Genomic DNA, 1,153,433 nt, shown 5'->3' on the forward strand with positions numbered 1-1,153,433 from the left:
AACAACCTTTAGCCCAAAAATTTTTCCAAGTAAATTCATGTCCAACTGAGTAATTGGGGGCAGAGAAGTTTCCTTCAGGCATTTGCTAAGAATTTCAGACAAGATTGTCTAATATGTCAAAAATGCTTTGGACAGGAATTGAAAGGATGTTATATATTCGTTTTTTATTAAGGCTATAAAAATTTATCATAAACCTAGTAACTTTAAAAACTCCACAAACTTTATATATTATAGTTCTATTGGTCAGAAGTCTGACACAAGGCTCATGAGCTAAATTCAAGGTGTTAACAGGGCAGCATTTCTTTTTAGAGGCTCCAGAGGAAGATGTGTTCTCTTGCCATTTGTAGTTTTCAGAGGTCACTCACGTTGCTTGGCTTATGGTCCTCTTTGTCTTCAGCGCAATCAGCGTTGCCTCCCTCTGACCATTCTACCATTGTTACATGTCCCACTCTCGCTTCTGCTTTCCTTCCTCATAAATACCATTGAGATTGCATTGGGCCCACCTGGATCATCTGGGATAATCTTCCTATTGAAAAATCAGCTGACTGGAAACCTCAATTTCTTCTGCAACTTTAATTCTCTTTTGCCATGTAAACTAACACATTCAGGAGTTCTGGGGATTTGGGCATGGACATCTTCAGGGGGAAGTTATTCTGCCTGTCACAGGGAAAATATGCCTTGCTATTGGATAAGAAATTTTTTTTCTTCTTATTAGTATCTGCACATTTACTTTTCCAGTAAGCCCAGTATCTTCTGCTAAGTAAACAAACCAGCTCATCGTATATAATTTTTTTAAAAACATATATAAACACATATTGCAACTTGATCAATTATGTTTACATTCTTGAAATAGAAGAGTATGGTGCACACAAAAAATGAAGTCTGACTTTCTAAAATTGACATGCGAAAAGAGATTGGGCTGTAAATAGATAATTACAAAAGTGTGACTTTAGAAATGTAGACTGTGGAAATTGAGAGGTTTTATACAAATGCTCAATTTTTGTTATGTGTTGAGAAAGTAAATAAAAAACCCAAAGACAGCAGATTGGCTTAAGGGGGGGGGGGTAGAACTAGAGGTATTGCTTGTAAAGTAGAAGCAAAGTAAAGAAATATGAATAGGAGCTGGTATTAAGAAAATCTTACAAGAGGTGAACAAAATTCAATGAGATAAACTTGAGAGACAAAATATCTATGTCAATCTTGGGTCAAATTCAGTAAGAACTCATGCATAGAGGCAAAAATGTGGAACTTGACTTTTATAGCTGAGTTTTTGAAGTAAACAGATTCCTTTGCATGGCACTACAACTTTTCATGTTCCTAACAATTGTCTTATACTTCCAGCTTCTGGAAATGTAACACAATAGAAAATCTCTTATATCTTAAAAATTGTCATCACACACACAGAAAATATAACTATATGAGGTGATTGTGTTAACTAAACTTATTATGGTAATCACTTCTTTATATATATGTATATGAAATATTGTATTGTGGACCTTGGACTAATGTTATATGCTAACTTTAACACAATAAAATGAAAAGAAAAAACAACGCTTTTAAATTCTGTAACAAAATTATCTGTCTTCAAATAAAATGATAATTTACTAAACTAATGATTAAGAAAGCCTTCCTCAGCAATCAATACAAAGAAATGGAGGAAAACAACAGAATGGGGAAGACTAGAGATCTCTTCAAGAAAATTAGAGATATCAAGGGAATATTTCATGCAAAGATGGGCTGGATAAAGGACAGAAATGGTATGGATCTAACAGAAGCAGAAGATATTAAGAAGAGGTGGCAAGAATACACAGAGGAACTGTACAAAAAAGATCTTCATGACCCAGATAATCACAATGGTATGATCACTCACCTAGAGCCGGATATCCTTGGAATGTGAAGTCAAGTGGGCCTTAGAAAGCATCACTATGAACAAAGCTAGTGGAGGTGATGGAATTCCAGTTGAGCTCTTTCAAATCCTGAAAGATGATGCTGTGAAAGTGCTGCACTCAATATGCTAGGAAATTTGGAAAACTCAGCAGTGGCCACAGGACTGGAAAAGGTCAGTTTTCATTCCAATCCCAAAGAAAGGCAATGCCAAAGAATGCTCAACTACCGCACAATTGCACTCATCTCACACGCTAGTAAAGTAATGCTCAAAATTCTCCAAGCCAGGCTTCAGCAATACGTGAACCATGAACTTCCACATGTTTAAGCTGGTTTTAGAAAAGACATAGGAACCAGAGATCAAATTGCCAACATCTGCTGGATCATCAAAAAAGCAAGAGACTTCCAGAAAAACATCTATTTCTGCTTTATTGACTATGCCAAAGCCTTTGACTGTGTGGATCACAATAAACTGTGGAAAATTCTGAAAGAGATGGGAATACCAGAATACCTGACCTGCCTCTTGAGAAGCCTATATGCAGGTCAGGAAACAACAGTTAGAACTGGACATGGAACAACAGACTGGTTCCAAATAGGAAAAGGAGTATGCCAAGGCTGTATATTGTTACCCTGCTTATTTAACTTATATGCAGAGTACATCTTGAGAAATGCTGAACTGGAAGAAGCACAAGCTGGAATCCAGATTGCTGGGAGAAATATCAATAACCTCAGATATGCAGATGACTCCACCCTTATGGCAGAAAGTGAAGAGGAACTAAAGAGCCTCTTGATGAAAGTGAAAGAGGAGAGTGAAAAAGTTGGCTTAAAGCTCACCATTCAGAAAACTAAGATCATGGTATCTGATCCCATCACTTCATGGCAAATAGATGGGGAAACAGTGGAAGCAGTGTCAGACTTTATTTTTCTGGGCTCCAAAACCACTGCAGATGGTGATTGCAGCCATGAAATTAAAAGACACTTACTCCTTGGAAGCAAATTTATGACCAACCTAGATAGCATATTCAAAAGCAGAGACATTACTTTGCCAACAAATGTCCGTCTAGTCAAGGCTATGGTTTTTCCTGTGGTCATGGATGGATGTGAGAGTTGGACTGTGAAGAAAGCTGAGAGCCAAAGAATTGATGCTTTTGAACTGTGGTGTTGGAGAAGACTCCTGAGATTCCCTTGGACTGCAAGGAGATCCAACCAATCCATTCTGAAGGAGATCAGCCCTGGGATTTCTTTGGAAGGAATGATGCTAAAGCTGAAACTCCAGTACTTTGGCCACCTCATGCAAAGAGTTGACTCATTGGAAAAGACTCTGATGCTGGGAGGGATTGGGGGCAGGAGGAGAAGGGGACGACAGAGGATGAGATGGCTGGATGGCATCACTGACTCGATGGACATGAGTCTGAGTGAACTCCGGGTGTTGGTGATGGACAGGGAGGCCTGGCGTGCTGCAATTCATGGGGTCACAAAGAGTCGGACACGACTGAGCGCCTGAACTGAACTGAACTGAATGATTATTTGCATTAAGTTTAGGGTAAAGACTTAGGTTCTATGGGAATATTAAAATTTTGCTTTTGAGCATTTAATTTTATATGGGCAGATAGAGCATAAATATGAAAAAATCTTAAATAAACAGGCAAATATTTAATAGTAATACTTTAATTACTCATTGTGTGATTTTGTAAGACCACAAAGTAGGCTTTTGTTAGGAAAAATAACTGAAAAAAAGCAAGTTGCTATTCTTGTTGTTTTTTTGTCTGTCTAGGTAAAAAGCCAGTTTAAGCGTGAGTGGAAATTCAGTAATAGTGACTTATTATGGGTTTTTAAGAGTTAATGAGATGATCAAAGCATGGTTTGGAAAACAGTCCAACTTAGTAACAGATTATGCAAGAAAAAGATCAGAGTCATAAAAACTAGTTAAGATTTTATTTTAATAGTCCAAAATTAAAATAAAGAGAATCACTATGTTAGAAATGGACTCAAGGCTTAGATGGGAGAGAATCTTTGAAAGGAAACCAGACAGTGTGAAGTGAAAAATAAGAGAATTTGATGATAATGGACATACAAATGATAGAAGACAAAATTCGATGATAAACAAACTATCTCAAGGTAGTGAGTGTATGGTCATTGAATAACATAAATAGCAAAATTAAGTTGAAAAACCATATGGGGGTGGTGGTGGGAGAGATGGAGTGGTTATGTAGGGAGAGGTTGAAGTATATAATGAGTTTGTTTCCTCAGAAGATTCAAAAGCAAAAGGAAAATAAAAATTCATGCAATTTCATAACCCAGAGAGGATCACTGTAATTTTTAATACATCTGTTTTCATATTTCTATATACTTTTGGAGAAATGTTTATTTTAAAAAATAAGCTATACTCTGTTTATTGGCAAAGTTAAAAAGTCTTTGATGAATAAAAGCATTCTTAGGCACTGTTTATATAAAATGGTATTTCCCTCCCACACAGCAACTTGGCAATATGCAAAGAAACTTAAAAAAATATTTAAGACTTTGTTTATAACTCTAATTCTAGGAATTACTATTAGAAAATAATCAGAGATGTCAATGATTTATGTACAAATGTGTTCATTGTTATGTTGTTAGGAAAATCGGAAGAAAACTAAGTATAGTTTAGCATAATTTGTATTGCATAGGGATTATCTTAAAATGTTCTTAGAAATTTGAAAGAATTTATTTGGAAAACTTTTTTGGGCTAAAGGTTGTTTCTTTGGGGGAGCAGGGATAATCTATCAACATTCCTGTGAATATATTAAAGTTGTATTCACTTGAATGAAATGACAATTACTTATGTATTTAGTACTGTTCTGCATGATGTTAGAAAAATTCTTCAAAAATTAGAAACATCAACCCAGAGTCCAGAAACGCTCCCATCAATACTGCTGCATTCTCAGTAAATTTCCTAAGTTCAGCAAATGTCTAATCTAATTGGAGGCTGGGTAACAATAAATTTTATTAGAATAAATTTTTTTTAGTATAAAAAGAATTACTTTTTCCTTCATATGCTGCTGGGCTGTAAATATTTGAAAAATGATTCATCTCCTTTGGTTTTTAAGTGAAATGAGCTAGGGAAGAGATTACAAGAGTGTTTCTTTGAGTTGAGTTGTCCTCAACGATTATTTGAGGTAGTAGTTACTCCTGATGAGTTATTCAATTGGCCCTCTGTGGATCTTTAGCAAACTCTGGGAAGTAGTGGAGGACAGAGGAGCATGGCAAGCTATAGTCCCTGGAGTCACAGAGAGTTGGACCTGACTTGGCGACTGAACAGCAACCTGTTGTCTGAATTTATCCTTTTAATTTTCTCATCGGGCTTTCTTCACTAGACTTCCCAGGCACCTCTTCTGGTTTTCTTCCTCTCGATCAGCCACTCCCTCTCAGTCTCTTTTACTAGTCTCCCTTCCAACTCCTAACATTGTCCCAGGGGAGTCCTTGGGCCTTCTATCTTTCAATCTTCAATCACCTCCTTAGGGAATTCCTCTGGACTACTTGCTTTATATCCATTCAATATTCTGATGATTTATGCCTAAGAGGCCAGATATCTTCCTCAGTTACACCTCTGAATTGTTAACAGTGGTTCAGTATCTGACATGGATGTCCCATGGTCATCTCAAACATAAAATATTCAAAACCGAGCTACTGATTTCTGCCTTGTCCCCATCTTAGTAAGGAGGAACTCCATTCTTCCAAGTTCTCAGGCCAGAAACCTTGGATTCCTTCTCCGTTCCTTTTATGAACAATAACCTGTTCTGTCAGCAAATGCTTTCGACACTCTCTTCAGCATATATCCAGAATGCAATCGCTTCATAACATTCACTACTATTAATGCGGCCTAAGCCACAGTCATCTCTCTCCTCAGTCCTTACCGTAGCTTCCCAGTGATTTTCCACACTTCCACCATTGCCCCCAGGGTCCTTTAAAATAGATAACTCCAAAAAACATAACCAAAGAGATGAGGCGCTCTTCCAGACACTGCAGGGACTTCAGATTTCACTCAGAGTAAAAGCTAAAACCCTTAGTAAGTGCTGTCCTTTCCATTCCCCTTGGCTTTCTGATATCATCTCTTATTCATCTTCCTCTCACTGTCTTTATCTCACCCTATTTGCTGTTCTTTAAATGTGTCAGACTTGCTCCCATCTCAGGGAGTATTCCTGCATGAAATACTTCTTTTTCTGTGTGAATGGCTTACCCTCTCTTCCCTCAAACATTTTCTCAAATGTAACTTTGAAGTCTGACCGCCGTTTGCAAAATCATCACCTTTGCTCCCCAAAACTTCCTATCTGCTTCACCTGCTTGCTTTTTTAAAATTACTAACATCTTATATTTTGCTTAATTATCAAGCTTATAGTCTCCCCACCACACACACACTAGAATGTAAGCTCTATGAGTGTTGGGACTTTATCTTTTTCTCTGCTGTATTCACAGTACTGAGAATAGGACCTGGCAAAAAAAAAAAAAAGGTAGGCGCTTCATGGGTGAATGAAGAAAACCAAGGGCAAGGACTGTATAAATGAATTGAGAGGAGGAAACCTTCCTGTTACTCTCTTCAGAGCTCAGGGATTTCTAGTTTTCCTGCCACTTTATTTTTTAGTTAAAGTTTGAATGATTTTGTTGTTTTTAAAAAAAGAAAACTTTAATTTTAAACCCATTAAGGTAACATTTTAGAATACCGAAATGAACTAAAATCAATTTGCATTTTTATATTTAAAAATCTATGTCATGTTCTCAGTTTAATTTGTACTTTACTTAGAAAGTAAAATAATGAAAACTACTAGTTTTCATTTGATTTCAGTTCAACACACATTTGCTGCAGGTCAAACATGTGCCTTTTTCCCACCCAAGAAAACACATAAATTTTTATTATTTTATTAACTTACATAATTTAGTTAAATATTTGTATTACATTTTAAAATATTATACCACCATATATTTACACGCTTTATAAAGCATGCATATGCACACACATGCACATATACTAGAACATTTAAACTGATTACTTTGTCCGTGTCATCAGCAATATTTTGAAAAAATTTTACTAGCCTCATACTCTATTTACAAGAATGTTAAACACATATTTTAAGCTACATATAAATGCCGAGATCCCCACTGAGAACCGTCATGCAAAAGTTTTTAAGTGGTTTATAGGGTTGTAACAACTCTCAACACCAAATTATTTTTGCAACCTTTTCTCAGAACTTCTAAACATGGAATACAAATAAAAACTGTAAAGCATGTAAAAAATATGAAGTGTAGTAGTAGTCGTGCTTTGGAACCTGTATGCTGCCAGAAGACATAAAAAGGACTATAAAATTTTATCATAAAGAAAAAATAAAACCCTGAAAAATATTTTATACATTTAATATGTCTAATAAACAGCTCATCATCTTCATAGTAATTTAAAATGAACATTAAGTTCTATACAATGAGAAATTGCCCAAGAAGAAAAAATATTGTATTAACACAAAAGGAAAAGATCCTATCTCCTATATTTCTACACATATATTTAGGGCACACACACATCCCTGAAAGCATAAAGTTTATGTTGCAACTGTAATCTCTGGTGTATTATGTAATGCCTCCAATCTTCCCATGCTGTTGCTATTTTTTTTTTTTTTTCCTCTTCACTTGAACTACAAAGTATCTTCTGGCCAAAAAAAGCAACTTATTTCTGATTATTGCACAAAAGTATACACACAAAACATGTCAGTTCAAAAGAAAACTTTCACATTAAGATTTCTTATTTAAGAGAATTGCCTAAACAAAACTTGCCAAACTTTCAATTAAGTCAGTACTTAGATGTCATACTTCGAAGAAGACATGGAGAGATTAACATTTCATTTTCATCATAAAATGAAACTCAGGCATATTCCTGAAACAATCTTCCAAGTTCCCCAAATACTGAATTCCATCTACTCTCAGATGTTCACAGAAAGAGGATACTTAGATAAACATAATGAACTCACTTCCCTGAAAAATCTATTATCCTTTCTATTCTAGGCAACATCAAGAGTGATCCTGAACAAATATATTTTTTAAGTGTTTCAAGATATAAGTATTGTGGTAGAATAAGGATACTCTTTTTAAGCCTATACACTGAAAGGATGTTTGAGAAAATGAATAGGAAGTGAAATGTAAAACGATAGTTATTAAAATAGAAAATGTTAAGTAGTCAAGAATGTCATAGTATTAACCTAACCATGAAGTATGTTATAATTCTTTCTCAATTCTCACTGATATCTTCATATTCCATATATATTATAACCGCCCAAAATAATAACTTAAAATAGGAAATTGTGCCATTTATTGTTTGTGACTTTCTATCACAGCAAATTTGCTACCATCTTGTCATTTCAGATACTGAGTTGTTTTCCTTAAATAAACTAGATCCAATAACTTCAGCACTTTTTAGAATTTGATTGTTTGTCTTTCAGAAAAGCAATGCCCTACAGAAAACTTCATAGTGTTATGTATGTACTTTGCTGATGTCAATAGTTTTAATGATGAGCAGTGGAGTCAAAACTGTGAATGAAATACCTTTGGTCAAAACAAAATATATGAACAACACTGCAATTGACTGATTGTCATTGTGATCGTGCTTTGACTTTGATTAAATTTCAGAAGTCAACTTTGTAGCAATGATTTAAAACTTGGCTAAAAAGCCTTTCCCCCCTCTAAGTTTGGATTGTTGAACTCATACATTATGTATTTCCTTTAATGAGCCACGTAGCCAAGAAATGGCACTTTAAATTGATGAGGGTTATATATTCATATGTAGAACAAATTAGTTTAGAGACAAATGAAGAATAGTTGTGCAGTTGAGCTACGATGAACTGTTACAATTATAGTGATTATAAGAACCACAATCTAATACCTTCCAGACATCAGCTATCATTACATATGTCTCTATCATAAAAACACAATCTCATCTCTCCTAAAAATATTTTATTACAGAAATATTGTCTATATAAAAATATATCAAATGCTGCCAGCATTTCCATGTCAATTTCTATTTTCAGGAGTTTAATATTCAGTAGCATAAAACTTTTCTCTAACACATATCTAGGATTACAATCCAGGCATTGAAAAGCTTTTGTGTCCTAGGAACTTTGCTTTGAGAAAGCGTATTGAGTACAATGACAATTTCATTCACAGTCAACAGAAATTCCTGCCTCATTGCCATATTTGTCATATTTCTAGAAACTGACATACATACATACAAACTCATGTATGGCATGAGATAAAAGTAAGTACAAAAACCTCACACATTAAAGCATCTTTAAAACAAGTATGGAATAAAAATTTTATAGATTTTAAGGTCCCAAATCAGAAAATGTTTGTTTTAAAATGTGATGATTATATTTTGCTCTTTATAAATTTTAGAATATCAGATTTTTGTGATATTTATGATTTGTTTGACTTAAAAAATAAAGGCATGAATAAAATGTTAAATAGTGTCCTAATGACATGGAGAAAATATTTTAACTTCAATTTGGAAGTTACAGAAGGATTACAAAGTATTGTTTCACTAGTGAAATTTTCTGCAATGCCAAGATTGTAGGAATTATCAGCATAGTTTTATTTTTCACAAACATAAAATGAAGATCTGGACCCTTTGGATTCAGAACATGTAATTTTTTTTTATCTTTTTAAAAAATAATTTTATATTTACAAAAATTTGGCAAAATATAGTACTCAACTGTTCTTTTACTCCCCCTATCTACTTTTGTCTATTTGCTGTAATTACCTACAATTAACAATAATACAATACTATTAACAAACCTAGAGATCTAATTTAAATCTTGCCAATCCTCCTGCTAATGTTCATTTTCTGACCCAGTATCCAATCTAGGACATTACATTGCAGTTAGGTCTCATGTGTTCGTGCGTGTACATGCTCAGTCACTCAGTCATGTACTGCTCTCTGTGGCCCTGTGACCCGTAGCCTGCCAGGCTGCTCTGTCCATAGAATTTTCTGGGCAAGAATACTGGAGTGGGTTGCCATTTCCTACTCCAGGAGATCTTCCTGACCCAGGATTCAAACCCATGTCTCTTGCGTCTCCTGAATCAGCAGGCAGGCTCTTTACTGCTAGTGGGACTTGAGAAGCCCTCGTTTTCTTAGTCTCCAACAGTTGCACAATCTTTCTCTTTGATTTTTTTTTCAGTATTTATCTTTTATAACCTTGTCATTTTGAGAGTACTAGCCAATTTTTTAAAAATATCCTTCACTTATCCAAGTCTGGGCTCCTCTGAAATTTCCTCATGATTGAACTGAGGTGCTGCATTTAGCAAGAATATCACAAAAGTGATTTTGTGTCCCTCTCATCACGTGATATTACAAGGCATATGATATCCATCTGGAAAAAGAAGGAAGCTGGAAGTAGAAATTCTAGATACAAAAAACACAGATGACTTTATACTCTCATTTTAAAAGTAGATATATGTTTCAGAACAAAAATCTAAGTTCACTAAGTCATGGATGTGTCACAGCTTTCCAGTTTAATGTGAACATCTATATCAGAGAAGGGTCATTTTTTATATGTCCCCCTCTGACCTTGATTTGTGTATTTATTATTACATCTAAAATATCCATGTAGCCTCTAATTGCATGTAAATCTTGAAGCTGCAGGGTTAAATATAAATTATATTTGAAATTGAAAGTCATTTAAAATGTCTAAGGATTTCATGTGTCTCAACTTTAAGGCAAAAAATTAAAGTAGTACTGGGGTTGGTATTGTTCCTCCAAGTCAGAGAAGGTATGACCTGAAGGATTTAAGAGGTATTGAAAATAAGGACAGTTAAGCTAACTTTTTGCTAGAGCCAACACATGACTATTAGCTCCATCACACTGACCTTTTATTTATAAATGCACATGTCTATTAAACATAAATGATACCAGTTATGAAATTTGGATTGTTCTTACAATACTGGTTGACAAAATAGTTTTAAAGAATTCATTTTAATCACAACTGTGTTCTTTTTAGACTATATGGAAATGACATTTTGGTATTGAACTCAATTTTACACTCTTTCTTTAAACTTAGTCCTTTTTCTCTTAATGTAGCACCTTGTTTATATATATCCCTCACTCCATAACAGTGTATTTGATCCTGAGCTGGTTGTCTGAAACATTTATTCCACGACAATCATTGAGGTTGCTAGGGAGTTTGCTAAAGAGTATTAAAATCATTATCAGCATCTAGATGGACTAGACAGCCCTATGTAATGTTCACTGACGCCATAAACTGGTATTCATGTTGATTTATCCCCCTTATGGGCTTCCCCGGTGGCTCAGGGGTAAAGAATCCATGTCCCAGTGCAGGAGATGTGAGTTGGACCTCTGGATTGGGAAGATTCCCTTGGAGAAGGAAATAGCAACCCACTCCAGTATTCTTGCCTGGAAAATCCCATGGACAGAGGAGCCTGGTGGCTCCATGGTGTCTGTACTCCTGTACAGTCCATGGGGTTGCAAAAGAGTTGGACACAACTTAGCAACTATACATCAATAATCCCTCCTTATCTTCAAACCACCCACATTGATGGATCTTCAAAAGTATAAGTGAGGAACTCCTTTCTTACCTCACCAGCTAATCTTTATAATACAAGTTAGTGGCAGTTAAAATGTACAGCTGTCCATGTAAGAACTAAATAATTTTTCCATTACATAATCACATCTACCTGATTCAAATGTCTACCATACTCATGTCAGATCTGTGGCAGATATTACAACCTGTCAATTTAAATGTTATGAGAAAAATTATATAGAACAGTGAAAAGACCAAAACATAAATAAAACATATTCCCTAACCTGCTACCATAAAAATTTACTTGAGTCATATCAAAGTATGTCCTTGTAGTTGTTTACTCATGAGTTTTTAAATCATAGGTACAGTCATAGTCTATCATAATCTTGTATTCTGTTCTTTGATTTATTATACTTCCTGTTTGGAAAAAACAAACTCAAATTACCTCAAGTAAAATGTTAGGGCAGCGCTGTGTGCTGCTGTCAGCATGCAAATACAGAACCCACGGGTGGAAAGCACTGACAGACCTCATAAAACAGGCGCCTGGAAGTTAGTCAGCAGTCAAGGAAGGCATCTAGGCAACCTCTCTTTTCTTGAGGCCACATGCTCTTTCTTATCTCAGCATCTGTCTACTCTTTTATTGATATGCTTCCCGCCTCTCTTGATTTACTCTGCTTGATCTCTTAAAGATAGAGCCCTACAAGGACCACCAATCTACATTTTGCTCTTCTTAGGTGATCTTCTCATCTTTGAATTTTCACAGTTCTGGAAATTGGTAGACGGTCAGTTCATAGAAGTAACACCATATATACCACAGGTGGCTAGCCAGCTAATTCTCCAGTTCTTTTTCTAACAAATGTTGGCCACATGTAGCTCAATCAACAGTCACCTCTCTGCACAAAACAAGCAAACAAAAAGTCCAGTGTTTTACTCTTTCTCTGAGTAGAAGGCAATGTACAGCATAGTTTAAGCCAGAAGTGGAGGTAGGTAAGGCAGAAAACCGAAAGATGATATGTTATTAATTTAGTATAGTGAGTTAACTGTGCATGGTTCTGTTTTAGATATTTTATGATAATAAAAATGAAGAAGGAAAAGAAATGCCCTTGGTGTACTAATTAGGTTTTCAAAATATGTTTATTTTTCCACTAACTTTTCTTGAGGTTATTTAGATATTTCTTGATAAATCTTCATAGTAACATATGTGAAAGCAAACATGTTTTTTCTGTGATTTGCTGCAATGAATTGTCAAAATCTTAGTTTTTAACATTGGTAAAACTTGTAATGGGTAAAAAATTGTAATAAGATAATGAACACCAGTGATGTGCCATATGATTTATTTCTTGTGAAATTCTTTTTATCCTCCAAAAATCTAAAGACTCATGAACACAGAGCAGAGTGCTCAATATCCCCACTTTCTAACCTTTATACAGAACAAGTTGCACCCAAACCAGTTGACTGAATCTGTTACTGGGATTAATTTGAACACTGTGTAAGTTTCTAGACTGGTTTGTATATCAGCATTTAAATTGATCAGGGAGCTGGCATGAGGGATGGAGCAATAAGAAATTATGAAACTGCCAAACACCAGAACTGTAGACTTTCAAAGGCTTTCTATTTAGCAAAATGGAGAATTAAATGGATTTCAATGTAATTGTTATTCTCAAACATTTTCTCAATACAGAGCTGACAATGATTTGGTCAAGTCGGGGCACTTTTTATAGTTCTCAATGAAACAAAAATGCCATTCGTCTGCTTGTTTCACTGAAATTACTGGATGTATTTTACCAACAGTTTTTTTCTTTCATCGTATGCAATTTATTTGGATAAACATTTATTTGTTATTCAAAGAAAGAGTTTCACTTATCCCAAGATTACTACAATGCCCATCAATCTGCAGAGTTCTACTTAGATTTGAAAGGGGGCTTGAACACCTTCAATAACATTCATGCAAAATAGGAATATGTTTATATTCAGCTGATCTCACTAGGGTCTTATTTCCTTTTTCACCCTTCACCCAGGTGACCCCCATCATTCCAATGGCTTTAAATCCATCTGTAGGATGATGATGTCCAAATTTTCAATTTTCATCCTAACTACTTTTCTGAGTTTCCAATTCATATAAACAACTCCCTGCTTGACTTTTGTACTTGAATTTTTCAAAGAGACATTCAATATAACATATTCATCTGATTTTTCTTCAAAATATTTTCATCCTTAACTCTTATTTCTAAGCAAATGATACTTGTCAACAAAAATTCCATTAATGATCAAATTCCCCAGTGGCTCAGCTCTCCTGCAATGCAGGAGATACAGGCAAGATATGTGGGTTCAATGCCTGAGTTGGGAAAGTCACCTGGAGAAAGGAAATGGCAAACCCACTCCAGTATTCTTCCCTGGATATTCCCAATCCATGGGGTCACAAAAGAGTTGGATGTGACTGGGCAACTAAACAACAGCAACAAAGGAAAAATAAAAGTGAATTTTATTTGAGCCAAAATGAGGATTATAACCCCAGAAGTAGATTCTCAGAAAGCTCTGAGAACTGTTCCACCTGTTAGAAGTTGAAGGTACAGCCATATATATATATTTTTTTAAACAAAAGCTCACATAGAATGACATACTGATATTTTGCATAAAGTTCACCTAGAATACATAGTAAGCACGTCCAAAGCCATCAGCAAGTCACCATGACCATTCTTACTAGCATTAGAAGAAAGAAAAATTGATCTTTATGGTTGAGCCGGCACTCTCATCTTTGAGGAGCTCTGGTTACTGTGTAATGCAAAAAGCACACTGTATATTTGAGATGGAGGAGGCCCAAACACACACACACACACACACACACACACACACACAGAATTTTATGTTTAACTTTTTTCTTGTCCTGCCTTAAAATTAAATTCTATTTCATCATATCTTCAACCATGCTTTCTCCGAAGTCTAAAGCTTAGGAGTCATCTTCAAAATGTCTCTTACTCCAATCAGTAAATGCTGTCGATTCGTCCTCCAAACTATGTTTCAACTGAACATATTTTTCTTGATATATTTTACCACCACCCTTCTTCAAGTCACGGCTCTCCTGGTGGCTCAGATGGTAAAGAATTTGCCTGCAGATTTGATCCCAGGGTTGGGAAGATCCGCTGGAGAAGGGAACAGCTACCTGTTCCAGTATTCTTGCCTTGAGAATTCCATGGATAGAGGAGCTAGGCAGGCCCTACCCCATAAGATCACAGAGAGTCAGACATGAGGAAGTGAATACCACTTTCTTCAAGTCAGTATCACATCACAGTTCATTTGGCCTCTTTTCTTCCATCTTGTCCCCTTTTTACTACTTTCTCTTCCAAACAAAAAAAGGGAGAATTTTTCAAATAACTTATTAGGTTAGTCCAACATTTTAAGTAATTTTAAATGTTTTATGTTACTAATTTATATTAAATATTTAGAATGTACACGACCATAATATACATTCTTCAGCCAGACTCACAGGGTCGTCATGATCTAACTTCTTCCTTTCTCTCCAGGACAATAGTATGCCCCTTTCTCCCAAATTCTCAAGGTTTCAGCTCCACTGGCCACCTTTTAAAACCTTAATTAAGCCAAGTTCTTTTAAAGCTAAGTTGTCACACATGATGTTCCTACTATTTGAATGGCTCCTTCTCCTTTACCTAGTTAAGTCTCAAAGTGTTTTGTAATCTGCAGTGACAGAAATAATAATCTCTTAGACTAGTAATCTTCTGTAACTGAGTTGGTCTCCTGGACCATTGCCAGGATCTTAGCCCAGGCCTAGGGTCCTTATCTTGCAAGGGGAAGTTATTTTTCTACTTAGATTGGCACCTCACACTCATTCTCATTAGTGTCCGATTCTGTGACCCCATGGACTGTAGCTCACCAGGCCCCTCTGTCCAAGGGACTTTCCAGGCAAGAATACTGGAGTGAGTTGCCATTTTCTCCTTCAGGGGATCTTCCCAACACAGGGATCAAACCCATATCTCCTGTGTCTACTGCAGTGCCAGGCAGATGGGATGATCCAGATATAATCTATAGGTAATTAGTAAAAATGTATTAAGTGAATGATATTATTATTAAAAATTATCTAAAAGAAAACATGTTTACTCAACTTATTTATAATAAAATTATAGTTCAATTACCTAGAAAGATCCTGGTACCTATTTTATTTCTGAAAATTATACGATCGTTGTAATATGAAAGCAATTCATGCACATGCAAGTTACTCAGATAATTATGTAGAAAATTATAATTATTTAGAAATTGGAAATGTAAGCTTTTTAGAGGTTTTTACTCCAAACATTTCCTTGTTGAGATTCATTGATTTGTTTTTCTTTTCATCTTTCACCCTAGCAGCTCTAAGTTTGACATTTTTATCACCCCAGTGGAATGCCTGGTTTTCATTTGCAAAGCACACCTCACTTTTACAAGTAAAACCCCATTTCACTTTTACAAGTGAAACACCGTGGGTTGTGCAGCATATACAAACCTAATGACCAGCTTGGCTTTATTATTCTGATTCCCTTTTCCCACAGACTGGGAATTCTCATAAGATGAAAATGTTACATAAATGGAATTTGTTTCAGTTTAGAAGCGGAAGGCTTTGGACTGAATTAGCTTCTGTTTCTTTGCATGGGAAGCACCACTGATGTTTAAACAATTTTGGCTCAGTTATCAATATGTTCCTGACCGCTGTTTGTGGAAGTGCAGAGGCTACATGCAATTCCATTGGCTACATACCACCCATCTTCTCAACTCCAGTAGATGTACAAAATAGAAATATATCAATGTAGCTCAGGGTAAACACTGGTCTCTGGGAGTCCAGAAATCCAGATTCAGTGCTGGATCCAGCTCCAATTCCCTCTTTGACATTGAACAGTTCTCTTAATTCTCCATTTCAACCCCCTCATCTATACAATATAAAGTTGACTGGATAACTCTTTCAACTCTCTGTTACTCTAGTTTTCCATCTTCTAACTTAAAAAAACAATAACAATATTTAAATATTGTTATATATATATAATATATATATATACATAGAACTTGGTAATCATACATATTTTTGTGACTTTATTTTATTCTTACCAATCAAAGCTATTTTGTAGGCACATAGACTTTAAAGCAATGCTCCCCCTTCAATGTATGCCTAACTTCATGTGGGTTTTTCAGCTGTGTGTAGAAAGGTGTATGTGTGTGTGTGTTTTCAGACACTCAGTTGTTTCTGACTCTTTGCGATCCTATGGACTAGAGCCCGCCAGCCTCTTCTGTCCATGGAATTCTCCAGGCAAGAATACTACAGTGGGTTGCATTTCCTACTCCAAGGGAATCTTCCCGACCCAAGAATAGAACCCACATCTCTTGAGGGGATGTATTTTATCATGTTGGCAATAAAATGTGCTTTCAAATTTATTTTGGCATTTTTTCAGTAGATTGACTATGAGTTGGTCCTTTCTAGGAAATCTGTATCATGGCCTATCGAGAGAGCTACCTCAGAGGACTGGTATTTGTGTTTGGGAAATTCCCTTCCATGGTCCTCTGACCTACTTTATCTTGAGGTTGCATACCACTCATTGCTATCTATGTTAGTAGCTGTGTCTGCAGACCTGACAAGAACATTTATAAACCTTTCTTGTTTATTAAGGTTGTCATTCGTCTATAATTGTTCTTCTTGAATTTCCAACCTGCTCTTTGTGATCCCATACATCCCAGAGTTTGCAATGTTAAAAAGATCCTTAAGGAAATCAGAAAAAATGCATGCTAAGTCTGTAAACCTTACGGGAAAGTAGCACTTAAAACTACTGGCTCTTTATAGCTGAATCAATTACCAAACTAGAATATCAGGACCATATTTTATAACTAGGTTTTGCACAATACATTTTGATAACTAAAACACATACTCACATTTAAATTATAGTTACTCTAAGAAGCAAAAAGAGAGAAACTACCTTTTATATCAGTACTTGCTTCTACCTGGTTCCTTAAGAAGTTAGAATTTTTTACTAAGATTTAGTTTAGCTTTTTTGTTTGTTTTCTTGCATCCTTACAATATGCATTGTGTTACAGTGTGTTGAATGCTATTAGTTGATATTATGCTGTGGTATTATTTCCTTAAAAGCACACGCAGGACAGTTAGGATAGTTCCTACTTTACAAATGAGGAGTAAACAGAAGCTATGGTAACACAGCTCAGAAATTGAGAGACAATAATTCAAGCTGCACTTAGCCGTCCATTCAAAGATTTTTATTTTTTGTTTAAACAATAATATAGACTAATTGTAGAAGCACTTTGGCAAATTTATAGAAAGACACAATGATTATTTTTAAATGCATAGTTTTAAATTTTACAATGCATGTAACTGGAGTTAACCTAGAAATTAAAGACATTTTTCAATAAAAAGTATGTTTATGTTAAACTCCCAGTAGTCTTACTGTAAATATTTTTACAGTCAGTGAGTCATTTAAAAAAATAATTTTCTAAGTACCTTGTATACACTATAGAGTCCTATTTTACTTTATTTAGCAAGTATATCTTTATAGATAGTGGAAAGACAAATTCATCCCTGCCCTGAGTGAATTTTCACAAATTTTAAAAGTACAAATGAGCAATGTTAATTACACTAGAAACAAAATAAATTGCATTTGTTTAATTAACAAAGAGAAATCCCTGGTACTGTTAATTAAAAGTTCTCTCAAACAACACTGAACTCACTCTCACAGAACAAACGACATACAATTTTTATGGCTATGCAAAAATAAGCAAGTGATATTTTTATAAATTCATAGATATTATAGTTCTAAATTAAATCTTGAAAGATTTTAGCCATTAATTTTTAAAGCATGTTGTGTTTTAGGAAGCTGAAAAGGAAACAATTTCATGTTGTGTTGGTTTTATTCACCCTTTCTTACATCGTTCCCAAAATCCAGTGAATAGGATATTCTCATGACAGCAAAAAATCAGAGATATGATGCAAATGTTTTTAATGAATGGATAAAGTTTATGCATTTCTATAATAGAAATTATTTTCTGAGGGTTGACTACAGCTAACAAATTCCTGAACTTAAAATTATCCAATCATAAAAGCTGATATGAATATTGCAATGCAATGTGAACTGATGGACAGATTAAATATGGCTACATTTTCCTTAACACTTTTTCCATCAGGAGATGAAGGTCAATGTCTCCTCTTAAACCTGTGTAGATGCTGTGATGATTTTTGATAATAGAATATGGTGGCAGTGCTGATGTGCCAGTTTAGGGGCCCAGGCCTAAAGAAATCAGAACTATTTTACATATAATAAGCATTCAGTGAATGTTCATTGTTAATTTTATTATTGAATTTGTTATCATTATGAGTGACTAAGTGTTAGTCACTCAGTTGTGTCTGATTCTTTGCATCCCCATGGGCTGAAGCCCACCAGGATACTCTGTCCATGGGGATTCTCCAGACAAGAATACTGGAGTGGGTTGCCATTCCCTTCTCCAGGGGATCTTCCTGACTCAGGGATCCAATGCCAGTCTCCTGCATTATAGGCATATTATTTACCCTACTGAGACACCAGAGAAAAACTATGCATAAGAAAATTAAAAAAAAAAAAAAACTGAAGAATGAGCTTATTATCTTTTTAATGCTTCAGCTCAGTTCAGTTCAGTTGCTCAGCCATGTCCAACTCTTTGCAACACCATGGACTACAGCATGCCAGGCCTCCCTGTCCATTACCAACTCCTGGAGTTTACTCAAATTCATACCCATTGAGTTAGAGATACCATCCAACCATCTCATCCTCTCCCTTCCCCTTCTCCTCCTGCTTTCAATCTTTCCCAGCATCAGGGTCTTTTCAAATGAGTCAGTTCTTCGCATCAGGTAGCCAAAGTATTGGCTTCAACATCAGTCCTTCCAATGAATATACAGGACTGATTTCTTTAGGATGGACTGGTTGGATCTCCTTACAGTCCAAGGGACACTTGGTCTTCTCCAACACCACAGTTCAAAAGCATCAATTCTTTGGCACTCAGCTTTCTTTATAGTCCAACTCTCACATCCATACTTGACTACTGGAAAAACCATAGCCTTGACTAGATGGACCTTTGTTGGCAAAGTCATGTCTCTGCTTTTCAATATGCTATCCATGTTGGTCATAAGTTTTCTTCCAAGGAGTAAGCATCTTTTAATTCCATGGATGAAGTCACCATCTGCAGTGATTTTGGAGCCCTAAAAAAACAAAGTTTGCTACTGTTTCCACTGTTTCCCCATTTGCCACGAAGTGATGGGACCGAATGCCATGATCTTAGTTTTCTGATTGTTGAGCTTTAAAAAGTTGTTAAACCAACTTTTTCATTATCTTCTTTCACTTTCATCAAAAGGTTCTTTAGTTCTTCACTTTCTGCCATGAGGGTTGTGTCACCTGCCTATCTGAGGTTATTGATATTTCTCCCAGCAATCTTGATTCCAGTTTGTGCTTCATCCAGCCCAGCGTTTCTCATGATGTACTCTGCATACAAGTTAAATAAGCAGGGTGACAATATACAGCCTTGACGTACTCCTCTCCTGGTTTAGAACCAGTCTGTTGTTCCATGTCCAGTTCTAACTGTTGCTTCCTGACCTGCATATAGGTTTCTCAAGAGGCAGGTCAGGTCGTCTGGTATTCCCATCTCTTAAAAGAATTTTCCACAGTTTGTGGTGATCCACACAGTCAAAGGCTTTGGCATAGTCAATAAAGCAGAAGTAAATGTTGCTCTGGATCTCTCTTGCTTTTTCGATGAACCAGTGGATGTTGGCAATGTGATCTCTGGTTCCTCTGCCTTTTCTAAATCAGCTTGAACATCTGGAATGTCATGGCTCGTGTACTATTGAAGCCTGGCTTAGAGAATTTTGAGCATTACTTTACTAGTGTGTGAGATGAGTACAATCGTGTGGTAGTTTGAGCATTCTTTGGCATTGCCTTTCTTTAGGATTGTAATGAATACTGGCCTTTTCCAGTCCTGTGGCCACTGCCAAGTTTTCCAAATTTGCTGGCATATTGAGTGCAGCACTTTCACAGCATCATCTTTTAGCATTTGAAGTACTGAACTGGAATTCCATCACCTCCACTAGCTTTGTTCATAGTGATGCTTGCTAAGGCCCACTTGGCTTCACATTCCAGGATGTCTGGCTCTAGATGAGTGATCACACCATCATGGTTATCTGGGATCACACCATCATGAAGATCTTCTGTGTGTTCATCTGTGTATATAGTTCTGTGTATTCTTGCCACCTCTTCTTAATATCTTCTGCTTCTGTTAGGTGCATACCATTTCTGTCCTTTGTTGTGCCCATCTTTGCCTGAAATCTTCCCTTGGTATCTTTAATTTCCTTGCTATCTTCTCTAATTTTGAAAGTGAAAGTGAAGTCGCTCAGTTGTGTCCAACTCTTTGCGACCCCATAGATTGTAGCCTACCAGGCTCCTCTGTCAATGGGATTTTCCAGGCAATGGTACTGGAGTGAATTGCCACTTCCTTCTCCAGGGGATCTTCCCAACCCAGGGCTCGAACCTGGGTCTCCCTGAGCCACCAAGGAAGTCCTTCTCTAATTTTAGCTTATGAAATATAAATGGGAACCTGGAGTATCCTATTACAAATTTGGGCATTTGTTAGGCTGTGAATATATGCTTGGAGTTCATTAAGCCTCCTTGGATATAAATGGTATAGTTTTCATCCAAGATGAAAAATTGTTGCCCATTTTTCCTTTAACATCTATTTTGCTGCATCTTAAACACAATTCCTCTTCTTTTTTTTTTTTTTAATAAACTACAATTCCATGTATATCAGGCCATTTGAAGTTGCTCCACAGATCAGTGGTGGTCTTTCAGTTGTGTGTTTGGCTTTTTTAGTCTTCTTTCCCCCTCTATATTTTATTTTGAATACTTTTACTGTTATGTCTTCAAAATCATTAATCTTTTCTTCTACAATATCTTATGGGTTATTATTCTTAACTGATACATTGTAGTTTCACTTCTACAAGTTCAAGTTGATATACTTGTTTGTACCTTCCCTAACTACAGTTCAGTTCAGTTCAGTTCAGTCGCTCAGTCATATCCAACTATTTGCAAGCCAATGGACTGCAACACACTAGGCTTTCCTGTCCCACACCAACTCCTGGAGCTTACTCAAACTCATGTCCATTGAGTCGGTGATGCCATCCAACCATCTCATCCTCTGTCATCCCCTTCTTCTCCTGTCTTTAAACTTTTTCAGCATCAGGGTCTTTTCCAATGAGTCAGTTCTTTGCATCAGGTGGCCAAAGTATTGGAGCTTCGCCTTCAGTTTCAGTCCTTTCAGTGAATATTCAGGACTGATTTCCTTTAGGATTGACTGGTTTTATTTCCTTGCAGTCCAAGGGACTCTCAAGAGTCTTCTGAAACACCTCAGTTCAAAAGCATCAATTCTTCCGCCCTCAGCTTTCTTTATAGTATAACACACACATCGATACATGACTACTGGAAAAACCATAGCTTTGACTATATGAACCTTTGTTGGCAAAATAATGTCTCTGCTTTTTAATATGCTGTCTAGGTTGGTCGTAACTTTTATTCCAAGGAGCAAGTGTATTTTAATTTCATGGCTGGAGTCACCATCTACAGTGATTTTGGAGTCCAAAAAAAATAAAGTATCTCACTGTTTCCATTTTTTCCTCATTTATTTGCCAAGATGGGACCAGATGCCATGATCTTAGTTTTTTAAATGTTTAGTTTTAAGCCAGCATTTTCACTCTCTTCTTTCACTTTCATCAGGAGGATCTTCAGTTCCTCTTCACTTTCACCACAAGGGTGATGTTATCTGCATATCTGAGGTTATTGATATTTCTTCTGGCAATCTTGATTCCAGCTTGTGCTTCATCTAGCCCAGCATTTTGCATGATGTCTGCATATAAGTTAAATAAGAAGGGTGACAATATACAGCCTTGACGTACTCCTTTCCCTATTTGGAATCAGTCTGCTGTTCCATGTCCACTTCTAACTGTTACTTCTTGATCTGTGTACAGATTTCTCAGGAGGCAGGTCAGGTGGTCTGGTATTCCCATCTCTTAAAGAATTTTCCACCGTTTGTGATGATCCACACAGTCAAAGGCTTTGGCGTAGTCAATAAATCAGAATTAGATGTTTTTCTGGAACTCCCTTGCTTTTTTGATGATTCAGCGGAAGCTGGCAATTTGATCTCTGGTTCCTCTGCCTTTTCTAAATCCAGCTTGTACATCTGGAATATCACGGCTCGTGTACTGTTGAAGCCTGGCTTGGAGAATTTTGAGCATTACTTTACTAGCGTGTGAGATGGGTGCAACTGTGCGGTAGTTTGAGCATTCTTTGCCATTGCCTTTCTTTGGGATTGAAATGAAAACTGACCTTTTCCAGTCCCATGGCCACTGCTGAGTTTTCCAAATTTGCTGGCATATTGAGTGCAGCACTTTCACAGCATCATCTTTTAGGATTTCAATTAGCTCAACTGGAATTTCATCACTTCATTATTTTTGTTTGTAGTCATGCCTCCTAAGACCCTCTTGACTTCACATTCCAGGATGTCTGGCTCAAGGTGAGTGGTTATACCATCATGGTTATCTGGGTCATAAAGATCTTTGCTGTGTAGTTCTTCTGTGTATCCTTGCCACCTCTTCTTAATATTTTCTGCTTCTTTTAGGCCCATACCATTTCTATACTTAATATGTTCAACTTTTCCCCTGGCTTTGAATATATGGAATATCATTATAATAACTCCTTTAATGTCTTCAGCTACTTAGTCTACCATCTATTATATCATTTCCAGGTTGCTTTTATTGTTCTTATTTTATTTTTATTTCATACATTGTGGACTTTATTTTCCTGTTCTCTGTGCCTGCTAATCTGTTATTGGATGCCAGAGATTGAGATTTGTACGTTTTTGTGTGGTAGGTATGTTTATATTCCTAAATATATTCTTGGGCTATATTCTGAAATGTGGCTAAATTACTTGAAAATAATTCAGTCCTTTCTGGTCTTGTTTGTAGGACTAGAGCAGTGTTCGGTCAAGGGTTAATTATTGCCTTAATGAAGCAAAACTCTGTTTAGTTCCCTAACCAAATGTCCCCTGAAATATGAGATTTTCCACTAAGGCTGGCCAGATTAACAACTGTTCCTAGTCCTTTGTGATACTCAAGGAGTTTTTCCTTGAATTCTTTTAGATGATTCTTTTACCCAGTGATGGGTATTTACTCACACACACACACAGTGATTACAGCTCAGTTGAATACTTGAAAAGAACCCTCTGCGGATCTCCCAAGTTATCTCTATGTACAACTTGTTTCTTGCTGGGACTATTTCCTGTGAAATTTAGCCATTAGGCTTCCCAAATTCCCTGTTCCTTATCCTCAATTTATGGAGACTGCTTAGTTCCACCTGAGTCGCCCTCCCTGTGTGTAGTCTGCAAATCCTCTGTATCTGTATGCTGAAGGCAAACATAAGGATTATTATTTTTTCCTTATCTCTCAGGAATTAATGTCTTTCTTTGCCTGATGACCAATGTATTGAAAATCATTGTTTTATATATTCAGTTCCCTGGTGGCTCAGATGGTAAAGTATCTGCCTGCAATGTGGGAGACCTGGCCTCGATCCCAAGGTTGGGAAGATACCCTGGAGCAGGAAATGGCAACCCACTCCAGTACTCTTGCCTAGAAAATTCCATGGACAGAGGAGCCTGGTGGGCTACAGTCCATGGGGTTGCAAAGAGTCGGACACAACTGAGCGACTTCACTTTGAATTTAAATACTTTGGATTTTGAATGTTTTAATTGTTTCGGGTTCAAGCATACATCCAGTTTCTATTTGTTATTTAGTCACTCAGTCATGTTTGACTTTTTTATTGACCCCAGGGACTGTAGATTGCCAGGCTCCTCTGTCCATGGGATTTCCCAGGCAAGAATACTGGAGCAGATTGCCATTTCCTTCTCCAGGGGATCTTCCTGTCCCAGGGATCCAACCTGTGTCTCTGAGCATTGGCAGGCAGAAACTTTACCACTGAGCCACCTGAAAGCCCCCCCTCCCCCCAGTTCCTCTTGCTGCTGCTGCTGCTAAGTCGCTTCAGTCATGTCTGACTCCGTGCGACCTTATAGACGCCAGCCCACCAGGCTCCCCCGTCCCTGGGATTCTCCAGGCAAGAGTACTGGAGTGGCTTGCCATTGCCTTCTCCACAGTTTCTCTTACTCCATTTTAAATAGAGGCAGAATTTGAAAGCTATTATTCTTATCAGTCAAAAGTCACCATATGATAAAAATTTCTGTATCTTTTGTAGGTTTATTGATATACTTCACTCCTTTTTCACAAATCTAGAAAAAATAGTATTTATATTAGTATGTGTGTACGTGGTAAGTCACTTCAGTCATGTCTGACCCTACGACTGTAGCCTGCCTAGTTCCTCTGTCCATGGAATTCCCCAGGCAAGATGCTGGCGTGAGTGTGGGTTGCCATGCCTTCCTCCAGGGGATCTTCCCAACTCAGGGATTGAACCTGTGTCTCTTATGTCTCCTGCATTGGTAGGCAAGTTCGTTATCACTAGCACCACCTGGGAAGCCCATTACGATCATAGTGCAAGAATAATCTGTTCAGAAGAAATATTACAATTTATTTAGTCTATTTGTATTACACTTGAATTCTTTCTACAAGAACACATTTGGGAATCTTATGCCTCTAGATATTAGAAAATTATTTATTTCTGAGGAAGTTCATTCCTTTATGGAATAGCCTTGACAGAACAAAATATTTTCTTTATATTTCAGTAAAATCTATAGTTCATTTTTCCTTGAACTATTGTCTATTAAGATTCAGAATAAAACATAAATGTTTCAGTACATGATAGTATTTTTAATTATTTAAGAGAAGGCAATGGCACCCCACTTCAGTACTCTTGCCTGGAAAATCCCATGGACGGAGGAGCCTGGTAGGTTGCAGTCCATGGGGTCGCTAAGAGTCAGACACGACTGAGCGACTTCCCTTTCACTTTCCATTTTCACGCATTGGAGAAGGAAATGGCAACCCACTCCAGTGTTCTTGCCTGGAGAATCCCAGGGACGGGAGAGCCTGGTGGGCTGCTGTCTATGGGGTTGCACAAAGTCAGACACGACTGAAGTGACTTAGCAGTAAGATAAGTTTTATTTTCCCAAAGTCATGTATTCTTGTAGCTAACAGTTTCAATAGTTTTAAATTACTCTGATCAATTACATATGATATAGTTTTGTCCTCTGTCACCATTCTCATCTGAAAGCAGTACTTTTTAGTACAAATCCTATCATTTTTTTCTTTCTTTTGCTGGAATTTTTAACCTCAGAGTTTAGAAATTTTATAGTCAATGTTGGTTTTTATTTTCCCATATGTTTTTCAATATCTGTGCTCATTATTATTTACTGCATCTTAGAACTTTCTTATGGGATAATTTTCCTTTATTTTTGAGGAACATTTCTAGGATTTCTTTCCCTGACAGTCTAGTGGTGGTCAGCATTCAGCACTTACTCACGTTGGTTTATGTTTCTTCATGTGCTTTGCAATTCGGGGTTTCGTGTGCTGTGTTTTATCAGAATTCTTCAAGGTCTAGGTTGAAGGGGTGTTTTTCCAGAGAATTCAGTTTCTTTTTTTTTCCCACAGCTCTACAGTACTTCTCCAAACTACTGCTAAAATGAAGACAACTTTCAATTAATTTATTGATTTGAAGTTTTCTGGATGAAGCAGGAAGAGTATATTAGGACTCCAAACTAGATGAAAGGCAGGAATATAATTATGCTTTCTCAGAGAGCCTCACTTTTAAGGTGAGGCTGAGTCTGACAGCTTCCCGCTTGTTTCCATTTGTTAGCAGGTGGACTTTGCTTCTAATGTATTTTTCACTGAAGATATAATCCTTCAAAGGTCCTGACTTTAATGGAATCAACTTGTTTACCTGTGGGGCCCAGTACTTTGCATCTTGTCCCCAAGATGGTTGATAAAATATGACACTTTAGGGCTCTGAGGTTGTTAAACATTCACCAGGCAGCTGTAATTCCCATGAAGAGATTTGTAGTCACCTCTCTTGCTGCTACTTTGTTTCTGGTTTTTGGAGACTTCCTTTTCTGTCTTATAAGCATTTTTAAATCATGATGATATTATTTTAGTGGATATTTCCAAAGTTTTACAATGGGAAAGTTTTTCAGGTTTGTTAGGTCTAAAATGGGCTTCCCAGGTGGGGATAGTTGTAAAGAACCTGCCTGCTAATGCAAGACACATTAAAGACATGAGTTCGATCCCTGGGTTGGGATATTCCCTGGAGGCGGGCATGGCGACCCACTCCAGTAATCTTGCCTGGAGAATCCCATGGACAGAGGAGTCTGGTGGGTTACAGTCCATAGGGTTACAAAGACTCAGACACGACTGAAGTGATTTAGTACGCATGCAGACACGAAGTTCCAAAATATGACCCTATCTTCCAAAAATTCTTCCAAGTCGTTTGAAAACATGCTCACTGCGACAAAGATGAAATACCGTATGGTATTTAACTGAGAACTCTATGTTGTTTAACAATAATTACAAAGCTCAATTGCAGCCATTTTACCAATTTCCAAATCATTTGTCTTTACAATAAGCTCATATTTCTTCATACTGTCCCCAGGTATAAACAAATAGGTTTGATGTTCAGATAGACTGAGTGTAAAGTCAGGATTGTTTTAGTTTTAATAATATAACTCCAAGTCAAAGTATTAATATCTTTAGCCAGAAACTTTTTTTTTTAAGTCTGATAGTTAAAAGAGCAAATTTCAGGTGCCCTAATGATGTCATCAAAATTTTCTTCATCTCTCAGATCTCCTTTTCTCATATTGGTTTCACTTTTTTCCCCTCAAATTTGGTAGAATGATAACCAGCTAACTCTCATAAATTTCCTGCAGTAGATGTAGGTATTTTCTAATAATTCCAGGAAAAGAAAAAAAATCCTATGTAGCACTGTGTTTTGTTTGGGTAAAATGTGAATCCCTGAATCCAGAGACAAGGTTGGCCCTATCAAAATAACATGAATTAAAAGAGAAGGCAGGGAAGACTCCCAAAATAAGAGTTGAACCTGTTACTACAATAAGGAACACTGTGCTAGGAAAATCAACTTTCCACTGCACTGCATGCCCTCTTTTTAAGTTCCAACTGTCTAAAAACATTGCAAGAAAAAAGATTATTCCAAAAAGTACTTTTTTCTTGTGAATCTTTGCTTTCTCAATAAATTCATAAACCATGTCAGTATGATTAACTGAATTTATATTCTTTGGCTTTATAAAACTAGAGTGACATTTTTGATATCCTTCTTTTTGTCATGATCTCTCCAAAATACCTCAAATTGGTTTAGTGGTCATCTTTACAATACCCCTGCAATTCATAGAGTTTGGTGACTTTAAAGAATTTACACTTGTGGAGGCCTTCTTTATCATTTCCTAACTTTGGGGAGATTAAAATTCCTTATTCATTAAAATGTCAATAATCAATTAAAATATAAATAATCAATTGAAATATCAATACGAAATCAATTAAAATCAATATTAAAATATCAATATTTAAAAATCAATTCAATTCAATTAAGTCACTCAGTCATGTCTGATGCTTTGCGACCCCATGGACTGCAGCACACCAGGCCTCCCTGTCTGTTACCAACTCCTGGAGTTTACTCAAACTCATGTCACTTAAACTTGAGTCAGTGATGCCATCCAACCATCTAATCCTCTCTCTTCCCCTTCTCCTCCTGCCTTCAATCTTTTCCAGCATCAGGGTCTTTTCAAATGAGTCAGCTCTTCACATCAGGTGGCCAAAGTATTGGAGTTTCAGCTTCAGCATCAGTCCTTTCAATGAACACCCAGGACTGATTTCCTTTAGGATGGACTGGTTGGATCCCCTTGCAGTCCAAGGGACTCTTAACAGCCTTGTGTCTTGTGGCTCTTGCAGTCCTGTGGCTCGACTCTTGAGAGTCTTCTCCAATACCACAGTTCAAGAGTATCAATTCTTCAGCACTCAACTTTCTTTATAGTCCAACTCTCACATCGGAAGAACCATAACCTTGACTAGATGGACCTTTGTTGACAAAGTAATGCCTCTGCTTTTTAATATGCTGTCTATGTTGGTCATAACTTTTCTTCCAAGGGACAAGCATCTTTTAATTTCATGGCTACAGTCACAATCTGCTGTGATTTTGGAGCCCCCAAAATAAAGTCTCTCACTGTTACACTGTTTCTCCATCTATTTGACATGAATTGATAGGGCCGGATGCCACAATCTAAGTTTTCTGAATGTTGCATTTTAAGCCAACTTTTTCACTCTCCTTTTTCACTTTCATCAAGAGGCTGTTTAGTTCTTCTTCACTTTCTGCCATAAAGGTGGTGTCATCTGCATATCTTATTGGTATTTCTCCCAGAAATCTTGATTCCAGTTTGTGCTTCATCCAGCTTAGCATTTCTCATGATGTACTCTGCATATAAGTTAAATAAGCAGGGTGACAATATACAGCATTGATGAACTCCTTTCCCAATCAGTCTGTTGTTTCATGTTCAGTTCTAACTGTTGCTTCTTAACCTGCATACAGATTTCTCAAGAGGTTTGTCAGGTGGTTTGTTATTTCCGTATCTTTAAGAATTTTCCACAGTTTTTTATGATTCATACGGTCAAAGTCTTTGGCATAGTCAATAAAGCAGAAGTAAATGTTTCTCTGGATCTCTCTTGTTTTTTCAATGATCCAATGGATGTTGGCAATTTGATCTCTGATTCCTTTCCCTTTACTAAATCCAGCTTCACCATCTGGAAGTTCACAGTTCACTTACTGTTGAAGCCTGGCTTGGAGAATTTTGAGCATTACTTTATTAGCATGTGAGATGAGTGCAATTGTGCAGTAGTTTGAGCATTCTTTGGCATTGTCTTTCTTTGGGATTGGAATGAAAACTGACGTTTTCCAGTCCTGTGGCCACTGCTGAGTTTTCCAAATTTGCTGGCATATTGAGTGCAGCACTTTCACAGCATCATCTTTTAGCACTTGAGATAGTTCAACTGGAATTCCATCACCTTCACTAGCTTTGTTCATAGTGATGCTTCCTAAGGCCCACTTAACTTCACACTCCAGGATGTCTGGCTCTAGGTGAGTGATCACACCATTGTGATTATCTTGGTCATGAAGATCTTTTTTGTAACAGCTCTTCTATGTATTCTTGCCTCCTCTCCTTAATATCTTCTGCTTCTGTTAGATCCATACTATTTCTGTCCTTTTTGGTGCCCATCTTTGCATGAAATGTTCCCTTGGTATGTCTAATTTTCTTGAAGAGATCTTCCTCATTCTATTGTTTTCCTCTATTCTTTGCATTGATCGCTGAGGAAGGCTTTCTTATCTCTTCTATTCTTTGGAACTCTGCATTCAAATGGGTATATCTTTCCTTTTCTCTTTTGCCTTTCACTTCTCCTCTTTTCACAGCTATTTGTAAGGCCTCCTCAGACAACCATTTTGCCTTTTTGCATTTCTTTTTCTTGAGAATGGTCTTGATCCCTGCCTCCTGTACAATGTCACAAACCTCTGTATTTGTTCTATGGTGTTAAGTTTGAAGATTGTGACCTTTGACAGAGTTAAAAAAGCAACAATTGAAGAATTCCCCATACATATAGCTCCTACTCAAAGAGAAAGTTTTCCTGCTTTTCTTCTTTCTTTAACAGAATCAAATTAATCTTTCCATTGCTTAGACTTTGTTAAAGTTAATTCTCGCTTGACTTGCATACATGAAGTCTTCATTTTCTAAAACGGTGAATCTCATTCTAAAACTATTTGTGATGGAAGACTTCAAAATTTTTATTATCATCTTTTATTTCCTATCCATCATGAATTTGGTAAGATATATTAAAAGTGAATTATTAGAAAAATGGTTATATACTGGGTTACACACTGGGAAGTCACAGTCGTTTCAGTTGCCCTGAAGATTTCTGAAACATGTATGGCAGTGATTTATGGACCACTTTTTTGAAAACAACAATCAAGGTTGAGCATTAGTGAAACTGCCCAACTGATCATCTCATGTTAAATCAACTCTGAGATATTCTTTGTTTCTTTGTCACTTGCTGAAGTATATGAGTTAAACATAAATCTGCTGAATCACAATATTATTATCATCAAGGTAATGACAGTCAAGAACTTGTCAGCTTTTATAGGTATCTAGAAAGTTAAAACCACCATCAATAGTACACTTGTCCTCAGTTCTGTACTGTGATCTGAACCTGAATTCCATAACCCAATTCTTCTCCTATATTAAGCACTATAGTTTATTCCTACAACTTGTATTCTCTTTCTAATGCATCTCAAGTCTTTTTTGGGAACTAACATTCTGGTTATATCATCTTTCATTCTATCTGATTTTATTTATTTATTTTAAACTTCAATTACCCTATTCTAGCCGTTCAGCACTATCTATGGAATTCTCCAGACAAGAATACTTGAGTGGGTAGCCATTCTCTTCTCCAGAGGATTTTCCCACCCCAAGGTGGTGTCTCCAGCATTGCAGGTAGATTCTTTACTGTCTGAGCCACCAGGGAAGACCATGTGTGTATTTAAGCATGCATTTATATGAAGATGGGGAAAGGAGAAGCAAAAGCACTATTTTTAATTCCTTTCTGGACTTTTTAAAGTGACACATTATTTATATTTCCTTATCACTATGCTTGCTGCAGACACAACATAATGACTGAACAACAACAAAATGCTTGCTACTCCCCATAGGACAGAAAGAACCTACTACATAAGTGTGTTTTCTTTGTTCTTTCTTAGTTAATTAAAAGTTTATTAAAATCAGTAACCTTTTAAAACAACATATTCTCCTACTTCTCCGTGAGATTTGAGCCATTCCTAAGCTAATAGAAAGTATATTGAAAACTGTCCCCATGTTCATTTTTCACAAGGCCAATCACTATACCCACAAATCTTTTTTTCTCATTTCCAAAGGCCCAAATAGTACATATAGTTAGCCATTTTACCATGAAACTCTCTCAAGTTCTCCAATTATCTCATCAAGTTTTCAGTGGCAGCTTTTTACGAACTTTGTTCTGCAAGATACAAAATGCATTCTTTAGTATACATGAGCCATACTTATATAAGCTTAGTAGATATATCTCAGAGAAGGCAATGGCACCCCACTCCAGTACTCTTGCCTGGAAAATCCACTGGACGGAGAAGCCTGGTAGGCTGCAGTTCATGAGGTCGCTAAGAGTCAGACACGACTGAGCAACTTCACTTTCACTTTTCACTTTCATTGGAGAAGGAAAAGGCAACCCACTCCAGTGTTCTTGCCTGGAGAATCCTAGGGACAGAGGAGCCTGGTAGGAGGCCGTCTATGGGGTCACACAGAGTCGGACACAACTGAAGCGACTTAGCAGCAGCAGTAGATATATCTGGAGCTTATTTTGTCAAGTAATGTATCCCTCTGAATCAGCATGAGTCAGTAGTAGGTGAGATTAATGAATTTCAGCAGGCCTCCAATCAGATAGTAGCTATATTGTAAGCCTATGTTATGATTGACCATGTCTACTAGTATTTTTAAATCATCTCATACAATAGTTAATTATCAATGGACATAAATAATTTCTGCATCAAGACATGGCAAAACAACTCTCCAATTATAAGTTACTTTTATATCTCACCTGTGAAATAAACTTTTATAGAGTCACTTATTATTATCACATATGACATTTTTTTATCCATACACTTAGTGTATATTTACATATATATTTATGTATAAACTATTCAGTAATTATGTTTATAATAATAAATAATACAACATATAAGCTACATTTGTTTCTCTCCTAGTATGTTTAATAGGGAGAAGTTAATTAAACTTTCAGATTCTATTTTAAAATGTACAGATGTCAGCTTTTTTATTTATTGACTAAAATTTGCACACATTATGTAAACCTCTGCCAATCAGTAGTTAGTAATTCTAGCATTTTAATGCAATCAAACACCAGGGATTTTTGACAGTATTCATCACAAAACCTGGAGAAAATTTTGCCACTCTGTACCATTCTGACAAAAATCATGACAATGTACTAATGCTGATATTTTTAACAATTTCTAGAGAGAAAAATCAACTAGAAATGGTATTTGGGCTTTTAAAAATTACTTCTGAATTAGCATCTCTTCATCTTTGAAAAAAATGCATTTTACTATAATAGACAAGTTAGTGGAAGATTGATGCTGCTAACTTCAGCTGTCTGCTGCTTAGAAATGACACCCAGCTTGAAAGTCATAGGAAAACTTTTGGTTAAGTATGCATTTTAGTTTGAAACAAGCAGATATGATTATTAGCATCAAGGAAAGTGGATGCAAGAATTTAAATGTAACAGTTTAATCAAGGGGTAAGCATTTAATATGATAAGAAAAGGGCAGAGACGCCATAAGTATCATAGTGTACCTCAGCTATTTTAGGAAGCAAACAGGACTTGCAGACATGTAACTAAAACTTAATTGTATCTTGAATGACAGGGATCAGCCTAAAAAACTGCAAATCTATTCTATATACTCAAGGACACCAATGTCTTGCTGATATTCGTATAATTCAATAAAGTGCTTCCAATTCAACAAGCACTCTCTCCTGATAGAATGTTGAATTTCACTTTGGAGATGCTTTCAGCAAAATGGTCCTTTCAATCTGTATTTCTGATTGAGTAAGTACAAGACATATTAAACATCATTTTGTATTATTATGTTTGGTAGGGAGTATGGTTAGAAGTCGGAGATGGCAATGGCACCCCACTCCAGTACTTTTGCCTAGAAAATCCTATGGACGGAGGAGCCTGGTAGGCTGCAGTTCATAGGGTCGCTAGAGTTGGACACGACTGAGCGGCTTCACTTTCACTTTTCACTTTCATGCATTGGGGAAGGAAATGGCAACCCACTCCAGTGTTCTTGCCTGGAGAATCCCAGGGACGGGGGAGCCTGGTGGGCTGCTGTCTATGGGGTCGCACAGAGTCGGACACGACTGAAGCGACTTAGCAGCAGCAGCAGCAGCATGGTTAGAAGTGAGGAGATAGAGGCCAAGAAGCACACACAATGACACACACAGGCACACCCCTCCATCTCTCATATGGTAATCTCCGTAGATTAACATAAAAGGCCGTATTCTCCTTTCTTAATCCGTGAGTGGCTATGTGTGCTACCGCTTACATTTAAAGGCTGGCAACTTCTATTTCACCAGGGTAAGTCTGTACTCAATGCTCCTGTGCTGGAAGGAATTTTTAAAAGCCATATATCTATAGTCTTAACCTTGACTGTCTTTCATTCTCAAATATCTATTCGGTTATATGCGCTGAGTGACTTACAATGAAGTGAGAGAAAATTCAGTGACTTGACATTTACAAGTCCCAACTGATTCGTTTATTTATTCAACAGAGTAAATATTTAGGCAGTAGAATTAAATTGGAAAATGTTTATCAAGTTTGAAAACACCTTTCTTTCAATATATAAAGCATAAACCGAGGAGCCTAGGCCTAGGGAAATTTGCCTACAAATGTGCCCTACAGAGAAGGGCACATTTAAATGTCCCAATGGGTTTTCACCGGCCACAAGTTTGTTTTGAAAACTTGTCATTTTTTAGGACAGTGCTGTGTGAAACAGACATAATAAACTGTAATTTATAAGCAGCTACATTTTATTAACCATTTGTGTAATTTTACAATGCAAGAAGTCCTCTGCATTTATTTTCTCATTTTATTTCAGTACAAAGATCTAGTGTTGTTAATTGCCACACCTGAAGGGTATGTTCATACAATTTTCTCATCACACGTAACACCATAGCTGTGTCTACCCACTAGGCAGATGAGCTAAAAAAAAAGCTATAATCTAACCAGAAAACAGAATCTTACAAAACATGTCTCAGCACAAAAATCATGATGAAAATAAACAAAAGCTTTAGGTCTCTACCTATAACAATGTTGTATGGATAAGCTAACCAAAGAATATTATCCAAAGTTTCAACTGGTTCTCAAAATGATTTGACTGTCATTAAAGCAATAAAGCAAAAAGCAATAAAGGCAATAACATTATGCAAATGACCTTTAAAATCTAAGAATATAATGATGTTACATTTTCATGATAGAAAAATAATTACAAGCCTAGGCTTTTCCATTGAAATCAGAAAGCATATAACTGCAATTTCCATGGATACACTTGAGAAAAAAAATTATATATATACAACTTAAAACTTAGCATTTTAATCATTTGTACGTGTACAACTCAGTGGCATTTACTACATTCATGATGCTGTGCACCTATCATCACTATCTGTTTCCAGCGGTTTTCTGCACCCCAAACAAAACTCTATACCCTTTAAGCAATTGCTCCTCATTCTTCAACCCTGCTGCTGCTGCTGCGCCGCTTCAATCATGTCTGACTCTGTGAGACCCCATAGACGGCAGCCCACCAGGCTCCCCCGTCCCTGGGATTCTCCAGGCAAGAACACTGGAGTGGGTTGCCATTTCCTTCAATGCATGAAAGTGAAAAGTGAAAGTGAAGACGTTCAGTCGTGTCCGACTCTTAGCCACCCCATGGACTGCAGACCACCAGGCTCCTCCGTCCATGGGATTTTCCAGGCAAGGGTACTGGAGTGGATTGCCATTGCCTTCTCCGATTCTTCAACCCTAGAACCACTGAATTCTTCAGAACCACTGTGCTCCAGGGGAACACAAAAGGATTTGCATTCTTAATACCACCAAAGAGTCTTATGATTGACGAAACTTGGGAAACAGGGAAGGGTTGTGAGGTGCTGATCCAAGCTAGTCGTAACAATTAGGGCTTTATAATTCCCATGTTACAGATTTAAAACCTGAGATTTCAAAAATATTTAACTATCGTGTCCTGAAAATAGAGAATCTAAACCTTGTTTGAAATCCTGTGTTTAAGCATAGATATGGTTAGCACCTGAGTTTAAATGGGATTCCCTGGTGGCTCAGATGGTAAAGCATCTGCCTGCAATGTGGGAGACGTGGGTTCGATCCCCAGGTCGGGAAGATCACCTGGAGAAGGAAATGGCAATCCACTCCAGTACTCTTGCCTGGAAAATTACATGGATGGAGGAGCTTAGTGGGCTTACAGTCCATGGGATCGGAAAGAATCCGACACGACTGAGAGACTTCACTTTGAATTTAAATACTGCATCTCCTTGCAAAATGATATTTTTGTGATGAAACTATTGAAACATTTTAGTCTATTACTGTTTTTGTTTGTTTGTTTCCAATACTAGAAAGAAAAATGTATTTCTACCAGATAAATGATAGAATAGTATTTCAGTATTTTAATTTTTATTTGCTTATTATGTCCATTTTGCTTTCAGTATTCTCTTGTTCATGAAAGAAAACCTGATATAGTTCTGTTACAAAAATTTTTCTTATGACTCATTCCCTGCTTGCCACTTATAAACATTATGTTTCCAACATTAAAGATGACTTCACCTTAGAGTACCTCTTAAAGTCTTTTACTAGAATGTAGACTGTTTCTATTATATTTAGATAACACTGTCAACTTTTCCAGCTAATTCATAAAGTACCAATAGTAGCTAAAGTAGACAGGTATCTACTGCCTTTGATAGGGTCAACTATTTTGATTAGAAAGTAATAAAATTTAATTCTGGATAAGCTCAAATGAGCCTACGGACATTGTGTTCATGAACACAGATTAGAAGAAAAATTGAAGCTTATTTACGTGGAAGTCCTCTGTGAAGCGTCGAAAGGCACACGAAGGAGCCTCTCCCGTTTCCATTTCTCCTCCCTCTCTCCTTTCCTTCTTTCTTCCTGAGAGCTTTCCTTCAAAAGTAGGCTTATGGATGGAATGTTGTCCTTCAGAATACAAAATAAGACCCAAAATAATAAACATTAATTTCTTTATTGCAAGGAATTAAATATTCCAAAATAAGAGCTTCCTTGCTATCCTGCTATCATTGTGTGCTAAGATCTTAAAACAGTCATCTCAACTTGCCTTATCTACTGAGTGAACAGTGGTGGCCTGAGGTCCGAATTACAATCCCATTTCTAAGTATTTGCGTCCCACCTCATATGAAAACAAAAGATCTCTCTTCAGAACCTAGCTGTGATTTTTCTCTGTCTATTCTTCCTCCCTCAGCTCAGGATTGGGCATCCAAGTGCACTGAATATACACAGTTACAATCCCAATTCACTGATGCACCTCTGCTATGGCAATTCAACCTGGAATTGTATCAGCTCCACTTCACCAATTTCTAGACTTGCCTTGCTTGTGGAATCCCAACTGCCTCAGAATTTTAAGAAGGGACTATTTTAACACAACTGTAACACAACACAATTTTAACAACTTTTTTTTAATCACAGCCTTACCATGAACCCTTCAACAATTATCAATACATAGCTTATGCAAATGCAAGGACTGTTAAAGTATGTGTTCAGTTTAGTGCCGGTTCATGTTATAATTGAGTGGTCAGGTTTATCCACATGGGCACGTGACGGAACTAAATACAAGGGCAATGCAAGAGATTACAATAAGCTCCTTTTCTGTGTATTATATATTCACATTTGTTTTCTGGAAGTAGTTAGGGATAAGATGTTTACCTTTTCACTACCTGGCACAATTGATAGTCTCCTTCCCTTTAATAAAATTCCCTCCCCAACTCTTCTCTCAGGTCAGATTTTCACACTTATCTCCGTAGCAACATATCTATGTAATAGAAAGATACATCTTCTGAATGGCTAGCAATACAACATCAACTGTTAGAGCATAACATTTTTCATGTTGAAAACATCTGGAATTCACAACCAGTCAAGAAGTATAAAATGTATTTGGCTCTTTAATAGTCACCCAAGGTTGAGATTGCTTGCTTTATTAGAATTCATTTACAAACAACTCTTATTAACCAGCAATGTAGTATAAAACTAAGCTTAATTTCAACATCAAAAAAATTTTTTAATTCACAAATAAAGTTGCTTATAAAGACTCCAATCACCATTTGTGGAAAAGAGTTTATGGCAGATTTGGGCTGTATTACCAACCTATTACTAGTACGCTAATACCTCCATTTACTGGTTGATTATGTCCTCTGGCAAAATTCGGAACTGTCTACTACTCTGGTGCAAACTAATCAGTTTTCAAAATTAGTTATTGATCTCAGACCCATTTTGGTGGACCAATTTAGTGGCTGGTTCATTGAGTACTGAAGTGACAGCATTTGTGTGAGTAGCAGAGAAGTCACAGCAAATATAGTGTCTAAAGAGTGTGCTTAAAGGTAGTTTTCTGTTTCAGGGAATTGATAATACAAATATTCAAGGATGCTACCTTTCTCTCACTAGAGATTAATGATAGGTACCTTCAGTTACATGACTGTATGGTTTTCATATATACATTTGCCATTAATATCCTAACTTTAAATAAGTAATGGATGATAACTCATTAAAAGCATTCCTACTTAAAATATTTCCTTCTGATCCTTCAAAATTTTTACCTGAATTTATGTAAAGGTGAATAAAGGGAGTGTTTACTAATTAGTATAATGTGACTCTTTATAATAACCTTATGGTGAAAAATGCTAGAAAGAGTAAGCCAGAAATAATGAGTTCAAAATACTTCAGCGCCTAAATTACACTTCATATTACTCATAATTTAATGATTCTTTTTGTTTCATTAACTTTTAATATATTTCTTTAACATAATTTCTTAATGATTTGCTTTCTATACTTTGTCTTAGAGACAAAGTCTTAGAGAACTGAAATATGACAGTTTTCTGAATATCTCAGAGAAGCAGAATTATGAACTAAGTAACTTGGTTGCCCACATAGAAAAATCTCTCAAAAATTGTTCTAAGTTTTCTCATCAGTTTGACATTCCTAAGGAGAAGTTAATCTTTGATGCAAAACTGACATACAAAACCCCAAATGAGATTCACTAATTTTTAGTGATAATTATTATAAAAAACACCTTCTATATAAATACTCACACAATGACCATGGAGTGGTTACTGTAGAAAGTTTTTTTATATTTCTTGTTGATGTGAGTTGGTAAACATTTTTTAAACACTTGACTTTTCTCAGTCCTCTTATAGATGTATCTGTGTCTACTTGTATGTATAGCATGTGAATTTAAAATACAATTTTCAATAATTATTTTAATTTAAATTATATTTAAATTTTCCACATTTAAAGTCATTTTTGAGATCTCTAGTTTCAAGAGTTTAGATTAAGTGAGAAAAAGAAAAAAAAAAGTTTAAATATATACTGGAGGTGAAACCTCACACCTTACTGAAATCAACCTTAAATAAAGTTCTTGTGAATGACGAAGGTGTGAACAGCTCTCTAAGGTGTTAAGGTGATATAAAGTCTGTGGTTTTTATGTTGCCACAGAATTCCATAATTTAAGAAATCCACTTACAGTCTTTTTATTATAATGACCTTTTAATACCTAAAAAAATCTAACACTGTTTACATTGTAAAAATAAGAAAAATAATATAATACTAGAGGCAAGAGAAGGTAACTAAGAAAACAATGTGGTAAGTGGTAAACTTTTCCAGACATTCATGCTATTAAAATCTAAACTCCTTCTACATGATAAAAAGCATCAGATCAGATCAGATCACTCAGTTGTGTCTGACTTTTTGTGACCCCATGAATCGCAGCATGCCAGGCCTCCCTGTCCATCACCAACTCCCAGAGTTCACTGAGACTCATGTCCATTGAATCAGTGATGCCATCCAGCCATCTCATCCTCTGTCGTCCCCTTCTCCTCCTGCTCCCAATCCCTCCCAGCATCAGAGTCTTTTCCAATGAGTCAACTCTTCGCATGAGGTGGCCAAAGTACTGGAGTTTCAGCTTCAGCATCATTCCTTCCAAAGAAATCCCAGGGCCATATCACATGTCAAACAATCAGTAGTTTCTCTAAGATAGTAATTTGAACATCCAATGGCATATTGTATCTGAACATTTTTATGTATGGTTGGCACTGGGCACAGTTAACAGATCTAAGAAAAATTGAGTGAAATTTTAAGTTGGACTAATGTTGGGGTCCATTTTTTTAATTTAGATTAAAAAAAAATTTGTTTACAATGTTGTGTTAGTTGCTGCCATACAACACAAATCAGCCATAATTGAACATACATCCCCTCCCTCCCTAGCCTCCCTCCCCTCCACCGATCCCATTCCTGCAGGATATCACAGAGCACCAGACTGGGCTCCCTATGCTGCACAGCAACTTTTTAGGTACATAATTTCTTTAAGACTCAGGGCCTTCCCAGGTAGCACTAGGGGTAAAGAAACTGCCTGCCAATGCAGGAGACATAAGAGACGCAGGTTCGATCTGTGGGTCAGGAAGATCCCCTGGAAAAGGACATGGCAATCCACGTCAGTTTTCTTGCCTGGAGAATCCCATGAACAGAGAAGCCTGCTGGGCTACAGTCCATGGGGTCACAAAGAGTCAGACAGGACTGAAGCGACAGCACACACCCACGCACTGTTTTAAGCCTGGAGAATCATCAAAACATGCTCTGAAGCTTGTTAAAAGATAAAGGCTGAGTCAGAATTTTCATGGATAGTTCTAAATTTGTATTTTATAAGCTAATGGACTACAGAGAAAAACAACTGGCTTAGATTTTCTTAGTTCCTTGAAGGGAACTGCAAAATACATATATATATATATATATATATATATATATATATATATATATACACATACACACATACATATATATGATGGCTAAGGAACCCGTATCACAATTTTTCATTTTATTTTTTCAGGCATGCTTCACAGAAACTTTTTGGTGCCTAGATCCAGATATCACTGTCTAATCTGCCAAATGTCAATTTACAAGTTAACAAAGCGAGTTGCTGTGTTTTTCCTCACATTAATCTAGAAAGATAAAGGATAGAATAAGACCATTGTTTTAAAATTAACATTTGTATATTGGGGTCAAAACAAAGTGTTCTGGCCCCTTTAACACAGGTTATTTAGAACTAGCCCTGAAACTTTTATTTGCACTAATAGAATCATAAAATGTGTAAAAACATGGTTTTATGAGCATGGTTATTTAGATCAATTGTCTTATTTATGTATTTCATATTCAAAACATTTGGTTTAATCAATTTTACATTTTCAACTAACCATTTTAGAAAGTTTGTATATACAATAAATGCAGAAATAATTTTAAAGGAAAATTTCAAAAGGCTCATAGAAGCACAATTGTGCATGCGATTAAAAGTGTATGTTACCCCCAAAGGAATTTAGAATTGATGAAGCTCTATGACCATATAGAGTAATTCTAAAGAATAAAGTTCTATGGAATACAAACTTCTTCTCTAGACCCTTTTGTATTTAGATATCTCATAGAGAATTTGGAAAATTTGATCATTGAATTTTTAATCTCTATTCCCATATTTTGTTGTTGTTCAGTCATTAAGTTATGTAAGCCTCTTTGCAATTCCATGGACTGCAGCATGCCAGGCTCCTCTGACCTCCACTATCTCCTGGAGTTTGCTCAAATTGATGTCCACTGAGTCAGTGATGCTATCTAACCATCTCATCCTCTGCCATATCCTTCTTCTCTTCCTTCAATCTTTCCCAGCATCAGGGCCTTTTCTAATAATGGGCTGTTTGCATCCTGTGATCAAAGTTTTGGTGCTTCAGCTTCAACATCAGTACTTCCTATGAATATTCAGGGTTTATTTCCTTTAGGACTGACTGGCTTGATCTTGCAGTCCAAGTGGTTCTCAAGAGTCTTCAATGCCACAATTTGAAAGCATCAGTTCTTCTGTGCTCAGTATTCTTTGTACATGACTCTGGAAAACCATGTACATTATACATTCATGCATGACTCTGGAAACACCATAGCTTTCACTACATGGACATTTGTTGGCAAAGTGATGTCTCTGCTTTTTATTACACTGTCTAGGTTTGTCATAACTCTTCCCAAGGAGCAGGCATCTTTTCATTTCTTGGCTGCCACAGTGATTTTAGAGTCCAAGAAAATAAAAACTCACCGTTTCCTCTTTTTCCACTTCTATTTGCCATAACGTATGGGACCAGATGTCATAATCTTAGTTTGTTGAATGTTGAGTTTTAAGCCAGCTTTTTCACTCTCCTCTTTTACACTTATCAAGAGGCTCTTTAGTTTCTCTTCATTATCTGCCATTAGAGTTGTGTCATATCATCTGAGGTTGTTGATATTTCTCCCAGCAATTTTGATTTCTGCTTGTGATTTACCCAACCAGACATTTCATATAGTGCCAGAACTCTTCACTCTGATCCATCTGTCTAAGGTGGCCCTGCATGGCATGGCTCGTAGTTTCATTGAACCACACAAGCCCCTTTGCCACAACAAGATTTTGATCCATGAAGGAGATTCCCATATTAGTAATTCTTAAATGTTTACAAATAATATAGCAGCAGATTGTGCAGTAACAGGCATCAATAAAACTGCCCCAACAATTTTTATTCTGTTCATATTTGTTTTTCTAAGTAGTCCCTAGAGATAAAACCCTGTAAATCAAAAACAAAACAAAACCAAAACCCCCCACTGATTTATCAAAGTGCTACAAAAAGTTATAAATAGATGGGCTTAAAAACTGGAAAATTAAAATTTTAAACAAAGAAATTATTAAAAAAAAAAAAAAAAAACGGCCCAAAGGAAGAACTTGTCAGCATGAGTTTTGATTTTTCTCACATTTCTTTTATTTTCTCCTTGCCTCTAGAACCAAATAAACTCAATACAGAGACAAAGGATGAGTCTCTTCACTCACAGCAAAAAGGATATAGAAAGAAAATATGATTTAGTTTTCAACTTGAAGGGTGGATATCAGATTAGAGAATTTACCCCATAGAAGAAAAAGTTAAATAGTGAAGAATAATATTGCAGAGGTTGTGAATATTTTTTAGAAAAATTTTGAGAATCCAGGAATTTTTTTCATATGTATGGTCATTAAGGAAAAAATGGGTAGTACTGGGATTGGCATCACATTGGTTTTAATCCCCATTAAGGTTTAAATGATTGACCAAGTTATTTGATAACCTTTTTAATTTCACCCACCTCATTCAGATCAGTTCAGTCGCTCAGTCATGGCCAACTCTTTGCAACCCCATAGACTGCAGCACACCAGGCTTTCCTGTTCATCACCAACTCCCTCAGATTGCTCAAATTCATGTCCATAAAGTTGGTGATGCCATCCAACCATCTTATCTTCTGTTGTCCCCTTTGCCTCCTGCCTTCAATCTTTCCCAGAATCAGGGTCTTGTCCAATGAGTCAGTTCTTGGCATCAGGTGGCCAGAGTATCAGCTTCAAAATCATTCAGTCCTTCCAATGAATATTCAGGACTGATTTCCTTTAGGATAGACTGGTTGGATCTCCTTGCAGTCCAAGGGACTCTCAAGAGTCTTCTCCAACATCACAGTTCAAAAGCATCAATTCTTTGGCACTCAGCTTTCTTTATGTCCCAACTCCCACATCCATATGTGACTACTAGAAAAAACATAGCTTTGATAGATGGACCTTTGTTGGTAAAGTAATGTCTCTGCTTTTTACTACACTGTATAGGTTGGTCTTAGCTTTTCTTCCAAGGAGCAGGCTTCTTTTAATTTCATGGCTGCAGTCACCATCTGCAGTGATTTTGGAGCCCAAAGTTTCTGTGTTTCTATTGTTTCCCCATCTATTTGCTATGAAGTGATGGGACTGGATGCCATGATGTTAGTTTTTGAATGTTGAGTTTTAAGCTAACATTTTCACTCCCCTCTTTCACTTTCATCATTCACCTCATAATACCCTGAAAATATATCATTTGCATTTCCCTAGTTATCATCTGAGTAAAATATGACGATTTGATTAGATGTCCCACACAAGCTATTTGTTCTCTCAGAGTCTTTATTCCCCGCTGTATAATAGCATGGACATGCGTGCTCAGTTGCTTTGCTCAGTTCTGTCTGACTCTTTGTGACCCCATGGACTGTAGCCCCCAGGCTATTCTGGCCATTGGGTTCTCCAGGCAAGAATACTGATGTGGCTTGCCATTTCCTCCTCCAGGGGATCCTTCTGATCCAGGGATTGAACCCATGTCACCTGTTTGGCAGGCAGGTTCTTTACCATTGAGCCACCTGGGAAAACCAGTATAATAGCACAGGTTCTAGTATTTCCTTTTTTTTTTTTTTTTTTGGTGCTCTAGGAATTGACACAACAGTGAATATGACCTAAATTCATGGGCAACAAGTTGTTCATACTTATTATCATTAACTTATTGTTTATAATTTCTGAGTTGTAATACCCTAGAAATCAGCTAGTTACTAGTTTTCCTCTTTAATGCTCAGAAATATTTCCATGGGCCACTTTATAAATAATTATTATGATGATATTACATCTAAATGTCTTTGAATTTCTAAATGGATTTTAAGCTCCTTTGTTTTGGTATTTCCAAAATAGCTTCCACTGTTATCATAGCACGAGAGTCACAGGAGCAAGTGGATGCAAGGGGTAAACACAAGCACTGTGTCAGCAAAAGACACAGCTGACAGTGAGTTCGAATGAGCTGGGTGGACCAGGAACGGAAAGGTGAATTGATTGCTTATTAGGCTGCTCACCCATCTTCTGAGTTATAGTGGAGGTGTCCCTCAGACTCTCTGCCAGACCAATCCAGACAATTTGAATATTGCTGCCATAGGTAGAGATGATCCATGCTCTCACAAGCTGACCTCCAGTATACAAATAGGGCAAGGTATGCCTCTAAGCTACACCTTGGAGATCAGTTGCGTCAGTCTTCCTGACCCTTCTCTTAGTGTTTGCATTGGTTCAATAGACATCCGCAAATATTTTAGCTCTTATTTCTCCTTCATTTCATAGCTATACCACAGAGTCAATTCCTACCAAGGGGCAATTCTGTTACTTCTACAGGGAAAACAATTTGGAGCAGCTTCAGAAGCCAAATCATTGATTTACTACTTAATAGCTGTGTTCAGTTCAGTTCATTCGCTCAGTCATGTCTGACTCTTTGCAATCCCATGACCCACAGCATACCAGGCCTCCCTGTCAATCACCAACTCCTGGAGTTCACTCAAACTCATGTCCATTGAGTCAGTGATGCCATCCAGCCATCTTATCCTCTGTTGTCCCCTTCTCCTCCTGCCCCCAATCCCTCTTAGCATCAGAGTCTTTTCCAATGAGTCAACTCTGCTCATGAGGTGGCCAAAGTATTGGAGTTTCAGCTTTAGCATCAGTCCTTCCAAAGAACACCCAGGACTGATCTCCTTTAGAATGGACTGGTTGGATCTCCTTGCAGTCAAGGGATTCTGAAGAGTCTTCTCCAACATCACAGGTCCAAAGCATTAATTATTCGGTGCTCAGCTTTCTTCACAGTCCACCTTACATCCATACTTGACCACTGGATAAACCATAGCCTTGACTAGACAGACCTTTGTTGGCAAAGTAATATCTCTGCTTTTCAATATGCTATCTAGGTTGGTCATAACTTTCCTTCCAAGGAGTAAGCGCCTTTTAATTTCATGGCTGCAGTCACCATCTGCAGTGATTTTGGAGCCCAAAAAAATAAAGTCTGACACTGTTTCCACTGTTTCCCCATCTATTTCCCATGAAGTGATGGGACCAGATACCATGATCTTCGTTTTCTGAGTGTTGAGTTTTAAGCCAACTTTTTCAGTCTCCTCTTTCACTTTCATCAAGAGGCTTTTTAGTTCCTCTTCACTTTCTGCCATAAGGGTGGTGTCTTCTGCATATCTGAGGTTATTGATATTTCTTCCCTGTAATCTTAGGCAAATTCTCAGCATTTGCTCTTTCATTTCTATAAAAGATGAAAACTACTACTTTACTGTTATAAGAATTAGGGATGTCTGCAAAGAAACTTCCATGATGTCATTATGCAAAAGGTAGTTGCTGTACCATTATTATTTTAATATATATTATTCTTTTAGGCTTCCCTCATACCTCAGTCAGTAAAGAATCTGCCTGCAGCGCAGGAGACCCAGGTTCAATTCCTGGGTTGGGAAGATCCCCTGGTTAAGGAAATGGCAATCCACTCCAGTCTTCTTGCCTGGAGAATCCCATGGAAAAAGGAGCCTGGTGGGCTATGCTCCATGGGGCCCCAAAAGAGTTGGACATGACTTAGCGACTAAATTACCACTACCATTATTACTTTGTGGCCATTAATGAAGAACTATCCATATTTATAAATTTTTCCTACTTGCCCATTTTTTACATTTATTTAACTAAGCGTATTTTTTATTTGACTCATTAAGATGACTAAATGCAGACACTCATGGTTTATTCACATAAAGCTATAAATGATACATATATAATATTTATTGAGCACATGTTCCAGACACTGAGCTCAGAGTTTTATCTGTGTTATTTCATTTTTTTTCCATTTACAGTGAGAAACTGAGTCATCAGATCAGATCAGATCAGTCACTCAGTCGTGTCCAACTCTTTGTGACCCCATGAATCGCAGCACGCCATGCCTCCCTGTCCATCACCAACTCCCGGAGTTCACTCAGACTCACGTCCATCGAGTCAGTGATGCCATCCAGCCATCTCATCCTCTGTCGTCCCCTTCTCCTCTTGCCCCCAATTCCTCCCAGCATCAGAGTCTTTTCCAATGAGTCAACTCTTTGCATGAGATGCCCAAAGTACTGGAGTTTCAGCTTCAACATCATCCCTTCCAAAGAAATCCCAGGGCTGATCTCCTTCAGAATGGACTGGTTGATTCTCCTTGCAGTCCAAGGGACTTTCAAGAGTCTTCTCCAACACCACAATTCAAAAGCATCAATTCTTCGGCACTCAGCCTTCTTCACAGTCCAACTCTCACATCCATACATGACCACTGGAAAAACCATAGCCTTGACTAGACGAACCTTTGTTGGCAAAGTAATGTCTCTGCTTTTCAATATGCTATCTAGGTTGGTCATAACTTTCCTTCCAAGGAGTAAGCATCTTTTAATTTCATGGCTGCAGTCACCATCTGTAGTGATTTTGGAGCCCATAAAAATAAAGTCTGACACTGTTTCCCCTGTTTCCCCATCTATTTCCCATGAAGTGATGGGACCGGATGCCATGATCTTCGTTTTCTGAATGTTGAGCTTTAAGCCAACTTTTTCACTCTCCTCTTTCACTTTCATCAAGAGGCTTTTTAGTTCTTCTTCACTTTCTGCCATAAGGGTGATGTCCTCTATAAACTGAGTCATAGGATAGTTAAATACAATTTTCAAGGTCATAAGCCTGTAAGTGGCAGAGCCGAAGTTTGAGACCAAGTATGCTTTAAATCTGTCTACCAAAATGCCGTTTTGTGTCTGTTGTTAGAGTCATAAAAAATAGCAAATGCAAAACTGATGAATGGAAGCAAAAAAAAAAAAAGAAAGAAATTATGGTTTAATAGGTGAGAGCTTAATCAATGCTATTAGACTGGGTTCAAATCCCAAATTTTCACTTTCTGTCTGCATGACTTCAAGCTAGTCCTTTTCTGTTCTGCTTAGTCGCTCAGTTGTGTGCAACTCTTTGTAACCTCATGGAGCGTAACCTGCCAGCTCCTCTGTCCATGGGGTTCTCCTGCTAAGAATACTGGAATGGGTTACCGTTTCCTCCTTCAGGGGGTCTTCCTGACCCAGGAATTGAACCCAGGTCTCCTGCATTGCAGGCGGATTCTTTACCGTCTGAGCCACCAGGGAAGCCCTACATGATTTCAAGCTACTCCTTTGACCTCACCACCCCCTCCCAACAATCTGTGCCCCCACGTTGGGACTCCTATAGGATTCAATGAGATAAAATATCCTGGACACAGTAAGCATTCAAACAATATTTAGTACGTTTACCATGAGTCCAAAAAAGGAGGAGGTTTAATATGTAGAGGAAAATTGTCATCTACGCATCACAATTTTGCCTGTAACATCTTGTTATTAAGGCTTTTCCTTAAGTGCAGTGTTCAGCCAACACATTCATATAGCAAGTAGAGTGAACATGTTACATTAAATCTACCATTTGTAAAGCATCTATCAGAGATGGATAGATTGTAGATCAATTTTTGTAGATATGTCTTATATTTATGAAATCTCTATCATCAAGTGTAACTATGTATTCCAATAACCAGCTACAAGTTTTTAATTTGAACATATATGAATAATGTATATTGTTAACATAGATTAACACATTATGGAGCTCTCATAATAATCTAATCAACATGCCCTTTTAGGGAATTTACACAACTATAACCTTCATAAAACCAATAGCTAAGATATTGTTTCTCATTATTGTGAGTTACACACACACACACATGCACACACACACACATATGAAATTCAAGACACAAAATAGCTGATATTCTAGTTAAATGTCAGTGATTGTGGCATTGATTCAAAGTTTTTAACATGTTTCCTTGAAGTGTCTTATAAGGTGTACTTGTTCTACTAGCATCCAGTGAAGGTTAAATCTTGAATATTTCAATTTTTAAAATTGAGGGCGGTATACTATTATATGCAAGTTTTCATCAGGTTTGCATTGTGTGCCAGAAAACCATCATAAATATTATAATTTCATCAATGATTGATGGATACTGCCAGCTAAATATGTGATATTCTCTGTTGTTATGCAGGTTATTCTTTTTACAATATGGTTTATATTTTAGAATGTTGTTTCAGTGGCTTACATTTTTCAAGAGTTGATATTTCCCATTTAATCCTTTTTAAAAGTTAATTTAGTGACAGCTGCATAACTGTGTACTCAGTCTCAGTTTTATTCTCTTCAGCATGGATAGCTTTTCATTAATTTATGTTTTAATCTAGGTAATGTGTGTCTTGATACTACAGCACTTGGAGACTTAACATTTATTAAATGAAGACTTGAAGCAAGTGAAAGTCATTTCTGTTAACTGTTTATAAGTTGGGACTACCAGCTGGTTCAATGAGCTTTGAAAATAAGTGAAAATAGCAGAATTCAATGAAGCAGCTAAGAAATTTGACCTTACCTATTGCAGATTTTAGAATCAATGCATAAACATGTTAATATAGAAAAATGTTAAAGTATTCCTTATGGAAAACAATGAAGCTTTAATATTTAATGACTAATTGAAACACCAGGCCCCTTTTGTGTAACTGTGGCTTCTCTCATTATCCTAAACCAGAAATTGAACTGGACAGCAAGACACACAGAAGATCTTTGAAAGACTGATCTTCCTTACAAGAGACACTCTAAGCGCCAGTAAATTATTTCAATAACTGAATTTTATTATTTTAGAGAATTTGATGTACTCTGTCTTTAAGTACTAAAGAGCCACAAAACCCAAGACAGTACATTTGCTGAATCATATATCAAACTGAGAGGAGATTTGTTAAAAATAATTCTTTTGAAGAATATATTCAGCCTCAATTGTATATCCTCGGCTGGCCACATGCTGGGTTTCTCTCTTGATTTCTACCCTTTTAGCTTTCCCTTTGTGTCTTCTTCCTAGTTATAAAGAGAGCATTTCAGCCTCTGATAATGACTTGCAAGCTTTATTATAAATTATTGTGGGCTTTGGAGATATGTAACAAAGAGGACTGTTATTTCTTAAGCTGTGATAGAGCAAATCATATCAGAAGGGCTTTGTGTGTCTATGTGTGTCTGTGTGTGTGTTTGGTAGTTTTAGAATATTCTGAAGCAGACAAATTTCTTCTTTGACAATCACTGTATCATTAATTTTTAAGAATATAATTATAGCAAGTGTTACAAGAGTACCTTGCAAGTCTCTCCAAAGGGACAAGATAAAGCCAACATAGTTCAAAAGTTCAGGATTCAATGCTTCAAAGTGTAAGCCTGGAAAAAAAGGAAATTCCTCTGGGACCACTATCATTTTCTTGCATTCCCACCAATGCTTTGCTGGTTTGTTCTAAAGAACCATTCTCCACAGACCCCTCATTATGATTTTTGCTGTGACTGGCCACACTCACTTAAAACTTGCTTTAAAGGACAAGGTATTTATCCACGTTGTCATTTTGCTTCTCTGTGGCCAGGGGATTAATCGCTTTCTCAAGGGCCTAACTCTACCATTTCCTTTACTTTTGGGAAAGGAGATTTTCAGAAAATGCCACTGCATGACCACAACTTATTCTTTAAAAAGAAATGTAATATATCATTTAAAGAAAATTACCAGGAGATAATTTTAGCCAGAATTCAGTTATTTAATTCATATTTGAGAAGTGACCTCACTTCATCGTAAGATCAGAACTAGAAGTACCCTTCTGAACATGATGAAAAACTAAAGTCTTCATATGAGTGAGCCCTGCGGCCTGGCTGGATGACAAGCATTTGGTCGGCTTCCATTTTTCACCAGCTTAAATCAACAAGCTGGAAGAGGGCTGAATGGAAAGTGGCAGAAGAAAGAGGGCTAAATGGAAAGTGGCAGAAGATTCTTTCCAGGAAACAAAGCTGGTTAGATGCATAAGGACTGTGCCTGGTTCAGGCCATGAATCAGTGCAGTAAATTTAGTATTCATGTTTTCAAAGGATCAGTTAGAATGTTTAATAAACCAATAAGATTTTACTAAAATACACAAATGTCTAAGAATATTTAGGACTACGTAATTTCTAAAGAGCTTCCTCGGTGGCTCAGTGGTAAAGAATCCGCTTACAATGCAGGAGATGTATGTGGAGATGTGGATTCTGGGTCAGGAAGATCCCCTGGAGGAGGACATGGCAACCCATTCCAGTAATCTTGACCAGAGGAAAAAACCCATGGACAGAGGAGGCTAGAGGGCTATAGTGCATGGGGTTGCAAAAGAGTTGGACATGACTGAGCAAAACAACAATTCTAAAGAAGGAATTCATATAAAGACTATTAATACCCACATGTGTTGGTATCATTAGATTTAGTATATTATTTTTCTTGAGTCCCTTCCATTAACCCCATAATGTCGCATAAATTAATCATTACTTTTCATAGAAAGTATAATATGTTACTGCTATTTCCATTTTATGAACAAGATAAACTGAGTCAGAAAAGAAATAAGAAACTTTGGCTGACATTACATATTTATTTTGTGACCCAGGATTGAAGTTGTCATCTGTCTTTTTCTCAATCTGCACTTTTCTCATTTCACTATGAAGTTCTGCCTTTGACATATATATAAATTAATATATATTCAGTTATTTGTTCATAGTTACTTATAGTAACATCAATTACTACTCAAGAAAAATTACTATGAGGAAAATATTTTGTATGCATTTAAATCATGATAAAGGGCTTTTTTATTTCAAATTTAATCTTTTATGATTAATTGCCCATTATTTTCTCTTGAATATTTCTTCTCAAATTATGACAGGCTTGAATGTGTTGCTTCCATTAATATGGTGGTGATTGTAACAGGATTAAAGTCCTCCTATTAAAAAGAATCCTTCTATAAAAGAAAAATATACTGAATACTCCAGAATTTTTAAATCCAAATACATTAAATATGTGAAAGATTCAATTACTTAACATCTATGTAAATTGAACTTATATACAAAGGCTTTTGAACAATTTGGGCATAGTACAATTAATATCAGTTAGATTTTATATGTCAGTCAGTCAGTCAGTTTAGTCGCTCAGTAGAGTCCGACTCTTTGCAACCCCATGAATCGCAGCACGCCAGGCCTTCCTGTCTATCACCAACTCCCGGAGTTCACTCAAACTTACGTCCATCGAGTCCGTGATGCCATCCAGCCATCTCATCCTCTGTCGTCCCCTTCTCCTCTTGCCCCCAATCCCTCCCAGCATCAGAGTCTTTTCCAATGAGTCAACTCTTCTCATGAGGTGGCCAAAGTACTGGAGTTTCAGCTTTAGCTTCATTCCTTCCAAAGAACACGCAGGGCAGATCTCCTTCAGAATGGACTGGTTGGATCTCCCTGCAGTCCAAGGGACTCTCAAGAGTCTTCTCCAACACTGCAGTTCAAAAGCATCAGTTCTTCAGCACTCAGCCTTCTTAACAGTTCAACTCTCACATTCATACATGATCACTGGAAAGACCATAGCCTTGACTAGATGGACCTTTGTTGGCAAAGTAATGTCTCTGCTTTTCAATATGGTATCTAGGTTGGTCACAACTTTTCTTCCAAGGAGTAAGCATCTTTTAACTTCATGGCTGCAATCACCATCTGCAGTGATTTTGGAGCCCAAAAAAATAAAGTCTGACACTGTTTCCACTGTTTCCCCATCTATTTCCCATGAACTGATGGGGCCAGATGCCAAGATCTTCGTTTTCTGAATGTTGAGTTTTAAGCCAACTTTTTCACTCTCCTCTCTCACTTTCATCAAGAGGCTTTTTCGTTCCTCTTCATTTTCTGCCATAAAGGTGGTGTCATCTGCATATCTGAGGTTATTGGTATTTCTCCTGGCAATCTTGATTCCAGCTTGTGCTTCATCCAGCCCAGCATTTCTCATGATGTACTCTGCATAGAAGTTAAAAAAGCAGGGTGAAAATATATAGCCTTGATGTACTCCTTTTCCTATTTGGAACCAGTCTGTTGTTCCATGTCCAGTTCTAACTCTTGCTTCTTGACCTGTGTACAGATTTCTCAGGAGGCAGGTCAGGTGTCCTGGTATTCCCATCTCTTTCAGAATTTTCCACAGTTTATTGTGATCCACACAGTCAAAGGCTTTGGCATAGTCAATAAAGCAGAAATAGATGTTTTTCTGGAACTCTCTTGCTTTTTTGATGATCCAGCAGATGTTGGCAATTTGGTCTCTGGTTCCTCTGCCTTTTCTAAAACCAGCTTGAACATCTGGAAGTTCACGGTTTGTGTATTGTTAAAGCCTGGCTTGGAGAATTTTGAGCATTACTTTACTAGCGTGTGAGATGAGTCCAATTGTGCAGTAGTTTGAGCATTCTTTGGCACTGCCTTTCTTTGGGATTGGAATGAAAACTGACCTTTTCCAGTCCTGTGGCCACTGCTGAGTTTTCCAAATTTCCTGGCATATTGAGTGCAGGACTTTCACAGCATCATCTTTGAGGATTTGAAATAGCTCAACTGGAATTCCATCACCTCCACTAGCTTTGTTCGTAGTGATACTTTCTAAGGCCCACTTGACTTCACATTCCAGGATGTCTGGCTCTAGGTGAGTGATCATACCATCGTTATTATCTTGGTCGTGAAGATCTTTTTTGTACAGTTCTTCTGTGTATTCTTGCCACCTCTTCTTAATATCTTCTGCTTCTGTTAGGTCCATACCATTTCTGTCCTTTATCGAGCCCATCTTTGCATGAAATGTTCTCTTGGTATCTCTAATTTTCTTAAAGAGATCTCTAGTCCTTCCCATTCTGTTGTTTTCCTCTATTTCTTTGCATTGATCACTGAGGAAGGCTTCCTTATGTCTTCTTGCTATTCTTTGGAACTCTGTAGAGTAATGCATTAAAATGTGAAGGGTAAACAGATATATTTGGCAGGAATGAATATATCCATTTTTCCTATTAACAATTAAAAAATGAAAAGGCCACATACAGAGTATATCATTTTTTCTTTCATTGTCAAAAGAGTGTTTCTTCATACATGTGTTATTTGCCTTAGATTGATAGACACATGATAGAGAGCATAAATGAAAATCATTATGTTTATGTTTTTGCATGTGGTTTATAGTTCAAACCACATATGCTTTTGGAGACATTATTGAAGGAAATCAAGAGATACAAGATTCTGAGAACTGATTTTCTTCTTTCAACTTAACACATGGTTGTACATGAGACCCTCAGCAATAAAGGGAAGCCATGTGGCAGAAAGTGTAGAGATGAACAGGATCTAACCTGGCAATTCAATCATGAGGCTGATTAACTGGTTCTAATAATATGCTTATTGAACTTTTTATCATATCTAAATGCAAGCTCTGACAATTTCCCTGGTAAGTATCTGATACTTAACCTTTCCAGATAACCTTACCAGAGACTATATTTATATCCTTTCTCTCTTTTGCTCAAGAGCCCCAGAAGAGTCATGGCTAACACATTAACAAACTCTGTAAGGGAAATTGCTGGAGGAACTGTATTTCTTACTCAATGAGCTGTAAAACAAAAACTTGATAAGTTTCCGGAGTCTTCACAGAAATCTCACTTGCTTCATTGGGCCTCATTTCTACAAAGTCTCCTGTGTTTGAAAACGGACCACATTTCACTACCTGCCATTCAAGAAAAATCTTTATCTGGATTGATTTCCTTTGTGGAAATTGGTTGTTGAAAACACATTTTTTAAAGATATCCTCAATAACCAGAAAACTACTTTGGCTTGTCAGTTGTTGCTGATTTTTTTAACATATAGAAAAGTGCTAATTATATTTTATTAGTAATACAGAGCATGAATCTTTGTAACACATTTATGAATGCATGTGTATACATGTGTATATTAAGGGCATAAATATAAGTGATGTCTTATATTAATGATGACTACTGCAAAAAATCAACTTGTAAAGAAACTATTCTATGGTTTTCACTTTTTCTTATCGTAAAAGTTTTATTAAGATCTATTTAGCTATTTAATATAGAAGCTGTGTTTGTATTTCACAAGTTACATAACACATACTCAACTCCCATAACCTTGGCCTATAGACTTGAGGGGCCTCTGTAAACAGAGCTTATTTGTTTCATCTTCAGAAGATAAGCTGAGACCCAAGTTCAGCTGTGTTGAAACCTAAAGTTTGTATTTCTCAAGCTTGGACTTCCTTTCTCCCTTTATTTTTCCAGTTAGTCTTAACCTCTGCCTAGTCCTAGTGGAAAAATCTTCAGCCAAATCCTAGCAACTTAATGGGCAACATGGGTGAAAACTCCGTTAAAAATCATTACTTAATCTATTACCTGCTTTAGGTGATTAGGTGTTTTGCTAGCAGAGCAGATTGCTTTGAGAGAGGAAAAGCATTAAAATTCTTTGAAAAATAAAAAGTCATTAAAATAAGAAGTCAGTATATATAAGATTATATTAATAAGAATACCACAAAAGTAATAATTACATTGAGAATATTATTCAATGTAATGATTAATGGATAGCCCAAAGCCATACCCTCTACTGTAAAGGAAAAAACATCATATTTTATACCTTATCAATAATATTGCCTTCATATTTCATGGACACCATACTCCAACATGTCAAAAATAAGCAACATCTCATCTATTAACTATAGATAAAATTGTAGGCATGGCATGACTTTTTCTGAACTCCAGACTTCAAATTTCAATGTAATAATGAAGACTTACTAAGTTTGAATCATGAATGAGATCTTGTGCTAGGAATAAAAAGAGTAAGATAATAAAAGATGAATTAGACATTGTCTTCACCTCAAATCTATCCCTAAGGGCTCCCAGTCTAGCTCAAAATGCAAGAGACAATATTATCTTGTAAAGAACTTTCACTGCATGTGTTAAGCTGCACCTCTGAGTAGATTACAGGGAGGAGGGTATGATAAACTCAAGAAGTAAGGATATGCCAAAATTGTCCTATGAATTTAGAATACTGTTTTTGTTCAGTCACTAGGTCATGTCTGACTCTTTGCGACCCCAAGGACTGCAGCATTCTAGACTTTCTTATCCTTCAGTATCTCCCAGAGCGTGCTCAAATTCATGTCCATTGAGTTGGTAATGCTATCTAATTATCTCATCTTCTGTCACCTCCTTCTCTTTTTGCCTTCAGTCATTCCCAGCATCAAGGACTTTTCCAATGAGTTGTCTCTCCACATCAGGTGGCTAAAGTATTGGAGTATATAAATTTAGAATAGGTTATGTCAATACAAGAAATGTTAAGGTTCTCTTGATCAGATAAGAGACAAATATTAATAACATCCAGTAACATTTTTCTCTTTTTAATTTTGATGATTCTATTAACAAATTGCACAATTTTTATTTCTAAAAGAGTCTTTCCTGCATCAGTTCAGTTCAGTTCAGTGCTCCGTCACGTCTGACTCTTTGCAACCCCATGAATCGCAGCACGCCAGGCCTCCTTGTCCATCACCAACTTCTAGAGTCCACCCAAACCTATGTCCATTGAGTCGGTGATGCCATCCAACCATCTCATCCTCTGTCATTCCCTTCTCCTCCTGCCCTCAATCTTTCCCAGTGTCAGGGTCTTTTCAAATGAGTCAGCTCTTCACATCAGGTGGCCAAAGCATTGGAGTTTCAGCTTCAACATCAGTCCTTCCAAAGAATACCCAAGACTGATCTCCTTTAGGATGGACTGGTTGGATCTCCTTGCAGTCCAAGGGACTGTCAAGAGTCTTCTCCAACACCACAGTTCAAAAGCATCAATTCTTCAGTGCTCAGCTTTCTTCACAGTCCAACTCTCACATCCATACATGACCACTGGAAAAACCGTAGCCTTGACTAGAGGGACCTTTGTTGGCAAAGCAATGGGTCTGCTTTTCAATATGCTATCTAGGTTGGTCATAACTTTCCTTTCAAGGAGTAAGTGTCTTTTAATTTCATGGCTGCAATCACCATTCGCAGTGATTTTGGAGCCCCCAAAATAAAGTCACCCACCATTTCCACTGTTTCTCCATCTATTTGCCATGAAGTGGTGGGACCGGATGCCATAATCTTAGTTTTCTGAATGTTGAGCTTTAACCCAACTTTTTTCACTCTCCTCTTTCACTTTCATCAAGAGGCTCTTTAGTTCTTCTTCACTTTCTGCCATAAGGGTGGTGTCATCTGCATATCTGAGGTTATTGATATTTCTCCCGGCAATCTTGATTCCGGCTTGTGCTTCAGCCAGCCCAGCGTTTCTCATGATGTACTCTGCATATAAGTTAAATAAGCAGGGTGAAAATATACAGCCTTGACATACTCCTTTTCCTATTTGGAACCGTCTGTTGTTCCATGTTCAGTTCTAACTCTTGCTTCCTGGCTTGCATACAGGTTTCTCAAGAGGCAGATCAGGTGGTCTGGTATTCCCATCTCTTTCAGAATTTTCCACAGTTTATTGTGATCCACACAGTCAAAGGCTTTGGCATAGTCAATAAAGCAGAAATAGATGTTTTTCTGGAACTCTCTTGCTTTTTTGATGATCCAGCAGATGTTGGCAATTTGATCTCTGGTTCTTATGCCTTTTCTAAAACCAGCTTGAACATCTGGAAGTTCACGGTTCATGTATTGCTGAAGCCTGGCTTTGAGAATTTTAAGCATTACTTTACTAGCATGTGAGATTAGTGCAATTGTGCGGTAGTTTGGGCATTCTTTGGCTTTGCCTTTATAGATTAACCTTTTCATAATCATAGAGCAAAAGAAAAATTTTATCTAATTTTAATTATTTGAAAGACAATAATTCACAGCAATATTGAAGAAGAAAATAAACTGTAATAAATTGTCTCTTTTAACATAATTAAAACTGGAGGCAAACATTTTTAAACTACTTTTTAAGCCTTTCAATCCCTTCCTTTTTTTTTTTTTTTTAATCCTTTAGTATTTTATTCCTTGGGAAAGGAAAATGGTTTTGTGGACAGTTGGCCAGAAACTGTCATAATCTTGTAAAGTCCCATGGATTCACTAATTTAATCTGAACGAAATAAGTGTTATTTTAAACTTGGGCTTACAGATGAAGAATGAAACTTGTCCAGGGTCTATTACCTAGTAAGTGGAGGAACCGGAAGAATTGTAATGCCAGTGATCTGGTTACTGAGCTCCTGTTTCTCAAAGGCTTCGTAATTTATTTTTACTTATTATTCTCTGACAGGTCCTCTTGTAGTGTCCCAGGAGACATCTCAATATTGCATTTGCTTTTTATGAGCCTCATTGTAAATTTTAGTTTCTAAATCCCTACAAAATCTATTGATGGAAATGTGCTTATTTTACTTAGTCTTTGGAACCATCTATTCTTAGACATATTTTTGGCCTCTCTTCCTCACCTATTGCTGGCCCTTCAAGTATTTTGTGGGATGGTAACAATCTGTTTCAGTTGGCTAAATAATAACGTTCAAAAAGCAAAAATAGTGCATAGCTTAAAGGCAGCTAAGATGTGTTTTCATTTTCTCATCTTCCATAATGGTCCGTCTTCACTCTGTAGGAAGTATCCTTTTAATTTCTTATAATAACAGTACTTTACAGGAAACAACAAGATGCTTCAAAGGCAGACACGTTTTTAAGTTTATATATTTGTTTGGCCACCCCATGATGTCACTTGCAGGACCTTTATTTCTCTGACCAGGTATTGAACCTGGGCCCTGACAATGGAAGCACCAATTCCTAACCATGGATCACCAAGGAATTCCCCAGACATACCTTAATATGAACTGGTATCTTAATTATGTAACATATAGATGCAAAATAGTAACATATATGTGGAAAATACATGGGTCATTGGTTGAGAGTCAGTGCTGTGCATCTGTGTTTTGGGTCTATGCAACAATTCTCAGAACTCCTCCTCAGACGACATGTCATGAATGACTGATACAGACCACTGCTAATCCATGTCTTTTTATTCTGTTGTCTTTGTTTGATATTCCATGCAACAGTTGTTTCCTCTATTTCCCCCAGGCTTTCTTTCCTAATTTACTCTTGGAGAAAATTATTACTTGGCCTCACAAGAGTCTTCTGATTTATTTGAAAATTTTGTCCTTTAATTTAATCATGTTTTATCACTGTAATTGTCAAAACATCAGTAGTCTTTAAATTCAATCATATTTTAAATTAAATTTGTTCTCTCAGCATTTAAAACATTAGTGTTTCCAAACCATATGCCTCCAAAACTCTCTTTACAGACATGTTTTCAATTACATACTTACACTGATGATGTAAATGAAGGCACTCTTTGACTGTGATATAGATGCAAGTTGAACTCAAATGTGACAGATTAGTGACTATCTTAAATTGGACAAGTAAGAAGTGGGCACAGAGTGTCTCGTCTGCCACTGAATTTAAGCTCTTAGACTTTTATCAGGGTCAAAGTATAGTATTTTCCATGGTGTTTTGATTAGAAATTCACATAGAATATAACTGGCAATGAGTCAGATATTTAACTAAATAATCACTTCATAAAATTTGAAAGAACAGAGCAGAAATTTTAAAAGTCAATTAGTCAGTTTGACAGATAACATGCAAAACAGATATTATGTAGGTAGATGACACATGGAACTACATTGAACTGAGGACTACCTACATGATATTTGAGAGGTTATCTACCAATATCCCACAATGTTGGATCAGTATTATTTTATGAAAATAGAAAAACACTTTATGGATTAAATAACATTTTCACAAAAGCATATAGATGTACATTTCATCCACTAACATAACTTTTGTTTGTTAGTTTGCTTGTTTTAACCATATAATGTAAAGTGTGGAACTTTCTCTGAATCATGAAAATGACATGGCAATGTCTGGTGTTTTCCATTTAATCTTGAAGTTTTCAGTATGTCCACTGAAAATATTACCCAGAATGGCTGGTAAGCAAGTTCACATGTAACATGAATGGTGACATTTTGTAACACTTAGTAATCCTATGTATACAACAGAACAACAGAACATCCCTGAACCCCTGCCCCTGGCCCAGAGCAGGAATCATATAGCATGTCTATATTAACTTTCATTGAGTCACATGTCCTTTCCCACCATGCAGGCTGTTTAATGAATGATTCATCTGAAAATACAGGGCAATGTTTAGAAAAGTTAATACATGAAAGTAAACCAAAATATGTTTAGTTTAATAAATCCTGATGCTAAGAGGAATTTCACACCAAACTATGCAAAATATGTGGACATCATTTTGAACCTGAATGAAAAATGATTAGTGGCTTTACCTTATGATATTGTTGAAAACCAAATTATACCAAATAATTCAATCAGAATATAAATTCAGTGTTCACCCTTGCAACTGAATAACACAGTTGCTTTTCCAAATAGCTTCATTTGCTATTCATTTTGGAAATGACATTCCTAGGTAAATGCTTCTATGCAAACTTGGAAGTGAAGCCAAATACCAGAAGGGGGAGTAAGCAGTGCAGGAATAAATAAGGGTTAAACTATCCTAGTCAATCTCACACAAAGAAGCCCTATGTAAAGCAACAATTTTGGCAAGTAACCACATAGATATTTAGTTTCCTCACCAGTTTTAAATGCACTATCCATTATGGATTGCTTTATAATAAGCATTTTAAATGAAAACTTTATGGGGGGAAAGTAATTCAGAGAGGAGTCAGAGTGAACATTTGATTTCTGAAAATTCTAATTGATCTTGTGGGAGGGTAGATGGTTAATTTTTTTTTTTTTTTAATGTCTAAAAAGGTTACCAATAAATTGTAGAAAATTAGGGTATTTTTCTGTATTTATTGGTATGAATAATAAAAATGATTTTATAGAAAGCTGTATAAACTTGGTCCTGATGCAAAAAAAAAATTTCTAATCGATTGTATTCTTTAATACTATTTAGAATTGAAGATAATACTCAACAAGCAGCAAACATTGTTTCACTTAAAAGGCAAGACAAGTAACCTCATATTTCTTTAAAATTTATTATTAAACTTCTAATAAGAGGAAAACTATAACATGACTAGATTTTCACCAAGCACTTGAAGAATCTTCTACATTGCCAAATACTGCAGTTAAATTAAATCATATACATAGCATGCCTTGTTTGATGTGAAGTGTTTGTCACATAGAACCAGGACCAAACTTAGTATCTTTCTAAAGATAGTACTTCCTAAAGATTGGAAAATAATCTGTAAATTTCAGATAATAATTAAATATCCTCATCAGAGAATAAATATATGTACAATAATGAATATGTTGAACAAAGACCAGATTATATTTCTAAGTTATCCTAGTAAATTCTTCAGTGAATTCTCAAATGTATTTCTTGCATCCACTCAAAGCCCAAGGTTCCAAGTCCCAGCATTCTTCCATTTGAATATGAACTTGCAAGTTTGATTTGTGCATGACCCTGAAAATATTCTTGGTGATTCCTACAGTTAATTTTCAAGCTATGTTTAAAAATTAATGATATTAGGAAAGTGATTAAAAATCCAAACCTAAATAAAGCAGGTGACTTAGCTCCAGTTACGTTATAAGCGTATTTGCGGGGTGGAGATGGGTAATGTGGAGAAGGCAATGGCAACCCAACCCACTCCAGTACTCTTGCCTGGAAAATGCCATGGATGGAGGAGCCTGGTAGGCTGCAGTCCATGGGGTCACTAAGAGTGAGTCGGACACGACTGAGCGACTTCATTTTCACTTTTCACTTTCATGCACTGGAGAAGGAAATAGCAACCCACTCCAGTGTTCTTGCCTGGAGAATCCCAGGGACGGGGGAGCCTGGTGGGCTGCCGTCTATGGGGTCACACAGAGTCGGACACGACTGAAGCAATGCAGCAGCAGATGGGTAATGAGTAATTGAAATGTAATAAAAGTTACTTTAAGTTTCAGATTTATGGTCAGTCTCAGAATAAGGAGACTGGTGGGCTTCTCTGGTGGCTCAGAGGTTAAAGCGTCTGCCCGCAATGCGGGAGACCTGGGTTCAATCCCTGAGTCGGGACGATCCCCTGGAGAAAGAAATGGCAACCAACTCGAGTGTTCTTGCCTGGAGAACCCCATGGACGGAGGAGCCTGGTGGACTATATAATCCATGGGGTCATAAAGAGTCGGACGCGACTGAGCGACTTAACTTTAACTTTCAGAATGAATAATTTATTTTACATGAAACAAAGCACTTTTTTTCCTATATGTCAAAATACATACTGACATCTTTTTTATTTGGAAGAAAGAATATCAAGAGTGCTCTTAACAACCTGAGGTTTATAGGAATGTACTTGAGTGTCCTTTAAAAATAAATAAATGCTATGGAATTCTTCTAAGTATCTCAGTTTAGCTCTCTGTTGCCAGGTGGAAATGATATTGCTCGCAAAATCAAAATGAATAGCCAGAGAAATCAATATTTTTCAGAGTTTAAAAATGAAAATAACATTATAGAGAATATTATCCAGGTTCTGAAAAAAAGGAGTTTTCCATGTCTTTAAAAAAAAAAAAAGATAACCAGATACTTGACTACTTTTGAGAAGAGAAACTGTTGGCTTATAATCAATAGTGATATGTTTTCCCCCTACTGAGGTTCCCCACACAAATACGCCAAATATGCCCTCACGATTTTTAAAGGAAATTACCCAAGTAAAAGCTTTGAATGGCATTTCAGAGTTCTGAGGTCTCTTTTAGGTTTCTGTTTTATTTTTCTTTTTTTTCACTATACTGGGAAAGTGAACAACTTCTTCCAGTTAATTTTTTTTTACATAAACATGCACACATGTTTTAAGATCTTCATCCTCTCATGTATTATGTTTATTTATTTACCTAATATTTTTTATTGAGTGAAAACTCACTGCTTTCTAGTTTGAGGAGACTCCTGAAAACAAGGCTTGGAAACTAAGGTCGAGGAGTAAATAGGAATAGGTCATAGTCATGGACAAATAAAGGATCTCCTATTCCAAACTGTCATAGAGATAGAGTATAAAATTTGCTTCTGCTGTTCTCTAAGGTTACAGAGGAAGTAAAATGCAATATTTAGAGATGATGCTGAAGGACAGACATCTGGCCCCATACTCTTAGAAATAACTTACTTTGTTTCATGAGAAGGTGGTAAAGCTCAAGAAAGATCACATATAAAGCTTTGTATGTGAGAGGATTTTTTTCCCATTGCTAGTTCTTGGCTGCCTTTTGGTTTTCAAAGTTGCTCTGTGTGATGTAGAGCTTGGCCATGGGTGGTTAAACCACATTAGCCTTCGCAATCAAGAGGTAGAAAGAGTACAGCCTATCTCTCCTCAGCCTACTGATCCATGCTGGCTTTCTAAGTCTATTAAAAAAATATAAATAGTTCAAGATTATAATTTATAAACCATCATCTACTTTATAAAGGGAAGTGTATGCTGAATAAAAGGAAATTGGAAAATGAACTTTTTTATCCTCCTCGTTTATGCTAGGAGATTCAAAATAGAATACTACTGGTCATGTTAATGTGATACCATAAATAACAGAAAACATTTTGTTCAATCAAAGTGGAAAATGAAATACTTCTTTTCCCAACAGCCAAACTGAAAAACAGTACAGAGGTTTCTCAAAAAACTAAAAACAGGACTACCATGTGACCCAGCAACTCCACCCCTGGCTATATATCCAAAAATCAAAACATGAATTTGTAAAGATACATGCACCCCATTATTTACAATGGCCAAGACATGGAAGCCACCTAAGTGTCAATCAACAAATGAATGGATAAAGAAGATGTGGAATATATGTATACAATGGAATACTACTCAGTCATAAAAAGAACAAAATGTTGACATTTGCAGCAACATGGATGGACTTGGAGAACATTATGCTACGGTGAAAAAATCAGAAAAAAACAAATACCATAAGATTTCAAGCATATGTGAAATCTAAAGAATACAACAGACTAATGAGGACAACAAAAAAGAAAGAGACTCATAGATACAGAGAAAAAGCTAGTTATCCATGGTTATCCATGATGGGGAGTGGGGAAGATAGGGGTGAGAGACAGAGAGATACAACTGTTGGATATAAGGTAGCCTACAAGGATGTATTGTCCAACATGAGGAATATAGCCAAAATTTTGTAATAATTGTAAGTGGAATGTGACTTTTAACAATTACATAAAAAAAATACATTCGTTTAAAATTTAAAAAATTAACATCAATAAATAACTTGAACCAGGTACTTTTGGAAGTGGATTTAACAATGTCATTAAAGTTCTGCTTTTTTCTTTATAGCAACTTTGAGATATAATTCACATACCATAAACTCCACCAATTTAAAGGGTACAATTCAGTTTCTTTTTAGTGTATTCACAGAGCAGCACAAATGTCACCCCAATCAATTTTAGATTATTTTCATTACAACATCCCCCCCAATCCACTCTCTCCCTAGCCCTGAGTGACCATTAATCTACTGTCTCAACATATATACATTTGCCTAGTCTAAGGCATTTCAAGATTCACATAATATGCCATCCTTTATGACTGAATTCTTTCACTTAGAGTAATTTTTCAGGAGTCATCCATGCTGTAACACAATCAATATTTCTCTCTTTTTTTTTTTTTTTTGCCTAATACAATAATATCCTATTGTACAGATGTACCAAACTTTGCGAATCTAGTCACCAATTTATGGGTATTTGGGTTGTTGCCAGGGCTTCCCAGGTGGCTCAGTGGTAAAGAATCTGCCTGCCAATGCAGAAGACCCAGGAGAGAAGCAGGTTGCATCCCTGGGCTGGGAAGATCCTCTGGAGTAGGCAATGGCAACCCACTCCAGGATTCTTGCCTGGAAAATCCCATAGACAAAGGAACCTGGTGGGCTACAGTCCACAGAGTGGTAAAGAATCAGACACAACTGAGCGACTGAACATATACACTTTCACAGGTTGTTTCCACATTTTAGATATTACAAAAATTACTTCTATGGACATTATGGTAAGTTAGAATTGCTGGGTCAGATGATGACTCTGTATTTAATCTTTTGAGAAAAGATCAAACTGTTTTCCAAAGTGGCTACACCACTTTACATTTCTACCCTCTGTGTATGAGGGTTCCAATTTCTTCAGATCTTTTTTTTTTTTTTTTTTGCTTCTAGATTTTTTTTAAACTTTAATTTTATGTTATTTTTAAACTTTACAATATATCTTCAACCACAGTTTTATTATAGCCCTCCCAGTCAGCATGAAGTGGTGTCTCCTTAGGGTTTTCATTTGTATTCATAACCATCCCTGATGGTTAGGATGTTAAATATCTTTTCATGTGCTTATTGGTCATTTGTTTATATTCCTTGAAGATATATCTATTCCAGTCCTCTGCACATTTCATAACTTGGTGTTCTGATTTTTATTAATAATATAATATCCTCTTACATTTGATATATGTCTCATAGATTTATGATCTACAAAAAATTTTCTCCCATCCTGTGGGTTGTCACTTCATTTTTTGAAGATGTCCTTTAAGGTACAAAGATTTTAATTTTGATAAAGATAAGTTTATATATTTTTTATTATTATTGCTTTTGGTTTGGGATCATATCTAAGAAACTACCAAACTCAAGATCACTAAAATTTCCCCTTATGTTTTCTCTCTCTATTTTATCTTTTAGGTTTAGGTCTTTGATCCATTTCAAGTTAGTTTTTGTATATGAAGTATGAAGTAAATATTCAATTTTGTTTCTCTGCATATTGACTACAAGTTGTTCTGGCATCATTTGTTAAAACTCTTTTCCAATTAAGTAGCGTTACACTATTATTGAAAATCAATATTGCAGATGTAAATGTTCTCTGTACTCTCAGATATTTTCCATTTATCTATCTGTCTATTTTAATGCTAGTAATGCATTCTTTTTGCTATGATTCCATCATTTTTACTGATTTAATTGAGATATAGTTTAATTCTAACATTGTATAAGTTTAAGGTATATAACATGATGATTTGATATATATACATATATACATTGCCATATGATTGCCACAATAAGCTTAATGAGCACATTCATCACCTCACATAATTACATTTTTGTGTGTGTGATATGAACACAGAAAAAATGTGCTACTCTCTCAGCAACTTTCAAGCACATAATGCAATATTTTTAACTGTAATCTCCATGTTGTATTAATATATTAGATTCCCAGAACTGATTCATCTCCTCACTGGAAATTTGTACCCTTTGACCAACATCTCCACATTTCCTCTACTCCTACCCTTGAAAACAACCATTCCACTCTCTTTTTATGAGTTTGACTCTTTTAGATTGCCCATATATACATGATAACATAGTGTAGACAGTATTTGTCCTCTTTGTCGGACTTATTTCTTTTAATACAATGGGCTCAAGGCCTACTCATGTTTTTGCAAATGGCAGAAGTCGCACCAACTTACATTCTGTTGGCTCAGACAGTGAAAAATCTGCCTGCAATGCGGCAGACCTGGCTTTGTTCCCTGGGTTGAAAGATCCCCGGAGGAAGGCATGACAACCCACTCCAGTATTCTTGCCTATAGAATCCCCATGGACAGAGGTGCCTGGCAGACTACAGTCCATGGAGTCTCAAAAGAGCCGGACACAGCTGAGCCACTAAGCACACAGCACGTTCCTTTCAACGGGGCACAAGGGTTCCCTTTCCTCCACATCCTCAACAGCACTTATCGTTCATCTTTTTGATAACAGCCATTTTAGCCTGTATGAAGTAATGTCTCATTGTAGTTTTAAATCCCTGATGATTAGGTGATGGTGACTACCTTTTCATTTACTTGGACATTGTATGTCCTCTTCTGGAAAATGTCTATTACATCTTCTGTGATACAAAAGTACACTGTCTTGATTAGTGTAAATTTGTAGTAAGTTTTGTCATTGGCAAATGTGTCCTGCAACTTTTTCTTTTTCAGGAATGTTTGGCTACCCTGAGTGCCTTGATTCTCCATATGACTTTTAGGATATGTTTGTCAAATTTTACTAAAGTATATTTTTTTCTAAGTAAAGACATACTATGAAATAAAATGAAACAAACTGTGAGGAAGCTTGTTAATTTACATATATTTATTTTGTGATTGTACATAGGTAATATCAAATATAATTTGTAGAGGGCTTCCCAAGTGGCTCAGAGTCAGACAGGACTGAGCGACTTCACTTTCACTTTTCACCTTCATGCATTGGAAGAAGGAAATGGCAACCCACTCCAGTATTCTTGCCTGGAGAATCCCAGGGACAGAGGGGCCTGGTGGGCTGCCGTCTATGGGGTCACACAGAGTCAGACATGACTGAAGCAACTTAGCAGCAGCAGCAGCAGTCCCAGGTGGCGCTAGTGGTAAAGAACCTGCCTGCCAATGCAGAAAATATAATGAGACACAAGTTCAATTCCTGGGTTGGGAAGATCCCCTGGAGGAGGGCATGGCAACCCACTTCAGTATACCTGCCTGGAGAATCCCACGGACAGAGGAGCCTATGCTGCAACTCTATGCTGCAGTCCATAGAGTTACATAGAGTCAGACACGATTGAAGTGACTTAGTGCACACGCATCATTTTTAGATAAGACTTTTCTGTGCAGTGTTAAAATATATCAGAAATTGTATTGATAATGGTATTTTTACTAGGAATACCAACAAGTGAATCTATATGTTCTTCCATTTCATAATGCTGCATTAGAAGGATCTCTAAAAATTAATGCTCATTAGAATTCTTTTTATTCATTAAAAAAAATTATATCCAAGCAACAAAATATCCAGATTTAATATTTAAGTAATTTAAGAAAACTTAGCATTGCTGTTTATATCAATTTATTACTTATGAAATGTAGATATTTAACGTTTACAGAAGAGAATAAGAATCAGTAGGTCAACAACTTATAAATTCTCAAGAATTTGAAAGGTATATGCTATGTTTTTTAGACAACAAATGATTTAGTACATACACTTATCTAAACAAAACATAGATATAAACTTAAAAGTATATTATGCCTATTGAAAATGCATGCATGAGTTTTATTGATACTGTCCATGTTGATTTCTCTGATCCTTTTTTTTCACCAAATATTACAGTCTGACTTTATGTGAGATGAAATCCCTAGAATAGCTACTTGGCCAAAAATACTGATTAAATAGATTTGACCAGATGTAATTTAAAGACTTTTTAACATTTATTGAGCATTTATTATGTAGTACACAGCAAAGAATGTGACTTCCAATTTATGATCACATTCATTTAATTCAATCTATCTAAATAAAAACATGTTCCCCTTTTTTCTTAAATAAGGAAACTGAGTTCCTATAAGTTTAAGTGACTTGGCCAAGATCAGCCAGTGGTAGAGTGGGGATTCATACCCAGCTTGTAAGACTCTGAGTCTGGGTTTCTTTACATTTATCATCTTGTCTCTTCTCTAATTCCTCTCTCTTAACTTAAACTACCAGGCTAAACTTATACCAGATATTCTGACTCCCTACCTATTGGAGTTAAGCCTTCTTCAATGACCCAATATAAGAGGAGATCAAGCCATTTAAAAACAGAGTTTAAGACAGGTTAAAAAAAAAAACGCAAAAGAAGCAAAGTCAGATTCATTACCTGCACTTAGCTTACAGTTCTTCAAGGATCCAACCACAAGAATATCTGTATTCTGTCAAGACTCAAAAGTGTAATTTGGCTCCAGAGAAGATAGACACTTTTACTATAATCCAAAGATGGTTTGGACCCTTTTGCTTTGTTAACCATTCTGCTAGAAAAAAAGTTTGAAAATGCATGGAATGGTTGTGAGAAGGGAAGGACATAAAAGCAAGAATGATACAAAGAAAAGAATATATGAAAAGAAGGTAGAATTCTAACTCACAATGAATAGATTATATTGGGATCGGGATGATACCAGAAGAATAAGAAAATAAAATTGATGAGGTGGATTAACAGAGTAACAGAATGAAGGGACAAAAATAGGAACAATAAGTAATCAACCTTATATTACTATAATTTAAAATGAAATTTATTTAACACAATGACATGCATTCTTTCATTTCTGATTTTCAATTTCACACAAAAATACTTATATATTGCTAAAAACAGTTTACTGTAATATTATATATATACGTGAATATAATTTAACTCCAAACTATGACATTCTGAATTATTAACCAATACAGAATGAATTAAAATTAAACAATAATACAATTAATAATCAATATAGAAATATGTGAATAAGTTTTGTTTCTATTGGAACATAACTTTCTATGGCTTTGATTTCTTTTCAAGTTCACAAAGTTGAATAGAGCCTAGTACACTGAATTTATTGGGCTCAACATTTTCCATTTTAAACTTCTAGTGAACAGTAATAATTAATCAGAATTTTATTAAACATTGAATATCATCCAAAATATATAGTTAAGTCCTCTAGAGAGCTTGACTATGTTAAAAAAAAAAAACATGCTTTTAGTCATTTGTTATATCAAATGACTTTAAAATATTGAGGAAAATGTTGACTAGGAAAATTGTAAAATGAAGGTAATTTATATTTACATAGAGATTAGAGCAGTTCATTTCTCTCTAGGGGGACATAATCAATTTAGTAACTATTGCTAGTAATAGCTAATGTCCTTCAGAACTTTTTCCATTGGATATTCAACTTGAACTCAACAGGTGGTATATAACTCAAGTAGAAATGAAAGAACAAAGTGGAACTCTTGGTTATATATAGTTTCAACAATAACATATACGATGCCAGTATTTCCTGAGGATTAATGATCAACTGGAAGAGCTTGTGGTCCTAGGGCCATTAACTCTGTGTGGTCATTAATTCTGTCTGAAATATCTTACCAACAAGGACATTTGTAACAATTACTTCCCTTCTCTTAATACAATTTTTGGGCAGAACCTTTTAAACCTTTTCATTTTTTGAAGATGCACTTTTGCCACATACTGACCATGAAAAAATATCAGTGTCTTTATGATAAGCATTTGAAGCAGATTCAGATTGAGATATTTCATGTGCCTATATATTTTGGCATTGTTTTTTTTCCTTTAATTCCACAATGGCAAAGATGTATTGTATCTTCATGAATCAAATGGTTCCAAGTAATTTAAAGCCAAAGCACCTATTTAAATGGTTTTCTGTAGAGTATGCATTGGCCAATGGTGAAATTTATAAAAATCCAAGTCACAGAAAGTAGAGAATTTATCTTCAGGGCTGTTTCCTATAGATTAAACTTCTAAGAAATTGCCACTGCTTTAAAAATTCATGTTATTCCTTTCAAGACTCAGGTCAAATTCAAGGTAGGTTCTGGTACCTTGCTTTATTTGGATTTTGTCAGGCATGATTTTGACCAAAAATATTTTTCAGTTATTTAATAACAGAAAACAGTACCTAATTTCCTGTAACATCCTGCTATAAATTAAATTTCTTAATTCTCAGAGATAAAATTATTTTTAGTCATTACTAATATAACAAAAGAATGTTAAAATTCTATACAAGAGATGCTATTTAAATAATATTGTAAATGTAATGCACATGTCTATGAACATACCAGTCATCATTAATAGAAAAATATAATATTAAAAAGTATATAATTATATTTGGCTATGCTATGTGCATTTAAAATGAAACTCAGTATGTTATTAGTAATTTTTATATTACATATACAAATATGTATATATGTTACATATATTACATAGATAACTAACTTCCATCTTTAATTGATGCACATTATTGAAGCCAACAGAGAATATAATACGTAAACCCCTAGAAGATGCAAAAGTAACTGTAGAGATCATGCCAAATTAAGGGAATGAATCCCTCACTGGCTAAAATGAGACGATGTTATAAACAACTGATGCCGCATCTTACTGACAATAAAAGTGCCAACAGCATGCATGTTAGATTAGCGCTAACCTAATTGGAGGATGCGGGACGTTCAAAATGCAGTAATAGAAGCAGGCCCTAATCTCTGTCATGATACGCCATGTCACCACTACTTGAAATTCCATTGGGCAATATTAATTCAAGCAGAGATCTGAGCTACTAATAAATGAGGCAAATTGAGTCAATTACTAATTTCATGCTTTTATGATTTGGAGTTTAGCTAGATAATATCTGCAGTTTAATACACTGCCCTCTAGAGAGCTTGACTATGTACAAAGAACGTGCTTTTAAAGACCTATTGCCTCTAGTCCTTTTGTTTAAGTTCCACCCTGCTGAGACAATGGGGGATGGGCAGAGAAGGGAGGCTGTTAGGCCACAAGATTATTTTCCTTCTCAGCGCTATAGTCTAGATGGGATTTCCCTTTGCTTGAGATGTTCAGGGTTTACAGATGAATTCATTGCCTTCTAGCAGTATTTACTTGGCCCTATTTCTCTTATGGCAAAAGCCACAAAAGATGAGGCAAAATCTACATATTAATGTATCACACTGGGATAGTGCAAGGGATTTTATGCCATAAAGATTTCATGCACTTAAAAAATTAGCTTGATCTTTTACTTTCTTAAAAAGTCAGTTTTTCTTGGTGTTCAAATTGGTAATTCTAAATTCATCTCTTCTATACCCTACTCCTAAAATGATAAACCAGTTCCTACATATTATTTGTGTCACTGTTGATCAGCAAGTTAATCTGTGCATAAATAGGTATCTCCCTGAGAATAGTTGAAGTTTCCCCAAATATGTATTTAGTATAGAGAAAAATTTTCCCATGACAAACATATAATGAATTAAAAGTGTGTTTATTAATATTTGCAAGTTTTAATCCTGTCACATATAAAAAATATAGAATTACTAATCTCTAAAGATCATTTGTCAGAATATATGCATTTATTTTTTAAAATTATACAAATCTTACTTTAAAAATTCATGTATATAGCCTATACTTTATTTGGCTGGAAGGTAATTACAAGAAAAACTAAAATTTTATGAAATGTATTTATTGATATGATCATTATAGCATTGCTCATCTTAATTCCTGTCAGAAAAGCAGACTTTTGAAATAATCATATGAAGCGCTCATTTGTACCAAATCCAAAGGTACAGCTATTAACCCCGTTTTTTTTTTCCAGTTTCACCAAGGACCAAATAAAAATATAGTTTAAATCAACTCTTTCCATCTGTGGTTAACCTGATTAGGAAGAGGTCAGCAGGGGAATGGATGGTTGCCAAAAATCCTCTTTGGCCACGTCCCCACCACCAAAGTGAAGTAGTAAATTGAGAATTGAGTCAATTATGTGAATAAGTCAGACTAAAAAGCACTTTCCAAAGAACTCTATCAATAATTTACCTAAATTGTGTTGTGGGAGTTTGGGTCATGATCAAGGTCAGAAACCTAGAAAATAATAGAATATTCTTGCTCTCTTTCTCCTTCTTCCTTCCCTTCTCCTTCATCCTTCTCCCTACCTCCCTCCTTCCTTCCTTCCCTCCTTTCCCACTCCCTCCCTTTCCTCCTTCCTTCCTTCTTTCCTTCCATTTCCCCTCTTTTTCTTCCTTCTTTCTTTTCCTTTAAGTTATCTTAATAAGCATCTTTATTTTCTACATCATACTGCTGGTGTGGGCCTTCCAATAGCCTGTTACTCCCAATGGAATAATTTTCTTTGTTGCATTAGACCTGAGACATGTAAGCTTCTAATTCTTTGTTCTAACTGACAACAAAGCCTAAAACAACTTTCTCTCTAAACTACAGTTTGTGCTCTGTGATCAAGAAGTGAATAGAGAGTGAAACTGAGCCTCACATACATTTGAACAAATTTAGTCTAGAAAAGAAATGGTTATCTCCAGTCGTATAAGGATGCTATTCATTTAAAGACCCATTCCAATGAGAAGTTTTCCCCACTGCGTTATTCAGAAAATGAATGTATCTAGCTTAAAATATTATGCCATAAGTCAGGATTCCTAGAAGAGGTATTAATGCTATCTTTTCACATTTATTAGCTCCCTAAAGTCCTTATGAATAACATGATAATTAAGCACTCACTGAAAACCAATACTTTTCCATTCTTAATTTCACTGACCACCAAAAGAAAAGATAGTTTAACAACAAAAAAGAAAAGTCATTTAATGTGAAACTGCTAAAATACTAAGAAAATAATTCGCATAGAGTGGATAATAATAAATGGGTTTTTTGGGAAACCTATATAAATGTCGTCTTTTAAGCATTTTACATGAGATATTATGTTCATTTTATGGATTAGGAGACTGAGGCACAGAAACATTATGTAAACTGATCAATAAAACAAAGTAGCTTTTGAATCTGTACAGGTTGAATCCACGCTTAACCACTCTTTTATGATCTAGTAAATATAAGTGTGTGGAGAAGGCAATGGCACCCCACTCCAGTACTCTTGCCTGGAAAATCCCATGGACGGAGGAGCCTGGAAGGCTGCAGTCCATGGGGTCGCTGAGGGTCAGACACAACTGAGCAACTTCACTTTCACTTTTCACTTTCATGCATTGGAGAAGGAAATGGCAACCCACTCCAGTGTTCTTGCCTGGAGAATCCCAGGGATAGGGCATCCTGGTGGGCTGCCATGTATGGGGTCGCACAGAGTCAGACACGACTGAAGTGACTCAGCAGCAGCAGCAAATATAAGTGTGTGTTAGTCACTCAATCGTGTCTGTCTCTTTGCAACCCCATGGACTATAGTCCACCAGTCTCCTCTGTCCATGGGATTCTCTGGGCAAGAACACCGGAGTGGGGTGCCATTCCCTCCTCCAGGAGATCTTCCTGTCCTGGGAATTGAATCCAGGTCTCTACATTACAGGAGGATTTACCTTCTGAGCTACCAGGGAAGCCCAGTAAATACAAACAACTTATAATATGGTAAGACTAAAAAACCAATTTCTTTTGCCCATTATTGTTTTTATAAAATAGTGATTTTGTTTTAAAGTTGACTCATATTTTAAGAAACATTTGGCCTGAAATGTTTGCTATTAAAATAACACTTTTTTAGAATAACATTTGAAAAGAAAAACAGAAAAATTGTGTTATCCTACTAAAAAATTTTTTTTTTAATTTTTAAATTATTCCTTGTTGGGAGAATATTTCCTCTTACACATTCTGATTTTCCACCTTACTACCATCCCAATATTTTAATAAGACTTGTCATTTGGTGCTGAAACAGTGGTAGAAGCAAGCTTGTGGAGAAAAATTCAGCAGGATATTTGGGACAAAGCATTTCAAGGAGTTACAAGGTAGAGAAGATAAAATTGTCTTACATAGAGTGTGTGTGTGTTTGTGGACATATACACATAGGCGTGGGGCCATACATGAACAAGGACAGACTTGTGTTTCTTTTACACCTAACAGATTTGTTATTCATCTTTCTTCCACCTGAATCCTATTATTATCATTAAACCCTTGGATTTAAGTCAATGAATGGTTTGAATGTGTACTTTTTTCTTTTGAGACCTAACAGATCTCGAAATGGTAACACTATTTTTTCCTTTCCCAACCCCAGTAATTTGTTTTACAAGACTTAATGTAAAAAGAATTTAGTTTTAATTTTCCTTCTCTCCCCCTACTTAGTTAAAAAATAAAGTAAAATGTAAAAATGTAATAAGGAAGCTTGTTGCTGTTGTTCAATTGCTAAGTTGTGTCCAACTTAGGATACCTATTACCAACTCTACTGGATTCATCTTGAGTTAGTTTTGTCCTCACCTCTCTTAAAATTACCATTCTGAAAGTCTTAGCCAGAAGGTTTTCTTTCTTCAACATAATCAGGTATGCCCATAGATTTCCAGTTAGGATATATGAGTGCAAGAATACGCTGTATGTGAAAAATCATTAATAATGGAAACACAGAACTTTTGAAATTACAGTTTTATCTGTGTTTAAAATTTGTTATGAATGTAACAATTTAGGAAGTCAGTATATTAAAATGAATAAATACTAACTCCACCCAACATTGACAATTTTTAAAACATGATATTCAGTACTCAACGCCATTAACATTGCCAAAGAAGAGCAATTGAAACTTATGTTCATTTAAGCCTATGGGAGATGATGGCTGCCAGTTAATTTAAACCATTGTGTAATATGCTGTATTGCAACATTCTAAATCATATAAGTAATTAATCTATATGCAATATCATCCCACAGTATGCATTGTTTTCTAGTTTTCACTTTCTGTGTGCAGTTTGAAGTCATCAATAGCAATTACAATGAAATGTGGCTCATATTTTTACAACCACCGTGAGCTAGAATCTCTGTATTTGTTCAAGGAAGCTGTATAAATCAAGGTTCCACAATGTTGTTTTGTTTTGTTTTATCATGGGATTTATTGTTTTGAGGATTTTGAAGAGATAATAAATTGGCCATCCAAGGTAAAGAAAAATAATTTTCTTTACCACAGAAAATATAAAGGCTGAATATTGGATTAACATATAATGCTTCTTGTGTATTAATATGCAGAGCATGAATATCCTGACATTTATTGATTGCAATAAGAAACCAAGTGAATAGATCGTTAGCAGGAGTAGAAAGGCTTTAACTATCAGTGAAAATAGAGTATGGCAGAGTTCAAAAAGCTCTGAATTTGTGCTTTTCATTCCAGTAAGGCTAATGACCCCAGCCTGGAGGACATATATCCTCAAAAGCAGGGTTATTTGAAAGCTTTTAATCAGATACTCACTCTGCTGTACACATGGAAAATTTATCAATTTAAAGGGGTTGCCCCTTATAAATTTCCATGACCAATCAGAACTTCCAGGTCTTCTATACCGATACTTGTTTTTATTATGAGTGTGAAATTTATGCCACTGAGACCATAGACCTTCCTGTCCCAAGAAAAATTACTTAGTATCCAACAGTGTAAGCAAAACACACTGTTAGAAATAGTTTCACCCTCCCATAGAATTATTCATTCTCTGGCAAAAGTAAGTCAGGTAAGGGTCATATAGGCGAGAGAATGCAGGGAACCAGAGAGTATATTTTCACTGTCAAGATCCTTATCTCCAATATTCTTGCATATCCTATCAACCATTCTATATCCACATATAAGCAAATACATATATTTTTTAACTTTAAAAAGTGTGAATGAGTTTAAAGCTTTTGTTGTCTCTGTCATTTAGTCACTAAGTCCTACCTGACTCTTTCGCGACCCCGCAGACTCTAGCCCACCAGATTTCCCAGGCAAGAATACTGGAGTGAGTCGCCATTTCCTTCTCCAAATTCAAAGCTCTGCACTCTTAAATGACAGATTACACATCACCATTGCTAAGACACATCAGTGAAGAAGACATTCACCATCCTGGTAAAAACAGCAGTGGATTATTACATATCACACATTCTGAGAAACATGGTGAGAAAATACAATGCGCTTGGACCAAATTTTCATGAAAGAGAATAGTATAAAATCCTGGCAAAAACATCAGATTTTTCTCCCAAAAATATGGGGGAAAGTTTTTTTCATACATAATGCTCAATATCCCTGTTGCTGAATAAACAAACCTTAAACTTTAGAAATAATATAGGGTACGTACAGGTCTGGTGTCCAGTTTTTAAAGAGAACAATTTTCTGCTGTGATTATTCTAAAAAATAAGAACTCAAATCTTATGTTGGCTAGAAAAAATTTTTTTTTTTTTTTTTAGAAAAATCAGAGTATTTCCTTGATTTCAAAACTTCTGGCTTATGATCTCCTGTTCATCAGTTTTCATTCTACCTTTCCTTCTACCTCCTTCTACTTCCTTCATTCTACCTCCTTCTAAAAAGAGCTACTAATATCTTTTCAATGTTAAGTACTATTATTTTTAAATAATACAATTAGATAAAATTAACAATGTAAACTCTTCAAAACTCTGTCTTAAAAATGAAAGAATAAAGATTGTTAAAAGGAAAGAAAGTTATTTGCGCAGTGGTATCCGACTGTGCCATCCCATGGACTGTAAGCCTGCCAGGCTCCTCTGTCCATGGACTTCTCCAGGCAAGAGTATGGAGTGGGTCGCCATTTTCTTCTCCAAAATATTATGAAATTAAAGGTTATCTTCAAGGAAAAAGTCACATATAAATAAACTTTTTTTTTATTTTTAAGACAACTCTGTCTTAAAAAGGAAGGAATAAAGATTGTGAAATTCAAGGTTATATTCAAGGAAATTAACCTGAAAGTCACATAAAAAGTAAACTTTTATTTATTCTAGTTAACAGCCTGAAAATGTCTTCACTCACATTAGCTCTTTCTTTTTTAACATTATTTTGAAACAGTGCTTGAATTCTTACAACTAAAGTTTAGTTTGGTTAATGACCTCTTAAAAAAAAATGCGAATCTTTCTCTTGATTCTAGTTAAAAGGCTTCACTCATTTACACCTCAATGTGAATTGGTTTAATTAGCAAGTTCCCATACTAATCGCTCTGTTTAAACAGGAAGAGAAAAGAGAGGTAAGTTATATGCCACAGTTTGATGAGCAGAGCTTCTGAGACTTCTCGGGGGCCCCAAAGTAAGAGGAAAACTTTAAATAAAAAAAAGCTGATAAATGCACTTCAAATATAATCTATATATATCTTGAAATGTTAACACTGGGCAACCCTGTAGAAGAAAAGGAAAAAAAAAATTTTTTCTTGCTGCTCTGTACACCCACCATCAGAATTTGCAACTTAGACTTGTTCCATTTGAGTATAATTTATCTATGTTAATGATCTAACAGGATTTTGTGTTCTGGCCTGGGAACCTAATTATTTCTAATGTTGTTCCTATGCAAAAGCACATTTGGAGTTCCCAAACAAAACTTTAAATATGAATGCATTGTGTAATTTGGAAATTGCTTTTATTGGTCATTGTTTTTTTTCATAACTGTGATTGACTCTAAAATGATTGCAAAGAGCAAAGACGATAATAACAATGCAAAAATGAAAAATTGTCATAACTTTCCCTGAAATTCTGATGTGAAACCTAGTTAGAAACCAAATAAAAATAACCAGTAAGAAATTGTTTAGTATATCTTTTAGCAAATCCTTGTCAAAGATGCCTTAGGTAGTGTGCAAGACTGTGTAAGATACAACACTAAGAAATAGGTAATTCGGTGCCTACCCTTAGAGATATACTCTTATGAAATTGTACCCTCAGTTTTCCCAGAGAAATTCATGTTAATAGTTTGCCCTCATGCTCCAACAAGCCACAGAAATGGGTGAGTAATTTCTATATTTCATCAATACCTAAGTAAAATTTTACAGTGAGCAGTATAATAAAAACATACATAAGTCCACCACACAACCTTATGCTAATCAATGACTCTCATTAAAAAAAAAAAATACTTGAAAATGTTACTGGCAAATCTATCCCAGATGTTAATATTGGTAAAGCTTTAATTTAGAATTAGTAATACTCTGAGCATAAGCTCAAAGTTTACTTTTACACTAGATATAAATAAATTGAGCTAAATTAGTAATCAAAATGATTGTTTACAGTCTTTGAAGGAGGTCCCATAAGATACATTTGGCCACATTCTGAATTTCCGTGTGCATTTGAGAACAATTTGCTATCAGTCATTATTAATTCAGATTGACAGTAGATTATTATTGAGTATTTTCGCATTAAACTTGGATGGATCATGAAAGAGGTTTCAACAAAGTAATCTAGACCTTCCTAATTGTATTTTACTAATCTTGCATAACTATTATCTTTTGGTGGTGTATTGGCCTAATGTTACTGTATGATTGAAAAAAGCCCCACCAACAGCTTCTACCATCATTATTATCAGATAATATAATATAATAATATAATATATAATATAATATAATCAGACAGTCTAATATTAGAGTACCAAATGTGCCTGTCCACTATTACAGATCTTCTTACTGCTTTTTTTTGTTCTTCTTAAATTAAGATTGTATTTTTAAAGCAGCTTTGTGTGTGTGCTCAGTCACTCAGTCATGTTAAAGTCTTTGTGACCCTATGAACTGCAGTCAACCAGGGATCCTCCAGGCAAGAATACTGAAGTGGGTTGCCATTTCCTCCTCTAGGAGCTCTTCTCCATCCAGGGATCAAACCTGTGTCTCCTGCATCTCCTTGCATTGGCAGGTGGTTCTTTACCACTGACCCACCTAGGAAGCCACTTAAAGTAGCTTTAGGATCATGGAAAAATTAAGGTGAAGTTAAAGAGATTTCCCATATATTCCCTGCCACACACATGCATCAGATCAGTCGCTCAGTCGTGTCCGACTCTGCGACCACCTGAATCGCAGCACGCCAGGCCTCCCTGTCCATCACCAACTCCAGGAGTTCACTCAGACTCACGTCCATCGAGTCAGTGATGCCATCCAGACATCTCATCCTCTGTCTTCCCCTTCTCCTCTTGCCCCCAATCCCTCCCCGCATCAGAGTCTTTTCCAATGAGTCAACTCTTCGCATGAGGTGGCCAAAGTACTGGAGTTTCAGCTTTAGCATCATTCCTTCCAAAGAAATCCCAGGGCTGATCTCCTTCAGAATGGACTGGTTGATTCTCCTTGCAGTCCAAGGGACTCTCAAGAGTCTTCTCCAACACCACAGTTCAAAAGCATCAGTTCTTCAGCACTCAGCCTTCTTCACAGTCCAACTCTCACATCCATACATGACCACTGGAAAAACCATAGCCTTGACTAGACGAACCTTTGTTGGCAAACTAATGTCTCTGCTTTTGAATATGCTATCTAGGTTGATCATAACTTTCCTTCCAAGGAGTAAGCGTCTTTTAATTTCATGGCTGCAGTCACCATCTGCAGTGATTTTGGAGCTAGAAAAACAGTCTGACACTGTTTCCACTGTTTCCCCATCTATTTCCCATGAAGTGATGGGACCAGATGCAATGATCTTAGTTTTCTGAATGTTGAGCTTTAAGCCAACTTTTTCAGTCTCCACTTTCACCTTCATCAAGAGGCTTTTTAGTTCCTCTTCACTTTCTGCCATAAGGGTGGTGTCATCTGCATATCTGAGGTTATTGATATTTCTCCCGGCAATCTTGATTCCAGCTTATGCTTCAGCCAGCCCAGCGTTTCTCATGATGTACTCTGCATATAAGTTAAATAAACAGGGTGACAGTATACAGCCTTGACGTACTCCTTTTCCTATTTTGAACCAGTCTGTTGTTCCATATCCAGTTCTAACTGTTGCTTCCTGACCTGTATATAGGCTTCTCAAGAGGCAGGTCAGGTGGTCTGGTATTCCCATCTCTTTCAGAATTTTCCACAGTTTCTTGTGATCCACACAGTCAAAGGCTTTGGCATAGTCAATAAAGCAGAAATAGATGTTTTTCTGGAACTCTCTTGCTTTTTCCATGATCCAGCGGATGTTGGCAATTTGATCTCTGGTTCTTCTGCCTTTTCTAAAACCAGCTTGAACATCTGGAAGTTCACGGTTCACATATTGCTGAAGCCTGGCTTGGAGAATTTTGAGCATTACTTTACTAGCATGTGAGATTAGTGCAATTGTGCGGTAGTTTGAGCATTCTTTGGCACTGCCTTTCTTTGGGATTGGAATGAAAACTGACCTTTTCCAGTCCTGTGGCCACTTCTGAGTTTTCCAAATTTGCTGGCATATTGAGTGCAGCACTTTCACAGCATCATCTTTCAGGATTTGGAATAGCTCAACTGGAATTCTATCACCTCCACTAGCTTTGTTCGTAGTGATGCTTTCTAAGGCCCACTTGACTTCACATTCCAGGATGTCTGGCTCTAGGTCAGTGATCACATCATCGTGATTATCTGGGTCATGAAGATCTTTTTTGTACAGTTCCTCTGTGTATTCTTGCCATCTCTTCTTAATATCTTCTGCTTCTGTTAGGTCCTTACCATTTCTGTCCTTTATCAAGCCCATCTTTGCATGAAATGTTCCTTTGGTATCTCTGATTTTCTTGAAGAGATCTCGTCTTTCCCATTCTGTTGTTTTCCTCTATTTCTTTGCATTGATTGCTGAAGAAGGCTTTCTTATCTCTTCTTGCTATTCTTTGGAACTCTACATTCAGATGTTTATATTTTCCTTTTCTCCTTTGCTTTTCACTTCTCTTCTTTTCACAGCTATTTGTAAGGCCTCTCCAGACAGCCATTTTGCTTTTTTGCATTTCTTTTCCATGGGGATGGTCTTGATCCCTGTCTCCTGTACAATGTCAGGAACCTCATTCCATAGTTCATCAGGCACTCTATCTATCAGATCTAGGCCCTTAAATCTATTTCTCACTTCCACTGTATAATCATAAGGGATTCGATTTAGGTCATACCTGAATGGTCTAGTGGTTTTCCCTACTTTCTTCAATTTAAGTCTGAATTTGGCAATAAGGAGTTCATGGTCTGAGCCACAGTCAGCTCCTGGTCTTGTTTTTGCTAACTGTATAGAGCTTCTCCATCTTTGGCTGCAAAGATATAATCAATCTGATTTCTGTGTTGACCGTCTGGTGATGTCCATGTATAGAGTCTTCTCTTGTGTTGTTGGAAGAGGGTGTTTGTTATGACCAGTGCATTTTCTTGGCAAAACTCTATAAGTCTTTGCCCTGCTTCATTTCGTATTCCAAGGCCAAATTTGCCTGTTACTCCAGGTGGCATTCTAGGAATCAGCGAACTGAAATGGACTGGTATGGGTGAATTTAACTCAGATGACCATTATATCTACTACTGCCGGCAGGAATCGCTCAGAAGAAATGGAGTGGCCATCATGGTCAACAAAAGAGTCTGAAATGCAGTACTTGGATGCAATCTCAAAAACGACAGAATGATCTCTGTTAATTTCCAAGGCAAATCATTCAATATCACAGTAATCCAAGTCTATGCCCCAACCAGTAACACTGAAGAAGCTGAAGTTGAATGGTTCTATGAAGACCTACAAGACCTTTTAGAACTAACACCCAAAAAAAGATGTCCTTTTCATTATAGAGGACTGGAATGCAAAAGTAGGAAGTCAAGAAACACACATGCATAGCCTTCCCCATTTTTATTGTCTTTTTGTGAATAAGTCAATAAGATGAGTAAAAATAAATATGAAGATAAAATATGTGTGTACAACTTGTTTAGTTGTACATTAAAACTTGTTTAGTTTTACATCCAGCCACTTCATCCTCTGACACCCTCTTCTCCTTCTGTCTCAATCTTTAAACTAAAACTTATTTAGTTTTATATCCAACCATCTCATCCTCTGACACCCTCTTCTCCTTCTGCCCTCAATCTTTCCCAGCATCAGGGACTTTTCCAATGAGTCAGCTGTTCCCATCAGTTACCAAAATACTGGAGCTTCAGCATCATTCCTTCCAAAGAGTATTCAGGGTTGATTTCCCTTAAGATATCTACATATCTGAGGTTATTGATATTTCTCCCATCAATCTTGATTCCAGCTTGTGCCATTCTGCTTATTTAAACACAAATACTTATGCATTTCTAAATTTCATAATTACATCTACTCATGCTTTTGGAGAAATTTTTTTAGTAGTATAAAATTTTTTTAATTAATACTGTTTTTAAGTATACATGAAAAACACATTTTTCATATCTATCTTTCACTTTAAAAATGTGAATACTTTTAATATATGTGAATGTGTATATTGAGGGACTTCAAATATTTGATGTGACAGTAAAGTCAATACTTTTATACTTCATTATCAATTTTTATTTCTTTTATTATTGTATTTTCCTGGTAAAAGGATATTGCTTCTTGAATATGGTATGCCCCTCTGCAGTTTCTCATTATCCAAGAATTAGTCAGGGCTTATTCACATTTTGGTGCAAGATTCCAAGAGGGAGCATAGAAGAATGTAAGGCCTGGGAATGTTGAATCCTGGGCTTAGAAGGGGTTCAGCATCACTTCCATGACATTCATTGGTCAAAGTAATCATGGAGGTCTAACGATCTTTAATGTGTTTACTAATTGAGAACACGCTCACTCTGTATATTCCTAAATCTAAGGGTTAAGGTTTTCTAATATCTTAGAGCACATGAAGACAGTTCCAATTATCTTCCAAGATTACAGAAATGTTTTCTGATAACAATGTAATTATAATAGAACAAATGAAAATTTATGATTTGGTCTTTTGATGTCTCAGTTCTGTATAATCTATCATTGGTAGGGGTTATTGGTTAATTTTTGCTGCCTAACTGTTGATAACTAAATTTAATAGCTCAAAAAATAATCATTTTATTTTGTTCATGACTCCATAGATCAGCAATTTGAAACAACTCCAACTGGTGGTTTTTCTAATCTAGGCAGGGCTAACTCATGCACTGCAGGCAGCTACATTGTAGGCTGAGAAGCGGCCTAAAATGGATGCAAATGGGAGGGCTTATCTGTTCATTAAGGAGGCTAATTAGGGCTTACGTACACTTCAGGTTTCTAACAGGGAGCACAAAATAATGTAAGGCATCTTGAATCCTAAGATCAGAATGGTTTCAGCATCAATTCTCCAACAGTACACAATGCTGTTGGTCAAAGCAAGTCACAGGACCAGCTCAGATGCAAGGAGTAAAGAGTTTCCATCTTTTTATGGAAGATTCTACAAGGAATTGTGGTCAGTTTTACAGTCTGGCACAGAAACATGTATTATTCTGGCCTATGTATTAGGGAGTTTGAGAGCTGCTTATTTTGAGAGGACAAGTTGATTAATACTTGTATTCGTGTATTGTAAATAGTGAAGATAAGGACATAGGGGAAGAAAGGACAGAAAGAGGGAAAGAAGGAGGGAGGGAGGGAGTGAAAGAAAGGAAGAAAGAAGGAGGAGGAGAAGGAAGAAGGAAGGGAGGGAGGGAGGAAGGTAAAGAAAAGAAGAGAATGAATGACTCAGCTTGATTCCATAAAGCATTAACCCAGAGAGAGAGCAAGAGAAATTGATGATACTTTTCAAGAAATCTCTACTGACAATGTGAAGACAAAGGCCATCGTCTCAGATAATATTAACAACAATGCTTAAATATGTATAGTACTTTATAGAATTTTACAAGAAACTTCCAAATCCTATTCAGTCTTCATACGACAAGTATAAAGTAATATACATGTAATTCTCACAATAATCCGTGGGACAAAGTATTACACACAATTTATAGGTATAGGCTCATACATACTGTGCAGAGTAGTTTTTTTTTTTTTTTTTTAATATAGTGGTATTTACTTTTCAAGAAAAACTTATACAGCTAATCGAGTATAAAAACTCTTCACATCTTGGTACTCTCAAGGGAGTCCACAACTAGCATATGACCAATTTTCCCACCCGGGAGACTTTGGTGATTAATGAAGCCAAAATGTTGCCAGTTTTCTGGAAGGACTGAATTGAATGCACCTTCTCACATGCACTGCAGAACGATTTGCCAAGTATACTGAGGGTGTAAGTCTGATAGTACAGAACATTTTTATTTGTTTAATAAAATAGTTTTTAAAGGAACTTAATAAACATCTATTTATTGAAACGGTCCCGGCAAGACTTCAACTTGTACGTATTTCATTAGCTTTTAGCTCAAATTAATATTTATATTCAAAATCAATAAAACCGTATTAAAGTTAACACTGGCCTTCCTCCAAATAAGTCCCAATCCACCAGGTTTTCTGTGTTTAGGCTTATTGCTTAGAGTCATGATGTTGCATCTAGGGTATTTTTTAAATCGTCTACTGATGGGAGGGGGAAGATGTTTTGCTGTAAAACAGGTAATGATCCCAAATGCCCATTTATTTGTTGTGAAATGTACTATTGTTTTCTCCACTCAGACCTGGGATCAGCACTGTCGCCTTACAGCCTGGACAGCTCTCCATCTGAGCTGTCTGAGTTTTTTAGTCCCTTCAGTCGTGTCTGATTCTTTGCAACCCATGGACTATAACCTGCCAGTTTCCTCTTCCCATGGATTTCTCTAGGCAGGAATAATAGAGTGGGTTGCCATTTCCGTCTCCAGAGGATAGTTCAGACACAGGAATCAAATCCACATCTCCTGCATCAGCGGGGGGATTCTTTATCACTGAGCCACCTGGCCCAAGCTGTGTGAGTAGAAGGTGTACTCCACATTATCACAAATAAAGGCCATAATCCTCTTGTAGATAACTGAGGGTACTCTAAGATTCTTACCCCAGAAAATGGTGCCCTTTAACTTAAAGCAAAAAATGTCCAATGTGTCCACTGTTATTGACGTGTCCTTTTTAGTCTGTGTCTTTGCAACTCAGCAGACCCAATGTTCTTACTGAATGATCCCTTGTTAAAATAGCATTAGGTCATTTAGAAATGTCACTCTCCTTTTACCCCCTGGAGAAACTGTACTCTAGCACATGGTATTCCCTCTAGTAATAATTGTAGGAATTCCAGTTCTTGACTAAAACCAGAAAAGACCCACATTTGAGCAAGAAATGTTGTCAAGATCGATAACATACATGAGAAGCCACTAGGATTTGTATAAAATACATTTTTTAAGAGTTATGTGCTTTCTGCCAGGGTTAAGGCTCCTAATGCAGGACTCACACCACAGTCTTGAGCTGCAGCATTTTAAGTATGTGTTTCCAATTCACTATGGAAACATATTTACCTGGGTGTTCTCTATTTCATCTATTTTCTTTTTGACTTGGTAAACTTGATGATACAGATACACTGCTTTTGTGTCCTCCACTGCAACTAACAAAATACATGATACATAGTAGGTGCTCAACATAAACTTCCTGGTGAAGTTCTGGCAATTTATACTCTATAACCCCCAACATTTCCAGACATATTTGTATTCCTGCTCTATGCTACACTTCTACCTGGGATGAGACGGCCTAATTAATGTCCACTTAGAGACAGAGAGAGAGAAATCAATGCTTGATTGTAACTAAAACTATTACCCCAGACCTTTAAGAATTCTCCCATTGGAAAAAGACTACAGAGGAAGGGTGATTTCTCACGTGAACCATGGTCAGATGGAGATGACTCTCTCAAAGTCGGTGGGAGGCAATGACTCCCCTCCATCTATACTGCATATGCATGATTCAGATGTGTTCCTGGAGGTCACTGAAGGTCTTTTCATCCTAAGAAATTATTAAAACATCAAATATTAAATGTTGAGGACCAACCAAACACACGCCTACCTCCAGAATTTTCCTTTGCCAGCTTCCCAGCTTTTCCCCTATTTCTCTACTGAGTCAAGGTTGTGCCTCTCCAATTTAGTTCCATGTAAGCTAAGCCTTTGCTGGTAATTTCAGGCCACAACACTTCATCTTCTGAATGCTTTCATTATTTCTGTTTGCAAACAATCATTGGAAATATATTTATGTGTAGCTGATATTTTGGGGCTACTTTTGCCCTAGGTGTGGCCTCTTCAAATATCTGAAAACTCTTGAACCAGGTGTTTGGGGAAAGGGAGGGATAAATAGTCTGTGTGCAAAGGAATTTTAGGACAGTTTAAATATTCTATATTCAATAGAATTATAGAGAATACACGTCTCTATGATAATGGATCATAGAGAATACTTATCATGATACATTTGTCAAATACATAAAATGTTCAACACCAAGAGTGAACCCTAATATGAGCTATGGACTTGGGATGAAAAAAAAAATAAACACTTGTTAAAGAAGGGTTTGTGTTTAATATGCATACATCTTGTATGTTTTTATATGCACAGTTCCTAAACCAGAACTTTGAAAATAGCAGGCAATTGATAAACATTTGTTAACGATAATACTGATCTTTTGGGGAAAGGTATCAATGTAAGGAAGCAGAATGGGAGATCAAAACAACATATACAAAATAATATGAAAATAAAGTAAAAAGATAACTTTCATATCTAAAATGCTTTTTAGTTTAAACAAACATTTCCAGACTCTCTCACATTCATTAAAACATTAGTAATATCTGAATAATGAATTGCTTTTAAAATAGAGGTTGTTCTAACTCCACATGACATGCCATGGGTGTTAATATATCCATGATAGCATCATATGTTTAAAACGAAAACCCAAGTTTGATAAGTTTACTCAACAGGCATTGTTTGTCTGCTTGCTAACTTTCTAGAAATACACACACAGTCTAAAACAGAGAATGTTGACTTTACGTAAGAACAAAGAAACAACCAACAACACAGCCCCACTCTTTTTCCTCCAAAAATTATGTTCCATAAGTGAAATCTGATACTGCTTTGAGAAAAAGTAGGGCAAGAACTGAGTTATTACTTTAGAACAGACTCATTTTCAAGAAGAAATCCAAATTGGAATGTCGGCTAATGCCACTTAGTAACAGAGTTTTGGCTACAAAACAATCAGTTTACGGACTTATTAACAGTTCATAAAATGTATGGCATTCTTCTGCTTCTTGTCACTGGCGAACACATGCTCTGAATTTGCAACAGACTGAAGCACCATCCCATAAATATTAAAAATAGTTGTGAGCATCACAATGGAAATATCTCAAACCACAGTAGGAACATGATTCTTATTCAAAGAGATGTGGACCTTTTCAGATATGATGGATTACACTGCCAACAGAGGTGGTGGTGGGGGGGCGGGTGTTGGAAGGGGACTTTTGAATGGGGATTTTCCAGGTTTTCTAAAGAACAAAAATGATAACTTCTCCATCTCATAGGGATATGTTAAATATCATCCTGTTCCACATATGTGATTGTTCTAGACCAGAATTCTAAACTGGCTAGAGTTTCAAGATTCTTCATATGCGGACAAAGTTGTTCTCTTAAAAGCAAACACAGATGTATAGAACAGTCTTTTGGACCCTGTGGGAGAGGAAGAGGGGGGATGATTTGGGAGAATGGCATTGAAACATGTATAATATCATATAAGAAATGAATTGCCAGTCCAGGTTCGATGCAGGATACAGGAAGCTTGGGGCTGGTGCACTGGGATGACCCAGAGGGATGGTATGGGGAGGGAGGTGGGAGGGGGGTTCAGGACTGGGAACACATGTACACCCGTGGCGGATTCATGTTGATGTATGACAAACCCAATACAATATTGTAAAAAAATAATAATAATAATTTTAAAAAAAGCAAACTCAAGTAATAATGTCACCATATCTTTCTAATCCTAAATGAGCCAACGGTTTTAGAACTATAAAGTTGCTTTTGTCATTTTACTCCCAACATATTTATTCTAATATTTTGTGGCACACATGTGGTTGACCATCTTTCTGGTTAGAGCACGAGCTACTCAGTAGGGAATCCTGTCTTCTTTGTGTGTCCTCTACTTACCTTCTTGATCCTCACAAGGCATCTAACACAATGTGCTCAGTCGTGTGAGACTCTTTGCAACCCCATGGACTGTAGCTCTCCAGGTTCCTCTGTCCACGGAATTTTCCAAGCAAGAATACTGGAGTGGGTAGCCATTTCCTTCTCCAGGGGATCTTCCACATCTAGGAATTGAACCCAGGTTTCCTGCATTGCAGGAGGATTGTTTACCACTGAGCCACTAGGAAAGCATCTAACACCATGTCTAGTTCCAAACTGAACATCAGTGTGTACTGCTTAAACAAATGAAAGCATTTTCAAATCTACCATATCATTGGAGAGAGTATGGTAAATACATTTGTACAAATAGACATCCTATTTTACTAATTATTGCGCATGAGTATATCTTTTAACATGAATTTTACCTTACAATCACACTCAAGTATGGTTCTTAAATTTCCTAATGTTGAAGTTAATGTTTTATTTGTCCTTAGATTAGTACTTTCAAGCTTTAGAAAGACCATTATATTTCATATTGGGACTTAAGAAATTAATTCTAAATTGTTAATGTAATTATTATTTACATTAATTCACACATCATATAAAATGTTTCTTCCCCTCATATTTTCTTAAAACTTCATATCCTCAAAATATAAATCCTATTGGCTCTCTTATTAAATACATAAATTATATCAATAATGCATTGTTTGTTGTTATTGTTCAGTTGCTCAGTAATACCTGACTCTTTGAGGCCCCATGAACTACATACAGCACACCAGGCTTCACTGTCTCCTGGACTTTGCTGAAACTCATGTCAATTGAGTCAGTGATCCTCTGTTGTCCCCTTCTCCTCTTACCCTCAATCCTTCCCAGCATCAGGGTTTTTTCCAATGAGTTGGTTCTTTATGTAAAGTGGTCAAAGTACTGGAACTTCAACTTCAACATTGGTCCTTCCAATGAATATCTAAGGTTGATATATTATTCATATTAAAATGATTGTTGTATTCTAGCATCTATTTTATAGTCAAAGATCATAATTTGAAATTCCAAAATTCTGGTCTATACTAAAGTATCTCAGAGTAGTCAAAAGTTCAGTTAATATTAGAAAAATACTAGAATTTTAAGACAGTCATGATTCTTCCTGGAACATAGTAGTAACATTTTTATTTACTGAGAAGACCTAACTGTCAAATATAAGAATTCATTTCAGCTTTGAATTTTCTAGTTTTGTCTAAACACTGGCAAAGGATTTCAATTTGTGTTTTAATTTTCAGTGATATCTTTTTGTCTCAAACTCTAAATCCAGGCTGCAGATAATTATTAATTTAGTTACGGTTTATATTGCCTTTTTATGTTTTTCTTTTTGATCTGGCACACCCTCGAAAGCCAGAGAAAGAGTACAATAATATTTACTTAGTACAGGTCCAGGACACTTATGAAAGGAGGAGGGAAATACCTGCTCAAACATTCATGTATAATGACAAGATCAAAGCATTTTGACAATAGGCCATATGTCCAGTCATACACTGTAATTAAAGTATATGAATAGAACCTTGTATGAATCTTTTATTTGTATAACCACAAGGAAAAATGAAAGGAAAAACAAGCTATCATTTTGAGTATATTGACTATGTTATTCTCTATGTTTTATCTTCTTCAGAGTGTCTAATGATTTTATCAACAAATCTGTGAATATGATAGATGCTTCATAAATGTTCTTTGTTCTACAGCATCTTTTATAGCTCCTTATCTTTCTTGGCAGAGAAGGCAATGGCACCCCACTCCAGTACTCTTGCCTGGAAAATCCCATGGACGGAGGAGCCTGGTAGGCTGCAGTCCATGGGGTCACTAAGAGTTGGACACGACTGAGCGACTTCACTTTCACTTTTCACTTCATGCATTGGAGAAGGAAATGGCAACCCACTTCAATGTTCTTGCCTGGAGAATCCCAGGAACGAGGGAGTCTGGTGGACTACCGTCTATGGGGTCACACAAAGTCAGACACGACTGAAGTGACTTAGCATTAGCATCTTTCTTGGAAGTAAAAACCCCCATAAAATAAGAATTAGCACATTACTTTTAGAGTTCCAGAAGCACATCAATCCTATCATAACTTACTGTATCTACTGCTGGAGAAAAGATAGAACCAAGAGATGTTCATATTCAGGAGTAATTCAGAAGGGTAATATAATGAGAAATTTCTTTCAGGGGAAAACTGTAATAATGTCATATAACTCATAGTGCTATGAGGATAAATAAGACAATACTTGTCAAACAGTTAGGAAAAAAGTACATTGTACATACTAAATGCTCAATGAAAGGAACAATTATAATCACCATCAGCCATTGTTCCTTTTCAAGCTACTTCTCTACCCAGTGAGACTGAATAGAGGACAGGCTTTCTGGAGATGGAGATTCTTTAATTAGATGCAGCGGAGCTTGCCTGGAAAATACATCTTTTCTCAGCCTAGAATTTATCCAGTTGGCTGGTCCACTAGCCACTCATTGTGAACTTGGCCACCTCAGAATACACAGCCAAACCTAAAGATGTGTTCTTAGACAGAAGTTAATGCTCAGTTCTTTGTGTTTCTTTTGATGAATCAGTATTTTAAAAGGCTTTGAAAAATTTAAACTCTTATCCGTGTCAAAGATACTTAACTTTGAGATGTTTATAATAAGTTCCTCTGTAATGAACTCTGGGCACTTAAAAAATGTGCATCAATAACAGTTATTTTGTTGTCATCATAAGTGTTTTAGAAACCTCAGGATTTAGTGGCTATTGAAATTAATAAAATCTTCATGACTCTTTCAGTTGGCTTCTCAAATATAGGAACAAACTTTGTGGTTTGGAATTCTGCCAATGGTATAAAAAAAGAGGAAAAAGATATAAAGAAAATCCATAGGCAGCAATACTTTCAGCTTTTATTTCTTTGTTCCTTGCTGGGAACTGGTGGAGTAATGGTTTAGAATTGAAAGTAGAAGGAGACATTGTTTCTGAAGTTACACCTACTTCCACATTTTACTCCCTTAGAGACTAGCAACCCCTGTTAGGTCAATCACTTGCCAGGAGCAACACGGCATCCATGGTATTTCTAACTTATCTAGAGAGAATCTGAACCAAATGTCTGAATTCAGTTGAAAGCTGTTTATCATCAAAGTTCTCATTCATGCTTTTGGGGCCAGACGGATTATTGAGAGACTTATGGCAGAACCAGAAGAAAACCCCATTTATAGGTTTTTTGCCTTCAGTAAAAATTTTTGGTACTGGTATTTATTTCTTCAGGTATTTTGCAAATGCTTACCTCAAGGGATATGATAGTGATGACATAAACTTTTCTTTTTATAGACTTCATTTCTCTCAGCAGCTATACCAGCCTTCTCCCCATGCAATTCCTATCTTGTACATTTCAGAGGCAACATTCCCCCCAATATCATGTCTTTTCCATAGACCTTTCCCACTGATGACAACTCCTTCCCACTGCTCAGATGTTGTCACACCTCTATGCATTCAAATGACACCATCCCTAGGAAACGTTTCCTAATTTTCATGGCCAGGTGCCCTTCTCTGGTGCCTGATGCTGCATTTTTAAATATCTGATAACGTAGTACCCTTCCAACCTCTTCAGGAGCTTCTTGAAGGTACAGCCCACATCTTTGTTACATCTGTAGTGACAACACCAAGCACAGTTTCTAGAACATGTTAAACACTCCCCATTATCTTAAATGGGCTTCCCAGGTGGCTCAGTGGTAGAGAATCCACCTGCCAATGCAGGAAACATGGGTTCAATCCCTGGGCCAGGAAGATAACCCGGAGAAGGAAATGGCAACCCACTCCAGTATCCTTGCCTGTAAAATCCCATGGATAGAGGAGCCTGGCTGTCTACAGTCTATGGGGTCACAAAAGAGTCAGAAGCAACTTAGCAACTAAACAGCAATGATCATCCTAAATGACAGTAGTGTATTATTTGAGTGGCATATAATTTCTTATATTTATTGTTCAATGTAGTTTATGAGTAAAATAGGCATATGCTGAAAAGACAGGTTCCATTCAGTACGAGACAAACTAATATCATTTCCAGTCCAAAAAGAACTTTATATTTTGATAATGTTGATGAGCAGGTGGAAAGGAAAAGAGTTTTATTGACAATATTGGTACGCATATATATATGCCTTGTGAGAACTAATAAAAGTACATTTTATAGAGTAAGGGAGACTAAATAAGAATGACATAAATAACAGCAGGAGGCGAAAATGAGTCAAGCCTAGTAACGAATATATTTTGAGGATGATGTTGTTGATTCTATCAGTATAGCAGATTATTTATAGTTTAGGAAACTTGACCAAGAAAGTGAATTTGGTTTCTGTAGCTGTCCTATCCTCAGATTTTTAAGAAGATTAGTCCACAAAAAAAAAAAGACACAGCCATTTTTCTTCTAACTGGGACTTTGTTGGCGCCAGAACTTGACACTCTCCACAATGATTCTGTTTCTTCGTCAAAGAATTCATTGGTTTCTTCAATTTTTATTTTTTAATAAATTTACTATTAGACTAAGTGATCTGTTAGAGAACTTGTTTTAGTGATAACCTTTGTTGATTAAAAAAATACATTATATTGGGAATTCCCCAGTGGTTCAATGGTTAGGACTCTTTGCTTTCACTGCTCAGGGTCCAGGTGGGGAACTGAGATTCCACAGGCCACATGGAGTGTCCAGTTAAAAAAAAAAAGGCACACCTGAGAGTTGTGAGTTGTTTTATTTGGGTCAAAATGAGAACTATAGCCCACAAGACAGTACTTAAGATAGCTCTTAGAAACTGCTCCAAAGAGCCAGGGAGGAAAGTCAGTATACATATGATTTCAGTGAAGGGGTACCTGCAGTCAAACACATATTTGGCAGAGGTTTGCTGTTAGTTGGGCTTCCCCAGTGGCTCAGGTGGTAAAGAAGCTGCCTGCAATGCAGGAGACCTGGATTAGATCCCCGGGTTAGGAAGATCCCATGGAGAAGGGAATGGCTACCCACTCCAGCATTCTTGCCTGGAGAATTCCATTGACAGAGGAGCCTGGCGGGCTACAGTCTATGGGGTTGCAAAGAAGTCAGACATGACTGAGCAACTATCACTGCTACTAGTCATGAGAAGCCGATGTCACTGTTAATGATTTCAGTGCTTTTCTAGATATAAGGAGATGCAAGAATTGGGCTCATAAAATCTGAAGATATCTATCCAAACCTCATTCTTCCAGGTTTTCCCAGAACAGAGTGCCTCACACCTGATCTCCATCCTGAATATTTTTCAGGATAAGTTGAAGGTCAGCAGCTGCAGAAGCTAATGACTTAAACCTTGTAGAGGCAGACAGCAAGTGCCAGTTTTTCGTTGGCACCTTCTGCTATACTGTACATAAGAAAAGAGGAATAGTTTCAGTTGGTCTGTAAATATATTTGCTTGCAAACCTTTCTCAAGTTCCATAAACTATCAGTTAATCTTTACCAGACAAATGAAGACAGTCACTCTCCAGTAACCCAGATGTGAACAATTTAAGCAGGTTGTTGGCAACTATTGCTAAAGATCAGCCAAGAACATTGCTAGGCATCAATGTTATAGTAATTAACAAAAAAGACAAAACCAGGCCCATGATCTCTAAGTACATAAACTGTAGGAAAGCCTATTCTGGAAAATAAAGACGACAGAACAACACAAACTTTAGAAAATTCCCCATGGTTTTAGAAAAGTGTTTGTTTCACCTCAAGCAGTATATCTTGTACCAGTTTCAAAAGGTGGGCATTGATGGTTGGGTTCAGCAGTGGTAAGGGAGTGCAACAGTTTAAGAGGAAAAAGATCACCATAAATAAGTACTGCCCACCCTGAAGACTGTAAAGCAGGAAGGTTCATTTAACACAATCATTTTGGCCCTCCCTTAAATAATGTTAGGCAACTCCTTTTAGATGCAAATATAGTGTGAGACTGCTATGAGAATTAAAGTATGGTTATAAAGAATTAGTTCAGATGTTTTCTGTTTTTGAGGAAAACAACTTACCAGAAACTATGATTCATTGGAAAGTGATCTCTAGAAGAGTTCAGGTGTGCCATGGAGAGTCCACTATTAATGGAGACAATTTCCTGTCCTAACTCTTATGCTGCTTAAGATTTACTATACTTTAAGATAAAACAAAGAATGCTCAAACGACCACACAACTGCACTCATCTCACACCCTAGTAAAGTAATGCTCAAAATTCTCCAAGCCAGGCTTCAGCAATATGTGAACCGTGAACTTCCAGTTGTTCAAGCTGGTTTTAGAAAAGGAAGGGGAACCAGAGATCAAATCGCCAACATCCGCTGGATCATTGAATAAGCAAGAGAGTTCCAGAAAAACATCTATTTCTGCTTTATTGACTATGCCAAAGCCTTTGACTGTGTGGATCACAATGAACTGTGGAAAATTCTGAAAGAGTTGGGAATACCAGACCACCTGACCTGCCTCTTGAGAAATTTGTATGCAGGTCAGGAAGCAACAGTTAGAACTGGACATGGAACAACAGACTGGTTCCAAATAGGAAAAGGAGTACATCAAGGCTGTATATTGGCACCCTGCTGATTTAACTTATACACAGAGTACATCATGAGAAATGCTGGGCTGGAAGAAGCACAAGCTGGAATCAAGATTGCCAGGAGAAATATCAATAACCTCAGATATGCAGATGACACCACCCTTATGGCAGAAAGTGAAGAGGAACTAAAAAGCCTCTTGATGAAAGTGAAAGAGGAGACTGAAAAAGTTGGCTTAAAACTCAACATTCAGAAAACTAAGATCATGGCATCTGGCCCCATCAGTTCATGGGAAATAGATGGGGAAACAGTGGAAACAGTGTCAGACTTTATTTTTTGGGGCTCCAAAATCACTGCAGATGGTGATTGCAGCCATGAAATTAAAAGACGCTTACTCCTTGGAAGAAAAGTTATGACCAACCTAGATAGCATATTGAAAAGCAGAGACATTACTTTGCCAGCAAAGGTCCATCTAGTCAAGGCTATGGTTTTTCCAGTGGTCATGTATGGATGTGAGAGTTGGACTGTGAAGAAAGCTGAGCGCCAAAGAATTGATGCTTTTGAACTGTGGTGTTGGAGAAGACTCTTTAGAGTCCCTTGGACTGCAAGGAGATCCAACCAGTCCATTCTAAAGGAGATCAGCCCTGGGATTTCTTTGGAAGGAATGATGCTAAAGCTGAAACTCCAGTACTTTAGCCACCTCATGTGAAGAGTTGACTCATTGGAAAAGACTCTGATGCTGGGAGGGATTGGGGGCAGGAGGAGAAGGGGATGACAGAGGATGAGATGGCTGGATGGCATCACTGACTCGATGGACGTGAGTCTGAGTGAACTCCTGGAGTTGGTGATGGACAGGGAGGCCTGGGGTGCTGCAATTCATGGGGTCGAAAAGAGTCGGACACGACTGAGCGACTGAACTGAATTGAACTGAAGATAAAACCATTATCCCAACAGGACTATGTATGGATATAATAAGGATATAGAACTCTAAGTTAGGCAAATGTAATAAATATATATATATAAATATATACTGGCCAAATGTTGTTGATGGAAATTTAATAATAAAGTGTGGGGACTTCTCTGGTGGTCTAGTAATTAAGACTTTGACTTCCAATGCAGGGGGTAAGGGTTTGATCCCTGGTTGGAGAGCTCTAAGATCCCACATGCCTCATGACCAAAATATCAGAACATAAACAACAGAACCAATATAATACCAAATTCAATAAAGACTTTAAAAATAGTCCACATTAAAAAAAAATCTTTGAAAAAATAATAGTAATAATAAAGTGGGGAGAGAGGTCTGAGAGAGATGTATAATTTAAAAATCTCCCTGAATAGTTCTGATGTGTAACCAAGTTTGAAGAAAACTAAAAGTAAGGAAAATAGGAGAGATGCTATAGCAACCTAAAGCTTTTAAAGTTATATTAGAAAAATACCTGTGAAAGGGACAAGAGGAAACCACGAAGAAGGACATGCACTGTGACAAGGAGAAAAAAACTACAGATGAAGTAATTTAGGTTCAAATAATATGAGTTTTCTACTTATTGACTGTAATTAAGTACAAGTATCTGATTTCTCAGAGTCTCAGTTTCTTTTCTGTAAAATGTACATAAATATAACTTTTTGATAGGACTGGTAAAAATACTCCACAGAGTAATGTTTAAAATCGTAGCTTATAAATAATAAACACTCTTAAAATATGTATCATCATTGCTCTTCACTGACAGAAAAAATGAAATTTAGAGCAATGACTTTGGAAGTCTAAGTCCTAGGCATAACAGAATAAAAACTATAGAGGAGGAATAAAAGTTTCTATGAACATCATAAAAATGAACAAAGGTATAAGTGGTAAAAATATGTGATACAATTATAAATATCAAAAGTATTAATAAATATGTTGTAAATTGTAGCTAATAATTGCTCACATTTATTACTTTAAAAAGCATGAAAAAAGATAATATAACTTGCTTAGGAACAATGAAGAAAATACTTAAAGCTTAAGTAAAAGGTCAAAGGAATTTTATACCTTAATCTATTAAAACTTTAACATAAGTAGCATAAGAATGATAGACATCAGTTTAGTTCAGTTCAGTCGCTCAGTCATGTCTGACTCTCTTCAACCCCATGAATCGCAGCACGCCAGGCCTCCCTGTCCATCACCAACTCCCGGAGTTCACTCAAACTCATGTCCTTTGAGTCAGTGATGCCATCCAGCCATCTCATCCTCTGTCATCCCATTCTCCTCCTGCCCCCAATCCCTCCCAGCATCAGAGTCTTTTCCAATGAGTCAACTCTTTGCATGAGGTGGCCAAAGTACTGGAGTTTCAGCTTTAGCATCAGTCCTTCCAATGAACATCCAGGACTGATCTCCTTAATAGACATTAATTAATTCAAAATCCAAAAATAGAAACTATAATTTCTTGAATCAACATGGAAAGCCTTTATAAGAGAACAAAATATATAGCCATTGGCTTGAAGAGATGTCACCCCATGGACTATACAGTCCATGGAATTCTCCAGGCCAGAATACTGGAATAGGTAGCCATTCTCTTCTCCATGGGATCTTCCCAACCCAGGGATAGACTGAGGTCTCCTGCATTGCAGGCAGATTCTTTACCAGCTGAGCCACCAGGGAAGTCCAGGGAAGTCCCATGTTGTTGAAAGTGGAGATTATTTCCTTCCAAGTATCATTTGGAAATATATATACTCCAACTCAAATCTTTTGCTAAAAAAAAAAATGTTTTTTCAGGGACTTCCCTGGCAGTCTAGTGGTTTAGACACCACTTTCCAAAGCAGATCACTCAGGGAATTAAGATCCCACATGCCACAGAGTATGGCCAAAAAAAAAAAAAGTAATTTTATGACTGTTGATATTTTAGATAATCATGTTATATAAAATACATATGTATTAAATTTAAGTGATAGTAATTTATTAAATTGAGTTCACAAAAATTGAATCTATTTTCATGTTTTTTAAACTTTTATTAAATGCATTTTCTTCTATTTTTCCCACCAAACCTTCAAAATTGAGATTTTACTAAAGATTTTCCTGCAACTTGCCTTTTTAATAGTGTCTTCAAAATATTTTCATGTCAGTTGTGTAAATCGACTACAATTTTTTTTTTAAGTAGGTGCATAGTATTCCATGGGCTTCCCTGGTGGCTAAGTGGTAAAGAATCCAACTGCAATGCCTGGAGAATCCCATGGACTGAAGAGCCTGGCGGGCTATATTCCATGGGGTGGCAAAGAGTTAGACACAACTAAAGCCACTGAGCACACATAGTTTTCCATGCTGGGTATATATCATCATTTACCTTTTCTTTATCTCTGTATTTTAAGTTTGATCCAATTTTCTGTATTGCAAAAAAAAAAAAAAAATCCCTTAACATCTTTGTAGTATCTTCAAGTATATCTCTGTGATACCTTTCTGTAAGATACATTCCTAGAAGGGAAATCACTGGGTCTGAGCATAAACATGTTTTTCTTTACAATTTTAGTCAATTCTAAAATTACTTTCCAAATGGGTTTTGCTAACTTACATTAGAATGTTTATATCTACTAGCTAAAGAATTATCCAAAGCTTTATTATTATTTTTAAATAATTTTGTTTATTTACCTATTCATTTGTTTTTAGCTGTGCTGGGTCTTCATTTCTGTGTGGGCTTTTCTCTAGTTGCAGCGAGCAGAGGCTGCTCTAGAGTACTTCTCATTGCAGTGGCTTCTCCCGTCCTGGTGCACACGCTCTAGGGCACTCTGGCTTCAGTAGTTGTGGGCTGAGTAGTTGTAGCTTCCAGTCTCCACAGCAGAGGCTCAACCATTGTGGTGTACGGATTTAGCTATTCTGTGACACCTGGGATCTTCCCTGATCAGGGATAGAAACTGTGTCTAAACATTCTTTATGAGTGAGTCACCAGGGAAGCCCTGCAAACATTATTAAGTGGATTTAAACATTGCATGATATAATCTAATCTGATATATATTATTATCAGATTATATGGTTTAATACTAAAATTACATACTTTAAAATTTTTTATGTCATATCTTACTTTTTTTCTCATCAGGACCTATCAGAGTGTTACAAAAAAAAAAAACCCAAATGAAAGTATAAGTATAGGAAAGAGAGAACTTTATCTTTTCATTTGAAATGAGTGTTCTATATAAAATTTGATTTTCTAAGTAAAATCATTTGTAGCATCCATGTATGACTACTCTGATGGTTGTATGTATGTATGTAACTGATGTATATTGCAAAGAGATTATAAATAAAGGTAGTGAAATGTACATGATTTGTGACTAGGCAGGGTGAGGGAGAATTATATGTCAATGCTAACTCCAAATTTCTTTCTTTGTTTTTGCTCATTTTATGTGTTTGCTTTTTCTCATTTTATGTGTTCTCTCAGAAGCAAAATTTTTTCTTTTGTAATTGAGAGAACCGTGAGTCTATTGATTGAAACACAAAAAAGGAGAATATATATGACTGAGACTTTAGCTCTTTATATCTGATAAGATGATGCATCATATAAACAGATAACTCAGTGCTTGTTTAGAAACAGTTGTTAATGGTTATTACCAAAGATGAGCCAAGAACATGTCTAAACACTGAAGTTATAGTGATTAATAAAACAGATACAATCTCTGCCCATGATCTCTAAGAATATAGGATGTAGGGAAGCATATCTGGAAAATAATGACAACAGAATAGCTTAAGCAACATAAAACCATAGAAAGTTTCTCATGGTTTTAGAAAGACACTTTGTTGCTTTTCGTTTTTCAGTGTATCAGATCTAGGCTAGAGATATAGAATTGGAAAATAGTCATCAAGATAGAGTTATAAATATGAGTCTTGTTTCAGATTTGTATGAAATTACCCAGAATAAAATAGAGTAAAAACGAAATTTAAAGGTCCTGCATGGGGAAGTTTCAAAAAAGTTTTTTTTTTTTTCCTTGTTTTATTCACTACTTTATCCTTGCTGCTGCTGCTGCCAAGTCACTTCAGTCATGTCCGACTCCGTGCGACCCCACAGACGGCAGCCCACCAGGCTACCCCGTCCCTTATCCCTAGCACCTGGAATTATGTGAATGTAACACAGTGTAGAAATTCAATATATACATTTTAAGTAGATGTGTAGACTAGTGTTCATTTACTTTTATCCTTTTCTTTGGATGTTATAAAAAGTTATGATAAATACATTATAATAAAATCAGCAGTAGGGACAGGGAAGCATGTTGCTATGTGGTCAGTTCTCTTCTTCCAGAGATGATAAATTAACACTTACTTAAATAAAGTAGGATTAAGCCAGATAATCTGTTTAAAGTAACTAGCCTAGAAACTGATTCATAATAAGCACAGTGATATCTGTTGTAGTTATTATTAATGCTAAGCTGTGAACTGAGAATTCAGTTTGTGAAATTTCATCCTTATTCTGCCAATAGTTTTACTCAAATACTGAAAAAATTCATTGAAGGGTTTAAATTGATTTTTCCCTTTGAGTAAATCACTACTAATCAAACTAACTTATTTAAATTTAACATAAAAAAAGTTTAACAATAAATCAAACCTAACTTTCAAAAATTTAAAAATAAAAACTCGAATCCAATGCTTTTTGTATTCTTGATAATTCTCATTACTTTTATGCATAAGAATTGTGTTTGCAATACTAAACTATTTCAGAAATGATGACTTTTAAAAAATTATATTAAAGTATATTTCATTTACAATGTTAACTTCTCCAGTACAGCAAAGTGATTCAGTTATACATAAGTATGCATCTTCTTTTTCATATTATTTTTCATTATGATTCATCACAGGACACTGAATACTGTATAGTCCCCTATGCTATACAGTAGGATCTTGTTTTTTATCCATCCTATATAACAGTTTGTATCTGCTAATTGCAAACTCTCAATCCTTCCTTTCTCTCGGCAACCACAAGTCTGTTCACTAGATCTGTGAGTCTGAAGAAACCATGTTTAAATATAACATCATGGTAATGACATTTGGTCTCAAATGGTCTTCACAATTTGGCTGTTGTTTCACTAACAAACCAAAATGATAAAATCCTTATGAAAATACGTATTTTAAAATTACACACATTACCCGAACAATTACTGATTTTTTTTAAAAAAAGCAGTCTTATAACAAAGTCAGGTCTTGGTTTACAGATATATGCAATCAGCTTTTAAATTTAATTGGTATTAATTCAGAACCCAATTAATTTGATTGCCATAAACGTTTTATGCAAGCATAATCAGAAAGCTTACTGAGGGATGAGTTTTTAGACTTGATTCTATGTTGTTTTTATTAAACTTGGTTGATTTCAGACACAGGAAGTGAGGAAGTTTGATCATTCACAAGTCATATAAATTGTAATGATTTTTAAAAATTGAAATACACATAGAGGAATGAGCTTCAGCAAATGAGCAGAATCTGTTCTTATTATTGCGGGTGCTGTCGAGTCACTCAGTCATGTCCCACTTTTTGTGAACCTATGTACTGCAGCAAGGCGCGCTTGCTTGTCCTTCACTTTTCCTGGAGTTACTCAAACTCCTCCGGTCCTCAATCTTCCCAGCATCAGGGTCTTTTCCAATGAGTTGGCTCTTCGCATCAGGTGGCCAAGGTATTGGAGCTTCAGCTTCAGTATCAGTCCTTGCAATGAATATTCAGTGTTGATTTCCTTTAAAATTGACTGGTTTGATCTCCTTGCAGTGCAAGATACTCTAAAGAGTCTTCTCCAACACCACAGTTTGATTGATAGCATTAATTCTTCAGCAATCAGCCTTCTTTATGATCCAACTTTCACATCTGTACATGACTACTGGAAAAACCATATCTTTAACTAGACGGACCTTTGTTAGTAAAGTTATGTCTCTGCTTTTTAATATGCTGTCTAAGTTTGTTATAGTTATTCCTCCAAGGAGCAAGCGTCTTTTAATTTCATGGCTACAGTCACCATCTACAGTGATATTTGGAGCCCAAGAAAATAAAGTCTGTCACTGTTTCCACCTTCCCCGTCTATTTGCCATGAAGTGATAGGACCTGATGCCATGTTTTTAGTTTTTTGAATGTTGAGTTTGAAGCCAGCTTTTTCGCTCTCCTCTTTCAACCTTCATCAAGAGGCTCTTTAGTTTCTCTTCTCTTTATGCCACAAGGGTGGTGTCATCTGCTTATCTGAGGTTATTAATATTTCTCCCTGCTATCCTGATTCCAGCTTGTGCTTCATCCCAGCCGGGCATTTCTCATGATGTGCTCTGCATATAAGGTAAATAAGCAGGGTGACAATATACAGCCTTGAAGTACTTTTCCCCCCCAATTTTGTATGACAGAATGATCTCCATTCATTTCCAAGGCAAACCACTCAACATCACAGCAGTTCAAGTCTATGCCCCAGCCACTAGTGCCAAGAAACTGAAGTTGAATGGTTCTTATTATTGCTCCTACGAGTAATGCACACCAGTATGTTCTTTAGCCTAGACTGCTACATAATTTTTATAACTTGATTTCTGCTTGTCCTCACAAAGGAAGATTAGCCAGAGCAATCCTTTAAACTATTCAAATTGTATCACAACTCTCCTTCTTAAAACTTCCAAAGATATCTCTACTTCTATAATGAAAGAAACACTCTTCACAGTAAATCATAATTCCTTGTCTGAGCAGACTGCATCTTGCCAATCCCATCTCCGCTCTCCTAACTTACTGGCTCCTTCTTGGTCTTTGTTTTCTTCCTAGAATATACCAAACCTGTTCCTCTCTCAGGACCTTTATACTTGCTGTCTCTTTTTCCTGAGATGTTCTTCTTCAGACTATCCCACGACTGACTCCTCTCCGTTTTTGTGTATTTTACTTTCCTTGAACTCTTAACTAAAACAACAGCACTTACACCCATGCCCCTGTTACTCTTCATCCTTCCAACTGCACTGTTTTCTTTACAAAATCTAGCACCTACATATCTTTCCTTCTCTCTGCACTTGTTTACATACAGAAGTAAATCCCTATGAATGTGAAGAATATTGTCGGTTTTATTCACTCTTGTATCTTCAGTGCCTCCCACAGAATGTTACCCATAGTAGGTACTCAATAAGTATTTGTGAAATGAATGAATGGCTATTATTACATGCAAACCAAAATAGGTATCATATCAGTAGCATCAAAAGGATTTGTTCCCTTACTTGCTCTTCAAAATCCACCACCCTTCACCCTGCTCTGTGCCCTGGGAGACTGGCCATTTGGACAAGTCAGCAGCTTAACTTATACTTGAGTTTCGCCAATATGGGTAGTTGCAAGTGATTTTAAAGCAGAAAGAGGTATACCTGAGAATTTTTTTTTACCAGACTCCCTTCCCACCATATTAACCTGAGTTGGTGCATCCTAGGCTGTCTCTGGGGCCTGGTGGCTCAGAGGTTAAGGCGTCTGCCTGCAATCCGGGAGACCTGGATTCGATCCCTGGACCGGAAGATCCCCTGGAAAAGGAAATGGCAACCCGCTCCAGTATTCTTGCCTGGAGAATCCCATGGAAGGAGGTGCCTGGTAGGCTACAGTCCACGGGGTCGCAAAGTGTCAGACACGACTTAGTGACTTCACTTCACTTCACTTCACTTCTAGCCCTCTACAAAAGGCCACAGTCCTATCAAATGGATAACTTTATACAGCCTCTTTTTTTCAGACTTAGGAGTTGTAATAACTCCTCCTTGTGATTAGACCTAGGGCAATTTTCCTTAAACTTCGCATTAATTTCTATAAATAATACCTTTACTGGACTCAATCAGAGTGTGCTGTTTCTGGCTAAAAACTTTCTTTTGAAGTTTCAATTTAAAAGTTTTGTATCCAAACTTCAAAAATAATAGATTCATCACTTGTTGGCATGGTATAAAAACAAGAAGTATGAGCACCCAATTTAAAGAAACCTTCTGTAGGCTTGAAATTTCCTTTTTAATATATTCTTCTCCATAAGAATGAACATCAGTTCAGTTCCGTTTAGTGGCTCAGTTGTGTCTGACTCTTTGCAACCCCATGAACCTGAGCAAGCCAGGCCTCCCTGTCCATCATCAGCTCCCACAGTTTACTCAAACTCATGTCCATTGAGTCAGTGATGCCATCCAACCAACTCATCCTCTGTCATCCCCTTCTCCTCCTGCATTCAATCTTTTCCAGCATCAGGGTCTTTTCAATGGTCAGCTCTTCACATCAGGTGGCCAAAGTATTGGAGTTTCAGCTTCAACATCAGTCCTTCCAATGAATATTCAGGACTGATTTCCTTAGGATTTACTGGTTGGGTCTCCTAGAGTCCAAGGGACTCTCAAGTGTCTTCTCCAACACCATAGTTCAAAAGCATCAATTCTTTAGTGCTCAACTCTCACATCCATACAGGAGTATTGGAAAAACCATAGCCTTGACTAGACGGACCTTTGTTGGCAAACTAACATCTCTGCTTTTTAATATGTTGCCTAGGTTGGTCATAACTCTTCTCCCAAGGAGTAAGCATCTTTTAATTTCTTCTTTTTTTTAATTTATTTATTTTAATTGGAAGCTAGTTACTTTACAATATTGTGGTGGTTCTTGCCATACAGTCACATGAATCAGCCATGGGTGTACATATGTTCCCCATCCTGAACCTCCCTCCCACCTCCTTCCCTATCCCAACTCTCAGGGTCATCCCATTTGACCAGCCCTGAGCATCCTGTCTCATGCATCGAACCTGGACTGGAGATCTATTTCACATATGGTAATATACATGTTTCAGTGCTATTCTCTCAAATCATCCCACCCTTGCCTTCTCCCATAGAGTCCAAAAGTGTGTTCTTTACATCTGTGTCTCTTTTGCTGTCTTGTATATAGGGTCATCATTACCATCTTTCTAAATTCCATATATATGCGTTAGTATACTGTATTGGTGTTTTTCTCTCTGACTTACTTTGCTCTGTATAATAGGTTCCAGTTTCATCCACCTCATTAGAACTGATTCAAATGCATTCTTTTTAATGGCTGAGTAAAACTCCATTGTGTAGATGTACCACAGCTTTCTTATCCATTCATCTGCTGATGGACATCTAGGTTGCTCCCATGTCCTGGCTATTATAAACAGTGCTGCGATGAACAGTGGGGTACACGTGTCTCTTTCAATTCTGGTTTCCTCTGTGTGTATGCCCAGCAGTGGGATTCCTAAGTTGTATTGCAGTTCTATTTCCAGTTTTTTAAGGAATCTCCACAATGTTCTCCATAGTAGCTGTACTAGTTTGCATTCCCACCAACAGTGTAAGAGGGTTCCTTTTTCTCCACACCCTCTCCAGCATTTATTGCTTGTACACTTTTTGATAGCAGCCACTCTGACTGATGTGAAATGGTACCTCATTGTGGTTTTGATTTGCATTTCTCTGATAATGAGTGATGTTGAGCATCTTTTCATGTGTTTGTTAGTCATCTGTATGTCTTCTTTGGAGAAATGTCTGTTTAGTTCTATGGCCCATTTTTTGATTGGGTCATTTATTTTTCTGGAATTGAGCTCTGCAGGAGTTAGTTGTATATTTTTCAGGTTCATTCTTTGTCAGTTGCTTTGTTTGTTATTATTTTCTCCCATTCTGAAGGCTGTCTTTTCACCTTGCTTATAGTTTCCTTTGTTGTGCAAAAGCTTTTAAGTTTAATTAAATCCCATTTGTTTATTTTTGCTTTTATTTCCATTACTCTGGGAGGTGGGTCATAGAGGATCCTGCTATGATTTATGTCAGAGTGTGTTTTGCCTTTGTTTTCCTCTAGTAGTTTTATAGTTTCTGGTCTTATATTTAGACCTTTAATCCATTTTGGGTTTATTTTTGTGTATGGTGTTAGAAAGTGTTCTAGTTTCAGTCTTTCACAAGTGGTTGACCAGTTTTCCCAGCACCACTTGTTAAAGAGATTGTCTTTAATCCATTGTATATTCTTGCCTCCTTTGTCAAAGATAGGGTATCTATAGGTGCATGGATTTATCTCTGGGCTTTCTATTTTGTTCCACTGATCTATATTTCTGTCTTTGTGCCAGTGCCATACTGTCTTGATGACTGTAGCTTTGTAGTGTAGCCTGAAGTCAGCAGGTTGATTCCTCCAGTTCCATTTTTCGTTCTCAAGGTTGCTTTGGCTGTTTGAGGTTTTTTGCATTTCCATACAAACTGTGATATTATTTGTTCTAGTTCTCTGAAAAATACCATTGGTAGCTTGATAGGGATTGTGTTGAATCTATAGATTGCTTTGTGTAGTATTCACTATATTGATTCTTCTGACCCATGAGCATGGTATATTTCTCCATCTAACTGTGCCATCTTTGATTTTTTTCATCAGTGTTTTATAGTTTTCTATATATATATATGTCTTTAGGTTTTTAGGTAGATCTATTCCTAAGTATTTTATTCTTTTTGTTGCAATGGTGAATGGAATGTTTCCTTAATTTATCTTTCTGTGTCCTCCTTGTTAGTGTATAAGAATGCAAGGGATTTCTGTGTGTTAATTTTATATCCTGCAACTTTACTATATTGGTTGATTAGCTCTAGTAATTTTCTGGTGGATTCTTTAGGGTTTTCAATGTAGAGAATCATGTCATTGGCAAACAGTGAGAGTTTTACTTCCTCTTTTCCAATCTAGTGTCTTTTAATTTCATGTCTACAGTCACCATCTGCAGTAATTTTGGAGCCCAGAAAAATAGTCTGCCACTGTTTCCACTGTTTCTCCATCTCTTTGCCATGAAGTGATTGGACCAGATGCCATGATCTTTGTTTTCTGAATGTTGAGCTTTAAGCCAACTTTTTCACTCTCCTCTTTCACTTCATCAATGGGCTCTTTAGTTCTTCTTCACTTTCTGCCATAAGGGTGCTGTCATCTGCATATTTGAGGTTATTGATATTTCTCCCAGCAATCTTGATTCCAGCTTGTGCTTCTTCCAGCCCAGTGTTTCTCATGATGTACTCTGCATATAAGTTAAATAAACAGAGTGATAATATACAGCTGTGATGTACTTTTTTTCCTATTTGGAACCAGTCTCTTGTTCCATGTCCAGGTCTAACTATTGCTTTCTGACCTGCATACAGATTTCTCAAGAGGCAGGTGAGGTGGTCTGGTATTCCCATCTCTTGAAGAATTTTCCATAGTTTGTGGTAATCCACACAGTCAAAGGCTTTGGTATAGTCAATAAAGCAGAAGTAGATGCTCTTCTGGAACTCTCTCGCTTTTGCAATGATCCAGTGGGTGTTGGCAATTTGATATCTGGTTCCTCTGCCTTTTCTAAATCCAGCTAAAACATCTGGCAGTTCACGGTTCACGTACTGTTGAAGCTTGGCTTGGAGAATTTTGAGCATTAGTTTACTAGTGTATGAGATGAGTGCAATTGTGTGGTAGTTTGAGCATTCTTTGGCACTGCCTTTCTTTGGGTTTGGAATGAAAACTCACCTTTTCCAGTCTTGTGGCCACTGCTGAGTTTTCCAAATTTGCGGAAATTGAGTGCAGCACTTTCACAGCATCATCTTTTAGGATTTGAAATAGCTCAACTGGAATTCCATCATCTCCCCTAGCTTTGCTTGTAGTGATGCTTCCTAAGGCCCACTTGACTTTGCATTCCAGGATGTCTAGCTCTAGGTGAGTGATCACACCATTGTGATTATCTGGGCCATGAAGATATTTTTTTGTACAGTTCTGTGTATTCTTGCCACCTCTTCTTAATATCTTCTGCTTCTGTTAGGTCCATACAATTTCTTCCTTTATTGGGCACATCTTTGCATGAAATGTTCCCTTGGTATCTCTAATTTTCTTAAAGAGATCTCTAGTCTTTCCCATTCTATTGTTTTCCTCTGTTTCTTTGCACTGATCCCTGAGTAAGGCTTTCTTATCTCTCTTTGCTATTCTTTGGAACTCTGTGTTCAAATGGGTATATCTTTCCTTTTCTCCTTTGCTTTTTGCTTCTCTTCTTATCACACCTATTTGTAAGGCACTCTCAGACAGCCCTTTTGCCTTTTTTGCATTTCTTTTTCTTGGGGATGGTCTTGATCCCTGTCTCCTGTACAATGTCATGAACCTCTGTCCATAGTTCATCAGGCACTCTATCTATCAGATCTAGTCTTAAATCTATTTCTCACTTCCACTGTATAATCATAAGGGACTTGATTTAGGTCATACCTGAATGGTCTAGTGGTTTTCTCCATTTTTTTCAATTTAAGTCTGAGTTTGGCAATAAGGAGCTCATGATCTGAGCCACAGTCAGCTCCCAGTCTTGTTTTTGCTGACTGTATAGAGCTTCTCCATCTTTGGCTGCAAAGAATAGAATCAGATCTGAGTTTGGTGTTGACCATCTGGTGATGTCCATGTGTAGAGTCTTCTCTTGTGTTATTGGAAGAGGGTGTTTCCTATGACCAGTGCATTCTCTTGGCAAAACTCTATTAGCCTTTGCCCTGCTTCATTCTGTACTCCAAGGCCAAATTTGCCTATTACACCAGGTGTTTCTTGACTTCCTACTGTAGCATTCCAGTCCCCTATCATGAAATGGACATCTTTTTTGGGTGTTAGTTCTAGAAGGTCTTGTAGATCTTCATAGAACCATTTGACTTCAGCTTCTTCAGCATTACTGGTCAGGGCATAAACTTGGATTACCATGATATTGAATGGTTTGCCTTGGAAATGAACAGAGATCATTCTGTCCTTTTTGAGATTGCATCCAAGTACTGCATTTTGGACTCTTTTTTTGACCATGATGGTTACTCCATTTCTTCTAAGGGATTCTTACCCACAGTAGTAGATATAATGGTCATGTGAGTTAAATTCACCCATTCCAGTCCATTTTAGTTTGCTGATTCCTAAAACGTCAGTCTTCACTCTTGCCATCTCTTGTTTGACCACTTTCAATGTGTGTGTTGGAGAAGGCAATGGCACCCCACTGCAGTACTCTTGCCTAGAAAATCCTGTGGACGGAGGAGCCTGGTGGGCTGCAGTCCATGGGGTCGCAACCTAGTGACTTCATTTTCACTTTTCACTTTCATGCATTGGAGAAGGAAATGGCAACCCACTCCAGTGTTCTTGCCTGGAGAATCCCAGGGACAGCGGAGCCTGGTGGGCTGCCGTCTCTGGGGTCGCAAAGAGTCGGACACGACTGAAGTGACTTAACAGCAGCAGCAATGTGTGTGTAAGAATGAACATATATGTATATAAATATATATATATTAAACATTCTTATATAAGAATATTCTTATCACATGATAATGTGAAGGATACATGAATATGTGAAATGTTTTACTTTATATTTATGTTTGAAAAGTGAAGTCACTCAGTTGTGTCCGACTCTTTGCGACCCCATGGACTGTAGCCTATCAGGCTCCTCTGTCCATGGGATTTTCCAGGCAAGAGTGCTGGAGTGGGTTGCCATTTCCTTCTCCAGGGAATCTTCCCGACCCAGGAATCGAACCCGTGTCTCCCGCATTGCAAGCAGACACTTTACCGTCTGAGCCAGCAGGGAAGCCCAAATTTATGTTTATCACAATATAAATAAATTGGATACTTCAGGAATATGCATAATTTCCATTGTGGTATTCTGTACCCCTGTCTACTACTGCATGTTATAATTACTCATGGTCCATTTGAGATATATGACATCAGAGCAAAAAGATTATTAGAAATGTAAATTTGCAAGTTCATTTTTAGGATTTTTACCTCTTTTGTTGACTTTCTAAGGCCTTATTAAGTTTCCTGCATGAAAATTTTCTCCTCTGATATCAAGTTCACGTTAACAAACAACAAATTTTAAATGATTCTAAGACACTATCAAGCAAACTTGAAAAACATATGAATTTAGTCCTCTGGAAATAATATATCTACTTTGTTGTAACTGTAAGAGTCATCTCATAATAGAAATTTCAGGTATATGAGTGGATTGAAAGATGACAATTAGGTGAGAAAGTTTTACTGTCAAAATTAGTCTTCAGTTCAGTTCAGTTCAGTCGCTCAGTCGTGTCCGACTCTTTGCGACCCCATGAATCACAGCACGCCAGGCCTCCTTGTCCATCACCGTCTCCTGGAGTTCACTCAGACTCACGTCCATCAAGTCGGTGATGCCATCCAGCCATCTCATCCTCTGTCGTCCCCTTTTCCTCCTGCCCCCAATCCCTCCCAGCATCAGAGTCTTTTCCAGTGAGTCAACTCTTCACATTAGGTGGCCAAAGTACTGGAGTTTCAGCTTTAGCATCATTCCTTCCAAAGAACACCGAGGGCTGATTTCCTTTAGGATGGATTGGTTGGATCTCCTTGCAGTCCAAGGAACTCTCAAGAGTCTTCTCCAACACCACAGTTCAAAAGCATCAATTCTTCTTAGGGAAGCTTATAAATCAATGATTACCAAATTTTGCTAATTATCAGAATTACGTGATAAACTTTTAAAAATATAAGTTCTCACTATGAGCCCAGAAAATCTAATACTGATGAACCCAGGGAATTCTAATACCTTGATGCTGGGAAAGATTGAGGACAGGAGGAAAAGAGGGTGACAGAGGATGAGATGGCTGGATGGCATCATTGACTCAATGGACAGGAATTTGAGCAAACTCCAGGAGATAGTGAAGGACAGGGAATTCTGGCATGCTGCAGTCATGGGGTCACAAAGAGTTGGACACAATTTATCGACTGAACAACAGTAGATGCCCAGGAGTTGGCTTGGTAATCTTTATTTTAATCAATCCAGGTTCTTCTGTGGATTACTTTTTGTGGCATCTTCCTAAATCCAGTTCAGCTCTTTGCATGGGCACATTTCTATTAATTCCACTTTTTGCATTTGCAGATTTCTATTACTACCTGTTTCAATTTTTTTAATAGCACCACCACTTTTTAAAGGAAGTGTTTCTACTCTGATTTCCCGTGTTAAAGTAAGAATTAGAAAATACAGTTGACTGAGGTTATATTCATTTAAGAAAAAGAAATATACATTTCTGCAAATATCCTTTTATCTTTAAGCATTAGCCAATATTAGTATCATAATACACTTAGCAATCACTAGGCTTCACATCACTAATCTAATAAGAATTGAAATATTTCTAAAGGAAAGTAGAAAAATAATGATAAAATAAATTAGATTATAGGTACACCTTAATTTATAAGATAGATGTGTTTCTGAAAGATTGGCTGTCGAGGTAATTTCTACTAACTAAATTATATTTTCTCATTGACTTGGGCTTATAATTGCAAAGGCATGATTCTTAGAGTGGGGTACAAAGGGGAATGTGGTCTTGAGGCTAAAAGGGAAAATAACATCATTTTAATGTAAAATTATTTTTGAAAATATATTTAAACATAAATTATAGCTGTTGACAAAATAATACTTAAACTGATCAAGTAAGTAATACTGCACCTCAACCCCATGCAATTAAAGCTCTAGAAGAATATGAAACCTATGAGGAGAAGCTGACTAAATAATGCATTTTGTCGCTTCCTTACTGTAGAGTAAATCTATTATCTATGTATCCCTAGCAAGTATGAACTTTTTAAAGACCCTAAACTTAAATTGTAAATTACACTGATGCCTCAATCATATTCTTGGACTGTGAGATGCAAGACTATGGGTTATAGTTATGATAATATTTACTTATATTCTATGAGATATAGTTAGAGACTATATCTCCTCAATCTGAAAAGCTGAATTTTTTATGTATTTCCAGTAGCCTAGATCATTTTGTAATATAATTTACCCAAGTTTAGTATTTTGAAAAACATAAATGTCTTTATGGTTAACTTCCTTTCAGTGAGGTCTGCCCAAATACTTGATGTGTAATTATAGTTGTGTGAAATCTCATTTTCTTTATTTTTGAGCCTCAGTTTTAGAGGGGATGAACATTTGGTCTAACAGACCCTGAATTTCTAAAGTTTTATCAGTTCAGTTCAGTTGCTCAGTCATGTCTGACTCTTTGCGACCCCAGGAATCGCAGCATGCCAGGCCTGCCTGTTCATCACCAACTTCCAGAGTTTATTCAAACTCATGTGCATCGAATTGGTGATGCCATCCAGCCATCTCATCCTCTGTCGTCCCCTTCTCCTCCTGCCCCCAATCCCTCCCAGCATCAGGGTCTTTTCCAATGAGTCAACTCTTTGCATATAAAGGCTGCTAAATTGACCCTGTCTCTCATTCAACAGTCCCCATACAACCACCTAATGGATTACTTTTTCATTTGACGTTCTTCCTTCCAAAGCAACTTAGGTAATTTGTCCAGGGGAAGACCCTGCTAAAACTCTGATTCAGCTCACAATAGCAGACAATGGAACTCAGCCCCTCACCATCTGTGCTTGAATATAGAGATACTCACAAGGTGAACTGCCCAGGAGGACCGGACCTGAAATGGGGATACAATCCTGTGATAGAGATCCCAGCAGTTTTCACACTCACTTTCTGAGATGTGAGACCCCTGAGAATGTGACATCGGGTAAGAAATTTTCAACATCAGTCTCCTCCAGCCAGTTCAATTGACATGTGAGATAGCCAGTTCAGTAGCCAGTTCAACTGGTATGTGAGGTGCTGCATCAGGCAAGACCTGATTCTGTTAAGGGAGTGAACAATGAGGAGCAGCTGGAGACTGGGGGTGGTCAAAGACCACCTAAGTTTTATTCTATTGTCACAGAGAAGCAAAGGAGTTGTGGGTTCATGGTGGCCATTAGAAAGGGGAGATGGGTGGGGGAAGCCTAAATGAACAAGTGAGCCTTATGCAGCATTTGCATTCCTGTTTTCTTAGACTTTTAATGAATAATTCGTCTTTCACCTTATTCCTTATATTTCTATTATTAAATATTTCATTGTTATGTTATCAAAGATCTTAATCATAAATATCTATTGAATTCTAACAAACTTACCTTTAAAGATAAATATTTGCTTTCTAAACTGTATCATTCCTACATATTAAAAGTTCAACTTTGAAAAAGTCTCTTTAAAAAGTATTCATTTAAGAAAAAAGAAGGAAACATATTTCTAGACAGTATTTCAGGAGGAATCTTGTCATTTCCCTCCAGTACAGCTCATCATAAAAGCTCTAAGGAAACAGTGTTTAAAATCAATTAACCAAGAAGGCCAAAATCAATTTAACAAGAGTTAGCTAATGTTATACTAAAGCGAACTCTCTTTTCTTTAAACATGATTAATATCATTTAGGAGTTGTTATTCGTGGTGTCACTTCTAAAAAGTGTGACCAATTTGTAATGAAAGAGCCTTTGTATACACGTATGGGATTTATGGGAAGCACAGAAATTTAATGTGGTATTAGTGATTACATCTTTTCCTTGCCTTTGATATTTTAAGAGAACACTCCACTTTTACTCTGTCTCCTTGGAATGTCTCCCAAAAGGTCACTGAAGGATCAAGAAATACTTAACCTATAACCAACCAGGATTAAAACAACTCTATGCAAATTATATTCTAGGATGACATTTAACAATGTTGATATTAGGTAGAATCATAAAAAAGCAATGGATTTTAGAGTAAGAAGGAGCTAAACAATATAGGCCAGTAATTTTCAAATGGTTTTTAACAACATATTTCTTATAAGAGCCCTCAAATATACAAATGCTTAGAATTATACCTTGCTGTGGCTGAAGGGATGTATTATCTAAATTGAGCCTACTGGGTTTTTCCAACATCACAGGTCTCAACCCACAGCCCAAAGACCATGGTTTGAAAACCATACAATGATATCTGAACACAACAAGAAACTAAAACTGAATGTATTAAATGCCTTGTCTATGTCACCACTGTGCATTCACACATTTGAAATACAGCCTGATCCATATCTTATATTAATTCTATGCTTTTTAAAATTTATTTATGTTACCTCTCACTGTCCATGTTTTAATACGTTGTCTTTACCTAGAGAGTTTTACACTTTATACTAATTTGCTTTGTCAGATCCTGGTGCTACTGCAAATTGGATCCACACATAAATCTCTGTTTCTTCTTTAAACATCACAAACAATATGTTCCACTGTTATTTGTCAAAAGAACACTTTTGACCATCATATAAGACTCCCAGCTACCAAAAACTACATATATATCTTTGTAAGTTCAGTTCCTGGTAGTAGCAATATTAATACCAACAGTCACCAAGGAACTGAGATAGTATCTTCATATATATTAGGTTGGGCTTCCCAGGTGGCTCAGCGAATAAAGGCTCTGCCTGCAATGCAGGAAATGCTGGAGACTCAGGGGTTCAACCCCTGGGTCAGGAAGATCCCCTGGAGAAGGAAATGGCAACCCACTCCAGTATTTTCCTGGAAAATCCCATAGACAGAGGAGCCTGGCGGGCTACAGTCCATAGGGTCATAGGAAGTCAGACATGACTGAAGCGACTGAGCACAGCAGCACAGCACACAAACATTAAGCTGAATCACATGAAATCACCATTATTCGAATGTTTTAATCTACAAAAACATGTTCCTGTGACTTAACCTGATACCACCTGTAATACTTCCAATAGCCTTGTAATGCAACCTTTATCCCCGTTTTCTAGGTGAGGAAGCTGAAGTTCACAGAGAAGACCTTTACCCAAGGCCACACTGACAGGAGTATTAGAGTGGGGGCTGGGCAAACACAGCTCTCCAAATCTCAAGCCCTCTTGCAGAAAGCTGCTCTATATGCTCAGGCCATACGGAAGTATAAAGAGAGCAAGTTTGTTCAAAGCATAACTTAGTTCAGTGGGTTTCTGAAAGTGGGAAACATTAATCATGTAAAATATATTTATCAAATAAGCTAAGCTTCATATATTATAATAATATTTACTAAAATTGTGATCAACTGTCAGTAGTACGGATTACCTTTTTGGCTACCTCTTAAGCTCCTAGCTACATCAATCAGCTGTCAATCTCATTTAATTTACTCTAGCTCTTATGAGCAATATTTCTTCATCTTATTATCAGACCAGGAGATCTTTATTTTGTCTAGGAAGCAGAACTAAAATAATAACATATGAGATCAAAAAACAACAAAGCGAGGCTATTAAAATGGGAAAATGTTGGCTTAGAATTTGTATATAATTTCAGAAACTGTTAGGTGGAAAAATAATCAGACTTTGTGTCTAAGAACTTTCATCTCTTAAATTCGAAGGATGTGAGTTAAAAACAAAAAACCACAATGGAAAATGCTCTACTGTAAAAGGAAGATAAAGTAAATAGATGGTGGAAGTGATGCTGATTGATGGAAAGATTATATGACATATCAGAAATAGCATCAAATGGCTACTAAGACCGATCCAAGAAATTAAAGTATATACGAAGTATTAGATTGACCATAGCATGGTTTTCTCTCACAATCATTCCAGAATATTAGTTCAATCAAAGTACTCATGCTGCATAAGCTGAAAAAATTGAGAAATTTTTAACATTTATAACATTTTGATCTCTCCAGAAAAAAAAGGCTTTTGGGCTCTGGTAAAATTATTTACTTAAAAAGAAAAGGCAACATTGAACATGAGACACATCAGGAAAAAACATAAATGCTTGAAGTTTCTCATATTATTTGTTGCATTTGTTTCATGCTTTTATATAATTACTTTTGTTGGATATATATTTGAATAGCCCAACGTTATTTTAAATAGATGCTGTGATTCACTCATTTTTTGAAAAATATTTTTTAAAATTTCTTCTCAATTTGCACTCTAACTGATAATCAAAAGTATGAATCTGTAGACATAATGCATTTCTAATTATTTTTATTTTAAATTTTTATTAATAGAACATGGGCAAACTAGATCCAACTTTTATGTTGCCTTCTTATGGAAAAGATTTTGAGCAAGATGTATGTGGTAAGAGAAACCTCTTCTCAGTTTTATTGTTGTTATTCAGTTGCTGCTACTGCTGCTAAGTCGCTTCAGTCGTGTCCGACTCTGTGCGACCCCATAGACGGCAGCCCACCAGGCCCCGCCGTCCCTGGGATTCTCCAGGCAAGAACACTGGAGGTTGCCATTTCCTCCTCCGATGCATGAAAGTGAAAAGTGAAAGTGAAGTCACTCAGTCGTGTCTGACTCTTAGCGACCCCATGGACTGCAGCCTACCAGGCTCCTCTGTCCATGGGATTTTCCAGGCAAGAGTCATGTCAAAGTTTTTGCAACCCCATGGTTGCAGCATGCCAGGTTCCCCTGTCTTTCACTATCTCCTGGAGTTTGCTCGAATTCATATCCATTGAGATGATGATGCCATCCACCCATTTCATCCTCTGTCACCCCCTTCTCCTCCTGCCTTCAATCTTCCCAGCATCAGGGTCTTTTCCAATGAGTCAGCTCTTCCCATCAGGTGGCTAAAGTACGGAGCTTCAGCTTCAGCATCAGTCCTTCCAATGAATATCCAGGGTTGATTTCCTTTAGAATTGACTGGTTTGATCTCCTTGCTGTCCAAGGCACTTTTAAGAGTCTTCTTGATATATGGTAAAACCAATACAATATTGTAAGGTTAAAAAATAATAAAAAAAAATTATAGCCAACCCAAGTTTTACCTAAACAAAAAACAAAACACAGTTTGAAAGCATCAATTCTTCAGTGCTCAGCCTTCTTTATGGTCCAACTCTCACCTGTATATGACTACTGGAAAAATCATAGCTTTGACTATATGCACCTTTGTGAGCAAAGTGATGTCTCTGCTCTTTCATATGCTATCTAAGTTTGTCATAGCTTTTCTTCCAAGGAGCAAGTGTCTTAATTTCATGGCTGCAGTCACCATCTGTGGTGGTTTTGGAGCCCAAGAAAATAAACTGTCATTCTTTCCATTGTTTCACCATCTATTTGCCATGAGGTGATGGGACTGGATGCTATGATCTTCATTTTTTGAATGTTGAGTTTTAAGCCAGCTTTTTCACCCTCTCTTTCAGCATCATCAAGAGGCTCTTTAGTTCCTCTTCACTTTCTGACATTAGGGTGGTGTCATCTGCATATCTGAGGTTATTGATATTTCTCCTGGCAATCTTGATTCCAGCTTGAGCTTCATCGAGTCTGACATTTCACATGATACACTCTGTATATAAGTTAAGTAAGTAGGGTGACAATATACAGCCTTGTCGTTCTCCTTTCCCAATTTTGAGAGTCGTTGTTCCGTGTTCTGTTCTAACTGTTGCTTCTTGACCAGCATACACGTTTCTCAGGAGGTAGGTGAGGTGATTTGGCATTCCTGTCACTTTAAGAATTTCCCACAGTTTGTTATGATCTACACAGTCAAAGGCTTTAGCGTAGTCAATGAAGCAGAAGTAGATGTTTTTCTGCAATTCCCTTGCCTTTGCGATGATCCAAAGAATGGTGGCAATTCGATCCCTGGTTCCTCTGACTTTTCTGAATATCTGGAAATTCTTGGTTCACATATTGCTGAAGCCTATCTTGAAGGATTTTGAGCATTACCTTGCTTGCATGTGAAATGAGTGCAATTTAGAACATCTTAAATATATTCTATTACCAACATGTATAAACTCAGTATAGAGATTTTTTAAAAATTAATGGGATGTAAGGGTAATCTGACTGCATCTCCTGTCGCCAAACAGTTGTCACAGTTGATTACATCACTCTGGATTATCAAGAAAAAGCAGCCCCACCTGTCTCTGATCCAGGGGCATCCTTCCCCATCTGGGTGATGGGCCAATAGGACATCCTTCCAAAACAGAGCATCTTTCTTATATCAGTGATCACATACCAGTGGCCATTTGTTAGCACCTCGAAGAGCTTAGGATAAATTTCAAATGAACCCCACTCCCCAAAAAATAAGTATTAAAAAGCAGAAAGAGTTTTCTCTGGCTGAAGACTGCAGGAAGTTCTTCATGAACAAATGTGCCTTGAAGGGAAAGGAAAGGAGAAGCTAAATAGAAAAGGAAGGAAACTGCAGAAAAGGAAACGTCACATGGGGTAAAATAGAGACAGGAAGGCCCAAACAGACCCTGCACTTTGAGGAGTTTCTCTCTTTCACTGAAAATGATTTTTGAGTGACCCTTTCATCTGTGAGTATTTAAACTTTGCTGAGAAGTCTTTTGTTTCAGCATTCTGTAGAAAACTTCGAAAAACAAGACTAAAGAGACTGGCTGGTTTCTTCAAAATGATGATTTTACATTACCTCTTGAGGTTTAAGACTTTGGGTACTAGATTCAGACACATTTGAATTTGAACCACAACTCTACCACTTCTAGATTGTTAATGTGGTAAGAGTGTGTCTGACTCTGTGACGCCATGAGCCCAACAGGCTCCTCTGTCCATGGGGATTCTCTAGACAAGAATACTGGAGTGAGTGGCATGTCCTTCTCCAGGGGATCTTTCCAACCCAGGGATCAAACTCATGTCTCTTACATCTCCTCCACTGGCAGGCAGATTCTTTACCACTGGCCTATGGTAAAGGGAAAGTGAAAGTGAAAGTTGCATGCTGCTGCTGCTAAGTCGCTTCAGTCGTGTCCGACCCTGTGCGACCCCATAGACCGCAGCCCACCAGGCTCCGCCATCCCTGGGATTCTCCAGGCAAGAACACTGGAGTGGGTTGCCATTTCTTTCTCCAATGCAGAAAAGTGAAAGGGAATTCGCTCAGTCATGTCCGACTCTTAGTGACCTCATGGACTGTAGCCCACCAGGCTCCTCCCTCCATGGGATTTTCTAGGCAAGAGTACTGGAGTGGAGTGCCATTGCCTTCTCCGAAAGTTGCATAGTCCTGTCCAATTCTTTGTTACCCCATGGACACGACTGAGTGACTTCACTTTCACTTTTCACTTTCATGCATTGGAAAAGGAAATGGCAACCCACTCCAGTGATCTTGCCTGGAGAATCCCAGGGATGGCAGAGCCTGGTGGGCTGCGGTCTATGGGGTCGCACAGAGTCAGACATGACTGAAGCGACTTAGCAGCAGCTTAGCAGCAACCATGGACTATAGATTTCATGGAATACTCTAGGCCAGAATACTAGAATGGGTAGCCTTCCCCTTCTCCAGGGGATCTTCCCAACCCAGGGATCAAACCCAGGTCTCCTGCATTGCAGATGGATTCTTTACCAGCTGAGCCACCAGAGAAGCCCTGGTAAAGGGAATATAGGGTAATTTGAGAACCAAGTAGGGACTTGGAGTTGGGAATCCAAAAGATCATCACCAAGTTCATGTACAGAAAATGTTCTGCAGAGCAAACATAAAGCACAATCACTGATTCTGGTTACTATAATTTTCAATATATTGTTAGAACTATTAAAAAGGAACTTGCTGCTTTTACGCAGTAATGACAGGGAAAATTACAAAATGAAAATTGAATAGGCTTTGGTAAAAATAATTTAGACAGTCACCTCACTCCATACTAAAATAGAAAATACATCTTAATTTTTATAGTTAAATGTAAAAATAAAACCACAAAGAAAGCAATAAAAAACTGAGAACTGAATAATTGATCAAATATCTAGATGAGAACTTTCTATATATAAAAGCATTAGTGAAATAGACATGCTTATTCATGGCTGGTGAGAGTGTAAATGTTTTTGCTTTTCTCAGAAACATTTTGGCAATGCATATTAATAACCTTAAAAATGTTCATGTCCAGTGAGTCAGTAATAGTGATAGTGATAGTGAGGTCATTCAGTTGTGTCCGACTCTTTGTGACCCCATAGACTGTAGACTGCCAGGCTCCTCCGACTATAGGATTTTCTAGGCAAGAATGCTGGAATGGGTTGCCATTTCCTTCTCCAGGGGATCTTCCCGACCCAGAGATCAAACCCAGGTCTCCCACATTGCAGGCAGAGGCTTTACCATCTAAGCCACCAGGGAAACCCATATTTAAGCAAACACTTATATTGTAATGAAGAAATGAAAAATGTACACAATGCCTTTTAGAAAAATATGTTCAAGTCAGTGTTGTTCATAAAAGGAAACAATATTATGTAATATGTCCAGAAAAATTCTGGAAATAAACTAAATATCCAATAATAGAGAATATTAAATAAATGTGATACATCCAAACTATATGGAGAAGGCAATGGCACCCGACTCCAGTACTCTTGCCTGGAAAATCCCATGGACGGAGGAGCCTGGTAGGTTGCAGTCCATGGGGTCGCTAAGAGTCGGACACGACTGAGTGACTTCACTTTGACTTTTCACTTTCATGCATTGGAGAAGGAAATGGCAACCCACTCCAGTGTTCTTGCCTGGAGAATCCCAGGGACAGGGGAGCCTGGTGGGCTGCCGTCTATGGGGTTGCACAGAGTTGGACATGACTGAAGGGACTTAGCAGCAGCAGCATCCAAACTATATAACATCACAAAGTGTATAAAATGATGTTTATAAGTTTAATGACACAGGAAACTTTTATTTTTCAACACTAAGTTGAAGAAAAGCAGGATACAGAATCATTAATATCAAGTACAAAGCAATATGTGGGAAAAATGGAAATACATGTACAAAGTGTTTATTTCTTGAATGGTGAGTTCACCAATTCATAAGTTGTTGAATTTTTTTCTGTATACATTTTAGTATTTGAAGTGAAGTGAAGTGAAAGTCACTCAGTTGTGTCCGACTCCTTGCGACGTCATGGACTATACAGTCCATGGAATTCTCCAGGCCTGGAGAATACTGGAGTGAGTAGCCTTTCACCTTCTCCAGGGGATCATCCCAAACCAGGCATTAAACCCAGGCATCCCGTATTGTACCTGGATTCTTTACCAGCTGAGTATTTGAACATTCTCTATATTAACCAGTGTATGAACTACTTTAAAAACATAACATGCAAATTAATATTTTCAGTCATGGTGAACTCTAAAATATACCATAAAATAAAGTCATTTTGGTTTTATCATTTTAAAATGTACTATTTTAACCATTTTAAAATGTACTCTTCAGTGAAGTAAGTACATTTATGTTGTGCAACTATCATCAATCACCACCCATCTCCACAACTTTTTTTCATTTCCAAAACTGAAACATTATACCCATTAAATAATAACCCAATCTCCCTTTTCCTTAGGCCCTGGAAACCACCATACAACTTTCTGTCTTCATGATTCTAACTACTCTAGGAACCTTATACAGTAGAATCTAACAGTGTTTTTCCTTTTCTGTCTAGCCTGATAATTAATATTTTTGAAAACCATTTTTTTCCTCTCCAGGAATATACTGCTAGCTGCTAAGTCACGTCAGTCGTGTTCAACTCTGTGCGATCCCATAGACGGCAGCCCACCAGGCTCCCCTGTCCCTGGGATTCTCCAGGCAAGAACACTGGAGTGGGTTGTCATTTCCTTCTCCAGTGCATGAAAGTGAAAACTGAAAGTGAAGTCGCTCAGTCCTGTCCAACTCTTAGTGACCCCATGTACTGCAGCCTACCAGGCTCCTCCGTCCATGGGAGTTTCCAGGCAAGAGTACTGGAGTGGGTCGCCAGTGCCTTCTCCGGCCAGGAATATATTAGAAAGCAAATCAAATAGTGGATAAAGAAATAAAATCATAAAAAGTTCCAATAGGCTCCAAAAGATTGTAAAATGGTTGAGATATATTACGATTGGATAAAAAAAATGTAGTGATGTACAATAATTTAAATAATCATTTGCATGTCAAAGGTTTTAGTATTTTTAGAGTTCAAAGAATTTAGACACTGTTCAAAGGATATAACTTCTTAGGGGACAGGAATGAAAAGAAAACTAATGACCCACTTATCAACATAGAATTATTTTAAAATATTTCTTTCAAACATAAACTAGACAGAAAAAAAATGAAAAACTGCTTTTACTCATTAAATTCCCATGCACAGTACGGATTTTTTAATGTGTCGATAGCCTATAATATCTACAGGTCAGTTCTGAATAGAGGGAGCACGCTAACTGACATGGATTCCTTGGTTGTGGTAAGTTCTCAACACTGCTCCGCAGTGCGGTTCTGCTGGTTAGCTCCGTGTGTTAAACTTCTCAATTTAGGTGAGGCTAAAAATGGTGTGACTATTGCAGCACAGATGCATTATCACCTCGGAAATCTTTAAGAGGGGATCCGATGGAAACGAATACAGGATAAGTAAATTTGAGTCCCAGGGACATCCTTGTAGGTTTGTTGTTCTGAATCCTAGTTTCAGTGCAGAAAACGGGTGTGGCCATAAGTGAAACCCTGTGGAAAGAGAGATAGTAAAATGGGCAGCTTGAGGAATTGATAGAGAGGAAGAAGGATCAGTAAAACAGAATGATATCAGCTGCAAAAAGAAATTGTCTGTGTAGACTGGTAACATAAACACATAGAATACTCTGATGCAGTGTTTAATATACTTAAAAGCTGTAGTTGAATCTGTAGTGTACAGAGAGAAACTAAGAGATAGAAATGCTGAACTCTGCATTGACAGAAATAACTAAAGGTTGGAGCTGCTGAGACTCTGTGCATACCAGTTGTTATACATTTTATTTTGAATAATAATAAAGCAAAAGAGGGAAAAGAAACTTGAAACTGGCTTTTATAAGATGAATCTTGGAATCACCATTTAATCATGGTGTACTATAAAATATACCATAAAATAAAGTCATTTTGGTTATCACTAGGAGCATTTTATGTTAACTGTGGGTTTGAAATGCATGTATTTCTTTTGAATTTGTGAGTTTATACCATATCAGAAGAGGAAAATAGATGATTTGAGATATCTGAATACCATGAAGTGAGGACATTGAAGCATTAGTGAACTGACCACTAGTTTGACCTTTTCCTATTTTATTTTGTCGCTTTGTTTCTTGGACATTTTTTGAAAAGACAGAAGGTCTGTCCTTTGACAATAAAGTAATTGAGCGTGCCTTCCTTAAAAAGCAGGAGACTGGGTGGCTAACTCCTCCCTTTAGAATGTGTGATGGTGATTTGGAAAGGAAGTGATCACAAATGCCTAACACAAAATATTTAACTACAATAAAAAATATTTTTCAATTTTTAATGTCAGATATTTTAGGTCAATTAATGTCATTTGCATTCCAACTGTTAGTTGTTATTTTGAACTTTACAAATGACTGTTTAAACCTACCATCAGCTCATAAGACTCCTCCAAAATTGTTTTCTTTCTTTTTAGGATTCTGTTATCATGCTGTGCCTTGAAAACAAAAGATAATCAAACATGTCCCAAGTGACTTCAATCATTAAATTTGTGGAAGCTTTCACATTAAATTAATCATTAAATTTGTGTAACAAATTCAAATATAAATTTGTTGCTGAGGGCAAAATCAAAGTACTGTCCTGCAGTGACTTGGAAATTTAGTTAACATGATTACTAACAAAAGTTTCTGAAAGAATACACAAATTACTCCCAACTGAACATAAAAGGGGATGACATAAGGTTAGACAAAAGATTCATGATTTAAGTGAATTTCTTTTGAAATGCAAACAACCTCAAAAGTCTTTAGAGCTCTCTTAGGAAAAAATCTCCTGGGTGGTATCATTTGTGTTGAGGGGGGTCTTAGCTTGGGCTGGTGGGGTGCTAATGGAAAGTATTGCAGTCTTGGTGTTTGGAGACTGACATGTGGAAATCCCTGCAGCACTTACTGAAGATGCCCACATAAATCTCTGCCTTACTCCTTGAGAGGCCTTTGCCTTGTTGCTGCTTTTAGCTCAATGCTTTACACAGTTTTATTGTTTAAGAGGTATCTGATGAGAAAGAGCCTCAGCACTATCTATAGGCAGACACAGTTCTACCATGAGCACCTCAAGGTTTCCATTTATTTATTTTTACGTTGAGGTTTGACAGAAAACAACAACATTCTGTAAAGCAATTATCCTTTAATTAAAAAATAGATAATTTTTTTAAAGCAAAAAAAACCCCCATAAAAAACAATTATGTTCTTCTTTAATAGTAGACAAGAGTGAATGGGGCAGAAGATTTTAAAAAAATAATGATAAAATGGAAAAAAAAAAAATTGCCTTCACTGGGTTGCCTCAACCACCTTCAAATCAGCAGTCAAAACTACTGTTCATCATAGGAATCTATCCAAATGACTTTTGGGCTTCCCTGGCGGCTCAGCAGTAAAGAAGAGACATAAGAGATGAGAGTTCAATTCCCAGGTTGGGAAGATCCCCTGAAGGAGGGCATGACAACCCACTCTACTCTTCTTGCCTGGAGAATCCCATGAACAGAGGAGCCTGGTGGGCCAGGGTCTATAGGGTCGTAAAGAGTTGGACATGACAAGGAACTGAGCAGCAGCAGCCAAATGACTTTAAAAAGTCTAATATGCTGTTTTTTTTTTTTTTTTCTATTTACTTTTATTTCTCTGTAAGGCAAGAGCACCCCACTCCAGCACTCTTGCCTGGAAAATCCCATGGACAGAGGAGCCTGGTGGGCCGCAGTCCATAGGGTCGCTAAGAGTCAGACACGACTGAGCGACTTCACTTTCACTTTCATGCATTGGAGAAGGAAATGGCAACCCACTCCAGTGTTCTTGCCTGGAGAATCCCAGGGACAGGGGAGCCTCGTGGGCTGCCGTCCATGGGGTCCGTACAGAGTGGAACACGACTGAAGCGACTTAGCAGCAGCAGGGGTAGTTTAAAGTTTTTATTTTGTATTGGGGTATGGCCAATTAACAATGTTGTGATAGTTTCAGGAGAAGAGTGAAGGGACTCAGCCATGCATATATGTGTATCCATTCTTCCCCAAACTTCCCTCCCATCCAGGCTGCCATATAACATTGAGCAGAGTTCCCTGTACTATACATTAGGTCCTTGTTGCTTATCCATTTTGGGAGAAGGCAATGGCACCTCACTCCAGTTCTCTTGCCTGGAAAATCCCATGGGCAGAGGAGCCTGGTAGGCTGCAGTCCATGGGGTCTCGAAGAGTCGGACGTGACTGAGTGACTTCACTTTCACTTTTCACTTTCATGCATTGGAGAAGGAAATGGCAACCCACTCCAGTGTTCTTGCTTGGAGAATCCCAGGGACGGGGGAGCCTGGTGGGCTGCCATCTCTGGGGTCGCACAGAGTCGGACACGACTGAAGCAACTTAGCAGCAGCAGTAGCAGCTTATCCATTTTAAATATAGCAATGTGTACATGTCCATCCCAAACTTCCTAACTATGCTTTCCCAGCAGCAACCGTCAGTTCATTCTGTAAGTGTGTGAGTCTTGTGTGCTTGATTATAAATCTCTGCCTTTTGTTTTAATCATGAGAGCCTACTGTAGTTTCCTTCAGTCCAATATATTTTTAATAATAAAACTTCATGAAATCCCTTCAGACCACTACACATTCAGGAGTAAACTTTGATCTTTATGATATCCATATCTATATCATTATAAGCTGTGTTATATATCAGATATTCTTGTCTCCTTTTTTTATTTCAATAGGTGGTAATATTAGCATAAGGCAGGTACTTTATACATATGTAATATAATAGAAATAAGCCAGCTACAAGGAATGGCCATACTTTTCCAGGCTACACTTGACCCTGAAGAACAACTGCTAACACCCTAACACCTTCACATAAATACAAGCATGATGGATTAGACCAGGTGTGCCAAAGATAACGAAATAAACACCACTTCATATCACAGCTTTCAAACTGACTTTGTGTCACAGAATCTGAAACTTGAGGCAATGATTCTTTATCTTTTACAAAGGACTCAGTTCTGATTATTGCTGCAAGAGCTGAAACCCATGCTTTCTACATGAGCAAAGTAAGTACTAGAATGTCTGCTCCTAGCAGAACTAGTCTTCAGAAGTCACTCATCCAACTCTTTCATTTTACAGATGAAGGAACTAAAATTCAGAAAGGCAATGTGTGTTTATGAGACAGACATTCCTGTTTTAGGCTGGCATATAACAGCACTCAAAAAATTTTGTTGAGTGAATAGAATAAATAAATCCTTTTTTCCTCCAATGGTCTTTATTTCAATTAGTGTACCTTGTGACATCTAAGAGAACTATCAAGAAATAGGTGTGGGCATTTTGACTAAGACGATATATTTTGGGGTTTGTCTTGATGCAAAAGTTACTACTCTAAAGCAACAACTTTTTAAGGGAGAAGTTAATGGATTTATAACTAGAAGAATAGAGTCATGCTCTACTCATCAAACATTTAAATAAAAAAGCAAATTATATCAGCAGTGAAAAGTCATGTAGCTCAAACATCAATTCTAATTTAAAAGCACTTCTGGAGATAAGGCAAAATATAACTGTATTTCTCAGTTGAGGCAATACTGTTTTAAGGAAAATTAATATAGAAGTCTGACAAACAATAATGGTAACAAATCCCTTTATGTCTTTTAATGACCATAGTGATGAAAACATAATATTTTAAAAAGAAATCTCAGTCTAAGGGAAACAGGTAGGAAGAATCCCCCCCTAAGTCCTTAATGCAGTTAGGTCTCTTGTCAGGCTCATGGACCAAGCACTCAGAAAGGATATCTCCAGGAGGCTGGCACTGTGTCTGTTAGAAGGGCTGATACTAAATTGCTCAACACCGCTTCCAAAGCTCATGCAAAAGCATACACAGAAATTTCCTGTTTGGACATCCTAGAGAGCATATATACAATGGGATAGTATTCAGCTATAAAAAAGGAATAAAATCACTTTTGCTGCTATATACCCTGAGAGCATATATAGCAGCAAAATCGGTTTCATTCTTTTTTATGGGTTAATAATATTCCATTGTATATATGTACCACATTTTTATCCATTCATCTATAGATGGACAGTTGGGTTGCTTCCATGTCCTGGTTATTGTAAATAATGCTGCAGTGAACACTGGGGTACATGTATCTTATTGAATTATGATTTTCTCAGGGTATGTGCCCAGTAGTGGGATTGCTGGGTCATGCTCAGTTGCTCCTTTTGTGTCCGATTCTGTGCGACCCCATGGACTGTAGCCCACCAGGCTCCTCTGTCTATGGGATTTTTCAGGCAAGAATACTGGGATGGGCTGCGTGTCTTTCTCCAGGGGAATCTGGGTCATACGGTAGTTCTATTTTTTATTTTTTTAAGGAAACTCCATACTCTTCTCTGTAGTGGCTCTATCAACTTACGTTCATATGGTGTGGAGGGGGATGGGATGTATTGGGAGATTGGGATCGACATTTAAACACTACTTTGTGCAAAATAGCTAGTGGGAACCTGATGTATAGCACAGGGAGCTCAGCTTGTTGTTCTCTGATGACCTAGATGGGTGGGTGAGGGGGTGAGGGTGGGAGGGAGGCTCAAGGAGGAGACAATATATGTACACATACAGCTTATGTACACATACAGCTTATTCACTTTGCTGTACAGCAGAAACTAACACAACATTGTAAAACAATGATACCTCAATTTAAAATAAATTGGACAAAAATGTAAAACCAAATTGTGAGCAGGAAATTGCTACATGCACTGCCTAAGTTGCTTTAACTCTTTCAAGGTCATATGAAAGATTGCTAAAAACAGTCTTTGTCATGTTTATGATGGCATGGTACTTTATTAAACTACAGCAGTTAGTATAGCCTTGAGTGCTAGCTTAAGGACCAAGCAGCAGGGTCAAATTCAGAACTCTAGGAAGAGTGTTAGTCAACCACTACTCTCTAACCCACTTAGCCTATTTAATTAAGTGGAGGGAAACATTACAGCTAAGCTGGCACCAAAGTTCTATGGTGTGAACTGAAGCTGCATCCCAGTTTTCTTTGAAGACAAATGTCAAGTGGGTAGAAGGAAATCAGAAAGAATATTTGATAAGAGCTGCAAAGCAGAATTAGAAGCCCAAAGAATATCAAATCACATGGCTTTCTCTAGCTGTTGTTTTTCAGTTTATCAAAAGCTCTTCTGTCCTTTCTTACCCTTCTGCTTTTCTGTGCTCCCATCTTTGTTTTCCTTTGCTTTCATTTCATGTCCTTACTGCTTTTCATAACTGATTGAGGCAAATAAACAAGGAACTACTCTTGAAATCCCCTAGTTCACTAATTGCCAATGCTTCCTCAAGAGAAAAGTGTTTGGCACACCCTCTCTATAGCCAGAAAGCAATGAGTGACATTAAATTAGTTAACACAGTTCAGTACAAATGAAGTAGACTCCGATGTCAATCAGGTTTCAGCACTTTCATTTAATTTTGTACTCTTTTAGCCAAGTTACTTAACGTCTCAAGAGTCTTAATTTTTGTTGTTTATAATGAACAATCTTTTCTTTGTCTCTGACCTAAGTTCTCCAAGAACTTTACAAAACCATCTGACACTTCTTATCTACTTTATGGTGATTCTATACATATGAAGCCTCTCACCTATCTGTAACTCTGGCTCCATGCTACCATCCATGGGATTTGATATTTGTGGAGTGATTTCTTCCCTTTCAAAATCTTCTAATATCTAACTGCTCTGTCTTCTTATTTTGGTGTCTGTACTTGATAATTTCTTTTTTCTTTCTGGGCTTCCCTCTTAGCTCAGGTGGTAAAGAATCCGCCTGCAATGCAGGAGACCCCAGTTCAACTGCTGGGTCAGGAAGATCCCCTGGAGAAGGCAAAGGTACCTACTTCAGTATTCTTGGGCTTCCCTGGTGGCTCAGCTCGTAAAGAATCTGCTTGCTATGTGGGAGACCTAAGTTCCATCCCTGGGTTGGGAAGATCCCCTAGAGATGTGAGTAGTTACCCGCTCCAGCATTCTGGCCTGGAGAATTCCATGAACTGTATAGGCCGTGGGGTCACAACTCAATTGCGGACATTACTGAGTGACTTTCACTTTCGATTTTTCTTTCCAGTACCCCCTTTCACACTGAGGTTTTGGTGCAAAACATAGGAGTGAGCGTAGTGCAAAGTATCACTGATTAATAACAGGTCTGTGAATTTGGTTCAGATACTGGTCTTGATATCATGGATGTTTCTCTTTATGAATATAGCATGTGATCTGTTTCAGTCTTCGTTATGGATATTGTTTTATTGAAAGTTAGTACACTGCTGAGATTGTATTCCTTCAACTTGCTGTAAGAGGCCCAGCATCTGTGTGTGTAAGCATATTTGTGTGTGTGTGTTGCTATGTATTAGTGATTATGGTGATTGTCTGGCTTCTGTTGCGCCTCAGGTACAAATGAAAAAATTGCCAAACATTTTGTTTCATAATCTGGAGGGTTTCTAAGTTTTAGACAGTATTTTGTTTCTTGGATCTAAAAAACAAAAAAATTGAATATAGAAGAAAACTAATGTGGGAAATGGACTAGTGACACAAAAAATGAGATTTGATTCATTCTTTTCTTTAAAACAGAAAAGCTGTAAAAAGATGAGAGTTAAGCCTTCCCTGTAAGAGCACATCAAATAAATCAACAGAGGAAACAACTTAAGTCTTCTATTTACTGCCATGGGCAGTTGTATAAATCTGGTTCTAGGATAACCTTTGCTACATTTTGCAAGAGGCATTCTGTAATAACCATCAATAAAACCAGGACCAAATATTTTTATCTAATGTTTCTACATACAGACTATAGCTATTTAGTATTTCTTCTAACATTTTTATGGTTATTTTAAATTTTGATATGATTTCAACTATTTAAATATTTTTTAATGGGCTAATATGTATATAATTAAAATCATAAATCTCTGGCAGTTGTAATAACAATTAACAAAAGACAATACCTAATTCTAAAAATCTTACTTAAATTAACATAATTAAAAATAATTTATGAGTAAGATAAGGTATCATTAATTTAAAGTGGTTTCCTATCCTTGAGATATATAATGAGATTATGATAGATGATCTTAAAGTTACCATTCAAATCTGAAATTCTGAAATGAATCATTTGAAATAAACTTTTAAGTTAAAATATTTCTCTCTCTTTAATCTCTGTGTTAGATACACATGTGTCTATTTGAGTAAAATATATATATATATATTTTACTCAAATATATATATATATATATTTTTACTCAAATAGATATATATATATTTACTCAAATAGATATATATATATATCGGAGAGGGCAATGGCACCCCACTTCAGTACTCTTGCCTGGAAAATCCCATGGACGGAGGAGCCTGGTGGGCTGCAGTCCATGGGGTTGTGAAGAGTCGGACAGGACTGAGCGACTTCACTTTCACTTTTCACTTTCACGCATTGGAGAAGGAACTGGCAACCCACTCCAGTGTTCTTGCCTGGAGAATCCCAGGGACGGGGGAGCCTGGTGGGCTGCTGTCTACAGGGTTGCACAGAGTCGGACACGACTGAAGCGACTTAGCAGCAGCAGCAGCAGCAGCATATATATATATACATGGCAAACTGTTGATTTACGTAGATTTAGAATGTGTATTATTATTATTATTTCCCAAGATTTCTACTAATCTGTCATTCATCTACTTGGTTTTTAATAAGTAAAAAGTTATTTTCTCATTTTGAATTTATTAACATTGTAATGACTATATTAATTTCTTAGGGCTACAATAACAAGTACCACAAACTTGATGTCTTATACAACAGAAATTTATTTTCTTACAGTTCCTGAGGCTAAGAAATCAGATCCATGCTCTGAAGGACCTAGGGAAGAACCCTTTTCTGACTTCTTTCAAAGTCTGGTGGCTCCAGGCATTCCTTGGTGTAGAGCAGTATAACTCCAGTCTCCACCTTTGTCTTCACAAAGCTGTATCTTCTCCCATGTCTGTAAAGGACACTAGTCATTGGATTAGGGCCCATTCTAATGCTGTATGAAATCATATTAGCTTGATTAAATTTGCAAAGACCCTATTTCCAAACAAGGACATATTCTGAGGATCTAGGTAGACACAACTCAACCCAGTACCCAAACATACAGTAATACTTGCAATAACCTAAATTGTCATAATGAATTTAATTCCTCCCGAAAGCAAGGAAGTCTGCAGGTGGTAGATAAGTGTCATGGTAAACAGAGCTGATCAACGAATATTTCCAGCTTCTTCCGATCCATGAAGAGGGAGTGCGGTGGATGTGGTATCTTGCTTGGCAACTAGATATAAGTAATAGTGTAATTTGTTTTCAGCCGAGGAATTTAACAGACATATTCTGCCTTTCCATTTGTTCAGACAGTGAGTGCTCCAGCAACCTAGATCCTAGAATGAGGATGATGGAGAGCAAAGTCTCCAATAGACTCATAATATATCAGGAAATAACCCGTGTTGCTTAAGACTTGGGATTTATTTGTATTTGTAGAATATGCATCCTCAATGACAGTGAGTGAAACTGGTTTTGGTGGGGGGTGGGCAAACAAAATCTTATTCTTTTAATGCATAAAGTACGAACATACGTAGAGCTGCCCTGCTGGCTCAGAAGGTAAAGAATATGCCTGCAATGCGGGAGACTTCGGTTTGATCCCTGGATCAGGAAGATCCCCTGAAGAAGGGAATAGCTACCCACACCAGTCTTCTTGCCTGAAGAATCTCATTGACAGAGGAGTTTGCTGGGCTGCAGTCCATGAGGTCACAAAGAGTTGGACATGACTGAGCGATTAATACTTCCACTTTCACATACATACACACGCATGTAGTGCATAAACGTAAGCATGGTATATTTTATTAAATTCCATGCGGAGCTGATTAGGACAAAAAATATCTGAAAATGCATCTGAGGAAATTAACAGCAAAAAAGATTGAGAAACTCTACCATAGGGAAACCTAGTCTATCCACAGGCTTTGTTAAACTGGAATATGAGTCTCAGCTTCAAAGAATGATGTTTTCATACTTTTCATCAATTTGAGTTTTCATTAATCTAAACTGAGGGGCTTAAAATAATATCATCCTTATATACTTTGTGATAACCAAATGACAGTCAATATAAAAGACTTCTTGCAGTGCTTCCCACAGTTTCTAAAAGTTAGAAAATAAATACCACATTTCCATTTAAACTTTCAGTTCAGTTCAGTTCAGTCGCTCAGTTGTGTCCGACTCATTGCGACCCCATGAATCGCAGCACACCAGGCCTCCCTGTCCATTAGCAACTCCAGGAGTTCACTCAGACTCACGTCCATCGAGTCAGTGATGCCATCCAGCCATCTCATCCTCTGTCGTCCCCTTCTCCTCCCGCCCCCAATCCCTCCCAGCATTAGAGTCTTTTCCACTGAGTCAACTCTTCGAATGAGGTGGCCAAAGTACTGGAGTTTCAACTTTAGCATCATTCCTTCCAGAGAAATCCCAGGGCTGATCTTTTTCAGAATGGACTGGTTGGATCTCAAAGTAGCTGATTATATTTTTCAGAATAGTTTTAGTGCTAAAACAAAGAATATAAATACTTCAATACTTTAGTAAGTTTAATAATAATTATAAGTTATTTACTGTTCAACTCAGTGTGCAAAGCATTTCAGAGAGCATATGATCATTCATTCTACATACACATTCTGGGATCTATTTATCCCAACAGGTGGGTTGGTGTTTTCCACAGGGTTTGGCCATCCAATGAATGACTGAAAAAAGAGTCTGGGGTGGTACAGGAGGTACATTAGAGGCCAGTTCCAGATGCACTTGCATTTCATTGGCTACATCTCAGTTACATGATATCTGCTTACAAGAGAGCTGGAAAGTTTAACCAAACTCTTTGTGGAAGAAAAGAAGATGATTCTAGGTTAACGTACAGCATCCTCTCTGCCACCATGATGGAGATTCAATAGTACATTCCAGCACCATAAATGTTGGAAACCAGTTAAGATGTACACTGTACCAAGTTCTTTAAAACCATCATTCATATACCCTTCTGAGTAGGCACTATTTTAATCTCTGTTTTATGGCTGAGATGATTGTTAAGATCATACTGTAATGTAACCACAATCAGAATCTAGATCTACTTGTTCCAGAGCTCTAACCCTAAGCCAGCATGCTCTAAAACCTCCCCAATCAGGTGCTCATTCATCATTCCTTCTATCCCCAAGGATAATGGAACAGAAATGCTACTCCACATTCAGACTGGAGAAGACCAAAATTTCCCCAATGATGAGTGAAAGGTTTACTTAAAAACATTGTAAAAATCTCTGGAAATATTAAAATAAAATATTTTTGTATCTTCTTTGATAATTAAACATGATTCAGAACCAAAGCTGGAAAATAGACTACCAATATCCCCATAAATGTTGTTCCAGCTTTGTGACAGAATGTATTTTTAATGTGTTTTTGGTGGGAAGGGGAGAAGCGAGAAACAAAACAATAGCCAAGTAATAACTTGAAATTAAGGCTGATGTAGAAACAAACTAAAAAGTAACCCTCAGTGCTCATCATACTATATAATTTTCATTGACCCTGTCTATACCAATCAGTGCCTCAGACTGTCATGTTTGCCAGATTGCTGAAAGGAAGGACTGTAGATAAGTGGTCTTTGAAAAATTAAAAATTAAAGAACAGAAATTTGGTGTAACATTTCTCTTATTGATAAAAATTATTTTAAGTTAATTTTTAGTTACTCAATATATCTTAGATACAATGTAAACATTAAAATTGTATGTTCCTACTAAGTGTAAAGAACTAGTCAATGAAAATAAGATACACTAAAAATTGAAACAAGCCAATGTGATATGAGGACCATACCATTTGTATGATATTATAAAAAACTACAGTAGCATTTTTCAGTCGTAATTATTTGATTTTTGGATCCCTTTACATTCAGTTCAGTTCAGTTCAGTTGCTCAGTCGTGTCCGACTCTTTGCGACCCCATGAATCACAGCACGCCATGCCTCCCTGTCCATCACCAACTCCCAGAGTTCACTCAGACTCACGTCCATCGAGTCAGTGATGCCATCCAGCCATCTCATCCTCTGTCGTCCCCTTCTCCTCCTGCCCCCAATCCCTCCCAGCATCAGAGTCTTTTCCAATGAGTCAACTCTTTGCATGAGGTGCCCAAAGTACTGGAGTTTCAGCTTTAGCATCATTCCTTCCAAAGAAATCCCAGGGCTGATCTCCTTCAGAATGGACTGGTTAGATCTCCTTGCAGTCCAAGGGACTCTCAAGAGTCTTCTCCAACACCACAGTTCAAAAGCATCAATTCTTCAGCACTCAGCCTTCTTCACAGTCCAACTCTCACATCCATCCATGACCACAGGAAAAACCATAGCCTTGACTAGACGAACATTTGCTGGCAAAGTAATGTCTCTGCTTTTGAATATGCTATCTAGGTTGGTCATAACTTTTCTTCCAAGGAGTAAGCGTCTTTTAATTTCATGGCTGCAGTCACCATCTGCAGTGATTTTGGAGCCCAAATTAGTATTAGTATATAATAGAAAAGCTAAAATTACTCAGAAAACAAAATTCACTTACGTCTATCTTGCTTTTTAGTAAATGATTAAGCAGTAGAAACTGCTTTAGAGAATTTTCATCTAAATTGAAATACTCTGATATGAAGTACTTTATATGTCATATTATTCCTTCATTTATAGGTTTGTTTCTAAATTTGGACCATGACGATTTTTCCAGATATTTCACTTTAGTAAGACAATGTGCCTTACATCTCTCATTTTGTAAGTAAAATTATATTACTTACACTCCCTGATGGTATTGAATAACTAAAAACACAATATTTGTTGTAAAAGGACTTCAAGAACTCTATAGGTGGTCAGAAGTTATTTTATCAGGCAGATATAAGATAATTTGGATATTGGAAGAAAATCAGAATCTACTCCCAAACAGATTAGTTCTTCTGTATGACAGAACCTTAGGCAGTTCAATTGGATTACATGTGCCCTTGGATTAATTCCATGATATTATTGTAAGGGACAATAAGCAACTTCTTTTGAATTTGAACAATTCATTAGTAAATAGTCTAAAAGACAACTCAGTGAGCCAATATAACTAAAAATTTGGGAATGGTAGGTATGACGAATCTTTTCCTAAATCTTTGACAATTCTTAAGAACAACAAAAATTCTGTTTTGGATTAAAAAAAAAAACCACCTTATTAGGATTACAGTTATGTGATGCTAAAATTCAATTATACAAAAAACCCAGATTGGAGCAGATGGACTTGAAATAGTTTGGCAAAAAATCAAAGGGATTTTCTTGGGTTCATGATGTTGTGGTGCAAAAATAGCAAAAAGTGTATTATTTGACATCACTGAAATTAAACTGTATACTAAAATTAGCACTTGAGCGTTTTAAATAGAGATGATAAAATAGGGAGAAGAAAAAGACTATGTAGGGATAAGAAGCCTAGCCTGTCATGGTCAGAGGCCACAAAGATAGAGGGTCACCTGTAAATAATTTACAACTTTGGGAGATTGACAACTTTGCTTATTTTAAAAACACTTTCCTAATCTAGATGAGAGGTTATCTCCCCCACCAGAGAGCTACTTTTAAATAAATGGCCAAGGTTGTAATTTCATGGATTACTTATACAGAGGGATGGGGAAATGAACAACTTCAGAATGAGGTCTACGGACACTAAGCAGATAAAACTTCATCAGGGGACTCTGAGATACCTTTGTGCTCAGGGGCTCAGTTGTGTCCGACTCTTTGTAAACCCATGCAGTGTAGCCCACCAGTATACTCTGGCCTTCGGATTTCCCAGGCAAGAATAATGGAGTGAGTTGCCATTTCCTTCTCCAGGGCATCTTCCTGACCCAGGGACGGAACCTGTGTCTCCTGTGTCTCATGCACTGCCAGGTGGATTCTCTACCACTGTGTCATTGTGTGTTTTCAAAACTCTAAATTTTAAGGTAAACATACTTGAAGAAATTATGCTTCGATATTATTTATTACTTTCTATAGTATTTTATTTAATCAAGAGCTAGGTAGTGTTTGAAAGCATCACTAAAGTTTTCAATCAAGATAGAAAATGATTTTCCAAATTGATTTTAATTCTAAAACAAGATAAATTCTTCCTGATGACAAATGATGTTATTTGGTAGAAAATATTTTGCTTTTGTGAAATATTGCTACATTTCAGTCATTTAAATCTCATATCTCTAAAAATGGAATATTTTAAAGAACTCCATGTCATGTAGTAAAAGTACTAATCATGAATAGATACACAGAGAGGCAGACTGATTACATACAGTGAAGTATGAGTGAATATTGAAAATGAATTGATTGAAACAGGATACTTAGAACATATTTCAGAAGAACAATATGCAATTTATCTTGGCTCCTTCAAATCATTTTGAAACAAGCTGGAGTGTAATAAAAAAAATAAAAAATATAAGAGCAAATGAATCATTCTTCTCTGATCTGGATTTTTAATGCTTTGCTTATTTTAATTGTCCTCTGTCCTTTTGTAGATAGTAACCTATACATTTCATGTAAATGTGGTGTTTCTGCATAGTATGCTAAGACAATCTTATTATACAAAGAAAAATTTCAAACTGAACTGATAAGGAATGATCTTTTGGCTGTAAAAGGATTCTTCAATTTTGGAAACAAAATTGATTATGTATTTCTGTTTGTTTAGTGTACTCAATCTTAAATTAATCAAAGCAATTTATTAAAGTGTTACAATGTTTTGCAGTGTGGAAGATGTTTTAAAAATACTTAGGAGGATAGATATTATAGAGATCAGGATTCAAATGAAGAGTGCCCTTTTCATTAATTCGGGTTAGATATCTAAATTTCAATGTACAGTTTGCTCATTTGTACAATGGGAGTAATGACCACATAAGGTTCTCATAGGCCTTAAATGATTTAATGAATGTTTAAAAACTAGAACAATTCCTGGCAAGTTATCACAAGTGCTTACCACATTGCAGTAGATATTGAAATTATTGGTATGGATCAATTTGCCTATGTATACAAATTTTCAACTATAATAAGGGCATGTTGGAAAGAGTAAAAAAAATAGTTTGGGGTTTTTCAAATTATACCACATCCTTTGGGACTCTGGAAAACAAATATTTATGGAACAAATAAACAAATAAATATGGAAAACAAATATTTAATATTTAATATTTTATATTATGCAGATTTCCTTCAGATGAGTATTTTATGGTTCTCCAGGAATGCCAACTCAAAAATGCAATCACAATCAAGTCCATTTGATCACTTTACTCCATTTAGGGTTCATTGCAGCCTCCTACTGTCTGAGCTACCAGGAAATGACCCATAGATTTCTTTAGATGTATTAAAATATATCATTACCTGGCAGGCACATTTTGAACACCTAATAATATGATTCCAAGTTTTACATAAAAGGAGCCTAGATTTCACATACATTTCTCTATTCAGCTGCTTGTTTAGAGAACAATAAGAGAAAAAACAATTAATATTTGGAAATATATTGAAGCCAAGTACCCATTTAAAATTCTGTATCTTAAAACTTCCAATTTGGTGGTGGGGTGCTTCACTGTTCTAAGCTATATCTGGCTTTGTCTTAATGAAAACCTAATTTTTTTTTTTATCTAAAACACTGCTAAAATTGAATTTCCAGCATCTACTATAAAGTTTAGGTTTTAAAATTTTTCCTTTCAGAAAAACAGTGAGAAATCCATTTCTTCCATAGACAATGCTCATTAAAAATGTGTTAAATTTAATAGAAATGTAAAAGTGAAAGTCGCCCAGTCGTGTCTGACTCTTTGTGACCCCATGGACTATACAGTTCATGGAATTCTCCAGGCCAAAATACTGGAGTGGGTAGCCTTTCCCTTCTCCAGGGGATCTTCCCAACCCAGGGATTGAACCCAGGTCTCCTGCACTGCAGGCGGATTCTTTACCAACTGAGCCGTAAGGCAAGCCCAAGAACACTGGAGTGGGTAGCCTATCCCTTCCCCAGGTGGGTTCTTTACCAACTGAGCTATCAGGGAAGCCCTAACAGGAATGTAAACTTTTGTCTAATACAGATCTTATCAAACTTTCCAGAAGGTGATGACTCTGTTCCTTTTGGACTTATTTTTGTGCATATGACATTTTTGTCTGTAGAGTGTGTGAGTTTTGGTCATAATCTTGAACCATCACTTGGTATGAGATTCTTGTATCTCATATAAAAATGACCAATTCATCAGTTTTCCTTGGTTACATTTTGTATCAAATGAGATACTGACAAAGTATTCTTTTAAGCATCATTAATGAACTTACCTTCAAGAAAAATCACAATACATAGACCCCTCTCCCCCAAACTCCTTTGCTACAGATATTATAAGATTTAGGGAAAGAGGAGAAGGGGCAACAGAGGATGAGATGGTTGGATGGCATCACTGACTCAATGGACATGAGTTTGCGCAAGCTCCAGGAGATGGTGAAGGACAGGGAAGTCTGGCATGCTGCAGTCCATGGGGTCGCAAAGAGTTGGACACCATTTAGCAACTGAACAACTACAGACAATATTACATAATGAAGGTTGTGTATTGCAAAAAGACAAAAAGATGCCACTTGATTGAAACCAGTGGTGTGCCTTGTCACTTTATTAGGAAAAGTATGAATGCAAAACGATGGTATTAGGCGAACTTCCCTGGCAGTACAGTGGTTAAGACCTGAACTTAGAGAACTGGGGTTCCATTTCTGGTCAGTGAACTAAGATCCTGCATGCCATAAGGCACACCCCCCGCAAATCATTAAATTACTTTTAAAATGATGATGCTTAGTCCGGAATACCAAATAAATATAACCAAAGGAATGTCTCTTAAGTAAACCTTTTCTTTGTACGAGGTCATTTCATACTCTACACAAGGACAACTTTCTGTGAGATATGAGGTAACACTTTTCTGTCCCAGAGAACATTCTCTTTCAACCTACTCTTCTGCAGCTTCCCCCGTATACCTTTCTGCCTCAGAATGATTTTATAGATCACCTAAGGAAAGGCATTTGCAGATGACGAGTTTAACCAATATGAAGTTAAATCTATCTTTTGCCCTCCAAATGAATAGCCAGGAGAAAATGGTTCTAGAGGAAATGCCCAATATCTTCCTTTCTGAGATCTATGTTAAAATTAAAGAGCTTTTAAGTCTATATGATTTGTTAATTTCTGCCTTATTATTAAGGAGACTTTACTTTCAGAATATTTTTTATTGTATCCATGTAAGAAAATTTGACTTGGGCTTCCCTGGTGGCTCAGTGGTAATACATGCAATGCAAGAGAGGCGTGCAGGAGATAAGGATTTGACCCCTAGGTTGGGAAGATCCCCTGGAGAAGGAAATGGCAATTCACTCCAGTATTCTTGCCTGGAGAATCCCATGGACAGGGGAGCCTGGTAGGCTACTGTACATGGAGTTGCAAGAGTTGGACTTAGCAACTAAACAATAACAGAAAGGAAATTTGACTCCTGATAGAGATTGGGGATGGGTGGTGGTGGTGGTGGTACATTATTTGGAGGAATGAAGTAGACTTTTTAATTCCTGACTTTAAATCTAGTCAGAATGTTTAAAATGAAAAATTTTAAGTTATCAATTATTTGGAAATATTAACAACAGATAAGAGAAATATTAATCCAATGAATTTTGAGGATTCCCATGACCATATCATTTAAGTTAGACTTGGCCCTTTGGGGAAAGCATGCTAACTTGTCTAGACGTTTTCCTCTCCCATCCCCACCCTTTTTTTTTCATAGAGAGCTAAAAGAATAATACATTCAGAATCGTTACTGTGAAAATTCAAGTGATTTAACTTTAGCACACTAATGCACTTTAAAAAAAAAAAAAAGCAACTAAATAATGTATATCAAAAGTGTGCTGAAATTACTTTTAATGCTTCACAAGAAAAGTGGCTTGTTTTATTCTTTTGCAAGACTATTTCATTACCATAATTTTCAAGCATGCAGAGATGCCATAAAAACTCTCCAAATTACTTGAGTGTCAGTGGTCATTTTTTTTTTTTTTTTTGAAATACATACTTTCACATCCATAATAGGCAAGGGAAAGCTAACTTGAGTGGCAAACCCCAAATGTACCACCAAACAAAGGCTCTTCAAACTGCTTCACAAGGCCACAGACAGACAGAATCTTTTCTAATGTTTTCCAGTAGAGGGAACTAAAGATTCACCATCCAGCTTTTAACTCGACTCGGGAACCTGCGTGAGTTCGTATCACCCGCCTTGTAATCATCCGAACAAGCATCAAACAGCTTACCAGCGAGCCTCTGATCACACGTGGGCTGGCCCACACGGCCACACCGGCGGCTCCGCAGACACTAGGGCCTCTTTGATCTAACGTGGCCTGCCTTAATCATTCCGGTCCTGAATGGCATTCACTTGGTGGGTTCTACGTTAATTTTCAGGATTTTCTCATCTCTGAGCTGGAATTCGGCTGTTTTTGAGCTTCGTTAGCTCAGTTGGGTTTTCAGCTTTCCCTGATACTGTATTTTCCGAATTTCCTTTCAGAGGTAATAGTCCCTGGAGGGTGAGGACTTCGGGTACCGCCCCCGTCCCCCTGATCCCCTCTCTTCTTTCCATCCCAGGCGTTTTCTGCTGAACTCCCTAGCATCCCACCATCCCACGTCAAACTCATCTTTGAGGGGTCATAAAGCAACTGAGTAACAAACAGAAGAGGGAATATTACCCTTCCCCCTCCCCCGGGGATTCCTCAGAGGGTCGTAGATCTTGGCTAAAACAGGTCAGGAGAGACTACAGATTTCTGTACGACCCCCACCCGCCCCACACCCGGTTTCTTTTTTGCGCCTTTTTAACGACGGAGAGAGCACCCCCACACAACCTTTCCGCTCCAAAAGGTGGTTATATTGTTACCTTTCCTTTCCTCCCTCCCGCTCAGCTTCTCATTCTGCTAAAAGGTGAACAGTGAATGTTTGTGTGATTTTAACCGGTAATGAGGCTGCGCCCTAGGTCCGGGAGGATGATCTTTTTCCAGAAAGCGCGTGCATCTCCGGCATACTGGAGGGATGAATAACTAGGAAGCGCTTCCATGAAATCACTCACCGAGAAAATTACCTGCCCATTAAACCGGACGCGGCGAGGAGCAGGCGGCTAGAGCCCACCTATCCCCTCCCGAGGCGGGAAGGAGGGGGAGACGGGGCGGCGCAGGGAAGGGGAAGGAGTGGACCGGTGGCCTCGGCTCCGAATTTGTTAATTTCCGTCCCGCTAGGACTCTGGGCTTTCCAGCTTTCCCTGGCCCTTTGCCCAGCGGGCGGCCGTCCCCCTGTGCAGGCGGGTGGCGGAGTGTGAAGGTGCAGGCTCGGAGCACCCCCTCATCACCCGCGCCCCCTCCCCTCCCCCGGGCAGACTCCAAGCAGCTTTCATTCCTCCCCTCCCCTCCCGCCTCCTCGCCTTCCCTCCTCTAAGTCCTTCCACCCGCGGCAGCTGCAGGAGGAGGCGGACGCTCTGCTGCGGGGCCCTGGGAGGAGCGGAGGCCGGACCAGGGGGACTGGCGGCTGGATCCCGGCGGGCGGCTGGACCGCGCGCTTGCTCCTTCGCTCTCCCGCGCCTGGGCTCCCGGGGCTCACCCGCCCCGCTCGGCTCCCGCCCGCCGCCGCCAGGGCTCGCGGGCGCTCGGAGGCGGCACCGCGGGGGGTGGCTGCAGCCCCAGCCCTGCCCCTCCCCTCCCTCGCTGCTTCCTCTCCTCTCTCCCCGCCGCCCCACCACGTAGGAGTTCGGATTCTCCACCCGACTCGTCCAGATTTCCCTTTGCCTCTCTTTTGGAAACGCGAGAGGTGGGGGAGGCAACGAGGTGGCGGAGGAGAGGCTGGCCAAGTCGGCCCGCCTGCAAAGTGGTGCTCTGACACATCCTTATTATGGAAGTTAAGTGAAAAAACTCGGGACGTGGAGCGGCTACTGAGACGGACGCCGGGGGAAAGGAAACCAGTGGGCAGGCCAATGTTTTTTTTCGGCAGTGCGCTGGCAAGTTTGTGGAACACTTTCTAGGAATTAGGTCTTTTTCCTTCCCCGACCCCCCTTCATCTTCTTGACTTCTGAAGAAAGAACTTGGCTTTGGATTGCCATGGAGCCTGAGGAGAGAGGGTTAGACACACTTGAATAACCCCTCCGGCTGGGCTGAATTCGTGGGAATTTAGGAAGCCAGAGTGTGGAAATACAGCAGCCTTTGACGCGCCCTCGGTTAATTTGGATGGATCCAAATGTGCGCCCCTCAACACCTCGCCACTCTCCCCTTCTGATCTTGCCATTTGCTCTTCTCGACTTTAATTAGCATCTACGAAGAGTCTAAACTTTGGACCTACCTCTTTTTTTGATACTTATTTTTGTACTTTTTGCTCTCTGGGATTGGTTTCTTAAGCAATCTGGATCCTTTTTAATATGTCAAAATGAGTCGGCTGATGTTTACACAACTACTGCTCTGTGGATTTTTATATGTTCGGGTTGATGGTAAGTTAAAATGCTTTTATCTTGTTCCTCACCCCCCAGAAACATTTCTTTCTGAGTCGGATGTGGACTGTAAATAAAAATGACATTATATCTGTCGGTCCCTTTTGGCCAGGCATGGGAGCTTTGCGGGAGCAGAGGTTTTAAGTCTTTTGTTTATAAACTGCTGCAAGTGGAACGTGTTAGGACTCACCTATTGTTGTAATTAATTAATTAACGAGTTGGGTAATAAATGATGGGCTCTCAGTTTTGTTAGAAAAAAGAAATATGAAAGTAAGTCTCTTTAACCAGTCTAATAGTCTGGGGCTTGCTCTCCCTTTGGGGTTGGTTTGTTCTTCTATCTGAACTTTGGTTTAGAGATTCTTAGTAAGTCATAGACACCCCATGAAGGTTCAGTGGGTTAGGAATTTGAGATACAAGTAACTCGAATCAATGTGTATCACCTGTGTGTTGGTAAGTGTTCTCTTAGGGGGATAGCAGAATGAAGATTTAGATCATAGGGAGAAAACTGTCAAAAGTAAGACTGGGCGAGGCTCCAGGAAGGGGGAAGCAGAAGCTGTGGGCTGGCCCTGGGGCTCAGAACACTCAAATCAGTCCCCAGTGGCAAACACAATGGGGATCTGAAACAGGTGCTCTTGGTGTCTCCCTCTAGGTTGAGTCAGTCTGTCAAGCAGACAGCATTCTCTCTCCGCTTCTCCTGTCTTTTGTTCAGATTTGGTTTCCTGGGATAGTTTCACAGGATGTCAGTTTCCTGTGGGAGGATTGCAAAATCCTTTTTTGTAGCTCTTTTGAATGAGGAGTGGAAGTAATCATTAAGGCGCTCTTTCTGTTTGTTCCAAAGAAGAATGTCAAAAGAACATTTGGTATTCACCTTCTAGCGACTTTAATTTTCACATCGCTGGACAGAACTGGTCTAAAAGAGATTAGAGCATGATATTTTTTGCCTGCCTGTGTGGATTGTCATACTTTAGATTTTTAGTGACTGTACGTATAAAAAATCTGACGTGTATTGGCCCAGATACTTGAGCCATCATAGTATCTTGTTGCTACATCAACTTTCTTCCAGAATTTGCATGGTGGACGAAGTCATTATTTGGGACACTGACTATTTTTGCTCGCCTGTAGAAGCTAACTTTGTTTCTGGCAGCTGCTGCTGCTGTCCAGAGCGCTATGTATCAGACTCAAAAAGGAAGCCTGTCTATAAACATAAGGCAATACAGATGAGTTTGCTTACTGTCAAGTGGCTGTTTTCTAACCTGGACTACAGGAGTACCTATGCCCCCCAGCGATAGTAGGCAAGGCATTCATGTGGACACACTGCCTTTTTTTTTTTTTTCCCTTCTAAGTTGTAGATGCATAGGAATTAATCACTTTGGATTATACCATGATAATATCTGTAATCATATCTAATCATTCACCAGACATTTTCTTCAATACATTTACCTTGGTAGTAGACTTACATGACCAGAACTAAAAGGTTTACAGATTTGACCCAGGTGTCTTGATTATCATCATAAGAAGACTTTGATATAACTTTTTGGATAATATATCCTCAAAAGCCTGAATTTGTATATTTCAATACCAGAAATACATGTATAACCTATATATTAGACTATAGAATTATCACCAAGGCTTTTTTTTTTTTTTGGAGTCATTGTGTAGCTAGGAGGAATACAATTAAATTGCTCAGTGGAAGTGACAGAGGGAATCCGAAGAGCTTGGTGTTACAGAATGTAATTAATGTACCAGGGTGTTTGGAGATATATGAAACAAATGCAATTAGCCAGTTTGCTGGAACAGCAGTAGCAAGACATCATTTCTCCCCTCCCCGCCCTCCCTACTGTCCTAGCCCCCACCCTATTTCTCTCCCTTATTTCCTTCCTTGTTCCCCCCACCTTGTCCTTCCAGCCCCATACATACACCTAGGACCTTTGTTCTGACTTAATAATATAGATTACAGGGGGTAGTTGGTGTTTGTCTCATAATTGTGCAGCAAAATTCATGGTAATGTTGTGAAAAATGCCCAGGGTGGAGGAGTTGAAAAGGTAATAGTAAATTGTTGTGTGTGTGAAACTAGTTTTTCCATTTAGCATCTACTATGTCCAAGGCAGTGGAAACTGTGTACACTTATTGAATTAGTACATAAGTCATACATTTGACATTGGATTGCCTTTGATTTACTCTTGAATGATGACAGCCCCTCCATGGGGATTGTTGAAAATTTGGGATGTAGACAACACTGCCCTCTAGGCTGTTTCAGCACACTGGGATTGCATGTTCACATGTATAATGAGGGGGTTGGTTTGTAGGATCTCTAAGCTTTCTGACTTTTCCAGGGCTCTATGATTTCTGTTTACTTATTATCCGTCTTACAAGCATGTGCTTATTCTCCCCATGAATTTCAAATTTAGAGAAGCTTGCACCATTTCAAAGATATACTGACTTTCCTTGTGGTAGACACAGAAATTAATTTTATTCAGTGACAAATGATACATAGATTTGCATTGAAATTTGCTTGGTGGGTTATTTATATGTGCATTTTTATGGTATATGAAAAATGTTAGACTTTTGCATCCTCATGGAAGTTATGTGCAAATATTATGATTTTTCCGTATCTTATGTCTGTAGGAACCCACAGAGAATAAAAATTAAGTTAGTTGAGGACTACAGACAAACTTTTATATCGGGACATAAATAAAGACTGTCATTCAAGGCAGATTAATTAACCAGATGCAGATTTTTCTTTTGTGGTTATGTATGTGAATATGTATTGAGTTTAGCCTTTGTTCTCCAGATTTTCTGTATTTTTAAATACAGAAATATGGTTTTGTAATCGTTTACAGGGAACTAATAGGAACCATCACAAGACTGTTTGATTACATCCATATTCCATACATTGTGTCAATTTGATAATTTTTGAGTACTGGTGAAAATTATGTTTTTAAAATAAAAATAGTTTCTTGTCCTTAACTATTCTAAAATGAAAATGGCTCATGTGATATTTGGGGAGATAAAGATGATCTGTGTGTGTCGTGCAGATGTATAATCTCATATAGGTTTATGCATTTTGCTAAAGTGCTTCTTTCGGTAATGGGCTCATTATCCTAGCCATATGTAGTCCATTTCAGTACTTAAATTGCCTATAAGTAACCTGAAATTTCTTTGTGCAGCTATGCACTAATATCACATTTGAATTGGCTTTGTTTGAATAACCTTTGATTCTAGACAACATGTGGACCATAAACCAAAAGGGTTTCTTAAAACATAAAAAAAAGAATATCTCAAAGGAAAAAAGGTTATGATTATACAAAAAGAACAATTCTGGCCATGACATCCTTGAGCAACCTATATAAAACAGCATCCTTGCTAATAAAAATATGGGTGTCCAAGGACAGTGTTTCCATTTGGGTACATATATAGTAATGAAAGGAGCTTCTGTGTGTAGCTTCTTCATGTCTGACTCTTTGTGTCCACTTAACATCTGCTCCAACAGTTCCTGCAGTCTATAAGAGACATTTATTTACTTCCTTTGTGCAATTTGGTTCATGAAGAGTTAGAAGAAAACATTCTCTTTTACTTACTTCTCCTAGCTCTCTCTCTCTTGCTCCTCCTGTTTCCCTCCATCATTTCTTCCTCCTTCATTTCTTCCTTCCCCTCCTCCTTTTTCTTTTTTGGATCCAGTGGCAGGAATCATAGAAACATTTGACGAGTTAGGAAAATAGGTGATAGTGTTTCTTGAATAACAGTTTAGAAAATCTGCATTTAAAGGAGATTATGTTAATAATATTTTAAGTTTGGACATACCCAGTTGGGACCTTGACATAAGTTTTCTTTTACCGTCCTGTATAGCTTTATGCAAACTTATGTGGTTCCTTTTCCAGTTTTGGCAGACAGAAGTCTACAGATAGTAGTTCAACCAGAAAGTTATGAAGTGCTATTTTATATATTTGTTTTCAAAGAGGAGTGTTGTTATGTTTCTTAAAGTGTTTCCAGGTATAGACCTGTCAACCTAAATCAAATACATTGATATTGATAATGATTTTCTTCTTTTAAATTATTGAATAAAGCATGAATGGATGATGAAAAATATTTTAAGGGGAAATTTCCATAAACTCTTACAATGTTTCAGCATAGTAGAAATCTTAATATAGTATCTAGAGTGTATTGTGTGTATGCTTATGTGTGCATGCTCAGTCATGTCTGACTCTTTGTGACCCCATGGACTGGAGCCCAGCAGGATCCTCTCTCCATGGGATTTTCCATGCAAGAATACTGGAGTGGGTTCTCATTTCCCACTCCAGGGGATCTTCCTTATGCAGGAATTGAACCTGCATCTCCTTCATTTATAGGTGGATTCTTAATGACTGTACCACCTTGGAAGCTAGAAGTGTAGCATATTCAACCCCCAAAACCTGTCTTAAACTCAAAACAATATTGACATTATCTAGAATTCAATCCTTAGTGTTTTCTTCTTTTGCTCTGTTTGCACCTAGTACTTAATATCTTTCATTTGGTCACATAGATTTTAAATCCTTTATGCTGATACCTCTCAAATTACCCTTATCATGTGTGGGAAGAATATTGGTTCCATGAGACTAGAACTTGGCTCTTCTATATACCTTTGTATCTCCAGTGTCAATATATTACTTGACATATCCAGCTGACCACATGACATCTTTGCTTAGTATCTAATACGAATATATCAAACTCGAATGGTAACCAATTTGTTGGGCTGATCACTTCCCAGTGTATATAAATAGCAAATCATTGTATTGTACATCTGAAACTAATATAATGGGATATAGCGATTATACCTCAATAAAATAATTTAAAAAATGAATATATCAAACTCAAGCCCAGGATAGAATTTACTCCTCTTTCCAGTCATCTCCAGCTCAGCAAATGGCATCACCATTCACAGAGGTTTTCATGATCCAATACTAGAAATCATTTTTTATTTGTTCTCATAGCCCATAGAAGAAGGCAATGGCAACCCATTCCAGTACTCTTGCCTGGAAAATCCCATGGATGGAGGAGCCTGGTAGGCTTCAGTCCATGGGGTCACTAGGAGTCAGACACGACTGAGCAACTTCACTTTGATTTTTCACTTTCATGAATTGGAGAAGGAAATGGCAACCTACTCCAGTGTTCTTATCTGGAGAATCCCAGAGATGGGGGAGCCTGGTGGGCTGCCGTCTTTGGGGTTGCACAGAGTCGGACAGGACTGAAGTGACCTAGCAGCAGCAGCAGAAGGAGCATAGCTCAATATCCGATTTACTAGTAAACCCCTTGGAATATATACCCTGATACCTACAATTATGTGTGTATTTGTGATTTTTCTCCAACATTTTGATATAAGCATTTTCAAATATATAACAAAGCTGAAAGATGGTACAGTGAACACTTACATTCCCACCTAGAGTCTACCACTATTTTGCTGTACTTGGTTACCATTTATTTCTCCCTTCCTGTATGCATCCATTAATTCACCTTACTGTTTTGATTGCATTTTCAAATGATTAGATTCCAAATGTTTCTTACTAATTCAGCTACCACCATCTCGGTCAAAACCTGGACTATTGGGGTAGCCTGATAAATGGTCATCCTGCCTCCATGCCTGTTCTTCTTATCCCCACATCTTTCCCCTATGCAGTTAATTCTTCACCTGGTAGCCACAGAGACCTTTTAAAAGCATGTAAATAAGATGATGGCAGCTCATTGCTCAGAAGCTTTTAATGGCTTCCACTGAGAACTCTACAATAGTGTACAGGATTGTTCAAACTCAGGTCCCTCCTTGCCTCTCTGACCTCCTCTTTTCACACTCCCTGCTGGAACCTAGGTTTAAGACTTGTGTTTTTGGTGTTTTATTCCTGACTCAGGGCTTTTGCATGTGTTCTTTCTTCTGCCTGAGATATGCTTCCTTAGATCTTTGCATGATTGAGTCTTTCAGTTGATTTAATGAATCCCTATCCTATATCAGGTTTCCCTGGTTGTTCAGATGGTAAAGAATCTGCCTGCAGTGCAGGAGACCTGGGTTCCATCCCTGGGTCAGGAATATCCCCTGTAGCAGGTATGGTACCCACCCCAGTATTTTTGCCTGAAGAAATTCATGAATAGAGGAGCCTGATGGGCTACAATCCATGGGGTTGCAAAGAGTCTGACACGACTGAGCGACTAACAGTTTCACTTTATACTTTATCTAATATCACCTCTTCATGTATGTACATGGACTACCTTATCTAAAACTGCTTCCCTTAAAACACTATTGGGCTACCCTCTTACCTATCTTAATTTCATTCTTATCCCTTATCACATCCTTAAAGTGTGTGTGTGTCTATATGTCTGTGTGCACGCTCGCACATTCATTTGTATAAACAACCTTGAAGGGACCTACATTTTACCATACTTGCAAGCTAAGAAGTTAGACTGCTACAACTTTATGAATGCAGGCAAAGCACATGAGTATCCTGAGACTCAGATGGTGGCCTTTGTTAGTCACACCACATCAAGGGGCATGACTTCATGTCTGTATAGGTTTACCTTTCCCTTGAAAACCCTCAGGGACAAGGCCATGGGGCCCAGGTAGATGATGCACACAAGACGGATTGGCCCCACAGCTCAGGAGCCCTGAGCATGGAAACCAGAGTATTTTAGAATGGGCCATAAGGAAATCTGCCTAACTTTTGGCCTGGAGGGAAGCCTTGTCATGACTACATTAGATAGTAAACCAAGCTGCTTTCTGTTCTCAAGGGAGATCACCTACATTTTAGAAGCTTTTTGCTGTATGCATATGTTAGTGTGTTTAGTGTCTGCTGTTGCCACTGAGCTTCCAGGGCATGGACTTAGCTTTGTCTCTTATCTTTGCCTGTGTTCCTCCTTTACCTGGAGCACAAGATGACAGATCGTAGACTCAATTATTTGTTGAATCAATGAAAAGGTGCTTATGGAGTGCTTTTGAAATGTTTATTTGCATGCCCTAGCCGACACAGGAAATAGTTACCATTTGAATTAGGTTTATTTATTTATTTGGGGGTGTGTATTTCTATGTATCTCTCTCATTCTGTCTCTCTAGAGACAGAGTTCTCAAACATGCATATTTTGACATTAATGGCATCATGATTTCAGATGAAATTTAATATTCCACTTTTTACCTGGCAGGATATATAGAATTTACAGTTTTCTTTGCTTTTCTACCATGGTGGCTTACATGGCCACTCCGAATCCCCACACTAACACTGCTGTGTGTTAGCACACTGTTGAGTCATGTGTATATTTTGATAAGGCACTCCTTCAAATGATTCTAATGTTCCTATTAGGACCACACACGCTGTGATCTGACCAAGGAATGTTGACTGATTTTGATGATATCTGGCCCAGAAGTTGAGACTTTTCTTCATATTTAGGTCAACTTTTTATTTAAGCATTAGCAACAACAACAAAAGTTTAGTTCAGGGATAGAATTCAAAAGAATACTCCAATTATATACCTCTCATATTGAAAAAGAAGAGGAAGATTAAAATATCTGCAGCAATTAGTATTATCCTACCCTGCCTACTGTTGTAATCTTCCTGCTAGAGCCTTGTTTTCCATCACTAATACTAAACTGAGATAAACTGGGTTGCCATTTTCTTCTTCAGGGGATCTTCCTGACCCAAAGGTCTACAATCTAATTTTGGAACTTTTTTGTTATCCAAGAAAAGAAGCTCTGTAGCCTGCTTCTTATCTGCCACCCCTCCCCTAGCCCTAGGAAGAAATTAGTCTTCTTTCTGTTTCTATAGCTTTGTCTATTTGGGGAATTACATGTAAATAGAATTATATGATATAGGATCTTTTGTGACTGGTTACTGTCCCTTCATCTCATGTTTTCAAGGGTCATCTATGTTGTATATCAGGACCTCATTCTTTTTTATTGCTGAATAGTATTCCATATCCTTTATCTTTTGAATTATTAGTTCATGGACATTGGTCATTTCCACTTTGGGAATAAAAATTTGTTATAAAGATTGTTGCTGTGAACAGTTGTGTATTAATCTTTGTGTGCACACATGCTTTAATTTCACTTGGGTGTATACCTGGAGTAGAATGGCTGGGTCATATGAAAATTCTGTTTACCCTCTTGAGGAACTGCAGGACTGTTTTCCACTGCAGCTATATGATTTTATGTTGCCACTGGCCATGTATGAGGTACATATATTCTTTTAATTCACTCACAGAAAGAAAATGTTGAATGGCCTTTTACAACTTAGATGTGAGGTTTGTAGTGAAACAAGTTTTATATGATAATATGCTTTAAATTCCCAACAGTCCTAATTTCTAATCCCTTCAGTGATTGCCTTCTTCTGTTGCCCTGTAAAGTTTTACAAGTGAAATTAACCCAAACTGAACTTGTCACTTTTAGCAGTGACTTCAGCAATACTAAATGTAAATCACAGGATGATGACATCTCAACTCTTTCACTGGATGGAGAACTAAAGCTCAGAGTTTTTATGTACCTTGTCACAAGGCTATTGATGCTTAGTGGTAAAACTGAAGCTAGAGTCCAGAGACATCTTTTTATCATTATACCATACTTTTCTTGAAAGATTCTTTCTGGCTTCTCAACCCTGGAATTCCTTAACGAGAGTTCCAGGGTCTTCTAAGTGAAAATGATCAGCTGTTTTCTAAACATGTCAACAAGGAAGTTAGCTTAAAATATCTTGAGGTTTTTCATTTGATTCAGCACGTGCTTTCTTAGCACCTATTAATAAACAAAGTGCCTTACTGAGGACATTGTGAGGAGCATAATGAAGTTAAGTAGTTCCCACCTTCAAGGAGATAACTCTTTAGTAGAGAGGGTAACAAACATTCAAGTTGTTAAAACAAAAGTAGTATCTGGTAATTGGGGGCGGGGGACAGTTGAAGAAACACACAGCATAGTCTGGAAACCCAGGGAAAGAATAGATGATTTCCAGCTGTGGGAAGGGTCCACACCAAATGGGTCCCTTAACATGGGTTTTAGAGAAATAGTGGAGTTTTAATAGATGGAAAGATTGAAAATTGCATTCCAACAAAAGGAGTAACAGAAGGAATGGCATGGAGATGACAAAGGTGGTCTAGGGCAAAGGCATGGAGTCTAGTTTAAGTGTAACATAGTTTGTAGAGGATGAGAGGTTGGAGAGAATCACTGATTCAATGGATATGAATTTGAGCAAACTCTGAGTTAGTGAGGGACAGAGGAGCCTGCCATGCTGCAGTCCATGGGGTTGCAAAGAGTCGGGCACGACTTAGCAACTGAACAAAGTTTGTCCAGAAGGGAAGAAGTGTAACATGATTACTGAAAGACAGTCGACAAACAGTACTGATTTACAGCAAATGATTTAACCATTCTCAGTGTCCTTATCTTTAACATTGACATGATAAAATTGTCTTCTCAAATAGTTGATATGAGGAATAGATGAATATATATATATATATATATATACACACACACACATGTATATTGGAGAAGGCAATGGCACCCCACTCCAGTACTCTTGCCTGGAAAATCCCATGGATGGAGGAGCCTAGTAGGCTGCAGTCCATGGGGTCACTAAGAGTCGGACACGACTGAGCGACTTCACTTTCACTTTTCACTTTCATGCATTGGAGAAGGAAATGGCAACCCACTCCAGTGTTCTTGCCTGGAGAACCCCAGGGAAGGGGGAGCCTGGTGGGCTGCCGTCTATGGGGTCGCACAGAGTCGGACACGACTGAAGTGACTTAGCAGCACACATGTATATGGAACATACATAGGTATATACATGTTATATATGACATTAAATGTGTATATATGTATGTATCTGTATGTTACATATATATTATATATAGAAATTATATTAAAAGTTTTTTGAACAATGCTTGTTAATAAACCCCAATTAAGTGTTACTTGTTATTTTTATTATTAGTAGTAGTTTTATTCTGTTCTTATTTTCTTCCTAGTATGGAGCAGAAGTAAATTTAGAAGGACCGTTTCTATCAGGCTAATTATGAACTATATTTGAGATGTGTTTCACAATGATTTTCATGTAACTTTTCAAGCATTAGTCTTTATGTGACTGAATAAAAACTCTAGTTGCCTCTCAAGGGTACTCGTCTGAGGCCACACCTATGCATCTGAGGCCACACCTATGCATCTGTGATAAACGTGCTATGACATGTATGTTTCCATTGCATCATGTGCTGATCATGGAGCAGATAGGATTCCCGAGTGAGTGGTGTTATGAATGAAAGGAATAAACAAGAGAGGCATGCTACAAATAGCACTTTGTAATGAGCAGAACCAGCTTATAAAACCCTGCCTTTTGGTTCATGTTGACTGATGTATGTTTTATTCAGAATAATTTTCCCTTGGTGCTTTTAATATAAAGTACCATGAGGATAAATATTGTAGGAGACAAAGCTTACTGGGTTTGAAGTAAACATTCCTAGTACAGATTTTTTTTTTTAACTTAACCTTAAGTCTCCACTCAACATTTGATTTCCTAAGTAGCCCAGTTATCCTTTTTCATCCAGTATAGCCATCATTGATCTTGATATTTTTTATAATTACTCATTAATCAGATTTGCATATTGAGCGGTTCTGTAAATTAAGGATAACCTGAACAAAGCAATATCACTGCTGTCATGGAAGGGATACACCAGGGGTGTCTGAAAGCTGTGTATTCCAGTGTGAACGTTACTACTAATTAATTGTATGACTTTAGACTCCTATGAAAATAGTATTTGGGTACTCTCCAGTGTGTTGCTTAGTCTTAAATTCTGTTATTGCAAATCATTTAATTAAATGCTCTATCACTTGCATTGTGTTTGAGTATCATTAAAGGGGAAAATTTAGCCTGGAGAAAAGTTATACTAAGTCATAAATGTCCATCTTTGAAAATAATCACGACTTACTGTTCAATCTGCATGGGGCTGTATTTTGATGTGGGCTTATAGATGATAGTCCGTGATGGTCCAAATACGCTAACTTAGAATTCACGTTTACTTTCGTTCATTAATGACCAGTGGTACTTACTGTTTCTTTATGAATAAGTGGGATTAAAAATTTTAATACTAAAAAATAAAATAGTCTTAAACCAGTGACCTTATTACTTTATAGGCACTGTAACTAGAACCATCTGTGGCAGGGCAGTTTTAGCTCAGGTGGAGAGGGTTTATTTAGCATAGCAATTTTTAATTTCTGTTGTAGGAATGATGTGGGATCTCTTCCCCGAGTTTCTGGTCCCAAACCTTTTCAGAAATGAGCTAGAGAACATGGAATAGAACTCAACACTTTCATTACACTGCTTTTCAAGTTTAAACTTGAAGAACCAGGAAGCCATTTGGAATTTAAAGAATTTGTCGGAAACTTGTACAACAGTTATAACCAATTACAGTGTTCCTAAGTATGATCAAAAAAGCAAGAACTTTTGACTTTCAATAAATTAAGTCGAGGTTCTCTTTATAAAGAAAAGGTTATACGTTTTCTAAATCAATGTTATAGCCATATTTTAACAGTATATAGTTCCAAATACTAGTGAACACTGGAATACGGTACACTAATTTGTTAAGGTACATCTGATAACTATAAAACCTAGTTTCCAAGGTTACAGCAAATTAAGGGAAGTCAATTAGGTTACAGCAAATTAAGTATGAACCCAGCAATAAGCATTCTAAATGGTGTTTTGTGCCTCTATCATCTCCTGCATTGGCAGGCAGGTTCTTTACCACTAGCGCCACCTGGGAAGCCCCTTTTATTTTAAAGTGAGCTTTAAGGTGTCAAATAATAGTTACAGTTATTGAAAACTGAGTTAACTTCTGTTAAAACTAGAGCCAGCATTTCAGCTTCCCCAACCTTAAATATGCAATAACTTGTCCATTCTAAAACAGTTTTGCACGTCAGCAACTAAAGCAATCCAGCCATCACCCAAATGCCAATTACGGGAATCCTTCCCTAAAGGGATCATTGATGAGAGGAGATACCGAATAAGAAGAATGTAACCTTTCAAAAAAAAAGTGCCCCATAACTTAACATTCCATCTCATTTTTTACATTCAAGATGGACTGTGAAGAACTGGAACATTGAATTTGATGGTTTAAGAATAATTCTTCTTAGATGCAATGATAATCTCAATAGTTAAAAACTAACAGTGAAAAAGTATGTCCATGGTACCTGAGCCCTGTACTCACAAATCTTCAAGCTGTCATTCAGTTGAGGTTTGCAGCCTTTTTTTCTTCTCACAGATGCTATTTGATAATCTTACCAGAGAAAAAGTGCTAAATACAACTGAAGAGTTCCTCACTGGTTATCCTGAAAACACATAGATGATTTTGTAGCTAAGTATGTTTTTAAGTGTTTCAATCTGCTTTTGTGATTTGAAAGCCTGGATAATATCAACTTGTAACATGAAATGAAAGAAAAAAGAATGGGAAAAATATGTACAACATGTGGGTACAGATTTCGGGCAAAGACAACTCTTATTCCCCCACCCCATACACACATGGCTGTAAGATATGAATAAACGTTATGGTTGTTCGTTTGTTGCCTGCCCTCTACTCACAGTCCAACAGACAACTTTTTATTTTATGAAGTACGTTTCCTGGGCTATGAATTATTATTGTATTTTTCTGTTAAGCTGTAACACCTGTAGTGTTCATCAGTTGGATCTTGTGAAACTTATCCAGATTTTTGAGCAGCTCCATAAAAGCATCTCATCACATTAAATTCAAATTCCAAGTTTGTTTAACTTTCAGAAAGTGGTTTTTATCTTTTTACACAGCAGCTAACCATGGCTTATGAATTAGACTAGGCAATTGCTTTTATAGTCTTTCTCAAGATGAAATTCTAAGGTTTCTGAACTTAGCATGCTATAGGAGTGACTTTTGCATTTGAAATAGTCCAGGAGGTGCAGATATACCTGGGAGAGGCGGTCTCTATGAACAATAAGGGATGAGCTGGTGTTGGAAAAGTGAAAAACAGAACATTTGAATGAAATAAATTGGACCAGCGTTGGAAACTCTACTATATAGCAAGTGGACAAGCTGATATTTAGTTCTGTGGGTTGTTAACATTCACGTAAAACAGAATCATTTAACATTTACTGAATCCTTTTTGATAATCAATTTGGGATCAAATGCAAAAGAACATGTGTCTGGCTTTGTATGACCCCAGATTCTTCCGTTTTCCCTTTGAGCAGATGACATGCCTTCTTTGCTGACTGATATTGGGTTGCTAGGAGAAGTGCACTGGTCTGGTCCCCTCTTATCCAGCAGTAAAACTAAAGAGTGTATTGAGTAAGAGAAAGAGAGGCGGAACACGGTGCAGGCCATGAATCATGACTTGTCTCCAATATGTCCACTTTGCTCCCATTTTTTTCCCCTTTAAAAACTTTTGTTTTTACCAGTGATGCTTTCTTTCAGCTGCTATCTATAATCCTTTTGGAGCCTGAGGGAAAGAGGGCTACTAAAGGGAGGCTGTCTGCTAAGAGTCCACTCAGAGGCATAATAAAAGCCTTGAGAGTTATTCATGGGGCCACATTAGTGAGAATGCCCTACCCAGTGAATAGCATCAGTCAGCTGCTTTTGAAATCGAGTGATTAATACCTTCTGTTTTTAATGGGGGGGGAAAAGGCAGACAAGAAAGGTCTTCATACTACTTTGGCTCTTTTGCAAATTAGATCTTATACATTGTCAATGCTTTTGAAAAAGAAGTTGCTAAATTTTCAATACCTGCAGTAGTCTTTAAAAGAAATAGTGTTTCATGAACTGTTAATTGTGGCTACTGTTAGATACAACTGAAATGGTAAAATGTCCCAAATGAACAATTATATATATTAAAAAAAAAAAAAAAGCAGGTAGCCGTTCTTACATTTTGGCAATGTTTTGTGATGACCATCAAACTAAAAACATGATGTTAAGTGATTATATTCAAAATGTTGTCTATGCTGATCCTATTTCACAGCATCCAGATCCCATTTTTGTTTGTTTGATAAGGAAACTAATTACAATGCTCTTGAGATTTCAGAGAAACATCTAATGAGAAGGTGTGAAGGGTGGCAGGTGTTTGTTTCCCGTGAGCACTTGGATATAAGGGATAGTTTGTGATTTACAAAGAAGTTGTTTATATATATATATATATATATGTACACATATATATGTTTATATCTGTAGGCTAGAATAGCATAAGGGATTTGGGATGTTGCCACTATAATCCATTCCTGTTACCTCTCTTTAAATCTTTTGATTGCATTGGGTACATGGAATGGCTCAAATAAAATTGCTTAGCATTCGGGAAGCTTGCCAATCATCTGAGGTGTGTAGATAGAAAAGCTTCTGGTTTTGGTGGCCTGTGGAGGCAACTAGAAAATGTAAAGTGATACTTATTCATACTATTTTTCAGCATGATTCTAATGTCATCCAGGCTGATATTATTTAGGTGGTAGTTTAAGCCAAGCCTCAGTGTTCCTTTAAAATGATTCTTATTCTTCTACTCATTTTACATTTTACGTGTATTTTTGATGTAGCAACCTAATCTGGCTCTTCATTATCTACTCATGTTCAATTAAAAAAAAAGAAAAGAAAAGAAAACAAAAAAACTTTGGTTTGAATATGAGAACAAACATCTGAAGAACTCTGCATGATGCTTCCTGTAAAATGTCTTTCACCCTGTGGAAGTGAAATATCTTGTTAAGAGGTGGTAATACCCAAGGGCAATCAGAGATGGAATTGTAACGATTTGGTGGGTGATGTCTAGAGATCAGCTTCTAGTGAGGTCTCATTTAACATCTTTATTAGTGATATAAAAAGGAGAACAAAACGATAAAGAAATTTACATATTTCAACATTAGAACGCAATCAGGAACTTTTTCCCCAACTAACTATCCATAGCCCCTAATGAACATAGAAGTGACTTTGAAAACTTTAGATGGCAAGTTAGCAGATTATGAACTGCTATATTATGAACTGCCTTGTTCGGTATATACATGTAAAGTAATTCTTCAGGGAAATAATCAGAAATCTAGGTATCTAGCTAGAGAGAGAAGCCAGCAAAGTAATAAAAGCGAAAGGGCCCAGGGGATAAAGATGGAGTAGCGGCAAGGAGAAAATGCGATTCACGTTAGGAGTGTAATGTCCCAGTTTTAAAGGTCAGGAGATTATAGTGCCCATTTAGGGAGCATTGCATCACTGACAGTGAAGATTCTTTTTCAATGACAGTAGCTTAAGTTCAGTTGAAATACTTCTTTCATTTTGTACTTCATTGCCAGAATGTGAGAATGGGAGAGAGATTTTGGCAGAATAGAAGTAGGAGTGAGTACAGACAGATTCTTTTGGAAGGTGTCTATCCACTGAAAAGCAGAGAAGGATGTACTTGTTGTCTCGGTATATCCTGACCTATACAGAGGAGCAGCTACATTGTGATGGATCCTATTAGGCATTTTCAAATATTGAGGGAAAGGATTGGCAGTGTGTAACAAAGTTTGAAATATTTCACCAGTCACTTTTCAGAGCTAAATCAGAAAAACTTGAAAGCTATGAGTTATGCTCAGGGGGGAAATACTCATATTTTAAAATTGTGTTGATTTTAAATGATAGGAGATGGTTAAAGCTAAGTTGCAGTTTTCTAAAGAAAAGGTAATAATCAATGAGTCCACTATGTAAATAGACAAGAATTGTAATCAGACTCATTGACTGAACAGCATCCAGAACATAATTCTCTTTAACTACTTTCAAAATTAGTGATGTCTTATTAGACATGCACCCTGTGGGGTTTTACCGTTTAAGAGAAATGTGAACATTTGATAGTCTCTCTTATGTGTGTGTATGCATGCTAAGTCTCTTCAGTCATGTCCGACTCTGCACAACCCCATGGGCTGTAGCCCACCAGGCTCCTCTGTCAGTGGGATTCTCCAGGCAAGAATACTGGAGTGGGTTGCTATGCCCTTCTCCAGGGGATCTTCCCAACCCAGGAGTCGATGTCTCCTGTGTCTCCCGCATTGGCAGGCAGGTTCTTTACCACTAGTGCCACCTGGGAAGCCCTTCTCTTCTATAAAGAGCTGCAAAATGATAACAGGATTGAAAAATATTATGTAAGATTGGCCGCATGAGTTGTCATTCTTTTTTTTGTGTTTTTTTTTTTTTCTGGTCCCATTGTTTTGAATAAATTATTAGGGGGCAGAACAACATTCTGTTATTGGATTTGAAAATAATTTTTCTTAAAAAAATCATCTTTCTTAGTTTCAGATATTTTTAGTTGTTTGATAGCTATCACATACAAGCTAATACCTCAGCTTTGGTTATTATTCTATATCATTAATGATAAGCCCAAGAGAACAGAAAGAATGCAGAGCTGAATGCTAATGCTGATCAACACCATCTTGTTCTTATAGTCTCCTGGTACCTATGTTAGGAAAAGGAGCATAATAGTGTGAATGGGGTACTTGAGAACTTCAAGAGCTAGGTGATAACTATTTCTTGGTTTGCTGGCCATAAATCTCCCTCTGCCTTTGTAGGGAGAAAGGATGTAAATGAATGGCAGAGTTTTGTTCCAATAAAATTTTATTGATTGGACACATATTACATCTTTTAATATTTTTTCCATTTCACTAAATACCATATTCTTTTGACTTTTTCCTATGACTTAGAAATGAGAAATCTCCCACATTATCATAGCAAAACAAGGGGTTGGCCAGTGTTTCCCTGAGTGTGTGACTTGGTGCAGAATATGAACTATTCCTTTTTTCATTAGAGGAGGAGAAGAAAAGGGTGATGTTTTGGGGCAAGAGGCAGATGGAGCTAGAAGATGAACTCCCTGCCCATGTTATTTCTCCAACTTCATCACTCTTCATCCATTCTTTCCGCCAGTGTTTGAAGTGTGCCTACTATGGGCCGTGAATTGAGCTCTTTAGATCCCACACCGTCTTAAATCCTGTCACTGCCCTCAACTCCTGCTGCAGCTGAGGTTTTGTCCAGTGTGCTGAGAACCTGCCAGGCTGCCTGGAGCCTTCAGGGAAAGCTTCCTTACTGATTCTCCCAAGTCCTTCCCCAACAAGAGTGCTGCTGTCTGCTGTTGCTCATGCCAGTAGTTCAGCTCAGAAGCAATGGGAAACTTCATTCTTTTTTTTTAATTTATTTTTAATTGGAGGATAATTGCTTCACAATGTTGTGTTGGTTTCTGCTATACAGCAGGATGAATCAGCCATAAGTATACACGAGAGGGGCTTCTCAGATGGTGCTAGTGGTGAAGAACCCATCTACCAATGCAGGAGATGCAAGAAATGTGGACTCAATCCCTGGGTTGGGAAGATCCCCTGGAGTAGCAAATGGGAACCCACACCAGTATTCTTGCTTGTGAAACCCCATGGACTTGTAGACTGGTGGTCTACAAGTCCATAGGGTTGCAGAGTTGGACATGGCTGAGTGCGCACACACACACATTTACATTTTAGTCCATTTTACATTTGCTGAATTGTGTGAAGTAGGGCTCAATATTAGACGAATTAAATTTGTCCTTTATGGACAGTTTTTTATGCAAAAACCGATAGAGTTTATGTCACCCGACCGCAAATATTTTCAAGAATTAAACTTCCTCTTGATATCAAGGATGTAGCTTTCATCTAGTAAAAAGAAAGTGTAGCATGGAGTGGAGCAAGCCTGAACAGAGGCTCTTCACACTAAATATAGTCCCTGTACCAGTTTGATAGTAAACTACTCGGCTGGGTGATAAAGGCTAGGAGATTTTATAAGGGAGATTCTCTGCTTGGCATACAATTATATGCTGGCTCCTTTCCCTCTGTCCATAGAATTCTCTGTACTTGTTCCTGATGTAAGAGAATGATAGAAATAGAATGGATCCTGTGTCTTAGTAATTTGAAAGTGAAAAATAAGATGGACAGTGAGGTGATGAAGGGCAATTCCTAGAGTTTAATAATTAACTTTATTTTGTCAATTTTATATTACTGGCATGCTGTGGGACCATATCATAGCTAACATTTGAAAGCAAACGGGCCTTGTGCCATAACATCTGCAGCCAGTGATTGAGAAGAGGCTAACTTTATACAACTTCATCAGTATATATGTGCTTTATATCTATATCTATATCTATATCTATATATATCTTTATATCTATATATCTATTATTGCTTAAAGTGTAATATGCCAATAATGAAATATGAGTTCCACTAATTGAATGTCTACATGTTAAACTTGGAGTCATAACTCCATAGTACAGAATAGAATGGCATTCATTTGTATTTAGGAATAACAGATATAAAAAAGTATTTTCTTGGATCTCACCCTTGGATGATTGTATGCTACTTTTATAGTATGATTTCTTATTTTAAAGATTTTTTTCTCTTTAGTCCAATTCCACAGCCTGTTTCCATTAACATCAAACACTTCTGCATGTTGTATTCATCATGCTTTAACACAGAGCATATAATATAGAAAAGGATGCTCCTGGTATTAGAGGTCTCTGCATAAAATTCATTCTCCTGGCTTTGTTATTAGGCCAGTAAATTGCATATTGTATTGATGAAGGGACTTTCATTCTTATAATAGCCTGTGAACTCAGGAGGGACTAGTTTGCTGACAAGGCATATATAAATGACTGGAACTATAGAAAGTCTCCTAATGAATCTAGAATAGAAATATAGATGCTGTAAAGAAAATTCAGTAGACTCATTTGGGGCATATATAAATGACTAGAACTATAGAAGTTCTCATAATGAATCTGGAATAGAAGTACAGATGCTGCAAAAGAAAATATGCTCTGCTCATTCTCCTTTATCTCCTCTTTGTTGTCATCTCCTGACATCCCATCATGATATTTCTCAGTACCTTCAGTTTCTATCCATGTAAGGGTTATAGAGAATTTGAGAAATATACATGTATATTTGGAGAACTCATTTAAGTACAGCATTTTTACATAAAACTAATATAAATTGGATTGGACTGTAACGTGTGTAATATAAATTTAACCAAACTACATTTTTATACCCCGAGGAACTAATCAAAACCAGTGGGATAACTTTATTACACCCAATCCCAATCAATTTATTTCTCTAAATTTATATAACTGCCAGATCATGTTTTGCCTTTCCCCCTCTAATTTCAAGTTTTAAAAGCAGGGTCAAGTTAACCAAAAGAATGTTTATGAGGTGAATTTGGTTTGGCAAAATGGTGATTGTTATAACACAACCATTTTAAGTAGCATGAATGCATTAAATTAAAAAGGCAAATAGAGTCGTTGAACTGTTCTTTACTTATAAATGAGTGCACAGTGCTAATAATATCTTTTGCGAGAGGATTTAGGACATATTTGGTAGGTATTTACCTCACAATAAGAGGAAAGTTTCCTTCCATGAGAAAACATTAGATCACAGGAAGGCCAGAAATATTTGAGTCACAACTTTGTGAAGCTACACTAGGTTTAAACAAGTTCTAGCAAGATAAAAGTCCTCAGAATAATAAAGATAATGACCACAAAGATCTATTACTGTTTCCCAGATCATTCCTGTAATGTAGCTAAGACTCTCTTTGATGAAGTCATTCTTTCTCTATTCATTTGTGTAAAACCCATTCTCCCCCTTCCTTTTTTCAAAGGAGGTGGTGTTTAATAATTTGATAGGGCTTATAAAGACCTAATTTTGTTTGATTTGAGAATCACTTGGCTTAGGCAATAAAAATAAAGATGTAAATTTGTAAGTGAAAAATTTTCTACTTTATTATTAGTATCTTAATTCAAGATGTGCTTTTATTTATCAGAAGACTTGAGAACTGTGTAACATTTTATTTTTGAATGTGAGAAACTAGCAACCTCTCATTTCTTGAAATTATATAGGCAATTTGAAACATTAAAGACTGGGAAATACTGGGAACTGAGCATTTAGGAAAAAACTATGTAGTACTTAGTGTAATTTTCACAGCTGTAAATATATGGGTAACTCAAGGCTTAGGTAAAAGACATACAATTTTTTGGCAATTGCATTAACGACTGTAGATTCAATAACATAAAAATATTTTTTTTCAAATTTATTGCTTAATATTTCTAACATGAAATATAAAATGGTTGAATTGAAGCCATAGCCATAATCATAATCCATAACCCATTCAATGTGTTTTGTAGATCAAAGAATATACATGTACATGTATGTATGTCATATATGTATGTGTAAATGTGCATATATGTGCACACATATACACAAAAATGTGTGCACATGTTCATATACATACATACTTAGAGTGTAGTTAAAAGTTTATACAACCAGGTTGAAAGGCTGTAGCACTTTTATCCTTTTTTATTAATAGTCATGTGAGTTAGTTACTAGCATGCATACCATACTTTCTTATTATAGTTTTTCTGTTTAATATGAACTCGGATTGGGATTACAGTTGAATTTTTTCATTGTGTATATATGTGTGTGTGTGTGTCTGTGTTGTTTTTAACTATCAGAAAAAGGAATACTTATATGTCTTGCTAATTTGCTACAGTATTAAGAAAATTCCATTACAATATTGGGAGTAAAAAATGTCTTTAATGTCTTTTATTAAGCTTTCAAATACCACGTGAATACAATAAGTGAATAAAAACCTTTGGGCATAGATGCTTTTAGCTTAATAGCAAACTAGCTTTCTTCAGTTGCCTCAAGGCAAAATTCATGAAAATTAAAACTTCAATACTTTAATATTGAGTTACTTGAAAGTTCCAACCAAATGTAAGTAATATCCACTATAACCTTGTTATTGTAATTTAAAAGACAAAGATGATTGTATGCTACCTGGTTCTCTGTTTCATAGCATCCCTAAGAATGGCTTTGTGACTCCTCTTAGAGAAAACAGATCTGTGGAATATGGCACCAAGGTTTGTGTGTGTGTGTGTTAGTTGCTTACTTGTGTCCGAGTCTTTGCAACTCCATGGACTGCAGCCTGCCAGGCTCTTCTGTCCATGGATTCTCCAGACAAGAATACTGGAGTGGATTGCCATTTCCTTCTGCAGGGGATCTTCCTGACCCAGGCATCAAACCCTGGTCTCCTGCTTTGCAGGCAGATTCTTTACTATCTGAACTATAGGAACGTCCTTTGGTACCAAAGGATGAGTTGTTAGTTAAAAAAAATTTCATCTTAGCTATTTCCAAGTTTACAACTATTATTAATTACTATGACTATTATTATTAGATGGTAGCACAGATGCACATTAGTTCTTTCAAAAAATATTTACTATGCATCTGCATTATGCTGGGTACTTTTAATAGTGTTCTGAGCTTTCAGTTTGGTGGGAAAGATAGATAATAATCACATTGCATATGTTTGTCCTTATAATTGACTTTAAGTATCATAAAGAAAAAAGTGTAGAATGTCTTGCATAGACTAAAAAATCTACAGGTAATATTTATTCTGAGGCCTTTGCATTGGAGACAGTCATGTGAGAAGTAGTATTTGGGAAGAGCGTTTAAGACTGAGAGAAGGTCCTGAAGAGAGTTGGGGTGGAAGCGGGGAAACTTGTCATCATTGAAAATCTAGAAGAATGGTAGAGGGGGAATTTGTGAGCCAAGGAAAGGTAGAAGAAGGCTAGGCTGGATGGTGCAGATTATATAGATGAGGATTCTAAACTTTATCCCAGGACAACGAGAAGACATTGGAGGTTTGTTTTTCTCCTAGGGAAATTTCCAGGCTATTAGAAGAGATCCAGTGGTAAATCTGAATACTATAGAATGTAGTTAGTTGTTAGCTGTGGTTTGCTGTTAGCTGAGATGGCCTCAGGAGGCTATGAAAACATACTGGACTGAAACCATTCTTGGTGGAGAGAGAGGTGACGAGGAAAGAATTCTGAAGGGAATACCTTGGGCTGAGTCCAGAGTGTGTACTAAGTAGCTTCAGTTGTGTCTGACTCTTTGTGACGCTATGGACTATGGTCTGTATCCTGCCAGGCTCCTCTGTCCTTCGGATTCTCCAGGCAAAAATATTGGAGTGGGTTGCCATCCCCTCCTCCAGGACATCCTCCTGACCCAGGGATGAAATCTATGTCTCGTATGTCTCCCGCATTAGCACATGGGTTCTTTACTACTAGTGCCACCTGAAAGTGAAGTGAAGTCGCTCAGTTGTGTCCGACTCTTTGCAGCCCCTCGGACTGTAGCCTACCAGGCTCCTGCATCCATGGGATTCTCCAGGCAAGAGTACTGGAGTGGGTTGCCATTTCCTTCTCTAACCTGGAAAGCCTTTAATAAGAGTTAGCTAGAAGCATTGCCCAGTCCTCAACCCAGACCAGTTACATTAAAAAGGCTAGGACAGAAGCCTGGGTGTCTGTCTTCTAAAAGCTCTCTTATGATTCTGGACCATTCAGGGTAGACAGTGAGAACTAGGTAAGGAATAATACAGGGAGATGTTGCCAAGGAACTGGAAGTCAGTTCGTAAGACTGGAGGAAAGTAGATGAAGGGCTAAGTTAGAGATGTATCTAGGATTTTGGCCAAAATAACTAAATAAATATATAAATGAGTTTCAAACATATTCTGCAATAAGGTAAGCAAATAATGATTGACAGGATTCACTGTCCCATCAACTCCCATAATTCTTCATCTCCATGGATTACATCTTATTTTACCTGAATTGCAATAATTTATGTGTAAGTTTTATGAATCACACTTTTGTTAGGCAACTTCATGTCAGGAGCTGTTTCTTTGTGACTTGCTATGCTTCTTGTGAGTAGGAGAGAACCGTACATTTAAAAAGTGTTCAATAAATATTTGCTGAGTTAAAATGGCCCACTTCATTCAAGTCTTCTTTGTCCTTACTTGTAGAAATAGCAAAAGCTACTCTTTTCCTTGGGTTTTTCAGAATTCATCAATTGTGTGTGTAAATTAAAAATGATCTATTCATCACTTACTGAATATACTCTTATTTATGTATTCTGAATTTGATTGAGCTATCCTCTATCTATATTTGTGTGATTAAATCTAATTTCTCATTTAAGGATATTCATAATATACACTTTATATTGTAATTGTTAGTTTACTGACCTGGATGGAAGGGAAAACCTGTTTTCTTTACATTAATTTGAAAGCCTGCTAAAAAAATTAATGTGTTTATATTACTATTATTAATTTTTCTATGTCATGCAATTTTAATGTATTATGTTTCATTTTTTCATTAATTTTCATGGTTTTTGCTGTAAGAAGTTGATTTTACTCTGAAGTTACCTTAATGGAATTCCCTGGCAGTCCAGTGGTTAGGACTCTGTGCTTTGACTATTGAGGGTCCGGGGTTCAATCTGTTAAGGAAACTGAACTCCCATATGCCCTGTAGCATGGCCAAAAGAAAAAAAAATTACCTTTAAAGGAGAATATGTTAAATTGTGTCAGCTTATCCCTTTCAAAGAAAGAAGATTATAAAGACTAGTTTATGAGAGTTTGTAAGACAACATTTAAGAATATGAAAAATTTTTAGTAAAAACCTTTCATATAAATTGTAATTTTATGTTATACATACTTTAATAAAGTTAGTTGAATACTAATGATATTTCAAAATATAATAAAAGCATATTTTATTCCTGAGTAAAATGTGCAGAAGTGTGTACAGTTTAAAATTTTGTGTTATTTTAAATATGTGAATCAGTAATACCACAATTTATATAGTAATGATTTGTGCTTTTTCACTCAAACATTTTGGTTTTGTTTCCTGAGGAAAAAGTAAGGGTAAATTATCTTGTATGATAAAATACTTTTAGTAATGATTGTTTGATGTTCTCATTTCCCATTTTTCCCTAAGTTTGATGACCACCAGGAGGATATGGAAGTCTTGATAGCATTAATGTTTCAGGAAAGAAATACTTTTCTGTAAAGTGAGCAGAATTATGTATGTCCCAGATTTGGGAGTCAGGGGTACTCACAAAGTATTTTTATTCAGTGATTTAAATGCTGAAGGTGAGTCCAGCTTAGTCAAGTACACTACATTAAATTAGGGAAAAAAAGAACATTTGCAAGAACTGCATATAAAATAATAACAGCAATGTTTCAGAATATTATCCTAGTCTTTCCCTAAGGAGCTTCAAGCACTTGGATATTATCTCATTAATTCTACAGGAACTCTCTGGGAAAGAGTATGGCAATAAATCTCATGTTGAAGAGAAGATGATTTAAATTGGATACATAGAAATAGTTGGATTTAGTTGGATTCTTAGTACATAAAGATTGATCAACAAAAGTTGCAGCTTCTTTTTATGGAATGACACTTCCTTTTTATAACTAGAAGACATGAATGACCAACAAAACTTTCTTTAAGATTAATTGTGAAAAACTGCTCATTGTTTCCCTTTGTATTTTCATTTAAACCCAATTACCTGTTGTTCCTATGACCTATTTTTGAAATTCCATTAAAGTCAGCGAGTAACAAGATTCTCAGCAATCTTTAGTCAGGTGTCATTTGACTATTGGTGATCAAGATTGAGAGCACATTAAATGGGGAGTTTAAATCAATGGCCATCATCCATACTATTGATTAAACACTTTATTACCTTAGTAATGACCCAAATTTTAAACATTTCTTAGAATTGATTAATTTTAAGAAACAATTATAATAATAAAATAATGTCATTGCATAATTAATTGAAAAATTAATGGAACGTGAAGGTAAATATATATGTTTCTCTTTAGAAATAGTGCCTTGCGCACTATTGGATATACAGATGACCTTTCCACTCTGAGGTCAGAGTTCAAATTAAGCCTTGGGTCCTAAGTAAATTGAGATGAATGGCTTGGCCTGTGTCCCTTGTGTAAAATAGTCCATATCACAAAATCACCATACATCTGTTTTTGCAAAATTGGCGTAATTGGCATTCTCCTAGGATTTTGTTGGCAATGAAGCTGAAGCTATTTCTTACTACAAAGGAAGATTCTTGTATAGATCATGGATTTATTTATAGTGTTTGTAAAAGTGGCCTAGAATAGGTCTGTTCTTTTTGTGAGAAAGGATAATTATGTCCCATCATCATCAATTTGATAATTCATAATATCACAATAGCAGTTTAAAACATTTACTAAGATGGGAACTCCTAAGGGAAATGGAATGATAAAAAGTTGAAATAATTGAGGAGGTCACCTTCTTGATTTTACTAGTATTTTTATAACTATCTTCACTCATATTGAGAAAAATAAAGATTGTTTTTTATATTTTAATGATATAGAAATAGCTAGAAATTTATTTCTATTTAATATAAACCTTAAAATTTAAATGCATAGCTATGATATTAGATGTCAAAAGGACTGCTTGGCAATAGTATTTCTGACAGTATTAACTACAGACCAAAAAAATGGTTTCAAAATCAGCTCTTTGTTCCATAGGTTCCTCCATTAATAATCTATATAATTTCTCAAAAATTTAAGTCAATTTAAAAAATAACCTTAGCCAGAAAAACTATGTCAGAAAGCTGTTTGTATATACTTTCACCCTGTAAATTATATAGTAATGTGCATACAATTAAATAAAGGGCTAAGAATGGGGAAAATAAGTTTATCTATAGAGATGAATGTTCTTCCCAGGTGACTCTAGTAGTAAAGCACCCACCTGCCAATGAAGGAGATATAAAGAGACACTGGTTTGATCTCTGGCTGGGGAAGATCCCTTAAGGAGGGAATGGCTACCCACTACATTATTCTTGTCTGGAGAGTCCTAGGGACAGCGGAGCCTGATGGGCTATAGTGCATAGAGTCTCAAAGAGTTAGACACAACTGAAGCAACTTAGCTTGCATGCACATGGAGATGAATACATTAATGTTAAAGATATCCATATTCAACTATATAGTTGATCTAGGTTTTTGAGGGAGGATGATTTTTTTTAATAGTTTTTGATAGTAAAATCAAGAAATCTAAACAATTTTTAAGGAATGGTTACTTAGTGCTGAGAATTGGAAGATTATATTACAACACAGAACAGTTACCCCCCCCCCAAACAATAAATATTTTGATTATTTACTCAAAATAAATCTTTGGTAGCCTTGAAGTAAATTTTAAAATTAACTCGTGTTTGGGTCAGCAGATTTTAATCTCTTCATTTGCTTTAGGATTCAGTATCGTTTTGAGAACAAGAAACTTTTCCTTCCTCCCCGACTCTCACAACACATACACACCCATACACACATACTCCCAAACAAAACCACAAAACAGTTTGTAGTTGTTGGTAGGCCTTAGCACTTTTTCGAACGATTTCAAGATTTGTCTGTACTTTGTTATTAGTGACCACCAAAGTTATCATTCCCTTTGCAAATCCTACTGACTGAAGCCAGAATGCCTTCAAACACACACAACTCGGGGTCTTTCCCAGTGTGGTGTGCCCTAGTGCTCCTGTGGGTTGAATGTTATACTGAAGAAGTCTCAGTTCTACTCTCTCAAACTTTTTTTGGCTAATTGTTCTCAGTATTTTCATTATTATCTTTATTTGACAAAAGTTAATCCAGAGGACAGCTGTGAGTACAAAAAAGGAGGAATTTTTATCCATATATACCAAATTAAAAAGAATTGGAAAAAGAAAGAAGGAACAAAAATAAAAAAGAATTGGCTTATGTGTATCTAAACTAAACAGCTTTTGAGTTGAATAAGAACAGCAGACTCAAAAGGTTGGGGAAGATGTCATGGAATTTGTATGAGAATATTAACTAAGATAACACGTGAAAAACAACTAGTACGGTGCTTGGCATAGATCCAGTGCTGAATTGAGTATCTGTTCCTTGTTTTCATAAATTACTTGATGAAGGGCATCTGTTCCTTGCTGCTGCATCGCTTCAGTCGTGTTTGACTCCGTGCGACCCCGTAGACAGCAGCCCACCAGGGTCCATCGTCCCTGGGATTCTCCAGGCAAGAACACTGGAGTGGGTTGCCGTTTCCTTCTCCAATGCATGAAAGTGAAAAGTGAAAGTGAAGTCCTTCGTTACTGACATATTATCATTAGCCTTAGAGGATACAGACCTTTAGTAGAAAGTAGGTGAGAAAATCAAGACTGCTGTTAGTATGAAATTCCTGGGAATTAATCCTACATGTCATGTTTCCATTCACAGTTACCAGAGTAGCTCAGTTTTTAAAGAGGATGTAGAGGATGCTTCAAAACTTTTATTCTTTTTCATTTTACCAATGACGATTTCATATGTTGATTTTGAAAATTGTCAATATTCTTACACGGTAGACTACTTTAAGATCTTTTCTTCAACTCTAAACACTCATATATAAATCTTTGTTCTGTTTTTCTTTGTGTTTTTTTTTTTTTTCTTTTTCTTTTTTTTGTTCTTGGCACTATTTTCAGTCAGTTCAGTCGCTTAGTTGGGTCCGACTCTTTGTGACCCCGTGAACCGCGGCACGCCAGGCCTCCCTGTCCATCACCAACTCTTGGAGTCCATCCAAACCCATGCCCATTGAGTCGGTGATGCCATCCAACCATCTCATCCTCTGTCGTCCCCTTCTCCTCCTGCCCTCAATCTTTCCCAGCATCAGGGTCTATTCCAGTGAGTCAGCTCTTTGCATCAGGTGGCCAAAGTATTGGAGTTTCAGCTTAAACCTCACTCCTTCCAATGAACACCCAGGAATGATCTCTTTTAGGATGGACTGGTTGGATCTCCTTGCAGTCCAAGGGACTCTCAAGAGTCTTCTCCAACACCACAGTGCAAAAGCATCAATTCTTTGGCCCTCAGCTTTCTTTATAGTCCAGTTCTCACATCCATACATGACTACTGGAAAAGCCATAGCCTTGACTAGATGGACCTTTGTTAGCAAAGGAATGTCTGCCTTTAATAAAGTGTCTAGGTTGGTCATAACTTTCCTTCCAAGGAGTAAGCATCTTTTCCATTTCATGGCTACAATCACCATCTGCAGTGATTTTGGAGCTCAGAAATATAAAGTCAGCCACTCTTTCCACTGTTTCCCCATGTATTTGCCATGAAGTGATGGGAATGGATGCCATGATCTTTTTAGATGTTCTCAAAATAATTACAAGTGTATATTTGCAGAAATGTCCAAAAAGACACCACTAGCCTTTGTTGTTGTTTTAAAGTCGTAATTGAAGGGAAAGGGCTGTCTTATTTTTGTAGCTCCATTTCCTTCTCACCACTGGGAATGTGCAGGCTTCTTGGTTGATATTTGTGCTAAGGGTGTGAACCTTAATTTGATGGGAGAAAACATGTTTTTGTGATGAGAGAAAGCTGTCAGTCTTACGTGTTGGAAACAAAGAATAAAATTAAGACTGCATTTGCAAAGATGTTTCCTTCAGCTGTGGCATCATTTCCCAAGGGGAGCAATAGAGGCCATTTTGTTTTGACCTTTTAAATGAGAATAAACAAATCACCCTATTGAGAATAATCATTGTTTAGATGAACACTGTATAGAATAAAGTATAAATCATTTTTTGCCATTGCTGATATCCCATACCTCCTACCAACCAGTCATTTAACAGTCCCATTTAATTTTCATTCTAAAGAAAAAAAAAGTATCTTAAAAATAGAATTCAAAAACATTATTCATTTGTAGGAGAGGATTGATGGCATCATAACGGCACAAGAGAAAGTGGAATTGAAAGGCGAGACCATGTGAATAAAGACTGCAGTGATTTTGTGAACATTGAATTCAATGCATTTCCACAGTATGGCAGCATACTTCCACATGCTGTTGTTTTCCTAGGCTTCCTTACAGAACAGATGATCTGAAATAGAGGTGGACACCATGCAGTCAGGGGGCTGATTCAGTCTGCCACCTGTTTTTGTCTAACCCTCAAACTGTTGTAATTATTTTTATTTTTTTTACATTTTGAAATGTGCTGTGCTTAGTCGTTCAGTCGTGTCTGACTCTGTGACATTTGAAATAGTTGAGTAAAACATCAAGAGTAGAATAGTGTTTCATGATAGGTGAACATTTTACTCAATCTGATTTTCTTGTCCACAAATAAAGTTGCACTGGAACCTGCCCGTGCTCATTTATTCACACAGCTGTGTTCCTGCTACAGAGGCAGAAAGAGTTAAGTCCCTGTGACAGACAGGGTGTGACACACAAACCCTAAAATATGAAGTGTATTTCTCTTTTAAAAAAGTTGGCCGATATATGACTTAAAAGGGATGATCCTTGTGCTCTGGAGTGTGTTCTTAGACCGTATACAAAAGTGCTAAATTTTAAGGCAGAAATAAACAAACTGGAATCCATGTAAGGAGATCACTTAGAACACAGGAGGAGGGCTACGATGGATTTTGAAACATGACATGAGAAACAGTTGAAAGAATGATGATGCTTTGCCAGAAAAAGCGGTTGATTGGGATCACAGTCATCTTTAAATATTTGCTATCACATGGGGAAATGATTAGTCTCATTACATTTAAACCAAGGGGGTAAAGCTGATGTTAGAGGCTTTACTGGTGGGAGGCTTTACTGGTGGGAGTGGTAGGTGAGAGTTTCGCTGGCAGGTATGTTGATTCAATGTTGGGAAAAAAAGAACATACTAATAGAATTATATAGTTTTAATGGGATTTTTTTTTTTTTCGTATGCATCAGTGACTTTTAGTACTTCTGATTATTCAACTATAGGTCAATCCCTTGATCATTGGTAATTCCTTGGTCAAAATATCTGGAAGAGGTTAGATTGAATGACTTTCTTATTTTCTCATTAATTAATATAGCAAATATGCATTGAAACCTCCTTTATTTCACTCATTCAGGCCCTGAGATTAGAGTTTAAGCGGCACAGACAAGGCCTGCTCTTTTAGACCTGTCAGACTGGAGTCCTTGAGGCACAAAGAGACGATATGCAAGGAATCAAATCAGTTGCTAGACAGTTTTTAAGGACAAATTGGTGTTTTGAGGATACAGTATAGTATTATGGCTCTACCAGGCAGGCTAGGCATTCTTAGGTAGAGTCATCAGGAGAAGTCTTATTAGGAGGATATGTTTGAGCCAAGGCTGTATTAAGGCCAACCTTGCAAAGGTCTTCAGGAAAAGCATTCCAGGAGAGGTCAGGGCCTGTGCAAAACCCCTAAAGTAGAAAAGAACTTGTGTTAAAGAGCCAGAGAGGAAACTGATGTGTTAGCTTTCTGACTGACAAATAACACAAACCCTGGCTCTGCAAAGTATAGAAATTTTGACCTTTGATAGTAGCATGAATATAATGTCTGGGAAACAATCAAATAAATGAAATTTATTGTCTCATAGTTCTGGAGGCCAGAAGTCCAGAATCAAGATTTAGGAAGGCTTCTGATATGGATTGAATTGTGACCTCTAAAAAAGATTGATCAAAATTCCTAGTCTCAGTACCTCAGAATGTGATCTTTTTTTGAAAATAGTGTCTTTACAGAGATAGTTAAATTAAAATGAGGTCACTAAGGTGGCTTTGGTCCAAGGACAATATAATTAATGTCTTTATAAAAGGCAGGGGGAGGGGGTGGTTTGGACAGAGAGATACAGGGAGAGTCCACATAAGGATGAAGGCTGAGATTGGAATCATTTACAAGCCAAGGAAAGCCAAAGATTATCAGCAAACCACCAGAAGCTAGGAGAGAGGGCAGGAACAGATTCTTCTTTTTATAGTCTGCAGAAGGAATCAATCCTTCCGACATCTTGGATTTTGGACTTTTAGCCTCCAAAATTATGAGATAATATATTTCTGTTATTTAAGCCACCCTATTATTGATACTTTGTTATGACTGCCCAGGGAAATTAGTACACATTTCTTGCCTCTTCCAGCTTCTGGTGACCCCACATATTTCTTGGTTTATAGTGGCACAACTCCAGTCTCTGCCTCCATCTTTGCATAGACTTCTCCTTTGCATCTCTCTGTGTCTTTTTCTATCTCTTCTAAGGACATTCTCATTGGGTTTAAAGATCATATCTCCACCCTTACCTTAATTACCTTAATTCCGCAGAGACCCTATTTCCAAATAAAGTCACATCTTGAGTTTCTACGTGCCCTGAATTTGGGAAAACACTAGTCAACTCACAGCTGACATGCCTAGAGAGTTGTCAGCAAAGAGGAAGGGTCAATCCAGAAAAAAGGTAGAGAAGACAAGGGATGTGATGTGCAGGATATTGTACATCTGGCGAGGAGTCTAGATTTTATTTTAAACATAAAGAAAATCTCTTGGATGGTTTTAAGCACAGAGGTAGAATGATATATTTGTGTTTGTAGAGAGGTATCTTTGATTGCTGTGTAGAGGATGGGCTGTAATGGGACAGGAGTGAACGCAAGGAGAATCGTGTTTGGCCCTTGTGGAGAGGGCTCCCAGGTGCAGAGCAACAAATGGAAGGAAGTGGGGCTGAGTTTGAAAGACTTGCTGGTGGAATGGATATAAACCAAGATGTTCGTGAGTGATGTGATACGGAGTGGGGAGAAATCATGGATGGTTTTCTTATTGTTTGCTTGCTTATTTAACTTTATTTATTTATTGGAGTGTAATTGCTTTACAATGTGGTGTTAGTTTCTGCTGTGCAACAGAGTGAATCAGCACTATGTATACGAATATCCCCTCCCTGTAGAGCCTCCCTTCCCACCACACCATTCCCACCCCTCTAGGTAACTACAGAGCTTCGAGCCGAGCTCCTTGTGCTATGCAGTAGCTTCCCATGGCTTATTTATTTTTTTAATAATACTGAAAGTGAAAGTTGCTCCATCATGTATGACTCTTTGCGACCCCATGGACTATACAGTCCATGGAATTCTCTAGGCCAGAATACTGGAGAAGGTAGCCTTTCCCTTCTCCAGGGGATCTTCCCAACCCAGGGATTGAACCCAGATCTCCAGCATTGTGGACAGATTCTTTACCAGCTGAACCACAAGGGAAGCCAAGCATAATGGAGTGGGTAGCCTATCCCTTCGTCAGTGGATCTTCCTTACTCAGGAGTCGAACCCGGTCTCCTGCATTGCAGGTGGATGCTTTACCAGCTGAGCTATCAGGGAAAGAATCCACCTGCAGTGCAGGAGACCAGGGTTTGATCCCTGGCTTGGGAAGATCCCTTGGAAAAGGGAACAGCTGCCCACTCCAGTATTCTGGCCTGGAGAATTCCATGGATCATTCCATTGGGTCACAAAGAGTCGGACATGACTGGGCGACTTTCCCTTTATAGCTGCTTTACAATGTTGTATTGGTTTCTGCTGTATAGCAAAGTGAATCAGCTATTTGTATACGTATATTAATAATACTAGCAGCCTATAAATCTTTTGAAAGCCCCAGAAGGTTATACTGTGAAAACAAAGTCTTCCACCTAGTTTCTCCCAGTCTCTACTCACAGGGCAAATGCAAATTAAAAAAAATATATTTAATTGAAAATAATTTCTTTATGATATTGTGATGGTTTTGCTATACAGCAACATGAATCAGCCACGGGTATACATGTGTCCCCCCATCCTGAATCCCCCGCCTACCTCCCTCCACACCCTATTCCCCTCTACATTCTTATGAGGAGATATTCTATGTAGAATCTTCTCTTTCTAAGATGAAATATATCTCCTTCTCAATTAGAGTTATTCTTTTTCTGTAAAACCCAGTTAATGAGCAAGTTTCCAGATCAGAAAACTTACATTTTAAAACAGCTGTTCTTTCAGTTAAAAAAAAAAAAGTATGTCAGTAAATTCTAAAATAAGATGAAATTAAAATGAAAGCAGTAGTTTTAGTATAAATGTCCCTTTTGATTTTCGTATAATGAATGCTTATGAAGTTACCTAAGATTTCATAGCCTAAGCTTTTGCCCAGAAATAAGAAAAGCACCACCTTCCCCACTTAGAAAAATCATAAATGAGGAATGAAGTGGATTCTCTCTTCCATTCTTTCTCCTCTCACTCCTTTGAAATGAATGACTTAAGTTTTAGAAAGCATGGTCATTATGCAACTTGCCCAAGGGACGGGGGAGTCCCTGGCAAAGTCCATCTGAAGTGAGGCCTGAAGTTGGTGGTATGTTTAGGTGTTCCCTTCTGTGTAGACTGCTGTCTTCCTGCTTGTTCCAGGGTGTTTCTAGCCCTTTTAAAAAGTGATTAGGGAATCGTCATGTTCCTGAAACAAAAGCATCAAACGTGAGCGTTTCCTTGCTGCCTGAAGCTGAGCCATGTCCTGCTGATTTTGTCTCCTATATAAATGATGAATCTGCTCACTTCTCTCCATCCTCACATGTCACTCTCAGTTCTTATCTAGGTTATTCCAAGAGCTTCCTGGACTCTTCTTAGAGAAGGCAGGATGGTTTTTGAAAATGTGAATCAGATGATAGCTTATGAGATGTTTCAAGTATCTCTATGGTTTCTGTTGCACTTAGGATTGTAATCTTTGATATGACCTGATAATTTCCTACATAGTCTTAGTCTCACTACCTACTTTTTAAACTTTATTCCACTACTCTCTTCTTTCCCATATATTCTAGCTACATTGATGTTATTGCAGTTTCTAGAACATTCCAGGGTCATTCCCATTTAAGAGATTGCCTATGTTGGATATTCTGCTAGGTATGTTCTTTTGCAGTTCTTTCTTTGGGTAACTCAATTTATCTTTCAAGACTGTGCTTGAGTCACTTAGAGAAGACTTTCTTACTCAGTAATCCAAACTAGTTCTTTTTGCTGTATCCTTCTTTACAGCATTATCCACAATTTAAAAATTATGTTTATATCCTACATAGTTATATTCAGATATCAATCGCTGCGTGTGTCTGCTTTGTTCATTAGTATATACGCAGGGCCGGCTGGTATAAGTACTCACATATGTATTTGTGAATGAACATATTTTATATTTAACATATAGTAGAGTTTTAAACATTCATCATCCCTGAAGTTTGTGTTCTTTGAATCTGTGTCCCATATTTGTTTTTGTTTAAATCCAGGATTGCATTTATATTATTTACTATAAATAGAACCATGAAGTTTAATTTTTTTTCACAGAAGGACTTTAAGGCCATCGTGATTTAATTCGGAGCAATGATTACTAGAATTCAAAAGGGAAATCACTTAAAACACACAAATAGGAAATGAATCAGCTAAGCCTTTATTATTTTGCAATATTGCAGCTTTTGAGCTATTTTTGTAGGTAGGTTTTGAGGAAAATGCTTAATATATTTGAAAACAATTGCCCTTTAAAAATTACAGCAAACGAGTATTTAATCCAAAGGGGTTAATAAATTGCTCAAGGGAAAAGAGTTGTAATTATATTTAATCACTGTCATTAAAAATAGTGTTTAACAGGTTGAATGCTTTTAACTCAGCCTCCTGAATACCAGGTAAACATTGAGCATTATTTTTCTAATGTTTACTTTGCCATAAGATCTGAGCAGAGGGAGAGGAACATGTTTATATTTGCTAAGAGAAAAAAAGGCATGCTGTTTCTGAAATCACCTGTATGTAGAGTGAAGTAATATGAGAGGGACTATGCCTTATAATTGTTCGAAATTCACTGAAAAGATTGCTTTTCTGTACAAAAGAGGAGAAAAGGTTGTAAGAAGCACATTACAGAAAACAAAGATCAATGGGACAATATGATTAATTTGGAGTTAAAGTAAGGAAGGTCTCTCATTTGTCACCCAGTGCCAATTTGCAGTAAACCTTAGCATTTCATCAAAGGGTTGCTTGTGAACTACTTTAAAGCAATCAACTTTCCTGGAAGTGGAACCTAGGGCCTTCTTGAGTCTTCTTTGAGAGCGCAAAGTCCCCATGATTAATCTTCTCTTCTGTCAACATGAATATTAAGTGATTTCCTCCCTGGTGCATTATTAAGTTGTCTTATTTAATGCTACTTTCTGAGGACTACACAGCTTGACCTTCACACTGAGGGTGAACAGATAGAATTGTTCTATAGGCCTGGTGTTCTCCTTAAATGTGAAATTATGCAGATTCCTGTGGTTTTATGCCTCGTCGGAGATTATGCCCTGCAAATATGCACAAAGAAAAGGAGTAAATGAAGTTTGTTAACTAGATCTTGCATTTCACCTTAAAAAGTGGCTTTCTTGATAGCCACTTTTGATATATATATTGCTAAATATAAAAGTGTGTGACATTTATATTACAAATTAAAATCCTGTGTAGTACAAATGAATACATTCCCATGAAACAGGTAATGTTAATATTACTTTTTATCACTATCACTGTGAACATTGAGGAATTGTAAATGCAGATTCAAATTTAGATGTGGAATAAAAATTCACTTTTGCTCTCTCCTTTTTTTTAAAATAAATATTAATATATGCTGTGATTGCATTTTCTGTTCTCCACTGAAGACTACCTCTAATGTGTCACAGTATCATTTTAACTTACATTCTTTCATCTTTCTTTTCTCTAAGATTCAGTTTTAAAATATACCCCCTTCCACCTGTACGGTAACTTTAGGACATAAAATAAGTAGTCAGGAACAGTTAAATTTTTATGTGTCTTGTTTCCTTACAAATATTTACTAAGGCAATTAGTTCCATGCCTGAGACGGTCTTTGTATTTATTATATTTTGAACAAATCAAGTCATACTCTTTTTTAACACATTAGGGTGTTTATTAGTTCAGCTGTTATGCTGACAGATGGTTCCTTTAGGATAGAAAAAGAACTAATACAGCTAGTTCAATTAAAAAAAAAAAAGTCACGCCCAAGGTGAGTTCATGACTTTGTGTTTCTCTCCAGTTTTTAGAGTAGATCTTCCTAGAGAAAACATCTCCTTTATTGTTTTTTGTTCCTGCTGTGAAGTGTATTAGTCACTGGAACTTTATCTATAAATACATAAATGATGAATGGGTGAATGAATTCAATCCTTTGAAGAAATAATGTTATTTCAGCACAGCATAAATGTCCCTCAGGGCAGGGTGAGATGATAGTGTAGTAGTCTTTTCCACCAAGGGAAGTATTCTTTCATGAGTATTTAAAGTGCTGTATTTTTCTTTTCTTTTTTTTTTTTGCTGTATTTTTCTTTAACCATTCTTGAGAGGAAAGATCCAACTTTGTATTTTCACTGTTTTCAAATAAAGGTTTCTGTTATGTTCACGTCACATCATTTAAACTTTTATAGTGGAAAATTGAGTACATTGAAACCTGATTTATGAAAAATGGATCATATGTAGAAAGGGAGAAGTTACTTTGCTTGTGGTCAGTATAAATTTACACAAATAAGTACACATAAAGGCATCTCTTTATATGTGAGCATTATACTTATATGTTAGCATTCTTTATTAGCATTTTAGAATGACCAACCAGTTTTATTAGCAGTCATATAATTACTTTACTCCAGACCTGGGTTCTATCCCTGGTTTGGGAAGATCCCCTGGAAAAGGGAATGGCAACCCACTCCAGTATTTTTGCCTGGAGAACTCCATGGATAGAGGAGCCTGGTGAGCTACAGTCCATGGAGTCACAAAGAGTCAGATATGACTGAGTGACCTTTCACACGATATCTTCTCTTCCTAATTTCAGCTGATAATTTGGGCGTCTTAGCTGTATCTGACGGTACAGTACGTGGGATGCCATGCAGTTGCCCTTCAGTATCCATGGGAGATTGGTCCAGGACCCCTGTGGATACCAAAATCTGAGGATGTTCAGATTTATACAATGGCATAGTGCAGGCGACCATCTATATCCATAGGTTCTGGATCCATGGATTCAGTCAGCCATGGATTGCCCCACAGATGGGAAGTGGGTGCCTATATAGATACAGCAATACCTCAGATGAACATACTGATAAATTTTACTAACAAAAGAAATTGGGAAAACCAGTAAGCTTTTAAAGTAAGGCTTTCCCTCTCTTACCAAGCTGGGTAGGATTTTGAGATGATTTGGGATACCTGTCCTTACATTTGTTAAAAGCTTAGAGGTCAGTAGGGAAGGAATACCCTAAGATAGTTGTCTGGGATGGGCCTAACTCTCCTTTAATCAGTAAATTCCTCATGGAAATAACTAACAGAAAAAAGTAACTTTTTTGCATTTTTATGTTAACATTTATACCAAACTATGGTGGATATGTTTCCTGTAGGAGGGATGCTTTAATTATGTACTGTTATTTCTTCTGGCACACTAATGGGACTTAAAAATTACTGTTCTTTGCTGAGGTCAGGAAATAGTAATAGCTTGAAAACAGTTTGAAAAGCTCAAGGATATTTTGCTATCTTGCAGTTTTATTTAGAAGGAATTATTTTTTCCCATAGTTTTCCTTTTTTGACTGCATAATAAGATGTAATGGATAAATTCTGTATTTTTTTCTCCTACACTGTGGTACTGATTTTATTGTGCTTTCTTTGGCTTTCTGCTTTGTCTTATTAACAACACATTTTAACTTTTTAGGGATTAAAGTAAACTGGTTCTTAAAAACAGCACTTAATTTAAATGTTTAAAAGTTACTTGGCAGAAGGGATATGTTTTAACATATATGGCACAAAAACGTCTGACAACAATTTCTGTTTCTGAATCTTTTGCTTAAAGTTTGCTTTTGTAAGTGATAAAGATTTTAAAAGGTAAAGAAAACAAGTAAAACCTGGGAGAAGACAGATGGTCTGTCTTCTCTTATTAAACTATATTTCACCAACCACCTATAAATAATTTCAAGGTGAAACTGTATGAAATCTTTAAGAATGATTACCTTAAAATTAAGTAAAGATTTTCAAATAAATATTAATTATATTTTCTAATATAAATAATATAGCAAATCACATCATATATAGCTTGCTATCATGTACAGATAAATCAAATGAGGCATTAACAGTTTGCCTCAATTAAAACTATAGGATTGGCATTTATGGAAAATTTTGAATGTTGAATGTGCTTATTCTCCAAAAAAGAACTCAAAATTCTGAGCTTTCAGTTTTGCCTTAAAGATTTCAGCCAACTAATACTGATCAGTGTAAATGAACTGTGTAGGGGAGGACAAATATCTTTTCCTCCTACCCTTCAAGGTTTTTTTTTTTTTTAGTCTAAAGTTCCTGTAATAAAACAAGAGAAAAGGATATACATTTATTTAACATGAGTTTTACATGACACAGGGGATTTCATAAGGAAATGAAAACCTAAAAAGTGGTTAGACCTAAGTGTTTTTATACTTGGTTTGATGAAGAATGGAGAGTCTTGGGGAAATGTGATAGGACAAAGGGTATGAGGGAAGTGTGGTGAACTGCAGGACACCTAGGAATGTGAAGGACTGTTCCTTCATGTTCCTTTCTGTGTCCCTTAGTCTTTGGGGCTAAAAATGCTCCTTTCGTCCAGATATGGGGGGGCAGCTGTCAGATGAAGGTCTTACGATCTTCAGGGAAATCTCACAAAGCCCTTCTTGTACCTACCATTCCTTAGAATCCTTTAGATTGAAAAATTCAGTATGCCATGGTGCCCTCTTTGGCATGTTTAAACGCTATTACAAATCTAAAACTGATGATGCTGGAGTTTTTAAGGAAAGGATTTGATGATTAGGTGCTTCAAACATGGTGCTGAAATAGCTCACTTAAACAAACCTTGCCTCTTTCCTGAGAAATGTACTGTTTGCTAAAATCTTGGGCAAAAAAAATGCACAGTGATGCAGCACATTTAAGATACATAGTCTTGTCTTTTGAAAAATAGGACAAAAAATTTTCTATTATGTATTCCTAATCTTGAGTTCTGTGGATATGAATCTATAGAAAGTATTTAAATTCTTGGATTTCTTAGCTGTTAAACAGGTATAATTATACTAAGCTTGTACTGAGAATGAAATAAAGTAGTCTTTGTAAAGCATCTCCTGCAAAAATTTGGCAAAGTTCAGCTATATTGATAATTTTTTGTTATTGTATATTAGAATTATTGAAAAAGAGTTAATGATTGTTACAAATGTATATGTACCAGGGTACTGGGCTAGGCTCCAAACATACTAAGTTAAAACCTGCAGCAGAAATAAGATTTAGATAGATAACTAAAATGATAAAATAACAATTGGTAAAATACTTCTTGTACTCTTGTATGTAAGCTGTTGGCAAGTCTGGTCAATTATGGATTCTATTTTGGTGAATGATTGCTGGGGAGGGACTTGGCACTGGGAGGTCATTGGTAAAATGTTAGAGAAGAAATGACTGAAATCACCTTGGACTGTGGTGATATGGAGGAAGATGAGACTGTTGGACTTTCCATTTTCCTTTACATTTTCAAGGTTTTTTGCTTCAGAGTAGCATCTGCAATCCCTCTTGGTTATTCTTCTATAATACATATATATGTATGTGTATGTATGCATGCTGTGTGCTGAATCACTTCAGTCGTTTCCAACTCTTTGCAACCCCATGGACTGTAGCTCTCCAGGCTTCTCTGTCCATGGGACTTCCCAGGCAAGAATACTGAAATGGGTTGCCATACCCTCCCCCAGGGGATCTTCCTGAGCCAGGAAACAAACCCACAGTATCTCCTGCATCACAGGCAGATTCTTTACTGCTGAGTCCCAGGGGAAGCCTGTGTGTATCTATGTGTATGTGTTTGTATACATGCATATATATATATAGGGAGAGAGAGAGTGTATGCATATGTGTCAAGTATATATATATATATGTATTTGTTATTGTTGTTTAGTCACTAAATTGTATCCATCTGTTTTGTGACCTCATGGACTGTACATAACTTGCCAGGCTCCTCTGTCCATGGGATTATATATATATGTATTATATATATATTAGTAATAATACCTCCCTTATAATCCCATGATGGTAGTCATGATGCCACCACCCCCACCCCACGTCCCTCCAGCAGTGCAGCCTCCAGGGGCCCCTCCAGTCCAAGACCTGGGCTCTGTGCCCTCAGAGCTGACTGCCAGCCACCAAAGCTTCCACATGGCCATGGCCAACCCCAATGGTAAAGTATCTTCCTGCAACATGGAAGACCTGGGTTTGATCCCTGGGTCGGGAAGATCCCCTGGAGAAGGAAATGACAACCCACTCCAGTACTCTTGCCTGGAAAATCCTATGGACAGAGGAGCCTGGTAGGCTACAGTCCATGAGGTTGCAAAGAGTCAGACACGACTGAGCAACTAACTTCAGTTCACTTCATTGTTATTATTATTATCCATCAAAGGCAATTCTTTGCCTTACCAGAGGTAGTCTTTGAATATACAGGTGGCTCAACCATGTATCGAATCATTCCCTGTATGTTCTAGAGTCCCTACACATTTTTATCGTTACTTTCTTTTTGCGGTCAGGATAATGAAAGTTGGTTTTTGATTATTACTTTTACAATGCTGAGTCAGTTATATGAGCATCAGCATTCAAGTGAGCATGTGACATGTCTGCTCCCGATATTTTACTGCCCAGAGGGGAAAAAGGGTTTAACTAAATTGCCAGGGCCCAAGACTCTGAACTCCCTGAGGATGGTACTCCCTGCCTCTAGCACAATTCCTGGCACATATTATACAGTAAGTATTTGTTTCAGTAATTAATAAAATTACTGATACCACTGAGGTTACTGTTTTCATATGGAAGTCAATTACAAGTTTAATAATAACCATGTTTTCTTTCTACCCTGTTGTTGTTATTCAGTCCCTCAGTTGTGTCTGACTCTTGGTGACCCCATAGACTGCAGCAGGCCAGGTTTCCCTGTCCTTCACCATCTCCTGGAATTTGCTCAAACTCGTGTCCATTGAGCCGGTGATGCCATCCACTGACACCTCCTGCCTTTAGTCTTTCCGCTGTATAGATAGACCTCACTGCAGCACTTGAAATAGTTACATTCTTACAACTGACTTTGCCTCTATTATTGAAAAGAAGAATGCAATGGAGAAAATAGACACTATTTTTTAGGTACTGAACTATTAATGCACCTCTAGATTCATTTGAGAAATTGTGATACAAAGACAAATTTGTTAGCTTTTATCCTTTAGCTGATATTTATGTTTTCATGAGGTACTTTTTCTAGCGGATCTTCTAGACATGTTACGTATATTAATTCATTTTTTTTCTCATAACATGAGGTAGGAGAGATTATCATCACTGCTTTACATCGAAGGACCTAAAGCCTAAGTCTGAATCTCAAATTTGAGTCCAGAGTCCATGTTTTTAAATGGCCTTGCTCTGGGATCTGACTTTTATTTATATGGTGCCTTAGAATTCAAAAATTGTCCGTTACGTGAGTCGACCTCATTTCATCCTCACCACAGTGTGTAAAAGCCGACATAAACTTCAGTCCATTTTGCAGATGAAGCACCTGAGGCTTAGGGCAGCGAATCTGACAGTGAATGGGGTCCAGACGTGCTTGGTTTTATTCACTGTGTGTGTCACCTAGTGTCTTCATGCTGAGATCGTAGGATGGATCCGTGTCTCTCACTGTGCCCCATTTCAACAGTCCTGCCAGTTTCCCAGAAGATCCAGTGCTGTACCCTCTGACTTCTCCAACTGGGTTTCTCTGGTTATTTTGTACACTCAGTGACCCAGCCACCTGGAAGCCTTCCTTGCCTGTTATATCTTGCTCTGGTCAGAATTGTAGAAATAGATTTTACATTCATTGTATAATACAACTATTTATGAAGGTATTTTCATGTTTTTCTGTTTCATAATTAATGTGAACGAGACTGCTTTATTAAGAATTCTTAAAAAATAGAATTTTTCACTCAAACATTATGTTTTAGATTTAATGATTTTCTAGGCTTATTTTTCAAGTTTTTCCAGCAGCAAATCTTCCTGAGGCTAAATCTTTATGTGGGTGTATTGAACACTTTAGTATTTCTATTAATAATATCTTGAAATTTGAAATACTTGAAATACTTGAAAACATATTTTAAAATATTATTAAGACATGCTGGTTGTGTGTGTATAAATTAATGAAACCAAGTTGCCTATGATAATCAGTTCTACTTCAGTATAGTGTTTGTCCTTATGTCTTGGATCCTTTTATTTATTTGCATTTTTGTTAATTACTGTATCTCCAGAATGATATTTATTCCACAGGTAGTACTGTCCAACTTGCTCATAGGGGAATGTTTAATTTGCAGCATTAATTATGGATCACAGTGGAACTTCCTTGGGAGTTAAAGTCAATGGTAGCCAGGGGCTGTGTTGTTTATATCACATATGCTCCAGTGAATAAATTAGTGCATAGTTCCAAAATTCAGCAGCTTATTTTAAGAACATGTTTGTCAACCAGAGTTAGGTCTCAGTGTGACTTTGTGAAGACGAGACAAAACTCCTCATCCCATACCCTGCAGAGGGTAGGTAGCTTTTTAGACCATGTGGTGTTAAATCATATCCTCTCCTATGTTTGTGAACCTAAATAGAAGACATATTGAGTTGTAAAGCACATTTGAGAAATAAGCATATTTTGCTCACTTCCTGGAGTTTGCTTCTCTTGGCTTTTGTGTCCAGTGCTTCTTCCCAAGCAGTGTTATGCAAATGAACCAATTAATGACATATCAAATGGTCTTCCTACCTCACAGAGTTCATAACTGGAAGGGCGACAGCGTAAGTCACGTACCTATTCAGTAGATTCTATAGGCCACTGCGAGGGTCTGATTAGCTCGACTGTGGAAGACAATCACAGAGGCATCTGCTCGGTTAATTTTGAGAGAAAATTTACCAGATGGAGGCTGAAGATTTAAGTGATTAGAAGGTAGTAGATTGGAATACAAATTGGATTAAAAGAAATTAGATTGATATAAATCGAATTGAGTCACAACAGTTTGTGTTGTTCGTACCAAGGGGCAGTGGATTATGGGAGAAGCAGATGCTCCAATGAGATAGGAATTAATGTGGCTTTGACAGTCCATCTGCGAAGGTCTGAATATCGAGTACATCCCTAATCTCTCTCTCCATTTATCAATGCCATAATGTTAATTAGTACTTCATTCATTAAGTTACTTACAGAAGAAAAAATCTCACGCCTGTCCCCTCTCTGCTCGAGAATTTGTTATTTTGCCAAGAATTGGAAAGCTCTCTTCAGCTGAGCTAGCTACAGTTGACTCTGAGGGTAGAGTGTCCTTTTCCTCATGCATACAACTAACTGCCTTTGGCAGGAGTGCAGTAAGCTTGAAAATCTTTGCTCATATATCTCTGTTCATAAATACATAGTTATTTGAAGTTCTGCATTAATGGCTAGGCATGGTTCCACTAAAAATGAGTGACTATATTAATTTGATAAAAACATTATATGTATTTTATATTCGGTTTTTATAAGATATTCATTGAAGTTATTTGTTTTTTTTATTTTAATGACTCAAATATTTGACATTAATGTTGAGTGGCAGGTTCCTTTTTGAAGGGAAGAATGAAAAAAATCTTGTTCCCATAATTCTGTAATTGTGTTCATTACCCATATATGTGTGTTTGTGTGTGTGTGTGTGTGATGACTATGTGCTCGTTTATTGGAAATTTCAAGTTATTGACATTGTTGTACATTTTGGTGTTTCGTATTTGGGCCTGATCAAAAGAAAAAAGCTGAATGAAATGAAATTAAATGAAACACATCATTTTTAATGCCTTTGCTTATATTGGAAATAGGACCCTTTCAAATCCTAGGTGTACTGACATGGGAACCTCATTATTACACCATTGGCCATAGCAATGAAATTCAGCATAAGGCAGTTCAAACTTGGATCCTGTCCAAGGGAACAGAGCCAGTGGAGATCTGAAGGTGATCTCACCTTTCAGGCAGCCCATGGGTGTGCACTGTAAGGACAACCATGCAGAAATGCCCCTGTGTATTCATAATAATCAGGCAAATACAACTTCTAGAGACTAAAGTAATGAGAAGGGCAAAAATGGAACATCAAATCCTGTGATGCAAGCAGCCTATCATTAAAGGTTGTGCCAAGTCATTCAGAAATAATCTTAGTACGGGCAGATGCGGGCTGTCTGCCAGTGCACAAACATGAAGAATTTCTATTTTTACATGGGGGAAGGCAGTGGCTTATGCAAAAGTGTGTTAAGTATTTGAAATTTTTGACATTTTGAAGAAAGTACTGTGTGCAATGATCTTCAGAAAGTGTTCTTAGTATAGGAATAAGATATATGCATGGATATGTGTGTGTATGTATAGAAATATCATATATATATGGTATATGTGGGCTTCCCTGGCGGCTCAGTGATTAGGAATCTACCTGCAATGCAGAATACCCAGGTTCAATCCTTGAGTCAGGAAGATCCCCTGGAGGAGGGCATGGCAACCCACTCCAGTGTTGTGTTGGAGAATCCTCTGGACAGAGGAGCCTGGCAGGCTTACAGTCTATAGGGTCACAGAGAGTTGAACACGACTGAAGCGAATGAGCATGCATGCATGCACGCATGATATATATCTCCTGCTGCTAAGTCGCTTCAGTCGTGTCCGACTCTGTGCGACCCCATAGACGGCAGCCCACCAGGCTCCCCAGTCCCTGGGATTCTCCAGGCAAGAACACTAGAGTGAGTTGCCATTTCCTTCTCCAATGCATGAAAGTGAAAAGTGAAAGTGAAGTCACTCAGTCGTGTCTGACTCTTAGCGACCCCATGGACTGCAGCCTACCAGGCTCCTCCGTCCATGGGATTTTCCAGGCAAGAGTACTGGAGTGGGGTGCCATTGCCTTCTCCAGTATATCTCCTATGTATTTCCTATTCATATCATATATTAATATAATATATCAGCCTGGCCACTCCTTACCCAGGCTGACCTGGGACCTTGCCTCAGTCCTTACTGGACCCCAATACTAAGATAGCTTTCTTAGTTACTATAAATATTGGCTAAGTAAGGTGATGCTCCTGTCTTCTACTAAGAAATAATCTGCTTTCTAGGAGCTAAAACTGAACTGGAGGTCTGTCTCAATCCAGAGTCTTTGCACTATCTGCTTAGGTCCTATATGTAAATACTGTTTGTGGCCCATCTTCTAATTGTATAATATATTCATCAATACACTTTAATCATATGAAAGAGTGTATCAAGCTAGATTCCAGAAAACTTTTGAGGCATGAAAAAAAGCTAACATATAAGCCAGCAAGATGTACAGAGTGAAGCAGAGTTTCTCATTGTAGTAAAAAGCAACCCCCCCAAATCTATCTTTTGTTATAAGAGTGATTAAATGCCACCTAAAAAGAATTTAGTATCCAGGGGTCAGTCCCTTGTTCTGGTTTTGACACTTCAGTTTTCAGCCTAATTATAAATTGTCTAATTGGTGGCAGTTGTCTTCATTAAACACCATCAGTACATCAAGGTGATGCTCATTGAGCCCAACAAAGTCAGGCATTGTGTTCTTATTCATGCCTTTGTTTCTGTAACTGATCATTGGGTGTTTAATACCTTGTTGAGCCCAGTGAGGATAATTACAGAAATCGCTTGGTTGTAAACTAATGACAACAGATATACAAACTCCTGATTTCCTGATTGTTGACAGACTTTACACAGTGGGTGTATTTTCAGTGTGAATTCTGTTTCATTGTTTCTATGCATTTGAGTTCAAATTCCACATAGTAGACATATAAATACTGAGGTTGATGAAGGCCTATTAACTACGTTGAAGCTACTATACTCTTTTTTTATTTTTCTTAGTTTTTGCTAATTATCTCACAAGGATTGCTTAGAAATTAAATTAAGGCCCTTAGTCACTAGGTGGTATTTCATTATTTTATATTTAAAGGTAATCAAAAAAATCGGACTTCCCTGGTGGCTCAGACGGTGAAGCATCTGTCTACAACACAGGAGACCTGGGTTTGATCCCTGGGTTGGAAAGACCCCCTGGAGAAGGAAATGGCAATCCACTCCAGTACTATTGCCTGGAAAATCCCATGGACAGAGGAGCCTGGTAGGCTACAGTCCATGGGGTCACAAAGAGTCGGACACGACTGAGCGACTTCACTTTCACTTTCATGAGTAAAATAGAAAAAAAAAATTGGCCTATCAGTGCCTACATCATCATTTCAGGATTCATGTGAGGAAGATGTCCCATAGGGCTGATTTCAGTGTGGGTATTTTAGATGCTTTTATCAGGTATAAGGTACCTCGATAAGTAAGGGTTTTGCACCTCATTTTTTCCCCTGCAGTCAGTATATATTTTTTTTCAAATTTGCGGTGAACTCAGAAAATGGAGAGACACAGCCAAGTTTTAATTCAGTAAGTGATGTTCTGGCACCTCTGACTATAAATCAGTGTTGCAAAGGCATTGCAGCAGCATAAGTAAATGGTGTCCAAATAAATGCCCAGCCTTGGCGTGATGGTTCACAATTTTGTGCTTCATCATAAGACTCACAAGGCAATTTGCTTAATCCTGTCTGCATAAGTTGGACTTAGAAAAGTGCAATTTGTAATTCAGCTGGCTGAATAAATGGATTTCTACTGGCCAAAAGAGTGAGAAGAATTTAGAGCACTCTGTGCAAGTTTGAGAAAATTTACTTGGCTAACCTACTTCTTTGTTTGTGTAAAGGGAAGTTATATCTAGCTCTTTAAAATCCAAATATATTTTCCTAGGTATAGAGTGATGAGGGAGAAGCATAGGAAAATGCCTGGAACTGAGAAATTATAAGCCTTTTTGTTTGGAATGCTAGTGGTGTGAAATTGAGTCTAGAGAGGGACAGAGGTGAGCAGCAGACATAAAATGAGAGAAAAGAAGAAGAATTCACAAGAATCTGTGCCTCAGTGGCTATGAAAGAAATTGAGGGGTTAAACCCTGAAACTAAGAGTTTTAGTATTGGGGAAAAAATGGGATTATATGGTGAAGGAGAGAGGGATGAGGTATGTGATAGGAGACAGGCGAAGGGTCCAGTTTGAGAGCTGCAGAGTTTGAGGTTATGAATGAGCATTAAAGCAGGTCCCTGAACCAAGCATAGAACTTTCCTTACCTGGAGATACTAAACTAGAGATTTGGTTCTTGTTGTCATAGAAACCTCAGCCTATGAGAGGGAATGAGTTTCCCATAGAAGGCTCTGGAGACAAGAGCCAGGTCTGCAGCATCTTTATTGTTGTTCAGCCGCTAAATCGTATCTCACTCTGCTACCCCATGGGCTGCAGCAGGCCAGGCTCCCCTGTCTTTCACTATCTTCCGCAGTTTGCTCAGACTCATGTCCATTGAGTTGGTGATGCCATCCAAACATCTCTTCCTCTGTGATCCCCTTCTCCTCCCGCCTTCAATCTTTCCCAGCATCAGGGTCTTTTCCAATGAGTTGGCTCTTTGCATCAGGTGGCCAAAGTATTGGAGCCTCAATTTCAGCACCAGTCCTTCCGATGAATAGTCAGGGTTGTTTTCCTTTAGGGTTGACTGGTACTCCTTGCTGTCCAAGGGATTCTCTGGAGTCTTCTCCAGCACCACAATTTAAAAGCATCAAATCTGCATCAAAGCATCTCACATGTAAGAATGTTAGAGTTGGACTATAAAGAAGACTGAGCACTAATAGCACCTTAGGAGGCCTTAATGATTGAGACAGAAGTGATTTGATTTAATTCAGATTTCTAGTGTGATTGTTTACATATAAATCAAAGATCGTTTTTCTCTGTTTATAGAAATTTATAACAAAAGTAACCAGTAACGGCGTTCTTTTTTTTAAAATGTCAGCAGAATTTTGTCTATCTCTTACAAAAAAGGACCCCAATATGCTTATTATTGCCTCTTTTGAAAGTAGCATACCTACATTGAATATTAAGCAAACGTCATCATACTCTTTTTAAAATTCAGACACCTTCATTTTCTTCCAGATTTTCAGTTGCTTCTTTTTATAAATCCAACTTGTCAGAGTGTGATGTATTGAGTACTTGACTGTAAAACCAACTTCCTACATTAAAAAACAATAACCACCTTATCCAAACTATTGTTACTCTTGTCTTTCACAATTACTGTAACTCTATACTTTCTTATTCCTCTGCCTGTCAGCATTTTCATTCCCTTCCACATAATCCAGAATAATTCTACTCTTTTGTGTTCCACTTTGTGTTCCATTCCTTTCACCTCATGACAGGAAAGCATTGCATTTTGAGAGTGGCTGGATGGAGTTAATTCCATGTCCTCATGGTAATAACCTGGGAAAACCTGGGGATGATCGGTTTCATTTGATCCCTCATCTGATAAGGCTTCAAAGTAAATGAACTGAGTGGAAAATAACATTTTTCATAAGTTTTCTAGGAACTGCAGACTTTTTCTGATAGACCTCAGGACTGAGTCTCTGATGTATTTTTGCGGAACATAAGGCAAGTAGAAAATGATCATTTTAAAACATTTACAGCACTCCCATTTGCTGCTTTTCTCCATTCAGCAAAAAACAAGCTCATTTTTCTCTGTGCATACAAACTCTTTTAAATGTAAACCACACTCTGTATTTCTGTTGCAGCAATGATGTTATCTGGTGGTCATTTGGCTCTGAAACAGAAGATACCCCTTGAAAGGAAATTTAGAGTTTTATTAAATAACTCACTTTTAAAAAGACATCAACAGATAGCATAAATAGACAAAAATTAAGAGAAAGTAGATTCCTAAATGAAAAGTATCCTCATAATTAAGGTAACTCATATTGTTTATCAGCTAGGCTAAAACTCCTCTCGTTTTCAATCTAAATTTAACCATTTGTATGCCTTACAAAGAGAAGTCATATCAAATCATTATGATTTCCTAAATCAAAATTTTTTCTTAAAGAAGGACTACTTTAGGTTTACATTTTTTTTTTGTTACTTTAATGCTGTGCATAAAGTGAGGGACAAAATATCAACTTTGAAATTTTTTGAGAGTATGCTAATGATTTGAAAACAGATTTAATTCCAAGCCTAAGAGTTATTTGCAACTGATTAAGCATGGCCTCTTTTTCAACCTATTCTGGATCAAAATCTTGTCCAAGGTATTTTTAGTGGAGTAAACACTTCAGAAATGAATTAAGATGCCTCTCTTGCAAAACTCCAAAGAAATGTGATGCTGTCACTTCCATTCAGTTTTGGTGAACTATGAAAGCTCATTCCCTCTGAGCTTGATCATCAGAGACAAAGCAATGAGTATAAGTTATATTCAGATACCTTCCAGTTCAGTTCAGTTCAGACATTCAGTCGTATCCGACTCCTTGCGACCCTATGAACCACAGCATGCCAGGTCTCCCTGTCCATCACCAACTCCCAGAGTCCACCCAAACCCATGTCCATTGAGTCGGTGATGCCATCCAACCATCTCATCCTCTGTCATCCCCCTCTCCTCCTGCCGTCAATCTTTCCCAGCCTCAGGGTCTTTTCCAATGAGTCAGCTCTTCGCATCACATGGCCAAAGTATTGGAGTTTCAGCTTCAACATCAGGCCTTCCAATGAACACCCAGGACTGATCTCCTTTAGGACGGATTGGCTGGATCTCCTTGCAGTTCAAGGGACTCTCAGGAGTCTTCTCCAATACCACAGTTCAAAAGCATCAATTCTTCGGCACTCAGCCTTCTTTATATTCCAACTCTCACATCCATACATGACCACTGGAAAAACTGTAGCCTTGACTAGACTGACCTTTGCTGGCAAAGCAATGTCTCTCCTATTTTAATGTGCTGTCTAGGTTTGTCATAGCATTTCTTACAAGGAGCAACTGTCTTTTAATTTCATGGCTGCAGTCACCATCTGCAGTGATTTTGGTGCCCAGAAACATAAAGTCTGACACTGTTTTCACTGTTTTCCCCATCTATTTCCCATAAAGTGATGGGACCAGATGCCATGATCTTAGTTTTCTGAATGTTGAGCTTTAAGCCAACATTTTTACTCTCCTCTTTCACTTTCATCAAGAGGCTCTTTAGTTCCTCTTCATTTTCTGCCATAAGGGTGGTTTCATCTGCATATCTGAGGTTATTGATATTTCTCCTGGCAATCTTGATTCCAGCTTGTGCTTCCTCCAGCCCAGCATTTCTCATGATGTACTCTGCATAGAAGTTAAATAAACAGGGTGTCAAATATACAGCCTTGACATACTCCTTTTCCGATTTGGAACCAGTCTGTTGTTCCATATCCAGTTCTAACTGTTGCTTTCTAACCCGCATACAGGTTTCTCAAGAGGCAGGTCAGGTGGTCTGGTATTCCCATCTCTTTCAGAATTTTCCACAGTTTATTGTGATCCACACAGACAAAGGCTTTGGCATGGTCAATAAAGCAGAAATAGATGTTTTTCTGGAACTCTCTTGCTTTTTCGATGATCCAGCGGATGTTGGCAATTTGATCTCTGGTTCCTCTGCCTTCTCTAAAACCAGCTTGAACATCTGGAAGTTCACGGTTCACATATTGCTGAAGCCTGGCCTGGAGAATTTTGAGCATTACTTTACTAGCATGTGAGATGAGTGCAATTGTGTGGTAGTTTGAGCATTCTTTGGCATTGCCTTTCTTAGGGATTGGAATGAAAACTGACCTTTTCCAGTCCTGTGGCCACTGCTGAGTTTTCCAAATTTGCTGGCATATTGAGTGCAGCACTTTCACTGCATCATTTTTTAGCATTTGAGATAGCTCAAGTGGGATTCCATCACCTCCACCAGCTTTGTTCGTAGTGATGCTTCCTAAGGCCCACTTGACTTCACATTCCAGGATGTCTGGCTCTAGATGAGTGATCACACCATTGTGATTATCTGGGTCATGAAGATCTTTTTTGTACAGTTCTTCTATGTATTCTTGCCACATCTTCTTAATATCATCTGCACAGTTGTGAATGGGACTGGTGATGGAAGCAGGGTTCGATGCTGTAAAGAGCAATATTGCTTAGAAACCTGGAATGTTAGGTCCATTGATCAAGGCAAATTGGAAGTGGTCAAACAGGAGATGACAAGAGTGAACATCGACATTCTAGGAATCAGTGAACTAAGATGAACTGGAAGGGGGGAATTTAACTCAGGTGACCATTTTATCTACTACTTTAGGCAGGAATCACTTAGAAGAAATGGAGTATCATCATAGTCAACAAAAGAGTCCAAAATGCAGTGCTTGGAATGCATCTCAGAAATGACAGAATCATCTCTGTTCGTTTCCAAGGCAAACCATTCAATATCACGGTGATCCAAGCCTTATGCCCCTACCAGCAACACTGAAGAAGTTGAAGTTGAATGATTTTATGAAGACCTACAAGACCTTCTAGAACTAACACCCAAAAAAGATGTCCTTTTCATTATATGGGACTGGAGTGCAAAAGTAGGAAGTCAAGAAACACCTGGAGTAGCAGGCAAATTTGGCCTTGGGGTACAGAATGAAGCAGGGCAAAGGCTAATAGAGTTCTGCCAAGAGTACGCACTGGTCATAGCAAACACTCTCTTCCAACAACACAAGAGAAGTCTCTACACATAGATATCACCAGATGGTCAACACCGAAATCAGATTGATTATATTCTTTGCAGCCAAAGATGGAGAAGCTCTCAGCAAAAACAAGACCAGGACCTGACTGTGGCTCGGATCATCAACTCCTTATTGCCAAATTCAGACTGAAATTGAAGAAAGTAGAGAAAAGCATTAGACCATTCAGGTATGACCTAAATCAAATCCCTTATGACTATACACTGGAAGTGAGAAATAGATTTAAGGGACTAAATCTGATAGAGTGCCTGATGAACTATGGATGGAGGTTTTTGACATTGTACAGGAGAGAGGAATCAAGACCATCCCCGAGAAAAAGAAATGTAAGAAAGCAAAATGGCCATCTGAGAAGGCCTTACAAATAGCTGTGAAAAGAAGGGAAGCGAAAAACAAAGGAGAAAAGGAAAGATAAACCCATTTGAATGCAGAGTTCTAAAGAATAGCAAGGAGAGATAAGAAAGCCTTCCTCAGTGATCAGTGCAAAGAAATATAGGAAAACAACAGAATGGGAAAGACTAGAGATCTCTTCAAGAAAATTAGAGATACCAAAGGAACATTTCATGCAAAGATGGGCACAATAAAGGACAGATACCTTTACAGACGTCTTTTACTCTTCAAGGTATTGGCTTCAGAAAGAAAAATTCCAACACACCATTGTGTGGCAGTAAGAAAAACTTAATACAATATGGTTGTTCCCACTATGCAAGAAACAATCTTTAATCTTTGACTTTTTTTCCTTTTTAATTGCAAGAGGCCTTGCCCTTATTTTAATGGTACACAATGTCATGAAAACTGTAATCTAGAGATCAAGGAAGACATATGTTGCTTTAAAAGGGGGAAAGTGGTTTTGTTATCACCACTGTTTGAAACTAAGTGTGTGTGTGAAAGTCACTCAGTTGTGTCCCACTCTGCAACTCTTTGCAACCCCATGGACTTTACAGTCCATGGAATTTTCGGGGCCAGAATACTGGAGTGGGTAGCCGTTCCTTTCTCCAGGGGATCTTCCCAACCTAGGGATTGAACCCAGGTCTCCCACATTGCAGACAGATTCTTTACTGTTTGAGCCACCAGGGAAGCCCTTAAACTGGGCAAAGGTTAATTTCAAGATAGTATTCTGATAATACTTCTGTTTGTCATTTAATTTAGATCATGTGTTGGTTCCTCAAAACATGCTTTTGATAATCCTTATTTCTTATTAAATTTATAATGGAAAAGTAGCCAAAAGATAGATTCTTCCCATGTAATAATCACGTAATGGTTTGAAGATTAACATAAAGAAGAGTTATCAGTATTGGTGTAACCTATTTCAATAAAATAGAGAGACATAAAGAATTGTTAAATATTGATATTTAAGTTCCAATGAATATAATTTACAGGTAATTTCTTCAGCATGCCTAGACAGTGATGCCTGTACTAAAGTACTCCCCCATCCAATTTGTCATGAAACACAGCAGAAGCAGTCTTTAGTTGTTATGGAGTTTTTCTATCAAAATCTAGCTACCTATGGCTCCACTGACAGAATGGCTAAAGTGATATAGTCATGCATTCATATAAAATATTGATTGAGCACCTAATATTTTCATCTTTGGAGCTTTATAAAGTATGTGACAAATAACATGCAGAGTTGTTGAAAACATATAGGCTTCAGGGAAATGTAGGTAAGGTATATTATTCAGCATGATCTTTGATTTGATTGACCTTTGACCTTGCATGGTTTACAAGTTACTCTGCATTTCATTTCCCTGATGGCTCAATTGGTAAAGAATCTGCCTGCAATGCAGGACACCCCAGTTTGGTTACTGGGTTGGGAAGATTCGCTGGAGAAGGGATAGGCTACCCACTCCAGTATTCTTGGGCATCTCACTCCAGTATTCTTGGGCTTCCCTATGGCTCAGCTGTTAAAGAATCTGCCTGTAATGTGGGAGATTGAGTTCAGTCCCTAGATTGGGAAGATCCCCTGGAGAAGGAAAAGGCTACCCCCTTCAGTATTCTGGCCTGGAGAATTCCATGGATTGTATAGTCCATGGGGTTGCAAACAGTCAGATATGACTGAGCGACTTTCACTTCAGTTTGATTTGTGGGTAATAGCAGGCAGTAGTAGAAAAATCATAATAGAGAGATAAGCAAAAGCTGAAGTTGTTTTTTGAATGACTTACTATTGCATAAAAAATGACTTACTCTTGTATTTGTCTTGTAGATGGTAGTCTTTGGCTTTGTGGAGTCACAGATTCCTGTGAATATAGTGATAGACATTATCTAATAAAACTAGTATACATTATAGTAATATTAATATTAGTGAACATTCACTGAGTGCTTACTATGTGCTCAGCACATTGAAAAATCTCATGTAGTGTTCATAACAAAATTAGGTCGGTGCTGCAGTGTTTCATAGATAAGGAAACCAAGGTGTGCAGAGGGTAAGAAGCTTGCCTGGTTTATACTCGTGTCTTGCCTTTGGACAAGAACAATGCAAGGTAGACTCCTTTTACAGACAGAGAATCTGTATTAATTGTTGAAGTTATGCTTTATTATTTTTTAAACACATATATACATGCAAACAAAATTTTGCTCCCAATATCTGAGGTGCCATCCTCTGTTCCATCATTTTACTTCTATTCCACATAAGGTAATCCATGTTTTAAGAACCATATTTTAAAAAGATAATGGTGTAGTACAATGAGATTCATATGTTAGGACAACTTCTTCGGTAGTCAGATGGCAATTAGAAGTGAACAAGTCTAAAATTAATCATTGTGAATATGATTTTGAGATGATACAGCTAATATATATGATATTATATATTACGGCAGTTGTAATTTTGGGGGTAAAGATTTACACATAAGCATTATTCTTTAAAGAAAATTTCTGGATTGTATTAACATTCTCTAATCTGTTTAAAAATCCTTAGTAAACTATCAAGTAAATGAACTTTACAATTTTAACTATGGTTTTTGAATCTCAATTTAACTTTAAAATAAAATAGTTCAGAGTCCAAAAGACTGTTCTATACATCTGTGTCTCTTTTGCTGTCCCACATACAGGGTTATCGTTACCATCTTTCTAAATTCCATATATATGCGTTAGTCTGCTGTATTGGTGTTTTTCTTTCTGGCTTACTTCAGTCTTTTGGACTCTGTGGAAGAGGGAGGGGTGGGGATGATTTGGGAGAATGGCACTGAAACTTGTATAATATCATATAAGAAACGAATCGCCAGTCCAGGTTCGATGCAGGATACAGGAAGCTTGGGGCTGGTGCACTGGGATGACCCAGAGGGATGGTATGGGGAGGGAGGTGGGAGGGGGGTTCAGGATTGGGAACGCGTGTACACCCATGGCGGACTCATGTTGATGTATGGCAAAACCAATACACTATTGTAAAGTAATTAGCCTCTAATTAAAATAAATAAATTAAAAATAAAATAGTTCAGATATGAGGAAACTATGTCAAGTTTTAGGCAAATTTATCAGAAACTAAATATTTAGCAAAGCTTTGCACAGGTGTAGAAATATCAGAGCTGGTAGAAATGGCGTTTGTGACAGTGACACTGGGACCTTTGGCTCTGCATTTGCTGAGATGAATGTGACTGCTACCGAATTTTCAGAATATAAGTGCTTAGGAAATAGAAGGCCAGAATGTTACCAGTATATTAGGAGTTTGTGTAAGTAGAATGTCTTTTTCTGAAACCCATTCATGGTCTGCACCAGATAAATACCAATGGTCTTTAGAAAATTAAACATTTTTAAACAGTTCATTGAGGTTGGAGACTGTTGCATTGCATCATCTTTTGTAAAGCCAAATGCAATTTTAAACCACATGAAAATATTATAAATATGACAGTAAGAAGCTAAATTTCAAAGATATCTTTCTGAAATATTGTTTTTATCACTATAAGGCAAATATGCATAACCCGTGGAAACCTCTGATTTGATGGCAAATCACTCTTTAAAGAATGCCTTCAACCATGGGAAGATGTAACAGATTGATTTGAAACAGTTTTGGATGAATGTCCAGGTTAATATATTATCTCCTCACTGAATTGTTGGAAAATGAATTTATAAAGTAGGAAATTATTATTTTTTATTTCTCAGGAGGAAATCATTACTCTAAGCTTACTGGAAACTTAGAGACTTGTGGTTTCAAAATTTCTCTTCAGTTTTATATAGGTATTCTCATGTATTTAACCCCTGCTTTTGATTGCTTTCTGGTTTTGTTTCTAATTTACCCAAACCAGTCCTGCCTTCCCTCTGGTGTTCCGTCATTTGGGCCCACCTGCTCACAAGAGGTCAGTGGCTCAGTGCACTGGATGTAGGCAGCCAGAAAATGAAATATTACAATGAGAAATTAAAACCTTTGTAATTAAGGCACTGAATAACATGAGGCAGTAAAGACAGAATATGTGTTCCACTTTTAATATTTTCAGTAATCTCTTCTAAGAATACAGAAAAACCTGAAATACAATTGTGAAATTCAGAGAAAACGTTTTATGAAGTCAGCCTTAGTTACCTTATCCTGAAGTAGCAAATATTCACACTGAATAAGGAAGGAGATTTTAAATATCTTTGACTAAGTTTCTATTTTAAATAATTGATGGGCAGTTTACTTATAAGATAAGTATCTATGCTTTGCCAGTTGGTCTTTGGTTTAAATGATTTATAGCTCTGTGTATTTATTGGCTATGTAAATAAATTTAACAGAAATTTAAGAGGAAATGGCAGCTGTTACATGAACTGCTTTTTAAACATAAGCTTTTAAATTATTGATAACCTTTGGAGGGTGCTCTAAGAACGCATTTTGACACCCACTGCTTTTTGATAGTGGACATAACACCTATGACAGGCAAACCTTTCCAATCTCTACTTATATTAAAAGTGTGAACATTAACCTATAGTGTGTATCTTTAAAAATGTGCTCTGTGGTAGTAAATTTAAATTGCTACCTATTATCTTTTCTTATGGGTATGTCCATTATGATGTGACAGCCATAAAGAGTGTAATCATGCTATAAAACAATGAACTTGTCGCAATTTCCTTTTCTAGTTGCCTCAGTTTTGGGGTTAGAAATGGTACCATAATAAGGTCACATCCCTAATGACACAAGGGCAAGGAAAAAAAAAGTGAAGCAAAGTAAAACAAATGAAAAAAAAACCCAATAACAGAAATCTAGTACTTAAGACTTTAGTTTATTTAAAAAAAATTTATTTATTTGGCCATGCCAGGTTTTAGTTGTGGCATATGGAATCTTTAGTTGTGGAATGTGGGATCTAGTTCCCTAACCAGGGATAGAACCCAGGCCCCCCTGCATTGGGAGCATGGAGTCTTAGCCACTAGACCATCAGGGAAATGCTGAGACTTTTTATTTTAGACTTTTATATCTTTTGCTATTTTTTAAAATTTCTTTTTAATTGGAGGATAATTCTTTACAATGTTGTGTTGGTTCCTGCCATACAACACCATGAATCAGCCTTGAGTGTACGTATAGCCCCTCCCTCTTGAGCCTCCCTCCCACCCTCCCCCTACCCCACCTCTCTAGGTTGTCACCCAGCAGTGCATTGAGCTCCCTGTGTTCTACAGCAACTTCCACTAGCTGTTTGTTTTACATACGGTAATGTATATTTTCAATGCTACTCTCTCCATTCCTCCCATCCTCTCCTTCCCCTGCTGTGTCAAGTCTGTTCTCTTTGTCGATGTCTCTATTCCTGCCCTGCAAATTGGATCACTGGTACTATTTTTCTAGATTCCGTATATATGTGTTAATATGCAGTATTTTTTTTTCTCTTTCTGACTTACTTTACTCTGTGTAACAGGTTCTAGTCTCAACCACCTCAGTTCCACTGACTCAAATTCATTATTTTTTATGGCCGAGTAATATTCCATTGTTTGTATGTATCATATCTTCTTTATCCATTTATCTGTCTATGGGAATTTTGATTGCTTCCATGTCCTGGCTGTTGTAAATAGTGCTGCAGTGAACACTGGGGTATGTGTGTCTTTTTGAGTTATGGTTTTCACAGGGTTTATGCCCAGTAGGGGGATTGATGGGTCATACTCTTGAGAAACCTATATGCAGGTCAGGAAGCAACAGTTAGAACTGGACATGGAACAACAGACTGGTTCCAAATAGGAAAAGGAGTATGTCAAGGCTGTATACTATCACCCTGCTTATTTAACTTATATGCAGAGTAAGTACATCATGAGAAACGCTGGGCTGGAAGAAGCATAAGCTGGAATTAAGATTGCCGGGAGAAATATCATTAACCTCAGATATGCAGATGACACCACCCTTATGGCAGAAAGTGAAGAGGAACTCAAAAGCCTCTTGATGAAAGTAAAAGAAGAGAGTGAAAAAGTTGGCTTAAAGCTCAACATTCAGAAAATGAAGATCATGGCATCTGGTCCCATCACTTCATGGGAAAAAGATGGGGAAACAGTGGAAACAGTGGCTGACTTTATTTTTCTGGGCTCCAAAATCACTGCAGATGGTGACTGCAGCCATGAAATTAAAAGACGCTTACTCCTTGGAAGGAGAATTATGACCAACCTAGATAGCATATTGAAAAGCAGAGACATTACTTTGCCAACAAAGGTCTGTCAAGTCAAGGCTATGGTTTTTCCAGTGGTCATGTATGAATGTGAGAGTTGGACTGTGAAGACAGCTGAGTGCCGAAGACTTGATGCTTTTGAACTGTGGTGTTGGAGAAGACTCTTGAGAGTCCCTTGGACTGCAAGGAGATCCAATCAGTCATTCTGAAGGAGATCAGCCCTGGGATTTCTTTGGAAGGAATGATGCTAAAGCTGAAACTCCAGTACTTTGGCCATCTTATGCGAAGAGTTGACTCATTGGAAAAGACTCTGATGCCTGGAGGGATTGGGAGCAGGAGGAGAAGGGGACGACAGAGGATGAGATGTCTGGATGGCATCACCGACTCGATGGACATGAGTTTGAGTGAACTCTGGGAGTTGATGACGGACAGGGAGGCCTGGCGTGCTGCCATTCATGGGGTCGCAAAGAGTTGGACACAACTGAGTGACTGAACTGAACTGAACTGAACTGAAGATAGTTTTATTCCTAGTTTTTAAGGAATCTCCGTCCAGTTTGCCATAGTGGCTGTATCAATTTATATCTCCACCAACAGTGCAAGAGGGTTCCCTTTTTTCCACATCCTCTCCAGCATTTCTTGTTTGTAGATTTTTTGATCATGGCCATTCTCACTGGTATGAGGTGCTATTTCATTATAGACTTTCTATTTTAGATTTATGCAAAATATGGGAAGGAGGAGGAGTGATAGAGAAGAAATACAAACTGTGGACTCACAGCTAAGGCAAAGTATTCTAGTCTCAGGTTTGGGGAAAGAAACTTTGATTATTGTTTCTGTATTTTTTCCCTCCTTCTCATCTATAAAATGGGGTTTTGGACAAGAGGGTCTCTGGTAGCTCACGGTTTCACCGAGTTGAACCTGGAAGACGGGGTACGTGGGGATGATGCTAGATACCGTACTGTACAACTGAAACTTTCAGGGCTGAGGCTGCCAAGTTTGAGATTAAATTGTCTTCAATCTTTGTCAATTCCCTTTCATACCCTTGGCCCTTTAGTTTTATGACATTAAAAGCCATTTAGAATTTTTATAATAAGTAGTATTTATCGGTCTCAATTTAATTTTGATATCTTTTCTAGTTTAAACTTTTTTTTTTTTTTAAAACACTGCTGTGCTTCCAGAAGAAACAAGAATTTTATGTCTTTAGTTCATTGCCAAATTAGATCATCTCCTGAGAGAGTCTTAATAAGGTTCGAATGCATAAAACAGTCTTTGTGTTTTCCAAACATAAGCTTTCTCACCACATCTTATCACATCATAGGAAAAAGAGTTTTTTTATATCCCTTTTATATTTCCCCTCTCTCACAAGGGAAGTAAGTACACTGGAACTTTATCATCAGGAAAAATTCAGGGACAGTAAAGTTCTAAGTACAGACTTGATTAGCTCACTGATCAATGTGGATAGCATTAGTAATGGTACTGAGATATGTTTCTTTCTGTGGAGGAAATTTTGAGTAGGGTTTATTTTGGTAAAATGGAAACCAGTAACAGCTTTAATCCTTTTGAAATCTAGTGTAAAGTGATCAGCCTGGTCTAGCTAAAATTTACCATGCAGAAAAAATTACCATAAGAGCGACCTCAGAAAAGAGATACTTGTCAATGTGATTCATTTTAAGGGTCATGTTTTGAAAGAACATCTGTACTAGTTTATGGAAGAGAAATAGAAGATATACTGGATGCTTACTACATCTGTATGTGTGATTTCTTTTAATCATCTAAACCAACCAAATCATGAGTCTTTGGTCATCTCATTTGTATCTGGTAAAAGTGAGGCATAAATATTTGCCTGTAAATAATCCATTCCTTTTGGAGAAGGCAGTGGCACCCCACTCCAGTACCCTTGCCTGGAAATCCCATGGATGGAGGAGCCTGGTAGGCTGCAGTCCATGGGGTCGCTAGGAGTCGGACACGACTGAGCGACTTCACTTTCACTTTTCACTTTCATGCATTGGAGAAGGAAATGGCAACCCACTCCAGTGTTTTTGCCTGGAGAATCCCAGAGACGGGGGAGCCTGGTGGGCTGCCATCTATGGGGTCACACAGAGTCAGACACTACTGAAGCGACTTAGCAGCAGCAGCAGCAGCAATCCATTCCTTTAATCTTACCAAACCACCTCTTTTTTTGTAATGGGTCATCCAAGCTTCACTTTTCCATGTTGTACTGTGTACCTTTCAAACTGGTGGGGGGATACCTTCAGGAAGTATCTCTGGTCACATGCAGAACTGGAGTAATCATAGAAAAATCTTGTCACCTTATTTTACTATTTTTTAAAAACAGTTTGTTAAAACATACTTTTATGCAAGTAAAAATGTTAGTCACTCAGTCATGTCTGACTTTTTGAGACCCCATGGACTCTAGTCGACCAAGCTCTTCTGTCCGTGGGATTCTCCAGGCAACGATACTGGAGTGGGTAGCCATTTCCTTCTCCAGGGGATCTTCTCAACTAATGGATCAAACCCAACTCTCCTGCATTGCAGGAGAATTATTTACCATCTGAGGCACAGTTGCCACGCATTATAATATATGTAAGAAAAATAGCCACTGCACAGAAATTTTATTGGAGGGAAAATTCAGAGAAGTTTGAAAAGTGTTGCTTAACTAGATATAGCTACTGAGTGTATGAATGAAAAGTAAAGCTTAGAGCCAAGAAATAATATATTCCAATTGAATAAGGAGGCAGAAGCAGTTTACTTTCAAATACAAGAAATGGAATCAAAAATATTTTAAGTGCTTTGTCCTCCTTTATTTTATTATATAATTGAAATCACTTCTGAAGACATAGTTCTATAGCACTCACTGCAAATGAGTGGTTTTTTACTAAATAAAATTAATTTGAAATATATTCATGAATGAATGATTTTTTACTTCACCTCTAATTCTTCAAAGTTTAAAGTGCTAATAAACTATTAAATTTGTTTTTTACTAAATATTTTACTAAAATCATTGCAAAATCATTGTTTGAGAGTCTCTGAGAAGCAGACATAATCCATTATGTAAATTTGGGTGCTTAGAAGATTATTCAAAGATGTATGTTCGTTCAGTTTACTAATTTGATGTTTCTGTGGAGTGCTTGCATCTAGCCAGGTCTAAGTGCATGCACTTCTCCTAGTAGGCATGCTATAACTGCAGCTTCTCAGACCCTTCCACTTGTAGAGACCAAGAATCTCCATTTTAAAGAAATATCCCAGGTGATTTTGATGCTCGCTTTGAAAAAACAAGATCGTCTCTGGCTGTATGCTTAGTTGCGTTGGACCCTTTGCAACCCCATGGACTGCAGGCTATCAGGCTCCTCTTTCTGTGGAATTTCCCAGGCAAGAACACTGGAGTGGGTTGCCATTTCCTTCTCCAGGGGATCTTCCCAACCCAGGGATTGAACCCACATTTTCTGCATTGGTAGGTGGGTTTTTTACCACTGTACCACCTGGGAAGTCCTTATATTGCCACTAGAGTCATTTATTTGACTCATTTTGTTAAAATGAGTTTTAGAAGGGGTTTCGCAATTAGTCACATTGTCATGTGCATGCTTCCCTTAAACTTCAGCATTTTCAAAAGCCTAATACATTTTAGATGAAAAGCCTGGAGTTCTAATTCTGCCTCTACCAGCTATTCAGTTATGGACAAGTCTCTTCACTATTGTATAGCTTGCTTGCTTATACGGTAAAAATAAACATTTGAACATTCACCTGTAGTGCCCTGTGACTCATTTTCTATGTCTTTATAATAGTTAAGAACTGTTGAATACAAATTAAAACTTGGCTATGTTATTGCACAATTCATAACTGATATCTAAAATGATGTTCAGACTTGCTGTTAACTGCATGCAACGTTAGAATTGCAGATAGTGATTCTGATGCAGTGCTTAGCTGTCTGACCAATAGAGATCCTGAATATTTCCCATGATATGAGCAAAGTGTTTTTTTCCTCTGTTGAAGTGTATTTTTTTTTTCCTGTGAAATCTGGAGAAAAAAGTTCTATGGTCCGGTATAAAAAATAAACTAAAGTTATTATTGGAAATTAGTAAACAGGTGCTCTAGAGCGGGATTGGTAAGCTTTTTCTGCAGAGAATCAGATCGCAGTATTTCAAGCTTTGTAGACACTACATGGTCTCTTTCTTCCTTCACCTTCTGCTTTTTTCTTTGTTCCTCCTCCACTTTTTTTTTTTTTTTTTTAAGCAACAGGTAAAGCATGTTAAGCTTTAGCTCAAGATCACATGAAAACTGTTTAGAGCAGTGCTTCTCAAACTTTAATGCACATATGCATTGCCAGGGAATCTTTAAAATGTAGATTCTGATGCTCTGGGTCTGGGGTTAGGCTGCGGATCCTGTGTTTCTGATGTCCTCTTGGATATCAAAGCTTTAGAGGCTAATAGCATTTCATGTAATGAACAGCCCCCTCTACTGTTCAGTTTTTAATCCCCAGTGACTAGCATCACTGACTCGATGGACGTGAGTTTGAGTGAACTCCAGGAGCTGGTGATGGACAGGGAGGCCTGGCGTGCTGGGATTCATGGGGTCGGAGAGTTTGACACCACTGAGTGACTGAACTGAACTGAACTGAACTGACTAGCTGACAACTCAGCTATTTTTGTATTTTAAACAAATAATGGGGTTGTTTTGGTCATAGTACTTTAGTGATTCTTCGTAATTTTAAAGCCTCAGACCTCTGAAAATTTATTGAATGCTGTTGTCCCACTAGCCACCTCTCCCTCCTGCCCACAAAAAAAATACCCGTTTTTATGCACAATTTCAAAAGAATTAACAGATCTATCAAAGGCTTATTCATCTTACAGGTCACTTCTGAGGTTGTGTAATGTCTGAATTTAAGAGAGTTCAAAATTAATTCCCTCACTTTTAATAACATCTTAAAATTTACATTGAAACTGTGTTTTCACATGGGCTTCCCTGGATGCTCAGTGGTAAACAGTCTGACAATGCAGGAAATGCCGGTTTAGATCCTTGGGTTGGGAAGATATCCTGGAGAAGGAAATGCAACCCACAGTATTCTTTCCTGGGAAATCCCATGGACACAGGAGCCTGGTGGGCTGCAGTCCATGGGGTCGCAAAAGAATCAGGTCTCAACTGAGTGACTAAACCACAACAATGTGTTTGCATGTTTCCAGTTCTGTCTGCTTATCTATCTACCTACTTACATGTCTATCAACCACCTATCTGACTTGTAAGACCTTTTATTTTATGCCCTAGTGGTTATTGCTGGCCTGGTGATTACATTTAAAATGTAAAACTGTAAATGAGGAAAATAACCCAATTGTTGGTCAGAGTGAACCTGAATTGTTACAATGCCTTGTACTAAATTTTCTCACAGTGCCTTTATGTATCTTTCAAGAACTACTTTATTGAGATACTATCCATACATACTTTACTCATTTAAAGCATATAATAGTTTTCATTATTTTCATGGAGCTTTCCAACCATCACCGTTATCAATTTTAGAATATTTTCATCACTCCCCAAAGATTCTCCAATTCCCCCTTCACCTCTTGTCCCTATTTCCTACCCTAGACAACCACAAACCTTTTTATTTCTACGAATTTAACTATTCTGAGCATTTTTGTAAGTGGAATCATTTTGTGACCAGCTTCTTTCACTTAGCATAATATTTTCAGGGTTCACTTATGGTTAAAGTGTTTATCAGTATTTATCAGTTTGATCATTTTTACTGTTGAATAACATTCCATTATGTGGATATGTAACATTTATTTATCCATTCATCTTTTAAGGGACATTGGGTTCTTTCCATTTTTAAAAAAATTATTATGAATAATGCTGCTTTGAATGTTACAGTGCAGTCATACACAGGTTTTTGTGTGGACATAAGGTTTCATTTCTTTTGGGTTATGGGCCAGGCAGTGGCGTTGCTGGGTCATAGGTTAATTCCAAAACTTTTTGAGGAACTCCGGATCGTTTTTCAAAGTTGCTGAACCATTTTGCATTCCCACCAGCCATATATCAGACACTGATTTTTTCAACATTCCAGAGTGTACTTTTCATTTTACATTTTTTGGATTATTGCCATCCTAGTGGATGTGAAGTGTGTCTCATGGTTTTGATTTGCATTTGACACATGTGATGTTGAGCATCTTTTCATGTACTTATTGGCCTTTTGTCTACATTTTGGGATGAATGTCTTTTCAAATCTTTGTCCACTTAAAAATTTGGTTATTTACACTTTTATTGAGTTGTAAGAGCTCTTTATATATTCTAGATATAAGTTTTCTATCAGGTATATGATTTGCAAACTTCTGATTCTGGGGGTTGTTTTTCCTTTTTCATATCGTTTTTTCAAGGACAGATATTTTTGTTTCATATGATTTTGGTGTCATATTCAAGAAGGTTTTGACAAACTCAGGTCATAAAAAATTTTCTCCTATAATTTCTTTCCATTGTTTGATAATTTCAACCCTTACATTTAAATTTTGAATTTTTTATAGCAGTGAAGTTACTAGAATCATACCTAAATGTGACAGCCTTAGAATAATTTACATATGTTATAGTAATAAGTGAGTAAAATTCTCTGAGAGCTTTCTGGGCATGCTGGATTCTAAATTCTGTTGCTAAGTTCTTTAGATGTTTTGCCTCTCATTCTCTTGTTAGTCTATTCTCTTGTATTTTATTTAATGTGTTAGTATATTTCAAGTCCCGTTCAGACCTTATCCATGACAACTACCTAATAAGGCAGTGAACTATGAGATGTAGTAAATTAGCAGTCTAAAACATGGAGATGCAGGTTCTCTTGCAATTGGCAGGCTGGTTCTTTACCACCAGCACCACCTGGCAAGCCCTTAGGGCCTTAGTGCTTATAGTATATAACCTTCTTTATTATTGTGATTCAGGATGTGATTCCCTGTCCGTTTTTAAATGCTTTGAGTCTCTGTTGTTTTTTTTTAAATTTTGTCCTGTGTACTGTAAATTACTCTTGCTTTAAATTCCTAGTAGTTGTACTGTGTAAGTTCCTTCTAGAATCTGATGAGATAACAAATGGTAATCAGCAACCTTTGAAAGTTGATCCTTTTCAGAAAAGGAAAGGTTCATTCACTACCAAATTAAATTCCCTTTATTAAATTAAAATACGAATTTCAAATTAATATTGAAAGGTACTGGAATAACATTGATGAGTAAATATTACTTTTGTTTATTGAGAAGAAATATGCTAATATTAGATGATTGGTTTGAAAATTGTAAGAACTAACTTTTAAAAGCTCATTATCTAGATGATCATTACATCTCCAGACAGATTTGTCTTAGCATTTCCTTTAGAATTATTTGCAGCAGCTGATGCTGCAGCAGCTGGTGGAAACTTTCCACAAATAATGACTTTTGACACTTTACAAATTAAAATATTCAAAACAATACATTATGCAAAATTTTCATCTTAAAATGCTAAATGGGTCCTTCTCTTTGTATTTCTTCTAACTTTTAATGGCCGTGCTTTCACTGTAGGCAAAGGAAGGATGTTGGTACCTGCCACTCTTCCCATATGGAATGCCAAATTCTGTGAAGTGTTTATTTTATGACGTACCTTATATTTTCCTCCTTTTTTCAACATTAAGTGTTGTTTCTAAATGTCAGGTTCTTTTTGATTGTTCTCTGGGATATTGATGTAACTCTCACCTGTCTTTTTGCCTCCCTAATTAGAGAATCTTTCTACACAGTTGGTCATGTCACTGCCTCCTCGAAATCATTGAGCCATATAGAATAAAAGGCACATTCCGTATCATGTTATTTTAAGCCCTGTTGTCTTTGGCCAAGTGACCGCCTTTCACCCTCACCTTCCACGTTAACTTCCTCTCTGATTATGAAATATGTTATGCATGTACTGTCATTTCTCTGTCTTTTTGCTCATGCTGTTTCTTCATTGTGAATGTTTTTCTCCTTCTGTTGACATACCATTTTCATTCTTCACAACCCAATTTACTTTTTTAGTATTTTTATTGGAGTATAGTTGCTTTACACTGGTATGTCAGTTTCTGCTATACAGCAAAGTGAGTCATGTATACATATACATATATCTCCTCTTTTTTGGATTTCCTTTCTATTTAGGTCACCACAGAATACCAATTAGAGTTCCCTATGCTATACAGTAGGTTCTTGTTAGTAATCTGTTTTATTCATAGTAGTTTATTTATGTCAATTCCAATCTCCCAGTTGAACCCTGCCCTTTCCCTGTTGGTATTCATGTGTTTGTTTTGTACATCTTTGTCTCTCTTTCTGCTTTTCAAATAAGATCATCTGTACCATTTTTCTAAATTCCACATATATGTGTTAATATATGATATTTGTCTTTCTCTTTCTGACTTCACTCTGTATGATAGTCTGTAGGTCCATCCACTTCTCTGCCAGTGACACAGTCTCATTCTTTTTTATGACTGAGTAATATTCCTTTGTATATATGTGCCATATCTTCTTTATCCATTCCTCTGCTGACGGACACTTAGGTTGCTTCCGTGTCCTGGCTATTGTACATAGTGTTGGAATAAACATTGAGGTGCATGTATATTTTTAAATTAATGTTTAAATTAATTTAAACATTAAATTTTAATGTTTAAATTAATTTAAACATTAAATTTTAATGTTTAAATTAAATTAGGCACGGGATTGCTGGGTCATATAGTAGTTCTGCTTTTAGTTTTGGAGGAGCTTTCATACTTCTCCCTAGTGGCTGTAACAGTTTACATTCCCACCATCTGTGTAGGACGTTTCCCTTTTCTCTACACCCACTTCAGCATTTATCATTTGTAGGTATTTTGATGATAGCCATTCTGATTGATGTGAGGTGATATCTTATTGTAATCTTGATTTGCATTTCTCTAATAGTGATGTTGAGTAGCTTTTCATGTATTTATTGGCCGTCTGTATATCTTCTTTGGAAAAATGTCTGTGTAGGGTCTGCCCATTTTTCTGGAGAAGGAAATGGCAACCTTCTCCAGTCTTCTTGCTTGGAAAATCCCATGGATGGAGGAGCCTGGCAGGCTACAGTCCATAGAGTCACAATTGTGTTTTGATGCTGAGCTACTTGAACTATTTGTATATTGTGGAGATTAATCCCTTGTCAGTTGCTTCATTTGTACATATTTTCTCCCATCCTGTGGGTTGTCTTTACAACCCAATTTAAATGCTACCTTTTTTTGGGGGAAACCTCTTACTATGCTCTAGTTAAAGTTGAGATTACTTTTCCAGATCTTTTCCTATAATGCATTTCTTGGACTGCCATGCAACACTTCTTTCAGCATAGTGATTTAACTTGAGTTCCTCAGTCAGAGATACCTAGGGTCAAATCCTGGCTCTGCCGCTTACTTCTTCCACAGTTGTGGGAAATTTATGTCATTAAACTTCTTCCTCATCTCTTGAATGCAGTTAGTTACTGTTTGTATATAATGTTCCAGTCTTTTATTGTGTTAGTTCTGATAGCACAGTGCCAGCGTGATAAATGGTTTGTATGGGTGTATTCTAGGTACTTGCCCACTTGACTTTCTCCTTCAGTAAATAGTAAGCCCTTTGAGAACAGGAAATTAACCTAACTCATCTTGGAATCCTTTCCATTTTACTGGTTCCAGAAGAAAATTTCATGCTGTCTTTACTTTCGTTTGAAATGACCCATGGAACATGTTAAACCTAACTCATTAGAATTGAAATATTAGTTTATTGCTATATTGTCTTGTTCCACAAGGAACTTGGGGGGACTTACGAGATGCATAAAGAACAAAAGACTGAAACATAAATAAAATGGTAGTAAGTGCATTTTGAATGATTGAATAGTTTAATTTCATCCATGTGAACCCAAGTGAAACAAAAGCTATAGATAAGGAAATATTAACGCTTGTCTTCATTTTGTCACGTTTTGTAGGATCTCGTCTTCGCCAGGAAGACTTTCCCCCAAGGATCGTGGAGCACCCTTCCGATGTCATTGTCTCTAAGGGAGAGCCCACTACTTTGAACTGTAAGGCCGAGGGCCGGCCAACGCCCACCATCGAGTGGTACAAGGATGGTGAGCGGGTGGAGACTGACAAGGATGATCCCCGGTCCCATAGGATGCTTCTGCCCAGCGGATCCTTATTCTTCTTGCGCATTGTGCATGGGCGCAGAAGTAAACCAGATGAAGGAAGCTATGTGTGTGTTGCAAGGAACTATCTTGGTGAAGCAGTGAGTCGAAATGCATCTCTGGAAGTGGCATGTAAGTACACTTAATGAATCTCATAAATGGCATGCACTTTGACTTATTTTTAGTAAGCTTTGATTTATTCCCATGGGTGGTTAATACCTAAAGAATAGAAGTCAACACTTTGACTAATTTTTATTGTACCTTCTCCAGAGAAAGCTCATCAAAATAATATATAGCCAAGGTGTTGCAATAGAATTATTTATTGAGCTGGCCAAAAAGTTTGTTTGGATTTTTCCATTATAGCATACAGAATCCTGAACAAATTTTTGGCCATCCTAATATATTGAAAGAGTGTGGGTATTATATTATTACATTAAAGCAAGGTGGCAATGATGCTGATCATATTTTAAATTTGAATTTTTAATGAGAGATATAATCAAGTATTATGATTGGCAATGTTAGAGTTTATGTGTAAAATGGCATCAAATATAATGCATAAGTTCATTATTGTAACTATTTCTGTTCTGTTTATATGTATCTATTTTAATATATTTATACATATTATTTTTTATATCTAATTTTTATTGGGCAGCTTTAAAATGAATATACTCTTTAGGTTATATTAACTCTTTTGCTTCCAGGGTAAATTCAGAGATCATTACCCAAGGCACGTAGGGGAAAATATACTAACAAAAGCAATTATATTTTTTTATTAAAAATGCACTAGAGAAGAGAAGTGATTTCTGTTTATAGTCAAAATGTTCATATATAGGAAGATCTTGCTCAGATTTTATAATCAGTAATAGCTAATGATTTGTCCTGACTTTGACACTTAAGATGATATTTATTTATTAATCATGTAGCCCAAATAGCACTAGTAAATCAATATATCAAGACTTTACATCTATTTGACAATTGACTCCATACCTTTATTTTTTGAATGGTTTTCAAGAACAGATTTCAAAATACATTAGATTTGTTTTCTGGTTTATACGTGAGGATTTGGTGTCACAATTTAAACAGCATCATATAATTTTGGTATTCTCTATTTTGAAGAAATATTTTATCAAGAATTATTTGTGAATAAGATGGCAGTAATTGAGTTTTAAAAAATTTTGTGCTTTTCAACTTCTTGCATGTACCAGTAGGTGTTCATAGATAAGATAACTGAAGTATTTCAGAATGCATGAGTCTTTTTTTTTTTTTTCACATAGCTGGAATGGGAGTCCTGGATATAATATTTCATGGGCTCATGTCTACAATTAACTGATACTATACTCACAGGCTGTATGGTATCACATGATTATAAAACTTGTATACATATGTATTGAAATACTCAACAATATATCATTATCTTTATATATGAAAGCATCTTTTAGTAAAAAAATTGTAAAATTTCTTAGTTGTCTCAATGAAAGTTTTTGCTCTTAAGCATCCAGTATTTAGATTTATGGTTTGTACTAGGAAATCTGGAACCCGCTCCATGCTTGAAATGTGTTACGTCCAATAGGAAAACACTACACGAATTCTAAAACCCTAATTTATTCTGTGAAGCACTTGTACTTTGAGATATAAGCATTAGAACTTTTGCTAGCAATGCCATTTTGTACCAGATCAGGTTAGATCCCTGGATCGGGGAGATCCTCAGGAGAAGATAATGGCAACTCACTCCAGTATTCTTGCCTGTGAAATCCCCTGGCGGGTTATAGACCATTGCAAAAGAGTCAGAAATGACTTAGCTAGTAAAACAACAACAATAAGCTAAGTAATTTCATTTTTATAACTTTCTTTTAAAAGCAGTTAGTTTAAAATGCAGTTTAGTGAGATATATACCCAAAACCTCAAGAAAGCAAATGTTCCAAACTGCCTATTTTTGTTTTGAATTATCTTATTTCTGGAACATTTCAAACATATCAAAATACTTCAATGTCAATTCTATTGACATTTCCCGCCACAGGCTCCCTTTATAGTAAATGTAACAGGCATTATTTTTTTCCTTTTATAAATAGAATGAAACCCCTTATGGCTGGGTGACCCAAGACTCAGACCATAAGTTAATGGGGAATTCAGGATCAGGGCATGTTTGTTCTAATTTTCAGTTTTAGAGAATTATGCCATATTTGGAAAAACAATCAAATGAAATCTGGCTCATTTTATATAAAAAAAGAAAGAAGTTTTAATTAAAAGTTTTATTTTATCTACTCAATAGCAAATAATGCTTTTTACTTTTTTAATTGAAGTATAGTTGATGTGCAATATTATAGGCATTTCAGGTGTACAATATAGTGATTTACAATTTTTAAAGGTTAAATTTCACTTATAGTTGTTATAAAATATGGGCTGTAATCCCTATGTTGTAATATATATCCTGTTAGCTTATTTATTTTAAGCAAATAACTCTATTTTTAATCCTTAACTTACTTCTTAATATTAAATTTTATATAAATCAACCAGTCACTTTTTTGTTGGACAGCTATAAACTTATTTTGTTTTCTGAGCCTTATCTCTCTTAAAATTGCTTCTAACACACATGCACCTTGCACTTTTATTTAACTGAAAGGATTTCTCTCTTTCCTAGTTGTGTCATTAATAATGAATCAAACTGAGAAGGAAATTTTGAAACCATGAATTTTTTTTTTCATGTAATGTGTAAGTAGCATTTTTCTTTATTTTTTAAATCAGTAAGCTTTGAGGAATGCTAAAAAATGCTTCTGACTTAGAGAGGAGAACAAGACGGATTCTAAATTGGATTCAGCTAGTGAATAAAATTCTTTCTTCTAATGCCCTGTCAACAGTTCATGCCATTTGAGCCAACACGAGATCAAATAATATCCATTTATATGCTGCTCATCCTTTTCACATTAGCTCATCAGTATTCTTCCTTTCCTTGTGTGTTTCATAAAATGTGTTAATATGGAAATCTAGGTCAAAGCATTGTGATTTGTCAGTACTATTGATAACCAAGGTATATTTTTATAAACTGATAGGAGCCACCATGGGTCATATAAATGTCTGGCCTTCATATTTTAGGATACGGCATAATTGCTCAATTATGGCACATCTATGTATGAGTTGTTAAAGGAAAGAATGGAAGCTTGAAGACACTATGTATTTGGAGAACTGAAGGTAGCTTGATATGAGGTTGATGGGCAGCATGAGTCATGTGGTAAATCCTAAAATCTAGACTTTTTGCTACGTAAAAGGCGAATGTTAGAAAGAAAATTGAAGATTAGGTTCAAGTGATGAAGACTGAAATCAGAGTAGAGTTAGAAGCTATAAAATCATTCAGAGAAAAGTATATGGTAGATTTTAAATTGTATGAAACAGTGAGGATTGTAAGAAGGCAATAGTTTGAATCATACTTAGAAACTGTATCAGTTTGTGGTTGGTTTGGGAGATAAAGGTAATTCCCAGATGTTTTTGGTGGAGTGACTAGGTGTATTATGATACCTACCAGAGAAAGGGATGGCAGATACGGGAGAAATAGCTCTAGTGGGAATAGGAGAGTGGAGTCAGTGTAGTTGCATTGTTTGACATACCAATGAAATAATAGCAAGGTAAAAATATGCCATGTTCCATTACGAAAAGAGCTCCTGGAATTGACAGGTCTTTCCCAGATGGAAGTTGAAGCCATGGGGGTAGATAGACGTGGATGTGAATACCCAGGCAAGCTCTTTGTAGGGAGTGGTTGATAAGACCTGAGATCATTTTCATTGTTTGGAACCCTAACATTTAATGGCAGGCAAAGGAAAGGATTCTAGTGCAGGAGGCTCAGAGAAGGTATTGAGGTGATAGAATATGAGAAATGGAGTGACAAGAAAAATAAGCAGATGATTTTAAGAAAGAGAAGTATTTGGCAATGCAAATGCCACAGGGTGGTCTAATTAAAAGTACCTGTGGGCTCCAGGGATGGAAAGAAAGTACAGCAGCTGAAGAATGAGTGAGTAGGTGGTGAAGTTGGAGTGGCACATGACAAGCGCCTGTTCTTTCAAGAATTCAGATCTGAGTTGGGTATGAGGAACCACAGCAGGGTATTCCAACTTCTGCACTATTACCCTTTGTGATGGGGTAATTCCCTGTTGTAGGAGCTCTGCTGTGCATCATAGAATATATAGCAGCATCTCTGGTCTTTACTGAGGAGTTGCCAGTAGGACCCCTGCAATCCAAGTTGTGGGCTTCCCTGGTGCTCAGTGGTAAGGAATCCACCTGTCACTGCAGGAGACATGAATTCAATCCCTGGGAAGTTCCCCTGGAAAAGGAACTGGTGACCCTCTCGAGTGTTCTTTCCTGGGAAATCCCATGGACAGAGGAGCCTGGCAGGCTACAGTGCTACAGTCATTGCAAAAGAGTTAAGACACAACCTGGCGACTAAACAACAACAGCCCAAGTCATGACAACAAAATCTTTCTCCAGGTTCTGTCAAAGGTCCTCTTGATGGGGCGGGGGCTGGGGAGAGGGTCAAAATCAGTTGAGAATGGATTTAAGTGTATATATGGTGCTTAAGAATATATGGATAAGTAGCAAAAAAACTTACAAATTTTATCGTGAAATAATTATTGATAAAAAATCTGGAATTTTTGACTCTGCTTCATCTTGATTTTTATTTCAAATTTCAACAGTCTTGCTTCCTGTTGTCATATGAAGTGTGCAGTTTTATTGATAACCATCTGTCTTAACTGATTGTATGGAAGTTAGCCTATTTTTTTTATCGTACTATATTTATTCTCTCTTGTTTTTTCTTAAATACACAGTTCAGTTTATGAAAGGGAACAATATAATGCCAGAAAAAGCTATTTAGAACTTATCATTGCAGTGGAGATTTGAATCACTTTGCTCATATTTGTTTTTTTATCTTCTTGCTTTGGGGAAAAAAACAAACAAAAAACAACAAACAAACCAGAAAGTACTTTTTAAAACACTTGAACTCAAAGAAGGTTTTTAGCCAAGAAAAAAAAAAAAGTGACTTTTACATATGTAGAAAACAGAATTGCAGGGCCTACAAGCAAGGCACTTGGCACTGAAGAACTGAACACACAGTTTTCCGATGGGACCACCAAGAGAGCTGAGGCCTAACTGGTTCAGATAGAGTTTCAGTTTGAACTCCGATGCTCCCTGTGTTTGGAGCAGGAGGAGCTCGCGGGTCCTCACACAAATTGAGGCTGACTCTGATGCAGCCTGGGTCAGTGGCAGCCCCTAGAGATGGCAGCTGTAGCCCCAGGTGGTAAATATATGACAGCAGCTTGATCTATCGACCAGGGTAAGACGGGGTTCTGGCCTAAATGAAAATTCATGAAAAATTGATGAAGTTCCCAGATTATTTTTTCCGTTTCCTTTTCTTTGCACTGAGCCAGTGCAGAGAGAGGAGATTAAATGAGGTGCTGAATGCTTTAGTGGCAAAAAGGTTGTGGTTCAAAGGTCAGGGGTCACTTAGAAACCGATCTTTTTTTTTCTTCCCCTTATAAAGCAAAACTAAAACACAACTTTTCAGATTAGCTATGATTTACTTTTACTTTGATAAAATTTAAAAAAATAGCTAAATGTTTGACAGTTGGCTTTTGATGCAACTACAAAATAGAACAGATGTGGTTCATAATTCAATTGGGGAGCTAGAAATAGATGGAATTCCATGACTGTGGGGTGATTTATTTCTCTTCTTTCATTTTTTTTTCTTTTTTTCTTTCCACTTTTTTGTTTCCATGTATGAAGACTCATGCCTCAAGAAAGTCATTTAGAGAAGGAAAAGGTATTGCATTATTTATAAGTCACAGATTGCTAGAAGAGCAGAGCTATGGAACACTCTACAAACATAATGATCCTGTTTGCTTTAAATCTAAAACTAAATTGATGTTTTATCTGTACAAGGAAGAAAGGTTATAGAAGTAGACTGACTTTAGTAACAGAGGTCACAGGTGGCATTAAAAACGAACACAAGGTGAATTGTTTCACTGATATTTCCTAATCAATATGTAATTTTTTTTCTTTTTCTTTTCTTTACTTTTAGCTGTAAATGAATGTTATCCAGGCAAAATACTTCTATGCTCCAAAAACACATGAGATAAATTGAGAAAAGGCTGAGCCATGGAGAACTTTTTTTTAAAAAAATAATACTTTATTGAGATATGTTGTTGTTCAGTCACGAACTCATTTTGACTCTTTGCGACCCCATGGACTGCAGCATGCTAGGCTTCCTTGTCCTTCACTGTCTCCCCAAGTTTGCTCAAATTCATGTCCATTGAGTCAGTGATTCTATCTAACCATCTCATGCTCTACTGCCAGTTCACATATTATTTACCCATTTAAAATATACAATTTAATTTTTTTTGTTTTTTAAGTGTATTCACTGGGTTGGGCAACCAATACCACAATCTAATTTGAACATTTTTGTCACTTCTAAAGGAAATTCTGTACCCAGTAGCAGCCAATTCTCATTCTCCTGGATCCCTTCTGCAGTATCCCTAAGCAAACACTGATCCATTATCTGCCTCTATATGTTTGCCTGCCCTGTGCATGTCATATAAATGAAATCACACAGTATATGGTCTTTTTTGATTAGCTTCTTTTCCTCAGTATGTTTTCAATGATCAACTTTGTTGTAGGATATATCAGTACTTTATTTCTTTACAATGTTGAATAATATTCTATTGTGTGAATATACCACATATTTCCATTCACTCATACATTGATGGGAATTTGGGTTTCCGCTTTTTGTCAATTATGAATAATGCTGCTATGAATATTCTTGCAAGTTTTTGTGTGACCCATGGTTTCATTTGGGGATTCTCTTGGGTGTATAGCTAAGAGTGGAATTGGTTAGTCATATGGTAACTTAACTTTTTGAAGACTTATATGTAACTTTTAAGTGTAGATAAAACAGTATTTAGTAGTGTTATTGAATTCAATGTACCTAGCACCCCTCTTTGTATAAAGCATAGCTATAAAACATTGTCAGTATTTGATGAAATATTATTGACTGGCTGGCATATTATACTTCCTTGTGGTACATGTCCATATTTTAATATATGATTTAATTAATTAAAATATGAACTAATTAATTATGTGAAGTCACTGGGTGGTCGATCATGAACTAGGTCTTTGACCTAGTTATTTAATTCACGTAGGTATGATTTGATGAAATATATTCTGAAATTACTTCCCTTTGTGAAACTTCTTACCAGACCATGTTGATTTTGGCCCCAGTTAAGTTGAATAATCTTGCTGTTTGAATCTTACTTCACTTTCTCCCACTTTTTTATTTGTCATGAAAGAGGAGACTATTCTGGCTTCTCAGTAGATGACATTATCTTTCCTAAGAATAACTGACATAACCTTTCCTGTTCCCATGTTATTTTTCCTTCGAAAAATCTTAAAAGTCTATGTTTTTTAATTTACTAGGAAGTTTTAGAATAAGAAATTAATGGTAATTGCAATAAAAGTTGATTAAGTAATTCCAGGAGTAGGAAACCAATGTACTGCTCTCATGACACAACTTTACTAAAACAAGCAAACCTTTCTATTTAAATGTATAGGAAGCAACTAGTCAAGAGAAACTGATTTTCATAGATGTTGACCAAGAAAAATAGAGGAGCCACTGGCTTTTTCATGATCACTTTATTTATATGAGTTCGTTGCTCAGTAGTGTCTGACTTTTTGCAACCCCATGGACTGTAGCCCACGAGGCTCCTCTGTCCATAAATTCTCTGGGCAAGAGTATTGGAGTTCATTGCCATTTCCTCGTCCACCGGAATCTTTCTGATCTAGGGATCTAACCTGGGTCTCCTGCATTGCTGGTAGATTCTTCACAGTCAGAGTCACCAGGGAAGCCCCTGTTACTATAGATTTCAACAGAGAATGAAGAGATTTTGTGGGGAGGGTATACAGACAACCACCGAAAACTACTCATACCTTAACATACTTGGTCCATGTTATGAACTAAATAGTGGCCCCCTAATTTACATATTGGAGCTCTAATTTGTGCTAATTTCTAGTACTTCAGATTATGACTGTGTTGGGAGATTGGGTCTTTAAAGAGCTAAATTAAAACGTAGCAGTTAGGGTGGGTCCTAATCTGTTCTAACTGGTGGTCTTATAAGAAGAGGATGTTTAGACATCCAAAGATGCCTGTGCACAGAGGGAAGACCGTATAAGAACACAATCAGAAGGTGGTCACCGTCCTCAAGGAAGAAGAAACTCAAACCGCCAACACCTTTATCTTAGGTTTTAGCTTCCAGAACTCTGAGAAAATAAATTTCTGCTTTTAAGTCACAGGCACTATGGTATTTGTGATGGCAACCCTAGCAAATTAATAGAGGCCTTTTATCTTATAGCAAGCATAATTACTAGTAAGAGACCATATTAAGGAAAAATAATGATCAGAATCAAAATATTGTTTGTGCTCTACAGATCTCATACTGCCTTGCATTCACGGTGTTGGTCCAAGAATCTGTTTTAAAAGAAATTTGTAAACTCAGTTGACAGTATTATAAAGCAAGGATGTATAGACATAGAGAAATCAATCTAAAATGTCTAACTAGAAGCAAAAGACAATTTCAAATATTACGGCATTTTTTAGGTATTAGAGAATAATGTTAGAAGACACATGTGTGTGCCATGCACACATCTATGTTATTTGGGCTGTTTTGTCTTGTGGCTTTTAATTTTGTAATTCTCCATCAAGTCATTTGATACAAAGGTCTCTTATTTAATTTTTACAAATGAAGGTGTGAAATTTCTATGCCTGGAGTATGTGTTTGAACTTATGAACTACTCAGAGAGTTGTAATGCTCTATTTTGATATCGGGTTTCTGTTGATTGAATTAATTGTATTCAACCCTTCTCCCTTTACAAGTCTCAAGTTTCCATCCACTCAAATTACCTTGAATTAATTCTGATTCCAAGAAAGCACACAAAGAAAAGAGAAATTGCGATGTCCTCTTCAAAAGATTATTTCCAAAACCAATTTAATCCTGAGCTCTGTAAACATGTAAATCCTATCCATGGAATGACAGTCAAAAATATTTATAGTGGTACTAAGGTATATTAAGACAAAGATCTGTTGCTCCAGCTCTTGTTTTCAATTTCAGAATTTTTTTTTAGGTAAATGTAAGAAATGTCTAACCTACTCCAGTATTCTTGCCTGGAGAATCCCAAGTTCATAGGGTCTCAAGAGTGGGATGTGACTGAAGTGACTTATTAGCATGTACGCATGCACAAGAGTTGCCTATTTAAGGTTTGGAGGGTTTCCCACCTATAAACCTTCAATTTATTCGATTTCAAGTGGTTTGTAAATAAAAGTCGATTCTACTGAAAAGGTATATAGGTTGACATGGTAGTTAGGAAACATAATTATTTTACAGCAACTTGTATGATTTTCTGCTTAAGATAAGTGTTTCATCAGAATGATAGGTTTCCAATTTTTATTCTTTAGATTGAATTTGTTTCTGATAATTATAATACACACATCATTCAATTCTGAAGCAGCTCCCACAAGGTTTCTATAATTACATAAAGAAAGTTGTGCTTTTTCCATGCATAACTCAGTATATATGTTAAGCTCTTAAGAGAAGTACAGAAATAAAAGCAGCAGGTGAAAATTTTTCAACTCTGGAAATTTCTTTTTTTGGAGACGTTGGTCACAGCCTGTGACTTAACTGCTGAAGGATGAGAGCTTCAGTTGTAATATCAACATATTTTTTTCCACTCTAAATCATTAGAACTGGTTTCCCTCTTAGGAGATTTTCAAATACAAAAATAATATTTTCAACCACTTCTTTCTTAATTATGGGGCACTCATACATTTTTGTCAATAGGGTATGTGTTTTATAAGAATTAATCTAGGAAAATAATATTGGGCCCCTGTTTAGGATTTCTATGAACTCTCTGAAGTTCCCTAGCACTAACTTTCTGGGACTGCTTAGACATCAATAGTGTCTTTGACTCTTGCAGAAAAGTCAAGCAAGCATTATAAGAGAGGTGGGTGCTTTGATTATATGACAGACAGATGTTGAGAATCTAGACTTATTTATGCTTATTTTGCTTTTTTGCATTTGCAGAAATTCTACCACCCAGAATAACCCATGGTTACTTACTGGATAGACTAAGCCTGTTAAAAAGTTGATCCTCCCAAAGGCTGCTAGCAACTGTACCATCCCAGGTTATAGGCAGGAAGAAAAGTCTGTTTGGCCCAAGTCACTGGCCCGTTGAGTAGCATCACAAGTAGGGCCTAGAATTCTTGTTGTTGTTCAGTTGCTAAGTCATGTCCGACTCTTTGCAACCCCATGGACTGCAGCATATCAGGCTGTTCTGTCCTTCACTGTCTCCCAGTTTGCTTAAATTCATGTCCATTCCATTATTGATACTATCTGACCATCTCATTCTCTGATGCTCCCTTCTCCTCTTGCCTTCAACCTTTCCAAGCATCAGGGTCTTTTCTAATGAGTCAGCTCTTCACATGATGTGGCCAGAGTATTGGAACTTCAACTTTAGCATCAGTTCTTCCAATAAATATTCAGGGTTGATTTCCTTTAGGGTTGACTGGTTTGATCTCCTTACTGTCCAAGGGACTGTCAAGAGTTTTTTCCAGCATTGCAATTCTAAAGCATCAATTCTTCAGCTCTCAGGTGTCTTTATAGTCCAACTCTCACATCCATACATGACTACAGTAAAAACCACAGCTTTGACTAGACAGACCTTTGTTGGTAAAGCAATGTCTCTGCTTTTTAATATGTTGTTTAGGTTTGTCATATTTTTCCTTTCAAGGAGCAAGCGTCTTTTAATTTCATGGCTGCAGTCACCATCTGAAGTGATTTTGGAGCCCAAGAAAGTAAAATCTGGCACTTCTTCCACTTTTCCCTTTCTATTTGCCATGAAGTGATGGGACAGGGGGATTCCCAGGTGGTGCAGTGGTAAAGAATACACCTGTCAATCCAGGAGACACAAGAGATGCAAGTTCAATCCCTGGGTTGGGATGATCCCCTGGAGTATGTCATGGCAACTCACTCTAGTATTCTTGCCTGGAAAATTCCACAGTAGAGGAACCTGGCGGGCTATAGTCCATTGGGCTGCAGAGAGTCAGACAGGAGTGAGCAACTGAGTAAAACCAAACTAAGTAACTTACATGTCCCTTACTAGAAGACCTGAGAGACTTCACCTTTTTTTTTTTTTTAATGGGAATGTTATTTGTAAGATATGCAAGGTATATTACAGGCAGTAAAGGTGAATTAGAACATGGAAAACTGTGAAGGTGGGATATCTACTTCAAATTAAGGTATGGGAAGAGAAAGGCTGAATTTATTTGATGAGTTAATACCAGAAAGATAGGAAATGGCATTTCAAAGGAAAATTTGTCAGAAGTTTAAGAAAAGAGTTTGTGATCTAGTGATGATGCAAATCTAATTTACTACATTTTTATATGGTACTTTCAAGCTTCTACATACTCAACTAGTTGCTGAGGATTCTGATATTTAAAACCAGAGTTGTTTAATAGGTACAGAGTTTCAGGTGTATATGATGAAAAAGTCCTAGAGATCTGTTGCACAACAGTGTTAATATACCTAACACTACTGACCGAGTGACGTGAAGTTGCTCAGTCGTGTCCAGCTCTGCAACCCCATGGACTGCAGCCCACCAGGCTCCTCCACCCATTGGATTTTCCAGGCAAGAGTACTGGAGTGGTTGCCATTTCCTTCTCCAGAGGATCTTCCTGACCCAGGGATCGAACCTGGGTCTCCCGCATTGTAGGCAGACGCTTTACCGTCTGAGCCACGAGGGGAAGTCCTGTACACTTAAAAATGATTGAGATGTTTTAATGCCATTCTCCCAAATCATCCCCCCCTCCTCCCTCCAGGTTCGATGCAGGATACAGGAAGCTTGGGGATGGTGCCCTGGGATGACACAGAAGGATGGTATGGGGAGGGAGGTGGAAGGGGAGTTCAGGATGGGGAACACGTGTATTCCCGTGGTGGATGCATGTCGATGTATGGCAAAACCAATACAATATTGTAAAGTAAAAAAGATAATAATAATTAAAAAAAATGATTGAGATGGTATATTTTGTGATAGCTGTGGGTTTTTTTTTAAGCACAAAATCCAGAACAGGGCATGATTCACGCCATCCCAGAGTGCTCAACAATGGTATAAAATGTAAGTCTTAGAGTGAGGAATGCCTAAAGATGTGAAAATTGAGAGGAAAGAAAGGTTGATTTGCTGAGAATCATGGACCAGGTGAAATGAATTTTCTAGGTAGAAAGTTAGTAAAAAAAAATCACTGATGTTTACTAAATGCCAAGAATTTTAAGTGTTTTATATTCATGGTTTATTTTTAGTATAATTCTCTAAACAACTTATTATTTTATCTCTATTATATCTGAACCCAACACCTTAACTTAACAATTTTTAAATAGTAAGAAGAGCAGGATTTGAACCCAGACAGCCTCTGCCTAGAGTTTGCTTTCTTAACTACCATGCTGCTGCTGCTGCTAAATCGCTTCAGTCATGTCCGACTCTGTGCGACCCCATAGACGGCAGCCCACCAGGCTCCCCTGTCCCTGGGATTCTCCAGGCAAGAACACTGGAGTGGGTTGCCATTTCCTTCTCCAATGCAGGAAAGTGAAAAGTGAAAGTGAAGTTGCTCAGTCGTGTCCAACCCTCAGCGACTCCATGGACTTCAGCCTTCTAGGCTCCTTTGTCCATGGGATTTTCCAGGCAAGAGTACTGGAGTGGGGTGCCATTGCCTTCTCTGAACTACCATGCTAAATGGTCTCATTGATTCATTTAAACAAACAAAATTATTTGACACGCAGAAGAAATCATTAGCATTTGTTTTAGGTATTCTACCCAGAAACTGGGTATCCAGTTGTATATATACAATGAGAATGCTGGATGAAGTCTAAAGCTTCATTTTGGTGCTATAATTCTGTGATTCATGGGATACTAAAGGAAACAAACACCAGAAAGAGTAAAATTTGCTTTTTTTTTTTATTTAGTTATGTATTGACATTTGAGAGCTCATTAGTTTATTCAAGTAATTTGATTTTCTCTGTACAGTTCCTAGTTGTCAAATATCAGTATCAGGAAAATCCATCACTTTCAGCTCTTATTGACATGTTTGCAGGCCAAAGCATCTTAGAGCTTAAGAATCCAATTTATAAGAAGAATCATCTGTCATTTAATATCTAAAGATAACTTGACTAAGTTTTATAGAGAAAGGAGTATGATAATAGCAATGATACCCTTATAATACTTTCTGCAGTTCTTTGGAAGTTATTAACATATTAACATGCATTATCTCATGGTTATGTATATTGTAAAATGAAGTTCAGAACATAATGTTAACATTGGTCAATTTGGCTTTCAGATAACTATTTATTTATATTTAACTTAAAAATTGACCAAGGGAAGAAGAGTTGTTTTCTCAATAAGTGATAACTTGGAGCAATTTTATATTCAAAGGCAAAAAAAGAAGGTCAACTTACAGTTCAAACATGATACAAAAATGAATTAAAAACGAACCAAGTATTTTAAAGTAAATTTTAAATTTATAAAACTTTTAGAAAATAGGACAAAAATCTTTGATACGTTGGGTTGGTAAAGATTTCTTAGACATGATACCAAAGCACAAACCAGAAAGATAAATAAATTTGGCACTATTGAAATCAGAAACTTTTATTCTCTGACAGATCTCGTTAAGAGGATACAAAGACAAGTTAAATATTAGGAGGACGTATTTGCAAAAAACATATGTCTGTCTAAAGACTCATACCTAAAATGTATAAAGATTTTTCAAAGCTCAACATTAAATGAGACAAATAATCCAGTTAGAAAAAATGATAAGATATAAAGAGATATTTCACCAAAAAGGATGTATGGCTGGCAAATAAGCACTTGAAGAGATTTTAAAAATCACTTAGCCTTAGGGGAATGCACATTAAAATAGATTATGATGAGCTATCACTACCTATCATTTAAATCATTGTACAGTCACTCTGAAAATTGATAATTTCTGAAAACACTTACCATACATTTGCACTCCTGGGTACTTTTCTAAGAAAAAATAATAACTTCCATCTGCTCAAAAACAAGTATATAACTTTAAGAGCAGTTTTATTTATGAGAGCAATAAACATAAACAACAATTAAAATGTCCCTCAATAGGTGAATGGTTAAACAAACCACCTTATACCACGGAATACTACTCAATAATAAAAAGGAGTGAATTATTGATATGCACAATGGCTTAGAGAGCTCTCAAGGGCATTATGCTGTGTGAAAAAAGCCATTTCAAAAGGTCACATATTATATGGTTCCATCTATACAACCTCCTCATAATGACAAATTTATAGTGATGGAAAGAGATTACTGACTGCCTAGTTTTAGAGATGGTGGGGAGAGAGGCATGGGTGTGTTTATGAAGGGAGGGCAAGAGGGTAGTCTTTGTAGGGATGAAATAGTTGTGTATCTTGGTTGTGATGATGGTTACACAAATGTACACATGTGATAAAATGACACAGAAACACATTCATTGTACCAGTGCTAAATTCCTGGTTTTGGTATAGTACTATCATTATCTATGATGTAGCCACTGAGCAGAAACTGACTCTAGGGTACAGGGGACATCTCTGTACTATCCTTAAAACTTCCTGTCACTCTATAATTAGTTCAAAATAAAAGGTTAAAACCAATAAGTTAAATCCTTAAGTAGATATAAGTATATAAAATGTCTTATTAAAAAGCAATAATTTACGTTATGACTTTGAAATATGAAGTGTTTTGCTTAAACATTGATGAATTCATATTTTTTGTTAAATGTTCAAATTTCCTTAAAATTCACTTATTCAGATTCACAGATTCACTGTTTAGAATGAATAAATTCAACTTGTGGTATGTTCTATGTGCAGTCCTGAGAATTTCTTTTTCTATTTTTGATTTTTGCTCCATCATGGATTTTGCATTTAATTATAGGGTTTTTTAATGAAGGGGAGAGAAGGGGGGAATTCCATTAAAGTAAGAGAGAAGTGACTGTTCCTAAGAATAAAGAGTCCCTAATACTTGACCTAGTGAACACGGTCTATGATAAAACTGCCAAAAAATCTCTTACTCTAAATGTCATCGGAGAAGGCAATGGCACCCACTCCAGTACTCTTGCCTGGAAAATCCCATGGACACAGGAGCCTGGTGGGCTGCAGTCCATGGGGTCGCTAAGAGTCGGACACGACTGAGCGACTTCACTTTCACTTTTCACTTTCATGCACTGGAGAAGGAAATGGCAACCCACTCCAGTGTTCTTGCCTGGAGAATCCCAGGGACAGGGGAGCCTGGAGGGCTGCCGTCTATGGGGTCGCACGGAGTCGGACACGACTGAAGCGACTTAGCAGCAGCAGCAGCAGCAGCTAAATGTCATTAATAGTTCAGATTGAGAAATGTGATCTGGCTTGATATTTTTGCTGTTAAAAATATGGGGGGAATATCATTAATAGTTCTGAATTTAAACCCAGTTTAAATTCACTGTTAACTGGAATACTATTAGAAGAGAAATATTGAGGATTTAATACTGTTGCAGGTAGAATAAGTGGAAGGAATTGGGATCATTTTTGAGGAGCAATGGGTAGTGCTGGTAGTTCTCGCTAAGCACATCAAGAACTGTCATAGTAAAGAGAGAATATATTTGTTCCGTGTAACACTGAGGAAAGAAAAGGACCCGGTAAAGAATCTGCCTGTAATGCAAGAGACCTGGGTTCAATCTCTGGACTGGGAAGATTCCCTGGAGGACAGCATGGCAATCCACTCAAATATTCTTGCCTGGAGAATCTCCATGGACAGAGGAACCCAGTAGGCTACAGTCCATGGGGTTGCAAAGAGTTGGATACAACTAAGCAAGGAAGCACAGCATATAGCACATGGATGTTGCAGATTTTGCTTCAGCATGCCAGACAGTAATTATGTGTTCTTTCTTGGAATTTTAAGGAAGTATAGGTAAATCAAGACCAATATGATGATGTGGTCAGAAGAGAACCTAAAAATTACATACAGTTATATATGTTGTAGCTTTGCTTTATATTTCCCTGAAAGGAAATCAGTCTTCATAATAATGAAACAAAATAACAAAACTTAAGCACTAGTGACTTATTTAGTCTCATCACTTTTTTATTCACAAAGAATTCCGTAAAGTAGGAATGATTCCTTAAATTTAGTATAATCACATTTCATGAAAAGTCCTTGGAAAAATCTCACTTATGCATATGTCTTACACATCTTATCTTGAAGTCCTTTGAGATTAGAAGCTATTAAATTAATTGCATTTTGTATCCAACCACTCGTTTATAACATATAATTCCCTAGGACCCTCATGTCCAGATTCAAGAGTGACTTGATAGAAAGGCTAATTTATTTTTGTTTTCTTCCTGGATCTGCTTTGAATGTTCTTAAAAGGAGGAGGGATATGCTGTGTTTAATATTTATATAGGATTTTCTTTTAAAAGCAGCTTCTCTCAAAATCCTATTTTTAAATTGGACTACCTTGAAAGAGGTCAACTTACAAAATCCTTCCTAACTACTTGTTTGGTTCTTTAGGATTGACGGATAAGCTGATAGAATCTAATCTTCATATGTGTGTGTCATTAATAGAGATGTAAGAATCTCAATTTACTTTGTCTTTCTCTTTTCTGTCACATCATAAGGAAAAGCTTTACTAATGAAGTACCCAGTGGTAATAACCCATTATATGCTAGGATCTCTCTTTATATCAGATGACATGCAAATGAACTGTTCTATTTCTGTGGAGAAAGACAAGGAGTGGTCTAGTTAATCATACTTGAGGGCTGCCATAGTTGTCTTCTGGGAAATATTATCATTATTCATTCTTATTTAAGGGTCCTTATCCTGTGCATAAGAAAATCTCCCATTCATTCCATTTGGGTTTGATGTTAATTACAGGGGAATTAATGGAAGCTTTCTCATAAGAAATGGATGTAGGATTAAATCAGGGGAAAAAAAAAAGAGCGACCTTCGGGTGAGTCAGGTCATCATAATAAGTGTGTGTAGAAGCTGGAGGTTGGAGGAAAGTTAGAGATTCGTCACCCGCCTTGTGGTTCAGATGTAGAACTGAGGCTTTGTGAGGTGAACTGACTTAATCAAAGCCCCAACCTGATGAGAGCCAGGCTCGAAATGACAAATGCCGGAGCGAGTTTCAGCAGATAGCAGTGTAGGGAAAAGAAAATTTGGGAAATTTCTTTTCCCAGAAAGGACCAAGCTCTAACTGCTTTTTCTATTAAGTATTTCTATGATTTTGGCAAACCTTTTAACTTCTCTGAGTCTCTTTTCTTGAATTTAAAGTAAAGAGATTACACTAAATCATTTGTCCTCCAGAAAAGTGAAAGTCTATCTGAACTTCTGTGGAGGGTTTGCGTGCACTTACTGGATTAAGTTCATTTAAAAAAGATATTTCCAACATATCATTTATGTTTGACCTCCAGAAACTGAGAAGAGCCAGCCTTGAATATCAGGTGAATTCAGCAGCAGTGTTTTTAACTGGCCCTTACCCTAGTCTGTGAAAAAAACCTTTCTTCTTATCCCAGATAATATAATTTTTTATATTTTTTTCACCCTTAATTTATATACATTCTGGCTGGCAATAAATAATTGATAATATTGCTGGTAAAATGAAGATTTTCCTTAATCATCTATATCTTTTGAGGATTTAGCTGATCATGGATCCACATTTATGCAGTCACCAAGTAATTAAGTCATTTTTCTTTTTTCAAATAGGCATCCAGGTCTAAGATAAAATTATTTTGAAAATTTATGTACATTCTAGATCAGTGTTTCTGGTATTTTGATATTTAACGTAAACAAACATAAGTTTCTAGTGTATAAATTGGGTCTTGTTTTGTTTCTCTAAAAGAAATATATGAAGCAAATAAACTAATTTTTGAGATATATTTGACTTACACTTAGTGTAAAAAATATTCAGTAAAATACATGTTTTGCCATTTACTGAAATTTTCGTAATTATATGAAATTAATTTCATAATTACATTTAAGTGGGCATATATTTCATAATTACATTTAAGCAGGCATATATACATTGCTCTTCTTTTTGGAGCCATCCTATATAAATTACTATAGAAACCTTTATACTATGTGTCTTTTTCTTTATTTTTCATTATTTTGTCTTTAATTTTTCTATCTTTTTTCTGGCTATAAATACATTCTTATTTTAGAAATGTTGGACACTACAGTAGAGTAAAAGAAAAAAATACCACCAGAAATAAACATCATAATTCCCATTATGTTTTTTTTCATTTAACACTGTCACTTTAATAGACAATCCATGAAAGTGATTCAGTTTTAATACTTCAATAAAAGATAAAAATACTATACATGTGTTAAAAATATGTATAATTTATAATTATATAATCTCTAACAAAATTTGTCTTTATTTAAAAGAACATTTAGAAATTTTATAACAGTCTTCCTGCACATGCGTTAAGGAAATAGGAATAATCTAAATTGCAAACCTGTTTAGCAAGTGCTTACAAATTTTAACATTGTGTTCTTTTGGAAAAGTTTTCATATCATAGTCTGCCTGCCAGATATTTTGTATCATCTGTAAAATAAGGTACATCATTATTTTTTCTGCCACAGGAAATTTTTCTAACTGTGGTGATAACTTTGTGAATATTAGTCCCTTTTTCATTTTTAAAACTAACTACCATTTATAATAGGCCAAATTGTACTTGGTGAAAATCAACAAAATAATTGTTAATTCATGGACTAACTGGCCTTCTATAGATGCTTTAAAAATATGTGTGTAGTTTTGCTTGAGAGTTTAGAGGTAGTTTGTTCTTCATTTCTTAAAATCTGCTTCTTTAAATATATAGATTTGGGACTAGAAAACAAATTTAGAGTGATTTTCTTTTCATATGTGATGTCAGTTCTAAGAAAAATTTGTTTATTTCATTCAACTAGTTTACCTATACCCTAGTCCTCGAATGAAGTGACCTTTGGAGTGACTGGTGTCTTGAGTGATGCAGTTAATGAGATCTAGCGACATCATGACCCTGACCCCTCCATGGCCCTGGCTTCTCTCATCCATCTTCTTAACCCCACAGGCTGAATCAGTGCATAGAATCAGGATTAAACAAGTGTGAATAAACAAGTTCAAGAGTTTTCTGTCATGGCTGCCAGCACACAGAAGTGGCAACGTAAGACACAGAGAACTTAATGCTGAGAATGCTCTCTGTGCAGCTCCGCAAATCCTGACGGAGACACCACTGGTGTTTGTGGTCAGCGCAGTGCATCTAATCTCAGTTTGCTCCATTTCTGGACAGTGGTGGCGGTTGGCCTTTAAAATCATGTAGCTGTTGGCACGTTCCATGAAAGGATGGCTGATCCATCACTTACCCAGTGTCACACGTTACTAAGGCTTTTATCTCATTAACTATGATTAATGTTTGTATGGAATGGGCTTGTCATGTAACTGTTCATATTCAGCAATTTTCAATCCGTAGGCTTCCTTGAACAGACAAGAGTTTTATCTTAGGCACTGGGTGCCTTTATTTGCGATTACTGTTGCAACATGGCATGGTAACTCTGTGACGTAGCTCTTCCTTGGCTCTTTCCCATTATTGGCATTCAGTATGTTCCCTGTCATTGAACTTGAGATGTCCTTCTGTAAGTGCAATCAAATGAAACCTATAAACAGTTTAGTTTATGTAGAAAAGAAGAAATGCAGTAGAATTTTAAGGAAATATTTTTCTATTATTTCTTAGCCTAAAAGTTGTTTTCCTAATATGATTTCCTTGTAAGTCCATTTTCTCAAAGTGAGATGGAAAAGGGTAGAGATTAAGGATGCAGTTTTTTCCTTGCCTTTGGCTGTGGTTCTTGCTTTATCTGTTCTACATCTGACAAGTCTTTCTCCTCAGCCCAGGGCACCATTTGATAAGTTGACCAGTCAGTGATTAAACATATTTATTTAGTTCAATGGGTCAGAGTTATTGCGACAGATAGAAAATTACTGATGAATTATCAATTTCAGCACCTCTGACATCTGGCCTCAATGCAGTCCATCATCTGAGGACTCATAACACATTTGCTTGGACAATAACATGCTCAGCTACCTGTGTGATCACAGAGCTGGATAATGGAGATATTTTGTGCAGAATTAATAACACAGAATTCACAGAAATCAGGAGAGCTCTGCACCTACATTTGAAAACTACAAATAGCCAATAATTTACATACACAGCTTAGGGCTGGAATAGAAAGTATCTTGTACTTTAGATATGCTTTGCTGATTTAGGTAATGTTTTTTATAATTTACTTAACAAGCACATTTTGGAATTGAAGAAATAGCTAGTTGGAAATACTTTGGAAACAATATTACATATGAAAATTAGTCATCAAAATATTTTATTTATAAACTGTAATGAAATAAAAAATGGGCTTAAGTTTTGGTCTATTGAAGTTAATAGAATTTCCAAAATAAAATCTCAAGTCAGACACTTAACATTGTAATTCTTTTTAATTATAAACAAGATTTAAGTAGGAGTTGAAAAAACCTTTCTTCTTTTTCTTATTACTAGTTGAGTGATTCTTTTACTCCAAGTAAATTCTAATGGTCTTGTAGCAAATGCCAATCTAATGTGAAAATGATTCTACTCTTCTGTCCATGTGACTAAAATTTATTCCAGTACAATCTTCTTCATGTCCTTATTTCACATTTTCTAATCTTGTGATTAGTTTTTCAAACAAAGTTGATTCAGGTTAGTGGTTGGTTTGTATTTTAAAGTATATTCATATCTTTTAAAAACTGGTCACACTTGTTAAGAAATTAATAGATTATGACAGATAATAAGCTCTAACTTTTATTTTGGCTTTACTTTCAATTGTAAATATTTCATGTGATTATCCTTATATTCTTATATCCCATGTGTCTAATGCCCTACTTTACAGTGATTCTACATTTAATATTTATGCATGCTGTCATAACAATATTTGTGAAGCCAGAAATGATTCTTAATCTTCAGAGTGCTCATTTTCACTCATTGTTTTGAATCTACAAACTGGTAAGAACTTAGCTTTGTTACCATTGTTCACAAAATAAAGGTTGAGCTCTTTGACATTATAATTTGTATTTATTCACTAAATCTATGCCAGAGCTTTGACATAAAATTGATAGGCCCTTTGGAGTGTCCAGCACAACATGTGATAACTTGGCAGTATTACAGGTCATACTAGGTCATTATTTATCGCTAAAGACTTCCTGATTTGTCTTGAAATTAAAGTGAGGTTTCTTCTCTCATTTCATGGAAACCTTTAGTAGTTGACTATAGCATTCAATCAACTCATCTCTCCTTAGATACTTCTGAGTTAGTTTGGGAAATCCTTGGATGAATCCTCATTATAGAGTCCTCTCTGGAATCTCAGTGTATTGGGTCAGTTACACTGTCATGGATGTTCAGATCAGATGCAACTATAAAATGAGGGTGGTAAGATTAGGATATTTGAATTTGATTTGAAGCATTCTTTAGAGCAGTCACAGGAAAGCCGTTGTAGCATTTTCCTTAAAGACCAGCCCCTCTAAATATCAGAACATTTCACATCTGGGATTTGCTTTAAGACCATAAATAAAATTTGTGCTTTTAAAATTGGGGGTGTTCACTATGTTCTCCATATTTTGACTCACTGTTACCTGCTTAAATTTGCCTTTCACCTTTCTTCTACACCACTACACCACTACATCATTAGCAATTTCTGCCATATAAACTGTGTAGAAGTTACTAGGAGCAGGTCAACAGATGTAAAACAATCGAACAACAATGGAAAAATGATACACATTATTTTGGAACAAATATCCATGACATGAAAGCATGTGATTTAATTAAAATGAAATAACTTAATTCATTAATATGAATTATGTATCCAAGTTTCCTTGGAGAAAGGGCACACATATATTAGATTGCCAGGGGCTCTCATATATAGAAAGGGATGCTATTATCTGTTACCAGACAGTAAGACTGAGAAATTAAGGAAAAAAAATGCATTTGAATGTTCCTTGTAAACTGTAAAGAGCTCTAATAATGTGAAGTTTGTTATTTTCATGTTGTGTGTGTTTGTTGGAACAGAGATGGTAGGGAGAAAATATGTAACTATCCATTCTCAGTGGCTTCTGTGTAAAATTGCAGTTTTACAGATTTCATTCTGTTGTTCAGTAGCCCAGTCATGTCCAACTCTTTGCAACCCCAGATTACAGCACTGCAGAACTCCCTGGTCCTTCACCATCTCCTGGAGTTTGCCTAAGTTCATGTTCATTGCGTTGGTGATGTGATCCAGCCAGATCATCCTCCGATTCCCTCTTTCTCTGCCCTCAATCTTTCCCAGCATCAGGGACTTTTCGAGTGAGTCAGCTGTTTGCATCAGGTGACTAAACTACTGGAGCTTCAGCTTTGGCATCAGTCCTTCCACTGAGTATTCAGGGTTGATTTCCTTTAAGATTGACTGGTTTGATCTCCTTGCTGTCCAAGGGACTCTCTGGAGTCCCCTCCAGCCCCACAGTTTGAAGGCATCAATTCTTTGGCTCTCTGCCTTCTTTATAGTCCAGCTCTCACAATTGTACGTGACCACTGGGAAGACCATAGCCTTAACTATATGGACCTTTGTTGGCAGAGTGAGGTCTCTGCTTTCCAACACACTGTCTAGGTTTGTCATCGCTTTCCTGCCAAGAAGCAATTGTCTTCTGATTTCAGGGCTGCAGTCATCATCTGCAGTGATTTTAGAGCCCAAGAAGAGGAAATCTGTCACTACTTCCACCTTTTCCCCTTCTATTTGCTGTGAAGTGATGGGACTAGATGTCATGATCTTAGTTTTTTTTAAATATTTAGTTTTAAGCCAGCTTTTTCACTCTCCTCCTTCACCCTCATCACGAGGTTATTTAATTCTTTTTTGCTTTCTGTTATTAGATTGGTATCATCCTCACATCTGAGGTTGTTGATGTTTCTCCTGCTTATCTTGATTTCAGCATGTAACTCATCCAGCCTTGCATTTCTCATGATGGGCTCAGTGTTTAAGTTAAACAAACAGGGTAACAACACACAGCCCTGTTGTACTCCTTTCTCAATCCTGAACCAATCAGTTGTTCCATACAGGATTCTAACTGTTGCTTCTGGACCTGCATACAGGTTTCTCAGGAGACAGGTAAGATGGTGTGGTATTCCCCTTTCTTTAAGAGCTTTCCACAGTTTGTTATGATCTATACAGTCAAATGCTTTAGTGTAGTGATTAAGCAGAGCTAGATGTTTTTTCTGGAATTCCTTTGCTTTCTCTCTGATCCAGTGAGTGTTGGCAATTTGATCTCTGGTTCCTCTGCCTTTTCTACTAAGGGGAAAGTAAAAAGTTTTCATATTGATATATAATTATTTTTCATTCAAGGACATCAACTTTGGCCAATTTCATGTGCTGAAATATAATTCATGAGAATGCCCCAAATCACCATTTCAAAACATTGCCCTTTAGGTTGCCCTTGTAAGCATTTGAATTGGTAATTTGGAGTGACTTTCATCCTCAACTTTTCATAAACCCTATTAAGTAAGCATCAAATATTTTTTCACTCTTTTATAGTACTGAATTAGTTAGTGCTTTGCATCAACAGAACTTCCCTGGTGGCTCAGACGGTAAAGCGTCTCCCTGCAATGCGGGAGACCTGGGTTCAATCCCTGGGTTGGGAAGATTCCCTGGAGAAGGAAATGGCAACCCACTCCAGTACTCTTGCCTAGAAAATCCCATGGACGGAGGAGCCTGGTGTCCATGTGGTCGCAAAGAGTCAGACATGACTGAGCGACTTCACTTGCATCAACAACCTTGATTTCAGCATTGAAATTCTGTTTCTTAATGCAATGAATAATTATGGTAAGAAGTAAATGAAAGCACGATTATTTTAACTTGTAACATGCACTAACATCTATTCCAGTGTGTCTAGAATAAAAGTTTTTTCACAAATGTACAGGACATTTGGGGAAGATATGGGAAAGAAATAAGTCAATGAAGTTGATGTAGCAATCTAATACCTTTGCTTTGATAACCTAAAAGGATGCAGACACGGGGGGAATTTGGAAAATTATAAAACTTATAAAGTTTATGCTGAAAGAATTCAAGTTAAATCACTTTCTACCCCTGAGCTGGATTGATTCATACTATAATTACTTCTCAAAACACTGATGGTGTGTTAATATTCAATTGATAGTTGTAAGTTGGTAATAAAATTTTAAATGCGGAATCGCTACACAAAATATGGAAGGAAATTTTGCCTTTAGTCTTGGAATTTGTGATTATCCTGGAATAATTATGATTTCTAACAGGAACAAAGAATTCAATGGCATAGCTGGAATTACAGTGATTGCATTGGCTTTGAAAAATTTCTAACTTTTCCAGCTAATTATATTACCCTCCTCTGTATTCAGAATATTATATATTTCAGCTAAGTCTGAATAGAGTCTTAAAAAATGATTAAGAGAAAGAGACTGAACAGTTTTTTTTTTTTTTATACTGAGATGAAAAGGCGATTTAAAAATTGTACCTGGCCAGTCTTGTTTGACAGAATTCTTACACATAGGAATCCCCATTCTTATAAACCTGCGTTTGGGCAAATTAATGGGAAACACACTGGCCACCTGATGTGAAGAGCTGACTCATTTGAAAAGACCTTGATGCTGGGAAAGATTGAGGGCAGGAGAAGAAGGGGACAACAGAGGATGAGATGGTTGGATGGTGTCACCAACTCAATGGACATGGGTTTGGGTGGACTCTGGGAGTTGGTGATGGACAGGGAGGCCTGGCATGCTGCGGTTCATGGGGTCGCAAAGAGTTGGACATGACTGAGTGACTGAATTGAACTGAACACTGTTTAGCAGTATTATGCCAACATGAATATGTACTCTGGTTTTGATAGTCTTTGTTAATAATTTAAACATTTTTTGATATTCTGTTAGCAGAGTAATTTGGCTAATAATTTGATTAGTTTCACCGTCTACCCATGTTAAGTCCTTCATTGCTTGAACCTAGTGAGAAATGGGACATTCTGGTTTAAATATTTTCCATTTAACTCAGTTAAACCAGATTCCTTTGGTTTATTTTGTGTAAGCAGTGGTACTTTGTTGGAAATTTGTTATTAAAATGTTTATTTTATATTATGTTTTAGTTGGAATTTCTTGGGTGATTAAGGTCTCATCTATTTCATTATTGTAAACATTAGTTCTCTTTATATTATGAAATCTTATATATCCTATGGTATTGCATAGTGAAAAATTCAGCGTTTCTTTTACGTAAAACTTACTAATGTTATTCTGGAAACTTCGTACACCGTTCCACCTTCACTTCAAGCCACTGATGTTTAGGACCTTATTTTCTTTTTTTGTTGTTATGAGGAAATTAAATGGCGAATTAGACAAAATCTTTGCCCAAAGCCATACAGCTCGTCAGAGGGGATTTTTGAATCCTCGTGTGTCACTTCTCTGATCTGGATTTCTTTCCATTTAAAACAGTATCTAGAGTATTTGGTCTAAGAGAGATTTCTTAGGGTTGATCTGTTTGTATGAAGTGCAACAAGCAGTTCTGATTTTGTGAGTTCAGGATCTTGGTTTATTGAGATATGACTCTCATTCTCTGTAGATGAAATGGATAACCGTTCATAACACTGGTGTGTGTGTGTGAGTGTGTTTACAGGTGAGAAGAAAGAGAAAAAGTTACTCAATACTAATCTACTCTCCGCAACAATAGCAATGAGGACTATTTGCTTTGTGGCCACAAACATGGGCACTTTTTGTTTGATTTTACAGTTCAGATTAGTGCCCCTTGCCAGCTAAAGCTTCAGTGGTAGACTAGGTGGTGATCTGTACAGATGTGTGAGCATCCCTGGGGTAAAGAATCCTTCTGCCAAAGAAGGAGACGCAAGAGAGGTAAGTTTGATCCCTGAATCAGGAAGGTCCCCTGGAGGAGAATGTGGCAGCCCACTCCAGTATTCTTGCTTGGGAAATCCCATTGACAGAGGAGCCTGACGGGCTACAGTCCATGGGGTCGCAAAAGAGTCAGACACAACTAAACGACTAAGTACACACACACACTTAGGCAAAAAGTTGAACTTATAATTTAGCTCTCACTGTCCCTCTCCTTTTGTGTGGACTAAAATAGTTAATATGTAAATTCTTCATTAGCATTCATAGTCAAATAATATGTAGAAATCCAAAAAGTTAGCTACTTTAGATTATTGCTATACCAATGCTAAACTCATGCAGAATAGCCATTCAAAAGGCTGAAGTCCAATCAAATATCTATTTTACTGTGATGACAATGTAAAAAATGAAGCTATGCCGCTTCCTCAGTGCTTCCTTCTTGGATCTATTCCACATGTGGTGGTGTGATAATACTGCGAGCAGTGAAGTATTAAAACAGTTTTGTCTTGTGTTCCTTCATCCTGACAGGCCAATGACATAATGTCGACAAGCCATGTCTGATAGATTCAAAATTAAAAGTGAATGCCCTCCTTCTTTTCCCTAAGCTTGTGCCTAATGACCTTTGAGCCAATGCGCAATTTCACTGCTTCCGACATAGTAAGTCTGGGAACAGCTGGTGCGGGTCTTTTCTCAGGCCTGCAGAGGATGGTTTTATCAAAACCATATTACTTTTGTTATTAAAGGAGAAGAATGGAGAGGAATCATCAATAAAAGCAATGCTAAGTCGCTTCAGTCCTGTCCTCCTCTGTGCGACCCCATAGATGGCAGCCCACCAGGCTCCCCTGTCCCTGGGATTCTCCAGGCAAGAACACTGGAGCGGGTTGCTATTTCCTTTTCCAGTGCATGAAAGTGAAAAGTGAAAGTGAAGTCACTCAGTCGTGTCCGACCCTCAGCGACCCCATGGACTGCAGCCCACCAGGCTCCTCTGTCCATGGGATTTTCCAGGCAAGAGTACTGGAGTGGGGTGCCATTGCAAAGACTAGTTCAAAGTCTGAACTCTGAAAAGCAGTTTGCTGGTAAGGATATTACCATATATAATATATGCCATATATGCATAATTTAATACTTTCACAAGAAAGTCAGCCAGTTGATTTTGATAAACATGTATGGAGCAACAGCACTGAGAAAAATAAAGGTAGAAATTTACTCTGTGAATTTTTAGTTCTACACTATATTATATAATTGTAGTAAGGAAGATAATCAACAATGTGTGGAACCAAGACTTTAGATTCCAGGCATATTTTCTCTGCTATAGCTTTTCCACTGAGTGGAAAGTTTTGCTCTCTAGTTATATAGTTAGAGGTAATTTATACAATTCTTGCTTTTACAAAGACATATGAAAACTTAGAGCATTTAGAAAATAATTGAGGTTGGTTATTAGAAAAGTTTATGAGTAGTTTGTTAATTTATTCAATCCATGAAGTAGAACTTACTATGAACTTACCCTGTTTCAGTGTGTTTGAATGTGTGGCCTTAGCTTTTTGACTGTTCATTTACTAACTGGAAGAAATTAGACATGTACCTTTGAAAATGTTTGTCAATTCTGGGTAGAAGGGAAGAAAGTAATAAATATACCTAATACTATAGGACAACAGCTTTAATACATATACATACATGTGCACACATGTGTATGCATGTGTCTATGTGTGTAAAACATTTGAAAGAAATAATTTCCTGAAATCTCATCCGAAATCAAAGTGTCTACAGTCCACATTGGATAAAAGCAAAGGTTGTTAATTCTTTCCTTTTTTGAATCTTTAGAGTTCAAATGGTTAAGAACCATTTTATTAGGATACCAGGGAATCCTGAGTTGAATGTAGGTATATTGGGAAATGGGATAGAGAAGTTGCAGCCTTCCTTTTTGGGGAGATGCTTTTTTAAATTCATAATTTTTGAAAAATTGGAAGAGAGGAAAATGGGGCATGTTGGAAGGGAAGGCAGAAACTTGAAGCTAGAAAGGAACAGTGTTATCTGAAGGGCTGGCCAACCAGGCAGAAGTGGAGTTTATAATATTGATCTAAAGAGGAGCCTAGGTCAGGTGAAGCCAAGTTAACAGGAACTGAAATTTCTTGGAGTATCCAGGAGGCAAAATGAATACATTCAGATTTTTAGAATGAACAGGACACAATGAAATCAGTGTTTATGTACTGTAATGTGTGGTGGAGTTGTGTATATGAATTATTGTGCAAAATAAAGTCAAAAGTGGGAGCAGAGAATGGAGATGATTCTTGTGTTCAGTTTTGGTGAAATAAATACTAATTTTGTGAATAATGGTGCATTTACCTTTATTTTTGTTCCATCTATTAGTCATAAAAAAGTGTACACCCTTGTATACATCTTGTTTAAGCAACTGTTTTAAGTTTCAATTAAAGTAGCAAATTGATTTATCCGTTATAATTGCTTCCAGCTTTTAAGATCTTAAATCTTTCCCCCTTGCCTCCCTACTTTCATCATTTATTTTTTATCTTTACTCTCTCCTGTTTCTTCATCCTTCATTTCTTCTTACTATATTTATTTCTGTCATATAGAATACTGGTGTTCTAATTATTATACATATTTAACTCGAATGTAGTATTGTATCCTCATATTACAGGATTATCAGGGTTGAAAGAGGAGAATCCAGGCACTTTTCATATATTTAGTTTGAATAATGAGAGGTCTGTTTTTACTCATTTTCCAGGTAGTGTTTAGATGCCACTTTTATTTGCTATAATAAACTGTAGGCCAGATATCCACACATAGTGGAAAAACCATATTACTATAACAGCTGTGGGCTGTCTGCACAATATCACAATCACAATCACATGAGTGTTTCTGGATTTCTACCTCTCAGAGTGCTGTTTAGGTAAATCCAGGTGGTTTTGTTGAGGGAAGAGTTTTGCCTTTAAAGCATAAATCACTATAGTGCTCAACCTTTCCAGGGCTTCAGATAGTTGATTGGTGTTTGTTTCGTTAATTAATTTGCGTTTCATTCAGAGGCGGTGCTATGGTCTTAAAAGATTAATATTAATGCTGCTCAATTAAGGCTGTAAGTCTCTATTACTTATTTTACTACTTTTTCTTCTCCTCAACAAAGAAAATACTGTGAAGTGAAATAAAACAGATACTGTCCGGGCTGCTTATGTGTACTTGTGTCATTATGCTTGATTAAAGGCATGATGTGAATAATCTAAGCTTTTCATTGCAAGTAAATATGAAAAAAAATGTGTTGGATATAGACTTTCCTTCACCATAATTATAACCTTTAAAAATTTACCAGTATTTTAGTATATAATATTTTTATGAAATTTTCCTGGTAAAAATTTTTCCTTGATAAACAGCTGATTTTACAGAGTGTAGTTGTTAGAAATTGACATCATAGAAAAACACACAGAACTGTCATAAAAATCTGCCTATATTTAGTTTGTTTCTACTTCTGAAGTACTCCTAGTTGTTGTAGCTTACGTAATTAAAGGAAAGCATATTAACAAAGGCTACAGCAGGTTATTATTATTTATTCTGCTCCCAGCGATTGCACACATTTGACCCTAAATGACAAAGTAAATGAAAGCCCTTTTTCAAAGTAATACAATCAGTTCAAAAAATATTGTGCTAATAAAGTTATACATTCTAATTGAAAGATTGATGGCAATCCATTTAGTTGTTACTAGGTTATTTGTGACAGACAGATGCAGAGTAACCTCATTACAGTCAGAATTGTGATGACTTGTAGCTGAAGAGAGGAATAAAGCTTTAAACCATTGTCACAGTCCATTTCCAAAATGTATGCGGAAGATGATTTAAACGAAAATATACGACCATTAAATATAAGTTTGAATTGGTTACCTAGCAGTGTTATTATAGAAGCAATGAAGTAATCATCTGTTTGATCCATAATTGGCCTACTTAAAATTCACAAATCAGATTTACAGATTCCAATTTATGAAAGAGAAATGCAGGAGCAAACACTGGATTGAAAACATTATCCCTTGTGGTTTGGTATTTCCAGCTCATATTTTTAGTTGTTTTCTTCATGATCATTAAGTCTATATCAGTTTATTTTAGACATTTCTGCCCACAATCACCAATTCGTGATAAATTATTCAGCACTTTTCATTTGTTTGTTCCCTAGTAGTTTAATGTCAGGCTTTCAGCACAAGTACTCAAGGGAATTTGATCAACATTTTGAAGTTATGTGGTTGAGAGAAAAAAAATGAATGCACAATAATTGTCTTTTTCCTTTTGAAAGATTTTAAAATCTTTGTGGGATATATTTTCTGTAAATTTGATCTTGGAACTTATTTTTCTTGATTAGTTAATACTGTAGAAATTTTAGCCTAAGAAAAGCTCTGTCTTCCTATAGTCATCTTACTATAAGAATGTTTCTCTAGAATTTCTCACATTCAGAAGTATCCTCAATGTCTCACACATAAAACCCGTTGTATTTTATCACTTAATCATTTCTGGTTCAATCTTATGCATAGTTGTCTTGCTTCTCTCATTTGCACTTTCTTTTATTCTTATTTTGGGCTCCTTACAGTCACCACCATGTCTTTCATGATATAGCTTATCTTTCATCATGAATTCTAAAATTCTTTTATATTGACTGAGATACTCATTTTATAAGAAGACTCTTGTAAACTTGATTTCACATTGGCCCTAATTTTTTGAAAAAGTGCATTTAAAAAAAGATCTTCATTGGATAAGTCAGTTATGTATTGGGTATCTATAAATTTAACATAGTGTTCTTTTTAAGATAGTGAATCTACATAGGGTTGACATTTTATCTGTCCTAAGGAATGAATGAAGAGGAAGTTTAGGGTCGTGCTTCTTACCTTCTGTCATCAGTTAAAGCTAAAGTTTTGAATTATCAAAACAAAAATAGAAAAAAAAAAAAAAAAAAACCGAAAATAGAATTCAGGAAATTGAATTAAAAATACATTTTAGTAAGATCCTGACACCATTTGACAGAGAATGAGATGGTTAGATGGCATCACTGAAAAAATGGACACGAGTTTGAGCAAACTCTGGGAAACCTGGGGTGCTGTAGTCCATGGGGTCGCAAAGAGGTGGACACGACTGAGCCACTGTACAACGCTGAGGTGAGGGCTAAAGTGGAACAAAGGGCCTTTCTTTCAATTCTAGCTATAGATCACTTCCTTCCCGTAAATTACCTGTTAGCTTTCTGACCTCAGGCAAATTATTTGACTTTTAATTTTTAAGTCTTAGGTTTTTTCAGCTGTAAAACGGAATGAAGATTCTAGCCTTACAAGGTTGTTTTGATACTTACAAATACAATTTTGTAGTTTAATTATAGTATATAATTTGTAAGTATAAATTTATAATTTATAGTATATAATATATAAGTATATATATTTAATTATAATATAGTCAATCTTGATTGATTTGGGAGAAATAAATATTGGAAATATTTCAACAATTAAACATTTTTCATTTATTTAAGCAAATGATTATAATGTACCTACTGTGTGCCAGGTTTAGTTAAATAAACTAGAAAAAATCACGGCTTCATGGAGCTTAAATTCTCAGTGCTTACATATTCAGTGCAGAAACTTGAAAGATATATGAATGTTAATATACCAAAATAAAATCACTTAGAAATCTCGTGTTAATAATTTATGGATGTCTATATTTTTGAATGCTTTTATGAGTATCTGAGTTTTGCAGTTTTCAGATTATCATTGTAGCTTGTGTCATCTTTCTTGTTTGTATTTCATAAATAATTTCTCATATCATGTTCTTCCTCACCATAGTATATAATGGTGTACTTTTCATCCTGTGTTGTATGCTAATTTTCTTATTCCTTATCATTGAGTGTTTAAGTTACTTCCAGTTTTTCAGAAATGTATATTAATATATAAATTATGAAGAACATCCTGTGATGAAAATTCTTGTGTACATTCTTATTTCTGTCCAATAAATTCAATTATATAGAATATTTGGATCAATGATTATAGATATTTTTAAGACTTTTGTAGGTTCTTCTATAAGGCTGTTTCAATGTAAAATCCCATCAATAATGCTTGAGGGTCCAGGTTCACTAAAACCTTGCCTTTCAGACATTTTTCTTTGCAAATATGATAGATAAAATTGTTCTCTCCTAATAATCTTGAATTTTATTTCTAGTGAGGCTAAAGCTTTTGTTATGTGAGTATTGGCTTATTTTTCTTCCTTTTTTGAATTGCTTGCTCCTGTTGTTTAAGTGTTTTTTCTTTTGGAATGCTCTTTTTGTTGATAATTGAGAGCCTATTATATATGAAGATAATTGTCCTCTTTTCATGTCACTGCGTGTGTACATACCGAAAGATTTCCCATTTTTACATAGCAAAACTGTAGAAGAAACCTCCCTGGTTTCTTAGTGATTCCTTTAGGATAGAAACAAATGAATTCTCATCATTCTTTACTAATCTTTCAATACTAATTGCCTGTGTGTAAAATTCTTATACTAACTAGTTGCAGAAGTAGATTTTATTCCTTTTAGAGTATTAGAGTTTCTTATTGTTTTCCTCTTTTATATATATTACTGGAGAAGTTTTAAACACTGCTATCAAAAAAGAGAATATGGCATTAAAGGGTCTGAGATGTACAGATACAGTATATTCTTTCCATGGTTGTCATTTCTACTTCCCCAGTTCTATTGGCTTCGTGGAACCCTAGGTCTACATTGAGTCTTTGGATGAAATATATCTCCCTATAACCCCACACTCTTATCTCTTCCTCCGTTGATAGGCTGGAGGTATCTGAATATTCTGCTTACTTTTCTTATTTTAATGCAAGCAGCCAAAAGGCTAAATATAGGCAGGCTCAGCCTTCCTGGTGTTTTGCTATTGTGTTCCAACTGTATTTATGCTTTTAGATGAGTGTTGTTCTCTCCAGATCTCCAGATGTCCTACAAACCAGATTTACCCACACCTTGAATGATTTACTCATTTAGATTATTTTGTTAGACCCAGTTGGAATGTAAGTTTAAGACAGATGCATTAGTGGCTAAAGACTGATGATAAAAAATGTCAGTTGTCCAGAGATTTATAAGTCTGATGCTTTAGGAACGATTAAGCCTTCAGTCACATAAGGGGAAATACACAGTCGTAGGGATCCACAAATATGAAAAATAAATGATAAGCTCTAAATGCAATGGAGCAGAATTCTATATTTAATTAATTTAAAAAATCTATGACATGTATAATTTGTTGAAATAATATAGTTCCCACACTGTTTGTTATAATTTACCTGTGAAACTAGGGAATTTGGTACCAAATCTTTAGTTCCTATCAGATTTGACCATTTAGCAAAGTAAATGTAAAATTAACTAGCAAAAAGTTCCTATCACTTTCTGATAAAGTATTTATTTTCTTTTTATATGTGGGTATGTTTTCAAAAAGAACAGTATTCTAAAACTTGATCATTAAAGTTTGGGAAAGCACATTATTCAATTATTGGGTGCCCCTCTGAAATCAGTCATTTAAAATATATTTAAATTGATTAATTTGTGTATTTTCCTTTAGAATAGGACCTAATATATTCCTTTGACTCATAAAATTATGAGACTAAAGATAAGTATATTTTAATCTTTACCTCCAAAATTCATATGATTTATTACAGGGTTGTGATTTTTATCCAATGTCCTAGTATTGAATGATGGTGTTTAATATTTCTGTAATACCATATGTCAGAAGATTTATTGTAGTTTTAATTTTCCTGAGCTAGGAGACAGGGTACTTGAATGCATTTGGTGATTATTGACCGATAAGCAATAAAATGATCCTACATAGAGCTCAGTGGCAAATGTTTCTCTAACTCCCTCTGATTAATATGGTCTTTTTGGTGTAATATGTCAATTTTATCAGATTTAAATTTATCATCAAACTAGCTACAGTAATTTCAGCTCTTGGAAAGGGCTACTTTGACTGAGTTATCATTATATTCACAAACAAGATTGTTTATACCACTGGAGAAATCCTTATGAAGAGTTACTCTTTGTTACTACAAGATCAGCCAAAAACACCTTTATAAATATTAGATGAAAAAAACTGAACTACGTATCCCCGTATTTTGAAAATTTTAATCATTCCTATAAGCTAGTGGAAGTTTTTATTCAGTTACTAAATCTCTTTGACCACTGACTTTTAAAGTATAAGTGTCTTTATTCTCTTGATTATGAAAATCTCTCCAGTAATTGGAAGTGCTGGAAAAATGAGGACCACTAACAGAAATGAACATTCCAAAGAAGGAAAGTAGTCCATGTAAACCAATGTTTGATATGTGTCTAGTATAGTTGACTTTAATTCAGCAGATATCTTTCAAACATTAACTACATGTTAGACAGTGTGCTAGGTTTCAGGGTTACAAAAATGAATATGTGCTAAGAGAAAGATAAATAGATATGAAATGTCTATTTATCCTTTCTAGAATATGATAAATGAGATAACTAAGAATGGAGGTATATAAGTAACTTTTAAGTTTCTACTTCCTTTTATCTTGCAGTGTACCTCTGTACTTATTTAGTTATGCGATAAAATGCATAATTGGGACCTTGCACGTGCAATTTCAAGTATTTTGAATTATTGAGGCCAAAAAGCCATTTAACTGGGAGTTGAAAGGTGAAGGAAGATTATACAATAAAAAGTTTTCCATTATGTGTCAGGTAATTTTTTGAAGGGACAGTGATGACGCCACTGGAGAGTTCAGAATACATGTGTGATTTTCAAGGTAACACAAGATTATGGAACCCAGACTCTTATTTCTAAGGATTGCATCATTCTTTTGTTAAAATCATTGTACTCACTATGAAATGTGAGTACAGGGAAATCAGATAGCAGCTCTATTAAGAACCTTGAAACCATCAGAAAAATCTTGGCATTATATTTATCAAATATTTGAAATCTAATATGTGTAAAGTACAATATAAAATTATATTTATTATTGGATTATTAAAGGAATAATGTACATCTACTGGATTGTATGTTTTGCAAAAGGCAAAGAAAAAGCAATTTTGTGCTCTGCTCAACTAAAAAGCATTCTGTCTTGGGATTCTTTATTTTATATGATTGCTCCTGAGAAAAATTTACCCAGTTATTTTGTTTGGTACTTTAAATACTCTTATTAAGAAAATTGTATATATTTGTTTATATATATATATATATGGACAGTTTCTAAAATAGAACTATTTACACAGGATAGTAATTTTTAGTAACCTGCCATATTTGGCTGTTATATATGTTGGAAGAGACATCTCATAATTTTTTTTTTTATTTTATTCTGAGGGAAGTAAATCTGATGGTGCCCATATGTTTGCAAAATTCCACTGAAAAACTGTTCGAAAAAACAATGATCTATTTTCTTTCCCCCAAATTGCATCAGAGACATAGCATGGTGAAGAAAAGTGGTTCTTATGAGAAAATAAAGTTTTTCTCACTGAATCTTTCCTTTTTTTATGATTTGGGATCTTTACAAAACCTACAGAGTTAAATTATCATACATTTAATTTTTTTTATTTTTCTCCTACTGATTTTGGCCAAAGCATCTTTAAAGATTAAAAACGCGTATATGACTTTTAAGCCGCTGATCTATTCCTGTCAGCATAACAAGGTACCTTGCTTTCCAAGTGTCTGAGACTATGGTATCAAAAAGAAGAAAGTGAAACTGGAGGACAAAGGTTAATTTATGAGGGTTCTTTCAAGAAGGTTCCAGTGTTGGCACAAGTTGAGGCTATATACACACCCTTTCAATTGGGCTTCCCAGGTGGCTCAGTGATAAAGAATCCACTTGCCAATTCACTCTTGTCCTGCCACTGGAGTCGTGGGTCCATCCCTGGGTTGGAAAGATCCCCTGGAGTAGGAAATGGCAACCTGCTCCAGTATTCTTGCCGGGAATATCACATGGACAGGGCCTGGTGGGCTACAGTCCATGGGGTTGCAAAGAATCTGACACGACTGAGTATGTACACCCATTTGATTATAAACCAGTAGCCCTGCAGTGAGGGTATTTTGAATGTTCACATCTCTACCTGTCAACACCTCTGAAACCTTTTCAGCACCCTATTTCTCAGTCTCCTCTTGATCAAAGCATGACCCGCTCACTAAGGCTTTCATAAGATAATAATTTAATAACAGACTCTGAGCCAGAAGACAAAGGGAAAGACTGTGTAGGAGGCCACTGCTAATTTCCCTCCCAACATAATCAAATCAGCGCAGCTATCCAGCCAGGACTCATAACCCTTAATAAGTCACTCTACTCGATTAAGAGAAATTGATTTTCCTCTACCGTGGATCATAGTGATTATGATAAATATGGTATCTGCTGTTCACTGCGCTCCTCCGCTTACTGCCAGTGTCCCATTTGTTTGCAGGGAGGCAGGTAAACGAGCTAGAGGATGACGCTGTGTCATTAACTGCAGTTGATATCAGCGCTTTGACAGCTGTGGAATTGAATGGTTCCATAGATCAGCTTCGAAGCCAGTCGTAAAAGCTTTGCGCAGCAGTTACACATTCCTGACAACACTACTGGCAGCTTTCACCATGCAGACTCCTGGCTCATGATTTGTAATTGAAAATATAGGAACACAACAGAATGGGTGGTCATGAGGGAGTTTATACTCTAGATTTATAATTTGAAAAGTTGTGTGAGAGCAAAACTGCAAAGTAATACTTTGCCAAGGTTCTATTGTGATCCCCACATTATCTGAAGTCTATTGTAGGTGTATGTTATTAATAGTTACATGACTGCAAACAAATCTAGTTTTCCAGATAAAGCAGGATCTGAAAATAATACTGTTGGTTGTGGAAATTTGGGGCTTATCTACTTTTCTGCCCTTTCATGTCACTCTCGTCTTGAGTCATTGGTTTTTGTTAGAATGATTCTCTCTTTGGAGATCTTCCCTGTAGCTCAGATGGTAAAGAGTCTGTCTGCAATGTAGGAGCCCTGGGTTCAATCCCTTGGTCAGGAAGATCCTCTGGAGGAAGGGAATGGCAATCCACTCCAGTATTCTTGCCTGGAGAATCCATGGATAGAGGAGCCTGGCAGGCTACAGTTCGTGGGGTAGCAAAGACTGAGAGAGTAACACTGCTATTGCTATCTCTTTACTTTATGTGATAACTCTTTGTTCTTTAACATCAGAGGGGAAAGAGAGCAAAGGAACCAATTCTATCAGAGCAGTCTTAACAATTGTTGAGAATTTTCATATAAACTTTTTGAATAGCGTGTCAATCGAATGCTTGTTTTTGTAGTTAAAAATGCATTAAGTTCCTGTGATGATGGAAAGGTATTTCATATGGCATGGCACACAGAGACAGTGGCAGTGATAAACATTTTTTTTCACTGATTTTACTTGGAGAATAATCTGGGTTTGGTAATTTGTGTACACTGTTAGCGCTCAACAGATAACTCTTATTTCTGTGCTCTACACAGAATGTGGTATTACGGAGTAAGAAATTATAGGCAGACATGAAATGTTATTTTTAAAATATGGAGGCAGTAACATAATTATGAGACATTGAAAATAGACCTCAGAGTTATCTTTATGAAAATAATAGATGCTTTTTTTAATTAAAAAAAAATTTGTATTTCGACTGAATGAGTCCTAGGATTTTTAAAATTCTATCCATCATCAAATACCATTGTGATGTTTTCTGATAGGCTACACTTAATTATTCTTCTCAATTGTTGTTCCATTGGAAAATAATATATTCTGGTTATATTAAGAAAAATTGATCTATTTAATTTATATCTTGATACCTTTCACCTTTTCATATTACTAAGAAACTATGAGAAAATATGCCTTTTTCTAGTTTTAAAAATGTACTGGTGAGATTCACTTTATTCTTGATACCATTACTGAAGAGTCTGCTGTCTTTAACTTTACTATTATTTTATTTCTTTGCATTTCCCGAGAATAGAAAGCCATCACAGTGATATTTAATGATAAGGTATATATAATATCTGAATAAATTTAATTTGACTTCTGTTTGCACTTCTCCTTTGTGATGTGAGAAATAAACTAGATGATGATAAAAGTTATTAAAACTCTGGCTCTACTCCCACCAGTTTTGAGGGAAATTCGCCTCTTGTTATTCAGGGGATTCTAATTGTTCAGTCCAGTGAGTGCAAACAAGTCTGTGCTTGAGAGAAAACCTCCAAAGGGCTGCCCAACTGCAAGAGTCGATTATCCAGTGAGGAAAGGTGGAGAAGTGCTTTGCTGACTCCTGTCTGCCCAGGTTGGACATTTAATGAATATAGCTCAACATATTCAAAATGATTTCTCTTAGAGCTGGACAGTCCCTGCAGTGACTTTACGGGGAAGCGCTCTGTGCAGCACTTCCAAGCAAAAGGAATTAAATTTAATGTTGTTAAATATAACAGAAATTGTTCAGCATTCAGAATGTTTCAGACACCATGGAAAACTTGGAACACAAAGATGGCTCCAACAACTTAAATCTATCATGACCTTTTGTTGTCCTCCAAACTTTCCCTTGTGATTTCTTAACTGTTAAAATTGTTGCTCAGTCACTAAGTTATGTCTGACTCTTTGCGACCCCATGAGCTGTAGCATACCAGGCCCCTCTGTTCTCCATAATCTGTTGGAGTTTGCTCAAATTCATGTCCACTGAGTTGGTGATACTCTAACCATCTCATCCTCTGCCACCCATGTTCTCCTTTTGCCTTGAGTCTTCCCCGAAATCAGGGTCTTTCCAGTGAGTTGGCTCTTCTCAGCAGATGGTGGCCAAAGTATTGTAATGATAGATTATTTGAAGATAGTGTCCACTTCTCCAGATCAATATTATAAGAATAGATTACAGTTTTACCTATTAGTTTTATTTTGCTTTTTTGCACTGAAACACATGTAATCTATTGAAGTACAATAATCCTTTTTTCATTCAGATTCTATTTTAAGGAAATTTCATTAATTGCTCATGCTATCAATTATAGTACAGTGTATCCTGGTGTCTAATACATACTCTTAATTCACCAAACTGCTTAAATCTGGTTTAAGGAATTTCCTCTCCAGAACAGTTTAGGTAAGATGATACATACTTTCAAGATGATGAGTGAAATGCAAGTGGAGCAGTTCTTTTTGAATAATAAATGCAACTGTCACAGAATCTTGTGTATCTAGCTCAGATTAACCAAAAGTATATTTTCATATTAAAGATATAGCATGGGCTATGATTAACAAAGTGAGAAAGATTAATCATTATATGAAAAAATAGATAGCTAAAAGATCTAATATAACATTTAAGAGCTTTAAAACTTTAAATATAATGTTTAAGAGTGAATTTTAACAAGTTTTTCGTATGTGTGTCTGCCCCTTGGTTAAAGTTCTATTTTAGTTCCAAGTCAACATTATAACTAATAGCAGAAGATAAAAGATTTGGAATGATTATTTTTGTGTTCTGTTTTATGCTAGAAAGTAGCCACAAGAAAGCAAGTAGGTTGTGGCATAACAGGAACCATCTCAGAGCTTATGGAGGTTTTGGCCAATTGTAGCTTCCCCAATTAATGAGAAGACACATGGATGAATACAAGACTGAAAGTGTCTGGGTGTGAATAAAAAAAAAAAACACATGTCCGGTTCTGAGTTAAGCACAATAATTTCTCTTCTAGATCATGAGTTCACACCCTGGTGGCTCAGGTGGTAAAGAATCTGCCTGCAATGCCGTAGACTGGGGTTTGATCCCCTGTTGAAGAGAATGTGGAGAAGGCAATGGCACCCCATTCCAGTACTCTTGCCTGGAATATCCCATGGATAGAGGAGCCTGGTAGGCTGCAGTCCATGGGGTTGCTAAGAGTCGAACACGACTGAGCGACTTCACTTTCACTTTTCACTTTCATGCATTGGAGGAGGAAATGGCAACCCACTCCAGTGTTCTTGCCTGGAGAATCCCAGGGACGGAGGAGCCTGGTGGGCTGCCGTCTATGGGGTCACACAGAGTCGGATATGACTGAAGTGACTTAGCAGCAGCAGCAGAAGAGAATGACTTCCCACTCCAGTATTTTTGCCTGGAGAGTTCCATGGACAGAGGAGACTGATGGGCTAAAGTCCATGGGGTTGCAAAGATTCAGACATGACTGAGCCACTAAAACTTTCACTTTCAGAGGGAAATGGTCTGATGAGATCTGAGCAGTTCTAATCTCTAAATCTATAGTAGAAAATAGACAAAAGGGCAATAGAGAAAAATGTTAAAAGTCTGTATTTCACATGTTACTGGGGGTTAATTGAATCATTCTCAAGAGTATGGGGTGGACACAAGCCTCTTTCCACTGCCTCAATACATACAGAAAACTTTATAGATAATTTCCTGACACCTGAAGACCCGGTGTTAAGCAAGAATATTCTGAATGTTTTAATACAAGAAGAAATCTCCCTCCATGTATTTCATTCCATTAAAATACTCTATTGACATTTAAAAATTAATGAATTGCAAATCCAGTAATGGGTTGTACTTGGGATGGTACTTCAAAACTTATGTGAAAGTCGCTCAGTCATGTCCAACTCTTTGCAACCTCATGGACTCTATGGTCCATGAAATTCTCTGTACCAGGGTACTGGAGTAGGTAGCCTTTCCCTTCTCCAGGGAATCTTCCCAACCCAGGGATCAAACCCAGGTGTCCCGCATTGCAGGCAAATTCTTTACCAGCTGATCCACAGGGGAAGCCCAGGAATACTGGAGTGGGTCGCCTATTCTTTCTCCAGGGGATCTTCCCAACCCAGGAGTTGAACTGGGGTCCCCTGCATTGCAGATGGATTCTTTACCGACTGAGCTATCAGGGAAGCCTTTCAAAACTTACCTTGGGTATATTAATACTATGAAACCTTGCAGCCACATTTTCCAGCATCTTAAGAGCTTCACAGTGAAGACATGACTTAATGCCTAAAGTTTATTTTTGAATCCTCCATCACATTGTATGGCATTACTTAACAGACGTGAGTTTGAGCAAACTCCAGGAGATGGCAAAGGATAGGGAGGCCTAGTGTGCTGCAGTCTATAGGGTCGCAAAGATCCGGACACGACTGAACAATAACCACAACAGCAATCACTTGAGTGATTTGTAAGTGTCGTATGTAATGCAGATATGAAACCAGTTCAATAAGGTAACAGTTCCTAACTATACAGATCAGCATATCCTCACAACAGAATACTTCTTCAGAGGGTATGTATTACTTCAGATTCCCAGTTTATAGTAAAGCTTTGTGTTCATGTGGGCTGTGTCTTCTGCACTCAGATTTAAAGAGACCTCTCTTTCCTGCTTTCTCTGAAGTTGGAAAGCAGATGAAGTGGCAGCTGCCTCACAAGTCACTTTCCTTCCCCTTGTTTTGATAATTACGAGCAAAGGTCAATCACTTCCCCATTAAGACAAATCCTGACAACCCCTCTTGTCAGAGCCTCAGTTATAGATGACATGCTTGTCAACATAAAAAAAAAAAAAAAAACACAACAGGAGTATATCTTTACTTCCTCATGACCAGCTGAAAGTCAAAACCCCACAGAAAACTGGAGGCAGGAGGGGAGGAAGGATGGGTGGGTGTGTGCCATACATTTGTCAACTGCAGAGGTATAGTTCTAGGGAGATTTTTGTAATTTTAAGCTTCACAAATGGATGATTACATTCTGCTTGTTAAACATGGACTTGTGAGCATCCTGACAGAATGCAAATACTTCTGTTAACAGCATGACCTTGTTATGCCTCCAACAGAGAGGTTTTACTTTTATTGTGACTTTTTTTCTGAAGCCATCTTAGTTTTTATATGAAGATGAAATGGCTAAAATCTGAGAGGTGACCAAATAATGTTCTTTGTATAACCAGGTTCTGAGTGAACTAAAAACTCAGCTAGGACCATTATAAGGGTAAAGACATATTGCACACTGAAGAAGTGAGGAGGGAGATATACTCTTTACATTATGAAATTTGATATTAAGCTTGCACTGCTCAGATTATGTCAGAGATTCATTTACATTTAATTACACAGTACCTCCCAGTCTCCCTGAAATCAGCATTCATAGGACTATATTGAGTCTGCTGGTAACTGACCTTGGAAACATAAACAGAGCAAATTATACTCCTGTCAACATGTTAACTTCATACACTTTCAATGATCCCAGCACTTTGATATAAGAGAATATGGTGTGAGATTAAAATTGAGTCCAGGGGCCCAATTTAGGACCCACTCATGGTGTGGCTTCCTAATACAATGAAACATTTTCCTAAACTTTTGTGGGTGATTTTATTTTAAATACTTAAGGGCTTTCTGTTTAAAGGGAACCTTTAGAAATTCCTCTTTAACTTCTTCTTGGAAATTGATAAATCCTTTTGTATGGAAAATCATTACCAAATCATTATGCTGCACACATGGAACTTACAGTGCTATATACAATTATATCTCAGCAAAACTGAAAAAAATTATTACCTCCTAACTTCTCACTTGTTTAAATCAAAATTTTTATTTGCTGCTCTATGAATGTTATGGAGTGAGTTACCTATGGTGTGTTGTGATAAATTGTTAATGAGACTCACTCTCAGGATGAAAGAAACCATTATTTTCCAAGCAAGTTATGACCCAATATAATAATTTCAGACTTAAAAGGAAGTGTTCTGAGTATTTTTCTGAAATGAACAAATCTAACATAATCTTACAGCAAGTAATATTTGTCCAAGATTATTAGGAATGTAAGCCTGTGTATAAATGCGAGTTGTGGATGTATAATTCCATCTAGTCAAGAAGCAGTTGCTTGTTCCTTTCTATTCTAAGGTGTAATACATGCATGTGTGCATGCTCAGTCATGTCCGGCTCTTTGTGACCCATGGACTGTCGCCTGCCAGGCCCCTCTGTCCATCGGATCTCACACATACTTAATGGAATGGGTTGCCATTTCCTTCTCCAGGGGATCTTCCTGACCCAGGGATCAAACCCACATCTCCTGCATTGACAGGCAGATTCTGAACCACAGTGGCACCTGGGTAGCCCCAAGGAACAGTGCATAAGCTCTCATGATCGGTGTACTTGTTTTATCATTGGTCGTTCCCCTCACTCTGCAGGCAGAATACGACGCCCTTGGTGACACTCTTGAAGCCCACTGCTTTGATTTTCTTCCTTTCTTCTCCATCACCCTGTTGTCTTCCTTCCAGTGGTTCACTTCTCATGACACCCCTCAAGAGTGGAGTCAAAGATGAGCAAATATACAGGTGTTTTGTCACTTCCTTTTCATCCCCTCCTCAGTTTTTCATTATGGTAATGGCACTTTGTGATGTGCAGTTTCTGGATTTATGACCCATTCTCGATAAGCGTGAATCTGGCCTGCATGTGCATCTTTGATAAGGTTCTAATTGGATAGCAGTGACCTTTCTGAATGTAATTCAGGGAGGAAGATTAAAAAGCAGTCCAGGAAGTGACAGGTTTGGGACAATAACATATGAATTCAGCTCTGCTGGCAGGCAAGAGATGTAAGCTGTGATAAATTAGAGGGAGGCCAAACAGGCTTACACTGAATGAATGATTTTTCATTTCTTTTACATCCTTGTGTAAAACTCTATTGTAGAAATTGTGCTAACACCACTCTGTCTTCCTACTCCTAGGTTATACTACTTTTTTTACTGATAGTAGAAGTTAGAGAATTATTCAGTTAATGTAGTTTTAAAATGACTGAAGAACACATAATTAAAAGTACATACTCCAGTTTGCACTAATGCATTTTAAGTTGAACAGTTATTGGGTATTTGGAAGCTAGCTACCAAAATTCAGAAAAATCTTTCCTTGTCTTACTCTCTCCTGCTTTCCTCTATTTCTCACATCTATCTGTAAAGCCTACCTGAAATATCCAAGTGTGTATACACACTCAGATCTGAAAATACCTTTATCCAATTTTAAAGATGTAAACTCAAATTTTAAAGATTGATTATGTAAGAGAATCAATATAACCAGAAAATACCTAATTAATATTTTATATATTTGATTAAGTCATAAACTCTTAGTATATCTTCAATTTTGAATGTTGTCTTGCTAATCCTGCCAACTGTGCGAATGTCTTGCTGATCCTGCTGACTATGCCAGTTGTCTCGCTGTATCTCACTGTGCACACTGTTCTCTGAACCCAGGGTAGGCAAGGCACGAGCGGGGAAGCTGGAAGAAAACTCAGGGAGCTATAGGAACCACAGACATGTTTATTCTCTCCAGGCTGGCCCAGCAGCCATAGCAGCAACCATAACATAACCTCTCATAACATAACCTCTCTCAAAGGGCTTTCCAGGTGGAACTTATATATGCTTACAGAACAAAGGTAGCCTGTGGCCAAGTGAGTACCTTGTGATGCGCATGCACGGTGCTATAAGTGAGCTCAAGTGTTACGTAATCATTATTTGTAAAACATGGGGTGAGAGCCCTTGGAGCCAGACAGCCTGACCATGCCATCTTGGCTAATTTGCTCTTTCCCTACAAATGTGCATGCTAAGTTGCTTCAGTCGTGTCTGACTCTGTGTGACACTGTGGACTATAGCCCACCAGGCTCCTCTGTCCATGGGATTCTCCAGGCAAGAATACTGGAGTGGGTTGTCATGCCCTCCTCCAGGGGATCTTCCTGACCCAGGTATCAAATCCCCGTCTCATATCTCCTGTATTGGTAGGCAGGTTCTTAACCACTAGCGCCACCTGGGAAGTCCCAGCTTTGAATATGTAGTCGAAATACACTTGTATGGACTAGTATATTTAATTACATGTTTGAACACATACACTCACTTGCAAAGACATGTATGCCTTCAAATGTAGGCTGAGATTTTTCCTCCAAAGTGATGCTTCTTAGTGCCAGTATATGATATCCAAATCTTAAGTATATTGTTAATACTATAATAAAATGTTACTTAAATTGAAATAACCGTAGAAAAGGAGAACTTGTAAAAGCTCAAATGTAACTTTGTTAGATGATTTTGTAAAATCTGCTGTTTCTGCTCTTGAGCCTGTTGCTTATACACCTGGAATGCAAAGTAAATTATACAAGTAGCAGGCAAGTTGTTGGGCCTCCCTACCAGGATTCACGGAGGAAAAAGTTTCCTTTAATTTGCTTCTCATACTCCTCACACATGAGCTCCTTCAAGGAGCACAGGGCCTGTCAGTACAGAATTTCCTTTCGAGCCCTCTGGACCTTGCTATAGAAGGAAGGAAAGGCAAACACCTTTTCTGAGGACCTGAGTTGGGTCAGACACCGTGGTATCTATGTATATGTAGAACTGTATTCTCGCCTCATTTTAACTCAAGGAGATGTTATTAGCCTTGTTTTTTTGCTGAGAAATGTTTTCCCCAAATTAAGCTCAGGGCTTGGCCCCCAGCAGTCATTATGCAAGTGGAACACAAAATATGTAAGGCCGGGTGTACTCACCCAATTGAAGCCCAGCAGAACCAGATTTGAGTCTGGGCTCCATGAGTCTTGGGCTTCCCAGGTGGTGCCAATGGTAAAGAACCTGCCTGCCAACACAGAAGACACAAGAGACGTGAGTTCAATCCCTGAATTGGGAAGATCCCCTGGAGAAGGGCATGGCAACCCACTCCAGTATTCTTGCCTGGAGAATCCCATGGACAGAAGAGTCTGGGAGGCTACAGTCCGTGAGGTCACAAAGAGCCAGACATGACTAAACATGCACGTACTCTAGCAACTCCATGTATCTCAACATAAGCAGGTAAGCAAAGAAAAGCACGCTTCTAGCTCTGTTGTTTAGTCTCTGTCTTGTCTGACCCTTTTGCGACTCCATGGACTGTAGCCCACCGGGCACCACCAGGTGCCTCTGTCCCTGGGGTTTTCTAGGCAGGAGTACTGGAGTGGATTGCCATTTCTTTCTCCAGGGGATTTTCCTGACCCAGGGCTTGAACCCATGTCTCCAACATTGCCAGGCGGATTCTTTGCCACTGAACCACCAGGGAAGCCCCTCTAGCTGTACTGCTTTACGATAGTTTTCCAAATCATCTCCCAGATAGGATTTTTTAAACAATGGCTTTTAAAGGTATTCTTCACATACCATACAATTTATCAGTCTGTAGTATTAAACATCATTTTATATTTTATACCTACTATAAAATCAGTGTAATATACTGTGCCTTCTTCAGCTATGTTTAATACTTGTGGACTGAAGACCCTTTTTTTTTTTTTTTACTTAGATAAATAAAATAAAAAGCATTTTCCCCACTTGAATCCGTATTTGTATATTTCTCCTGAATTCTTGGTTACCCAAATATTAATATTCTTTCAGAATTTCTCTGATATTTTTCCATTTTTTCTTATTCACTCTTCTTGTGTCCCCCTAGGAAGGGTGCTTGGGCTATTCTTAGAAACACTTATTATTATGCTTTCTAGACTTCTTGCTTCTCTATTCCACTCTGTAAACTTACTGACAATTTAATTGTTAAACCATTTATTTTCTTCATGGCACTTTGTTCTTCTTAGAGCTCATTGTCAGATTAAAAACAAAGACCACCCTTTGCTGATTTACTCTCAATTTCATATATGCTCTGATTGCACCTTATTTATGCAACCCTTACATTTCATAATTCCTATCAGGAAATACCTTCTCTGTGTAGACCAAAACTTCAGTCTCTCACTTATGATAATGTTTATTTCTTACTCTGCAACTTTTCTTACTTGTTTAACCAATTTACTCTCCATTTTCTTTCCCTTTTAAATGTACTGCAAGATGAAAATTATTCAAACCTCACTCCCATACAGTCAGGATTATATTGGCCCTTTCCTCCTTTGAAATCCCATTGAAGTTAGAGGTTTTTTTTTTTTTTTTCCTGCATAATTTGACTCTTGGTAATCACTGGTCCCATTTTTTCCACATGAATATTTCATACAAGGAAATTTTAACTCTTTAAACATTTTAAGCTACTTAACATATTCCATGTGTGATTTTTCCCATGGTAGTATTCTTCCCAGCATATGCTGCTTAAAATAATGTATTCTATTTTTTAAAAATTTATATTTCAAATAAAATACTATATTTATACTATATATAAATATGTATATACTGTATATAAATATTATATCTACACCATACATAAACACACATGTACATATATACATCACCTTGCTTGAATATAAATATATATAAACAATTTATTTACCCTTTGTAAACTTTAAAATATTGAATCAAGGACAGTAATTCATATTCAAGTGAAAATACAAGATACATAGCTCTGGAGTTTTAATATGAAGTTGTATCCTCACTTTTAGGAAGTATAAAAAGCTAACTAGGAGAAGGGGGTAGAAGCAAGTAGAAGTTTAATTAATTCCAATATGAAAGCTTTGTGACAAACTTAGGTATAATTCGGCTCTCAATCAGACTCAGGCCTCAAATATCAGTGCTAGTGAGCCTTGAAATAATTATTTATTAATGCCTTGCTCAGTGGAGCATGCTGATGAAAATGGACAGTAGATACATCTCTGAGCATTTGTTTTATCTCATTTTAATCTCTCTAAGTGCAAAAATATGGATCATGATAGGAACTTGTCAGTGGCCCTGGTACATTCATCTTTTATCATGTGCTTTTAAATATTAATATCATATATAATGAAGGTACTCTGATTCAAACTGAAAATGAATATGAGAAGTTAATTGGCTTTAATAGTTTAGAGTCCTGAGTGTCTACAGTAGTTATCGAAGGAGTATGAACATGAGCTTTGTGGAAAATGTAGAGAATTCATTTTTCCAGGAGCTAAGAAGTCAGAAGAGAAGTTCTAAGTAAAGGAAGTTCATGACCTTTCAACATGTTAAAAAGTATTATGACAAAATAATATGGATACTGATTCATTGGAGACATGTTTAAAAATTAAACCTTTGGGTTATGACAATTAGTGTTACAAAAAATTGTGTGTTTAAATTTCCAAGTATATTACTGTGATCATTGAAGCTAATATTCTAAAGGAGAAGTAATGTGTTTTAGGATATATACTTTTATAAGACAGCAAAGTTGAAAGCTCTGCATTGCCTTAAAAAGTTGAGAAACACTAATTTAAAATGTTAATAACACATTGCTTAAACTTGTACGTGTTTCAGAATATCCCCAAGTGCTCTAAAAGTAGATGTATATTTAAAACAAAATATGACAGGGGGGCAGTTTTCCTAATTTAAAGATATCATTTTTCTGCCTCCACCACCCGTCAACGGAATGTGATTAGTGTTAGATGACCTCTGATAAATAAAGTATAGCATAAATTTGTGCTGGTTTAAGTGTTGACAGAAAAATGATTTCTACACGTACTATAAACAACCTGACACCACTCTTCTTTTCTAATTAATACTCTTTCAAATACTTAAAAACTCTGGTAGCATGCTTATCCATCTGTGGATACTTTGTGACATTATTGCTGTTTGTCTATTGACAATTCTGAGAAAGAGGCGGCAGTGGTTTGAGACTTTTGGTTTTGATGTCTTGAGTTTCTGGGGAGCAGCCTCATGCACTTAACTGCTGGAGGTAGTGATTAGAAAATGCAGAAAGCTGCTGTTCAGGTCAACTAAAAATTTCATTCCTGCCACTTAAATGTTATAGGGTAGGGGACATTAGCTCTTCTACAAGCTGCAGACTCCTGGGGCTGCTGCCATGTCAGGAAGCCAAAGAAATCAAAGAGCCACCTACTGACCCTCCCCATTGTCTGGGCTTGTCCTCTTCTATCAGTAGTGTGCCACAGTCAGCAAGCTACACATGTACCTCCTGCCTGCTCCGGGTTTGGCAGCCCCCTGATCCCTGCACCTGTTTGCTTATACATGAGCTGTGCATGTTTGAATTTAAATACATGCAGGGGGTTGGAACAAGGGGGAAGGGCGATGGCTCTGTCAGAAGCAGTTCATTACTGCATGCTGAAGAGCCAAAACCAGCTTGCAGGGAGAGAGTGAAGCCGCATTGATCGGACAGTTTCGGTTGATAAAAGATGAATTCTTTCTGTGGAAATAATCATTTTTTTTCCTCCAAGAATTGAATAGGGGAGGATTTTAGTTAAAACAGGGTTAATACTCATTTTGATGATCTTATCTATCAGTAAGTGGTATCTTCAAATACATAGAGAATTGTAAATACAGTGATGAATTGTGTTACCTGGAATCTTTCCCAAAGTTATCTTTCCTTAAAAACTTCAGATGATGTCATTGCAAAAAATTTAATTGAATGAGTCTAATGTGTCAAAGAAAAAATCTGAAATTCAGGCATGGATATAGGTGAAATGTTTAGTAAATTTATGTACCTATGCTATATGCAATACACACCTGTTTATGTTAGAAAGTTATGTACCTAACAAGAAGCAGTAGTATTGGCTCTCTTTTTTAATAGTTCCAGTCTTATTTACTGCCTCTAGCATCCTGTGTCCTGTCTTCTGATCTCTGAATCAGAAGACCTGAGACTGGTTGCTGCCTTTGGTTCTTCTTAGTTCTGTGGTCGTTCTGTGGCCTTTTTATTCTGCCTGAAGCTCCAGTATTTTCAACTGTAAAAAAGAGAGAACTGGTGCCCACTTGAGAGGACTTCAAAGGGTGAAAATGTAATAAAATATTAATAGTTTTATTCAGGCTGGAATGTATTAAATAAATTGCTATATTTAATAGTTTTAATATTAATATTATAGAAAATTAGCCATCATCTCCATAAGATCAAATACTTGGTCTACGAATAAACTTTCTTTATAAGGACAAAGTATTTTCAAAAACAGTTTTAAGATCATAGTGATAAAGGTTCCATGGAAATATTTCCTGTTTAAAGCACAGTTTTGTATATTAAAATGTTTTTGTGATGTACTTTTATATAATTTGCAAAATACTTCTAGAATCAAAATGTAATATAATATTACATCATTAAATATATTATTTAATGTAATATCATTGCTGATATCACACTTCACTCCCATTTTGGCAAGAATTAGTGCAAAAGTTATACAGACTGATAAATTCTCTTTTCTTTGGGTTTCTAACATTTAGTAAAACAAGGAAAGATGAAATGCCTTGGGAAGGGAATCTGACATTTATAAATCCACATTTCTTCCACCCTACCTCACACTTACCTCCCTAAAAGTTATACAAGATCAGTTGAATTTGGGGGGTACCTTGAAAGGCTTAAAAGTTGCCAGCGTTTAACTACCCCATGTGGTTTGAGCAAATGAGCAACCTTGAACTTTACACTGAGTTCCAGAGGCTGGGCAGAAGGCAGTGCATATGCAGGTCCTTGCATGACTAATTTCCTGTCAGCAAGTGATTTTATTATCATTTAAATAAGAATTTATAATAATAGCAGTAAACTTGCCAGATGGCTGAATTAGTAAATTTTAAAGGATATAGGTTTAAAACACTTCTGTGCTTCTTCCTTTAATGCTTTATCCCCCACCCTCCCCACCCATTGCAGTCAGCTGTTTTGGTTACCTCTTTTGATTTAGCCACTTTTGTCATTCCTATTGATTAAAAGGATTTTAATAACACAGTAATATTGCATTGCCTGTTTTAGTACAGGATACACTGTGATTCACTGCTAGTTGGGGAAACCCAAGTATGAGTAGGCATTTCCCTGTGCCTTATAATATCAGCATGAAAATTTTGTTTCTGTCTTTACTCACCCATATTGAAAGGAAAAGAAATACTACTTGAACTTATCTCTTATTCCTTGTACAAAGGTAAAATAATACATAAAAGAATTACATTGTATTAATTTCTCATATTTTGTATCCTTTGTAAAAACACATTTAATGCAGTATTAAGGGAAGATAATCTTAAAGAGATTGTTGATGTTGCAGCTTTCACAATTTTTCCTAGAGAGTGCAACACAAAAATAATTTGTGTCGGGTGAGATTTTATACATATTAAATCCCATTAGGTCAAACAAATGCTATTAAATATGAAACAAAATATTGACTCATAAAATAGTTTATGGCTAAAGATAAATTAACATAACTTTTTAAATTACCAATTTAGCTTAATTAAAAGTACAATTTCCTTAATCTTGATTAAATCAAAGCAAAAACATGTACCGTATCCTCTCCCTCCGATTTTTTTAACAGAATGCCTGAGGAGGTTGGGTGTTGGAGTTTTAGTTACCTAATAGTGATTCTGATGACTCTTTTCAGTTTAAGGCATTAAAATCACCACTGAGCTACTGACCACGGTACATTAATTAAAACCTTGGAGATACTTCAAATTCTATTGATATTTTGCGAACAGATGTATGTAGGTAGTATTTAATGTAGACTAGATATCCTGGCTAGGGATTTTTAGCACTGCTGCACGCCCTTAATAAATCTCCCTTGTACTGTAGCTATCTCCAGGCTCAGAAAACTCAACTTGAAATCTTCAAGACTGTATATCTGTCCCGAGTTCGGTAGTTGTCATGGGGGTTTGTATCCCCACAGGTCAGGAGTGGCTTATAAGAGATTGAGATACTTTGGTTGGCATTCAAATATGCCTCATATCCAACTCACAGCTTGAACTTCCTCACCTACCCATATCTGTGTTGACTGCCTGAAAAGCAAACTGTTGGAGGACATCTTTAAGGAGAAGAGATTATTGATTTGGTTGCAAACAGCCTTCTAGCAGATATGATCTGACTTAAATACTTTTATGTTTAAGGCCTTATTCCTATTTTGCTTTTCTCCCCTCACTTTTGTGATTCTCCTGTCAGTCAGGGCTGTGGTTGTCATTTTCTTTTCTCTCAGTTCTGCATATTTACTTCTTAGTTATGTACTGTTTAGGCAGGATTATGGCTAATTTGTGAAGTAACAGGAAAATTGGTGAAGAAAACAAAGCCCGAGAAAATGCTTTCTCAGGAAATTGTCATACTTGGATGATTATAATTTTTTGTTCCTGATTTTTTTCCTTTTTAGTGGCTATATAATTATAACATTCTTTCAGTAATGTGAAACAAAAATTAAATGTAGAGGAAAACTCTAAATAGGGAGCCATAATATTCTTTTGAAATGAAGAATTTAACTAAACCACTCTAAACTCCCCTGCTGGGCTCAGGCGAGCTGAAATTAATTCAAGACGGCAGATAAAATTTTTAACCAGGCCGAGTGGAGATGACGGATGTGACAGCTCTCAGTTAAAATGTCTTTTAGTGGCAAATGCATACGTATTAGTCAAGAGATGTGACATAACTGTCCCGGGTGAGAGAAATGAACCAATGACCATTTGCATTGAGAACAAAAGAGAAATTCTTTATAGTAAAATGTGGAGGACAGATGAGTAACTCGTTCGTTTTTTTGTAGTCCTTTTACCTTAAAAAAAAAAAAAGCCTCTGAAAGTTAAGAGGAACAGTTATATCTCAAACTGTGTTTTTTTTCCCCCTCCTGTTTTTATATCAAAAACAAGAGGATTGTCAAATACAATGTTAATGGCCAGGAAAGATGGGTTATCTTTCCATTCCCCTTTCTGCAGAGAACAGAAAAGTGTATGAAGATAACCATACTTCACAGACTGGATAAGCCTTATAACTTATGAACATAGATTTGGCTACATCAGTGAAGTCCTGAGATGAGAATTTTTTTCTTTTTTTTATCCAAAAGGACACTGGCTCCTTATCCTTCCACTTTTTCAAGGATAGTTCATTACAACGCAGTGCCAGCAAAACAAAAATGCATTTGATTCTATGGCAGAGTGTTAAAGAAAATGAAAATTATTTGGAAACTATGATTGGCAAGATTTGACCATGTGAATGTCGTTTAATTAATTTTAGGAACAGATGCTTTCAAGACATAGTAGTTACCAGTTAAGAGTTGCAAGTATAATTGAGTTTTTAACAGTATACAGTTTATTTTTCCAATTAAAATCAAATTTCATTATCATAATTTTGTTATTAGAAAATGTGACACCAGTCTTTAAAAGACACTCAAGTATGAACCAAGAACTCACCATCTTTCTATAAAAATAATTAAACTAGATGTATTTTAAGTCTAAAGACAAAAAAAAAAATACATAACTTCCAGTTTAGAAGTTATTTGCTATTTCCTTCAATAATGTGTTATCCTCAAGAGTATATATAAGAATGTAAAAAATTTATTACAACAATATATGAGCAAAAGTAGAATATGTATGCAAATGTTCAGTGAAGCTGAGTGGGTTAAGAACATGCCACAGAAATAAAGTAGTAACTTATCTGGGCCCTCAGGGATAAATAGGAATTCCCCATCAAAAGAAGATTGCTTTTATTCCAAGTGAGGTAAATAAGGAAATGTATTTTTTAACATCTCTGGTCTTTGTTTCTTGTTCTCCTTTACAGAAATGTTTTTATATACTTTTGTTATTAAAATTTTGAATTCCTTAATTCTCATTTCTGAGTCCTTCTTACAACCTATACGTGCTTCCTAAGCTATTGCTTCTATACACACGTAGTATTAATTATAACCTGTGTGTCAATTACTACCAGCCTGGTGGGCTGCCGTCTATGGGGTCGCACAGAGTCGGACACGACTGAAGCGACTTAGTAGCAGCAGCAGCAGCAGCAGCAATAGCTTCTGATTGTCTAAAAGGACTTAAATTGATGGATTTCCACTTATTTTCTCCTAATTATACTTTCTCTCTATGGTTCAGCCTCATATTTAAGTTCTGTAAATTCATCAAGCTTCCTACTGCCCCAGAGCCTTTGCACATGGCTGTGTCTTTGGCTCATAATGTTTTTTATTCCATAACACGTATGTAACTTCTATTCATCTTTCATATGTAAACTCAGAGTCACACCAGGGATTCCTGCACTGACCATCCTTCCCTTTCCCCAAGTCCCATAGTATGCCCGCTCAATGCAGTACACATCTTTCTCTCTTTTTAGCAGCTCTCAGAGTGGGAAATTTTTATACATTACTGGCATTACTTGCTTAATGTCTGCCTTGTCGATTCCCTTTTCCAACTGTATCAGGACAAATTCCATAAATACTTGCAATATGAGGGGTCATTTATTTTTTTAGTGAAATTGATTAGTGAGTATACCTTGCTGCTGCTAAGTCGCTTCAGTCGTGTCTGACTCTGTGCGACCCCAGAGATGGCAGCCCACCAGGCTCCCCCATCCCTGGGATTCTCCAGGCAAGAACACTAGAGTGGGTTGCCATTTCCTTCTCCAATGAATGAAAGTGAAAAGTGAAAGTGAAGTCGCTCAGTCGTGTCCAACTCTTAGAGACCCCAAGGACTGCAGCCTACCAGGCTCCTCCGTCCATGGGATTTTCCAGGCAAGAGTACTTAAGTGGAGTGCCATTGCCTTCTCCAGAGTATACCTTATACATGTGTAATCAATAAATTGAGGTACACATAAATTTAAGATTATTATTTTAACTTTTACATTGAAATTTAACTTTGGTGCTAACTTTATCTGTTTAAGTATAATATCACATAGTTCATTGAATGCCTTTCAAAATGGGGAAATCTTAAAGGAAATGAAAAAAAAAGGAAGATTATTTAAAGTTCTTATTATCTTTGTCTGGCTTTCTATTTCTATCTGGACCATTATGACCTTAAGAAGAGTTTAGTCAGTTACAAAGTCAACATTTCATTCATCTAATTTGCCAAAATGAATGCTTTGTGAATCTTCTTTCAGAACTCTAGCACAATTTTAGGTGGACATCTGTCAGCTATCTGTCAGCTTGCACTATTTTGAGAGACTACACTTTGATTTGCTATTCAGGTTGTCTTTGACTAAGTTTGTGATAATGCTCAAGTATTTCTATCTTATGCTTATTTACTGATAAATACTGAATGCATCTTAAATCAGTGAAAAAAACTTTTTATTTTCTATGACCAGCTCAGCAAAAAATAATGACATTCTTTTATGTCTTACTTTAAAGTTTGCATTTGCAGTTGACATGTTTAGGTGAGGTTGAAGAAATTAAACAATAAATCGGGTCTCTCCATGATACATATATGTAAAATTTATCATTTGCCATGAATATAGTCTTGGTTTTCACAGAATCTTTCCCACTTAAGTTCCATTCTTTAGATATTTTTTGTTCATTGACTTTGCTGTGCTCTAGTATATGTTCTTTCTAGTACTGTAACATCAGCACAGTCCTCTGTTATATCACATTATTTGAAGATGTGCATTTCAAATAATTTTCTTCTACTTTTCTACTCATGGTAGCACTTCTTAGGATCATTGTACACCAGTATTTTGGGGTATATTACTTTTATTTATCCATTGTATTAATTCAGCAGAGTTTATTTGTGCTAAAACTGTGGCCTGTTTACAGGTAATGACAACTGGGAACCTTCTTGATACTGATAACTCTTGGCCTTTAAAGTTCAGCAATAGAGTTTGTTGATGATACTGAGAAAATAGGATAGTTCTGTCTGAGAAATTTAATGTAAATCACATAATTTAAAGTTTTCTAGGAGCTGTATTAAAAATGCAATAAAATAAACAGGGGAAATTAATTTAGTAATATTAAACATGATATCCAAAATTTCATATTAGTATATAATCAGTGTAAGTTTTCTTTAAATTCTTTTCTTTCTTTTTCCATGCTGTCTTTGTAATCCAGTGATTATGTTACACTTGCAAGACATATTAATTCAAACTAGCCCCCTTTAAATGGTTTAAAACCGCACATGGGTGGTGGCTACCATACTGGACAGTGGTATTCTAGGAGCTTGCTACTCAGAATGTTCCTCTAGATTAAGCAGCATCTGCATCACCTGTGAAATGTTAGAGGTGCATAATATTAGATCCCACCCAGACCTACTAGATCAGTAGCTTTATTTTTTAAAAAATCATCAAGTGATTCGAGGCACACTTATGACTGAAAGGCCTTGCTCTAGAATTGATACGACACTTCTGATTTCTTAAATTATTAGGATTGCTCTTTATGCTGTAGATTATTTTTATAACAACTTTACTGATACATAATTCACATACATAACATTCACCCTGTTAAAGTGTATAATTCAGTGATTTTTAATAAATTCAGTTGCACAGACTTTAGTGCTGTCTAATTTTGCAATGTTTTTCTCACTTCAGAAAGAAAACCTGTACTGATTAGCTATCACAGCTCATTCCCTTTAGGCCCCCATTGCAGGCAACCACTAATCTATTTCCTGTAGGCATGAATTTCCCTATCCTAGACATTTCATATAAGTGGAAGTATAAGATATCAAATATATTGGCTTTTTTTCATCTGATTTCTTTCACAGAGCATGACCCTTTTGGTCTAGCTTCTTTCACTTGGCAAATCATTCTTGAGGTTCACTCCATGTTGTAGCATGTATTAGTATTTGTATTTTCCTTCCAACCTGCATACTTTTATTTATTTTTCTTACCTAATTGATCAGGCTACAACCTCCAGTGTAGTGTTCAATGGAAGTGATAAGGCTAGACATCCTTGTGTTTTTCTTGATCATAGGGGAAGATGTACTCACTTTTTTTTTTTTTTTACTATTAAGTATAATGGTAGCTATGGAATTTTACTAATTGGTCTTTATCAGGTCAAGAAGTTTCTTTCTCTTCCTTGTTTGTTGAAAGTTTTTTATATTGAGATATTAGATTTTTTCAATTTTTTTCTGCATCTTTTGGAATGATCATGTGAAGTGATCATTTATTCTATTAGTTGAGATATGACATTGATTATATTTCATATGTTAAAAAGCAATCTTGAATTTCTGGAATAAATTCCACTGGGTCATGTGATATAATACTTTTTATGTGTTGCTAGATTCACTTTTCTGGTATTTTGTTGAGGATTTTTGCATGTACATAAGAGGTATTGGTCTGCAGTATCCTTTTCTTGTGATAACTTGCCTAGTTTGGTATTACAGTACTACTGGTACCTTAAATAAGCTGGGAAATATCCCTTCGTCTTCTAGTTTTTGGAAGAGTTTATGTAAATAGTTGTGAAATCTCCTTTAAATATTTAGTAGAATTACCCAGTGAAGGCATCTAGGCCTGAGTTTTTCTTTGTGGGCAATGTTTGTGATTTCACATTCATTCTCATTGCCTGTTTCATGTCTATCCAGATATTTTGTTTCTTCTGGAGTCAGATTCAGTGAGTTATGTCTTTCTGAAAAACGTTCCTAGTCATTTCATGAATGAGATGTGGTTATTAAGGTGAATCATGGAAGTCAAACTCTTTTTCTTCATCACTCATAATATGCAACAGAGATAACTCCCTTTAGTTAGCATTGTAGCAATAAAGTCAAAATGAGCCTTGAGAAGTGTATATTTGTGACATTTCATACTTCTGTATGAATTTTCAAGTAGTATACAATGAAACAAGATCTTTTTTTAAAATTACAGTTGACTTCCTGCTCCTCCATAATTATAGAATATTTAAATAGCAAGGGAAAACTAAACAGAAAAAGGACAGTACCAGTGATAGAATGATGAGTATAAGTAAATCCCCAAATTGATGATATATAACAACATGTGAAAGATCAGATCTGCGTTTTCATGGTATAGATCATATCTAAGTTAAATCCATGTAATACATTTTGGAAGAAACTTGATCGTGATTTAATCCACCCTTCTACCCAGTATGACTCCTTTACATTTCTATTTCTTGATGAGATGGTAACCCTTTACACTTTGCATAAGTCCTTAAACTCACAAGAAAATTACCTCTACTAAAATAATCTGTTTTATTATTAGAAATGTCTCATATTTAGGAGGATATTCTTCATTTTCAACAGAAAACTGCCTCTTAAGCTAGGCACTTTTAGTTCTAGTTCTGATTCTCTCAACATGAAAAATATGAAACAATTTACTTCCAGCTAGCACCTGGAGAAGGAAATGGCAACCCACTTCAGTATTCTTGCCTGGAGAATCCCATGGACAGGGGAACCCGGCAGACACAGTTGAGTTGGACACAACTGAGCAACTAACACGTGTGCGCGCACGCACGCACGCACACACACACACACACACACACACACAACTAACAGCCTTTCATGACATAAGGCAGCAAAGCATTTCCTTCTCAGTAGATTTGTAACAGAAATATTATGGATCACACTTAAACTCTGAGAACAGAATCTACATTTTAAATTTCTAATGAATTTTCTCTTGAAATAACACACATAAAGTATCTCCTACCATTTTCTAATTATGTGCTTTTCTTTCTTGACCTTTATTCATTGTAACATAAAAGAAATAATCGAGAAATAGTAAATATGTATGGAGAAAAAGTAGCTACTGAGAAGTTGAAATATAAAAGAGATTTGCCTAGAAAAATGTCTCGTTTATTTTAAAATGGCTTGTTTTGGGGGAAAATGAAGGAGATTACTGAACATATGGTCAGGGATAAATAAATATTAAGTGATTTTAATATGGAAGGCAGAATAACGGCCATCAAATGTGAGCATATCCTCATCCCCTGAAGTTGTGAACATGTTCGGTTACATGGCAAATGGGGAATTAAGTTTGCACATAGAATTAAGGTTTCTCTGACAAAGAATTAATCTCAAAAATATACAGGCAACTCCTGCAGCTCAATTCCAGGAAAATAAACGACCCTATCAAAAAATTGTGCCAAAGAAATAGACATTTCTCCAAAGAAGACATACAAATGGCTAACAAACACATGAAAAGATGCTCAACATCACTCATTATCAGAGAAATGCAAATCAAAACCACAATGAGGTACCATTTCACACCAGAGTGGCTGCTATCCAAAAGTCTACAAGCAATAAATACTGGAGAGGGTGTGGAGAAAAGGGAACCCTCTTACACTGTTGATGGGAATGCAAACTAGTACAGCCACTATGGAGAACAGTGTGGAGATTCCTTAAAAAACTGGAAATAGAACTGCCTTATGATCCAGCAATCCCACTGCTGGGCATACACACCGAGGAAACAGAATTGAAAGACACACGTGTACCCCACTGTTCATCGCAGCACTGTTTATAATAGCCAGGACATGGAAGCAACTTAGATGCCCATCAGCAGATGAATGGATAAGAAAGCTGTGGTACGTATACACAATGGAGTATTACTCAGCCATCAAAAAGAATACGTTTGAATCAATTCTAATGAGGTGGATAAAACTGGAGTCTATTATACAGAGTGAAGTAAGACAGAAAGAAAAACACCAATACAGTATACTAACGCATATATATGGAACTTAGAGGTGGTAACAATAACCCTGTATATGAGACAGCAAAAGAGACACAGGTGTATAAATAGTCTTTTGGACTCTGTGGGAGAGGGAGAGGGTGGGATGATTTGGGAGAATGGCATTGAAACATGTATATTATCATATGTCAAACAAATTGCCAGTCCAAGTTCGATGCACGATACAGGATGCTCGGGGCTGGTGCACTGGGATGACCCAGAAAGTTGGTATGGGGAGGGAGATGGGACGAGGGTTTAGGATGGGGAACACGTGTATACCCGTGCCGGGTTCATGTCGCTGTATGGCAAAACCAACACAATAATGTAAAGTAATTAGCTTCCAATTAAAATAAATTTATATTAAAAAAAGAATTCAGGTTGCTGATTAAGCTGCTCTGAAGATAGGGAGAGTACCTTGAGTTATCCAAGTGGACTCAATGTGCCTTTTGGATTGATTCAGAAAGTAAGGGTAGGCTCTCATTGGGAAGGAGCTAGAAGATGGTTGATGTAGACTAGAAGATGCCCTGGAGATGCAGTCAGATCTGATGTTATTTGAGATCATGTTAAATAAGGTAAGATTATATCTTTATACAGATAAATAATTCTGCATATTTCCCATGTTTATATTGATGGCAGTTCAATTGATGGCAATTAAACTGATAGCAGTTGCCAATTTAGTTGCACCCCAAATGACAACTGCCTTTGTATTCACTGCCTGGTTGAATTTTAAGTGTACTCATGTACCTATGGCATAGGGAAATTATTATTAGTTGGATCAATTGTCACACATATCATTTATTAGAAATTGAATGGAAAAAATGTCCTATGTATTGCAGGTTGTTGTGAGAAATTATAAGATTTTTTTTCAGAGATTTAAGTAGTGTTTTTGCAATACATTCTTAAACTTATTGATGGTTTAGTCGCTAAGTCGTGTCCGACTCTTGCGACCCCATGGACTGTAGCCCGCCAGGCTCCTCTGTCCATGGGATTTTTCAGGCAAGAATACTGGAGTGGATTGCCATTTCCTTTTCCAGGGAATCTTCCTGACCCAGGAATTGAACCCAGGTCTCCTGCCTGGCAGGCAGATTCTTTACCTACTGAGCTATGAGGGAAGCCCTCATAGCTTATTAAGCCCTCATACCTTAAACTTACTAAGCTCCTATAATATTGCAGGTTTTTTATTTTATAATACTTCATTTAATCCTCACAAGTTTGTGCTGGTATTTAGTGTTCCTTTTTATTGATTCATTAGTAGTAAACTACTGAGTTAAAAAGCCTGGGATTTGCATAGAGTACATATGTTTCTAATGTCTGTACTCTTTCTTCATTACAGTAATTCTCGAAGTATGGTTACCATGTGTTGTGCTATTCTCAATCACATCTGACTCTTTTTGACCCCCTAGACTGTAGCCTACCAGGCTGCTCTGTTCATGGGGCTCTCCAGGCAAGAATACTGGAGTGGGTTGCCATGACCTCCTCTAGGGGATCTTTGCGACCCAGGGATTGAACCCGTGTCTCATGTCTCAGGCAGTTTCTTTACCACTAGCGCCGCCTGAGAATCCTTAACAATTAGCATTCCCAATTAAATTCAGGGTAACATATACCTGAAAGTTTCAAATGTCTAAGATTGGTTCTTGTTGTAATCTGTCTTTAACTTTGATGTCCTGTGCTAAAAGTTTTATTTAATTTCATTATAGGAGCTCAATGATTCTCCAATTCCCAGACTGGATTGCCAAAGAAAGAAACATAACAAGTTTATAGTTAGAAGGGAATTCTCTTGCTTTTTGTGTGGTTGAAAACTAGTTCTTTTTATATTTTTGCTCTACTATCATGAAAGGAATAAGGTAAACTTGAAGGCTGTTGGAATCCAAGAAGTGGGGATTGTTAGCAATTGGTAACAAGTGAAGAAGCTGTGCACTCCTTGGTTTTTGGCATGCTGGTCTTGAGTTGATTTGAACATTCTCACTTCACTATACTGTAGATTGAAGGAAACTATTGCTTATGGAAGATCCCCTGAAGGAGAGATGGCAACCCACTCCAGTATTCTTGCTTGGAAAATCCCATGGAGAGAGGAGTGTGGTGGGCTACAGTACATAGAATTGCAAAGGGCCAGACACGAGTGAAGTTGCTTAGCATCTTTGCATGCACGCTTTGCTTATGAAGAATTGCATTCTGTGTTCTAAAACCAGCTCTGGATGAGCTTTTGGGATGCAATTTGTTTCTATGTTAGAGATTAACTGTATTTGGTTCCAGGAAATAAACATCGCTACTACTTAGATATTAAATTTCAGTGAGTACCTATTTACTTAAATTCTTACCAGAGTTGTGGGAGAGAGGCAATCACAATACACACGGAAATCCTGAAATGTAGCCGTGATTGGCCTTGCCTTTAGCTGAGGCTTTGTGATTCAGTTGTTTGATATATAAGATAAAGGAGACATACGAAATACAACTCAAAATTCTCATATACAGTTAATCTCATTTAAGTTGCCTAGGCTGTAAATACAGTCACTGAAATTATAGTTATTTGTTTTTTTCATGCAGACTGACCCTGGGGTGAAAAAGGTTAATGGTGTGAACTAAAGAAGATTTAAATTGGTAACATTCAGTGTGTGAGTTGAACACATACCAGGACCCAGCAAACCCTGTTTCAGAAATTTAGTAGATCTTGGTGCTAACCAAAGGTGATGACTGGAACCTTTCTCTGTGGTCTATCCAGCCTATGTGGGTGGGAATGGCCCCTGCTATCGATGTTTGAAAACTATTACTTGCTCTTAAATAGCTATGATTTAGAGAGAGAGCACTCAGACACTAGCGTAGTTCAGCATGTGAAGAACAGACAGCTCACTACGTGAGATAAGTTAATGTATGTAATTGGGGAGACTGTGAGTTGAATTCTTTGGAGAAAACATGGTTTTCAAATTGAACACATTAATAATGAATATCATTACTGGTTTACTCGTGACATAAAGAACAGGGCCAAGGGATAAAATGCATCTTTTGCCTTTGCAACATGAAAGATACTTTCATATTTCGATAATAAATACTCAAGGCAGGTAGTAGCTTGTAACTAAAAGTATGCGCTCAGAGACTCCCCTAAAAGAGTTTGTCTTCCGACATGCTGAAGTGCCCCCGGGGTTGGTGGCAGCTTAATAAAATATGTGAGTGTTCAGTATGGAGCTGTTAAGTTATTTATTCCTCTTCTGATACTGCATGCATGAACTGCCACTGTTTGATGAATCATGGAAGAGAATGGGAACTGACAAACAACTCTTCCTTTAGCGGCCAGTCACACTGACAGCATCAATAGGAAAACACATCATGGGTTCTAAAATGCCACATTTTCACCATTTACCCTGAATAAGACATGAAGCTCTTTAAGGAAAGCAGTAGTACGTTATCATTAAGGACCAGCTGACAGAGAGGCGAGTGTGCTTTGAACTCTCTCAAGTCATCATTCTTAATTTCTTCTCGCCTCAGATGGAAGGCCCACCCACCTGGGCTCTGAGCAAGGCAAGGACTATTCCACCTTTTAAAATCTCATTGATAGATTGGTTTCATCAACACCCATCCTGGCGCCTGCCCATGGGGAGAGTCTCCTGGTCTCATTAGGGTCCTGTAATGTCTGTGGCAAACATTGTTCTCATGCAAATAGAATGACACAGAAGATAAGTGCCATGGAAATTCAATTTCCCCCGACCGTCATTACCCTTTTTCTTTTAGTTATTCCCACTTCAATCGGCAGGCGGTAATGTGTGCAATCTGCTGGTACTCTTGCAAGATGATCACTACGTTTTAGTAATGAATTTCCCAGCTATTGCACTAGGGGGTGTTTTAGCAAGTTCCCTCCTTTTCCTCAAGCAGACTTGGCAGCGATCCTTGCGTAGTTCTTCCCTAGTGGATTTTCCCTATGGCGAATGTCTGGTTAATACAACTTACATTCAGTACTTTCTCTTCTTTAGTCATCAGTGACACCTGTAAAGTAGAGTTGGTGGTTTGTTTAATATTGTCTGGAAAATAAAAATAAAACATGTCTACCTGTTTCAAGCCAAAAGATAAAAAAAAAAATTGGAATATTTCTCCATCATCTGTGACCAAACTTGGAGAGTTTAATAATAATGTAAAATTCAGAGTAACTTATATAAATATATGAAATCATAAAAGTGTGTAAGTTAAATAAATCTTGGGCTCAGCTGAAAACTGAGAGAACTGATAGGGTACAGATCAAATTTCTGGTATTTAATCCTACCCTGTATATTTTAAGTTTCTTCAGTCATGGAATTAAGTAGGTAAACATTTGATGCCAGTGATATGTTATAGCAAGTCTTGGTTTCTTCTGAAATTATCTCTCCACCTCTTTATTATTCTGAGAGTTAGCTGTAGGAAAAAAAAAGAAGGGACACAGAGACAGAGAAAAAAAATGTAGACTTACCAGAGCTAACAAATTTCTGCTTGTGTCTGTTCATTTCAGACAAAACATGAATTACACTTTCTCTGATGCTTTTTATATTAATAGTAATAGTGGAGGGCAAGCATAAAGGCATTCTTTTCAATGTCATATTATATAAAGCATATTTATTTCCTAAATAAATAGACATGCGCTTCCCCAGTGATTAGGAAAAGCCTTTTACATATAGAAGCATTGTTCATTGGAAGTCCTGGTGCTGAAGCTGAAGCTCCAATACTTTGGAAACCTGATGCAAATGGCCAACTCATTGGGAAAGACTGTGATGCTAGAAAAGATGCAAGAGGAGAAGGGGGTGACAGAGGATGAGATGGTTGGATGGCATCACTGACTCAATGGACATGAGTTTGAGCAAACTCAGGGAGATAGTGAAGTACAGGGAAGCCTGGCATGCTACACTTCTTGGGGAAGCAAAGAGTCCGACATGACTTAGCAACTGAACAACAGATGTATGAAGGAGACAAAAAGTTACCAAAATTTTAACACATTTGAAAAAATAAGAGTTATTGTTACAAATGGAGAAGGCAATGGCACCCCACTCCAGTACTCTTGCCTGGAAAATCCCAGGGACGGAGGAGCCTGGTGTGCTATAGTCCATGGCATCGCTAGGAGTCAGACACGACTGAGCAACTTCACTTTCACTTTTCACTTTCATGCATTGGAGAAGGAAATGGCAACCCACTCCAGTGTTCTTGCCTGAAGAATCCCAGGGACAGGGGAGCCTGGTGGGCTGCCATCTATGGGGTCGCACAGAGTCAGACACCACTGATGTGACTTAGCAGCAGCAGCAGCAGCATTGTTACAAAGTTTGTCTTGGAAAATACTTTTTCCTACAAACTATGAAGCTGTTTCTGTAAATGGATTAATACTATTCTATTTACATCATCTTGAAAGATTTTCATTGGGATAATGCACTGGATGCATTAGCCATTTAAATATACTTATTTAGTAATGTAGATCCAAAAGATATTGAAAAAAAGAGTTATTTACTTACCTGAATTATTTCATATACTTACTGATGTATGCAATATATGTCAGTAATTAGGATGAAACTGTTCAGAATATCTGAGGGACATACCATACACTTTATATGAACGGTTACCAATAAGAGGCACAGAACATTACATTTGAACTACAGTTTTATTACTGCTACTTCAGATTAGACACCAAGCATATAATTACTGCGTTCTTGGCATGTAATTAATCAGGAGTTACAGACTGACCTAGAGAAATACTGATACTGTAATTTTAAACTAATAAGTAGAACTTGAATATGAAACTGTATGTTGATTTTGAATGGATTGTGTTGTGAGTTTGGGCTGCTGAAGAATAATTTATTGCTATGATAACTTCTCCAATTTTCTATGGAATTAGAATATGTAAAGTATTATTAAAACATCCTTTATGACTGAATGGTTAACTGGTTTCACAGATAGGTAAAAGGAGTACTCCGGTGGGTTGGAAGAAGCTGCTAATTACAACCCTCCCTCCCTGTAAGCTTCATGGCCTGCACTTCTCAGAAACAGGAAGCCAATGAAGCATGACTGCCTAGGGCATCTCAATCCCAGGGGTTTTAGTTGTTTGTTTAGGTGTTGAGAAAAACACATTATGAACGTAATAATAATTATGTGTTTGGAATTGGATTTTTGCATCTATAATACAAAGTTCTGTCTTCCATAAAATGCAGCCTCTGCATCATTTTTATAAACCTTCATTTGCATATGGTGCCAAGACTATTCAAATATAACCTTCCTTTGACTCCGGTGCTTCTTTTGACTACTATTAATTTATTGTAGTATTATGCATTCTTGGAGACCACTCCTCGAGCAAAATTTCAGCTCTTTATTAAGGACAAATATGTGTATATGATCTTTAATTGGTACTAAACATAAGGTAGGGGATTTTAAATTATTTTCCATTTCAGAGCCATACATCATCTTCTTACAATTGTATGTTAATATGACAGAAGTAGAGTAGTTGAATTTTGCTTATTTAGAGAATGATTCCATAGCAACTTATTTTTATTTTCTGAAAAATAGCCCAAAGATATTCTATTTTTGGTTCCCCTTAAGGAAATCAGATTTAGAAATGAAAAATTCGGTTTGAAAATTTCTTAGCTTTCATTCAGTTCCATGTATTTTCTTCTGTTTGTCTCTTTTATCATTTAATTTCCCTTACTGCATTCTACCTCCTTTCTCTTCTCTCTTGCCCCATTCTCTATGGTCATGTTTTCTTACTGAAATGCATAGCTTCCTTTCTAAGCAAGAATATTCCATAATCCATATCATATTCAAATTAATACCTTCATCCAAATAACGTTACAGAGTCATGGTCTAAATATGACGTAGGATTGCATGCGTGTATGCTAAGTTGCTTTAGTCATGTCCAACTCTGTGGGACCTTACGGATTACAGCCTGCCAGGCTCTTGTGTCCATGAGATTCTCCAGGCAAGAATACTTGAGTAGGTTGCTGTGCCCTCCTCCAATTAGTACTTCTCTATTACAAATTCAGTAATACCAAAAATACATTTAAAAATGATCTCTTTCTAAGGAAGATATAGATATAGTCCATCTCTTTTCAAATTCATTATATAAGACCATCAGAGTTTTAATTTGGAACATTAGCAAACGTTCTTAAGTCATAACTCTCCAGTGTTAAAAAAAAAAAAAAAAAAAGCAGGGTATAGCAGAAAACATACTCTGAGAACTATAATAGATAAAAAAGAAAAATATAACATTTTAAGAATAAACACTATGTCCATACCATGTAATACCAACTCAAAATATATTTGTACTCTATATTTTTTTCACAGTTAAAGTTTTAAAAATCTTGGAGGCTTTAAATACGCAATTTTGATTAGAATATGGATATTAAAATAATACATGGCTTAACAAATATTGGCCTTACGAGTTTAGATAGCCTGCATACAATGAATGAAAATAAAAGTATTGTGTTGGGTAAAAAGCCATTGTCTTCTGCATTTAATTAAAATAACTTTCAAAAAGATAAGCAACAGTATTTCCATTGGCAGAACCCAGGAAGTAGCATCTTATTCCCAAGTTTAGTGTCTTAATGAATTCTTGATAAGTTGCTAATGCAAACACTATACACCTGCCTGTGTATGACTCTCTCCCTGATTAAACGGTGTGGAACATCAAAACAGCTTCACTTTTATATGAATTAAATAGCTCATCCTTTATAAAAGGTATGCATTTCCCTTTTTCTCTAATAAGCCTACAAAGGATTAAAGCATTTTTGGCTAGGACAGGTGGCAATGTAGGAGTAGGAGGAATGGTGAGGTTTGGCAGTAGAGGTGAGAGATACTTACAACTCTCTGGTGTAGGACTTTGGAAATTTCTGTAAAATTGGCGTTACAAATTTCGCTTCTTTGGAATATGAAGTTTTTACACTTTCCGATATCAATGATGTTCACTAGCTCCAAAAAATGTATATATAACCAAGACATTCCTCTTGCTGTCTAGACATGCTGTAGGAATAAAGAACCCATATGTAGAGAATACAAATGTTATTTTACATTATACAAATTGTCCCCAAATATCTTTGAGTGAGAATTAATCTTTGTTGTAAGGCAGGGCCTAACTGATTCTGACAGTAGTCTTGTTAATAATTAAACTGTTAACCTATAGAGATTCCAATAATCTGACGATAAACACTGTGTGTTCTAGGCCATTCATTTCACAATGCTTTATATTTCAAAATTCCTTAATCATAGAAGTCATCTATACTTGCTGGCATCTTTTTAGGGTCCTTCTGCTATTTTCTTTTATAGCACCCTGTCATTTCATGTTATAGTATTTATCACAATTTGAAATCATATCTGCATGTTCATTTGTTTAATGTCTGTTTTCTCAAGTTGACTGACAACTCTGTTTTTCTGACAACTTACAGCTTATACTTAGACGTGATCTGGGGCACAATATAAGAGCTTGAGAAAATTATTATGTTGAATTTGCAAGGCTTAACATAGTTTAAATATTTTGCTGTTACTTAAAAAAAAATCTATGTTTTAAATTTATTTCTGGAATAGTCAAAAATGGTTTCTCTGGAAGGATGAATGGATAACTAGACAGACATACTATAGACCAATAAAGATATATTCATATACTCACAGATTATCTTCTTAGGATGAATATATTTCAATCCATTAGATTAACTCCCTACTGTGTAGAAAGAGTTTGATAAAGGAAATCCACCCTAATATAGAACCATATATAGATAAAATGGTATATGGATGTCAATATCCTGGCTGTGATATTATACTATAGTTTTGTATTTTAAATATTTTTAACATACATATTAGCCCTGGAATCTTCTCATGTAATAATTTTCTCATATTTTTATGGGAGTTCTTATGCTGCTTCCATCAGAATTATTGGAATATGGAACCCGATTTTTAATTATCTGTCAAGAGAGGAGGAGACAGGATGTTTCTCTGCTGCATTGACTTTATTGTTCCTTGTAAAACATTAACATGGCCAAACTCTGATCCTGTAAATGAAATCTTGTCTTTTTCTTGAACAGAGAAGTGAAATTTGTAATTCAAATGAGAAAAGGAAATGAACTGAATGCTTAGCCTGAAAAACGTGTTGTAATGTGCCAATTTGTTTCTCATAAGGTTGATTCCAAACATCCCCATTAAGGTATTGATTCTGTCCGTTTAGTAAGAATGAGGGTGCAGTAAGTCCCCAATGACTTGGCATTTCATCATTATACCTGCACCGCCATGATAATAAACACTGCGAACATTTTGCTTAACATATGTCCTGCTCCTACAAGATTAAATCACTGGCAGAATGGCTGTGTAACCAGTAATGTTCTTAGACTCTATGTTAGTCTTGGTCTCATGAAATTTGATTATGAAGGAAAATATCATGACTTGTATAGTTGAAAGGAATTTCACAATGTAAATCTTTTAATGGAGTTAATCTGGCCTTCATGGGGAGTATTTGTCTACTCAGTTACATGTGTGAAGTCATAGCTTTAAAAACTAGCAGGAATAATAGGAAATATCCAGTCTGATGTAACTTTTGATATTTCTTTCCATTTCCTTCACACTTGAGACCCAGACAATGGTAGATTGGACATGGTTACATTCCTCATGCCAGCTCTCATAGGGACATGTTTATTCACATTATAATTAATTTTGCTTGCTTGTCCTTTCATTAGAACATCGTCTCTTTAAATAAGATACCATTCAGTTGTAATTTTTGCCCTGTCACCTAGTAAATACATAACCGATGTGTGTGCTCAGTTGCTCAGTCATGTCTGACTCTGTGATCCAATGGACTGTAGCCTACAAGGCTCCTCTGTCCATGGTATTTTCCAGGCAAGAATACTGGAGTAGGTTGCCATTTCCTCATGTAATTCATAGTAAGGAATTTAAAGCGAAGGAAAAGTCTGTTCAGTCAGGGAATGTTTTAATGATTGATTGAACAAATTTAGTCCATTTCACTCTCACAGACGGTTCCCTCTACTTCTTTCTATGTGAAGTCCTGCTCATGTCACCTTGAAGAACTACAGTATCTATCTCTACTGCTAAGTTGCTTCAGTCGTGTCCGACTCTGTGCAACCCCATAGATGGTAGCCCACCAGGCTCCCCTGTCCCTGGGATTCTCCAGGCAAGAACACTGGAGTGGGTTGCCATTTCCTTCTCCAATGCATGAAAGTGAGAAGTGAAAGTGAAGTTGCTCAGTCGTGTCCGACTCTTAGCGACCCCATGGACTGCAGCCCACCTAGGCTCCTCCGTCCATGGGATTTTCCAGGCAAGAGTACTGGAGTGGGGTGCCATTGCCTTCTCCCATCTTTCTCAGGGAAAGCCAAAAATTTGGTGCTGGAGTGTGTAAACTGACCTTCTCTCATCTATGCAATTATTTTCTCCCAGGTTGAGAGAAATGTTTTTTTGTCCATGATTGTCTTATCTAGCTTCCCCAATCACTCAACCAGTGTAAAAAAAAAAAAAAAAAAATTCTTTCTGCAATGCAGGAGATATGGGAGAAGCAGGTTCGATTCCTGGGTTGGGAAAATCCCCTGGAGGCGGAAATGGCATCCCACTCCAGTATTCTTGTCTGGGAAATCCCATGGACAGAGGAGCCTAGCCGGCTGTAGTCCAAAAGGTTGCAAAGATTTGAACACAACTGTTCCTATTGGGATGTTGTATATATCTATGACTAAAAAAGCCCTCTGTTTTGTTTTTAGTCTTCAAATGTATCGAACTTTAGTAATTCCTTATTTTTATTACCAGACAGAAGCTCTAAATGAAAACAAAATAAAAAGAGATCATAAGACATCCTGACTTGCTAAGTTGTTTGTAAAACATCATTAACGTGAATCAACATTGGATTGAAACTCCTCAAAAGAATGTTTTCATTAATATTAATAAAAAATTTCATGTCACATAGAATTCAAACATATATATAGTTGGAATTTTATAAAAATTGCTTCTGAAAATTATGGTGCTACCTGTATATCAAACCTACTTACCCATACTGTTTCAGTGAAGACTTCTGAGTGCTTAAACTACAAACTTGCTTTAGTAATAACTGCCTTGATGTTTGCCTTTTTTTCCCTTCTTTTTTTTTTTTTATTCTCAAGATAAAGGTCACTCTAAGAAGGTAGTTCAGGAGCTAAAAGTGTTCCACAAGGTTAGAGATTACAATGGAAACAGACGCAGTTCCCCACAAAGGGGATGGTAGTTGAGCAGAGGCCTCCCGACTGTGGTCCTCCTGGAGGCTCTGGGGGGGTGAGATGGGATCTGAAGGTGATGGGCTTCCCTTGACTGGTTCCTTCCTTTGTACCTAACTCTGGTCCAGAAATAGAGAGCATCGCATCATGCTCCCAGACTGACACCAGGGAAGCTTCATAAATCAGCCAGTGAGTGTTCCGGCATGATTCTTTAGCCACTGTCTTCCCTCCAGAGCTGACACCTGTCACCTTTTAAAGACTGTGCATTCTCTGTCACTGTAGCTGAAGCCTCTCTCTCTTTTTTTTTTATCTACTCTCATATTCTGCCTAGGTGGTATTTTCTGGGTGGCTGCCCATGTATTATAAAATCACTGTCATATGGACAAGGCAGTTTTTAAATTTATGACCTAAAAACTTTGAATTCCATGTAGTCATTGAGCATACAACTAAGCACAACCCAACAGGCATGCTTTTTTGTTTAAAAAAAATGTAAATGTGTGAATATGTATATGTAATCACTGTTCCCATATTGCATTTAATGGTTTTATAACTAATATTTCAGAGCATTTTAAATAATAAGAACCTTTACGAATCTTTCAGTTGGGGAAAAGGACTTTAACATCATCAGACTGGAACCATCACTATTAAGTCAATAACCATTAGTTATTTATTTCTATTAAAAATAGATATCTTCTCTGTGATACACATATCACTTTACTAGAAAGCCACATCTGAATCAACTGTACTATTAATCTGGATTTATTTTGTCCTAATTTGTTTAAATGTAGATGACATAATAGAGTTCCTTAGCCTTTACAGAGAGGTAATGGAAAATGTTTGCACAAATTTGGCAAATCACAAATCTAAAGGAGCAGAAGTTTTTCTTTTCAATGTTTGCATCTTAATCATATTAAAAATAAAATGTCCATTATAGGTGGGGATTACTCTATCCCCTCCCAAGTGTATATTTTAAATCTTATTGTAAATTCTAGTGATGCAAACAAGGACCGCAAGGCGTTTGTAATTGGAGGATATTAAGTGCAAAATACAAGTAGAGGGTTCTTAAAAAGGACAGAAAAAGTCAGTTTCCTATTGATTGGACTGTGCTGGGATAAATGTGTGGCTTCTGTCCTTAATGGAAGCTGATTGTTCGGGGATGTGCCAGCGGGACTGGTCGATTCTCGAGCTGTTGTTTACTGGGAAGGACAATATCAATTTTCCAGGGGGGTGATTGGTGGGATGTCAAGGCTGTCACCCTTTTCTCCTCGTCACTGACAGACAGCCTAGTGACAATTACTGGTGATGGGACATTGCCTGCATTGGCATATACACTGGAGGATATAACTGGCAAACAAAAAAGGAGGAAAACACTCTGTAAAAAAGATATAATCAGCAGTTGTCAGGACTGGTTACATATATGATGTCTGAATAACAAAGCCCAGCACATCGCCTTTACTTGCTGAAGAAACATGGAGCCAACTTCATCCTACTTAGAAAAGTAAACGTGGGATAGTTTTTAGGGGGATAGTGTTCGTTGTTAGCATTATTTCTCTTTCAGAGTTAATATCAGAAAAAAGTTTTAAAGTTTTTTTTTTCTTATTTTTCTAATTAAAATAGACTTTGGAGAATTCAGGTTGGCTTGAAAATATTTACAGAAATGATTACATTGTCTTATGTTTCCTCATGAGTTAAGATAACTTTTGGAACTTTCCCTCCAGCGCTCATGTTAATGAGGACAGCCAATGAACAACTAATGAATTTTACTCAATAAATATCAGGATGAGACACTCAACTCCATCATTTTAGGAGAAAGGCGTCATTTAAAATGTGGAATATATTCTATAGGATGGGTAGTACACGTGTGTATCTACCAGACTTTAAAAAGTTTTGTCTGTTGGTTTCACATTTTCCGTTTCTTTCTGTTTTATTGTTTAATAATTTCAATTAAATTTTGAAGAAAAGGAACACTTTCCAATGTCTATCTTCTGCTTCAGAGAAAGCAACACCTAAATTAGTCAGAGCCCTTGAAACATCAGAATTGGCAGTTAGGTGTATTTCTTTCTCAGCAGGAGAAATTTCTTTGTGTTAGTTCATAAATGCCATTTATTAAATTATACCCCAATGAATCAAATCATTTCATTAATTCAATCTATGGATTTATTATATTCTGCTGGAATGTTAATGTTTGCAAAGAGACATGGTTTAGTTTTATATGGTCAAACTTAAGAGTATTTATCTTGTAGGAATTAGATATCTTCCCCCACTCCAGATTTTCTTAGCATCAGAGTGAAAATATCTGTACATACATAGAAAAACAGATTTTTGTCTGCTACCCAACAAGAAGGATACACTGGGAATACTTCCAAGGCATGTACTCAGTTGTCTCATGACATTGCTTTCCACAGAATTTCTCACTATAGAGATAAAAAAATAATTGTATATATGATGTTGATTTTCTATAATCTGTGTGGCATTCGTGACTTACATCAGATCTATTTTTTCCTTGTGAGAAATGTTTTCTTGACTACCATATATATAATTTTAAAGTTTTTTATTTTTAGTACACAGTTTGACAATAGTAACCAATGCAAGTAATAAAAATCACCTATCATTTAGTGGAAACCATTGTTAACGTTTTCATATTTGCCCATTTTCGCTTTTGTTTTAAGATATTAAATGTTTATATATGTGGCTGTGGTTTTTAAGTGTTTTTGGTGATGCTATTTTTGAGTTTGGTAAACATGTAGTTAAATCTATGATTTAGGGGTATCCTTTTATTTTAAATAAGTAGGTTACAATATTTCCAAGTGATTACATATGCAGATTATTTGTGATTGGGCTTGTAAGATGCCATATGAAGGTTATCATTAATTTCCTCCCATAAGCCACTAGCTAACTGACTTTCCATTGCACTCATTAAAAATAGATACTTAGCTTTCCAGAAGATTGTCTCAGAAAACCAAGGCAGGGCCCAGGTCCTCCGGGATGCCATCAACTGACCATTCCATCAGGCCTAGAGTAGTGGCCCTCCTCCTTGTCAGAACTGAAATAGTTACCCCATTTCCCAGCAGATAAACATTTGCAAGGCAAATAATAAATTAGCCATTAATCTAGAGAATGTTTGTATTCAATGAACTCTGAATGGAGTGGAGATGTCAGGTAGATAGACAAGGTAAAGTAACAGGCAGAGTCAATACCTCAGAAAGAACCATGTTTGTGTAGAAAGGATTGGCTAATAACTTTAAAGACTTTGGAAAGTTAGAGACAGTTAGTAAAGAAAGAAGAGCTATTTAGAAGAAGATGTAGGAAAGTTTTAAGTACTAATAACATATTAACAACATATTAGCAACTATAATTATATATATTTATATATTATATTATATAATTATATATCATTTAGAAGTTTGGTTTGAAAAATGACAATCAAATATTTATTTATAAAACTTTATGTATTTTATATTTTTAACCCGAGAGAGTACTCATATATCACAAAAAGTTTATTATTTTTCCAGATTGACAATTTAGCAAGTATATTTTTATAAAAACAAGAATTGATCTTAACATTTAGGGTTTCTTTTATCCTAATTAGGTTTTCCCCTTCACATGCATGATGACAAGACTCAGAGTTGGGATCTGAGAGGCTTTGCACAGCCACACAATACTTATATATTCTTCTGCAAGTTACTTAACTTTTATGACCCTTGGTTTCCTCATTTGTAAAATAGGAATGATAAATGCCCATTCCAAGGAGTTTTCATAAACAGTGAAATCATGAAGCATATACATATTTAGCATCTAACACAGGCTTGCCACTGTTATTTTTTAAAATAGAAGATAGGTATCTATTACATAAATTTATCCTAAAGCATTATTTACATTTAGTATTTCAAAAAATTTTTAATTAGTTAGGAATGCATATTGTGTTTTGGAACGTATTATACATAAGGGTTTTAAAAGATCCGGTGGTTATAAAGAGGTAATAGTAGCTCCCCTATTCTCTTGAGATTTGAAACTACAACCTTTGTTTTTTTTAGAATTGACCATAAGGGAAATTGCTCTTGATTTCAAACACCTACCATCTGGCATACCATATCTTCTCACTGTGATATACAATGCCATAGGCATCCTAGAAGTAAGTGTGTAATGCATCCTGGATTTTTCACATGGTTGTTACTTATTACCCAAAAAAATAAAAAAGGGTGAAAATAAATGGAATAACCATAATCCTAAAAACTGATTTTCTAACTCTTCATTTCTTGTCACTCACTTTTTTTCTAATGAGAAAAATTCTATCCTCCAGTTAGATTTCCTATACTGCTGCTGCTGCTGCTGCTAAGTTGCTTCAGTCGTGTCCGACTCTGTGCGACCCCATAGACGGCAGCCTACCAGGCTCCTCTGTCCATGGGATTCTCCAGGCAAGAACACTGGAGTGGGTTGCCATTTCCTCCTCCAAATCATGAAAGTGAAAAGTCAAAGTGAAGTCGCTCAGTCGTGTCCGACTCTTAGCGACCCCATGGACTGCAGCCTACCAGGCTTCTCCATCAATGGGATTTTCCAGGCAAGAGTACTGAAGTGGGGTGCCATTGCCTTCTCCATTTCCTATACTAGATAATTTATAAAAAATGACACCTTTCAACTAAGATATTAACTGGGTCATGGATGTCCCATCTCCATGCCTTTGCTTGACTAGTTCAGTTCAGTTGCTCAGTTGTGTCCAACTCTTTGTGACCCCCATGGAATGCTCCATGCCGAACTTCCTTGTCCATCACCAACTGCTGGAACTTGCTCAAACTCATGTCCATCAAGTTGGTGATACCATCCAACCATCTCATCCTCTGTCGTCCTCGTCTCCTTCTGCCTTCAATCTTTCCCAGCATCAGGGTCTTTTCCAGTGAGTTAGTTCTTGGCATCAGGTGCCAAAGTATTGGAGTTTCAGCTTCAGTATGAGTTCTTTCAATGAATATTCAGGATTGATTTCCTTTAGGATGGACTGGTTTGATTTCTTTGCAGTCCAAGGGATTTTCAAGAGTCTTCTCCAACACCACAGTTCAAAAGCATCAATTCTTCAGTGCTCAGCCTGCTTCATAGTCCAAACTCTCACATCCGTACATGACCACTGAAAAAACCATAGCTTTGACTAGACGGGCCTTTGTCAGCAACATAATGTCTCTGCTTTTTAATATGCCATCTAGTTTGGTCATAGCTTTTCTTCCAAGGAGCAAGTGTCTTTTAACTTCATGCTGCAGTCACCATCTGCAGTGATTTTGGAGCCCCCCAAAATAAAGTCAGTCACTGTTTCCATTGTTTCCCCTTCTATTTGCCATGAAGTGATGGAACCAGATGCCATGATCTTAGGTTTCTGAATGTTGAGTTTTAAGCCAACTTTTTCACTCCCCTCTTTTACTTTCATCAAGAGTCTTTTTAGTTCTTCTTTGCTTTCTACCATAAGGGTGATGTCATCTGCATATCTGAGGTTATTGATATTTCTCCCAGCAATCTTGATCCCAGCTTGTGCTTCATCCAGCCCAGCATTTCTCATGATGTACTCTGCATAGAAGTTAAATAAGAAGAGTGACAATATACAGCCTTGACGTGCTCCTTTCCTGATTTGGAAGCAGTCTATTGTTGCTTGCCTATTAAAACCCTAATCACAAATTTTAAATAAAGATTTGCAGTGTTTTTAGCATTTCCTCAAGCTTTGCTGTCGTTGTTGTTCAGTCTCTAAGTTGTGTTTTAACTCTTCAAGACCTCATAGATTGCAGAATTGCAGGTTTCCCTGTCTTTCACTATCAGCCTGAGTTTGCTCAAACTCATATCCATTGAGTCAATGATGCCATCCAACCATCTTGTCCTCTGTTGTCCCCCTCTCAATCTGCCTTCAATCTTTCTCAGCATCAGCGTCTTTTCCAATGAGTCAGCTCTTGGCATCAGGTGGCCAAAGTATTGGAGCTTCATTTTCAGCATCAGTCTGTCCAATGAATATTCTTCAGGGTTGATTTCCTTTAGGATTTTCTGGTTGGATCTCCTTGCTGTCCAAAGGACTCTCAAGAGTCTTCTCCAACACCACAGTTCACAAGCATCAGTTCTTCAGCACTCAGCCTTCTTTATGCTCCAGTTCTCAAATCTGTACATGACTACTGGAAAGACCATAGCTTTGACTATATGGACCTTGTTTGGCAAAGTGATGTCTCTGCTTTTTAATACGCTGTCTAGGTTTGTCATAGCTTTTCTTTGAAGGAGCAAACGTCTTAATTTCATGGCTGCAGTCACCATCCACAGTAATTCTGGAGCCCCCCAAAATAAAACCTGTCAAAACTTTTTTAACAGGTTTAAGAGATGGCAATACCAGACCACCTGATCTACCTCTTCAGAAATTTGTATGCAGGTCAGGAAGCAACAATTAGAACTGGACATAGAACAACAGATTGGTTCCAAATAGGAAAAGGAGTTCCTCAAGGCTGTATATTGTCACCCTGTTTATTTAACTTATATGCAGAGTACATCATGAGAAATGCTGGACTGGAAGAAACACAAACTGGAATCAAGATTGCCGGGAGAAATATCAATGACCTCAGATATGCGGATGACACGACCCTTATGGCAGAAAGTGAAGAGGAACTCAAAAGCCTCTTGATGAAAGTGAAAGTGGAGAGTGAAAAAGTTGGCTTAAAGCTCAACATTCAGAAAACAAAGATCATGGCATCTGGTCCCACCACTTCATGGGAAATAGATGGGGAAACAGTGGAAACAGTGTCAGACTTTATTTTTCTGGGCTCCAAAATCACTACAGATGGTGACTGTAGCCATGAAATTAAAATACGCTTACTCCTTGAAAGAAAAGTTATGACCAACCTAGATAGCATATTCAAAAGCAGAGACATTACTTTGCCAACAAAGGTTCGTCTAGTCAAGGCTATGGTTTTTCCTGTGGTCATGTATGGATGTGAGAGTTGGACTGTGAAGAAGGCTGAGCGCTGAAGAATTCATGCTTTTGAACTGTGGTGTTGGAGAAGACTCTTGAGAGTCCCTTGGACTGCAAGGAGATCCAGCCAGTCCATTCTGAAGGAGATCAGCCCTGGGATTTCTTTGGAAGGAATGATGCTAAAGCTGAAACTCCAGTACTTTGGCCACCTCATGCGAAGAGTTGACTCATTGGAAAAGACTCTGATGCTGGGAAGGATTGGGGGCAAGAGGAGAAGGGGACGACAGAGGATGAGATGGCTTGATGGCATCGCTGACTCAATGGACATGAGTCTCAGTGAACTCCAGGAGTTGGTGATGGACAGGGAGGCCTGGCATGCTGCGATTCATGGGGTCGCAAAGAGTCGGACACGACTGAGTGACTGATCTGATCTGATTTTATAAAACTTTTATTTTGTTTTATAAAAACTTTCCCCCCTTCTATTTGCCATGAAGTGATAGGACTAGTTGTCATGATCTTAGAATTTTGAATATTGAGTTTCAAGCCAGCTTTTTCGCTCTCCTTTTCCACCCTCATCAAGAGGCTCTGTAGTTCCTCTTCACTTTCTGCCATTAGAGTAGTATCATCTGCACATCTGAGGTTGTTAATATTTCTCCTAGAAATCTTGATTCCAGCTTGTGATCCATCCAGCCTGGCATTTAGCATTGTATGCTGCATGTAAGTGAAATAAGGAGGGTGACAATGTACAGCCTTGAAGTACTTCTTTCCTAATTTTGAACCAGTCTAATGCTCCATGTCCAGTTCTAATTGTTGGTTCTGGACCTGCATACATGTTTCTCAGGAGGCAGGTGAGGTGGTCTCATATTTTTGTCTCTAAGAATTTTCTACATTTTGTTGTGATGCACACAGTCAAAGACTTTAGTGTAGTCAATGAAGCAGATGTTTTTCTAGAATTTTCTTGCTTTCTCTATGATCCAGCAGATGTTGGCAATTTGATATCTTGTTCCTCTGCCTTTTCTAAATCCAGCTTGAACATCTGGAAGTTCTCGGTTCACATACTGCTGAAGCCCTAGGTTGAAGGATTTTGAACATTTCCTGTTAGCACATGAAATAAGCATTACTATATGGTAGTTGGAACATTCACTGGCATTACTCTTTTTTGAGATTGAGCTTAGAGAACAACTGAAATATTTGGGATTTTTGAGTATATAAATTACTGTTGCAAAGGAAAAATATTTATATAGACAATCCAGAAACTGTTACATTAACCCCAATTAATAGATTTAAATTGAACAACACCTGAACTTATACATTTCAACTTTGCTTTCAATGCTGCTTGCTATTTTTATACATTTTTATTCATTCATTCCTTCTATACCATTTTCATGGCTCTCTCCTCCCATACTACCTTTGGCTTTCATTGTTAAATAGTTTAACTTTAATCTGAATTTCATGAAGAAGCATTGAGTTATTTATATGTGGTTTATTTCTGTTTCCTCTTCTTTATCTTAAACTTTCTCCAAAACTTCATTAATCATATTTTACATGGTTCAGCTCTGTTAAGACATACAGGAGTATGTCTGAGACTAACCTATTTAGTTATGTTTATGGTTTTTATTTCTCCCATTCTGGTCCTGACAGATAACCATCTGTTTTACTCTTCACTGACTCTCTCTTAAAACAGAAACATACTGAATAGTCCTCCATGTCAGACATAGAAGAGTATGGATAAAGAGAAAAAATTACATAGAATTTCATTTAAAAAGACTATATTTAGTTTTAGAAAATAAAGGGGCTTCTTAAGGTGATGGTATTTAAATATATTCTTAAATACTAAATCTGTCATAACATAAATACTACTAATTGTCATTCTGAATTAAAAAAATGGAAATCACTTTTAATAGCTAAGGTATACAATGAGTCATAATATCTTCTCCATAGTTTGTATTTACAATCCATACATTTTCAATCACTACAACCCTGTAAGATAAGTTCTACTACTGTTCCCATTCTAAGGTATGGAAAGTGAGCCAAGAGATTAAATAACTTGCCTGAAATCACACATCTAAGCAGTGGTCACTGTTAAAGCCAAGGTGTGCACTTAGTTGTCCCTAGACTCTTTCCCTGACAACTGTTCTTAGTGCCTCTCCACACAGTACTTGTGTGTATTATTAACTAAAGCTGTTAGCTTTATAAACTTTCCAAATCTGTTTTCAAAATTTGTTGTTTCTTTCTGGAGCATCTAAAGAGAAGTAGCAGGTTCGATGCACGATACTGGATGCTTGGGGTTAGTGCACTGGGACGACCCAGAGGGATGGTATGGGGAGGGAGGAGGGAGGAGGGTTCAGGATGGGGAACACATGTATACCTGTGGCGGATTCATTTTGATATTTGGCAAAACTAATACAATTATGTAAAGTTTAAAAATAAAATTAAATTAAAAAATAAAAAAATAAAAATGGAAAAAAAAAGAAAGAGAAGTAGCATGAATTAGGAACAGAAATGTCAATTGGAACTATATTGAGAGGTTCTTGAATTCTAGACTGAAGAATTATGACTTAATTTAATAAATGTACAGTGATTAATCATCAAAAGTTTTGAACCTGAAGTGGAAATTTAGAGGTATATGTTAATAAGTGTAGGATAAACTGACAAAGGAATCACTGATAAAATGTGTAATTTTTTGAAAGCTATTGTAGCAGTATGGATGAGAAATCATGACGCCTGACCCAGGAAGGTGATAGTGCAATGAGAAGGACAAACATTTGTCAGACTGGTTTGGGTAGAATTTACAGGATTTGTAAGCTGTAATAGTCATTGACCTTAGGATCCAAGGCAAGGGTGGAGAGAGATGACTTGATGACTGAGAAGAAGGAAACATCATTAATGAAAACTGGAAAATAAAGGGGAAATTTGGATTTTGGTAGAATCAGAGAAGGCAATGGCACCCCACTCCAGTACTCTTGCCTGGAAAGTCCCATGGATGGGGGAGCCTGATGGGCTGCAGTCCATGGGGTCCCTACCAGTCTGACATGACTGAGTGACTTCACTTTCACTTTTTACTTTCATGCATTGGAGAAGGAAATGGCAACCCACTGCAGTGTTCTTGCCTGGAGAATCTCAGGGACGGGGGAGCCTGGTGGGCTGCCGTCTGTGGGGTCGCACAGAGTCGGACACGACTGAAGCGACTTAGCAGCAGCAACAGCAGCTTGATATATTAACGGAAAACCCAGAGAAAGATTTGAAAAATCAGAGGCAGAAATATAACCTGTTTAATCATCTACTTTACAGAAGTTGAAACCGTATGAATAGATAGAATCATTAAGAATTGCTATTCAGTTCCTCAGTCATGCCGGACTCTTTGCAACCCTATAGATTGCAGCACACCAGGCTTTCCTGTCTCCTACCATCTTAAAGAGTTTTCTCAAACTCATGTCCACTGAATTGATGATGACATCCAACCATTTCATCCTCTGTTGTCCCCTTCTCCTCCTGCATTCAGTCTTTCCCAGTATTAGGGTATTTTCTAATGACTCAGCTCTTTGCATTAGGTGGCCAAAGTATTGGAGCTTCAGCTTCATCAGTCCTTCCATTGAATATTCAGGGTTGATTCTCAAGAGTCTTCTCCAGTACCATATTAATTCTTCTCCAGTACCACATCAATTCTTTGGCCCTCAGCCTCTTTTATTGTCCAGATCTCACATCTGTACATGACTTCTGGAAAAACCATAACTTTGACTGTATGGACTTTTGTCAGCAAAGTAATGTCTCTGCTTTTTAACACGCTGTCTAGGTTTGGCATAGCTTTTCTTCCAAGGAGCAAGTGTCTTTGAATTTCATGGCTGTAGTCATTGTCCACAGTGATTTTGGAGCCCAAGAAAATAAATTCTGTCACTGTTTTCATTGTTTCCCCATCTATTTGCCAGGAAGTGATGGGACCAGATGCCATGATGTTTGTTTTTTGAATGTTGAATTTTAAGCCAGCTTTTTCACTCTCTTTCACCTTCCTCAAATGGCTCCTTAATTCAGCTTTGCTTTCTGCCACTAGAGTGGTGTCATCTGCATTAAGAAGGAAAGACAGAAAAAATAAGAGCAAGAGAGAGAAAGGCTGAGGAATTAGTCTGTGGTGACACTAATATTTAGGTAGGAAGTACCAGGAGCAGAAGAGCTAACTAGGAAAGGAAAATTCCAAAAGTGCAAATAAATTTGAGAAATAATAAACATGAAAGGGAAGAGACTTCCAAGAAGCTGGAAGTGGTCAAATTTCATATACCTCAGTGGTAACTGAGAATAGGGTCTTTCCTTCAACCAAAATCTATAAAGAAAGCCTTATGTTGGTGATCACTACTGAGGACCTTCAATAATGGTAGACACTGACCACTTAAATATGAATGAGATAGTAACAATGTCCAATAAAGCAAATATATTTGTGGTGCTTATGTGGACAGATTATTTGGGTACTACCAGAGATTGGGAGCAAGAAATAATGCCTTTAGACTATTTGTTCATACATATAAAATCTCTAAAGTAAAATTTAGGGTTTATAATAAAATTTTATTGTGTTCAAACATCTTTAAAATTATAATAGAAGTCAATAGGTAAATATGATCTGGTGTATAGTATTTACCTTACATATAATATTCAAAAAGCATATAGCATCATAGAATAAGAACAAAATGTACTTTTTTCATTTTATGAATTTGTTCTTTATCTCTGATAACAAAATCTTATGGGTCTTGTAAGATCCGCAGATGCTTAAATAAAAAAAAAAAAGATTTCAAATCAATGCAGATAAGTTTTTTAAAATTTCTTTTTAGGAATAAACTACATTATTTTAAGGGACTTCCCTGGTAGTTCATCTGCCATCACTTCTACCTCCACCTGCGATGCAGGATACCCCAGTTAGATCCCTGGGTTTGGAAGATCCACTGGAGAAGGGAATGGCTACCCACTCCAGTATTCTGGCCTGAGAATTCCAAGGGCTGTATGTATAGTACAGGAGATTACAAAGAGTTGGACATGACTGAGCTTTTTAAAAGCTCATCACTTTTAAAATCTTTTAGTATTTTAAAGTATTTCAGTTTTTAAAGTATTTTAAAGCTATTTCACTCTGGTCTGCTCCACAGATCAGAATGAATTTTGGTTCAGAAATATATGACATCTTATTTTGGTCAACTGTTATTTAGTTTTATTATGTAAAGTTTTCTAGTTCAAGACTGAGAATCTGACCAAAATCAGGAAACAAAAATACAAATTTACTAATCTCCACATGTAGAACAGAAACAAGTGTTAGACTTCCTGAATATATAAGCAATTATTTGTTGCCATATTTTATATATATATATATATATATATATATATATATATATATATGATGGCGTTCTTGGCTTACACTTTCCTAATGAAATTCTTACTGCCTTAAAAAGTGCATTAACAAAATGCAGAGAGCAACATTTAATATTGTTTGGACTTTTGGTTTGTAACGCTTCAATGCAGTCACTGTGGATATTGATGTTCATTGGACCTACTGTTTAGATGAATTAAAACTATGTTAATTTTAGACCTTATCTTAAAATTTGTTTTATTGTTTGACTGATTTCGGGGGTGGAGTGGATTTTTTAAATTAAACTTATGAATTTATTAGTTACAGATACACTTCTCCAAAAACAGGAGTGTCATAGTCCAAGGAAAGGTAGGAGAATCCATTTGAAATTGTTGAGTATAAAAATACACTTTATATTATTAGACATTTATTTATCCCAAGGAAAAATTTTAAACATATACACAATTATTGAACATAGTATAGTGATCTGACATATAACCATGCTGATATTTTGCTACTGCATATGTACATGTATATATGTATGTATATAGAACTGTTTTGCCTCATGATTATATTTTCTTATCAACACATTTAAATACATTGCTATTTTGTTTTCTTTAGTACTTTGCAGGAATATCTGGAAAATAGGAAGGCTACTCATAGTAAGAGCAAACTTTATTTTTTTGGAATGTACAGTTTGAAGTTGAGCTGGAACAGAAATACTTACCCTACTTACTCTATTGCTACTGTTGTTCAGATACCATGTTGATATTAGGTGTGCTTGAATACTGATATAAATTTGGATATTTTGGGTATCTGCCACTAGTTCCAGATAATTAATTCTTATGTATTTATGGTATTTTAGCTCTGTATTAACATATCATAGTATGTGGTTACTTACTATATGTATTCCTTTTGTTTCAAAATTATTTTCATTATTACTAGGTATAGAATATCCCTTAGAAATACTGAAAATGAAAGGCCTTTTCTTAAACTGCCTTTTGCATAATGAAAATTCAAAGAGCTTTAATATTTATTAACTGCCTTTAGGTATAGATTTTAAGTGTCCTTTTTCATCCTTAGCAATAGGCTTCAAAACTCCCAGTTACTTGCTAATAATTCTTCACTTCTCAGGAGATTGGATTGCTATAGGCAAGTTTACTTAATAAACGTGCAAAAAAAGAAAGCTAAATTAAGCAAAAGCCTCTGTACATATCTCATTTTTAATTATTATTTCCTATTATTAATTCAAATGTATTTTATTTTTTCACGTAATGTATGGATGTATACAAATAAATATATATGTATTTAACAAGATTTATGTTTGAAGAAATCATAGATTTAAAAAATTATATTTTATGTGAAAATATTGGCATCAAGAAAATCTAATCAAAAATAGGCAGAAAAAAGTCACATTTTAAATTAGTGCAGCATCAAGATAATGAAAATTAATACCATTAAAAAGAATGCATTAACACTCCTCTGTTGTTATCAGTATCTAGTGTTCTTTTATTCTATACATAGGTATATAATCTAATTGCTTTCCATAAAAACACAAATAGTCAAATATAAACAAAACTGGAAAATGCAATTATTAAGGAAATATATGTGAATTTAAGAAGATCTTAAACAACTGCTGAAAAGTTGGGTAAATTGTCTCTTAACAAGTTGCAGTCTTGAGTGTACTCTATTAAGAAGATACTTCCATGAACAGGAGCCCATTTGTAATTAGATAAGGAAAACTGACAGCAACAGTGAGTTAGTGGCTCCCATGGAATGACAGGTATTGACTGAATACTGGCTGTGTTTGAGATGGTGAGGGAGTCGATAAAAGCATCAGGGCTTTCTTGAAATACCACTGCCAGCAATGCTTTAATTTGCTGCCTGGAAAAGAGCCACAGATATTCATCCCCTATGTTTAGTGTTGATGAGGTCTAACACGTACATTTAATCTTCTGTTTACCATTAAAAACACTTGTAAGTGGTATAAGGCACCACAGAGAGGAAATAGAACAGGGAGCATATTTTGTATGAACTCCATGATGCAGCCAAGGTCTAGAAAAATAAACCTCACCTGAATCAACAAGCCAGGTGTGGAAAGAATAGTTTAGCAACAACAAACACAAAAGATCAGTTGAGAATAAGAGTGTTGGATGATTTGGGGAAGCGATAAATAGGAATGTTTCTAAACTATCTGTTGTTGTTGTTTTTTTAATCACTAAGTGTTGTCTGACTCTGTGCAACCCCATGAACTGTAGCCTGCCAGGCTTCTCTGTCCATGGGATTACCCAAGCAAGGATACTGGAGTGGGTTACCATTTCCTTCTCTAGGGGATCTGTCCCACCCAGAGATCAAACCTGTGTCTCCTGCATTGGCAGGCAAATTCTTTACTGCTGAACCACATGGGAAGTGCAAACCACCTATAGGAATCCTTTATATATTTCTTTCTATACTGTAGCAGTTGAATAAAAGAAAATGCTATGAAGGTTATAAGCACATTAGGGGTATGTTATCTCTGTAGAATTGAAGACCTTATGTCATACTTCTGCTTAAAAGCAAATTTTCTTAAATACTTCCCAGGTGTTTTTGAAACTTGTTACATAAAAAGGTGAGAGAGAGAGAGTGTGTGTGTGTACAGTACATGGAGAAATAAATTCTTTGATAAAATTTTAATGCATAGTTTTATGTGTGCCATTTGTTTTGGCCTGTGATAGCCACACAAAGGAGAAGGCAATGGCACCCCACTCCAGTACTCTTGCCTGAAAAATCCCATGGATGGAGGAGCCTGGTGGGCTACAGTCCATGGGGTCGCTAAGAATCAGATACAACTGAGCGACTTCACGTTCACTTTTCACTTTCATGCATTGGAGAAGGAAATGGCAACCCACTCCAGTGTTCTTGCCTGGAGAATCCCAGGGACCGGGGAGCCTGGTGGGCTGCCGTCTATGGGGTCGCAAAGAGTCGGACACGACTGAAGCGACTTAGCAGCAGTAGCAGCAGCAGCCACACAGAGATCCACAGAAGCACTTTGATTTTAAATTCACCTTTAGAACTCTCAAGTAAAGTGATTTATTGGGAAGTGTTACTTTTGGTCCAGATTCCATTGTGTTGCGCTTACCTTGCTGTCAGAACTCAATATAGACCATTATAAAATTTCAACATGCTTTTTTACTACAAATTCAAATAATCCACTACTTGTGACCTTCAAGGTCTAATTAAATAAGGGTACCATTTAGAAATACAGTACTAGATTTTTTAAATCTCATTTGGTTGCCAGTGTTTAATGTTGCCCACCTGTTGTAATAGATGAACTGCCGAAGATAAATGGATAAGCCTTTTGGTTGTGCCAGGAACAGTGTAGGATTTTCTTTGTGAATCCACACGATGCTCCAGTTAGGCTCAATTAAAAGACCTATCAAGATTATCTGACATGCTGAGGAGCTAATGACCATTTTAGGGGATGAGATATGATCCGTGGTTCCAAGAGAAGCTCATAAAGGGCTTTTATTTTCCATATTTCCATATACCTTCGAGAGGGATGTGTGTGTATCTTTTTCGGGGAGGGATTCACCTGTGATTGAGAACATAGGTCTGAATTTATTCAGGTAAGATTGTTCTGCCACAGTAAGCATTTTCTCTCAGTATATAATTTTAAGCATGAGGAATGAAAAAAAAGTCAAGACGTAAGTGTAATATTTAGCTAATATTGTCTCACATATGCCTAGGTCCTGTAAGGGAGGTATATAAAGTATATCTCTCTTTATATATAAAGTTTTTACAGATATTAAACAGGAAACAGAATAAAACTTAACCAAGACATTGAGAATATAAACTGTTCCGATTTAAAATGAATTATTGAGTACTGTAACTAATAAGAATCATGCACAATTATGATGGTTTCAGGATGTTTTAATATTCTTATTATGGTATACATAAATTATCAAACATTAATTAGAATGAAAGTATTTTAAAATGCATGGTCTCATGTAAGGTGGTTAACAGTTTTGTGGTAAGCACAATAAATTTGATTAAGTTAATCATTCCTTACGTAAGGAGAACTGTTAGCACTTCTTTTTTTGGTACAGTGATTGATTTTCATTAAGATAGCCTTAAGTCCTTTATGAGCCACAAACATTAGTATAGTTTTAGCAGTATGTACCCTACTGTTATGAAAATTGTCAGTTACCTTCTGATTCTTAATAAATGTTTATTTCATCCATAGGGTTTTATTTTATTCCTTTGAAAAGACTTAATTTATATTTGGCATCTTTTATAACTATCCTTAATAAGGATAATTGAGATTAAAGTACTGTCAAGAAATTTCCAAAAGCTGAGACCAAATATGTGGGCAATTCATATTGGTATCATACTCAGTAATAACCGTTTATAGTTATGTGGTGGGAAGAGCCAGATCACTCATTCATTCATCCATCCATTCAGCAAACTGGTGGAGGGCGGATAGAGTACCAGCCCTGTACTTGGTGTTGGGACAACCAAGATCTACACAGTCCTCATCATAAAGGAGTCCCTAGGCCAGGGAAGAGAAAGACATACAAATAAATTGTTGTAATATGGTGAAGTACAGTGTGATCAGCACAGTAATAGGGGTATGTACAAGCTGGAAAAATAATTCTGAAGGAGGGAGTGATGAATTTTGTCTGAGGTGGGGAAGGGGAGGGATTGAATTCGAGGCCATTCTTTTGAATAATTCATGAGAGACCAACAGTCTATCCTCCTAAATTAAGTAGTTTAGCCAAGGAGAGCTGCCAACATATCGAACAGCTGATGAGAAGTCAGACCTTAGAGTGAGCAGGCCTCAGTGAATAGCGAGCTGACAGAAGCAGGGCTGGGTGCCATTTGTAGCTTTATCCCTGAAACTACAGAGTTGATGTCTGCTCACTGTCTCCCAAGAGAGGTGGTTCCACAGAGGAAGGAAATTTTAAAAAAGATATTAGTAAAGAATGTCTGAAGATGCATGTGACCATGCTGTGGGCTTCCCAGGTGCCATTAGTGGTAAAGAACCTGCCTGCCAGTGCAGAAGACATAAGAGAAGCGGGTTCGAAACCTGGGTCAGAGATCCCTAGAGGAGGACATGGCAACACACTCAAATAGTCTTGCCTAAAGAATCCCGTGGACAGAGAAGCCTGGCTAGCTACAGTCCATAAGGTCACACAGAGTCGGAAAAGACTGAAGCGACTTAACATGCACACACGTACACCATGCAGTCAATTACATTATCCGCAACCTCCTGAATATAAGCACTTTTCATCAAATATGAGTCACCAAATCAATCTTTGATCGAAAATGTTACTGTATTATTTCTGAATGTTCTGCAAGTTGTTCTTCCTGTCTTAGAGGATAGAAGGAATAAACCAATGTGAAACTTAAAATATGAAAGAAAAGAAGTTTCCTTGATCTTGTTTCATTCGCTAAGTTGTTATCATCTGCCTAAGCAAATTCCAAATTGTCCCTGCAAATCTGTATTTCACCAATGCCGACTCATTATTTATTGTTACTAACCCATTACGTGTTTTCAAAAACCAAACCAAAAACCACCAAACAAAAAAAAAAACCTCATTTGTTCTAACTGCCAAAGCTGAATGTTCTTCTTTTTAACTTTCTCCTCTAAATCTTTAAGAATTCCAGGAGACTGAGAGTTCACTCTTGTCCCGTGTTGCCACAAGGATTACTTCCCTGACTAGACACAGTAATAGTTATCATGGGAGGAAAGTTCCCCCCAAATTTATATGCTAAAGTCTCACCTCTAAAGACCTCTGAATGTAAAACTGTATTTGGAGATAGAATCTTTACAGAGGTGGTTAAACTAAAATGAGGTCATTGCTGCTGCTGCTGCTGCTGCTGCTGCTGCTAAGTCCCTTCAGTTGTGTCCGACTCTGTGCGACCCCATAGATGGCAGCCCTCCAGGCTCCTCCATCCCTGGGATTCTCCAGGCAAGAACACTGGAGTGGGGTGCCATTTCCTTCTCCAGTGCATGAAAGTGAAAAGTCAAAGTGAAGACGCTCAGTCGTGTCAGACTCTTAGGGACCCCATGGACTGCAGCCTACCAGGCTCCTCCATCCATGAGGTTTTCCAGGTTAGAGTGGGCCTAATCCAACATGAAGGATGTCCTTCTAGAGAGGAGATTAGGACACAGACATGTACACAGGGAACATCATAGGAGAAACAGGGACAAGATAGTCATCTTCAAGCTAAGGAGAGAGGCCTGAGAAGGAACCAACATTGCTGACCTCTTGATCGTAGACTTCTAGCCTCCAGAATTGTGAGATAACAATCGATATCTGTTAAACTCTGCCAAAACGTGGCATTTTATTATTGGCAGCCGTGCAAACAAGTGTAATAGTGATGAAAGGTATTGTTTGTGTATTGTATATGTTCAGTTGCCTTGATACTTCTTGTGGACTAGAACCTCTTGATCATATCTAGAACATAATGCAGATCACCGGTCACATAATAAACACTAAATAAATTACTGTTGAACTGATTAGCTTCCTTATGTTCAAGTGATATGCTAAGATTCATGAAAATCTTTGCTATCGCTGTGGATTTACCCTGTGCTGTTTATCGCGTTAGCACAGTGTCAGTTTTTCTGCTGTCTTTAATCATCATCTTATCTTTCACATTAAGTTGCATCTGAGGTTCATTGTCTATTCCCTTATGGCCCTGGACATCATTACATCCCATTAAACACCAAGCAAACCTTCAGGATAAAAATATTTATAGACATGTTTACTGAATGATTAGGGGCATGTTTATAAGATTGGTATAATGAATGAAAGCTCAGGAGACATCCTTATTGCTGGACAACGTAACCTGAATCTCCAGAGCTGATCTTGACTAATTACAAAACGTATGTGTTTTATCCTTATACATCTTGCATCAGCTTCAACTTTGAATTCATAAAGTATGTTATCTTTTGAATAGAAATCCAAAGCTAGAGATACAGCCATTTGATGGATAAAAAATTTTGAAGCATCCTCTATAGACACAGTGAGAGATAGGGAGATGAATTAGATGTAGATTTTTCTATTAATGACCTTATATTCTAATAAAGAAGATACTATATGAAGATAAGGAACTATAATAGATTAGAAAATAGACAATCAAGAAGTGAGACAGATAAAGTATTAATAGTTCAAGGATCACTTCTGTCTGTGGGAACCAAACAGTGATTGATGGAAAGTTGGCAATTGTAACACATATAAAAAAGATGGTGGGATTTGGGTTTGTATATCAAAGAGTTGGAAGGGAGAAGACATTTCAAGCTGGTGGGATAATGCAAAAAAAATACAGACAAGAAAGCACATATATTTTCTTAAATACATGTAAATTATATTTGTTGAGGATGAAGAAGCTGTTGAAATAAGTTTGCTTCACTTTAGTTAATCCTTCAATGTCAGTTAAAGAAGTAGAAATAAATCTTCTATAGAAAGTAGAAATATATCCTCTATTTATGATGTGAGTCTCACATGAAAATATTCTGCCTATTTTAGATATACAATGAATTGGGGGGAAAGTTTTAGAAGATATTTTAGGCTCTGCAATTGAGCAGATAGTGTTGAGATAATACGGTGCTCATTTTTTACATTCAGGTTGTAGGGTAATGCCTGACACTTAGTAGCTTACAGAACTTGTTATTGAATTAATTATAATCACATCCAGAAATAGCTAAGTAGCCATAGAAATAGAGCATAATAGATGAAGGAAATATTTGAAAACAAAACTTGCAAAACTTGACAAGTGTTCGTTTGCATTCAAGGCTGCCATAAAGATTGGTCCCACCAAAAAGAGTGGGGTCAAGGGTATGTTGATGTGCAATAGAATATGTTCAATTGAAGACCTAACATTGAAAATACTGTCTAATAGATATTTTAGATTTAGCTGTAGATATGACATTGCCAACTCAGTGGACGTGAGTTTGGGCAAGCTCTGGGAGACAGAAGGACAGGGAAGCCTGGTGTGCTGCAGTACATGAGTTTTCAAAGAGTCAGACACCAGTGAGTGACTGAACAATAAATAACAAAATGGAAAGATATCTGTTTAGAGTGGTAAAGTCAGATTACCAACCTGAAAATTATAGGGAAACAACATAATGCTGAAAAACTTGTCTGTTTTATATAACTTATCTGTTTGGATTAGCTTGACACATTGGCCATTTAGGGAAGTGCAAACTAATTCATTTATTTTATTGTTTTTATTCTGGTTTTATTGAGATATAATTGACAGTATCATATAAGATATATGTATACTGATTTGGTTCATTTACACGATGAAGTGATCATCGCAATAAATTTAGTGAACATTCCTGGAACCTGAAAGTTCTGATTGGTGCCCAGAGGGCTCATTTGTTCAGCACCCAAATTGCACCAAAAGTAACTGCATGCCAGTTTACAATAAATATGCTTGAAATTAATCAGATGAATTTTACGATATTTGATAAAACATCTTTTTATTTATGACGAAGATATTCGGCTTTCCATCTGTTTTGGTCTTGTTTTGAAAGGCTGATGCATGTAATGGCTTGTTAGTACTTTAGGAAAGTACTTTAGTCCCACTGAAGAATCTGAAGATCTTCTCATTCACTGTTTCCTAAACAACTCAACATATCAGTACCTTTTTTCTTTTTAAAAATCCTAGACAGTTTCTCCAATAGTATTTATTTCTGCATTTAGAGTTTTTCTTCATAATGAATTATATGAAAAAGCAATTCTGAAAGTCTTTTAAGTTCTAAATCTCAACTGTTTCAAGAATAGAAAAAATATAATGTGTTATGTTTAAAATTAATTTATACATTTGTAATTGGTATGTGTGTATTCTTTTATTATGAATCATTGAAATAGGTACCAGAGAATGACTTGACTTCTTCATTTTAGAACTATGGGATAGATTCAATAAATTATAAAAAGTGTTAACTGTAATTGCTCAGATCCAACTATAGGATTACTGACTGTATCACATATATGGTGTGAACAAAATGACTTCCAACTTCAAATATGATAAAATATTGGAGTGATATTGTTACTCCCTGGAAAAGTAATTGCCAGCCCATTCCAGTATTCTTGCCTGGGAAATCCCATGGACAAAGATGCCTGGTGGGCTACAGTCCATGGCGTCACAACAGAGTTTGATAATACTTAGCGACTAAAACAACAAATAATATTTTCATGTGGTGTAAATGAGTAACAGCGTAAATTTTACAACCATGAGAAGCCTAGTGTGCATTTCAAGCCTATTGTGTGTTGCCTACACGTTAATTATCTTTGAGAAACAATTGTGGATTGTTCCTTTGAATTATCAGTGCTACCAAGAAATAAAAAGAGACAGAGAAAGATGAAATAAAATAGGCTTATAGGTTTATTTGCTTATATATGATGTACTCTGTAGCATAAAAGTCAACTGAATGGACTTTAAAACATCTGGGAAAATTGTGCATATGTAATTTTTTTCCAATAAAGGATTAAATCATTTAAAGGGCAGCACTAATATTTATCAAAATAGAGCTACTTTTATCTTAGAGAGTTATTAAAGTCTAGATATTTTTATATGGGCTTCCCTCATGGCTCAGATGGTAAAGAATCTGTCTGCAATGCAGGAGACCTGGGTTTGATCCCTAGGTTGGGAAGATCCCCTCAAGAAGGGAATGGCTACCCACTCCAGTACTCTTACCTGGAGAATTCCATGGAGAGGAGCTTGGGTGGCTATCTTTCATGTGGTCACAAAGAGTCAGACATGACTGAACGACTAACATTTTCACTGCTTTCAAGTTTTACATGCAAAATTACCTGGCAAGACTATGGAAAAAAGTTCTGACACTGGCCTCCTCATCAACACCCTAGAAACAAAAGTGAAGAAATAGGTTTCTGGGCATGTATTGCATTGCTACCAATTTGTCTGAGAATGCTGATGCTTTTGCATAGCATTTTCACAGATATCTATGTGTCCTTGATTAGTTGAAGGCAGAAAAACTACCACTGAAAGTATAACGTGTAGTGCTAGAACAAAATGTACTCATGTTAGGATAAAATTGGCAATAGCATTTTATTATGCCATGAGCTTCCAGATGTTCAAGCTGGATTTAGAAAAGGCAGAGGAACCAGAAGATCAAATTGCCAACATCCACTGGATCTTCAAAAAAGCTAGAGTTCTAGAGAAAACATCTACTTCTGCTTTATTGACTATGCCAAAGCCTTTGACTGTGTGGATCACAACAAACGGGAAAATTCTGCGAGAGATGGGAGTACCAGACCACCTGACCTGCCTCCTGCAAAATCTGTATGCAGGTCAAGAAGAAACAGTTAGAACTGGACATGGAACAACAGACTGGTTCCAAATTGGGAAAGGAGTACGTCAAGGCTGTATATTGTCACCCTGCTTTTTTTAACTTATATGCAGAGTACATCATGAGAAACGTTGGGCTGGAAGAGGCACAACCTGGAATCAAGACTACCGGAAGAAATATCAATAACCTCAGATAAGCAGATGACACCACCCTTATGGCAGAAAGCGAAGAACTAAAGAGCCTCTTAATGAAAGTGAAAGAGAGATTGAAAAAGTTGGATTAAAACTCAGCATTCAGAAAATTATGATCATGGCATCTGGTCCCATCAGTTCATGGCAAATAGATGGGGAAACAATGGAAATAGTGACAGACTTTTTTTTTGGGGGGGGGGGCTCCAAAATCACTGCAGATAGTGGCTGTAGCCGTGAAATTAAAAGACACTTGTTCCTTGGAAGAAAAGTTATGACCAACCTAGACAGCATATTAAACAGCAGAGACATTCCTTTGCCAACAAAGATCCGTCTAGTCAAAGCTTTGGTTTGTTCTAGTAGTCATGTATGGATGTGTGAGTTGGACTATAAAGAAAGCTGAATGCCAAAGAATTGATGTCTTTGAACTGTGGTGTTGGAGAAGACTCTTGAGACTCCCTTGGACAACAAGGAGACCCAGCCTGTTCATCCTAAAGGAAATCAGCCTGGAATATTCATTGGAAGGACTGATGCTGAAACTGAAACTACAATAGTTTGGCCACCTGATGCGAAGAACTGACTCATTGGAAAAGACCCTGATGCTGGGAATGATTGAAGGCAGGAGGAGAAGGGGACGACAGAGGATGAAATGGTTAGATGGTATCACTGACTCAATGAACATGAGTTTGAGTAAGTTTCGGGAGTTGGTGATGGACAGGGAAGCCTGGCGTACTGCAGTCCATGGGATCGCAGAGTCTGACACGACTGAGAGATTGAACTGAAATGATGCCTAAGAGAACATTTCTATTTTGTATCTTTATCTTCTTGCATCCCTCTAGATACATTTTATAGTCATCAAAAATTTTTAAAAAAATAGTTCTTAAATTACAGAAGTCTACCAAAGGGATATGTTGGTAATATAGTTTAGATCTACATTCCTTTTTTTTTTGGCCGCACCACGCAGCTTGCAGGATCTTAGTTCCTCAACCAGGGATTGACTCCAGGCCCCCAGCAGTGGAAGGGCAGAGCCCTAACAACTGGACAGCCAGGCAACTTTGTATCTCTGGTCTTTACAGTGCCAAAATGCAGTCTAGAAGAAAAGAATTCTCTTGATATATTTTTATGTAATGCATGGTGAAAAAGATAGCATTTCTAGTTTAAGAACAAATATTTAAAATTTGAAGCCAGATTACTAGTGTAGTCTTTGTATGTGTACGTATATGTGGGGAGGACTTAACTTTCTGATTCAAAGTATGTAAGTTTTCCCTATATAAAAATATATATATTTTTAAAAGTAAAAGTATTGTATCTGATAATTTCTACAATTTGTCTTGTATTTTTCTAATTGATTTAGAATCTTCTCATGATATCTCACTTTTTTTTGATATCCCAATGAAATTACTTGGATATGTGAAATTTAATTTAAGAAATTGAAATTTCTTAAATTTCTGGTGTGACAAATTTTATAAATGCTTATTGCGATAATGTGCTTTGGTTTGATGTTGTGAACTCTTGTAGTAGATACAATAGGGTTAAAATGTGGAACATCTTGAAGATTATATGGAAACTGAAGAAGTTACTGGTTTGCTGAGAGAAAAACACTGATGATAAGCTTTGTAACAAACCCTTTTAGAAGTGACCATGGAAAGATGATAAATGATATTTACCTCATATGTCATGATAACTGGTTTTTAAAGAAGATATCTGTGCCCTCTTTTATCGTGGGTAAGGGGAAATGTATCACTTACAAGCACTCAATCACTATGACATAAAGAAATAGCAAACCTTGAACATGTCAAAACAGTGCCTGTTCACTCTTCTTTTCTTGAAAGCTGAGTTTATTCTCAATAATATATTCCCCAAATAAGTAGTCTTTAAAATATGATGTTTATTTTATGGTAAAATTTTGTAAGATGTATAAGAAGGTATCTGAACATATATAATATTACTAACTTAATATAAAAATAAATTCCAGAGTAAAAAATTATCGGAATAGGACAGCAATATCTATGGCTTTGTCGTAAGTAGAATTTGAGGGCATTTGTTTAAAACAAATTGGTTGAGTTTCGTGATGCTAAAATCAACTTACGTTCCACTCGATTGTATTCCTTATATCTTCAGGAAAAAAAAAAGGGGATGATTTAGGCTGATTTAACATTGACTTTGAAACCATATATCTGTTCTCTTTGTCATGAAATATAATTCTGTGGGAAATTTGACCCTTTCCTTAAAGAATGCATGAAATTTTTGCAAAGATCGTATCTCCATTAAATACCAAATTTATTCCAAGTGTTCATGAAAGACTAGAATAAAAACTGGGCGATTAGCTTAAAATTATTGCAAAATTCTAACTGTGCTAGAAAGTTCTCTTTTTCTTTAGTCATTTGCAACTTGTTGAGGGTGGCGTTATCTCTGTGTAAAATAGCAAACATGAATTCTGACCTCTACTGCTGACTGTTCTGCCAGATGTTTCTCAAAATAAAAGATATCGTCTCCGAGAGCTCTGTAAACAAATCCTGACCTGAATGCCTCCTTTTGCATTCCTCCCAATTTATCAGATAAAATGAATTCTATTTTCTTTTCAAACAAGAACTGTATAACTTCTTTTTAGAGAAAACAGAGAAATGGAGCATTATAATCGGTGAAACACACTGGATCTTGGCAGGCAACTCCTAGCAAGGAAGCATTATATTTTGGCTGAGCATATTTTGTACTTTTATCTTGGCTAAAGCCTTTTTAAAAAGAACATGGTTTCAAAGAATTTGTTTCTGCTGTTCTAGTCTTGTTTTTCAGAAGAGTTTTATTAGTCTTATTCAGTGGTTAGGCTCTTAGACTATAAGGAATGTGAAGTCTCCACATAAAATTATTATACTGATGTAACTTAAAGGAACTTTTGAAATGGTAAGGTCTCTATTCTTTATAAAATTTATATACAAAATTTATGTACAAAATGCTTTGTATAATTTATGTACAAAAATGCTAAGGTGAATGGCCCTGCTGGCAAGAAACATCCATGTGAAACTCAACAAGTGTTTGTATTTTGGAATTATGTTTTGTAGAGATACTCCTGGAGATACATCAAACGTGTATGCATGCTCAGTCACTTCAGTGATGTCCGGCCCTCTGACCCCATGGACATTAGCCTGCCAGGCTCTTCTGTCCATAGGATTCTCTAGGCAAGAATACTGGAGTGGGTTGTCATGCCCTTTCAGGGGATCTTCCTGACCCAGAGATTGAACCCCCTTCTCTTTTGTCTCCTGTATTGGTAGACTGGTTCTTTACCACTGAGCTACCAGGAAGGCCCTGATAATATCAAACATTATAAGCAAAAAAAAAAAAAAAAAAGAAAGACACTTCCTAACTTTTGTTTAGGAAGATAAAAATAAATGATCAACTTTACTTTCATATACAGGATTTTCTTTTAGGCTAAATAAATACATTATACATTTGGGATATTTTTGGGATATTTGTCTAAGTTCTTATGGTCAGTTATAGTAATAGAAAGTAAAAAAAAAAGTAAATAGAAAGTACTGTAATATGAGGGACCATATATTAATATGACTTACAGAGTTACAAATATTGTACTTTGAGTATATTATTTCACTTAGTCCTGAGATAACCCTAATAGGCAATGTAAGTATACTGAGAAAAGAATTAGTGTCAGCACCTTAATTTTTGACCTGTTGTGCTACCAGCTTGTCCAATAGAGAGCCATAAATTGAGCAGAGAGTCTTAATTGTTCAGAGACTCAGTGATAGGGCTAAATACTCATGAGGGATTTCTCTAGATCATTCAACTCTTTTAAAATGTGACCTAAGACAGATAGGAACCATGATCTCTGGGGATAAGAGGCTAATGCATTAAACTTGTACACTATCTTGCTTTTCCTATTTACCATTTTGCCCTAGCTTTTTCTTTTTACCTAATAAAATTCAAGGCAGTAAGATTTTTTTTTTAAACACACATAATGCTGAAAGCTTAATTCAATTGGACAAAGCCTACAATTTATGATTTGGTTGTTAATTAGACGTAAAGAACAAAGCTAATGCTGTTCCATTTAGTGAGAAAAGCCTCTGAGGACGAAAGAACTGACCAATATTGGTTCTCCTGCTGGGAAAACACTATGCATAAACAAGTCCCCAGGGCTTCATTACTGAGCCTTTTAGACAAACACAAAATGCATCTTAGTTTATTTGAAAATCCTTACAATGGAACTTTATTGTATATCTATAAATTTTTCACATTGACATGTCAAAGACTTGTAAAATATACTGGCAAGCAAGCTAAACATTATAAATAGCGCTTTTCCTTTAAATGTTAGATGATTGTAGATACTACACAGCATGGTCATAAAGTGAATGTGATTCTGTTTGGGGAAGAAATTGTGTGAATAAGTGTAATATCTAAATAGAGGGGTAAACTATGAATTGGAAAAAATAAGTAGTATTATTTTGAAAAGTTGGATATGTAGTTTTTGATGCATATAAAACATGTATCATTTGGGCTCATCATTTTATTTCTTATTTTTTGAACAAGATAGTTCAGAAGTAAAATTTAAATGCCAATACACCCTCAGTGAGGTTATTTTATCTTAATGAGTATTTTTTGCTATAACAAGTAAGGTGCTCTAAACTGTTTCTCATTAAATTTGAGAGTTCTTTCTCTTTTTGACAACAGAGCACACTTCTGTTTTGACACTTACTCTGCTTTACAAATATTAGAATATAATTCCACAATATAGAGTTGTTTGGTCTGTAAGTGACATGCCAACATTAAAAGGCCCACGTTGTTTGGGTATAGTTTGATTTTCTTTTTTTAAAAACATATTTATTTTTATTTATTGTGACTGTGCTAGGTCTTCATTTGCTGCTTTGAGGCGTGTGGGGGCTACTCTCTAGTTGGGGTGCACGGACTCTTCATTGTCTTGGCTTCGCTTGTTGGAGAGCATGGGCTCTAGGGTGCTGGACTTTCAGTATTTACGGCATGTGGGCTCAGTATTTGCAGCTCTGAGCTTAGAGTACAGGCTCAATAGTTGTAGCTCACGGGCTTAGTTGCTCCCCAGCCTGTGGGATCTTCCTGGATCAGGAATTGAACCCACGTCTCCTGCATTATCAGATGGATTATTTACCACTGGACCACCAGGGAAGCCCCTAGTTTGATGTTCAATCTGGTAGAATAATCAATGCAAGAACGAGTGAAAATGGCTCTCAGAATAAAATTTGTGATGTTATGATTACCGTGAATTCAGAGATGTCAGTTTCCAGGGAAAAGTCCTATGTTTATTCTATTAGAAATTTTCACGGAGAGGATTCTTCTTGGCATGAGGGTTTACTGAGATGACAGGGAGAGAATTTTTGATAAATGTGTGGACCTCTGGAATCTTCATATATTTAAGTCAACGAAATAGTTTTATGGAGAAATTTCCTTATTTGCATATAGAGCCATGACTTTCGAGTAATAGAAGGTGAGGACAGGTCATGACCTAATCAGCAAGCGTGAACAAAATTATATCATTACCCTGGTAGGGACTGCTTCTTTGAAAAAGTTCTTGTTTTAAATGACACAAAACCTGATATATCTTCTAAAATTTGTGAAAATACCTAGAAGTGGAAATTTTAAAGAATCAAAGTGAAGCATTCTCTTTATTTGATGTTCTGGTTATTGAGTTATAGCTGCTGCTGCTGCTGCTAAGTCGCTTCAGTCGTGTCCGACTCTGTGCGACCCTATAGACGGCAGCCCACCAGGCTCCGCCGTCCCTGGGATTCTCCCAGCAAGAACACTGGAGTGGGTTGCCATTTCCTTCTCCAATGCATGAAAGTGAAAAGTGAAAGTGAAGTTGCTCAGTCATGTCTGACTCTTAGCGACCCCATGGACTGCAGCCTACCAGTCTCCTCCGTCCATGGGATTTTCCAGGCAAGAGTACTGGAGTGGGGTGCCATTGCCTTCTCCATGAGTTATAGCTAGAAGTTATTTATTTGACCCATGTATATATGTCTGTTTTCTAATGTAGAAATTGGGAACCTACATTTTCAGATGCAAATGAGTTCTTTGTTTTGTTTTTTTTTTGTTCCCAAACAGCTGTCAAAGGCAAAAACAAATAAAGCAAAGACTAACTTGGCTAATACCAAACAGCAATGGGCATGAAATACTGATTTAAATATTTTTATTATTTCATATCTAGCTCCCCAAAATTTCCGAATGTTAAAGCTAGTTCTAGTTGATAGTCAGGTCAGTGGCAGCTTAATTCATCACTTTACAACCTCCCTCCAGATTCTCTGGGGAACTTTCCATTTAAGTTCTCTTCATGTCAGAGGCCTTATTCACTGCTAACATCTTTTTGTCCTATGTCCTTGGTCTACCTATTCTTCATGTAAGTTCCCTTGTGGCGAACTTAATGTGGTTATTACCTGTAGTGACTCGTTTTTCAGGATGTTGCTTAAGTTCTGACCTATCTTCTGGTCATTCCAAACTTGAGACCCTTCATATATTAACATGTTTTGATTGAATGCAATAGGTTTATGTTTAAATTTCTTTTACTAACTGCTGAAAATTGGGCTAATTCATTCAACTCAGTATGCATTTCCTGAGAATTTGTTAATTGCCAAGACTGAATGTTCATAGGGTAAATTATGTTTACAAATCTCTTTTACTAATCTGAAAAAACTATTCCCCAGTTTTCTGAAATCAACATTAGGTTACCTGCTATTATTAACTTTTAGTACATTGAATTGCTTTGTTACTTAGAACTTTCCATTAAATGACAAATTTTTGTCCTTCAGACCAAACTTGAAAAAGTCAATGCATTATTGGGTTATTACAAACATGGCAATGGATGACGAACTAATTACAGTGTAAAGCTTGATTTGTAATGCTTGATTTATATCAGGAAGTCATATTTCATAACAATCATCATAATTTATCCAAATTGAACATTGGATGCCTTTTGTAAGAAAGAATTTCAGAATGAAGGGGCAATGCTATTAGGATTTTCCATGTTAACAATGACATTAAAATCCGTCATCGTCTTCCCCTCCCTAAATCTTGATTGATGATATAAATGTATTTCCTTTCAGTAATGAATATTTTTCAATTTTATTAAATTCAAATAAACATGAGACAATACAGATTATACTTGGCATCTTTGCTAATTTTGGCACCTTGCTAATTTTGCCAAATATATTTGGCAAATATTTGACTTGTTTACAAAACCTAGATTAATTTCTTGTATCAATTTCCACATGTCCATTACCTTAGTGAGCTAGAGAAGGACAGGAACTTAATCAATGAAATGTTGAGTAAGCATTTGTGGATACAGAGTGAATGTAAACTTTTTTATGAGGGAAACTTAAGTGGCTTCCTTACAGGTTTTTTCTGTCTTTTAAGTGAAAGTAAATACAGTGAGGATCAAGGTAAAAAAAAAAAAGTTCTAGGCTGAGAGTAAAAAAATAAATGAACTCAAGGAAAAAGGAATAGATAAGATAAAGCTGTTTAAAGGTCATATTCACTTCATTTTGAAAATTAATCAAGCATTTAAGTTTCCTAGAAATATTATAGTTAACACCAAACATTTATAATCTGTCATTTCTATATTAATAACATTTTCTAGGTTTGTTTTATAAGAAAAAATTTAGAATGAAACATCAACAATTATAGATTTCCAGATACAGCTGTTAATAACTGCAAATACTTGCCTTGCAAATTTCAAAAGGAAGCACACTTGTTATAGAAGTACTGAATCGTATAGAACCTAAATCTGTCAAGTTAACTGTCAAGTTAACTGTCTTCCATGTCCCTTTCTCCACCTTCCAGGGCTCATTAAATTAATCTGAAAAGAACACTATCTCTTTAAGGCTGGGAAAGTATTGGGCTGATGAGCCAGCGGCAGCCCACCAATTGGCAGACCCATTGGGTGATAAATGTCCAAGGACCTCTAAGCTGACGACACATTTTTCATCATTAATCTAGCCCATTGTAACCAGGGCCACTCACATTGATTCGAACTAGGGGGCATCATCTGCTGTTAAGAGGGTGATGACTCGCTAAAAATGAAGGCCTGAAACTAATCAAATATATTTAGATCCTTCCCTGGCACCTTGCTGCAGAGTAGTAGTAGCGAGCTAATAGGGAGCAGCAGACAGGTGGTGCAGGGCTCTGCTTGCTTTGTAGGGGAATGTGAGAATTCCATTTGAAAGCATCTTGTGTAATCTTAGCTGTTGTACCTTGTAGTACAAATGTATGTGAATTAATCTAATACTATCTTACTTGATTATTTCATTAAATATGTAACTTTGAAAAATCATATTTTATCTGCAAAATTTGGCACTTCTTTATAAAGAATCAGACGCCGCAAACCCAAATCCTTTGGGAATTGCTAATTAGTCTTGTGTTCTTATAAGTTTACAATAGATCATTTGAGAAGGATGTTAATGTTTATTTTACTAAATTAGCAAAATTTGAGAGCATGTCGTTTTCTCCTTGCAGAATTCAAAAATTTGGCCCTTTTATATTTTTATTTTTTACCTAATAAATTGGCTTTGTATTTTATCAGAATATATTTAAATACATTGTGGTTGTTCAAGAATATATACACATACATATTTTACATTTTATTTTAATATATGTGTATGTATTCATCTGACCTTAATTTTTTAAATTTTAATTTCTCTTGATACAAATTGTTTGTTAAGTCATAATGAGAAATCCAAGCAATAATGGTTAAGCAAACTTGTGTGCCTCAGGGAAACAGAAAAATATGTTCTTTATTTCCTGCATGTACTTGATTAAGCAAATTCAGGAGCAAGTAGGAAATAAATTTAAATGACTGGATTTATTCACTGGAAAATATAACATCTACTAAGTCAACTATATAAATTGAATAAGAAAAGAAAGGGCAAATTTTGGAAAATATTGGCTTAATTAAAAAGAAAAAAGACCTAATGTAATCCCTTGTTATAAAGAATAAAACAGAAGTGGGGAAAGAGAGGAAAAAGGAAAAGTAAAATGAATAAAGCAAAACCTCCAGCTGTTCAAACAATTACAGTGTTCTCATACATGAAGCCATTGGCTATTTCCTAAAATATTCTATGGTATCATGAAGTGATACCTGTACTGGACAGGACTGCTTCCATGTGATTTCTCTGGAGGAAGGTCATCAATCCCATTTTGAAATCTTATTCCCTCTAAGCACCCAAGCTGAAATTTCACACCCTTCATGTTTGCAAGTTTTAATGAGAGCAATATATGCAGTGATCAACTGCTTTCAGTGTTGGCTGAACTTACGTGAAAAGCTTCATTACTGAGGAGTAGATGACTTCACTTTATCTACCTTGTGTTGAATATTCAGTCTTACGTTCATCTTAACTGGTCTGTATGACACAGTGCTAAAAATCATCTGGGTATTAAGCATCACATATGAACAAAAAAGAGACTGGTTGAATTACTATGTTCTTTAAAATACAGATTTCATTATGGTGTCTGTTGTTTCCAGTGAAGACAAGTGGAGGGTGGTCGGAAAATGGTTGGAAAAAGGGAAATTGATACGAACCCTGTTGACCTCTATATTTCTGCTTTTAGAAATGGAGTGAGAGTAAATCAAACAGCCAGACTTCCAAATGCAGAGGAGGATGAAGAACAATTTATTTAGTTTCCTTTAGCTTGATAGGCAAAATAATGGATTGCCAAAGATAACTATATCTTAATCCCCAAAACTTGTAACTATGTTACCGTACAGGACAGAAGAGATTTTAATGTTATTAAATTAGGACTTTGAGAAAGGGAGATTATCTTGCATAATCTAGATGGAACTAATCTAACCACCTGGATCCTTTAGCTGAGAACCTTTCCCTACTGTACTTAGAGGGAGATGTGACTATGGAAGGTGAGTCAGAGAGAGGCAACATTGTAAGCTAGCTCTGAAGACAGAGAAAGTGGCCACTGCCAAGTCTATTTGCTTATCTTCCAGCTCCCCACTGGAATGCAAGCTTCATTGGGACCAAAAATTAGTCCTATTCACAACTATATCCCTGTTACTTAGCACAGTGCCTGACACATGGCAGAAGTGAAAGTGTTAGTCACTCAGTTGTGTCCAACTCTTTGCAATCCCCTGGACTGCAGCTCCACTGTTAATGGGATTCTCCAGGCAAGAATACTGTACTGGGTAGCTGCTCCCTTCTCCAAGGGTTCTTCCCAACCCAGAGGTCAAACCCAGGTTCTCTGCATTGCAGGTAGATTCTCTACCATCTGAGCAGGTGCTCAACAAATATGTTGATTGAATGAATAAACTAGTGAATAAATGAAATCAATGCCATGGAACACTTTTTCAAATTTTGATAACCCATAACTATTAATCTTGTGATATCCTAGTTATGTTAAATATTTAGAAATGATGTATTGTTGTTGTTCAGTTGCCGAGTTGTTTCTGACTCTTTAAGACCCCAGGGACTGCAACATGGCAGGCTTCCTTATCCCTCACCATCTCCTGGATTTTGCTCAAACTCATGTCCATTGAGTCAATAATGCCATCCAACCATCTCATCCTCTGTTGACCCCTTCTCCTCCTGCCTTCAATCTTTCCCAGCATCAGGGTCTTTTCAAATGAGTTGACTGTTCACATCAGGTGGCCAAAGTATTGAAGTTTCAGCTTCAATGATGTATGAAAGTGAAAGTGAAATTTGCTCAGTCGTGTCTGACTCTTTGCGACCCCATAGACTATACAGTCTATGGAATTCTCCAGGCCAGAATACTGGAGTGGGTAGCCTTTCGTTTCTCCAGGGGTATTCCCAACCCAGGTATTGAACCCAGCTCTCCCACGTTGCAGGTGGATTCTTTACCAGCTCAGCCACCAGAGAAGCCCAAGAATACTGGGGTGGATAGCCTATCCCTTCTCCAGCATATCTTCTTGACCTAGGAATTGAACTGGGGTTTTCTGCATTGTAGGAGGATTCTTTACCAGGTGAGCTACCAGGGAAGCCCTGTGAATGATACATATTCATGGTATATTAGCAATAAGATAAAAGCTCTTTATTTTCAGCCTATCTAAGCCTTTGCCAAGCCAGTCAAGAAGAATTCCCTCTGGGTTGCCATCTGTAAACATTTGCACGTCTTGTATTCAGGAGTCCAGCTGAGAGAGAAAAACAAATGCAGTAAAAAGAATATATGGGCTTCTCTGGTTGCTCAGTGGTAGAGAATCTGTCTGCTGGTGCAGAAGACACGGGTTCAGTCCCTGGGTTGGGAAGATCCCCTGGAGAAGGAAATGGCTAACCACTCCAGTATTCTTGCCTGGAGAATTCCATGGACAGAGGAGACTGGTGGGCTATAGTCCCTGGGGCCCCAAAAGAGTCAGACATGACTTCGCGACTAAAGAAAAACAACAACCCTGAACTTCCAGATGTTTGCTGGATTTAGAAAAGGCAGAGGAACCAGAGATCAAATTGCCAGCATCTGTTGGATCATCAAAAAAGCAAGAAAGTTCCAGAAAATCATCCACTTTCTTTATTGTCTATGCCAAAACCTTTGACTATATAGATCACAACAAAATGTGGAAAATTCTTCAAGAGATGGGAATACCAGCCCTCCTGACCTGCCTCTTGAGAAATATGTATTCACGTCAAGAAGCAACAGTTAGAACCAGACATGAAACAACATACTGGTTGCAAATTTGGAAAGGAGTAAGTCAAGGCTGTATATTGTCACTCTGTTTATTTAACTTATATGCAGAATACATCATGCAAAATGTCTGGCTGGATGAAGCACAGGCTGGAATCAAGATTGCTGGGAGAAATATCAATAACCTCTGATACACAGATGACACCACCTTATGGCAGAAAGTGAAGAAGAACTAAAGAGCCTCTTGATGAAAGTGAAAGAGGAGAGTGAAAAAGTTGGCTTAATACTCAAAATTGAAAAAAAAAATGATCATGGCATCCAGTCCCATCACTTCATGGCAAATAGATGGGGAAACAATGGAAACAGTGACAGACTATTTTTGGGGTCTCCAAAATCACTGCAGATGGTGACTGCAGCCATGAAATTAAAAGATGCTTGCTCCTTGAAAGAAAAATTATGAACAATCTAGACAGTGTATTAAAAAGCAGAGACATTACTTTTCCAACAAAGGTCTGTCTCATCAAAGCTATGGTTTTTCCAGTAGTCACGTATGAATGTGAGAGTTGGACCATAAACAATGCTGAACGTTGAAGAATTGATGCTTATGAACTTTGGTGTTGGAGAAGACTCCTGAGAGTCCCTTGGACTGCAAGGAGATCCACCCAGTCCATCCTAAAGGAGATCATTGTAAGGACTGATGCTGAAGCTGAAACTCCAATACTTTGACCACCTGATGCGAGGAACTGACCCATTGAAAAAAAACCTTGATACTGGGAAAGATTGTAGGCAGGAGGAGAAGGGGATGACAAAGGATGAGATGGTTGGATGACATCACTGACTCGATGGACATGAGTTTGAGCAAGCTCCAGGAGTAGGTGATTTACAGGGAAGCCTGGCGTGCTGCAATCCATGAGGTTTCAAAGAGTTAGACATGACTGAGCAACTGAACTGAACAACAACAATAAGAGAAGATTATACTGTGCATCTGGAGAGTTGCTGTTTTACCCTTAAGCTGAGTTAAGTCCTTAAAATCGGATGTGTCTCATATGATCCTGATCCTAATGTCTGTTCCCTCATGGAGAATACATTCTTCTGAAGAAGACACTGAATAAGAAGCAAATGTTTTCAAAATGAAGGTTAGGGTAAGACTTGGGAAGAAATTAACAGCATGCTAAAGTAATGAACAGCAGGGAAGCCTTGTCAGGGTAGACGGTGCTGAGAAGGAAGAATTTGAACTGAAACTTGAGGGATTGATCTCATAAAGGATAGGGAGCCACTTGCCTAAAGTTCCTGAGTTGAAAATGCAGTTTGCTTATTTAAGAACTGAAAAACACCCAGTGGCTGGAGAGGAGTGGACAAGAGCTAGAATTATCAGATGGGAGGGCGGAAAGGCCACTGTGGCCTGACTGTGTGCACTTTTGAGGACCAAGATCAAGAGTTTGGATTGGACATGCCTTCTTTGGTCAGGCCCCAAAATGTTTCTTAAGACGGCAATTCATTTCAACAAGTACTTCATAAAAATATACTTTATGTTCAAGTGCTTGGTCCTCATTGATAAGCTTTAAGTGGTCCCTACTTTCAAAGAACCCAGACTCTAGGGAGACAAATTTATAAACAGATAGTTAACATACAGCGTGATACATATAAATGGCACAGTAATCAATAGTAATGATTCCCAGAAGGGTAATATTCAGTGGTTGATGAAGTGAAGTGTGGTCTCTTTGGGGAGAACATTTCATAATCTCTTGCAGGATTCCATCCTGGGCTTTCATGTCCTTGTGGTAGCATTCCTTAACACTTCCTTTCATGCAATTGTTTTCCTTCTTATTTTGCTATGCATTAGAGTTTTAATCTAAGGTAGCTTGGATCATAAGGGCTTTGTCTTTCTCTCTTGGAAAGGTAGAGAACCTGCTGATCACTAGTTGGGGAGCCAGAGACATCAAAAGAGGTTAAGTGACTCATTAAGTGTCCAAATGAGTCATTGGACACTAAGTGGTAGGGTCCAGGTTAAAGTCCACAGAGCAGAGACAAGGTTTTCAGAGAAAAAAAAGAATAAATAAAGGCTAATTTAGCTGTTTTCATGATGGGTTAAAAGTCAGTAATTCCTTAGTCAAAACGGTTGACCTCTTGTCCCTCAGCTAAATTCATCTCTGCACAGCAGGCCGTTAGTGATATAGGCTGTTGTTATTCTCATAGTATCAGTCACTCTTTGCATCACATATCAATAGTGTACTTGAAGAGATTTATAAACTGACATGGAAATATCCCATTACATAGTTTTGAATGTATGTAAAGAGTAAGTAGAAAGAGAGCATGAGTTCATTTATATAAAATATACTTAATTTCTATACTTTTGCATGTGTATGTATGTATAAGAAATGGCAGGAAAAATAACCTACACACATATTCACTCTTTAGAGGATTGCATTTTAGAAGATAATTGTGGATCATTTTCACTTTAATAATATTATTTAAGCTATTTACACATATAATTATAATGAAATACACAATAATAATTAATTTGTATGTGTGTGTGTAACTTATGTAATTTTTTATATATAATTAATTACTGTAGGCTAAGGGCAAAAACAATTGGAGAAGGCAATGGCATCCCACTCCAGTACTCTTGCCTGGAAAATCCCATGGATGGAGGAGCCTGGTGGGCTGTAGTTCATGGGGTCGCTAAGAGTCGGACATGACTAAGCAACTTCACTTTCACTTTTCACTTTCCTGCATTGGAGAAGGAAATGGCAACCCACTCCAGTGTTCTTGCCTGGAGAATCCCAAGGACGGGGGAGCCTGGTGGGCTGCCATCTATGGGACTGCACAGAGACGGACACGACTGAATTGACTTAGCAGCAGCTTAGCAGCAGCAAGGGCAAAAAATATGGAAAATATTTCAAAGATTCCAGATACCATTATTTTTGATAGCTGTCCATGGTATTATATCAATTTCAGATCCACAAAGACCCACACAGTAAATAGAACTTAGAAAAGAAAAATTAAATTGGTTATTACTTCCTCATTGGTCCTAAAATTTTTTTCACATTGGGGTTAATATTGTGCTGTGGGTTGTTTGGGTTACAATTGGTCTGTTTGTCTCTAGTGAAAAGGATGGGCCAGTTACATGCAGACTAGAGGTTAAGATAAGATTTTATCAGAACTATAGTTCAGCTTCTTTATTAATCACTACCAGACTGAGGATTAAGCAAAAATAACTGTTCTTAAAAAATCCCTGAAAGCCACTTAATTTTCTTAAAGGGAATAAGATGTGTTTGATATGTAGGGGAAGAAAAATCTTTTCTGTAGCCATCTTGTCTGGGGCTTTGTGACAAAAAGCAGATAAGAGAAAAACATACAGATTGATTTAATATAACTTTTACATGACATGGGGGCCCTCATATAGAAATAAAGCGCCAAAGAATTGGCAACCCTAAATGCTTATATAATATATTAAGTTAAACAAAAAGAGACAAACATACAGGGCAACTAAAGCAAGGTAAAAGTTACTGTAACAAGGTCTTTTCTTATAGAACTTTCTCTGCCTCCATTTCCTTTCTCTGGTGGTAAAATTGTTTCATTCTTCTTGGTATAAGGAAGGCCTCCTTCACATCAATTTTATTTCCTGCTTTCAGGAAGAAAAGAGGAGGTCAGAAAGCCCATGTTGTACCTACTATTTTTCAAGTACCGTTAGGTCAAAATTATCCTTATTCGAAAGTGGTATATTTTGGAGTTCCATATTCTGCCACCCTTCAGATCCCAGTGACTAGAGAGCACATATGATTTAAGCTCATTGTCTTTAAACAGCAGGGTCACTGGTGAATGGGCACCATCCCGGACACTTCAGGCCAAGCACTGCATTTCCCCACCAAGGTCACCAATAGATTTAAGGCAATCTATTAATTGCATATTTGCAACTTTTTCTTTTCTGTAAAGAATATGGATAATTTAAATAAAATTATTATACCTGCTGCCTTTGTCATTGCTCCTATTCCAGTTATAATTTCTCAAGCACCTGCTAGGTTTTGGTCATTGTAAGAGTTGTGTTGTTGTTGAGTCACTAAGTTGTATTGACTCTCTGTGATCCAGTGAACTATAGCCCACCAGGCTCCTATGTCTATTGGATTTCCCAGGCAAGAATACTGGAGGGGGTTGTCATGTCTTTCTCCAGGGGATCCTCCTGATCCAGGGATCAAACCCATCTCCTAAAATTGGCAGGCAGACTTTTACCATTGCGCCACCTAGGAAGCCCCCATAAAAGCTGTATTACTTTCTTAATTTTTATGACAACTTTGAAGGTTAAGATAGCATTATCTTTATTATGCAAAATGTGAAAATACCAAGCTATAGAGATTTTAAGTAACTTGTTCAAGTTTATACCTCTCATAAGACAGAACAGCTTAGAGCTCAAGCCAGGTCTTTCTGGACTCTATACCCTTTCTGTAACATCACATTCTCTTCTCTTCTTTTGTGAGGTAGCGCCTCATCAATTCATTGTTTAAGGAGATTTATAGAATAATGGGGTGCTTCCCTGGTGTCTCAGATAGTAAAGAATCTGCCTGCAATGTGGGAGAACTGGGTTCGATCCCTAGGTCGGAAAGATCCCCTGAAGAAGGGAATGGCTGTTCACTCCAGTATTCTGGCCTGGAGAATCCCATGGAAAGAGAAGCCTGGCAGACTACAATCCATGGGGTCACAAAGAGTCAGACATGACTGAGCGACTAACACTTTGAATTTTTCGTAGAACTATGGAAGGGCAGAATCCTTCCCCATTCCAGCCAAATGTGCTTAACATGAAATTTGAGCATAAAATGATAATTACATTATGTGTTTTCTTGTTTTTAAGTTATTTGTATTGTTCTTTGTAACAAGAGTTCTGAACTTTGACTAGATCAAGGAAGCTCATACTTTTTATAGCTAAACATATACCAATTTTTCCATTATTAAATTCTACATGACAGTAGATTGGTTTGCCTTATTTTACCTGCATGTGTTTTCAGAAGAGTATTTGCTTCTCCATGTCTTGGCACACTCATCTTGAACTGAGTTCATGTATATCTATTGCATTTGTTACCTAAAAATTTCTTTTTGTATTCTTTGTATACCTGTACCCATAACTGGACTGATGAGTTTAGGGCAGAAATAGTCAAACTTTAGAGTATAAGAATCACCAAAACACTTGTTATAAAAATTCAGATTCATGGAACCACTTCCAGAGATTCTGATGTAGTGAGTATGGGACAGAAACTAGGAAGCTCTGTGTTTTAAAAGCATCATGGGTAATTGGGTAACATGACTTTAAGGGGAAAATGATTGGGTTAAAAGCTGAATTTTCTGGTTCTGAATGTACTAAAACTACAATACAGGTACACATCTTGGAGTGATACTTGCAGGCTGTGAAATGGAAAAAAAAAAAAAAAAGACAAAGTAAAGAAAACTAAACCATGTAAGAACAAGTAGACAGACAAAGTAATTATGAAATCATGAATGGGGATAAGGTACAAGGAAAATAAATATTTTCTCTAGGATTTTCATTGAAGGTTTCTGCTGTATTTCTATTTTTATAGAAAATAATGAAATATAGTAACACTTTGCTATTCTCTAGATTTTGGTTTTGAAGTCACTGGCATTATTTCCATGATATATTTTCATTATTTCCATGAAAAAAATTCATATTCTGAAATCTACATGAAAATATAATGTTGTATAACTGCAAACAGTCAATTTCCTTAAATATTGTTTGCCTTAAGATTGTATCTTGATCTTCAGTGACAAATTATGGATGACCTAATGAGTTATACCAATTTAAAACTTGTACATCTTGATTACTCACAAATGCCTAGGACTTAAATTGTACATACAAGCTGTTTGGAGCTAATAGGCGTGTTATTATGATTCCAACTTAGTCTACATTTTGATTAAAGTAGTAACTTTAATTTCTGTTTGCCCAGATGGATGTATGTACATATCCAAAGTCAAAGAGTCAAAAGAAGTATCAGATCAGAGAGAAGCTGGCCAACTGTGAAATTACTAGTTGCTGGGCTTTTTCTCTGAGTTTGACCGTGTTTTAAACCAGTGTAGACAACATTTTCTGCAGTATAGAGCAGTACTACCTTGTGGAACTTTATTCTAATCTGCTCCATCTGATTACCATGTCCATCTTCTAGAGTAACAGGAAAATGCTGAATGATTGGAGTGAAAACAGATTGGTGATGTTTTAGGACAGATGACACAGTACCAGTGACTGGTGTTTTTAATGTGTGACTGTCCTGTCGTCCTTCTTTATAAAACTTGCAGAAACACCCTGGGTCGGGCTTTTTCTGAAATACGGTGTTCCCTTCCTGTCCTAATTTCGTTACTGTTTTAAAAATTATTCTTCATAGGCAATTTGATTTTCCTTGGCAGCATGAGTAATGGAATCATTATGTAAGAAAGCCCTCAAATTATTACTTTTCTTTCTTCCTTCCTCTTTTTCATTCTTTCTTCCCTTCTTTCCTTCCTTCCCTCCTCCATTTTCCCTTCCGTTCATCTACCCTCCTCCCCTCCCTCTCTAATTTCCTTCTCTCTCTGTCTCTGCCCCCTCCATCCCACTCCCTTGTTCCCTCCACTCCCTTACCCTCTCTTTTGGTTTATCCTTCTCTTTTTTTCTTGCATTCATCAAATATTTATTTTAGTGCTTACCAAGTGACTCCTTGGGTGATTGTAGCAGCCCAATAAAATTGTACTACTCATCTTCTCAGAATCCCCTGACCAAACAACCAGAAGTCCTCAGGGTAGGAGATTCTAGGGCAAGGATGATTTCTGGCAGACTCCCTTTCACTGAGAGCTTCCCCAGCAGAGTTGCTTTCACCCGCAGGGTTTGTTAGCATGCAGGAAAATAGACTCTTAGCCACTGATAGGAATGTGACAGAATGGGTTGGCAGCACTTCTGAATGCCCAGTCATGCCATAAAGTCATGTGAAAGTTGGAGGAAGACCTGTTTCCTTTTCTTGGCATTGCAGTGAAGCCTTGTGCCCTACTATAACTAAAGAATCAAAGCAAATAATGTATGCTTTCAATTCCATTTGTGCTAAAAGACAAAGCATTTTCATGTAAAGGTACCAAGCTGTGTGAAGGGTTATGCAATTTGTAGAATATTTTCTGCCAGAAACTTACCTCGCCTACTTTTCTTACTGTGTTGATTAAAAGGATTAAGCAATCCTTAGTGCAAATAGGTCTCAGGAATGATTGATCACAGTCTGTTCTTGGCTGTGGAGTACAAACTGTTTATGACATTTTGAGAGTTTGCGAAAAACCTTGGGTTAAGAATCTATTTTTCCCCAAAAACACTTATAAAAATAAATCAGGTTCCCCATCTTCTTGGGAGGGAAAACTAGTATAAATAAGATTGATATATAGCTAAGAAGTCGATGATGGTGCTGCATTAAAATGTCAGTTTCAAAGCGTTTGAATATACTTCCTGTGTAAAAGTTACTGAATCAAACTTGTCTGTCTTTTTCAAGAAAACAAATGCCACTTTATTATTTACATATATTTATTTTTTCCTCTTTTACTGTTAAAATTTTTATTGAGAGAGGCTTCACAGCTTCTGTACAGTATAGTTTGGTGGTGATTTGTTGATAGTGGTGGCTAAAACTGACACTGTTGGAATTGATTTACCTGTATTTTCTCATTCAACCCTTAACAGCAATGCTATGAAATAGGAACTAAAATTGTCCTTATTCTGTAGCTGAGCAAGTTCATTTTAGTCGCTCATTCATGCCTTCCTCTTTGTGACCCCATTGACTGCAGCATGCCAGGCTTCCCTGTCCATTACCAACTCACAGAGCTTGCTCAAACTCAAGCCCATCGAGTCAGTGATGCCATCCAACCATCTCATCCTCTGTCATCCCCTTCTCCTCCTGCCTTCAATCTTTCCCAGCATCAGGGTCTTTTCCAGTGAGTCAGTTCTTCATATTAGGTGGCCAGACTCTTGGAGTTTCAGCTTCAGCATCAGTCATTTCAATAAATATTCAGAACTGATTTCCTTTAGGATTGACTAGCTGGATATCCTTGCAGTCCAAGGGGCTCTCAAGAGTCTTCTCCAACACCACAATCCAAAAGCGTCAGTTCTTCAATTCTCAGCTTTCTTTATAGTCCAACTCTCACATCCATACATTAATACTGGAAAAAGCATAGCTTTGACTAGATGGACCTTTGTTGGCAAAGTAATGTCTCTGCTTTTTAATATACTGTCTAGGTTGTTTATAACTTTTCTTCCAAGGAGCAAGAGTCTTTTAATTTCATGGCAATGGTCACCATCTGCAGTGATTTTGGAGCCCCCCAAAATAAAGCCTGTCACTGTTTCCACTGTTTTCCCATCTATTTGCCATGAAGTGGTGGGACCAGATGCCATGATCTTAGTTTTCTGAATGTTGGGTTTTAAGGCAACTTTTTCACTCTCCTCTGTCACTTTCATCAAGAGGTGCTTTAGTTCCTCTTCGCTTTCTCCCATAAGGTTGGTGTCATCTGCGCATCTGAGGTTACTGATGCAGATTTCTCAGTAGCTGAGCCAACTAAAGCACAAACAAATTAATAATATTGTCAAGGCCATACAGCTAGTAGGTGAAGGGGCAAGTTTCTAAGACCTATGCTCTTAACCACAGCGCAAACCTGCTTCTGCATGAAAAAGCAACTTAAATAAGTATAAGTTCTCTCTCTTGTGGATACTTTCTCTCTTAGGACAAAATATGATGCATAATTTGGCGTGGCCTTAATCACATCTAAAAAATATAAATACATTATGAGCCTGCTTCACCGTAGAAGGTAAATAAGAATGATGCATTGCCTATATTATTTAAAATACACTGGAACATCCATTTTGAGTCAGAGCTTTCAGTTAACTTGGCTTAATTTTATAGGATTTCAGTGGAACAGGGAGAGATGAAGGACTAGCAGCAAAGCTCAGTGGCTATTCAATGATTTCCCATCAGTTATTCTGTACTCTACCTTTTGTCTTGCTTTAGAAAGTGAAAGTGAAAGGAACTCCTCTACGGGACTCTTTGCGACCCCATGGACTATACAGTCTGTGGAATTCTCTAGGCCAGAATCCTGGAGTGACTAGCCTTTCCCTTCTCCAGGGGATCTTCCCAACCCAGGGATCGAACCCAGGTCTCCTGCATTGCAGGCGGATTCTTTACCAGCTGAGCCACAAGGGAAACCCCAGAACCAGTAAATAAAACCGGATGGCATGTTTCTGAAGCTATATTAATCTTAAGGTTGAATTTGGTGGATGCAATTTAAAAATATCATTTTTTTGTTAGCAAAACACTTCTTTACATTTTTCAAAGTTTCAAGATTCTTTTACTTCCAATAAACGATCTTTGGTTGTGAACTACAAGATAACTTAGAATTAAGAACAATTATTTTTCTCCAACAAATACATGAAACAAGTTTTAGAAAGCATTTATGACAATAGCTTTATATTTTATATGCCATGATATTTGTTATGGAATTCATAATTTAAAAAGATATGTTTATATCTGTCTTTTGAAACATTTTAGACTACTAGACTTCCCTTCAGTTCTAATAAAAGTAGAAAAAAGTTCATATTTTCTTAGAATATGCAGTATTCTTTTTTTTGAAGTCTAATTGACTATCCAGTGGTTTACATGATAGCACTTTTTATAATTTAATATTTTCTCTCTGTAAATGTGTACACAGGCAAACAACAACAGCAAACTCCTAGTCATATTATCCGTATTTTCCTTCCTCAAGAAAATTTCTGATGCTGGCCATCTAATTAGTCAGATCTTAGGTAGAGAGGTAGGAATGTGCAGAGTCATACCAAGAATTCAATTACCTGTAGTTTTAAACTAGCTTAATGTGTTGTGCCTTTGGAGGATTTATACATTTTTATTGTATAAGCACAAAAAAATGACTACTGGTTTTATTAAAAATATGGGCTTTAAAGAATAATCTGTTTGATGAGAAGGAGATATTGAAATAAATTATATAGAATAGTTTTTCTCTCATCAGGGCTATGAGGAGCAAGAGTCAATTCCTAGGGCTACCTTAACACGTTACTAGAATACAAATGGGGTGGTTTACAACAACAGGAATTTATTGTCTTTACCTCACAGCTTTGGAAAGAAGTTTGAAATGATGGTCCATGCTCTCCAACTCTTCCAAGAAGGGTTCCTTGCTTGTTTTTTCTAGGCCTAATTCCAGTCTCTGCCTGTGTCTTCACGTGGTTGTCTTCTCTCTGTGTGTTTCCACGTGGTGTTCTCCTTCTTGTATATCTCTCACTCCTCTTCTTAGAAAGACAGCAGTCATAGTGGATTAAAGGCCCACCCTACTACAGCATCCCTGTGCTTCCCTGGTGGCTCAGACAGTAGACTGTCTGCCTGCAGTGTGGGAGACCTGGGTCAGGAAGGTCCCCTGGAGAAGGAAATGGCCCCCCACTCCAGTACTCTTGCCTGGAAAATGCCATGGACAGAGGAGCCTGGCAGGCTATAGTCCATGGGATTGCGAAGAGTCGGACATGACTGAGCGACTTCTCTTTCTTTCTCACTACTGCAGCATCACCAGATCTTAACCTGATTACATCAGGAAGGACCTGACTGCGTATTAGATCACATATGTAGGTACTGGTGTTCTGAATTGCAACTTATCCTTTTGGGAAGACACAATTTAGCCCATAATACTGAAGATACAGACTTAAAAATTTTTTTTATATTATTTCCCTTTTGGAATAAGATTAATCCTAGTGCTGCACATTCTTTGCATGAAAACAATTACCCTAGTGATGCTTTCCTGGAAGAAAATATTTCTATGGTCCATTTAATATTTTTTATTTTTTCATGGACATTGAAAATATATTGCAATATTTTGGAATTGTTACATGATTGTGCACTCCTCAGTGACAGGTCTCACATATAACATAGCACTTGGTTGGACTGTTGTTTATTTTTTCTCCTTTCATCAAAGGACTGGTGATTTGAGGTACTTCAACCTTTATATTAGACAGTCTATGCCTATAAACTACAAGTGTTAAATATAGTTTAAATAATTTTATTTAAATATGGCATTATGTCAATTTAATTACCCATTTGGTAACACAAACTATGGTTTTAAATAATATAGGGAATATCCACAGGCTTCCCAGATAGCACAATGGTAAAGAGTCCGCCTGCCAATGCAGGAGACACAAGAGACATGGGTTCCATACCTGGGTTGGGAAGATTCACTGGCCTAGGAAATGGCATCCTACTTCAGTATTCTTGCCTGGAGAATTCCATGGACAGAGGAGCCTGGTGGGCCACAGTCCATGGGATCACAGAGAGCCAGAAGCAACTGAAAGCAAATAAGGAGTAACATTATACATGTATGAGTTTTCTCTTGTATTGAATCCTGCTTATCCCATCAGAAGTCTAATATATAGAAGCACTTTGGAGAATGTGAGGACTTCATGGGACAGCTATTGCTTTATGTCTATTTTAGCTAGTAAGGGTCATTTTAAAATATAAACTTTATATAATATTAAAAAAACCATTCTGGCAGTCACACTATTCATATTAAGAATCATATTTCATCCCAATTTTATAATGAATCAGAATTATTTTTGATCTGCATTTTGCATGTAGATACTTAAATAGAATACCCACTTATGAATTTATGGTTTGACGACTCTTTCTACCTTTTATTCACTTAAGCCATCATTTTATTTTTAAGAATATGCTTATAAATACTCATTAGTAGAATGTGACCTCATCATTTGTAGATAAAGGGAGGTTAAAAAATGAGAGTGTAATTCATATTGACACTCTTTGTATGTTGTGTCAATATGAAATACAGAATTATTTTCTCTGTCCAGTGGGGATTGGAGGAAAGTTCCAGTGATCACATAAGGATAGTTGTAGGCTTCTAGTGTGTAGAGCAATTTTAAGAGAGTATCCTCGGTTCATGTGAGGCAATGTCAGATTCACTGGCCCTATGTTGGATGCTTGGAATACTTTCAGTGGAGTCTATTAATGATATGCCTTACATGCAGCTGACATTTTAAGATCCTTGCTGCTTTTCAAGATGTGTGGGCACTAAAGATGTCTTCTTACTCCTGAGAATTGATTTCATACTCACCAGGAGCTTGTGATGGATTCTCTCCCATGGTGGGAATTGTCCCTGAATATCTGAGGGCAGCAATTGGCTCAGATAAAGAATCTGTCATGAGCTGTCTCCTTAAGAGTAAGATTTGTGCATTAGAACTAAGCAATACTAAGTTTAATTCCTAGTCTTTTTCTCTGATTCTAAACCATTTGACAAAGTTCTGCCTAGTGTGAACAGACTGATTAGACAACGTATTCATCTCATGACCTTGGCCGTTCCTTTGTATTTCTTAAAAAAGTATCTCACCAGGAACTCAAAGCACCCTAAGAATTTTGAAGTAACAACTATATTACTGTCTCAGTCAGTGGAGCTACATTTTACTTTGGATGAAATGTAGTATTGGGGGAGAATTTTGATTGATCAAGCTGTACATTGTGTCAGCTGATTTTATCATAATTTTTTTCTTTCATTTTAAAGAATGTGGAGATTGATTTGAAACTAACTAATATAGTTTCAGAAGCTGGCATGAGAGACAGCGTGTTGATGGCTGATAACGAACCGTGTTAGAATTATCAATGTGTTTTCATTGACTTTTGACCTATTAAAACTTAGCTCCTGAGAACCTATTAAGCTACAGAAAGTTAATGCTGATGGGCAGGCACTATTATTTTAGCCATGAATGAGAAATCAGTCCCTTATTGTTTGAAGATGGACAAAAGCTTATGGCCACATGGCTAATGACAATACCTCAATGAGTTTACCTGTATAATCTAAATTGGGGTTTTATTTAAGAGGGCCATATTTTCATTTCTCATGTGATACAGAGATACCTTGAATTTTTCACAAAAACAAATTAACAATAATTTCTCTCAAATAATGAAATGGTATTTTAAAATGAAATGTTGACTACAGTAATTTATTTGATCTCTATTCTTCTACAAACTCATTTCACTCATTCTTCCCAACACATATTTATGGAAGACTATCATGGCTCAGCTGGTAAAAATCTGCCTGCAATGTGGGAGACCTGGGTTCAATCCCTGGGTCGGGAAGATCCTCTGGAGGAGGGAATGGCTACCTACTCCAGTATTCTTGCCTGGAGAATTCCACCAACAGAGGAGCCTGGCAGGGCTACAGTCCATGGAGTTGCAAAGAGTCAGACACTTCTGAAGCCACTAACACTTTCACACACATCAGTGAACTAGAGAGACATTCCTCTGCTCGCATGATGATTTTATTTTGGGGTCAAAGTAAAGTGAAAGTGAAAGTCACTGAGTCATGTCCGACTCTTTGCAACCCCATGGAGTATACAGTCTATGGAATTCTCCGGGCCAGAATACTGGAGTGGGTAGACTTTCCCTTCTCCAGGGAATCTTCCCAACCCAGGGATTTCCTGTACTGCAGGCAGATTCTTTACCAGCTGAGCCACAGGGGAAGCCCCAAAATACTGTAGTGGGTAGTATATCCCTTCTCCAGCAGATTTTCCTGACCCAGGAATCGAACTGGGGTCACTTGCATTGATAGATAAGCAAATATATATACAAACAACCTAATAAGAAAAAGCATTAGATCATCACAACTGTTGTAGAGAATTAAAATCTGCTGTAAGAGATGTTTATCATAACCATTTTAGACATGGCTGTCAGAGAAGTTCTCTCTGAATAGGAAGCATTTCAGAGAATCATGCAGCTCTCTGGAGTTAGAACATGGTACTCCTGAAGATACTACTAGTTTCAGGATCCAAAGAGTAGAAGAACCTGATAGAGTAAATAAGACAAAAAAGGCTAATGTGATTGGTTGTAGTAGGAGAGGAGAAACATCAGTTCAATTTAGTCGCTCAGTCATGTCTGACTCTTTGTGACCCCATGGACTGCAGCACACCAGGCCTCCCTGTCTATCATCAGCTCCCAGGGTTTACTCAAACTCATGTCCATTGAGTCAGTGATGCCATCCAACCATCTCATCCTCTGTGGTCCCATTCTCCTCCCACCTTCAATCTTTCCCAGCATCAGGGTCTTTTCCAGTGAGTCAGTTCTTCGCATCAGGTGGCTGAAGTATTTCAGCTTCAGCATCAGTCCTTCCAATGAATATTCAGGACTGATTTCCTTTAGGATGGACTGGTTGGATCTCCTTGCTGTCCAAGGGACTCTTAAGAGGAGAAAAATAGCAGAAGATAAATTCAAAGAGAAATGCATGTTAGGGTGACATTGAGCTGTGTAAGCTACAGTTAGGCATTTGGATTTTTAAAATTCAAAAAGAAGCCATTCAGTTCAGTTCAGTTCAGTCACTCAGTCGTGTCCGACTCTTTGCGACCCCATGAATCGCAGCACGCCAGGCCCCCCTTTCTGTCACCAACTCCTGGAGTTTACTCAAACTCAAGTCCATCGAGTTGGTGATGCCATCCAGCCATCTCATCATTTGTCGTCCCCTTCTCCTCCTGCCCCCAATGCCTCCCAGCATCAGAGTCTTTTCCAATGAGTCAACTCTTTGCATGAGGTGGCCAAAATATTGGAGTTTCAGCTTTAGCATCATTCCTTCAAAAGAACACCCAGGACCGATCTCCATCAGAGTGGACTGGTTGGATCTCCTTGCAGTCCAAGGGACTCTCAAGAGTCTTCTGAGTTAAATAATGGAATGATACATATTTTTGAGAGATCATTATGGTTGATGTATTATAAAAAATTTTGTTTCATTTTTGATCAAGCTTTGTAATATTCTAAGATACAGAAATCTCATCTGATTCTTAAAGAAATAGTCATGGCCTTGTGAAGTGAATATGAGTTTTCAAAAGATTAATCTATTATTTATTATCAACTTAACTCCAGAAATAATTTGATAATGTTAGTTCTGTGCAGCAAATATGAATAATAATCAAGAGAATAAAAATCAATATTTTTGTTTATGGTCTCTAAATCTAAGACCAGAACTTTATAGAAAAAATAATTATTTGCCTTGAACAAAAACATTCTTTTTTTGTTGACAGTTATTTTAGTGGATTTATGCACATAGTCAAGGCTATGGTTTTTCCAGTGGTCATGTATGGATGTGAGAGTTGGACTGTGAAGAAAGCTGAGTGCCGAAGAATTGATGCTTTTGAACTGTGGTGTTGGAGAAGACTCTTGAGAGTCCCTTGGACTGCAAGGAGATCCAACCAGTCCATTCTGAAGGAGATCAGCCCTGGGATTTCTTTGGAAGGAATGATGCTAAAGCTGAAACTCCAGTACTTTGGCCACCTCATGCAAAGAGTTGACTCATTGGAAAAGACTCTGATGCTGGGAGGGATTGGGGGCAAGAGGAGAAGGGGACGACAGAAGATGAGATGGCTGGATGGCATCACTGACTCGATGGACGTGAGTCTGAGTGATCTCCAGGAGATGGTGATGGACAGGGAGGCCTGGTGTGCTGTGATTCGTGGGGTCGCAAAGAGTCAGACACAACTGAGCGACTGAACTGAACTGAAAGCCATGTTAACTGAAGTCGATATTGTCTGAGTGTTTTAATTGGATAGTTCCGTCTAATTTTCATTAGGTTCAAGGTTAAAAAAGTAAGATCAAAATGGCAATAAAAAGTATTTATAATCTGTGTATTCCACTTTGTGGGATAATGCAGTGAATGCCATTAAATAATCTGTTTCTTTCCTGATTGGTCTTCTAACAGTAGATCTAGTGGGTTTTTTTTTTTTTATCATGTGGGTATGCCATATTTCCAGCAATTAAAGCTAATTAATACAGTGGAAAGAACACTGGTTTGAGATTTAGAGTTCTCTATCTGCCTGTTTAACTAGAGAGTTTGGCAAATTGCAAAATGTGTGTGGATTCAGTTTTCTAATCTACAAAATGAGAGGATTAGAGGAGGCAGTTAGATCCAAAATTCTGGGCCAAGGACAAATATCAGGCTGGCCATATCAGAATTATTTAGAAATGTTTTAAATACCACTAATCTCCAGGTGCTATACTGAGAACTAATTATTTATTTACTCCAGTCTTATACTCACAGAAGGCATTCACACAAGGAAACCCAGGTGATTCTGATGTTTCAGGACAGTTGGAACACCTGACTCCTAAAAGTTCCTCCTTAGTAAAAGAAAAAAAACAATTAAATTTTGTATATCTTTAAGCTGTTTCCAAGAATCTTTACCCCATAAATTAGGCCACATTCATGGTGATCAGGTTCTTAGGTCTTCTGCTTTGGAAGTAAGTTTGTACTCTTAGAGTTTAGCATTATCCTGTGCAGATATCACAAAACAACATATTTCCTGCTTCCATTTGGTAATGGCTTTAAAAGATCTATTGATGTGCTTTAGCCTAGCAGTTTTTGTCTAGGAATTGGTCTTAAATTGTATTCAAACATTTATGGATAAGGATATTCTTTGCAGCATATTTTGTCATAATGAATTTAAAGTATCACAAATACCAAAAACAAGAAGTTGGTTAAAAGAATTTTAGTATAACAATACAGTATTGTATTTTGCAGAGATTAAAAAGTGTGTCCTGGAACTATACTTACTTCACTGACATGGAGCATGTGTGTGTGCTCAGTTGCTCAGTTGTGTCCGACTCTTTGTGTTCCCATGGACTGTAGCCCACCAGATCCTCTGTCCGTATAATTTTCCAGGCAAGAATACTGGAGTGGGTTGCTGTTTCCTCTTCCAGCACATCTTCCCAGCCCAGGGGTCAAACCCGTGTCTCTTGCCTCTCTTACATTGGCAGGTGGATTCTTTACCACTGTGTAACATGGGAGGCCCATTGACATGAAAGATATTCACTAATATATTTTGTAAAAGAAGCAAATTACCAAACGGTATTATTCTATGTTTGTATACAAACAGACCAAAATAAAATCTCCTGTGCAAGGGGAAAAACAAAGCCTCTAATGCAAAATACCCCAATATTGAAATGTTCTGTTTCTAAAGAGATGAAATTATGAAAGATTATTTTGTGTTTTGCTTGGTTTAGACTGACATGTTTTTCTTCCAAACGTATGTTGCTAGTATTATTTTAAAAATCTCCCATAACAATGTATAAGATGGTGTAGGGAGACTAATGGCATGAAGGTATTTTTCTTAATTTTTAACCTAAAAATCTAAAGAACTATTTTGAGACACTATGTAACTGATGTCAGAGCTTCAAAATATAGGGGATCATTTGGTGAGGGAGAACTGTAAGTGGTAAAGCTCATAGGCAGAAATTCATGTATGTGTACACCTCATTTTTCTACTGTTGACTTGAAAATAAACATACTTAATAGTTTGGATATGATTAAGCCATGCATCACTACATAGCAAAGATTTTTCATTTCTGGACATCTTTTGTCAATAATTATTTATTCAGCACCAGTTTCATGGTGTGACTTTAATGGAATTATACTTGAACAGCTCAAAATTAAATGCTTAATTATGGTCAGCTTCAGTTACAGTTATTAATTGATCCAAGCTTATTAACATGATACCTGAAGGGAACCAGTTACATAAAAATTGTAGGAGTTGGTACTTTGGGTATTATACTTGTGTGAGCTAACAATCTAGATGAATTTTCTTTTATTAGTTTGATTAAGCTTTACAGCTTTTGGATTCATATTGGAAACCCAAGGTCTAGACTTAACCTTTCATTATTTTGAAATTAGATTTATTTGGTCCATTTGGGGTACATTGTCAGCTTCTGATTATCCATGCCAAAGACAGCTTTGAATTTTATGAAAGTCATTTTGAAGTTAACATATACATTCTTCCCAGATTCCAAGAAATTTATAATGGATTTCTAAGAGTATGGAAATTTCGGTTTTAAATTGATGATTTGTAGAGTCCAATCATCATGTATGAATGTATTAAATCCCCTCGTTCACTACGCTTTTCTAGGGGTGTGTGTTAGTCTCTCAGTCCTGTCTGACTCTGCGACCTCATGGACTGTAGCCTGCTCCTCTGTTCCTGGAATTCTCCAGGCAAGAATACTGGAGTAGGTTGTGATTCCCTTCTCCAGGGTATCTTCCCAACCTTGGTATCAAACCCAGGTCTCCTTTATTGCGGGTAGATTTTTTTTTTTTTTTTTTTACTGTCTGAGCCACCTGGGAAACCCTAATGGAAAGTTTAAAGTTTAGTCACTCAGTCGTGTCTGACTCTTTGCGATCCCATGGACTGTAGCCTACCAGGCTCCTCCATCCATGGGATTTTCCAGGGAAGATTACTGGAGTGGGGTGCCATTGCCTTCTCCAGAGTATCTTCTCGACCCAGGGATTGAACCCGGGTTTTCCACATTGTAGGCAGACACTTTGCCATCTGAGCCACCAGGGAAGTCCAACCCTAACGGAGTGGACATTTAAAAGCAAGTTCTTTAAATAAGACCATCATGATCTAGTCCTTACCTTGGCCATCTTCCCCTCACCCTGCTCTTTTAATATGCTAAGCTCCTTCTCACACTTAAGTATTGCACAATTTCTCTTCTGCCTGGATTTCTCCATATCACCAGTCTTTGATTTTCTAATTCTTACTTATCTTTCAGAATTAACTGAAATTCTTCCTTACAGAAGTTCTCTCAGTTATCATATCCCCTATTGTTTCTGTTATATTTTCCTGCAACTGTAATAATATATTTTTTTTGTGTTTGAATAATATTGGAACTCCCAAGTATTATAATTTTTATGTAATACTATACACTTAGAATCTAACACGACACATGGCACATTAAAAGTGTCTTTTTTGATGGACATCTAGGTTGCTTCCATGTCCTGGCTATTATAAACAGTGCTGTGATGAACATTGGGGTACACGTGTCTCTTTCAATTCTGGTTTCCTCAGTGTGTATGCCCAGCAGTGGGATTGCTGGATCATAAGGCAGTTCTGTTTCCAGTTTTTTAAGGAATCTCCACACTGTTCTCCACAGTGGCTGTACTAGTTTGCATTCCCACCAACAGTGTAAGAGGGTTCCCTTTTCTCCACACCCTCTCCAGCATTTATTACTTGTAGACTTTTGGATCGCAGCCATTCTGACTGGTGTGAAATGGTACCTCATTGTGGTTTTGATTTGCATTTCTCTGATAATGAGTGATGTTGAGCATCTTTTCATGTGTTTGTTAGCCATCTGTATGTCTTCTTTGGAGAAATGTCTATTTAGTTCTTTGGCCCATCTTTTGATTGGGTCATTTATTTTTCTGGAGTTGAGCTGTAGGAGTTGCTTGTATATTTTTGAGATTAGTTGTTTGTCAGTTGCTTCATTTGCTATTATTTTCTCCCATTCTGAAGGCTGTCTTTTCACCTTGCTAATAGTTTCCTTTGATGTGCAGAAGCTTTTAAGGTTAATTAGGTCCCATTTGTTTATTTTTGCTTTTATTTCCAATATTCTGGAAGGTGGGTCATAGAGGATCCTGCTGTGATATATGTCAGAGAGTGTTTTGCCTATGTTCTCCTCTAGGAGTTTTATAGTTTCTGGTCTTACATTTGGATCTTTAATCCATTTTGAGATGAATGGATAAGAAAGCTATGGTACATATACACAATGGAGTATTACTCAGCCATTAAAAAGAATACATTTGAAGCAGTTCTAATGAGGTGGATGAAACTGGAGCCTATTATACAGAGTGAAGTAAGCCAGAAAGAAAAACACCAATACAGTATACTAATGCATATATATGGAATTTAGAAAGATGGTAACAATAACCCTGTGTACGAGAGAGCAAAAGAGACACTGATGTATAGAACAGTCTTATGGACTCTGTGGGAGAGGGAGAGGGTGGGAAGATTTGGGAGAATGGCATTGAAACATGTAAAATATCATGTATGAAACGAGTTGCCAGTCCAGGTTCAATGCAGGATACTGGATGCTTGGGGCTAGTGCACTGGGACGACCCAGAGGGATGGTGTGGGGAGGGAGGAGGGAGGGTTCAGGATGGGGAACACATGTATACCTGTGGCGGATTCATTTTGATATTTGGCAAAACTAATACAATTTTGTAAAGTTTAAAAATAAAAAAAAAAATTTAAAAAAAAAGTGTCTTTTTTGCCTCCTTTGTACATCAATGGCGGATTCATGTCAATGTATGGCAAACCAATACAATATTGTAGAGTGAAAAATAAATAAATAAATAAATAAAACTGATAAAAAGAAAAAAAAATAAAGTTAATGTAGAAAAATGGGGAAAAAATAAAATGGGTAGTGGGCAAAGACCTAAAAAAAGTGTTTTTTTTATGTTTATTTTTTTTTTACTTTTGAAATGTTGAGTGTTTAAATGTACATAAGTGAATCACCTTCTCATCTTTCGAATATCTTTAGCAATTTGTTTCATCAATTTGTTTTTGCACACAGTGGCCATTATTACTCATTTTCATATACTTAAAACTTCTCTCTCCTCTCACCCCGCATTTTGTTAAGTGATTATAACCAAACTTTCTACTCTATTATATAAGTAAAAATTTTGAGGGGACCGTATGTATGTGTGTGTGTATATATATATCATGTTGGGTGCCTTCCTTCATGGGTAATATATTTGGGTGAGAAACTGAAGATTTTGAATTGTGATACTTAAGGATGTCATTTAGCTTCTGTGAGCATTGGTTAGCAGATTTATAAAATGATTAAACTTGCCCTCACTAAATCACAGTTGTAAATTAGATGTAGCAATCAAAATGTTTTATGTGTTAAAGACTTTCACAAATTTTAACATCATATTAAAAGTCCCAACTATGTAGGAAATTTTTAAATGTCTTATACTAACTTGAAAAATATTTTTGATATAAAAAAGAGTTGTAAATTTCAATTACTTTATGTAAAAATCATTTAGTAATATAGGAACAATAGCATATCCAATCAGAATTATAGATGACAATAGAGAATGTTCAGAACATGGCTTCAAAAAACTTGCTTGCATTTCTTCACAAACTGGAAACTTCTTCCCATATGAAAAAGTTACTACATTCATGCCTCAGCTTAAAATATGGATATGCTTTCTCCTAGAAATTTTGCTGTAAAAGTGTGCCACTATTTAAATGAAATTACACCTTTTAACGCAATGCTATTTACATATTACAACATGCTCATTTATAGTTATCATTTCCCCATAAATCTAAAATATTAAGATATTATAGTCTCTACTATTTCAATTCAGTTTAATTCTTTATAGAAATTATAAGTGATTCTTAAAAATAATGAAGGCATGGATCTGTCAAAATGATTAAATGGACAGTTTTTCTAATGTTCTAGTTGAACCATGAAATCTACCAATGTATACTTAAAATCATGTAAGTTCTGAATACTCTTTCACAGAAGGTGTAACCAATGTCACCTGACTAATGAAGAGAGATTAGTATCTCTTTTATCATGTAGACATTAATGAACTTTCAGTCTTATACAGCAGAGTTACCCATTCATCTTTTGGAAAAAGATTAATTATTGTTTAACTTGCCTCCTAAGTATTATGATGTTGTATAATAGGAGAAATCACATATTTTCTATTACAAAAAAATAAGGGAAGGAAATTCATAAAAAGTATAATCCAAATGAAGGAGTCAAAAGCAGCATTTTTAGCTACTTTTTTAGTGACTTTTACGTATGTGATGATAAACTTTCCGATGTACCTCAGATTTTACATGTTCTAAACATTTTTAGCAAGAAAAAATGTCAGTTGGGTGAACACTGCAGATGTAAACATCCCTGGGGCACAGCTTTGTCTGCCCATGGCTTTAGTGGTTCATACATCTGGGAGCATTGGGTCTTGAGTCATCTCCTCTGCCAGTGTGGAGATGCTCTCAGGTGCGCTGCAGTGCAGCACCGCAGGGCTCTAAAAGTGAATATCCCATCACTCAGGTTAGTTTCATGGCTGTCCCTGGTGGTTCACACTGTAAGGAATCTGCCTGCAGTGCAGGAGACACAGGTTCGATTCCTGGGTCAGGAAGATCCCTTGGAGGAGGAAATGGCAACCCACTTCAGTATTCTTGCCTGGAGAATCCCATGGCCAGAGGAGCTTGTCGGGCTACAATCTATGAGGTCATAAAGAGTCAAACGCACCTGAAGTGAATCAGCCCACAGAAAGTGTTTACCCTTTTAAAGTGAGTTTAAGGGTTATATTTGATTGTCTTTAATTAAATATAACAGAAATACATCTTCAACCAATTTGAGCTGAAAAGGATTTTTGTTACAAAGCTTATAGAGTATGTCACTGATCCAAGTAGGATGAGCCAACAAGGGAATTCAGACCCCGAATCTTTTTTGTCTTTCATACCTCCTCCCATGCCTGTCTGTCTCTTCTCCTAGACTAGCCTTCTCATGCAACTTTTTATAATTCATACTATAGAATGCCTCCTAAATTAAAAGGAGTCACATTCCAGTTTAGATCAAGTGTCCATTTATGCACCAATATATTTGGACATGTTAAAATGTGGCCACTTGGACAAGAATTATAGAATAGGAGTTCCCCAAATAAAAGGAGTCTTGTGATGAAAGACAATAGTTGTCCAACAAATGAACAATAGATGTTTTAAAGATGGATATTCCACTGGACTATTAATATGCTATCTTATTTTACCCTAACCCAAGTGAAGTGAGGTGAAAGTCACTCAGTCATGTCCGACTCCTTGCTACCCCATGGATCATACAGTGCATGGAATTCTCCAGGCCAGAATACTGGAGTGGAGGGAATCTTCCCAACCCAGGGATCGAACCCAGGTCTCCCACCAGGGAAGAGCCACCAGGGAAGCCCAAGAATACTGGAGTATGTAGCCTATCTCTTCTCCAGCGGATCTTCCTGACCCAGGAATGGAACCAGGGTTCCGCTGTGGGTGGATTCTTTACCAGCTGAGCTACCAGGGAAGCCCTCCTATCCCCAAACCCTATGTAGAAAAGATAAATTATATTGATTGAATATATAGATCCTAGCCAAAAACTGTTACAGAAATTTTTGTCAATGTGAAGAACTAAATATAAAGAACAGTACTGTGCAGAAGACCCAAGTTCAAACCCTGGGTCAGGAATATACCCTGGAGAAGGAAATGACAACACCCACTCCAGTATTCTTGCCTGGAAAATCCCATGGATAGAGGAGCCTGGCAGACTACAGTCCCTGGGGTCGCAAGAGTTGGACAACTTTAAGAACTAAATCACTTCTATATATATACTTTTGGTACATCATAGATTTTCTAAGTGGCAAGTACTGGTAATAAGGAGATGAGAGACTTTTTTAGAAGGTTTTCAAAAAATTGTAACATTTTTCAATATAAAGGAATATAAGAATGAATTACTTCACAAAGTAGAGTCTGTTTTTTCCTTCAGATTATCTTTATCAGTCCATTGTCCTTAATATTTCTTTAGATCATTGGAAACAACTGTTGTTCAAAACTTTATATATATATGCATTTATAAATGCAACTTTTTTAAAGCATTTTCTGCCCACTTGAATTTTTTTTCTGTATTTTAAGCTGATGCTGAGACAGCATGGTGATATGTCCGTGTGTTCCATGTGACGTGCACATTTGTTCAATGGGAAAATGTGGTCTACTCGTAATTTCATTTTCATTTCCTAAATAAGACCCATTAAAAAGCAGACATCTGGTGTAGAAAGCACTTAAAGCTGCAGCTTCCAAGGAGTACTTGCCTTCCTCTTTAAATATGTATGAACTGTTGTTGGGGTAATCCACTTCACCCTGTCAAAATAGAATCAAATAGAATGTATGTGTGACCTCTTCGCCTTCTACCCTGGGAAAATGATTTTCGAGATCATTGAGGTGTACAATATACAGAAGCCTTCACTTTCTGTTTTCTTCACAGTCATGACTCTTGCCTTTACTCAGCTGAATGTTTAGGTGAAACTTCTTTATTAGTGGCTGTGGTGGCTTACTATAGGATAGCTTACTAAGGATAGCTCAATGGGCTTTCAATAGTTCAGCTATAAAAAAATGAATTTTTAAGCTTTAAAAATAGGCCTTGAAAAGAATATCTCTATCTTCATTGGACATGAATTTGAAAAGGGCTTCCCATTTTTGCTTTCCTAAGAGAAGGAGCAGCTAAATAAGGCATTTGAGCTTGCTATTTTTTTTTTTTGGAAAGGGTGAAAATTCAATGTTGATTTGTTTTCATGAGGTTTTGATGCACATTCCACAAAATTTTCCCTGCAGAATGCTAATTGTTTGTAGTTAGCTATTCTGTTTTCTGTTCCACAACAAAGGTTATACCGTCAGATGCCCCCTGCTCTGCCTTCTCCTATAGATTCATAATAGAGAGTTGTTCATTAATGTGCTTTCAACCAATATGATGCCTGTGAGAAGAGAGACACCTCACTAAAGGAGAGTAAAAGGAGTTTTGAATCCTGACACAAATTTCTAATTTTACTTACTGTAAGTCTAAAGCCACAGACGGTGGACATGATTTTTCACAAACCACCTAGGTTTGAATAATGGAGCAGAAAGATTGCCTAATTAAATAAACTATAGTATTTATAGAATGGGCTTTCCAGGTGGTACAGTGGTGAAGACTCAACCTGCCAATGCAGGAGATGCCAGAGATTCTTGGGAGATTAGATTCTTGGGTCAGGAAGATCCCCTGGAATAGGAAATATCAACCTACTCCAGAATTCTTACCTGAAAAATTCCATGAACAGAAAAGCCTGGCAGGCTGTAGTCAGTGGTAGCAGACAGTTGTACAGGACTGAACACACACCCACACACATTTATACATTTATAGGATGTTTAGCAATGGCACCCCACTGCAGTACTCTTGCCTGGAAAATCCCATGGACAGAGGAGGCTAATGGGCTGCAGTCCATGGGATCGCTAAGAGTCGGACACGACTGAGCGACTTCACTTTCACTTTTCACTTTCATGCATTGGAGAAGGAAATGGCAACCCACTCCAGTGTTCCTGCCTGGAGAATCCCAGGGACGGGGGAGCCTGGTGGGCTGCCGTCTATGGGGTCGCACAGAGTCGGACACAACTGAAGCGACTTAGCAGCAGCAGAATGTTTAGGGAAAAGATATATGGCTAATTTAATATTACATAAAGTGGCATTCTTGGTTTACAGCTTGACAAAGAAATTCTTACTACCTTAAAAATGCATTAACAACATACAGAGTACAACACTTAATATTCTTTGAACTTATGTTTTTATAATGTTTCAACACTTTCACTATGGATATTAATGTTCATTGTAACTACTATGTTAATTTTAGACCTTATCCTAAAACTTGTTTTCTTGCTGGATTTTTTTTTTTTTTGAGACGAATGGATTTTTTCAATTAAACTTCTCCTGAATTTATTAGTTACGGATACTTTTCTCCTAAAATAATAAAAAGTGTCATAGTCTAAGAAAAGGTAGAAGAATTCATCTGAAATTGTTGAGTATATGGATTCTAGATAAAATACACTTTCTGTTATTACACATTTATTTCTGTCTATGGCACCCCACGGGGGAGCCTGGTGGGCTGCCGTCTATGGGGTCGCACAGAGTCAGACACAACTGAAGCGACTTAGCAGCAGCATGGCACCCCACTCCAGTACTCTTGCCTGGAAAATCCCATGGATGGAGGAGCCTGGTAGGCTGCAGTCCATGGGGTCGCTAAGAGTCGGACACGACTGAGCGACTTCACTTTCACTTTTCACTTTCCTGCATTGGAGAAGGAAATGGCAACCCACTCCAGTGTTCTTGCCTGGAGAATCCCAAGGACGGGGGAGCCTGGTGGGCTGCCATCTATGGGGTCTCACAGAGTCAGACATGATTGAAGTGACTTAGCAGTAGCAGGAAAAATTTCAAACATATACAAAATTGTAGAACATAATGTAATGAACTATCATATAATTATGCTGATATTTTGCTACATAATATCACCATTCCTTGTTTTCTTCACTCTGAAATATATTAAGGCATTTGATTTTACTACTAAATATTTCAGTAGGCATCTCACAGGACATAAAGACTTTGCCTTACAAAATTAGTGAAATTTACTCTAGGTATTTTATTTTTTAAAAGAAGATATAGAATAATTAGGGTGATTTCAGGAGATGGTATGGGACAGAGAGGCCTGGCATGCTACAGTCCATGGCGTCGCAGAGTCGGACATGACGGGGCGACTGAACAATAAAATGCTCATATTATTTCATTCTGTTGAAAACAATGAATTTTTTTCAAGGATTTTTCCCCTATTTTTCTTTCATTAATGGATTCTAGTTCTGCAAATTTTGAATAATATATAATGATGAAAAAGCACCTTTTTATTCGTATGAAAGCTTTTAGATTCTGTTGCTCAGAGGAAAATCATCTTCAACAATATGCTTGGGCTGTGTGAAGTCTTTTTTTTTTTCCTTTTGTCCTTCGAAGTGCAATTTCTTTAATATACTTGGAACCTTGCATTCATTACCAGGGAAACTTTTTTATAAATAAGTTCTATAATAAAATAAAGCTCTGTGTGGGTCATTTATGATTAACCTTATTTTTAAAAATGATTAATTAAAGAGATAGTGAGGGAAAAATAGCCCTATGCAGCTAAATCAATTTATGAACATATATACCATTAAGAGATTGTAATAGTGGATTAAAATGCACTGAATAATTTGGAAAAAATGCTTCTTTCATTGAAAATGAATTAATACTTGTACACTTATAATGGTATTTAAAAGGCTGTAAATATTTAAGCAGAATATTTCACTTTCTTCTAGAAATATAATTTCTAAATGTGGTTTCATGGTATGCAAATTTAAGGACAGTAAAATATTCATGGTGTTTACTTTAGGTAGTATTTCCTGTAGGGTTCAAATTTTTGGGAGAAACATTTTAATGAGAATGGAGTCATGTATCATGAGACACAGTTAAACATGCTGCTGCTGCTGCTAAGTCACTTCAGTCATGTCCGACTCTGTGAGACCCCATAGACGGCAGCCCACCAGGCTCCCCCATCCCTGGGATTCTCCAGGCAAGAACACTGGAGTGGGTTGCCATTTCCTTCTCCAATGCATGAAAGTGAAAAGTGAAAGTGAAGTCGATTAGTCGTGCCCGCAACCCCATGGACTGCAGCCCACCAGGCTCCTCCATCCATGGGATTTTCCAGGCAAGAGTACTGGAGTGGGGTGCCATTGCCTTCTGCGACAGTTAAGCATAGGCTATCACAAATCACTGTCCTTTTCATGGGATCACTATCCACATTACTTGTTCTTATCATCTGGAAGATTTCTGTAATGGAAAACATTTCTTCTCCATATGCAAAAATGCAAGAAATAGCAGAACATAAATCTTATTTTAGGAATGTTATACTTCTAAAAGTTGAGATATGTATAAACTGAGCAAATAGGAAATTCAATTAAGGCTATTTTGACTAGAAAATATAATTTATATTTTGTTAAAAAGAAACAATGAAATTTAAAGAAATTAATATACTAGTAAAACAAGATGATCCTTTTAGGACTGTTCTAAATGAGCATTTTCTTTCATCTTCCTCCTCTTCTTCCCCATCTCCAACTGCTCTCCCTAGTCTCCCCTTCCTTCTCCTCCTTCACAAGTTTTGGGTATTTTCTCTCTTGTTTTTCCTTTCTGGCTTCACTGGGTCTTTGTTGCTTTGTGTGGGCTGTCTCTAGTTGCAGTGAGCTGGCTACTCTCTAGTGGCAGTGCTTGGGGTCCTCATTTCAGCCACTTCTCTTTGTTGGGGAGCACATTCTCTTGGCACACTGGCTCCGTAGTTGTGGCTCAGGGGCTTAGATGCCCCTCAGCATGTGGGATCTTCCTGGACCAGGGATTGAACCTGTGTCCCCTGCACTGGCCGGTAGATTCTTAACTGTTAGATCACCAGGAAAGCCTGTGTATTCTCTTTAATTTGTGATAAAAGTGAAAGAGAAGAGTGAAAAAGTTGGCTTAAAGCTCAACATTCAGAAAACTAAGATCATGGCATCTGGCCCCATCACTTCATGGCAAATAGATGGGGAAACAGTGGAAACAATGGTTGACTTTATTTTTCTGGACTCCAAAATCACTGCAGATAGTGATTGCAGCCATGAAATTAAAAGACGCTTACTCCTTGGAAGGAAAGTTATGACCAACCTAAACAGCATATTAAAAAGCAGAGACATTACTTTGCCAATAAAGGTCCATCTAGTCAAAGCTGTGGTTTTTCCAGTGGTCATGTATGGATGTGAGAGTTGGACTATAAAGAAAGCTGAGCGCCGAAGGATTGATGCTTTTAAACTGTGTTGGAGAAGACTCTTGAGAGTCCCTTGAACTGCAAGGAGATCCAACCAGTCCATCCTAAAGGAGATCAGTCCTGGGTGTTCATTGGAAGGACTGATGTTGAAGCTGAAACTCCAACACTTTGGCCACCTGATGCAAAGAGCTGACTCATTGGAAAAGACCCTGATGCTGGGAAAGATTGAGGGCAGGAGGGGAAGGAGACGACAGAGGATAAGATGGTTGGATGGCATCATGGACTCGATGGATGTGGGTTTGGGTGGACTCCGGGAGTTGGTGATAGACATGGAAGCCTGGTGTGCTGCAGTTCATGGGGTCATAAAGAGTCAGATACGACTGAGTGACTGAACTGAACTGAACTGTATTGCAATCAATGGCAGTTTTTTCTCACTCCCCACTTCCTCACAACATCCTCTTACTTCTTTTTTCTTCTTTCTGCTTTTTACCTGCTCTTTATCATAGTTACATGGCACAGAGCTGCTTGTAGACTGGTGCCTACACTGAAATGTCCATGAGAGGAACAGTGTAAGTATCAGCTGAGGTAAGCGTGCCTTCACACGTGCTATTTAGACTCCTTATATTGTTCTGACTGATCAAGCCAAGATTACTCAGTTAACCAGTGTTCCTGACCAAGACGACTTTTCTTAAAATCTTGAATTGTGAGGCCAATGTAAAATGCAATTTTTTCAACAAATTTTTGATGTTTTTATACAATGAAACAGTTTCACTTTAAAAGCATTTTGTTTTTTTTGTTAAAGAGCTTTTAGGCTCATAATTTTCTGGTGATTGTATTGGAACACACAGATTCTAGATTTATTTTTTGCAATGCACAAAGATCATCTTTCTAAATAAAGTATTATTTGTGTATTTAGTTACTCAGTCCTGTCTAACTCTTTGGGACTCCATGGACTATAGCGTACCAGGCTTCCTTGTCCTTCACAATCTCCTGGAGTTTGCTCTAATTCATGTCCAGTGAGTCAGTGATGCTATCTAACCATCTCAGCCTCTGCTGCCCTCGTCTTCCTTTGCTTCAACTTTTCCCAGCATCAGTGTCTTTTTTAGTGAGTTGGCTCTTTGCATCAAATGGCCAAAGTATTGGAGCTTCAGCTTTAGCATCAGTCTTTCTAATGAGTATTCAAGATTGATTTCATTTAGGATTGACTGGTTTGATCTCCTTGCAGTCCATGGGACTCTCAGGAGTCTTCTCTAGCACCACAGTTCAGAAGTATTATATCTGGCCCAAAATGTGAGTAAAAAATAAAATTCAGAAACTTTGACTAAAAAAAAAAATGACGAGGTTATAATCCTCAGTTTAAAAAAGAACAATGAATGCAGATTTTAAAAGAGTCATATAAGAGTCAGATATACAACTTTGTCACTTTGCCTTATATCTCTGTTTCCATTTAGGACAGTTGAGAAAAATATTTTCACGTGGATTATTTTTCTCCCAAATGGATTTGAACAAGATTTTTCAAACTGATTATTGAAGAAAAGTATACTGTGATATATTTTGACTACTACAATAGGATTTGGTAAAATAATAAGCAATTTGATTCCTTTCCAAAGTACTATTGGAGAGACACTCCAGGATGTCTAAGGAAAAGACACATTTCTAAGGAAAGAGTAAGTTAAGGATAATATATAATAGATAGTTGAGTGTATGTGATAGTTCACTTTTAGAATGGCAATCAGTAATGCTGCCCATGTTAATGTCAAACCAGTTTGTATGTGATGGGTTTGACAGATAGGTTGGATCAGGTTAAGGTGGAACATTGGGTGGGTAAGGAGCTAAGGTGGAACGCTGGGTGGGTAAGGAGACAGAGACAGGTTATACTATCCTTTTGAGTTAATGAGATATCTGATTGTTCTTTCAGCTGCTTTCTGCTGTTATTGACTCTCAGGTCTGTCAAAATAGTGAAACTAGTTGTTGCATGTATGCAGAGTTTTTATTTTATGAGCGCCATAATAGATAGTTCAGTCCACATGTTAAAAACTGCAAATGTTAATGGGTGTGCATGTGTGTTAGGAGAGAAACCAGGCTGAAGTTAAATTCAACAATGTGTTTTCCTAATGTTTGACTTAGTATTTGGCAGACTCAAATGATTGGTTAAACCTACAATTAAAATGCTTCTTTATAAAAACATTTAGCGATATTTTCTCTGTATTGTTAGATTCAAATTAGTAATTATTCTGGGATTTTAATGAGACTTTTCATTAAATAGCTAGGAGAGCAGATGCTGTAACACACACAAACACAGATACACATATATTTTTAATTTTAAAATATTACTTGCAAGATTAAAAATAAAGTCTTAATAAAATCCAGAGAGAAACACCAAACTGAGCCGGTAAAATATCTAATTGTTTCTGATCAGATGTCCCTCTGTTGCAATACTTGCGTGGTGTGTGCCAAGTTGCTTTAGTCATGTCCAACTCTTTATGACCTCATGAACTGTAGCCCAGCAGGCTCCTGTATCCATGGGATTCTTCAGGCAAGAATACTGGAGTGGTTTGCCATGCCCTTCTCCAGGAGATCTTCCCGACCCAGGGATGGAACCCATGTCTCCCTCTTATGCTTCCTGCATTGGCAGGTGGGTTCTTTACCATGAGCGCCCCCTGTTGAGATGCTAAGTCCAGATTAAGTTTATCAAGTCAATAAAGAAGCTGAGCTAGCTTTATGACAGTTGAACTTGTTTTTAGTTCTCATGGACTTTATGTGGCTCAACATAAATTCAGTCTGCTGAGTTCATTTGACATGCTTTGTAGGTAAGCTATCTGCTAAACCAATGAAGTTAATCTCTTAGAAATGGTTTTCACATTTAAGAACTCATTTTAATTTCTTAGCCTTCACTTCCAGAGAAGGCCATGGCAACCCACTCCAGTACTCTTGCCTGGAAAATCCCATGGGCGGAGGAGCCTGGTAGGCTGCAGTCCATGGGGTCGCTTAGAGTCGGACATGACTGAGTGACTTCACTTTCACTTTTCACTTTCATGCATTGGAGAAGGAAATGGCAACCCACTCCAGTGTTCTTGCCTGGAGAATCCCAGGGATGGAGGAGCCTGGTGGGCTGCCATCTATGGGGTCACACAGAGTCGGACACGATTGAAGTGACTCAGCAGCAGCAGCAGCAGCCTTCACCCCAGTTTCTGTAACATATTTCTCTTTTGGTTAGTGTGTGAGTGTGTGTGTGTAATTCAATACTAATCTAAATTAAGTGGCTGTGTATAGGTTCAGATTGTTTTATGTACATTATCTAATTTGCTTTTCAGAAACATCCTCAGAGATAATCATCATGAGTAATGTTAAAGCTATTGAACAGACACATACACTAGGGCTTGGTAAAGTTAAAAGAATGGGTCAAGTTGGAGGAGCTCATAAGTAACCTAATAGGCAGTGGAGTGCAGTATTTGCTACCTTGCTTCTGTGGTGCTCTATGTCTTTGATCCTTTTAGATGATTTCAACCCATTGAAATCAGAGGGTTATTGGTGTTCCTAATGATTTGTATTTAGAATTCCATCTGTGACACAAGTTAGATCAATTTTTCACTTCAGAGTTATTTGTACAATAATACAGATTGTTTAAGCAGGCTGTCTTAGGTTAAATGAAGAAAGTATGTATGAAAAATATGTGAAAGTAAAACTATTGCTTTATGTAGTGAATTAAAAGCTTGAGCTTTATTAAATGATTTCCCCCTAGTGCTGGGAAATACATCTTTTGTCTATGTCAGAGAACTCTGCTTGAATCATTCATGTTAGACTACTTTTTAAAAATACATGGCAATTGCAGTAATAATGATATAAAAATAAGCTATTCTACAAGTGTAGTGGTAACAGATTTTTGAGAGCAAAGGTGAATGCAGTAGGCTCTGGGATAGGCAATAGGAAAAGAAAATTAAATGTTAACACTAGAATTGGATATATGTGGCTTCATCAAGTGGAGACCTATTAGACTACATTAATTTTGTATTAATTTGCTTTTCTATTAGAATCCTTCAAGCAAATCTCTAAATACTTATACCTGAAAGCTGGTTTCTTTTTCAAATTCTCTTAATGAAAAAACTGGAAGGTTGGCTGCATATAAGATGCAGAAAAACTAAAATTTCTCTAAAGCACAGATCATTTTTAAGTCAAGAAAAAAAAACATTGAATAGTTGATTGATACAGAACAATTCAAACAATAATTCTGGTTTTTCTTAAAATTAATTTTTAATACAAAATTATTCTTTTCTTTTTCATGAAAATCATTGATTTAAACAAGTCTTTAGATTCTCTTGATTTTGAAGTAGTGTTTTATTTTAAGCATGTTTCTAAAATATTTACTCAATATGCAGTTTAGTTTTTAGTTAATAAAATAATTTGTGTAATTAAACATGTGCCTGGCAGGTTTGATAAAAAGTATTGCTTTTACCCAGAGTTGCTTCCTTTCTGGTTAGGAATAATCCTATTTTGTTTTTCAGTCACTAAGCCATGTCTGATTCTTTTCGATCTCATGGACTGTAGCATGCAGGGCTTCCCTATCCTTCACTATTGCCCAGAGTTTGCTCAAACTCATGTCTGTTGAGTCAGTGATGCCCTCCAACCATTGCGTCCTTTGTCACCTACTACTCCTCCCACCCTCAGTCTTTCTCAGCATCAGGGTCTTTTCCAATGATTTGGCTCTGCATCAGGTGGCCAAAGTATTGGCTCTTCAGCTTCAACTTCGGTCCTTCCAGTGAATATTCAGTGTTGATTTCCCTTACGATTAATTGGTTTGATCTTCTTGCTGTCCAAGCAACTCTCAAGAGTCGCCTCCAGCATCACAGTTCAAAAGCATGAATTCCTTAGCACTCAGCCTTCTTTGTGGTCCAACATCCATACATGATAACTGGAAAAACCATAGCTTTGCTATATGGACCTTGGTTGGCAACGTGGTCTCTGCTTTTTAATATGCTCTCTAGGTTTGTCATAGTTTTCTTTCAAGGAGCAAGTATCTTTTAATTTTGTGGCTGCAGTCACTGTCCACCATTGTTTTGGAGCCCAAGAAATTAAAGTCTGTCTCTGTTTCCACTTTTCCCCATCTATTTGCCATGATGTGATAGGACTGGATGTCATGATCTTAGGTTTTTGAATGTTGAGTTTTAAGCCATCTTTTTTACTCTCCTTTTTCACCTTCATTAAGAGGCTCTTTAGTGCCTCTTCACTTACTGCTGTTAGAGTGGTAGCCTCTTCTTATCTGAAGTTGTTCATATTTCTCCTGGCAATCTTGATTCCAGCTTGTGATTCATCCAGCCCAGCATTTTGCATGATGTACTCTCCATAGAAGTTAGAGTCGCAATATACAGCAGTGACTTCTTTCCAAGTTATGATCTAGTCCATTGCTCCGTGTCTGGTTCTAACTGTTGCTTCTTGACCTGCATGCAGGTCAGGAGGCAGGTAAGGTGGTCTGATATTTGCATTAAGAATTTTCCAGTTTCTTGTGACCCACACAATCAAAGGCTTTAGCATAATCAGTGAAGCAGAAGTAGATATTTTTCTAGCATTCTTTAGCTTTTTCTATGATCTAACAGATGCTTGCAATTTGATCTCCAGTTTCTCTGCCTTTTCTAAATTCTGTTTAGTGGGATCACAATTTTTTGTTGATAAGTGCCTTAGAATAAACTGAAAAGCTTTATAGTAAAAAAGGGGAAGAAAAGAAATGCTGGGACTCCTGATCAAGTTCTTTTTCTTTATTGGATGTTCTAATGCTTGTGTCCTACTCTTTTGCTTGAGTTCTTAAAATCTCACCTCCTACTTGGAAAGAAAATAGAGTTTGTCATGCTAGACTCTATCCGTTTTTAACTATAAATTCTTAATACATTATCTTAAGTTTGGTTTTTTTTTCTTCTTCTTCTTCTTTCCTTGCAGTTTCTAGGACAGATTTGCTTTCACTCTTTCCCAGTCTAAAACACCGAACTGCTGTTTCATCCGTAATCCTGCCATCCTTCCTTTGGGTGTTATTGTGTTCCTTGTGGCTTTCTTTTATAGCTCTGTTTGTTTTCTCTCCGTGGATTCTTTGTCCTCACTTACTGTCTCTTCTGTGCACTTTGTGGAAATAGACTATAGACTATCCCAGTCTTCTGTTTAACTTCGTAGGGTCTCGTCTCCATCTTGTGGCTCTACTGAAAGTATTCTCCCCAAGCTCTTTCAGTGCTTTGCCTAGTTCTTGTTATCTGTAGCTTTCACATTATTGGCAATTTGCTCCTCCTTGAATATTTATCTTTCTTTGAATTCAGTAATATTTGTAGTTTCTTGGTTCTCCTCCTTTCTTCAATGTTGCTGTGTTGTGCCTTCTTTCCCAAATCCACTGAAGTTTCTTTCAGCTTATTGCACGTCACCATGAGTTGGGTAATAGTAGAGCAAAACTGACTAAGAAGGAAAATGTCCTGGCTATCATGCAGCTGCATGGTCTGGACAGAGAAAATGAATTAGGAAACATGAAAATTATGTGTTCTTTTTATTTTTTTTTCTTTTCAAAATTTATTTTATTGCAATATAATTGATTTACAATGTGTTAATTTCTACTGTTCAGCAAAGTGATTCAGTTTTGTATGTACACATTCATATTCTTTTCCATTATGATTTATCACAGGATATGGGTAAACTCCAGGAGTTGGTGATGGACAGGGAAGCCTGGTGTGCTGCAGTTCATGGGGTCGCAAAGAATTAGACACGACTGAGCGACTGAATTGAACTGATTGAATATAGTTCCCTGTCCTGTACAGTAGGACCTTGATGTTTATTTTTTTTTAATTTAAACTTTTTATTTCCTATCAGGCATAGCCAATTAACAATATTTTGATTGTTTCTGGTGAACAGTCTAGGGAGTCAGTCCCACATATACATGTATCTGTTCTCCCCCCAAACTCCCCTCCCATCCAGGCTGCTACATGACTCTGAGCAGAGTTCCCTGTGCTATACAGTAGGTCCTTGTTGATCATCCATTTCAAATATAGCCGTGTGTACATGTCCATCCCCAACTTTGTAATTTTAAATGCTAGTTAAATCTTATGGGAAAAAATAATAAAGCAGTGACGTTGAAGTATCTGAATCAAGGAGGGTTATTTACCTGGTGTGGTCAGGAACGTTCTGTCCTAAAGAGAGGCTGTTCTGCCAAGACCAGAGTAAGAGGAATCCTGAAAGAGGAAAGAAGTGAAAAGCCAGACACAAGAATGGCGACTCTGGTAAGAAAGGTTTCCAGATGATATTGGCAAGTTTCTTTGGCCAGGGATCCCCTTTCCTGTCATCTAGTTCAGTGCTCAAAAGTATCTGCTAATTTGAATTTCAGTGTGCTTCTGTGCTTGTGCTACAGTATTTAATTTTCAAGTTGTGTATTATTTCCTTTAATTGAAGGAATAACTTTTCATTTACCAGCACAGTTTGCATCTGACTCTTATTTTACACTTTCTAAAACCAAGCCATTGTGTTGGAGGCTGGTGCTTATAATAAACAAACGCATATAAAGAAGTATATGACTTATGTGGAAAAACTAAATGAAAAAAAAAAAAGTCCACAACAGGTCATATAATAGCTTTTACCTATCTTTGTGGTCACCTTTTATCTTTGCATAGCTAATCGGATTGATTGTCACCTTATCGGTTAGTATGTATGTCTGAAAATTCCAGTAGTACTATGAACAGTTCAGTAATATCAGGGAGGTGAAGCCTTGTTGTGTTACATGTGGAAAGTGATGTCAATAAAGTGGGGAGGAATAAAAGCAATCCTTGATTTATTTGTCTTTAGCAGTTCTCTGGGTTATAGGTAATGAATCTGAAGCGGTGATGCATGGTAGAGGCAGTCTGATTTACAAGAGTACACTGTTAAGCGCTGGTGTCAAAGAACAAAGATGACATCTGCTTCCTCGGCTTTCTGTGGTACAGAAGGAAAGAAACCCTGCCCTTCATTATAGGCAAAAGAACATTATCCCGTGCGTGGAAGGCCTGTATGAGGGTTTAGAAGTTAATGGGGATTTAAATGTACTTCAGGTTTTAGTATAGTAATGTTATGATTCTTTTGGAATACTATCTCACGTTATGTATATATACATGTCTTTAATAAATAATGCTTAAGAATTGTAATCAAATCTTAAACAAGTATTTATATATATTTTATATGTTGTCAATTAATATTACATGTGACCAGATGTTTATAGTAATTTTAGAAAAGGTATGAACAATTAATTCTTATTGTTTAACTTAAATTTTTTTTCTCAAAGAGAACAAGAATTAATTGAAACTAAATTCATTTGCTTTTAAGGTCTATATACAAGATGAGTATATGTTAGTGAATCCTCTTAGTGTATAAATACATATATATTAATACTTGCAGAACTTAAAAATATGCGTACTTTGTGTTTCTGTTTAAAAAATAATGAAAATACTATGGGGATTTGTAAATATTTCTGAGGACAGTCCTTGTATCTTAGAGCTGAATTAGGTCTGAGTTTGGTATTTGCTCCTTTCAGCCTAACTAGCGAGAGGACTATTAACTTTCTTGGAGCTTTGGGACCTTGGGGTTTTGCCTTTGGAAATTAAATATTTAATATTGCTTTGTCTGGGCTGGCTTTGAACAGAATCCTTCCTTCCTTCCAAGGCAATGTCAAAATTCATAGAAGAGAAACAACTCACATTGTCTATTGAAATCAAACCTGACTGCTCGCCCCTCCCTTCTCGCACTTCTGCCCTTGGGATCCTGACATCATTACCATCTCAGAACCCTTAGGATTGTTGCTCATGTTAAGGGTTCTAGGAGACAACAGTCAAATATTTGACTACTGATCATGCCTGGATGTCTGTTATTTTCAGGCAGTGAAATTCTTTTGGTTCAAGAATTGTACTGCAGTCATTGAATGTGGACAGAGAATACAATTAGGTGAATCCCAGAGACAATCTGCTGTTTAGAGCTTTCTTTGAAATGAAAGATGCATCTATTTAAAGGTTATCTGGCATACGAAAGGGACACATCCCCCAAGGAGAAAAGGGAACTACTTAAAAGAAATAAGACTTTTATTAATGTTTTTCAATCAGATGTTGCAATCTCCTTATCCTTTTTCCTCTTGTAATCTTCATGTTGGCTTATGTAAGTGCTTTGTCCATGGGACATTCACTCTTTCTAGGAAAGTCAATAGATGGGATGAGTTCATTGAAAAAGAAACAGGATTAAAAATTCAATGACACAGGTTCCAAAAGTATCAGTTTAGAGCTTATATTCTCAATTTCAGGGCTTTCTGGTTATTGTTTGGGGACTTTTGGGATTGGCTCCTTGATGCTCAGGTGGATGATGTCAGCGTCAAGAACAAGGGGCTTTAATTCTGAAAGTTTCTGGTGGTTGCTGGTATTTAAGCATAGTGGATATTATTATTCATTTTTTTGCTGTAATATTCAAAAAGTGATGTCTTTCTCTGAATGAAGTATTTAAATTAGAAAAGGCAGAATAACTCAATCAGACAAAATGAAGAGGTTGTTATATCTCTCTCGCCAAAAGATGACCAATGGAAAAAAAATGATTTTGTATCATATTTGGTTAGATTTTATCATCTATTTCAGTAAATAATATTTAAATAAGCTTCAGTGCAATATACAATATGTTTGGAAGAAAAAAAATCACACATAAAGCGATGACTAAATATTAAATCAGAAAAGCATAAATACTAATTTTTCAACTCTAAAATTTTTAAAATATTTATTTATTTGTTCATTTGGTTGTGCAGGTATTAGTTGTGGCATGTGGGATCTAGTTCCCTGACCAGGGATAGAACCCTCAGCTCCCTGAATTGGGAGCTAGAGTCTTAGCCACTGGACCACCAGGGAAACCTATAATCTCTAAAACTAAAGAAATGTTATATGAACTGAAAGTTCTTTTCTAGCTTTACAACTTTATGCATTCAATAACGTGAAAGAAAAAAGATGTTAATTATGTGAGTAGAATTTACCTAAATATAAAATATGAACTTGAACCAATGATACATATATGCTTATTTAATGCAATATCGAACATTGTGATATGTTTAATTCAGCTGTATATTAGACAAAATCTCAGAGATAAAATTTATTATATTTCTTTCATGTTCTCTGACATAAGTACACTGGATTACAAGGCATTTGTTTGGATAATTTAACTTTATGGGATATAGTTCATGGGATCGCAGAGTCAGACACGATTTAGCAACTAACTCACACACACAATCTGGTATCAGTTTTTGATGCCTTTTTGATCCCATTGTCCCTAAAAAAAAAAGTCCATATCACAATTACAACTTCCTGTTTTGCTAATTTTATTAAGAATTTAGTTGTTAATTCGTGTCCAACTCTTTGCAACCCCATGGACTGTAGCCTGCCAGGCTCCTTGGTAAGAATACTGGAGTGGGTTGCCATTTCTTTCTCCACGGGGTCTTCCTGACCCAGAGATCAAACTCTGGTGTCTTGCATTGCAGGTGGATTCTTTACTGACTGAGCCACCAGGGAAGCCTAAGAATACACGTGCATGAAAAAAAATTTTGTTGAAGAATATATACTGAGTTTCTAAATATTTTCCTTTAATTTTAACTTCAGACATATTTCTTTTATGGAAATATTTCATTTAGTAGACTAAAACTACTTTGCTATTGCTCATTGTGATTATATTTTTCACTTCTTTCTAAAGCAAATTTGTGTATCTCTGAGCCTTCTTAGGCAAATAAACTATAGCTTATTTATCACAAGTATTTTCTGCCCCTGTGTGTTCAACACCACTATGTACAGTACAGAAGTAATTTAATGATACGGACCTTTACAGAGGAAGATCCCCGTTTTCTTTCTACCTGCAGATAGAGGAGGTAATTGATAGCCTGAAAAGTTCCCTAGTTTTCCTAGTGTTCTCCCCAAATATATAGTTTTTTATTAAGTTTTTACATATCTCTAATAACGTTATGAAATGTTGATATTTCTAAGGAAGATGGGAGAATGAGAGCTAAATGGCTGTGTCAAGGGAACCTATATAACCTAATTTACATAGCAGCTCAAGCCTCTCATGAAATTGTGAACACACACAATCAAAAATGAACACCAAATTGCAGTAATTTTAAATTTCAGCTACCACTGTATTCAGAAATTTTCTTTGATTTTTATTCTTGTCTGATGAGTAACTAAGAAGTCAGGGATGATTGGCAGGCGTAACAATTCAAAAGAAAATATTCCACAAACTCCATGCAAGCATCTCTTGATAAACTGTTTTGATGAGTGAGTAAATAAAATGCTTCTATTTTTACACAGACATCTCTGTACTTTGTACATATTTGATCATTGGTGCTTCAATTGGCATTCAATAGACATCTATTCACCAAATTTTACTGGTTGGTTGTCAGAGACAGTAATAGCAAAATATCAAAGGCTGGATGAGAAGAAATATTTTAAAAATTCTATGTACTCATAAGTAAAATTTTATCTATGTAACATACTCTTAGTCTGGTGAAATAGAAGTCCTTGTGAAAATTATATTTTTTTTGGAATGGTACTCACAGAATAATAATCTCATATTTCTACTTCTAGTTTTGAGTCAAACCATAAAGTACACAAATCCAAAGTTGAAATAATTATCGTAAGAACATAGACAAATGTTATTTTCTTATTTTCTTGTATCCTCCACATTCAGTTTGTGCTACTTAATGACAACACTATTTTCAATACAACTTTACACTTATGCCTTTCTGTAGTTCATTTATCTGGCACTAATAGTATTAATAAATAAAAACGATAGTCACCATCCATTTGATGTTGATAAGAGTAGTAAATAATAGTAAATTATAATAGTAATTAATAGTAAATAATAGTATAGTAGTAAATAATAGTAAACATAATAGTAATTATGGATAGTATTATGGATAGTATTATGGATCCCAAATGACAGAGCAGAAAATTAGGGTACGGACAAGTTAAGTCAAGTGGCAGGCTTACACAGAACATAGATAGTGGCTAAGCTAGTATAAGAACATCAATCTTCTGGCCTTTAATTCGGGGCTTTCCATAACTGCAGTATTATTCGTCAATACCAGGAAGCAAACTAAGTATCACGAATAGATCATCCATTTGTATCGGTCTTTCCTTTATGTGATTGGAATCTAAAATACCAAGCGCATAAGGAATTGAAGGTCAGACTCTTTGCCCATTTTAGTGACTTTAGAACACTCTTTTTTTTTTTTTTTGATCAGGAGATTTGGTAATAAACACAGACATTTACCGAGCTCAATTCCGTGAACTACTTTGTAGATATTTTGTTAACATGGGAGAAATAAGCTTTTTTAACAACTTCTCTTGATTTACTTTTATGCTAAGAGAAGACTCAGACAAATTCTGAAATATGTATTGCCTTATGGATTGCAGTTGGCAGCAGTTGTTAGTGTTAAAGATTCACACATTTCAAGTAAGATTGGATACATTTATATTTGTGTCAGGAGAAGAAATAATAGATTCTAAAAAGTTAAAGTGTTACCAAAAGGCAAAACATGACATATAACTGAAGAGATAGCAATATTCTTCCCTATTGAGGTTCTTTCCTCTAAGGCTTTGTTTTCTAACCAAAGTTTTGGCAAGCAAAATTTCTTTTTTTGTGTGTGTGGGATAGAGTCTTCTTTCACATCTCTGACTTTGAAAAGGAAACATGATTATATAGATAAAGCATCTTAAATCTAAGGTGTAGGAAGGTATTTAGTAGAAAAGCAGACACTTAGTCTATGCTATTGTTACTTAGAATATACTCTCTATTGAAGTTTACTGAAAATACTTTCTCCAGTGTGTTGAAATTTCTTTTGCATCCAGCTCTATTATAGATACAACATCATGACAACAGTGACATGACTTGTTTACAAGAGGGTGGTATAAACAGCAAATGTTCTCCCTTAAGACAGCTTTCTTGTTGAACTTCAACAGAAAAGGGAGAAGAAATGTAGAAGAGAGAACAGAAGGAAGTAGTCTTGAACATGTAGAGTCACATTGAAGGAAGAGGAAAAAGTGGCTGCTAGTGTCTTTATGGTTTGCCTTCATTTTTTATGTAAGGAAGGACCTTCAAATTGTATATGATCTTCAATGTGGAAGGTTATGTGTGGCCTATTAGAGTGTGCCTTAATATTTGAAGATATTACCTGGTTTGAAATTAATTAAAGTAAGGAAATCAAACAAGGGAAGACAAAGGAAAATACTATAGAGATAGAAAGAGAGAGAGATAATAGAGAGAAAGATAAAAAGGAAGAGAGTTAGATCCCTAATACCTGCTCTAACCTGTCTTAGTCAACTTTCTGACCTAGGATGTTGCAACAGAAGCTTTCTGAAGGAATTTTAGTTATAGGAATGCCCCTCCCATTGTTGTTGATAAATCACTGAGTCATGTCTGACTCCTTTCAACCCCATGAACTTCAGCATGCCAGGCTCCTCTGTCCTTTACTATCTCCTGGAGTTTGCTCAAACTCCTATCCATTGAGTCAATGATGCCATCCAACCATCTCCTTATCTGTCATTCCCTTCTCCTTCTTTTGATGATCTTGTGTTAACCTTATATATTTTCCTAGAAATCATGATGGTCTGCATAACATTTCAGATTATACCTGATCATATTGCAAAATGTTAATTTGCTTCTTGCATGAGAAATAGAATGAAGTAAAAATAAGCTAAACTTTAGCACTTTGAACCATTATTGGGTCATGATTGCTAACTGTACCCTGATACTAAGTAAAGTGATGATTATTCTGAGCACCAGGGAAGCCTTAGAAGTACCCATGGGAGCACACTCGTCTAGATGGAGGCGGTCCTGTCAGAGCTCCCTGGAGCTGGGCATGGAAACTGGGTCCCTTCTTTCAGGTCAGGTCAGTTCAGTTCAGTCGCTCAGTTGTGTCCGACTCTTTGTGACCTAAATCACCTGGGTAAAATGGGTTGAATATTCTGGGTACGGTATCATGGATTTGCTAGTACAGTCTCCTCAGATTCCTTGGGACATGGATTTACGCTTGTGAAACTGTGGAATCATTGAAGGGTGTGAAGTGCATAGATTTTGTCATTAACATACACAAACATGAACCTCAGTATTGTCATTTCTTGGCAGGCAGGTGACCTCCCACAAGTAATTTCAACTCTCTGAATTTCTGATTTCTGTTATATCACACTGGGGTAGTATTGCCTCCTTGATGGGAATGTTTTAATATTAAATGATGCATTAAAATACTTTAGATATGATTAATCCCAAGGCAATGATGGTAAGGAGTGAGTCACAGAGATGTCCCAAGAGGTCTCAAAGCCTGGTCCATGAGTGCATGCTTGCTAGGTTGCTTCAGTCATGTCTGACTCTTTGTGACTTTACGAACTGTAACCCACCAGGCTCCTCTGTCCATGGGATTTTCCAGGCAAGAATACTGGGGTGGGTTGCCATGTCCTCTTCCAGAGGATCTTTCCGATCCAGGGATCAAAATTGCATCTCCTGCATTGCAGGCACATTCTTTACAGCTGAGCCACTGGGGAAGCCCCTGGTCCCTGCAGTCAGCCTTAAAGCTTTTTGAGGATAAGGACCAGATTCAGAAATTCTGTTGTGTTTTATAGTACACAATATATACATATTGGGACTTTAAGATTGGGTTGCTTCTTGGGATCAATTGTTCAGATTTCTTGGAGTCATGGTAGTAAGACAATGAAGAAATAACAGTGATTGTATCATTATGATGTTTGCAATTGGTCCTGTTTATTTCTTTTTAACATTTATTGAATCCCTGATATGTGTCATGCCTCAAGCTAGATGCCATAGGTTATGTAAGGATACATAGGCGCTCCTAGGAGAAGAAATACCTTTCTAGTGGAGGACATTTATTAACCCATGAAGCAGAATAAATAAATAAATGAATTAAGTGCTAAGTATGAACAAGACGCATATTGTAATAAATCAGGAGGAGTGTTTATTTATAATCGTTTGAGGAAAGAGGGTAGATGTCAGGAAAAGATGATGAAAATCAAACTGTTGGACCCAAGTAGGATTGTAATAGTTTGAGAGACAAAAATACAGATAGGAAAATGTACAGCATGCACAAAGGCAGGGATCCATAAATATCCTTGAGTCTGTCCAAGGAAATGTTAGGAGATGTGTGGGGGATGCTAAAATATAGAGTGAGAAATCTTCGGTAAATCTCTTTGCTTCTTAGCCTATTTCTAGATATTGATGGCAATATTTTGGGGAAATTCCAACTTAACTACATGTGAACAAATGAATAATTTTTATAAAAAAATAACAGATCTCTGTACTAATTTTACTTAGATTATGGTAACAAATATTATATTTCCATTTTGATTTAAAATGATGAAGATGATGGCTAAAAATAAAATGAACCAAGTTTCATGCATGTTGCATTTTAACAAGTTGGATGTCTCATTGGAATGCACTGCCTCCTTGCTCCACATTTATTTTTGGAATTTAATAAGGCGCCTGTCATATCTGCCTCAAGGCTAAAAAACATCATGGGGGAGAAATCCAAAGTACTGTCATGTCTGAGTGACATGGAGCCAATTTTATTTTATTTTATTTTCAGGGGATGGTGTGGGGGGGAGGGTGGCTGAAATTAGGCAGCCTGACTTATGAAAAGGCACCGCTCCACCATCTGTTCTAAAGGCCTTGTGCTGGTTAACTGGTAATGACATTGCCCAGTGACATTTGTCAGGTGGATTCAACTCAGAAAACCTGTAGAGGATTTTCATTAAAAAATTAGATCTGTGCATTTTACTGCAAAGCTCATTCTCATGATAGATTCTGGTAGAATGCCACACATCTCCAGAAGTGGGTCTCATTACCTAAGAAACTTGGGAAGGTAATAACTTCTTTATTTCTTCTTTGTGCTCCCAGAGCACATAATTAACATACTGACTCATTTAGCTCAACTCTCCATAGGATGAGGCTGTGTGAATACAAGGGAGACTTCAGAGAAACTGTGGCAAACAAGTAGGGTTCCTCATTCTCATCTAGGGTGAGGAGAAAACTCTGCCATTTGCTGCTTCATTCTTTGAAGTTGATGTTTACTACAATGAGACTTAAAAAAAAAATAGAACCATAATATGTTAGGATTTAAATGGAACCATAATATTTTAAAGAATTTTAAGTAAAACCAGATATCTCAGAAAGATATTACTTTTGCTGAATTTTTTATAAAATTGGAAGTCATAGTCAGCTGAAGGATCTGTCTGGGGCATAAAAATAAATTGTATACCTTATATAAGTATTCTGTTGTAATAACTGGAGTAAGCACTGCTAATGTTTTGCTAATTAAATCTTAGTTAAGGTCTGTTATTTTTAGTAGTTACCATAATGAAACTGAAGGCAAAAGGAGAAGGCAGCAGAGGATGAGATGGTTAGATAGTCTCACTGATTCAGTGGACATGAATTTGAGCAAACTGTGGGAGATGGTTAAAGGACAGGGAAGCCTGGCATGCTGTAGTCCAAAGGGTCGCAACAAGTCAGACAGGAATGAGCGACTGAACAATAACATAGGGAACTAAGTTAAATAATGAGAACTTAAAACAGATAAACATAGTACTGTTATGTCAGATCATATGTATTGTGAACAGAGTCAATTTGTAGTTGGTCAGTTCTTCTATCCTTATTATTTGGAATTTCCTGCCTCTTGAATAAAAGGAAAAGAAATAGTCTAAACTAATTTTTAATGAGTTTGTGGCTTCTTGAGCACAAAGAGGGATCCATTAGGTCTGCCTTGAATTCCAGAAGACCCCTGAGCTAGGATCAAGAACTGAACTTTACACTAGTGTAAAGTACCTAGTGTGTATATTGGAGAAGGAAATGGCAACCCACTCCAGTGTTCTTGCCTGGAGAACCCCAGGGACGGGGGAGCCTGGTGGGCTGCCATCTCTGGAGTCGCACAGAGTCGGACGCAACTGAAGCAACTTAGCAGCAGTAGCAGCAGTGTATATATAGGTATGTGATGCATAGGTAAGTAAGGGAGGAAGAGACCATTGCAGACAAATTTAGCCTTGTAATTGTGTGGTTACACTCATTCTAATTCCAACTATATAGCTTGGATCAATCGTCAGTTTCATGGAAGATAATTTAGTAGTAAGGCCAGATCTAAACCATTAGATATTGAACCACCATGTAAGAAATAAAGTTGAAATTATGAGATAGCAAAATGAACTCAGCACCATGTGGAAGGTGCTGCACATTTTAGCATTCTCAAAAAAATAGGAATCATGAGACATCAACTATCTTTTGACATGCTGGCATTCAACATTTTTTTTTCCTGATGGAACTCCAAGGCAATACTGAATAGATTCCCTAAAATATTCTGAAAGCCTTCAAGAAAGCATTTTAGCACTTTTCTGAGTAAACAATGAATTTAATTTAAATAAATTCATTCCTTGGAGACAATCTGCCTCTTGATTATAGCTGGACTTCATCTTATTTTACACAGCCTGTCTCTTTGGGGCACAATTTTTCAGTCAAAGAAACAGACAGATTTATTGGCTGTTTAATCTGAATGTTTAGCTGGTTCCCAAACATTGCTTAACTAGTCATTGATAACTGGTGGTGCTGAAAGTTGAATGCAGGTGGGCTGAATGATATATATTCAACTTTATGAACGATTTAAGGTAAATATTAAGGAAGAAAAAAACAAGGGGACAAATTTTAAAATCTTTCATTCTTAGTAAACAATTGCATTTATTATTTTAGTGCTGATCTACCAAGAGAGGAATCATTCTGAACAGGCTGAAGCCTTTTGTCTGTGTCTCTGCTTACAGATTCCAAGCTTAGCACAACTTTATTTATCATAAATGTATCACTAATGATACTTGCTGTGGAATTGTGTAATATTTCTCCCATGAGCAGCTCAGAATAGCTCCCAAGCTTTGAGTCTAGTCTTTCTTCCTGGAGCTGGCAAGAGTAGGTTGTCATGGAGTGAGGGGAGAAATCAGCAGACTCTATTTATGTTTTAGATGAGACGAGACTATCTTTCTTCTGTATGATTTTAGAATTAGGCTGTACTGCAGGGGCATTAGTCTGAATGCCTAACAGAGAGGACTCTGCATATGGGGGCTCAATTAGGTTCATGATAGTGATGAGAGTAATTCCATATTCACATCTCAAATATGAGGCCAGTAGTCAAACTTGAATTATCCTCTCTCAAACACATGGACTTCTCTCCAGTAAGAATATTTTCCCTACAACCAGGAATTATGAATGATAGAATCGTCTTCCTTAACAGGCTTCCCTGGTGGCTCAGTTGGTAAAGAATCCGCTGGCAATGCAGGAGACCTGGGCTCTATCCCTGGGCCGTGATATCCCCTGGAGAAGGAAATGGCAACCCACTCCAGTATTCTTGCCTGGAGAATTCCATGAACGAGCCTAATGGGCAACAGTCCGTGGGGTCACAAAGAGTCAGACATGACTTAGTGACTTTCACTTCTCCTTAACAGAAAGGCACATGTTGCTGACTTTGGAAATGTTATTCTGATATTCTCTGGCTTCCCTTGTGGCTCAGCTGGTAAAGAATCCACCCCCAATACAGGAGATCCCGGTTTGATCCCTGGGTCAGGAAATCCCCTGGAGAAGGGATAGGCAACCCATCCCACTATTCTTGGGCTTCCCTGGTGGCTCAGATGGTCAAGAATCAGCTGGAGAAGAGAACAGTTACCCACTCCAGTATTCTGGCCTGGAGAATTCCGTGGCTGTATATAGTCTGTGGGGTCACAAAGAGTTGGACACGACTGAGTGACTTTCACTTTCACTTCCTTTTTTATTTAGATTTATATGTATAGTTACTATTTCTTTTAGCTTGATTTGTCTCCCAGATCTGCAAGTTGCCACCTGTTTGATGTTAAAATTATGTTGTTAAAGTGGTAATAGTGAAAGTGAAGTGAAAGTCTCTCAGTCGTGTCTGACTCTTTGTGACCCCCATGGACTGTATGAATTCTCTAGGCTTTCCCATTTCCAGGGGATCTTCCCAACCCAGGGATCAAACCCAGGTCTCCTGCACTGCAGGCAGATTCTTTACCAGCTGAGCCACAAGGGAAGCCAGAGAATATCAGAGTGGGTAGCTAATCCCTTCGCCAGGGGATCTTCCTGACCCAGGAATCGAGCCGGGGTCTCCTGCATTGCAGGTGGATTCTTTACCAACTGAACTATCGGGGAAGGCCAAAGTAGTAATAATACTTCCTTAAATTTATGTCAGAGAAAAATTATTCAGTAAAATGAGTTTAAGAGATCATTTGATATAAGTTTTCTGGAACTTGAGCCTTCCAGTTTTATCCTCATAAATGAAGATTCATTGTCAAAAAAAGGTTTTAATTTGGATTTTTATTTAATGGATAACTGGAAAAAAAAAACTAAGGCACTTTTTCTGGGTTGTGTGAAAAGCACCTGTGACAAGGCATTCAGTTGTGACTTCTGTGCCTATTTTTTTTTTTTTTTTTTACAATTGGTTTGTTCCAGATGATAGTTCTTAAATGTGTTTGACCTAGAGGAAAATAAAGTTTTGCTAATATGTGAGGCATTAGTGATAAACAAAGAATGTACAGCATAGTAGGCTGTAAGAACAAAGTGTTTGCCGGAGTTTGAATAGAAAAGGATGAGTGGTTTCCGAATCATTCACATGGTTCCTGAAAGGCTCAAATTAATACTGCAAGTGACATTTAGTTTCGGCTGCATAATATCATCTATCAAATTTAAATTAGGCTGTTAATCTAAATTTTAGAACTTACATAGTTTTATACCTAAATTTTTTTTATTGCCCAAGACCATAAACTTATGAAACTTAAATCTAAGATTATATCTGTGAATTCATATATGTATTCAAGTAATATAAACAAATAATTATTAATATTAGGAGTCAAAGAGGATGTTTCTTTTAAAAATACTTCTTATACTAATCAAATTTGAGGATAGCTACCATATATGAGGGCCTTCCACGTAGTCAGGGGTAAACAATTGCCTGCCAATGTAGGATACGTGGGTTTGATCCCTGGGCTGGGAAGACCCCTTGGAGAAGGAAACAGCAACACCCTCCAGCATCCTTGCCTGGGAAATCCCATGGACAGAGGAGCCTGGTGGGTTACAGTCCATTAATTGCAAAGAGTTGGACATGATTTAACAACTAAACAACAACAATATCCAACTATGATGATAATGATGATGACCCCTAGGACTTAGATCTATAACCACAGAAAACTAAGAGCTGGCTGTAATGTTCCAAAGTTTTGACTTACTGGTTTCTCCTGATTTTCCACGTGTCATTTTTAGTTGAGGAACCACCCGTCTAATGAAGCATTACTAATAAATTTTTTCTATATAAATACAGGAAAATATTTGTTATGTCAGTCCAGTTCAGTCACACAGTTGTTTCTGACTCTTTGCAACCCCCTGGACTGCAGCTCGCCAGGCCTCCCTGTCCATCACCAACTCCTAGAGCTTGCTCAGACTCATGTCCATTGAGTCGGTGATGCCATCCAACCATCTCATCCTCTGTCATCCCCTTTTCCTCCTGCCTTCAGTCTTTCCCAGCATCAGGGTCTTTTCCAGTGAGTCAGTTCTTCCAATCAGGTGGCCAAAGTATTGGAGCTTCAGGATCAGCATTAGTCCTTACAATGAATATTCAGGATTGATTTCCTTTAGGATAGACTGGTTGGATCTCCTTGCAGTCCAAGGGACTCTCAAGAGTCTTCTCCAACACCACAGTTCAAAAGCATCAGTTCCTCAGTGCTCAGCTTTCTTTATGGTCCAGTTCTCAGATCCATACATGACTACTGAAAAGCCGTAGCTTTGATGAGAAAAGACCTTTGTCGGCAAAGAAATGTCTCTCCTTTTTAATATGCTGTCTAGGTTGGTCATAGCTTTTCTTCTAAGGAGCAAGCATCTTTTAATTTCATGGCTGCAGTCACCATCTGCAGTGATTTTGGAGCCCCCCAAAATAAAGTCTCTCATTGTTTACCCATCTTTTTGCCATGAAGTGATGGGACTGGATGCCATGATCTTTGTGTTTTGAATGTTGACTTTTAAGCCAGCCTTTTCACTCTCTTCTTTCACTTTCATCAAGAGGCTCTTCAGTTCCTCTTCACTTTCTGCCATAAGAGTGATGTTATCTGCATATCTGATTATTGATATTTCTCCTAGCAATCTTGATTCCAGCTTGTGCTTCATACAGTCCAACATTTCTCTTGATGTACTCTGCATATAAGTTAAACATTCAGGGTGACAATATACAGCCTTGACATACTCCTTTCCAAATTTGGAACCAGTCCATTGTTCCATGTCTAGTTCTAATTGTTGCTTCTTGACCTGCATACAGATTTCTTAGGAGGCAGGTAAAGTGGTCTGGTATTCCCATCTTTTGAACGATTTTCCAGTTTGTTGTGATCCACACAGTCAAAGGCTTTAGCTGTTGTAGCATACTGATCTTCTACTTACTTCAAAATCACTATAATTCATAGTAGCATATTAATTTTAGAGCTTGAAAGACCTGGAACTGAATTCTGTCACAGCTTTGGATTGATTTACTTTGTAATGTTGATCAAGTTATTCAACTAGGGTCATTTTAGTCTCCTCATCTGTAAAATGCAGGCCTTCAATGTACTTGGAAGATTACTTCGAGTCTTTCTTGTTCAGTCATTAAGTGGTGTCCGACTCTTTGTGACTCCATGGACTGCAGCATGCCAGGCTTCCCTGTCCTTCTCTATCTCCTGGAGTTTGCTCAAACTCATGTACATCAGGTCGGTGATGCTGTCCAACCATCTCATCCTCTGTTATCCTCTTCTCCTTTTGCCTCCAATCTTTCCCATCATCAGGGTCTTTTCCAATGAGTCAGGTCTTTGCATCAGGTGGCTAAAGTATTGGAGCTTCAGCTTTAGCATCAGTCCTTCCAATGAATATTCAGAACTGATTTCCTTTAGGATGGACTGGTTTGTCCTTCTTTCTGTCCAAGGGACTGTCAAAAAAGAGACTTCTACAGCACCATAATTCAAAAGCATCAGTTCTTCAGCACTCATCCTTCTTTGTGGTCCAGCTCTCACATCTGTACATGACTACTGGAAAAACTATAGCTTTGACTATAGAGACATTTGTTGGCAAAGTGATGTCCCTACTTTTTAATATGCTTTCTAGGTTTGTCATAACTTTTCTTCCAAAAAGCAAACATCTTTTAATTTCGTGGCTGCAGTCACCATCTGCAGTGATTTTGGAGCCCAAGAGAATAAATTCTTTGAATCTGATAGTGGTTGAAAATTCCTGGACTTGGCTGGCTCCTATTGGGCTTTCAACAAATGTTCAGCGTTACCCCATTCTATCATCATACAGGAAATATCGTCTCCCTTTCCCCTTCAATATCTCTTCTCCCAGGCTCTTCTTGCTCAACGCAAGGTGAAGCTGGGGCCACATGCCTAAATGTGGTGTATATCAGACAGAAATCTACCCTAACCTTAGCAGTTGACTGGTTTTACTTTTTTGATTTAAACATCATTTCCATTTTTTTTTTTAAAGGTAAATTAGTACAGCTAGTCAAAGTACTTGCAGTTTGTTGGCCATGACTGAGTTGTGAACATAAAATAGTAGCTGAGGCAGACACGGGTCTTTACCTTCAGAATCAAACATGGACGTGTTAGCTGACTAGAAGAGGCAGTCTCTTTGACATTGTCCACATTTCATTCCTTTTTTTTTTTGATACACCTGGGTTGTGTGTTTGCTTTTTGGTGGCCTTTATTCATAAATGAGGAGAGACCACTCTTCTTTTAAAAATAAAACCAAACCTCATATTAATATGTCGACTTGGAGTGACAAATGTATGCTGGGCTTATTCATAAGTCACTTCACTCATATTCAGTGGAACTTGATTTTTTTCCAAAGAGTAAACAGTTTGCATCTTCTTTTTAATTTAGCGATAAAACGTTTTTATAAATGATTTCTAACTGGGCACCTGTTTAGAAAAGGTGACTTATTCTGTTTAACAAAATTAAATTAAATTAATTTAATTTAAAAACATTAAGTTAATTTATATAGCTGGTTGTATTAACCTTCAATTTATGTTGCTTTGAAAAATATGTGGGAGCACTGACATTGGCATTAGACATGTGTGTGGAGCTTTTTAAGATCCCAGGTAAAGAGAACTAGGAAATATTGCAAGTAAGTTTTTGAGAAGTAAGCACACTATAGGAGTCCTCAGTTGGCATGTCTCTGCATTTTTCCAGATGGCCAACAGATGTTTATATTTGTGTAAAGAGGGGACTGCCTCTGAAGTACACAATTTCAACACTAAACTTTTGGCTTTAATGAGAACATTAGAACGGTTATTGTTGCTCCTCAGAGATGGTTTCAAAAGTTGAATTCGGAAATCAACAGTATAAGTTCATAAAGGCCAAAGAAGTATATCTATAAACTGGGTCAAATATTTAAATATATTTGCAGGGAAGAGGTATTTAAAATTAAATCAAGTGGAGAAAAATAATTTCTCTAGAAGTAATTTACATAAAAAGCTGTGTGCTGTAAACTGAAGTAGTATAGTATGCATTGCATGGCTCCATTTCAGAAGAAGCCATCTTCAATTTTGTCTTTTTAAAGGTCAAATCTAGTATTACCAAAGAGTTATGAAATGTATGTCTTGACATGAAACAAAGTTTTCTCCCAGGTTTAAAAAAAAAAAAAAATCTAGTTGGGTCATAAAAATCATACAGTATGGTCAATAGGTGTGAATTAATTTAAAATGATGCAAAATCAGAATTTTTTTCTTCTTTGCTGTTGAAAAATGACAACATATGTTGGCACCATGACAATGGCATATTCTTCCATCTAAATATTTGGGTTTTTTCCATAAGAAGATTGTGGCTTTAATAGACACAGATGTGGATTCTAAGCTCTAGAGGCAGTAAGCAAGAATTAATGGTTAAGAAATACCCTAGAAACATGAATAGAAAAATTGACATTAAACAAAACTAGTAATCTATTATAATTGAAATGTAGTATTATAAATAGTAAAAAGGACACCTTATTGTTGTTGTTTGGTTGCTAAGTTATGTCCAACTCTTTTGTGACCTTATGGAGGGCAGCCCGCTAAGCCCCTCTGTCCATTGGATTTTCCAGGTAAGAATACTGGAGTGGGTTGCCATTTCTTTCTCCAGGGCATCTTCCCAAACCAGGCAACTAACTCAAGTCTCCTGCATTGGCTTGCAGATTCTTTACCACTGAACCATCGGGGAAGCCTGAAAAGGAACATATTGAATATAATTTTTCTTTCCATTTTCTGTTGTTATACTTTGCTTAATTACTGTATTTAAAGAGAATTTAGCTAAGTAGTCACTTATGATTTTGTTTGACAAGGTATTAAATCTATTGTTTTGTTTTTTCTTTAAAGGCATCATCTTCAGTTATTCAGAATAGTGGGTGTTCACATTTTATTTGGATCAATGTAAAACTTAGTTTTTCTAATGTGGTTGCTGTTTTTCAGAAAGTAAGTAAAACTTAGAAGTAACTTTGCAATGTAGTTAGTAATTAAGACGTTTCTTTTTGGGACTTTTTGAGAGAATGATTATCTCCTTTATCTAAGCTGAGAACATAAAATCTTAAAATAAAATTACCAAAAATTCTTACCAGATAGAATGCCTTTCAGAACTGCTAGAAAAGAGGGAAGAATTATTCTACATTTTAAAGTTTGATTTTATTACAAGTTGTTTATATTATTAATCTCTTTTTTGGTTGTGAAATTAGAATGAAAAGTTGAAGCACTTTTAAGTTAAATGATTTGTTTACATTTGGCCTACTCTGTTTTAGGTACTCATTTCAGTTACATTTACTTAACCCTTATTTCCTTATTGAACCAGCATTTTATTTGACAGAAGAGGAAACTGAGGATCAAAGGGGTTAAGTGTCTTGTTCAGAGTCACTGGGCAGAAAAGTGGTGGAATAGAAAAAAAGTCCCAGTTCTTCTGACCCAAGCTTTAATGACTTCATTAAACTTCAGTTGCCAGTTTTGTGCATCATAGAGGCAGGCTACTGTATCTCTTCTCAGAGATAAAAAATATATTGACTTGCAAAGTTTAAACTGTGCTTTTGATGAAAAAACTAGAGAGGGTAAGATTATTAAGATTCAAATATCAAGGGATGTAGGATTGAGTTTAACACTGAGGATTGGGTTGTTTATATATATATATATATAATAAACATACAGATGTGATATTACTCAGTGAAAGTAGAGGAGACAAGAACTTTTTGGAGGTTTTGAAATCAAATTCAGTAAAATGAGTCTGAAAGTAGAGAAAGCCTTTCTTAAATGTTCAGAAAAGTGTGGGCAAAATGAAAATTTGTAAGAATTAATGAAACAAGCTGAGTGTAAAGTGGCTCGTGTTTTTAAAACAATTCAACTACTGAGTAGACGTAGTATAGATAATAAATATATTTAAGCTCCAGTCTTTAGGATTAGACCATGTGACCACAAATCTCCAGTGCCACCTAGTGGTGGCAAGCCTGTTTCTTAGGTTCCCTGAGCAAGAAAAATTAACCTCTGAAGTGCTGAATAATAGTAGAAGATGTGGTTGGTTCTGAATTCAGGAAACGAACAGTCTGGGGGACACAGTTACTGTGCACACTCTTACTAGAGCAGTTCAGAAGCCCCATAGATTTGGAGAACAAAGCTATTTTATAGACATCAGAGGATAAAGACATGAGCAAGAATAGGAACTAAATTTCGTTTTAGATTCGTGTTCATGGTAGAAGAAAACATTCTGTTTTTATGCAGCTCTTTAACATCAATACTATTTTCATCTAGAAAAGTATATTTTAATTTACTTTGTAGAAAGCAATGAGAAAAGAGTCTTGCCAAAAGGAATACATGGGTATATGTGAAAAACTTGCAGTTTTTTCTCACATTTAGCTGTACTCATAACACTGACCAGTGTTTCTGTCTGGAGGTTGAACATTTCCTGTAGGTTGTATGCCAGCTTTGTTGTCAGCCTTGAGCATGTGTTTCAATTATCACATCAAAAAAAAAAAATCTTTGATTCCAAAATGATCAATTACTGAAGCTCTCTGTATGTGATAGCTAATGTGTCTATAAACTCATTAACCCAATGAAGCCACCTAATTGTCAACAGTTGATCAAAATTTGGTTTGTCTTTAGATAATTTCTCTTTCACTGCCAGTGATCCTCTAGTTTTAATTTCACAAGCAGAAATGGTACTAACAGAACAAAAAGTATAGATGACAACAAAAGACAAATTTGAGACACTATTTTATTATCCTAGAAAAATTTTTAAAAGTCAATACTTACGTATCATTACTGTTATTATGTTTTATAATGTTTAAGAATGTTTATGATGTATCTTTGCACAGAAAAACAGGTCTGTACCAACTACAAGGTATGTGATTTGGGAAAATCGTTTAATCTCTTTCCTTCTATGCATGATGAGGATGCCATCAAGGTCATAAAGTATAAACAGAGGTCACAGAAGTTAAGTCCTTAGTGTGCTTTTCAATAAGTTTGTGTGTGTGAAAATGATACTGAAAACATTCTTTTTTATTAGCATAAACATCTTCTCATATCTTATTTAGCTTAAAGACAGTAGGAGATTTAAGCATTAGTACAAAGATTTAGTACAAAACACTTCCATGATGGATCAATTGGTATTCTAAAGGACTTTATTTGTGGAAAGCACTGATGGAGAAAGGAGAAAAGAAGTTACTCTCAAGACAGCCTTTTGCTAAGAGCAGAGGATGAAGCCAAGGCTGACAGGGAGCACTGAAACAAACAAATCCTGTCGCTCTCTGAGTACGCCAGCCTGGTTACCCCAGTAATTTACATTGTGCACCAGTGATTTCCTAGGGAATTCTTAGATCCTTTTTGAAAATGGTCTCTGCATTACACACTCATCCAGCCCTGCTAATGAAAGCCCTCCTAGAATACAACCTCATTAGCTCTCGCTTTTTGCTAATCCACAAATTCTATCCTTCTTGGTGGACACCTGGGGGTCCCCCACCCCTCCCCATATCTCAGCAGAGATATAATTGCCAAGGAGTGGCGCGAGGTTTCGTATTACCTAGTTGTGTGGCTGATGCAGGCTCTTCCATGAGTCTGTCTGTTGTCAATAATTAAGAGCTATGAAAACACTTGGCTAATTTACACTTGATAATCTGCATTGAGGGTCCCTGTGATCACCAGCTTCTCTTTTATTATTTAACTACAAGTGGTGCACAAAGCAGACTGAGCTCTCAGCAAACCGTATCAGGGAAAAGGTTGGCTTTTCAGCACACAGGATATAGCCCAAAGGTTATGACTAGGCAGAACAAACAACCCTTTCGATGATCTTTATTGCTGAGAAGCTTCACAGAGCATGTGGGACATTAGAAGCTCTTTTGAACACTGAGATGATAAGACCTGGGAAAACTTAATTGGCAAGCTGTTGTGGTCAAATGCAGAGACCATGAAAATGGGCAGGCACTTTGAATGTGCATAGAACACTAGAAAAGTATTTCAAAAAGACCGATTGTTAGACCAATAGGAAACCACTATATATTGACTAAAAGAAATAAAAGTGTTATTTTTTAGCAAAGTACAAACTCTCAGTAAAAATAAAGAAGGGCAAAATAGTCTGTGTGTAAACAGTGAAACTGGGCATGGGTGCTCAGTTGTATCTTACTCTTTGCAACCCCATGTACTGGACTGTAACCTGCTAGGCGCCTCTGTCCATGGGATTTCCCAGGCAAGAATACTGGAGTGGGTTGCCATTTCCTACTCCAAGGGATCTTTCTGACCCAGGGTTGAAGCCTATGTCTCCTGCATTGGCAGGCAGATTCTTTACCACTGAGCCACTTGGGAAGCCAAAAACAGTAAAAAACAGCTGGTAAAAAAAAGGTCACGTTTGTGTTTTCAGCAACATTCTCTTAGCAAAGTATTGCCTACCGAACTAATCTGATTATTTCAATGGCATTCAGGGCCTTTATAATTTTCTGCTTCCAGCTTAAGAAGTAAGAGATTGGTGGTGTAACTAAAGATGTTGTTGCCAGTATTTTCAGATTACATTACAGGTTAAGACACAATTGAGAAAAAATGAGTAATAAGAAAAAATGCCATAAAGATTTTTGATAATGATGTGTCACGATATGTTATTTGATTCTATCTCATAAATAAAATGCTTTGTTATAATGTCATTTAAGCATTTCTTCGACTAATGTCTTGAGTGGAATCTGGAGCCAAATAATATGTATTAAATTTTGCTAGGATATGACAAAAGATAATGGTTTTATATCCTGTTGATAAGCTGCATTCTGTGAATTTGAAGTAATGAGCCAGCATGTCAGAGGGAGGCCAAAGGATCATGGGAAGTATGTATAGGAGATTACAAAGGTAGATTCAAATCCACTTGTATGAATTTCAAGTGAAAGTGTAGCTGGAAATTTTAGATCACCCCTAAGGGTAAAAGTGGGATTAGCTGGTTTAAGTGATAACCAAAATAATTGAACTAGGTAACTTTGTGAGTGGGAGGGACATGGTAATATAGCAGTTCAAGTCTGTGTTTTTATCTCATTCTATATGCTTCTTCAGTTTTCTTAACTTTAGAAGTTGGGAAATTATATTCATCTTCCTCAGATGGGCAGACCATTAAAAAAATTCAACTAAGAGTTTCAAGTATTTCAATATTCATCTCTGCCATGACCTTCTTCTATAGAATCCTACTTCTGCCTCAGAGTTCAGCATAAATGCCTCCTCAATGACTTCTGCTGTCCAAAAAAAAAAAAAAAGGAAAAGAAAAAAGGTGTGATCTCTTCGTTCCACTTCCAAAATATCTTTCTTTGAGAATATATACCTTTTATCTATGTATAGGCATTTATGTACTCATGGTGATTTACTTGCTAAGTCATGTGCGATTCTTATGACCTCACGGACTGTAGCCCATCAGGCTCCTCTGGCCATGAAATTTTCCAGGCAAGAATACTGAAGTGGGTTGTCATTTCCTTCTCCAGGGGATCTTCCCCAACCCATGGATCGAACTTGGGTCTCCTGCATTGCAGGCCGATTCTTTACTGGCTGAGCTACCAGGGAAGCCCTTATGTACCTGTTACTCTCCCCAGTTAGGTCAGGGAGAAAAAAATTTTTTCTCGGTGGCTAAGTTGAAGATCTCTCTTGGTAAATGTCACATTGCACTTAAAAATATGTGTGTTATTATCAAACATCCTTTCATATTGATTTCTAACATAATTCCACAGTGGTAAGAGAACAGATTGTATTATTTCAGTACCTTTATACTATGAAATTTTTATACCTTGTTTTATGTCTCTATATGTTCCAAATTCTTCTAGTTTGAGATCTGTGGGAACTTGAATTTTATCCTACTGTTGTGTGAAAATTGTATAAATCTTAATTATGCTGAATTGGTTCACAGTTCTTTTCAGGTTTACTATATCCTTCTACTTCTCTGTATGTGCATTCTATTAATTTTTAAGAGACTGATATTGAAACTCCAACTAAAAAATCTTAATTTATCTACTTCAAAATAACTGTAACATATAGGTGAACTATATGTAACGTTGTTCTATATTTTCCAAGTCTCCTGTAAATGTGTTATCATACTTTCATAATTAAAAAATAAATACAAATTAAAATATGGTCCCAAAAAGAGATATTAAGAAAAGATGAAAATGAGCAGAGCTTAGTATTAGAAACTGGCAAAATAAAGAGCAGTGACAAAAAGAGGATGATTATATGCTAGCTGATGTTCTTTTACAAACCCTTATTTGCTGAAAGTTTACCTTAGCATTTCATTTCAGCAACTGAAAATGATAAAAGGAGTAAGAGATACGAAAAATAACATGCCATTTCACAATCACTTCTGTGCTTTGTCTGGTTGTCCCATTGTGATGGTTCAGATGGTTCCATTTGACCCTCACCTCTAGCTGTTCCAGCCTCAGAACCAGTATTTATTGCCACATATGGGCTGTGCATGGCAGCTGCAAAATCCAGATGCCAAGCTTTGGAATGTATTTTTACAGCAGCACCATCTGGGGCTCTGGCCAGCCTTCTTCTTTATTGTCTGTTGGATGTTTACACTAATTGCTTTGCTGGGCTGTGGTACTACCTGTGGGACATGCTGAGGGTCAGGCCGTTTATGAGATCCTCTTGTCATTTTGGTTAGAAATTCCCTTTAAACTACTCTCCCATGCTATCAGCTTATTCCTCTTAATGTATTTGCGATGTCCTACAGAAGTCATAAAACAGGTGGTCCTTGAGTTGAGGAAAGAAGAGGGCTGTTTTCATAGCACTGGGTGAGGATGTCTTCCATGGAGGCACAGCAGCTTCTCTGTGGATAGAGGGGGAAATATGAACAGCCTTCTAATTCATCAAATATACTCTTGGACGCATTTATCATTTAAGACATACTTTATTATAACTCTTCGTTCCACTTATTGGAACAGTGTAGTCATCTCTAATCGAGGTGGTAATACTCCACAGCACAACTAAACTATTTCTCAGCAGTCAATGGATTGAATCTCAATTCCATTGAATTACTTTGAGGATTCCCTGGATGGCTAAGGTGTCTATTTGTGATCCTTAGAACTGTGCTGTAAGAAGTTTCTCGAAGGTGAACCAAACTGATGCACCGTTTTGAACTCCAGTAAACCCATCATTTGAAATGAAGCAATAAGGCATAAAGAAGATTCAGCTCAAACAGTAATTTAATGTGTTGTATTTGGCAAGAGGAATTGGCTCTGAGAGTTTAAATGACTTACCCAAGGTCACACAAGCCATAGATCCAGAGAGGAGGTAGAGGTGCAGTTAGTGCAATTATTTGATGACAGTGGGACTGACAGGAGAGTCAATCATGATAATCGAATCCCTGAAATGATTAAATGACCTAATAATTGTGCACTATCCCCTTCACTTTCCCTTCTCTGATACTTGTGCTGCCCTAGTGGATAATCTCACCTTTGGCAGTGACTTTGCAGATAGAGGATACGGAGCAAGGCTGAAGCCAGGCAGAAACATGAAGGAAACCATATTGGTTTGATTCCTGGAATCTGGACTTCATGGGAATTTAAAAGACAGGCTGCCAACCTAGAATTAGTGATGAAATGAGGCACTCCCAAGGCTCCTGGTTTCTAATCGACCTGTCACATATCCAAGGAGGTATCTCTGGGCAAAGAGAGAGTGTGGGAAGACAGTTTAGTGGAGACCCGCCTCTATATTCTTTGTCTGCTATAGAAACAAAGAGCTTCATTTTAAATAAAGCCATGGAGGGAGACAGAAACAAGACTCTCATCCTCACCTCTACCCAAATGGCAAATGCATGCCTGGGAAATGCCCAGGGGTTCACAGAAACAGCCTCACAAGTTCTGCAGCCACTTAAGAAAACAGTGACAATTAGATCCAAGGGAAAGGTGATATTCTCCTCAAAGACACTTTAAATAGGAATGAGCTGTTCAAGCTTTTCTGTAGACTGAGAATAGATCTTTTAAAATGATATTTAGTCTTGAAAAGAACAAGACATATTACTATACTATGTTGTCAGTTCTCTAAGGAAATGGCATAAAAGGAACTTTTATTGTGGCTTAATCCTTTGTTCTGGAGAATATGCTTTTATATACAAGGATATGTTTTAATCAGAAAGCATGACAATATTACTATTCATATATCCGCAGTGGAATGCTGAGATCTAAGATACACAGTCATGTATGCTCCTGTATGCATATTTGTGTACATATTTTTTAAAGGCTTGGTTTATTACCTCAGTTGGAAGAAAGTCTACTTTCTACAACGTAACAACTGCAGAAACCTATGGTTGTTCTGTTGTAGAAAGAATTCATTTCAATTTCATCTTTTGTGTGAATGAGATGGGAGAAAAGTTTACAGTACTCCAAAATACCCTTACACTGATTGACATATTCTCAGGCCTTCTGAAAAACAGTAGTTTACAGCTACCCACCTAGTAATTTTCTCTGCCACAATTTTGTACATTATTTTGCTTGCTGGAAAATAAATATTTCACAGAATTGTTATGGTTGGGAACAAATGCATCACCCACTCCATCATTTCATACAGTAGACAGAGGATATCTTTGAGATGAAGCACAAACAAACTGATGTCCTCAGTGAACCAATAAATTATATGTGGTATATATATTAATGTCCAGTGATTGAGAAACATATCAGAGGGTTCTATTGTTTTGCCTTTGTTTAGATATGTATGTTTTGCAAATTGAAAAATGGCAACATTGTGGTTAAGATGTGCAAGAGGTGGAAAAAATAGTGAGCTCATGATCAATTTGACCTATGTTAAAATTCCACAGAGGACTCACAAAAGGGCACTTGTGCTGATAGGTGTATGGGGAGTTGTACCCTCACAGTGAGTGAGCGTTCTCTTCATAAACGTCTTCTGATGGACCTTGGTTATACATCTCTGTACGTAATGGATTGCAAGTGAGGAAACCCTTGGGGGTTCTTCTGAAAGGGCCAGCTTCAAGTTGAACCTGGAAGTGGGGAGCAAGCTTTGATGGTGGCTTTGATCTGATCTGATCTGGTCTTGGGAGCAGAGGATATGTACAAGGTTGCAGCAACAGGAACATGCAGACACACCAAGAATCCAACATGTATAACGAAAAATTCCCCAGATAAAGTGTATAAAAAATGGTTAAAAACTACTTGGGAAGTCATGCATATTTTAACCATTGTCATTTAGCATCATAAATCAAAGCTGAGATATTATAAAATAGGCAAGTGTCACATTCAGTCTTTGAGAGAGCAGATAAGCTTGACGATGAGAAGGAGGGGGAGGATGGACATGATGACTGTGGTGATGAAGATGTGCTGTGCGTGGTAAGTCATTTCAGTCATGTCTGACTCCTTTGCGACCCCGTGGACTGTAGCCCACCAGGCTCCTCTGTCCATGGAATTCTTCAGGCAAGAGTACTGGAGTGGGTGGCCATGCCCTCCTCCAGGGGATCTTCCCAGCCCAGGGATTGATCCCTCATCTCTTATGTCTCCTTGCATTGGCGAGTGGGATCTTTATCAGTAGCACCACCTGTTGATAGCTAACCTTGCTATGAACGGAGTGCTATTACAAAGACTGTGGTAATGAACACGTTTAACCCTCACAGTGATTCTATACGATCCCCATTTTACATCTTAAAAAAAGAAACTGAGACCCTGTGCTTAAGAATCCATTTTCTGCGTTGTAGTGTGTGATCTGAAACAAATTGCGAAATGATTCGTAGGGTCATCTGATCAGGTATGGAAGTTTAAAACCCTGAATTATGATGGAGGTAGAAAAAAGCTCCCATTCCAAACATAGGTGTGGCTTGAAGAAAGTAAAGCTAAGTTTTAAGCCATTTACCTATTGTAAAAATTAGAATTTCTAATGTTTTAAATTCACTGCTTATAACCAATAGGGAGTACAGCCATGATATGAGTAGTTGCAAAAGCAGAAAATATGTTTGTTTATAAGTCTGGTCTAAATCTAAACTATAAAATATCCAGGGGGAAAGTGTCAGGTTTCTGCTTTATGAGTGAATCTCTAAGTGGACTTACTGATTGTTCATTATTGGTCATATCCTCAGCTTCTTTTCACACCAAACTGATTTTGTAGCAACTGCCATTTCACACGAACTTCTAGAATTATTTTTTTTCCCTTTTTGCTTGCGTACATTTGGAAAAAGGTTGTAATTTCCATGCATATTTATTCGGCTTTACTCAGATTTATTCTCTGCCATCAGAGGAATATTAAATTTACATTTTTATGTTTTTTTTTTCTCCCATTCTGAAAAGGGCCTGTGTCTGCTGGGAGGCGTATCCTGCAGTTTCTCAATTTGATCCTTCTAGAGAATCAATGCTATTTTGTTTTGCCCTGATCGTCCATTACCGTTCACAGGTGTCTAGAATCATAGCTCTACATTTTGGTTGTTTCTAGTATATAGATGAACGTATAATAAGAAAAATATTTTTCTCGCTTTGCCCCTGTAACCTTCTCTGTTTCTTTGACAGTTTTATTAGTCATAATATAAATTCTCACAAGTCTGAAGAGAGAGCTGCCTTCCCATTTAACTGTTAAGTAAATGGACAGCGTAATTCAAATAATAAAACATTTTAAAAATTAAAATGGCATATAAGACAGATTATTACTTCAGGTGTGGAACTGCATAAAATATCTTGTTGAAATACCTTGAACAGTTAGAAAATTGTCTAGATGGATAGTTTCCCATTTTACTGCATAAATACTGAATTTGTTCACTTATTCTGATGTAATTGGATTAAGAAATCAGTAATTATTGTAATTCAACAACCAATTTCTTCTAATATGCTGCAAAAGCTTCACTTATATCACTTGATTCATCCTTATAACCTAAGACATGAAAGAAAGGCAGGCATTATGTTATCCCTGTTTTCCAGCTGGAGAATCTGAGAGAGGGAAATAGAGGCACTTGCCCATCGTTTCACAAGTATCTTAGACTCAGAAGTAGCAGAAGCATGCTGTTTGCTTACTGTCTATCTTATTGTGCAAGGTGTAGGCCATTAGGGAATTGATCTGGTAGGGGCAGAAACATCTGTTTTAAAATCAGATGTCTTTTACAAATTTGTATGCTTTGATATAATTTTAATAAGTGTATCATTGCTTGCTTTTTTATGAGAGATGATTTAAATGTGAAAAAAATACACTTACAGAGATGAAATGAAAATAATAAATAAAGCCCTCTTCCATTTCCATTATTCTAAGTCATGCTCCTTGAGACTTCAATCTCAATATGATGTTAATAGAACCATTAGATATGATTCATACCATACATAAGACACTTCTATTGACAATTCCATCTTGACCAGGGGTCAATGGATCCATTACAATGCAAATCTTACTGTATACTTTTCATCTAAATCAAAAGAATTTGGTCTTGTGTCCACTCTAATATGTTTCATGAACTAGAGTCCAGTCTCAGATACGAAGTGCACATCTGTGTTTCTCATACTAAGTCATGCCTGTGTCTATTTGCTCTCAGTTTAAAAGGTAATTAATTAAGTTTTGCATTGATAGACTACTTTAGAGTATTCAAAGAACTACATAGGGTTTATGGAAATCCACAATTGCCCTTTTAATACATACCAAACCAAAAGAAAGAATCTTTCATGGATATATGGCTCAATACTTTTGTACATTAAAAGGTATTCTATATATTCTGTAAGATGCAGAAATAAAAATTTTCCAAAAGGGTATTTAGACCCAGCCTTATAAAGTATAAGAAGCAAACTGAGGTTTCAATCAGTTTTTTCAGATAAACTGAAAAATCTCTAATTAAACATAGACATCTCTCTAAGCTCTCTCTTTTTCCTTGTGCTATTTATTTCTAAGCTGTTCTGTTTTTGTCTCTTTCCCCATTGATCTTGGGCATCCCTCAGAATCCTGCTCTTCAGAAAACATCTAAGTTGAAACCTGTCCTTGAAATGAACAATTACTGAGCGTATTCCTGGCAACATTTAAGCTTCAGAACTGTGCTGATCTACAGTTATCTATCTCCTTTCTTAAAACAAAAAAATAATTTTTAATTAAGTTATAAATGAACATTGACGATTACATTAGTTTTATTACATAGTGAATATATATATATATATATATATATATAGTAAAATCATCACCACAAGAAGTCTAGTTAACTTTTGTCACCATAGAAAGAATTTTTTTTTCCCCTTTTGGGGTGAGAGCTTGTAAGATCTGCTCTCTTAGCAACTTTCGAATATGCAGGTTACTATTATTAATTGTAGTCACCATGATACATTACATCTTCATGATTTACTTATTTTATAACTGGGAGTTTGTATATTTTGACCCCCTTCACCATTTCACCCACCCCTTACCCCTGCCTCTGGCAACCACCAATTTGTTCTCTGTATCTATGAGTTTGTTTTCAGCTCCACATATAAATAAGATCATATGGTGTTTGTTTTTCTCTGACTTACTTCACTTAGCATACTGGCCTCAGGGGTTCCCTGATAGCTCAGTTCCCTGATAAAGAATCCACCTGCAGTGTGGGAGACCTGAGTTCAATCCCTATATTGGGAAGATCCCCTGGAGAAGGGAAAGGCTACACACCAGTATTCTGGCCTGGAGAATTCCATGGACTGTATAGTTCATGGGGTCTCAAAGAGTTGGACATGACTAAGCGCAGGTTCTGTCGATGTTGTCATGTTGTAGCAAATGGCAAGATTTTCTTCCTTTTATGGCTGAATAATATTCCATTGTATAAATATAAACCACATTATCTTTATCCATCCACCCTTTGATGGGCATTTAGGTTGCTTCCATGTCTTAGTTACTGTAAATAATGCAGCAATGAACGTAGGGATGCAAATACCTTTTTGAGTTAGTGTTTTTGTTTTCTTCAAATAAATACCCAGTATGGAATTGCAGGATCATATGGTAGTTCTAGTTCTAATTTTTTTGAGGCACCTCAATACTGTTTTCAACAGTGGCTGCACCAATTTACATGCCCACCAACAATGCTTATCTTTTTACCTGTATTATTTTTCTTGAACTGAACTGCTGCTTCTCCCCCTTTATGTTTCCTGTGAGTGCTTGCTGTTTAAAGCAGCAGCAAAGTGGTTAAGCAGGAACATACATGAGGAACTTCCTTCCCCCAGAATCCCATGACTTCACAGCCCCACTATGGATCTCATAGGACCCTCCTGATTTCTTTCTCCTTTTTTGGAATTTGGAAGGCAGTGAACATTGGACCAGGCAGAGCTGTCTATAAATCTCTATTTTACCTCTTCTCATGGTGTGATCTTGGGCGAGTCACTTAAACTTGTCTAGTCCTCATTTTTTTAAACTATAAAATATTGATAATAATTATTGACATCAAAGGATTGTTGCAAGTATTAAATGAACATTTAATTCTTATTGCTAATGCTACCAATTAAATGTTGCTTATTCCTCTTTACTTTCTTTTATTTTCAATCCCTCCCACCCCCCACCCCCCCACCGCCAAATACCTGTTTTTGTGAAAACGACTGACTTTTTAAATGTACCACTAGTCAATTGCATGACTACAAAGTGATTAACTTTTCCATTATTTATTCTTGTCAAAAGTATTTGCTTCTTGTTGGGTGCCAAGTATTATATTTTTTTTTTCTGTCAGATAATATGAAATATACTTTGATAAAGGTTTAATTTCTTGTGAAAAGTGCCAAAACACAAAAGTTCAGAGATTATGCAGTTAAAAATAATAACTGAATTTACACGCAAAAAAATTCTTAGTTGAGCTCTATTTTGTATTCTTGTTCAAATGTGCCCTAGAACTATCAGTTTCAAAGGTTCTCTCTATATGTACATGGTCATGAAATAACTGGTTGCTTTAGTGCTGACATTCTTAGTTTGTAAAAAGGACAATGTCAAAAATATAAACTATAGTGTTCCTGGAAGTTTTCTGTAGCTAGCCAGTCATTGGACATCAAAGGGAAACTCAGCAGAAACAAATAAGATAAATTAATAAGTTGAAGTTTCATCATCCCAGGTTATAAATGACTTGCTTCTATAACTTAGTTACTGTATAAGCATATTCCATTGCTCTAGAAAAGACAGATATGCATTTTAAAAATTAGTATGTTTATTAGTGGATTGGTCCGACTATGGGGACAAAGTCTTGTGTGGAAATGATGGGTTGCTGTGTTGGGCCAAAATGAGCAAGAATAAATAAAACAGTTTATTTGTAAGTGGGGCTGATCCCTCTTGCTCATGCATTAGTGTCTGGCTACAGGAGGGTAGTAATTTATTGATGCAGATGGCTATGTAAAGTGCATGCAATTTGTGAGGGGGCTTGACCCTTGACTGATGGGCCATATGTTGTAAAGCCCTAGGGATGTCATTTGCCTCAGCTCTCTTCTTCCTCTCTCTGTCTCTGCACCTACGGTCCTTGTTCAGTCACCACATATTGAACTATGGACTTACTAACTCCCCCAATAAATCTCCACCTAATGGCTCACAAAGGCCATAACTTAACCCTTTCTACACAGTGGAGCACATTATTTTGCATCATGATCACACTTGGTGAAATCAAAGATAAATATTATATGACCTGCATAGATTATGAGAGCAAGTTGTTGTGAAATGCCATTCCCTGCTGGGTATTCACTGTATCTGGATGTAGTAGCATTGCTTTGAGCTTGCTGAATTATATCATTATTCTGCCATGTTATAATTGCAGCTTACTGTTATAACATAATTCTTAAATACTGTTAATATACCACACTAGAGAAGCAGTTAGTGTTTTTTAATTAGCTTCTTTTGTTCTGGGTCTTCTTTTTTTCTAATAAAATATGGAAGCTATGCTCCATGAAAAATGCATATATTTTAATTACCACAAAGAAGTGAGTTTTTCAAAAATATGAGGGCATTTGTATGAAATAATGGGAAAAAATACAGAGTATGTTTTAAATACTTAGTGTACTCCAGTTTTTCAACAGAGTCAATGCCAACAGAAAGAAATCACACCATGAAACTATTAATTCCCAGCCTCAGCACTGGGGTCTTCTAGTAGGTTCTGATTTCTGAGGCCTATATGCTACCTGGGGATGGGGAAGAGGGGAACACAGTGACACTAAGGCTATACAAAGTTCCTGCATGTATCTATTGTGTTAGTATAGTTTTTACCCATAAGAGATTAAAACTGAAGAAATACTGTTCAGTGGCACGCGTGTTAACACAGTTTGCCTAATTCTCGGAAAGCTAGCCCATGCCCATCACTTGGAGAAGGGAAAGAAAATGATCTCCCTTAGAATTCTGAGAAAACATGACACAGGCAACATGCATACATTCTTTGCTAATCCAGAGTCTAATGTGGCATTCTCATATTCACTTTATTTGTCCTCTTTTGGGCACAGCTCTTGACAGATTTGACAACACCGAAAAGAGGGCAGAGACGTGCAGGAAGAATCAAAGGACCTATGTATCTTTGGCTGGATCCCTAGGTTTCCCCAGGGGATTGCCCATCTTTTTGTTTTTAATTTAATTTTTGGCTGTGCCATGTGGGCACGTGGGAGCTGAGTACTCCAACCACAGGTCGAACCCACGCCTTCTGAATTGGACTGCCACGGAAGTCCACATTGCACTTCTTTAGAAACAGTAGTACAAAATAGGTGTATATGGCTATATTTTGTGCTTATAATGATAGGTTTCTCCTGAAACATTTCATCTTCTTGGTAGCTTGCTACTACACTGTTCATGGTGTGTGCATAATGTGTTTAAATAATAGCTGTATCACATTATAGATAGGTATATAATGTTTTCATGTTACCATTTGATTTCATTTCCCTCATTAGTATGAAAAGAAAGTTTTCATATTTCCTCTTCTAACTAATGAATGGTGTGCTTACACAACAGTGAAAAATCCAAATCTCAAAGCCAACTAAAAGACAGATGAGAGGGAAGTTGACTTACACCTACACCACGTGAAAATTTTTCATTTTTGTGTCACGGGTCTTTATCAACATGGACAAGTGATATAGAAAAAATATTAAAATATACAGAAAAGAAGTCATTGTTATCTGTCCTAAACCCAGTAGACTTAGTGCTTACAGTGCAGCCAGAAAGCAAATCAGCATAAATAAACCATGCATCTATGATTGAATTTCAATAACTTAAACATAAATCCTTTATACTTTCATACATCATTTTTCCACATGGGTTTTTCTTTTGGATTTGGGCATTCCTAGCATTCATTTAAAATTCATTTGCAAATCCCAAGTATATGGAGTGCCTAGAAACCTCTAATAAACAATCCCCTTTGAGGTTATTGTTCCATAATTTAAGGAATTCTAATGAAAACATGGTTGGCAAGGTTTTTCTAAGATAGAGGGCCAATATGCCTCTAAAAGGGACCAGCATTTTGAAGCATAAATCACCAACTTTCCTACATGTAGCAATGCACAAGGGATGAACATCTAAAAATATATATTCCTGAGATTAATAGCAAGCAAGAGTGAATCAGTGATACTCTTTTTCTTATGAGCCAGAAAAAGTCTTGAGAGTTTTCAGAAAATGTGTTGGCAGAAGTGCTTTTCTCTGTCCTGGTGTGATTTCTCCTCGATTATAATATGGCAGCCAGAATTCATTGTGTGTTTTAAAAATAAATGAAAACTATATTGCAAATTATTTCAATTTTAGTTTTTAAGAGTCCTCTAATTAAAATTTAAACATAGCAACACATGGGACATGAAACATCTCAAAATACAAAATTATGGTTTAAGTTGAATGTCAAGCTTTTTAAAAAAGTTGAACGTGCCAATTAGAGTTGGTGCAAATGAAGATTAAGAACATAGTTACTTCTTACTTGCATGTCTCCTATCATGTCTTTTCCTAGTTTTTTACTTAGGTAAATAATGTAGCTGTAAGAAGTTTGTGCTCCTTGGAAACAACCAACAGACTAATCTTCTCTTTAAAAACATTCTAGAATGCTCAAATCAATACCATTTTTTAAAATTAAACTTTCTTGGCTCAGATCAAAAAGACCTGTGGCTCTTTATTAACTTCCTGTTTATGTTGGCTCCACAGTGCCAAGTAATCTTGCTGTCGTCAGAGAGACATACTGCCGTATTTTGATAGCATCATGCTGCTAAGTCGTTTCAGTCATGTCCGACTCTGTGCTACCCCACAGATGGCAGCCCGCCAGGCTCAGCCATCCGTGGGATTCTCCAGGCAAGAACACCAGAGTGGGGTGCCATTTCCTTCTCCAATGCATGAAAGTGAAAAGTGAAAGTGAAGTCGCTCAGTCATGTCTGACGCTTAGTGACCCCAAGGACTGCAGCCTACCAGGCTCCTCCGTCCATGGGATTTTCCAAGCAAGAGTACTGGAGTGAGGTGCCATTGCCTTCTCCGTGATAGCATCATATTTGATATGAAAACTGAGTCAATTCTTCCCTATGTATATACATTTAGAAAAATAGTTTGTTCTTAGAATTGTGTGGATACCTGATATTACATTAAGTTATAACATTGAACATATTTGTGAAATCCCCAGTATTGAATTTAGTGGTTCAAAATATTATGATCATGCAAATAAGAATCCCTAATCATTGATGTTTGAAATTTGCTGCTGTATATTTACTAGTAGGATAAGAATTACACAAAAGATATGAGGATAACTACTTATGACTGAAAAGGATATTTAATGAAAATTTAGTTTGCTTTCTTTTTTTAAAATAGAGCTTCTATAAGTCAGAGAAGGAGAACTATCATATGACATCCCTTATATGTGGAAGCTAAAAAGATACAAATGAACTTACAAAACAGAAAGGGACTCACAGACTTAAAAAACCAACTTATGGTTGCTGGAGGGGAGGAGTAGTAAGGGAGTTTGGAAGGGTCAAGTACACACTGCTATATTCAAAGTGGATAACCAACAAGGGCCTGTTTGTAGAGCACATGGAACTTTACGCAATGTTATATGCCAGCCTGAATAGGAAGGGATTTCAGGCAGAATGGATACATGTATTGTATGAATGAGTCCCTTTGCAGTTCACTCGAAACTACCATAACATTGTTAATTGGCTATATTCCAATACAAAAGAAAAAGTTTCAAGTTTGAAAACAAAAACAAGACCATGAGATCTAAACTAGAGCTTACATATCATAGTTGAAGGTGATAAAGATATTTATTTTGTGCTTATAAAATAAATAAGCAAATTTCTTACATAAAGTAAGAAATGTCATTTTTATTAAGTTTTAAAAAAAGGCTTTTTTCAATTTATTTTTTGGCTGTGCTGGGTCTTTGTTGTGACTTGCAGGCTCTCTAGTTGTGGTGAACAGGCTTACTTGCCCCACGGCATATGGGATCTTAGTTCCCTGATCAAACCCACGTCCCTTGCATTGGAAAGTGGATTCTTAACCACTGGGCCACCCGGGAAGTCCAGAAGTAGTAGTTTATCAGTGTACATGTAGGACTACATTTTCAGTCTTCAGAAATTTCTCATTCTTTGTAGGCTGCTGCTGCTGCTAAGTCGCTTCAGTCATGTCCAACTGTTTAGTGACCCCATGAACTATAGCCTGCCAGGCTCATCTGTGTATGGGATTCTTCAGCCAAGAATACTGCAGTGAGTTGCCACGCTCTTCTCCAGGGGATTTTCCCAACCCAGAGACCAACCTGCATCTCCTGCGGCTCATGTACTGCAGGTGGATTCTTTATCGCTGAGTCACCAGGGAAGCCCATTCTCTGTATGCCTTATGGCAGTTATTTTATATCTTATATTTAATAAATACAATAAAACAACTAATATTTATTAAGGACCTACTCAGTGTTAGGTGTTGAAAACGTAACATTGAACAAGATTACCTCCTCTGCCTATAAAACCTTTCAATATAAACCTATAATGATAACTCCATGAATATTTCAGTGTTTCTCTACTAATTCCTAAAAATCATTCTGTAGCTGGAGACATTTTAGAAGCAGGGGGAAAGTTGCTGATAAATTATAATGGAAAGCTGTAATCCATTTTGGAGGATGTCATGTTTACTTTATGGTATTTATTTTATGTTAAAACAGCATGATCCACTCACAGAAGTGGATGTGTCTAACATTAAGCTGAAGAGTATTTAGAAATAATAGCTGCAAGGTGAGGAAACATGAGGATTGAGGGAGGAAATAAACATACTCTGTGATTAGATCCTCTGCAGTGTACTATTATTATCTGCAAGTCTTTTGCTACAAAATCACATCAGTAATATTTTAGTGACATTTATTTATTGTCCCTGTACAAAAGATAATAAGGTAGAAGAAAACAGAATCACAGGTGGAAAAAAACAAAACAAAACCAAGTGCTCCTCAGACGTGCCCTGCACATCATTGACTGTTGGTTTCTGTATGTGTGCTCAGTTCTCTTATGTCTGATTCTTTATGACCCTATGGACTGTAGCCCACCAGGATCCTCTGTCCTTGGAATTTTCCAGGCAAGAATACTGGAGTCGGTTGCCATTTCCTTCTCTATGGGATCGTCCTGATCCAGTGGTCGAACCCATGTCTCTTGCATCTCCTCCACTGGCAGGCAGATTCTTTATGACTGTGCCACTTGGAAGCCTTTGGAGTGCCCTAAATTGCATATTAACAGAAAGCTACTGTGTAGCAACATTAAATGCCCTCGTGAGCCCTGACTTTACCTTTTCCATGTGGTTCATCATTGCAGGAATTTTTCCTTATGGTGAACCAACAGCCTTTTCCTCTTCTGAACAAGTTCTTACAGCAGTAAGGGTTGAGTGCTATTTTTAGCATGCCTCTGTATGTGGTGGAGAATGGCTCCTTTCCTGCTCTAAGACACTTCTCTGCAGAGTGTAGAAGGAAGTACTTAATTTTCAGCTTTTTATTTGGTTTAGTAACATTGCAAACACAGTGCAGGTGGCTGTAATTTTACACCATGTGAGTGAAAATGTTCTTTTTCTTTCTCTCTCAATCTGTTTGTTTTGCCATTTTAAACCCAAATATGTGAGAATTAGAGCAACTGATTTTTCAAATTGATGAACTAGTTTGAAAGACTCTTTGAAGAGGAATCTAAGCTTTCTATAATCAAAATGTAAAATTGTTGCAAATGGGGAAAGATGTATAAATTTAGGGCTCAAGTTAATATAAACGTAGCAGCAGCATCCACTGGTTACTCTGTTGCAACTTCATCTTTATCATTAGTTATAGCGGTTTCATTACTGTAACTGCACCTTATCTTTGTGAAAACCTTTCACAGTGATTGATGAAATAATGTCTTGTTTCTTGGTAACTTTTAAATCAGAGACCTTTCTTCTAGAGTAGAAGGTGTCTGTAAATGGCTTTGTCAGACAGACTCAAGCATGAATAATCTTGTTGAAGTATGAGACATAACAACCCAAGTGAAGTCGCTCAGCCGTGTCCGACTCTTTGTGACCCCATGGACTGTAGCCCACCAGGCTCCTCCATCCATGGAATTCTCCAGGCAAGAATACTGGAGTGGGTTGCCATTTCCTTCTCCAGGGGATCGTCCCGACCTAGGGATCGAACCCAGCTCTCCCACGTTGCAGGCAGACACTTTACCCTTTGAGCCACCAGGTCATGACTAAATAATTTTAGTCTTTTTGACTAAAAAACTATTAATAATTATGTAAAGTTGTAAATAATCTTCTTCATAATCTGAATAAGATTCACAAATCTGAGTCCTAGATACAGAAAAATGAAAGAAATCTAGCAACTTTACCAGGCTGTTACCAAAATGCCTTATGTGTATTTATAGCAAGTAGTAAAATTTCCTCTTAACTAGTTGACTGGTATCTTCTTTTTTACAATTCCTATTCTCATCAAGACTTTTCTCTTTGTTTCTAATGTGCCCTAATGATGTTTTTATCTAGTTCTATTTAAGTCTTGTTTGAAATGTTCAAATATTTTCATGCCTTAATTTCTGTTGTGATTTGGTGTGACAGTTCTTTTTTAATCTTCAGTTTGGCCATAAAAGGTACTTTTTATAGGTCACGATACTTGTTTTTCTTCCTAAATGTATATAAGCACGCATTGGAAAATTTTTAAATCGTATTTGATAAGAAGCAAAATAAATGACATTTTTGTTAAAAAATAACCATAGGTCATGAGGTATTGAGGAAGAATATCAATTCTTTATAAAAATAACTGTTAGGAAGCAAAAACAGTAAATAAAATGATTTAATTATTGAATGTACACAATGTATCAATATCTTGGTGCTATATAAAATGAAATTTCACCAACTATTATGCAGTAGTGGTTAGGATTTATCCTTCCACTCTAAACAACTAGAAAACCAGACAGAAATAAACAAACAGTGGTTTTTCAAGTATTGACTAGCAAGCGGTTCAAGGCAGTGATGTCTGAGAAAGGGGAAACAAGAAGCATGGGCCTTTTCGTTATTCTAGCTTTCTTCTAAAGGCACTTTCCATGCTACCATGTAAGGGGCTTCCCAGGTGGCACTAGTGGTAAAGAACTTGCTTGCCAATGCAGGACACATAAGAGACTTGGATTAGATCCCTGGGTTGGGAAGATCCCCTGGAGGAGGGCATGGCAACCCACTCCAGTATTCTTGCCTGGAGGATCCCATGAATAGAGAAGCCTGGCAGGCTATAGTCCATAGGGTCACAAAGAGTCAGACACAGCTGAAATGACTTAGCATGCATGAGTGTAAAGGGGGATTCCACACAGAGCCTGGTCATCCTTTCACTGAGATGTAAAACAGAGAGATCACACACAGTTTATAGAGTAGCTATATCTAGAATGTGAAGGGTAAAGTAATAAAGAAGCTCTTTGAGAGAAAGAAAGAGAGACTGCAGAGAAGTCCCCTAAAACCTTTGGCTGAGTTTTGATCAATTTATAAAGAAACTACCCAATGACGGAGATCTTGCCATCCATGCAGACTTGAAAAGTGTTTATGTTCCTATCAATGAATGGATGGAATCCTCAGACACGTGTACCCTTAGTAGTGGGTATGAGTTAGACTTACACTCACACTGTCCTGAAGTTGTCCTAACAGAGGTTAGAAGCAAAATTCAAAAAGAGTCAACTGATTCCCTCCAACTTAAATGTACTCTGCAACAAAATCTAACATTATTTAGAAGAATACAGTGAACATTTAGCAAGAAATTATATAAAGTTCACAATTGGCATCATTCAATCAAAAATTACATAGCATAAAAGGGCAGGCACATCTTATCCATATCCAGAATAAGTGTCAACAGTTACAATAAATCCTAGACATTGCAGAGGTAATATAACTAGCAGACAGTGAAGCAGAAACAGTTATAAATAGATTCCATATGCTCTGGAAAGTAAAGAAAGCATGATGAGGAGAGACATGGAAAATATAAAAGGATACATGTTTTAGATGAAAAATATGATGTCTAAAATTAAAATTATTGTTTCCATAGTTTTGCCTTTTCCCGAATGTCATATAGTTGGAGTCGTGTAGTGTATAGCCTTTTCAGATGGGCTTCTTTCACTTTGTGATGTGCATTTAAGGTTCATCAATGTCTTTTTATTCTTTGATATATCACTTCATTTTTAGTGCTGAATAAATGTTTGGCTGTTTATCTTTTCACCTATCGAAGTATATCTTTGTTACTTCAAGTTTGGGCAATTATGAATAAAGTTGCTGTAAAGATTCATGTGTAGGTTTTTTGTATGAACCTGTTTTCAGTTCGAGTGTATACCAAGGATTGTGATTGCTGAATTATATGGTAAGAGTGAGTTAATTTTATCAACATCACCAACCTGTCCTCCAGAGTAGCTGTACCATTTTGTATTCCCACCAGCAGTGAATGAGAGTTCCTGCTGCTCTAACCCCTTTGTTAGCATTTGATGTTGTCTGTGTTCCAGAGTTTAATCATTCTAATACACGTGTCGTGTTACAACTTATTTTAATGAATAGTTGCCCCAACACGATTTGAGATGCCACTGATGTGAAATGACACCTTTTAAATGATTTATTTATTTGACGTTGTTGATTTACAATATTATAATTAGTTTCAGGTGTGTAGCATAATGATTCGGTATTTTTACAGATTATATTTCATTTAAATAATGACTCTGTTTCCCTGTGCTAGACAATGTAGCCTTGTTGCTTATCTATTTTTGCTTGATAATTTGAATCTCTTAATCCCTTCCCCCTAATTTGCCTCTCTCCCCTTTTCTCTTCCCATATGACATCCTGGAAAAGGTAAAACTGTAGAGAGAGTAGAAAAAACAGTGATTGCTGGATGCTAGGGGAGGGTAAGGGATGAATAAATGGATCATGGGGGATTTTTATGGCAGTGAAAATGCTTTGTATGATACAGTTACAATGAATGGGCTTCCCAAGTGGCATAGTGGTAAAGATGCAGGCCAGTGCAGGAGACATAGGACGTGGGTTGGTCCCTAGGTTGAGAAGATCTCTTGGAGTAGGAAATGGTAACTCACTCCAGTATTCTGGTCTGGAGAATTTCATGGACAGAAGAGCCTGGCAGGCTATAGTGCATGATGTTGCACAGAGTTGGACATGACTGAGCACACATACATATCGCAATTATAAGGGCTACATCTCATTATATATTAATTAATATCCATAGAACTTACAGTGAGAGTGAACCACAGTGAAAACTGTGGACTTAAATGATGCTAATTGGCCAATGTAAAGTTCATCAGTTTTAACAAATGCCTCACACTGGAGGAGGATATTGAATGTGAGAGGCTGTGCATGTGTGGGAATAGGGGGTGTATCAGAAATCTGTACGTTACTCTCAGTTTTGCAGTTAATCTAAAATTGCTCTGAAAAATAAAGTCTTAAATAAATAATAAATAAGTTGAAAATAAAAAATAAGTTGAAAACTCGAACAATAAAAAATAAAATGAAAAATATACTGAATGGGATTGAGAGCAAAAAGGAGTCAGCCATTAAAAAGAATACATTAGAATCAGTTCTAATGAGGTGGATGAAACTGGAGCCTATTATACAGAGTGAAGTAAGCCAGAAAGAAAAACACCAATACAGTATACTAATGCATATATATGGAATTTAGAAAGATGGTAACAATAACCCTGTGTATGAGACAGCAAAAGAGACACTGATATATAGAACAATCTTTTGGACTCTGTGGGAGAGGGAGAGGGTGGGATGATTTGGGAAAATGGCATTGAAATATATATAATATCATATATGAAATGAGTCGCCAGTCCAGGTTCGATGCACGATGCTGGATGCTTGGGGCTGGTGCACTGGGATGACCCAGAGGGATGGTATGGGGAGGGAGGAGGGAGGAGGGTTCAGGATGGGGAACACATGTATACCTGTGGCAGATTCATTTTGATATATGGCAAAACCAATACAATATCTTAAAGTTAAATAAAATTAAAAAAAAAAGGAGACAATCCGGAACACCTATAAAATGAAGCTATTTAGAACTAATAAGCACAGAAAGAAAAAAATAATGGCAAAAATGAACAATGCATCACTTATTAGTGGAGTGATACCAAGAAATTTTGCATATATTTACTTAGAGTACCAGAAGTACAGAAGAGAAAAAAAAAAGATGGGATAAATCTTTGAGAAAAGAGTAGCTGGAAATTTTTCTAATGTAATGGAAACTGATGTGAGAGATTGAAGGGATCTCAGCAAACCTAAAGGAGAATAGGATTAAGGAAAAGCATGTTATGGCAAATCATAATCAAATTGTTGAAAACTACCCTGATGGCAGAAAGTGAAGAAGAACTAAAGAGCCTCTTGAAGAAAGTCAAAGAGGAGAGTGAAAAAGTTGTCTTAAAGCTCAACATTCAGAAAACAAAGATCATGGCATCTGGTCCTATCACTTCATGGCAAATAGATGGGGAAACAGTGGAAAGAGTGGCTGACTTTATTTTTGGGGGGCTCCAAAATCACTCCAGATGGTGACCACAGCCATGAAATTAAAAGATGCTTACTCCTTGGAAGGAAAGTTATGACCAACCTAGACAGCATATTAAAAAGCAGAGACATTGCTTTGCCAACAATGGTCGGTCTAGTCAAAGCTATGGTTTTCCCAGTGATCATGTATCGATTTGAGAGTTGGACTACAAAGAAAGCTGAGCACTGAAGAATTGATGCTTTTGAAGTGTGGTGTTGGAGAAGACCCTTGAGAGTCCTATGGACTGCAAGGAGATCCAACCAGTCCATCCTAAAGGAGATCAGTCCTGGGTGTTCATTGGAAGGACTGATGTTGAAGCTGAAACTCCAATACTTTGGCCACCTGATGCAAAGAGCTGGCTCATTTGAAAAGACCCTGATGCTGGGAAAATTTGAGGGCAGGAGGAGAAGGGGATGACAGAGGATGAGATGGTTGGATGCCATCACCGACTCAATGGACATGAGTTTAGGTAAACTCCGGGAGTTGGTGATGGACATGGAGGCCTGGGGTGCTGTGGTTCATGGGGTCACAAAGAGTTGGACATGACTGAGTGACTGAACTGAACTGAATGTTAAAAAAAATCATAAATGAGGTTAGAAATAAATACTCAATATTTTAAAAGGAACAAAGATTATAATGAGAGGAAATTCTTTGCAGAAAGTATGTAACTGTAGAATGACTTCTTTAAATTACTGAAAGAAACAAAACAAGCACCTAAGAATTCTTTACCCAGTCAATGTTAGAAAAAGGCAAAGATGGAGAAATAACATATCTCAGTTCCAGTCAATAGTAACAACAAAAAAAAAGCTACAGTAACAAAGACTGCTGATAGACATAAGGACAAATGGAATAGAATAGAGTCCAGACATAAATCCACATATATATGAGCAGTTGATTTTTTCGTGGTATGGGAAGGTAATTCTACGTAGTATAGTCTTGCAACAAATAATGCTGCAGTATGCAAATAAAAATTAGCTAAAAATATCAAAAGAAACTTTACCATTACCAGGTCTCTTATATAAGTATTAAGTCAATATCGATCCTACAGTAACTGAAAGTGCTTAATACTATAACACTTCTAAAATAAACAGGAAAAAAATCAAGTAACCTTGGAGTAAATAAAGATTTCTCATAAACCATTATTAAAAAGAAGAAAGATAGGTTAGAATTCATCAAAATTAAAAACTTCTGCTTTTCAAAAGACCATTTTAAAAGCATATTTCTAATAAGGACTTATAGAATATGTAAAAAGCACATCTCAGTAAGAATAGGTGCAACTTAAATTTTTTAAAATTATTTTGAATAGGCACCTCACCAGTGAACTTACATTCATGGCAAATAAGCACATGGAAAAGTGCTCATTTTTATTACAGGATGTGCAAACTAAACCACAATGAGATATGCTCCAGACACACTAAATTAGCTAAAATTAAAGAGACTGACAATATCAAATGTTGTTGAGAATTTGGAGCAACTGGAACTCTCATAGATTTTTGCAAAGGCAAATGGCAAAGTTTGGAAATTTGTCAGTTTCTCATAAAGCTAAGTGCACACTTTCCATATGATTCAACATTTCAATTCCTAGATATTTACTCATGACAAATGATGATATATGTCTGCACAAACACTTGTTCATGAATGTTGTAATAATACCTTAATAGTCATAGTGAACAGCTGGAAATAACCCAAATATCCATAAATTGGTGAATAAATTTGCAAATTTTGTTCTATGCATACAGCGGGTTATAACATCAATAAAAAGAATGGTTTACTAGCACAAATGAAGAATTCTTAAAAACATACTAGTTTAGAGAAGCCTGATTCAAACAATTATCTGCTTCATGGTTTGATTTATATAAATTTTTGAAAAGGTAAGACTGCATGATGGAAGCTGATAATCATTTCAGCAGTGGGTTTAGGGGAAGAGAATAACTGCAAAGATCAGAGGGAATTTTGGGCTGTTATAGAAATATTCTGTATCACATCATGAGTTTGGTAGTAATTATATGACTATCATATATTTCAAGAACCATCCAATTCTTTATTAAAACTGGTTAATCTTCTTACATAAAATTATATCCAAAAAAGTTTTAAAATTATGAGTTCACTTTGGTGTAAATCTCATCTAAATAATTTGACATTTTTTCTGATGTTTTCCATAAATTAAAGTTATACTGAGTTTATTAATAAAGTTATTATTAAGATCACTTATAGCCCTAATAAAATCCTAGCTTTGTTTGGTTTGACTTTACTTCTGGTTTCTTTTTAAACATTTGGGTAGGATAAATTGAAGTATAAATGTTTAGCCAAAAGTTAACACCTTTTTCTAAGAAACATTTATCACACAAGTGCATGTAAAATACATTTCATATCCAAATTTGCATATAAAGTGTTGTGGGAAATTTAGGAAGCATATGGTCTGTCTTTTTCTTCTTTTTTTCTTTTTTATTGTCTAAGAAGCACTAAAGCCAAATAACTTGGCAGGATTTTCTGTAGATTTAGTCTTTTAAATGGCTTTTTATTTTCTGGCAGATGGGCTGTGTTAACCAACTATTAAAATTACACTTGTATATATTGGTAGAATGTTTTATATTGACTCATGAAAATAAAATTTTTAGAATTGTCATTTAAAACTAGCAAAACCTTTCTGTCACAAGGTTGAGAAACAATTGTACCTGTCACTTTCTTTGTTACTTTGAAATATGTTACAGCATGGATGGCTACCTAATGAATATTCTATGATTTAGGTTTGTTTTAATGTTTTAAAATATTCTCCATCTTTAAAAACAAAAGAAATAACAGGCTAGGAGTTGAAATAGATGAGGAGAATAAATTTCATGATGTGGCATCTTCTCTAAATTGTTTTGGGAAAATAAATGTGTTTAAGCATTATCATATACTTTTTAATGAGTACTTTTCCCCCTCCATTAACAGTTTTAAAATCATTACTTATAGTGTGGTATGCTGCTGCTGCTAAGTTGCTTCAGTCGTGTCCAACTCCGTGCGACCCCATAGACGGCAGCCCACCAGGCTCCCCCATCCCTGGGATTCTCCAGGCAAGAACACTGGAGTGGGTTGCCATTTCCTTCTCCAGTGCATGAAAGTGGAAAGTGAAAGTGAAGTCGCTCAGTCGTGTCTGACTCTTAGCGACCCCATGGACCGCAGCCAACCAGGCTCCTCCGCCCATGGAATTTTCCAGGCAAGAGTACTGGAGTGGGATGCCATTGCCTTCCCCCATAGTGTGGTATACAATATGACAAAAATATATATTTTAAAATTTTTCTTAATTTGGCTCTAGAAACATGAGAAGTGATGTGGTATTTGGAAAGCCTGTTTTAAAATCCCCTTTGTTTTTTGGGAATTTTAAACGATCATTTTCTAAATGATCACATCTAATTGTTTTTCCCTTGTTTGCGGTGCTATCGAAATACTCTGTGAGTTGACAAACATGCTTATGTGCTAGTTATCCGTTATATAATTTAGGTTGATTTTACAGTCTCTGGGGAGATTGCAAAAATTTCTAAACATACGAGCAAAATTTCTAAACATGGTGTTCCCTGGTGGCTCAGATGGTAAAGAATCCGCCTGCAACACAGGAGACCTGGGTTCAGTCCCTGGGTTGGGAAGGTCCCCTGGAGGAGGGCATGGCCACCCACTCCAGTATTCTTGCCTGGAGAATCCCCATGGACAGAGGAGCCTGATGGGCTACAGTCCATGGGGTCGCAAAGAACTGGATGTATCTGAGCGACTAAGACAACACATCCCCATGAAATTTTAATACTACAGGTAAAAACTATATTTGTTTATGTACTATCTGTCTGCGCTTCTATATATAAAAAGTACATTTGCACTCCACTCTGGAATGAGAAAATATTTGCCCCTTTGGGGTTGATACCTCTTTCCCCACTCCATTCAGAATGCATGCTTTGTCAGTATAAGGAGATACCTATAGTCAAGACATATTCTCATGCATAGGGATCTTTTTTTAATATTCTAAAATGTCACTAGTTATACCACTCAGAAGAATGCACGATTGGAAGATAAGAGAATAAAATTTTCCCTTTATTTAACAAAGAGTTTAGATGTTGGTTCTTATCACTGACATATTTAGGGTTTATATTTGTTCCCTAAATGAAGGGCCATGTAAACCTGTGGAAAAAGCCATGATAACAGATTGAGGTTGTCTGTCATGATCAACTCCAGTATCTCCTGTAGACTTTAACTATATTAATGGTGATACGAGTATCCTATGTCCAACTCTAGGCTTCTGAGTACTGCTATATATAACTAATGTCACTTCAAAATCCTTTAAATAGATGTGTATTCAGGGATTATATCCTGAGCCGAAGGATAGTTTTACTCGGAAATAAATATAATAAAAACATAAATACTAATTTTATAAATTAGAATAATTTATATAAATGGATACATGGCTGACTTGAATTTATGAATTATTATTACATATAAAAGTACTTACTAGAAGCCAGATACAGTGCTATAAACTTTATATACATTTTCTAATTTTATCCTCAAAATAAACCTATAGAGTCTATATTTGTATTATCCCTATTTTCTTGATAAGTAAAGTAATATCCAAACTGTATTTTTAAAACTGGTTTTAATAGCTAATGTTACTGATGATTATAATGAGAGATTGTATAAATAAGAATTGATCAATTTGTTTTACTCTTTTTTTCTTTTCTTTCTATCTTCCCATTTGTGGAGATATTAGCAATAAGTATAAAAGCTAAAAAGCCACTGGGGTAAAAAAGACAGAAAGAAATGTGGCTTAATCTCAGAACTTCTGAATTGGCAGTTTTTAAGCTATAATTGTCATAATCGTAATAACAGCTGGTATTAGTTAATTATTAACTAAATCATCATCACACATACAGCAGCACTTTTACTGAAGAGGAGGCAAAAGTTCAGAGACCCTAATCATATTCCTTAGACTGCAGACCCCAATATTTTAAATGATTCTCCTGATTATTTGTTGGTGTGAGAGGTGTGAAGGATAATTAAATAGTGTTCTATGAAAACTGAAAATGTCTTACACACATAAGTTACCACAATATAAAGTGAGTGGAGTGTTTCATTTATATTTTAAATGCTTAAATTTTCAGAACTTTATATATTTCTGAATATAATTGCCCTAAAAAAATTTAATTCTTTTGGGTTTAATAAAATGTACATTTCATTTGAAATTTTTCAGTAACTTAATGACAGCATTGCTTATGTCGGAAACATTATGCAAATGATTGCAGTGAAGCCTATGAGTTTAGTTAGGCTCAAGAAAAAGTTTGTAATTAACAAATTAGCATTTGAAAAAGACATTTTGAATATGCATAGTAGAAAATTCTACTTAACTTGTGGGGTGTGTTCATAATGATTACTTCAGAATTCATGCATATGCATTTTTAACATGCAAATAGTCAAAACCTTAGTGGACCTGTCCAGATCTGAGTAATTTTTTCTTTTTTTCAGTTAAATGACTAACGTAAGTAAGGCAAAACGAATAACACATATTAACATTTGGAATCTTCTTTTTGGTGTAGTATTTTCTTAAACATTAAGAACACAGAGTTAAATACTTTCTACTTATTATGACTTCAATGTGGATGAAAATAACACCATTAAGAAAAAAATTCTGTATCTGCCTTTTCCTATGAAGTATACACTGTGCTATGCATTACAGTATTGTGGTTAGGCCTTAATTTGTTTTGTATGTTTAATCGTACTTTGGGGGGTTGTTTGAAGTTTGGTGTCACACTCACACAGACATTCAATTATTAATGAAGAGTGACATACCACTGAGATTAAAGAAAACTATCCTGTGTATTTGCTTCAAATAGTGTACATATATTTGCCTCCATATAGTGTAAGCAGAATAAAGCAAAGTATTACTCTATGTAGTTTTTTTCTTCCTCTATTAACAGACTGTGTTAATTCTTGTTTAACCATTATATATGATCTCAAATCTTTAAGCATTGAATATTGTTCTTCAGTACAAAGTGTCTGTCTTGCTCACTTTTCCTGAGATATTTCATTCTTGTCTTGTTTCTATACTATTTCTTATGTTTCCCATAAATGCGTGATTATTATACTTTTCTCTGCCATCACCCACATATTTTGGCAAACAAATCTTCTGCTGTAAAACCTTACGCAGCTTGCTTGGGCCACAGTGATATTTTCTATTGCTGAATTCATACAATATTTATGGTTCATTTATTACATTCCCAACAAATTGGTGGTGGCTGTTGTTGAGTCGCGAAATTGTATGCGACTCTTTTGCTACCCAATGGACCATAGTCCACCAGGCTCCTCTGTCCATAAAATTTTCAAGGCACAAATATTGGCATGGGTTGCCATTTCTATCTGCATTTATAGCTAATTTAAATCCATATTTGATAAATATGTGAATGCTTTATCTTTCCAACTAGAGAAATCAGGTCTTTTATTAGTTTGGTTAACCCTGTAAAATCCAGTAAGCAGCTAAGGACTGATTTGACTTGGCATATTGAAACGTAATGTACTTTCTTCTAATAAACTCTTTAACTTTTAAGTTCATTATCATCTTATAATTAAAAGGAACGATCAAACTTACAGAACTATAAAGTGACTGAAATGCTTTTTCCCATACTAGTTTTGGTTATAACCCAATACTAGAAAATAAGATAATTTTAAGCTGTCACATGAAATTCCTGCCAACAATGTGATGCTATGCATTTTAGATTCCTTCATTTTCTTTGTTTGTCATGACTCTTCCTTTTTCAGTGCATTGCTCCTGTGTCTAGTGCCAGCCTTTTGTGCACTGATCACATTAAACCAATCAAAGTAACTAAGAAACCAAATGAAGGCATGCCTAACATTAGCCCCAGGAACTAAGCAAGTGACAACTAAGTAGAACAGAAACATAAGAGGTATTCTAGTTTTAGGAAACAGAATATGCAGTGTCATGAAACAATAAACATCTCTGGAGAAATCAAGTGGAATGTAAAGCTATATGTATTATCAGGTGTCAGGTTAGGTAGAATGTTTTGAGTGAGTGAGTGATAGTCGCTCAGTCGTGTCCAACTCTTTGCGACCCTATGGACTAGCCTGCCAGACTCCTCTGTCCATGGAATTCTCCAGGAAATAATACTGGAGTGGATTGCCATTTCCTTCTCCAGGAGATCTTCCTGACCCAGGGATCAAACACATGTCTCCTGCATTGCAGGCAGATTCTTTACCATATGAGCCACCAGGGATGCTTACTATTAAAAGACATTTCTATGTATTAGACATTTCCAAGTACAAAGGATGTTATGGGTTGTGCTTATACTTTCCCATGTAACCTATTCAAAAGAGCAGCCATTCAATGGTTCAGTATTCATTCCTAGCAGAAGATGCTTGCAATTGTTCATTTTCCTTATGAGCAGGACCTCAGTTGACTGTGGATTAGTCCCAAACCAGCACTTGGTGGCTTGAACTATCCAGACTGTATTTGCTGTTTAGGTTGATTCCCTGAGAAAATGTCAATCTTTCTTTCTTCTGTTAAATCCCACACTTAACTTTTTAAAAAATTGTATTTTCACAAAAACAAAAGAGCAAAAGTTTTTCTTATAAACAGTTTAGTGCAGATTTTTTCCAACTGCGGTTTAGCAGGTCTGCAGCTAGACAATAACTCGTCTAAGTCTCTATGTTAAGATTCTATGTGAATGCTCAGTCCTTCCGTCGTATCTGACTTTTTGTAACCCCATGGATTGTGGCCTGCCAGATTCCTCTGTGTAAGAGATTTTCCAGGTAAGAATGCTGAAGTGGGTTGCTATTTCCTTCTCAGAGGATCTTCCTGACCCAGGAATCAAACCCTTGTCTCCTACTTGGCAGGCACATTCTTTACCACTGACCCTGGGAAGCCTATCATATTAACTTTCCATTAAATACAGTTAAGAATAAAGAAAAAAGTATTAGAAATATCTTTAGAAGTATACATATTTTGCAAGCTATTATAGTCAACTATTAGAGTTCTTTATATTTCTGCTGATTTTTCCTCCTTTTATGACTGATTTTTTAAACAACTGAACTAAAACATGAAAACAGTTTTTATATGATTTTTGGGAGTGTATAGACTGTAATATGGGCTTCCCTGGTGGCTCAGTCAGTAAAGAATCTGCCTGCAATGCAGGAGACTGGTGTTTCCATGTTTAAGATATCCTGGATAAGGATATGGCTACCGACTCCAGTATTCTTGCCTGGAAAATCCCATGGATAGAGGTGCCTGGTGGGCTATAGTCTACGGGGTTGCAAGAGTCAGACACAACTTCGTGACAAAATCACCATGACTACATAGACTATAATATGGTTGGTGAATGATAACTAACTGGTATGGATGAAATTTAACTAAGTGGTCAGAATGACAAGACTTATTCCATGGGCCACATCCTTAAGAGATTCTACTCTTTGGTCTTAAATATTTACCATGCTTCCACAATTATTACTATAAAAATAGAATAGATCTTAATGATTCTCCCGGTAAACTAGAAACACTAACTTTGTATTAAAGGTAAATAGAAACAGATGTGATACATACAAAGTTACCTACAACCATTTGTACCTTATAAAATGTAAGTTTATTGTCAGATAAATGAATTCTCGATGCACTTAGCAAAACACTGTAAGTATATCTACACAGATAAGGTCATAAACTCTCATAAATACATTTTATTATAACTATAATTTATTCTGAATCATTAAGCTCAGAGTTAATATGATAATCGGAAAATTGGGAGTCTAATAAAATAATTTATAAATCAGCCATTAAAGTATTATTTAACTAGAGTGAAGGGTTTACTAGTGTATGAATAAAAGTATATATTAAATGAAACAGTAAATATAAAATTTTGGAATTTTTCATTAAACAAATGATATTCACGAAAAAAGCTTTCTGCTTTTTTAAGTTGCTTTTGTAAACTTGTGAATCTAAGTGACAATCTAACAGATTAAAATATTTTCTTTAAACTTTTTAAAAGCATTATTAATAAACCTCTACTAGATGTTAAATTTTTCATCCATCCTGAAAACCATTGGCAAGTTTATTTGGTCTATATCTGGAACAACCAGACAAAAACACGTATAATATATGTATCTAAAAGGGAAATGAAAATGCATGGAAATATCTAATTGTGTATACTGTGAAGCTGGAAAATTAAAGATGATAACCCCTTTTTACCATTCAGCCGAGCGTGAAAGAGCAAAAGAGATTCAAAACTTCATTAATTGCTCTCACACAACATCACAGGCCACCTGCACTGGAGAGAATTTCCATTGGAGCAGATGGATTGCTGAATGCAGTATCAAAGATTTGCAGAATATTTGTTTTAAAAATAAACTGGATTCTAAGACAAGGACAAGCAAATCATACAATTTACAAAGATGACAGAGATTTCATTACTGGGACTCTTTAAAAATATGAGGAAGGGCACATTTTTATCTCTAAATTGAAAACACGCAAACCAACCACTCTTTAAAAATGGTAAAAGTCACATCTTTAAATTAAAGATGACAATATGCTCATGCATTTTAATTTTGCTGTATTCATTTGGGGCTATTGAACCTACCTGACTGGTTTCCTTTACTAACTCCTAGATCATTGAAACCCAGGCTTTGCCTACACCGCATAATGTCATGTTTTTACAACTCTGATTATTCAAGTCCCTGAATAAAGATTGTTCCGTATGTAAAGTAAAAGAGGAAATGTGAAGGTTAACTTTTTGTTGAGGAAACTCATTTTCACTTGCCATTTGATTCTGTCTTGACTCTGCACTTAACACTGCTAAGTCTGAGCTCCCCACTGTGGAATCACTATTAATACGAATCTAGCTAACTTATGCTTCTGAGTTCAGCTATATTATGCTTTTGACACATATTTTAATTTTTATATCTTGTAAATGTTTCTACAACTTCACTCATGAATTAAGTTTTACTTAGAATTTGCATTTATGGTATTTTCAAGCATTCTGTGAACATTGATATCCTGAGTCAGCAAGCTACAGCCAGTGGGCTGAATTTGACCCAATACCTGTTTTTGGAAATAAGGTCTGATTGTGGCACAGCCACGCCCATTAATTTTCTTACTGTCTATGGCTGTTTTTGTGCTGTGATTGTAAAGGAGAGTAGTCATAACAGAGACCATATTGTCCACAACATCTAAAGTATTTATTATCTAGCTCTTTATGGGAGAAGTTTATGAACCCAGATACACTGGCACACTGTTTTGGCTTCAGGCAAGTTTTCTTACCTCACTGGGCTTTAGTTTCCTTATCTGTAAAATAAAGATAAAGATGGTACCTACTTAAGTGGCTTTTATGATGATTAAATGGAATAATATAAGCTTTTAGGAAAAGGCCTGACCCATAGTGTCAGCAATAGCATCATATTTTCTAAGGAATAATGCTAGTTCATGGAAGCTGAGAAATAGACTTTAAACTATATTATTGTAGTTTTTCCACTTTCTCTATTTAAATAGGGGAATTTGGGGGACCTGAAACTATCATAAAATTGTTAATTGACTATTCCGCAATACAAAACAAAAAGTTCAAAATAAATAATGGAGGCTGACTTTGAGAGTGGAAGCTCTGAGTGCGAATGGCTACTCCTCTGGGAAGTCCAATTAACTCCTTACTTGCTCTTTAAATAAGACTTTCAGTAATGTAAACTCTCTAATCTGTACTTCCTTATCTGTAAAATAATAGTAATAATATAATAATCATGTCTTCTAATAGATTATTGGTTTATTGTAAAGGGCAAATGAAATAAGAAAAATGTAGCAGTGTAAATTGTAAGGAACGGTACAAATCAAAGGTCTTAAAGCCTAATTAACCTTACCATGCTTCCTTGCCTTGCACCTTGGGAAGTGATTATTTGTAATTATTTAGCCAAAGAGTTCAAGATTAACCTTTTTTGTGTCAAAGGTTGCCACATGCATCAACACGGATGCATCTTACAGACGTAACAAGGGAAAGAAGCCGGGTCCAGAAAAGCAGGCCTGATATAATCATCTTTGGGCTTCCCGGTGGTGCCTGCAGTGAAGAACCCGCCTGCCAGTGCAGGAGTCCTAAGAGGCTCAGGTTCGAGACCTAAGAGGCTTGGGTCCGATCCTTGAGTCAGGAAGATCCCCTGGAGGAGGCATGACAACCCACCGTTACTATTGCCTGGAGAATCCCATGGACAGAGAAGCTTGGCGGGCTACAGTCCATAGGGTCACACAGAGTCGGACATGACTGAAGTGACTTCTCACTCATGCATGCATAATCCTGTTTAGTTAAAGTTCCACAACTAGCAAAGTTAATCTTTGGTGATGGAAAAGAACATTGGTTACGTTTCTGGTGTGTGCATGTGGGGAAAAGGTCTTCTGGGAGGCTAAGCATGTTGTAGGTACTTTCCTATAGGTACAGTTTACATGTATATGTTCCCTTTGTATTATATCTTTATTCACATGAGTGATTAAAATTTGTGAACTTAACTGTAGGTATATTTATAATTGAGTTTAAAAATAACTGTTGGAAAAATAAAAGAAAAAGAAAGGAGAGAAAAAGAGAGAAACCAAGTAAGTACAACCACTTGTCCTGCTTTCAGAATTAAAAAAACCTAAATCTTCTGCCATCCAATGTATCCATGTTATTCCTACACTTACACACTCAAGTGCATCTTTCTCTCCACAGCCACACAGAGTCCACTAACCGACGTGCAATCACACACACACACACACACACACACACACACTCCCCTCTGTAATCAAATGGGACTCAGCTTTGGGCAACATTGTCTCCATATGGTTCTTCAAATATGTGAGTTTTGACAGAATTTCCCTTTTATTTTTCTTTCTCTATAAATCCTACAATGTTGAGTTTTACCTGAAGTCTTTTCTTAACTACTTAAGGCATCATGACCTTTATGAGGCTCATAGATCACTTTTGTTCCATATTAAACACTCATTGTGCTATTTTCCAAACTTTTTTAATTTCATTTTTATGTACGTATTATTCATTTTTCCCAAAATATAATATGTGTTCCATGAAGATAAGACAAAAGATCTTAAACTGAATCCTGTGTTTATAGTGGAAGTCAAATATATTTTAAAATTAGACTTTATTTTTTAAAAGAAAATGCTTTATTAGTACAAAACCAAAAAATATAAAAGCTGTTGAAGGAAATGGAGTCTCTTGATCATGCTAAGCCAGAAGCATCCCATTCCTTTCTCAGAAGTAACAAATGTGGCAGCTTTTCTTGTACGAATTTCCATTAATACATGTGAATGTTCTGTGCATATTCATATGCTTTTGTGGCTTATGGTAGTTTGCTGTACATATTATACTGTGTTTCATTAAGTGGATCATATATCTTAAGGTCTTCCATTTTTATAAATAAAGTGAATTAAAATACTGAAAGAAGTTATGAAAGTGTAGAAATATGAAATTATGGGGCAGTGCCATTTTTTAACTATATAACTTTGCAAATACTATAAAATTGCCTTTTTGACATCATGGATATAGACTAATCTAATAATTATTTCTGTAGCTTTGGTAGGAATTTTTTAAATGATATTTACATATTGAACTATGCTCCAAATTGTTTTTCCACTTTGTCTAGGTAGTTTTTCCTTATCCTTCACTTAAGTGTATTGAGTAAATATTTAGTCTATTGTTCTTGAAGTATACTCTGAAAAATATGTGAAGCATTCCCAATTTTTAAAATTTATTTGTTGCTTTCTAGCCAGGAGTTTGTTTACATTGTAGTTCAGAACTTTGGATCTTACCAGATGTTGGGTAATGTGCCACTAAGATAAGTGCAAATGGTTTCACTCCTGATTCCTTTGTGCTAGTGAAAGACAACTTGGAATTCTAAACAGATTAAATAGAGAGGTTGCTGTTCATTTGGACTCTCTTAGAAAGGAAGGCTGTTTTGACAAATCCCTCTGCTTATTAGACAAAGTGCAAAAGCATTACATCTGGAGATCATATGCCATTGTTTTATGAAATCGATTCATCGTACAATCCCTTCTACTCTTGAAATAAACCCAGGAGAATTTAAGTAAGCTGTCCACACTAGCACACATTCCTATTTCCACATAAACACTCACCAACTCCTCTATGCATATATGCTCTCTTGAGAGATTTGTGCCCTCACAAACCATAAAGTGGAATTGCAACATGCTTTTCAAATTGGCAATATTGCTTTTGTAAATTAGTTTCTTTTGTTTTTTTTTTGCTTATTTTTTTGGCTGCATTGGGTCTTTGTCGCTGCGTGCGGGCTTTCTCTAGTTGTGGTGAGCGGGGGTTCCTCTCTCGTGGTCGCATGTGGGCTTCTCATCGTGGTGGCTTCCCTTGTTGCAGAGCATAGACTCTGGAACACGGGGTTAGTAGTAGTCGTTAATGGGCTTAGTTGCCCCGTGGCATGTGAGATCTTCTTGGAGTAAGGATCAAACCAGTGTCCCCTCTGTTAGAAGGTGGACTCTTAACCACTGGACCACCAGGGAAGCCCCAGACATTGTTTTAACATTATCTTTTAATAGATTTCTGAATCTAGCTTGCAATAATTATTCTTATTGCTTGAAACCAACAATCCATTTTTCTTTAACTTTGTGATACATTTCCTTTTCGTTTAAAAAACAAAGTTGAAATTATTTTTGAAATCCATCATCCCCATATACTTCAAATTTATTTTCCTTTCTCAAACCTTGAAGCAATGTATGTGTTTCACATGTTTAAGATTATCAGAATACAAACTGTTCATTTCATTAGAATAAAGAAACATTCAGCAAAGGACTATATATATGTACCAGAGGGTTTTAAGAGGATTTTAGATATTTGAGAGGAGCCAGTCCTAAAGTTTGCTTTCAAAATTCCTAAAGATGACATTTTAAAAGATAACTGCAACTCAGATCAGTGAAGTGCTTTGATGTCTTATTTTTTCTTTTGCAGATTGTAATCCTCATGTTCAGAAGACCTCTCCCTAGAGTGTAATTTAACTTAATTGACCGTCATTGTTCCTTGAAAACTTTGAATTAAATTAACATAAGCATGAATGAAACTGGTCAGATAACCATGTACTGTTGTCTTTATTATTATTTTTCCTTTAGGATTAGTGACAGTATTATGTATAAAATTGGAATTTGGCTATTAGGTCCTCATTCAATCATTCCAGATTTGATTAAAACTGGTATCTTGGTGTACAGTAATTTAGGTTCATGAGAAACTGTTAGGTTTCCCATTTAGTTCTTGGGTTTATTGAAGAACAGGGCATTTTATGTGTGTAGTGATGAATTTTGTTCTTTTTCTTTTTTGCACTAACATCATATACAGACTGCAAAACTGACTGAGCATGAAATTGTTTTTAGAAATTGTGAGAGCTAGTTTAGATGGCAAGAATCAGATGAACAGTTGTTAGTAAAAATGTGTGTGTGGAAAGGATGATGGTAATGGATAGGGAGGTTTAAAAGTAGAGAGGTATTAGCATAAAACAAAAACATTCATGTGGCAGGCATTTCAGTCCAGTATTTACATGCCAGCATTCTTAGAAGCATGTAAGTTTTAGGAAAAAAAATTTTTTTTTTAAATTTTGGTGTCTTTTTTTTTTTTTTTTCACAGAAGGAAAAGTGGTATAGGCTTTGAGTCTCCCGGTAACTGCCACTGCAGAGCAGTAGGCTTCATTATGGCTGTGCTTATGCAATACTAATTAACATGCCTGATGTGCTGTTTTCCTTATTTGACCATGTGACAGCCCACAGGTCTGACACCCTCTGTGAACCAACAGCTGAGGAAATTTTCAACGTGGCAGATTTTTTACGAAATACACCCAAACAAAAATGTAATCACACTTTTCCTGAACAACTGCATTAACAGAATGTGTTAGAGCGGATCTACAATTAGTGGATTGCATACATTTATACTTGAGAAAAAATAAAAAAGAGACTAGAGACGAGTTAAGCCTATGCATACAAATGATTATACCTTGGGTCCAGAATTAAAAAGTGTAATAGCACTGTATTATATTATCACAAAGAATATCATTTTACCAGTAAAATCAGATCTAGCAAAAGTATCACTAAGGATTAGAAACAAAATTATGAATATATATATGAATATATATATATATATTATGAATATATATGAATTATGAATATATATATATATATATATATTGCACCCTAATGGACCTCTGTGATGTCCAGCTGATTTATTGAATCTATACATGAAATGAATTAGAGAGTCTGGACATAGGCAAATTTTGTTTTAGTTTGTTTAGTTCTGTTGTTGTGGGACTGGAGATACTCTTGTTAACAAAATCAGCATAGTCACTGGCTATATAGATTGTAAAGTCTCATTCAGGGTTTGGGATAGAGACTATAGCCCCAACCAATAAATATAAAATTAGCACTATAATGGGAAGGTATTGGAATGGTTTGTGAATTGTAGAAGTTTTCCTTAGGAAGTGAAAATTAGCAGAGACCTGGAAGTCAGATTAGAGGTTAAGCAGATGAGCTGAGGAAATTAGAACACTAGGTCGCACTCTGTCACACATCATAAGCTCTTGAAGAAATGTTTTTAATTACTGATGCCTGGGTCCCATCTCTAGAAAATCTGACTTGATTGTTCCGAGTAGGACCTTGGGCACTGAGAGTTTTAGAATACTCCCAGGTGTTTTTAATGTGCAACAAAGTTTGAGAACCATTGTGGAGACATTCTAGGCAGATGGAGAAGACCAGTGGCAAGGTGACGCTTGGCAGGACCTTAATAAAGCTCAGAGGTCGGGTACTGCTGAGTGGCTGCTGAGAGAGGGACGCAAGGCAGAGGTATGTGCAGCAGGAGACTGAAGGGCTGGGGAAGAAGCAGCAGGTCATGCAGGGCTCTGTCCACCACGGTAGAGATTTAGGTCTTTGTTGCACAGTAATGGGCAGCCATTCAAGTCTTTCCCTAGACACGTCCCCGCCCCACACACACTGTTTCCTCCCCAAAAAACATGGTTGACTGCTCTTTTTTTTTTTTGGCATATTTTGACCTTTCTGTACCTTCAAATGAATAAGAGTACTTTTTTGAGATCAAGAGTCATTAAGGAAACTGAAAGCTTTTCTTTTTTTTTTTTCTAGTCTTAAGTTACCACAAAGCTGAAAAATGTATAAAAATATCAGAATGTCTCTTAAACAACCGTTGGACAAACCTCCCACCCTGTTGGCCTCCCACCCACCAAAGGCAGATCTGAGCTGGACTATATAGTGTAGCAAGTTTTTTAATTTAGTTGCACATTACAATCATCAGGAATATATATATGTGTGTGTGTGTGTGTGTATATATATATATGAATTTTATTTTTAGAGCAGTTGTAGTTTCAAAGTAAAATTAAGAGGAAAGAACAGAGATTTTTCATACACCCCCTGCTCACACAGGGCTTCCTGGGTGGCCCTAGTGGTAAAGAACCCACCTACCAATGCAGGTAGGCATAAGAGACACAGATTCGATCCCTGGGTTGGGAATATGCCCTGGAGAAGGGCATGGAAACCCACTCCAGTATTCTTGCCTGGAGAATCCTGTGGACAGAGAAGCCTGGCAGGCTGTAGTCCATAGGGTCGCACCCGGTCAGAAATGACTGAAGCGACTTAGCACACACGCACCTGCCCACACAAATAAATAGCTTCCCCATAATCAACCTCCATCCTGCACATAGTGGTACATTTGTTATTACAATTGACGGACCTATACTGACAACCATTATCATTCAGAATCCCCAGTTTACCGTATGATTTACTCTTGTTCTGCGTTCTATGCGTTTGGACAATATAATGACATGTATCCATCATTATAGTATTATTCAGAGTGTTCGATTGCCCTAAATATCCTCTGTGCTCCACTTGTTTATCTCCACTATCAACCCCTGACAACCACTGATCTTTTTATTGTCTTCATAGTTTTGCCTTTTCCAGAATGTCATATAGGTAGAATCAAACAGCATATAATCTTTCAGATTGGTTTCTGAAAAGTATGCAGTTAAGCTGATTCTATAACTTCTCTGGGCTTGATAGTTCATTTCTTTAAAAAAATAAAATAAACTTTTCTCTTTATTTTTTAATTAATTTATTTTTGGCTGCACTGCGTCTGACTGATGCATGCTGGTTTTTCCCTAGTTGCAGCAAGTGGGAACGACTCTCTAGTTGCAGTACGGGGGCTTCTCTCCGTGGTGGTTTCTCTTGTTACAAAGCACAGGCTCTAGATTGCATGGGCTCAGTAGTTGTGACACGGTGGCTTAGTTGTCCAGTGGCATGTGGAATCTTCCCAGACTAGGGATTGAATCCATACTCTACATTGGCAGATGGTTTCTTAACCACAGGACCAACAATGAAGTCCCATTTATTTTTTTAATGCTGAGTAATATTCCATTATCTAGATGTATCATACTTTATTTATCCATTTGCCTACTGAAGAAGATCTTGGTTGCTTCCATGTTTTGGCAGTTATTAATAAAGCTGCTGTAAACATTTGTGTGTAGGTTTTTGTTTGGATATAAGTTTTCAGCAGCTTTGGGTAGAAACCAAGATGCTTAATTACTGGAGGAAAATATTTATTAATACAGATGTCCAGGCTCAAATCAGTCAACTTAGGGGTGATGTGTGAGCATAATTTTTGAGGTTCCATAGTTGATTCTAATGTTTAACCAGAGTTAATCATCACTGATCTACAAGAAGCATCTCTTCAAATTTAATGGAAATTTGGGCATATTGATCTACAGGCTGAACTGGAATCATGGTGCTTTGGAAATGAAAGGAAGTTAAAATGAACTTGGTGTTTGTCTAAGTGCACTCTCTTCACAAAATAGAGATAAGTTCTTTCAGGGCAGATTCAATGAAAGGAAACAGCTTCCAGCATGTATGGTGATGAGATGACAGAATCCCTGCCTCTCCTGGAAGTTTGCCATAGCCTGTAGCACATTTGCCATGTTGCATTTTCAATAGTCTGTCATCTAGGATCTAATGTTAAATGTTTGTACTTCCATCACTTGGTTCTGATTATTTTCACACATTTATGTCAGGTCCACCCAATTTTATCAAAGCCTCTGATTTTCTTAACTTCAGTTAACAGTCAGAATCTATACATTTAAGGGAAGACAAAAAAAAAAAAATAGGTAAAAAAGAAATAGGAGAAATTTGTGCAGAACAGAAAGGGAAGGAAACAGACCTTGAATATGGGTAGAAAGGAGAAAAGCAGACCATGGAATAGAAAGCACATTGACATGAAGACACATAATTATGAAGGTCAGAAGGAGCAAAGAGAGTCACTGGACAGGTGCCAAGAAGGCTGAAAAACCAGGCCACCTATGCAGGACTTGTCAATGGAAGACTACCCTAGGAGACAGGGCATTAAGTTTGCTTGGGCTATTCAGCAAAGTCCTGCCTCCTCAACCAAATAACAAATGGCATTAGAACCATCAATGAAATCAGTGATAGGGAAATGAAGCCTCTTGGGTGAAGAATTCTAGGGAAATTCTGAAGATTGTGACACAGATATAGGGACATTCTTAGCATGAATTGAGCAATACGCAAAGTTGGAAAATTACAGCTCAGTATGAGTGTTAGAACCATACCAGCTAACACCAGGGAGACCAGAGGATCATTTAATAATAATTCATAGGAACTCAGGCATTTAAAATGATTTTCAAAAGGTCAAAGTTGGTTAGATAATGCCTTTTACCTCCACTAAATTTCAGAGCAAGAAATGAACTCCTGAACCATCTAGCCCAAATCCTTCATCTAACAAATAAGAAAAATAAGACTAAGTGATTTGCCAAACTAAGAAAGTTTTGAGAGGTAGGCCTAGGATTCAGGCTGTTTCACTTACAGGCCTTTTGCTTTCTATCTGCTGCCCTTAGACCAGGGCAACATATAAGGAGACTGAATTGCAGTGAGAAAGATTTACATTGATCATGGAAAATTATAATGAATATTATTTGACACTGTGAAGGTATAATATTCGTAGCAGTCACAGCTGACTAAATAGCAAGTTACTGTCAGCAGAGGAGTGACCAGAATACTTTGACGGGGCTTCAGAAGACTTGGGTTCAGTTTAGTTTTCCTGTTATAGATAAAGTCATCATTCTTCATGAATGCACTCCCATATGCATAGCAGCATGCTTGGTACTGTGGAGTAGATAGTGTAAGCAACTATGCCCTTATGGTGCTACAGTTAGCACAGAAGATATATGTATGTGTGTGTTTGTATGGAGAAGGCAAAGATACACACACACACACACATATATATATAATTGAAGAAAAACACTGATTATGAAAATTGTGCTCTAATGTCTACTTCAGTGTTACTATGTTAGTGACCAGGAATCTGAGAAAGTAGGGGTGTTGAAATATGGAATTAAGGAAATTTCATGGAAAAAAGTAGAATTTGAACTATGTACTGAATGCTAAGTAGGATGTGTATGGCAGGGAATAGAAAGCATTTTAGAATGAGCAGAAAAGAGAGGCATGCATGAATAAAATTAGTGCTCTTTCACGGATTTGTGAAACATTATGTAAAACAAGATTGAGAAAAAAGCTGGAGTTAGATCTAGGCTAACCTGAAATTCCCAACATTCACTGGAAGGACTGATGTTGATGCTGAAACTACAATGCTTTGGCCACCTGATGCAAAGAGCTGACTCATTGGAAAAGACCCTGATCCTGGGAAAGATTGAAGGCAGAAGGAGAAGCAGGCGACAGAGGATGAGATGGTTGGATGGCATCACCGACTCAATGGACATGAGTTTGAGCAAACTTCAGAAAATGGTGAAGGACAGGGAAGCCTAGCATGCTGCAGTCCACGGGGTCACAAAGAGTCAGACGTGACTGAGCAACTCAACAACAACAGCAACAGCAAAACCTAGAAATTGAGCTGTGTGTGTTGTGTGTATAATCGCTCAGTCATATCTGACTCTTTGCGACCCCATGGTCTGTAGCCTGCCAGGCTTCTCTGTCCATGGAATTCTCCAGGCAAGAATACTGGAGTGTGTTGCCATTTCCTTTTCCAGGGGATCTTCCCAACCCAGGGTTCGAACCTGGGTCTCCCACATGGCAGGCAGATTCTTTACCGATTGAGCCACCAGAGAAGTCCCAAATTGGGCCAAGTATGCTCAAATTGCTATTGAAGTTGCAGGGGTTGGGGGTGGGACTGAAAGAGATGCAGATGGCAGGATTAGTATTGGGAGGTGTTTTATTTAGGAGAGGCAACTCAGGAGGGAGTCAAGGTCGATTTGTAGAGAATAAAGAATGAAAGTCTAGAGAGAGGGAGGGTGTGATTGCAAGATTAGTTCAGGCTAATAGAGAGTTATGATTATAGAGTGGAAGTGAGAAATAGATTTAAGGGACTAGATCTGATAGACAGAGTGCCTGATGAACTATGGACGGAGGTTCGTGACATTGTACAGGAGACAGGGATCAAGAATATCCCCATGGAAAAGAAATGAAAAACAGCAAAATGGCTGTTTGGGGAGGCCATACAAATAGCTGTGAAAAGGAGAGAAGTGAAAAGCAAAAGAGAAAAGGAAAGATATAAGCATCTGAATGCAGAGTTCCAAAGAATAGCAAGGAGAGATAAGAAAGCCTTCCTCAGCAATCAATGCCAAGAAATAGAGGAAAACAACAGAAAGGGAAAGACTAGAGATCTCTTCAAGAAAATTAGAGATACCAAGGGAACATTTCATGCAAAGATGGGCTCGATAAAGGACAGAAATTGTACGGACCTAACAGAAGCAGAAGATATTAAGATGAGGTAGCAAGAATACACAGAAGAACTGTTCAAAAAACATCTTCAACACCAAGATAATGACGATGGTGTGATCATTCACCTAGAGCCAGACTTCCTAGAATGTGAAGTCAAGTGGGCCTTAGAAAGCATCACTACGAACAAAGCTAGTGGAGGTGATAGAATTCCAGTTGAGCTCTTTCAAATCCTGAAAGATGATGCTGTGAAAGTGCTGCACTCAGTATGCCAGCAAATTTGGAAAACTCAGCAGTGCCCACAGGACTGGAAAAGGTCAGTTTTCATTCCAGTCCCTAAGAAAAGCAATGTCGAAGAATGCTCAAACTACTGCACAATTGCACTCATCTCACACACTAGTAAAGTAATGTTTAAAATTCCGCAATTTTAAATAATTTTAAACAGGCTTCAGCAATATGTGAACCATGAACTTCCAGATGTTCAAACTGGTTTTAGAAAAGGCAGAGGAACCAGAGATCAAATTGCCAACATCCGCTGGATCATCAAAAATCAAGAGAATTCCAGAAAAACATCTATTTCTGCTTTCTTGACTATGCCAAAGCCTTTGACTGTGTGGATCACAATAAACTGTGGAAAATTCTGAAAGAGATGGGAATACCAGACCACCTGACCTGCCTCTTGAGAAACCTGTATGCAGGTCAGGAAGCAACAGTTAGAACTGGACATGGAACAACAGACTGGTTCCAATCAGAAAAGGAGTATGTCAAGGCTGTATATTGTCACCCTGCTTATTTAACTTATATGCAGAGTATATCATGAGAAATGCTGGGCTGGAAGGAGCACAAGCTGGAATGAAGATTTCTGGGAGAAATATCAATCACCTCAGATATGCAGATGTCACCACCCTTATGGCAGAAAGTGAACAGGAACTAAAAAGCCTCTTGATGAAGGTGAAAGTGGAGAGTGAAGAAGTTGGCTTAAAGCTGAAGGTTCAGAAAACTAAGATCATGGCATCTGGTCCCATCACTTCATGGGAAATAGATGGGGAAACAGTGGAAACAGTGTCAGACTTTATTTTTGGGGGCTCCAAAATCACTACAGATGGTGACTGCAGCCATGAAATTAAAAGACGCTTACTCCTTGGAAGGAAAGTTATGACCAACTTAGATAGCATATTCAAAAGCAGAGACATTACTTTGCCAATAAAGGTCCATCTAGTCAAGACTGTGGTTTTTCCTGTGGTCACGTATGGATGTGAGAGTTGGAGTGTGAAGAAGCCTGAGCATCTAAGAATTGATGCTTTTGAACTGTGGTGTTGGAGAAGACTGTTGTGAGTCCCTTGGACTGCAAGGAGATCCAACCAGTCCATTGTAAAGGAGATCAGTCCTGGGTGTACATTGGAAGGACTGATGCTGAAGCTGAAACTCCAGTACTTTGGCCACCTGATGCAAAGAGCTGACTCATTTGAAAAGACCCTGATGCTGGGAGGGATTGGAGGCAGGAGGAGAAGGGGATGACACAGGATGAGATGGCTGGATGGCATCACTGACTTGATGGACATGAGTTTGAGTAAACTCCAGGAGCTGTTGATGGATAGGGAGGCCTGGCGTGCTGTGATTCATGGGATTGCAGAGTCGGACACGACTGAGCAACTCAACTGAATAGAGAGTTAATATTGAAGGGCAGCCTGGTATGCTACAGTCCATGGTGTCACAGAGTCGGACGTGACTGAAGTGACAGGGCAGAAGCAGCAGAAGGAGTAAAGATTACGATGAAGAAGACCCTTCAGAGGAATAGCAGGCAAGGTCTGTCTACTAGATGGAAGTAAAAGAAGGGAGATAAGAACGAGATCCTGAGCCTGGGTGACACCAAAAAAGGCAGTCATGAAATAAATATGGGATGCAAATATTTCTATAACACTCATCATATTTGCATACTTAAAAAGAGAATTCCTCATTCTTCTGTAAACATACAAATCTGTCATACACATCATATAGTATATATACACAACATGGACACCAGTGCATATGCTGTAACCTTAATCACTTTTGCAGATTAGCACAGATTCACAGCCAAAGAGAAATTGATACAGAATTAAATATATTATACAGTAGTAGCAGAGTCACATTTTTGTTATTGCTCTTATTTAAGCTACTGATTCTGCCTAGAGTTTTATCATTTGCAAAGCTGCCTTATGTATTCCAAAGTATTTTCTAAGAAAAAATTATTTAGAGAATTAATATAGTCTATAGAGGAGCCACTCAGGATTGAAGTAATCAGTAGTAGCTTACAATTCAGATTCTTAACTAAATATTTAGGCAGGGACCTAAAGAAATGTTTATTCATTCTAATTCAATTTAGTACAATGTAAGGAGCATGAATGTAGAAGCCCACTGTTTTGTTCTTCCCTCCTCCCTAATTTTAAAGAGGTTAGTTTTATATCAGTCTTTTGAGTTTTTAGTTCTGTCTTTGCTATGCTACAGAAAATACAGATGCCAGCAGGCTGAAAGAAAACAAATTGTTTTTAAGAAGAAGAAGAAATTGTGGTACATTAAGCCCAGTTATTTTCCTGTTTAGGTGGCAGTCCTTACTTTTAAAATAAATCATGTGAACTTCTTTTACTTTCTTTCTGCTTCAATTTTTCTTCTTTTATTAAAACCTCAACACTTTAAATAATGGGTATTTCCAGAATTTCTTTACAGGAGAAATTTAGGAGCTACAGTCTGATTTGAATAGAGAGACTGGCGGACTTGACTTAAAGCTATGTTGGAATAATAGATGCATTTAAAAACTTAGTTATCTTACTGATTTAAAATGATAAAATTTTCTAAAGATGCATTTATTCAGACTTTGCATAATATTTAAAGAGTCCAATTTCCCAGTGAATTTTATTATTACTATTATTATTGTCATGATAGTTATAACAGTGGGAGAGGTACAAAGCAGATTCCCATCATTGCTGATAATGTAATCAATTACATTAGCAAAATACAGTTTATAAATGATACTTAGCAGTGGCTCCTGATTATTTCTCTGTAGCCTGCATTCCTTCTGTGTTTGCATGTGTGTGCATTGCTCCAAAATGACAGAATTATATACATATATACAGAGATCTGTGTATTTATTCATTTATCAGTCTGTCCATTCCACAAATATTTAATGAGTTCCTATCACGCATATAGTTATGGATATCTAAATTCACATGTGAACAGAAACAAAAATAAGTTTTTGTGTACCATTCATTTGCAAAATAGGCATCAACAGTCAAGGGAAAAATTCCCTTTTCTAGCCCTCTGTATACTCTTAATAATAGTTAAAATGAAACCCTTCTTTTATTTTACAAGCCAGTCTTTAAATACTGTAACTTTCGTTATTACTAGAGACACTGTGTGATGATCAAAGACATGAGTCAAACTAAACTGCCCGATTTTGTCACAGGGTAGCTGTGTGTCCTCAAGCAAGGTACTTGACCTCTCTGAGCCTCCGTCTTCTCACTTAGAAAATGAGGAAAATAACAGTACCGACACCACAGGATGATGTTACAGACTGAACTAATGGCAACCCACTCCAGTGTTCTTGCCTGGAGAATCCCAGGGATGGGGGAGCCTGGTGGGCTGCTGTCTATGGGGTTGCACAGAGTCGGACACGACTAAAGTGACTTAGCAGCAGCAGCAGCAATCTCTATATAAAGTATTTAGAACAGTGCCACCAACAGTGCCCTGATGGTTTAACCATGACTGATCTGACTAAAGCTGTATTCCTTTTCACTGTGCTGCATAAGTATTAGGCTTAACATCTCCATCTTTCATAATCACTCCTAAGTATTAGTGAGTTTTATTAGCTAAGGGAATAAAACCAATAAACATATAATTACACCTGTTTTTCTTTTATATTTGACATGTATTCTTGGGCTAGAAATTCTTAAAATTTATGATGGATTCCAAATCTAGGTGATGGTGCCAGATTTCCAGGTCTATTCTCTACCGTGTTCCACGTCACTGTATTATTTTGGAAGATTTAAAATACATTGTAATTTCAAGCATCTAATGGGAAATACACTCAATATTCTCTAAATGACAAAAAGATAAAATAATACATTAATATAGCTGAAATATATACTTGGAAGGCAGAAATAGCAGCTGACTATGACCTTCTTATTGAAAAAATGACCCAGAAAATGGACAAGGAGATTTCATCACTTATTTCCTGCTTCGAAACCAAAATCTTAGATGCCTTTAAATCCCTATTGGATAAAGTTGGCTTTTTGGTTGTTTATGAAATACCAAGTGAGTAAGGGAATGTTGAGCCTTTTATTTTCTGATTTTTTTCATCAGCGTCTTAATAGAAAGCAGCACTTATATTTCTTTCCTTAAAATGAACAATAGCCTTTATTTTTAATCCCTCCATAGCTAGGATTTTTGGAACTTACTATGCTACCGACTTCAAAAACTAGATTTTGGTAATTCCCTCAGAATACACGTTTGATTCTGGACATTAACATACAATAGTACCTCCATGCCATGTTCTGTGTTGCTGCAAAGTTTAAGTTAAATTGTATGTACTGAGTAGCATGATGAATTAAAAACTAGATTCCTACAGTATTTTTCATGTTGGAATATGGACTTCTCAGAGTGGACACTCAGAGCATGTGTTGTTCAATGAGTAACAAAAGACAAGATAAATGAAGCTGATACACTGTAGAAGGCAAAAATAACCAACTCGTATGTTTGTTTTGTCATCATTGTTATTCCTATGGAAAATGTAAATATTTCATGTTTACAACAGAGTGAAAATGTGTACATGTATTCCTACAACAATTAGAAAGTATCTACTGTGTAAACTTACAAACTAATCTCCTTGTCTTTCCATCACTCAGAATTGAGTGGGGAAGAAAGATAAAACAGGAAGACAATTAAAATATAGATGCAAATCTAAGGATAAGGTGAGGTTACTCTGGGAACGTGAAGATAGCACTTTAATATTTTGAGAAGAATTAAATCTCCATTTCACCTTCGTAAGGAGGTGTGGTGCTGGGATCTCTTTACAAATGAAATGCAGAGTGATTAAAAAATGGACTGCCGTAGCTTGCTATAATAGAATAGCTTTCCTTCTTATCACCAAGTAACACCTCTTATGTATGTATTTTTGGTTAGTCCTATCTAGGGCCTTCCTGGGTGGTGATAGTGGTAAACAACCCCACCAATGCAGGAAACATAAGAAACATGGGTTCGATCTCTGGGTTGGGAAGGTACCCTGGAGGAGGGGATGGCAACCCACTCCAGTATCTTTGCCTAGAGAATCCCATAGACAGAGGAGCCTGGCAGGCTACAGTGCATAGGATTGCAAAGTGTTGGACATGATTGTAGCAACTTGGCATGCACACAGTCCTGTCCAACTCTTTTGTGACCCCATGGACTGTAGCCCACCAGGCTCCTCTGTTCTTGGGATTTCCCAGGCGACAGCACCGGAATGGGTTACCATTTCCTTCTCCAGGGGATCCTCCCGATCCAGAGATTGAACCCATGTCTCCTGTATTGTAGGCAGATTGTTTACCACTGATCCATCAGAGGAACTCAACACATTTTATAGATGTCCTTAAAGTTTAAACCTATAAATATTCTACTTCATTAAGCATAAGGACCAGCTATGGACATATGCCACCGGTGTCTACTTCCCTTCAGAGATTTAGGGGATGGGAAGATGAAGGGTGTGTTCACCAGATGGAGCTTGTCAGATTAGCAACTGGAGCAGAGTAAATATCACTGTCATATTGTTTGTCTTTTTTTTGAAGCATAAAGAACCCCCTCTTTAAAGTGCGTGTGCATATTTAATGGTTGAAAACAAAACAGCAGAAGGTTGGCTGGTGGTGTACCTCTAGCCAAGTGGCCATTGCCTGAAGGCGAGTTTCTGCTTTCCTCATAATAGGGAACATTAGCAACCAGTGGCTCGAGAAAGGCAGTCAAATAAGTCTCTCGGGGCCCAGTCAGCCACATGAAGTGAAAGCCGTTAGACACAGCAATGAGATTGCTGCTCCAGAAAGGGCTTACCACATATATTACCACATAGGCTTTGCCGGGCTGCCAGCTCACTGGACTTACAAATGTCAAACGTGATTTAAAAGGTTATTATACTATCACGAAGGAAGGAAGATGATTTTCCATCACTGAAATTTCTATTTCATTCTGTGGCACATACTACATCTCACAGAGTCCAATATTGCTAAATAACCTGCTTTTATCTTTAATAAGTGTTTTATGGAGCTTAAATTGGAAGAACCACTTTCACTTTATTTGTATTAGAAAATTTGATCTTTTTTGGTCGAATAGCAGTGTGATAAATTTGGTATGTTCATCTATGTATTGTACTTAGGAGACTGTTCTTACAAGGAGAGTGAATTTGTAATGTGTCAGTTTTGAAGAGGATACCTAGGTAAGCTGTAGTTTTGGGCAAATGCATTTGTAAGCCTATAGTATTTCACACTAAAATTAAGAAATATATTCCATTATTTATTTCTCTTTGGGTTTGTTACAACTGGTCTTTAAACAGTCTACTTTCCCAATTCTTTGACCCCTTAGGGAATGTTTATTTGCTCATAAGAACTCTTATCTTTCATCCTCCAACACGAGTTTAAACACAGTTATGTTTGAAAAGTTGCTCAATAAAAGTGGATGACTGTTTGTTTTGATTTTAAGGGGATTTTGACCCATAGTTTGCAACATCTGAAAAACAAATACTCTTTAAGGATAGCTGATAAAATATACAATAAACATCAAATTGTCCAAATGGAATTTTTAAACACTGCATTCATAAAAGAGGTTACGCGTGGGTTTTCCACTGCCCTTCTGAAAGCCTTCTTCACTAGATTTCCTAGCACATCACTGTGATTGCTTTTTCAGAGTGTTAGACTATAAAACTGAAGGCTGCCTACATATCCAAGTCCCAGAATGGGCCATGCATGCAATATGTTAGCACTATAGGCTGACACCTTTGGGGCTGGTGTTCTCAGGTGGGATATAAAAAGAACAGAAGAGTACAGTCTATAGTGGTGAGATGTTATCAGTTTCCCCCTCATCTCCAAGTCTAAAATGTTAAGTTAAAATCAGTGAATTCACTCATGTTCACCTGGCATTATCAAAATTAAATTAACGACCATGGTAGAAAGCATTCTAAGCCTGAAGGATAACATCTTTCCCCAAGTTCAGTATCTATTTTAAAATGATCATTTGTCATAAGTGTGAAAACAAAAGGTCACAAAAGAGGAAAAATAAAACAGAAAATAAAACAGAGAATAATAAAACAGAAAACTATTTTGAATTTTTAAAAACTACCAGACTTCCATGTGAAAATATTACTAAAAATTAATGTTTTCAGAGTTTTCCAGAGTATGAAAGTAGCTTTATATTATTTAAATGAGAGTGAACCAGAATATCTACCAAAGAATTGTGTGTGTGTGTGTGTGTGTGTGTGCATTCTTTATTCTTCTTCAGAAAAAAAAAAGAACCTAAATATATTTACTTTCTGTAACTTCTTTATTATTGTAAAAATATATTAATAAGGCACGGGAAAATTTTAAGTTTAGTAGATAATGCAAATATCCTATTCCCCTTTCCTTCCACATAGTAACAATAGAAAAGAAAGAATCATTTTAAATAGGAAATAAAAATGTTTTGTTTCAGTTTTGAAGTTTGCTCAAACAGTAAGTTTACTATAATAATGTATTTATATATCCAGCAACCAATGATGTAGTTATGTTAGTATTTAATTTTAAAAGAATCCTCCTAAAATATTTCAAAATATTATGCATATTCTAATTGGATAGAAACTTCCTTTCACAAATCTCTCACATTTTTTGAGAGCTGTATTAGTATATGGAATTCCCTGGTAGCTCAGTCAGTAGAGAATCTGCCTGCAGTGCAGGAAACCCGGGTTCAATCCCTGGGTCAGAAGATCCACTCAAGAAGGAAATGCCAACCTGTCCAGTATTCTTGCCTGGAAACTCCCATGGACAGGGCATCCTGGTAGGCTACAATCCAGGGGGACACAAGAGTTGGACACGACTTAGCAACTAAACCACCACCACATTAGTATGTGTCAAATTAGCAATACAATTTGGTTAATAAAATATAAATAAATGTTTATAACTTTTTGAAGCATTCAGTTATTTGGGCAAAGCAAAGTTTATATATAAACTCAGTTATAAAGTATGATCATTAATATGAACTGTATCTCATAAAATTATAAAAATACAATAAAAGTGTTCCTTCACTTAGCTTTTATTAAAATAATATATGTATTTAAAAATGCAATGTGGCAGTAATTTAAGAGGTAAATTCACTAGTAGACCAGTGAACTATTTACTGAAAGTTAAATTGAGTTTTGAAAATAAATATTTTTTAAAAGATGGAGATATAAACCATTTAACATGAAACCTGTTTATGTCAGTCTGTATGTGGGATAAATTTATCTTCCTAGAGGATGAGATGGCTGGATGGTATCACTGACTCGATGGATGTGAGTCTGGGTGAACTCCGGGAGTTGGTGATGGACAGGGAGGGCTGGCGTGCTGCGATTCATGGGGTTGCAAAGAGTCAGACACAACTGAGCGACTGATCTGATCTGATCTGATGGTTCTATAATAGCAAAATTATTAACTGACATCTCTTAATTTAGTTCAAAAATTAGAGGAATGTGTTATCCTAGAAACTTTGTTTTCAAAAGGCATTAGAACATTTATTTAGAAAACTTAACCTGAAAATAATATGTCATGCTGATATTGCTTTGCTCCTGTCAGGAACAAAGGTATTCTGTATGAAGGACATTATCTCCACATTTGACAATATAGAGTGTTGCTTTTCATTCTAGTTATCCTTGAAAAATGTTCAATAAATGCATTCTTTCCACCTCATCCCCAGCCTCAAAAATGGATACCTTATCACTTTAAATACCGTATTTTACAAAACAGTCGCAACTTTAAGCATGCATAATATAGTTGTGTGGAAAATATGGTACATTGTGTGTTTGTTTGGTGGCTCAGCCCTAAAGAATCCGCCTGCAATTCAGGAGACACGGGAGACGTAGGTTTGATCCCTGTATTGGAAGATCCCCTGGAGTAGGAAATAGCATCCCACTCTAGTATTCTTGCCTGGAAAATCCCATGGACACAGGAGCCTGGCAGGCTACAGTCCATAGAGTTGCAAAGAGTCAGACATGACTGAGTGACTGAACACGCAACACACACAATATTTTTCTGCTGTACTGTGTCATATGTGTGTTTCCTGTGATATGATATAGAATATAATAGTGTTTCTGGCAACTGAACTTCGTGGATGAGAAATCAAGTTACTCCTGCAGCTTTGTCTCAGCTTACAGATTTAGTTCACATATGTTTGGGTGGTATGAAAATAATGATGGGGAGACACCAAGTTGGTATTTTTCTTTGTTAAGATAGAATTGTTCTATTGGAACCAAGTAACCTGACACTAGTATTATCTCTTAATTTCAGAAAATTATAGATTAGAATATATTCTGTAGGATTTAAGTCAACTGTTTCAAAATAGAATTTCTCATTTTGGCCAAGGGTTTCACAGTAAAGAGCATCCATGGGTCAAGTGAGTAATGTTTGTGAGGATGGACTGCAGTGACCTGGACAGTCCATACCCTGAAGAAAGATGGGCAAATTGTCTTTAAACACTTTGTGTAAACCTTACTCAGGGCTCCCACTGATGACATCTTCATGAGGTTCTAATCATTCTTTATATAACTAATGAGGATTTTCAGTAAAGAGGGGAGTAGAGAGATTTTTGTCAAATCTGCGTAACATATAAAATTTCTTTTGGAAACAACCTGAGTTAAATTTAAAATATTAACTATAAGTGAGCTGGGTAGATGAGATTTTAATTTGACTAAAGGAGAGCATTTCAATATTTCTACTAAACTGCATTCATACAAAGAATACATATTTGACATACACACAAGGAAAGTTAAATATAAATATTAATTTGAAAGTTTCAGAAAATATGGTTATTCATTCATTTCATGCTAGAGGTAATAAGTTCAAGCCAAGAATTAAATCCTGTTCTTTGAAGGCAGGAATATCTTATTTAAATTCCCTGGATTTGGGGAGACTTCAGTTCACGCTACCATTATCAGTTTTCTAGTGATATGTGAATAAAATTGTATTAAAACATAAATACCAGCACCTAGTTAGATGTTCACGGGAGACCATCTGTGTAAAAGAACCTCTAAGTGACCTAAGACTTAAAAATTGTGCTGATGACTTTGAACACATTCTAATAGACTAGAGTGATGTGGACCTGAAAAGAGAAACAGAGACTGCTAGATGCAAGATGCTAGGTTTAGGTACTAGAGTATCTGCCAAAGAATTTAAATAGTGCTGTTTCTGAGCATTCATGTGTTACCATAATATTATGGCACTAAGACAGGTTAGTAAAGATGATCAGTGACTTCAGTGACATGGAAGTGACCAGGGAGTTCTATAAAATGCCTGTATTTGTGTACAAAGCCATTATGTCATCCACCCTGTTCAAAATTTGTAGATATTTTGGGAATACTGTGCTTTTTGCAGATTAAGAAACTCAGTATCTAGAGAAGTTAAAATAGCTGATCAACCACATGGCCATGCATACAGTAAATAGCTGATTTGGGGTTGAATCCAAGGTCTTTAGCCTAATATTATTTCCACCATAAATCAGGAAGATAAATGAATACTGGGTTCTAATTCTGATTCTACTAAAATGGCCCAAATATACTTCTAAAGTATACTTTATATATATATACTTCTAAAGTAGGCCAGTATTAACTGTCTGCAATAGTAGCTCTTAACCTTGACAGCACATTAGAATTACCTAGGGACCTTAATTAAAACTACCAATGGCTCCTCCCTATCTAAGATCTTCCCACCCAAGGTCAGTTCAGTCAGTATCTCTGTGGCTGGGATCAGGTCATCAATTTTGGGGAAGGAGGATGTTAAATCTCAATTAATGTTTATTATAACCAGGATTGAGAAACATTAGTTTAATGTTTTGTTGTTTAGTTGCATCCAATTCTTTGTGACCCCATGAGCTGCAGTACACCAGGCTTCCCTGACTTCGCCGTCTCCCGGAGCTTGCTCAAACTCATGTCCATTGAGTCGATAATGCCATCCAACCATCTCATCCTCTGTCGCCCCCTTCTCCTCCTACCTTCAATCTTTCGCAGCATCAGGATCTTTTCTAATAAGCTGGCTCTTCGCATAAGATTGCTATAGTATTGGAGCTTCAGCATCAGTCCTTCCAGTGAATATTCAGGGTTGATTTCCTTTAGGGTTGACTGGTTTGATCTTCTTGATGTCTAAGGGGCTCTCAAGAATCTTCTCTAGCACCACAGTTCAAAGACATCAATTCTTCAGTGCTCGGCCTTTTTTATTATCTGGTTCTCACATCCATACATGACTACTGGAAAAAGCATAGCTTTGACTAGACGGAACTTTGTTGGCAAAGTAACGTCTCTGCTTTTTAATACACTGTCTATGCTTGTCATTGCTTTTCTTCCAAGGAGCAAGTGTCTTTTAATTACATGGCTGCAGTCACTGTTAACAGTGATTTTGGAGCCCAAGACCCTTGGGCTATTGAGTTTAACATCTAAAAAACCAAAATTTATTTTCCTTCTTTTTTATTTTCATATCTATTCTAATGTATGTTGGTTGTTATTAAGCCATATATTATGCATTCACAACATACAAATATATGTATATATATATATACATCCTTTGCAGAAATACAGTTTCTGAGATTATTCTTCCCAAATACAAATTTAGGGAATGAAGGAAAAATGCAAAATGTGAAGCCAACTAAAAGGAAAAATGGGAAAGATGCTATGTTTTTTAAGGGGGAAGGGAGTTTGTTTTAAAATGTTATTAAAATATAGTTGACTTAAAATATTTTGTTTAATTTCTGCTGTACAACAAAGTGACTCAATTATGCATATATGTATTATTTTTTCATATTCTTTTCCACTATGATTTATCACAGGTTATTGAATAGAGTTCCCTGTGCTATACAGTAGGATTTTGTTGTTCATGCATCCTACATATAATCGTTTGCATCTGCTAATATCAAACTTTCAATCCTTCCCTCCCCATCCACTTTCCTCTTGGTAAGGACACGCCTGTTTTCTACATCTGTGAGTCTATTTTTGTTTCATAAATATGTTCATTGGTGTTGTGGTTTAGATTCTGCATATAAGTGATATCATATGGTATTTGTCTTTCTGACTTACTTCACTTAGTATGATAATGTCTAGGTCTGTCTGTGTTGCTGAAAAAATATATATACCATGCATATACATATATATGTATGTATATATACCACATCTTCTTTATGTAGTCATTGGTTGCTAGACATTTAGTTTGTTTTCATGTCTTGCTCAAATAATACTGCTTGGGAGGAGGGTTCAGGATGGGGAACACATGTGTACCTGTGGTGGATTCATTTTGATATTTGGCAAAACTAATACAATTATGTAAAGTTTAAAAATAAAATAAAATTAAAAAAATAATACTGCTTTGAACATAGAGGCTCATATATCTTTTACAATTATAGTTTTGTCTGGGTATATTCCCAAGAGTAGGATTGCTGAATTAAATTAAGCTCTATTTTTAGTTTTTTGAGGACCCTTCATACTGTTTTTCATAGTGGCTGCAACAATTTACATTCCCACCAACAGTAGGAGGATTTCTTTCTCTCCATACCGTCTCCAACATTTATTAGTTATAGAATTTTTAATGATGGCCATATTGACTGGAGTGAGAGTACCTCATCGTAGTTTTTATTTACATTTCTCTAATAATTAGCTATGAGGAGAATTTTTTCGTTTGCCTATTGGCCATCTATATGTCTTCTTTGGAAAAATGTCTATTTAGGTTTTCTGCCTATTTTTTGATTGAATTGTTTGTTATTGACTTTTAGGAGCTGTTTGTATATTTTGGACATTAAGCCTGGTCATTTATGTCATTTGAAAATATTTTCAGTTTGTAAGTTATCTTTTTGTTTTGTTTATAGTTTCTTTGTTGTGCCAAAGCTTATATGTTTGTTGTTGTTTAGTTGTGTCTGACTCTTATGTGGCCCCATGTAGCTTGCCGCGCTCCTCTGTCCATGGTATTTCTCAGGCAAGAATACTGGAGTGGGAGGTCAATTCCTTCTCCAGGGAATCTTCCCACCCCAAGGACTGAACTCACGTCTCCCACCCATTTGTTTATTTTTGCTTTTATTTCAATTTTGCCTTGGGATACTGACCTAAGAAAACATTGGTGTGATCTATGTTGGAGAGATGTTTTACTTACGTTCTCTTCTAGGGGTGTTTATGGTGTCTTGGCTTACATTTAAGTTTCTAAGATATTTCAAGCTTATTTTTGTGTGTGGTGTGAGGGTGTGTTCTAACTTTATTGATTTACATGCAGTTGTCCAGTGGGAAAGATGCTTCTTTTGTGTGTGTGTTTGCGTTATTTATTTGTTTTCCTAGTTTCTGATGTTTGAACCTAGAGGCAGTGAAAAAGCTTCTGTTGATTGCCGACAATGTGCTGAGTGCTTACAGAGAGATTCCTTTTTCCACCCTGCACCGAAGAAGCCACTGGATAATGAAGTAAGGTTCATAATTTGGATCACCAGATTTTAAAAAGATGTTTGTACTCAGTTTGTTTATCTGGCAACCCTATTCCTAAGCACTTGCTTCTCCAACTAATCTCTGTACCAGTGACTTTAGCTTCCTTCTCAGATGTGTAGAGGCAACTGCCCTGACTGCAAAAGAAAAAGTGTCATCCTTCCCACCTCTAGAGACAGCCTAGCCGAAACTTCCCTCTGGACAATCCCAGGAAGAATCAAGCATTCATATCTGCAAGAGCCACCTTGGTGCCTGCAGTTCTGTGGAAGGGCCTGTAGGGAGATGCTTATAATATTTAAAGCATTGTCACTTGCAAAACAGCATGAGTGAGGATTAAATGTTAGTGTGAAAGTGACTTCCTTCATTCCTGAAAATAAATTCTTCCTCTAGACAATTCATGGTAAATCAAAATGGAGAAAGTGATATCAGACCTTAGCTCTTTCTTCTATTAAAAGTGTTTAAATACTTCAGATTAATTTTCTGTGTACTATCTAGTAAGGACTTCTAGAGATTCTTTATTCAGAGTCAGATGGCTTCTCCTATCATTCCAGTAACTGAGAGAAGAAACTTTCCCCTTATTCAAAATTTCAGTGGATCACATACCAAATTTTAAGGATACATAAACTCAAGCCTAGAGCACATTTATGGAAAAATTAACTGTCTTTTTAGGAAGCTAAATATAAACATGTAATAAAATTGAGTCCATATTTATAACCTGAGAAAAGTTTTAGAATAAGTTATTTTCTCTACGTCTCTTAAACAGAGAATTGCAGGTGGCTGAAAATCTATGAGAAATTAAAATTAGAAAGATATTTTTGGAGATCCTTTCCAGGAAAATTAATTTATTTTCTAAGACCACTAAAGCAGATGTGAAAGCAAGACAGTGGCTCCAATTCTGTTTGGAGTATAAAATCTCTGCAATTGAGTATATGTGGCTAGAAAAGATTTTTATCTGTGTCTCCTTATCTTGTTTTTCAGTTCAAATCTGGTTCTTAAAAAAAAAAAGGAAAAAAATATTAATTTCCAGAGAGAGCAACTGTGTCTTTCAGAAAAAACCTGAATTTCTTTCCATTTGAGATGTCTTAAAATAAATGGAATTACAAAATCTTACCTTGTTTCACTTAAGACTCAAGGTCTCTTATCAAAACAATTAATTCTTCAATATCCTGATAGATAAAAAAAAATAATTTAGGACAAACTTACTTTCTATGACCATGATTTACCAATTCAGTATTTTACCATTTAAATATAAAATTCAGTTTGCATAGTAGTGATGAGCTTTAAATGGAAAAAAAAAAAAAAAAAAACCCATAATGGATTAGGTCTGATATAGCTTTTTTGTCGAGAGTAAAGAGGCTAATGTAATATAAGCACTCATGAGTAATCAGATGTCTTCTGATGAATGAATTGAAATGTCATAGCAGAAGTAATCCACCATATATTTTGTTATGAATTTCTGTGGGTAGATTTAAATTCATTTTCTGACTCATTTAATTTATTTAATCAAAACAGAATCTAAGATGCATGAAAAAAATCGATTTTGGTAATAAGAGATTTACCTCAATGTACATATCCATTTCTAATCTTTTTCTTTTCCTCATCAGTTAACTGGACTGTTATTTGTGCAACTGTTCTCTACAGCTTTGTTTCTGGTTTTTGCCAAAGGCCACACAGTTACATAAAAGCATTTCCAATGATATTGTAGGAGTGTGTGTACACTAGAAATACCCTAGTGTTTTCAATAGCTCTGATCAAATGTATCTTTGACATGATTTCTCAGATTTCATAGATGAGCCATATTTTTGCACAATTGGATTGCTGAAAACACAGTCCGTTAGGGATATATGTAGCTATTTAATTTGACTTCTATTGTTTTCCTCTTATCATCATCTTTGGTAAGAATATAATTACTGAAAATATTTTGAAGCCACTGAGTTTAGATTTTCATTTCCCTGATAATTAATGACGTTGAGCATCTTTTCATGTGCTTGTTGGCCATCTGATTTCCCCTTTGGAAAAATGTCTGTTCAGTTCTGCTGCTCATTCTTTAGTCAGGGTTTTATTTTATGTTGCATTGTATGAGCTGTTTGTATATGTTGTATATTAAGTCCTTATCAGTCATATCACTTGCAAATATTTTCTCCCATTCAGTAGTTTATCTTTTCATTTTGTCAATGGCTTCCTTTGCAGTGCAAAATCTTTTTAAGTTTTATTAGGTACTATTTGCTTGTTTTTGCTTTATTTCCTTTGTTTTAGGAGATATATCCCCAAAAATGCTGCTACGATTTATGTTGAGTATTTTGCCTATGTTTTCTTATAGGAGCTTTATGGTATCTGGTTTTACATTTAGGTTTTTAATCCCTTTTGTATTTATTTTTGTGTATGGTGTTAGAGAATATTCTAGTTTAATCCTTTTACATATAGCTGTCCAGTTTTCCCAGAACCATTTACTGAAGAGACTTTCCTTTCTCCATTGTATATTCTCATCTCCATTGTCATAGATTGACCATAAGTGTGTGGGGTTTTAGCTACCCTGGTGGTGCAGTGGTAAAGCATCTGCCTGCCAACACAGGAGCCTCGGGAGATGCAGGTTCGATCCTTGGGTCAGGAAGATTCCCTAGAGGAGGAAATGGCAATCCACTCCAGTATTCTTTCCTGGGCTATTCCATGGACAGAGGAGCCTGGTGGGCTACAGTCCATGGGGTCGCAAAGAGTCAGAGATGACTGAGCAGCAGTGCACACAGACACGTGTGGGTTTAACCACTTCTTAGCTTCTAAAGATTCTTACTCTTTATTAGATAGTATAATATGGTCAGTGGCACCCTTCTCCAGTACTCTTGCCTGGAAAATCCCATGGATGGAGGAGCCTGGTAGGCTGCAGTCCTTGGTGTTGCTAAGAGTCGGGGACGACTGAGCGACTTCATTTTCACTTTTCACTTTCATGCACTGGAGAAGGAAATGGCAACCCACTCCAGTATTCTTGCCTGGAGAATCCCAGGGACAGAGGAGCCTAGTGGGCTGCCATCTATGGGGTCACACAGAGTCGGACACGACTGAAGTGATTTAGCAGCAGCAGCAGTATATATACCTGAATCTTTCCACAACTAATTGTCCTCTGTTTCAAACAACTATCTCACTTTCTCATCCTCATCTCTCAAAATAAATGATTCGGAAACCTTTTATACCTTTTAGAATTCTTGCCTGCCTTTAGCAGTTACTCATGCATATCACGGAGAAGGCAATGGCACCCCACTCCAGTACTCTTGCCTGGAAAACTCCATGGACGGAGGAGCCTGGTAGGCTGCAGTCCATGGGGTCGCTAAGAGTCAGACACGACTGAGCGACTTCACTTTCACTTTTCACTTTCATGCATTGAAGGAAATGGCAACCCACTCCACTGTTCTTGCCTGAAGAATCCCAGGGACGGGGGAGCCTGGTGGGCTGCCGTCTGTGGGGTCGAACAGAGTCGGACACAACTGCAGCGACTTAGCAGCAGCAGCAGCAGCATGTATATCAAAGCCTGTTGAATTCCAGCTGCTTTTGTAGATGGATGATGTAGATGGACAGAAATCAGATGATTTTGTTTTTACAGCCATAGGCTATTTTTAATTTAATATTTTTGAATGCTTTATTAAGGAATAATTTAAATATAATATTATTTTCAGGGGTACAGACTAATGATTTGGTATTTGTACACATTGGGAAATGATCACCATAATGAGAATGGTTACCATCAGTCATATCTAGTTTTTAGCAGTGTTCAAATATGCAATACTGTTATTATTAACTAGTCTGTATTATTAATTAATCTGCATTATTAACTCCTGTATTATCTAGAAGCCATCTATGAAAGCTGATTTATGAATGCCCTTTAGAGAAGCAGAAAAACTCACATTCCTGTATCTAAGCTAGATCAGTAGAGAAAATGAATGAGTTCTTTTTGACTTACCTTTCGATTCACACATAAACCATGCTGGAAATAGTAAGAGAGTAAAATATAACATGTCTTTTTTTAAGATTTTTGAGTGAGTGTCTGGACAAGTTTGATAATTAATCATTTTTGTTCCCCGGCCATAAAGTATAAGATAGATTCCTCTCACAAGCTAACGAGTTTAATGACTGTGTGTTTTCTTATGTTAAACCTTAAATGTTTTATGTGAAAAGCACACAAAGTTTGTATTATTACTGTGTGAAAATGTCTACCTTGACCCAAAAGAGGAAACAGTCTTTACTCATCTTGAGAATGAAGTAGGAAACTGCACTTCAGAATTCACTGTCAGTTACTCACGGAAATGACTGCACACATTTTTAAAATTCAGAAATCTTAATTATCACCAAATCTATAAATCTATGACCTTTATTCTTCTTGCCTGATGGCTTTTGGAGTCATGCTTAATTTCACAGCTGACAGTACAAAGCTTATCTTCATTTCTTAAAATGTCTAATTGGAACTTAGCAGCTGTTTTCAATAAAAAGAAATGCCTCTACATGAATATGGTGTAGGCTGCTCCTCCCTTCATCAAGGAAAAGATCTAAAGAATGAGATAATGAATATCTACCTTCATTACTTTGGGCACCACATTTTATCATGGTACAATGGTTTAGAAATTCCATGGTAACAAACAGTTCAAATTTTTTCAATGGTTAAAAAAAAAATCAATCCCTCCTCTGGGCTATATTCCTATTGTAGGTTGGCTGGGGCCTTGGTCTGGTATAGGCATTAACTTTCCTTCATCAGCAAGGGTGAAGGAATATTGAACTCTGGTGATAGGCGCAGAGGAAAAGGAAAGTTCCAAAGGCTGTTGCAACAACATAAATACTTGAGCCTATAGTAACGTATGGGCTTCCGTCGTTTGCAGATCGTAAAGAATCTGTCTGCAATACAGGACATGCAGGTTCGATCGGGTCGGGAAGATCCCCTGGAGAAGGGACTGACTATCCATTCCAGCATTCTTTCCTGGAGAATTGTATGGACAAAGGAGCCTGGTGGCCTACAGTCCATAGAGTTGCAAAAAGTCAGACACGACTAAGCAACTTTTATTTTTTCATAGTAACACATGCCATATTCTATCACAGTTCATAGGCTGCATGAAGTTACATGGCCACAGAAACCCACAAAGAAGTCAGAAGGCAATCTAGTCATGTGTCAAGAAGGAGGTACAACCAGACACATAACTAGATTGCCTTCCCAGGTGGCACTAGTGGTAAAGAATCCGCCTGTCAATGCAGCAGACACAAGAGATGAGGTGGTTCAGTCCCTGGGTCAGGAAGATCCCCTGGAGGAAGGCATGGGAACCCACTCCAGTATTCATGCCTGGAGAATCCAATGGACAAAGAAGACTGGCATGCTATAGTCCATAGGGTTGCAAAGAGTTGGACACAACTGAAGTGACTTAGCACACACACATGCACCATAATGATTATACAGATATTAACTACAAATCTCCAATCTCAGCATAGACCCATTGCTACCAACCTCATTTAGTCCAGATGCTTGTTTGACTCCATATTTGATGTCTTGACCTTTCAAAACCGACATCTTGCAACAGCCTCTTTTTCTTTCAACAGAGATCTTTTCCATGTATTACTTAAATGATTTTTTATCTTAAGTCAAAACAAACATTAATGAATATGTCATTAGTAACTCAACTCAGTGATTATGACATTGATTCAGCAAGATTAAGTTTTACACATGATTCTGCTATCAGTGAGTTAAAGGATATTTCTCATCATTCCCTGGGACTTAGAGTTTCTGTGTTTTGTGTGCCATTTTTTAAGTATTAGAATAGAATGTGTATCTTTCAGTCCTAACATCATAGGACTGATGGGGAATTGTTAAAATGTATCATTTATTGCTTATATTTGAACAAGATTATACAGAAAGCATCATATATCAGATGACTCATGGTGGGAAGGAAGACAAATTACATTGAGGTTGTTTTATTCAGTTCATTGGAGAGCAAGGCTATTATATATCTCCTGTAGGAAGTGTACCTGCAGGTTGTTTTATTAAAAATAAGCTAATCTTTTGGTTTTGGGGGCTAAACTTCAGTGGCACATTTACTCTTTTACAACAATTTCAAATAAAATTTCAAATTTTGTAAGTATCTGCTAAATCATCATTATTTTGTAAGCTCATGGATATTTTGAATTAATAATAATAAGGAGAATGTGGCACAGGGAGAAGAGTGCTGAACAAATTCCTGTACTTATGAAGTTTACTTAATGTCTCCAAAACCTCAATTTCCTCTTCTATAAAGTGGAGAAAAAAAAATTAACCTTTCAAAAACTAATAATACAAACTTGGAACTACACCAGGGTTATTTACAGAACACTCTTAGCATAACTACACAAATAAAAATTTCATAAGTGTGATGGTACATAAACAAGTATACAATTTTAAATGGAAATTAAATTTTATATTTAGGCCACATTGATTTTATCTGATCTAGCTGCTCTCACATATTAGAGTTACAAAGTCTGAGAGTGAATGGCATTCTGTGATGAATTCTAACAAGTCTAGGCTTCAAATTTGACAGTGTTGGATCAACTGAATGATTGTGAAGTTGATTTGCTCTTTGCTTCTCATCTCTGAAATCTAACAAAATTATAAAAGTTAAGAGCTGGAAGTTACTTTCAGTTTGCATCCTTCAATCCCTTTACTTACATTTAAGAAAACTGGGCTGTTATCAGTTAGGGATTTTATTCAACTCGTAGTAAAAGACTTCTACAAGTTAATGTCATTATAAATTATCAATTTATGCACCCAAAGTGTTTGTAGATTGTTTGACCTCCCTCTCATAATTGCATCTATGTTTTGCAAGAAGGTCTGCACACCCTCTTATTTACGGAATAATGAGAAGGAAAAAAGGCTAGAGGGCAAGTGGCTAGTGAGTCTGTCTGCTTTTAAGAAAAGCAGAGCCAGTGTGTTTTGCTTACAACTCTCTGCCCTGCATTTCTAGTGTTCTTGCCCGGAGAATCCCAGGGATGGAGGAGCCTGGTGGGCTGCCGTCCATGGGGTCACACAGAGTTGGACACGACTGAGGCGACTTAGCAGCAGCAGCAGCAGCAATATTGAAACAAGGCCGGGCAGTGCAGTCTTATCACTGATCACATTATGTCTCCCCCAAAAACTAGGGTTCTATTAACATACACACACCAAAAAAGAGAATAAAGATATTACATCAGAAACTGGTGGTCTCTGCCACAAAGGCCTGTTTTCCTGTTATAGATAATAATGTTACAGCATTTATCTTACTTATATTTGCTAGTATGATTGGGCCAGAATCTTAGCAAACTGGAGTGATAATTAACAAGAGACAGTGTAAATTAAAATTACAGATTCTGAAAGTGAAACTGACTTAGAGGCAACCCAGGGCCCCACCATTTGCACAAATTACTTAATGTCTTTATTTTATTTATTTATTTATTTTTACTTAATGTCTTTAAACCTCAGTTTCCTGAAGATACTTTGGCACCTCCTTCATAAGATCAAGTTCAAAGTTAGATAAGACCTGTAAAGTACAATACCTAAAGTGAAAGTGAAAGTGAAATCCCTCAGTTGTGTCCGACTCTTAGGGACCCCATGGACTGCAGCCCATCAGGCTCTTCCATCTATGGGATTCTCCAGGCAAGAACACTGGAGTGGGGTGCCATTTCCTTCTCCAATGCATGAAAGTGAAAAGTGAAAGTGAAGTCGTTCAGTCGTGTCCGACTCTTTGCAACCCCACGGACTGCAGCCTACCAGGCTCCTCTGTCCATGGGATTTTCCAGGCAAGAGTACTGGAGTGGGGTGCCATTGCCTTCTTCGACAATTCCTTAAAGACAGTGCCTAAAATACAATATTCACTCTGTATGTACTTGGTGCTGCACCAACCACCCAGTGTTCTTTTATACATTTTATGATTGAGAAGTTAAAGATGTTCTACATTTTATTGAAATAAATGTCAAAGTAATAGTGTTTATCAAATTACTGTGCTTTAGATCATCAAATAATTTGCTTTAGTGCCCTTGAGGTTCTTCTGTAAGATGACAGTGGTTATTATTCATCTTCTATCAATCTCTGTATTTTTTTCATTTATACTGTGGATTCGCCTTCTAGAGATATGCCCAAGTCATGATTTTGATTAGCCTGTGCTCTTTATCTAATATTATATTACCTGGAAAGTAATTATATTTCTATTTTTCATTTTAATCTGGTCTTATCACATGGGCAGAATGGGCTTTGGTTGAGTCAATCATGAGCTAATTGCTCATGTGCCAGGTGTTCTGAAGTCTTCCCTTCCAATCTTAAAAAAAGTAACCAATGAAGCCGCAGAAGTCTGATACATTTTATTCATACATCAGTCTAATAATAGAGAAATAACTATCCCCTCTATTGCGTATTTTAAACTTCTCCTATCCCTGGAAATATAGATTTTTTTTCTTTTAATTGCCATGGCTTTAGTCATTGATCAGGTCTGATGCAGAAGTTTCCTAATTTAAGTAAGAAGAAGGAATTGTCTTTGGACCTGCCTAGAATTGCTGCAAACTAATAACCTAATTGCTCATGCTGACTGACAGAACAAGCATTGACTGTCAGTAGTCCAGGCCTTTGTCTGTTCACTGGAATTTATCTATTTGAGGTTTCTCCATTGACTGGGAAGTTTATACTACAGCTGACTGTGTTATGAGTAAGACAGCTTTAATTGAAACCTCTAAAGAGTAAAGGAAAACAGGGAAAAAAAATATACTCTTATTTTTTTCCACTATCAATAATGCCTGGGCCTGCCAGTGGTACTGAATGCCAATATTGAACATGCCTTTTCTTTCATGTAAAATTTTAGTATAAAATTATTCAAATTATACTCTATGTCATAATGCCTGTGTTCTCTAGTTATATACAAAATGGATTTAAATGAAAGTTAAGTGGATTTCATTCACCCATTCATATTTTAAAAAGCACTTAGGGAGTCTGTTGGCTTATCCTCCCTGTCCTGTTGCTGTTCAGTCTGCCCCCAAGTGGTGGAGAGACTAAGAACCTCAAAAGGTAACTGTGGTTAGTCCTTGACTTACTGCTGCAATTGTGTACCTGATTGATTTTTGTTGGTATGTAACAGCTGAACAATTTGAAATTTATTATATGTAATACGAATGCACCTGTTCAAATCATAGCAGTATAATACTTGAAAGTGTGACTGTATGTTTTAATTCAATGCACTAAGTAAATAAATTTCAAAACACACAGCCACCTTTCATGGAACACATAAAGGGTTTATTTTATACTCATTCTCTTCTTCCCTACCTGTTAAAAAAAAAAAAAAAAAAAACACTCCCTGCTTTGGGCTTATATTAGAAGACATTTTCCCTCTTGATTTCTAGCAGTTGCTAGCTGCTATTGTTGAGTTTTAATATTCAATGTGACTCAGAACTGGAATAGGAAGTGGCAACCCACTCTAATATTCTTGCCTGGAAAATTCCATGGAAAGAGGAGCCTGGCGGGCTACAGTCCATGGGGTTGCAAAGAGTCAGACACGACTGAGTGACTGAACAAGCACATGATTCAGAACGCTTCCTTTTTTTCAAGATCTTGGGAGCTCACTCCTGTTTCATTTGTTAAAATGGCCTTTGGGGAATGACAGTGATTGTGACAGATGGTAAAGGAATAAGAGTGCACTTTGGTGCTACCTCTGTCGTTCCCTCTTGATCTCTTTCCACTTTCTCAAGGCAAATTATAGATTTCCTTTTGCCTCTAGAGGGACACGTAGCAGTTAGCAGTTGTGGTTCTTTGTTTCTGCCGCTAAGTCGCTTCAGTCGTGTCCGACTCTGTGCAATCCCAGAGACAGCAGCCCACCAGGCTCCCCCATCCCTGGGATTCTCCAGGCAAGAACATTGGAGTGGGTTGCCATTTCCTTCTCCAATGTATGAAAGTGAAAAGTGAAAGTGAAGTCTCTCAGTTGTGTCCGACTCTTCGCGACCCCATGGACTGCAGCCTACCAGGCTCCTCTGTCCATGGGATTTTCTAGGCAAGAGTACTGGAGTGGGGTGCCATTGCCTTCTCCGTCTTTGTTTCTAGATCTTAGAAAAAAGAGCTTCTGTTTGATTAAACATTGTCATTAAACATACTATTAATGAAGGATTCTGATTAGTACCTTGACCACATACCTGACTAAAGGAGGGAAATCGTCATGGTGAAGTCGCTCAGTCGTGTCTGACTCTTTGTGACCTCATGGACTGTAGCCCACCAGGCTCCTCCATCCATGGAATTTTCTAGGCAAGAGTACTGGCTCGGTTGCCATTTCCTTCTCCAGGGGATCTTCCCAACCCAGGAATCGAACCTGGGTCTCCCGCCTTGCGGGCAGACGATTTACTGTCTGAGCCACCAGGGAATCGCTAAAGGAGGGAAGGGACTTGTTAAATGAGGGAAAAAAACAAGAAACAAGTCAAGTTCTTTGGTGAGTTTGAAGATAGCTCCCCTCTAGTGGCCAAAAATGGTACTTCACTCACAGGCTACCATCCAAACATTTTTTTGACAATTGTTTTTCATTGTTTCTTTTAAAAACATTATATATATATATATAGAGAGAGAGAGAGAGAGAGAAAGATGGTTGGTTATTATAGGTATCAGTGAATGTGTCTTGCAACTAAAATTCAACTCTTTAAAAAAATCAGAAATCTTTTCAATTATTAGATTCACAATTGTAAATGTGAGAGAGTTGACAAAGATCCTTTCTACCCATGCAAGCACAGGACAGTTCCAAATGAAAAGATTATAATCGACTAAAAAAGATAGTAAAATGGGTCTGCATGTTTTAAAACTTATGTGTCTGGAGGAATTTAAAAAGTGTAAATATAAAGTTGGGTGGTGACTATATTCACTGTTTCTCTATGAATTTGAATACATACAGAGAAATATTTTAGAGAGAGATGGTAGCATCATAGTTAAAATTTATGTGTTAGGATATAAATGGCAATAGAGGTCAGTTGAGCATTGTGATTATAATTTGAGGTTATTTGTGTTTATTTATCTCTGGAAAATATTTAAGCACTACCAAGAATGTGCTACATTCCAGACAATGTGAGAGAAATGCAAAGATAAATAAGACATGTGAAAGGCTAGGGAACAGATGACTAAGCAGTGAAACAGTTCTGGTAGAAATATGCATTGAGAACCAGGGGAGCACATCCAAGTGCAGAGGGCTGGGGAACACAGTTAAGCCTAGAAGAGTGAGTGAAATGATCAAGAGACTGGGCACAGCGCTGAAGGGTACCTGTGCAGAAAGCGCTGTAGAGAGTGTGGTTCTGAGCAACCAGCAGAGAAGGGGCTTCAAGGAAGAAAAGTTTACCTAGGCAGACCTCAGGGGCTGCATCATTTTATAATTTTCCTCAAGCACCTTAAGGACTTCTCAGGTGGTGCTAGTGGTAAAGAACCTGCCAGCCAATGCAGGAGACATAAGAGATGCCAGTTTGATTCCTGGGTCAGGAAGATCCCCTGGATGAGGGTATGGCAACCCAGTCCAGTATTCTTGCCTGGAGAATCCTATGGACAGAGGAGCCTGGTGGACTGCAGTCCATGGGGTCACAGTAAGGACTGAAGCAACTTAGCAGGCACTCACAGAGTGCTTAAGCAGACACTATGTTTTATACCATGACAAATTATCTCATGAGAGAAGGTGAGGTTTTGACTTCACTTTATACACATGAATATTATGAGTTAATCTTACAAAAAATATAGATTCATATGACACTAGGTAGTCCAGAATTTTGTGATGAAATGATGTTTTTGTGTTTCAGTCTGATTTTTTTTTTTTAAACACAAAAGAAAGTGTTTCCTGAAAGGAATTGTTGAATGATTTGAAACAAAGTCATTCAGTCGTGTCTGACTCTTTGTGACCCCGTGGGCTATATAGTCCATGGAATTCTCCACGCCAGAATACTGGAGTGGGTAGCCTTTCCCTTCTCCAGGGGATCTTCCCAATCTAGGGATTGAACCCAGGTCTCCCGCATTACAGGCAGATTCTTTACCAGCTGAGCCACAAGGGAAGCCCATTGAGTGATTTGAGAGACACATAATGAGGAAATGCTCAAATTTGGAAGTGTTACTGAGAAAACTTGACTCAACAGACATCAAGCAATGGGAGAGTTAAGCATTCTCCAAAGTTTTAGTTTTATTCTGAAGTAAATTGGAAGTTATCAGCTCTCATTAGAGGTATTGTTTGCCTAACATAATACTTAAGGAAGTTTTTGGTGACAAAGTTTCACAATGATTTGAAGGAACATAAAACTCTGGAGATGAGATCAGAAGCAAATTTATCAAATAGATGACCAAGAGTGAGGCAGCCATAAGTAAAGAAATGGGGAAGTCATGAGACAGGTAAACACTTATCTAGATAATATACTTAATTGTTTAGGTTGCATATATTTTATACATTTTCTGTAGCTATTTTCAAGCTTGAGTATTATAGAGTTTCTGAGTTATTTAAAATACTGGTATTATGGCAGGAATTAAAGTATAAAGTATATGTTATGTATAATGTTTTCTGTTGTTGTATAGTCACTCGCTCATGTTAGAGTCTTTGTGACCCCCATGGAATTTTCCAGGCAAGACTACTGTGGGTTGCCATTTCTTCCTCCCAGGGATCTTCTTGACCCAGGGATCAAACCTGAATCTCAGTGTCTTCTGCATTGCAGGCAGGTTCTTTACTGCTGAACCACCAGGGAAGCCCATATAATTTAATATATACTCATATAATGTATGTAACATATATGAAGCATGTATCTTCCATATAAATATTATATATGTAATTATAAATACATGTACAATTCCATGCAACAAATAAAATTTCATTGCTGTGTACATACACACATTCTCTTTGCTCAAAACCAGCCATGTTACCCCAACGTTTACATCCCAAAAGATCTCCAGCTGCCCCAGACTGTGGCATTCATGCCCCAAGCACATCAAGCCTTCCTTGGCAGTGCCCTCATGCTCTTGACTTTTCTTATCTGCTCTCCTGAGTTGAGAATTAATTGTTTCTTACAACTGTTATCTCATGCCCCAGACATCAAGTTTATGAGATCAAGTGTGTGATGTGTGTGCTACTCCACGCTAATCAGTTCAGTTCAGTTCAGTCGCTCAGTCATGTCTGACTCTTTGCGACCCATGAACCGCAGCACACCAGGCCTCCCTGTCCATCACCAACTCCCGGAGTTTACCCAAACTCATGTCCATTGAGTCGGTGATGCCATCCAACCATCTCATCCTCTGTCGTCCCCTTCTCCTCCTGCCTTCAATCTTTCCCAACATCAGGGTCTTTTCAAATGAGTCAGCTCTTCCCATTAGGTGGCCAAAGTACTGGAGTTTCAGCTTCAACATTAGTCTTTCCAATGAACACCCAGGACTGATTTCCCTTAGGATGGACTGGGTGGATCTTCTTGCAGTCCAAGGGACTCTCAAGAGTCTTCTCCAACACCACAATTCAAAAGCATCAATTCTTCTGCTCTCAGCTTTCTTTATAGTCCAACTCTCACATCCATACGTGACTACTGGAAAAACCATAGCCTTGACTAGATGGACCTTTGTTGACAAAGTAATGTCCCTGCTTTTTAATATTCTGTCTAGGTTGGTTATAACTTCTTTTCAAGGAGTAAGCGTCTTTTAATTTCATGGCTATAATCACCATCTGCAGTGACTTTGGAGCCAAAAAAAAAAATGAAGTCTGCCATTGTTTCCACTGTTTCCCCATCTATTTGCCATGAAGTGAAAGGACCGGATGCCATGATCTTAGTTTTCTGAACCTTGAGCTTTAAGCCAACTTTTTCACTCTCCTCTTTCACTTTCATCAAGAGGCTCCTTAGTTCGTCTTCACTTTCTGCCATAAGGGTGGTGTAATCTGCATATCTGAGGTTATTGATATTTCTCCCGGCAATCTTGATTCCAGCTTGTGCTTCTTCCAGCCCAGCGTTTCTCATGATATACTCTGCATATAATAGAGTAACACGTTTGCATTTTAACCTATGTTTGTTAGTTGTTCAGTCGTGTCCGACTCTTTGAGATCCTTTGGATGGTAGCCTGCCAGGCCCCTCTGTCCATGGAATTCTCTAGGCAAGAATACTGGAGTGGGTTGCCATTTCTTCTCTAGGGATTGAACCCAGGTCTCTTGCATTGCAGGCAGATTCTTTATCTTCTGAACCACCAGGTAAGACTCACGTTTCTCCCCAAATTAGCTGCAACAAATAGCTTTTCTACAGAAAACAGGCCATTTGTTTGAGGAAAATAAGTTGTCAAATAACTTTGGCATTACCTACGCACATCAAGTACAGACCTTAGGATTCTACTTATATGTAGAACTGAACCTTTGCCTGATAAGTATTTGCAGTACTGATAACAAATTTCATAAACAGTTGTTCTGTGGTGTTCTTTAGTCTGTTTTTATAGGATGACATTCCTGAAGATGGTTACAAAGCCCATTGTTTCATTGCACACACACACACTCACACACACACACACACACACACATTTTCATGCTTTGAAAGGCTCATGTATTAGACAAAGGATGTTGTGACTAGTCTTGGAAATCACTTGGCATTTTTAAGATTTGCCAAACAGCTTGAGATATTTTAAAATATTTTTGTTCGATCAAATCCCAAACATGTTTTTCCAAGTACTATTTTTTTAGATCAATTTTTATAACCACGTGTAATTTCAAGGAAATTTAACCCATATGTTTGTTTCTGTTACCATATATTCAAATTGATTTATAGCACAGATGTAAGTATTTCCTTTGACACTAGTGTATGAAGAGGGTGAGAGAGACTTGCAGTTTGAGGCACAGGAAAGTCCTCAGTGAGATGTTAGATTAATGACCACAGACTATAACCCAGTTCTAACCCCAACACACTCTTCATGATGAAAGTCACAGGGGACTGGCTGTAAGTGTCAGCAAAGGATGAGATCCAGGTACTGCTGTATGTTGATGAATGTACATTCCTAACGTGGACTCCAGAGATGGAACTCTGATTGGTGCTTGTATAGCACTATGGGATTGAAACCCTTAAATGTTACTAAAGGCCTTTACCAACTGTAATGAAAAATTGAATCAATGAGCACTGATATTTACTGGCAAAACAGGACTGAGAACAGCTAGCACATTCTATTATTTTTTTGTGGCATAAGGCCTAGAAATGGGCTTGTTGATGGGAAAGCTGAAACACAATGAAAATGCCACCATACTTTACAGGAATAGCAAGAAAATGAAATTTTAAACCAGCATATGTATTACCTGGAAGCTATTCTTAACATTATATGGAAATAGAAAATCTCTAACAAGACCCTTAGATTCAACCAATGTGCCATCTTAGAAGTAGGTGATGCCTGCCATGGCAAAGATGCTGTGGGTGAGAATGGATAATAGCAGGCTCTCAGAATCAGTGCCAGTCAAAGGAAATTAAAATCCAGTTATGAAGTAGGGGGCAGACATAAGTCGTTCTAAATCCAATGCATTTACAAAGTTAATTAAAAAAAAATGGTTCATAAGCATTGCTTGCAAATGCAAACCAAAAGTCAGTCATTGTGTGTATAATGATGCCTGGCTTGATACAAATTCTTGTGATATTCACAGGTAGAAAATGTGACCTTTCATCCTAAATGTGGTGCCTACAAACACAGAGAAAATAAACATGTCTACTGCAGGGAGGAATTCCAGTGATCGAAGAAGTCAAACAACTTCTTGAATTCTGAGAGCCACCTTGGCTGTTATGCTTCAGGGTTTTTGGCAATATAACAGCATCTTTATGAATGTTACCATACAGAATGCTAGTTATACCAGGGCAGATGTAACTGGGGACTTTGACAACTCCGCCGCACTTTGACTGGACTGACATTTCCTTAGCAGTAACAAGCTGCCACGGTCTGGTGCCATGGAGGCCCCTGGGCTTGATTTAAGAGTGCTGACATTGACGGCTTATTATTTCCTATCTTAGAGCTGTCAGGAGGCAACTGATGTCAGCACAAAATTATTTGATAGCTCTACATCTTGGGCAACATGTGAACCTATTGATGCCTATAAAATAGCCATCAGTGTCTTTGAACTGGGGGTGTGGATAATTGAGAATAAAAACTCACCTGATACGTAATACTTTGTTTTAAATTTGGTCCACATAAATACGAAGTATAACAATCTATTGGGTGCATACTGGTTACACACATTGAGTTACCTGCCTGTGTAATCCTCACAACAGTCTTACAAGATAAATAGTATTATTTTGACCTCATTTGACAGGACAGATTATACTCCTAGAAGGCCGAGAATTTCAGGGATTCAAATTACAGACAATCTAGTTTCAGGGTCCATGCTTTCACCTTGAATTTTACTGCTTCTACTATGGAATTGAATATTCTGGATTGATGAAATTCTTTCACTGAGCCACAGTTGTTTTTTATGCTTTAGTTTTAATGCAAGAAAATAATTGTTTCATTCATCTAAAAATTATCAATTAATAGTTACAGAAAGCAAGCATTTTTATCATCTCTGTAGTTTTTCTTCAGCAAACATGTGTCTAATGGAATAATTCCAATCATAAATGGAGTTAGTCAATGACCAGTTTTCTCATCATATTGTGTAGATTACTATTAGTCTACATAGTATAGCTGAAGCTGAAACTCCAGTACTTTGGCTGCCTGATGTGAAGAGCCGACTCATTAGAAAAGGCCCTGATGCTGGGAAAGATTGAAGGCAGGAGGAGAAGGGGATGACAGAGGATGAGATGGTTGGATGGCGTCACTGACTCAGTGGACATTAATGTGAGCAAGCTCAGGGAGATGGTGATGGACAGGGAAGTCTGGCATGCTGCAGTCCAAGGGGTTGCAAAGAGGCAGACATGACTGAGCGACTGAACAGCAACAACAAATATAGACTAGTGCATTATTTGAAAACATTCAAAACTTGTAGTGTAGTATGTAAATATATGGGATTTTTTTGGTAACATAAAATGAGAAAAATAAACAATTAATAATAATTATCTAACTTACAAATTGTAGCTCAACTCTACCATTCTGTTTTTCATTTCATTTAGTTTTTAGCCAGAGTAATCTTCTTCAGGGGTAGCTGTTTTTCTAAAGAATGTATTTTCCTGCTGCTGAAAATCACCTCTAATCTCTAAAGCAGTTTCATGTATAATATTTCATGTATGGGTTGATCTAGTTTTGTGCTGTTTAAAAATATAACCCTTTTATTTTTCCTAACCTGAAGAATGGCTGTTGACAAAATAATTTCTAGAGTGTATGTGTATGTGAGTGTGTGTGCGTATTTCTTTTTTTCAACCAAATCACAGAGATCTAAGGGAATTCTGATTCTCTAATTCTAGCTCAGTATCCAGCAACTGAAAGCATTTAGTTGTGATTAAAACAGATTGAAGGAGATAATCCCTTTGAGAAAGCAGCTTCAAATAGCTTAGCAGTGCTTCTTCAGGGATAAGAACTAACACAACACCAGCTAATTCCTGCAAAGTCTCCCTCGTGGTGCTGGAGACATACCCCTCATTTGCTGTTTTTCCTCCCGATCGAGTTCTATTCAAATTCTTCCTCAACATGAATTCTGCTTTAAGGGCGGTTTTATTCACTCTGTTTTTCAAGAACCAAGAATTAGCCCGTGTTGCTTCAACTGAACCAATGGAATACCCTTTGTATCAGAAAGGAGCAGAGTGCAGGCTAGTCTCAATTCAACATGAGTTGAATCATGTTCTGAAAGACCAAGGGTAAGTCAGAGACAGTCTGGAACTTGGGATGCCATCTGCAGTGGAAACATTGTTCCATAAGATTGCTTCCTGATCAACCCTCCAAAGCCTATTTAACCCATATTGTAGTTTACCATACTTATAACTGGCCAGTACTGTAACCATCTAGCCTCTGTGTATAATCATAATTCTAGGAGAATAGCTCTAATTCATGTTGTAGCAGAGAGAGAAGCACCTTCTGTGCTTGAGAATGCCTTCAGATACATTTTATTCACCGTGTGCACTCCGTGTGCCGTTCCTTGGATCAGAGAGGTGAGCAAACTTGTACCTCCTGAGACAGGAGAAAGAGAGAGAACTGGGTTGGGGATAATTTATAAGTCAAGGTTTTCTTTATTTTCTTACCCTTTCCATCACTGCATCTCTATTTTGCAGGTTAAGACTATACCTTTGAGAACAGGAACCATGCCTGGGGAAGGGAATAATAAAGCCCATGAGGGGATTCCAAGTTTCAAAGGCTAGGAATATACTCCTGGGTCTCAGAGCAATATTTCTGAAACTGTGCCGAATGGCCACCCTTACATGCTGCATTCAAAAGTGAAACACTGGAAATGTTCCTGCTGTACCTACCTCATTCTGCTCCTCCTTACTCCCTGCCTACACACCCACCATTCTTATACCTCCTTTCCCCCGAAAAAATTGCCAGGCGCCTTTTACTCTCTGGTGCACCCAGAATGCTGTGATGGTGGGGCACATACTATAAGGACACATTGAGTGAGCAATAAACCACATCCACATGCCACCACTGAGTTTAATAATACAGTTTAGGCCATACAATAATAAAGTTTAGGCCATACTTTGAAGGGCATTCGTGTTTTAAGGGCTTCCTTTCTGGCTACCTGCAATGCAGGAGACCCTGCATCAGTCCCTGGGTTGGGAAGATCCCCTGGAGAAGGGAATGGCAACCCACTCCAGTATCCTTCCTGGGAAATCCCATGGATTTCCTGGCAGGCTATAGTCCATGAGGTTGCAAAGAGTCAGACAGGACTGAGCGACTAACACAACACACACACACACACACACACACACACACACACAGTGTTTGAAGACATGGACTATGTATATGTTTACAAACTGCAAAACAATGTACCCACCCGTATTCTGTGGCACACTATACTATCAAGCTGGAATTCATTGATGGACAGCATGCAGACAAATCTAAAGTTGCAAGCTAACTCTTCTTATATGAATCACCTGCCAGCATTTCATAATTTCCCTGTATACCCTTTGCCATGCTATTATGCAGCAATTGATCTGCTGTTTAATTTATGGTAAAGATGATGAGCCGGCATTGATAATAATGGCATATGTTAAAAATGGAACAGGGCACCTTAATGGAATAAAAGAGATAGATAGATATATAGTTGAAAACCTTTTGACATTGCCTTGCCCCTGCTAATGTTTCACAACACTTTACATTTTGAAAAAAAAGTGATATTAAAATAGCATGTAAAGTGTCATTCCCACATGCTGTTCTTGGTCTTTGGCATGCCTGTTTTCTCCACATTCTCCCAAAATGACAAGAATACATCCCATCTGATACATTCTGTGAAAAATTTTAAAGCATATTTGAAAACACAAAATACTGTTTTCATAAACTGCTGAAATCTGTGATAGTTTGGCAGTAATTGCAGGAACAATGCTTGAACTCAGCTGTTTAGTTTTTCTTTCTCATGCATTCTTTTGTCAGATGCACGGAATGTCCTTGTCCTGTATTGCTTTCTGATGTGTTGATCTGAGTCTCCCTACAAAACAAGTTAGTGCCTCAACAGAGTTTGACACTTGGATTTTCCCCACTCATTAGTGATCCAATGTTGGTATCGATGTAGTCTTTTAGAACAAAAATAAGTGATCTGAAACTGATTTCAGTTCAGTTCAGTTCAGTTCAGTTGCTCACTCGTGTCTGACTCTTTGCGACCCCATGAATTGGAGCACGCCAGGCCTCCCTGTCCATCACCAGCTCCCGGAGTTCACTCAGACTCATGTCCATCGAGTCAGTGATGCCATCCAGCCATCTCATCCTCTGTTGTCCCCTTCTCCTCCTGCCCCCAATCCCTCCTAACATCAGAGTTTTTTCTAATGAGTCAACTCTTCGCATGAGGTGGCCAAAGTACTGGAGTTTCAGCTTTAGCATCAGTCCTTCCAAAGAAATCCCAGGGCTGATCTCCTTCAGAATGGACTGGTTGGATCTCCTTGCAGTCCAAGGGACTCTCAAGAGTCTTCTCCAACACCACAGTTCAAAAGCATCAATTCTTCGGCGCTCAGCCTTCTTCACAGTCCAACTCTCACATCCATCCATGACCACTGGAAAAACCATAGCCTTGACTAGACAAACCTTTGTTGGCAAAGTAATGTCTCTGCTTTTCAATATGCTATCTAGGTTAGTCATAACTTTCCTTCCAAGGAGTAAGCATCTTTTAGCACTGGGTAAATAGAAACAAGGTTTTTGAGAAAAGAAGGAATGATGGAATAGGGAATGTTAGGTATAAGACTTCTAGAAGGAGACATATGAATAAAATTCTCTTGAGTTTGAACAGGTAGAACATGGGAAACTTCTGTTTCTATTTTTGTTCTCTTTCTAGTCCTTGGAGGTTTAATATTCTCTCCTCTCTTGCATGGCAAAACATAACAAATTCAACTCTGGTTCTCATGTTCAGACTAATGAAAGAACACTGTAACTCTTGTTTATAGAGGATCCCTTTTTATTAAGAGAGATTTCATATCATTTATGAAACATCAATATCCTACCTGTTTGCTCTGCTCTTTTGTCAATAAATAGACTCAGTTCCTAATGAAAGAATTCTGTATGGTGATAGTGAAATCATTGAGTTCCTTGGCCATTTTATTCAGGATATTCAACTTAATTCTCATTTTCTACTTTCATATCTCTTTCATTGGGCTTACACTTACACAATGCTTAAGAAATGTGCATTCATCTAATTTTTGCAACCCATCTGAGTCAAACACTTGATACACACTGATTGTGTTAACCAGATTATAACTTGTTTTTACTTTTAGTATCATATATATTGTGTTAACCCAAAAGTTCATGTAAGTTTCTGTAAGATGTTAGGGAAAAACCCAAATGACCTTTTCGGATAACCCAATTATTTAAACCATTGGTCCCCTACTTCACCCAAAGTCCAAGTGTAAGGCATATTACTAGGTACTACATTTTTGGTGATTTGATGTCTGTATTGTGTCAGAGAATGACAATGGGCATGATTTGTGTCTAATAAACATTATGTCATCAAGGGTAATATTTAGATTTGAGTAGAAGTCAGTTATGACTGAGCTCAGGGTCTGTGGTGAGGAAGACTATCCAGATAAATAAATAGGGATGGACTTTTATGGAGTGTGTTTAAGGGGTTCTTAGAAGATCAGTTTCAAGTGTAAGGCTCAGGCCTAAAAGTAGAAAATGAAAAATTTGGTGGGAGCTCTTTACAAAGCTTTGAAAGGCAACCAAAGAATTGTGGGCCTTGAGCTGATGACATGTTGTTAACTTTGTTTATTTTCTGTGGAGTCATATTTACTGAACGCCACCTTGTCCCTCTTCAGTAATATTCTTTATTTGGTAAGAAGTTGTTGTGTGTTTGTTTTAAAAAAGAAGCAAAGTGTTAGAAATTCTCAATTCCAACATGAAATAAATGGCCAAGTGAAATTGTTTCTCAATATTCAGTTGACTTGCTTCATCCATTTCTTTGAAGCAAAGGTAAATCATATAGTATTCTATATGAAATAAACTTTGTCATTCAGTGTGAAAAAGGTAGCTGTGTCTTCTGTCACTTGAGGGTGTGCTGTGGAATCTGACAAGAACAAAACCCCCAGGGCACCAGGAAGACATATTTTCCAATCTAGATTTCAAATTGTGCAGTAGATGTTTGGGGTATGTCAGAGAAATATTAAGCCCATTCATATGGTAATTATCTGGAATGGCTCTTTGCTTCTATGTACCCTGCACTGATTGCTCCATAAACAGGCTTCAATATATAAACTTTTGCATTTAGTGGAAGTGCTGGTATCCGTGTCTGAATTCATAAATGCCATCTTAGGAAGCAGGCAATTTCTCCCTCAGCCCAGTGCCTGAGGGAGACTGTTTAATGAGGAGATGTGAAGCCTTTTGCAGTTTATTGTTGATGACATTTTGAGGACACTTGCAGTTGGGTAGACTGGAAAACAGTAAAGCTGGGTATTTTCTCAGATGTGGTTTATGTGCCCCAGAGTGTTGTATTGACTTTGATCAGTAATCACATTTCTACTAGTTTAAAAAAAAAAAAAAAGATATCTTTTAGCAACTAAATTTTTAATATTTAAGGCAAAGAAAAAAAGAATATATTGCAAATCTGATACCTGGATTTTGTGAGATTCAAAGAATCTCAGTTTTATTCCTTATGCAGTTGAACTAAAGGTTATTCCCACTGTTTTTACTAGCTTGAAATGGCTGCTTTTCTGGTTAGGTATAGTATTTGTATAACGGTTGATATTCTTTGTTCTCTGTATTTATAATGAAAAACTTTGAAATAGATTGAGACATTCCTGCGATAGAAATTAGCTTGACATTGCTGTTTAGATAACTATGCCAGTGTTGAGGGAATCTCTTTATTTTGTACTCGTGATGTATATTCCCATCTATTGCCTGGAACTTTTAAGATGAAAAAGCAATCAGGTGATATTTTGTACTCGTAATGTATACTCCCATCTATTGCCTGGAACTTTTAAGATGAAAAAGCAATCAGGTGATATCTTTGTTCTTGCTTTTGTTTCTGTTTGAAATGTTTGTGACCAACTTGAATTTGTTAAAACTCTAGGACTATGACACAGATTTGGTGGCTTGTAAGCCAGTGACTCTGTCCAGGTGGAACCATGGTGCTGTCGCTTCTTGATCTAGTCTGGTCTTCAGCTTCCTGTGATGCTTTTCCAGAGATGGTGTTCTAGAGTATATCATTAAAGTCTGGAATTGAACTCTTCAGGCTTGAATCTTGATCCCATCAATTCCTTACTGTGTTATCCTTGACCTGGTTATGTATTTCATTAGGCCTAACTCCAAAATGAGTAATACCTATTGGTACTTGAGTTGTCATATGATAAAAAAAAAAAAAAAAACAAGACCATGGTTTACTCAGGCAAATCTATGTATGGCACAGAATGAATAATCAGTAGTAGGCGTTATTAGTGTGAGTACAATTATGTATGGGGAAGATGGTTGTTGAATACTAGATCCAAGCAGTCAAAACAGAGGGTAAAAGCGAGTCTTCAGACAGCTTCCACCTGAACTGTGATAAACTTCCTTTCTTCAATCAGGGAATGTTTCTGATGGTTTGCTCTTCCCCCATTTTTGTTGGGGTTCACTGAAATCTACTGAATTCTTACTCAAGACTCCACTTTACTGCATATTCTGTCCAGATTCCTCTCCTTCCCCCCAAAGAATTATTTCACAGGATACAGTGCATGTGATTTCAGTTCTGTTAGCTTAAGCCAGTTTATTATAATGGATTCCATTGAGGCTTGGTTAGATTTCAGCCTCAGCCATTTTATTAACCACAAAGAGGCTATAGCTTTAGATTTGTTGATTCAACCATGCATTCTTAAGGTGATGTCCCAGACACTTTCATTAAAGCTGGCTGTTCCTAACTTGCATCAGCTACTTCTTACACTGTATTTTTAATTTTACTGTTACAAGTGAAGCTTTATGCTTTTATGCAATTGGCAAGGTAAAGAATCCTAGATTTTAATTTTATTAGATTGATTATTATGAACAGAATTAAATATGGAAGCTTATTAAGTGAAAAAACCTACATGAACAAAAATCTATACTTATATTTTTGTTATAAACTGGTGATTTGAATGTCAGTGCAACTGTTGACAAAGAGAAGTATATTTGTTGTTTTGATAAATTGTGACAAACCATTGCCCACATGAGTCATGAAAAGAAACCTGGCAGAGAATTTTATCTCATGTGTTCAGAATCCACCATCACATATGCCTAAATTTTTATAAATCTGAGTCGCCTAGGTTGTTAAAACCATCTGCAATCAAATATGTTATTCAAAACAATGGCCAATTTGCATAACTGTTGGCTTGCTTCAATAATGAAAATTGTCACACTGTGTTTTTTGGAGCAAATTATCCGTAGTTTGGGATGAGGTCAATCCTAAAGGAAATCAACCTTGAATATTCATTGGAAGCACTGATGCTGAGGCTGAAGCTCCAATACTGATGCGAAGAACTGACTCATTGGAAAAGACCCTGATGCTGGCAAAAACTGAAGGTAAAAGGAGAAGAGGTCGGCAGAAGATGAGATGGTTAGATGACATTACCAATTCAATGGACATGAATTTGAGCAAACTCAGGGAGATAGTGAAGAATAGGGAAGCCTGGTGTGCTGCAGTCCATGGGGTCACAAGGAGTCAGACATGACTTAGCAACTGAGTAACACAACAAGACACTTTTTAGAAGTGTACTTTAGAGAGTTTTTTTTTTCCCCTAAAATATGTACAGAAAGAGTATTAATCCAACCTAGGAAAGAGGAACCAGCAAGCCTCTGATTGGAATGTCTGTCCCAGACACTCTACTGAAAGATTCATTCAGATGTAGTAAGCTTTTTATTTTTAGAAGATGGAATCTAATATCCACTGTCCAGTCCACACGTATACTTTAGGGTGAATGAGCTTGATGAAGATTATAGGTACTTTTCTCTAATGCATTGATGAAGTCAACTATCTCAGAAGCATGGAAGTTTGACTGGTAGGTTAGAGATTTCAGAGATTTTAAATTATACTCAAGATTCTACAGGCAGTTAAAGAGAAAAATAAGAGCACTGGGAGTGAGGGCTGAAAGAAGTATGATTAAAAATCTTGAGAGGACAGAGGCAGAGCAGAAAGTGAGACCAGGCCAAAGAAACACTTTGCTGTGTAATTCTGCCTTGGGCACTCTTGACCCATATGAAGCTGAACATCATCTCCAATGACATCTTTGGTGGATCTGTCCCAGATTGCCTGTGCTTAGCTTCGGGCACTAATTTTGTTTACTCATACAATCCAATCCATTAAACGTCTGCTGTAGTTTTTCGGGCCTGTGAGAGATTTTTTTTTCCTTTTTTCTTTTTTGACCCTAGCTCAGGATAAGATGAAGCGTTCACTGCTTCATTCATTCATACATCACAGATCTGCTTCTCTCACACCTTCTCTTCCTCATTCCCTTAGATACATAGGTCCTTCTAAAGCTCTGGGATATTTCTTTTGATATAATAGGCTTTGTGGCAGACGAGGCAATAGCTCTTTGGTAGTGCTCAGAGGACTGACAGATACTTTTAAGCCTGGAGGGAAAAAAATTGACACAAGCTATTTTTCAGGAATTTTTTTTGATGCTGTATGCCCTAGTGAGACACAAACTGGCAGCAAAGGTGGCAATTATTAAGCCCTATAACTCAAGTTTACTTGCGGTCCTGAAAACTCTACACAGCCCATAAGAGAATTCCCTGTAGTACAGTAAGAGCAAGGCATGTATCTATTTTGTAAGGTTATCTCTTTCACTGCATTTGACATTTTCAAGTCTATGGCAGTAGGTAAGAAATATGGACCTTCACAAAGATACTATCACACAAACAAAAAGGAGTTAACATTTGAAGAGACAATGCAGTCTTTTCTTCAAATTTATTTAAGTACACATGTGATTGATATTAGCATACTTTATACTTTTGAATGTAGCAGTGAGCTGAGCATACTTTACACCTGGAAAAATCTTAAATTTTGAAGGCAAAAAAATTATCCTTTCATTTCTATTTCTATCTTAGTCATCTCTACGTCTATATCTGTGCTTTTTAACTTAATTACAGAGCAAAAATGATGCTATTTAGCATTAAGCTAGGTTATAAAGATTTTCTACCTCTATTTGTTCACCTTCATTCACCTTCCTTGCTACACACCCCAAGCCCACTGATAATTCATCTGCCTCCTAAGTGGGTCTACATAAGAACATTAGCGATCATACTTGAAGGAAGAAGCAAAGAAAATAGTTCACAGTCATTTCTTAAATGTTAAGGCAACCTTAGCTTCAAAGTGTTGATATTCCAGTGGTCGAGAGACATCAGAGACACACAGAACAACATTGTAATGACTAATACGCAGTTATCGAGCGCCATGCTTTGATGAGAAAAACAACCTCGTACATGAAAACTGTGAAACTTGTCATCGTTGAGCTCTGTGCAAGGAGCCGTGGAGTCATAAAAGAGAACCTCCATTAATAGCCTGTCAAAATAAAGATGGAATATAAAGTGTGGGGGTTCCAGTGACTTTTTGGGAAAGACAAGAACGACCTCATAGTCATGACATTTGAGATGGGTTAATGAATGAGTAGGAATATGCCTGGTGAAGAAAAAGAAAAGGGAAAACTTTTGCACAAATGGAGAGTTTGAAGAGTCCCAGTAGATTCTGTAGGTGAACAGAGAGAGACAGTCTGTCAGAGCATAGTGTGAAGAGTGTGGCTTTAAGGGACCTGGGACTGAATCGTTCAGTGGAGCTGCTGCTGCTGCTGCTGCTAAGTTGCTTCAGTCCTGTTCGACTCTGTGCGTCCCCTGGACAGCAGCCCACTAGGCTCCTCTGTCCCTGAGATTTTCCAGGCAAGAACACTGGAGTGGGTTGCCATTTCCTTCTCCAATGCATGAAAGTGAAAAGTGAAAGTGAAGTCGCTCAGTCCTGCCCAACTCTTAGCGACCCCATGGACTGCAGCCTCCCAGGCTCCTCTGTCCATGGGATTTTCCAGGCAGGAGTACTGACATGGGTTGCCATTGCCTCCTCCGGGTTCAGTGGAGTACAGGGAGCAAAGGACTTCTATGGTTAAGCTTTGTGGGTTTTTTTTTTTGTTTTTGTTTTTTTTTAATTTTGGGAGCAACAGGAAGTCAAGAGGAATGTTTTCTCTGTATCTTTCACATTCTCTTCCAAATTTTCTTATGTCCTTCCTTCTTTTTTCTTCCTTTCTTCCCCTTCTCCTCTTCTTTCTTTTCCTCCTTTTTCTCCCTTTCATTCTTATTTTAAGGATATTACCACATTAGCAGTGTGGTAGATGGACTACGAGTTGGGGAGACTATTGGTATGTGAAACAATTAGAAGATTTAGCACTGGCCCACTAGGAAATGAATGAAGTTCTTCCAGGAAAAAAGTAGCTGATATAAAAAGTGGGGCCTTTTCTCCAAGTACAAACTTGGAGAGCAAAGGTATAGAAAGACCTCATTTTCCCTCTCTAAGTCTCATGTAGCACACCATTGCCTAGTACCGCATAGGCAGTCTGCAAAGACTTATTGCTGGCAAAAAGTACTAGTGAATAAAAGCATACTTTCTATTTTGAGTTACAAATTGAGCTGGTGATGCCTTTTACCAAGGTCAAAAACAAGGGTGTGGAAAATATTTGTGAGGGGATAAGACAGAAGTTCCACCTTTGCTTTGGGACATGGTAAATACTTGAAAATAATAATGAATTTATTATTGAATAAATACTTGAATATATACATTGTTCAATAAATACTTGAAAATATGAATTCTATTAAAAGAGAAAGGAGGAGAGATGATCGCCAAGAGATGATATTTTCATCATAAGTTTGTATGGGACAAATAAAGTGTTGATTTTATGTCTGGAAGAAATTGTTTACTTTCTGAATGAATATCCACGATTTCTAGCCATTAGCATGGCAGCAGGTATTTCTGAAGAGGCACTGTCACAGAAATCAATTGAGGAGTTTTAAAAAGGCTTTTTTTTTTTTCCTTTCAAAAGTGAACAATTTACCTTTTCCATCCACAGAGCAGGCACAATTATCAGAATGTATATTGCTTTTTTCTTAGAACACAGAACTTTCCTCTAAAAATTATGACATATCTTCTTCAATTTTAGCCCCCTAAGATGTTAAGCTGGGAATGAGGCGGCCAATTATGTTTATGCTTATGATCAAAAAGAAAATTAGAGAATTTTTTTCTACTAGCCTAACATTTTTAATAGCCTAACTATTAGACTATAATAAAAAGATCTTAATGACCCAGATAACCACAATGGTGTGATCCCTGACCTAGAGGCAGATATTCTGGAATGCAAAGACAAGTGGACCTTAGAAGCATCATTACGAACAAAGCTAGAAGAGGTGATGGAATTCCAGTTGAGTTATTTCAAATCGTAAAAGATGATGATATGAAAGTGCCACACTCAATATGCCAGCAAATTTGGAAAACTCAGCAGTGGCCACAGGACTGGAAAAGATCAGTTTTCTTTCCAATCCCAAAGAAAGGCAATGCCAAAGAATGTTCAAACTACTGCACAACTGCACTCATCTTACACACTAGCAAAGTAATGCTCAAAATTATCCAAGGAAGGCTTCAGCAGTACATGAACTGAGAACTTCCAGGTGCTCAATCTGGATTTAGAAAAGGCAGAGGAACCAGAGATCAAATTGCCAACAGCCATTGGATCGTTGAAAAAGCAAGAGAGTTCCAGAAAAATATCTACTTCTGCTTTATTGACTACGCCAAAGCCTTTAACTGTGTAAATCACAACAAACTGTGGAAAATTCTGAAAGTGATGGGAATACCAGATCACCTTACCTGCCTCCTGAAAAATCTGTATATAGGTCAAGAAGCAATATTAGAACATGCAACAACAGAGTGGTTCCAAATTTGGAAAGGAGTACATCAAGGCTGTACATTGTCACCCTACTTATTTAATTTATATGCAGAGTACATCATGAGAAATGCCGAAATGGATGAAGCACAAACTGGAATCAAGATTGCCAGGAGAAGTATCAATAACCTCAGATATGCAGGTGATAACACCCTTATGGCAGAAAGCAAAGAAGAACTGAATACCCTCTTGAATGAAAGTGAAAGAGGAGAGCGAAAAGGCTGGCTTAAAACTAAACAATCAAAAAACAAAGATCATGGCATTCAGTCCCATCGATTCATGGCAAATAGATGGGGAAACAGTGACAGACTTTATTTTCTTGGGCTCCAAAATCACTGCAGATGGTGACTGCAGCATGAAATTAAAAGATGCTTGCTCCTTGGAAGAAAAGCTATGACAAACCTAGACAGCATATTAAAAAGTAGACAAAGGTCCTTCTAGTCAAAGCTGTGGTTTTTCCACTTGTCAGGTATGGATGTGATAGTTGGACCATAATGAATGCTGAGCACTGAAGAATTGATGCTTTTGAACTGTGGTGTTGGAAAAGACTCTTGAGAATCCGTTGGACTGCAAGGAGATCAAACCAATCATTCATAAAGGAGATCCGTCCTAAATATTCACTGGAAGAACTGATGCTGAAGCTGAAGCTTTAATACTTTGGCCACCTGATGTGAAGAACTGACTCATTTGAAAAGACCCTGATGCTGGGAAAATATGAAGGCAGGAGTAGAAGGGGACGACAGAGAAGAAGATGGTCGGATAGCATCACCAACTCGATGGACATGAGTTTGAGCAAGCTTTGGGAGTTTGTGATGGACAGGGAAGCCTGGTGTGGTGCAGAGTGGGGCACAACTGAGGGACTGAACTGAACTGGTTAGACTATTCATGTTTAAACATCAATGAGTTTGAACTAGAAATTATATTCATGTTGTAGTATGTTTACTGTACTTTAAAAAAGTACTTAAAAATACTATAACAACAAAATACTTTATATGAGATGGGGTTATGTTTCCTGTATTTGTTACTTTATTTGAACCTAACAACTTACAAGTTGCATATCCTGTTGAAATAAGATATTCCTTGAGTGAGTGAAGTCACTCAGTCGTGTCCAACTCTTTGCGACCTCATGGACTGTAGCCTACAAGGCTCCTCTGTCCATGGGATTTTCCAGGCAATAGTACTGGAGTGGATTGCCATTTCCTTCTCCAGCGGATCTTCCTGACCCAGGGATCGAACCCTGGTCTCCCACATTATAGACAGACGCTTTACCGTCTGAGTCACCAGGGAAGTCAAGATATTCCTTAGGTCCACACAAAACATTAAATAAGAACATCGTAAAGAAAATTGATTCTGGGATCACATAAGCATTTACTAATCTTGGTACTAAATTTATTTCTTTTAGGGAACCTGTTTCAAAAATTAGGGGGAAAAAGGTTTGTATTTCTTTGTAGTATAAAATGGTAGAGTCTTCTAAATGTATATATAACAGTAAAAGGTGTTTATCCCAAATGATTTTGTTATTCATTTCTTGTTTGTTTTTTTTTTTCTTCAGAAAACCCTCAAATTGGACTCCACAAACCAATGTTATCAAGATTGTTTCACTAACTAATAAATCTTTTAGTATTGGTTGAAGTTTAATCCCAGTGTCCTTGAAACATTCCACTGAACATTCAGGTTTCCAATAAACAAGTATGATCAGTAATAATATACTTGAGTACAGCAAAGAAAATGTAGTTATTCCCCATTCTAAAGCTAATTTTTTAGAAAACAGGCATCAGAGAAAGGGGACCACAGACCTATTTTTAATGTTCAAATAAGCTAGAGCTCATATTTTATTTTGATCAGGGGATTAGGAAAAATCTTTGTTTAGAGGAAGCATTTAACTTCAGAGTTTCCACATTGCATTTCTTATAATTCTCATTATTTGGGCTATTTTTTTTTTAAATGGAAATGCACTTTGTTTTAGATACAATCAGCTCCTCCCTTGTTTTGGTCAGACCCCACGTATAGTTGTTCTGGACTTGTTTGTGAGATCTCAGACATGATCATCATGACCTCAGTAGAGAGGGGTTGAAAAAGGAGCAGATGAATATCAAGAAATCTAAGCTCATGCATTTCAGATAAATGACTGCAAAGATAAAATGCAGAAAGCAAAACATATGAAAATGGCTGATACAGAGCAATGAGGCAATGTCGTGGTGATTATTTTAAAATAATTTATTATACCTTGTAAAAGGAAAAGAGGAGGAAATAAAGCAGACAAAGATCTTTAAGGACCCACAGAATACAACTAATGAACTAAGATATCTATTTGAATATGCTTCAGTCATTAAGTATCTACAATGATAAGTATTCAGTGTTTTAACAAAATCAGTTCAGTTCAGTTGCTCAGTCATGTCTCTTTGTGACCCCATGGACTACAGCATACTAAGCCATCACCAGCTCTCAAAGCATGCTCAAACTCATATCCATCGAGTCAGTGATGCCATCCAACCATCTTATCATCTATCCTCCCCTTCTCCTCCTGCCTTCAATCTTTGCCAGTATCAGGTTCTTTTCCAGTGAGTCAGTGCCTCGCGTCAGGTGGCCAAAGTATTGGAGTTTCGGCTTCAGCATCAGTCCTTCCAGTGAATATTCAAGAATTATTTTCTTTAGGATGGACTGGTTTAATCTCCTTCCAGTCCAAGAGACCCTTAAGAGTCTTCTCCAAGACATTTCAAAAGCATCAGTTCTTCGGTGCTCAGCTTTCTTTATAGTCCAACTCTCACATCCATACATAACTACTGGAAAAAAATAGTTTTGACTAGACGAATCTTTGTTGATAAAGTAATATCTCTACTTTTTAATATGCTGTCTAGGTTGGCCATAGATTTTCTTCCAAGGAGCAAACTTCTTTTAATTTCATGGCTGCAACCACCATCTGCAGTGATTTTGGAGCCCAAGAAAATTAAGTGTCTCATTGTTTCCGTTGTTTCCCCATCTATTTGCCATGAAGTGATGGGACTGGATGCTATGATCTTAGTTTTTTGAATGTTGAGTTTTAAGCCAACTTCATTCTCCTCTTTCACTTTCATCAGGAGACTCTTTAGTTCTTCACTTTCTGCCATAAGGGTGGTGTCATCTACGTATCTGAGGTTATTGATATTTCTCCCAGCAATCTTGATTCCAGCTGTGCTTCTTCCAGACTGGCATTTCCCATGACATACTCTACATATAGGTGAAATAAGCAGAGTGACAATATACAGCCCTGATGTATTTCTTTCCCTACTTGGAACCAGTCTGTTGTTCTGTGTCCAGTTCTAACTGTTGCTTCTTGACCTGCATGCAGATTTCTCAGGAGGCAGGTCTGGTAGTCTGGTATTCCCATCTCTTAAAGAATTTTCCACAGTTTGTTGTAATACACATAGTCAAAGGCTTTGGTGTAGTTAACAAAGCAGAAGTAACAAAATTAACAGAATACTAACATTATTTTAGTATTAGCAAAATACCTGGCAAATCCCATGGACGGAGGAGCCTGGTGGGCTGCAGTCCATGGGGTCACTAGGAGTTGGACATGACTGAGCGACTTCACTTTCCCTCTTCACTTTCATGCACTGGAGAGGGAAATGGCAACCCACTCCAGTGTTCTTGCCTGGAGAATCCCAGGGACAGGGGAGCCTGGTGGGCTGCTGTCTATGGGGTCGTACAGAGTTGGACACGACTGAAGAGACTTAGCAGCAGCAGCAGCAGCAAAATACTAATTAGATATAGATCAAGAAAATGAGTAAGGTTAGGTGCTTGATGCTAAAAGAGCAAAGTCATTTTTTTCTCTAAGCTATTGCTTTTCTATTTAGTAAATTATTTAAATAATTGTGTATTTCATTGATAAGTAAGTCTAGAATAATAAAGCTAATGTGTTGAAAAATTGATTTTTTTGAAATTGCATATCTAATGATAGAAACAGCTCTAGAGGTGGGTTCCTAGTACCATTTCAACATTCTTATTTAATTTTCCATGTTAGAGGAGTATCCTGTTAGAAAGAATATGAGGTTACTTAATCATTTTATAATGTACGTACTTAATCATTTGTCAGATAATTATTAATAATATAGTTACATTTTCTTGGTGAGAGGATAGGGACACAAGAGACAGCTTTTCTTTCCTTTATCTTTTGGCAAATAATAAAAAATACCTTTTAAAAATCATCCTTTTTCAAAACATGGGTGTGGTCCATATTGTTAAAGTATGTGCTTCCAGAACTATGTTTTGTTGTTCAGTTACTCAGTTGTGTCCAACCCTTTGTGACCCCCATGGATTGCAGCACGCCAGGCTTCCCTGTCCTTCACTATCTCCTGGAGCTTGCTCAAACTCATGTCCATTGAGTCAATGATGCTATCCAACAATCTCATCCTCTTTTGTCCCCTTCTCCTCCTGCCTTCAATCTTTCCCAGCATCAGGGTCTTTTCCAATGAGTCGCTCTTCTCATCAGATGGCCAAAGTATTGGAGCTTCAGTTTCAGCGTGAGTCCTTCCAATGAGTCTTCAGGGTTGTTTACCTTTAGGATTGACTGATTTGATCTCCTTGCTGTCCCAGGGACTAGGTTACAGTTTGGCAGTAATGTGTAGTTCTACTAAATGCTGACTTGATTAAATGAGCAAAGAGAATTTGAGCATAAGTCCATTGTGGAGATACTTTGGCTATACTGCTAATTTTAACCAAGAAGATGTTGATATGTTCAGAAAATGAAGTAATGTGTGGTAAGGTTGAAAGTTTCAGATAAGTTTCACTGTCTTCTTCATGTGGAAATAGTACTTTAAGTACCTGAATCTCAGCCTTTACTGAAATAACAACAAACTTTGGAGCAGTGTTGGTATTCTGAAAGGGAAATCTAAGTAAAGCCTACATCTGTGGATAACATCTTGAGCACATCACAATGCAAGAGATGAATTTGGTTAGTATGGCATTAAAGTAATCCATTGAAATGAAAGAAAAGACACTTTTCAGTTTCTTTTTTTTTTATCTTTGGATAGTCTTTTAAAATCTATGTCATTTTTTAATGTCTCCAAGACATCATTACCACAGCCTTTACATAGAACGATAATATATATTTTAGGGAATAATGACCTACTCATGAATTGCTGGCTTTCAGCATCATCATGTATATTAAAGACAGAGTTGGAGAGATAAGCATACATACAAACATTTTATAGGCTTACTTTTTTCTTTCCTGTTCAATGCGTTTATTTGAAAACTGCTTATTTGCCTGAATTTGCCCTGCTGGCAAAAATTTTATACCAGACAGCTACTTTTTATTGTTGCTGCACATCATGAATAACAGCTTTATTTGATGGCAAATGAGATGCCCCAAGTTGCAAGCTTTCCATAAACATATCTGAATTGTTCAATTTCCTTCTCATTGTATAATTTCCACCCTCGCCCTTTCCCTGCTGATATTCAGATAAAGATTTCATTCAAGTGATTTTCAGAACTGTCCTGTGTTACTTGCTGTCATAAGTGGTAAGATTGCTCAATTCACAGTAGCTGTACAAGTGCTGTGCAGGTTTTTATCAGATCTTTCTAAAGTCGTTTCTTTGTAATGAGTGGTAAGGTGAACAATAAAAGAATGCCTCCAATTGGTTTTCTGCACAGTGGTGATTTATTAGCAATAGAATTAGTAATATGACTATTTTCTGAGAAAAACGTCTTAATGAATTATTCTTTCTTTCTTTTCATATCTTCTAACTTGGATTTGAAAACTGTGACTGCTGATTGATTCCAAATGACTTCATTCTTTGTCTACCAATTAGGTAAGTGGTTTTGATTCTTTTGGTATTTGTAGGAGTTCATGGTTGTATTTTAACATCTCCCTTCATTACCAGTTTTTACTGTAGAGTTCACTGGTTAAATGAGGTAAAAATTGGATATAAAAAGACAAGTCACCCTTTTTCAGAAATGTATTTAAGGTCTATTTCATTAGCTGTTGTAGGACACAAACTATTAAGAAGACCCAATTCAGGTTGTCCTTTTTACAGATACTATATATTTAAATTAATTTAAGTCCATTTAGGTAGCTAGCTTTTGTTTATAAACGAGCTGTCAGCTCTTGCCTAGGAAGTTCCAGGTCATACCAGACTGGTTACTGAATGTGATACTAGTGACTCAGTTGTAAGAATGCATTCTATACGATAGCTCATGAGAGTTTGACAATCTGTAACAAACCATTTTGATGATCCCAAAGATAAGCTATTAAAAAAAAAACAAAACAAACAAACAAAAACCAGCTCTAGATTCTGTGTTACTGTCACTTATTCAGTGCTAGAGCTGGGTTAGTGGACCACAGTCTGTGGGCCAGAGTGGCCAACCATGTGTTAAGGATGCACTTTGTATTTTTTAATGGTGGATGTAAAATCAAAAGAAGAATCATACTCTGTAACATAGGAAAATTACATGAAGTTTACATGTGGGTACCCCAAAATGAATGTACTTTGCACATTGTTTATGGCTGCTTTATGCTACAATGTACGGCTCCCAAATCCTAAAATATTTACTTGCTGATTCTCAACAGAAAAAGTTTGCTGACCCTATTGCTTGAGCACCGGAATACAAGGGGTTAATTCCCAAAGACTCCTACTTTGAGGACACTGATAAGAACAAAACTCATTCTGTGTCTGGCCTTTTCTTCAATCACAAGGGAATCTACCATACCTAAAATGAACAAATTAAGACCAAATGGAAGAGCAGATCTCGATTGTAGATTTGAATTTTCCCAAACAGCTTTTTACATAGTTCTATTTCTTGTACTTTCAAGCCCTAAAACATGCAATGCATTAAATCTGATTTATTTTCACTGCCTTTGGGTCTTTGGGTTTGCCCCCAGACAGTCAAAGCCCAGTCGTTGTTAGGGCTGGGGTAGTGGCATTTTGTGTTGGGTGAAGCAGCAGTACATCGTATAATGAGAAATAATTTTCTCAAACTTTAAATATTTCTCAGGGATTTGTTTTACCTGAGAGGATAGTAACACTCTACAGATACTGGCATTTCTGAACTACAAGTGCTAGTGTTGGAAAAGTGTAATATTGATCATTGCCATCCAGCGTCATACTTAAAGCTGTACTAGTAAGTGTGGTTTCGTATTATGAAATACACTTTATGGAACTTTTCAGAACCAGGGTGGAATATGAGTGGTGATAACCTTCTTCTTTTTAAAGCAGTCTTAAAATAATTATAAATATATTTCTAGTTCACTCTGCATTTATCAGAAGTAGATGCATTTGTTGTTTGAGACAGAAGAAATAAAAGAACAAAGAAAGCATATTCTTGGAATATTGGGAGAGAGCAATGTAGAAAACACTGGATATTAAAAATATGCATTATCTTCTAGGTTTAGGCCGCTGGGAAATAAAGCTTCTGTGTGTGTATTTGATATATAAAGACAGGCGCAAAGAAAAAGGCAAACGTGCTATGGATATTCTGGCAGGGTACAATTATGCAGTATGTTTCCTAACCCTTTTCATGAAAATTTGACATTACTGTACCTCAGCTAGAAGCAGCAGGAATCACCAGGGAAAGAACAGCTGGATACTTTATTAGGTTTTATGTTGTACATAAGGAGACCATGTTTTCCATTGTCAGTGTGTAAAAGAAAATGAAAGCTCTGGGCATCATTAAAGTCTCGGAAGCGTTGGATATGTCAGCTCTGTTCTCGCAACACCTGGATTGAAAGCGCAGTGTGAGGTCACTGTAAAACAAAAACAGACTGCGCTAGTTGGAATTTCCAGAGTTGATTTACAAAAAATAGCCCATCATTGTTGTAGAGGGAAGTATTCCTTTGTAACTAGACACTTACATACACATATGAATATAAATGTACGGATCTGTTTGAACATGTTTTCTATGTTATTGCACCTGACTGTCTCATGGCTGTACTCTTAGGGAAACCAGGAGGCTCTTTGGAGTCCAGGAAGTCCACTCCCTATTTTCTGGTCTTTATGATGTGATGTCCTTGATGAACCATTCTCCCTGACTCTCCATTTGGCCTCTTTTGTTCGATCAGTTTTAGTGAACATGTCTCCCAGCCCCCAACCCAACACACATGTGAGTCTTATTGACGTGATCACTCTGCCCCGCCTTGTAATTGCCTTTATGTTGAGGACCCTATATCTGTCCCACAAAGCTCACCACTCTGTTCCTCATACAGTGGTTTCCTTTTAAAGCACTGTATTAGTCAGCTTTGGTTGCCATGGCAGAACATAGATCGGGTGGCTTAAACAACAGGAATTGTTTTTTTCCTCACAGTTTTGGATGTTGCCAAGTCTGAGATCAGGGTGCCAGTGTGGTCAGGTTCTGCTAAGAGCTCTCATCCTACCTAACAGAGGGAGCCTTCTCACTATGTCCTCACACAGTGCTGTTAGAAGAGTACCTAACCCATATGAGCGTATTTAACTGTAATTAATTCCTAAAAATGTATCCTTAGATACAGTCACATTGAGAGGGTAGAGGTTCAAGGTATAAATTGTTCCAGGGGTGGATACAATTCAGCCTTTTAAAGACCTTTTGACACAATTTGAGTTGTATACATAAGACAGAGAACTTTTTATTTTTTTCTTCATGTGAAGCTATAAGAGGTATTTGTAGAGTTAGACCACTTATATCTTCATCCATGAGTTGAAGTAGTCTCTTGATCTTCATCATACACTCATAATAAATCTAGTAAACTACAAATGCAATTTGAATATTAAAATATACAGATATTTTGTATTTATAATATAAAAAGTATTGTGTGTTCTAGCTATGATCTCTTCTTTAATCATCTTAAAAGAATACAGAAGATTGAGCACTGATTTCATTCATCATTCATGAATCCACATGTTTATATATTTCCCACTGATGAAATGCCCAACTGTATGCATGAGGGGTACAGACCAGGAAGGATAGGGTGTAAAGAATAAGCTGACAACATTCTGCCCCTTAGCAGCTCATCGTCGGCAATAGAGTTTCAGAGCAGTACGTGAAGTGCTTAGAAATAAAAATATAAAGCAGTGCCCACCATCCTTTGTATATGAGTAACTTTTCAGTGGTGATGCCATCTGATCATGAAAGTAAGATCACAGTTGAAGAAAGAAAACTCAAGGCAGTAAACTCAAGGCAAAGGGAACGGCAGATGCAAAGCAAACATGGGTTCAGAAGAGTATCACTGCAGAGCTGCAAGCCAGTGTGCTGAGTGGGATGAAGACAATGAAATGTTCTTAATTTATTTTTTAATTCTGCTTCTACTGTGTGTCAGGTACCAGATTATGTGGGTTGGTGTTGAGTAGTACACAGGGATGAAATTGCTGTTCTCAAGCTGATGTTTTTAGGGGGAGGAGACAATAAATAATTCCATGATCAAAGAGAGTTCCCCCATTGGCTCAGCAGTAAGGAATCCCCCTGCCATACCAGGTCGGGATGATCCCCTGGAGGAGGAAATGACAACCCACTCCAGTATTCTTGCCTGAAGAATTCCATGGACAGATGAGCTTGGCAGGCTACAGCCCAAAGGGTCGCAAAGGATCCAGCACAACTGAAGCACCTGAGCATGCACGCCGCATCCTCTAACGTTCTGTTTGGTTGTATTATTCCTTACCCATTAATTTGTATCATTACTGTTCTTGAGAGCATTATGATCATCTGACTTTGATTGCAAGTAAATTTGTTGCCTCTCCAGCCATGAAAGATAACCCCAAAGCTTAGAGGTTTCAAACAGCAATAAGTACTCATTCTTCTTCACGGTTTGTATGGGTCAAAATTTGGGATTCTGATTTGAGAACACTCTCCCCATTAAAGCATAAAAACTATTATAAAGTATGAGTCAAAATGTCAGGAAGGGCTGGCTGCATCTAAACTAGCTGTACTGAGTGGAGGATCTACATCCGACTTGGTTTACTTATATGACTGACTGCTGAGTTGGTGTTGGTCATTTGCAGACCTCACTTGCTCCCTTGGGGGCAGCATCATAGGACTGTCTTTGTGTCCTCACAGCATGGCACCTGGCTTCTGGAGCAATCCAAGATCAGGTGGAAGCAGCAATGTCATTTAGGACTTAAAGCTCAGAAGTCACATACCTTCACATCTGCATTATGAGACTGTTCAGCCCTATTCAGTGTGGGAGGGGACTATCCAAGAACTTAAATACCAGGATATGAAGATAAGTGGTGGCCATCTTGGAAGTTGGCACCACAAGGAGAAATACTATTTTTAGTATTTAAAGAAATAATAGTGATATTTGGAATTGAAGTCAAAAAGAAAAAAATCCTAATTTCAACCAGTAACTGACATTATTATCTTTGAACTTAAATATCATATTTGATTTCTAAAGTACACACTTATTAAATGATTTCCTTCTTCTCATCAGGTACTTAATTTAGCTTTATTTAATAGAATAATGATATTAAATAACTTTGTAAATCAAAAGGTGAAAATATATGCAGAGAATAAATTATGAAGACTTTGTCCAGCATAATTGATGGTGATTATTTTCCAGTATAGTCTTCAATTCATTGCTGTAATAATCTTTTCAACCAATTAGCAGTTAATTTAGTCGGTTATGTTAAAATGTTAGCCACATTATTTGCCAGTTAATGCAGGTTAAATGTTAATTATGCTGTTCTATAGTGACTAACATGGTACATCCTGAAATTGCACTTATTATTGGTTGGTTCTTTGAGTGTTGTACACTCATGTGCCTCATTATTATTGTGCTAATTTTAGTATAAGCACATCATATCCTGTGTCATTTAAAATAAAATCACCAGTCTTACATGCTTTCAATCAAACATTAGACCCTTTTGTGTTTAGTAGTTTACATGATTAAATAGTTAATGATCTTTGAGTCTTAGCTTGCATTTGATATATTTAGGCTGCATTGCTTAATATATTTTAAATATTTGTAGGTCAAAGTGTGGTCTCTTTTACAACCAATGCAAATCATAATTTTAAGTTAAATGTATATTTAACCTTCATGAGAGCTACAATTATAAATATGATGATGACTATTCCTTCAGCTATATTACTAATGGAATGGAATAACAACTTATTTCCTGGGTCTGGTTTTATTACCCCTCATTCCACTCATACATCATCAGCTATTTTTTTTTTTTTTTAGTACCGAGGAGCAGCATTTGGAAAATAGGATCTTATTAATATTCTTTTGCTAGATAACAAATTTCCACAGATGTATGGATTAAAACATCTACTTATTATTTCATAGTTCCATAGGTCAGAAGTCCAGGCTCAACTGGTTCTCTCCTCTGGCTTTTACATGGTCTTTTACAGTTAAGGTGTTGGCAAGTCTGCATTTTTTCTGGAAGATCTAGGGATGAATCTACATTTTAGATCATGCAGTTTCATGGCAGAATTCAGTTTTTCTTGCTATTGCATGTGTGAGCTTCCTAGTGCTTTGATGGCAGTTGACAGTGGGAGTGGAGGGGTGTGTGTGAGAGAGAAAGAGAGAGAGTGTGCGTGTGTGTGTGGGTGTGTGTGTGTGTGTGGGTGTGGTGGGGAGGGGTGCTTCTAAACATATAGAAGCTGCCAGGGTTCCTTGTCTTATGGCCCATCTACTCCATGGAGTTGAGTCCTTTCAAACTTACAATCTCTCTGAATCTCCTACCTATCTAGGCTTCTTTTTTTTTTGGTCCCTTTAGACAATAGCTATTATTTTTTTAAATTTATTTATTTTAATTGGAGGCTACTTACTTTATGATATTGTATTGGTTTAGCCATACATTGACATGAATCTGCCACGGGTGTACATGTGTTCCCCATCCTGAACCCCCCTCCCACCTCCCTCCCCATCCCATCCCTCTGGGTCATCTCTGAGCACCAACCTGAGCATCCTGTCTCATGCAACGAACCTGGACTGGCAGTCTGTTTCACATATGATAATATACATGTTTCAATGCTATTCTCTCAAATCATCCCACCCTCGCCTTTTCCCACAGAGTCCAAAAGACTGTTCTGTACATCTGTGTCTCTTTTGCTATCTCGCATATAGGGTTATCTTTACCATACATCTCTCTAAATTCCATATATATGCGTTAGTATACTGTATTGGTGTTTTTCTTTCTGGCTTACTTCACTCTGTATAATAGGCTCCAGTTTCATCCACCTTATTAGAACTGATTCAAATGTATTCTTTTTAATGGCTTTGTAATATTCCATTGTGTATATGTACCACAGCTTTCTTATCCATTCGTCTACTGATGGACATCTAGGTTGCTTCCATGTCCTGGCTATTGTAAACAGTGCTGCGATGAACACTGGGGTACACGTGTCTCTTTCAATTCTGGTTTCCTCGGTGTGTATGCCCAGCAGTGAGATTGCTGGGTCATATGGCAGTTCTGTTTCTCTGTCTTAAAGCCAGTTGGCTTCTCTGTCTTTAAGCCCATGTTATTAGATTGGGCTCAACTAACTAATTCAGGGTAATTTCCCTATTTTAAAGTCAGTTCATAATCTTAATTCCACCTGCAAAGTCCTTCCACAGCAGTACCTCATTAACCAATGGAAGGAAATCTTTCAGGAATCTCTTTAGAATTCTCCCTACTATAGGGTTCTTGGGCTCTCCTGGTGGCTCAGTGGTAAAGAACCTGCCTGCCAATGCAGGAGACCCAGGTTTGATCCCTGGGTTGGGAGGTCCTCTGGAGAAAGGAATGGCAACCCACTCCAGTACTCTTGCCTGGAAATCCCATGGACAGAGGAGCCTGGAGGGCCACAGTCTTTGGGGTCTCAAAAGAGTCCGACATGACTTAATGACTAAACAACAACAGATAGGGTTATTAGTTGGTCAGAGGCTTGGAATGATGTAACCTCAGCGAGTCCTCCCAGGAAAAGTTATGTTTTAGTTGAATCCTTGGGGAAAGAAAGAGTCCAGGAAGATATGGAGAGAAAACTCAGGAAAAGACTGGTCTAATGCCAAGGGCACCACACGACCTTGAGTTTCGTATTTGACCCGTCTTATGGCCTGTCAGTGAAGGAGACACACTGGGGTTCTCTCCCTGGCTTGGCATGATCCACTGTGATAGGAAATGGCACTTCATTCCAGTATTCTTGCCTAGAAAGTTCCTTGGGCAGAGGAGCATGGCAGGCTAGAGTCCACATGGCTGCAAAGAGTTGGACAGGACTGAGCACATGGTATTCTCTGGCCTGTCAAGAAAAACAGATCCCATCCCAGACCAAAACCACTGCAATATAAATATCTTACATTCCATACCTTATTTCTGAGTATGTAGTAATAAATAAACCAAACATCGTAATTTGTCCTTGCTTGTTCTCAAAACATTGCTGCAGCAGTGTTCCTCTCCTTTTTTTGCTCTTATCTAGATTGTTCCCATTAGTTCATGATTATGTTTACTTTTCTCAATACACACACACACACACACACACACACAACTTCTTACTTCATCATTTCTCCCCTTAATTGTCCTTATTTGTATTTTTTTGTCTGGAATTTCTTTCTGATTTTTTTTTTTTCCTGAGGCCACTCTTAAATCCAACATTTTTACCCCACCCTTTACTCAAACTGTACGTGTCATAAAAGGTGATGACTTCCATACTAACTCTTGTGGTCATGTCTGAGTATTCACCTTAATAGATCCATAATCAGTATTTGATCCAGATGATACACTTTGATATCCTTTCTTCTCTGATATGCTTTCTTCTTTGATGGCTTCCAAGACATTATTCGTGCATTGTATTTTTTCCTGTCTCCCCAGTTACTCCTTCTTAGATAGTGTTCTGGATTCACCTTTTTGCCTAAACCCTGTTATTTTGAAGTGTCCCTACTCATGGTACTTCGGAGAAGGCAATGGCACCCCACTCCAGTACTCTTGCCTGGAAAATCCCATGGATGGAGGAGCCTGGTGGGCTGCAGTCCATGGGGTCGTGAAGAGTCGGACACGACTGAGCGACTTCACTTTCACTTTTCACTTTCATACATTGGAGAAGGAAATGGCACCCCACTCCAGTGATCCTGCCTGGAGAATCCCAGGGACGGGGGAGCCTGGTGGGCTGCCGTCCATGGGGTCACACAGAGTCGGACACGACTGAAGCGACTTAGTAGCAGCAGCAGTCATGGTACTTGAATTTCCTCATTTTCCTTCCAAATATGCATCGCAGGTGATCACAGTGCCTCTCATGGATGGCTTTAGCTACTCTCTCTACGTTCTGGTAGTCACCAAATTTATATCTGAACCCTGGACATCTTCCCTTAACTTCTAAAAGTATTGATCCAATATTCCATTTGAATGTCCAGCAAGAATCTCAAAATTAATATGCTCCAACCGGAATGACTAATATTTCTACTTTCCTTCCTAAAAACCTCTCCAGCCACAGTGTTTCATTTACTTACGCCCAAGAACTTTGACCTCGTACGTATTTCTTGTTCTAATTTTCTATCCAGTTTTTGGGGAAAAGGTAACTCTTCTATTTTCAGAATATATCTAGATTTTATTCATCTCCTTGCCAATGTCCAAGGTCAAAAGCTCACGCAGTTAATACTTCTCACCTGGATTATGACAAAATCATCACGACAGGTCTCTGATGCTGTCCTTGGCCCCGTTCAGTTCATCCTCACATCAGCATCAGTACCTCACACATCTCTTGACTCCTCTCCTAATATACCCGCCAAGTCCTCATTTACTTTCTTGTTTTTTTCCTACAAGTGATCCTGGCTTTTACCCCAGAGTCTATACATTAGCTGTTGGTTCTGCCTCATTAACTTTTCCATTGCATATCCATCTGGCTAACTCTTCCATTCTTTTCTCAAAAAGCCTCTTCTAAGGGAGATCTTCTGATGTCACTTCTTTTCAGTTGCAATGCTCTCATACCGGCTTGACATTTCTGTTCCCTTTTCCTGTCTTTTTTTCCTTCTTACAATTTACCTTTCACCTAGACTATAAACTCCATGTGGGCTGATATATTTGTCTGTATTTCTCCCTCTATCTCAGTGCTTAGAGCAAAGCATGGGATATGTATGTAATAAGTAAGTGGTCAGTACATGTTTAATGGTGGGGGAAACAGATATTTAAAGTACAGTGATGCAGAGTATACTTGGCTACAACCCCATAAGGTAAATAGAGCAGGTATTATTTTATTTTCCAAACGAAGGCAATTATATATCTTGCCCAAGGTCACAAAACTAGTTAAGTGTCAGAGATTAAACCAAAATTCAACTCTCTTGACTCCTAACCTGGTTTTCTTCCCACTACAATAGGTGCTAAAAATACAGTGTTGGCTGTTCTTGTGAGTTATAGTGCAGTGTCCCCCAAGAATCTTGACATAAAGAAATAAGATTGTCTTCTGAGAGTTACTCTATGAAATCAACATATAATGAATCAGTTACTTTAAAGAATTGGAATTGCTTTTAAACCAAGGGGACCTTTACCTATTATATGACCTAACATTCCTAAGGAAAGAATGTTTTAATAAGAAAAGGCAGACTTTGTAGAGGCAATTTAAAAGGATACCCAAAAGCAAAAGTTAGTAAAATGTATCCAAGAGGAGGGAGCCTCATTCAGCCAGTGGGCTATGAGAACTCCAGAGCCTCTTTGTCCATGGGTGAGTCAGATTCTCTTAGTCTGTGCCAATGGACACTTGATTCATCTTGCTAACTCATTATTTTCCTGATTCTATAATCACCAAACAGTATTAAGACTAATAACTGATTTTCCATGCAGCTCTGTCTCCCTGTAGGAGAAAAATTTCTGGCAAAATGTGCTCCTTGCAATCTTGTCCTGATTTATCTATTTCTTATTGAAAGTTAATGAATTGACCTTATGATTATGATTTGTCTTCTGTAAAAAGACATGTTACTGACATACATGTTCTGATTTATGTAACAGTTATTGTCTGAGGATTTTAAAAAAATCAGTTTATGATTTTATATGTCACTTTCCTAAACTTTATTAATTGAATGTGAGTCTCTTTTGCACCTTTTCCCATTTCTGCTGAATATGAGGATGCTCTTAGCATTTCAGCCATGGAAAAAAAAATCAGCTAGAGCCTCCTAGTGTCAGCTGCCGCTTGAAATGCTGGTCTAGAGAAGACTCTAAAGGAGAGTCTTGGCTTAGGGAAGGGGACCTTTGTTTTTTAGTAGAACATTAGCAAGATACATTTAGCTGAAGTTCAACTACTTCAGGGAATTATTAGTTGGTTGAAGATGGTTCTGGTCCTCAAAAGAGGGAGAAATTATTTTTGTAGATTAGCAGCAATTATTTTGGCAATTTCGATTTTTATCAAGAGCAAGGAAGGACAGTTGGGGCTAAGATAACCTGTGAGAGAGAAGAAAGAAATAGGTCATGGAACAGGACCCTAGAGACACCCAGTGGAAAATTCTCAGTCTTACAGGATGTATCACACATGAAAACCAGGTTTCTAAAGTCCTTCAGGCTTAGAACCAGACACATTCACTGACATCCTGATTTACCAAGCACTTTTGGTCTCAAATTATTTTCAATTCTTGCATTTCTTCATTTACATATGTTTGAATCAGTTCTGCTTTTTTGGTTGGTCAATCTTAAAAGTGTTGAATAATAGCCATAAAAGCATCTAGAGAAACTATTCTGTTTCTTACAAGAAAATTCCTGTCCTCTTATTTGTTTATTTTACTCCTTACTTTCATTTTTTAATTTATTTTATCATAGAAGATAAATCTTAGGAAAGTTTATTGTGGCAAATTAAGTTTGTATTGTACCATAGTCAGGTCTTGAATAAATAATTAATTTTATGGAACAATGGGCAACATAGACATATCAAAACATACTGGCATTGTGTTTAAATAACATCCAAATTTTAGCCATAGAGCTTAGGTTTTTTTTTTTTTAAATCAAGGTATCATTTAGTTACCAAAGAAGGAGAAAATGACTAGTGGAAGGTGAGTTAGAAAAAGGTGTTATGATTTTTATGGAGGGGGCCATGAAATGAATTAGAATGGCAGGTGAGGGATTAATGAGGAATAGAAAGGTTATCCCCAGGCCAGGAAAGGACTGGCAGGAATGGGGGTGGGGTGAACTGGGATAAAGAGTTCTGTGGTTAAGGTACCTCACTAGTCAGCATGAATATTTTCCCTTAACAAGGAGGAAGAATCATCCATGTTGAAATACAAGGAGGGAGGAATGTTTGGGCATCAGAAGGCTGGATTTATCTGCAAGTGAAAGGGAGGATAACTCTAATAATTAACCATGTTTCCTCACTAGCCCAAAGTTGCTAAGAGTGAATCAGGAAGGACATGTTATGTCAACATTGTAAGTAGAAAGAGCACAGTATACTCTGGGGCTCCAGGAGCAAGAATTGCAGGTATCAGCATTCCACACTAGCTTTTTAGAAGAGCTTGTTTTAAACTCAGGCCAAAGCACTACAGAGCTGTGTAATGAAAAATCTAGACGTTTTAAGGTATCAAAAGAGGCCTCTGATTTGAGTGCATGGACAGGTATGACTAGAGATGTGTTGCCAAACTTCTTGATTTGGGGGTGATGACAAAGGCTTCATTGTAATTTGGGCATCATTACGTATTGTATATGATATTCTCAATAGGCTGCCTGGCATGTGCGTATGCCCAGCATCATCGCCAAATGGAGACACATCAATTGCAAGAAACAGTGCTATTCTCCCCGCTAGTGTTTAAAAGTCAATGAAGCCTGATAGTAAAAGCTGCATGGTCATAACGTGCTTTCTTTATTCATTTGATAATCAGTTTCGTTCAGTTCAGTCGTTCAGTCTTGTCCGACTCTTTGTGACCCCATGGACTGCAGCAATATTTGATAATACATGAAGAAATTAGGACATGGTGCTTTTTAAACTGAAGATAAGTATGATGCAGATTGAATAATATAAAAAAAAACTTCAACACTCTTACTTTAAAAAGAAAGGGACAATCCACTGAATTTTACACTCATCTTACTTTTTATGGGTTCAACAATAGTAGCATTGATATGGCAACCAGGAAGTTATCAGTGTGAATTAGTCTTTCTGTTGAGTTGATCTTATGTTAAGTTGCTCCAGACACTGGATATTGAAAGCTATTTCTCTCAGTGACCAGATGAACAGATTGGGAGGTCAAGAAAATGAAGATGCAGTGTATTTCTTGATTTAAATAGCTCATTTCATATGGTCCATGACAAAGTCATTGTAAATGAAATAATTTGCATTTGTCTCAACAGATCTATTAATCTTCTGGGTCATAGATTGTGTTCAGTTGAATCTCTTTGTTTACAGGTTATCAATAGACTTCAGAACTGCTTCTTTAAATTCTGTGATGAAGGAAAAATTCTTACTTTTCAGGCCTCAGGATTTTTCAGGTCATTATTAATGTTAATTTTTATTTTAAAAAGATCAGCTTTTAAACCCCTTTATGAACTCTGGGCTCCAGTTCATATTATAATGTTTCAGTCTAATCTTTAAGAAATTCCTTTAGCCAAATGATATAGTTCTGCATTGGGTACACACAAATTTGGGAGGTGCTTTTAATAACCAAGAAAGCCCACTGCTTTTGAGAAAGTGGCTTTATCACAAGTCCACATTTCAGGTAAAGGGTAATAGGAGGCAAGCATATTTCTAGACACAGTTAAGAACCAGGAAGAGTATGGTATATTTCTATTTTAATCCATTCATTTCACTTGAATTGACCTTGTGCAATGGTAAACAAAAATGTTCAAAAAAGGAAAGTGTCTGGCATCAGGATATGCTTCAGAATAGTTCTTTCATGCATAGCGTAATTTACCACAGAGACTTTTTTTTTTTATTAAACTCAATAGCTATTAACACTGCTCAAAACATACACTGAAAAACATTGTTCTTGTTATTGTTCAGTCACTTAAGTCGTGTCCAACTCTTTATGACACCCACGGACTATAGCATCCTTCACTATTGCCCTGAGTTTGCTCAAGCTCATGTTCATTGAGTCAGTGATGCCATCCAATCATCTTATCCTCTATCGCCCCCCTTCTCCTCCTGCCCTCAGTCTTTCCCAGCATCAGGGTCTTTTCCAATGAGCTAAAGATAATCTGAAATCTCTTCTTGGATTAAACCATAAGTATGAAAAAAAGGTATAGATGAATTAGACTAACCACTGACTGGTACCACCACTCAGATCTTCTGTAGCTCCATGCCTGAATTGTTTTTATAGAACTGTATTTTGGAATTATGCCCTTGGGCCACACTGAGGATCATTAGAAGAAGCAGTTCTGTGAAACTCATTACTGTATTTACTGCAAGAATTTCGTTGAGGATGTTATTCTCTGGATTACCCTGTGGATACCTTGTGAGAACACCCTGGAGAAATATATCTCCAGACTCAGTACCAAGAATAGTCTTCTGTTCCCTGAGCTAGTGGGTGTTGGTCTCATGGACACTGAGAGTTATAGAAATGATTGTTTTCCAGTTTACTAGGGACTAGAAAACACAAAGCAATATAGGGCTCATCTCTGTGATTAGAACAGAATATCACAGCTCTTTTGTGATGGTCTCTCCTCATGTTTTTTTTTTTTTTTTTCTATTGTATATTCCTTCACTTTAATACATTCATCTCTGTGATCTCTGTGTGTGTGCTCAGTCACTCAATCATGTATGACTGTTTGCAACTCCCTGGATTGTAGCCTGCCAGGCTCCTCTGTCCATGGAATTTTCCAGGCAATAATACTGGAGAGGGTTGACATTTCTTCCTCCAGGGAATCTCCCAGACCCAGGGATCAAACCCGTGTCTCTTGTATCTCCTTCATAGCATGCAGATTCTTTATTGCTGAGCCACCAGGGAAGCCCAATACATTCATCTACTCAGTTTTATTTGATTTTGTAGTATGTATTTTCTAAGCCATTTAAAACCTTTGATAAAAGGCAGAGTATAAATAAGCAAACTAGTTTTATGAGTAAGGCCAAGATACCTTCTTAGATGAGGAACTTGATTGTCATTTGAAATAGCCATATCTTCATGGAGTCTACTAACATGGAAGTATGTTGTGTGAAACAGAATTTCTGAACCCAATATCTGAGCATAGATATTTTTAGAAGCTAGTAATTCTAACATGGTATAATCACAAAGAAAGGCATTTCTGGCCTAGAAAAAGAGCAAGTGCAGTGCCTTGAGAGGGGAACAAGCTTGGCATTGCCCCACAAGAGTAAAAAGTCCTGGCCATGTTGGTCAGAAGGTGTTGAAAGGAAAGGTGTGGGAGATAAAGTTGAAAAGCAGACAGGCTCGATTTCAAGCAGAGCCTTATAAACTATAATAATAAGTCAAATTTCATTTAAAAAACAATAGAGGGCTGCCAAAGGGTTCTTTGTTAAGTTTATTAAGGTATAATTGACACATAACAAAATTCACTCTTTTTAGTCTATAGAACTGTGAATAATGATAAACACACAGAATTAGGTAACTATCTTTGACCATCTAAACAAAGAAAAATTTGTTATCACTCCCAAAAGTTCCATAATGTCTCTCTGAAAGTCATCCCTTCCTCCACCTCCAGCCTGGGCAACCACAATTCTGCTCTCTGTCGCTATAGTTCTGCTTTTTTGAGACTGTCTTATAACTTAGATCATACCATGTGTAACCTTTTGAGTCTGGTTTCTTTCACTAAACAAAATGCACTTGCCATTCATTCATGCTGTTGCAAGTCCACAAGCCCTCTGTGTAGAGGGCTTCAAGCAGGGAGCTGAAACAAACTGCTCTATATTTCATGAAAATAGCTCTGTTACTGTGATGAGAATTGAAGTATCATGGTTATTAAGAGGTGATTGTAACAGGTTAGGCAAAGGGAGATGATGGTGGCTTCCACGGTGGCGGCAGTGGAGGTTCAAGAAATCGTTACCTGTGGCGGATTCATTTTGATATTTGGCAAAACTAATACAATTATGTAAATTTAAAAATAAAAAATACTATTAAAAAAAAAAGAAATCGTTGAAGTCTGACTGACAGGGGGGATTCTAGTGATTAGATTACAAGTAGGAATGAGAATTAACAACTTAGAAAAAATAATATTAGAAAATTCTTAAAAATTTAATGTAAAATAATGGAAGCACTAAACTTTCTTAGGAGACTTATCTAGTATAAACTTAGAATGATGAATTTTCTCAAGCAAAAAACAAATAAATAACAGAACTTAGGAAAAGTTAGTAATATAATAAAATTTGTTAGAAGGTGAAAAATACCACAGTTAAACCTGTAAAACTAGTACCTGCTGCTGCTGCTGCTGCTGCTAAGTCACTTCAGTCGTGTCTGACTCTGTGCGACCCCAGAGACGGCAGCCCACCAGGCTCCCCCGTCCCTGGGATTCTCCAGGCAAGAATGCTGGAGTGGGTTGCCATTTCCTTCTCCAATGCATGAAAGTGAAAAGTGAAAGTGAAGTCACTCAGTCGTGTCCGACTCTTCATGACCTCATGGACTGCAGCCTACGAGGCTCCTCCATCCATGGAATTTTCCAGGCAAGAGTACTGGAGTGGGGTGCCATTGCCTTCTCCCTAGGGAGAAACATTAACAGCATATAGAGCCACGTACTGAGATATATATATATATATATATATGTATACACTATAATGATATATATTCTATATAATTGATATATATATATATATATTATATATACTATACTATTTATTGTTTGCTTTTGGAGAAAACAATTCAAAAGAATAATGGTCAAAGCAGAAAAAAGAACTACTGAAAAAACAGTTTCTAATGTATATATAAAATGAAGTTTAATCTCATTACTATTTGATTCAGCAATTTCAAATCTGGAACTTATTAGTAATACTTAATAGTATTACTTAATAGTAATACTTCTGTATGTGGGCATAGATTGTTTTACACCAGTAGGGAAATAAATATGTAAATTTTGATTCTTGGGTACAATAAAATATAATGCAGCCATTAAAAAGATTAAGCTCGATCTGTATGATATGGAAACTTTCATGTTAAATGAAAAAGTTGTAAAACAGTTTATTCATCATGATTCCTTTGATAGCTAATTAAAAGAAACTTTTGTGATTGTGTGTGAAAGAGAGAGTAAATAGAAAAGCAACTGAATTCACACTAAATGAATAAAAGATTAACATCAGCATTTCTGCAGAGAACATGGGATTGGGTATGATTATAAATAAACTATTTCACATTTTCCTTCATTTTTTTAAAACTTGACTGTATTTAAAATTTAAAATAATGCCCTTGAAAATACTTTTGCAGTTATTTTTCTTATTCATTTAATCTTACAAATATGCGTTAATCATTTCTCTCAGATATGTATAGTTAAGTTCTAGATATATGCTTTTTTCATTTATTAGATATTGCCAGTGGAGAAATGCATAAACAGTTGGAATGATCATGCAGTGGGATACCTTATATCATTACCATAATCTGGAGACACATGTATCAATGTAGAAAAAAGTTATTTGAATTAATTGAAGTCTCATAGTATACCATTTATGAACATTTTAAAAAATACTGATTGTATATATTGTTCTGGAGAAATACATATTAGTAAATGATTAAAATATGCAAGGAGCAATACCACAATCTGAAGAGAATGGTTAATGCTGGTGGAGATGTTAATAGTTGGGCTTTGTCTTTATATATTTGACTGCTCAAAACATGTAAAGCATATATGATATATAACTTGCTTGCTAATAAACATGTTTGCTATATCTGGTTGAAAAAATATGAGAACCTCTTACATTATTTTCTATTATATTTTACAACTAGAAACAAAGAGAATATTTTGCTTAGATGAAGACTGAAAAAAAAACTGGAAACTATTTTGAGGAAATGTAATAAATATTGCTTAAAACTGGGGATGGGGAGAGAAATTTTCAGTCTAGAATGAGGTGATATAAATTGTGATTTCTCTTGAATTATCATAATACAATTAATCAGTCATATTTATTAAAAAGTTATTAAGGGCTTCCCAGGTGGCGTTAGTGGTAAAGAACCCACCTGCCAATGCAGGAGACTTAAGAGAAGTGAATTGGGAAGATCCCTTTGAGAAGAGCATGGCAACCCACTCCAGTATTCTTGCCTGGAGAATCCTTATGAACAGAGGGGCCTGGCGGGCTACAGTCCCTGGGGTCACAAAGGATTGGACATGACTGAAGTGACAGAGCAGGCATGCACATATGCTAAACACTTTGCAAATGTCTTTTGTGCATGTTACCGTTGAATTCTTAGGACAGTTTTATGGATCATACATGTGGAAGATGAACTTAGATGGGTTTAGAACCGTATCCACAGTCACTCAGTAAGGAATAGAACCCTTACACGCACTTTCAAGGGACAGAACCAAGGTTTGAACCTTAGCTTTTCTTTTCATAGTACCAAATCTTAACTTCCACGTTCTGTCACCAAATACTATGTCTCTATTGTGAGAAGAAACATGGAGGGTTCTGCTGGTAGTCCTAAATCAGATGGGAGATGAGGCAGGAAATTAAGGCAAGATTTGAGGAAAAGTAGGAAAGAGGTCCAGACGAAAATGTACCCCTTACCTCTGAAAAGAAAATCACCAGAGAATTCAATCTTCTTTCATAGTCCTTTAGTGTAGACACCTGAAGTTAAGGTGTTGGTAGGACTCTGTTCCCTCCGAGACTGAGTGGAGTGCATCCTTTCCTTTTCCTAGCTTCGGTCAGTAGCTCTCAGTTCTTGGTGCTTTTGACTTGTCGCTACATAACTACATTTTCTGCCTCCATCTTCAAATGGCAATCTTATATGTTCATATCTTTTTATAAGTGTACTGATAATATTGGATTAAGAATTCACCCTACTGCAATATTTCCTCATCTTGCCTAATTACCTCTGCTACAAACCTACTTCCAGTATGGTCATATTCTGAATTACCAGTGATTAAAACATACATTTTTGTGGGACCCAGATCACCCCATATCAACCAGGAAAACAAAATTATAAGTTTCAGATTTTATTCTTGACCTTGGTAAATATTTAGCATTAACAAAAAATTAAAATTACATTAAAATATAAATAAATAGATGTGTCTATCCAGTGTATCTCTATATATGCCATGCTTTATTCTGTGTAATACACATAATTTAAATCATTAGTATCTATTATTATGTACTGAAATTTTTATATCTAGATAATCTCTTTAGAAAAACAGACTTTTAAAATATTGCTACAATACAGAAACCACTGGCATAAAGCTGTATTACCTTTTCAAAGATTTCTTATTCAGGATAGCTAATAATAATTCAAATCATACAGTTATTGCTTAAGTAACCTTTTGGTGAGGTAAACTGTTCAGTAGGCCTGCAAGATAGGCAAATTCATTGTAGAAAAAGCTGCTGATGAGTATGTTTTGTGTTCTTTTTTATCTAGTTGTTTCATTTTGTTTGTTTTTTTCCCTTCCCTGGCAGAAAGCCTTAATGGAAACAAAGTTATTTTTCTCATGTGTACTGATCAGTGCTCTTTCTCACCCTGACTTCCTGCTGCATCTTGAATAATAAGCAGTGCTTGAGTATCTAAATAGGAATCAAATGTTCTTGGAAAAAGATGCAAAATAAATAAGAAAACAACTGGATTTTATTCACTTCTCAGGGAGAGATGCATTGAACTGCAAAAGCTGAAGCACCTGGGAAAATCTGTCTAGGCAGGCAGGGATGTGAACAGTAATGGAAAATGCATTTCTGTGTCAGCGTAGAGGGCTGGGAACCATTATACACTGTGGTTGGAGTGTGATCAAGTGAAATTCAAAAGAGAGATTATTTCAGAACCTTATAGCATAACAATACAATGTAGAAAGCAGATGAATGTGTGTGTCTATCCTTTCAGGCAGAAAGCATCTGTTTTGGAAAAATAAAATTTACTTATGCTGATTTAGAGACCTCAAACATGCCTTTACAAAATATTTAGCAATTACTCCTGTCCAGTGAACCTTCAGAAACCAGAGATCACTGTAAGATTGTTAATGTGTGTTGGGTTGGGTTGTGGAGAAGACAGCTATAGACAGCTCAAAGAAGACGTTTTAAAAACAGCTTTCTTCATTTAATTCTTCAATCAAAGAAAAAGGAGCATACACAGGTGCTGAATTGCTCCTCATTCTGTTTGTGATACACTGTTAGTTGAACCCAGGGTAGGCACGGTGCAAACTAAGAGGCTGGAAGAACATGTGAGGAGCTATAGGAACTTCAGACATGTTTATTCTCTTTTGGCTGGCACAGGAGCCATAGTAGCAGACGTAACACAAGATAACTGCACAAACTCTCTCCTGGCTGACACAGCAGCCGTAGCAGTATTCTCTCCTCACGTGACTAAGCCGTAACGCCACAGTATGCTGCTGCTTTCTTAGGTGGGGCTCATATATACCTACAGCACAAAGTAGCTTGTGACCAAGCGAGTACCTCGTGATACGCATGCGCAATGCTATATATTAGCTCAGCTGTTAAGTAGTCGTTATTTATAAAACATGTGGCCAGAGAGAGCCTGAACATGCCGTCATGGCTAATTTGCTCTTTCCCTACAGGTGCTAAATGCAGAAATTGAAGTACAAAATTTCTGCTGTATTCCCAGTATTCTAGGGGTGGAATCCCTGAGACTGCTTGAGTACTCAACATAATACTCACTAGCATATTCACTCAAAATAATGTTCACTAGTATCCAATGGCCTGACAAGCCCATCATGAATCATCAAGTGTAGGGAAATGGGTGTTTGGGTGGACGAGGAAGGGAGTTGCTTAGATATTCCAGTTGCAATTGCACTAATTTGTAAGAATCAGAACATAATTAAACCCCATCAAGAATTTGGATCCCTGGAAGGATTTATTTTACCCATAATTAGACACGAATTTGACACATGTAGAAAATTAGATTGTATAAAACAAAAATCCATTGATTACACTTTTTTTTTTTTGAGATGCAGATGGAGAGGAGGGTGGTGAATAGGTAAAAATAAATTTGCCTAGGTAATTAAATGAACTTTGTCAGCATGTGTTATTATTGTTAATAGCTCTGTTTATGTTACCTTAAGCTTGTACGTGTGTGTGTGTGTGTGTGTGTGTGCGAGCTTAGTCTCTCAGTCATGTCCAACTCTTTTTGAACCCATGGACTGTGGCCTGCCAGGCTCCTCTGTCCATGGGATTTTCCAGTCAAGAATACTGGAGTGGGTTGTCATTTTCTTCTCCAGGGGATCTTCCAGACCCAGGGATTGAACTCACGTCTTCCTTGTCTCCTGCATTTCAGGCAGATTCTTTACTGCTGAGCCACTGGGGAAGCCCTGAGCTTGTATAGATAATGACAGTTACCTGTATTTTATGAATAAATTCCTTTGTGATAATTTAGTTCAAATCTTATATGAGAACTGAGAGTGCTATGAGTTTTACTTCATACTGGCTTTCTTTTTTAAGTTGCAGACAAAACTGCAACATATGGCCTGCTATTAGCTTTAATTTCAAACTAAACGTGCATTCTAAGAAGCAAAGTGACATGTGTTCACAAAGCTTTAAGATCCCTTCCACTTTCTTCTCTTCTAAGCATATTGTTGATCTACCCCATCTCTACCTTCTCTCGACTTAATTCTGATAATTTTATCTCAATACATTTTATATTTTCAGGAGAATCTAAAGGTTTTCGTAGAGGCTCAGAGCTAGTTGCTAAATCTTTTTTATCTGCATATTGCTTGGTGCCAACTAAAATTTGTCCCCTGCCATCTGCCTGTGCAAGGATTAGGTCAGTAGTCAAATGCAGTTGTTAATCTGCAATACATCCTGAAAGGAGCTCAGGGCAAAGATCAGGTGTGAGGCAATCTGTGCTCTGGAAAACAAAACAAAACAAAAAAACTAACAGAACAGACCTTTGGATACTTAGAAATTTTCAGTAGAATATTTTATGTGCACAACTTCTTGTATCGTCTCTTCTAGAAAATCATTAAAATCATTAAAGGAGACATCTGTGAGCAGCAACCTTCCTGGGACTAGCAGCGACCTTCTGTCAAAGTGTGTGCTTGATTGCATGTATTTTCTTTCACTAAAATCACATACATACCGAAGGCCCCCCTCACTTTTATGGAGCAGTTTCTCAGAGCTGTTTGAGAGGTGATCTCCATGGCTAGAGTCCTCCTTTTGCCCCAGATGTAACTGAACTCACCACTTTCAAATTGTGCATTTATTTTTTTCAGTTGACATTAGCCTTGTTTCTTGATTTTTCTGATTAATTTGTTGGTGGTTTTTTCATTCTGCTAATTTTCTTATTTCTTAGATTATGATCTTTTCAGTTTTATAGGCAGGCATTATTACATTAAAATGCCATATTCCTTCATTTCTATCAGTCACCTTCATAATTTTATCAGCTGTTTATGCTAATACGTTGTTAGAACTGAAATAACCAAGGCAAATTTACTTTTCACCAGAGACCTCTTTAAAGTAGAGTTGCCAGATTGAATTCAGGATGTCCAGCTACATTTGAATTTCAGTTACAAAACATATAGTTTTTTTCTCATGATTGGGGAAAATTTTTCGTGTGGAACTTGCCTATGTCTTAAATCCAAATATCAGAGGTCATTCTGTTTTAACTATTTGTATGTGCTTGCTAAGTCACTTCAGTTGTGTCCCACCCTGAGATACCATGGACTGTGGCCCACCAGGCTCCTCTGTCCATGGAATTCTCCAAGTAAGAATACCAGCGTGAGTGGCTATGTCCTCCTCCAGGGAAGGAGTACTACTTTAAATGAGAGAACCGTTGAAAAACATTATTAGCTTAAAAATGGTGTTCATCAAATCAGCTTTAATTGATCTGATGAATCAGTTAAAATCTATGTGTTAGTCGCTTAGTTGCTTTCAACTCTTTTTGATCCCATGGACTATAGCCTGTCAGGCCTCTCTGTCCATGGAATTCTCCAGGCATGAATAGTGGAGTGGGTAGCCATTCCCTTCTCCAGGGGATCTTCCCAACCCAGGGATTGAATCTGGGTGCCCTGCATTGCAGGCAGATTCTTTACTGTCTGAGTCACCAGAGAAACCCAACTATGTGAATAACTGACCCAGTTACATTTTAATGATTTAGTGGGCAGAGGCAAACATAAATTTAGGATCTTGTTAATATTCATTCATTTATTCATTTCACAAATGTTCAGTTCAGTTCAGTAGCTCAGTCCTGTCTGACTCCACTACTCCATAGACTGAAGCACACCAGGCTTCCCTGTCCATCACCAACTCCCAGAGCTTGTTCAAACTCATGTTGATTGATTCAGTGATGCCATCCAACTATCTCAACCTCTGGCATCCCCTTCTCCTCTTGCCCTCAGTCTTTTCCCAGCATGAGGGTCTTTTCAAATGAGTCACTTCTTTGCGTCAGGTGTCCCAAGTATTGGAGTTTCAGCTTCAGTATCAGTCTTTCCAATGAATATTCAAGAATTATTTCCTTTAGGATGCATTGGTTTGGTCTCCTTGCAGTCAAAGGGACTCTTAAGAGTCTTCTCCAACACCACAGTTCAAAAGCATCAGTTCTTCAGCGCTCAGCTTTCTTTATAGTCCAACTCTCACATCCATACATGACTACTGGAAAAGCCGTAGCTTTGACTAGATGGACCTTTGTTGGCAAAGTAATGTCTCTGCTTTTGAATATGCTGTCTAGGTTGGTCAAAGGAGCAAGCGTCCTTTAATTTCATGCCTGCAATCACCATCTGCAATGATTTTGGAGCCCTCAAAAAATCTCTCACTGTTTCCATTGTTTCCCCATCTATTTGCCATGAAGTGATGGGACTGGATGCGATGATCTTAGTTTTCTGAATGTTGACTTTTAAGCCAAATTTTTCACTCTCCTCTTTCACTTTCATCAAGAGGCTCTTTAGTTCTTCTTCACTTTCTGCCATAAGGTTGGTGTCATCTGCATATCTGAGGTTATTGATATTTCTCCCAGCAATCTTGATTCCAGCATGTGCTTCCTCCAGCCCAGGATTTCACATGATGTACTCTGCATATAAGTTAAATAAGCAGGGTGACAATATACAGCCTTGACATACTCCTTTCCCTATTTGCAATCAGTCTGTTCCATGTCCGGTTCTAAATGTTGCTTCTTGACCTGCATACAGATTTCTCAGGAGGCAGGTCAGGTGGTCTGGTATTCCCATCTCTTTAAGAATTGTTCACAGGTTGTTATGATACACACAGTCAAAGGCTTTGGCATAATAAATAAAGAAGAAATAGATGTTTTTTTGGAACTCTCTTGCTTTTTCTATGATCCAGTGGATGTTTGCAATTTGATCTCTGGTTCCTCTGCCTTTTCAAAATCCAGATTGAACATCTGGATGGTCACGGTTCTTGTACTGTTGAAGCCTGGCTTGGAGAATTTTGAGCATTACTTTACTAGCATGTGAGATGAGTGCAATTGTGCAGTAGTTTGAGCATTCTTTGGCATTGCCTTTCTTTGGGATTGGAATAAAAACTGACCTTTTTAAGTCCTGTGGCAACTGTGGAGTTTTCCAAATTTTTTGATATACTGAGTGCAACAGTTTCACAGCATGATCTTTCAGGATTTGAAACAGCTCAACTGGAATTCCATCACTTCCACTAGCTTTGTTTGTAGTGATGCTTCCTAAGGCCCACTTGACTTCACATTCTAAGATATCTGGCTCAAAGTGAGCAATCACACCATCTTGGTTATCTGGGTCATGAAGATCTTTTTTGTATAGTTTTTCTATGTAGTCTTGCCGCTTCTTCTTAGTATCTTCACAAATGTTCCCTGAGTACCTAAAATACCAGATGTAATGATGAGCAAAATAAACATCAGCCTCACCTTTGAAGAATTTAAAACAATGGAGAAGAATATTAAATAATCTTTCAGTTTTATAGCAAATTGTAACAAGTCCAGTAAAGGAGAATATATTCTTATAGGACAGGGAGCCCAACTAACCTGCTGGACAGAAAGGGTGTTGTAATACTTCCCAGAAGTGTTAAGTTGAGCTGAAACTAAAGCCTAAATGGGACTGATTTGGACAAAGAGCAGGTAAGGAAAAAAAGTGAATTTCCATGTAAATGGGAACATTCTCAGCAAAGGAATTGAAAGCAAGGATCTGTGTTTGAATTCCAGTGGTTTGTAAGTGAGACTAAAGAGATAGTCAAGGAAGTCTGTAACCAGGTAAAGTGGTATCCAGCAAGCCATCTTAATCTTCATTGTTAAAAAGAAAAAAAAAAAGGAAGATTTTGGAAAGCTTTAAGAGAGTGATAAGATTTGCATTTGAAAAGATAAATCTAGCAGCTTGAAGGAAGTTAACTGAAAGATTTGTAAACCACTTCCTGGATGGACAAGTTATCCCTTCTGCCAAAAGACCAAAGGAAGTCTAACAGATAGATAAAATTTTCTGTAAAGGGCCATACACTAAATGTTTTAGGAGTTATTGCCCTTACAGTCTCTGTTGCAACCACTCAAGGTTTCTTTTATAGTGCTAGAGCAATCATAGATGATATGTAAATGAGTAAGCATGGCTGCATTCCAGTAAAACTTTTTTATTTATACTAAAGTTTGAATTTCATATCATTTTTATGTGCCATAATATAATAGTCTCTTGATTTTTTTTTAACCATTTCAAAATGTAAAATTCATTCTTATATTGTGGGCTATACAAAAACAGCATGATTCTGTATTCTAGTTTTTGGAAGTGTATTTAAGGGAGAGTTAGATGGTTTTGGGCTTTTCCATGTGAAAGAATCTGCCTGCCAGTGCAGGAGATGTGTGTTGTTCCTTGGGTCTGGAAGATCCCTGACTAGAAATACAACCCACTCCAGTGGGTTTCTTGCCTGGGAGATCCCATAGACAGAGGAGAGCCTGGTGGGCTATAGTCCATGGGGTCACAAAGAGTTGAACATGGCCTGGACATGGCTTAGCAACTAAACAACAACAAGATAGATTTGAAGGCTGTTCTGAAGTTAAAATGAAAAGAAATGGTAACAGCTTAAGTATCGGGGTTGAGGAAGATAAGTGTCCAAAGGTTTTTGAAGTTTCTGATCAGTGCGCTTGGCCAGATGGATGGTGGTACCCTACCTTTAAACAGGCAAAGAAGTCTGAAAGGGAGAAATCATGAATTAGGAGATGCTGAGTTTTGTCATGTCACTGAAACATCCATATGGAGATATTGAATAGCATCAGAAAATATTTCAGCTAGAAATAAAAAGTGGATAATCACAAATACCAGGCAATTGAAGCCTGCAGAGACTGACTTCTGTAATACTTTTGGAGTCTTTCTAACACCTCCCCATTCTGAGGAGGTCCAGTATTTTCTTTATATCCCTTTTTGGATATTTTCTGATATTATTTGTGCATCTTCTTGTGGTATTCAGCACAGCTCACCATTACCAATAATAGGACTAGCTACTGTATCATGCTTTTATTTTATTAAGAGTCTCTGTATTCAACTCGTCTTGAAATACCAGGAAGTTTCTTTTGATAAAGTGATTTAGTTTTGACTGTGCTGGCTGCAGGCTTTCTCTAGTTGCTATGAGTTGGGGACTGTTCTCTAGCTGCAGTGTGTGGGCTTCTCCTTGTGGTGGCTCCTCTTGTTACAGAGCAGGGGCTCTAGAGCCTGGGCTCTGTAGTTGTGGCACATGGGCTTAGTTGCCCCGTGACATGTAGGATCTTCCCAGACCAGGGATCAAACCTGTATCCCCTGCATTGGCAGGTGAATTCTTAACTTCTGGACTACCAGGGAAGTCCTATGTAATGCTTGATATCCTCTGGTCTGGTGCCTCCCAGCCATTGTGCATGACATCACAAATGGGTTGCATGTTAGCCATGGGACATTGAAGAAGAGATAGGATAGGGCTGTATGTAGGCTGGTCACAGTTATCACATATAAGTACAAGTGGCCTCTTTCATTTCCCTTGGTGTGGCCATTACCAGTATATTATCATTTTCTATATGTGCATGGACTTGGAAAACTTTGGGGAGCCTGATGAACTATAAAGGAAAGAGTCAATGCAAATCATATCAGAGGTTCTTTGCAAAAGGAAATAAACACTGGAAAGGGGATCATTTTGGGGTGAGAATATTGGTTCTACCATAATACCAATTGATAGATTCTTAGTCACATAGTTTCTCTAAGCTTCAGGGTTCTGATTTGTAAATAGGGAATAATGGTATTAAAAGAATAATTTATTCAACTTATTGACATTATTTAATGAGATAATTGGGCTTTCCTGGTGGCTCAGATAGTAAAGAATCTGCCTGCAATGTGGAAGACCTGAGTTCAATCCTTGGGTCAGAAAGATCCAATATTTTTGCCTGGAGAATCCCAGGGACAGAGGAGCCTGGCAGGCTACAGTCCATGGGGTTGCAAAGAGTCAGACACAACTGAGCCCTTTCTCCCTTTCTTTCTCCCAATGAGATAGTGCTTTTATATTTTAGCATGCTGTTAGGAGGAAAACTTCCTCTAGAAACTCCAAGTGGTCAGGGACCTGCAAATGAAATGACAGCAGATTAATGGGAGATAAATTTTAATCAACATGTATGAAGGAATACTTAGTAGTGAGAAAGTTGCTGAGTAGCAAAGGGCGAGGGCTTATATTCCAGCTTCTCAAAAATGAGGAGTTTGGGACTTCAGTGGAGAAAGTATGGAGAGTTCCATTAGACATATTCATCCTGAAGCCAATAAACATTCTCCCTCCTGGATGGAAGCTCCTCCAGAGGGGGTTTATAGTAGCTGAATTTATACCTCCCGGTGCTAAGGGTCAGCATTCTTTCAAGCAGGAAACTCCCACAGAGGGTTTAATGACAGCTGCATCTTAATGAGACTGCTTAAGTTTGGATAAAGTTTGTTTCTACAGCTGTGGTTCAGTTTAATCTTTGCACCATTTTGACTGGTTGTTGGTACCTTCAGTGACTATCGTAGTGAAAGTGTTAGTTGGTCAGTCGTGTCCGACTCTTTGCCACCCCATGGCCTGTATCCTATCAGGTTCCTCTGTCCATGGAATTCTCCAGGCCACAATACTGGAGTGAATTGCCACTCCAGGGGATTCTTCAGGGGATCTTCCCAATCAGGAATTGAACCCAGGTCTCCCACATTTCAGGCATATTCTGTACCATTTCAGCCACCAGAGAAGCCTCAACCTTTGTCTAAATAGTTGCCCCATGCTTGTAATTAAACTGCAAAGGGTCCTCCTATCTTCTTAGAATGATTCATCACTCTGTGTGGTATTTGCTTTGTATAACATGTAGAGATTTAGCAGACAAATTAGATGTGGAAAGGAATTCCAGATTTCTTGGCTCCATGTAAACCGTTTATATAGACAATGACAAAATCATAGTGAATTCTGACTTACTTTCACAGTTTTGTGCCAATATAAGGATGCTCTCATTGTATACCTCAGTCTCAATTAAAATACCTGCAGTGGTCTATTCTGTCAACCCAGGGACATGAAGATGTGAATAGTGTAGAAGCTTTAAACCATTTATTAGATGGTGCATTTCAATTAGGGAGGAGAGAAAGGTGTTGATTAGCAAAATTTAAAATATGTGCAATCCCAGGAAGTTGTAAGGACTAGAAAAATACTTTGGTGTGAGGAAATTTTTTCTTTTTCTTTTTTTTCTTCATCTCTTTTTAAAGAACTGTTTAACATAAAACAGATAACAGTCTAAATAATTGTATTTTGCTTTTGTCAAAGTGAGAGTACAACCAAAGTGATTATTTTCTCTCGAGTTTGTGAAAAGAAGTATTTATTATAATAACTTACTTACCTACTTATGGACCTTTATAAAGAAATAGTTTGAGCATTTTGCAAGTCTTCTAGGAAATGTAGCTCATGTGGTATGGGAATTTTAGCTCAGGGGCCTTCCTCACCTTGAAACCCTAGTATTTTCCTGATTATAATCTCACTAAGCTATGACCAACCTAGATAGTATATTAAAAAGCAGAGACATTACTTTGCCAACAAAGGTCCATCTAGTTAAGGCTATGCTTTTTCCAGTAGTCATGTATGGATGTGAGAGTTGGACTTTGAAGAAAGCTGAGCACCAAAGAATTGATGCTTTTGAACTGTGGTGTTGGAGAAGGCTCTTGAGACTCCCTTGGACTGCAAGGAGATCCAACCGGTCCATCCTAAAGATCAGTCCTGGGTGTTCATTGGAAGGACTGATGCTGAAGCTGAAACTCCAATACTTTGGCCACCTCATGCGAAGAGTTGACTCATTGGAAAAGACCCTGATGCTGGGAGGGATTGAGGGCAGGAGGAGAAGGGGATGACAGAGGATGAGATGGCTGGATGGCATCACCGACTCTATGGACATGAGTCTGGGAGTTGGTGATGGACAGGGAGGCGTGGCATGCTGCGGTTCATGGAGTTGCAAAGAGTCAGACACAACTGAGCAACTGAACTAAGGCTGTGACAAACCTAGGCAGTGTATTAAAAAGCAGAGATATCACTTGACAACAAAGGTATGTATAGTCAAAGCTATGATTTTTCCAGTAGTCATGTGTGTGTGTGAGAGCTGGACCATAAAAACTAAGTGCCAGAGAATTGATGCCTTCAAATTGTGGTGCTGGAATAGACTCTTGAGAGTCCCTTGGAAAGCAAGGAGATCAAACCAGTCAATCCTAAAGAAGATCAATCCTGAATATTTGTTGAAAGGACTCATGCTAAAGATTAAGCTCCAATGCTTTGGCTACCCGATGTGAAGAGCTGACTCACTGGAAAATACCTGATGCTGGAAAAGATCAAAGGCAGGAGAAGAGGACAGCTTTGGATGAGATGGTTAGATAGCATCACCAACTTGACAGACATAAATCTGAGCAAACTCTGAGAGTTAGTGAAGGACAGGGAAACCCGGTGTGCTGCAGTCCATGGGGTCACAGAGTCCGACACCACTTAGCAACTGAACAACAACAATCCACTGTTGATTCAGTGGACACACGGCACTTTGGAGTTCAAATAGTTCCAGGGTACTGCATGATTGTGTTCTTGTGTGGATATATGCATTTAAAACTACAAGCAAGAAATCTGTGCACAATTCTTATTGAACTGGTAAATAACCAAAGTGAAAAAATGATTAGGTACGGATGTCCTTTTTCGAAGGAGTGGACTAGTGTATTCCTTTATATCCATATCCTTGTAAGTATCCTTTAAATGGAACTTCCCCTTCCCCTCACCCCTTCTCCCAGCTCCCACTCAGTAGGTGATGGTTAGTGTCTAATACACACTCTAAGTGTCATCCCCACTTAGGGAATAATCGTAACTCAGTAAGGTTAATAGTGATAGCTGAGCTCTTGGAAGTTTTCTTCGATGAGTAATAAAAAAAAGGCATTCAACATGAAAAATTGAAGGTGTTGTGAAGATGCCAGGAAACATTTTCTTCATTTTACTATGAAATTATTAGAAGGAGATAGACTCTCAACCTTTGAGATCAGCAATAGTAATTTTCTGTGGTTCCATGGGACATGCTATGCTTAGCAATGAAATTGTGTGTAATAAACTCTGTGGTTGAAATATTACCTCTAGCTTCCAGAATTTTATTCTGTTTATCCTCTCGAAGGGTTTCACTTTCATGTTAACTCTTACATTGCTAAGATTTACCAAGGTCTGACACTTCAGTACCTCACTTCTGGTTCTTTATGTGAATATTTGACTAGAGAGCCTCAGAATTGAATAACAGTCTTCAGTGGAGATAGCAAATAAGATTTGGGTTGATAATATAGTTTATGGGATCTTAATTTTTCTTCCATCTAATAATAACATATGAGATTACTGGAGAAATTTTATTAATAGGGTGATGTTTTCAGTGTCCTATGCTTATCTGATATTTCCCTTCACATTTTGTTAGAGTATTCATGAAATATCTAATGTGTTTGTCTATTAAACCGATTCTGGTTATAGGTCTTTAAAAGGCATAGCTTATAATACACAGACACCCTTGGATTCTACATTTATGTTTTGTCCATATTACTTTTCTATTGTTTTCTCTGTTTTTCATATGCTGTCCTTTGTAGGGTTAAATACATTTTGTTCTTTGTCATTTTTAAAAAGAAAACCAAAATTAATCATCTAAGAGCATATTTAACTGTTGTTATTTATCATCCACTTATATGTGTTTATGCATACATGTATATGTATAATATACACACTTAATATGTGCCTATATATTTGAAACATTGTTCATATAATTTCTGTTTTGGGGAGTATGAAGTGAGTTTACTCCAATATGAGATTGAAGTGTAGAAACTATAAGTAGTGGGTCTGTTTGTTTATAACCTGCAGCTTTATGGGATTCCAAAAATTGTTTATTAGCTAATAAGTCTCTGAACATGCTATACTTAATAGTATATTTTTCTGAATATATTAATACTAATGTTCAAAAAAGGATTACATCAAATTTCTAGTTAATATGCCCACTTGATGTATCAACACTTACAGATGATTAATATTTTTTGCCAGTTCCCATTCCAGGATTTGACTTGGGTGAATAATTGAATCAGTCCACCTCTTTCGAACCACAGAATCTTAATCAACAGTCCTGGATCTGCATTGTCCTTTTGTATACACCCACAGCAAGAGAGGGCTTCCCTCATGGCTCAGACAGTAAAGAATCCACCCGCAATGCAGGAAACCTAGTTTTGATCCCTGGGTTGGGAGGATCTCTTGGAAGAGGGCATGGCAACCCACTCCAGTATTCTTGCCTGAAGAATTCCCCATGGACAGAGGAGCCTCACGGGTACAGTCCATGGGGTTGCAAAGAGTTGGACATGACTAGCGATTAAGCACAACAAGAGAAAAAAATGTGGCAGTACAAACTGTATTGAAGGAGACAGGAAGAAAGAAGGATGGAAGGAGAAAAAGTAAAGGAAGGAGGCAGTAAACAGGGGGGAAGGAGGCAAGGATGACCAAAGGAAAAGCAAAAAGTATTGTTGAAAAGTGGTAGATGTATGCACAGTTGATTCCTAGGTGAGGAAGATGATTCTAAACAGAAGAGGAAGGCACAGTCAGTTTTCAGAGTTACCAAAAGAAGCCTCAAGTTTCTTTCCATCTCTGAGTTTGATGATAAGATTTCTCTTCACATGGTACATTTTCACTACATTTCTATGCCATTTATAAGTTTGTAGGCAGGAAGGAAATAAGTAATGGGGCCCCATTTTATAACTGAAAAATACTATTTTCTTGGACAAAAGATAATCTTTTCATTGTGTGTAAAACTACTTTGAAAAGGAACAGTAAGTTACTCATATAAAATGCAAATTAAAGTTGAATTTTTATCTGCTTTGAATAGAAACATGCAGTTCTCTCTCTTACTAGAGGCAATCAGTAGAAGCTTAGAGGAGGACCTTGGTGGTTGCCTGTAGTTTGGTTGAAGATTGTTACCACTTGATTTGCAGTAAATGCACTTCCTTCTCCTTAAGATAGGATGATGGGCAGGGATTAAGTCTTTATTACTAAAGAAGTTCTGAGCCAAGCTTCTCATTTTTTACGAATATATTCCCTTATTTATTAATGTACTTTTGAAAACTGTTCAAGAAGCGTATATGCTACTGTGTTAACTATTAAAGTTCTCTGTTTAGATGAAGTGGAGGAGGCATATATTTTTCCTACCGACCCAACCAGTTAATGTTAAGATCATGGATGAAAAGAGAATTTATTGTAATAAAGTCATAACAAAAGCAAGAGATGCTTATAATTTTAGATTTTTTTCAAAAATCTGGGACAGACCAATAAAGATTAGAGGAAAAATTTGCAGAAGCTATCAAAACATATTTAATGATACCTTTTTGAGTACTATTCATACTTAGTAATTGATTTATGTGTTTAAGGTGAATAAACTAGATACAAATGATTTTGCCTCTGGAATTTATTTTAGCTTCTATTGAACTTAAATAGTTCTATGTAAAACTGTGTCTGTATATCTCTGTATATTTATATCTCAATGTTTGTTTCATCTACCTTATTGACTTAGTTTTTTGTAATATGAAAAAAGCTTTGGCCTTTATTCTCTGCTTATTAATATTATATATCCATTATAGGGAGTTCCTAGCATGTAAAGAAATTGTGCTCCTTAAAACAGAAGTATTAATATGAAAACTGAAAGCAGGATATAGAATACCAAGTGAATTACTTCTTTCCAGAACAGCTAACTCCTGGTGAAAAGGGAAGCTGAAAAAAAATGTATGTTTTGATTGTGTCTATCAGAGAAATTATAGCTGCATGCAGCCCTCGCTCCAGGGAGAAAATTCACAGTGTGGGTTTATCTAAAGGAAGGAGGAAGGGTCATCTCCCCTGCCTTGCTCTTGTCTGGCCCTGAACTTGGCATTCTCATTCTGTCTCTCAGAAATGATTATATCAGCCTTAACCCTAAAGAAGGTAAAAAAGTTGGACAGAAAAAAACCCGAACAAACAGGATCTGATTACTTTCTCCATCATTATGAGGCCACATGTGGATTCTGTTAGTTCTCTAGGTGTTTTCAGCAAAAATAGTATAAGCCTAGAAATTTACGTTTGACTCAAGAAGAAAATATTAAGTAGGAGTGACTAGAATAAATTCCAAGAAGGAAAGGAATTGAGAGACTTTTCTTAAGTTATAGATTATGGTTTAAAAGTAAATAGTTATTAAAAGCATATATGATGGCAATGCCAATGGTTTATTTATTTTTAAGATCTGTTGACATTTTTGTAGCCTTAAAGAGTTAAATATGTTCCATGAAAAATATTGTCATCTAAACCTCTATATGGAGATTGCTGTTATATTCTGTATAATTGACTATGCTTCCTTAAAGTTTCTCTGAATTTATTTTCTGAAAGTTTTATGTGTGGCCTGATTCTCAATTTAGTGTGACTATCATTTTCTGTTGCTCTTACAAATTTTACTTTATTGATTTAAATATATTTTGCTGCCAGTGTACTAATATAGTTGCTGATGTGTTTTGACTGAATTAGTGTGACTTAGTAAGTTTGAACATTAAATGTTGCTTACACCCTAACTATAGAATCCTTTACTAATCCAAAAATAATTCAGTAATAATATGTGATTCAGTAGTTTCTCATCTTCCTGTTGAAGCCTAGGTTTTCACTATAAAATAATACTTTAATATTTCTTTGTAAAAGCCTTTCCTTTTAGTATGGTAAGATACAGGAATGCAACTAAGATGTTTTCTTGGGGTCTGTTGTCATTGAGTAGAAATCTACTTAACCTCCACTCAGTCTCCAATGATAATAGGATGTCTTTCTTCTTTTTTCATTTTTTGTTTTCCCTTCTGTCATATCAAGCAGCTGTCATAAAAAATTAACAGTTAAGTAAGGAGCATTAAGAGAATGCACTTTTTTTTTTTTTTTTACATTTTAAAGGATAGCAATTTTAACATAGAATAGAACTTCACCTTCAGTGCTTTCCAAATAACGGTGCTGCTTTCTTTGAAGTTTCTCTCTTTACTCATGATAAATGCTCTTTTGATAACTAGTAACTTTTGGTTTAACCATTTGCTATGAAGCTGTCCTAAGTAGTAACATGCTTGGGTTCATATTAAGCTAATTATGACCAGTAATTAAAAGAAAACAAACTATTTATTTATTCTGGACTGTGTTGGGTCTGTGTTGCTTCTTGGGCTATTCTCTAGTTGCAGCAAGCAGGGTCTGCTCTCATCGCAGTGGCTTTTCTTGTTGCCATGCAGTCTTTGGGTTGTGCAGGCTTCAGTAGTTGCAGTACGTGGTCTCTGGTTCCAGCTTCTGGGCTCTAGAGCACAGGTTCACTAGTTGTGGTGCAAGGGTGTACCCACTCCATGGCATATGGGATCTTCCCAGATCAGGAATGGAGCTCATGTTTCCTGCATTGACAGCTGGATTCTTTAGCACTGTGCCACCAGGGAAGCCCGTGTCTTAGGCATTAATAGTATGCAAAACAGAATCTTGGCACAGACTGTACTGTAGCCAGATCTTTTTCCTACAATTGTTTAAGGCCTCAGCACACATAGGAATAATGACACTGACATGTTCCCTAGTAGCTAAAAGCCCTTAGTAAGTACTCAGTGAAATAAGTTATTACTACACTACGCTTTCTATACAGAAAGGACTGAAAAAGACCTGGGAAGGCAATTCAGACTAAGAGATTCCTGTCTCGAGTAGGACCATGTTTGTCTCTAAAGATTTTAAGTCTCTTTGGCATTCATTTTCAGGGATTTTGTTTTAGTTCAGGAGATATTCCTTGGAGATATTTCATTATAGTTGATTGCAGCAGGTCATGTTATAGATATAATAATAATAGTATAATGCTACTGTAGAATGCAAATCAGCATCCCAATTGGGATTATTTCACTTTTGTAAATAACTGCAGTTCTTCCTGATTTTTGAATTAAGGTTAAATTAATACAATCAAGGGAGGGTTCATGAAGAAGTCTAGATGTGTGGTTCCTAAAGACCATTTATTCACTTTCCCTGAAAGCCTTTCCTTGTCTTCCTAAGATGGTTGAATATCCTTTACCATGTATATTTAGGATGCCCAATGATAACTTTGCCTTAATCTTGCTGAATTTAATTACCCATATATTTAATGTAATTCTTGACGCCCTCCCTGCATTAAACAGTACTTTCCTTGACAAACCTAGAAAATATATTTAAAAGCAGAGACATCATTTTACTGACAAAGGTCCGTCTATTCAAAGCTATGGTTTTTCCAGTAGTCATGTACGGAGGTGAGAGTTGGACCATAAAGAAGGCTGAGCACCAAAGAATTGATCATTTCAAATTGTGGTGCTTAAAAAGACTCTTCAGAGACCTTGGACTACAAGGAGATCAAACCAGTCCATCCTATAGGAAATCAACCCTGAATATTTTTTGGAAGGACTGATGTTTTAGCTGAAGCTCCAATACTTTGGCTACCTGATGCTGAGTCATTGGAAAAGACCCTGATGCTGGGAAAGATTGAAGGTTAAAGGAGAAGGGGGCAGCAGGGCATGAGATGGTTAGATAGCATCACTGACTCAGTGGGCATGAATTTGAGCAAGCATCACTGAGTCAATGGACATGAATTTCAGCAAACTCTGGGAGACAGTGGAGGACAGAGGAGCCTGGTATGCTACAATCCATGAGGTTGCTAAGAGTTTGCTACAAATTAGTGACTGAACAAGGACAGCAACAGCAACGCTTAAGGGCATAAACTCAGTTCTAGCATAGTGCACTGCATATGCTAGAAATATACTGACTTTGGCTCTCATGGTGTTCAATGACCATTCACTTGTCATTTCTACCATTTCTACTATTTAATTAGTGTGATCCTATTTGGCAAGATCAGATGTGATTGTTTCTTGAAATAAGTTTTGCTATATTAAAAGAAAATGTAACCCCAATTAGTCCTTTATTCTCATTATGTATAAAGAAATAGCAACCCACTCCAGTATTCATGCCTGGAGAATCCCATGGACCGAGGAGCCTGTGGGCTGCAGTCCACGGAGTCACAAAAGAGTGGGGCTTAGCAGGTAAACAACAGCAGCTATATATATGATACATTAGTTTCTCTTCTTTTTATACAGTAGTCAATTTACTATACAAGATGTTTTGAACCTTGAAAATTTCCCTCAATATATTATGGTGATCCTTCTATATTCATACCAGAAAACATCCTCATTTTTATGGATCAATTGGTATTGAATTATATGTCATGTACTACAAGCTGTGTTTTGTTTGTTGCATTTCACTTTTGGAATAAAAATTCCATAGGCATTTACACAGAAGTCAATTATGTCATGAAGACTGTAGGAAAGATACGAGATCATGATCCAGGGCAAGAGTGTCTAGCTGTTGTATCATGTTGTTAAAGTGACTGAAGGTTATTGACTTACTGTAATTGGAGTCAGATATCTGATTTAGTTGGGTATATCCATTTCAAAAGGAAAACGCAGGACTTTTGATGTTTAATCCCTTGTGTACCTTACTTTAACCCTTTGCCATTAGGTTGGACATAAACAATACTTAATATCAGTAACTAATGGCAGTGATTCGTCAGCCTGGTGGCAAAACAAAGCAATTCAGAACTAATCAGAAAGATACAATCAGGTATTGCCAGAGGTGAGAGATACTTTTTTATTTTCTTTGCTCTGACCTTCTGGAGTTTTCTCTTTGCAGTAATTTTGGTCTTGTCTACATTTACTGGAAGAAAGCTTTATCTGTTGCATTCTTTAAATGGTGGCGCCAACTAAATCTAGTTCTTAGCAATAGGAGTTAGGAAAGTTGAATAAATCTTAGCTAATTTTTTTTAATAAAGCATATATAAGAGTTGTTTTTCCTTATTTGAGAAGGGAAGTAACATTTTTGAAAATTATCATAATCTTATTGCAAATCAATTGATGTGTTATTCTCTCCAGTTTGAAGATGCAGCTAATATTTTTTGAGAATCACAATATAGATTGATATGGATAAATACAGGTAAAGATGTAAACATATATAGAGGTAAAGATATTTGAAATACGTTGTGTGTAATTGAGGTGAGTGAATTTTCTTTTTGCCCTCACTGGACCAATCATAGAGTCTTTCAACTGTTTTATAATTCCTCGTCATGGTCAACTAGACAGTCTCTTAGAACTGCTCTTCTGCATAGATGCCTTTAAAACCTCTACTGAAGATCAGTTCAGTCTCATGCAGCCTCAGACCAAGCATGCAGAGCAAGTCAAGGATATCCATCTCTTCTTGGTGTTGTTTCTGTGTTCTTTTACATAGCTTAATTAAGGTTTTTACCAATCTTTATAGTATCCATTTTTTATCTTTTGTTAATCAGTGATACCATTAAACTAAGTATGCCAATTTGGTTTTTGTATCCAAAGTATATGGTGTGTTGTTGGCTTTTGGTGCTGTGCTGTGCTCACTTAATTGTGTCTGACTCATTTCGATCTCCTGGACTGTAACCCACCAGGCTCCTCTTCTCAGCCACCAAGGAAACCCAAGAATACTGGAGTGGGTAGCCTATCCCTTCTCCAGGCGATCTTCCTGATCCACGAATTGAACCAGGGTCTCCTGCATTACAGGCAGATTATTTACCAGTTGAGCTATGAGGGAAGCCTTGGGTTCTGGTAGGCACTCAATAAAAACACTGAAAAAAATCTCCTAAATTGGTATACATAGATTGGTCTAACTTAATATTTGCTTAACTGCAATGAATTCAAGCTATATAATTTAAAGAAATGCGATATTGTTAGATAAAGTAATATATAGAATAGTATCTTTGTATACTCTTGGTTTGGATAAAATTTTTTAAAATAATAGCGTAAATGATTTTTGTCTTTTATCACCACATGTTAATCAATCCTTTTCTGCCTCTAAACTCTGATACAGACATACCTTGGAGATATTTCAGCTGGTTCCAGACCACCAGAATAAAGCAAATATTGTAGTAAAGCAAATCACACAAGTTTCCCAGCGCATATAAATGTTATGTTTATACTATAGTGTATAATGTAGTGTATTAAGTGTGAAAAAACTTTATTCATAAAAAATATATATATCTTAATTTCAAAAATAGTTAATTGCTTAAAAGGAAATGCTGTCATCTGAGTCTTTAAGGAGTTGTCATCTTTTTGCACTAATAACATCAAAGATCACTGTCCATAGATTACCATAACAAATAGAATCATTGTGAAAGCACTGGAAATATAGGGAGAATTACCAAATTAGACACAAAGACTCCAACTGAGCAAATACTGTTGGAAAAATGACCGCAATAAACTGGCTTGACACAGGGTTGCCACAAACCTTCCATTTAAAAAAAAAATTGCAAAATCTATGAAGCACAGTAAAATGAAGTATGGTCTGCTCTAAAATTCCTGGGTTTGTATATCTCTTTTCAACGCAGTCCACTCCTGTGGAGCCTGGTCTTTGTTTCTGCAGCATCTCTTGTTGTATCCCTCAGTCCCTTCCTGGCCTTGCTCTTCCCTGGCTCTTCCCTTAGAGGACAGTGAGCTGCATGTGGGGTCCCTATTCATCCTTCCGAGTCCCTGGAGAGGGTCCAGATCCTGTGTCAACTCAGGTGTTAGCTTTCACTCTCCACCTCTAAGCAAGGCACATCATCTGTCTTCTTATCCCCAGGAGAAGCAAAGTTATTTGGATCGTCCTAAAACACTCACAAGGGCATAATGTGTAGTCACTTCTAAAGCACACTTTCTGTCCCCACATGCTCACTTTGAGCTTCCATACAACTAGAGAAGTGGAGGCTATTAATATTATGTATGAAACAAGGAGCATTATCAAAATAAGGTCATCACTGAACAGCCTGACACTGCATTTGTTCCCTTGTCAGTGGCAAAAGCCAAAAATCCTACTTTTGCATAAGAAATCTAAATAATGCAATTTTTCCTTCAGAAGCTGGGGCACAGTAGCGCAGTGGGTTGTTTAAACTTCTCCTTTTTAGCTGTGTTTCCTATTGGAAGTCAAATGGTGTGGAACTTCATTGTTGTTCAGTCTCTCAGGAGTGTCCAACTCTTTGTGACCACATGGACTGCAGCACACCAGTTCCCTGTCAATCACTGTTTCCTGGAGCTTACTCACTCATCTCCATTGAGTTGGTGATGCCATCCAACCATCTCATCCTCTGTCATCCCCTTCTCCTCCTGCCTTCATTCTTTCCCAGCATCAGGGTCTTCTCCAATGAGTCAACTCTTTGCATCATGTGGCCAAAGTATTGGAGCTTCAGCTTCAGCATCAGTCCTTCCAATAAATAGTCAGGGTTCATTTTCTTTAGGATTGACTGGTTTGATCTCCTTGTTGTCCAAGGGACTCTCAAAAGTCTTCTCCAGCACCACAGTTTAAAAGCATCACTTCTTCAGCACTCAGCCTTCTTGATGGCCCTACTCTCACATCCATACGTGACTACTGGAAAAACCATCAGTTCATTTGCTCAGTTGTGTCTGACTCTTTGCGACCCCATGGACTGCAGCACACCAGACCTCCATTTTCATCACCAACTCCCGGAGTTTACTCAAAGTCTTGTTCATTGAGTTGGTGATGCCAACCAACCATCTTATCCTTTGTAGTCCCCTTCTCTTCCTGCCTTCAATCTTTCCCAGCATCAGGGTCTTTTCAAATGAGTCAGTTCTGTGCATCCAGTGGCCAAAGTATTGGAGTTTCAGCTTCAGCATCAGTCCTTCCAATGAATTAAAAAAAACATAGATCTGACAATACAAATCTTTGTTGGTAAAGTAATGTCTCTGCTTTTTAATACACTGTCTAGGTTTGTCATAGTTTTTCTTCCAAGGAGCAAGCATCTTTTAATTTCATGGCTGCAATCACTGTCTGGAGTGATTTTGGAGCCCAGGAAAATAAAGTCTGTAATTGTTTCCATTATTTCCCATCTATTTGCCATGAAGTGATGGGACCAGATGCCATATTCTTAGTTTTCTGAATGTTGAGTTTTAAGCCAACTTTTTCACTCCCATCTTTCACCTTTATCCTAAGTCTCTTAAACTCTTACTTGCTTTCTGCCATTAGAGTGATGTCATCTGGATATCTGAGGTTATTGATATTCCTTCTGGCAATCTTGATTCCAGCTTGTGCTTCATCTAACTCAGCATTTCTCATGATGTACTCTGCATATAAGTTATATAAGCAGGGTAACCATATACAGACTTTATGTACTCCTTTCCCAATTTTGAAACAGTTGTTCCATACAGGGTTCTAACTATTGCTTCTTGACCTGCATTCAGATTTCTCAGGAGGCAGGTCAGGTGGTCTGGTATCCCCATCTCTTGAAGAATTTTCCACAGTTGTTGTGATCCACGCAGTCAAAGACTTTAATGTAGTCAATGAAGCAGAAGTAGACATTTCTTTGGAATTCCCTTGATTTTTTGATGATCCAGTGGATGTTGGCAATTTGATCTCTGGTTCCTTCATGGAATGCTGCTTTATCTTTTTTTTTTCTCTATGACTGTCATAGGTGTGGCGGAGAATGCAGAGGTTGTGGAAAACATCATGATTATTTTTTTTAAGATTTTCAAGCTTTTTTATTTGCATATTTTTAAAATTGTGCGTTCCAGTAACTAAAATCATTTTATAACAAAAGACTGGCCCTCTGATTAAACTGCATTTTACAGTCTGCAGGACACCTTGGACCAGCTTGCTTTTTATTCTGTATTTCACTGTCATCCCACCCGGCTTCCTCCTTTACCAGCGTGCAAGTTCCTTTCCTTCCCAGCCAGACAGGCAGATGGGAAAGGCGGCCTACATTGTCAGTAGTTCTCCATTCTTTGATGTGTAACATCGTATTAAAAATTTTAAACTATGTGAAGACGAATTAATACAAAAGGAGAAAATGAAAATAAGAGGGTAATAATAATAATGTACCAGTGGTAATTGTTTTGGAATTCAACCACTAAACCACTAAACAGAATGCTTTATTTTCTTATATACTTTCTGAAGTTCTTAGCCTAGAGAGTTCCTTCTTTCTCTTTTCCTTTCTTTTTTTTTCTTTTGTCAGAGCAGTGGGTGTTACAGAGATTGTCTCAGTGGTGAATCTGTGGGAAGATGAATGTTTCTTTCATTGTCACCATTGATGAGTACCATCCCAAATGGAAAGTGTGATAAACCCTGATCTCTTGATGCCATTCCTGCATCCCTACCCCAGTCCCAAACTCAAAGCCAGTAAGATCAGAGTGTGTGTTTTTTCCCCCCTCTTTTTTCCCTTGAAAAAGAACTGTCTTTTCTCCCCATTGCTTCTTAAAGCAGACATTTAGAATAATCAAGAGAGCATTCTTACATTTCCTGTTTCCATGGAATCTATAGAAAGTTGAAAGTATCCAGGATGCCCTGTTAGCCCATAAAACCATTATCAGATTTCTAGTCTCTTCAGCTTAACTTAGATCTTCAGAAATATAAAGCAGGGCTGTTTTCAACAGAGGAACTCTGCATGAAGAGCCTTTCAAATGATAGCTTCTAAACTTTCAGTATCCCTTTGATGATTTCACACTCTGACTGTTTTTGCATCTTCCTGACATTTGCAGTTCCCTTGGGGAACTTATTACAGTACACATACTACCCATGGTTAGATAATCACAAGTTCAGATATTTGTGAATGTTTAGGTTCTGAAGAAGAAAAATGACTTCAGGCAAGGATACTTGTCAGCACAATCATAGAAAAACTCAGAAAATTCCATGTGCATGTATTCACATATGTGACTCATTAGTTTCCCTCTCATATGATTCTTCTTTTTTATTTTTGCTATTGTTATTTTATTTTTCTTGGATTATATCTTTCTGTTCTTTTATTTTTAAACCAGAGTCAATTCATCATGGAAAATTTCTGCTTTGTTGAGGAAGGGGTATGTGAAACATGATGCCATCTTGACATGGAATCTGTTTTTTTCTGGAGAGGAATTTGAGATGTCTAGGAGATTTTACTTTTTAATTTTTTCCCCTTCAATAACATGCATTAAATGCCCAAACTAAATTTGTTTTTAATGCTTTGCAGAGAACTCAGAATTCCTGGTGGAACCAGATATTTCAGGCACATACCAAAAAACAAACACATATTAAAATTCTTTACTTCTTGACTTTATTTCTTAAGTGGAGGAGTAAACAGCAAGCCTACTTATTGAATAAAAAGTTCTGTATGATAAGACTGAACCTGGAAACATATGAAAAATATTACATGACATGAACATTAGCTAAAGACATGAAACTATTATTAAAATTCTAGATAAATTTGTGAATAAGAATTCAGAAAATTTGACAGGCCCTTTAAAAACACTACTAAAATTAAGACGTTCTAAATCACAGCATTAAAATACTAGCAAACATGCTCTTCTTTAGAAAGATAGATGAAGTATTTATACATCTTCATTTTTATTTATTGCTAATACATCAACAAAATGACTTTTGTGCCTGTGGATTTAAATTTTTTTTGGATTTTTGCTTTTCTTTTATTCCTTTTTACAAATGTATTTAATCTGCAAGTTTCTAGCTGTTCAAAAGGGGAAAAAAAGGAAACTCTTCTATATACATTTAAAGCTATAACTGTTAAAAGTATATTTATTAATTTTCACACAATCTCCAGCTGCTTAAATAAAAAATGTTTTCCTTACCACACTACGTATAGTTGATAAAAAAGATATTCTGGAACCTCGTATTAACCATGTCTCTTTGGGCATGTTGTTTAACTTCAGTTTTCTCATTTGTAAAATGGAGATATTAATAATACCTCACTCAAAGAGCTAAACTGAAGATTAAATGAGCCCCTGGTAAAAGTGATTGGAACTCAGTGATGAAATAGCTATTGCTATTACTTAGCTATTGGGAAAGCTACACAGGGAGTTAAGCAGCTTATTCAGTTCTGAAACTAATTTTCCATATTTTCCTTTTATTAATTTTAACACCATTTTTCTTTCTTTATTTGTATATTTTATTATTTGATGCTCATTACATGAACAGAGTGCGGACTCAGGTTTGCAATAGAGTCAGCTTCCAGCAATATATTGCTTTGCACTGTGCTAGCCTGTTTTTATTAAGTAAAATAATAACTCAGTGTGTGCCGCATCCGCTTGCCTCAGAGTCACATACCAGTCCTCTCTCTCCCATCACATTAACCAGCCACTAAATCACATTGATTCTTCACCACTTCCCTCAAGTTCTTCTGCTTTTCTTCACCATTCAACCACTACTTTAGTTCAGGCTTTCCTTACCTCTTTCTGGTCTTACCAACTTCAGTCCCAGCTTCCTGACCAGTCTTTCTGTGGCTCCAAGACATTTTTAATTTTATATTTCTAAGAAATAAATGGACAGTGTTCTTAAGATCCTACAGTGGTGGCCAAAACTCTTCAGGCTGTGCTCTTCAGGTTAGGAGCATGATCTACTTGTTGGCCTTATCCCATACCAGTTCTTTTTGAAACTTAACCCTTCAGTTGTACAAAACCTTTTACTTTTGCCATCTTGAGCCTCTGCTTCATCTCTCTGCTAGTATTCAGGCAGACTTCTCTGCCGGGAATGCTCCTTTATTTTTTCTCTCTCTTACTCTTTGCCTGCCTAACTCTTCCAGTTCATGTCTTTGGAGTCTTATGACTTTATAACTTCTCCCATGAAACATTTTCTTAGGCAACCAGAAGCTCTGTGGTTCACACCCAAGCTTGATGGCATCAGAAACCTGAGCTTATCCAACTCACGACTCTTCGTTCAGTGCAGTTGTTCTCAAAGTGTAGTCCTTAGACTAACAGGATCAGCACCGTCTGAGAACTCATTAGACATACAAAGGTTTCTTTACCTAGAGACCAAATCAGGAGCTTATAATACAATCCTGAAAATAAGTTCTTGTAATAAGACATATATATCAACATTTCTGACCTACTTCTTTACATCCGTGTCCTACTCTCTGCAACCCCATTGACTGCAGCCTGCCAGGCTCCTCTGTCCATGGAGTTTTCCAGGCAAGGGTATGGAGTGGGTTGCTGTTTCCTTCTCCCGGAGATCTTCCTAACTCTGGGATTTGACCCGAGTCTCTTGTATCACTTGCATTGGCAGGCAGATACTTTTACCACTGAGCCATCTGTTGTAAATCTGTTTGTTTGTTTTTGTTTTAATCATCAGTTTTAAAGTCTTTTTTACTTAATCCTACATTCAACTATACTGAATTTTAAGGCCTCTGTTCCAAATCCTGAAAGATGATGCTGTGGAAGTGCTGCACTCAATATGCCAGCAAATTTGGAAAACTCGGCAGTGGCCACAGGACTGGAAAAGGTCAGTTTTCATTCCAATCCCAAAGAGAGGCAATGCCAAAGAATGCTCAAACTACCGCACAATTGCATTCATCTCACACGCTAGTAAAGTAATGCTCAAAATTCTCCAAGCCAGGCTTCAGCAATATGTGAACCGTGAACTTCCTGATGTTCAAGCTGGTTTTAGAAAAGGCAGAGGAACCAGAGATCAAATTGCCAACATCTACTGGATCATGGAAAAAGCAAGAGAGTTCCAGAAAAACATCTGTTTCTGCTTTATTGACTATGCCAAAGCCTTTGACTGTGTGGATCACAATAAACTGTGGAAAATTCTGAAAGAGATGGGAATACCAGACCACCTGACCTGCCTCTTGAGAAATGTGTATGCAGGTCAGGAAGCAACAGTTAGAACTGGACATGGAACAACAGACTGGTTCCAAATAGGAAAAGGAGTACGTCAAGGCTGTATATTGTCACCCTGTTTATTTAACTTATATGCAGAGTACATCATGAGAAACGCTGGACTGGAAGAAACACAAGCTGGAATCAAGATTGCCAGGAGAAATATCAATAACCTCAGATATGCAGATGACACCACCCTTATGGCAGAAAGTGAAGAGGAACTAAAAAGCCTCCTGATGAAGGTGAAAGTGGAGAGTGAAAAAGTTGGCTTAAAGCTCAAGGTTCAGAAAACTAAGATCATGGCATCCGGTCCCACCACTTCATGGGAAGTAGATGGGGAAACAGTGGAAATAGTGTCAGACTTTATTTTTCGCGGCTCCAAAATCACTACAGATGGTGACTGCAGCCATGAAATTAAAAGACGCTTACTCCTTGGAAGGAAAGTTATGACCAACCTAGATAGCATATTCAAAAGCAGAGACATTACTTTGCCAACAAAGGTTCGTCTAGTCAAGGCTATGGTTTTTCCAGTGGTCATGTATGGATGTGAGAGTTGGACTGTGAAGAAGGCTGAGTGCCAACGAATTGATGCTTTTGAACTGTGGTGTTGGAGAAGACTCTTGAGAGTCCCTTGGACTGCAAGGAGATCCAACCAGTCCATTCTGAAGGAGATCAGCCCTGGGATTTCTTTGGAAGGAATGATGCTAAAGCTGAAACTCCAGTACTTTGGCCACCTCATGTGAAGAGTTGACTCATTGGAAAAGACTCTGATGCTGGGAGGGATTGGGGGCAGGAGGAGAAGGGGACGACAGAGGATGAGATGGCTGGATGGCATCACTGACTCGATGGCATGAGTCTGAGTGAACTCCGGGAGTTGGTGATGGACAGGGAGGCCTGGCGTGCTGTGATTCATGGGGTCGCAAAGAGTCGGACATGACTGAGCGACTGATCTGATATGATCTGATCTGATTAGGATAGCTCAAAGTTGGGATGAATGTTAGCTGTGTTTTTGTTTGGGCTCTTAAAGGTAAATATATTGATTTTGATCTAAAAGCTAATAATTCAGGAACTCTCATCCACATTTGCCATGGGAAAGAAAGAGATTGGGAGGGTGCCACCAATGGGAAGTTTAAGATTTGGGTTATTTTCTTTCCCTTTGCTTCATCCATGCTTCTTTTCAACAAGAGAGTTGTGTTTAATATAGAAGCTTGAGGCTCAGGTGGTAAAGAATCCGCCTGCAATATGGGTGACCTGGGTTCGATCCCTGGATTGGGAAGATCTCCTGGAGAAGGGAAAGGCTACCCACTCCAGTATTCTGGCCTAGAGAATTCCATGGACTGTATAGTCCATGGGGTCACAAAGAGTCAGACGTGACTGAGCAACTTTCAATTTCACTTTCATTTTATAGATGTTTACTATTTCAGTTCTAGTAAAGATGAACTCACATAAAATCACTAAAAATCCAGGGCTTTATATACGTGATTGGGGAGGAAAGAGGTTGTATTTGAAACACTTACCTTAAAAAGTTCTATAAGGGAGTTCTCTGGTGGCCTAGTGGTTAGGATTTCAATCTTTCACTGCCAGCACCATGTACAGTCCTTGGTAGGGAAACAGATCTGACAAGTCATGCAAAGTGACCAAAAAAAAAAAAAGAAATCTATAAAAATTTGAGGGGTATCCCAGTAATAATTGGCCAATTGACAAAAACAAAATAGATTTTACTGTTTTCAATTTAAAATGTTGCGAAGAATAGTGTTAACACTCATTTGTGTCCAACTCTTTGCAACCCTATAAACTGTAACCCACCAGTCTCCTCTGTCCATGGAATTCTCTGGGCAAGAATACTGTAGTGAGTAGACATTCCCATCTCCAGGGGATCTTCCTGACCCAGGGATCGAACCTGGGTCTCCTACATTGCAGGCAGATTCTTTACTGTCTGAGCCACAAAATATTTGCAAAACCAGGAATCAGGATCAGTTCTACTCATTCACATACACTCTTTACACATAAATCTATGTGATATATGGCTAGACATTAATGATAATTATCTATCGAAGTACTAAAATCTAAATATATATCAACTGAAACCCTTTAGATAGAATTTTTTATGCTAAACTGAAATTGTTAGTTAATCTTTCCCAGATACTCTGATAATACTTGATCCTCAGTGACTGTGTAATGACCTGCACTAAAGTTATTAACCCAAGTTCTTTCCAGCAAATCCATTTCTTTCCTGCTGTTGCAATCTGTGATGCTTACACTACATCTTTCATGCACAGTTGTCTTCTAAAAAAGATTCCAAGTACTACTGAGGTTCATTTTCCAGACGGATAAACTGGTCTTCTATGTAAATAGGAAGATGAATTCCTCTCTGCAAACTTACAGAAGTAACTGGGTGATAGCCTTGTGGTTACTGGTTACTCAGAAAATTGCATGCTGTTTGGGAACTAGTATCATGGCTTACTGGTCTGTATGGTGTTCAATCTAGTAGTTTATATGAAGCAAGTGATACTCAATAGATCTCATTTTAATTCATAAAATAATAAATGAATAAATATAAACCAAAAAAAAAAAACTCCACAACATATTTTGCATGCTCCTTAAAGAGTCCTGAACTGTAAATAAAACACAACTAAAGTTTGAATTATGATAATTTGAAATATTGAGATGTAGTATATGACTATAGATTTCATTTATGGATAAAACTTTAAATAGTGTGAATCTTCCTCTCTCTATTCCTGCCTCTTCAACATTTCCCACAGTTTTAAAGCTGTTGGGCTTATTGAATTGTTAACTGTAAGAGACAGTTTCCATTCTCTGCTAATTAGAGACACCTGCTATGTTTTGTTAGAATTCGGGCTCTGTGGTTTTGAATATGAAGTTTGTTTGTTTGTTTTTCTAAATTTATTTGACCATCTGTGAGTGATTTTAGCAGCATTGTGCTATTATTTTAGGGGCTTCCCTAGTGGCTGTAACATTCTTAATTATTATTATTTTAAATCTTTTCAATATCCATTGCAATGTCATTCACGTGACCTTTTAGTGATAGTGCATGCATCTAGAAAATATATTTGGAGATAAATAACTTTGGAACAGAGTTAAGCAATGGTAAAAAGCCAGGAAGAAACCTAAAATCCACCTTGGTATATTTGAGAAAGCTCCGCCCTCAGACACCTTTTATACCTATTCGATGGGAAAATTGAGTTATGTAAGTTTTTTTTTTTTCTGTGAAGTCTTTGAAATGAACCCTCAAATGAGATAGGATGTCTTAATTCACAGTCACATCTTATATGAAGTTCTGACTACTTAAGAGGATTTTGCTATGTTCTATCGAACAGTTCAGACAGCTTGCTGCAGAGTTAAGTTGTTTATCCAAGACCCTCACAACCGTAGGTGACACAGCCTATGACAGAGAAATCTTAGCACTCAGTCCAGGGGTTTTCTGTCACATTATTTCTAATTTTTAACTTTTAAAAAAACTTTATTGAAGTATAGTTGCCGTACAATGTGTGCTAATTTCTGTTGTATGGCAAAGTTTCTCAGTATTTTTTTTCATGTTTTTCCCCTTATGGTTGATCACAGGATATTGAATATAGTTAGTTCCCTGTGCTATCCAGTAGAACCTTTTTCTTTTTTAATCCATTCTATATATACTAGTTTGAATCTCCAGGGCTTCCCTGATAGCTCAGTTGGTAAAGAATCTGCCTGCAGTGCAGGAGACCTTGGTTTGATTCCTGGGTCGGGAAGATTTACTGGAAAAGGGATAGGCTACCCACACCAGTATTCTTGGGCTTCCCTGTGACTCAGCTGGCAAAGAATCCACCTGCAATGTGGGAGACCTGGGTTTGATCCCAGGGTTAGGAAGATCCCCTGGAGAAGGGAAAGGCTACCCACTCCAGTATTCTGGCCTGGAAAATTCCCTGGACTGTATAGTCCATGGGGTCTCAAAGAGTCAGACAAGACTGAGTGACTTTCACTTTCACTTGAATCTACTAATCCCAAATTTCCAATCCTTCTCTCCCTTCCCCCACTCCCCCTTGGCAACTGTGAATCTGTTCTCTATGTCTGTGATTCTGTTTCTGTTTCATAGATATGTTCATTTGTGTCGTATTTTAGATTCCACATGTAAGTGATATCATATGGGATTTGTCTTTCTGACCTACTTTGCTTAGTGTGATAATCTCTGGGTCCATCCTGTTGTTGCAAATGGCATCATTTTATTCTTTTTTATGGCTGAGTAATGTTACATTGTATGTATATGTATATACCACATCGTTATGCATGCATCTGTCAGTGGACATCTAGGTTGCTTCCATATCTTGGCTACTGTAGGTAGTGTTCTTATGAACATAGGGGTGCATGTATCTTTTTAAGCTATCATTTTATCTGAGTGTATGTCCAGGAGTTCAATTGCTGTATCACATGGCAACTCTACTTTTATTAATAATTTTTGAGGAACCTCCATACTGTTTTCCATAAGGTCTGTACCAATTTAAATGCCCACCAGCAGTGTAAGAGGGTTCCATTTTCTCCACATGCTCGCCCATATTTATTATCTGTAGCCTTTTTAGTGTTGGCCATTCTGACCGATGTATCCCATCATTTCTAATCCTAAAAGTAAAAGATTTTACTTTTAGACATAAGATTTGTTGTTGCAGCAACAGAAACAACAATACACCAAAGAAACCAAAATAGGAAATACTGTACTCTAAATTCGTAATGACACTTATATTTTATTAGTGACATTTGTTCAGTGCTTTTAATGGAAAACACTGTGTACCACGCTAAACATTGTAGTTTCATTGTATTATTTTAACTTTATAGGAACTGTTCAAAAGCAGGTATTAATTTCATCCTCATTTTGTAAGTGATAAAAATAGAACTTTGAAGAATTAAACCACTTTCCCCATGTTGCATAGCCAGTAGGAACTGATTGACATTTTTGACCTCAAAATTGTTCTCATAACTGAAACACTAGCAAAAGTTTGCCAAAGAGCTCTCTCCGTCTTTTAAATGAAACCTTAATCTTATAAAATACACAGAGATTTTTTGAATACATTAAACACACACACACAACAACAAATTATAATTTGGACTACAAAAATTTGAGAAGAGTATCACTGTAGCAGCATTTCCTCTGTGTCATATCAGGTACGTTGGTAACAGCACTTGAGAGGCACAGGATATTTTATTAAAACGTGTTTTTGCATGTACAGGCTCAGTTATGTCTGACTCTTTGTGACTCCATGGACCGTCAGGCTCCTCTGTTCATATAATTTTCTGGCCAAGAAGACTGGAGTGGGTTGCCATTCCCTTCTCCAGGGGATCTTAACAACCCAGGGATGGAACCCGTGTCTCTTGGATCTCCTGCATTGACAAGCAGATTCTTTACCACTGTGCCACCTACGAAGCCCATTAAAACATGGTGTCCTAAAAATTAACACTCACGGTTTATTTTTTTTTCAACTATATTATTATCTTCTATAAGTTAGCCTTGCTTGTGCAAATGGGAAAAATTTGAAGGTCAGATTTTGAAGTACTTTTGCTTTATTTGTGCAAATGAATACAGCCTGTCCCACTGCTTACTGCTGCCAAGTGGTCAGATATTTATAGCAAATTTAGTTATATTTTTTGAATATCCATAAGCAGCCCAAACTCTCTTCTCATTCATTCATACACCACCCCCCCCCACACACACAGCACATACCCACACACGTTTTTCCTGTAAAGTCAAGGTTTTGTTACATTATAAAGGATGTGGGTTCTCTCTTCAATCATATTAAACAAATAAAAATGTTTGGAGTTCACTTCCCACCCCACCTCTCCTTTTCCCTCACCTTTTCTCCCTTCTCTTCTTTTACAATTAGCACAGAGTTCTAGTTTGTGCTGTGAAAGAGTTGTGTCTTAAATACTTTATCATACTCTTCAATTTGTGGCCTTTTGCCTTTGTAGCAAGTGATTGTAAATCAAGAAGGAACTTTAATACACCAATAAAATTTATAAAAAGTTGTCTTAAAGAGCAATGTTCTCTAAAAGCAATTTTTAAATGGAAACAGGATTTAGCATTGCTAATTATAGAATGTACAGCAAATGCAGCATTTGCTGCAGAGTTCTTTCTTTCTTAATTTCTTATTTAAATTGTTTTCCTCCTCCATAAATCTATGCTACGATTCAGTAGTCACTTGATTCATGTGCCTTTAAACTTAATTTATTATGTTACATAAAATAATTTAATCTCCTCATTTGTGCTAGCTGCATCCTAACTGCTTAAGAACCACCTGTAGTCATTGGCGACTCTGTAAGGCAGCCCAGGTATAGAGCATGTCCATCATCACAATGATTGTCTGTTGACATCACTGCCCAAGAGAGTTGATATTGAACCAATCAAGAAACTCAGAAAGTATATGTGCGTATATATACACATATATATGTGTGTATATATACACACACACATATATATATATGTATTCTACTTTATTTCCTTCCTTTCTTTTTTTTTCTTTTTTAATTTCTCTCTTTGAATAATTTACATTTTGACCTAAGGCATTAAGATTTTTTCTTTTTTGATATTTCAGCATGAAAGAAATATGTTGGCTATCACTATATATCCTCGTAGTTATATGTTTGTAGTATCACTTGCAGCTACTATGGACCTAAATACAGAGATGTAGTCATCGAGGCCATGGCATTGTACTGTTGCCTTACACTTTGCAATGTTGAACACATTCGCTAGAAAAGAATAAAAGAAGATTGTAACATTGTCATTTTACCTGAGAATGTGTACTAAATGCAGTAATCTATATCCAGAAGAGAGAAAATAGGCTTTCCCAAATATCAGTCTAGGGGCTGGGCCACCTATAGCAGGGTCAGGATCAGTTGGATGATGGTAGGAAGAGGTAGGGCCAGGCCAGTCTCTGAGGTCCTTCTTATGGCTCTGCTGGGTCTTCGTTGCTGCAAGGACTTTCTCCAGTTGTGGCGAGTGCGGGCCACTCTCTGGTTGCAGTGTGTGGGCTTCTCATTTCAGTGGCTTTTCTTGTTGCAGAGCTTGGACTCCAGGGCACTCGCACTTTGGTAGTTGTGGCGCATAGGCTCAGTAGCTGCAGATCCCAGGCTCTAGAGCACAAGCTCGATAATCGTGGCCCACGAGCTTGGTTGCTATGCAGCATGTGGGATCCTCCTGGGCCAGGGATCAAATCCGTGTCTCCTGCATCAGCAAGCACATTTTTTTTTACCACTAAGCCACCAGAGAAGCTGTGGACCATTTATATTTTAAAGACATATGGCAGTCCAGACCATCCATTATTCTTGCAAGCATCACATTCAGTGTACACAGTGTCCAAAGAAGTTCTCCTTGGGGCAATTGTCCTGCTGAGATCTCAACATCCAGCAATGCTGGGCATCTCTCCAGTCTCCACCTCTCATCAGAACCATGTCCAGCTTGCAGATACGTGAACACATGTTTCCCTTCCTCCCCAGTACTTTCTGGATGTGTTCCAGTCCCTCTGGATTCCAAGTCTGCCTTCACTTTAGACACTCTTCTGAGTTCTGAGTCTCATAGTTTTGAGTCTGCTGTGTCCACCCTAAAGGATTTAGTTCCACCTTTTAGAACCTTCGCCTCTCTTGGAGCCCGGGGTTTTATGCATTTATAGATTAGTTTCTCCATATTCTATGGATCAATTGATTCATAGTGTCAGGATTTTGCACTAGCAGTTGAGGAAAAAGGAGGCTTAAGACAAAACCCTTTCCTAGCAAATAACCTATAGTATTGGTTCACAGCTCAGTTTCCATTAGAATCCCCTGAATTTGTATTATAATACATGTAAATATGAAAACAGAAAATATTCTGTTCTTAAGGTGAAAATTACATATACTGTGGGGCTTCTTAGGTGGCACTAGTGGTAAAGAGCCTGCCTTCCAGTGCAGGAGACATGAGACATGAGTTCAGTCCCTGAGTCAGGGAGGTCCCCTGGAGGAGGGCACAGCAATCCACTGCAGTCTTCTTGCCTGGAGAATTCCATGGGCAAAGGAGCCTGGCTGGCTGTAGTCTGTAGGGTAGCAAGGAGTTGGACACAGCTGAATCAACTTAGCATGCATGCATATATATTTTTTAGTGTGTTGGACCATTTTTTTTTTGGCGTCCTAAGATCTATTGTCCATATCTTTTTTTTTTTCCCTTGAGACTTACTACTTCAAAAACTTAATTTTAGGTAGACCATGCATAACAGAGTTTATCTATGGAAGAAATGGCAGCGTGAAATAAAAACTGTCAAAGCAGTGATATGTAAGAAAGGTTGATGGCAACCTGAAGGTTAGCATTTTGTTTAGAAATGTATTCATCTATTCTTTGACTTCATAAATCATATTTAAATTATTAGTAACTATAGTAATGAAGATACCATGGATTCTAGAAATGAGGGATTGCTAGGGTGGTCTAACATGTATGTTTAATAAACTCTGGTTTTGAATTGCTGAATTCAACCTATTTGACTGTCAGAAGAGCTTTAATGTCCTTCACTGTGCAAACTTTGTTTCTGTCACCCTTGCTAAATCCTCATAGGGATTAATTTAGTTATGGATGACAGAATAAGCTGCAACAGTAACCCAGCTTTCTGTCATGGATCCAAACTAGTTCTGAGCGTTGCTTCTCCCGCTGCAGGCAAAAACTTTGCTCTCTCTACGACGGATTCGGAAATCCTTGTCTCTTCTTTCTTTCACTTGTTCTTATTTAACATAACCTTTCTTTTTTTCTTGTATGGCCCCATTTAAAATTATATATTATGGAGGTATTTGAAATTGTGGTAATAAATACATGTTCTTCATGTTTTTAATCACTTGCCAGTCTGCATTAGCCTTTTAATTATTAATAAAGTGAAATCCATTGATTTCCTCCAGTTGTTCGAACATGAGTCTGACCTAATCCTGCCTCAGGCTTGAGGGGTTCTGAGATGAACAGCAAATCCTTGAGCTAAACATTAATTTTGTGGGATTTAAGCCTAGTACTATTTTTTATTCCTAAAGGAGACTACTCCTTTGTATTTTACCTTCTGAATTTGCAGAAGTATTATGAACTTTCGTCTGTTCCTGTTATACATACAAAGTAAATCTTGGACAAAACAAGTTTGTGATACCACGAATATTTGACCTTTCTCATTATTTTGTGCTGATATTAGAAAATTTACCATGAATGTTCATAAAATGATAGGTTGAGAAGACTTTAATACTGTTTTAAATTTAAATTCAAGCACATTTATTAGTAGAACATTTTTGGTTGTTTTTCTGTTGGGAATAGCTTTTTGCTAGCTGTATTTTAAACCATATTAAAATAACACATGGCGACTTATTGCAGATTTTCTTAGCAAAATCTCATTTTCTAGTTCCCTTTTTTCATTGACGTAGTATCAGTTAACATATTTTTTATTTCTTTACCTATAGAAATTGAACAATATATCAGTTTGTCTTCTCAATCTGCTGATAATTGCAAACGTGTGTTAAGCAGGGTGGCAAGATAGCTTTTGGATGGAAATTTATATGTGGTTTTGTTTGCCTATTTTTTTGAAAAACACAGTGAAAATCTTTAGAAGCTGATGAATAGCATGAGCTAAAACTTCTAGAAGACAGAGATTAGCATAAATAACTTACCTCATTCTTTATGTTCAAATATTTTTTCTCAAGTACAGAAGAAAAATCGCCTGTGACTGCCTACCATGTAGTAAGTTACTTACAAATATATGAATGAGTTTGTGAATGAATTAACAATCATATTCTGTGACAAACTTCTCAAACAGTGATGTTTGGTGATGATAACTCTTCAGCCAGGATAGTTTCAGGTAGTCTGGAATATTCATGTTTACATCCCTTACTGGTCCAAATGCCATATTATTATTCAGTTCTCATTGTTTTACTATTCATATATGAGCTAGTAAGTATTTGACTTGATCAATTTGGTTGTTCTTTGCAACCAAATTTGGAGTTCTTTATTTACTATATATGCTTATAGAATATAATTATACCTTTATTCTACTAATTTATTAAAATCTGTAATAGACTTTATCAAACTCAGAGTTCATGTAAATATTTATAACAGGAAGCTGAGAAATGGAAGGTTACAAGTGTTTATTTGACCAAACAGTGACCCCCCAAAATGCTGTTTTTATGTGTGCAGTCTTTCCCTGTATGGCAAGCCCTCCTAACTGCTTCTGATCCCAAATCTCAGGGAATTTGTTTCCAACACCATAATAATCTTCCAAAAGCAACCATGATTATAGTAACTTCAAAGCAGCAAGCATCTGTACTTTAAGATGGGCCAATGGAAGCTAGCATCCGTCTTTCATAAAGAAGCAAGCGTGCCTTTCCCTGCTGCCACGTAGAAGGGCTTCCTTGGGGACCTTGTTAGATGCTTTCATGTAAAGACCATTTGAGCCACTTCTGATTAGTGTGCAGGTTTTCATGGCAGTGGTTTCTGGGAGGGAGATGCCGTTGGCCCGTCGCCTCCCTATTCTTGAAGTAAAAGAAAACTCTCAGTGGAATATATTAAGGATAATAAAGGGAAGAAGAAATACCAGTTAAAAGAAGGTTGAAATATTGAACTACTATTAAAAAATTCAATGAACACATATTTCTGTACCGGTTGTTAAGAGGATAACACAGTCAGTAACACATTTTCCTATTTTGTGTTCAGGAGAGTTTAACTTCTTCATTTCTTTTTCTTGCTACATTTCAGAAATATGTGTTTTTGAGAATGCAAAGAGTAAGTGACTTTGTAGCTCATTTTACTTTGAGTCAGTCAGCTTCCTTTTAGCTGAATACTCATTTCTGTTAGAATGACACCAAAAAATGTTAAAATGTCTTAAAAAGTAACAAAAAGAGTTGCAGGAATGCCTAGATTTTCATGTTTCTAATCATTTTCATTATGGCTTTTATAGCCTTAGGTAAAGTCTTTCCTCAACAAATTGTTGACAGGAATGTCAGGAACAATGTTTATATAAAGGTATCAACAAGCTTTTAACGTTATCAGTTAGTTAGTTTTAGTTGCTGAGTAATGTCTGACTCTTTGCGAACCCACGGTCTGTCCAAAGGATTCTCCAGGCAAGAATACTGGAGTGGGTTGCCATTTCCTTTTCCTTTAACCTTATTACACAACCTTTAATATCCAGTGCCAATTCTTCTGTAATAACTGTGATTCAATTTGGAATTTATTTAAAGTCCAACTTGCATGAATAGGCCCAATAATTCCCTTTTTCTTGTACTAACAGGATGCTTACACTCACAAAATCAAACTACATAGAAAATAATTTAGTTTCTCTTATTATTTTAATATATTTACATATATGGCAGTAGATGACCACATAATCCAGCATTTGCTTTCCTTTTACTCCCTCTTCCCATTTATGAGTCCCACAGTCTAATTTTCCATTAGGATACATTAGCTTTAATGTAATTTATTACACATCACAATAGATTCCTCACACAGTGTTCGAGTCCTCTCATTTTTAATTTCTCTTGCTTTAGCCCTTCAAAAACCACAGCTGTTACTAAGATAACAAAAATGATGTTGAATAACTGCTTACTCTTCCACTTTCCTGGAGGGGTAGGGGAACAGCAGGTAGCATAGCCTCATCCCCAAACCAGATGTTACTTTATTAAAAATTGAACATTTTGGAGAGTAGAAGGAGATTTATGCCTTAGGAGAGAAGCAAAATTAGAAGGAAAAAGAATATAAGATGGTTCAATTCAGTTTTAAATTCAAGCTTTGCTTATAGTTAATTATCAGCATTTTACTGAAATTGTATTTTAAATTTGTGTGGATAATAAAAGCCCAAATTCTAACCTGATACTTAGTGATCGTTATCATTGTCTGTCAATCCAACAAGTTTTTCTGGAATTTTATCATACATTGACACCAGGATTACTTCTGAAAAGGACCTAATTATTATATAGTATAATAAAATATGATTCCTCCCTTTTAAGAGTTTATTAATAACAATTCACTAGATTATTTTATTAGAAGTAGAGTTTTAAAGGAATTTAATATGTGTTATGTGATATATTAATCTAACATTTAAATTTATTTTTGTTGGATTATATTTTGCATCAGTTATTTTACACTTCTTTAAGGTATGAACAAGTCACAACTTTGAAAATGCTATAATTTTGCCAGTGTTCAGGCTCATTTTTTTTTTTTTTCTTCTCCAATTCATTATAGAAGCACATTGGAAATTTCAACTACTAGAAAATCATTCTGTGATAACAATAATTTGGGACCTCCAAATAATCAAGAAAATTGTGTATTTTCAAATCTAGCCATAAGGTTTAAAAATTACATCTGATAAGCTTTTAACAATGTTTTCCCATTCTCAACTGCATCTATCCATACATCAAGTTAAAATTCTTATTTTTATCTCATCTACTTTCTGGTTTATTATTTGCATTTCTACATCTTGAATTATAAGATAGGTAGTGACTTTTTCGCATACCATTCAAACAGAGAGGATTCATAATTGGTAAGAAAATTATAGAAGAGTCAAAATTTTAAGGCTGAATAGTCTGTTATTTCTTTGTTGCTGTTTGAGTTGTTTCATCTTTGAAATAATCACATTATTAGCACATCCTCATCACTTTCCAATGTCAATGTATTGACAAAACAGTAACTACATAAGGCATTTTGATCTTTAAAATCATATGTTATTGTATTAGTGTTATAGTTACTATGGCCACTGTGGACTAATTTAGCAGAATTTTGCAGAATCATTGATGTTTAATCTATTGCACTTAAACACTTATATCTATTTACAGGTGCTGATATCTACTAAACTTCCCCCCTCCCCAGGAGTGCTAACTATCTTTGGATACAACCATCCTATTAAACTCTCTGTTGTGGTTAGATTGCTACTGTTGAGTGTCTCCGTTATTTGTCTGTCAACTGCCAGTTAAGGATGGATGGTTTAAGTCTTGCAATTAGTCAGTCAGTAAAAGTACATCTTGTCATTTCTTTTAATCTTATCAGTTTCAGTTTATTAATATTTCATCAGGCAAACAAGAGAAGGACCACACTTATCATTATTTGATAATACTGTGAACCCATGAGTATAACAGCTTTTAACTTTCATTTGTGGAGAGAATGAAGATTTCATCTCTGAGATCTATAGTAAAAGTGGATGAACTGAGAAAACAGTGACAAGTTTAATATATGCATGCACAAGTACTCAGTCGATCGGTCGTGCTCCACTCCTTGGACTGTAGTTTGCCAAGCTCCTCCGTCCATGGAATTTTCCAGGCAAGAATACTGGAGTGGGTTGCCATTTCCTACTCCAGGGGTTATTCCCAGCCCAGGGATGGAACCTGCATCTCTTGTGTCTCCTGCATTGGTAGAGGGATCCTCTACCACTGTGCCAACTGGAAAGCCTAGATAACATATATGTTAAAAATTTTCTGGTGACAAATACTGAAGGAATATTTTAAGGTATGACATATTTGAATTTTAGAAAGAATGTAGCTGTGTGAGTAGTGTATATATCATTGTAGTATCTGGTTTTTCAAAGAAAGTATTCACAGTGTTACTGTAGAAATAATTATATTTCTGAAAAAAAATTATTTATGCCTTCATCCAAAAAGGAGTATATGTATATATGCATAAGGAGTAATTTGCAAGTGATCAATAAACTTAGTCAGTGAGATTGGTCATGGCATTGATCAAGGCCTCTTTTGCACCCTGCCAATCAAGAAATTCTGTGAATTCAAGCTACATAAAAATCTACATGATGAAATTCCTCTTCATGAAGATGCATTTAAACCAGTCATATCTGAGAGCAATAATCAAAGATACTAGTTTCTAAAGAGGAGTAGAAATGTGTCTTCTAGAATAATCCAACTTTAAATGGTCCATCTCTCACCTAAGAAGGCTCTACCCACCTTCTGGCTCACAACTCAAGTTGGTGAGGAAGCTTTATAGTTGAGAATACAGTCAGTAACTTTGACTAAAAAATCCTGAATAAGAAATCTCTTCATGTATTCCTTGTTTTTAGTAGCCACAGTGTTTTGGCAAAAATGTGTGTCTTTCTTTAGGCTGTGTGTGTGTGTGTGTCTGTAATGTATGTATATATATATATATAGCTATTACCTATAATTGTCTGTATTTATATCATTCATAAAATATCCATTGGCAATAAGTCGGGATTTATAAATGGCATTTATATTTTTAAGATTTTTTTAACCTAATGGAATTTATAAAATGTTAGAGCTAAGCTGTCTTAAAGTAGGAGAAACTGTTAAGTGTTTTTCTAGCTTTATTCTGGATTTCCCTGCAAAGCCTTTTAATTATTGGATTGGCCAAAGTGTTCATTCAGGTATTTCTGTAAGACAATAAATTCTTTATTCTAATGATACATTATATTGGTAATATATGCTATTTTTAGAAAAATTAATCTGTAAGAATAAATAAGAAGCAAGAGATAGGTGGGCAGAGAGAGAAAAAAATTTTAAACACTTTTAAATCCTTGTACCAAAAGAATGTTTTTAACACTTAAGTATATAGTCCTCTTTATATTTTCTAAACAGAAGGAAATATAACTACATTACAAATATTCTGTTATGTATGTAACATATTTTATATAAGTTATATACACTAGTATTCACTTCAATACGGGGCAATAAGATTCATTTTTAAGCCAATTATATGACCTTTCTTCTTGCACTTAACTAGGACTTGACCTTTCTTTTTGCGCTTAACATATAAACCATTTGCAGTATCTTCTGACTCAGGGAAATGAAAATAGAGGATTTTCAGGGAAGGTACAGGAATTTGTTTGGAATGTTAAGTGGGGCGAAGTGAGTGTTCAGACTAAAAAGTAAGTGTGGGAGGTCTTGATGCCAAGTAGGAGTTTATTCTTCCTTTATTAACTTTTTCAGTGATGTTCTCTTTTTTTGAATTTGAAGAGAGAGAAACAGAGAAGAGAGATTAAACCAAGTAGTTTATATTTAGTCTCTATTTGGTGCAATGTAATATTATCTACGTCGGAGAAGGCGATGGCATCTCACGCCAGTACTCTTGCCTGGAAAATCCCATGGATGGAGGAGCCTGGTAGGCTGCAGTCCATGGGGTTGCGAAGAGTCTATATTATCTATATGAAAAAAAAAAAAATTGTTTCCTTTGGTTAAGAAACTTTCCTGGGTCAAGTTTATAGAAACATAGATTTTTACTAGACCTCTTTTTAATGACTTTATTAAAGGCAAGTCTTGTAAAATAGCCCAGAGTTAGCAGAGGATTTTTCCCCCTTTCTTTTTTTTTTTAATTTTATTTTATTTAACTTTACAATATTGTATCGGTTTTGCCATATATCAAAATGAATCATTTGGCAAAAATGTGTGTCTTTCTTTAGGCAGTGTGTGTGTGTGTCTGTAATATATATATATATATATATATATATATTACCTATAATTGTCTGTATTTATATCATTCATAAAATATCCATTGGCAATAAGTCAGGATTTAGAAATTGCATTTATTTTTTTAAGATTTTTTTAACCTAATGGAATTTCATTTCTTATATGATATTATACATGTTTCAATGCCATTCTCCCAAATCATCCCCCCCTTCCCTCTCCCACAGAGTCCAAAAGACTGTTCTATACAGGTGTCTCTTTTGCTGTCTCGCATACAAGGTTATCGTTACCATCTTTCTAAATTCCATATATATGCGTTAGTATACTGTATTGGTGTTTTTCTTTCTGGCTTACTTCACTCTGTATAATTGGTTCCAGTTTCATCCATCTCATTAGAACTGATTCAAATGTATTCTTTTTAATGGCTGAGTAATACTCCATTGTGTATATGTACCACAGCTTTCTTATCCATTCATCTGCTGATGGACATCTAGGTTGCTTCCATATCCTGGCTATTATAAACAGTGCAATGAATTTTGGGGTACACATGTCTCTTTCAATTCTGGGTTCCTCAGTATGTATGCCCAGCAGTGAGATTGCTGGGTCATAAGGCAGTTCTATTTCCAGTTTGTTAAGGAATCTCCACACTGTTCTCCATAGTGGCTGTACTCGTTTGCATTCCCACCAACAGTGTAAGAGGGTTCCCTTTTCTCTGCATCCTCTCCAGCATTTATTGCTTGTAGACTTTTGGATCACAGCCATTCTGACTGGCGTGAAATGGTACCTCATAGTGGTTTTGATTTGCATTTCTCTGATAATGAGTGATGTTGAGCATCTTTTCATGTGTTTGTTAGCCATCTGTATGTCTTTTTTGAAGAAATGTCTGTTTAGTTCTTTTAGAAGTTTTAATGTGTATATCTGATTTAAGTGAGAAAGGGTATGGTCAGCTTTTCTTCTGAGGTTCCCTAATAAACTGTGCTTGTTTTGTGATTTGGTTCAAGAATGCTTTTATCCTGGCTAGTATATAGGTTGTTTTGCATTTAAGAGAGAGTTAAATGCAGATGTATTTAGTTCTCATAGTAACCCTCTATTTCCATTTGAAAGATGAGGTAAATGAGATAGAGTCCAGTTGGGTGAATTTGCAATATTCTATACCTAGTAAGTGGTAAATATCTAATTAGAATTCAACTTTTTTCTCATTATAAAATTTCTATTGTTAATTTCTGTGTCTTACTCTGTTTGAAGTGAGTTTTAATTTACATGGACAGTTTTTATGATCTTTCCTACCTTCTCTGGGAAGATCCCTTATAATAATAAAAATACAGAACTGTTTGAGTTTTTCCGACTGTTCTTTGGGTTCTTGGTTATTTCCTGACATAAGTCCCAGATGCAGGGGATACATAACATTGTACAAGGAATTAAATATGACCAGAAATTGTGTGCCTTTGGTTAGACTGCTCCTTCACTAGTCCTGACTGTTTGCTGAAAGTCCAGCTCTTGGCAGCTGGATTATAAGTTTATACTTCACATCATTTATCCCGGTCATGTGCTACTGCAGAACCCTGGGAAGGGAATTCCTATCCTTAAATACAAAATGACTGTATATGTTTCTAGAATTCAGCACCTATTATCCATTCAGTGTTATGGACTTTTTCACAAACCCAAGTCTCCTCTTCACATAGGGATAGCATATTTTATATTGTTTTCATATATGCTGGATAGAACTAAGGATTTTTTTCCCAATGCTTCTTGAATTAAATTTTGTGCTGTAATTTATTTCTAAGACTATCCTGTCTCTTTAAACAGGGAGAAACAGAGTTCACCTTATCAGACCTATAAGAGGGGTTTGCACTAGGAAACTTGGTGGATTGGCATCCTTCTGAGAGCATTGAGATATTGGAAAAAAAGCTCTAAAAGAGACATAGTCTGTGGAATTAGTAAGCAAGGACAGACGAAACATTTCAATGGAGTAACAAACCCACGTGAGAATAGTGGAGTTTGAATCTGACTAAAACCAAGTTTTACAACTGGCACTTGGTCCTTAGGCCTGGATTGCCTGGACTAGATCAGTGTTCCAGTTTGGCTTTATGCTTACAAATGGTTGGCTTTTCACTTGGCATTCTCTGTAATAAAACCACACTAGCAAAGGGGTGCATGTGGTTAAAGGTATCCAAGGACCACAGGCCTTGGACAACTCTGAAGGAATTGGGGAATAATAACTCCTCAGTATATTGAGACTACAAGGATTTTATGTGACAATTTCGTATAAAATATCATTACTCATGGGGCTTTGGTTTTAAAATAAACATCAGGCATGGGGAAATCATTAAAAGAGAGTAAAGCCTTATGAAATATAATATCTCATGTGTAAGTTTATGTACATAGTCCCTCTGTATAAACATTAAGTGTGTGTGTGTGTATAAGATGTAAGGAAGCAAAACTGACTTTTAGTTGTGTTTATATAAAACAGATAACTTCATGATTATATTTCTTATTCTGTGTGTCACTTACAGTATTTCTTCTCAATTGTTGGACAACAAGCTTTGACATTTTAAGAGCCTACAAATGTCATAATTAAACTTACTAATCAGTCCAGAAATAAACACATAAATAACAAGGGATCATAAAGGTCAGCAATATGGCACAGCATAAACATGGAATTCCAGTGCTTGCTTCTAATATGAAAAAATGTATTCTGCAGTTCAAGCATGTCATTCTTTGCATATGTTCAAATGAAATATGAAGGAAGAGAAACTACAAATGATTAATGCAACATTTTATAAGGACATATGGGTGTTCTTAGAATTTAACTCAGGAAGGGGAACTTACCTGGAATCAATTATGGGAAATTTGGCAAAATGAAAGTGGAATACTCCTTCTCTCTTCTTGCTGTAATTACTTGACGTGTGTTATGAGAATTTTTAAAAATACGAAAGAATAAGATGAGAGTTATTTCATTCAATGGGAGTTAATTTTATTCAAATAATAGCATGACAAAAGTGACATCAAGTTTTGGAACTGATTTTCAAGGACAGATTTCCATGTGTGAAGAGTAAAGCTTTAGTCCTGGTATTGTTTCTACCCTAAAATTTTCTCAGACCTTCCCCAAGTGCTGCTGTTTCTCCCAGGTCTTGTGCTTGTTCAATTCTTATCTAAATACTTGCACATACTTCTCTGAGAGCAAGATTCACAAAACTGTTTTTGTTTACTCATCTGTCTTACCAGACTAGAAGTTTCTTGAAAGGAGGAACCTCTTTTAAGATACATCTTTGCATTCCCAATTATTTTTGATTCATCAGATACTTCTTATATCATACACTGCTAGGTCAGGGCTGAGAGTTCCCAGTAAATGATAAATAAAAATTTATATTTCAAAGAAAAAATAAATGAATAAGTGTATATGATAGTACATAAATGTTACAGTGATATTTACTGATTTTGATTTAAAACTTTCCATTTTAACCACTAGAGAAGGTAGAAAGGGTACTTTTTCACAGAAATAAAGTAATATCTTAAAGCTTTTTGTAAAAGATTTTTAAGTTTATTTCAATATCACAGTTGGATTTAACTAACCAAAAAAAAAAATCAGATTACCTTAATATCTTCATGGCTTCATATTATCCTTATAATTAAGTCTTAAATAAGTGTTACGCTTTCAAAGTGAGTGTGTGGCAGTGTTCTGTTCTAAATATAAGTTAACATTGTAGGAAAAAAATAGGCAATGATGGGAAATCTGTGGAAGTCAGACTTACAGCTTAGGATAAATATTAGTTATAAAAAGTATAAGCTTCTGCCAAATACCAATTTTTCCAAATCTAGTAAAGGATTGGACAGTTTTAGAAGTTTAAGGGGAAAGGAGGAAAAGAACACAAATGTCCTTGCAATGCAAGAAATACAATTTAATGGTGCAGAGGTCAGCAACAAGTCCCCTTGGGTGAAATCCAGCCCCACCCAACCCTGGAAATATTTACTGTCTGGCTTTTCGTGAAAATGTTTGCTGGATGGTAAAAATTAGAGGCCTCCATACTTGTTGAGATTTCCCAGGTGGCTCCGTGGTAAAGAACCCGCCTACCAATGCAGGAGACATGGGTTAGAGCCCTGTGTTGGGAAGATCCCCTGGAGAAAGAAATGGCAACCCACTCTGGTATTGTGCCCTGGAGAATTCCATGGACCGAAGAGTCTGGCAGGCTGCTGTCCATGGGGTCGCAAAGAGTTGGATGTGACTTAGAGACTAAACAACAACTACCGTACTTGCTATTGTATGTAGCAATTTTTATCTTTCAAACAAAAATTAAGGTTAAAATGATTGAGTCAGAAATTAATAAAGCAATTATTTTTCTTGGTTCCTACAGGATAGGTTTGAGGCAATTGCTTTAAATTTTTTATCACCATGACCTTATATCATTTTTACATGTTTGATATTGCTCACTGGATTACAGTTATGAATAGTAGTAATAATCTGATGCTAGGTCTTATCTTATTTTCTAGGATTTTAGAATTATATTTATATATAAGTTAAAAAACTATGACTGTGAGTGGTTCATTTGTTTTTACACATGTTTTTAAGTTCTAGTCTTCAAATGTCACTTCTTGTCCCCCCTCCATACTTTTTCATTTCTAAAATCAAGTCACTATTTGTAAATATTTTTGTTCTTTGGATTATGTCTGCTGCTTTTCAGCCTCCTAGGATCCCTGATGAAAATGCACAGTGCTTGGATTTCTCTAAGTTTACATTTTAAACTTAACAAATACTTGAACTTTATTTAAAGTTTAGTTGCAAAGTGATAAGTACTCAGTAATGAGGATTTTTATGAGGAAGGATAGAAGAAAAGCCTTTATTGATTTGAATTGTATTTGTAGATATTCGTGTGTGTGTGTGTGTGTGTGTGTGTGTGTATGTGTCTGCACAAGCTCACTCATATTCAACTCTTCACAATCCCATGGACTGTAGCCTGCCAGGCTCTTCCATCCATGTGATCTCCCAGGCAAGAACACTGGAGTGAGTTGTGATTTCCTTCTCTAGGCATCTTCCCAGTACAGGGATCGAACCTGCATCTCTGCCTCTCCTTCATTGGCAGGTGGATTCTTATGGCTGCATCACCCAGGAAGCCCCTAGAAGTTCTTATTTGTACTATTTACTACTCATAAGTGATGAGAGAACAGGCAGGGTCCACGTTGCCTCCTGCTCTCAAGGAAGATATGGTAGAGGGATATTTGGAAAATTGGACTTTGGGTGTATTAAAGAAAAAGTGATTAATGGGTTGGTCAAATGTTTTCTAAAATAATTACTACATCAAGCACAGAATAGTTTGTCCTTGGGCCTTCTACAAGAGCTTCTTTAGCTGTTTATTATGGCCTGATAAACAAATACAACAAAAGTACTATGATAATTCACTGATGTATCTATCACTGTTGAAAATGTGGTTTCCATGCCAAGAACAAATATAAAAAATAGCATTCGATCTCTGTAGCACAGCTAATCACAGTGTAACCTGTGTCCATCAATTGATCTTTTGGAGGAATTAAGGCAAATTCAAAAGAAAGATTATCATGTGCAAACAATGAGAGTTTAGATATCTTGCTTACTGGCCTAGGGTCCCTTTATCCTTCCTGCAGCGTTTACTTTTTGTATCAGGAGTTAATTAAGGTGAAACATGAGGTAATTAGAGCTAATCCTACTGGCCTCCTGCTGGCCTATTGCCTCCTAGGCCATTGCCTGAACCAAACCATGTTCACCATTTAAGAAAAGCAGATTTTTGTAAAAGGAATGCTCATGCTTCTTTTTGACATGATTCCTAATCTTTAAGACTGTTCTTATTATTTTTAAAAATAGAGTCTTTGCACAGAAAAATTGCAAAAATGATCATGTTCTTCTACAGGTTTGATTTTTTTTTTAAAAAAAGACTATTTTATTAATATGTACCTAGTCACTGACAAGATTATAGAGTTACATTTGGCCACATTACATGTTGCTAGCAAAATAACTGAAATTTGTAGTGGTATAACTCTTTAGTTTTGATTATGCTGGAAAGTTATGCCCTTTTCCCTAAATTATTTTCCTTTAACAGATATGTCAATGAATTATGAATTTAGGAATGTGTCATTGGAATTGAATTGTGGAGAGAAGGGGATGAGAAAAAACCCCAGACCTGCCCTGAACTGCATTCAGGTGTTTTATCCTTGAGAACCATTCCAGCCCTTATTATGCAATAAATAGATCTGTTAGACAGTAACTGACTTCTCCTTAGGACAAGTATACCTCTATGTGTTGAGCATGTTTATTCCATAAGAAGTTGTGTGTGTGTGTTGGCTATGTTCGTTCCATAATAAGCTGTGTATGTGGTGAATCTATTTTTGCTTTTTCAGTGAAGGAAATAATTAAAAGATTTAATATCCTTGTTAAGTTTCTCTAAGTTGAAAGGAAAGCACATGCCCTTTTATAGAAACCCTAGTCTTCTCATTTACCAACCATAATAGAATCTGTATTCTTGCCAAAAAGCATTTTATTAGGTTGTTAAGATTTTAGAATTGACAGACCTGGTATATTAATTAAACAGCAAATTGCTGGTAAGCAGTCATGGCATTTATAGAGGAGGGTACTTATACAAGGACTCAAATCTCTTCTGTTATAGTTTAGAATACCCTATCAGGTTCTGGGCTAAAAAATTTCTATTATCATAAATTTATTTTTGTTTGTTTTCCCAATTGTCGTCAGAGTTTTAACTTCTATTTAGACTACATTGATTTATCCTTTTCTATCTTTTAGACGTGCTTTATAAGAATTGTTTGTGCTTGCATCTTGAGTATATATAAAAGTTTAAGTCTTTTACTGAGATTAAAATCACTTCTGTGGAATAAACCATTAAAGAGTATAGAGCAGCTATACTGCAACAAGTTGCTAATTCATATCTTCTGTCTGACCCTCTGAAGCACTTAATATTTATGTGGCCAAATCATAAACTCTTCTTTAGTAGTCTGTTATGTAACTTCCAAGGTCTTACTGTTTTTCATGAAAGAAAAAACATTATTTTCATTAGCTTTCTAGCTTTAAGGCTAATAGAAACACAGGAGAAGAGTGTGTGTGTGTGTGTGTGTGTGTGTTTAGTGAATTTGATGTCATTCCCTTAAAGTGGAAGTGGGATCTTTTCTCTGCAAAATTGCAGAGAGCATTTGCACTGTGGCATTTAAGGATATATCAGATGAGATTTTCTATCGATCCCCGTGGCAGGGATGAATGCCCTGAGAGAATAAACGAGCCGCCTTTATGAGGCTCCCTGTCATCAAGGATTTAGCTGTTTCATTTGCAGATTCCTGTAAATGTTCACCAGATTCATGACCAGTAATTTTCACTGGAGAAAGACTGTACCATGGTTAAGCAAATGACTCTTTGTCATTAATAGTTTCAAATAGCTTAGAAAAATGTTCTGGTAACTCAGTTGATTCTGACGAAGTTATAGAGTAGAACCCAACTACAGTTTGTCTCTAGCCAGTATTTCCAATTATCAGGCCAAGGAAAGGACCATAGTAAATAATATGTACCCCCTCCCAGCCTACCCATATACACGCGTACACTAATTCAGATCATACAGGTTTTCAATATGAATTTTAAGTTGAAATCTAGAGATGTTCATATTTACAATAGCAGAATAAAAATACATATTAACCAGAAACTACTCCCTATAGTTAAGCTTATATGTACTAACCTTCACTTCCTTAACTAACCTTCTAAGTGATCAGTAAATCGCTTGTAATAACTAATTTGCATGTTTTGGTAAAAAGGTAGTACTTGATGATGTAAGGTATGAGTACCTACTGGTGTAGCAAAATAGGTTTTGAATTAACACTGAATGCAGCCGTCTTCAAAGTTCTTCAAACATGACAGACAAATGAATTAATACATGTCTGTGAGATCTGTTTCTATATATTCAAGTTTTTAGTAAAACTAATATTTAAATTGTTGTTGTTCAGTCACTGTCATGTCCGATTCTTTGCAACCCCATGAACTGACAGCACGCCAGGCTTCTCTGTCCTTTGCTATGTCCAGGTGTTTGCTCAAACTCATGTTCATTGAGTCAGTGATACCATCCAACCATCTCATCCTCTGTCACCCTCTTCTCCTTTTGCCTTCAATCTCAAAATATCCAGCATCAGAATCTTTTCCAGTGAGTTACCTTTTTTCATCAGGTGCCCAAAGTATTGCAGCTTCAACTTCAGCATCAGTAGTTCCAATGAATATTCATTATTGATTTCCTTTAGGATTGACTGCTTTGATCTCATTACTGTGCCCACCTTTAATATAAGGCTTCCATTTCTAAAATATTTATTCTAACTATTAGTCTTAATATTTCATTAAAACTGTATTAGGAAAACCTGTAGCTCATTTTCTTGGTCTGCATTGGTTCTGGTAGGGGTTGACTCAGAGATGACTGTATTACATACAGTATACTAAAGTGTTCAGTAATGTGTAGTTTGTCATAACTCAGAGCAGAAATAAAAATAGTTAAGCACCACTTTTAGGGTTCTCCTAACTCCTGCTGCCCATTCAGTCCTGTCTCCACAGGAAATCAGTGACCATAGACTGCTTGCATGCTTATCTGAAATTATCCCAGAGGACCTCTCATGCCCTGCTAGTACAGTGGTGTGGGTACAAATTAATAAAAGCCTTTACTGAGGACAGTTTAGCAATATGAATTAAAGTAATTTTAGATCTGGCATTTATTCGTATAAATGTATATTTCATATAAATGTCTCTCTGTATGTAAAATAGCAGTCAGTGTATGCGTAAATTTATGGCACAGGTAGGCATCAACCTTGGAACTCCTCATTGGAAAACTAAGAGTGGGCAAGTTCAAATACAGAAGGAACAGAACTGCTGAGCTTTAAAACAGCATAGTTTATATTGTGGTTCTGACACATACTACAAAGACACATTTGATTTATGCAAGGATGTTTGCTAAAAGCGAAGACTCCAGAGACCCCACTTTTCCCAAGATCTCCTGAACCAGACTGTAGAAAAGAACCCTAGTTTGAGCACGGCAATTTCATGACTTAATATCCCAGTTTTTCTCCTCCCAGTATCTGATGAGAATGGAATTTCAAACCAAAAGTGTTTCTTCCTGAAACACCCAAGCCCTTAGCAATCTTTGAGCAGCCAAATCAGGGGTTCTCTGAGTAAAAGATCTGAAAGTCTTTGAAAAGAGCTTTAAAGTCTCATCCTGTCTGGGATTTCATCCCAGAAATGTTTTCCTAACCCATTTCCTAGGGATTCAATCCTGGCCCGGCCCTACACTTCTTGCTTTATACTTCACATTATCCTCTGCCCTGGGACGCTGGGGAAGTATGTTCCTATCCCACCATAACTAATGCCTCTTGGTTTGGGGGGATGAGTCAGTGCCATGGATTCTTGGAACTTTATTCATTCACTTAAAAAAAAATTATGGAGCACAGCTTTTGAGCCCAACAATTTTCTAGGTACTGGGAACTCAGAAAGGAACAAAAGAAACTAAAAGGGAGCTTGCTTTCTGTCTTTCACAGACTAACACACGGCAAATAAAACATGTTATTCAGATAATCAGGTTGCAGAACAAGAGAACAAGCATAAACTGTACAAAAAAGTGTGGATGGGCATTGGGTGGCGGGACAGCTAAGAGGCTGAAATTTTAGATAAAGTGATCGGGGAAGGTCTACCTGAGAAGCTGAATCTTGAGTGATGCCCTAAGAGAAATTAAAAACAAAAATAAACAAACAAATGAAGACTAACTTGTGGAAATGAGTGGTGGGGTAGAAAATGTTCTAGAAAGAGGGTCCAAGTTAGGAAATGCCAGGAGGTTAATATAAATGGAGCGTGAGCAAGGGTAAGGGCAGGTGAGCAGGATGTGATGAGGCAAGAGAAGTGAGCAGAGGCCAGGTCATGCAGTGCCTTTAGGACTTTGGTTTTTATGTTAAATGGGTCCATTGAAAATTTTTGACGAAAGAAGAGACATAATCTGGGGGTTTTTTTGTTTGTTTTTAAAAAGATCACTCCTGACATTTAGTTGAGAATTTTGCAAATCAGCAACATTTGGCAAAGCAAAGTGATGGCTTTGAAAACACCTAAAGCAAATCTGGACTGAAACAGGGAGATCTATGATCCAGGTGAGAGCTAATCAGGTGGAGCCAGTGGAGGTGCTATAAGGTGACTAGAGTCTGGTATGTTTTGAAATTAAAACCATCAGGATTAGATCACTTGATGTGAGATTAGGAGGAAAGGGCAAGAGCCAAGGAAGGATAAACTATCACCAGCTTAACTGGAAGAAGGGAATTGGCATTTAATGGGAGGGAAAGACTGTGAGAAGTGAAAACTTTATGAGCAACTTAAATTCGATGTGTCTGTTTGACATCTAAAAATGGAGGTGTCAAGTAGGCAGTTGGAGGAATGAGTCCAAAGCAGAGGTCTGGCTTGGATCATATGAATTTGGATACTACTATACGTGTAATAATTAAAGTCATGAGATTTGTTAGGACTATACATGGAGCCTATGGAGGTGGAAGAAATCCAAAGATTAGGCTTTGGGTTACTTTATTTTTAAATATTGAGATGATGAAGAAGACCTAGCAAAGAAGACTGAGGAAAAAACTGTTAGATAGTAGGCAGAAAGCTGAATGAGTGTCTTATACCATAGTTCAAGTGAAATAAATATTTAAAGTTGGAGAGACTGTTTAGCTGGGTTACTGAAAGGTGAAACAAGCCGCAAGAACTGACTATTAGATCCGGCAACATTATAAGAGTAATCTGAGTAATAGTGGGGCTGAAGCCTTTATTGCAAGAGAGTGAAGAAAGAATGGGAGAAGAGAAATTAGAGTAAGTAAGGAGGTTATACCACAGTTCTTCAGTACAGAGAGGAGAGAAATGGAGAATATCAGGAAAGGAAAATGGGGACAGTAGAGAGGGGGTGTTTTGTTTGGCTTTAAGGTGGGATAAAGAAGACAGTATCTGTGTTACAGAAATCATCTAGTAATAGGGAAAATTGATGATGCAGGAAAGAGAGAGGAAAATTACTGAAGCAACGTCCTTGAGTAGGCCAAAGGAGGTGGGTGCCAGACACAAGGGGAGAAGTTGTTCTAATTTAGACTCACAGGTCATCCATCATCATGAGAGAATGGAGATAATGGGCCCAGATGACTTATCAGTAAAGGAGGTAGATAATCATGTCTGTATGATGTTCATAGGGTGCAGTTCATGATACAAGATCATTTTTACACATTCACGTTTGAAGATAAAATGGGAATAACTCACTTACATTGTTTTGTAGAGGAACAATGAATTGTGTTGAAAGAAAACAGATTTCCAGACAGTGTCGAGATCACAAGTAATCTGTTACATATGGCTCCGTTTATGGAAAACTTGTATAAATAGAGAATTCCTTTTCCAATTTGTTTTAATTAAGCAATGAAGCCTCGAGTGTTCGTGATTACTGAGACCCCACCCCTGCCTTCAGGGAGCTGCCAATCTGGTGTGACAAGCCCCAAAGTTTGGTGACCATATTTTCTAAATAAAAATCAGGACTGATGACCACACCCATGGGCTGAAAATAGAGGAGAATATTTAATATGAGGGCCATCCAGGGGTATTCAGGGCATATGTTTGCCATTACTGTAATTAGTATCAGATGTTTTTAAGCGCCGAACTAGAGAAATAAAGAGCTGTATAGAACAGAAGAGCAAATGCTCAAATTTGTCTGAGAGGGGTGGCAAAGCAAAGTGATGGCTTTGAAAATTCCTATAACAAAGGGAGAGGCGTTAAGACTGGAGTTAAGACTGGGCAAGTAGATTAGAGTCATACTGAATGAATTGTATTCTAAGGAGTGTGTGTGTGAATATTATTCTCTAACCATCAGTGGTGACATAATCATGTCTGTATCGTAGAAAGACAAATCTGGTAGCTAAGTGGAGCAGAGACTGGCCAACACTGGAGACTGTGTCCTCTGAAAGAGCACAGGCAGAATATAACAAGGAAATGACAAAGAGAGATGGCAAGAGTGATTGAGACAAGGAGGTAGATCCTGATGTTTTTTTTTTTTTTAAGAGGAAGACAAGCAGGACTTTGAGACATACTTGGAAAGTAAGAGAACATATAACAATGATTGCAAGGTTCTTTTTGGGGTAAAAGTTACACTTTGATGTCATCTGTCAAGATATAGAGTACTGAGGATGGGCAGTTTTGGTCAAGAGGTGAGCAAACAATGACTTCATTATGTGCATGTTGAGTGTTAGATAATTCCAAACATCTGGAAAGTCTGGGATTTGTTTCTCCGACATCTCTCCTTTCTTTAAGTGGACATTGGATTTATCATTTGAACTCTGCAGAAGAAGAAAAAATAGCAATAATTAGGTGCAATTAAAATGATGTGAAGGACATTCAGTGCTAAAGGACAAATTCATTACATACTGGGCAAAATCAAAGTTTCTCAATATTTCTAATGCAGGGTAACTGCATTTTCTTGATTGGAATATTTTTTGAAAGTTAAAAGATTTGCCAGAATTATTTTACTTTTTTTTCATTACTGTATATTCAAATTGAATCAATCCATGATTAAAAAAGAAAAAAAAAAGAAAAACACTAGCAAGATGGTTAGAAAAGAAATGATAAAATAATACACCATAAAGAGGGAATACTCTGCTTACAGATGCCCTTTACTTTCTAGGTTATGTGCCCAGTGGAAAATGCTTTGGGGTATAGTTTTAAGATTTCTAAGAACTTCAATAAAACATACATAATAAATGCATCAAGCTCCCTATTGCATTGTCCAAGTCATTAATTATACACCAGGACCATTTAATGACAGAACAGAATGCTTATTTGACCAATCCTCAAAGACCTCATTGATTTGAGCCTTTCTAGTTTATGGATTTGATATGCTGTAAAACATCAAAAATTAGTAAATTTGTTATTTAACAAACTAAAAATGCCATAAATGCCATGATATTTTCTTCTATTTTTGAATGAGACTATCATAGCATTCTCATACTCAGAAAATAGTACCAAAAACAGATAGATTATCACATGAATTTACTAGCATTATTTTTTATTGTGAGATAATAGGTATTCAATGCAATGTTTTCTTTCCTGAACCTTGGTAAATTTCAATGAATAATCATGGAAATACATTAATTGCCTTTATTATTAATATATTTATAATTTTCTCATTTAACATGTTTGAAACATTTTTTTAGTTCTAATATTTTTTATTAAGTAGATGACTTTCTTTTCTGCCTAATGTGTTTTGGGGGCAATAGAAAAGATGAAAGAATGAATAAATATACAAATTGAACTAACAAACACTGTTGCTAGCTGAATTTCTTTTTTTTAATCTTACCTTGAAAAATGTTAGTAACCGACTAAAACTATCATTATTATATGATTTTCTTACTTGTGGAGAGATATGTGAAAAACTCACAGCAGCCTTCTTGGCCCTTCTAGTGTCTCTGCAGAAATGCCAGCTTGATCTAGCATGGAATGGATATAGTATTTGAACCGGGAGCTTCCCAGGTGGCACAACGGTAAAGAATCCACCTGCCAATGCAAGAGACACAAGAGATACAGGTTTGATAGCTGGGTTGGGAAAATCCTGTGGAGTAGGAAATGGCAACCAACTGCAGTATTCTTGCCTGGAAAAGTCCATGGACAGAGGACCCTAGTGGGCTTCAGTCTAGGGAGTCAACAAGAGTCAGACACTACTGAGCAACTGAGTGCACACACACACACACACACACACATATACACACACACTTGAATAGGAGTTTTGTTGGTGCTTTTTAATTCTCTCCTTACTTTTTGGATTATATTCTTATGTAATACTATAATGTTCAGTTTATTAGCTACATCCATATCCCAAAACAAGTGCACATTTTTATTGCAGATAATAATAGTAACTTTTAAAATCATAAGGTGTGTATATGCTAAGTCGCTTCAGTCAGGTCCAACTCTGCGACCCTATGGAATGTACCCTGCCAGGCTCCTCTTGCCATGGGACTCAGCAGGCAAGAATATAGGAGTGGGTTGCCATTTCTTTCTCTAGAGGATCTTCCCAACTCAGGGATTAAACCTGCATCTCTTACATCTCCTGCATTGGCAGGCAGGTTCTTTACCAGTAGTGCTACATGGTATTTTTTGTTAATCAGCTTACCAAAGATACTTGGAATTGACTTACTCATTCTAAATTTTGCAACTTACAATTTATTCTATTATTTTCATGTATATTTCTCATTTTCTTGTTTTTCTGTGAGAGTCACAATTTGGAATACTATTTGACCACAAATCTCTTTAAATGACATGAAGAAAAGTATTGTGATTCATACATTCTGATAGATACTTTTATGGAAATTATTGTTTTACTAGGAGTTATGAGACTTAAAAAGACCCAACTCACCTTTTCCTAGAGTTAGTAATATGATAGAGACTTTTAAATAACAGAACAGGATACATTATAGTACTTTCTGTTGTAGAATTTGAAAAAAAGTGTAAGCTTTGAGAGCACCAAGAAAAAATAGATAAGGAATCAAGAAAGCTTCACTACAGGTGGCAAATCACCATGAAGGGAGAAAGAAGAACTGATTATAGGTAGAAAACATAGGGTTGGAGATCATGGGAATAATGTTATGGTTCTAAAACTGCCATAATAAATTAGCTTACACTGGGTGGTTTAAAACAGAAATTTAATCCCTTTCTTTTATAGAGGTCAGAAGTCCAAAATCAAGCCTTGGTTTCTTCTGGAGTCTGTAATGGAGAAGCTGTCCCGTGCTTACCCCTGAAAAATCACAAATTTCTCATATTTGTTGCTTTTGTTAATTTCTGAAAGGGAAATAAAGGCAGACATTGTAAAGGTCCTGAGTGAACACACGCATGAATGTGTCGTTTCAGTAACACCCTATCATGGAAAATCTTAAATCATACTTTGTCAGCTTACAGAGCTACACTGACCTTCTAACATACTAATTGTAAATGTTATTAGCAATAGCTATCATGTATTAAACACAGACAAGTAAATAAATGTTTTACATTTATTATCTCATTTAATCTTAACCCTAATGGTAAGACTAGCATGTTCTTGGTAGAAATAAGAAAATGGAAGCATAAAGAAGTTAATTAATGACGGTATCTGTAAATACTTACATGTCATAAGCAGAGTAATAATAAAATAAATTGAATAAGAAACATATATTACAATGAAAAATTTTTTAAAAGAAACATGTGACAGAGGAAATGGAACTTCCTTTAAGTAACTATAAGTAACTTTAAGTAACTTCATTTCTAGCACTTTCTGCTTCTGCCTTCTACAACAAAACCCATATCACAATATAACAAATATTAGGTGGTCATTTACTATGACAATAAAAATAAGAGCTACAATACAAATAGCTTGGAACCTGCTGTTTGGTTGAAAACTTTGTCTGTTTAATAGATTTAATATGAAATGTCATTATAAATAAATTTATATTTATTAAAAAGAAAATAAAACCAAGACTTCCTTTAAAGTGACTGTATTATTTTTTTAATTTTTTATTGTATTTGCTGATAATACTGTACTAGTTTCTGCCATACATCAACATGAATCAGCCCAAAATGTATTTCTATGCTAGGACTAGAGCTTTTGAGTTTCCTTTTCAGGCTGACATTTCTCACGCATGATCTCTATATGGTCTCCCTGAAAATGGAAGTTGGAGAAATGATTACAAATTAACGTTACTGTGCCCGACTACACACCTTTATAATATGTCTCAGGGAACAGAATGAGGCAAACTGCATTTTAAGCAACTATCCAGGATAATTTTTAAAATACTAAACACCTAAGAACCTTTGATCTGTTAACTATTCAAAATATCCACCCCCCCAATTTCTTTTAAAAAACCTGTTTCCTTAATTTTCATTTTTATTTATTTAGTTTTTCTTACTTAATTTTTAATGTAATCTTATGTAAAAGTCTGGTGTTAGTGAGATGGAAGAGAAGGCCACAGAATGAAAGCATGATCCCAGCTTGCAGCGATTCCATACATTTCCCATTCAAAGGAGTTGTGTTAGGTAAATATTTAAGGTGACTATTTTACAGGTTACTTTTTGGTAATGAAATCAAAATGTTTGAAAAGTCATTTTAAGAAAATACATTTAAATGAGCCTGAATATGTGTTACGTAGTGGTATGCATGGTGTGTCTCTCAAGATGAAATAAAAAGAATATTTCAGTCTGTCTCTGGCTATTCAGAAAGAAGCCTTCACATTTCATGAGACTTGCTCTACCAGGGGCCAGATTTCCTGGGCACACATCCTTCTGGGAGTGGCTGCTCTCTTTACTTCCCATTTAGCAGCTGTACAACTGGGAAACGTCCAACAGAATAAAAGCCACCTGCTCCTGTAATGATTTCAGCCAAACAGGCGGGTTTGAAGCTTTACCAAATGTGTTGTCTGTCACTCTGATTCAGTTTTCCAAAGGAAATTAAATAGGTCAGATATTCATATAGAAAATATGTCCTGTTTGTTAATTCCTGTTGTGCTTGAGATTCCTTTCAGCCCACCATAATTCATTAATCTGGAGATGCCTTTCTAAAATGAAGAGCAGAGATTGTTTGGAGAGAGAAGTTTAGAAAATGAGACATTCTAGAATGTGTCCCTTATTGCATGCTATGTTATTGTACTCTGAGGCTACATTATTACCTTAGTCTCCTCCTGTTAGCTCAGAGGATAAAGAATCTGCCTGCAATGCAGGAGATACGGGTTTAATCCCTGGGTCAGGTAGATACCCTGGAGAATGCAATGGCTACACACTCCAGTATTTTTGCCTGGAGAATTCATGGACAGAGGAGCCTGGCAGGTTACAGTTTACGGGTTCGCAAAGACTCAGACAACAGTTGAGAGACTAATGTGTGATTACATAAGCCCCCAGTCCTACAAGCTAAATGTCAAATTCTTGTTAGAGGTTTCAACTCAATCTTCTTCCTATCTCAGTCTCTATATGTCTTTTAAAACAGTCTAAAGATGAAATAATATAACATAGAAAGTAAAAAAAAAAAAATTCATAGGCTTTTCAATCATATGGATGCAGTATGAGAGGTGGCCTCCATCATAATTTGCTCCATTGGCATTCTCTTTTGCCCCTCTGAGCCTTGGTTTTGTAATCTGTTAAACAGGGTTATTTTCAGGATGTCAGTTCCGTTCAGTTGCTCAGTCGTGTCTGACTCTTTGCGACCCCATGAATCGCAGCATGCCAGGCCTCCCTGTCCATCACCAACTCCTGCAGTCTACCCAAAACCATGTCCATCTAGTCGGTGATGGCATCTAGCCATCTCATCCTCTGTCGTCCCCTTCTCCTCCTGCCCCCAATGCCTCCCAGCATTAGGGTCTTTTCCAATGAGTCAACTCTTCGCATGAGGTGGACAAAGTATTGAAGTTTCAGCTTCAGAATCAGTCCTTCCAAAGACACCCAGGACTGATCTTTAGGATGGACTGGTTGGACCTCCATGCAGTACAAGGGACTTTCAAGAGTCTTCTCCAACACCACAGTTCAAAAGCATCAATTCTTCGGCGCTCAGCCTTATTCACAGTCCAACTCTCACATCCATACATGACTACTGGAAAAACCATAGCCTTGACTAGACGGACCTTTGCTGGCAAAGTAATGTCTCTGCTTTTGAATATGCTATCCAGGTTGGTCATAACTTTCTTTCCAAGGAGTAGGCGTCTTTTAATTTCATGGCTGCAGTCACCATCTGCAGTGATTTTGGAGCCCAAAAAATAAAGTCTGACACTGTTTCCACTGTTTCCCCATCTATTTCCCATGAAGTGATGGGACCAGATGCCATGATCTTCATTTTCTGAACGTTGAGCTTTAAGCCAACTTTTTCACTCTCCTCTTTCACTTCCATCAAGAGGCTTTTTAGTTCCTCTTCACTTTCTGCCATAAGGGTAGTATCATCTGCATATCTGAAGTTATTGATATTTCTCCTAGCAATCTTGATTCCAACTTGTGCTTCTTCCAGCCCAGCGTTTCTCATGATGTACTCTGCATATAAGTTAAATAAGCAGGGTGATAATATACAGCCTTGACGTACTCCTTTACCTATTTGGAACCAGTCTATTGTTCCATGTCCAGTTCTAACTGTTGCTTCCTAACCTGCATACAGGTTTCTCAAGACACAGGTCAGATGGTCTGGTATTCCCATCTCAAGAATTTTCCACAATTTATTGTGATCCACACAGTCAAAGGCTTTGGCATAGTCAATAAAGCAGAAATACATGTTTTTTTTGGAACTCTCTTGCTTTTTCAATGATCCAGAAGATGTTGGCAATTTAATCTCTGGTTCTTCTGCCTTTTCTAAAACTGGCTTGAACATCTGGAAGTTCATGGTTCACGTATTGCTGTAGCCTGGCTTGAAGAATTTTGAGCATTACTTTACTAGCGTGTGATATGAGTGCAATTGTGTGGTAGTTCTAGCATTCTTTGGCATTGCCTTTCTTAGGGATTGGAATGAAAACTGACCTTTTCCAGTCCTGTGGCCACTGCTGAGTCTTCCAAATTTGCTGGCATATTGAGTGCAGCACTTTCACAGCATCATCTTTCACGATTTGAAATAGCTCAACTGGAGTTCCATCACCTCCGCTAGCTTTGTTCATAGTGATGCTTTCTAAGCCCCTCTTGACTTCACATTCCAGAATGTCTGGCTCTAGGTGAGTGATCACACCATTGTGATTATCTGGGTCGTGAAGATCTTTTTTGTACAGTTCCTCTGTGTATTCTTGCCACCTCTCCTTAATATCTTTTGCTTCTGTTAGGTCCATACCATATCTGTCCTTTGTCCAGCCCATTTCTCGATTAGGCACCTCATTCTAAAGGAGATCAGTCCTGGGTGTTCTTTGGAAAGACTGATGCTAAAGATGAAACTCCAATAATTTGGCCACCTCATGCGAAGAGTTGACTCAGTGGAAAAGACTCTGATGCTGGGAGAGATTGGGGGCAGGAGGATAAGGGGACGACAGAGGATGAGGTGGCTGGGTGGCATCACCGACTCGATGGACATGAGTTTGAGTGAACTCTGGGAATTGGTGATGGACAGGGAGGCCTGGCGTGCTGTAATTTTTGGGGTCACAAAGAGTTGGACACGACTGAGCGACTGAACTGAACTGAGAAATATCACAGCATATTTATTTTATGTAAATATTTAGTATTATCTGTTTTTAAAATGTTTGTTATTTTGATAGGTTTGTGTTTTATATAATTATCTATCCCATTGTTATCTATCAATACATCATGGCAAACATCTAGAAAAGTTTCAAGTTTTATCTCATGATCTGATCATGTATCCTAGTACTAGTGTTAGTTGCTCAGTTGTGTCTGACTCTTTGCGACCCCGTGGACTGTAACCCACCAGGCTCCTCTGTCCATGAAAATCTCCAGGCAAGAATGCTGGAAATGGGTAGCCGTTCTCTTTTCTAGAGGATCTTCCCAACCCAGGGATCAAACCCTGTATATCATCTTTTATTTCTGTTCCCATATTCAGCATTAGGTAGAAGATGATGCAAATTCAGTATGAATGTGTAAGAATATTCCATCATGATAAAGGATTAATACTGTGTCAAGATTAACTCATATAATAAGTAGGAAAAACACAAGATTTTGTTTAATAATTTTAGGAAAATGTTCTATGCATGTAGGTTTTAGTGGGCCTTGGGTTTTCATAATCAAAAGCATCAAACTAGTGAGCATCAAAACACTCTTAAAAACTCTTTAAAGTAAAGTTAATTGAAGTAAATATAAAAGATGAAAAAGTCAAGAAAAAATAGAAAAATAAAAATGGATCAATAAGGTTTAAAAATAATGCACTGTTTCTATTTTCAGTAAAGTAAAAATTTTACTATGATAAATAAATTATAGAAACCTTAAATAATTTTATGTTTTGACAAAAGAATATCTGTTGTTAAAAGATGTTATCTCCCTTTATACATTAATGTCATTGCTTTAGACTCCTTTAATTTGGAGTTCATCAAAATTCATTTGAATGAATTAGAAATAATATCATGAAAAATTAGATTCATGTGCTGATTTGTATTCTTGCATTCATTGGGCACTTTGCTTTATACTCTTCTAGTAATTGTAAATGCTGAAGCAGCACAGTAGAATATGCCAACATCGGCAGACTAGTCACTAAACTTAAGAAGCTGTTTACCTAATTGCAGTGCTAAACTGTCCAATAGCCTATATGCGCTTGTATGGTACTGGTTTGTGAAAGCAAAATCAGGCTAGTGTAGAATAAGTTAGGGGATTGTCAGATTCGTATATTTGATATTTTATAACTCTTACTTCCCTACTATACCTATTATATCTTTTCATGTCAAGATAGTCGTCCCCAGAAACAGACATGAGACTAAGAAGGCATTTATAGCTAATATGTATCTTTCTGCCCTACCAGGTGATTATGTCTTAGTTATCTTTGGGTCTTAAGCTGTCCCAGACACAAATTTTCATGTGGTGGGCATTAAGCACACATTGTTTAAAATGTCTTTGTGTGTCTTCGTAAGATAGAAGGATGACTCTGGAATCAACCTGCTCGTAAGCTGCTGTGTCACAAAATTATAGTTAATTCAATGATATTGAACCACGGGGTTATTTAAATAGAACTGAATTTTAAGCCTGGGTTTAAAAGTGATTATCTTACTCTTTTCCTGCAAAACATAGCTAATGTGTGCCTTTGAATTTTCCTAACCTCCCCTCACTGAATTGCTCCATATTTACTGCTGAAGAGTGTAGCTCTGCTTGGACACTCACAGTGATTTGCACCTATTTTTCATGAAAGTGTCAGCCTATCATTATATAATTATACAACATTTTATAAAAGTGTAGAAGGCTTAGAAAATAATGTGCCCTCATTTTGTGAATACTCAAGTACCCTTTGAATAAAACACTTTGCTCGCTTTTAGAGATACGATATGCCACTGGAAGCCTATCATTGGGTCTTTTATGTAAATGACTATTTTTCATTATTTATCAATTCCCAGGTGCCCCATACATAGTATAAGTATATTCTCTTTGGCAGTCAGAATTGTACAGTTTAGAAGCTGAAGGATTAAAAAAGCAGATTTCCTGGGATAGATGGCAGTGTAATGCTGTGCTGACACCAATAACTGCTTTTTCTATTACTTATTTACTAGGCAAAAATCATCGAAATATATGGTAGTTAAGTAAATGAGGATGCTGTATTTTTAAACAAGATTTATTTTCCTTACTGTTTAGTCTCTATGATGTCATTCAGATAAGTCATTTTTTAAAGTCTAAATGAATTATCATGTTGTATTAATTACATATGTATTGAGAAGCTGTTCTGTCCAATTAAGTGACATTCTTATATGAGATTTGGACCTCTCATGCCATGGGCTTTCAAAGTAATTATAGAGTTAAGACATGTACACAATCAGTTCAGTTCAGTTCAGTCGCTCAGTCGTGTCCAACTCTTTGCGACCCCATGAATCGCAGCATGCCAGGCCTCCCTGTCCATCACCAACTCCCGGAGTTCACTCAGACTCATGTCCATCGAGTCAGTGATGCCATCCAGCCATCGATGACAAATACCATAAGTAAAAGTTGAAAATAAATTGTTAAGGTTATTTTAGGTTGCAATATATAATATTGTCCATTTTCAACTGTGATTGACCTAATAAACTCCAAACTTCTCATAATTTTGCCTCATGTCCCACTCTACCTCAGCTCTGTACCTCTATCCTTATTCGTCCATCTCCCTGGAAGGTTCTTCTCCACTTTGTCTGAAGGGAACACCTGCTTTTCATCTGTACAGTCTTAGCTCAAGTACTGTATGCTCTGACTATCTTTGCTGAAATTCACAGTCAAAGTTAGATACCACATTATCATCACACACCTCTAACTTTTAAAATGCTTCAAGTTTATGTGGATGTATCCAGTAGTACATGATTTCATACACCCCTATTTCAGCCAAGTCCTTCCTGTAAAACAATGCCTCCAGGGTGGTGTCAAAACATATTGTATCTATAGAGCTTATTAACCTGATAGACATGTAACAAGAGCTAAGTAAGTACTGAGTGGAAGAATAGGTGAATGTATTAATAATTCAGTAACATTATTTTTAACTGGGCAAGATCTTGCAGATTTTTACTTCTGCCCTTTATTTTACAAATGAGAATGCTGATGCTCAGAAAATAAAACCTTTTCATGGTTTTTTAAGAGCTGAGTTAGAGCCAGGATAATACAAGTGAAATATTAAAACCATCTATAATTTATTTATTTACTTGAATATATGTGCCCACTAATATTCTATTTTATTTTAAAACACCAGCTTGTTGTTGCCAAAGGGTACCAGTATCTCTAATACTTGGAAGATAATTGGCACAGATATTCAAACAAAGAAACAGTAACCCTGGAATAATTGTAGGCAATGACGATCAGTGGAGATGAAGTAGAAGAATCGGGATTTAAGTTGAATCTTGAAAGATGGACAGAATTTTAGTGGGGGATGTGGGAGAATGTGAGTGGAATGGTATGAGCAAAACATGGAGGTAGAAAAACCTAAAATGTACAAAGAAGATCTAGTGAAGAGAATATTAAAATAGTCAGTGGTTATTCTTACGTCCTTAGAAAATGTATGGTTTTAGCCATGGGATAAGTTCTTGCTGGCTTTCTGATTTTGATATAAGATAATGCATGTGATATTTTAGAGACTGTCCCCTCTAAAAATACCAATTTTTAAAAGTATTTTACATTAGAAGTTAGAACAGGGTTGAAAATTAAATATAATCTCATACTTTAAAACTTGGTTTACACAGAAGTGTATGTTTATATTACTAAAACAGCTCACCTTCCACACTGGTAATATAAAGGATTTATTTATTTTTTTCTTTTTGTCTATACCCATTACATTATTTCTAATAAAGAAAATACTGGAAGTTTCTTAGATACATAGCTTACTTTTGTGTATTTCCTAGAGATAAAAGTGAACACTGTGCGTTCATGTGTGTGAAATCATAAGGATGGGGATTTGAGGAGAGTCTGTGGAAAAAGTACGTCTTTGTTACTGTAGTTCAGAGTTTCTCAGCTATGTGCATGTACCCACCTTTCCACAGTGTGGCATCACAGCTAAGAACGGTTTCTTCGTGTTTGGAAGAGCATTCTCCTTGGCTCCAACATTGTCTTAAGAAACATCAGCACAGATAGCCTCTCTCAATTATTGTGCATCCTAACAAAAGATACATTTATCAACTAGTTTCAAAGTATTCCTTTTTTAAATTTATTTTTATTTGGACGATAATTGCTTTACAGTATTGATTTGGTTTCTGAAGATAGAAATGCAGGAAATGCGGATTAGATGCCTGGATTAGGACGATCCCGTGGTGGAGGGCACAGCAACTCACTCCAGTATTCTTGTCTGGAGAATCCCATGAACAGAGGAGCCTGGTGGAATAGAGTCTATAGGGTCGCAAAGAGTTGGACACGACTGAAGTGACTTAGCACACATGCACACAAACTTGTACTCATAGGTAATAGTTGAGTGAACTAGAGTGAAGGACAAATTGGCAAATGTTTCCTCTTGAGAATCATTTTAATTCTCTTAATCATTCACTGAGTGCTCAGTATGTGTTCAACAGTGTGCTAGCTGTTAGGGATGTGATGGCAAAAAAGACAGCCACAGTCATTGCTCTTATGGAGCTTGGAATTAGTGCAGAGACAGATTATAGACAACTAAATAATAAATTAATACATACATTGCAAACTGCTGAAAGTATTTTTAGGGAAGTAAACAGATGATTTGATAAAACATAGTTTGGGAGGGTGTTTTACTCTGGAGAAGGTAGCCAGAGATGTTTTCTCTGAGAGGGGATGGAGACTCGAGGTGATAGATGGAGCCACTCATACAAATGACAGTGAGAAAGTGCTAGGCTGTGAAGTGGAACTGTATAGGCAGTGGTCCTAAGGTGAGGACTTTGTGGGCTAAAAAACCTGTGATAGATCAGTGAGCAGAAGTAGAGTGAGGAATGAGGAAAGAGACTGAGTGTGAGGAAAATGGGATAGTCAGAAGAAGCCAGACCTTGCAGGGATAAGCCTACCATGCTAACTTAAGGAAGCATATGGCATCCTTGGTGTGATGAGAAACTGTGCAGGAGTTTTAAGGAGGGGGATACATATTTTTCAAAGATCCCTGCAGTTATTGTATCAAGGATGGATTGGAGCGGAGGACAATAAAGACAAGAATGTCAGGAGACTATTCAACTATTCAGATAAGAAATAAAGATGGATTGGGATAGTGATGACAGTGGAAATGGAATGAAATAAGCAGATTCTAGAACTGCTTGAAGGATGGAGCTGTGAAAACCTTGATGTCCTGTTGGCTTTGGGAAGAAAAGAGACTAATCCAGGAGAACTCAGAAGTTTCTAACTTCTGCAGCAGAATGAATGGCAGAACAGTCAACAGAGATGGGGACTGTTGTGTTGAGCAGGTTTGGGGGGTTGAGAAGGAGAGTCTGGGTTTGTATGCTTTGACACTTTGTATCACTTTGACACTTCATAGTGTTTAGAAATCAGGACTGAGATTTAGATGGCAGATACAGATCTGAAGAATATGAACTTATAGATGATTGAAGTTATAGAATTTCTCTTTTTCTTGATCAGCAGGGGGAAAAGTCAAACCCTATTTGAATTTTTATATAATGTCAATATATCTGTATATTTAAAATGTAAAAAAGCATGCATGCATGCCAATAGGGAGTGAAAAGAAAAGCAGATACTATTTGAATCAGGAAAAAGGAAGAGAGGGAGGGAGAAAGGAAGCCAGGGAGAGAAATTTTACTTTGCTGAAGAAAGCTGTGTTCCAATCAACTTTAAAAATTCAAATAACTTACCAATTCAGTTTATTGTCCCCCAATAAAACTGCATATGAATATAAAACTAACTAAAATATGAACAAGGTGAACGTAGCTTCCAAAGTTCGTGTATGGTAAGGATTTGCACTGAAAATCTGGCAACCATTTGAGCATTCTCTCATAAGAGTCTATTCTTTTCATTGTGTTCTAACAATGAACTATATATTTTAACTTAACCTTGAGCTAAAACCTCTAGAAATGGCATTGTCCCAAGGAAAGTAACCCAGATTACTGGACAGGTCATGTGGATTGTGTGGAATAGGTGCAACCAGTTTTAGGTGTGTGTAGGTATTGGAACAGGGACGAGGTTAACCATAGAAGTCTCTGGATTTGGGTTTAGCCACATTTGGGTAGGTGGCTACCCTCTGCCACTATTAGTGAAGTACCTAGTACAAGCATTGTCAGACTAGACACTAGATCAGTCTTATGGACTCTGTGGGAGAGGGAGAGGGTGGGGAGATTTGGGAGAATGGCACTGAAACATGTATAATATCATGTATGAAACGAGTCGCCAGTCCAGGTTCGATGCACGATACTGGATGCTTGGGGCTGGTGCACTGGGACGACCCAGAGGGAGGGTTTGGGGAGGGAGGAGGGAGGAGGGTTCAGGATGGGGAACACAGGTATACCTGTGGCGGATTCATTTCGATATTTGGCAAAACTAATACAATATTGTAAAGTTTAAAAATAAAATAAAATTAAAAAAAATAAAATACAGGGCCAAATTAATGATACGTGCTTAGCCGTGTCCCACTCTTTGCGCCCCTTTGGCCTATGGCCTGCCAGGCTCCTTTGTCCATGGGATTTTTCAGGCAAGCGTACTGGAGTTAGTTGCCATTTCCTTTTTCTGGCGATCTTCTGGACCCAGGGATTACGTCCACATCTCTGTGTTTCCTGCATTGCAGGTGGATTCTTTACCTGCTGAGCCATCCGGGAAGCCCGTATTAATTACAAAAATAGCTAATATATACTGTATTTATAATGTACTGGGCAGTGCTGGAACACTGGATCATTTATTATCTCATTTGATTTTCACAAGGTCCTTGAGATGGGTTCATACAAATGGGTACGTTTATAAAAAATCTCTGTTATAAATGAAGAAAATGAAATGCGCTTGCACAATTTGCTTAAATTCACGTAGCTCATACATGGTTGAGCTAAGATTTGAATTCCTGTGTGTGTGAATAAATGTTTTTTTTTGTCTGAGATGAGAGCTTGGAGGTGTGTGGGGATTGGGGGGAAGGTTTCCATTTCAGAAGAAAGAAAAACTAGCTGTTGCCTCGAGTGGATGGCCTGCTGACTCCCACGGGCAAAATGGGAAAGTAGAAGAAGTAACAGCAAGTTGTTAATTCATAAACCATAATTTTCCCAACTGCAAGGTCTGCAGTTTCTGCACCTGGTCCATTGCTGACTCATCTCACCTGAATCATTTAGTCAGCTTCATTGTGTTTGCAAGGACTGCTAATTATCTCACTGGAATAATTTAAACTATCAATAAAGAATGCAATAAATCATTAAAGATAGTGGTTAATGAGGAGAAATAATTTTGACTATTCAGCTTGCGTTGATTGCTGATATAAAAAGATTAATTTTATATGCTATTTTTAACTTTACAGGCAACTATTAGCCATTTCTTTTGGCAGAGTTGAGCTGAGCTGGTTTTTCATTAAAAACTTGGCATTTATCTTATCGTTGAAATCTTTACTGTGTTAGCTCATTCCAGGAATAAGGAAATATTGTGAGTTACCAAGAAAGCACCACAAGACAAATGTTACTTTTTTAATAAAATATTGCAGCACAGCTTTGAAACACATGCAGCCTGAGTGCCGTAACTGAAATTTTCATTCTTCACAATCTATAATACACAAGTACACACACTTCTAATTCCTATTAATTTAGAAGATTGATCTTCTTTTCCTGTTAGGACTATAGCAAATATGTGATTTTATTTGTTATTGAATTTAATGGAGATCCAGAATAAAAATAATCTGACCCGTAAGAGCTAACAATTAAAATATTTTATATTTCAGGCATTCACATCAAAGCTTAAGTAATAAGTTAGAGTCAATTTCCACTGAATATTTTCAGAGTACTGCTTTTTTTTCCCATAGATAATTTATTTTTCTCTTTTTTCTTGGCTGGACAAAGTTGAATAACAAAAAATACTTATGCTTTGTAGTCTTGTTGGTCCATTGCCCACAAGGGTAATATTGCGTAATGCATGTATGCATGGCATCAAATATTTTAATGCAGAGATTTTCATTTTAATAGTATAATAAAAACAAGACATATTGTGTCAAAACACATATCTGTGGAAAAGAAAGTCAGAAGCATACTATTGAATTCTGACTTATTTTTAGATTGGAATCCATGAAATAATTAATGCTAATCTAAAATTATGGGCCTCCCAGGTGACTCAGTGTAAAGCATTTCCCTACCAGTGTAGGAGATGCTGGAGACGCAAGTTGGATTCCTAAGTCGGGAAGATCCTCTGGAGTAGGAAATAGCAAACCCCTCCAGGAGTCTTGCCTGGGAAATCCCATGGACAGAAGAGCCTGGTGGGCTTCAGTCCAAGGGGTTGCAAAGAGTTGGACACAGTTGAGCAACTGAGCAAGCACAAACCTCAAATTATATCAAGACATTTTTAATCTATGAATTTGGACTCATTTATTTTGCCCAGTATGAAAAGATTAGAAACATATATGACAACAGGGAAAATGGTTTAATTATATCCTGTCATGAAACAAATTGACCTTTTAACCCCAAAGTATGAATTTGAAAGTATCCTCAACTACTCTTGCATGTGGGAAATAAAAGGTCACAAGTAAAATCTCTCTTCTGTGTTTTATTGCTCTATTCACTGATTCTAGGAACAGGCCAGAGCTACATTTTATTATCATCCTATAAGTGCACCTGACTTGTTTTCCCCAGCTTTTCCACCTATTTTTAAGCCATCATGGTGGCCCCAGCTGGTACCCAAGTTGTCAGAAAGTATATAATGGAGCCGAATAGTAGTGAATGAGTATTCTGCCAGTCCCAAACTTGATGGGAAATTCTTCCTTCATGAAATCAACCAATTAAAATTCTACTCTGCCAGTTTCTGAAGGGAATCCAATGAAGTATAGAGAACCAAGGACATTACTGTTTAGTTCTGTTCATGCTTCTTTTCGTTGCTAGTAATAAAAAACAGTAATATGCTCATGTGAAAAGCTGATTTATTGGCAAGATGCTCTCATTATTTCTTGAAATTCAAGGACAAAAAGTGAAGTTGAAAAACAAGGTTGCAGTATTCTATAAGAAATACAGCTTTCTCCCTATGCCCTGTTTCTCTCTGAGTGTTGGTGCCTCTCTCTCTCTGTTTATACAATTTACCTGTGGTTTGAAATGACCCCATCCAAGTTGCAAAATTATGCAACTTAGCTCCAGTTGCCATTACCAACAGTTTGGAGAGAGAGACAAAACTGGTGGGGTGGGAGGCATGGCAGGAAGAACATGGATTAGCATGGCAGAGCTTATGAGTGAGAGCCTTACCTGGTTCACTCTGCTGTGCTCATGACCATGGAGTTAGAACCAGTGAGTTTATTAGTAGAACAGAGAATGATAAGTGTGTCTTGTATAACCCAACCCTTATGCCTGGAAGCATGGCATAGACAATGATGGCTGGAAATTCAAGCCAGCATTGATTACCAGTTCTAAATAAATTCTTTGGAGAAGGGAAGATTCGAATAGATTCTCTGGAGATGAGTAGAAATTGGTAGGGAGGAAGGCAAATTGATTCAGTCTGGGAAAGGGGTGGGAGAAAAAGATGGGAACCTGTAAGAGAGCTTTGCTGAATGGTGGCTAGAACAATGAGGACAGGAACTGAAGTTCCACGTGAAGAAATAGTGAGAGCTTGGAAAGGAAGACTAGGTAGAAAGTCTTGGATGATAAACTATGAAGTTTTTACCATCTGGGAGGGCATCTTTGACATTTTGTTGTTATTATTGCTTTTGTATAAAGCAATAGACAAAATAAAAATAAAATAACTTTCAAAATAAAAATGTGTGTATGTATTAATTTACTGTAAATTTTACTGACGTGATAGATGTGCAACACCAATTTACAAATAATAAAATGTATAATATTTTTGATTGTGAATCTCGTATCTGAGAATGCTTTCATTGATTTTTGCCAAATTCATGTATCTGTACTCAATTTATGGTTGTAGTTAAGTCTTGATTTGCTAAATGGAGTTGAATCCCAATCTGTTAATTCATTTATCCATAATTTAATGTCATTAGCATTAATGTGTACTACTACTAAGTCGTTTCAGTCGTGTCCGACTCTGTGCGACCCCAGAGACGACAGCCCACCAGGCTCCCCCGTCCCTGGGATTCTCCAGGCAAGAATACAGGAGTGTGTTGCCGTTCCCTTCTCCAATGCATGAAAGTGAAAAGTGAAAGTGAAGTCGTTTAGTCCTGTCCGACTCTTAGTGACCCCACGGACTACAGCCCGCCAGGCTCCTCCGTCCATGGGATTTTCCAGGCAAGAGTACTGGAGTGGGGTGCCATCGCCTTCTCCGATTAATGTGTAATCTACTGTTAAACTTTTTCTCATATAAGTTATATTATTCAAACTGAAAACTTTTTCCACTCAGTACCAATTATAAATATATATAGTTTGTTGACAGATTCATGAAATACCTGAAAATTGTATGTAGGAAAATACGCAAGATAATCAGTGGGATTTTAGTGGACATGGGAGCTTGCCCATGGGACACTGGACAAGTAAAATTAAGAAGATTTCAAGAATTTATGCTCTAGTGAAGGGGTTAGAATGATCGGGTAACAGGAAAGGGATTTAAAAATGCATGCATTCTACCAGTACCTATGGAAGAGAAAATACTAATGAAGAAAAGCAAAGCATTCTACCTATTGTACAAAATAATTTTCAAATTAATTGTAGAAGTCACTTACAGTTCAAAAATAGATGTAAAGAAGTATTGCTTTCTACAAAATTAAGCTTCTCTTTTCAGCTTTTATTGATGACCTTATTTGCACTCTCTTCCTGAAATGGTACCTTCAGTGAACTTTGACTTCCCAAAACAGAATATGTCTTACTTTCATCCTGTGTTCCTAGTGTCTAGTTCAGATTTAGCTCATAATACTCATTGGAAAAGACTCTGATGCTGGGAGGGATTGGGGCAGAAGGAGAAGGGGACGACAGAGGATGAGATGGCTGGATGGCATCACTGACTCAATGGACGTGAGTCTGAGTGAACTCCGGAAGTTGGTGATGGACAGGAGGCCTGGCGTGCTGCGATTCATGGGGTCGCAAAGAGTCGGACACAACTGAGCGACTGATCTGATCTGATTCAATAAGTGTGGATTGAGTTGAGAAACAAAGTATCTATAATTGGCTGTGTAAAAGAGGAAGTGTAGTCAATGATGAAAAGGGGCAGACCAGTTGACTTCCATCATTGGCCACACCCAGTGAAGATTTTGAAGGTAAATCAAGAGAGGCTCTGTATTGTTCTTGTCAAATCCAAGGACATCCTACCAGTCTATAAGGAAATCTGTAGGAAAGATTCAGTAATAGAAGTATGTGGTTTAATGCTGATATTTCACTGTCTCCAGAGTGAAATCACTCCAGCAGTCACTGGATATAGAGACAGTCATGAACTCCAAACCCTGGAACTAAGGATTAGGATTAAGAGATCTATGTTGGATATTCTCATAGCTATAAATATCTAGCAAAACTAAGCAAAACAATTCCCTCTGCAACTTATAATCTATGTGCAATATGCTTCCTATTTCTTAAGCAATTTTGAATAAAATCTTTGGGATTTGTTTAGACTCTTCTGTTTTTATTGATCTGTAGTTGGAATAAGAACAAATAAAGGATTATAAAACAAAAGACTATTTATGTATTCAAGCTATAGCAGTGCATCTTTGGAATTTTGTAGGAAGGTATAAGCAATGGTGTTTTTTATGGAGGGTTTTTTTTCTTTTAATCCTGTATAATTAAAGGAATTTATGTATGTGGAAAGCAAATTGCTCTCTGTGAACTCATGCATCCCCAAAATTCATTTGTAAATAGTCACTTGCAATGTAGTAGATAGTCTTGATGGAAACAATACTAGTTTTAGTTACCGCACACCAGTCTACAAAATCTGAGTGAAGCTCAGTGCCTGAAATCTATGAAGATATTAATGATATCACAAGCCAGGGCTGGCAAACTATGGTCTGTGGGTCAAATGCAGTCCACTGCCTAATGTAAATCTTATTAGAATACAAACAACCATGTTCATTCATGAACTGCTATGTTTATGGCTGCTTGCAGACCAAAGTTGCAAAACTAAGTAGTTACAACAGTGAACTTTTGGCCTGAAAAGTCAAATAATTCAGAGAAAACGTTTGCCTACCCTTGGCATGTCCTTAATTAATATATTTTTTCTTCTACTTTATTGAGATATAACTAACATACACTACTATATAAGATTAGGCTTCCCAGGTGGCTCAGTGGTGAAGAATCCACCTACCAATGCAGGAGACATGGGTTCAATCCCTGGATCCAGAAGATCCCCTGGAGAAAGAAATGGCTAACCAATATTCTTGCCTGGAAAATTGCAAGAACAGAGAAGCCTGGCAGCCTGCAATTCTTGGAGCTGCAAAGAGTCTGACACAACTTAGTGACTGAACAACAACAGCAACTGTATAAGTTTAAGGTGTACAGCCTGATGATTTTACTTACATACATCATGACATGATTACCACAATTAAGTTTAGTAAACCTTTGTCATGTTCAGTTCTTAATTAATCTTTAACACTGCAAGAAGAGTGAATTGTGGGAAATTTCATTCATTCTGAGTTCTGACTCTGAAGACCAGGAATGGATGGATTATCCTCTTCCAGAGCAGTAAGCAGACATATTGCGCCTGGTAACTTTCTTCTTGTACTCTCCTGTCCCACCAGTCAGTGGATTAGTAGGACTTGATTCACAAGATCTGAAGAGGAGACTCCAGCAGGACATAGGCTAGAGACATGAGAGAGTGGGCCTGGGCTATTTCTTCTGGTGTTTTGAGTCCTTTGGAGAAGTGAGGACCTGTGGCTTGATTGGAGAACACTGCCTTCTCTTGGGAGCTAGTGATGTAGGAGTCTTTTGCAGGGTTGAAACTTATCTGCTTTCTTTATTCCCTCTCAGTACCACTGCTCCCACCTGGTCTCTCTGCCTCTCAGATCTTCTCAGGATAGGTCTTGGGGTGAGGTACCATGTAGACATGAGTTGAAAGTTAAAAGATTTTATCTTGGGCAGGAGCCAATAGAGCAAGAATGGGAGAGATAGAGTAGTAAAAGCAACTGTGAGGAGTAAAAGGGGGTTCCCAGGGTCCTTGGGTATTTCAGTGTATTAGCCAGCAAAGGTGAACATAAACTAGCTGTTGCCTATCCTGTGTTATACTCACCTATGCTGTTCCGAATTGTGGTCAATTATTCTTTGTCATACTGGCAGTGTCACTGCTAGATAGCATTTAATGTCACGTTGCCACGGGCCAGGCAGGGTGTTTGGCATGTTCTACACTCAAAGAATTTTCCTTCTTTTGGCAACTGCTCCTCCTCCTTCTGATATGTAATCCTCATCATCTAATCTTTAAATAATTGAATTCTTTGAGATACAGTTGTGTGTGCTCTTAAACCTCTCATTCTGTTGTTTTGTTTAGTCACTAAGATGTGTCCAACTCTTTGCGACCTCATTCTGTATATCTCCCTAGACAGCCATCTTTACTTTGTGGCTTTAGCTGCCTCCTATAAATGGATAACTCACATACTTAACTGTTGCCTGGACCTAGCTTCTAGATATCCAACTACCTTCTTGGAAACATTTTCTTTGGGTTTGCTCTTGGTTTTGTTTTTTGTTTGTTTGTTTCTTATCCTATTTTTTTTTTTATCATAGTCTATCTTAGTGAATGTCTCCACCTTCATGAAATTTCACAGTGCAAGAATTTCTGTGTCTATCTTGCCCCTCTCCTTTTTCTTATTCCTTGTATTTAGTCACCAGGTCCAGTGGATTTCCTCTCGTAAATATCACTGCAAATCCATCTGCTTCTTTCTATTCATACTACCAGCATTCTAGTCAAAGCAGCAACATTTCTTCACAGGAAGATGAAACAGTTTGTTATATGGTCTGCCTGAGGCCACTCTCAGCCCTTAACATGTTGCTCTTCTACTTGAAACTGTTCAACAATCTCCTTTTGCTTTTCAGAAAAAGTCTAGTATCATTCATGTTATCTACAAGGCTGTGAATGATACTTATACAACACTTTTCATTCCTTCTCACATGCCATCTGTCTTTGATTGTGTTATTTCCTCCACTACAAAGACCACCACTTCTTTATCTTTCACCCATCAATCTTTGGATATATTTTCAGCTTAAATTAAGTCAGAAACTTAATATGAATTGTTTAAGAATGATTGGACTAGGTGAAGTACTCCATATCTCACATATGCAGCTATAATCACAATTGTAAATTAGTACATAGTTTATGTATAATCTATCAGCTTCACTAAAATGTAATCTCTTGGAGGATTAGGGTTATATAACACTGCTTAGGCATTTGTCTCCATCTCCGAATACAGTAACATTATAAATAGTGAAAGAAATTAACCCACAGACTAATGTGTTGAATGAATGAGTCTTTTAACACATACAGTCTTGTCTCAGTCTCAGTACAGTTGCTCAGTCATGTCTGACTCTTTGTGACCCTGTGAACCACAGCACACCAGGCCTCCCTGTCCATCACCAACTCCTGGAGTTTACCCAAACTCAAGTCCATAGAGTCGGTGATACCATCAAATCATCTCATCCTTGGTCATCCCCTTCTCCTCCTGCCCTCAATCTTTCCCAGCATCAGAATCTTATCAAATGAGTCAGCTCTTTGCATCAGGTGGCCAAAGTATTGGAGTTTCAGCTTCAACATCAGTCCTTCCAATGAACACCCAGGACTGATCTCCTTTAGGATGGACTGGCTGGATCTCCTTGCAGTCCAAGGGACTCTCAAGAGTCCTCCAACACCACAGTTCAAAAATATCAATTCTTTAGTGCTCAGCTTTCTTTATAGCCCAACTCTCACATCCATACATGAGCACTGCAAAAACCATAGCCTTGACTAGATGGACCTTTGTTGGCAAAGTAATCTCTCTGGTTTTTAATATGCTGTCTAAGTTGGTCGTAACTTTCCTTCTAAGGAGTAAGCATCTTTTAATTTCATGGCTGCAATCACCATCTGCAGTGATTTTGGAGCCCCCAAAAATAAAGTCAGTCACTATTTCCCCATCTATTTGCCATGAAGCCATGATCTTTGTTTTCTGAATGTTGAGCTTTAAACTAACTTTTTCACTCTCCTCTTTCACTTTCATCAAGAGGCTCTTTAGTTCTTCTTCGCTTTAGGACAAAGGGTGGTGTCATCTGCATATCTGAGGTTATTGATATTTCTCCCAGCAATCTTGGTTCCAGGTTGTGCTTCTTCTAGCCTAGTGTTTCTCATGATGTAGCCTGCATATAAGTTAAATCAGCAGGGTGACAATATTCAGCCTTGACATACTCCTTTTCCTGTTTGGAACCAGTCTGTTGTTCCATATCCAGTTCTAACTGTTGCTTCCTGACCTGCATACAGGTTTCTCAAGAGGCAGGTCAGGTGGTATGGTATTCCCATCTCTTGCAGAATTTCCCACAGTTTATTGTGTGATCCACACAGTCAAAGGCTTTGGCATAGTCAATAAAGAAGAAATAGATGTTTTTCTGGAACTCTTGCTTCTTCGATGATCCAGCAGATGTTGGCAATTTGATCTCTGATTCCTCTGCCTTTTCTAAAACCGGCTTAAACATCTGGAAGTTCACAGTTCACATATTGCTGAAACCTGGCTTGGAGAATTTTGAGCATTACTTTACTAGTGTGTGAGATGAGTGCAATTGTGCAGTAGTTTGAGCATTCTTTGGGATTGGAATGAAAATTTCAGTCCTGTGGCCACTGCTGAGTTTTCCAAATTTGCTGGCATATTGAGTGCAGCACTTTCACAGCATCATCTTTCAGGATTTGAAATAGCTCAACTGGAATTCCATCACCTCCTCTAGCTTTGTTCATAGTGATACTTCCTAAGGCCCACTTGACTTCACATTCCTGGATGTCTGGTTCTATGTGAGTGAACACACCCTTGTGATTATCTGGGTCATGAAGATCTTTTTTGTACAGTTCTTCTGTGTAGTCTTGCCACCTCTTCTTAATATTGTCGGCTTCTGTTAGCGAAGATATTAGTTATCATGACTATTTGTGTAAGTAAGTAAAGTAGTTTCAGTTCTAGGCTGAGACCCTCAAACCATGCACTGGAATATGCTGTGAAGGAGGCTTAGGGTTTATTTGCTCTCCTCCATGGTCCACATTGCCATGTATAATGAAAAGTTGATGAGATCCAGCTACTTATGCAATCCCAGGTAAAGGAAGAGCAAATCAATATGTAACAGTGTTTTTGGTGTTAAGGGTCAAATTGAATAAATTGTGTACCTTATTGCTCTTACATAGATAATGGCTTCACTGGATATCACTCTTATTTTAAGGCCACCTAGTCTGACTGTTATTATTTTTGATGTACTCACATATAAAATGAAGAAATGGCCTAATAATGAATACTTGATCCTCAAATCATGAAATCAATTTTAATATGCTTGGAAGATTTAATATTTTCTTAGTGCAGTGAGATTGATGAAGTCCTGTTAATGAATATATTGATGAGATTGAAGGGAAATGGCCTCAACTGTCTTTTGTCACCAGTGAGATGAACTTTCAATACAAATTAAAAAGGAGATAAGAAGAGGCATTTAAAGCAACTGTGTAAGTGTAAAAAAGTTAATTCTTAACATTCTTTTTTAAAAATGTCATAACTTTTCATTTTTATCTAGATAATAAAATATATCTAACTCAGAAAATTCACTTAAGATTAATACATTTATATTTAAGTTTCCTAAATGAGTACTCTATTAATATGATTATTTTCTTTCTATACCAGGACTATATAGACTCAAATAGAACATCTTTCCCTGATCCATCAGTGGGACTTATTTTATTTCAAATCATATTTTATTAAAAAAATCTAATAAGAAAATTTTTTTAAATCAAGTAAATATTAAGAAGTGTGAAAAGCGTCAATAGTTTTTTAAAGAAACTAAAAATTTATTTCCAAAACTATATTTTAGAGGCAATTTTGAATACAATTTATAAGTTTCAAAAGATTTTTTTTTCCATCTCAATCATCTAAACTCTATCAGTCAAACTGTATTCCCATTTAACTAGCTGGAAGACAGATACTAATTGTACCCCCAATTTGTAATGCATCGGTTTAGCACTATTGATCTGCTAAAAAAATGAAAGTAAACTATGCAAGAGCCAGTCTCAGTACCAAAGGAATGATCTATTGATTCCATATGACAATGCTTTGACTACAGATCAATGTGGATGTCCAGCAGAGACCAGTTAAGAATGAAACAGGGTGGACAAAGGTCAAAAGAAATCGGGTATCCAAGATTACTGGAGACCATGCAATGAACATATCATAAAGTTCATCTGATAGACGTTTATACAGGAATTCTGTGGGTTTACTGCATAAAAAATCCACAACATAAATAGTTAATGACTAAAAATACCATACTAGGATCATGGGAGTCACTTTAAAGGAATAGACTCAATTCTTAATTAAGAATGATTTTGTAATCTTGCTCGTCTTCCACCCTTTTCACTGTATGTGATTTTTGTTTTTTCTTTTAAAACCTGTTTCCCATTCCACTTGTAATATTCAAATGCCCTCAAATCATGAATTCCCTAACACCTCCCGCTAGGCCGTATTTCAGATCTGAATGGTTAACCTATAGGATCTCCTGGGAACCAAATGCTACTTTACCTTTTGGTCTTCTTCAGGTTTTTATTAAAATAGGCATACATTCTTTTAACCTGACAACAAAATTTAATGGCATATTATTCAATACTTCTCTTGTGTTTCATGACATTTTTGTCCCATCAGGTCAACCCCTTCACAGGTGGAAGCATTTATTTAGTTCACAGTCTGATTAACTATTAATCTTTAACTTTTGAATTTTGATTATTTCCTTATAATGCCTTTTATTTATTACTTTGAGCATAGGCATGTATAGTGACTTTGGATCTAATTCTTTGATTAATGTTGATCCTTTAGCTCGGCTTGGTCTTAGCTGATTGTATTATTTGTATTGCAGTTGTTTCTTAGGTTCTAAAATCCATGTTTTCTGTTATCTTCAGATAATTCCTATGTTTCTGATATTAAAAAAAATCAGATATGTCATTCTGGGCTGATAAAAGGTTAAGAGACAGAAGAAGTATTTTCTAGCATAATCATAAAGTAGTTATTTATCAGATGACCAGCTTTCCCCCTGTGGAATAAAATTGAATATGTTACATTGAAATATATGCATATGAAAAAATTCTCTTTGCATAATGTGAATCTCTTAATTATGGTGCCAGAGAAAGCTAATTGAAATTTTATAGCTATGAAAAAAATAGCCTACCACTCACTCTCTAATCCACCTCCCTTCCCTACTGCCACAGTTTATATTCAGGGACTTGTGACATTTTAAGAGCAAAACTAGGTGTCAGCCTGTATCAACATTGTTATTTTAAGAATAAAAATAGTCTGTCTTATGAATTATTCAAGTTGACATGTCTTCGGGGATTTCTGAGGATTCTAATATGGTCAGCTGTGACCATCTGAGATGATATAAGAATAATATAGAAGCTAATCTATATGTAGAAATATTAATATCAGAAGAAAATAATATATAAAATAATCAGAACATTATCTGCACTGCCAAGATTTCTTATGTAGATGTTATCTTTGTTTTAAATGCCAATTTAAATGCCTGTTTTGACTTAAAATCTAAAGAATAAAGAAAAATGTATGATAAATGATGTCCAAAGGAAATATCTGTCAACTCTAAAAATTCAGTACTATGCAATGACACATTCACCCTCTTTGTTTGTGCAACTCATGTTAGTATTAAGTGTGAGTCTTCTCTACTGGCAATCCTTGGATGATGTTTTATATGTATGACTTTCTACTTTTATGTATCTTCTGACGCATGTCGAATGAAATATTAATATATTATAATTCATACAGGAAATATGTTCCTGAATAATTTATACAATCCAAATCTTCTGTCACTCACCTTTCAGAAGCAATGACAGGTGTTTTTTTGTTTGTTTGTTTTAAAGTTGTGGTCATGCCATGTGGTGGAAGCATAAATAGTTAACCATTAATTTGGCCTGTCGGCATTAAATTCCTTTGAGTAATTGATACATTTTAATTTGTGATTTCTAAAATTTTTTATGATATGAACTTTTTAATATGATACCGAGTCCAAGCTCTTACTTCTTGCTGCTCAACTGGACAAGAAATTGAGAGATGAGGTATTTATTTGAGCAAGGAATAGCAACCTTATTCAGAAAGTCAGCAGACCAAGAATTGGTAGACTAGTGTCAAAATGAACCGTCTTACTGAAATTGGAATTCAGCTTCTACTGTAATGAAAGGGGAGGGGTGTGGTTGGCTGGTGCAGACTTCAAACTTCTTGATACTGGAATCCTTTGCGCTTGTGGCTGTTCATGTAGCTCTGGTCACAACGTTCTTGTAAACCTCCAAGAAAACAAATGTTATTCTCTGTTCTGCAGGTTTTTCTGAATGAAAAGTGTTACACATTTAAAGGTCAAACCTGGGAACAAAGCCTTGAGAATGGGCTATCTTGCGATCATGCGTATTTCAGGCTATGGGTAACATTCTTTTAAAAGGATTCAGAGCCAGCATTACAAGCACAGGAATAGGGCACAAAGGTTAGAGCTAAAGGAGAAGATTCAGTATGGAGTTAGGGTTGTTTTTCTCTGTTACAGTACTATTTCAGTTCAGCTCAGAATGTTACTACGTTATATTTCTTTTTATATTATAAAACTTGTACTCAGGAACTGAAATTGTAATGTGACTGAGGTCATATAAATGTGGTTTTAAATACTAATCAAAGGGATAAGCCATGGGTTTAAATAAAATAGTGATTATTATTCGGAGAAGGCGATGGCACCCCACTCCAGTACTCTTGCCTGGAAAATCCCATGGACAGAGGAGCCTGGTGGGCTGCCGTCTATGGGGTCGCACAGAGTCGGATTCAACTGAAGTGACTTACAACTGAAGCAGCAGCAGTGATTATTATTACTTCATTACAAAACTACGTAATAGTGTACTTGTTATGTTTGCCAAAGAAATAGTTTTAAGTACTTCCTATTGATTACTTGGGAGTTTTTTGATATAAATAAAAGTTAAATTGAAATGTCTATTGACTATATTTTATAAACTGTAATAATTTTGCATTTACAGGAATAAAGGTTTCTTTTTATAATAAAGTGTGCATATGGCTTTGATAGTTATAATATGTACTGATTAAATGTCTTGGCCAATATATATGGGTCATGACATGATAAATGTAAATGTCTTTTTTTTTAAATTCTATAAGAAGCAAAATGAACCAAAAGGGGATAAATTTATTGTGTTTATAGTAAACATTTATAGTTAGTTTCTGTGGTTTCACTTTGGATAAAATGTGTTAAAATTCCCTCAAATCTTTATACCTATGTGAAAGGCCAGTTTTATTTTTCTGAATTAATTCTTACATGGAAAGAAAGAAAGACTCAGCCAAGTTTGCAGTCTTTGATACTGATTACTTTTTCCATGTCCCTTTTTGTATTTATAGCATTATGAACTGAAATAGTTTTGGAAAGTGCCTCTCCAGAAATATTTAAGTGTGAGTAGAAGGAGTATGAGGAGAGGCTCTTCACTGGGAACCCAGATCCAGGAAGAGCCTTCAGTCTACCTTCTTTTCTCACTTGCCTTTCTATTTGTCCCTTTATTACCTTAGGTCTTTTTAGATTTCTGAAAATAAGTAAAATTCTTCCTGGCAAAGATTTCATACTGGGTCTGCAAAGTGATTAGCCAATGGAGAAGGTAGAAGTGGGAAGTGCAGAGTATCGCGTGGAGGATTGTTGTACATCTCTGCCTCCGCTTGTAAATGTTTTCTCTTTCATTTTGGGACTTGACCCCATGTAATATTAACCATCCAACTGGTTTTACAATGGAGCAGCTCTTTTCCATTTCCCTTGCATTTGAACATTATACTTTTTTGGGGGGTACAGGGAGAGGCTTCCTGTTGGTTCAGTGGTAAAGAATACACCTGCAGTGCAGGAGACACAGGCAATGTGGGTTTGATCCCTGGGTCAGGAAGATCCCCTAGAGGAGGGCATGGCAACCCACTCCAGCATTCTTGCCAGAAAAATCACGTGGACAGAGGAGCCTGGTGGGCTATGATCCATGGGTGTGCAAAGAGTCAGACACAACTGAAATGACTGAGCATAGCACACAGCACATTCTTTAATCTAATGCAAGAAGTATGTTTTGAAATATGCTGTGCAAAACGTACAATGTTTTGAAAAGTGTGACAGGAATGTGTATGTATATTAATATGTATATTGCATATATATGTATACATGCATAGTATATAAGGTAGTATAGAGTAAAAATAGGATAACGATTGTTAAGTTAAAAATACCAAAGCTATATTTAATGTTGTTGAAAAACAGTACTTAAAAAGCATTTTTGGAAAGATTAAAAATAATAGATACTATGAAAATATGTATCTTCATGTCTGAATTTAAATAAGGAAAGAATTCCTTTGTAAAATGAGTTGCACTGCATAACATATCAGTATTCCAGCATGCATCAGTGTACATGAGTCCTTTGGAATCAAACTGAAGAAAAATGATCACCCAGAGTAAATGTTACAAGATAAATGTCTTTGGTCAACACTTTGGATGGTGATTTTTTTGCCTGTTGTAGAAAACAGCTTGCAAGTTTCCAAACCTTAAAATTCAATTTTGGGAACTAAACTTGAAGATACTAGAAGAGTGATAATTTAAACTATTCTTCTGTTCAGACATTCAAAGACAACACACATTTAGAGTGGTCTATTTTGTTGATTGCCAGCAAAGGTCCATCTAGTCAAAGCTATGGTTTTTCCAGTAATCATGTATGGATGTGAGAGCTGGACTATAAAGAAAGCTGAGCGCTGAAGGATTGATGCTTTTGAACTGTGGTATTGGAAGAGACTCTTGAGAGTCCCTTGGACTGCAAGGAGATCCAACCATTCCATCCTAAAGGAGATCAGTCCTGAATATTCATTGGAAGGACCCATACTCTGGCCACCTGATGTGAAGAACTGACTCATTTGAAGACCCTGATGCTAGGAAAGATGGAAGGTGGGAGGAGAAAGGGATGACAGAGGATGAGATGTTTGGATGGCATCACCAACTCAATGGACATGAGTTTGAGTAAACTCCAGGAGTTGGTGATAGACAGCGAGGCCTGGTTTGCTGTAGTCCATGGGGTCGCAAAGAGTTGGACACGACTGAGCAACTGAACTGAACTGATTTTGTTGATGCTAATCAATATTTTGTTTATGGGGTAAGGAATGCTTTAAAGCATTTTAATTTGAGTTTTTGTTTGTTTTGTTTTAGATTTAGATTTAAGCATAACACATTTTAGAATTTCTAAGTTAAAATAAAAGAATAATGTAAAATAATGTAAAATTTACAATCGTGATTCCTTCTATGCTATTTGCAGTTCAAAGATATTATGCCAATTATGTAAGAATGGTGATATTTTCAAACCTTTTTTAATCAATGGAAAGAGTTTAAAAGCAGAACTCTAACATACAAAATATAATTAAACAGCATTTCATATTTAAAGATATCATAATTGTGAATCTCTGATAAACATCCAAAAGTGATGAGTATCAAAATAATCTAGGATACCATTACATACACGGTATCCTAGATACAGACCATACATACGTGTTGGTTATGATACTTCACGTCACTTGGTATAGGTCAAATGACTCTACTGCTATGATATGTCCTTTTCCAGCACTGCAAATTTCTCTCAGTGTCAGTGGGCACTACCAGAGTTCATATGCATTGCATTTTCACTTGTACCATTACACAAGTGAGCAAAGTTCACTGTTTTTTTCTTTCAAATTAACAAGCTTTGAATTAAAAAAAATTAAAAATCATGACGTCTAGTGCTAAATCCCAGACTTCTGATTCAAGAGTTATGGAAATGTAATATGTGTAGATATCCTAGGTTTTAAAATTTAACAATGCTATATAAACATAAGTAATAATAACCACTCTCATTTTTATTCATTACTCAGAAAGAGTTTGATTCTATCTAAGCTCTGAATCAACTCAGTTGTATTGGCAGTACATATGTTGGATGTCAAACGCTGGGTTCGCAATACACTGTGTTTTCAGTTCAGTTCAGTTCAGTTGCTTAGTTATGTCCAACTCTTTGTGACCCCAGGAACTGCAGCACGCTAGGCTTCCCTGTCCATCACCAACTCCCAGAGCTTGCTCAAACGCATGTCCATCAGGTCAGTGATGCCATCTGACCATCTCATCCTCTGCCGTCCCCTTCTCCTCCTGCCTTCAGTCTTTCCCAGCATCAGGATCTTTTTCCAATGAGTCAGTTCTTTACCTCAGGTGGTCAGAGTACTGGAGCTTCACCTTCAGCGTCAGTCCTTCCAATGAATATTCAGGATTGATTTCCTTTAGGATGGACTGGTTGGATCTCCTTGCAGTCCAAGGGACTCTCCAAGAGTCTTCTCCAACACCACAGTTCAAAAGCATCCATTCTTTGGTGCTCAGCTTTCTTTATAGTCTAACTCTCACATCCATACGACTACTGGAAAAACCAAAGCTTTCACTAGATAGACCATTGTCAGCGAAGTAACACCTCTGCTTTTGAATATACTGTCTAGGTTGGGCATAGCTTTTCTTCCAAGGAGCAAGCATCTTTTAATTTCATGGCTGCAGTCACCATCTGCAGTGATTTTGGAGCCCCCCAAAATAAAGTCTCTCACTGTTTCCACTGTTTCTCCATCTATTTGCCAAAACTAAGGGACCAGATGCCATGTTCTTAGTTTTTTGAATGTTGAATTTTAAGCCAGCTTTTTCACTCTCCTTTTTCACTTTCATCAAGAGGCTCTTTAATTTCTCTTTGCAGATATCATCTGCATATCTGAGGTTAATGATGTTTCTCCCAGCATTCTTGATTCCTGCTTATGCTTCATGCAGCACAGCGTTTCTCATGATGTACTCTGTATATAAGTTAAATAAGCAGGGTGACAATATACAGCCTTGATGTACTCCTTTCCCAATTTAGAACCAGTCCGTTGTTCTGTGTCCCACTCTATGCAGCTTCTTGACCTGCATATGGGTTTCTCAGGAGGTCGGAAAGGTGATCTGGTAGATCACCATCTCCTGAAGAATTTTCCATAGTCTGTTGTGATCCACACAGTCAAAGGCTTTGGCATAGTCAATAAATCATAAGTAGATATTTTTCTGGACCTCTCTTGCTTTGTCCATGATCCAACAGATTTTGGCAATTTGATCTCTGGTTCCTCCGACTTTTCTAAATCCAGCTGTATTTTAGTGCATATTATTTTTATTTTACCAAAGATAGTTTTAAAAAGTTTAAAATTAAATTCAAATCTAACGTTGTTGGAATCCTTAAACATTTCTGTGTAATACTAGAGTTTGATTGAATGAAATCTGATGAAAAATGTATGTAATTTTGCTTATGATAACATTTGTATAGTTCAGAAGAGTTTATAGAATAATTTCTCACTTATGATTTTAAATAATCCTTAAAACAATCTTAACATATATAGGATACAGTGACTAAAATTATCATCACTTCTTTGCTAAAAATGTTGAGTTTTAAGCCAGCTCTTTCACTCTCCTCTTTTACCCTCATCAAGAGGTTCTTTAGTTCCTCTTCACTTTCTGCCATTAATGTTGTATCATCTGTATATTTGAAATTGTTGGTATTTCTCCCAGTAATCTTGATTCCAGCTTGTGATGCATCCAGCCCGGCATTTCACGTGATGTACTCTGTACATAAGTTAAATAAGCAGGTTGATACTATACAGCCTTGATGTAATCCTTTCCCAATTTGGAACCAGTCCATGGGTGGTTCTAACTGTTGCTTCTTGATTTGCATACAGGTTTCTCAGGAGACAGTTAAGGTGGTCTGATATTTCCATCTCTTTCAGAATTTCCACAGTTTGTTGTACAATTCTACTCCATTTTATAACTTTTAAGCTAGTGTCAATACCATGAAACACCTTCTCAGAATGATCAGTTCAGTTCAGGCGCTCAGTCACGTCTGACTCTTCGCAACCCTGTGGACTGCAGCATGCTAGGATGATACTAGAGGATAAATTTATGTGCCTTTGGACCTCCTGTTTTAGAGTCAGGACTCTTCTAGTAAAACTGATTTTTACAAAATAACAAAACCATTTCAAAAAAAATAACATAATTCTCTTCATTTTACCTTCAAAGCATTTTTAATATGTCCTTATAAGATACTATTGTAAGTAGTTTATAGTTTAGCCTCTTGGGCTTCCCTGGTGTCTCACATGGTAAAGAATGTGCCTGCGATTCAGGAGACCTGGGTTTGATCCCTGAGTCAGGAAGATCCCCTGGAGAACGGCATTGCAACCCACTCCAGTCTTCTTGCCTGGAAGAATTCTATGAACAGAGGAGCCTGGCCGGCTACAGTCTCTGAGTTTGCAAAGAGTCTGTCACAGCTGAGTAACTAACACTTTCACTTTTACATAGGTTGGCCTCTTAATCACTTTTCACGTTAATGATAAAAATAGTTTAGGTCCACTGACTTACTTTGGAGTATTCTTCTCTCTTTTCCCCATGCAACTTGTAGCTAAGTACCCTGCAGGCATCCATAACATTGAGCCAGCTGTCTTGGACTAAAGGGACAGAGGTAGTGCTGAAGTTATCTAATAGAGAGCCTCTCCCTCATGTGAAATCTTTAATTTTTTTTCTCAATTCTTAGTCAATATTACCTACCTCATGGCCTTCTAAAATGATCTATATATAACATCTCAGCCTGTATACTTTACAAATTAGGTAAATAATGTCCCTAATTATCCTCACCTCTTTTCCTCTGATTACTTCTGTGTTTGTTTCTCATTTATTACTGTTCATGCCTTCATCTTCAGATATTCTGTTTATTCAACAGTTCCCTAAAGTTCACATAAATAAATTCAAGAATACTGCTGAGCAGAATTTTAATATTCATATCTCCCCTTCCTACACATTTATTTGCATAAATTAGTTTAGGTTCATGTCTTTATATATTTTATTAGAAGGACAAACCTAATTAATACAGAGTATGAGGCTTTAAGAAAATATAAACTTTTTCTGGGATTAGAGCATATAATTGGCACTTACTCTGATTAGGTAGGTGCATGCATGCCAAGGTTGTCAACTCTTTGCAACCCCATGGACTGTAACCCACCAGGCTCCTCTGTCCATGGGATTCTCCAGGCAAGAATGCTGGAGTGGGTTGCCATGCCCTCCTCCGTGGAATCTCCCCAACCTAGGGATCGAACTTGCGTCTGTTAAGTCTCCCGCATTGGTAGGCGAGTTCTTTACCACTAGCACCACTTTGGAAGCCTGATTTGGGAAGGGGAGTATGTATAAAACTGTTATATTTTAATGGACATTCTGTATACATTAACTTAGGTCTCTGTCTCAACATCTTCAATAACTGTTAATTGTCATTTTATACCAGTTTCTGCCTGGAGATTTATTAGTCTGCCCTTTGACAGAGAAGTTATACTCTGCTACATTCAGTCAATTGAAACTAGCATCTTGCTACCCTGAGAAATTTTAAAGAGGAAAGAAAGGTTCCAAAAAGTTCATGAGAATTCTGCTTTTACCAGCAGTGACTTTCCCACAAATAATCATTTCTATTGAACAGTGAAGTCTCTGAGTGAATCAGATATAAGATCCTATATGGGAAAAGGGTGGCAATTACTGAAAAGAACATGTATGTTTATCTTGAGTTTTGGGAATTAGGAAAGACTTCTATTTCAGTTACATAATATATAGAAGAAAGGCCTGGATTTTGCAGTGGATTAATTAGTATCTCCCCTTAAGTGTTGTCAGCAGAATTGTCACCTGTGTTTGCAGCGTCAAGAGTCATCCTTCCTAATTGCTGTGACTGAGTCAGGATGGGCCACATATCTGCAATGCAGTGGTTCTCAGTTGCAAATCCTGAGCTGGCTCAGTATTCTCATTCTTTAAATGGCATATTGTTATTTTCTGACAAATAAAAATCAGTAAATGATTGCTGTACCACACCAGTTTGGTGACATCTCCTGCTGTATCACTGACATACGTTGCTTCTTCCTTAGATACAGCTTTCTCAAGGACTCAAATAATTCAGTATCTTAGGAGAATGACTGGCATGAAAGCAGAAAAGTGGGCCTCAGGCCACCAGCATCATTAGCCACTGTGCTAATAGTGAAAAGGTACATTGTAAGAAATTATCATCATTTTTAAGAAAAAATATTTTGAAGTTAAGACTGTTTTGGGATAGCTAACAACCAGTTGAACAAAGATAAGATTCATATGTCATATGTTTCTCAGCCAATCTGATATAAGTTTAAATAAACCAAAAGCTGACTTGGTGTAATATGAGCTTCTTAAGTGCCCACAGAAGATTTCTCTGCTCTCAGTAACTATATATACTCTTTAGTACCCTCACCCTTAAATGTCTAACAAAAATTATCATATATGCTGCCTAAAAGTGACATTTGACTAAAACTTATAAAAGGAAAAGAAAAGATAACTCCTTACAGTAATAAATAATTTTGTAAAACAAGGTTAGAGATTTTATAAGTTTGTCCACAAAGTCTTTCAATAACATAAGTGCACAGTTTAAATACAGACTTAAACTTGGTAACAGTGGAAGCTGGAATTTCTATGATAGTTTCTTAGAAAAAAGATACATGCAGCTGTGTTTTTGTTTAATTGTACTAGAATAAAAAGTGTAATAATTTAAAAATGTGGCTTAGAAAATTTTAAAATAGCAAGACAAGCTTTTCTTTGAAATATAAACCACAGGAATACTTGAAACTATGTCTAATATACTGCATAAGTGAAATAATTACTGAGGATGACATGTAGTAATTGGGTCTGTAACTCCAATTACCCTGAGGCATTGACTCATTTAGACTTATGCCTTTATTCATCAGGTTTGTGAGATAAGCTTTTCCGTAGAAATAAATCCAGAGTATCTTCCCTTGAATTCAAGGATTCCACAACCCTCTCTCTAGAGAACCAGCAAGAAATCATTGAATTATTTGCTAATTGTGAGCAAAATTTGTATTGATTTTTTTCCTGTCTTTCTAGCTGATGTTAATAGCATCATACTTCAGGTCACTGAATACTTTGAGCACCATCTAATTGTCAAAGAATCACTTACTAAGACAAAATTGTAGACATCAAAGGCATGTACACACATACATAACAGCACAAAGAAAATGACGACATAGGCAGTTAATATTTACTTTCTTCTCCACCTCATCTGGTAGTATTTTTCAATGGATATGACATAGTTTAAAAACAATACTAATTTTAAGTGATATCAAAACTACTACATCATTCAGCTCTAGCCACACCTGTTTTAACTGCTGCTGCTGCTAAGTCACTTCAGTCGTGTCCCACTCTGTGCGACCCCATAGACGGCAGTCCACCAGGCTTCCCCATCCCTGGGATTCTCCAGGCAAGAACACTGGAGTGGGTTGCCATTTCCTTCTCCAATGCATGAAAGTGGAAAGTGAAAGTGAAGTCGCTCAGTCGTGTCTGACTCTTCACGACCACATGGATTGCAGCCCACCAGGCTCCTCTGTCCATGGGATTTTCCAGGCAAGAGTACTAGAGTGGGGTGCCATCGCCTCCTCCAGTTTTAACTGCTGGGCAAGTATTAATTTCTCACTGCATCCCAATGCCACTACCACAAAAAGCATACAACAAAACATAAACATATGTCCACTTTTGTTCATTAGGTTGTCATATCCTTTGAAATATGATATAAGGAGCATAACTTTTGCTTTTCTTTAAAAATCACTTTGTGGATATAAAAATAGACATTGTATTTTTTTTCTCACACTTTTCACTGCTGTACTGTGATTTCCAGTAAAATGAAACTGTTTCCAAGTATTATAACTTCTATAGTGCATTAGCAGAGTGTTTTAAATTAAAGATGCCTGTCCATTCTCTGCACTGACACACAAATCTATTGCTCAATAAATTTGACCAAATTTAGTGAAATATAGCTGTGGAAAAAAATAGAAAACACTCCATTGAATGCTCCTGATAGTCTTTTACATGGGAAGAGCTATTCCTCTCTTGGCCCCTAACTAGTTGTTAAAACCAATGTACCTCATCTTTGACATCTGTTTGAGCAGAATGAATCCATTTTATATCCCCAAATCACTTTCACTGGGACAGAATGCAGTAAATGAAGCAAAATGGTGGGGAAATGAGAAAGTGTAAACAAGCCAATCAGATGCCATTTAATTTCCTGGAGAGCCAGAAGTTTTCTCAAAGAAAAGCAAGATCAGACTTTGAAAGGAAAACCTGCTCATAGCCCATTGCTATTTGAGGGAACTTTTTTCGAGTATATTGAAATTTAAATTGATACTATGCCCAGAAATGTTTCATAACAACAGCCAACACTAATAAGTTGCTCAGTAATATTGCTTGATGGTTTATGAATACCTAACTATTCCTATGTATACAGGACAGGCACCATTAACATTTCTGATGAAGCATGGCTGTACCAAGAAACATGGTATTCTGATTGCCATGTGTTAGAACATTCAATACCTGTGATTTTTTTCCCCCATTAATAATGATGAGGTTCTTTTTCAGTATTGTTGTTGGATTGTTAGCGTCTGTTAAATTCTGAAAACATCAAGTAAAAACACAGTGTTAAAAATTAAAGTTTTTATACACAAAGCAAAGTTTAACATAATAAGCTTCAGTTAGTCCTACTCTGCTGTATAAACTCATGTCGTCTGCTTGTGTGGAGAAGTCAATGGCAACCCACTCCAGTACTCTTGCCTGGAAAATCCCATGGACGGAGGAGCCTGGTAGGCTACAGTCCTTGGGGTCGCTATGAGTCGGACACTGAGCGACTTCACTTTCACTTTTCACTTTCGTGCAACCCACTCCAGTGTTCTTGCCTGGAGAATCCCAGGGACGGAGGAGCCTGGTGGGCTGCCGTCTATGGGGTTGCACAGAGTTGGACACGACTGAAACAACTTAGCAGCAGCAGCAGCAGCAGCAGTCTGCTCCTGGGATATCTCTGGAGAGACAACTAGCGTTGCATAGTGGATCATGTAAATTATAGAAAAAACTTGGCATCATATTTTGTCTGGGAAGGACTTCATGTTTTATATCCATACAGTTCCAGCAGGAACATCATGAATAGTATCCTTTTAAACTAACAGGCATTTTTCTTTAAGAGTACAGTTGAGGTTGCATCTGCTGATTCCAAAATTCAAGTTCACTAATTGAGAAGGTCTAGTGAACAACACAGGGCTTCCCTGATGAGTCAGATGGTAAAGAATTTGCCTGCAGTGCAGGAGGCCCAGGTTTGATCCTTGGGTTGGGAAGATGCCCTGGAATGGGAAATGGCTCTCCACTCCAGTATCCTTGCTTGGAGAATCCCAAGGATAGAGGAGTCTGGAGGGCTACAGTCCATAGCATTGCAAAGACTTGGACACGACTGAACAACTAATAGTGCACAATGCAATAAAGAAAGAGAGAACTGATGTTTGTTACACATGTATGTTTTGGTTATTTTGCCTTTAGTGATTTTTGGGTGTTTCCTTGAGTGATAAGAGATGGAAAAAATGCCTGCAGTGTTGAGCTATTTCAGTTTGTGTGTGTAAGAGATTCTGTTGACTATAAATTCTTGCTCATTGTACACAAAGCTTATAAAGTGTCACATTCATATTTTTAACCTGTGGTAGAGTGCTGAGATGAGCACACGAATTCCTTGCATCACTGCATCTGTACTCTTTACAATGTCGCTTCTATCAAGAGGAGGAGTCCATTTCCCTATTGCTTGTGTAGGGCTGACCTTGTCACTTGCTTTGATCGGTAGAATTGATATGCTGACCCTATGTCTTTTGTGGGCTTGCTGATTTCACATTGCCTTCTTGGAACATTGACGCCGCTGTGTGAAGTACTGTGACCTAGACCCTTTGAGACTGAGAGACCAAATATGGAAAATGGCCAAACTCTGCAGCCATACAGCTCTCCCAGTAATTGCAGCCAGCTCCGACCATCTGGAGATGATGATGAGGTCGTTTTTGACCTTGCAGCCCCAGTAAAGCCCACAGACAACTATAGATGGCTGAGTGGCCCCAAACAAGATCACAAGACCCACTCAACAGAGACCAACCTTAATTGCTGACCCACCTAAAATGTGAGCAAATGGAATAATTGTTGTAAGCCACTAAATTGACTCTTTAAACAACTGACTTTTGAGGTTGTGCTGAGGCAGCAATAATTAGCTAATGCATATACCTCTTAAGGGAAAGGGCAGGTATTAGTGATTTTAGGTACTTTATACTGCTTGGAACATGGTAGATAGTAAGGAAAGATTATTCAATCATAGGAAGTAAAATAAGAAAACTTTGCTTTAAGAGACTAACAACTTCACTAGGGTACTGGGCAACAAAAAGTTTATCATTTATTGAACTTATGCCTGTGAGAAGCACCTCCATCCTCTTAAGAATTCTGGGCTTGAAACCCACATTTATCACATCACTTGTAGGAGCCAGGGTAAAATGTTTATATGCAAATCTATGTGAAAAGAAAATAGCTAATGAAAAATCATCAAAAGTCTATTTCATTTTAGATATTTATAAATAGCTATAAATTGTTTATAAATAACTCTCTAAGGTAATTTTTTAAAGTTTACTGGTACAGGTGTGAAAGGTATTTCTAAGAATACTAGACATTTAGTCAAATGTGTCAGTTGATTTAATGTGAAGCTGTAATAATAATCATAGTGCAATTACTTTGATTATTCTTTGGAATTAATGTTTATTATTCTATTCTGTAATTCAATATTGATTAAGTTTTATAAGAGAAAACTTGAACTTCAAGTTCATAGCCCAAAACAATCATTTTTTAGTGATAAAAGCAAATGGCTATTAAGATTATAAAAACAAAATAAGGATAAGAACAAAGAAAGGGTATATACTTTTAATTTTTATCTTTGAATTTTAAAAAAGCCATATGGAGATAAATGAATTTTTAGGTTCTTAGATACAGAGTTAAATTGGCAATTACATTTTTAGAGAAATGAAAGAATAATATATGCACAATAAAGTCTATACATTTAAAAAATACATTTAAAAGTGTATTTTCTCTATTTACCAAAAAAAAAAATTTGTTATTTTTAATCACAGAGAGGAGAGTTTGGTTGAATTGCATTGAAACTAAGGAAGAAAGAAATATGCATCTTTCATTAAAATCTCCATCAGCCATGTTTCCATTAGAGTTCACTGAAAAATGACTCATAAAACCAACAATTTTCTGCATCAGGTGACAGGTTTTGACAGAAACAGCACTGCAGTTTTTGCGATATGCTACATTTTGAATGCTTAAACTGTGTGATTAGGTGTGCTTTAGATGACTTCCACGTGCTTAGCTAGCAAAATCTGAGTTTATTTATACAAAATTATTCAAGTGAAAAAAATGGTGTCTCTCAAGTGAGTAAAGTCAGACCTTGAAAGACACCAGAGGGGATTGGCTCACATTTTATTATCAAGTGAGCTGTTCTAGCTCTGCTAAAAGTAAGGCACAAATCTTCTTGGTAAGCACAATGAGCTTTTTTAAAATTTTATTTTATTTTTAATGATGCAAAAATAAAAAGAGGGAGTCCCACCATTTAATAAAGCAACTTTCTGTTTCAGCTTCTATTAGTTTGGCTTTAGTTAAAAAAAAACTACAAGTGTCTTGTAAACAGAAAAACAATCAAATGTTCTAAATTTATAATAGGTGTGCCATAAGCATTTGTTTTCCCATATGAGTAATATCTAGTTGCTAATCTTTAGATGCTCTCTAAGCACTTGTCTCGGCATATTTTAGAATAATTGTATTGTAGAGTCATCTGGTTTTTATTTAGAATTGAGAATCTAGTTGTTAAAGTGTTTGGATCTACTTTTCCCACTTTGTTGTTGAATGAGACACTTCACTTCTTATTGTTAACATGGAATATTAATCATGCAACTTAAATTAACATAAGCCTGTTCCTTGTAAAGGAAGTGAAAGGAATTCCATACCTTAGAGACAAAGAGCCGTGGGTTTCTAACTCTAAGCTATATGGCCTTTGGAAAGTCTATTTTCAAAACTCTCAGAAATAACATCTTTGAACTGTAGATACTCTATTGAAAAGTGTTATAGGTTTGAGAGGTTATATATCCCATATGGTGCCTGCAGGGTAAGAGAAAGCTGATGATAATGATGATTAGAACTGGTATGTTTCATACATTTTTATTTCATCCCCCTTATCCCAACAGTTGACATGAAAAACATTTAAATATTATTCATGGATACTTGTACATGTGGTTTTTGTTTTTTCATTCCAAAGATGAACAATACTAAAGCCTTTATCTTTCAGAGAGACTACAGATTTCCTTGTGATAATCATAAGGATTGGCAAGGTAAAAATGAGTGTAATGGGAGAAAAATGTTATACATTTAATATTTTAGAATCATTTTTTGAGATAATAGATGGCATTCAAGCCAAGTAAGTAGAGAATTAATTTTGACTCTTTAATTATACTGCAGAATACAGTGAAACATATTAATGGTGAATGCATATTTGAAATTCTATAAAGTTAAAAGCTTGTTCCAAAAGCATTTCATTACATTTGTCAGTTTCAATAGTTTTATCCTTTAATGTCAGATAGATATAATTTTACAGAATACAAATGCATTTGAGAACAGTTCTGACTTTCAAAGGAAATCAGACAGATGCTATGTAAGTGGATTTCTATATGTTCTTAATTCCTAGTTATATCAAAATTTTATTTAGGGGCTTGAGCTTTAACGTGAAAAGGTTCCACTAAGAAGCATTTATAATTTCCAATTCTGTCAACTTAATTTTGAATTTTGAAGTTTAAAAATTTGTCCATGTCTATAAAATCCAAAGTTTTCAATTCATGTATTAAAAGTATGGCATTGAAACATGTAAAATATCATGTATGAAACGAGATGCCAGTCCAGGTTCAATGCACGATACTGGATGCTTGGGGCTAGTACACTGGGACGACCCAGAGGGATGGTATGGGGAGGGAGGAGGGTTCAGGATGGGGAGCACATGTATACCTGTGGTGGATTCATTTCGATATTTGGCAAAACTAATACAATTATATAAAGTTTAAAAATAAAATAAAATTTTAAAAAATAAAAAAATAAATAAATAAATAAAAGTATTCTTCAAACTTCGAGCAATCAAAACTATTTCCTCCTATTCCTACATCTTTCCTAAATTGTGATATCATTTAGTGTTTTTCTTTGAACTCCTGTCTTTGGCACTATCTAGATAATACATTCTTGGCTTAATGTCTTCTTGAAAAGAGGGTATAACTATTTCAATGCAAGCCTCTAGGTTCAGGTATGTTTTGGCTCAGCATTGCATTCCCTGATGCTAGTGAAATGCTTGCCCAAGTTGGGATTTATTTAATATTTATTAAATGAGTAAATGAGAAGAATGTTGGAAAAACTCACTCTTTGAAATTTGAATATTCTACCATTATCACTGAAGATGCTCTATTTGATTTCTTTCTTATTCCTTCTTTGCTTCTTTCCTTTCTCCATTTTTCTCTTTTTTCCCCTTCTTTCTACTCCCTACCTTCCATCTTTTCCCCCAGAAAAACAATAAACACCTCACTAAAAGTTAGTTCATAGCAAAATAATGAAAAGTGATCTTTAAAAATCCATTGAATCATCAATAAAATACCATACTCATTCACTGCAGTAATAATAGTGAGATATTCTCATTACATGAGGAAACGGAGACTGTGAGAAAACAGATTTCTGAATCCTATTTTATAGGAATAGTTTTTGGAACTTACTGAATTGTGGAAATACTCACAATACATACTCCTATACATACTTTTTCCAAATATGTATAGTTAAGTTAACTCAGATAAATTAACTGTGCTTACATTTCAATCATATATAGTGCATACAAAGAGCATGATTTTGGGTAAAACAGACACTGATTCCAGTCTCCAGCAGGAAATATATGTTGCATATGTTTGTATGGCTAGAGGTTCTCATTTGTAACATTGCAACTTAACAGTATCTATTTTTGGTATTCCTATTAAAACACATAATGCTTGTCAAGGGTTTAGAAAATAACTAGTATATAGTAGGCGCTCAGGGTGTGTTAGTCGCTCATTTGAGTCTAACTATTTGCCACCCCATGGATAGTAACCTGCCAGGCTCCTCTGCCCTTGGGATTCTCCAGGTAAGAAGACCGGAGTGGGTAGCTCTCTCCTTCTCCAGGGATCTTCCAGACCTTGGTATTGAACTCTGGTCTCCAGCATTGCAGGCAGGTTCTTTAGTGTCTGAGCCATCAGGGAAGCCCAAGTGCTAAATAAATGTTAGCTATTATTATTGATAGATCAATTTATAAGTGACAGGGTTAGTTTTTAACTTATTACAATGATGTGTGTGATTTCTGTGTCCTAAAACAAAAATATGTTTTTCTCTAAAAATATAAATTATAGAATTATTGGAAAAGTTCATTTAATTTTCAAAAATAGGTTTGAATACCACACATATAAAGCAATGTCAATCAAATTGCAGTCTTCTCTACAGTTTCCATTTTTTCAACTTGCTCTGTAAACTTGGTATTTCTTGGAGTTCTCTACCAGGACTCCTAACATAATCCTTGGGTAATGCCTTTTAATTTTATGTCTTCAGTTATCACATGAGTACTGACATTTCTTTGGTGAATAGCTGCAGCCTAGCTATCAAATATCATGCTCAAATCAACTCAACATAACAACGTGGAAGTCTCACAGGTATTTTATTCTCCCATTTGTCCAAACTAAAAGTACCAACTCACCTATTAAACTGCTTCTAATTGGGTCAAAATACTTATAAAAAATAAAAATGATGGCAATATACATCCTTGACATACTCCTTTCCCAATTTGGAACCAGTCAGTTCTTCCTTGTCTGATTCTAACTGTTGCTTCTTGACTTGCGTACAAGTTTCTCAGAAGGCAAAAAAGGTGGTCTGATATTCCCATCTCTTTAAGAATTTTCCACAGTTTGTTGTGACCCACACAATCAAAGGCAATAGTGAAAGCATAGTCAATGAAGCAAAAGCAGATATTTTTCTGGAATTCTCTAGCTTTTTCTATGATCCAACAGATGTTGGCAATTTGATCTCTGGTTCCTCTGCCTTTTCTAAATCCAGCTTGTGTTCCTGGAAGTTCTTGGTTCACATATTGTTGAAGCCTAGCCTGAAGGATTTTGAGCATTACTTTGCTAGCATGTGAAGTGAATACAATTCTGTAATAGAAAATTATTTGGCATTGTCGTACTTTGGGATTAGAATGAAAACTGACCTTTTCCAGGCCTATGGCCACTGCTGAATTTTCCAAATTTGCTGGCAAATTGAGTGTAGCACTTTCACAGCATCATCTTTTAAGATTTGAAATAGCTCAGCTGGAATTCCATCACCTCCACTAGCTTTGTTCGTAGTGATGCCTCCTAAGTCCCACTTGACTTTGCATTCCAGGATGTCTGGCTCTAGGTGAGTGATCACACTATCTTGATTATCTGGGTTATGAAGATCTTTTTTGTATAGTTCTTCTGTGTATTCTTTCCACCTCTTCTTAATATTTTCTGCTTCTGTTAGGTCCATACCGTTTCTGTCCTTTATTGAGCCCATCTTTGCATGAAATGTTCCCTTGGTATCTCTAATTTTCTTGAAGAGATCTCTAGTCTTTCCCATTCTATGGTTTTCCTCTGTTTCTTTGCATCGATCACTGAGGAAGGCTTTCTCATCTCTCCTTGCTATTCTTGAATAACTCTGCATTCAAATGGGTATATTTTTCCTTTTCTCTTTTACCTTTAGCTTCTCTTCTTTTCTCAGCTGTTTGTAAGGCCTCTTCAGACAATCATTTTTCCTTTTTGTATTTCTTTTCTTGGGGATGGATTTGATCACCACCTCCTATACAATGTTATGAACTTTCGTCTATTGTTCTTCAGGCACTCTGTCTTTCGGATCTAATCCCTTGAATCTATTTGTCACTTCCACTGTATAGTTGTAAGGGATTTGATTTAGGTCATATCTGAATGGGCTAGTGGTTTTCCCTACTTTTTTCAATTTAAGTCTGGATTTTGCAATAAGAAGTCCATGATCTGAGCCAGAGTTAGCTTCCGGTCTTGTTTTCGCTGACTGCGTATAGCTTCTTCGTCTTTGGCTGAAAAGAATATAATCAATCTGATTTCAGTATTGACCGTTGGGTGATGTGAATCTGAGGAGTTCCCGTTAGTCCTGAATCATTGATGACAGAAATGGCATCTTATTAACTGTTATTTTACAGGTCCTATTTCAGTGCATAGCATGTAATTAAATGATTATTTGATAAATTTACATCAATTAACTATCCAAATCAAAAGCAAGTTAAAAAAAAGGCAAGTAACAGTTTGACCTTCTTATGATATAAGTTTCTAGAAAGAAAAGTAAGGATGGATCACTAGGAGACTGGAAGATTTCTCATGTGTTTTAAGTGTTTTTAAATACATGCCCTTCCTGTTGCCCCCTGAGAATGTTTCTTCTCAAATTTTCATTTCTCATCAATTGTCACAAGTAGATTGAGAAGAATTTTTTAAAAAGTGAACATGTGTGTAGCCTTATCTGAGACTGGCATCCCCTCAAAGTCTTCTTACCATGGGTCTTTATTTATACCCTTCCCCTTGAACTATTTGTCCACTTATGGCACACACATCTGCTAGTATATTGGTTTCTTCAAACTTGTGAAGGACGTTGATGCTTATTTTGATAGCTACTCTGTGGTTTATCCTATAAATGTAACTTTCTTTCAAAACAAAAGAGAAGCATTCAATTTTATTTTACCGTTTTCACTTTTCCTGCTGTCTTGCCTTGTTAAATACAATAGTCTCTAGTTATCAATTTCTGTACATTTCTACCACCATCACAATGGTCATGCCCTTTGCCAAACCCCAGACTCCTTTGCAGTCAAAAGTCTCCTGATTGCCTACCAGTTCCTGTCTGTGCTGTGCTCTTCTTAGTTACTCAGGCATGTCTGACTCTTTACGACCATATGGACTGTAGCTACCAGGCTCTTCTGTCCACAGTGATTCACCAGGCAAGAATACTGGAGTGGGTTGCCATGCCTTCCTCCAGGGGATCTTCCCAATCCAGCGATCAAACCCAGGTCTTCCACATTGCAGATAGATTTCTTTACTGTCTGAGCCACCAGGAAAGCTGGAGAATACTGGAGTAGGTAGCCTGTCCCCTCTCCAGGGGATCTTCGCAACCCAGGAATGGAACCAGGATCTCCTGCATTGCAGGCAGATTCTTTACCTGCCAAGCTACCAGGAAGCCCCACATTTCCTGCCTACCAAGAACCTTTTCATTTAGTCGTTATTTATACTAATACACTTGAGGTAGAAAGATGGAAATATGATACTTATCTTCTCCACAGCAACAGTGTCTGCTGTGATATCGCTCTAACTTTATACTGACATCCTCTCTCAAGAACAGTATCATTAATCTGTAGTGTGGCTAATCTGTAACATTTCATAGGTTCGTATGTTGAAAGGTTGTTCTTTGAATATCTTTTTGACATTCTTCTAAATTCATAAGAAGCCATCATGTACCCTTGAAATTTTCTAGGATTGTTACTGTTTTTCATTATAGTTAATTTTATTTAATTGTCTGTTCTATTCTTTCTCCCTTTCTAATGACTTATTTATATATCCATTCATCTGTGATAGAAGTTGACTTGCTGTTAACTCAGTTTGCTGGGAGATTCTGGTTTGGAAAAGTTAGCTTAGCAGTCATTACTACACCCAGGCTGTTCTGTGATTTAGCCTGCCATTTCCCAGGTGTGTGAAAGTGGCTTAACACTAGAAAATGGCAAGAAAAATTGCTTCAGTAAGTTTACAGTTGATATAGAGTGCATTTTTTTTTATTCTATGCCTACAAGATGATGCTGTGAAAGTGCTGCACTCAATATGTCAGCAAATTTGGAAAACCCAGTAGTGGCCACAGGACTGGAAAAGAGCAGTTTTCATTCCAATCCCAAAGAAAGAAAATTCCAAAGAATGCTCAAACTACAGTACAGTTGTACTCATCTCATACGCTAGTAAAGTAATGCTCAAAATTCTCTAAGCTGTGCTTCAGCAATACGTGAACTGTGAACTTCCAGATGTTCAGTTCAGTTCAGTTCAGTCGCTCAGTCCTGTCCGACTCTGTACAACCCCATGAATCTCAGCACGGCAGGCCCTCCTGTCCATCACCAACTCCCGGAGTTCACACAAACCCACATCCATAGAGTCGGTGATGCCATCCAGCCATCTCATCCTCTGTCGCCTCCTTTTCCTCCTGCCCCCAATCCCTCCCAGCATCAGAGTCTTTTCTAATGAGTCAACTCTTTGCATGAGGTAGCCAAAGTACTGGAGTTTCAGCTTTAGCATCATTCCTTCCAATGAAGACCTAGGACTGATCTCCTTTAGAATGGACTGGTTGGATCTCCTTGCAGTCCATGGGACTCTCAAGAGTCTTCTCCAACACCACAGTTCAAAAGCATCAATTCTTTGGCACTCAGCTTTCTTCAAAGTCCAACTCTCACATCCATACATGACTAATGGAAAAACCATAGCCTTGACTAGATGGACCTTTGTTGGCAAAGTAATGTCTCTGCTTTTTAATATGCTATCTAGGTTGATCATAACTTTCCTTCTGAGGAGTAAGCATCTGTTAATTTCATGGCTGCAATCACCATCTGCAGTGATTTTGGAGCCCCCAAAAATAAAGTCTGACACTGTTTCCACTGTTTCCCCATCTATTTGCCATTAAGTGATGGGAACAGTTGCCATGATCTTAGTTTTTTGAATGTTGAGCTTTAAGCCAACTTTTTCACTCTCCTCTTTCACTTTCATCAAGAGGCTTTTTAGTTCCTCTTCACTTTCTCCCAGATGTTCAAGCTGGTTTTAGAAAAGGCAGAGGAACCAGAGATCAAATTTTCAACATCTGCTGGATCATTGAATAAGCAAGAGAGTTCCAGAAAACCATCTATTTCTGCTTTATTGACTATGCCAAAGCCTTTGACAGTGTGGATCACAATAAACTGTGGAAAATTCTGAAAGAGATGGGAATACCAGACCACCTGACCTGCCTCTTGAGAGACCTGTATGCAGGTCAGGAAGCAACAGTTAGAAGTGGACATGGAACAACAGACTGGTTCCAAATAGAAAAGGAGTATATCAAGGCTGTATATTGTCACACTGCTTATTTAACTTATATGCAGAGTACATCATGAGAAACGCTGGGCTGGAAGAAGCACAAGCTGGAATCAAGATTGCCAGGAGAAATATCAAGAACCTCAGATATGCAGATGATACTGCCCTTATGGCAGAAAGTGAAGAAGAACTAAAGAGCCCTTGATGAAAGGGAAAGAGGAGAGTGAAAAAGTTGGCTTAAAGCTCAACATTCGGAAAACAAAGATCATGGCATCCTGTCCCTTTACTTCATGGCAAATAGATGGGGAAACAGTGGAAACAGAGGCTGACTTTGTCTTTTGGGGCCCAAAATCACTGCAGATGGTGACTGCAGCCATGAAATTAAAAGACACTTACTCCTAGAAAGGAAAGTTATGATCAACCTAGGCAGCATATTAAAAAGCAGAGACATTACTTTGCCAACAGAGGTCCATCTAGTCAAGGCTATGGTTTTTCCGGTAATCATGTATGGATGTGAGAGCTGGACTATAAAGAAAGCTGAGTGCCAAAGAATTGATGCTTCTGAACTGTGCTGTTGGAGAAGACTCTTGAGAGTCCTTTCGACTGCAAGGAGATCCAACCAGTCCATCCTAAAGGAGATTAGTCCTGGGTGTTCATTGGAAGGACTGATGTTGAAGCTGAAACTCCAATACTTTGGCCACATGATGCAAAGAGCTGACTCATTAGAAAAGACTCTGATGCTGGGAAAGATTAAGAGCAGTAAGAGAAGGGGACAACAGAGGATGAGATGGTTGAATGGCATTACCGACTCAATGGACATGGTTTTGGGAGGACTCCGGCCAGGAGTTGGTGATGGACAGGGAGGCCAGATGTGCTGCAGTTGATGGAGTCACAAAGAGTTGGATATGACTGTGCAACTGAACTGAACTGAACTGATGCTTGATACAAAGTAAGTATTTTGTTCCATGGCATGTAATTTGGAAAGGTAAAATTATCATGATATAACAAATAGAAGAACGAAACTTTAATGCTGACCTCAAAACAACAGATCTAGCTACATTTAAAATTAATAGAATTATGATTATAGTAGTCGAACTTGCATATTATTTGATTAATGGCAGAATCTTTTTCATATATTTGAGAAGACAGTAAATAAAACTTGAAAAAAATGTTTGAGCAGTTACAAAACTTACTTTTGTAGATTATAGTAACTAGGCGAAAGAATGTATCAGTTCAGTTCAGTCGCTCAGTCTTGTCCGACTCTTTGTAACCCCATGAATAACAGCGCTCCAGGCCTCCCTGTCCATCACCAGCTCCCGCAGTTTACTCAGACTCATGTCCATTGAGTTGGTGATGCCATCCAACCATCTCATCCCCTGCCACACCCTTCTTCTCCTGCCTTCAATCTTTCCCAGCCTCAGGGTCTTTTCCAGTGAGTTGGCTTTTCACATCAGGTGGACAAAGTATTGGAACTTTAGCTTCAGCATCATTCATTCCAATGAATATTCAGGACTGATCTCCTTTAGGATGGACTGGGTGGATCTCCTTGCAGTCCAAGGGACTCTCAAGAGTCTTCTCCAACAGCACAGTTCAAAAGTATCAATTCTTCGGTGCTCAGCCTTCTTCACAGTCCAACTCTCACATCCATACATGACCACTGGAAAAACCGTAGCCTTGACTAGACAGACATTTGTTGGCAAAGTAATGTCTCTGCTTTTGAATATGCTCTCTAGGTTGATCATAACTTTCCTTCCAAGGAGTAAGCATCTGTTAATTTCATGGCTGCAATCACCATCTGCAGTGATTTTGGAGCCCCAAAAAATAAAGTCTGATACTGTTTCCCCTGTTTCCCCATCTATTTCCCATGAAGTGATGGGACCAGATGCCATGATCTTAGTTTTCTGAATGTTGAGCTTTAAGCCAACCTTTTCACTGTCCTCTTTCACTTTCATCAAGGGGCGCTTTAGTTCTTCTTCACTTTCTGCCATAAGGGTGGTGGTATCTGCATATCTGAGGTTATTGATACTTCTCCCGGCAATCTTGATTCCAGCTTGTGCTTCTTCCAGCCCAGCGTTTCTCATGATGTACTCTGCATATAAGTTAAGGAAGCAGGGTGACAATATACAGCCTTGACGTACTCCTTTTCCTATTTGGAACCAGTCTGTTGTTCCATGTCCAGTTCTAGCTGTTGCTTCCTGACCTGCATACAGGTTTCTTAAGAGGCAGGTCAGGTGGTCTGGTATTCCCATCTCTTTCAGAATTTTCCACAGTTTATTGTGATCCACACAGTCAAAGGCTTTGGCATAGTCAATAAAGCAGAAATAGATGCTTTTCTGGAATTCTCTTCCTTTTTCGATGATCCAGCAGAAACATTCAAAACATAGGACATGTAAAAAAAAATTCTTATATTATTCTTACAGTTAATTAGGACAAAGCTGGTGAAACTGAATGTAAACAAGAGTAAAATTCTTTCTTTTCTTCCTCTACATCAATTTTGTTGATAATAACAAGTGTTCTTTTCTATTCATTTATTAATCAATGTCAGATATCATATACAGGATCTCATTTGCAAAGAGATTTTCAGATAATGTTTCAGTTTATAGTAAAGTCCTTTGTGGTAAATAATAAATAAGGAACTGTATCAATAAGGTGTCCTTAAGTGTAGAAGGAATTTGCAAAGTAAATGCTAATTTTATTTCCTTTTCTCTTATAAAAGAAATATTATCAAGCTGTTGATGTCTTCTGTAGTAAAATGATAGAGTACTTGTACAGTAAATATTATGAGTGTTCTTATATTACCTTGGTGACCTTCCCAGGTGGTACTAGTGGTAAAGAACCCGCCTGCTAATGCAGGAGACATAAGAGATGCGGATGCAGTCCCCGGGTCGGGAAGATCTCCTGTTGGAGGGCATGGCAACCCACCCCAGTATTCTTGCCTGGAGAATCCCATGGACAGAGGAGCCTGGCGGGCTACAGTATATTGGGTCACAAAGAGCCAGACACAATGAAGCAACTCAGCACACATGCACGTGACCTTGAATTCTGAGCACTGTTCCAAACGATGGTATAAAATATACCATACTGTTATAGCACATTCTATATAGAACTGCAAATAAGTAGAATGCAGCAGAGTATCAACTAGGAAGTGAAAACAGTATTGAAAGCTATTTAGTATTTTTACTTGGATGGTAAAAATTTCCATAGTTTGATGCAGAAATCAAATGAAATTAGTCATTAAAGATATAAAATTGAGAGTGAACAGGAGTAGCTCTCTATAGATATGAAACATAATCACTTATGTTTTGTTGGCAATTGAAGAAAACCTCAAGGCTTGGCCATGCTTCAAAGTAAATAATTTTAACTTGGTAGGAAGGAAGTAGGGGTAGTTTTGGAACTGATAGGCTGACATTCATGTGAAAATATGATGTTTTAATGAAAGCTAAAAGGTACACATCATGCTGCTTTTTGTGTACCGCACTTTCATTCTGTTTCAATTAAATGTCGAATTCTAATGTACAGAAGTGAGAAATTCAGTGGCAAAACCGAAATGAAAAGGAGACAAACAAACTTCTTTTCATCCTAGTGTGCCTAGGCAGCAGTCCAAGAGGTAGATCTTAGGCACCATATGTGCTGTCCTCCCAATAGGGATGACATTTTACATGTAACTGAAAATGACGGGCTTGTCTGAATTCTGCCAGATCCTTTTTGCTTTTTCTCAACGTAAGATGGCTCTCTTGGTACAATATGCTCTCAAAAGACTGAGCATTAATTGCCAAAAGGAAGGCTCAGCATGGCCCATGTCTTTCTCTGACCTTAGTTCCCTATCTTCTAACACAACTCAGGGTCACAATCTAAATATGGTGACATGAAGCATCTTCAGGATGTCAGATGTATGGACCAGTGTCCCCAGCTCCCAGTTACACATCTTGCTTCTGTCTCAGAAGTGCTGAAGGTTTATTCGTTGCTTTTCAGATAACCCTTGGTTCTTGTTCCCACATGGTGTAGAGATTATGCTCTCCCTCCAGCCCTTTTAAAGTCCAACACACCCAGCTTTGCCATGTGTGAGCAATCTGCAAGCACTATTAGCCCCGCTTGAGTAGCTCTTGATAACACTCTCTAGGAAGTCAATTAAAGATGTCAGGGGGTGGGCTGGACTGCTTTTCTTTTACTAACAGGCATTTGGAGAGTGGAAGATGGAACTGTCAGTAACAGGTGATTCTTGGTTCCCGAGGACCTAAACCTCTTTTGTGTTCTCTTCTATTTCGACATTTCTTTTGTATTCTCAAAATGATTTATTTTAATCTTTAGGCATCACCAGCTATATAACACTGAGTATCAGATATCCAGTCTAGTAAATGATGAAAATATTTGTTCAGCAATTAAAGCAATAAAAAGAGAAGATGTCTTACAAATTTGAGCATAGTGAAAATTTGTATTAAGAAGGAGTTAATTTTTTGGATAAAATGTCTACCTTTAAGTGGAAATTAAATGATTGCTAAGAATTAGGCATAAAAATCACCTGGCTTTATAGTAGTCATTCTTTGCACTTGCTTGCTACCATTATGACACTTTATTTTGCTGAAAATTTTCACCCATTTATGTGTTTTTACTAAGAAAAACAACCCTAAAAGTAAATGATTGATTTTTATAAAGCAAAAATAAAGTGCCACAACTATAATCTAATGTAATTAATGTAAATGTCTAAACCAGTGCAGTTCAGTTTAGTTCAGTCCCTCAGTCATGTCCGACTGTTTGTGACCCTGTGAACCGCAGCTCTCCAGGCCTCTCCAGTCCATCACCAACTCCTGGAGTTTACTCAAATTCATGTCCATTGAGTTGGTGATGCCATCCAACCATCTCATCCTCTATCATCCCCTTCTCTTCCCACCTTCCATCATTCCCAGCATCAGGGTCTTTTCAAATGAGTCAGTTCTTCACATTAATTGGCCAAAGTGTTGGAGTTTCAGCTTCAGCATCAGTCTTTCCAATGAATATTCAAGACTGATTTCCTTTAGGATGGACTGGTTGGATCTCCTTGCAGTCCAAGGGACACTCATGAGTCTTCTCCAACAACACATGTCAAAATCATCAATTTGTTAGAGCTCAGCTTTCTTTAGGTCCAACTCTCATATCCATACATGACTACTGGCAAAACCAAAGCTTTCACTAGATGGACCTTTGTTGGCAAAGTAATGTCTCTGCTTTTTAATATCCTGTCTAGGTTGGTCATAACTTTTCTTCCAAGAGGCAAGCGTCTTTTACGTTCATGGCTGCAGTCACTATCTGCAGTGATTTTGGAGCCCCCAAAATAAAATCTGTCACTGTTTCCATTGTTTCCCCATCTATTTCCCATGAAGTGATGGAACCAGATGCCATGATCTTAGTTTTCTGAATGTTGACTTTTATGCCCTCTTTTTCACTCTCCTCTTTCACTTTCATCAAGAGGCTCTTTAGTTCTTCTTCATTTTCTGCCATAAGGGTGGTGTCATCTGCATATCTGAGGTTCTTGATATTTCTCCCGGCAATCTTGATTCCAGCTTGTGCTTCTTCCAGCCCAGTGTTTCTCATGATGTACTCTGCATATAAGTTAAGGAAGGAGGGTGACAATATACAGCCTTGACGTACTCCTTTTCCTATTTGGAACCATTCTGTTGTTCCATGTCCAGTTCTAATTGCTGCTTCCTGACCTGCATACAGATTTCTCAGGAGGTCAGGTGGTCTGGTATTCCCGTCTCTTTCAGAATTTTCCACAGTTTGTTGTGACCCACACAGTCAAAGGCTTTTACATAGTCAAAGCAGAAGTTGATGTTGTTCTGGAACTCTGGCATTTTTGAATATCCAGCAGATGTTGGCAATTTGATCTCTGGTTCCTCTGCCTTTTCTAAACCAGCTTGAGTCTCTGGAAGTTCACTGTACTGTTGAAGCCTGGCTTGGAGAATTTTGAGCATTACTTCTCTAGCATATGGGATGAATACAGTTGTGCAGTTGTTTGAACATTCTTTGACATTTCCTTTCTTTGCGATTGGAATGAAAACGGACTTTTTAAAATCCTGTGGCCACTGTGGCGTTTTCCAAATTTGCTGGCATATTGAGTATGGCAGTTTAACTGATAAAGAAGCAAAAACTTAAAGAGGGTAAATAACCTGCCCCAACTCCTAATAAGCAACAGTGCTGGGACTCAGACCAAAGACTCTCATTCACCAAAACCATAGGTTTAACCTATAGAGGGTACAGAATGCCTGACGCTGCAGTGTTCTGTCTGTACTTATAATTGCAGAAAACTCTCATAATGATAATGTAACTCTCAGAACTGAATGGTCTCCAAGATGGCTGCATGTTTTTTGAACAAAAAAAGAAAATAAAAAGGAGTCTGACTAAAGGTTTACTTTTGTTGAAAGAAGAAATTGACTTACATATTAAAAAAAAAAAAAGACTGAAATCCTAAGAACTTGAGCTACCGTTAGAAAAGCTGCAATAGTTCATTGTAGAGGAAGATACCAGTATAATACTGATCACTCACTTTTGTTCTCTAGTTTTTATGAAAAAGTGTTTGTACAGAATCAGGTGCATATTGGGATTCATTCAAAGGAGCAAGTTTCATCATGAATTTTAAATTAGAAATATACTTAACCTAATTTTTGAAATCACCATCTCACAGCATGATACAATAACTGATTATAATGAAGACCTTAGTTTCCATGTAAATTATTTTTAATGTACTTTAATTATTATGTTAATGAATTATAAAATATGTCTGTTATACTTAAGTTTCTATCAAAATAATCTTAAAGTGTAAGCTCTAGAATGACAAAAATTATCTTTCAAATTCTCATCCCTTTTTTTACTAACTGGATGAATTTGGCATCTTGGAACTTGTGACTTTTCATCCATAAAACTACCTATGCCACAGGATCACTGTGGGGTTTCCATTGACCTTATAGGCAAGAAACCTTGACCATTATTTGACATCGATTTATCCCACCTAACTAGATAATTGAGATATTTTTAAATAACATGCAGAACATGATCTTGAAAAGATTATGATTGTGGTAAGCAGTGATATAAATTTCTGACATTTTTTTCTGACCATTTGAATAATGTGAAATTTGTGAATTAGTTTTTAACTTTGAAAATGAGAAACTACTGATGTTCCACTACTGGGAGATCATTCTACAATAATGCCCCTCAAAGCATACTCTCTCTCTCTCTCTCTATATATATATATAGATAGATAGATAGATAGATATAGATAAATAGATAGATTATTTTTTACTAAAACAAAGACACACAACTTCCTGTACATTTATTGAGTAAATCAGTCAGTTTAGAAACTTTCTACTAAAGATGCATATGTAATAATCAGCTGTATCCAGTTTAGTCTTATCTTAATAATGAATTGAAATTCCTCATTCATCTAGTCATTCAGTAAATATTTACTTTGAACTTACTGTGTGCCAAGAATACCATTCTAGACACTTGGAGATATAACAATAAACAATGAAAGAGGTCCTCCTCCTTGCTTCCATGGAGATGGCTTATGTTCTACTGAAGGCAAAGAGATAATGAATAAGTAAGCAGATAAGAATGACTTCACATAGTGATATGTGATATGCAGGGGAAAAATACCAGAAGGGTTTGATATGTGTGATCTTTTTGCTTCTTTAGATGGGATAGTCATAAAAGAGGAACTCAATGATTTGGTACATAAACTGAGATTTGTTGGACAAGAAGAGGAGAGGCAAAAGGAAGGCTTTGGAGAAGAATATTTCACAGTGGATAATATTAAAGGACCTGAAGAAGTCTTTGTCTATCTAGAAGAAGAGAAGTGCCATTGTGGCTGAGGGAGAGAGAGCAAGAGGAATAAGTGCCATGAGAGTCCATATCTCAAGATGCCTTGTAGGCCACAGTAAGGATTTGGTTGTTTTCTAGATGTGGTTCGTCTTTTGGAGACGAACCTTAAGCAGAAGGATGGCAAGATTTGCTTTATAATTTTAATGAGGTTACTCTGTCAACTATGTGAAAAATTGACTGTAAGATGAGTAAAAATAAGATTGTGATATCTTACGGTGAACAGTGTCAGATTCATGATCTCCGAAGGAAATCAAATATGCGGATTCAGTAACGCAGAGCTACATGTGGCAAAAGTTTTATTAAAGTGAAAAGGGCTAGAGAAAGCTTCTGAAATAGACACTGGAAGGGAGCGGAGCATGCCTTACTTGCTAGTCTTATCAAGGCTTTATATAGTTTTTTGATTGTTTAATAACAGTAGAAAGGTCTTACCAGACCCACTCCCACGACATATATCTTAAGGTAACAAGAGTAGTCAGAAGATTATTGTCAAGAAGGAGAAACATGTCCTCAAGCAAGATACATTATTGTTATATAATCAATACAGAGCAAATAGATGGGAAACAATGGAAACAGTGAGAAATTTTATTTTTAGGGGGCTCCAAAATCACTGCAGATGGTGACTGCAGCGATGAAATTAAAAGACGCTTACTCTTTGGAAGAAAAGTTATGACCAACCTAGACAGCGTATTAAAAAGCAGACATTACTTTACCAACAAAGGTGTGTCTAGTCAAAGCTATGGTTTTTCCAGTAGTCATGTACAGATGTGAGAGTTGGACTATAAAGAAAGCTGAGTGCTGACAAATTGATGCTTTTGAACTGTGGTGTTGGAGAAGACTCTTGAAAGCCCCTTGGACTGCAAGGAAATCTAACCAGTCCATCCTAAAGGAGATCAGTCCTGGGTGTTCATTGGAAGGACTGATGCTGAAGCTGAAACTCCAGTACTTTGACACCTGATGCGAAGAACTGACTCATTGGAAAAGACCCTGATGCTGGGAAAGAGAAGGAGGGAGGAGAAGGGGACAACAGAGGGTGAAATGTTTGGATGGCATCACCGATGTGATGGAGATGAGTTTGAGTAAGCTCTGGGAGTTGGTGATTGGTGATGGACAGGGAAGATTGGCATGCTGCAGTCAAAGGGATCACAAAGAGTTGGACAGGACTGAGTGACTGAACTGAACTGAACAGAGCTTAAGGATGATCATACCCTTGAGCAAGATGAGTTGTTTTGTTGTGTTATCATTCAGTCAGTTCAGTTCAGTCACTCAGTCATGTCTGACTCTTTCCGACCCCATGAATGGCAGCATGCCAGGCCTCCTTGTCAATGACCAACTCCCAGAGTTCACTCAAACTCATGTCCATCATGTCGGTGATGCAATCCAGCCATCTCATCCTCTGTCATCCCTTCTCCTCCTGCCCGCAATCCCTCCCAGCATCAGAGTATTTTCCAATGAGTCAACTGTTCACATGAGGTGGCCAAAGTATTGGAGTTTCAGCTTTAGAATCAGTCCTTCCAAAGAAATCCCAGGACTGATTTCCTTCAGAATGGGCTGGTTGGATCTCCTTGCAGTCCAAGGGACTCTCAAGAGTCTTCTCCAACACCATAGTTCAACAGCATCAATTCTTCGGTGCTCAGCTTTCTTCACAGTCCAACTCTCACATCCATACATGACCACTGGAAAAACCATAGCCTTCACTAGACGGACCTCTGGTGGCAAAGTAATGTCTCTGCTTTTGAATATGCTATCTAGGTTGGTCATAACTTTCCTTCCAAGGAGTAAGCGTCTCTTAATTTCATGGCTGCAATCACCATCTGCAGTGATTTTGGAGCCCCCAAAAATAAAATCTGACACTGTTTCCACTGTTTCCCCATCTATTTCCCATGAAGTGATGGGACCAGATGCCATGATCTTTGTTTTCTGAACGTTGAGCTTTAAGCCAACTTTTTCACTCTCCTCTTTCAATTTCATTAAGAGGCTTTTTAGTTCCTCTTCACTATCTGCCATAAGGGTGGTATCATCTGCATATCTGAGGTTCTTGATATTTGTCCCCTCAATCTTGATTCCAGTGTGTGCTTCTTCCAGCCCAGCGTTTCTCATGATGTACTCTGCATATAAGTTAAATAAGCAGGATGACAATATACAGCCTTGATGTACTCCTTTTCCTATTTGGAACCAGTCTGTTGTTCCATGTCCAGTTCTAGCTGTTGCTTCCTGACCTGCATATAGGTTTCTCAAGAGGCAGGTCAAGTGGTCTGATATTCCCATCTCTTTCAGAATTTTCCACAGTTTATAGTGATCCACATAGTCAAAGGCTTTGGCATAGTCAATAAAACAGAAATAGATGTTTTTTCTGGAAATTTCTTGCTTTTTCCATGATCCTGCGAATGTTGGCAATTTGATCTCTTGTTCCTTTGCCTTTTCTAAAACCAGCTTGATCTTCTGGAAGTTCACAGTTCACGTATTGCTGAAGCCTGACTTGGAGAATTTTGAGCATTACTTTACTAGCATGTGAGATGTGTGCAATTGTGTGGTAGTTTCAGCATTCTTTGGCATTGCCTTTCTTTGGGATTGGAATGAAAACTGACCTTTTCCAGTCCTGTGGCCACTGCTGAGTCTTCCAAATTTGCTGGCATACTGAGTGCAGCACTTTCACAGCATCATCTTTCAGGATTTGAAATAGCTCAACTGGAATTCCATCACCTCCGCTAGCTTTGTTCATAGTGATGCTTTCTAAGGCCCACTTGACCTCACATTCCAAGATGTCTGGCTCTAGGTCAGTTATCACACCACTGTCATTATCTTGGTCGTGAAGATCTTTTTTTGTACAGTTCTTCTGTGTATTCTTGCCACCTCTTCTTAATATCGTCTGTTTCTGTAGGTTGATACCATTTCTGTCCTTTATCGAGCCCATCTCTGTATGAAATGTTCCCTTGTTATCTCTAATTTTCTTGAAGAGATCTCTAGTCTTTCCCATTCTGTTGTTTTCCTCTATTTCTTTACACTGATGGCTGAGGAAGGCTTTCTTGTCTCTCCTTGCTATTCCTTGGAATTCTGCATTCAGATGCTTATATCTTTCCTTTTCTCCTTTCCTAATGTGTTATCATTAGCTCTGGACTTAAAGAAAACTAGTCTTAGGCAGAATAGATTGTTGTCATAACAACTAATGAATTATGTGACTAAGACAAAGCAGTCACAGAAAAAAAGCCAAAAACCTTTGTTCCTTTCTCCTCCCCTGAGGGCCCTTGTCTCCTTATCAACCAATCTAAGAATAAGGTCTCTTATTGTTAAGCTTATTGTTAATAAGCTCTCTTATTGTTAACAACCATTGTTGTTAAGAGTCAGCTCCAGTATTCCATGAGGGACGACAGTGACTGAGACCAGGTGACAGGATTAGAGGTAAAGAAAAAAATAGATTCTGGATAAATCTCTTGGTCATTGGGCCTTTCTGATGAACAAAATGATGTGTGTGTATGCGGGGGAATGTTCATGGGTGACAGGTAACAGAAATGGAGGAAAAACAATAATTTCTTGAGTGACTTATACACTTTTGTACCACAGGCAAAGATGCAGAACATTGGGGAATGAAGATTTGTGTGACAAAGAACAAGAATTCAATTTTGGGCATGTTAAATTCCAGATGCTATTAGATGTGCAAGGGGTGATGTCAAACAGGCAAGTGAATATAAGTCTGAAGTTCTAGGGAGCTCATTCATTTGGAGGCATTCATTTTAGAGTCATTAGCATGAAACCAGGACTGAAAGAGATTAACCGTGAAGAATTTGTGTCTAGGGGAATTCCATTTTTGAGTGATATTGACCATATTTTAGAAAAGAAGTTTCTGGCCACTTATAGGCAAGAGCAATGGCTAGTGTGAAGTAAATTAGGAAAGTATCTCAGAACACAAATGCACACTTAGGTATGTTATTGCAGTGCTTTAATGGTATTGATTTCATTATGTAGGATTTGGAGGAGAACACAACAAAATCACTATAGGAATTTTCCACATCTTAACCCTCAGCAATAAGCTACTGCTAGAGAGAATCATTAAATAATTATATCTATATTGGATATATGGTTAATTTTCTATCTAGTTTCCATCTGACTCTTTTTGGTCATTCAAGGCACTGAAATAATATCTAGTGAAGGCAGTTAAATGTAATATTTGATTAAGATATCTATTGTTGTAGGGAAATCCTATTCTGTGCATGCATGCTACGTCACTTCAGTCATGTCCTACTATTTGCAACCCTATGGACCGTAACCCACCAGGCTTCTCTGTCCGTGGGATTCTCCAAGCAAGGATACAGGACTGGATTGCCCTTTCCTCCTCCAGGGGGTCTTCCCAACCCAGGGATGGAACCCACGTCTCATGTCTCCTTCATTGGTAGTGGGTTCTTTACCACTGGCACCACCTGGGGAGCCCAGAAATCCTTTTCTACCTAAACATTAAAAATATTCTGAAAGAAATAAAGACTGTGTTAGTGTATTTTAGTATTACCTCAAATGATTTTCTGTCTCTAATAACCACCATCTCTAATATGACCACTTTTCCTAATGGGGGGAAAAAAAAACAATAACCAGAACTCTGCAGGAAGAAAGTTAATTTTAGAAAATACATTTTTAAATTATTGCTTAATTTTTGAAGACTATTGAAAATATACAGTGAACCTTTTATTATGCAAATATATTCAGTTTTGAAAACAGTTGAATGATAATAAAGCATTTTCTTTTCTTTATATCATATTACAGTAATGAAGCTGTTACCTCTCAGTACGCATTTAATGAGTTTTAACTAACATTTTAATGAGCTTAAATTATCATAAACCTAAGAATTAGACAAAACTGAATGTATTGGTATAGAGAAAGTTTCCTTAAGAGTTAATTATATTGTTTATGATGGACTATACCACCATTTTATAAGTAAAACTATATTAGCAAATCATTATACTTAACCTCTATAAACATGTATCCTTTTGTCCAATTTTAAAATAAAAAACTCATGATGTTTTTATATGTTCAAATCATGAATATAAAAGGCATAAACATATCAAAGATAGAAACCAAAATTTTTATTAAAAAGTTTTCACATTTCCTCTAAATTAAACTCCATAAAGAACCTTCAAATGGAGATGTTTTTATTTTTGAAGGAGGAATCATTTATAGTTTTCTTGATTCATGTATTTACAGTGGGATTATGGAATCACAACTTATAATTCGGAAGAAATTTAGGAACTTTTTCAAAATAAGTGATATTTTGGTTTTATTGGAATATGATTGACAGTAAATATCTGTGATGGCTTTCAGCCTGTCTCATCTAGAGCACAGTCAGCACTGCTTGCTCCTTCCCCTATAACTTCCTTATTTTTTATCCAGTCCTCTGATGAGGCACTTAACATGCCTTAGTCTAGATCAAAAGTTTCTCATCTTACCTTTATGTCCCTTGTACCTGCCTCAGAGTTGGCCTTCAATTCATCTTAACTGAAGAGACCTTCTCAATGTTAATTTTTTTTCTGAAATTTTATTCTGTCTTAAAAAAGGAGCTAATTAACCAAGTTATGTATTTTGATCTCTAAGGTGAGTCTTATTACCATTCTACAGATACTGTGTTGACATTTGTATTTCAAAGCACCATCCTCCTGTAAACTTGCACTTTGGGTCACCGAGTGACTCTAGTCAGAAACCAGGTTTCCATACCCTCATACAACTCTCTGTGTTGAATCCAATTGGAGCAGATGGTATTCTTTGAAAACACTTGGAGTCAAAATTATTTTTTCTTTATACACTGTAAAATATATATGTATATTTGTAACTAATTGATACATTTGTGTGTATAGTGAAGTCTTCCTGTCTCATCACTCCCTTCCCACTTTTGGTTTTCTTTGAAAAGGCTTTGTTATTACTCATTTCTTGCATGTCCTTCCAGAGATTGTGTTTTGTACATGCAAGCACATTCCAGCATGTTTCTTTCTTTTTTGTAATTAATTAAAGCATACAGTGCATATTCCAAACTCACCCTGAAGCTGGCCCTGTGAAAATGCCTTCCTTTTGAAAACACTTTCCCTCCTTTATATTTTAATGCATTTTCAATGTTGTTCTTTGATGCTGAATGGCTGAATGCTTTTTTTTTTTTCTTTCCAGTTGTGGTTTTTGAGTTATATTTGATAACTTTCCTTAAATCTCTTTAGCACTTTGAGGGCAAGATCTCTGCTAGAAATATCTTGTACTTCTAAGTGTAAGAGACACATAGCATCTGTCACCATCAAAATAGTTGGTTCCCACTTAGTAAATTAAAAAGAAACAAATGAGTTAAAAAGCTCTTCTATTATCTCAAAATAGTGATTACAACTAAGAACTGATAGAAAAATGAAAATACCTAGTTTATTTGTTATCAATTAAACAAAGCCAAGTTAAACATCATTTAAAATCACCTTTTAGAAGTAAATTGGATAAACCTTATTGAGTAAATTAAACTTTTTGATTTGGAGGGACCAGTGACATTTTATTCCCCAGTTAATATTTTACAACATAAATAATAATACCTAAGGGCTTTCCAAGTGGCACAGTGGTAAAGAATCTTCCTGCCATTCAGGAGACACAAGAGACAGAGACGTGGGTTCCATCCCTGAGTCAGGAAGATCTCCTGGAGGAGGAAACAGCAACCCATTCCAGTAATCTTGCCTGGGAAATCCCTTGGACAGAGGAGCCTGGTGGGCCACAGTCCATGGGGTCGCAACGTCAGGCATGACTGAGCAACTGAGCACATTTACAGTAATACCTAAACACTTTAGACTTTAGGATTATACTGTTATATATGAATGCCAACTCTGACAGTACTCACAGTAATTACCACCATCCAGTAGCAACTGCATAGTAGTTAACCCTCTGACCCTCAAGACCTTAAAAGAGGAATTTTTTATACACAAGCTAGAGTTCTTGAAGATTATTAACCATTTGATACTCAGAAGAATTAAAAATTGACATCATTAAGCTCATTTAGAATCAGATACAAAAATAAGATCGCAAGATCCTTCTTTTTTACTAGTATTCCTAACAATAATAATTCTCATTTCTGAAATGTTTTATTTAATAGTGTACTTTACAGAGATCCATCTGTTTATTCTTCATAACTATCCAAAGACATAAATATTTAATATCCCCATTTTATGGAGGGAGAAGTTGAGGCTTAATATGGCTGAGAGACCTGAATAAGACCATCCAGTTAATAAAATAGCAGAGCTAGGCCTCAAACCCAGGCCTCTGACTAAGCCCATTATTTAAACTATAATGCCATATTGCTTCTCTGTCAAAAAGGAATCGTTCCAAAACACTTATTAATTCGAAGTTCCCTGTCCCATGAAAGAAACTAGCAAATGGTGGAGAGGAACTGGAGTGCATTTAGAAATATAAAACAGTGTGAAGGCCCTAGAATGGAAAAGCGCTTGCTATGTTCCAGGACCTGAGGAACGGCCAGTGTGGCTGAGAATTGTGATTGAGGGGAAAAAGATGAGGCAGCAGAGACTTTTAGAGGATAAACCACACAGGAAGAAAAGAGGGTAAGTTAACATTCTGCCTGGATTTCAGGAACTGCCCTGGCATAATTACAAGGAATGCTTCCATTTGTTTCCCAAATGCTTAGTATGGAGGATAAAATAATGTGGTTATCCAAGTCAGAGGTTATGTTTCAGAAGAAATGAATAAATTTTTCCTCAACTACTTGTGTGATATTAGTAGGGAATGACATATCTTATAGGGCAAATTCCACACTCAGCTCTTTTGCCCACTGACAAAAATCCCCAGTGGGGGATGAACAGAAACCATGTCTCCTAGAAATTTACGGAAGCAAAGGGCTTACTTTTAAGCAAATGTGGAAAAAAAACTTTTCAAGGGCAGTATTAGCCATGCTCTTTTGACATCACTGGATAAATATAGGTAACATCTGATCATTTAGGATCCACTCATTCATTTTGAAAATTAATCCATTTGTTAACCACAGATTTTCTTTTTTTGGCCCATATTTTAGACTTGTATTTTGCCTTACATTCAGAGAAGTTATAATGTGATTGTTCATGGAGAGTACTGAGAAAATAATTTCTAATTTTACCATTTGTAGAAAGTTAGAGGACAGAGTGGGGGGTGAAGTGACTAATATGTGATGCATGAAAATGGCCAAAATTAGGAATTATAATAATTTGTGAATTATAATAATTTGTGAATTTTAATAGTCTGGCATCATAAATAGCTTTGATTCGAACTAAATAATGAGGTTTGGCAGACTTTCTGGTAAATTTTACTTGTCAAGTTTTGGTCCCTTCCCAGGCAGAGAAGCCAAAGCAATCACATGCAGCTAGGTGGTTATCTCCATACAGAGAGCTGACACATTACCAAGCAGGAAGAAAGTGACTCTGTCTGTTTATTTTTTATCCCTGACTATTTTGAGAGTAAAAGTATACTGAGTCCTAGTCCTAGGAATAACCATGGATCCCAGAGAATAAAAATATAGCAGAAGACTCTTTATTTCCTTATTACTGAGCATATACTCTGTGGCTGACCAAGACTGACTCTAGGGTATCACAGGAAGACAGATTTTCTTTTCTTGGGCTCCAAAAGCACTGTGGACAGTGACTGCAGCCATGAAATTAAAAGACACTTGCTCCTTGGAAGGAAAGCTATGACAAACCTAGACAGCATATTACAAAGCAGAGACATCACTTTGCCAACAAAGGTCCATATCATCAAAGTGATGTTTTTCTAGGAGTCATGTTCGATGTTAAGAGTTCAAGCCTAAAGAAGGCTGGGTGCCAAAGAATTGATGCTTTCAAATTGCTATGCTGGAGAAGACTCGTAAGAGTCCCTTGGACAGCAAGGAGATCAAATCAGTCCATCCTAAAGGAAATCAGCCCTGAATATTCATTGGAAGGACTGATGCTGAAGCTGAAGCTCTAATAATTTGGCCACCTGATGGGAAGAACCAACTCGTTGAAAAAGACCCTGATGCTGGGAAAGACTGAGACCCTTTATGAAGAGAAGAGGGCAACAGAAGATGAGATGATTAGATACCATCACCAACTCAACTGACATGAATTTAAGCAAACTCTGGGAGATAGTGGAAGGCAGAGGAGCCTGGCATGTACGGTCCATGGAATCACAAAGAGTCAGACAGAACTTAGCGACTGAGTAACAACACATCAGAGGAAGAGGGGCATTCTTCTAAACCTCCATGACTAATGTGACATCTTTCTAGTTTCATGTAAGATATGAAGGTTTGATTGGAGTATACATGAATTTAAAAATACTTAAAAAACACTTCAGGGAAAACATAAATTTTGTTCATGAGCACTCAGTATCACTTACACCTTAAAAATATATCCACTGTTCTTTGTCATCAGTTTGTTTTCATAGAGTACATGGCAAGATTCAATGAGTGAGGTGGGGGCCTGTGGACTTAGTGTCAGAAACAAAAGAGATTGTGCTACTCATAGGTTCAAGCACATTGTTTTCTGGTTGTTGTCCATAATATGACTTTTCTGGGACGACCCAGAGGGATGGTATGGGGAGGGAGGAGGGAGGAGGGTTCAGGATGGGGAACACATGTATACCTGTGGCGGATTCATTTTGATATTTGGCAAAACTAATACAATTATGTAAAGTTTAAAAATAAAATAAAATTGGAAGATTTAAAAAATAAAAAAATAAATAAATAAATAAATAAATAAATAAAATTAAAAAAATATGACTTTTCTGAAATAATTTAAATGTTGTCTTTAGCACATTTGCATTCATAAAAAGTGCTTGAATATGCTTCTTGCTTCCTCTTCTCCTGCTTAGCTGTCAAAACATGGTGATGCTTTTGAAGATTTATGGTAGATTGGGTAATGAGATTGCTGAATGTTAACCGCAGCATTCAGAATTCATTTGGTGGCAAAAGAAAAGGTTACTGGATCTTTGGAATAGAGTAGAGAGATGATAGAGCTTTTTTTAATCAGCCAATTTAAAAATAAATATGCTATATTCTGGATTAGGAAACATTTCAAGCTCTTGTCATGTAGTAATCAAATAGAACATTTCCTGAAGAATATAGGATGTCAAATTATATTCATGTCAGCAAAATTCCTGACAGCTTACAGTAATGCCATATTTTGCAGTGTAGATGTATGCAAATCTTAATATTGGATGAGAAAGACTGAACAGTCCACAGGCATGTGGAACATTTTTTTTATTATTATGAAAATCTCAGGTATACAGAATTATATTTCAACAGCTGTGCACACTAGAGTCCTCATCCCACAAGTTTAGGCAAAAAAAAAAAAAAAACAACTTTCATTGTTGCATTATAATTTAGTAAGTTTCATGCTGTTAAGCTTTGGTCTATGTTCAAGTGTGAAACTGGGTAATAAACAGCATACTCTTCCAGTGGTCATTTTTAAGTTCATGAATTATGGTGAGCCTCATGGTTGCACTCTAAATCAGACCTCTAATGATTGTGTTATGAAATGTATTGTTAAAATAGGTGAAGTGATGGAAATCGTGAAAGCAGCAGAATTATGCTGAAAGCCCATAGATGCATTATAATATATACTGCACTTATTCAAAAATTTGTTGTTTCAGGCAGAGGGCGATAAAGGTAGAGCAACAGTAGTTTCAAAGTAACTGGCATTTGTGACAAGGAAGGTTGACCTTGACCTTCCTCTTCTTCCAACCCTCATTTCATCAGCAGGGGTGAGATTACTTGGAGACCCTGCCAATAGGTAATAAATAACACATAAATTCCAGGACACCCTTGCACTGTGGGGTGTCCTAATGTGTAATAATCCTTAGACTATTGAGTTTATAACTCATGACATCTGGCAGTTACTTGGCATTGTAATTCATGTTGATCAGGCACATCAGAATACACCATGGAAGAGAAATATCAGAGCACTAACCCGTGATACTAGGAGAGGGTGAAATGACAGGAAAAAGCTGCTGAACTACACAGTGTTAGAATGTTGTAAAAGCTAATACCTTCAGATAAAGACTAACAAGGTGGGAGGAGAATGGTAATCTATTGGGATCCAGAATAAAGCAGCACATTAATATTTACTGAATGGTGCTCTTTATTCCTTTATTCAAATTGGCAGATGTAGCATTAAGGCAGTAGTGAATATGGAAGTTTGAATTCAAGTATATACTTATACATATTTTAAGTTTAAAATTATACATAAACAGAAATATATTGAATTAAAAATTTTTACACGGATATATATCTGTGTATAAATGAGATTTGTCCATTTTAATTTTTCGTGTTCTTTGATCTAACAGTAAGAGCTAAATGAGGTGAAAGAGAAAGGGGTAGGAAGAGAAATGGGAAATAGTGGGGAAAAAAACACTCTACAAGACCTTTAACAAACCTAACTAATACCTAACAGCCTAACCGCTTTAACTGAAGACTTAAGGCTAATGGGACATGAACCAGATTGAAGAGCTAGAGGCAGACAGATGGTTATTTGTAATCATCCTGTAAATGTAAATCCTATGAAGATGTTGTGATTATTTATTTATTTATGCCCCAACCCAGATTGAAGAAAGTCAGGGACAGTATTTTAGCTTGAAATAATCTGATGTTTCCCTTTGTTACCACCTTGAGAAAGATCATTTGATTTTTTTTTTTTTTTGACTAGTCTTTGTCAGATCTGAATATTAAATTCAACGTATTATTTCCTCCATTATCCAGAGTTATAGCCATCTTTGTGACCAAGACTGAAATTCGCAAAAGGGCAGGTCCTGGAAGCAAATTGGGTAGCAGAATAGAACATTTTGGGGATGTGGAGAGTTTTTGTCTTACAGTGAAGGAAGGCTGCCTTGAACACGTTTAGGCCAGCGCCCTCCATCCTGCATGAGGTCTTCCTCCTGACACACTATATTTGGGCACAGCCTCTAAGCTGCCCTTCTGTCTTTAAGTTTTCTGTTATTCTAGAGAGATCAACATAACCAATTTTGTGGACAACGGCACTTTAAGGGAAGAAAAAAGAGAAACTGATTAAACATTAATTAGCCTCAATCCGCAACTTCCTCTCAAGTTAATGGATAGGGTATGCAGATCCCTGTCAAATATCAGATGCTAGGCTTTGCAAAAAATAGGACTTCCAAGTGTTGAAGGCGAGCCAACTGCTGGCTCCTTAACTCAAACCAAAGGAAATGATTACCAGAGACAGGCCTCGAGTCTGCCATGGTCAGATGTCACCAGTTTGCAGTGCCACGTGTGATCCAAGAGTTTATGAATGATCTCAACACTTGGTCCCCAAGGAGAACATATGCATTACAGAGGTTACAGATAGAAATTACAGACAGCACAATGTTTCCATGCAATTTCTAAGAATCCTTCAGCAAGTTTTAAACATTAATGGAAACCATTAAGGAAGACTTGGCACTGTTAGGGGGACTTCAGATTATATTGCGGATAAGAACAGAACAGGGCTAAAAAAAGGATTCAAGAATAGAGACTTGGCTAAGACATTTGGAGCTGGCCATTCCTCCTGGGTGAGTTGTATGTTTGTATGTTTTATTCCCTGCAGATTTCTAGGCTTCACAAAATGTTATGGCTTGAAATGGGTGAGTCACAGGGTATCCTTGTTCATTCATCATGCTCCAATTCATAGTGCTGGTTTAACTGGACCATTTGCTGAGTGGATTTGCTTGCACAGGGAATCATAGTGAGATGAGGAGGGGCGAGAGCTTCTCATTTTGGAATTGTCAGCGTGTTGCAGAAGTGCCAGAGTGTCAGCTTGCACAGCGGTAGCAGGATGTCGCCCCACTGAGTTCTTTCTTTCCCATTCCCCTTCTGTGCAGAAGAAACCACTTGTGACTTGTTCCCTAAATATCAGATTGTGTTGTCTATGTAGTGGGTGACTGGCCTGTCCACTCTGACCATACCTTGCTTGATTGTACCAAATATAATAATGTGGTTTGTTGTGAATGATGTTTCCTCTGTAGATATAGTAGGTTTTTGGTCATTGCAACTTCAGAAAAATGCAGCATTATTATAGCTTGTCAGTGGGGAACTTTCAGTTGAAAGGGACAACTTTATTTAAACTGGCCTATGAATGAAAGAGCTTCCCTGGTGGCTTAGATGGTAAAGAATCCACCAGCAATGCAGGAGACTTGGGTTCGATCCCTGGGTTGGGAAGATCCCCTGGAGGAAATAGCAACCCACTCCAGGATTCTTGCCTGGAGAATCCCCATAGACAGAGGAGCCTGGGAGGCTACAGTCCATGGGGTCGCAAAGAGTAAGACATGACTGAGTGACTTCTACTTCATGAATGAATGGAAGAATTTCTTTGGTTCACGGAAGTAGCAAGTCCTGATTTGACACAGTCTTTAGGATTGATTTGTTCAGTTATGGCATCAAGAACCCAGATTTTTTTTCTAGTGTGCAGAGTCTTAGTTTTATCCTGACACTGGTGCTCCCCCTGGGGTCACAGCATGGCTGCTGATAGCAGCCATTTAGTGCAGCTGAGAGAGACAGTGCACTTCCTGGGAGGTAGAGACAAGGACCTGAGCTTCAGGCTGGCTGGGATTACATCGCCCATCGTGAGAGGTGATGCTGGGGCTGCTGCTGCTGAGGATGCGAAAATAATGTGTACCACTTTTAGGAATGGCTTCATTCTTGCCATTTCTTCCCAGGAATTCTTGCCTGGGAAATCCCATGGACAGAGGAGCCTGGCGAGCTATAGTCCATGGGGTCACAAAGAGTCAAACACAGCTTAGTGGCTAAACCACCACCACCACCTAGTCCAATGTATATATAAAAAGAAATCTCACATGAGTGAATCTGAAACTGACACCAAAGGGACAGTATGTGTTTAAAGAAATAGGGAAAAGTATGGGGACTAAGAGTTACCTAGGGAAGATTTTCAAGTAGAAAAATTATATATGCTAATATACATTGATAGTGAGATGGTCCTCTGTGTGTCTAGTATAGGAGGGTTGCTGGAATGTATGTGATGAGCCTGAAAATATAATTGATGACCTCATTCTATACAACTCTGGTGTCACATTAAGAAGAGAATTTTTTCTTAAGAGCCTTTTAAAAATTATGAAAAATAATGGCTGTAATCGTATGTACACTTCAGCAAACTCATAATAGTCACAGTAGAGAGATTAAAAGACAAATCAGAAGAAAAGTTTAAATAGAATACTCTTGAAGTAATTAAGGAAGAGATAAGACACCCTAACTAGGGCAGTGGTGACAGGAAGAATAGATGCAGGTGATGTTACAAATCATTCTAGCATAATGACTTTATGTAGGGTCTGCTGCTGCTGCTGCTAAGTTGCTTCAGTCGTGTCTGACTCTGTGAGACCCCATAGACAGCAGCCCACGAGGTTCCTCCGTCCCTGGGATTCTCCAGGCAAGAACACTGGAGTGGGTTGCCATCTCCTTCTAGAGTCAGACAGGATTCACACTCTAAACTTACCTTCCACAATAAATAGGTCATTCCAAAGCCTTCCACAGGCACCATCATGTCATCTTTGTTTAATACAGTATTCCTTAACCATTTTATAAGACTGTGTGAAGTATATTGTAGTATTCAGTATATTCCTGTAGAACTGAAATAATTTGTTATAGATATTTATGTCATGAATAGGAACTCTATCATATCAAACACACTAGTAATTCTCAATCTATTGATGTTCCAGAATAACTTTCTAAGTCACTGTGCATGTTAATGTCAAAAGAATTCAGGTCTAATCTAGGCTATAACTAGCTCAGTGAACTCTCATTTGTGCTTCTCAGCTCGTATACAGAAATGAATATTTGGGTTCTAGCCAACTAACATTTCTGTTTTTCCCCATGGAGATTTGAGCCCTTGTATTCTAAACTTAGATCTGCAAAGCACGTACTGTATCAAAAGTCTACCTGTTATTTTTTTTCCTCTAAGTACTGCTTACCACTACCCCACTGCCAGCTTTTGTCATTTTAACCAGATTCTTTTCAGTTCATGTTGATTTCTTTTCACCCTATTTAAAGACTTTGTTTGGAGCTCTAGGTAATACACATATTGCTGCCTGTTCTTGTTTTGGCTTACTTCTCAAGCCGCAGTGAAAATGTGGCTCTCAGTTTTTTGTGTTTTTTTTTTCCTAGAATAGGGGCTTAATGAGAAAAAATGTATATAGACTCAATTTGGACTCGCTTTACTTTTTTACATTTATGGAACTGTTTCAGTTCCCTTTACTCACATATATAAATACTTTGCTATAAAGAACACCTCCTGTTTTTTTATCACTTGTAATAAAGCACAGGGCAAAATCCAAGACAGAAACTAAGAATTAGCGAAAAATAGACAAACACTATTTAATTTTACTTTTTTTATACTTGATAAGGGGTATACAACCTCAGACATATATAAGCAAGTGTCAGAACATTTATATAGTTTGAGAAGAGTAAAAATTACCTTTTCCAGGTGGATGGAGAAAAACCTAGAGGGGTAGTATCGGGTGGGAGTTTGAAGAGAGTTTCAAAAGGGAGGGGACAGATGTCTGCCTATGGCTAGTCCATGTTGATATATGGAAGAAATCAACTACAACAATATTGTAATAATCCCTCAATTAAAAGAACAACTTTCCAAGACCAAAAAAAAAAAAAATAGACTTATTCCTAAGATTCTTTGTTGCTGTGCTAGACTCTGCTGAAAGGGTTATTTTTCTCCAAAGTGTCTTACTTGAGAGAAAAGAAAATATTTTACTACCCCCAAAGACACAGGGTGAAAGAAATGGTATCACTGAGCAAAAATGAATTATTCTACAAACCCCCAAAGAGCCTTTTACAAGTTGAAGAGGGTACAGTACCAATTATACTATTATCTCACCCTACTCTCTGGGTGAATAGTCTGAAAGCCTAAAATTACAGTTGATGTTCAATTCCTTGGCTTCATTTGCAAATTGGAGTCATTTTCTTTTTTTGTGTGAATGCCATAAACACATGTTATATTGTTTAAGAGTAGCAGCCCTTAGTTTGTTATGATATTTTTCTCCTTTTTTGTCTCCCATGTCAAAGGACCTTTTTTTTTTTTTTTTTGGTCTTAATTTGGTTTGTTGCAAATTGATGTAATACTGTGTTTCTGAATGATTTGCAGTGGTCTTAAGTGCCATTTGAGCCGAGGCTTTTTGGCTTATGATTTGTGAATAGACCATTCTGGAGAAGGTCCTCCAACTGGCCAGATGTGTCATTTTGGAACAGATTGAGGGCCTGCCAAAACACCATTTGCTGCCAGGACCGGATATTGTAGGGGTGCTCACCACCCTGTTACCATATTTTTGAAGGTCTTAACATTGCATAAATAGGCAGCTGTTCTCTATTTAGAATATAAATGAGTCACCAGCTTGCTCTCCCTTGAGGATTTACCTGCAATGGGGAAACCACAGTGTTAACCCCTTCTTCCCCTCCTGTTGGAACATCACATTTATGCATACTTCTCTCAGCCCATTCAGAAGCAAACCCCTATGCATATAAATCACATCTTTCTTGCCAGTTAGACAAGAAAACTCAAAAAATATGCAGTTCACTCTGCTCAAATGGAACACATTTCCACAGCAGCTAAAGCAGTAAATTAATCAGCTTATAAACTGAGAGTGAGCAATTTGTGCTCACTTTTTTCTTATGGCTCCTTCAATAGGAGACAAGGTTCTCTAATCTCATAAAAGGCCATGACTTCATTAAGATGGAAAACCATGTTGTTGCAAGAGACAGGAAAAGAAAAGCCCTAAAAGTCACTCAGTTTTCTCTCTGGACCTATTTACAGGACAGGGGATTTTTATTTATTTGGAGAATGACAATTAACCTGGAGACTTAGCCCAACAAAGAAGCAGAGTGCTGAAGTGAGTCTCATTATGGGACATCAAAGGCAGTTGGCTTGACCTAATCCATGTTTGCAGCAGATGATTTACATAACAAGCTAGCACAAGCTGCCCAATTTTGATTTCAAATAACTTGACCAGTTTCAAATAGCTTGACCAATTTACATAAAATGTATGTGTGTGTACATGCATATACATACACATGCATATACACACGTGTATTTGTGTGAGTGTGTGATTGCTTGTTCTAGCCCAAAGTATATTGGGGAAAAAACTTGTCAGTGTTAGAATATCAAAGAATAGAAAAAGTCAAAGCAGTTATGAAAAGCAGAGGCTGTTGTTGTGTTATATGGTATATTAGCTGCTTTCAACTACATTTCATTGAAGTATTGTTGACTTACAATATTACGTTAGTTTCAGGCATACAATGTAGTGATTCAATGTTTTTATAGATTACACAAGATACGAAGTTGTTATAAAACACGGACTATATTCCCTCTGCTGTCTGTTACTTTCTTGTAACTGACATTTTATAACTGGTAGGTTGTACCCTTTAATCTCCTTCACCTGTTTTCTCAACTACTTTTTTGAATGTTTACCCTAAAATAGATATAGTCCTTATTTGCTAAATAAATCAGCATTCTGCAATCTGATAGGAGGGAGTCATTTCTCCAGGCTTTTCATCTTGCCAGGGGAGGAAAAGTCCAGAGATAGATAGGTGACATTTGGAGAGCCAGGCATGCCAGATTTTCGGAGGTTACAACCGAGGTCCAACCTGCTGTTCTCCTAATGAAAGGAGGGGAAATTCAGACTGGCAAAGCTGCTATAAGGGATATCTCTGCTCCGAATGTCACGCTGCCCAGATGTCACTCGGCAGGTGGAGATGCAGACAGAATGAAAATGTAGCCCTGTGTATGTGGGTGCTAGTGCGTTACAAGGGGAACAATGAATCTATCTTCAGAAGTGTAATGAAAACAGTGTGGATCTTGTCCATATTCATGTCACCAGAAAGCGTTTCTCAGAGAGTTCTCACTCCACTTCCCCTCCCTGACTGACGGGCATACATGCTCCCAGACCATGTGCATATGACATGTTTCAGGGCTTTAAGTTTAACAAGCATAACAATTAATTTTAATGTATTTATATACATGTATGTGTACATATATGCTTTTTAAATAGAAAAATGGGATCATATTACCTAAACAGTTCTGTACCTTGAGTTTGTATTAAATCTCAAAACTGCATCATGAATGTTTCTCATCTTATTTTCCTCCAGCTTATCTCATTTTCAACTCAGATTTCATAGCAGAGGTTCATAATCATATAACTAGTCACTTCTCTGTTGATGAGCACTCAGGTTCGCGCTGACATGTTTTAAGACGGGCATGTTTAAGACTTGAAGTTACCTTTTGCAAGAGAAACCTAAAGTTACTGTCACTGAGTTTTCTTTTACTGCAATTATTTTTCTTCAGTGTTACGAGATGACTTCCGGCAAAATCCCACAGATGTTGTAGTGGCAGCCGGAGAGCCTGCAATCCTGGAGTGCCAGCCTCCCCGGGGACACCCAGAACCTACTATCTACTGGAAAAAAGACAAAATTCGAATTGATGACAAGGAAGAAAGAATAAGTGTGAGTAAAATTAGAATGGATGCCCAGAGGGGTTGGATACCAAGCTTTAAAATGGATGTATTTTATTTATATTATCTATAATATTTTATTTATATTATTTTATTTATATTATTTGTTATTTATTATTGATAAAGTTATAGAACTCTATTTGAGTGCTAATTACTACTTACACTATATTGAAAAGGCTGAAAAAGGATACCCAAATGACAATTTTGGAATGAGGCTTCAAAGAGACAAAAATTATATAAATAAAATTCATATGTTATATTAATAACTGGACTAATCTGAATATGTAAATATATCTTTGTAGTAGAATATTGATGTCAATGCTCTTTTAGGAACTCCAGATGCATTTATTGATCATAGAGTACACTAAGTGTCAAAGTGTAAGTGATGACCATAAACTGTATTAACTAAAACATTTCTTTTCACACTACTTTCAAAATTATAAGAGGAAATTGTGGTGATGAATATTTCAAGCTGTTTTCCAGTTTTTCCAATGTAATATTTATAACTAAAATATTATGAGAATTCATTTCAAAGTTTAAGAGATGTAAAGTAAAATCAATGTTAAAATAACTGCCAAGTTCTGCAGTTTAAACTTACAAAAAATTAGTCCATTTTCACGGAAATTGATCATCATTAATTAGTTGATTAATATCAAGATGAAACACCCAGAAAATGGTAAAAAGTTAGAGAAATGGTATATAGATTATTTTTTCAGAGGATCTACTCACCATTAGTATGTGGAGTTTGTGAGAGTTAGTCACTGAAATAGTAGATAATGCCTCAACCTTCTGACATTGTTCTTAGTACAATTTTTGTACTCAGTACAATAACTAAGAATAAACATATTTAATTTAAAATAATGTATCATTTAACAGAACAAATGTGCTATTTCTATTAAAATGTCCATATAGTATGGGTGTCTATTATCTTTAAAAATATCTTATAAGTGAGATTTTATTCTTATGTGTATGTTGTGATTACATCATAACACAGAACCAGAGAGGCCATGCAAAAGATCACAGCATATTCACATGAATATTCTGGTTTGAACTGTGGACACTGTGGAGATCTACAGTGAAAGATCGTTTGGTTCCCAGTGGTCTGTGCTTGGCTACCAAACTTAGGAAAATGTGCTCCTGTTCAAGATTTTCTTTTTCGTGTTTGTAATCATTAAATTTTTGCTTTGTAACAAATCACCCCACAATACAACCATTGCATTTATTCTGTGATTCTGTGCGTGAGTTGACAGTTCTTTGCTCATTGCCAGGTTGGTTGATCTTTGCTAGGCGTTCTCCAGCTTCTGTGGCTTGTTTGAAAGTGTGCTGGCAGCTGAATGATCTAGGATAACTTTCCTGTACTCACATGTCTGGCCATTGACTACTTCTCAAGCCAGCCATCTTGGTTCTTCTCCTCATAGCCTCCCATATTCCAGCAGACTAGCTTGGGCTGGGGCTCCCCAGGTGGCACCGGTAGTGAAGAACCTGCCCGCCAATGCAGGAGACGTAAGAGATGCGGGTTTGATTCCTGGGTTGGCAAGATCCCCTGGAGGAGGGCATGACAACCTATTCCAGTATTCTTGCCTGGAGAATTCCATGGACAGAGGAGCCTGGTGAGCTATAGTCCATAGGGTCACAAAGAGGCACACAGGACGGAAGTGACTTAGCATGCACTCAGCTTGAGCTAATTCCCATAGTTGTCTCAGGGTTCCAGCTGCAGCAAGCAGTCAAGTCCCTATGTTGCAAGTGCCTTTCTTCCGGTGAAATGTTGCTTTAGTTCCACTGAACAAATCAAGTCATACTGTCAGTTTCATCTTCAAGGGGAGGAGAAATGGCCTCCCTGGTTTATAACCTATCATTTATTCTACTGCATTTAGTTGAGAAAAGGTTGATGATCTTTTCTTCCGAAGTATAAAAAAATGTTGAAAATACTCTGTTGAAAATACATGGCTAGTTTTAGAGCCTGAAATATGTCTGATGAAAACATATCTACTTGAGTTCTATCTGCCTGTGAAATTAAAAAGTGAAGGAGGAAACCAGCATATTCTTATCTCATATCTCTTTAAGAGAGATTGTTTGAAAAAAAAAACAAAACTCAAAATTGGAAAAGAACCTGTAAGTTGATGATACACTTACTGAAAAGCTTATTCTGCTGTAGTATCCTCTTAACAAACAATATTTTAACATCATTATATTTGTTTATTCAAACAGAAATGCTTCTTATTTAAGAAACATTTAGGGGCCACCTATACAAAGCCAACAGTTTGTACCAAGTCATACTCATCATTCCAAAAAATTATTTGTTTTTATTCAACCTCACATCCCTCTTCAAAAGTTGTCTTATAAATACAGTTAAGATGAGACAAAGATAATTTTAATGCTAACAAATACCCCATGAAGACAGAGATTTTTACTTTTTGATTTACTGCTGAATCTCAAGGACCTAGAACACTGCCCAGCCAATAGAAGTACTCAACAAATACTCATTGAATTCTTCTGAGTCAATTGGATCTCATTATATTATCATAATAAAATATCTAGTGCTTCTTTCTGATGACAGATGTCAATAGAAATTCATTCAACAGAATTTCAGAGTGAAGACCAACCATGAGGTTTAATGGCAGCAGTCACAAGTCTCGAAATAGGATCAGGCAAGAGATAGGAAGACTGCCTTAAAAGAAGCATTCTCTAGAAAGAGAATATGGAGGCTTACATGGAAGCAGAATTTAAAAGATGCCAAAAGAGTGGGAGAGTTTTGTGTCTTAGACACTCAGCCATTTCTTTTAGAGAAAAATGATGTGCTTAATTTTTCAAGATTTTTTATTAACGACCTTTTTTCTCTGTTTCTTTTCTTCTCCATTTTCCTTTATTTTCTTTCTTCTGTCCAATTTTAACAGATCCGTGGTGGAAAACTAATGATCTCCAATACCAGAAAGAGTGATGCCGGGATGTATACGTGTGTGGGCACCAACATGGTGGGGGAGAGAGACAGTGATCCAGCAGAGCTGACTGTCTTTGGTAAAACTCTGTTTTAATTTATAAGTTGCTATTTATTATCTACTCTGTCTTCGCTTTTAAATATTTTTGCTAATACCAAACACCAGGCCATATACGGATGGTTACTTATGACTTGTAGTGAGCTGAATAAACTAGAATTGTCTTGTTTTCTGGTTCTTTCAGATGAAATCTTTGATTTGAAGAAAATTAAACTTTTGAAACAATTTACCTGCTTCATTCCTATATGTCTATAAGATTTTGCCTTTCATAAAAATGTTAAAAATTACTCTTTCTCAAAATCTGTTGGAGATTATATCCGTCTAAAGTTTATCACTCATTCCATTGCGATGCGTTTATCGAATATTTATTATGTGCATGACATGAGATAAGGCTTTTAAAAATTAGAGAGTATACTATAAAGTCATTTCACTTATCTTCTACTTAAAAAATCTCAGATTGAGCTACTTGCAGTTTTAGCTCATGATAAAAAGACCAGCTTGCTAGTTATACACACAGAATCAAAAAATAGAAAAAAGTTATTAAACTATTTTGCTATGATATTCATGTTTCTTCAACTTTAAGAACCAAGGGCCTCTTGAGCTGGAGTAATTTAGTTAATTTTAGTTAAAACATTACTAGATCTGTATCACAGAAGTAGTAAAGAAAACATTAGAAAGGAAGAAATTGGAGATGATAAATATGATGGAATAAACAAAAGTAGGGAAAATACTGAGCAGCTGTGAAAAATTAAAAGAGAAATATTAATACAGTGACAGAAAATTGGGAAAAAATGGAGATCCTCAAGATACTGGAAAATGAAACATCTTTTAGAAAATATTGAAATCTCATTCAAGTATCTGTATGGAGTTATATATTATATGAATACACCCAAACATACTCACATACACATATTTATATATAGATGCTATGCTATGCTAAGTCACTTCAGTCATGTCTGACTCTGTGCGACCCCATAGACGGCAGCCCACCAGGCTCCCCCGTCCCTGGGATTCTCCAGGCAAGAACACTGGAGTGGGTTGCCATTTCCTTCTCCAATGCAGGAAAGTGAAAAGTGAAAGTGAAGTCCCTCAGTCGTGTCCAACTCTTAGCGACCCCCATGGACTGCAGCCTAACAGGCTCCTCCGTCCATGGGATTTTCCAAGCAAGAGTACTGGAGTGGGGTGCCATTGCCTTCTCCATTATATATAGATGTGTATATGTATATATATATATATATAATAAATATATGTATATATGAATAAAACAGTCACTGTTACAGATACTATGTGTTTTTCTTAAATATGAGATAATTGTGAATTTTAGATTACTCTTTTTGTGCCAGTAAAATAATCTTCTGGATCTGTGCATAACATAAGACACCACATCATTCCTCCAGAACACGCCAAGGGCGGCATCAGAATCTGGCATGCGTCGCTAAAGAAACTTCTTTGGTAGCTTGGGATGTGCCACCCATGGGGTAATGGGAATGCCATGATGCAAAAAAGAGCCACAGTGTGATTTCCATTACATTTAGAGTGTAGATGTGCTTTATGAATATGTACCAGAGTGCAGACCTCTCTTTTTAATTGCTCTGAGTACCAGGTTATCTCTTGTCATACTCTTTGTGGCTACTAAATAGCTTGAAGTCCAAAATGACAAAACCAAGAGAAATCCCATACTTCATGAAAGGAATTGAACAGTAAAAACAAAACTGTTTCAAGTGTGCATGTTAATTTCTCTCCTGTGGAGTCCAGACAAGTATCCATGTTAGCCCTTAAATATCATGCAGTCACCTTTAAGAGTCTCAGAATGTGCTTCACTTGTAATGAATAAAATGCAGTTTTGCCTGCTAAGATATGAAATTAGTGGTCACCAAACACTAGCATTGAAAACCCGCAAGTACAGCTGTGCTATTTAAAGAAACACTCTTCCCTATAATACTGCAGCTACCACCAGCTTCAAAGCAGAAAATTATTGTATTACAGCAGTATATATTGCCTTCAGAAGAAAACTGAAAGTGTTTATTGTTAATACCCAAGTAATTAGATTTACCAAATGTGACTGTGTTATGACATATTTACCCTACTTTCTTTAAAAACATGATTAGAACTACAGAATTTCACTCATTATGTCAGGAGTTACAGGAGGGACTTCTAAATTATTTTGAAAACAGCTGTAAACCAAAGAGATCAAATTTGTCTACAGGCAGCTCTTCTAGAACAATTGATTTAAGGAACAGAGAAACATTTATATTGTGGTATAGTCAGAACTGACCTAAGGGGTTATAGGTACAGTCTTAAGTTGTGGGAAAAAGTAAAATTCCATAATTGAAATTGAAAAAAAATCCAAACCAAGGAATAAAACATTAAAAGAGTCATGATGGCTTAAGTGTTTCAAGATTGTGACTACTATTGTTTGAGAAAGACCCCTCCTGTACATTGACTCCCCAATTCTTAGAGAAAATAAAATAACTAGTGTACTTTGTATAACGAGGCCTTCTTTATTTTATCTTGGTGCTTTATATCCAGAAAAATGTTTTCTAGTAAACCTATTTGTATTTCATCTTTCCTTCAGTTAAGTCACTCAGTTGTGTCCAACTCTTGGCGAACCCATGGACTGCAGCATGCCAGGCCTCCCCGTCTATCACCAATTCCCCGGGTTCACCAAAACTCATGTCCATTGAGTTGGTAATGTCATCCAACCACTCATCCTCTGTCATCCACTTTTCCTTCTGCCTTCAATCTTTCCCAGCATCATGGTCTTTTGAAATGAGTCAGCATTTCTCATCATGTGGCCAAAACATTGGACTTTCAGTTTCAACATCAGTCCTACCAATGAAACTCAGGACTGATCTCCTTGAGGACAGACTGCTTAAACCTCCTTGCAGTCCAAGGGACTGTCAAGAATCTTCTGCAACAACACAGTTCAAAAGCATCAATTCTGTGACACCTAGCTTTCTTTATAGTCCAATTCTCACATCCATACATGACTACTGGAAAAACCATAGCCTTGACTAAATGGACCTTTTTTGGCAAAGTAATGTCGCTGCTTCTTAATATGCTGTCTTGGTTAGTCATAGCTTTTCTTCCAAGGAGTAAGCGTCTTTTAATTTCATGGCTGCAATCACCATCTGCAGTGATTTCGGAGCCCCCAAAAATAAAGTCTGACACTGTTTCCACTGTTTCCCCAACTACTTGCCATGAAGTGATGGGACTGCATGCCATGCAGTTTTCTGAATGTTGAACTTTAAGCCAACTTTTTCACTGTCCTCTTTCACTTTCATCAAGAGGTTCTTTAGTTCTTCTTTACTTTTTTCCATAAGGGTGGTGTCATCTGTGTATCTGAGGTTATTAATATTTCTCCCAGCAATCTTGATTCCAGCTTGTGCTTCCTCCAGCCCAGCGTTTCTCATGATTTACTCTGCATATAAGTTAAATAAGCAGTGTGACAATATTCAGCCTTGATGTACTCCTTTTCTATTTGGAACCAGTCTGTTGTTCCATGTCCCGTTCTAACTGTTGCTTCCTGACCTGCATGCAGGTTTCTCAAGAGCAGGTCAGGTGGTCTGGTATTCCCATCTCTTTCAGAATTTTCCAGTTTATTGTGATCCACACATTCGAAGGCTTTGGCATAGTCAGTAAAACAGAAATAGATGTTTTTCAGGAACTCTCTTGCTTTTTTGATGATCCAGTGGATGTTGACAATTTGATCTCTGGTTCCATTGCTTTTTCTAAAACCAGCTTAAACATCTGGAATTCACTTCAGGTACTCTTGAAGCCTGGCTTAGAGAATTTTGAACATTACTTTACTAGCGTGTGAGCTGAGTGCAACTGTGCAGTAGTTTGAGCATTCTTTGGTATTACCTTCCTTAGGGATGGAATGACTACTGACCTTTTCCAGTCCTGTGGCCACTGCTGAGTTTTCCAAATTTGCTGGCATATTGAGTGCAGCACTTTCACAGCATTATATTTTAGGATTTGAAATAGCTCAACTGGAATTCCGTCACCTCCACTAGCTTTGTTCGTAGTGATGCTTTCTAAGGCCCACTTCACATTCTAGGATGTCTGGCTCTAGGTGAGAGATCATACCATTGTGATTATCTGGGTCGTGCAGATCTTTTTTGTACAGTTCTTCTACGTTTTCTTGCCCCCTCTTCTTAATATTTTCTGCTTTTCTTAGGTCCAATTTCTCTCCTTTACTGAGCCCATCTTTCCATGAAACGTTCCCTTGGTATCTCTAATTTTTGAAGAGATCTCTAGTCTTTCCCTTTGTATTGTTTTCCTCTATTTGTTTGCACTGATCACTGAGGAAGGCTTTCTTATCTCTCCTTGCTATTTTTTGGAACTCTGCATTCAAATGAGTATATCTTTCCTTTTCTCCTTTGCTTTTTGCTTCTCTTCTTTCACAGCTATTAGTAAGGCCTCCTGAGACAGCCATTTTCCTTTTTTCATTTATTTTTCTTGGGGATGGTCTTGATCCCTGTCTCCTGTACAATGTCATGAACCTCTGTCCATAGTTCATTAGGCACTCTGTCTATCAGATCTAGTCCCTTAAATCTATTTGTCACTTCTACTGTATAATCATAAGGGATTTGATTTAGGTCATACCTAAAGAATATAATCAGAATTTGCCATTGACCAGGTGATGTCCATGTGTAGTCTTCTCTTGTGTTTCTGGAAGAGGGTGTTTGCTCTGACCAGTGTGTTCTCTTGGCAAAACTCTATTAGCCTTTGCCCTGCTTCATTCTGTACTCCAAGGCCAAATTTTCCTGTGACTCCAGGTGTTTCTTGACTTCCTACTTTTGCATTCCAGTCCCCTATAATGAAAAGGACAACCTTTTGGGATGTTAGTTCTAAAAGGTCTTGTAGGCCTTCATAGAACCGATCAACTTCAGCTTCTTCAGCATTACTGGTTGGGACATAGACTTGGATTACTGTAATGATGAATGGTTTGCCTTGGAAACGAACAGAGATCATTCTGTCATTTTTGAGATTGCATCCAAGTACTGCATTTCGGACTCCTTTTGTTGACCATGATGGCTATTCCATTTCTTCTAAGGGATTCCTGCCCACCGTAGTACATATAATGGTCATCTGAGTTAAATTCACCCATTCCAGTCCATTTTAGTTCGCTGATTCCTAGAATGTTGATGTTCACTCTTGCTATCTCCTGTTTGACCACTTTCAATTTGCCTTGATTCATGGACCTGACATTCCAGGTTCCTATGCAATATTGCTCTTTACAGCATCGGACCTTGCTTCTATCACAGTCACATCCACAGATGGGTATTCTTTTTGCTTTGGCTCCATCCCTTCATTCTTTCTGGAGTTATTTCTCCACTGATCTCCAGTAGCATATTGGGCACCTACTGACCTGGGGAGTTCCTCTTTCAGTATCCTATCATTTTGCCTTTTCATACTGTTCATGGGGTTCTCAAGGCAAGAATACTGAAGTGGTTTGCCATTCCCTTCTCCAGTGGACCACATTCGGTCAGACCTCTCCACCATGACCCACCCATCTTGGGTGGCCCCACGGGCATGGCTTAGTTTCATCGAGTTAGAGAAGGCTGTGGTCCTAGTGTGATTAGATTGACTAGTTTTCTGTGATTATGGTTTCAGTGTGTCTGCCCTCTGATGCCCTCTTGCAACACCTACCATCTTACTTGGGTTTCTCTTACCTTGGATGTTGGATATCTCTTCACGGCTGCTCCAGCAAAGCACAGCCGCTGCTTTTTACCTTGGATGAGGGGTATCTCCTCACCTCCGCCCCTCCTGACCTTGAACATGGAATAGCTCCTCTAGGCCCTCCTGCGCCCAGGCAGCCACCCCTTCTTGGACGTGGGGTAGCTCCTCTTATGGGATCACTGCTCCTTTCTACTGGATCCTGGTGTACAGTGATCTGTTTGTGCCCTCCAAGAGTGTATTTCCCAGTCTGTGTCAGTTCTGGCGGCTCTATGGTCGGGTTAATGGCGACCTTCTTCAAGAGGGCTTATGCCATACCTAAGTCTGCTGCACCCAGAGCCCCTGTCCCTGTGGCAGTCCACTGCTGAGTCTTACCTCCACAGGCAACACTCAAACACGGTTCTGTCTCAGTCTCTGTAGGGTCCCTGGGTCTCACAAGGTTTGTTTGAGCCCTCTTAAAGTCTCCGGCGGGAATGGGGTTTGATTCTAGATGTGAATTTACCCCTCCTACCATCTTGCTAGGGCTTCTCCTTTGCCCTTGAACGTGGGATATCTCCTCACAGCCGCTCCAGCACCTACCGTCTTACTGGGGTTTCTCTGACCTTGGACGTGGGGTATCTCCTCTCAGCCACTCTTTTATGGTGTTTGTTCTTCTTTAATATTTGCTGACTAGAAAATAACATCCTAGTTAAGTGGCAGCACCAGATGTAAAAATTGGAAGTGGGCATCCTAGTGTAGAAGGACACTAAACTCTTTAACACAATCTGCTGCTGCTGTTTTGTTGCTAATTCATGTCCAACACTTTTGTGACCCCATGGACTGTAGCCCTCCAGGCTCCTTTTTCCATGGGGTTTCCCAGGTAAGAATACTGGAGTAGATTGCCAAGTCCTTCTCCAGGGGACCTTCTCAGCCCAGGAATTGAACCTGCATCTCCTAGGCAGGCAGATTTACCACTGAACCACCTGGGAAGCCATGATGTCTTCATAAAAAATACTTTCTAGCAATTTACATATGTTAATTAACTTCTAGAGCTCCTGAAGACAAAAAAAACTAGAGTTGAAGTATATAAGTATATAATTTGAAGTATATAATTATAAGTTGAAGTATATAATTAAATTTCCAATTATGGGTAGCTTGAGATATCCATTATGCAGAATTTAACTGTCATTAAAAAACAACCAAAAAATAAGAAAAATTTTTCAATGATTTTTAAATGTTTAAAGAAATAATACATAAAAATGATTTTATATGCTACATTTCTTATAGATATTAGTAGTATTTCAAATCTTAAATGAAATGCAGAGATGTCTTGCCCCCTCCTCCCAACACAGATATCCTCATGTAGACACACACCCAATTCTCATCTTTGAACATTTCTATAAGCCTGTTTTGCTTTTTCTTCTGGGATGCTCTCATTTTTCTTTGTGTTTATTCTGCAATTTTACACATTTATTGACTTCTGATTTTGGAAGATGATGATTTGGCCTACTGATACCTTGTTCCCCAATATCTCACCAGCACTCACCCTCTTTTTGTCCTTTAGTATATTGACTTTGGAAACATTGATTATATTAATATCAATGACTTAAGTTATAATATTATAAATATGGACTGTGAGCTAAGTGTTATGGTGTTATAATAGCATTACTTTTCTGGCCTTATATTCCATCTTCTTTCAATTAACACATTATTGACCATAGACATATTAAGGCCAGAGGTGGTAGATTATGCAAAAATCTCCCCTATCAATAATGTGTTTATAATAAGTCCGTTTTTCCTTTTACTTGTGTTTACCTATACCTGTCATGAATTCTTGAAACTGAAACAAGAGATTCACATTTCTCTAAATTCTATTTAGCTATTAAGTCCACTCTTGCTGCACCCTTCCTGGAGGCCTTAGACTTTCTACTCTGTCCAACCAGGGTGGATGCTATTTAGATCTACCCCAGAAACTTCATTCTGACATTCATCTCCCCTTTCCTCTGCTGCTGGATTCCCTGTTTCCTGCATCCCATATTTGTATTTTTTTCTTACTTAACTCTTGTATTCAGAACAGTATTTTTCTCCAGATTTCTCCTTGACTGGAGCCTACAGCATGTTCCAGACTGAACTGTCTCTATTCTATCCAAAACAATGGATACTTTGGCTGGTTTTAGAATTCCAGTTTTAAAAAATATTTTTGCTTAGAATATTAAAGTTGTCACTTAACTATCATTTTGTTTCCACTGTTACTCTTGAGAAGTCTACTGTACTTTTGATTCCTATGTGATCATTTTTCTTTTCTTTTTCTTTCAGCTTTACTCAGTACTTTGTCTTTATCCCATGGTTCTGAAATGTTTCAATACCGTGCCTCGGTTTGGCACTTTTTTCTCTTACTAGTTAGACACTTGCTGCTGCTGCTGCTAAGTCGCTGCAGTCGTGTCCGACTCTGTACGACCCCACAAACGGCAGCCCACCAGGCTCCCCCGTCCCTGGGATTCTCCAAGCAAGAACACTGGAGTGGGTTGCCATTTCCTTCTCCAATACATGATTGTGAAAAGTGAAAGTGCAGTCGCTCAGTCGTGTCTGACTCTTAGCGACCCCATGGACTGCAGCCTACCAGGCTCCTCTGTCCATGGGATTTGCCAGGCAAGAGTACTGGAGTGGGGTGCCATTGCCTTCTCCGAGTTAGACACTTAGTGAGCATCTTATCTAAAAATGCTGTATTCAAACAACTCAGTGAAATACACGGTTCATTTTTTTTCTGTTCTATTTTTCTGTCAAGCATAAATTCATTAATTAGATGTTAAATCTCCTAGCTCTTTTTCTGAATTATTTCTTATTTAGAGCATCTTGTTCTTATTTCATGGATTTTTAACTTCTCTTGCATTTCAGGATTTTACTAATATTCTTTTCTGAATAAAATCTTCTCATAATGTACCTTAGGATATATCTATGCTTTATTGATAATGTGTGCCCTTCATTTAAGAATTCAAAACATAAGGTGTTATCGAAATCAATATAATTGCTAAAGATAAAATCTAGTTCTTTTAAATAATATTAACTTACAAACCTTAAAACAACAAAATATTTATTTGTCCACTTATTTAACAAATATCTCTTGAACACCTACTATGTGCCAAGCTCTAAATGTTTAAATAGAGTAGAAAAATGAATAGACAGGTCCCCTGCTCCCACCATGACTCTCGTATCAGCAATAACATGAAACTTTCCCTCTAAAATATGGTGAGAAAGGCATTTATTTTTTCCCTCTGAGAACATTTACCTATGTTTGTTTTTGCTTCACAGGATGGTTTCTCTCAGACAAAGAAAATTCTTGGCAAGAAAAGAAATTAGTGCAGCCAGGATTTATTTAATCACAGTCAGGCAGACTGATCATTATCATCCAGTCTGTTTTGGAAGGGCACAGTAATTCACATTCAATGGCTCTCCTAACCCCTGCCCCTCATACATACCTATTCAAATAACACTAGGACTAGCTTTCTGACTTCCTCCTTTAATGGGCACAACTGGGTGGTGGATCCTCTTGGGTCAGCTGAAGTTGAGATAAGATTTACAAGCAGTGGTTAGGTCTCATGTGCTTTTACTGCATAGCTTTAGTCTTAGAGAACTTGAAGAACTCTACCTGTCTAATTATTGTCATAATGCTGCTTTTATAATGTCAAACAAAGCTCGTTTTTAAATTGTTAAGGTTGTCCTAGTAATAGCTGTCACAGCACAGCCTTTGCCAATTTTATAGTCCTATTCACTGACTGAATACAGTTGAAAAGAGAAATTCTCTGGGCACTTAATTTCCTTCAATGTAGCATGTAAGTAAGAAACTTTAGATATATTATGCAACCACATTTCAGATTTATGATTTGGGGGTTAAATTGAATCTTTGCTTTTTGAATATTATTGACGTAAGTACAAGGAGACTTGGTGTTTGATTTTATTACAGTTGCATACAAAGTTGGATTTTTCCACAATGCCAGTTTGTTACTAAATTGACCTGACTACTTGAGAGCTGTATTTTACATAGTACCACAGTGCCAAACAAGACTACTGTCTCAAGAGAGATTAACCTTGTAAGCAAGTTATGCAGGTGAATCAAATCCAGTTAATCTCACATAAAAAAAAAGTTAATTGCATTGGCAAAGACATTGTCTCTGATAACTCTATGGCTGTATAATTAGGAATCAAGCCATTCAGAGGAACTCTAATCTAATTGATAAGCAGTCAGCAAATAGCCCTTGAGATTTCTCCCCCTATGTTTTAATATGTGATCAGACATAAGGTGATAATATGGAAAAATCATTGACCTTATTTTGACATGTGCTAAAATTAGGTTTGCTTGTTAGACAGTAGTTCAAGATTTTTCATGTATATTTATTTTAGTTCAGATCTTCATAGAATACAAATTTCATGGGGGTATTAATGAGTATTGAATGAGGTCAGTTATCAACCTGATGTTTCTCTTATCATTTTACTTTCTAATCCTTCTAAATACATTTATTTGCAAATGATCTTGACACAAAACTCCAAGATAATTCCTTGTAGTTTTTGTAACATGTGTCTGAAAGAGGTATGACTTTGTGTTGGGCATATGATACCAGTAGAACCTGCAAAGGCAAAGCATTTAAAATACGTTTCTACCTGTACAACTTCTTTAGTCTTTAATATTCGTGTTTGAGTCTTAAATTTTCTAGAAATAAAGCCTAGTTAAGGAAACTGAAAACAGTTCTTACCATTTAAATAAATGGTAAGCAAAACTACAGTTTTTAACATGCTGTTCTTTGTAGGCAGTTAAAATTACAAAATAAAAGTGAACTTAGTATAAAGAGCAGAAAACAATTGATACAACAAATAACACAATTTAGAGATAATTGTCACAAAATGTATTATGGAAATTCTCAGAACAGTCTTTTTTTAAAGTTGTGACCAAATTCCAACGAATTAGTAAATTTTGATATTACTTTGTTGTAAGGCACACCCTCAATATACTCAGGTATAAACCTTTTCTAATGTGCCATGTATATGCAGATGACATTCTTCTGGGTTATTCTTTGTGTTAATGGGCACAATAAAGGACAGAAACAGTACGGACCTAACAGAAGCAGAGGATATTAAGAAAAGGTGGCAGGAATACATAGAAGAACTATACAAAACAATATCTTAATGATCTAGATAACCACAATGGTGTGATCACTCACCTAGAGCCAGACATCCTGGAATCTGAAGTTAGATGGGCCTTAGGAAGCATCACTACAAACAAAACTAGTGGAGGTGATGGAATTCCAGCTGAGCTATTTCAAGTCCTAAAAGGTGGTGCTGTTTAAGTGTTCGCTCAATATACCAGCAAATTTGGAAAAGTCAGCAGTGGCCATGGGACTGGAAAAGGTCAGTTTTCATTCCAATCCCAAAGAAAGACAATGCCAAAGAATGTTCAAGCTACTGCATAATTGCATTTATCTCACATGCTAGCAAAGTAATGCTCAAAATTCTCCAAGCCAGGTCTCCACAGTATGTGAACCAAGAACTTCCCGATGTTCAAGCTGGATTTAGAAAAGACAGAGGAACCAGAGAGCAAATTGCCAACATCTGTTGGATCCTGGAAAAATCAAGAGAGTTCCAGAAAACATCTACCTCTGCTTTATTGACTAAGCCAAAGCCTTTGACTGTGTGGATCACAACAAACTCTGGAAAATTCTTAAAGACATGGTAATACTGGGTCACCTTACCTGCCTCCTGAGAAATCTGTATGCAGGTCAAGAAGCAATAGTTAGAACTGGACATGGAACAACAGACTGGTTCCAAACGGAGAGGAGTACGTCAAGGCTGTGTATTGTCATCCTGCTTATTTAACTTTTGTGACAATATGTCATGCAAAATGCCGGGCTGGATGAAGTACAAGCTGGAATCAAGATTGCCAGGAGAAATATCAATAACCTCAGATATGCAGATGACACCACCCTTATGGCAGAAAGTAAAGAGGAACTAAAGAGCCTCCTGATGAAATAACAGAGTGAAAAAGTTGGCTTAAAACTCAACATTCAGAAAACTAAGATCATGGCATCTGGTCACATGACTCCATGGAAAATAAATGGGAAAACAATGGAAACAGCAACAGACTTTATTTTTTGGGGCTCCAAAATCACTGCAGATGGTAACTGCCGCCATGAAATTAAAAGACACTTGCTTCTTGGAAGAAAAGCTCTGACAAACCTAGTGTTAAAAAGCAGCGACATTTCTTTGCTGACAGAGTTCCATATAGTCAAAGCTATTGTTTTTCCATTAGTCATGTATGAATGTGAGAGTTGGGCTATAAAGAAAGCTGAGTGCTGAAGAATTGATGCTTTTGAACTGTTGTGTTGGAGAAGACTCTTGAGAGTTCCTTGGACAGCAAGGAGATCCAACCAGTCCATCCTAAAGGAAATCAGTCCTGAATATTTATTGGAAGGACTAATGCTGAAGCTGAAGCTCCAATACATTGGCCACCTGATGTGAAGAACTGATTCATTAGAAAAGACCCTGATGCTGAGAAAGATTGTAGGCTGGAGGAGAAGGGGATGACAGAGGATGAGAAGGTTGGATGGCATCACCGATTCAATGGACACGAGTTTGAACAAGCTCCAGGAGTTGGTGAGGGACCAGGAAGCCTGACGTGCTGCAGTCCATGGGGTTGCAAAGAGTCGGCCATGAGTGAGTGACTGAACTGAACTGAACTGATTGCTGATTCTTTGCATTGCCCCCCCCCCTTTTTTTTAATAAATTGAATTGCATTTTCCACTACAAACAATGTTAGACTTCCAAAAATTCTATGCCAAATGCTGTTCTTTGGTTATCTAGTTGCTAGGCAGCTAAACTCTACTTGAGGGCAGAAAAGAATTACGTTCATTGCAAAGTTCGCCACCCCTTCTGAGTTCATCAGAACATCAGCAGGAAATCCCCTGTCTTTCTTCCTTCTTGAAATTATAAATCATGTGCTTCCATGTATCTCCATACAAAACAGTGGGACTTACAACAAGTATGGTAACCAAAAAAGTCCTCAAGGACCTTAATGGTATACCCTGAACAAAGAGACAAGTTTATTTTTGTGACAAGTCTAATGTAAAGTTTGTTGTTTGAATTAATTATACTCACATGTTGCAATTCTATGACTGCTGCTACTGCTGCTGCTAAGTCGCTTCAGTCGTGTCCAACTCTGTGCGACCCCTTAGAGAGCAGCCCACGAGGCTCCCCCGTCCCTGGGATTCTCCAGGCAAGAACACTGGAGTGGGTTGCCATTTCCTTCTCCAATGCATGAAAGTGAAAAGTGAAAGTGAAGTTGCTCAGTCATGTCCGACTCTGTGCAACCCCATAGACAGCAGCCCACCAGGTTCCTCCATCCATGGGATTTTCCAGGCAAGAGTACTGGAGTGGGGTGCCATTGCCTTCTCCAAATTTCACGACTGGTAGCATGTTAATGGAAGCATACAAAAACTTTGCTGAAAATATCCATATGTATTTTAATGGAACTAATCTATATACTGTTATGAAATTTATTTTGTAATCAGCATCATGCCATGAAAATTTTCCATGTTAGAGAGGTAGATAAATAGATAGTATTAATATCTCAACATATGAATTTGCCACAGTTTATACTAAAATCCCCAAATTTGCAATACTGGACGCATTGCTGCCATGATTTTCTGTGGTTCTTATCTTTTGTTACAGTTATCTATGATCAAAGTTACTGTTCTGTATTATTTGTATTGTGGAATGTCTGCAAGTAATGAGTATTTTGGTTCTTCTCCAAAACTTAACACTTTCCTTCTTTTTGATCACTAAAGTCAGCGTGTCCTTTTTGTTACCGATTGTAATAGGTGTGACTTTAGTATATTACTTTAAAAAAGTAATTTTTGCATTTATTTTCTGATAAAATGTCTTCATCATTCATGAGAAGTTTCTTATGATTCCTTCTTTATTTAGAAGTTTTAATCCAACAGGTTCTCTATGTCTATAGATGTGAGCATATTTCTTTTCTCTATAAATAGTAATATGTTTACCATATTAATTAAGAATGCATTTGACTTCAAGCAACAGAAGGCTAACAATGGCTTAAGTGTTGAGGGGTCCATTTTTCCCTCATCTTTCACATCTTTCTTCACATCTCACCATTTCTGAGATAAAAAGATCTAAACATTCACGGATCCATACCTTACCTGTCATTTTGTTCCACTGTGCTAAATGGATATTTGAGAATCTTCCTAAACTTTTCCTTCCACATCTGATTGATCAACCATTTCTGGTATCTCTTCATTCTATGCCTTTTCCACATCCCTTGAACCACTGTGTCAGTTCTAAACTGAAATAATTTATTACAATAAATATTTTAACTTCACTGTTTTGTATTCTCTTCTAATTCATCTCCCACAGATCTGTCAACATGATCCTTTTCGGTTATTAGAAATGATGCTTCCTTACTTTAAATGTTGCAACATCTCTCTATTGCCTAAAGTGTGGAACTCACATTCTTTGACATGGCATACAAGGCCTGTCACAGGCTTACCATTTACCAACTAAGTAACTTCATCTCTCTCCACTTTTCTGTTGAAACCAAGCTGCTGTCTCTTCACCAGCTACCACACTCAAAGTCTGGCATAGGGGAAGTTGCATTAACACACACTGAATGAAGGGGTGAATGAAGGAAAGACTTCTCTTAGTTTGCTCATCATATGCCAAGTTTTAGGACAACTCCCCCTTTAAAATCAGAGGGAGCCAGAAGGAAATTGATGATTTCTCAATCATTAGTGATATCTGCAGTACCCTGGCTCTCCTTTAATATTGGGTTATTACAGCATTTAAATGAACTGACTGAATATCCCTAAGTGATAGTGGGAAAAAAAAAATCAATCCTACTTTCTATGCCAACTCTTTTTTTTTCTATTAATATTCCACTTTCAAAAGAAGATACTGATTCTATTGCCTATTATATACTGCCAAAAAATAGCTATTGTTTTTGACAATATTGTTTTAACAATATTGTTTTTAATATTGTTAATAACAATATTAACTACGCCAGAACTAAAATACTTGACTGGTGCACATAGTGGTCAGTCGTCTAAGGACAACACTAATTAATTCTATCCAACTTGCAGATTTCTTCTGTTGTCAGCAGGGCACACTTACAGCTAATTGATTCTGACCACCTAAAATCTTTTGAAGCAAACTTTCCCCCAGGTGTTTTGGATTATTTCTAAATCCTGCATTTAAAAGCTCTTCATGATGAACTCCCATGAGCCTTGTTTTATGTCTTGGGAATTTGGGACCCCAGTGTACAAATACTTGAGTATGTGCAGGTCTGTGTTTAAAGAAATTGATCACAACTGTCTACTTCACTGTGGCGAGATGAAGTTATCTTCCTTTTGAATACCAATGATGGTTGACTTTATTGCAATAAAATATCCTTTTGTAGTTTACACATTTGTTTTATAAATATAGGTCTAAATATAGTCAATAAAATCATATACATCCAGTCTATACTCAACATATGCTGAATACGTTTCAATTTTTGTGCCACTGTATTCACATTTTTAAATTGATTTGAAACTAAAGTTCTAAGAGACTAAATATGGCCATATGGTCAGATAAATTGTGTCCACTCCCTATGGATTTCATTTTTCTTTTACTTGACCTCTTTTTCTACTTCAATAAGTAGCAGTACTGTACTTGCCTATGATTGAGAGACCTGGGCCAATAAAAAATTAAATGGTAATTTTCTGTGTATCAGGTTATTATAAAAAACAAAGGAAACTAGACAAAGCATTGAAGTATTTTTAGATGCATAAATCTACATTTTGTTTTATACTTCTCTTCAGTAGTGATATTCTTAAAGATAGGGATTTCTTTTGTCCATGCTTTATTCAGATGAGTGCTGGAATCCAAATTAACAGTGCTAGGTACAGATTAACAGCAAAAGACTAAAGAACAGAAACACTAAATCAGAATATTAGAGAAATAAGCAAGCATATATTACATTTTTAAAAATGGACAAATATCTGGAGCATGTAGGAGAAAAATTAGAAGTAGCCTTAGAAAATTATATATGACAGTAAATAGTTTACAATAATTACTAATGATATTGGTTTTTTATTTAAGAAAAATTAGTTTGACAGATTTTTTTTCAGACATACAAAAAAACCAAGTAGACAGTTTTCCACATATGAAGTGAAAACATTCATGGAAGTGTTAAGTGTTGTAAGTGTGAAGTTGCTTAGTCGTGTCCAACTCTGAGACCCCATGGACTCTAGCCTACCAGGCTCCTCCAACCATGGGATTCTTCAGGCGAGAGTACTAGAGTGGGTTGCCATTTCCTTATCCAGGAGATCTTCCCGACCCAGAGATCGAACCCGGGTCTCCTGCATTGCAGGCGGACGCTTTACCCTCTGAGCCACCAGGGAAGCCCATGGAAGTATTAGGTCCTTATCAAATGGATAACTTTGGTAAAAAAATTTAGGAAATATATGCTTATGTTGAGAACACAACTGTTTTGTTTTCTCTAGCCTCGTTGATGGAATATTAATATTTGTTTCCTTTTTAATATTTTCACTGGTTTCAACTTTCAGTTTTCTCCAATCTGAGTCATTGTAATAGATGAAAATAATCTCTTTCATCTCTTTTCTTTTTTTCTGTGGGATTCAATGTTCAGATTTTTATGACAAGACCCACATGATTTAGGTCAGAAATTCACAGAAGAATCAGTTTTATTTTCCAGCCGATAGTATGGATTTATATACAAACTTTAGCTATTTATGTGTTCCAGAATATTTCATTTTATACAGTTACGTTAATAGGTTCCACGAAGCCTTATCAAGACAGTTGAGCTATAAAATTAGGTACTTATGTGCCAAAAATAAACCACATGTTTTTTATGCTTTTTTCAAAATGCACTTAAAATATGGACAACATTCATTTCATTTTTCTTTTTTTTTTTTCTTCCCTAAGAACGACCCACATTTCTCAGGAGGCCAATTAACCAAGTGGTACTGGAGGAAGAAGCTGTAGAGTTCCGTTGTCAGGTCCAGGGAGATCCTCAGCCAACTGTGCGGTGGAAAAAGGATGATGCAGACTTGCCGAGAGGAAGGTAAGAATGTCATAGGTATGGAAAATTGTTAGATGACCATTGAATAATTAGATAAGAAAAAGACAGCATTAGTTGTACCACCAAACACTCATATTTTGGTGTATTATTTTCACACATGACTTTTACATTTGCAAGCCAAGTATCTGCTGTTTATATACTGAAGTCATCTAGGCTTTTGATGTTACTCTTTCATTGAATTTTCACAAAAATGCCTGACCCTTCACTCCATCTGCAATCCCCGACTATCAAGGATTCCTGAAGAACTCTCTTTCTCTCATGCCCTATCCGGGTCTTCCATTATATTCCTGCTGAATTCCTAACGACCCACCCACCCCAACTATATCCTTCAACTACTGCTCTGTTGCCAAAGCTACAGAAAGCTGCTGGGTATAGTGGATTATAGGGTCTGTGACAAAACAGAGATTGAATTCAATACAAAAATGAAAAGGCATATCACTAGCCATAGAAGGAATTTTCATTTAAGGACTCCCTGTCACTTTCTCATTTGTCATCTCTTCATGGAGAACTCTTCCAACTCTTTTCTGTTCTTTTTATCACAAAACCCAGTCTCTCATCTCTCGATGATAAGCCCAGAAATGTTTGTAATCTTTTCTGAAAATAAATATAAAACATTTTTGTAGTCTAAATTCTCCCAGGACCTTGACTTTTATGATCAAATAGATCAACCACGTTTTTTTATTCTTATGTAACAAGTGAGTTTAGCTATAAATTTGTTTGGCCTTCCTCCTAGTCCTGCCTTCTGAAACTACAGGCATCACACCTACTATAATCATGATCTGCAAAACATTTCATATCCTGCTTTTTTGCTAATTTTCTTTCCTAAAAAAGAAATTAGGTTTCATTCAACTGACTATAAACATACTTTCACAGAAAAGAAATTGCCTTTTTTTGTGCTTTCACTGACACTGCTATTGTTTCCTTCCTGAATGTATACATTCATTTCAAAATCTCAATTTTATATATCCCTAGGTCTATGACATTATACTTTCTAAAATCACATCATCAACAGCACTGACTTGAAATGGACCAAACATTTTAAATAGTGAGAGGTTCCTTTGCAATCTACTATAGGAATGAGTGGAGAAGGCAATGGCATCCCACTCCAGTACTCTTGCCTGGAAAATCCCATGGATGGAGGAGCCTGGTAGGCTGCAGTCCATGGGGTCGCTAAGAAGCAGACACAACTGAGCGACTTCACTTTCACTCTTCGCTTTCATGCACTGAAGAAGGAAATGGCAACCCACTCCAATGTTCTTGTCTGGAGAATCCCAGGGACAGGGAAGCCTGGTTGGGCTGCTGTCTATGGGGTCGCACAGAGTCGGACACGACTGAAGCGACTTAGCAGCAGCAGCAGCATAGGAATGAGACAAGTGAACATTTTAATTTGCTTAGCTTTCAGCATAAATAGTAGAGAAATAGATTCTATGTTTCGTTTTTCATTTTGCTGTCAGATATCTTCCTGACACCAGGCCTTCCCTGGTGGCTCAGGTGGTAAAGAATCTGCCTGCAATGTGGGAGACCTGGGTTTGATCCCTGGGTTGGGAAGATCTTCTGGAGAGGGCTTGGCAACCCACTCCAGTATTCTTGCCTGGAGAATCCCATGGACAGAGGAGCCTGGTGAGCTACAGTCCATGAGATTGGACACGACTGAGCAACTAAGCAAAGCACAGTCAGATATCTAGTTTTAAAGGAATGCTGCTAGGAGAGGTTTGTTGCACGTGAAGCTCCTCACACTTTCCCAGTGGAGAAGCCTGTTGAAAAGCAAGTAGAGGTGATTGATGAATTTGAGTTGCTGAAGTCCATTTTCTACAGATACACTAACTTTCCACAAATTTGACGGTACTTTGTGTATAATTTTAAAATGTTGATGTAAGACTAAGAGATTAATAATATTGTAAAATGAGCATAAACAAAGACTAATTTTCAATTACTAGAAAAAAACAGCTTGTCCATACAAAATCTCTCATTTAGGGATACTTTTGGATTCACAGAGAAAATTCAAAGAGATAGTTCAGAAAGTCCCCATATTGTTATCTTATACAACTGTGACAGATCTATAACTCATAATAGACAAATGCAGATACATGAAAATGAAAGTTTATATGCATTATTTTGAATTCACCAGCCTTCCTTTTCCTCCAGGATCCTATCTGGGGTACTTTGGTTGGATGTTATAGGATATTGTCTTAAGTTGTCACATTTTCCCAGTCTCCTCTGTTCTATGACAGGTTCTCAGTCTCTTCTTGTTTTATGACCTTAAGCTGTTCTGGCCAGGTGTCCTAAGAATGTTTCCAAACCTGGATGTGTCAAGTGTTTTCTCATAATTAGACTGGCTTTCTGGGACTTTAGGAAGAAAAGCTACAAGGAGTGCTATTTTTGTCACATGATTACCCAGGTTTACATAATATTCACATTACGTCCTTGATATTTTTAATCATTAAATAGGATCCCATGGACAAAAGTCGAAAAAATAGAAAGTTGTAAGGGTGTATTACATTTTAATGCGTCTATATGTTTGAATTCAGTGAAAATATAGCTTAAGCCTAGTTTGATTTGTTCCCAGATTGCTCTAGGTGTTAGGTCATAAACCTGACAACTGTATTTGCCACAATGTTCTCCAAATGTTGCCCTATTCATTTGTTTCAGAGCTCAAAATGATACATGTAAATCAAATAACAGCATTAAAGCTGCATTTTATGAATGTCTGATATAAAAACCTCTAAAGGCAAAGTTGAAATTTTTGAAATCATACCTCTACTAACTTCCCTTGAAACAGTTTGTAGGTTTGTACTCTATATTCTTCTATTACTGGCATGAGATGACTACAGTGCTTTGTGTGACCAGCTAAATATTTTTAAAGTATTAGGCAAATGGAAATGCTGTGTAAGCTTTAAAATTGTATGTTAGAAAGGCTTAAAGCAAGGATCAGTGCAATGTAGAAATTGAGGTCAGTATTTTTATCATGATAGAAGCCATGTATTTTTCTTGAAATCTCAATCTTTAAATGGTATTTCAAAGAAGCTTATTCATTCTTAGCTTTGTATGCATTAGCATAAGCTTCACTTTTGCATAATGAGGGGGAGGGAGACCTCTTTACTTGGTGACGAATAACAGTAATGACTTTTAACAACCCATAGCCTAAATCAACAACATTGATTCTATTACATTATTTAGGTCTCAGACTAGGGAGATGGCCATTGTTCTTGTGTAAGCAATTGTGTGGAGTGGTGTGGAGGATGACATTTCTTTGGCTTAACATTTAATGTAATTTGAATGAGGTTTATGTAGTAGTTCATGCTTAAAACATTTATAGTAAAGCTTTATAGGGCAGCTGCATAGCCTGTAATTACTATGTAAGTAATATGTGACTATTTTTCTTTTGGAGACAAGAAAAGCTTTTCAGTTCAAGTTTAAATTTATGAAATGCTATAATAGCTATTTAAACTTTCAACACAGACAAAGAAATCTGTACCAACCTTTCAGTAACCAGAGATGAATTAACAGAGTAGTTTTTTTCTTTGCTGTGAAAATAAAGTAGTACCCCTGTACCTCTTTCTTTGATTTAGCCCTAAATTTCTGACCTTTCTCAGTAACTATCATTAATGAAATTACAGTTTACCATTGATGAGTTATACGAAAGACAATTTTTGCTTTAATATTTCAGTGAGGTTAGTTAATAGTAATCCCCATGTATAACAATAACCTTGATACCCAACCAGGGAAAAGTTATTTATCTGGACATTTTCCATATGACAGAGACAATTGGAAGGACCCTTCATTTTATGTAAGTAGTGAAAAATGTCAAAGCATTTGTTGCTCAGTCATGTTTGATTCTTTGGGACCCATGGACTATAGCCCACCAGCCTCAGCTGTCAATGGAATTCTCCAGGTTAGAATACTGGAGTGGGTAGCCATCCCCTTCTCCAGGGATTCTTCCCAACCGAAGGATCAAACCCAGCTCTCCTGCATTGCAGGAGGATTCTTTACTGTCTGAGGATTCTTTACTGTCTAAGCGATTAAAATGTTAATTGCTTGTGTTATCTCTGTGCTCAATGTACAGTGAGGCCAAGCAAACCAAAACATGAGAGATAGGATAGGACCAGAGAAAGTTTTTCTTCAGGGCCTTGCAAGGCTCATGCCTTAAAAAGCCTGGACCTCTTGCAGGGGTTTCTGCAAAGCACTTTAAAAATCCAGGTGAAGAAGGGTAGTTATCATCTTCCATTTGGTGGCAGTTTTAGCATCTGTGAAACAACTCATGAAATGTGCATTACTTGGTACTTACCTTGGTACTTCAGAGAGGAACTAAAGCAAAGGATATGGAAGAAGATATCCCTGGAAAGCACTACAGGGTCCTGTTCAGCCACACTTGCAGAAACATCCTAAGACTACTCTTTTCACAGTTGAAAGTTTCAGGAAGAAAAAGGAGGTCATTGCCTTTTTTGTGATTGTGCTGAGTATCAATATCTTTTTCTCCAGAGACTCTCAATATATATGTGCTCAACTAAGCTGACACCACCTCAATTTATTAGGCACAAGAATTCTACACGCCACTGTGAAAATAAAGTGGGTAGGGAGAACAGAATGAGGAAATAAATGGAAAGATGTTCTGTAGTTCATAATGAGTATGTGTTTTAAAAGCACAGTTTTTTTCCAAAGTGTAATTTAGATTGTAGAAGAAATACTTTTAAGTTTTGCCTATGTTGTTAAGTTCCTATTGTATTTATAATGCCCACTGATAGTCTGTAAAAAGCAAGTCACTTTAAAGCAAAGTAAGTATACTGTTTTGATTTTTTTTTATTTTATGTTAATCAAACTGAGTGATGTAGCAAAGTATTCACATACTGAAACATTAATGAAAGTTAAAACCGTGGTAGTTCTAGTGTCTTTCTTGGGTGCTGCATCTTTTTCTTCCAGGCAAACCTGGAGCTTTTTTTGCTAATTAGTACTTTTGGTGATCAGATTCCTTCAATACATCTTTTCACAAAGTGTTTCTTGTGATAGAAATTGCCCATATTGGGGAATGTTTCATTTTCTGTCATGGTCCATCATAGCATAGGAATAGTGTATGTCTTGTAATGTAAAAAATATACATATGCTGAAGCTTTATGAGAAATAGCATGTATTAATATAAAAGAAACATAATGCTATATATTCACAACCAAAGACATAACAATAAAATTGATATATACCAAGAGTTTAATATTTGTGAAGAGAATAAAAATGCCTCTTCACTGAATTTGAGTAAGAAGTAGTTTGATTAATTAACTAAGTTTTCTTAGCTAGGCTTGTCATTAGAGCTTGTATTTCAGATAATTATTAAGCAAGCTTTTAAAGAATGGTAAACAGGATATTTAACATCTTACATCAGTCATACATCAGTATATCACTACTAGTTAGTTCCAAGATATTTTAATTCATTTTTATTTACTTTCAACAATAAGTTTAGAGTGACACTAACTTCCTCAATAAGGATCTAGAGTAGAGAAAGGAATGTTCATAGTATCAATTATTTTTGTCACATTAAAAAAAAATGTCATTTGCTTTCTTATGTATGCCTGAGAATTCTAAATGCAGTTGATGGCTTGCCTATAGTGGTTATAATTCATGAATATTTCATAAAAATAGAAAAGGGACTAGAGAAAAAGAGTTTAAAGATATATAATGCAAAATTCTATGTTTTCCTGAACCCAGTGACAAATTCCTTTCTCTAAAGTGTGTGTCTATTTTCAGAGAGACTTTGAGTTCTTAGTTCCATGAAATGTGAGATTCACATAAATACATAATTCCTTAAGAAAAGGAACTGTATAGAACCACTTATAATTCCCCTTTTGTGGCATTTTTACAGTCAGTGGCTCCTTTCGCTTAGCCCTGGAGAATGTTCTTATATTAATTGTTTGGAAGCTCCATTGTTTAGAGCATGTGCTTCTGGGATGCAGAGATGCTGAACAGGTGCTAAGCTACCCTGCTGAGGAGATCAGCCTTCTTCACATACAGTGTGTGTTTCAAGGACATGTGGTAATTTGGGCTAATGATAAATAACCATGCTGATTAGGCTGGCTGGTCAAGATTGGTCAATTAAAGTAGTTCTCAAAAAGAAAAAGGACAAAAAATACTGAAAGCAAGAGAAAAGCAATGTTAATAAATATTGTTCGTAGCTTTTGTTAAAAAAAAAAAAAAAGACTAATCCCTAAGATTCAGAAATACAAGGAAAAGTGTAAATTAGAATTCTATGATTTTTCAGCTATACAGATGTCTTTGCCATTTCTGCTTGGAAAAAAAAGAAGAATTAGAACTGTCTGGACCATTATTGTGGGATCTTTTAATACAGCTACCAGTAACATAAAGAATATTTAGGTCATTGTCAGGGATGTTGGATTTTAGCCTTGTTCTGACACTGTTTGATCATTTATCCCTTCAGTTATACTCACATGTTCTGGAACTGATGTTCAACAGATTTCTCTACCACTAACTAGGAGTGTGACCTTGAAGAAGCTATTTAAACTCTTTGTGTTTTATATCCTAGAGATATAGATGAGCAATGTAATGGGACTAATGATTGACCTATGCTTTGATCATTTGTACAGGGTGAATAATTATGCTATCCATTCTACCTCAAAGGGTTATTAAAATGATATAACTAATTCAGAGTACTGGAAACATTGTACAGGAGGTTCATGTAACAGGTATCTCTGTTTTAGAAATCCAACTGATTGATGATGTTTATTAGTTATGTAGATAACTACAAAGAAAATACAGTTAATTAAAAAAAAATAATACATAAAATGATTTCATTGAATAATTATACAGTCTCCACTCTCTCACTGATTGATTTCCACAGAAACACATAAAATACTATTGATTTAAGATATATCACATTTGCTTTTAAATTGTATAGATTTATTTATAACTTTTACCATCCAATTTGCCAAGCTTACAAGTTGCCATCCTTTCTCTACCTTTGGGAGACTATACATGGTTCAGATATTATATTCTAGGCCCAGTGCAATTAGACATCTGATGCAAATTTCTCACATTACCTGGTACCATTTGTCTGCTAATAATAAGGAAACCACCATTGTTTACAGTCTTTGTAGGAAGATTATGTAATGATAAAAGCAAGACTTACTATTTGCCATACATTCTTCTAAATGATTTTTGTATATATTAATTTCATTATTTTAAACCATATTGTCCCAGCATAATAACACTCCCATTTGAGGGATATGTCATAAGAAGTTAAAGTTGTTTCCTAAGACACACATTGATATGTGTGTCTTGACGCGACAGCACTTGACTTAGAATCTCTCCAACATGAAACCTGTATTTTAAACTAATGAACTCTAATTATGTGATTATGAATTGTTTATGGAATTCAGCTGCTTACAAATTTTACATTCTAGGTAAAATCTTAGGTAATTGGTTAGAATCACTGTATTATGAATGACTTTATAGGAATGCTATATACATTACTGTTGAGGGTAGCTTTTAGACCAGGTAGCTTTTAGACCAGTTTCATAACCCACATGTAAAATGTCCTGGTGCTTTGAAAATCTAAACTTGGACCAAGTCAAGGTTTCCTCCTTGGAAGCTGAAAATACAGATTTTACTTATAAATAGAATTAATTAGCAATTTTCAAAGGGAGGCGAACATGATACCTCTTTCTGTGTTTTCATCAAATAGGTGCTAATATTTGCTGTTAACACAAAACTAATTGCCACCTAGGGTGGGGAGTGCAAGTTGTCTCATCCTGTGACCACAGTGGCCCATCTGTTGTAAATTTCTGCTCAAGGACAATGCAGGAACTGGCTTGCAATTTGGGTTCTGGCCAGTGGTCAGCTAACAAGCTGGGGCATCCTTAGAAGAAGAAATGCCTTGAAGTCAGAGAAGCTCTGCTGTCCATTAACTGGCAGCTCCTGTGATGTGTGAGGGCAGAGCCAAGACCAGGCGCCAGTTTGCAGGGCAAAAGGATCTGCCTGACTGCCACCTGTCATTGGCATGTGAGTGCTGTCCCACCAGGAGCCACAGCAGGTGCGCTGCTTCCATCAAAGTGTGGCATGTTAGAGCATTCAGCTAGGCTGAGGTCGGACCTTAGCCCAAACAGGAGGACACGGCCAGAGGCGTACCAGGAGGTAGTCATCACATCACGCCGTATCCCAAGGGTGGATATACTGGACACACTATTAGAGACACTCTTTCTCATCATACCTGGGCTGTTACTTTAATAAAATGTAAAAAGAAAAGAGTCTATAATTGACTTTATCAATACAGATCCTTGCCTTTAGAAGACAATTTGTGGTTAGAATTACTTAGATGAGTTAATCACTCCATGGGCTTTTCAAATTAAGATATATTTCTGGTTGTTTTTTGCTGCCATTGTTCTTATTCTTAGGAAACTGAATTGTAATGTGGAGCTGTAAGGTAAACTAGAATTTAGGAGATGAACATTCTTACCTTAGCTCTGTCATAATTCATCAAGTTATTTTAAGCAATGTATATTACGTGTATGAGTACCACAGTCCACATTTGCAAAATGTGTAGGTTGCCCTGCATGACCTCTGCAGAACTCTTATATTCTGAAATGGTCTGACTCCATGAATAGCAACAATGCAAAACAATTTGGAAAGTATGCTAATACTTTTATGTAGGAAAAATTCCCTAAGATTTGAAATGAATGAGCCTAAAAAAATGTTAAAATCAATTTTATACCCATTATCAATGATGCCTACTTTTTATGTTTTGCATGTATCTTCTCAGATTTCTATGTATAAATGCACTTTTTTTAATCCAAATTTGTTTTTGACCCTGCCTGAATTCTTATCTACATAGTCTATTTAAAAACTTTATTTAAAGAGTTTATTAGACTTTATTTAAAAAGCCTAGTACTGATTTAAGAGTTGTTTTTAATTACATTTTCCTTTCTCATAAATATAATAATAATAAATTATATTTACTTACTGTTTATTCTATATCAGGCCTACTTTAGGCATTTTATGTTAATACACTTACCTTCGGGACATGATATAAATATTGTTATTCTCCCAATATTGCAAATGAGAAAAATGAGGCCTAATGAGGATCAAGGATTTCTGGATCTAAAATCTATACTCTTGACCACTACTTTGGGGTACTGGATGGGAACAACTTTTGTCCATTTTCCATTGGGACTGAAGATTAGAAAAATAGAGCTTGGTAAATGCTTGAAGCATTTGGAAGTGTCACTTTCATTAGAGTCACAAAATATATCTGTACATAACAAAGATTTTATACTCTTCATTATAACTGGTACTCATAAGCAATAATTTCATTATATCAAATAAATAAATTTATCTTCAAAAAATTTACTGTTTTCTACCACCAATTGAAAGTTATAGCTATCTTTATTCTCACAAGAATATTTTAAATTAATATATCCATGTTCTTCTGAACAATGTATCTAGGGAAAAATTTAGTAACAAGAAGCACATCAGAAGCTAAAGAAACGCTTGCCAGGTGAATTAAATAGCATGAGTAAAGAATAAATACTAGAACTATGAATTTTTCTTGGGCATGAAAATATAATTCATCTTTGCATTCTTGCTGCTAAGTCACTTCAGTCGTGTCCGATTCTGTGCGACCCCATAGATGACAGCCCACCAGGCTCCCCCATTCCTGGGATTCTCCAGGCAGTAACACTGGAGTGGGTTGCCATTTCCTTCTCCAATGCATGAAAGTGAAAAGTGAAAGTGAAGTCGCTCAGTCGTGTCCGACCCTCAGCGACCCCATGGATTGCAGCCTTCCATGCTCCTCCGTCCATGGGATTTTCCAGGCAAGAGTACTGGAGTGGGGTGCCATTGCCTTCTCCATTGCATTCTTAGGCCACTTTTGAATTTACTAAGAGTATTTTTGAATATTTTCTTGATAATATTTGATTATCAACAGTTTCATGGGCAGTTATGAATTGAAAGGCTGAACTGTGTTCCAGATATTATATTTCCTACAAACATACATGTTTGTAGGAAAGCATATATAAACACATGTTTATATATATATATATATATATATATATATATATATATGCATGTGTGCTCAGGTACTTCATTGTGTCCAACTCTTTGCAACCCTATGACTGCAGCCCACCAGGCTCCTCTGTCCATGGGATTCTAAAGACGAGAATACTGGAGTGGGTTGCCACCAGGAGATCTTCCCAACCCAGGGGTCAAACCTGCATCTCTACATTGCAGGCAGATTCTTTACCTTTGAGCCACCAGGGAATCCCATATATATATATTTTGCTTCTTATAATTGTCCCTTTGGGAAGGTTGCTGCTTGACCTAGATATTCAAGTTAACTGGTATGAATTGAAAGAGAAAAGGGAAAAAAATAATAAATTGAAACCCAGTATTACAGTGACAAGATAAATGAGGATTATGTCTTTGTTAGTGTGTGAAAAAGATACAGCTGCCAAGGATAAGCGATAAAAGAATGCTTCCAAAGCATATAAGAATCTACTCTACCACAAAAGAAGCAATTCCTAGTGAAATCTATTTTAGTAGGTATTTAGTATTAACTCATTGGAGCTTCATCCTAAAAAACCATATTTAGGTAGGGCGAGCTGTGATTGGGGCACAGTGAACCTTCCCCAATAAATTAATGTACTTGAAGTTTCTTCTTAGAAGGTGATTGACCAATCATGTAGATCTATGGAATAGCCTTGTGACAAAATCTCAGTGCAGAAATTTTGCTATTCTTATGAGCATAACTGTACAGAGGTTATTATATCTTTAAACTCATTTCATCAAATATATAGGCATTTGTCATCTTTATAAGGAATATCTGAGTATTCTGTGTTGCTACAATTCATACAACATATAATATTTGTTATAAAAAGTTCAATAGAAACTATAAATAATCCATTTATTAACTCATATTTTCTGATAATTATGTCCAAATATTTATAGCACATTTAACAGAAACAAAAATGTCAATCAGGACTTTTACCTTTATTTGAAAGATTTCATAAAGAGTGTGAAAGAAAATACTTTGAACATAGTTTATACTAAGATATCAATTACCTCAAAGGAATAATGCAAATCTTCAAGGTAGACTAATAAAATATTATATTTCCATGAATTATTTCAAAAGTAACCATAGAGATTAATCAAACATTTCTAGTGTTGAGACCTAACATAAGAAAACGAGTTTGCTCTCAAGAATTTGAGAAGGAAGGTAAGAACTTTAGAGGAATGTATGAGATATTAAAAAAAAACATTAATTATTAAATAAGGAAAATTATATACAGACTATGACGTACAAGACTCTTTAGGGTTTCAGAAAATAAAAGCTTCTCTGTTCCCATGTGACACTAGAGATGGCTCTGAAAGGAAGAATAGAATTTCTATAAGTGGAAAGAAGACTATTCCAAGAGATGGACACAAGATGAAAAAGCTTTGGTGGTGGAAGTATAGGCCAACAATTAGTGATTCGGTTTCCCTGGAGCGTAGTGGAGTGGCACTTAAGGCTAGTAAGGTTAGTTGAGGCTTTATTATGAAAGCTTCTAATTCCAACTGAAGTGTTTGTACTAAACACATTGTGAAATGGGGATTCACTCAGCACAGTGAATAGAGATATCTCCTTGTATCTATGCTTAGAAAATTGATATTTACATTTATATATAGTGTAACTTGGAGTAGAGAAAGTTTGGGCATAGGCCTCTTGGGTAGGAAGTAGTTAAAAAGGTAGTTTAGTGGGTACATTGGGGTATTTCTTGTGGATACACAAACATGGATATTAGTGCAAGTGGCCGTACAAAAAAAAGTATTGCTTTTTTAAATTAGGAATTGATACTATATCAGGGTTCATAGGATAAAAAGAAGTTAAAAGTAATAGTAAAATTTACACCATTGGGTGCCTGGATGAATAATAAGTCAAAAGATTTAATCTAAATACTTTTAATCATATATAATAGCATATGTAACTGAATTCAAGTTACATACTTGTGAGATCCAAGAGTATTTTTTCTCTGAGTTAAGGAGAAAAAGAAATTGCCAAATCAATTATGACATGTCATCTCTAGTGCATCACTTTTACAGCACAATCTTTTAGGATTTTAAATAACTCAGCTAAATTCCATCACCTCCACTAGCTCTGTTCATAGTAATGCTGGTAGATGGTTTCTAATTTCAGAGATTTAAAATATGAAAGATGTATGTCTTAAAATTGATTATGGGAGTAAAAGTTAATGTTTACAGATGCTTTACATGCAACTAACTGAACAATCACAATTGCCTCATGAAAGAGGTATTTTTATACTGAGTTTATTTTACAGTTGAGGAATCTGTGGAGCAAATTTCAGTGGCCACAGAGATATTTAAATTCAATCACTTTAGCCCTAAAGTCCACTCCCTGTAACTACTATACTAAAATGATTTATTTTTAAAGAAAATTATATTAAGATAACAAGAAGTATAATTTTTGAGGTATCACCCCATGTTAGGTTGTTATACATTGTTACACATAATTCATCTTTCCAACAATCTTGAAGTATGGATCTCCTTTTTTCACAAAGGAGGACGCTAAAGCTTGTAGCCGATGAACTACACGCTTAGGTCACAGGACCCACAGTTGGCAGAGCTGGAGTCCACCCTCAGTCTCTCTGACGTCATTATTGTAATTGTTTTTATTTCTCCTGGACTTCCCAGCTCCCTTCGCATGTTTATCTCTACCTCATCTCCAGTATCCAGCCCTACATCTAACATGTGGGGCTCACCAAATACCCGTTCATCGTAGTACAGTACTTCTCAGTTGGGACAATTTATCCTTCTTTCTTTCTCAGAGGGACATTTGACAGTGTCTGAAGGCACTTTTGGTTGGACATGTGAGGGATTAGGTGCTACCGTCAGCTAGTTGGGAGAGGCTTCCATGGTGGCTCAGCTGGTAAAGAGTCTGCTTGTAACACAGGAGACCCTGGTTCGATCCCTGGGCCAGGAAGATCCCCTGGAGAAGAAAATGGCAACCCACTGTGGTATTCTTGCCTGAGAAATCCCATGAACAGAGGACCCTGGCAGGCTACAGTCCATGGGGTCACAAAGAGTAAAACACGATTTAGCGACTAAGCCACCACCACCACCACCACTAAGAATGCTGCTAAACATCCTGTTATTATGCACAGCAAAGAAAAATCTGCCCAAAATGTTGGTAGTGCTGAGGCTGAGAAACTTGATTTAGTGGAGAAGATGAATCTGGGCATAGCTCATCTCAATGCTATTTTATACGATTTTGTCAGGACAAAAATAATAGAATATAGTTCAAAGAAATAGATTCCAAAGATAATAGTCTTTTCTTACTGCCTTAACTATGAAGCTTACACCAGTGAGATGGACAGCAGATACCATGATTGGATTTGACATAAGCATGTCATTTCTAAGCACAGGAAGACACTTCAGTTCACTAATGACTTGAATGCGTGTATAATTTTGCATATTTTCTAGAATGTACGAGTCAGGGAATTTTTCTTTATATTTTTCCTCATTAAATACTTGCTGAATTGGTAAAACTAGTTTAGTAGCTTAATTAGAAAAATGTCTGAACCTTCATTTTCTTTAGACCTACCAAACGGCAAGTTTTGTGACACATTTGATGATAAGTGCTCCTATGTCATTAAGTTGAATTTCTAAATCATTCCATATTCACATTTCACAAGGAGGTTTCTGTTGGCAGAAGGCAAGAAGAGAAAGCCTTTCTAACCTTCCATAACACTGCCCAAAATGAACATCTCTCTGATGATGTAGAAATCTTTCCTGTGCCTGCTGCTGCTGCTTGCTGCTAAGTCGTTCAGTCGTGTCCGACTCTGTGCAACCCCATCGACGGCAGCCCACCAGGCTCTGCCGTCCCTGGGATTCTCCAGGCAAGAACACTGGAGTGGGTTGCCATTTCCTTCTCCAATGCATGAAAAGGAAAAGTGAAAGTGAAGTCGCTCAGTCGTGTCCAACCCTTAGCGACCCCATGGACTGAAGCCTATCAGGCTCCTCTGTCCATGGGAGTTTCCAGGCAAGAGTACTGGAGGGGGGTGCCATTGCCTTCTCCCGTGCCTAGTGAATACCAATGAAGGAACATGTTCATACTGCAAGGACACTAAGTAGATGGCAAATTTGAAAGTCTGTTTTATCCCAAATTGCAGTCCTTACTGCAGAGAGTTCATTCCCAACTCAGAAGGGTGCAAGAAGAGCAGGAACTGCTCATCAAAAAGTCTGGTCTGAGCTGTGACTTCTGTGGACTCTGTTTGGATTTAATCTCTAAAATCCTTTTCTAAACGTACATGAAGTTAAGATTAGTTTCTAACCAAACACACAACTGTGAGGTATACCAATTTTCCAAATGTGATGTTGCAGTTTCCAGTCCTATTGTAAAACCAAATTGTCTTAAGTGCATTTATGCCAATAAAATAATTATTTTCAAATTGAAGGATAATTTAACCAGCTTCACGAATCCATTTGTTCCAACGTGGTGTCATTAATTGTGATATATTTGTACTTTTTACTCTGAAGATTTCTGTTCTAATTAGTTAAAATAATACCTGCAAATATTAAAAAAGTGTTTAAAAGCAATGCACTTAAGGTGTTGCAGATATTATTTTAATAGTCTGCTAATGGTTAGTGAAAATTACCACAATAATACTTGAGTATTAAGGATAATCTTGAAAATAATTCAACATTCCTTTCTGATATTATGAACCAAATAATAGTCCAAATGTCTCTAGAATGCTTTGAACTTAATTTTATGAGTGTGGAAAGACGAATACATGATTTGATAGCATATAGGTACATATCTTTACATATGTAAACTATTATGCATGAATATGCTAAGTCACTTCAGGAGTGTCCGACTCTTTGCAGCTCTGTAGACCATAGCCCACCAGACTCCTCTGTCCATGGAATTCTCCAGGCATGTATACTAAAATGGGTTGCCATGCCCTCCTCCAGGGGATCTTCCCAACCCAGCAATCAAACCCATGTCTCTTAGGTCTCCTGCATTGGCAGGAGGGTTCTTTACTACTAGCGCAACCTGGGAAGCCCAATATCAATACATAATAGAGGTTATCCTAGGCAAATACAACCAAAAGGCAGTGGGACAATGAAAGTGTTGATATGAAGGAGTACTAGATATGGAGGAAGAGTTTCAGTTTGTAAACTAATTAATAGAGTAGGAATCATATAAAATTTTAACAGAATCAGATATCTGAACTTCAGATTTCAAAGGCAGAGCCATTCCAATTGAGGACAGATCCCAAAATCTTGCTGTGAGACAATGGCAAAGGGAGATGGAGACAATATCTCTGAAGGGCAGACATGAGAGAAGTGATGGGCAGTTGTGGAAACTTTTACATGACATATTGGGCATTTTCCATATGCCAGGTTCAGGTCTCAACACTCTGAATGTATTAACTCATTTAATCCTTACAACAGCCCTTAGGAAGTAGGTCCTGATTAAATGCCATGTTTGTCAACTAGAAATTCTAAAGATTCCATTTGAAAACTGGATAACAGGATTGCTGTCCAATAGGAGAGGGCTTTTTGTTTTGCTTAAAAAAATTTTTTTTGCTTGTTTTGAGGATATGTAACTCCTTTCCAAAAAAAGAAAAATTATGTTTTTAGTAACTCAGGCTCTGGGTAATCATTTGGAATGGCTGGAAGATATTCTCACTTTCTCTCTTTCTCCATCCATACACAGACCCACAGGAGAAAGCTGGATTTCCATTAATGCATGGAGGTGAAGGTGAAAATCTGAGAAAGATAGAATATAAGAAAGTTTTACCAGTCAGCAAACAGGTAGTTCAGAAAGCACACAAAAATTTTGCGAAGAGGACCACAGAAAAAAACTTGTGAGGGGTTGTATCAAGAGACAAAACTCACTGCAGAGGAGGTAAAAATGAGAGAATAAGATAACAGGAAAATATGGAAACTTGGATGGAGACCAAGGATATCAGGCTGTGAATTTCACAAGTGTCCACAGGTTTGCCAAGAGAATTAATTGTTAGAGTCTTCAAGGTCTGCCACGGGTGAAGATGGAAGAAACAGGAACACTCAACAGATAGCCATAGCTTCAGTGATTCAAACTTGGAGGACTTTTAGTTTGGGGTGAGCAGGGTGCTTTGGCCTTTGTGGAAGGACTCAGCTGTAGTTTGGTTTAATTGCCCCGTCTCCAGACTGGGGCTCTGGTTCCAAGATGGTCAATGTCTGGGATCCCTGGCAGTCATTCAAGGCCTTGTTGTTTGGGCCAAGTTATCCTATGGTCTGAAATGTGCTTTGTGTTAAGTCAACTGTTGTTATATTCTTATGGGTATTTTAGATATCTTTTTTTGTCTGCTTCTTTCCTCTTAGCTTTTTAGTTAGAAAACACTGGGATGACCCAGAGGGATGGTATGGGGAGGGAGATGGGGGTTGGGGGGGCACTTCAGGATGGGGAACACGTGTACACCCGTGGCAGATGCATGTTGATGTATGGCAAAATCAATACAATATTGTAAATTAAAAAAAAATAAATAAATAAAAGAAAAAAAAAAGAAAACACTGAAACTTCTTGTCTCTAAAGAGAGACTAGAAGAGGTGTTTTCCACTGGTGGGTCAAGCTCACAAGGGTGGAGCCAGCTTTCGTTAAGATGAAGATGACAAGGATAGCATTTATGGAAAGCAAAAAATAAAAGGATAAAATATTGTTTGGTTAATGAAGACAGAGTCAGAGTGGCATCATGTTTCAAGTTCCGTTTTAGCTTTCAGTATAAGCTTCCAGAAGAGAACAGCAAGTTCTGCTGGGGGACTACTTTTCTCTACAATTTCCCAACAAGTCTAATCTGAAAATCTTGTTTTCTTTCCTTCCTCAATGAATGTTATGTTAATTGTAATTTTTAAAAGATATCTGTTCTTCATACTGCTCTTAAGTGCTTTGCTCAGTCTTCCTTACAAAACCTGAAAGAATCAAGTTTCATTCACCCAAACTGTAAACATTAGCCTGCATTGTAATTGTAGATAAAAAGGAGAGTGACCCTCTGTCACGTACAGACAACTTCACTTGATATCCCTTTGCCAGCAAAATAATGGCTTATTGTGTTCATTTCAGGGTTCCGGCTCTCAATTGTGATTTAAAAGCTTGACTTTAGGACACACTTTAAATATTATAGATTAAGAAACTATCACCTGGGATCTAGGCTACCAAGAAGTGCTTATGTTAGTTTTAATAACAGTTTCAAGTATAGTCTATGGAAGGATTTTCTTTGAAAAATTGTGAGCAGAGAGATCATTTTAGGAAAATTGAAACACTTTTCCTTTTTTTCAACTGCCAAGTGTGAAAGAAGCAAAAGATTTAAATTTCTCCGAGAAGGTTTATGTTGTATAAAAGAATGCTTTGAGAAGTTGTGAGATTCTGCTATGTACTCTTTTTGAGCAATTGAAACATATCAGTGGGTTCTAATTGGCTGCATCTCCATTTTCACTGTAATCTATATAGTGGTATTGACCAGTTGATCGGTATGACTCTAATTATTAGTAAATGATTCCATTAGATTAGTGAGTGATTTTTTATCATAAAAATTCTTTTGTTGAAAACAAGGCAATAGACTTTATCTTAACAAGGCAATAACAGCATCATATTAAAGCTGCATAGTTAAATGTTCATTGAATTTGGAATAACAGAATGCCTATTGTTGCAGACGTTTCTTTATTTTCTGAAAGAATCTAAAAGGTGTGAGGTGACCTTCAGCTCTTTTGATTGAGTGCAAGTACTTTGAAAATTGAAAACAAACTTTTCAAGTCTCCCTAAAAGGAAAGAAACATTTACTTCTGTAGACATTAAATATTTCCTTGTTCAATTCATAATTTTTACAATTGGCCAACTTAATGATTAATAAAGCAGATATGTAATAAAATTTTAAGTGCTGATTCAAAACACTCATTCTAGAACTGAAGCCAGACATCTTATAACAAGGAGCAGTAGGTGATTTCAAAAACTAAAAATGCTGAGGAAATAGATTTCCTTCATGAAAAACAAAGGTGCTTTTGAGATGAGAACAGTCATTCAGGAAGTTTTATTAGTGCAGAGCCCTCACGTAATTCACACAAGGCAATGAGATCCAAGGACTTGAACATAGTAGAATTCCAGTATGTAATAGAAAATGTAGTGTATTTCCTTTTGTCTTTTCTCTTCCCAAATTCTGTAGCCCATTGTGGAAGATTTGGAGGAGGTGGTCCTTATATTATCTTAATTATATTCATAAAACTCAGAAAATCATTAGAAGTTCCTACTCTAGAAGCCTAAGGTACATTGGGGATTGCAAAGTATGAGAAATGCATAACATGTAGTTATGTTGTCAAATATTGCCAGTTTTCAAAGTCCTTTTTTGGTATTTTCACAGTAAATTTAAATTTATAGGAAATCTTCCCACTGGTTGTGAGAGAAGGTTTCTTTAGCAAGAAGAAATAAGATAGACACTTTCATTTAAATTTGGAAGTGACTTTAGAATACTTTAAGAAGGTACTTCGTTTATTAAAAATCAATAATATTTTCTCTTTTGACGCACTTTTAAGAATATTCATTCAATGTAAGATCCCACACAAACATAACATTGCATACAGACTGTTGTTTTAAGTATTAAAATAAATTGATTTTGCTTTGTTTATTATTTAGCAGAACAGATGGTAGTGGTTTGACACAATTCAGTTCTCTTTTTCTCTTGTTGTTTTCTTTTGGGGAAAAGAAAAAAACAGCACAAAAACCAGAGCTGCTTTTCCTACTTTGTCACAGCTGGTTACCAATCAATCTCAATTCATGGTGCAGTGATGATAGCACATGATGTCCAGGGGCCAGATATGATTGGGTTACATTTTTCAGCAATGTTCATATCAGGAAAAGAGAAAAAAAGATATCTTTATAGCGGGGACTGTCAACACATGATTGGACCACTGTCATTAATCAAACCTGGCAACAATGACTGCATTTATACAGGTCTGAGACTGGCATATTTCACAATCAGAATCACCGAATTTCTGTTAGGATTTCCTCAACCAGTAAAGTTGTTTCATGGTTGTTTTTTCCTTATTTTTAATTAAAGTCAGAAAATACCTCCTGCATGTTGATCATATCTGAAAACTAGCTCTTTTATACCAAAGTATGCTCTGGTTACTACAGATTTATTCTCCACTATGTAAAGAAGGGGCTTCCCAGGTGGCTCTGTGGTAAAAAAAAAGAAAAAAAATTTCCAATGCAGGAGATGGAGGAGACACGGGTTTGATCCTTGGGTTGGGAAGATGCTCTGGAGAAGGAAATGGCAACCTGCTCCTGCAGTCTTGCCTGGGAAACCCATGGACAGAGGAGCCTAGCGGGCTACAGTCGATGGGGTTGCAAAAGAGTCAGATATGACTTAGCGATACAACAACAGCAATAAGAGCTAATCAGAAAATTGTAGCTACATTCGATTGTTTAATAAACAATAATTTTAAACTGTATATATTTTGGGAAACACACTTGTGAACCTTCTATGATTACAGTTGGTTTTAGAGTAATACTGAGAAAAAAATATTGGTAAAAGTTACTTTCTGTATTGGTTTTGCCATGTATCAAAATGAATCCACCACATGTATACCTGTGGTGGATTCATTTTGATACATGGCAAAACCAATACAATATTGTAAAGTTAAAAAATAAAATTAAAATTAAAAAAAAGGGAAAAAAATAAAAATAAAAAACAGTACATAAAAAAAAAAGTTACTTTCTGAAGTTTTTGAGATACAGAGTTTGATGTAGAAATACACACCTGCCCAAAGCATATGCACTGCTACTGCTGCTGCTGCTGCTAAGTCACTTCAGTCGTGTCCGACTCTGTGAGACCCCATAGACGGCAGCCCACCAGGCTCCCCCGTCCCTGGGATTCTGGCAAGAACACTGGAGTGGGTTGCCATTGCCTTCTCCAATGCATGAAAGTGAAAAGTGAAAGTTAAGTCGCTCAATCGTGTCCGACTCTACCACATGCACACAGAGCAGTAAACACACATATCAAATGAGAAAGAGTGTTGCTTTGTGTTAGAAAAATGAATGGACACTGACGCACAGGACATCGATTTCAATCTATTTATAACTCAAGACCACAATCTCAGTATCTTCTTTTATAAAATGGTGTGTGGAAATAGGCATTTTCTTTAAGTCATTTATTGTTGTGAAATCTTATATGAATCTCCGCTGTAAACTGTTAAGATCTCATTAAATACAAGGATCTGTTATTTATAATCATTTATATTAGTAATATTTGCTCTCTAGGGAAAATTAATATTTCCCAGTTATCCAATCAAATAGTGTAAAGCATCAATGAGATTAGTATTACCAGAAAGAAATAAAAGAAATAAGGTCACAGTTATTGGACCTGTGGAAATATTTGACATCTAATTGCTTGTGAAACATGTACTTTTAGGAGGCAAATTATGTCTCGGAGACATCGTGACCTGTTAGAGAAAGCAGAGATTGGTAGTAGATAGTCATGACAATTTTCCCCCTGACTATAATTGTCTCGACGTGTGTGGCCTTAGGAAAGGAACTTTATCATATTTTGCCTCAGATTGCCTAAATGTAAAAGTAGCAATGAGCTAAATGTTTACCTCTTTCTGGGTTTTGAAGCTACTTACACATAATTTCTTTAAAACCAACCCTCATATATCTTAAATTTTTGGAGGTAAGAGCTGATTTGATCACAACTATACGTTGGTCATTTCTCTGACCTGAGACGCATCTTACTGTGATTTCTCTGACCTGAGACGCATCTTACTGTGGAAATTGACCAAGGTATCGTGGCATGCTTCAGTCTCCTGGATGGTGGGTATTGTCAGGGCTCAGGCTGCAGACTGGCACATTGTTTCAGTCATGTTGGAAGGAGCAGCACTGTCTCCAGTTGTACAGTTGAATTAGATCCCCATAGGCACTTTTATGAAGATGAAAAAGTGTGTACTTTGGAGGAAGACAGACCTTAAAATCCAAATTTCTATGTAAAAGTGTCAAAATTTTAAATACCAGTTATTTCAATAATTTTAAAACAGTAGCAGACCGAAACACACATACACACACAACTTGCTTTCATACAGATTTCAGTCCACAAATGAGCACATTGCAATTAGGATTTTACAGTATCTAGTATAAATTTCTGTATTCATACCATGAGGCTTGAAATTCTAGTAACAACTCAATTTTGTGGGAGCAGCTGCCATTTGGGTAGTATATCCTTTTAATTTCCCTCTATAGAATCATTTATCATGACTTTTTAAAACATGAATCTTTATACTTTCTCTTTGTTGAAAGTTGTAACCACTGTAATATAGTTGATGAAGAATGTGCCAGGAGAGCTAGTATTTAATACGGTCTAAACTTTTGCTACCAATGAATTCCTAGACTCTGAATAGTAAAGTGTTATTTTTATAATCTTAAAATGAGGACATTATACTAGACACAATAACTTTTCAAATTTTCCCTGTGTCTCAGAATTTATAATCTGCTGGTTTCTAGGAATAACCAGGATCCATGTATTCTCTTATTTTTCATAATTAAACATCCTTTCCCCCTCTTATCCTAAAAGTATTTTATTTAAGCTTTAAGAATCTTTAATATTAATATTTGGGGATTTTTGTAAGTATTTCCATGTTCACAGATTCATATTCTTCATGGTTTTCTAGACTTAAATAGTATTTTTTGAAGTTATTATTTTTACACATGAAGAGTTTACACATGAAAAATTGTCACCTTTTCAATTTTTATGTCTGTAATTCCTTTCTTGATATGTAGGGAGTAAAACTGAACATTATATTCCAGGTTCCATTATACCATATTTTATAAAAGTGTAAAAATAAGCTATGTAATTTCTCGTTGAAGTTTATATGCCTAAATTGTCTAATTTTCTAAATAGGATATAGTACCTTTATTCCTTACCTACCAAAATTATAAGAATATATTAAAAAGTATATTTAAGAACACCATGCAAATATATTTTATTGTCATTATTTTAATAATGTAATTAAAACCACTCTAGTTGCTGAAATAATTTTAATATACTCAAAAGAATTGAACAAAGCACAAAACTTGACTTGGTTCTCCTGTAGTCCTCACATTTGTTTAAAATAGTCTCCTAGAATTATTTATTTTGGTGCAGAGAGTTTTGTTTTTCATGTTACTAATTTACATACAGAAATTTATAATGATAATATGTAACTCAAATGTCTAGATTCCTGGTCAGGATTTGCTGACTCCTTTATTTTAACTCTATCTCCATGGTAGCATTTATGTATTAAGTTTTCTGAGGGTTAACATTTATAATATTTTGTTTGAGTTAACCTACACTTCAGAACTAATTGCTGATATATAAAATTAATAGCATTACTTTGTTCCTTGATATAATACAGTTCTGTATTTCGTGTTAATTTACCTTTTAGTTTACTAATAACCATGAAAGAACTACTGAAGAATTGTAAGCATTTGTTGGATGGTTCATGATACACCCAATAAGCATTCATTGAGCATATCCAAGATGTCAGGTGCTATTTGCTGGGCTTCGGGGTATATGGTTTGGAACAAGAGAGAACCAGTTATTGTTCTCATGGAGCATACGTGCTCTTGAAAACTAGGAAGACAATAAACAAGCAAGCAAATGCTTGATAGAGGTATATTCTGTGAAGATAAAAAGTATTCAATGTAACGAAAATATGAAAACAAAGAATAAAAACAACTAAAAATAATTTGAGAAAGTAACTGATGAGCAGAGAACTACTTTACATTGTTTGGACAGGAAGACATCTTTGAGTGGATATCTGGGCTATCTTGAAAGTCAAGAATGATCAGCAATGAACACTGCAGGGGAAGGGCATTCCCTGAAATTATAAGAGAAGTACACAGAGACAGTGATAATTAGGTAGTTATGTTCAGCAAAGGGAAGAAGGCCACATGGTTAGAAGAAAGTGAGCAAGAAGTTGGATACATCATCATCAGAAAGTCTCGAAAACCAGAGTCTGCTCTTAAACACTTGGTTATGCTCTTGGATGCTAAAAGTTCTATGTTGGGACTGTGGCTATAGCAGTGAGTGAAGCAGACAGGATCTCACCTTTATCAAAATTGGGTTTATCAAAATAGACAATACAAAATGTGAGCAAGTGCAAAATGATTGGTGTAGCAATCTTTTTTTTGTTTGTTTGTTTGCTCTCTGGGGGTTGGTGGTAGGTTTTTGTTTGTTTTGTTTTGAGGAGGAAATAATCATAGTTTTCTAGTGAGGTAATGGATAGCTTCAAACAAGAGTGATGGATAATAAGGCTTCCCTCATGACTTGCTGCTAAGTCTCTTCAGTCATGTCCGACTCTGTGCGACCCCAGAGATGACAGCCCACCAGGCTCCCCCGTCCCTGGGATTCTCCAGGCAAGAACACTGGAGTGGGTTGCCATTTCCTTCTCCAATGCATGAAAGTGAAAAGTGAAAGTGAAGTTGCTCAGTCGTGTCTGACCCTTAGCTACCCCATGGACTGCAGCCTACCAGGCTCCTCTGCCCATGGGATTTTCCAGGCAAGAGTACTGGAGTGGGGTGCCATTGCCTTCTCCACCCTCATGACTTATGACATTGTAAATCAGTGAAAGTTTAACCCAAAACATGCAGACAATAGACAGAACTTTTATTAGGCCCATGCCTCAACTTGAAAATCATGATAAACTGTTTTATTCTTTTAGCTGAAGCTGGAAGTAGAGAAAATCTAATTATAATACTCTTCATTGAAAGCCTAAAATGTTTCTTGGTCCTTAAAGCAATAGAAAGTCAGTTAGTTGTGATCATCTAGAACCAATTAAAGTAATATTTTAGAAGTATAGCTTTAACAGTGTGGTGTGTATGGGAAAGACAGTCAGTGTGATCACCTAGAAGCTATTGCAAAATTGTGTGTGTGAAATAACAAAGACCATCAGTGAAAATCAAGAATAAAAATCAGATATGAAAAGAATGTAAAGATACCTTCTTTATTTGAATAATTTCTTTGAATCTAATAAGAGTATATTCATATGCAACCTCTTAAAAATTCTTAAAATTTTTTAGAATTTTTTCTGAACTAGTATGTCAGTGTACTTGTTAAAGAATAGAAGTGTGACAATGCTGCTGCTGCTGCTGCTGCTAAGTCGCTTCAGTCGTGTCCGACTCTGTGCGACCCCATAGACGGCAGCCCACCAGGCTCCCCCGTCCCTGGGATTCTCCAGGCAAGAACACTGGAGTGGGTTGCCATTGCCTTCTCCAAGTGTGACAATAAATGTTTGTTAAAGAGCTGAGGGTGTGCATTTCCAGAAATCACTCGAAGTCATGTTGATGTTTTAAATGTTAATGCCGCTAATTTAAAAAATTATTCTTAATTGTTTTAGCCAAAGTCCCTTTGTCAGTTTGCCAACAAATAAGAGAATTTTCTTCTTTAATATATTTCAGCTCTATTATATTCACAGTGCCTAAAAATAAATCATATATTTGAAGGTAGTGTAACTTACAAAATATAACTCACCAAGAAACTGAAACACACACTAATATTATACTAAGATCTATCAGAAAAACCCAAAGTATTAATAATGCTGTTGATGGTTTTGATGCAGAGTTGTATAGACACCTAAATTATACGTAATTGATAATCAAACAGCTAGAGATCAGATATGAAATTATTGATCCTATTAGCAATACCTTTAATCAAAGTAGTTATACTTGATGACTGAATGTTGTGTGTGTGTGTGTGTTTTATTTTAGGTAAAATACAGTATAAAAGAGAAAAATGAAGGTGAATACTAAGTGTTGTCTAAATGCAACCAATGTTATTGAATAAAGCCAATCCATATTCTACACAGGTATGACATCAAAGATGATTACACACTGAGAATTAAAAAGGCAATGAGTACAGATGAAGGCACCTATATGTGTATTGCGGAGAATCGGGTTGGAAAAGTAGAAGCTTCTGCTACCCTCACAGTCCGAGGTAAGAGACTTAAGATGTGAAATATAACTGAACTAACAGACTAATATTTGGTTAAATTGGTAAGTGAACTCATAATCAAAATAATAGCTTGCACTGTTTTATTAGTACATAAAATGCCTGGATTTTGTGTCCTCTCCATTTTTAATTGAAATAAAATTACTTTCAAATTTGGATTTGAAAGGATGTGCATTTGAAGTGATTAATTTTTATTTAATAAATAACAGCTAACAGTTTAAAATTAAATCTGAAAAATAAAAAAGATGTACACTAATCTTTTGTGTTTCCATTGTTTTGATCTAATTACAGCTTTTAAATGTCACTAGTTTCAAAGAAACTCAGTTTTCTGTTTACTAGATTGTCACTTTATAATAGGAGACAATTTTCTTGAAATTCTTTTTCATTTCAGCATTCAAAAAGCAATCTGAAAAAAAAAAAAAAAACTTAACACTGCTTCCAAAGGTGGAAAATGGATACAAAGGAACTCCCACGTTGAGGAAATCTGATTTAGAGAGTGATTTGTGAAGTCCGTTGGCCTTAAATAATTGAAATAGTCAGTGCTGCTCCTGTATTAGCTTTCACTTTCTGGGTGTCATGCACTTTCTCAGTCATGGAATAATTTCCATTTATAGACTCCCTGCCATTGCTTATAAGGGAAAGAAAGCATTACTTAACCCTACAGTGAGCTAGAATGAATTAAGCGTCTTCCTGGCGGTACATGTTGATCCACAGGAGTAAATTATATAGCCCAAGGTACCAAATAGTACATGTGCACAGCTACACTTACCTTTGCCAAATAGATATTACCCATGGCATTGTGTACACTCACAGGACTTAACAGAGACCGGCAAGTACATCCATTGCTCAGTCTTTCAGCCTTTCATCCCTCAGCTGATGCCTCCTCCTCCCATCACTCTCAATAAAGAAGTTTGACTGCAAGTTTACATCCATGTCTCAGTTGTATTTCACTTTGTCTAGTCAGACCTCAGCCTTGTGCAGTTTTACTTGCAGTTTACACAAGATTAGGTGAAAGGCTTGGAAGAATTTGGATTGGCAAGAAGTATGTGAGGGACTCTCAGACTGGTCTTCTATCTGGTAAGAAAAATGATTTTTGCATGATGTATAATTTGGGCTTCCCTTGCGGCTCAGATGGTAAAGAATCTGCCAGCAATGCAGGAGACCCAGGTTTGATACTTGGGTCGGGAAGATCCCCTGGAGGAGGAAATGGTAACCCACTCCAGTATTCTTGCCTGGAAAATTCCATGGACAGAGGAGCCAGGGGTCGCAGAGAGTCAGGCATGACTGAGCAACTAACACACATTATTTGGGCATCATATCATTAAAAAAAAACAAAAACTTATCTTCCTCCAGGTAATTATTAGGAGACATTCTGAATATTTAGATGATTCTGGATACCTAGAAAAATATTGGTGATTTCCAAACTTCTTAATCACTCTGTTCCTCTTCCACTTAATTCATTTTCCTCCTTCCAGACATTCTAGGTTGGACTTAGATGCAGAATAAATTTAAACAAAATTGGCAAGCCAGTTGTTTAAAAATATTTTCATTTCTTTAAAAAGCTATGAACATACACCAATCAAATATATATATACATATACATATATATATATATATACTGATAATATATGAGCAAAATCTGAAAGCCTTTGTAAGCCTCTTCACTATGGTTAATCTACATTTTCTGGTAGATAATATGTATATGTATATATATTTATTTGCTTTTATCTAGTCAGCCCTTTGCAAAAGCAATTCACCTGACCATATTTCCCCTGAAGTTTGTTTGTTTACTTTTTCTGAAGTAAGTGGAAAAAATAAACAACTCACCAAGAAATGTTCTAGTCAAAAAATATTTGGTGACCAAACAAATGGTGAGAAATGTGAGGAGTTGTTTGTTTATAGAAGCAAGAGGGTTCCTTTTATACTTGAATGCTTGGATGAATGAGATTTGAAGTGGTCTGTTCGCTTTAAGATACTTCCCCAGCTAATTATTTTCATAATTTGTTGAAAATTTCAGGTTTACTATTTCATTTAGCAAAGCCTGCTCCTCCTCAGTGGATGTTTGAAGCTAATGTACAAAACAGATAGGAAGAGTTGTTTATTCTCAATAGGACTTTTTTTAAAAGCAGCAAACCTTAATGATCTCTCCCCTGATGTGTGTCCTAAAGATGCATTAGAGAGTTTAATCTATTTGGTATTTATTTTCATCTGACTAATGTGTCAAAAACAGGGTTAAAGAATAAAAATCCCCATAATATAATAGACTGTGGAGTAAAAATTGTTTAAAAACATTAGGAAAAGCGGTTGGGATTTCTCATGCTAAGAGGTTAACAGGGAAAAAAAAACCATTATCTGCAGCTTAGTATTTTACACTCATTTTTCCATGCACGTAAATGAAATGTTCAACCCTTCTCTGGATTGTTTTATCAGAACAGGGTCAACTGACCAAAGAGGGCCACATCCATTTTCATCCATTTAACGCAAGGACACAGTTTAGTATAATTTGCTGATTTTGAAAACATCCACTGCTGTTTTTTTTTTCCCCCTCAGGATGAAATGTTGCTTTGTGACAAAGACAATAAGTTTTATTGTGATGTTTCTGCTGAAATTTTATCATGATATTTACTTTATCCAATTTTGGAAAAGAAAAAGAAAGAAAGTTTTATAATCAAAATTTTAAACAGACTTACTCAGTTGTTTTCCACTTCAGAAATATGGTGAAAATAGACTATAAAATTAAACATAGTAGCAAGTAGTTCTCTTTGCTGACCAGACAAACATAAAATTAGAAAGATATTTCTAGACAACAGTAAGCCTCCTGATATTTATATTCTTATCAAGTAATTCACGGTCTGATAGAACATTTGAACGTGGCTCCAAAATAAGTGAACACAAACTGCATATTTGTAAACACGTTTTTCCCATTTTTTTAATTGCTTAAGTTGGCTTCGCCTAAACAAGGCTTATTAGGAAAACTTGAACAATTTCAAAAACTATTTCTAGAGCACTAAAGTTCTAATTTTCTTGGAATTACCTGAGACTAAATGAAACAGAAATGTATTTTCTTTCTTTAAACATGATTTCTTACCATTTCTTTTTCCTTTTGTCTCTTTAGACTCAAAATGGCTTTTTGTTTCTAAAGGAAACATTATGTTTCAGATTCAAAAGTGGCACCTGAAAAATAAAATTCAAAAATTAGAAACTAAGTTCTTTTTCTACTACACATTTGCAAAACTGAGAACTCTTATTCGTTAGAATAAGGCACAAATTTATTTATTTTTTTTTCTTTTTTAACTTACAATATTGTATTGGTTTTGCCATATATCAACATGAATCCTGTATACAAGACAGCAAAAGAGTCACTGATGTATAGAACAGTCTTTTGGCACAAATTTATTGTTAGTCTGTTGTGTTTTTAGTTGTTATTGTTGTGTGCCCCTCCGAAAAAAGAAAGAAATTATTGTGTATAGTTCAGCTTACTTTCTTCCTCTTGCTGTAGTAAATCCTCTATAGACTCTAGGACACGCTAAGAGTTTCACCAAGCTGAACTTTCACCAAGCTGAATTTTCATTCAGTTGCTATAATTGCTTTATTCTTCTTTGAATGGTCTTCCCCCCTTTAATTGTGAATAATATCCTAAGACCATGAATCTTATAGAGAAGAAGTTCCAGAACAGTTTCAAAGATTCCACAGAGCTAGAATTGTGATGTATTTGTCGAGTGAGTGAATGAATGTCTGTAGATATGGTTTCAATGGCTGTATCTGTCTCACCATGCCCAAGAAGAAATCAAGACAAAACTACTCACAAGTTGAGGGTTACATTGTGTTTGCACTAGAGCTTTATCCACTGGGATATGAGTGAAGCACTTGTTTGTTGAATAAATTTATATTTTGAAATGTAAGTTTTCATAAAAGTTCAAATGCTACTAAATTGATTTCTTCTTCCTTTGAATAATGGGGCCATATGTTTTATATTTGCCTATTGCTTTTATACAAAGTGGTTTACTATCTAAATTGACTTGGCAATATTCTTTTTACAGAAAGTATTATTAAGCCCATGTGTGTCTCTTTCAATTTCTGTGCATTTATAAAAGGGGTAGCCTATTTCAATTGATTTTAGTGATTGAAAGTTATGGAATAATAAAAAATAATAATTTGTTGAAGCAGCAGTTTGAAAGCCATTCTCTGTGTGAACAAGAATCAATTTGTCAGTCATTGTTTCCTGCCCTCTGCCAAAAAAAGAAAAGAGCTTAACAGTGGTTAGAGAGCTCCTCAGTTGAAATCTCTAAGGATGTTCCAACCTATTTGTTATATTTTCATCCACCCTGTCCACGGATGAAAAGTGATGTGATCTTAACTTATTACTGGCTGAAAAGCAGCGTCAGGGGCTTTTTCTGTAGTCCCTGTAATGGTTCTGACTAACCATGCTTAAAATCCAATTGCTATTTAAATCAGACAGTGAGGCCTTCTTTTATTGACATGACATTTGCTAGTCTGTGACTTGAATAGTTATATTCATCAGGTTCTTAACTTTGGGATAACACAAGGCTGTTAAAAAGATCTTTGAAATAATAACTGTAGTAAGTGATGATGATGATAAGACCTCATGTATAATATCTGTCAAATTGCTTAGAGTTAATCTCAGCATGCAAAGTAATTGTTTTCTTAGACTTGTATTTATAATGTTCAGTTTTTATCAAGCTAGGACATCATGTTCATACTTGAATAATGACACTAGAAATCACCCTACTGTCCATACTTAAATGTAACATTACACATCATGCATTCTGATAATTTTCTTTTCTTTCTTTTTTTTTAATTTCTTTTTTATGTTTTCACCACACCATTGTAATGTCTACAGCTCGCCCTGTGGGTAAGTAGCCATCCTTCTATCCATTTCGCATGGCTTTGTATAATGCTTCATAGCTCATACATATTAGGATATGACAGATTGAAATACATGTGTTCACCCTTGTTAAAATATTACTTGAAGGACTGTCTGCTGTAAAAGTTGCTTCTGACTTTTTCATCACTGTACTAAGCCATGTAGTTACTTTTTATTACTCTGCAATTAATAGGTAAAATTTTCATGTGAAAGAATATGTGAATGGTGAATATTATATACTGCTAACTTTTCTTGAGAAAATTACACTTCAGTTTTCTTGCGTGAGTCAAATCATTATGTTTGATATTTGTTAAGATGAAAGATTATGAACTAGATTAAGAAGTTTTATTATTTTATGCACATATATTTTAAGCTGCTTGGAGTCTCCGCTTTGTAAGGGTTATTTTTTACTGCTGCACACTTTTATCTGCATGCCACTTAAACAAACTTTAGTAGAATGCTTCAAGTTATTGTAAGTCGATGCTTACACCTAGAAGAAAATGGAGTGATGATCTGTGTTCTTTGGCATGAAAAATTAATTGACTATATCATTCTTCATTTGGCTTTGCAAAACTGAAATTAACAGCTTGTGCTTGCATTAATTTAAGTGGTAATTATTTTTAAACAGAGATAAAATATTTTTTAATAAACTTTCTGCATTTCTTTTAAAGTTTAGCTTAACCTATCAAGAAATGTGTTTGAATAAAAAAAATCTTGGTAATTGTGTTAAAAGTAAATAGATATATGCTTAAATGGATTGCTTCTTTAATATACAAAGAGGTACTTTAATAAGTTTTTCAATTTGACAGAGCTATATATCTTTGTCACCCAACTTCAAAAGCTTCGTTAATATACTGGCTTGACATTATTAACATTTGGTATACAGTCATCCAGATTCATAACCTTTTTCCCCCATTGGTTGAAACATTCACAGACATTATTGTTATGTAATATCTTCTTATATAGATAGCAAATACAGTAAAGAGAACTTTGGCTTCCTAATCTGAATTTCTGTTCTGCTATTTCCAAGCAGAACTTCATTTGTCAGTTATTCAACATTCCTAATCCCCAGTCACTTCCTGTATAAAATTGAGAGAAAAGTCCTTACTTATCAGAACTAATGTAGGAATAAATTGAATTCAAGATTGACCATATATGTGAAAAGTTTTGTATGTCAACATTGGTTAACACATTTCTATTTTCTGAGACATATTATTTCACATTTCAGTATTTCTGGAATATACTTATGGCTTATCATTAATTTCAACATAAACCATAGACATTTTTTCCTTAAAACACCATTTAATTGATCATACTTTTTACAACTGATACTTTTAGAAGGTTAAGGAATATATTATAGTTTTTGCATTTGCAAGAATTCATATAGATAGAAAAAAAAAGAATTCATATTGATAAGTTTACATACTTATGGTATGACATCAAAAATTAAGAAGTGGGAAAGAATAAAATAATAACCTTACAAATTAACAGGAAAAATCACATTAAATTATAGATCTTTGTATATAAAAATTTTATGCCAATAAACCATGACCACTTGATCTATATTATTTTGCAAGTTCCCAAAACATAGAACAATATGTTAATAATTTTCAGTATATAAAAACTCTTGAATAAAAATACATTGATTAGAAAATATGATGTATGCAGGGTATTAGATGTATTTGTAACCTACAAAGCAATTCAAAATTTATTTCTGTTTTTATTCTTTTTCAAAATGATTTCTTAAATTCCCATTGGACAGGAACTAAAGAATAGCTTCTTGACACATTGTACTTTATTCTGGGAAAGTCTGTCATTTCATAAATCTTTCTTGAATGACATGACAGTGTTCAGAGATATGAAGAACTATACTTTAAACTTGACAACTACTATTAATTTGGGAAACTGAATGTTTGATATGCTTTTATTGGATCACCAAAGAAGACTGATAATGAGGAAATTATTTGCTTTTTCTTTGCATCAATTTTTTACATCAATTTTAATTCAAGAATTATAGATATGGCAACTTTTATTGTAAGGTTAGAAGATACAAATTAAGTAAAATCTTGAATTAAACATTCAGATGCTAGAAAACTACATTATTAATATTTGTTAATAGACTAAATGTCTTTTAACTTTGAAAGTCTTAGCAGTAGCATAAACAGTGTTCTACAAAGTAGAAACCACAGAAAGCAGAGGAAAATCCATCTTCGATGCTAGTATAAACTATGTGAAGAAATATGTACCAAATGTATAAGATTTAGAGAAAATTCAGTGGGTAGTTCCTATCTAAAGCTTTTAAAAGAAAATTAGAAATATATGCAGATTCTGGAATACTTATAGATTCAGAAATCAATCATTACATTCCATACCAGATGAAGCTTGGTAGTCTGTGGGGAAAACCCTTTTAGAAATCATTGTAAACTTCCAAACTGGGTAACTCTTATAAGCTGCATATGAGTCAAAGAATTGGAAACTCTATGCAATTTACAGTGGGAATAAACACCTTCTTTGCTGTACTTTTGAGAGGATGAGAAACACTCTTGAGTTTGAGGATCTTCAATGTGAAAAATCTTACTGAAAGCAAACAATCACATAAGTACCAACCGAAGAAAGTGTTCTCAGATTTCACTTCTCATGTGCATTGTCATCAACACCTCCAAGAGTCCTGGAATCTAACTTCCTTAGTTATCTTTACCACAGAATCTCGACAAATGCCACTTTAGTCATTAAAAATCCACCAGCCCATTCTGTGATGTTGACTTTTCTCTGTCCCAACGGCATTTTTTATATGAGAAGCAAAAGTACATCCTAGGGCATAGTTAAGTCTGAATGTTGAAATATTCATTTGTTTGTTTGGAAAACTCTTATGATGAGGGAACTAACAGAAGACAAGGTTCTAAATAGGGATAAATATCTTGCTTCCTATGCCCATCTGTCTTATTTTCTATTGGAAGTCTTTCCCAAGCTTAAAAATAAAAAAGAACATCTATTTTGGAGATGGGCAACACATTTTTTTCCTAGCAGCAACTCAAAACATGATGAGTAATTTGGAAAAGAACTGTCAAATCTACCAGCTGCCTTGCATGTGATGGTGAGGCCTGCTTCGTTTTGTGTCTTATATACCATCTGCCACATACTGATTGCCTCCAGTATGGAAACGAAAAGCTGGGTATATCAGGTGAAACTCATTTCACATCAAAAACAAATTGACAATACACAACATTATAGAAACTTACAATTATTTCCTAATTTAGTAACTCAAAAGTATGTTTCTTTCTATAGAATATAATTGGCCACACAGGAGTGTGTAAGTATGCTGCTGCTGCTGCTGAGTCGCTTCAGTCGTGTGCGACCCCATAGACGACAGCCCACCAGGCTCCACCGTCCCTGGGATAGGCATGTAAACGTTTCGGGCAAAATTCCCATCTTTTATTATTATTATTTTGAAGATGCAGCCACTGTTTAAACAGAAATCTTTCGGGACATATTTTTTCAATCTTTGTTTAAACACAAAAATTAACATAACCTCATTTTAGAAAGTTCTGTTTCAAGTTGAAGTGGAGTTTTTTCTTTCCTATAACATGCTCTGAAGCATTTTATTGAGGCCACTAAAAAGTCCAATAAAAAGTGAGTGCCTGGAAAAATTCATTCAGAAAATATTATGCTATAAAGCAGATACTACTTTAAAAATAATACAACTGGTTTTTCAACACCTCCACCCTCCACCCCACCTTGAAATTTGGAAAACTATGTGCAGGATATAATTTAACTTAATAATGGAAATATTACAGTTTTGTGTTTTTTTTTTTAAATCAGTAACTAGATAGATACTATATATGAATCCTCTCATGTCAAGGTCAGCTTTTCTGCAAAAGACCTCCCAAGCATCTCTTAGGAGGAAACCTCTGGTGGCTCAGAGGTTAAAGCGTCTGCCTGGAATGCGGGAGACCTGGGTTTGATCCCTGGGTCGGGAAAATCCCCTGGAGAAAGAAATGTCAACCCACTCCAGTACTCTTGCCTGGAGAATCCCATGGAGGGAGGAGCCTGGTAGGCTACAGTCCATGGGGTCACAAACAGTCGGACACGACTAAACGACTTCACTTTCTTTCTTTCTATACTTGTATTCTCTGCAGCCTTTCTTCTTTGGACAAGCTGTTACCCCAAGACCTGAAGTGATCATCTCTCTCCTAGGAGCCCTTAATGTGTCCTGCACCTGGCACTAATTAGCTACTTTATGCAGACTCCCATTTAATTTTTATTAAGTATCACATTTTTCATGGCTCCATATGTTTTGATTAAATAGTAGGTTAAAAATGCATTCAATTGTGTATATTCTAACAGTGTTCCCATGATGTGAAACATTTAAAATATCTTTAGCTAATGCTAATTTTTAAAGTGAAAAATCAAGTCCTGGTTACTTCTCATGCTTGGTTGGTCACTTGATTCTTTTGGAAGCATCTTTTGTGTTTGACAATGTCTGTTCAATGCCTCTAATTTGAAGGGTAGGTATAAATTTATTGAGTCATTTTTTTTTTCTCAGACTTTCAATTGTCTTCATATTGAATAATTCTGTAGTGAAATTCAAGGCTCACAAAATATTTTTATCCTCAGTGGGATACCCTTTTATGAATACTAATATGAATATCAATATATTCCCTTCTTTCAGTAACTTTGCTGGGTTATACCTTGAGCCTGATCACCTGTGTCTAATGTTCCTGGAACAGCACAACCCCTTAAATCTACAGATTCATGTTTTAATTTACTTTATTTAAATATGATTTCTTCTGTTTTATCTCTGGGTATTTTTCCTTTCTCAGTTCTTTTCCTCAAATACATCAGTTATATTGGCTTTCCTTTGTCTCAATTCCATATTTGTTAACCTATCTATAATAATTTTGACATTATCATTTTTCATATTGTTTGATTTCTTAATGCCTATTTATCACCTTCCTTTTTCAGTTGCAGTTATCATTTTCCTATTTCTCAATTATATGTCTTTAAATTTTGTTAATTTCCTTGATAAGCTTGAACAAAGCATTCTTCTCCACTTGTCTTTTAGCCCCTTAACCTCTTGAGATTTTTGTTTGTGTCTTTTTTTTAAGAGTGACCCTGTTGTATATAATTCTATTTAGACTATAAACAGCTATTTATTCTAAAGTATTTCTCTGTTCCCTTATGTTATATTTGGAAGATATAGATATTTATCTCCCTTTGACTAATGATTATGTTATTTTCTGTCATTCATTAGAGAAGTAATTAGTTAATATAAGTTTATTGTTTTATTTAGTTTTGCATTAATCTCTTTTAGTCCCTATTTGATTAACCATCTAGTTAATGGCTAAAAACTAGAGTTTGCATGTTTGGAGAAGAGAAAGTGAAAAGTATCAGGGTCATTCAGTAACCTCTACTTAGACTCTTATCTTGAATATTTTCTCAAAAACATGTTACTTTCCTCTTGGTATGCTAATGATTTTAGTAATACAGAACAGACCACTTTAGGTTGCTGCTGCTAAGTCGCTTCAGTCGTGTCCAACTCTGTGCGGCCCCATAGATGGCAGCCCACCAGGCTCCCCTGTCCCTGGGATTCTCCAGGCAAGAACACTGGAGTGGGGTGCCATTGCCTTCTCCGCCACTTTAGGTTACCAGCTCCCTATATTCTATGTAAAACCCTCTTCATCTTCCTTCATACTTCCTGCTTTGTAATGAATTGCTTTTTAGGCATACTAGTTTTTCCACAGCTATGTAACAAGTGCCCACAGATTGAGGGACTTAAACAGCACCCTTTTTAAAAAATTTATTGATTTTAATTTGAGGCTAGTTACCTTACAATATTGTGGTGGTTTTTGCCATACATTGACATGAATCGGCCATGGGTGTACATGTGTCCCCTCGTCCTGAACCCCCTTCCACTTCCCTCTCATCCCATCCCTCTAGGTTGCCCCAGTGCACCAGCTTTGAGGGCCCTGCTTCATGCATCATATTTGTGTTTTCCTCTAGCAGTTTTATAGTTTCTGGTCTTATGTTTAGACCTTTAATCCATTTTGATTTTATTTTTGTGTATGGTGTTATAAAGTGTTCTAGTTTCATTCTTTTACAAGTTGTTGACCAGTTTTCCCAGCACAACTTGTTAAAGAGATTGTCTTTTCTCCATTGTATATTCTTGCCTCCTTTGTCAAAGAGAAGGTGTCCATAGGTGCATAGATTTATCTCTGGGCTTTCTATTTTGTTCCATTAATCTATATTTCTGTCTTTAAACAGCACCCATTTTTTAGGCCACAGTTTTGTAGCTCAATCAGACTCAACTCAGTCCTCTTCTTAGCACCTCATAGGCCAGGTCAAGATGTTGATCAGGCTGAGCACTTCTCTGAAGACTCTCCAGAAGAATCCACTTCAGAATTCATGGAGGTTATTGGCAGTATTAAGTTCTTTGTAGCTGTAGCATCGATATCACCATCTTCTTGTGTGCTGCCAGCCAGAAGCTGCTCGCAGTTTGCTTGCTGACCTTTGCACGTGGTTACCACAGCCTTCAAAGTCAGCAGTGACCCCTTGAATCCTTTCAGCTGTAGAAAATCCCCTGATTGAAAGGTCTTTTGTGATTGGGTTACACCCCTAAATTAACCTTAAGGTCCCTAAGACCTATCTTAAGGTCGACTGATTAGTGACCTTAATTACATCTACAAAATCCCTTTTGTCACATAACAATCATGGGAGTAACTTCAGGAAGTGAAGGTAATGGGGGCCACCTTAAACTTTCCCTATCCATAATCGACTGGGCCTTTTTTTCCTACAGTGCCTTCTCTCCTGACTTGTGAATTTTAGTTGGTTAACTTTGAAGTCGTCTCTCATATTTCCCAAGTCTCCTTCTTAACTCCCAATCTCCTTTTCCCTATCAAGGGATGATGGAATGGGCTCTTGCAGTGTTGACAGATACTTCTTGTGAAATTGGTATTGATAAAGGATTGTGGATTGAGTCTAGTTATTGTTCATTTTCTGTGCTCATTTTCCTCCAGATTCAACCATGATTGGCAAGAGGACTTCATAATTTGTGGTTTGGTGTTATGGTAGTTTTTCCATATTATTCATTTCTTTTGTTGCATTTAATAGAGGAAGGTGGAGCAAAAAGCCTTTATTTCATTCAGTTCAGTTCAGTTCAGTTGCTCAGTCCTGTCTGACTCTCTGCAACCCCATGAATTGCAGCACGCCAGGCCTCCCTGTCCATCACCAACTCCCAGAGTTCACTCAAACTCACATCCATCGAGTCGGTGATGCCATCCAGCCATCTCATCCTCTGTTGTCCCCTTCTCCTCCTGCCCCCAATCCCTCCCAGCATCAGAGTCTTTTCCAATGAGTCAACTCTTCGCATTAGGTAGCCAAAGTATTGAAGTTTCAGCTTTAACATCATTCCTTCCAAAGAACACCAAGGACTGATCTCCTTTAGAATGGACTGGTTGGATCTCCTTGCAGTCCAAGGGACTCTCAAGAGTCTTCTCCAACAGCACAGTTCAAAAGCATCAATTTTTCAGCACTCAGCTATCTTCACAGTCCAACTCTCACATCCATACATGACCACTGGAAAAACCATAGCCTTGACTAGACAGACATTTGTTGGCAAAGTAATGTCTCTGCTTTTGAATATGCTATCTAGGTTGGTTATAACTTTCCTTCCAAGGAGTAAGTGCCTTTTAATTTTATGGCTGCAGTCACTATCTGCAGTGATTTTGGAGCCCAAAAAAATAAAGTCTGACACTGTTTTCACTGTGTCCCCATCTATTTCCCATGAAGTGATGGGACCAGATGCCATGATCTTAGTTTTCTGAATGATATTAACCTAAATATTAAAAATCTTTAATTTTAAACTAATTAATAAAAAACTCATTAATTTTGGAGTCTTTTCAAATAAAAATAAACAGCATGTTTACTTAGTAATTAAAAATAAAGTACTATAAATGTCAAATATCACAGTAATGTAAAAGTCATGTTTGACTGTGACCTCATGGACTGTAGCCCGCCAGGCTCCTCTGTTTATGAAATTCTCCAGGCAAGACTACTGGAGTGGGTTGCCATTCCTTTCAAGGAATCTTCCCAACCCAGGGATCAAACCCAGGTCTCCTGCATTGCAGGCAGACTCTTTACCATCTATACCACCAGGGAGGAGTAGAAACAGTATTATGAGATTAGTATTAGAAAACTTCACTGGCTATTGTCAGAAAAATAGCATTAATGTGTTAATCACACCTTCTAAGAAAAATTTTCACTTCTATGATGCTGCTAAGTCACTTCAGTCGTATGACTGTGTGTGACCCCATAGATAGCAGCCTACCAGGCCCCTCCGTCCATGGGATTTTCCAGGCAAGAGTACTGGAGTGGGTTGCCATTGCTTTCACTTCTATAAATTACAATATTTCACTGACAGAAAGATACCACCTTATATATTTTATATATATATATGTCGTAAAATATATATCATGATGTACATTACACCTAAATATTATATGCATGACATTTGAATTACTACACTACTTTTTTAAATGTATGAAATGTCACTCTAGGGAATATTACATAATTAGATTCATTAAAAATATATAAACTACCAAATTAAATTAAATTAAATTTTGAATTAAAATATGTCTGAATGCCTTTTTAAATATCTCTTATGGCAAACATTACTTCCTAGATTTATTGAGGATATTATTTTCATCTCCCCTACAAAACTATTAGCTCTTTGTCAGTAAGTACATTGTTGTGTTTATCTTTCTGCTGCCTCTAGGTCTAGCACAACATTTACACATGGTAGGGGTATGCCAAGTGTTGGTGCAGTTAATTGATACACACATATGCACACATAGGTAATACTTGCCTAGAAAATGTTTATGCAAGCAGCTTTAAATAGTGCTATAAAAAGATTAAGCAACATTAATGGTAACAGGCCAATCATATAGTCCCCATTCTGCTAGTAGGAGATAAAATACAACAAAAAAGAAGGCACTAATGAGTTAGGATGGTGCCTTACTAAGCGTGTAATTAATGTTATTAAGAAACATTGCAGTTGCATATTAAAATTCCGTTAACTAAGCAGCACTTCAGCATCAGTACATTTGTTCCTTAGCTGCACGTCCCCCCACCCCGCCCTTTTTTTTTTTTTTTTTCTGATTGGCATCTTCATGCAATCTTTTTCTAAAAAATGAGATAATGGGATGTGATCAGCCCTCGTGGTTTAGCTGGAGTGCTGACATGACAGTTCTGGCAAGTTGACAGGTTAAGTGAGTGAAAATGGATGTCTTGTCTCACCATTTACACGAAGAGCCTTTTTTAAGCTATAGTTTTCCCTCCTCACCTCCACACTTACAACCTCTTCTACTTGCAATATTGAGGACTCTAGCTTTCCTAGTTAGTATCTAGAGAGGATTTTTTTTTTTTTTTTATCACTCCTTTGACTATTTTTCTTCCCCTGGTGAAAATGAGATCTTTTTAAAGAATAATGTAAATATTGTTGTATTTAATAATTCATTTGTTTTAATAGTAATGGTATTTTCCTTGGAAATTAACGGTCTCTTAAAGAAAACAAAATTTTACTGTTTTATTGTATTTTCAGTATTTTAGTCAGGAAAGCACAGTAGAGAAGCAAAGCTACTATTGGTGAAGGACAGAATAATATGGGAAAATGTGATTTTCAAAAATCAGAATTTGTTTAAATTTTTCTCCATTTATAACTTAATTCAAGAGTTCATTAAAATCATATGTTAGATTTTAGGATGATTTCCTATAGGTAATGATTTCCTGTACTTGCCTATAATTGAAGTACAAATCTATTTTAGTAATTTCACATACACTAAAGTGTAAAATGATCTGTAAACATGTCCAGCAAAACACTTTATGTTAACTATTAAATTTACTGCAATATAGAAATATTTAATACCATTAGAGGATTACATTGGACTTGATAAAGTCAGTAAAGCCCATTTACATAGAAAAATACATGGTTACACCAGCATAAATCCTTCAGTTTAACAAACATTTACCTGATTTTCTAAAGGGGTCAGTGAAGCCAGGTGATGGTAATAGTACATTGGTGCAATCCAGAAAACTTCTGTCTCTAACATAAGGCATGTGTTTTAACCTCTGTGAGGAACAACTTCACCCTCTTCCTTTCTTACCTGCTTTATCTCAAAAGAACAAATCTATCTCTTACTGTCTCTTTTTCTGTTTCAATGCTTTCCCCAACTGTCGGAGACAACGGTCAAGTTCCTTTTGTAATGGTGGGATGTCCTGTATTACAACTCTTATCATGTTCCTCACGTTGTATCATGCTTGATTATTTTCATGTAAGTTTCCTCTGGTAGGCAGTAAGTTCCAGAGAACAGAGATCTTAGTACCCTCAGACCCTGACACTAAATAATACCAGTAAATGCTTAAACTAATTAAATGCTATTATGAGTTAAAGTGCCAACAAACATCTGAATTTATTTCTAGTACAAATTTATTACTTTGGGGCTTCCCATAAAAAAATAAATAAATAAATAAGGTTAAGTACAAAATGTCTGTGGAGTTGTTGTTCAGTCACTCAGTCCTGTCTGACTCTTTGCAACCCCATGGACTGCAGCATGCCAGACAGGCTTCCCTGTCCTTCACCATCTTCCAGAGCTTGCTCAAACTCATGTCCATTGAGTGGGTGATGCCGTCCAACCATCTTGTCCTCTGTCATCCCCTTCTCCTCCTGCCTTCTAGCTTTCCCAGCATCAGGGTCCAGTGAAGCTGTGGAGGAGCTGTTTATTTTAACTGTTTTTACATGCTTGCCGATGAGATTTAAATGTGCAAGGTATTTTGAAACAAATGAACTTATCCTTTGCAAGGGCATTCTATTTTTTCTAGATAGTTGTAGAATTATTTCATTTTCTATATTTACATTGCTCATTTTCAAGAAGAAGCATATTATCTGTGACTATAAATTAAAGAGCATGGTTTTAATCACAATCACAAAACATACACATGCTTTTCATTTGCATGTCCCACTTACCACCAAAACTCAGTACCTTTGATGCTCTTTGGACTTGCTTTCCCAGTTACTAAAACAGTCAATTTAGAAGGCCACTTACATTATTTTGTAGTTACATTAGAGAACATGTTTGACTAGCTTCACAGCCTGCTTTAGTCAACAGATTTTGAATGACCATGAGTTACTTTATTTTTCAATATTATATGAACCTACAAAAATTAGTCTTCCCATAATCAATAAATTCCACAACCGTGGTTAAAAAATATAAAGAGTATAGCTGCATAATTGGCACAGGGTTTTACTCACATACAAGGACTGAATGCAGTTGGTACATGCGAGACCTCTCATAGATGGAAAGTAGCATATGAAATCTAAATAGACAAAGTATCTAAAGATTGGGATTTGTGTCATTCAATTTTTTGACCATTTTACTTTCCATATTTATGGAAACAGTAAATAAACCTTTTAGTAGTTTTGCTTTTTCAGTTTGACATTAAAAAAGCATATATATAATGTACATCACATATAGAGAGGTAGATTATTAAATTATTGTTGAAAAAGGCATAGATATTGGTTTTTATTATGGAACAAGAATTTTTAATATTAGTTAGAAGGAAGGCACTAATGAGAAAGAAACCACATCACTCATCTAGAGGGTTTATTGCCATGGACTCAGTAAAAAACTGATTAATTGGAAAGGTACGTAATTTAGCACTTTAATAGTTTATATTTCTTAAAAACAGTGACAAATGAATAAAATGTGATTAAATTGGGTTTATAAAAATGATCATTTTAAATCCTATATCCCTACATTATATTTTTCATTATAAATGCATTGCTTCCCCTGAAATGGATTATGTGTTAATAAGTTTCAAATCAAATATTTTCATGACATTATGCATTTCCAATATTATTAACAGAAGTTCTTTGTAAATCAAGTGAAGTGTTAAATAGTAGAAATTAAATAAAATTAAATAAGTTGAAGGAACAGTCATTTATCAATTAGAAGCCGACCTATTCTGATTACTGAGTAAATATTCAACTCCTGTTTTACATTTCATGTTAATGAAGTGAATTCTTGCTGTTTCTTGGTGGGGCTAAGCCTATTAACTAATTGTTTTGTGTGAGAACTTTAGAATTGGTTATTACACAGTACCTGTGTTTTTTTGTATGCTGCTTTTGTCACTCCAGGGTGGCAGCTACTCATTTTACAGTAAGTTTTTGGTGCAGTGGGAATGATGTACAGAAGGGCATATTAAAATCAATTAGGAAATAGTTTCAAACATATTTTGTTTGACATCTCCCCACCCAGATTACTATAAGAATAAAGTAGCTCTTCCCCTTAATTTTCTATTCCAAATTATTCATTTACAGTTCACTATTTGGAGATTTTCCACACCAAATAGAGATACTATATCATTGCACAATAGTAGACAGCACACCTCACCAGTAACAGCTTACAATGGAACAGAACAATGAAGGCACTCAGGCAGTGGGCGCGGGGATAGGGGATAGAGAAATAATACAAGCAAGGGAAAGTACCTTAAAGTGGGAAGAACAGAAGAAAAGTACAAGATTAGAGTGTGTTCAGGTTAATCGTTGTTGACAAGATAGATCAAAGACTAATAGATATCAAGAGGGATTAATCACTAAAACAAGCAAATATGTATGCAAGTGATTGAAAGTAGATTCGTCTGCTGAAATGCTGGAGCTGCTTTGAGCACAGGTGAGCATGCGGATGATAGAACCCTGGGACAGCTGATGGAAGACAAAATGATACACAGAGGAGAGTGATTTACAAGCATGGCAATGGCAAGCAATAGAAAAGGCACTGTAGGTTTTGAATGAAGAATGGCTTAAAATAAGTGTACGTCAGAAAGGTTGTACTTATAAGTAGTACAGAAAGAGCAAGATTATAGATTTTATGTCCTTTAACAATAACAGCAACTATTTAGGAAAAACATGTTATGATTTTAACAATATTATACCATATTGGAAACCATAGCATATAATTTTTACCCTTGTGTTTAGTAATAGATATAAATTGTCAGTCATATGATTTGAAGTGAACCACATGTTTAAGAGGTCCAACTATCAAATGGATCAGAAATCATCTGTCTTCCTATCTATTGGTTTGATCTTTAAAAGCCTTTAATAAGATTCAGTTTACTGGTCTTTACATCATAATGGTAGAAGTTAAGGCATAGAGCTCTGTGAATATTAAATGACATGATGCCCATGGATGGTTTGACACACCTTCTGGCCCTTAATAAGCACTCAATTGATTTTAATTATTGTTATTGTATTAAACAGTTTTCAACTCAGCAAGTCTTTCAAATAAGCAAATGATGAAAGAATGTACATTTCAAATATGCTTTAGAAAATACTGGAATTTCATCAGTAAAAATATTAAATAACAAAAAAAAAATTATACCTGAGTGTAAGATACAAAGGTCATAATCTTTATTGTTATGAAATAAGAAGCTTATTCACTCAGGCACAAAATTATACCTAAAGAAAGAGCTGGAGTGTGCCTGTAACTGCCTTGTCACACATTAATGCATGCAACTGCTTCATGACTGTCTCCATGTTCATGTCTGCCATAGAAAGTCATATTTTCCTGTAAAAACAGCTTTGAACATGATATGATTAACCTTTAGGGTCCCCCATCTTGTGTCTCCAAGCCCACTGCATGCTCAGCGCAGGCTTCCTGCTCACGTTTGCCATCTGATTTCCATATCACCCACTCACTCACACCAGCAGGCATTAGCATAACAGAGCTGTAGCGTGACTTTGATTGAAGCCAGCTTGGGCTGAATGTAGTATCAAAGCATAATTTAGCAGAAATCAAATCTAATTTGCTGTGTATTGTATTTAAATTCTCTAAAACACAGTTTTGGGTGAACAGTACCAGACCTCTCATCTTAATTGACCTTTTTATATTTGGATCTACTCTTCTGGAAATCCCCCTATGCACTTTTTGCATGGAGATATTCTTTTAAACCTGTGCATGTGTACTTGAACATTGAATTGTCCCACTGTTTGCTTCATTCCCTTTCTTGTTGCTGCTGAAGCAGTAAGGTATAATCGCTTATAACAGATTAAACAAGTAGGTAGTTACATCATAGTTACATGAGATTTGTCTAATGTTTTGGGTTGTAGAAAAGATCTAAATATGTATTTTATAGTCTTCTGTCTTAGAAATATATAAAAGAATTGCCATTTTTATAACCAGCATATTCTTCTGGAATTTATAACTCTAACTCTTTAATTCATATTTGGGTTTAAATGTGTGTTTTGAATTGTCAGCTTGAGGACCTAATTTTTTTTTTTTTTTAATATCTAATGAGAGCCGTCATAGAAAATCCATTCTGTGGAGAGTGCACATTGTGCTATTGTGCTTGATAAAATGCCACCTCTCTGCCTCTTCCCTCCCGTTGGTGCCATCAGCCAAGTATTGTCTTTTCAAATCATTTTCAGTGCTACCTGGCAGAAATACTGAAACGGTGATGTGTTATCAGTAGAATTATTGATGCAGTTTTTCATTTTTAAAACCTCAAAAAGGGACTTTCTGGCAGTCCAGTGGATAAGGATTCACCTTCCAATGTAGCGGGTACGGGTTCGATCTTTGGTTGGAGAGCTGAAATCCCACTTGGCTTGTAGCCCAAAAAACCAAGCATTAAAAAAAAAGAAAACAGTAACAATATTGAAACAGATTCAGTAAAGATTTTTTAAATGGTCCACATCAAAAAAAAAAAAAATCTAAAAAAAACAAACCCTCAAAAATAAATTCCTTCATCTGATATCCCTTCACAAAATATTACAATATAGATCTTGGGCAGAGGAAGAGTCTACAGAAGTAAAAGTGATTGATGTAATTTGTTCCAGTGGCTCAACTTCTGATGACAATAAGAAAGGCTATACATTTTCAGAGGCTTGAATACTTTTAAAATCTTTTGCTTTGTTAAATGCTTTTAGATCTTCAATTTTAAATTTTAAAAATGAAAATGTGAATCTAGTTTCAAAGAGATTAGTGTGGTTTTAGTTTGAGTGACAAGAAGCAATTTGATTCATTAGAAATACAATGTATTTATAATTTGGAATAAAAAGACAAAATAAACAATTATCACATGAAAGGATATTTCATAGCATGAATAACACAAATGCTGATAGCAATTTTCATTAGTAGTCTTTTAAAATGCAGCACTGGGTAAAAACTCGAGAAACTTTTGATTTCCTGGTCTTTTAGATTATGTCAACAGTGGGAAATATTGTAGAATTTCCTTATCCTTTAAGAGTTCTTACAAAATATTATATTTAATTGCTACTATAAATATAGCAATTATCAAGTGGATTTTCTGTTCCAACTGCCTGAGAGTTTTCAGTTTCATGTCTCCCTTTTCTCTTTTAGGAAGAACATTCTTTCTAATACTGTTGCTAAATCTTTCTTACATAAACATCTTTGAACAGATCTCCATACTTCCTAGGGCAAAATTTAAGCTCCTTTAGAATAAATTATCACACCCTACCTTTATCACTTCTGCCTCTCTTTGTCCCAAGTGACTGGAATCCTTTCCATTTCCTGAACTCTTACTTGTGCTTCAAAACACAATTCAGATGTAGCCATCTCCCAACATCTTTTCTCTTCTTTCCTTAGCATTACTTTGTCTACTGTGTTCTCTTCCAATCTTTTCTCCCCAATGTCCTCTGCATTCTTCTGTTATTCAAATCATGCTCTGTGGTATTTGCTTTTATTTGTTTATTTAATTGGAAGTCTCTGCCATAGGCTATGAACAGTTTTTTATTTTGTTTTCTGTCTCCTACATCAAGCAGACTATCTCATAGTTTGTAGATAATACATTTTGAAGGAGTAAATAGATGAATCATATATTTTCCAAAACGTGGATAGATAGATGTGGTTATTTGCCAATCCTTATTTTAGGGGTAATATTTTAGCAGCTGTGTTAAAACTGTAGGATCTAGATTCCAAAAGTATTTTGAAAAATCATTCATCCACGCAAAGGTTTTTGAAAGCTTGAAAAATCAAATGCTAGAAGTCTGTAGTTAAATAATTAAAGTACAGATAGTAATTTTACTGAGATAGATGGATGATAGATAAACAGAGTATCAATTCAGTTCAGTTCAGTTCAGTCGCTCAGTCGTGTCCAACTATTTATGACCCCATGAATCGCAGAACACCAGGCCTCCCTGTCCATCACCAACTCCCGGAGTTCACTCAAACTCACATCCATCGAGTCGGTGATGCCATCTAGCCATCTCATCCTCTGTCGTCCCCTTCTCCTCCTGCCCCCAATCCCTCCCAGCATCAGAGTCTTTTCCAATGAGTCAACTCTTCACATGAGGTTCCCAAAGTACTAGAGTTTCAGCTTTAGCATCATTCCTTCCAAAGAACACTCAGGACTGATCTCCTTGAGGATGGACTGGGTTGGATCTCTTTGCAGTCCAAGGGACTCTCAAGAGTCTTCTCCAGCACCACAGTTCAAAAGCATCAGTTCTTTAGCACTCAGCTTTCTTAATAGTCCAACTCTCACATCCATACATGACTACTGGAAAAAATATAGCTTTAACTAGACGGACCTTTGTTGGCAAAGTAATATGCTGTCTAGGATGGTCGTAGCTTGTCTTCCAAGGAGCAAGCATCTTTTAATTTCATGGCTGCAGTCACTATATGCAGTGATTTTGGAGCCCCCCAAAAAATAAAGTCTGTCCCTGTTTCCGTTGTTTCCCCAGATTCTATTTGCCATGAAGTGATGGGACTCGATGCCATGATCTTAGTTTTTTGAGTTTAAGCCAACTTTTTCACTTTCCTCTTTCACTTTGATCAAGTGGCTCTTTAGTTCTTCTTTGCTTTCTTTCATAAGGGTGGTATCATCTGCATATCTGAGGTTCTTGATATTTCTACCGGCATTCTTGATTCCAGCTTCTGCTTCATCCAGCCCGGCATTTCACATGATGTACTCTGCATATAAGTTAAATAAGCAGGGTGACAATATACAGCCTTGACATACTCCTTTCCCTGTTTGGAACCAGTCTGTTGTTTCGTGTCCAGTTCTGACTGTTTATTCTTGATCTTCATACAGATTTCACAGGAGGCAAGTCAGGTGGTCTGGTATTTCCATTTCTTGAAGAATTTTGCATAGTCTGTTGTGATCCACACAGTCAAAGGCTTTGGCATAGTCAATAAAGCAGAAGCAAATGATTTTCTGGAACTCTCTTGCTTTTTCGATGATCCAGCAGATGTCGGCATTTGATCTCTGGTTCCTCTGCCTTTCTAAATCCAGCTTGAACATCTGGAAGTTCTAAATTCTTACTGTTATTTTACTAGCTAGTTATGAGAGTCAGTTTAGATTATTTCTTGTCCAAAGCAATGCAAATGAACTAATAAGCTGAATATGTGACTTTTATCAAAGACTAAATTTTACTATACTTACTTTTATATTTATGATGAGATACAAGCTAAGTTACTCAGTACTTCTTACTTACTTAATGTCCATTTTGGAAGTAAACTTTTTTCGTGAATTACTAAAAGAAGTAAGGAAATATACATTGATCTTTTAATTTTTCTTAATGTATATAATTTTTCTTTAGATATTACAGATTATAGAGACCAATCTTAATATTTTTGGTGTATCTGGTGGTTTCACATCTTTATTGAGACATGGACACTACAGTGTTTTAAGAGTCATTCCTAAAGTAATTTTGTAACATTGATTTAAACTATCACTCTTATTAGAAAACATAGAGAACAAAAATCAATGATACTGCTGATTCAGTGGAATTGTGTAGAAATAACAAGATTGTAAGAAGCAAGTAATCTCCTGAAAATACAGGGCATCATAAACCACGTTCTGTTCAAATAGATCTATAAATCTGGGTTCTCCATCCTATAAGCTGAGCCTTCTGTTATCTGTATTTGTAGAAGAAAATTTCACTTAGTAGATTTATTCCTTCAGTCCCTAATGTATGTGTTGAGTGTGTTGAATTAGGAGGCAGTGCAATAGAAAACCGAAAAATAAGCCACTACAAGTCTTGGTAAATTTTTTGGCGGGGGGCGGGGTGGGGGAGCGGGGAGGGGCGAAAGAAATTGCTGCTGCTGTTTCTATGCTAGTCTTCTTGTAAGGATGAGTAATTGGGTGGATGTTGGAGGCTACCCTACACTGACTCCACTCTTGGACTGCAGTTATGTAATCTTAAAGAACGGGAGGAATTCTGGGTAAAGGACTTTACTGAATGGTGCTATTGTTGAAATTCTTCAGAGTTCAAATATTAGGATTGTAGCCATGTACACCGGGTTCTAAAAATTAGAGTTCATTGTAGTTTTTTTCTTGGTCTTCAGTTTTCTAGTATTAAGCAAGTAGTTATACTGGAAACAAATGATTAGAAAAGTCATGGAATAAACCTGATGTTTTCTCCTCATCAGGAGCGAGTTTTGCTATGAAGATGATGTCCTTGTGAAAACTCTCTGTTACATACTGTCCTGTTTTTCACTTTCTTCTTTCTCTCTACAATTACCCCAAATTTAAACCTGAACTTTCTTAGCTTTTTTACCCCGTCCCTATATTTTCTAATGGAGTTACTGGTACCTTGGTCTCAGTGGTTTTGCCTGTACCATTTTACTGGTCTTCCAATTAAACAACCTGCTTTATTGACTAATCTGTCTCCTTCACAAACTATAGACTACATTCATTAAAGGGGTAAAGATTCCAAAATTTTTTCTCTGCATTTATCACTGCTTAGCTTAAAAACAGCCAGAATAAAATCCTCAGTTTGGTTTCTCAGGCCTTTCTAAGACTGAGAAGACGGGCCTGATACAAATCAATTTTTTGTACCAAATGATGTTTATACAGTAGGGACTCTCCATTCCTCCTGCATTACTATGTATATTAGATATGTTTTTGCTTCTTATGCTTTGCTCAGTTAGCTCCTTTCTTTAGAATGTGTTCATCTCTCCACTTCTCTAAATACCACCCTTTCCTCCAAGTCTCCATAATATCCACCCCCTGCATAAAGCCTTTCACAGCTACCATAACATAAAGGGATCCCTTCTTCCTGAAGTCCTGTGACCCTTATGATTTATACTAAAATTTAAGTGCTTCTCTGCTCTGAGAGTACCTCTGTCATTGTTCTTACTACAGTCTTACAGAACTGTTGTTTTAATTTTGTTGTTGTTTTCATCATGATCATGTTTTGTATTTTCTATTAGAGTGTAAGTACCTTCATGGCTGCAATGTAGATGCTTTTTATCTATGTATCTTTAGTGCCCACTTGTTGTTCAGTCACTCAGTCATGTCCATCTCTGTGACCCCTTGGACTGCAGTATGCCAGGTTTCCCTGTCCTTCACTGTCTCTCAGGGATTGCTCGTACTCATGTCCATTGAGTCAGTGATGCCATCCAACCATCTCGTCCTCTGTCATACCCTTCTCCACCTGGCTTCAATCTTTGCCAGCATCAAGGTCTTTTCCAATGAAACCATCTTCACATCAGGTGGCCAAAGTATTGGAGCTTCAGTTTTAGCATCAGTCCTTCTAGTGAATATCAGGACTGATTTCCTTTAGGATTGATTTCTTTGATCTCCTTGCAGTCCAAGGGACACTCAAGAGTCTTCTCCAACACCACAGTTCAAAAGCATCAATTCTTCAGCGCTCAGCCTTCTTTATGGTCCAACTCTCACATCCGTACATGACTACTGGAAAAACCATAGCTTTGACTAGACATAACTTTGTTGGCAAAGTAATGTCTCTGCTTTTTAATATGCGGTCTAGGTTGGTCATAGCTTTTTATCCAAGAAGCAAGTGTCTTTTAATTTGGTGGCTGCAGTCACCATCTGCAGTGATTCTGGAGCCCAAGAAAATAGTCTGTCATTGTTTCCATTGTTTCCCCTTCTATTTGCCATGAAGTGATGGGACCAGATGCCATGATCTTAGTTTTTTGAATGTTCAGTTTTAAGCCCGTTTTTCACTCTCCTCTTTCACCTTCATTTAAAGGCTCTCTAATTCCTTTTTGCTTTCTGCCATGAGGATGGTGTCATCTGCATACCTGAGGTTATTGATATGTCAATATTTTGAATACTTTTCAGTTTCTAGTGCCCAGTAGAGGAACATAATAATTGCCAAATGCTTATTAATCTAAGTGAAATGAATTAGTCAACCACTCTCATGTGTTTTTGTATATTGTTAGTTATCTCTGTATGTAATTCCCATACCTTCAATTTGATGTTTTCAGCACTTCAGCTCCTCAAATCTAGAATATAAGCACTCTAAGCATTTGAGAATATCATATTCTATGCCTTCTGGTATCCCTGTGCACAATGTCTTGCAAATATTGTAAGAGCAATTCATGTTTGTCAATAGATTGATGCCACAGGAAGTAGATATTTGAGTAATGCAATGACTTTTTTTCAGTCTTCATTCAAAACACAAAACCATGTGAGGATACCATGTTTATTTATTAAAAACTTTAGATTACCATTAAAAATCTACTTTTTCTTTGCAAGTGTATGGACTGCAAGATTTGCAATGTACATTTAAAGTGTGTCTACTAATACATTTACTTCTTTCCTCACATTTGATAGAGTGCTCTTTTTTTTCCCATTGTATTTTGAGAAATACTTAAAAATAAATCAACATCTGTAGCCTCGGTCTCGCACTGAGCAGTCCGCCTCGTACCAGATTTTCCCTTTGATGTATTTTTCTTTGTCAACAGTTTATATTTACACACTTTCTTTCCTTTTAAATTATAGCTCCTCCACAGTTTGTGGTTAGGCCAAGAGATCAGATTGTTGCTCAAGGTCGAACAGTGACATTTCCCTGTGAAACTAAAGGAAACCCACAGCCAGCAGTTTTTTGGCAAAAAGAAGGCAGCCAGGTGAGTGCAAGCTTTGACTGCTTTTCTGAAATCTCTGAACTCCCCCGTCTCTGGTGGTCCTCAAAGTCTGTCTTGCCTTTCTTGTTTTCAATGTTGAATGTATTTTATTTCTAAAAAAGAGACCAGTTGATTCTAAAAATAAGAAAGAATCAGATGTTTTATTTTTTTAGTGTTAATTTTTGAGTGTTTTTGAGTGTTAATTTTTAAAATTTTTTTTGAGTGTTAATTTAAAAAAATTTTTATTATACGTAGTAGAAATACAATACAGTGTAACTAAATTACCTGAAAAAGTCTAACCTGCAGCTGTTTAAAATCTCTTAACAGAAGAATAAGTTTGCTTTCTTGCATTGAACAAGAAATTTGCTTTCTTAATTTAGTTAGTGTATCTATAAAGCACTTAGAACATCCTGGGTACATGTAAACATTCAAAAATATTTCTGTTATTAATTAGTCTAGAAACCAGTTTCAGCCCCCTTTCATAAACAGATAGTATAAATACCTTTCCTTTATCATTAATTTAAACATGCTTCCATTTAAGAGTAGTAGAAATATTTTCTTCCATCACCCCTCTGGATTCCCTCATAGTGGAATTAGACAGGAAATAATACATTAAATAGCAGAAAAAAGCAATACCTGTCTGATCTTTGCTGTGTCCTGATTTGTCCTCTCGGGCCCTCTCTGGGCAGCATGATCTCTCAGACTCTGCTAGAAGCAAATTGAATTGAATGTACCACTTTTCTCATTTAGAACTTGGTCCAGGCTTAGGCAAGCTCAAGCCTCTAGGTTCTGAAGCAATGAGTGGAACTTCCCCTTAAACCAGAATAGAAATTGAGTTCTTTGTCTAAGAATTTAATCTGTTCGTTCCCAAGGGAATTCTAGGGAACTCCTTAGAGATATTTTTGTTCTAGACTCTCCAGAGCCGCGTAGGTCTTAGGAAGGGACCCACTGGTGTTGCTCCTTAGCACCCTCTGTTGTTACTCCAAGTTTTAGATGAATTTCCTGGACAAATAGAAAACGATGACTAAAAGACTCAAGCAGTCTAAAAACTTTGCCAGAGATAGAAAACGCTTTAGACAAAATTAAGAGAACCTGTTGATCAAAACTCACATAAGACCGTCTTGGAGGAGGTTCCTCTCAGGAGGTCCCCATCAGCCATTGTCATTTTTCGTTCTTCCAGATTCCCATACAGCTCACTCCACGCCAGCAGTTTTAGCCTCTCAGTATGGATGGGCAACTTATATTTCTCCCTTTCTGCAGTGCTTTGTGTTGGACTCACTTCCCCCATAATTTGTGGGATGTAAAGACAGTGGTAGGAAGGATAAGGTAAAGTTCTGGCCACTGCCTCATCCCACATCAGGATGGTTCCAAGAATTAATTGCCATTATTTTTTATCAGTTAGTAATGATACAATTGGGCTCCCCTGACAGCTCAGTCCGTAAAGAATCTGCCTGCAATGCAGGAGACCCCGGTTCAATTCCTGGTTGGGAAGATCCGCTGGAGAAGGAATAGGCTACCCATTCCAGTATTCTTGGACTTCCCTTGTGGCTCAACTGGTAAAGAATCCGCCTGTAATGAGGGAAACCTGGGTTCAATCTCTGGGTTGGGAAGATCCCCTGGAAAAGGGAAAGGCTACCCACTCCAGTATTCTGGCCTGGAGAATTCCGTGGACTGTACAGTTCATGGGGTTGCAAAGAGTTGGACACTACTGAGCGACTTTCAACTTTCACTTTCACTTTCAGTGATACAATTGGGCTTCCCTGGTGGCTCAGATGGTAAAGAATCTTCCTGCAATGTGGGAGACCCGAATTCAATCCCTGAGTTGGGAAGATCTCCTGGAAAAGGGAATGGCTACCCACTCCACCAGTATTCTTGGCTGGAGAATTCCATGAACTGAGGAGCCTGGCAGGCTACAGTCCATGGGGTCACAAAGAGTTGGCCATAACTGAGCAACTAACACACTCACAACTTTACAATAGATTTCTCCTCTTAGAGTTCCTTCATTCTTAAAAATCACTTTCGGATGAAAACATCCCAAACTCTAAAGTGAGTGTAAAGCAACATGATACACTTATAACACACTTGAATATGTACACACACACATACACACAGACATATACCCTGAAAAAAGGAAAGAATTCTAAAGGCATTTCCCTCCTTATGATTTTATAATCTTTGTAGCACAGCTTAACTTTACTGAGGCTTAGTTTTTAATCCAAAATATGAAGATAAGGTATCTTAATTCACATAAGTTTTGAAGATTATGTGATTGTTTATATGTCAAAGTGCTTTACACATTTTGAAGATTAGAAATTGGAAAAATGCAGAATGCACCTGCCTTGCCTTGTTCTTGGCTGAAGTGGCGAGTTTATTATGTTCTGCTCAGGCCGGGCTGCTTGGGCTCCCTCTGCCTAGGTACAGAGGCTCAGTACCACTCTGGTCGCCACTGTCCCTACACCCACCCCGTGCCTGAGAAGACTGGGAGCCTTGAACCTGGAGAGACCTGAGTTTCTACTTCATGCCTGTATCCCCTTCCCCTCACCCACTCTGGGGGCTGTGGGGTCCACAGAAGTTACTCCCTCAAGCCACTGATAGTGAATATATATTCATGAGCATATTATTTATAAATGATGCAAATATAATGATCTCAAGCCATTTGATTGTTGCACATTCACACTTTAAATCATGTAGTGAGTCAAATCTCATTGTATCTATTATCATGTAGATTCAGCTTTTTTGTGTGTAAATTACAGGCCCTCAAATGCTCCAGTTTTATGCACACTATTGCATAAAATGTGTATTGGTCTTGTGGCCCAACAAACATGATATTTAAATATGCTACACTGTGTTTTAATTTTTTATACAAGTAATGATCAAATAGCATTAAAATATTTCTTTTGCTATTATTTGACAAAGTGGCATGTATTAATTCCAGAGATATTAATCTCTGGGAAAAAGAGATTTGATTTGATTATAATCTTAGATCTGGTTTTCTTCACCTATCTCCCTCACATCAGAGAGAGGGTTTGGGAAGGGAGGAAGGGGATAGAGAGGGGGAGAGAAAGGAGATTGTGAATGAGAACAGAAGAGAAATGCTTGAGCAAATTGTAAATTTTCAAATCATGAATTAGAACATTAGGAAAAATAAATTGGTCTTACTGTCCGCAGTATCCAATTTTTACAGTGATCTATGACTATACATCAGTAGAGAGAGTTAAGAGCCTGGACTTAATGGTCCATATTCCTCAATATGTGCTGATAATGCCAATTAGCACTAATAGGATACCCAGGCACCTCAAGCAAGAGGAGCTCTGTAGAATTCCTGGTTTTTGCTTGTAATCCATTTCCTTTTGCCTATGTCTTACAAGCAGGGAATAAAGATGATGGGTTAACCTCAATCATATGCCATTTTCCATGTCAACGAATCATTTAGAAGGTGGACTGATAATACATTGTAAAGGAAGAGATCCCGGAGAGAATTAAGCCCATCTGATGTATTAGTGCTATGTAAATTAGTATTCTAATGGCTAATTGTAGGAAAGTGCAGACTTTGAGTTATTGTATCATTTTCAAGTGGCTTTAAAATTTAGACCCTTCTCCTTCAGATGGTTTATTTCACTAATATATTTGAACTCCACAGGAGAATTAGCTTCTTCTCAAATTATGCTTTATGTGTTTGAAAAAGTCTAGCCTTATATATTAATAGTAAATAATACAAATTTTATGGGAGGGCAATAGCCTTTTGAAATTATATTCCTGACATGCTAGCAAATACCACTTCTTTTTGAAAGGGTTTAATAACATGGTAATGTTTATGTAAAGTGGGCTTATAGTGTCACACTCGAATCTAATAAAGTGGACATCCATCAAGTTGCAATAAAGAGAAGAGCTTCTAATTAAAGTAGGACATCGTTCGCAGGATTAAAGTCATTTAGTGTAATTGAAAAGTGTTAATACCCTATTTTATCCTCTTCCATTGGTATTCCTTCAAGGGTAAAAACATTTTAAGGTGAAAATGTGTCTTATGCCTTTAATTGAATGTTATTACCTCCTGATTGTAACGTATTGGAACTGTTTAATTACAAACCTGGAAAATTAATTACTATATGGAGAAACAGATCCCAGAGGGTTATAATGTTCTTTTTTTGGTAAGTAAATACAACATAAAAATTGATACATCCTTATTTATAATCCAACTTGGAAGCATGTCTCAATATGATTTATTATACCCAAATGTTTTTCTTAATTGAACCACAATAAAGCAGCATAGGTCATCCAAGTTAACATTACTGCTTTCTTATAAGAACTTTTACAAATGTGTGATTTAGCTGTTTGTCATAATACAAGATATATAGTAAACTAGAGAACTTTTTATTTTTAAAAAGAGTAATGTTAAAAAATTCTTTAGCATCACATGCCTGCTTCAGAAACATCCCGCATCTTCCTTACATTTTCAGTGGTTTGGTTAATCTTGCTTAGATGGTAGCATTTATTAGCATTTATACCTAGCTCCTTTCAAAGCTGTTACAACCTGCAGAATTCTTACAGCAGAAGTAGATTCAGCTGTCTGTCTGTCAGTCTCAGTCACATTTTTGAACACCTTTAGAAGAAATTCAGTGAATTACATCAAATAGCTAAAAAGATCAACAGAATATGCAGTTTATAAATCACATACATAGTCAGTATTACATTCCAGATTCTCACAGTGTATTAAGTGTTGAGTCAGGTAAGTGTTATTATGCCCATTTTACAGACGGGGAAACCGTGTTTCAAAAATATTCGGTAACTCACAGCAAGTCAGGGAGGAAATAAACGGTCCGAATAAAGACCTAGATTTTTTAGATGATTGTTCCTTCAGCGAGGGCATGAAATTTCCCGATGAAACTCACTCTGTGACATCTAAACATTTCAGCACTGTATTTTTAAATCTATGTATTTTCTTTTTTTCAACCACATTTCTCTAATTGCAATAGCTGTTGATTATAACTTTCCTAATGAGTGAGAAGAGAATATTGATAAAATTGTGTTTGTTTCCACAGAACCTGCTCTTCCCAAACCAACCCCAACAGCCCAACAGTAGGTGTTCTGTGTCACCAACTGGGGACCTTACCATTACCAACATTCAGCGTTCGGACGCGGGTTACTACATCTGTCAGGCCCTCACCGTGGCAGGAAGTATTTTAGCAAAAGCTCAGCTGGAAGTGACTGATGGTGCGATATTATTAGATTTGTTTTCTGAAAATAATTATCTTTATTTCAAAGGATGAAATTTTCTGATTTCTTAAATCATTAAAATGAATGCTTATCTTGTAAGTTTGAATCTAGATAAAATGACATTTTTCGTGGTTTCTAATTCTCCCTGATCTATTTATACTATTTATTTTCCCCAGGAAGAACATCCAAAACAATCTATTTTATTCTAAAAACTATAGCAATGCATTATTTTAGTGAAATAGAAATAGGCACGCCATCTGTATACCTAATCTTATGCCGACATGATTACTTTAAAGAATAGTGATAATTTTATTTTACTAGAGGAGAAAAGATACCGTCTTTATTATCAGGAAACAGAGATGACTTTTTAAGTTAGCTAATCACATCATCCTACCCCACCCCAAATTGTGATGGCTCTGAACATTTTTTTACAACTTGTTGGAATTTTAATTTCTACATTGATTTTTACTTAAGTAAGCAATCACAAAGTCAAGATTGTTTTGCAAGAAGGTTGTGTCAAGGTTACAGAGTTATTGATTTTAACAGTAAAGAAATCTAACTTCAAGACCTAAACATACACACACACATACACACACGTAACTTATTATAAATAACTCTGACTCTAAATATTAACTTGCTGATGATATATTGGCTGATGACTTCACAACCCTGAATATTTATTGGAAGGACTGATGCTGAAGCTGAAACTCCAATACTTTGGCCATCTGATGCAAAGAACTGACTCATTGGAAAAGACCCTGATTCTAGGAAAGATTGAAGAGAAAAGAGAAGAGGGCAGCAGAGGATAAGAAGGTTCGGTAGCATCACCAACTTAATGGACAAGAATTTGAGCAAACTCTGGGAGATAGTGAAGGATAGTAAAGCCTGGCGTGTTGCCGTCCATGAGGTCATAAAGACTTGGATCTGATGTAGCAGCTAAATGGCAACACCAATCCTATGATTTTTTTAAATTATACTTTCACTAAGTTAAACTAATCAAATACCTTGCAAGCTATGAATTGGAGAAGGAAGTGGCAACCCGTTCTAGTGCTCTTGCCTGGAGAATTCCAAGGACAAGAGGAGCCTGGCGAGTTACAGTCCATGGGATCAGAGTCAGACACGACTGTATGACTAACTTTAAGCTATGAATGGATGCCAGAACTATTTTTTATTTGCATGTGTGTATTACACATCTTAACTGAAGCACCTAATTCATAGTGAAAGTTAAAAAATATATCTTCATGATCTGATTGTTTTTTTGCAAGGTCTTTTTTGTGACAGTTGACATGTAGGGAGTTTTAGATATTTTGTGAACCTCTGAGCATGAATTTAATCCATATTCATGTATATTTTAGATTAACAATTCTCTCTTGCTGTATTATATTTGTGAGGTGTCTAATTCCCCCTTCCTTCTTTCTTCGCCCTGGATGCTGGCATCTGAGATCCAAGAGCTTGGGCTGTGACCTCTCTGATTCTCTTCTTTCTCTGCTGAGCTTTCATACAATTCAAATTTACATGTAGATTAAAAGGTCACTTAAAATTAATAGAAAGGCAATATTTTTTAATGTCTGTCCATGCAATTGCCTGATTCAGCACCATGTCAGGAATGGGAATAAATAGAACAGACAAACATTAGCTGCGGGGATATTGAGTCATTAACAGTCACACCTGCTGATATGGCAGAGATTTACTGCTATGGAACTGAAAGATGTCAGGTTCATGGGTAACAGTGCCAAGAAATTCTTCCTTTAGATGGGTAAGTTTGACCCTTCAAATATCCATATTTCTTAAAAAAATAAAATATATTTATTAATATTTTTAAGTTCCTATGTTTCCTACTAGAATAAATATATTAATGATTATATTAATAAAATATTATTTTAATATATAATCAATATTTATAAATATTTTATATAGCTATAAATAATATATAAATATATAATTAATATTTATAGTTTATTTGTTTTTCTTCTACTAGGAAAAATGTCTAGAAACATATACTTGGAAAATAAGATATTTTGGCAAGACTTTTTTTCTATGCTACTATATAACACTCCAAATATAATGCTTAAGAGCTCTACTGTAATCTAGCTGCTCATGCTATTTTAAAAGAGGCAGGCTTGTAAATGTTTTTAAATGAAGAAGTTGTTATGCAGAAGGCAAACCGTATTTGTAGAAAACAAAATTGATATAGAAGAGCCAGTTGATGTGACTGCTGTGGATCATGAAACAAGTAGATATTCAAAATTATGCCTGATATAATGAAAAGGAAGGGCTTTCCAGGTGACTCAGTAATAAAGGATCTGCCTGTCAATGCAACAGATATGGGTTTGATCCCTGGGTTGGGAAGATCCCCTGGAGGAGGAAATGACAGCCCACTTCAGTATCCTTGTCTGGGAAATCCAATGGACAAAGGAGCCTGGCAGGCTGCAGTCCATGGAGTCACAGAGTCAGACATGACTTAGCGACTAAAGAACAATGAAACGGAAAGTTTGTTTTGAGAAATTATGTTTGTTGGTGACACAATATTTCAAATTGGTAGTAATTATAGCTTTGTTTCTGTGGTCAGACTTCAAATGAGTGATAAGGAAATTGGATGACTTTTTGTTGGTCTGGAGCATAGCTGCTTTACACTGTGTCAGTTTCTGCTGTAGAGCAGCATCAGCAATATGTATATGTATGTCCCCTCTTTTTTGGATTTCCTTCCCATTGAGGTCACCACAGAGCATGGAGTAGAGTTCTCTGTGCTATACAGTAGGTTCTCATTAGATACCTATTTTATACATAGTATCGTAGTGTATATATGTCAGTCCCAATCTCCCAGTTCATCCCATCCCACCCTGAATTGAAATGGCTCTAAACATTTTGTTACAGCTTGTTTGAATTTTAATTTCTGCTTTGATTTCTACTTGAATAAGCAATCACAAAGGCAAATCATTTTGCAAGAACGTTGCATGTAGGTTACACAGTTGTTGATTTTGACATTAAAGAAATCTAACTTTGAGATCTAAACACACACACACAGCCCTTATTATATATAACTCTGTCTCTAAATATTAACTTGCTGATGACATATTAGCTGATGACTTCTGCCTTTATTCATAGTTTTGAATTATTCAGATTAGTTAACAGTTTAATAATATGTATGCCATCATCTTCATTTTGAACATGTTGTTTGGTATGATCTAGGGTGATTTAGAGCCAAATGAAGTTCCAGTGTAGAATGAAAACATATGTCTGTTCAGAAAAACAAGCAAAGCATCTATAGCAATGTTTTCTGTTATTACATTTTTGTACTTACTTTCTTGGAAATATTTTTAACTCAAGTGTTCACATGAGAGGAGATGATTAATGGTGATGAAAGGTGCTGTTGAGTGATAATTTTACTGATGTATAGATAGAGCTAAGATGTTTTAATACACTTGAATTTCAAAATATCCCTTTAAAATACCTTCTCATTAATTTGTTAACTCTATTCTTCATTTCTTTTCTTCTCCCCTTTTTTCTCTCAGAAAAGTAGAAAATTGCAATGAGAGTTGGGAGTAGAGCCAATAAAATCTATAAGGACTAGAGAGAAGAAATGTATTTATATATTATATTGACAACAGATGTCGCAATGATCTTGTATGAATGGTTTACTGAGGATTTATAATGCATAGTTAGAAAAAACCATGCAACTGTTCACAGGTCACTGGAAGCCCTAAATGTTCATTTAACCTCCGACCTTAGTGTCATGGAAACTTGTGGTCATCTTTCACCCATAACATCCTTGAAACTGAAAGTTCTTCCTGGCCAGGAGATTTTCAATTACTTTATTGATCAAATCCATTTACAAGACAATGAGCTACTCATTTGGGCAGTAAAAAAAAGAGAAAAAGAAACTAATCAGATGTCCTTTGCCTATATCTAATGATTTCACGGATATGACAGTAAAAGCAAGTTACAAGTTGCCTGAATTCTATATATTTATTTCATTTGATGCAAAGAAGTAACATTATATAAAATTTAATAAATAGCTTAATTTCTGTTAATACTGACCCATTTATCTCACTGAATTTTAAAAATCATAATGTTTAGAGAATTAGCCTTCCATTTTTGACTTATAAATAAAATAAATTCCATGAAGCTTTCTACTTGAATAACTATTTGCACAGTTATTGCCAGATATGTCAGAATTGGTATAATATTACACTTTCATGCTCGCTCTCATTTAATTTACTTCTGAAATGAAAAATTTGAACAAGAAAATCAGTGAACTAAACATTTCTAATTTTTATTTGTGACGACTACACAGAGAATACTGTTTTCCTTAGGTTTTTACAAGATTTTCTATATATACACACATTTTAATACATATTTGGATGTAGTAGGTGTAGGTTGACTTTAAGTCCACTCTGTTTTAACATGCCAGGACACATATATCATAACCTCTTTTTTAAATCAAAATTGGTTGGCTTTCTCATGGTAGGCTCTGAAAGGGCTATTTTAATATTTTTCCCTAAAACTGTAAAGTCTAGCAATAAAAATGCATCTAGACTGAAAAATAAACAAACATATAAACTTGTATTTGTAGAAGCTGGTAGACAAAGGAAATTAGAGCATTAATAAGCAAAATTACTTTTTTTGGTTATGTACATTATAATACAAGATGACTTTTTTGAGAAAAGACACTCTTCACAGTTGCTTAACAGTAATTCAAATTCACTGTTTTTTCTTTCTGTGGAAGTTATGTATGTATTTAAATATTATATACATATAGTAAAAATATAATAAAGAGCAAATATATATAATTAAGCAAAACCTATGCAAAGTTTATAAAACTTTCTCTTCAGAAATCTTTCCTTGGACCTGGATATAAATTTCAATATGCCATGGTTTTCTAATGAGTTGTAGATAAAAACTTGCCTCTAATTGATTCCATATTTTCATCACACATTTAAATATTACTGTATATTTTGATATGCTTCCTAAATCATTATATAATACTTCTAAAGGTCCTGATGATACTGCTAACAAATCAGCATTTGATTTAAAAAGCACAGTGACCTAAGTTCATGAAATTATGGAAAATTTACTTGAATACAGGAATTGATATATATGTAAATGCAAATTTTTCATGAAAGTCCTATTTTTGTCTTGTCATATATATATTCTTAACTAGATTATTTTTTTGCTGAATTGTGCAAACTAATTAAATTATATCACCCAAATTATATTACCATAATTTAGAGCAACGAAGCAATTTTGGAAATAAAGTATTTATAGTCTAATGTATTATCATGAAAAATATTATATCTATATAAATAAAACGTAAGTGGTACTATGAAGGTAAATTGGCCATTTTATGAATGATTGTCATAAGCTCTCCACATTTTCATTTTCATTTTAATATGATTAACTCTTTCAATAATACTAAACATTTCTAAGATGTCAGAGCTCATCTTATCATCATCTTAGTTACAGGTAAGTCAGAGTAAATAGTAAATAATAATATGACTTCGGTAAAATATGTACAGATATATGTGTAGTATGTTTAGATGATAAATTTATACTGGGTATAGAATATACAGAAAAAAGTATAAGTAATATGTATGACTTTGGGGCTTTAATCTTACTTTTGCTATGACTACTGATGATATAAAAATTTCTAAATTTCATAAAAGTTAAAACATTCTGAAAATGTCTTTGTGTTTTAGTTTTGACAGATAGACCTCCACCTATAATTCTACAAGGCCCAGCCAACCAGACGTTAGCAGTAGATGGCACAGCATTACTGAAATGTAAAGCTACTGGTGACCCTCTTCCTGTAATTAGCTGGTTAAAGGAGGGATTTACTTTTCTGGGTAGAGATCCGAGAGCAACTATACAAGAACAAGGAACCTTACAGATTAAGAACTTAAGGGTAAGTAATGTTGAGTTTGTATTTGGATCTTCCTCTCAACATAAGTATGTATATCCCTAGGGAATCACTCCATTGGGAAATTAAATCTTACATGCCTGTATCATCGCTGTACATTTGATTATAGACCATGTTATTTCTTATTTTACAAATGACAAACTGAAATCAGAGGGAAGTTCTAAATGAAATTAGAAGGAAGTGCATTGTCCTTACATTAATCATAAGTTCATAACAGACCTAAAAACTTTCTATTCTTCATTCAACCCCATATGTATGTGATCAATGAAACTAAAAAGGTTAAGCACATAAAGTTAATGATAGTAATGGTATATTTAAAATAGTTTGAAAAAAATAAAATAATTTGAAAGTGACAGATGTGTCTGTTCTACTCTCATGAACAAGGGAATTTCTAAGGAAATGAGGATAAAGCAGTTCAGGCAAATACTTTATGCGGAGAATAAGAAAGAGATGAGACTGGTGAGGACACAGGAAGCAGGTTTGGCTAGTTCATAAAAAATCTTATAGTTTAGGCAAAGTTGCCATGCAGTTTAGATTTAAATCTGTGGGTAGCAGCAAGCCATTGCTGATCTTTTGGTGGAAAATGATAGACAATGATCGTTCCTGCCAACTTACCAAATTAGACTTGTTTTCGGAGCTACTCAAAATAAAGTTTATTTCTGAATATTGTATTAGCTATCTACTATGTGTAACAGTATTAGCAAATGCCTAGAGGCTTGAAGCAACGCATGTTTATGAGTTATAGCTTCTCTTAGTTAGGAACCTGGGCATGATTTATCAAGGCCTTCTACCCTAGGGTCTCGGAAAGCTTTTGTCAGGTTTGTAGTCTCGTCTGAAAATTGACTGCGGGTTGGTTTGCTTTCAGACAAAATGGTTCTTAGCATTCAGTTCCTAATGGCTTTCGAACTGGTGACCTCAGCTTCTTGCTTCTTGTTAACTGAAGGTTGCTTGTGGTTCCTTACCATGTGGATATCCCCAATAGTTGCTTCCTCAAAATCAACAAGGAAGACAGTCTTTTAGCAAACAGGATTACTACTCTATATAACAGTCACAAATGTGACATCTTGTCACCCATGCTGTATTCTGTTGGCCAGGAGTAAGTCAATAGGTCCCTTATACATTTGAGGTGAGTCAATACCAGAAGGATGTTGTCATGGGGACCACCTGCCCTATGCAAGTATATTCAATTCATTCAACCAAATATAGAAAGCCTCCCTTCCATATAGCAAGTACTGTGCTAAAGCTCAAGGCTATGTCAGAATCGTCATAAGACTGGGAATGAGGGCCTGACTTAGGGTGGTTGATGTGATAGTACATGAAGAAAAATTGATCGAAAATGATTCAGTGAAAAAACAGTTGGTAGAATCTGGTATCTAGGTATAAATTGGGAACCAAGGTGATTAAAAAAGAAACAAACAAAATGATGTTGAATTTTCCCATTCAGAAGCCAGAGGAATAAGGTAAAATAGTTACTACACGTATTATCAAATGATCACCACAGGCGATATTTTTTACAATGTGAAGTATTTGAAATCACATGTTTATCAGATGTGTCAAATACAGATACCTAACAAAAAGGAAGAATAACTGTTTTTTAATGTGCAGATGCACAGACACAAATCTTTAACTTGTTATTAAAGTGAATGTGTATAATTTTTATTTTAATTTTGAGACAGGCATTGCTCTAAGTAGACAAAATCCTGTCAAGTTTTATTTGAAAAAAAATTATATAGGTTTTTCACCTTTGTTTATTATAAATTAATTGTAAACCTTCCTTCGATAAAATGGGAGTCATTTAAAAATTAATCCCAACTTTCCTCGAGTAAACAATTTAACCACTTTCTTTGAGCCAAGGGCAGAATTTTTTGGGCCACAGATGATAATGCATTTCCACTCTATTAAAGGGTGTATTTGAACAGTCAAGACCCTCAGTCGTGCTTAAAAGTAGTAATTAAAGGTGGGTGCTTGATGATGTCAAAGAAACTTTGAGCCTTCTGTCAGGCTCCTAAGTAGTCTTTCATAGATGCCTACGTCTGGGGGCTTGTCTTCAGCCAACTACACAAGGAGAAAAGTAGGTGAGAGTACCAGCACATTGTCTCTTTTTTAAAACACTTGGTTAAAAATAAAAGGAGAAGGATAGGAAAGATGCAAACCACTCATGACCAGAAAATATATTACTTAAAGTTAAGGAATAAAAATGAATGTGTTATTGATGATGGTGAAATAAGACTGAGCTTTACTAATGATATTTAGGATTTTCATATCACTTCTGATAAAATTTCATAATGAAAATGTTATTTTTCTGTAAGATGACTGTCTTTTAACGGGAAGTAAAATGTTTTACAGTACTTCACTAAAACAGTCAAAAGAAGGTTTCTGTAGGTCATATTTCTTTGTGTCTCACTTTCTTTTTCAGCACTTAATGCAAAGGGGGAAAAATTGTGTGATGAACACTGTATACTTATGGTCCAGCTAATTGGTAACTGAATCTGTTTCTTTTGAGAACTAGAATATTCTAATACTCATTAAAACCTACCTACCACAGCTAATGTCAAACTCGTATCTCCACATAATGACAAGGAGATGCAGTTAAGAAGCATTACCTACCTATTCTTCTTTTAGCATTTGCACATAATAACAAGTGCTACATTTTAGTTCAACTGCTATAATAAAATGCAAATTCTTTACTCTTTCACAGACCGTATTCAAATGAACATCCCATTAAAATCCAACCTCAACTCATTATATTTAGTTTGTGAGTGATACTTCTTAAATGCAAAGATTTCTAATGACTATAATGCGTGCATAGCCACATTTGAAAAAATGGCTTTTTCTATAATGGCTATCCCCCATCATTCATCGGCATAATAGAAGACAATTGTACAGAGATATTATAGCAAAGAATGACATGCCAGAGCAATTTGAAACTTAAGTTAAAATACACAATGACATTTAAAATCAATTAAAATGGTGGAACCACAGTAACATCTAGGCACTAATGATTTACCCAAGAATCAATTGTGGAAGGTTGAGTCATCACTTACATTTTGAACCCAGCAGATACTATATTCCATGAACTCGTATTTTATCAACAAGTAGACTCATGTTCATCATGAAATTTTACTTCTATATCTTCTGCTTTGCCTTACTTTGATGATCCGTTTCTCTTCCCAGTCTCAGTTTTCCTTCACGCCTAAACTATTGTGAATGAATTGTGTTGGTAATGTCAGCCCATGGGGCTCCACCACAGGGAGGGCTTTTAATTTACATCTTATGATGTTGCAGTTTTTGTCAAGATATAATCACAGAATCTTCAGCCTTTAACATTTATAAAAGAGAATTCTTGATTATATTATCAACTATTCCTCAAATCTTTTACCACTAGTCAATGAATAACAAAAATGTTTTAAGTGTCAGGGGAGTGTATAATTTTCTCAGTTCTGTCTTGTCACAACAAAAATTTGAAGCGACGGACTTTATAGCCCTTGGCATGTCACAGCTCTCGGATAGACTGTGCCTCAGCTCTTGGACAGATCAGTGTTACGGCTCTTCGACAGATCAGTGTTGCAGCTCCGTGTTACAGCTCAGTTTTATTTAGAAAATAAAGGAAAATACATCCTCAAGGTGTGACGGCATGCCAACCCAAAAGATGCAAAGAGAAGAGAGCGAGAGCACCCCGGCCCTTCGGCTGCACTTTTTATCTGTTTTTTTTTTTTTTTTTTTTTCTACTCCCCACCAGGCCTGCCTTATGAAAATTGGGCTAGACAGGGGTGCTGTTTGTTTTACCTGAGATCCTCACTCTGGTCCTCGGACCTTCCTTTGTTCTATTTTTGGGCTTTTCCCTTCCTTGTCTTTTAGCCACCACCATTCTGGTCTCCTTTTCCCTATTCTAACTACCTAAAATAAGCAAATAGATGGGGAAACAGTGGCTGACTTTATTTTTGTGGGCTCCAAAATCACTGGAGATGGTGACTGCAGCCATGAAATTAAAAGATGTTTACTCCTTGCAAGGAAAGTTATGACGAACCCAGACAGCATATTAAAAAACAGAGATATTATTTTGCCAACAAAAGTCCATCTAGTCAAGGCTATGGTTTTTCCAGTAGTCATGTATGGATGTGAGAATTGGACTATAAAGAAAGCTGAGTGCCGAAGAATTGATGCTTTTGAACTGTGGTGTTGGAGAAGGCTCTTGAGAGTCCCTTTGACTGCAAGGAGATCCAACCAGTCCATCCTAAAGGAGATCAGTCCTGGGTGTTCATGGAAGGACTGATGTTGAAGCTGAAACTCCAATACTTTGGCCACTTGATGTGAAGAGCTGACTCATTTAAAAAGATCCTGATGCTGGGAAAGATTGAAGGCAGGAAGAAAAGGGGATGACAGAAGATGAGATGGTTGGGTGGCATCACCAACTCATTGGAGATGAGTTTGAGTAGACTCTGGGAGTTGGTGATGGACAAGGAAGCCTGGCTTGCTGTGATCCATGGGGGTCATGAAGAGCGGGACACAACTGAGTGACTGAACTGAACATAAGTAATCAGTAAATGAAGGTTTTAAGTATACTTTTAAAAGTGTTATGTATTAGATAAGTTCTGTGAGCCTTTCAGCTCTGTATTGCAATCGTTCTATAGGTATCATTTATTTGATTTTAATGATGCAACTTTATTTCATTCACTGTTACAACTTTAATGTGAGTACTGCACTCTTTAAAAGGAAAGATTCAGTTTTCCATTGAAAAAAAAAAAGTTTTTTTGCCCTTTTTCACTTTTCTCCATATCTTTAAAAAAAAAAAAGAAGAAGTGTTGCCCCCCACCTCCATGTTATCTGAGTGCTTATTTACTTCTGGGTATATTTTATCATGTGAAATAGAGTTTATTGATGACAACGAGGACAGCTTTACACTACTGACATTGCAGCCAGATTCTTTACTGTGTGAGCTACCAGGAAAGCCTGAATGTTTATAGGATTCTGAAAAATTCTCTCCTGAGTTATCCATATCTAACTCTGATACAGTGAAGCCCCAACATAAAATGGAGTTAACAGATAAGAAGATTGCCATGGAGGAAAATAGAAAACTATTAAAGTTTACAGACAACATTTAGTTGTAGAAATATAATAAGAATCTTTGAACCACTGTTATGAGCTTATTTTAATATTTCATGTGTATGTATGATTGACTCTAGTGTATAATTCCAACAACCAAATGATATATTTTAGAAGTCAAATAGTGCCTTGTTGAGACTGAGTAATCATTCTACAAATCAATTAAAACAGTTTTATTCTCTCCCTTCTATGCACACTAGATTTCTGATACTGGCACTTACACTTGTGTGGCTACAAGTTCAAGTGGGGAGACTTCCTGGAGTGCTGTGCTGGATGTGACAGGTGAATTCTTTGTGAATTATTTTAATAGAAGAAATCTTGAGCCAGTTTTAGTGATTAGCTCATTATCAGATAACAAGTTAAAGAGAGAGCAAGATTTTAAATTTATTGACTGTAAAAACTAAGCTTTATGTCACTTTTTCATTTCTACCCTGCTTGGCACATAGCATTGCATATATGAAATTTGATACATTTGTCCTTGATAATCTTACTATTTTCTCTGACAAAAGAACAAGCAGTTCAGGTGATCATGTGTGAAAGTAAATATTTTCTGATATTTAGGGGAAAAAACAAATATTTACTTTTATACTTTTGATTCATGACGATGAATTGCTCACTGTCTATTCAAATTCTTTAATAGGTTATTTTCTGTCTTTTAAACATCATTGTCAACTTATGCAACCAGAAATGAATTTTTTTCTGTTTCTCCTCTATAGAATCTGGAGCAACAATCAGTAAAAGTTATGATTTAAATGACCTACCTGGACCACCTTCCAAACCACAGGTCACTGATGTTACTAAGAACAGTGTCACCTTGTCCTGGCAACCAGGTACCCCTGGAATCCTTCCAGCAAGTGCATATATCATTGAGGCTTTCAGGTATGAGACAGTTTCTTTTTTCTCCATTGGGTTTTTGCTTTAGCTTCTATATCCTAAAATCTCAAGTGAGCTATCCTGCTGTTTTATTCTAAGGACATGTTTAACCAGTGCATTTTAAGAATTTATCTTTGGTATTTGACTTTATTCAAGAATAGACTTTGGGTTTATTTTTCATTCATACCTTAATTATAACATTAAATATGCATCATCGTTGCCTATGCATATAGGCATCTAGTTATGACATTATCATTAGCTCTTTTCTTTCGCCTGACCATTGTAGGGATTTAAGATGAGAATTTTGGCTTTAGAACTAAGCAGGACATAATTTAATTAGGCACAAGCACTTTTTAAGTTACCCAACTTGAGGCATGGAAACTTGGAACTTTACTTCCTAATAATTAGAGAAGAATTTGAAATAATTCCAGTGTTTTATGCTATATATTTGACTACATGTTATGGCTATGCCTAAGAGAAAATTAAAAAGTATAATTAAGAGATTGATTACAAGCACTTCTGATGGCTGAAAGGAAACATTAGGTCCAATCATTATTAGGAATAATTTCCCTCACCTTAGGGATATAGACTATAAATTAGCCAATACTGGTATAAAACTGTCTTATGAAAATTTGAAAAAAATAGTTATACTAATGAGAAAATGTAGCTTCATATTCAGTTTCAAACCGCTTCTATTTGCCATTATAAATATAGAGATAGCGCCTCTCCTTTTTAAGCATAAGGGCAAATCATCACTTTCATTTTAGATTTCCCTGATTTATTAAAGTTAATGATCAGTATCTAGTTTTCAAATTTCACAACAGTGTTTCTCTGTAATTTTCATGCTTTGATGTATAAGGACTTCTGAAAATCAGACAGCCCTGAAAAATCACATTTTCTCCTCATTCTAAGCAAAAGTAGCATGTGAGCTTAGACAAAGGGCTTTGAAAGGGCATCCTATCTGTTAAGGGGTCCACACACAGAGTCAGAGATATTTCACTATTCTGAGATGTGAAATCACAATTCTGTGTAATGTACAATTTTATTAAAAATGTGACCAAGGGAAAATATTCATTACATGCTTCCTTTCTTCTTTTACAGATATGTAGTTTTAGAAGGCTCTATTATAATATTGCATGTGGAATTGATGCAAAAGAAAACACAACTTGTAACAGGAAAATGTATTGGCATAATTTACTCTGTAGTCCATTTATTCTTTCTGCAGGTTAATTCTTTTCAAGGTATATATATACATTACGAGGACCATATTTATTGTATAAACTTGATGTTGTGATCTTGGCCTCTGTTCCTTTTACAGGTATTCATTTAGTGGGCTGCTGTGCTTTAGCAAAGGGCTATCACATCTCCTGGGCTGAGTTTAATTTTGTTGTGCATGGCACTTCCGTTAGGTGGGCTCGGCTTTGTTGTGGAATAAACTGAAATCATCCAAATGTTTCATTTATTGGGCTGAACACTTCAAGCGTTGTGTGTGTGTGTGTTTAATTTTCAGCCATTAACCTTTGTCATTGATATCCAACTCCATTTCCAAGACCCTCACGACTGTTCTTTAAATGAAATTTCTGTTCCCGTTTCAGCCAATCGGTGAGCAATAGCTGGCAGACAGTGGCAAACCACATAAAGACCACCCTCTATACAGTGAGAGGACTACGGCCCAATACAATCTATTTATTCATGGTCAGAGCAATCAACCCCCAAGGTCTCAGTGACCCGAGTGCTATGTCAGATCCTGTGCGCACCCAAGGTAATTTCAGTAACTGTAAACGTGACTGGTTCTAAAAGAGGCATTAAACATGTCATTAAGGACAAAGGGATTGCAGGACCACTGATAAATGCATCTGCATTGCATATTAAAATGTTTCACTAGGCCTGATCCAGTGAAAGAAGAGAAAGCTTCTCTGTTGTTCACCTTTAGTGAGTATAGCTTCTTTCTGCAGCTGTCAGGGTTTATTTAGTAAAAGTGAAACACAATAATTTGGTACAATTACATGGTAATTTAAGGCAGGGCTTAACTGTAGGAGTTAAGCCAGGGGTTTCCCAGGTAGCTCAATGGTAAAGAATACACCTGCCAGTGCAGGAGATGTGAGTTCGATCCCTGGGTCAGCAGAATCCCCTGGAGGAGGAATGGTAACCAACTCCAATATTCTTGCCTTGGAAATCCCATGGACAGAGGATCCTGGCAGGCTACAGTCTATGGGGTGGCAAAAGAGTCAGACATGACTTAGTGACTAAACAACAACAAAACTTATTGGTCATCATTTTAATTGTATAATAGAAATTTAAAGATATATAATTTATGGGCTTCCCTGGTGAGTCAGTGGTAATGAATCCACGTGTCAGTGAAGATAATCTGGGTTTAATCCATGGGTTGAGAAGATCCCTTGGAGAAGGTCATGGCAGCACACTCCAGTGTTCTTGCCTGGGAAATCCCCTGGACTAAGGAGCCTGGTGGGCTTCAGTCCATGGGGTCATGAAGAGTCCAACACTCTGAGCACACGTGCACATAAGATTTTTCCATATTTCAAAGGAAGGGAAAATGTTTCTCCTTCTTTGAAATTAATTCTGCCATAATGAAAAGTGAATGTTAATGGATAAGATGCCCTGTTAAGGATATCAAAATTGCTTCCTGTGGTTCAAGAATTGTGTTTTGATTGCAAAGTGGGTCTCAAGGTGTGCTTCCTAAAAGCAGCATCTCATCACCTGGGGCTACCTTAGAAAAAATTCTCAGGCCCTGACTCTGAAGCTCTGGGGGTGGCGCCCAGCAGTCTGTTAAAGTGCCCTCCAGGAATGTTCGTGCTCAAGTCTGACAAGCATCTTTACAGTAAATGGTATTAAACCAGATGTTTAAAGCAATAATTTGTTTCAGGAAGCTGTAAATCAGGCTTTCTTCCTGAGGTATGTGATGCTTTTGATGAATAAAAACATATATATTTTATAAGATCAAAATGGAAGATTCCCCATCTCATCTTTAGTAGCCTATCTCTTCACACTGGGAAATTACTGGAGTCTAGGGGTTAATATGGGATGTTGAATCTCCCTTGTTACTAGCAGATGAAGGGAATTAATAAAATAGAAATGGTGGCTTTATTATTTGTTACGACTTACTTCCCACAGGGTTCTTGAGAAAGGGTTAATTATTTCTTATTTGTAAAAGGTTTTGAACAAGATATAATTCAAAGTAGTATTTTTATGCTATAAAAAGCACCATACAGCCATAAAATATTATTATAATTACAGTGTAGCTTGGTGATGTAACTAGCATGCTATTATAACAGAGAGGGGCGCCTTAAAGGAATCAAGTCAAATAAAGTCACCAAGTGATTTTGCAACGTTGCTGACATGATGACAGTCATGGGAGGAGGGGGTGCCACTTTGCCATTGTTCTCTAAGAAGTAACGTGATTAATTTTCCGTGATGATAAAGGGCCTGTAGGTAAAGAACCTGTCTCGAGAGAAAGAAAAAGTACAACAAGGAATTTGAAGCCCTGAAACTGGTTCTGTTTTACCTTGCCTGAATCCACTGGCTTTTAATGTGTATGAATTTCATGAGTAAATTTAATTATTGAACTTTAAAAAAAAAAGAGGTGTATGGTTTTTAAGTCAAGAAATTGCAGTACTCAGATAATTTTTTTACTTGTGTAGATAGAAATAGGTTTTGTGCATAACTGCAATGGAAAGTGGGGAGATCACAGAATGGGGAAGACTTTTGGTGTGATTAAATCTGGCGGCCGTTCTTGATCATTCAATAACAGTGCCAGTCGCTAAATCTTGACTCATAAAATAACTTCTCTGCGAAAAGGTCAACAAAGATTAATGAAAAGTTGTTTGTGATCTGGCTTGTTCCAGTCGAGAGACCATATAGAGCAAAAGACTTATGCTCCCATAACAGATATTTAATAGAAAAACTCCTGTTTTGTGTCTGAATGTCAGGATCATTTTTGACACCACACTTTCAAGCAACTTTGCATTCTGCCAAGCACTTCTTTGCAAAGAACATTTTGTGGTGTGAGCTCTTATTTTTTGAAGATACTAATGCTGTAGAATTTCCAAATTTCTTATTTCAGTAAGGCAGCAAATGCTTGTACCATCAATATCACAGTAAACCATAGGTATATTAGCAAAGATGAGTAGCATTCACATGATATTAATAATATATAGGTATATTGATATATTGGTACATATATTGTGTATGTTGTCTAAAACTCCCTCTGCTGTTTATATTAAAGTTATGTTAAAGATGAACAAGAAGTGGAGCTGGAGAAAAATTACCAAGATGTAGTGCCCAATGGTTGTTCTTATTTAGTCACTCAGTCACGTCCAGCTCTTTTGCGACCCCATGGACTGTAGACTTCCAGGCTCCTCTGTCCATGGGATTTCTCAGGCAAGATTACTGGAATGGGTTGTCATTTCCCTCTCCAGAAGATCTTGCTGACCCAAAGATCAAATTCCTAATTTCTGCACTAGCAGGGATATTCTTTTCCACTGAGCCACCAGGGAAGCCCTCCAATTTAAGTTAGTGCTGCTGCTGCTAAGTCACTTCAGTCGTGTCTGACTCTGTGCGACCCCATAGACGGTAGCCCACCAGGTTCCCCCGTCCCTGGGATTCTCCAGGCAAGAACACTGGAGTGGGTTGCCATTTCCTTCTCCAATGCATGAAAGTGAAAAGTGAAAGTGAAGTCATGCAGTCGTATCTGACTCTTAGCGACCCCATGGACTGCAGCCTACCAGGCTCCTCCATCCATGGGATTTTCCAGGCAAGAGTACTGGAGTAGGGTGCCATTGCTTTCTCCAAAGTTAGTGCACCCAGTTTAAATTATTTTTGAGATAGGCACTTAAAAATATATTTGCAAGAGTAATGCTTCGTGGCCTGAGAAATTAGGAGAAGGCAAGATTAAGAAATTAAATCATTTTAAATTGTACTTCCTTCCTTAAGTAAGGTGATTACAGAAAAAAATCAACTTACCATTGCAGTGTACCACTTGAATCTCTATGAAATTCAGTGTTTGATGTCAGTTTGATGGACTTGGATATCTATAATTTATCTTATTTTTTTCTTTAATGGACACAAAGGGTATAAACTGTTGGATGGGAAATAGAACAGTGTTTAGGTAAATGGTGAATACATGATCAGAACAGATTATGGCTGAGAGTATATCATTCTAAACATTGCAATTCTTCTCACCCAAACACTCACTACAAAAAATCAGCAGCCTTATTTTTGTCAAGTATTGGAGTACTATTCAGAATTTTACACAGAACATTGTATCAGTGTGTTAAATTGGTCATCAGAATTTTTTTGTGTGAATTTGGAAGGATTCATCCCCTTCTTTCCCTCATTTTATTTACCTTTAGTGGCAGGCTGCAGTCCATGGGGTCGCAAAGAGTCAGATACAACTGAGTGCCCACACACACACACACAGTCACATAATTCACTCCTAGGCCCCCTGCTTCCTTTCTCTTCCACTTTCCCAGACTGAAATAGGTTCAGAAATAGCAACACACAACCTGCTAATTGGGAAAAGGGATTGAACAAATTCCTAAACAGCAGTTTTCAGATCTGGCCCCGGTAACTACTTGTGGAAGTCCTTCAATGTCTCAACATCTGTATTAAACTGATGTTTCTAAAGAAGTCTTACAGCCCACACTTTATCCTTTAGTAAGAAAATAATAGATCTTTCACAGCAGTGTACTGAATGGGGATAAGGGGTCACTAACACTTTTATTAATATTATTTTAGCGAAGATAAATCTCACTTTATATCCTAAAGTGGTAGTATGTATATAAATATTCTTTAATGTTGTCACAAAGGATTTTTAATTTTCCCCCCATAATTATTTCTAATGGCATAATATTGGCTTATATAATATGTACTGGAATTGCACTGTGAATTTTTAAGGATTGGAACTGTTTATCCCTATAGATATCAGCCCACCAGCACAAGGAGTGGACCACAGGCAAGTCCAGAAAGAACTCGGAGACGTCCTTGTCCGTCTTCATACTCCAGTCGTACTGACTCCCACCACTGTTCAGGTCACATGGACGGTAAGTTTTTAAAGGCTATCCTAATGGTAGTCTCTTTTCCTCCTTTGAGAAAACAAACCAGAAAAGAAAAAAGCAAACAAACCAAAAATCAAAACCCTCACCATTTAAAGTCAAGGTAAATCAAAGGCAAAAAAGAAAAAAAAAATTCAATAGGCAAAAGTATAAACAGAATGAAAATAGATCACAATATAAATAATATGTTTTGTCTCCTGAATGTTTACATGGCCTTATTGAGATGTATTAGCACACCAGAGTTAAAGTATACAACTCAATATTTCTTGGTATCTTTGCGGAGTTATGCAATCACCACCAGAATCTGGTTTTAGAATATTTCCTCATCCCAAAGTAAAACCCTGGGCTGTTGAGCAGCCACTCCTTCATTCCCCTGACTTTAGCCCTTTGCAACCACTAATCTGCTCTGTATGAATGCGCCTCTTGCCTTCATGTGAATGAAATCATGCAGTATGTGACCTTTTGTGTCTGGCTCTTTTCACTCGGCGTGGTGCTTTTGAGGTTCATCCAAGTGGTAGTATGCATCAGTACTTTGTTTCTTTTTATTCAGAGTAGAATTCCATGGTATAGATGCATCACATACATCTGTTTAGCCGTTTATCAGCTAATTCGTCTTTGAGTTCTTTCCACTTTTGGCCATTATGAATAATGGTGTCATGAACACTTGTGTCTACATCGACATATATTTTAATTTCTCTTGATGTATACTTCTGAATTGTTGAATTAAACTCTTAACGTTTGGGTGAATTGCCAAAATGTTTTTCAGAGAGGTTACACAATTTTATGCTCCTACAGCAATGTTAGAAGATTCTAGTTTCTCTCACATCTTCAACAACCCTTGTTATCCTGGCTTTTTGATTATAGCCATTCTAGTGAGTATGCGTGGTATATTACTGTGATTTTAATTTACATTTCTTTAATGACTGTTTTGAATCTTTCATGTGCGTATTGAGCATTTGTATATCTTCTTTAGAAAAATGTCTGTTCAAATTCTTTGCCCATTTTGAAACTGAGTTGTCTTCTTAGTATATAGTCTTACAAGAGTTCTGTACATGTTGTGTGCAGATGCTTTATCAGATGTATGATTTGTAAATATTTTCTCCCAATCTGTGTGATGTTTTTTGCTTTCTTAATGATGTTACTTGAAGCACAAAAAAATTTAATTTTGAACTTTTCTTCTAAATTTAAATCAATTATCTTTAAATTCTTATAGCTGAATATTATCCAGCAGTACCAAAAAGGTATATAATTTCACATAGTAATTAATTTATTTATAATTAATTAATAATTATAGTAAAAATTGATGGGTCTTAATAAATAGATTGTTATTTTAATATATGCTTTATTATAATTTTTATATAATAAAATAATTCCATGCCTTATTGAGTATCAACCTACCCACTATTATTTCAGAATGAAAAATGTTTTCATCACATGGTAGTCACTGCAATGAAAACAATAGCTAGCATAAAAATATCCATATTATTGATATTAGAGATTATTAACCTTTGTATGTGTATTTGTGTCTGTGTGTCTGTGTTTTGTGAAGAAACAGATAATGTGCTTTCTTCTGCCTGATACACTTAGTGTCAACTTTTCATTCATGCTCAAGATCTCTTTATTATAGCCTCTAAAATTTCATAAGGAGGATAAACGAGCTTTTCATAGTCCCCTGTTTGTTAACAGATCTTGTATGTTGTGTAAGTAATGGTCATTTGACCTAGGGATATCTAGAAAATTTTTGTTTTAATTATAATATTAGAATTGTATCAATTATAGTTGATTAGAAAGAATTATATTAATTAGAAAATATTTATGATTATGTCTCTGTTATTGTTTTTGTTGTTGGTGGTATTGTTTTAGTGGTAGTAGAAGAGTAACTTTAAAAAAAAGGATGTTACCTGCTTCGAATGCAGATTTCTTTAGGTTAATAACTTATTTCACCTATTTCCATCAATTTCCTCAATAAAAGAAGCTGAGAGTGGAAAACTGGTTATTTTTCATCAGTTCTTAATCAATAATGTTTGAATTATAAAACACAATGAAGAGAGTTATCCCAGGGTCTTCTTAATAATAAATCTATTGAGTAAACACAGTTCAGTAAGCATTTTTTGAGGACCAAGTTTAGAGTAAATGTTGGAAAACACTATATAACACTATATTTGTGTTGGAAAACACAAATCTACTTGAGAAAAACATAGAACTTCTTAATGATGGTACATAGGGATAAGAGCCATAACTGATATATATATATATATAAATTTTATAAACAGAGGCTTCCATCAAAGAAGAAGTAATTAACTCTGTCCTCAGGCATCAGAAACAGCATTATCACTTTTCTACATCTATATGGGGAAATATGGAGGCATTATTGTATTAGAACAGAAGAAACTGAATTAACATTTAAGGCTCTTTAGTCCAATTCTCAGAGAAGGCAATGGCACCCCACTCCAGTCCTCTTGCCTGGAAAATCCCATGGATGGAGGAGCCTGGTGGGCTGCAGTCCATGGGGTCTCTAAGAGTCGGAAACGACTGAGCGATCTCACTTTCACTTTTCACTTTCATGCATTGGAGAAGGAAATGGCAACCCACTCCAGTGTTGTTGCCTGGATAATCCCAGGGATGGGGGAGCCTGGTGGGCTGCCATCCATGGGGTTGCACAGAGTCGGACACGACTGAGCAACTTAGCAGCAGCAGCAGCAGCAGCAGCAGTCCAATTCTATTTTTAAGGGGTAACCCCAGTGACTCAGTGGTAAAGAATCCACCTGCCAATGCAGGATATGCAGCTTTGATCCCTGGGTCAGGCAGATCCCCTGGAGAAGGAAATGGCAATCCACTCCAGTATTCTTGCCTGGGAAATCCAATGGACAGAGGAGCCTGGCGAACTACAGTCCATGGAGTTGCAAAGAGTCGGACACGACTTAGCAACTAAAAAGAATAACAACAGTAGATTGTAAAAGGAAACCAATGGAGGCAGGTTGAACAGTGTTTCCAGGATCCTACATCTTTGTATAGGTAAAAATGGGATTAGAGCTTCCTTAATGTAAACCTGCTCTTTGTTTTTCGCTTGAAACTGTAGACAAATATTTAGTTGGAAGAAATACCTTTTAATAGTGGAATTTCAACATATGACCTTGGATGGGGCATGTTGTTGCCCCTTAAATTAGACCAGTCTAATGTTTGGTCTGAGAGTACAAAACTGGGTAGTGCTTTAACAAAAAATAAAACTAAATGTATGTTTTAAGAGTAGCTATGATTATCGGAGAAGGCAATGGCACCCCACTCCAGTACTCTTGCCTGGAAAATCCCATGGACAGAGGAGCCTGGTAGGCTGCAGTCCATGGGGTCGTGAAGAGTCAGACACGACTGTGCAACTTCAGTTTCACTTTTCACTTTCATGCATTGGAGAAGGAAATGGCAACCCACTCCAGTGTTCTTGCCTGGAGAATCCCAGGGATGGGGCAGCCTGGTGGGCTGTCGTCTATGGGGTCGCATAGAGTCGGACACGACTAAAGCAACTTAGCAGCAGCATGATTATTTAAGGTTGCATTGTTTCTAATTTTATTTTTCATATAATTTCACATTGACTTATTTTGGTTTTGGCATACAATGGTTTCTATTTTTCTGCTCCCATGAAGGGACATAATGACCTCATCATTTTTCCAGTGGCACAGAAAGGGTATTATCTGCCAAGATCTCTTCCATCTTTCTGTAGCTTTGGCTCAATACAAAACTATTCAATAATAAAGCCAAGGAAATGCTTGTATTTTTAACACCAGATTTTTCCTCATTCTCCCCTGACAAAAGTCTTCTCTGCTTTATTCTGAGTTTTAAAGGGTTGCTTTTTTAAGCTGCTTCTAAATGTGGGGATTATTTGGGTAAAGAATCAAAGTCATTATGTTTACGAAGTTAATCACTTTAAAAGTCACAGAGTTTAAAAGAATCAATCAAAGTAGCTCAGAATTGTAGGTCAGCAGTCTGGGTTCTTCCAGGAGAGGGACCTTGACATATTCATCTTTATATCCCAAGAAACGTGTTATTACTAGTCTACATATCTCTCCCTCATGAGCTTGAGTTTTGAGTCCAAAGTTCAAGTTTTCACTTCTGTTTTTCTCAGAGGAGAGCATTTATTATGAAATTCTTTTTCAATAACTGTCCATTGAATGATCAAATCAGTTGTCTTCATACATTTTATTTTTTTTTATTTTAAGAAAGAAAGTTTTTGACTATATCACAAATTCTCCATGAATTTGTATTTACACATAAGGTAAGTTATGTATTTGAGAAGTAAATTTAGTGAAATAAAGTTAGACTGGAGAGGGCATCTGTGACCAAAGAAATTATAATCAAATATTTCATGTCATATTTTCAACTTGCTAAATGTGTATGTTCTGTGAATTATCACATTGTTAGTACTTAAGTTTCAGGCATGTTGATGTTTGAGGAAAGAAATATATTCCCCAGCCCATGTATTTCAATTAGGGGTCAGCTGATGTAGTTTGTCAATAGTTGGCAGGATTCTGTTACCAAACACACAGGACGTTTGGACTGGAAAAACTATCTGCCTGTCCCACATGTCTAATCTCAAACCAACAAAATTTAGCAAACACTACTTTCTAAAATGACTGTTCTTATAAAGAGGGTGGGTAAAAATGATGAAAATGACTGGTTCACTAAGAAAGGAGCAATAAATCTCTTACTTTAAAGTCATTATTCTAGTTTGTGTGTATGAGTGTTTTGTTTTTATTCAAGGACAAGAATTACAGGTCGCTTGCCCCTTAAACTCACCGCTATTGGAGTTGAAAGAGTATTTTGGCAAACTAGAATCTCAGAACTCAGTGAAACCCAGATCTGTTACTCAGCAGGCTAAAGCCACCAAAGGAAATTCACTCTGAATTTTCAGTATAAATGGAATTTTAAAAATGAAGTGATAGATATTAAATATCTTTGTTTAATCTTTTAATGAATGTACAGATTTGAGGGCCACAAATGGACTCCCTTTTTTAGTATATCCCTTACATAACAGTGCTCTATCATTGTGCAGCTCTAAAACTTGAAAAGTGCTTTATTATTTGTGTAAATTAAGTAAACTGAGACTCAGAACGTTTAAAAAGCTAAACCATCACTCAATTGAGATCTTATGACCTGAATATCGAGACTCCTTCACGTGTTCCTAAGACAATACTCTTTTATTCAGATTTCAGAAAATACCGATTTTTTTTTTTTTTAATTTAGTAAACCCATGGTTTTGTGGCCAAACTCTGATTATGGAGATGGTTTGTGTGTGTGTGAGCACTCAGTCATGTCTCATTCTTTGCAACCCCACGTTCTGTGGCCCACCAGGCTCCTCTGTCCGTGGGATTTTCCCAGAGACAGAGTGAGAATACTGGAGTGAGTTGCCATTTCCTCCTCCAGGGGATCTTCCTGACCCAGGGATCAAACCCTCATTCTCCTGCATCTCCTGAATTGCAGGCAGATTCTTTACCACCGAGGCACCTAGCAATCCCATCACAATTTATAATAGACTCTAAAAGAAAATCTTCCTTCTTTTAATTAGAATGTTAATAAAACTAGTGACAAGCATGTGGTTTAACTTGAAAGTGACCGCTTGTCAAAAGGTTCACCAAAATCAGTGGTGTAGAACACGTAGGCATTAAAATCTCACCTGTTTTTAAACAGGTGATGTGCAGCATTTTCACTTTTGCTTTCACCTGTAACAACAAACTTTCCTTCTGAAAAGAGTATAGAGCATGTATGTATAGCAGCCACACAAAATCAAGTCAAAGTATTTAGCTATTAAGTAGGCCATTAGACCAGTGAAGGCAGTATACACTGAAGTGAGCAAAGCAATGTTGTGCAGTAAACATTAGCTTCATAAAGTCCTAAAACACTTAATTAATGAAAACCAAACATGGATAAAACCAATTTACCCTGATTTACAGACTCCCTTCATCTGGAAACAGCTGCTTAATGTTCTTCTTAAAAACACAGCTTGCTTCTTTCAGTATTAACAAGCTATTATTGTGAGTTATGTCTTTCTTTCAGTATATAAATCCCCTTAAAGTGAATGCAGAAAAGTTTATAAAATGCAAGCTTAATGTTGTTTTAACATATGCCTCAGGGATTTTTTTTGAACATTGACAGTTATGATGAAAGGCATCTCTGTGTCTCTCATAAATTTAGCTTTTTGCATTTTAGTTTCCTTGTTTTATAATGTCTAGAGAACTTCTGCTGTTCGATAAATATGTACTTTGGTACGAACACAAACTGGTAGCATGGATGAGGATTCAAAGATCATGAGCTTTGGTATCAGAACTGAGCTTACTTTTCTTTGACATAGCCTCATACAACTGTAGTACTAATTCCACAAATCTTTAAGAGTTAGAAAGCTGTCATGTGGGTGAAGGAATTCTTACTTGTTGAGACTCATCTGTGAAACCAGAATTAGCTATACTTAGAAACACACATGCTCACGCAAATCCAACTTTATGGATTTTTCTAGCATGGACATTCTACATACCAAAGACATAGCCCTTTGTCTTGCTGTATTTTGATTGAGGTTCTGTATTTGTACCTTTTCTGTCTTCACTTAAAAAATATTTTAAAATGCTGCAACTAATAAAGAAGTGCCAGAAGGTATTACATGAAAGAGTATCATTTGTGTTATTATGTGTTAACAGTTGGATACAGACATTTTTTAAAAAACTGAAATAGCCATTTCCATCATCACCTTCTTTATTTTCTCTCTTTTCTCAGCCTTCCTAAATTAGGGTTACTCCATCTCATCTCCATTGAATTTTACATTTTACTTGACAATGAAATATGTCAAGCTAAAGACTTCTTAGAATATGGCTATTAAACTATAGTATCTGGAATATTAATTGAAGAAGATACTGTGATAGTTATATTTAAGTCAAGCATTTCTAAAAATTAGCAGGACATTCAAATGTTGAAAAAGCTAAAGTCCTTTTCTCCCTGAAATGAAACAGTGATAAAACTCCAATAAAAAGTGTTCAATAGATATAAAACAAGAACTTGTTTTTTGGATTTTTGATATTAGTTTTCCAGTTCACATTTTCAGATTTTTATTAAAAACAGCTCTTTATCCTCTGTACCTCGAATGAATGAAAGAAAAAAGAAAGCTGTTAAAGTGTGCTAACAGTGGGACTGTTGGAGGGCCTTGAAGTTGTTAACTTAATAAATGTCTTTTATTTAATATTTGTTAATCACTATAAACTTTTCATATGCTTTTAAAACAGGAGCTCTAGCTCCACAACTAAGTCTCTTTTATATGCTTCCTCCAGCCACAGGAATTTTACATACGCTGTTCCTACTTTTCTTCCTCCGTATAAATCTTACTTTCCATGCAGATCTCAGCACTTGTTCTTCTTCTGGGAAACTGTCTCCCTGATCAATCAACTTCTCTCCACTCTAGGCTTTCTTGTCTGCTAGCGCATCTCATTCATAACATCATAACAAACAAATATGATGTAACTTGCCCGTTGTTTGAGTGATCATGAGATAATTTCCACCTTCTACCTGAACTCTATGCACCAGGAGGCCAGGGACTGACTCTCCTTTCATTCTCCATTTTTATCCTCAGAGTTTAACAGAATAACTGACACCTCTAATGGGAACTCAGAAAATGGTTGAGTGAGTAAAGGTGTTAGTGAATGAACAAGGGGTGATAATGGAGATTCCTGACAAATAGCACACTACATATAAAACCACAAAAACTAGAACTGTTGAATACAGTAGAAGGACAAACAGATGACAAAGCTAGAAATATTGACAGGACTTTGTGCTAATCCAAAGAATTTGAATTAATTGTATCTTAACTACTATGAAGTATTTTAAACAGGGGATAATGTAGTTCCACTCTTCATTTTGGAAGTAACAACTTGGAATCATGTGAACTCAGAACTGAAAGAGGATGTTGGAAGCAGGGTGATGAATTAGAAAGGCATGACATCGCTCGGACACTTCTATTTGGTTTCAAAAGCTTTTTGCTTTGTCTTGCAGGTTGATCGCCAACCCCAGTTTATTCAAGGCTACCGAGTGATGTACCGTCAGACTTCAGGCCTGCAGGCTACAACAGCGTGGCAGAATTTAGATGCCAAAGTCCCAACTGAGAGAAGTGCTGTCTTAGTCAATCTGAAAAAGGGGGTGACTTACGAAATTAAAGTTCGACCATATTTTAATGAGTTCCAAGGAATGGATAGTGAATCTAAAACAGTTCGTACTACTGAAGAAGGTCAGTATTCTGATTTCTAACATGAACCAACCTTAAACCATAATGAAATCAACTTCTGTTGAAGTTTTAGTTTTATCATCTTCCTTAGAAGAGTACCAATAGAGAATTCTAAGAGTGAACCTGAGAAGTGTCTTTTTTCTTCTTTTATTCTGAGAAGTTCATAGAATCTAACAGCTCAAAAATTGTTAGTACAGGTTTGTGTGCCTGATGCACAGTGAGACCAAACATACCAAAATATCGGAGTTCAGAGCAGAGAAAGGTTTATTGCAGGGCCGTGCAAGGAGATAGGTGGCTTATGCCTTAAAAAGCCCTGGCCTCCTCAAAAGTTTTCAGCAAGTCTGTGATCAGCCCATACACAGTTTTCTTATTGGCTGATGGTGATGAAATAGGGTGAAATCACAGGGGTTAATAATATCAGTCCTTGGACTCCAGTAGTCCTGGGGCTGTGTGCTCATGGTCCTCAAGCAGTTAACATCTTTCATTTTGTGGGGGCTTTTCCGCATCTCTAAAACAACCCAGGAAATGTGCATCAAATACTGCTATCTAGGTACTTCAGAGAGGGGGACTAAAGCAGAGGATAAGGAGGAAGACATGTCCCAGGAAGGCACCACAGGGTCCTGTTTGGTTACAAACTGACATTCAAGTAGTTTGAATTTTTCTTAAGGAAACATTAGCTTCAACTCTTGTTGGTCTGTACACTGGAATTTGATTATAATACTTTCCCTTTTTGTTTTCACACATGGCTTTAGCTCATTTAGCTTCATTAAAGGACAAGCTAATGGAAACTCAAGTACACAGGCTGTTCTTTGTCCCTCCTCTGTTTTTGGTGTAGTAAAGCATGACATTCCCTTTTATAAGCCTCCTTCCCTTTGAGCTCTGCCAGTCGGATTCATAATTTCTAATCCGGAAGGCCATTTGAATGTTTGCAATAGCATTCTTCTTAATGATGTCCCCTCTCCATTTCCCCTTGGTAACTTTTCTTGTTGCAGATAGTTTAAAATCAATCTGCAATGGACATAAAACTAATATAGTCTCAACTAGTCCATTTTCTAGTTTCCCCTTCCCTAAACTAGAAATTGGCAATGAATGGTATCATCAAAGTACAAAAAGTCATATGCAAAGTATAATAAATCCCCACCTTTTCTGCTTCTCTGCTAATTTTTATGTAAAAAGCCTTTTTTCTAAACATATTTTATATAAATCAGTATAAAAGCAGCCTTAAGAAAATATGTGTAGATTGTTCATGCTAACATACAGATATACATCTCCAAAGATATGTGGATTTCCATGGCTCTCCAAAGAGCCTTTAAATTATATATATCTTATAATTAGCAATACAGAGAAAGGTTATCTTCACATTGGTTTACAGTGTGATGTACTGACACGGGCAGAAGTGCATATTTTTAAAGGCATCATTAATTGACCTTTAGGATTTATAAAGAAAAAATTACTAAAATTTAATAATAGGATCTTTGTCTCCCATTAAATTTTGCTTTATGTGGAAAACATATAAACTAATGAGTGGGGTGGGTAAATTTCATACAGAATGCTATGTTTGAAGCACACTTCCAAAAATCAATTTCACTGCAGTTAGACTTTTTCTCCGGAATAGACATCTGTCACCGTTAGATTTACGTTCATCTCCTTTTTCTGTGGCTCCTGAAGGGAACAAATGGGACTCAGCTGGGCTGTGTCTGGGAACGATGAGTGGGCTCTTTGACATCTGGGTAATAATTGACCTGTCAGGAAATAGGCACCGTGTTCTCGCCACGCCAGCAGTAAGGGAAATGAGAAACCAGTTCTCCAAAGTGTTACTTTTCAATAAAGTCTACCTAATGACTACAAAACCAGTAGGCAAACAGTTGGATTTATGTCATTGTGCCACATTTCAGACCAGCATTATCACATAGAGGAGTAATAAAGGGCAGTATTGTGGTAACGTGTCTGTGTGTGTTTTCTGCACGGACCATACTTCAGTGAAATGTGTTGTGATCATTTATCAAACACGGGAAACTTTATTGGTAAGCTTTTAAGTATCTTTTATGATTGAAGTGTACACATTTTCAAAGAACTAAATTATGTAGTTATGAAAACATTAATCTTATATGTAAAAATTCTTTCATACCTCAAAATTATATGACTTTTGCTTCAAGGGTTAGTACTTTGATTTGCTTTTTCAACTGTTGGCTTAAGCTCAGAGTTATACTGAGAATTGATGTTTTCCAGGAAAATTAGTATGACTTAGCTCTCAAATACATTGGATAGGAGATACTACTACTGTCCAAAATCAAGAATTATTTCTTATTCATCTTTTCTTTGTATAATTGTAATTAGTTATGGGAAAAACCATAAAGGAAGAGAATTGTAGGAAATTAAAATCTGTCCATTTCATGATCCAACATGAACTGTTTTCATTAATATCTTCAGAGTTCCTTGCCCATCAATGTAAAATAAGTTTCAAATCTTAAATTATGAATCAGTTTACAACAGTGAATTATGTTTCTCATTATGAGAACAAAACTGTCTTTTCTCTGTGTTGGTGAAATTTATAGCTATGTTTCTGTTTTTATGTATTAAACATAAACCAAAACAAAACAAAAAGATAGTAATGCTACTACTCAGAAATAATGGCTGGTCAAATTTTGGAATGCATCCTCTCAGAATACTTTTGATAGCAATGTTTTTGTTGTTGTTGTTTTGCTTATTTGTTTTACAAAAGAGGAGCCTGTTAGAGGCAGAAGAGTCAAGGTTCTAAAATCAGACATACCTGGTTCAAGTTCTCCCTCAGTTTGACTTAGATAAGTCTATTATAGTAGCTTTCCTTTTCCTTATCTGTAAAACTAAGATGCGTTGTTTTTTATTTCCTGTGAATTTTTTTTGTGAGATGTTATTTTTACTGTGAAAATTAAACCTAACTCTTACCTCAGTTCTAGGCATATAGGAGACACAAACTCGAATGTTAACTGTTAAATTTATTGTTGAGGACATATCACTGTAGCTGTTTTATTTGCTTTAAATCTATCCATTATATTTAAAGGATTTTTTTTAACCATTCACTGTTCATTCAGAACTACTAGAAACAAGACCCTCTTGCATCTTGTCTTTATATTCATATTCTATAAGCAGCATTAATGCACATTAAGACTTACAATTAGGGTTTATTCTAATGACTTCTTCTGCAGCCCCAAGTGCCCCTCCACAATCTGTCACTGTGCTGACTGTCGGAAGCCACAATAGCACAAGTATTAGTGTTTCCTGGGATCCTCCTCCTCCAGATCATCAGAATGGAATTATCCAGGAATACAAGGTAAGGCCTGGATGAAGAAGGGAGGTTCACAGATAAAGCTTCCCAGAGAAGTCTCAGGGTCATGTGGATGGGAAGTATTTCTGGTGGCCTTCTTACTGAGTTTGAGTGTAAAGAAATATATGTTTGTACGACTTGTAAAGAAGCAAATGCACAGAATTCATAGAACCTAAATCCAAGCTCACAAATAACACAGACTCAGTTGGACAAGTAAACCATAATAGTGCAGTGGTTATTTTTTATATATTTATATATACACATATATATATATATATATATGTATAATACACACACATATATATGTATAAATAAATAAATATATATATATATATAAAAATGTGGTTGCAGAACTTCAGGAATTTACAAAGATGGAGTAGAGGGTAGATAGTGAAGCCCTGTCCTAGAAACTGTCTTTATCTTTGTTAGACTTCTCTGTAATGGGATTATGTTGTTTAGTTTCTAAGTCGTGTTCCTCCGACTCTTTGCAATCCCATAGACTGTAGCCAGCCAGGCTCCTCTGTTCATGAGATTCTGCAGGCAAGAATACCAGAGTGGGTTACCAGTTCCTTTTCCAGAGGATCTTCCCAACCCAGGGATCGAACTCATCTCCTCCATTGACAAGCATTGTCAGGCTTTTGCAGGTGGATTCTTGCCACTGAGCTACCAGGGAAGACCACAGGCCTTAGGCAGCTATTTTTTAAATGTTTTCTCATAAAAAGATGCTTTGCGGGTTTATAGTGTTGCCTGGAGAATCCCAGGGATGGGGGAGCCTGGTGGGCTGCCATCTATGGGGTCGCACAGAGTCAGACATGACTGAAGGGACTTAGGCAGCAGCAGCAGCAGTGTTGGGATAGAGATAGGAAGTACCATCTCCCACTCTAAATTCTTTTACCAAGTTCTTGAGGTTCTGGAAAATATTTCACTTAAGAGCTGCATGCTCAGTCTCTCAGTTGTGTCTGACTCTTTGCGACCCCCTGGACCCCTCCAGGCTCCTCTGTCCATGGGGATTCTCCAGGCAAGAATACTGGAGTGGGTTGCCACGCCCTCCTCTAGGTGATCTTCCCAACCCAAGGATTGAACCCAGGTCGCCCACATTGCAGGGGGATTCTTTACCATCTCAGGCACCAGAGCTTCCCAATCCAGGGATTGAACCTGCATCTTCTGCATTGGCAAGCAGATTCTTTACGACTAAGCCACCACGGAAGCCCTGAGAAAAGGGAGCCATTGAAAACACAAATTTTAGAAAGCTTTCATTTTTCAACTGATGAATTTGTTGCTATTTAGAAACAATATATCCATTGTTTCTTCACCATCATTTGAGAGACATCATTTGAGAAACGCAAGTTGTCTGACTTTGAGAAATGATTCTGATTAATTGTGATATGATTAGACCATATGGGTGAGTAAAACATATCATTAAACCTTGTAAAAATTCAAAACTCTAATTTTTTTTGCCATTAATAAATATTTGTAGAATTGTGACAATAATACACTAAGTAGATCTATTAGAAAAGAAAACTAGACACCCCACCTCACCCCAGAAATTCAAAGTTGGTGTGTGAAATTAAGCTGAATAATTTTATTCAAAACATTATTACTTCTAGGGAAAAAAAATGTTAAAGTACAGTTTTCCTAAGTTAATGGTTAAGTTACTGAAGCAAATGGATTAAATTTGCATAAAATTTATTTTAAAATTATTGCCATCACTTTATAAAGAAATGTGTCTAAGAATATAAGAGTAAGTGCTTTTATAATAGCATAATTACATAAATTATGAAATTTTATAAGCATTAAGATACATTCATACTGGATGAAGCACAAGCTGGAATCAAGATTGCCGGGAGAAATATCAATAACCTCAGATATGCAGATGATACCACCCTTATGGCAGAAAGTAAAGAACTAAAGAGCCTCTTGATGAAAGTGAAAGAGAAGAGTGAAAAAGTTGGCTTAAAACTCAACATTCAGAAAACTAAGATCATGGCATCCAGTCCCATCACTTCATGGCAAATAGATGGGGAAACAGTGGCTGACTTTGTTTTTTGGGGCTCCAAAATCACTGCAGATGGTGATTGCAGCCATGAAATTAAAAGACTCTTATTCCTTGGAAGGAAAGTTTTGACCAACCTAGACAGCATCTTAAAAAGCAGGGACATTACTTTGTCAACAAAGGTCCATCTAGTCAAGGCTGTGGTTTTTCCAGTAGTCATGTATGGATGTGAGAATTGGACTGTAAAGAAAGCTGAGCACAGAAGAATTGATGCTTTTGAACTGTGGTGTTGGAGAAGACTCTTGAGAGTCCTTGGACTTCAAGGAGATCCAACCAGTCTATCCTAAAGGAAATCAGTCCTGGGTGTTCATTGGAAGGACTGATGTTGAAGCTGAAACTCCAATACTTTGACCACCTGATGCAAAGAGCTGACTCATTTGAAAAGACCCTGATGTTGGGAAAGATTGAAGATGGGAAGAGAAGGGGACAACAGAGGATGAGATGATTGGACGGCATCAGGGACTCAATGGACATGAGTTTGGGTAAACTCTGTGAGTTGGTGATGGACAGGGAGGCCTGGCGTGCTGCAGTTCATGGGATCGCAAAGAGTTGGACACAACTGAGCGACTGAACTGAACTAAGACACATTGTTTTAAAAGCAAAGAATTATCTATCTTGGTGTGTGTGTCTGTGCTTTAATTAGTTTAGGATTTTACTTTTGTATCATAGAGGACTAAATATCTTCAATCCATTCATTTAAATATTTTTTTCACAACATGATAATTTTTCATAAGTTGTAAATTCTCTCACTCATGAGTTTGTCCTGTTTTGGTACAAATGTGTATATTTTGGTAAGGGTTAAATATTCCTCCATTAGTAACTTAGGTTTCATAGACTAAAAGAAGTCTGAAATTCAAAGTCATTATGTTAATTTAAAGAAAAAGTATCATTAATATATCTATTTCAGAAACAAATTGTGGATTTTCCTCCTTTTGTCTCCCCATGCAGATTATTAATTCTGTATAATAGAAATATAAGTGTACACAGAATTTTTTACAACACATTTTACAAGCAGATTTTCACATCCCAAAAGAAAATATGACTTTAAATTTAATTCTTACTGGAAGTGCAAGCCTAGCATCCCTCACAGCAGTGTTTAAGGACTTCCCACCACTCTGTTCATTCTCATACATGTGTATGTGTGTGTAGATATGTTTTGATCAATATTAAGATTTATTACTGTCAATGTAAATATTGACTTTAATTTTATCTCAGTCAATACCTATAACTTTAGTCAGTTAATCTTGTTAACTACCTCTGTGTAAGTTAATATTTTCTTAAATGAAATATAAATTACTTAGATATGCACCTATATACTTCAGATACTACAACTCATAATCACCATATTTTAATAGATTATATGCATAGTAAATCTTAATAAATGAATTAACCAGAGGAATTTATGTGTTTTAATCCATACCTAAATACTGTTTGCAACCAAGGACCCCTTTCTAGACTTTGCAGAGATGTTGAGGAAATTGAATCATTGTTCTGTGAGCATTCAGTGTGTGGCGTTTTTTGGAGTTTTTTTGGCCACTCCAGATAATATGTGGGATTTTCGTTCCCTGACCAGTATCAAACCCATGACCCTGGCTCCCCAGTGGTAACAGGGACTCAACCACTGGACACCAAAGAAGTCCCAATATTCAGTGTTCCTTGTAAAATACAAAGGAATGCTGCAGTGTTTTAGTTTCTTTTATTTTTCCTTTAACACACACACATGTGCACAGACATGCACACATACAAATATACATAAACATATATATATATATAAACAGACTAAGTTAGGCATTCAAAAATGTCATTTACAAATAGCCTAGAAAATAGACTGGTCACTACTAAAAAATGTAATCAATTATAATGAACTAATTACCAGAAAAGATAATTTTATATTCTTTTGGTATTCACTTTACATTTCTATAGATCTGGTGTCTGGGGAATGAAACACGATTCCACATCAACAAAACTGTGGATGCAGCCATTCGATCTGTAATCATTGGTGGATTATTCCCAGGTATTCAGTACCGGGTAGAGGTTGCGGCTAGTACCAGTGCAGGAGTTGGAGTAAAAAGTGAGCCACAGCCAATAATAATTGGTGAGTACCAATCTACATAATCTGTGCTTTAAAATCAGTCAACTGGGAACAAGGTGGATTATTTTTTTGAATCTACATCCCAACAGTGGGTATTTGGTAAATAATGAGTAATCTGATACACACATCATATAGACAAATAGTTATGACTAGAGTTTCTAACAAAAAAGTTTAGCAATTATTCATGCTCTTAGGATATCCACAAATTTCTTAAAATAATAATGATTAAGATTTTAAATGCTGAAAGTTGGTTTGAAAATTATTTTTAATCAATAGTTTCATTAGTAATTTTGATGCCTTTGAAATATAGTAGGAAATGAGGCAGTTATTGAAGAAGGGTGTTATGTTTCACATTTATATGCTTTTTCTTAGCTAGAGAAATGTCAAAAAATAAACAGAAACAGGCCAAAAGAAACTTTGTAATCCAAATAAACTATCCCAAAGAAGAAATCCCTATTCAGTCTACTAGCATCGTTATAGAAAATTTCTCCCTATCACCATGCATTATGTTTGACTTTTCTTGAAATATATATAAATGGAATTGTACAGAATATAGTATTTTGTGTCTGACTTTCTTCACTAAATGTAGTATTTTTGAGATTCTCACATATATGTATTATGCAATTCATACGTTTTGTTTCTGAGCAGTATTCAATTGTGTGAATGTATCATATTTTGTTTCTGTTTTTCTCTTGAGAAAATGTATAAATTTTTAGGAGGATATATGTTTTTATTTCTTGTGGAGAATGACCTAGACGTAGAATTTCTGGGTAAAAGCACTGATGTATTTGAGTTTATAAGAAACTTAAGTATTTCTTCATACTGTATTTTGTACTCTCACTCAAAAAGAATATGACTCCCAATTTTTCTACTGCCACACTGACATTTGATATTGCCGTGTGTCATTATAGTCACTGCAGTGAGTTTAAGATTCCCCCGCTGTCATTTAACTTTAGTTTTCTGTGATGACTAATGATGTTGGGCAACTTCATGTGTTCTTATTGACCATTCACATGTTTTCTTTTGTAAAATCTCCAAGTCTTTGCTTTTTAGAAATGGTGCCCTTTGTCTTTCGTTACTGATAGAGAGAAGTTATTTGTTCATTTTTGATATGTTTGCTGTCATAGATTTTTTTTGTAAATATTGTCTCACAATCTATGGCTTTTTTATTCCTTTTCTTAATATCATCTTTTGGATGAGCAAAAGTTTTAAATGTACATGATGTATAATTTATCAAAATTGTATTTCATGTTTAGTGCTTTCTAAGAAACTATGTCCTACATCTAGAGAGCAAATATTTTTTTCCAGAAGCTTTACAGTTTTAGATTGCATGCTTAGGTCTATAATTTGTCTTAAAGAAATTGCATGTGGTTAGAGGGTTGAGTTTTATTTGTATCCATATGTAAAATTAAAATACCTAGGCATAGTTCACTGAAAAAGCTTTCCTTTCCCCAGTTAGCTGTATGTGTGCATCCATTCCGGATTCTCTATGTTGTTCCATTTATTTATATGTCTTCATAAGCGAAACCACTCTGTCTTGATTACTAATAGCTTATAGAAACTCTTGGAGTCAAATAATGTGAATACTGCATCATTTTCTTCTCCAAAATTGTTTTCACGGTTCCAGACCTTTTGCTTTTCCATATACTTCTCAAATCAGCATGTCAGTTTCTACAAAATTATATTGGAATTGTGATTGAAAATGCAGTGAATCTATATACCAAATTGAAAAGGATAACTATTTTAATAGTCTTTGTTTCTCTCTGAGAACATGATACACCTCTCTATTATATATCTTTATTTTCCTCAACAATATCTTGTAGTTTTCAGTGTATGACCTTAACATATGTTTTGTTAAAATTTTTCTGGAGTATCTAATGTTTTTTTACACTATTATTAGTGGATTTATAAAATTTCATTTTTCAACTATTTTATGTTATATAAAAATTTAATTTCATGTGTTATCCTTTTATCTTATGACGTTACTAACTTCTTCATTTATCTGTTTTAATAGTTTAATATTTTTTCTGAGTGTATTCATAAAATCACGTTTTCTTTCTTCTTATTTATGTTAATACGGTAAATTCTAGTGAAGATTCAAAGGTAAATAAACTTTATATTCCTGGGATAAATCCCACTTAGTCAGGACTTATATTATGCTTTTCACAGATGCTCCTGGATCTGATTTACTAGCATTTTTAAAGAATTTTGCGTCTACACTCATGAGGAATATTGATCAGTAGTTTTCCTCTAATGTCTTTGTCAGGTTTTGGAATCAGGAATGCTAGCTTTATGAGTTTGGAATATTCCTTCCTCCTCTACATTCTGTAAGAGTTTTGACAGACCTGGTACTATTTCTTCCTTAAATGCTTATAGAATTCAGTGATGATATCTGTGCCTAGGGTTTTCTCTGTCAATTATTTTTATTGTTATGAATTTATATTTATTCGATTTTTTTCTTCCCTGTTGGATGTGGTAAATGGATTTATAGTGTTTGCCCGTCAATGAAATTGTCTAATCTGTCTAAACTGTTGAATTTATTATTAAATGTTTATTTGCAATATCACCTTATTTTTGTAATACCTTTAACTGTAATGTTTGAAAGATGAGCAGTAATGACTTCTCTTTTGTTCTTAAATACTGTGGATTGATGCTGTCTCTATTCTCCTTTTTCATTGCCCACCTACCCTCTCTCTCTTTTCACCCTCTCTCAAATTTGAATCTTGATAAGGATCTATCGATTTTATTAATACATTCAACATACAAAGTTTTGGCTTGGTTAGTTTTATTTTCTAATTAAGCAATTTCTGATATTCTTTCTTCTGTTTACAAAATTAAAAAAAGATTTTAAAAAATTAAAAAAAATTAAGACAGAAATGATTGAGAATAAATCAATGATTTGGGGCTTTATTGTGAATATTTAAAGTTTTAAACTTTCCCCTGAACACTTATTCAGATAAATTTTACAAATTTGGTGTGTTGTGTTTCCATTTATCATTACATTGAAAACATTTTTCAGTTTCTGTAAAAAATTTTGATTTTTGTAGAAGTTATTTGGAAATGTGTTATTAAATTTCCAAATGTTTTACTATTTTCCATATAGCTTTTTATTCATTTCTAATTTAATTTCACTGAGATCAGAAAGTATATTTTGCATAAACTTAGCTTTTTAAATATTTTATTTTATAGCCCAGAATTTCACCTTAGTTAATGTTCCTTGTACATTTAAAAATTAGGTTCATTTGTATTTTTCTAATTTGGAATGGAATGTTCTAAAAATATCAGTCAAATCAGTTGGTAGTATTATTCAGGTCCTTACTTATTTTCTGTTTATTTATTTTTTTAATAATTAAGAAAACCTGAAAATTCAGTATAATTATAGATTTGTATATTTCTCCTTTTTGTTTGTAAGTTTTTATTTCATGTATTTTGCCACTCTGTTTTAACTAAGTACATATTAGTATTGTTGTCTTAGTTGTCTTATGCTTTTTCATTATGAAATGCACCACTTTATTTCCTGCTGCTGCTACGGAGAAGGCAATGGCAACCCACTCCAGTACTCTTGCCTGGAAATTCCCATGGACGGAGGAGCCTGGTAGGCTGCAGTCCATGAGATTTTTTTGTCTTGGAACTTCATCTTTCTGATGTTACTACAGCCTTATAAATCTTTGTGTTTTTTTAATTTTTTATGTCCTTTAAACTCCTATATCTCTATTTAATGTACATTTCTATTATTTAAATTACATATTGTTCAGCTTTATTTTTTATCCAATATGAAAATCTCTTGCTTTTAATTGGAGTATTTATTATCTTTGATGTGATCATCAATGTTTTGTAGCTTAGAACTGCCCTTTTCCTCTTTTTCTTTTTTTAATTGAATTTGTTCTTATTTTTCCAAATTTGCTAATTTCTTTAGGATGAATAAGATAATTTTCTGTAGAATATTTTATACTCACTATTGTGATCTGATCTGATCTGATCTGATTGAACTATTAAGTATCCTTATTTTTGCAATGATTGCTCTAGGACTGGCCTAGAACACTGGAGTGGGTTGCCATTTCCTTTTCCAATGCATGAAAGTGGAAAGTGAAAGTGAAGTCGCTCGGTTGTGTCCAACTCTTTGTGATCCCATGGACTGCAGCCCACCAGGCTTCTCCGTCCATGGGATTTTCCAGGCAAGAATACTAGAGTGGGGTGCCATCGCCTTCTCCCATACTGTATCTTAGAAAATATAATTTCATTTCCTCCCTTTCAAGCTTGTTTGCTATTGGTTTAGCTTTTACTTCTATACATGTAATAAAAACCAATAGAAATTTCTGACTTTCTTCACTCTGTATGACAGATCTAGGTCCATCCAAATCTCTACAAATGACCCAATTTCATTCATTTTAATGAATGAGTAATATTCTATCTCTATTTGTATCATATCTTCTTTATCCATCCATCTGTTGATAGGCATTTAGGTTGCTTCCGTATCCTGACTGTTGTTAATAGTCAGTGCTACAATGAACATTGGAGTGCTTGTGTCTTTTTTACCATGGATTTCTCAGGGTATATGTCCTGTAGTGGGATTGCTGGATCATGTGGTAGTTCTAGTTTTAGTGTTTTGGGAACCTTTATATTATTCTCCATAGTGGATATATCAGTCTGCTGTATAGCTCAGGGAACCTAGCATGATGCTTTGTAGTAAACCAGATGGGTGAGATGGGAGGGTAGGGTGGGAAGGAGGTCAAAGAGGGAGGAGATATATGTCTACATATGACAGATTCACTTCATTGTACAGCAGAAACTAACACAACACTTAAAACAACAATTCAGTTCAGTTCAGTTGCTGTCATGTCCAACTCTTTGCAGCCCCATGGACTGCAACACTCAAGGCCTCTCTGTCCATCACCAACTCCCGGAGTTTACCAAAACTAATGTCCATTGAGTCAGTGATGCCATCCAACCATCTCATCCTCTGTCATCTCCTTCTCCTCCCACCTTCAGTCTTTCCCAGCATCAGGGTCTTTTCAAATGAGTCAGCTCTTTGCATCAGGTGGCCAAAGTACTGGAGTTTCAGCTTCAGCATCAGTCCTTCCAATGCATATTCAGGACTGATTTCTTTTAGGGTGGACTGGTTGGATTTCTTTGCTGTCCAAGGGAGTCTCAAGAGTCTTCTCCAACACCACATTTCAAAAGCGTTAATTCTTTGGCGTTCAGCTTTATAGTCTGACTCTCACATCCAACACAACTACTGGAAAAACCATAGCTTTGACTAGATGGACCGTTTTTGCAAAGTAATATCTCTGCTGTTTAATATGCTGTCTAGGTTGGTCATAACTTTTCTTCCAAGAAGCAGCCATCTTTTAATTTCATGACTGCAGTCACCATCTGCAGTGATTTTGGAGCCCAAGAAAATAAAGTCTGTCACTGTTTCTGTTGTTTCCAATCTATTTGCCATGAAGTGATGGAACCAGATGCCATGATGCTGGTTTTCTGAATATTGAGCTTTAAGCCAACTCTTTCACTCTCCTCTCTCACTTTCATCAAGAGGCTCTTTATTCTTCTTCGCTTTCTGCCATGAGGGTGGTATCATCTGCGTAAATGAGATTATTGATATTACTCCAAGCAATATTGATTCCAGTGTGTGCTTCATCCATTCCAGCGTATCTCATGATGTACTTACTCTGCATATAAGTTAAACAAGCAGGGTGACAGTATACAGCCTTGACATACTCCTTTCCCAATTTGGAACCAGTCTGTTGTTTCATGTCCAGTTCTAACTGTTGCTTCCTGACCCGCATACAGATTTCTCAGGAGGCAGGTCAGGTGGTCTGGTATTCCCATCTTATCTCTTGAAGAATTTTCCACAGTTTGCTGTGATCCACAAAGTCAAAGGATTTGGCTTAGTCAATAAAGGAGAAGTAGATGTTTTCCCGGAACTCTCTTGCTTTTTCTATGATCCAGCAGATGTTGCCAATTTGATCTCTGGTTCCTCTGCCTTTTCTAAATCCAGCTTGAACATCTGGAAGTTCACAGTTCACGTACTGTTGAAGTCTGGCTTGGAGAATTTTGAGCATTATTTTGCTAGTGCGTGAAATGAGAACAATTGTGTGGTAGTTTGAACATTCTTTGGCATTACCTTTCTTTGCAAGTGGAATGAAAACTGACCTTTTCCAGTCCTGTGGCCACTACTGAGTTTTCCAAATTTGCTGGCATTATTGAGTGCATCACTTTCACAGCATCATCTTTCAGGATTTGAAATAGCTCAACTGGAATTCCATCACCTCCACTAGCTTTGTTCATAGTGATGCTTCCTAATGCCCACTTGACTTCACATTCCAGGATGTCTGGCTCTAGGTGAGTTATCACACCACTGTCATTATCTGGGTCATGAAGATCTTTTTTGTACAGTTCTTCTGTGTATTCTTGCCACCTCTTCTTAATATCTTCTGCTTCTATTAGGTCCATACAATTTCTGTCCTTTATTGAGCCCATCTTTGCATGGAATGTTCCCTTGGTATCTCTAATTTTCTTGAAGAGATCTCTTGTCTTTCCCTTTCTATTGTTTTCCTCTATTTCTTTGCACTGATCACTGAGGAAGGCTTTCTTATCTCTCCTTGCTATTATTTGGAACTCTCCATTCAAAGGGGTATATCTTTCCTTTTCTCCTCTGCCTTTCTCTTCTCTTGTTTTCTCAGCTATTTGTAAGGCCTCCTCAGACAACCATTTTGTCTTTTTGCGTTTCTTTTTCTTGGGGATGGTCTTGATCCCTGCCTCCTGTACAATGTCAGGAACCTTTGTCCATAGTTCTTCAGGCACTCTATCAGATCTAATCCCTTGAATCTATTTTGTCACTTCCACTGTGTATTGGTAAGGGATTTGATTTAGGTCATACCTGAATGTTCTAGTGGTTTTTCCTACTTTCTTTAATTTAAATCTGAATAATTTAAAAAGATACATGAAGTATTATTGTTGATTTGACTTTAAGCAATCTTTCAAATAAAACTAAGAAATAATATTTTGTATTACTCATGTTCCTGGGTTTCATTATCTCTTTAACTCAGGAATGCTATTCAGCTATTTTGGGCTCCCCTTCACAGCATCACATTTTAGATATTATAATCAGACAGAAAGTTATGAATATATTAACATATTCCTGCTTTATGTCCCTGTTCTGATAATTCTGTGCTTTTATTTCACATACTTTGCTAGGTGAAGTATTTCACATACTAGTTCATGGTGGAATTGCATATCCCACTCCTTTATTCCTACATAGGCAGGAATGAAAGTATCCAGTGAATTATTCACTTTAAATAATACACTTTTCATTTGTTCTCTTTTGAATGTTTTCATTTCCCTCTGAAATTTTCCATATGTTCATTCATAAATTCTATTGTTTTAAGTTATTGAACATATTGTAATGACTGCTTGAAAGTCTTTTCCTCTAATTTAAATATCCATGGCATCTTGTGGTCTATTTCTACTGATTACTATTCCTCTTGATCTTAGGTCATTGTTCCTTCATTTCTTTTGTTGTTGTTGTGACTGTTATTATTGTTTTGTTTGTTTTTGCATACCTGGCAATTTTTTACTGTGTGTTGGACTGTGTATTGTAACAGACTATGCAATTTTGTGATCTTCTGAAGAATGTTGGTTTTTTACCTAGAGACAATTAGGTTACTAGCTGATCATCTTGATCTTGTGGAGGTTTTTTTTGCATTTTGCTAGTATGGACTATTTATCTTTTGACAATATACTCAGGCCAAACCTCAGTTTACTTATTTATTTTACTTCTAAGGCATGGAGCCCCTGAGTTTTCAGTGAAAAGCCTAATATGTTTATCTGATCTGCCTAACTCAGTGGAATTTAAACTTTACAGTGTCTGCAGTGAGAGAGTCTGATCAGCCTCTTCCGCTTTTTACCTTTTGAGTTTCACCAGATCCTTGAAAGTGTCCTTCTACCTGCACAATTCGTAGTTCAGTCTAGGACTGAGGGAGAATTTATGCACATATTTTAGAACATTACCCTCCTCTCTCTCCCTCTTTCACGTGATCTCTCCCTTAATTTTTAGTCACACTGGCTGCTGTGAATGCTGCTCTCTGACATCTCCTACAAATAAAATTGTGAGGTTCTAGCTCCCTAGCACTGCATGGATTGAGCTCTCTAGGGGGCTAGAAAGCTTCATAAATGCAGATTTTTTTTTCCTGAGTGGTTTTATTCTTTCAAAAAGCAAATCCCTTCAGATCACCCTGATTTTATTTGTCATTGTCTTTAGCTTGTTAAATATTCTTCCTAGAGTTTATATATTTTAAAAATACTTGTCCAGAGTTTAATACAAGCAAATGTGCCATTCCCATGCTTTTCTGTTTATTTTCAGAAATGATGCATCTAGAGCATACTATCAAAATCTGGGAAATTGTTTCTTATTACAAAGCCATTTATTGTAAATGAAGAGATTTAACATTCAGTCATATGCTTTTCAGGTGGCTCAGTGATAAAGAATCCACCTGCCAATGCAGGAGACGCAGGAAATGTGGTTTCTATCCCATGGTAGGAAAGATTCCCTAGAGGAGGAAATGGCATCACACTGCAGCATCTTGCATGTAAAATCCCATGGACAGTGGAGCCTGCAGGCTACAGTCCATGGGGTTACACAGAGTTGGACACAACTGAGCACACGTGCATGAAATATTCAGTCATGATGTTAAACATTCTTAGATTCTCCAAGTGTTCTTTCTTTTATATATTAAAAGCATTAAAAAAGTTATAGTGTTAACTTTTCTTTAAATTGTATTCCCTTTCTTAATTAGTCATACAGACTGAATTAATTTCTTAACCTAAGGGAAGCCTATAGTCTTGGCCCTTCTGAGATTTTCTGAAGTAAATTGGAATAAGAAAGAAAGACAGATACACCCAAAAGGATTTAACAGATTTAGATATAGATACACGTTCTTATTTCTACATGTTTTCTAAATAATATTTAGAATATGTTATTAAGAAATAAAACAGTAAGTTTTCACTTAAAAATTATGAAACATATTTGAAAGGCTCCCCTAGTGGCTCAGACAGTCAAGAATCTGCCTGTAATGCAAAAGACCCAGGTTCAACCCCTGGGTTGGGAAGATCCCCTGAAGAAAATAATGGCAACCCACTCCAGTATTCTTGCCTAGAGAATCCCAGGGACAGAGGAGCCTCATGGGCTACAATCCATGAGGTCACAAAGAATCAGACACAACTGAGCAACTAACACACTTCAAAAGGTGTAGTTTTATAGGACAGCTCCTTGATAAGTAAGCAAAGCATTTTTTTCACTGCCCCTCTAGCATATATGTATAGAAAATTTGACTGAATATAATTTTTCTAAATCAAAGGCCAGTAGGATTATCAAACATCTATATTTCCCTTTCATGGTTTCTTTTTTACTTTTATCTTTGCTAATAAATAAATACTCTTGTATTATTTTTAAAAGATTGAGTGATCAAGTGGATAATGTGTAATTTGTTTACATATCATACAACTTTTCAGATTTTATATGAAATAAAAAATAAAATAATAAATAATATTTCTATCTCCTCTTTATATGGATAGAATATTACCTTATCCAAGATCTAATTATAGAAAATAGAATTGCACCACTTGAAATAAATTAGAAACACAAACAACACACACACACATGCACAATTCAATTTGAAAAAGGCTATTTGTCCTCAAAAGATTTATTTCTTTTTAATATCCACTGTTGTACTGTTTAATTGTTTCTTTAATTACTCCCACATATCTACCTTAACATCTTGTCTGATAACCTTATCTACACAACTGTTATTCCTTAGTTGAAAAGTGATTTAGTGATGGCTAATCTCCTCTTCTCTTTCAATTTATGCTTTCCCTATTGTCTACTCAGTACTGGAAACAGCACTTGAAGTGACTCAAGCTCTTCCTCATTTCCCCTTTGCTTTAATTAAATCATGTATTGGCATTTGATGTAATTTATGGCTGATAATTTTAGATTTGTCTTATGCCAGACAATGTACTGTTTCATCTATTCCTTGTCAGCTTAGCTTTTATTCCAGAAAGCTACATTAAAAGGACCTTTAATTAAAATATTATGTAAATATAATAAGCAGCCTCACCCAGGCTTAACAGTAATATTGTTCTTTTGTCTGCCACTTCCGCTGTTAAACTGACTTTTACATCAAAATATCCATAATTCTATTTGCAACTGCACACACAAAAAAGCAACCAAATATATTTACATATATAAGCATCAAACAACCATGTCATATAATAAACTTTTATTGACTTAAAAGTCTCCATAATCTTGCTTAATAATATAGCTTGTTTCTGTAATCATTTGGCCATTTCACGCTTACCTTACATAGTTGGTAATAATATGTGGAACAGCTGCAAACTTTCACAGTAATAGGTACAATCGAATCTGATGTGTCTAATTAATTTTTAGTCCAACAAATTAGTTTGGTTCTTCATTACTCTCCAATGGGAGGGAGACATTATATTTCATTATATTTTTTTTTGTCTGAAATAGCAACACACTGTCACAGGTCACACACATCCCATGTCTGTGCTCTAATTAGTTCAACTGACAACATTGTTTCAAAAGTACTAGGTGTACTAGAAACACTAATACACCTTGGGCAACATAAATATTCCACTATAGTCAATATGATGTTTTATGACTCTTTTACACAAATGAAGGACAACTTTTCTTTTCTGATTGTGCTATAAGGTGTTTTCTTTTTAGTTATATCTAGTGTTTAGCACAGTATATATATATGAATATGAGCTCATTTTAAATACATGTTAGACTATGTTTATATGTATATTGATTAAAAGCAAATAGAGGAGGAAAATGAATCAGGTTTACTACACAGGTGAAGATGATTTTTAAATCTGGAAATTAACACAAAAGAAACTTCAGAAGTGAAATACTGGACTATATAAAAATTGGACATATCAATGGAACATTACGTGCAAATGTGGGCATGATGAAGGACACAAACAGTAAAGACCTAACAGAAGTAGAACAGATTAAGAAAAGTTCTCAAGAATACAGAGAAAAACTATACAAAAAAGTCTTAATACTCTGAATAACAATGATGATGTGGTCGCTCACCTAGAGCCAGACATCCTGGAGTCTGAAGTCAACTGGGTCTTAGGAAGCAGTACTATGAACAGCCTAGTGGAGGTGATGGAATTCCAGTTGAACTACTTAAAATGCTAAAAGATTATGCTGTTAACATGTTGCACTCAATATGTCAGCAAATTTGGAAAACTCAGCACTGGCTTGGAATAGGAAAGGCCAGTTTTCATTCCAACCCCAAAGATGGGCAATGCCAAAGAATGTTCAAAGTACTGTACATTTGCATTCATTTCTCATGCTAGAAAGTTTATCCTTTAAATCCTTCAAGCTAGACTTCAACAGTATGTGAAGAGAGAACTCCAGATGTATAAGCTGGGTTTAGAAAAGACAGAGGAACCAGAAATCAAATTGCCAACATCGGTTGGATCATAGAAAAAAGCAAGGGAATTCCAAAGAAACATCTACTTCTGCTTCATTGACTACACTAAAGCCTTTGATGTGTGGATCACAACAAACTTTGGAAAATTCTCTAAGATATGAGAATACCAGACCACCTTACCTGTTTCCTGAGAAAGCTGTATACAAGTCAAGAAGCAACAGTTAGAACATGACATGGAACAACTGACTGGTTCAAAATTGGGAAAGGAGTATGACAAGGCTGTATATTGTCACCCTGCTTATTTAAATTATATGCAGAGTACATCATGCAAAATGCCAAGCTGGATGAATCACAAACTGGAATCAAGATTGTCAGGAAAAATGTCAACAACCTCAGATATCCAGATAATACCACACTAACTGTATGGATGTGAGAGTTGGACTGTGAAGAAAGCTGAGCGCCGAAGAATTGATGCTTTTGAACTGTGGTGTTGGAGAAGACTCTTGAGAGTCCCTTGGACTGCAAGGAGATCCAACCAGTCCATTCTGAAGGAGATCAGCCCTGGGATTTCTTTGGAAGGAATGATGCTGAAGCTGAAACTCCAGTACTTTGGCCACCTCATGAGAAGAGTTGACTCATTGGAAAAGACTCTGATGCTGGGAGGGACTGGGGGCAGGAGAAGGGGACGACAGAGGATGAGATGGCTGGATGGCATCACTGACTCGATGGACATGAGTCTGAGTGAACTCCGGGAGTTGGTGATGGACAGGGAGGCCTGGCGTGCTGTGATTCATGGGGTTGCAAAGAGTCAGACATGACTGAGCGACTGAACTGAACTGAACTGAATGACAGAAATTGAAGAGGAAGTAAAGAGACTCTTTATGAGCGTGATAGGAGAGAGTAAAAAAGCTGGTTTGAAACTGAACATTCAAAAAATAAAGATCAAGTGATCCGGACCCATCGCTTCATGGGAAATAGAAGGGAGAAAAGTGAAAGCAGTGACAAGTTTTATTTTTTTGGGCTCCAAAATCACTGCATATGGTGACTGCAGCCATGAAATTCAAGGATGCTTCCTCCTTGGAAGGAAAACTAAGACAAACTTAGACAGCAATTTAAAAAACTGAGACATCACTGTGCCAGTAAAATTTCATATAGTCAAAGCTTTGGTTTTTCCAGTAGTCATGTACGGATGTGTGAGCTGGACCATGAAGAAAACTGACTGTCAAAGAATTGATACTTTTGAATTGTGGTGCAAGGAAAAATGCTTGAGAGTCCCTTGGACAGCAAGGAGATCAAACAAAGCCAATCCTAAAGGAAATCAACCCTGAATATGCATTGGAAGACTGTTGGTGAACATGAGTTTCCAATACATTGGACACCTGATAGGAAGAGCTGACTCTTTGGAAAAGACCCTGATGCTGGGAAAGATGGAATGCAAAAGAAGTGAGCAGCAGAGGATGGGATGGTTAGACAGCATCACTGACCCAATGAACATGAACTTAAGCAAACTTTGGGAGAGAGTGAAGGACAGAGGAGCCTCATGTGCTGCAGTCCACAGGGTCACAAAGAGTCAGACACGACCTAGCAACTGAACAACAAATAACAAACAAATGGGCATTCTGGTTGGCTTATAAAGTAAAAATTTCTTTCTTATTCATAGTCAGTCTAATATGGGTTCGCAGAATGAAGGATGGGGTTTCTACTCCATAGAGTTTTTCATGAAATGTGGATCCTTCCAGTCAATGGTGTACCGTATCTCATAGGGTCAGCATCCCACGACTGATCCCTTGTTCTATCCAACACCTTAGGAAAGAGAGTATGAAGTGCTGTCACAGTGGTACATGGATTGGTCCAGAGATACCATGCATCTGCCTGTCCAATATTCAGTCACTTTGTTGCACTCGACTACAAGCGAGGCTGGGAGATACAGGCTAATTTTCTTCTCTGGAAGAAAGGTGAAACCTTGGTAAACAAGTCACCTATGGTTTGAAGGACTCTCACATCTAGATAATTTACAGCTTATATTCCTACCTGGGGCTTCCTTGATTACTCAGATGGTAAAGAATCTCCAGCAATGCAAACATGGCTGGGCACATACACAAGCACATGTAAAGAGGTTAATAGGAACACTATAATTTGTGACTCGAGTTATGGCCATGTGAAGCTAAGAGTTACTTAAGACCCACTCAGGTAAAGTAAAAGTAAAGTCTTAGTCGTTCAGTCGTGTCCAACTCTTTGTAACCTCATGGACTGTAGCCTGCCTGGCTCCTCTGTCCATGGGATTCTCCAGGCAACTTACTGGAGTGAGTTGCCATGCCCTCCTCCAGGGGATCTTCCTCGTCTCCTGCGTCTCCTGCATTGCAGGCAGATTCTTTACTGCTGAGCCACCAGGGAAGTCCACTCCTTACATTCATCATCTGGATTAATCCTCCCAAATATATGAAATAGCACTACTGTCACCAGCTAACAGAAACAGGGATTCTAGAAGATTAAGTGCCCTACATAAACCCATTGCTTTCCTAGCTTGGAAGTGACAGAGATGATACTCAGATGTGGAACTTCAAAGACCTTGCTGTTTCCAGTATGTTACAATGCCAGGATAACTAAAACAAGAGAATTACACGTTCCTTTGATATGGTATGCTGAAATTTACCATTTATTTTTTGCTTACAATTTATTTTTTGATTATTTGTTTACTCACTAATGAGATATTGGTGATGGACAGGGAGGCCTGGCGTGCTGTGATTCATGGGGTCGCAAAGAGTCGGACACGACTGAGTGACTGAACTGAACTGAACTGAATGAGATATGATATTAATATGAGAATTCACTTAGTTTCCAGTTTCTGAATTCATCCATCTATTAAATAAGCACCTAAATCTTTGCTCATTAGTAATGTTAGAATTCCATGAGTCTTAAACCTGTTTAAAATTGTGGGTTGAGATTGTCTTTATTATGTCTGAGAGGGCTAAACTGTCAGAAATGTGACAACTTCTGGAATAATTTTAGTTTAGATTTAAATGTATGATTTGTTACATAGACCTTAGAATTAATTTTCAAGTTGTTTTGTAGCCAACTTTCAAGTGGATTTTCAAATTCGTTTCAGATACTTTAAGGGCATTTAGGAGTTTTATCTTTCTGTGAGATTTTAACTATAGATACTAATCTCTATGGAAAGATGTTTATGTTATTATCATTATTTAATATAGCAGTTTCAGTACCTTCCAGAAAATTAAAATATGTTTGATCAAGGTAAATTATTTGGTAAAATATTAAGAGAAATATTTTGATCATCTGTATTAGGCAGTGCTGTAGGGGAAAGGTAATTTGCAAATACTCAGTTTAAATGTTGTAGTTGCTTTCCTTTTTTTAAATGAGAATTGTCTTACAAAATGCTTTACCTAACTGAAGAAAAGTTATTATTATTTCGGCTCACACACTTGTTTTAGTATTTATATATGAAGCAATAAATCAAGAAGTGGTTCTGAATCTGTCCACAGTAAAACAAAACACGAAGGAGCAATGTTCTGATTCACATTTCAAACTTATGATTTGATTCTCCTTTTGAAACTTATAAAATCTGCTCACCAGTAAATTATGACAGGGTCAGGACACAACACATATTACCTGCTTCAAAGAAGGTTACACTCTTCTGTGCCTTGGGTGTAGCACGTATGTATTTTTGTGGGGTTTTGGGTCTTAATATTTACTAGCACTAACACCATTGTTTCTTCCACAGGGGGACGAAATGAAGTTGTCATTACCGAAAACAATAACAGCATAACTGAGCAAATCACTGATGTTGTGAAGCAACCAGCTTTTATAGCTGGTATTGGTGGTGCCTGCTGGGTAATCCTGATGGGTTTTAGCATCTGGTTGTACTGGCGAAGAAAGAAGAGAAAGGGACTCAGTAATTATGCTGGTAAGAGGCTATTTCCAGCTAAGAAAATGTCTTAGCTTTAGAAATATGATAAAATGCAAGGGAAGGAATGAAACGGGTTATGAAATGAGTGAATGAATGGGTGTTTTTTGCTTGATTTAAACCATGATAAACAACAAGCTTTAATACACTGCTCTTCATCATATCACATTATGACCATAAGGCCATCTTTTTGCCTGTATCTCCAAGGAAGCATAAGAAGAGCACACAACAATAAAGTGATTAGCCATTTTTCTTAATAGTTCAACACACACACACACACACACACACACACACACATAGACTTTGCAAGCTTTGACACCATGTTTGAGAAGTATATTTAAGCAAGAGCATTCCTAAAATGCTCAGGAAAAAAAGAAAAAAGATTTGAAATGTCGTTTTTCATATTTACAGTACAGATTACAAAGGGAAATGTATCCCAGATGGAACATACAAACAAAACAAAAAATGTCACCAGGATTGATGAAACTTATGAGGCATGATTTATTTTACTGGTCTCTTAAATAGAATGTCTACTTTAAAGTGACCAATGAGCATTTTAGAAAGAAGAAAAAACAGAAGCAAAAGAAAGAGAAGAAAAGTAAGATCCTAGATGTTCTACTTGTTTGCGAAAATGTTTTCTTTGAATCCAGAGCAGGAATTTTAAGGATGTCCCAAGTTGCGGCCCTCAAAATACATCCAAGGCAGAAAAAGAGAGAAAATTATCAAGTCAGTGAGTGAAAAATGACCTCGATAATGAAGCTATGTTCAGTTAAAGTTTGAATTACATTCATTTTAAGTACTTTCTCTAACAATGATTAAAAAAAAATGCCTCACAAATACTTTACATTTTCTAAAACAAGGGAACAATTTTAATTTATCATTGTCCTACAAATATTTTTAAAAATTTGAGATATTTTATTCATCTTCTATTTCTGATTTTTACTTTAATAAGAAGCATAAATGTCTTCATAAGTGATTTTACAGCAGCTTCATTACTTATTAAGCTTATCAGCTGCTATAACTTGTAGCATACAAGCTTCTGAGAATAGTTCAAAATGAAAGAAACACCATCCATTTGATCGTTTTCCTTGTTATTGAGTAGTATTTAAATATGATCAGTTGATGATCACATTGTGGCTCATGACTACAGCTTGTAGAAATAATGTTTGTTAGTTACTGGTTAGAATATATTCCCAGGACTAGAGAAGATAGATAGTATAGTGTATTCATTGCAGAAGGGTTTCCATACTTTGTGACTTGCTATTGCTGTGCTGTTCTCATTTCTTACTGGTTGCTAATGCCTGCTTCCTTATGCTGTGTCATCTGAGTGCTTTATCAGCCTGCCAATGAAGGATTCTTCCTGGAAAGGGATGCTGGGCAATGACTGCTGAGTGTCAGAGTCATGAACATTAATGTAACTTCTTGTTTTGCAGTCCAGTCCCCTGCTTTCATTCCTTGAAGATATTGTCCGTTTACCTGTCTGTTTAGTCTGTCACTGTGTTCTGTTTCATCTCTGTGACATGCTCATATTAATCAAAGACTACTTTTGTGTTTATCTCTTTGCTTGACTTTAGTGAAAATAATAAAAGACTGACAATGTCAGTCACCTCAGGGCCCTATTTGGAGTGTTGCATTTTTACCCTCTGTAGGATTTTCATTCACTTCTTCCAAATAGCATTAGTCTTCTAATTAGTAGTTATGTTTTTTTTATAAAATCATGTCAGAGAGCCTTTCTTCTTTTCTTTCTTCTTCTCTTTAAAAACAGCAGTTCTTTATATTTGATTGGAAAATATCTGTTGGTCTTTGAGCTGGACAAGAATAGCACATTTCCTGTTGTCATTTCTCATTGTGATTGATATCCATCTGCTTGTAGAAGAACTGCTAACTCAGAAGGTGCTATGCCCTTCAAATATTTTGGAATCAGGCCAAGCCACAGAGCAGGCTTTCTGAACCTTTATCCTTAATTGATAGATGGCTGACTCTCAGAATGGATTCACCTTCAGCTGGAAATTTGCCTTCCAGCAACTGCTGTTCTCTTCTAGGTGAGAAGCAAATGAAAATCCACACTACAGGTACTCAGCATTGCATATCTGACTTGGTAATATTCTCTACACATTTCCCCCCATAAATATCCTTAACCTCCACTTTCTGGAATTTTAAAGCTTAAAGAATATGGGGATTGTAAATAGGCATGCTTAGTGTAGTATTTGTTTATCATATGTTTGAATTTATGACATTTGATTCATGAGCTAATGATCTGTTGTAAGAGCACAGAGATTTCATACAGGGCTAATTTTCTCTGAAATATTTTATAAAAGTTATCGAGAAAGTAGTCTATGTGTAATGATTCTGTTTAAATTTTGGTTTTCACAGAAATTTCTGTGGGAATCTTATAAGTATGAAATGCAAAACTGGTAAGCTTAAAGCAATACAGTTTTACTCAGAAAATGAGAAGTCTAACATTTCTACTTTTTACTACACATAGTTTCAAATTTTTCATACTGATTTATGACACCAGTGATCATTTTTTTCAAAGAAACATAAGTCTATATTGGGATCAGTATTTAAATTAATTTATAACAAAAGATGACTTCATTTGCTTTAGGCCCCAAATATGATCTTAGATTATACTTCAACATCTGCTGAAATTCATATAAATTCAGAAACATGCATTTTAATAATGCTGATCCTAAGTAGAATTGAAGTGGTGATTTAGTTGCTAAGTTGTGTCTGACTCTTGCGACCCCATGGGCTGTGGCCCGCCAGGCTTCTCTGTCCACGGGATTTTCAAGGCAAGAATACTGGAGTCGGTTGCCGTTTCCTTCTCCAAACCAGCAACTGAACCCAGGTCTCCTGCACTGCAGATAGATTCTTTACCAACTGAGCTACCCGGGAATTCCCAAGTAGAATTGAAAAGTAGGTTGAATTTGATTTCAGTACTTGCCTTTTCTATTTCATTCCAAGTCTTCTTAATATCACAGGTAGATTTTAACCATCATAGGGAAGATTTTAACTATTGGGGAGAAGAAATCCTTTGCAGAGTGGAAAACCCAAGTCTTCATAGGATGCCTTCCACTCACTCTGCAGGCAAAAGTTCACCCACTGATTTTTATCATGTTAATCTTTGACTCTCCATCTCCATATGGAAAATTATATTTGAATGCTTAGAAAAAAGGTAAAAAAAAATGACATGCTATTCAGCGTTGATATTTTTTCTTATGATTCAAAAGAGTTAACATATTGATCATAGAACACTAGTGGATCAGCACCTTAGATTGTAAAAGCAACTGTCAGGAATCAAATATAAACTTTTGAAAGGATCTGAGAGGAGAATTTGGCCTGAATGTAAAGTTTTGCTTCTTTACAAAGCAGAACATGGCAATTTCCCCAGGGCAAAGTTACTAGCTTCCTATTTCAGTTTTTTCCTATTTCAGTTTTTTTCCTATTTATTCTTTGTTTAAATTCTTCAGACATAAACATGCACTAAAGGTTTGCTCATGGCTCAAAGATGGGCAGCTAGAAAGAGAAACATATTCCCCTGTCTCATATTCTGCATGAAATCATTTTATTTTTTTCTAGAATAACATGCAGTGTTATTTATCTTGCTCTTCATTGAGTACTAACAGTGCTTGCCATTGCATGTGAGCTTCCTGTCTGCCAAAAATATTCACTACCTGAGTTGTTATAGGATGAAATAGAATCATGAAGATATTTGGGCAGAAAATATTAGGTGATTTTTGAATCTAGAGAAAATGTTTGATTATATGTGTTAATGGTGTTTGTGAATAGAAAAGTGAACAATATATAGTTTGAATAAAGCCATGCAGCTTTCACAAGGATTCTGTATGTCATATTACAATCTTTATGAAGCCTGCATGATGCTTTTCAAATTAATGCTGGTCATATTTCTATCAATAATTTTTAAGTTATCAACTTTTTAATGGAAGTAAACTAACTTTCACACTTTTAAAGGGTTGAGTTCTTTTATGAATATTACCTCTGATAGATTTGATTAAACTCAGTAAATGTAAATAATTTAATGAGTGAGCAAATTATGAAATACCAAACACTTCATGCATAGGTTTTAAACCATTGGTGAAATTATTTGACAAAACCATCCTAAGACAGCTAAAAGATTTGATGGAATTTTTATACTCTGATTATCTGGGCTTGAGTTAAGGCTTATTAAAAGAGGATTAATCTACATTCATAGTTGAGAAATAGCTTATCAGGCAAGGGAATGAGGCTTGGCTGGCAACATTAAAGTTTCCATTTGGAGTAGGAAAATGTGGCCTACTAGAGATAGGCACTCTGAAAGCTTCCTTACCTCAAAATGTCAATTTTCCATGTAGTTATATTTCCCTTCCCCCTCAGTGCTAGCAGGCGTGAGATTAGGATTAATCCTGACAGATAATAGTAGAGGTACTTTGTATATGATCTGAACTTGCAAAATCTCTTTACCTTCTATCTTTCATAAATGCTGCAATAAATTCAGAATATTTAATACATTTCTAAAACAGTTAAGAGTGAGGTGTCTGTAGAGCTTTTTGGAAGCCTTAGCACTAGTCAGATAGTTTTAGCAATAAAAACTCCTATGCACTCTGTGTTGCTGCCTTCAAATTTCTTAATTTTAGATGTTATCAGAAACTCCTGGTAAAAATCATTCACTTATTTCAAAGTTAATTCTGACAAGCACAAAGTTACTACCCTATGATTGTCAAAACTGTGACTAGAGCAAGACTGTTCAACCACTTACCCTCTCTACCGTCTTCCATTCAGCTTCAAGGTGGTTCATCACCTGTGAAATGAGAGCTACTTCAAAACAGCTTTCAAATTTGCTGTCGCATTTATTTTTATGTTTCTCTGTCTCTACACACACACAGAATGTTGATCAAAACACCAAATATGACTTCCATTTTAGGAGATCTAGTTGTTTATCCTTTCTCATCTGTTTTTAATCTCACGGTCTAATAGAACTCAGTTACTTTTGGTCTGCTTTTCAAAATGGAACAAATCTAAAATTTTTGGAGCATGGGAAGAAAAGGAAACCAGAAAAAGTATCCTCTTTTTCGTTTCCTTCAAAAAAGACAACTATTCAACTTTATTACATAAGGGTATTGGGTTTGTTGTTGTTATTGTCTTCTTCTGATAGAAGCACACAAAATTGAAGTTTCTCATATATATCAAGTTGTGTCCATAGGCCATTTTAAGTCAATTATGTATTTATATAATGACTGTGTATTTTTGCCTCTTTATAGTTGGTATGAAGATGCACAAGCATAAATGTCCTTAAGAACTATTTTTGACAATCTCTTTGCAGATTTGAAATTATTTAATGATTTATATAAAAGTAGAAAATGGATATGTCTTGAATGTTCTCAAATTTAAAATTCTTTCATTCACAACATTTAACTCTCAGTTGGTAAATATGGACCATACTATAGAGTCCATACTCTAACACATCTGTAAATAAACCTCGATGAATGTTTGAATGTTTTTTCCCCAACTTTTTATTGTGGTACAATACACATTACATGAAATTTGCTATCTTGACCATTTTAAGTGTATCGTTCAGAGGCATTAAATACATTCATGATGCTGTGCACCATCACCACCATCCATCTCCATAAATTTTTTCAACTTTTGAAACTGAAAACCTTTGCCCAGTAAACAACTCCCCATTTCCCTCTCCTTCCAGCCATCACAACCAACATTTTACTTTCTGTCTCTGTGATTTTGATTACCCTGTGTACCTCATATAAATGGACTTCTACAGGTTTTGTCTTTTTGTGACTGGCCTATTTCATTTAACATATTGTCCTCAAGGTACATCCAAGTTTTAGCATATGTCAGAATTTCCTTCCTTTTCAAAGCTGATTAATATTCCCTTGCATCTGTATATACACTTATCCATTCATCCGTCAATGGATGCTTGGTTTACTTCCACATTTCAGCTGCAATGAATAATGCTATGATGACCATGGATGTACAAATATCTCTTTGATATCTTGATTTCAGATCTTTTGGGTATATATCAAGAAGTGGAATTTCTGGGTCTTATTGTAATTCTATTTTTCATTTTTTGAGGAACAAACATGGTATTTTCAACCAAGGGTAAAATGGTTTTTACCTTCCACAATGGTTTCAATTTATTCACATTCTCAATAATGCTTATTTTATGTTTCCTGTGTAGAAACCCACCTAACAGGTATGAGGTAACATCTTATTGTAGTTTTAATTTCCATCTCCCTAATGATTAATGATGCTGATCATCTTTCCATGTGCTGACTAGCATCTGAATGATATCTTTGGATAAGATTTTGAGTGTTGCATCTTAGTACTTTAATATTTACAGTTTATGAAAACTTTAACATTGGTAAGTACATAAAGTTAAATACAACTTAATTTTTGTTCAGTTGTCCCTGGCTTCAGTTGTCTTCTTTTTTTCTAATATTATTTTTTGATCTGACAGTAACAGAAAATTTGGGTAAGGAAAAAAGAGCATCCAAATTAGAAATGCTCAGCTTCTCCCCTTATATCTCCTAAACAACACATTTGGAGGTGTAGCCCATCCATGTCTGCTGATATTCACAACATTATCTTAGCCCTCTTTTATCAGAATAAAACAATCATTTGATAGTCCATTAAAAAACCACATACTAGAAAGTCACTTCAGATGGAAAGTTAATTAGCTGCACTGTTTTCACATTTTGTGTTTTTCCAAACCAATCAGACATTTGTTTAATGTCACCAGTGATTTTTTTTACAATAATTGTTTCAGATCAGCTTGTTATTTTGTTGTTGTTGTTAAAAACAGTTATTAAAGGGACCCAAAGTGATATGGACACACAGCTGACTGTTGATTCCCAACACTTAAGGGAGTCCATCCCAAAGTAGACTAGTGATCAGTATTCATCTTCTTCATAGCCAGTCCCGGGCAGGTGCAAAGGTGCTGTCAGATTGTTTTGTAATACACTTGAGAAGATACCTAAAAACTTCATAAAGCAGTGTACTTTAGGTGCCAACGAGATGTTTCTGAAAGCACTGCCTCATAAATTCCTGATAAACCCTTGGATGATGATGATATTGCCCAATTATGATGCCATAAGAGAAATAAGGCAGTGGCCATAGGACTGGAAAAGGTCAGTTTTCATTTCAATCCCAAAGAAAGGCAATGCCAAAGACTGCACAGACTACCACACAATTGCACTCATCTCACATGCTAGTAAAGTAATGCTCAAAATTCTCCAAGCCAGACTTCAACAGTATGTGAACTGTAAACTTCCAAAGTGTTCAAGCTGGATTTAGAAAAGGCAAAGGAGCCAGAGATCAAATTGCTAACATCCACTGGATCATCAAAAAAGCAAGAGAGTTCCAGAAAAATATCTGCTTTATTGTCTGTACCAAAGCCTTTGACTGTGTGGATCACAACAAACTGTGGAAAATTCTTCAAGAAATGAGATGGGAATACCAGACCACCTGACCTGCCTCTTGAGAAATCTGTATGCAGGAAAAGAAGCAACAGTTAGAACTGGACATGGGACAACAGACTGGTTCCAAATCGGGAAAGGAGTATATCAAGGCTGTATATTGTCACCCTGCTTATTTAACTTATATGCAGAGTACATCATGAGAAATGCTGGGCTGGATGAAGCACAAGCTGTAATCAGTGTTTTGGGGAGAAATATCAAGAACCTCAGATATGCAAATGACACCACCTTTATGGCAGAAAGTGAAGAAAAACTAAAGAGCCTCTTGATGAAAGTGAAAGAGGAGAGTGAAAAGTTGCCTTAAAACTCAACATTCAGAAAACTTAGATCATGGCATCTTGTCCCATCACTTCATGGCAAATAGATGGGGAAACAGTGGAAACCGGGGCAGACTTTATTTTTTGGGGCTCCAAAATCATTGCAGATGGTGACTGCAGCCATGAAATTAAAAAACGCTTGCTCCTTGGAAGAAAAACTATGACCAACCTAGATAGCATATTAAAAAGAAGACATTACTTTGCCAACAAAGTCCATCTAGTCAATGCTATGATTTTTCCAGTAGTCATGTATGGATGTGAGAGTTGGACTGTGAAGAAAGCTGAGCACTGAAGAATTAATGCTTTTGAAATGTGATGTTGGAGAAGACTCTTGAGAGTCCCTTGGACTACATGGAGATCAAACCAATCAATCCTAAAAGAAATCAGTCCTGAATATTCATTGCAAGGACTGATGCTGAAGCTGAGACTCCAATACTTTGGCCACCTGATGGGAATCACTGACTGGTTAGAAAAGACTGTAATGCTGGGAAAGATTGCAGGCGGGAGGAAAAGGGGACGACAGAGGATGAGATGGTTGGATGATATCACTGAATCTATGGACATGAGTTTGAGTAAGGTCCAGGAGTTGGTGATGGACAGGGAAGCCTGGTGTGCTTCAGTCCATGGGGTTGCAAAGAGTCAGACACGACTGAGCAACTGACCTGAACTGAATAGATATATTCTTAGACAACCTTAGGGAGGGGACTGGGAAACTACATTTAGAAATTTATAAAATCTAAAAAGTGATCATACTTATTAGCTCAAACTTAAGAAACAGGTGAATTATGAGATTATCAAATGAGAAAGTATTTATTAAGTGTATACTTTAAGTAGCAAGTTCATTAAAAATATGAATCAATTCATAAAATTTTATTTTCACTTTTGCTCACCAAGTAATCATAGTAAATATAATCAGTGTCTTCCAAAGATAGGATGTGTTGAATTCACAGCTGTGAAATGGTATTTTTTCCTTCATCCCCAGGGACTAGTTTAGCTGATGCATATTAATTTTGGTCAGAATTGGAATTGTGCTGTCCATAAACTTCTAAACACCAATTTTTTCCCAATGATTTCCTAGTTAAGTAATTTAGTGGCAAAATTTGACCCCAAATAATATGAAGTCATGTATAGACCTTGTTCCACTAATCATGAATATTCACATCTCATTGCAACACTAATCATTTTGAATATAGTTGCTGCCTCAGACCCTCTCTGCAGTGTGCATCATATTACCTATCTCAGATCTGAAGCATTTTAATTCCAAACAAACTTAGCTGCAAAGATTGTAGGTAAGAGATGATGGCCCCAAACTGATATTTATCTTCTTTGCCAATCCTTGACACCCACTTTCATGTTGTTAGGTTTGTACAATGAAATCTAGTAACCAGAAGGAGTGGGTTCTCCAGCTCTGGCTTTACTGGATGCTTGTTGGTGTTGCTAATATGCTCCATAGTTTTAAAAAGGACTTAAGTTGTATAATCATTACATACAATGGGAATATATTCAATAAGTTGAAAGTCTCATTTTTGTAAAGATTGGAAAATGAAGCAAAGCGTTCAATACATTGTATATTCTCTATTCACTACAGTTCATGTCTATTATACAGTAATTACAGTATTTCAACTCATAGTGCTTCTCAGTGTCCCTAAAAGGACCTGTGATGGAGAAGAATAGGTTATCAATCTGTACCTGTCACTGGTTTTATTAGGATATTACCTGTTTGAACTATCCTGTTTCACTTTCTGTTACATGCAGTTTTCATTATGCCCTCTAATTAGGACACCTGTATATTAGCATTAAAATTCACAATGTGATAATTCTTTGTTAATGCATGTCAATCTTTCAATACCATATATGTACCAACTGACATACAAATAAAAATTGCCCCTTTGACTTAACCGTGTGTTTGACTGGAAGAATTTTTAGATGTCTTATTAAAGTTGGAACAAATGATGGCTTTGCTTTAGGCCAAACCACTGCTTCTTACTATCTGTGCAATTATGTTAATTATATTTTGCTATAATTCCCAGGGGCTTCAGCTCTAAACGAAGGGCCAATATGTAGTTGTTGTTAATTGTAATTAATATTGACTACTTGTGTGTGTTTCTTTCTTTTTTTTTTTTACAGTTACATTTCAAAGAGGAGATGGAGGACTAATGAGCAATGGAAGGTATACCAAGGAGATTTTTTATTTTTATTTTTAATCAGGACTGAGGAAACTACATAGTAAAAGGCAATTATTGTAATAAACGATCACTTATAAGTCTGAGAATTCTAGAAGGAATTAAACAGCTTACAACAAGGTTTAATGATCTATCTGTTGTGCACTTTAGAGGAATCAAGCCCAGATGTTTCATATCTCCCAGATGCCCCTGAAGAAATTAGTAGTAAATATCACAAGGAATGTGTTCATTTGTTAGCAGGATGTTTATTGCATTAATTAGACATTAGCAAATGAAGTTGCTGTTGTTTAAGGCTCCTTATTGGTTCTCACCAAATTGCTGTGAGTGAACAATTACATATAATCGATCACAAAGTAAATGATTCATAGATGATGAATAGGCTGTAGATTGATAGGACTGGATTCCACAACTTTGGATACTCAATTGAAATTGATAAAAACTGATCACAAACACATATATCCTCATCTATTTTCCCTTTGCTGATATGGAGATTGTAATTAGGCTCTGGTAATAACTTCCAATCTCCCATTTAATCAATATTTTAGCAAAAAGAGATTAGGTCTAATGAGAGCTGGTGGATGTAGCTAGAAAGCAGTTGGATCTTCTGCAGTTTCCATAGAAACACATGTTTCTCTTAAGGATTGTATCACCAAGGGTCTATCGGGGAAAAAAAAAAGTACGATGATTATAGATGTTGCTATATCTTTTTAAGTATGGTAATCTGGAAAGGGATCAGAATCCCACTTTTACATTAAAGATAGGGATTCTTTGTTGAATATGATGCAAAAGAACTCTCCTTCATAGACGATATGCACATACTGGATCAGACCACAGTGGATCTTTTATCACCCTAAAATGCTTTCATATTCTCCTAACACTTTAAATTTAGAGAACCTGAAAATGTACTATTGATGAAACAGTATAAATACTCCATTTATTTCCCTTAAGTTCCTTGCCTCTAAATCAACCATGAGGGCTCATAACAGGGGTTACAGCCTATAGGGGACAGATAAATATGGGAGCTGCAGGAATTGAAGGAGCAATAGCCCAAAGTCCTGGAAATGGCTGATAATAAGCAATCATTCTGACCAATTGTTCCCTTGAGGTGCCAATTTATCATTAGATCTTGTTTCAGGATGCTGCTATGTTACCAGTTGCCTACCAGTTTCAGGGAAGATGACTGAATTCATTTGGATGTCAGCAGAATCCCAGGCAGGATTCTTCTGCTTCCATTGACAGGGATGATCTATACAGAGCCTTAGTGAATTGCCAAAGTTCCTTAATTCTTGAGAGCCTCCAGATTTTCATTTGAAAGTGAATTAAAATCTTAAATTCTCTAATCCACTGTAGTTTATGAGGCAGATATACAAATCTCTCATGGAGTTCCATGGACTGATATCTATTTAATTCCTGTTTTAGCCGCCCAGGTCTTCTAAATGCTGGTGATCCCAGTTATCCATGGCTTGCTGACTCATGGCCAGCCACGAGCTTGCCAGTAAACAATAGCAGTAGTGGCCCAAATGAGATTGCAAACTTTGGGCGTGGAGGTAAGTTGTCTTTTTCAAAATTCTGTCATTTGTGATTTGTTTTCTTGCCTCTCCTGGATGTGTTGAAAAAGGCATACCAAAAAGTATTTTCTTCCATAAGTGAATTTAGTGAAGTGCATTTATTCATAGTACTGTACATTTGCTAAATAGTTTATTATAAAGCTGTGGTATCTATTACCTTGAGTAAAACTGAGCTTTTAAGGATGTTATTCAGAGAAGGCAATGGCACCCCACTGCAGTATTCTTGCCTGGAAAATCCCATGGACGGAGGAGCCTGGTAGGCTGCAGTCCATGGGGTCGCGAAGAGTCGGACACGACTGAGCGACTTTACTTTCACTTTTCACTTTTCAAGTGTTGGAGAAGGAAATGGCAACCCACTCCAGTGTTCTTGCCTGGAGAATCCCAGGGACGGGGGAGCCTAGTGGGCTGCCATCTATGGGGTCGCATAGAGTCGGACACGACTGAAGTGACTTAGCAGCAGCAGCAGCAGCAAGGATGTTATTACTAACCAAGAAGATAACTATTCATAATGCATTTTGTTCTTCATACTATTAGTACATGATTAAGGGTTTCCCAGGTAGCACAGTGGTAAAGAATCTGCCTGCCAGTGCAGGAGATGCAAGAGACTTGGGTTCAGTCCTTGGGTTGGGAAGATCCCCTGTAGAAGGAAATGGCAACCCACTCCATTGTTCTTGCCTTGAAAACTTCATGGACAAAGGAGCAAAGAGTTGAACATGACTGAGTGAGCACAGTACATGATTACTAAATCAGGAACTATACAGCCAAACAGGGCTTATGATTTAGAACCAGTCATTTTACTTCTCTGATTATCATTCAGTATATATTTATCGAGTGTATCCTGTGGACCTGGCACTGTGGCAGACAGTAAAAAATATCATATAAGAAGTAGACACTTAAAATAAATATAACAACATGTTGGCAGCTTTTCTGTAATTCTACAGTTGATAATTTGTACCCCAAATAAAAAACAAAAATATTCTAAGTAGCTGACATGCTAAAGTCTTCAAAATTCGGTACTAGAATCCTCTCCATAGGTCTTTATAAAGAAAACAGAATTGGACTTATTATGAAATCACCACCTTCCCCTCTTCACCTTTTCATCCAGTCATTAGGAGAACAATGGATTTAGAGAAAGATGGGACTGGAAAAGACTGGGAAAGTCTCAGGCCCCAGTGTTTAGTTCAGCTGATACATGGGTTTTCCATTGGCATAAGATTGTGCAGACAGCAAATGGACTGGGACCTTGCCAGTACCCCACATGAAAGAGCTGTCTCCTGGGAGGAGGAAGGTGCTATGGATGGAGTATTATTTAGGCTGATACAAGAAGGGACGGTAGGAAATCGAAAGTGTGTAGAAAGTGTGTAGAGAAGAAATTTACTGTGTCTTATGATTCAGAAAGCAAGGGAAACATTGACCTCTTTAAGAAATGAATGAATTTCCTAATGACTTGAATATCAATTGCAAGGCAAAAAAGTGCTAAGAAATTTAGAAGGACAGGTAACAGAGGGTTTTCTAAGCCACACAAAGCCTTTAAACTTTGTTAGAGGATGATCAGAAGCCATTAATGGACTTTAAGAGGAGAATTCTAGAATGCGAGTGCTGTTTTAAATCATCCATCTAGCTCCTGGGTGGAGGACGGAGATAGGTTGAAAATTTTGGATGATTAATTAGGAGAATAGTGCTGTAATCTAAGAAAGTTTGTGTGAATCCACTGAAGGATTTCTATACTTCTAGGAAGAACTAATGTAGGAGACCCAGGACCAAGCTAAGTACTCTGGGTTTACTGTAAACCTCAGTGGTGGATTTCACATGTATGAGTGTGTAAACATATTGACTTAGAATACAGTCATGGATATTGGCCTTTTCTCTTTATGAATGTAAGACCAATGCATGTTTAGATATATTTAAAATGGTATTTTAAATAATAAAGTTACTAATATTGCACAACTCTGCATCGTGTCAGTACCAACCGAAAAAGGGGGACCTCCCTCCTGTAAGTTGTATGACTACTCAGCATCTTACTTACCCTCTGTAATTCAGTCCACCCTATTTAGATTCTCAGTTGCCCAGACTCTCTGAAAGTGGCTGCCTCCCCTAGGTGTCAGAATTCTGAGCCCTGCAATTACAGGTGTCACTTTACTTTGGATAGTTCTGTGCCCAAGCATAGTCTTATCATGAAATCAAAACATTCCTCCCTGCCCTACCCACTGATTTCGAAATTCTGTTCATAAAGCTTTTATCAATCAAGGAATAGCTGCCTTTTTTCTTGTATTGGAATAACACACCATTCTATCTTTATATCAAGAGATAAATGCACAAACATGGAGAAAGTGTGTTTTTTTTTTTTTCAGTTTCTAGCAGATTATATTAACATTATAAAATGTCTCAATCTAATTTAGCCAAAGGATACTTATGAAGATTTTCAAGGTTTGTTTTTTTGTTTCCATTTCCACTTCATTTTCATGACATGAAAATATTTCACAGGTCGCTCAAGGCCATGAAAAAGTTTTTGCAGAGTTAACTGTATCTCTTTTCAGTGTGATAAGAATTTTAAGCATTTACTAAAAAGAATGTTTCGCAAATTCCATTTCCTTTGCACAATAAATGTAATAAGTGTAAGACATAGATAATCATATTTCTAGCTTAGAGGTCAAGAAACTAAGGTTTATCATGGTGAATAATTTGAGATCTATGTGTAGAATCCAGATCTAACAGATTTTAAAGCCTATATTCTTTTATTTACACCACTCTGCAATTCTTAAGGTAGGATTCACATGTATGATTGTATTACCGAGTACACTTAGAGGAATAACCATGGATACTGACGTTTTTGACTTTTTTTCCTTTAAGAATGTTTACTAATGCATTTTTAAATGTAATGACAATACTATTTTGAATAATCAAGTTACTAATAATCACATGTATTCATTTTGACAATACAAACTATAAAAATGCCCTTTAATTATTCAGTAAGTACTTACTCTTTACAAAACACTAGATGAGGAATTATGGAAATACAGACATAAATCCCAGGTACTCTGTCCTCAAGTAACTTAAGATATAGTGAAGGAGACAGTCATTCATGGAAGTAATTACTCCAGGCAAAAAGAAATAAATGCATGTGTAACTAGGGTGCTGAAAAACTGAAGAATGAAATCATGAGTAATTCTGACTAGAGAGAAGGGTTTCTATAATTCATAAGTTTCAGACACAAACATTAACAAATGCCAGTGAGATAACCTAAAGTATCAAGAAGGGGTAGATGTGGACTGTGTAGAATGTAAAATAAAAAGCCCTGTCTAAAGATGGCAGCATCTATTCGAGTCCAGGCTCCTGGGAGGAAGACCGGCCCAGAGTTCCAAATCATCTGATGTTATAGGATAATTCCCCACATGCAAGTAGTCATGTATAAGCCTCTAGTATTTTATTGTTGGGACATAATTCAATTTATTTTTTGAAAATGTAAGAGTGAGCAAATAACATTTGAAGGAAATATGCAGCCCCCAAATCAATATAGAAGCACTTAGAATTGAAGACTAATTTCATCCAGCTGAGAGAGATTCTATTTCTAGAACCATAGCTTTAGTTGGCATAGAATATGAAGGATTAGATTTTCATACTATATTTTTTTCCATTTTAAAACATGTGAACACACAACCATTTCAAAAACTGGCAGTAGCTCACAATCTAAATCCAAAGCTTTGGAGAACCTCATATTCAAGATGTTGGGAAGTTGGGGTCAGTGTTGAAGAAGGGTATCTGTCCAGTTCATCAGTGAAAGACATGGTAGAGGAGGCAGAAACAAAACTCAAAAAACCTCCCTAGAGTGAACGACCTACTTTCACAATTTTGATATATTATTAAATATCAAGCATCTCAGAGAATAAAAATCATACTGACCTGATGCTTTAGAATGAAGCATATATCTTTGTCATCAAATTTTCTAATCAGTTTACAGCTAAAAACAAGGGCAAGAAAACAGTTATAAAATTCTGAATCCGAAAACAATATGCATACTTACACAACTTGATGAAATATTATAAATATGAACATGTTTAACTATTTAAAATAGTTATTTTAAAACTACATATATACTTAATTATAAAACAGGTTGGAATTTCAGACTTCTGAACCTTCAGAAAGAACCTACAGTGTGTGATTATAGTGTATAAAATGCACTTTAAATGTCTTGTTACTGTTGCTAAAGAAGATCACTTTTAGCTTTTGTAAAATGCAAAAGCAAAATTAATATTTTTACAAGAATCCTTATTTCAAGTACTGTTAGATATCATAGAATCTAAAAGCTTTAGGATATTTTGACTCCTTCAGTCTTCTCCTTGTGATGATAAGCTGGTTTTGTTACTGAGATCATTTGGTTTATTATTACATTACTATAACTAGTTGAAAATTTTCCATAATGAAATGAAGAGGGTTGTTGAACTCATGTCCTGTGAAATGTGACTTTCAGAACATAGATTATTAAGTAGCATAATACATATTCACTTTTAACTCTACATGAATAAAAATAGTATTAGTAGGGGTTTTTTTTGTTTGTTTGTTTTTGTATTTTTTTAGATTCTAGTATCTTCATTCTGAGAAGGAAAATAAATGCTTAGAAGAGAGGTGGCAGTTCTGAATTTAAAAACTTCATGTAAAGATAATTTAGCACACCAAAGTGATAAATGGACTGATTGATATTCAGTGTTTTTCCTGAAGTTTAATTTTACTCTTGCTGTATTACAACTTGAAACTATAATTCTCTACTTCTAAGATTTGGTAGCATAAATTAAACTCTGTGATCACCCAGATTGCTTCTTCTGTAGTTAAATCCTGCTGTATTGTGAAAATGACTTATTCATGAAAATCTTCCTTTGTTATCCAAGAGAAAAAAATTGCTGCCATCAGTTACACTCCATTTCTGGAGCTGTGAAATCAACTCAGATAAACAGCAAGTAGAAACTTGAGTAAAAAGTGCCTCATAGTTTGGAGAGTATAATTTTGGAAACTTTTGCATCTATTTTAGCAGTTATTTTCCATGTCTCTGGGGATAAAGTGGAAAAAGATGCTTTTCATCCGTGATTTGTAGACTCTCTTTTGCCATTGCTTCTGTAAAGAGCTAACAATTTCATGGATTCTAAGCCAGAATGAACAACTGAAAGCATTTTTTCAGGAGTGAAATACACTAAATTTCTCATTCATGGTTGAAGAAAATGGGGGATAGGGTGTGTGAAGCAGGGAGACGTGAAGGACGGCCGGTAGGCCTGCCTGTCACCAAGGCTGATAGCTTGGCGACGGTTGTACATCATCTACCCTTCATTGGCTCATGAAGCCCATCTCAGCTGAAATGCAAACGTGCGGCATGACACATTTATTTTTCATCTTCAGTCCTGATAGTTTTGGGCTTCCTGTGCATCATTAAATTGTTTCATTTCCCTATGTTCACCACAGATGTGCTGCCACCGGTTCCAGGCCAAGGGGATAAAACGGCAACGATGCTCTCAGATGGAGCCATTTATAGCAGCATTGACTTCACGACCAAAACCACTTACAATAGTTCCAGCCAAATAACACAGGCTACCCCATATGCCACGACACAGATATTGCATTCCAGTAGCATACATGAATTGGCTGTCGATCTGCCTGATCCACAGTGGAAAAGCTCAATTCAGCAAAAAACAGACCTGATGGGATTTGGTTATTCTCTACCTGATCAGAACAAAGGTAACAATGGTAAGTCCAGTTCTTACTTCCAGAAGAGTTATTTTCATATCATTTTTGCATGAGATAGACAGTAGTATTTGTTGTTCGGTTTAGTAATTCATCACCAGGTTCACTACCTAAACTAAAAAACTATACTGGCATGTATTCAGTACCTTGCACAGTCCCCGCCACCATCACCACCACCACTGTTGCTATCACCACACAGCAACACCAATTGGTTTCATCCTTTTAGCTCTTTATTCAATAGTGATCAGTAATCCATCTCGACCTCCATTAGGCAGGACAGACAAAACATTCCTCCACCGTCCTACGACATCTGCTTCTGAATTGCTAACTGCATGTTCTGCATGGGCTTGTGCTGTGAACTAATCACATGATGCCACTATGACCTCTGCCCTTTAACCCTTAGCCTTACTTTACATCCCTGACTACCGATTGGCTGAGGGATTGTCTAATAGAATGCCACACAACCAGTCACAGGATTTCAGCACCACCAGCTCTCACAACAGCTCAGAGAGGAGTGGCAGTCTCTCAGGTTGGTCTCATCACAGTAAGGAGAAATATTTGTTTGTCACCAGCATATGACCTGTGTTCCTAACACTCATGAAGAAGTACTGGCTCACAACTCACTGTCAGACATTTATCTCTCAAATGACAGTAGGAGTTTATCCTAATGGAATCAAGTTTTGGGGGTGGAGGAGGGTAAAATTCACCACCAGCCTTTATGTATGAATTGTACAAAATTGTATTTACTGAAAGATAGTGCCATTTTACTAAATACTAATTGTTAAGGGGCAGATGAGTTTGATCTGCCTTAGACCCTACTTAAGAGTCAAGAGAACTTTGCAATAAAATGGTCACGTAGGAAAATCAGCTCCATGGCATGGACACCATATTCAAATAAATGCAAATGATTTGGGAAATTGTTCATAATATTAAGAGTCTGGTGATGTGACTTCCTATTTTTGGACAAGTTTTCCAAAATATTGTGTTATCTATTGATGATATTATTTAGAGTAAGATCCTGATACCATGCTAAACAGGAATGTTAATATGGGACACTATTCTTTACATTTAATTAAAAAAAAAAAAACCCAGTCTTTTATGTTGGTAATTTCTTATGCTGTAAATTTTAATATATATTCAAGATGCATTAGCTGAACTAACAATCCATAATGCAGGCATTAAATAGCACATGTAGGGAAAAACACCTTTTACTGGAAAGAAATATGTACCTATCATAATGAATATCAGATCTCTAGGCCCAAGGATCCTCATCTCTAAAATGAGGAGATCCTTGTAGACATTCTAATTTTTACATTGTGTATGACTGATGACTTTCTCTGCTCATTTCTAATTGATACCATGACTTTATTTTCTTTTTTTTATACTATTGATAGTCTATTTGTTTTTATGAAGTTTTTTAACCTCAGTTACTTAGTGAAAGATTATAGTGTATTGAGTGAGATATGTCATAGGTTATGAGATATCAAGGCCATAAATAGTTAACTCTTTTATATCATTAGGGTAACATTTACTAAATGATCTTTCCTTAGAGATAGAACCCTTTCAGTCTGAACATGTTAATATTCCCTCTTCTCTCCAAAATGAGCCATTTGCTCTCCTTACCTATTGGTAGAACTGGATATATTATAGAATCCAGAAAATTTTAAACATCTGTTACAAATTTAAATGGCCTGGTAATATAAAGGAATTTTTTTGAATAACCTTAAATGTCATTTGTACTGTCATTTATTTATGATGAGTCCTATAATTGTACTGAATAATTTAAAAATTAATTTATTCTAGGCTTATATCATTCAAAATATGCCAAGTCTCAATCAATATATATATTTTAAAGTCTATATACTATAAGTCATGGATTGTAAAAGACCTTTTGTGAAACCATCATTAAATATTCTTATATGTTGATTACCATTGAGTCTTAAAAGTTACCTTTTGAGTAATTCTAAGCAGAATATGATTCACAATAGTGCTTACTACATTTTTGAATCCATTAATCTCTTGAGTGACATTTATATATACTAAGATTTATATTATCTACTTCATCTACATTTGAATACAAAATTACTTAAATTGGTGATAGAAAGCTTTCTTTAAGAGACAAGACTGACATGATTGTTCTCTTCTTAGTTTAGTCAAATTGAATTTAACATTAGAGTTCTTTTTATTCTTATAATCATTGATATGTATTCTAAAGCTTACATTTAAGATCAAACTGCCCTATAGATATTGAATCATAAGATTTTCTTAATTTGTGCACAGTGTTGATGAAACCAGTTTAAAATAATCATGGTAATAAACAAAATTGTACATTCCTAAATTGAGTGAATTTTTCACCCTTTGAAGCACTCATATAATAATTTATTCAGTATATAATTTCTTAGCACTCCTCTTAAAAAGACCAACCATTAAAAATATAAAACTTAATTTTTTTCAAAATAATCTCTGTAATCATAATTTTATATATATGCACGAATATATAGCACAATATCAATAGTAATAGGGCTTCCCCAGTGGCTCAGCAGTAAAGAATATGCCTGCAGTGCAGGAGCTTCAGGAAACACAGGTTCAATCCCTGGGTCTGGAAGATTCCGCTGGAGGAGGAAAATGGCCACCCACTCCAATATTCTTGCCTGGAGAATCCCATGGACTGAGGAGCCTGACAGGCTACAGTCCATGGGGTCGCAAACAGTCGGACACGGCTGAAGCGACTTAGCAGCAGCAGTAGTGCGTGTGTGCTTAGTCACTCAGTCGTGTCCGACTCTTGCGACCCCATAGACTGTAACCTGCCAGGCTCCTCAGTCCCTGGGATTCTCCAGGCAAGATTACTGGAGTGGGTTGCCATTTCCTTCTCCAAGCATCAGTAGTAATAACTAAATAATTTTATATACTTGTATTTTTAAAAGACTAAATTTAATTTGAAAATAAGCTGTTTTCAAATTTTCTTTACATAGAAACCATTCGTTCAGCATAAATAAATGTAAATTCAGATATTTACATTGTCACTTGAAGAGAAACAGGTCAAATATGTCTGCAAGTCATCAAAATATGTGATGACTAAATGCATAATGCAGACAGTTCTCACCTTAAAATGCTTGAGGATCTTAGGTTGCAAGTAACAGCAACAAACTGGGTTCACTTAGCTCAAGATGTGGATCTCAGAGAATTTAATTTCCCTAGCTTGTATCATATGGCACTATTATGCTCAGTGCCCACCTCTTACCTCTTTCTAGAGAAGACAAAGCATGCTGATCGATAGTCTTACCAAAAGTACCCACAATGAGAAAGCAGAAATTTCCCCCAAAGAGGGGAAAGTGGACATTGGATGGAGAGCCTCACAAATTCCCTCTGTGAATCAGCTCTGCTTCCCCAGCACATTTTTAAGTCAGTTGTCAGTAAGAGGTGGCAATGGCTTTCTTGACCTTGGAGAAGAATTTCAACAGAGCTGGGTTCAGAGCTGTAGAAATTGTAATTTCCACTAAAGCTGCTGCATTCTAAATTGTTTGTTCTCTTACTATGCGAATATGCACAAATGTAAAAAGAACCTCTATTTTCCCATCTATAAAATGGAGATGTAAAAACTTTCCTATTTGTGTCACTCAGGTCTGGTGGAGATCATATGACAGTTCTAAAAGTGCTAAAAAAGTGAAAAAAAAAAAAAAAAAGGTCCACATGTACATATATAAGGAATAAGAGGTACACAGGCAAAAACTACCAAGAACACATGCCCACCCTGTTCTTCTAAGTAGTGAGACATAGTTCTGAAAATACCAAGAAAGGTACAATCTTTGCTTATGACTTTGGTGGGTTATCCACCAAATAACAAGGAGGCAAAGGATTAAGGCTCACCTACCTTAAACACAAAAATTACAAACTTTAATCAATCAGGTTGATTATTTTTATCCTAAGCATCAGACTATTTCTGCTATCCTCAATGGGGCTGGAGGTGTGGAATGGCTTTGTAAACAGTCAGACTTGAGTTTGTACTGAGCTGGAGGAGATGGAAGAGAGTGGTAGTGACTGCCATTTATTGAACATTCTGTACATTGTGAACCCTTTATATGTGTTATCTCTTATAATACTCAAAATAACCCAAACAAGTAGTCACTTTATATCTTTTGTACATGTGTGGAAATAGAGGTGATAACTATTGAGTAACTTATCAAGTAAATGAGAAACTGGTTTCAAGCCCAGAGATTCAACTCTTCTTCTCAAACTAGAAGTTACCTGCTCTCCTTTCTCTTAATACTTTTTCTGCCAAAGATAAAAAGTGAAAGGAAGGGTGGAAGCACTTAGTTTTCAGAGATGCTCTTTTCTGTGTGTGTATATGTGCACATGACCTAGAAAACAGATACAATTTCATATTTAGCAATAGGGTATATATCTAGTTTACAGTTTCATCGCTTTCTGGCATTCAAAGTTATTTTAAATTCCATAATTTTCTGAATTGGCTGATGCTGGTTACTTGATAGAAGAATGGAGTTGAGGCAAATTTCTAGTGATATCTCTATTGTTAGGTAGTCCTGCTATGAATATTTGATACTCATAACTTTTAGTTCCAGAAAGATATAGTTCAAGGGGTCAATACCATTTTTTTTTTAATATAGCCATTGACTGCCATAGGAATGACAGAAGTTACCTACATTCCGCTAAAGTATCTTTTGCTCAAGCAGTACACATTTCTGCATCCAGCTGTGGTCCATTTAGGAAGAAACTTGATGTACTTAATTTGGAGCAGTAAAAAGTACTTCATTGAACAAATGAAAAACTTTGTTTTCATTTGGTAATCTGGTAAACTCTGGTAATCCCAGATATGGCTCATATGCTGCCAAGTTACTTTCTGCTCATATTTTGTGCATGAATTCATTTGTATTACAATAATACTGAAGTTGATTACTGTATTTCCATTAATTTTCCCCATATTTGGTATTTTAAAATATGTTAGACATCTGGGAACCACTCACTATATGCAAAAAATAATTGTGCCCTTCATTAGTTAAAATTTATATAAAACATATCATTGTGAAAGATTTACAAGTATCCTCCAGATTGTTGTTGATTGATTTTTATAAGTTACTTTTGAGAGAAAACTGTTACTCTCCTGGATTAATTAAATTGAGTAAATTCTAATGGAAAAGTTTAGCCTGTATCCTTAGACACTGCATTTTTCCACTGAGACAGATTATGCAAAAGAGCATTATAAACGCACTAAAATCTGACATTTTAAAGAATTTGTTACGGCCCATTATTTCGTCTAACAATGAAAACGTGGAGGCAGCAAATGTGAATAAATCAATCCATGTGCTTTTACCACTGCATCCATGTTTTTTTGTGTATTCAGCTCTGCAACTAATGCATTGTGAAAGAAACAATATCATTTTGAGTGATTTATAAAAATGTTTTCCTGATCATATCATTTCATTGTTTATAGCTTTTAACAACTGTAACATACTGATTCTGGTGTTTTGAAAACAGAAATACATCTTCCCATCTGATGTACTCCATTTCTTCTGATATTCGGTATGTCTGAATAAATATATTATTACTTTCAGGTGGGAAAGGTGGAAAAAAGAAGAAAAATAAAAACTCTTCTAAACCACAGAAAAACAATGGATCGACCTGGGCCAATGTTCCACTACCTCCTCCCCCAGTCCAGCCTCTTCCGGGTACAGAGCTGGAACACTATGCAGTGGAACAGCAAGAAAATGGGTAAAAATGTTTCATCTACCAACAAAATGGCCAGGGCTATACTGCTGTCTCTTTTATGCATTTTTGTCTTGATGCTGTGTTCTCTTACTGTTTCCCTGCCCCCTGCCAGCCTTTCCTTGTCCCCTCCCCTTTTATTGTTTGCTGCGTCTATATATTTTTAGCTGATAGATACAACACGGCACACATTGAGGACCTCGAATCCTTGGCCGTCAAGTGCCTTAGATTGTCTGCAATCATGATAATGCAGCCTCCATTTATAATATTGCTTGTTAGTTTGAAAGCAAGTAACCCAGAGCTCTGTGAACTAAAGAGGCACTCCTGAGAAGGGCTGAAAAGGAAATTAAAATAACCTTCTTCATCATCCCTCGCATTTCTCTAATGACTTGATGTCTGGCCATAGCAGGGTGCCCACTGTTGAGCTCCATCACAATGGGATAATTGTAGGGATCTGGCCAGTGTGTAGAACTTTAATCATCAGCTTTGATGGGAATTTAGGAGTCTGAACAATAAGAGAGGTTCAAGTCAATGCACACTCTGTAACAAACCTTTTTTGAGATAGAAAATTTCCTTTAAGGGTCTTTAAATGTGACCAGTGTCCTTATTCTTTCCCAGACATCTCACAAGTGTTAGTTTGTTTTCCTCTGTTGAAGTGTTAATTGATTTTAAGGTAGAAAAATGTTGATTCTCTTTACTACTTCTAAGTGCTCTGTCTTCCTCACAGTTCCTAGGTCACCCATTGCTTTTGACTGAAACTGCAAAGTGTAGAATAGAGGCAGTTTTTTCCAAGTGTTCCTTTATTTAGAAGTACTTAGGCATTAAAATATCTGTTTATTTAAACAATGATTTTATTTCCTCTCTTGTTTTGCTTAAAGATCTTGTGCACATGCTTGTAATTTTTTTCTCCATCTCCTTTTCTTTTTATACTCTACTGTTGTCTTTGAGGTTTCCAGATTAATTTTCCTAACTAGAAATTTTTCTGTCACATTTGCTTCCTAAAGAAGATTCCATTTGCCTTTTTTTCAGTTACATAATATATATATATGCATTATATACACAAATAGATGGACATGCATATTTATATATATACATAAGCTTTGTTGTTGTTTTTTAGCGTCTAAGTCTTATCCAACTGTTATTTGCGACCCCCATGAACTGTAGCCCACGAGGCTTCTCTGTCCATGGGATTTCCCAGACAAGAGTCCTGGAGTACGTTGACATTTCCTTCTTCAAGGCATCTTCCTGACCCAGGGATGGAACCCGCATTCCTACATGGACAGGTGGATTCTTTACCATTGAGCCACCAGGGAAGCCCATACATAATCATACCTCCATATTTTTTCTCTGTATCTTTCTTTCCTCCAAAAGGCTTCATTTGCTTCCATGAGATTACAATTCCCATATAAGAGCATATCGTTTTTATTTTATTTGTTTTTAAAAGTTCACATCTGAAATAGGAAGTTAAAAGCATACCCTTTTCTCTGACTATTTTAAGAATAAAACATTGTACATAATCTTATGTAACATATATCAATAACAAATTATGTTAGTGTCACACAATTCCTGGACAGGAGAGCAGGAAACAGAGATGTGCATTTTACAAGAAAATATTATTACAGGACTTATAAATATGCATTTTAAAGGCTGTAGTTAGAAAATAATAAAATTGAACTTATAAACTGAGGAGAGAAAAGTAATGCTGTTAAACATTTATAAAGTCTTGAACTCAGATAAAATAAAACTTGTAAGTAATTTGGTATCTTAATTAGTATATTTGAGATGACTTTGTCCATTTCTTGTTATATTATTTACAGTTTTGTATTTTCTGATGTGAAACTCTTATAATACTGAAAAAATATTTTTGAATAGTTTCTATATTTATACTCTGTTATTCATGATATTAACATTAAATAATTTACAGAAGAGCTTTTATGGACTTTTTTATATGTCTGGATTTGACTTATGCAGATTTAAAGTTTTCTTGAAATACAAACAACAAAAACTTTAGAAGTCACCTTTCTGTTTTTAATCACTTTTATTTCTGACAATAAAAAGGATTCAGCAGTTGCACTTCTTATGTTGCTATGTAGATTTTGTTTTATTGTTTTAATATCTCATAATAGAGAACTTACGCAACACATTTTTTTTTCAAATATATAAGAACTATTAAGCCCAGTGCCAGGAAGGAAAGCAGAAGAGATGAAAGAAACAAAAACACTTGCAGTGAGGTGGGTGAACCTAAAGCCTCTTGTACAAAGTGAAGTAAGTCAGAAAGAGAAGAACAGATATAATACATTAAAGCATATATATGGAATCTAGAAAAATGGTACTGATGAGCCTGGTAGAGAATGCACTTGTGGACACAGTAGGGGAAGATGAGGGTGGGACGAATTGAGAAAGTAGCTCTGACATGTATACACTATCACGTGTGAAATAGTTAATGGGAAGTTGCTAAATAACACCGGGAGCCCAGCCTGGCACTCTGTGATGACCTAGCGGGGTCATAGATAATTATGACTGCTTCACATTGTTGTATAGCAAAAACCAACAGAAAATTGTAAAGCAATTTTCTAGCCATTTAAAAATAAATAAAAGGAATATGAAAGAAAAGAAACAAAAAACACAATTAATAAGGAGGATCTGATCCCTGATTCAGGAAACTCAAAGTAGTGGGAGGTAGAAACCAAAAATTACACACAGACAATTTTGTATGGGAAGCCCTAGCTAAGCACATGTACGAAATAATAACTTGCATACAGAAAGGAATAATCATGTATGCCAAATAAGGCTGGGGCAAGCCTGTGGAAGCTGAGTTTCAAGATGAACCTTGAATCATTTATTCACAAATAATAGTACCCAGAGTTGGGTGGCTGTTGGATGCCAGGCTGTTAGCCAGAGGCAGAAAGGATAAAGACAGTGAGTAGTAGTCCCTAACACGGGTGCTTCCCTGGTGGCTCAGTGGTATAGAATCTGCCTGCCAAGAAGGAGACACGGGTTCAATCCCGGGTTTGGGAAGACCCCCTGGAGAAGGAAATGGCAACCCATTCCAATATTCTTGTGGAGAATCCCATAGACAGAAGAATTTGACAGAGTACAGTCCACGGGATTGAAAAGAGGCACGACTTAGCGCCTAAACAACAACAACAAAGTCCCTAACATAAAGTAGTCTCCACACCAGAATTGATTGCTAACCAATGGCTACAACAAAATGTTACTAATTAGCTGTGCAGGTGGAGCCAAAGGCAAAAAGTAGAAATAAAAGATGAGGGGAAGAAAAGGAATAGTCCCATTAGTTTTCCTTTAGTATTTCTCCAACTCCTCCTTTGCAATCCAACCCTATTCTAGTTAAGGTTACCTCCCTTTCCTTTATTTTGCATTATTAAATAAGCTTCTCTATTGTAATCCTCATCACATTGCATTCTAATTGCTCGTCTATATCTTTCTGCAGTTGGTAGCTATTGTATGAGGTTTGTTGAGTGTGAAACAAATGCACAGAGTAGAAGATAATCTGAGAAGCTGACATGAGGCCAGGTGTGAAGTCTTGCATGTCTTACAGGAATTCTGATCTTTGGATATAGAAGATGGATTGGAGGACATGAGGCCAAGGCAGGTAGAGAATGTAGGGGATATTGCAGCAGAATAGAAAATACCATGAAAATGATAAGGAAATAAAATAAGTCATTGGCAGCAGGATGGAGAGAGAGGGATACATTTTGGAAATATATCTAGCCCAGGATAATCACAATCTTGAGAAGATTGTCTCTTGCTTTATTACAGTGTTTAATTTTGTTTCTAAGAGCTTAGATATCATCAGTTTTCCTTCTTTCTTTCTTCCTCTTTTTCTCTCTTTTTTGCTGTGCAGGTCTTGGTTGCTCTGCGCAGACTCTCTAGTTGGGGCAAGTGAGGGCTACTTTTTGTTCCAGTGCACACGCTCCTCAGAGAGGTGGCTTCTCTTGTTGGGGAACGTAGTCTGCAAGTGCGTGGGCTTCAGTAGTTGCCCCTCCTGAACTCCAGAGCTCAGGCTCGGTAGTTGTGGCGCATGGGCTTAGTTGCTCTGTGGCACGTGGGTGGGATCTTCCTGGACCAGGGGTCTAACCTCTGGCCCCTGCACTGGCAGCTGGTTTCTTATCCACTGCGCCACCAGGGAAATCTAGATAGCATCAATTTTCTTTCTAAGCCTTTCTTGAGCCATTTTCCCTCCACAATATTAAATATCAGAAGTTATCAAATCACTGCCCAAATAGAAAATAATTGGTTAATTCAATACTATATCAACAGTGGTAAATGTTCTCTCTCATCAATATGCCTCTCTCAGCTAGGCAAAATGTATCAAAACATAATTATTCTTAGCTATAAATATAATGTATTTTAATGCAATCATGGGATAGTAGGAAGAATTCTATAGTAATTCAGTAGAAAACTGATGCTTTGTTTTGCTACAGCAATCAGAAATTGGCAGGCTTTTCTAGGTGGTGAACTTTATTGTATTTTTATTAGTAATTTGGTGTTTGTATCTGGCCTTTTCACAAGTTAGTTCACATGCAACATTGATTTGTTGTCATCCTGCTCATTATTCACCAGGCAAGACAGATAATATGATGCCTCATATTTCACTGACAGTAAGTCAAAGAACAAAAGCTTATCTAGGAAAGGTTGGCCAAAAGACCTTTGGATTGGCATTAGAATCATTTGCACAGTCTTTTTATCTTATTGCAAGAAAAAGTTGAATTTCCATCACTCAAGTAAGATACTCATCTATGAATGTGAACGAAACCCTAAAAACAGAGCTAAAAATGTTTGGATTTCATAAACATTCATAGAGTCATCTGTTACTTTCTTGTTCTTCTTCAGAAACCACAGGAAACCTAAGTATCAGTTGTTCTGGAAGGAGTTAAGACATGAATACCTCAGAGGTGATACCTAGTTCTCCCCGTTGTATGATTTGCACCGTGTCCCAAATTTCTTTCATCTGTTCTCTCGTGTTTTTCACCTAGACTTTCTTGTATTCCCCATCCCTCTCTATTTTCCACTTCTTGCACAAAGAATCAGGATGAATCCCTGCTTTTTTCTTAGTTTTGCTTATGTTTCACAGGGGGACAGAATTTGCTCACTCCTGGTCTATTAATAGAATATCTTTGTAGAAAAGACTTGGAACAACTGATGGTAAATGCTCATTCTAGTTAAATAGAATAGTAATTAGAATATTTTTTAGTCCTTTATGCATTATGTAATATAATTATCAGATCAGATCAGTTGCTCAGTCGTGTCCGACTCTTTGCAACCCCATGAATTGCAGCACGCCAGGCCTCCCTGTCCATCACCAACTCCCAGAGTTCACTCAGACTCACGTCCATCGAGTCAGTGATGCCATCCAGCCATCTCATCCTCTGTCGTCCCCTTCTCCTCTTGCCCCCAATCCCTCCCAGCATCAGAGTCTTTTCCAATGAGTCGACTCTTCGCATGAGGTGGCCAAAGTACTGGAGTTTCAGCTTTAGCATCATTCCTTCCAAAGAAATCCCAGGGCTGATCTCCTGCAGAATGGACTGGTTGGATCTCCTTGCAGTCTAAGGTACTCGCAAGAGTCTTCTCCAACACCACAGTTCAAAAGCATCAATTCTTCAGCACTCAGCCTTCTTCACAGTCCAACTCTCACATCCATACATGACCACAGGAAAAACTATAGCCTTGACTAGACGAACCTTTGTTGGCAAAGTAATGTCTCTGATTTTGAATACGCTATCTAGATTGGTCATAACTTTCCTTCCAAGGAGTAAGCGTCTTTTAATTTCATGGCTGCAGTCACCATCTGCAGTGATTTTGGAGCCCAGAAAAATAAAGTCTGACACTGTTTCCACTGTTTCCCCATCTGTTTCCCATGAAGTGGTGGGACCTGATGCCATGATCTTCGTTTTCTGAATGTTGAGCTTTAAGCCAACTGTTTCACTCTCCACTTTCACTTTCATCAAGAGGCTTTTGAGTTCCTCTTCACTTTCTGCCATAAGGGTGGTGTCATCGGCATATCTGAGGTTATTGATATTTCTCCTGGCAATCTTGATTCCAGCTTGTGTTTCTTCCAGCCCAGCGTTTCTCATGATGTACTCTGCATATAAGTTAAATAAGCAGGGTGACAATATACAGCCTTGACGAACTCCTTTTCCTATTTGGAACCAGTCTGTTGTTCCATGTCCAGTTCTAACTGTTGCTTCCTGACCTGCATACAAATTTCTCAAGAGGCAGATCAGGTGGTCTGGTATTCCTATCTCTTTCAGAGTTTTCCACAGTTTATTGTGATCGACACAGTCAAAGGCTTTGGCATAGTCAATAAAGCAGAAATAGATGTCTTTCTGGAACTCTCTTGCTTTTTCTATGATCCAGCGGATGTTGGCAATTTGATCCCTGGTTCCTCTGCCTTTTCTAAAACCAGCTTGAACATCAGGAAGTTCACGGTTCACATACTGCTGAAGCCTGGCTTAGAGAATTTTGAGCATTACTTTATTAGCGTGTGAGATGAGTGCAATTGTGCAGTAGTTTGAGCATTCTTTGGCATTGCCTTTCTTTGGGATTGGAATGAAAACTGACCTTTTCCAGTCCTGTGGCCACTGCTGAGTTTTCCAAAATTGCTGGCATATTGAGTGCAGCACTTTCACAGCATCATCTTTCAGGATTTGGAATAGCTCAACTGGAATTCCATCACCTCCACTAGCTTTGTTCGTATAATGATAAAAATCACATTTCTATGGTTAGGCTCTCCTTTGCTTAATGGTATTTGAATAATAATAACTGAGTGGAGAAGAACTAAGTGCAATTTTTTCTGTGCTATCTGAATACATTATATATAATTATACACACACACATATTCCTTCTCATATATTATATATGTATATTCACTGCATATATGTGTTCCCTTTAAATTATTGGAAGGATGGCTTACTACTTATGAAGAAGGGAAATTTTAAGAGATACTTGACTACTTCCATTTGAAAGATTGAATATAGCAACGAAAGTCCATGTACTAGTTTATAGAATGAAATTGTACTATTTTGTAACACGATTTATGGAATAAATTTATTTATAACTACTAATGAAATATAACAGGATGCACATTCCCTACTGAAAGTGGGCAGTTTTTAAAAATTAGGTTTCTTATACGTTTTTGTTTGAATTAATAATATAATATTTCATTCAGTTCAGTTCAGTCACTCAGTCATGTCCGACTCTTTGCGACCCCATGGACTGCAGCACGCCAGGCTTCCCTGTCCATCACAACTCCCAGGCCTACTCAAACTTATGTCCATCGCAGTGGTGATGCCATCCAACCATCTCATCCTCTGTGGTCCCCTTCTCCTCCTGCCTGCAATCTTTCCCAGCATCAGGGTATTTTCCAATGAGTTGGTTCTTCACATCAGGTGGCCAAAGTATTGGAGTTTCAGCTTTAGCATCAGTCCTTCCAATGAATATTCAGGACTGATTTCCTTTAGGATGGACTGGTTGGATCTCCTTGCAGTCCAAGGGACTCTCAAGAGTCTTCTCTAACACCACAGTTGGAAAGCATCAATTCTTCAGCCCTCAGCTTTCTTTATAGTCCAATTCTCACATCCATACATGACTACTGGAAAAACCATAGCTTTGACTAGATGGACCTTTTTAATGTAATGTAATTACCTAAGTAATGTCTCTGCTTTTTAATATGCTGTCTAGGTTGGTCATAGCTTTTCTTCCAGGGAGCAGGTGTCTTTTAATTTCATGGCTGCAGTCACCATCTGCCATGATTTTGGAGCCCTGCAAAATAAAGTCTCTCACTGTTTCCATTGTTTCCCCATCTATTTGCTATGAAGTAATGGCAACCCACTCCAGTACTCTTGCCTGGAAAATCCCATGGATGGAGGAGGCCTGGTAGGCTGCAGTCCATGGGGTCGCAAAGAGTCGGATACAACTGAGCGTCTTCACTCTCACTCTTCACTTTCATGCATTGGAGAAGGAAATGGCAACCCACTCCAATGTTCTTGCCTGGAGAATCCCAGGGATGGGGGAGCCTCGTGGGCTGCTGTCTGTGGGGTCGCACAGAGTCGGACAGGACTGAAGCAACTTAGCAGTAGCAGCAATGGGACTGGATGCCTTGATCTTAGTTTTCAGAATGTTGAGTTTTAAGCCAACTTTTTCACTCTCCTCTTTCACTTTCATCAAGAGGCTCTTTAGTTCTTCTTCACTTTCTGCCATAAGTGTGTTGTCATCTGCATATCTGAGGTTATTGATATTTCTCCTGGCAATCTTGTTTCCAGCTTGTGCTTCATCCAGCCTGGCATTTCACATCATGTACTGTGCATATATGGAGAAGGCAATGGCACCCCACTCCAGTACTCTTGCCTGGAGAATCCCATGGGCCGAGGAGCCTGGTAGGCTGCAGTCCATGGCGTCGCTAGGAGTCGGACACGACTGAGCGACTTCACTTTCACTTTTCACTTTCATGCATTGGAGAAGGAAATGGTAACCCACTCCAGTGTTCTTACCTGGAGGATCCCAGGGACGGGGGAGCCTGGTCGGCTGGCGTCTATGGGGTCGCACAGAGTCAGACATGACTGAAGTGACTTAGCAGGCACTGTGCATATGAGTTAAATAAGCAGAGTACTGGGATAGAAAGTTGTGAAACTTTTACACTACAGATTCTCTTCTTTGAATGAAATCTGTGATCTCCAGTATATAAAACATTTTTTTTAATGCCATCATTTTAGAGTAATTAATTTTTTCAGGTCATATTGCACTTATATAATCAAAGAAATGAGAATATGAATGTAACCAATGATATTTTCTAATATACAAAAATTTTATTTGTAACACGTATTAAAGTGTGCCTGATACTAAAATGTAAAAGACATTTCAGAAGAGATATTCCTATCACACTGTATAGGGCTTCTGAAACAATGTCTTCAGTCTGCAACTCATTGAGGTAGAAGATTATTTAGATACCCTCAACAAGAGATGAAAACTGAAAATCAGAATGTCATCACACTCTGTATAAAACCTCTCAGTGACTGTCCATCACCCATAGGCAAAATTCCAAGCTCTTTCTCAGGGCTGATGAAGCACTTCGTGATCTAGCACAACCCACCTCATCTATAACCAACCTTCTTTACTTGCCAATCCTTACCAGTTAGAAAACTGAGTTTTTTGAATACTTTATATTTTCCCTTCCTCTGGGCCCACTCAGCTGTTGCTTAGAGTATCTCCATTTCTGATGGTCAGCATAGCCCTGCCCAGCCCCCATACTGGTTCACCCTCCCTGCTCTCTTCCTTTAACACTTGGTATCTTTGGTTATTTGCTTCTTATCAGCCTGCCCCACTGGATTGTATGCTCTATACAAAGATCCAGTTGCCTGACAGATGGTTGTCAAACAAAAGGATGATAAATTCAGGAGTTTTCTAGACTTTATTGTTTAGATCTGTTTTAGTTTAGCAGCAAAACTGAGCAAAAAAATACATAATTTTCCAGTTCCCTCTGTCCCCGTACATTCACAGCCTTTGCCAGTATCAACATCTCCTACCAAAGTGGTACGTTTGGTAAACTGATAAAACTCTATTGCCACGTAATTATCACCCAACAGTCATGGTTTATGTTACAGTTCACTCTTGGTGTTGTACACTCCGTGTGCAGATGTACAAAGAACAGTTGGATGAAGGTGTAACAGCATGTATACCATCATTGCAGTATGGTGCAGCATAGACTCACTGTTATGAAAAACCCTCTGTGCCCAGTCTGTTTACCCCTCCTCCCCTTGACCTCTGGCAACCACTGATCTTTTTACTGTTTTCATAGTTTTGCTTTTTCTAAAATATCATATAGTTGGAATCATAAAGTATATAGTCGTTTCAGATTTACTTCTTTCACTTGATAATATGCATTTAATTTTCTTCCATGTCTTACTGTGCATGGCTTAATAGTACATTTCTTTTTAGCACTGAATAATATTCCACTATCTGGATATGCCATGAGTTATATATTCATTCACCTCTTGTAAGATATCTTTGTTGCTTCCAGGTTTTCAGCAATTATAAATAAAGCATCCATGCATAGTTTCTTGATAAATACATTTTCAAACAGGATAAGTAGGAAGACACTCAAGTAAAGCTATTCAAAAATCATCTGGACATTTACTAATTACTGGTTTGTAAGGGACATCAAGACTAGATATATACATTTGTAATATTCATTCTATTTTGGATTTCTTTAACCTAGATAATCTTCTATATGCTGGATACAGTAGTAGGTGCTGGAAATGCAAAGTTGAGAATTACGAAGTTCTTGAGTTAGGATCTCACAAAATAAGTGGGGGAAAAGAGACATGAAACAAATAATTTCAGTATAATATGGAGATTGCACAGTCTAAGTATTATCAAGTTGTAATCAGTTCCTTATGATGGGGACAGAGAAGGCTCACAGAACTAAAGACATTTGAATTGAACCTTGAAGGAGAAGCAGGAACTCACAGTCAGATGATTTGAGATTAGTTATATACAGACCCAGAGATTTGAAAAAATTATTGAGTAGGCTGGTGTTGGAAAATAATGGGAAATTAAACTAAAATAATAGGCTCATGAGATGGGGAAGTGTCTTTTAATCCCCACTAATGAGTTTGAACTTTTCTTACATGAGCAATATCACTGAATAATTTAAGCATAGGTGTGATGTGAATGAAGATTTTAGAAATGTAATCCAATTGCCTATATGGAAGGTAGAATGGAAGGGATGAAGATGACACCCCAGGAGCCAGGAAATCTAATGGACTGGTTCACATCAGAAGGAGACTGATTTATGATCATGGGCGTAGAGGTGAAGTGTAGAATATAGACTTGGGAGATATTGTAGAGGTTGACTTTATAGAACAGTTACATCTAATATTATTTTTATTAGATATAAGTATAAAATAAAATTTCTTGTTTTACCCTTAAGTGTTCTTTTTCAAGTACATTGAGATCTGTCTGATATATGAAAATAATAGCACTATGGGTAAGGTGTAAACAGAAATGCTGCTGATTTTGTGTCACAAGTAAAACATTTTGGGTTGATTTTCCATATTCCCCAGCCAGAATCCCTAAAACATGGTATATTTAGAAATTGTTATTTTTCTTTTTAATATATATTTTATAGGATTAGGTTTTCAACTTCTGTTTTATAGATTTCAGATGTTGAGATACATGACATCAGTTTCTAATGAAAAAATTAAGAAAATTAGATAGTTGAAAAGTTACTGAATGTATTTTGTAGCACAAAGTCTTAATGATTGACATGTCACATGGAATGGAAGGTTGGCATGGACCTAGACTGAGTAAATAAAATTATCAAACTTCTTAGATAAATATTGGCATATTCTTTTGGTGTACAAGGATGCACAAGAGAAGAAAGTAGTTAAATCTCCAAGCACCAAGTTCATTAATTGCCCATAATTAGCAATTTTTTTTTTTCAAGTGAATACCTTTGTTGGGAAATGATTGCCTTTTGTAACTGTGGGGTAACAATTAGCTAATAAGACCTTTTAAGAATAAATTGAGATTTTGAGATAACAGATGTACATATGGTTAGAAATTAAGATAATATCTAATAATTTACTATAGGTGATTTACTATAATAGGGCCAACAATGAGAAATCAGGCAGAAGTAAACTGAGAGAACATCTTAGATGTTCCTGTGGTTGCCATTCATGGCCAGTGTGCCTGTGTGTGAATGCCTATGTGTGATGCATTCTCTTTTTTTTCATTTAATTTCAGCTACGACAGTGATAGCTGGTGCCCACCATTACCAGTTCAAACTTACTTACACCAGGGTATGGAGGATGAACTGGAAGAAGATGACGATCGTGTTCCAACACCTCCTGTCCGAGGCGTGGCTTCTTCCCCTGCTATTTCCTTTGGCCAGCAGTCCACGGCAACTCTGACTCCCTCCCCACGGGAAGAGATGCAGCCCATGCTGCAAGCTCACCTGGACGAGTTGACAAGGGCCTATCAGTTTGATATAGCAAAGCAAACATGGTAATTGTCCTTATCAGTTCAGGGGACCCATGCTTTCAACACACATAGAGGGGAAGCATTCTTGAACATTAAATTCACTAGAGAGTCTCACTGAACTCTGCAGCTGGAGTTAGAAATGCTTTGGTACAACTCTGTAATCATCTCCATAAGGAAATTGACTGAATAAATGTTAAATAATTTGACCAGAGTCACACAACTGATTAGAGTGAACTGGAGCAAGAATTCAGGATCTGCAGAATTTCAGGCTCAAGTGCTTTTGGCTACGCCAGAATCTTTTCTAATGTACAGTTAGCTTCAATTAGCTTCTTCTTGAACTCACTTCCAGCATCACAATGAAGGACTCTTTTTAGAGTCTTCAAAGTGCCTGTGATTAGTTCTGTATGTGGTTGTGAATATGTAAATGTAAGCTTCTGCAAATCACATATGGTCAGTGTCAGTTATTAAAAGACCTTTTCTGGGTTGAATTAAATCAGACAGAAAAAAGCAACAAAATTAGTACAGTACATGCATCCCTAGAAAGCCCTTAGAATACACTGTGTGAGTGTATCTGTTCAGTTACTCATGTCCGACTCTTTGTGGCCCCATGGACTGTAGCCCTCGGGGCTGTTCTGTCCATGGAATTTTCCAGACAAGAATACTGGAGTGGGTTGCCTACTCCAGAAGATCTTCCCAACCTAGAGATGGAACCCGTGTCTCTTCTGTCTCCTGCCTTGGCAGGCAGATTCTTTATCACTTGCTCCACCTAGGAAGCCCTTAGAGTAATGCCTTACAAATACAAATTCCTTGTTTTCCTAATAGATTTGTAAACTTTCATAAGATATAGATGACTGTCTACTTATGTATCCTATGAAAATGCAAGAATAGTGGGATCAACTCTCACAATTTTGTACAATTATTTTTTATTTATTCTCCCTTTTCCCAAATAGTAACATATGAGTTTGACTCTTGAAAATGAAATCTCAGTGACATCTGATTATCTCAGTGACATACCTCTGATTATGTATACACTCATTGATTTGTGTCCTGTGTTTGAAGTTAAATTTTCACAAAATACCATTAGCTTATTTTTCAATAGTTTTAGTTACTGAGATAAGCTCATAATGAGATAAATCTTATTCTAAGTGTTAACTATTTTTTTCTAAATATATAACTTAATATACAAAGAGATACTAAAACCCAGAATGTCACTTAAAGCTTATTACAAACATAGGTTCTTAGAACCAGAAGTTCTTGAACGTTTTCTCAATCATCAGATGTTTTTTCAAAGGTCAAAGACAATTTACTCTTAAAAAGTATTATTTTTCATCAGCCTGCTTTATAAAACACTATTAAAGCTTAAGCCAGCTGCTTTAAGAGACAAAGAATTTCCTTCAGGTTAATTAAATGAAACCCTGAAGCTTAATCATTTAAAGCACAGATTCAAAAAAATAAATAAATAAATAAAATAAAATAAAAAATAAAGCACAGATTCTAGCTCAGGGGTTGTCAACTCTGCCTGCATTTTGGAATCATCTGGAAAACCTGGATGTATAGCCCTCACCCCACATTCTGATTGCTTGGTCTGGCATTTGACTAGTGTCAGCCAAGGTTGGATCATGGCCGCTCCTTACTAGCTTCGTGACAACAGGCAACTTGCTTAACACTTCTGTGCTTCAGTCCTCCATTTGTAAATGGCAATGATAATTCATAGTAACTGACTCATCCACAAACTGAGAGAGCGGTCCCTCCAAGACCACCCTCACTTCTAACGTTATGTACAAGGTTGGAGAGTCCCCAAGATTATCCCCAGGTTTAAGAATTCACTAGCAGGAGCCACAGAACTCACTGAAAACTATAATTTTCAAAGTTATAGTTTATTATAATGAAAAGATATAAATTAAAATCAGCCAAGAGAAGAAATGCATGGGAAACAACTAGGAAATTCCAAAGTCAGGTCTCCTGTTGGTCCTTTCCCAGGTTAGTCGTGGAAAGGATAATGTCCCAGCGTGACAATATGGGTGGAGTATTGTCAACCAGGGAAGTTCACATGAGCCTTGAGTTTCAGAGTCTTTACTGGGGGTCTGTCTCCCAAATGAACTCCAGGAGTTGGTGATGGACGGGGAGGCCTGGCGTGCTGTAATTCATGGGGTCACAGAGTCGGACACAACTGAGTGGCTGAACTGAACTGAACTGAACTCCCAAATGTGGTTGACTATCAGCATGGCTGATCCAATTTCTGACCCTTCCTGAAGGTGGAGCTGATATTGTATGACTCCAAGTCCCCATCATAGGTCATATTGTTAGACTTTCTAGAAGAGCCTCCAGCCTCCAGGTAAACAAAGACATTTTATCAGATGGGACATTCTAGAGCTTAGAGATTACCTCTTAGGAGTTCAGGGCAGATGTTTCAGTTCTCTTTGGGCAAGGTCAAATTCTTTATTTCACATCTTAGTTTTTGGAGGAAGTAGTGAGTTTATTAGAGAAGGCAATGGCACCCCACTCCAGTACTGTTCCCTGGAAAATCCCATGGATAGAGGAGCCTGGTGGGCTGCAGTCCATGGGGTCACTAAGAGTCAGGCATGACTGAGTGACTTCCCTTTCACTTTTCACTTTCATGCATTGGAGAAGGAAATGGCAACCCACTCCAGTGTTCTTGGCTAGAGAATCCCAGGGAGGGGAGAGCCTGGCGGGCTGCCGTCTATGGGGTCACACAGAGTCGGACTCAACAGAAGCGACTTAGGAAGCGACTTAGCAGTAGCAGCAGCAGTAAGTTTATACTTGTATAGTACTTAGTATCCAGCCACTCCATAGCTTTTACTATTCAGAGGGCATGGGTTTTCACCTGGAGTTGTTCACTGCTCAGTTGTCTGAGTTGTCTTTCCACTCTTGGTGAGTGCTCCATAGTCACTTGCTGAAGGAGTGAACAGTTCATCTCCACCTGTCCCAGGTATCCACAGAGCTGACTGCTTCTCTCTCTGAGTGTGCTTCCATTCAGTCTAACCATGCCACCGAATGTCACACTGACTCCCCATATAGGAGGTCCAAGGATCTCATGGACAGAAGGTTCCATGTGCTCGCACAGCAGCTTACCCTACTGAAATGGCAGTGCCTCCATCTGGGCTGCACAGGACGTCACAGGAGGAATATTTTCAAATAATAATTCTGGGCTTTCCCTCCAAGGACTCTGTTCAAATTGACCCATGAAGTGCACAACACACTTATAAATATTACATACCCTTAATTGCAGTGGTCTTGAATGCTTTTTTCTTTTTTTTTGGCTATTCCCCATAGCTTGCGGGATCTTAGCTCCCTGACCAGGGATTGAACTCAGGCCCTCAGCAGTGAAAATGCTGAGTCCAAACTGCTGGAACAGCAAGGACTTGCCACTGGTGGTCTTTTAAGCAACTTGTATCAAGGCCAAAAAAAAAAAAGTTGTCTAAACATATGCCATATTCCCTCTTTAATGACAGTAACGAATAACAGGCTTGCTTTCCTTCAGCATTTTATGGTTTAGAAAAAAACTAGTAATCACAAAACAAGCCAAGTGGACTCTAGGGTCCAGCTCTGCATTTTGCTAGCCATGTTAGTTGAAACTTAAGTCGCTTAAATTTGAACTAATTTTTTAAATTCTGAAGGAGAGATGGTAATACAAATTCTGTCTACTTCACAAGGTTAGGATTAGAGTTACCCACTTGTTGCAGCTGGTTTGTTTGGCACACCTGATGTTCTAAATGCACAGCACTAACGTGCCTTTGAGGTACCTTCTGCCTTTGAGGTATTTGAGACTTTGATGGGGCTTCCCAGGTGACAGTAGTGGTAAAGAACCTGCCTGCCAATGCAGGAGACATAAAAGATGTGGGTTCCATCCCTGGGTTGGGAAGATCCCCTGGGGGAGGGCATGACAACCCACTCTAGTATTCTTGCCTGGAGAATCCCATGGACAGAGGAGCCTGGCCAGCTACAGTCCATAGGGATGCACAGAGTTGGTCCCAACTGAAGCGACTTAACTGCAGCAGCAGGGTAAAACAGATGCAAAAATAAGTAGCCAGGATACAAAGTAGCCATTCCTCCCCTACACTAGATTAAAGTGGAAACAACTGCCAGCCTGATTCTTGGAAGATCATGCAGGAAGAAAGCCTGGTAGAGCAGGGAATGGGCTGGTTGGAGGGAGAGGGTGTTTGCATTCGGTTTTCATGTGATGTCTTTTCTTCATAAGGGTCAGCAGGTGACATGGGTTACACAGGCTTAGCAGAACTTCTACAGGAAACCGGGAACATAATTATGTTCTTTTTGGACAAAAACAAAAAAAATCAGATTTAAATAAATATTTGTGATGAATATTCCTTTTCTCTTGTGTGATTTATTTGAACAAAAAAAAAGAAATGCTGGGACTGTGCTTTTTCTCTGTGTATCATCCCATAAATACCCATAGAAGAATGTGCTGATATATATTGTTGTTATGGTTTTGGCAAGTCATATAGGCATAGCTCATTGTCTCTGCTGAAATGTAAAAACAGCACAGTAAGCTCCAAAATTAGTTAAAGGAAAGTGAGAAGACAAAATGAGTTACCATCGCATGCTGTTTAATTCTAATTACAATTTTGTGGAATGCTAATCCATTCTTCTTTTTTTTCTTCCCATTTGAATCCCAGGCATGTTCAAAGCAATAATCAACCTCCGCAGCCCCCAGTTCCACCGTTAGGTTACATGTCTGGAGCCTTGATTTCCGATTTAGAAACAGATGTTCCAGACGACGATGCTGATGATGAAGAGGAAGCTTTAGAAATCCCCAGACCCCTGCGAGCGCTAGAGCAGACACCTGGATCCAGTACGGACAATCTAGAGAGCTCTGTGACAGGTAACGGAACTGATTTTATAGGAATAACTGACCCATTTGTCACATGAAAAATGCCTCGAAAATCAAATACTTTCTTATGTAAGATTTATTCCACTCCATCTATTTCGGTGACATTTTTAATATGTTAATATTAAACACAAAATTCAAAAAGGATTTGGAAATACTTTTGCTTTGCTGCAAAATGATAAGAAAATTCATGAATTTTAAAAAGCTTTAAAGACATGAAAGAAAACTCAATTATATACACGGCTTTCATGAAAAGTTCATTCTACTGGGGAACCAAGTCTATTACATAAAAACCTTGACTTTTAGAAATGATATATTTTGTATATCAGGAGCAATGTATGAAGAGAATACAATCTTAAAACGCTTCTTAGTATTTCACTCTGTAAAATCATTCACTGATGAAAATAACCAAGTCTTCAGAATAAGCCTCTTAAAGGTTGCACAGGTATTATTTTTAGAGTGGGGAAGATGGAAAGCAAGATAAACTATAAATTTATGCATTTCATATTGTTGATCCAATAATTGCTGCTCTTCCAAGAAATACAGTTATTTTTGAAGTTTACCCCTTTGCCTTTCTCTGGCCTCCTTCACCAAGTGTAAGGCTACAACTGGTATTCCCCTAGGATGATCCCAGGATTGCATCCTATATCCAAGGATGTAAATTTATCAAATGGTATTGAAAAAAAAACTTAAATCCTAGTGTTTTCACGGTGACTATAGAGAAAAGTAAAAGTTTGGTCCTTTTAGTCAAGTAAATGTCCATTCTTTGATACACACACACGGGGGCCTTTTACCTGGCTATAAAGACATACTACTACAAATGCTTGCCTCTGTATATCATTGGGTTCTTCAGTAAGCCTACCCATTTCTGTATTTACCTTCATGACACCCTTCATTCTAGGAGGCCTTTTACCACAGTTCCATTTAATTCATTTTTATTCCAACAGCTTCTTAATTCGCACCGATTTTACACTGCATGTTACAGTTCAGAAAAACTGGTGGGGACTACCTTATGACAGTGATGAAGAAGCATGGGTACCTACATGTTTTCCCTGCGTGACTTCCTGAATTACACAATGTAATGCACAAGCCTCCACTTTTCAGCTTTTCTTTTTTACCTGAGGGCTGTCTGCTTGCCGAGCTAATTAAGATTTAAGAACTCCTGTGATTTGAAATCCAGATCCAGCTGAAGGTGGCAGAGCAAAAGTTTAAATCGTTGAATGCAGAGAGCTAACTTAATAGTGCAATATTATGTTAAGCCCCTTTGCCTGAATTTCTAGCATAATCTCCTTCAGGGTAAAATTCTGCATATTTTTGCATATCTCAGTAATGATACTGAACTCTTCTCAGTTAGGAATGCAGTAAAAACATTGCAATGATAAAAGTCAGCCATAGCCTATGTAGTTCTTTTATTAAATATAATGTTGAAGTGGATAAATATATCTATAAATCAGGAGAATGTCATTTTGAACTTCTACATGCTCACCTACTAATATGTTTTGCTATCCAATGTGACTGTGGTTAAAAACAGTCTGAATTTCCCCTTGAAGCTAATATAACGTTCATTTCAAATGGAAGCTTTTATTGCTAAGAAAAACTTTTATTTTCCTACTTGAAGTCACTGTTTAATTACTACCACATGTAAAACCCTCAGTGTGTTTAGATATGTATTCATGATAAATTTATCCTATGAATAATGTTTCTCCTTAGTAAAAGAAGTTGCACTCTTCACCAAAGAAGCAAAGTAGGAACTCTTTTCTTTCCTTTTTTTTTGGCTTTACAGTAACTTTGTGGGGAAGGTATGATCAAAGATTTCATCTGCTCTCTAACATGAAATTGTAATTTAAGTAAATATGTTAAAAATAAAAGTACATTTAAAAAAAATGATGCGTGTGTACAGAAGTGTGTGTGTGTCTGAAAATCTAGGTAGGGTTTGTGAATATGTGTAAAGTGTGTGTGTGTGTCTATGTAGGAGTGTGTATATGAGCATAAGTAGGATTGTGAGTGTAGCAGAGCATGTGTATACACATACGTGTGTACATGGGGATGGCCCTGAGATGAATGTATGTACAGACCAAATGCTGTAGAAATCATCGTGCTAATGACTATTGCTCTAACGTGTTTATGTTTTCTTCAGACACTCAAGGCTAGCTTAATGGTGCTAAATGAGGTGGGCAATAAAACAGAAACTATTTCCATTGGGTTTTTATGTTTTTAAGATGGTAAGTGCCCACAGAGAGGATTCTGATTTTACCGTCAGTCACTTTGAGTTCTAAATTTCTGTGTGGTGTGAGTAAATCATTTCTTTCATCTAAATTCTCTATTTTCATTTTCATAAGCATAATGACCATTTTTTTGTGAACTAGAACTAACAATTATGTTCCAGTCTTTAAATGTTAAAGCCAACGGAAAGGAAAGTCCAATGATAACACAGAGATGGGCTAGTAATTAGCCTATATGTAAAATTATTTATAATTTTACTTCTGAAATATGTTATATTCCAACAGCTGCCACATTAAGGAACATCAGTGGTTAGCCAGGCACAGAGCCTATATTTGTAAAGAAATAAGTATATTATTTTCAGATATTTTCTTAACAACGAATTTATGAGGGACTCTAAAAAGTTTGAAATAATGGTTCATGGATGGAAAAAGCCAAGAAGAGAGGAAAATATCAGTAATTCTGTAGCTCATAATTTTGGTGTCTTAGTCTGGTTGGTTTGTTATAACAAAATATCATAGACTAGATGGCTTAAACAGCAAATATTGGAAAGCTGGGAAGTCCAAGATCAAGATACAGGCAGGCTGGGTTTCTGGCGCGAGCCCTTTTCCTGCAGGAAGCCATCTTCTCGCTATGTCCTCACATGGCAGGAGAGCTTGCTAAGGTCCCTAGTCATACCATGATGACCTCACCCTCATGACCTGATCTAAACTTAAATATCTCCAGAAGGCTCCACCTCAAAATGCCATAACATTATGGGTTAAAGCTTCAACATGAATTTTAGGGGGATGTTATCATTCAGTTCATAATACTCAGAAATGGAAAATATATTTGAAAATCTGTTATTTATTTACTTCCACAGCAAATATTTATTGAAAATCTATTCCTTCCAACTGCTTGGCTAGAAATTTAGGTTTGATAATAATAGTAATAATAGCAACTTGCACATACACGATCCTTAGTATGTGCAGGGCACTCTTCTGAACAGTTGGCGGTTTTTGGTATGAGTGGCTTTGTGAGCTAAGAAACTTTCTTACATTTTAAAAGGGTTTTAAGTAAACAAGAAAAAAACATATGAGGAAGACAGCAAAGCCTAAAATATTTAGTATCTAGGACATGACTGAGAGATTAATCCTTGACTTGAGCACCTTATAGAAACACTTCCCAGGTGTCACTAGTGGTAATGAACCTGCCTGCCAGTGCAGGAGATGTAAAAGATGTGGGTTCGATCCCGGGGTCAGGAAGATGCCCTGGAGGAGGGCATGGCAATCCACTCAGTATTCTTGCCTGGGGAATCCCATGGACAGAGGAGCCTGGCGGGCTACAGATCATAAGGTTGTACAGAGTCAGACATGACTGAAGCGACTTAGCATACACACACACCTTATAGAAAAAGTCCACTGATCCCTGTTCTAAGGTTTTACCATATATTAACTCACTTAATTGTCATAATCCTTTATTTATTCTCACTTTATAGATAAGGAAATTGAGGCACAGAGGGGTTTAAAGACTTTTTTAAGCTCACCCACCTGATAAATGGCAGAAAAATATTCAAAATCAATCAGCTTTACTCTAAAGACAAATTATCTTTTTTTTTTTTTTTGCTTTTTTATTTTTTAGGAGGCTATTTACTTTACAATATTGTGTTGGTTCTGCCACACATCAACATGAATCCATCACAGGCATACACGTGTTCCCCATCCTGAACCCCACTCCCACCTCCCTCCCCGTACCATCCCTCCAGGTCATCCCCCCAAAAAAAGAAAATGCCTTTTCCCAGGGCGGGGGAAGAAAAAGACAAAAGTGATAAGAATTCAAATAAATTACAAAATTAGTGCCCCTCAAAAAAATAAATAAATAAAGACAAATTATCATGATCTCAAGAGGAAAGTGATTTCCTGGTCTCCTCTCTCGCTTTCTGTGCATGTATACATATATGAATAAATATATATTTATACAAATACAGTGTATTATTTTATCTCTGGAAACAATTTTTACCCCCTATAAACTTAAGATCAAAAATTATAGTTTTTAGATGTAACTTTTATTATTTGTTTTTCTCACATTTAGTTCTATATTCAGTTATACTGACTCAAGCTAACAAAATTCAACTCATCACCACTTTTTGTAGGGAATCACATTTTTATTATTTTCTTTTAACTTTCAGTTTAAACCTATTTGGTTTTAGTAAAGTAGAAAAATGTTTTGATTACAGCACATCACACTCTTTTTTTGCCTAGAAATAAACATACAGGATTGTTTCAGTCTTCAGGAATATGCTTGTACTGCTAAGTCGCATCAGTCATGTCCAACTCTGTGCGACCCCAGAGACAGCAGCCCACCAGGCTCCCCTGTCCCTGGGATTCTCCAGGCAAGAACACTGGAGTGGGTTGCCATTTCCTTCTCCAATGCATAAAAGTGAAAAGTGAAAGTGAAGTCGCTCAGTCGTGTCCATCTCGTGGTGACCCCATAGACTGCAGCCCACCAGGCTCCTCTGTCCCTGGGATTCTCCAGGCAAGAACACTGGAGTGGGATGCCATTGCCTTCTCCAATGCTTGTACTAGTTCTGTCTAAATGCCAAACCCACCACTTGGGGACAGCAGGATAGGAGAAGCCTTTAATACACATTTTTGGTTTTTTTACTTCCATGGTGGGAGTCAAGGGTGAGTGTTCCCTGTATTTAATGACTCTACCACAGGAATAAAGAAACAAAAGACAGTAAGAGAAAGGGCAGGAGAAAAATGTCCTGAATGTGAAGCCAAGATTCTAACCGCTTCAGTGATCACAAAAATAAGAGTGAGAGTGAGTACTATGATGTGACTTGAATAAAACTTTCCTTAACGGCTAGACCCTACGTAAATAAGTTGGTCGAAAGGAAATCAGGGTTCTATACTTACTGTAGTTTATGTCGTTGGAGATTTTTGCTGCAAGTCTCAAAGCAGATTATTTTGAAAACAAAACCTCGCAGCCCCACCGCCTTACTCAACCACACAGCTTTTAAAGAACTGACCACTTAAAAGCATGACCTGATGCTTTGCTTTTGTTGCAAAAACTTCAGGGACATATTTTCACAATGGGAAATTTCAGAGGGAATGCTAAAAATCATTAAATAACTGTCTTAGACAGTCTCCACAGCTCTGATGTAGTTAAAAAGAAATTAAACACAGACTTCAAAAGTTAATAGATTAAAGAGGAATATCATATATTCCACTTTTATCTGAGTAGATCAAATGAGCAGATGTCATAGGTCCCAAGGAAGAGATATTTTTAATTTCTTATTTTGCTTTCTGTCTATATTATACATTCCTTTCTCTGAGGAATGTAGGTGAACTATTGCATTATTCAATACGTTTGAGTGAAAGAGCTTCTAAATATTAGACATGTTTTTCTACAATTAGGCAGAGGTCAGTATTTGGATTGATGTGTTCAAAGACACTCAGAGCTGAAGATTGTGTTTAACAGATAGATATATTGTACTAAATAGGAAGAATTCATGGATTAAATATTTCCTAAAAAAAATGGGGGACAGCCAGTTTTTGTATCTCATAAAAATGGTAATGCAACAATTAGCAGGGTCATATTATAAAGCATACACTTTAGCTTAATGGGTCTAAGGATAAGCATTTATCAGCAAGGAAGGATTTAGCACAAAATGACATGTAAATGAATTGATGACTGATCATAAATTAATTTTAGTGCTGAAGATGTAATGGAGACCCAGCAAGATGCCACTCTATCATGGTATTTTACTGCTCAGTAACATTTGAGCAACAACTTAATGTCCTATCGGCAGTTCTTCTTTAACAGCTTGAATAAATTTGAGAGTTTTTTTTGGCTTTCAGCAATTTTGAAACCTGAGAAATTTGGAAAGATGGAAGATGCAAACACAAATAAATCTGGCTATGTGACACAGATTCATTTTTCATTAGATGTTTAAATATGTATTGATTATGTTTGGGGCTATAACATGTCAGATTGGTATGGATCGCTTGTAATTTATGAAGAATCTCTACCTTAGCTGTTTTACCTAGTGTTGGTTTCAATTTTCATGGTTATATTTACATTTATGAAAGAAAACCAATTGTAAAAAAAAGGGCTTACTTTTCTCTCTCTCTTTTTTTGTCTGCAGAGGGTCTTTGTTGCAATGCGTGGACTTTCACTAGTAAAAATGGCTTACTTTCTAATTGATGAATCACTGTTTTTCTTTTCTTATAATCATTGTCCTTTTTCTTTTTGGTAATAGTTTACATAAATCCTCAGATAATCTTTGCTATTTAAATCTAAAGAAAGAATGTTGGCGACAGAGAGGTGACATTAGTAATCGTTAAATTTTAACAATTTTACAATATGGAGGGAATTCAATATATATAATATACTTTTTTATTCATAATATATTGCCAATTTTCCTTAAACATATTTGCAACAATGTACCCACTCCATATATCATGGGTATATACATATATATGCATGTATCATATATACTCCATATCTCAAAAAAACAGGAACAAAGAGGGACAGAAAGATTTTTCTTCTGCATATATATGGAATTTAGAAAGATGGTAACAATAACCTTCTGTTTATTTGTTTGCTTCTTGCCCTCCGTTTTGAAGGCAAACTCAGCTATACTAAGCTGAGGGTGCTGGGGCCTTTTTAGTTTGGGGTGATGAGGTTTCCTACTTTCCATCATGGGTAAATCAGATTTGTATGTGGAAATCATCATATGAAGGACTCATTACATCACTTTTTCCTCATTGTCCAAGTCATCAACAAGAGTTGACTGACCTTATCCTCCTTATTTAATAAATTTTCTAGGAGTTACTGTATGTTCTGGCTGTAACTAACATAAGGCCAAGGCTAGGAAATTACACATGGAATAAAATCACATATGAATTTATACCGAATAATAAAACTATTGAAGACATTTAATGCAGTATGCAAATGTTTATTGAATTTTTACTGTGCAATGTCTCTGTACATGAGGTATTAAAATGCATAACAAGTAGTTCCTGATCTCCAGAGTTCCATTGTCTGGAAGAGAAAACATATGCAACAAATTCTAGTTTATAGTGTGTATTCAGTTGCTCAGTCATGGCCGACTCTTTGCCACCCCATTTCCTCTGTCCAAGGAATTTTCCAGGCAAGAATACTGGAGTGGGTTGCCATTTCCTACTCCAGGGAAATCTTCCTGACCCAGGGATCGAACCTGATTCTCTTGCATCTCCTACTTTGGCAGGCAAATTATTTGCCACTGTACCACCTGGGAAGCCCAATTTGTAGAGATGTAATCAAAAGTGGGGTCCAGCTTGCCACTCAGCAAGCCAGTAAAAAGACAGGTTGGTGGAAAGGAAGGTTTGCTTTGTTTTACATACTGGCATGGCAGGGTTGGGGGAGAGGAAGGTGGGCACCTGTCCAAAGGCCAACTCCCCACCACTGATAATCAGTGGGCAAGACCTTTTATAGGCTGTCAGAGGGTGCAGCATGCAGAAACAGCATGTGTTTCAGTCAGCTCTGACAATCATCTTGAAATTGGTCATTAGTGGTCTGACCAGCATCATCTTGATTGTTTTAAGAAGTTACTTTTCAGTTCCAGGGTCAGTTGGTTCCCATTTCTTGAGGCCAGTTCTTAGAACTGTGGCAGCTTATGTCCTCGCTACAGCCTGGTCATCGTGTAGTGAACTTCTTCACCTTGTGGGGGTTATAGATTCTGGGGGTTCAGAATCTATAAGACAGCTCACAGGATATGACTCAGGATGTTATCTATAGCCCTTGAAAGGAACTAAATGTCCTTGAATATGCTTAATGACTAAACTATTACTATTTGATTTCCTTTGTCTGTTTTCCTTTGTTTTTGCATTTTCTCATTTCTCTGATTAAACTTATCCTATGGCTAAAGTTTTTCCACAGACAAAAGGCAGGCAGAGGACATGGGGGACAAGGACCAAACGGTCTGCTCCATTTCAGAGATAACGATATGCTATTGTATGCGCACTGTTTAAAGAACGCAGGACGTAAAGAGATTGAGTCTCTTAGGACAGGGTTGAAGATGAAGTAGAATCAGGGGGGTAAAAGAGATGATTTGGACTTCAAAGTTTGGCGGTGGGCACTAGAGTTAGTAGCAATCTAGAGATGTGTCAAAGGAATGAGAGAAAGCAGGAGAGGTAACGAGGCACAGGCTTTTAGAGGGATAGGACTGGAAAGGTAGGCTGTGCTGGGTATTGACAGATCTCAAACACCTCAGTTGGTGTTTATATGTATTGACAAACTAAGTAAGGCTTTGAATGGACAAACAGAATTATGTGATCAATGTTTCAGAAAAGAATGATTCATACAACAATGAGGAAGGTAGAAGGGACCAGAAGGAAATCAGGAATGAAACTGGAGATATAGAAAAGGAGATGGTTGTTTGGAGAGTGAGTTTCAGTTAGTTGGCACAGATTTATTTGCAGATATTCAGCAGACATTTAGAAATACTGAAAATAGAACATAGGAAGGACCAGGACTGAGTTTTCCTATGTTTTGAAAATATCCTCAGTTCTAGGGTTTCATGTTCTTTTGTGATCACTGGTTGAATCACTTTGGTTTTTTCTTACCTACTCTAGCATTATATTGCAAAGTTGATTGCATCATTTCTCCTTTCAATTTAGGCTATTGGTCCTTGACTTGTGATGATTAACTCAGAAACAGTTCTCTCAGAGGAGGCTCTATTGCTGGTGTTATCTTGGCTTCCTTGCAGTGGCCTGTGTCTAGGGAATTTGTTTGGAAAGGAAAAAGTGCATCTAAGTGCTTTTGGCAAATAGAATCAAAACTCTATCTTTCCCTGCTACACTTAACACCCTTTTAACTTCTCTGATCCTTCTAACCCCTCTGCTTTCTGCTTTCTGTGTCTTGAAAGTGCATGAACCCATGTTATTGCATCCTGGCACCTCAGCTAAAGGTACAAAGACTTTATCACGGCAACATTATACTGTTGTCTCTTAACTGTTAGAGAAAAAGGGGGAAAAATCTATGGCACTTAAATGCCATAGTCTTAGTCTCTTTTATGTGAATATGTATTTGGTTTATTTAGAAATATTAACTAAGTTAATATTAGTTAATATTAACTAATTTAGTAAATAGCTAATTTAGTTAATTAGTTAATACTATTAACTAATATTAACTTAGTTAATATTTCTAAATAAATTAAATACATATTCACATAAAAGAGACTAAGACTATGGCCCTTAAGTCTCTTTTTAAAAATTTGGGATAAGCAACACTTGGTATCTTTATTGTATCATATATTAATTGTACATCAACTGAAATATTGTAATATTAATTTTATTAAGCAATTGAGTACGGTCTCAGTGTGCTTTGGTCTATAAAAAAGGATACAAATGTAAATGACTTGCTAAAATTAAGTATCATTTCTTAGTAGCCTGTGTTTTGCAACTCTTTACACATAAAGCTATGATTCTTTCCCTCTGTTGCCATTTTGCACTTTGTAGAAAAATCCATATTAATGTCAGTGGTTTTCTTTATAATGTTTAATTTTCTAAAATGGAGATTAGTATTAAAGAGAAAACTAGAGCTCTTTAAGTAATTGCAAAACAAAGAAATCATACTGAGCTTTGAAAATAATAACAACTTTATGAAAAGAAATATTTTGTTATATTCTATTTGTTCTGATATTATTTATGCACATTTATTATTAGTTTTTATTATTCCCTGAGTAATCAAATTTTTATTTGAAAATCTGAAAATAATTCTAGCCCTTCTGCAGTAAGCAAGTGTACATTTCACTAAAATTATCACTAGTCTACATTAAATTCAAAATATATTCACACTATTTGTTCAAATGAGTTCTTGATAAGTTGACTTTAAATATGCTATACTTTATTTCAATAAAAGTGTTATTCTTTGAATTCTAGGCCTTAGAATATACATAGCAATTCTCTTTTAGAAAATAATTGTGTAGCAATTTGAAAAACATCAGAATGGAGTCATAGGAAACGTCTTATTCAAGGGTTGCAAACAGATGCAGGTTTTAAGTGAGCTTAATTCTTCTGTACTGGAAATGTTTAAAAAGTGGATGATGTTTGCGCATGGCTGAAGAAATCTGGATGAAACCAGGTTTACCTCCAGGAAGAGCGAGGAGTGGAGGAATCCTACTTGTTCATTAGTATAGTGTGTACAAGCCGATGAGCTGTTCAATACCTACGACTCACTAGACAACTACATTTGTTTTTAGGTTCAATGGTAAATGGATGGGGCTCTGCATCTGATGAGGATCGTAAGTTTTCTAGTCATAGATCTAGCGTAGGTAGCTCCTCAGATGGTTCCATCTTTGCCAGCGGCAGTTTTGCACAAGCACTGGTGGCAGCAGCAGATAAAGCTGGTTTTAGGCTGGATGGAACCAGCCTTACAAGAACAGGTTGGTAGACTCTGAGTCAACACTCTTTGCATGAGAGAATCTTTTCCTTGAACAATGAGCTATTGACCTCCTGTTCTTTCTTCTCAGTGCGTCTGACTGCAGGGCTTTCTTTAATCTGCATGGACACAGTCTGAATACTCAGTTATTACCAGAACTCTCTTCTGATACTCCCCTTGCAGAGCTAAGAATAAGCTCCTACTCACCACCTTCCAGGGCTTCCTGGATAGCTCAGTTGGTAAAGAATCTGCCTGCAATGCAGGAGACCCTCGTGCGATTCCTGGGTTGGGAAGATTCCCCTGGAGAAGGGATAGGCTACCCACTCCAGTATTCTTGGGCTTCCCTTGTGGCTCAGCTGGTAAAGAATCTTCCTGCAATGTGGGAAACCTGGATTTGATCCCTGGGTTGGGAAGATCCCCTGGAGAGGGGAAAGGCTACCCACTCCAGTATTCCGGCCTGGAGAATCCATGGACTGTATAGTCCATGGGGTCACAAAGAGTAGGACACAACTTTCACTTTCACTTTTAACTTTCACAGCCTTCCATCCTTTATTCCCCTTTCCCTTCTAAGCTCTACTGATTAACTGGAATCTGCTTCCTTCTTCTATTATAGCCAAGCTGCAACTAAGATTGCCATTAAATTTTCAATAACTCACACTTTGCAAAATTCTCACACAATCAATAATGTACCCAGTGATTAACATTATTCAGCTTTTATCTCCATTACTTTCCTTTGCCCCGTTTCTTTCTGCAAATGCATTTTCTGGGAAGGCTTTCTCAGCATGGGGGGAATGGGTCTGAGGGAATGGGTCTGAACAGTCTAACAGTTCAAATGGCTGATGGTCTTAGTAGTTGTTTGGCTGTTACGATTTTAATCCAATAATTTATTATTTGTTTTAAAGGATGCTGATGAAAAATAGACCCACTGCATTTGCCAGTTGAATAAAATGATGATTACTTGTGTATTTTTCTGTAGCACAATTTAATTTGGGTTTCTGAAAATAATAAATAATAATAATATAAAAGACCAATTATGTAATTTTACAGGATTTTTATTATTAACTCGAAAATAAATATGTGATTCACTATATTAATAGATCAGAAATTTTGTAATCATTTGTTTTACTGAACAAAATAGCTTTGGCATGATCCTGTTATTAATACATGACTATGTGTACGTCTTAAATGCACATAGCAGAAAACTCTGGTATAAGAATTAAACTGAGCTGCCTTACAAAACAAACTAATGACATGCTACATGCATTTTTGAAATCTTAATAGTATTCAAATAGTAAGGTAAAGATAAATGACTTTGACCCTTCACTAAACTCTCAGGTTATAAAAATGAGTCTTGGGAACTTTCTTTGAATTATACCACCATATAACATTATACTATCTCTTTTGAGTATGCACTAAGTATCTACAAAGTAAGGAAGATTCCCCAGGCATTGCAGACGTTTATTTTTCATATAGCATCTGAACTAAAATATGTTGTACTGTAACAGTTATTTGAGTTTTCTTGCTTTATAAGGCCTAAGTTAGAAACTTTATGTTGCCTGAGTGCTTTCTGTGGCATAGCTCTAAACAGAGCAGTAGAAAGTGAGAGGAAACTAATAAATTAGAAGGCATAAGTACATTTCTTGCATGTATGCTAATAGCTAATAAAACATTAGGCAGTATCATGTCACATTGACTTAAAACGTAACTACATACAATAATTTTGAATGAAATGAAAACATGCACAAGAAAATAAATATATGTACATAAACCTTCTCAGGCCATAATAAACATATTATTAAACCCCTAAGATGTTGAAAATTTATTAGTTAACCTTTTGCCACAATATATTTCCCGACATATTACACTAAGCTACAAGAAAAGGACATAGCACATTTCATTCTTCAATAAGAATTTGGAGTCTGCTCAGATAGAGTACTATTCATCAGAAAACACCTATTGCACTTTGGTGATTTTACAAGGTGATTTTAAACTGCTATTTATCCTATACTGTACACTAATGTTATTGAGTTTCTGCTAAAAGAAGTAGAATTCATTGTGTATGTGTATGGGTGGTAAGGTCAATTTAATATATGTGTCTGAGCAGACCTTTCATGTAAAATTTAAAATGTAATTACTAAAGGAAATGTTTCTGTGCTCAAAGAAAGTTCGTAAGATTCCAAGGGTGAAATTTGATTAAACAAGACAGTACATAATTCACTTCAGAAAAAGCTTTCTTAATTTTAAGGAGTAAAAGCTGCACAAATTTGCATATATCTATGAAAATGTCACTAAGATTGCCAAGGTTAAATAAAAATACAATCAAGGAATATTGATTGGTGGTGGACTTGTTTCATATTCATTTGTTTGCATTTTTCAGTGGGTAGTATATTGGTTATAAAAACTGGACCCAAAAAATGCAAGAGGGCATATTGTTTTCTATGGAGATGGACCAGTATTTTGTATCTTCAAATGACATCTCCAGGCAGCTTTAGAAGTTAGTCTTAGAGCAGAAATACAAGACAGAATCAGTCTCTTATAATAACATTCTCTATATCTCGTTCCCTTTGTTTACTTTCTAGGTAAAGCCTTTACCTCCTCTCAAAGACCTCGACCAACCAGCCCATTTTCTACGGACAGTAACACCAGTGCAGCCCTGAGTCAAAGTCAGAGGCCTCGGCCCACTAAAAAACACAAGGGCGGGCGAGTGGACCCGCAACCAGCATTGCCTCACCGAAGGGAAGGAATGACAGATGGTAGGTTTGTTTTCTTCTCTCTGGTCTCCTAACTGAAGAGACATGTTCTGTGAAGTCATTAACTTAGCTTCAAGACACGATGGTAGATCAGGTATCACCTTGTTATGTGACCAGGCTGAACACCTGGCAGTGTGGTCTTGTTTCAATAAAACACCCCCTTTTCTTGAACAATCTGGATTTGTTCCTAATTATCCAACCCCAAGAAATATATGCCATCCTGCTTGACAATGTTGATTTTTCTGCTGGTCTGGCATTTTTCCGTTAGTGCTTTCTAACGACCATTCCTTTTTAAGATTAAGGAAGAAAACATAAGTAGCATGTGCAGTCGCCTTGTTGTCAAATCGTTTTTGAAGCTGAATTAAGATATCTTAGATGGAATCACTTTTGAAAAAGACTGTGATTTCCAGTTTATGAATTTTTAAATTTCATGAATTTCGGGGCTAATAGACCATCTGGTTGATGGGTCAGTAAACTTTTTCTGAGAAGTCCAGATAGTAAATAGATTTGGCTTTAGCCAAGCCAAACAATCTCTATCAAGACTACTTAACACTACCATTGTAGTGTCTATGCAGCTATAGAAAAACGTAAATGAATGGATATAACTGATTTCCAATAAAACTTCGTTGACAAAACAGACAATGGCTTACTTTGGCCCATAGCTTGCTGATTTATTTCAATTTTTTCACTTATATACAGCCTCCAGTCTTTGCGTACTGCTAGTTTCAGGAACCAAAATATTATTGGAAGACATCCTTTTTCAATAATGAATAGTTCATCAACTCTGTTTTCAACTTAATTATCATATGTTTAAATAAAGGGGAAAAAAGTATTTACACTGAAGTTTTATCCTAAGGAATATGTAAGATAATATATGTAAAGAGCCCAGTATAATGTCAGACCAAAAGGTAAATTTCTTCCCCCTTCTCTACACTGTCTCCGCTAAGCACACAAACTTTTTCCTGAGATAGCACTACCAAACATCGAAAGAATGAACCTAGCCAGGCTGCACGTTAGAACCATCTGGGGAACTCTTAAAATACACCCTGGAGATTCTGATTTAATTGTTCTGGGGTGAAAACCAGCCATAAGTATTTTTAAAGCTCCACTGGAGAACCTAATATGCAGTTAGCTTTGAGAAGCTGTAACTGAGTTCTTGGCACTCATCTCAGTCTCTTAGACTTAGCGTTATAGGACAGGATGAGGCTTCCTTGGAAAGGAAGTATTTGCTCTTTATTGGTTTGAGGGTAGGTCTTTAGCTGGCAGTCTCCATTGTGCTTTCTCTTGTCATTTTATAATGCTAAGAAGACTTTAAAAGCCCAAAATAACTTGTCTAAAAGTCTTCAGGTTTACTTATCTTTCCTGCTTCCTTTGTTTTCATTGGAAAGTGTTTCTGTGGAATACACGGGTAAGGGTACAATCAAGATTTTGATTCTAGATAAGTGGATATCCTGTGGTGAGCAAAAATGTGTGCCACCTCCTTTCTGCCCCCAGTGATCTGAAGATTAGTTGAGCACTTGAAGCAGTCTATAGTGTTGATCTTATTCCTTCTAAGTACAAAGGACTACTCACTGATATTCTATTACAAATCTCAGCATTAATAATTTTGTATGATTTTCCTGCTATGACTGTCATGAAGAGAGAGAGGGAAATATCCAGGCACTATATGGATTTTTTGTGGCTTTTCCAAAATGTTTGAAGATCATATCCAGAATATGTGGAAGATGTAAAATATAAATCAATAAAATAGCTCTTTTCTTTCTCCCTAAAACATTTTCCTTGCAAGCTTTCTTCAGAATGTCTAGTTAAAGTAAGCTACCTCCTAGTTTAAAGCATGATCGATATATTGCTTATATTTCCAAAAAACAAATAGATTCCTAAACTTTCAAATTTACCAGCATTCCAAAAAAGATTTTGGATTATGTGTCATTAGTAGATACATTCTGAAAGTACTGATATTGCAAAGCATATTTTGGCTCACAAGTGTTTGATCCAAAGACATTTTAGGTATGATAAAGAAGATTTATTTTGGATCGCACTCTACAGGTCATCTTTAAGAATACTATTATTTTACCACAGATGTTTATGCAGTAATTTTTATATGGTATGAGTCCATGCATCAGTAATAAGTTCATATGATTTGTATGTAACATCAAACTGTTCTTTTGGGGAAGTTTAGTAGCACTTAATGTACAGATCTTTTACAGTAAAATTTTTGCATTATAGATTTTACAACAGTGTTTATGAATATATTAATCAGGGTAACTATTGATGGCTGCTGTACCAAACAGCTTCTATCCCCTCAGTGGCTTAGCATGGTAAGAGTTTATTTCTCACAGACACAGTGATTTATAAAGGTCAGGTGGCTCTCCTCGAAGTTGTAAAGATGTTTGCTTAAATATTGATACCCCGTTATTTCCAAGATGGGACCTTCCTGGTTTCTGAGTGAGGGAAGACAGAGCATAAGTGATTATCTGGAATGTTCTATGGCTAGTCAGTGACTCAGATGGTGAAGAATCTGCCTGCAATGTGGGAGACCCAGGTTCAAATGCTAGGTTGGGAAGATCCCCTGGAGAAGGAACTAGCAACCCACTCCAGTATTCTTGCTTGGAGAATCCCATGGACAGAGGAACCTGGTGGACCGTGGAGTCTCAAAGAGCTGGGCACAAGTGAGCAACTAGATGAGATGATGGCTTGTCCCACAGGCGGTACATTCACTCCTTCTTGGACAGGAACTCTGTCACATGGCATCAAACTAACCACTGGAGCAGGAATATTATTATTGAGGCAGTATCAGTCTCTGCTTCCAAGACTCTGCAAAAACCCACACACATATTAAGAAATGTTCTTCCCCCTTCGATAAAGGCTCACCTAAGTAGGCATTGTTCAGTGCAAATCATCTATTCCATTTGCATAAACCAAAGAATATCCTTTAAAGTGAATACACTGACCAATGCTGAACAAAGGAGGCAAGGTCTCTGTCAGCCTTTTTTCCCTAAATTGTCACCTTCCAGCCTGTCCTCCCCTCATCCTAATGTCTCTTCAGAGAAAGGGCTCTTTCCCAGCTCTGCCATGGAATAACTTTGACCATTGAGCAAATGAGTCATTATTCTATTCATTAATCTATTCATTCCTAAATCTGTTCATTCAAATATTTATTAAGCTCCTACCAAATGACAGGCACAGTGGGAACTATACAGACAAAATCCCTGGCCTCCTGTAGCTTACATTCTAGTGAGGGAAGATAGGTAAAGACCAACATATATATAAAAGTGAAAAATAAGGATATACAAGATGGTGGTGTCATGGAGAAAACAAAACATAGGAAGGAAGTTGAGAACTATAGACATGGGGGAGATATTTTTAATGTAGAGAGCTCAGGGGAGGCCTTACCAAGAAGATGACATTTGAGAAAAGATTGGAAGATTACAAGAGAAAGAGCAATGCTTATATCTGAGGAAAAGTCATTCCAGGAAATGAGAACAGTGAGTGGAATCCTGAAGTATTTAATTAAAAGGAAGAGGAACAGTGTGACTGAAGCAGTGTGTGTGCTCAGTCACTCGGTCATGTCTGTGACCCCATGGACTGTAGCTGAAGCAGAGAGAGCAACAAAATGAGTGTGAAGTCAGACAAGTAAGTGAGGACCATCTTTCTGAAGACCCTATAAGCCTCTGTAAGGACATTGGCTCTTTACTTTGAGAAAACAGTAATGGTGTGTGCACGCGCGTGTGTGTGTGTGTGTGTGTGTGTGAGAGAGAGAGAGAGAGAGAGAGAGAGAGAGTGTGTGCATAAGGCAGGGGAGTTACAGATTTTCCTTATGTTTTTATTTAAAAACAAACCATTCTGGATACTATATTGAGATAGCCCGAATGTGAATCTGTGTGGAATCACACAGAAACTATATAGGTAATGTAGGGAATAGGTGGTTGACATCCATGCCAAGCTAGAATCGGTGGAAGCAATGAGAAAGGTTGAATTCTAAACTCGGAGGCAGAGCCCACAGGTTAATGAAATTAGTAAAGGTATAAAGCAGGGAATCCAAAGATTACTCCAGTCTTATGACCAGCTTGTAGTAATTGAGATGAGGAACATTAGGGAGGAAACATTTTGCACAGGAAATTCTAGAGCTCATTTTCCAGGTGTGACATTTGAGATGCTTACTAAACATCAAAGCCAAACTCTCCAATATGGATTTACTTTAAGATGAATCTGGAGTTCATGGAAAGAGAGACCCAGGCTGGAGATATTTGATTTCTTTATGCCGATTTTTCTTACCTAAAAAAGAGTATAATAATGACACACATATCACTGGATTGTTGTGCCTGACAATTGCAAATTCTCAGTAGGCCAGTAAGAGTCTCTTTGGTGAATTGATTTAGTTGAAATGAATCAACAGAGAAATGAATAATAAATTTAATTTAAGTAAACATATTTGATTACATTCTTTCATTTTTTCCACAGCCATTCTTAATCTCATCTTTTTTCCAATTTGTTTATTTCAATGTGCTTTCAGTGTTCTTTCATCTTAGACTATACAAACTCCAAGGATATTACTTAATTATGTAGCCATATAATTTCAGGTTAAATTAAATAGTAATCAGAATTTTAGCTAGCATAAGCAGATGCCATTTTGGCCATTTTAAAAATTAAGCTGCTCTGATGGAGAATAAAAATCAATGACAAAGATATGTTATTTTAGAAGCAAATGTAATAATTTCCCCCCAACTGGCAGTCTTAAGTCCAATAACTCACGTAAAATAATTAATTTGCATTTATAATAATACAAACTGAAGGAAATCAGTATTGAGTATAGAGGAAGCACCAAACTCATTGGTGAATTATTCAACAAACAGATCTCTCAATATTGGATTAGCTTTTCATTTTGGAAGAAATGTTCCAATTGCAACTCTGTTCTCCCAGATAGAAACCAAGTTCCCTTCAATAATTAATAATTCATAATCTAACAAGATGATGTACATAAGAACTGGGAATGCTGCGCCAATGTAGGAACTCCCCAAATAAATCCTGAGGAGATTTTCATTGTCAGTTCAATGAGGGTCAATATTAGTTTGCTCATAAAGGAGAATATGAAGCTTCCTAAGAAAGTCTTTTAAAGGAGCAACTTAGCCTTCCTTAAAGAAACTATCTTGTGTACACAAGAAATTTATACTTTTTCCTTTGGAATTTCATGAACAATATCATTAGAAACAAGTGCACCATTGCTAAGATGGCATGGGAAATAATTATCTATGTTATATACATTATCCTCTATTAATGATACAAGTATATATATTGTCCATAATAATTGATCTTGAACAAATTGATAATTGAACAAATAATATAGCTGTTGATACTCTAAGGATGAACAAAGAAGTTTACAACAACATTCCAGAAAAATGAGGAAGAAATAATCCAAAGGAATGTTAGAATGTTTAGGAGATCTCAAAATCTTCAGCAAAGTAATATTAGTGTAGGACTAGTATAACAGTATACATTATATAATAGAACTATAATACTTAAAGAAATATGAAAAAAAGCAACTATGATTTCACAATTGAAGACATTTAAACTATAAAAGTGTCATGGTCTAACAAGCTAATAAGAGAAAAATGAAAAATTAGCTAGGTATTTGAACTTTTTTCATATATGTAATGTAAAGTGCTTTTATGAAAAATGATTTATTCCACTACATCTCAGTTTTTCATGATGCATTGCCTTCTCTAGTACCATGAAGCATATTCTATCTAAAATCTGAACATTGGTTATTACTTATTAAAATTAATACATTGGAAGATTATAATATATTAGTTGTAACTCATTAGCTAACTCATGAAATGAACAGCTAGAATTGGTTGTCAGGCAGAATGTTAATTGCATTTAATAAATGTTAGCTTAACACTTTGACTGTTGCTGAATGTGCCACATACATGAATAAGAGGAGTCATATGCTTGTATGATACAGCATACAGTTCTTAATTTCCCGAGGGCAACATTTCCTAGGGAGATTGACAGGGCAGCTTTTATTCTTCCAGGGTCTTTTATTAACACAGCTGCTAGAATTTCTAGTTGTTTTGTGTCCTAGTATTCTACTTTAGGGAGGTGGCAGTGGGGAATGGATTAAAGATGGAGAAATCATAAATTGTCCTTTACACCTTGAACATCAGCCTTCATGTGCAATGGAAAACACTCACCATGTACAATAGTTGGAGAAAATCGGTTGATTTTATTTCAAAGGCACTGTGATCAAAAGATAGCAAAGAGATCAATAATATCCATTTCAGAAATAAATAACTGAACTTTCCTCTCCAAAATTTATTTTGTATGGGTGATACCTTTAGGAGGGCTACGTTTTTCTTTTTTCTTCATCTTGAATTAAAACCTGTATTTTTTTTTATTACATTTTAGTTTATTCTAAACATTATTCAAAATTTTTAGATCTTCCACCACCACCAGATCCCCCTCCAGGTCAGGGTTTAAGGCAGCAGATAGGCTCGAGCCAGCATGCTGGTAACGTGGAAAATTCAACAGAGAGAAAAGGAAGCTCTCTGGAGAGACAGCAAGCAGCCAACTTAGAAGACACAAAGAGCTCTTTGGATTGTCCAGCTAAAACATCCCTAGAGTGGCAGCGACAAACCCAGGAATGGATAAACTCCACTGAACGCCCAGAAGACATACGGAAAGCCCTCCACAAACAAGGTGTCGGACCAGGTGTGTTCTGCACAGTCCCAAGAAAGTGTGGACTTTGACCTTTTTTTTCTACCAGGTATTTTGGAAATGCCAGTTGTTTAAGGGCATCTGAAATGAATTTGCCTTGAATCACTAATTGAAGTTGGAATTCACAGCAAAGCTCACCTGCGCATCCCTTAAGGCTGAGTCCAGTAGGGGTCCTTCCTCAAGTTAACCTCTGCATAGGGTCTTTGAGCCCAAGACACATCCCGGCTTCATCGGTAATGCTCAGGAAACCATTTGATTTTTTTTTTTTTGCCATTTTTGTTAGTATTGAGTACTTTTAAGACCACTAAACTTCATCTTTAGTATCAGTTGAATCTCTGCTTCAACCAATTTGTCCATTTTGACTGAAGTAACTAGTCATTTTTAGAGAACTCACTTCAGTCAAATTAGTAAATTAATGGAAATAACAAAGTTGCAAGTAAACAGACAATCACAGAATTCTCATATTAGAAAAGGTTAAACTGGCACCTGCACTTTTCCAACTGATTAAATTGAGTTGATTATTAGCACTTCAATGGGAAATGTTTTTGCTTATAAATCAAGCTTGCTGGAAATGTCACAAAATAAGTTTCATCATTTGCAGTTGGATTTTTTTTTTTTTTTGGTGGAGGTACATTTAACCAGTTATAGAAATCATTTCTGCAACATCTCTTCTTATTTCAGAATTCATTGAGTATTAAACCTTACATACACGCACACACATGAAAGTTTCCTTACACATTCTTTTATTTATTTGGACTCAGTCTTTTCTGGATATGTCCTCTACTCATGCATTTTCAATAATTATATTTTGTCACAACTTGGTGCTTAAAGTTTTAGCTTGAAATATAGTTAGGAAAAAGCCAAAAGATGATAATATTAATATCTAGATTTAATGGAACATTTAGGAAGCTTGCATCATTAAGGCTGCAAAAGAAAAATCGTGTGATCCTTGTCATTAAAGCTATCTAAGAAGAGAAATGCTAAATCCAGTTAGCATGTTTTTGATAACTCATACCTGGAAAGAGAGAAGAAACACAGGGGTGGAGAGGAAGAGAGATGGGGGATAAATGAAAGAAGAAAGAGGAAAAAGAGAGAGAGAAACAGTAGCATTTCAAAGTATTAAGTATTTAGGAAAGGCAATGGCACCCCACTCCAGTACTCTTGCCTCGAAAATCCCATGGACAGAGGAGCCTGGTAGGCTGCAGTCCACAGGGTCGCTAAGAGTCAGACACGACTGAGCGACTTCCCTTTCACTTTCCACTTTCATGCATTGGAGAAGGAAATGGCAACCCACTCCAGTGTTCTTGCCTGGAGAATCCCAGGGACGGGGGAGCCTGGTGGGCTGCCGTCTATGGTGTCACAGAGTCAGACACGACTGAAGTGACTTAGCAACAATAGCAAATGCACATCATGAATTATTTTTAGAGAGATGGTACATAAAAAGGATAGAAACGTTAATTATTAAAATGAATGAGTTTCTCTTTTTCTTTTAAGGAAATAAAACAGCTTTTCAAATAGTGTATTTCTGTTCAGTGAAGCAATAGAAATTTAAGAAGCTTAGTTTATTAACTAACGTATAGATCTTTATCTAAATTGAGAAAATGTTGCCATAATTTAAGACAAAAACCATGTTCCTTCCATCTTAATGAAAAAATTAAATTTCAGCCCCATTGAACCCAGAAATTATTTTCAGAAAAGATTTTGTCAAACATTACAGTCATTATATGCAAATCTCTTTTATAATGAATTTAAATTTTGCAAATAATACATGACGATATATACGTATCCCAAGATCTCTTTTAATTTAATCCTGCCTCAGTTCCTATTGTAGGAAATATTGCCTGCACATAGAAATTCCTTTAATATCTGGGTCTTGTTAAATTCTTCTTGATTTTACTAAAGAGTGAAATGATAAAAAAGCCTAGCTTGAGCTTAAAGCTAAATTTGTTTTGCCTCTGTGTAACTGTTCACCTAAGCCCATTGCGTTCCCTTTTTTTCAGAGGAGACATTGGTGCCCTACAGCAAGCCCAATTTCCCATCTCCAGGGGGTCACAGCTCGTCAGGAACGGCTTCTTCTAAGGGATCCACTGGACCTAGGAAAGCCGATGCTTTGAGGGGAAGCCACCAACGCAATGCCAGCGACCTTCTTGACATAGGATATATGGGCTCAAGTAGTCAAGGACAGTTTACAGGTGAATTATGTAAGTGCCTTAGGGCATTTAAAAGGCTGTGGTGATTCAGAAAGAAAACTGGGCCAATAGCGTAAGAGAGAAAAATGTTTTCCTTGACCCTCTTAGAATATCTGACTGGGTCTGAAAACCAAACTGATGAGAGGGATTAACAGGGGAAAAAAAAAAGCATACAAATTTTATTGAATTTTTACATGAACATGGGAGCCTTCACAAGAGAATGAAGACTCAAAGAAGGGACCAGAGCAGTCAACTTTTTGCTCCGTTAGACAAAGAAACAGTAAATGTGTGAGAATTTAAAAAGAGGTTTGGGCTGGGGGTAGTAAAGGGTGAAGAAGTTACTAAGGGTTAGTTTAACAAGGTTTTGACAAGAGTATCTTCCCTCCTCTTGGTACAGGGCAGGTATCTGTCACATAGATTTTATCATCATCCTTCAGGGAAGGGTGAGGTGGGAGAGGTCAGAGTGCTCTTTATGCTTCTGCTAATTTTTTCAAACTCCCTCACTCTAAGATATTTAGTATGCTAAGTTACCATATTTTGAAGTATGTCCTGAATCTTATCAATAACACTGCCACAGTAAACAAATTTCAAAATTGTAGAAAGCTCGCTTTACAATGAGAAAAAATTGAATTATGATTTTGAGCAGGTTTGGTTATAATAAAGACCATTGCTGTTTCTATCAGTCAAATAAACATTTCTTCTGTCTCAACCTTGGATTTTTCTGTACAGAAATTATAGAAGTTAGGCAATTAATGTTAATACTTACATGTTAATTAAATATAGTTTTTTTTTGTAGTTTTCTTTGCCTGTTTAACTGAGCACAATAGGGAAATATTGGCTTGTTGGTAGTTTTAAAGAACCTTCTTGGGAATTCCTCATCCCCTAGTCGCTCTTCATGTTTTTATTTCGTACATTTAGGAAGTCAGCCTTGAAAAGTTCATCATTGATTTTAGTTCATTTGTAGTACTTTGATTTCAGTAACATATAAATTTCTCTTTTAAAGAACTGGCATCGGTAGTTAATATAATTAAACTACTTTTTAAGTATAAAATACTAGAGAAAGAGAGGATGTCACAGTTTGTCACACACAGTAAAAAGCATTGAATTCTTTGTGTTCATTGCATCATGAAAGTTACCAATTTCACTAACCAGTGTCAGTATTATATTTTCAACTGCTTCCTTGAATTCAGTTTATCTGAAGGAATAGCCCTGAATTCCAATCTTCTCAACCTTCTCTGGTTCTGTGCAAAAAGAAAGGAAACTGCCTTCCTGACTCTATGCCCTTATCAAAAGCATTGCATTACTCTTATGCTCACATTACTCTGATGCTCAGACTGGGGAATGCCATAAGATAATGAAAGCTGAAAGTAGTTTCAAAACTAAATTTCTTTCATTTTAATTAATGGGAATTATTATTGTTACCTATTACTAATCTGATTATAATTAAGATGTGTTTATCATTTTAATTTGATTCAGGACTACTTGGATTTTACTGTAACTATTATATGGGAGTAATTATAGCCTCATACGAAATATAAAAATGATTTACTTGGATTTTAAGTCTCAAAATTTTACAATGTTCTTTGTCTTTCCCTTTCCATAAGCAAAAATTTGTAAATTCACAACCTAACAAAATCCAAGATGTCATCTTCATCTGTTATCTGTTTGTCTTGCTTTTTGTTATGCTGATCAAGATGCAGAATACTTAATTTAAATGCAAACTTATTTCTGTTTTGTTTTTTTGTTTTTTTTAATCTCTTCACAGAGTAACTGAGAGGAGACATGCAAAGCTGCTCTGAAAGACCATCAGGTCTGAACTCATGGAAGTGATAACACTAAACAGTGCAATGAACAATTTCTTTATTTATGTACTATTAAAAGAACTGTAAATGCAATGTAAAGACACAGCCACACATATCCCACAGATATTCTACTTGTGTTCTTCTCTTAAGTACACCACCCACCTTAACTCTTTCTTGTCAGGAGTATATAAAAAAGAAAGAAAACAAAGCTCGCCCTCCAGGAAGAAAAGGATTTTCCTCTGTATATAATTTCTTTTGTGCATTGCTATGCAAGCTCACTCGTTTTAGCTCTGTTCATATTATTGTCTGTTCTTATTGGTCTGTTGTACTATATGTGAATTAATAGGCTGTGGTGCCATATATTAACTTTTAATTGTGTAACTTTTATGTTTAAATTTTGCACTGCAATTTTATTTGGTGATAAGCACAAATCTCTACTCCTCGTGACATGAAGAAAAAGACTGAATGTGAAGGGAGTTTCTGTACTGTAAGCTAGGTTGGATAATGCTGGTTGTAACCAATGACGTTAGGGGGGTTTCAGTTGGGGTGTAGAAATAGGAAGATGCAAAGTAACAGTGATGTTGGCTAAGTCTTCTTTGAACATCAGGGACTGAGTCAATAATAAAAAAAAAAAGAAAAGCAGTTACGTGGCTTTTACTATTGATAAGAACAGGGGTCAAAAGAAGGAAGCTGAAGTCCTAAAACTGAATAGGCATTAAAATATACAGGTAGCAATGATGTACTTAACTTGCTTTTTAAAAAAAGGAAATTAAAGTTATGTTTAGAAACAACTTTACCTGTCATTGTAATTGACCTGTCTCAGAATTACAACAAGCAAAATGAAATTAGTGTGTTTCACAAGAGCTGTATTTGTATTACAGTTTTTTAAAAAAGCATTGTCTGAATTACCATAACTAATCTCTCCAACTCATTAAGTCAGAATATAATATGAAGTTCCCCAAGGAAACAAAATGAACTCTAGAATATCTAGCAAATAGTTAAAGAGGCAGTTTATTATTAGGACATATTTGGGCTGCTTCCAAATACAAAAACTCTTATTGCAATATCTTGTTTCATCTTTCTAATACATGTACAGTACATGCTAGAGGATAGAGCTGCATCACTTAAATTCATGACTTTTTAAAAATAATGCAGTCTATTTGCAACTTTGTGTTTCATTTGATTAAGAAGTGAAGTTTATGCCACCAAATGTATAGCCAAATTGTAAGTGCTTAAAAAGCAGTGTTCAGAGTATGTTCAGTTCACAGTAAGTAGATTTATTGGAATAAATCTTTTATGGTTCATTCTCAGAAATTGGCTACCAACTAAAAAATCTTTGACCCATTTTGAATGAGTAAGTCGAAAAGAATAATTTTAAAGAAGAACAATGCATGTTTATACACTTTTTAAATAAAACCAAACCTCATAAGTGGACATTAATAACAGTGTCCTGCCTCATTTGTTTTTACGACTTTGAGAACCAGAAGTTCCTGAACATCAATTATGTATCATCCAAATGAAGATGACTTTGAAATGTATATTAGCTACTGTACATGTATAGTCAATCAGTCAAGTAGAAGAGAAATTTCCTGAAATTCCCACTTGTGACATTTTTCCATGTGCTACCTACACAATTGTAAATTATATTTCTAGTTATGCTTTCTCATGTTTGTCCTATGATATGTTCAGTAGTTGGTACTTTGAAAAATATTCACTAGGATGGTTAAGATCAATTCTAAAATATGGGACCAGTTTGAACGACAGTTCATACTCCGTGCATTACTAGCTCAGTCACCAACTGTGTATCATACTGTTATAGCAAAGGGAGGAACCAGTTAAATGTTTCCATCTTTTTGTTCCCTAAGGCTGCACCAATGCAGGCAAGAGTAGAGGAACATACTGTTCTTTATGGGCCCCCTACATCTTCTTGGTCCCATGTAGTTCATTTCTACACTGAAGAGAAAAAGAATTCTGAGACACACTTATTATTCCCTTTGTTATCTTTCTACCATCAGTGCCTGAATTTTAATGCAGTTTGATTTCTCTGAGACAGAGAGACTGGGGATGATGAGATGTTTCTGTGAAGAATGAATACATACCTATATGCAACTGTAGGATGTGAAGAATTTAGTTTTTTATTTATGCAATCCCCTACTTCATCTCTTTCTATTTAAATGCAAATTTTTGTTCATTTTTCGGTTCCTTCTTTATGCTTCATGCTCCTCTATAACCCAAGTTAGCCTGAAACTTTAATTCATTACAGATACTACACATAGACTTTTACCCCTGGTAACTGGCAGGTGTATGTGGCTAATAAAGATTTCAAAACAGAGTATGTTTATGTGGCTTCTGGAGTAATCCAGGGCATAGTATCATACCTTCAGTTCATAAAAATTAACTGTTTTGGTTAGAGTATGTCGCCTTATGATTCCTTGGAATGTTCTTTTACAATAGATCACATTCTCTGTTCAGTCTAGTTTTAGATTAATTGGCTAATATTGCACCCAAAATATTCTCCTCCTGTAGATATAAAGCAAGAAAAAATACTGTGGCTACCCATTTGAATTCAGGAAGACTACAAAAAATCAAAGCCTTTGTCACCTTGCTATACATAAAAAACTTCCAGTAAGTGTAAGTCAGAATGTCATGAGAGCTACCACGTTTTTTTTTTTTTTCATTTGGAAGCCAGTTAAATGACTGGAAGTGCACAGAACTCACTCTTGTGCAGGTCTAAACAAAGGCCTGCCTAAGCTGTCAGAAGGAAGTCTAGGTAGGAGAATGTAATCTCATCTTGCCCTCACAGGCAACCCTGCTGTGTCATCATGCCCTACACGAGAATAGCTCCATTCTTAACACACATGGTCTGCATTGGGGGCAGCGGCCGAATTAGTATCCAATTCATGTATTCCTCAGTGTAGGCAAGCAGAGTGGTGCTTCCCATTCTCCAATTCTCCCCCAGGCTGAATTTAAAGTACGGGGATATGAAAACAACTGATTTCTTCATAGGATTTGAATCCAGTTCAATGGCAAATATAGGAAAATGAAGATCAGCATTTACAATAACCTGTAATCAAAGGGAAGTAAAAACATCGCAAGTTGATTTTCTCGGGGTAACAAAATATTAAATGGTGTTCTATGTCATAGCCTACTGCTCTATTTAAATATACTTTCAATGGGTTTTGAGTTGAAAGTTTGTATGAGTTTAATAGAACACCTCCAGATTTCTATTCAACAAAGTTATGTAATTGCCCGTTGACAACTTATAATACGAAGAAGCTCTAAACTATGGTTTATCTTCTCCACTGGAAAGTGATGGTGTGTCAGTATTAAAGATATGCAGAGCCATAACATTCACTAATTTGTTCACCTGCTTCTGTATTCTGTATTTATAGAATTACTTGACAAGAATTGGTGTAAAGCAACATGCCTTTCCACATTATCTTAGAGGTGAAGTTAACTTTTCTTTTGCTTCTCTTTGAATATGTACTTCAAAGGAAACACCATACTTTTTTAACGAAGTTCAATTTACTAATTTTTCTGATCTCATACTTTTCAAAACCATTTATTGTGACTTTAAAGTGTTGCAAGATAAGGGATTTTGTGGCCGTGGGTAGACTTTTTATACTTTGTTTTATAGATGGATTTTTTTTTAATTGTAGTTTGTTTAAGTCACAAAACAGCGTCCAAAATCTTAATGTGTTTCCTTTGATGTTGTTAGATCAGAAAAGAAATTGGCATAAAATTGGTTAATAGTATTGTCAAAGAATTGTGTATTGTGTACTCACTGGGAAAAAAAATAAAATATATTCACATTTCAAATTTGTAAAAAAGCCATTTATGTAAAACAGACTTGCTTGCTTTGATTTGTAGACAAATCAAAAACAGACCATTTTGTCACTTTTAGAATTCTTCATTAATATTTTATGACCAAATGCATAATCTCGTTTTCTCATTTGGTTATGGATTGGGTGGTGATTAATAGAAATTGGTGTTGATGTATAGCAAGTGACTAAAAGTCACTGATGAAGAATGTTAAAACCGTTTGAAATTATAGATCCCACTCTACAAGCACTACTTAGTGATCTGATCTTCCCCACCCATGAGGTCCTTAAGATAGATACAATATAAAGTTTTTGGCTGCAAAAGTACTTAACAAATTATTTTTAATATTTAGTTATTTTACTAAATAATTACTTTTTAAATTAAGTGTGAGAATTGGAAGAAAATGGGCATTTCTTAATTGCTTTAGAATAATTCATGAAAAATTTCTTAAGATGATGGATGTCAAAAAGTTATCTCAGGGATTGGGTAGAAAAGAAAAATTCTCTTCTATTGTACTTCATAAATACTTCATTCTTTTTCACTAAGTACAATTACAGGATCAGATGCTCTCTAAAAATAAAAAGAACTTGAATTCTTTAATAATCTTAGTAATAGGAAAATTAAAAATAGAAAACTTTAATTCATTTAAAAATATTAAAAATATCCATGGTAAGTGGACAATAGATTTCAGAGATCCATTTAATTTAGGTTAGCAGTAAGATAAATAGTATTAAAATAATTAATATTACATCAATAGCAATGTATATGTGGACTTCCCTGGTGGTTCAGACAGTAAAGCGCCTGTCTACAATGCAGGAGACCTGGGTTCGATCCCTGGGTCGGGAAGATCCCCTGGAGAAGAAAATGGCAACCCACTCCAGTACTATTGCCTAGAAAATCCGATGGACAGAGGACCCTGGTAGGCTACAGTCCACGGGATCACAAAGAGTCGGACACGACTAAGAGACTTCACTTTCTTTCACTTTTCACTTTCAATGTATATGTGGATAAAGACAAAATATATCAGGTACCAATATGAAAATGGTAGTGCTTTGCTCAGTTGCATCTGACTCTTTGTGACCTGTGGACTATATAGCCTGCCAGGCTCCTTCTGTCCATGGGATTCTCCAGACAAGAATATTGGAGTGGGTTGCCATGCCCTGTTCCAGGGGATCTTCCCTACCCAGGAATCAAACCCATGTCTCCAGGGTCTCCTGTATTTCAGGCAGGTTCTTTACCCACTGAGGCACCTACAAAACAATCATTGCTCTGTTGAATCTGAGTATGCCATGGAAGCTCCTACAAATGGCAGAAGTGAAAAGTTAGCAGAAAGATTTATTAAAGTATTACACTATTCTCTCAATTATTGTACATGAGCTAGAGAAAAGGTGTATCAATGGTACACGATTAAACAAATAATATTTAATGCCCTCAACTTGTGAAAATGTATTTTATCTTTTGAAGAAGAAATCAGCAGAGTTCATGCTAAATTTCACTTCATAGCAGAGATGTGAAATAAAACTTCAGTAATAGAAAACTGTCACAAGAATTCAAAAGAAAAGGCAAGTACAAATACTTGCTAAGGGTGGGATCTGGCAGGGTTAAGGGCAAGGTGGGGGATGTGGGTGTGTGCTCTGTCCTGTCCAGCTCTCAGCTCTTTGCAACTCTAATTTCTGCAGCCTGCCGGGCTCCTCTGTCCATGGAATTTTCCAGGCAAGAATAGGGGAGTGGGTTGCCATTTCCTACTCTGGGTGATTTTCCCGACTCAGGGATCGAACCTGCATCTCTTGCATCTCCTGCATTGGCAAGTGGATTCTTTACTGCTGCAACACCTGGGGAGCCCAGAGTGGAAACTGGCGGGATTTTGAGGACTCTTCAACCTGAATGAATTTAGCCTTCACCCTCAGAAGGAGTTTTTTCCAGGCCCAGGGAAAGGAACCTGATACACAAAAGTGTTGCAAAGCTGTCAGGAATCCCAGTGACAGGTGAAGAACATTTGTATGACTGTGCATTTAATTTATAAAGAACTACAAAAGTGAATTCCTTTGCAGCTTCTAGTTAACACATTTTCTCCTTCCAGCTGTCAAGCTACAAGAAATATATATATATATTATGTTCTTAATTAATAAAGGAAAAATACTTTTGTTTTATAATTCAAATAAATCACCTTTGGCTCAGGTCAGTGTCCAATTTGTAGGCTCTTGTAACAGCCCTTAGATCAGAGTACCCTTTGTCGCTAAAAAAAATGCCTTGGTGGATTCAGCTTCTAGATAGTAGACAACATTTTTTGGTCAGTTTTTTCTTATATGATATTTTTATAGACCACCGCTATGAATGATTTGTTTCTGATAAACCAGTTTGTTTTCTTTTTTTTTTTTTTTTGGTGGGGGGAGTTATTTTTTGTTTGTGTGTTTTTGCCCTTGTTTTCTTACTCCTTCCTTTTGCAAGCAAGCATTGATATATTATGCTAAGAATTAAATATTCAGAGTAATTAAAACAGAAATAGCTTTTGCCTGCATAGATTAGTATCTCCTGTGAAGTCTGCCCCTAATCTCTAGAAAAGTATCTTTTTGATGAATGTTTTTGAACTAAAGGGAAAGAGGCACTAAGAATGGCTTTCTAAAAAATTCCTAAGCAATACAATTTGTGTTAGCTTCATTAACCTCCTCTTTGCCCCATCACTTTATCCAGTATTCTAGTTTTCCCTCAAAATAGTGTATGAAATTTTAATAGATATTTATAAAATAAAGAAGAAGAGAGATGAATGAAAACTCTATAGTTGAATATGTACAGATTTCTTTACTACTAGACTCTTTTTCAAATCTGTTCAAGGCATCTTGTGAGTTCATACTATGTGAACTCACTTTGAGAAGTACTTTCCTGGAAACTCATACTTCATTCTATCCCTAGGCTCTACATTAGTGGCCCCCAAGGCATTCATACCATGCCTTGCTGTGGTTTTTAAAAGTCAATATCAAGTCATGAGAAAGACGGATGTGAATCCCAGGTATTCTGTGAAGATGCTGCGGTTGCTGCTTAGTCACTAAGTCGTATCTGACTCTTTTGCAATACCATCAACTGTAACCCACCAGGCTTTTCTGTCTATGGGATTTCCCAGGTAAGAATACTTGAGTGGGTTGCCGTTTCCTTCTCCAGGGAATCTTACTACCCAGGGATTGAACTCATGTCTCCTGCCTTGGCAGGCGAATTGTTTACTACTGAGCCATTAGCTCAGCTACCACTGGGAAGCTCATGCTGTGGAGATAAGAAAAAATACATAGTGAGAAATTGCATGTATCCTCCCCATTTTTAATAGAGTTTCAAGTACTTAACTGATATCAATACTGAGCACTTAGGCAACAAGTAAGCTTGCAATAAGTTCCTTAGATTTTCTATATTTCTTTTGTATATCAAAGCATTAGGTTAAAATGAAAGCATGAAAATACACTCACTGTCTTCCCTTCCTTTAACTTCCAACTTTTACAAAAGGATAGTTTATTCACTTTTCACTAGGTTCTACTTCAATTGGAACTTTGGTAAAAATAATAGTGGATTACACAAGACTTACAGAGATAGCTTATAATTTGTCAATAAGACAACACAGATCTGAGTTGCACTGAAGTGTGGAAAACAGCTAGTTAGTAATGATGAAATTCAATGTAGTCGGAAAATGGATAAATATAAAAATTCAAAAGAGAAATTGAGGATTACCATTACATGAAATTTCACTGGCATTAAGTGTGAAAGAAGATAGGTTGTAAGGAAAATTAAAGTGAAATAGTGGGAGTAGGGATTTAAATGTACTTGATTAATTTTGAGTAATAGTAGATGAATGCAATCAATAGATTAGAATACCCCCACATAGCTGATTTGAGACTAGTTGCTTATGGGTAATTGGAAATGGAATTTCCAAATTCCCATTTGGAATGGAAATTGAAGCATCTTGGAAAAGGCACAAGAGGAAAGCTACAGCTTAAGAAAAGAGATTAAAACATTTTCAATAAATGTGCAGGCATTTTTATGTAAGTAATTATACTCCAAAGTTAAATTCGTCTCAATCAATATTGATGATGCTAATTTTTCCTAGCATTTTCATGGCATTTAAAGTATACTACAACTGTACCTAAAATGTGTAAAATACACACTCACAATATATGAAAAAGAAGCATGTGTTAAATGGCTAATATTATTTCATTCCTATTAAAATTATTTGACTATTTATTATTACAAAAATTAAAACTTTTAATGATAGCTGTAGATATTTTGGATCTGTTTAATAATATTCCAAATAAAAAGGATTATAATGCTTAAAAATGTATTTTGTAGCCAATAAATGTATTAGGAGATACACACATATTCATTATATATATATACATATATACGATTTTCAATTCAGTAGAATCTAAGATATGATGAATATGCTCATGGAGTATAGAAAAGAGGAAACTTACAAAGAATATAGACATCAGTACAAGGATCCCAGCCTGAACAATGCTTTACATAATTTCTCCTTCCCCTGGACGAATTATATAATCATTTATAGGTACGTATTACCTACACTCTTGTGCATTTATGTTTATATATATGCATTTTATTTGTCTATATGTAGACATGGGCTTCCTTTTATCATCTGGGTGGCTCAGATGGTAAAGAAACTGCTTGCAGTGCAGGAGACCTGAGTTCTATCCCTGGGTCAGGAAGGTCCCCTGGAGAAGAGAATGGACACCTACTCCAGTATTTTGCCTGGAGAAACCCACTGACAGAGGAGCCTGGGGGGCTAGAGTCAATGGGGTTGCAAAGAGTTGGACATGACTGAATGACTAACACTTTCACACTTTTCATGTAGATATACACTCATTTTTACATATACATTTATAATTATACATGTGTGTACATATACTTATGTACACACATATCAATAATTACATATCGTATGCATCCTATATATCGTATATAATAGTATTTGTACATATATATCAAAAAATGGATATTTTCTGGTTTGAAGGACAAATGTTTTAAAATGAATAAATGTATACACAGTACTGTGCTTGGCACAATGTCATGGGGGCTGACAATGATAAATAATACTATCTCATTATAAACTAGTTGAAAGTATTAGAAGGGATGAACAATATGATAGAAGTAGAAAATTAAGCAAATGATGTAAGGCCACAAATGTTGCAGAAATCCATTTCAGGAGTTATCAGATAGGAGAGAGCACTGAGGGTTGCTATGGTTAATGAGGCTACAGTAAAGTTGCAGGATATAAAATCAACACACAGAAATCCCTTGCATTCCTATACACTAATAATGAGAAAACAGAAAGAGAAATTAAGGAAACAATTCCATTCACCATTGCAATGGAAAGAATAAAATACTTAGGAATATATCTACCTAAAGAAACTAAAGACCTATATATAGAAAACTATAAAACACTGGTGAAAGAAATCAAAGAGGACACTAACAGATGGAGAAATATACCATGTTCATGGATTGGAAGAATCAATATAGTGAAAATGAGTATACTACCCAAAGTAATTTATAGATTCAATGCAATCCCTATCAAGCTACCAACAGTATTCTTCACAGAGCTAGAACAAATAATTTCACAATTTGTATGGAAATACAAAAAACCTCGAATAGCCAAAGCAATCTTGAGAAAGAAAAATGGAACTGGGGAATCAACCTACCTGACTTCAGGCTCTACTACAAAGCCACAGTTATCAAGACAGTATGGTACTGGCACAAAGACAGAAATATAGATCAATGGAACAAAATAGAAAGCCCAGAGATAAATCCACGCACATATGGACACCTTATCTTTGACAAAGGAGGCAAGAATATACAATGGATTAAAGACAATCTCTTTAACAAGTGGTGCTGGGAAATCTGGTCAACCACTTGTAAAAGAATGAAACTAGAACACTTTCTAACACCATACACAAAAATAAACTCAAAATGGATTAAAGATCTCAACGTAAGACCAGAAACTATAAAACTCCTAGAGGAGAACATAGGCAAAACACTCTCTGACATACATCACAGCAGGATCCTCTATGACCCACCTTCCAGAATATTGGAAATAAAAGCTAAAATAAACAAATGGGACCTAATTAACCTTAAAAGCTTCTGCACATCAAAGGAAACTATTAGTAAGGTGAAAAGACAGCCTTCAGAATGGGAGAAAATAATAGCAAATGAAGCAACTGACAAACAACTAATCTCAAAAATATACAAGCAACTCCTACAGCTCAACTCCAGAAAAATAAATGACCCAATCAAAAAATGGGCCAAAGAACTAAATAGACATTTCTCCAAAGAAGACATACAGATGGCTAACAAACACATGAAAGGATGCTCAACATCACTCATTATCAAAGAAATGCAAATCAAGACCACTATGAGGTACCATTTCACACCAGTCAGAATGGCTGCGATCCAAAAGTCTACAAATAATAAATGCTGGAGAGGGTGTGGAGAAAAGGGAACCCTCTTACACTGTTGGTGGGAATGCAAACTAGTACAGCCACTATGGAGAACAGTGTGGAGATTCCTTAAAAAATTGGAAATAGAATTGCCTTATGATCCAGCAATCCCACTGCTGGGCATACACACTGAGGAAACCAGAAGGGAAAGAGACACGTGTACCCCAATGTTCATCGCAGCACTGTTTATAATAGCCAGGACATGGAAGCAACCTAGATGTCCATCAGCAGATGAATGGATAAGAAAGCAGTGGTACATATACACAATGGAGTACTACTCAGCCATTAAAAAGAATACATTTGAATCAGTTCTAATGAGGTGGATGAAACTGGAGCCTATTATACAGAGTGAAGTAAGCCAGAAGGAAAAACACCAATACAGTATACTAACACATATATATGGAATTTAGAAAGATGGTAACAATAACCCGGTGTACGAGACAGCAAAAGAGACACTGATGTATAGAACAGTCTTATGGACTCTGTGGGAGAGGGAGAGGGTGGGAAGATTTGGGAGAAGGACATTGAAACACGTAAAATATCATGTAAGAAACGAGATGCCAGTCCAGGTTCAATGCACGATACTGGATGCTTGGGGCTAGTGCACTGGGACGACCCAGAGGGATGGTGTGGGGAGGGAGGAGGGAGGAGGGTCTAGGATGGGGAACACATGTATACCTGTGGCGGATTCATTTTTATATTTGGCAAAACTAATACAATTATATAAAGTTTAAAAATAAAATTAAAAAAAAGAAGAAAAGAGAAAATGAACATGAAAAAAAAAAAAAACGGATAGAGTTTGGCCTTAAATGGGAAGAATTGACAGAGGATCACCTGGAGGAGAGGAAGCAGATACAATGCAGTCTCTGGCCTACAGGAAACTGCAGTCTCATGAGAGAAGCAGTGAATTGAAGCAATATTTCCAAACGATGGAATCCAAGATCTGATCAGTACATGCAGTGTTATAGTAAGGTTATGAAAGGGCGCCTAACTCAGATTCTAAGGGTCATGCCAGACCTTCCAGGCTAAGTATGCCCCAGAGAGTCTCTATTCCTCCTAAACAAAAGTGTTAAATCAGGGCTTCATTTTCCCTCTGCAAAAGCACATCCTTCTTTTTCCATTTGGGAGAGGTAAGGACATCTCACCCCCAAAGGAGACTTGTGCTTTTGTAAATGGGAAAATTCAATTTTATCTTTAAATTCTACATATCTAAATGTGCCATGCATGTAATAAGTTTCCAAATAAAGAATGTTATATAAGCCTAAATCTATAAACTAAAACAATACCATAATTATAACAGAGTGTGAAATATTCCCACTTAGAAAGTTGTGCAGTTTCATGTAAACAACAACAGGAAATACCAGGCAGAAACAGAATGAGACCAATTATGAGGAACACAGTCCCAAATGGAGCAGAGCAACTTTCCACACATGTGCAATTGAAGGCAGCGGAGCCAAACCAGACCCCAGGGCTCAAATAGAAACTTCATTAGGGAAAATTCAGAACAATACGCGATGCTGAAATATCTGCTACAATAATCTGCCTGAGGACCAACCACAAAAGGAACACAAACAAATCAAACTATATCCTGGCAAGAATAGATGAATGAAAACAAAGATAATTATGTGCAATAAAACTTTAGTAGGGAAAAATGGACTTGAAAGCAAATCGTGGTCCTCCTGCTTTACCATCCTCCCATTCAGCCTTCCCCCAGGATCCTAATGAGTTGTTGATTATCTCTTATTAAAGACCAACAACAGAAAAACTCGGAAACATGAAAAATAATTAGAGCATAAGACTAAGTATGGATAATTATGAAATGGCAAAATATAATTAATCACCGATTCCCTGCAAATGTCTCTTCTAAAGTGACTCCATAATATTAAAATGCACAAGAACTTTAATTTTGTACAACCCACACACTTTCATGAACACACACACACAAATGGCAAATAGAGCTATCTGCTGACCAAATTCAGTTGCTACGAGATTTTGAGGAAACAGTCAACATACTCTTGAATGTGAGTTTGCTAGATTAACTCCCCAGACATAAACTATACCCGCTCAACCCTTTATTTGCTCTCTTTCTCTAGTTATAGCTTGGCCTCAGGGGTTTCAAGTTTTGTATGTTTAAATTTAGTACTATTAGAAATTATCTTTCCCTTGAAAACATAGAGATTTATTTTCCAGTCCATCTGAGATTTGAGAGGGTGTTTCTAAATAAATATTGTGAGTTATTTAAAAATGTACGACGCTGAAACATCATATCTTATGCCCCTTTTGTAACTTGTAGTTTCTGTCACATCATGTCAGTTTCTGTTACATCATGTTATTTAGTCGCATGTCTGACTCTTTGTGACCCCATGATCCGCCAGGCTCCTCTGTCCATGGGATTCTCCAGGTAAGAATACTGGAGTGCGTTGTCAGTTCCTTCTCCAGCGGATCTTCCTGACCCGGACATCAAACCCGGGTCTCCCGCATTGCAGGCAGATTCTTTACCATCTGAGCCACCAGGGGTCTGACACAACACTAAATTAGAAGGCTGCCTAAAGTGATTTGACTATACTAGAACCCACTGAATTATTTTACCACATTAAGTAAAATAGTATTACGACTTTTCATGTAAAAGCATTCATTTTATTTGACTAAATAACCTACTTATTACCTCCCCCAAGCTGTTGGTAAATCTCATTTTTTTTCCTCCCAAAAAAAAATAAATAAATAAATAACCTACTTATGAAATTAAAGTCTAAACATATTGCAAAATAAGCTGATTAGTAGTGGAAACAGAATATAAGGCAGCAAAGATGTATTTAGAAACCACTAGGCACATGACTGTTGAGTAGTCAAGTTTGGGGCTTAAACTCACTTCAGAGGAGCAAAACTTAACACTTTATTTTACCTCTTTATGTCAAAGTAAATAACATGATATTCCTCTGAAGAGACAAACATATTTATTCTGCTAAAATCTCAAGCAAGCAAAAATGTACTAGGAGATTTTTAAAATATATATATAAATGGTGGGTAAGAAAGTAGAACTATCTTCAATTGCAGCTTTGCAAAAGTCAGAGAACTATTTCTCAAATAGATCATTTTTTAATATAAACCCTTTATAAAAGCAGAGGATTGAAGTCACAGTAAATATTACCTTATCCAAAGCAATTTTTTTGGTGGTGTTAAAGTGTAGGCAGTAGACCAATATTTTGTACCTGGAGAGGTCAATCCACTTAAGCAACATATACTTAGGGAGCAAGAAGAGTCAATACTTTGCTGTGAGAAGATTCTTGCATTGTCTTCAGCATTTAGCAAATGCCTGAATGCTGCATTATGTGGGAGAAATTGCCATTGAACATAAAATGATTCCTGCATGTGCTAGCATGAAAGGTAATAAAGAAATTCAGCTATGCTGTGGAATACATACTGGAATTCATTGAGCCCACCAGAAGTCACCCAGTAAACTTATGGACCATCATAAGTAACTCATCAGTTAAACCACTGAATCTTAGGTTCTCCATACAGATGTTGATGATTGTGATATACAAATTGGTTTTAATACTGTCTACTGACCAAACAATGCACAACCTAAAAGTTGAGAGTTATGTTTTATTCAGCAGACGTCCTTAGGACTTCAAGCCCGGGAGGCAGCATCTCAGGTAATCCTAAGAAAACCGCTTCAAGGAGCAAGTAGGGGAAACAGATACAGATTTTTAAAAATGCACAACATGAGAGTTGCAAGTGAAGTTCTCTTTGGGGCAAAATGAGGACTGCTTCCTGGGAGACAGCATCTCAGCTATGAGGAGCTGCTCGAAAGAGGCAGTATGGAAAGATCAGTATATGTGATTTTTGGTGAAGGGGGAATACATGCAATCAAGCACATATTTTCCCAGAAGGCTTCTACTAGTCTCTTTTCTAGTCACAAGGAACAGTGTCACCATGAAGGATTTAGTATTTGTCTAGATATGGGGTGATACAAGTATTGGGCTCATAAAATTGACTCCTGAAAATGCCCAAATATCTGAAGACCTTGTCCTGCCAGTTATTACCAGAGCTTAGAATGCCTCATTTCTGCTCTCCACCCTGACTCCTTTCGGGGATGTTGAACATTAACAGCTGCAGCAGCACATGATTTAACCCTTGTAGAGGTAGATATGGAGAAGGAAATGGCAACCCACTCCAGTATTCTTGCCTAGAGAATCCCGTGGACAGAGGAGCCTGGTGGGCTGCTGTCCATGGGGTCGCACAGAATCAGACACGACTGAAGCGACTTAGCAGCAGCAGCAGCAGCAGAGGTACAAAGGTAGATGGCAAGTGCCAATTTGTAGTTGAAATAGAATCTATAGCAGTTTTTGCAACAACACCAGGTAGTGGGAACAAAAGATTGCTGTTAATAAAAGAAAGCCAGATATCTCAAGTTGAGGAGTTTAGCCCTTTTCTACATATGGGAAGATGCGAGGATCTGGGCTCACTGAAATCACACCTTGGAGAGGTACCTCAGCTCCTGGGGGCCAGTATCTTACTGTGCTTTTGAGACAGGCTGGAACCTGGGAAACTTTGCTACAGTGCTTGCACTTGGACAAATGTCTTCTTGAGCAAAAACTATACAAAGAAACTGTGAGAGACTAAAAATAACTGTGTACATGAGCAGTTGGGACAAATTAGGGACAATACAAAAAGATCAAAAACCTATTATACAGAGTGAAGTAAGCCAGAAGGAAAAACACCAATATAGCATACTAACACATATATATGGAATTTAGAAAGATGGTAGCGATAACCCTGTATGCGAGAGACACAGATATATAGAACAGTCTTTTGGACTCTGTGGGAGAGGGAGAGGGTGGGATGATTTGGGAGAGTGGCATTGAAACGTATAATATCATATATGAAACGAATCGCCTGCCGGTCCAGGTTCGATGGATGATACAGGATGCTCAGGGCTGGTGCACTGGGATGACCCAGAGGGATGGTAGGAGGAGGGAGGTGGGAGGGGGGTTCAGGATGGGGAACATGTGTACACCCGTGGCAGATTCACGTTGATGTATGGCAAAACCAATACAATATTGTAATTAACCTCCAATTAAAATAAATACATTTATATTAAAAAAAACAAAAACAAAAAGACCAAAAACCCAACTGCCACTTCTGAAGAGGATAGCAGAAAAAATAGTGTGTTGGGAGCAAAAGCAGGGTCCTGTGCATGTACCCACACTCAACATTACCAAAGGGGTGAGCAAACCACCTAAGCCACCCCTCTGGCCTGACTCCTGAACACATCCATACCCTCACTGGATATAAGTAATCAGCTTGACCCCCTCCTCTAGAATAAAGGGAAACTCAACTGTTTTTTCTCTTTTCTGCTGCAGTAGGAGCCCCAACAAAGCCTTGCCTGAGTTTCCTGTCTGACCTTTTATCAATTTCTATTGATTAAGGAAGGCTGAGAACCCTGGTTGGTAACACTTTCTCATCCTGAGTCTTCCCGGGGTGCGCCTCTGGGGGTGCAGCGGGTGAAGGATTGGGGTGGCTGTGACAGTTGACTGCTAGTTGCTGGGCATTCTTTGTTTCCTTCCCGAGTTCCCTCAAAGCTCTTCATCGTGGCAGCTTCCATATGATGGCTGATGACATTTTTTGTTTACTGATATGGCAGGGAATATTTTATTTCTCAGTACAGTGACTGCTCAGTGGAAGCTAGGACAAATTGGGCAACAGGTTTTAAGCATATTAATATTTCAATTCTCATTTTCTTATTTACATTGATAATATGATATGTTAATTTTTTCCTAATTGTTGATCCAAAATGTTAAGGTTCATGTTAAAGACAGGAGTAAATTAAAAGGAAAAATAGTTTTATTTTTAAATTTTTCAGTAGACTACCCCCTGTGTATTAGTTAATGCTTTTGGATGCAAGAAACAGAATATTCCCCAAAGGAAATGGTTTAAAAATATAGACTTAATATAACTTAACAAGCTGCCAGTGGGTAAATAGTTACAGAGTAGTTGCAGTGAATGAGTTGGCAACAAAATAAATGTAATTAGTTTTGGAATAATCTTCCCAAATCCTACCCACTGTTTCTAATTAAATTTGTTCAAGAGAAAAATGGCATGGAGTTAAAAGCTTTGCTCAGAATGACTTTTTTCACTTAAGGATATGGTTAAACAAAGGAGAATTACCTGTGATGTTAATTATTTTGTAAGAAATCATGATTCTGAAAAAGACCAATGGAAAGGGGTATCTTTTAAGTTTTAGGTGAATAATCCAACATTTTAGAAAAAATGGTGTTACTAGGCTCCCAGATGGGATGGGAAAAGAATAATAATAATAAAACATGCTTCCCTGGTGGTTTAGACAGTAAAGAATCTGTCTGCAATGCAGAAGATGCAGGTTCGATCCCTGGGTCAGGAAGATCCCCTGGAGAAGAAAATGGCAAACCACTCCAGTATTCTTGCCTGGAAAATCCAATGGACAGAGGATCCTGGTGGGTTACAGTCTATGGGGTCGCAAAGAGCTGGACATGTCTAAGTGACTAACACTTTTTTTTTTTTTGTATTATGGATAATCAACTGGTTCTCAAAGTATCTTTCTAGTTAGTACCCTGGGGGCTCTCAAGACGCTCTCAGAAAGATTATGAAGTCAACACTATTTTTATAGTAATAGTAAGATTTTATTTTTCACGGGGTTGATGTTGCAAAGGTAAAGATGGATGAAACTGCTATTCCTTCAGCAGAAATCAAGTTAGTAGCACCAAATTGTACTATTGGTCATTGTGTTTTTTACTATACCCATTGTATTAGTTTGCAAGGGCTACCTTAACAAGGTATTACAGACTAAGTGGCTTACAAAACAGAAATTTATCTCCTCACAGTTCTGGAGATGAGACAACCAAGATCAAAGTGTCGGTAGGCTTGCTTTCTTCTGAGGCCGCCTTCCTTGGCTTATAGACAAGTGACTTCTTCTTGTGTCTTTACATGGTCTTTCCTCTGTGTTTTATATCCTCTTCTTATATGGACATCAGTCATATTGAATTAGGGTCCTTCCTAAAGCGCTCATATTAAATTAATAACTTTTTCAAAAACCCTATCTCCAATACAGTCACATTCTGACATACTGGAGTTTAGAAATTCAACATATGAATAGGAAGGGGACAGAATTCAGCCCATAATATTCACCATCATACCCAATTAAAAACTAAGAATATTTTGCTGAAGAGGTAAAAAGTATTAATTTTATTAAATCTCAATCCCTGAGTATATGTCTTTTTAATATTCTGTGCTATTAGTAGATGGGAAGTACCTATAAAAGACTTATGCTCCACACCAATGTATAATTCTGAATCCCAGATAAAACACATGTGGGACTGAACTAGCCACTTTTATAAGCAGAACATGTTTACTTAAAATAAGTACTAACAGTACAATGGAATACTGCTCAGTCATAAAAAGTTACAAAATAATGCCATTTGCAGCAACATGGATGCAATAGAGATTATGATGCTAAGTGAGGTAAGTCAGAAAGACGAATAACATGATATCAATTATATGTGGAATCTAAAATATGGCACAAATGAATATATCTAAAAAATAGAAACAGACTCACAGAGCTAGAGATCAGACTTGTGGTTCCCAAGAGGAGTGGGGGAGAGAGGGGAATGGCCTGGAAACTGGAGGTCGGTAGTTTAGAGTGGCTAAACTACAAAGTCCTAATGTATAGCATAGGGAGCTATATCTAATCTCCTGGGATAAGAGATGTTAATTTTTTTCCAAGAAGAATGCATGAATGTGTAAAACTGAGTCACTTTGCTGTATAGCAAAGATTCACACAATGTTGCAAATCAACTATAGTTCAATTTAAAAAGAGAGGGAATGTAAAGTAAGTACTAAGAGACAAATAATAGCTATTCAGATGTAAGTACTTGACAGACTAAGGGAAAAAAAAAAAGAAAATGAAGTGAGCCTGACACTTCAAGCAAAATATGAGTGTATTATTAATGATAAAATCTGAGCTCTCAAACAAAAATCAGAATTTTTCCAAATGTGTATGTGCCATAGTGATTTTGACAGCTTTCTAATACATAAAGGCTTTTCTGGTAAGACTGGTAATGATATTGATATGTATTATTTTTTTAATATTACATGATGAAGCGAGTAAACAATTAAATGATCTACATAACTTGATGGGTCAATATCTTTCAGTTGGCCAATGCATGATATTTAAAATCTTGTATAGATAAAAGATTTATACAAAGTGTATGATAGGCTAATGGATTTTAATATAACAAAGTTTTAAAAGTTCACTAATACATTTTCAAATTTCTCATTGTGACTTAATCTTAGAAAATTCCACTTGTCAAGTTTTACATAGAATCAAAAGAGGAATAATCATCATTATCTGAAAAGACTATTAAAATACTCTTTCCTTTTCCGACTACATATGTGTATAAGGCAGGCAACAAAAACAACATATCTCAACAAAATCATGGATGTGTATGTGAAAATCTAACAGTTTTCTATCAATAAACAAAAATGTTATGTAAAGTGCTTACTATTGTTATTTAAAATATATTAACATATTTTATCAATTAATTAAATTTCAAATACAGTAAGTATCCATAGTTATAGCCCACAAAAACAAAATTTTTTGAATTGTCTAAACTTTTGGTGTAGAACAGCTTTCTAGTAAGACTACCTGCAATGATGAAGATGTCCGATATTTGTTGTGTCCAATGTGTCGTATCCAATACAGTTATATGTAGCTCTTGAGCTCTTGAATTGTGTTAGCACAATTGAGAAACTAAATTTTTATTTTATTTAATTTCAATGTACGTAGTGGATGTGGCTTGTGGCCATCTACTGGTTAGTATAGGGATAAAGCACCCTGAAACTAATGACATGGAGAACCACTGGAATAAACCATTGTGGGAGTTTCTAATTCATTCTTTAATTCAATTATGCTTGTTGTGTTGCTCTGACAATTTTATATGTCAACTTGAGTGGGCTGGCCTGTCTGACTCTATGTGATCCCATAGACTCTAACCTTCCTCTGTCTGTGAAATTCTCCAGGCAAGAATCCTGGAGTGGGTAGCCATACCCTTCTTCAGGGGATCTTCCCCACCCAGGAATTGAACCCTGGTTTCTGGCGTTGCAGACAGATACTTTACTATCTGAGCCACCAGGGAAGCCCTGCCTGGGCTAAGCGATGCCCAGATAGCTAGTAAAAGACCATTTTGAATGAAGTGTGTCTCTGAGGGTATTTCTGGATGAAGTTATCACTTGAATCAGTAGACAGAGTAAACAAGATTGCCTTCACCACTATGAGTGGGTATCATCTAATCCACTGAGGGCCTGAATAGAACAGAAAGCTAGACAGAAGGTGAATTCACTTTCTCTGCTTGAGGTGAGGCACCGTTTCTCCTGTTCTTGTTTATTGGTACTTCTGGTTTTCAGACTTCCGGCTTAGACTTGAACTACACCCATGACGTCCAGGTTCTCAAGACTTCTGATTCATATTGAATTTTACCACCAGCATTACTGTTTCTCGAGCTGCAGATGACAAATTATGGTACTTCTTAGCTTCCAAAACAACATGAGCCAATTCCTTGAATAAATCTCTCATATCTGCATTTATGTATCTATATCATCTGTGTATTGTATTGTTTCTGTTTCTCTGGCAATCCTTGACTAATATAGCATTGGGCTTCCCTGGTAGCTCAGTGGCAAAGAACCTGCCTGCCAAGCAGGAGACTCAGGTTCGATCCCTGGGTTGGGAAGATACTCCAGAGAAGGAAATGGCAACCCACTCCAATATTCTTGCTGGGGGAAATCCCATGAACAGAGAAGCCTGGTGGCCTTAAGAGTCCTTGGGGAACAAAAAAGTTGGGCATGAGTTAGTGACTAAACTACAACACGATAGAGTATGTTCCTGTGATGGGCCTCTGCCATTAGAGAGCAGGACCGGTTACACAATTTGTAGGGCCTAATGCAAATGTGAATTACTGAATGCCACTGAACTCGTCACTATGCTGTCATGTCTGACTCTTCAGTGCCCCCATGGACTGTGGCCTGCTTGGCTCCTCTATCTGTGGAATTTTCAAGGCAAGAATACTAGAACAGGTTGCCACTGAACTATACACATAAATGTGCAAAATTCAGGGAATTCCCTGGTGGTCCTGTGGTTGGGACTTACTGCTTTCACTGCCGGGTGAAAGTTCAATCCCTGATAGGGGAACTAGGATCCTGCAAAGCTGTACAACAAAGCCAAAAAATATAAAAAGACAAGATTCAAGTTATGTATAATTTACAACAATTAAAAAACTTATCAATAATATTAAAATGATTACAGCAGAGTCTTAGACAAAATATTGGTCCTCTTGAGTGTGGGGCCTTTTGTGCCTGCATATATTGCATGCCCATGAAGTTGACCTTGTTAAACAGGAGATAAACCCTTGTAATATTAAGGCATTAGGATTTTGGTGTTATTATCACATCGTAATTGAACATATCCTGACTAATAAAGAAATGAAGAAGGTTTAACAGAAGAAGTGACTTCCTAAGCTAATATCTAAAGATATTAGGAATTAGCCAAGTGAACAGAAGAGAAGAATACTCAAGGAGAAGAAATTACATATGCTAATACCATTTCTCAGGAGAGATCATGACAGACACAGTACCTGCTCTTGTTCAGTTGCCTGTCGTGTCCAGCTCTGCAAACCCATGGACTGCAGCATGCCAGGCCTCTCTGTCCCTCATCATCTCCCAAAGTTTGCCCAAGCTCATGCCTATAGCATTGGTGATGCCATCCAGCCATCTCATCCTCTGATGCCCTCGATTCCTTCTGCCCTCAACCTTTCCCAACATCAGGGACTTTTCCATTGAGTCAGCTGTTCACATCGGATGACCAAAATACCGGAGTTTCAACTTCAGCATCAGTCCTTCCAAGGAGTATTTTGGGTTGATTTCCTTTAAGATTGACTGGTTTGATCTCCCTACTGTCCAAGGGACTCTCAAGAGTCTTCTCCAGGACCAAAGTTTGAAGGCACCAATTCTTCAGCATTCTGCCTTCTTTATGGTCCAGCTCTCACAACCATATGTGACCACTGGGAAGATCACAGCCTTGACTACACTGACCTTTGTTGGCAGAGTAGTGTCTCTGCTTTTCAACACACTGTCTAGAAGCAATTGACTTCTGATTTCATGGCTGCAGTCACCATCTGCAGTGATTTTAGAGCCCAAGAAGAGGAAATTTGTCATTACTTCCACCTTTTCCCCTTCTATGTGCCATAAAGTAATGGGGCCAGTTGCCATTTTCTTATTTATTTATTTGTTTTTAAAATTTAGTTTTAAGCTGGCTCTTTCACTCTTCTCCTTCATCCCCATAAAGAGGCTCTTTAGTTCTTCTTCACTCTCTGCCATGAGTGGTATCATCCGCGTATCTGAGGTTGTTAATATTTCTCCCGCCTATCTTGATTCAAACATGCAACTCATCCAGTCCAGCATTTCTCATGATGTGCTTGGCATATAGGTTAAACAAACAGGATGACCGCAGACAGCCCTGTCATACTCCTTTCTCAATCTTGAACCAATCAGTTATTCTGTACAGGGTTCTAACTGGTGCTTCCTGACCCACATACAGGTTTCTCAGGAGACAGGTAAGATGGACTGGTATTCTCATCTCTTTAAGAGCTTTCCCCTGTTTGTTATGATCCACACACTCAAAGGCTATACCATAGTTGATGATACAGAGGTAGATGTTTTCCTGGAATTCCCTTGCTTTCTCTATGATCCAGGGAAAGTTGACAATGTGATTTCTGGTTCTTCTGCTTTTTCTAAACCCAGCTTGGACATCTGGAAGCTCTTGGTTAGCATAATGCTGAAGCCTAGCATGTAGGATTTTAAGCATGGCCTTACTAGCATGGGCTGCTGCTGCTGCTGCTGCTGCTAAGTCGCTTCAGTCATGTCTGATTCTGTGCGATCCCATAGACGGCAGCCCACTAGGCTTCCCCGTCCCTGGGATTCTCCAGGCAAGAACACTGGAGTGGGTTGCCATTTCCTTCTCCAGTGCATGAAAGTGAAAAGTGAAAGTGAAGTTGCTCAGTTGTTTCCAACACTAGCGACCACATGGATTGCAGCCTACCAGGCTCCTCTGTCCATGGGATTTTCCAGGCAAAAGTACTGGAGTGGGGTGCCATTGCCTTCTCCGACTAGCACGGGAGATGAGTGCAATTATCCAATGGTTAGCACATTCTTTGGTACTACCCTTCTTGGGAATTGGGATGAGGATTGACCTTTTTCAGAGATACCCTATTTGTTGGATATTTCTATTTGTTCCTCCAAAATACTCTTCACCATCCAGCTTTCTGCCTCAGGAGTTAATCTGAATGCCATGCTGAGTCACTTCAGTCGTGTCTGACTCTTTGCGACACCATGGACTGCAACCTGCCAGGCTCCTCTGTCCATGGGATTCTCCAGGCAAGAATACTGGAGTGGATTGCCATGCCCTCCTCCAGAGGATCTTCCTGACCCAGAGATCAAACCCGCATCTCTTAAGTCTCCTACTTGGCAAGCAATTTCTTTACCACTATGCCACATGGGAAAGTGATCTGATAAGCTGCAACAGTGGATTCCCTTATCTCTGGCTTATACTTTTTTAGTTTTTGGCCAGTGGGGCTCCCTATCCAAAAACAAACTAACTAAGTAAAGGGAGGATAAAGAAGTCAAGATATTCATTTTTCTGACTCCCTCTCTGTGGGGTTACCTCAGGCGATGTCTTTTCACAAAAGATCTTGTTTTCTCTCAAGTCTTTTCTCTTTCTTTTTTTTTTTTATATTGAGAAAATAATTTATTTAATTGTAAATCAGGAATTTTATTTTAGTCTTTTAACATTGAACTATTGATTTTTGAGTTTGTCCATTTGGATTTTAAATTTAAGTGAATTAAAAAAAAATCAAGATCCTTTCAAAGGGAAACTTCATTCCTTTTCTCTGATCTTTGAAGAAATGTCATTTCTTTGCTTTCAGACTTAAACCATGAACTTTCCCTAGTCCAGACTGGATCCCCCAAAACTTGAATTATACAGAAGCAATGAAATCTCTTTCCAGTTTTCGTAAATATTCTTGTCTCACAATATCTTGGGTCCTAAGGACAGTAGCACTTTGGGAGTGTGGTTTTAATCATACATTTATAAATAGTTCACTTATTGAGACCTTTTGAATTCTCTTGTTTTAAAAGTTGTCATATTGTTTGCACTTGGGTCCAGTAATGATGATGCCATTATCAGAGAACACAAGGATGTGTACAGTTTGAGATGTGGTTAGAGGCAGTGTACAGTCCAGCCAATCCAGATTCATGTGGATTATTTTTTTTTAACTTTACAATATTGTATTGGTTTTGCCATATATCAACATGAATCCACCACAGGTATACACGTGTTCCCCATCCTGAACCCTCCTCCCTCCTCCCTCCCCATACCGTCCCTCTGGGTCGTCCCAGTGCACCAGCCCCAAGCATCCAGTATTGTGCATCAAACCTGGACTGGCGACTCCTTTCATATGTGATATTATACATGTTTCAAAGCCATTCTCCCAAATCATCCCACCCTCTCCCTCTTCCACAGAGTCCAAAAGACTGTTCTATACATCAGATATTTTAAGCAGTGTTGTTTATCATTTCTAAGAAGGAATTTGTTTATTTATGGCTGTGTTGGCTCTTCATTGTTACACATGGGTTTTCTCTAGTTGTGGTGAATCGGGTCTTCTCTCTAGTTTTGTGTTTGGGCTTCTCCTTGCAGTGGCTCCTCTTGTTGAGGAGCACAGGTTCTAGGGCTTGCTGGCTTCCGCAGTTGTGGCACACAGGCTTAGCTGCTTGCAGTACATGGAATCTTCCTGGACCAGGGATCAAACCAGTGTTCCCTGCAATGGCAGGCAGATTCTTAACCACTGGACCACCAAGGAAGTCCTGTTCATAATTTTTTAATTTAAGCCACTGGCATACATGTTGGGGGCAAGCTATAAACGTAGGGACACTTGATAGAAGATAACTACTAGTACATAGTCTGTTTGAAGCAAACAAGAACATAGACTCAGGCTCAGTGGGTATACTACCCTTGGGCCCTACATGGTTAAACCCATTTTTTTTCTATAAAGTCAAGCACAAGACTAGTGTCATTACTCTGTAGAGATTAATTACAGTAGATATGAGTAAGCAAATAATGTAACCAATTCAGAGCCTTATCTACAGGAGAACAAAAGTGTATAATCAGTCTAAAAAGACAACCCTGGAGGTAAGAAAGCACATGTTTTTAAGTTTTAATCATCTCCAAACTATAAGTAATTACCCGTAATTTCAGGGTGAGTCTTAATTGCATTACCCGGTTTATAATTTTCTCACTCTACAAAGAAATGCACATTATACTTATTTTATAGTTAGAAAAAGAATTATTAAAGCTACCAGTGGAGCTGTAGGTTTATACCTCATTGTGGTTAATAATGCTGTCTAGTTAGAATACGCTAAATAGCAATTTAGTCATACTATCTATTTCTGTCCAATCATGCCTATTTACTAAGCCCAAGAAATATGTCTCTTTTTGGTCAGGTTTGTGTTTTAGGCTTCCCCAGTGGCTCAGACATTAAAGAATCTGTCTAGCAATGCAAGAGACTTGGGTTCGATCCCTGGGTCAGGAAGATCTCCTGGAGGAGGGCATGGCAACCCATTCCAGTATTCTTGGCTGGAGAATCCCATAGACAGAGGAGCCTGGTGGGCTACAGTCCATAGGGTTGCAAAGAGTTGGACACGAAAGAAGCAACTTAGTACGCGTGCACACGTTTTAGAAAAAGATGCTTATTGTATACTGTCTTGATAGGAACTGAATCGTGCTGCCTCTTCAATGCCTTCCCGCAGATCACATATTGAAGCTCTAGCTCCCACTGTGACTGTAACCAAAGGTAAGACCTTTAGGAGATTACTGTTGTCCAGTTGCTAAGTCATGTCTGACTCTTTGTGACCCCATGGGCTACAGCACACCAGACAACTAAGGTTAAATAAGATCATTTGGGTCGGTCTCTAATCTGATATGATTTCTGGTCTTATAATAAGAGGAAGAGCTCTCTCTTTCTCTCTCCACACGCTGCAGAGGAAAGTCCACGTGAGGATGCAGGAAGAAGGGGATTGTCTGCAAGCCAGGAAGAGAGTTATCACAATGGACCACATCTACCAGCACCTTGATCTGGGACTTCTAGTCTTGAGAACTAAGAAAATAAATTCCTTTGATTTAATCCATACTGCTGTTGCTAAATCGCTTCAGTAGTGTCTGACTCTGTGCGACCCCATAGATGGCGGCCCACCAGGCTCCCCTGTTCCTGAGATTCTCCAGGCAAGAACACTGGAGTGGGTTGCCATTTCCTTCTCCAATGCATGAAAGTGAAAAGTGAAAGTGAAATCACTCAGTCGTGTCCACCTCTTAGTGACCCCATGGACTGCAGCCCACTAGGCTCCTCCATTCATGGGATTTTCCAGGCAAGAGTTCTGGAGTGAGTTGCCATTGCCTTCTCCATAATCCATACTAGCTTGTGGTATTTGTTATAACAGCCTGAGCTGGCTGATACAAACTTCATTGTAAAACTATAGATAATAGAAAAAGAAAAACAATTCCTGTTTCCCCTACCTTAATACACCCTATGTAACTTTTGTCTTAAAAGCAAACTGGATCCATATTAGTTTGGGTCAGAAGCCTGGACTGGGGAGATAGAAGCATGAATAAAATAATGTCGTGCCCTGGCACTGCTCTGCTCTCCTGTTTTTAAAGCCAGATGGCTAATGGTGCTACCGCAGGACTCTCTTGAAGACTATTGCTATCATATGAATCACTTGGCAGTAGCTTTCTTCCCCTTCACCAGTTGCCAGGGCAACTCAAGTATTTATTGCTGTCTTTTTGCTTCTATGAGTTCCCTTTGCTCCATTTTCTGAGTTTGCTGAGATATGTTTATAGGGAGCACTATGTGTGTGGCGGGGGTGGGGGAGGGGTATTGCTTATATATATATGAGACATTCTTTTTCATGTGCACTAATCTGACACGTTTGTTTTATCCCCCAATATAACTAGTGGACCACTGACCATCTTTGGACATGTAAATTCTTTAGCAGAAGTAGATCTGAACTTCACTGTACTTCCTAGGATTATGCATGGACTTTCAGGGCACGTGGCCTGCTAGGACTCTGAGATAGGGTATAAATAATCACTGGGAAATGATAATTCCCACTTTGTCTGTCAAAGTATATGTCCTTTATTTAATTGCAAGTAAGAGATATGCTTCATTTCCTAAACAAAAACACTCACTGCTAACAGTGTATTAGTTTATTTTCCTTATGCTCCAAGCTCTCATTTAAGCCCATCCAAAGCAATGACTAAGTATAGGATGAGAAATCAAAGAAACTTCTTCTAGCTCTGGCTCTGCCACTGTCTAGGTGAACAGATTTGGACATTGTCATTCAGCATTTTTTTTTTTTTTGCCTCATTTATTCATTAAACATTATTCAAGGACACACTGTTCCTCAGATGCTGTGCAGTGATAGAGAAAGAAAAATAAACAGAAACAAGTGAACAGAAAAAAGAATCTAAAACCGCCCAGTCCTAGGAGAATTTAAAGCCTTGTGTGTGCTTAGTTGCTCAGTCATGTCCAACTCTGTGTGACCCCCATGGACTGTAGCCCACCAGGCTACTCTGTCCATGGGGCTTCTTCAGGCAAGAATACTGGAGTGGGTTGCCATGGGTTACCCAGGGATCGAACCCAGGTCTTCTGCATTACAGGCGGATTCTTTACCATCTGAGCTGCCAGGGAAAAACTTGTAGGAAAGACAAAGCACCACAATTAAGTCCAGCTGACATCAGCCTGGGACTCACGGCCTTCTTGGGTGTAAAATGTGTGGTCCATGACCGCTGCACCAGGTAGTCATTCTTTAGAAGCAGCAAAGAGGACGAAAGGTTAGTGTTTGAGTTACAGGGAAAGGGGGCCTTTTGGGTGGCTCGGTGGTAAAGAACCCACCTCTCAATGCAGGAGATATAAGAGACGTGGGTTTAACCCTTGGGTTAGGAAGATTCCATGGAGAAGGGAATGGCAACCTGCTCCAGTATTCTTGCCTGGAGAATCCCATGGACAGAGGAGCCTAGCGGGCTACAGTCCATAGAGTTACAAAGAGTTGGACGTGACTGAAGCAACTTAGCACACAGGCACAGGGAAAAAGAGAAGAGAGAGGAGGGTCATGGAGGAGAAGCTGGACTGTATAGACATCTGGTCTTCTGCAAGACCCTGGGGATGAATCTGAGCTGCAGCCTGGAGAAACTTGAGACACTAAAGGGGATACCGCTGCTTTAGTTGAAAGCATCACATGATTCTGTCATGTTATTGGTTTGGCAGCTTTGGGCTGCCCTGGATTTTGTACCCAAGCAGGACCTCATTCTCCCAAGAGGAGGGAGTCTTTGTGGCAGGTAGAAAGGGAGACGAGAAACTTATCAGATCCAACAAATGCCCAGAAGATAGAAAAGGTCAGCAGTAGAGACTTGAGGTTGGGAGAGCAGTACCTGGAGGCAGGGATTCATCCTTTCATTCACCATGTCTACAGTATTTGAGAAATGGGTGAATTGTCTTTGCAGGATCATGAATATAAATGGAACTGAGGTAGCAAATGAATATGAATACTAATACAATCTCAGTGTCTGTGGAACCTGAAAGGGGATATGCAGGTTATATACAGAATTACTGCTAACACATAGAAAGTATCTGGGGCTTCTCAGATGGTGCTAGTGGAAAAGAACCTGTCTGTCAATGCAGAGACTGGGGTTCAATCCCTGGGTTGGGAAGATCCCCCGAAGAAGGAAATGGCAACTCACTCCAGTATTCTTGCCTGGAGAATCCCATGGACAAAGGAGCCTGGCAGGCTATAGTCCATAGTGTCGCAGAGTCAGACATGACTTGGCATGCACTTGCAAAAAGTATCTAATGACTGTGGGTACAAATAGCTATGAGGTCACTTAAGGTTGTGGAAATAATAACTCTTGGAAGGTTTGAGGGAGGAATCAAGAGGAAAGACTACAGTTGATCATTTTCTTAAAGATAGAAAAACAGATTTTACACAGGGAAAGAGGAGATATTTCATTTCAAAATGGCCAGTATACAAAGAAACATGGACAAATAATGATGGCATCTGGAAAGAGTGCATTAGTTCAGAATGCTCTCCACTGCAAGTACTAGAAAATCCAAGGACCATATTTTAAACAAAGAAGTAGCTTTTTATGGCATAACAAGTAAGCTCACAATAGGGAGTTGGTGCATATGATTCAGGGAATGAATTATGCATCTTTATGATTGCAAGGTGGCTGCTGCAGCTCCAGCTTTCACACATATTCTTTAGTTAAGATGAAGAGGAGAGACAAAATGGTTATACCAGCCATCCTCCTTTACCTGGAAAGATAAAGCACTGCTAGAACCCTTTCTCCCTTCTCCTATGACTTAAGCTAGATCTCAGCCTGGATATACCATATTTGTTCTCTTCCAATCCTTCTCCACTCCCCACATCTGTAAGCAACAAGGCATTCTGGGAAAGCAAATACTTAGCTGAGAACATTGCTGTGTTATAAAACAAGAACAACAACAAAGTATTCATCAGGAAGGATAAAAGGATGAACAAACAGGGAAGCGGGAGAAATGACATGACGTAGTCTTTGGGATGGAAGATGGGTGATTCTGTGAAATACGCAATAGTCTAATCTTTTAACTTTAAGATTCTATAAGACCCCCTTGTCAATAATCCTTAATATTTAAGATCCTTATTCGAACATGAGCAATTTTCTCCTGCTTGCTCTGCTTTCCTTAAAGCTCAACAAATGTAGGACACTGAGCTCTTCTTCCTCCTCCTCTCCTATCACAGCCAGTCCCCAGGTCTTTGGCCACATAAAAATGACCTTAACTAAAAGCAGCCTGTGTTTAAGAGAACAGTATCTGTGATGGATCCAGCATCCTGGAGGAACAGTGGGCCAAGTAAAGTACCCAGGGGCAGGAAATTCTGGTCAAATCCCATCACAGATGAGCTGGGCTGCTTTGTGTAACTCTTGGTGTCTGTGCTGGTGTCACACAGAGAATTCTAAAATAATAGAATGAGAACGGTGAAATCCTAGAGTCCCTTCTAGTTCTATGGTTATTTCTTGACTCATTTCATTAAATTCCTCCAAGTATTCACATCCATTATGACTGTTTTCTTTTTTTTTTTTTTAAGGACTGATCTAATTACATATAATGGGGGAAAAAAATCAAGGCAAAACATTTCCTTTATTAGGAGATGTATGGATTTCTAACTTAGCTAGATTTACAGTGCCTCTGCTGCTAATGATTTTGCTGTAAAGAAGCTTATTAAACAATACCCCCCTTAGTTTGAGGGTCATGCATTTATATGAAAGCCGTCCCTCTTATTGCTCTGTCAGAAGTTTTGAAGTCTTGGGCTTCTGAGTAATTCTCTTGTTTCCTTCAGAGCACATTTCTGCCCAGGAAGCTTAGAGCTGCCGCCTTCGTGTTCCTAGACAGTCACAAATATCTTTAAGTGTCTGTCAGGCATGACTGTGCTTATAAGAATGAGGAGGTTGGCAATTGAGTTCAGGGAAATAATGACCTCTCTGTCATTTATCATCAATATACCCTTGACAATAGCACATACAGGCGCTCTGCTAGACACAGATGCCAAGCTAGGCTCCTCGACTAGCATCCTAGCAGCTCTGTTGTTTATTGCTCTTCTTGGATCACTTCCTTTATTTAATTTTGGCAAGTTACCAAAGTTAAAGAAGATACTTGCTGCTGTTGTGGCCGAGATCAGCCCACTTGTCAAACAAACGGATTGTGAGATTTTCGGGGCATTTGCTCAGTGCCAGGGACCACAGACAACAATGTTCAATGATGGAGGCAATCTTTATTGCTGTGAGTGTGGAGCATGCTGTTTTTATAGGAGAGCTGTGACATTTTTCTAACTGGATTGCAGCTGCACTTTTAAAAGACAGACAACAGGAGTATCACCGAAGATAATAGAATCTGAGGCTGGAAAGCCTTCATATTTTATTAGGGCAGGGCTGCATTGATTTCATTTCTTTAAGTCACTGGAGTGTTATTTCACATTCTAGTGTCTGCGTAACTGTATTGCCTTTGTTTCTCAGTTCCATTTAAAATTCCCTGGCATATCAAGGCTAGTGAATGTCAGCAAAGATAACTATCAACATGTAATAACTTCCAACTACAGGAACGTGTAGCTTGAAAACACTTAAATGAGCAGGTCTTTCTGTAACAAGTAGGAGCCAAGGGAGGAGAAATTAACTCCAACTACCCTGGGTGTATGTCAGATTTCATTTGGGTTTTGACTGTGCATAGACATAGGCATTTATCATAGACAATCAAGGAATTGGAGTAGGTTCCAGTGAAAAGTAAGGCTTCATAAACCAATTGGGAGACCCATAGGATACATCACAGAAAACCTTTATATCAACTAGCCTCAAAAACTTGTAGGATCTAGGGAAAGGATAGTAAGGAAATCCTCAATGAAAATTTAATTTAGTATCTTGCTTAGAATTCCATTCTTGTTTGTGTAACTAACTGTAAGAAACCTATTGAAGCAACAATTCTGCTTCATGACATGCCTGTCACCCTTTTTATATACTAATATTTTATCTGGTTTTTAAATATAATTTTATTTATTTACTCATTTGTTTTTGCCTGTGCTGGGTCTTTGTTGCTGCTTGGGCTTTTCTGTGGTTGCAAGTTCTCACTGCCTTGGCTTCTCTTGTGGCAGAGCACAGGCTCTAGGACACAGGCTTAATAGTTGTGGTGTATAGGCTTAGTTGCTCTGTGGCATGTGGAATCTTCCTGGATCAGGGTTGAACCCGTCTCCTGCATTGACAGGTGGATTCTTTATCACTGAGCCATGAGTGCAGACCTTACTATCAACTATATTGTTTCTCTAAGTTTCCCATGAGGCTTCAGTCAGATGTTGGCAGGGTCTGGATTCTTTTGAAGGCTCAATGGGAAATACAAGAACTCTTCTTCAGTCCCATGCATATCATCTTTCTGAAATGGGCTGACTTAGGGCCACCTAGCTATCTTTCCTTCCATGACACCTCCTCACTTGGCTAACTTGGGTAGCCACAGAACATGGCATCCTCAGGAAGCTGGCCCTTCCTGGAGCACGTGTTCTGAGAGACCAAGATAGAAACTGAGAGTTTTCATGACCTAGCATCAGAAATCAGACAGTATTCTTTCTGTCACATGCTATGTATTACAAGGGAATCACAAGAGTCAGCCCAGATTCAAGTGAAGGAAACTATCCAGGGGCATGAGTTTTAGGAGGTTTGGTTCTTTGAGGTCCATCTTTAGAGACCAGCTGTTTTTGTTTAGTCACTAAGCTGTGTCCGACTCTTTGTGACTCTATAGACTGCAGCACGCCAGGCTTCCCTGTCCTTCACCATCTCCCAGAGTTTGTTCAAACTCATATCTATTGAGTCAGTGACGCCATCCAACTATCTCATCCTCTGTCTCCCCCTTCTTCACCTGTCCTCAATCCTTTCCAGGATCATGTCTTTTCCAATGAGTTGGCTCTTCACATCAGGCAGCCAAAGTATTGGAGTCTCAGCTTTAGCATGAATCCTTCCAGTGATTATTCAAGATTGATTTCCTTTAGGGTTGACTGGTTGATCTCCTTTCAGTCCAAGGGATTCTCAAGTCTTCTTCAGCACCACAGTTTGAAAGCATCAATTTTTTGGTGCTCAGCCTTCCTCATGGTCCAGCTCTTACATCTGTACATGACTACTGGATAAACCATAGCTTTGACTATACAGATGCAAGAGACAAGCTACCAGAACCTTTAGTTCATTAACTAAATTAATTGTTACATCTTAAAGAATCTGCCTGCAATTGCATGAGATACAGGTTCGATCCCTGGGTCAGGAAGACTCCCTGGAGGAGGAAAATGGCCACTTATTCTAGTATTCTTGCCTCAAAAACCCCATGGACAGAGGACTTGGTGGGCTACAGTCCATGAGTTCGCAAAGAGTTGGACATGTCTGAGCATGAACACACCATGTGCCAAGCACTTTACTAAGTACTATAAAATAAGGTTTTCTTTTAACCTTTCAAAAATCCAATGAGTTTGATAGTATTATTTTCTTAATTTTACAGACAAAGTAATTGATTTACTAAAGGAAATTCTGTAGCAAACCATAGTAGAATTCTGAGGTGGTGTCATGATCTCTGCTCTATAGTGTTACTCTTGTGACTTGTCCTGTTACTTGGCAAGGGGACTTTTCAGATTTCATTAAATTTCCTAATCAGTTGACCTTATTATAAGGAGATATAAACTCCAACTACTGTTTGGGCATGTCAGATTTAATCTGAGTTATGACAGTTCATAGACATAGGCATTCATCTCTGATGGTCAAGAACTTGAAATGTGTTCGAGTGAATAATCAGTCTCCATAAACCAAATGAAAGACAAATACCCTATGTTACAGAGAACCTTTTATCAACTAGCCTCAACAGTCACTTAGGAACTAAGTTTTGTATAACAGGGGACCCTTACATAACCACACTGGAAGCAGAAGGGAAAGTCAGAGATGAGAAACCTATGAAAGATTCCAAGGGTCATTGTTGACCTTGAAGATAGAGGAGGCAGTGTGAAAAGACTGTTGAGCAGACTTTAAGAGCTGGGAGACTGTTGGTCAACAGTCAAGAAAGGAAACAGGGATTTCAGTTCTACATTTTCAGGGAACTACATTCTGCTAAGTACCTGCATGAATTAAAAAAAATTTATTTGGCTGCATCAAGTCTTCGTTATAACATGCAGGATCTGAGTTGTGTCATGCAGGATCTTTCACTGAGGCACGTGAATTTTCTAGAGGTAGTGCATGGGCTCAGTAGTTACGGCATTTAGTTGCTCTGCAGCATGTGGGATCTTAGTTCCCCAACCAAGTATCAAACCCTTGTCCCCTGCACTGCAAGGTGGATTTTTAATGACTGAACCACCAGAGAAGCCCCAGTATATGTATGCACTTTGAAGCTGGTTCTTCCCAAGAGTCTTTACATGAGAGTTCAGCCTGACAGACATGTAGATTTTAGTCTTGTGATCCATTATGCAGAGAACTCAGCTAAACCTGCCTGGTTTTGAACCTACAGACCTTGGGCATTGTTTCAAGTCACAGAGTTCTGGTAGTTTTTTAGGTAGCAATTTTGTAACAATTAGGTAACTAATTTGGTACCTGTGAGAATTTTCTTGATATCACACTCTTGCTCAATGTCCATTCTTTCCAAGTCTTATTCTACTACTTTGCATCAAGTTTTTTTTTTCAGTGAATTGTTTCTAGTAACTCCATTTCACACAAACCTTGTCTCAGAACATGATTCTGGCAAGTTCGATATGATGTAGTTGTTAACAAAGGTGGTTTAGAAAATAGATGGCCAGAACAGAATTCTGGAGTGAGGTCACTTACCAGCCAGATAGAAATTATGGGTGAAAATTAGATGGATGGTAACTCCTGGCACAACATTGCCTTCAGTTCAGTTCAGTTCAGTTGCTCAGCAGTGTCCAACTCTTGGAGACCCCGTGGACTGCAGCACGCCAGGCTTCCCTGTTCATCACCAACTCCCGGAGCTTGCTCAAACTCATGTCCATCAAGCTGGTGATGCCATCCAACTATCTCATCCTCTGTTGTCCCCTTCTCCCCCTGCCATCAATCTTTCCCAGCATCAGGGTCTTTTCCAAGGAGTCAGCTCTTCGCATCAGGTGGCCAAACTATTGGAGTTTCAGCTTCAGCATCAGTCCTTCCAATGAATATTCAGGACTGATTTCCTTTAGGATGGACTTGTTGGATCTCCTTGCAGTCTAAGGGACTCTCAAGAGTCTTCTCCAACAGCACAGTTCAAAAGCATCAATTCTTCTGTGCTCAGCTTTCTTCACAGTCCGATTCTCACATCCATACATGACTACTGGAAAAAGTCATGTAGCTTTGACTACTCATGTAGTCAAAGTCATAGCTTTGACTAGACAGACCTTTGTCAGCAAAGTAATGTTTCTGGTTTTGAATATGCTGTTTAGGTTGGTCATAGCTTTTCTTCCAAGGAGCAAGCATCTTTTAACCTCATGGCTGCACTCACCATCTGCAGTGATTTTGGAGCCTCCAAAAATAAATCCTCTCCCTGTTTCCATTGTTTCCCCTTGTATTGTTTCCCAACACTGCCTTACAATTACCAAATTTTTCCATCTGGCAAACTGGGATGGGAAGAAGGAGGAAGAGGGTGTATTGGCTTAGGCAATATCTCTATCATTTAAGTAATATAGGGGAAACTGTTATTTTTAGAAATGTGGGATTGGTTGCTTTGTTGCTGGGTGTCAGTTATGAAAAGGAAAGCAAATGACAAGCTCAGGTCAGTCAATGACAACCAAGGACATGATATGAAAGTGAAAAGGCTTCCATGGCATCACTAATAGTGACTCTCATCACCTGTAGCCAGAGTAGACCATGCTGAAGATTAGGCCCAGAACTCGAGAGTAAATATAATAGAGCTACAAAGAGTAATGAAGTTGCAGCCTTGGCAAGTCTCTAAAGTTAGAGAGAGAGTGGGATCCTATGAAATGTTATGGAAATATTTGAGTGAATGTACTTGAATATGTTGAACCCAAGATAACCTTGAATCTTCTGTGTCTTCAGAAGTGGCTTACTTACTATTGCTTGAGGATAGCAACATTTCCTTTCCTAAAGACAGTGCAGAGCATCTCTTTGCCTGTGATCATGCTTCATGAGTGCTGTTGCTTCAGTCATGTCCCACTCTTTGCAACCCCATAGACCATAGCCCACCAGGCTCCTCTGTCCATGGGATTTTCCCAGCAAGGATACTGGAGTTGGTTGCCATGCCCTCCTCCAGGGGATCTTCCCAACCCAGGGATCAGCCTCTCATGTCTCCTGCATCTCCTGCATTGCAGGTGGTTTCTTTACCACTGAGCCATGCTGAAATCTCCCCTAGAAGTACGCCTCCTCACTGGAACACCAATAACTAAGGTCAAGTCCTAGGATGGTCCAACTGGGAAGTACTGACTCTACTACAGGAGGATAGGAGTTATTCACCAACAGAACAATAAGACCTAAAAAGTATGTAGCAACTAGAATCAAGAAAACTTGACTAGGACTTGAAGTTAATAGACAAAATGAGTCATATATAAAGCTGGCATGGGAGAACTGGATGATAATGGGGTTTCTTTCTTGTGATTCTTTTCTTTTTTAATTTTTTTTTAAATTTTATTTTATTTTTAAACTTTACAATGTTGTATTAGTTTTGCCAAATATCGAAATGAATCCACCACAGGTATACCTGTGTTCCCCATCCTGAACCCTCCTCCATCCTCCCTCCCCATATCCTCCCTCTGGGTCGTCCCAGTGCACCAGCCCCAAGCATCCAGTATCGTGCATTGAACCTGGACTGGCGACTCGTTTCATACAGGATATTATACATGTTTCAATGCCATTCTCCCAAATCTCCCCACCCTCTCCCTCTCCCACAGAGTCCATAAGACTGATCTATACATCAGTGTCTCTTTCGCTGTCTCGTACACAGGGTTATTGTTACCATCTTTCTAAATTCCATATATATGCGTTAGTATACTGTATTGGTGTTTTTCTTTCTGGCTTACTTCACTCTGTATAATAGGTTCCAGTTTCATCCATCTCATTAGAACTGATTCAAATGTATTCTTTTTAATGGCTGAGTAATACTTCATTGTGTATATGTACCACAGCTTTCTTATCCATTCATCTGCTGATGGGCATCTAGGTTGCTTCCATGTCCTGGCTATTATAAACAGTGCTGCGATGAACATTGGGGTACACGTGTCTCTTTCCCTTCTGGTTTCCTCAGTGTGTATGCCCAGCGTGAAAATGAGTATACTACCCAAAGCAATTTATAGATTCAATGCAATCCCTATCAAGCTACCAATGGTATTCTTCACAGAGCTAGAACAAATAATTTCACAATTTGTATGGAAATACAAAAAACCTCAAATAGCCAAAGCTATCTTGAGAAAGAAGAATGGAACTGGAGGAATCAACCTACTTGACTTCAGGCTCTATTACAAAGCCACAGTTATCAAGACAGTATGGTACTGGCACAAAGACAGAAGTATAGATCAATGGAACAAAATAGAAAGCCCAGAGATAAATCCATGCACATATGGACACCTTATCTTTGACAAAGGAGGCAAGAATATACAATAGATTAAAGACAATCTCTTTAACAAGTGGTGCTGGGAAAACTGGTCAACCACTTGTAAAAGAATGGAACTAGAACACTTTCTTGTGATTCAGATTCAACATCTTAGCAAGGGTTTGGTCTTGATACGTTGTTGAGTTGGCTCTTGGAAAGCTGGAAATAATAATGATCCACATTAAAGTACCCAGAGATCGTAGAACTGACATTTGACAGATGTTGAGGAAGGATCAAAAGTACTCACAGAGGTAGATATGCAAGAATATATCTATTGTATAAGCTAAAACAACTGACTAAGTGGCTACATTTCTTGAAAGGGCCCAGGAGACACTTCTTTTACTAAGAAAAGCAATTAGAGAGGGACCAGATATATGGAAACTCAGTGGTAGAATGATAGCTATCCACTAAAAGATGCCATTAATGATAGGAAATGTTGTGAACCTGAACTCTTGTTATAGGAATGATAGGTTTACAGAACAGCAGAAGCCAGGTGGAAGTATTTAACCATCAGACACAGGGTGAGTATATCTAACATTACAGGTAGTGAGGTTGAAATGAAAACCAGTTGACTCTGACCCACCAGGATCTATCGTGATGGCTAATACACCACATCCTTCCTAAGAACCAGATATATGGAGAACCAAGTAAGTGTAACTTAACATATATAATCAAGAAAGATTGAAGGCAGATAAACTGATATTAACCACCCCAGTGGAAAATCATTATTCTCCACTCAGTTTCCAGACTTTAACTTGACTGAAAAAGATACAGGTCCATTTGAGGAAGAATCCTGAAATGCAACAGGAATTCACCCAACCTTACCCAAAGGGATCTGTGTCCATTAGGACAGGGTGAATATGCAGAATTTTTCAAAGTTGTTGGTTACCAAGAACCCCAAATCCCCTTGTGCCCACCCATGGTAGTAGAATGTCAGGTGGTAAATGAGATCCTTGTCCAATTCTAGAGAAAACACAGTCTTATCTTGTGGTCACTCCTCCTCTCCAGCCCTGAGACTGGTTTATTTTGGGAGGGATTGCAGTTTATTTTCAGACACACTCAGGGTGTGGGAGGTGGCCAATTGTCTCCATCTGCATCCCCTCCCTGAATTTAATCAAGAACTCCTCTCCCCTGACCTCTGAATCCCGCAGCTGTGCAAGATAGATGAGGCACTTGTACCCCACCATCAGGAGGGGCTCAGGCAGGTGTGGGGTGCAGAGGGTAGAGGTTGGGGGCAGAGTTCAAGTATTCACAGTTCCCCTATGCATAACCCCAGATTACACTGTGCCCAGGCCACAGGGGATATTCCCAAACCTGGGGTACTAGCGGTGTCAGCCCTTCTCTCACTCAGAAACTTCAAGATGCGCTCCCCACCCCGCTTTCCCTGACAGCAACAAACCACAGTCCCAAACCCTGTAGTCCAGATGACGTGAGGGCCTCAGCACTCCACTCATCCAAGACTCCTGCCTTCCTTATCGGGAGTGATGGGAGTGTGGTGAGCGTCACTTGCACTTCACTGGGGTGGGATACAGTGATAGCAGGTGAGAGGAAGGGAGGGCATGAGGACCGTAGGAGGCAGGCTTGGCAGGTGATGAGCTCCGGTCTGTACCCCCCTCCACCCTCACTGCACCCGCCCCACCCCCACTGAATCTCTGAGTCCAACTGCAAAGGCAATACGGGCCATGGTGGTGGGGTAAGCAGGGGGCAGGGAGTGGGAACAGGGGCTCGGGGGGAGAGCTGAGCAGTACCTCATCCCCACCCCCACCAGTCCTGTTCCTGGGGCACATGATGCTTAGGAAGGGCCAGGAACTGGGCTCTAGGCCCAGCTTTCAAGTTCTGCCTTCCAGAACTGCTGAATTTGGGAGAAGAATAGAGCTACTAACCCCCACACCCCAGATCTTCAGGCTTTAGGCAGAGTGGAGGGAATGGCGGGTGCCTTCCCAAGGATAATTATAAAAAGCTATGACCCTTAACAACTCCTTGGAGAGAAGTGGTTCCCAGTATCTTGCTTTCCCAAGTTATCAATGTCCCCCACAGCCAGCAGGCAGGGCTGAGGGGGTCCCAGAGAGCTAAGGGAGGAGGCCACAGTCCCTCTCTGAGAGGGGGCCCATTAGCACCAAGCAATGGTGGCACACCCTGGCAGTCTGGTGGACCTCTGGGGAGGGGCCCTCCAAAACTGGAGTGCCCAGTTACTGAAGCTTCCAGCACTTTTAAGGCCAGGTGGGTGGGTATGGGGTGGCCTGCAGGAGAGGAGGTGAGGGGAGAAGTCTGGGCCAAAGTCCACACAGGGGTCTCAGGATTCCAAAGGGCTCCTCCAGGAGTCATGACTTGAAGAATCTTCCTACCACAAACTGGCCCAAACAAAATACAGCGAGAACTATCGCTATGTTCTTGATGGGGTCGTTTCCCAGCCACCCCGGCAATGCAGTGATGCAACAGGAAGTTGGCCACAAAGCGGGTCACCTGGCCGAGGAAGCCGGTCAGGCACGTTGGTAGACATGCAGGGCCAGGCAGTAGCCAAAACCTGGCAGAGCCACCACTCTGCCCCAGTTGATGCCGGTCTCAGACTCGAGGTGATCTTGGTGAAATACTCATAGGTGTTCTTTGCTATTGACTGCAGGCGCTGCAACACGGCCTGGAACTCCATGTCGTAAGGCCAGTCAATGTCACGCCTGATGATGGTGAGCGGGGGACCCACCTACACCTTGCACCCAGGGATAAGTGGGTCCCCAGCCCGGCTGCTCTCTGCAGCCCTGCCTGGGAGGACCTGGGCCTTGTCCATATGCCCTTTCTCAGGTCCTCCCCGAGGCTGGGGATGGCCCAGCAGGGTGGAGGCCAGAGATCCTAAGGGGCCAGGAGCTGCTCTCAGGGTCTAGTACTCAGAGCTGGCTTCCAGGAAGGGGTGTCAGTGAATTCCTGGTATCTGAATGCAGCCTCTGCTGGTCTGAGCCCAGCCCTAGGGAACTGAGAGGCTGCTGCAATCATGCAGGTGCTTAGCCTTGAGTTTTTAATTGGGATAAATATGCTTGTATTGAGGGAATGTATGTATGCCCTCAGTCGTGAGGGCATATGCTCAGTTGTGTCCAGACTCTTTGTGATCCCATGGACTGTAGCTAACCAGGCTCCTCTGTCCATGGAATTCTCCAGGTAAAAATAGTGCAGTGGATAGCCATTCCCTTCTCCAGGGGATCTTCCCAACCTAGGAATCAAACCCATGTCTGCTGCATTGGCAGGCAGATTCTTTACCACTGAGCCATCTGGGAAGCCCTATAATGATGGCATACAATAACTAATATCAAATCCAGTCTTGATCACTATAATTTGAACTCTCCTTCTATGTCATGATATAGTCCAAGGAGATCCTGATGGTCTGGGCATTCCTGCCATATCACAGCCCTGTGCATAATGGGTACTGAAAGACAGTGGCAAGAAAAAATCCTCCCCAAAGACAGAACTTCTGTATTCCATCTTGTCTTCTATCTCACAAGGAGAAAGAAGTGGCCTGTGATAAGAGACATACTCAGATCCCTGACTGGTGGTAAAAGGCTTGGCTGGCTGATCAGCGGCTTGGAAAGAGCAAGACTTGAAACAGAAATTCTAGATCAAAGGCATATGGTTGGATCCACGGGAGTCATCAGACTGTGTGCAGATTTTTGTAGAGTACATTAATGCAAACCAGATAGAATGCATTACATTGGGGGTACTAAACCAGCAGATGGACAGAATGACTTATTTGGGTATGACAGATACCCTCTGTACTCATTTTTGACATTGTTCACGTAACAGACCCAAAAATGGACTAGCCAGGAAAGAGTTGATAGATGAATCCAATAACATGGACTTATTCTGACAAATTTGATACAGCTACTGGAGGTGTTGGTGGTGGTTTGTCGCTAAGTTGTGTCTGACTCTTGTGACCCCATGGACTGTAGGCCACCAGACTCTTCAGTCCATGAGGATTCTCCAGGCAAGAATACTGGAGTGGGTTGCCATTTCCTTCTCCAAGGGATCTTCCTGATATGGGAACTGAACCCAGGTCTCCTGCACTGTAGGGAGATTCATTACCAACTGAGCTACCAGGGAATTCCAGATATAGCTACTATCACTGCTAAATATCCAACTTGTCAACAAACTGTGATGCTGGGCTCTTGATATGTTATCGGTACTCAAGATCCATCAGCCACTTGGTAGCAGGTTGATTATACCTGCATTGCAGGCCCGATCCACTCTAGAATGGATAGTAATTGATATGCTGATGTGTGTTTTCATCTCCTGCCATTAATGTCTTGGTTAGTTTTAAAGATGTACAGTGTGTCTGACTTACTGGCATTTTATCTTATATAATATCAGGCTTCCCTGGTGGCTCAGCTGGTAAACAATCTGCCTGCAATACGGGAGACCTGGATTTAATCCTTGGTTTGGGAAGATCCCCTGGAGAAGGGAACGGCTACCCACTCCAGTATTCTGGCCTGGAGAATTCCATGGACTGTACAGTCCATGGGGTCACAAAGAGTTGGACATGTCTGAGTGACTTTCACTTTATCTTATATAATATTTCTTCACACCAGAGGATACAGTTTGCATAAAAGCTATTTTATATATATTTTGGCCACACTGTGCTGCATGTGGGGTCTTAGTTCTCCAACCAGGAATAGAACCCACACCCCATGCATTGGAAGCACAGACTCTTAACCACTGGACTGCCAGGGAAGTCCTAAAATGATTGTAATATTGAGCATGTCTCAAAGGATCGCTAGCTCTACCATTTTCTGTAGTACTCAGAGCCTGCTAGTCTGATACAATGCTGCAACGATCACTCAAAGGCATAAAAAAAGTTCCAATTTATAAATACTATCTGGCTTTGTTGCAGGATCCCTTTCAGATATGGTATATACCTTTATCCAATTTTGTCCTGAGTCTCTGATAATAAGAATACCTAAACCAGAAACGATAGGATGAAAGTAGAAGGGACCCCACCCCTGCTCTTGTCATCACTCCTAGTGACTCATTTAGAGAATGTGTGCCTTCTGTCCTTTCAGTTTTAAACTTGTCAGGTCTACAGTTATAAAATTATGATATCTGTATAGCCCATGGAATTCTCCAGGCCAGAATACTGGAGTGCGTAGCCTTTCCCCTCTCCAGGGGATCTTCCCAACCCAGGGATCAAACCCAGGTCTCCCACATTGCAGGTGAATTCTTTATCAGCTGAGCCACAAGGGAAGCCTAAGAATACTAGAGTGGGCAGCCTATCCCTTCTCCAGTGGATCTTCCTGATCCAGGAATGGAACCGGGGTCTCCTGCATTGCAGGCAGATTCTTTACCAACTGAGCTATGAGGGAAGCCCTTTTAAACTTGGCAGGTCTACAGTTCAAAAATTATGATATCTACCTGGCCATGTTGGGCTTCTCATTCCAGTAGACCAGCAGACAAGAAAGTTACCATATTGGCAGTGGTAATTGACTCTGGTCATTATGAGGAAGTAGAACTATTTTTATACAAAGAGGCAGAAAGCAGTTCAGCTGAACCTCTGGAGATATATTACAGTGTCCTTAGAGATCTCAAGTCTGTTTTAACCATGAAAAGATCAGAGTCAAACAGGGGCACAGTACCAAAGGCTCAGTCATTTGAGGTATAAAGATCTGCATCTCCCCACCACTTAATTAATCCAGGGCTTTGGAAGTGTTGGCCAAGGGTGAGTGAAAGGAGATAAATGTTGCATATCACCTAAGCCTCAGGGCTAACTTTAGCAGTGTTGGCTGGTTGTAGCTTAACTTCGAATCTTTCAAGTATTTTTTTTTTTTTTTTAATGTTGCTGTTGCTGCCTGCTGCCAAGTCGCCTCAGTCGTGTCTGACTCTGTGTGACTCCATAGATGGCAGCCCACCAGGCTTCCCCGTCCCTGGGATTCTCCAGGCAAGAACACTGGAGTGGGTTGCCATTTCCTTCTCCAGTGCATGAAAGTGAAAGTGAAAGGGAAGTCGCTCAGTCATGTCAGACTCTTCGTGATCCCATGGACTGCAGCGTACCAGACTCCTCCATCCATGGGACTTTCCAGGCAAGAGTACTGGAGTTGGGTGCCTTTACCAGGCACCATCTGAAGAATCAGTACATTGAATTTAGTGTGAGGATTGAATGGATCTTATCTTGAAATGGGGGACTATAGTAGACACTGTACTTCATATATATTTTCTGGGATCACTTTACAAATTCCATGTTTATTCTGATTCCAACACCCAGAACCTACATCTCTACGTGAATGTCTTCGTGATGTTGAGTTTATTCAACTTACACAAATAGGGTGGGGATTAGCTTGGAACTTCTGTCCCTCTAGGCAGAGCCCTTAAATAATAATTAATGGTATGTAATAGTAGATATGAATATTCAGCGCTCTTACACCTTGATCTAGACAACTCTATGGTGTGATGTACTCTATAGATCAGCCTTTGAGGTTTTGGTGGAGTTTTGCCTACCATGCATACCTACTTGGCTCTGTCCATTCCCAGGATACCTTCCCAGAGTCCTGGACTTCTTCTGACTCCAGCCCCAGTTCTGTAGAAGTAATTCTCTCTTCTCATGATGTTCAGTGTCAAATAGCTCAGCCAGTGTGGTTCTGCTGAAACACAAGTATGATCAGTACTTAGGACTTTATTCTGAGTGAGACAGAATGCCATTGCTGAGTTTTAAGCAGAGAAATGACGATTTTACTTCATTGGATGTTTTGTGAAGTTTCCACAGGACAAGAATGGAATCAAAGAAACCAACAACAACAACACAAATCTACTGTAGGCAGAAATAAAAATAGTCTGGGGGAGGATGATAGCATTGAAGGTTGATTAATAGTGGTCAGACTCTGGATGTTTTTTTAAAGTAGAGCTCATATTTATTGATTAATTGAATCACACCGATCAATTGAGTCACATTTCTAAAGGAAAGAAAGGTGTTAAAAATAACTTAAGATACTGGCCTGGATATTTGGAAGAAAGAAGTTTGCAGTTAGTGAGGAGTTGTTTTTTTTTTTTTTAATTCATAAAAATGTAACTGGAGATAAGCTAAAAGCAGGTCAATCTTAGCAGTGTGAAAGGATCAAAATCTTTCTTGGCTCCTTTCTCTCTCTCATTTAGGGCAAAATCGGAGCTAGAACATCCAGCTTCTATGCTTCCCCATATCTTTGCAGCCCATTCCTTCTCCTGTTCAGAGAAAAACTGAACAGCAGTTTTGTGAAGCCTTTTGATAAAAGGTACCATCTCCATCCATACATAGCCCTTTGTGGGCTGAGTCATGTTCAGAGTTGCAGGTTCTGGAATTAGATTGAATTCAAAATTTGATATGACCACTAACTTCCTTGGAAAAGTCACAAAAACTTTAAAACAATGTATCTGTGAAAAAGAGATAGTAATAGTACCTACATCATGGGGTTAAGTATGATATAAAAAAATAAGATTTTGATTTTAGATTTTGATTAAGGATTTGATTTGAACATTAAATCAGGTTTAAATGATTTAAGTTGTGTTTTTCTGGTAAGTGTTTAAAAAGAAGCAAACAAACAGATCTCTAGGTTAGAAAAAAAGGGAAAAGGACCTGATTTGTAGCATTATGATGTCACTGAAAGCTGAGATGAATGAATATGTGCCAGATTAGATTTTGTGCACAGGTTAGAATATGCTTTCCCAATGGCTCAGCAGGTAAAGAATCTGCCTGCAGTGCAAGGAGCTGCAGGAGGCGTGAGTTCAAGTCATGGCTCAGGAATGGCAACTCACTCCAGTATTTTTGCCAGAAAATCCCAGGGACAGAGGAGTGTGGCTGGCTATAGTCCCTGGGGTCCCAAAGAGTCAAACACAACTGATCACACATGACAAGAGTCGGTTCTAGCACACTGATGTGTCGATGTGTTTTACGTATAGTGTCTGGTCATAAACATTCACCTACATAACGCTTAGGACCCTATCTTTCATTGTGTATTTATGTGCCAGTCTTTTCTTTTATATACATACTTCTTAAGAGCAGGGGTTATGATTATAGTTTGGAAAAACTAGCAAGATACTCTGACCTCTTTCCTCCAGTCTTTCTCATCCCATTTCAGGAATAAAGACTTATGTCCTTATTACTACATTTGTATATGACCACTCTGTTACCTCCATCTCTCTTGAGGCTGAACTAGCTGAGTCATCTCTGCTATCTCCTTGCCTCACTTCTTATCTTGAACGTAAGCCTTCTTTGTCCTGCTTCTTTTTGAAAAATATTAGCTTGGATAAACGAATTGTTGAACTAATGAACTCAGATGGGGGAATATTGAAAGAACAATAATTCTGAAAACTGGCCTTTAATTTGGGTGAGACAGAGGTACCCATCACTTAGCCTTTGAAGATAATGCCTGCAAATAGTTAATATTAATGTGGCAAAGAAATAATACTAAGTATGGATATCACTAACAAATATAAAAACTGTAGATATATTAATATTATGAGAATCATTTGCCTAAGTATTTTCTCTCCATTTTAAAAATTAATCATCACAGTGACCCCATGGAATATATAGCGCTATTTCTATTTTACAGAAATTAGCAGCAAGCAATGCCTGGGAGAGAGTAATGCCTGGACCCTTAATAATACGTCTAGGACCATAACAATTCTTCATAGCCCCATTGGATTCAGTGGGAGTTAAGGAGAGGGTGTTATGGCTCTATTGAAATATAGTCTAGTTCAACTGGGATTAATTCAGGAAAGTTGGGATGCTGAATCTTCATATGGGAAATCAGTGGATCTGTAGAAAGCTGAGGAAGATAGAGAAGAGGAAGCAAAAGACAAGAATAAATATAAAGGATTCCAAATCAGCACAAATATGAAGAATGGAACTGGGATGGAGAAAGGCATTACCTACATCTAGTGTACTGTGATGACCTTCTCATTCCAAAAAGATACATTCTTGGATATGAATTCTTTTATATTAACAACATAACCCTGATAAGTGGGTATTCTTCTCTCATCTCTCTCTCTCTCTGTGGTGTTTGGAATTTCACTGTTACTTTCTTCCACTTGCTTGTGAGTTCCATCTTCAGTGTTTGTTGCATGTTAGCTGCAAATGATTCTAAATAACAACAACAACAAAAAGCAGGGGGAAACAGCACAGGACTTGCTCTGCAAAAGAGATAAGCAGCTCGAGGGACTTCCCTGCTTGTCCTGTGGTTAGGACTCTGCACTTCTACTGCAGGGGCTGTGGTTCGATCCCTAGTTGGAGAATTGGCCAAACATTTTTTAAAAAAATTTAAAAAGGGAAACAAGCAACTCAAATCCCTCCATTTTTAATTTTGCATTTATATTTTTACTCAGTGGTCATCCAACTAAGTTTGTACTAATTTGCATATAGAAAATTTACAAAGTTTTCGGTCAGCTGGAATAAAGAGTAATGGTTTAATATCCTCTATTTGATGTAATCACATTATAAAATGAATAAAATTGTCTCCACTGATATGTGTCACACTTAACCATTAAAAGCTCTGCAGCATTATTTAACCCCTGAAATATAGTTTACATAAATAATTTTATGAAGAAAAAGTTGGGGTCAGTTCTAGACACAAATCTTGCACAAGAACTTTTTTTTATATACACCATAGTTATTATGTAACACTCCTTCTCTTCACAATCTGAAAACTATTGATCTTCCTTGGAAATTATGTCAGTACTTCTGGTTGTAATTACAAAATCCCAAATCGAATTAGTTAGGTAAAACAAGAAATGTTTTAGCTCAAGGAATAGAAGGTAGAGATGAATGTCTGATGTATAAGAAGTTATGAGTGCAGATGAGGCTTAAGAACCCCTAGAAACGGGACTTAAAGGATCAACTTAGAGGCCATTTGTCTACTCAAATCATTTTTCTCAATACAGAAGAGCTATAAGGCCTTCCTTTGTAGAGCAGAAGAACAGGGTTTTTAATAGAGTCTGTATTTTCCATCTTAAGTTTTCAAATCTCAGAGAGATAGACTTATCCTGATTCGTCTGATAGGATGGAATTCCCAATCCTGGACCAGTGACTTCAACATCAGGGAATTCTATTTTTACCAGCTTTGGTCAGGTTCTCACCCTTGAACCAACGATGGTGCTTAGGAGATGGAATCATGAAAACATAGCTACTACTGCAAGAACCATTAACAGATAGCAAGACTTTTAGAAGAAGGAGAATATCAGACAGAGCAGTCAGTAATCAGTGCAGTGGTATAAAGAGAGAGTTCTCAGTTCTTACATTAACTGCTATATGGGGGACTCTTTATTATGGTTTAAAACAGACTTTGGGTACCAACCATTGGATTTCAGTAGGTCTGATCTACCAGGCACCACTCCCTGCCTGTTGTTTGTTATTCCTTCACAAAAGGAATACTGTTAGGGATTCCTTCATAGCTCAGTCAGTAAAGAATCTGCCTGCAATGTAGAAGACCCAGGTTTGATTCCTGGCTTGGGAAGATCCACTGGAGAAGGAAATGTTAACTCACTCCAGTATCTTTGCTTGGAGAATCCCATGGACAGAGGAGCTTGGTGGGCTACAATCCATGGGGTCACAACAGTAGGACACAACTTAGCCACTAAACCACCACAGTATGCACAACACTTAATAAAATGAAATCTCCTATTTACTTAACACCAAAGGCAGTGTTGGATATTAGATAACCCTTGTTGCTATAGAAAAGTAACAACAGTCCTTTACTCTTTTATTACTAAGATTGTAATTTGTTGGGAGTCTATTCCTGTCTTTTTCTTTAATAAGCACTGACCTTTAACAACTATCTACAAAGAGCATTAATATTTTCCTTCTCGATCCTCGCCCTCTCCACCCGTTATCTCCATTCTGCCTTTCCAATCACAGTGGGTCACACAGAGGACACAAACTCGATGTTTGGATTCCAGAATTACAAGCGTCACAGCCAATTTATATTTGCATAAAAGCAGACTCCTTTTTCAGACATTAGACACACTTTGCAGCATTCAGCCTGCCAACTTTATTACTGTTCATTTCACCATCCTATAGTAGCTCTTGCTGAATGGAGTACCATAAATCTCAGCAGTATAAAGGTAGTATACTATAATCACTCATCAACGAAATAAGATATTGTCTTATTCTATGATACACATCAATGATATGGTATTTGTCAAACAATTTATGATTTGGAAACAAAGGTGATAAAATCTAATCGAATATTTGCACCAGACATCTTGAAGGATAAAAGTAGAACTCAAGGAAAAATTATATCTGTTTTTTATTTTGGCTGGGAGTGCTATGCCAGCAGTGCTATCCAAATACCTGGATATAAATGTGGCAGCATAATAAAAATGCTTGCATAAGAGACTGTCCCATATATTTTAAAACACAGAGACACACACACTCCAGATTCCATGTTTCACATTATAAAGTCCATTCTGTGACTTGCTGAACCAGCTAATGGATTGCTCCATATTTGAAGAATTTACACTAAGCCTTTTCTTTCCAATTTTCCTTGTACCGCAGGAGTTACTGATGCTTATTGAACTCAGTGGCTCAATAAACAACTTTGCTATCTCAAAAAATACACCCTCTTTGCCAGCAAGATGTTTGGAGGCATTCCAATAGAAAGAAAAAAAATTCTGATCAACAGAGAGAAGGGACCACATTGAAACGTATGCACTCCTATTTTTACCCTGGTCATAAATCATTATCCACTCTGGCATTGATTAATTGGTCTTCCTCAAATCCTCTAGAATCCTTATGAAAATCCCAGGATAAAGAACGATTACAATATTAGCAACAGATAGAAAAGGATACATTTTCAAAATGTTGTCTGGAGATAACAGTGCACGGACAAAAATGTGTCACATGGGAAGCAGCTTTTGGTTATTTACATTTTTTAAGTGATTTAGTGCTTTTTGTCGAAGTTTTCATTCACTCCCTTTCTTATCTCATATCCACAACCAAGTCTGAGAAAGGTGAGGGTGGCACGCTCTAAGTATGCCACCTGTCAGGGTGACACCAAGGCATCTGGGACCTATTGACAATTTCTGTGTTATGATGTCTAATGCTTCAGGGTGTATTGCTAATGATCAAGTTTTGCATTGGTAATGTAAGGTACTACCTTTAATGGGTGATAAATGGGCTGAAACAGCTGTCTGAATGTCACATACGGTCAGCCTCGTGAAGATTAGACATGTACTTCAAACAATAGTTTCAGTTTGAGAATTAATAAGCTTTTCATTTGAGTACTAATGTCATCCACATTCTTCCTGACTTACTCATTCCTCAGTGACTGGATTTCTTCCACTTGTGTTTCTTTGTTTTAAAACAGGTTTTTCATTATACTCTACAGTTTGTAATTACCATCCAAAGTGATGCATATTTCTCAGCAAAGAATGACTATTGTTATTTATTTATAAAAGTTAACAGTATGGTAAGGCACAGGAAAAGAAAAAGAAATATACAATGGATTATATTCAAGAGTCCTAATATAGAACAGTTAATGTATGAGCACTTGGTGTATGATAAAGATGCTGACCATCTTGTACATGGATGGCTTAATCTCTGGCATTGGGAAAATTGGCTAATTATATGGATAGTAATAAATCTTGATGCCTATTTTATATGACACAAAGGTTTAAATATAGCTGGATTTAAAAGGAGTGAAAGGTAATATTGTAAATCTTTTGGAATTGTATGAACCATCCCCACTCCACCCCTAGAATGAGGCAAGCTTTCACAAGATCTCCAAAGCAAAGAACCTAAGGTAAAAATTAAATTTAATGAGAGCAAAATGAAGTGACAGGTTAGAGTAAATTTAACTAGTTCTATGGTGATGGTAAACCATCTGAGTTCCAAAATTTTAGAGGATTTAAAAATAGAAAGAAAAATAAATGGGCAGATTATTGTTATGCCTCAGTTAAGTCTAAAACCATTTATTCATCAATTTTCAAAGAAATGTCAGGTATATAAATCTACAAAACTGAGCTATGTAATTAATCATCACAAGAAAGAGGAGCACAAAATATTATTGATTAACAAAGCTTATTAGGCACAAAGCATTGTTCTAAGTATTGTTATGAATTTTAATTCTTTCACTATTATAACCATCAAATGAATTTGGTACTATTATGATCATCCCCACTTTACAAATGAAGAAATTAATGTTTTGTGATTCAGCTTAGGTAAGATAGTGAAGAAACACACAGATTGAGATAGGAACTTACGCATTTTGGCTACAAATCTGACCTGTCAACCACTACTCTCTATTGCTTTCCTCAAATTTTTTTTATAGAAATGGCAATTAACATTAGACTGTTCTTCCTTTTGAAAAATATTTGCCTTTTGCTTTGATTTTTTAAAAAAAATCTTATATATTTTAGCTATAATCATGGGGAAAGAAGGCAAATATTCCATGTAGTGACAATTAACATATTCCCAGCTCACCTGTAGCCCTGTAATAAAAATTCTTCTGCTTCATATGATTATATTTTTGTTTTTAATGTTTCCTACTAATGTATAATTGAACAAAATAGCAAAATATTCTTATCTTTCTCTGACATGTAAATATTAGCACAAGAAAAATAGAAAAAGGATAAAAGTTGAATCAGATGACACTATACTTGAAAGAATTTGGGTTGGATGAAATGAAATTAAATAGCCTTAGTTCCTTAAATGTATAAAACGTGAATCTGTGAAGACATAAATGCATGCTGCAGCCCTCAGTCTCTTTGAGGGGTAATTAACTAAAATACCATAGTATTTCAGATTTTAAATATATATATGAATTATTAGTTTGAGAGACAGAGAGCCCCAGAAATGCGTTGAGATATGCTAAAGAAAAGACTTATTTCTCATAGGCCAAACTCATGCCCTTTTAAAATTTTTTTTCTTGTATTTTCTTGTATTTATCTTATTATATTTGTCTGTGTTGCTGCACGTGGACTTTGTCTAGATTCAGTAAGCGGGGCTACTGTCTAGTTGTGCTGCGTGGGCTTCTCCATGTGCTGGTTTCTCTTCTGTCAGTGCATGGGCTTCAGTATTTGTGGCAGGTGGGCTCTAGAGCACAGTTTCCATTAGATGTGGTGCATGGGTTTAATCGCCATGCGGCCTATGGAATCCTCGAGACCAGGAACTGAACGCACGTCCCCTGCATTGGTAGGCAGATTCTTAGCCACTGAACCACCAGGGAAATGCCACCTGCCCTTTTTAAATCATAGAATTTTAATATCTTGGTGTTTGAAAGGTGCTTCTATATCATCTGCTCAAAAGATCCATCCCACTTTCATATCACTCTCCTGACAAGTAGAAAGACAAGCTCTTTGAAGATCTCTGGAAGTAGGGAAATCAAGGCTTTCCTAGAGGAGCAGTGGAAAACAAAACTGATTAAGATTCAGGCTTCCTTGGTTCTAGTTCTGACTGAGCCATTAAGGAGAAGAAAAGCAAATCATTTTATCTTGCTATATCTAGTGTTAGTCACTCAGTCGTGTCCAACTCTTCACTACCATATGGACTATAGCCCACCAGGCTCCTCTGTCCGTGAAATTCTCCAGGCAAGAATACTGGAGTGGGTTGCCATTTCTTTCTCCAGGGGATCTTCCTGATTCAGGAATTGAACCCAGGTCTCCTACATTATAGGTGGATGCTTTACTGTCTGAGCTACAAGGGAAGCCCCTATATTTACTCATATGGAAAATTAAAAAAAAAAAAAAAGAAGAAGAACAGTAAATGTGCTCATTCTGTGATTGTATTTTTTGGATAGATTTTCACTATCAAAGTCTATCAAAGATTTCCACCATCAAAGAATAGCAAGAAGAGATAAGAAAGCCTTCCTCAGTGATCAATGCAAAGAAATAGAAGAAAACAATAGAATGGGAAAGACTAGAGATCTCTTCAAGAAAATTAGAGATACCAAGGGAACATTTCATAAAAAGATGGACACAATAAAGGACAGAAATAGTATGGACCTAACAGAAGCAGAAGATATTAAGAAGAGGTGGCAAGGATACATAGTGGTTTGGTGGTTTAGTTGCTAAGTCGTGTCCAACTCTTTGTGACCCCATCGACTGTAGCCCACCAGGCTCCTCTGTCCATGGGATTTTCCAGGAAAGAATACTGGAGTGGATTGCCATTTCCTTCTCCAGGGGATCTTCCCAACCCAGGAATCGAACCCAGGTCTCCTGCACTGCAGGCAGAATCTTTACCGACTGAGCTGTGAGGGAAGTCCATGCAAGAATACATGGAACTGTATAAAAAAGATTTTCACAACTGAGATAATCACGATGGTGTGATCACTCACCTAGAGCCAGATATCCTGGAATGCGAAGTCAAGTGGGCCTTAGGAAGCATCACTACAAACAAAGCTGGTGGAGGTGATGGAATTCCAGTTTAGCTATTTCAAATCCTAAAAGATGATGCTGTGAAAGTACTGCACTCAATATGCCAGCAAAGGAAAACTCAGCAGCAGCCACAGGACTGGAAAAGGTCAGTCTCAATTCCAGTCCCAAAGAAAGACAATGGTAAAGAATGCTCAAACTATCACACAATTGCACTCATCTCACACACTAGCAGAGTAATGGTCAAAATTCTCCAAGCCAGGCTTCAACAGTAGGTGAACCATGAACTCCCAGATGTTCAAGCTGGATTTAGAAAAGGCAAAGAAGCCAGAGATCAAATTGCCAACATCCACTGGATCATCAAAAAAGCAAGAGAGTTCTAGAAAAACATCTACTTCTGCTTTATCAACTATGCCAAAGCCTTTGACTGTGTGGATCACAACAAACTGTGGAAAATTCTGAAAGAGATGGGAATACCAGACCACCTGACCTGCCTCCTGAAAAATCTGTATGCAGGTCAGGAAGCAACAGTTAGAACTGGATATGGAACAACAGACTGTTTCCAGATGGGGAAAGGAGTACATCAAGGCTGTATATTGTCACCCTGCTTATTTAACTTATATGCAGAGTACATCATGAGAAATGCTGGACTGGATGAAGCACAAGCTGGAATCCAGATCGCCAGGATTAACATCAATAACCTCAGATACGCAAATAACACCACCCTTATGGCAGAAAGCAAAGAAGAACTGAGTCTCTTGATGAAAGTGAAAGAGGAGAGTGAAAAAGCTGGTTTAAAACTCAACATTCAGAAATCTACAATCATGGCATCTGGTCCCATCACTTCATGGCAAATAGATGGGGAAACAGTGGAAACAGTTGATAGACTTTATTTTTGGTGGCTCACTGCAGATGGTGACTGCAGCCACGAAATTAAAAGATGCTTGCTCCTTGGAAGAAAAGTTATGACCCACCTATACAGCATATTAAAAAGCAGAGACGTTACTTTGCCAAAAAAGATCTGTCTAGTCAAAGCTATGGTTTTTCCAGTACTCATGTATGGATATGAGAGTTGGACTATAAAGAAAGCTGAGTGCTGAAAAATCTTTGCTTTTGAACTGTGGTGTTGGAGAAGACTCTTGAGAGTCCCTTGGACTGCAAGGAGATCCAACCCCTCCATCCTAAAGGAAATGAGTCCTAAATATTCATTGGAAGGACCTATGCTGAAGCTGAAACTCCAGTACTTTGGCCACCTGAGAAGAGCTGACTCATTTGAAAAGCCCCTGATGCTGGGAAAGATTGAAGGCAAGAGAAGGGGACGACACAGGATAAGATGGTTGGATGGCATCACTGACTCAATGGACGTGAGTTTGAGTAAACTCCGTAAGTTGGTGATTGACAGGGAGGCCTGGCATGCTGCAGTCCAGGGGTCGCAAAGAGTTGGATATGATTGAGTGACTGAACTGATCAAAGTCTTTATATAGTCAACCGAATTTGGTCTCCATGGAACTGGTGCAAAAATTTAGAGATAACCCTTCAAGAAATAATTGCTCTTTGTTCTGGATATTTCTTGCTTCATAACAACCACCACAAATCTTAGTGGCTACAACAACATATATTTTGATCATGCATTTGCAAGTTGGTCAAAATTTGGCAATCATCCACTTGTCTCTGCTCTACTCAGCTTTAGTTTGGGTTTCCAAAGGCTGATGGCTGAAGTATTGTTCACTGAGATGTCTGGTAGTTGATGCTGGCTCTTGACTTGGACCTTAACTTGTGCCAGTGACCAAGATTACTTGTGGCCTCTCCATGTGACCTGAGCTTTCTTCCTAGCAAAATGCTGGCTAGGTCCTGAGAATGATTGTCCAGAGAGACAATCAGGTAAGTTCTATGGTGTCCTAGATGTGGAAGGTCATTCACATCTTTGTCAATCTATTCATGAGAAGCAAGTCATTAAATTTCCACTTCAAGGGAAAGGGAATGAAAACCCACCTTTGCTTGAGAGATGTCTGTCTTCTATGCTAAGCCCTTAAAATATTTGAATATTAATATCCTTTTCTCTTATAATTTCTCATTTCTTTGCTAAATGTATTATTCAGTTTCTTTACATTTTTCTATCAGATTATGTTATGTTCCCAAGACCATCTTTGTTACTTGATTAAAAAAAAATCCTTTTCATTGACTGTGTAGAATGAGACTACTCTTCTTAAACGTGTGAAGCTGCTGCTGCTGCTGCTAAGTCACTTCAGTCTTGTCCGACTCTGTGCGACTCCATAGACAGCAGCCCACCAGGCTCCCCTGTCCTTGGGATTCTCCAGGCAAGAACACTGGAGTGGGTTGCCATTTCCTTCTCCAATGCATGAAATAGTAATTCTCAAAATATGATTCTGAAATTTCCTGGGAGTTTCTCAGATTACTGGGTCTCTGCAAAGTTTAAAACTACTTTCTTAACAATACCAAGTCATTATTTTTTCTTTATCACTCATTTTTCTCAAGAATATGCAATGGAGTTTTCTAATCTTACACAAGTGTTGTTGAAAGATACTTTTTAAAAGAACAGGTAAAACTATTACCCTTCTTTGGCTTCCCTGGTGGCTCATCTGCCTGCAATGGGAGAAACCCAGCTTTGATCCCTGGGTTGGGAAGATCCCCTGGAGAAAGGAATGGCTACCCACTCCAGTATTCTACTTGGAGGATTCCAAAGACAGAGGAGTTTGGCTGGCTACAGTCCATAGGGTCACATCTGAATCAGACATGACTGAGCGACTAACACTTTCACTTTGTATATAAAATAATCATGCATTTAAGCTTTATTTTACTCATTAACTGAGAGAACAAGGTATATAAGGGAAGTGGCTTAAAGAAAAAAAATTTTGAAATCCCAAATTTATGTAGAAGTAAAGAAATGTTGCAATAAATTGCTGATGTAGGCAAACCTTTTTTCCCACAGAGTTCAAGGGAAGACGTTTGAACCTCTACCAGAAAACAGAGCATTTGTATATTTTTCAGTTACCTACAGAATGGACTTCCATCATATCTCAGTCAGTAAAGAATCTGCCTGCAATACAGGAGACATGGGTTTGATTCCTAGTCTGGGAAGATCCCCTGGAGAAGAAAATGGCAACCCACTCCAGGATTCTTGCCTGGGAAATCCCATGGGCAGAGGAGCTTGGAAGGCTACAGTCCATGGGGTCACAAGAGTCGGACACAACTTAATGACTAAACCACCACCGCAGAATGGTAACTAGCGCTCACAGAATTAGAATTTGAGAAGGTGGACAAGTTTATTATAAACAATGTATTTTTTTCCCTATGTCATAACAGTTTAAATGCAAAAGTAAATGTTAGAATCTGGTTACTGTCCATGAAGCCAAACATCAAAGAATTTTTTAAAAATGTAAAAGAAAGCACCTCTTCTCACCACCTTTCCCCCCCCCAAAATATAGTTATTTTCATAAAATATATTATGTAAGTAATAATAGATTTATTGTTATTTTTAGTGAATTACTTAACATCTATCTTTCTGTTTTAATTTCTAATACTATAAATATACTGTAAATATTGACAAATATAATCCACATAAAAAAAGTTTATTAATCCTCAATAAATATTAACAATATAAAGGATCCTGGGACCAAAAAGCAGAGAATCAGTGCTTTAAATGGGTGTTAAAAGTAGATAGTCGATTGTGGAGGGCATCAGGATATGCCATCCCAAAATATGTCACTGTAGTATAAGGATTATTTTGAGCTGCAAGATTTTTGGGATCAACAGATTCAGGAAGAGTTCCTGGCCCTCCTATATTTGCCTAAAAGCAGAGCAGGGCATACACTTTCCTCTGTGAATGTTTCCCTACCCCAACCCCTCACTTTTTAACCACAAAGCCAGAAGAGGATAATCAACACCAAGAGAAGTTTACATAATAGACCTTATTGAAAAAACCCTTATCTACTTTTTCCTAGTCATTTTCCCAGAATTTATTTTTCCTTGAAGCACAAATCCCCTTTACTTTGTTAGACTAGTATATTGATTTCCCAAATCTAGCCACTTCTTTGAATTTTACTTCTTTTATGTAAAATCCTGGTAGATGCCCCCACACCCCAATCCCCACCCAGGGTTCAGTTCAGCTCAGTCACTCAGTCGTGTCCTGCTCTTTGCCACCCCATGAACTGCAGCACACCAGGCCTCCTTGTCCATCACAAACTCCCAGAGTTTACTCAAACTCATGTCTATTGAGTCGATTATGCCATCCAACCATCCCATCTTAGGTCATCCTCTTTTCTTCATGCTTTCAATCTTTCCCAGGATCAGGGTCTTTTCAGATGAGTCAGTTCTTCACATCAGACGGCCAAAATATTGGCGTTTCAGCTTCAGATTCAGTCCTTCCAATGAATATTCAGGGTTGCTTTCCTTTAGGATTGATTCATTTGATCTCCTTGTAGTCTAAATAGTCTTTTCCAACACCACAGTTCAAAAGCATCAATTTTTTGGAGCTCAGCTTTCTTTATAGTCCATCTCTCACATCCATACATGACTACTGGAAAAACCATAGCTTTGAGTAGACTGAACTTTGTTGGCAAAATAATGTCTCTGCTTTTTAATATGCTGTCTGGGTTTGTCATAGCTTTTATTCAAAGGAGTAAGCATCTTTTAATTTCGTGGCTGCAGTCACCATCTGCAATGAGCCCCCCAAAATAAAGTCTGTCACTGTTTCCACTGTTCCCCCATCTATTTGCCATGCAGTGATGGGACCAGACGCCATGATCTTAGATTTCTGAATGTTGAGTTTTAAGCCAGCTTTTCATTCTCCTCTTTCACTCAACAAGAGACTCCTTAGTTTTTCTTTGCTTTCTGCCATAAGGGTGGTGTCATCTGCATATCTGAGATGCATTAATATCTGCATATTGATATTAATCCTGGCAATCTGGATTCCAGCTTGTGCTTCATCCAGTCCAGCATTTCTCATGATGCACTCTGCATATAAGTTAAATCAGCAGGGTGACAATATACAGCCTTGACGTACTCCTTTCCCCATCTGGAAACAGTCTGTTGTTCCATATCCAGTTCTAACTGTTGCTTCCTGACCTGCATACAGATTTTTCAGGAGGCAGGTCAGGTGGTCTGGTATTCCCATCTCTTTCAGAATTTTCCACAGTTTGTTGTGATCCACACAGTCAAAGGCTTTGGCATAGTCAATAAAGCAGAAATAGATGTTTTTCTAGAACTCTCTTGCTTTTTTGATGATCCAGCAGATGTTGGCAATTTGATCTCTGGCTTCTTTGCCTTTTCTAAATCCAGCTAAAATATCTGGAAGTTCATGATTCACTTACTGTTGAAGCCTGGCTTGGAGAATTTTGACCATTACTTTGCTAGTGTGTGAGATGAGTGCAATTGTGCGGTAGTTTGAGCATTCTTTGGCATTGCCTTTCTTTGGGATTGGAATCGAAACTGATGTATTTCCGGTTCTGTGGCCACTGCTGAGTTTTCCACATTTGCTGGCATATTGAGTGCAGCATTTTCACAGCATCATCTTTTAGGATTTGAAATAGCTAAACTGGAATTCCATCACCTCCACCAGCTTTGTTTGTAGTGATGCTTCCTAAGGTCCACTTGACTTAGCATCCCAGAATGTCTGGCTCTAGGTGAGTGATCACACCATCATGATTATCTGGGTCATGAAGATTTTTTGTATAGTTCTTCTGTGTAGTCTTGCCACCTCTTAATATCTTCTGTTCTGTTAGGTCCATACCATTTCTGTCCTTTATTGAGCCCATCTTTGCATGAAATGTTCTCTTGGTATCTCTAGTTTTCTTGAAGAGATCTCTAGTCTTTCCCCTTCTATTGTTTTCCTCTATTTCTTTGCATTGATCACTGAGGAAGGCTTTTTTATCTCTCCTTCTTATTCTTTGGAACTCTGCATTCAAACGGGTATTTTTTCTTTTCTCCTTTGCATTTCACTTTTCTTCTTTTCATAGCTGTTTGTAAGTCCTCCTCAGACAACCGTTTTGCCTTTTTGTTTTTCTTTTTCTTGGGGATGGTCTTGATCCCTGCCTCTTGTACAATGTCACAAACCTCCATCCGTAGTTCAGGCACTCTATCAGATCTAATCCTTTGAATCTATTTGTCATTTCCACTGTATAGTCATAAGGGATTTTATTTAGGTCATTCCTGAATGGTCTAGTGGTTTTCCCTATTTCCTTCAATTTAAGCCTGAATTTGGCAATAAGGAGTTCATTATCTGAGCCACAATCAGCTGCCAGTCTTCTTTTTGCTGACTATGTAGAACTTCCCCATCTTTGGCTGCAAAGAATATAATCAGTCTGATTTTGGTATTGACCATCTGGTGATGTCCATTTGTAGAGTCGTCTCTTGTGTTGTTGGAAGATGGTGTTTGCTATGATCAGTGTGTTCTCTTGCAATACTCTGTTAGCCTTTGCCTTGCTTCATTCTGTATTCCAAGTCCAAATTTGCCTGTTACTCCAGGTACATCTTGACTCCCTACTTTTGCATTCCAGTCCTCTGTAATGAAAAGGACATCTTTTTTGGTGGTTAGTTCTAGAAGGTCTTGTAGGTCTTTGTAAGACCATTCAACTTCAACTTCTTCAGTATAATTGGTTGGGGCATAGACTTGGATTACTGTGATATTAAATGGTTTGCCTTGGAAACAAACAGAGATCATTCTGTCATTTTTGAGATTGCATCCAATTACTTTGCCCAGGGTAAAGCCATTCTTTTCTGCAAAGTGGAAGAACCTTGTTACTAACCATTGGTGTAGTGGCTATGATCTGGTGCTCTGACCACCGTGACCTGGACTCAATCTCGGCCTCAAGATCATTTCTGGTCCTGAAACCCCAGGAATCTGGAAAGTCAAAGTAAACCTCTGGCCTTGCCTCCACTGAGGCTTGAGGGCCCTGATTTTAGCTCTTACCTTCTTTCTCTCGCTTTCCTCTTGGCTTTCAAGACCCACAGGGCCTAACCTCTGTTTGCTCACAGCATTATGCCCAGGGGTGGCAGGGGAATTCCCTAGGCCATGCAGATTTAAATATTGCTTGGGTTACAGATGACATCATCCTTTGGGACATGGTGAAAATGCGATTTCTGGTCATTTTGACCACACAGAAGCCCAAAAGCATTCTCTGACTCTGATTGTCTCTGTGTCTTTCACTCTCCATGTCTCACTGTTACTCATACAACAAGGTCTCTTTCTCACTTCTTATCTCTATGCCCTTGTAGGGAAAGATTTCCTAGACATTATTCCTAAACCATGTCCCTGCTCTGTCAAACTCAGTGCTGTCTATGTCAGACAAAATTGTCAGATGAATTCCAATTTTCTCTTAGCTGCCAGGAAGCTAAAGCAAAGCATTTTGGGTTCTTCTGCTGTCTAGTCACATCATTCTATGCCTAGAAATCTACCATGAGAATTCCTCTGCCTGCCCACCCTCAAACCTTAAACTCCATGCTGTTTCTCCCACAGCGCCCAACTCCAATTTCTCTGAGATTTCTGCTTTGCATCACTTGGGCCCCCTTCACTCCAGATCTTGGCAGCCTCCACACTGCTATGGACAGTGTATCAGGCTGGCCGCTACCCAGAAGTCTGAATTATAAACTTTGTAAATGCTCAGTTGTGAGGAATACACCCCAGTGTAGGACATAAGCTTTGTAGACGAGGGATCCCTCCTAAGGAAAGTCCTGGCAACCAGCCTACTTTAGTTTGAAAGAACTTCTCCAGCTATGCTGGGGTGGGCGTCATGCGCAGAGTATCACAGGGCCCAAAGATGTCTGATTAATAATTGATAGGAGAGTAGAGAATGCTTAAAATCCCATCAGGTTCAAAGGGAATTTGGGGGTTGTCCTGAATCCCTTTAGATTAAAACCTCCTGGTAAATGCTTCTGGGATGCTGGATTCCATTCTAGGAGCACGCTCTTCTTCTAGGCTGCAGGTTACTCAACCAAACCAGAGTAAACACTTTTGCAGTGTATCCTTAAAAATGGGAAATTCTTCAAATTAAAGGGTTTAAAAAAAGAGGAGAAACTTAAGTTTCTACTCTAGCATGCCTGACCTTTGTATAAGTTAGAGCATGGAGAAAAATGGCCTGAAAACGGGTTTCTAAATTGTAATGGTTCTCGTGCATTGCAGGCAGATTCTTTGCCATCTGAGCCACCAGCGAAGGCCCTAAATTATAATACCGTTCTGCAATTAGATCTTTATTGCCTCAGGATGGGAAAGTTCAGTGAGAGTCCCTGTTTTCAGGCTTTCCTGGTTCTTTACCAAAATCCTGCCCTATACAGCTGTTGTAACTTAAAATCTGGGAACCAGAAGTCTCTCCTGACATTGGCTCCTAGATATGGTCCTTGGGGGTATTTAATAATTGAGACCAAGCTCAGGAGGAAGAGAGAATCCAACATGAGAAAAGACGGTCCAGGGCTCATGCACAATGAGCATGGCTGATGCTGTCAGCCATGCCTTGTGGCCCCAGGACAACCCAAGTTGGCCTCGGAAGTCCATCTATCCATCTGGGGATAAGATCAACACGGGGGAAAGCTTCAAAAGCAAGTCAACTGGCTACTGGGTCTGAGATTGCCAAAAAGAGCCCCAGATCATGCCCAGCCTATAAATAAACAAGTCATTGAAAGAGGGACTGTTGTCACTTCTTAAGGGGAAGAGGGCTCCCATGCCCCAGATGGCCATGCTGGATGATGGAGACAGCCTGGGGATTCTGGCGGCTTATCCTCAATGAGACATCTATCTCCACTGAGGATCCCCAGCGGCTAGCCCTTGACGTGGTAGGTAAAAAATGGATTTTTAGATTGATAAAGGAAACACTTCAGTTCAGTTCAGTCGCTCAGTCATGTCTGACTCTTTGTGACCCCATGAACTGCAGCACGCCAGACCTCCCTGTCCATCACCAACTCTGGGAGCTTACCCAGACTCATGTCCATCGAATCAGTGATGCCATCCAACCGTCTCATCCTCTGTTGTCCCCTTCTCCTCCTGCCCTCAATCTTTCCCAGCATCAGGGTCTTTTCCAAGGAGTCAGCTCTTCGCATCAGGTGACCAAAGTATTGGAGTTTCAGCTTCAACATTAGTCCTTCCAATGAACACCCAGGACTGATCTCCTTTAGGATGGACTGGTTGGACCTCCTTGTGGTCCAAGGGACTCTCAAGAGTCTTCTCCAACACCACAGTTCAAAAGCATCAATTCTTTGGTGCTCAGCTTTCTTTATAGTTCAACTCTCACATCTATACATGACTACTGGAAAACACTTACTCTGTTTTAATTTCTCACTCTGGACCTCTCTCCTCTAAAAGCTGTGCTGTGACTGATGTTGATGGAATGTGTCACATCTATAATTTCACAGGCCTTCTCTCACTTGCCAACTCAAGCAGTGGTTGATTTCACATGTCTTTCTACTTGTGCCTCAGAGTCCTACCTCTCTCCTTGGGAGGGAACTTCTGAGCTCCGCTCGGGGCCATACTCTGATTAGGAGGCCTTGAGCAGCCCTTTATCTTGACTCTGACTAACACAGACCAGCCAGAAAAGCAATATTCTCTTCCTGGCCTTATTCTACAAGCAGTGGACTCTTCAGCATAGGACAAAGGAATCCCTGGAAAGACTATACATGGCCAACCTGTAAGAATTAGCCCCAGGCCAGAAACTGCTGTTCTACCAAGAGACAAGATCATATAAAGTTGGAAGCAAAGAAAGGTTTACAACCCCTGGTGGATAAATTACTAAAGCATGGCCTCTTGGTGCTCTGCCAGTCCCCATGCACCACTCCTATCCTGCCATTTGTTAAGTCACATGGGGAATATAGGATGGTCAAGACCTTAGAGCAATATACAATGCAGTGGTCCCTATACATCCCCTTGTGGCCAATCCGTTTATTAACCCGAATCCCTGAGGATGCAAAATAGTTTTCTATACTCCATCTCAAGGATGCCTCCCTCTGCATCCCAGTTCATTCCTTGTCAAAATATCCATTTGTCTTTGAGTGGGATAATCTTGACTCAAGCCAAATGCAGCCATATACCTGGACAGTATTGCCCTTAGGGGTTTTGGGATAGCCCACACCTGTTAGCCCAGGCCCTAGGAAAGGAGCTAAGGGAAATACACCTAAAAGAAGGTGCTATTCTAAAGAATGTAGAAGATAATATTAATATGCAGTCCCCCCAGGGAGGCCTCAGATCAAAATACCATTGAAGTCCTTCATTTCCTTGGGACCTGGGGTTACATTGCCTCTCAGAAAAAGCCACAAATCTCAAAGTAGCAGGTTAAGTATCTAGGATATATTGCAAACCCTGGAAGTAGATAGTTATCTCCATATAGGAAACAAACTATATTAGGCCTAAGCACCCCAAAAGACTAAAAAAAAGCTTCACACTTTTTTGGGCATGGCAGGATTTTGTAGAAATTGGATTCCAGGATTCAGGCTAATGGCTAAGCCCCTGTGTGAAGTGAAGTGAAAGTTGTTCAGTTGTGTCCAACTCTTTGCAACTCATGGACTATATAGTCCATGGAATTCTCCAGGCCAGAATACTGGAGAGGGTAACCTTTCTCTTCTCCAGGGGATCTTCCCAACCCAGGGATCGAACCCAGGTCTCCTGCATTGCAGGGGGATTCTTTACCAGCTGAGGCACAAGGGAAGCCATGAAGCCCCTAGATGAAGCCACAGAACTGCTACTTTGGAATGGGGAACAGGAAAAGGCTTTAATGATACAAAGCAAACTCTCACCAGAGCCCATGCTGTGGGTCCCCCTAGTTTGAAAAAGCCATTCATCTTCTATGTGGCTGAAAAGCAATGAGTCCTTATACAGAAGCTAGGGAAAGTTACTCATCCTACCAGATACTTTCCCAAGCAACTAGACTCCATGGCCTGAAGTTGGCCTGGCTGTCTCCAGGCAGTAACTATTTTATTGGTGGAAGAAGCTAACAAGCTTACCTTGGGACAGCCTTTGGAAGTCCAGATCCCTCATCAAGTACAAGGGATTCTAGAGATAAAAGGCCACCATTGGCTAACCAGAGGCCACCTTATCCAGTACCAGCCTTTGCTCCTTGACTCCTCAGAGCCAACCCTCAAAACCTGCCACACTCTTAACTTTCATGCCACCTTCATGCCTGCTGAAAGCCCAGAGCTAGCACATTCTTCCCTCGAAACCCTTGACCAGGTCTATGCCTGCAGGTCTGTCCAAACAGACCAGGCAGTAGAAAATCATGAGGAAGAATGGTTGACTGGTGGCAATAGTTTTGTTAAAGATGGAGTCAGGAGGGCAGGGTATGCTATCGTCAGCACTCACAGTATCAGGCAAGCAAAATCTTTGCTTCCTAACACCTTGGCCCAAAAGGCTGAACTGATAACTCGAGTGTGTCAGTCACTCAGTCATATCCGACTCTATGACCCCGTGGGCTATAGCCTCTATCCACAGAATTCTCCAGGCAAGAATACTGGAGTGGGTTGCCTTTTCCCTCTCCAGGGGATCTTCCTGACTCAGGGATCAAACCTGGGTCTCCTACATTACAGGCGATTCTTTACTGTCTGAGTCACCAGGGAGAAGGAAAGATTGTAAATATAAACACAAACTCAAAATATGCCTTCCTTGTTTTACATGCCCACACAGCTAGCTGGAAAGACAGAAGACTTCTAAATGCAAGAAACTCCCCTACAAAGTATGGGGCTGAGATTTTACATCTCATGGAAGCAGTTCATAAACCAAAACAGGTAGCAGTCACCCCTGCCACAGGCTCCAAAAGGGAACTTCTCAAATTTCCCGAGGAAGTAACAGGGAGGATCAGGAAGCAAAGAAAGCAGCTCTGATGCCCATAAATGAAATGGACATGACTGAGCGACTAACACACACACACACACACACACACACTGATATGTGACAGGAACCTGAAGACCCACATTTCAGTCATCTCCGTGAATCCATCCCTTTCTCCAAATCTCCACAGGATCCAGAGGATCCAGGACAGCCTGAAAATCCCAGGTAGAAGAGTGAGCCAGTATAAGACCTGAAGCTACTATTCAAAAGGATAAAAAAATTTCTTTGACTCTAGGCTAAGTACCCATAGCTACTATCTTCTTTCTGCCTCCCAGTACTCCAATCCACTTACAGAGTAATTGATATGCTCTGATATGTGTTAGAGCCAAAGTAAAAAGAATACCCAGCTGTGGATGTGACTGGTGATAGAAGCAAGGTCCGATGCTGTAAAGAGCAATATTGCATAGGAACCTGGAATGTCAGGTCCATGAATCAAGGCAAATTGGAAGTGGTCAAACAAGAGATGGCAAGAGTGGATGTCGATATTCTAGGAATCAGCGAACTGAAACGGACTGGAATGGGTGAATTGAACTCAGATGACCATTATATCTATTACTGCGGGCAGGAACCCCTCAGAAGAAATGGAGTGGACATCATAGTCAACAAAAGAGTCCGAAATGCAGTACTTGGATGCAATCTCAAAAACGACAGAATGATCTCTGTTTCCAAGGCAAACCATTCAATATCACAGTAATCCAAGTCTATGCCCCAACCAGTAACGCTGAAGAAGTTGAACTTGAACGGTTCTATGAAGACCTACAAGACCTTTTAGAACTAACACCCAAAAAAGATGTCCTTTCCATTATAGGGGACTGGAATGCAAAAGTAGGAAGTCAAGAAACACCTGGAGTAACAGGCAAATTTGGCCTTGGAGTACGGAATGAAGCACGGCAAAGACTAATAGAGTTTTGCCAAGAAAATGCACTGGTCATAACAAACACCCTCTTCCAACAACACAAGAGAAGACTCTATACATGGACATCACCAGATGGTCAACACCGAAATCAGATTGATTATATTCTTTACAGCCAAAGATGGAGAAGCTCTATACACTCAGCAAAAACAAGACCAGGAGCTGACTGTGGCTCAGACCATGAACTCCTTATTGCCAAATTCAGACTGAAATTGAAGAAAGTAGGGAAAACCACTAGACCATTCAGGTATGACCTAAATCAAATCCCTTATGATTATACAGTGGAAGTAAGAAATAGATTTAAGGGCTTAGATCTGATAGATAGAGTACCTGATGAACAATGGAATGAGGTTCATGACATTGTACAAGAGACAGGGATCAAGACCATTCCCATGGAAAAGAAATGCGAAAAAGCAAAATGGCTGTCTGGGGAGGCCTTACAAATAGCTGTGAAAAGAAGAGAAGCGAAAAGCAAAGGAGAAAAGGAAAGATATAAACATCTGAATACAGAGTTCCAAAGAATAGCAAGAAGAGATAAGAAAGCCTTCTTCAGCCATCAATGCAAAGAAATAGAGGAAAACAACAGAATGGGAAAGACTAGAGATCTCTTCAAGAAAATCAGAGATACCAAAGGAACATTTCGTGCAAAGATGGGCTCGATAAAGGACAGAAATGATATGGACCTAACAGAAGCAGAAGATATTAAGAAGAGATGGCAAGAATACACACAAGAACTGTACAAAAAAGATCTTGATAACCCAGATAATCATGATGGTGTGATCACTGACCTAGAGCCAGACATCTTGGAATGTGAAGTCAAGTGGGCCTTAGAAAGCATCACTATGAACAAAGCTAGTGGAGGTGATGGAATTCCAGTTGAGCTATTCCAAATCCTGAAAGATTATGCTGTGAAAGTGCTGCACTCAATATGCCAGCAAATTTGGAAAACTCAGCAGTGGCCACAGGACTGGAAAAGGTCAGTTTTCATTCCAATCCCAAAGAAAGGCAATGCCAAAGATTGCTCAAACTACCACACAATTGCACTCATCTCACACGCTAGTAAAGTAATGCTCAAAATTCTCCAAGCCAGGCTTCAGCAATATGTGAACCGTGAACTTCCTGATGTTCAAGCTGGTTTTAGAAAAGGCAGAGGAACCAGAGATCAAATTGCCAACATCTGCTGGATCATGGAAAAAGCAAGAGAGTTCCAGAAAAGCATCTATTTCTGCTTTATTGACTATGTCAAAGCCTTTGACTGTGTGGATCACAATAAACTGTGGAAAATTCTGAAAGAGATGAGAATACCAGACCACCTGATCTGTCTCTTGAGAAATTTGTATGCAGGTCAGGAAGCAACAGTTAGAACTGGACACGAAACAACAGACTGGTTCCAAATAGGAAAAGGAGTTCATCAAGGCTGTATATTGTCACCCTGTTTATTTAACTTATATGCAGAGTACATCATGAGAAACGCTGGACTGGAAGAAACACAAGCTGGAATCAAGATTGCTGGGAGAAATATCAATAACCTCAGATATGCAGATGACACCACCCTGATGGCAGAAAGTGAAGAGGAACTCAAAAGCCTCTTGATGAAAGTGAAAGTGGAGAGTGAAAAAGTTGGCTTAAAGCTCAACCTTCAGAAAACGAAGATCATGGCATCCGGTCCCATCACTTCATGGGAAATAGAAGGGGAAACAGTGTCAGACTTTATTTTTCTGGGCTCCAAAATCACTGCAGATGGTGACTGCAGCCATGGAATTAAAAGACGCTTACTCCTTGGAAGGAAAGTTATGACCAACCTAGATAGCGTATTCAAAAGCAGAGACATTACTTTACCAACAAAGGTTCGTCTAGTCAAGGCTATGGTTTTTCCTGTGGTCATGTATGGATGTGAGAGTTGGACTGTGAAGAAGGCTGAGCACTGAAGAATTGATGCTTTTGAACTGTGGTGTTGGAGAAGATTCTTGAGAGTCCCTTGGACTGCAAGGAGATGCAACCAGTCCATTCTGAAGGAGATCAGCCCTGGGATTTCTTTGGAAGGAATGATGCTAAAGCTGAAACTCCAGTACTTTGGCCACCTCATGCGAAGAGTTGACTCATTGGAAAAGACTCTGATGCTGGGAGGGATTGGGGGCAGGAGGAGAAGGGGACGACAGAAGATGAGATGGCTGGATGGCATCACTGACTCGATAGACGTGAGTCTGAGTGAACTCCGGGAGTTGGTGATGGACAGGGAGGCCTGGCGTGCTGTGATTCATGGGGTCGCAAAGAGTCAGACACAACTGACTGACTGATCTGATCTGATCTGATATGTGTGTTAGCAGCTGGGCCTTGTCTGACTCTGTGGCCACATGGACTGTAGCTCACCAGGCTCCTCTGTCCATGGAATTCTCCAGGCAAGAATACTGGAGTGGGTAGCCATTCCCTTTTCCAGGGGATCTTCTGGACCAAGGGATTGAACCCTGGTCTCCTGCATCGCAGGCAGATTCCTTAACATATGAGCCACCAGGGAAGCCTTATGTTTTGGAAAATTCAGATAACTATTGTCTTTTTTGCTCTCACCCTTGCTCTCAGATTCCCTGAACTTTTTTGCCCATGCTGGGTGATTTAAATATGATCATGACTGAAGCTACCATGAAGCTAATAATTGCCTTAGCTTCTCTATGCCTATATCTACAGGATGATCAACAACTCTCTGGTTAGGATTATGCAAACTCTTGCTTCTTCCACTTGGTTGAGGAAATGCTGAGTTTATTTACTCCAAGCTAAATCCACCATGGGCAATAGTGATGGGAGGTTTCCGTTTTCTTATAATCTTCCTCTTCTTAGCCATAGTGATTTATGTTATATTTCACCTAGAGCTTTGGTGTTTTCCATACTGTTGCAAATCTACAACTAAGACCTTTCAGTCCAAGGAGGTCTTTGACCAACAGGTCTTCCATTTTAGAAATAAACAAAGATACTAATTTTTAAACCTGAGGTTAACAAAGATATGCTAATCTTGTATAACCAGATACCTACCCTTACTTGAGCCAATAATTACAATGGTCTTTTTTTGATATTTAGTCCTTACTTCTCTAACCTAATTATTTAGTTTGTTTTCTCTAGGTTATCATGGGACAGTGATAATGTGGGGATTCCAGCCACTCCTTACAGCAGATCATGTTGAAACAACAAAAGAAGCCACCCTGGGGCCCTTCAATGAGATAAGGCAAGTGTTCCGTGACCACAGCAAGGCAGAGTCTATGAGCCCCTTGCTGGCCCCTGAAGAAGAACTGTATTTTTTCATCTCCAGTCTTTTGGCACTTTCATTTTCTGCTTCTTTTATCAATTGAAGTCGATCAGTCGTGTCCGACTTTTTGCGACGCCATGGACTATAGCCTATCAGGCTCCTCCATCCATGGGATTTTCCAGGCAAGAGTGCTGGAGTGGATTGCCATTTCCTTCTCCAGGGGATCTTCCCGACCCAGGAATCGAACCCGGGTCTCCCGCATTGCGGGCAGACACTTTACCGTCTGAGACATCAGGGAAGCTCTCTTTATCAATTTACCACTAGTGGTTGAATTATCTTCCCTGATTTCCGTTAATTTCTACCTTTGCTTTTAAATGTAGTTTTCTCTATTGTCAAAGACGATCCTCAACTACTTAAAGATTTAGTGTTTAATTCGGTTTACTTTAGGCATTGCATTTCAATGTTGTCTGTAATTTCTATGGCTTACTTAAGTTTCCATCCCCATGTTTTAGATGCTTTTAGATCTGGACTGTTACATTCTCTATCATCTCCTGCCTCTTACTTTATAAGGTCTGTGGAGTTTTCTTTGAACCCCTAGAATAGTGTTTTCTGATGTATGCTCCAACTATCACCCACATCAGAAATCTTTTGCTTGCTAAAAAAGATACACATTTCTAGACAACAACACATTTTTACTCTATCAGAATTCCTGGTTTGAGTTGGATTTCTGTTATTTGCAACCAAAAGATTTTTCACTGGCATTTTTAGAATATTAAATCTTTTAGGAGTTTTAGCTACTCATTTAGTCTTCATAAAACCTTATTAGTTCTATTTTATGGTTGAGGACACTGAAGAACTAGCTCAAAGTCACATAGCTAGTAATTGTCAGAGCTGGGAATCAAATCAGAGCCTTGTTTATTTGTTTTTCTCCTTCCTAATGTCTCAGGCTGAGTAAATACCTGAGGGGTACTGGAAAGGGCTTGGTGACAAAAACATAATTCTCATTGGCCCTGCCTCAGAGTCTGAAATCCGCAGCATTCTCCAATTCTTTCAGTTCAAGGCAGCTGTTTAAATGCAAATTATATCTGTAAGGGTGTCACATTAATAGCTACTACCAGCTATTAACTCCTAAACACAAATCAATGTTCTTGTTCTCTAGAGTAGACAGGACTCTTAAAGAATGTAAGGTTTGTAGGAAAATTTGAAACTGAGAGGGAAGGGAATAGGTAAGGTTGGGAGCAGAAGGATGCTGTCACGGTGGGGACCTTGGACAAGTGACAGGCTTCAAGTGCTGGGGGGTGGGCAGCCCACGATGAGTGAGGGGAGGACTAGGACCGAGACCCGGGCTCAAAGGGCTATAGAAGGCATGATAAAAGGCTAGACTGCCGGCTTTCCGTTTTTGCATAGAACCATTCAAATTCTGGCATCCATTTTGATCCTGTTTCAATCTTTATGATGAAACACAGGAAATTACCGCCCAAATGCGTAGTGTGTGTTAAATATGAAGAATTAATCCAAGACTGCCAAATCTAATTCACAGAAGGTCCCAGCATGAGCTCACATTCAATAATCATTAACATCTTTAACCTATTCTTCAATTTCTTTAATGAACAAATGCATCTTATTTCCTTAGAATGTAGGACAATCGGATGGGTCTTCTTCAGTGTTGTATACCCACACAATGTAAAATATGACATTAGAGGGATTAAATCAAGTAAAAAACATGTTGCTTTGTTGTCAGAATCATCACTAAAGGAATGATGTTGGAAAGGTACTGCAGAAACAGCTGTAGATTTATAATTTTGCCCATAAATTCCTCATAGAAGGAGATTTCATGAAGCAATAAAGTAATTCCAAGGCTGCATAAATGACTAAATTACTTGTTAAGTTAAAAAATAAGTGACAGAGATTTTGTGTCATTGTGACTAAAGTCAGCGCCCAATATATTTGTTAGAAAATGTTCCAGGATTTTTTTTAAAGATGGTCATCACTTAGGCTTGGATTAACAATAAAAAGCAAGAGGCTTTCCTGAGGCTCTAGGTGAACAATGGCACTTGAAAATGAAACACTGGCAAATTGCCCATCTCCTGTGGGAAACGGAGGAAGGAGGCGGTAGCATCTTTGTAAGAAATCGCGCTAGAGAAGGCAGGCTTCTTCCTGGGGCATTAACAACATCTCAACAGGACTCAGAGATTTTTGTCAAGAGCCACAATTTACACAATAATTACACTCATTGGAGCAAACACTGATCCCAAATTGCCTCCAACTTCTCCCCCTCTCCCCAAATGGAATGTTTTGTCCATGTACAGAGTTGTTTTAGAGGATTAGCTTATTCATGTATTCATCTCGCAAATACTAGCTTTTGTGTGTGTGTTTTATTTTTCCAAGCAATCAATTCATAGTGCAGATACTCTTTCCCTTTCTATTAATGTACTAAAAGGGAAAGGAAAAAAAAAGGAATACATCTAGGAAGCTCCTGACATACCTAAGCCATGACTCTCTTACAAGCCTGAGGAAAACAGGCATGTTTAAAACTGTGTCTAGGCATGCTAATCATAATTTATTAAGAAACGGAACCAAAGGTAATGAAAGACAACTTGGATTTATGTGGAAATGGCAAAGATGATATCGTGCATTTTACAAGACAAAGGTAGTTTTTCCAGACTATTAGTTGCTGATTTTTCAAGGACAAATGCAAAGCCATCATTTTTCCAGATGAATAGCATGAGAAAGAGAGGTGCATTTGTGGTAGTGTATGCTCCTGTGCTTACTGTTATTCACGAAATATTCACCTGTGTCTGTTTGTCTTGACAACATGGGAATTCACTGATGATCAGATTCTACCCTCACGGCACCATGAAAGAGAAGGATCATTTTAATCCACTGCAGCTTAAACTATTGATGTCCAAGCTCATTATGCATTATTAACTTCGTTATGGTGTTGGGACACCAAAGAGAGACCCTGTTAAGAAGCAGAGAGTGAAAAACAGGATCAGTGGGATATTGTAATCAGGTGGAAGGGCAACCAAAGTGCCTGGGAAAAGACCTCCAGATGGTGATGAAAAAAAGATGACCACCAGTGGTGAGGCTACACAAACTCCTGGAGGGGAGCCTCTGACCACACGCTGGGAAGGAAGCTTGAAGAAGAAGAAAGAGCAGCCAATTTTTCCTTCTAGGTAGAGATCACGGCAAAAACCTCCTTGGGGATAAAGCACAAACCTTTTGAGCAAAAGAAGCTTGTTGATTATCTGTGGATTTCCATCACTCCTACACACCCCCGATTCCTGACCAGCAAGAATTAGGTGTTGCATATATTCAGGAAAATATCCTTGACTATCCAGTCTAGGAGTGTTGGTGCTTCTATATAATACAGCCCAGCTTTGTTGTTTCTTCAAAGCTCTAAAGAAGCAGACCTAATTCACACTCCAGGAATTCTCAATAATAGGCAAAATGACATCTCTGATACGAGAATCTTTTCACTTCTGCTGGTGGGAAAAACAACAATGAATGATTCATCTATTAACATTTTTTTATCCACTCTTACATTTCTCTTCTCCGAGAGTTGTGAGAATCAAATAAATTAATATTTGTTTTAATATTTAAAATCCTGTGAAAATGTGAATTTTTGTTGTTATCCTCCTGTTAACATTGAAATTCAGGCATGAAGCAGTTGGTTAAAAACCTACTATGAAATGATAAGGCAACTGCTTAATATTGGATCCTACCACTATCTTCCAGAATTTTATTCTTGTTGACATAACTATGAAATGAGATGATCATTTTTAGAGTGACATTTGTTGTTGTTCAGTCACTGTCATATCTGACTCTTTGCAACCTCATTGACTGTAGCACGCCAGGCTCCTCTGTCCTCCACTGTCTCCTGGAGTTTGCTCAGATTCATGTCCATTGAGCTGGTCATGCTCTCTCACCATCACTATCTGGTGCCACTCCTTTCTCCTTTTGCCTTTGATCTTTCCCAGCATCAGGGTCTTTTCCAATGAGTCAGCTCTTTGCATCAGATGGCCAATGTATGGGGAGCTTCAGCCTCAGCAACAGTCCTAATGAATATTCAGGGTTGATTTCCTTTAGGGTTGACTGGTTTGATCTCCTTGCTGTCCAAGGGACTCTCAAGAGTTTTCTCCAACACCATAATTCAAAAGCATCAATTTTTTGGCACGCAGCCTTTTATCCAATTCTCACATCTGTACATGACTACTGGAAAAAAAACCATAGCCTCGATTATAGTATTTTATAGAGTGACATTAAGAAGAGTTAATATGTGATAGTCAAAATTATTTGCATTGCCCCAACTTAAAAGAAATAGTAAATAGTGACTTAGGTGATCCAGGGACATGATTCCAATATTCTATTTGAAGTTATGTATTAATTTTTTTTTTACTAGCTGAAGTTCTAATGTAACTCATCCTATTCAATCACAAATATAAAATCATATGCAAATGTATAAATAAGAATAAACTCAGAAATACATTTCAACAGGAGACAAGTTTCAAATGACAAAATCAGAACAATTTTGTAATGTGTTTGAGGTCCTGTATTCAAGGTAAAGCTCTCCATGCATTGGGGGAGTCAACTGCTTTATAAGCAGTGGAGCTCTGTTCCCAAGGTATTTAGGGCAGGAGTTTCACAGTGCATTAGAAGCACCAATACTCAGTTAGGGCATGATTGGCCAGGGGGTCAGGGATTTCTGTGTAAGACGAGCAGGTCCTATTTTCTAGGCTAAGGTAAGCTAGCTAAGGCTGAGTTGGAGGATTGTAATTGATAAATGTCAATGTTCCTTGCCAGTGAGGTATTTTGCCTAAGTGTAGCTGACTTATGTTTTGGTTGGACCACTGAGGTGGCCTCCATTTTGTGGGCCCCATATGATGGAAGAAATACTGAGGCATCAAATTTAGAAATCAGGAGTTTAGATAGTAAGAACGTGACTTGGTAACACGCACAATGACACACAGAGATGGTCCCTTGATCTGGTAAATCTAACCAGCCATATAATTTGAATTGGGCTGAATGATCACATTACTTACTCAAAAAACAAAACAAAACAAAACCAAGAATAATGTGATTTAACTTTCTGCAGAAAGGACTAGCCTATGTGGTCCTCACCAAGTGCACATCATGAGCCCTCAGAGAAGAGAGTTAGTGAGAGAGAGGTATGTTTGTGTTTTTAGAAGTGGGAAAATGGTGGAGGGGAATGCTTGATAGGAGTCATTTTGTCCATTGCATTGTCTAATATTTTCTGTAAAAATAAAACATGCAAAGAATGAGAGTTGCGAAATGCCCTGGTATGTTTGGGAGAGTAGAAGCATTCTGATTGGGCCAGACCCTTAGCTGTGAGGTATTCTAACAATGCAAGCAAGGAGAAAGGAATAATCCTTTTTCTGGCTGGAGAGGCTGCTACTGCTACTGCTGCTAAGTCGCTTCAGTCGTGTCCGACTCTGTGTGACCCCACAGACAGCAGCCCACTAGGCTCCTCTGTCCCTGGGCTGGAGAGGCAAGTCGGGGCATCTCATCACCCTGCAAGCAATCTTGCCTTTCCATCCTCACAGTATCTCCTTTAGTATTTACCTTATGTTATTGATGCACAATTACAACTGTCTAGTTGTTCATTTAATGAGGGCAGACATTTTCTAACTCATCTCCAAACCTCTATCCTTAGCTGGGTACCTAAAAAAATCTGCCACTCAGGAAATATGGAAAGTGAGAGGGGTGAGAATATGGAAAGTGAGAAGGGGAAGAATCACAGACTATGAGATTAGTATTTGACCAGCCAAGGAAGTCTGACTCCCTCTACCAGGATCCAGGAGATTCTTCTCTATCTTCACCATTAAGGCAGGTGGTTCTGTGGTCAAAGCGGGAGGCATCTGAAGATACATCACAGGAGCAGATATAGGATTAGTTGATGTTGTGTGTGGCTGTTTAATGTTGATTCACAGAAACACAACATCTGGAAGCTAAGCTGAGGGCATGTCTGCCTAACTGAATGGTCCTATGTCTCTAACCTCCTGCCATCATTAACATTCCACGACTACATCCAATTGCATATTGGTCAGAGGCAGATAGCATTATTGATGCTTAATGATTCCATTAACAACAGAACTCTCATGAGAGCAAGGTGCTAAAAATGAAATGCACTATTCCTTAATAACCAGTAAAAGAATCTGAAATGGGCTTAATTTAATTTCGCTCTAAGGAACAGTAGGGCTCTATAGCGAGTTGTGAATAATCTGCCTCAGATCACTGCAGAAAGTGCTATGTATTCAAGGAGGGGAGAGAGGACATTTCAGTCTTTTCAGTGGCTTTAGATTAGTGTGGTCATTAGCACAAATTTATAAATCCACCTGCTTGGAATTAGAGAAGGTCGTAGGCTGAAATTTCTCAGAGCACAGCCCATCAGAGACATTTCAAAAACAGTTTTATAATTTTCTCCTTGAGCTCTTGCGCCTTCTGTGTTAGACTATTTACATTTTGACACACATCGTGTCAGTCAAGTAAGAGAAGATAGACATCAAGTGCTCCAGGGCCCTACTATACCATTTAGGAGGGAGCCACCAGCTGTGGCAAGGGAAATGTGAGGGAAGAATACAATCTTTTTAAAGAACCCTTTGCAACATAAAAGAAAAATTACAGTGTGCTCTGCTGCTTGATTGTCTCCTGTACAAAGGCAACTGACACTGACTAGAATCCGTGGCCTTGCAGCCCACGTGCCTTCCAGATGATCTAAATTACTCAGGCTTGAAATGAGAAAACTTGAGGCCTCGTCTTCTATGTAGACACATGCACTTGGTTGGTTTCAGTCAAATTTCGATATGAAGTACCCCTCCATCTCTTCTCCCCCTACTCTCTTGAAACAAAAACAAAATCAAAACCTGACATGAAAAATGTCATCTTGATGTCTATTGAATGTTGTCAGTTGAAAACTGCATCATAACCTTCATAATGCTGTAGGGAAGAGCCAATTCTGACTCCATGATGGATCTGTTTCTTTGACTTTAACCTTTGTTTTTCATTTGCTTTTGTTATTATAATCATATATAATGACCTGCCTTGGGGAGCCCTACCCCTCTGCCTGAAGAGATTAACACATCCCCTCCCTAATGGTGGCCTGCCTCAGGGAACCCTCCTCCTCTGCTTGATGAGATTAATACATCTCCTCCAGGTGGTGCAGTGGTAGAGAATCTCTCTGCCAGTGCCAGAGATGACTGAGTGCCTGCATACACACACACACACACACACACATCCCTGATATTGGCTATTCCAGGAGATATTTGCAAGATTATGATCTTTACTTCTTCAAGTCCTCCCCTCCTCTATTCTATAACAGAACATGGCATTCAGACCCCTGACAAGATGGTTATTTTGAGACATTACTCATCCATCTTCTAGGTCAGCCGACTTTCTGAATAAAGTCATATTCCGAGCCATTGCACCCCAGGTTAATTGGCCCATCCTACAGTGAACAGACAGAGCTTAGATTTGGTAACAATAAATAAACAGGCACTAGTCTGTTCCTGGATGATCATAATCATATCATATTGAACCTTGATAGTGTCATTTCTAAGCTAGTCAATGGAACTTACCATCCTTTTCCAGAATGTCATCAATTCTGAATTTGGGATTCTATATAATTAAGAGCTGCTAGCTGAACATTCCTTGAAGATCTGACCATTCCCATCTGATTTTGACTAGAAGGAAATAAATATCATATTTCTTGAAAGCCAATAACTTCAAAGCACTGTTCAAGTTACAGGGGACACAATGTGTGTGATTAGTCACTCAGTCATGTCTGAATCCTTGTGACCCCATGGACTGTAGCCCACCAAGCTCCTCTGTCCAAGGGAATTCTTCAAGAATACTGAAGTGACTTGCCATGTCCTTATCCAGGGGATCTTCCCAACCCAGGTCTCCCGCATTGCAGGTGGATTATTTAATGTCTGAGCCACTAGGGAAGCCCATATAATTAAGTGCTACTAGCTGAAGAGTCTTTGAAGATCTGACCATCCCCATCTAATTTTGACTAGAAGGAAATAAATATACTCCATCCTGTATAATGTTAGATACCAGCATCCCTGAAGAAATAAGATGCAGCAGTTGATTTTGACTTAGTGCACAATGTTTATAGGATGAGAGCTAATTTGTGTTATCAGATCCAGTATTCCATCTATTGCTTCATTGACTAAATAGATTAATGCAAGGAAGTTTTATATGTTATTTATTTATTTATTTTTCTGGCAAAGTCTCAGTGTTAATATATGAACTAGAGATACTGTGGATGCTTTCACGGATATGTACGGGAAGCAGGCAACTAGCACTGATGGAGTACCTGCACAGTGATCCAAGGCACCATGCTGTTGGCAGTGTTCTCAGACTTCAGCGTACATTAGGTCCCCTGGGTGGTTGTCTGTTAAAAATGCAGATGCTAATTCCATATCTGGGTTTCCCAGGTGGCGCAGTGGTAAAGAATCTGCCTGCCAATGTAGGAGATGAGTGTTTGATCCCTGGGTCTGGAAGATCCCCTGGAGGAGGAAATGGCAGCCCACTCAAATATTCGTGCCTGGGAAATCCCATGGACCGAGGAGCCTGGCGGGTTACAGTCCGTGGGGTTACACAGAGTCAGGCACAACTGAGTGACTGAGCACACATGCAATTCCATACCTACAGAATCAATCTCAGGATGTGCGTCTGAAGCTATACTGTAAGAAAGCATCATAGATAACGTAAGTGAATCTGGGATCTGTATTTTGAAAACACTGGTTTATAATCTAGATAGAATCTCTTAAAACAGTAAAAAAAGATACTGGACTTAGAAGCAAATTACCTTAATTTCATTCTTAGTTTCTAGGTTTATTAACTGTTTTTGTCCTATTAAATTAGTATCTCTAAGCCTTAATTTTTTAATCAATAAAAACAAGGAGGGGCTAAGATAGAAAGTGTCTATTCTTCCATCAGCACAGTCCAACTCATTGCTAATGTTGTGTTTTAAAGGGATTTTAGCTTATTTATTCACTAGCTTTAGAAAAAAAGAAATCTAGACTAGGATAATATTGAGAAAATTTTCATTGAAATAATAATATTCAGCATAAAATACTTTTTGAAACTGTGCCATTCTAAAGTAGCTCCATTTTTTTTTACAGGGATTTGAAGTTGATTAACATTAGCCATTAGCCATTAACATTAGCCACAAAAGAAAACAAACCAACTCAGACCTCAGAAAGTATGATGTGGCTAAAGGAAGAAAACAAAACTGAAGACTTAGTAACTGCACACTACACATTTGGGGTGTAGGTCCTGTTCCAGGATGCAGATCTTGGTAATTTATACCATCTACCCCAATCTCTAAGTTAAATGTCAAAAGGGAAAGAAATTTACAAAAATGTGCCCTTCCCTTCCTAAATTACAGTCTTTAAACTATCCTAAAATAATATTAGCTCTGCAGTTAATAGCTTATTTTATTTCCTTACTGTGAAGAAATTATTATTATGTATTTAGCTACTAGGGTTGTTTCTAGGGTGATTGTCATGCACACTGCATTTCAAGGAAGAACTAAGCTTCTTGAAAGCTCCCCATTTGCAGACATTCCTCACTCCCCCATTAGTTACACAAAAAGAACATTCTGGTGAAAAACACTTGTGCACTATTTCTACCTCTATCTATAGCAGGAGATTTAATCTTCTGGATGTAATTTTATGAACTAATCTTGCAAAGGTGGCTTTATACATGCAACTTGGCAAGAGTGGAACTAGGAAGGAGGGGAAGACAGAATAATTTATGATTTTCCAAGAGCTTATAGATGAAAAAAGTTTTTGGTTCTATAAAACTGCTCTAGTCTTTATTTCTAATTAGATCTTATCAAAAGTTAATACAAACCAGACTGATGACATTGTCTTCAGAATTGGAGGAGTACAAAATGAGGCATTTGGCAATTCATCTGTGAATCCTTTTTGCACCTGCATAATCCTTTTCTGAGTTATGTACTTCGAGGCCTAATGCCATGCCTCAAGGGTAGATCAAGGTGTGCCCTGGAATCAACCATCTAAGTAAATTTCCTAGCACCTGCAAATATTAATTGTTAGTCAAATTTAGACAGCTGAGATAGGCAAATGCTTTTTTTCTTTTTTTTTATGTGGTTCCAATCACAATTACAGGTAACTAGATGATGTTTGACATTAATAAATGCAAATTTACTTCTAGGTCAGGTTAGTTTTTACAATATTGAAGAGGGGAAATGATATTCTGTTTAACTAGTGATTAAAATTAAAATTTATTGTAATTATCAAAGAGAAAAAATTACTGGGTTAAACATAATAATGAAACAGTGTATAAAAAGAATTAAATACTAAAATGCACATATAAATCTCTAACATTGCTAAGACTGTCAAATTGGGAATGAGACTGAGGTGAGGAAACAAAAAGCAAATTCTGCAGGAAAGAGAAGACTGGAAACATGGCATTTGTTTCCACGGTAAGGGTGAGCCCTGAGTAAAAATGCAGTTTTACAGGAGGTCGGATGAAAATAAACCACTATAATGGACAGAGTACAGTTTTCCAAGGCTACACACAAAGCCATGCTTCCTTGGTGGCTCAGTAGTAAAGAATCCCCCTGCCAATGCAGGAGACTTGGGTTTAATCCCTGGGTTGGGAAGATCCCCTGGAGTAGGAAATGGTAACTTACTCCAGTATTCTTGCCTGGAGAATCCCATGGACAGAGGAACCTGGCCGGCTACAGTCTATGGGGTTGCAAAAAAGTCAGACATGACTGAGTGACTGAGCACGCAAGCACACACAAAGCCTTCAGACTATACCACTAGAACACTCTGTCTTGCCACTTTAATTTCAGACATCTTAAAAAAACAAACTTTGAAGATAAGGTGTTACCAAATAGAGCAGGGTCAGTTTGCAGAAACGTGTTCCCATTTTGTTCATGCATGATGCCTATTTTTCATGTGCCCCTCCAGACCCACTTCTCTTCTCCTCTTCTCCCCCAACTCCTGCCTCCCTTTGGTGCCCTGTGAGGCTGGTCTCTGTTTATAAACACTCTGACCCTTTGTGCCAAGATGAGTTTATATGTCCCCAGATTGACACCACTGCACTGCTGGCTCTCTGACTGATGCAGCTTCAGCGAGAGCTAATATTATTTGGAAGATCATGGAGCTAGGTCTTTCCTGCCACTTCCAGCCGAGAGTACCTCTTCTTGGCAGTTTCTTCAGATGGCTCACAGGTGTGATCTTGCAGAAGGCTGACTCAGGCTTCACAGTTTTTACCTTGCACCTTGAAGCTTCTTCATTGCTCCTGAGTGGGAAATACCACAAGACCACTCAGTGCCCATGCATGCCACAATCCAGATCAGAGGAGCTGACACTTTTTAGGGTCCATATTGGGCTTCCCAGGTGATGCTAGAGGTAAAGAACCCTCTGCCAATGCAAGAGATATAAGCGATTCCAGAGATGCTGGTTTGATCTCTGGGTCAGGAAGATTCCCTGGAGGAGGGCATGGCAACCCACTCCAGTATTCTTGCCTGAAGAATCCCATGGACAGAGGAGCCTTGTGGTCTTCAGTCCATAGGGTCTCAAACAGGACGCAACTTAGCATGCACACATGCAAGCAGGGGCAGTAATAGCAAGCGAAATCCTCAAATTTTTGATGTACATCATAGCTTCATACCATGTTTTCTGGAGATGTTTTCTGAAACCAGCACATTTGCTTGTTGTGAAGATGGAGCCAGTTTGGTAAAGTGCTTTTTATATTTGCTTTCTTTTTGTTCCTTCACTCCCCTTTCCCTCAATTTTCCTTCCCCAGAATTGTACTCCCAAGGAATATGTTACCTTCAGTTCAGTTCAGTTCAGTCGCTCAGTCGTGTCTGACTCTTTGCGACCCCATGAATCGCAGCACGCCAGGCCTCCCTGTCCATCACCAACTCCCGGAGTTCACTCAAACTCACGTCCATCGAGTCAGTGATGCCATCCAGCCATCTCATCCTCTGTCGTCCCCTTCTCCTCCTGCCCCCAATCCCTCCCAGCATCAGTCTTTTCCAATGAGTCAACTCTTCCAATGAGGTGGCCAAAGTACTGGAGTTTCAGCTTTAGCCTCATTCCTTCCAAAGAAATCCCAGGGCTGATCTCCTTCAGAATGGACTGGTTGGATCTCCCTGCAGTCCAAGGGACTCTCAAGAGTCTTCTCCAACACCACAGTTCAAAAGCATCAGTTCTTTGGCGCTCAGCCTTCTTCACAGTCCAACTCTCACATCCATATATGACCAGTGGAAAAACCATAGCCTTGACTAGATGGATCTTTGTTGGCAAAGTAATGTCTCTGCTTTTGAATATGCTGTCTAGGTTGGTCATAATTTTCCTTTCAAGGAGTAAGTGTCTTTTAATGTTACCTTAGGATCTGTTTGAAATACACTTGGGTTGGTACACCATCTGGATTCAGGTTTGGGACAATGGGAATCATGGCATGAGGTAGGTTGTTCAGAAGAAAGTGAGTTTAGCATTTTTGTTTTCCTGTCTTCATTCTTGTCAGTTCCAGTTCAGCCCTCTCCTCCAGGGATTGTGAGTTCCAGCATCTGCTCCCTCTATTGGCTGCTTCAGGCCCGCGAGAGACAGTGACTTCAAGGTTTCACCATCTCTTACTGCTTTCTCCTAACCCTGCCCACACCTTTTTAATTAGCCCATTTAGAACATATCTTCAATTATCCTTCTGATTTGGTCAACATCTTTTTTTTGAAAAGTCTGCAACAGATGCAGAGAATAAACCCCATGAGTAAAGTTGGAAACTGACTATGTTGATAATCTTAGAAGATGAACAATGGGGTCTCCACTGTTCAGACCATACCACTTTGAACATGCCTGATTTTGTCTGATCTCAGAAGCTAAGCAAAGTCAGGCCTGATTAGTACTTGGATGTGAATAATGGAGAAGGTCTGTGAAGTTTATAGATGTTATAGGTGAAAAAAGAACTTGGCAAACATGGTATGGAGTTTGAACTACATTATCACTAACATCTTTCAGATCTAACATTCTGTGATCCTTGCTCAGGGAGCAACACAGTTCTTTTTTTTTTTTTTTTTCTATAAAGATTTCTTTTTGATGTAGACCATTTTTAAAGTCTTTTTTGAATTTGTTACAATATTGTTTCTGTTTTATGTTTTGGTTTTATGGTTGCTGCGAGGAATGTGGGATCCCTGACCAGGGAATGAACTCGTACCGCCTGGATTGGAAGGTGAAGTCTTAACCACTGGACCACCAAGAAAGTCCCATAACACAATTCTTAATTAATGTTAGTAATATTAATACTTGAGACTAATCTTTGTTAATTAATATCTTTCATAATGATATTTAATAATTAATGTTAATCTTATATAATGAATGAAATAATAAAGGGGAAAATTTTAACAGCTTTTTTTCTATTTTCAGTTATGTCAGTAAATGATACAAAGCAAACAGGAAACGTTCTGATCTACTGAAATTCAGCCCATTCAGCTTAGAACCAAGATCGGTGAGATAGAGCCATTAATGAGATACTTACTTATTAACCACGTGATGCTGAACAAGTCACTCCCTACAGTGAGTCTTAGTGCCCTAATTTGTAAAATAGGGATTCAAATGCCATGCTAAATGGGTCACATGGTCGTTATAAAGATTAAAAAAGATGAGGCATATGAAAGTGCATTATTTTTCTGCAGCATTACTGACATTATAAATATGGATATAAATGTCTGTTCTCTATAAAAATAGCCTAATATGCATAAAGCGTTGCAACCTAAAATTCTGAAACTGAAAACATTGGAAAACATCAGACATGCTTAATTCTTTGAGAAGAAAATAAGCTCTGGACTTGTCCATGGTAAAATTCACATTTTGATAGCAATTTATAAATCTTTGCCTGGATAATGCATGTGTGCATGCTAAGTTGCTTCAGTCACGTCTGACTCTTTGGGGCCCTATAGACTGGAGCCTGCCAGACTCCTCTGTCCATGGAATTCTCCAGGCAAGAATACAGGAGTGGGTTGCCATTCCCTCCTCTAGGGGATCTTCCTGACCCAGGGATTGAACCCATGCCTCTTCTGTCTCCTGCAGGTTCTTTACCACTAGTACCACCTGGGAAACCCCTAGTTAAGGCCTACTTAGATGCAACACATCATGTAACTTTTTAAAAGTCCATTTTATATTATTTCCAAAAATATTTCATTTTTCTGGCCATGCTCTTACAAAAAGATGTTTCTCCAGTCAATATGCCTGAATATTGTTTTCTGTCATTCTTTACTATTTTTGCAACATAGTGAAAAAAACATGTCGCCTTTCCAGAACAAACAAAATGTGGCCTCCCAGGAATACAGCATAAGCATAGCCCCCAAGCAAAGCCTGGTCTGAAGATAGAGCTTAGAGCCAATTCCTCCAGCCTTACAGGACTTGCCTCATTCTGTGGAGAAAGCTCAGCTGCTCTGAACCTAGGCTTCTTTGCACAGACTCTGCCTGAAACCACAGCATATGTTACCACAAGCAATCGATTTGCTCCTATTTCTGAGACCGATTCAGGAAGAACATTTATCAACTGTTCCCACTTTCTTTGGTTCACATGTTGAAGTTTTGCTGACATGCACTGTAGAATTGAAATCAGACTCAATATTCCATCAAATTTCAGCATAGCAAAGCAAGCACATTTCAGCCATGTCACTGTATCAGCAGTAAACATATTTAATAATATCAATTACTGACTTCAACACTTTCATGATTTGGAAAAACATACAGCTTCTTGGAGATAGAGTCTTTTGCAACTAAGTGAAAAATACATTTATTATAGAGTATGGTGCAAACAATTTTCAGTGGGTACTAACGTTGTAGCTACAGGAATAATGTAATCTTTTGTCATTCTTTATTTTGGGGAATAGAAATCTAGGCTAAGATGCTAAATGCATGCGTGTATGCTCAGTTGTGTCATTCCTGTCCAACTCTTTGTGACCCCATGGACTGTAGCCCGCCATGCTTCTCTGTCCATGGGATTCTCCAGGCAAGAATACTGGAGTGGGTTGCCGTTTCCTCCTCCAGTGGTTAGTCCTTCCTGACCCAGGGATTGAAGCCTCGTCTCCTGTGTCTCCTGCATTGCAGGCAGATTTTTTTTTTACTGACTGGGCCACCTGAGAAGCCCTAAGATGCTAAAGAAATCATCTAATTCCTTCAGATATTGTTCTTTAAGAAATCATTGGATTCCTTTAGAGGAGTTATTAATTCCAAAGAGGCAAATTAAGTTGATTTTTTTTTAGCTTGAAGGAAATTCCACACTGACTCTTGGAAGTTACATACAGCTGAATTCAACGTAGAGATGAATAAGTGGGGTTCTGTTGTTTATTATGATGATAATAACCATATTCTTGTTGTTTTACATGTTTTCTCATTTTACTATATCAAAAAAATCATGTGGAGTAAAGATTAGCATATGCATTTTATAGAAGAGAAAATAAAGGCTCAGAGATGCTACATGATTCAGACCAGAAGCTAGTAAATGGGAATGACAGATTTTAATCCATTTTCTACTAATTTAAGATTAAGTACTTTCTACTGCCCTTTGTTTTATTCAAGAAGTCATTAGAAATTGATTTACTTAAAATTTTGATTTCTAAAGACTGACCAATGACTTCTTGAATAAAACAAAGGGCAGTAGAAAGTACTTAATTTTAGTACTCCAGAAAAGAAGCAGTATTCTCTTCTTGAAGTAGAAAAATTTCCACTGCTCTCCTTATAGTCTTGTACATAGTATGCTACTCTATAGACATAACTTTCTCTGTGATACTTTCTTATGCTTGTAATTTGAAAAAAAGTGCCCACCCACACAGTTTTTTGTAGGATGTGCTTGCTGCTGCTGCTGCTGCTGCTAAATCGCTTCAGTCGTGTCCTACTCTGTGTGACCCCATAGACTCTGGCAGCCCACCAGGCTCCCCCGTCCCTGGGATTCTCCAGGCAAGAACACTGGAGTGGGGTTGCCATTTCCTTCTCCAATGCATGAAAGTGAAAAGTGAAAGTGAAGTTGCTCGGTCGCATCCGACTCTAGCGACCCCATGGACTGCAGCTTACCAGGCTCATCCGTCCATGGGATGTTCTAGGCAAAAGTACTGGAGTGGGTGCCATTGCCTTCTCCGAGGATGTGCTTAGCTGAAGTCTGTATTGTGAACATCCCACCATACAGAGACAATTCGTGTGTGTGTGCTCAGTCGCTACAGTTGTGACCCTATGGACTATAGCCCGTCAGGCTCCTCTGTTCATGGGAGTCTCCAGGCAAGAATACTGGAGTGGGTTGTCAGTTCCTCCTCCAGGGGATCTTCTGGACCCAGGGATCGGACCAGCATCTCTTACATCTCCTGCATTAGCAGGCAAGATTTTTACCACTAGTGCCCAGTTGGGAAGCCCAATGGAGGCAATATTCAAGTGAAAACTCCAAAACTTAAGAAAGATTAAAAAAATAAGAGCTTTTAGAAGAATGAGGATGGGATCCTAATTTAAGAAACATTTACCCACCAAAGAAGGAAAGACAGACAACCCAGTTTCCTCTTTCCAAACACCTGCCTTTTATTAGCAATTCTCTGGTGGCTCTGATGGTAAAGAATCCACCTGCATTGCAAGAGACCCAGGTATGATCCCTGGATCAGAAAGATCCTCTGGAGAAGGGAATGGCTACCCACTCCATTTTTCTTTCTTGGAGATGGAAATGTGCTCCCATTAACTGAATAAACACATTGGCACTATGCTAGCAATGGTGGTGTCCTTTAGATTCTTGCAGCCAAGAGTTTGAGGGCCAGTTAAATATCCCTGGATGAGGAAACCACCACACACATGGACTACTCCTTGAGGTCCACAGAACTGGTATAGAAGCTGCTTGGTTTAACTCCAGGTGGCTAAATAGTCAAGGAAAATCTCAATCTATGAGTATCAGATAGATTTGAAAACAATAAGCCATTCTAACACAATGCAGAGATGATCCATCAGAGGCTGGACACTCCTGGAACCCATCAAGCTTCAACATAGGAAAACAACCACAAACATGCCAAGGAAAACAGGTCTGGAGGGAGAGAGTGAGCCAGTTCTCCTTGACATGATCAGAGAAGGTTGCATCAAACTCCAGGGCAAAATTGCACGTGGATAGCCGCAGGTATGGCAGTCCTGGAGTGGGGGTGGGGGGGGGCATCTTTTGGAAGACCATAAGAGCAGGAGCTTCTCCCAGACAAAAGGGGATGTGGGAGCAGTGGCATCTGGACACAGGATGAGCACAAAGCCCACTGTGCTTGACTCCCCTGGCTTTGTAGACTTGCTGATTTGCCTTTCTTTGGGAGGATGAGGTTGGCAATTCCCCCTCACACTCTCTGCTTTTCATTTTGTCCTTACTCTTAACATGAATTATCAATTAATTTAATCCTCAACCAATGTTATGAGGAAAGGAAAAATGTTAAATAATATCAGAGCAGTGTTTCAAACCCAGGCAGTCTGGTTCCAGAATCCATGAACTTGATCATTTTTTTTTTCATGTTACCAGACTTTGCCATTAATGCTGGAATAATTTTATATAAGGGAACTTCATGGTATAGTATGGGGAAATCTTGGGCTTCCTTTTGGCTCAGCTGATAAAGAATCCGCCTGCAGTGCAGGAGTCCTGGATTCGATCCCTGGGTTGAGATGATCCCTTGGAGAAGGGAAAGGATACCCACTCCAGTATTCTGGCCTGGAGAATTCCATAGATTGTATAGTCCATGGGGTCGCAAAGAGTCAGATATGACTGAGCGACTTTCACTTTCACCTCACTTTCAAATATATACACACATATATATTTATGTATCTGAATCACTTTTCTGTAAACCCTGAAACTAACACAACATTGTAAATCAATTATACCACAAAAGAAAAAAGAAAGAGAGCAAAGGAGAGATTTTATACTTGTGCTTAGCTGTTTGACTTGTGTCTCTAAGCTATGGAACTCTTGTTAATAAACAATTCTACGTAGCAGCTCTCTGGCTATGGAGTGATTTCACACCTTACAAGAAGTTATCCATGACCATGTTCTTTACCAAGAATTCTCTCACTGGACAGACAGAGAAGGAGAAAAATGATGTGACATTCCATATACACAAAATCTAAAAAGAAATAATACAAATGAATATATTTACAAAACAGAAACAGACTCACCGACTTAGAGAATGAACCTATTGTTACCAGGGCGTAAGGATGTGGGGTAGGGATAGTTAAGGAGTTTGGGATCAACATGTACACATAGCTATATTTAAAATGGATAACCAACAAGAACCTACTGTATAGCACATGGAACTCTGCTCAATGTTCTGTAGCAGCCTGGATGGAAGGAGAGTTTGGGAGAGAATGGATGCATATACATATATGGCTGAGCCCCTTTGCTGTGAGCCTGAAACTATCACAACATTGTTAATTGGCTATACTCCATTATGTAATGAAAGGCTTTTTAAAAATGAAGACCCCCCAAACTACAAGCACACACACACAAATATGAAAAAAAAAGAGATTAGAATATTTATCTGTGGACTGCAACCTCTTAGGACACAATCCAGTCATTATCAGGCTTGGTAGGAGATTTATATCTTCCAAAGAAACAAAATTGACCCCAATTTCACTTTAAAATGAAAGTGAACATTGAGGGATGTCAGCAGAGACAAGGAAAGTCACAATGGTCAGATAAGAGCTTCCATGGCTTCTGCATTTAATGTGTGTGCTCAGGGCTACTAAAGAGTTGACGTGTTTAAAAGTCAAGTAATAAGTATGGATGTTTCTTTAACTTTTAAAAACAAACCTTAGATGGCTAACAAACACATGAAAGGATGCTCAACATCACTCATTATCAGAGAAATGCAAATCAAGACCACTATGAGGTACCATTTCACACCAGTCAGAATGGCTGCAATCCAAAAGTCTACAAATAATAAATGTTGGAGAGGGTGTGGAGAAAAGTGAACCCTCTTACACTGTTGGTGGGAATGCAAACTAGTACAGCCACTATGGAGAACAGTGTGGAGATTCCTTAAAAAACTGGAACTAGAACTGCCTTATGATCCAGCAATCCCACTGCTGGGCATACACACTGAGGAAACCAGAAGGGAAAGAGACACGTGTACCCCAATGTTCATCGCAGCACTGTTTATAATAGCCAGGACATGGAAGCAACCTAGATGTCCATCAGCAGATGAATGGATAAGAAAGCAGTGGTACATATACACAATGGAGTATTACTCAGCCATTAAAAAGAATACATCTGAATCAGTTCTAATGAGGTGGATGAAACTGGAGCCTATTATACAGAGTGAAGTAAGCCAGAAGGAAAAACACCAATACAGTATACTAACGCATATATATGGAATTTAGAAAGATGATAACAATAACCCTATGTACGAGACAGCAAAAGTGACGCTGATGTATGGAACAGTCTTATGGACTCTGTGGGAGAGGGAGAGGGTGGGAAGATTTGGGAGAATGGCATTGAAACATGTAAAATATCATGTATGAAACGAGATGCCAGTCCAGGTTCAATGCACGATACTGGATGCTTGGGGCTAGTGCACTGGGACAACCCAGAGGGATGGTATGGGGAAGGAGGAGGGAGGAGGGTTCAGGATGGGGAGCACATGTATACCTGTGATGGATTCATTTTGATATTTGGCAAAACTAATACAATTATGTAAAGTTTAAAAATAAAATAAAATTCAAAAAAAAAAAAACCTTATCACTTAAATTTTAAACACACTGTGATTCCCCAAAATATAAACTGCTCCAGTTTTTCATATTTTTTTTAGAATGATGTGCAAAAATTGAGCTGAGAAAATGCATTCTATGTGTTTATTTAAAATTCAGACCTGTTAATGGTTTGTGTGTGTATCAAGTACTATAAAGGTAAAAAGAAAAAGTTAGCCACTTTAAACGTTGTCAAAGAACCAACTAGAAATATTTTTAAAAATTAAAATTCTAAAATGTCAGAAGCAGAATAATTTATTATTTGTTCCATAAAGGGGAAAGAGAATGATGGGCCATTTAATATAGTTATTGGGATAATATCTTGGTACATATTTTTCACTTGATCCAAGAGTCAACCTAGCAAAACAGTATTTTAATTTTATTTTGTATATGTGCACATGTATTTGGTGGTGGGGGGTGAGAATTTGAGAAAACTTGGGTGAAATAGACTCTCTTTTTTCATTTTCTTGGTTTCCAAAATCACTGCGGATAGAGACTGCAACCATGAAATTAAAAGACGCTTGCTCCTTGGAAGAAAAGCTATGACAAACCTAGACAGTCAATTAAAAAGCAGAGACATCACTTTGCTGACAAAAGTCCATAAAGTTAAAGCTATGGTTTTGCCAGTAGCCACGTACGAATGCGAGAGTTCGACAGTGAAGAAAACAGTACCGAAGAATTGACACTTTCGAACTATGGTGCTGAAGAAGACTCTTGAGAGTCCCTTGGACAGCAAGGAGATCAAGTCAGTCAATCCTAAAGAAAATCAACCCTGAATATTCATTGGAAGCACTGATGCTGAAGCTGAAGCTCAGCCACCTGATTCCGAGAGGTGACTCATTAGGAAAGACCCTGGTTCTGGGAAAGATTGAAGGCAGTAGGAGAAGCGGGTGACAAAGGATGCAATTGGCATGAGTTTGAGCAAACTCTGGGAAAGACAGAGGAGCCGGGTGTGCTGCAGTCCACAAAGAGTTGCAATTTAGGGACTGAACAACAACAACAATGCGGGGGAATATCTATCTCCTACCTCAAATCCCCCCCAAGTTTGGCTCAGTAATACTAATAGCCAGGGAAAAGTCACAAAAGGTTCGTAGTTGGACCAGAACCAGAAGTTAAATGTTGAAAGACTATTTTGAAATGTTGAAAACCTATTCATTAATAGGTTTATGAGTCTAAAGAGACATAACCCCCCAAAAAAAATTTTATTGTTTTGGGGGACAGAGTAGGGACAGAGTAGATGAGTGAAAGTGGAAAAAGGGATAAAATGTACGAATAAATAATATAAAAGAAAACAACTTATATGGATCTATTTTGATGGTGTGCCATGAAATGTTAAATAAGATTACTCAACTCTTAGCAGCAAAATAAAAATACATATTTGCATGTATCCCTGACCCAGGAAGATCCCACATGCTGCAGAGCAGCTAAGCCCATGCACCACAACTATTGGGCCTGTGGTCTAGAGCTGGGCAGCTGCAACTACTGAGCTCATGTACTGTTACTACTGAAGCCTGTGTACCCTAGAATTCATGCTTCACAACAAGAGAAGCCGCAGCAAGAGAAGCCACCTCAATGAGAAGCCCATGAACCACAGCTAGAGAGTAGCCCTGGTCACTGAAACTAGAGAAAAGCCCGTGTAGCAGTGAAGATCCAGCATGGCCAAAAATAAAGTAAGTAAATTCATTCAATTATTAAAAAATAAATAAAATGCAACTTAGGGAATTCCCTGGATCGCCAGGGGTTAGGACTCTGTGCTGTCACTGTCGGGGATGCAGGTTTGATCCCTGGTCAAGGAAGTAAAATCCCGTAGGCTGTGCAGTGTGACCAAAAATAAGTAAACAAAACTTATAAAATGCAACTTAGAGAAAGAAAGGAAATGTCTCTCTCTGTATAAAAACACAGTAGTTATGCTAAGACGAGATTGCTCAGAAGGATGTAAATGTCCTGTTGGTGCTTGAGCCTGAGACTGAAACAGTTGTTCTTTCCTTTAATATTTTCTCTATTCTCAGAGATCCAAAATTTCTCCATTCATTTAAGTCAAAACTAGACCAAAGAGAAAGCTTGTCAATCATAGATAAAATCTGAAGAAAAGAAGCAAGACAATCAGGCAGGAATGAGGGAAAAAAATTCTTTAAGGGACTCTGGGATGAATGGGAGAAGGGTGAATAAAAAAGGAATTTACTGTAGGGGAGAGACTCCCAAGTGTACTTGGGAATTAAGAGTAAGAAAGAATGAAGTTCTGTCACATTCAGGAAGTTACTGGTATGTTCACTGAGTAGCTGTTATAAGCCTCTTCTCATCCCCTACTCACTATGATATCCTGTGTGGAGAAAACTTGAACCATAAGTAAAGAACTTCTTGATATATTGCTCTGATTCTGGGTGCTTAATTCATAGGCCAACAGAGCCAGGGGACTTGACTCTGTAAAGAACTGTGCTCATGTCTCCTTCTGGTGTTAATGACATTATATAAGAAATAAGATACTGCTTACTCCCTCAAGGACCTATAGCCTACTGCAGAGGGACAATTCAAGCAAACAGTTGTAACTAAATAAGACAATTTCTTAAAGATGCGTGGGCCAAGTGCACTAGAGGGAGAAGAAGCACCTAAATCAGCCTGGGGTGTCAAGTTCAATGTCACAGAGAATACAGCATTTGAGCTGAGAACTTTAAGATGTAAAAAGTTGATTAGACTCCCAAGAGAAAGGATACCAGGCAGAGGGAAGAGTGTGTACAAAGGTACAGAGGAGAAAGGATTGTTCTGGAATCTATAGGCAATTCAATATTGTGGTATTTAAAAGTAGGTAATAATATAGCTAAGAAGGACCCTATATGCTCTTTTTGACACAGACTCCCCATGTCCCATCTTTGCCTTTTGTTTGTAGAAAAACTTTAGTCTCCTAGCCCTTCCCTGAATTCCAAATAGTAACTTTCATTAGAGAAGTTAGAAAATGCAGAAACAAAGGAATACAGTCAAGCAAGATAAAATACTAATAATAGTTTAGCCATTCAAAGAAGTCAAAGACTTTTACTTCCCCCTCAAGGGCATTGGAGAAGGCGATGGCAACCCACTCCAGTGTTCTTGCCTGGAGACTCCCAGGGACGGGGGAGCCTGGTGGGCTGCCGTCTATGGGGTTGCACAGAGTAGGACATGACTGAAGCGACTTAGCAGCAGCAGCAGCAGCAAGGGCTATAAGTAATATTCTGGGCCATGTCCTTTGAACTGTTTTGTAGATACTGAAGCCCCTACCAAGTGGAAGAAGTATGCTGCCCACAGCACATAGGTCCCAGACCAGTTGGAACCAGAAGGTTGATGATGTTGACTCCCAGTTACTTCACCATCAGCCAGTCAGAAGAATGCCCATGTGATCACATACCGCACAACCCCAGACTGCTTGTTTGGTACCCTGCCATAAATGCTGCACTTTTCTTCACCAAAACCCAGTGTCAGTAGACTGGCTTACTACATGTGGGCAAGCAGACCCAAGTTTGGCTCAGTAATACTGATAGCCAGGAAAAAGTCATGAAGGGCTAAGTAGTCGGACCAGAGCCAGAAGTTAAATGTTGAAAAACTATTTTACTGCCAAGGAGTTTAGACTTTTATTTTGTAGGCCTACGGGAAAACAGTGAAAAATTTTGAGAAGGGAAGGACCATGGTGAGATTTGAGTATTGGCAATGTCAGGAGAGTGTGTAATTTCCTCAGTTCTGTCTTGCCGCAACAAAGATTTGAAATGATGGACCAGTGCTATAGCTCTCTGTTACAGCTCAGAGTTTTATTCAGTGAACAAAGGATAGTACACCATCAGGATGTGAGGGTGGGCCAGCCTCAAAGGAGAGGGCTCAACGCCTCTTGGGTCCCTCTTTTCATATGTTTAGTTCCTTCCTCCTTGAGCCTGCCCTATGCAAATTAGGGCTAGCCAGGAAGGGGGCATGTTTGTTTCACCTGAGGTTCTCACTCTGGTCCATGGATTTTTTCTTTGTTTCCTTTTAGCAGGCTTTCCCCTTTCTTTGTCTGTCTTTTAGTCACTGCCATTTTGGACTCCTTTTTCTATTATAACTACCTAACAGCAAGGTTACTTGGTCTTTCTTGTGTCAGGCAGACCAGAGAAACCTGAAACATTTCTCAGTCTTGCATGGAATAGGACTTATATGTGATATTCCTCAGAGTAAGTATACTGCAGTTAAATACATTAAAAAAAAAAAAAAACTGCCTACATTATATCGTTGGAGGTTTATAATGCACATTTAAATACACTAAAGTTGTCTTTAGTTAAAAAAAAAAAAAAAGCGTAATAAAATTAGCCCTGAGTTGTGTGTGCATACTCGGTCGTTAACTTGTGTCTGACTCTTTGCAACCCCATGGACTGTAGCCCATCAAGCTCCTCTGTCCATGGAGTTTTCCTGGCAAGAATATTGGAGGGGGTTGCCATTTCCTTCTCCAGGGCATCTACTCAACCCAGGGACTGAACCCATGTTTCCTTGTGTCTCCTGCATTGATAAGTAGGTTCTTTACTGCTGAGCCACCTGGGAAGTAGCCCTGACTCTGCCAAATTTATCTGATGTGTTGGTCACTGTTCCTTTTTTTTTTTTAACCTTAAACTTTTTATTTTGTATTGGGATAGAGCCAGTCAGTGTTCTTAATCATCAGAGAGAAGCCACTTCAGGCGTACTGGGGGAAGTTTAGTGTGCTCTGTTTGAATAAGAGAATCTGGAAGGCACATTCCTTTCCTCCTCTCTTTTCCCCACAAGTAGTCCTTGGATATTAGCGCATGAAAAATACAACCCACCAGACTCCAGGGACCTGTGGGAAGAGCCCAAAGTCTCTCAGTGAAGTGACGGGCTTTAAGACCTCCTGGGGCTTCAGCACTTGATGCTGACAGAAGTCAAAAAGAGAGAAGCTGAGGATCTTCCAAAAGCTGGGCAAGTGGACAAGATCTTTGTCAAAACCAACGTTAACAGCAGAAATCATGACATCAGATCATATTTAGAACTCCAGTATCTATCTTCCATTCATGAATGGACTTCACCAGCACCAGGGACCAGATTGGAAAAGGATACAGGTAACAGGAATCAGCTGTGAAAAACCTCCTGCCCTCACCAGTATGCATGTACCCTATATCCACCATGCATATCTTCCTCCCAAGACAACAGACCTCACTTAGAAAGGAAAAGGAATCTTGAATGTGACGAAACTTTCGTCCAAAGGAAATTCAGTTTCCTTTCACTGTAACATTAAGATTTTGCATGAATCACTGAAAGCTGAGGTTAGTTGCGGAGGTATGTAGTGCTTAGTCGCTCTTTGTGTCTGTCAGTCGTGTCTGACTCTTTGTGACCCCCACGGACTGTAGCCCACCAGGCTCCTCTGTCCATGGGGATCATCCAGGCAAGAATACTAGAGTGGGTTGCCATACCCTTCTCCAGGGGATCTTCCCAACCAAGGGATAAAACCCATGTCTCCCACATTACAGGCATATTCTTTACCATCTGAACCACCAGAGAGCCCATGAATACTGGAGTGGGTAGCCTATCCTTTCTCCAGGAGAGCTCCCTGACCCAGGAATCGAACTGGGGTCTCCTGCATTGCAGACAGATTCTTTGCCAGCTGAGCTACCAGGGAAGCCCATGGAAGTGTGTTACTGACTTAAATTTCAAATATCACATTAACAGGGAGGACTGAAGCCATACAAAACTTTGTTCTAGATATGTTTCATGACATCAAAAATGGTTGTTATAAATTGTTAAGTTAAAAAACCTTGCAAGTTGTAAAATGGATATATAATTGGGTATCATTTTTTTTCTATAATTAAAACTATAATAAAAGATGCACAAAAAGGCTGGAAAGGCAAACTACAGAAAGTTAGCTTGGTTATCTCTGGGTGATGCACATGTAGTTGAATTTTATTTTCCATTTTCAGGTTATCTGAATTCTCTAGATTTTCTACACGAAAGTGAAAGTAAAGGTAGCTCAGTTGTGTCCAACTCTTATACAATCCCATGGAGTTCTCAGTCCATGAAATTCTCCAGGCCAGAATACTAGAGTGGGTAGCCTTTCCTTTCTCTGGGGGATCTTCCCAACCCAGGGATCAAACCCAGGTCTCCCATATTACAGATGGATTCTTTACAAGCTGAGCCACAATTCTCTACATTTTCTACACGAACAACTTCTATATTGGTAATTATAGGAAACAAAATAAATGGAAAATCATTGCCCTCTTGAATATGTCTGGATGTAACTAGTACACTGACAGTGAACTCTAATATTTAGTCCCTTTTGAATTTGCAAAGTATAAACATTGTTTTTGAATTTAATCACTGCCTGTGAATTGATAAAATCAATTCTCTAGATGTGATCAAATATTTTCTAAAACATCTGCTGGTGATGAATAAACTGAACCACCTACAACTCATAGAGGGAAATGCCAGCCACAAGAAGCATTTTGCAAATTCTATTTCTAAGGCCTGTTGCACATATCTTAGCAACCACATCCATACTCACCAGGTGCCATAAGGCTTCGCCCGGGATGAAGTTGAGTCTGAAGACTGCTGAACTGTAATTTTTTCAAAGGCTCTTTGCTGTGCTTAAAATTGCTTCCCATTTTTAAGCAGTTCCATTTTTAAGATATTTAAATCTTTGATTTAGTATATTCTCTTGCAAGTTTTATTTTCATAGCTGTTTCCTATATTAATGGCTATTGCATTTTTCCCTCCATTTTTTCTTAAGCTCCTGTTAAAGATGGAGCTGTATGATCTATTGTTCCTAGGAATGACTTCAAATTTTCTCATTACTGCAAGACATTAAGTTGCCAAGATATGATTTACTTTAGTAAGTGCCTTTTATGTCATCTATGTTAGAGAGTTTTTGTGACTGTTATTTAAATTTCATTTTCCTGGTAATCTGTCTTGGAGTTAAAAAACACAGGACAGACTAGATTGTGGACTTCAGTAAAATACATAAAACATCAGGTAACTACCACTGCCTCATTAGGTAGATACCACCACCACAGACCGCACACCCCATGAAACCAGAGCAGCCCCCTGGAAAAAAGAGGAGAAGGGTACTCTTCAGCACTGCCTTTCAAAATGTGTTCCTATCAACTGCACACATTTCTGAATATGTTGAAGCAAAGAGAAGACCACAGAAGTGGAAAATTGGAAGGCAGGAATAAAAATCCCCTCAGGCAAAGATTTAAAGTTAATTTTCAAGAATGTTTAGGTGGAGGATGCTGGCTGGAGTAAGGAGTACAATGGAAGGCTTCTGTTTGGATGCTGAGGGACTGTGTTGAATGGCTGATAAGAAAATGAAATTATGTAAACAAATTTAAGGTGACAATGAATCAGTTCAATCATGCTGAGTACTTGCTAAGCAGAGCTCAGAAAACTGTCACCATATTCATCTGAGAAAGTGCTACTTCCCATGTCTGTACCCAGTGTAAAAGTTGGAGGTAAAAAATATAAGGTTGATAGAGATGATCTAAATCACTACTCCATAGGATGACACAATATTATAATATTTTTACTGACTGCATTAAGCAAAAGAAATAATTTGAAATATTGAGTTAAAGCAAATGTTTAGTGGGAAAGCAAAATAATAACACATTATATTTGAATATTACCCTAAAAGTCACTGAGATAATTTAGTAGTCGTATTTTATTTGCTGATATCTAAAGCCATTATTATTATTCCTTTGATTTATAATGTGCACTTAGTTTTAAGACCTCCAAGTACATGTAAATTGCAAAATCCTACATGATTTAAACAATGGCATAAGTAACAATGGCACTTAAGAATTGTATTAGGACTGCAACACCCCTGTTATGCACAGCAGCAGACCTTTTTAGGTATATTATCTCAGAAATGACGTTATTGAATTATTCCCCCTCTTGTCACCATATATATTTCTGTTCAATAGCATTAACCAAAAAAAAAAAAATTCAGTGTTAAAAATGAAACTTTTAAGTCATGTTTTCTAGATTGATTCCTAATAGTAATTTTGTAGCTATTCTCAATTATCTTTCTCCCAATGCCCCATCTTCAGATATTGCCCCTATTAAAAAATAATAATAATTTCAAGATACTATGCGCTACATATGCACTTTACACATTGACATCTTATGGTGTAAGACTATTACTGTATCTGTTTTTACAAAGAAAGGCACAAAAAAGTTAAATACTTTTTTCCAGTATCCCATTACTACTAGTGTAGCAAGGCTCAAACCCAAACACTCTTGGCTCAGTTTTGAAACAAAGGAGAAACAATTCCCCTTTTATCACTGATTATTTCAGGTTAATTTAATATGTTTTGCTCTGATTTTTTTTAAAGCAAATAATAATAAGTATAAAATATTCATTGGTGCTACCCAGGGTATGTGAATTATCAATTGCCAAAAACGTAAATATTTGGAAACATTTGTATTTTGGATCAATTTTTTAACTTTTTGTTTCTGTGGTTATTTTTTTCTGCTAGACTCCATTTGGTGGTTGGGCAAGAGAGCCTGAACAGAACAAAAATGATGAGGCAGAAAATCTGGAGAAGTTCCTGAAGCAGGCAGTGGAAGAAATTTAGGCAACGGAGAGATATCCTGCCATTAAAACAGGCTGATGACCTGTCTGGTGACACAGTTTGGCAGCAGAGTCCCGTAAAGCCATTAGCATGAGGAAGATACATTCAGAACTAGTGTGATCCCAGCCAAATGGTGCTCAGCAGCATGTGCCTGGTATTGAGAAATGAAACAGAAGATCAATGCAAATGAGTGGAAAATAAAAACAAGTAGGATAGTGGAACGAGTGCATAAAATAAGAAGCTGAAGTTTGAAGCACGGACCCTTTTGTAACAGAAACAGGATTTGCAATTAAAAACCATACCTGACTCTGCTGTTCCTCAAAGAACAGAGACCGTTTTCCAATGAATTAGGGACAGTGCTGGCAAAGAACAGGAATCATACCCAGGGCCACACCACAGTTCAGAGAGATTCCTACTTTCTTACCAATGACATCCCCAGCCATTTTCATTTCTCCCACTTCTTGAACAAAGATTACTGAAATAACTAATAGCTTTAAAGTAACTAAGTATTACTGAACTGTTTTACTTCTTGAATGCATCCAGCTCCGAAGTGGCCCCTACTTCAAGTCCCTACTTACCAACCAGTGCAAGACAGAGACCCTCTTCTTCCCCACCCCTCTTTCCATGTTCCCCGATTCCCCCACAACAGCTCTGTTAAGTGTTTTCTTTTGCTTCGGGAAACTAATAGCTCTCACTTTGTTTCACACATTTGTGTTCTTGGTCATCTTTAGTCAGTCAGATCAGATCAGATCAGTCGCTCAGTCGTGTCCGACTCTTTGCGACCCCATGAATCGCAGCACACCAGGCCTCCCTGTCCATCACCAACTCCCGGAGTTCATTCAGACTCACGTCCATCGAGTCAGTGATGCCAGCCATCTCATCCTCTGTTGTCCCCTTCTCCTCTTGCCCCCAATCCCTCCCAGCAGCAAATAAAGTAGACCAGTTTTTAGGAATGAACATAATTGGACAAATAAGGTTTGTTGTTTCAATGAAATGAGCATATGTTAAACACCCGACTAGATTCAGACTTCACTCCAGAACCTTGGGAGCATGCTAAATTGTTTCAGTCATGTCTGACTCTTCGCAACCCCACGGACTATAGCCCACTGGGTTCCTCTGTCCACGGGATTCTCTAGGCAAAGAATACTGGAGTGGGTTGCCATTTCCTTCTGCAGGGGATCTTCTCAACCCAGGGATCAGACCCGTGTCCCTTACATCTCCTGCATTGGCAGATGGGTTCTTCACCACTAGAGCCATGGGAGTGCCAGAACCTTAAGGGGAGCTAATTCATGAAGTTAAGTGGCCCTACCTACAGTGTTCAGGAAGACTGAGGGCTAGGGAGTCAAGAACATAACGACAGCTGGAGATGAATTATAGCATAGTTCCCTAATTTATTTTTAACCCTAGAATTATAGAGATTTGAGATTAAAGTGGTCTTTTAGGTAGTGTAGTAAGGGAGTCAGACACTTGCTCATTTATTTGAATATTCAGTCTTAATGTCAATTTTGTGATAACTATATTTTAAAAGATCTAAGACTATATTATTATGTTTTGGAATTTGTCTGTTTTCTTCTATTTAAAAAAAATCAGAGCTTGTAATCATTATCTGAAAGATCCTACCCTTGACACATGGGCATTTGTGTTTAATATAAATTTACTTAGCAAGGCTCTCTTGAAGGAAGAGATGCATTGCTTTATCTCCAGAAAAATTCATTATGAAACATAAATATTCTACACCATTTTAAACACAGAGTGTAATCTACTGTATAGTCTTAAGAATGTTTCCAGGCCTCCCTGTGTATTTACCAGAAAAAGGGAAAAGAAAAGAAAAACAGAACCTAAACCTCATTATAAATTCCTGACTGTGCACTAAAGGTACAGCTGCTAGCTATTCATCACCTAAACTTTGCTTTGTTTCTATTGACAGATCATTTTAATAACCCCAATTCTCCAGTTGATGTAAAGTATTCTGCATTTCAGTGCTCGAGCAATTTATTATCTAACTGCCTAAAATAGGAAATTTTATTTCTGCACTTCTCCTCAGTAATTCTTCTTCTTCCCTGCATATTTGTTTCTCTTAAAAGTGCAACTGAATAACAATGTTCACCTTTTCAAAAAAAATTTTTTTGGGTCTGACAGTTTAGCCAGACTTGAGAGATATTGTGAAGCTATTTAAATAGAAGGAACTCAGTGTCATGTGACTGAACAGACTTGAGAAATGTCTTCTATGCCAGTCCACTCCACAATTGAACTATTAGACCTGCATTTAGAGAATGTTTAAGTGTTTAAAAGAAAAGAGTAAAAAACTAACATATATAAATCAGGGATGATGCTTAGTGTTGCACAGAATAGAAAGACAGACATATGTCCATGCTTTATTTCCTCCAGTTCCTTAACCACATTCCCAAGCCTTCCATCCCTTCTGCTTAATGAAAGGTGGGAAACAGTGTTACTTCTTTCCATCATGATTGCTCTAACAATCAATACTGTAATAACATTATTTTGAACAGTAAACTAACTTTCCCATGTTGTATTCTGAGTTAATGATGTGACAAGATACTGGAGAATATGTACTCCAATTTGGTTTATGACAACAAATGAGCCTTGGGTTGTTCACTTGCTCAGTTTATGTATTCAACTATGAAGCTGAAAAATGCTTATCCATGAAATAAGAAACCACAACGTTTTGTACAGATAAACTTCAGCACATCTTTTTCATGCCACTAACTATCTGAGCGCAAGCTGATTTGAGAACAACTGATAAAAGTTTGTATTTTTAGTCTGAAGGAAAAGTAAATGATAGCTCAAAAGGCTATTTTCATTGCCCTTGATGATTTTGTTCTTCATGGCATTTCCTTATTTCTTGCTGAAGCTGTTTTGCTAAAGGCTACAATAGACTGAGAATTAGAGCTAGTAGAGTGGAAGTAAGTTGGCTTTGAAGCTAAGTAGCCGGACTGCCTCCCTCTGGCAAAATATCTCCTTGTGATAAAGCAGAATTCCTTTATAATAGCCCTGGTGAACTTCTAAGAGATTATCTAAGTGTCAGACCCAGTTTAGAATGTACTTTAGGATGCCATTTTGAGGAAGAAAATACCACGTTTGTTCGAGTAAGCCTGAAAAATAACACTCAAGCTTCACTTTTCTTTCCCTCCTGCAGGCAGGACAAGATGAAGTTCAGGATAAGGAAAACCTATAATCAGCACCAGGGAAAGGGTTCATGACCATACATTGTTGCAATTTAAGAAAGAGGTTGGAGAAAGGAGCCCAAATAACCAATATGTCTGGCTTCACCAACTTCAGGTTCATTGCAAGGTTGTATGACTTTTCATAGTCACATCACTATGGCTTTGAGACTGCACACCATAAATTGATGAAATCTTATCTGTTCCTCAGCTTCTCTTCTTAAGGTAGTCTCCAAAGCCCACTAGAGTTAGTTTTGAGCAAGGATAAAACAGTCTGTTAGGGTCATTGGAAAGTATTGCTAGTCTGAAGTAGAGACCATTGCCACATTATCCTGCTGTCGAGATGTGATGAACTAAGTAGTTTGGATCAATGTTTACTGATCTGTCTCTGTATCCCATCATAATTCCTCAGATTTCAAGGTCACATGGAATTTAAAATCTGCTACATATTTTGCTGCTTTTTTCAATTTTTAGTGTGGGTTCCAGCCTTTAACAGAGAAATTCATCCAATGAACTGGATAAACCAATAGTGCACATCAAATTTCCCCCCAAACCTCTGCTATTTCTTTCCAATAATCTATTATACAGGCCATCAACATTCCAATTATTCATTTCCTTCAAGAAAAAATTTTCATCATTTGTAAGATTGCTGTCTGGTTATAGATGAATTCAATTTATATAACCCTATAGAATCCATTAATATCTCCATTCCAATTAAGAAGACTTAAACTTTATGATAGGGTGGTATTTGTCGTATATATCTGCAACTGAAAGTCCCTTTCTGGAGTCTTTTGCAAAGTAGAGGAAGTTTGGCTTCAAAGATAATTATACCTTCTAGAAATCCATGATGTCAGGCAAGGAAGAGAGAACCTCTACATTAAAAATCAAAACAATAATGTACATTCAAACAAACATTTCTAAATAATTTTAATGGTCATTTTTGTTGTTTTCAGTCACTAAATTGTGTCTGCCTCTTTGTGACCCCATGGACTATAGCCCAAGAGGTTCATGGGATAGTCCATGGGATTTTCCAGGCAATAATACTACAGCAGGTTTCCATTTCCTTCTCCAGGGGATCTTCTTGACCCAGGGATCGAACCCACATCTCCTCCTTGGCAGGTGGTTTCTTTACCACTGAGCCACCTGTGGAGCTCAATTTTAATGGTACCTACCTATATAATTCAGCTTCAACATCAGTCCTTCCAATGAACACTCAGGACTGATCTCCTTTAGGATGGACTGGTTGGATTTCCTTGAAGTCCAAGGGACTCTCAAGAGTCTTCTCCTTCACCACAGTTCAAAAACATCAATTCTTCTGTGCTCAGCTTTCTTTATAGTCCAACTCTCTCATCCATACACGACTATTGGAAAAACCATAGCCTTGACTAGATGGACCTTTGTTGGCAAAGTAATGTCTCTGCTTTTTAATATGCTGTCTAGGTTGGTCATAACTTTCCTTCCAAGGAGTAAGCGTATTTTAATTTCATGGCTGCAATCACCATCTGCAGTGATTTTGGGGCCCCCCAAAATAAATTCAGCCACTGTTTCCACTGTTTCCCCATCTATTTGCCATGAAGTGATGGAACCAGATGCCTGAGTGTTCATTTGAAGGACTGATGTTGAAGCTGAAACTCCAATACTTTGGCCACCTGATGCGAAGAGCTGACTCATTTGAAAATTCCCTGATGCTGGGAAAGATTGAAGGCAGGAGAAGGGGATGACAGAGGATGAGATGGTTGGATGGCATCACCAACTCAATGGACATGAGTTTGGGTAAAGACTGGGAGTTGGTGATGGACAGGGAGGCCTGGTGTGCTGCAGTCCATGGGGTCACAAAGAGTTGGACACGACTGAGTGACTGAACTGACTGACTGACCCATATAATTAACTTGGATAACCATGATGGTGTGGTCACTCTTCTAGGATCAGACATCCTGGAGTGTGAATTCAAATGGGTCTTAGGAATCATTACTATGAGAAGAACTAGTGGAGGTGACAGAATTCCAGCTGAGTTTTTAAAACTGTAAAAGATGGTGCTGTTAAAGTTGTAAATTGTAAAAACAGATGCATTCAATATTTCAGCAAATTTGGAAAACTCAGCAGTGGCCATAGAACTGTAAAAGGTCAAGTTTCATTCCAATCCCAAAGAAGGGCAATACCAAACAATGTTCAAACTACTGTACAATTGCACTCATTTTACATGCTAACAAGGTTATGCTCAAAATCTTTCAAATTAGGTATTATTGGTGTGCACTGAGAACTTCTAGATGCACAAGCTGGTTTTCAAAGAGGCAGAGGAACCATAGATCAAATTGCCAACATTCATTGCATCTTGGAGAAACCAAGGGAGTTCCACGAAAATATCTACTTCTGCTTCACTGATGATGCTAAAGCCTTTGTGTGTATCACAACAAACTATGGAAAATTCTTAAAGAGATGGGAGTACCAGACCACTTTACCTGTCTCCTAAGAATCCTGTATGCAGGTCAAGAAGCAATAGTTAGAACTGGGCATGGAACAACTGACTGGTTCCAAATTGGGAAAGGAGTATGTGAAGGCTGTATATTGTCACCCCACTTATTTAATTTTGTATGCAGAGTATATCAAGTGAAATGCTGGGCTGGATGAATCATAAGCTGGAATCAAGATCACTGGGGGACGTCTCAACAACCTGAGATATGCAGACAATACCACTCTAATGGGAGAAATCAAGGAAGAACTAAAGAACCTCTTGATGAGGGTGAAGGAAGAAAGTGAAAAAGCTGGATTAAAACTGAACATTAGAAAAACTAAGATCATGGCATCCAGTCCTATCACTTCATGGTAAATAGAAGAGGAAAAAAATTAAAAGCTGTGACAGATCTTATTTTCTTGGTCTCCAAAATCACTGCAGATGGCAACTTCACCCATAAAATTAAAAGGCACTTGTTCCTTGGAAGGAAAATTATGACAAATCTTGTGTGTATGTGTGTGTGTGTGCACACATGTGTATACACTCAGTCACTCATTTATGTCAGACTCTTTGTGACCCCATATACTATAGCCTGCCAGGTTCCTTTGTCCATGGGATTTTCCCCACAAGATTGCTGGAGTGGGTTGCCATTTCCTCCTCCAGGAGGTCTTCCTGATCCAGGGGTCAGACCCGTGTCTCTGGCATTTCCTGCATTGGCAAGAGGATTCTTTACCCCTGAGCCACTGGGAAGCATGACAAACTTAGACAGTCTATTAAAAAGTAGAGGCATCACTTTGCTAGCAATCGTCCATATAGTTAAAGTTGCAGTTTTTCCAGTAGTCGTGTACAGATGTGAGAGTTGGATCATGAAGAAGGCTGAGCCCTGAAGAATTGATGCTTTCGAACTGTGGTGCTGAAGAGCTATGGTGCTGGAGAAGACTTTGAAACTATGGTGCTGAAGAGTCCCTTGAACAGCAAGGAGGTCAAATCAGTCAATCAGAAAGGAAATCAACCCTGAATATTCATTGCTGCTGCTACTGCTGCTAAGTCACTTCAGTCGTGTCAGACTCTGTGCGACCCCATAGATGGCAGCCCACCAGGCTCCCCCGTCCCTGGGATTCTCCAGGCAAGAACACTGGAGTGGGTTGCCATTTCCTTCTCCAATGCATGAAAGTGAAAAGTGAAAGTGAAGTCATTCAGTTGTGTCCAACTCCTAGCGACCCCATGGACTGCAGCCTACCAGGCTCCTCCATCCATGGGATTTTCCAGGCAGGAGTACTGGAGTGGGGTGCCTATTGGAAGGTATGAAACTGAAGCTGCAGCTCCAATATTTTGGCCAACTGATATGAAGAGCCAACTCATTGGAAAAGATCCTGATGCTGGGAAATATTGAGGGCAGGAGGAGAAGGGTGTGGCAGAGGGTAAGATGGCTGGGTAAGATTATGGACTCAATAGACTTGACTTTGGGCAAACTCTGGGAGATGGGGAAGAACAGGAAGCCTGGCATGCTGCAATCCATGGGGTCCCAGAGAGTTGGACATGACTTAGTGATGAACAACATCAACAATAGTGTAAACTTAATGGAAACTCTGCTTAGGATTGTGTTACTTAGCCAACTGTCTCCACACATATTCACAAATTTTTGCTAAAATTACTTAAGTGCTTTAATGCTAAGTGAAAGCCAATATTCTTTTTCTTCACTATATATTCAGCATCATGCTATAGGTTAGTAATATTTGTGGACTATTGATTAATATTACACAAGGAGTAAGCACAAAATAAATAGCAACCATACAAAGATGTGTTTTACTGGTACTTGAAACACAGCATTTCCAGAAGGGATCTAATTATTCTTCCTCAAATTTTCACTTTTGATATTGAAACACTACCATGTGTCTTATCCTCTGGCTCACAATATTGTTCTCTGGGAGTAGAATCAATTTCTGCTCAGGTTACTCTCTCAAGAGTCACAAATCACCTCCTCTGCTTTTTCACTGTACTCTGCACCCTCACAATCATCAAGTCATATCAATTTACTAATTATATCTCCACATTCACATTGCATTATCTTCCTTTTCCTTTTGAGTTCTAATTCTAGCTCGTTGTGTATTTTCTTGTGATCAACCATCACACATTTCTTACAATCTCTAGTCCCCACCTTTTTCATCCACACTGCAAACTTGTTCAGAGTGAACATCTCAGTGGAGACATACGATGGCATCACTTTCCTTACATAAAAATGTTAGCAAGGGACCCATTGTATCAGTCAGGGTTTGTGACTACAGGCTCAGAAAACAATCTTATTTTTCTAGCAATGAACATGGAATATAATGACAGACTTAATAGGAGGTTGGAACACCAAATTTGAAAAATGTGTGTGGGGAAAGGCCAGTTGGGAGGGCTTTCCTGGAAATATAATAACTGGAGTTTAGCAGGAAATACTTGGGCAGGATGCTGCTGTTTCTGCTACAGGCACTGTCACTAGGAGACAAGAGAGGAATCCTTGGCTTCCACAGTGTAAGAAGAGGTATCCTGTTGCATCGACACCGCATGTGGTGGGGGTGCCTCAAACGAGGAGGGAAGTAGGGCGCTGGGCAGGCACTCCAAACAAGATCTCCATGCCAAACAAAAATGAATGACAAATGTCAAGTAATTACTTGAATAAGACCTAAACTTTTTATCATTACACTAAAACTTCTCAAGCTGAGTTTAAACCACATTTAAAAATAATTTGCTGAGATACCACTTCCATTATGAACTGATTATTTGTGTACCCCCTCCCTAACTTATATGTTGAACCCTAGTTGCCATTGTCATGGTATTAAGAGAAGGGGACTTTGGGAGATAATTAGATTTAGATGAGGTCTTGAGGGTGGAGCACCCCTAAGGAGATTAGTGTCCTCATAAGAAGAGCAAGAGAGACTAAAGCTCTCTCTCTCCATGCACACAAAGCCAAGGTCATGGAACACACAACAAGATGGCAGCTAGCTGATTTCTGACCAGCAAGTTGGTTCTCGCCAGGAACAGAGTCTGGCAGCACCTTGAACTTGGAGTTCCCAGCTTCTAGAACTGTGAGAAATAAAAGTCTGTTGTTTAAGCCACCCACTCTATGGCATTTTGCTATAGCAGCCTATGCTGACCAAGATATCTGCCAAAATGTCAGTTATGCATTAGTCATCCTGGACAACTGATTATTCTTTCAGATTGCTGCACACCTTTCACAGTTGTTTGTGTACATGCCATTCCCTTAAGACTGGCTTTCCCAACTGTGACACTCTTGATATTATGGGCTGGATAATTCTCTTAGAGGGGTGTCCTTTGCCTTGTAAGAAGTTTATTAGCATCCCTGGCCTCTACCCACCAGACGCCCTAGTACCTCTCCAGTTGTAAAACCTAAAAATATCTCCAGACACTGCCCAATCTTCTCTAGGGAGTAAATTTACCCCAGGTAAAGAAAAAAAATGAGAAGAAATGATTAAATATGTTTGGATCCTAGAAAAAGAAATTTGTGAAATTCAAATAAGGTCTTTAATTAATAGTGTAGCATCAATTTAATTTCTTGGTTCTGATCATTATATTATGTTCATGTAAAATTTTGCTTTAGGAAATAAGTGGGAATTTCTGGTTTCCAGTTCTCTATGTAAGAAGCCTGAAAGTTGCCACTTTGTCCTAACAACAAGTAAAAAAATGGACGGACTGAAAAATTAAGCTCTTGATTCATACAGAGGGAAGTATGCAAAGCGTCTTTCCATTATGAACTGAATATTTGTGTATCCCCTCCCTAATTTATATGTTGAACCCCTAATTGCAGTGGTTTCACTGCCCCCCAGATTAGAGACAGATAGGCAACCACAAGAAGTCACAGTTCACTACAGCAGAGACTTGATATCAGAAACTCAATTGCAACAACTGCTGGCTAGGAAAACTGAACTCCAATTGACTAATTCCTGTAGCTTCTCTGTGGAGGAGGCTAGAATTAAAAACTCCAGACCCACCCCCTCCAGCCCAATATTGTTAAGTGTACCTCTAGGAGTTGGGCCACATTCCTGCAGTAAATATTGGAGAAAAATTCCCTCACCCTTCCAGCAGGAAGAGGGGGAAAGGGACCATTTTGAAAGGGACCAGAGCATTCTGTTCTTATCAAGGATTGCCCTCAAGAGAAACTAGTTAACTGGGGTCTAATTGCTGGATATTTGCAAAGTCAAACTGACCTGGGGAAAGGGAAATACCCAACTTCGGTTAGCTCTAGCTTTTCATGTGGGAGCTTTTCATGGCCCACTCTAGCCATCCTGTCCCACTCAAGGAAAGAACAGAAGGACATGGAAGGTCACAGCCCAGAGGCAGGCATATGCTTCCTAAAAGACTGAAATCTAATCAAAGGGCCACAGGACACTCTCTTTGCCCACCACATCTCACCTCTACATTAGTAAAGGCCTATTTTCAGGATTTGCTTTCATTCATTATAGTATGTCCAGCTGTCAAGAAAAAAATTACAAGTCATACTAAGAGGCCAAAAATGCAATTTAAGTAGACAGAGCAAGCATCAGAACTCGACATGGTAAGGTATTTGAATGATCAGACTGGGTGTTTAAACCATTACGATTAATAAGCTAAAACCTCTAATGGATAAGTACACAGCATGCAAGAACAGATAGGCAATGTAAGCAGAGAGAGAGGCAATCCTAAGAATGAATCAAGAAGAACTGAAAAAGACTGTAGTGTCAAAGGCACTGTAATGCCTTTGATGAGCTTGCTAGTAGACTGGACATGGCTGGGGAAAGAATCTCTGAGCTTGAGGACATATGAATAGACACTTCAGAAACTGGAAAATAAAAAGCACAGATGGAGAAAACCAATATCCAGTGACGGTGGGACAACTACAAAAAGTGTAGGGCGTGCATGCTAAGTCACTTCAGTCACGTCCAGCTCTCTGGGACACTTTGACACTTTGTAGCCCGCCAGGCTCCTCTGTCCATGGAGTTCTTCAGGCAAGAGTGCTAGAGTGGGTTGCCAAGCCCTCCTCCAGGGGATCTTCCCAACGCAGGGATCAAACCCGTGTCTCTTATGTCTCCTGCATTGACAGGCACGTTTTTTACCACTAGAGCCACCTGGGGAAAGGGATAACACACGCATAAGAGGGAAAACCAGAAGGAGAAGAAAGAAAGAAGCAGAAGAATGATTTGAAATAATAACAACTGAAAATTTTCCCAAATTAATGTCAGACAACCCAAGACACTTGAAGAACAATTAACAGGATAAATGCCTGTTAATTATATTGAGGCATATTATTTTCAAACTACTGACAATCAAAAACAAGGAGAAAAAGAGTCAGAGGAAACATTGGGTGAGGTATATGCAAACACTCTCTGTACTGTCTCTACAGCAGTTTTAAAGTCTGAAGTTATTTCAAAATAGAAATTAAAAGAAAAAAATTCTCCTAGCTGGTCTCACTAATTCCTCTAGACCAATGATTCTCAGAGTTTTTTTTTTTTTTTCCTTTGTCACTGTACTTCCCTCAATCAGCCAAGAACCTTTGGAAAAAATATATTTTCCTAATTGTCCTCCCTTTGAATTTTGAGCACCAGATAGACTGTACATGTTTATGTACTACATGAATATCTCTGTTTTATATAAAAAAGAGTATGTTTTCTTGCTTTCTACCCACAAGAACCATTTTTTTTGTTCCCTTTAAGAATGCCTGCTCCAGTCAGAAATATTGACACTCTCCTCTGACCTTCCATAACTCCTTACATCTAACACACAATTGCCAAGTATTGCTTTGCTGCTGCTGCTGCTAAGTCGCTTCAGTCGTGTCTGACTCTGTGCATTTTAATTTAAAAACAATGTGTGCGTGTGCGTGTGTGTCTTTTCTACCAGGTCCATTAACTTCTTAAGCTCACAGGTACTATAACGTTTACCTTACAGTCCTCCCACAATGGCTGACACACAAGGCACTCAAAAAATTGAATTATATTAAAGCAGAGATTAAATTCAGCTGAGATGACTTGTATATCTAATAAATGCGGTAGAATTAAAATAGGCAGAAAATACAGGATGTCAAATTTAAGTAAAGATAGAGTTTTTAAAAAAATAAAGCAAGTTTGGAAAGGATTATCTTTATTATTTGACTAGAAGTTTATTTGGGAGAATTAGGATGAATTAGGCATAAATGTATGTATATGGATTTGCAGTAAATTTACTTACAATGTGATTTATTGAAAAGAACACAAGACTTGTGAAATAAAAATTTAAAAAACATAGTTCCTGGTGGTGTGACTATGGACAGAATTCTAACATGACCTGGTTTCGAGCTACCGTGTGTGTAACCCAGGGTGTAAAATGAGCTGGTCTCAGTAGAATAACAGAAAACAATTGCAGCCCCATTCCTTTGTTTAGTGTTTCCTTCTCCTGCATAAAAGGCATTCAAGGCCAAAGTTTTTCTAGAGCATTTCAGGTAAATAGACCGTCCTTTTTTCCTAGTATTCAAAATCAACTCCAGTACCATCTTAAAACTCTGCTGCTAAGTCACCTTAGTCATGTCCGACTCTGTGCGACCCCATAGACAGCAGCCCACCAGGCTCCCCTGTCCCTGGGATTCTCCAGGCAAGAATACTGGAGTGGGTTGCCATTTCCTTCTCCAATCTTAAAACTCTAAACATCAGCAATTAATATTTCTTCTCTTAACTTGCTGGGCCTGCCTTGGGCTGAGCAACTTGCTATGGGAAGAGTCAGAAACTGCCCTTCTTTAAATTTGTCTTGGGTGAATCAGGGGCCAAACCCTTTGCTACCAAAATCTGGACAACACACACCATACTCTCTAGCTGTTCCCAGGAAGCCATTCTCATGCAGCCTGAGAAAAGGGCTCCCCTCCTGATGCTGCAGCAAGGTGGTGACGGTGCGGAGCATGGAGACCACTACTGCAAGTGAGTCCTAGCCACCCGTGCCCTCCCTTCCTTGATACCCTTGCCTCCCATATGTAGAGGCTGGAGGTAGGTGAGGGGTTATTGCTGGCTGAAACAAGCCCTGTGCAGGTCCTGTACAGTGATACAGGAATTAATGTAAAACAGGACCTGTGATCATTTTTCTGGCCTCAGAGATATTGGTTAAAAACTCTTAGATCTAATTTGGTTATATTTTGAAGCATGAGTTTGTATCTGGCACATAATATTAATAGGTACCCAGTTAATTTCCTTTATTTCCCATTTCTCTTTCTCTCTAAAACCCTTCCGTGATCTAAATTCCCTCCCAGTCCACAGTTTTATTTCTATAACTGTTCATTTGTGTAAATACATAACATTACAGAATTCTATATATTTTTATCAATCCATCTGCTTCCCATATCATGGCAAAGAAAAGAGAATCGGATTAACAAGTAAACATCACTGATGAATGCTAAAATATTGAATATATGAAAATTTAAAAATTATACCATGCATGCATAGCAACTGGATATGTTATTTTGTTCTCATAGTAAATTGAGAGTAAAATAACAACTGTACTAAATATTCTCAGAGGTATCTCTTTGTCCCTCAGTTTCCTTAACAATCATGAGACTTTCCTTAACCACCTTGACCACTTAACATAGACGATGTTGTTAATTTATAATTTAGAATGAAAAGATATCATACAGGGTGGAAATATATTCCATCTCCCCAGTGATTTGTTTCCACTCAGGAGTATTTTATGAAAGGTCTTGCAACATTTTAACAAGGAATATTTAAGCCTTCTTTCCTCCTTTGAATATCTATATGGATTTTAATAATTCTATGGATTTATGGCTTCCCAGGGACTTAAGGATACATAAAACTTTCTTAAACCTACTTGTGGTTCTAGAGTCCACCATTTACAGGGTTTGTGTACTATTATATGGGCTTCTCTTTTGGCTCAGATGGTAAAGAATCTGCCTGCAATGCTGGAGACCCGGGTTTGATCCTTGGGTCAGGAAGATCCCCTGTAGAAGGGAGAGGCAACCAATTCTAGTATTCTTGCCTGGAGAATTCCATGGAGAGAGGACCCTGGAGGGCTACAGCCCATGGTATCACAAAGAGTAGGACAGGACTGAGCAACTAACATTTACTATTGTAAAGAGAAATACCATTGTTTGAATGATGTCCAAGGTGTTTCCTCTATCTAAGAACCCTAAATCACCAGGCAGCAAGAGCTAAGGCAGCCTGAAGAAATGTCAGGAGTGATAAACTGGGGTGCCTGAATGGCTGTTAGTCAGACATCAGATAAGCAGGAGGTGTCAAGAGAATGGGCTTCCCAGGTGGCTCAGTGGTAAGAATCCGCCTGCAATTCAGGAGCTGCAGAAGACTTGGGTTTGTTCTCTGGGTTGGGAAGATCCTCTGGAGAGGATCCTCTGGAGGAGAGCATGGCAACTCACTCCAGTATTCTTGGCTGGAGAATCCTATGGACAGAAGAGCCTGATGGGTTAGCTACAATCCATAGGGTCGCTTCAGACATGACTGAAGCGACTTATTGCATATACACATCATAAGAACATCCACACCAGTGAGCAAAGAAGAAAAGAGAGTGGAGTGAGTCATTTGGTAAATCACCTGAAACTATCGTCAGGCAGCAAAAGTAACTGCAGAGAGCCTCCTCTGGAAGGAAAGGCCATTGGGAACAGGGAATGGAGCAAAGAAGCTGACACAGAGCCAGCGCATGGTCTTGGCCTCCACTGTCTGTATATTCCTCACACTTGGTTGAGACTCAGTCCTGACTGAACCTGGCTTGGAAGTAAAGTGCTGATAACTACAAGCAGCTGCCTCGCTGTTTGAGCAGCAGACACTTCATCTACATCTGCTGGGGTGGAGGACAGACATATTTCTCTAGCTTTAGCAGTTCCTTGACACCAGTATCAGTGAACTCGCTCTCTGGACCTTTCTGATTTTACAAACTTTGATCACACTTGCTTCATCTTTCACCTTTGCAGTCTGATCGAGCCTTTAGCCTTTCCATATGTGGTAGGTAGCCCCTCTTTCCCCTCAAATTTATCATTCTCCAGACTTTCTTCAATTCCATTATTTCTTGAGGGAGATCAAGGAGATTTTTTCAGATGTGGATTCTCCATTGGTTTGAATAAGGTCAGGGCAATAATTTCAGTTTTATTCCTAAGCATTTTTTCCCCATATGCCAACACGTCTTGGGCTCCAAATGCTCTTTGAACAGTTGTATTCATGGGATAATCCTGTATATTTTCCTGGAGGAGGAAATGGCAACCCACTCCAGTATTCTTGCCTGAAAAATCCTGTGGACAGAGGAGCCTGGTGAGCTATATAGTCCTTGGGGTTGCAAAGAGTTGGACACAACTGAGTGACTAAGTACACACTGTACTTTTGAAAATTATTTTATTTTATATTGAAGTATAGTTGATTTACAATGTTGAGTTGGTTTCTGTACTTCTTAATATTCATGTGCATAGGCATCACCTGGATTCTTCTTAAAATGCAGATGCTGAAGAAGTAGGTCTAAGTTGGGGTCTGCAATTTGGCATTTCTAGGAAGTTCCCTTCCAGATGCTGCTGCTGATAGTGTGTGGACCGCACTCTGAGTAGTGAGGGAAGCTTTCTTTGTGGCAGAAGAAAGAGTTTTGAGTTGAATGTGGATTATTCTCTCCATTCTGCCTCCCACCTCTCCCTACAAATCATGGCTTTCTGTTTCTTTCCAAATTGGCATACAATGATTAAATTTCCTATGAAAACAAAGACATAGGCTCTCACTGTAATTTATTTATGTAAGTTTAACATGATAAAATTTGGAAGAGTTTAACGTTTGCCAAGTATATTTCAATTTAATTATATGCTTCTCCTGACACCATGGAAATTGTCATCAAGGCACGGACATATACAAAGTGGAGCAGATGGCAAAGAAGAACTGGGATGATCCCCAATACGGAGTGACACAAGCTAAAAACAAGATTATCTGATACTACAGTTCATCCAAAATGTCATGAATTGTGACTAAGAAGTTTGACTGTCTCTAGTGATAAGAAAGTCATAGCTTCAGTAAATATTGGTATCAGGAGCCCAAATTCTGTGCTATCCTATTATAAATCAATAAAAAGATGAAGAATTTGATTTACAGTTAACAAACCCAGTCCCAAGGAGTGAAAAGACTGGGGTATAAGACCTGTTACTATATTAGAAATTCAAAACTAGGGACTAAGGTAAATAAACCCCCTCTCCCAGGGGCGGCAGGAGGAAGGAGCACAACTCACCTAAAGCTAGCTCTAGTTGGGAGATAATACTAAGCCTTATCTAAGTTGTTTTCATAGCTGCACATTCTTTCCTTCCATCAGTTTAAGATAGTATAAGACAAATCAGGTACAACTCACCTTTAGAGATTGTTCTTAAAAATAGGCTGATGGTGACTGCAGGAATGCCACTATGTGTCATTGGAATGAAATAATCATTTACTTAGGTAGTAGGACTTCTGTATTTTCATTAAGTTTTTGTGGAAAATACTGACATTTTATAAAGTTTTTTTTAAGGACTCTTTTTTTTTTTTTTTTAATGTTGGCTGTGTGGGATCTTCGTTGCTGCTCTTGGGCTTTCCCTAGTTGTGGTGAGTCAGGGCTACTCCTTGTTGGGGTACATGGACTTCTCTTTACCGTGGTTCTCTTGTTGCATCTCACAGGCTCTAGAGTGCAGACTCAGTCGATGTTGTACCTGGGCTCAGTTGCCGTTGGGGCATGTGAGATCTTCTGTGACTGGGAATCAAACCTGTGTCCCTTGTATGGTCAGGTGGATTTCTATCCACTGGACCACCAGGGACGTCTCGATAACTTATGAATGCTTGAAAATCTTTTTGAAAATTTAAATAGCATTCATTCATATTTCTTGTTTCTATGATTATTTAACATCTACTTTAACATCTAATTTAGAGAGAAGATACACTTCTTCTCCACCCCTGTAGGAGGTGCTCCGCTCTTTCACACCCCTGCTCCTCTTTACCTCCTCACTCACCTGAATGTCACTATTGGAAGAAGTTGGGCCGGGGAAACCTGACCTTGTCTTCTTTCCTTGTGGATTCTGCTTGCCTATGGAAATCAGATACCTTTGGTTATGAGGTTACTTTACAAGCAAAGGCTTTTCTTTACTTGGAAAGGCTTGTGGTGGTACAGGGCTGTGTATGGTGTGTTAGTTGCTCAGTAGTGTCTGACTCTTTGTGACCCCGTTGACTGTAGCCCGCCAGGCTCCTTTATCCACAGAAATCTCCAGGCAAGTATACTGGAGTGGGTAGCCATTCCCTTCTCCAGGGGATCTTCCTGACCCACAGATGAACCTGGGTCTCCCGCATTGCAAGCTGATTCTTTACCCTCTGAGCCACCAGGAAAGCACAATGGGGAACTGGAATATTCTATCTTTCTAGTTTTCTGGGATCATTAGTTGGAAGTCTATTATTGACATTTGTCCAAGCTACATTCTCCAATTCCAGCGTTAGTAGTGAAAATGATAATATTTTGGTCCATAGCGGTATACTCTTTTGTTTCACTTCTCAGTTATTTCAGATTTTGGCAGAGAGGAGAGGTAATATTTACTTGGTATACTTTTGGACCCAAACATTCTTTATCATCATTCCTTCACAAAACTCCAGAAAGCATGTTATAACAGGAAATGTGTTATTTCTTTTTTATGATAAGTGTTTGTGGATTCTAATACTTATGAATCAGTTCATAAGTTGTGACTTGCTCAGTTCAGAATCGGCTCAGTTGTGTCCAACTCTTTGCGACCCCATGGATGGCAGCATGCCAGGCCTTCCTGTCCATCACCAACTCCCAGAGTTTATCCAAACTCATGTCCATTGAGTCGGTGATGCCATCCAACTATCTCATCCTCTGTTGTCCCCTTCTCCTGACTTCAATTTTTCCCAGCATCAGGGTCTTTTCAAATGAGTCAGCTCTTTGCATCAGGTGGCCAAAGTATTGGAGTTTCAGCTTCAGCATCAGTCCTTCCAATGAACACTCAGGACTGACTTCTTTTAGGATGGACTGGTTGGATCTCCTTGCAGTCCAAGGGACTCTCAAGAGTCTTCTCCAAAGAATAACCATCTCATAATCAAGACTTTGGGAGTTTAACATGAGAAAATTTGAATTCAAGCTCCAACTTCCACTTTACTACAATTGAATAAGCTTTGGAATGTAATCTCTTCAAATCTCAGCTACCTATTTGATAAAATGGGGATCAGAAAGTCTGCTGTCCATTTTAGAGTGTGTCTGCGAGATTAGAACTGATACATGTGAAAATGTATTGACAAGAATAAAGCTCATAACAAGTGTGTGTTATTGTAAGAAGTTTCTATATGTATATATAGGCAAGCATACATTGAAAATATATAGTACATTGCTTTTTATTGTATTTAAATTGCTTCTGTTTATAGAAAGTTGGAAATTAAAGCATTTATTTTTCTCTGTATACTATTAACCTTTATTCCTTGAGTCTGAATCTTACTGCATATCATAATCTCTGCTTCCTTACAGAGTTAATTTTTTCTATGTACGTTAAGAATGTTTCATTTTAAAATCTAAGCACTGTGATTGGCTGAAAGTATTTCCTCATCTCATAAAGGTGTTTAAAAGTAAATTGTGTTTGTAGCACTTCTACAGTTTTGTTAAATGATGTAAATATCACCTCATCTTGTTGAACAGTTTTAGATTTATGACCTTTAGTTACATGAGGTGTCAAATAACATTTGTTAGCCTTATTTCAGTACAGACACCTTTCAAATGTCAACCAAACAGATGTTCTCCTATAAACATGAATAAAAATGAGGGCATAGTGAGACTAAATACAGGATATTATACAATGTTAATATTAATATTACTCAAGATTGAGTAGTGATGAAATTTATGTAATTAATGAAGATGACAAGAAAAACTCCCAAGCTTATAATTCTTTAAAACAATGCTGTGCTTTTAGTAATTTTACAAGGTTAAGAAGTGACTTAATAATTTTTTAAAAGCAGGATTATGGGAATAAAGTTAGGTATTATTTCTAGTATTATTTTGAATTACTTTTCTGATTTTGATACTGATTTTATTTCTGATTCTGATTTTAATAGTGCTAAACTGGAATATGATTTAGGTATGACCTAAATCAAATCCCTTATGATTATACAGTAGAAGTGAGAAATAGATTTAAGGGCCTAGATCTGATAGATAGAGTGCCTGATGAACTATGGACTAAGGTTCATGACATTGTACAGGAGACACGGATGAAGACCATCCCCATGGAAAAGAAATGCAAAAAAGCAAAATGGCTGTCTGGGGAGGACTCACAAATAGCTGTGAAAAGAAGAGAAGTGAAAAGCAAAGGAGAAAGGAAAGATATAAGCATCTGAATGCAGAGTTCCAAAGAATAGCAAGAAGAGATAAGAAAGCCTTCATCTCCTCTTGATGAAACTGAAAGAGGAGAGTGAAAAAGTTGGTTTAAAGCTCAACATTCAGAAAACGAAGATCATGGCATCTGGTCCCATCATTTCATGGCATATAGATGGGGAAACACTGGAGTGGCTGACTTCATTTTTGGGGGGCTCCAAAATCACTGCAGATGGTGACTGCAGCCATGAAATTAAAAGACACTTACTCCCTGGAAACAAAGTTATGACCAACTTAGACAGCATATTAAAAAGCAGAGACATTACTTTGCCAACAAAGGTCCATCTAGTCAAGGCTATTGTTTTTCCAGTACTCATGTATGGATATTAGAGTTGGACAATAAATAAAGCTGAGCACTGAAGAGTTGATGCTTTTGAACTGTGGTGTTGGAGAAGACTCTTGAGAGTCCCTTGGACTGCAAGGAGATCCAAACAGTCCATCCTAAAGGAGATCAGTCCTGGGTGTTCATTGGAAGGACTGATGTTGAAGCTGAAACTCCAGTACTTTGGCCACCTGATGCAAAGAGCTGGCTCATTTGAAAAGACCCTGATGCTGGAAAAGATAGAGGGCAGGAAGAGAAGGGGATGACAGAGGATGAGATGGTTGGATGGCATCACCAACTTAATGGATGTGAGTTTGGGTAAACTCCGTGAGCTGGTGACGGACAGGGATGCCTGGCGTGCTTCAGTTCATGGGTTCACAAAGAATCGAACACAACAGAGCGATTGAATTGACTGACTGACTGAAAGTGTTATATGCACATTTTCATATAAATGACTGAGTCTATGTAAATGTACTTTGTAACAGTTTTTAAATGTTTAAAGAACACAGTAATTTTTTATAACATTTTTAATTGAATCGAATATATTAGGTATATTTTTTGAAATAATTACAATTTTTTACATTCAAATATTTAGGTGCTATGATGCATACAATATTGAAAAAAATGGCATTTATGTTTTCTTTTCTTTGATATCATGGGTCATTCTCCTTCATGTCTTTTTTATGAAGTAATTGTTATGCGTATATTATTATTGTAGAACATCCACCTGAATACTGAACTAGAGACAATATTCCAGTTTCAGTTCAGTTCAGTTCAGTCGCTCAGTCGTGTCCGACTCTTTGCGACCCCATGAATCGCAGCACACCAGGTCTCCCTGTCCATCACCAACTCCAGGAGTTCACCCAGACTCACGTCCATTGAGTCAGTGATGCCATCCAGCCATCTCATCCTCTGTCGTCCCCTTCTCCTCCTGCCCCCAATCCCTCCCAGCATCAGAGTCTTTTCCAATGAGTCAACTCTTCACATGAGGTGGCCAAAGTACTGGAGTTTCAGCTTTAGCCTCATTCCCTCCAAAGAAATCCCAGGGCTGATCTCCTTCAGAATGGACCGGTTGGATCTCCTTGCAGTCCAAGGGACTCTCAAGAGTCTTTTCCAACACCACAGTTCAAAAGCATCAATTCTTTGGTGCTCAGCCTTCTTCACAGTCCAACTCTCACATCCATACATGACCACAGGAAAAACCATAGCCTTGACTAGACGGACCTTTGTTGGCAAAGTAATGTCTCTGCTTTTGAATATGCTATCTAGGTTGGTCATAACTTTCCTTCCAAGGAGCAAGCGTCTTTTAATTTCATGGCTGCAATCACCATCTGCAGTGATTTTGGAGCCCAAAAAAATAAAATGTGACACTATTTGCACTGTTTCCCCATCTATTTCCCATGAAGTGGTGGGACCAGATGCCATGATCTTCGTTTTCTGAATGTTGAGCTTTAAGCCAACTTTTCACTCTCCTCTTTCACTTTCATCAAGAGGCTTTTTAGTTCCTCTTCACTTTCTGCCATAAGGGTGGTGTCATCTGCATCTCTGAGGTTATTGATATTTTTCCCAGTAATCATGATTCCAAGTCGTGCTTTATCCAGCCCAGCGTTTCTCATGATGTACTCTGCATACAAGTTAAATAAGCAGGGTGACAATATACAGCCTTGATGTACTCCTTTTCCTATTTGGAACCAGTCTATTGTTCCATGTCCAGTTTTAACTGTTGCTTCCTGACCTGCATACATATTTCTCAAGAGGCAGGTCAAGTGGTCTGGTATTCCCATCTCTTTCAGAATTTTCTACAGTTTATTATCATCCACACAGTCAAAGGCTTTGGCATAGTCAATAAAGCAGCAATAGATGTTTTTCTGGAACTCTCTTGCTTTTTCCATGATCCAGCAGATGTTGGCAATTTGATCTCTGATTTCTCTGCCTTTTCTAAAACCAGCTTGAACATCTGGAAGTTCACGGTTCACGTATTGCTGAAGCCTGGCTTGGAGAATTTTGAGCATTACTTTACTAGCGTGTGGGATGAGTGCAATTGTGCAGTAGTTTGAGCATTCTCTGGCATTGCCTTTCTTTGGAATTAGAATGAAAACTGACCTTTTCCAGTCCTGTGGCTACTGCTGAGTTTTCCAAATTTGCTAGCATATTGAGTGCAGCACTTTCACAGCATCATCTTTCAGGATTTGAAATAGCTCAACTGGAATTCCGTCACCTCCACTAGCTTTTTTCGTAGTGATGCTTCTTAAGGTCCTCTTGACTTCACATATATGACACTTTGGTCCTTTCTAAATTGATAACATTAATAATGATATAATAATATAGTACAGTTATAATATTTTATATTACTACAGCTATTTCAACTTTTTGAACACCTCTTGTATCAAGGACTTTTTAGGTATTTTCCATTTGTCATTCTATTTAGTATACTTGTTTTAATTGAAATCATACTGATATTAAATCGTTTCATCTTATAGTGCATTTTTCCTAATTCAAGGTATGCTATGCTATACTATGCTGAGTCACTTCAGTTGTGTCCGACTCTGTGTGACCCCATAGACGGCAGCCCACCATGCTCCCCCGTCCCTGGGTAGGAAATGCTTGAAAAGCGTTCTTAAAAAATCGTGTATGTAAGACAAGTGACTTCTCCAGGTGGCACTAGTAGTAAAGAACCAGCCTGCCAATGCAGGATCATGAGACAGGAGTTAGATTCCTGGGTGTGGAGGATTCCCTGGAGGAGGGCGTGTTCCTTATAATTTTTCCAGTCTTTTCCCATTACCCAATTTTAAAGCCATTTCTACACTTTGGAGTATTTGTTATAGCCACATCCAACTTTCAGAATAAAAATCCATATAGTTTCTTATTGCTGCTCTAATAAATTACCACAGACTGAGTTGCTTAAACTGGAGAAGGGCGTGGCAACCCACTCCAGTATTCTTGCCTGGAGAATCCCATGGACAGAGGGGCCTGGCAGGCTAGAGTCCATAGGGTCGCAAAGAGTCAGACACACACACGAGTTGTTTTGTTGTTGTTCAGTTGCTCAGTCATGTCTGACTCTGTGACCCCATGAACTTCAGCACACTAGGCTTCCCTGTCCTTCACCATCTCCCAGAGTTTGCTCAAACTCATGTCCATTGAGTCAGTAATGCCATCCAACCATCTCATCCTCTATGATCCCCTTCTCCTCCTGCTTTCAATCTTTCCCAGCATCAGGGTCTTTTTCAGTGAGTCAGTTCTTCGCATCATGTGGCCAAAGTGTTGGAACTTCAGCTCCATCAGTCCTTCCAATGAACATTCAGGGTTGACTGGTTTGATCTTCTTACAGTCCAAAGGACTCTCAAGAGTCTTCCCCAACACCACAATTCAAAAGCATCAAGTTGCTTAAAACAACACAAATTTATTTTACTATGGTCCTGAAGGTCAGAAGTCCAAAATGAGATTTTCCTGGCTAAAATCAGGGAGTCAGCAGGGATGGTTCCTTCCTGAGGCTCCTGAAGAGGTCTGTTCCTTGACTCTTCCAACTTCTAGAGGCTGCTGGGACACCTGGCCCCATCTCTGCCTCTGTTGTCACACCACCTCCTCTACTTCATCCAATCTGTCTCTGCCTCTCACTTATAAGGACACCTGTAATTGCTTTGGGCAGATTCTGATATCCCAGGATAATCTCCTCATCTGTCTTTTATCATAAAATAATACATTTGCAAATTCCATGGATTCAAATGTTGACATCTTTAGGAACAATATTCAGTCTGCCACAGCTTGATGTTTTCCTTATTGATTTCTGTTTTCTGGTTTTAGACAACTCTGAAATGTAATCATGTTTTAGTTTTTCAAAAGTTTAAATTAAATGTTTATTACTGGTAATTTATCCTAACTTTCTGTTATTCTTTAGTAATATAATTGCATGTATAATACATATGCATTTAATATGGTATTGTACAACACAGATGATTTGGAGTTTAAAAGTGATGATTTTAAAATTATGCAGAAATGTTTCTGTGATAGTCAAGATATGAAATCATCATATTAAAGATGATTTGTTGTGTTGCTTTTCCAAGTGTGACCTGGCAAATACATCATATTTTGTTAGATAAGAGAGAAGAAAGAAGATGTGGCCAAGGATCGTTTTCTTGGAGATAAGTTGCTTGCTCTTGTTTATCGTTAATTTTAACTGAGAAAGATAAGACCATTGTGTATAGAAGCTTTATTTTTTATAAATATATGGATTATATATTATTTATTCTGCATATATGTCTATGTTGAAAAAAATAAATACTATCCATCTACAAAGGAGACATTTGAAGATGTATAGACGAGCTAAAGTGAGTTTCAATAAAGAGATAAACTGTTGGCACTACCCTCACAACAAGCCAGTTTTCTCACATTTGCAGCACAACCGCAAAGTTACGAGTCTGGTTACACAGACTATAAAAGAATAGCAGTTTCTTCAACCTAGACACTTAGTATTGGAGCTAATTTAAAGCTAATTCTTTAGTTCCATTGATGACTGAATGGTAACACAATACAGTCAGCTTTCTACCCAGCATCCTCAAATTCTGATCACCTATCATACTCAATTGACCACCAATATCTGTTTTATCCATATCCACTGCCACTAAGCTAATTCCATTCGATAAAACTGCTCCCTGGATTTATTCAATAGCATCCCAATTAGTCTCACGATCTTGCTCTGCTCCAATCCATGTTCTATTTAGTGACCTGAACAAGTTTTTCCTTAAATGTTAAGTTGATCATGTCACTTTCCATCCTCAGAATCTTGTGCAATAACTTCAGATTTAAGTCCAAACTTCTTAATTCAGTATTTGGGATTTCAGGGTCTGGCTCTTTCCTATCTTTATGAGTCAGCTCTTGTAGATCCTCCTCTTCTGAACATCCTCTGGGAGAATTAAATGCTTTTCTCCTGGCTTTGTGTTTTGATACTTACCATAGCTGACCAATGATTTAGGAAAAATTATAATTACTCTTTATTATGAAGAGAACAACTCAAAGAAATGAAGTAAATATTAATTCATATTTTTGTAGTTTAGTTGCTAAATCGTTTTCCAACTCTTTGCAACCCAGTGAACTGTAGCCTACCAGGATCCTCTGTTCATGGGATTTTCCAGGCAAGAATATTGGAATGGGTTGCCATCTCCTTCTCCAGAGGATCTTTCTGACCCAGGGATTGAACTGGAGTCTCTTGTATCTTTTGAATTGGCAGGCAGATTCTTTATCACTAGTGCCACCAGTTGAGCCATATATTGTCTAGCTAGTTTTACTTTTGTTGAATGCCTAAGAGGATTTAAGAAGACCATTGTGCTGTAGGCAAGAGTTTGTTATGTGCAAAAGGGCTCTTTTGATCTTGCATGCTTGAAAGTATTCCCAGGTACCTAAGAGGCCCATTGTTTTCCCTAATAACTTGGCTAGAATTATGAGTAAATGATTAATCATGTAGCTACCTATCATATATCTTGTGTCCTATTCTCCTGGTAAGCACCTCTGTCCAGAAGGAATTTGGCAGTAGAAAATGGGTAGGGGCTCATTCTCTTTATACTTCTGTAAGTGGGCTTGTGGTAAGAATTACTGTAAAGTCCATTGTTTTTTATTACCCAGAAAATTAGGAACCACATAGAGAGGGTAAAAGGTCTAAACCAGGGAGCCAACAAAGGCTTATTTCAAATTAAGATCAGTTTGTCATTGTTTAAAATAATCCTGGTTTACTTTCTGTGCCTAATTTAGATCCATGTCTTGGAGCCAGCAACCATACAGATGGTGGTAGTTCTTTGGGACTTGACATTATTTTAAAAGGTCTCCATAGGCAAATTATAACTGGCACTTCATTCTTATCAGAAACCAAACATCTGTGAATTTGCTTCAGTTTTAAATCAGCGTTTGAGCACTTTCCCATGGTAGCTCCTTGTTGAGTTTCTTTCTGGGTGAAATATGTGAACTATTATTTTTCCTATTAAAACCTGTCACACATATTATATACACAGGCACATTATGTTCCTAGAATTTTGTCATAAAAATTTGAGTCAAAAGATAATAGGTTTCTCATTTCAGTTCAGTTCAGTCTCTCAGTCGTGTCCAACTCTTTGCGACCCCATGAACCGCAGCATGCCAGGCCTCCCTGTCTATCACCAACTCCCAGAGTTCACCCAGACTCACGTCCATCGAGTCAGTGATGCCATCCAGCCATCTCATCCTCTGTCGTCCCCTTCTCCTCCTGCCCCCAATCCCTCCGAGCATCAGAGTCTTTTCGCATGAGGTGGCCAAAGTACTGGAGTTTCAGCCTTAGCATCATTCCTTCCAAAGAAATCCCAGGGCTGATCTCCTTCAGAATGGACTGGTTGGATCTCCTTACAGTCCAAGGGACTCTCAAGAGTCTTCTCCAACACCACAGTTCAAAAGCATCAGTTCTTCAGCGCTCAGCCTTCTTCACAGTCCAATTCTCACATCCATACATGACCACAGGAAAAACCATAGCCTTGACTAGACAAACCTTTGTTGGCAAAGTAATGTCTCTGCTTTTGAATATGCTATCTAGGTTGGTCATAACTTTCCTTCCAAGGAGTAAGTATCTTTTAATTTCATTGCGGCAATCACCATCTGCAGTGATTTTGGAGCCCCCAAAAATAAAGTCTGACACTGTTTCCACTTAGGCATGCCAAAGATTTACTTATAGTAACATCGATGTTTCAGAAGTGACCCCTAAGATGTATTTTCTTCCTTGACATGTCACTATATCCCAGAAAACTTACAACCTTTACTCTGGTGCTTCAAAAGTACTGTATACATAAATTGTGTATATATGTAATATATATGTTACATATACATATTAAAGGGGTTTCCCAGTGTCTCAGTGGTAAAGAATCTGCCAGCCAGTGCTGGAGATGCAGGAGGGGCAGGTTTGATTCCTGGATCAGGAAGATCCCCTGGAGGAGGAAATGGAAACCCACTCCAGTATTCTTGCTGGGAAATTCCATGGACAGAGTTGCTTGGTGGGCTATAGTCCATAGGATCACAAAAAAATCAGACAAGGCTGAGCAACTGAGCATGTATGCACACATGCGTACATATTTTAAAGCTTAAATATGTGTTTTTAAAGTTCCTTTCAAAATTAGATAGTAAAAATGTATTAAAATTTGAGTCAGTTGTACATTCTTTCATATTATCCTCATGTGTTCCCATCCACAGACATGCAGAGCTTTGGACTTTCTGTTATATATTGACATATATACATGTGCATATTACGGGAAGAGGCAGACTGGCAAATGGAAAAGTGCCTTTGTTTCACAATCTTGATGTATTTGCTACTACTTTGCCAAGCCAGTAGAATTGACAACTCTTTATTTTTTGGCCATGTCATGAAGCTTGCAGAATCTTAGTTCCCTGACCAGGGATTGAACCTGGGACATATCTGTGAAAGTGCTGAATCCTAATCACTAGATTGTCAGGGAAATCCCCAAAACTGATTCTTATACTGATGATTCAGAGATCATTCATTAGGAATGAAAACTTAAATTATGCTCACTGTAGTTTTATAATTCAGTGAATTTAATTCTTTTTTACCTCCTTATATACCAACTTGGGGCTTCCCAGGTGGCCCTCGTGGTAAAGAACCTGCCTGCGTTACAGGAGACATAAGAGTCATGGGTTCAAACCCTGGGTCAGAAAGATCCCCTGGAGGAGGGCATGGTAAACCACTCCAGTATTTTTGCCTGGGGAATCCCCATAGACAGAGGAGCCTGGCAGGCAACAGTCCATAAGATTGCATAGAGTTGAACATGGCTGAAGTAACTTAGCACACATGCATTCACCTACTTGAGAAATTATAAAAAAGTTCTGTTCAGTAGTAAGTTCTTGTTCTGAATCTTAACTCTATATCTAAAGTTTAGTTTCTTTGTTTGATTTGTGCTAATAAACTCATCCGGGCTTCTCTGGTGGCTCAGGTTGTAAAGAATCTGCCTGCAACACGGGAGACCCTGGCTTGGGAAGATCCCCTGGAGAAGGAAATATCAACCCAGTCCAGTATTCTTGCCTGGGAAATCTCACAGTCAGAGGAACCTGGAGGGCTACAGTCCATGGGGTGGCTACATGACCTAGGGACTAAACAACAACAACAATAACATCAGAAGTTTTACATATACATATTCATGTTACCTCTTGGTAGAATTCAATGACCATCTACTTCCCCATTCATAACTCCAGTCTCAAAGACCTTTATAGGCCATAGTGGTAAGTTACAGAGTTTTCAGACTAAGAAATTAGGATGCCTTCCACATCAACTGGCCATTTTCTGGTTTGGAACACTTTGCTTGTCCTTCTCTCTTGTAACTCTTGGAAATGTAGTTGGGATTTTCTCTCATTTTAAAAGGGATCTTCAAACCACAGTTAACACAGGTTACTGGAAGAAAGATTTGGCAGAATTATAGTAGGTCAAGATGGAAGAAAGCAAGAAGCAGATAAATTAGGTCTTTGAATTTTGAGGGAAAAATGCTATTTTCTTCCCTTTATTTGTGATTGACTATACTCAGTAATGGAGAAGGCAATGGCACCCCACTCCAGTACTCTTGCCTGGAAAATCCCATGGACAGAGGAGCCTGGTAGGCTGCAGTCCGTGGGGTCGCGAACAGTCGGATATGACTGAGCGACTTCACTTTCACTTTTCACTTTCATGCATTGGAGAAGGAAATGGCAACCCACTCTAGTGTTCTTGCCTGGAGAATCCGAGGGATGGGGGAGCCTGGTGGGCTGCCGTCCATTGGGTCACACAGAGTCGGACACAACTGAAGTGACTTAGCAGCATACTCATTAAAACAGCAAAATTTTGAGGATCAAAATTATGTTGAGGGATGAGAATGTTAGTCGCTTTCTGGCTCAAATCTAGGCTCACAAATAGTTAAGCAGAATTTATTGGAGTAGGAGAGCACAAAGAGAGTTGAGGCCAAACCCTGGTCAATAATCAAATGTTCCCTAAAGTGCTTTCCACACGGTGATACCCATTGGGAACTACCTCCATCTTTACAGTTTAATGATGATTTCCAGAATATGGAATTTAATCTTCTTTGTCTCTATTAATTAGACATTCAGCTGATATTTAACATTCTGTCTTATTCTTACCCTATGATTTAATAAATAATTTTTGAATGAATGAAAAGATAATTTTATTTAATTTCTTTATTATTTCTTTATAATTATCTTTTTTTTTAATGTGTAATGTTTCTGAATGCTTTAAAAAAGTGACTTCATTCACTGAAAAAGTTAGACATCATAATTTCTTCCCTGATTGGGCTCATCCTATTTGTAATTTGCAGACAGGTAAGTTTCTGAATAAGGCTATGATTGCTATGCATATACTTGTGGCTTCCCTAGTAGCTCAGTTGCTAAAGAATCTGCCTGCAATGCAGGAGATCCTGGTTCAGTTCCTGGGTGGGAAAGATCCCCTGGAGAAGGGATAGGCTACTAACTCATGTTCTTGTGTTTCCCTGGTGGCTCAGACAGTAAAGAATCTGCTTGCAGTGTGGGAGACATAGCTTTGATCCCTGGGTTGGAAAGATCCCCTGGAGAAGGGAACAACTACCCACTCCAGTGTTCTGGCCTGAAAAATTCCATGGACAGATGAGCCTGGAGAGCTGTAATCCATGGAGTTGCAAGGAGTCGGACATAGCTGAGTGACTTTCACTTCACTTCTTCATGCATATACTAAATCTCTTTTAATGTTTGGACTTCCCCAAATAGATTTTCAAATCTGATGGAAGAAAACATGCCATATAGCTAGATAGCTATGTATACAGTCTAACCTCCTTAACCTAGTCATAGTACTATCAAAAAGATATCTGAGAATATTCAGACAGAGTGCAGACACTTGATTAAAAACAGACATATTTTGTATTTATGCATTTGCAATTTTATTGTTCATAGGGAAAAAAATGGCTCACCATTATGTTTAATTGGTAAACAGATAAGGAAAAATATTAAGTACTTCTTTTCTTTGTTTGTTTTCTTTTTAAAGAAGGAAAAGCTCATTTTCTTATCCAACTTATAGCAGTTGATACCACTATAACAGGTGTGACTGATTTCATCTTTTGGAATGATGCTTTTCGGAATGCAAAGGGATAAAGAAAAAACATTAGACTTACGTTATTCTCCTTCTGTATAGATCTTGGCCAGAATTAAAAATAAAATCTATTAAAAAAAAAAACAGGAATATAGACCATTGGAAGAAGATAGAAAGCCCAGAAATAAACCCATGCACGTATGGACACCTTATTTTTGACAAAGGAGACAAGAATATACAATGGGGCAAAGACAGTTTCTTCAATCTGGGAAAACTGGACAGCTACATGTAAAAGAATGAAATTAGAATACTTCCTAACACCATACACAAAGCTAAACTAAAAATGGATTAAAGACCTAAGTGTAAGACCAGAAACATTAAAGCTCTTAGAAGAAAACATAAGCAGAACCCTCGATGACATAAATCAAAACGAGATCCTCTATGATCCACCTCCTAGAGTAATGGAAATAAAAACAAAAGTAGACAAGTGGGACCTGATTAAACTTAAAAGCTTTTGCACAGCAAAGGAAACTATTAGCAAGGTAAAAAGACAACCCTCAAAAACAGAGAAAATAATAGTAAATGAAACGTCTGACAAAGGATTAATTTCCAAAATATACAAGCAGCTCATACAACTCAATGCCAGAAAAACAAACAACCCAATCAAAAAGTGGGATAAAGACCTAAACAGACATTTCTCCAAAGAAGACATACAGATGGCTAACAAGCACATGAAAAGATGCTCAACATTGCTCATTATTAGAGAAATGCAAATCAAAACTACAATGAGATATCACCACACACCAGTCAGAGTGGCCATCATCAAAAAGTCTACAAACAATAAATGCTGGAGAGGGTATGGAGAAAGGGAACACTCTTGCACTGTTGGTGGTAATGTGAATTGATACAGCCACTAAAGAAGATGGTATGGAGATACCTTACAAAACTAGAAATAAAACCACCATATGACCCAGCAATCCTACTCCTAGACATATACCCTGAGGAAACCAAAATTGAAAGAGATGCATGTATCCCCATTTTTCGGTGAAGCACTATTTACAATAGCTAGAACATGGAAGCAACCTAGATGTCCATTGACAGATGACTGGATAAAGAAGTTGTGGTACATATACACAATGGAATATTACTCAGCCACAAAAAAGGAACACATTTGAGTCAGTTCTGATGAAGTGGATGAACCTAGAACTATTATACAGAGTGAAGTGAGTCAGAAAGAGAAAGATAAATATCATATTCTAATGCATATATGCTAGAAAAATGGTACTGAAGAATTTATTTACATAGCAGCAATGGAGAAACAGACATAGAGAATAGACTTATGGACATGGGGAGAGGGGAGAAGAGGGTGAGATGTATGGAGAGAGTAACATGGAAACTTACATTACCATATGTAAAATAGATAGCCAATGGGAATTTGCTATATGGCTCAGGAAACTCAAACAGGGGTGGGATGGGGTGGGAGACAGGAGGGAGGTTCAAAAGGGAGTGGATATATGTATACCTATGGTTGATTCATGTTGAGGTTTGACAGAAAACAACAAAATTCTGTAAAGAAATTATCCTTCAATAAAAAAATAAATTAAAAAGACAATAAATAAAAAAGAAAATATATTTTAAAAACTTCCAAAGCAAGAATTTGAATATTTAGGACCTTGATCTCTCAGTTTGTAAAAAATGAGTAAATCAGAGTTTCACAATGTGTGTTTTCTGGAAATATCATTTTTAAATGTATCAATAGGTATTATTTAAGACCAAAGATCTGTGATCAAATATATTTGGGAAAAACTGGTTTAAACAAGTCAGACACATGTCTTTATGATAGTATTTCTCATAACCTTTAAACTGTCAATTTGTACTATGAATATATGTATATGAATATTTATATATTTATATGCCCATACTCTATATACTATATATATGGACCAGTTTTCAAATGCATCTATTTCTTTTTCCCTTAGAGTATCTTGGAGTAAATTTCAGTGGACTACACCAATGAAAACTCAACTAAATGTTCCTCAATTCATCCACTAACTCATCATGTAATTGTTATTCACTACTGGTATTTACCTGGCTGGTCTGAAAATATTAAACAATCTCAGATAAATGAATGATGTGCTGGTTTCTATCTAAATTCTAGTTTACCTCTCCCTTTTGTCTAACCTATGAAAGAAGGTCATGATTAAAATGTGCTTTAATTTTAGCCTAAAATGTTTATCTGTCAGCAGGAAGAGAGAAAAAGAGCTCCATTTTTACTGGAGATTATACTAGGCTGTACTCTAGTTAATAAACTACTTAAGAAACTTGATGAAAGAAATCATGGTAATAACAAGATTCATCATCACTATTATTTCTTCAGAGGAGAATTGGCTTCTGGGTATTCTTAGACTAATCCCATCTGCCACTACAAAATTTGGACTTTGAAGCTAGTGTGTTAGGTATTTCCTGGATCATATCCCCAGATAATGAAGAACTTCATTAAATATAGAAAGCTCCCTATAGCCTCTGCCTCCCACTGGTTTAATATATAAAACCTTGCACTAGATTCAGGAATTATATTTACATGATCCAATCCACAAAGTTGTGTAGCATTTCACGTGAGAGAGAGTTGAGGCCAGTCTCTATCTAGCAGCTGGCAAGGGCTAGAGTTTGCATTTGACTCAGTCCTTTGCCTGATTTCAATTAAAAAGCAACAACGGCAACAATCACAATGACACAAAATGTTTCAAATCCAGTTTTCGAGTAATAATAGGCTTGCATTTCTGCAAGAAAACAAAGGTATTCCAACTGAAATCCATGCTGATATCAGCTCTGGTGATTTTTCTCATTCATGCAAGGGAGGCAAAATACACCTAAGGAGGCATATGCCGAAAAATAAAGTAGAAACCGGGGTAAATCCACTGTGGAACATTACTGGATTACATAATAGTAGTAATACATAAATATTGGAATTGAAATAGAAAATCAGGCCAGGCAAAATGCTATTCTGGCTGTTTCTGCAAGTCTAGTCTTAGTTCCCAGGCTCTGGGACTTAAGGCCAAGGAAAGGTAGATTCCTTAAAGACATCTTACTTGACAATGGTAAGTATTTTGTTGTATATGTTTTAATGATAACTTTAAAATTGCCTTTTATAAAATTTCTAATAACCAATGAAACAGTTTAAATCTAGTGTGAGAATTCAAATTATCTGAATGAGAATTTCTAATAACCTATGTAAAACTATGGGCTTTCCTGATGGCTCAGTGGTATAGAATCTGCCTGCAATGCAGGTGACCCAGGTTTGACCCCCGAGTCAGGAAGATCCCCTGGAGAAGGCAATGGCTAACCACTCCAGTATTCTTGTCTGGAGAACTCCATGGACAGAGGAGCCTGGCGGGCTACAGTCCATGGGGTCATAGAGTCAGACATGACTGAGCAACTAACATTTTCACTTTCAAAACTATATACCTTGAGAGGACTTCCCTGGTGGCTCAGACAGTAAAGTGTCTGCCTACAATGTGGGAGACCTGGGTTCAATCCCTGGGTTGGGAAGATCCTCTGGAGAAGGCAATGGAAACTCACTCCAGTACTCTTGCCTGGAAAATCCCATGGATGGAGGAACCTGGTAAGCTACAGTCCGTGGGGTCTCAAAGAGTCAGATACGACTGAGCGACTTCACCTTGAGAAGATTCCATCAAGGAATCTGAATAACTGGGTACATGAATTCCTGACTCTCTGAAAATGTATGTGATGATAAATATTTGGGTGTTAAGCTGCTGAGTTTTGGGGCAAGTTGTTATACAACAATAGATAACTAATATAGATTTTTCTACCAGGTGTGTGTTGCTATGTAAGGATCACCTAAAACTGTGGGAGTGGCTTGGAAACTGAGAAATAGAAGCTAAGAGGACCTTGGAGACTGTTAGCAGAGATTTAAATGTCTCGAGGCCTTTGAAGAGGCTGCCAGTGTGAAGGGATGAGTTTCTTATGAGAAACCAGTGAAAAGGGAACTTTTATTATCTAGGGACAGAAAGTTTAAGCAACACTGTTGCTTCCCAATAGAGTAGAAAGTAGAAATGTATCTGAGGAACTGGGTAATTTAGATCAGGAGAACTGCACACAGAGTAAAGATGCTGCCTGCTGTATGTTCTTGAGCTTATAAAAATGCAAGAAGAAAAGTATAAGCTAAAGAAAAGAGTTCTAAACATGAAGGGAATGAGAGTTATCGGGTATGAATGCTCACAGCCTTTCCAGATGATGCTAAAATTAAGAAATGACTTCCTGGCAAGGAGCAAATTCAGTCACTGTCAGAAAAAAATTAAGATGAAGTTGAGGATATGCTTGTTAAGTCCATTGCTAAGATCATGGAAAGACATCAGTTCAAATTCCAGAGTACAGTCATATCTTCATCATGTGAGGGGGACAGGTTTCAGGATGCCTTCAGATACCAGAATCTGGGGATGCTTAAGTTCCTTATGTAAGATGGTGCAATACTTGTATATAACCCATTCACATCATCCCACATACTTCAAACCATTGTCAGATTGCTTATAATATCTAATAAAACGTAAACGCTAAGTAAATGTCATTGTGTGCAAAATTCAAATTTTGCTTTTTGGAACTTTCTGGTTTGTTTTTTTTTTTCTGTGGTTGATTGAATCCATGGAGGGCCAGCTGTGCTGTTGTGTCAGATGAAAGATTCTCGGAGGGTGTTAAAAATAAGACTCACAAATCCCTTCTGTCAAAAATAGGCCCTTTAAGAAGTTAAGGGAGTTGTCCCCTCAGCTATTTTAGCAGGATCCAAAGACAGACAGAATTATCTCAAAGCAGTGTGTGACTCTGGCTTTTGTTTAATGGAATAAACCTTAATATGATTTAAGGAAACCAAAATATTTTTAAAGAAAATTATATTTGAAGAATTGCAGAAAGCTTGACTCAAGGGACAGAGAGTAGAAAATCAAAGTCTTTGGATTTCCAAACTTCTGCAAGCAGGAAGCAGCTGCACACACACATTTTCTTTTGTGAAAAAAAAAAAAAAAGATAACAGTGCAGAACCAAGATACCGGAGTGTGGAGGCCAGAACCATGGTAAGTCATTTGCACATAGGAACTGAACTGAGCCTTGATGGAGGAATTTTCACCAGGTGCCTGGATGGACTTCAGAACTGCTGAGGGTGTGTGTCTCCTGTCTTTCTTTTTGGAATAGGAATTCCTGTAGCAGGTCTCCTTGCCTGTCCCCACAATGTATGTTGGCTGTGTGTGGGGGTGGGGGTGAGGGGATGGGGGACAGACCACTTGACTCTAGTTCACAGACACCAGGTTGAAAGGATCTGGACTCAAGGAGCTTCCCTTTAGGAATTACAAACAAATAGACTCACCTGCATGTGGACCTGATTGAACAATAAGATTCAGGTATCACACTGAAGATGGAATGAGGTCAGACTTGTGGTCCTCGGGAAGGGTCAAGAATATTTATGCATGTAGGACAGACAAGAATTATTGGTAGAGAGGGCAGACAGCCTCCAAAACAGTCCCCATGTCCTGGAATGCAGACTCTATTGTAGTCCCTTCCCACATTGTAACAGAGTTAGGCTCTGTGACTAATTTATTAGATAATGATATTTCAAGGCTTCGCTGGTGGCTCACTGGTAAAGAATCTTGCTAATGCAGGAGATGTGGATTTGATCCCTGGTGTGGGAAGATTCCCTGGAGAAGGAAAAGGCAACCCACTTCAGTATTCGTGCCTGGAGAATCCCATGGACAGAGGAGCCTGATGGTCTATAGCCCATGGGCTTACAAAGAGTTGGACACAACTTAGTGACTGAGCTCAAACATGAGTGATACTTCCTGTCTAACAGAGATTACAAATGATACTATGACTTTCATGTTGGTGCTCCCCTCCCCATCTTCAATCCTTACCTTGGATCACTTTTCTGGGGAAATCAACTGTCACATTATGAGCAGCATAACAGAAAGACCCAGGTGTTAAGGAACAAAGGCTAGTAAAAATTGAGGGCTACCATCAACAGCCACATGAATTCACTTGGAAATGGATTCCCCAGTCTCAGGCAAGTTTTCTGCAGATGTCAGCCTAGGCCCCAACTATAAACTCCCAGGAGAACCTGAATCAGAACCATCCAGTTAAACCACTCCCTGATTTCTGACCCTCAGGAACTGCATGATAAAATAAAGAATACTTGTTTTAAGCTGCCAGGTTTGAGGATAATTGGTTATCCCTTTCGTTTGGCTTCCCTTGTGGCTCAGTTGGTAAAGAGTCTGCCTGCAGTGTGGGAGACGTGGGTCTGATCCCGGGGTCAGGAAGATCCCCTAGAGAAGGAAATGGCAACCCCCTCCAGTATTCTTGCCTGGAGAATTCCATGGGCAGAGGAGCCTAGTAGGCTATAGTCCATGGGGTCACAAAGAATTAGATAGGACTGAGAAACTAACTTTCAATTTGTTATACAGCAACAAATCACTCATACAACCATTCATGTATCTATTGATGTCTTACAAGGTCTCCTACTTTGTATGAGCTGTCAGAAATACTAATGAAACATAATATCCAATCTCTGCACCAGTCAGGACTCAATGTTGAACATAGAAATCACTGTAAGAATTATTAACTGGAAAAGTTTTAAAAAAGGGAAATAGATGCTTAGAAATATTGAAAAATTTCAAGGGCATGGTCAAGGCAGGACCTTTAGGAATGTTGATCTAAAACAAATAAATTGCCAGTTATTTCTCCAGCAAAAATGGGTTTATTAAGGATCAGTAAAGAATCATAATTTAGTATTTGCATGTGGTAAGCTACGTGCACAATTCCATACAGGAGGACAGGAGAAATCTTTTAAAGGGGAGAAAAGGAAGCTGGGAGAGATAAAACAAACAGAATTCACTGGAAGAACTGAAAATTCAAAGTATAAAGGCTTTCTATTGGCTGAAATGTGATAGTCTCCTTAGCTGAGCTCTTACCAGGCAAGAAGAGGGATCTTTCTACTCCTGTAGAGCTCTACTATCAGATTAGGGCACGAGAGCTCCTTCTCTATTGCCTCCCAGCTATATTTTAATTGAAGTTTCTGTTCATTAATTTTTACTGGAGCCACTGGTCATCACTATCGTCAGGAGTTCAAAAACACATCCCTGTAGCTGAACAAGGCAGAAGGGGTGAAAAAGCCACTTGGGTAATAGCTGCACCTACTATGCATGTGTCTGATAATGTGGAGTAAGGACCCAAGAACACTACTGCAGAAAAACAGCCCATGGCTATAATGCTGCTCATCAGCATAAACAAAGAGGTGCAAGAGAATGCTTCTGCCTCACTTCCTATCCTCCAGTTCATCTCAAAGGAAATCTAATTGGTGGAACCTGATTCTCTTCTGGAATCTTATTTTGGCTAGGAAGTCTAGGAATGTTTTTAGGCTTCTAATTTCTTCAACTTGAAAGGAGGTGGAACAGACCTTGAGAGAACCAATTCTTATTCTTCCCCATAGTCTGTGCTCACAAGGGGTTTACAATGACAAGATTAACATAATGTGACAAGATTAGAGATGGGGAATGTGCTAAATGGAGTGTTACAGCTTAAGTGCAATAGAAGATCTGAGAGCAAGGGGATTAGAGTGCAGTGGAGAATTCTGAGAATGAAACTTCATGGAAGAACTTGGCTTTAAGGACGGTAGGAATTGAACAAACATAGAAAAAGAAAAAGTATTTAATGCAGATGAATGGCAAGAGTAAAGGCCTGGATTAAGGTAGATAACAGCAGATAGTTTGATTCTTGCAAAAAATAAATAATAAAAGGTGGTGATTACAGGACTTTGAAATATAAAGGGCTTTAAAAATTAAAGCTTAAATATATTGCATGTGGATATACATGCATTGAATGTTCATAACACATTTATATAATTATGTAAAATATTGGATGTCATTGAGCAAATCTGTCTTTGCCAGATGATGATGGATCTACAGTAAACTATAGAAACATAATATACGTGCCTACAGAGATAGCAACATTTCCTTCCCTCTAAATTTGGTCATATTTGTGCAGTCACTGTGATAGTCTTCAGTCTTGTGTTAATTCCCTTATTATGAAAAGAAGCTTTTCCTGAGTCTCCTACCTCTTGATGCTTCCTTCCCTACTGAGGGGCTATACTTGTCTTCATATCTTACTAGCTACTGCCAGTGGTCTTCTCAATAGACAGTTTGGTCTAATTTTGAATAGTCCATATACCAGAAATTGCCTGCTATTCTCCCTCCTCATTTAGATCACATCTTCATCCATTTTGATATATTAATAATATTGAACAGGTGTTATATATATTTGGGGAAGGAACTAGATGCTTTCCAAACAACATTTTAAGTCAAAATATGTTGTTTTTGTTTTTTCCTATTTTGTAGTTGAGGAACCAATGAAATTTATTTATTTAACTGCAGAGCCTACAGGCCTGGAGAATCCCTATGGAGAGAGAAGCCTGGCGGACTACAGTCTGTGGGGTCACAAACAGTCAGACACGACTGAGCGACTCAGCAGCAGCCGCAGCAGCAGCAGAGCCTACAGTCTTTCCACTGTATCACACACACACACACACACAAAAATTCCTTTATATTAAAGCATCTCAGATTTCAGCTTGCAAAACGTTGTTGATGTTCATTATCTCAGTTGATCCTCAGAATAAGCCTGCAAATGAGAATAGTGGAGTATTACCCTTCTTTTTTTTATAGATTGGAGAAGTACTAACTTCTAAGTCATACACTTTAACAAATTGAATGTTTGATAACCATTATTATAATTTGATAAAGTATAGGATAAACAAAAATTTTATTCCATATACATTAGATAGATGGATGGGCTTACTTGGTAGCTCAGCTGGTAAAGAATCCACCTGCAATTCAGGAGACCTAGGTTTGATTCCTGGTTTGGAAAAATCCTCTGGAGAAGAGATAGGCTACCCACTCCAGTATTCTTGGGCTTCCTTGATGTCTCAGATAGTAAAGAATCTGGCTGCAATGCAGGAGACCTAGGTTCGATCCCTGGGTTTGGAAGATCCCCCGGAGAAGGGAATGACTACCCACTTCAGTATTCTTGCCTGGAGAATTCCATGGACAGAGGAGCCTGGCGGGCTACAGTCCTTGGGGTCACAAAGAGTCAGACAAGACTGAGCGACTAAGTACACAGATAGATGGATACATAGCTAAATTGATAGGTAAATGGATTGGTGCATTTAATGATTTGAAGTTTAGAGAATTGAAAATTTGGAAACTTTATAGTATCACAGGGAACATTTTTTCCTATTACAGTAGAAGCATAAATTATAGTTATGATAAAACTTTTTCATATATAGTTGATTGACCTTGATGGCAATTATTCATGACCCCCACCTGCGCAGAAATGTCATACTGCACAGTGTAGACAAGGGAAGCAAACCAGACATTAGTCACCTTTCTGGGTCTCTAGCCAATCTTTAATGTCCTTTGTTAAGGAATGCATTATTTTCAACAGTGGAAGAGTCAAAAGAAACTTGGTGTCTATTTTGCCCAGTTGACTTTCTATTGCTAAATAACCCAGTAAGGTGTTCTTCAGCCACCTTATACATATATGTTTATATTATGGTGGAAGATGAGTTTTCTATTGAGGTTCACTATGCATGTAGATAGCTGTTTTTGAAAGTGCTAATACAAGAGGTAACCTCAGAAAATAAAGTTTAACCTCAAATTTTTACAAAATGAAATTTTAGTTATTTGTAAGGATGTGGGAAAGAATTATAACTTCAGCATGACCTTCAGTTCTCAAATTTCATCTTTCAGCAATTAGACTCTACAACCAGCCTGCCCTTTCCTAATCAAGAAACAAAAATTTATGCCTATGTAGCATCAAAAATTCCTTGGTTATAATCAAGAGGAACATAAAGGTGAACATTTTCATTAGTGCATGTCATGAACATTGTAGAAAAAAGAATTATTACCTACCCCAGTCCAATTCATCTTCCCTGAGGAGCCATTTAAAGCAAAAAAAAAAAAAAAAGAAAGAAAGAAAAATCTTTAATCCTTAGTTTTTCAGTTACTCCAACTTCTTGAAATAAGTTTTTAAGTTACACAAGAAAGTTTTCAAGGAATAACATAGTCTGCTTGATCTCAGCTGGAGCCATGTTTAAAAAAACCCCTCTCAGTTAGAGACTAATGACTTTACATTAGGAATAATGCATTCAATTCTAAAATGAGCACTATTGATTGAAATCCAAGAGATAGATATGAGTCTTAAGGTGGTGGGAAGAGAGTTAATACATTTTTCCATATATTTAATTAATCATGGTCATTACAGGATGAAGAATTAAATATAATGCATCATTGTGTGCTCAGACGCTCAGTCGTGTCTGACTCTGCAACCTCATGGACTGTAGCCTGCCAGGCTCCTCTGTCCATGGAATTCTCCAGAATACTGGAGTGGGTTGCCATGCCCTTCTCCGGGGGTCTTCCCAACCCAGGGATCAAATCTGCGTCCCTTACGTCTCCTGCACTGGCAGGTGGATAGCCGCTAGCACCATTATTCTGGGCTTTATGAACACTTTATAATTACATGAAATTTATATGAGAATTCAAATGTTTAAATTTGAAATCCCAGGGAAAGATCTTCTATGCCTCTATCATTGCCATGAGAAGAAAATTTTCAGCTAGTTCCTGGTTCCAGAAAGAAGATGATAGGCATGAAGAGCACAACCTCCCTAGTTAAGCTGCCCTAAGAATGCAGTAAAGAACAGAGAACGCTCCCAGAAAAGAAAACTGCAGATTGGCAAATCCAATCGAACCAGCCAAGTTCAGCCTAGACCAAGGCTGAGGGCTTTACAGATGTGTGAGCTGAAAGGACAATATTTGTTTCTAGTGAAGGGGTGGTGTATTATGCTGCAATTGATAACTTTTACAAAGCTGTATGCAGACAACAAAATAAAACGCAATACATGACAGAAATTTACAGAAGTGTTGACGTAGTTTTGCTATCCTTGTGTAAGAAAAGTTTAGCACTAATGTTAAGAAGCAGGAGAGAGACCAAGCTAGCGACATTTGTTGTTGTTGTTGTTGTTGTTGTTCAATCGCTAAGTTGGGTCACGTCTGACTCTCTGCAGCCCCATGGACTGCAGCATACCAGTCTTCCACACCAGCATACCTCAGTCTTCCACTATCTCCTGGAGTTTGCTCAAATTCATGTCTATTGAGTCACTGATGCTATCTAACCATCTCATCCTCTGCCACCCCCTCTCCTTTTGCCTTCAGTCTTTCCTGGCATTAGGGTCTTTTCCAATGAGTCGACTCTTTGCACCAGGTGGCCAAAGTGTTAGAGCTTCAGCTTCAACCACAGTCTTTCTGATAAATAATTCAGGGTTGACATCCTTTAGGACTGACTGGCTTGATTTCCTTGCAATCTAAGGGACTCTCAAGAGTTTTCTCCAACATCCCAGTTCAAAATCATCAAGATTGTGACATAGGAATCTCCTAAACTTATCTTTTCCATGGATACACTGAATGTACAGTTAGACACGGAACAATCACTCAGTACGAAATCCCCAGACTAGCTGAGTGGCTCCTACATATCAGGGAAATGAGAAAATAGCCACATTGAAATGAATACAAAAGGCTGAGACATATCCTCAGACCCAGTTGATTTAGGCTGAACATAACTTGTGTGACTGGAGTTACTCATCTTAGAAGAGGAGAAGAGGAGGAAGGAAGTGCATTGGCCCAAATATAATGTAATGACTTTCCCATATACTCCTGAGTGGACACCTATCAAGAGAAGGTATTCCTGACTGGCTCTTTCACTTTCTCTGTAAGCAATGCTGGGAGAGGTGCGATTATTGGCCTGACTCCCATTGTACTTAAACTATGGAGAATTTGGATGCTCCACTAGAGATTGGCAAATTATAGCCCATGATCCAAACTAGCTCACTGCTTGTTTTTATGAATAAAGTTTTATTATTAATAAAACATCGACTTTATTAATTACAAATTGTTTGTTGTTATTTTTGCTCTACAAAGTCAGAGTTGAGTAGCTGAGACAGATATGCGTGTGTGTTAGTTGCTCCATTGTGTTCGACTCTTTGCGACTCCATGGACTGTAGTCTGCCAAGCTCCTCTGTCTATGGAATTCTTCAGGCAAGAATACTGGAGTGGGTTGCCATTTCCTTCTCCAGGGGATCTTTCCGACCCAGGAATCGAACCTGGGTGTGTCTCCTGCACTGCAAGAGATTCTTTACCACTAAGCTGTCAGGGAAGCTATTTTGAGACAGATATTAGAGCCTGCAAAACTGAAAATACTGTCTCTTTCCTTTTACAAAAAAGTTGTTATTTAGTAACTAAGCTGTGTCTGTCCACCAGCTCCTCTGTCCATGGGATTTCCCAGGCAAGAATACTGAAGCGAGCTGCCATTTCCTCCTCCAGGGATCTTACACGACTCAGAGATCGAACCCGTGTTTCTTGTGTCTCTTGCATTGAATGACCGCTTCTTTACCACTGAGCCCCCAGGGAACCCTTGCTCTAAAGTGCTATAGAAGGTCATGGCTGGAAGATCAAGATATGAGGAGGAAAGTAAAGCTAAGAGTGTCAAGAAAGGACAGTTTTAGGTGTGGTTGTCATTGTGGTTGAGGCTGTAGTCATTGTAGTTAACAACATGGGAAAGGAGATATGATTTCAGGGAATTCTCACTGGCATCCACTGTGAGACTGGAGGCCAATTCTGTGTCATTTGCTTGTTGCAGAAAATTATTTACTGGCTTATCTTCTTTAAAAAAATCTTACTTTGATGCAGCATATTTTCAATATTGGTGTTTTTAGAAAGACTTTATTTGTTTTCTAGGTGGAAATTTGGCCCAAGAGCAAGAGGACACTCTTAAAAGGGAGCCAGCTCCAAATATATTTTCTTTAAAATATCTTGTGCCTGTGTGTGAGTGCAAATGTTTTAAAGGTATTTCTCAGATACTGCCCCAATAATCTATGCATCTCCATTTTGATGTAGGTTAAAGTATATACACTATTGCAAGGTACATGCAGTCTGACCATATTTGGGGGCACACTGAATTATTCATATATTATGTGCATTCTTTAGCCCTGACAAATCCTGGAGGAGCAGATTCTACTCTTTTGTCCACTTCAAAGTTCTTCTGAGTTCTTGCAAATTACAGTGGTGGCTAAATTCCCTCTTTCCATTTGCCTGTCTTTTGTCTGTTTTCACAGTCCTCCTGACTGTGTAATCACTCATTCTCTCATTTATCACAGCCTTTCCTGGTCCTGACTACACTATCTCCCCATTTTTGTCATGGTGCACTGGTACATTACAAATACAATTAAACCTCTTACAATACTGCGGCTTTTGGCCAACACATCCCAGCTTCAAGGTTGAAAGATTTCTGATATTACCTTCAATATCACTTCTTTCCCATTTATCGGCAGTGTCCTGACTAATGCAGCAGTGTTGCATTAATTAAAGGAAGCATCTAGTACTACTGCTGTTTTTGCCAGTCCGACACCGAATCGGGAGCCTGATGCCTGCTCATGTTTTAAGAACCATTTATCACCCATGTCATCCAAAGCAGCCAGCTGTCTGAGCCAAGCCTCATTTGCATTTCATCAACCACAGGCTCTCTTTCCCCATCTCACTCTCAAGTCTTTGTATAGCAGCTCTAATTTTTTTAAAGCACATTTTTCAAAGAAGGAGCTTAGCTAAAATTAGTATGCTACGTAGAAAGATTATTTGAATACCAGACACAAGTCTCGATACTGGTTGTGGCCAAAATAAGTAACAGAGGTTGTGCATGGAGTTTGCTCTTTCTTTTGTCGATGGGGAGAGTTGTGACCATTATTCTACTGCCCAATATTACTATAGGAACTTCATCAATATTGGTACTCAAACATAAAAGTTCAATGTCATTTCAGGTGATGAAAACAGTTCTTAACAGTAATACATGAAATGCTTTGGATTCAATTTCATCTTTCATTTTGTACTTGGATTACTGTTTACCCACTTTCTCCAATTCCATATTATATAACCATCTCTACCCACCAAAGCTTTGAAAGACAGAACTTGATTCAAAATTTCTTGAACTGGAGGAAAATTAGCTTATGAAATTGTGCAATTTGAAACTATTTTGTAATAAGTTTTGCACTTGTCTTCATAATTTTAAACCTGTGCAGTTAATGCACACTTTTTTCTTTTTTCATTTGCAAGTCTGATATATCATCCTTTTCTATTGACCCAAATCTTTATACCATTTGAGAAAACTTAATCTCTTCCTTTCCAAATCAAAGTGATAATTCCCCATTTCCTTGAAGCATCTTCTCAATAAATACTTTTCAGTGAAGTTCATGCAGAGCATGTGTTGGGGGAGCAGTGGAGAAAGAGAGCATGAAAGAGAGAGAGAGGTATTAAGTCATTGTGCATGGAGTTGTCCACCCTCAATGTTTTGCCTAAACCAAATCCCTGGAGATCATTTTTAGGGGCAATCATACCCTTTTATGTTCTTGCTTTTTAACCCAGATGGTCAAAAACAGTGGACACCTGTCTCTCACTGAGACCATATGACAAAGGTCATTTAACAGCCTTTCCTGATAATGCCTTTTAGTCCCTGTGGGTTTGGTTTCAGATTCCAAGCAGTGACCTAGAAATTTGAAAGCTCTGTATCCATAGCTAATCCCTTGGGATTTCTAGTCCTCAATAGGTAATTACTTCAACAAGTTTCTCTCTGAAAAGAAAGTGGTCTTTTGGAATTTCTATTAAATAGGAAAATAAGAACTTTGTATGTATTAGACTTAGTTTATATCCAAAGCACACTTTAAGATTAATATAATTTACATTTCCATCAACCACAAGCCATTTAGTGCAAAAGAACAAATGCTTTTGAATGAACTCTGCAAAGATAGGTTTTAATTTGATTTTAGGATAAGTGTTTGTGATTTATTAGTATGTATTTTATAATCTTTCTAATCCATTCTCAAAACACCTTGCACTTTTAAAACAGCAAAATATGTTTCAGTAGGGAAAGTTATGTTCCAGAATCGTTTTTAATTCAACCAGGACACTATAAATTATGAGTTTATTTTTTATTGACTTGAAATTTCATGTTGATACTTCTGAACTCACATTCATCCTTCAAACAGTAAACTGGTTTTCTATAGCTTGTGTGTCACTGTATACTCACAAAGATTCATGAAAGATACATTTACTGTTTTATATTTTTTCATATCTTCTTCTAATGCCTTTATTTTTTTCCTATTTCCCTTCAGATTTATGAACTAAGACCTTAATGCTGGAAGTTGAAATTTTTTTCCCTTAGCTTTTATACATATAAATCTCTTTTTTACATTATGACTCTTCCTGCCATATCCAAGGTTATTAAAATATGTTCACATCTGTGTAGATGGATTGTTTCATTAATAACATTTTGTAAACACCTTTCCTTTGACGACTTTAATTTGCTTTCATATTTTTTCATGATCCAAGCAATATCATGGTTTTGAAAGAGGAAATAAGGGCTTCTGACATTAAGAATAATGGATTTAATGAGACCAGCTTTTTTTGTTTGCTTGTTGCTGCGGAGATTATTACGTCCCTGTTCAGCAAAAACATAATAATATTGTAATGGAAGATGGCTGTTCGTTGTAGGATGGATGGTTTTAAACACTGATTAGGTATGCATATGGAGTTGTTATAGCTAATACGTTTTTATTTTAGAACTGTTTCGAGTATGGCACAGTAATTCTCATATACCCCACACTCAATTTCCTCTGCTGTTAGCTTCTGACATTCATAGCATACCTTAGTCACAACTAAGAAATCGGTATTGATAGATTGACTACAGTTCATACTTTAATCAAACAAATTTTCTTAGTTTTTACCGAATGTCATGAAACCATTCTGATACGAAAAAAAAAAATATTGTGGTATGTATCTCCAGGTTGTGTGTGCTTAGTCACTCAGTCATGTATGATTCTTTGTGACCCCATGGACTGTAGCCCGCCAGGCTCCTCTGTTCATGGAATTATCCAGGCAAGCATACTGGAGTGGGTTGCCATTCCCTTCTCCAGGGGACCTTCCCAACCCAGGGATCTCCTGTGTCTCCTACATTGGCAGGCATGTTCTTTACCCGCTGAACCATCTCCAGGATGACCACTTATAAATTAAAAAAATGGGTGGGATAGTATGAGGTGAGTAAGGAGAGTACAGGGGAGAAAGAACCCTTCTGTCTCAGCTGTAACTTTGAAGTTCACAGTTTTAAAACATTGTGTTTCCTAAATTCATTAGCTATGTGAACTTAATTCAAGTTACTTTGCCTCTCTAAGTCTTAATCCCTTTATGTAAATATGAATGTAACAGTGATACCTCTTGGACAATGGTGGTGAGCATTCAATTAAAGGCTGCAGATAAAGTTTTTAATGCAGCATCTGAAACATATAGCATGCCAGTTTCCTCTGTGCATTGTATTCTCTAGGCAAGAATACTTGAGTGGGTTGATAAACCCTCCTCCAGGGGATCTTCCTACAAAATTTGAAGCCTAGGGAGAAAGTAGCCTGGGCATGCTCAGAATGACAGAATGTTACTATTGCTTCAGGCTGATCTGGATGTTCATGCAACCAATATTCACCACACCTTCAGGTATAGCTCTCCAAAGAATACACTTGATCTGCCAAAAAGCACATCAGGTATCCAGCATTAAAAACTAAGTCAGAAAGGGAAAATTCTATTCTATTTGGTTTGACTATAATTGTGGCTGAATTCTTCATTTTTAGTAAGATAATAGTGATTTTCTGATTTTTGAAGTTTTGTTTTACTATTTCCAAAACATCTGGGGATTATTGCAGAATAAAAACTTAAAATACTGATAAAATATAGAAATAATTTTTTTTTGCCATTAAATACTTTGATTATGCATGGAGGAATATGTGTTCCAGGCCTTCCCCCCAAATTTAATGTAAACTGAACAAGGCTTTAAACTTCCTACTGTCCTTGTATTTGTACCGTATAGGTTCAAAAGATTCATTCTTGAAAAAACTACACTTCTTTGAGGAAATATAAGAAGAAAATGGAAATAAAAACAAACCAAAAGAAAACTTTTGGAGGGTAGAGTTTTCACAATAGGATGGTAACAGACTGAAGGCTGCAAATGTGGATTAGTGTCAGTCAAAAATTAAAGAACAGCTAGAGTTGCAACAATCAACCACAGAATTGGTGAGCACACTGGGGAGAAGGAATCTGACAGTGATTTGATATCCATTTAGACATTTTTTCCAACAGGAAGACTTTACACATTTTGCATTGGAAACAAAGATTTATAAATTAAGAAACCAAAATGCAGTCCGCTGTAGGTAAATGCAGCTCTGTGCACATAGATGGCTGTTTGAATGTGTCTTGTGCTTTGTCAGTGAAAACAATAGGTAATAGCAAAAATGAGAGTTTGTGTGAGGCACTGTGCTAATGATAATATGTTCCTGGGGTAAAAGCAAAAGAAGGCCATTGCTTTTAAGTAAAATCTGATGTAATGTTAGTCAAACATAGAATGGGCTTATTCATGTTTATATTTTATACACTTTCACTTTTCACTTTCATGCATTGGAAAAAGATATGGCAACCCACTCCAGTGTTTTTGCCTGGAGAATCCCAGGGACAAGGGAGCCTTGGTGGGCTGCCGTCTATGGGGTCACACAGAGTTGGACACGACTGACGTGACTTAGCAGCAGCAGCATGGCTGTAAAAGAAATTATTAACATTTTTGCAGTTAAAAAACACTTGTTAATGCATGTCTGAATTTCTCTAGATTGTAAATTGACTTCATACAAGTTAATTTTTTTGACAACACAAAGCAGATTTTTTTTTTTTGTAAACAGAAATAAGGGTGCTCAGATTAAACTATAGTGTGAAACCCATCGTTTTTTTGTATGTATATACTTTTTATGTTCTTCCTCGGAATAATAGTGTCTTTCATGAATTGATATAAATCTCTTCTACCAACTTCTCAGAATACTGTATATTCAGTCAATGTCCACAAACCTCAGATAGAGAATGTTGAAATGACTATCATTGAAAACCCGTATGAGTTATTCAGTGTTAGAAAGAAATTCAGGAGCACCACATGGGCCAAATGATTATTTGTAAAGGTAGTACAAATTGTCAGATATTTGTCTAATTTATGAATTCATGAATATTTTGTTAATAGATATGAACAACTTATCACCCTGATCCATCCTAAAGGAAATCAGTCCTGAATATTCATTGGAAGGACTGATGCTGAAGCTGAAACACCAATACTTTGGCCACCTGATGCAAAGAACTGACTTATTTGAAAAGACCCTGATGCTGGGAAAGATTGAAGGCAGGAGGAGAAGGGGACAACAGAGGATGAGATGGTTGGATGGCATCACCCGCTCAATGGACATGAGTTTTGGTAAGCTCCGGGAGTTGGTGATGGACAAGGAAGCCTGGGATGCTTCAGTCCATGGGGTCGCAAAGAATTGGACACGACTGAGCTACTGAACTGAACTGGGAAAACAAAATATTAAAATGATACAATAGTAATATGCTCATGAGCACTTTTCATTCATTTTTATAATTGCAGAGCACTTATCCACTTATTATTTCAGGTGAGTATATGGTTAATTAGGTGGCCAGGACCTCAGATGTCACATAGAAAGGATGTGCTTTCTATGCTCCATTCCACCCTTAGTTTATGTGTACATAACTTCTCATTTTCCTTCCCTCTCCCCTCACTACTTAAAAATCTCAGTCCTGGGTTTTAAATCACACACAGTTTTATTCATGTGTACTTGTGCCAAGAAAAGAGAATTATACCACGTAAATTCAGCTATTAAAGGTGTGGACAGATAGACACAGAACCCTTCATGTTGATTACCTAGGTGAAGTTGGGATTGGAGAAGGAAAAGGATGAGGAAAAATGATTACTTTTATCTTTATATTATTTTGCATTGTTTGTGGTTCCAAGACTCATGTATTATTTGTAATGAAACACCAAAAAGTACTGAAAAGCTCATGCATCTTATGTATGGTAAAGGAAGTATGAAATCACAAATGCAAAAATTGACTTTATCTCTCAGATCATTGATCCTGAAAGTCAGACCATTCTGAACTTGAGTGGAGATACTGAAACAAAAAACTATAGATAAAGGGAAAAAAATTAAATGTGTTTTTCTTTATTACTTAATCATCATTGATAGATTCAAAGCATCTAATTCACAGGTCCTGAATTAAATCTGATTTTTTCTTGGAGAGTAGCGAGGAGTACTGAGGGTGGATAGGGAACAAAGTATGTTTTGAAAGCTCTAAAATTTAGAGAAACTTCATTTAAAAGTTTCTTGTGTGTCAGATAGCTATTAAACATAATTTTCATGATTTTAATATAAGTGAATCTGAACTAGCATATGGACTAAGTTTCTTTTAAGTTGCACATGGATTTAAAACGTAGGGGAAAAGATCACTTGGTAAATATGCTTTTGGTTTTGAAAAGCTTCCAAATGTTTAAAAAGTAGTTTTCAAATCAACCATATCCATATGAATCCAGGTTTTCTCATCCTCACTATTGAAGGATGAAAAGAACTAGAATTGGGGCAAAATGGTTGAAGATGTGATACATATGCTGGTAAAACTAAAAATCAGTTGATACTCCAAGGAATTGGTTAAAAAATAAATTTGGTCCTTATGGCAACTTTACCAAAAGAATCTAACACTTTTCTTCTTAGCGATTTAGGATCATGGATGATATTACTCTGTCATAAAATGATCCCATGACCATTTCCAGAAATGGAAAAGTGCAGAAATAGAAAATGTGTATAATATCACTATTTTATTTTGTTCCAAGTCCTGTTGCTATCTGTGGGAAGCAATGTTCCAAGAGAAGGAATATTTAAATGAATTATGGCATGAACTATCATTTTCAATGCTTTATGCAAAGATCAGTTGATAATAACTCAACATTTTTGGCATATGGCTTCCAGATATGGTAAAGTTTCCCTTGTAACATCTAAAAACTAAATATATGCGTATGCACACTTTTTAAAAAATATATAAAGATATTGTTTTTTCAGTTAGTTTGAAATGATTTAAAAATAAAGTTTCACTCTCAACTAAAAATTTTAAAATAAGAAGCTGCATTTAGGCAAATAGTGATGGACCAATAGTTTCTCCAAATGACAAGTAAAATACATTTTGTTTACATTTTTGTTCTAGATGAATTTGAATATATTGATGCAAAGCAAATCAAGCAGTGCTGCCAACAGAATATGAGCTGTGTCGATCATTCCTAACATTGACTGATATGCAGTGAACTTCTACACATGCTTTTGGTGGGCCACTGTAAGACTAAAACTGAACACACAAGTTTTAGTCTTTGTTAGTTTCTTTTGCTTTCCCTACCGACACTAAGTAACTAGATTGTTCTTGTTGTTTGGTCACTAGGTTGTGTCCAACGTCTTGTGACTCTGTGGACTGCAGTACACCAGGCTTCTTTGTCCTTAACTATCTCCTGAAGTTTGCTCAAACTCGTGTCCATTGAGTCAGTGATGCCATCCAACCATCTCATCCTCCGTCTCTGTCTTCTCCTCCTGCCTTCAGTCTTTCCCAGCATCAGAATCTTTTGCAATGGGTCAGCTCTTCACATCAGGTGGCCAAAGTGTTGGAGCTTTAGCTTCAGCATCAGTCCTTCCAATGAATATTCAGGGTTGACTTCCTTTAGGATTGACTGGTTTGACCTTCTTGCAGTCCAAGGGACTCTCAAGAGTCTTCTCTAGCACCACAATTCGAAAACATCAATTCTTCAGGGCTCAGCCTTCTTTAGGGTCCAATTCTCACATCCATACATGACTACAAAACCATACCGGCTATACAAACCTTTGTTAGCAAAGTGATATCTCTGCTTTTTAATATGCTGTCTAGGTTTGTCATAGCTTTCCTTCCAAGGAGCAAGCATCTTTTAATTTCACGGCTACAGTCACTATCTGCAGTGATTTTGGAGCCCAAGAAAATAAAGTCTGCCTCTGTTTCTGTTGTTTTCCCATCTATTTGCCATGAAGTGATGGGATGAGATGCCAGGTTCTTAGTTTTTTGATGTTGAGTTTTAAGCCAGTTTTTTCACCCTCCTCTTTCACCCTTATCAAGATGCTTTTAGTTTTTTTTTTTTTTTGCTTTCTGCCATTAGAGAATTATCTAAAATTAACTAGATAAGTATGATTAAATACATTTTTTAAGTTCCCAATTCTTTTCAGCAAATTTCCCCTTTTGTCCTTTTAATTATGTAGAATTTTTAGAGGTCAGTGAATATAGATCCTATTGCAATACTCATTTGCATATTTGGGAAACATAGGATTATTGCCTTTAACTCATCAAATAACAAATATACTGTCAGGTAAACTTTATGAACAAGGGCAGATTTTAGTCTACGAATGAGAATTCTCTAAGAAGTACAAAATACAGAAAGCTAAAAGGTGAGAAATTAATGTAATGCAGTTTATACTATACAAATAGACCAAAGTAGTATTTTAGATATATTCACTTTGGATAGAAAGATGGTCAAATGATGTATTTCCTTTATCCTCGTTTAAGCAATGCATGGATCTGTGTCTTTGAAAGAAAGGGTTGGAGTGAAGTAGATTGACTACCTTTGATTTCTGTTGGACTGTGGAGAAGGTGAATTGAATCAAATGGATGTATAACTTTCCTAAAAGATACCTTGGCTTCTGTCACATCTATTTATTCTTTAAAAATCTATTTATTCTATAAACAGTTATTGACCACCTGTTATGTACTAGATAGTATTCTAAGAAATTGGGTGTATGAATTAACAAACAGATCAAATCTGCTTCATGTAGATGTGACAGTATCACTCAAATCTAAAATTTTTCATTCTCCTGGCTCTGCCTTATGATCTTTTTTCTGGGTTTCTTGGGTCTCCTAAATTGCAATTTTATTTTTAGGGTTGCTTCTCCAGTTGAACCCAAATACAAACATCACCTTTACAATCTGAAAGCGTGACTCTCCACTTAAGAAAATGTCAATAGTTTACCTTCACATCTAAACATGCTTATAAATACTTATATTACTTACTTATAAATACTTACATACTTACATTTTAGGCCCCCCTGCATTCTCAATATAATCACTGATAAACTTACTTTTCTCAGCTCATATTCTCCAGCATCCTGCTTTCTTCCACACCCAAACCCCAGTTCCTGCTGCACTGCACACATCTGTAAACTTCCTGAACACAAGACTAACCTTGTCAGTTTCTTCCCTAGGTATGATGGGCTTGGTACAGTCCTGGTATGTTGGTAGTTGTTCTGTTACCTATTGATCTTATAACATATTAATATTACCCCAAATTTTAGTGGCTTAAAACAAAACCAGTACACTATTTTACTAATAAATCTGCATTATGAGCATATTAAGAATTGATGGAGTTGGCCATCTCTGATCAAGATGGTTCTATTTGCCTGGAGCTGGAGTGGCTTTCTCATATGTCTTGCATGTGAGTACTGGCCATCAGCTTGGAACTCAACTGAAGAAGTTGTTGTGCCTTGATTCCTCTCCTCATGGCTTGCTTCACATTACTGCTTGGGCTTCCTTACAGCATGGGAGCTAGGTCTCAAATATTCCAAAGAGATAGATGTAGAAACTACCAGTCTTTTAAGGCCTAGATCCTGAAACTAGCACAATATAAATTATTTTACATTTATACTATATAAAGTATAACATGAAAACAGAGCCCTCCTAGATTCAAGGGAAGGCATATCAAAGATTTTTGTGCCTATCTTTATTCTGTGATGGAAGTGATTGAAAAGCATTGCTTGAATGATTATTTAGTGTCTCTGAATATTGATACTTCTAACATTTCCCACACTGTTGTGCTTCTGCTCCTCTAGCTGTTCAACAGTTCAGTTCAGTCACTCAGTCGTGTCCAACTCTTTGCATGAATTTCCATGAATTGCAGCATGCCAGGCCTCCCTATCCATCACTCTTAATTTTTCAAGAAATGCCTTTATCCCAACTTTATATGCCAATGCTTTATGTAATATCCCTGTGGAATGTGCAATATTCCCTTTCCTTTATTTTCTTATTGTTTCTTCATGTTTAATTACTTTATAAACAATAGTCACAATCTGCTTTGCTGAATTATTGAGTATGTGCCTGCCTCTCCCATTAAACTGTAGACTTCATGAGGTTAATAACTATGCTTAAATCAATGGAAAGATTGGACTTCTCCAGACTGAGTATAGAGGAATAGATTGAGTCTGTACATAACATGTTTGGACTTCTCCTATCCATTTAAAAGAGGTAAACTGGCCAGGCAAATTCTGAAGGTTCTTCTATCCTTTATGACTAAAAAGTGAATTGCTGATAAATATGAAATGTGAGATAGGAATAAGCGTTTTAAAAGATATTAAATGGTCTTGAATACTTTCAACCAAAATCTTAATGTTTTATAATTCTCATGAAACAGAGCTAAGTAAGGGAGACTGAAGTATATTTCATGTTTTCTTTTTCTCCATTGCTGTAATGTTTAAAAAATTAACTCTGGAAATAGACTGTCCCAATCCATGTACTCACATGCTTTCCTAGGAAAGCTGATCTAACCCCATCTTTCTCAGGTGAAGGAAGATCTGTCACATGGTAAATAGCCAAGGTGACTCTTTCACCTGTGAGGCAGCAATTTTCAAGAGCTATCTGGCGTAATCAACCATTTATAGGCAGTATTCCCTCACTTTTATTATATCAGTTACTGGAAGAAAAGACTCTAAATCTTGTAACTGAAAGGGATTGGGGTACCAGGTGGGGATTAGGTTAGATCTTGGTGAACACAGGGATGGGAACCAAAGGAACACACAGAAATAATTATTCTCTTCCTATCTTAAATTTGAAATAAGGTGTTTTACTAACTAATAGAGCTGAGATTGGATTCTCACTGAAAATGAAATATCTTAGTTGCAGATGAAATGCATCAAAAAAAATTATTGAAAATTAGCAGCCATCAATTTCAATCACACTTATGTATCATCTACCTATCTCTGTACCTATTTATCAAACATTTATCTATCCACGTGCATTTTTACCTTAAACATAAAAAAGAAAAGAGCACTGCAATTTATTTCTTAAAATTTGCCGATTTAATAGAGATACTGCAACAAATGATCTTTGCACTGTGAGCTTTACAGACTCTGATGTTGATAGTCTGTCCTACAGTTCTGTACTTTATTATGTGAGGATTATTTGTTTCATAATAGCAAGGAAAATCTGTATTATTTCCAATTTTTAAGTCCCTATTTAGAAAAAGTGTGTGCTGCTTCAAGTGCATTAATCTAGGATTTAAAAAATTGTCCCTGACTCTGCTCTGGATGTTTTGGATACAGTACAAACAATGTTTTAAAACACATGGACTCAAGCGTAGCAAATGAAACCATGAGGTAATTGGTTAATTGCAGGTGAAATTGGCCACTCACCTCTTTTATTGAAAGCTCAAATGACTAATTGCATTTGTGAATGCTCTAGGAGAACAAATTGTTAACTAATTATGGAGTAATGTGGGGTTTGGGGAGCATGCAGAGGCTCATGTAGGAAAGAAGCCATTGAGAGAGATATATATATTTATATATTATATATATATATTTGTAATTAATTATATATAAATATTAATTTATATACTAATTATATATAAATTTATTTATAATTAATTATATAAAATATTTTTAATATATATATATTTATGTGTATGTGTGTGTGTGTGTATATTCCCTAGGTCTGTACACTGAGAGGAATTAGAAACAGTAATAATCCAAAAGAAATGACAGAAATGTGGAAATGATACCAGGGCAGGGAAAGTACAAAATGAACCTGAAATGGCTGCTATGCCAGAAAGCAATGACACACTCAAAAAATGATGTAAACATCCAAGTAACACAAAAACCAACTCAAGAGCTCCCACTGGACGAATCAAGAACACACTGAGTATCAAATAAACAATGGCAGTAACAGATTATGCCAAATGAATATATTCAGAAACCATAATCCATATTAATAGATTAAATAAATGAATGAGTTGGAACTTTGATGAGAAACCTGATTAAGATGTTCATATAGTTTCACGGCACATACCCTACTCCAAACTCAAATTACCAGTAAGAAAAAGAAAATGTCTGACTTGACGATGGAGAAGCTGGCAGATATCCTCTTAACCAAGTGCTCAAATCTGTCATTAACAAGAATGGGATTAATCATGTCATGTTATACTTGATGGAATGCAATGAAAGAAAATAGCTTTTTCATTTCTATGTTATTCCTGCTGAAGATTCACAACGTGTTTTAATCACAAAGAAACATTTGACAAACTCAAAAGGGAGACATTCTGTGAAATACTTGGCCTGTACTCCTTGAATGTATCAAGGTCAAAAAAAGCCAGTGAAAAATGGAGGAGTTGTTCCAAATTAAAGAAACTAGGCATGGCAAGCAAATTAAATTCCTGATTCTAAAAGGGATCTTCATTTTCTAAAGACATTTTAGGGTCATAGATTAAGAAAAACAGTGTTCAGTCTACCATACTTTTAAACCTTCTAAAAATTTGAGTTTATATGAGTTTCTCACCTCACTCAATATTTGTCATTTCTTTCATTACTTCTTGGCATCTAAAATGGGTCAATGGATTTGAAGGTATTACATTGTTACCTAAAAAGCTTTAAATATTTTAAGATATAGTGAAACAACTAAATGGTTTTTCTCTGTCCTATTTTATTCGGGAAAATGAAATTATAATTTCAAAAGATGTATCATTCTTTTGGGAAAAATCCTCAGAATTTAGGTTTTTAGCTTTGGGGATGACTTTACTTGAAAATTTAAAAATTATTCATTTCAATTTTGGTCAAATAGTTTAATTAAGACTTTGTTTTTTGTGTCTCAGTGCCCAAGATTAATTCTTTCATTCATTCAAGAAATATTGATTGACTATTTTGCTTCAAAAAACTAAGATCATGGAATCCGGTCCTATCACTTCATGGCAAATAGATGGGGCAACAATGGAAACAGTGGCAGACTTTATTTTCTTGGGCTCCAAAATCACTGCAGCCATGAAATTAAAAGACACTTGCTCTTTGGAAGAAAAACTATGACAAACCTATACAGCATAATAAAAAGCAGAAGCATTACTTTGCCAACAGACATTTATAGCCAAATGATTATAGCCAAATGGTATAGCCAAAGCTATGGTTTTTCCAAAGTTATGTATGGTGTGAGAGCTGGACCATGCAGAAGACTGAGTGCCAAGGAATTGATGCTTTTGAACTATGGTATTGGAGAAGACTCTTGAGAAGCTTTCTTCCCTGGTGGCTCAGAGGTTAAAGCGTCTGCCTGCAATGCGGGAGACCTGGGTTCGATCCCTGGGTCGGGAAGATCCCCTGGAGAAGGAAATGGCAACTCACTCCAGTATTCTTGCCTGGAGAATCCCATGGACGGAGGAGCCTGGTGGGCTACAGTCCATGGGGTCGCAAGGAGAGTATTGGAGAAGACTCTTGAGAGTCCCTTAGACTGCAAGGAGATCAAGCCAGTCTATCCTCAAGGAAATCAGTCCTGAATATTCATTGGAAGGACTGATGCTGAAGCTGAAGCTCCAATATTTCGGCCACCCAATGTGAAGAGCTGACTCATTAGAAAAGACCCTGATGCTGGGAAAGATTGAAGGCAGGAGGAGAAGGAGATGCCAGAGGATGAGGTGGTTGGATGGCATCACCGACTCAATGGACATGAGTTTGAGCAAGTCCTGGGAGTTGGTGAAGGACAGGAAGCCTGGTGTGCTGCAGTCCCTAGGGTCACAAAGATTTAGACACAACTGAGCAACTGAACAACAGCGATTTTGTTTCAGGCTCAGGATATAGCAGTAAACAAAACTGATATGAATCTCTGACTTTCTGAAGCTCATGTTCTAGTGGGGCAGATAACAAACAAATAAATTATGTTATATGTTTAAGATATTTGTGCAGTGAAGGAATTAGGGAGGGAGAGAAGGAATTGTGGGGTTCTGTGTGCCACTGTGAATGAAGTGGTCTGGGAGGACCTTGCTGAAGAGAAAGCACTGAAGCAAAGAGCTGAAGAAGGGGAAGCAGTATGCCACAAGTGCTCGGGCACAAGTGCAAGTGTAAAGAATGTTCTATTTCAGTTAACAGAATGTTCTGTTTTAGCTAATGTGGTGTGGTTTAACATGTTTCAGGTTTAGGCCAATGTTGAAATGTTGACAAGAGACAGCTGTTTGAATTTCTCCATATGTATAATAAGCAAACAAACCTCTGCTTATGGGAATGAGTGCCATTTTAGAAAAGAAACAAAACAAATACTTGGCCAGAGTCTTGACTTGAGTATAATGTATGTAAAGAACCATGCACTGGACATAAACATATGTAAAAGTCAAAGGGAAAGCTGACGGAGTAGGTACAATAAAAAAGAAAATGTGTGAGAGGAAGAAAAGGAAGAAATGAAGAAAGAGAGAGAGAGAGGGTGGTGGTGGGGGAAGAAGAGGTAGAAAGGGCAAGGAAGGGAAGGACAATAGATAATAAATCAAAGGGAAGAAAACCTAGGCTAGGGTAGAAAGGCTTTCCTCTAAGGAGCCAGATGGTAAATATTTCAGACTTTATGGGCCAAAAGGGAGCTCTTTCACAACCACTCAATTCTGCCTTTACAGTGTGAAAGCAGCCTCAGAAAATGCTTAAAAGAAAGAGTGTGGCTATGTTCTTATAAAACTTTATTTATAAACATTAATATTTAAATTTCGTATGTTTCAAGACATGTCACAAAACATTTTTCTTTTTCTTTTTTTTTTCAACCTTTTAAAAATGAAAAGAAACTTTCTCATTATGAACTCTACAAAAACAGAGGGCAGGGCTTGTTCCCCTGGCCATGGTTGCTGATCCCTGACTTACAGCCATGAGATTAGTTTTGTGAATCAAGATGGTGCATTGGGCAGTGAAGAAAAATTGGATCAAATTCCTGAGTTCTTATCCAGGCTTGACATTTTGCTAACTCTTTGATTCTAACAAGGTTCTGCCTCTCAATACATTACTGTTTTAACGAATGGAGTGATAGTGTTTAAATATATGAAAATCAAATTATCTTCTTGCAATGAATTTTGTTTTATTACTGATCAGAACTAAAAATGCTGCTGTTGTCACTTTAGTCGTGTCCGACTCTGTGTGACCCCACAGACGGCAGCCCACCAGGCTCTCCTGTCCCTGGGATTCTCCAGGCAAGAACACTGGAGTGGGTTGCCATTTCCTTCTCCAATGCAGGAAAGTGAAAAGTGAAGGTGAAGTCGCTCAGTCATGTCCAACTCTTAGCGACCCCATGGACTGCAGCCTACCAGGCTCCTCCGTCCATGGGATTTTCCAGGCAAGAGTACTGGAGTGGGGTGCCATTGCCTTCTCCGAGAACTAAGAATAGATATCCATAAAAGAAAGAGCATTTGATTTCAATTAAACTTCATTTTTTCAGTTCTATTCTTTTCAAAGAATTCTTCTTAAGACAAAAATGTTTTCACTCCTTGGGTGTAGAAGTTAGTCTTTAAGGTCCTCTAGAAAATTGGTGTTGCCATGATTTCAATGATATCTGGCTAGAATATCCTTAATATGTGTGCATGCTAAGTTGTTTCACTTTTGTCTTACCCTGTGCAACCCTAGGGACCATAGCCCACCAGGCTCCTCTGTCCAAGGGATTCTCCAAGCAAGAATATTGTAGTGGGTCGCCATGCTCTCCTCCAGGGGATCTTCCCAACCTAGGGATCAAACCCAAGTCTCCTGCACTCACAGGCATGTTCTTTACCACTAGTGCCACTTGGAGAAGCCCATCCTTAATGTAACCATTCTCAAATGCTGTGAACAAGGCCACATGTGGCCCTGAAAGATGTTAGTAGTTTGTTTCTAAATAAAAGCTATTCTTAAGTGGGGTAAAAATTCTCACCCATAACAATTTATCTCATTCTTTGCAGTTTAGATTTCTTTGAGTGGCCAGGTGCATTGAGGTTTGGTTTCATAATGGTGAACATGTGCTTCTTGTTGAAACAGCTCTCGCCACACTGCTTCAGGGCAATGAGGGTGCAGATTTTGAATTCCTATTTAACTATTTTTCATAGTGATTTCAAATTTATATGTGTGCCAAGCAATTATTTCAAGATCTACCTCACCTCTCTTTTGGAGACAATGTCTGTGAGGTCTGACATACTTTTAAATCTAATTCTCTAAAACATATGACCTTTTTGGATATCAAATGAAAAGATATTCACCTGATTTAGACTGTGTTTCTAACGAGGGGCATGGAAGTAGCTCCCATTCTACTCCCACATCAAGCTTTAGAATCTATTTTCCCTTCCCTTTGAGTCTGGATGATTAGTAAACTGGTTGGATCAACAGAATTTGGTGGAAATGACATTGTAACCTTTGAACTCACACATGATCTGCAGCTTCCTTTTCCTCTTGTGGAATCCTTGACTGCCAGACAAAAATGTCCAGCTACTCTATAGATGGCATGAAGAGAGAAAGAGATATATACCCAGGCAGCCTCCAACTCTTCTAGCTTTTCAAAATGAGACACCATTACAGGTGAATGAATCCACGTTGGGCATTCCAGCTCCCACCAGCTACCACTGACCCAATTTCTAGCTAATAACCCAGCTGAATGAAAGCATATGAGTAATCCCAGAAAATGGCATAAAAGGAGAGGAAAAATAAAAAATGTCTAGTCTACAATACCCACTTCCTAAATTCCTGACCTGCAGAATCTTGAGCAAATAAAAACAGTACTGATGTTAAACCACTAAACATCAGGGTAGTTTGTTGAGCAACAGAAGATAACAAAACTTACTTAACTCTAATTGAATTTCATAATGATCAATTATACTGCCACCTACACTTTAGGGGACTAGACATGGTTTATCATCAACTAGCTGCTCTATCGGACAAGGCCCTGGCACCCCACGCCAGTACTCTTGCCTGGAAACTACCATGGACGGAGGAGCCTGGTGGGCTGCAGTCCATGGGGTCACTAGGAGTTGGACACGACTGAGCGACTTAACTTTCACTTTTCACTTTCATGCATTGGAGAAGGAAATGGCAACCCACTCCAGTGTTTTTGCCTGGAGAATCCCAGGGACAGCGGAGCCTAGTGGGCTGCCGTCTATGGGGTTGCACAGAGTCGGACACGACTGAAGTGACTTAGCAGCAACAGCAGCAGCAGCAGCAGCAGCTGCTCTATAGTAAAACATGCTGAAATCTGTAATAGTCATGCTATATGTCTTCCTTACTGCAAACAGTCATTGTTCTTCCGGCAACATTTCTTACTGGTTAGTATTTATTTATTTGAATTAATTTTATTTTATTTTTAAACTTTACAATATTGTGTTAGTTTTGCCAAATATTGAAATGAATCTGCCACAGGTATACATGTGTTCCCCATCCTGAACCCTCCTCCCTCCTCCCTCCCCATACCATCCCTCTGGGTCGTCCCAGTGCACCAGCCCCAAGCATCCAGTATCGTGCATCGAACCTGGACTGGCGACTCGTTTCATACAGGATATTATACATGCTTCAGTGCCATTCTCCCAAATCTTCCCACCCTCTCCCACAGAGTCCATAAGTTAAAAATGAAATATATCTAATAATGCAGTAGCATATATAAAATTTAAAATTACCTGCAATACATTTAACATGAATTAATTCTGATTTATCCTTATTAGAATTAGTTATTTAGTCATAATGCCAGTAAAAATGCAATTACATTGTTCTGTGGAATGTCATGTTCATTCCCTAAATAAATATATTTTAAAAATAACTGTTAAATCAGGGAAAGATGGAGATTTATTCAATTCATATGCTATTGAAATTAAAATAGTTTTTCTTAATGTGGGGGTAAAGTCACATTATATAAAACTCTTCATTAAAATAGCATGGTACATCTGATTTTCATTTTAATCATAGCTTATTTGAGGTTGGTCTAATGTTTTCTTGATGCTCCCTCTTCATGATAAAAAAAAAGAGAGAGAGACTACTTAAACAGTGACACAAATTGATGTTAATAAATTAGTACATTCATACAAGGACTCCTAATTTTACTGCTAAAAGCACACCATTATATGCAGCATTCTGTAGTTTAAAAGGCACACTGATAAGTGCCTGTATTCAAATCCGTTTTTGTGCCCTTTGTGTTCTTATCTTCCCCGGGCCAGCAGACAATCCGGCTTTTCACTAACCTCTGGCACTCTACCATCGGCGATACACTGTGCTCCTTCTGAGTCCCTGGGCTGCTTAATTAGCATCACCTGTGGTACGTTCCATTCCGAACAGCCCCGTGAACGCACACACCTGCTCCGGTGCCTGCAGGTAGACTAAGCCTCAGTGTCTCAGGACTCTGGGCAGTCCATCTGTGTGCCCTAAAGCAGTAACTAAATACCTATCATCTTTAGCAAGCTTGCTGCAGCCTCTAACCTTGGTAATTGTGCCTCAATGAGGTAGAAGTAAAATGATAAACAAGATCCTGAACAGACCCACGCATCCACACTCTAGTGCTCCAACAAATGAAGTAAAACATTTGTCCTCGTTTTCAAAATGAAGCATACATGCTTTTACCCCAAAACTGAGTAAGATCGTTTATGCCCTTTTCAAGAAAAAAAATGTGATTGTTTTTACATTTAGATTTGTTCTAAGTTTTCCTTCATAAGCCCTAGAAGTTGCAAATATTTACATTTTTATTTTATCAAAATATGTTTTCAAGCACAAATTTTGAAGTACAGCTTCAAAAACATTCAAGGTCATATTTTCCCTTAAAATATTTTAATGATATAAAGCATTTTACATATATGTTAGAAGGGTAAAATTGACACACTTAAGACATTTAAAACAAAAAATTTATAACAATGAATCATAAAAAATGTAATGAATGTCTTTTACCAAACAATGATTGAAACATAGGTTGTTAAACCAAAGGCATTCTAAAAGGCTTAATTTGTGTTCTTCTCACGAAACTACAGTTTTCTCTTTTCATACCTTTTTTCCTCTGCCAAGAAGAATTGTCTGTGACACTTAATGCGTATATTTCGTTGAAGCTAAGTTCTTTTAATGTCAAGCTATTATATCTTCTACATACAGAAGAGAAATGGTGCCAAGATTTCTAACAAGTAGGTACACATTCTTCTTGAAACAGAAAGGCACTAAAAAAGCTTTGTGTTGGTAGATTGATGAGTTGAAAGATATTCAATTAAATTCTGAATCTATTAGACTAAAGACTGCTTTTTGAGAAAAAGGCCTATAGATTAATACTCATGCTAAAAACAAAAGTCTCTGATCTTACCCAATTTATAATAAAAACATACTTATATCTATAAAAATTTGACTACAAAAGTAGGGCAGGAAAGTCATCCTAATTGTACAAGGTTTTACTAAACAGAACATCAGAGTCTATTTCTGTTTACATATTTTAAGTAAAAGTTAAAAAAAGAAGTACAGTTTTAGTTTTCAATGACTTACAGTTGCAATGCTTAATATGTGTTAGAAGAAGTCATTATAATTTAATACTTACTAAGTTTTGATTTCCCATTCCATCTTCAGAATGAAAGATTCAAATATGTGAATTATACACTCTTCGTCTTACATATGAAAAACTGAGATCCTGGAAATGACTTGCCCAGGGTTGTACTGTTATTAGTGATTAAACTTTGGTTCTTTGAGTCTCAGTTTAGTGCTATTTCCACTAGATTATGCCACTTTTCTTCACTGACTTTGAATCTCTGAATGTCAAATGAAAGGAGGGGTAAATTTTAATAGCTATCAGTTTAAATTAAAGCTCAAAACTGCATATACTTTACAATTTGTTTTGGGCTGAAATTTTCTTAGAAAGCAGGCAGGAAATGACCCAGAGTTTTAGATTATTATACAAAGCATGATCCTCTCAGCTGTAGTTATAAGGAGTTAGTTCCTTTAGTGGAGAAGGCAATGGTACCCCACTCCAGTACTCTTGCTTGGAAAATCCCATGGACCGAGGAGCCTGGTGGGCTGCAGTCCATGGGGTCGCTAAGAGTTGGACACGACTTCACTTTCACTTTCACTTTCATGCATTGGAGAAGGAAATGGTAACCCACTCCAGTGTTCTTGCCTGGAGAATCCCAGGGACGGGGGAGCCTGGTGGCCTGTCGTCTATGGGGTCGCACAGAGTCGGACACAACTGAAGCGACTTAGCAGCAGCAGCAGCAGTTCCTTTAAGGTTATGTCACTTTAGTTACTAATGGTCATCAACCTATGTAGAAGTTTTTCAGAATCAGAAATAGACTGTATCCACAAGGTTCTGACTCTATAAAATTGCAGAAGGAAAAGAAAATATAACACATAAATGAGAAGTTTGCACAGGTCATAGCATTGCATTGTATTAGAATACACAATCATGATTGAAATATAAGATCAAAGATTACTGGTTGTACTTATGAATGCAACATTAAAGTAGCATTTTTCAAAATATGCTGGGCATAATGTAAGTTTATCAAGCTATTAATAAGTTTTAAATGAGAATAAAGCTTGCAAAATACTTGAGAAAAATTGCATACAATATCCCTTTTTGGATAGTTTCAATGCATATGAGCATATGAAAGGCTCTACGAAGGTATACAGTAAAGACACCTATTTAACTTGGTTTTATCAAGTAGTTCCCAAATGTATTTGATGACAGAATCCCCTTTTACAAATAATATCATTTTATAGCACATGACAGGAAAGAGTGAGTCATTTCTGCTCTGAGAAACTGAAGCAAAGAGTTTTATTCATTCTCAAGCAGAAGTAGTGTTTCAAATCTTTCTTGAGAATAAAAGATATATACAATATCATTTAATGATTAATATCTCTCCTTTAGTTTCATTTTTTTCTGAGCAAAAAAAGTTAAAAATCCACAAAAGTTAAAAAAAAGAACATGAAATGTGGTGATCTCAATAGGGAAAAGTTGAAGTCCACATCCTGGTTTCATTCGCTTATAAAGGTCACTGCATCACAAGGGCCAATCATTTTATGTAAGATTAAGGATTATTTCCCATCTGTAACACACATACATACGCACTCACCGCCCCGGCCCCGAAACACCCTCCACTGTTTTCTGTCCAAGGGATTTCCCAGATAAGAATGCTGGAGTGGGTTGCCATTACCTCCTCCAGGGTATCTACCCCACCTAGGGACCAAACCCACATCTCCTGTATTGGCAGGTGGATTCTTTACCCACTGAGCTACCTGGGAAGCCCAGGAGAGCAGGTTACTGTGCATAAAGCTTGAAAACAGACAGAACAACCTCCAACAGAGTGTCCTAGGGAATGAAAGTTTTCAAATGAAATCAGACAAAGAACTTGGCAAAATAGATCCATAAATTGACTATAAGAACTGGCCAATAAATTTTTCTTGCTAATTGCTACTAACTTGGAGGAATTGCTAACAATCACTCTTATTCCTTGCTGATAAGAACTCTTCCTAAAGGCCTATCAGGATATAAACATTTAACCTTATTCTGTTCAGAGCAGATTTCTATTAGATTATGTGTACAGTATGGTTAGTTAGAATTTGTCTTTCCTATGCAAACTGCACTGATAAGGATGGAAGTGAACACATCAGCCTGTTATGGTCTGGAAATTCAAGGCTCCTTTTGTTAATTTGCTAGGTATTGTTTCACACCCTAATTTTTTCAGTTAAAATTTAGTATTGGCTCATACAGAGAAATATGAGCTTCCCAGGTGGCACTGCTGATGCGGCTGCTGCTGCTGCTGCCAAGTCCGTCAGTCGTGTCCGACTCTGTGTGACCCATAGACGGCAGCCCACCAGGCTCCCCCGTCCCTGGGATTCTCCAGGCAAGAACACTGGAGTGGGTCAGGTGGCACTGGTGGTAAGAAATGTAGATTCTTTGAGTTGGGAAATGTAGATTCCCTGAGTTGGGAAGATCCCCTGGAGGGGGGCATGGCAATCTACTTCTGTATTCTTGCCTGGAGAATTCCATGGACAGAGCAGCCTGGCAGGCTACAGTCCTTAGGGTCGCAAAGAGTAGGACACAACTGAAGTGACTTAGCACACATACAGAGAAATACAAATATCATATGAGATCACTCATGTGTGGAATCATAAAAAGTGATACAAATGAACTTATTTACAAAACAGACTCATGGACAGAGAAAACAAACATGTTCACCAAGGGTGAATGGGGGCGTGTTGGGGGGCTGTGTGGATAAATTATGAGTTTGGAATTAGCAGATAAAAACTACTGTATATGAAATAAACAACAAAATCCTATGGTTTAGTACAGGGAACTATATTCAATGTCTTGAAATAAACTATAATGAAAAATAAACTGAAAAATATATATGCAATAAAGCAGTCATTTTGCAGTATACTAGAAACACAGCATTTTAAATCAACAATACTTCAATAAAAAATTAGTATTTACTTATGAAGAGATTGAGGAGTGGTACCAAAAATGTGAATTAAGAATTACCAAGCAGTTAGCATTACTTAAGCATTGAATTACATACAACCTTCATAGTAAACCAAGTTTCAATGATAAAAACCTAGGTTCCCCCTGTCCACACACACACACACACACACACACACATATATATATATATATATATATATATATATATTTATATTTTTAACAACTCTGAGCATAGAGCTGGAGCTTTGTTTAATGCAAAATCTGGCCATGTGAAAAACTCGGGCACTGAAGTGGAAAACATTTTTGCATTCTTTGATGCCAGTGTTGCCCTTTCCTATCAAGTTACACACTCACGTGTCCACAAAGGGAGCAATATTTACAAGCTGTATTTTACATAATTCCCGGGAATGCCTGTCTACTCTTCCAGTGGAGAAAATTCCCTTGGCACCCACGCTTGCCATTCCATCCTGCGGGTTCGTTTGTTCTATTGTACGGCCTGCGGAGTGATACATTGCAGCGCCTTGCCGGTGGTAGCTGAAGTGAAGTCATCCATCAGCCCAATCACTGGAACCGAGGACCTTATGGACTGGGAGTAAATTATGAAGCTATGAGGAAGGAGATCATTTTTTGCAGCAACAGCTATTTTATGTTCCTGCTCTCTATACCATCCTTCCTTTCTTGCTTGGGATAATGAAAGAGAAAAAGCCACAGGACCAGTTTTTGTCCTTTGGATTCACGCTGAAGGAAGTAAATACAATCAATAAAAATGCACTTAACAAGCCTAAGATTGACTGGTCTTTTTCTTGTTTATTTTGAGTTTCAGATGTGATTTTCAGTTGAACTGCTGTTAATGTCATGCCGCCGCGGTTTCCCCAGATGTAAGTGTGTTATAAATGGATAAACTTCACCATGTGGGATGATTTAAACGAAATGATTTGAGACCCAGTTTGGGCACTACAAAAAGAAAGTTGTCAATTATCTTAGTGAATTTCAGCCATGTAAAGTCAAACTGGATAAGCTATTGCTTTTCCAGCCTCTCATCCCTTCTCTCCTGCAAGTGGAAGCGTCAATTAATGGCTGAACACTTGCCATTTTGCTTCATGTAATTTACATGTTTCTATTTTAGTGAATCTAGTGAATTTAGACTTTGTTTAACATTCAAAATCTGGGAAGAATACTGTTGGGTAATTTCAAAAAAAGGTGGACTTGCTTTCCAAATATTATTAAGGAAAATTGAAATAGAAGATTATTAAACTTTAAATTTGAAATATAAAGTTCTAATACATGACCAATTTGACTTTTGTTCTTCCTTCTGTAGTTATACAGTTTGACCTTATAAAATCTACCAGTACTGATCTGCTTTAGTTTATCTTTATTGGTTTATCTTTACTATACACATATTGACAACTTTCTAAGAGAAGAGTCTATATTGCTATCATGGACACATTAATTCTGTAAGAAAACTTTTAAATCTAAAAAGTGATTATTTTCTTTATTATGTGTATGTGTGTGTGTGTATGTGTGTGTGTATGTGTGTGTGTGTGTGTGTGTGTGTGTGTGTGCATGCATTGTGTGCTCAGTAGCTCAGTTGTATCGGGCTCTTTGTAACCCCATAGACTGTAGCCTGCCAGATTCCTCTGTCAATGGGGTTTTCTGGGCAAGAATAATAGAGTGGGTTGCCATTTCTTTCTCCAGGAGATCTTCCCAACTTAAAGAGAGCTAAATAACCTCTTGGAAGACATTTTCTTTCATGTAAACATTGTGACGATACTTCAGTGTAATTGTTTTGAAAGGGCTTGATAATAAAACTCTTTGCATATAAATCTACCACATGATAAATGTAATATAACATGGTATTTTAAATTTGGAAGCTGCAGTGTCTTTTATGGACAAAAGTACATCAAAGGAAGCATTCTAATTACAAATTAAATGCAGGCTAAAAATTAATCCTAGGTTACATCTGGTTGCTGTGTGTGAGAGATAAATATTTAACACAAATTAAACTACTATTTTTGAAACAAATATTTACTTTTTATTTAGGATGACCACACACGTACTTTTCTGTACTATAGCTACTGAATGTTTATGCAAAATACCAACAGACATAGACATAATAAAGTCCAATGGAAATTAAAGTCAAAAAAGACATTGAACTTCCTTTGTTCAGGAAAAAAGTGTTTTTTATAGGAAACATAGCAAAGCAAGCTAATCTTACCATGTTTAAATGCAAATTTTATTGAGACAAATCAAAGGCAATGAAAGGCAGGCATAGTAGTTTGTTTCTATTTTAAACTACTTTATTGGCTTCAGCTGCTATCTTTGAATGATGCCAGTCTCTCATACTCAATTGACAATATCCCTATGCTCAATCTTCCACTTCAGAAGAGAAGTTTCACTAACATGAAGAACTTTTCCATCACCTTTTCTTGCTAAGTTAGTAAAATAATGAAAAAGACATGTTAAAAAATGTATATATATGTTTTTATATATATATATTTATATATATATATATATATTTAGCTTAAGAACGGGAAACTTTGAGTGCTTTATAGGAATCCTATGAACACTAAGTAAACACAGATTGTTTGGAAGCACTTTTAAATGTTGCACTCATAATTTTCAGTTGGTGGAGGAGGCTGTTCATCTAAGGGTACTTTAGATGGGGTGCTTTTACAGGTTCTACAATGAGCCAACTTAAGGCCTTAGATGAACACGGTTCTAGAATTTCACTCCTCTCTGTAATAAAATATTCAAACTCTTATTTCAAGGATAAATTTATAGGCTTGTATGTAACCTAGCTTGCTCAAATTTCACATGAATATCCAAAACCAGATTACATTCATATGGTTTTCTGTATGAGATGAAAAACAGCTTTGGTTGCACTACCTTCCTGTGTCTGAATTCACCAAAAGCTAAATCACATAATCCATAGTTAGTGGCCTCTGATGCTTAGGAAGTGTCTTTACTGCTCTTTCTAAGCCCATTTCCAGTCTATCAGATCAGATCAGTCGCTCAGTCGTGTCTGACTCATTGCGACCCCATGAATCGCAGCGTGCCAGGCCTTCCCTGTCCATCACCAACTCCCAGAGTTCCAGTCTATAGTATAACTGAAAAACAATTTATGTCATTGACAAAGCAAGACATTCTCATGTCATACCTTAGAAAATCATTCGGCTGGTAAGTACTCTAATATGACTAAACTCTTTCTAGTGGTGCATTAATTCACTGCATAAATATTAATAAAAGTCACTGTTGAACTAGTTAGAGGAAAGGAAGTAAATTTAATCCTTCAGTTCAGTTCAGTTCAGTCGCTCAGTAGTGTCCGACTCTTTGCGACCCCATGAATCGCAGCACGCCAGGCCTCCCTGTCCATCACCAACTCCCGGAGTTCACCCAGACTCATGTCCATCGAGTCAGTGATGCCAACCAGCCATCTCATCCTCTGTCGTCCCCTTCTCCTCCTGCCCCCAATCCCTCCCAGCATCAGAGTCTTTTCCAATGAGTCAACTCTTCGCATGAGGTGGCCAAAGTACTGGAGTTTCAGCTTTAGCATCATTCCTTCCAAAGAAATCCCAGGGCTGATCTCCTTCAGAATGGACTGGTTGGATTTCCTTGCAGTCCAAGGGACTCTCAAGAGTCTTCTCCAACACCACAGTTCAAAAGCATCAGTTCTTCAGTGCTCAGCCTTCTTCACAGTCCAACTCTCACATCCATACATGACCACAGGAAAAACCATAGGCTTGACTAGACGGACCTTTGTTGGCAAAGTAATGTCTCTGCTTTTCAATATGCTATCTATGTTGGTCATAATTTAATAAATTTAATCCTTGGCATACATAAATTTCAAATATATGGGATTACAAATTATTGCATGTAGATCAGATAATATAATATTAAATATTACTAGTTTTGAGGCCTGTCATTCACTTAGAAAGTAATTCCCACATGTAAACTAAAATAGCTAATTTGAAATATGTTTATAGATATATGACAGAAAATATATATTTACATTCATATAAGAATCAAACAAATAAAAACCTGCTATTCCTCAGAATTATTTGACATTATTTTACGTTCTATTTACCATCAAAATTCAGGAGTTTCACTTAGTAGGTTTCTGTGCTCAATATCTCTATAATGCAACACAATTACTTTGATATAAATCACAGAAGCACACACACATACACATGTCTTCCATCATCAACCCATTTGAAAATATCTTCGCAAGAGTAACCTTTAAATGTTGCAAAACTTGGTTTTATATTCCCAACAGTAACCTCATTTTCTATCAGAGGTACATCAGCGTTATTATTTCATAGGAAGGCATTCATGATGGCATCTTTAATATTGGGGACTGATTTTCTCTGTTTCCATGTTTCTACACATTGTTAGTCCTTCCCTTGTGTACTGAAAAGGCACATGGCATTAGTCAGTGGTGACTTAAAGATCTTCTGTTTGCTTCAAAGATAACTTTAAGGCCCTATATTTATGATGTACAAAATGCTTGATTATTCATTCTTAAAAGCCATTGCAAAATTTTTCTGGGATTTTTTCAAAATTAAAACATTATATAAAATGTAAACTAGGAAATAAAATCAACTCATATAGCTGCACGGTAATAAAAGAATTCCACCTTCCATTAAGTTGAAATGACGCTCATTTGTGCATTTTATGAGACACACCCTCTATCCAGCCTATTTTTGCATTTGATAGAACCATCAACAACTGGAACTAAGCATGGCATGTGTATGGGGATCCCAGACAAAAGTATTGCAGGGAAATAATGTCAGAAGCTCAGAAACAGCTTTCATACATCTATGGATGATGAAACCATTTCCAAATACCCTATGTCCAACAGCATACATAAGAGTACCTGGTAACTCACATGCTTAGAAATTCAAGCTAAAACTTTCTCTGGATGTGTCTCGGTCTTTTCATGTGGTCTTCTACCTCTAGTACTTTTTAGCTGCACCAACTCTGGTGAGACACAGAGTAAATTTGCCTCATGTATAAGGAAATGGCTATTCAGCACTGCTTTAGTTTTCAATTTTGTGCAGTAATTTTTGCAACTCATGGAGCTGCAACCAATATCAAGATTTTGGTCAGCTGTTCTCATTTGCTTGCAGCAGAGAAGGTTAGAAGGTACAGTGATGGAAGCCAAAGAATACACAAAGAATTCTGGTAAGAAAATAGTTGATGAATCAATGTGTACCACCCAAGAGCAAACAAAAAACAGAGCAGGTAGTAATAAAGAGGAAGAAGTAAAAGAAGGCAGGAGCTACTGATAGAAAGCAAGCTAATCAGTGGAATATAAATTAAGCAGGGATACAAACAGGTGTAGGAAAATTCCAAATTATGAGAGTAAAGAAGGCAATAAAGAAATTGCCATTTTTCAAATTATACAGATTCCCAGTGGCTCAACAATAAAGAATCTACCTGCAATGTAGGAGATATAGAAGATGCAGTTTCAATCCCTGAGTCAGGAAGATCCCCTGGAGGAGGGCATGGCAACCCACGCCAGTGTTCTTGCTGGGAAAGTCCCATAGACAGAGGAAACTGAGAAGCCTGGTGTGCTACGGTTCATGGGGTCACAAAGAGCTGGTCACAACAGAAGCGACTGAGCAGCATGCATACACTTTTAAAGTTTAAACAGCAAATACATCAAAAATATTACTCTATTTTTAGGAATGTTTACTTATTTATTTACTTAATTCACAATCACTAGATCGAGTATTAAAATATAAATACTAAGCTTTGGTAATTTGTAAAATTGTTTAATGTTAAAAATACATTGAATTATTTGACTAGGAAATTAGAATAAATGAGGCATGACAAAAAAGATGTAAACAACTTCCTATCCTGGTCTGCCCATGTCCTGCCATGTGCTTCCAACATGCCACTCTAACTCAACATGGCCTGGGTCAGCTAAGCTTCAGGGTTGGTGTCTGCCCAAACAGTAATCCGATTTATTAATTTTCCTGGCTGGTCTAAATGTTTGGCTTCAAATCAAGTTCTCTTCCTAATTTGTGCATCCACTGTGGTGCTTGATTTGCCAGATCCCATTTCTTATTTATTATCCCAGGGAATCCAAAGGGAGGCAGTAGAGCGAAGTGTTGAAGAGCACAAACCCTGGACTCCACTGTGAAATCAAGATCTTGGACAAGATGAAAACCCTCTTGTGATTTATTTTCCTGTATGTGACATGATGATACTAGGGTAATGTGAGGGGCAAGCAGAGATAATATATGTGAAACACTTAGAAGAATACCTGGAACATAGTAAATACCAAAAAAAAAAAAAAAAAGGCCAATTGAAGAGGCTGCCCACCCATTCCTTTGCCTTGGAATGTACATTTTACCCACTATTCCCACAATAGGAGGCATTTCAAGGACACACACTGGAGAGAGTAACGTGTGTTTAGATTACCTGGACTGAATATGTGACTGAACCCCATTAAGGCTTTTATATAAACTTTTAAGATTCTGGTAGAAGGTTGGGCATGGTGGGGAAATCTAATCATCTTGTGTCCACCCACGACAAGACTCCTATGTCAGTTTCCTGGCTTATTAAATCTGCTGCCTACCAGTATGGTGTGGTCTGCCTCTTTTTTTGATCTCTCCTTGCTCTGTTTACAGGGGCCGATTTCCAATGTCACTCCGGGAACTTCTGAAGTTATGAAACGAGAGGGACCCAAGTTCCTTCCGTGAACCAAGATGGAGGACCCAAGCCTCTTCATCTTTTAAAGCCTCTTGTTTTCTGTGATCAGTTGTAGAAGGGGAACGAGAACTTGGAAAGAGAAAAGTACTCTTCTTGAAAGCTGTATCCCAGATGCTAAATACTTTGTCTCACATTTCACTGACTGGAACATATGTATGTCAAGGAAAGCTGAGAAATGCTGTCTAGCTGTGTGCCCAGTTTAGAGAGAAAACATAAACTTAATGAACAGTTTGTACATAGACCCTAGAGAATATAGAAATAACATTTGTGAAGATAAATGAGAAAGACACACTCCTCCCAAAACCTGAAAAAAATTCAAAATCATGTTGACAAAAAATAAACTGGGATATATTCATATAACTAGACCCAATGAAGCAGTAAAAGGAAATGATCTACAGTAAACATGAGAACAGGACTACATCTCTGGGACTATACCAGAGCAAAATAGCAAGTCCTGGAAGTGATGTACAACTAAGAGAAATTAAAGAAATCCAGCACTGAATCTACACCATAAAAGTAGAATATCTAGAAAGTGGTGAACACAAAAATGTAGAATAGTGGTTATTGCAAAGGAAGGTGTGATAGAAAAATGGCAAAATAGTAGATGGCAGTTACAAGAAATGCCATAGGAAATTTCCCTTGGAGGGTTGGGTGGTGAAATTCTTATTCTTTATAACTTACATGTCATTCATGTGTTAAATAATGCATTACAATGTAAAAGGTTAAAGATCAAAAAGATCAAAATAGAAAAATCACATTAACAATTGTTTATTATCGAGAATTATCTATTTGTTTAGCACTGAAAAGTGAAGTGAAAGTGTTAAATCGCTCAGTCCTGTCGCACCCTTTGCAAGCCCATGGACCGTAGCCCGGCAGGCTCCTCTGTCCATGAAATTCTCCCGGGAAGAATACTGGCGTGGGTTGCCATTTCCTTCTCCAGGAGACCTTCTTGACCCAGGGATCAAACCCTGGTATCCTGAATTGCAGGCAGATTATTCACTCTCTGAGCCACCAGGGAAGCCCTGCTAATTTAATCAGATTGTTAAAGCTTTAGGACTTGCATTGTGACTTACTTTAGAAGCCTCAAGGTAGGACAAAGCAGCTAATTATACTGCTGTGAATTTCTGGTGTTATATTTCATTTTTGCTTTAATTACTGCTATTTTGTGATTTATTTTGATTGCAACACATTAGTTTTAATATTGAGATTTGTTAGTACTCTATTTTGAATAACTTGGAGGAAATTGTTTTCCACTCTATTATGCATTTGAAAGTGTAGTTTTACTATTTCAAGGAAGAGTTTTTTTTTCAGTGTTTTAAATTTTTCATGGGTTCCAAGAGCAAGTGAGAAGAAAATACAGAAATATGTTTTATATTAAACTCCATTAGTATAATATACTTCATTAGATAAGGAATATTAAAGGAAAATAAAAAACCTCTTCAGAAGGTTAAAACAGGCTGTTGTTAAAAACAGCTTACCTATGCACTGGAGAGTCAATTCATATTGGAATGAAAATGCTAGAAATAATCTTTGGAAATGCAAATATGGAGAAATAGCAACAATTTACCAAAATTAATGTTGCCTGGTCTGGGTACCCACTTAATTGACAGATCATTGTTATATTCAACTACTCTCCTGTGTCCTCAACTCAGAGACAGAAAATTAAAAGATAGGCTTGGGAGATGTCTAAATTTAGGACTCCCTGTTACTGCTTCAGATCCTTACTCTATGTACTTTTTAACCTTCATTCGGGAACTATCTAGATGTTGCCCATAGACAGTAATATAAAATAGGGTCCTGGCAAGAAGAAAGAAAAGATACAAGCAATTCACTCAATCTTGCTTTTCTCTTTTAATATCATGGGGATGCTTCTAGGAATCCATTTAAAATTCAGAATCAGAGAAATATCTCATAATCTAATTAGCAATGGATGATTGATGGAACCATATTAAGGGATTGATGTCTGTGAAAAGTATTTTTTTTTAAATATTTGACATAAAGCCCCAAATGCTAACTTATACCCTTTTACATGTAGTTGTCATTTGGATTTGAGTATTCATGGGTATTATTTAAATATCTTATTTTGGCAGAAGTATGTAGAAAATCTCAAGCAAATATATTTGCCTAGAGATGGTCGTGATATTTTGACAAGTTTAGGATGGATAAATATAAAACTGACGCAGAAACTGTGATGCCTGACAGACGTTGGTGTTTGCTTCATTATTGTCATGGAAATTTTGTATAAAAATAAATTTGACAAGCTTTGTTAGTTTGGTGCAATTGAAAAAGTTGTTTGTATAATTTCTTTGATGATTAACTGACTGGAGTTTTAATGATGCCATTGAAGAGAAAAACAATGAAGCATCATTCCTAGCAACTAGTACCCGGCAGCATAGAAAATGATTCACATTTGGCAAATTTACCTTGAATCCAGCTGTTGGATGAACATAAAATTTGAATACTTGGAAGGAAAATGAGATATGGAGCCTGGCATTTATAATGAATTATCAAATGTGAGTAATTGCACTCAGTTGAACCAAAACACTGAACTTCTGGAAGCTGACTCATCACTTTAATAATTTCCTTTTAAAAGTTATTTTATGCCTTATGTCTTGGGTGGCCCTACATGGCATGTCTCATAGTTTCATTGAGTTAGACAAGGCTGTGGTCCTTGTGATTAGATTGGTTAGTTTTCTCTGATGGTGGTTTTCAGTGTCTCTGCCCCCTGAAGGAGAAGGACAAGAGGCTTAGGAAAGCTTCCTGATGGGAGAGACTGACTGAGGGGGAAACTGGGTCTTGTTCTGATGGACAGGGCCATGCTCAGTAAATCTTTAATCCAATTTTCTGTTGACAGGTGGAGCTGTGTTCCCTCCCTGCCTTTTACCTGGGGCCAAACTATGGAGGAGGTAATGAAGATAATGGTAACATCCCTCAAAAGATCCCAGGCTTGTGCTGCCACAGTCCATGCCCCCAACCCTGCAGCAGGCCACCACTGACCCATGCCTTCGCCAGAGACTCCCGGACACCCACAGGCAAGTCTCCTGTGGGGTCACCGTTCCTTTCTCCTGGGTCCTGGTGCACAAGGTTCTGTTGTGCCCTCCAAGAGTCTATTTCCCAGTCCTATGTAAGTTCTGGCAGGTCTATAGTGGGGTAAATGTTGACCTCCTCCAAGAGGACTTATGCCTTACCCACATCCAGAGCCCCTGTCCCTGCGGCAGACCACTGCCGACCCGTACCTCCACAGGAGACGCTCAAACACAGTTCTGTCTCAGTCTCTGTGGGGTCTCTGGGTCCTGGTGTGCACAAGGTTTGTTTGAGCCTTCTGAGCATCCCTGGCAGGAACAAGGTTTGATTCTAAATGTGAATTCGCCCCTCCTAGCATCTTGCTGAGGCTTCTCCTTTGCCCTTGGATGTGAGGTATCTTCTCACAGTTGCTCCAGTGCCTACTGTCTTACTGGAGTTTTTCTAACCTTGGACGTGGGGTATCTCTTCCCGGCTGCTCCAGTGAAGCGCAGGTTCCAAATAGGAAAAGGAGTACGTCAAGGCTGTATATTGTCACCCTGCTTATTTAACTTATATGCAGAGTACGTCATGAGAAACGCTGGGTTGGAGAAAGCACAAACTGGAATCAAGATTGCCGGGAGAAATATCAATAACCTCAGATATGCAGATGACACCACCCTTATGGCAGAAAGTGAGGAGGAACTAAAGAGTCTCTTGATGAAAGTGAAAGAGGAGAGTTAAAAAGTAGGCTTAAAACTCAACATTGGGAAAACTAAGATCATGGCATCTGGTCCCATCACTTCATGACAAATAGATGGGGAAACAAAGGAAAGAGCGACAGACTTTATTTTCTTGGGCTCCAAAATCACTGCAGATGCTGACTGCAGCCTTGAAATTAAAAGATGCTTGCTCCTGGAAGAAAAGCCAAGACCAAAATAGACAGCATATTAAAAAGCAGAGACATTACTTTGCTGAAAAAGGTCCATCTAGTCAAAACTATGGTTTTCCCAGTAGTCATGTATGGATGTCGGAGTTGGACTATAAAGAAAGCTGAGCACTGAAGAATTGATGCTTTTAAACTGTGGTGTTGGAGAAGAGAAGACTCCTGAGAGTGTCTAGGACTGTAAGGAGATCAAACAAGTCAATCCTAAAGGAAGGCAACCCTGAATATTCATTGGAAGGACAGATGCTGAAGCTGAAACGGCAAATCTTTGGTCACCTGATGGGAAGAACTGACTCATTTGTAAAGATCCTGAATATGGAAAGATTGAAGGCAGGAAGAGAAGGGGACTACAGAGGATGAGATCGTTGGATTCAGCAAGCCCTGGGAGTTGGTGATAGACAGGGAGGCCTGGTGTGCTGCAGTCCATGCTTTCTGAAAGAGTTGGACACAATGGAGCAACCAAAGTGAACTGAACTGACCTCAGTTACTTAGATCATGCTTTTTCATTTCATTCTTTTTGACTAAATTTTTTAGGTCTTAACATATTTACCTGCTGATGCATAGTTAATAAAATGTTTTTTTAATTTTCTCAGTAACTTCAATTCACATTTTCATTGTTTAGGAATACAGATATAAATGTTGACAACGTAAGAGATCATACAAGTTTTGCATCAAATCCAGGATACATGTTTATGTATCTGAAGATGAGCATGTGTTGCTAGACGAAACTTTGGTAGGGTTTGATTCCAGAATCAGGAAGATCTCCTGGAGGAAGAAATGGCCACTGACTTCAGTACTCTTGCCTGAAAAACCCATGGACAGAGGAACCTGGTGGGCTACAGTCCAAAGGATTGCAAAGAGTCTGACACAACCGAGCACGGACTCACAATGCCATTTTAGTGCCTAATTTGTATCCTTGGGGGGAACAATTTATCTTTCTACTGTTTACTAGGCTTTTCTAGTTTCAAAACAGATACAGGGGCTGGTTTAACAATGTGTGGTATTTGTTTTAATGATTCAAAACTATCTCGTAGAACTGGAAGACTAGGTATAAATCTAGTTCTCAGGAAACATTTGGGAATAGGAAGGGAAGGTATTACGCCTTTCTTTGTGTCTTCTTCAATTTTCTCTCTCCCAGAGATTAGCTTACTTTTATTTTCTTGACCACATAATATAGAAAAACAAACAAAACACTGACGAACAGCACATGCAATTTAAAAACAAACCAACAAAAAACAAAGCATCCATGGCTTCTGATGAATACTGAGCTGACTTGTTGCACCCCACAGAGGACTTTTCTTTCTAGGCCCCAGTTTTAAATTCCAACACTTCAGCTGAGAAGAGCTTGGGCTAAGAGATCATCTTGGGAGAATGGAATCAGATGGTCCCGCCTGGTTTCATGAGAAAAACAAGGTACATTTTCCAAAACAGCTGCCCAGACTAACTCCTGCCATCCTGTGGTAAAAAAGGGAAAGAAAGTGAAAGTGAAATGTTAGTTGCTCAGTCGTGTCTGACTCTTTGCGACCCCGTGGACTGTAGCCCACTAAGCTCCTCTGTCCGTGGGATTTTTCAGGCACAAATACTGGAGTGGGTTGCTATTTCCTCCTTCAGGGGATCTTCCCGATCCAGGGATCAAGCCCAGATTTCCCACATTGCAGGCAGATTCTTTACCATCTGAGCCATCAGGGACTCAAAAGCAGCCTCCAAATGAGGGTGATGGAGAGACAGGGCCAAGTGACTTTCCCTGAAGTATAAATTGTGTATTTGAAGCTCTAAAGTGATTTACTTAGAGAGACCAATGAGTTAAAAAAGGAGTCTTGCTGTGCCCCTTACATACATTCAGTACTGGAATGCTGCACAATGCATCAACCATTTACACTGATTCCTTTGAGAAGCCTCAGAATAACAGCCACCTCTGTATTGATCTCATTATGTTCTGTTCCCTTTCTGCTGACTCCACGGTTGATTAACAAAGGATCACTGCCAAGCAGCCTATGTGGTGACCAAGGGGAGAGCCCCAAGGATGAGGGACATACCATGGTGGATTGTGGTGGCCAAGACATCAAGGCATTTCTTTCTCAGTGAATTTGAATGAAATCACTGGTCCTGACATCAGAGTCAGTTCAGGTGTAGCCGGCTCTGTGGAAGCCTCTGTGTACTGAAAAGGCAGAAGCATTTTCTGTCAAAGCCCGGACAATACCTGTTTCTGCAGAAATGATCAGTACCAGCTGGTACAGCTGGACCAGCAGAACCACAGGTTATGAGGAACAGTTAGAAGTGATATTTTAGGTCTGAAATGGCTTCTAAGACCACTTTCTATTTTCCCAAGCTTTCCTATATATTTTAAAAATAAACCCTGATCATCTGAGCATAACCAAATGTGATTCTGTGCCTTGGAACTTAAAAGAGCCTAAGTGACACACTTCTCAAGACATAGAAATACCCACAGTGAGTGAAACAGGAACAACGTGGAGATTAACAGGAAATAACTTTGAAGGGGGTTTTATTAGTAGCAATAATGAAAAAAAGTGGTAGTAATAACAAAGGCAATAATACTAGCTACTTTTTATTGAGTGCTATGTTCCCATGGAAAGCACTTCACAGTTATTATCTTAAACTAAACAGCACAATGGTCCTATGAGGTAGGTTTAACTGCTCTTCTCATTTACAAATGATGAATCTGAGACAGAGAGAGGTTAAGTTTTCCAAGATCCCATAGCCAGAAAATGATAAAGCCAAAAATGTGACTATGGAATCTGGGTTCTTAACCACTTGGCTGAACTACTTCTCCTGTGGGATTTAAGAAATATATATATATAGTATTGAGAACAGATTGTAATTTCTTTTTGAGAAACCAAGTAAAGTATAACATAAAGACATTCACATAGAGGACTCCCAGTAGCAAATATGTGGTTACCTTTCCGCATAGTTTTTGAAATATTTGTCCTTAGATACTAATCCCAAAGTATTTCGACATCTGGCTCAAATTATGCATTTTGCTTTATCTATAAAACTGCAAAACGTTATGTCATTAGCACCCAGCAAACATGTGTTCTTCATTATGTTTTATTCTATTCATATTGAAATAGTTATTGAAATAACATGACACAGTTTCTCTGTTCTCTTTATTTGTACTATTTTAGGAGCAAATAAAATGTTTAATTGTTAGCATAAAGAGGCATATTGAAAACTTGGGGAATCTTATCCTCTTATTTTGTTTTTGCAAATTATCAGCTATGATAAAATATTAAAATGTTGTTGCCCAGATTTTATTAAAAATAACAACTCCCACTCTAATAAAACTGTACTTTCAAGTGTAACAGTTATTAAGAGAAGTTGAAGAGTTTTTTAAAGAATAGCTTGTCTTTGGTCACCATTTTAGGAATCTTAACCCTGTGGATTGCTTCCTTTTTTCTAAATGAAAATTTCTCTTTTTGACATATTTGATGTTTTATTCTGACATGCCCACCTCTGACTGCTCCTCTAACTCACTCTACCTTAACGTAACTGTCTTTCAAAACACAGTGTGCTTCACTATAGTTTTTGATATTTTATATTCATCCAGGAAAACAATGTGTTGCTTACCATGGTTTCAAATATTGCATGTGGTTCCAAGGAGTCTGTGTCCTAGACTCATGGTTCCTAGATTCACATCTCTCTCCAGTTACTAGATGGTAACCTCAGGTGGGAAATCTAATATCTTCTCAGTTTTTTATCTGTAAGATTTGGAAAGTCATAACCCCCTCCCAGTGCGGTACTGAGAAGATTAAAATGAGATAATATGAGATAATAAATACATGGCACGTTGTAAGTATTTACTCAATTAACATGGCTGTTTATTTCAGCCCTGTCCTCTCAACCATACTCCAATTCTGTATTCCTCCCACTTTCCAGATACAATAACTTGTGGTTAATAATATAGACAATGACTAGAAGTTGATACAATTTAAGAAGAGTAGTGGAATGATATTTTGAGTCTTGGGGCAAGACTGACTGATAGATGGCTGCCATGGTTATTCAGGAATAGGATGAAGGAGGGTCTTCACTAAGAAATGGTGGTAGGCATAAATAGAATGGTCTTTTGGAAATGGTTCTGATATGACTTTAAGACTGATTGCATGTGTAGGACAAGGAGAAAATAAATAAAAGGGATTATTTCCAGTGATTGAAATACTGAATAAATTGTTTGACAACCCCTTAATACTGAGAATAGACATTATGAGAGTGACATAAGGGTGACAGTGAAAGGGGGTATTGAATTCAGTTCTGGACATTGTAAGGGTGACCTTTCTGTTAGACATTCAGTTAGAACTGTTCAATGTGTGTGTGTGTGTATGACTAGTGTACATATACACACCTATATGTGTGTATATATATATATGTATGTATATACATATACATACACACAGACACACCAGTCTAAAGCTCTTTCCATTATGATAAATACATATAATCTTATTGTTTATCAGTTCCCGGATATGCATATTATCACTTAAGGAGAACTTGAGACTATGAAGAAAATTGGACCAAGAAAGAAATACAATGCAATACCAACTAAAAATAATATATGAAGGAAGAGCCCAGAAAGCTAATTGAGAAAGACTGTTCAGAATCTGTTTAGAAGAAAACTCTTGAGATACTGTTTCATGAGACAGTAGTTCAGGGTAGTTCAAATGCCTTCTTAAATGAAGGCATTTAAGAGCTGGAATGTAAAGCAGTCTAACAGCCCCATATGTCGTTTAAAGAAGATCCCAACTTGAATGTGTGCCTGAGATTTGGCAACTTGGGGACTCTTGAAATTTTCTGAGAATATTTTCCACTTGACTAGTTGAATTGGAAGCTGTATACACCACGGTGAGTCAAAAGACAAAAAAAAAAAAAAATGAGAATGGAAATATGAAATAGAAAGAGGAAAATCCAGTGTTTAAAACCTTGGCTATGAAGGGAAAAGATGTAGCTAGAGCAGATTACAGGTATACAAAGATCAGGTAAAAACACCTTGTGTGTTTGTTTATTGGAGATGATGAAAGGTGGAAATGTTTACTTTTTGAGAGGAAAGCAGTAGTAGAGTCATAAATTTGGAGCCACAGATGAATTAGAGAATGCCCTATGAATCAACTATGAAGCTATCAGGGCTTCCCTGATAGCTCAGTTGGTACAGAATCTGCCTGCAATGCAGGAGACCCCTGTTTGATCCCTGGGTTGGGAAGACCCCCTGGAGAAGGGAAAGGCTACCCACTCCAGTATTCTGGCCGAGAATTCCATGGAGTGTATAGTCCATGGGGTTGCAAAGAGTTGGACAGGACTGAGCAACTTTCACTTTCACTTATGAATCAACAGCCATGATAATAGAGGAGATGGGAAAGGATCTCCTCACCCAAAAAGCCAAGTACTAGATTTGAGAATGATGTGCTAAGTCACTTCAGCTGTGTCCAACTCTGTGCAACCCCATAGACGGCAGCCCACCAGGCTCCCCCGTCCCTGGGATTCTCCAGGCAAGAACACTGGAGTGGGTTGCCATTTCCTTCCCCAATGCATGAAAGTGAGAAGTGAAAGTGAAGTTGCTCAGTCATGTCCGACTCTTGGCAACCCCATGGACTGCAGCCTACCAGGCTCCTCCATCCATGGGATTTTCCAGGCAAGAGTACTGGAGTGGGGTGCCATTGCCTTCTCCGGAGAATGATGTGACATCCCTGCAAATGAAAGAGGGTAGAATGTAATGCTTGATGCAAACACAGACAAGTGCATAGGCTGAGACAGAAGGAGAGTGGAGCAAAGACCTTTCTTCTGATAAACCACTTCCACCACCGCCACCGCCACCGGGACCACCACTCCGACTACTATCACCAGCACCACTAGTACTGATACCAACACTCCTCCTCCTCTCTTTCTCCCCTTTCTCCTCCATTATCTTGTTCCTATTCTTCTTGGTCTCCCCTTCCCCTTCTTCCTATTCTTTTCCCTCTTCTACTCTTTTTCCTCTTCCTTTTTCTTCTTTGGCTATTCTTTTTGAATAAAAGGAGAATCCATGGACTGAAACAACCACAGATACACAGATGATACCATTCTAATGCTTCCATTTCATTGCTGTCTTCCTCCTTCTGAGTTCATGTGGTCATACCTGCTTAGAAGAACCAGAGCTGCACAGAAATTCACTTGAAAAGGGATCTGAAAATGTTATTTTTCTATATAAATTACTCATTTATTTTTGGTTCAACAGCTTTTGCATTAAATTCAACTGGGGCATAAGCCTTTCTGTGGCCAAATTGAGCTAATAAGTTTTGTTAATTTTGTTGTTGTTGTTCAGTTGCTAAGTAGTGTCCAAAGACAGCAGTGAAATGGCAACAAGTGTATTCAGGGATGCTGGGCTTTTTTGAAAGCATATGGGCAGTGGCTTAAGGGGTTGATGCTTCGTGTTTAGCCCTAGTGGAAATCCTAGTGCACGGTTCCTAGTGCCTGAGGGCCTAGTGCTATACTGAGTAGTGTTGGAGCTTTCATTAGATTAGTTTTTCTTAGCTTCCATTGTTGCTAGACTTTTTGGAGATTCTTCCAATTCACTAATAAGTCTCTTTCTACCTAAAGTAAGCTGGAGGAAGAGAAGTAAAACACAGATGCTAATAATGAAAATGGAACATATTTAAGCTAAAAACTACATTTGGGTAAAAGGAGAATCCCATATTGGTCCCTAGGGCCATGGGGATGGAGCAGAGGAATGCCAAAGTCTTGAAGAAAGAGGATGTGAAAGAAGAGAAAGAAAAGGCCGAAAGCAGTGATGGAGCATGTATGTGTTGTAACAGAAATATCAATGAAAACTTTCCAGATACTTAGTATTAACTTACGCTGATGATAAAAGCAGGCTGTCCTTAAATTTGAGGCCACAAACTATTTGAGTTTAGATGCAGCATCCAGATACCAACCGGATCACTTCTATTCTGCATTACCTCCTGTGGTGTCAAAAGTCCAAGTACCTCACCTAGCTCACTACTATGCTGTCTCAGTGACCCAGGACTCTGCAAGGGTGCTTAGTCTTGTTTGAACAACAGCAGTTCAAGTGTAGTCAAATCTTCATCCTAAATACTGTATCCCTTAAGTTTTACCCATTTGATAATTATTCTCAAACAGATATCTTTGAGATTAATCTATAGATTCATATCTCATCATGTTAGAGGAATAGTCTGCCTTCATTATGCATGCCATCCTATACCAGTATCATTCTGTCTCTTTAGCAGGACTTTCTCCTTCCCCTCCAGCAATTTTGAATGTCTTTCCTTCACAGAACTACCTCTTCATATTCTCCAGGAAGTATTTCAGGATTACTCCAGCAGGAAATTTCTATAATTATTGACCTGCAGTGTAGCACCTACTATCTGATTCACTTTTTTCTTAATTTATAAACATAGGTTGCTTTTTCTTTTTTTCTTTTTTACTGTTTCATTTTTTGATACATCACCTCATCAGTTAGATCTTAAGCTCTTGAGGAGCAGGCATAAACAATATTTTGACTTTCTTTGATGCAACATCTTCATAAATAATAAATGAAATGCAATATCAATGACAAAGCAGCCCATGTACATGGAACTCATCATGACTGCTATAGGCCAGAAGCATGCCTATGGCTTTCATAGGCCAGAAGCATGCTACATTTTTGACAACTGTATTGCCAAAGAAATCCCAAACCTTTTTCTCAATGAGGTATAAGAGTTGGTTCACAAAGCAATCTCTAGGCATTTAAAATTGCAAGGGTAGGAGGTGGGATGAGAGGGCATGCTGTATAGGTGAGTGTGCTATACAACCCCCAAGAAGGTTCAATGCCCACCTCAGATATGGCCAGGAGATATCAGACAAAGAAGATTCTTCCAGGAATCAAAGCCAGGGCCTCAGAGGAAAATGAATAGAGGGTTGCTGCTGCTGCTAAGTCGCTTCAGTCATGTCTGACTCTGTGCGACCCCAGAGACGGCAGCCCACCAGGTTTCCCTGTCCCTGGGAATCTCCAGGAAAGAACACTGGAGTGGGTTGCCATTTCCTCCTCCAATGCATCAAAGTGAAAAGTGAAAGTGAAGTCGCTCAGTCCTGTCTGACTCTTAGCGATCCCATGGACTGCAGCCTACCAGGCTCCTCCATCCATGGGATTTTCCAGGCAAGAGTGCTGGAGTGGGTCGCCAGTGCCTTCTCCAGAATAGAGGGTAGCACGTGCAATAAGTGCATCAGGGCCTATCCCATTGGCTAATCATAGAATTTATTTCACTTCCAGGGCTAGACCTCAAAGCTATTCCTATTAGATAGCATAAAATTGTCATGCATTTCTCATTCTCCTCTTATTGTATTTTAGTCTACAGGTCACAGGAGCCACACTGAAAAATGATATATGCAGATCTTGATTTAACTCAAAGATCCTGGACTTGAGCTCTATGTAGAAACTCTCCGAGACACTGGGATTGTTTCCTATGAGGGAGGTTCTGCTTCTTCCATATATGGGGGGAAAAGGTGCACAGTGATGTTTGGGTGGGCAACAACTCAGCTGGTTGCCTGCCCAATATTCATTCTCTTTTTCTTGCCAACAGAATCCTGGGCATTGTGCCCAGATGAAGATAGAGATAAAGGAACAAGTTGAGATTTAAACAGATGTTGTGTGAAGATTCAAGGTAGCTTTTCTTTCCTCCCTCTGTGCATCTTCCTTTCTGATGTCTCAAATGAGAATATGATAGTGTGTCAGGACTTCCTAAACCACTTTCAGATTTGTTGATTTGCTAAAAGGATTTACAGAATCCAGAAATTCTTGTTTTTGTGGTTTATTAAAGCAAAATTATACAACATAAAATCACAAAGGGAAAAGATGCATGGGGCAAAATCTGGAGGAAAACCAGTCTCAAGCTTCCAAAATTCTGCTCCCAGTGGAGCTGAAAATGATGTACAAAGTACTCTAGCAACTGTGTGTGAAAACACAAGCAGCATGTTTTCTATCAGGGAAGCTTAAATGTGCCTCAACCTAAGTGTCCATGTTTTCATGGGGATCAGTCACAAAAAACATGCAATGCCTGCAGGATTTACCACAGTCCCTCCAGAGCCCCAAAGGAAGGCAGGTATTCACCATATTCTCTTTTGTACAACTTATCTAACAAAAACTGATATAGTGTGGTGAAAGACCCCAAGCCTACAAAACACTCTTATCAGAGTATTCAAAGACTTCAATTCCTAGGACTGGTCAAGGGCTAATCTGGTCACAAAGACAGACCCACTACTGGGAATACACGAAGCTTGAGCAACTCAGGCCTGCTGAGTTAACTCTTTCCTGTGCAGATGGCTGGTACACTAACAGCCATCTTGTGATTTGGGGAGTAGAACCTAGGGCTAACTTAGATGTCTTTGTGGATCCACGAATCCAACCCTAGCCTGCTTAGCTCTTCACTTCTTTGTGTGTGCATGTGTGTGTTATCTGAGAGAGGAAAGAGAGAGAGAAATCTACCATATACATGAAAGCTATTGTTAATACTCATCGACTGAATCCAATTAACTGACACTAAAATGAATGCTCATGGTACTTTATTTCCTTCACTTAAAAATTATTAGTGCAAAATATTCTTTAAATGAGGTTTTATTTATTGATAGTTATCACTGAGTTACAAATTAATGACACATTTGAATTTTCTAGAAAGCATTCTATCAGTACAATCTTTTAGGAATCATGACTACTTGCTTTGAGTTGTAAGAGGATAGAACAAAGATCAGGAGTTACTCTATGAGAAATTGTGAAAAGCTCACATTTTCAAATTTGCTTTAAGAACTAAGGCTGGCTAGTGATGACTTCATGTAAAAGAGGATAAAAATCATGATGTTTATATGATCCTGAATGCTCAGTCATTATAATCCATTCTCTTTCTCTCTCTCCTTCCTCATTACATACCGCAAATTCTTAGGTTCTGCTTTACTTAGGGGAGTTTGATGACTACAGTGATGATTTGTCTGTGTCATTTTTTCATTAATATCATTGAATTTTAAGGCAACTATAAAATTCAGTCTCCAATGAATTGTCCATATCCAGCTCCTTTTCCCTTAGACTCTACTCTGTAAGAGGATCATTTTGAATATGAGCTCAAATGACATTGGAAATAGCTCAGAAAAAAATGGATTTATGGATTTAAATTTCCTTGGTGAGCAATGTTGATAGGGTCCATTCAGAGGTTGCAAGCTATTTTAAATAATTTTTCAAAAAGAAGTTTATAAGTAAACACAATAAATAGATAATAAATAAAATGGGTTGTCATATCCAATAACATCAGTTCATAACATGCATCAATATAAATATGTTAACTTCTACTCTTAAATATGTATTTTAAATATTTGTAGAGTTTTTCTTTCTGAATTGCTCTTCTGATTTTGATCATCGTGTCTAATTTTCTTTAGTCCAAATGTGTTTTGTTGAGCATAAAGTCTGATTTTAGAGAAGGGACAACAAAATTTCCAGAAAATGATGGAAGTGAAAACAGCAATCTTATTTTACCTATTAGTTGAATGTTATCCATAAATTAGTTAGAAGACAATTAATTATCTTCTATTTTGAAGCTCTACTGCCATGCCATAGAAAGATTATTATCTCTAAATCTAAGAAATATTTCATTACTGCACCTAAAATCTTTAACAATAAAAATTTTCTGCATCTAAAAATGGAAAGATCCCAAATATATAAACTAACAATAATGTTTTTTAAAAAAAACTAAAAGGAGAGATTAGAAAATAAAAGCTTCTCAGTGAAAATTTTTAGATAAATGGAATAGCAGGTGGTTGAGACATTATACCTCTCAGACTGGCTATAACTCGCCTATGTTATTGGGAAGTTCTTCCAAGATAGTTATTAATTCTGGGCGAATGTGGGTAACCAGAATATAGCTTATTAAACTTCAGAAAAGCACACTCACTTTTTAACATTGCTCCACAGACTGTGGACATTGACTCTCTGAAAAAAAAATTAAGTAAAACCATGTCATTGCTTCTCTGAACTGGTAACAAATAACCATGTTATCTTTCAAGTGTCCTTCTAAATGTTCATTCCACTCATGATACAGTTTTCATCTTTTTACTTATTCTTTCTTTTAAATAAGGGTGCTTAGTTTAACCATGCTCTAAAAATGAGTTATCCATGCTTCAAAAATGTAAAACCTGTATTTGAATTACCTGTGTTCAACTATAACATTCAAAGAAAGTTTTGTGCAGAATGCATACTTCACTTTGTGGAGAACTCAATAGAAGTTAAAAATGAATGGAATAAAATGAACTGAAAAATATGACTTTTAGTCCTGAAATGGCCTGGTTCCTCAGAAGATGTAAAGGTCAAATTATAAAGTCATGCCAATATATTTTGTATAGTATACGAGGGTACTGCATTTGGAGAAGCTAATTTGTGTGAAAAAACTTGTGACAAGAACAGAGATTGGCACAAAAATCAATACATTCATGAGACAGGCACTGCAATTAATAATACAGATGAAGAACTAGGTGAATTTAGTACAATTTTATTATGAAGTCAAACTAATATCCTGTCTTACTAAGAACAGCATGCCCAGGAAAATGCAGAAAATTATGAGCTATATTTTACATTATTTTAGTGCTTAATTAGGCTCAAAAATAACAATTGAAAGATATTTCTAACCTTCACTTTTATATGTCAAGCACAATGCTTACACGGATCTGTAAATTGGCTAGTTTTTACATGGCGTGAGCATATCGGGCCATAATGTGCATAGTGAGGACTCACTCAGCATGTGTATCACACTCCATCACCCAAACCCAACAACAGCTTTTTCCCCTGGGACAAGATTTATTTTCCTACTACATTTCATGAATAAGGAAACTGAGGCATAAAATGATTAACCTATCTGGTGTAGGTCAGAAGGAAAATCTGTGTCAGATATCAAATGATGACTTAGCGGCTGGAAGCAGGGTTCAAGACTATCGAGTCTTTAATCTCCTGAATTTTTATTTCTTGTGTCATGTCACCATGGATATAGTTGCAGATGTACATAGGCTAAGGGATACTCTGTCAGGATGATTTTTCCCATTTCCTCAAAGAATTGCAGCTCTGAGAAACTAACTTCGGTGTCAAGAATAGCACCTTGAGGGCCCGGGCACATATGGGTATGTACACAAATATTGCATGTGCATTTTTCAAAGCTAAAGGAAGCTAAGTGTGTGAAAAAGAAAGCTTACCTGTAAACCTAGGGGATAAACTTCTTTGTGTGGATATGTAGTCATTATGACCTTGTCAGTGGCCCTCCATGAAACTGGAATATCTAACTAGTCATAAATATAACCACTGTATGTTCTGAATTGTCTAGACCAATCTTAATTTAAAATAGTTATACTCTTTTAAAAATATTGTTTATCCCATATATAAACGTGATTTATTAACATGTAAATGCCTTTATGAGATATTCCATTTACATAAATGCATAAATATTGAAAATGTATTTGACAGTCATTATGGCATGGAACAACAGACTGGTTCCAAATAGGGAAAGGAGTATGTCAAGGCTGTATATTGTCACCCTGCTTATTTAACTTGTATGCAGAGTACATCATGAGAAACGCTGGGCTGAAAGAAGCACAAGCTGGAATCAAGATTGCTGGGAGAAATATCAATAACCTCAGATATGCAGATGACACCACCCTTATGGCATAAAGTGAAGAGGAACTAGAAAGCTTCTTGATGAAAGTGAAAGAGGAGAGTGAAAAAGTTGGCTTAAAGCTCAACATTCAGAAAACTAAGATCATGGCATCTGGTCCCATACTTCATGGGAAACAGAATGGGAAACAGTGGAAACAGTGTCAGACTTTATTTTGGGGGGCTCCAAAATCACTGTAGATGGTGACTGCAGCCATGAAATTAAAAGACAGTTAATCCTTGGAAGGAAAGTTATGACCAACCTAGATAGCACATTGAAAAGCAGAGACATTACTTTGCCAACAGAGGTCCGTCTAGTCAAGGCTATGGTTTTTCCTGTGGTCATGTATGGATGTGAGAGTTGGACTGTGAAGAAAGCTGAGCACTGAAGAATTGATGCTTTTGAACTGTGGTGTTGGAGAAGACTCTTGAGAGTCCCTTGGACTGCAAGGAGATCCAACCAGTCCATCCTAAAGGAGATCAGCCCTGGGATTTCTTTGGAAGGAATGATGCTAAAGCTGAAACTCCAATACTTTGGCCACCTGATCTGAAGAGTTGACTCATTGGAAAAGACTCTGATGCTGGGAGGGATTGGGGGCAGGAGGAGAAGGGGACGACAGAGGATGAGATGGCTGGTTGGCATCACTGACTCGATGGACGTGAGTCTCAGTAAACTCTGTGAGTTAGTGATGGACAGGGAGGCCTGATGTGCTGCAACTCATGGGGTCGCAAAGAGTCGGACACGACTGAGGGACTAAACTGAATTGATGGCTAAATTGTAAGTTTATTATCCATGGAGAGGGCTGAAGTCAGGGAAATTATATATTGTATTTTTTAAACTCCCAAATATATTTTAAGTGCTTTGAGTAAAATCAGGACAGTTTCAGAGAGAAAATATAGCCACATGAAAGGCAATTTAAAGAGGATATGGGTGGTAATAAGAAAGAATTGCCTCTGTGATTCTTTTGCAAGATATTGTGTGATAATTTTATTTAGCATCTGCTGCCTCTTAAAATATGATGGTAGAAATAATGGGCCCCATACATTCCAAGAAAAAGATATTCAACTGCAATATGTTACCCAAAGTGGTTCGGTCCTGAATTTGAAAACCAGTTTAGGGACATTGTCTTTCATATATTACTGATAATTATATTTTAAAATATTCATGTTCTAAAATTTACATATGTATATAATTTTCTAAAAACAATCTATACATAGATAAGTATGAATAAATGTGATTAACAGTATAGATATTTCTGTACATTTGCATATTTGAAGATATATGTATATACTTACACACAGAATCTTATTTTAGTTGTCATTTGTTGTTTGTTGTTCAGTTGCTAAGTTGTGCTGACTGCAACCCCTTGGACTGCAATACTTCAGCCTTCCCTGTCCTTCACCATCTCCCAGAGTTTGCTCAAATTCATGTCCATTGAGTCAGTGATGCCATGTGACTATCTCATCCTATATCACCCTCTTCTCCTCTTGCCCTCAAACTTTTCCAGCAGTGGGGTCTTTTCCAGTGAGTCAGCTCTTCACATCATTTGGCTGTAGTATTGGAGCTTCAGCATCAGTCCTTCCAATGAATATTCAAGATTACTTTCCTTCAGGATTGACTTATTTGATCTCTTTGCAGTACAAGGAGCTCTCAAGAGTCTTCTCCAGCACCACAATTCAAAAGCATCAATTCTTCAGTGCTCAGCCTTCTTTACAGACCAGCTCTCAAACTATGGCTTTGACTATACGGACCTTTGTCAGCAAAGTGATGTCTCTGCTTTTTAATATGCTGTCTAGGTTTGTTGTAGCTTTTCTTCCAAGGAGCAAGCATCTTTTAATTTCATGGCTGCAGACACTGTTCGCAGTGATTTTGGAGCCCAAGAAGATAAAATCTGTCGCCGTTTCTACTTTGTTTGGCTTTGGTATCACTGTAGTCTTGGCTTTAGAAAATAAGTTTGGAAGTATTCCTTCCTTTTTAACTTTTTGGAAGAGTTTCACAATTAGTGGCATTAATATTCCTGTAAATGTTTTTTAGAATTCACCAAGGTAGCAACATGATCCTGTTCTTTTCTTTGTTGGGAGATTTTTGGTTACTGACTTAGTCTTCTTATTAGTTATAGGTCTTTTTGTCTTTTCATACTATTGGACAGTGAAAATAAAGTCCGATGATGTAAAGAACATTATTGCATAGGAACCTGTAATGTTGGATCTCTGAATCAAGGTAAACTAAATATGGTCAAGCAGGAAATGGCAAGATTGAATGTCGACATCAGACTCTCCCCTGGACTGCATAATTTCTGTTGAGAAATACTCTGATAGCCTTAAGGGTCTCCTTTGTTTTTTGTTTGTTTCCTTTCTGCTTTCATCTTTTTGGTCTTCTTTATTTTGACACTGCTATTATCATGTGTCTTCCTGAAGTTTTCTTCAGGTTGAATCTGAATGGAACCTATGAGTTTCATGTACTTGGATGTCCATCTCTCTTCTCAGAGTTGGAACATATTCAGCCATATTCATTATATACGTTTTCTTTCTTCCCTTTATCTCTCTTCTTCTGTGACTTGCAAAATGTGAATATTGTTTCATCCAATGGTGTTCCATAATTTAGACAAGCTTTCTTCACCTTTTTCAAAATTTTTTTCTTTTTCTCTGCTGACTACCTAATTTCATCTTGAATTCTCTGATTCTTTCTTTTGCTTAATCGGATCTGCTTTTGATGCTCTCTACTGTGTTTTTTGGCCACCCAATATGAAGAGTTGACTCACTCGAAAAATCCTGATGCTGGGAAAGATTGAGGGCAAGAGGAAAAGGGAGCAACAGAGAATGAGATGATTGGATGGCATCACTGACTCAGTGGACTGAGTTTGAGCACATTCAGGGAGATGGTGAAGGACAGGGAAGCCTGGCGTGCTGCAGTTCATGGGGTTGCAAAGAGTCAGACATGACTTAATGGCTGAGCAACACTGTGTTTGTTTGTTTGTTTGTTTGTTTCTTTAATTATTCATTTTATTCTTCAGCTCCAGAATTTCTGTTTGGTTCTCTTTTTATAACAAATCTCTCTTTTCAACTTCTCATTTTGTCCATATTTTTTCCCCTGATTTTGTTGTATCGCCTTCCTCAGAATGATTATTTTGCATCTCTGTCCAGTGATGTTTAGGTCTCCATTTCCTTAGAGTTTGCCACTGGAAACTTACTGAGTTTCTCTGACGGTGTCATGTTTTGTTCATTTTTTATGTTTCTTGTAGCTTTGTGTTGATGTTTGCGCATTTGATGAAAAAGTCGCCTTTTCCAGACTATGGATTTGTTTTTGTGGGGGAAGACTTCACCTGTGGGTGGAGGTGAGGGTGCCAGCTAGGGGATGTATTAGTTGTGGCTCCTGGGGAAGTCCAGTAGCAAGTCTTACTTAGCTTCATCAGCTGAGGTCTGTGTTGGTGAATGTTTCACGGACCCTCAAGGACAAATGCAGAAGGTAGGGAATCACTTCATCTCTTTTTCTCCCATGAAGGGTGTGGCCAAGGAGTTCCTGGCTGGGAGCTTGTGGGCACTCTTGTGGTGCTGATGGCACTGGTATCTGATATGCAGATGCCTGTGGAGCAGCTGTGAAACCAGGTTTGAAATCCAAGTGTTCGCAGAGTTGCAGTGGCTCTAGGATCTGGGGCACTGGCCAATCCATAGCAGCACTGATGAAAGAGACACAAGCACACGCCAAGCTGCCACAATGGAACACAGGCGTGCAAGGCGGGGACAACAGCTCAGGGGCCCAGGATGCTCACACTACCACAGTGATGTTGGTTCTGGTGCCTGAGGTGTATATGGAGCAGCCAGAGTGCTGAGTCCAGAGTGTGGGTGTGTGCACAGCAACCTCAGAGCTAAGACCTGAAAAACAGGTGCCCATAGAGTGGTCTTGGAGTGTGGACCTAAGATGTGAGCCCACATGGAGCCCCTGCAGCTCTGGGGTGAAGGGTGTGTCCAAGGTTGGTGGGTGCTGTATCCCAGGTCCTCGGGCAACACAGTAGCAGCTCTTTCTGGGCCACAGGACAACAGCATCTGCCTCTCTGGTTACTCTACAGTGACTGTGGCTGTTGGTTACTTCAGTTGCAACAGCTTCCAGTATCTTCTGTGGAATAGGCCTCTGGAGGCCCTGCTGACAAATACTATGGGGTCTTCTGCTATGAAAATTGTGGGGAGTCCACAGCTACCATAAGCTCTGTAGAAACTCTCAAAGGCAAAGGCTGCTGAGTCCTCCACATTGTGGAGACCACTGTAGCCCCAAATGACACCCAGGGTGTGCTGATAATGTTAGCCTTACCCATTCTCCTTCATTCCTCTATATCACCAGACATTTCCTCTCAGCTGCTTTCCCCAGTGATCCTTTATGTGTGGCAGTTCTCCAGTTTTTCACTCTAAGGTTTTGCTACAGGTTCTTAATTGGACCCTTGAACTCTCCCAAGGCTACTTTTGTTGTAGATAGCTCTCTATTGTCATTTGTTGGAGCGTGAGAAAAGGCTGATATCTCTTACTTTGTCATCTTGCTGGCATCCCAAAAATAAATTAGGGAGAACAAAAGTAGAAGCAGCAATATAGAAAAAAAGGGTATGGGAAAAAGGGTCATTATGTGATTATATGAAACCATGTATATAAAAGTTTTGAAAATTGTAAAGCAATATAGAATTTAAAGAATCTTTTATTCAATAGAGTTTTTAAAATTCCATTTTAAATGACTTCTAGGAACAAACATCAATATTGTGTGAACATTCCTTCCCAATGTTAAAGCACTAACAGACAATCTTATGCCTAAGTTAAATTTCATTTGATTTTATTTAAGCCATCTTGTCTCTAGTGTTATCGTTTCTAAAGAGAGGGAAGGGATTGTCGGTAAATCCCCTAGCAAAATCTATCATGTGTCTTTGCCAGTTCTGTTTCCTCTTCGAGAAAGAAAAATCTCCTCTCCTCCTGCTGCCCCTCCCACACTCATACTCATATACACACGCAGTTATTCATACAAACATACACATATGCCCCATCATTAAAAATAACTCATCCTTGAAACTTCAGTTCAAGCCATTAATTAATCAAATTTTACCTTGGCCAGATCATGGTTCCTGCTTCAGTATAGATAGCTTCTTATTCTCTATTGTCTTATGTTCTGATTTTTATCTCTTACATGATTTGATTTGCCACATACCATTGTATTTCTTTTCTTTCTTTTTTTTAACTGCCTGCTTTCTCCTTTTGAGCTGGCTCAATGACTCCTTATTACTGTATTTCCAATGACGAACACATATCTGGAAAATAGCAAAAGAACAATAAGTGCCATTTAAATGACTAAGGCTCAGATGGTAAAGAATCCACTTGCAATGCCTGGGTTCAATCCCTGCATTGGGAAGATCTCCTGGAGAAGGCAATGGCAACCCACTTCAGTTCTCTTGCCTGGAGAATCCCATGGATGGAGGAGCCTGGCGGACTACAGTCTATGGGGTTGCAGAAAGTCAAACATGACTTAGCGACTAAAGCTAATAGAAATGAGTGACTTCTACTTCAGTCATAATCTAATGTCTGTTATTTCCTCATGTCATTTATTCGTTTAATAAATATTGCTTGAAACCTTACTATTTGTAAAAAGGGATATGAAGAATTATTTAGAATAAAAGAAATCTGACACATTATATTTCATCAAATGACATTTGCTGGCTATCTCTTTCCCTGAAATCCTTTTTTTAAAATGAGAAAAGTAAAGAGAAGAAGAGTTCTCCACCTAGGACATACTAGGCACTGTGAATACTGTTAACAAACTGGATTTCTGTTGTAAACTGAATGTGGTCAATAAAGAGTTCTCTAGGGGTTATGCTAGAGCGTTAATGCTTATACTCAAGTAGCTACTGATTATTCCCTAAATATAGAGGGTGTGTCCCTATGGCTTAATTCACACTTTTGATAGACCAATTTCCAATTAACCAGGGACATTTGAATTCCATTTTTGTGCCTTGTAGTGCTGGCAGTCTTCCCAGATGGGAAGAGATAGTGTACTCATTAAGCTGAGGGTGAGGCTATCTTCCCAATCATTAATAAAATGTACAAAAACACTGGACCTCAGAACTGACCACAGTGGGACCACTCTTCATGACCCCAGGTTGTCACACAATCATTGATCATCACCTATCGGCATGAGCTTTCCTGCAGTTATCCACTGACCTCACAAAACATTCCAAATTTCTTGATGAAGAATGGCATATAAATCAGTGTCAGAGGACTTAATGAAAACCTAGATATATTACATCTCTTATTCTTTCCTAGGCATCACTGTCATGGAGAAATTAAATTGTTCCAGAGTGACTAGTTCAATAAAATCAGAAGTTATGGTCAAATACCTGTCCTTTTCTAGATATTTGCTAGTTAGTGGTTGTATCTAGTAAGTATAAATATTAGTATCAAAATTAGTCTGACTAAACTCTACTTAGGATAAGTTTTTCTTATATTTTCTTCAATTCTGTGCTTTTAATGTCTATTGCAACATGTCCATCCCATCTCATTATACTTTCCAAACCACTGGTTTCCTCTTCCTGCTTCAGATGATCCCCCTTCCCCAATATTGTCTTCCTACTTGATCATAATGAGCACAGACCTACTCTCATTGAACTCATTGGGTGTGTATCTGTTCCTTTAAAGGCCTATTATTTTGAGAACAGAAATTTTTCTGCATCCACTGTGCCTGGTAAGAGGACTGGCACAGTATTGACACTTAATCAGTATTTGCATGCCTGAGAAATTTATTCTCAGACTTTTCTTTAAATGTTGCTTCCATTTCTTTGTCTTTCCCACAGAACAGATTGCATCGGCTCTTTACTGTGATCTCCAGGCATCCGTATCGATAGAACAAGGCATTCCTTTATCCCTATATGTGGCCAGAAAGCAGTCATTCCACCCTCTTCTTTTTGTCAGTTCATATTGGCAAAGCTCCTTATTGTCTTTGTTGGGGTTGGCCTGGATTATTGTTGGATGAGTTAATTATGCTTATGGTTACTACACAGGTGAACCCAGAATGTGGAAACAGGCAGCCATGAGTTTCATCACCCTTCCTGGCCTGAGGGGCCTTCATCTGGCTTGATGGGCTTCATCACCCTTGCTGGCCTGATGGCCTGATCACCCTTGCTGGCCTGTGTACTCTTCCTTCCAGCATCTTGGTTGGGTTAGAACTTGCTTGAGCAGTGATAATCCAAGAGCCGCCATTAAAGAATTTAGGATGCTTAAAACTCTCATTCCTTTTGAGTGACTGACTTATTTTCAGTTACTATTTTTTTTTCCTAAATAAACACTTATCTGACATCAGCCTTATATCTAAAAAATGGGGAAAAAAAATGGGTCTGGGTACTGAGCTACCCAGACCTTCTTTCCTTAACATTCAGAAAGTGACTCTGGAGATCCCCTTAACCTGAAGAGTGTTCCAAGAGGGCTTCAGTTGTCCTTGCTATCAGGAGGACTGTAGTGGGTGGAAGAGTTAGCAAGTGAGAACTTAACAGTTGGATGCCAGTGAGACCTTTAAAAGGGCTTCCCTGATGGCTCAGTGGTAAAGAATTTGCCTCCAATGCAGGAGACACAGGAGACATGGGTTAGATCCCTGGGTTGGGAAAATCCCTGGAGGAGGCATGGCAACTCACTCCAGCATTCTTGCCTAGAGAATCCCATGGACAGAGGAGCCTGGTGGGCTACAGTCCATAGGGTTGCAAAGAGTCAAATGTGATGCAGTGACTGAGCATGCACACACTAGGCCTTCAAAACTTTCTTCAGATAATCCTTCTGAATCTTTTCTCCCACTCTAACTCCCATACCTAAAGAATGCAAATTTATCTCCCTGAGATGTAATTCAATGCCACACATCTTTCCTGAGCATCTTTTATTTATTTACTAGATACATTTCTAGAAATGGTGTATATCAGTGAGCAAAACAGGTAAAGCCACCTGCCATGTCGGCATTAACAATCCTGGCTTGAGTACTCTCACAGATGTATTTTGTCTTGTCCTATATATATTGTTTAGAATTCTGTAAGTTGCTTTTCAACAGACTCTTGGAACCAGATAAATCCTACCGTTTTCTAGCTTAAGTAATATCTCTAAGTTACAGTGTCCTCTTCCATGACAGGTGCATGTAAACTCATAGACTTGTGGACAGGTTAGCCAAGATAATGTTGAGAATATTTTGGATGGTGCCCAGAGAATAGTAAACATTCTGAAAATATTTACTAGCATTGATATTATGTAGACTATTTATTAGTATTGATTAATATTAGCACTGATATAGGGCTTTCCAAGTGGCGCTAGTGGTAAAGAACTCACCTGCGAAAGCAGGAGACATAAGAGACATAGTATTGATATAGTGGTAATAATATTAATAGTATTATTCTTATAAGTAGGCAATAAATTATAGCTATTATCAGTATTTTTTCATGATAACTCCTTCTCAATGGTAAGCTCTCTAAAGCCAAAGATTCTCTTTCTCCCCTCATTGCTATCCAACCCCCCAACCCACCTTCCCTTTCTCTCTCGGTGAACTTCTTTGTGGGTGGCACATAAGCATTCAAAAAAAATTTTTTTTATTATATTGAATTAAAAGCTACAATTTCATCTTAATAATGTCCAGGTTTTTCTCAGTTCTCAAAATTTTCCAAAATAACCTGTTTTTAATACAGTTCCCTAAAACAAACCTGGTGAACAAATTTTAAGATAGTATAGATCTAAATGTTGCTTGGTTTAGAAAGGAATTTCAAATTTCACTTTCCTATTAGGAATGTTGAAATTGGTTTTCTGATCATAACTGAGATTTATCCCAAATATAGACATCTAATAATACATACAAAAATTTCAGCACTGCTCACTGAAATGGGGCATAAGACATCTTATTGTCTAGACCTATATAGGATCATTGTGCTTAGTTGCTCAGTCATGTCCGACTGTTACCCCATGGATTGTAGCCTGCCAGGCTCCTCTGTCCATAGGGATTCTCTAGGCAAGAATACTGGAGTGGGTTGCCATGCCCTCTTCCAGGGAAATTTTCCCAACCCAGGGATTGAACCCAGGTCTCCCACGTTGCATGCAGATACTTTACTGTCTGAGCTACCAGGAAAGCCTAATAAGGTCATTACAGGGAGGCAAATCTGATACATGTACACATTGGAGGTCATCATGAACACATTTTTTCAAAGAGATACAATTAATCACCCAGTTTGAGGATAGTGAAATCTAGCCTCCAACCTTTCCAAAGCTTGATATTCCATATTTGATATGCTAATGACTAATCAAATCACAATCAGTATGCCTTTTAAACCACAATGCAAATACAGAATTTCATTTGGTGATGTAAATACATGATAATAATTATGGAAATTTCCTTGGGTGAAGGGCAGCAAATATTAGTACAACTAATATGATACTTATTAGGTCCTAACTGCTTCAATCTGCCAAATGCTGTTTTGGGAGCTGCCTTCTACTCTCCTGGTTTTTCATTCTCATTGCTGAAAAACTAGAAAGGAACAGCATCCACTGCAAATGAGCCAGCCTACTTTAACACAGGCCTTTCAGTTTAGCTATGCTTTTCCAGATAACTTTATGATGATTAGATAATTTTATGGCCCAGACTGTCTTGCTTCAGTACTCTAGACCATCAATATGAATATCTGGAAGTAATTTACATATGGGGAATAATGCATTTGAATAAACAAAGAAAGAATCAGATGGCCGTTTTGCATGGGGCTAATATAATAATACGCAGGAACTTTTTTTTTTTTTTTGTATTGGAGCTTTTCTTTTTGAAGTGTGAGATTTACTTTGCTCTACTGACTGATGAGGATAGCCTGGTCTGAAGGAGTTAAACCTGGGTGCTAAAGAAGGCAGTGTCTTATCTCTGTAAGAGCCATTTACTGCATTGTCTTCCACCTGGAATTAGTGGTGGGCAAGATAATCTTATCAATAGTTCAAAGCAAATCCATCTTCAGATTTCAAATTATGAGATAGAACTATGCATTGCAGACTGGTCTCCCATGCATTATTTCCAATTATTTCCACAAATCTATAAAGTAGATTAACTGAGAGATAAAGAGTGAAATTACTTTGGTTATTGGCCTTAATGGACAAGCTTTCAAGTTATTTTTAGTTAGAAAATCATATTTTTTTTAACATAAGTTGTTATACACTGAAATATGCAAAGTAATACAAAGTCTAAACATTAGAAAGATATGCAATATAGAAGAGAAAGAACTTCACAATCCACCTCCCCACCTCAAGAACTGTTTTCTATTCATGTTCATCTAATAGTTGCGACATATATACTCTACACATTTTCCATTTTTTTTCACTATTAACAAAAAAGGAGCAATAAATTGATTTTATCCACAACATATTATAAGAAAAGATTTTTACTTCTCTTTTCCAATAATTCATTAAAAAAAATTGGGGTATAGCTGCTTTACAAGGTTGTTTAGTTTCTGCTATATAATGAAGTGAAACAGCCATAGGTATACATATATTCCCTCTGTCATGGACTTCCCTCCCCTCCATCTTACTCCTCTAGGTCACCAGAGAGCATGGAGCTGAGCTCCCCACGCTATTCAGTAGGTTCCCAGTAGCGATCTGTTTTACACATGTCAGTGCACATATGTCAATCCCAATCCCCCAATTCATCCCAGCTCCTCTCCCCACCACCGTGTTCAACAGTCTGTTCTCTATATCTGTGTCCCTATTCCCAGCCTGCAAATACTCTGTGTCTGTTTGTGCCTGCATGGTTGGAGAAATTTTCATTTTTTTATTTTTTACTGTTAACAAAAACACTACAGGAAAAATTCTTAAAAAAGAAATCTTATGTACATTTTTCACTCAGGTACATACATTTTTGTCTAATTTAAAAAACATGATTCTATATCAAAAATAATATTGTTTATGCTGAATAATTATATATATATACATATACACAAGCACAGTTGTTCTTTTAAAAAACTATCATTAAATATATACATATATGATATATGTGCATATATACACGTATCATTACAGTCATTTTACTTCATTTAATTCCTGACAATACACAGTAATTATTAACTGAATATTAAGAGTTGATTTGAAAAATAAAATCACATTATTCTAAAATTATTTTGCAAAAATACCTTTATAATCTAATTGAAGTCAATTGGCCAATGCATGTGTATTCACAATGGAAAACTGATAGGTTATACACTCCAGAAAAAGGGAAGACAAGAGTAAATAAGGCTTATATAATCTTTTTTATGATCTAATCACTGTTTTAGACACTATTTCTGCCCTTTAAAGATCTACAAACAAATCTGCAGAAATATGCATTATTAATGGTTTTTATAAATAAATAATCTGATGCTTAAATTGGTTCAATAAATAAATAAACAAACAAGATCTGCAAAAGCCAAGATTACAAATTTTGTTTGTGGTAAAGTTAGATTTGGGCTTCCCTAGTGGCTCAGATGGTAAAGAATCCACCTGCAATGTGAGAGACTTGGGTTCAATCCCTGGGTTGGGAATATCCCCTGGAGGAGGGCATGGAAACTCTTGCCTGGAGAATTTCCATGGACAGAGGAGCATGGTGGGCTACAGTCCATGGGGTTGCAAAAGGTCAGACCAGACTAAGCGACTAAGCATAGCACAGCACAGCAAAGTTAAATTTAAATCAAAACCTCTGATGCTAAGGTTAATACCATCCTCTTTACACTGTGCTATTCAAGATGTAAGGCTAAGACTTTAAGTATTTTCTGAGTATACAGTCTATGATCTACTTGTTTGCTTGTAAATCGTATGTCTATACAGAGAGATATGGATATGATACATGATTTCTTATAACACAATGGAGTCTCATGAATTTAATAATATATTTTTCCTGTAAAGAGGAATATAATTCAGTTGATTGATTGTTTCCATGGAATAGATTAGATAAAGGTATCAATATTGCACATTTTGACAGAGACATTTTCTTAGAATCCAAATATTAAATTTCTGTAAAAAGCTTAAAGTGGAAATGGAATCTTTTAAAATAAAGTCTAGGTTGCTACCAGGAATATGGAGACTGTTAAAAAAGACATTAATAATATGCTTTGCAGAGCAAAATAATCAAGAAGGATTTGCCAGGAATTAGAGCAACATGATGAATCATAACACAGATAAAAATTACTGGAGTTTATTTATTACAAATAGCTCAGAGTGGTTAATGAGGACTCCTATCACATTCCAATAAATTTTAAATCATCAGCTCAGCTCCCACATATTCTGATTGTAAGTGTTTCTACTCTTACAAGTACAATTCTTGCTTCTTCTCCCATACTTTGAAATGACTAACATTATGGAGAATTTATATATGCCCCAGAAAGATCTTCTTGGAAACATTTCATTTTAGGGGTCATATAACTCTTGGGGATGGTTTGGCTATATGGTACATAAACTCCTCCATGATGATAAACTGCCTGTCCATATCACATGAACTAACATATCCCAGATGCTACAAACCCACTGAGGGAAGTTTTCTGTTCGAGCATGATTCATTGCAAAGATGGGGACAGCTTGCTCCCCAGGAAGTATTTACTTACCACAACATAAGGCATTTTATTGTACCACCTGCATATTTATTAGAATAAAACCCTGCACTTAAAGGAAATGTACCCAAACAACACAAGGTAGAAGCAGTTACCCACAAGTGGCCTTTACCCCTCCCCCCAAAAAAAATCATTGAATATCACTAAACTTAGGTAGAGTCATGTGCATCTGATCATGACTAAATTGTTGAACTTTTGATAATCCTTCCCTTCTATAGTTTTTGGAAAATGCCACTACACATTCAAAGCAAAGGAATTGATGCCTTGGTGAAGTTAGCCTGGATCTTTGTTTCTTGCTTGTACCTCCTATTAACTATGAAGTGTTAGACCAATTTGTATTCCTTTCAGAAATGAGTTTACTCTGCTTGCCTGTAAGTATCTTGCATGTATTGGCAAGGTCAGCAGATTTCAATAGAAACTCTTTTCACCCCATCTTCTGGACTCTGGAAGGCCTGATTATGATAGAGATTTAGGGAACTTCCAACCTTGACTAACACTCTAAAATTGGGCAGCATTTAGCCTAGTTTTTTCCTCTTCAAAGAAGGAACTAGATGCTATTGATATTTCATGGATGTAATCTCATACTGTTTTCGTTTGTTAGCATTTTTCTACTTAAACATACACACACACATGCACACACACAGTGAGTGCAGCTTAGATTACAATGGAAGAGAGAGGGCATGGGAAAGAGAAGAGATTTCTGTAGCGAAAGACCTGGTTCTGCCTCTTTACTAGCTGTTTGACCTTAAATAAATCCTTAATCTCTGGAAGGTCGGTTCAGCATCACTGAGGATTAAACATGACAATGCACGTAAGGTACCTAGTACCCAGCGGACCAGTTCAGGTAGATACTTAATTGTAAAAGTTATAAACAAGTTCCAATAAACCGATTTCATATTACACTGTTGTAGACATTGCCTACAGTATGAGCCTGTCGTTATGTTGTCTAAGAAGATGCCCAAGGTGAGAGGTGTGAGTTAAGTTTTACTTGGGGCATAATGAGGACTGCAACCCAGGAGACAGCACCTCAGATAGCCCTGAGAGACTGTTCCAAAAAGGCAGTGGGGGAAGGTCAATATTTAAGATTTTGGTGAAGGGGGAGTTCAGTGCAACCAAGCACTTACTTTACAACAGGTTTTCTGCTAGTCACAAGGAGCTGATGTCACCAAGAAGGGATTAAATGCTTTTCTGTATGGAGGAGCCTGGTAGGCTACAGGTCATGGGGTCCAAAGAGTCGGACAGGACTGAGCAACTTCACTTTCACTTTACATCTGAGGAGATGCAAGGATTGGGATCATGAAATCAGTTCCTGAAAATGGCTATCTAAAGACCTGTTTCACCAGTTTCCCTGGAGCATGAAGCACTTCACTCTCCACCCTGAACTCCTTCAGGGCATGTCAGAGGTCAACAGTTACAGCAGCACAGGATTCAATCTTTGTAGAGGAAGATGGCAAATGCCCTTGCCCAGCGCCAATTTGTGGTTGACAGTTGTTAAGTCATGTCCCAGGATTCCGGGATTTCTAGGTAGCAGAGTGGCAAAGAATCTACCTGCAGATGCTGGAGACTCAAGAGCCAGGGATTCATCCCTGGGTTGGGAAGGTGCCCTGCAGAAGGAAATGGCAATCTGCTCCAGTATTGGAGTATGCTTGGAAACTTCCATGGACAGAGGACTCTGATGGGTATAGTCCATGGGGTTGAAAAGTTTCAGACACGACAGCACACAAGAAAGAAAAACAGTTGTGTCCAACTCAGTTGGAACCAACAGACGATAGGCTTCTCTGTCCATGAGACTTCCCAAGCAAGAATACTGGAGAGGGTTGACATTTCCTTCTGCACAGCATCTTTCTGGCCCAGGGATCGAACCACCATCTCCTAAATTGGCAGGAGGATTCTTTACCACTGAGCCACCAGGGAAGCCCAGGGTATGATCTTAGTGTATTACTAAAATATGTACTCAGAGAAGGCAATGGAAACCCACTCCAGTACTCTTGCCTAGAAGATGGATGGAGGAAATGAAAATGCTCCTTCTGCCATGGACGGAGGAGCCTGGTAGGCTGCCGTCCATGGGGTCATTAAGAGTTAAACACGACTGGGCGGCTTCACTTTGACTTTTCACTTTCATGCATTGGAGAACGAAATGGCAACCCACTCCAGTGTTCTTGCCTGGAGAATCCCAGGGATGGCGGGGCCTGGTGGGCTGCCGTCTATGGGGTCGCACAGAGTTGGACACGACTGAAACAACTTAGCAGCAGCAGCAGCAAAATATGTACTAAGATGGACACATGGGCAGCACCAGATGGTCAACACCAAAATCAAATTGATTATATTCTTTGCAGCCAAAGATGGAGAAGCTGTATACAATCAGCAAAAACAAAACAGGGAGCTGACTGTGGCTCAGATCATGAAGTCCTTATTGCCAAATTCAGACTTAAATTGAAGAAAGTAGGGAAACCACTAGACCATTCAGGTATGACCCAAATCAAATCCTTTATGATTCTACAGTGGAAGTGACAAATAGATTCAAGGGATTAAATCTGATAGACAGAGTGCATGAAGAACTGTGGACAGAGGTTTGTAACATTGTACAGGAGGCTGTGATCAAAATCATCCCAAGAAAAAGAAACGCAAAAAGGCAAAATGGTTGTCTGAGGAGGCCTTACAAATAGCTGAGAAAAGAAGAGAAGCTAAAAGCAAAGGAGAAAAGGAAAGATATATCTATCTGAAAGCAGAGTTCCAAAGAATAACAAGGAGAAATAATGAAGCCTTCTTAACATATAAATGCAAAGAAACATAAGAAAACAATAGAATGGGAAAGACTAGAAATCTTCAAGAAAATTAGAGATACCAAGGGAACATTTCTTGCAAAGATGAGCATAATAAAGTACAGAAATGGTATGGACCTAAGAGAAGCAGAAGATATTAAGAAGAGGAGGCAAGAATACACAGAAGAACTGTACAAAAAAGATCTTCATGACCCAGATAACCATGATGGTGTGATCACTCACCTACAGCCAGACATCCTGGAATACGAGGTCAAATGCATCTTAGGAAGCAGCACTAGGAGGAAAGCCAGTGGAGGTGATGGAATTCCTGCTGAGCTATTTCAAGTCCTAAAAGATGATGCTGTGAAAGTGCTGAAGTCAATATGCCAGCAAATTTGGAAAACTCAACAATGGCCACAGGACTTGAAAAAGTCTATTTTCATTCCAATCCCAAAGAAAGGCAATGCCAAAGAATGCTCAAACTTCTGCACAATTGCATTCATCTCACATGCTAGCAAAGTAATGCTCAAAATTCTCCAAGCTAGGCTTTAACAGTATGTGAACCAAGAACTTCCAGATGTTCAGGCCAAATTTAGGAAACGCAGAGGAACCAGAGATCAAATTGACAACGTCTGTTGGATCATAGAAAAAGCAAGATAATTCCAGAAAAGTATCTACTTCTGCTTCAGTCATTATGCTAAAGCCTTTGACTGTATGGATCACAATAAACTGTGGAAAATTCTTTAAGTGGAAATGCCAGGCCACCTGACCTGCCTCCTGAGGAATCTGTATGCAGGTCAAGAAACAACAGTTAGAACCAGGCATGAAACAATGGACTGGTTCCAAATTGGGAAAGGAGTATGTCAAGGCAATATATTGTCACCCTGCTTATTTAAGTTATATGCAGAATACATCATGCAAAATGCCGGGCTGTATGAAGTGTAAGCTAGAATCAAGATTGACCAGAGAAATATCAATAACCTCAGATATGCAGATTACACCACCCTTATGGCAGAAAGTGAAGAGCAACTAAAAAGCCTGTTGATGAATGTGAAAGAGGAGAGTGAAAAAGTTGGCTTAAAGCTCAACATTCAGAAAACTAAGACCATGGCATCTGGTCCCATCACTTCATGGCAAATAGATGGGGAAACAGTGGAAACAGTGACAGACTTTCTTTTCTTGACCTCCAAAATTATCATAGAGTCTGACTGCAGCCATGAAATTAAAAGACACTTACGCCTTGGAAGAAAAGCTATGACCAACCTAAGTAACATATAAAAAAACAGGGACATTACTTTGCCGACAAAGGTTCATCTAGTCAAAGCTTTGGTTTTTTCAGCAGTCATGTAAGGATATAAAAGTTGGACTGCAAAGGAAGCTGAGTGTTGAACAATTGATGCTTTTGAACTGTGGTGTTGGAGAAGACTCTTGAGAGTGCCCCTTGGACTGCAAGGAGATCAAATCAGTCAATCCTAAAGGAAATCAATCCTGAATATTCATTGGAAGGACTGATGTTGAAGCTTTAATACTTTGGCTATGTGATGCAAAGAATGACTCATTGGAAAAGACCCTGATGCTGGGAAAGACTGAAGGTGGGAAGAGAAGGGGATGACAGAGGATGGGATGGTTGAATGGCATCACTGACTCAATGGACATGAGTTTGAGTAAACTCCAGGAGTTGGTGATGGACAGGGAAGCCTGGCATGCTGCTGTCCATGGGGTCAGAAAGAGTTGGACACAACTGAGTGAATGAATTGAACTGATAATACGTACTGGAAACCATCTTTCACCAATTTTGTCCTTGGTTAAATAACAAAAAAGCCCTTGTAGTGCTCTTTAGAAGGTCATTCTGTTAGGCCTGGGGACTGTAATACAAGTTGCTTGAAATTATGATGTAAATTATATATCACAAGCATTCAGTGTTTATGTCTTATTAAATGAATTGATTATAAGAGAGTGTCACTTTGAACTGATGCAATTAACTGTTCATTTTGCTCCTTGGAAAAAATATCACCTAGAAGGATTTTGAATACAAAAAATAGATTGAAATGACTGCTAATCGTTTGATTTTAAGGGGCAGGTGACTACGTGGCTCTGTAGGCTTTGGTGTGGCATCACGCTCTGAGGATATGGAGGTAACACCCACGGGTCCATCATAAGGAGCCTCAGTGCTCAAAAATACCTGATGGCGACTTTGATCTATCTTCTGAACGGGGGTTTTGGGTCATTTTCTGGTATTACTTTTCTTTCTATCCATAATGACCACCTAGTCAGTGCCTGAGATCTCAAGGGTCTAGAAAATTTCTCCCATTTCTACTGCCTGTTGAACTGATAGCCAGAGATAACTATGTGAGAGGAAGTGCAGTATGGCCTAAAGCGTTGTTTCTTTCTTGAGTGTTTAGGAGTGGCAGGTGGTTGGTTGCTGACAGTGAAGAAGGTGTATGTTCATGAAAATCAGCATGGTTTGTTGTAGACAGTACCTTATAGTGCCTGGCATGCAGGAGCAGACAGCACTCAACACAGAGGACATGCCTGCTTCCACTCTTCCATTGTTCTCTTAAATATTTAGGAAGCTAAAATCTCTTTCAAAGTGTTGAATTGAAATTATGTTAATATAAAAAATGTAGTATTTGATCTCTTAGCCGCTACAATGTAAGACAATGATAGACCCAGGAAAATGCACTCGAAGATGTCTGATGCAAGATCAAGTCTTTTCAACATTTATCTCTTTTGTTGTTAAAATGTTTAAACTTGGAAAGGATTGATTTATCAAACCCGGACAGGGTCTATATAATATAGATACATGATCTGTCACTGCAGTAAGTGATTGGATCATAATCAGGAATAAAGTCCTCAAGTACCTCTAATCACGTTACTTTTGCAGCTTCAGAAATGCACTGAAGGGACGGCAATATTGAAAGAGAAGACAGCATCCATCTCAGGAGACCAGAGATGGCACAGGAACAACCTGGGATTAAAAGAAACACAAATCAAGTGAGAAGCCTGGTGTGCAGGAAATGTAGCATGACACTGGGAAGTCAGCAGGCTGTGTTCAGTGCATGAAACATTCCACTTGGTGCTTTCAGAACTTATCATGAAAAATTAAAGTGATCTGAGCGTACTTTTAGCGTGGATAGTAGCCTCTAGAAAAATGTTTATTATTGCAACTGCTATAGAAGATATAGAAACTGTATAACCAGGAAAAAAGGGGCAATAATGTTTTACTTGAATGTTACACAATGATCTGAAGCAAGGAGAGTTCTAAATGTATAACCAATTATTAACTGCTAAAAACTAAGACTCATGTGCTCTAGTAACATGGACAGTAAAGATAATTTCAGTTTTCTTGAAATACCCTGAAATAGTTAAATAAAAATATGTGATTTGAGTCCCTATATCTTATAAAATATGACTAGGAAAATGTTGATATGATTTTTTATTTCCATTAAAATCAACCTATAAAAATATTCTATTAACTCTACTGTTGATAATCTTGTAAATTTGTATAATCAGTTCGGTTAGTTTTATAAATATTGAAAATGAACATAATATGGATTAACAGTTTCACTTTCAAATATACTTTTAAAGTATCCCAAATATACTTTCAATATACTTTTAAAATATTCCAAATATGACTCAGGCCTTCCCAAGTGGCACATTGGGAAAGAATCTGCATGCCAATGCAGGAGGTTCAAGAGATGTGGGTTCAATCCCTGGGTCAGGAATATACCTTGGAGAAGGAAATGACATCTTGCTCCAATATTCTTGCCTGGAAAATTCCATGGACAGAGTTGAACATGACTGAGTGACAGTGAGTGAGGAAGAGAAAAATGGGAATGGAATTCATCAGGGGTACATAAAAGATTTTTATCTCCAGAATTTTATTCACTAAAAATTTTAATATGAGTATTAAATTTGAAAATTTGAAAGAATTAGTAGGTGGCTTTTATTATAAGAACAGTAATGTTTAAAACTTCCTTTAGTTTAAAATATTTCAAAAGAAAAAATATTGTTTAAAAATTCCCTTCACCCAAAAATTTTGGTGTTTTCCCACACATTCAGTTTATTTCTTCATAAAATCATAGGCACTAGGCAAAATGCAGACATGTTTATGTAAGAAATTTCAGTTTTCATAGGACTATATTATTTCAGCAGTTAAATTTCTTTGAAGACCACATTAAGTTCTGTATAAAAACCATTCTTCATGGCTGAAATTAAAAGGTGTGATATCAGGTACTATTGTATATCAGGTTCTCTTTCTTCATGGCAAATAGTAGATAATCCAAAACAATGGATAACTTGTAATAATAACTAAATTCAGTAAAATTTTGGTGGGATTTAATATGTTGAATTTAAAATAATGGTCTATATCTATCTATAATTTTATCTTAGAAATCAGTTTCAGGGTGGAAAGAAATCAACTTCTACCATTTAAAAATGCTACAGATAGTATACAAAGATGAAAATTAAGGGAATATTATATCAATATATAAAGAAGATGAAAGGAATGACAAATCAATAGACTTTTATAACATTGAGATAATTATTCATGAAGAACTTGTGTTAAAATTGAGAAAAATAATGTTTAAGACACAAATTTGAAAAAATCTTTATAGGATAAACTCATTAATTACATGTGATTATAGTACTCCTCTTAATAAAATGTTTACAAGATTTTTAATATAAATTCTACCAGATTATTAACATAACAGACTTTGTTCTGTTTATCTAAATATCGTATAAGTAATGTTGCAGGTATGTGTCATTTTATTTAAGAAATGCTATGCTTCCTTTGCTTGTATTTCATGGATGGAGGAGTTGAGATTTTCATCCACAGTGTGGCTCATATTTGAAGTATGTAGATAGATATGTTTTTGTCCCTAGAGATTTTTACAAATGCATCTTGATGATAAATGCCATTTCTACACAGGCAATACTCATTTCACTTTGAATCATAAAACTTAATGCAAATGGTTATTCAATGTGGAAAGGGATATTACCAAGAAATAAGAAAAGTATTACGTCTTGTAGTCATTAACATTAAGGTGATAATATGTATAGACTAAATACCATGTATGCAACAAATCAGAGATAAAAATATATAGAAAAAATTCAGCCATGAATAAATAACAGTACCAGACATATCATCCCAATGTAAACAAACAAAAAACTGGGCTAAAAAACAGCTCTATTCAGACATTAAAGTGTAGCATAAAACTGTATTAATTAAGAAAATAAGACACTTTAAATTCAAACACACGTTAACAGTAAAAGAATGGAAAAATAGAAATCATGCAAACTCTACACACAAGAGAACTGAATTGACTGTGTGAATGTCAGACAAAATAAAATTTGGTAAAAGAATGTAGACAGGGATAAAGAGAGATATTTTATAAAAATAAAATAGACGAATTTTTCAAGAAGACATAACAATCCTAAAGAAAAGGCAAGGCAAAACAGCTTCAAAATACTTGAAGCAAAATTTGACAGATCTGAAAGAAGAAACAGATATAGCCACAATTAGAATTGCAGACTATGGCACTCTGATTTCTGTAATTGACAGAGAAAGCAGTAGAAAAAAAAAAAAAAAACAGAAACAATCTAGAAGATGTGACCAACATTGTTACCTATCATGACCTAATTGACATTTAGAGAACACCCCATCCAACAATGACAAAATGCGTGTCCTTTTCAAATGTACATGGAATCTTCACCATAATAGATATATATGAGGCCATAAAATACACCACATTTAAAAGGAGGGAAAGTGGAAATTATATCCCATGTGCTGTTATGATACTTACATAAGAGGAGTACAAATTGGAAAGGATTAAGTAAAACTGTCTTTATTTGCAGAAAACATTATATGAACACAGAAGATATTAAGAAATCTAGAAAAAAAGGCCATGAGAACAAATACCTGAGTTTAGCAAAAACAGTGGAAGAAAGTTCAATACATAAAATTCAGCTGGATGTTTATATTCCAACAATGAAGAGCTAGAAAATAAGCTTAAAATAATGCTGCTTATAACATCAAAATACTAAATTGATATAAATAATGCAAAAGACATACAAAAATTCTCCAAATATTTGGAAATTAAATATTGCAGCTCTATTAAATTCATGTGTAAGAAGATAGCTCAAATGAAATTAAAAAAGTTTTACACTGAATAATATTTAGAATGGTTTGGTGGGGTAACCAGTCAGTTGTGTCTGATTCTTTGTGACCCCAGGGACTGTAGCCCACCAGGGTCTTCTGATCATGGAATTTCAGAGCATAGCAAATTCCTGGAATACAGATAAAGTAATGATTAGGATAAATATATAAGTACTTTCTAAGGAAGGGGAAAATGATTTGGCATTTTCAATATTCAAATATCAATATTGTAAGATTTCACTTCAAGAATTGAAAAAAAAAAAAGCAAGATAACTTCTGTATAAATAAAAAGATGGAAATTAACATGTCCAGTCAGTTCAGTGACTCAGTCATGGCCAACTCTTTCTGACCCCATGGACATGGACTGCAGCAGCCAGGCTTCCCTGTCCATCACCAACTCCTGGAGGTTGCTCAAACTCATGTCCGTTGAGTTGGTGATGCCATCCAACCATCTCATCCTCTGTCATCCCCTTCTCCTTCTGCCTTCAATCTTTCCCAGCATCAGGGTCTTTTCCAATGAGTCAGTTCTTTGTATCAGGTTGCCAAAGTTTTGGAGTTTCAGCTTCAGCATCAGTCCTTCCAATGAATATTCAGGATGGATTTCCTTTAGGATTGACTGGTTGGATCTCTGTGAAGTCCAAGGGACTCTCAAGAATCTTTTCCAACACCACCATTCAAAGGCATCAATTCTTCAGTGCTCAGTTCTCTTTATAGTCCAACTCTTACATCCATATGTGATTACTTGAAAAAATATAGCTTTGATTATACTGACCTTTTCAGCAAAGTAATGTCTCTTCTTTTTAATATGCTGTCTAGGTTGGTTATAACTTTTCTTCCAAGGAGCAAGCGTCTTTTCATTTCATGGCTGTAGTCACCATCTGCAGTGATTTTGGAGCCCAAGAAAATAAAGTCTGTCACTGTTTCCATTGTTTTCCCATCTATTTTCCATGAAGTTATAGGACCAAATGCCATGATCTTAGTTTTCTGAATGTTGAGTTTTAAGCCAACTTTTTCATGATGTCACTAAATATTAACTTGAATGTCTTAAAAAATTAAAAGTGTTGATTAAGACAGGAAGTAAATTAAAGTATTAGACTTGGCTCTCAGTAATTTCCATTGTTTCCACTGCTCTGGAAAGTACTTTTACATTTTCTGATAAAATTAAGCATATAATAAGGCCCAATAATTTCACTGGGCCTCCCTGGTGACTCAGTGGTAAAGCACCCACCCGCCAATTCAGAGACGTGTGCTTGATCCCTAGGTCGGGAAGGTCCCCTAGAGAAGGAAATGCCAATGCAATCCCATATTCTTGCCTGGGATATCCCATGGACAGAGGAAGCTGGTGGGCCCATGGGATTGCAGAAGAGTAGGACACAACATGGGAGAAGGCAATGGCACCCGACTCCAGTACTCTTGCCTGGGAAATCCCTTGGACGGAGGAGCCTGGTAGACTGCACTCCATGGGGTTGCTAAGAGTCAGACACGACTGAGCAACTTCACTTTCACTTTCCACTTTCATGCATTGGAGAAGGAAATGGCAACCCACTCCAGTGTTCTTGCCTGGAGAATGCCAGGGACGGGGGAGCCTGGTGGGTTGCAGTCCATGGGGTCGCACAGAGTCGGACACGACTAAAACAACTTAGCAGCAGCAGCAGCAGCAACAGCAGCAGCAGGACACAACATAGTGACTAAACCACAGCAGTGAATAATTTCACCACTAAGTTACTCAGGAAAGTAATTACCTATGATTATACAGAAGCTTGCACTAAGAATTCTTAGTAGCAAACATTGTAACAACATACATGCCTGCCAACAGGTGGATAAGCACACTTATTATATTCATATGAGGAATAGCATTCAGCAATGAAAAGGAATGAACGAATGATAACACACAATGTGAGTGATTCTGAAAAGCATTATTCTGACCAAAAGAAGTCAGACATAAAACAGTACATTTAATTTCCCTAGAAAAAAGAAATGTAATCTATAGTGACCAAGGAATTCAGGTAATAGCTGGGCTGAAAGAAGGTCAGAAACTGACTAAAATGAAGCTTGAGGGAACTTTTTAGATAGATAAACATTTTGTAGTTTGTGTTGGTGATTACCTAGCTGTATACATTGTCAAAACTCATAGAACTGTACTTTCAAAATTGGTTCACTTTATTATATGTAAATTATACCTTAATAAAACTGATTTGAAATTATGGAAGAAAAAATTTAAAAGATATTTTCAATTAATTAGAAATAAAATTATCTTTAATATGTAAGACAAATGGAGTATTTATTTCTTAACTTGCTATATTTAAATATTATTATATTTATGCTCTATTGTATCTCAAAAGATATTTGACTGTTTGTAGTTTGTAACTTTATTCAAGGATATCCATAAACAATTTGTTTTTGATATGTATTATAATCACAGGGCTGAACATAAACCTGTGGCCATTAATTTTCAGAAGGTTTTTCTTCGGTAATTTTTCAATGGATTTCTAGGATATGAGTTTAGTATATGAATAGGAATTACAGAGATCACTGTCTTATGAAAAATATATCCTATCACCTGAAAAATGAATCTTGCACCGGCAGGGGTGAAGTTGCCCTTGCTAAAACAGGTGAGAAAAGGCATTATATCTAAGTCCATCTATGGTTTTGGCTTTGTTTGCAATATGCAAGGAATTGAGCAACCTTATGAAATCATGGTAATTTCCTGGAAATGAAAGTAGACCTGTCACACAATATAAATCTGTTCACAGCCTTAGCTTTGTTCTGAAGCACTGTTAACTTTGGAAGAGTGGAAAAAGGCTATGACTTTTAAAATGTCTTTGAACCTTGGAGCAAATCAATGTGGCCAAAAGATAATTGGTTGTGCTAGGTTAGAAAAGTAATTGCTTTAAGAAATTAAGTAGTGAAAACAAACAGGATAGCTTTCAAGCTAAAGCTAACCTTAACAGTGGGCTTAGAAACAGAAGGGTTAATTTGAATTCTGGGCTTTTATACTTATGACAGATGTGTCTGCATTAAATGCAGATTGGTCACTATGCTTTTGAAAAAGAAAGTTTTGCTTCTGTCTTATCAAATACAACAGAGTTCTTATAAATAATGGAAAAAATAGGAAATCAAACATAAGAAGGAAAGTTTAGAGGAATGAAGAGATAATATAAGGGATGTATATGTATAGTCCGTGGGGTTGCAAAGAGTTGGACACGACTGAGTGACTTCCATGTTTGTTTTCTTTTTTTTTTTTGATAGATGGAATACAAGAATCACATTCATGACGAGGGCAGACACTGCTTTAAAGTAGGCATCTCCAACCTTTGGGATCTAATGCCTGAGGATCTGAGGTGAAGCTGATGTAATAATAATAGAAATAAAGAGCACAATAAGTGTAATAGACTTGAATCATCCTGAAACCATGCCCCCCACTCTAGTTTACGGAAAAATTGTCTTCTATTAAACCAGTTCCTGGTGCCAAAAAGTTTGGGGTCCACTGCTTTAGAACACAGACTATATGCCAGTTATTCATGCATTTTGTGTAACTTAACAATCACCCCAAGTACGCTGTGTGTTATCATTTCCATTGCACAGAAAATGAAGTCATTTGCACAGAAAACAAAGTCATTTGCCCAAGGTCACATAATTTGTAAGTTGTGAAACGGATATGAATCTCAGTAGTATGGCTCCAAAAACCATAGCGGGACCACTAGGCTGTCTTTTCTTATATCTTTCTACTCTTATCTTCCTGCACAATGGATAACGGGTCCTTTCAAGGGCCTCCTAGAGTGACGGCGCACTCTGAACAAACAGCAGGGGATTGAGACCATGGACAGAGTCAGCATCAGAGATGAGAGGATGGGAGAGAAAATTCTGTTCCAGTGAAGGGATCGACAAGGCGCTTCTGACAAATGATGCATAACTCTTCTGGGCATCAGGGTCCTGCTGGGAAGTGTAAGTCAAGCTGTTACCACAGCCAGCAGAAAAAATATACATTAAAATTCACAGTGATTTGCTGTGAAAACAGTATATAGGGTTATAGTTCTAAACTAACATGATCAAGGAGGAAGGTACAGTCTAAGGAGAACACATTATCTGAAATGGAAGGCCACAATCCTTACTTAGACTTCACTCATCCTCTACTAACCATTCATACCGATTCATAATGGAAACAGGAACAATGGTAGAAAAGGTCAAGATTTTATCTATAGGGATTTTGAAGACAAGCAATAAAATAACATCTTTGAAACCTAGAAGGAATTTCTAATGTTATAAAAACTGATTTCTGTGTAATGGTTTATAAAAAATATGATTAATGACCAGGAAAGAAAACGCATCTCCTTAGACCTATTGAAGAATATTTTCTCTTGGATATTAGCTTACTTCAGTTAGACTATAACTAGAATATATTGACTTAAAAATGTGCTGTTTAAAAACCTAGATCTATTAAGATATAAGGTCGAGAATTATAACAGGTCAGATAGAGATAATCCTATATCTTTTCTAAGATTTAAGGTGTAAGAGAAAATATTGGTGATGTTAAAGTGAGATGATGGAGGGAATAGATGGAATATTTATTCCTGAAAATAACAAGAAAATAGCATTAGCTGGACACTTATTTGAGCCAAGAATTTTCCCAAATAATTTATAAACATTATCTCCTTATTACTTTTCCAGTTATCTATTGAATAACAAGCAACTTCAAATTTAGTGGAATAAAACACAAATATTTTTTGTTTCATGCTCATGCATTTGGCCAGTCTAAATTTTGGACAGGGTGCAGTGAGATTGGCTTATCTCTGCTCCAATATGTCTGGGGCCTCAGCCTGGGGGCACAGACGACTGTGGACTGCAGCCCACTGAAAGTATTTTCACACACGCCACGGCTGGGCACAGTTAGAACTGCCAACTGCAGTGCCTACACAAGCCCTTCCTTCACAGCATGAAAGCTTCAGGGTTGTCAGACTTCATTCTTTGTGGTTAAGAGGTCAAACAAAGAGTGTTCAAGCAAATAAAACCATGACCTTCTATTCAATTCAATTAAATCCCAAATGTAGATGCTTAACAACATTAAGTGTTTTCTAGACTATACCCTGGAGAAGGCGATGGCACCCCACTCTAGTACTCTTGCCTGGAAAATGCCATGGATGGAGGAGCCTGGTGGGCTGCCATCCATGAGGTCGCTAAGAGTCAGACACGACTGAGCAACTTCACTTTGACTTTTCACTTTCATGCATTGGAGAAGGAAATGGCAACCCACTCCTGTGTTCTTGCCTGGAGAATCCCAGGGACGGGGGAGCCTAGTCGGCTGCCGTCTATGGGGTCGCACAGAGTCGAACACGACTGAAGCGAGCAGCAGCAGCAGACTATACCCATCTCCTCTGACCTCAATCTTGTGATCTAGAAATATCTCAGAACTTGTTGTAAATATATGGAAAGGGAAAGTCCTTCCGTCATGTCCGACTCTTTGTGACCCCATGGACTACAGAATCCATGGAATTCTCCAGGCTGGAATACTGGAGTGGGTAACCTTTCCCTTCTCCAGGGGATCGTCCCAACCTAGGGGTCAAACCCAGGTCTCCCGCATTGCAGGTGGATTCTTTACCAGCCAAGCCACAAGGGAATCTCAAATACAGGGAATTCCAAAAATTTTAGTGGGGAAATCCTTTTCTATTTTATGATGATTTTAAATATAAATGGAGAGGTATCATGTTGACTATGAAAACCTATCTTTAGAAATTTAACTTCTAACATTGTTCTGGAACAATATTGCATCTTGTCTGTGTTAGGTCCTCATTAAATGTTAAATTTCACTAAGTTTCTTACTGTTGTATTACTTTAAATGTTACCTGGAAAAATCTTATCCTTCATGAAGCCACAGTTAAACTGTCACTTGTTTTGTGACATTCATCATCCCTTCCCAGCAGACATAGCTCCATAAACATGACTCTGTCTTTTGCTTGGTGTGCATGTGTGATGTCGCTTCAGTTGTGTCCAACTCTTTACGACCCTATGAACTGTAGCCTGCCAGGCTCTTCTGTCTGTGAGATTCTCCAGGCAAGAATGTTGGAGTGGGTTGCCGTGACCTCCTCCAGGGAATCTTCCCGACCCAAATATCGAACCTGTGTCTCTTACATCTCCTGCATTGACAAATGGGATTCTTTACCACTAGCACCACATAGCAAGCTCATTAAGAACAATAAAATGGTGTTATTCATCTTTTATTCCCAGGACCAAGTACAGTGCATAGGACATATCCATTTATATCTAGCTTATAAACTCATAGAAATAGAGAATAGGATGATGACTGCCATGGGTTGTGGGGATGGTGAGGAAAACTGGAAGATGTTGATCAAAGGGTGCACACCTCAAGTTATAAGTACAGCACAGTGATTATAGTTAACACTATATTATATAGTTGAAAACTGCTAAGAGAGTAGATCTTAAATGTTCTCACTACACACACACACACAAACATACACATATATACACACAAAGTGGTAATTGTGAGAGGTGACAGAATATAATCTTATTGTGGTAATCATTTAGTAATATACACATATATCAATCATCATGTTGTATATCTTAAGTTTATATGAAATCATATTTCAATTATATTTCAATAAAATCTAGAAAAAATAAGATCTCCCAATATATCAGGCTTAAAATGATTAACATAGTAAGAAATGAAATAATAAAATAGCTCACAAATCGAAGCCAGGAATTCTTGTAAAGCAGATTGACAATGATATCAACAACAAGAACAAAACCCCTCTTTTTAAAAGGTAGATTCCAGCCATATTTCCCACCTGTTAAATATAACAAATATTTGATAAATATTTGAGTTATAAACTATACTCTGTTATGAACCCTGTCAGCAAAATTGAGTATGTCTTGTAATACAGTCAAAACTATGGAAAGAGCTGGAAAGAAACCAAAATGAATGAAGGACATGTAACAGAAAGAGAAGTAGAGAAATCCGTGGAGAAATGGATTGCCCAGACTGTGTTGCTACTGGTGCACCTGCCATCACCTCTCCTGGAGCTTGTCAGAAATGCAGAAACCCAGGCACCACTTCAGACCGACCTACTGAATGAGAATCTTTCATTCAGCAAGACCCCAGAGTGATTCATGCTCATTTACTTCTGATAAGCACTGAACTAAGGACATCAAGCCCTTTATCCCAGAGCTGTCTCATAATTTCAAATGAGGAAGCAAACGTACAATCCTACATTATTTTTTTTTTTTACTCAATCACATTAATCCAGAGAGAAGAATGACAAAATTTCCAAATCTAATTCACTCAGAGTTATAGGTTTAATGGTTAATGAGAAATTCAAACAAATTTGAATAACTTTTATTTTCTTTAATTTCTCAGTAACAGTTTCCCCAAATGGGAAACGTTTTAGACTACAGAGTTTTTCAGACTACAATGATTTGGTTGCTGGATTTTGATCAATTTCTGTGTTAGCACTGGTCAGTTTAGGCATCTGGTGAAGCGATCTAAAAGACCTTTCTTTATCACGACCAGTCAGCTGCAAAAAAGAGCTGTGGACAGGTTTAAAGGTGTTATTTGCAACGGGCATAGCATAACAATTTGGAAAAGGCAATGGCACCCGACTCCAGTACCCTTGCCTAGAAAATTTCATGGACGGAGGAGCCTGGTAGACTGCAGACCATGAGGTCACTAAAAGTCGGACATGACTGAGTGACATCACTTTCACTTTTGACTTTCATGCATTGGAGAAGGAAATGGCAACCCACTCCAGTGTTCTTGCCTGGAGGATCCCGGGGACAGGGGAGCCTGGTAGGAGGCCGTCTATGGGGTCGCACAGAATCGGACACGACTGAAGCGACTTAGCAGCAGCAGCAGCAGCATAACAATTGTAGCTGTAGCTTTTTGCCTGAAGATAGAAGTTGCTTGGAGGGAAATTTCCCAGCTGTAACTGAATGCCTCAATGTCCTTTAAGCAACTTCAAAATTTGTGACAAATCTTATTTTTTGTTATCAGTTATATTTGTGAAGTCCATCAATGTTATTGAATATTATTTTGAACATTAAAAGGATACTCTCTCTTGTCCTAGAGCACAACTAAAATTTAACTATCTCATTTGGTAAGAGGAATGACTGAGTTTCACTTTATCCTTTTTAATGTGTCATAAATACATAAATCAAATAGATTTCTTTTTTCCCCCCTGAGGCTTGCTTAAGTTAAGGTCAAAAAGAGAGAAAGAAAGAAGCTTTATTCCTCTCCTCTTTTTGATCTGATGAAAGTTCCAAATGAAATTAATATTGATTTACCCTAAGAAAGGACAGATGTTTTAGGTGGGTATGTATGTTTATAATGGGCCTATTATTGATAGACAGTGAGTACAAGGGCATCACTAGAAAGTGGAATGATGATTCAGTCATGAAAGAAGCAAGAGAGATTTCAATTTTCTAAGGCTTCAGGCCATGACTAGACCAAATTGTTTTTCTCAGCAATAATTCAGACAGCTTAAACAATCAGTTAGAATATTGGAATCACGTATCTGACTTTGTATCTGCAGAATCTACGCGTTGCTTATATCTGAAGCCACTATTGTAGACAGAATAATGGCCCCCAGAGATGTGCATGTTCTAATCCTTGGGAGCTGTGAATATTTTAGGTTATATGGCAAAGGACAATGAGAGTTGTAGTTGGAATGAAGATTGCTAATAAATTGATTTTAAGTAGGGAGATTATCCTGGATTATCTGGGTGGGCACAATATAATCACAAGGATCCTTAGAATGGGAGTAGGAAGTAGAAGTGAGAAGCAGAGACACAGTAGCAAGAAAAGAAACTCTGCCAACAATGCTGGCTTTGAAGACCAAGGAAGAGGGCCATAAGCCAAAGAATATACACAGTCATTAAAAATTGAAAAAGACAAGAAGACAGATTCTCCCCTAGAGCTTTCAGAAAGAAATAGCTAATACTCTTTGACTGTAGTCCTGTGATATCTGGGTTGAACTTTTGATATTCAGAATTAGAAGATAAAAACTTGGGTTACTTAAACTACTAAGCTTGTGATATTGTCACAGCAACAAGATGGAACTAATACACTCTCTTGCCATCATTCCTACTTCCACACTGCAACAGCAAAATAACTGCACCACAAAATAATCATGACTCCTATGTAGTATCCATTGAGTGCAGGCTACATGCTAGGAACTTAAAATGTATTATTTTATTTCTTACAAATATCTGCCAAAAAAAACCAAACCCTTAACTATATCAATGAAGAAATTAAGCCGTACACAAAACAACATGTCATTAAGTTAATGGTTGAGCAAAGATTTGAACTTTTCTACTTATTTGAAGGTCTGAACACTTTCTACTATATGCAATGTCTCTAACATATGTCTCTTGCTTTAGTTGATTCACTCTAATATCTGAAACATTACTGGATGAGAACTAAACTCAGGAACTGTGTGCATGCAAGCTAAGTCACTTCAGTTGTGTCTGACTCTTTGTGACCTTGTGGACTGTAGCCCACTAGGCTCCTCTGTCCATAGGATTCTCCAGGCAAGAATACTGGAATAGGTTTCCATTGCCTCCTCCAGGGGCTCTTTCTAACCCAGGGACCGAACCCTCATCTCTTCTATCTCCTGCATTGATAGGTGGATTCTTTACCACCAGAGCTACCTGGGAAGCCCCAAGCAGTGTTTCCTAGTCTTTTATCTTCTGGTAGTCTATTACCTGGTCAACCTGCAAACCTCGCTTTACAACCTGTGATAATACTCTGTATTTTCCCTTACATTTTTTTGCCTACTTGCTGGGGACGGGGTGAGGGACCAGCTGAGAGCGATACTAGTGCAGTCTTTACTTCTTCTGAAAGCAGGGCGGATAGAGATGATTAAAAGTCAGGCACTCATGTTTCCAACAGCATCACTATTTTCTGACAGCTGACTCAATTGCTCAGCAGGCATTTTTAGTGCCATCTTGCCAGGTATGTGATTTTCAGTGGATTTGTACTTTGGATCTTAGCCTCCCACTTCTTTAGCTGTCAGAACATGGGCCCCCCTAGAGCAGCAGATTGCTCAGATCCTAGAAGGGAAGGGCTGAGTCCTACTCTTCAACATACTGTTAAAGGAGGAGTCCCATCTGGTGGACTCCATAGCTTTCTATGTTTCTGTATAAAGCAGGATGAGAAGACATAAGAGTGGTTGCAAAATTAATGAGAATGTAGTGAAGAGAACAAGTCTTTCAATGACCATTCAGAAGTAACTAGAAATACTCTCTTCTGTTTCAGATATAAAATAAAATTTTAGAATGAATTAAAATTTATAATAAAATTCTTCTACTTGAATAGGTAGGTTTAAGGAATATGTTTGTGGCATCTACATTTTTTCTATCCTCTTTAGGCCAAAAGAAACACATTTTCTAAATTATTTTCTCAATATATTTGATCCAAAGTTTCTCTTTTTACGAATCTAGAAGGCTAAAATTTATTATTCAAAGGTAAATGTTTCATGAATGGGATATATTTAAAAATACAAATGAAATTTTAAAAATCTTTCTGTGAGCCTGAGGGAAGGGCTGCCACTTTTTGTTAATGTAGAATCCAAGAAATAAGACCAACTCTCTGTGTCTTGTAAGAACAAAAGTAATTTTTATGTCCCATGATGTTTATATAGGTGTGATAATACCCAAGTCCTTCTTTTCACAAGATTTTAGCTGTATTTGAAGAATATCAAGATACATTGAAGACATACACATTCTTCCAGTCACCCCTGCTCAAATACATTTTTGCAAATGAAGAACAAACATCTCTAAGGCTATAGAATACTCACATAGCTTACAGTTACCAAGATTAATTTGTTAGAGAGGAACAGCTAAATTGTATTTTAACATTGACTTTACCAATATTACATAAATGTACTTTCCAACTGACTTGGCAAATCAGAATTCAATCTCTCAAAGCAAAGGTCTCACCCTGATATTTTCCTACTGACATGGTTTCCTTTCTTTAGGAGTCAAAAAGAAAAAACGAAACCAATGTCCATTCTGCTGCTCACCCATAAGTACTTCTTATGGGTACTTCCCAGTCCAAATATTTTGAATCAGATATCAAAGTCCCAGAGCTATGTGCTCTTTTTTTTTTTTTTTCACATTCTGCTTGGAAATCACCACTTCATCACTACGGTCTGCTTGAAAATCCTCCATCATTAAGCCCTCTTGTTTGTTTTCAATTCAGGAACCATCATTTTGCCTAGTCTGGTTTGGGTTGGTGATTTGAAATCTGATTGTCTACCTGCTTCCAATCTGGCACCATTTAGTGTGGTGCATGACATTTGGCTCTCCCATTTCATGTTACTCACTCCAAGTTTGAATATCCCATGCACTGCCCAAACCCCTGAGGGCACTCAAATATCCAGATCATGCTTGGTGAGAAGAAACCCGTGTACTGAAAACTCATGTCGATGTTTTCATTTGCCTTAATGACTTTACGAGTGAGTGAATTGGAAAATAATGTTCCTAAAGCACTGTTGCTAGGAGCATGTTTAATGGTGTAACACAGAAAATATCTCAGGAGAGATTCTATGTTCAGGTTGGGCCCCAAAGTGTAAGTGGCTCTTTCTGCCAAAGACATCAGAATAAAACACCATTATTCCTAGCAGCCAAGAGGAGGCAGATTGTTGTCAGGACACCTGTGCGCAAAGAAGCCGTAGATTTTGAAAAGAAGAAAGCCTTTCCTGCACTAACAAGGCAGGCAGACAACAGTATTTTTGCACACCCAAAAGAAGGACATAATTAGTGAGATTGAAGGTTCTAAAATGCAGACTAAGGACTAGTAATGAGAGGATTGAAAACAAAGAATTGCCAATCAAAGCTTGGAAGGTTTGAAGCCACAAAGAAGGCTATGCAGTTCCCAGAAGAAGGAAAATTTGGATGCAGATTCTTTTATCCACATTGGTTCATGTTTGCCATCATTTCTCTAATAAAATATCACCACAGTTTTAAACCAGATTTTCATAGCACATCATTGTGCTTTGTATATAATTATTTTCAATTTTTCTGTGTAGCAAAAAAATATAGAATCCACACTCTGGTTTGGATTCAGCCATTTCCCACCAATCCTTTTCTCATCACTGTGGAGTTGTAGTTCGAAAATAATTTCTTGTGATATTAGGTAGTGGTGTCAGCCTCAGTGATCCCTCCTGGGGGATCACAGTGCAGATTCCAGGGCTCATGATTGAGAAAGGGGGAGAACAGCATAAATGAACAAACAGATGACCCTCCTCAGGGAAAGCTGCTTTTCAAAAAGCTTCATTTTCTTTGTGTCTAGAATACACTGAAGAGAGAGTGATCCTGCTTTTCTGCTCTCAACAAAAAGTCATCTTTACACAACAGCAGCCAAGCAAGTCCGGGAAGATGGAAACACTGGATGGCAGCTTCACATACACGTAGTGTGTGTGCTCCGTGAGAGCCTGGGCTTTGAAATGAGACTCCTAGATTGGAATCCTTGCATTGTGTGTTCTCGTGCTTTTCATTAGTGAGGATAGCTTACATCTAGTTTGATGGTAGATGCTCATCTATCTGCTTATTTTTATAGGGATGTGGGAGAGGTTCAAAAAATGACCTCTCCACAGCTACCATCTTTTCAGAATGCTCTTTGGAAAAGAGAAATTATCTGTATTATACATGTTCTTTCTTGCCTAAAACAACATGTTGATTATTTTAAGGAAAATTTGTGGGGGAGGTTAACTTTGGGAAGCAGACTCAGCCACATGGTACCTTGTCTCAGATTTAAACACACATGACATGGAACATTCTCTCCTAATTTGGAGCTAAGAGGGTGTCTCATAAACATTTGAATTAATTTATGCTCTTTCAACTTGTGCTGTGCTTAGTCACTCAGTCATGTCTGACTCTTCACGACCCTGTAGACCGTATTCTGCCAGGCTCCTCTGTTCATGGGGATTCTCCAGGCAAGAATACTGGAGTGGGTTGCCATACCCTCTTCCAGGGGATCTTCCCAGTCTTCCTAACCTAGGGATCAAACACAGGTCTCCTACATTGCAGGCAGATTCTTTACTGTCTGAGCAACCTGGAATTTAAAATGTTTGAATACAAATGAGTTTTATTGAGCCACCATTTTATAGCTTATTCTAAGTTTAGATTTCTGTTTACAAGTATATTATAATGAATATATTACAATAGATTTACTCTAATCTGTAGTATTAATAGGATGAAAATGTCCCAGACATGGTCCCTTGTCATCGGGATGTGTGTACATGCTTACTTAGTCATATCCAAATCTTCATGAACCCATGGACTATAACCCACTAGGTAGCTCTGTCCATGGAATTTTCCAGGCAAGAATACTGGAGCAGGTTGCTATTACCTTCTCCAGGGGATCTTTCCAACCCAAGGATCCAACCTGCATCTCTTGCATCTCCTGCATTGGCAAGCAAGTTTTTTTACCAGCTGAACCACTGGGGAAGCCATCATTGGGATAAAAGCAGACAAATAGAAGGCAACAACAAAAAATTTCAATTACAAGGTAGTAAGAAAAGATTATGAATTTGTGATATCAGAGAAAATTCAAGATTGATACCTCTATTGGAAAAGCTTATAAAACAGGTATCCAGTAGCATAAATCTCCCCCAACAATCATGCATAATCAACAATGTTGAGATTTAGATAAGCCCTTTCTTAATTTTGTTTGTCCTTAAAGTATAGCAGAGGTAATTTACTATTGAATTGAAATAAGCTATTGGCACTTCTTCACGGATCATAGTACACTTTAATAATAAGGACGATTATTGTGAACAGGGGGAAAGTGATTTCACCAGATGACAAACCCAATGCATCCCTTGGTGCTCATTTATAGAGGGTAAATGGGATTTAGTGAATTGTTAGCAAACTGATATAATTGTATAAATGCATTTTATTGCCACTTTTGAGATAAGAAAACTTCTGTAAATTGAATTTCTAATATTTTAATCTCCTCTAATTCAAATATTAGTATTTTGTCAGTAATTAACTTAAGAACAAATGGGCAAGGTTGAAATGAAGTCGATTTTGATGCATAACTGGGAAGAAACTACTAATGATTCAAGCTTACCGAGATGGAATCCTGTCGTTAAAAATAGGGTGAGCGTCCTGTGAGCAGAGTCAATAAATCAGTGTTAACAAATACTTATGTGGAAATGATTCCTCTATTTATATAGTGGAAAACTTGCCTTTAATACTACATATGAACCTGAAATGCTGTCCTTTCACAGTCAAGTTTGGATCCATATCAAAACAGTGTGTCTAGGACAGTGCAACACACTTTATCAAAATTTTTATAATAGTAAAGTTGTTATTTTTTTCTATAAAAATAGTCCATGTAAAGTAAGACATTCACATGGTTAAAAAATTAAGCATTACAGAGAATAGTAAGCAAAAATAAAATGTTGTCTCATCTTTATTCCCATCTCCTAGATGTAGTCAGATTTAACCATCACTATTTAATATTTTTAGTTACCAAAAGCAGAATAATATGTTTATGTCTAAAGTTTTTCTTTATTAAATTTAGATACTAACTACTGTTTTCCCGCCAATAAAAATAAGGAATTCATCATTATTACCTGTCTCTTGCTCCCAATTGTCCATGTAAGTTATAATTTAATTCTTGTATTGACTACCTTCTGTTCTAGTTCTAACTTCTAGATAATGTTCCATTGATTTTAAACAGTTTGTTCTCCACTTCTACACTTGGATAAACATCTTAACTTCCCTCTTTTACTTGTACTCCATCAAAGTTAAAGTATTTATATTCTACTACTGTGATTAATTTCTCTGTATTTTGCCTGTAGTCTAAAAATGAAATTCAATAAACTGATTTCAATTTGATGTTTATTTACATAACATACACAGCAACTAAGCAGAGTGATTGGACCTGAAGAGAAGATTATGCTATCCTATGTACCATTTAAAGTAGAATGTTACAAATTTCAAGGTCAGATATATTTATCTTTATAGTTGCTTAAAAGAATGCCTGATTTAGGAGATTCAAGTTACAAAACATTAATTATAATTAATAATATTTTTCTTTCTTACAGGAGGGAAATTGGATTGGAACTGAAAAATCATATCTATTTTTAACATGTCCCAGTAACATTTCCCTTCCAGAAGAAACATACATTTTGTAATGAGGGGCAAGAAATGTATGTGGAATTTATGTATAATATTTTGTTCTATCCAAATATTATTCTTGTGTTCTCTTTTAATTTTCTACTAAAGAATAGAAAAGGATCTGCACAATCTCAAATAAAGTCATAGAGATGTAATTGGATATCATCATGGCTCATAATATATGCTCTAGGGATTAACCAAAATTTGAATAATCTCTCCATTCTAAGAGAGTTCCCTGTTGATTGTAGAAAGCTCTGTGACAAGTTGAATACAAGATCCTTGGTGTCCCTTTGAGACCAAGTGAACTGTGCCATTTGGTATTTTCTCTTTAGGTGACAAGGTGTCAAACAACACAGATAATATCATAATGCTGTTTGGCATTTGTGGCTGAAACTATCATGTTCATTTTTATCCAAGTCCTCCTCCACTTTTGTGAACCATGGGATTGAGTGGCATGTGGATAGAAGTAGATGGGTGTCACCTGTAGGCCCCTAAAATATCCTGCCCAGTCTATTTCCCCTGTTAGTGATCTGGTAATCAAGAATTATGAGACTTGAGAACCACATAATGGAAGGAGCATGGTCAATCTTTGCAGGAAAACACACAGATGGTAACTTGATTAAAACTGATAAGCCAAGAAATAAGTTTTCATTTTGTTAAAAGTCATGAGATCTAAGAGTTCATTTCAGTGGCATAAGCTGGCTTATTCCGACTTTATATCATTGCTTTATGATGTTTTATGCTTTATATCATCATGCTTTATGACAAAATTACAGTATATTTTATGGATCTCTGTTTATTAGTGCCTTGGAATTTCTGTCTCATTTATTTAAAAAAAAAAAAGCATAGTTCAGAAAGTTAGTTATACACAATTTTAACACCAATTTAATCTACTTCATATTTAGAACAAGACTTTATGACAATGGTTTTCTAGAGTTTGTAAATTTTTTTCTTTTCTGTTGACAAAAATATATTATGGTATCATCATGTTGCTAAGATAATCCATCTTAATCACAAAGTTTATTAAACAAAGTTTATTTTCTGAAGATCTACTTCTCTGAGTCTTTGGTTATAATTTGTAGCATTTCACCCTAAGCCAAATCTAATTCTTCCATATTTGCTGCAGAGCTGTCATTTTAAGTTTTCTTTGAGAGGATTCAGTTCAGTTCAGTTCAGTCACTCAGTCGTGTCCGACTCTTTGCGACCCCATGAATTGCAGCACCCCAGGCCACCCTGTCCATCACCAACTCCCGGAGTTCACTCAGACTCACATCCATCGAGTCGGTGATGCCATCCAGCCATCTCATCCTCTGTTGTCCCCTTCTCCTCCTGCCCCCAATCCCTCCCAAAATCAGAGTCTTTTCCAATGAGTCAACTCTTTGCATGAGGTAGCCAAAGTATTGGATTTTCAGCTTTAGTATCAGTCCTTCCAATGAACACCCAGGGCTGATCTCCTTCAGAATGGACTGGTTGGATCTCCTTGCAGTCCAAGGGACTCTCAAGAGTCTTCTCCAACACCACAGTTCAAAAGCATCAATTCTTCAGCACTCAGCTTTCTTCACAGTCCAACTCACATCCATACATGACCACTGGAAAAACCATAGCCTTGACTAGACAGACCTTTGTTGGCAAAGTAATGTCTCTGCTTTTGAATATGCTATCTAGGTTGGTCATAACTTTCCTTCCAAGGAGTAAGTGTCTTTTAATTTCATGGCTGCAGTCACCATCTGCAGTGATTTTGGAGCCCCCCAAAATAAAGTCTGACACTGTTTCCCCATCTATTTCCCATGAAGTGATGGGACCAGATGCCATGATCTTAGTTTCCTGAATGTTGAGCTTTAAGCCAACTTTTTCACTCTCCTCTTTCACTTTCAAGAGGCTTAGATCCATACTATTGCTATATACTATGCTTTCTTACTTTGGTATTTCTTTTGCATTTCTCCAGATAATATTCTTTAGTAATTAAAAAATATTCAAAGGATATAAACCTTTTGACTTCTGTATTGCTAAAATTTCCCTTCACAAATTGTGAAGGACTGACAAATGTGTAGAATTTTAGGTTTAAAATCATTTCCCTCTTTGGCAACACTGTTCTACTGACTTCTAGAATCTACTGTTGCTAGTCAGTTTATTATATTCTATTTCTTTCTTCTTTTGAAGGTAAATTGTTTTTGTGCTCTAGAAGATTTTCAGACCCTCTCTTTAACATTAGTATTCTGTAATTTCACAATGATGTGTCTAGTATTGGGTAATTAAAAGTTTATTCTGCTTGACTTTGGTCAGTTCTTTTGGTCAAAACTTCTTTTCTTCATCTCTGGAAAATTCTCTTTCATTTTTCATGGGTCATTTTCTTTTCTCCATTTTTCAGTCCCCCTCATAGCCCACCACTTTCCAGAACACCTTCTAGATATATGCTTAATATAGTTTGATGCTTCATTTCTCATTTTCTTTTTCTGTAAATGCATGCTATGAACTAGGATATAATACTTCCTCCTAAGGTTTTTTTATTTATATTTGAAAAAATGAGTATGGACATTGTATATTCTTGCTTTCACATCTCTAAATAAATCAGAATCTTTGAGATCTTATGCTATCTTTTAAAGTATGCTTTAAAATATATAAAATTCCTATCTTTATGGCTATTTAATATATATTTAAAATACTTCATAAATAACTTTTTGAAAAGGTCAAAGTAAATTGATTTTAGGTTTTATCTTTATAATCTATTTTAACTACATTTTAATCTTTCCCTTTAATACTCAAACTTCACATTATGGGGAAAATGTGTAAATACATTTACAACTGTGGATAAGGTTCTCACTTCACTGGATCATAAAACTTTCTGAAACTGCAACAACTCCCTCAGGCGACATTACTAGATGAATCCTATGATAAACATCTGAAAGAAAATCGATGCTTACATCCTATTTTCCTCCTGGATTTCCCCATTGATTCTATAAAATGGGGAAAATTTTGTCTAAAAATTTTTGGGTGACTCTAGGAGGAGGAACTCTGATGGTCTTCAGTGTTAATGTGTGGTAAAGGAACTGTTGGGTATACTCTAGTAAGTTGGTTGGGTATACTATATTAAGTTTTTAGTTATACAATGTAGTTTCAGGCTTACTGTGTGCCATGGACTCTATAATACGCAAACAGCTATGTCTTTTTAATTGATTTCTCTCTGTTCTTTCTTTCTCCCTGCAATATCTCTTTGGGTCTTGAGAGCACCTGTGCCATCTGGACTTAGTGAGTCAGTTTCTTGGCTTGTTTCCTCTTTAACACTGACAATCTCTAACCTTTTAAAACCTGTGTTACCACCTTTGTATTTCTCCAGTAGCTTTCATTAAAGCAAAGAGTCTTAAAATTTACATTTACATTTTAACATAAATAGCTACATTTATACAAAATAATCACTCATTCCTCATTGGACAATAAGGCTACTCCCTTATAGGAGCAACAGAGAAGGCCATGGTGGCCCACTCCAGTACTCTTGCCTGGAAAATCCCATGAATGGAGGAGCCTGGTGGGCTGCAGTCCATGAGGTTGTTAAGAGTCGGACACGACTGAGCGACTTCACTTTCACTTTCATGCATTGGAGAAGGAAATGGCAACCCACTCCAGTGTTCTTGCCTGGAGAATCCCAGGGATGGGGGAGCCTGGTGGGCTGCCGTCTATGGGGTCACACAGAGTCTGACACAACTGAAGCGACTTAGCAGCAGCAGCAGCAGCTTATAGGAGCAAAAGAGGATTCCCCAAGAATCCTGTTGGCATTGATGCTGCACATGGCTAACAAGTAGTAGTCAGTTTTGTGGTGTAAGCAAGACACCTTCAGAGAAACAGAAAAGCACTGGTATCTCAGGCTTGTCCTCTGGGGTGTGTGTATGTTGTGGGGGTGATGTTTGGGCTTTCAAATATCTGCCTTCTCTGATTGGCTGGGATTCTTGCCTGGGAAATTCTATGGACAGAGGACCTGGTAGGTTACAGTGCATGGGGTCACAAAGAGTTGGACACGACTGTGGGAGTAACACTGATGATGATGCTGATGGTAGGTAGATGGATCTTAGGTAAACAGTTGAAACTGATTAGCTGACTAAAAGCATAATTTCTGTTACTTCACGCCCATATTTTAAGTTCATCTTATGATGAATTTCTGCATTATGCTCTGTCAGATAAAATATAGAGTAATTAAGTAGAAAATAAAAGATGATATCATTTTCATCAGGCTGGGCTTAAATGGAAATTCTACCAAGGTCATGTTTCCTAGGTCCACAGATTATAGAAACACCTGTTTATTTAAAACAATGCAAATGTTATGAGAAATTTAGAACACAGACTGTAAAACATCCATAATTTGAAATATTATTTTTACTAATAGCAGACATTTAATCAAAGAACTTGTCCGTGGTTTTTAAAGCTAGAACTATTTAGCACTTATTAGCTACAAAACACACACATGACAGACCTAGAAAAAGGGAACTCCAAAGCTCTTATTTACATGCATTATAGATGAGAATGTAAAATCTGTCTATAAATCAGGTTTTGAATTTTACTATAATTGTGCTTTTCAAAGTAGATAATTAAATTGCTATGTCTTTGGGAAAAGGTCAGCTTGTTGGGATAGCACAGATTAATCTCTCTAGGGCATTTGCTCTTAATAACCATGAATCGTTTTTTCATAAGCTTGAAGGCTTGGCAAGGTTCCATCTAGCCTAAAATACTTTGAAAATGACAGAAATTCACTAAGAAACACTCTAATAGTTTTACTTAATCACCAATTAACCTCCATAAGTACCTTTGTGTTCTCACCTATCTGTTAACCTACACTATGATCAGATATTGGGGGAAATGAGAATATGAAGACTCCTGGGTTTTTGTTGCTGTTGTTCATTCCTGTATTTGTGCCCTGAGCTAGACGTAAAGGGCAAACGAGGATGAACTCAGGCAGAACAAAATCTCTAATTTTATAAATTATTACTGAGTACCTGTCATCTGATTCTACATTATAATGTTCCCATGCAGTACTTTCATACAAATTATTAAAAATACTTTCTGGTACAACTTTTAAGAAAGTATTAAAAGAAACTTTCTAAGATATAATGACAGAAGTCTATGTCTATACAAGCAAAATTAGAGTCCTTTATTGAGATGATCAGTCTCAAGCCATTCTAATGAGAAAAAAAGCAAGCAAACAAAAAAATAACCCAGCTAACTTGATCCTGAATCATCTCACATCAATATTCTCATGTTGATGGAATTATCCTACATCTCATTTACATAGCCTAAAAGAGAAAAACAAACTGATGATAAATACATGAAATATGCTGTTTTCTCTGGCATAACTATTAGAGATGTAAATTCATACATAATTTTTAAAGTCATGAGCCTAAATTTTGATAATCCTATCAACATACACTTAAATTATCAGTAGAATATCTAGATACCATTGGGAAAAAAAGATTTTCATATGGTAATTATTAGTGTATGCTGGATAATTGTTTTTCAAAAGCTTATGTAAAGGAACTGGGGTCTTCAGAGCTTAAAATAAATACACTTCTAAAGTGAACACGTATTTCCAGATTATCCTTCCTGGCCATTCAGCACCTTGTGCTCTCTAGTAACATCCTCTGACTTCTCTAGGGTATTAAAGCAGATTTTCCTTGTCTTGATATTTGAAGAAAGGAGTCTTCCCCTCATCTTACTGCCTTCAATATGTGTGCTCATATCAACAGTTTGGACTCCTTAGTCAATTCAGTTCAGTTCAGTTGCTCAGTCATGTCCGATTCTTTCTGATCCAATGGATTGCACAGGCCTCCCTGTCTATCACCAACTCCCTGAGTTTACTCAAACTCATGTCCATTGAGTCGGTAATGCCATCCAACCATCTGATCCTCTGTCATTCCATTCTCCTCCTGCCTTCAATCTTTCCCAGCATCAGGGTCTTTTCAAATGAGTCAGTTCTTTGCATCAGGTGGCCAAAGTATTGGAGTTTCAGCTTCACCATCAGTCTTACCAATGAACACCCAGGACTGATCTCCTTCAGGATGGACTGGTTGGATCTCCTTGCAGTCTAAGGAACTCTGAATTTCTTCTGCAACACCACAGTCCAAAAACATCAATTCTTCACCACTCAGCTTTCTTTATAGTCCAACTCTCACATCCATACGTGACTACTGGAAAAACCATAGCTTTGACTAGACGGACATTTTTTGGCAAAGTAATATCTCTGCTTTTTAAAATGCTGTCTAGGTTGGTCATAACTTTTCTTCCAAGGAGCAAGCATCTTTTAATTTCATGGTTGCAGTCACCATCTGCAGTGATTTTGGAGCTCCCCAAAAAATAAAGTCCTTCATGGTTTCTCCATTTATTTGGCATGAAGTGATAGGACCAGATGCCATGATCTTAGTTTTCTGAATGTTGAGATTTAAGCCAAGATTTTCACTCTCCTCTTTCACTTTCATCAGGAGGCTCTTCAATTCTATTTCTGCCATAAGTGTGGTATATCTGCATATTTGAGGTTATTGATATTTCTCCCAGCAAACTTGATTCCAGCTTGTGCTTCATCCAGACCAGCGTTTCTCATGATGTACTCTGCATATAAGTTAAATAAGCAGGGTGACAATTTACAGCCGTGATGTACTCCTTTCCCGATTTGGAACCAATCTGTTGTTCCATATCCAGTTCTAATGGTTGATTCTTGACTTGCATACAGATCTTAGGAGGCAGGTCAGGTGATCTGGTATTCCCATCTCTTTAAGAATTTTCCACAGTTTGTTGTGATCCACACAGTCAAAGGCTGTGGCATAGTCAATAAAGCAGAAGTAGATGTTTTTCTGGAACTCTCTTGCTTTATTGATGATGCAGCGGATTTTGGCAATTTGATCTCTGGTTCTTCTGCCTTTTGAAAAACCAGCTTGAACATCTGGAAGTTCACAGTTCACATACTGTTGAAGCCTGGCTTGGAGAATATTGAGCATTACTTTGTTAGCTTGTGAGATGAGTGCAATTGTGCGGTAGTTTGAGCATTCTTTGGCATTGTCTTTCTTTGGCATTGAATGAAAACTGAACTTTTCCAGTCCTATGGCCACTGCTGAGTTTTCCAAATTTGCTGGTATATTGAGTTCAGCATGTTCTCATCATCACCTTTTAGGATTTGAAATAGCTCAAATGGAATTCCATCACCTCCACCAACTTTGTTCATAGTGATGCTTCCTAAGGCTCACTTGACTTCACATTCCAGGATGTCTGGCTCTAGGTGAAAGATCACACCATTGTGATTATCTGAGTCATGAAGATATTTTTTGCATAGTTCTTCTGTGTATTCTTGACACTTCTTAATATCTTCTGCTTCTGTTAGGTCCATACCATTTCTGTCTCTTATTGTGCCCATTTATGCATGAAAATTCCCTTGGTATCTCTAATTTTCTTGAAGAGATCTCTAGTCTTTCCCGTTCTATTGTTTTCCTCTATTTCTTTGTGCTGATTACTGAGAAAGGCTTTTTTAATCTTCCTTGTTATTCTTTGGAACACTGCATTCAAATGGGTACATCTTTCCTTTTCTCCTTTGCCTTTCACTTCTCTTTGTTTCATAGCTATTTGTAAGGCCTCCTCAGACAGCCATTTGCTTGTTTGCATCTATTTTTCTTGGGGATGGTCTTGATCCCTGCCTCCTGTACAATGTCATGAAGCTCTGTCCATATTTTTTCAGGCACTCTGTCTATCAGATATAATCCATTGAATCTATTTGTCACTTCCACTGTATAATTATAAGGGATTTGATTTAGGTCATACCTGAATGGTCTAGTGGTTTTCCCTACTTTCTTCAATTTAAGTCTGAATTTGCCAATTAAGAATTTGTGATCTGAGCCACAGTCAGCTCCCAGTCTTGTTTTTGTTGACTGTATAGAGTTTCTCCATCTTTGGCTGCAAAGAATATAATCAATCTGATTTTGGTGTTGACCATCTGGTGATGTCCATGTGTAGAGTCTTCTCTTGTGTTGTTGGAAGAGAGTGTTTGCTGTGACCAGTGCATTCTCTTGGCAAAACTCTATTAGCCTTTGCCCTGCTTTATTCTGTACTCCAAGGCCAAGTTTGCCTGCTACTCCAGGTGTTTCTTGACTTCCTACTTTTGCATTCCAGTCCCCTATAATGAAAAGGACATCTTTTTTAGGTGTTAGCCCTAGAAGGTCTTCTAGGTCCTCATAGAACCATTTAACTTCAGCTTCTTCAGCATTACTGAAGTCAGGGCATAGACTTGAATTAACTGTGGTACTCAATGGTTTTCCATGGAAATAAACAGAGATCATTCTGTCGTTTTTGAGATTGCATTCACATACTGTATTTGGGACTCTTTTGTTGACTATGAGGGCTACTCCATTTCTTCTAAGGGGTTCTTTCCCACAGTAGTAGATATAATGGTCATCTGAGTTAAATTCACCCATTCCAGTTCATTTTAGTTTGCTGATTCCTAAAATGTCGATGTTCACTCTTGCCATCTCCTGTTTGACCATTTCCAATTTGCCTTGATTTTGGACCTAACATTCTGGGTTAGGACTCCTTAGGAAAGTGTTTAGTATCCTGTAATGGCAATATTTAAGGAGAAGCAGCAAAAATGGAGACTTTTAGGAATAATATCACATTTTTATTAGTCTTAATTAACAAAGTTCATAACAACAAAATTTACTTGTAATTATTTTCTTCTCTGGGTTAGTGAGGGCTTCTTTCTTGGGACATTTAAGTTATACTTAATGTTAAAAATAATTTTGTTCAAACAAGTGGCTACCAAGGGAGAACAGAGGAGTGGGATGGGTTGAGAGACTGAGATTGACACACACATGCGCACACGCATGCACACACACACGTGCGTGCACACACACACACACATATATTCCTATATATAAAATAAATAACTAATGATAAGTGACTATATATTCACAAGGAACTCTACTCAATGCTCTGTGGTGACCTCTATGGGAAGGAAATATAAGAGGGGATAAAAGTATTTGTATTGTTGATTCACTTTGCTGTATAGTAGAGGTTGATACAACATTTTAAAGCAACTATACTCCAATAAAAATTTTAAAAGAATAATTTTATTCCTTGATTTTGATTTAATCACCTTTTCCTGTGAGTACTGACTATTGAGCATTTTGTGTTATTATCAAAGTTCAAAATCAGGATATTATTATTGTTATATGACTATATCAACTGAAAATATTTATGGTTGAGTGAATTGCTACCAAAATGTCTGTCCTGAACCATTAAAATATCCATGGGGCAAAGTATATGCTAGTGTTTTTCTTATCAGGAATAGTTCAATTCATGTCCTTTTGGTATTTACTACTTATTATTATAGGCTAGCCATTTTTAATCAATTGCTAACAGAAGGATTTTTTTATTTTTAAACTTTATTTATCTATTTATATTTTTGGTTGTACTGGATCTTCACTACAGCATGAGCTTTCTCTGGTTGTGGTGATGGGGGCTGCTCTTGTTGTGGTACTTGGGCTTTTCACTGTGGTGGCCTCAGCTGTTGCAGAGTACAGGGTATAGACAAGTAGGTCTTAATAGTTTAGCACATGGTCTCAATAGTTGCAGTATGTGGCTCTAGGGCTTGCAGGCTTCAGTCGTTGATGACACACAGACTCAGTAGTTGTGATACATGGATATAGGTCCTCCACAGCATGTGGAATCTTTCTGGACCAGGAACTGAGCTCCTGTTCCCTGCATTGGGAGACAGATTCTTATCTACTGTGCCACCAGGGAAATCTAGAAGGCTTTTTTTTTTTTTAAGTTAACATTTATTACTTTTTGAAACTGATTTCTTAGTTGCCAGTTTTTTGAAAAATATTCTATGTAAACATGAGAACAGTTTCAGCATAAATATACGAAGCTAACTGACAAGATGTAGCTGCAAATAAAGTGCTGAATCATATTTTTTTATCTACTTACTGGGATCCTAAACACTGCTGACTAATATTTTCATAGTCTTCTCTTAGCATATGTGTTTTCCTACAATTAGTAAGCGACATTTATTCTGCTTTTCAGGTTTAGGAACACTTCAAAATTTATTTGTGCACCAGTTCAGTTCAGTCACTCAGTCATGTCCAACTTTTTCCGACCCCATGGTGTGCAGCACGCCAAGCTTCCCTGTCCATCACCAACTCCCAGAGCTTGCTCAAACTCATGTCTGTTGAGTCAGTGATGTCATCCAACCATCTCATCCTCTGTCATCCCCTTCTCCTTCTGCCTGCAATCTTTCCCAGTATCAGGGTCTTTTCCAATGAGTCAGTTCTTTGCTTCAGGTAACCAAAGTATTGGAATTTCAGCTTCAGCATCATTCCTTCCAGTGAATATTCAGGACTGATTTCCTTGAGGATTGACTGGCTTGATCTCCTTGCAGTCCAACGGACTCTTAAGAGTCTTCTCTAACACCACAGTTCAAAAGCATCAATTCTTCAGTGCTCAACTTTCTTTATGATCCAACTCTCACATCCATACATGACTACTGGAAAAACCATAGCTTCGACTAGACAGACCTTTGTCGGCAAAGTAATGTCTCTGCTTTTTAATATGCTGTCCAGGTTCGTCATAGCTTTTCTTCCAAGGAGCAAGCGTCTTTTAATTTCATGGCTGCAGTCACCATCTGCAGTGATTTTGGAGGCCAAGATTGTTCTCCCATCTATTTTCCATGACGTGATGGGACTGGATGCCATGATCTTACTTTATGAATGCTGAATTTTAAACCAGTTTTTTCTCTTTTTTTTCACTCTTCTCTTTCACTTTTTTTAGGTAGTTAGAATAGCAAAAAGGGGTCCAAAATGCTGGTGGCTAAATGGGAAAAGCCTGTGAAAATGAAACAAAAGAAAATCCACAGACTGGAGTGAAAACTTCAGGTGAAAAAAACATACCCCTTTCTTGGCTAGCCCAATATGCATAGGGAAGGCTCAGCAGGGAGGAGACAAATGAATAAAAGGAGGAAGCCAAGACAGATTGAGGCCTTTCCTCTGGGGTCTGTCTGCCCTCAGGCATCCAGGGTATACTACCCTTTGCTTGCCAAATAAAGCTGAGCTGTAACCAAGCTGTAACACTCATCCACTGTTTCAAATTTTTGCTGCAGCAAGACAGAACTGAGGACATTATACACTCCCCTGATAGTTTCATCAAGAGACACTTTAGATTTGTGCACCAAAAGGAGGTTTTCTAAAATAAAATGATCATAATCCCCACTGAGCTTACAAATCATGTGTATTATAATGTTATACATGCATTAATGTGTGTTGTTAAAAAATACAAAGGATTCCAATTTTTGAGAAGATTCTATATGTTTATGACATCTATATAAATATATATTTGACTTTAATGTCAAGAATAATTTTAAATAACTCTTACTTTTGTCCATCAGTTATTTCATTAACTGAACAGTTACACTTATTCTAATCTATAATTTCTAACATAGTGAAAAGTTACTACATCTCAAACTTACCTGGATCTGAAATTAATTTATTTCTTTGCTAGATCATTTAATACTAGCTCTTTTATATCTCCTCACCCTGTTTCAGATCATTTGTTTCATTTCCCATTAATAAACTCATTAGTCTAAAAAAGTTTATTGTTTAAATAGTGTTTTCATGTGATGATAAAAATCTGCAAAGTCGTTTGTTCATTGTTATGACCAAAATTCAGTTATTGGCATTGAGATAATCACTCTACTTTAATTATGCTGCCTACAAAGGCTTACAGTACCTTCAATTCTGAACAGAACACTCATTAAAGCAATTCACCTCAAACTATTAAACTAAGAAATTAATGGCTCTGTCTACTGTGGCTCTTTATGGCAGATTACTTGAATAAGATAAAGTTTTATGTAAAGCACATTCTTTTCGCTTTGTCCTTGCTTTGCAATCTATCTTGAAGTTTGATGACCTTCCTTCCAATTCATCATTCTAATCAAACTTTCTAACTTGTAATAGTTACTTCCTGTGGTGTGCATTTTATTTGAGTGAATGTGGATTTGTGTGTGTGTATCTATTTAGGGCATAGAAGTTGTCACATGAAAAACAGTCTCAAGGACTCATATGACAAGATGAAAGAGTATAAACATTAGTGAAAGAAAAAAAAATGGATTCCCCTCCCCCATTCCCTGGTTTTTAACTTTGTCTTTTGGACCAAGAACTTACCTAATTCTTCTTGCCTGATACAACATATAAGAACTTGCTTTTAGAAAGGGATTTGGCTTGATGAATTGCTTCTCAGCCTTTTGGTTAAGATCAAGTATAAGTATCTGTTTTTATCAGTTTGATATCTGATACGTCCTCTGTCTGACTTTCCTTGTGGCTCAGCTGGTAAAGAATCCACCTGCAATGTGGGAGACCTGGATTCAATCCTGGGTTGGGAAGATCCCCTGGAGAAGGGAATGGCAACCCACTCCAGTATTCTGGCCTACAGAATTCCATGGACTGTATAGTCCATGAGTTTGCAAAGAATCAAATATGACTGAGTGACTTTCACTTTACTTTGATGAATTCACTCATACTGAGATGTAAATGATGCCTTCATCAAATATTGCTAAATGACAGGGTTTTTAAATTTTAAAATAAATACCACTACAATTATTAATATAAATCTTCATGCTAAGTTCAGTATAAATTAACATTGTTCTTCAAAAATGCTAAAAACATGGTGATTATAATGTATAGTTTATATTAAGAAATGCAAGGGCAAGACTCACCCCATTAGTTTGACAAAACATTCTCTTTTATTTAATGACAATTCTTTGAGGTGGGTAATATTATTCCTGTTTTGCATATTTGCATCCTTAGAGAAGTCTCCCTGAAATTTTTGAAATCACATTGTTGAGTCAATTAGTAAACACTTTTAAATCACTTAATCATTGGCAGGCAGGGGTGGTGGTGAAGAGTCTTTGCATTCATAGTTCAAACTTTAGTTAAAAATAAAATGTATTCCATACAGAATACATGCATACTCTCACTTACTTATATTTTGAAACATAATAACACCTGTAAACTCTGAATGGAGGAGATGAAGTAAGTGAGCCTGTATGGCTATGAGTTTCTTAAGTTTCTTAAATTTTATATGAAATGGTACAATTTTAATACTGACTAAACAGTGAAATGTTAAAGATATATATTGAAATCCCTAGGCACTGAATATATTGCAAAAAAAGTTTGTTGTTGTTTAGTGGCTAAGTCATGTCTGACTTTTTTGTGACCCCATGGACTATAGCTTGCCAGTCTCCTGTGTCCATGGATTTCACAGTCAAGAATACTGGAGGAGTTATCATTTCCTTCTTCAGGGGTTCTTTGCAACCCAGGAATTGAACCTGTGTCTCCTGCATTGGCAGGCAGATTCTTTACCATTGAGCCACCTGGGTTAGCCAAAATCAAATAGTTAAATAAAAATGGAATTCTAAACAATGAAAATAACACAAAATTGCAGAGGAAAATTTTAGAATGAACAAATTCCATGAAGAATCAACATATCAAACTTTTATATAAAATTAGTAGAAAACTTTAATATTTCTACATATATTAAATAAACTAAATTTATTATCAAAACTTATTCACAAAGAAAGCTGCAGCCCTAGGTAGGCTCACAGGTGAATTCTAGCAAATATTTGAGGGATACATAAGACAAATCCTACACAAACTGTTTCAGAAAATTAAGTAGAAAATACTTTCCATTTGTTTAATAAAACATTAATTTCCCTGATAACAAAATTAAACAAAGTCATTACAAGAAAAAAAAAGAAAACTACAGACAGCTATATTTAATGAAAAAAAGATGCATATGTTCTCTACAAAATATCAGCTAATAAAATTCTGCAATTTTATACTGACCAAGAGGGTAATGATAATAGGAATGCTAAGTTAAACACTTAAAAAAATTCAAAGTAGAGTTAGAACCCTCTTACCACCTCCAACATTCATGCCATGGGTAACCTGTGAAAGAAACAGTTATCAGTCACCCATGGTTGCATATGCACTTGGCTCAAGATTCAGAAAAGCTGAATTGGAGATCGTTGGAGAACTAGAGAAGCTACAGTTGCCATTGCTACCACAAACTCACAAAGTAAGGCACTAGTAAATTAAAAAAAAATTAATGCAGCTCACCCCATTATCAGGATAAAACTCATATAATAATTTCAATAAGTTAAGAAAACCTTTAAACTATTCAATGTCCACTCATTATAAAAGCTCTCAGCAAAGATGAATAGAAAGAACATCTTCAATTTGATGAAAAGAATATACAAATTCCTTCAGCTAACATGACACATAAAGATCAAAGATGAACCACTTTTCCCATAAGATCAGAAATGAGACGAATGTTTCTGCCCGCACAACTTATATTCAATATGTTATTGGAAATCTTTCCCAATGCAATCAATTCAGCTCAGTTTAGTCTCTCAATCATGTCCGACTCTTTGCGACCGCATAAATCCCAGCACACCAGGCCTCCCTGTCCATCACCAACTCCGGAGTTTATCCAAACTCATGTCAGTTGAGTCCATGATGCTGTGCAACCATCTCATCCTCTGTTGTCCCCTTCTCCTTCTGCCCTCAATCTTTCCAAGCATCAGGGCCTTTTCAAATGAGTCAGCTCTTCGCATCAGGTGGCCAAAGTATTGGAGTTTCAGCTTCAACATCAGTCTTTCCAGTCAACACCCAGGACAGATCTCCTTTAGGATGGACTGGTTGGATCTTCTTGCAGTCAAAGGACTCTCAAGAGTCTTCTCCAACACTACAGTTCAAAAGCATCAATTCTTCGGCACTCAGTTTTCTTTACAGTCTCACATCCACACATGACTACTGGAAAAACCATAGCCTTGACTAGATGGACCTTTGTTGGCAAAGTGATGTCTCTTTGGTTGGAAAGAGACATCTGTGATGTCTAGTTTGGTCATAATTTTTCTTCCAAGGACTATGCATCTTTTACTTTCATGACTGCATCACCATCTGCAGTGATTTTGGAGACCCCAAAAATAAAGTCTGCCACTGTTTCCACTGTTTCTCCATCTATTTGCCATGAAGTGATGGGACCAGATGCCATGATCTTAATTTTATGAATGTTGAGCTTAAAGCCAACTTTTTCACTCTCCTCTTTTCACTTTCACTTTCATCAAGAGGCTCTTTAGTTCTTCTTCATTTTCTGCCATAAGGGTGGTGTCATCTGCATCTCTGAGGTTTTTGACATTTCTGCTGGCAATCTTGATTCCAGGCAATTTAGCTTCTTCCAGCCCACGTGATGTACTCTTCATATAAGTTAAATAAACAGGGTGACAATTTACAGCCTTGACATACTCCTTTTCCTATTTGGAACCAGTCTGTTGTTCCATGTCCAGTTCTAACTGTTGCTTCCTGACCTGCATACAGGTTTCTCAAGAGGCAGGTCAGGTGGTCTGGTATTCCCATCTCTTTCAGAATTTTTCACAGTTCATTGTGATCCACACACTCAAAGGCTTTGGCATAGTCAATAAAGCAGAAGTAGATGTTTTTCTGGAACTCTCTTGCTTTATTGATGATCCAGCAGATGTTGGCAATTTGATCTCTTGTTCCTCTGCCTTTTCTAAATCCAGCTTGAACATCTGGAAGTTCACAGTTTATGTATTGCTGAAGCCTGGCTTGGAGAATTTTGAGCATTACATTGTTAGCTTCTGAGATGAGTGCGATTGTGCAGTAGTTTGAGCATTCTTTGGCATTGCCTTTCTTTGGGATTGGAATGAAAACTGACCTTTTCCAGTCCTGTGGCCACTGCTGAGTTTTCCAAATTTGCTGGCATACTGAGTGCAGCACTTTCACACCATCATCTTTTAGGATTTGAAATAACTCAACTGGAAAATAACTTACCTCCACTAGCTTTGTTCATAGTGATGCTTTCTAAGGTCCACTTGACTTCACATTCCAGGATGTCTGGCTCTAAGTGAGTCATCACACCGTCGTGATTATCTTGGTTATGATCATCTTTTTTGTACAGTTCTTCTGTGTATTCTTGACACCTCTTCTTAATATCTTCTGCTTCTGTCAGGTCCATACCATTTCTGTCCTTTATCAAGCCCATCTTTGCATGAAATGTTCCCTTGGTATCTCTAATTTTCTTGAAGTGATCTCTAGTCTTTCCCATTCTGTTGTTTTCCTCTATTTCTCTGCATTGATTCCTTAGGAAGGCTTTCTTATCTCTCCTGGCTATTCTTTGTAACTCTGCATTCAAATGGGTATATTGTTCCTTTTCTCCTTTGCTTTTCATTTCTCTTCTTTTCACAGCTCTTTGTAAGGCCTCCTCGGACAGCCATTTTCTTTTTTGCAGTTCTGTTTCTTGGGGATTGTCTTGATCCCTGTCTCCTGTGTAATGTCGTGAACCTCCACCCATAGTTCATCAGGCACTCTGTCTATCAGATCTAGTCCCTTAAATCTATTTCTCACTTCCACTGTATAATCATAAGGGATTTGATTTAGGTCATACCTGAATGGTCTGGGGCTTCCCTGGTGGCTCAGAGGTTAAAACGTCTGCCTGCAATGTGGGAGACCTGGGTTCAATCCCTGGGTCAGGAAGATCCCTTGGAGAAGGAAATGGCAACCCACTCCAGTATTCTTGCCTGGAGAATCCCATGGACGGAGGAGCCTGGTGGGCTACAGTCCACAGGGTCTCAAAGAGTCGAACACGACTGAGCGACTTCACTCACTCACTCACTCACTGAATGGTCTACTAGTTTTTCCTACTTTCTTCAATTTAAGTCTGAATTTGGCAAAAAGGAGTTCATGATCCAAGCCACAGTCAGCTCCCGGTCTTGATTTTGCTGACTGTATAGAGCTTCTCCATATTTGGCTGCAAATAATATAATCAATATGATTTCGGTGTTGACCATCTGGTGATGTCCATGTATAGAGTCTTCTCTTGTCTTGTTGGAAGAAGGTGTTTGCTATGACCAGTGCAGTCTCTTTGCAAAACTCTATTAGCCTTTGCCCTGCTTCATTCTGTACTCCAAGGCCAAATTTGCCTGCTACTTCAGGTGTTTCTTGACTTCCCACTTTTGCATTCCAATCCCCTATAATGAAAAGGACATCTTTTTTGGGTGTTAGTTCTAAAAGGTCTTGTAGGTCTTCATAGAACCATTCAACTTCAGCTTCTTCAGCATTACTGGTTGGGGCATGAACTTGGGTTACCATGGTATTAAATGGCTTGCCTTTGAAACAAAGATCATTCTGTTGTTTTGGAGATTGCATCCATGTACTGTATGTACTGACTCTTTTGTTGACTGTAATGGCTACTCCATTTCTTCTAAGGAATTCCTACCCACAGTAGTAGATATAATGGTCATCTGAGTTAAATTCACCCATTCCAGTCCATTTTAGTTCATTGATTCCTATAATGTCAACGTTCACTCTTGCCATCTCCTGTTTGGAGATGGCACTTCTAATTTGCCTGATTCATGGACCTAACATTCCAGTTTCTTATGCAATATTGTTTTTTACAGCATCGGACCTTGCTTCTATCACCAGTCAAACCCACAACTGGGTGTTGTTTTTGCTTTGGCTTCATCCCTTCATTCTTTCTTGAGTTATTTCTCCACTGATCTCCAGAAGCATATTGGGCACGTACTGACCCGGGATTTCCAAGGTAAGAGAAACCCACGTAAGATGGTAGGCACTAAGAGAGGGCATCAGATGGCAGACAGACTGAAACCACAATCACAGAAAACTAGCCAATCTGATCACATGGACCACAGCCTTGTCTAACTTAATGAAACTGAGCCATGCCGTGTGATGCCGCATAAGACAGACGGGTCATGGTGAAGAGGTCTGACAGAATGTGGTCTGCTGGAGAAGGGAATGGCAAACCACTTCAGTATTCTTGCCTTGAGAACCCAATGCAATAAGTAAGAAAATACACTATGAGATAAATAAACCTTAAAGGAGGTAGTAAAACATTCATTATTCACATATGACAATTTTCATTTTTAAATATAAGATATGTTAAGGTATCTATAAAGGAAATACTACAATTACTAAATGAATTTAGCAAATTAACTGGATATGGGATCAGTATATACAATAATAATTTTTTATATAAAGAACAATAAACAATCGGAAAATAACACTGACAGTTAAAAATTGCATTTAGAATTAAAAAAAAAAAGAATAGATCAAGAAACAAAATGTTAAGAATAAAATAATAAAAGTACAACCTTTTTACACTGAATACTCCAAAATATTGCTTACAAAAATTAAAGGACCTCTAAATAAGGGATGTACAATATTCATGGACCAAAAGACTTAATATTGTTACTTTAATTTGATCCCCAAATTAAACTATAGGTTCAATGCAATTCCAATTCTGATTACTCTAGACTTTTTGGGGAGAAATTTGCAAGTTGATTCCAAAATTTAGGTAGAAATGAAAAGACCTAGAATATCCTAAACATTCTTTTAAAAGAAGAGCTAAGTTGGATGACTTATACTAGCTGACTTTAAGATTTGCTATAAACATAGCAAATAAAGTGTGCATGCTGTCACTACAGTCATATTTGACTCTTTGCAACCCATGGACTATAGCCCATGGAGCTCCTCTGTCCATGGGATTCTCCAGGCAAGAATACTAGGGTGGGTTACCAGGCCCTCCTCCAGGGAATCTTCCTAATCTGGGGGTTGAACCCAAGTCTCTTAATGTCTCCTGCATTGGTAGGTGGGTTCTTTACCACTAGCACCATCTGAGACTGATCTAAAGCTAAATGAGATCAACTTGTTTCATTGACTAAATAACTCAGAAGTAGACCTATTTTAAATTAATTTTTATTTAATTCCATCAGTGTTTGACAGTGTTAAACATTCTAATGGGGGAATGAATATCCATAAAGAAAACATAAGAACAAAACAATTCAAACTCAAAGTCATACCATACATGGGAATTAATTTAGGATGAATCATAGACTTGCTTGTAAAAGTGAAGACTATAATGCTGAATCCAAATTCTATAGGAGAAAATTTTTGTGACTAAGTGTACAGCAAAGTGTATTATAGAAGGCACAGAAATTAATAATTATAAAAGACAAATGATAAACTTTATCAAAATGTAAAAACTTTGGGCCATTAAAAGATTCTCTTAAGAAAAAGGATAAACTACAAACTGGGAACAACTATTCACAAGTGTATTATCTATCAAAGGATCAATATTGTAAGGGCCTAGAACGATTCCTCCCAAAATGTCACTTTTGCATGTTAGCCAAAGATAATCAAGAACCTGTGGATTCAAGAGAAACTACTGCTGCTGCTGCTGCTGCTAAGTCGCTTCAGTCATGTCCGACTCTGTGCAACCCCATAGACGGCAGCCCACCAGGCCCCCCGTCCCCGGGATTCTCCGGGCAAGAACACTGGAGTGGGTTGCCATTTCCTTCTCCAATGCATGAAAGTGAAAAGTGAAAGTGAAGTTGCTCAGTCGTGTCCGACTCTTCGCGACCCCATGGACTGCAACCTACCAGGCTCCTCTGCCCATAGGATTTTCCAGGCAAGAGTACTGGAGTGGGGTGCCATTGCCTTCTCCTAACTAGAAGAATTTAAATTGGGGATTTTTCCCAAGAGAGCGAGTTATAACTGGAGATAAATTGTATCTAAATTGCCCCATCTGTGTGGCAGAGCAAACATCTAATTATCAAACACTGACTTTTCTTTTTATCATCCTGTGAATGAGGCCTCTATCTCATTCTTAACTTCATGATAGTATATATAACTCATTTCACCTTTCTCTTTTGGGACAATTCACATACATGAGGTTCCTGTATGCATAAACTTGAGTTTCTCCTGTTGATCTGTCTCATGTCAATTAAATTCTTTAGACCAGCCAGAAGGACCTAGAAGAGTATAGGAATGTTTTCTTCCTCTCTGACAGTATCCAGAATTCATAATGAAATCTTACAAGTCAATAATAAAATATCAAGCAGCTCATTTTAATTGGGCAGACTATTTGGACAGACATTACATAGAGAAAGCTACATAAATGTCCATAGACACATGGAAAACTGCTCAAGATCAAATCATTGGGGAAGTTCAAATTAAAACCACAACAGTATATTACACAGCCACTGAAATAATTAAAATTCAAAGGAATGAAAACACTAAGGATAAAGCTGATGAGCAACAAGAATTTTAATATATTATTTGTAGTACTACAAAATGATACAACTGCCCTTGGTAATTTAAAATTATACAACTACCTTTGGCAACTTCTATAAAACTAAACACACAGTAAAACCCTTATTTTTCATTGCTGGTTGGGAATACTCTTTCGTTACTGCTGTTACTTCCTCTTTTGAAGTCCATGGTAGCCTCCATATTCCTTCATTCCAAAATCCTGTGGCTAATGTTTACTGCTGTACAGATGTATCTTGATTATTTTAGTGACAAGTTTTCTTTCTTAGATTGTTTTATACCTTTCTACTTAGTGCTTTTATTGATTGCTTTGATAATCTATATGGCAAGAGAGTTCTTTGACCTCAGCTGCAATGACTTACAATTAGAGAGTTGCCATCTGGCAAATCTCCATCTCAGAGTTTGCCTGTAGTTAGAACTTGAATGATTTTTCTTTGACTTATAGTTTTAAATTCTTTCCATTTTCCACTTTTACATCTGTTTTGAAGCTTTTTGACTCTTGGCTCCCATTGTGACCTCTGATCCTTCACCACCTGTTCATTTTCCTGTTTTTTTTTTTTTTCCTCTGTCTTCACTATTGGGACCTAGCACTGGCCTTGAAACTGGAGACCTCCCATAAATGTTAAACTGAAATGAATCCACTCATTTCTCTGGTTTGACTGCATACTGTAATCTGTCATCTCAATATCTCCTTTAGGGCACCCCAGAATCACTCATCCCCTTGGCCTGTACTGCATTTCTAAACTCTTAATCACTCTTACTGTGGTTTCTTCTGTTTTCTCTTCCACCTTGTTGAAAGTCGATGTAAAAAGTCTATAAAAGTGACTGATTACATTTAATAATTGCTGTAGTTATCACAGAGAGCTCTATCTAGCTGTACCTCAGTAGCCCTTATATTCATTTTGTGCCCTATTCCTTTCCTACCCTCTACAGTAGCTATTCTAATATTTTTAACTTTCTTCAAATCTTTTATTCCCAACCTTTTTTCTTTTCTGAGGAAAGTAATGACTCTCCTGCTTTCGAGCATTAAGAATTCAATGCTTGATCCCTTTTTATCCTCACTTTCTCTCGGTTGGTAAAGAATCTGCCTGCAATGCAGGAGACCCCAGTTCAATTCCTGGGTTGGGAAGATCCTCTGGAGAAGGGATAGGCTACCCACTTCAGTATTCTTGGGCTTACCTTGTGGCTCAGCTGGTAAAGAAGCCTCCCGCAATGCAGAAGACCTGGGTTCAATCCCTGGGTTGGAAAGATCCCCTGGAGAAGGGAAAGGCTACCCACTCCAGTATTCTTGCCTGGAGACGTCCATGGACTGTATAGTCTTTGGGGTCACAAAGAGTCGGACATGACTGAGCAACTTTCACTTTCACCACAAAAGAGAGTTTTAGCAGGATCTGCCACCCTCCTCTGCAGATTACATTTTTTATATTATTTGCATTACTCTCCTTTCCCACTTTGTATAAAGTTACTCAGCTCTCCTTTCTCAAAAAATAAATACACCTTTGCCACTCAAAAGTTTTTTCCATGGTACCCGCCCCCCGCAACACTATCAACTCTAATAAGTTGAAGACAAGCTTGCACTCATTATTTCTATTTCTTCAACTGTAAATTCTTAGCCCCTTAACCACTTAAGTGCCACCATTTGTGGAAGCTGCTTTCAGGAAGGCCACCTCTGACTTTTCACCAAAATTAATGGGTTTTTTTTTTGCCTCTTTTCTTATCTTTGTACTATCAAGTCATATGATGTTCTTATTCTGTAGTTCAAAATTTTACCTTTGACTTGTATTCTATACTTGAACTCCATTTTATCTTGTATTTTATTGAAGATCTTCTTCACTGATTTATTTCCTTCTCCACTTTCCTTTCAAAATTCTGTTTCACCTTGCTCTTTTTTTTTTTTTTTTGAAACGGGTTAATGGCAAGCCATAGCAAATGGGCTCACCTGGTTCAAAAACATCACTCTCAAAATAAATAAAATGCTTCTTTTTTTACTAATAAGAATTTTCTTTAAAAATGTTTTCTGTGTATTTATTTATTTTTTTGCTGCCCTGGGTCTTTGTTGCTGTATGCAGGCTCTCTCTGGTTGCAGTGAGTGAGGGCTGCTCTTTAGTTGCAGAGCAAGGGCTTCTCACTGCCGTGGCTTCTCTTGTGGATCACAAACGCTAGTCAGGCAGGCTTCAGTAGTTGAAGTGCATGGGCTTAGTTGCCCCGAGGCATGTGGGATCTTTCTGATCAGGGATCAAATCTGTGTGCCTGTCATTGGTAGGCAGATTCTTAACCACTGGACCACCACAGAAGTCCTGAAATCCTTCTTTTAATAAACTTATTTAAAGTGCAAGGAGATATCAATTCATGATTTAAAATAAGTTACATCCGTTTACTGACAGTTAATACCTCTGTTTCTTTCTTTCTAGACACCCTCTGTCTCTACACACACACATACACACACACACACACACACTCATGTGACAATACAAACAGACTACATTGCGTGTGGCCCTGACAACCAAGTACTTCAATTAACAATATATATGTTCCACATTCGTGCCGGTGAGGTCCTTCATAACTAGTATCTGTGGCCCAATTCTTCTGTATCTCCATCTTCAATTATCCTATGTCAGTTCCACTTTGTTCACTTCTGGGGTACATATGGTCTAACTCATTTGGAGCACTATGTGAAATTTCTAGAAATTCAGTCCATAAAACAAAGAGACTTTTCCTCTGCTGCCTCATAGAACCCAGCACCTATACTTCTGGTAGCACAACCATTTCTGTTTATAATTGCTATTGCACAAGTCCAAGGAATGTCTTCACTACGGTTCTCCTCCTTTGTTTCCCAATCTTCCCCAGCAGTGTGTGTGTTAGTCACTCAGTCATGTCCAACTCTTTGCAACTCCATGGACTATAGCCTGCCAGGCTCCTCTGTCCATGGGATTTTCCAGGCAAGAATACTGGAATGGATTGCCATTTTCTTCTCCAGTAAAGCGATCTACTTTCAATAAATGCTTCCTCACTTGCTATTTGCCAACAATATGAAGATTAAACCATAATCAAGTTACTTTCTGCTCAGTGAATTTGCTCTCATCATTATACCACACCAACTCTAAACTCTTTGTTAAAGCTTTCAAAACAATCTTCCATAAATTTGACCAAGTTTACATATCAATCTTATTTTTATTTCAACACACAGTTCTCCTTTCTTCACACAGATCCATAGTGCCTGACACAGCATGGTGATCCTTATCAGAACATCGTAAATGGGGTTTGTTTCACCCCACCTTGGTGACTCTTCCCTCTTGCTTGCACCATTTTTAATTCTACATCTATTCATGGCCAAACTCAAGCCACAATTCATCAGAGAATCATTCTCCAGTGATTATACCTTTCTTGTCTTCTCTGTCTCTAGTAACATTTACTCTGTACCATTGCTGAGTATTTTGTCACAGCTATTGTTATTTTGAAACTACATTGTGAAATTCCTGCTGTCAGGTGTTTTATTAAATAAAAATATTTATTGCCAGAAGGGAAGTAGATTTATATTTCAATTGCCCATTTACAGTGCCTGAATATTATATATTCAGAGAGTTTGCTGGGTGCCAGATGCTACCCTAAATTTATTTAATTCTCACCACCACACTCTGCAGTTGTTGTTATTAAATCCATTAAATAAATGAGAACTGAGGTTCAGAGAGGTTAAATCTCCAAGGTCAGAGAGCTAATCAAAACCAGCTATGTTGTATTGCAAAGCCTCATAATCCTTCCATTATACCTGGAAGATTCAAATACTTGTGAGATGATTATTTTAAAAGAAAAGACTGAATTGGTTTAATATGACATCCAGTATTTGTTTATAAATAATCTGCCTAACTTTGAACCTGTACTCTGAAAAGAACTCTCTTTTGATATTTTTGTTGTTGTTCTTGTTGTTGGCAGTGAATGTCTTTTCTGGCCTGCTCTAGATGTGTCCAAAAGTGCTATTTCAACCTGTGAAATTCTGTATTCAGTAACAACAATATAAAAAAAAAGGAAGCTCAAATGATTGAGATTAAAGAACTATCAGAAAGTACTGGAAAAATTTTATCTCATAATGAGAAGCAACAGAGTAATAAAACTAGAACATCTTGAAAACCTGCTAGTATTGTTTAGATGACCTGATAAATTACTGGTGTTTTAGAAATAAGCTCTTTTTAAAGGGAACATTACAATATTTATCTCACAGAAAATGTCGTGAAAAATAGCAAATGGAAAAACGGTTAAAAGAAGTCATATAAAAGCTTCCAATTGTACTTCGTGCAAATAAAATATGTTTTCACCCTTAGGGTGGAGAAAAAAAATGAGAGAACTTTACAAGATAAAAGAAATATCATGTAAGTAGAAAAACTGGGTCAATGAGGTAGTATTTATTTTACTGCATCAGCTATAACCATTCCTGAGAAATATATATGAAGGAAAAACCATGTAGAATCAAAATAGTTTGATCATGAAGTTATTAGGTTGAAAACCTTCAAAGTTAATCAGATTATGTCAGTATATCTGAACAACATTTTAACTCCAGAATGTTAAAGGAAAGTGCAATGGATAAGCAAAGGAATTTAGAACTTTGTAGAGTCTGTGTTCAGCTGAGGAACCCCAGGAGTCTGTCATTTTCTAAGAAAATTTGATGTCATTATGTAGGGCCATCAGAGCTTTTACATGGAATAAACTCTTTCCCTTAAGTGCTTATCGCTTGTGTTATTGTTTATAAATAATAAACAATTATTATTGAATTTTCTTTTCCTAGCCTGGGTGAAGGATCTTAAAATTGTTTTCTTGGTTTGGAAATATCTCAGATTTGAGGGCCTATGAGGTCTCCCAACACCTGACACATTTGCCTCTAGCTGGTGGCATCAGGGTACATCACCAGCTCCCCTGCTGTGTTTTTTGTTTCCTATGACTTTTGTGGCAATCTAGACAGGAAAAGCTGTTTATATCCATCATCCTTTATCATCTACATCATTTTGTTGGCTACAGAAGACACTCCAAAAAAAAAAAACAAGGAGAGATGATCTCAAGTTAGAAAAGTAAAAGAAAAGCAACTTTGCTGCTATTAAGGGCCTTTGAGGCAAATAAGAACCTTATCTATAAGGATAAGGAAAGAAACCTGACAGAAATGACAAAAAGACGTCTTTTTCTGTCAACAGTCTTACTTTAGTTCCACTGAGATCCATTAGCAGCTGTGAAGTGTGAAAATTAGGAGCTAAAGCATAGATGATATTTTAAGGCTGAGAATGCAGTAAGCGTTCACATTTCTTATCACATCCCCTTTTATTTCATCCAACATGTTATTCGTACTATTTTTTTTAATGATTTCTCAACAGATTCAAAATATTGCCTCAGAACTCTGCTGAGGGAACAACCTGGTTTGGAGCGATAGCATCGGGTGCCTGTTTCCCAAGAGAATCTTTCAAGGGGCTGGGGAAGAAAGCAGATGTTTTCCATCAACAACTGATGCTGGAGAGCTACCATTCCTCCTTTCCTAACCACATGCTCTCGGCCGTAATCATGTACTCCCTTCTTCTGCTTTCATAGACACAGCAGCATGTCATAATTCAAACCCCGTCTTGTTGACACAGCTTGCTTCAGCTGTTCACATAGCAAACTGTTTGTTCACTGAAACCGAAGACACGGCAGCTCTTTGTGGAGTGACTAAAAGGAGCTGCAGATTTCTGGATGATGTTTGCAGTCAAGTATACTGCTGTGTGGGGGTCCAGGAACATCACACAGATATGTTTACACTCTTTCAGTCCCAGCTACATATGGGGCATTTCCATCGCGGCGATTCACATAACACACGTTAGCTACAACAGAGCCTGCACGTCGTTTGGTGAGCCTCAAGCCACTGCCAAAGCGACTTGATCAAATTTCTCTGTACACCAACAATGTAACCTTCATAAATCAGGGAACAAATATGAAGAGGCAAAGGTGACAGGAACTATTCTACAGGAGATAAAATCAATCTCTTATTAGGGAACTGTCAATCACAATATCCTATCGGCATCCTCTTTGAGGAAACTGAACACTTCCTGTATCATATATGGTTACTTATTACTAGTGACAACCTATTGGTAATTTACCAGCCATTTGTTATTTTATTTAGCCTGTTTGTCCCGTCCAATGTAGTTGGCATTAGTTAGTTCAGGGCAGCAAGGTTTAGCAGACAGAGAATTGATGTAGAAATTCACATGCCTGGGCTTGTTTCAGCTGTACACAAATGATGTTACTTGAAAAATTCACTTAGTTTCCTTATCTACAATGTGAGAACTAAGATATCCTAAAACCTCATTTAAGTTTTTGAATGCCATTTTCTCCAAATTAATGCTTAGCAAGTCAGCATTACTTTTACTGTGTAAAAGCTGCAAATCAGCACAATTGCAATCTAATTATTTTTCCAAATGATTATAAATACTTTTCGAAGACAAAGTCCATATGCCTAATTTTCTCTGCTCTTCTAAAGGTTGTACATGCACAGAGGAAATTTTTCCAAGAAAAATGGGCAATTTTGCATAATAAGCTCACTTCTTTATGTCATTCCACTCTGATTATTCAAGTCTGGGACTCTACACATTTTCTGGTTGGTATATTTGGTCTTTAGTCAATTTGCCCTTGCTCCCTGCCCTCCACCACCCAACTCATTTACATTGCAGCCGGAATAATCTTTAAAAAACTACTGCATTGTTTCATTCCTCTTTTCCAGAGTATGAAATACTTCTCTGTTACCTGTAAAATCAAGTCTAAATTATTTGGTCTAGCGTTTAAGACTTTCCTATTTTAGATTAAATTTTATAAATGTTCCAGAATAATCCACCAGAGCCAGGTCAGTTCCCTTACTGACTGAGCTACACCACCTTTATTCTCAGTGGTCTTTCCCCTCCACCATGTCATTTGCATGACTGGAATCTCTTTTCTTCTGTACTTGATTTAAATGGGTTCTGCTTGTCCTTCAAAGCCCAGTTTAAAATCCTTCAGGCTGCCTTCTCCCAGGATCTCATCAGGCTCCCTAGTTTCTTTCTTTGTGTTAATGGTCAAAGTGGCATTTTCAGGAGACACATATCAGTGCTTCTCCTTCCCAACCAAGTTGGAAAACAGATGAGAAAAATGAAGGTTGAAATATGATCTTTATGATAGGAAAAGGCTGAATTGGAAATTGTGAGCTAAGGCTGAAGGGAGTTTGACATCTATTACATCAGCCCAAAGTTGAGCAATCACACCCTACAATCTGGCAGATGGCTGCCTGGGCCCCATGCTCCCTGTAGGCAGACAGATTGGACAGGACAAGACAAGGAGGAGGAGGAGGCTGAACTCCTTCACCTAAATTCCTCAAACAAATGAGCCTCTCCCCTTCCTCTGGGGTCAGAGAGAAGCCAGAAGCCATGATCATAATCTACATGAAGTTACTCTGTGTTGAAGCTTGATGTCTCTACTTCTTGATCAGTATAAGAAATCAACACATATTGAAGCTCCTTAGCACGTGCAATTTAGCATGTACACAAGAACAAGAATAATCACAGTTAATTCGTCTTAAAATAATAAACTGGATGTGTTTTAAGGACAATTTGCTCTTGACTACCTTTATAACATTATAAATATTTTTTCTAAAGTTTCTATTATAAAATTAAAAATTTTTTATTCCCTTTCCAACTGTATTTTACTGATATTTGTGGAATACCTAGCAAGTGAGAGACAGAAACACTATAAAAATGTATATATATGATATGATTTGTATAATATACATTATACATAGAAAATTTACATATTATGATATATATTTATATTAATGTTATACATATGTTCATTACATAGTATAAGAAGATATAACATATTATATATTATATATACTTTTTTCTTGGTGACATTCTTTTATTTTTGGGAAGAGTTAAAATTGTGTTTTGCCCTCCTTCATTGTTTTTGTCTGTTTACTCAGGGATACTATAACCAACGAAAGTCTGAGTTGCCTACTGGTAAGACATACAGAAAGTGGTTGGCTGTTGAATTCCAACAGGTACTTCTCCAGAAGAAACTCAGGTGTCTTGTGCCCTCATGCTTTCTCATATGTAATAAAGGGATCTCTAGTGTGTTATCTTCTGGCAAGAGTAACTTAGTTTTAGGCTGTCCTATTGAAGAAGAGAACACAAAATTCATGATTTATTAGTAATTGGGCATAAACTGAGCAAAATAATATACAAGTAGGTGAAGCAATGGGTAGATTTTTTTCTTTGTGTGTCACAGGGCTTAGAATAATGGGTATGGGCTGATAACCTCCTCCCCTCTCTCCACTCCCACCCAACGAGGCTCATACCATAATTCCAGGAAGAGAGTTAATATGCTCTTACATGCAAAAGGGAATTTGGAGATATGATTAAATTGAGGATTGAGATGGAAGATTAATTAACTGGGTAGACCCAGCTCAGTTCAGTTCAGTGGCTAAGTCGTGTCCAACTCTTTGCGTCCTATGGACTGCAGCATGCCAGGCCTCCCTGTCCAATACCAACTCCTGGAGTTTAATTAAACTCATGTCCATTGAGTCGGTGATGCCATCCAGTCATCTCATCCTATGACATCCCCTTCTCTTCCTGTCTGCAATCTTTGCCAGCATTAGAGTCTTTTCTAATGAGTCAGTTCTTTGCATCAGATGGCCAAACTAGTGAGTTTCAGCTTTAGCATCAGTCGTACCAATGAATATTCAGGACTGATTTCCTTTAGGAATATTCAGGACTGGTTGGATATCCTTGCAGCCCAAGGGACTTTCAAGAGTCTTCTCCAACATCAAGTTCAAAAACATCAATTCTGTGGCACTCAGCTTTCTTTATAATCCAATTCTCAAATCCATACATGACTACTGGAAAAACCATAGCCTTGACTAGACAGACCTTTGTTGGCAAAGTAACATTTCTGCTTTGTAATATGCTGTCTAGGTTGGTCATACTTTTCTTCCAAGAAGAAAGCATCTTTTAATTTCAGGGCTGCAGTCATCATCTGCAGTGATTTTGGAGCCCAGAAAAACAAAGTCTGGCACTGTTTCTATTGTTTACCCATCTATTTGCCATGAAGTGATGGGACCGGATGCCATGATCTTCGTTCTCTGAATGCTGTTTTAAGCCATCTTTTTCACTCTCTTCTTTCACTTTCATCAAGAGGCTCTTTAGTCTTTTGCTTTCTTCCAGAAGGGTGGTGTCATCTGCATATCTCAGGTTATTGATATTTCTCCTGGCAATCTTGATTCCAGCTTGTGCTTCATCAAGTCCAGCATTTCTCATGATGTACTCTGCATATAAGTTAAATAAACAGGGTGACAATATACTTGATGTACTCCTTTCTTGATTTGGAACCAATCTGTTGCTCCATGTCCAGTTCTAACTGTTGCTTCCTGACCTGCACACAGATTTCTTAGGACACAGATCAAGTGGTCTAGTATACCCATCTCTTTAAGAATTTTCCACAGTTTGTTGTGATCCACACAGTCAAAGGCTTTGGCATAGTCAATAAAGCAGAAGTAGATGTTTTTCTGGAACTCTCTTGCTTTTTCAATGATCTAGTGTATATTGGCAATTTGAACTCTGGTTCCTCTGCCTTTTCTAAATCCAGCTTGAACATGTGGAAGTTCATGGCTCATGTACTGTTGAAGCCTGGCTTGGAGAATTTTGAGCATTACTTTACTAGTGTGTGAGATGAGTGCAATTGTGCGGTAGTTCGAGCACTCTTTGGCATTGTCTTTCTTTGGGATTGGAATGAAAACTGACCTTTTCAAGTCCTGTGGCCCCTGTTGTGTTCACAAGTGTTCTTGTAAGAAGGAGGGAGAATGGTCAGAATTGAAAGGAGATGCAATAATGGAAGCAGAAGGTCAGAGTCAGAGAGTGACTTGAAGATGCTATGCTGACTTTGAAGATGAAGGAACAGACCACCAGCCAAAGAATGCAGGTGGACTCTGGAAGCTAGTAAATTCAAGGGCACACATTCTCTCATAGAGCCTCTAGAGGGAGCACAGCCCTGATAATATTTTGGTCTCCACCCAAGAAGAACCCATTTCAGACTATTGATCTCCAACAGCTTAAGATAATAAATGTGGATTATTTTAAGCCACTGTTTGTGGTAATTTGCTACAGGAGCAATAAAAAAATAACATACTGATAACCTGTTTATAAATGAAGGAAGAATTGAGGATAAGCCAACTTTACATTTATTACAATATTTTATATTTAAAAATCTTATTAATCTTCACAAAGGTCTAAGGCCTTGTAGAAACAAACGTTACAGCATCGTAAAACTTTCCTAGAACTTTTGTTTTTACCTTTTAGAAGTTCCAAGAAATTTTTCAAAGCTAACTTGAATATATGATATCCTGGCCTGGATGATCCTTAAAGATTTAGATCTATGTCAAAACCTTAGGTTGGAATACTTCCCAATACTGATCAGCAGAAGTCATCTATGTTTCGTACTTGGAATCATTCATCATCTCCTTGGAACTCAATTAAATTTAATGCTCACCAATATTGACACTAGTGGTAAAGAACCCGTCTGATATTGCAAGAGATGTGAGACGAAGGTTTGATCCCTGGGTTGGGAATATCCCCTGGAGAAGGAAAAGGCAACCCACTCTAGTACTCCTGCTTGGAGAATTCCATGGATAGAGGAAACTGGTGGGCTATGGTCCATGGGGTCACAAAGAGTTGGGCAAGAGTGAAGTGACTTAGGACAGATGGACGGAATATTTGGTCATGTATGTTCCAAAGCACTACTGACTGTAAGTTTTACTTTTAAACTTACCTGGTACAAAAGCTACTCTTTTTGATTCTGTGAGTTTTGAGAAATACATATATCTGTGTGTTCACCATCAGAATCAAGATACAGAATGTTCCAAGAGCTCCCAAATTCTCTCATGCTATCCTTTTTCAGTCAAACATCCTCTCCAGTCCCAGGCTTTGGCAAGCACCTGTTTTCTTCCTGGAGTTGTATGTTTTCCATAATGCCATATAAGTAGAATTATACAATAATTTGTATAATCCCCAGTTGGATATGAGTTCTTTTACTTTGTAAAATGCAGCTGAGGTTTAAACATGTAGTGAAGTATATCAATAGTTCATTCATTTTTATTGAATAGCTTTCCATTGCATGAATATACCAGAGTTTGTTTATCCATTCCTAGTTAAGAGAGTTTAGGGTGGCTTCTAAATTTTTATCACAAATAAAGCTGCTATAAATACTTACGTGCAGATTTTCATTTCTTTGTAGGAATGGGAATGATCAGTCATATGTCTAATTTTGTAATAAAGGGTCGATTGTCTTTTCTAAACTGGCTGTACCAGTTTTGCTTTACTGCCAGTTATATATGGCAGTTTCATTTGCTCTATGACATGCCAGCATCTGCTATTATTTAAAAAACAATTGATTTTCACTTTATTTTTTAAAAAAGGTATTCAAATAGGTATGGCAATGTTGACAATTTCAATTTCTCTAAATATCATGTTAAGCAGCTTTTCACATTATTTGCAAGCTACTTACCTTCCATGGTAAAATATCTCTTCACATCTTTTGCCCATTTTTAAATTGAGTTTTTATTTCCCTACTGTTGTGCTGTTGTGTTATATATTCTGGATATAATTACTCTCAGATAAATCATCTGCAAAAATTTTTCACAGTCTATGGTTGTGTTCTCATTCTCTAATAGTGTCTTTCACAGAGCAAATGTTGATAATCCCTCTTTTTGGTTTAAGAATTATGCCTTTTGGGGATCATGATTAAGAACTCCTTTCCTAACCAAAGGCTCCAAATATGTTTTTACAGATGTTCAGGGAGTTTTCTAGTTTTAACTTTTAATATTAGGTCTACAATGTATCTTGAAGCAATTTTTGCATAAGGCATGAGATGTACATATTTTGATTTGCTTGGATTTTAGCAAATTTGCATGTTTGCAAATTTGTCCTCTGTTCCAGTATCATTTGATAAAAATACTTTTTCCCTTCAATTACCTTTGCAACTTTATCAAAAGCCTATTTACTATATTTGAGTGGGTTTATATATTGACTTTCTGTTCTATTCTGTTAAAATGTTTCTGTTTCTCAGTCTCATACTTTTTTTTATTGTTCAGTTCAGTTCAGTTCAGTCCCTCAGTCATGTCTGACTCTTTGCGACCCCATGAACTGCAGCACGCCAGGCTTCCCTGTCCATCAACAACTCCCGGATATTCACCAAACCCATGTCCATTGAGTGGGTGATGCCATCCAACCATCTCATCCTCTGTTGTATCCTTCTCCTCCTGCCCTCAATCTTTCCAAGCATTGGAGTCTTTTCAAATGAGTCAGCTCTTCACATCAGGTGGCCAAAGAACTGGAGTTTCAGCTTCAGCATCAGTCCTTCCAATGAAAACCCAGGACTGATTTCCCTTAGGATGGACTGGTTGGATCTCCTTGCAGTCCAAGAGACTCTCAAGAGTCTTCTCCAACACCACAGTTCAAAAGCATAAATTCTTCGGCGCTCAGCTTTCTTTATAGTCCAACTCTCACATCCACACATGACTACTGGAAAAACCATAGCCTTGACTAGATGGACCTTTGTCGGCAAAGTAATGTCTCTGCTTTTTAATAAGCTGCCTAAGTTGGTTATAACTTTCCTTCCAAGGAGTAAGCGTCTTTTAATTTTATGGCTGCAATCATCATCTTCAGTGATTTTGGAGCCCCCCAAAATAAAGCCTGACACTGTTTCCACTGTTTCCCAATCTATTTCCCATGAAGTGATGGGACCAGATGCCATGATCCTAGTTTTCTGAATGTTGAGCTTTAAGCCAACTTTTTCACTCTCTTCTTTCACTTTCATCAAGAGGCTTTTTAGTTCCTCTTCACTTTCTGCCATAAGGGTGGTGTCATCTGCATGTCTGAGGTTACTGATATTTCTCCTGGCAATCTTGATTCCAGCTTGTGCTTCTTCCAGCCCAGCATTTCTCATGATGTACTCTGCATATAAGTTAAATAAACAGGGTGACAATATACAGCCTTGACATACTCCTTTTCCTATTTGGAACCAGTCTGTTGTTCCATGTCCAGTTCTAACTGTTGCTTCCTGACCTGCATATGGGCACAGTAAAGGATAGAAATGATATGTACCTAACAGAAGCAAAAGATATTAAGAAGAGGTAGCAAGAATACGCAGAAGAACTATACAAAAAAGATCTTTACAACCCAGATAATCATGATTGTGTGATTACTCACCCAGAGCCAGAAATCCTGGCATGTAAAGTCAAGTGGGTTTAGGAAGCATCACTACGAACAAAGCTGGTGGAGGTGATGGAATTCCAGTTTAGCTATTTCAAATCTTAAAAGATGATGCTGTGAAGGTGCTGCACTTAATATGCCAGCAAATTTGGAAAACTCAGCAATGGCCACAGAACTGGAAAAGTGGTTTATTCCAATCCAAAGAAAGGCAATGCCAAAGAATGTTCAAACTACCACATAATTGCACTCATCTCACATGCTAGCAAAGTAATGCTCAAAATTCTTCTAGCCAGGCTTCAATAGCATGTGAACTGTGAACTCCCAGATGTTCAAGCTGGGTGTAGAAAAGGCAGAGGAATCAGAGACCAAAATGTCATGTATGAAACAAGATGCCAGTCCAGGTTCAATGCACGATGCTGGATACTTGGGGCTGGTGCACTGGGACGACCCAGAGGGATGGTATGGGGAGGGAGGAGGGAGGAGGGTTCAGGATGGGGAACACATGAGAAATAAAGGAATAAAAAATTTAAAAATTAAAAAAAATTAATAAAAAAAATTAAAAAAAAAAAAAAACAGTGACCAAATTGCCAACATCCACTGGATCATGAAAACAGCAAGAGAGTTCCAAAAAAATGTCTACTTCTGATTTTTTGACAATGCCAAAGCCTTTGACTAGTGGATCACAATAAACTGTGGAAAATTCTGAAAGAGATGGGAATACCAGACCACCTGATCTGCCTCCTGAGAAATCTATGTGCAGGTCAAGAAGCAACAGTTAGAACTGGACATGGAGCAACAGACTTGTTCCAAATCAGGAAAGGAGTACCTCAAGGCTGTATGTTGTCACCCTGCTTATTTAACTTATATGTAGAGTACATCATGCAAAATGCTGGGCTGGATGAAGCATAAACTGGAATCAAGATAGCCGGGAGAAATATCAATAACCACAGATACGCAGATGACACCACACTTATGGCAGAAAGTGAAGAAGAACTAAAGAGCTTCTTGATGAAAGTCAAGAGGAGAGTGAAAAAGTTGGCTTAAAACACAACATTCAAAAAACAAAGATCATGGCATCTAGTCCCATCATTTCATGGCAAATAGATAAGGAAACATTGGATACAGTGAGAGACTATTTTCTTGGACTCCAAAATCACTGCACATGGTGATTGCAGCCATGAAATTGAAAGACACTTGCACCTTGGAAGAAAAGTTATGACCAACCTAGACAGCATATTCAAAAGCAGAGACATTACTTTGCTAACAAAGGTCCATCTAGTCAAAGCTATGGTTTTTCCAGTAGTCATGTATGGATGTGAGAATTGGACTATAAAGAAAGCTGAGCTCTGAAGAATTAATACTTTGAACTGTGGTGTTGGAGGACTCTTGAGAGTCCCTTGGACTGCAAGGAGAGCCAACCACTCCATCCTAAAGGAAATCAGTCCTGAATATTCATTGGTAGGATTGATGTTGAAGCTGAAACTCCAATAACTTGGCCACCTGATGGGAAGAACTGTCTCACTGGGAAATACCCTGATGCTGGCAAAGATTGAAGGGTGGAGGAGAAGGGGACAACAGAGGATGGTGGTTGGATGAGATCACCGACTCAATGGACACGAGTTTAAGCAAGGTCTGGGTGTTGGTGATGGACAGGGAGAGAAGCCTGGAGTGCTGCAGTCAATTGGGTCGTAAAGAGTCAGACATGACTGAGCAACTGAACTGAACTGAACTGATTGTAGATTGCATTTTCTTCTTTTGCATTTTGCATTTCAATTGTTCACTGCTAATATAGAGAAATAAAATTGATTTTCAACAATATATTGATCTTGCATACTGCAACTCTGAATGGGATTAAATTCACTCAACTTTAGAATATTTTGTAGAATTGTTATGACTATACATATATATTGTCTCTGACTAGAGAATGTTTTCATTATTATTTTCCAATCAGGATGCCTTTATTTCTTTACATTGTTTTATTGCATTATCTGTGACTTTTAGGAAGATGTTGATTAGGAAATGTGAGAGCAAATTCCTTTGTCTTGTTCCCTGTATTGGTGAGATAAATAAATTATAAGTATGATACTCTGCAGGTCTTCTCTAGAAGTGCTGTATCAGGTTGAGGAAGTTCTTTCTATTCCTACTTGGCTGAGAGTTTTATCATCAGAATATGGACTTTTGTTAATGATTTTTATGCATTTAGAAAAATAATTGTTTTTTTCTTATTTAATCTACCAATATGATGATGTACATGAGTTGATATTCAGTATGGCAACCTTGCATTTACAGAGAAACCTTGCATTTACAGAATAAGCTTTTGCTTGCTTGTGATGTGTTATACATTTGTGGAATTGCTTTCATCATAATTTTGAAGATTTTGTTATCTCTTACAATGAAAGTTATTGGTCTGTAATATGTTTCTTCTAATTCTTTAGTTTTGATATCAAGTTAATTATGGCTTCATAAGCACTTCGCTTGTGACTCAGCTGGTGAAGAATCTGCCTACAATGCGGGAGACCTAAGTTTTATCCCTGAGTTGGGAAGATCCCCTGGAAAAGGGACAGGCTACCCACTCCGGTATTCTGGGCTAGAGAAATCCATGGACTGTATAGTCCATGGGGTCGCAAAAAGTCTGACACAACTGAGTGATTTCACTACTACTACTACTGCTATGGCTTCATAAAATAACTTGAGAAGCTTTACTCTTTTTCTATTTTCTAAAAGGATTTCACAGAATTTGATTTCTTTCTTCCTTGAATGTTTGATAGATGTCACCAGTGAAATTATCTGTATCTGGAATTATCTGTTATTAGAAAATTTATATTAATCCAAGTATTTGATCATTGTAGGAACCTTTAGTCTATGGGGTCATACAGAGTTGGACATGACTGAAGTGACTTAGCAGCAGCAGCAGGAACCTTTAGATTATTTCTTCTTGGGAAATGGTTCTATGAAGGCCTAAAAGACCTTTTAACTAACACCCAAAAAAGATGTCCTTTTCATTATAGGGGACTGGAATGCAAAAGTAGGAACACCTGGAGTAACAGGCAAATTTGGCCTTGGAATACGGAATGAAGCAGGGCAAAGACTAATAGAGTTTTGCCAAGAAAATGCACTGGTCATAGCAAACACCCTCTTCCAACAACACAAGAGAAGCCTCTACACATGGACACCACCAGATGGTCAACACTGAAATCAGATTGATTATATTCTTTGCAGCCAAAGATGGAGAAGCTCCATACAGTCAACAAAAACAAGACCAGGAGCTGACTGTGGCTCAGATCATGAATTCCTTATTACCAAATTCAGACTTAAATTGAAGAAAGTAGGGAAAACCACTAGACCATTCAGGTATGACCTAAATCAAATCCCTTATGATTATACAGTGGAAGTGAGAAATAGATTTAAGGGCCTAGATCTGATAGATAGAGTGCCTGATGAACTATGGAATGAGGTTCGTGGCATTGTACAGGAGACAGGGATCAAGACCATCCCCATGGAAAAGAAATGCGAAAAAGCAAAATGGCTATCTGGGGAGGCCTTACAAATAGCTGTGAAAAGAAGAGAAGCGAAAAGCAAAGCAGAAAAGGAAAGATATAAGCATCTGAATGCAGAGTTCCAAAGAATAGCAAGGAGAGATAAGAAAGCCTTCCTCAGTGATCAGTGCAAAGAAATAGAGGAAAACAATAGAATGGGAAAGACTAGAGATGTCTTCAAGAAAATTAGAGATACCAAGGAAACATTTCATGCAAAGATGGGCTCGATAAAGGACAGAAATGATATGGACCTAACAGAAGCAGAAGATATTAAGAAGAGGTGGCAAGAATACACAGAAGAACTGTACAAAAACGATCTTCATGACCCAGATAATCACAATGGTGTGATCACTGACCTAAAGTCAGACATCCTGGAATGTGAAGTCAAGTGGGCCTTAGAAAGCATCACTACGAACAAAGCTAGTGGAAGTGATGAAATTCCAGTTGAGCTATTCCAAATCCTGAAAGATGATGCTGTGAAAGTGCTACACTCAATATGCCAGCAATCTGGAAAACTCAGCAGTGGCCACAGGACTGGAAAAGGTCAGTTTTCATTCCAATCCCAAAGAAAGGCAATGCCAAAGAACGCTCAAACTACCGCACAGTTGCACTCATCTCACACGCTAGTAAAGTAATGCTCAAAATTCTCCAAGCCGGGCTTCAGCAATATGTGAACCATGAACTTCCAGATGTTCAAGCTGGTTTTAGAAAAGGCAGAGGAACCAGAGATCAAATTGCCAACATCTGCTGGATCATGAAAAAAGCAAGAGAGTTCCAGAAAAATATCTATTTCTGCTTTATTGACTATGACAAAGCCTTTGAGTGTGTGGATCACAATAAACTGTGGAAAATTCTGAAAGAGATGGAAATACCAGACCACCTGACCTGCCTCTTGAGAAATTTGTATGCAGGTCAGGAAGCAACAGTTAGACAGGACATGGAACAACAGATTGGGTCCAAATAGGAAAAGGAGTACATCAAGGCTGTATATTGTCACCCTGTTTATTTAACTTATATGCAGAGTACATCATTAGAAATGCTGGGCTGGAAGAATCACAAGCTGGAATCAAGATTGCCAGGAGAAATATCAAGAACCTCAGATATGCAGATGACACCACCCTTATGGCAGAAAGTGAAGAGGAACTAAAAAGCCTCTTGATGAAAGTAAAAGGAGAGAGTGAAAAAGTTGGCTTAAAGCTCAACATTCAGAAAACTAAGATCATGGCATCTGGTCCCATCTCTTCATGGGAAAAAATGGGGAAACAGTGGAAACAGTGTCAGACTTTATTTTTGGGGGCTCCAAAATCATGGCAGATGGTGACTGCAGCCATGAAATTAAAAGATGCTTACTCCTTGGAAGGAAAGTTATGACCAACCTAGATAGCATATTCAAAAGCAGAGACATTACTTTGCCAACAAAGGTCCATCTAGTCAAGACTATGGTTTTATCAGTAGTCATGTATGGATGTGAGAATTGGACTGTTAAGAAAGCTGAGTGCCAAAGAATTGATGTTTTGAACTGTGGTGTTGGAGAAGACTCTTGAGAGTCCCTTGGACTGCAAGGAGATCCAGTCAGTCCATTCTAAAGGAGATCAGCCCTGGGATTTCTTTGGAAGGACTGATGCTAAAGCTGAAACTCCAGTACTCTGGCCACCTCATGCGAAGAGTTGACTCATTGGAAAAGACTCTGATGCTGGGAGGGATTGGGGGCAGGAGGAGAAGGGGACGACAGAGGATGAGATGGGTGGATGGCATCACTGACTCGATGGACATGAGTTTGAGTGAACTCCAGGAGTTGCTGATGGACAGGGACGCCTGGTGTGCTGCGATTCATGGGGTCGCAAAGAGTCGGACATGACTGAGTGACTGAACTGAAGTGAACGTCTACTGAAATAATTCAGATTAAAGATTAACTATGCATATGGCTATGGAATTAAGAGCGACAAATGAGCCTCAGAGCGATAGGGAGATCAAGACTAGAAAACTTGGATATGGAGTTAAATAGAACTCAATCAGTGATGATAAATGCTGATGTCAAAAGGTAGAGGTTTTGAGCAAGGGGAGGATTAATAAAGAAGCCAATGAGGAAAGTGATGAGGTAGATTTAAACATTGCCAAAAACATGTACAGGGCCTCATGTCTTGTACAGATTTAGGAAATACTAATTTGGGAGAGGATTGAAATGGAGAAATAGACTTGGTATCCATATATGAAGGAAAACCATTAAACTTATGGGAGCCAATGATATTCTAGAAGTATTAGGATACTTATAGGGAAGGAAATTATGTCAAAAACCAGTCTTAATGGATACCTGTATACAGAGAATGGGAAGAGAAATGGAGTCCAAAGAAGATAGTTAAAGATTCAATGCGTAAGTGATTAGACAGAAAGAACAAGAATTTGTCATAGAAGTCAAGGAAAGAGAGAGAGATTACAGAAATAATAATAAAGCAAGTATAACCATGACAAATGTTCACCTTGAACAGAGTGGAGGAAAGGAATACATGAAAAGGCTATTGAACTTCTGGTTGAAGACATTGTTAGTGAGCAATCATTTGAATAGTCTTTGGGGCAGAAGCTATAATACAGGGAAATATATTCTCGTTTTGATTTTTATTAAATACATATGTTCAATTTATGGCTTCCCTGGTGGCTCAGTTGGTAAAGAGTCTGCCTGTAATGCGGAAGACCTGGGTTCAATCCCTGGGTCAGGAAGATCCCCTGGAGAAGGAAATGGCAACCCACTCCAATATTCTTGCCTGGAAAATTCCATGGACAGAGGGGACTGATGGTTACAGTCCATGGGGTCACAAAGAGTCAGACACAAGTGAGTGACTAATATTATGTTCAATTTATACTTTACCCAAGCATCCTTTAATTCAACAACATATGCACTGCTTTGGAAAAGGTTTACATTACGTGAAAATGCAGAATAACTGAAAATTGATATGAAAGTTTAAAACATTAAAATTTATTATTTAGATCCACAGACATAGAAAACAAACTTATGATTACCAAAGGGGGAGGTAAGTACGTGTTAGCTGCTCAGTCGTGTCCGACTCTTTACAGCCTCATGAGCTGTAGCCTGCCATGCTCCTCTGTCCATAGAATTTTACAGGCAAGAGTACTGGAGTGAGTTGTCACTCCCTTCTCCAGGGGATCTTTCGACCTGTGATTGAACCCAGGTCTCCTGCATTGCAGGCAGATTCTTTGCCTTATGAGTCACCAAGGAAATGGGGAGTTATAAATTAGGAGTTTAGGATTAACATATACATACCACTATGTGATAACCAACAAATGCCTATTATATAGCATAGAGAACTATATTCAGTATTTTGTAATAACCTGTAATAACCTATAAGGGAAAAGAATCTGAAAAAGAACATACATACATATATGTGTGTGTGTATAACTGAATCACTTTGCTGTATACCTGAAACTAACACATTGTAAACTAATTATACTTCAATAAAAATAAAATAAAAAGAACTAGATCTTAAATAATAAAAGAAAACAAAAAACATTTTACTTTTGCTTTTTTGCAAGCATTTCAAGATTTTTTTCAGATTATCTTTTTATCTTCTCTGTTACTATTTTCCTGGAATTCATCAAAATATGGGCACAAGTACACTATCCATTTTAAAAATTTTTTCTGAGCATGCGATAAATAGCTTTTTCAAAAAAATTTAGTTTAGGTTCACTTGCTTGGTATTTTATTTGCATAGGCTCATTTCACTTCCTTTGGTTAGCCATGCATATCTCTAATTTCAATGGGAATATTGGCCACTCAGGATCACATTACATTTCAGTGTCATTTGTATCAATTCCTTTTTGTTACAGGATTGCTTATACTTAATTCGCTGGAAGCCATGACATCTTCAGCACTGTTACACCAGAAACAGTTAATTTTCAAGGCTGAACTGTTCCCATAGTTGCCACTGTAATTGCTGCTGATTATTTTTATGTTGTAATGAAGCAATAATGATCAAAGCACAGGGTATTTCTTAGGGATTCATGACTGGATGGCTTTGCTTTGGGCCATTAACCCCAGTCATTAATTCCCCTGGAAATGCATTGTGCTGAGGTCATTATTGTTAATAACAGAGCTGTATGAAAACATTTGCACACACTCTGGAGTAAAACTGTTGATGATTTTCTGCCTGTAAAGTTTTCTGATTCAGAAAACTAAGAGTGATGAAGTTTGACCAAGAGAGAAAAATAAATTGCTGCTCAGTGGAGAAGAATATGATATATATTTGACATATATGTAATATGATATCATGTGCATGTGTATATTTGTCTAAACATTTAATGTGCACACATGAGCAATCCTTGGATCTTTATTTTTTGTCCTTGGGCTGTATAAACATACATAACATGTGAATGTTTGCTTTTTATTTTTGATAATTTGTGAATATATTACATATCAGTTGAAAATTTTAAAGATTGCCATTCCTAATTATAGTTACATTCTTCACTTTGCAAAACAAATACTGGGCAATTTTTTTTTTTTTTAGTATACATCTGTTCCTTCTTTATAGCACATAGAGAATTAGCGTGAACAAAAACTTCTTTGAAAATTAATTGTGTTCAGTAACAAATGAAAAATGCACTTTTGTTTTCCTCATTATAATTTCCTTAAAATAATGACAATGATGAAACTGTAATTATTACACTCAAAATGTCTTATTTTATTGTCTTTAATACCCACTTCCCTGGTGGCTCAGACAGTAAAGCGTCTGCCCGCAATGCGGGATACCTGGGTTCGATTCCTGGGTCAGGAAGATTCTCTGGAGAAGGAAACGGCAACCCACTCCAGTACTCTTGTCTAGAAAATCCCATGGACGGAGGAGCCTGGTAGGCTACAGTCCATGCAGTCGCAAAGAGCTGGACACGACTGAGCAACTTCTCTCCCTCTCTCTAATACCCGGTATGCCTATCACTAAGTTCTTACCGAAAGAGTAGCTACAATGTGAGATTTAAGACTGGCTGGTTTCCATAGCTCAGTCGTGTCTGACTCTTTGTGACCCTGTGAACTGTAGCCTGCCAGACTCATATGTCCATGGGATTCTCCAAGCAAGAATACTGGAGTAGGTTGCCATTTACTTCTCCAGGGGATCTTCCCCATCCAGGGATCAAACCCCCATCTCCTGCACTGCAGGCAGACTCTTTATAGTTTGAACCAGGGAAGAGATTTAAGACGGGGGAAAATTAAATAGCAAAACAACCTACACTCTGCCTTAAAGTTCAAAGACCACTCCTAATCAAATAACTATAATTGAATCTTCTCTTTAAGCTTCCTTAAGGGCAAGTGGTTGCCCTCAGAAAGAGATTAGAAACAAGGAGACACCAAACGGTCAAACTGGAATTGAGCAAAACTCAAGAAATTCTGTTTTCCCTTTACTTCCATGTAAATGAATTTGTTTCTGTGACAGACGTCAGTCAGTCGCTGTTTAAGTTTAATTTATGGAGAAAGATCATTTATAATATCTATTAAAGTTTTAAATTTGTACTTTTAAGACTATTACAGGTAATTGCTGTTTAGTTTTTATCTTTTATATTCTCATATATTTAAAACAAATAGTGAGAAAATAAAAGGGAATGGGATACAGCTATGGAAGATTTCAGATATTTTCCCTACAAAATTTGCTCGATCCAATATAACTGAAAACATTAGGTACCATACAGATGTAAATTTTTTAGAAATTAACAAGCAGAAAACAACTTGGGTTAAATGCTTTTTCAAGCCCTAAATATAGCAGAAAACTAGTGATTCAATCTCTATTTCTCAAATAGGTGCAAATCAATGAAATGTGAATTAGTGGAAAGATCTATCCTCATTTTACAGATGAAAAAGCATGACTCAAGTAACTAATTTAATTGAGGTAAATCACCTATAGAACAGCAAAACTAGGATTTAAATTACTCTCAAGGCCTATTTTTCTCCCTTGTTCCACTTGGTTTTATCACAGAGAAACATTCACTAGTGTGTTGTTTTTAAACACTTTCTAGAGACACACAGATGTCAATAGTAAGGCAACTATTTTCAGTAGCTGGTATGATGGATGATCTTATGAGTCATCTGAGCTGGATCATGGTCCCCAGATATTTAGTAAAATATACTTCTGGATATTTCTGTGAAGATATTTTTGGATTAAGTTAACATTTACACCAGTGGATGTTGAGTTACGCATATATTACTCCCCCTAACATCGTAGCCTCATTCAGTCAGGTGCGGGCATAAATAAACCTTTCTCCACCTCTATCTGTATGTATGTATATACACATTCTGCTGATTATGCTTCCCTGAAGAATCTTGACTAATATGGATAGGAAAAAATGAAATAGGAAATGTTGTGATGAACCAAGTGTATGTGGAAAGAAATACAGATATGTAGGACATATTATGAATTTGAAAATATCTTTGATTGTAGCTCCAAAGAGATAACTACCTCTTTCCTACTTCCATAAAAAAATAAATAACAAAAAAGTGAACACCATCACAGAAACCTCTGAATAGAGTGTGGATTGATATGATGATTTAGTGATATTTTATTCATACTTTCTAATACAGCACAATGCTAAAGCCACTTATAATTGGTATATCTAAACTCTGATTTCCCTTAAAAATCTAGGTTCGTATGTAGTTTAAGATGAAAAAAATACTTAGGAAATGCTCTTTTCAGAATAATTTTCTAAAAAATCATTGGCATAAGATTGGTTTACAATGTTGTATTATTTTCAAGTACACTGCAAAGTAAATCAGTTATTCATATATGTATAGTCCCTTTTTTTTAAGATTCTTTTCCCATAAAGGCCACTGAAGAGTATTGAACGGAGTTCCTTGTGTTATATTGCAGGTCCTTATTAATTTTCTATTTTATATATAGTAGTGTATATATATATATATATATATATCTATATCTCAACCCCAATCTCCCAATTTATCCCTCCCTTGCTCCCTGGTAACCATGACTTTGTTTTCTACATCTGTAACTCTATGTATGTTTTGTACATAAGTCAGACAGAGAAAGATAAATAGCTTATGATATCGCTTACAAATGGAATCTAAAAAAAGGGTACAAATGAAATTATCTGCAAAACAGAAATAGAGTTACAGGTGCAGAATAATTTTTGAGTAAGATATATATTTATAAATTTATGTGTATGTATGCATATATATATAGATATGGAAATGATATTTAGCTAAATAGATAAATGTGAAGGCTGGAGAAAATATATCTTGAGATATATATTTCACAATGACTTCTATTTCCTATAAAATTAATTTGCTGAAGAAAGAAAAAAAACTCTGAAAGCCTTTTAATAACATGTCTCTTCCAGAAGCTTCATATTATTTCAAAATTACATGTAATTATATACATACATATGCTGCTGCTGCTAAGTTGCTTCAGTCATGTCCAACTCTGTGCGACCCCACAGACGGCAGCCCTCCAGGCTCCTCCGTCCCTGGGGTTCTCCAGGCAAGAACACTGGAGTGGGTTGCCATTTCCTTCTCCAATGCATGCATGCATGCATGCTAAGTCGCTTCAGTCATGTCTGACTCTGTGCGATCCTATGGACAGCATCCCACCAGGCTTCTCTGTCCACAGGATTCTCTAGGCAAGAATACTGGAATGGGTTGCCATTTCATTCTACATATATATATATATATATATATATATATATATATTTATGTTTTCATGCAGAGTGGCCTATCTGTAAAGAGCTCTATTTTATACTTTATTGTTTTAACACACCAGCCACACATACTTCAGAAATACTCATGCTTATATAGCTGCTTAAGGGTCTTTATTCTGTGACAGTCTTAATGGTGGGGGGTGTATGCTTGCTTAGTCATTCAGTGGTGCCCGACCCTTTGTGAACCTTTGAACTGTAGCCCACCAGGCTCCTCTGTCCATGGAATTTTTCAGGCAAGAATATTGAAGTGCAAGAATATTTCAGGCGAGAAAAAGGAACTAGTTTCTTTTCCAGAAAATCTTCTCAACCCACGGATCAAATCTGCATCTCCTGTGTCTCCTGCGTTGCAGGTGGCTTCTTCACCCGCTGAGCCACTGGGGAAGCCCCAGTGGTGGGGGGTGGTTTCCTCAAAAACAAAGCATCACAGGGAATTGTTTGGAATGGAAGCATGTAGAGGACAGTCAGCGTATTCCTTGACTCTGCAATTAGTAAAGATGATTCCTTCTTTGGAGAGAAATGATACTTGCTATTCCTCTGTATTTAATCTGTTATATTGTTAAATGGTATCCTTAAATATCATTTCCAGTGGAGGAAGTGAGGGAAAGATAAATGAAGAAGAAGGCAAGAACTTGGAAAAATGATTGCAGATTCTTTTTTGCCATAGATGTTTACTGCTAATTTTGCCTGAATAGAATGTTTCCTATATTTAAAGGGAGATATGGGCTTCCTTTCTGGCTCAATAGTAAAGAATCCACCTGTTAATGCAGGAGACATGGGTCTAATCCCTAGGTTGTGAAGATTCCCTGGAGAAGGAAATGGCAACCCACTCCACTATTTTTGCCTGGGAAACCCCATGGGCAGAGGAGACTGGCAGGCTATAGCCCATGCAGTAGCAAAAGAATGGGACACAATTTAGAGATTAAACAGCAACAACTTTCACACCCACATCTGTGGGGATAGGGAGATGGCTCCCAGTTTTAGACAGTTAATTTGGATGTTGCTCCCTGGCTTGCCATCTCTGAAATCTCTCCTGCATTATAGCATTTTCAAAATGAAAGGTAAGAAAGACCCTTCTTTTTAGAAGTAAATACAAATGAACAGTAAAAGTCTGCAGGTAGATACCTCCTCTACAATTGTTTCATAGAATAGAAAAGTGGCAGGGCTCATCTTCATTATTTTATTTTGTGTAGTGCCTTTCACAAGGAGAGCTCAATTTGATAATTTGATGATGAGTTATGATGATGATTAATTAAAAGTGAAGTATTATTCATGCTAATTGAGGGATTAAAATGAAAAGTTTTCATTTCAGAATGGTGCCAAAAGCAAATTTTTACATAAATAGTATTATCCATCATTAGCTTAACATGCTGGCATTCTTTCCAGTGAGAACAATTTTTAGGTGATATTTGATGATTGCTATTCCACTTACAAATGTAACAAAACCATCTATTCTACCCCCCAAAATAAAGTGTTTTTTTCTTCTTTCCAAATTTACATATTTATACATAATAAAAATGGTCCTATGAAAGCCACAACTCTTTTAGACATTTAGTTAGTTAGATAGTCATTTGCTGCTGCTGCTGCTAAGTCGCTTCAGTCGTGTCCGACTCTGTGCGACCCCATAGACGGCAGCTCACCAGGGTCCCCCATCCCTGGGATTCTCCAGGCAAGAACACTGGAGTGGGTTGCCATTTCCTTCTCCGATGCATGAAAGTGAAAAGTGAAAGGGAAGTCGCTCAGTCATGTCCGACTCTTAGTGACCACATGGACTGCAGCCTACCAGGTTCCTCCGTCAATGGGATTTTCCAGGCAAGAGTACCGGAGTGGGGTGCCATTGCCTTCTCCGAGATAGTTATTTAGTTAGACATTATTTAGTAGAATAATGATATTCAACACAGAATATGAAAACCCTTCTACTAACATGTTTCACAAAGATGCTACAGAGACAGAGATTCTGTTATCTTATTATGGCCTAGATTGTCATTATATAATATAGAATCACAGATATATTATTTACTTTTTCAGAGAAAACTTTGTCTTTATCCAACTTTCCCTAGTATTACATTCCTGTAAAATTCTTGCTGAAATATGAAGAATATCTATAAACATTTTATGCTGTTTGCAGCACTTTCACACTTATCTTATTTTTCTGTTTCTGTATTTCATAAAGATACTAATAGGCAATTATTTCCTATTTTTCAGATGCATAAATTAAGCTTCATACAGATTTGCTGAAAATTTCACAAGTAAAATGATAAAATGAGTCAGGACTAAAACATAAAATTCTAGTTTTCAAAGTTTTATGTTATATCATAGATTCCTAAACATATTTATATCAATAATCATCATCAGTGACTTAAAAATCAGAGCAGAATTTAAAAACCATCATTTTTGGCCATTGTTAGGTCTTTCTGCTTCATCTTTGTTTTATTGGCTAATATGGGACTTTAGTTCCGGGATTCTTGTTCCAGGCCCACCGTATTTGCGTCATTATTTTAGTGCTCCAAATGAGTATTACAGTACGAGTAACTTTTCCAAGTTATATACAATCACTTATCTTCTTACACATCCATTTATTTAGTACAGCAAAAGTTCTAGCAGTAGATCCTAAGCTGAACAGCCACTGGAAACCCAAACTAGCCATGAATGGGCTGAGCTTAAAGGAAGCAGGTAGACAGCAAGGGACAAAAGCAGAAAAGAAAGAGCGTATATTGGGAAGCCATTAATACATTAATTAATGTATTGCTACATGAATTCAAAACCATAGGCTTCCTAACTCCTTGGAACAATGGCTGGACATGAATTCCAATCCGGTGAATCAAATCCTGCTCATTGTGATACTTGATTATCTTCATGTTGTCTTCTGGTCTATTTCTTTTAGAACAATGCAAGAGTCTTGGTGGTAGAGACCATAATAAATTTGAGTCAAATAAAATGTTACATCAGTAGGGTTCCTGTTTAAGATTAAGATTACAAGCTTTGCGTCCAGGCAACAGGGTGTAATTCCATGAGAGAAAGCTATTTCTCGTTATCAAGTTCAGCATGAGGATTTCAGAAAGTAAAAGCAAATGGGGATAGATAAGGCACAAAAGTCAATAACATATCTTGTCAGCAGTTCTTGAGAAAAAAATTTTGTGTAGTGAATTTACCCTCTAAGTGATGGTTATAGGATAAAAGTAAACCATCTTGAGAGTAAATGAAACACTGCGGTCTCGTCAGAGAGGGAACTTTTGAAAAATTATTGAAGTATAGTTGACTTAGAACATTATATTACTTTGAGGAGTGCAACATAGTGGTTCAATATTTCTATAGATTGCCCATCATACAAAGTGATTGTAAAATATTGAATATATTCTGTGTGCTGTATGTTACATAGTTACTTATTTTATGGTTGGTAGTTTGTAGCTCTTTATCCTCTTCATCTCTTTTGCCCCCAGCACTGCCCCTCTCCCTGTGATAATCACTACTTATTCTCCATGTCCGTGAGTATGTTTCTGCTTTACTTGTTCATTCATTTTGGTTTTTAGATTCCCCATATAGGTGAAAACATAACAGTATTTGACTTTCTCTCACTCAATTTCATTAAGTATAATGACATCCAGGTCCATCCATGTTGTTGCAAATAGCAACATTTTCTTCTTTTTATGACTTAGTAATATTCCATTTTGTGCATACATACATATATATATATATATAGATAGATAGATATGAACACACATATATACTACATCTTCTTTATCCATTAACTTGCTGATGAGCACTTAGGTTGCTTCCATATCTTGCCTATTGTAAATAATGCTACTGTGGGCATTGAGTGGTGTATCTTTTTGAACTAGTGTTTTTGTTTTCTTCAAATAAATGATAAGGAGAGGAATTGGTGGATCATATGGTAATTCTATTTTAACTTTTTGAGGAACTGCCAGTTTTTCAGAGTGGCTGTACCAATTTACATTCCAACCAACTGTGTTCTAGGGTTTCCTTTTTTCCACATCCTTGTCAACACTTGTAATTTTTTGTCTTTTTGATGGTAACCCCTCTAACATGTGTGAAGTATTATCTCATGTTGGCTTTGATTTGCATCACCCTGCTTATTTAACTTGTATGCAGAGTACATCATGAGAAACGCTGGACTGGAAGAAGCACAAGCTGGAATCAAGATTGTCGGGAGAAATATCAATAACCTCAGATATGCAGATGACACCACCCTTATGGCAGAAAGTGAAGAGGAACTCAAAAGCCTCTTGATGAAAGTGAAAGAGGAGAGTGAAACAGTTGGCTTAAAGTTCAACATTCAGAAAACAAAGATCATGGCATCTGGTCCCACCACTTCATGGGAAATAGATGGGGAAACAGTGGAAACAGTGTCAGACTTTATTTTTTGGGCTCCAAAATCACTGCAGATGGTGACTGCAGCCATGAAATTAAAAGACGTTTACTCCTTGGAAGAAAAGTTATGACCAACCTAGATAGCATTTTCAAAAACAGAGACGTTACTTTGCCAACAAAGGTCTGTCTAGTCAAGGCTATGGTTTTTCCAGTGGTCATGTATGGATGTGAGAGTTGGACTGTGAAGAAGGCTGAGCACCGAAGAATTGATGCTTTTGAACTGTGGTGTTGGAGAAGACTCTTGAGAGTCCCTTGGACTGCAAGGAGATCCAACCAGTCCATTCTGAAGGAGATCAGCCCTGGGATTTCTTTGGAAGGAATGATGCTATAGCTGAAACTCCAGTACTTTGGCCACCTCATGGGAAGAGTTGACTCATCGGAAAAGACTCTGATGCTGGGAGGGATTGGGGGCAGGAGGAGAAGGTGACGGCAGAGGATGAGATGGCTGGATGGCATCACCAACTCGATGGACGTGAGTTTGAGTGAACTCTGGGAGTTGGTGATGGACAGGGAGGCCCGGAGTGCTGCAATTCATGGGGTCGCAAAGAGTCAGACACGACTGAGTGACTGAACTGAACTGAACTGAACATCTTCAAAAATATTTTCCTTACTTATAGGTAATTGGCATTATTTCTATTTTCTGTCTTATGTTTTATCCAAATAAACATCAGTTAAATTTCTTGTTCTTTTATGTAAGTGTGCTATATTTTGAGTACATGAGGTCTGTGTATCTACACATATTTTTTTACCCTTGACTCTTACATGCTTCATGGTAGATTTCCAAAGAAAAATAATATTCGTTGATAACCACTATATAGTTTAAATTTTTAAAGGATTTAACATTGATTCACTCTCTATGTTTTCTGCTATACATATTCCAGTTTTGTCAATGACATTCTTTATGACAATTTTATGCCTCCAATCTAAGATCTAGTTCAAAATTACATATAGCATGTAGTTTCCTTTAGTCTAGAACATTGCTCACTGTTGTCATCATGACAGTAACATTTTGGAAGACAACAGATCCTCTCTTTTCTTTTTAGTTATGTACCTTATTATGTTTGTTAGAACTTTCTTCACATTTCAGTTCAGTTTAGTTCGGTCACTCAGTCGTGTCCAACTCGTTGCGACCCCATGAATTGCAGCACACCAGGCCTCCCTGTCCATCACCAACTCCCGGAGTTCACTCAAACTCACGTCCATCGAGTCGGTGATGTCATCCAGCCATCTCATCCTCTGTCATCCCCTTCTCCTTCTGCCCCCAGTCCCTCCCAGCATCAGGGTCTTTTCCAGTGAGTCAACTCTTCACATGAGTTGGCCGAAGTACTGGAGTTTCAGCCTCAGCTCAGTCCTTCCAATGAACACCCATGACTGGTCTCCTTTAGGATGGACTGGTTGGATCTCCTTGCAGTCCAAGGGACTCTCAAGAGTCTTCTCCAACACCACAGTTCAAAAGCATCAATTCTTCGGTGCTCAGCTTTCTTCACAGTCCAACTCTCACATCCATACATGACCACAGGAAAAACCATAGCCTTGACTAGACAGACCTTTGTTGGCAAAGTAATATCTCTGCTTTTGAATATGCTATCTAGGTTGGTCATAACTTTCCTTCCAAGGAGTAAGCGTCTTTTAATTTCATGGATGCAATCACCATCTGCAGTGATTTTGGAGCCCCCAAAAATAAAGTCTGACATTTAGTCTTACATTTTTATATGTATCCTGGCTCTCAATTCTATGTAAAACACACTGTGCACTATTTGAAGTGTCAAGTTAGGAAGTTCAACATATGTCTGTATATCCCTTAATGGTGATGCAATTTAGAACATATCAAAAACTGTCTTGTTCCTCCACTGTAGAATTACTATATATCCCTTTGTATCTTAAAATCAATCTGCAGAGAGACCCCTAAGACCATGAAAATTCTGCTGCACATCAAAAAATCCGCCTCCGTATTTAACTGGAAAAAATATTCTTTATGATGAATGCAAAATATTGATTTTCTAACTCCTGTCCTTTCTAACCTTTATTGATTAGCATTCTATTTTTAAAGAGAAGCCCTTCCATTTCCTTGTTTACTTGTTGATTATCAGTATGGATACATGTGTTTCTACTTTTCTCCAATGGTTTATAATTCATTACTTTCCCTGCTTAATTATCTTGTTCTAGGCTTGGTTAGTGGGATCACCTTCAAACTGGTGATGGATTTTTTTTTTTTGCACTTTTTTACTTTCTGTCATAAATAATTTATTCTGGACTCATCTCACCCTGTTTTAGACTGTGAGTTGGTAAATTATCTGAAGATTCTGGTTTGATATTTCATGGGGAGAGTTATAGACACATGTGGGCTCTACACATGTTCATTGACACTGGAGTTTCTTTACTTACTGGCCTTTGTAACAGACAGAAGTAGTATTTACAACATAAATTCATACTGACACCTCCAGCTGTAGTTTATCTCAACATAATTCTTCCATCCCTCCTTGCCCTCCAACCATATTTATATTTTCCTTCAACTAGAGTTTAAAGACCCTGGCTTCTGGCAATGTCACTACTCTTATTCACTTGCTCAAACTTACACATCCTCTGTAATAATCTGAGCATTGTTTCATTCATACTACTACAGAAAGGAGTTCTACTAAAAGAGTTCAGGACCTCTTTGCCTTTAACCCCAAATCCCAGTATCCTGCTCTTCAACTGGTGGTATACAGTTACAAACTGGGGCTTCCCTGGTGGCTCAGATGGTAAATATCTGCCTGCAATGCTGGAGACCTTGTGTTATAAAGTCACTTTGATTAAATATTTTATTTTATTTACTTTTGGTTTGTTTTTATCCCTTTAATACACTATTCAAACACAGCTGAGTTCATTTGTTTCAGCTTTGATTTTTTTCCCCCCAAATTCTCACTGTTCTTGACTTATTTTGAATTTTGAATATGCAAAACATTAACATGCTTCCAAGCATATTCCTATGAAAAAGGTATTCTCAGAAGAGGGCAACTCTCTTTTTTCTCTTTTCTCCTTTCACTCATACCTTGTCTGTAATAATTTCATTGTTTTCTGGCTTGCCTTTTCTATATTTTTTCTTCAAAAAGCAGATATATGCATGCTTTCTTTACACACATGTATATTTCTTTTTATGCTCTCTGCTTTAATTTTTTTTTTTTTTTTTACAATATATCCTTAGGGGGAAAAGTGATCTTTTTTAGGGATAACAACATCAGCTACATGGAATGTGAAAGTAATAATACAGAAGAGTATACAAAAAGGAGAATGAATCCACAGAGGACAAACATTGCCCTCTCATGCTGAGGAAAGTAAGGTAACTTATCATTCCCTCACATACAGCCTGTGCCAGTCCACACTGAACTATATGCCTCTCTCAACTTCTCACTACGAAACTAAAAATCCATCTTTTCATTTTTGTCTCCTATTCTCTGTGGAAGAACTGTCCCTTCTCTCAAAAGCTAGTCTTTACTTACTTTTAAGATGCTGTTTCTTCCATATCATTCTAGATTTTCTATTTTGTCAATATGGTTTTCTTCTTTGAATTATTTGCCTCCTAATATAAACATTTCCCACCCTATTCCATGTCTTAATTACCTCCATTATCCTTTATCTCTTTCTTGGCATTTCACTCTCATTCATTATTGTAGAACTTCTCAAAGGGTTTTATAGTTCTTAGACACTTCTCTTTCATTCACTCTGTAATCCATTTCAGTATTAATTCTTCCCCAGCTTTCCAATCAAATTTTCCTTTCTAACACAAGATGGCAGAGTAGAAGGATGCATGCTTATCTTCTCCTGCGAGACCTCCAAAATTACAACTTGCTACTGAACAACCATCAACAGGAGACTGTTGGATCTGACCAAAAAATGATACCCCACCTCCAAGGGTAAAGGAGAAGCCCCAGCAAGATGCTATGAGGTGCAAAATCACATTTAGGATCAAACCCCATACCAGTCAGAGACACTTGGAAAGCGAAAGTGAAAGTGAAGTCGCTCAGTCCTGTCCAACTCTTTAAAACCCCATAGACTGTAGCCTACTATGGACTGTAGACTACAGGCTTCTCCATCCATGGGATTTTCCAGGCAAGGGTACCACAGTGGGTTGCCATTTCTTTCTCCAGGGGTATCTTTCCAACCCAGGGATCAAATCCCAGTCTCCTGCATTGCAGTCAGATGCTTTACCCTCTGAGCTCATTATAAACCTTGTGCATACAAGGAAACTCCACAGAGACCAAGCCAGACCTTCAGTTGAGTGTCTTCTGCTGAGGTATGGCTCAGCAGTGGCCTGACCCAGGGGCCCTGGGTGCAGCAGACTAGGTGTAGCATATGCCCTCTTGGAGGAAGTTGCCATTAACTGCACCATAGAGTTGCCGGAACTTACATAAGACTGGGGAAACAGGCACTCGGAGAGGGGGAAAAAAAAATACCAAAACCTTGTGTGTAACAGGACCCAGGAGAAAGGAGCAATGACCCCACAAGAGACTGACTCAGATTTGCCTTTGAGTGTCCAGGAGTCTCCAGCAGAAGCATGGGTCGGCAGTGGCCTGCTGCAGGGTTGGGGGCACTGAGTGTAGCAGTGCATGTACAGGACATTTTGAAGGAGGTTGTCATTATCTTCATTACCTCCACCATAGTTTGCTCTGAGTTCAAACAAAAGGGAGGGAACACAACCTCACCCATCAACAGAAAATTGGATTAAAGATTTATTGAGCATGGCCCCACCCATTCTCTCCCATCAGGATGGTTCCATAAGCCTCTTATCCTTATGTCTCAGAGGGCAGAGAGAATGAAAGCCAACTGATCACAAGGACCACAGCCTTGTCTAACTCAATGAAACTATGAGCCGTGCTGTGTAGGGCCACCCAAGACTGAGGGGTCATGGTGGAGAGTTCTGACAAAATGTGGTCCACTGGAGAAGGGAATGGCAAACCACTTCAGTGTTCTTACTTTGATAACCCCATGAACTGTATGAAAAGACAAAAAGATAGGACACTGAAAGATGAACTCCCTAGGTCAGTAGGCGCCCAATATGCTACTGGAGAATGGTAGAGAAATAACTCCAGAAAGAATGAAGAGATGGAGCCAAAGCAAAAACAGAGCACAGTTGTGGATGTGACTGGTGATAGAAGTCAAGTCCGATGCTGTAAAGAAAAATATTGCATAGGAACCTGGAATGTTAAGTCCATGAATCAAGGTAAATTGGAAGTGGTCAAACAAGAGATGGCAAGAGTGAACATTGACATTTTAGAAATCAGTGAACTAAAAGGGACTGGAATGGGCAAATTTAACTCAGATGACCCTTATATCTACTACTGTGGTCAAGAATCCCTTAGAAGAAATGGAGCAGCCCTCATAGTCAATAGAAGAGTCCAAAATGCAGTACTTGGATGCAATCTCAAAAACAACAGGATGATCTCTGTTCATTTCCAAGGCAAACCATTCAATATCACAGTATTCCAAGTCTATACCCCAACCAATAACGCTGAAGAAGCTGAAGTTGAATGGTTCTATGAAGACCTACAAGACCTTCTAGACCTAATACCCCCAAATCAGATGTCCTTTTCATTATAGGAGACTGGAATGCAAAAGTAGAAAATCAATAGATACCTGGAGTAACAGGCAAATTTGGCCTTGGAGTACAAAATGAAGCAGGGCAAAGGCTAACAGAGTTTTGCCAAGAGAATGCACTCATCATAGCAAACACTCTCCTCCAACAAGGCAAGAGACAACTCTACACCTGGATATCACCAGATGGTCAATACCAAAATGAGACTGATTATATTCTCTGCAGCCAAAGATGTAGAAGCTCTATACAGTCAGCAAAAACAGGACCAGGAGCTGACTGTGGCTCAGATTATGAACTTCTTACTGATAAATTCAGACTTAAATTGAAGAAAGTAGGGAAAACCACTAGACCATTCAAGCATGTCCTAAATCAAATCCCTTACATTATAGAGTGGAAATGACAAATAGATTCAAGGGATTAGATCTGATAGACAGAGTTCCTGAAGAACTATGGATGGAGGTTCATGACATTGTACAGGAGGCAGGTATCAAGACCATCCCCAAGAAAAAGAAATGCAAAAAGGAAAAATGGTTGTCTGAGGAGGCCTTAGAAATAGCTGAGAAGGAAAGAGACACTAAAGACAAAGGAGAAAAAGAAAGATATACCCATTTGAATGCAGAATTCCAAAAAATAGCAAGGAGAGATATGAAAGCCTTCCTCAGGGGTCAATGCAAAGAAATAGTGGAAAGCTATTAGTAGAAGGGTTAACTAAAGATCTTTCCAAGAAAATTTGAGATACCAAGGGAATATTTTATACAAAGATGGGCACAATAAAGGACACAAATGATATGGACCCAACAGGAGCAGAAGATATTAAGAAGACGTGGCAGAAATACACAGAAGAACTGTACAAAATAGATCTTCATGATCCAGATAAACACGATGTTGTGATCACTCACCTAGAGCCAGACATCCTCGAACGTGAAGTCAAGTGGGCTTTAGTAAGCATCACTATGACCAAATATAGTGGAGGTGATGGAATTCCAGTTGATCTATTTCAAATCCTAAAAGATGATGCTGTAAAAGTATTGCACTTAGTATGCCAGAAATTTGAAAACTTAGCAGTGGCCACAGGACTACAAAAGTTCAGTTTTCATTCCATTCCAAAAGAAAGACAATGCCAAAGAATGCTCAAAATTCCACACAATTGCACTCATCTCACACAGTAGCAAAGTAATGTTCAAAATTCTCCAAGCCAGGCCTCAGCAATACGTCAACTGTGAACTTCCAGATATTCAAGGTGGATTTAGAAAAGTCAGAGGAACCAGAGATAAAATTGCCAACATCCATTGGATCATCAAAAAGGCAAGAGAGTTCCATAAAAATATGTATTTTTGCTTTATTGACTATGCAAAAGCCTTTGACTATGTGGATCACAACAAACTGTGGAAAATTCTTCAAGTGATGGAAATACAAGGCCACCTGACCTGCCTCCTGAGAAATCTGTATTCAGGTCAAGAAGCAACAGTTAGAACTGGACATGGAACCATAGACTAGTTCCAAATCAGGAAAGGAGTACATCAAGGCTGTATATTGTCACCATGCTTGTATAACTTATATGCAGAGCACATCATGCAAAATGCTGGGCTGGATGAAGCACAAGCTGGATGAAGCACAAGCACAAGCTGGAATCAAGATTGCTGGGAGAATGTCAATAACCTCAGATATGCAGATGACACTACACTTACAGCAGAAAGCGAAGAACTAAAGAGCCTCTTGATGAAATTGAAAGAAGAGATTGAAAAAGTTGGCTTAAAACTCAACATTCAGAAAACTAAGATCATGGCATCTGGTCCCATCACTTTATGGTAAATAGATGGGGAAACAATGGAAACAGTGGCAGACTATTTTGGGGGGCTCCAAAATCACTGCAGATGTTGAATACAGCCATAAAATTAAAAGACACTTGCTCCTTGGAAGAAAAGCTAAGACCAACGTAAACAGTATATTAGAAAGCAAAGATATTACTTTGCCAACAAAGGTCCGTCTAATCAAGGCTATGGTTTTTCCAATAGTCATATATGGATGTGAGAGTTGGACTGTAAAGAAAGCTGAGCGCTGAAGAATTGATGCTTTGGGACTGTAGTGTTGGAGAAGACTCTTGAGAGTCCCTTGGACTACAAGGAGGAGATCCAACCAGTTCATCCTAAAGGAAATCAGTCCTGAATATTCATCGGAAGGACTGATGCTGAAACTGATACTCCAATAATTTGGCCACCCGATGGGAAGAACTGACTCATTGGAAAAGCCACAGATGCTGGGAAAGATTGAAGGCAGGAGGAGAAGGGGACGACAGAGGATGAGATATTTGGATGCCATCATCTACTTGATGGACATGAGTTTGAGTGTACTCTGGGAATTGGTGATGGACAGGGAAATCTGGAGTGCTGCAGTTCATGGGGACACAAAGAGTCAGACACGACTGGGTGACTGAAATGAACTGAAGTCACTGATGGTAATAATGATCATTACTGCATTTTTGCTACCAAAAAATGTTGTCTAAACACCAAATAATCAACATTACTTAGGAATTTATTAGAAATGTAGCACAGATACAAGGAAAGAATAAATAGGCCTTGGTAGAAGAAATGTCAATGTATTTGGCTGTCTTTAACCCACCCATGATGGATTTCAAATCCTGAAGGATGATGCTGTGAAAGTGCTGCACTCAATATGCCAGCAAATTTGGAAAACTCAGCAGTGGCCACAGGACTGGAAAAGGTCAGTTTTCATTCTGATCCCAAAGAAAGGCAATGCCAAAAAATGCTCAAACTACCACGCAATTGCACTCATCTCACACGCTAGTAAAGTAATGCTCAAAATTCTCCAAGCCAGGCTTCAGCAATACATGAATCGTGAAATTCCAGATGTTCAAGCTGGTTTTAGAAAAGCCAAAGGAACCAGATATCAAATTGTCAACATCTGCTGGATCATGGAAAAAGCAAGAGAGTTCCAGAAAAACATCTATTTCTGCTTTATTGACTATGCCAAAGCCTTTGACTGTGTGGATCACAATAAACTGTGGAAAATTCTGAAAGAGATGGAAATATCATACCACCTGATCTGCCTCTTGAGAAATTTGTATGCAGGTCAGGAAGCAACAGTTAGAAATGGACATGGAACATCAGACTGGTTCCAAATAGGAAAAGGAGTCCATCAAGGCTGTATATTGTCACCCTGCTTATTTAACTTATATGCAGAGTACATCATGAGAAATACTGGGCTGGAAGAAGCACAAGCTGGAATCAAGATTTCTGGGAGAAATATCAATAACCTCAGATATGCAGATGTCACCACCCTTATTGCAGAAAGTGAAGAGGAACTCAAAAGCCTCTTGATGAAGGTGAAAGAGGAGAGTGAAAAAGTTGGCTTAAAACTCAACATTCAGAAAATGAGGATCATGGCCTCTGGTCCCATCACTTCATGGGAAATAAATGGGGAAACAGTGGAAACAGTGTCAGACTTTATTTTTGGGGGGCTCCAAATTCACTGCAGATAGTGACAGCAGCCATGAAATTAAAAGATACTTACTCCTTGGAAGGAAGGTTATGACCAACCTAGATAGCATTTTCAAAAACAGAGACATTACTTTGCCAACAAAGGTCCGTCTAGTCAAGGCTATGGTTTTTCCTGTGGTCATGTATGGATGTGAGAGTTGGACTGTGAAGAAAGCTGAGCGCTGAATACTTGATGCTTTTGAACTGTGGTGTTGGAGAAGACTCTTGAGAGTCCCTTGGACTGCAAGGAGATCCAACCAGTCCATTCTGAAGGAGATCAGCCCTGCGATTTCTTTGGAAGGAATGATGCTAAAGCTGAAACTCCAGTCCTTTGGCCACCTCATGTGAAGAGCTGACTCATTGGAAAAGACTCTCATGCTGGGAGGGACTGGGGGCAGGAGGAGAAAGGGACGATAGAGGATGAGATGGCTGGATGGTTTCTCTGACTCGATGGACGTGAGTCGGAGAGAACTCCGGGAATTGGTGATGGACAGAGAGGCCTGGCGTGCTGTGATTCATGGGGTGCTCACGGGGCGCAGAGTTGGACACGACTGAGTGACTGAACTGAACTGAACCCACCCATATCTAAATTAGAAGGAGAGAAGTAAAGGAATCAGAAGAGCACATTCCTTCTATTTAACATAGTTCCCAAACTTGAACTCTCAAAACTTATAACTACATTGCAAGTCACATAGTCACATTTATCAGAGAGTTTGGGAAATGTAGCTTTTGTTTCATATGGGCACATGCGTAGTTAAAAATTGAGATTCTATTAATTTAGGAAAAAAGAGGGAGAATGAAAATTCAAGACAACTAGCAATAAAAATGTTAAAGTGTTTTAAATGGAAAACCTTAATGTTCCTTCTCCACACAATTCAAAATAAGAAAATTTTCCTATCCCAATCTTTCCCATATCAGAATTTGCATTGTTATTCAAAGCAGTTATTCATCCTTGATTATTTCTTCTCACCTTTCTCAATATGTCATGAAGTCTTACTCATATTTGATGTGTTTCTATGTCTATATAATTTCCTCTCCACAGCTGCCTTCTCACTCCAAGCCAATGTTATCACTTTTTTGGTGGTGGTGTTGTTCAGTCACTAAGTCGTGACTGACTCTTTGTGACCCCATGAGTTTGCACAAACTCATGTCGATTGAGTCAGTGATGCCATCCACCATCTCATTCTCTGTCACTCCCTCCTCCTCCTGTCCTCAATCTCTGCTGTTCAAAGGACTCTCAAGGGTCTTCTCCAATACCACCGTTCAAAACCATCAATTCTTCAGTGCTCAGCCTTCTTTATGGCCCAACACTCACATCTGTACATGACTACTGGAAAAACCATAGCTTTAACTATATGGACCTTTGTCAGCAAAGTGATGGTTCTGCTTTTTAGTACGCTGTCTAGATTGGTCATCTCTTCTTGGTTTTCTGTAATTCTCTTCTATTTGATCTCATTACCAACACATTCGTCTACTTAGCATCCATTCTCCTTAGAGATAGCAAAGTGACCTTTTCAATATGGAGATCATATCATTCTGCCATTGAAAAATTCATTGAAGGCAGAATAATATCAACAACCTCTGATCTGAGTTTTCTGATCTGCTTACTTTCTCACCTAATCTTGTGTATCATTGTCCTTCTTATTGGCCAGACTTCAGCCATGGAGGTTTTTTGTTGTTGTTCTGTTCCTCAAGGATATAGGACACTTTTCTTTGAATTTATTTTTCTCTCTTTTCTTTTTTTTTTTCTCTTTTTAGTACTTTACATGATGAGATCCTCCTCATCTTATTGGTGTTTCATCTCAAATACCTCAAATTAGCTGCTCAGAAAAGTTTTTCTGGATCAACATTTGTAGACTAGTTCACTCTAGAATTACTCTATATTATAGCAACCTTTGGATTTTTTTTTTATATTTATCTGATCTGTCACTAGTTCATGTATTGGTTTATTTGTTTACTGTTCATCTCACCCTATTTATAAGGCAGAGTTCCTTATCTATCCTATTTCCACTTTATCAACATCATCTAGAACAGTGCTTAGCATTTAGAGTAGTTCAATATGTATTTTCAGAGTGAATAATAAGTGATTAAATGGATGGTCTTCTAACAGAACTCCCAGTTAAGTACTATTGTTTATCTTCAGTTAGAACTCCTGTAGCAGCTGGACAAATGCCAGTTGAGGAAGATAAGCTTAAACTGCTCATAACCCTTTTCTTTTGGCTCAGCAGGTAAAGAATCCACCTGCAATGCAGGAGACACAGGTTACATCCTTAGGTTGGGAAGATCTCCTGGAGTATGAAACGGCAACACACTTTAGTATTTTTGCCTGAAAAATACCATGGACAGAACAGCCCATCAGGCTACAGTACAAAGGGTTGCAAAGAGTCAGACATGACTTGAGTGACTAAGCATGAAACCCTTTTCTTTAATGAATTAAATCTAGATTGCAAAGGGGCACTTGATAATAATATATTTAACAAGAAGTCTATAGGCAATTCTCAAAATTGTTTTCCAGCTCATAGTATCTCTTCTCATTTTTCTCTCACTGCTATAATACTTTCCTTCTTCTACAACCCTAGACCACTTCTCCTTCTCCTCTATCATTATCATCATCCATACCTTCTCATATCTTTTCTATTATTCCACAGATTTCTATAACCAAAAGCAAAATTTAATATTTTATTTTAAACTCTAGTTGAACAGCCTTGAGACAAAAATTTAAGAGAGAATTAAAGATCTTTGGGGGTTCAAGCTCTGAAACACACATTTAGAATGGAATATTTTCATTGCCTTGGTTACAGAAATGACCAAATTTGTCCTTTTATGCATGGAAGCTTTCTAAAGTCTGATTTTGACAATTTGTGGAAACATTAATTAAGGAAAACTTTTTGTTACCATTTCTAATCTAACTTGGGCTCTCTAGTGGACCCTGATTTTCAGAATGTCAAATTTTTATTTGAGCAAACAATGTAACAAATCACTGCTCTTAAATATTTGTTTCAGGGTACATATATCTAGGAATAATTCTTTAATCTTGGCAAATAGATTATTCTTATGGCTGCAGTATGAATTAAAGTCTAAGTAAAACAACAAGTTCCTCCAGGAGCATATTTTTACTCAATACTAGTGCTTCTGGATTAACTGTAAAAATATCATTGCAACATTTTCCAAATTATCTCAACTTTATAAAAAAAGAAAAAAATGATTTTTTAAATAGATATTACAAATTCTAGTTTTTCCTTGAGTTTTCTTGATACTTATTGCCTAAATGCCCTGTCAAAAACTAAAAACTGAAAATGCCATCTTGTGAGGGTTATATTATATTAAATAGTAAAAATCTTTACCACAGTTCTTAGCTTATAAAATCATGATTTTTTTTATAATTAAAGACATGAGGCTACAAATACATATTTGTCCCTCTCAAGAAAATGAATACATTCAAGTTTCCTAGAGTTGTTTCTTTCTTTAAAGACAACCACGTGTAAAAGAATGAAACTAGAACACTTTCTAACACCATACACAAAATTAAACTCAAAATGGATTAAAGATCTAAACATAAGACCAGAAACTATAAAACTCCTAGAGAAAAACATAGGCAAAACACTCTCTGACATACATCACGGCAGGATCCTCTATGACCCACCTCCCAGAATTTTGGAAATAAAAGCAAAAATAAACAAATGGGACCTAATTAAACTTAAAAGCTTCTGCACAACAAAGGAAACTATAAGCGAGGTGAAAAGACAGCCTTCAGAATGGGAGAAAATAGTAGCAAACGAAGCAACTGACAAAGAATTAATCTCAAAAATATACAAGCAAGTCCTGCAGCTCAATTCCAGAAAAATAAATGACCCAGTCAAAAAATGGGCCAGAGAACTAAACAGACATTTCTCCAAAGAAGACATACAGATGGCTAACAAACACATGAAAAGATGCTCAACATCACTCATTATCAGAGAAGTGCAAATCAAAACTACAATGAAGTACCATTTCACTCTAGTCAGCATGGCTGTGATCCAAAAGTCTACAAGCAATAAATGCTGGAGAGGGTGTGGAGAAAAGGGAACCCTCTTACACTGTTGGTGGGAATGCAAACTAGTACAGCCACTATGGAGAACAGTGTGGAGATTCCTTAAAAAACTGGAAATAAAACTGCCTTATGACCCAGCGGTCCCACTGCTGGGCATACACACCGAGGAAACCAGAATTGAAAGAGACACATGTACCTCAGTGTTCATCGCAGCACTGCTTGTAATAGCCAAGACATGGAAGCAACTTAGATGTCCATCAGCAGATGAATGGATAAGAAAGCTGTGGTAAATATATAAAATGGAATATTACTCAGCCATTAAGAAGAATACATTTGAATCAGTTCTAATGAGGTGGATGAAGCTGGAGCCTATTATACAGAGTGAAGTAAGCCAGAAAGAAAAAACCAATACGGTATACTAATGCATATATATGGGATTTAGAAAGGTGGTAACGATAACCCTGTATACGAGACAGCAAAAGAAACACAGATGTATAGAATAGCCTTTTGGACTCTGGGAGAGGGCGAGGGTGGGAGAATGGCATTGGAACATGTATATTATCAGATGTGAAAATGATCACCCGTCCAGGTTCGATGCATGAGACAGGGTGCTCGGGGCTGGTGCACTGGGATGACCCAGAGGGATGGGATGGAGAAGGAGGTTGGAGGGGGGTTCAGGATGGGGAACACATGTACAGCAGTGGTGGATCCATGTCAATGTATGGCAAAACCAGTACAATATTGTAAAGTAATTAGCCTTCAATTAAAATAAATAAATTTATATTTTTAAAAAATCCTCAAAAAAATAAAATAAAGATAAATTATTAGATGTTAACTGATTTAGGATGTTTGCCAAGGTTATTTGAAACTCTATAATTTAAGCTAAAGAAATTTTCTAAGCAGAATATGGTTTAACAGAAGTTAAATTAGAGAAAATTCAATTCACAAATTGAGTTTTCTTTCACTTAAGCTTTCAGAACTAGCTAACAAACATCCAAGTCTTGGCAGTTCAGAATGAGGGGTCTTATTTTCAACAGTACTGCTTTTGTGTGCCTTGTAATACAATTTTTAAGAAGGAGGTGAAGACAGTGTTCTGTCTTCAGACTCACATTCTATACAGAAATGTAAATGTATTCTTTTCTCTTTTTTTAAGAAAAGTAATACATTTTTGCCAAGTCATTTCAAACTAAATATTAGCTTTGTCTATAGACAAACTTTTAATTATATCATATTAATGACAATCTCAGCTCTATAAAACTATACAAAGGTGTTTGATCAAGATCTGATATTACATTGTTAATTAATTTTCTGTGATAAGCATACAAATGGATATATCTCTCTCTGGCATGTTGATTCTATGTAAGAGGCCAACCTTCCATCAAAACTGTGCAACTTTGAACACCAAACTTTGTCATACTCCCTGAGTTTCTACTACTACATTTTTCAATTTAACTGTCTATTGAGAATACATATTTTAATTTTGAGGTGGATAGAATTATGATACTATTCCTAAATAAGAGGCAAACTGGTTATGAAATCTTATCTATTTTAGTCATTATATAATAATTAAATGGAAGAGATTATGATTCTGCTATTGAAAATACTTTGTCTTTTTTTCTATTATGGATTAGAATACTGCTGTATATTTGAATGAGAAATAGGTGAACCAAAATCAAAGACAAGTTTGCCTCATACGATGAAAGTGAAATTAAGCAAGAAGTTTTGTTCTAAGTATTTTCTTCCTTTTCAATCTTAATACTTTTGCAAATCTGAAGTCAAGACTGAGGATCTTTTGTATTAGGCTCATGGTTTTAATCTTCTATGCTCTAATATTTCATGTCAAAGTGAAATATTTTAAAGGAAATTGAGGTCTGCCAAAAAATTTCTGATTGCCTATTCAGGGTAATAGTTATTATGAGAATCATTAAGAGGAAAAAAGTCTTTAGCTTCAATATGAACATCCATGCTAATACTTAAATGTATATACATCAAATTAAGCTTCTCATTTCTTTAAGAAATAGCCTAAAGCATATATAAGGTTAAATTACAGCATGAAACTCTAAAGCAATGTGAGCTTTAACATTACTGTCTTTCATGGAGCTACCGGATAGGAAATACACAATATAGTTTTTTTTTTTTTTTAATTATAATGACATTAAAAAAATAACTGTGTAGCTAACTGTATCATTAAAAAGCAAGCAAGTCTGATTCTAGACATCTTAAGTATATATGCATTTCTTTAAGAAAAACGTACACCTTTCAGTTTCTGGTCCAGCATGTAAAGAGCTTAGAAGTTTCACATCTTCTTAACAAATGTAAAGCTAAAAACAACTGAAAAAGTTCAACAGTTCTTCCTGTTTCCTTCAAAAAAGTGCAGTTGCTCAGTCTTTCTGACTCTTTGCAACTCCATGGACTGTAGCCCACCAGGCTTCTCTGTCAGTGGAATTCTCCAGGCAAAAATACTGGAGTGTGTTGCTGTTCCCTTCTTCAGGGTATCTTCCTGACCCAAGGATTGAACCCAGGTCTTTCACATTGCAGGCAGATTCTTTACTGTCTGAGCCACTTTAATGGATCCCCATTTCCTTCCAAAAGTGAGGTCAAAAGTTGAAGAGAAGGGAAGATAAATAGAATTAGAACTTACCAAAGTAAACACTCACAAGCCAGTTTTTTAGGAACTCACACCACAGTACTTTGGCCACCTCATGTGAAGAGTTGACTCATTGGAAAAGACCCTAATGCTGGGAGGGATTGGGGGCAGGAGGAGAAGCGGACGACAGAGGATGAGATGGCTGGATGGCATCACTGACTCGATGGATGTGAGTCTGAGTGAACTCTGGGAGTTGGTGGTGGACAGGGAGGCCTGGCATGCTGTGATTCATGGGGTTGCAAAGAGTCAGACACGACTGAGCAACTGAACTGAACTGAACTGAACCACAGTAGTAAAACCTGAACTGTAATTGACAGATGTTGACGGCTCAGTGTGGGGATGTCTAAGAGCTGGAAATTCCAGAAGGACTCAGTCACATGATTTGAAGAATTTTACTTCCAGGAGCTCTACAATGCCCTTACAATAGATACTGGAGCAAATTCCCCCTGTGCTTCCAGTAGAGGTAAGGGAAAATTAGCCGTCTGGCTAAACACTATTTCTTCTCAGGAAGCATAATACTATCAATGTAATAAGCTAGTGTGATATCTTGTAGAAGGGAAAGTCAATCAAGATCCTTATGAACTACATCATGACATACGGCTGGAGAGTTGATATATCCATGAGGTATGACAACAAAGGTGGATTTCTGGCCTTGCCAGTTGAAAGCAAACTGCTTCTGGTGAGCCTCATTGAAAGGGATGGAGAAAATGCTTTTGCTGGGGCATGGAACCTGGAAGAACAACATTGGATATTATGTGTATGAAAACACTCTGAACTTCATCCTGAAGGGAAAGAAAAGGAATATACCAGAAAAGTTCTTATCTTTTGAGGAAATAGTGTGACTTTACCAAACAAAGACTAGATTTGTTTCCTTCCTCAACCTTCCCTCCCCTCTCCACCCAAATTTGTAAAGAAGATCATTTAAGAACCTCAATTTTAATTAAACAATGAATGAGTGGCTACTACATTTTAGATTACTCTTCAAGCCAGGTGGAGAGTCAATTTATGGTGGTGGGGGTGGCCGGGGGTGGGGTGGGAAAGGCAGCAATAAAGAGATTGATCAGTAGGCAATAATCTAGGTGAGATGTGACGAGTATGATATAAGAAAGAGGCAATGTGAACAGAAGAACTTATAGTGGATGTTTTTGATCAAATGGAGGTAGAAGCCAGATTGCTATAAGGATTGAGAAGTTAACAGTTTGTAAAACAACTAAAGCACAAGAAAGACTGGAAGCAACTCAAGTTTGAAAGACACCCCTTTGTAGTACATCAATGCTCATACAGTTGAAAGTTGGCAGAGATCTCACGTTTCCAGTCCAGAGAACTTTTCATTGCATTACTTGTCTTGGCTTCTGCCTATACAAGGAAAATGTGCTCTTTGAAGGAGAAATGAAGGTGAATCGTGTAATGGTTTCTTTTACAACCAAATACTTCTGTGATCAGAGGATACACGTAAGAATGCTATTTGAGATGGCGTTTTCACTCTCAGTTAGAGGCTTTCAGTTAATCATAAGTTGGTCTACTTGACCACTGATAGATACCTGCTTCTGAATTCACAGTTCTGTCTTGACCAGGTCATGAGCAGATTATCATTTATTATCCCCAAAGTAAATAATTTTCTTCTTGTCTTGTGGCTCTTCTGTTAACCAAAGCCTTAGATAACATGCTATTTCTTGTTATTGCTGGGGGGAAAAAAATGTGTCCATGTCTTTTGTTTTGTTATTCTTATTTACTTCCTTGCAACATCTTCTCATTCTTTCAATTAACACATATTTTAATGCCCTATGTGATAATTGCTACTACTTTTAAAAATTATTCTAATATTCTTCTCCTACTAGGTGTGGTAGAATTGCACTCTCCTGACCATTTTGAAGTTATGTGAAACCATGTGATCTTCTTTGGCTAATTAAATATTAGCAAAAGTGATTCATCTTGATCCAGGAAGACACTCTGAGTCAAGTAGCAAATCTACCCCCTGCCCCATTCTCCTTTTTGCCACACCAACCACAGAAGTCCATGCAGAGATAGTACCTAACTCTGCTTAGATTAAAGGAAAACTGACCTGGGTTTGTGAGCTAAATATCAATATCCCTGAGACTCTGGAGCAATTTATTATTAAAAATACTGAATTTTTCACTTCAAGGTATGGTTCCAATGTAACAAAAATCTAAAATATATAACATCATTCATAAAGGTCATTTGTACATCACTACCAGAAAAACCACAGCTTTGATTAAATGGACTTTTGTTAGCAAAGTAATGCCTCTGCTTTTTAATTTGCTGTCCCTTGGACTGCAAGGAGACCCAATCAGTCCATTCTAAAGGAGATCAGTCCTGGGTGTTCTTTGGAAGGACCGATGTTAAAGCTGAAACTCTAATACTTTGGCCACCTCATGTGAAGAATTGACTCATTGGAAAAGGCTCTGATGCTGGGAGGGATTGGGGGCAGGAGGAGAAGGGGATGACAGAGGATGAGATGGCTGGATGGCATCACTGACTCGATGGACATGAGTTTGGGTGAACTCCGGGAGTTGGTGATGGACAGGGAGGCCTGGCATGCTGTGATTCATGGGGTCGCAAAAAGTCGAACACGACTGAGCTACTGAACTGAACTGAACTGAACTAGGTTGATCATAAATTTTCTTCCAAGGAGCAAGTGTCTTTTAATTTCATTGCTGCAGTCACCATCAGCAGTGATTTTAGGTCCAAAAAACCAAAATCTGTCACTGCTTCTGCTTTTCCCCCATCTATTTGCCATGAAGTGATGGGACCAGATGCTATGATCTTAGTTTTTTGAATGCTGAGTTTTAAGTCAGCTCTTTTACTTTCGTCTTTCACTCTCATGGTGAGGCTCTTTAGTTCCTCTTCACTTTCTGCCATTAGAGTAGTATAATCTGCATATCTGAGAGTGTTGATATTTCTCCATACAATCTTGATTCTAGCTTATCCTTCATCCAGCGCTGCATTTTGCATGGTGCACTCTGCATATAAATTAAATAAGCAGGGTGATAATATATAGCCTTCCTATACTCCTTTTCCAATTTTGAATCAGTTTGTTCCATGTCCAGTTCTAATCATTGCTTCTTGACCTGCATTCAGATTTCTCAGGAAGCAGGTAAGGTTTGGGCATAGACTTGAATTAAGAAAGCAAAGAAAAATCATGAATGATAGTTAGAAAGAAAAATTGCTGTAGAGAAAAAGAACATGGAGCTGTAAGCGTGGACTCTGATACACTTAGGTCACTGGAATCAACTAGATAAGAATATTAGAAAGTTTTTGAGAGTTATCTTGACAAAAGAACCAGCAGCCTGTACAAAAAGTGACTGTGATTGTTCACCAATTAGAATAACCTGTGGGGCCCCATCCAACTACCAGAAGCGAGCGGGCTGATAAAGAGCTCAGGGCCAGGATGAGTACATGCATCAGTATTTAGTTCAGTTAAAGCAAGGAGGATAATGGAAAAGGCAGTGTCTTGTTGGCAAAGCAAAGCACTGTAGAGTCCCTGGACAAAGGGAGAATGACCAGGAGTGGACTCAGAGTCCACTCGAGACATTCTCCGCACAGAGGATAGGGTCCCTCATTATGTCTCATAGTCAGGATACCAGAATTGCTGCTGCTATCGTCTGTAGTGTGTCTCCCTTTCTTCCTCTTTCTGATTGGAAAAGTTTACTTTGGTTATTTCTTCTTTTATTGAATGTTTCTATTAAGTACAATCTGTATTAGGCTATTACATCTATCTGCCTACTCCATGTCTCTACCTAAACACTTAATATCAGGGGATGGGGAAAAATTTGCTGACTGATCTAACTTTAAAATTCAAGACTACAAATTTCAATAGGATTACAATTTCAATCCCTGAAAAATATACCCTTCTTCCTTTTTATGCTTAATCTTGCATTCTATGAAAATCTTTATTCTTTCTCTGGTCCCCTCAAACATCACCTCCCTCTAACCCAGACCCTTCCCACCATCTTCAGACTGATATATTCTACTAACTACTTAATTTCTTTATGTGTATTTCTAACTACTATTTGAAACTTTTGGTTGATAAACCAAATTTTATTTTCTTTCCCAACCAAGTCTGCTCTTCCTTAACTTTCCCAGCTTGGTAAACAGTACTACTATCCAGAGAGTGATCTGAGCAAAAGTTGAGTTTACTTGAGCCCTTGCTTTTACTCATTCTGTACATGCATTCGTCAGCAAGACCCATCAACTGACTATGCATCATAAACCTCTTCTCCTTTCTACCACTACTATCCTAAACCAGGCCACCATCACTTTTTTCCCCCTCTGGTCCTTTGTGGTAGTCTTGTAACTGAACCTAATTTTTCTCTTCATTGGCTTCTATCACAGTAGTGTCATGTCTAAATGCACTACTCTGACTTTCTCAATTCAGTTCAGTTCAGTAGCTCAGTCGTGTCTGACTTTTGCTACCTCGTGGACTGCAGCACCCGAGGATTCCCTGTCCATCACCAACTCCTGGAGCTTGCTCAAACTCATGTCCATTGAGTTGGTGATGCCATCCACTTCTCTTCATGCTTCCAATCTTTCCCAGCATCAGGGTCTTTTCCAAGGAGTCAGTTCTTCCCATCAGGTGGCCAAAGTATTGGAGCTTCAGCCTCAGCATCAGTCCTTCCAATGAATATTCAGGATTGATTTCCTTTAGGATTGACTGATTTGATCTCCTGGTAGACCAAGGGACTCTCAAGAGTCTTCTCCAACACCACAGTTTAAAAATATCAATTCTATGGTGCTCAGCTTTCTTTATGTTACAACTCTCACATTCATACATGACTAATGGAAAAATCATAGCTTTGACTAGATGGATATATGAAAAGTAATGTTTCTGCTTTTTAATATGCTGTCTAGGTTTGCCATAGCTTTTCTTCTAAGGAGCAAGTGTCTTTTAATTTCATTGCTGCAGTCACCATCCGCAGTGATTTTGGACCCCAAGAAAATAAAGTCTGTCACTGTTTCCATTGTTTCCCTCTCTATTTTCCATGTAGTGATGGGACCAGATGCCATGATCTTCAGTTTTTGAACATTCAGTTTTAAGCCAGTTTTTTTCAATTTCCTCTTTCACTTTCATCAAGAGGCTCTTCAGTTCCTCTTAGCTTTCTTCCATAAGGGTGGTGTCATCTGCATATCTGAGGTTATTGATATTTCTCCTGGCAATCTTAATTCCAGCTTGTGCTTCATTCAGCCTGGCATTTCGCATGATGTACTCTACATATAAGTTTAATAAGAAGGGTGATGACATATAGCCTTGACGTACTCCTTTCCCTATTTGGAACCAGACTGTTGTTCTATGTCTGGTTCTAACTGTTGCTTCCTGACCTGCATACAGATTTCTCAGGGGGCAGGTGAGGTGGTCTGGTATTCTCATCTCTTTAAGAATTATCTGCAGTTTGTTGCTTCCACTGACTTTTCTAGTCCTTCATAAAATTATCTTACCTTTCAGTCCCATCTCTTTCTCTGCTTACTATTTTCTATCCACACATTTATCTCCCCCCTCCCCCTCCACTGCCACTCCCCTTGGTTCATCTGAGACACCAAGTATTCCCAGGGCCTCTGTACTTGCTGCTCCCTCTGCAGGGAATGATTTTCCATCTTCCTTCTTAACATTATTCCACTCTACTGAAATGTCAATTCCTCACATAGATCCTTCCTGAAGATTTGTAATATAGCCCCATATTAATATGGCACCATATTAATGGTGCTATCACATAAATGGGTTTCTAATCTATTCCTTTCGTTAAAATGATCTCTTTCATTTATTTCCTCATATTTGATCTGACTCTACTCTTGAGTGTTAGTTCCAAGAGAACAAAGACTTCAGTCTTTCTCACTGAATTTTCTCAGTGTATATGTAGTTTGGATTCTTTCTTAGGTGCATATTTCTTAATACTTAACTGCTTTTCAGACATTCAGTGATGTGATCTGTCTCAACCCTTAGATTTTGCACAATTATTGGCCCTTATCTATGCTACTAACTCATTCTTCCACACCGTTCCTCCATCTTTTTGCTTGACCTTTAGTAACTAACTGTTCATCCCTGCATGGAAGTGTTTTTCATTAAGTATAATATAAAACCATCACAAGAATTTATCCTGTCGTTTAAAACTTGTGAGAAAAATATGATTTGCTTCCCAGTCATTTTCAAGTGTTACCCTTATTTTCACTAATGTAGCAAATAAAAGAATAAAGCTGGAAGCCAACTGAAGGGATGACTTAAGGAAAAAAGCAGCTAGAAGTTCAGAAAAAAAACTGAAAAAATTATTTAAATGAGTTTGTTTTAAATCAAATACTGTGTTTTATTTATAGTTCTTTTTTGCCAATGTTTCTGAATCTCTAGATTATTATCTATTGCCTCCATGAAGTCAAGAATTTAGAAAAAAATAAATTCTGATTTCATGATGAAAATATATATGTATATGAAAGTATAAAAGCACATGAAGAAATTACTTAAATATGACTGTTTAAAAACTATTAGATACACAAGATAATTGCATGAACATCATATACCTCTAATTTCCAAACACAGACATTTAGGCAGGCTTATGTTTACATCAGGAAGTTATTCATAGTAGTGTAGTTAAATTTTTTCTAGTCTTATTATTTTTTTCCTTCTGCATAGTAAACAAGGTACTATCGTGGGAGTAGATGTAGTTCCTCTACAAATATACCTCCATCTAAAAAAGTAGGATACATGTTTTGAATTAAACTGGTATCACTGTTTTTATGTCTTAAGTAAACTGCTGTACACTAGCCTCATAAGCAATATAAAGACTCTAGTACAACTGTTAAGTGAGCCTAAGGTATTTGTTTGAAAAAAAATTTTTCATTAAATACTCTATTTTTGCCAATAAATGTGCACCAGCTTATTTCCTTATAGAGCATCTGTCCTTTTACGTTATTTTGGTTCCTTGACTAAATCAAGGGTATCTTGGCCCAGAGAAGCAGCACACAGCTGTGTTTATAGGTGTTGTTGACAAAAGAAAATGCATCCATGCACCAGTATCGAAACAGAGTTATTACATACAGAGACTAGGATATGTGATGAATTTTACTATGAAGAAATTTCATGTAACCATTTTCTACTTCAGGTTTGTAATATTTTTTTGTTTGTTTGTTTTTAGATATTAAAAAAGAAGAAGGCTTACTATACTAAAGTTAATTTATTTAGAAAGTACTTTTCAAATGTATGTATGTATCTAACTATATATATGTTTTTTATTTGGATAATGTTGCTGAAAAATAAAAGTCAACATTGACTGAAAGGCATTGAACAAGGATCAGAGCAAGAATTGAATTCCGAAAGCAAATATAAGGAATAAAACAAAATTTGGGCTTGATATTAAATAAATTATTGGTCTATTGAAAATAATTATGCCAATATTTGTAAAAAAAGACAGATTATACATATACATCTATAAGCATGCATAATTATCTGAGATATTTACTATAAACAGTAAATGTGTATACACTATATAGAGGCATTTACTATATATGGTAATTACATTTACCAAATATATGTTTGTAAACTACCTTAAACATTTCAGGTAATTAATTACACCAGATACATGTAAGGAAATAAAGGTACAATATATGTTTGTATGTTTGTGCAATATATGAGACTAATATATGTTTCACCAAAGGATTAGTGTTAATTTTCCTAAATTTAAGAAAAAAAATTAAAGACCATAAAATTGAAAAAAGAAACATTCAACTTATAGCTGAAATAAAAATGGTGATGGAAATGATACAATATTGAACATAGCAGTTCAACTTAAAATTGAGGTGGAGGAGTGAGGGAGAGCAAGCTGAGATGAGCAAAAATGATAGTGGTGTTTTTAAATGCTCCTTAAAGAAAGTTTTGTGTTATTTTGGTATACAGGTGATGGAAAAAAGATGTACAATTTTGGAGGGTAATTGTGCAATAATTATCTAGAGATGTAAAACAAAATTTCTTACTTTACAAAAAACAAAGCCATCAAAAATATTTTCACAAAGTAATCTTCTCCTCAGAACAATATTTTCATCTTTGAGATGACAAGTATGACTGCAGTCATGATTCATCTACAGTATTAACAATATCACCAAGCTTCCTAGTTGCCCAAGAGGGATGCAGAGAAAAATAAGCATTCTGTTAAAATTTCCCCCTTTCACTACAATGCATTTTTCCTTTTAACAACTATAGAAAACCATTACCATACAGAACATACTTTGTCTTTCACAGACAAAAGAGAGCTTAAGTGAAGGACTAGTTTGCCAGAGGCTATCAGGAAGAATGAATTAACAGGCATGTCTCCCTTTTCTCTTCTAAAGTCTGTTTTCTTTTTAACTATAGTATCCCCTGGCCTCCTCTGAACTGGCTGGCCAAAATCTAAACTGGGTTGAATTTCTGTGGTAGAAATATATGCTTAGTCAATAGTCCAGATAAATGGTATCTCCCATGCTTTTCCTGCTCTGTCCACAGAAAAGTGTTAAACCACTGCCTTTGCAGCTATCTTCCTGAATAAACAAACAGGACAAGATAAGACCTGAAAAAGAATAAATTCCTAAATGTCAAGGCTTCTTTTGGAACTCACTTTGCATTTATTCCTCCTCTCTCCTCTATCAAAACCACAATACCATATGGAAACTGGAAAACTTTCTCAATTTCTATTCCTCCAAAATATATTTCTCAGCATAAATTAGGAACTTTATGGGATAAAAGTAGTTGATAAAGAAGTTTTGGAACAGGTAATATTTAAATTAAGAGAAAGAAAAGTAAGGAAACACTCTGAAGAAACAAGTTTCTAAAGTGGGAGCCGATCTTATTTTTTAATTTAATTATTGGTTTTCTAAAATCAAATATTTATTAACAATCAGCTGCTAGAAACTATAATGGGAAAATATGCCTTTAGTTATTGAGTAGGTTTGGAAAGAGAAGTTAAAGAGTACTTTGCTGCTAAGTCGCTCCAGTCGTGTCCAACTCTGTGTGACCCCATAGATGGCAGCCCACCAGGCTGCCCCATCCCTGGGATTCTCCAGGCAAGAACAGTGGAGCGGGTTGCCATTTCCTTCTCCAATGCATGAAAGTGAAACGGGAAAGTGAAGTCGCTCAGTCGTGTCTGACTCTTAGTGACCCTATGGACTGCAGCCTACCAGGCTCCCCCGTCCATGGGATTTTCCAGGCAAGAGTACTGGAGTGGGGTGCCATTGCCTTCTCCAAAAGAGTACTTAGAAACTAATAAAATTAAGGGCTTAAATAAAGAGTCAGAATGAAGCTTTTAAGAATTCTTGAGAAAGATAATAAGAAAAGTATTATATTGGACATTATAAGTGAATTCCTCAAACTATCCTTTATAGGCCTAAACTGGCCCTCTCAAGCAAAACATTTTTATTTCTTCTAAAATAGCTTTTAAAAAGAAAAATATGTATCTAGTGATATAAAATTATATGAAATTCAAAGATTAGTTTTCATAAAAAGAGGAGTTTTTGGAACATAGCCATGATTAATTGATTATATTGTCTGTGGCTGTGTTCATGCTGTAATGGTAGACTTGAATAGGTAAGTAGTTGTGGTTGGGTTTGAGGTGTTTAGTAATAAGTAGGGCCAAGTTCTAGGCAAGTGAAAGTGTAAATTAAGTGACATAAAAGTATAGTTCTACTAATTAATGAAGCTCATTCTGGAGAACAGATTTTATATCAGTGGGCTCAGGACCTCCTAATAGTGATTCTCATTTCAGAGAATTCATCTGTTATGTCAAAATTATTTCTGGAGTCCTGTTTGGGGGAGGGGGTGGGGGACAGGCTTCTTCTACGATATGACAAAGGTCAGAACAAGAAAAAAAGAAGTCATTATAGAGGTAGAGAGAAGCCACTTGTGTTTTCTTCTTATGAATATTAAAGGACTAGGAGATGGATGCTTTATCCCAGCTACTGCCTAGGATTATTGTTCTCTTCAACTTCTGGTCTTAAACAAGAAGTTAACCAGCACTATGATGATCCTCTTCAGGGAAAGCATTAGCACATGGACAGTCTTGCTCACACTTCCTGGAATACAAGCTACTCGTCGTTTGTGGTTCCACTTGGCATCATTGGTATAGCCCACAGATTTTGTACCTGGAAGGCCCTAAAATATCTCAGAACCGTATATAAACGAAACAAACTCCAAATCTACTCTACAACCAAAGATGTACACTCAGTACAAAGTTATCGGGTATAGCCTGAGTTTCTATAAACAGTAAAATTATAGGACACTAGTATAATATTGCCATAATACAATGAATACCAGAATTTCACTAGTGTATTCAGTTCAGTTCAGTTGCTCAGTCGTGTCTGACTCTTTGTGGCCCCATGAATTGCAGCACACCAGGGCCTCTATGGTGAGTAATAAAAAAGTATGCCAATCTTGAGTGCAAAGTTTCTCCTGTTATCAAATTCCCAGAATTTTAGGGAGATCCTGAATTCTGAACTTATCATTCCTCACAAGGTAAAGTCTAAAGAAATCAAATCACTTGTTCAAATTCCCCAAATCAATATCCCTTCCACTGTCAGGCTGCTTTGCTTCCTGGATTCCATGTCTCAGTTATTGCTGCCACTTACACTCTGGGCTGTCACACTGGAAACCTAAAAGCAGTATCCATCATCTACCACACGTCTCACAAATACATGACGGCCAAGTCCTGGTAATTCTGTTTCCTAAATCATCCTTACAGATGTTTAGTTCTTCTATTTTAGTTCACATTTGCCAAGAGCAAACATGACTTTTCAAGCGGATTATTGTAAAAGTGTCTTACAGGTCTCTGGCCACCAAGCACCCTCTCCTCCACTCACCATCCACTCTAGACAGAAACTAACTGAGTTTCAATCGTATCTGTTGACATAGAAGATTAAGCATTTATATACAAAGAAAAAGTATCAGCCCACTCATAAGTAATAAAAAAGGGAATGATCTATATGTATGCATTGTTGTTTATTCGCTAAGTCTAACTGTTTTGTGATCCTGTGGACTGTAGCCTGCCAGTTTCCCCTGTCCGTGGGATTTCCCAGGAAGAATACTGGAGTGGGTTGCCATTTCCTTCTCTAGGTGATCTTCCTGACCCAGGGATTAAACTTGTGACTTCGGCATTAATAGGTGGATTCATTACCACTGAGCCACCAGGGAAGCCCTATATGTATGCATAAAAACAAAGTTGGTTGCTCAGTCGTGTCCAACTCTTTGAGGCCCCATGGACTGTTACCCACCAGGCTCCTCTGTTCATGGGATTCTCCAGGCAAGAATACTGGAGTGAGTTGCCATTCTCTTCTCCAGGGGATCTTCCCAACCCAGGGATCAAACCCAGGTCTCCCACATTGCAAACAAACTCTTTTTCTATCTGAGCCACCAGCACCTACAAATGGGTAAAAGAACCTTATAAGTATTTGGAAACATCAAATATTTAACAGTAGTTATCTTTGGGGAAAAAAGATAAGCTAATTTGAGTAAGTAAATGTGAAAGTAGAATGCTATCTTTTATGCCACATAATTCTATATGATTTATTCTAAGAGCAGAGATATCACTGCTTATTATGTATGCTATTAGAAAAAAGTAAAACAATGTTTGGAAAAATATAAAGGAACAAAAATATAATTAAAAAAACGTGGAATCTATATGATAAAATAAAATCTATATGATAAAAGCCTAATCACAGAGACTAGTCAGTGGGTTTTCAACTGCTCTGGGTCTGAAGTGGTAAACTTCCAGGTAGGGAGGCAGCAATAGATAAGGGACCAGGATAACAGAGAAAAGGGGGAAAAACCAAAACACATTTGGAATAGAGAAAATCCAAATAAGTCACCTAGCCTAGCAGATAAAAGAGAATTAAATATCAAAGGTAACTTCAAGGTTTCCATCTTGACAGCTGTGATGATTCACAGCCAAAATAAATAGCTTATATATGAAGGTGACATATTTTTCTTGGTGACATTTTTATTGCCATCTTAACAGGCTAAGTTTGGGGTGATGATAAGATAATCAGATGGAGATATTGTCTATGTAGTTAGATTTGCAGGCTTAACAGCAAGACATAAGGTGGAAGATTTGATTGATTCATTATTATGGGTATGTAGGAAATAGTTGGATCCATGAGTTCTTGTAGGAAAGGGATAGATTGAACAGAGAACTTTGAACAGAGTCATGAAAAGACCAGAGAATTCATAATAAGAACAGAATAAAGAATGCAGAATGCACAAAGGACTTGAAAAAAACATTCTAAGCAATACTGGGGGGTCAGCAAACCCAGATTTTACAGTGCTACCCGGTATGAGTGTGTGTGAGGAAAGTCCTTTGAATTTGACAAGAAATAATTATGAGAGACCTTGCAAAGAAAAGCTTCTGGAAATAGACCTTTCTCTTTTTAGGAAAAGAGAATATATATTAAAATAAGCTATATGCATTGCATGAGTAAATATACTATACCATATTAAATATACATTCTGTGAGAAGAAGCTAATATGGAAAAAATGATATGAACAGATGATAAACAGATAGTTAAACACAAATAGCTATCAAGTATATGAAGAGATGCTCAAGCTTATTTATAATCAGAGAAATGCAAATTAAAGTAAAATAATTTACCACTTTACAACCATCTGATTGGCAGAAAGTAGAAAGTTGAATAGTGATAATTATTAGTGGGGATGTGGAGAAACCAGATGAGCTTAATCTTACTCTAGAGCACTCCAGCAATACTTGGATTTAAACTGCATACACCCTATGTCCCAATATTCCTATCTCTGGATACATAGCCCCCAAATTTTCTCACATGTGTCTACAAAGGGGCTTCTACAATGGTGGTAGCAATCAGGAGAGCTTAGATTATGCTGTGGGAACCTCCAAACCCCAACCCCCCTACTTGCAATAACAGAGTGGGTAGCCTTTCCCTTTCTCAGGACAGCTCTAGAGAGCCAACACAGCTTGGCAGGGGTTGTACTCTGAAACAGACACGAGATAGATCTTCTGATCCCCAAACAAGGAGGGACTTTAGCCATCCTGGTAATGGAAATTTGGAGTTGGCTAATGCCCCTACTAGTCCTTGTTATACGATATTGATGCTGCTTATGGTTGCTCCATGTGTTATCAATTGTTTAACCCATTCTGTCTCTGCCCAGGTCAACAAGCTACAACATGCAGTGCCAGTTCAACAAGGATATACAAAACTACAGCTGACCACAGAAAATATCACTCACCCTTAGATGGACACCACTATAAGGACTCTGAGGCCTGAGACTAGCAAGAGGGGGAGGCCCAATGCCCCTCACTGTCCCAGTTCAGCAGGAAGTAGCCAGAGAGATCTCGATGCCCCTATTCCCAAATAATTGGGCCTCCCATCTCTTGAGGCAGGGATGTAAGGTAGTTAGAATAGGAAAAAGGAGTCCAGAATGGCGGTGGCTAAAAGACAAGGAAGGGAAAAGCCCATGAAAATAGAGCAAAGGAAGGTCCGAGGACCAGAGTGAGGACCTCAGGTAGAACAAATAGCGTACCTGGCTAGCCCAATTCACATACGGCAGGCCCAGGGGGAGGAGAAAAAAACATATAAAAAGAGGAGCCAAAGGGCCAGAGGTCTCTGTCTCTCTTCTCTGCATTTTTTGGGTCATCATGCCCTCATGCCTCAAGGATGTATTTTCCTTTATTTTCTAAATAAAACTGAGCTGTAACACGGAGCTGTAACACTGATCCATCCAAGAGCTGTGACACTGGTCTGTCTGAGGGCTGCAATGCTGACCCGCCTGAGGGCTGTAACGCTGGTCTGTCACTTCAAATTTTTGTCATAACAACACAGAGCTGAGGAAATTACATACTCCTCCAACACAAGGATACACACACATATGAAGGTATGTATCACATTTAATTTAGCTGGCCATAGGGGAGAGGAAGGAGACTGAAAATAGGAAAAGGATGAAGAAAGTTATAAATTAAATAAAACAAAAGGGCATTCTAGATTGACCATTGATGATAGGTTCCATAAATGGAGTAATATGGTTAGTTTGATGCTGCATGTGAGATTGTACATGAGAAGTAAGCAACTTATATATGATAGAAGTCATGATAAGACTAAAGAGCGCATTTGGAATAGAATAGGGAAATTAAAAATCCAGCGTAGAAGTTGAAACACATTCTAAAAAGTGTTACTTGCCCATTGGAGTGAGGTAACATTTTGAGAAATAAAGGGAAAATGTAGAATGTTGTGAAAGCAGATATAGGCAACAATTTTGCAGTCAAATGGATCCATCAAGAATTGACTATTGATAAGAGAAAGAAAAATCTTAGAGCTGAAAAAGGGACAAGTCAACCTGTGTTTAAGGAAATGGGCCTTTTTTGCCACCATTGTGCAGGCTACTTAGAAACACGATGACAGGAGAAAAAGTGCTAAGCATGATAGCTCAGGATAAAGCAAAACATTGAGACAAGGGCAGCAAAGGATGAGATGGTTAGATAGCACCACTGATTCAATGGACATGACTTTGGACAAACCCTGGGAAATAGTGAAGGACAGGGAAGCCTGGTGTGTGGCAGTCCATGGGGTCACAAAGAACTGGACACGATTTAGTGACTGAATAATGACAACAGTTAGAAATTTTAAGTCAATGAAGAATACCAAATTGCTGTCCTCATTTTAAAGAGAAACTATACTTGGGGACAGATCTTAACATACATCATTCATGTTCTCGATCATGTGACAATAATTTCCCTTTCAGACCCCACCTTGCTTACTGTTGAGCTTCTTTACCTTCAAATTTCTGATATTTCTCCTCCAAATAAGTCACCTTGTCTGTGATTTGGTTCATGTTAGCATTGGCCGATCTACTTTTCTGTCTCATGAGAGGCGAACAATCATATGGTACCATTTGATGAGTTTCAGCCTGACCTTAGACTAGAAATGCCTGCCTTGTAAGGATTTGATACCTACCATCACTCCCCCTTAACCCTCTAACCCTTTAAAACACACAAGCAGCATACATTTTAAAATATGCTCTGTAATGACCTATATGGGAATAGAATCTAGAAGAGTAGATATACGTATAAGAATAACTGATTCACTTTGCTGTACAGCAGAAACTAACACGACACTGTAAATCAACTATACTCCAATAAAAAATAATTTTTAAAATGCCTAATGAGTTTTCTCTTCTTCTTGTTCCCTTTCTTATTATACATTCAGGTCAGAAGCTAAGATGAATATGGATATCAGGCTGATGGGCTACCATAAACTTATGACCACATTTTTAGAGAGCCTACTGGTCAAGATCTTGCCTTTATTACCTTTTATATTATACTGGGCCATTTTCTAAAAAAAATGTTATTGCATTTGTATGTAGAATCTTTCTGAATTTCCTGCTCATATGAAAGAGAACTAAAATCAGTGAGTTGACAAAATCATGGTGTTAAAAAGCCTACAAGTGATTTTTGTGGTTAGTCACAGTTTCACAGTTCTCTTTTGGGAAAAACATGACCTCTATTTTATAGATCCAGAACTTGATGCCACATTGGAAATATATTCAGACAAAGGAGAGAAACAGTACTAAGAGGAAGAAGGGCAAAAGGACAGAACATGGGTTTCTTATAAAGAAGCTTATAACTTATTTGGATTGGTAATGATTTCACATTGTACTAAATGTTTGAAATAACACTTAGCTGAGTTAATTATAATATGCATATAACCTTAAATGATAATTTGTTAGCTTCTTTTCAGAACTCAAAATAACGTTAACATAAAAAATATTATTAGCTGGAGATGAATAGAGCTTACAGAGATTATAATAAACAAACATTGATTTTTGCTGAGGTGAAGATCAAGGTAAAAATCAATCGATGTTTTTCCACTTTAACAAAATCTTAGAATCACCTGCATCAAAATTCTATGAGTCTGATATCTTACTTCCTCATTCTTTCCACTGTAAAGTTTATGGAAAATTGCAGTATCCCCTAAAGAAGTAAGAAAACTTTTTCTCCAGAACTTTCATGCATCACTTTTGGGCCACCTTTCTGTCTCTAGATGTGTGTGTGTGTATATATATATATATATACAGATGTATATGTATGTGTATATATATAGACTTGTCCAGATCCCTCAGTCAGAAATTAAATGATGAGGTGACAACAGAGAGATGCTTCTTCTTTAAATGTTCCCTGCTCCAAATTACTATAGAATTAATTACTTTCCTCTTCAATAATTAAGAAAAGAGAAAAAAAGAAAACAAAATGGAAACAAAGAACTGTTTAATGAATAATAAAGAGTAAATTATGTCATATTTTCATATACTTCATTCAAATACTCCAGAATTTTTAACAAACCCTTCTTGTACACTGTTGTCTAAAAACACTGAGAATAAATTGTACAAAAACTGATATAAATTTTATTTACACTATCACTATGGTGATAACATTTAATCTTTGAAACTAAATTTTTACTGGTTTTTTAATATATCTTTGAGTTGTAGATTGAGGGTTGCCTCCACCCTCCCACTAGGAAACTATGTTAAATAATAAAACAAATTTTCTCTGTTTCTTAATCTTCAGATACATTAAAATCACTCAAATTTCCCCTCCTCAAAATTATTAGATTGAAAATATGCAAAATACATCCATGAATACACCCACAGCTGAAAAAAAAAAAAAGACACTGCAGTGAAAAGATTAAGATGCCCTACCATGTGCAGTCTATTTTTCCTTCCTCACTCTTCCCTTCTCACCTCATTTTGAAGCAAAGAGATCAAACAATTGATGGTGAAGGCATATGCTGTTACCAGGTGCTTCCTGCTTTATTAACATAAGAGATGAATCAAATCACAAAATATCAGAGCTGGGAATTTCCTTACATACCAGTCCCACCTGCTCATTATTCAGAAAGGTAGCTATAACCAAGAAAAAGATGACAGAGCTAAGAAAAGAAAGGAGGTCTCTGATATGTAGCTTATAAAAATAAAGTCCCCAGGTTTTATTTTGTATACTTTTCCAAATATGCCATTGAAAAGGATGTATGTTTTTATTAAAGGGAAGTTTGAAAATGTGGAGAAACTTTAAGAAAAGAAAAAGAAGCAAAAGTTGTTAAATCTTGATTGGAATTAAACTTTCTAAAATAGAAAAGCCTTGTTCATAGTTTAATATACATTGGCCTATTGCTCAATCCCTGTCTCCATCCTTTCTCCAGATTCTTACCGAACACCACTGATTCTTAAAATTTACCTTTCATCTACTCTTCTCTCTTTTTTCAATTTTGGCAAAGGATTTGAAGTGGCTGACACAATTGTGCTACAATTAACCCCAGACAGCCTTTGCTAATAAGTAGAAAACTGGAAATTCCCTCTTCAGTGTTTACTTTGGCTCCAGGAAGCTATAACATGAAATTGCTGTGAATAAATGAAAATCAAACCACACACTCTCCTCAACTGCCTTACAAGCTCAGTCTAGTTCCATTAGGAAACAATGCCCAAATTATACCCTCAAGTTTGATTCATATTGAAATGAACTTAGACAGGTCTTTCCTGGCAGGACAAGCAGCAACACCAGTTGCTGATTCAGATGGGTTGGGAAGATACCCTGGAGAAGGAAATGGCAACCCACTCTGGCATTCTTGTCTGAAAAATCCCATGGACAGAGGAGCCCAGCAGGCTACAGTCCAAAGGGTCGCCAAGAGTGACCCTTAAAGACACAACTGAGTGACTGGACACACAAAATGAGTTAGTCTTAAGGTTCCCATTTATAAAACTCTGCATCTGGGGATTTGGCACCTTTTCTCTCTTTTAGATGGCTAATTTTGCTATGCTCTTTTACCACTTACACTTATTAGAATTCTAAGGAAGTCATTAAACACAAGATGCAGTCATTCATACTAAGGCACCATTTACTGGATGCATTTTTCTATATGCTATTTTCCAGAAAATTAATTATTAATATCAACTACTAGTCCCACTTATTAAAAGGTGGAATGAAAACAGAGCAATATTAAGATACTAATCTAAAGTTACATCACTGGTAAATGTATTTGTTGGAATCTGAAACCAAGTTTTTCCAACAGTATCTCCAATGGCTTTCTCACTGCGTTTCTCCAACCCAGGCTCTGTTTTTATTTCCAGACTCATGTATTCACTGTCTACTTGGCATTTTTGTTGGGAGGTTTTGTGGGAATCTATAAAAATCAGTCTCTTAATCCGTACTCTTTCTCTGATTCTTATTTCTACTTTATTAGTAAATGGTACCACTATCTACTGAGCTGCTTAAGCTAGAACTTAACAGATCTCTCCATGAAATCTCTTTCTTTCAGTCCCACTAAGCACTAAACCTGTACACAGGTCAGGAAGCAACAGTTAGAACTGGACATGGAACAACAGACTGGTTCCAAATAGGAAAAGGAGTACGTCAAGGCTGTATATTGTCCCCCTGCTTATTTAACTTATATGCAGAGTACATCATGAGAAACACTGGGCTGGACAAAGCACAAACTGGAATCAAGATTGCTGGGAGAAGTATCAATAACCTCAGATATGCAGATGACACCACCCTTATGGCAGAAAGTGAAGAAGAACTAAAGAGCCTCTTGATGAAAGTGAAAGAGGAGAGTGCAAAAGTTGGCTTAAAGCTCAACATTCAGAAAACTAAGATCATGGCACCTGGTCCCATCACTTCATGGCAAATAGATGGGGAAACACTGGAAACAGTGGCTGACTTTATTTTTCTGGGCTCCAAAATCACTGCAGATGGTGATTGCAGCCATGATATTAAAAGATGCTTACTCCTTGGAAACAAAGTTATGACCAACCTAGACAGCATATTGAAAAGCAGAGACATTACTTTGTCAACAAAGGTCCATCTGGTCAAGGCTCTGGTTTTTCCAGTGGTCATGTATAGATGTGAGAGTTGGACTATAAAGAAAGCTGAGAGCCGAAGAATTGATGCTTTTGAACTGTGATGTTGGAGAAGACTCCTGAGAGTCCCTTGGGCTGCAAGGAGATCCAACCAGTCCATCTTAAAGGAGATCAGTCGTGGGTGTTCATTGGAAGGACTGATGTTGAAACTGAAACTCCAATACTTTGGCCATCAGATGCTAAGAGCTGACTCTTTGGAAAAGAGTCTGATGCTGGGAAAGATTGAGGGCAGGAGGAGAAGGGGAGAACAGAGGATAGGATGGCTGGATGGCATCACCGACTCAATGGACGTGGGTTTCGGTGGACCCCGGGAGTTGGTGATTGACAGGGAGGGCTGGCATGCTGCGGTTCATGGGGTCGCAAAGAGTCAGACATGACTGAGCGACTGAACTGAAATGAACTGTGCTTCACTCCTTTCTTACAATAAGCAGTTAAAAATATAAATCAACTGAAATCCTTTTTTTTTGCCTAAAGTGTTTTTTTCCATTCTTAAAAATCCAGGACTTCCTTGGTGGTCCATTGGTTAAGAATCTACCTGCCAATTCAGGGAACATGGGTTCAGTCCCTGGTCTGGGAAAATTCACAGGCCATGGGGCAACTAAGCCCATAAGCCCACCAGTGCTGAGCCCCTCTGCCCTAGACCTTGTGCTCCGCAACAAGGAAAGTCACTTCAATGAGAAGCCTGCCCACTGAAACTTGAGAAATCCTGCACACAGCAAGACTCTGTGCAGTCAAAAATAAAAGCTGTCAAAGACAATCAGAATGCCACCTGGTTGTGGAAGGTGGCAATGTCTCACAGAAGGAAATTTAGAGTGGAAAGAAATCTTAACCATTTATGGTGAAGAAAGGAATCTTAACCATTTATGGTTAAAATACCTACTTCTGCAAATTTTACAAAGACATACAATCATGTGACCACATTGCTGAGGTCTCTGGTAGTCACGTGAAAGAAGCCTATACACGTGTTGGGTGTGGAAGCTTGACATCCATTGGTTTCATAGTAATCTGGTCTGTGTTTGTCCACAGTCACACAATTAGTGCTCAGACCCGGACTAAAACCACAACTTCTTGATACTCAGTCTCACGTGAGCACAAAAATCATGGAGTAAAAAATCTAGTGGCATAGGTGTATGAGTTTGTGTGTGTTTTTCCAGGTATGTAAGGGAAAATTGATTGCCAGGCTCTGTCTAATGTATTTTAACCCTCAAAAAAAAAAAAAAAAATGTGGCAGTTAGCTAAAGTATGCAAAGGTAGCTTGTACTTATTAGAAAAAGTTATGAATAAATAAAGCTGTAATTGGGAATTATATTAGGATTATGTTGAAGAAGTAAGTAGGTTGGAACTTGTTTTTTGTAAATTAATTTGGCAGGGATATGCTCCTTGGGAAACCAGGCATGTTTTGAAATAATGCTGAGGCTATGAGTCATAGTCTGTTGACAAAATATCCAAAATGTGGAATCAACTTGTTAATAAAGTCATGTACAGACAAGTATAGATGTTCCTTTTCTAACTCCCCTTTCCCCAACCCTTTCATTCTTGCTGCCCTAAATAAAAGAATATCTCATTACAGACAACTGGTTATGTTGTGGTGATAGAATTTATGAGAAGAAGCTGGAGAAAAACCTTGGGGAGTAGATTAGATCTTCAAATAGGATAAGACTAGGACATTAGGGAGGAGAATAAACCCTTTGACCATATGTAATGGCCTGGAAAGGCTAAAATAGCATCTTTAGTTCATCCTGTTTTGAGGAACAGGAATGGGAAAAAAAAAAAAAAAAAGGATTAATCTGGATAATCCTTTAACACAGAAACTTCCACTAAAATCATGGCAATCAAAGAGGCTCTTCCTGGACTAGATGATGAACATTACAGAAATGGAAACAGATGAACTTATTTGCTCAGAATATGTTATAGTATCTGTGAAAGAATATAAGCTCTCAATGTGTATCAATAGCTTTAGAAATTTTGCTATAACTACAGACATGAATTTATACCATTTCTGGGAATTTGAATATTGTTACAATCAGTCTCATTCTGAGTTTTATAATGCTAAATTGGTAACTGAGAAACACTCTAATGGAACAGCAAGAGTGACTGAGAGGTCTGAGTTTTACTAAAGAGGAAAATTCTATATTTTCAGGGATAATCATAGCCTATTGATTGTTATAATGTTCCATTTGTTTCTCCTTGACAATATTCAGAGTACTTTTTTAGCTATATCACTACAAACACACAGTCAATTCTGGGTGTATCCAAAAAGGTCTGATTAAGAGTTTGGTATATTTCCCATGTCTCATAGTGTTTCTTTTTCTTCCTGTTACCTGCATATAAATAGTTTTTCAGTCAAAAAATAGCAAGCATTCCAATACAAATAAATATTAGTTGTTAAAGACTCCCATACTTTAAAAGAGATTAATCTGTAGACTTTATCTTTTAAAATTTCTGTCATCCAACAAAGTAGATTATGTAGATTTGTTTCCATAGGAATTTTAATGTTCTTTCTGATATTAATTTCTAGAGTTCTTATTTTAAAATGATGTGCAGTGGAATAGTTTCATTTATTCAATTATATAATTTATAGTTATCTGTAATAAAGACATTATTTTTTCTTCTAGCATTTCATATCAATAAGTTAAATCATGATCGGATTTTTGTTACTTATTTTCCAGTAGTTTAAAACGAAAAGAAAAGAGAAGTAAAGTAAAGTTTGATCCATCAGATCAGATCAGATCAGATCAGTCGTTCAGTCGTGTCCGACTCTTTGCGACCCTATGAATCGCAGCATGCCAGGCCTCCCTGTCCATCACCAACACCCGGAGTTCACTCAGACTCATGTCCATCGAGTCAGTGATGCCATCCAGCCATCTCATCCTCTGTCATCCCCTTCTCCTCTTGCCCCCAATGCCTCCCAGCATCAGAGTCTTTTCCAATGAGTCAACTCTTCGTATGAGGTGGCCAAAGTACTGGAGTTTCAGCTTTAGCATCATTCCTTCCAAAGAAATCCCAGGGCTGATCTCCTTCAGAATGGACTGGTTGGATCTCCTTGCAGTCCAAGGGACTCTCAAGAGTCTTCTCCAACACCACAGTTCAAAAGCATCAATTCTTCAGCGTTCAGCCTTCTTCACAGTCCAACTCTCACATCCATACATGACCACAGGAAAAACCATAGCCTTGACTAGAAGAACCTTTGTTGGCAAAGTAATGTCTCTGCTTTTGAAAATGCTATCTAGGTTGGTCATAACTTTCCTTCCAAGGAGTAAGCGTCTTTTAATTTCATGGCTGCAGTCACCATCTGCAGTGATTTTGAAGCCCAGAAAAATAAAGTCTGACACTGTTTCCACTGTTTCCCCATCTATTTCCCATGAAATGATGGGACCGGATGTGGTGAAGCAATTTGCTGTAGGGAAAGACCATTGATTTGTGTCAGTCAGACCCATCTGTTTGACAGGCAAGATGGTTTGAAATTATCTTCTTCATTTTCTTACATGCTTTTAGTGCACTTTGACTTATTGATATCTACGTGACCATAGTATTTATTTTTAAGACTGTTAAGTATGTTAAGGGCTTCCCAAGTATGTGAGAAGCCCTAAGTGTGTGGCTTCCTGCAATGCAGGAGCCACAAGAGACACAGGTTCAATCCCTGGGTCAAGAATATGCTCTGGAGGAGGAAATGACAACCCACTCAAGTATTTTTGCTGTGAAAATCCCATGGACAGAGGAGCCTGAAAGGCTATAGTTCATGGGGTCAAAAAGAATTGGAAATGATGTGACTCAACACGTACAGGCACGCAAAGGGTACCATTGTATTGAACTGCAATACCTGAACCCATTGCAGTTCAGGTATGGGTAGCTTCTTAATCACTGATTTTTATTATCAGTAAAGAACTGTGGTCTATTTGGGAGTCAAATTGTAGGTTCATAATATATCTTCTTACCTCTAAATTAAAAAAATAAGAAGAGTTTTATTTCATCTCATGTTCTTTCCCAATTCCAATCAACTGATGTGTCTAACTGTCTGGCTACAATAGAAGAATCCCAGCTAGTATTTAAAGCTGTGTTAGTCTCTGTGTTTCTTATGAGTTTCCATTATTTGAACAAATATACAATTTCTCTCTTGTGTTATCAATCGCACACAATTCTCTAAAAATGTTGAGATTTCAAATAAATGTACATGATTATTGTTTTGAGATTTGAATTAAAGCTATAATTTTTTAGCAATTATGCTTTTGTTTTCATCATGTAATACACGTCAGCTTTGTTAAATAGAAGTGGTTTGTAAACTCTGCATCCTCTAGTCTTCTAATTTTATTTATACTTCCTGTCACTAATTCCTCTGATTTATAAAAAGCATTGTGTTTAAAGCCCAGAAAAGAATAATTCTAAGTCTCAAAAAACTGTCCACCCTCCCTTAAATGTTCTAACATTAGAACATTTTGTAAGAACATTTTGTCTACATTTAATGTAGAACTTAAAATTTCTAACATAGAACAGCAAGTCTGAACCATTTTGCATGTTATTTTACATTGATATGTTTCCTTCATGCTCAAATCACTTGGGACATTTATTTAAAGTAAAGAGTTAAGAGCCCACCATAGATTACGTACCCATGTAATTCTCAAGATGAGCCAAATTTGGGAAACACTACTTCATATATCATTGTCTTATCATGTACACAGAGACAAAATAAATTAGGAAGATACCTTTTATATATGCAGACAGTATTTGCAGAATCAATTACATCAATAGTGACATTTGGGGACTTGATTTATTTAGAAAATTCACTCCAGTGATAGACCTTATTGAGAATGAGTTTCAGTGGAATCTGTGATATTACTTTACTATCCACTGGGAACACTTTAATGTAAAATCTTTAGCAACTACAAGTATCCAGTATGGTGAGTGATTACAACTGTGAATCATAGTTGTAGCAGCTCAGCACTGAGACAAGAACTGCATGACAATATGCAGAAAAATTTTGATAACTTTCACTTACACAGATTAATTAGAAAATTTTGCTGAAAAATGTCTGGGTATATTTTGGCTTAAGTTAGATTAAGAGATTTAGAGGTGATATATGTATTTTTTAATTTAAGAGGTTTAAGATGAAAGAATAAAACATGGTGTCCCTGTTTATTTTTATATCTTGATGCTTAGGAGGAAAGTGTTTCTTCTGAATTTAAAGAATATATAAAGACTCTTTCTTGAGTTGTTTTCAGATTATATTACCACCCCTAGTAGATCCATAATCTCAAAATAGTCTTAAAGCAATACACGTTTGAAATGTCCACTTTTTTTTTTTCAGCTGAAGCAGAATTCAGACAACTTGCTGATGTTGATAAGCTCCCCAGAGCCAATATTCTTATCATTAATGCCTTTTCTTTCTCTAGCACTTTCCTATTCCTTCCTGCAAATCTGTCAGAAACCCCAACAATTTGAACTAAAATACCAGTGCACAAATGTTTGAGTGACGTCTCTCAAACGTGTCTTTAGAACAACTGTTCTAGTGGCCAGGACCATACAGTTGGGACCTGGGGTCACTTTCTTCTCATCTAAATAGATATATTCAGATATATATTTTTCAGATGCCTTTCCTTTATTACAGAGTATTGAGTTTAGTTAGCAAATTCCAGCAATTTAGATATTACCTATTTATCAACATAGACTTTTAAGAACTTGATTTTATTTTTTAAATGGTGTTTTACTACCACAAGACACTGTTCTAAGTACTTAACAAAGAGTAGGTAACATTACTACCATCCCTATTTTACAAATGAGGCAGGGAGGACTAAGAAAGCTGTCCTGAGTTACAGAACATCTAAGTGAGAGGGCCAGGATTTGAACCCAGGAAAAATGGCTCCAAGTCTGAAAATATAAAGGTGACACTCCACTAAGGCTGAGTGTCCTTGCAAGCTCAGTTATCCTCAGGATATCAGGTTTCTAGGGTATAACATGATGTCTGCCCTCATCCATCCTCTACACATCGGGAAAGCCACACAGACTACTTGTCATGTCATAAAGACCCTCCTTTCTCCTCATGATCTTTCCCCATAAACTCCTTTTGAGAAAATCACATGCTGGAAGAAAAAGCTTTCCAAGTCACAAATCAACCAGCTAACCTTTAAGAAAATTGTCATAGGGACTTTATGGCTGCTTGTAGCACACTGAAAAATGACTCATTATCAATCTTGTGGAGTTTCGAAAGAAAATTAGAACAGGGGCTCCCCACTAGTCATCTAGTTCTAACCAGAAGAAGCTGCATGCAGCTATTCTCTTGTCACTCGGTCCCTTTCTTATAGGTTCGAGTTGACTTGCCACACCCTTGAGAATAGGGCTTCTTGCCATTTTAGGGTCTATTTGAGAAACAGATTAAAAGTATAGATCCGCTCTCCAAAAAAGATACATAAAGTGGATAGAAAGCAAAAGTTGTCACAAAATTTATAGACACCACCCCTATTTCTCACTCTGCTCAGTAACAGAACCCTTGAGAGTCATGAACTTGCAGTTAAACATCTTCACTCAGAAAACTGAGGAACGTCCTTTTAAGTTGTGACTGCAATTTAAAGATTCATTTTTGATAACCTTAACTTCTTTTGCAAAGTAGTTATTGATCACTGGTGACTCTAGGGATACACTCTTAGTTGTTTTTGTGCATTCATGGGAAAGTTAACTTTAAATTCTCTCTCTAAATATATATTTCTCTATATCTCTACCTTATGATCTATATAAAGTAATAGAATACTATATATAAAAAGAAAATACTTATTTAACATTGGGTGTGAAATGGTGAAAAACTTAAGTTGCTTTAATTCTTTAAGTTGCTTACTTAGAGAATATAATTGTTGTTTAAAAATAGCTGTCAAAGAGCATCAGATTTTGTTCAAAGGGGTATCAGTTTTCAGCTCTAATTCAAAATGAAAGTACTTTTTCTCTCTGGAAAGATTGGAAACAATTTAGAAATTGAAGAATTCAGATTAAATCATCTTTCAATTAAAAATAGGTATATATGCATGCATCTGTATATAAATATATGTATATGTATCAGTTCAGCTCAGTTCCATTTCTCAGTTGTGTCTGATTTTTTGCGACCCCATGGGCTGCAGCAAGCCAGTCCTCCCTGTCCGTCACCAACTCCCGGAGTTTACTCAAACTCGTGTCCATTGAGTCAGTGATGCCATCCAACCATCTCATCCTCTGTCATCCGCTTCTCTTCCTGCATTCAATCTTTCCCAGCATCAGGGTATTTTCAAATGAGTCAGCTCTTCACATTAGGTGGCCAAAGTATTGGAGTTTCAGCTTCAGCACCAGTACTGCCAATCAATATTTAGGACTGATTTCCTTTAGGATTGACTGGTTTGATCTCCTTGCAGTCCAAGGGACTCTCAATAGTCTTCTCCAACACCACAGTTCAAAAGCATCAATTCTTCGGTGCTCAGCTTTCTTTATAGTCCAACTCTCACATCCATACATGACTACTGGAAAAACCATAGCCTTGATTATATGGAACTTTGTTGGCAAAGTAACATCTCTGCTTTTTAATATGCTGTCTAGGTTGGTCATAACTTTCCTGCCAAAGAGTAAGCATCTTTTAATTTTGTGGCTGCAATCACCATCTGCAGTGATTTTGGAGCCCCCCAAAATAAAGTCAGCCACTGTTTCCACTGTTGCCCCTTCTATTTGCCATGAAGTGATGGGACCACATGCCATGATCTTAGTTTTCTGAATGTTCAGCTTTAAGCCAACTTTTTCACTCTCCTCTTTCACTTTCATCAAGAGGCTCTTCAGTTCTTCTTCACTTTCTGCCATAAGGGTGGTGACATCTGCATATCTGAGGTTATTGATATTTCTCCCAGAAATCTTGATTCCAGCTTGTGCTTCCTCCAGCCCAGCATTTCTTATGATGTACTCTGCATATAAGTTAAATGAGCAGGGTGACAATATACAGCCTTGAAGTACTCCTTTTCCTATTTGGAACCAGTCTGTTGTTCCATGTCCAGTGCTAACTTTTGCATTCTGAGCTGCCTACAGATTGCTCAAGAGGCAGGCCATTTGGTCTGGTATTTTCATCTCTTTCAGAATTTTCCACAGTTTATTGTGATCCACACAGTCAAAGGCTTTGGCATAGTCAATAAAGCAGAAATAGATGTTTTCCTGGAACTCTCTTGCTTTTTTGATGATCTAGCAGATGTTGGCAATTTGATCTCTGGTTGCTCTGCCTTTTCTAAATCCAGCTTGAACATTTGGAAGTTCACGGTTCATGTATTGCTGCAGCCTGGCTAACAGAATTTTGAGCATTACTTTACTTGTGTGTGAGATGAGTGCAATTGTGTGAGAGCTTGAGCATTCTTTGGCATTGCCTTTCTTTGGGTTTGGAATGAAAACTGACCTTTCCCAGTCCTGTGACCACTGCTGAGTTTTCCAAATTTGCTGGCATATTGAGTGCAGCACTTTCACAGCATCATCTTTTAGGATTTGAAATAGCTCAATTGGAATTCCATCACCTCCACTAGCTTTGTTTGTAGTGATGCTTCCTAAGGTCCACTTGACTTCACATTCCAGGATGTCTGGCTCTAGGTGAGTGATGACACCATCATGATTATCTGGGTCATGAAGATCTTTTTGTACAGTTCTTCTATGTATTCTTGCCACTTCTTCTTAATATCTTCTGCTTCTCTTTGGTCCCTACCATTCCTGTCCTTTATTGAGCCCATCTTTGCATGAAGTGTTCCCTAGGTATCTCTAATTTTCTTGAAGAGATCTCTAGTCTTTCCCATTCTATTGTTTTCCTCTATTTCTTTGCACTGATCACTGATCAACAACCTGGGCAGTTCATCCTTCAGTGTCCTATCTTTTTGCCTTTTCATACTGTTCATGGGTTTCTCAAGGCAAGAATACTGAAGGGTTTTGCCATTCCTTTCTCCAGTGGATCACGTTTTGTCAGAACTCTCCACCATGACCTGTCCGTCTTGGTGGCCCTACATGGCATGGCTCATATTTTCATTGAGTTACACAAGGCTGTGGTCTATGTGATTAGATTGGTTAGTGTTCTGTGACTGTGGTTTTCAGTCTGTCTGCCCTCTGATGGAGAAGGATAAGAGGCTTATGGAAGCTTCCTCGTGGGAGAGACTGACTAATGGAGAAACTGGGTGTATATATATATATATATATATATATATATACAGAGAGAGAGAGAGAGAGTTTAAACTATGTACATATAAAAGTTTCAGTAAAAAAAATAGCCACAACATCGGATATTTTTCTCTTGTTAATGTATTTTCAACAAAACCTATACTTGATCTATCACATTATTTATTCATCTTTATCTACTTTGTTGTTTACCTGACATTCCTACTAAACCATAAGTTTCAAGGAGGTTAAGGATCACATATATCACTGTAAAGTATGCCTTATTCCTTTTATAAATTTTATTAAGGAATATATAATTTTAATGGTAATAATAAAAATAGAATTCTAAGTATGTGCCAAGTACTGTACTAAGTACATTCTCATTTTATATTTTCTTTAATTCAATAGGCACAAGAATGTTTTGGTAATTTGAAATAAATAGTACATAGAAGATCTATGTAAAATTACAGAAAACTAACCAATCTAATCACTTGGACCACAGCCTTCTCTAACTCAGTGAAACTAGGAGCCATGCCATGTAAAGCCAGTGAAGATGGACAGGTCATGGTGGAGAGTTCTGACAAATGTGGTTCACTGGAGAAAGGAATGGCAAAACATTTCGGTATTCTTGCCTTGAGAACCCCATGAAAAGTATGAAAAGACAAAAAGATAGGACACTTAAAGATGAACTCCCCAGGGTGGTAGGTGCCCAATATACTACTAGAGATCAGTGGAGAAATAACTCCAGAAAGAATAAAGATATGGACAAAAAGCAAAAACAAATCACAGCTGTGGTTGTGACTGGTGATGGAAGCAAGGCCCAATGTTGTAAAGAGCAATATTGCATAGGAACCTGAAATGTTAGGTCCATGAATGAAGGCAAATTGGAAGTGGTCAAACAGAATATGGCAAGAGAGAAAATAGATATTTTAGGAATCAGCAAACTAAAATGGACTGGAATGGGTGAATTTTGTGGGCAAGAATTCCTTTGAAGAAATGGAGTAGCCATCTTAGACAACAAAAGAGTCCGAAATGCAGTACTTGGATGCAATCTCAAAAAACGACAGAATGATCTCTGTTCATTTCCAAGGCAAACCATTCAATATCATGGTAATCTAGGCCTATGCCTCAACCAGTAATGCTGAAGAAGCTGAAGTTGAATGGTTCTATGAGACCTACAAGACCTCCTAGAACTAATACCCAAAGAAGATGTCCTTTTCATTATAGGGGACTGGAATGCAAAGTAGGAAGTCAAGAAACACCTGGAGTAAAAGGCAAATTTGGCCTTGGAATACGGAATGAAGCAGGGCAAAGACTAATAGAGTTTTGCCAAGAGAACACACTGGTCATAGCAACACCCTCTTCCAACCACACAAGAGAAGACTCTACACATGGACATCACCAATGGTCAACAGCGAAATCAGATTGATTATATTCTTTGCAGCCAAAGATGGAGAAGCTCTATACAGTCAGCAAAAACAAGACCGGGAGCTGACTGTAGCTCAGATCATGAACTCTTTTCTGTCAAATTCAGACTGAAATTGAAGAAAGTAGGGAAACCATTAGAACATTCAGGTATGATCTAAATCAAATCCCTAATGATTATACAGTGGAAGTGAGAAATAGATTTAAGGGACTAGATCTGATAAAGTGCCTGATGAACTATGGACGGAGGTTTGTGACATTGTATAGGAGACAGGGAGCAAGATTATCCCAAGAAAATGAGATGCAAACAAGCAAATGTCTGGCTGAGTAGGCCTTACAAATATCTGTAAAAAGAAGAGAAGCAAAAAGCAAAGGAGAAAAGGAAAGATATAAGCATCTGAATGCAGAGTTCCAAAGAATAGCAAGGAGAGATAAGAAAGCCTTCCTCAGTGATCAGTGCAAAAAAATAGAGGAAAACAATAGAATGGGAAAGACTAGCGATCTCTTCAAGAAAATCAGAGATACCTAGGGAACATTTCATGCAAAGATGGGCTCAGTAAAGGACAGGAATGGTAGGGACCAAAGAGAAGCAGAAGATATTAAGAAGAAGTGGCAAGAATACACAGAAGAACTGTACAAAAAGATCTTCATGACCCAGATAATCATGATGGTGTCATCACTCACCTAGAGCCAGACATCCTGGAATGTGAAGTCAAGTGGACCTTAGGAAGCATCACTACGAACAAAGCTAGTGGAGATGATGGAATTCCAGTTGATCTATTTCAAATCCTAAAAGATGATGCTGTGAAAGTGCTGCACTCAATATGCCAGCAAATTTGGAAAACTCAGCAGTGGTCACAGGACTGGGAAAGGTCAGTTTTCATTCCAATCCCAAAGAAAGGCAATGCCAAAGAATGCTCAAATATCACACAGTTGCACTCATCTCACACACTAGAAAGTAATTCAAAATTATTAGTAAAGTAACTAGTAAAATAACTCAAAATTACTAGTAAAGTAACTAGTAAAGAACTCAAAATTCTTCAAGTCAGGCTTCAACATTACATGAACTGTGAACTTCCAGATGTTCAAGCTGGATTTAGAAAAGGCAGAGCAACCAGAGATCAAATTGCCTACATCCGCTGGATCATCGAAAAAGGAAGATAGCTCCAGGAAAACATCTATTTCTGCTTTATTGACTATGCCAAAGCCTTTGACTGTGTGGATCACAATAAACTGTGGAAAATTCTGAAAGAGATGGGAATACTAGACCACCTGACCTGCCTCTTGAGAAACCTGTACGCAGGTCAGAAGGCAACAGTTAGCACTGCACATGGAACAACAGACTGGTTCCAAATAGGAAAAGGAGTACGTCAAGGCTGTATATTGTCACCCTGTTTATTTAACTTATATGCAGAGTACATCATGAGAAACGCTGGGCTGGACGAAGCACAAGCTGGAATCAAGATTGCTGGGAGAAATATCAATAACCTCAGATATGCAGATGTCACCACCCTTATGGCAGAAAGTGAAGAAGAACTGAAGAGCCTCTTGATGAAAGTGAAAGAGGAGAGTGAAAAAGTTGGCTTAAAGCTGAACATTCAGAAAACTAAGATCATGGCACCTGGTCCCATCACTTCATGGCAAATAGATGGGGCAACAGTGGAAACAGTGGCTGACTTTATTTTGGGGGGCTCCAAAATCACTGCAGATGGTGATTGCAGCCACAAAATTAAAAGATGCTTATTCCTTGGTAGGAAAGATATGACCAACCTAGACAGTATATTAAAAAGCAGAGATCTTATTTTGCCAACAAGCGTCTGTCTAGTCAAAGCTATGGTTTTTCCAGTGGTCATGTATGGATGTGAGAGTTGGACTACAAAGAAAGCTGAGCACTGAAGAATTGATGCTTTTGAACTGTGGTGTTGGAGAAGACTATTGAGAGTCCCTTGGACAGCAAAGAGATCAAACCAGTCAATCCTAAAGGAAATCAGTCCTGACTATTCATTGGCAGTACTGATGCTGAAGCTGAAACTCCAATACTTTGGCCACCTAATGTGAAGAGCTGACTCATTTGAAAATACCCTGATGCTGGGAAAGATTGAATGCAGGAGGAGAAGGGGATGACAGAGGATGAGATGATTGGATGGCATCACTGACTCAATGGGCATTAATTTAGGTAAACTCTGGGATTTGGTGATAGACAAGGGGCTCTGGCGTGCTGCATTCAATGGGGTCACAAAGAGTCCAACATGACTGAGGGACGGAACTGAACTGAACTGAGAGGATCTATGCATTGGTACATGTTTGTTGACTAAATCAACATATTAATGCATTTTTCAAAATTTTTATCAATTTTCTTTTCTATGTTATAGTGATTTTAAATATGGGTAAGCATTTTTTTTCAATCAGTAATTGAGTTACATTATATGGACACTACATAATTAAGCCTATTCCTATTGCATAAGATAGGCATGAAAGTTATACCAAGTCAAATAGAATGAAAGAAAAGAAATCCAGGTCTGATTAATCTAAAGCAGAGGCAATTCATTAGTCATGTCTTGAAAGCTATTATTACCATTTTATTGATGAGAAGAAATCAAAAAATTACATCAAATTCTCAGAATTTCATTTATAGTTTTGTTAACTAATATTTTTATTTAGTAACTCTACTGCAAGTTATATCCATTTCTCAATCTAAATATAGCAGCATTTGTTCATAACCAGTCTCCCCCTTGTCTTCATGAAATGTCAAGTGAAGAAACACACTGTGTGTCATTACAAATGGATTTCGAAATGGGATAAGCGAAAGTGAAAGCAAAAGTCTCTCAGTCGTGTCTGACTCTTTGTGACCCCATGGACTGTATAGTCCATGGAATTCTCTAGGCCAGAATACTGGAGTGGGTAGCCTTTCCCTTTTCCAGGGGATCTTCCCAACCCAGGGAACAAACCCAGGTCTCTGGCATTGCAGGCAGATTCTTTACCCGCTGAGCCACAAGGGAAGTCCTGAAATTGGGTATACTCTTCTTAATGATTACATTCAGTTTCTGGGCCACAAATGAATAGAAGCGAGCAGCACTTCTAAGATGCCTTAGTTGTGCTATTTCAACTTTCCTATGCCATGTAACCTGAGACCTAGATGACATACAGAATGTTCCTGTATCTAGAAGAAGCCATCAAATAGCTGTAAGTTGTTCTAATCATCATGGAGATACACATCTGCTACTCGCTTTATTTCCTCTTCTTACATCAGAAGCTGCTGCTGCTGCTGCTGCTGCTAAGTCGCTTCAGTCGTGTCCGACTCTGTGCGACCCCATAGACGGCAGCCCACCAGACTCCCCCGTCCCTGGGATTCTCCAGGCAAGAACACTGGAGGGGGTTGCCATTTCCTTCTCCAATGCATGAAAGGGAAAAGTGAAAGTGAAGTCGCTCAGTCGTGTCCGACTCTAGCAACCCCATGGACTGCAGCCTACCAGGCTCTTCCATCCATGGAATTTTCCAGGCAAAAGTACTGGAGTGGGGTGCCATTGCCTTCTCCGACATCAGAAGCTACTGGGAGACATATCTTGCTCAGACAATTGACTTTTGCTTGCAAAGCTACCAGTTCTCTACTTTGGACTTTAAAGCTTAAATGCAAAATTAATCTGATTAATTATCTTCCAAATAAGTCTCCTAAATAATCATCTGAAAGATGAATGTCAAGTTGAGGTATTTCTACCTTCAATAGTCAGTTTTGACTCAAACTAAATTCTCCAACTGTGACAATGACATTTTGTTCACTTGCTCTATCTGCCCTGCCTCTATAATTTTGATGACTTTCTATCTTTGAAAAAGTTGAATACATAATGAATAATATTCTCTTCATCCACTGAGAACAGGGCATCATCACAGTTCCAAAACCCTACCAAGACATTGAGCTAGGAAAGAGGAGACAGTCATCTGTATCAGAGGGACAAAATTGACTTTTGAGATCAATAGAAATTATAATTAAGCTGTGGATATTTATCCCTCTCAAAGCCTTCCATTTCTCAAATATTTAAATGATGACTTTGCAATACGACTTTCACTTCATCAGCGTCTCCACGGAAATTGGAAATTGCAGTATGTGATACAATTAAAATGTATATCCACAACCACTCAGAATAATCATGGCTAATTAGAAATTATGAATCATTAAAATGACATGGTTTTCTGTCAGTATGTGTGCACAGCACATTCATGTCTTCTAACATTCCAATCCAATCTCAGTAAATCTAAGGAGGTATATTTGTTTCAATATTTCTATTAAGCTCCTCCATTAAGTAAATTACCATTACAGCCAAAGTTTAAAGGTTATCTGGGCTAGCAAACTACTCAACATAGCTAATACATATAATTAGCTGTGGTGAGATTTCACATTAAACTTTTCCACTGCTATTTAGTGAATTTTCAAAAACAAATCATTTATGCATGCTTATCAAGATTGCTACAGTCCTCCTAATGGATTTCAAAATATCTTTATCATAATAAAGTCCTAATGTCTATTTTTCTCTTGTATCCATCATTAATTTTAAAGTGGGCTAAAAGAATCAACTAAATACTTCACCATTTCTAAAACAATGTTTGGGATATTCTATGAGGAGAGAGGAAGTATAAGAAAATAAAAGGAAAGGAAAACAAAGACTGTTTAACTGAATTAAAACTACTTGTTTTTTTTTTTTAACTCAAAAACCTTGGTTTTCTTTAACAAATGTTCAGAATAAACTTAAAAGAAAAAAAAAAATACCTCCCTAAAATTTTCTTTCAGTTCAAGTCAGCTAGATTCAAGCAATAGTCTCAGCTGAAAGTTCTGAATTCATAATCCAAAAATAAAAAAATAAAAGTTTCAGGTACTCCCTTTACTGAAAAGGTGATACACACACCCCAAGGTCTAAGTAGATTATGATTCCAAAGATCTCTACCTAGAGCAGAAAGAACTTGATATAAGAATATACAGTTTTAAAAAACCAGTGGGTGGTTAGACAGGACTGAATGCAAGGAGATGTCTGGTGGTGATTTGTGCTTAGATGTGTATGTTTCTACTTAGTTGTATGTGTTTCTAATTATTGGTGTGTCTACAGATACAGACAAAACCCCACTGCTAGTGCATAAATATCCTCCAGCAGATGTATAATTGATACTGCCATCATCGATGTACTTGTTATTAAGCTGTTGTCTCTCAGCTTCAAATCCACCCTTCTAACCTCTTCTTTGTGATGCTGAGGCTGGGACTTGATAAACCACATTTCTGCTTTGCTAGCAGGAGCTGTGACAGATTTTGCTAATAGGGGACACTAGAAGAAGACTGGAAGGCTGGAGGATGAAGAAAGGATTGCTCCTCCTTGGTTTGCTTTCTTTTACTTTCATTGTCCCTTCAGCAAGTGTTCTTCTATCTAGTACCTGTTTCCAGTTTGTTTATGGAAATCCCAAGAGTGAGCCTCATCGTGGTCCCTCACAGATCACTAGTGGGCCGATACTCCCTCCTCAGAGGCCCCGCTCCTAGCACTGCAGGTACCGACATCCAACCTTCTGGGTTCTAATAATCCCAACTTCTTTTGGTGGGGGGAGAAAAGTTTCCCCAGACTTAGAGGTTCTAGCTGTTTCTTGCAGTTATCACCTCTGAGATAAATCAGTGTTACTTTGTCTTTTAAGTCTCCCAGTTTAGGGCTTCCCTGGTGGCTCAGATGGTAAAGAATCTGCCTGCAAGGCAGGAGACCCGGGTTGGATTTCTGGGTCAGGTTGATCCCCTGGAGAAGGAAATTATTCTTGCCTGGAGAATCCCATGGACAGAGAAGCCTAGTGGGCTACAGTCAAATGGGGTCACAAAGAGTTGGACATGACTGAGCGCCTAATATTCACTCACCCAATACCTGTTTAACTAATTCTCTACATAAATTCTCTCTGTTAAAGTAACTAGTGTTATTTTCCAACTGGACCCTGATAATATGGTAAAGTAAATAACTATTTTAATATTGACATATGTAGGGTTGCTCTGCATTTCCTGATTCTGGCTTGTGCATCAACTCTAGTGGACTTACACTTCGCGTCTAGCATCCTTTCCTTTAAAGACAACCTCATCCTTAATTCTTTGGTCCTTGTGGGAGGAGTGGTACTGTCAGATACAGGATCTCAGCCAGTGACAGGTGTGGACTTAGATCTAGGTGGACTCGTCAGATCTCACTCATCTTCTGCTGCAAGGATTTAGGGGTAGGTATGAGATGTAGCTGGGCCAATCACAGTTTCCCGTGGGGCTTTCCTATTTGAGTTGGTGATAAGTCATATGAGGATAGATGTAGCAGAAACTAGTTGCAAGAAACTCTCTTGCATAGGCATTCAATCTATAGTAGAAGGATATGAGAGAAGAAAAATATATTTTGAGAGAAAGAGTGAGACAAGGCAAAAAGAGAGAGAGAGAGAACAAACTTCATCTGAACTCTCAGATTCAGTCATTAGGCCATAGGAACCTCCCAGGCATTTCTATAATTCAAAAACAAAATTTATCTAACTTGTGCATCAGCAAGAATCATGTGAAGGACCAAATAAACATTAGTATTGGACAAAACAGAGAAATATTTTTGCTTAAATGGCCAGAAAATACACATTTCAGATTTACATAGCCTGTAATCAAGCTGCTTCTACATTTTTGATTTAAAAGGAAAGCAAAACTTACTACCAGGGTGTAGGGGGCTGCTGTAGCTTTTTATTCACAATTGAAATCAGCAGAAACATTCTCAGTTGGCTATTTATTTTTCATGTCTTAGAGGTACATTATTAATTAGTACATAAAAAGTTAATCATAAGTCAAAACTCAATCTTGCTTAAGGGCATATCTAAGAGTAACAAATCTTTGGTATCTACAAATAACAGTCTTTGGTTTTACACACCTCGTGTGAACCATTGCAAACCATTAGAGAATCACATCTTTTCATGTAGCAGTGTTATGTGATCATAAACAAATTAGGACAACTGAATCAAATTTTGAATGTACCAAGGCTTAGAAATCCGCCCCCCCATACTTGAATTTTTAATATGCACTCTGAGAGACTGAACTGAACTGAGCTGGTCAAGTAAACAGTTATTTCCTGTACACCACTCCTCTTAAAGGCTGATGGTCTGTTTCCTTTCATTTGGCCCAGAGCATCAAAGAGACTAAAAGAAGTTCAGGATGACTTGTGATTTCTCTCCTGGGGTAATGATGTCTTTTCCTGGTCTCAGAAAGGATCTTGTTCCAGTCATAAGAGGGACTTTGCAGGGGTATGCTGCCAGACGGGATTTCCACATCATCTCAAAGGGAAAGATGCCAAGAAGTTGGATGTTGATTCTACTTATTGTAAATACAGCATCAACAAAGTGATTTTTCATCTCATTCTGTCAGCATCTGAAAGTTGTCACTCTGAGATCTTCAGCTTAAAAGCTAGGAAGGATTCTAGCAAACACACATTTTGTGTGACCCATGATATCCAAATGTCCATTCCAATTCTGTCTTGTTGCTGCTGTTTCCAAGCTTATTTTATACAAACATTGCAGTTTGATAGACAAAAGTGATGACACATTTCTCAATTTTGCGTTACAAATGTAAAGATCAGATCCTCGCTTTAGAATGAATTTATGGTCCTCCCACAACATATTGGCTCTCTCAGATACTTTTCCTTTTTGAGCATCCATTAAATGTTGGTCCAAAAATTTATTTTTAATCTTCAGTTTAATGAATATTTACATATGAAAGTAGACATCTATTTGTATCCATACAACTGTGGCATAATCAGGAGGATGTGAAAGCTGCGACTGTGTGCCTATATCTTCTGTCTCTGCTTCCCAGGCCTTCATTCTTCACCCCTCTCCTCCGACACCCACAGACCGTAAACAAAAACCTAAGATGACTGCACTGAGCTAGCGTGACTGAATCTTATATTTTCCGTTTATGCCATGGTCCTCAAAAAATGGGATTTTTCTCTAATCGTAAAGGTATTTATGCCGATTTTCTGAGCTCTCATGGGGTTATGAATATATTAAATTACTGATACCAGCTGTTTTATTTTAGTTCTTATTCTCTATATTTTTTCTATCATTGCAGAAGAGTTGCATCATAGCTTGAACTTACCCTTACCATCATGACAAAAGAGCATTTCCCAATGATTTTGCAATTAACTGAGTGCTTTTTTTTTGTTTTTTTTTTTGTTTTCGTACATGCAGAAATTTAATAGGCTATCTATTGTAGTTATGTAAATTTTCAAGTATCTGATAGCGTGTATCATCCTTTTTATGAACTAGAATTTTTGCTATTGTTGGGAAGACAGAACCATAATCAGTTAAATTGAATAATTCATGCAAAGTGCTTATTGATACTTGGTACATATTGTCTATTAATGTCAATTATTAGTATTATTTGCATGGCTAGTCTTTCTTTAGACTATCTTTAAAATGATTAAAAATATTAAACTTTTACTTACAATTAACAGGAGAGGATTTTTTTTCCATTTCATAACTAACATTTTATATGCAAACTGCAGTTTAAATTTCCCACAAAATCTTCATAAATTTAGCATAAACCATTCTTAGCATTATCCCAGGACACCTCATTCCATGTATAAAGTAAAGGACATAGCTCAAATAATCCTTCACATTTTATAGGACTGGTTTTTCATTTTCAAAAGAAGAGTACTTCTTAAGCATTCTGCATTATTTTCTTTATTAAAATGTCTCCTTAATGGAGCAAAACTGCATTTCTGATATGCACGCTTAAACATCTGTTACAACGATTAAAGTTTATCTTCTCTCTGAATAACAAAGCATCCACTTACCTGTAAAGTTTATGCACACATTGTAGTGAGATTATGTAGCTTACTTAGTAGGAATGATTCAAATTACACATCTTTTTTTTTTTTTAATTTTATTTTTAAACTTTACAATATTATATTGGTTTTGCCAAATATCGAAATGAATCCGCCACAGGTATACATATGTTCCCCATCCTGAACCCTCCTCACTCCTCCCTCCCCATACCATCCCTCTGGGTCGTCCCAGTGCACCAGCCCCAAGCATCCAGTATCGTGCATCAAACCTGGACTGGCGAGCATCTTTTCTATGACTGATGCACATATATAATCTGTACATTTTTATTGAAGATAATTAATTTTCCTTTATTGCTTCTTTTTAAGATATAAAATAATAAAGATTTAAATAAACAGTGTATAATAAAATATATAAATAAAGATATAAAAGAGATTTGTTTACAGCCAAAAACTGGAATGCTATATTGATTTTGCCAATAATCTTAAAATTGATTAAACCCATATGTAGTGGGGTGGTTACATAAATTTTGAGTAAAGAGAACAGAATAAATTTAGTACTAACAACGTATGTTACAAGGAAATTTGACACTTTATTATAATTCAATTGTATTGCAAATATCATGTTAAAACATAGTAAATATTGTCCTATCAGATATAAAAACTAAGAGAAAGCACATGTATATACAATTATATCAAAGATGAAAATCATTTTAATTTGTTTACTCTGCCAATGGTAAAACGTATTGAGTTTGATGTATATAAGGATATTTTAATGCCATAGTTTATAAACCTGCAGTTTATTTATACCATAAGATTTTATCTTACAATAGAACAAAAAACTATTTTTTAAAATAAGCATAATTGATTTCTGTTAATAATACTGTTCTCAGAAAATAAGAATGTCTTACTAAAATTGTGTACTTCCTTTTTTTAACCTATTGTATATTGATGGATTTATTTAAACTGTACATGAACATGTTTTTATTTTGCAAGACTTTCTGTTATAGTACAATGCATTTTGGTCACATTTGATTACCACATTCTTAAACTACATGAGTGAGCACTTTTCCCAGTATATTAATCCAAATATGGAGGAGATGTTTGGTCATCTATATTACTAATATGCATTAATTTTCCTTTATATCCTATGTAGCTGTCTACCTTAAGCTAGGATGGTTCTCTCTTCACTTACATGAAAATTGAATTCAGCTGGGAATTATATTGGAAAACTAAGCCATAAAAGAAAAATCCATTTATATGGAATACATAATTCAGTACTTAGAAGTCACACAAAGCTTTGGGTGCATATAAGCAGATGCCTTTATTTTTATTTATTCAAAGCAAAAGAGATCAATAGTGAGAACAGACCTATTCATCTAGTTAATGGAATATTTTCTAACTCAAAATTACAATAAATTCTGGAGCTTCAAATATTCTTTAATTAAGTAAGGATTTAAAATATTCCATAAGAAGGAGGAAAGTTAAGATAATTGTATTTACTGTTTATATTTAGAGTATTTTGTCACAAATTTATGAAAATAATCATCAACACCATTTTAGTGGAAAACCACTTATGTCTTTGGTTGCACCCTGGGTGTGCTGTGGGGACAACAAAAAAATATGACTTTAATAACTATAGAAACACTGACCTAACAGAGATATTTTAGAATCCAATAAGGATCATTTTGAATCACTACCGTAAAATACAATTTTTTTCTAAAGGAAAACCAATCTAATTCTATCAGAAACAAAAGCACTAGATATAAATGCTATAGCCAGTTGCCCAGAAGTGATGAACCTGAAAGAAAATAATTTTTAAAAACTGTTTCATCAAAAATTATGATATTAAAAATGACATAATTTTAAATCTTTTTTCTGAATCTCAGAGTAGAATAGGAAGGCAGTAGGCCATAATTTAGAATAAAAAAGACATGAGTTTGAGCAGACTCGGAGATAGTGAAGGACAGGGAACCCTGGTCTGCTGCAGTTCATAGAGACACGACTTAATGACTGAACGACAGCAACAAAGGATGAAAAAGGATTAGAAATGAGGTTCCACTCCTGTTTCTACTCTACGGAGAACTGAGAGCAAACCTTGGCTCTTGGAATGTAGGAAGGAAAGACAAGACTATTGAAGAAAAAAATGAATAGTAAATATTACTGTAAACATTTCTGTCTATAGTGTTGTCTCAGTAACATTACCATTAATGTACATTTTATTCATAAAACGATGTAAAGGCTCTATAGATAGTGCATAATAACTGTCTTTACTGAACACTTCATATTAAAGAAATAAACCAGAAATTTAAAGCCCCTAAAATTGTTTTAATTATTCCCTCAATGGACAAAAACTGGTCTAGAGAAACATATCATTTCCATTCATAATGGCCAGCATTTTGTATTTACTCATCAGTTCTCAGTAAAAATAACATTAGAATATGTATACAAATCATTTTATGATAACATTTTAGAAAATATATTTTTGTGGACTCCTTGGATGTAATTCTAAATATTAAATAGTTATCCTTCATGATTCTCCTAGAGATAAAAATATTTTTAGCACTCTAGCTATTTCTACTGATTTTTTAAAATTTATTTATTTTAATTAGAGGCTAATTACTTTACAATATTGTATTGGTTTTGCCATACATCAACATGAATTTGCCACCGGTGTACATGTGTTCCCAATCCTGAACCCCCCTCCCACCTCCCTCCCCGTACCATCCCTCTGGGTCATCCCAGTGCACCAGCCCCAAGCATCCTGTATCCTGCATCAAACCTGGACTGGTGATTCATTTCTTATATGATATTATACATGTTTCAATGCCATTCTCCCAAATCATCCCCCCCTCCCTCTTCCACAGAGTCCAAAAGACTGTTGTATACATCTGTGTCTCTTTTGCTGTCTCGCATACAGGGTTTATTGATAATTGACACGTTTTTTCTTGTTATTTAATGTTATTTTTGAACTTTATCTGTTTTTTTAATAATATTTAGATAATGATAACTGATGTTTTTATTGTTTTTTGCTGTTTTATTAACCTCCAATTTATTGACTTAGCAATACAGTGGACAAAGTTTTAGCTGTCAATCATCAACCACATTTTATGCACAAACACACATTCACAAGAGTGTAAGTTCATAAAATCCCATAAGTCCTACCTCCTACCAAATATATTGTATTATTATTCTTTTCTAATAATAATTAGGATTTGTATTTCACCTTTGTAAATGTTATTTACAGATATCTATACATTTTCTTTATTTTATAATTCTTTTGTTGGAGTTGATAATTGCATTAATGTTCATACACTTAATCTTATTCATTTGTTAAATTTTTGTCATAAGTTTAAATGCCTTTAATTCTCCATGAATTGATCCATTTTTTTTGTTGTTGCTGTTGAAGATATAATTACCTAAATCTCCCATGCTTCCACTCCAATTTGAATTGGTTGATTTTCTGGCCTGAAACATGAGTGTTTTCCTATTTCTTTTCTCTTGTTTCCTGGGAACTCTCTTCATCCTTGTCTTGGGTTGAACTACTCATTTCTTACCTTTTTTTTTTACTTTAGGGAAAAAACCAATAGGATTATTTTGGAAAAAAAAAAAACAGATGAATCGTTAACCCAAATTATGTATAACCGTTTGAAAAGCAGGAAAAGGGTGCCATATTACACAGAGTGGCAGTTTAATATACTGGTAATGTTTTCTTTTTTAATATGATGGCTAAGAATTTGAGAATTAATTATTGATTGTTAAGCTGTACACATACATGTATGTTTTATTCATCTTTTATGTATATCTCACAATTTTTTTAAATTTTATTTTTAAACTTTACAAATTGTATTAGTTTTGCCAAATATCAAAATGAATCCGCCACAGGTATACATGTGTTCCCCATCCTGAACCCTCCTCCCTCCTCCCTCCCCATACCATCCCTCTGGGTCATCCCAGTGCACTAGCCCCAAGCATCCAGTATCATGCATCGAACCTGGACTGGCAACTCATTTCATACATGATATTTTACATGTTTCAATGCCATTCTCCCAAATCTTCCCACCCTCTCCCAGAAAGAAAAACACCAATACAGTATACTAACGCATATATGTGGAATTTAGAAAGATGCTAACGATAACCCTGTGTATGAGACAGCAAAAGAGACACTGATGTATAGAACAGCCTTATCTCACAATTTTTAAACAAAATTTGTTAAGCATAGTCATCCAGGCTATGTCAGAGAAACTAAAACATTAAGGTTTGGTTAATTTGTCCTCTGTGTACTTTTTTCCAGAAATAGAGAGATACAAATCTCAAATCCTCATCCTACATCTGGGGTCCGTAATCTTCTGGAAATTTACCCAGACAACTTTGGAGAGATAATCTTAAACTTTTAAAATTCTAAGCAAGTTTACTTTGAAAGTAAACTATTCTGCAATTTAAATATTTTTTCAAGATTTTAAGAAATGATATAATCATAGAATAAACAGTATGAAGATAAAGATTTAAAAATGCCTTTCATCTCTGGATTACAGAGATTAGACAGTTACAATATTTGGAGAAGGAAATGGCAACCCACTCCAGTGTTCTTGCCTGGAGAATCCCAGGGACAGGGGAGCCTGGTGGGCTGCCATCTATGGGGTCGCACAGAGTCGGACACAACTGAAGCGACTTAGCAGCAGCAGCAGCAGCAAAGATGATCTTAATGAGTTTGAAGATATGAAGAAAATGCAATAGAAACTGAAGTAATACTATTTTAGATATGCAAACAACCCAGAAAATAATTGGATTCAAGAGTATGAATACTAAGTCACACTAATGTAATATTGACACAATAAATAACCAAAAAAGTAACCAAACAGCATGAAGCTTCAGTTGGAATAAACCATCATGATTTTGACAGAGCTATAACTTTTTAAATAATAATGAGTTAAATATGAAGTGTTGCCAATGTTTCCATCCTGCATAACAAATAATGGTAATTTTGCTAAAAATCATTAATTTATAAAATATGTTTAATAAACATTGCTTCTAAAGTATAATTATTGAAAAGATGATACAGATACAATTGTGTTGTATATAATTTAGATAATACTGGTTTATGTAAAATATTTTATAAGTATAGTTAGGAGAAAAATAACAACTTGAAATTCTCAAAGGATCTCTTCTCTAATTAATGTGTACATAAATTTTATTAGGCGCTTAATCTTAGAAACATGGCATATTATATATAGAAGCTATAAACTAATAAAATTAAAATAATTAACAATTCTTACATACAAATATTTACTGGGTTCATATTAAAGTGAAGTGAAGTCGCTCGGTTGGTTCCTCCGTCCATGGGATTTTCCAGGCAAGAGTACTAGAGTGGGTTGCCATTTCTTTCTCCAGAGGATCTTCCCAACACAGGGATTGAACCCAGGTCTCCCACATTGTAGGCAGACACTTTACTGTCTGAGCCACCATGGAAGTTCATATTATGAACAAGTAATTATTCCAACTTCAATGATTTCATGGAAACCAAAGGAAGACTCTCAAGTTGGAAAAAGGTATCAGTGTCAAATGGAATAGAAGAACAAGAAAAGGAGAAATTTTTAAAAAATGACAATTGAATTTGGCAAGTAGATCAATGATGTTATTTGCCTAAAGGTATCATTAATTAAGTTATCAAACAGTAATTAAGTTTGAATTGAGGAGCAGAGAAGAGGACTCATAGGAAGTAAGTTTGACAGAACATTTGAGAGAACGATAGAAATGTTCTATATTTTGATGAGCATGTTGATTAAATGGGAATATTTATTCGTTAAAGCTATAAACTGTACATTTAAGATCTGTGCCTTTATTGTATATAATTACACCTCAAGAAAAAGAGGATACGAGCCGAAGTGAGAAGTTGATCTCTGAAGAGAAGTAGAAACCAGCATCCTATTTCCATTACCAAAGGAATCTCAGGCTGTATGACTATAGGGACAACCCTCTATTCCAAACCCTGATGTGTGGTCTCTGGCATATGCTCAAAAACAAAATTATTACAGAATACAACTGAGTTTCCCCTATTCAGTATTTCACTCTTTTTTTTAAAAAAAAAATTGCAATATTTGCAAAATATTTCAAGAAATCATGTTCTATCATTTTTATTGCTGGCAGTTGATAACACTATGAAGTAGCCAGTATATGCCTAGAGCTTATCTGATCTATTTACAATTGATTTCAAGTTAACCACAGCCTCGCTTCCCCATAATAACCTGGTAAATTGAGAGTCGACTGTGGTTGTCTCATTTCATCCTTCTCCTCATATTTCCTACAGAATTTACATAAAAATCCTATAGATTTCCAGTTCATAAAATTATGCTTTCACACTTTTGTACACAAATTTATACCTCCACTCCCTTCCAGGTCACCTTAGCCCAATGACCCAGAATATGTCTTTCATTTCCTTTCATTTATTTTTATCATATGATTTTCAATCTGGATTTAACATGCTGTCAAGTGACCTTTACTTTGTTCCCCCTGGCACTGGTTAAATCAAATTCTTTTGTGTGTACAGATGCCCATTTTGTGATCTCATTGAAACTGTTATGATTTTTAGATTTGACAAATCAAGGCCTAGATTCTCTTTTTAAGAAAAAATGGAAAGTGGAGACCTGTACTGTTTCATAAGGAAAAGAGGAACTACCACCAATAATAAAAGAATATTTAAAAAACAGAGTATACTGGTTTTAAAGAAATCATAGTCAGAGGCAAGATTCAGATAAATATTAGGGGATACAGCTCCAGGAACAGCAAGTGACTGAAAAGTATTCCATGAAACATGTGGAGTGGGTAGGGGGTTGGGAGTGAAAGCTGATAGAAATTCGGTTTGAGTTGCTCACAATAAATGTTTTAGGGAGGATCTGGAGATCTACCACCCCATTAATTGTAGCAACGTAAAATCTGTGTGAGCTCAGAATTATACACAGAGGAGACTCTATGGGGATTTAGCTCAGGTTAATAAGTGTCAACTTCCTGGGACTATGAAATAAGCTGGAAATAATTTGCTAAGAAGTTTCCTGAATATGAAGTGGCTTTAATAGATAGTTTGATGAGTAAATGAATCAGAAAATTGAGGGCTAAATTTTCCTTACATTTCCTACATATTTGCAGTGATGGTAAGGTCAAAACATTTGGATTATAATTTGAGAACCATCAACTCTTGAAGTAAAGACTATCTAAGCCAAGTCATTGTCAGGCACTAAAATAAAATCATGAATCCCACTAATTCAAACGCAATTTGTAGGCCTAGAGCTCACATTTGAGAAAGGAAAACTAGGCCACACTGTTCTACATACTATGCAAATATATAGTTCAGCTGCAACTGTCTGAGATTGTGAGGTGTGCAGAAAATCATGTCTACTAATAATCAAGTATGCAAAACATTTTTAAGTAAAATTGAATGAATTTACGGTTCCTTTTATAAAACATCATATACATTTTTATTGAATAAAATAGGGTAGCAAGGAGCACTAGATATTTATACATAGTAGGAAGACTCTCTTATCTTCGCCAAGACACTGTGTTGTTAATGATTGCTGTGATCACACATTATTGTAGTGCTTTCCTTTTCTGAGCATGTGTCTTGAATGACAATATAAGCATATGTCCACAGGAAGGTAGTGCCCTTGTGAATGTCAACCATAATAGGTATTATAGCAGAAAACGATTTGACATCATCACGTACAGACTTTTCTATGGTATTTATTCTCACATCCAAGTATATGGAGTATCTACTCTGTCCCATGCACTTTTCTGGGCACCAGGCATACATAGTGAACACAAAGGGTAAGGATGGGCCTTTAATTTTCCACCTGATCAAATCACCCCCCCACACACAAATGTGCAAAATACATGAAGTAATGGTTTTCACAAGGATGTTGAAAAACTCACAAATAACTTTCTCTTTCCTCCTTTTAAAAATCTATTTATTGACTTACTTCTCTCTGATGATGCTGTGAAGACAGATCATCACCGAGACAAGATACTTTGGAGTCGTCATTGATTCTGCTGTGTACCTTAATTGAGAAATATAGTATTTGTTTGTCACATGAATCTGCATATTATTATCTTCGGTTTTCCTTCCAGATGGCCCTTGGAATGTGTAAAACTAACCTCTTCACCATTTTTGTCTTTTCCATGTTCTAGCAAAGAATACAATTTAGAGGTTTCTCATCTAAAATCCAAGGTTATGATCAGATAATCTTACCAAGAACTTACTCTAAACATAACCTCTGTTCTGATATAGAGTCCTGCCTTAACTCTGGCCCATTTCACTTCATTCCTAAATGCAAATTTCTACTAGAGGAGCATCAGGGTGACTATGCCCTGGGTGGAAACACCAGGTTATAAAAAGGAAAGTACTACATGTTTTAATGTTCATTTTTACATAGTTGAACGTTTTATTTGGCTCTCTGCACATTTATCGATTGCATTAAAGGAACAAATGAGCAAAGAATGTTTTACATTTTATTAATGTTCAGGCCAAGGTATTTTGTAACTTTGAATTTTGTTTTGCAAAATGTGAGACATTTACTCATTGTTTCCTTATTGGTGACAATCAATTTGACCTTATCAGAGTTCTCCTTTTTCATATTTTATAGTATACATTAACAATAGGGGATATTGAAAAGCCTGATAATTTTAACATCATTGATATCATGCTATTAATAGTAAGTAAAGGTTTTCCCAGGTGGTGTTAGTGGTAAAGAACCCACTTGCCAATGCAGGAGACTTGAGAGACTCAGGTTCAATCCCTGGAAGGGGAAGATCCCATACAGGAAGAAAGGGCAAAGCACTGCAATATCCTTGTCTTTAAAATCCCATGGACAGAAGAGCCTGGTGGGCTACATGCACAATTAAAACTACAAACACATCTTCTCAAATCTTTAGATCTTATAAATTCAAACCAGCTACACATACATTAAAATAAACTTTTCCACCAAGTTAATTTTCCAAATTAATCCACTATTTAAAATTTTTAATATATTTTATGCTATCAGAGAGTTTTGATTTATCAAGAGTCTACATTATATCAAGTTTCATTAAGATGGAAGAGAGTACAGTCTTTCAAATCTATTCATATTAATATTTAGGTTCAAACCATGTTTTATTTTATGTTCAAACCATGAAATTTAAGTAGAGGAAAAGGAGAGAGGGAGATTTTCATAGCTTTGCAAAAAGTATGTTACTATTATGAATGCAAGACTTTTTTTTTTTTTTAAAAAAAGAAACTATTATTATCTTGTGGGCTAAAAATTGATGCATGCCAGAAATTACATGGGCTCCCCAGATGTTGCTAGGGGTAAAGAACCCATCTGCCAATGCAGGAGATGTAAGAGACCTGGGTTTGATACCTGGGTCAGGAAGATCCCCCGGAGAAGGGTATGGCTACCCACTCTAGTATTCTTGCCTGGAGAATCTCATGGACAGAGGAACCTGGCAGGCTACAGTCCATGGGGTCACAGAGAGTTGGACATGAGTGAAGCAACTTAGCACACACACACAGAAAGTATATATCTGTATATTAGTGCATAAAGGCTTCCAGGTGAAAATACTGTAAATTTTCAGAACTTTCTTAATTATTAACTGTTATCAGTTGAGATGATTTCAACTGTAACTAACAGGAAGTCCAACTAAAAATGCTTTAAAAGTCCTTAGATCCCATAACAGTAAATCAAGAGGAAGACAGATGTCATGGATTGCTGATTCAGTAGCTTAATGATGTGATCAGGGACTCAGTTCATTCCAGCTCTTTACTCCGCTGTTCACATCATTGGCTTTTGGGGTATAGCTTGGGCAAGAACATTTGATTGATATTGTTGGTGTCACCCTTGGGATCACAGAAAGTCTCTCGGCAGCACATGAAAATGCACTTCTGTACTAAAATCCAACGTAGGGAGCCTCTCCCTCACTTGGGGAATGCGGTCCTTTCCTTAAGGCTGTACAGCTAGGACCTCAGTAATCAGGAAGATGGCACATACTTGTCAATTTCTTTAAAATCATACTTAAAGACAAATCATCATGAATCACCATTAGAAATGAGGATGGATCCAGTTTCTCCAAAAATGTGATGGGGTGAGTAGTTTGTCATCAACATCTAAACAAATCGAGGTTTGGTTATGAAGGAGAAAATGGGGAATAGATTCAAGCTGAGCAAATAGCCATGCTTTCTACAACTGTGTGTCTGTCTCTGCAGAGTGCTCTTAAATGCTCGTATTTCCTCATCACAGCATCAGCACGAGAGCTTACACGTGGTTGGTGTTCCACAGATGTTTCATTGTCCTGTCTGATGGGAAATTTGAAGGGAGCATCCTCACCATAGATAAGAAATGAGGAACAGCTGAGTAGTGAAGAGTATTAAAATGCTGGCAAAAGTGGTCTTGTTATCTTGGATTTAATAATGACCATGCTGGGCATAATCAAAATGCATGTGAGAAGCCTAAAGAATGACGTGGTTCAGTCTCATAGAGGTGCTGTGGACCATAAAACATAATCCCTGCAATCAAAAATAATTTCAACATATATCAAATCCTTTACTTACACTTGTCAAATACCGTGAAGGAATCATAATCCTTAGAAATACCTCTTGGTTTTCCCTCTTGCTTTTCTCTGCCATCTTCAGCCTTCATGTACTTTTCCACTCTTTTGTCTCTGCCAACAAACTAACTGAGAACCCTACTGCTTTCTCTAGCCTGTAGCACTTTGCTCCATTTCATCCGGTATGGTCCTTTACACGTGAAACTCCTGTTTGCTGTCTAAAAGGTGGGAAGAGCTACCCATTCTTTTACATTAAATTTTTGTCCTTAAAACAAAAGAATTAAAGGAGAATTTAATTGCAAGAATATGAATCACCAAAAACTTAGTTTAATTATCTCAGATGGCTAAAAAGTGTTATCCTAAATCAGTGAAAATAGATGTATTTTCTGAACCCCTATAAGTACTATGGGGTCAAATTATGCAGGAGGGACATGATGTCATACTAGTGGAAATTGTTTAATTAGCATTCACACTGATGGCTCAGTGGTCAAGAATCAGCCTGCCAGTGCAGGACATGCAAGAGACAGGGCTTCAATGCCTGAGTCATGTTGGGAAGATCACTTGGAGAAGGAAATGGCAGCCCATTCCATTATTCTCGCCTGGAATATTCCATGGACAGAGGAGCCTGGCAGGCTACAGTCCATAAGGTTACAAAGAGCTTAACAGGACTGAGTGACTGAACACACATACATATTCTTTTTTTTTTTTCTAATTTTATTTTATTTTTAAACTTTACATAATTGTATTAGTTTTGCCAAATATCAAAATGAATCCGCCACAGGTATACATGTGTTCCCCATCCTGAACTCTCCTCCTCCCTCCCCATACCATCCCTCTGGGTCGTCCCAGTGCACCAGCCCCAAGCATCCAGTATTGTGCATCGAACCTGGACTGGCAACTCGTTTCTTACATGATATTTTACATGTTTCAATGCCATTCTCCCAAATCTTCCCACCCTCTCCCTCTCCCACAGAGTCCATTCTTTAACCACAGGTTTTGTTGTGTTTTTCCTTTTTAGTAGAACTCAATGCTGGCAATGGCAATGTGAGAGCAGGCAGCAGAACAGGTATTCTCATACACAGCAGCTGCTGAAAGGATGACTTTTTCTAGCCGAGCCCCTTAATTTTCTCATGTCTTTTGATTCTGTACTTCCTCCTCTCTAAGTTAAAGAAAAAAAATACTGCAGAGAAGACCAGTCTGTATTTTCTCAATGCCATTCATAAGTATAAATTATGTAAAAACTCTAAGTATATAATACTGATGAAATGAAAACATGTATTCTAAGGCAAGTCAAGGAAAACTCCAACATAACTTTTTCTGCCTTTTGGCCTCCTCCCTTCTCTCTATGGTGCATGGTGTCTCTGCACTAGGCACCCACCAAACCTCCCATCCACAGAAACAGCTACTCAACCAGAAAATGCACAATTCTCCTAGCATCAACAAAACTCCTTGGGAAATAACCTTTCTTCTTAATCATGTAAGGGGTCATGATGACCCTTTAATCACTACTTGCTTTGTATAGATCTGATTATATATCATTTAATGTACAGCTGTCTGTCTCAAAAACTTACACAACTGTGCTTTGGACTCTAACGGGTGAAAAAGTTCTCAGAGCTATTTGACAGGCTGTTCTCAGGTTACAATCTTCAATTTGCCTCAGAATTTTCCATTTCATTTTTACATCAACTTGATGAATTTTTTCATCAATAATACAAAACTAATGATTCAATAAATTATATTTCACTTATGAAGTAGAAGAGAAGTTAGCTATTAAAAATGGTACATGATAGCACAGTAGAGAGATGAAAATAACATGAATTTTTAAAATTATTGAGCTCTTAACTCACCCAATCCTTAGAAAGTCCTACTGGACTTCCTATTTTGTGAGCTAATACATTTCCCTTCTTGTCTGAATCAATTTGAATTTGTTGATACTTTCACTTAAACTATTTTAACTAATTTTAACTAATTCATGGACCAAACTCAATAGTATATTTGAGAAATAGCACACTGTGATCAATTAATTTATCCAAGAATTTAAGAAAGGTTCAGCATTAATATATATAATATATATAAAAACTTTTATGTATATATTAAAATATATAAGTTTATATATATATTCTTAAAGATTAAATGAGTATGGGTGAAATGAACATATGACCATCTTCCAACATGTTACCATTTTAAATAATTATTTAAGGCCCATTCCTGAATAAAAAATTATCATCTAATCTACAAAGGAAATAATTTTAACATCATAAAGATGTCTATAGCAAATTAGACATATTTAAAAATATTTTAACAGCTTATAATTTTTTCATAGTTTCTAGTTCTAATATTTGGAAATTTGAAAATAGGATGCCTGCTATCACTTCAACTTTTTAATATTGCCTTTTAGCACCACCACTTAAATCAATAAATTAAAAAAAAAAGAATTCTAAAGTTTTTATTCTTTGGCTACCTGATGCAACAGCCAACTCATTGGAAAATATCCTGATGCTGGGAGATATTGAAGGCAAAAGGAGAAGGGGAGAGCAGAGGATAAGATGGTTAGATAGCATCAATGACTCAATGGACATTGAGAAATAGTGAAGAACATGGAAGCCTAGCCAACTGCAATCTATGAGGTTACAAAGAGTTGGACATGACTTAGCAACTAAACAACAGCAAAAAATTTAAGACAGATAAAACTATCAGATTACTGTAATATAATTTAAATTAAAAAACAAGATGAATTAGGAAGAACCAAGTGTCCAGATAAAAATGCTTAACACACATATAAACAAACAAACAAACAAAATCAATGAATAAATTCAGGAAATATATGTGGGTAAGGGGGTGGTACCTTCTAAATAGCAATAAAACTAGAATACTTTTTGTTTTACAAAAAAGTATGTTTTAAGGTCTATATAAAAAAAGTAATTATCATTGTTAACATACAGGCCTAAAAAGGAAAGAAAGAATTGGTAAGATACACCATATCCTGGAAAGGGAAGATTTAACAGTATAGGGATATCTCTTTTCCCAAAATTAACTTTCAAATTAAACACCTCCCAATTAAAATCTTTGTGAGAAATTGCAACACAGACTCTAAGGTTCATCTACTGAAAAGGTACAAAAACAGTTGGCTTTTTTTGAAAGATGTAAATATTAATTAGGTTAAATAGCAAAAATAACAGAAGAGAAATACATCACCATGTTAAAAGTAATAATCACTGAGTAGCAGGAGAATAAATGAGCTTTATTTTTCTTTCTGAAATAGATAAATTTAGGATTTTCTATGGTAGATGTATAACTTCTACTTTCAACTAAAATGTTAATATACTTATTTTCCAAAATAAGATACAGATTTAACAAATTAACAAAAGGGCTTAATGGAATCACAAAATTTTTATAATGATTTGCTACTGTAAAAGATTGTGAAGCATTAAAACTAGCTACCATATATAGAATATTTACTTTATGGCAGACAAGTCCTTATATTGCTTATATTGATACTATGCTTCCACCTACATTACAACATTGACAATAACTGTTTTCATAAAGAAGAAAATTACAGATTTTCCTATTAAGAGTGATTTCAAGTTTAAAAGGAATTATATCAAAACACATCCACAGCAATGAATAATTAGTGCTCTCTTTGAAGGTGCAGCTTTACATAAAGAATTATTCAGAATTTATTCACATCTTTCTTGAACTCTACAAACATTTCATGTTTGGACAATTTGTATAAATCAAAATAAATCAAGAAATTAATTCAGAATGATGTCATATTTAATGAGAAAGCTTTACTCATAGTATTTAAATGCTCCCTCAGTTTTCTATTACAGAGAAAGCTTCAAATATTTTTGTTAACTTAAAACTTTTGGACCACATTTTATGACTAAGAATTTCAAAATGAATTATTCTATTATGTAGACATAAATAAAAATATCATTTTTTCATCTTTACCACAAAATAGCCTTATTGAAACAGATGAGTAAAAAAAAAAGACATTTTCATATGAAAATAAGAAACGGATATTTTTTAAGCAAGCAAAGTTATAAAGCAAAGAGTCATAAAATCTTCAGGTTTTACAGATGTAATAGATTAACAGAATAAGCATAAGACCAAAGCTAAAATTTATAGAGCCAATAGGCTATGAATAATAGGGAATATTGAACTACTACAGATAACTAGGGCTAATCTATTTATTTTTTCTTAATTATAGCTCAATCTGACCTCAGGTTCTGGTCAGGTCCTCTTGACAAGCTATTAGATTTGTTTGCAGATTTTCCAAAGGGAAATCACAAGAGAACAATGTCAATATCAAGTACCAATAAAATCTATCATAGCAGAATCATGTCACAAGATTTAGGAAACAAGATGCTGACAAGAATGTTGAAAATTGGCAGCAAGGAGGATCAAATGCTCAAACTGAATAATCCCTAATTTCACCCAAATTTCCCAAGAGGAGATGAGTAAATCCAGGACAGAATCAACAGTCTCCTAAAAACTGATCCACAGCCCAAGTTATATAAGGCAGAAACCTCAAATACATTTATCTCAAGACATGGAACTAAAAAACAGGAACATAAACCAAGTTCTAGAGAATCTCTTACTCTCATTTTTTTTTTAATACTTTTGGGGATTATATGTTGACCCATGGTTAAAATATCTCTTTTTTTTTCTATATAGTTTCATCAGGGGAAAAAAAATAAATAGAGCAGGTGAGAACCACAACTATTTCAGCCACCAATTATGAGGTGCTTCTCTGAGAACTGTGAATAAGTCATTTGTTGGGATTATATAATTCCTAATTGACAAAGTTTTAATTGAATACTGTTGTGGGGAAGATACTAAAAAATAAATAAATCTGTTCATTTAGTGTAACATTCAGTCATCCATTTACTCATTATGTCAACAAGTATTTTTCAGATACTTCAAGTACCGTGCTTGGCTCTGGGTATACAGCTGACAGCAAGAAGTAATACTGCTCCTCATGTAGAGGAACTTCCCAAGAATAAGCAGGTAATTAAAATCAAATGATGATCATTATAATGACCTGAAACCACCAATCTTGGATCTAGTCAATCTTTCCAGAAGAGCTGATGAGTGATGCAAAATCTGTGATCTCAGTTAACGACCTTCAGCCAGGTAAAATATGTTTCCATGTGTGATGTGGGTTAGAGTAGATGAAGGGGTGTGCCATCAGAGGTGTTTGGAAGCAGAATAAAGGTCATGGCTAAAGTTCCAGAAGCAAAAGAGGAAGCAGCTTGTTTATGGGACTGAAATTCTTTACTCTCTCTGGATCTCAGAGTTTGGTATGAGTGGAGAGAATTTAATCTGAAGAGAAAGTAAAGGTCGTATACAAAGTGTTTGTACACCCTCTCTGTCCACCTTGTACACGTCAAGAGTTTGGACTTGTGAGATCAGTGGGAAACTATGGAAATTTTACAGTCAGGTGTGCTATGATCCATTTTACATTTTAAGTCAGTTGCTCTGACTGCAGTATCCATAGATGTCTTTAAGAAAACATGCTTGAAGTCAGGAAGTCCAATGAGAGGGCAGTAGTACCATAGTAATTGCAGTAGTAATGCAGAAGATGTAGTCATTGTAATAGTGTAGATGATGGCACATGCTCAGTCACTATTTTAATTGCTGCAACTGGCTGTGCATGTGGCCAACAATAAGAAATAATTATTGTAATTTTTTCTTTCAGTAGATTAGTCCCTCCCTGATCAATTACCAGCTATCTGATGGTCTTTAACTGGTTTCCAGGAAATGGCAACCCACTCCTGTATTCTTGCCTGGAAAACCCCATGGACGGAGGAGCCTGGTAGGCTACAGTCCGTGGGGTCACAAAGAGTCGAACATGACTGAGCGACTTCACTCATGCATATTTATCTACTCTGGCCACTCCTTCATTAGCACTGAAGCCAGAGTTACATTTAAAAATTGAGACTGCTTTACTTGATTTACTTATTTATTGCCATCCCATTACTCTTAGGGTAAAGACAATTCTTAACATCCCTTCCATCTGCTGGATCACACCTAGCTCTTCAGGCTCTGACATTATCATTTATAATCTGCCCTCAGTACATCAACCACACTTACTTTCCTATAGCCATTCTTACCCACTGGACTAATTCCTCTCTTTTCAAAAGTCTCATTTCATTTATCTTCCCTTCTTTTTACCAAGTGACATTATAAGTAATTACTGGTACTTCAGATGTAGCAGAAATATACGGAAATACATATAAAAAGGGATTCCACAATGGCTCAGTGGTAAAGAATCTTCCTTCAATGAATGAAATGCAGGAAGGTGCAGGTTTGATCTCTGGGTGAAGGTTATCCCTTGGAGGAGGGCATGGCAACTCACCCTACTATTCTTGCTGGGAAAATCTCATGGACAGAAGAGCCTGGTGGGCTATAGTCCATGGGGTCACAAAGGGTTGGACATGATTAAAGTGACTAAGCATGCACATATAGAAACATAATGGGCTAAACTGATAGAAGCCTTTTTTTTTTTTTAAACAGATACACTGAAATAATGGATAAAATGTATTAAAAAAAAGTTTAATTGCATAAACAACCTTGAAATAAGGAAAGGTAAATCCTGGGGTATCAACACTAAAGAAAAAAACCTTAAAACCAGAGGAATAAGCAGAAACTCACACTGTGACAACTACTGTGACTTTTTTTCACCCTAGTCTTTCATACACATAAATGGATAGCATCAGAAGATAACAATAGCTAAAAATTATTTCCGTACATAAAGACTAAAGCTGCAAAAAAGTGTTTTAATTCTGAAAAGACAACCAGCTATGGTTGTCTTCTGATGCTATCCATTTATGTGTATGAAAGACTAGGGTGAAAAAAAGTTAATAGGAAAATGTTTATTTCTTCCTAGGGCTTCCCAGGCAGCTCAGTGGTCAAGAATCCACCTATCAATGCTGGAGAAGTGGGTTCAATCTATGAGTTGGGAAGATCTGCTGGGGAAGAAAATGGCAACCCACTCCAGTACTCTTACCTGGAAAATTCCAGGGGCAGAGGAGCTTGGTGGGCTACAGCCAGTGGGGTCACAAAAGAGTCAGACACAACTTAGCAAATAAACAACAACAATCAACAAGGGTCTAAGTGGGGGGGGGGGGGGGCAAGCAGTCACCAATAGAAAATTAAAAACAAAGTCCCTAACTCCTTCTAAATGTAAGTATTGAAAATGAATTTTCATTTTTCTCACGATGGTGTAATTTCAAGTCAAGAAATTAACATAAAAACTAATCTAGAACCTCTTGCTGCTGCTACTGCTGCTGCAGCTAAGTTGCTTCAGTCATGTCCGACTCTGTGTGACCCCATAGACGGCAGCCCACGAGGCACCCCCATCCCTGGGATTCTCCAGGCAAGAACACTGGAGTGGGTTGCCATTCCCTTCCTCTTGGACTATGGCAAAAGTCCATACAGAGACCTTCTCTGGGGACGTTTGCAGAACCTAGGACGCAGTGAAACTGTTCACCTCAGATTGGGTCTTGAACCCATGTGCTAGGGCTTGAACCCAGCCAAAACCCAGATTGGGACTTCAACCCATTTAGCTGGGACACAGACCTAGCCAAAACCCACAGTCTTCTAACTGAGATCACAGACCTGGTTTCAAGACCTAATGAAGGTCAGGTTCTTGATGTCTCATTGCAGAAAGAATCCATTGAGAGACAAAGTGATAGGTAAGAAGTAGATTTATTCAGAGAGAAACACACTCAACAGACAGGGTGGGGCCATCAGAGGGGGTGAGTGTAGCCCTGAAATGTGGTAGGGTTAGCTTTTATGGGCTGGGTAATTTCATAGACTAATCAGTGGGAGAAATATTCCAACCATTTTGGGAAAAGGACAGAAATATCCAGGAATTGGGCCACTGCCCGTTTTTTTCTCTTTGATGGCTGGCCAGAACCATTATGTCGCCTCTTGGTGAGTCATTTAGTTTGTTGCTATGTTACAGTTAGCATATACTGAGGATCTAAGGCTAGTCAAAGTTGGCTTGTCTGCCATCTTGGACCCATTTAATTCTAATCAGTGTACATTGTGTCCTTGGACTATTGCAGAGCAGCCAATTCTGACTCCATGTTGGAAATTGTTTCTTTGACTTGCTATTTGTTGCCTTTGTTATTATAATCACACATAATACCCTGCCTCAGAGGACACTGCCCCTCTGCTTGATTGCAACTAAAGTGCCTTTGTTCACCTCATACAGGGAGAATCTGACTTTGCCCACCTGGGATGACCCTGATGCTGGGAAAGATTGAAGGTGGGAGGAGAAGGGAATGACAGAGGATGAGATGGTTGGATGGCATCACCAACTCAATGGACATGAGTTTGAGTAAACTCCGGGAGTTGGTGATGGACAAGGAGGCCTGGCATGCTGTAATCCATGGAGTCTCAAAGAGTTGGACATGACTGACTGGCTGAACTGAACTGCCCACATGGGAATGGCTACAACAAAAAGAAGAGATTAATAGACCTCTTCCAAAGGCTAGCCATTCCCAAAGACGTTTTGAAAAATGGAAGACTTTATCATTTTACCTTCTATTGCCTCTCCTTCCTTCTTAATTTACTTCCCCACTGTCTCTCCCTCTCTATTTTGCCTTTAATTCTTCATTGTTTCTCTCTTTCTGACTTTATTAAAAACAAAACAAACAACAACAACAAAAAAAGAAAACTGGTATCCAGATGAACTTAGCTATTTAAAATCCTAAAGGATGATGCTATTAAAGTGCTGCACTCAATATACCAGCAAATTTGGAAACTCAGCAGTGGCCATTGGAATGGATAAGGTCAGTTTTCATTACAGTCTCAAAGAAAAGCAATGTCAAAGAACGTTCAAAATACCATATAGATCAGATCAGATCAGATCAGTCGCTCAGTCATGTCCGACTCTTTGCCGACCCCATGAATCGCAGCATGCCAGGCTTCCCTGTCCCTCACCAACTCCCGGAGTTCACTGAGACTCACGTCCATCGAGTCAGTAATGCCATCCAGCCATCTCATCCTCTGTCGTCCCCTTCTCCTCTTGCCCCCAATCCCTCCCAGCATCAGAGTCTTTTCCAATGAGTCAACTCTTCGCATGAAGTGGCCAAAGTACTGGAGTTTCTGCTTTAGCATCATTCCTTCCATCTAAGGAGGCCTTAAAAATACCTGAGAAAAGAAGAGAAGCTAAAGACAAAGGAAAAAAGGAAAGATAAAGCCATCTGAATGCAGTCCAAAGAATAGAAAGGAGAGATAAGAAAGGCTTCCTAAGTGAACAATGTAAAGAAACAGAGGAAAACAATAGAATGGGAAGGACTAGAGATTTCTTTAAGAAAATTAGAGATACCAAGGGAACATTGAAAGCAGGAGGAAAAGGGGACGACAGAGGATGAGATGGTTGGATGGCATCACTGACTCAATAGACATGAGTTTGAACAAGCTCTGAGAGCTGGTGATGGACAGGGAAGCCTGGCATGCTGCAGTCCATGGCGTTGCAAAGAGTCAGACATGACTGAAAGACTGAACTGAATGGAACATTTCATGCAAAGATAGGCGCAATTAAGCACAGAAACAGTATGGACCTAACAGAAGCAGAAGATATTTAGAAGAGGTGGCAAGACTACACAAAAGAACTATATAAAACAAGATCTTAATGACCCAGGTAACTATGATGGTGTGATCACTCACCTAGAGCCAGACATCGTGGAGTATGAAGTCAAGTGAGCTTTAGGAAACATTACTGTGAATAAAGCTAGCGGACATGATGGAATTCCAGCAGAGCTATATTAAATCTTAAAAGATGATGCTGTTAAAATATTGCACTCAACATGCCAACAAATTTGGAAAACACAACAGTGGCCACAGGACCTGAAAAGGTCAGTTTTCATTCCAAAATCAAAGAAGGGCATTGACAAAGAATGTTCAAACTATCATACAATTACACTCACCTCACATGCTAACAAGGTAATGCCCAAAATATTTCAAGCTAGGTTTCAACAGTACATGAACAGAGAAATTCCAGATGTACAAAGTGGAGTTAGCAAAGGCAGAGGAATCAGAGATCAAATTGCTAACATTTGTTGGATCATAGAGAAAGCAAGGAAATTCCTGAAAAACATCTACTTCTGTTTCACTGAATATGTTAAAGCCTTTAACTCTGTGTATCCACAACAAACCGTGGAAAATTCAAGAGATGAGAATACCAGACCACCTTACCTGCTTCCTGAAAAACGTGTATGCAGGTCAAGAAACAACAGTTAGAACAGGACTTGGAACAGTAGACTGGTTCCAAATTGGAAAAGGAGTACATCAAGGCTGTGTATTGTCATCCTGCTTGTTAAACTTATATACAGAGTACATCATGCCAAATGCCAGGCTGGATGAAGCACAAGCTGGAATCAAGATTGCCCAGAGAAATATCAATAACCTCAGATATGCAGATGATATCACCGATTATGGCAGAAAGTGAAGAGAAACTAAAGAGCTTTTTGATGAAAGTGAAAGAGGAGAGTGAACAAGCTGGCTTAAAATTCAGCATTCATAAAATGAAGATAGTGTCATCCAGTCCCATCATTTCATGGCAAATAGATGAAGATAATGTGGAAATGGTGGCAGATTTTCTCTTCTTGGGCTCCAAAATCTCTGTGGATGGTGACTGCAGCCATGAAATTAAAAGATGCTTGCTCCTTGGAAGGAAAGTGATGACCAAGCTAGACAGCATATTAAAAAGCAGGACATCGTATTAAAAAGAAGAACCCACTGACAAAGGTTCATACAGTCAAAGCCATGGTTTTTCCAGTAGTCATGTATGGATGCAAGAGTTGGACCATAAAGAAGGCTGAAGGCTGAAGAATAGATGCTTTTGAAGTGTGGTGCTGGAGAAGACTTGAGAGTCTCTTGGACAGTAAGGAGATCAAACCAATCAATCCTAAAGGAAATCAACCCTGAATGTTCATTGGAAGGACTGATGCTAAAATTGAAGCTCCAATACTTTGGCCACCTGATGTGAAGAGCCGACTCACTGGAAAAGACTGATGCTGGGAAAGATTGAGGGCAAGAGAAGAAGAGGGCAGTAGAGGATGAGATGGTTAGATAGCATCATTGACTCAATGGACATGAGTTTGACCAATCTCTGGAAGGCAGTGGAGGACAGAGGAGCCTGGCTTGCTGCAGTCTAAGCGGTCACAGAGTCAGACATAACTTAGTGACTGAGCAACAACATCCAGACTCGGACAAAATGGTTACTCTGAGACATTGGTCTGCCATTTCTGAGTAAAGTTGTATTCCTTGCCTTAACCCCTCATCTCTTGGATTCATTGGCCTCTCGTGCAATAAGCAGAGCAAGCTTGGATTCATTAACAGGACTGTGTCATTCATTCAAAGATGGTGTCCTGCCCACCTTCTCTCCTGTTTCAGTGAGACTCTCATGAAGTACGGACACACAGTTTTTACAGATTTAGTTTATGTATATCCCACATTCAGTCTGGCCTCTCTGCTACTTGGGCCTCCATTGATTGTCTCAATTCCTGGATGAATAACCCTAATGATGATTTATATTGTTATAGTAAAAAATCCCTGCCCCTTAATAAGAATAGACCTAATAGACCACATGAACCAAAGATGACATGCACGCAACAGCAACAAATAAGGAAAACCTATCACGCCAGCACATGGACTGAATGGACGTGTGGAAACTGCCTAAGTGTGAGGAATACTTTGCCCTGGGAGAGGACTTTGATTGGGTAGAGAGAGGAAACAGAAAGAAGACATTGAGTGAATTGCTCTCTCTTAATCATTCCATCAATGTCCTTTTCCAAATTGCTTTCTGGAGAGATTATGTGTGACTAAGCACCAGCTCTGTTTTGTTTGCAAAGCTGTGGACAGCTCAGTGATGCCTTTTCTTGCATTTGCTCCCATTCCTTTCCTGGCGCACTTTAATCTTTTCATCACTCCTCCTTCCCCAGATTTTTTATCCTTCAATATAATTATAATTATATAAATATAATATATATATAATTATAATCAGCATTATAGAGCTAATGACATAAGAAAGGAAAATGAGTAAAAGATATTTTAAAAAGAGCAAGAAGTCTCAAAAATAAATCTACAATTATTTCAGAATAAGAAATCAGAAAAACAGAGAAACAGCAAAATGTGAAGTGATAAAGGTGGAGCATTTTCAAAGTTGAGTAAAGCTATTGTTCTTCAAGTAGAGAAAGCATACTAAGATTCACAACTATGGTAAATTTTGATGAAATTGAAAATGCTGAAAGAGGAAATATTGAAAGCAGTAAGAAAAAAAAAAAGACAAACTGTAGACAAAGGAAGAGCTATTTAATTTACAGGAGATTTCACATTAACAAGATTGACATGGGAAAACAATAGAATAATATCTTATCAAGTTGAGAGAAAATAAATGTCAACCATGAATAATACACTCAAACTATTGTTTGAGTCATATTCTGACAAATTTTTAAATTTATCATCAATAATCCTTGCTGAAAGTAATTCTAATATACTAAGCTAGGTTAATAAGAAAGGAGGAAAAAACCCAGGTTTGAGAAGTTACTGGCAAAGCAATAATATACAAGGAAATCAGTGTGTTGTTAAGTTTTTAAAAGACATCTGTAAATAACAATAACAACTATAAAAAATAAAGATAATATTAGTTTGGGGGGATTTAAAAATGTAGAACAGAAAATAACAATGAAAGATTAGAGGTAAGAAAACTTGAGATAACTTCTGGCAACAATTGATAAAATAAATTATGCAAGTTATAAATAAGGGAAAACAAAAATAATAAAACTATAATGAATATATATTCTAAGATAATAGAAAAGTAAAAAGAATTCAAAATAGCCTATCAATGTATTAATAATAGAAGGCAAAAAGTAAGGGAAGCAGATATTAAAGTAAAAGCACAGTAAATTTTTAAAATGTAAGTATATTGTAAAAAATATCAGTAGCACAATTAATGTAAAAAGCTTAGACATGCCTGTTTAAACAGAGTTTCTTCAAATAGATATGACCAAAATCTGGGTATACAGTATTTACTTATATCTACATACACATATGTGCATTATAATTAGAGAAAAAATTGAAAGTAAAAATTTTGTACAAATATAATAAGTAATCATTAATCAAGTAAGGATGGCATTACTAACTATTAGACAAAATACTTTGGGGAAAAATGCATGCTTTATAATAAAACAGAATTTCCAATTAATTAAGGTATCATTTCACAAGGGTAGTGTTACACTTCTGAAGTGTGTATACCTAACATTATACTCTCAACCTATATGGGTGTTTATATATAGTATAAATATAAGTACTATGTTTATATATAATATAAATATAACATATATTATAAATGCACTGTGTAAAAATAAATGTACACTGAGATATGTGAACCTGCATATACACAAGGCTTGAATTAAGAGACATATCTTAGCATATATGAGAAAACTCAGTGTAAGAATTCATGAATATTCTTTATATACCTGCCCAAAATATTTATATATTATGACAAGAGAGCCACTCAAAAGAGAATAGTTGTTTCCATAGATATGATAGAAGTGAACTGAAAGGAAAGAAAAAGAGGGGATCAGTCAACCAGAAGACGCTGGGTAAATGTTATGGGGAAAATAAACTGCAAGACAGAAGGATGAGCCATCTGTATTCTATTTGTTAGAATTTGGTCATTCATTTAGAATTCACATTAATTATAAAAATAATAAATGTGTTGTACTAATTGTCAGGGAACTATATGATTATTGTCAAAGCTAATTTACTTTGAAATGAGTTGCAGAAATAACAAGGTGAAATTTGTATAAACACTGTATGGTTATTTTCTGTTTGGAGTACTTCCTGAAGTACAGTGTACAAAGAGAACACCCAAGTCATCTCAATGTGTCTTTTAAAAGTTAGCTTTATTGTCGAGAAAACATAAACACACACAGGAAAAAGTCATTATTCTAAAATAACATGTTTGAATGTTTCTAACAATTGTATGAATTGATTTTCAATTTCATGGTGCTTTTATTGGTAAAGTGAAAGTGAAGTTGCCAGCTGTGTCTGACTCTGAGACCCCATGGACTGTATCCTATCAGGATCCTCCATCCATGCAATTTTCCAGGCAAGGGTACTGGAGTGGGTTGCCATTTCCTTCTCCAGGGGATCTTCCTGATCCAGGGATCAAACTCAAGTCTCCCACGTTGCAGACAGATGCTTTACCATGTGAGCCACTAGAATACACCTTCCAAAAATGCAATGATGTGCGTATGCATATATTTTATTGAACAAGTATAATACAGGTTAAAGCATTCAGATACATTCAACTGATTACCTTTCCTATTAGAACACATTTTCTGTCTGCCCCTCTTAAATCTTAATTATGTATCAAGACATTAAAAATTATGGAGCAACATTGCCATATTTAAAATAAATAACCAATAAGGACTTACTACCAAAAAAAAATTACTGCACAAATTAAGGCATTCATCTGGTTCATTTTAGCAAAAAAAGATACCTTTTTTCTGGAATATAAGGTGGGCCAATAACATATCATTAAGTTCTATGACTTCTGAGTATTTCAGAAAGTTCTATTCATGTTAACCTCTAGACAGTCAGTTAGGAAGATGAGACTGTACACAAATTCAGTTCAGTTCAGTTCAGTCGCTCAGTCGTGTCCGACTCTTTGTACACAAATTAATAATGTAAATAAGTGGAACGTGGTCTGCTTTAGTTAAGGGCAAATAACATGTATTTGTAAACCCAACCAAGACAAAATATTTCTGTAGAATTACGGGAAATGTTATCATAAAAATATATTGATACATTATATTATTAATATATTGGGTGGAGGTAGTTTAGTTGCTAGGTCATGTCCAACTCTTTTGTGACCCATGGACTACATAGAGCCTGCCAGTCTCTTGTGTCCAAGGGATTTCCTAAGCAAGAATACTTGAGTGGGTTGCCATTTCCTTCTTCAGAGTTCTTTCTGACCCAGGGATCAAACTTGCATTTCCTGCATTAGATGTAGTCTCTTGCATGGCAAGTAAATTCTTTACCACTGAGCCAGCAGGAAAGCCCATTAATATATTACTTCAGTTCAGTTCAGTTCAGTTCAGTCACACAGTCATGTTCGACTCTTTGCGACCCATGAACCACAGCACACCAGGCCTCCCTGTCCATCACCAACTCCCCGAGTTCACTCAAACTCACGTCCATCGAGTCGGTGATGCCATCCAGCCATCTCATCCTCTGTCGTCCCTTCTCATCCTGCCCCCCAATCCCTCCCAGATTCAGAGTCTTTTCCAGTGAGTCAACTCTTCACATGAGGTGGCCAAAGTACTGGAGTTTCAGCTTTAGTATCAGTCCTTCCAAAGAACACCCAGGCCTGGTCTCCTTTAGAATGGACTGGTTGGATCTCCTTGCAGTCCAAGGGACTCTAAAGAGTCTTCTCCAACACCACAGTTCAAAAGCATCAATTCTTTGGTGCTCAGCTTACTTCCAACTCTCACATCCATTCATGACCACTGGAAAAATCATAGCCTTGACTAGACGGACCTTTGTTGGCAAAGTAATGTCTCTGCTTTTCAATATGCTATCTAGGTTGGTCATAACCTTTCTTCCAAGGAGTAAGTATCTTTTAATTTCATGGCTGCAGTCACCATCTGCAGTGATTTTGGGGCCCCAAAAAATAAAGTCTGACACTGTTTGGAGCCCAAAAAAACATAAAGTCTGACACTGTTTCCCCATCTACTTCCCATGAAGTGATGAGACCAGATGCCATGATCTTAGTTTTCTGAATGTTGAGCTTTAAGCCAACTGTTTCACTCTCCTCTTTCACTCTCATCAAGAGGCTTTTTAGTTCCTCTTCACTTTCTGCCATAAGGGTGGTGTCATCTTCATATCTGAGGTTATTGATATTTCTCCTGGCAATCTTGATTCCAGCTTGTGCTTCTTCCAGCCCAGCGTTTCTCATGATGTACTCTGCATATAAGTTAAATAAGCAGGGTGACAATATACAGCCTTGATGTACTCCTTTTCCTATTTGGAACCAGTCTGTTGTTCCATGTCCAGTTCTAACTCTTGCTTCTTGACCTGTGTACAGATTTCTCAGGAGGCAGGTCAGGTGTTCTGGTATTCCCATCTCTTTCAGAATTTTCCACAGTTTATTGTGATCCTCACAGTCAAAGGCTTTAGCATAGTCAGTAAAGCAGAAATAGATGTTTTTCTGGAACTCTCTTGATTTTTTGATGATCCAGTGGATGTTTGCAATTTGATCTCTGGTTCCTCTGCCTTTTCTAAAACAAGCTTGAATATCTGGAAGTTCATGGTTCACATATTGCTGAAGCCTAGCTTGGAGAATTTGGAGCATTATTTTACTAGCATGTGAGATGAGTGCAATTGTGCGGTAGTTTGAGCATTCTTTGGCATTGCCTTTCTTTGGGATTGGAATGAAAACTGACCTTTTCCAGTCCTGTGGCCACTGCTGAGTTTTCCAAATGTGCTGGCATTTTGAGTGCAGCACTTACACAGCATCATCTTTCAATATATTACTTATACAATGTTAAAGAACATTTAGATTCACCAAGAACTATCTCTACTCATTTAGTCTATTTTTAACACTTTATTTTATTTGTATGTGTTTGTATTTTACAAAATATAATAAAATGTCAGTTACCTGAAAATAAATTGCAGTCATAATTACTCATCTTTTAATTTTTAATGTCAGAAGTCTTATTCCCAACTTGATCGGTAACCTAATAAACAATTTATTAAATTAATTTAAGTAGAACTGGACTTTATTTTTTTTTTAGCTCCAAAATCACTGCAGATGGTGATTGTAGCCATGAAATTAAAAGATGCTTGCTCCTTGGAAGGAAAGTTATGACCAACCTAGATAGCATATTCAAAAGCAGAGACATTACTTTGCCAACAAAGGTTTGTCTAGTCAAGGCTATGGTTTTTCCTGTGGTCATGTATGGATGTGAGAGTTGGACTGTGAAGAAGGCTGAGCACCAAAGAATTGATGCTTTTGAACTGTGGTGTTGGAGAAGACTCATGAGAGTCCCTTGGACTGCAAGGAGATCCAACCAGTCCATTCTGAAGGAGATCAGGCCTGGGTGTTCTTTGGAAGGACTGATGCTAAAGCTGAAACTCCAGTACTTTGGCCACCTCATGTGAAGAGTTAACTCATTGGAAAAGACTCTGAATGCTGGAAGGGATTGGGGGCAGGAGGAGAAGGGGATGACAGAGGATGAGATGGCTGGATGGCATCACAGACTGGATGGATGTGGGTTTGAGAGAACTCCGGGAGTTGGTGATGGACAGGGAGGCCTGGTGTGCTGCGATTCATGGGGTCGCAAAGAGTCGGACACGACTGAGTGACTGAACTGAAGTGAACTGAACTGAACCGGCTCATATAATCCAAGTTGAATTTTATATGCCTACTATATGAAATTCTAAATCCCTAAGGCAGCTATCTAAAAGCATGGTTTTCTCTCTGCAAACTTTCTTTATTATCCTTCTATTTGTCTATGTATGTCTCATCTATCTACCTTTTTACCCATCTACCTGTGTGTGTGTGTGTGTGTGTGTGCACTATACCCTTCTACCTATAAATCAGTTCTATCACTAGTCCCAGTTCACCTTTTTAAAAAAGTCCAGTTCAGAGATGTTAAGTAACCTGATTAATGTCACACAGCTAAGAAGTAGGACAGTCAAGAGTAGAGCCCAGAAATATCCAACTCCAAATGTGTAATTTCAATTTAACTGTATTGCTACTGCAAGTCCTCTGACATAGATGTCATGCAAATATTCCTGATTCTCTGACAAATTTTTACATTCTATTCTTGCTCAGTCTGTTCTGCATTCTCAGAAAAGATATCTTTTGGATTTTTCAAATTCTACATATCTTGTTAAAATGAGTTAATGTTCCCAAAGTTTTACTCAATTCTTATAGATATACCATGCTGAAGAAATGAAAAGACAAAGTACGGGCTATGGATTTTTTTCAGTTTGAATACTAATTTTGACTATATTTTTAAAGATTAAAATTTCCTTTTCCTAATTATTTTAAAATTTTCAAAATGTACTTACATTGTGAATATTTTCATAATATAAAGAATAATTTATATAGTATCTAACTGTTGTTGCTGTCATTTAGTCAGTAAGTTGTATCCAACTCTATTGTGACCACCATAAACTATAGCCTGCCAGACTCCACTGTCCATGGGATTTCCCAGGCAACAATACTGGAATGGGTTGTCATTTCTTCTTCAGGGGATCCTCCCAAATCAGGGATGGAACCTGTGTCTACTGTTGGCAAATGGATTCTTTACCACTGAGCCACCTGGGTAGCCCTATACTATCTAGATCAACTGAAGAAGTGAAGTGAAAGTTGCTTAGTCTCATCCAACTCTTTGTGATCCCATGAACTGTATGTAGCCCACCAGATTCCTCTGTCCATGGAATTATCCAGGCAAGAATACTGGAGTGGGCTGCCATGCCCTCCTCCAGGGGATCTTCCCAACCCAGATATCGAACCCGGGTCTCCCACATTGCAGGCGGATTCTTTACCATCTGAGCCACCAGGGAAGCTCATCTAGATCAAAATGCATAGTAAAGGTATTTGCATTTTTATAGTATCTACTTTAAAATGCAAATAACTTTACTGTAGGTCTAGGATCAGAGACCTGGGAAGGAAGAGAATCTGCATATACACTGTGGTCACTGGTAGAATGGAGTGAAACTGAAAGTCGCTTAGTTGTGCCTGACTCTTTGTAATCACATGGACTATACAGTTCATGGTATTCTCCAGGCCAGTCTACTGGAGTGAGTACCGTTCCCTTCTCCAGGGCATCTTTTCAACCCAGGATGGAACCCGGGTCTCCTGCATTGCAGGTGGATAAGGGTTATATTTGCAGAGAAGTTGGGGTAGAGGAAGGTTTGGAGGGAAAATAGGAAAGAGTCTTTGTTTTCAGGTCTCAGGACACCAGGTTGAGACTATCATGAAGGAGAGCATAGAAGTTCCTTAACATCTCAGATGAAAAATGAATTCACTGGAGCAGAAAAGAGTTGGTGGGCATGAGTTGATTTTTGAATGAGAAGAATAATTTTAGGTTGAAACTTGCCTTATGTTTCATCCATGTCTGAGGCAGCTGGACACAAGTTTCTCAAAAGGAAGAAGTATTAGAAACTGAAAAAGTAAATATAAATGCTGTAAGATTGGAGATATTGTTTAAAAAATCATGAACTACTATTATTTCCATTACAGGAAATCCAAGCATTATTCCAGCATAGGAGAAATTAGACCCTCTTTTCAATAAAGTATCTGCCTGCAATGCAAGAGACCTGGGTTCGATCTCTCGGTTAGGAAGATCCCCTGGAGAAGGAAATGGCAACCCACTCCAGTACTCTTGCCTGGAAAATCCCATAGACAGAGGAGCCTGGTAGGCTACAGTCCATGGGGTCACAAAGAGTTGGACATAACTGAATGACTTCACTTTCACTTTTTGTTTTAGTGAGAGAAACAGAGTCAGTGACAAAGACATGCAGATCACTACCAGTAATTATGAAAGAGGTCATACCACTGTAAGAGCAGAACATCCCAAGATGGAGCAACAAAGTAGGAAGTGGCATCAATGGAGCAGAGTTTGGCAGTGACCTCGTGGAAGAAATTGATCCCATGGGGTCACAGAGACAACTATCTAAGGCTGCTAAGGAGAACCAGCCATTCAACTCCCAGCCAGGAAATGGGAGGAACTATGGGAAGAACTTGGAATCCTCACAGCTCTGCTTAGAAAAACAGATAGAGTATGTCTGGTTGTTATTGTTATGATCATGCCTTTCTCGTTGTCCTCTTGGATAATGCAGTAGCACATGCTATGCAACAGAGATGAACATTAAAAGTGCAACAAAGATTACATATAGTATCATTGGTATTAATTTTAAAATATTTTTTCAATTATTAAAAAGCAGGCAAAAGTCCTTTGAAAAGGTGCCTCTCTGCAGGAAGGCCTTGACACACCCACCGTGTGACTGACACGGACCAAGATGCCTGTCCATACTTTCAGCTGAGCTTGAATGTCTTCTGTCAAGTCTTACCCTCTCTAGCCTCCGCACACATAACATCACATTCTAAATAGCGTAAAAAATAGCACCACCTGTTTCTGTTTCCACACCTAGTCTTATTGGGTAGGGAAAAACCACAGTTAAATTTTCATCTTGGGTGGATATTGTGCCCAGATGCTTGCAAACAGAGTTAACAGGATTATGAAGAACTTTAAGTGCACGTATCAATCATTAGGTAAGCTGATTCTTTCAAACTGCATACTAGCATCCACCCCCTCGCCTGGGTACCTGCTTGGTTAATTATTTCTCCCCATAACACTATAAATCTCACAAACTACAGCATTTTCTTTGGAAAATAAATCATTATCCTTTGTCAAAGGAGTGCGTAATTGCAACAACACAACAGTTTAAAACTGCTTACAATTGGCTTTTTACATTTGACAAACGCAGAAGAGAATAATTGCCTAAAGACAATGTATAACCTTGATTTAAATGACTTATTATGCACACTTCTCATGTATGCAGCGAACATCATCTTCCTCACTCAACAATTTCCCCTGCTGACAAATGAATTTGTTTAGGTTGAAAATTGTCTGTTTTATAAATTTGTGGCTCTCATATCCACTTCCTTTTCACCTCATTGCCCTACTTTTTAATCCAAGAGATTGTTTTTCATTTATGCTAACTTTTAAAAAGTAAATTCAGTGCAAGTCTGAGGAAAATAAAGAAGTCAGTCATATAAATAGGGCAGATAAAATGAAGGTAACAATAGCATTTCTGCCTTTCATTCCCACTCAGTGTATATGCCACTAATGCTGTTATGATGGCTGCAAAGAAAGGTAGGTAATAATATAAACTGCTAGCAAATAGTATTAACGTCCTGTAAACCTTCAGATTATGTTTATACTAAAGAAGCAAACTCCAGTTTTGTGTTTTGTCTTTTTTTCTTTTACAACAGGCAATGATAATTCTCTGAATGTTTTGAGGGTTCTGTAGAGGCTTTTTGTTTGTTTGTTTTGCAATTTGCATGTGGTTTGGAGGGTTAGATGCTGCTTATGTTAGAGGCTCCACATACAATCTTATGGAAAAAGCCAAGCGAACTTTTTGGCCAAGAGGCAATGATAATGCTCTGAATGTAGAGATGTTTTTTGGCAATTTACTTGTAGTTTGGAGGATTAGAGTCCTCATATACTTTTAAGCCTCCTACCTTAGAGATTGTCAGATTACTGAACAAAATAAATTCAAAACCAATAGGGTTTTAAGAGGAGGATGTCTTACTCCTCTTGAATAAGAACATTAAACAGGAAGGGAAAATGCAAAAAAGAAAAAGGACAGATCAAAAGGACATCAAAATATCTGAGAATGCCTATCATGTGTTTTGGTATTATTGGCTGCCTTTTCTTTAGTAAAATGTAGACTCCAACTGTTGTTCAATTATACTTAAAGCTTTGCAGATGGTGGTCAATATTAATGAACACTTCCTTGTATCAAGCTGTTGTAAAGTCCAAAGTAAAAATTGCACAGTGATGGGATGTAAGTAGAGAGGAAGGTTCCAAATAATCTGAAAATTTTAACATATGCAGGATAAAGCCCGAATAATTAAGGACCAGAAACAGAGGGCAAAAGCAGCTGCCCCACACGCAGTGCATCTGGGCCCTTTTGGGGAAAAGACACTGATATAAATATCATCTGAGCCTTGTAGCTTGACTCTTTCTGCTGTTTTTCAACTAGAAATCAGTGAATGAAAACCTAGCAATCTTCAATCTACTCTGAATAAGAAGTTTTTAAGAAATACAGTAATTAAAAAACTAGATGACAGGAATGTATGCTTAATAGTTGTTTAGTCACTACATTGTGTCTGACTGCTTTGCAACCCCATGGACTGTAGCCCACCAGTCTCCTCTGTCCATGGGATTCTCCAGGCAAGAATACTGGAGTGGGTTGCCATTCCCTTCTCCAGGGGATCTTCCCAACCCAGAGATCAAAGCTATGTCTCCTGCAATGGTAGATGGAGTCTTTACTACTGAGCTACCTGGGAAACCCAACAGGAGCCTATACTGGATGATTTAATCATTCAACCATAAAATGAAGTACATTGAGATGCTTAAAACTGATATTTCGATGTCACTGGATATGGCCAGATCCAAATGTCCATTCATCATTCATGTATTCAGTCACTCACTCACACACACACACACACACACACACGTCTCTGTTATATGTGTATGTGCTCAGTCATGTCACTCTTTGCGGCCCCATGGACTGTAGTCTTCCAGGCTCCTCTGTCCATGGAATTTTCCAGGCTGCCATTTCCTACTCCAGGTGGTTTTCCCAACCCAGGGATCAAAGCTGTGTCTCTTGTGTCTCCTGCATTGACAAGCAGATTGTTTACCACTAGCACCATCTGGGAAGCCTCTTCTCTGCTATGCCAGGCACTAATCTAAGAGTGAACACACAGCAGTAAGAGGACAGACAGAATTCTGTGTCTCATGAGAATGTATGAGACACTCATGGGATCTGGAGAATTATCCAGAGAATTAAATGGGGTGATGTGATAAGAGCATGCGTAGGTATTGAATTCAATAAATCCCTCTATGATGAAATGGTATTTAAGGTAAATCATGCATGATAATACAGAGAACATCATGGACGAAAAAAAAAAAAAAGTGACGAGAAATCCAGGCAGACTAGTTAGTGCAAGGACCAGTGAAAGGATCATTGATACCTATTTTTGTGTGTTAGACAAATAGAGGAAGAACACTGTGGCTGAGACTTGGTGAGTGAGAGTGCTGTTATTAAATAGGTTAATGGGAGCCAGATGATGGAGGGCTCTGTGGCTCAGGACAAAGAGTTTTTGAATTACTCTAATTGCAGTAAAAAGGAATCCACATTTTTAAGCTCCGATACTTCTACTAAAAAGATTGCTCTGCCTCCTAAATGAATAATGGTTTATAGTGAGGTTAAAAAAGAGACTCAATTAGGTGGCTTGTAGGAATATGTTCAAGAAATGAGTATAGCTTATACTCTGATACTATTAGTACATATGGAAAGAAGTAGATGGATTCCCTTGGTGAATGTGAGAGATGAGAGAGATGAAACAGAATGGGAGAAGGGTGATGGGGCACTAGTAAGTTTCTAATCATATGGATAGACAATGGTCCTAATTTTTTGAGTAGCCAAGACTCAAGGTTAAGCAGTTTGATGGGAGATTGGAGTTGAGAATAAGAGGTTATGGTTTGGACATTTACATTTTGAAATGCTTATTGGTCATCTAAGTGAAAATGTCAAGTAGGCATAGGGAAAAGGGGCCTAAAGTTTCAGGGGAAAGTTCAGGGCAAATAAATGATAGAGAAAAAAATGATAATGCTGTGGATGCTATAGAATGGTTTAAGAGATTGAGAAATGCTCTTAGAAAAGTAAATGACCCACTTTATGATCATATTGCTACATCCAATGTCAAGTGAAAGGTACAATGTCATCCTTTTAAATAGCTAACTCAGAGTAAAAATAAAAAAGCCCCAAACCAAAAAGGTACACTTGAATAATTTCTTATTCAATTACATCCGTGCTGCTGCTGCTGCTAAGTCGCTTCAGTCGTGTCCGACTCTGTGCGACCCCACAGACAGCTCCCCCTTTCCTGGGATTCTCTAGGCAAGAACACTGGAGTGGGTTGCCATTTGCATTTATAATTAAATGTTATAACATATAATAATTAAAAAATTATTATTTCTCTTCATGATATTTCCAGTCAATATTTTAAAAATAATGTCTTTTGACATTTCAGTACCCATGTATATAGGCTTAGCTGAAACACTACCAGAAAGATATCTTTTAAAATTAAATATTTTTTATGATTATTTTATAGCAAAATATTATTATTCATTTTCCCTTCCCCCTCCAAAGAGATTGTAGCTAACAAAACTTTACCTGTTACTTTGCAGTTAAACTGTTGTCTTATAAGCAGGTTAGATTTATGGTACTGATTTTATTTAAATAAATTCCTTGTACTTTTTTCTCCTTCAACGTAAAATATGGTTTCATTTAGCTTTTTAGCTCTTCAATAAAGATGTTTGAAATGTAATTTACTTTTAAGAGTTGAATGCTTTGAACAAGTCACAATACATTATATTCTTGTATACAGAAGAAAAGATAGAAAATAGATTCTTTTGCTACTATTTTTAAACTGTGATTTTTTTTTTATAAAAAATCAAATGTATGGTTGAGTCTGGGAAAAATAAATAGTTCAAGACACAAAAGATGACATTCTTTATGAATTTTCTATGATGATGTTAAAAGATGATTTAATTATAGTTTCCAATAGGAAAAAAAATCTCTTTTATTAAATTGCATGTTTCTTTGATTAACATTAAGCCATGGGTTTCTAACTAGTTCTTGCCAGTCATCTGCCAATCTCACTCAAGGAGGCTTCTTAGCAGAAGGTTGTCCATGTGAGTTGGTGGATGGTGTCACTTCCCCATTGTTTCTCTCCCAGTCTCCAGAGAATCCAGGAAGACATTTTTAAGATCCATGTTACATTATCTCACTCCTCTGCTTTACATTTTCTAAGGTTTTTTTTTTTTTTTCATTTTATTTAATATAAAATTCAACTCTTTACCAGGGTCTCTGAGGTCTTATACACTTTGTTTCTGCTCACCTCCCAGTCTCTTCCCTCACCAGCCTTCCCCAGGTTAACTAAAGCTTTGGACACATGAACCTTCTTCTATTAATTGAAAATAAATTGACAAGATCCTGCTTTGAACTTGCTTCCCCTTCTGCTTTGACCACTTGACCCCTGGTTGTCTGTGTCATTTAAGTCTCCATTTAACTGTCATCTTCTCAGAGAAATAGTCCTTGACTGCCATATCCAAAGACCCATTAGCTTCCCCTATTTTTAAAAATTTATCCTTTTCCCAGTTTTATTTACTTAACACTTATCACTACTTAAAAGTATTTTGTTTTGAATTTTATATTCATTTCTGCTTGAAATTATTATTTATTTACTGTCCATTGTCAAAGAGTACTTTCCTGTAACTGATGCCAGAAATAGTGCCTGCCACATAGAAGAGATTCATTAAACATGTATTAAATCAGTTACTGATGGAGAGCTTGAAGGACATTTTAAAATCTAGTACATCTGGTAAAATGAGCTCTTGTCACCTTTAGCTCCCAAAAGCTAATGAAATTCTCCTGTGGCACCTTTTTAAAAACTGCTATTTAAAATACATATTTATTACTATGAAGTAGATGATGCTTTCTGATCACTTAGGTATTTACCAAGAAAATCTTGGAGTAATTATAGGAAAGGGGGTCAAAATAGAATGTATCTAAAAATCCATCATGTTCTGGAATTTTGAAAAGTTTAGTTTATCAACGAGACATTATTTGGTAAATAGATATTTCTACATTTTGAGGCACACACAGCTCCTCCTTGATGTGACCATTTAGGATACCTTGGGATGGTTTGGCACGCTGGCAATGATCTCTAACAGGAAGCAAACTGCACTAGACAGGCCTATCTTAGACCAAGGCATGTCTCCAAGGCTGACACTATTTCTCTCTATAGATAAAGAAACTGAGGTTCAGAGGGGCCCATAACTTTTCTAAAGTTCAAGGGTGCAACTGTCAGAATGAGAATTCACCTCTCTTCAGACATGGCTTCCTCACTACGCCAGGTTTGCTATCTTTCTAAACACTCTTTGGACTCTTTCCTGGAATGTCCTATAGACAAATCAAAAACAATATGGCTAAAAACAAACTCATCATCAGTGCTCCTTTTTCATATTTTCTCTATTTTAGAAAATGGAGTTATTTGTATTTTATGAATTATTCCCCATCTAAATATTCAACTAGTTATCAAGTCCTATGTATCCTGCTTTCTAAATATCCCTGTTTATGTCCCAGTTTTTCTTGGGGCCAGGCTTCATTCCATTTATTGTTGCCATAGTTTAGCCTTTCATCTTTCTTTCCAGATTCCTAAGTAGAATCAGAACTGTAGCACTCCCTCAAGTTCTACCCTCATGACTGACACTGACCTTACTAAATGAAATATTTAATATTCATTTTCAGCCTTAAAATACTCCTATGGCTTCCAGTAGTCTTAGGAGAAAGTCCAAATATCTTGGCTTATCCTTTCAAGTTCTTCACTTTCAGGGATCTGTCTTTTTACTCAAGCACCACAATCACCATTATCTCCAGGCGTGTCGCATTCCTTCCAGTTCCTAATATATTTAATACATTGTAAATCTTCATGCTTTCACCCGTATCGCCCCTTGGCATAGAGATCCCATCTCCTGTCCAAGTTCTACTCTTCTTTCAACTCAAATGTCCCACTTCTGGGGATGTTCTCTGGATCTCTATATTTTAATTAGAGGTTTCTCGTCTGTTTCTTTTCCCCTCTGAATGCCTATTTCTCAACATTTACCTACTGTGCTAAAATAAAGCAGTTGACTAAACTCTGAGGGCAGTGAATGGTCTTTCAATAGAGCATTCCAAGATCCTGAGTATTTAGCACCATATCTAGTACAGAGGCTCTTAATACATGTGGCTTGAAAACATTTTTAAAAAATTGTGAATAAAAAAGTACTTTTGTATAATTCACCAATTTGGCTGGTTATTAAACTCAGTAAGTATCTAGGAAAAGAAAAACCACTAGATGAGACAGTCACTCTATTTCTGCAAAACCTAGTTATCTTTGCAGCTACCTTCTGGTTTAAATGCAATTGGCTTCTGGGTGGTCTCTCTGCTTCTTCTC

General features: G+C 37.3%; 1 protein-coding gene, 1 long non-coding RNA gene and 2 pseudogenes across 12 annotated transcripts; 2 read left to right on the top strand and 2 right to left on the bottom strand.

Moving 5' to 3' along the window:
• The first annotated feature begins 139,735 nt into the window (after positions 1 to 139,735).
• Positions 139,736 to 795,877, top strand: ROBO2 (roundabout guidance receptor 2). Of its 11 annotated transcripts, none has more exons than XM_024993901.2 (29): positions 139,736 to 140,473; positions 208,034 to 208,360; positions 603,115 to 603,272; positions 606,175 to 606,295; positions 622,921 to 623,059; positions 647,936 to 648,063; positions 652,940 to 652,951; positions 673,721 to 673,845; positions 678,882 to 679,053; positions 684,753 to 684,958; positions 690,277 to 690,358; positions 690,793 to 690,955; positions 692,545 to 692,711; positions 696,887 to 697,008; positions 705,043 to 705,274; positions 708,457 to 708,581; positions 712,552 to 712,723; positions 727,922 to 728,104; positions 738,039 to 738,081; positions 739,514 to 739,641; positions 745,111 to 745,392; positions 750,960 to 751,116; positions 762,874 to 763,134; positions 767,766 to 767,971; positions 778,425 to 778,607; positions 781,183 to 781,356; positions 787,789 to 788,061; positions 790,068 to 790,268; positions 792,022 to 795,877. In XM_024993901.2, coding segments are annotated over exons 1-29 (4,605 nt in total). In that variant the 5' UTR covers positions 139,736 to 140,412; the 3' UTR covers positions 792,024 to 795,877. The 11 variants fall into 11 exon arrangements, with proteins under 11 accessions (XP_024849669.1, XP_024849673.1, XP_024849678.1 ...); XM_024993905.2 differs by having other exon boundaries at positions 790,068 to 790,259; XM_024993910.2 differs by lacking the exon at positions 787,789 to 788,061.
• On the bottom strand, positions 371,038 to 433,965 carry LOC132345459 (uncharacterized). Its single transcript, XR_009494795.1, has 3 exons — positions 433,921 to 433,965; positions 429,254 to 429,381; positions 371,038 to 371,329 (listed from the first exon to the last, which is right to left on the bottom strand). It is a non-coding gene; the product is annotated as an uncharacterized lncRNA (long non-coding RNA).
• A 35,070-nt stretch (positions 795,878 to 830,947) lies between the features above and the next one.
• Positions 830,948 to 969,627, bottom strand: LOC781698 (bcl-2 homologous antagonist/killer-like; annotated as a pseudogene).
• A 55,640-nt stretch (positions 969,628 to 1,025,267) lies between these two features.
• LOC112448343 (uncharacterized) lies at positions 1,025,268 to 1,025,381 on the top strand (annotated as a pseudogene).
• Positions 1,025,382 to 1,153,433: the final 128,052 nt, after the last annotated feature.

This window comes from Bos taurus, chromosome 1 (genome assembly GCF_002263795.3).
Source record: "Bos taurus isolate L1 Dominette 01449 registration number 42190680 breed Hereford chromosome 1, ARS-UCD2.0, whole genome shotgun sequence".
NCBI classification, from domain to species: Eukaryota; Metazoa; Chordata; class Mammalia; order Artiodactyla; family Bovidae; genus Bos; species Bos taurus.

Bases quoted from the DNA above. Each gene is read 5' to 3' on its own strand.
- ROBO2 (XM_024993901.2), top strand. From the start codon at position 140,413: ATGAGTCGGCTGATGTTTACACAACTACTGCTCTGTGGATTTTTATAT. The intron at 679,054-684,752 runs GTGCGATATTAT...TTTGTGTTTTAG, and splicing joins TCAGCTGGAAGTGACTGATG to TTTTGACAGATAGACCTCCA. The intron at 708,582-712,551 runs GTAAGGCCTGGA...ACATTTCTATAG, and splicing joins GAATTATCCAGGAATACAAG to ATCTGGTGTCTGGGGAATGA.